At 38.4% G+C, this 1153433-nt stretch overlaps 2 protein-coding genes, 1 long non-coding RNA gene, 1 other non-coding gene and 1 pseudogene across 7 annotated transcripts; 3 read left to right on the plus strand and 2 right to left on the minus strand.

Moving 5' to 3' along the window:
• Positions 1–100249: 100249 nt before the first annotated feature.
• On the plus strand, positions 100250–245417 carry Arhgap18 (Rho GTPase activating protein 18). The gene is made up of 15 exons (XM_038339380.1): positions 100250–100447; positions 178015–178217; positions 183838–184073; positions 187765–187828; positions 193713–193891; positions 203010–203175; positions 205500–205591; positions 209395–209472; positions 211141–211300; positions 212832–212914; positions 219953–220159; positions 221904–222044; positions 240341–240465; positions 244289–244350; positions 244905–245417. Exons 1-15 carry the CDS (start codon positions 100335–100337, stop codon positions 244994–244996), a joined length of 2001 nt encoding a protein of 666 aa, XP_038195308.1. The 5' UTR covers positions 100250–100334; the 3' UTR covers positions 244997–245417.
• Positions 245418–247781: 2364 nt separating this feature from the next.
• Positions 247782–322630, plus strand: LOC119820892. Of its 3 annotated transcripts, none has more exons than XR_005286545.1 (6): positions 247782–247867; positions 311845–312027; positions 317335–317515; positions 317842–317987; positions 319593–319674; positions 320653–322630. It is a non-coding gene; the product is annotated as an uncharacterized LOC119820892 (long non-coding RNA). The 3 variants fall into 3 exon arrangements; XR_005286544.1 differs by having other exon boundaries at positions 311845–311951; XR_005286546.1 differs by lacking the exons at positions 319593–319674; positions 320653–322630 and adding an exon at positions 318365–319026 and having other exon boundaries at positions 311845–311951.
• On the minus strand, positions 317119–911317 carry Lama2 (laminin subunit alpha 2). 2 transcript variants are annotated; one of them, XM_038339596.1, is made up of 65 exons: positions 911172–911317; positions 766524–766694; positions 754972–755084; positions 721998–722240; positions 674618–674797; positions 671793–671882; positions 670318–670435; positions 663949–664127; positions 656501–656600; positions 652551–652711; positions 637039–637179; positions 633295–633468; positions 570504–570605; positions 568966–569177; positions 552725–552836; positions 546711–546824; positions 542244–542371; positions 535397–535483; positions 526715–526926; positions 524322–524428; positions 519479–519659; positions 513588–513724; positions 505934–506170; positions 504586–504729; positions 503715–503894; positions 503418–503606; positions 503196–503329; positions 500605–500722; positions 492755–492889; positions 484038–484162; positions 477885–477971; positions 474681–474874; positions 456554–456696; positions 452687–452785; positions 443154–443265; positions 437459–437621; positions 435933–436143; positions 430161–430277; positions 429324–429487; positions 427084–427222; positions 403103–403205; positions 392434–392550; positions 390375–390557; positions 388709–388714; positions 385857–386011; positions 379254–379397; positions 378283–378416; positions 376673–376832; positions 371042–371166; positions 365851–366013; positions 365040–365184; positions 357891–358029; positions 355764–355775; positions 352707–352827; positions 349723–349899; positions 342225–342373; positions 336768–336944; positions 336387–336552; positions 328408–328520; positions 327926–328115; positions 325714–325869; positions 324151–324304; positions 320994–321124; positions 318528–318750; positions 317119–317488 (listed from the first exon to the last, which is right to left on the minus strand). In XM_038339596.1, the coding sequence occupies exons 1-65, from the start codon at positions 911278–911280 to the stop codon at positions 317331–317333; spliced, it is 9363 nt and encodes a 3120-aa protein (XP_038195524.1). In that variant the 5' UTR covers positions 911281–911317; the 3' UTR covers positions 317119–317330. The 2 variants fall into 2 exon arrangements, with proteins under 2 accessions (XP_038195524.1, XP_038195525.1); XM_038339597.1 differs by lacking the exon at positions 355764–355775.
• On the minus strand, positions 622066–622156 carry LOC119822110 (annotated as a pseudogene).
• Positions 911318–1042439: 131122 nt separating the features above from the next.
• LOC119822046 lies at positions 1042440–1042544 on the plus strand. Its single transcript, XR_005286657.1, has one exon. It is a non-coding gene; the product is annotated as a U6 spliceosomal RNA (small nuclear RNA).
• Positions 1042545–1153433: the final 110889 nt, after the last annotated feature.

Here is a 1153433-nt window from a genome sequence, read left to right on the forward strand (position 1 = left end):
CAGCCAATGTTGGGCTACCTTGACAGTGCTGTGTAATAAAGGTATCCTTTTATTTTCGCTACATTCTCTTGATTCTGTTTCTCTATCAAACTCTAAGACATTGAGATTTGTGACTTATGTGGAAAGGAATTTCAGGACACGCCAGTATGGAGCAGAGCTGGAATTTATTCAGAGACTTTGTGGTGGTTTGAAAGAAAGCCGGGTGGTAGTGGCACACGCCTTTAGTTCTAGCACTTGGGTGCAGAGGCAGGCAGATCTCTGTGTGTTCGAGGTCAGCCTGGTCTAAAAGAGCTAGGTCCAGGACAGGCTCCAAAGCTACATAGAAACCCTGTCTCGAAAAACAAAAAACAAAATACGAAAGAAAGGAAGGAAGGAAGGAAGGAAGGCAGGCAGGCAGGCAGGCAGGCAGGCAGGCAGACAGACAGACAGACAGACAGACAGACAGACAGACAGACAGACAGACAGACAGAAAGAAAGAAAGAAAGAAAGAAAGAAAGAAAGAAAGAAAGAAAGAAAGAAAGAAAATGGCCCCAAAGGGAGTGGCACTATTAGGGTCTTGTTGGAGGAAGTACGTCACTGTGGGGGTAGGCTTTGAGATATTTTTCTCAAGTTTCACACAGTGTAATTGTCAGTTGACTTCCTGTTGGTCTATAAGATGTAGTACTCTCAGCTCTAGTACGGCATTTGCCTGCGCACCCTGCCATACTACCCTTCATAGTGATAATAGACTGAACCTCTGAAACTGTAATGAACCATCCTGATTAAATCTTTTCTTTATAGGAGTTGCTGTGGTCATGGTGTCTCTTCACAGCAATAAAAGCCCAGACTAAGAAAAACTTTCACGCATATTTAAGCATGGGAGTTTATAGAAAGAGAGGCCATTGGGAGTTTGACCATGTACCAGTAAATATATGAGCATCACAAACTGGAATTGGAAGTTTGGGTTTTGTTTGTTTGTTTGTTTTGTGGTGGTGGTGTGGTTTACAAGGATGGAAGGGTGGACCTGGGAGGAATGGGAATCAAGTGTGACGTGTGCATTGTACAAAATTCCAAATAATTATTAAACATATTATATTGGGGGAAAACAAAAGAGAGAGAAGCATCCAGAGAAAGAATAAGTCACATCCGAGAGTTTGACTGTGGCTTCTCAAAGGGCTGTTGTGCCTAAGTGTCTTAGCAGTAACCACATAGACAGTTTTGGTGACTCTAACAACTCAAAAAATTCCTAAGAAATGCTTTTTTTCCTTTCCTTTTTTCCTTCCTTTCTTCCTTCCCTCTTCCTCCTTCTCCTCCTCCTCCTTCTCTTCTTCCTTCTCTTCCTCCTCCTCCTCCTTCTTCATCTTCCTCTTCTTCCTTTTGATAAAATATTATAAGGTGACTTTAGACATACCTTGGATAGGATTGCAATGCAATCTGAGAAAACTATGATGGGCTACGAAAGGCTAAAACTTTTTAAAACTGTAAATGGGGTTCCTTCTGAGAGTCCTAGATAATTTATGTTTACAACTAGAGAAGGAGAAAAGGCCTCTACACTTAGACCATAACTGTGACTAGTTGTGATTTTAACATTGTCATTTGAAACATGTCTATGTAAAAGGAATATTGTCTTTGTGTAGTCATGTTCATAGCAAATTCTGACTGTGTTACAATTCTTGACTCTCAGCTAGATAAAGACTTTTACCAGATTCCTGCGTGAGGGATGCCTTTCCTTCCCTGGATGCTCTTAATTTTTCCTGTCTGTCCTGCCTCAATTCTCAGTAAGGTATGAAATGAATTAGGTTTCATTAATTCACTCATCCATTCATTGGTACTGAAGATGAACTCAGGACTCAAGTACTTTAAGTAAGTGTCCCTCCTCTAGCCTGAATTAGGTTTTAATTTGTCTTTTCTCAAAAATACTGTAAAAAAAACTTTGAATTCTATCTTAAGAGGAATCCCACTTGTTATTTCCTAAAATGCTTCAGAATTGTTTCCTAATTTGCTGGGCTTTTAAATTATCAGAACAGTTTAGGTTTTTAGTCTTTTACTTGACATTAGTACAACTTCAGCAAACTAAAGTTTATACTGGATTTATCGAGTTGGACTTTGTAGCTTATTTTCTAGCATGTTCCGCATGGTTACCACACCTTTTAACAAGTGCATCAGTGGTACTGGAGTGTGAATTACAGCATCTCCATCTAGGAAACTGTCATAAGATCACGTAGATGCTAATACAATGATGCCTTATATTTGGTAGAAAAGTTTCTATTTGGTTCCCTCTGCAAACCTCATAGCTTTTTTTCTTCTAGTAGCCATGTGTGATATGTCATTGTACAATTGTACCAGACATAAGTATTTGTTTGTAGTCAGGTTCGAAGGACCATGGTAGATCCCTGCCCTACACTTAGTATCCTTTCACCAATCTCTGATTCCTGACCTTTCTCTTTTTTCCCCTCCATCCCTGGTGCCTAGCCTTTGAACAAGGTAATTCCTTTGAAAGTTTGATCCTACTTTGAGAGTGAAAAAATATTTTGTGCCGAAGCCAGCAACAGATCTCAATCACCATGAAAGTTCCCACAAACAAAAGAGACTAGAAACAGAGCTCGAGATAAGATGTTTTGAGACGTGTCTAGGTTGGCAAAAGTCACAGGAGTATTTGATACAAACTCTCTTGCTTCCACTTCAACAGACTCACTTTCCCTAAATGTGTTGATTTCCTAGGTGTTTCTGTAGGCAGTGTCTCCTGATAGCCTTGACCTGCTTTTCTGACTCTACCCCACGGGTAGTAGAAGAAAACTTTCCCTTCCCATTATCCATGTCCCAGAGATAGGTGATATTGGGATCTCCTTGACGTTTCTCCTTGCATTGCTCAGGAAATCCACAACTACAGAAGTAGTGAGAGCACAGCTCTAGCTCCTTGTGAAAGGAGTTTTTAATGGACATGTCCCTGCTTGAACCAACACCAACACCAACACATCCCCTTGTAGAGTTTTTTCTGCAACATAATAATCCAAATCTTACCAAATCAAACCAAATTAGAAAAAGTCCAGGTTTAATGGATGCCAGCACTCCTGGTTGGCCAGGGAAGGGAGACTGGAAAACCACAGAGAGGGGAAAGGAGAACCAGGAAGACTATGTGTTTGGTCTCTGAGGGGTAGTTAAAACAGCCCGTGGGAGTGGTCTTAACCCTCTCTGGGTTTGGCAGGCTTTCTTGGAGGTGGAGTCCATACTGAGACAACTCCCAGGGGAGGAGCCTGGGACAGAAAGTTCCTCCCAAACATTCCAGACTCCCTGGACACATGGATGCCAGGGGCTGGAGTGAAGGCTGGACCCAAACAGCCCTCCCAACACAGAACTTCTCTAGAACAGTGGGACAGGCAGCTCTAGGGAGGATAATGCCATAGGTCAGAGTCCAGTGTGGGAGAAAAGGACATTTAAAAATAAGAAACAATTTCAACCTCGGGGGAAAACGTAGTCAACACCTTCCTTCGAACAGGAAATATTAATATTTGCAATGAGAGCAATTGGTAATCATATAAAAGCAGCTGTGTGTGTGTGCATGTGGAGAGAGAGAGAGCAAGAGAGAGACAGACAGAGAGACAGAGACAGAGTATTTATACATACATAAATTTAGAAATCATGGAAGTGAAAATTTCAGTCATTGCTATAAAAAGATAAGTACACAAGATAATTAGTGGTATAAATATGACTGAAGAGAAAAATTAATGACATGAAAAAAGCATTGAGAAGTGCACTCAAAATTCATTACAGGGAAAGGGATGGAAAATATGGATGGTATTTTGAGCTATGGAAGATGTCTTGGGAAACGTCAACAAGCACTTAACTAGGGCCTATAAGTAAAAAATGTAGGAGAAAAAAATGTGTAACCACCACGGCTAAAAGAGTTTTGGAAATGCGAGCCTATGTGTTTCTAGATTTAACTAACTGGCAAGTACAATGATGTCACTTTGAGGTGGAGAGAGCATAAGAGATTACAAAAGGGAATGTGATGAACATAAAATCATTGGAAACAGTGCAAGAGGCTTTTCAGAATGATGGCCACCTGAGTCACAGAGCCTACCATAAACATGTGGTTCTGCTTCCTTCAGCCCACTGCATCCCAACTTCCACATGATCAGATAAGGATTCAGCCTTGCTGATTCCAAACTACAATCCCTAAACAACAAAGAGGAAACTGATCATCCCAGATCTGATATTTCCACTGTCTTGTATTGTAAAGTCAAGGAATCGAGAAAGCCTACAAACTTACGGAGCTTAAATAACACACCAATGAACGATGGGGGAATCAGAGAAGAAATTAATACAGTCCTAGAATTCAGTGAAAATGAGAACAAAACACAGTAAAACCTCTGGGGTGGATATAATAAAGGCTATCCTGAAAAGGAAATTTGTATCTCTAAGAATGCATATTTAAAAACAAAGACAAACAAAAGCAACAAGAAAAACAAGCGAAGACAATATAAAGGTAACAAATAAATGGCTTAATAATGCAACTCAAGAATTTGGATAAACAAGAATAAACAAAACCCAAAAACAACTGACAGGAAGAAACAATAATCAGAACAGAAATCAATGAAATAAAGATAAAGAAAAGAATCAGTGAATCTATGAGCTGGTGAAAAGATAAGCAAGATCAGTGGATCCTTAGCGCATGCACGAGAGAGAGAGAGAGAGAGAGAGAGAGAGAGAGAGAGAGAGAGAGAGAGAGAGAGAGGGAGGGAGGGAGGGAGGGAGGGAGGGAGGGAGAGAACTCAAATTAACAGAATCAGACATAAATAGAAAAACATTGCAACAGACACCAAAGAAACTCATAGCACTACACAGCAATACTTTCAAAACATAGTCTGAACTCTATGAAGATAGGAAACCCAAAAGAAGTAGAATTTCCAGCTTCCTCAAAACCACCAAAGTAAAAGCTAAGAAGAGATTAGCAACTGAAAAGGTGTATTGAAACAGTAATAATTAAAAAAAAAACATTCTAAATAAGAAAAATGCAGGCCAGATGAGTCACAGAAGAATTCTACCAAACCAATACTTTTCAATTTATTTTTAAAAATACAGAAAGAGAATTTTTAAGCTCCATCAATGAATCCAGCATTACCCAGACCAGGAAAAGATACAACAATGAAAAGAGAAAACAATGGGTCAATATCACTGATGAACAGAATTAAAAATTCTCATGAAATGAATACAACACACAAGGAAAAGATCATCCACCATATCCAAGTTGGCTTTATCCTAGAGATAAGAGAAGGTTTTACATATGCAAGTCAATAAATGCAATGTATCACACAAACGGACTTAAAGTCAAAATTTACATGATTATCTAAACTGATGCAGAAAAGGCCTTTGACAAGGTTGGACATGCTCATCATATAAGTCCCAGAGAGAGTAAGACTGGAGGGAACATACCTCCATATAATAAAGGCTATGTGTGGCAAACCCACAATCAATATCTGCTGTGGTACAATATTTGTACACTGTAAATATGTTTTATTCTCATTGGCTAATAAAGAGCTGAGTGGTCTACAGCGGGGCTGTAGATATTGGAGGGGAGAGTCAGATTAGGAAGACAATGGTAAGGAGAAGGGTGCAGTCTCAGGAGTCACCAGTCAGACCTGGAAGAAGCAGTATGGAAAGTACATAGATGAGGTAAATGAGCCTCAGATTGGTTAATTTAAGTTATGAGATACTTACAAAACAAGTCTAAGCTATCAGACAAGCTTTCATAATTAATAAGAAGTCTCTATGTGATTATTTGGGAGCAGCTGGTGGGACAGAGCTGACCAGTGGTCCTGACGAGAAACTTTGCCTAAAAATACCTTCCTAAATGAAGAAAAATTTGATGCAATCTCATTAAAATCAGAAACGAGACAGGACTGTCTATTAGCTCTACTCCTATCGGTGTATTTCTTGAAGCACAATTAAGCTGAATTAAGGGAATACAAAGAAGAAAAGAAGCCAAATATCCCTGTTTGTAGATGACATGATTTTATAGATAATGAATTTCCATAATACCACCAGAAGTGATCAACAATTTAAGACAAGTAGCAGGATACAAAACCAATTTTCGGAAATCAGCTTTTCTACATGCTGAAAAAGAGGTCATGGAAATACTCCCATTCACAATCATCTTCAAAGAATTAAATACCTAGGAATAATCCTAAGCAAGAATGTGAATAATCTCTACAATGAAAACTTTAACTCTCAGGGGGAAGAAAAGAGGTTAAGAAAGAAACTAAATAATGGGAAGACCTCCCATGCTCATCGATAGAATTAATATTGTGAAGATGACCATCCTAGGAAAAAACTATTTGCAGATTGAATGCAATACCAATCAAAATCCCCATGCCGTTCTTCACAGAAATAGAAAAATCTATTCTGAAATTCATATAGAAGTGCAAGGGACCCTGATCGTCAAAGCAATCCTGTGCAAAATTAATTGAGTTGAAGGGATTATCATTCCAGAGATAAAGTTATATTATAGAGCTACCAAAATAAAAGCAGCATGGTACTGGCACAAAAACAGACAGGAGACTTAAAGATGAGGTGCACCTCAGTCATCTCGTCTTTGAAAAAGATTCCAAAAATTACATACTGGAAGAAGGACAACATCTTTTACAAATGGGGCCAAAAAATTGAATGTTCACATGTAAAAGAATAAAATTAGACCCTTACTTCTAACCCTATCCAGAAAATCACCTCCAAATGGATCAAAGCCTTCAACCTCAACGTGAAACTGAGACCACTAGAAGAAAGCATAGACAGTGCCCTGTGAGACTTAGAAATAGGAAAGGATTTTCTAAACAGGATTCCTTTCATTCCCTTAGTAGTTAAGTGTCACTCAGGAATTGACAAACTGAACTCCATAAAACTAAAAAAACTCGTATTGCAAGGAATCACTTAACTGAGTAAAGAGGAAGCCCACTGAGAATCATCTGATAAAGGATACATCAGCAAAACATACAAAGAACTCAAAACCCAAAGTATCAAGAAAATAAATGACCCAACTTAAAAAACGAACTATAGATTGGAACAGAGAGTTTTCAAGAAGAAGAAATAAAAATGATTAAGAAATATCTCAAAAATCATTGAAAATCCTTAGTAATCAGGGAAAAGCAAATTAAAAAAAATTTTGAGGTTTTATTTTACCCCAATCAAAAGGGCCAAGATCAACAAAACAAACAACAGATGCTGGAGGAGACTTGGGGAGAAGGGAACTTTCATTCACTGTTGGTGGGACTGCAAAGTGCTGCAGCCACTGGGAATATCAGTTCAAGGATTCTCTATTAGTGAAAATAATATCTACCACATGATCCAGCAGTTCCTCTCCTTGACATCTGCCCAAAGGAGTCACCATCCTACTACAGAGATACCTGCTCAGCTGTGCTCATGGACTCCCTCTCTATTCACAGCAGCTGGAAGTTGGAAACAACTTAGATGCCTTTCAGTTAATGACTGGGAAATGCAAATGCGGTCTACATGTACAATGAAATTCCATTCAGCTGTAAAGAAAAACTGAATCTACAAATAAAGAGATGCAATTGGGAAATATGTTATACTGTGTGTAGTCACCAAGGTCTAGAAAGACATACACTACATTCTCTCTCTTATGGATCCTAGGTCTGAACCTTTGGATCTGAGCCTATAACCTGGAGTAACTGCAGAAGCCAGGAAAGAGTAAAGGGCCCATGGGGTGGGGGAGGGAGAAAGGACCTAGAGAAAGGAATAGCAGGACATCGGTGCTCTGAAAGGTGAAAGGTGAACATGGTGAATATGGAGGGAGAAACAAGGAACACTAAGGATATCTGAAAAAGTCACAGGGAATCATATTACTTTAAAGTTTACTTTACGTGTGTGTGTGTGTGTGTGTGTGTGTGTGTGTGTGTGTGTGGTGTAAAACAATGATAATTACAGAAGTAGAGGTCATGAAGCTGAGAGGGAATGAGGGCCGCTAAAGAAGCTGGTGGGAGAGGTGCAGATAGGTGGAGGTAGGAGTGGGAATAATGTAAATGTGTAAATGTGGTATTTGTGTACGAAATTCTCAAAAAAATACAAAAAGGGTAAAAGCAGTCTAGTTTGTTTTCAAGTTTCACAAAGCATCAATACAAAAATTGCAGTTATAAAAGAGAAAAATAGTAAATTGATCTCACTTCTGAAAAGATATTCAAAATCAAGGTAAAAATTGGGTCAGTTCTCACTAAGTCCAAAAAGACAATATTTAATAACAAATGGCTTTTGTACTCATCAAAAGAAGGTATAGTTTGGCTGTAGGAGAAACGTAACTGAAATAACGAATAGGCAACGTGGCATTGTGTAAAACCCCGCCAGTAATGCTTTTTTTAAATAACCAAATGCATGATTGCTGACTCTTTGGAACCTATTCCCTGTGGTGGGATGCCTTGCCCAGCCTTGTGTAGAGGGGAGGAGCTTGGTCCTGATTCTGAATGGAAGATGGAGGAGGTGTGGATGGGAAGGGAGGGAGGTGGGGGAGGTGGCTGGAGGAGAGGAGGTAAAAGAAACTGGTTGGTATGTAAAATAAATTAAAAAAAATAACCTAATGCATGAAAGTAATGGGATCAGAGAACATGCTGATCATTAGGTTTTTTTTATCATCAGAATGTTCTCCAAGTATTTATCATGCACATACTCCTGCCAGGAACTGAGTTAGGCTCTGCCAGTTCTGAAGCTACTGCCCTCTCTGACCTTCAGATGGGAATATACCCTAGCTTTCTCAAAGACTTGCAGAAACCAGGCTAAGTCCAAATGTCAACAGTGCAGCATTCTGTGAACATACCAAATCCTGCAGTCAAAAGCGTCAATATTCTTTTTTTTTTTTGTTTTTTTTTTTGTTTTTTTTTGTTTGTTTGTTTTTCGAGACAGGGTTTCTCTGCAGCTTTTTTTTAGCCTGTCCTGGACTTAGCTCTTGTAGACCAGGCTGGCCTCGAACTCACAGAGATCCGCCTGCCTCTGCCTCCCGAGTGCTGGGATTAAAGGCGTGCGCCACCACCGCCCGGCAATATTCTTATACTCTTTCCCTTCCACAGAATATTTGTTTCATGGTTTAGTTAAACCTTAATACTTATTGAAACTGAACTATAAGATAACTTCCATGAAATAGTTACTGTTAAGTATTTTCTTTTAGACAAACCTTTTGGCCAATGCAAATAATCCCTATCAAACCAATTTAAAAGATGTCCATGTTTAATGGAGTGCTCCCGGGTGGCCCCGGGAAAACATGGACAGGAGAAGAGAGAGAAGCGGAGACCACACAAAACCAGAAGACCATGTATTCATTCTCTGGGGCGCAGTTTAAATAGCCTGTGGAAGTGGTCTTGACCTTTCTTGGGGAGGGGTTACCATTTGGTGGGCTTTCTTGGAGGTAGAGTTTGGACTGAGGCAACTCCCAGGGAAGGGAGCTTATGCCAGAAGCTGGGGTGAAGCTCCCAGCCAAACAATCTGGACTTTTTGGATAAAGGGGTGCCAGTGAGCTGAGGTGACTTCGAACCAAACAGTTACAAGTGTCTATTTCTTTCTCAACAGAGGTAGCTTTAATTACCCATGCTGTGGCTCACTTTGCTCTTAGCTCTGTTATAATGTTTAATTAGTAAGTGCTTCCTGTCCCTGTCTGTAAAGCACTTCCAAGTCTACCCACCCAGTTGATCTGACACCTCTGGTGCTGGGAGTGTCATAACTGCTCCCATTTTGTACAGGAGAAGCTGTAAACCACCATCAAAACTTCGGAGGTCAGAAATCATGTGACCTTACAGTTAAAGAAAAAAAAACAAATATAACAGAGATACCAACAAAAATTTTAAATAAGCAGAAGAAACGTAACTCTGCATTAAAGAAATAAATACAGTATGACCAAGTAGGATTATCTCAGAAGGGCAAGTTTATTTCAAAAGTGGAAAATTAATTGATGATTCCACATAGATCTTTTCTTCTTTTTTTTTTAAATATTTATCTATTTGTTTGATTTGTTGGTTTTTGGAGACAGGGATTCTTGGTATATCTCTGGCTGTCCTGGAACTCACTTAGTAGACCAGTTGGCCTTGAATTCTCAGAGATTCACCTGACTCTGCCTTCATGTGACTCATATAAGCATATATATATCCAGAGTGCTGGGATTAAAGATGTGTGCCACCACCACCCTGCATAAAAAATTTTAATGAAAAAAAAATAAAACTATCTCCACATTTTCTGGTGTGTGGGGAAGCCCTTGAGAAAAAATAATACCTCTTTCTTATCAAAGCACTGAAAAAAATCTGAATTGATAAAGACTTTCTTGTCCTGGTAAAATATGTATTCCTATGTTTTGAAGCTGCAATCATCATTGGAAAATGCTGACCAAGAGGAACAAAGCATTTTGCCCAGACTTGCTGTTAGCCTGGAAGAGTGGCATGTCATACCAGTGAAGAGATGAGCTGAAATTCACAAATCAAATCAGAGGATTTGTTCTTGGAGGATTGGGAAATTATGCTTCTTTTGAACATGAGGCAAAAGACCTCTAAATATTAAAATTAAATCAGTAACACTCTCATAAAATGTAGGTCAGTCATCCTTAATTATCTTTTTTATATATCCTAAGCAATTGGACAAATATATATATATATATATATATATATATACACGTAATTAATAATGGGAGAATGATATCCTGTGGTTGGAAAAGATAGTGGGAAATATGTAATGAGTCTGGAATTAGAGATATCACTGTGAACCATTGAGACAAAGAGAGTCACGTAGTTATAAGTGGATATAGATACATCTGTCTGTTTCTCTATGTATGTACATGTCCTGCCTATAACTCCATTGTTTGTATAGGTAGTGGTTAAGTGTGGATCTCTCTTTCTCTTTCCCTTTCTCCCACCTTTCTTTCTTCTGTTTCTCTCACTCCCTGAGTCCTGTCTTTCAAGGGGACCTAGATGCCCTTATATCCCAGTAGGAGCAATGACACTTGCGCTCGTAACATGAAGCCTTATTTTCCAAATGCCGTTTTCTTCCCTAAATGGAGCCTGGCATCTTTAGGAAAATAGTAGACTAGATCTGGGAAAGGAAAAGAACAAGACAGATTGGGAAAAATTTGTGGTACTTAAAATTAAATTAGCAACAAAAAGGTGATGGGGCGTATCAGAGCAACACAGGAGCTAGCTGGAAGGAGCTCCCGTTTGGCAAAGCCTGGCACAATCTGAGTATCCAAATAAAGACAATAAACTAAAGAACTATGAAGCCGGGCGGTGGTGGAGCACGCCTTTAATCCCAGCACTCGGGAGGCAGAGGCAGGCGGATCTCTGAGTTCGAGGCCAGCCTGGTCTACAAGAGCTAGTTCCAGGACAGGCTCTAGAAACTACAGGGAAACCCTGTCTCGAAAAAACAAAAAACAAAAACAAAAACAAAAAAAACAAAACAAACAAACAAACAAAAAAAAACAACAACAACAACAAAAAAGAACTATGAACTATTGTTAAAGCACTGAGGATCTACAGGACAACAGACAAATTGGGAAAGGTAAGCTCCGCCTTAAAAAAGAGTGCCAGCTCACAAACGGGGATAGAATGACAGAACCACAGACATCAACTCTGGGTAAGCGTCGTGATAATTGACAGAACTTAGCGAGTCACACCCCAGATCTGTGTTGAAAACAAAGGGTAAAATACTGTGTAGCAGAAAAACTTATAGAAGGAAGAAGCCACATCAGACAGTGGTTCAGATGGGCACTGCTGGGATCTGGCTCCCTGGCAGCTGGCTTCCTTGCTATCACTCAGGAGGAGCTGGACTTTGCCCTGTGGCCATCTAGTCTCATGTGGGTGATCTGTGCCTGACACCTGCAAGTCACCACAACAGCCCCAACACTAGGGATGTTTCTACTCAACAGCTGTTCTGTACCTTACAAAGCTTCCAAGACTGGAGAAAATATCTGAAATTCTAAAAGATCGAAGAAGTCAAAAGAAAACACCCTCTCTCCCCAAAATCTAACCCCTAAGCCTCAAATACCGGTTAGCACACGGGAGGTTGAGAGAGGAGGATTGCCATAGTTGAGTCTAATATGAGTAGCAGAGTGAACGCCAGGAAAGCCCGGGATACGAAGTGAGACTGTTTCGAACAAAAGCAATAAATAAAATAAAATTTGAAAATAAAATAAATACCTTAACTGGAGATGATGGTACATGCCTGTAATCCTACCACGCATGTTCTTTAATCCAGAAATCTCACTGCTAGAACTTTCCCCTTCAGTTACAGTTACAAAAAAAGTAAAAGCTGCAAAGGAAATGTTTGTATGATGTATCCTATGACACGGCTATAAATTATCCTATGACACATTCATGAATAATGAGAGTGATGTTTATATAATAAATGATAAACATGATCATACATCTGTTTGGTGACTATGTGACACAGCTATAATACAGAATGAGTGGCATGTGTACAACAAAAATTCAAGTCAATGCATGTGTTGTGGGTGTTTTGTGGTTTGGATACAAATTGTCACCTGAAGAATCATGTGACTCATGTAAGGGGCCTTAATACTCAATGCAGCAATGTTCCGAGACGCAGCCACAAGATGGGATGGGATCGCAAGGGCTCAAAACTCATCAATGGATCAATCCATGCATGAATTCAGAATCGAATGAACTAGGAGGGGTTCGGTCCAAGTTGTAGTAAGTAGGTCACTGAGCTTGCTTGCCCTTGAAGAAGGTGTCTTGTTTATGGTTTATCTTCCTTCTCCCTCCTGTCTCCTCTCTCCTCTCCTCCCCCACCTCTCCTTTGGTCCCCTTCTTTCTTCCCCTCTCTTTTCCTCCGTGTCCCCCTCCCTCCTTCCCCCCTCTCTCCCTTCTAGTTGCCAGGGGGTGAGCAATCTCCTCTCCACTGTGATGCTCTGTATAGTGGCAGAAACAACAGACCCCAGTGGAAATTTTCAAGCCATGAGCCAAACTTAGTCCTTCATCCTTTAGATTATTTCCTCCAGCATTTCACAGCAAGGAGAAGCTAATACAGAAGGCTGAAGGCGGTCAATATGAGCAGCTAAGAGACACAAACGCAACGCAGACAGTGGCGAGGCTTCACCTCTGGGAACGTTCAGGAAGGATGGCGTACATGCTGGTTTCTTCTAAAACAGTTTGGAGCAAGTGCAGAAGAAACCATTTATGGAGAGGGGGGAGCAAACGTGGAGAAAGAAAATGCTTTCTGTATTTTAGGTCTTCCTATGATCTGTATCATCTATGTGGGACTTTATCATGTTACTTTATAAGGTCAGGGGCATTTTAAGTAATAAATACTCACAATAAAAACAACGGGATGATAGTGCTCATCAGCCATCCGTGTGCTTCAGATAAGCCGCAGCACCTCACCCCGACTAGCTCATTTCATTTTCACACCTCTATAGATAGTAACTACCATTATCCCCACTTGGCACATCAGGAAATTCAAATGCAGAAAGTTAAGCTAGCCAGGCATGGAGAAGCACACCTGTAATTGTAGCATGTGGGAGATCTTGGATTCAAACACAGAAGAGGGGGAAAATAGAAAAGGAGAAATAAAAGTGCGCTACGTCACACACTGAGGAAGGGAGACCAAATTGAGAGCCTCAATTGAAACCCCTATTTTCACCCATTGCTCTTACTGTGAGTTTTTTTTTCTGATTTTTTTTCTTTAAATAGCAAAATAAAAAGCCACGCCAAATGTGTTGGCTCACAGCGGTTATCTCAGCACACGGGAGGTTGAGCGAGGAGGATTGCCACAGTTTGAGGCCAATCTGGGCAGCAGAGTGAGCTCCAGGAAAGCCCTGGTTACGAAGTGAGACTGTTCCAAATAAAAACAATAAATAAAATAAAATTTGAAAATAAAATAAAAACCTTAACCGAACATGGTAGCACATTAACTGTAATCCAAGCACTTGGAGGTAGAGCCTGGTGGATGAGGAGTTCAAGCTTAACTAACCTTGGCTACATAATGAGTTTAAAGCCAGTCTGAGCTACATAAGACCCCGTCTCTAATTAATCAAATAATTAAATGATTGATTAATTAAAACCATAATGAAAGGGCTGACGAGATGGCTCAGCAGTCAAGGATGCTTGCTGCTATTCCAAAGGACCTGAGTTTGGATCTTAGCACCAGCATGAGGCGGTTAAGCACTGTCTGTCCACCTCTAACATACCAGACCTCTTCTTTGACCTCTGTGATCACTGGCAGATGTGTAGTATGCATTTGTGCACACGCACGCACGCACGCGCGCACACACACACAACACAGAGAGAGAGAGAGAGAGAGAGAGAGAGAGGGAGGGAGAGAGAGAGAGAGAGAGGGAGAGAGAGAGAGAGAGAGAGAGAGAGAGAGAGAGAGAGGAGGTCACCATAAATTTAAAAGTTAAAAGGCAACAAAAACTTTTGATGACTATGATTCCCTGTGCTAACATTGTACTGATTAAAGCATCCAAACCGAGGTATCTTCTCTTGCAGTGGTTCTCAACCTTCCCAACGCTGCCCCGCCCCCACCTTAATACAATTTCTCATGCTATGGTGGCGCCTAACCATAAAACTACTTTGATGCTACTTTATAACTGTAATTTTGCTACTGTTATGAATTGTAATGTAAGTACCCGATATGTGAACCCTGTGAAGGGTTGTTGTATCTCACACCTTACAGAGGGGTCATGACCCACAGGTTGAGAGCCCATATTATAGCGACAGCAACCCCAACCCTAGCCCTGTCTGACTAATCAGTGTGTAACCATTAGGTCTTCACACTCTCCCTCTGCTGAGTCCCCATGTTGTTAAGTGACTAGGTCTGGTTTTGGTAATTCCTTTCTAGTAAAGCAAATGACATCATACATTCCTCCAAACAGTTCCTTACCTGCATTCCATAAATGTTGATGTACCATACTAGTTTTGACTGTTTAATTTTTTCCTAATATTCCTTGTGATTTTTTCATTGTATCATTAATACATTTTAGATATGTGTTTTAAATTTTTACTGACATCTTCCAGTTATTCATTTCTATGATAATACTCTTATGGTCAAATGTGACTGACAAATTTACGGTTTTAACCTTTTAAAGTCCATTTTAACTTATCTCTGTGACTTGACACAGGGCTCTGTGATCTGGTATGGTGAATGTTTCTTAGGCCCTTGAAAAGAATTTTCATTTTCCTATTTGTTTGGTGAACTGTTCTGTGAACAACAATGAGATCAAGTTGGCTGATGGTATCTACCTATACATTTAAAAGGCATTGATGGGCCAGGCGGTGGTGGCGCACGCCTTTAATCCCAGCACTCAGGAGGCAGAGGCAGGCGGATCTCTGTGAGTTCGAGACCAGCCTGGTCTACAAGAGCTAGCGCCACAACATGCTCTAAAGCTGCAGAGAAACCCTGTCTCAAAAAAAAAAAAAAAAAAAAGGCATAGATGGTTGAAAGTAGGTGCGGTTTTTAAATGTTTGTTTCTTTCCATTTGTATATGAAAACCATTTTTAGATGAGTATGTCTTATCATTGTTAGATTTTCTTGATGAACATTTAAGTATTTAACTTTTTTATTGGGAAATTTATATTCCCTGGTAATAATTTGTCTTCTGAAATCTACCTTGTCTATTTTTAACTGTAAAAAAATATTTATTTATTTATTTATTATACAATATTCCTCCTGCATGAGCACCTCAATGCTAGAAGCGGGCACCAGATCTTACTACAAATGGCTTTGAGCCACCACATGGTTGCAAGGAATTGAACTCATGACCTCTGGAAGAGCAGCCAGTGCTCTTAACCTCTGAACCATCTCTCTAGCCCCTATCTTTGCCTAACTTTTAAAGATCAAATATTTCAGGTTGATGGTGGTGGCACTCAGGGGGCAGAGGCAGGCATATCACTGTGTGTTTGAGGCCAGGACAGCCAGAATTGCTGCACAGAGAAACCTTATCTCCAAAACTCAAGCAAACAAACAAACAAACAATAAATAAAAATCATTTTTGAACAGTATTAGCACATGTCTTTTTCATGATAGTTTTCACTTATCTGTTGAAAGTATCTTTTGTGTTTGTATTTAAAGAAAAACTTCAGTGTTTCTTTTCTATTTTTCTGTCTTTTAAGACAAATCTCCCTGTGTACCTGGGCTGCCTAGAACTTACTATATCACCCAGGTTGGCCTCAAACTTATGCCAATCCTCCTGCCTCAGTCTCTTGAGTCATAAATCACCATGCCTTGAAAAAAACATATTTTTCTTATAGAGAGCATACCATTATACCTGTTTTCATTCCAACTATCTCTGCTTTTTTTTTCATTTTTCTTTTCTTGTTTTTATTATGCTATACAGTTTTCTCTGCTCTCCTTCCTTTCTCCCCTCTCCCTTTCTACCCTCTCTATCTCTGCTTTTTGATGTAGCGTTACGCCATTTACACTTAATGAAATCAATAGACTGGCATATAACCCCTACATTTTCATCTCTTTCTACTTGTCTTCTGTAATCTTTGTCCCTTTTACCTCTTTATCTGCCTTCCTGAGTTAATTGAGTAATTTTTAATATTCTACTTTATCTCCTCTATTGTCTTAGTAAGCACAAAGTATTTTATGTCATTGTATGGAGTTTATGATGTAAATATTTAACTTATCTGGTCTACTTTCACATATTATATTCTATTCTGCACTTCAATTTCTCTTGTCTTTTTGTTGTATATTTTCCTTCTACATAAAATAATAAACATGCACACATTAAGTCACAATATATTTTTTTTGCTTTAGATCATTATTAGTCTGTAACACGGATTTTAATGGGAAAACTTTATTTTCTTTGTATTTACCTATATTATTTTTACAAGTCTTAGTGTTCTTCATACCTTTGAATAAGTTCAAATCTTTCTCAGATATCATGTTCCTTCTATCTAGTGAATATATCTTCATGTTTCTTGTAGTCATAGTGTAGTGGCAAAAACTCACTCTGCTTTTGTCAGTAGACATGGTAGTGCCAAATAGAGTTCCCTATGTCCATTGTGTGTGCTAGTCTTGGGCTCTGTAACTGTTTGCCTCATTGCCTGGATCTGAAGCTCATAGACTGGCTATCTAGCAAGATATCAGAATCCACCTATCTCTACCCTCTCAATGTTGTGGTGCAGGCATGTACAACTGTGCCTGACTTTTTATATGTGTGTTGGAGATTTGAACTCAAATCCTCATATTTGCTGAACAAGCATTGCCAACCCACTGAGAAATCTTCCTAGTCCAGATACAATCTAATTTAAAGATTATATTACGTACTGACTGCCCGTATGCTCTTTAGAAAATAACCCTGCTTTTTAGGGCATTTGGCCATCAATGCATTTGTTCCTTTATTTGTCCCTTTGTGCTAAACATCTTTGTTTCTCAAAGAATTGATGAAGAGCAAACACCCAGAGCCATTGATTTGCTTACGAGATCTTCAGATTTCCAAGCCAATTTTCTTGCTGGAATTAGGACCCTCTATTGAAAGACCGCAGGGAGAGCTCTTTACACAGCTGTTAACTCTCCCAACCTTCTCTGCATTGATTGTTTTCTTCAAAAGAAGCCAAAACAAAATCCTAGATCACTGCATTATAATGCATGATTAGCTTTTTAGTCTTTCCACACAAACCATTTATTGGCCATGTTGTATAATTTTGTCTTGATCTGCAGTTATTAAAAATGCCTTCAGAATTAACATCAGAATAATTTAATGGGTTCATATAAATGTACTGAAATTAATATGTTCTGATACCATGAAAAACACTGAAGGTTTTCTGAAATTATGGTAGTCCACCTAAACTGAAAATTTGTCACATTCAAATAGATAGAAATCATGGTTTAAAGAAAATGGGATTTTAAATATATAGCTTATGCTCAGAAAACAGTGAAGGAAGTCTCCAAGAGGAAACGGGACGCAATAAGAATAAGGACAATTGATACATCAGCTTTCTAATAGGTCTTAGACAAACTAGAGAAAGTTGGTGAATTAAGACTTGGAATTAACAGTGATTTGGCAGTTAACTGAGCATGAGTCCATAGTTTATAAAAGGAAGTCTGTCTATTTGGATAAAGAGGGAGGAAGGGAGGGAAGGAGAAAGGAAGGAAGGGAAGGAGGGAGGGAGGGAGGGAGGGAGGGAAAGAGAGAGAAAGAGAGAGAGAGAGAGAGAGAGAGAGAGAGAGAGAGAGAGAGAGAGAGAGAGAGAGAGAGAGAGATTATCTGTTCCCAGTGCGGAGAGGTTAGTTAACAGGAAAAAGTACACATCTCAGCCAAGGCTCTGTCTGAAGGGGTAAAAGTAAAGAGAGCAAAAAAAAAAAAATCTAGTCCATTTGTCAGTATTAGCCTTTCTCATACAGTGCCCCAGCAAACATTACAAGTATGTTTATTTTTGGTGTCTTTTAAGTAAGGTCTCACTCTTTTGCCTTGTCTGGCATCAAACTCATGACAATCCCCTCATCAGCCTCCCAAGTGCTGGGACTTGATGCCCAGTGCAGTAGTTTGAAAGTAACTGGCCCCCATAAGCTCACAGGGACTGGCACTATTAGGAGACATAGGTGTGGCCTTTTTGGAGGAAGTGTCACTGTTGGGGTGGGCTTTAAGGTCTCATATATGCTCAAGCCGTAGCCAGTGTCTCAGTTCATTTCCTGTTGCCTGCAGATGAAAGATGTAGAATTCTCAGCTCCCCCTCCAATACCATGTCTGCCTGCACACTGCCATGTCCAACCATGATGACAATGAACTGACCCTTTGAATTGGAAGTCACCCAATTAAATATTTGCCTCTAAAAGAGTTGCCATGATCATGGTGCCTCTTTACAGCAGTAGAAGCACTAAGATACCCAGCATAAGAACAAATCTTGAGAACACAAAATAGAACGTATCATATGAAGAAAAATTATCTCTCCTGCCTAAGAAGTAAAGTGCATTATAAACTTAACAGCCAATTTCACACCTATTGTACTCACGTTGGGGATTAGGTTTGTAACAGTAGGACATCAGTTGGCAAATGCCCCATTTCTCCATCTTACTGACACTGGGATTCGAAACCAAATTACCATGTACAGGCACATTATCCTGTAGAAGTTTAATAGTCTGGTGAGCCAGATGACTCTTTTAAGAAATGTTAATCATGGAATGGCATCTTCTATCGTGTAGAGGCAGGCTCGTTCCATGGGCTTTTCGGCCTGAGGCAAGGTTTCCAGAGTTCAGTTTAGTATCAGGCAATAATGTGCTGGAATCTTCTCTGTGAAACACGTGGATATGGAAGAGAAATCCAGCTCCTTCCCTTAAAGAGGTTAAGATCCATGTAGCTTATTTATGTGACCGGCAAAATTTAGGTCAGAGTGAATGTTTGGTAACGAGTAAGGCAGCTGAGCAAGCATCATCCAACCCCAGGCTGCAGGAAATGCCACACACAAAGGGCCTCTGCTAACAGCCAACCCTGCAGAGGCCAAGTTGAAGCCACAGTCCCAGCCTAGGGCAGAGTAAGCCAGTTCCCGGGGCAGCACAGTCCTGGAAAAATTCATATGCTTCAGATGGAGGATGACTAGCTTAAGGATTCGCCGCAAGCCTTCATGAACTCTTCTGAGATTTTACTGCACACAATTTTTCCTCCCTCCCTCCACACTTCCCTCTGCTCCTCCCTCCCTCTTTCCCTCCTTCCCTCCCTCTCTCACTCTCTTTTGTCCCTCCTTCTCCTTTTCTCTTATTTCCTCTTTTGCTTCTTCTGTTCCTCCTCTTCCCTGCCCCCAGGTCATGCTTCCATCAGAATCTGATGGCTCTTCTGCCTTTCCTGGCTCCTTCTTCATTTTTTGTCTTGAATATTTTCTCACACTAACCTATACCAGTTTAATCCCATCTTGGATGCTTGGCTTCTTTGAGAACTTACGTATACACATGGGTACACAATATATGAAATGCAGAGATATTAATTTGGGGGCTGAGAAGATATTTTAGTTAGAAGGATAGTCTGGCATCCATGAAGCTTTTCCTTCTACCCTTAGCAACGTGTAAACTGGGAGTAGAGGCACACCTCTAATCCCAGCACTTGGGGAAGTAGGAGCTAGAGAATCAGAAGGTCAGTGTTATCCTTGACTACAGAGCTAATTCAAGGCCAGCCTATAGGAAATCCTGTCTTAACAAACAAACAATAGGGCTGGAGAGATAGCTCAGTGGTTAAGAGCACTGGCTATTTTTCTATAGGTCCAGTTCCCAGTAGCGACAACAGTCTGTAACTTCAATTCCAATGTATTCAACACTCTCTGCTGACTTCCTTGGATACCAGGCGTGTCAGCATGTGGTATACATGCAAGCAAAACAACCATGCACATCAAATTAAAATTGAAAAACAAAGAGAAATAAAAAGAAATATTAATTTTGAAAACATATCTTACAAAAACGAATCTTGATTTTAAGAGCTGGGTTAGATAGAGGATGCGGGACAAGCAGCTGGCAGACAGGCCAGCAAATGGGAAGACTAGAGCATATCTCAAGCACAGCTAGAATGGAAAGACTAGAGCATATCTCAAGCACAGCTAGAATGGGAAGACTAGAGCATATCTCAGGCACAGCTAGAAGGGGAAGAATGTGACCAAGTTTAATGGGAGTTGATGGTGACAAGTTAGAAGGGGTTATGGAAAAGCTCTCAAATGTTATGCTATCCCACTCCGGAACTGGAGACTGAAATCCTTAAAGCCTGGTGCATGTAAAGCAAGCAGCCTCCACTGAACTGCCCCCCAAGTTCAGACATTTAATATTATTTTAAAGAATTTCAGCACTTTGGTTAGGAAAATATGGAAAGTTTAGCTCAGACAAAAGGCTTTTTGTCTGTGAGTAGAAAACCTAGTTTATTGGCTTTAAACAGACTTTATTAGTCCAAGGCAGTTTCTTAATCTGTCAGTTATGATGTTTTGGGGGCAGTCAAATGACCCTTTCACATGGATTACATGTCAGATATCCTGCATATCAGATTTTTATATTACTATTCATAACAATAGCAAGAGTACGGTTATGAAGGAATAATGATAATTTTATGGTTGAGCATCACTACAACATGAGGAACCATATTAAAGGGTCACAGCATTAGGGAGGTAGAGAACCACTGGTGCAAGAGGTAAGGTGGGCACCTGAGCATGTCAATCAAGTCAGAGATATCATCAGAGATCCAAGGTTCTCACCTTGAACTTCATTTTGTTCAATGTTAGCTCCTTGTTAAGACTAAACTTTTCAAGAATAAAGATGGTTCCCATAGTATTCAGGCTGCTGTGCTCCCTAGTTTACATATGTCACACCAGCTGTAAGGATTCTGTCAAAGCAAGAATCAAATTTTGTTGTAATGATAAAGAAATTTTGATGGAAGTGACTCTTGGGGACTGTGATTATTGGTTGTCAGATTGACTATCTAGAATTAAATAAAATTCTGGGTTTAGCCCTCAACCCTACACAAACTAGATGAGGTGTACATATCTATAATCCTAGCAATTGGGAGAAGAAGGCAGAAGGATCAAAAGTTAAAGAACATTATCAGCTATATCAAGTAAGAAGGAAAGCTGGGTTATATTAAGAACCACACTAGAAAGGAAAGAGAGAGAGAGAGAGAGAGAGAGAGAGAGAGAGAGAGAGAGAGAGAGAGAGAGGAAAAAGAAAGAAAGAAAGAAAGAAAGAAAGAAAGAAAGAAAGAAAGAAAGGAGGAAGGGAGTGAGGGAGGGAGGGAGGGAGGGAGGGACGGAGGGACGGAGGGAAAAGGAAAAAATAAAAGAGAGAGAAAACAATAGCAGGCTTAAAGATTTCAAAGAGGAAAGGGTTTTACAGAGGAGTGAGACTGTGTAACAGCACTAAAGCCCAGGATTGGCATCAAGTCAACTTGGAATTGTCCTTATTTTTAGCTTTAAGTTCTACTTCCTTAAGGGAAAGTATTTGAAGAATGGGAATGTAATTTAGACTAAGCCTAAAATTCATACCCACCTTGCTCTACTTGCTAGTTGTATCATCTTGTGCTCTTTAATCCTCAGATTGCAGCAACTGCAGCAGGTAATAACATTCTTTGACCTTTCATTGCTGACTATTGTTTATTTATGGTTTGTTTCCAATATTGCCAAGCATGCTACTTCATACTGATAATTTTAAATATGAAATTTAAAGAGATGATCTTGTAGAAACTAAATGTGATGCTTATAAAGAATTAAACTGTGTCCTGGAGGATAATGAGGAACAAGTTAGTGATAGCTATGACTTTGGCAGTAAAACTGAGTAAGTTTTGGCTTTGGTAATGAGGATGCCATACATTGTTGTAGGAGGCTGTTTATTCATTCCTGGCTGCTCAGCCCCCAAATAATCACACAGAAACCATATTATTTAAATCACTGCTTGCCCAATCACTTAAATGTAGTGCTAGCTAGATCTTATATCTTTGGTTAACCCATTTCTATTAATCTGTGTACCGCCATGTGGCTGTGGCTTACCAGCAAGGTTCCAGCCTGTCTTTCTCTGGCAGTGGCTACATGGCTTCTCACAACTCCACCTTCTTTCTTCCAGTATTCAGTTCAGTTTTCCCCACCTAGCTCTAATCTGCTCTATCACAGGCCAAGGTAGCTTCTTTATTTATTAACCAATAAAAGCAACACATAAACAGAAGGACTTTCCACTCCAATACATAATGTTTAAGAAGCAAGTTCCTGCTATATAAAGAACATAAAAAAAGCCGGGCAGTGGCACAAGCCTTTAATACTAGCACTTGGGAGGCAGAGACAGGCATATCTCTGTGAGTTCAAGGCCAGCCTGGTCTACAAAGAGAGTTCCAGGACAGTCAGAACTGTTTCACAGAGAAACTCTGTATCAAACAACAACAACAATACAACAACGAAAGAGAAACTCTGTCTCAAAGGAGAAGCTTGCCATTTTTCTTTTTCTGTTTTCTCTTCCTTCCTTCCTTCCTTCCTTTCTTTCTTTCTTTCTTTCTTTCTTTCTTTCTTTCTTTCTTTCTTTCTTTCTTTCTTTCTTCCTCTTTTGTTCAGATGGGGTTTCTCTGTAGCTTTGGAGCCTGTCCTGCAACTAGCTCTTGTAGACCAGGCTGGCCTTGAACTCACAGAGATCCACCTGCCTCTGCCAAGTGCTGGGATTAAAGGTGTGTGCCACCACCACCCAGCCAAGAAGCTTGCCATTTTTTAATGCTGGTCTCTGGTTTCCAAATGCCAAAGTGCACACGTCTGTGTGTGTGTGTGTGTGTGTGTGTGTGTGTGTGTGTGCAAACACACGAGGATGGAAGAGATTGATTAAAAGAAGGTGATAGAATACAAGTGCCTGGCTAAGACCAATAACATTGTCCTCTGTCACATGCTCACACGATAGAAAAACACACACAAAAACCACAGAACGTCTCTACCCTAGTCATCTAGTCTTGTCGAGGATGCACAAACTGGCCCATACCCTCCCTTCCAGCTATGGGATTTTTGCTTTGGTTGATTCTGAAAATTTTTTTTCTTCTTCTAACATCACTTCTTCTAGGAAATGTGTCTAGATGAATGAACTCCATCAGCTTCCCATGTGGCCATCCCGTAGGAGGATTTCTTCCTGGGCCACCATCTCTTCTGAAAGTCCATGATAACAATAGGGCAGATGTTTCCAATCGTAGACAGAAATACCCAGCCTGCTCTGCACCAGTTAGGAATACTTGATGGCTGGTGTTCAGACAGAATTCAACTAGAGACAACTCAAAAGTTGTGGTAATCAAGTGAACACTGGGGAGTCAGGGTGAGTAGCCAGATGGGGCTCTGATCTTAGGAGATACTCAGATTCCTAGGGGGAGATAAATGGATGCTGAGAAAGAAGCAGTAGGTTGGAGAGGGGGTTTAGGAGGGGTAGGAGGGAGAGGAGAGGAAGAGGGGAGGCAGGAGAAAAGGGGGTTTTCCTGCCCCTTGGGACTGGATTAGTGAGACCTGTAAGGATCCTGGAACTTTCTGATTCCCAGCTAACTTCCGGGTTTCATAATGAAAATAATTATTATGTGTGAGGTGGGGTGGGGGGGGCGTAGATGTTTGACACACATGCCATGGTAGGTATATGGAGGTTAGAAGATAGCTTTGCTCAATGGATTCTCTCCATCTGGGGATCAAACCAGGTCTTCAGGACTGCCCAGCAAGTGTATCTGCCTGCCAAGCCATTTCAGAAGCTCTTTCCTGTGGACTTTTAACAGACTGGGCTGTCAGGCTATTTCAGGCTCTTTGAGCCATGAAAGCCTTTTAGATTCACCCTCTGTGGACTTGACGGTGTAACAGTGCAGCAGCTTTACCAAGTGAAATAATTTCTTTATCTACAATCCACGGAGAGTCCCTGTTGCTTTCAATAGTGGCAAAGCACAGGCTCTGAACTTGGTTTAGCTCCAGCAAGGAAAAGAAATAAACAATTAAAACATCAAAATACAAACAGTGTCAACAAGCCAATTTGCTTATTATGGAAATGTACAGTATATTCTACATTAAATACTGAACTAGCCCCACTGGGAAGACAGAGGTCGAGTCGGGATCTCTGTTCATATGAAATTCAAGAGCACTGGCTCTCCAGTTAAAGCGATGAGCAGATTACCTACCAATCCCAGGGTTCATCTTCTCACAAACATTAATAGAGTTCTTGCTGTTTACCAAGCATGGAGCAAAGATTTTTTTGTTTATAGTCTGGAATTAGCAGATGTTCTCTGCTGACCCTGAGGGTGAGACTGAAGTTTCAACATGTATGTTATTAGAATAGATAGAATAATCTATATGTCATTGTAATATATAGATTAACATTTCCATCTCGTTTGTTGCAAATCGCTTTATACCGCTTTAAGAAATCAGTCTAGGCAGCAGATTATACACTATCAATAATTTTGTGGCTCGTTGCTTAAACTTTCAAACACAGGCAATTCTCTACCTAAGCCATCAATGATAGTAATGGATTTCACTGCTTATGCCAGTGGCGCTTGACCCCAGTAGCGGTTTAATTGCACAGGGACAGTTAAGATTAAAAGCTATTGATAGCTTCCAAACCGGTCCTGTCATCCTGTCAAAAGAATTGCTAAATCCACAGCAGTGCGTCTTTGTTTTGCTTTTACAGCGGAAGGGTGAGGGAGGAGGTCATGCCCAACTTTAAAATGACCTCCTCCGAATCTCATCTTGCACCACTCCCTCCGTATCCCTTTTTCATATTTAGAGATGTCAACAGTTGACAGGCCCCGGAGAGACAGCTGGAGCCTGAGCATGCTCAGTAGACACCCGCTTTCTGTGCTTGCAGAGAGCTTCCCTTGGCACAGCAGCTAGCACTAGACCTGAAGGCAGCCGGCTTGTGCGCAGCTGCTGCTCCTTGCTGGAAAGCTGATCGCCGCCCAGCGCCCGGCTTTGGATCCTCAGCAGCAGCTGAGCAGCTACGGGGGTCCCGAGTATGCACCAGCTGAAGCTTGTGCAGGCTCCGTGCTTGCGGGTCCTCTTCAGTCTCCTCTGGTGCCCACGTGCCCGCAGTCCTTAAAACAGCTGCTGGGATGATGGAGCAGAAATGACAGGTTCCGGATCCCGCATAGCCAAACGGGTCAGGGAACGGCACAGAGAAGGGGTGTCGCGCCCGGAGTAAAGCGGCTCTCGTGGAGCACTCATGGTCATGTTTTCTCATGTCCACATTTCCTCACTTCTTGGGACTCTGGGGTCCCCTGCTCAGGACCTGCGGAAGACGGTTACAACATTGGCTAGGCTGGTGCACTGCTTCCACGGCCGGTAAGGAGAGTGAGCTTCTGCACGTTTTTGTTAACTTAGAGGGTCGGCAGATCTCAGAGGGATAGTTAAAGAGCTTTTAACTACTGATGGTATTCCCACAGCAGCGTTAATAGTTTGTTCCTAACGGAGACTGGGGGAGCGATCTTTCCAAGATTAAATATATACATATATTTAATCTGATGGAGATTAATCCCAGCATTCTTGTTCTTTGTAACATTGATCTCTTTGGATTCCACACTTGGTAGAATTTTACCTTGAACCTACCATTTAACTTTTTATTTGTAAAATCAGGTTAAATATAATTTATTATTTTAAAAAATTAAGATTCCTGCCCTTTTAAGGAAAGGAATTTCATGCAATACAGGTAAACTGGTTAAAACAAAGCTAAACAAAAACCAAAAAGCTCCAAATAATTGCCACTGCAGCCAAAAGGGGAACAGCTGATATTGAGATTCAACATTCACTTGCTCAGCACTGAACTAAAGCCGACTGTGTGCACACTGCGCTCATCTGATGTTTTTATTGTCAGAAAGTGTCCAGGATTTATTTCTAAGAAATAAGCACATAACTTTGTGTTAAATTATCACTCATTCTGTGAATAGTGTGCAAAAGTCTCTGCAGAGACATTAGCTGAAAAGCAGCGGGCCATTTTCCAAATGCAATTAGGTGTGTGTGTGTGTGTGTGTGTGGTGTGTGTGTTGGAAACTGTGGAATCAGATTTCCAGATGGCTCTTCATGTAAAGAAAGCCAGAGAATGGTGGGCTTTTAGAAACTTAAACCAAAAGCCTTTGAATAAAATTAAATACACATTTCCAAAGGAAAAATGCACCTAAATGGCCATTTAATTGCAGCTACAACTTCCATTGCTATCAATTCGCCTGGATGTTTTAAAAGAAGGAAGCACTCTGCAAGCAAACGAAGTGGGAAGGGCTTTGTGAGTGGGTACCTGATCTCCAGCAACCTGATCGTTGGGCAGGAGATACCTTCTTCCTGCTTGACATTAGATGTCCCTCGCTCTTACTTACATGATAAGCATCGATAACTTACACAAAATAGTAGTTTATTTGTTAGATATCAAAGAATTGGTTTTTTTTTTTTCTGTCAAGCCTAAAACAAAAAAGAAAAACTTTGGAAGATAAAGAGGAAGGAAGCATCACGGTTGCATGGGATGCTCAGTGGGTATTAGTTCGGGAAAAGTTGCACTTTGTGGGCAACATTTTTAATGTCGATGAAAATGCCAGCTGGGACTTAGGATGCATTCCTTTGTGGGCACACTCAACTGTAAACAAGTGACACTGTCACTCCTGACACCATCAGCTGTTGCTTTAACACCTGCTTTATTATAGAATTAACGCTTCCCTCCTACCCCCTAACACCACCACCCGTCTTCACCCCCCCCACCCCGTAAGCACTTGCTGTTCTCCGCAACAGATCTATACAAGCTGTGAACATGGACCTGACACATGAAATTAAGGCAGGGAGGCAAGGCCAGGAAGGTGAGTCTCAGCCTTGAAGAAGGCCAATTAAGGATAATGATTGCAGCCAGTCAACACCTTGTAACAAAGCCAGATAAATAAAAAGGGACAAAAAGCACATATGAGCACATTGCCTCTAGGGAGGGGGCTGAAACTCCCTGTTTCTAGTTTGTTCTGAAGTACAGGACCCTAACTACACTGAATTAAATAGTTTTATTGCACAAAAGAAAGCTCTTTTTAGCTTGCTTTCCTTGGAGGGGATTTATGCTGCCCCCTCCTTTTCTTCTTCTTCTTCTTCTTCTTCTTCTTCTTCTTCTTCTTCTTCTTCTTCTTCTTCTTATTATTATTATTATTATTATTATTATTATTATTATTATTATTATTATTACTATACACAGGTAATACCATTAACAAAAGTCCCACTATGAGCCCTCTGCTTATCTGCAAGCCTACAAAAGTCACTGGGAATCCCCTCTGAAACCTGGCCTCTGACCTGCTCACACCATAGCTCTCCAAGGTGTACTACATTCACAAATCTCTCTGTGCATTTCACATAAAAAGCCATGCCCTTTTCAGAAGGTCCCAATGACCTGATAACCTTACTTGAGGAAATAACAACCACAAAATAAAAGGCCATCTCCCACACCCTTGCCTTGACTAGTTCTTGTCCTCTCTATGGGGCAATGGCTTTTGGAACGTGTGTCTCTAAGTTCTTACTTAGCAGTAACTGTCATGAGTGTTGTTTGACATGCAGTGTCCTGTTAAACTCTCTTGTAAGCAATCCCTTCATCAGTATCTTGAATATCTTCAATATCATAGAATATCTTTATAAAGAGGAAGAGGAAAACAATGGTTATTTGCATATTAGGATGTGTGGGATTGGCAGTGATTCTGGCTCACCCTCTCCTCTTTCACCATCTTCTAATTATGACGCCGGAGGCAGAGACAAACTGCAATGCAAGTCCCAGTGCTTCCCATTTTATTGATTGTGAGACTGGTCAGGGGTGGGGACATCTCCTCTTTTTCTGAGTTCCAGCCTCACTAGGCACTGTAAGTTTATCTCCAAAACCACACAGGAGGGGGATGAGGTTTCCTACAGAGAGTTAAGCTGTGAAGCAAAAGATAGAAATGGTGTGGATTTCATTTTCTCTTAGCAATTTACTAGGGTGAGATGGATCTCCAGTCCTGACACACCTAAGAGCATGCTTTCCTTGCCCTTCATTGGAGTAGAGTTAAAATCAGGGAGCATAGTACCGGTAGGTTTTGTTTGCTTTGTCTTTGTTATAGAGATGGTTTTGCTACATAGAGTGGAGTTCATTGGAGGAGGTCGTGTGGCTATAATAGAGTCAATGCGTGTGTCTGAAATAGGGAATGCTAGTAATGTGTGTAAGCAGGGTGAAGAGGTTAGGCCCACAGTGTACCTGACACAAAGATGTAGGATATCAGGCCAAACAGGGGCTAAAAAAACTGAATTCTATTTTGTTTTAAATTTAAAAAGAAATTGAAAATTTCATACCTGATTCCTGTATTTATATTTTCCATTCTCCTCCTCCCCACTGCAACTCCTCATTGGACCCTCCCACTCCCTTTCAAATTGGTTATCTTCTTTAATTATAGTATTACATGTGTGCTTACACACACAGACACACACACACACACACACACATACACACATACACTACAGCATCCATTTAGTGTTACTTGTATGAAGTGTATGTACTTGGGATTGGATAACCTATCAGGGAGCTTGTCCCTGGGAAAAACAATTGACACTCCCTCACTCAGCAGCCATTGATTGCCTGTAGCTCATCAACTATAAGAAGGACCTTGTGAATCTTCCCCCATTTATGCTAGCATGTCAATCAGTGACACCATAATACGGGTCTTATTTAGACCACATAGTTGAGATTTCATGGATGAGGCTTCCTCTTCATGTTGAGAAGAATAAATAAAATTTGCAGGGAAATGTATAGGTTTGGAAGATGTTATACTGAGTGAGGTAACCCAGACCCATGGGTTTTAGTTCCATGTCTTTAGGTATGTAACGTGAAATAACCGAAGACGCCAGGGAAGCAGGAAGGGATCATGGGGAATGGGGAATGGGGAGGAGACTGGAGTTTGGAAGCACAGCAGAGTTCACTAGAGTATTTCATATTTGATGTGTGGCTGCTGCATGAATGAATCATCCATGGTAGGGGCGGGAAGGACGTTATGCCATCAAATCAATGCACGGTGGGTATGCCGTGTCTGGATTGCTGTTTAAGAATATCCGCAGCTTGTGTTGTCAAGCTAGAGTTACTTTTCATGTAACTTATTTTATGAAATAAGGCTGCATTTGGTTTGTCTCCAGATTTCTAAAATTCAGTGTCCATGACAGAGCACAGTTTGCATTGGTAACCCAAGCTATTCCTCATATTGTATTCCCTGCTTCAATTAGGAGGTTTAACCTTTTATGTTTTGTTTTTGAGAATGGCTTTGAATTTGTGACCTTTGGCTTCCAAGTGTTGAAATTCTGCACATACACCCGTCTACTTAGCCAGGATTCTTAATTTCCTTTTCTTTTTCCCTTTTCTTTATCTTTTTCTTTTCAACTTCTTTTTTTTTTTACATTTTTCTCTGCTCCCCTCCCTGCCTTTTCCCTCCCCCCTTCAATCCTCCCCCAAGGTCCCCATGCTCCCAATTTACGCAGAAGATCTTGTCTTTGTCTTTTTCTATTTTCCACTTCCCTTGTAGATTAGATCTATGTAATTATCTCTTTGTTTCCTCATTGTTGTCTAAGTTCTCTGGGATTGTGGTTTGTAGGCTGGCTTTCTTTGTTTTATGTTTAAAAACCACCTATGAGTGAGTACATGTGATAATTGTCTTTCTGTGTCTGGGTTACCTCACTCAAAATAATGTTTTATAGCTCCATCTATTTTCCTGCAAAATTCAAGCTGTCATATATTTTCTGTTGTATAGTACTCCATTGTGTAAATGTACCACATTTTTCTTATCCAGTCTTTGATAGAAGGGCAATTAGGTTGTTTCCAGGTTCTGGTTATGACAAACAAATCTGCTATGAACACAGTTGAGCACATGTCCTTGTGGCACGATTGAACATCCTTTGGATATATACCCAAAAGTGGTATTAATGGGTCTTGAGGAAGGTTGTTTCCTAATTTTCTGAGAAATCGCCACACTGACATCCAGAGGGACTGTACCAGTTTGCATTCCCACCAGCAATGCAGAAGTGTTTCCTTTTCCCCACAACCTCTCTAACATAAGTTGTCACCAGTGTTTTTGATCTTGGCCATTCTTAACAGGTGTAAGATGGAATCTCAGAGTTGTTTTGATTTGCATTTCTCTGATGACTAAGGATGTTAACCATTTCTTTAAGTGCCTTTCAGCCATTTTAGTTTCTTCTGTTGAGAGTTTTCTGTTTAAGTCTGTACTCCAATTTTTTATTGGATTATGTGATCTTTTGATGTCCAATTTCTTGAGTTCTTTGTATATTAGACTTCTGTCTAATGTGGGGTTAGTGAAGATCTTTTCCCATTCTGTAGGCTGTTATTTTGTCTTGTTGACAGTGTCCTTTGCTTTACAGAGCTTTTCAATTTCAAAAGGTCCCATTTATTAATTGTTTCTCTCAATGTCTGTGCTACTGGGGTTATATTTAGGAAGTGGTTCCCTGTGCCAATGTGTTCAAGTGTACTTCCCACTTCTCTTCTATAAGGTTCAGTGTGGCTGGCTTTAATTGAGGCCTTTGATCCATTTGGACTTGAGTTTTGTGCATGGTGATAGGTCTATTTTCATTTTTCTACATGATGATATCCAGTTATGCCCGCACCACTTGTTAAATATGCTTTCTTTTTTCCATTTGATATTTTTTGCTTCTTTATTAAAGATCAGGTGTTTGAAGATGTGTGGATTGATATCTGGGTCTTCTATTCAGTTCCATTGATCCTCCTGTCTGTTCTTATGCCAATACCTTTTCTTCTTTTTATTTTATTTTTTTTAAAATTTTCAAGGCAGGATTTCTCTGTGTAGTCCTAGTTGTCCTGATAAAAGCTCTGTAGCCCAGGCTGATTCGGAACTCACAAAGATCCACCTGCCTCTACCTCCTGGGTACTGGGATTAAAGGCCCCCTACCATGTTCCAAATGGAAGGAAAGAGGATACATTCAGAAGAAAAAGTATCTATGCAAATTCAGAATGGCCACACATAAATATTTCTCCCTTTTATTCTATAAGTCTTTGCTTTGGTTCAATCAACACTTGATTGTTTGCTCTGTTAAACACTACTCTGTAGAGTCCCTGTTGACATTTGGATATAAACATTCCCCCACAGGCTTAGGTGTGTGAGTACCTGTTCCTTAGTGGGTGGCACTGTTCTGAGAGGCGTCTTAACATCTAGGATTTGAAACCTTGAAACCTAGCTGGAGGAATAAGTTGCTTAAGTGTAACCTTTAGAGTACAATCTCCATATCTGGCCCTGTCTGTTTCCTAATCTGCATGATCTGTAGAGTCAAAGCCACACACTCCTGTGGTCATTGACCATACCACTGTGTAGCCTCAGAAACGACCAGCCAAGCCAGTTCTTTCTCCCTTAAGTTGCTTCTGTTCAGGCTTTTGATCACAGTGGCAAAAAAAGTAACTGAGCCAATCCCCCATTGTGTACTCTGTGTTTGAGGACAGTCTGTTTTCTTTCCTTTCCTTGTCTTTCTTTTTTTTTAAAGATTGGTGTTAGCAGTTTTAGCCTATTTAATACTACATATCAGTTCTAAACTTCTCAGATATACATGGTCTGTCTTCATTTGCCCTAATTTTCTGTCGTCTTCCCTTTCTTGTTATTTTGTGAGCTCTTTCTTGACTTTCTCATCATTGAACTTTAAGGCACTGTGTCTGCTATTTCCTCAAGCTAGAGGTTTTTTTTTTTTTTTCTTTTCCTTTTCACTTTCATCTACAAGTAGCATAATCCTGCCCACTGATTTTGACCCAGGCCTAATGTCATCTGTTTTGTGACAACAAAGCTTGGTGCCATGTGCTTGACATGGGATTTCCCTCTGTGTGCTGTGATTACCATTGATTAATAAAGAAAACTGCCTTGGACCTATAGCAGGGCAGGACTTAGTTAGGCATGGAGAGCTAAGCTGAATGCTGGGAGGAAGAAGGGTGGAGTCAGATGGAACTTTAGTGGGTAAACCACAGCCACATGGCGATACACAGATTAATAGAAATGGGCTAAATTAAGATGTAAGTGTTAGTCAGTAAGAAGCTAGAGCTAACAGGCCAAACAGTGATTTAATTAATACAGTTTCTGGGTGATTATTTCGGGGCTAAGTGACCAGGAACCAACAAGCAGCCCCTCTTTACAACATGTGTCACTTGTAGAATAGTGTGATCAGCGTCAGAGCATTGTTTCTAAGCACTTACTTAAAGGATTGTCCTCTCCTGGACTCCAACCCATGTGACTTCAGCTTTGATGTTTGGTTCTATGCATGTGGATGCACTTAACTGATGGTTATTCATGGAAAAGTGACAAACAACATTAAGTACGTTTTTCTTTAGAGTCTATCCTTAAGCAGCTCCCAGACTGGAGAAATTTTTGCTTACAGGAGAGTGCTCATTTCTTGGTGATAGCCGATAGTCTTCGCTTTGATTTTGTATCTCTTCCCAGGCTGTTCTGCATCCTTTACTTACACTTAGGAGTTGGATGAATTCTAGCCCTGGGGCCAAATCTGCCCTGATATCTGTTTTAGTAACTGAAAGGGTTATCAGAACAAATGGCATCCATTCACTTCTGAATTTTACAGGATACATTTGAGTGTTTGTGACATATGACCTGCACAGGAGAAATGCTGAGTTGTAGTTGAAGTTCGTTGACCTTTGCTGAGACCTGAGGAAGGAGCTGCAAGCTACAGTCAGGGTAGCAACTGTGATGACTGTGAGGACATTGTCAAAGTGGCAGCTGTTAGTCCATTTATGGAGTAATAAATGCTAATGTTGATGCTGATTATGAATACAGAAAAAAAGCAGTAACAAGGTTCGATAGCTTTGTTTTAGTTATTATAATCACCTAAGGGCTTGTAGCATCACCCCCGTCCCCTAGAGCCCCAGGGGTCCCTAATTTACCACACCTGAGTGATCTACTTTGCTTTAGAAGTCAGTTGTCTGCTGGCTCTAGTCTTAGGTGCCATTTTCCAAAGCATTAGTTTAGAACAGTGGTTCGGAGCCCTAAACTGTATTCCAGAATCACCGAGGGAGTTGAAAAGTTGTTTTCTAAAATGATCTTAGGCCTCACCTCAGACTTTACAAATCTGAAGCTCAATGGGTGTCCTACATTTTAAAGAGAATGATCCAAAGGCAGTGGTTCACAACTTTCCTAATTCTGTGGCTGTTTTATACAGTTCCTCATGCTGCAGTGACCCCCAACCATAAAATTAGTTTTGTTCCTACTTCTGTGATTTTCTGCTTTTATGAATTGCCATGTAACTATTTTTGGAAATAGAGGTTTGCCAAAGGGTCTCAACCTGCAGGTTGAGAACTGCTACTCTGAAGTGCGATAGGCTTGCTTTTTGAACTATCTTTTATGTAGGTTTTGACTCAGGTGTATTTGAGATGTTTGAGTGCAGGTTTGAAGCAACGGTTTGGTAGGGATTTCATTGCGTTATTTAAGAAACACTTTAAACTGGGGTTCTGTTTGTAGTGTTGCTGCTGGGTTTGTCAGCAGACTGCAATATAATCATATTCTGAAAAATATACCATGCTCAGCAACACAAAAGTCTTTTCATTCCTCTTAGTGAATTTGAAAACCTATGTCTCAACACGTAAACCTGGCTGCAGTTCTATGTGCAAAACTCCTTTTCCCCCTTCGTGGAAAGGGATTGAGACCTTCTCTTGAAGAGAGCATGAGTGGTTCACATTTGCTACTCTTACACAGGGTTCACAATGCCAAATGGCTTCTAGAAGAGGAAACGGCATCAGAGAAGTCTCTCTTGGTTCTTCCTACACCGCTAATGGGAGAAACCACCTGCTCTCTACGCTCTAGAGGCCCTGTGATCTGAGTGCGCTCTTGTTCAGAGATTAGTTTCTGGCCTCCATGAGATTCACATACTCTATCACTCGCTGTTTGTTTCTTTATTAAACTGATACTTTAAAAAGTGCCTTTGTCTTTATGCATACGTATATGGGGTTCACATGTGTATGGGTGTATAGGTATACCTGTGCAAGCCAGAAGTGGATGCCATGTTTTCTCCTTTCTAGGAATTTATCTTATTTTTTTTAAATATTTATTTATTTATTATGTATACAATATTCTGTCTGTGTGTATGTCTGCAGGCCAGAAGAGGGCACCAGACCCCATTACAGATGGTTGTGAGCCACTATGTGGTTGCTGGGACTATGTGGTTGCTGGGAATTGAACTCAGGACCTTTGGAAGAGGATTTATCTTATTTTTGAAACAGCATCTTTTGGTGAGCCTGGAGCTCACTGTTTTGGCTAAGTGGGCTGGTAGATAATCCCCTAGAATCTGCCTTTCCCCTCCCCTACCCCCAAAGATGCCCAGTCTCTCACAGTCTGTACATAGTTGCTGTGAATCCAAATTCAGGTACTCAATGACTGAGAAACACTTTACCCACTGAGTTACCCTTCCGGCCTCCAATCTAATGTTTTGTTGTTGCCATTTGTAATTCTTTGAAACTGAGTCATACATCAGAATACAAATAAGGAAAAGCAACAGTGAAATATGTAGAAATACCAGTTTCTTGGTGCTTTAGCAGCCAGCATAGTAACCAACAGGTGCGAAACACACACAAAGCTCCCACGGTCTGTGAATGAAGGGCCGGCTCTTCTGACATGCTGAGGCCTGTGTACTTTTTAAAAAAAATATTTGCTCTTAAAAGTCTAGGAATAATTACTGAAACTTTGATTTATAGATCACTGAATCCATACAATTAAATAGCTACCAACTCCCTGAGGTATGCAATTCTATACTGTGCATCATGATAGTTGATGTTTGGTATAGGAATATAAGCTTGACAAATGGCTGAACAAGAATAATTATCTATAGATTGAAAGGGCTCAAGTATTAAGTGTATTTGGATTACTCCAATTTTGACCTGGATGGTTTCAGTGAAAATTTACATGTTCTCTTGGGCACTTTATTAAGATTAAAAAGAATGTTTGGAAACTGTTGTTAAGAGAAGGCCTGTAATTCTTTTCTAGGGCATGGATGCCACTCATAGCTGCCTCCTTCTGCTCTACAAAGGGGGCTGTTGTAATAAGGCTACTTGTTCATTTCCCAGCCACTCAGACTTCTGAAATAATCACGCAGAAACTATATTATTTGATAGATTGGCCTATTAGCTCTGGCTTCTTATTGGCTAGCACTTATATCTTAATTTAACCCATTTCTAATAATCTGTGTATTGCCATGTGTCTCTGGCTTACTGGGTAAAGTTCTGTCCAGTATCTGTCTCCAGCAGGGCTACATGGCTTATCTCCTCCTCCTTCTTCTCACAGCATTCAGTTTAGTTTTCCCCACCTACCTATGTTCTCCCCTGCTCTGCTATAGGCTCAAAGCAGTTCTTTATTAACCAGTGGTATTTACAGCATACAGAGGGGACTCCCACATCAGGGTTTTTTTTCCCCTAAGGTCTTTCTTAGGGGAGGGGACTTAGAACATATGTGCTTTCAGTTAGTCTCATTCTCATGAATTATAGAAATCCACCTGCCTCAGCCCATCTAGCTGGGACTTAGAGACACGCTGATGCATTTACTTCTTCGGCTCAAGGCTTCTAGGAAGCTGTAGTCCCCAGAGCAATCACAGAGCAAGAGAGAATGTTAGCTCACTATTGTTACTCTTAATGTGGCTGCAGGGTTTTGTTGTTGTTACTGTTCTTGTTTGTGTGGGCTTTGGTTATGTTCTGTTTTTGTTTCCGGACATAGTAGCACTATGTAGCCTTGGCTGGCCAGGAACTAGTTATGTAGATCAAGCTGTACTTATAGAGATCCACCTACCATTGCCTCTCAAGTGCCAAGATTAAAGGTGTGTACCCCCATGAGCAGCTATGTTGGTACAATCTTAAGAACACTCATCTAGAAGTACAAGATACAGTGAATTATTCAACTGGAAGAACTGATTAAAATGTTTCCTAGGATTAATACGAGATCATTAGTATATTGTGATTAAATTATCACTATTTTCCTGTTATAATAGTCAAGTTTCTGACTGAAGAAATTATAGATCCCTTCTATAGGCTAGGCCAATGCCACAGGTGCAGATCTGAGGACCCCTTTGGTTTAGAGAACAACACTGTGACTTTCGTTTTTTGCTCTACTCATAGCGGGTATTTTAGGTCATTGAGCTTCTTTGTGAATGGACTTTTACATAGGCATAGGTGCAGTCGGTCCTCCCTTTAATGCTTTGCTCTTGCTTTCCTAAATTTCCTAATATGTTCATAACCAGGAACTCTGCATTTTTATTTTGAATAGTGCCCATAAGTTCATGCAGTTCTTTTTGCCCATATTCACTGTTTTTGTTTATTTTTAGTTACCTGTAGAGTTTCAGCTTGACGTTTATTGAACAAATAAATGAACCTTTCTCTTACTGAGAGCCAAATAAAGTTATCTACCATTGGTTTTGCATTGTTATATGCCTACAGCTTAGATCACTGTATTCCCAAGATGAATTTAGATGAATCCTGACATGAGGGAAACAGTTGAATTGTGGTTTGGAAGAAGTGCAGGGACTGAATAAAATTTAAGAAATATAACTGTGTTGCCTAGATATTAAATAGACAGGTAGATAAAATATCTGTCTATCATCTATCTGAATCAGGATTTCTTGAAACTGTACCCACCAATCTATATTGAAAACTCATTAGTTTGGTTATGACTGTTTGAGTTTCCATCTTCCATTGATAAATCTGCAAAGGCCGTCAGTGTGTGTCCAGCCAATTTTGATTAAGCAAGAGATTTGTCTATGTTGTTGGTGGGGGAAGCTTATTATGATGCCAAGAGACATGTAGGAAAAAGTAGAAAAAGTCCATGGTAAGAGTGAATACAGTTCACTGAAGCATGATTAATAAAAACTCAGAGAAAGAAATTGGAGTTCAACCTGAAGATCCAAAAAGCAAATCAGCCAGTCACTGGCTCTTATCTTGACCTCAGTCCAAAATGGCCATCCTGCCTCCAGGAATCTCAGAATGAGACTGTGTCTGAGAGCTGTTTCCTCCCATCATAGAATCCTCTCTAGAACTGGAATTAAAGGCGTGCACCACTGGGATGAAAGGCATTCACTACCCGGTTTCTAAGGCAAACTAGTGTGGCTATTGGGACAAAAGATGCGTGTTATTGCAACCTGGTCTGTAAGGCTGGCCAGTTTAGCTGTTTTACTCTCTAAGCTTGAGGCAAGCTTTACTTATTAAAATAAAAATGGAATGCCACTACAGTTCACTTATGTATGGAGTGGTTCTGTGTGAAGCTATCAGCAAGTCTGCCTTTGTCTAACAGCTGTTGCTGTTGTTAGTGAGAGGCCTATGATGCTCTGCAGAGCTTGTGCCTGTAGATAGACTCAGAAATGGTTGGTTTTAAAAACCAGGTCATGGCTTATTGCCAACTACTGTTCCCTTCATATTCCCCAGCTGAGATAGCTAGTGACTGCAAACTATGTGATGCCCCTGGTGCTCAGCCTCATGCCTTTTTGGTACAATCTTGGCACGGATCTGACCAGAACAGACATTGTATGAGGGGGTGCACTGAAATGAGTTGAGGCTGTGGGTTGGTCTGTCTTGCACAGTATATAACGATGGGCACATTGTCCTTCAGAAGGTCACATTGTCTTTCAGGAAGCAAGGGTTCTTGCCGAGTAGATGATTTGCATCTCTTGATAGCAGGTTGCTTAGGAGATAGAAAGTGACAGTGCAGAATGAGAACTGCCACCCTGGGAATGATGGAAATATGCGGAACTCACATTCGAAGTGAGAGTGTCTCACCTATGAGAAGACACACGAGAAAGAAATTTCAAAAGATACAGAACCTTCCTGAAACATGCCTTATCTAGAGGGAAGGTCACACCCTCAGAGGTGTGCCTCTGCAGAGTTCACAAGCAAGGCATGAACAGATAATATCAAATCATCATCATCTACCGTCATGAAGACTTTTCAGATTGCTGCACAAGGAGAATGGCCATAGTGAGCAGAGAGACAGAAAGGACAATGACTAGCAGCAAAGGGTAAGGGTCAAAAGTTACCCAGAAAGATATTACCATGTTCTGAGTACCCACCCAATACATATTAGGTAGTTATACAGTCTAGGTATCAGTGATACAGAGGTTAGAAGAGTAGTTTCTAATTTAACGGAACCTGAATTTTGACGGATCAAGAGAAAGATATACAATATAGTATTAATACATCATGATAGTAATGTAATTTAGTGCAGCCATTATGCAAAATATTCAGAGGTTGCTTGACTTAAAAATAAACTATCATATGGTCCAGCAGTTTCATCACTGGGAATATATCAAAAGATTATACAGCCAGGATGCAAAAAGATGTCTATAGTCTCATGTTCATGGTAGAATTATTCATGCTAGTCAAGAAAGGGAGTCAGCCAATGTGCTCACCAGTAGGACAAAGACCGTGTAGTGTAAATGCACAGTGTGTTATTACTCAACCTTAAGTGAGAAAACTTTGTTATTGGGCAATAACATGGAGGAGGCCGGTCAGTGCTTGTCTTTAATCCCAGCATGCGGGAGGCAGAGGCAGACAGATCTCTCTGAGTCTGAGGCCAGTCTGGTATACAGAGTGAGTTCCAGGACAGGCTCCAAAAGCTACAGGCTTGTTTCTCAAGCCCTGTCTTGAAAAAACAAACAAACAAGAACAACAACAAAAATGGAGGAACCTAAAAGGACAGTAAAGTAAGTAAGATAAGCCAGGCATAGAAGAACAAAGGCCGTATAATCTTTAATAAGGGGATTGAAAAAAGCCAGTCCCCGAGAAGCAGAGTCTGAATGGTAGTTCAGAGTGGGCAAAGGTTGGAAAAGAGAATGGGTTGGTAAGATTGCAGCTGAAGAATTCAGAATTTCCTTTAGTTAGAATAAGCTTAAGAGATCTGTTTTACATGATGATGACTGTTGTAAGTATAATGTATTATATTGGAATTGCCAATAGTAGTTTTAAGTATTCTCATTACAAGATACATATGAGATGATGCATATATCAATGAACTTAGGTAGATATTCTACAATGTATACATATCTTGAAATGAGCTATAAATGAAAATATATCCAATCTGGTCAATTAAAAGTTAGAAAATGGGGGTTGGCTAAATGGTTCAGTGGGTAAAAACACTGGCTGCCAAACCTGACAGCCTGTTAATCCCTGAGGCTTACATGGTGGGAGGAGAGAACTGACCCCTTAATGTTGTTCTCTGACCTCCACATTCATGCTATGGCATATTCATTCCTGTATCTACTCACACCTATAATATCTAAATAAAGTATAAAAATTAAAATTTTAGAGAATGTGGCTGAGGGGATGCCTGTATGGCAAAGTGCTTGTACAAGTGTGGGGACCTGAGTTCAAATCCTCAGAACCCATATGAGTTGGATATATGCATCTGGCACCTTAGTGCTTATATGGAGAGATAAAGACAGAAATGGGAGACTGTGCAGAAACTCTTGGGTCAGGTAGTCTGCCTTCTGCAGTGGCAAACAATGAGGAGACCTAAACAAGGTGGAAGTCAAAGACCAACTCCTAAGGTGACTGCCCTCTGACCCTGTGTGCTGTGCCATGCACATACTCACAGTTATGCCCAAGAATGTATGTATATACATATACATTGCCACATGTCACATTTATGTCACACACACACACACACACACACACACACACACACACAGAGCGAGAAAATGAATAAGGAACATATTAGGATTGCAAGTACTGCACAGATAATGCAAATATGAAAGATTATGGATCCTCCAGAGGTTCCCAGGACTATAGAAGTTTTCCATTTCTTCTTTTCTCCAAATCTAGATACTACACAACGTGTTTATTTGTTAAGATGTGTTCATTTCTCTTATGTCATAAACTGCTCTTGATTAAGTCATTGCAGAGCTGAGCAGTGTGACTTATGGGGCTTACATTGAGTTCAGCGATGTCTATCATGCCAGGACTATAGTATCACACAGTCCACTTCCAAATGTCAAAGGTATATACAGTAAGTGATATGGTGGTTAGCTGTAATTGCCAACTAGAAATACTTTAGAATCAACTGAAAAGAGGACCTCATTGACGGATTGTCTAGATCAGGTTAGTCAGAGGGCATGTCTGTGCAATATTGTTTTGATTCTATTGGAGATGGGAGGACGGTCCACTGTGGGTAGCACTATTCCTTAGGTAGGAGCTTTGGAACTGTATGAGTGTATGAAGAGATTAGCTGCCTCAAACTCCTGCCTGCTTAGCCTCCCCTCCATGATGAACTGTAACCTGGAATTGTGGGCTAAAATAAACACTTTCTTTTCTAAGTTGTTTTTGTCAGGGTATTTTATTTAAATCACAGAAACAAGAAATAAAGCTAAGACAAATGCTAAAGCATGGAAGGTTATAGTCTTACTATCTTCATATTTCCTATGACTGTTTACCCTATAAGAAAAATAAAAACAAAGTATCAGAAGTTGATTACTGCTAATATTTAAGTCACTTGTGACAAGTTTCTCTCTAGTTTACATCAATTAATATAAATTAATAGGATGACTGGTAAGGATATAATTTAATTTTCAATATGTAGATATTATGGTATAAGAAAGTATGTGGAATCTAGCAAGTGGCATTATATTGAGTAATTGAAAGGATTATACCTTTTATATTTGACACTTTATTTAGGTAAGAATGGTCATCTTAAACATTTGAGTTCTGAATTAGTATTAAATCTTTGCTCTTACATAGATGACATTATTTAAAATACCACTTAGAGAGTCTAACAGAAAAATCCTGCTATGCCCTGTAAGCTGGTGTCTTGCCCAAATGCAGAGATTGATATCTTCAACCCCATGGGGGTGATATTAGGAGTAAGAATTTTGGAAGAAACTGGGCCTTGAGATTAGGATCCATGCCTCTCCTGGCTTGAGTGTGAACATTTGCCACATGCTCACGTTTTGAGGCCTTGAGCCGGTAGCTATTTGGGGGTTTATTTTATTTATTTATTTATTTATTTATTTATTTATTTATTTTTTGGTTTTTCGAGACAGGGTTTCTCTGTGGCTTTGGAGCCTGTCCTGGAACTAGCTCTTGTAGACCAGGCTGGTCTCGAACTCACAGAGATCCGCCCGCCTCTGCCTCCCGAGTGCTGGGATTAAAGGCGTGCGCCACCATCGCCCGGCTATTTGGGGGTTTATATTCGTTACTTTCCTTGTTGCTTTGATAAAATAGCTGAGGAGGAACTGTCATTTCGGCTCGCAGAAGGCACATTCCACCATGGAAGGGAAGGATGCTGGCAGGGGTTGAAGGCTGATTGGTCCTAGACCGCCTGCACTTAGGAAGCAGAGCACAAACAGTAAGTGAAGCCAGGCCCTAAAACCTCAAGGCCTGCTTGTAGTGACCCACTTCTTCTGGCAGGGTTCCACCTCCTACAGCTGTTAATAATCTTCCCAAAGCCGCCTCGAGCTGGGGAACAAGTGTTCAAATGCACAAGCTTATATTTTGAAATCATAACAGATTCTATGGGACCTTTAGAAGATGAGGTCTAGGTGACAGATGTGGGTAACTGGCTATAAAGCTTCAGCCCCACTGTCTCTTTCTGCCTGCTGCTATGTGAACAGCGACAACCTCATCCTCCCACTTTTACCTTTCCAGACAAAGCCAAGTGGCAGTGACAGACTGAAGCTGTGAGCCCAAATAAATCTGTCCTCACTTAAGTCCTTTCTGCCAGGTATTTTATCATAATGACATAAAATAACTATTATAGTGAATGCCCTCCTAAGAGGCCACAGAGAACTTCCTGGACAACCCCGTGTGAAGATGCAGAACAAGAGTGTACTTTGAACTAGAAAGTGGACCCTCAAAAAACAAAAGAACAAAACCAAAAAACCACCTACCCAGTCTGCCTTGATCTTGAACAATGAGAATTTTGTTTTACTATCCATCTAGTTGATGACAGTTTTGTAATAGTCAGTTCAAACATATTGAAGCAAGCCCATAGCAAATTTTTAGATATCCCATTTATATCATAGGGTAATAACACTAAACTTACATCTTGGACCATCTGATACCATCACTATTGTTTGCATCTAAGGGAAATTGATGAGAGCAGTTAAACAGCTTGCTTTAGAAGGTACAGATTGACAGATTGTCTGCCTTGCATGTGGGATCCCACTTCAATGGCTTATAGGAAGAGCTGTAGTTATATAATCATCATCATCATCATCATCATCGTCGTCGTCGTCGTCGTCATCATCATCATCATAGCATTCTTGAGTTTTTGTCTACATGGGGTCAGTTTTTTGTGTGCCTGCTGGGCCGGTGTTCTACAGAGCTATTTCTCCTGCCTTGTGCACATTAGCTCTGTGAATTTACTCTTCTAAGACTTCAGTAATATGTAGAAGTTCTACATTGTATGGAGAAGTTTACATTGCAGTGTATGTAGAAGTCTACCTTGCAATTTATATAGACAGCTACTTTGTATTGTATGTAGACTACTATATTATAAGACAGTTACATTGTAGTATATGTAGACTGCTACATTGTATTAATATATAGGTGGCTACTTTGTAGTGTGAGTAGATGGATACATTGTATTGTATTTAGAAGTCTACATTGTATTCTATGTAGACAGCTACATTGTATTGTATATAGACAACTACAGTTCATTGTGCACAAACTGTAGAAAGGTCATGCTCTCCTGTCTTCTGTTTTATGGTGGAAATAATAGTAAGTGCAAGCATGGTAGGGAGTAGAGGAAAATGATGATTAGATTACTGTTAAAGCCAAATATTTATTCCATAAAGATTTTTCAAGAAGATAATATTTTATCGGGGCGTGGCTCCTGTAACCCCACATCTTAGGTAGGTGAGGCAGGAGGATTTCAAATCTTAGATTGGCATAAGCTACATGATAAAATCTTGTCTCAAAAGAAAAAAAATCTCTTTGAAGAATATGATAGAAACACCCTAACACATTTTCCTAGTTATTTGAGAGTAAGGAACTCAACCTTTATACTGTAGCAGACTTTTATTGAACTTAGAATTTGTTAAATATTGGTTCTTGAACAGTTTTATTAGTGCATGTGCTGAATAAATTACTTTTTGCTGTTTGGTGTAAGATTAGAGCAAATACAAAGGAAGTTAGCTGTATATATGGTGACTGAGATATTTCTTATGGCAGGTGAGGCACATGTACCTCATACACTAAAAACTCACATGATAAAAACCATGATAGGTATTAATGTAGGTATTAGTGGTCTATTGCACAGATGTTGAAACGTCCCCATAGAGAGTTGAATGGAAAGCCTGAGGTCACTCAGCCGGCACACATGAAGAAGGATAGGGCTGAGTTCCCACTTGCTTAAGTGGCCATTGCTCTTGCCCATGATGCTGCACTGCATTAACCCAGAAAAGAGCTGTCAGAGGACAAAGCAACTACAGTGAATTAACAGTCGGTGTTTGACTTGTCCATGAGGGTCACAATATTCCTTCAGCGTTAAAGATGGCTGTTGCTAGTTGACACTGTCATAGATTATGGGCTCTATTAGGCACTTTGGTATTCTTGCAAAAAAAAAAAAAAAAAATCCATGACAGCTCTGTGATGTAACCATGGCAGATAGCTGGTGACTATAATATCCATTCTGTAGATGATGAACTGCATCTGAAAAAAAAAGTATATACATTACCCAAATGCTCAGCTATTAGTCTAATTTCAATACCACTGTATTACTTAATTCTTTTTGTGTATGCATATGATGGAGGGGGGTGGAGAATGGCGTATGTATATCTGTATATGTAAGCGAACATACAGGTGCTATGCTATTTTAGATTAAACATTACATTTCCTGCTCTATCTTATTCCCCGAGACAGGGCCCCATGCTGCTAGGCTGGCAGAAAGCAAGTCCTAGCCAGCCTCCTGTCTCTGGCCTCTACAGTGCTGGGGATCTAGGCATGTGCCACCAGGCCTGGCTTTTGAATGGGTGCTGGGATCTGAACTCAGGTCTTCATTCTTGAACACCAAGTTCTCTTACCCACTGGGCCATTTCTCTAGCCCACTGTTGCTTAAATATTTTTAGTGGACATGGTGCGGTTCTTGATTTTGTTTTGCTGAAAGTATTCGGTTGATAATGATGAATAATAAAAGTCAAAGACTGTTCTTCAAAAATCTCAGAATAAAGTCAGATCCCTGATTTATTAGTAATTACCTGTGTTTCCCAGCACCAGAAAGTAGCGACTTAGCTTCGTGGGAAAAAACAAAGGTAGTTCATTGAACTAGATAAGGTCTTTGTTGAATCGGGTTTTCTTTTTTTTTTTTTTTTTCCTAGCCAGGATCCAGCATGAAAATTCAGTGAACTATTCCCCAATGGCCACTAGATGGCGCGTGAGAACAAAAGAGACTGTGATATTTATAGGCCACATGCAACCCTTCTTTAAAACAGTTGTCAAATTTATTTTCTAAGTGTCTCATTGAATGCAGACTAATAACCAATGTCAGGCACACCTGACCTTTTATTTCTACAATATGAAACTCTGTGCTATTTCTAATTTGGGATGGAACTTTGATAATCTAAACAGAGAGCCAATTATTTATTTATTTTTTTTTCGGCAGAAGATTACCAAAATGGGTTCCTTGGCACCATGTCTATTCAACAACTATGGCCTTAGCTGTAGCAAAATTATAGTAAATTGGAGGTATGAAAAAGATGATAGAGTCCAGGATTGTTCCTGCGAACTCTAGGAAATGAATTTCAATGCTATTTTGGATGACAATATGTTTGTTATCATGAATACAGGCTTCCGACATTACACAAGGAACAGGGCCAAAAATCTTCCACGCTCCGTCTGCAGAGGTGAAACAGAAGGCTGGAGGACTCTGTTTTTAGACTGTGAAACTTACAAAGAGTGTGGGCTCTATAACTCAATTGATTTCTATTTCAACCATTATAATTTCAACCATTATTATGTGTGCTGTGGCTTATATGTGGGAGCATGGGCATGTGTGTGAGTCATGGAACATATGTGGAGCTCAGAGGGCTTCTTGGGGAAGTTGGTTGTCTTTGTCCAACATGTAGGACCCGGGAATGAAACTCAGGTCCTCAGGATTGGTGGCAAGTACCCCTATACATGGAACCACCATATTGACATGTAATTGTAATTTCTTTACTCCATTATCCCTATAGTGTTTGATGCATAGACCCTAGGAAGGCAAATGGAGTAAGAACGAACAACTGCACAGGGGCTTTTTGGTGTCACTATGGCGTCAATTAACAGTTGATGGCAATAGACAGTGGGGATCAGGTTTCTTCTGCACTGGGGTCCATGGTAGGGGCCTGTGCTCCAGTGGGTGGTGATCCCCACCTGAGATTATGGGCATCACTAGCTAATATAGTTAGCACTAACTAACTCAGCAGGCTCTAAAAGAAGAAGGGAGTGGGGTAAGGAGAAGATATACAAAGTGGGGAGAGTGATGGAGGTGGCGCTGGGAGAAATTGGAGGGAAAGAAAATGGGGACATACATACGGTCTGAATACTTTGTACTGTGTGTGAAACTGCCGAAGAATTAAAACAAATTTTAAAATGTAGATGGGGAAAAAAAAAGAAAAGAAACAATTTGACTTGTTTTCCCCCACCTTTTACAAATAAGAAATTGTTGGAACCAAATTCTAATGTTAGTCAAGTTGACTTTTCTTTTTAAAAATTTTATTTTTATTTTATCTCTTACTTTATGGGTGTTCTGCCTATATGTCTGTGCATCACATGTGTACCTGGTGCCCTTGGAGACCAGAAGAGGGCACCAGAGCCTCTGGAACTGGAGTTGCAGACAGTTCTAAGCAATCATGTGGGTGCTGGGAATTGGATGTAAGTCCTCTGGAAAAAGCAGCCAGTGCTTTTAACCATTGAGCCACCTCTCCAGTTTCTAAGTATCTCTAAGAACTTTTGAGTATTAATTATGATATGATCTTGAATTTTTTTTTTTATTTTCAGTGCTTAAGGTAAACTTTCTTGGGTTTAACCAGTTTGTTTCTTTCATCTCCAAAACTGTATGCCATTGATTGTAACTTAAGATGATCCTTTCTTTATTATTCTGACTTCCAGTGGGGAACATAAATATAACATAAAACAAACTCAAGGAGGGAACTTGCCTTGTCTAAGCCCCCAGATGCGGTATTAAAAGGTAACAGGCATTGCTAGCTACCTTCCAGCTTTGTCTAAGAAAACTCTTCAGATGCTACCCTTTACAATAACTTAGGGGGAAGCAGGTAAAAGAGGGAAAACCTCTTGGCACAAGTGTGGGGAAGGCCTTGGGGGATGCCAGGGCCTTGTTCCCCGCAACTGTGATTCTTGCATAGCAGGTAAAATTGGATGCCCCTAATTACACAGGCGCAGAAATTTCATCTTTAGAATGTGAGGGAGGGGCCTCATGTACTTCAGAACCTAACCTTCTGGGCTTCAGGCCCCACACCCGAGGAAAGCAACTGAAAGGAGAGCAAAGATTTTTAATCAAAGCTAAAAAATTATTTCAAGATCATATTATAATTAATACTCAAAAGTTCTTAGAGATGCTTAGATGAAAGCTCCAAAGGAACGATGGTCCTGGCTTAGAACACTGCATGAGTAATTAATTGCGGATGACTAATGCTCTTTTGCCTGCAGCCCTCCCTCTCCGGAGCACAGAAGTAGAATAAGCAATGTGACTGACTCAAATGTTCACGCAGACAGAAAAAAAAAATCAGCTGAGTGATTTCAGATGTGATTCAGTAGACGCTTTTTTTTCTTTTTCTTCGATCGGTTTTTAAAGTATATTTCATTGTATGTGTGTGTGGGTGCACACACGTGTATGCTCTGTAGCACACATGTGGATGTCAGAGGACACCTTGTGAGGTTCTATCCTCTTTTGAGTTTCCAATCCATGTGGGCAGGCTTGATGCCAAGGTTCAGGTCAGACATGCTATATCACCTGTCTTTATTATAGTCACTGACTGGCAGAAAAGGAAAATGGAAAAGCAGATAATTTCATCCTGTCAATCAAATTAGTTGATCTCCCACCCCCATTTGTTTGTCTTCTACATTTGCCATGAGTCATAGGAGGAGTTCTGAACATTATGGTGTTTACAACCTCTGATCTATCTATCGCTTTCAAGAGAAAAGATGTATCGAATTAACTACCTTAAAAATGCGTTCTAACATTAATGTTAAAGATAATAATGACAGTAATAGCGACTAGTGATCCGGTTGGAATGCTGGATGTGTTTGTGGGGAGCTGAAAATAAAACGAGAGTATTATTAAGGTGGGCTGAGAAGAGCCGTTAAGAGCAACAGGCCAGATACGTTTCTGTCGGAACTCTTGCAAAAGATGAAGGCAGCCTCACTGAGGGCACAACCATGCCTGCTGCCAGGAGCCCTTCTGTGGACTGACTCCATCCAGTCCAGTGTGAGCAAATGTCAGTGCTACCCTGGGAATGGCTCTTCCCAGCGCTGGTACTGTTATCTCACACTGAATGCGTATGGCTTTGCAGCTGCCAGTCTGTAGTAGCGCTAGAATTTTCTACTTCCACTCTTTCCCTCAGAAGTATGAGCACACCAACTCTAGATCATAGGACTCCTAAAACATAGACCTAACATTTTTAAATTGAAATGGTTTCTGTATGTATTTGTTTTTCTACACTGTCCTCTTGAACTAGGTGGTTCCAGATCAGGACAGATTATTAGCTCCCCACCCCTTTCTCTCTCTTTCTCTCTTCATCTCTCCCTTCCTCTCCAGCTTTCATCATTTCCTTTCTCCCTCCCTCTTCCTCTCCCTCTCTCTGAGGGTTTGAATGAAGAGTCTCACTATGTTTGTAGCCTTGCCTTGCCTGAAACACACTGTGTAGACCAGGTTGGCCTCCAACTCCTTGTGATCCTCCTGCCTCTGCTTCCTCAGTGCTAGGATGACACACATGCATTGCCTTGCCTTGCTTTCATCTTCTTCTTTAAGTAAATGAAGTCTATTCCCAAGACTTTGACCACTGGAGCTAACAGCAGACGCAGAGGGCCGAGGCTATATGCCCTTGTCATGTGTCATGTCCTTGAGCATATTGTGCCTGCTTTTGTCTGGAATTATGGAATTCGAGAAGTGTCTAGAAGTTTCTTCCATTTTCCACATAGATGGCAATATAAACAAGTTTGGGTGACTCCGGTGAGCTTACATCTTCCCCTCTTTGCAAACCAATCTTTAGGTACAGTACCTAATGCACAGTGAATGACAAATATGTAAATAGTGGCTGCTATTTTAGCTTGTCTAATAAATAATTCAATCATCAGAGAAGAAAGATTAGACTAGGACTTGTTTGTTTTATTTGCTTAAGCTTTACTAAAGTATAAGATTTATAGGAAAGGGGAAAATATTAAGCTCTCAAAAGAATCGCTATAATATCACGAAAAGATGTAGTCTCAACTCTGCATGCAGATTTTGTAGAATTGGTAGTTTACATCGTGGTAAAGCTAGAATTTTTCTTTCATATTTCTCTCCCATTGCATTTTTTTCTTTCTTAGCTAAACTCTTTAAAAAGTACAAGAAGAAGATAGCCTTAGGATATTTTCCTCTTATATACTTGGCAATGTATGCTCATGCTTAATAAATGCTCTGTCCCTTATAATCAATAGACAGTAAAGAGTCTCTGGTTTGGTGTTAGGAAGTTGAGTGGTGGCACTGGGTTCTTGCTGTTGAATGATAACGAATGCTTGACTGAAGAGCCAGCCTGGGGCCAAACATTGACAATCACCAGAAGGCCAGTGACTGGGAATGATAGGTGGATCTATGGGCCATTGATATCAGAACACAAACTCAACTTTCTGTTAAAATACTACAGGTAGGGCTGACAAGATAGCTCAGTAAAGACTCCCACCAGTGAATCTGATGGCAAGATGGTCTGATTCTGAGCCCCGGAACCCACGCTGTGGAAGGAAAAGCTGACTTCTGTAAATTGTCCTCTGACCTCCACATGTACACTGTGTTATGCACACACAAATGCACACATGGGTAAATAAATGATAAGCATTAAAAATATTACAGGTAAAGCTGGACCAAAAGCAAAACAAGAACTGTGCTACTAGGAGTAAGAGCCTAGAGACTTCCAGTGACTGATGTTTTAACTCCTGAAAACTGGGTCTTAGATTCTGGAAGTTGAGTGGCAGGGGTAGTTCACTAAAGTCACTAGCCTTTTTTGAGCACTCTGTCAGAGGGGATCAAAAGTAATTTTCCTGAAATGTTTAGGTATTGATCTTGTTTTCTGTTTGGAGACAAGGTCTTAATATGTAGCTCACAGTAGTCAGGAACTTGTGATACAATGCAGACTGGCCTAGACTTCACTGTGATCCTCCTGCCTCAGTTCTTCTGACTGCAATGATTACATGCATGCCTCACCATACCTGGCTTAGGCATTGATTGTTTTTTCTCTGAATCTAATTGATTTTATAACCTTTCTTCTTCTTCTTCTTTTTCTTTTTCTTCTTCTTCTTCTTCTTCTTCTTCTTCTTCTTCTTCTTCTTCTTCTTCTTCTTCTTCTTCTTCTCCTTCTTTTTCTTCTTCTTCTTCTCCTTCTCCTCCTCCTCCTCTTCCTCCTCCTCTTCCTCCTCCGCCTCCTCCCTCTCCTTCTTCTCCTCCTCCTCTTCTTCCTCCTCCTTCTCCTCCTCCTTCTCCTTCTTCTCCTCCTCCTTTTCCTCCTCCTCTTTCTTCTTCTCTTCACAGTTAATTAAATGTTGTGGTTATTGAAAATGTTGTGGTTATTGAAAATATTGTGGTTATGTAAAATGTTCATTAAAATGAAATAATTCATGGAAGTTAAAATGTTTGACAGATGTGGGGGTATGCGTGTGGGGTATGCTTTCGAGTATTGCACGCATATGAGCAGACTAGTGTGTACACACCCTTATGGATACATGTGCACACACCCCTGTATATACATGTGCACACACACCCTTATGTATCCATGAACACACATACCCCTGTATCTAAATAGGTACTCATACCCTTTTGTATACATGGGCACACACACACTTGTGTATCTATAGGCATATACACCCTTATGTATACATGGGCAACATACTCTTGTGTATACATATGGACACATACCCTCATGTAAACTTTGGCACACACACCCTTGTGTATAAATATGGACACACACCCTTGTGTATCCATGTGAACACACCCTTGTGAATCCATGGGCACACACACCCTTGTGAATCCATGGGCACACACACCCTTGTATATCCATGTGAACACACACCCTTGTGAATCCATGAGCACACACACCCTTGTGAATCCATGGGCACACACACCCTTGTGTATCCATGAGCAACACATATCCTTGTGTATAAATATGGACACATACACCCTTGTATATCTATGTGTGCTAACACCCTTGTGTATTCATGTGCACACACACCTTTGTGTATACATGTGTACATACACCCTGTGTATTCATGGGCACATATCCTTGGGTATATATGCAAGGCCAGAGCAGGGTGAAAGGTATGTTCTTCTGTTGGTGTTCACCTTATTGCCTCAAGAAATGGTCTTTCACTAAACTAGAAGCTTACCATTTTGAGCTGGGCTAGCTGGCAAGAAAGCTCTTGAGATCTACCCATCCCTGCCCTCTAATTCTAGGGTTCCAGGTACAGCAGCCATGCCTGGGGCTGGGGATTAGAACTCAAGTCCCTTATGTTTGCAGAGTAAGGGTTTTTTTTTTTTCTGTTTGTTTGTTTGGTCCCACCAAACCATCGCACCAGTCCCAGGGTTGGCAATCTTTTAATGCTCATCCTCTCTTGAGTCTCTGTCCTATGTATGATTCTCTGTGCTATGTATGGTATAACTTTGCTCTGGGACTCCGTCTCTTTGTCCTTCCCTTTGGTCCACAATCACTTTCTAAACTGTATTGTATACAAGAAGAAACTCATTTCTAGATTGCTATGCACATCTTCCCATTGACTTACACTCATACAGCACACAAAGAAACATGGACAAGCACATAGCTTGAAGTGTATTGTTCTATAAATAAAAATGTTGTGCTAGAGCTTAAAGCCTCCTCAGATGTGGTTGTTGAATTTTTGATTTGCTTTCCCCTTTCTTTGTATGTCAAACTTTTTTCTATGTTTGGCAGCAATTTCTCTTGGTACTTTGCTTTTCTGAAGAACCCTCATGGCATTCAACTTAGTTTTCACAGAAATATTTTTCTAACTCACATTCTTTCAGTGTGAATGATAGTATGTACTTTCTCCACTTAGAATAATAGGGTTAAGTAGTTCGAATAGCTGCCTCACTCCTGGTAAAACACAGCTCAAATGATGAGGGGAAAGCTTTACTAGCCCAGAGAAAATCCCTGTGTGCTGCCTTTTCAGAGGTCATCCTCTCATCTACATACTTGTCCTTGCCTCTTCCCCTGCTGGGAGGGATAAAGCATGCTATTCTGCATCTCTGTCACCAATAACAGCTTGACATCATCTAGAGATGCTTTCAAACTTTTGAAGAAAACCAAAGGACACATTGAACACATCAAAACTTCCTTTCTCCCAGCTCTGAACGTGCTATGTTTCACAAGACATTCCGGTTTCTCCTTCCTTGTGCCTTGATGATAAGTCTTATCTGATGTGACGCTGTTCTAGGGAATCTCTCATGTATTTCTTGGTTAGCTAATGGGATTTAGCCTTCACTTCATATCCTTATATCTTGAATCACGGGCCTTCTCACACATCTTTAGCTCTGCAGATGTATCTCTTCCTCCCTCCTTGAATAGTTTGGTATTGCTTCAAAATAACCTTATACTCTGATTTATGTGGATTATTTAGTCTAGAAATTGTAATAGAAGTAGCAGGCCAACATCTGGACTTTGGCCAGGTTGGTATCATGAATCGGGGTGTCTAAAGTCAGGGCTAGGATTTGTCTGTGGCATTCTGTGGGTCATTGTCTGCTCAGTGGAGAGATCAGAAAGAAGCTGATATTTGGTTGGCCATGGTAGTTATATATAAACTGTTATACAGCTGTTTTTCACTCTATATTATCCAACTCAACAAAGTAGCAGACAAATCAGTTTGTTACTTTAGTGTAGCCATTAACAGATTGTAGTACATCTGTTTTCTGTTGCAATTACCAAATACCTGAGGCTGGATAATTTCTTTTTTAAAAAAAGAAGTTTAGCTCATAATCTAGAAATTTGAAAGTCAAACATCATGGCACCAAATGTCTGCTGAAGTCTGTTTTATGCTGGGCATTGTACAGCTTCCTGTCATGGTGGAGGGGACTTCTGGGCAGTGGGGGACGGGTGAGCAAGTACAGCTCTGCTTTTCTTCCTCATCTAAAGTCACTAATGGTGTCCAGGCTCTCCTCCTTCATGACCTTATCCAATCCTAGTTATCTCCGAAGTGACTCACTCCCAAATATCATTGATACAAGAACTTGGGGATTAAGTTTCCAGTAGTAGCTATGGTGGAAGACTAACTATAGCACGCTTCAAAAAGCTATAAAAAAAGTCGGGTGGTGGTGGCACATGCCTTTAATCCTAGCACTCGGGAGGCAGAGTCAGGCGGATCTCTGTGTGTTCAAGGCCAGTCTGGTCTACAAGAGCTAGTTCTAGGACAGGCTCCAAAGCTACAGAGAAATCCTGTCTCGAAAAACAAAACAACAACAACAAAAAGCTATAAAAGACCAGGGTCCCTGCCTCAATCTCAGTAACAAACCAGTTCTACCAAACCACGAAACAGACAATACTTTGCTTGGTTTTCTTTTTCTTTTTTTCTTTTTTGCATTTGATTAATAAAAAGTAACAGATATAAAGGTAAGCAGAGAAAATTCCAGAAGTTTCCCTTTTGTTACAAAGTTATTCCTGATGCATCTCTTACCCAGAAAGCACTTTTCCTGTTGCTAGGTGACACATTTTATGCCATTACTTGATTTGGATGGGGATTGGCCAGATCTCACTATATAGCCCAGGCTAGCCTAAAGTATGAAGACACTTCTGCTAGAACAACAGGGATGCACCCGGATACCTGCTCTACCTGTAATTTCCCACATTGGTCTGCCCGTTTCAGTTTGCGTAGCTTAGAAGAAAGTTCTGGGAAGTTATAGTTGCCCCAGTTGGAAAGCATACTTTATTTAAAAGAAGATAATGACAAAACAATGATTCAGAATGTGTTGAATCTGTCTCCCTAGCAGTTCTCTGGATGTCAGGCAAAGGGGAAGTGGACCAGGTTTTCCCACCTTTGTCACAAACGCTAGTGCACTCAGCTCTAGGCTAGCTGCTCCTTCCTTCTAGAACGGAGTTGCTGCAATGCTGATAAACCCAAACGGAGAAATGTCCCCGTGGAAGAAAATTTATGAAGAGTAAATGGCTTCGGGATCTGTTTTGACAACTGTGTCTCAGCTGTCAAACTGCTTGAAAGCCACAGGACTGGGATAGCTCCTGGAAGAGGCTTATGAGCCACACTTAAACAATCTCTTCCATAAACAACATTTATAGGGTTTTTTGAATGTTTTCTATTGTAAAACCAGTTAATTAACTTGATAATCAACCACAAGCTATAAGTTACCCCTTGCAATAGAAACGACACTAATGGAGATACCATTTACAGCAACACAGCTCTTATTCTCTCTAGTTAAGGGGCTGTTTTAATCTCATAATAAAATTATGTATCTTTGCTTTTATTGTTTTTTTCCAATGGCTTTGCTTTTGTCCTTAGTTTGGTTTCAATTTCATATCAACATATTTAAAAACTGTTAGTTTGCCCAAGGACAGTGACACACATCTCTAAACTGGCATGTGAGACATAGAAGCAGGGTGATCAGAAGTTCAAAGTTCAAGGTCAACCTCAACAGTACACTATATAACACAGTAGTGTTATATAGGAACCTGTCTCATACAACAGCAGCAGCAACAATAGCAAAATTATTGACCTTCTCAATGTGTTTCAAATAATTGTAGGCGTTAATGTTATCTGACTTCTCTTTCATGCAATGCTCAGATAAACACTCATTGGCTTTATTATTGTGATGAAATATTAAACAACATAAAATTGATCATTTTAACTGTTTTTGAATGTAGAATCCAGTGGCACGTGAGCTGCTTTTTATTTTAATATTTTTTCTTTACCAATAATGTTTTTCATTATTTGAACATTCATATCCTTACATAATGTATATTGATCATATCCTCTCATTGCTACCTCCCTTCAGTCCCCACTGTTGAATGACAGTGAGTCTAACATCACTGCCTCTGTTCCCAGATGCTGCAGGAGGAAGCTTCCCGACTGATGACTGAGAAGTCACTCATCTATGATACAGCAGGCTATCATTAGGAGTCACTTTATTATTATCTCCTAGATCAGTAGTGTTTGGTCTTACAGTAGATATTCGGGATATTCAGTCTCTGGTTCATGGTCACCCATGCAGTGTCAGGTATGGCTTATATCTCAGGTATGGGCCTTAAGTCAACCCAGACATTAACTGGTTATTCCCATAAGTTCTGTGCCACCATTGGCCTAGCTTATCTTACAGGCAGGACAGATTGTAGGGCAAAGGCTTTTGTGGCTGGGATGGTATTTACATTTCTCTTTTGGTAGCCTGCAGAGTATCTTCCCACACCAAAGATATTAAAACATAGGGATGAAGGTTCCACAAAAGCAGCAGCTCGATTTCTCCTTGTTCATTGAATTGTGTGGGAGTTGTCCTTGGCAATGAGGCTCTGCCCTCAGTTTGCAGAGAACAAACTATTGTCTTGGCAACAGCCTGGGTAGTTTGAAGATTTCTGTGGGCCACCTTAGCCAGCAACTCAAGTGAGTGCTACCTAGTCCCACTACTGTAAGCCTTGTTTGGTGACAAGTGATAGTCAGTTGGGATTCTGTATCTCCCGACCCCCCCCCCCCAACACACACACACACACTTAGGAAACATCATTAGGATCACCTTCATATTATTTTAGGAAGCTTCCACTGCACTGGGTCACCATACTATCCCTCAAATGCCCCTCATTTCCAACTGTATCTCTCTGCATTCTTTCACTCAACACAAACTCTCTTCTGCCTCCTGAACTGATTCTTATTCTTGTCCCATCCCACCCCATTCCACCCATAAAATTTATTCTATTTCCCCTTCCCAGGGATATTCATGAGCTCCCCTAACCCCTTATTCAATACCTACCCTCTGGGGGTCTACACATTGTTGTTTGGTTGTAGTTGGAGATTGTTCGTTTGTTTCCTGCCCGCTCAGATACGAAATAATCACACAGAGACAGTTTTAATTACAATACTGTTTTCCAATAACTTAAATGTATTTCTAGCTGGCTCTTACATTTTAAATTAACCTACTTCTATTATTCTGTGTATTATCATGAGGCTCATGGTTTACCAGTAAGGTTCTGAGGCATTTGTCTCCTTTGATGGCTACATGGTGTCTCTTTGGCTCTGTCTACTCTCTCTATACATCTCTGTTCAGATCTTCAGCCTGGCTTTCCTCTGTTAAGCCATTGGCCAAAAGCAGCTTCTTTATCTCCAATGGCAATATAACATATTCACAGCATACAAAGGGGAGTCCCACATCACCTCCCCTTTTTTGTCTAATTAAACAGGAAGGTTTAACTTTAAGATAGCAAGATTACATACAACAAAACAGTTATCAAGCAAGAATTATAGTTACAATATTTACTCCATTTAAATTTGGCAAATTAAGGAAAATACTCTGTCATCTATCCTATCTTTGTAAGTATAATGTTTTATATCTAATCTATCTTTTATAATTATAACTATCTTTCTTCAACTCCATCAAAGATGCCAGATGGTATATTATATAATATATACATATACATACATATATATATATATATATATATATATATATATATATATCTCACATGCGTGCACACACACACACACACATATATATAAACAGGAGGTGCATTGAAAGCCACTTCCAAAACTCTAGAATTGACAGAGACATCTTTCTACCTGGACAATCACCCAAAGTTCTTCTATAACATTGGGGCATCCATTTTCAGCCTATTGGCCCATAGTATCTAACAAACTTTTCCATGAAGCAGGAAATTTCAAAGATGGTTGTGTCTATTTTGGCAGTTTGTCTGTCACTTTCTTCTATGTCCTGCAGAATGTCTGGCAGACTCTTTCATGAAGCAGGAATCCTGAAGGACTGTCTCACCTTCTTTAGACAACTTCAGAAGTCATTTTTCTGTGGGTCCTGCATGTCCAGTTTATACAGCATACCATCAAGCAATCCAGGGAAGAACAGTTTCTTGCCCAGATGGCTAACAAGCTCCAAAAGGAGCCTCTTCAATGTGTCCATTCTCTTGAAGTAGATTGGTGCTGTCAGGAGCAGATGTGTCTCATTGTCATGAAAAGTCCTAAGTTCTTAAAACATATTAAATGCCATATTCTATACATCTTTGAAAATTTTGAATAATACCTATCCATCTGAAATATATCTCTGTACATCTAGAAAACCTAACTAACATTACTACAAGCTTGACTATTATAGATGATTTCCTATTAACCTACATTTTAATTATATATTACATTTTTAAATGAGCAGAACAAACACAATACCTTAATCAAGAGCAGAAATATATATAAAACAAAATTGAACTTAAATTTGTATCAATAAACCAAGAACCATACCAATCAAAGTATTCATCTCTATAGCATATTTCCCTTTAAATGTAAATAAATATTTATAAACAATATTTGGGAATTTGGGCATAGTTCTCTCCAAACTACTTCCTGCTTTTTGTTGGACAGAGTATTTTGGGGATTCGTGGAAACCTTTCAGGGGGTCTTGTTCCATCAAACCACATTAGTCTGGAAGGAATCCACATGTTCTTATCCTCTGTGAACAAAAGCAAAACCTCTTTTCCAAAGCAGCATATCCTTGGACCCAAATTTTGAAGTCAAGATACCTTTAAAGTATATATGTTGGTTTAACTTAGCAGCTCATACAATGAAATGTCTCTCTGTACTTAGTTTATTCACAGTCAAAAAGTTCAAAGAAAACACAATAATATACATAATCCAGACTCTCTGTGTATATTCCATCTTTACATGGCTCCTTTTCAGTATGACTATCTCTACCCTGTCTCTTTAAAGACTGTTTTATTTTTAAAGCTATTTACTTCCTTTTAAAACTGTCTATATTTTTTTGTTTTTGTTTTTCGAGACAGGGTTTCTTTGTAGTTTCTAGACACTGTCCTGGAACTAGCTCTTGTAGACCAGGCTGGCCTCGAACTCAGAGATCCACCTGCGTCTGCCTCCCGAGTGCTGGGATTAAAGGCATGCACCACTACCGCCCAGCAATTGTCTATATTTTTCTACTTTTTCCTCAGCCTACATACATTTATCCAACACCGTAATCCATTCAGAGGTCTTTTTCATCTGAATCTGTCTTTACTGCATATCTGTAATCATGCTTTTTAACATTCTAAGCATCATGGCTAGGACTAAGGCTGCTTTGCCTTTTTGCTCCACCCAGTCCAACATGGCAGAGGTCTTTTCAGTGCCAGCTCTGCGAGTCATGCTCACAGCCCCAGCTCCAGGCATACAGTGTGTCTATGTTGCCATTAAGCAAGTTATAGCACTCTGCTCACAAACCACATTCAAACACTCAGTCTCTTGAAAGAACCAGAGCTGTTTGGGCATCTCAAACAAACCAGGAAGCCATTATAAAAAAAAGCCATACAGTTTTTGCTGTTATCACTGAGTCAGGTAGCCTTCTCTTAAAGAAATTGTGCCTCTGCTTGCTTCCAGCAAACAGAGTAAATCTGAAAAAAATTATGGCTACCAAGAAGTCACACTTGGCTCCCATTTTTGTGAGTCTAGAAGCCTGATGTGCGATTCCCCTCTGTTTTCTGTGAATACCAAAGAAACTTCTTTGGACCTATAGCAGGGAAGAACAGAGGTAGGCAGGGGAAACTAAACTGAATGCTGGGAGAAAGAAGACGGAGTTGCAGAGATGCCATGTAGCCATCAGAGGGGAAAGAGGCAAGCAGCCAGCTGGAACCTTACTGGTAGGCCACAAGCCTCATGGTAATATATAAAATAATGAAAATGGTTAATTGTAGATGTAAGAGCTAGATAGCAATAAGGTAAAGTGATTGGCCAAGCAGTGATTTAATTAATACAGTTTCTGTATGGTTATTTCATGGTCTGGGCAGCTGGGAACAAACAGGCTGCTTCCAACTACAGAAGCTCTCTTTTTTATTCCTTAAGCATTTTTAGATCTTATATGGATCCATGTCCCAGATGGTGGGTGCCAATTTGTAGTCGGGGACTGCTTGTTCATTTCCCAGCTGCCCAGACCTGAAATAATCACACAGAAACTATATAATTATAATACTGTTTGGCCAATAGCTTAAGCGTATATTTAGCTAGCTCTTTTTTCTTTTTCTTTTTCCTCTCTTTCTTTCTTTCTTTCTTTCTTTCTTTCTTTCTTTCTTTCTTTCTTTCGGTTTTTCAAGACATGGTTTCTCTGTAGCTTTGCGAGCCTGTCCTGGAACTAGCTCACAGGCTGGTCTTGAACTCACAGAGATCTGCCTGCCTCTGCCTCCTGAGTGCATGTTCCACCACCCCCAGCAGCTAGCTCTTACTTCTTAAATTAACCCATTTCTATTATTCTGTGTATTAACCATGTGGCTCATGGTTTACCAGTAAGGTTCTGGGGCATCTGTCTCCTTCAGCAGCTATGTGGCATCTCTTTGACTCTGTCTACTTTCTCTCTCTACATCTCTGTTTAGATTTTCTGCCTGACTTTACTCTGTTAAGTCATTGACTGAAAGCAGCTTCTTTATTAACCAATGGCAATATAACATATTTACAACATACAGAGGGGAATCTCATATCAGTTGGTTATTATTTATTTAAAGGTTAATATCCACATATAAGTAAATATATACCATATTCATCTTTTTGGGTCTGCATTACCTCACTCAGAATGAATTTTTTTCCTATTTGCCTACAAATTTCATGATATCATTTGTTTTTAACAATAAGTAATCCTCCATTGTATAAATGTACCACATTTTCTTTATCCATTCTTTGTTTGAGGGACATCTGGGTTGCTTCCAGTTTCTGGCTATCATGACTAAGGCATCAATGAACATGGTTGAGTGTCCTTTCCATAGGATGCACCTCCCTTTGGTTATATGCCCAGGAGTCATACATCTGAATCTTGAGGTAGATCAATTCCCTACTTTCAAATGCCATAATGATTTCCATAGTAGCTGTATAAGTTTGCACTCCTACAAGCAAAAGATGAGTGTTACCCTTATTCCACAACCTTGCCAGCATGAGCTGCCACATGTATTATTGATCTTAGACATTCTGATGTGTGTAAGGTAGAATCCCAAGGTTGTTTTGATTTTCATTCCCCTGATGGCTAAGAATGATGGATATTCTTTAAGTGTTTCTCAGCCCTTTGAGTTTCCTCTACTGAGAATTCTGCATTTACGCCTGTACCCATTTTTTTGTGGATTATTTGTGCTATTTTTATAACTTGTTTCTTGATTTTTTTTATTTCTTTTGGATATTACTCATTTATCAGATGTGAAGTTGGCAAAAGTCTTTTCTCATTCTGTAGGCTGCTGTTTTGTTCAAATGGTAGTGTCCCTTGCGTTATAGAAGCTTTTCATTTCCTGAGGTTCCATTTGCTAATTGTTGATCTTAGAGCCTGCACTGTTGGTGTTCTTTTCAGGAAGTTGTCTCCTGTGCCAATGCATTTAAAGCCATTCACCACTTCCTCTTCTATCAGGTCTAGTATTTCTGGTTTTATTTTAAGGTCTTTGATCCACTTCAATTTGAGTTTTGTGCAGGGTTATAAATATGGATCTATTTTTATTCTTCTACATGCAGACATCCAGTTTGACCACCACCATTTGTTGAAGATGCTCTCTTATTTCCAGTTTATATTTCTGGCTTCTTTATAAAAATAAGGTAGGTATCCAATTGTAGAAAGAAGCGACGGGGCTGCATCCCACCACCCGGCCGCCAGCTAGCTTTACCCAAAATAATTACACGGAAACTGTATTCTTTTAAACACTGCCTGGCCCATTATCTGTAGCCTCTTATTGGTTAATTTTCACATCTTCCTTTAACCCATATTTAGTTATCCATGTAGCACCACGAGGTGTGGCTTACCAGGAGAGATCTTAACCTGTGTCCATCTCGGAGAGGAGAAGCATGGAGACTCACTATGGCAACTGCCTGAAGCGTCTCCCCACTCCTGCTACCCAGCATTCTGTTCTGTCTACTCCGCCTACCTAATTTTCTGTTCTCTTAAAGGGCCAAGGCAGTTTTCTTTATTAATTAACCAATGAAAGTAACACAGACAGATAACTCTCCTCCATCATTTCCCCTTTTTCTGTTTAAACAAAAAAGAAAGGCTTTAACTTTAGCAAAGCAAAATTACATATAAAAAAACAGTTATCAAGCAAGTATTATAGTTACAATATTTAGATTTATTTTATCTTTTATCATAACTAAGGAAAGCTATAACTATAGATATCTGGATTTATGTCTGTGTCTTCAGTTCCATTCCATTGATCAACATGTCTGTTTTTATGCCAATACCATATTCTGTATTACTATAACTCTGCAGTACAACTTAAAATCCAGAATGATGGGTCTTCCAACAGTTTTTTTTAATTATTCAGGAATGTTTTAGCTATCCTGGGTTTTTATTTTTTCTACATGAAGTTGGGAATTGTCCTTTCAAAGTCTATGAATAATTCCGTTAGAATTTTGATAGTGATTGTACTGAATCTGTAGATTCCTTTTGATAGGATGAACATTTTTACCATGTTAATTCCACTGATCTATGAAGCATGGGAGATCTTTCCATCTTCTAATATCGTCTTCAATTTCTTTCTTCAAAGTCTTGAAGTTTCACTTACTTGGTTAGGGTCACCCCAAAGAAGTTGCTTCCCTGATTCCTTTCTCAGTCCATTTGTTATTTGTATATAGGAGGGCCACTAATTTTTGTGAGTTAACTTTATATTCAGCTACTTTGCTGAAAGTGTTTATCAGCCATAGGTATAATTTTTAGGGTCATTCATACACACTATTATATCATCTTCAAATAAAGATATGTTGACTTCTTCCTTTTCAAATTATATCGCCTTGATCTCTTTCAGTTATATTATTGCTCTAGTTAACCCATTAAGTACTATATTGAATAGGTAAGGAGAGAGTAGACAACCTTATCTTTATCCTGATGTTCTCATCAAACATATCACTTTGAGTTTCTTTCCATTTTAGTTGATGTTGACTATGAATTTGCTTTAAACTGTCTTTATTATGTTGAGGTAAGTCCCTCGTATCCTTAATCTCTCCAAGAATTTTATCATGAAAAAGGTATTGGGTTTTGCCAAAGGACTTTTCTGCATCTAATGAAATAACCACATGATTTTTGCCATTAAGGTTGCTCATACGATAGATTAGAGTTCTTGGTTTTTATGTATTGAACTATCCCTGCATCTATAAGTTAAAGTCTACCTGATCATGGTAGATGATCGTTTTATTAAATTGTTTTTATTGAGCTATATACTTTTCTCTGCTCCCCTCTTTTCTTCCCCTCCCCTTCTACCTGCCTCCATAGTCTCCAGTGCTCCCAATTTACTCAGGAGATCTTGTCTTTTCTACTTCCCATTGTCTTTCTTAGTGTCCTCTTTGCTGTATGGGTACTCTGGGATTATGAATTGTAGGCTGGATTTTCTTTGCATTATGTCTAAAATCCACTTATGAGTGAGTAATTATGATATTTGTCTTTCTGGGTCTGGGTTACCTCACTCAATATAATGTTTTCTAGATCCACCCATTTGTCCTCAAATTTCAAGGTATCTTTTTTTCTGCTGTGTAGTAATCCATTGTGTAAATGTATCACATTTTCCTTATTCATTCTTGGTCCAAGGGCATTTAGGTTGTTTCCAGGTTCTGACTATGACAAACAATGCTGATATAAACATAGATGAGAATATGTCCTTGTGGTATGATTGAGCATCCTTTGGGTATATACCCAAAAGTGGTATTGCTGGTTCTTGAGGTAGGCTGTTTATTAATTTTCTGAGAAATCACCATACTGAAATCCAAAGTAGCTGAACCAGTTTACACTCCCACCAGCAATGCAGGAGTGTTCCCTTTATCCCATGTCCTCTCCAGCATAAGTTGTTATCTGTGTTTTTGATATTGGTCATTGTTACAGGTGTAAATTGGAATCTCAGAGTTGTTTTGATTTGCATTTCTCTGATGGCTAAAGGTGTTGAGCATTTCCTTAAGTGTCCTTCAGCCATTTTAGATTCCTTTGTTGAGAATTTTCTGTTCAGGCCTATACCCCATTTTTTTATTGAATTATTTGTTCTTTTGATAACCAATTTCTTGAGTTCTTTGTGTATTTTTTGAGATAAGTTCTCTGTCTGATATGAGGTTGGTGAAGATCTTTTCCCATTTTGTAGGCTGCCATTTTGTGTTGTTGCCCATTGTTCTTTGCTTTACAGAAGCTTCCAAGTTTCAGGAGGTCCCATTTATTAACTGCTTCTCTCAGTGTCTGTGCTACTGGGGTTATATTAGGATGTGGTCTCCTGTGCCAACGTGTTCAAGTGTACTACCCCATTTCTCTTCTATGAGGTTCAGTGTAGTTGGTTTTATGCTGAGATCTTTGATCCATTTGGACTTGAGTTTTGTGTATGGTGATACAGATGGATCTATTTTCATTCTTCTACATGTTGGTTGAATATGCTTTTTTCATATATATATGAAACAAATATTTTCATAAATATATATATATATATATTTGTTTCTTTGTCAAAAATCAAGTGTTTGTAGGTGCATGGATTGATATCTCAGTCTTCAAATCATGTCCAGTGGTCCTCCTGTCTGTTTTTATGCCAATACCAGGCTTTTTTCAGCACTGTAGCTCTCTGTAGGAGAGTTTGAAGTCAGGGATTGTGATGCATGAAGTTGAGTATTGTTCTTTTGAAGTCTGTGAAGAATTTTGCTGGGTTTTTGATGGGCATTGCATTGAATCTGTAGATTGTTTTTGGTATGATTGCCATTTTTCTATGTTAATTCTACCTACCCAACAGCATGGAAGATCTTTCCATTTTATGGTGTTTTTTTCAATTTCTTTCTGCAAAGATTTAAAGTTCTTATCATACAGGTTTTCCACTTATTTGATTAGAGTTACTCCAAGATATTTTATGTTATTTGTGGTTATTGTAAAGGGTGATGTTTCTCTGATTTCTTTCTCAGCCCATTTATCATCTGTGTAAAGAAGGGCTACTGATTAATTTTTAAGTTAATCTTGATCCTGCTACATTACTGAAGGTGTTTATTAGTTATAGAAGTTCCTTGGTAGAATTTTTGGGGTCACTTATGTAAACTATACTATCATCAGCAAATAGTGATAGTCTGACTTCTTTTCTGATTTGTATCCCTTTGATCTCCTTTTGTTGTCTTATTGTTCTAGTAAGAACCTCAGGAATTATATTGAATAGATATGGGGAGAGTGGACATCTTTGTCTTGTTTCTGATTTCAGTGGGATTGCTTTGAGTTTCTCTCCATTTAGTTTGATTTGGCTCTTGGCTTGCTGTATATTGCCTTTATTATGTTTAGTTATGTTCCTTGTATCCCTGCTCTCTCCAAGACTTTTATTATGAAGGAATGGTGTACTTTGTCAAAGACTTTTTCAGCATCTAATGAGATGATCATGTGTTTTGCTTTTAATTTGTTTATATGGTAGATTAACAGATTGTCATATGTTGAACCATCCCTGCATCTCTGGGATGAGCTAAATTGATCACGGTAAGTAATTTTTCTGATGTGTTCTTGGATTTGATTTGCCAGTATTTTATTGAGTATTTTTGCATCAATGTTCATGAGTGCAATTGGTCTGTAATTCTTTCTTAGTATTGTATTTCTGTGGTTGGGTATCAGGGTAATTGTTGCTTCATAAAAACAGTTTGGCAATGTTCCTTCTGTTTCTATTATGTGGAACAGTTTGAGGAATATTGGTATTAGTTCTTTTTTGAAAATCTTGTAGAATTCTGCCCTGAAACCATCTGGCCTTTTTTGGGTGGGAGACTTTTGATGACTATTTCTATTTCTTTAACAGTTATAAGTCTATTTAATTTGCTTATCTGGTCTTGATTTAATTTTGGTATGGGATATTTTTGAATGATCTTTTTCATTAATGGTATTAGATTCAGTTTGCAAGTATTTTATCATTTTTTGCATCTATGTTCATAAAGGAAATTAGTTTGTAATTATCTTTCCTTGTTGCGTTTTTATGTCACTTGGATAACTAGCCTCACAAAACGAATTTAACAATGTTTCTTTATTTCTATTTTGTAGAATAATTTGAGGAGTATTGACATTAACTCTTCTTTGAAAGTGTGTTAGAATTCTGAGCAAAATCATTTAGCTCTTGATTTTTTGTTTGTTTAGGAGATTTTAATAAGTGTTTCTATTTCAGTAGGAATTATAAGTATGTTTAAATTATTTTTATGTCTTGATTTAACTTTGGTAAGTGATACCTATTGGGAAAATTACTCATTGCTTTAAAATTTCCCAATCTGATGGAGTATATCTTTTTCTATGGATTTTCTATGTGTCTGTTGTTATGTCACCCTTTTCCTTTGTGATTTTATTAATTTGGATATTTTCTATATGCCTTTTAGTTAGTTTGGCTAAGGGTTTGTCTATCTGTTTATATTCTCAAAGAACCAAGTCTTTGTTTCACTGTTTCCTTGTTTTGTTTTCCTTGTTTCTATTTTATTGATTTCAGCCTTGAGTTTGATTATTTCTTGCCATCTCTGTCTATTCCTCTTAGTTGTGATTACTTATTTTTGTTCTAGAGCTTCCAGGTGTGCTGTTAAGTTGCTAATTTGAGATCTTCAGATGAGGTTGTTTGTTTGTTTTATGTAGGCACTTAGTGCTTTGAACTTCCCTCCTAGAACTGCTTTCACTGTGTCCCATAAATTGGGGTATGTTGTGTATTAATTTTCATTGAATTATAGAAGTTCTTTAATTTCTTTCTTTATTTTTGTCTTGACCCTTCAGTTTCCATGACTTCAAAAACTTTCTGTTGTTGATATCCAGCTTTAATCTATAGTGATCTGATAGAATGCGGGAGTTATTTCAGTCTTCTTGCGGCTGATGAGACTTGCTTTGTATCTGAGTATGTGGTTTTAGAAAGTTCCGAGCAGTGAAGAGGAGAAGGTATATTGTTTGTGTATAGGTAAAATGTCTTGTAGATATCTGTTAGGTTCTTTGCTTTATAACATCTGTCAGCCTCAGCATTCTCTATTGGTGAGCTGTCTATTGGTGAGAATGAGGTATTAACATCTTCCACTATCAGTGTGTGAGGATCAATACGTGATTTAAGCTATAGTAGTGCTTCTATTTCTTTTACAAATTTGGGTGCCCTAGTGTTTGGGGCAAAGCCCTTAGCTAAAATGTCATCTTGGTAGATTTTTTCCTTTGATTATGTAGTGTCCTAACTCTTTTGAATAGTTTTGGTTTGAAGTTTATTTTCTTAGATATTAAAATGGTTACACCAGCTTACTTCTTGGGTCCATTTACTTGGAAAATCTTTTTCCAGTCCTTTACCCTGAGATAATGTCAACCCTTGAGATTGAACTGCTTCTTGGATGCAGCGGTAGTATGGATCTTGTTTTCACATCCTTTCTGTTAGTCTTTGTCTTTTTTATTGGGAGAATTAGTCCCTGTGCTTTTACGGGTACAATTAACCTCCTCCTAGTACGTTCTGTAGGACTGGATTTGTAGATAGAGATTGTTTAGATTTGGCTTTCTCATGGAATATCTTCTTTATCTGTGGTGATTGAGAGTTTTGCTGGTTATAGTAGTCTGGGCTGATATCTGTGGTCTCTTAGGGTCTGCAGTCCATCTGTGCAGGCTTTTAGAGTCTCCTTTGAGAAGCTGGGTGTAATTCTACTAGGTCTGTCTTTTTTTCTTACTTGATCTTTTTCCCTGGCAGCTTTTACTTTTTTCTTTCTGTTTTTTTCTTTTTTTCTTTTTTCTTTTCTCTTTTTTTCTCTGAACATTTAGTTGTTTGATTATTATGTACCGACGTGACTTTCTTTTCTGGTCCAATCTATTTAGTGTTCTACATGCTTCTTGTACCCTTAGAGGCATCTCCTTCTTTAGGTTATGAAATTTCCTTCTATCATTTTGTTAAAAATATTTTCTGGACTTTTGAGATGAGATTCCTCTCTTTTCCCTATTCCTAATATTCCAATGTTTGGTCTTTTTATAGTGTCCCAGATTCCTGGAGGTTTTGTGTGAGGATTTTTAGATTTAACATCTTCTCTGACCATTGTATATGTATTTTCTATTGTAACTTCAATGCCTGAGATTCTTCTTTCCATTTTTGTATTATTATGTTGATGAAACTTACCCATGTAGTTCATGTTTAATTTTCTAATTTTTTTCATTTCTACAATTCCATCACTTTGTGCTTTCTTTATTGATTCTATTTCCATTTTCAGGTATTGAATTTTTATTCATTTCCTTCTACTGTTTATTTGTGCTTCCCTGGATTTCTTTAAGGAATTTATCCATTTCCTATACTGTTTGTGTTTTCTTGGATTCTTAAAAAAGGGACTTATTAATTTCATCTTTAAGGACCTCCATCATCACCACACAGGTGATTTTCGGGTCTTTTTCTTGTGCTTCAGCCTTGTTGGAATATTCAGGGCCTGATGTGGTAGGATAGTTAGTCTCTAATGGAGACATATTGCCCTGGTTCTTACTGATTGTACTCTTATGCTGGTGTCTAGGCATCTGGGATTAGGATGGTTATAGGTCTAGGTGCTGATTTCTGGGTTTGTCTTTGTGGGGTAGATGTTTTATTCATAAGTTTCTGTTTCCTCTGGATTTTCAGAGAGCATGATGGCTGTGTGTTGCCTGGTAGGAATTTTTCTTTGGACCCGATAGTTGTGGACACTGGGAGTTCCAGGTAAAATGTGTTTCTGCATATTTTGAGGTAAGACTTATGAATGGAGGTTGGCTAGGGGTCTTAAGGGGTTCCAAGGAAGGAGAAGATTTGACAGTTCAATGAGGATCTGCTTACATTGTCTCCTTAGAATTGTGGGGAGCCAGGGGTGAGAGGTCACCCAAAGGTCTGCTATAGTACTAGGGATGAGGCTAGGGGATTGGAGCTCAGGGAACAGAGGGAGATGAACCTTTCTTGAACTTGCAGGAATTAAGGGCATTTACTACCATAGTGTCCACCAGGAGTGGCAGTGAAGCCACCATCATGTCTGTCCACCAGGAGTGGCAGTGAGCTAGCTGTGGTGGCACTCTGTGTGCCTCTGAAAGGCTGTAGCTTTGAAGTCACAGTGAGTATGCACCCATAATTTGGCATTTCAGAGGTTACAGCCTTGCTTTGAGATGTCCTCAGCTTTCACTTGGGAGGACTTGGGAGGACTCAGCTGTTGCTTGAGAGAAAGTGAGGTACCCAAATACACGTGGGGAGTATCCCATAGAAGCATTGTTTTCTGTTGTAGGATCTTTGAGCGGTAACTTTAGCATGGGAATTCTGATTTCCCTCAGGTAAAAAAGACAAAATTTTTCATTATGTGCACTGAACACTCTCCTCCCCTGCCTGGAATAGTGCTGCCTGGGGCCCTGACTCCTGCTCATGCACTTGACTCTCAAGACTCTCAACTTGTGGGGCCCTTATGTGTTCAAAATCTGCAAAGTCTGCAATCGTATTCTCTACAAACGAGCTGGCACAAGCCCAAACTAGTCTCAGCAGACTCGGTAGGTTTTCAAATGTGATTGGAACTGACTATAAATGTCACAAAGACCCCAATCCCTTTGTTTATTGTAGAAAACTTTAAGTAGAACATATCCTAGCTGTTTCTTGGTCTGTTTTTTTTTTCTTTTTAATAAAAAGTAAACCAACTAGAATTGGATTTTTTAATGTTGGAAAGGATCCTTAAATTTATGGTTAAAAATACCCTATTAACTTGGGTATATTCCAGTAACAGAGTAAATAATTTATTTTGCCAACATGAGAAGAAAATATTCTCTGTGGTGGGGCTAAAAACAACTTTCTCCATGCTTATTTGGGTTTTGTGTGTATGTGTGTTTCTTTTTACTATGTATACTTAACTGCTATACATTCAAAAAGTTTATTAAGAAGCATATTAAACTTTAATATAATTAAATATGATAAAATAGGACGCCAATAAGAAGTGAATCTAGAATGTCAAAATTACTGTCATTTTTCTAGTTATATATTTTACTCTGGTTAGAAGATGCTTGTAATCACTATGTATGATTCAGTTTTCTTCTTTTAATATAAGATCTGCTTATTGCTTGATATTCAATGTTTACAGTCATTCCCTGGTGGTAGAGAAGATTTTTTTCTATAGGTGGACACTCTTTTTTCCTTCAGCATCAGACTTTAGGCTTGGTTTGTGGGTGCACAGAGCGGGTGAGCTAAGTGCTCAGCTTGATGAACATCTAGAAGCATGTATGGAGTATAGTCAGCATCCGAGGTCAGGATGAAAAGCATGCCCACCACAGTAGCTGTCTCTCTGTGTGCCTTTCAGTCAAACCTAGTTCTAAATCCATCATTCTGATTTTTCTGTCACTATTGACTATCATTATCTTGCTGGATTTTATTTCAAATAAGATCCACAAATTGGTGATCAGCATTTTTGTATGCATTTTTCTCATGAGTTTCTTTTTAGATATGTCCATATTCTTGTTTTAAAAGATACTAGTTTTTAACCTTTGAAAGTTGATTTCTTTTATCTTTGATATTATAACTAAATCATTTCCCCATTTCTTTTCTTCCCCCCAAACCCTTTAATGTGCATCCCTGCCTTGCTCTCTTTCAGAATTTTTGTGTGTGCACTTTGATGGGAAAGACTGTTTCTCCCCCTTTCAGCATTCCTTAGTTGCCTGTATTCTCTGTGTGGACTTGCAGCCTCCTGGTCCTTTCCTCATCCCCTTTGGCATATCTATTGTTGCTGTCCTTGTTCAGCTCGTGTTTAGTCAGTCATGTTGGTGAGACTTTACAGGTGTAGCTTCTGACAGTATTAGGAGAAAAACCCTCTTCCTCAGTGTCCCCCGAGTCTCAGGTATGGGGGTTATTTTGTACATGTATACATTGATATTTGGCTCAGTAATTCTGTGTTTCGATTGGTGGCAGGTTTGTGCAATGGTCTCCATCTGTTGCAAAGAGAAGTTTCCTTTATGAGGGGTGAGGGATACGCTTATTTGTGAAGATCAGGACAAATATTTAGAATGTAGTTAGGATTGCGCTGGCTGAATAAAGTGGTGGTTCTGTGTTCTCCTTTAACATTCTTGACTTCACAAGCCTTGGAAAGTTGGCTGGATTTCCAGTGCTAGGCATGCTTTTCCTCTTGTTGAGTGAGTCTTATGTTCACTTAGAGAACACCAACGTATGAATGCACTACTATACGCTTCAAGTTATTGTGCCATGCTGGTCATTGTGAACCATAGGCATCATAGCTGGGTAAGACTGTTGGTTGTCTTTGGAAGCTTACAGGATGCCTTCTGGCACCATGAAAGCTAGTGTCATGGAGGAGACAGTCAGTTCCAGTCCAGGCACCACTGGGTCCTGTGTCTAAAGTGCATGGTGCAATAGGGGCTTACCTTCCTCTGGGAGGGGGAACATCCAAGGGCAATAACTACAGTCTGTAATGTTTGAGGAGTCTGTTGAACAACCCTGAATAACACTCAAAAGAAGGATTCTCAGCCTGGTTGGGGTTTTGTTAGATGGTCTTTGTCTCTTTGAGAAAGTATTCCCTTTCCAGATGAGAAAATTTCTTTTTAACGATGTGTGTATATTAGTAGACAGGCTTATGTGCTTTATGAGCTTATTTTTTTAGATAGTTAATAGTTGATTCTTTATGACTTTCAGACAACTTTATTTTTATTTTAACATCTTCCCTCCTTCTGTATTATCTCTCTTCCCCTCCCTAATGAGAGCTTCCCTTTTCACAAGTTCCATGATTAGATTACTTGCACCTGCCATTCCCTATGTCAATGAGTAATTAGGGATTAAACGCACAAAACAGAAATGATTATTTGATGTGCAGTAATCCTTATATTTATTTAATCTAGAATAAGAAAATAGCTTACGGTTTCCTGCAAGCGATATCATGACATCATACATCATTAAGCCCCGTTGGTAAGGAAGTATAAAGCCATGTAAGAAGAAGATCTAAATATGTCAATCACTTGGTGACAGACACTGGGAAAATACAGTGACGTTTAGCGTGAAATGTAGATCAAGATGGCTGGGTCGAGAAAGGCACTTGTTGTCAAAGCCTGTGGCCCTCAGTTCAATCCCTGCGTCCTGCATGGTAGGAGGAAAGAACTGATTCCCATAGGTTGTTCTTTGACCCCCACATATGTGCCATGGCAGGTGTACCCCGTATATACAAATACGTAGCCACACAAGCAATACATTTAAAAAGATATATATATATATATATATATATATATATATATATATATATATTTAAAAGGCAAACTTTCAACGACAGGTTAAATAAAAATAAAATTTAAAACAATTATATTCCCTAAATCTGATTTTTTTGAAAGGCCTAATAAAATAACAAAGCTCATCTTAGGTGAAGAAAAGAAGCTACCACAGTAATAATGAGAAAAACAAAACAAACTATGGTATCACTGTGCTTAAGGGACTTCTTTCAGCAATTTTGTACTCATACATTTGAAAAAAATTACTGAAATTTATACATTCCAAGTAAGTATAACACTAAAGAAAAAAAAAGAAATTACAAAGAAAACCCAGGAATTGCCATATAGGTTGGATTTGTAATTAAAGCCACTCACAGAGTTCTCTCAGCCCAGCTGGCTTCACGGATGAACTCCACAGACCACTTAAGATGAATGTTTTTGAAGAAAATAAGCCAGACTCAGACAGACAAATATACCATGTGTTTTCTCCCCTATGTGGAATGAACACTTAACATGGTGTATACATAAATATATGTGCGTTTGAATATGGATGTGTATGTGTGCACACACGTGCATGCACGCATATACGTCATGAAACTAGGAAGTGGATCGTGAGAGGGGAGGAAGAGACCTTGTGGGAGAAGAAGAGATGGGGAAAGGAATGGACTGCGTGCATCAAGGCAGAAGGGAGGGCTGACTGAAGGATGCAAGGGAAACTGGTGGCTGTCGGAAGGGGGCCTGGGGAAGACCCTGGGGGAGGGGACAAATGAGAACCAAACATAATGAAACATAGTCCAAAGAGGCCATAATGAAGCTACTTACTTTGTATGCTAACCTGAAAAATAATGATGTTTATCATATTTTAAAAATAAGTGCATATGGTTTTTTAAATGAGTATATTTTTGACATAAGGCAGCAAAAAGGGGAACACGGAACATTTATCATGAGACCAGAATAACCATGATATCAAACACTCAGACAATTATGACGGACAGTTAGTCTGGCCATTCCTTGGATGTCTTTGTGGAGCACACACATTACTTTTCTGCTGACACTGTAAACAAATGATATTTTATGTAGTATCTGAAGTGTTCTGAATTCGTTATCTTATGGTTATGTGTGCTACAAATGGAGCTGAAGTTGTGTAGCCTGTGTGCCTGCTGCAGGCTCTGGTGGAGAACCCTGACCCCTTGTACAGCCACCTTTTCTAAAAGGCAAGCACACCAATCTAGTCCTTACTGTGTGGTATCATTCAGACCTCTTCTGCTTCCTCTCACATTTAAGGATTTTTTAAGCTTATTTCTGATTCATATGGATAATCCAGGCCAGTTTCCTATTTTTGGATCAGCTGATTGACAAACCCAGTTTCTCATTTTTGTATAAGTATGACCTTCATAGGTTCTAGGGATCAGGACATTTTACGGAGAAGGGAATTATTTTGCTTCCTATGACTTTATTTATAAACCTAAATGCACATAAATTCTAATAAAGTACAAAAAGGCTACCATCTAGCCACTAGGTAGGCTTACTCCAGAAATCTAACACTGATTTAACACAAAAGGACCCATATAATTTATCACATTAACAAAGATAAATGATTGTCATGAGTTTCTGATTAAATGTATGCAATGTTTGATAAAATTCAACTCTATGGTTTTAAATCCCACCCCCCAGACTAGGTGGTGATGCAGACTTGTAATCTCAGTATTAGGGAAACTGAGGTAGGGACATGAGTTAAGGACTACCTTGGGCTACACAACATGGTCCTGTCAAATATGAGAAAATTCTCACTTAATAAATTGGCTACTGGCCAGGTGGTCCGTAGCATACACCTTTAATCCCAGCACTTAGGGGCCAGAGACAGGCATATCTCTGTGAGTTCAAGGCCAGAGTGAGTTCCAGGACAGACACCAAAGCTACACAGAGAAACCCTGTCTCGGAAAATCAAAAATCAAACAAACAAATAAATAAATACACTGGCTACATTTCAAAAGGCTGACAGTGTCAAGGGATGACAATGTTACGGTGTCAAACTCTCTGGTTTAGTATTTTCTGATAAAGTTGATGGTATGTGTGCCAATGACCCAGCAAGGTGGATACTCAACTGAAATGTGTTTGTGGATGGGCTAATACACAAAGAAGAATAGTCATCATGGCAGCTTCTTTATATGGATCTAAAAGATGGAAATAGGGCCAATTTCTATCTATGACAGAGTGGATAAATGGTGTTATACCTGTAATGGAGTACTATGAGGCCATCAAAAGAATAACCACCATTTAAATAAATTCATACATTGTAAGCATAATTCTAAGAGAAAAAGAAACATTATGGAATAGATACTATATTTTTGTAACTGTAGCAATTTCAGAAAACAACTAATTCCAATCCAACATTTTATGAATGTGTGTTTAGGCAATAAGTTTATTTTTAAAGAGCCATAAGTACTGATCATAGAGACTGGTTACTGAGAAATAAGAGATGGAGGTTTCTAGGACTGGCAATTGCCTATTTCTTTGCTATGGTAGAGTTATTTGAATATTGTGAGGCAATAAACAATGCACTACACAGTTTACACAGTTCTGGATGCATTTGGCTTGTTACAAGGGTTAAAGTATTTAGGGAGGTGTAGTCAACTCGCATTCATATATATATGTATCTGTGTAAGTGTAGACACATGTGTGTCCCTGCATGACACCAGCCAGCCAGAAGAGGGCATCAGAAGTCCTCTATTCCTCCCCACATAGTCTTCTTCTTTTTTTTTCGTGACAGGGTTTCTCTGTGGCTTTGGAGCCTGTCCAGGAACTAGCTCTGTAGACCAGGCTGGTCTCGAACTCACAGAGATCTGCTGGGATTAAAGGCATGTGCCACCATCACCCGGCCCCACATAGTCTTCTGAGGCAGAGTCTCTCCGTGAATATAAGACTAGAAGCCAGCAAGTCTCAGTGACCTTCCTGCCTCTGCCCTCCTTGGAGTTCACGGGTGTATGTGTGCTACTTTGCTTGTTACAGGAGTCCTGAGGTTTGAACTTGAGTTCTTATGATTGCGCAGTGAGTACTCTTAACTAGTAAGTCATGTTTCTTCTATCAAGTATATTAGAAGCCATTATATTTACACAGTATGAAGACCTTATGACAGAGATGAGAGATGAGCATGGTTTCTACTGCTAGGCTCACCTGAAGCCATATAATTTTTTCTTTAAAAAAGTCAACAAAATCAAGAGTTTCTAATCATACAAGTCTTAGGATGATCCCCTGAGTGACAAAATCTAGCTACCTCGTGTCTAGCTGGCATGGCTCTTGGCCTCTTGGTCTTTATCATATACATCTGTCTGCGTTTACCTCCCTTGTCCTATCAACTCAACGCATTGTAGACTAGTCCCCCCCTCCTGCTCTCCTAATTGTTACTCTGTCCTTCAGGTCAACTGTGAGTCAGTCCTAACGCATTTGAAATGGGACATCTGTGTATAATTTTCACATATAGGATGAGCAAAGAATTGAGATGCTGAAAGGATTTCCATAGGGCATATCTACAAGGTAATCTAAAGTGCAGAAACTGGCATTAAAGTGGAAAAATTCAGCGGGGGGGGGGGGGTGCTAATGGGCCCTGTGAGCCTCTCTCTAGTCCACGAATGACTATTGGCAGTCCCAGTCTTGTGCTGACCCAGTGTAGACAACCTCAGTTGCTGTGGAGTCATGACTGCAATGGCGGCATCATGTCCAGAAGGCAGCATTCCAAAGCCCCTTTTCGTATTTTCTGCCTCTTAGTTTCTTTTGGTGGATCCGGGGGGGGGGGGGGGGGGGGGGGGAGGCAGTCTTTTTCTTGAGTTGAGTAGTCATAGGTAAGCTCAGCAGGCTCTGCTGGCCAGTTCCAAGCTCAAGGCGACACAGACAGACCTGCTTAAACTCAGTGGATTGCAGAACAAAAGACAGGAATTTGAGAAAAGGATTTGTAGGAAGAGTGGGGCTTGACAGGGGTGAGACGGAGATGGGAAGGGTGAAGGACAAGAATGTGTTATCGACGTATATGAAACAGTTAACATGTTTAATAAAAAATATAACAGAGTAGGGAGAAATTAAGAATAGAAATGACAGTTTTAATTTGTAGAGCATAATGGGGTTTCCATCAATATCTATTTTTAACCACAACCTTGTTTTGATAGAAAAATAATGAGTATTATCATCAAAAAGTTCAAATTTGAGAAAGCATTGTTCAATGCAGGCTGTCAACATGAAAGGTTTTTGCTGATTGTGGATGTTTTAAAACATTTATCTGTAATGCTAAATTATATTTCAACTGCTTAAAATTACTACTGTAATCTCAGCAGTGGAGGAACTCCAAATTTGATTTGTTTGAAAGACATTGCTTCAAAGATAGAAAAATAATAACAATTAGAATTAAATTTAGAATATTATTAGAAAATTTGAACCCAGACGTGGCTTTCGGTGCAATGCACTGTTAAGAACCACATCAAATAGATTGCTAAAATGTCAAGAATAGTCAACACTCACTGAGATTAGGACCTGGTCTCACTCATTAATCCTTATTCTGCATGTTTTTCTGTTCCATTTTACACAAAGGGGTACCAGAAAAGCGCATGCATCCTAGACTGTTTCTGTGTGATTTCATTTCTTCTAATAGTACCATCTCCAGCAAAAACAGAACAAAACAGCAAGAAACAAACAAAAATCCAACTTCTTCCAGTTGGATGTATCCCACCACAGTCATATAAGTCCTTGTTTGTGCAGGGAGGTCACAGCCGACTTAAATCTGTATTCCCAGGCTGGAGGCAACAGTACCAATGAGCACCATCTTTGCAGCTGAGCTGGGCCCTTGTCCATGGAGGACACCGTTCGTAAGTGGCTTGAAAGGCTGGGATGTGAGACAGAGCACAGATGTGTCACCAGTCCCTCTTGTCAGCCTAGGATTTTGGATAACTCTGGAGTGTTGAGTATCCCAGTCCTCAGGCTGGAGAAATGGCTCAGCTGTTAAAGGCTAGTCTCACAACCAAAAATATAGGACTATTCCAGTCCTCAATTTTTTCATCGGTAAATCTGAGTCGTATCTGATGCTGTCGCAATAACTAAACAACATATGTAAATTATTTAACACACTATCTGATACACCACACATCATCAGACACATTCAGTAAACATTTGTTGCTATTCATCTTTTTTTTTTTTTTTTTTTAATAGCGAGTTAAAAAAACATTGTGTGTGTGCATGGTAAATATGTGTATAGTCTTGGGTGTGGAGACCAGATGACAGTTTTCATGAGTTGCTTCTCTTGTTCCACCTTCTGTGGGTTTCTGGGACTGAGCTCAGAGCACTGGGTTGGATTAGCAATGCTTTTAACTGCTGAGTCATCTCACTGGCTTGGCTTCTCTTTCTTGAAGGTTCATGGCCCTACTTCCTTTTCCTTTTTCTTAATATGTTTGGGAATATGTTTTGGAAATTTCATACCACTATGATTATTCTCTCTAGATAAACATTTTTTCTTGAACTGTTATGTTAAATGTAAGTTATTTAGCGTTAGAATAGAGTACCAGGCCAGCATTTTCAGGAGGTTGGCAGTGACTAAGAAGTATTTTAGGACAATAGAAGTTGTAATGTTGCTATAAAATTTTTTCTAGGGTCCTTGGCATATCACATGGCAATTTTCTTTTTTAAGATTTATTTCTTTATTATGTATACAGTGTCCTGCCTGCACATATGCATGCAGTCCAGAAGAGGACACCAGATCTCATTAAAGATGGTTGGGAGTCACCATGTGGCTGCTGGGACTTGAACTCAGGACCTCAAGAAGAGCAGCCGGTGCTCTTAACCTCTGAGCCACCTCTCCAGTCCCACATGGTATTTTTCATTCTCCCAATCGCGCTTTCACATTGGCCTCCATCTAAAGGAGAAGGAATGGGTCTGTCTTACGATGTGGTGGGGGAAGAGTGTCTGGGGCGTGCCTTCTAATCACCAATTCCCTGAGAAGTTGAATAGGAAGAATATCAAAGAAGAAACGTCTGTCTTCTCAGTGGTGATCGCTAGCTGTGATTTTATGTCTATTTAGTTCTGGACAGGTTAATTTCCCCTGATTTGTCTTCCCCATTATGCACTGCCTTTGGTGTCATTATTTCGTTTGATTTGCATGCGGGTCCTAACCGCCGCTTTCAATCACAGCAGTCACAGATGAGCATGAGAAAGGGTTCCGAAACGAAAATCGCTATTCCTTCCAAAACTTCCAAAGGCAGTCTCATCTGGGATAATCCTGGAGTGTGGGGTGCCTCTCGGAAGGGTGCCGGGTGTGGGTTGTAATTCTTCCCTCTTTCCCACTGACCCTGGAATAGTAAGCTGACATTTGAGTTGGGCCCGTAAGTTGGCATCTGATTTGATTAATCTGATTTGATTAGACCGTGTTGATGACCATTCATATCTTCGATGCACATAGGAGGTGCTTTTTCATGTCGGGCTTTCCACGGAGGCTTCAAGATTAGAGAAGAGGAACTCGTGGCTTGGAGCAAGCCTCCTTTCTTTCAGCCCATCCATAGGTTCCTCTCTTCTCATCAACTTGGTTTTGAACTTCATTAGGCAATGATTAGGGCTATTTTTCCTGTTTGCAATGGCATCATTATTCATTCAGTTGATTATTACTAATGTATGGAGGGTGCATACGCCACGCATAGGTGGAAGTCAGAGGACAGCCTTTGGGAGTCAGCTCCAGGAATCCAGCTCACAACGCGAGGCTCTGGGCGGAGCACCTTTCCCTGCTGAGCCAGCTCATTGCCTGCCTGATAATCGTTGTTCTTGTTTTCAGGGGCAAAATGACAGTGACGGCAGGAAACAGGCTTCACTGGTCGTTTAAGGGTTAACTCTACCTCTGTCTTTGCAGGCTGCACACCTGCACAGCACCTGATCCCTGATCTGCCCTGATCTTTCTGTCTCTGTTCTTCTGAGCAGCAAGAGCCATCGCCTTCCTCTTAGAGGTTCAAGATGTGAACTGCGCAGGGTGCCTGGGGCTGCACACTGCTTCTATCACTTGAGAGATCTTTGTGGAATTACACAAGTTGCTGTCTTTAACATCCATTAAAGAAACGGTAAGATAGCACTTCTCAGAGAGAGAGAGAGAGAGAGAGAGAGAGAGAGAGAGAGAGAGAGAGGAGAGAGGGGGGAGTGAGGGAGAGAGAAAGAAAGAGAAGAAAGAAAGAAAGGAAGGAAGGAAGGAAGGAAGGAAGGAAGGAAGGAAGGAAGGAAGGAAGGAAGGAAGGAAAGAAGGAAGGAAGACGAACGAACCCACCAGGGCGTTCTTATCATTGTGTGAAGATTTACTTATAAGGTGATGAGACCATGCCTGACGAAGTTAATCCCTCAGCCATTAGCCATCCGTAATGCCTCTCAGACACAAGAGGAGATAGTAAGCCCAGTACTTATGTGCCTGTCCAGCCAGGCCGTGACTTGTCTGAGATCAGCCCTGAACCTTGTGTCTCTCAGGTAGCAGCACCAGTCAGTACAGGGAGTCACGGGGAAACAGGTGAGCACTAATAAAATAGACATTCGCTCTTCTTCTTAAACCATTTTAGCGAAAGACTGAATTCTTATCACGAATTTATATTTTAAAAAAATTCCCGATCCCTGCCCCCTTTACGGCCTCTTACAGCATTCTTACGCTATTGTATTTTGGCGAGTTGTCAGTGGCTCCCCCTGCAGGAGAGATGAAGTATTTTCCTGGTCTGCCTCTGCTTGGCTGGGAACTCCTGGGACTGCTTTGTGACTTGGCAGCCTGTTGCAGGCCTTCAGTAAGGCCTTCCAGTCAGCATTTTCTATGTGCTGTAAGATTACATGGGCATTCCAAGGTGGCAAAAACTCATGGGATGATGGAAAGAGGATATGTGTGGCATGGAGAAATGTTTTTGTCTGACTTGTTTTGGAATTCACCACCGCTCTTTGGTGGTGTCCTCTGATGCCCATTTGCTTATGACTTGCTTCTTCAAAAATGGTGGGCTGTCACATGACTTATGGCTGAGAAGACAAGGACAAGCAGCAACACGTCTGGAGAGCCAGTGTAGTGTCTGGCGTGCAACACGCGTTCAGCATCAGCTCCCCTCCAATTTACAAGGTAACCCAAACTCATCTGCTGTTACTCTGCTAAGGGTGAGGATTTCTTTTGTTTACGTGTTTCCTCCTCTGCTGGAGAATGAAGAAGGCTTTTTGTTGTTGCTTTCTGTTTTTTGTTTTGTTTTGTTTTGTTTTCTTTTTTGCCTTTCAGCCAGCAGGTGGCAACCAAATTAAAGCCAAAAGCTCACCTTATTTCAAGCCAGGTGCAAACATTGGCTTTTGCATAACGGAAGTGTCAAGGAATGGAGGGCTTTTGGAACTCAAGGGCAAACATGCCAGGTGTATGATCTCACCAGTCCACAGGTGGAAAAGCTGGGTGTCCTGCGCCTGCCTTTGATTTCCATTCCTGCAACGTCGCTGTCGGGGCACCTTCTTAGGGGATTGTTGGAGGAATCGCCCTGCTTTATGCAACACTGGGCTTAAAGTAATGACTCTTCCCTTGACCTGGCAGTTTAAAAAGCAGGTGCGTGAAGAGTGAAGTCATGAGCTGACGTGACAGACTGTTTATACAGATCCGATTTCACTGTACTTCCAGTCCTTCTCTGAGGCCGTGTGTTTTTGATTATCTGCTACTTGTGGGTTTGCATGTTTTGCTTTAGATTTTTTTATTTATAAAAATGATGAAAATGTCACCGCTATCCTGAGTATGAAGGTAGACCATGAGAAGGCATTTAATTAGTCCATGGTACACAGTGAGCATATGTTGCGAGCTGCACATTTTAAATCATTTGGGCTATGTTTATGGACACACCACTGATGGAAAGTGGGAGCCCATGTGGTCTGACTAGCCCTTCCCTTGTTGGCCGAGGCAGTGGAGACCTAGAAAGATTAATTTGTGTAAACTTATAGAGCCTATTAATTTTTTTGAAACACAAATTGTGGAAAGCATAACTCCCAAAGCCGGTCTTTTTTATACCAGTACCCCAGGGTTACTCATTACTGCTGACTGGAATCTGGTGGTCCTGTTTGGAGAGATCATGGTCAGATGGGGCAGACACCATGATAGCTACCTTCAGAAGAATCCCGAGTCACCATCACATGATAAATTCTGCTGATGTCCCTTACAATAAGGTCATTTCTGAACAGAAAAGATAATTCCACATACTAGCGTTCTCTTCCAAGGCAAGTCACCACTAGCTACCACTAGCTACCTTTCTCTCCATTAGAAGACTAGACCGACTTGCCATCATTCCTGATTACATGGCCAGGGCTGTGTGGTTGTCAGAATGGCTAGTGGATATTTCTACTGCTGTATTCCAGGGGAAAGAACCACTGACACTCATTGGCTCAGCAGCTGACCTATACATTTGCTTGGGACTAGTCAAGTCCTCTAAAAGACCAGCCAGGAAGGTAAATATTTCCCCCATTTAATTTGCTGCTGACCACCCTTGGCTATGTGATAGCTATAGAGGTAAGGAAGGGCTGGTCAATGTCTCTCTAGTGAGCTGGAGGCTGTCACCATCTTGTGCATATAGCTGACAATGTGTGATCCCTGGGTTACCAGACCGTCAGTGTCAATCAGCTCATCATGGACTCATCATATTGGACATGAAAGAAGTTCAGAGGTTCCTGAGTGCAACGTAGACCTCCTTTTTATTTAATGTCTAAGTTTTTGTCTGTCTTCTCCTTCCACTTCATGTGTGTGTGAATTCACTCATGTGGTTGTGTTTATGTTACTAGGCAAGGGCAGGTGCACACACAGAAGTTATAGAACATTAGACATTAGTCCTTACCTTACTTATGATATATTGTTGAGACAGGTTCCACCTTCTGCTGTTTGGCACTGCATATGTCAGGCTGACTTTCCCATCAACTTTCGAGCATCTACTGCTTCTTCCTGCCGTCCCGCCACAGCAGCATTGGGACTGCAGACAGCAATTACTCTGCCTGACATCACATGGGTTCTGGGTATTTGAACTCAGGACCTTGTGCTTTACCCAGTGAGACATTTCCCCAGCGCCACAGCCCTCCTTTTATACATGGAAAATCTCAGTGTGATTTCATTGGACCATCAGGTTTCAGGTGACCGGAATATTATTTTATACTCTGACTTATGGCAGAGATAGTACTTTTTAGTCATTTCAGTTCTGGTGAAATGCTCCAAACCCACCCAATAGAACATAATTGATGGTGTTTGGAAACTAGAAACAAGAGACTTGCCTCCTCTGCTATGAACTTGTGCATATTACTGTACAAATCTGTCTCTTCTTGAATCTTCCTTTCCAGTGTTAGGGCTCCCTCTGAGTCAGGCTTTCTCTCACAGGGCTTGGATTTACCACATACCCCATGATAAATATATCAGAAGATTGAAAAAGCAAAATCTGAAGCTCACGGGGATAAATTAAGTGTAAGCAAAAGTGAGAGCTGAGTGGGAAGCATTCAGATGCCCTCTTGGAGATTCCACTTCATGTCACTTGATAACCGCCCTTAGAGATAGAGGACCCTGATCATATGTCTGTTTCCAGGCCATACACAGGAGGCAAGAATACACAAAGGAAGCTTCCAGCCTTGGAATAATTTCAAATCACAAAGTTAATAATGTCTCTAATGTCTAGGATTTATAAAGCAAAGGTCTTCTAAAATTAGGTACTTGTAATTTATAATTAGACTTAATTATAGTTGTTGATTAGTTGGAAGTGGTAATTTAATGCTGTGCTGGAGAGGATTACGGACTTTGTGTTCTTGTGCATTTTTTTTTTTAAAAAAAAAGCTTGTATTCCAAAGCTTCAATAAGACAAAGACGGGTTGGGACTATTGACAAATTAGTCAGTTCTAAGTGGTAATGATTCTGGATTCTTTACAAGTAGGGAGATTTAAAAAAGAGAGAGAGGGAAGGGCAGGAGAGATGGCTCAGAAGTTAAGTAGACTTTCTGCTCTTGCAGAGGACCTGGGTTCAGTTCCCAGCACCTGCATGGTTCACAGCATCCTCAACACCAGTTGCAGGGTGGCTGATGCCCTCATCTATCCTTTGTAGGCACCTGTAAACAAAGACTGCTCTTTCGTTCCTGGTTACCCAAACCTGAATAATCACACAGAAACTATATTAATTACAACACTGCTTGGCCTGTTAGCTTAGGCTTCTTGTTAACTAACTCTTACTTCTTAAATTAACCCTTTTCTATTATTTTATATTGCCATGAAGCTGTGGCCTACCAGTAATGTTTTGTCTGACATCTGTCTCCTTTGGCAGCTACGTGGGATCTCTCTGACTCTGCTTATATATATATCTCTTCCAGCCTGGTTATATTCTGCCCTGCTATAGGCCAAAGCAGCTTCTTTATTAACCAAATGGTAATAAAACATATTCACAGCATACAGATGGGAATCCCACATCAGGCACCAGGCATGCCTGTGGTACACATAGATTCCTGCAGGCATAATACTCACACTCATAAAATAGATAGACCCAAGGAAAAAAAGTAGACACCTTCTTATTTCATAATGTGTAAGTGGGCACTGGATTTCCTTCTCAGGTGACAGAGGATTATATTAGCCATGACCAATTCAGTAATGGCTTATTCTTAACTTCAGGCTTCCAACATTTGTCTAAATGGGGCAGAATTGTCCTATTAGAAATCTTATTATACTCCATTTCTCCATTATGTCTTCAGGGTTATACTAATGTGCCTGCCTGCTCTCTGGGGAAGCAGGGCACCTGAAATCCTGTGTTATTGACCAAATCTGTGGCATTTGGATTAGCAGCAATATCAACAGGTAACTTTATCCGTGGTATTACTTTGAAGATGGGGAGACAATGGGAACTTTATGCCCTCAAAGAATGCAGAGTCCTATGTGGTCTGCTTATGTGGCAAGTGAGGAAGGCTTAAAAGATAAGTAAGTTCAATATGGCATCGTAGTGGTGGGACAGAGGAATAGTTATATTGAAAAAAATATAATTGAAACAAAATGATTATGTATTGAAATGTTGATCAGATTTCAGTGATTAGACCTTTCTAAAAGATGTGAGAGAGATCTAAGTTAATGCCTAGGTCTTCTTGTGAGAGGACAAAAAACAAAACAAAACAAAAGCATTCAGGGGGCTGGAGAGGTGGCTCAGTGGTTAAGAGCATTGCCTGCTCTTCCAAAGGTCCTGAGTTCAATTCCCAGCAACCACATGGTGGCTCACAACCATCTGTAATGAGGTCTGGTGCCCTCTTCTGGGCTGCAGACATACACACAGACAGAATATTGTATGCATAACAAATAAATAATAAATATTTAAAAAAAAAACAAAAGCATTAACTTTAAGAACTACTAGGCTCTGATAGTTTTAGCCACACTTATTTAAAACACCTAAAAGAACAGTCTCAAGCAACTGCTACATGGGACAAGGAAGTATGCACTTTGCTACAATGCTGACTTTGACCCAATGTGTTTGGAATATTGGACCTGGCATTTTCTCAGTGTAAAAATGGGTCACTTTGGGAAGAGTCCTACATTATAGAGTTGGAATTCATTATTAAAAAGGTCATACTGCTGTGAACAATGGGACACCTATAAATCCAGTACTCATCAGTTAGAGGCAGGTGGATTGTTCCAAGTTTGAAGCTCATCTGGCCTATGTATCAAGTTCTAGAGTGCTGTATCCTATATCCAGAAGACAACATCAGCTGCGTCCTGCCTGGCTTGTTTGTCCTTGCTAGGAGGAAGTGTGAGGATTAAGAAATGGCAGGAAGAGAAAGAAAAGATACAAACGAAAAGACAGAAACTTAGGATAGAGTTTGGAGGGCAACCCAGTGAACACAGAATCCACCCACATTTATTGTTCATTAGCTTTATATATCCATATCCAGACAAAAGGCCTTTTTACTAAAATGCAAGAAACAAAGTAATCACCTTCCCAAAGCATCAAGTATTCACACCCTAGGTCAAAACATCCTCTTAGTAACCATACACTGGGTCAAACTTTCTGTTAACAGCCTTGAAAGAACAAGTGGTGTAGGAGGTTCTTCTGTCTATGTGTTGTTTTCATTGGTTGAATAAAGAAACTGCCTTGGCCTTTTGATATGGCAGCACTTAGATAGGCAGAGGAGACAGAACTGAATGCTGGGAGGAAGAAAGCAGGGTCAGAGAAAGGCACCATGGAGACGCCAGGTTAGACATGCTAAATCTTTCCTGGTAAGCCATGACCTCGTGGTAAACACAGATTTAATAGAAATGGGTTGAATCAAGATGTGAGAGTTAGCCAATAAGAGGCTAGAACTAATGGACCAGGCAGTGTTTAAATGAATACAGCTTCTGTGTGATTATTTCACGGGTTAAGCTAGCTGGATGGGACAAAAAGCAGGCCCACGCTCATACAACAAGCAAGAATAAACCTTAACTCTCTGACCTTTGGTGAAGGCAGAATGAATCCACATCTGTGGGCTCCTACACTAGGGCAGCCTGAGCTCTATAGTGAGATCTTATTTATCCCATATCCTCCAACACACATAAAAGTATTCCAGAATAATCATAATACCTTTAAAAAGTAAGAAATTTAAGAAATGCTTATGTCTAACATTTCCTTGTTGGGAACACAGCACAAAGGTCTCTGAGCCCATAGATCTCCAAGGAAACCAGAAATATTAAGTGCTCAGGGCTGTCTTTCCAATGAGAAAGATGTAAAAACCGGTTCTTCCATCCAGAAAAGTGGGAATTGGAAGTGATTAATATCCTGGTGATCTGTGTTATCTGTTGGGTCAGGCCATATAAAGCTCCTATAACTGGGACAGGAGGTGACTAGTAATCTGAATGACCCTTAGAGCCAGGGTCCCTCAACTTTTACAACCAGGACCCAGAGATACCTAATAGTCTAAATGACCCTTCTATTATTTATATAGCTAGAGGCTGCTCCAAGCTTCCACATCCAGGACCAGGAATTGCTAATAGCCCAAATGACTTCTACACTATTTGTATGACTGAGACCAGGCCAGAGTCATAGACCCTTAGGCTAATACAGGTAGCCTATCTCTAGAAATCATCTTTTTGGAAGAAATGACTTGTACCCTGAGTCAAGTTTCAATGTAATTATGCTTCCTTGTACACAAGGGACTATTATACTAGGAAATATAGTCTAGTGTTTAAATTTGTTGGAAATAAACCACATGGCATCAGACTCCCCAAAGTTTTGAAACGAATTTTTTTTCTTACTTCTTTGTGATGTGTCCCTGCCTGCTATGAACCACCTGCAGGGTCCCCCTCATTTCATTACCAAAGGTAAGACTAATTTACTGCAGAGAAAATATATGTAGCCCTTGTATGATTGTCTTGGATCCGTGGTATTTCCTTTATCAGATGTAATAAGCACGCAGGCATCTTGGTTACCTATTTCTCCAAAAGCCCTTGGAGTGTTTGGAATGCTATAGCTGCTCTGGTTGCTTTTGTACTCCAAGGTTTCATTAGTTACACAAAAGAATGCTCAAATCTTGCCCTGTTGCAAGAACCTCTGGGTTACTCTGCAAGGCAACAAGTCTTTAATATGAAGAAGGATATATAAATAAATCTAGAATTGTGGTTGCTGGGCTGGGAAGATAGCTGTCTGTAAAGTGCTTGCTTTATGAAAACTAGGATTCAACGCCCAGAACCTAGGTTAAAGAAAACTAGATATGCTACTAGCATGTGCTTGGTAATCCCAGCACTGGTGAGGTGAAGACAGGTAAATTCCTGGGGCTCTCTGATCAACCTATTACATAGCCTAGTTAGTAAGTTCCAGTCCAATAAATGAGCCTGTTCTAATTTTTTAAAAAGTAGTGGTAGAGGTGAATCCTGAGGAATAACACCCAAGGCTGCCCTTTGACCTCATTAAGTAGACACGTGAGCATATGCACATGTACACACACATACCCACACACCACATGAGTAGGAGATGCCATTTTGAAATGAATACATTGCCCTGAGGCCAGTTACTAGTTGTTTGTATAAGACAAAAGGAGTAACTACCCGTATCTAACCTGCTCTTTGTGTTTCTCACACAAAGGTTGACAGCTTGTTCCACTCCTGGAGTGACCTTCATTGCGTGTGCCTTCATATCTTTTCTGTCATCTGTCTTCATAATCAGAACATTTAATTAGTATTTATCAGTAACATGCCTCTTTCCTTGAGCGTCAGAACAGTACACAGAATTTTAAAATATTTATACATTATTGACCAACTACACAAAAGTATTGGCAGTACTTATCTTTATTTGCATTTATAAAAAATGTAAAATACCTAGTAAAAGAATCAAATTTGGTGAAATTATTATGTAAGGTGGCTTACCTCTATAATGACAGTACCCAGGAGTCTGAGGTAGGAGGATCAGCAGGGGGGTCACCACCATGAATTTGAGGTCAACCTGGGAAAGAGCTTTTAAGCTAGTCTGAGCTATAATGTGAGATCTTGTCTCCACACCCCCAATGCCTGTGCCCCTAACGTTGGTTACATCTGGACGTTACATTTCTGTGTTTTAGCAATCCTGGGATGTTTCCTTTATTCACGTTAGCACTCCTCAAATTGGAAGGCAGGATGTTGTTAGGATCCATAATATTATTGCCCATGCCATTCATTTACCTGTGACATGCAAAGTCATAGGCCTAACAAAGGGGCCACCTTCAGATGGGGGAAGTTATCCCTACTAAACGCACCTTAAATGTCCCCATGATGCTTTGTAAGTAGGCTAGAGCAATGGAAAATCGAGATTTCTGGATCAAAGGAATTTCATTTCGGGTTCTAACCTTCTCTCTTTGTGCTTTCCTCCTTAAACCTGAGCCCCATCTTCGAGAGACAGTGGGTGGGAGGGGTGAAACACTGACGTGAAACAGCTGTCTTGTAGCAAGGGTCAAGGGTGAGAAGCCAGGGAGCACCTGTCCCTTTCTCCCCAGCTCATTTGCATCCCAGGACAGCCCTGCTCCTGTTCTTTGGGATCACAGCCTTCCCACAGGCTCCCAAGCAGAAGCTTAGTGGCATCAACCAGAGAAGACAGAGGCCTGCCAAGAGCCTTTGGCTTCAGACCCTCCCAGTCTGCTGCAGTTGAGCGCTCAACGACTCCTGTCCTGCTTGCCTGCTTGAGCAGCGAGTGTAAGGACTTTGCACAATAACTTCATAACCGGAACATGCAGGGTGTCCTTTGGGGGGAAGGATTTTACCTCTTGCCCTCATCCTGTAAACAAGGATGGCCTCTATTAAATGAGAGGAAAAGGAAGAGGATATTGTATCACCTGGCCCATTAGTTTTGGGCCCAGATGTTTTCCTCGCTTCATTGTTCACAGATAATGCTTTCAGAGAGTAGAAACCAAAGGCTCAAAAACGCCCGTAGTCTCTGAATTAGTTCACACTTTTCTTGAGTAAGAGAAGTCAAAACCTTGAGGATGGATTGGAAATCGAGGATAAGTACTAAACACTCAAAGCTTGCTGTGAAACACTAGACCCCAGACGGTAGAACTACAGAGTTTGAAACAAGTTAGACCCATGGACAGGGCCAGAGGTGTGGGAGGAGGTGGAAGACTATGAACTTTTTAAGACTTCTGAGTCTGAGTCTAGCCTGATCTTTTTGTTGTTGCTGTTAGTTTTTGTTTTTGTTTTTGTTTTGTTTTGTTTTCGAGACAGCATTTCTCTGTCCTGGAACCCCCTTGGTAGACTAGGCTGACCTCAAACTCACAGAGAGTCACCTGTCTCTGCCTCCCATGTGCTGGGATAAAAGGCATGTACCACCACTGCATGGCTTGTTGTTTTTAAAGGCACAGATTTGTTATGTAACTGTAGAGCTCCAACTGACCCCAGTACTCATGCATGCCTCGAACCTTCAAATGCAGATTACAGCCATGTGCCAGAATGCCTATCATTTTCAGTTAGGAGATTTTATTTCCCCTTAGTAGTTTCCAAGTAGGCTACAAAGTATCAAATAACAGAAAATAGATTTATTTCAGTAATAAAATATCAAACCCAAATGAAGAAGATATCGGTACATGTTCAAGTTAGGTTATATCACAGTTTGGCTCTGTTGATACGATTAGTCAGCATGGATGTGAATCAGGCAACACAGGAGAGAAGAGTTTGAAGGACTTTTTGGGAACTTCACAGCTGCTCAGTACGTCCCCAACTCTTTAGCCTCAAAGCACAAGACAAACACAAAGAGTTTGAAACTGAATGCCCAAGGAGACGTCCCTAACAGAAGTTAAGCATCCTTGAGAAATGAACAAATGAACAAATGCAACATGCGTGACACAGGAGCACACACACACACACACACACACACACTTTGGGCAAATAACCTTTATTCTCTTGGGCAAACTACTCCGCTGGGGACGAATGTCTAGAGATCTGAAACGTCAATCATCAACGTTTCAATGCATTTCCTTTACCTGTCACACAGGTCATGAGTAACCACATGTTTCCTGAGGCTTCCCCCATGGGGTCATATCTGAGCAGTTCCTCTCACTGTGTGTTAGATGTCTTCATTGATCTGGGCCTATAAGTTTGTATAACTGTGTACATTCTTCCAGGTCTTGAAGATTCTTTCGCCATGATGTCCCTCTGAATCATCCCTGCCTTGAGTAGCCCAGCTGGGAGGAGGAGACCAGGTTCCTGCAAGTCACTGCTGAAACAACGCCCTGATGACCCGACTTAACTACAGTGACCTTGTAGCTGATCTCTGCCTTTGTCTTCTATCCCTGTGATTCATAGCCAGGCCGCATTCCTTCTTTGCAGGGACCTGATTATGTTTCTACCCTGCTCGTTCATTTTGGATTGTTTCCCCCTGCTTCCAAAATATAAATACATAAGGCTCTAGAAGTCCCTAATGGTCTGGTACAAGTTTATTTATTTTTATATTGGCTCCTACAGTCCTGCCTCCCCCTCTCCGTGGTACACTCTTCCCAGAACATTTTAGAAATTGACATATGGTAATCATGCATATTTATGGTGTATAATATGATAATTTATACATGTATATAATGTGCAATGATTAAATCAATGTGATTAGCATGTCCATTCCTTAGCTTATCATTTCTTTATGTTGAGAAACTTTGGACGCTTTCCTGGATCTTTGTGACCTGTGTCACAAATTATTGTGTCACTGTACGACACCAGATCTAGAACATCAGAACTACACTCATGTACCCCACAGCATGTTGACCTTGCACATAAGCAGAGATCTGGATCTGGATCGAGGCTGCCAGTGGTTGTCACCCTCTTGAAGGAAGCTGTGCTCTTCCACCCTGATTCTGTTCCCTGTTGCCATGCTTTGTGTGTGTTTGCAAGCATTTCTCTGTGCATGAAGGCGTAAGTGGTTAAGGCAGAAAGCTGGGAGCAGCTGGGTCATGCGCAGTGTTTAGCTGTGGCCTCTTCCTTGGTATTTGAGTCCATCGTAAAATCATTTGCCTTTTACTTAACACATTCCCTCTCTTATTATTGAAATCTGCTTTTCGTTCTTCACATCTATCATCCAGTGCTCAATAGTATAAACTGTTACACTGTAGCCCACCCTCACTGACAATAAATGGCAGAGGGCTGGGTGGTATCTGGCTGATCAAGCCTCTCTGGAAGTGTTTGTTAGATGCCAACTAGTGTCTATGTAAGAGAAGGCAGCATGTGGCCTTAATGGAGACATGCACTGTACCTGGAATGATTTTTTTTTTTTTTAAGAGAGGCAGGCTTGCTCATTTCCTCAAAGCACTCTTCACAGGGGACATTGTTAGTGGGCAGGACTTGCTCTTGGATAGTGGGGGACTCTCAGATAGCTTCATTCTATGCCTCCCATTCACATTTGAGGGGGCAGAATTTTAGCTTCGGACTGAAACCTTTGAAAATGCCTTTTTTTTTTTTTTTTTTTTGGTTTTTCGAGACAGGGTTTCTCTGTAGCTTTGGAGCCTATCCTGGAGCTAGCTCTTGTAGACCAGGCTGGTCTCGAACTCACAGAGATCCGCCTGCCTCTGCCTCCCGAGTGCTGGGATTAAAGGCGTGCGCCACCGCCGTCCGGCGAAAATGCCTTTTAAAGAAAATGTTTGATGGTGGAGGACTCCACTGCTTTTCTTTTGATATTCCTGTAATACATGTACGTTCCTGACAGACTGTCAGGAATAGGCTAAGGACAGTCTCCCTCAACAGAAATCTGACTGTTCCTGTTGTTGGTTGCTTCACTGTGTGTGTGTATGTGTGTGTGTGTGTGTGTGTGTGTGTTTTATGCGCGTTTTGTGCGCGCGCGTGTGCACACGCACATGCTTCCGAGTGATGCATTTATTTCACCCACCATAGCTTTGTTTTGATGATCTTTGCAAGGTTAAGACAAATACTGCTCTAGCCAGGCTTACAGTAGGGAGGATTCTGGGATGTGACTCATCTTTCTGACCAAACGCGTGATTCTACTGTGTTGATTCAAGCCCTTGATAACTTAGAGTCGCGTCTCTCAGAACATCACAGCATGAAGTTTAAATTCAAAGCCTTGGAAGGTTATATTCACCTTCTGGAATGATTTTTAAAACTGTGTCTGTTTAAGCAGAAGCAATGTGTTGCCACACGTGCGTGTGAGGACTCCTGGAGGTTTCATCACACCAAGGCTTTCTAGTTTTCCACCGTTCACACCAGCTGTGATGGAAGCTGTGTTTTCTGATTGTCCCCTGTGGTCCAGACTATTCTATGTACATGTGAAAGGTATTGCCTCATGCTTGGAAGATAATGATCTCATGGGATTTTTTTATGTTTGCTACTGTTTATTAATTCTTACCTGCATTTAATATTATAGTTTATACTTTTATTGAGAAAGGAACTATATTTATTAGAGACTTTTAAAGAAAACTACAGAGATGAAATACTGGGGAAAGAGACTGATGGAAAATAGGTTTACGTTGTAGTGGAATTCACTTTTTTTTTCCTTGCTATTTGAATTATAGACAACCTTAGAGTTCTATGGAGATTTTCCCCCCTAGGAGTTAGGGGGTGAGATAGGAGTTTAAAGAATAAAGTTATTTAAAAGTGATTAGTTGGACTAGCAAGATGGCTCACCAAGTGGGGGAGTTGCCACCAAGCCTGATGACCTGTGGTTAATCCCTGGAGCCTATCTGGCAGGGGAGTTGTTCTCTGACTCTACACACATCCTGTGATCCATGCCCTTCCCCCTACACACACACAAAATAATTGTTTGAATATAGATTCACGAAGGCTGTCATAAATTCTTACAGTAGATTCTTTTGACTGTGCTGAGGCAGCTCCTGAACTCGAGCTATTGAGGGGAAGTATATTGGTAGTAGGAGGTGGAATTTTCCTGGACTCCCAACCCTGGCTCTATAACCATTTGACCTGCTTCCCCTCCCTCCCCACCCCCTCAGTAGTTGCTTCTATAAAAAGAGTAGCTTAGACTGGATGTAGATAAATTTTGGATAGCCTAAGCCCTATAATTTTGAGTCTCTCTTTAAAATTTCATAAGGCGTAGATCCTCTTGATTATAGCTGTGTTCTCAGAGCCTTGGCAACGACAAGAGGTCAGGAAATTATTAAACAGAATGATGGAAAATACGTTTCCAGGTATTTTCAAAGGATATTTAAGGGGCACAAGCTGTGTAGGTAGAAGGACATTTAAGGAGCTTTGTCTCCACTAGAGTGAGAGTAGGCTTTTGGGGGAAATCCTTTGTAGTAATAAATCTCAGAAATAGTGGTTCTTGAAGCACCGTGAGATCTGTGGAAACTTAGCAATCCCACTTCAAAACCAGGTCAATGGCCCATGTGTGTCCAACCAGGCCTCAGGTCTCCCACCCCAGGGTAACAATGAAGCCCAGCACAAAACTGTAAGGTGACTTAAAAGTAATTCACTAGTTTTTCTGAAAATTCTTTCATGGAGAAAGAATGCAGCCAATGACACAAAGACAGAAATTTAAGAAAGCAAGCAAATTATATCAAAATTTTGCAGAAAGATTTTTTCCCCCTGTGATTTTAGGTTACTATTGGTGGATGAGTCAACTTTAACAGATTCTTAGGAAATGAAAATCTTGCCACAATATCAAATTGTTTCAAGGACTTAAACATATCTACCATATTTAAAAAACAGCTGTTTTTCCGAGGATTCTGTCTACACACACACACACACACACACACACACACACACACACACACACACACACAGAGAGAGAGAGAGAGAGAGTCAAAACTGAGTCAGTTACCCCAAATTTTGAAAGAAAGCTTGTTTTTCATGTATAAATGATCACTTTCATTTCAGTAACACTGACTTCTGCACACCCTGACTCTCAGAGTGCTGTGTGAGCAGAGGAAGTTGCAAGTCACATGACTAGCTCTGCTGGACTCAGATAGGCCTGACTTCGCCTAGGCCTATCTGGGATCCTCCAAGAACCAGAGTGGAAGTCGTATCAGGAAGTCAAAAAAGAATTTCTGTGGAGCAGAACAAACCTGCAGAAGGACTCTCAGATGTTTGTTTGTGTAGACACAGAGAGGCTGTTTTCACCTATACCAGCCCCAAAATTACATCCTATAAATCATGGGCTTCATAAACTGGTTTAGTACTTCAGTTGCCCATCTTGGTTGATCTTGTAAAACAACACCACATATACTGTATCTTTTCTTTTTTAAAAAGATTATTGTTGTGCTGTGTTTTATTTTTGTTTGTTTTGTTTTGCTTTGTTTTTAGATTTTTGGTTTTCTGAGACAAGGTTTCTCTATATAACAGTCCTGGCTGTCCTGGAACTCACTCTGTAGACTAGGCTGGCCTTGAACTCACAGAGATCACCTGCCTCTGTTTCTTGAATACTAGGATTAATTTTAATTAGTGCCTGTGTGTGCCTCTTTGTAGGTATGTACGCCTGAGTGCAGGTGCCTACAGAGAGAGTCCAGAGGCACCAAAACTGGAGTCCTAGGCGGCTGTGCCCAGCCCAATGTGGGTGTTGGGAATTGAACTCAGTTCTTGTCTTCTTAACTACAGAGGCATCTCTCCAGCACCCATGTGCCATATCTGTAGAAATGAAAGGAGGTACTTAGTTAGCTGAGCAGAAAGAACTACTATTGAACAAGTTGAGCTCCTCCCAGTTAAGTTCCTCACTGAGATTACTGTCGAGGGTGAAATTTTCTTTTCTCTTGGAAACTGAGGCTTGCCCACAAAGCACAAATATTTTTATACACACTCTAGAGAATTACTCACTGTCACCAGAGAAGGGATACTAGGACGATCCTGTTATGTCTTTTGAAAAAATATTTATTTTATTCTTATTTATGTAGAAGTGTCTGTGTGCCACATGTGTGGGTAACTCCAGAGACCAGAAGAAGCATCGGATCCATTGCCTCTGGGCTTCCAGGTGGTAGTCAACCATCTGATGTGGGTGCTGGGAATGGTACTTGGGTCCTCTGGATGAGTAACAAGTGTTCTTCACTGCTGAGCCATCTCTCCAGCCCCTTCTTGTTGTTTCTGATGCCCTAATTTGAGAACTCAATGAGCAAGGCCCAAGCTGTGATAATGAGAATAATCACAGGGGCCCTGTGTTTACAGAGGGCAGTGAGACAGGACAGGACCGTGGGCTTATAATGCCTTCACTAGGGAAAGAAAGAGGGGTGTGGTATTGACGTTTGAGGTGCCCCAGTGGTAAGTATGGTATATAGGATGTTTTTAATTCTAGCAGATTACTCCTCCAGTTCTGAAGACCTTCCTTAAATTCTAAGCTTCCCGGAAGTCTCACAACACAACTTCCTTCTAATGGGGGAAGTCTGTGCAGTCGTAGCAAGTTTTCTAGTCGTGCAAACAGTGTGGTTATTCAAGACGTTACTCTTTAACATCAGAACTGGCTTCATTTGGAAAGGGATACCACCCATTCTAAAACAAAAACAACAAAACAAAACAGTAAATGGTTTTTATTCGTATTTTTTCTAAGGCACAAATCAGCCCATCTTTTATTCTTTTTCTCTTTAATTTATTTTTACGTTTTGGAGAGAAGGAAGGGGGTATGCACTTGGTGTATAGGTGAGAGAGTAGTTAGGGCAGTGTTAGGGTTATGGTTAGGATTAGGGTTATTGTTAGTTTTAGTAGTTGTAGGAGTTCCTTCTCTCCTTCCACCTTGTTAGGTCCCTGCCTTTACCGGCTGAGCCATCTTGTTGCTCATATATATATATATATATATATATATATATATATATATATATATATATGACTTCCCCAAGTTTCAGTATTTTTGTTGTCTGTCTGTCCCCTACCCTCCCCCACTTCTGTCTACAATGGAACCTAAAACCTACAGTGGTTTCTTCTGCGAGATAGAAGCACCCTTGGGACCTTTCTCATCGATTCCTAGCTAAGACTTTTGTATCTGAACACGTCTACAGATATAACTCCAGATCTTCCAAACTGTATCTCTTTGCATAAGCAAAACTTAGGTTTTTTAGTATGTTTAGCCCTAGAATGTTCCTCATTCATTCCTCATTCTTCGGTTGTATTTAAACCACAGCTCTCACTAAACTGAGAAAGAAAACCAAGGACAAAGTTAGCCATGCATTACACTTGGCATTGTTGGACAGTGTCTAGTTTCAACAGGACAAGTGGATTCACCTTGGAGCCCTACGACCTTGAACATGGCCAGTTCTGTTCTAAACCTAGGTTCTTTTCCAAGGCCCAGTACTTAGCAAATCCTAATTGCCTCTGGGCTTACAAACTTAATCCACCATTTCTGGACATTTTTTTTTCCAAGAACAATGAAACGGTGTTTCTAATGACCAGTGTATTTTGTTTCATTTCTATGGGCAGAAAACTTGTAGATAGGATTGTTTCTTAGAATGCCATACAACCCTAGTCTTTTGAAGGAAAAAGCAGTTTCAAAGTACAAGAAAATACACTTGTATGCTGACTAGGATGTAAATCTCCAGCACAGTGCATTTATTCTCTTTGCTTGAACACGGTAGCTTTGTCCTGTGCTCCTTTCCTTGCTAGTCATCTACATTTACAAAGGGTCAATACCGAGACTCAACAATCACACACATATACACTGGCTCATAGCCCTGCTTCTGCTACCTGCAAGCTCGATGTCACATTCCTCATGTCTAGAGTAGGTCTAATTCTAATATATCTTTTAGGGTTCCTATACAAGTAAATGAGAAACCATAGCATCCAGGTCTTAGCAAGCATAAGTACACAAATATTAGAAAATACTACTTTTTAGCAATAAATTCCTTAACTATAAGGAAGGTGATTTTTTTTCCCCTCTTAAATATTTGCAAGAATCCCTAAATTAGCCTCCAGCCGTAACAGTTGCATATTATTCTGGGGATGGCTTATACATATTTCCCCCTGGAGGGACAGTTAAAATAACTTTGATAATGAGGTAGAAATGCTTGAAACTGTCCAGATAAAGGCAGACTCATCCCTCACGGACCCAGAGAGAATTAGTAACAAGTGACATTTCCGAGAAAGTCCGTTTCAGCTCTGTAGACAGAATGCTTTTTAGCTGCAGTTCCCCTGCACAGAATTGACCAGAAGAGAAGCTTTCAAGAATTATTTACAATAAAGGCCTGAGGAAACCTCAGCAAGGCAGCACCGAGCCCTGCTTTCGTGTTAGTCTGTACTCCTCTAAATCTTAGTTTTATAACTGGTAAAAACAATAAAATAAAATTGTAATTGATTAATCTATTCAAGTTCTTGTTATAATGCATAACTATAAACTGGGTTCAGTGTGACCATTTGAGAGATCATCATTTTCCATATGACTTGGTATCTGCATAGGTTTTACATCATCTTACAGAAGTGGATAATTTTCCGTCACTGACTGATGTCTCCCTCACTTACTGATGGAGATTGATGGGGAGGAAAAATATTAATAAATGTGTTAATTCCAATGCAATTTTGGTGTCTTCCCAGGATAATTCTACATTACCAAATAGGAGCCTATGTCAAAGTATGAACAGTTAGGCAACCCTCCCATACTAGTAGCACGGAACCGAAGAAGTTTCAAAATGAGTCTCGAACATGCTTGTCAAATTGTCAAACACTTCAGTACTACTGCCAGCCTATTTTTAACAACGTCTCTGAGTGCATAAATTACAGCTTTCTTCCCCCTTTCTGTGACATGTAGTGCACCACATCTGAAGAGCAGAAGGAGATGCGTGGTTCAACTGTCTTGATGGTTTTAATTACTTTCTAAGATGACTCATAACAGGAAGAATTTGAAATGAGCACACTTGGAATATTAACGTTTTCAAGGACACGCAACGTTTGAAATAGGAGACGCTAAAAGTGTGTGTTTATTGTATTTTATTTTTTTGTGAAGATGATGTATATATAATGGCATTATCATAGTTTTTAAGAATGCTGATAGAGCACCAGAAATGAACGATGAATGTTGGTAGATTAAAGTTATGGAATAACATCCTTTCATTAGTTCATGTTGGTGGTTGGGTTTACTTCCGTGATGACATAGTAAAATTTGGAAACTATTTTCAACTCGCTTGAGCTTAAGTCTGAAGCTGTGTACATCAGTCCTACTCACTGTCTGTCTGTCTGTGACAGGCATATCCTCAGACCAGTAGCAATACAACTTGGAAGAAATACAGGGAAGCCTGAAGCATTTCCATATAATGAGTAGGATTCAAAATTTATGTATAATACTTTAGAATTCAATTCGAATCACAATCAATTTTTTTACCTGGACAGAAATATTATTTGACTTGTGAAATGGTTACATATTAACCTACACATTATGATTAATTTATTAAATAAATGAAGATGCTATAAATAGGTAGAGATATGACTTAATTATTGTTTTGGTTTTTTAGTGGACAAATATCTGTCATAATCAATTGACTCATAAGAGTTGTCAGTGTCCCCTGCATGACATCCAGAGACTGAGGAGTCAGTAAAGGAAGGCGGGCAGGATAGACGAGAAATGAGGACAATGTGGAGGACCAGGGAAGAGAAGGGAGGGAGGGGGAGGACCAGGGAAGAGAAGGGAGGGAGGGGGAGGACCAGGGAAGAGAAGGGAGGGAGGGGGAGGACCAGGGAAGAGAAGGGAGGGAGGGGGAGGACCAGGGAAGAGAAGGGAGGGAGGGGGTGAAGCAGAGTAGAGGAAAAAAGAAGAGAGTTTCCAAAACTCAGGGCAGCTACCTTTAAACAAGATGGTGTGATGTAGAAACCCTTTTCCATTTTCCATACAATGTCGTTTAAAACACAGAAGCACCCGCTCTGATATACTTACCCTCTCTTTGTCCCTTCCTTCCTTCCTTCCTTCCTTCCTTCCTTCCTTCCTTCCTTCCTTCCTTCCTTCCTTCGTTTCTTCCCTCCTTCCTTTCTTCTTCTTCTTCTTCTTCTTCTTCTTCTTCTTCTTCTTCTTCTTCTTCTTCTTCTTCTTCTTCTTCTTCTTCTTATCTATTTACTTTTTTAAATTTTACCTGACCTGAAAAACTCCTCAGTGGTGCTAGTATGGGCCCAGCAGCCATTTGTCTGACCAATTTTAATTCCAGATTAATACTGAAGAACTGTTCAGAGTCCCTTAATTCTTCCTCTATCTAGCATTGATTTTAAAGCCTGAGATATGGAAAAATGAGAGGTCAGATGCAGAGGGAAGAGAAAGGATCTGAGGGAAGAAGGGCGTGTGAGTGAGGTGAAAACCTCACTTAGGGTAGGAAGTGAGAATGGCTGCAGGTCAGAGAACTGTCTGCTTGGGCACTAGGGAGTCAAAGAAGGTCTATAAGTAGTGTGACATTATCTGAGTAGTGTTCGGGTGGGTTCAATAAGGACGTCCAGAGTTTAGAGTAGGCCACAAAAATTGGGCTAAAAGATCTGTTGTAAGCCTGAAGCCATCAGCCGATAGTTACTCACATGCTTAATCCTAGCGCTCAGAGGCAGAGGCAGGCAGATCTCTGAGTTCCAGGCCTACCTGGTCTACAGAGTGAGTTCCAGACAGCCAGGGCTACAAAGAGAAACCCTGTTTTAAAATAATAAATAAAATCAAACAAAGTAGAGTGGAGCTGCCACTAATTGTAAGTCCCAGCTTGAGGCAAGGAGGGTGGACAGGAGAGAGTACAGCAAAGAGCCCTCAGGAGGAGGGGTGGAAACATTGAGCAACTAATTGTGAAGGAAGAAGAAAGAATATAATAGGGTCTTTTTTTGTTTGTTTCTCTTTCTTTCTTTTTTGTTTTTGTTTTCTGAAACAAGGTTTCTCTGTGTAGCCTTGGAGCCTGTCCTGACACTGGTTCTGTATAGCAGGTTGGTCTCAAACTCACAGAGATCTGCCTGCCTCTACCTCCAGAGTGTTGGGATTAAAGGCGTTCGCCATCATGGTTTATAATTGGGTCTTTTAAATATAAAACATGTGTGAGTTCACTGCAGACATGACAGAAAAGGCATTTTTGGAAAAGGGAGATACTTCAGCAGTTAGGAGCACTGACTGTTCTTCCAGAGGACGTGGGTTCCACTCCCAGCACCAACATGGTGGTTCACAGCTGTCTGTAACTCATGTTCCAGGAACTTGCTCCATAGACCAGGCTGGCCTTGGTCCACCTGCCTCTGCCTCCCACTGCTGGGATTAAAGGTGTGTGCCACCATGCCCAGCTGACAATGGATTATTTAAATACGGTTAAACTAATTTTTCAGTTTTAAATAATGAAAAAAAATGCAAATCATATGTATATGGAATAAAAACATCAAAAGTGTCTGAGGGATTTAAGCTAAATTAACCAGGAGTGATCACAAAGATAACCAAGAATTTCAGTTTTGGCTGCAGATTTGGATCCTTTGAGAGCTTCCTTGCCATACATGCATGAAGTTCTGGATCCAATACCCCCACCTATCCCCCACCCACTGACTGCCATGGTGTCAACAGGCTGGCCTGCTGGTGTATGTCTGGCAAAAGATTCCCAAATTTAACATTGTTCTCAACTGTATAGTGAGTCCAAGTTCAAGGATACCCTGGCTCACATGAGATCTTGCCTCAAAAACAAAAATTAGGGCAGGAAGATAGATAGCCCGGTGGTGAAGAACACGTATGATTTTTTCCAGACCCAAGTTTGGCCCCAGTACCCATGTTGGGTAGCTTACAACTTCCTCCTAATTCCATCTCTGAGGAATCCAAAACTGCCTTCTAGCCTCTGGGGTATCAGAACACATGTGGCAGACATATAGACAGACATACAAACACACACATGAATACCCTGTTCCCCCGAAACAACAACAGTAACAACGATAAACCAAGGCGTGGTGGCCTGAACCGCACTTGGGAGGCAGAAGCAGGAGGATCTCGAATCTCTGAGTTTGAGGCCAACCTGGTTACCACAGCAAATGCCAGGCCAAGACAGGGTTACATAGTGAGCTCTCATCTAAGAGATATAATATATATGATAAAAAGTACATATCAAGCAAACATGTTCCAATTCAGATTGCTAAGCATGTCAGAGTAGAAATTTTTGTTTTTAATATTTTAGAATAGAGAACACAGAAAATTTTTTAAAAAAATATCACTTTTGACCTTGCTTTTAGATCAACCAAACAAAACAGAATCTAGATGGTCTCCAGCTGCCACTTAACTGCCTTATTTTAGTCAAGGTATTTTACCTGTCCCTTGGAGATAGTTTTTCTTACAATATTGATACTTTGTGTATGTGTGTGCACCCCTGCACATAGGGCACCCCTCAGCACACATACAGACTTATACATACACACACAGAGACAAACACATAAGCAGACATACACATGCACACACAGACATACACACAGACATATACATACACACACAGACATACACATACACACCCACAGAGCTGGAAAGCAATAGAATCTCAGCAAATGTTGGAACTTCTTTTTATTTTGAGCAATACCTCTTAACAGACAAGTCGTTAGATAGACTTTTTTTTTTCCAATTTCCTACAGAATGTTTTGATAAAACAAGAGGTTTGTTTGACATTCCAGGGTACACAGTAACACAATATTTTAAATGCGGTAGCAAAGCCTTTCTCGTGATGGCCAGATGGCACTTGGATGTTTGACTGTGCTCCTTGGTTTTGCGGTGGTGGTGAATGTTGACGCCTTGCCTGAAGGGGTTAAGGAATATCTTACTCGAGTTACATGAAGTAGCAGAAACTATCAGATGGAAACAGGAATGGGGAAGGGGAAAAAGGCTCTGCCCTAGTCCACGGTTTCCTAACTTGCTAGGCTTGTATTGTCAGCTAGCCGTTCTTCCTTTGGGGGCATGGACCACCACTCAGCACCCAGGCCCCCTCAACTGCTGCTGCGGACTGGGATAGCCGGGTTTAAACAAAGCTGTGAGTCACAAACAGCCTGTAGCTGCAGGGCCAGGAAGCCCTGCAGGAGAGGCCACGCCCCTCTCCCTGTGAATCGCTGGCCCGGACAGGGGAGGGGCTGGCCCTTTGCTAAAGAGCAAGTTGCCAAGGCGAGACAGGAACTTCTTTCCTCTCTGTGTCAGGATCCCAGAAATTATGCCCCTTCTCTCATCATGAACTGGCTCTCGAGTTCCTCGGGAGTTGTGCTAACTGCTTACCACCCCAGCGGCAAGGACCAGGTCGTCGGGGAGAGCCATGGGAAGGGAGGCGACGAAGCCACCTCCAGGTAAGGAGACCAACAAAAAACCCCTACCTGTCCCAGGAACAAACTGACAGGGAAGTTGTCATGAGGCAAGAGAATCACCTCTGCACTGGAAGCCTGACCTCAGGCTGCACCGTAGACGTGTGGTTTCTTCCTTGTACCCGATTCACCCTGCGAAGGCAAGAGCCTTTCGATTACCAGTGGAGGATGGGGGAGGAGGGGGGTGGGATGTGGCTCTGTGGCTCTCTCCCAGTAGCTTAGCAGGTGCATGTGCAAACGCTAACTGATCAAATGACTGTATCGGAAACACTCTCTGTGAGAAGGAATTCTTGAATGGGCTCAAAAACTCCGCTGGAACTGTTAGCTGGGAAAGTCTGCCAAGAAGCAGGGAGGCTGGTCACTCTACGAGCTGTTTTGAGAGTGGCACCCTCCGCCCTGCGCTGAAAGCAGACCTCTTAGGCAAAATGCCCAGGCTGCTGGCCTGTGGCAGTGCTGTTCGCGTTCTTCGGTGTACGGAGTTTACTCCCGCAGCCCAACACACCCCTCCAGAAGGGATTTCAAAAGGGAGTTTTTGTCAGCAGGCAGCACTCACGCTGCTGCTAGAGGGAGTGTGGTTAATGTTAAATCACTTTATAGGCAGACAGGGCAAATGTTCTATAGACCATGGAGGCGCAGAGAGTCATCTTCTGTGTACTTTGTTCTGTTTTTCAAGGTTGGTTTCCCCCCTCTTCCTTTCTCTCTAGTGACCTTCTCCCTAGCTGAAACTTTCAATCTCCAATCTTAGATATACATTGCAAATATTGGCCTGGAAGATTGCCAGACAACAGCAACAAAAAATTAGTTGTTAGTAGGTCTAATTCCATCGTGATGCTAAAAGTGATAATGAAAACTTCATTGTTCTTGGGTGACTTAACGCCCGGGACTTACACTGAAAGAATACCTCCTTTCATTGGCTTTTCAAATCCCCAAACGTGGGGACGTGGGAAAATCAAAGGAAAGGCTGTAACATTCTGGGTGAGATCTTGGCTAAAGAACTCAGCTCCTCACGTGTTGCCCATTGTATCGAGGCCATTGAATGGACTCCTTTTCAAAGTTGGGAGGGAATGATAGCTTTTGTGCAACATGTGTTACTGTTTTGCTTTCTGTTGTCTTTGAGGATTATCAATCGTTTCCATCCATGCTTTTGAACAGCAGCAAAATACTCACCTTCTAGCTGTAAGCAGCCATGGACAGCAAACTGGTAGCTGCCCTAGTTTGTCTTCCACATGGCAGTCAAAATTACCAGAGCCAGGCAAGCTTGCCTGTTCTTCAGTTGTCATTGGCTTCAGGCTGGGTGGGCCTGAGGCCTGGAGGTGAGTCTTGGCTTGTGGTTGGGTTAGTTAATGAACCACTCCCCAGCCCCCCACCCCCCCACCCCTGAAGGGTGTGTCCAAACCGCTCATCCCATTGTTCAGACTCCAACCCGGGGAATTCCTTCAGTTGCAGCAAAGTTTGCTGCTCTAAACTTTTGCATGAGACTGCATATATTCCCTGGATACTCTTTCCTGATATCTGCAATTGTGTAGCTTGTTGTGGGTGGTTTAGACTTGAAAGGGTTGAAAAAATAAACAAGGAAGAATGGATTGTTTTCAGCTACCGTGGAAGCAGAACTAACGTGGGCCGAGGTGGACAGTAGCCCATGAAGTATGTGTTTGTGTGGGGGCCACGTCCCTAGGATGGCTCCAAGTGGCCTTTCTGCTGGCTGCCACACTGCTTACCCACCCTGTCCTGGGATTTGGTTTTCATGGAGGACAGTTACTGATGCTGGGGAGACAGGATGGAAAACTGGTTTGAGGCAGAAAGGGGAGGGAAGGGGGGGTCAGTCCTCATTAATTTTTACCTTTGAACATAGGGTAATTTCTCAGCTAAGTAGAATGTAACTTTGGGAGGTACCTTGTTTAGCCTCGAAGGGGTTAAGACATTAGAATTGGCATGGAGTAAGGTTTGGTAGAAGGGGAGGAACTTGAAGGGTGAAATGGGTCAGTAATGACTACCTAAGGGTGGTGATAATGGTCAGGGCTGACTAGGATGTTGGCTATGGATGGGTTGGTTGACTGGTAGTGTAAGCATTAGGAAGGTGCTCCAAGGTTTCAGTGATGGTTGATGCCTCTTTTGTAAATAAAGCCAAAGTAAAACTCATATACAGAGGCATATACAGATCCTACATGTCCTCATATCTGTTTAAAAGGAGTTGGAGGTAGCTCAAAATTCTGACCATGCTCATCAAAAGACTCCATTGTCTAAATAATGTCTACGTTGAAGAGCTTTTTAGTCAAAATGGTTCGATATGATTAGCTTACATACACAAATAATATATGCATAATACAACTAAAAACATAAAGGGTTATGTTTATGATTTCTTTTTTTGTGTGTGGTTTTTTTTTTTTTTTTTTTTTTTTTTTTTTTGGTTTTTCAAGACATGGTTTCTCTGTGTAACAGTCCTGGCTGTCCTGAAACTCCTTCATAGACCATGCTGGCCTCAAACTCACTGAGATCCTGAGATCAGCCTGCATCTGCCTCCTATGTGCTGGGATTAAAGGCATATGCCAAATCTTTCTTTATTCCTGTTCTGGTTTTATGAAAATTTAGGGTGTTGAGAAATTAACATTTTTTTGTTTTTGTTTTTTATTTTATTTTGTTTTCAATACAGGGTTTCTCTGTAGCTTTGGAGCCTGTCCTTGAACTAGCTCTTGTAGACCAGGCTGACCTTGATCTCACAGAGATCTGCCTGCCTCGCCTCCCCACCAGAGTGCCGGGTCTAAAGGCGTGCACCACCACCGCCCAGCTTGATAAAGTAACATTTTTTAAGTAGTCTGATATCCCTAAATTCCTTGTTTTTCATTATCTCTCTTTATCAGAATGTACATCCAGATCCCAGATTGAAGGAATCCTCCTACTCCTGATTGGGGCTTCCTAATTATAGAATCTTTGTGTGTGTGTGTGTGTGTGTGTGTGTGTGTGTGTGTTGTTTGGTTGGTTTTGTTTGTGTGTGTGTTTGTTCTCTTTGGTTGTTTTTTGAGGCAGGGTTTCTTTCTTTGTGTAGGCCTGGCTCTTCTGGAACTCAGAGATCTCATTGCTTCTGCCTCCCAAGTTCTGGGATGAAAGGCGTGCACTACCATGTCCAGCTAGGATCCTGTTTTCTGTTTTCGTATTTTCTTTTTTGTAATGTTTTTTTCCTCAAGCTCCTGGGACTTGAAAGAGCATGTTAACATTAGTTTTCTGGCTGACTGTAGACAAATGTTTCCAAAGGAAACCACTTTTTATGGGCAGCTATATTTACAAGACTTTATTTACTTACTTGTTTTCCAGGTAGGCCTCTCAGTATTTGCTGTAGGAAAAGCAATTTTTCAACAAAACTGTTTCTCATGACGTTAGCATCATTTTCAGGGGGAAGAGAAAGCTGTTATGATTGCTTTATATGTTTCTGCTTTTGTTATTTTAATGTTAATGTCAAATGATATTTTCTGTCTTATTGGAAACTCTAATTCTTTCAAAAAATTAATAGTTTAAAATTGGTTGAAGAATGAGATCTTTGTCTGCCTTGAACAAGTGTGATGCTCTTTATATAAAGGATACCAAAAACCTGAAACCCAAGGCTGGGAGACCAACATGGCTGGATTCACACTCCAACTGACTCCCCTAGTCATTAACAGATTGTGCCACCAAGAGTTCATTAAGTCTCAGCTGCAAGCTGGATGTCACAATTGATCCTTGCTGTATCAATGACGTTAGATAGTTCACACAAAGCCATTGGGGCAGCGTCTGGCTCAAAGCCAGCCAGCTGCTTTCCTTAACACTCTAAGCCATGTATAATAGTCTTCCTCAGTTTAATATCGTGCTTGGGAATCTCATTTTGTCATGGGTTAAGCAATAGATGCATGGTCACCATGCTTAGCTAAGAACGACATTGGAAGCTAGGCGTGGTAGTGCAGATCTATGATCCTGGCATTTGGGAGTGAAGGAGAATCAGGAATTCAAGCTGGCCTTGCCTAGTTTAGAAAGTTCGAGATCAACCTGGGTCACATGATGCCATGACTCAAACTACCCACTACCACAACAACCATTAAAAAAATAAACAAACAAATAAAATGACTTATGGGAAACCGGCGTGGTTGGTGTGTACCTATAATATTGCAGCATACAGGAAGAACCAGGAAGATGCAGATTTCAAAGCCATTTTCAGCTATATAGCAAATTTAAGTCTAATCTATAAGACCATTTTTCTCACTCACACTCTTCCCATTCCAGGTAAAAGAAAAAAAAGCGTTGGAAAATGAAGAGAAGCATAAATCTTTTCAGTCTATTGAAATTTGAATGTCCTTGGAAATGTGTTTTTGTTCCGTAGCACTTTTGATTTGGCCGGGGGATAGCTGCACAGGCAGCTGGGCACTGAGGTGCATAAACATTGGTGGAATGTGGGTGGGTCCTTTTTTTGGCAGCCCCACTCTCTCCTGTCTTCATCCTGCCCTCCTCCACCTTAAGGACCTTTGCCCAGGAGCATGCCAAGCAGAAAGCGCTGTCACTTTTATGTCCCCATTGCAGCTCTAATCATGTTCAAGTCTCATCCGTTGCTTTGTTCTGTAAGCCCAGCCAGCCAGCCAGCCACTCAGTTACTCCAAATACCATCTGAGCTGTCACTGAGAGTCATATGAATTGTCCTTTTGCTGGTGTTTCATGGAGAATGTGAGTCCTTTCATCGCTTTCTCTCACTGTGCTAAGGACCTGAGAAAAGAGAGCAAGCACTGTCCTTGACTCCCAGTTAGAGACTTTAACCCATAAGCCCCGTGGATTTAGACAGCAAGGCACCATGAACATGTGTAGGAGGCAGCCAGGAAGCAGCGAGACAGACAGGGGTCTGGGTTGAGGTACACTTGCCAAAGACATACCCCAGGGGGTTTATTTCTTCCTATTAGTCCTCACTTGCAGAAGTACTTTATCACCTCCCCAAATAGTTGCCGCCAGTTGGGATCAGGGTTTCAACACTGAGCCCATGGAAGACATTTCCTATTCAAAGTTTCTCAAAAAGAATGTAGAGAGAGGTATCCGGATGTAGACAGTAATCCCCGAGCTTGATGGTCAAGATTAGCAGGTATCTGAGAGCAAGGGCTGAAGGCAGAGGGGTTAGGACTCATAAGAGCCATAAGCCTAGAGGAAGCCCTGGAGCAGATGACGGAGGAGCAAGGAGCACTCCCTGGCTAGAGGGCTGGGGAGAGAAGGAAGCTACGGTAGATAATGGCTGCAGAGAACATTTGGGCACTTTGATTATACTTAAAAAAAGAGATGGCGCAACATGGAGGGGAGAGGGTTTTGAGGAGAGTAAGAACACAGAAAAGACTTCTACTTTAAAAGGTCCCTCTGGAATAGGAGGTTGATTACAAACCACAGAACCAGCAGCCACACAGAGGAGGGGAAGGTGACTGTGGCCTGGGCCAAGGTCTTAGTCATTGCAGGAATGGAGGGAGTGGGTCATGAACTCCCTGAGGAAGAGTCTGCAGGATTTCCTGATGCCTGGTGTGTGAGCAAAGGTGAACAAAGGATTTGGGTCACAGGGATTTGGGTCTAAATTCTTACAAGGATGGAGTTGCCCCTGCTTTAGATGGGGCAACTTCCCACAGTGTCCAAGGAGGAAACCAGCCTTGAATATAAGTTCAAACAAAAAAGACATGATTGCTTTTCTTGATGAGGTTAGCATTTGTTTGTCTCTCAGTGCTGGGGACTGAACTCAGGGACCTGTACATGTCAGGCAAGCAAGCGCTCTTCCACTGAGCGATGCATCCAGTCCAGGGCCATCATTTTTATGTGACTCCCCATGGTATTTAAAAATCTGATGTACTGTGCCATTAGTAATTCCTTCCAAATTTGTATGTCATCTAAAGCTTTCATTATTTTGTAAAAGGGAAACTTGCTAATAACTTTTTAGATTGAGCCTACTTTTGTTGAATTTAGTGATGGAATAGATTTTTTTTTTTGTTTTTTTGCTTTTGTTTTTTAAGACAGGGCAGCCCTAGCTGTCCTGAAACTAGCTCTGTAGACCAGGCTGACCTTGAACTCACAGAGATCCACCTGACTCTGCCTCCAGAGTGCTGGGATTAAAGGCGTGCACCACCACTGCCTGGCAAGGAAAGAAAATGCATTCTTTGTACCCATGTGGGTGATTGTTTTTTTAATCTTGCCCTCAATTTTGTGGCATAAGCACTTTAAGACTTGATGTCCTTCATCTGTAGTGCAGAAGCCCTCCCCATAATTCCATTTTGAGTTGTTAAGATGCACACACACTCTTTTTAAAAAAGTTTATGTATTTATTTTGTATACAGTGTCCTGTCTGCATGTATGCCTGCCCCTCTAGAAGAGGGCACCAGATTTCATTATAGTTGGTTGTGAGCTACCATGTGGTTGCTGGGAATTGAACTCAGGACCTTTGGAAGAGCAGCTAGTGCTCTTAACCTCTGAGCCACCCCACCAGCCCAAAATGCACACAGTCCTGACTGGGTTAGCTCTTACTCTCATTTAAGCAGCAAAACATTGATTCTTCATGGAACTTGCTATTAAGTTTCTGGTTTTCGAATATAAGGGTTCAATGATCACATGCTGTATCCCCAACCTCCTGATGAAACATCCCTTGTTATTCATATACTCTGCTTCCATCTCTTGCTACGTATGCTACAGCCCTGTCCTCTCCTGCCCCCTCTCAGTGGGGGCTCGCTCTTGCTCTCATGGACAGCCTTATTATTGTGATTTATTTAGTGTGTGGTGCATATGTATGAATATATGTGCTGGACTGTGTGTGGCGGTCAGAGGACATCTTGAGGGAGTGGTGCTCTCTCTTACCACAGAGATTCCTGGGATCAAGCTCAGGTGGTCAGGCTTGGTGGCATGGCTCTTACCTACTGAGCCATCTCACCAGCCCTTGTTAGTTTTTTTTTTTGTCAAGTTCTCTTACTGGTGGTTCTATTGTGCGCTGAAGCAAAATGGCCTCAACAGTTGCTTGTTTAGCATGATGCATAGGCCTGAGGATAGGCTGCATAGCGGCTGGACTTAAGTCGCTCTTTAGAACTGATTTTTATTTTATGTGCCTTAGTGTTTTGCCTGCACGCATGTCTGTATGAGGATGCCAGATCTTAGAGTTACAGACAGCTGTGAACTGCCATGTGCTGAGTGTGGGATTTGAACCTGGGTTCTCTGGAAGAGCAGTCAGGGCTCTTAACCACTGACTATCTATCTGTCCCGTTCCAATGTCACTTTTAATATCGATGGAACACCAGAGCAAATACTCTTTTTCTTTTAGTTTGTCTCATGTATATGAGCCAACCTCTGGCACATTAGAGACCAAGGCTACCCTGCTGGGAGTTCTTTTTCTATGCCCCCTACTCTTGCATGAATGAGATCTTGTTATATCTGATGCCTTCTCTCCACTTCATTTAGCTCTGCTTACGGGTCCTGGGAAAGCTCTCTCTGCCATCTTTGGGGCATCACTGTGTGTGCTCAGAACTGCGAAAACCCAGGCTGGCCGGTCTTCCCCTTGCTTGTTTGCAAAGAGGAAGGTGCGCTGAGATGGTGTGATGAAGACCTCACTTGAATTTCTGCATCCGTGTTTACTCTCATGGGCCAAACTTTTCATTTCAAACAAGTGCTTAGAGATGGGTTGTTTTGTTTTGTTGGATAGGTAATGAGCCTTTTCTTTTGCTGAGAGGTGGAACATAAGAAGCTCATTATTAGAGGAGAGAGGGGATGCATCAAAGTGTCTGGAGTGAATTCAGGCAGGAACCACAGAAAGCATGTCCAGATCTTTCTATAGACATATTCTTTTTGATGCTGCGCTTGTCACTTTGAACTGGCAAGATATTTATTTATGGAAGTAAACAGGAACCATGGAGACCTGTCTGGCCATGCGCCATATCTTGAGTCCTTTAAGTACCGAGTCCACCAAATTATCTTGTGCAAGTCTTGTGTCTTGCAGTTGTATTGGATAGCTGCCTTTTGGCTGAGAAGAACACATTTTTGTTTTTATTTTTGTTTTTCAAGATTCATGCTGAGAAGAATACATTTCTATAGAAGAAGTGGGGTTTATCATATACAAGGATCTGGTCACAGGGCAAGAATCCATCCTCTTTTCCGTCCAGTGACTGGTCTTGTGGTGTCACTTGTGACTGACTTGCTTTTTCTTTAAGACCGTTACCTATCCATTAGCTTTATAATCTGAACATAATCTGATCATTTCAGTTTGACCATGGTGGCTCTTTGTAGGTCTCCTTTTTCTACCTTCTTGTGTTTTAGAGCTAAATGGCTAAATGAATAATCTTTTTATTAAAATTTAAAATTGGGATTTTATTTGTCTAGTTTATATATATATACACACATACATACTATATATAGACACATACAATATACATACATACATACATACATACATACATACATTTCATACATACAGTCCTGGCTGTCCTGGAACTCACTTTGTCCACCAGGCTATCCTCAAACTCACTGAGATCTGCCTGCCTCTGCCTCTCAAGTGCTGGAATTAAAGGTGTGCGCCACCATTGCCCAGTTAGTTCATCTTATTTTGATGCATGTATGTTGGGCATGTGTACGTGTGTGTCTCTGTGTGTGTGTGTGTGAGAGAGGGGGGGGGGGGGAGGGAGGGGGGAGAGAGAGAGAGAGAGAGAGAGAGAGAGAGAGAGAGAGAGAGAGAGGAATGTGCAGTGTGTATATGGTGTGGTGTGATCATGGAAGCCAGAGGAAGTTATTAGGCACCCTGTTCTGTCACTCTCTGCCATATTCCTTTGGGACAGTCTCTTGCTGAAGCTGAACCTATGTTGGTGGCCAGAAAGCCTCAGTGACCTTTCTGTTTCTAGCTAGCACAGTGCTGGAATTTAAGGCATGTGTGGGTAGAAGTTAGAGGCATGTGAGTGGTTACGCCCAACTTTTTACGTAGTGTTTTCATGCTTACACAGCCAGGTCTCCTACCTCCCTGAGTTTAGTACTAAGAAGGCCATAACCTGTTTCCAGGTAGTGGACTGTTTAGTCATTCTGGGCCTTTCTAGAGGTAAGGCCTGTGGAGAGAGTAGAGTTCCCACAGGAAGGATGTATCCGTCATCTTTTCTAAGATGTTTAGGACGTAGTATTTCTATAGATTTCCTCATCTATGAACTCAATATGGCAATACTCCTATTCATTTCACCTGGTTAATTCTAAAATTTAAAAAAAATGTAGTTGCAAATTGCCAGAGACCATTTTCTGTAGTTTAGATTTTTCTCCAGACGTTTTACTTAGCCAGAGCCTTGGCATTTTGGTGTGATTTGCATTGTCCATACTAGGGTGTAAGTCCTTGGACTTAGGGATCTTAGTGGTTTCAGTGGACAGGTTGCTTAGTTGTCTTAGCAGAGGGCCTACTCCACTTTAGGCAGATAATGCAAGCTTGAATGAGCCAATAAATGAATTGAATGAGGTGTGAGAGGGAAAAGGTGTAGAGATGGTACACATGGAGTCAGACTGCCTGACTGGAGTGGTCTGAGTTCCAGCTGTTCCGGGCTGTAGCCACAGGCAATTTACTGATAGTCTGGGGCATCGGGTTTTTTCTTCCTTCCTTCCTTCCTTCCTTCCTTCCTTCCTTCCTTCCTTCCTTCCTTCCTTCCTTCCTTCCTTCCCTCCCTCCCTCCCTCCCTCCCTCCCTCCCTCCCTCCCTCCCTCTTTCTTTCTTTCTTTCTTTCTTTCTTTCTTTCTTTCTTTCTTTCTTTCTTTCTTTCTTTCTTTGTTTTTTTGTTTTCCTAGACAAGGTTTCTCTTGTGTAGCTTTGGAGCCCCCTCTTGGAACTTGCTCCATAGACCAGGCTGTCCTCAAACTCAAAGAGATTCTGCTGCTTCTGCCTCCTGAGTGCTGGGATTAAATGCATGCACCACCACCGCCTGGCTTTTTTCTTTTTCTATTCAAGAGGTGTTCTGTTGTTGACTGAATTAACATGGAGCATCCTAAGGAGAGTGTTTGTTTTAGGGGACAGCTTGTTTCCTGTGGTGATGAAGGGCAGTGAGGGCCTGCTGCCTGTCAGTGAACAAACTTGGGAAAGTATTGAAGAGCACTTTTTTTGTTTTGTTTGTTTTTGTTTTTTTGAGACATGGTTTCTCTGTAGCTTTGGATCCTGTTCTGGAACTAGCTCTTATAGGCTAGGCTGGCCTTGAACTCACAGAGATCTGCCTGCCTCTGCCTCTCAAGTGCTGGGATTAAAGGCGTGCGCCACCACCAGCAGCTTGAAAAGCACTTTTGAAGTGAATTTGTCAATAGTTTCTGAAATGAATGTTTGCTTTGACACACAGGAGAACATCGCTATCTTAAAAACCATTTTTAAGCCTGGTGGTGGAGGCATGTGCCTTTAATACCAGTGCTTGGGAGATGGAGGGAGGCAGATTTCTGTGAGTTCAAGGCTAGCCTGGTTTACAGAACAAGTTCCAGGACTGGCTTGAAAGTTACACAGAGAAGCCTTGTCTTGGGAAGAAAAAAGTTTTGGGAATAAGTTGTTTGTTTCAGATTATTTATCTTAAGCACTATAATGAAAATACAATGAGGTCTCTGTAGTATTGAAACGTTAATGGGGTGGCTACTTTGAACTGCTTTTGTTCCTTACTTTTGGAGCACGCAAACTCATAAATTGCTCATTACCTTCGATAAACTATGAAGTCATTCAGGTCAGCAAGAAAAGATGGCTGTGGACTGAGTATTTGCAGGTAAAATGTTTTTTAACTATTGTATTTATATTCCCCCTTTTGCCCTTAAATTGTAAATATATATTTAATGGGCAGCTGTTAATGTCATAAGCAGGAATCAATTAATGTTTCCTAGAGCAGATATCCCATTCTGATAAAAAGAAAAAGTTTGAGCACGTGGGTTGGAGAGATGGCTCAGGGGACAAAGGCAGTCACCATCATGCTAACTGACACCTACCTGATAGCTTGAGTTAAATTCCTGCCCACATGATGGAAAGAGAGAACAGACTCAAGCAAGTTGTCCTTCAACCTTTGAGTGTGGAAACTTTCAGAATGTTAGCGTTTCTCTCTGTGTGATCCGCAATGCCTGCCTTCAGGTGTCTGTTGTTGTGAACTGGGCAGTATATTTGGAAAGTGGCCTGCTAGCCTGCTCTCAGATCTCTCGCTGTACCTGCACTTGACACTATTGCAAGATCCTGCTCATAAAGCAGGAACAAGCTGCTGTGCATCCATCACAGAGATGGAAGTAACTAGAAGGAAGAAATGCAGGGGAGACAGATGGAGGTCAGCTCTGTGAACCTCTTAAAAATGCAAAAGCCATTTTCCGTAGGGGAGCAAGACTGCGTATGCGATGCTGAAGTTCTGTGGGTCCTCCACGCACCCCAGTTCTTCCCATTGTTGATTGGTTCCTTTTTTTAAATTTTTTTCTGTTATTGTATTTATATCTCAACCACAGTTTTCCCTCTTCCTCTCCCCCAGGTCCATGCCTCCTCCATTTCCCTTCAGAAAAGAGCAGTCATCCCAGTGATAGGTTTCTTCTTATTAGGAAAAATGCCTCTTATTTGTAGCGCTGCTGCTAGGAGAAACACCTTCTAATTTCCCATCAAATTTAAAAATAAACTTTATGAACCCCAATGAAACTTTCAATTCTACTGGGGATTACTATTCAGAGTATACTGTTTGCTCTCAGGCCCTTTGTGTAGCAAGAAATGAAAAAAAATTCTCTGTCTTTTTGTGTTTAGTTTTATTTTTCTATAATGTATCCTTTCCAAAGTATAAGGGCCCTTGGCATAACTCCAATAAATATGTCTTCCTGTGACCCCTGAGAAACTTATTTCTTTTTTAAAGACAGGGTCTCATTGTGTAGCCCTGTGGGCCTGGAACTCAATATATAGACCAGACAGGTCTTGAACTCACAGAGATCCTCCTGCTTCTGCTTCCCTAGTGCTGGAATTAAAAGTGTGTGGTTCCCTGTCCAGTCTACTTTGTCTTCTCTCCACCCTCTCTCATCTATCTGTGTGTGCTTGTGCATGTGTGCCATGGTGTTCCTATGGTGGGCAGAGGACATGTTGTCTAGGTAGGTTTTCTTCTTTCACCCCATGGGATGGGACTCGGGATGTCCTTGGTGGCAAGTTGAGTCATCTTGTTGGCCCTTGTCATTTGTTTTGGAAGATTCAGAAATGTGGGCATTGACATGTTCTTATGCTCCTAGTCAGATCAGATTTGACCTGGGACGGTATAGTTAATTTAGTGAAGTAATGCTTCACTAAACGCAAAATGCGTCACTAAGAATGCTTTGCCTCCAAGCTGCTGTACAGCTCTGATGGAAGCCTGGAAGAGGGCTCAGTGGTAAAGGTGAGTTTGAGTTCAGATCCTCAGAACCCATAGAAGCATGAGTGATAGCGTTCCCAGAAAGCCCAGGGACTTGCAGGGCAGCCGGTGTGATATACATAGCAGGAAACAGTAAGAGACCTACACATGAACTGGAACCTAACATATACCTACACTCACACAAACACAAAACAAATAACTCCCACCACACCCATACCAATCTGGAACTGTAGGATAATCATTGGATTTTGACTGAGAAGAATTTTGAATTCTGCATGGTTTAGCATTAGAAACCTGATGTGTCATCTCTGAAAGCCAATAATATCACATACCATAAATATTTGAGGAAAGTAATAGGCATTATATATTGCTGATGAAATGAATAGCATAAGCCGGGTGGTAGTGGCACACGCCTTTAATCCCTGCCCTTGAGAGGCAGAGGCAGGTGGATTTCTGTGAGTTTGAGATGAGCCTGGTCTACAGAGCGAATTCCAGGACAGCAAAAGCTATACAAAGAAACCCTGTCTTACAGAAAAAAGTGGAAGAAAGGAAGGAAGGAAGATTTTACTTGGGACAAAATGTAGACAACTCAAAATTTCTCTTAAGAATGTGTAACTATAGACTACTGTAAATATTATATAAGACATAAATTTATAAAACATATATATACAATTTCAAATATATGTTTTAGAAACTAAGCATCTCCAGAGGTCTTTCGTGTGTAAAGATGGTAGAATCTGGAAGAAAACAAATGTCAGAATTCCCACTTTTAACAAGGTTGCAAGGAAATCCAAAGACAGAAATTCTAGAAGCACGGTTTTAGAGCACCCCTTTCAAAGAAAAAAATTCCAAAACACTTTGGCTGAGTAATTGAGGTTCCCTTTGACTAAGAAAAGACAAGTTCGCTGCAGGAAGTTGAGCAGGTTATTTATAGGTGGTCTAGAAACATGTAACTTGATTAGCGTGTTTTATAATTAATGCTTCACTAGGGTTACTTGTGTGGAGCTGGTTATTTCTCTGTTCAAATAATACAGTCAAGGGTGTCATTGTCATCTGACAAAAATGATGAGTGTTTTACTTTTTTAAAACTCATTTTTTATTGATGACAGTTTTAGCTGTGAGGGCAGGGAGAGGTACACTTGTATCTCTAGATTAAATTTATTTGAATTATAACTTTCTGAAACACTCTGTATTATAGTGGAGTTGGATAGTTTTATATTTAGATGTGGTTGGGGAATTATATAAATCCCTTATTCCCGTCTTTTAGGTTTATTCTTATTTATAGAAGTGTGTGTGTGTGTGTGTGTGTGTGTGTGTGAGTGCGTGTATGATGCAAATATTGTGTGGATACCTATAGTGCCAGAAGAGGGTGTCCGGTATTCCGGAACTGGAGTTACAAATCATTTTGAGCCTTCTAATAGGGGTGTTGGGAACTGAACACGGGTCCTCTCAAACAGTAACGAGTACTCTTAACTATTGAACCATCTCTCTAGACCCTAAGTTCCTATTCTCTTCTTGAGTAAGTTTCTATCCTTAAGAATCAATAGAAGCCAGGTGGTGGTGGCACATACCTTGAATTCTAGCGCTCGGGAGGCAGAGGTAGGCAGATCTCTGTAAGTTCGAGGCCAGCCTGGTCTACAGAGTGAGTTCCAGGAAAGCCAGGGCTACACAAGAGAAACCCTGTCTCAAAAAAAGAATCAGATAACATAGTCTGTGAGTGACATGATATTCTGTAAAAAGCATGTTGATCTCAAGTTTGGATTTTAGTAAACTCTACAAAAGAAAAATATAAGAATCCAAATATAGGACTTGGATGTGAAATGTCATCCTCCATAGGCTCAAGCGTCTGACCACTCTGCCCGAGGCTGGTGATGCTGTTTTTGACTGTTATAAAGCCTCATATGGGTCCACAGGTGGAAAGCTAGGGGGTTGTGGGCTGATTTCATTTCTGGCCTGTATTCTCTACTCCTGAGCAACTGCGACACGTAGGGCCGTTTGATTGCATGTTCCCACCATCACGAACTGAATTAGTCTTATTTCCCAGATTGCAGGTGGAGCACTGTTACTAAGTGTTACATTAAGAAGAGTTTTGGGGCTCATTGTTTGGGTGCAAGCAACATGTGCAAGCTTTCTTGTCGCCTCTACTGTCCAGGTAGTATCTTAAGCCTCATACAGATAGAAGAAAAACTGTAGGAAATATCATATTCTGATGAAGTGTGACAAAAGAGCCCCTCCCTGTTTTGAGAAACATTTGATTCTAACATTCTGGGCAATGTCGCCTGTGAAAACTAAAAAGGATTGTTTTCTATTTAGGGAGAAAAATGTTAAATATTGTGTACTTGGGACCAGTCACTTTGGGTCTTGTTATACTGCAACATCAGCAGTTTTCAGCTTCCCTGCTGCTGGCCACCATGCATTTATAGCTCCAGAGCTGCTTCCCTGCTGCCGTCCACGATGCATTTATAGCTCCAGAGCTGCTTCCCTGCTGCCGTCCACGATGCATTTATACCTCCAGAGCTGGTTCTTGGTGAACCCGTTCTCACAGCAACAGAGTTTTCTCCCTGCTGCCCCCAACATGGGGGACAGTCTTACTATGCAGCTCTAGCTAGCCTGGAACTCCCTCTGTAGGCCAGGCTAGCCTCAAATTCACAGAGATCTGCTTGCCTCTGCCTCCTGAGTTCTGACACTGGAGAGGTGTGCCACCATGATAGGCTTTTTATTTTTAGATATTTAAGTTTCAGCTGGGCGTGGTACTGTACACTCACCAACTGAGCTCTGGCACGGTGCTAACAGTGGGGTTCAGAGTTCAACTCACGTAGGCAGTTTGGGATAGCAAGGGCTTTAGGAAAAAAAAGGAAAGGGAAAGGTTCATATATGTCTGTTTCAAAAGTATTTACTTAGTATATCTATAGTATATATAACTTGCATGTATATCCCCAAACCTAATATGATAGTGAGGTGTCGTTAGAGAGGAACTATCTTGTGGCAGTTTTAGTACTGATGCGGGGGAGACCCAGCGTCAGAGGAACTTGGCCTTGCCAAGCAAAGATGTAGCACCCGGCCTTAACTGATTGGCTTCCAGTTAGTGGAGTTTAAGGTGCTCTCGGTTCCAGTAAGGTGGTTTGTCTGTTGTGTCAGACATGGGTTGTATATTTTGGCTTAGGAAAACTCATTTGTATCTTGGGATACACGCTTTGATACTTAAGAAAATTGGACAATCTTAGTCGCCATCTTTCCCTCTAGAACATTGATCTTCAGGTAAGGATTACAGCTGGTTCACCTCATTGAATATGGCGAAGACCACAGCAGTCCAGAGAAGTCACCAAGCTGCCCGAGGCTGTCCTGTTGTGGCAGTGCTGGGAAACTAGCTATCAGGATCTTCAGCCGTGTACCATTCAAAAGGAATAGTTTTACTTCCACGTTTCGTAAACTGAGAGTGACGTTTTGGAAGCACATACAGCACAAGTTTACGAAGAGTGAAGTGTTTGAATTCTGGCTGATTTATGTTCATTTTCATAATAAAAGCTCTTCTGCTTGGAGTATTTAAAGGAAATATTGCCAATCTGGATCCGGGACAACTCCTTGATGGTAAAGTGGTCATTTGGGGGAAATCACTTCAGCAACTTTCACACACAACGATGTAATTTATCCCAACAAGTAGTGATTTTTACCAGTTCTGCCAGTTAATAAGCAATTTTATGTAATCTTAATGTGCTCCCTAGTATTTTGTGGTTGACTCTTCATGTAACTGGAGCAGACTGTATTGTAAAGGAAAAGCAAAACAAATATTTGTTGAGCATACTCTGTTCCTACGCACTTCAAAAGGTACTTTCCTGTAAGATGAAAATTGACACCTTGATTCAGATGAGGGAAAGAACTGGTGTTTATCAATGTTTATAAATGAGCTCTGGCTTAAAGTTCGGCCACATGGTCGTAGCGTAAGGGATGTTGGCATATTTGTGTCTGGGTGGCACCAGGACCTCGGTTTCTGGGGAAGTCATTATCTGTGGCAGGTGTCATGTGGGTTTTCCAGCAGTCTTGAGATGAAGGACGGTAGTGGGGGGCTGAAGAAACAGAAGAGGAAGTCTGGGCTTCTGTAGATAGAGCAGACGAGATAAGTCTAGGCAAGGACTTGAACCAGGAAATTACCAAGGTTAACGGGGACACGGTATTAAAATGGTTTTTTATCTCCACCATTGCCATCATTAATAGTTGCATATTTCTTTGAAGACGAATAAGCAGATTTTCCTTAGGCCTTAGGCAAAGGACAGTAAGACTGCACGGGGGCCACATTATCTCCAGGTTACCCCCAACAATTCAGCTCATTCCGGGGTCCACTCACTGTGTGAAAGTTTCCCAAAGCCCGTTGAGTTGGCCCTCTTCTTGAGCTGTGAATCCGGAGTTCTCACAGAGGCCCCTTTCAAACTGATTACGTCATCTGAATGCTTGGGATTGGGGCAGCATGGGGCTCTGAGGGCATGACAGCCATGGTCTCCCGCACATCCAGAGATCTCAAGATAAAATCATCTACGTGGTGGGTGCTTTTTGATTAAGTTATTGTAGGTGTTGTGAGTGAAGGCTGGCTAGCACATGGACTGCTATCTGTCACTCAGCCTTGGGTCATTCCTACCTGGTCCCTCATAGTATTTAGACTCTTGACTTATAAATGTTGACCGGGGGATGGACACACTGTACCTCTTTCAGGGGCATCTCCATTTTTAGGCTAAATAATTTGAGATTTGTCAGCAAGCAAGCTGAAGGTAAGTGAACTGGCTTATTCTTGTTCCTAAACCTAGACCTGTGTATAAACAGTTGATTTCCAGGCCAAGCTGTCCCTGTATGACATGCTCCAAAAATGTTCCTACTGCCACAAGTTGCAAATCTTAGCCATAATAGAGTTTTGTATCTGTCCAGACAGTTTCCGTCATAGGTCACCGTTGCCGGAGAGATTCTCTCGGAGGAAGGCAGCAAGCTTTCAAGTTGGTGCTAAAAATTTGACATGGCTTAGGCTCCTTGGCTTTATACCATCCCTCCATACTTAGGAAAAGCATTTATTTTGAAAGATTTCTTAAAACTGTAAAGTCTGTAGGTCCAGTGCAGGAAGGACAGGAAGAGGGCCAGAGAAAATGACCTATGGGTAACCCAAGTTTAGTGGAGTCATTTTGTAAAAGGGGTCTGCTCAGTTATGCCTCACTCCCCAGAGGGTCTTCCTTTCTGAGGGAAAAGAACGAAAGGAAGTGTGCATTTTGTAAACATTTCACAATGTAAAAATAACATCAACAGAAATGCCGTTGCTGCCAAGTCCTTTTCCTGGCCCATGGGGCCCAAGTCCTAATCCTGGTCCGGTGGGCCCAGAGATCTCAGTTTAAGGGATGATGGGATTTCTAGGCTTTGTGGTCAAGAATAAAACCATGGTTAGAGGATTGAGAGAAGATCAGCTGTGGGAGGGAGGGACAACTAATCTTGTCACCATTCAGAGACACTGACCTCATCAACACTAAGGAAACCCCAGGCCAGGCCAGGCCCAGGCAGCCACAGAGAGACTGCACCTGAGATGTAATTGGCAATGGATGTGGTATGTTGGCCCAGTCTAGGACACAGGAGAGTCCACCTTGAGCAGACAGCAAGTATGGACAGAGCCGTTACTAGGAAACATGGCTGCAGCATGGGTTATATGTTGCCCCTCAGCAGTCTTCTGGGAGCTTGCAAGCCAGCTGTGAGTACAAGGATACTCGGATGGATGGGTGAAGTACCAGCCAGATAGCTTCCAGATGTTGCTGTTGTGGACAGTTCACACCTGGGTCCACTGCACTCTCCAGATCTCTAGCCTGGGAAGCTTCTTTATGCTTTTTTTAAATAAAATAAAATAAAATAAAAAAACAATATGACTGATTTTAAAAGTGGCTTTTAAAAGTGACTTTTCCTTATGATTCTTTGACCATTAGGTTTTCGTGCTTGCGAGACCACCGCTTTTAGGATTTTCCCCTGAAATTGTTAGAAGCAATGCTTAATGAAATGATTGAAATAGTGAATTTCATTAAGAAAAGTCAGCTTTGAAAGCTCTCAACAGTAGCAGAATTCCTTTACAGTCAAGGTAGATCTTTCCACGGGGTGAGCAGCAACGCTGATCTGCATGGCTCAGTTTTGACCTACCACCATTTCCTAGATCCTTGATCCTGAAGCAGGAGTTTCCCTGGCTTCTGAGGGTCCCCAAGCTGGTAAGAGCTGGGACCAAAGTCTGTTTAGCTTTTGATCGAGGACCAGGGCTATGGAAAGTATACTCTGTGTTTATGTTAACGGTGAACCAGTTCTGGATCACCCACTTTCTTCCATCCTGCACAGCCTCGCCATCGCCAGACAAAATAAATGATTGAATAACTAGTTTGTTAGATTGTGATGTTCCTGTATGGTAGCGTAGCATGTATTGCATTACCAGCTAGACTCAAAGGACGCCTTCAACAAGCCCCATGTGTAAACGAGGCAGAAGGACAGCCATTGTTTCATGGTGTTTTTGCACATAACCAGACTTGTGAGAAAACAATAACTCGGAAGTTGTTTGCCTTGAATAAAATGTCAGTAGTGGTGAAGTGAATTTACAGTTTCAGAGATTTAAAGAGAAACTTGCAAATACTGTACAGGCATATGTAATTGATTTGCTCCTCCATGAATCTTCTAGATTGTGGCATGTGTTGTTAGGCTCATGAAATTGTAGTATCACACATATCACACATTCATCTTCTTTTTGAAAGGAATATGAAATGCCACAAATCTTCACAGCAGTGTGTTTTTGATATGTCCCCTCTGTGTATGAATATTTTCAAAGTGAATATTTATACCCCTGGATATTTGTATTATGTCTTTGGAAAATGTAAATCAGGAAAAAAATTATTGGTTTGAAAATGAGTCTTTTCTATGGATTCTAAAGCTGTGCTCATGAGTTACAAAGTCGGTGGCTTCTGTACTGTGTGGACCACATGTTCGATTGTGCTGGGAATGTCAGTCCCTTTGCATTTGGAGAGGTCACCCACCTGTAGTTTATAAAGCTCTGATCTGAGATGAGGTGAGATGTTTTAGTCCTGTTTCAACCATATCACTCATGAAGTGTTCCTCAAAGTATGACATGCGTGGGCATACACGTAGATAAACGTAGGTTTGGTTTTCATGTTTGAACCTCTTTATGCCTGGCATGTATGTCAGAATGTTAGCATTATGAATAAATAGCTGGGCATTTTTATAAATTCCACACCAGTCATGCATGTATGTTTACTTAGGCAGGATATTTATGTTGATTTTGTAATGAATACAATATTGTAAACGGCCTCGTTGTCCAAAGCACTTGCGTGTCTACTCATTATTGACATTAGACTCAAATTTAAATTCATGTGACTCGTTAAAACAGGAACAAATCTGCCCCCTTTTACAATTGGAAATGTTATCTTCTCTGTGGTTGTAAGATTCAGAAGGGGAATTTGAAAGCTGGGAAGCCAGGAGCTGGGGTGGTAGAGAAAGAATGTTTTTTTTTTCCCCTAGGTCTTTATGAAAAGCAAATGTGTGATTTTTCTGAATGAAGAAATGGAGGTGTTTCTGCTGAATCAGGTGTCCATATGTACAAACCTCACAACAGTGAATCATTTTTGAATTTGTGCCGGCAGAATATTTAGCGAGAAGCTGTAATGTGTAAGTGGATCTTAAGCCTGTAACCAAGGGAAGTACACTGCTGACGTTTTCAAAGGCAAACACAGCACGTGTCCGTATCTCCATCTTGAGCACTGTGCTCCTCTGGGAGGTCTGCCCTCACACCGGCTGCGGGCGAGGACTCAGGCACGATTATTAGTCTTAGCAGTCACGTATTCCTCAAAGAATTAAAGACTGACTGCCCTATTGGTTCAGCTTGTTCACCAAATTCCAAAGAGGATGCAGAACATTTGTACGTTAGTAACTCAGAGGGCTGGGGAGATGGCTCGGTGGGGAAGGTACTGGCTGTGTAAGCATAAAAACCTGAGTTTGGAATCACATACGAAAAGCCTGGCCTGATGTTGTGGGCCTATAACCCCAGTGCTGGGAGCAGATACAGGACGAGCCAGAGGCTCTCTAGCCTGCAAGGATAGCCTAGGGGGTGAGCTCCCCGTTCAGGGAGACAGCCTCTCTCAAAATATAAGGGGGAGAGTGATTGTGGAAGACATCTGATGTTAACTTTGCCCCCGCCCCACATACCTGCGAGTCATGTGCACATACACACACATGAAAGAATATTCATGTATTTTTGGTTTGAACCCTTCAACACTTTTTTGTCTATTCTTATTTGTCTATTTTTATTTTTCTATTAGGCAGTAGTATTTAGGATATGTGGCGAGTTTTTTCCCCCAGTCTCTGAAGTTCCAAAAGGCAGTGTTGTCTTCACTGGGGGCACCTTTGTTCAGTGTACGCTACCCAGGGAAGCAGCTGTCCGTGTGAGACATTTTCTTTTAAAGATTGTTCCACGTAAGTCCTTGGGGTTTGTTGAGTAGGAGCTTTGCTCGCTGTTCCATGCTAGGCACTCTGTGCTTTCCCCAGATAAGGTTCTGCAAGGAGTTTCTCAATTTCTACCAAGGGTGATAAACTTGGTCACCTCTCTGTGCTCCAGAAAGGGAGGTTCCAGCCACTGCAGCTGCGGTTCAGCTCAAGCATGCTCTCTTGCTGTTTACAGATAGAAGACATTGTCCATCAACTAAGGGCCAGAGAAGCTTGTATGCTTCATCTGTTACCTTGCCTGGTCGTGACTGAGCTTTAGGGGAGGTGGTAGATGCATTTTAAGTAGAACAAAGATGATTATGAGGATGTTAACTTAGATAAAGGGCCAGACCCTTGGAATAGGGAGAAGGCCAAGCTGGGAAGTTGAGGCCAACTTATTCCAGATCTGAAGAACTGGGATTTTTCTACACCTGCCCACTTTAGAACTACGCAAGTGCTGTATCGTAGACCCTTGAATCTTATAGAACTGGGATTTCTGTAGTGAACAGCAAACTGATGAAGGGGGAGAGCTCTGGATTATGAGGTGGCTGGGTGTTGTGGCTTTGATCTGTCCATTACTGGTTATCTGACCATGGCCAAGTCTTGAAACTTCTTTGTCCCATGGAGATCTGTGGAGACTAGTGAAGGGAGCAGTGGATGGCACAGAAGCCCACTGTAAACAAAAACCAAAGAACCACAAACAAAAACATGGTCCCTGATGAACTTGGGCTACCTGAAAGTCCTCTCTATGGTCCTGTCAGGAACGTAGTGGTGAATTCAAGGAGTGTCAGGACAAGGAGAAGGGGATGGCCAACACAGGTGAGCATGGAGATGAACTAGGAATATCTCCATTTGCTGGTCACAAGGCTTATTTTTCCAGAATAAGTGTGTTCATTGCTCTGGTAAGCAAGTGAAACAGTATCTCCACATTAGGCCTTCTGTGGTCTAAGTCTGAATTAAAGTATCTGGACATGTCCTATTTGGTATCTGATTAGAGAGAAGGGGGCAAAGGCCTTCTTCAGTGGTCTGATACAGACAGGAAACACTTTGAAATGCTGGTAGTCACATTTCAGTCCCAGGCTCTGTCAACAGGCCCTCCGCCCCTTGGTGTTTCCAGAGTTTGCAGGTGCAGTTTCTACTGTTTGTATTAACGTGGAAGGCAGCAATTTATAGCTGCTCTGGGACCTATGAACCAGAGTTAAAAGTCCTGAGGGTGTGGTGCAGAGAAGCTGGTTCCTGGCCTGTAAGCAGAATCCCTGACCACCATCTGCAGCTAATTGTGCTCAAGTGGAGAAACCGTACAGACGAAGAATGGCTTTTTAACGAAGGGGTGATGAGGTGGCTTCATTAACTACTGACTGAAAGACATAGAAATTTGAACAAAAGACCAAAATTCTGCATCAACGCTTCTGTGGTTACAAACCTGAAGAGTCTGGGAGTTGTCAGCCCATAATTCTCCCAACTGCACAGGGAAGTGGCAGAACGTTGAAAAAATTTGAGTCCTCTGGGAAGCCAAGGGGATTCTGGAAAAGCCTCTGACAGGTACCGTTTTAATTAAGGAGGTAACTTGAAGCCTGGCATTTTACTGGTGGTGTGGTTGTGTGGACGCTACACTTATATTTGATAGAGTTGAGGAGGGGAGGCATTTCTGCCCCCCTCTCATGATCAAATGGGTGTGCGCAGGAGCTTTGTGTAATGGCCGAGGCAAGCAGCTCACACAGGAGCGTACTGCCAAGGAAGATGAAGTAGGAGGCAGCCCTCGGTACAGTATCATCAGTACCGGTGAGTTTCGGTTCCTCTTACAGTGCTGGCTCTTGTCACACAGAAGATGACCATATTATCCAAGAGACGACCTAAGGACACATTCAGAGCTAGGATCAAAGAGGCTGTGTGGCATGGAAGGAAATCGTTGAGTTATTACAAGCGTCTGTAAGATAGAAATGTAGACGCATGTCCTCAGCACAGACTTCCTTTTACAATAGGGACAGCTTGCTTCTGGCTTTAAAATATTTTGTGGCACAACAGGAGTGTGAATAAAGAAAGGTCCTTCGGTTTCTCAGGGTAAGGAGAATGTGGCATGGTGGAGGAGAAAACAATCAGGCCTCTCTTGCTCCTGGGATGCTGTACATTTTGAGGAAGTCTAGAATTATCTGCTTTAATCTTCATCGGTCAAAGGGGAAAAAGAGAGGAAGTCGGAAAGGCACAAGTAGCCTCGACTGTGCTGAGTTCAGAAAAATTGTCAAATGATCTCTAACAGTGCATACAGTTCATGGTCACGTTTGGGCAGACTCTTCTAGAAGGCTGTGCTTACTCCATCTTTGATGGAAAATATCTAATAACCGACCTCCACTTAGTAACTTCTGTTTGCCTGCTGCTCTCCTGTCTTGTGTGCTTTGAAATGGTCTGTGTAGGTACACTTGTTGATGTGTGCTTCATAACGCCATAGGGGTAGATATAGTAGCAACTGGCATTTTATGACGTGGGAAACCAAGGTACAGGAGTTATGAAACTCGCTCAAGGTGACATGTCAGGATAGTGAAACTAGATTTCAAACTCTGGCTTGGTTTATCTTGTCACTTAATTACCATGCTGCATCCCCTGTCTGTAGCCTGAGCTGTGGAAGGACATGATTCTGTTCTGTACTCCAGTGACATTGCCTGCTAAGTTGTTTTGAATCTGAAGTCCCCCCCCCCCCAGGGGCTCATGTGTTTGAACACTTGATTATTGGCTGGTGGCACTGTTTTAGGAAGTTATAGACCCTTCAGGAGGTGGGGTAGGCTGGTGACTGTGGTCACTGGCCTCTAGTCTTTAAGAGTTACATCAAGGCCAGAGTGGTTATTGGATCCTTTGGAACTGGATGGTTGTTAGATGTATGTGCTGGGAGTTGATCCCCGGCCCTCTACATGAGCAGCCAGTGCTCTTAGCCATAAACCAACTCTTGAACATGAACCTGCTTTTTTCTGTTCTTTTTTCTTTTCTTTTTCTTTCCTTTCCTTTCCTTTTCTTTTCTTTTTGTCTGTCTCCTGGTGTGAACTGCTTATGCCTCTGGAGAGAGGTGCTCCAGCCCCGGATCTTCCCCACTGTGATACGCTGAAATCCCTGTGAAACCATGAGCCGAAACCAATCTTCCCTTCTCCTCCTCTACATTTGTTTTTTCCTGTCAGGTATTTAGTCATGGTGATGAACAAGGCACGTCATGCACCCAGGCAACCTTGTTCTGTTTTGCTATAAGAGTTTATTAATCTGCATTGGGCTTAAATTTTTGATCATTCTGGTTTCAGCCTCCCAAGTACGAGGGTCAAAGCCTGTGCAAACACATCCAACTCCCAGCTTGCTTGGTACACAATCCACATTTTTACAGCTGTGAAAAGCTATATTTAGTACTGTAATCACCTTAGATAGCTTCTGTAATTGGAGAGGCTTTGTCTCATATCATAGGGAGAGCTTTCTTAGGGAAGGGTGGTAGGGGGGACAAGCTGTAGGTTGTAACTTCTTTCTTCGTCTTCGTCTTCTTCTTCTTCTTCTTCTTCTTCTTCTTCTTCTTCTTCTTCTTCTTCTTCTTCTTCTTCTTCTTCTTCTTCTCCTCGTCCTCCTCCTCCTCCTCTCCTTCCTCCTCGTCCTCCTCGTCCTCCTCGTCCTCCTCCTCGTCCTCCTCGTCCTCCTCCTCCTCGTCCTCCTCCTCCTCCTCCTCCTCTTCTTCTTCTTCTTCTTCTTCTTGTGGGGGGGGGGGTGTTCAAGACAGGGTTTCTCTGTGGCTTTGGAGCCTGTCCTGGAACTAGCTCTTGTAGACCAGGCTGGCAGATCTCACAGAGATCTGCCTGCCTCTGCCTCCTGAATGCTGGGATTAAAGACCAATGCCCAGCTGAGCCAGAGCTTTTTGACCTTTGCGGTTGGGGTGCAATACAGTCAGCCTGTCTGTCTGACCTGTGGATAGTAAGTGCAGCTCATTGTGGCCAATAACTATGGTCCTCAATTACTTTGGTCAACACCCAGTGTGGTAAAGGCTGTGAACACTTAATGAACTCATATTCTCTCTCTCTCTCTCTCTCTCTCTCTCTCTCTCTCTCTCTCTCTCTCTCTCTCTCTCTCGCCTCTCTCTCTCTCTCTCTCTCTCTTCTGTCTCTCTCCCCACTCCGTGTGTGTGTGTGTGTGTGTGCATCTGTGAAGCTGGCAAGTGAATACCTGTCACTCTGACATTCTCAGCAATGACACTAGGTAGTATTCTCATTAAAAAAAAATCGAGAAAAGTCTAAAGAGGACATGTAGCTCTTTTAAAGCATGACTTCAGAGCTAGCCACTGGCGAATTTTACTTTCAGGGTTTTTTTTTTTTCCTGTCTTGTATTTTTTTTTTTTCAACTGCGCGTACATTCTTAGATAGGCGATCTCAGCCAGGTGGTTTGTATAGCTTGGCTATTGTTACCTTCCCAGTTAAATTTTAACCCAGCTGCAGAATGCAGAATGTCTCAGCAGGCCTTTTCTGCTGGGGAAACCACAGATATGTCAGCATGTGTATGTTGCTAAGCCACCACACACATCATTTCCTCTCCTACTTCCCCCTGTCCCTGGCAGTCCCTTTGCTGGCTCTCCACATGTGACAGCTGAGTCATCACTGACACCTCTCTCAGGCCTGCCCCAGGGGCCTGTCAGTGAGCTAGGTGGCTTTTCCTCTGCACAGCTTTCTGTAGCTGTCAAGTGCCACAACTTGGTTTGATCTGGACTCCAATCATTTCACGCTGCCGAGGTCTGTTTCTCGGCCCCTGGCTTCATCTCTTTCTCAAGCCTCACTCTAAAAAGTCATTTTCTTGGGCCAGGGCTGTGGCCCAGTGGTACAGTGAGTGCTTAGCATACACAGAGGCCTTAGCACACACAGAGAGAGACCCGGTTACCAGTAGGAAAGGAATCATTGTTCACGTTTTCTCGGTGTTCTTTCTTAGCCTGCGGTAACGCCCCTGCACTCCTCTCCAGCCTTCCTTCCTCCATTTATGATTCTTCGTGGGGTTCTCATTTACCTCACTCACCCTGTGCCAGGCAAAGGTACACTGTGCTTCTCCATAATCCTGCTGGTAAAGGTAAACCGAGCTGGCTCTAGGGAATGGTGACGTAAGGAAAATCTCTGACATTTCTAGCCTCTACCCTTCATGACTTTATGACCCATTAGGGCTTTCTCTCTTCCCACTTATTATCTTGCTTCGTAACTCACACTCCAATAAAAATATAAAAAACGTCATATTGCTTTATACTCTGGTGAGTTTGATGACAACTTCTCCTTCCTCCTTTTTCTTCAGACAGGGTCTCACCTCATACCCAGTTTAACCTCTAATTTGTCGTCTTCCAGCTTCTGATTTTAGAGTACTGGGATTACTGGCATATGCTATAGCACTGATCACAAATTATTTCCTGTGATTAGATATTTTAATGAAACAGGTCTAATGAAAATAGTGGATTTTTTTTCTTTTTAATTCCTTTCAGAAGGGGACCTTATTTGACCGATTAAATAGATTGCAATATTGTTTGTACTTTTGCCCCCAAATCTAACAACTAGAACTGTGGTGGGTTTAATGTTCTGATGTGTAAGGCCATGCATGTCTGAGAAAACTATTTCAAACTATAGCATCAAAAAGGAAAGAAGAACAGGAGAGAGAGAGAGAGAGAGAGAGAGAGAGAGAGAGAGAGAGAGAGAGAGACATAGGACCGTCAATATAAGATAATATTATCTAGGTATGTCTTCAATGAAAATGCATTTCTATGGGAATGTTATTCTTTGATAAAAATACATTATGTGTGAGTTTTAAAAAGCCATTATTTTCTTTGTGTTCTGTTCAGTTTCTTTATTTCTTCTCAGCTGCATGTGACCAGTTATTATAGCTGTCTTAGAATATAAACTCATAATATCTTTGGGCAGGTTGTTCCCTGAATTCCTGGACTCAACATCAATTTTGAATCAGCCCTTGTATGTGCAGATAATCAGTGTGTGCACATTGTCTGAAGATGCTTCGGAATAATTTTTCCTTGTGTTTTTAGAGTTTGGGTTGATTTTACTAATAGGACTTAAGGATCTGACCATCCATCCCCACTGCCAGCAATCCATGTTTCAACCACTCCAAACACTTGAACACACTAGTTATTGACAAGAGCAGCCACTTGCAGCCTTGTTTTCCTTCCCTTTGGAGCTGTGTAGCTCCTTGGGTCTGAGATTCATATTAGCCCGAGGCCACATGGAAATGAGGCAAGCTTGGTTCTGTGGTCAAGTCTGGATCCTAGCTTGGTAATGAGGAATGGTATGAGCCGTTTTAAATTCTGAAGCTACCATTGTCTCTCTGTGCTCCTGTTAGATACTTTTGTACTCACAGCTAATAGTACTCTTTCTTTAGTTTGGCCAAATCTCAAGGGTGGGAAGAGATGGGAAAAGTCTTTTGTTCAGAAACAGTGTTGGAAAGTTTTTTGATGTCAGTTCCAGCACTGTGTATACCAACAATTCTTCATCTTAAAAGTTCTGTGATTCTAAGATTATGGCCTTTTATTTTTATTTGCATGTGGACTGTATACACATTTTAACATGTAAGGGCTTATTTGTGTATGTGAGCAGCATGCTTGCACCCATGGAGGTTGATAGTGATTGAATATATTGCTCTCAGGGCATTCTATATTGAAGCAGAGTTGCTCATTTGAACCCAGAACTCTGATTCAGCTTGTCTAAGTAGCCAGCTCCCTCCCTGGATTCTCTCTCTGGTCCTTCAAGCACTGGGGTTACAGGTGGCTCCGCCATTCACCTGGTATTTATATATGAGGGTGCTGGGGATCTGAATTCTGATTATGAAATTTAACTCTGATCACCTAAACTGAACTCTGAAAAGAATGTAGCTTTTTATTGGAATGGAAGGCTGTGGTGTGGTGAGATCTGGTTGTGTAATGGACTTTCATGTAGCTGCCAAGCAGTTCTGCTTCTTCAGGTGAGGCTCTAAGGAAGGAAGAGGAGACAATGGTTTCTCCTAACCATGAGTTTGCTTATTGTGCTTTTTGAGGATTCGTAGATTTTGATATTTGATGTCTTTGGTCTGTCACAAGGTGCTTGCCTTATATCAGGCATACTTAACTAATGTCCAGTGGCTTCTGATTATTTACTTAGAATTTGCCTCTTTGTTACGTGTGTGTATGTGTGTGTGTGAAGCCCACACAAAAGTGAAATAAGTTATTTTGCCCATTCATTTTGCTTTTAAAAGGAAAAGGACATGAATGGCCCTGGTGAAGTAGAAATCCTTTTGCACTGCAGTCTTACAGTTGTGATTTCATTTAAGAGACCAATGATGGAAGCAATAAATGAGTGATAGCACAGACCCAGAATGGGAGGAAGCAGACATTTGTATGTACTAGGAACTGTGGAATTGCCCTTTCTTCTTCAACTTCCTATATCAGGGTATTCCCCATTTTGGAGAATACCTTTAAGTATTAACACTATTAAGAAATCATTTAAAATAAGAATCCTTCTGATGTATTCTGTTTTCGTATCCAATCTGCTAGCCTATGTCTTTTTATAGGTGAGTTGAGTCCATTTATATTAAGGGATATTAATGACCAGTGATTGCTATCTCCTGTTAATTTAGTTTTTATTAGTGGTGATGTTGTGTGTGTTTTTTTCTTCTTTGGGATTTGCAGCTGTGAGATCATCTATTGTCTGTGTTTTTGTGGATGTAGCCACTTCCTTGGGTTGGAGTTTTCCTTCTAGTACTTTGTGCAGGACTGGATTTGTGGCTAGGTATTGTTTACATCTGGTTCTGTTGTGAAATATTTTTTTTTTCTCGGTCTATGGTGACTGAAAGTTTTGCTGGGTATAGTTGTTTGGAGTGACATCTGTAGTCTCTTAATGTTTGCAAATGTTTGACCAAAACCTTCTAGCTTAAAAAAAAAAAAAAAAAAAAAACAAATAAAACAATAAATACATTCCCAAAGAGCAGCGAATGTACAAGAATGACTCAAATACTATTGTATCTTTGCTCTTGAGAATCATGTTTGAAAACAAAAGTTATAAATTTAAAAGACATTAAGATCAGAAGAAAAACAAAAGTATCTTATTTGTTAGGTTTTCCTGTCTTTCACTGGAATGCACAGGAAGATTTTACTGTTTGTCAGAAAAAAATACTTGATTCTGAAAAAAAATGATGAAACATAAGATTCCTACTTCATGAAGCTTGCAGTCTGGAAAAAATAGATGCTATTATATTATAATCTCAAATGATAAAAGAATAATTATAGAAAATAGAAATAGTGAATTAGCAGGTTAAAATTCAGAAAAGATTTCTATGTTAAACCTTTTAAGAAAAAAAAAACTTAAGAAAACAAAAAGCAAACAAACAGACAAAGAAAAAGAAAATTCTTCTTAGGGCCTCTAGTCACCTGCAGCACAATGCGGGCTTAATATTTTTTTTTTCGAGACAGAGTTTCTTTGCAGCTTTAGAGCCTGTCCTGGAGCTAGCTCTTGTAGACCAGGCTGGTCTCGAACTCACAGAGATCCGCCTGCCTCTGCCTCCCGAGTGCTGGGATTAAAGGCGTGCGCCACCACCGCCCGGCTGCGGGCTTAATATTTAAAGATGAAGTAGGAACCACCTGTAGCGACCTGTGTACGAGCCACACTGGTTGACGGACTCTAGAATGGCAGCAGTTCCCTATCCAGCCTGCTGGGGCAGGAGGTGAGTCGGGCTGACATCATTATACTAAAACTTTTGGGCTGAGCCTCCACTATACAATTTCTGAAGTGTAAGTAGCGTATTTGCATCTAGGTGTTTTGTTTTTAAATACTGTTAAGGTTTTATATAATCCAGGCCTCAGACTTTCTGTGTAACTGAGGATAGCCTCCTGCCACCGGGGATGACCTCCTGTCTTCAATGTGCTAGTACTACAGGCTAATCGGCATGCTCCATGACTTGAGCATTCAGGTTTGGACTAGAATCTCAAAGTTTCTCCCTCCTACTCTATATGTATGATTATGGTCTTGGACTTCATAGCCAAGACTGACTTTTGTGGTTGGTGGGAAATGATTGCTTATGGGGTCCCTGAATGGATGCCATTCCCCCTTCCAGTTCTGGAGACTAGAAGACCCCCAGCTCCAAGGTTCCACCAAGCCGGGCTTTGTCTGTGCCCTGGTTCTTTCCTTTTGTCCTAAGGGCTCCTGAGAACTGGCACTTCCTTGGAATTCCTGGCCATGGTTTTGGGGCTCTTTCTCTCAGTGTTCATCAATTGAGGTCATAGGCTAGTATCAGAAAAGGGATGAACGACTTAGTTAGACTCCTTTTTATTGCTGTGAAGAGACACCATGATCATGGTAACTCTAATAAATGAAAACATTTAATTGAGGGGGCTCACTTACAGTTTCAGAGATTCAGTCCATTATCATCAGGATGAAGAACATGGCAGTGTGCAGGCAGATGTGCTGGAGCTAGGACTTCTATATCATCTTGACTCAGAGGCAGCAGAAAGTTGACTGATTGTCACACTGAGGGAAGCTTAAGAAAAGGCCTCAAAGCTTGCTCCCACAGTGACACACTTCCTCCAACAAGGCCACAGCTCTTAATAGGGACACTCCCTTCTGGGGCCACTTTCTTTCAAGCTACCACATGAGTAAAACTCATAGGCTGTGACTGAGGAGAAGACAGAGGAAAACAAGGTAATATCAGTTTTAATTGTATGGTGCTTTCTAAGTCTCATCTAATTAAATTATCCACATATCTTAAGAATGGACGGAGGTGTAAACATTTCTGTCTTTCAAAGGTAGACAAACTCTTTAAATACATTTTACAAATATTTCCATAAATGCCCTGTCTAGTCAGCTTGGATTTTCTCCCTATTATACTTTCCATGCCTAGTTTTCTTTTCTCAGTAGGTATGGTGGTAAATCAGATAATGGCTATTAAAAAAATTCTTAACACCAGAATCTATGACTAATGGGTCATTTGGAAAAATGGTTTTTTTTGTGGATGTGATAAAGAATCTTTCGGGGAGGAATTGTCCTGGATTATCTATTTGTACTCTAAGTGGAATTACACAAGCCCCATGTGAGGCACGGGGAAACTGGGCTCCCATGGAGGAGAAGGGTTGGAGGCTGGAGGCGGAGGTTGGAGGACACATGGATGTAAAGGAATGCCAGCATCGTCCATACCGTGAGACATGGAGCTCCTGGGCTGGAGGAGCCCAGCACTGCTCCTATTTTCATCTCAGCTCTATGATCTTGTCTTGGAGTTCGTATTTCCCAACAGATGACGAGTTCCTGTTGACTTCAGCCCCCATGTTTGGGGTCACCACTTGGAGCACTATGTGTAACTTATGCAGGAAGAAAAGTAAAGTTGAAATGAAAAGGAATTTGCTCAGTGGCACCAAGCTCTGATACAAGAATCCTATTTATTTGCTTCTGTCACTGTGTGTCCCTGAAGGAAAGGGAAGCCTAGTTCAGGGTCATTTTTATTATCAGATTAATTTCCCCCAAACAGCCCTCTAACTGGGTCATGAGTAATTGTCTGAAGTCCCAGTTTGACTATAAATTTGAGATTCTGTTTGGCCTGTTTATAATTATATCCATATTTTCTGGCACACAGTAGGTTCTCAGTAAATATTTTCCAAATGAAGTACATTTCTAAGTTGGAGCACTTTCGTAATTAGGGCTCCAATCTGCCATTCCAGCTATTTTATCCCTCACCATTTTTTTTCCATGTTCTTGCCAGGGGGGAAATCGAGTTGGTAAGATAGAAATAATGAATAGCAACTACAATTTCTCTTTTGAATAATAACTGTCCAGATGACAGATGGCACCAGAATAGGCTGATTGGGTAATAAATATTAATTGAAACATTTTTGTTACATCTCTTAGGAAAGAGAGGCAAATTAGGACAAATCAAATGTGTATTAAAGATTTAGGGAAAACCGTACTTTAGAGTGTATTTTGAGAGTCGGTACAGCTAAAACTCAACTGCATCCTACACCTGCAGTAGTCTGCATGATTGTGCTATTCTGCTGTCAGGAAGGCTCTGAACCACAGGTTTTAAAAACATACTAGAAAATATTGAAAGTGAAATTGTTTGAGTAGAGGAAATTTTAGCTAGTTGGTGACTTCTTAGCAGTTCGTACCACCTGACAGTAATGAGATGCTGACCTCCAGGCTGGGGCCATTATCTTGCCTAGGACAGCTGGTGGAGAAGGACTTCCTCAACTTTCTTGTGAAAAATTCAAGCACTTGGAAACGTTTTCATTTAATGGATACAGATACATTTTATATCTGAATTCAAAGTTTTCAGCTGAAGAAAATTAAAAATTCAGAAGCTCTAGCTCCATTCAAGACAAATGAATCTCAGTCCCCGGGTGTCAGTTCTTTTTTTTGGCTCCTTTGTTCAGGTGACACCCAGAGTGTCTGGTGGGAATACAGACACATTTGACAACCGTGAGTTTATTCTACTACTCAGTCAAGAGTAGGGCTCCCAGACCTTTCTTTTGAGACAGGATCTCATGGGATCTAGCAGGGCTTGAACTCATACTTGAAGTGTGCCACGGAATGACCTTGAACGCTTGACCTTTCTACCATGACCTTTCTGATTCCTGGGCTAACAGGCATGATTCTGGGGATCAAGTTTTTTGAATACCACACAAGTCCTCTACCAACTGACCTATGTCCCCAGCCTGGTCTAATTTTTGTTGGAAACTTACAATATTTTGTTGCTGCATTCCCAGATTTTTCGGTTCTGCATTCACTGTTGTGTTCTAGTGTGTAATCAAGAGACCACTCCAGAGTGAATGGATTACTGTGATTTTGTGAATTTATTCAGTGGCGTTGGCATCTTGCCAAACATCTGTTCACTAATCTTCCACTGACCAATTGCGGGAGACATAAAGAGCAGCCATACAGTTTTGCTTGAGCCAGGAGTTTGTATCACTTGAGGACTTCAAAAGAGAGATCACTGGAGAATGCAACTCTGTGATCAATTATGCATTTAGGTCCAGATATATATGCAGAGATGTAAGGTGGAATTTCATTTCATGTTTTGTTTAAACATTGCTCGAAGACTCAAGGAGGCCCTTGTATGTGGATCCCTAGGGTTCAATGGGGCCCATTTCAAAAGAAACCCAGCTAGAAGGCTGTTCCTCCTCCCGAGAGGGCTAGTCGTCCTGCCAAATTGTCATTTTTCATCTTGCAACATCAGGTTGTATCATACCTTGGCAGAAATGAAAGGCATAATTATGTTTCCTTAATCTTGAATGAAATTTACCCATGTTTTATTTATTAACTTATTTTTAAAATATTTTTGAGATAGGTATTTGTAGCCTAGGCTATACTGGACTTTGTTAGTGTCATTTCTAGTGATCCTCCTGCCTCAGCCTCCCAAGTGCTGGAATTACAGGAGTGAGCTGCCATGATAGACATTTGTTACTCTTTAAATTGTTGCTATTTTGCATCCTCTTTCCACATACACATTAAACTAGTAGATTCAAGAGCAGTAATATATTCTGTGTAGAAATTCAAATGCCAGGGGCTGGAGAGATGGCTTGGTGGTTAAGAGCACTGATTACTCTTCCAGGGACCCCGGGTTCAATTCCCAGTACCCACATGGTAGCTCACAACTGTCTGTAAATCCAGTTCCAGAGAATCTGAGACTTCACACCAATGCACATAAAAGAAAGATAAATAAATCATAAATCCGTTAAAATAAAAAAAAAATTCAAATGCCGGCTGGTGGTGGGATTATTGAATTTTGGGAGCACAGGTATCTGCACAGCTATGGATTAATGATGATAGAAAGGGGTGGCTTTGGGGATGGTGTCAAAGAACAGGTATAGAGAGGTGTGTCCAGAGAAAGAGCTGGAGAACCTTTCAAAGTACTCCTCGAGATGACAAAGTCCTGATAAAGAGTTCACTCATCGTTACTGTGTGTACATTATGTAAGCACCAAGACTGCCTTTTCGAAGAGCTTCAGTGACTTTCCAATAGCCCACCCAAATCTAAGAGCGAGACGGAATCTTTTAGAAGTGGAACCGTTAAATTGGTGTGCATAGCAAAAGCAAGCCCTAGTGACATTGGTTAGCTGGGTGCCCATCCGCACAAACGTGTGATTTTCATGGCAATTAGATGAGTCTTTGGTACAGGACTCTAAGAAGCTCTGAATTTAATCCTGGCCTTGCGGTTTATTTTAATCTAGGCTTAGTGATGTGAAAATGCCGTGTTGTTGCTGAATGTTGGTTGCTATTCTATTTTCCTTCCTCTAAAAATGCACAAACATGTTCACCTGTTTTCATACAAGTCACTGATTCTTCGTTCTCAAGAATATGGCCTTTCCCCTCATATACTCGTTTGCATTTAAAAGACTTTTGACTGTCATTAACTTTACTCTTTTTATCCATTTATTTATGCATGCATGGGCATGTATATGATGTGTATGTGTATGCATGTATGGGGTGCCTGAGCTTGCATGCATACCTGTGGAGGTCAGGTTAGGTGTCCTATTCTCTCACCCTGTTTTATTCCCTTGAGACAGAGTCTCTTACTTAACCTGGAGATCATTGGTTTTCAACTGTGCTGGTGGTTAGAGAGTTGAGGATCCATCTGTTTTTGCCCCCATCAGCCTTGGTGTTGCATGTGTGTGTGACTTTTTCACATGGGAGCTGGACATTCAAACTCAGGTGCTCATGCCTGCACACTCTTATTTCCCCTTTGGGTGTAACAAAACAGGGGCCCTTTACACTAAAATAACTGGCAAGGTGACTCACATCCATGTGGCAATGGAAGGAACAGAAGCTGGTATGGCCTGTGAGTGGAACCCCAAGAAGTACTGGCTGAATGCTGTTTGCCTTCCAAGAGTTTTAAAGAGCATACATAGTTCTACTTAACTTCTGGGTTAAGGTAGAAGGGGGATACTTTTTTTTTTTTTTTTAGCAAGTGTTGGGGACATGCTAAATGGCTTAGAAACCAACCATAGCATCATGGCATATAAGACATAGGGTGAGCATGGCTGCCTTGGGGGTCCATGTTTGAGTTTGGATGGTTTGATGCTTCATCTAAGATGTTTATGACCATTCAATGACTAAGCACCTTTAGTGCTATTACTGGATCACCTTATGCCACAGGTATGAGAAGTGTCTGCCCTTTGCCCCTCTATAGTTCATGGGTTCATTCATCTTTATGACGGGCATGAAGCAGAAGACACAGTTCGTGCTTTCACTTTTAATGGACACTGACCTCTCCAATCAAAAGAGCCCCAACCACATGTGTAAGAGGAGCTCCCCCTTTACATCTCTTCCAGCAACCTTTCTGGAATATAGGGCCAAAGAATCAAGAGTCTGACAGTAGATATGATAAATCAAGTGCCTCATCAGTGATGGCTGCCATGGAGAAGAAGGGGGTTACTGCAAGTTCAAGACCAGCCTGGTCTGTACATTGAGTTCTAGGTCAGCAAAGGCTATAGGGGAAGACATTGTTTTAACATGCTCTTCTCTTCCAGCCCTGCCATATGCTGGTCCCCTGGCTCCTGATTATTCAATTCTTGCATATGATTCATTGTTCCTTCAGTTGTGGAGCAGAGTTTGGGAGAGTCATGGAGTGAGAAGGTTGTTTGCAAACCTGGGGTGGGATGTGATCTGGAGTTGTCTGATGGGCAGCACAGGTAGGCACAGGAGAAGGAAAAAAACCAGGTCCCAAGAAATACATGGTGAAGAAAATCCAGTCTGCACTTTCTTCATTTATTTAGATTTAAATTTTATTTTTTGACTAGGGGGCAGTTTATTTCTCCATCCGCCTATTGGAGTTTTAGTACTTGGTTTTCCCCTAGGGCTGTGGTTCTCAACCTTCCAAGTGCTGTGACCCTTTTCTGCAGTTCCTCATGTTATGGTCATGCCCCCAATCATAAAATTATTTTCATTGCTACTTCATAACTGTGATTTTGTTACCATTATGAATCATAATGTAAATCTCTGATATGCAGGATATCTGATAAATGACCCACATGAAAGGGCCGCTTGACTCCGATCAGGTCATGATCCACTGGTTGAAAGACACCACCCTAGGCTCTATGATCTAGCCAGCTACACAGGGCTGGCTCAGTTAACAGCCCCAGGAATGAGTTTGTCTTGTGGAGTGGGCTTTACTTTCAATCAAAGAATTGGTAGTTGCTTCCACTAACACCCATGGCACTATCATGTGGGGGTATATCTTTAATGCCAGCTATTGTTGTAGCTGAGAGGATTGACAGCTGGATTAGACTGTTGATGACTTTTCTCCCCTGGTAGTACAGAGAACCTTGCAGCACTAGGAGAACTGAACAGTGGTAATGAATCTTCCAGGACAATGACAGCTTCATTTCTCCATGCTCTGTGACTCCACTTTCTTCAGTAATAGACTCTTATCATTATTCTGGAGAATAACCAAGAACAATGGCAATGAACTATAGTGTCAACTTCTGTTTCAAATAGGGTGAAGGAGATGGCTTGCTATCAAACCTGATGGCCTGAGTTTGGTCCCTGGAACCCTCACGGTAGAAGGAAAAAAACAAAATTGCCCTCTAACTTCCACGTGCATACCATGGCCTCAGTTCCTGCTTTACGCACAAAATCAATAAATGTAAAACAATTTCTTGAGTGACTATGAAAATAAAAGTTGTGAATTACCATTAGACTCAGCTACATTTAATATGTGTGTTGAGTTGCTGTTACAAACATCAGTAACTTATAGTTACTTCAAGAAATTTGTCAAGGGACTTTAGTCATTTTATGACAAAATGGTTCAGTACATTTATTATAATTTCCTAGAGCCACAGAATGCTGATGCTCGAGCAGATAGCAGTGTTCACATTCTCTACACTTGATCTGTAAGGAAGGAAGTAGGCCAGAGAAGTTAAGTGACATTTCCAAAATTAAGCAGTTAATGATAGAGCCAGGCACGCAGCCCAGGGCCTCTTCCTTTACCTTATAGGCACACGCTGTAAATCTTCATGTGAATCTCCTGTCTGGCCAGCATCATACAGTAGTTTGCCTCACTGTTAAGTGGTTGTAATAATGAGAATTTCAGCAAATAGTTTTCATGTAGATAAAATATTGAAAATTTTAGGCAGGTTATAAACCGCTGATATGAAATATATTTCCTTAATGATAGACTAAAAGCTGGCACAGCTGGGAGGAAGACCAAAACAGAGTGGTTTGTCTCCTTGCAAAGAGAAGGGTGTGGGTGTGAGGAGGGGGAGGGAGGGAAGGAGGAATAGAGGGAGAGGGACCAAGTAAAGAGGGTGAGGAAGGGAGGAACAGAGAGGGGGGAGTGGGAGAAAGAAGAGAGAGAGAGGAGGGAGGAAGGGAGAGAGAGGATCTGGGAGAGAGGAAGGGAGAGAGAGAGAGAGAGAGAGAGAGAGAGAGAGAGAGAGAGAGAGGAGAGAGAGAGAGAGAGAGAGAGGGAGAGCAAGAGATGTCTTCACAGTTAGAGCAAGTACTGCTTTTCTAGATGACCCAACTCAGTTCCCAGCACCCAAGTCAGATGGTTCACACCCATCTGTTAACTCTATATTTAAGGGATGTGGTGCCCTCTTCTGGCCTCTGCAATCAATTGCACAGAAATAATCAGCACTCACTTAGCAGGCTAAAGCAGGAATGTCACTTGAGTTCATGCATTCAAGGTGGATTTTGACATTATAGTAAGACTTCATCTATAAGAAATTGTGGAATATTAAGGATTTCTTTTCAGAAGACAGAACTATTTTGCCTGGAGGCAACCTGGAGATGATTTGGACTAGTGGTGGTGGGGATATCAGATTTAGCAAGGAAAATAGGAACCACATATTTGCATCAAATTTCCATGTAGTATGAAAATAATGTAATGAAACCATTTCCACTTTAAAATACTCATGAATGGTAATTTCTAAGCACAGTAATATGAGCTTTCTAAAATTTATGCAGAAGCATAGTTTTTTTTTTTTTTTTTTTTCCTCATGGTTTATTTTTTTTTATATTTAAAAATTTCCATCTCCTTCCCTCCTCCTCCCCCCTCCCTCCCCTCCTTCTCCCCTTTCTCTCCCCTCCTTCTCCCCCTTCCCTCTCCTCCCCTCCACCCATACCTCCCCTCCCTCCCTCTCAAGGCCAAGGAGCCATCAGGGTTCCCCACTCTATGCTAAGACCAAGGTCCTCCCAACTCCCCCCAGGTCCAGGAAGGTGATCGACCAAGCTGAGAAGGCTCCCACAGAGCCCGTCCATGAAGAAGAATCAGAGCCCAGAGCCATTGTCCTTTGCTTCTCAGTCAGCCCCCGCTGTTGGCCACACTCAGAGAGACGGGTTTGGTCGCATGATCCATCAGTCCCATTCCAACTGGAGTTGGTGATCTCCCATTAGTTCTGTCCCAAGAAGCATAGTTTTTAAGGAAAAGTGTTCTGATGTTTTTCAAGGCATATAAATAAATATTTTGGAAAGTGACTCTCCCGTGTGTTTGAAAGGGACTGACCAGGGAGTGAAGAGTTCCATCTTGCAGACTTTCTACAGATAGCCAGTCATATCACCGGATACTACCTGTTCACTTCTGAGAGCCCTTGGACCATCCTGGATCATTAAAATCAAATGACTAGACCAGGTGATCTGAAGGTCCTTTTTATCTCTGCAATTCTATTTTTAATAATTAGAGAAATCAGAGATCAGCTTCAGTCAAGAGCCTGAAAGCTTCGTTGAGGATGTTAATAGGTGCCAGGTTTTGAATGAAATATAACTCGTTATTTTATGAATAGCACATTTTACTTGGACGTAGGGCATGAGCAACACAGGTCTAAAGGGGGGGCATTTCACTATTTATAGCACTGTTGTCTCATATTATAAAAGGAAAATTGTTCATTATTGGTGATTTAGTAGAGGATTCGTTTACATCGGAAGATATATATTTTAGCTAACTTTAGAAGCAGCCCGGATGAAGCAAGGGTTAAGGAAAAGCTAACAGTGGGGCACTAGCCAAGACTCAGGATGTATGCCATGCTCATTAGTTACCCTGCATGCCATTTGTGTTGGTATGAATGGAGGAACTGATAGAATGGGCTCTTTGGAAACTGGATGATGTCAAAGACAGGAGGAAGGTCAGTCGATGTTCAGAAAGGGAAAGACTGAACTAGATGTCTTCACGTGTGTTGGTACGTGTGTTGGTACCACAGTGTGCATGTGGAGGTCAGTGGACAACATTTGGGACTTGGTTTTTTTTCCTTCCATCGTGTGCATGGGTTCCTGTGATCAAACTCTGTGCCATCAAACTCACCAGCCCCTAAATTAGATGTCATTGTGATTACAGGAGAGGCTCCAAAAGCTACAGAGAAACCCTGTCTCGAAAACCAAAACCAACCAACCAACCAACCAACCAACCAAACAAACAAAAAATAACCCTAAGCTAAACATAAACCTAGAAAGACACCAATGAACTTGCCAATCAGGACTAGGAAAAGCCTACAAGGAGTCCTCAATCCTACACAAAAGACTATAGGTAACTAAGGAAAGCTGAGATCAGGAGAGGTGGTCATCCCCAGGGATGAGCACAGCAAATGGTTATCCAGTCAGTCCTAAAATCATACATGAATGTAACATTATACAGACTGAAGAGGTTATATTTAGACATATACATATATGTATACACACAAACAAATATATGTAATATATATATTTTAACAGCAAAGAGGCCTTGAATTGTGGGGAGAGTATGGAAGGGCTTGAAGGGAAGAAAGGGAAAAGAGAAATGTTGCTACTAAATTAAAATTTCAAAAAGATAAAAATTTATTTTTATAAAATAAATTTAATAAAATATTACTGCTTGAGTTGTTAATTTGAGTTTTATCAAATGATTGAATAAATTTTATCCTGGGATTAGGATATAATTTCGAACAATTTCTGCAATAGTCGTCAGCATACTTGTGCTATTTGCTATGTATATGAAGTGACTATTTCAATAATGATTATAAAATCAAAATATCCATGAACACTCATGCTGTGCATTTCCCAGTGTCAAATGTTCAGCCAATATTTAATTCCATCTCTGAAACTGAGCCAGCATATCATCCCAGTAGTGTGCAAATTCTATTTCTTTAATAACTGCAAAGGATTGTTTGAAAATCAGCTTCATTTTTATTATTAAATGTTGATTTTTCATACCTATTTTATATACCTATATATAGAGTGGCATAAAACTACCTCAGGTGGAAAGGGGTGGTAGGGGAAAGAGTGTAGAAGCCTTCTCTATTTTGACACCCTACAGAATAGAGGTGAGCCAATGGGGGCCTTGGTGATGAGGGGGAGCTCAAAGGAGGATGCTCAGTTTATGACTTCAACACAGTTCTTTAGTGGAATTTGGATGATATTTTTTTAATGTGAAGTAGGTAGTATAAAAGACTTTTGAAGTAACTGAGGTGTCCATAAATACATACGTCTCTTCTGCGGTTGTTCTTAGCCAGAAGGCAGAGGAGAAGCAAAGTCCCTCTCCAGGTAGCTTGCCTCACTTTTAACTATAAAATGTTGCTAGCACAAAATTAAGGAAAGCAGTTTTCCCATGGTATGAGATCATCCCCTTAATTGTCGTAGGTGCACTGTGGTCACTTCAACTCTGAGTTAGAGGATTTGTTGCCCATCTGTAAGCTTATATAATATTAAAAAATTCTTTAATATATACTAAGAATGCAAGAAACTGTCAACACCTGTCTGGTGAAAATAGGAATGTCAAAATAATGAGACATTCATAGAGCTCTGATGTAGAATTTTTAACTTTTATTTTATTTGTATAAGGTTCATTTTAGACCAAGAAAAAGAATCACTTTAAATCTGATATTCAAATCTGAACTCATTATGGTCACAAGTAAAACTGTTAGGGCAGATTCAAGCAAATTTCAATTCAAATTGTTCTTAACTTCAGTCTAGAAAAAGGTTGAAGGAAAAACATCTGAGGAGAAAATGGAGAGAAATTACCAAAGAAATAAGTAGACATAAAAAAAAGGGAAACTAAACAAGACCGACTAAACAAATAAAAAAAATAATTTCATTTGCAGTGTATAACAAGGACCCAAAACTATTGATTATATTTAGCCTAACTTTGATAATATTTGTCCATTGTAGAAAACTGAGATAGATACAGTTGTTCACACTATTAAATTGCCTTTAAAGCTGGCTTCATAAACATCTTGGTGTAAATAATTTTAGTTATTTTTTTCTGTTTGCTCTGTAAAGCACCTGTTCAGTGTTAAGCATGGAGATTAAAATAACAAACCTCGAGGAGAATTGGGAAGGGTCTGCCCTGGAGCCCAGTATGTGGCTCATTCCTCTTTCCTTGAACTGTGTGTGTGGAGCACTCACACAGACTTTGGCTTTGACTTTGCTTTTGTTTTGTTTCTCATTTTTGAATCAGGATCTTCATTTTATTTTTATTTTTTGATTTTTTTTGATTTTTTTAAAGACAGAGTCCCACTATGTGGCTAGCTCTGATTATCCTGGAACTCCCTATGTAGACCAGGCTGGACTTGGACTCACAGAGATCCACATGCATCTGTCTACCAAGAGTTTGGATTATGCCTGGTTTAATTTATTGGGTATTACAAGATAATCCAGGTTGCTATCCCTTATCTGAGATTCTTGAGATGAAATGTGTTGTAGCTTTGATGGTGGGAGTGGGGTGACTTTGCTTTTGAGAATAGTTGACTAGGACTTACAGGTCTATCATCACTAATCTAAACTATAGAAAGCTCCAAATGTGAAACTTTGGGAACACATGCCTTTCAGATTTAGGGTATTTGATTTAGGTGTGTCCACCCTGTTCTTTTGGCCTATTATGTAGATTGTTTCTAATTCTCTTAACAACATTCAAGATAGGTACTGTTTCATTTCCCAAAGGAGGAACTGGTGGATATTCAAAGAGTTCAGATGGTTCGCTTTTAAGTCCTGCATCTAGAAAACTGTGGAGTTACTGGGCTTTAGTAACTCTTTCCCTTTCTATCCACTCACTAAAGGGAGCTCATTCCCCTTTGGGGTTGTACTGAGTGAACATGGATGAAGGTGTTCTGCTGTGGTAGAAGCCTGGATGTTGGATGGAGGGCATTCTTGTGGTGTGGGGGTTAGGGAAAGTTGTTAGTGGAGAGAAGAATTGTACATACAGAGCTCCGGAGGTCCATGGGTTGCCCAGTTCTCTTGAGCTAGAGTGGGGTGTATATGAGCAAAGAGGGAGATATACCTGAGCCAATGGGTAAGGGAAGTTGGGCCAGAGCTCATGGGGTCTGGAAGATCCAGGAACCAGGCTGCTCCTATACTGCTGTTATGGTGTAGAGACTTAAAAAAGACTGTGAAGACAGCAAAATAGACTGAGTTCACAGCCTGGTTCATCTGCTGAATTTTGTACTGAATTTGTGGATAAGCTGAACTGATGGCTGAAACACTGCGCTTGTACTGAATGTGTTGCTCATGTAGTGACAATCTTTGTTAGCAAAAAGTCACTCTGAAGTGGATTACAGCAAAAGGAGACGGCAGTCTTGCAACATGGTTCGGCTTGGGAAATAGGCCTTTCTGTGTCTTCAGAATGGGAGCATTGGCTATAAACACAAACAGATTAACCTGTTGCATGACAATTCTAGGGAGTGTAGGCAGTGGCCAGTGAGCCTTAAGTGTCTGTGGTATCTTTAGTTTGTACACTGACTTGCATTGCCAAGGGTGTTTATGATACGGAGGGAGAAGATATCTGAGGACTATTGTCAGTCTTTCTGCATTCTCCATTTTTACTGTGTATGTATGTATCGCCTATCTATCTGTCTGTCTATCTATCTGTCTATCTATCTATCTATCTATCTATCTATCTATCTATCTAGAGACAGGGTCTCTCAGTATAGTCCAAGCTGTCTAGCCCAGTCTCAATCACTGTGTTTTTTTTCAGCCTCCCAGATGCTGGGATTGCAGTCTATTTTATTTTATTTTATTTTATTTTATTTTATTTTATTATTTTATTTTATTTTTTGTTTTGGTAGGTGATGAACAAGGTATCACCACTGCTGCTTCCTCTTTCTTTCTCATTGTCCCATGGTTTTACCACTGTTTCCTTCCTTCTTCCTTTCAGTTCTTTTGTCGCGGCATGTATTTGAATGCCTATTACCCTTCCATTTCTTGGCTAAGAGCCCAGTGGACATTACTAGACTCTAACAGTGCCAGGAGCCTGCTGGGAACCCCTGAAGTTCTTGTCAGTTTCTTTTGCCTTCCTTGTACCTACTGCCATTGCTTGGCAGATCTTGAGCTGACCATAGCCAGGATCCCCACAAGACAACTGGGGTCTTGGTAAATGTTTCCTTTAGGAACTCAATATGAGGGCGTGAATCCCTTCATAAAGGACTTCCCCGCCGAGTACCTGGAAATCAAACATATTATTTTTCCTTTCCTATAATCTGATTAATACTTGCCTTAATATTACATATCTTAATTTATTTTTAAAAAAATCTAAGTGTTTTGTGCAAAAAAGCATCTATTGAAGACTAAGTAGTAGATTTTCATGCGTATCTATAATCCCAGCACTTGGGAAGGTAAGTCAGAGGGATGGCTGTAAGTTTGGGGGTGGACAATACTGCACAATGAGGAGCAGGCCAATCAGGAATAAACAGCAAAACCACACTTCAAGAAAACAGACAACAACCCCAGGAAACTTTTGATGTAGGGGGCAAACACTGGTTATAATTCGGTTCTGTCAGCTCGCGGGAAATGTGAAGACCTGTCATTGCTTTGAGTCTTCTCTCGTTTTTGGAAACGTTGAGTAGCTGTTCTTTTAGGGGATGGGTGCTTCTTTTTGTCTTAAGAAAGGGTGGGAAGATGATGTTTTTAATGAGAAAATAAAAAGGAAATATTAGATTTATGGCTAGTGAGTTGACTCAGGAGGTAGGTGCTTACTGCCAACTCTGACAACCCATGTTGAATCCCAAGAACCTGCAAGGCGGAAAGGGTTACCAGTCTACAGCATGTTGTCCTCTGACTTCCATATGTGTGCCATGCCATCTATGTCCTCTCCTACAAAATAAATAAAAAAAATAAAATTGAAAATAAGTTGTATATACCTCCATATTGGGAGGTTTAGATGCTAATTGGTTTCTCCGTTCTATGCAAAAGTTTGGATTTATTTTTGCTCAGAAGGACTTTTTGTTGAACAACTATTTGATGCCCAATAAACCTTTAAACTGGACTTAAAAGGAGGAGGGGAAAATATTTACAAAGAGTAGAAAATGGACTTCCGAGAGGCAGAGGAACAAATTGTGGTCCCTGTCAGCAAGATGGATGATCTCATTTAGAGGATGAGGTCCACACACATGAAATTAGTGAGCATGGCGGGCTTATGTAGAACCGCATCATCTGTTTGCCATCTCCGGTCTGTATTCTCAAATGAGTTGGTGTCTGTCTACGTAGGGGCATATATAGTCAGGGTCGAAGTCAGCTATCATAGGGTGCACTGTAAGAGGATCAGCTAGGAAAGTGGGGAAGGAGGCCCTGGAGTTGGCCTGGAAGGATTTCGAGCATGGTGGTTCAGGGTGGAACTCAACAGTAATGGGAAGGCCCGAGACATTGGTGGGGCGGGAACTCGTGGATGCTCCATCATGGGGTCTAGTGAGGAATTTTTTTTTATTGTCTTAGTGGCATGCTCTGACATTTAGCCTTTCCTTGGTATGTCCTCTGAGTACCCATTCCTGGTTAGGAAAATTGTCCCTTCAGAGCTGTGCTGAGAGGGAACACTTCTTCCTTTGACAGAGAAGATAATGACTACTGAGTGCTACAGGCCTCAGTGCCATGAGCCGAGTCATCTGCCCATCCTCCTCTCCTCTGGGCTCCCGAACCATCCTTGGGTATGCCTCGGAGCGGGACAATCTGGGAGCCACCTGGTAAGCTGGTAGAAAAATTGTCTTCCGTTTGAACAGAATTAAGTTTCCGGAACTCACTCAGAACCTGACAGAAATAGCCAGATAGCGTTGTTTGTGCACTGACCTCGGTGGCCAGGAGCAGGATGCTTGTCTACATGATCTTACTCAAGCTCCATCTCATCATTGAAAGGGGGTGCCATTGCTGGTCCCAGCTAGCAGAGAGGTTGTACCACTTGGTCAAGGCCCCATAGATAGCAGACAGCTCAGAAGTGGCCCAGGTGTTTCTGCCGCAGAGACTGACCCGCATCTCATAGGCTTGGCCTTTCCTGCTGAGGAAAGTGGGCCAGAATTGTTGGCACCCTGCCTGTAGGTTGATGTGTTTTATGAGGCAAAGGTTCTTCTGAAAATACGGGCTGAGTTAAGATTTGGATCTGACAAGAGTAGCTCATCATTGTTTGGGAGGTGAAACTCAAGGGCAGGTTTTCTGACTCTTTGCTAATTTTGCTTTGGTGCCTTTGGTGCCGACTGGAAAACGAAGACCATAGACGGGGTTCCCAACCCAGACGACGGGATGATGAGAAACTATAAAAGTGGAGAGTGATGAACTCACATTCCAAACACTTGCCAATGGCTCTGCCAGGAGTTCTGCGCGCCACGCCATCATTTCAAGATGTCAGACATCTACTGAAAGAGCCTGCACTGGGGATAGCTGCACAGCTAACCTTGCCCCTCCCACCTCTATTCAGATTCACCCATGTATCATCTTGCCTGCTCAGGAGGCCTTCAGCTCTGTGGAAATTCCACCCCAATCTCGTAGCCAACGTCGTTTGTTTTCAGGGCACTTCTTCCACCTGGCGAGTCATAAATCCTTCTGTTCTCTCTCTCTCCTTGCCACACTGTTACACCAGAGCAGAGACTGTTATTCACAGCCGAGTCCCAGCATTTTGGATGCATTTGTTCTTTGGTGAATGCCCAGCCAATCGTTTTGAATAGATGGAGGCTTGCGAGGAAACTGAGGCACACATGGTTTAGATAATTTGCCTGCGGCCTCATGAAAAAAAAAAAAAGATGAAATTAGGTTTTAGTTTTTCACTTTATATAATAGGTCTTATGATTACATCCTGTCTCCACTATTCTCCCCTTCACAAATGTTCCTCTGAGAAATGTCTATTTTCTATAGTTTTTGTAAGATGTGTATCTTGGGGTTTGGGGATAAAGGTAAAAATCCAAAATAAGCAGTCCATCTTTTCCCTTTTACAAATGAGAATCTCACCACAACCTATCCAGTGTAGATAACACCATTGAAGTCACACCATCGGTTATGATGGGGGAGGGGCCAGACTCGAGTCTCACTCCGTCTGCCTGGCAGCAGTCACCTCATTCTTGCCATCGCAAACCCTATTTTGCTGCAGAGCCTAGCTCACTGGTGAAGGCTTTGAAATAGAGGAGCTGTACTTTGAAATCATAGTATGACTCTGCTTGAACAGAGGCTGCCATTCAGCTCCCCAGAGGGCCTGATAGATAGCACAGAATGAAACGGGTCAGGGACAAGCTGGCCAGTGCATCCCCTGTGTAAAGAGACTAGTCCACCAGAACCTGCCATTGCTCCAAGAAGCAGGTTACAAGGGAAGAAGATGGGACAAACTATTAAAAACAAACAAACAAAACCATTGTTTGTTCTTGCCAAATAAAACTCTCTGCCTGCCAGATCGCCATTTGCAGATTCGTCAAGTATGAGGTTTTCCTGTAAAGCCGCTTAGCCATCCTCCCTCCCTCCTCCCTCCCTCCTCCCTCCCCCCCTCCCTCCCTCCTTCCCTCCCTCCCTCTCTTCCTCTCCCTCCCTCCCCTCCCTCCTCTCCCTCCTCTTCTTCCTCCCTCCCTCCCTCCCTCCCTCCCTCTTTCTTTAAAGATGGTACTAAGTCAGTGGGGCTGGGTTGAAGAATAAATCAGTATCCTTGGCTAATTGTTCTTTGGACTCACCCAAGCTTCAGCAGGCTGGGTTGTCAAAGTTCACAAAGGGAAAATAATAAGCAATAAAAGAGTATTTATTGCCCATCTTTATGATGCTGGCGATGAGGACAAGGAATGATGTGCTTTCCCAGCCCTAATACCATCTCTCCTAATGCATTGCACTTGGTCATGCCACTTTCTCTCTGGGAGTCAGCATGAAGAGGTTTGGCATGGATATGAACCGCCTGGGTGCTCCTGAGAGCCTTCCCCAAGTTCTCTGCTGCCAACTGCACAATGGATTTGGGGCTCAGGGCTGTACTCTGAGGCCAAGGCAGGAAAGGATGCTGAGGATTTGATGGAGGATTCTAATCTGATTTGTTACCTTCATCTTTTTAAACAATTGCTGTCAGAGATGAGACCAGTTGCATACTTTGGACACATGGGTAACCGAAGTGTGTTTGCTGTGCACTTCCTAAAGCCAGCTCTAAAGTTGACATATTAGCAGACTGGTGACCTCTAGGGTCATTTTGCCTCTGATCTCGATCATAACTTGATGTCCTTTCTGAGGACTGATGCTAGAGCCCGTTATCCTATAGAGGTGAGAGGTGTGGGTCTGAGGCCCCTTGGCTTGGGTCTTAGTCTGCCTGTCCTAGTCAAGGGGACTTGTTTCTCTAAATTTCAGGTTCTCATTTTTTAAAATACAGGCCCAAATGAGAAGCACCTCTTAATATTATTGTCACCACTGTCCTTGGCAAATCACCAAGTGCTCCTTCTCTGATGTCAGAGCGAGCGACTGGGGGTGGAAATAACAAAAACTGAATTAATTAACATTTACATTTCAGATGCAAAAGGAGAGAAGGTTCCCCCTTTCCCTGAAGATTTTCGGTCATTAAGTTTCTCATTAATAACAGCGATGTGTTAGAATTAAAAACTGACAGACTTAAGCACAAGGTTGCTTACACATTCTGTTCAGCCTAGTGCGCTTCTGTGCATTGTCCATGTATTTGTCCTTTGAGGTAGGGTCTGACTATGTAGCACAAATTGGGTTCAAACTCACTATCTGAAGAAGGAAGTATTGGGGTGACAGGAGTCATGCCTGGCTCCATAATTGAATAGTTCCTGTTCACTAAGGTGCAGAGCCTCATGAATCTTATATCCTGATGTTAATGAAAGGGTTAACTATAATATGGCCTGGAAGTCTCATACAGTGATGTGGAAAGTAGGCATGCATGTGGAGATTTGATGTCACTTAAAGGAGACCGTCTGGTAGCAACTTTGCTAGATGGGGAAGTGTTTACTACACGGCAAAGACTCTTGTGGTTTTCATGGGCTAATGGCAAGGACTTCTGCTGAGGAAGAGCAAAATCTCCTCTTCAGATCTGTGCCAGACATCACTGAAGGCAAGAGTCTGAATGGACAAATTGCTTCCACTTCAGAAGGAGAGTGTGGGAGCACACTGGGTGTTTGTTCCAAAGGGCTCAGAAGTAGGCATCTTGCCCTGATGGGCCTTTCACACTGGGCCGCTGTCACTGCTGAAAGAGCAGCCTGTCCTTGCCTGCTCATTTTCATCTTCTGTCATATCTGTATGCATGTGCGTCAGTCCCCACATAAAAGAGCACAGCTTGCTATTCCTGTCTTTGCTTCTGTGACCTGTGGTAAAACCACTAAAAAACTATATTTTAAGGCTTTTACATGGAGTGGTAATTTATGCATGGTGGTTTTTAATCATTTGGCCTCAAGCAAGAAGCATTCAGAGGCTCTCACGCCTCAGGGAGCAGCAGTTTGCAGGGGCCTTGGGAGGGGCTGGGTTTCAAGGGCTTTCATTGCACTCTGTGTGTGTGTGTGTGTGTGTGTGTGTGTGTGTGTTGGCAACACCAAGCAACTGTAACAGTGTCACCTGGGAAACAGGACATAGTCAACTGCTTGGTGGACTTGAAACCTGCTTTAAACAGCTCCTGAATTCTGAAGAGGACGTCAAGCACATTCTTTACCCTGGTGAGCTGGGGGGGATGAGGAGTTTGGGGTGGTCTGAGAGTAGAGAATGGGGCAATTGCTGCAGACATTCTCAATGTTATCCTCGGAGGAGTGTTTGGAGTAGAATTGACTCCTACCTCACAGCCATCTTGGAGTGCAGGTGGCCACAGCTGGGAAAAGAGACTATTTTGTTCTCAAGGTTCTCATTGTTCAGTTGAGGGGACTCTGGGGTATAGAGTAGTGACCGCCTGCCTGAGCCCAGGCAGCACTTGGAGAAGCTAACCTGAAATCCAGCCCTTTGACTGTCTACCTTCTGTGGCAATGACCTTTTAAAAATTGTCGCATTTAAAGAAAAACAACACTATATATTAACAAAATCAGGAGGTGGGGTGGGGTAGACCGGTAGACAGAATAAGTAATGTCATGCATAAATATATAATCTTACCAAAGAACCACTCTTAATAATTTTATATTGATCATCTGGAATTTTTGTTTGTTTTCTAGCACCCTTAAGTAAGTTTAACTTAATCGTAAGTAAGGGTGTCGTTCAGTTGTTTTTGTGGTACTTAATATTGAATCCATGGCTTCCTACATGTTAAGTGAGCACTCCAATACTGATGAACCCATGGCTTCCTACATGCTAAGCGAGCACTCCAGCATGATGAACTCATGGCTTCCTACATGCTAAGCAAGCACTCCCGCATTGAGCTCTACCCCCTGCTACCCAAACTTCCTGCTGCCACTTCTTAATGCAAACGTTGCCCAGGTTGCACTTGCTCACTCTCCGGTGAACGCCAGACTCAAACATGCCAACTCCCTGCCTCAGCTTTCTGAGCAGCAGCCCTCACAGGCCGCTGGCAGCATGACTGGCTAGGAGACGCTCTCCACAACTTTAATGTCGACCCACTCCACTTTCCCTGCTTTTCTTCTTGTTTGTATTTATTTAGTGTACTTAGTGAGTGAGCCGCTGTTTAACTTGATGTTTTCTTTCCATTCCACACATGCAGCCTCTCCCACACCACGTAGATTCTTTTGTCCTGTATAAACTTGTTTTCTGTGGCTAAGCTTCTTTTCAGTCCCTTGGTTTTCACCCTCATGTATATGCTAATGATGCTAAAATTATCCTCCAGCCAGAAACTCTTTCCTCAGCCCCTCTGCTCCCTTGCTCCCTTTCCAAATGCCTGGAGTGATTGTTCTTGATTGTTTGGACTCTGGAGTTACTTGAGGGTGCTAAGTTGAAGGCCGAGATGGAGCAAGTGTGAGACCAAGTCTGAGATCCAGCTTTTCTTGGGGTCTTATGCCTGGTGCAGCTAGACTGTAGAGATGAGGGGAATTTCCCTCTTCGGAGGTTTATTAAATGCAGCTGAAATGACCAACAATGGACTGATTAACCGGAGAAAAGGCTTAATGATGTCTTTATGAACACAGTGCCCATAGGAAAGTGAGTCCCAACAGCCTAATGAGAGTAAAAGCTCATCAGCACCTTGTATGGTGGCGCATGCCTGTAGTCTCAGTACCCATGAAGCTGAGGCAAGACGTTTGTTTCAAGCTGGAGACCATTTATTGACATGACAAGAATATACCTCAAAACAAACAAACAGAAAACTAAGAAATATTAAACCAAACAACCCAAAGCAACAACAGCAACAAAAGGCAAACTTGTAGGCACTGTTGCTAGGTTAGAGGGAGATGAGGTTGTCCCTAGACATTTTAGAACGGGTCAGAATGGTTTGTCACACAGGTAAACGGGTCTATTAAGAAGAACACAGTAGCTTGGGAGGAAATCCCTTGATGTGTTAGGTGCTTTTCTTGTTGCTGTGGTCAAACCCCTGGTAAGAAGCAACTTCCTGGAGAAAGGGCTTCTCTTAGCTCACCGTTTCAGGGCAGACAGTCCACCATGGCAGGGGAGGCATGGTGAGCATAAAGAAGTTGGTCACAGTGCGTTTGCAGGTGAGGAACAGAGTGGGAGGGAAGCTGCAGTGCACACGCAGCAGTTACTTGTTGTTGAACACTTCCATCTGGAATGTGGGCTTTCTACACCAGCCAAAAATTTTATTCTTTTGACCAAAAGGAGGTGTTTTTCTGCTCTAACCTCACCACCCTCTGTCTTATTCTCTCAAGATAAAGTCTGTCATTGAACTCAAAGCTCACCGTTTGACTAGGCTATCTATGCTGGCTAGCCAACAGGTTCTTGGGACTCATTGATGATATATTTCCCTGAATGTTTTGGCCGTGCCTGCCTATTTTTTACATAGCTTCGGGAGACAACTAACTCAGTGGTTCTCAACCTGTGGGTCACAACCCTTTGGAAGGCCGGGGAGGGGTTGCCTAAAACCACCAGAAAACACAAATATTTACATTCCCACTCATAACAGCGCAAGATTACGGTTTTATGAATAACCATGAAAATAATTCTATGGTTGGGGGTCACCATAAGATGAGGAGCTGTTCTAAAGGGTCACAGCGTTAGGAAGGTAGAGAAACAGCTCTCACTCATGTCTTCCTGCCTGCAGAGCAAGCTCTTTTACCCACTGAGCCATCTCCCCAGCTCTCAGTAAAGTCCTTAACAAGTGTCCTTACCAGAAGGAGTGACTCCTGTGGCCTGTTTCCATAGCAGCCACTGCTTAGCATATTGTGTTGGAGTTGTGCATGCCTTGCTTACTGAATATCTGGCCTATTTTGTCTAAAGTGTTTCTTCATTTCATTGTTTAAGGTAATAGAGAGTATAATGTAGGTTTTCAGTAGATCTTGACTCAAAAGGCAGCCAAACGTTCTGTGGACAAACAGCAGCTGGTTTCATATGTTGGAGGTGGAAGACAATCTAGCAGTTGCACGCACTGGGCTGCCTGAGGAGAGCCGGTTCTCCGCCTCATTCTCTGTAGCTCTGTAGCTTCTTGTCAGTGTGGAAGTCACCATCTATGGTGACGGAACGCGTGACATGTGTTGTTCCAAACAGAATCGTGCTGAAAGTAAAAAATTACCAAAAAAAAGTCCTTAGAATGAAGTAATGGATTTTGTTAATTTGCATATTAATTATATGCTGCCATGATTGCATTTGGGGTGTATCGAGTTAAACTATATATATATACACATTTGACATGAATTTTGCCTGTTCCTACTTACTCTTTTTTTTTTTAAATGCAGCAACTGGAAAGTAATTTTAAGTTACTTTTGTGCTCCCCATTTATTTCTAGTAGCTGGCGCTGGTTTCGAACGTAATTACTCACCTACTCACAACACAGTCCCAAGTTTTCCTATCACTCCAGTTGTGCTTTCTAAGATTTTCTGGACCACTTACTTCTTAGCTGTTTGCAATCTTAGGAGTTGCTGACTTAAAATCAATATATGTGAGTAGACCAGCTGGGAGCCTCTTTCTTCAAGTTGGGTCTCTGAGATGATTTTTCTCATTACTGCATGTTAGATGTTGTTGTTACTTAGAAACCTGACACTCAATGCACGTCTTTATGCTATGACCGAAAGAGTGATAGGAATAAGAAAATGAAGCTGGAAGGAGGGATAAAGAATTAGGAAGCTAAGGCAGGGGGATAAAGAATTTAAGTGCAGCCTAGGCAGCACAGTGAAACCCCGTCCAGAAATAAAGACTAAGTAGAAAATAAGGAGCGTTATTTAAATTTAAAACTCATTTTTCATGTGTGTATGTGTCGTATGTGTGTGCGTACATATAATAGGCAGGCATATGTGTGCCTACACTTGGGTTTGCAGAGGCTGGAGGAGGACTTTTGCTGTCTTCTCTGTTTACTTTTGACCTCATTGTCTTGAGACAGAATCTCCCACTGATCTTGTAGCTAAATATTTTGGCCAGCAATACTCCACGAATACTGGGTTACTGATATAGGGGATCTTGCCTGGTTTATTTACAAAGAAGCTGGTGTTTTAACTCAGATCCTCACGATTGTAGGCCAAGTGCTCTAACCCACTGAGACATTTCTTCGGCCTGAGAAATTTTAGTGTAAGGTTACCTACCAGTCCATACCCCCAATCATATTGTCTAACACTGGTCTTGCTTGTTCAAAATTGCAAGACCTGGTATATTATCATGCATATTTCCCACTTCATCAGATTTTCAGTATTTAAAACTTAACGGATTTTTACAACTTTAGATCTCTCTCTGTCTTAAATTTACGATGTCTATGGCAGTTTTCTTTTCATTTCTATAGTTAGGTAGTCCTTTTCTAGTGTACCCTAAAATATGTCTTTAAATAGCAAACCAGTTAAGTGAAGTTGCTGGGTTGAGTGCTGGGGTTGGTGGAGACCCAGAGATACCTTTTTCTGGGGGGTGGGGGAGGGGCGGTGATGACATGGTAGACCGTTTTAAGGTGGGACACAGAAAGGCAGTGTTGACATTTTCGAGTGATACCTCTTTTAGAACTGGATGTGACTTGAGGTAGTGTCCTTGCGCTGGTAGGATAAATGTGTCTGTCAGGCCCACACAGAAAAATACAGCAGAGCTGGACACAGGACAAGTTTTCTCATCTCCCAGTTAGAATCTTCTTTCGCAATCTTCCCCGTGATGATAACATAAAAATAATAGACTGTCTTGGGCAATTAGTACGGGCTAAGAAAGATGAGGACACTTCAGGTGTGAGAATGTGCTGGAGATAAGATGTGGGTGCAGCCACTGTGATTCATGAAGCAGTGGCCCCAAGTAAGAATTAGGGGGATGCTCAGAAGGTAGCTAATAAATTTCTCTTCTCTCCGGCGCACTCCCTCGCTTACTGCAATGCACTGATTAGGGTTTAAAATGGCCCAATGAATTATGCAAAAACTGCATCTGCAGAAGGGGCCGTCTTGCAGCCTAATGCAGCGCAGATGGAAAGACCCCCTTTTAATCATTGTTCCCACAGTACTTGGAAGCGTTTTGAGGAATAAGCACTCAGAAGTAGAAGTGAATGGCCTCCACCAGCAAATGAGTTCCTTCTGCAGGGAGGAACCGAGAGGTATTTGTGATGCAGATGACGGCTCCGGGCTTGAATGTGCATCCTTATCATTCGAGATTTATAGAAGCAAAATGGAAATACTTGCTTTTAAGATGGTTTCACTAGAGAAATTGCTTCTGCCCGCCTGGCCCAACATGCATTATTATTATTATTTTCAAAAATGGTGACAATGAACGTTTAAATGCCAATTCACTCCAATCAAGAAAACATGCAAATTACCTCTCTCTCTCTCTGATCCTTAGTTACTACTGAAGAGATGGAATTAGTTAGCATGCCCTTACTTTTATTAGCATAATATTAATGCAAATGATCACTAGGGTTTTTTTCTTTAAAAAAAAGAACCACAGAAAGCAATTAATAACAGTGCTTATTTTCTCAATAAGGAACAAAAAAACATTTATGATTAGACCTTTAACTGTGTTATCTGTGCCAAAGACCCCCTAATTGGACATACACAGGTACCTGGTTCTAAAATGAGCATCAGCTTAGCTCTTCCTCTCAGAGAAGAGCAGACAGTGAAAAAGGAGGCATTTCAGAGCAAGAAAGGTCTGCTGCTACCTATGGCAGTTCTGTAGGGGACCACAGCACTGTGTGCCTGTCCCAGTGTTAGGGAGGCTGCTTCAGGAGGATGGAGCATTCAAGGCCAGCTGGGCTCCATCACAAGTCCGGGTCTTAGAACTGCAGCAACATCAACATCATCCAAACTGTACAGGTGTGTTCTGAAGACACTGCCACCTAGAGGAAAAGACTGAGGTGGCCAACTCCATCAAGGACTGAGCTCAAGGCGTCCCAGCAAAGGGGTGACTTTGAAGAGGACATTGACTAATTCTTTATTTGCTCGGAGGAAATGGGCTTAAGCTGAAGGGAAGTGAAGTTGAATTAAACAACAGGAAGGCCTTGTTGGCTGCGGAGAGTTTTATAAAATTAGTCAAGGTATAGGAAGAGGCTGGGGTTTCCTTCTCACCTCCCCACTGAGTTACCTTCTTTGTTTTTTTTTTTTTTTTCCCATACTTTCTGGCATCTGTCTTTGCCCAGCTGCAACACCTAGTGTCACCACAGTCAGCTAGAACACACTACAGCCCCTCCCCCATCCTGCCTTGCATTGTTCTTTTCCTGACCTCTTTAGACAATGCAGCCTCTGATCAGAGGTGAAATCCTGTGCCTCTTTGGACTTTGGACATTGGCGCGTAGAGTACTTTGCACCTGCACAGAGCCAGGATTTGTTGAATGACTGTCCGAGTGCCCCATTACAAGTCTGTCTATTATTAGCAAGCACGGCCCGGCTCTGTAGTGTCACTCCACCAAAGCACTGAAGCGTTGCCGTCATTAAATCTCAGTGCTCTTTGTCGTATTCTTTACTTAAAGAGGAAATATAGGATAGGGATTTAGCTCAGTGGTAGAGCATGTACTTAGCATACACAAGATCAGTGGTTCTCAACCTTCCTAATACTGCTGTCCCTTCATACAGTTCCTGGTATATGTTGTGACCCCCAACCATAAAATTTGTTTCATTGCTACTTCATAACTATGGTTGTGCTACTGTTATGAATTGTAATGTAAGTATCTGATATGCAGAAGGATATTTCATATGCAAATCCAAAGGGGTCAAGACCCACACGTTGAGACCTGCTACTCTAGATTCAATCCCCAGGAAACACCCATACCCACATACATACATAGGCTATATAAACACAAAATAAATAAATATTAATAACCCTTGAAATCCTAATCATGATTATTTTAAAATAGAGCTTAAATTGCAGTATTCATATTAATATTTATAAAGGCGGGGTCATGAATAAATGTAGTTGTTGCTGTTTAATGAAACTGGATTGATGAAGTGATTAGATTAAAAATGATCTTTCCTAGGTTAGCCAGATAGGTCAGTGAATAAAATACTTCCCACACAAGTGTGAGGACCTGAATTCAAGCGCCAAGACCCAGGTAGAGATGGTGGGCTTGGTGGTGCATGCATGTAATCCTAATGCAGAGAAGTCAGGGTTAGGCAGATCTCTGGGGATTGTGTTAGATGAGTTTGCATATGAAAGAATGTTTAGGGCTTGAATGACCAAAAGATGAGGAGGACATAACTTTTCCTAGGTATGGTGGAGGAGATGGTTAATTGTAGATATTAGGGAGCGCAAAGCCAGAGGCATCCAAAAGGGTCTAGAATGATCATGACTCTTGAGCTAGGCCTTATGATGGAGGGGAGGGGAGGAAAGAGTGGAGATCAGGGGCTAGGTGGCTAAAAGGCAAAATAGGGCAGACATAGCCAATTGACTTGAGTATATGGAGAAGAACAACTGGGGGAAGAGCTGCTCAGGCACCGGGCTGCAGAAGGTGGAGAGGAGGGAGTGGGGAGGGAGGTGTAATGGGTAGGAATTGAGCAATGCTGATGGCCAAGGTCTGCTCTGAGAGTTAAACAGGCACCTCAACCTTTTTTCAGGTTTGAGAACTAACAAGCTAACAGTATTTTTCATATGAAACTCATGCCTTTTACTGACTTGGGTCAGTGAACAACTAGATTCATTGATGAGGTGGGAACCCCTAATAGCCTGCACTCGAACATGTGATTAAAACAAACAAACAAAACAAAAAACCTGAAAGACATCGAAGTATTGGATTCATGCCTTAGCGCAGTGGTTCTCAACCTGTGAGTCACAACCCCTTTGGGCTTGAATGACCTTTCACAGAGATCCCATATCAGATAGTCTGCATATCAGATATTTATATTGCAATTCATAACAGTGGCAAGATTATAATAATGAAGTAACAATGAAATAATTTTCTAGTTGGGGTCACCATAACATAAAGAACTGGATTAAAGGGAGGGAGGGAAGGAAGAAGAGAGAGAAAGAGCACATCTGACACAGTAAGGGCTACATAATGAAGAACTGCAGTGTTTTTACCAAATAAAAAGCCTTCTGTTCTTATTAAACATGATGATTTAACTCTGGGAAACAGGGGTTTGCAGTATTTTTCTGCCACCACTTCTCAGCATGTAAGTAGCCAATTAGTGTGTATCTCTGTAATGGATTATTTTAGAGTGTTTTGATTTTTAAAGATGCCATTTGAGTTACTGCCTTGAGCTTTAAAAAAAATCCATTAAATGAACTGTGACTTAGGATTAGGACAGAATTTCCCACTCAAAGTTTTATATTTCGAGTCTTCTATATTCATCCCTATTCTCTATAATTGCTCCAGGCCCAGATTCCCTTCTTGCTAAATTTCTGCAAAGAAAATACAGTTTGACTAATATTTATTTTTTCTCAAAATGCCAACTCCCAGGCCAAGCTTCTTGAGGCCCCAATTTGACACTGGCCAAGGTTCCTGGGACTCATATTTCACCTGTGCCATCATCATCATCATCATCATCATCATCATTATTATTATTATTATATTATTAAATGATAAATAAGTCTTCACTCCCCCATATCTTCATTATATTTTTAATTAGAAATTGGCATTTTTTTCCCTGTGCCATTGTTTTATCCTTTATAGACCTTTTAGGCTGCCTGTGTTCTTATCTCTTGGATCAGCTCAGGATCCAAATCATGTTAAGAAAAATGGGCTTATGTAGTATTATGAAACCGAACTTTCCAGATGGAGGTATCCTTCAAATTAAAGGGTTTATTGAACAGTTAGATTCTAGCCCAAGGAAGGATCAGTTTCTGGGGTAAGATAGTTTGCTTTCAAGCAGCAAGGTTATGTAGAAGGTGAAAAAAATGTCCACTGGACTTAAAGCTAGGAGTATTTGCATGAGGGAAATTTAGAGACAAAACGTGTGTTTGAACCTACATTGGCTAGAGGTATGAGGGCCTGGATAAGGAAGTGGGGAAGCCTTGGGGTAAGAAGAGAGTTCATAAGCAGATGTAACCATTGCTTCTGGATTGGTTGAAGTTGCAAGCAGAATGTGGTGGTGCATGGGGTACCTGGGACTCAGTGGACTTGTGTGAGAGTTTTGCCATGGATTCATAAATGTGTAAGGCTCTCATTTCCAGCTATAGCTTTTCTATCATCTCCCCAATCACTCTTCCTTTCCATTCTCTAGTTTTCTGATTAAAGTTAGGACATCTGATTTTTTTCCTTATCATTCTCCATTTAAAAGGGAAAAATTGTCTTGAAGTAGTCACAACATGTACTTTGTGACTGACTGCTGAGCACACTTTGAAGGAAAGACAAGTGGATTATTTTTAAGGTTGTCTACTTTTCTTTTTTTTTTAAGCTGGAAGTTATTTCTCTACCCTCTCTACTTCTAGGTAGAGCTGATGTTAACACTTGCCCTATACACATGCCCTGCGCATCTGTGTCTTAAGATATTTGAAGGTCATTTGGAACCACCAATAAAATTATGGTTACAGCCCTCTGGATGCTGTCTGCTTTCTTCCTCATGTGCATTTGCCACAGTGTTGCTCATGTTCTGAACATATTGACTGGGGTTTCTTTCCCACCTGGTCTCGCAGCCCTTTAGCCCCAAAGGAACACACAGAGGTCTACATAATAAACTGATTGACCTATTAGCTCAGGCCTCTTATTAACTTATAGTAGCCCATAATACTTGTCTGTGTTAGCCACATGGCTTAGAACTTTTTTTTTGGCGAGGCAGTCACATCTTGCTCCTCTGTGTCTGGATGATGACTGCAAACTGACTTTTTTCCTCTCCCAGAATTCTCCTGTTCTCATTGCCCCGCCTCTGCTTCCTGCCTGGCTACTGGCCAATCAACATTTTATTAAAATACAGTTGACAGGGTGCAGACCATTGTTCCACAGCCCCCCCCCCCCCACACACACACACACTTTTTTTGTCTCATAGCATGAACTATCCAGTTTTACCACTGGGCAACATTACTCCATATACACTCTTCCTCTTTTTAGAGTCTACCAGTGCTTCTCAATCTTCCTAATGCTGTGATCCTTTAATACAGTTCCTCATGTTATGGTAACCCCCAACCATAAAATTATTTTTGTTTTTACTTCCTAACTGTAGTTTTGCTTGTTATGAATTATAATACAAATATCTGATATGCAGGATACCTGATATGTAACCCTGGTGAAAGGAATATTCAACCCCCAAAGGGGATTGGGACCCACAGGTTGAGAACCACTGGTCTAACACAGCTATAGATATCCTTTTACTTTTAATGTTTCTTTGTAACATTTGCCTAGCTACTGGAAGCTTTGTTTAATACGCTTATAGTTTCCCTAGGCACAGGATGGCTTTTCTACTTTAAATTTGAATACTTAGAAAGAACTAAGAAGGATAACTATTACCTTTGCCTTGTTTAGAACATGCCTATGTGTTTGATTATTATCAGAAGATTTTTTTCTTGTTTCTTAAAATTGGACTTATTTATATATTCATGTTTTAGAAGAGCATAAGACATTTGTTAGTGTACACATGCAACACCTACTGAAGGACAACACATTAAGACATTGTACGTAATTTAATATTGTCTTTAGTGCTATCTAATATTAAATTTTAAAATATTACTTGAAGTTTTGTGTTCTATAAACAAATATTTTGTTAGTATTTATTTAAGACATTTTAAGTCAATAGCAATGGTTTTTATAAACTTGTGAGATATCAGATCATTATAATTTAAAGCTGGCTTGGGCTAGCATGCAAGAAGTAGACTTTGATAACTGGAAGAAAGAGAGGGGGAGGGGGCAAGGGAGAGGAGACAGAGCGGGAGGGAGAGAGAAAAAACAGTAATGAGTATGATACTATGAATGAGAATATGAAAGAATGTATAGATCTGCTGTCATTCAGCACACACAAATTCCTGACCAACATCCAATGTATATTTTCTAGATCTCAGATCTTCAAGTTAATTATTAAGAATTATTAAGGATTTTTTTTTTCTTTGAGTCTTCTCTGAAAGTGCTTTTTTTGGATAGGGTTTCTTTGTAGCTTTGGAAAGTGTCCTGGAACTAACTCTTGTAGGCCACGCTAGCCTCAAACTCACAGAGATTCACCTATCTCTGCCTCCTGAGTGGTGGGATAAAAGGCATGTGCCACCACCACCTGGACCCTCTGAAAGTGTTTTTGGTAACTTGATAGTCTCCTCAGAGGGAAAGTTGGAACATAAATTCGAAAACTAGAGAGGAAAAAAATGTAATTTTAAAGTGCTGTGAAAATTAACGGATGAAAGATTGGTTAAAGCTTTGGATACCGATCACATCTTTAAAGCCATTGTACAGGTACGGAAGAGAGCAAACCTAGAGATTTGTGAGGAAGCCAGGCTCTGCCATGATGAAAGCTTTAATAATAAGTTTCAGACAAACTCTAGAAGGCTGGGAGAAAGAGACCCAGGGAGGAAAGGGTTCAGGAAGGGGGTCTCCATACATTGATATCATTAAACACCCTAACTGGATGGCTTATAAAAGACAGTCTTCTTACAGTTCGAAATGTTGATAAATCTAAGATCAGAATAATTTCAGGGTCAGGCATGGTGGCCTACACCTATGATCCCAGCACTCTGAGGCTGAGGCAGGAAGGGCCTGAGTTCTATGCCAGTCTAGACTATACAGCATGACCATGACATAAAAGGGGGTGAGTGTTGTGGGGGGGGGCACCTTCTCTTTGTGTCTTCAGTTGGTGGAAGAGGCTGTGCAGCTTCCTGTTACATCACCTTGACTAGCAGGAGCTTGGTGGATCTATGTGGAGGCAAACCATCTATTTAGAGCATAGGAAGGAGCTATGTAGGCATCCTCAAATAATCTGAATCTGGGTAATGTTTGAGTATGGATGGCATCAGCTGAGGATGAGTGTTCAGTGACAGTGACTTGAGAGAGGAAGTGAAATTCTTACTGTGGAAGGTGTGGTAGCTCCCACAGGGCTTGAATCTGTGTTAGGAGCTAACTACCACAGGGGTCATGACTTAGATGCTCACACTGGAGAGTTGTCAGACTGGTATTGTTCAGGAAGAGCTGGAATATTCTACCTACATCTGGTTGTGAGTGCCATTTATCATGTGCCTTGTGCTAAAGGATTGGAGAGCCTGACTAAATGGCCATCTCTGATAAAGGTGCTCAGCTCAGCAGAAGACACCCAAGGACTAGTTTTTATTATACAGATTGAGGAACCAGGGTAGGACTCTGGCATGCCTATTTTACAAACAACAGGCCAAGTCTTTCTTACAACTTAGCACTAGTTACAGTCTGGCATCATATCTGCTTCCCCTTGTGTATGCTTCTGTTCCCTTTAGGAAGCCTACTTTCAATTGAACATTGGGGAGAAGAAACACAGAGACAAAGGACAATACTTTTGTCAGTGTTAAAATTTCTCACTTCTCTTGCTTCTCCGCTGGCCGCTTTTCACGTCTCTAATTTCTGTGTAGTTTTATGCAACTAAATAAAAAAACTTAGGAAATTAAGTGGGAGCTGCTATCTCAGAAAGGCTGAATTCTATAATAAATGTTGGAAAGCTCTCAAGTGCCTGTGATGATGAATAGTCCTTCAGCCTAGGGAGGTGAAGACGAAGAGAAACATAGTTTTGTTCCAAGACCCACAGAGTTGAGAGGTAGAAACACAAGTTTGAGAAGGCCCCCAGAGTGCAGGATGTGGTGAGGGCTGAGGGAAGTCTGTACAGGCGAGATGATACCAGCTCCCACAGGGAAAAAAAAAAAAAGAAGTACCAAGAAATGCAGTTGAGTCATGACAGCTGGAGGACAGATCGCCCTGCAGAGTTTCGCACAGAATGCAAAGCAGCTGCTGGTGTTTATTTTCCAGGTGGCTGTACAGCTGCCAAAAACAAAAGAGGAAGGCATCCTGGAGAAAGGACTCGTGGATCCTGGTGTCAATGGATTGGAGTCCTGGTGACAAGATGAGTTGAGTAGATAGACAAACTCCACTTGATATTCTTTGAACCAATATCTCATGATCCTGGAATTTTTGTGTCCAGCCCTACTCTGCATATCTTCATTCTTGGAAGATAATTTTTTAAAAAAATTGGAACGCCTTGTTCCAATCTGGCTAGTTGTTATGTCTGTATGTTAGGAGGAACTGGTTGACCTGAGGAATAAATAGGAGCCAAGTCTACCAGGAGCCAATGCTCTAAAGAAGAGCTGTGTCTATGACCACTGTTTCATGGGTCCTGTGTCTATGCCTAGGAAGAGAGTGGATGCCTGCTACTTGCCACCCCCATCCCCCATCACTGCTCCCAAGTCATCTTTGTGCCTTCCCTAACTTCTTAGTAGACCTCATGGCGGCGTCTGCCTGTCTCTTTATTCTTGTAGTGATGTTGACATAGAATGAAGAACTTTTAAGGCAAAGCAAAAGCCACAACAATGACAAAATCCTAAAGAGGCAAGAGTTCAGCTCAGCCATCTATTTTTGGTGCAAGTGATACAGCCAAGTATTCAAAGCTACTTGTGAACTTTGCCAATATGGTTTTCTTCTGATTTTGTTCAGGTAAATATTGTGTAAATAAATGAAGTCTGTTCATTAGCTTACTGCTTTTCTGTGTAAATCCAGGTGTGGTTGAACATAGCTATAGTCCTAGTTGGCACTCAGAAAGCTGAGGTAGAATGATTCTGCATTCTAGGGTAGCCTAGGATATATATCAAGACCCCCTTCCCTCCTCTTCCACCCCCACCAACCTTCAATGCCTGTTGTTGCTTTGCTGTATGTCACGATCGATGCATTCACTAAACAATCAGAAAACAATACCTAATATGTTCGGGGACTTAATCTTTAAAGAAAAATCAGAAAGAAATGAATCAATTCTATTTTTCTCTTCTATGTAAATCATGAAGGATGGCAGTTTACATGAACAGTGAAAATTAAATCAGTAGCCCTTAAAAGGATGGCAATTAGGCTGGATACAGAGAGAGAGAGGTCTTTCTCCCTGGAGTGTTTCTCTTGTGTGTGGGGAGGGGCACTGTGGTATAGTTGGCCAACCAGTTTCTCTCTGCCTTTAGGCATTGTCAGGGTTTTTTGTTCCTGGACATCAGGCACTCCTAATAATTACTACTTTCAGCTAAACCACAGCCAGCATTCACTTCCAAAGGAAGTCACAGTCACTTCAGCTGAACAGCTGCTGATGGACAGGGCCATTACACAGTATTAATAGCTTAGCCATTTACTGTAGTACTGATGACTTCTTTACCACCTCTGCAGCAGGGAAGGGAACCCGCTGATTAGACTCACACTTCTTAAATTTAACATGGAGATAACACAGATGAAGAAGACTGAGATTTGAGAATTAAGGCAAAAAGGGTTTTCAAAACAACGTTTTATTTGTTTTTAATGGGTTGTATTTGAAGTCATTCTCCAGAAATACACCAATTGTGTTTTAGACCATATACTGGAAAATGTTTTTGCCATGTCAAATGGTGTCTGGAAGGTTGGTGGCATGAGGGGGAAAAGGAATTTACTAAGGGCCTGAGAAGACAAGGAGAGAATTTTTTGAAGCAGGCTGCAAGAGAGGTAAAGGGTGAGTTTACAGAGAGAGGCAATCACACCACTGAAAGAGAATGCTTTTTATTTGTTTGTTTGTTTTGTTTTTGATTTTTGTTTTTTGAGACAGGGTCTCTGTAGCTTTTGGAGCTTGTCCTGGAACTCACTCTGTAGACCAGGCTGGCTTCAAACTCACAGAGATTCACCTGTCTCTCTGTCTCCCGAGTGCTAGGATTAAAGGCATGCGCCACCACCACCTGGCTGTTTTTGTTGCTGTAAAATAGTGGTTAAGGGAGCAGTTACTTGGTCTTAGCTCATGTATGGGTAATACTATGTGCAAGGCCCATATCTAGATAGGCATAGGTAGGCAACTCACTGTCTTGGTCAAGTAATATATTTTACTGATAATAATTACTTTTCTTGAGACTAACCATCTAGGTAATGTGCCACAGAATCTTTAGAATACAGGCTCCAGGTATTTTTATATGACATTTTAAGTCATTGGGTTCTGATCCAAAGCAGTCATGGCCTAGCTGGTAATATGTGGGAATTTAGCTTTTGTTTTGGGCCTTTTGCCCTCTATATTTCTTTCCTTGACAGATCAACAGAGTAAAATCATTCACAAAGTGAAGGCGTAAATCATAAACAATCCCACACCAGTTTGGAATTATGATTAATAGAATGGTTATTTATTTAAAGGGGAAAAACTTACAGATCACTGTCCCAGACAACAGCCCTCTGTGCAATCATGAAGGGAGCCTAGTCGCCGGACGCGGAGCCGGAAGCCAGAGAGCAAGCGGAGGGCAGTTGCTGCTTTTTGAAAGAAGGAGAGACCAAGCCTCAATGGGCTGGTATTTCAGCAGCTATTGGCTGAAGGACCAGAAGGAGCTCCCACAACAACAAAGTATAAATATTTGTCTTCTGTGGTCACTTTGGAGCTGAGGAGGTGTATTGGAGTCCTGGTTGGTGCTACGGATCCGCTTAGAAGCGTAAGGCAGAAGAGTCTCGAGCAGCATGTTAGAGAAGCCAGGGGATGTGAATTTGATTAAGGCTAGATGATGACATCACAAATGGAATGGCTGGGTAGGTGATGTCAATTCATCTGGGAGTTAAGAACAGGCCAAACCAGCAGTCCTCTGTGAAGACTGAGTTGTATTGTTTGATGAGACTATGGAAAAGGTAACAGGGGAGTTGGTTATAAAGTGTGGGAGTAGGTGCTATGAAACAATCCTTTTCTACACTATGAGTATATATAGCTCTCACTGGTTTATATAAAGCCGGCACGGTGGTAGTTGGGCAGGAAGTTAGTCGGGAAAACCAAACTGAGAATGATGGAAAGGAGAGCGGAGTCAGAGAGATGCCAGCCAGTCAGCCAAACAAGCAGGATGTGTAAATAATGAGGTAACAAGCCATGATCCATATAGGAAAGCATAAATAGAAATATAGGTTAACTTAAATGTAAGAGTTAGCTATTAAAAAGCCTGAGCTATCGGCTAAGCATTTATAATTCATATTTGGTCTCTGAGTCGGTTATGTGGGATCAGGCAGTCGGGACAGGAAATGTCAGTTTACAAATAGGAGTAGGGAGGATCCCAAAAGTCACAGTGGTTAAAAGGGATACCATAATGTGATTTCAGGAAGACAGATGGGAGGTGTGGACTAGCAATTGTGAAGATGAGAAGTCCTAGGCCCAGCATAGGTGCCCAGTGATGCTGTAGGAAGGGTTTGTGAACAGGACATAACTTACGAGAAATGATGATGCTATCTGAGCAATGGCTTCAGAATTATCTCAGAAGGAAAGGGTTTAAAATGATTGCCCTCTGAGTTGGGGCTTTTAGGGTGGGAAGGGAGGGAAAGGAATGAGCTAAGTCTGTGAAAGTACGTAGTTAAGTTTAGAAAGGTGAGGAAAAGGCTCTTGGCTCTTCATTAGGGTCTAAAGGTGTCGAAGCATGGGCTTTACCTTGCCCTTACCAGAAAAGGAAAAAGAACTCCAAGAGGATCAGAAGGGTGGGCCTTATAGATTGATTGACAGCAAGTGGAGAAATGAGGAGGACTCAATAAGAGCCAGGCCAATGAGATTTGAGTGTTTCTTTAGTCCTGTGGGAAGGACTTCTGAAAGTGGTTGTGCTAGCTCTTATAATTTGTTATAAGCTAACAGCTTTGATAGCAGCCTTTTTTATTCTTCCTAAGAGACAGGCAATCATGTAGTTCTGGCAGGTCCTTCCCCTATCATCTTCTCTACCCTCGGCCTGTTATGACTAGCATGGTTCTGTATCCAGTTACTAACCACAATGAAGTCTGGTATGGCTGTGCCTGGATTAACGGCTTATAAACCTGCTAACGGTGAAATTCCTATTCTATCCTGAGAGTATAGTAAGTGGATCAGAATGGTAGAAATGTCTTGCCAGGTGAGGTCTAGGGTCACAGACATTTGCATCTCTTAATGAAGGTAGACACCTTGTCTAGTTAACATTCGTTTGAACTAGCTTTGAGACACGTCAGACACAGAGAAGTGGGCATAAATCGAGATGGTGCCATGGTCCCCCCACCAATCACATTGCAAAGAGGAGAATGCTTTCCTATGGAATGAGTACGAGTTCCTAAAAGAAGTCCAGAAGCCAGTGTGGGAGGGATAGACTACACCTGGGTACGAGGAAGAGGCAGCTGGGAAGAAGGTTCCATAGACAAAGGGTGGAACCAAAGGCAGGAGAGGAGTAGGGAGGGAAAAGCAGAGACTTATCACATGAATGGTTGGGAGGCTGGTGACCCAGAGAGAGGAGTTAGGCTCTAGGTTGAGCAGGAACTTGGATGCATCCAAAGGAGAATCCTCAAGATTTTCATTTGGGGCTGGGTTTAAGGAAAGCAAGCTATTGATAGAAGATCTACATCTTTCCTACAAGGGAGAGTCCTATGACAAGTTCATGAAAACTGGAATATAGGAATCTTGGAGTTCTTTCTTTAACAATGTCAGAGATCTAGAATGATATTGTGAGTAAACATGACATTAAGGGACCAGGATTACTTGTCTTCTGAGAGTCTACAAAGGCCACATATTGCTGCAAAAGAAAAGAAGCCACTTATGAGGTTTTAAACACAGAATTTACACTAGTTTTGAAGTGTACATCCCAGGGATGAGTTAGAGTAAATGAGGAATGTATAATCCATGGAGGGTCATTAAGGGGCAGCTTTCATCCAGAATGTTTCCTCTATAGGTAATGGACCACCCAGTTGTCTGCAAGAGTCCTGAAGCAAATGTTCTTAGGCACTCCCCAAGAATAAAGGTGAAGTGGCTCATGAAATTGGAACCCAGTTTTTGCTTTAGAGTCCCTTACATTGTTAGGACCAATAAATCAGTTGACCAGGTTGAACCTGTCCTTAGAAGGGAACTCATAGGCTAAACTTGGCTCTAGGCTTGCCATGAGGTAAAAGTGTGACTCACTGTCAGAAAGAAGTGAAAGTTTGGTCACTGAGTCTCTCAGTTAAGATCAGGAAGTGTGCCTGGGAGAGGGGATGGTAGACATGCAAACAGCGGCCATTCGCACTGAACTGCAGATGCCGGGAAAGAAGGTTTAACTCAGTAGGCACCAGCCATCTACTTCTTGATCCCTCCAACTCCTGAGAAAAGAAAGAGAAATGAGAGGAATGGGAGACGTGGGGCTCCTTGAGAAGGAATTAGACATTAACATGCTTCCATGACTATTGTAACAGAGGTAAGGGGGAGGGGATTCATAGAAGAAGAAAAGCGGCACCCACCTGATGCTACAGACGATAGTAGTCTGTCCTCCTTTAGCCCCTACCTTCAGGTTCTATCGGAGTTGCTTTGTTTGGGTACCTTTAGTTGTGAACAAGATGTAAGTAAGGCTTTTGCAAAAGGACAGAAAGGGACTTTTTAGTTTGCACCCTACAGGATAAGGGTGGTCCAGAGTCCCAGTCCAGGGGGCCTTTGAGTCACACTGGAGAGAAGCCCTGGCCAGAGACCTTTGGTTTTTCAAAGATCATTTGGTTGATAAGTGGCAGAGTCAACAGCAGAGGCAGTAGTACTGACTGGGTAGATGCACTTGATAGTGAGATGGCAATAGGGCAGCTGTGCTAGACTGAATGAGAATGGCCCCCCGTAGGCTTGTATATTTGAATTAGTAGTGGAGAGGATTAGGGCTGGTGGCCTTGTTGAAGAAGACATTGCCACTAGGGGGTAAGATGTGAGGTTTCTGTAGTACGCACCATTCCCAAGTTAATTCTCTTTCTGTTATGGATAAGAGGTAAGGTTTCCACTACTGTTCCTGAACCATACCTACCTGCCTGCTGCCGTGCTCCCCACCATGATGGCTATGGACTCATGCTCAGGAATTATAAGCCCCCATTTAGGGCATACTCCAATAAGTTGCCTTGGCTAAGATATCTCTTGACAGTAATAGGAAAGTAGCTAAGGCAGTAGATGACCTTGCCAGACATGGGAAGAGGCAACACAGAGGCAAACAGGTGGAAAGCAGAGAGTAAAGCTTTCCCCCTAGGGCCTTCTTTGATTTGGGTGCTGCTGGAATGTACCATCCACATTCAAGGCATGATTTCCCATGGAAAATAACCTGATCAAGAAGAGCTTTTCAGTTGTGCCCAGTGGCTTATCTCTTAGGTGATTATGTATCCAAGTCAACTTAGATGGACCATCACAATGAATATAACAGCCATTTAAGGATGTTAATTATAGACCATTTCATCAAGAAATTTGGTCTAGCTATGTGCACCATAAGCTCAGGAAATGGCAACTGTTGAGACAGAACCAAGGTCTATCCTTGTGAGTCTGTTTGGTATAATAAACTGACCCCTAAAAAAGAAGTGATTCTGTTAATCCAAGTTTTCACATCCTTTCCTGAGTTGGAGAAAGTTTTAGTCCTCAGACCTTATTACCTCATCTAGAAAGGGATGAGAATGTTTTAAAATATCTTATAATATTTTCTTTACATTTATGTTTCAATAAATGTGATTTTATATAAAATATATGTAACTATTATGATTAATAACAATATCTGAGTTTCAACGTCTTGCTCTGGTTAAGCTAAGATACAAAAATAAATGTGACTCTTCTGTTTTATGTTCCCTACTCTGGTTACTTCTTGTATAGAAATAAAAGTAAGCCGGGCGGTGGTGGCGCACGCCTTTAATCCCAGCACTCGGGAGGCAGAGGCAGGCGGATCTCTGAGTTCGAGACCAGCCTGGTCTACAAGAGCTAGTTCCAGGACAGGCTCTAGAAACTACAGGGAAACCCTGTCTCGAAAAACCAAAAAAAAAAAAAAAAAAAAGAAAAAGAAATAAAAGTAAGGTGGAAGGAAGGTTTCAAAATGACGCAGTGGGTGAAAGTACTTGCTAATAAGCCTGCTGGCCTGAGTTCAACTCCTATCCTCCAACTCATAGGAACAGAAGTAACTTCCAAAAATCGTCCTCTTACCTTTATACATAGGGCATGCTACACACACACACACACACACACACACACACACACACACACACACTAATGATGATGATAGTAAAAGTTGTAAATAGGGTAAGAAATATGATGGCAGATGTAGTCATTTTTTTTTCATATTTAGATGGAATTGTTTAAGAAAGTAAAATATAATGTACCGGCGGTCGGAGGAGTTTGGAAATAACCAAAATAGTCCTTTTATAATAAATCAGTTTTAATAAAGGGAGAAATAAGGGAACTTACAGAGCCAAGGGTCCAGCGAAGCAGAAGGTAACGCGGGGGCCAAAAACAGGGGCTCCTTACTCCCCTGGGGCAGCCACGCCCCTGAACGCAGGGATTGGGCCAGCTGCCCCAACAATATAAAACTAAGGACTATTATCCAAGGACCTGAAGAAAACAAAGGTCACAAAACTTTTGCCTCTGAAAGGGACAAAGTAAAGGGTCAGACTTGAAGGACTGCTTGCAGCCCTGAAGGCATGGGGGATTGTCTCCCATGTCCTTCCGAAGGTCCTCTGACATGCACTGACAAAGGATGGATTGGCAGGAAAAAGGGTGTGTACATGTGTTTAATGTGGTTGTGTGCATCAGAGGCTCTAAGATGTGCAACATAGAGAAAGTTGTATGAATGAAACATAAATACTCTCTAACGGGAGAAAAAAATAGAGCCAGGGAGGTAGGCAGAGTTTTCCTGTCCTGACTGCCTGCTCCCAAATAACCAGCAGCCACTTCCCAAATAAATTGGCTTAATATAAGTTATAAAAGCTTGGCCAATAGCTCAGGCTTGTTAATAAATAGCTCTTACAATTTAACCTATTTCTATTAACCTATATGCTGTCCCGAAGCTCATGGCTTTTACCTATATCCTATTTTGTGTGTCATACTCATGTTCTGTTTGGTATCTCCTTTTTGCCTCTGTTCATCCTCTTCCGATCATTTTCAGTTTGGCTTTCCCACCTAACTATCCTGTTCAGCTATTGGCCAGTCAACTTGTTTATTAAACCAATTATATCGACATATATTCACACAGTGTACAGAAAGATTATTCCATAACACAGAGAGTCGTTGACACCTTCAGGGGATACTAAATGATTTTTAGTAGAAATAAATGAGCCCCAAAGGGAAACCACAGATTGGGACCTAGTTGCTCTCAGCTCTAAGGATGGCTGCCCCCAGTTAAGGAAGCAAGATGTCAATGTAAATGTGATCTTACACACATAAAGTTTCTCTAGAAATCCTGCAAATTGCATCATCATAGGAATTGATGGAGAGCCCAGCTGGGTGTAGTGAAGGTTGTTGGTACGTTTTCCTCTCCAATGGTTAATGTTTCCTAGTTACTTGGTGATGTTCCTAGGGAGTATGCTTAAAGAGATAGTATTTCATTGAGAAGATGTTTACTCTGTCAGGGAAGAGGATGTGAAAAAGTTCTTGCATGCTTTGGGGCAGAAAAAAAAAAAGAAGAAAAAATTAGATAGCCCTTGCTTCAGAGGAAGGTCCTAAGGCTTTCCACTTTCTTTTAATTCAAAAACATGCCTGAACCATACTTTGAAGTATTGTTTTCTAAGCCTTAAGGGGATAAAGTGCAACAAATAAAAATGGGACCACATTACTAAATATACATTCCAGTTCACATCCTATAGTTACAAATACATCAGCTTTCTGGTGACTTTAGAAAGAGACCAGGGATGACCAAGGGGCACAGAGGTAAATATATATTGTCAAACCCCATGTTGGGAAAGATGCTCACCCTTTATTAGGGATGGATATGAGTGAATGATTAAGGACATTGGCAAGGTAGGGCTTTTGAAATGATATATTTATTTTTTGTCATTATAGTATCAATATGAAGATACTATTGGAATACATCCCATTTTTTTATGAAAGCCTGTAAAACTAAATGAAAACAAACAAAGAAGTAGGTCAAGAGGCACTAGGAAAGCATTCCTGCTTCTCTCAGTAGGGATTTCTGGAATATTGCCTGCAGAATAATATGTCCCCTTGTCAGATCCATTAGGGGTGTATCTGAGAAGTGGAAGAGCGGTGGTTTTCAGGGTGTGGTTGGAGACATGGGGAATCTAACAATCCTTTCAGAGAACTCACAATCTAAACCATTTTCATAGTGTCACTAGGATTCCATTTGTTTCTTTGGTTCTCATTTTGTTGTGATAACATAGACTCAGGACATGGGGTATAGATATATCTAGGGATAGAACGCCCCAGCAGATGTGAATATCCAGATGCCTTGGTGAAGCTGGACATTACAGGCTGTTTCACAAACATAGAACAGTGATGCTTGTCTCAATCTTTTTAAACTTTCTTTTTATTTATTCTTTGTGTCTTTTGAGCCTTTCATATCATGCATCTCAATCCCAATCATTTTCCCATCCCTTCATTTTCATCCTCTGCCCTTGCAATGCCCCCCACCCGCCAAAATAAACCAAAATACAATTGAAGAAAAAAGAAAGAAAAAAATGGAGAAAAGTAAAAAAAAAAAAATCTCATCATGAAACCTGCAGTGTGACACAGAGAGTCACGCAGTAAGACCTTTGGTCCATATATCTTTACTTGCAAGTGTTCATTGCAAAGAGTCATTGGTCTGGCTCGAGGCCTCTGATTTCTGCTACACTACCAATGCCAGGTTCTCACTGGGACTCCTCTTGGATATGATCCTGTTGCTCTGTGTTGTGAAGATCCTGCAGCTTTGGGTCTGCAGGACTGGCCCCTTCACATGCTCCTGTAGATTATGGATGGGGTAGACGTTGGCCTGGGTCATCTCATAACCCTGGTTCTGGGCCTGAGTAGTTGCAGGGTTGGTCAGCCCGCCAGCTCTTACCCTGTCCTCAGCGCCAGGGTGAGCTCTCCAGCATTGATCACCCCTGGCAGCAATAAGCAAGGGGCGGGGTCATTTCTCCTACTTTCATGTCCTCAAATTTTGATCTTCCACACTTGGACCATCTACTGGGTTGCCCAAGAGAGGTGCAGGGCCCACTTTCCGGAATGCTTCAGCTGGTAAGAGCCAGGGTAGCTCCCTCGCTCTCCATAGGTGGCAGGGGTAAGGTGGTGGTGGTGGGGGCGCATTTTTCTCACATTCTTTCCACCACATTGCCCACAAGGAACAGGGTGGTGTGACTGGCTATCTCATTCTCACAGCTCAGGGCAAGCCTCTGCCAACAAGGTCAGCTCTGTGCTGCCACTGCGAGGATCAGGGCCCGCTTTCCTGAGTGCTGCGGCTGTTGAGGGGGGGGAGGTCTCCTCCCTCATCTGTTGCAGGCAGCAAGGGACTTGGGAGTAAAGGGGGACATCTGTCCCTCACCATGTCACCACATAACAGATGTGTAGTGGGGACAGCTCTCCCGTGCTCACAACTTCAGGGCTGGCTCACCCACACCTCCTCCAGCAGTGCCAGTTCCACCGTGCTGCCTAGGAGAGCTACAGGATTCCTTCTCCTCGAGTGTTGCAGCTGGTAAAGGGGAGGGTCAGCTCTCTTGCTAGCTTGAGGCGGTAGGGGTGAGTGGGGAGGGCATCTTTCCTTGATTCCCACAATCACACCTAAGACAAGGGAGGCAGTACCAGCTATGACCCTATCGTACCCTGAGGGCTAGCTCACCTGAGCCCCCTGTCTACAAGGTCAACTCAAGTGTGGTGCCCTAGCAAGGCACAGGACTGCTGAAGTTAATAAGGGGTTGAGTTAGGTCCCTCAACCTGCTGCAAGTGAGCAGCGCTGCGAGGAGGGTACCTTTCCCTCACCTGTGCCACATGTCGTCAGAGAGGGGCATGACCTGCTGTCTCATTCTCACACCCCCAGGGCCAGTTCTCTCATGCCTGAGTGAACAGGGTCAGCTCTGTTGTGCTGCCCAGATTAGGTGTAAGATCCTCTCACCTTAAGTTCTTCAGCCAGTGAGGGGCAGGACCAGTTCTCCCTAGCGTGGCAGACAGTGAAGGGTGGGGCCGACTCTTTGCAGCTCTATTCTTTCTGCCTTTTGTGTCATCAGGAGCCACAATCACCAATAGGGACCAAGGCTGTATCAGAGTCATGAACTCAGACATGAGCCCCAGCAGTTACCTAGGCCCAGATATCACCGTGGCTCTGGGTGGCAATCAACTTATCCACCTCAACCCACTCCTCACCTTTTTGCCTCTTCATATATGCCTCTGTCCACAGGACACGAACCATTCTGTGTCTCTCTCCCATGCCACACCATATTTGCTCTTCATAGTAATGCCCATCTGCCTGGCACCTTGCAGTGCCAGGTAGGTGCGCCAGTATTCTGGGCACAGTGCCCCAGGTCCCGGCGTGGGTCTCCTTGTCCCACTTAGACCCTCAAGCATAGCAGAATCATGCTTCCTCATCAAAGAGATAATAGTGTCCAGAGGTGCTAGGCAGGCTCCAATTTGGTGCAGAGATGTTGCTGGAGTCCTCTCCTGGGCAAGGCTACAAAGCCCAGGCTGTGATCTGTTGGGTTCTGCCTGGCCCAGCCACATAGCATGGCGCAGAGGTGTATCATCTCAGTTTTTGTTCATTTGTTGTTGGTTTGCCTGGAAGGATGCAGCTTTCTTCTTCTCCTCTTCCTTCCTCTCCTCCTCCTCCTTTTTCCCTTCTTCCAAAAACTTATATTCTTTTTAAATGAATTATATTTATTTTTTCACTTTTAATACCTCATGTAATAATGATAGATAAAACATACACAAGGGAAAGTTTTCTGGTTATTCTTAAAGCCCTTTGCCTATGTAAAGGGGTCTCTGTCATCCTTGTTTGAGAATTGTACTAGAGGATAAGTGATTTCTCTGAGTCTTAGAAGAGAGCACAAACAGCCTTATTAAGACATAAAGGAGGGACTTGTTTGTAGATAGTGGTACAAGGGTTAGGAAGGACACCATGGCTATGACCTTCTCATGACTAAACATGAGGCACTCTGGTAGGACTTCAGACTACGGCTTTTGTTTGTTGCAGGTAGGAGGGTTAAATACAGGATCTCCTAGTTAACATATTTACCATAGAGTGACTTCCTGAGTCCTCAGTGCTACTGGTAGCTTTATTTATCTATTAAAGATAGAAAGATGGAGAAGTAGAAGTGACCTATCAAAGATCATGGAGTGAGGCAGTGGGAGAATAGTCTGGTGCTTGGGTGTCTACATCTCTGCTGACTGAACTGACAGTAGGATGAGTCATTGATCAGTCCACCGTGGCATCACCAATGACAGCCATACCTTCCTGTAGAGTACAAATTGTCCAATCTTTTTTGCATTCTCTGTGACAAAAGATAACAACCTGTGTGTGGTGGCACATGCCTGGAATCTTAGCACTTGGGAGGCCAAAAGGGTCGATGGCAAGTTCAAGGACAGTGTTGTCTTCAGAGTGAGCATAAGGCCAGTGGGGGCTATATAGCAAGACTCTGTATCTAAAAGAACAGAAACACAAGCAAAAATAGGCATTCCTAATACCTTGAAAAGTATAGATACATTTAAAATTTTCTGATCACATGAAAACGTTATTAAGGCAAACTGAGATAAGTTATACCTGGGGAAAATATAGTGTTGCAAGAGGAGGCTACTTGTTCTGTTCCTGGTTGCTCAGCAGCTCAGACCCGAAATAATTACACAGAAACTGTATTACTTAAATCACTGCTTGGCCCATTAGCTCTAGCTTCTTATTGGCTAACTCTTATATCTTAATTTAACCCATTTCTAGTAATCTCTGTATCACCATGTGACTGTGGCTTACTGGGTAAAGTTCCCAGCGTCTGTCTCCAGTGGGGCTTCTCCCTGACTCCAACTCTTTTCTCCCAGCATTCAGTTTAGTTTTCCCTGCATACCTCTATTCCCTGTGCAGGGCCAAGACAGTTTCTTTATTAACCAACGGTATTCACAGCATGCAGAGGGGAATCCCACATCAATACAGTAAAATAAAGGTTGAGTTACCTTTATAAGCATAAAAGAGTCTGTGAAAGTAAGTATTTCTTGGTTGTTTTGATGGCCATGAGAAAAGGTCAAGGGCAATGTGTGTATTAGAAAGGGCATGATGTATGCACAGCAAGACTGGGAGCCACTGTCAGACAACTTCCCTGAGAGGACTATTTTCCTTTTGGTTATTGCAGTTGCTGGAGGTGAGCAATGAAAGACTGCTTGAAGCCTCACAGAGGCTGCTGGAGGGAAGGAAAGAACTTGAAGGGTTGTTTGACAGCAGGTCCTTGGCAGTTGGTAGTTGCCTATGGTAGTCTTTGTTTCCTCGATTTCAGCACCACGTGCCAGCTGAGGTCGCACAGAGATGAATTCTCTTCCACTCAGCTTCATTACACCTAGCAGATGGTGCTTTATGATTGTGAACTCAATTTTCAGAATAAGTGTTAATAGAAAAGACATAGTCCTTAAAATAAAAATGAGGAAATCGAGTAACTGGTCACTTATCAGGGCAGCTTTAAGACGGTTCTAGCTGGCCTGAAGGATAAAAGTTAAGTATGTTCTCAAAAGAAGTGAGACAGCATATTAGCTGGCCTCACCGGAAAGAAATGTTTGCATTGGAAGAAAAAAAACTAGATTGACAGAATTCAGCAAAAAGTGGTTTATTGCCAAACATTTGCTTCTCCCATTCCTCACCCCCAATATTTAAAATAGAAAATCTGTTCCAACAATACTTACCAGTGATACAAAAGGAAAACGGAAAAGAATGGAAAAGGCCCATGATTCAGGGATTTTCCAGTTATCACAAGTTAATTCAGCAACCAAATCCTAACAAAGTCACAATATTGAGTCACTTCATCAGCTCTGAGGTATAAGATTGGTGCTATGTGAATGTTTGGAAGGCAGGGCTCGACAGAGAAGATACGTTTATGTAACAACGCTATAACTCAGTGCCCTCACATTTTTCTGCACATGCTATCTTAATGGAAATTTACTGGAACTTTCTTGCCAGAGCAAACACATTCCAGCAAGAGTGAAAGACTTAATGTTCTTCTGTTCAGGTGCACCAGTTTTCTGTGTGCAGATAAACCACATTATTTGGTATTATTAGTTATTATACTTCTCGCAGTTCATAGGACTTATTGTCTCCAACAGGGACCATAGAGCCAGAGGTAGAAAACAAGAAAATGTCAGCCAATTTTGTCCTCCAATGAGAGAGAAAACAAAAGCAAAGGCATGATGCCTGCAAAGTTGTCATGAAATAGACAACAGCAAAAATGGGTGGGAAGCACAGCGAATCTGCTTTAGCTATCCAGACAGGCTGATCAAGGAGGCGGACCACACACAGCTGAGTGAAGCTTCTGAGCCTGGAAATGCAAACCTTTGTAAGAGGGCTGACATTTAATGAACTGTTTACAAATCAAGACTGAAAATCCCACAGTGACACCATGACTCCACAGTGACAAATGGGGCCAGTCACCTGGCTTGGCAGTTACATACACAGTGACATAAACAGGATGAGTGGGCTAGAAGGGAGGAGGAGCCCTTGAGTTAAGGATGGAGGAGGCCGACGATGGACACTGGATGAAAGAGATTGCCAGGCATTCTCTTCCACTTCCGCTTGCTAACCCTGTCCCTGAAGCCCACTCAGGTTGGTGGCAGGAAACCAGAGGTATTGTTTGTGAGGTAGGGCATCTCACTGTACAACCCAAGGTGGCCTTGAATTTGCAATCCTGCTGGCTTAGTACACTGAGTGTTGACTTGACTAGGGTAGGGTTCTACACCCTACTCCAAGGGGATGTGTCAATGATCCTTCTTTTTATCCTTACAAGCAGCATTAATAACGTACTGAAGATCTAAAAACCGGCCTTAATAAATATAACTTGCCTGGTAGCATATCACAGCTAATGGCTTGGTTGTGCTCCCTTTTTTCACAAGTGCCCTTTTTCCCCCTACCAAACCATTTGGAATCCAACCGGATGGACTTGTCAAGAGTTTAGGAACCTGCTCCTTCACATAGTGTTAGGGTCTCACTCTTTTAAATATCAGAAAGACCAGTTTAAATATGAGACTATGACTCATGGAATACTAAAGAATTTTATTTTATTATGTTTCTCTTTATTTTCAATATGTACAGGAAATAAAACCAGTCTAGCAAGTATTGCTTCTTAGTAGTTCTTGAGAGATTAAAAAAGCATTTGAAATTAGAATAATAAAACTCTTCTACCAATTATTATCCCCACTCAAATTGTAGTCTTTAAGAAGAAAAGAATTTTATATAAAGCGAAGACTCCAGAGATGAAAATGTACCTTTTTGAGGTACTTAAGGGTTATTTTCTTTCTATCTGTAAATTACAAGGATAAAAATTTCTATTTTATATAGTTTTTTATTGCAAATTATCATAATTCCATTTCAGAAGTAGGTGGGATGTGAGTATCATAAAAACTAGTTTACTTGAATTCATAAAAATCTCATTCAAGGGCCAATAAGGCAGTTAGTGGGTAAAGACACTTGCTGACAAACCTGGTGATCAGAGTTCAATCCCTGGGACCTACAGCATGGAAAGATAGAACTGATTTTCCCGAACTATCCTTTGACCTCCTCATATTCTCCATGACTCGGGAACCCTCTCCTGCCCAATAAAGAAATGTAAGGGAAACAAGTCTCATACCAATTTATCTTTTGTTTATAAATAGCAAGAGACAATTTTAATTTGTTCAGAATTTCCAGTAAATGAGTATTTAGCCATGTTAGAAATTATTTATAAGTCATGAGTCCATTTATAATTTTAAAAGTGCTTTCTTCAGTAGATTAGAACAGAAGATTTTGTAAGTTAACTTCTATATATTTCAGCACTAAAAATGAGATAGAAATTGAAATTAACTCTTTCCTGGTGGCAGTGATTGGCTATAAGTCGATTGAGTTGGTATATACATGTAATTGCAAAAAAATTATGCATTATATAAAATGTGTTCCTAATTTATTTGTGAATAGCTAATAACTAATAGCTAACTATTAGTTTCTAAATATAAAATTTTAGATTTAAATGAATCTAAGTGAAAGTGTAAGTTAGTAGTTGCTCCTGGTTCTTTGTTCTTCTTTTCTGTAGAGCCTGAAATTCAGATGAATCATCATACTGCTTCCCTTTTGGTGCCACTGACCATAAGTTAACAAAACATGGGTGAACTTTAGTTCCCAGTCTTCTCACCTTGGTGTTGTGATATTTTGGAAATAGTGCTCATTTCTCATGCTGCAATGAACCATATTTTGTTCTGTATTTATAGTCGCAGATATGGCCAGTACACCATGAACCAAGAAAGCTCCACCAAAGTTAAAGAGAGGCTTCCATTTGATCGATCGGGTTCCCAGGACTCTTTGGATGAAGTGTTGTCAATGGAGGACTATTGGACAGAACTAGAAAATATCAAGAAGTCTCATGAAAATCGCCAAGAAGGTCAAGAGGCCGTTGTTGTCAAAGAACCTGATGGTAATGACTAAGCAAATAAAACATTTGTGTATTAGTAGAAAATGGATGTCTAGAAAGGAAGGGAACAGACCCCAAGTAGTTGCCTTTGAACTTGAAGGTTACTAAGCAGTAGCAGATTTGAGTCCAGTTACCAGGTACAAGTGTTGTGGGCAAACTCATTGTTTATAACAATGGCTAAGTCCATTCCATTAAAAATTCAGTGAATTAGACTTGCTGTTTAAAATCATCCATGCTGACTTTAATTCTTTCCATAATATCCTAGCCTCATGGCTATTTGGTCTCCAAGAAGTGTGATGGCAGGCTCTTTATGTTGCACTGATTCTGTTTCTCTATTTGTTAAGTAGCTGAATTTGTTAGAACTATGTTGGTTTGCAGTCTGTTTTCTTCTAACTGAAACTTAGTTGGTGTAGCTCTTTCTGCTTTAAGGAAGAACAAATAAGTTCATGCTCCTTTTTCATATATGGTCATCCTTTGAGCACTTGAGGGTATGTATCTTGTTTCTAACCAATAGATTTCTACCTCTCAGATGTGCATAAGACACCTGTGAGGTTTTGAGACTTCAGGTAGACCTGGTCCTGTATCACTCAGCACAGTATCCAGATTGAAAACAGTACAGCTTGCTTTGCTGATGGCAGGGTGCAGATTTGGATGCTAGAGGAGAGCATTAGCATTTTCAGGTCCCTTAGTTGCTTCTTTCTAGAATTTAACAGATCAGTTTTGCTTACATTTCTTCCCAATGGTATTTTATATATAATTCATTATCTATTATATTTGATATTCTGGAAGAAACATGCAATAATACTTGACTTTTAAAATATTTTTCTTATTTTTTTACCAATTCTTTTAATACTTTAAAATTTTAAAAATTAAAATTAAAGACATCATCATATTTGTGATGCCAGATTTTTGTCATCAAAACTGTGGCTTTCTTTCTATGCTCTCCATGAACTTGTGTATATATGTTGGTGTATCAATAGATATATAAATGCCAAAAGGTAGTTATAATCAGTTCTGTGATCCACTAGTACAGACATCTTTAACTTAGAGTCTAATGAAGCACTGAATTAAAGTAACTCTAAATAGGGTTTTCTCCTTTGCTACAATGTTGCTTTAAAAACAATTTACCAGTAGTAATCTGGGTCAGCTTCAGCGCTCTTCTTACATAGGATCTCACTATGTAGCCCAGGATTACCTTGAACTTGTAATTCTCCTGCATCAGCCTTATAAGAGCTGGGATCACAGGTATGTGTCACTGTACCAGGCTTGGATACTTTCCTTAATTTAATATTTTTCAGATTGATAAAAGAAAAATCATATCAGCCAATCTGATTTCTCATATATTTTTCTGCCATTCTTTTCTAAACATTATAAGAAAAATCTATCTTATTTGGAATAATTAATAAATATCATCTTTTAGTGTAGTGATGTATTGCGGGCCTGCTTTTCATCCTGCCCACATGGTTAGCTTATGCCCCGAAATAACAACACACAAATTGTATTCTTTTAAACACTGCCTGGCCCATAATTTTCAGCCTCTTACTCACATCTTGACTAACCCATATCTAATTATCTGTGTAACACCACGAGCGGTGTCTTACCGGGAAAGATTCAGCATGTCTGACTTGGCTGCTGGCTTCATCGCATCTGGTTGTAGAGGCAGGGCAATTGTCTGAGCCATCTACCTCACTTCCTTCTTCCTGTTCTGTCTACTCTACCCACCTATTTTCTAACCTATTAGGCCAAGCAGTTTTCTTTATTAATTAACCAATGAAATCAACAGATTGATAGAAGACCCGCCTCCATCATTTCCCCTTTTTCTGTTTAAACAAAAAGGAAAGGCTTTAACTTTAACATAGTAAAATTACATATAACAAAACAGTTATCATGCAAAAATCACAGCTACAATATTTATATATACTTTATCTTTTATCATAACAAAGGAAAACAACTATAACTATCTATTCTTCTTCAGCTCCATCAAAGACTCCAGAAGGACACAATATTACCTAAGTAAATAAGAAATATGCAGTTTCCAAACTCTAGAAATGATAGAGACATCTCGCTGCCTGGACAGTCACCCAAAGTTCTTTTGTATTGTTGGGGCATCTATCTTCGACCTATAGGCCCACAGTATCCAGCAGACTTTCCCATGACGCAGGAAATTTCAAAGACAGTTCAGTCACTATCTGCTGTGTCCTGCAGAATGTCTCCCAGACTCTTTCATGAATCAGGAACCCAGAGAGATCATCTCACCTATAGGCAAGTTCAGCAGTCCTCTCTCTGCTGGTTCTTTGTGTTCAGTTTATCCAACAGTCCAGGCAAGAGCAGTTTCTTGCCCAAATGGCTATCAAACTCCATAAGGATCCTCTTCTATGCCCATCTTCCTCTTGAAGTAGATTGGTGCTGTTAGGAGCTGACGTGTCTCATTCTCATGAAAAGCCTTAAGTTATTAAAACATTTAAGTGCAATATTCTGTAGTCTTTGAAAGATATTAGGAATGCCTATCTAACTGAAATATATCTCTATATACCTAGAAAATTTAACTAACATGACTATAAGCTTTACTATTATCGATGATTATCCATTAATAACCTATATTTCCTAATTACACATTAAATTTTTAAAATGAACTACACAATCACAATACCTTAATCAGTATCAGAAATACATATACACATAACAAGTTTAAATCACTAAAGCAAAATCCATATCAATGCAAATTATTCATATCTATATCTCCCTTTAAATGTAAAAGAACATTTACAAACAATATTTGGGAATATGGGCGCAGTTATTTCTCTCCAAACTGCTTCCTGCTGAATGGGGACGCTGTTAGTCAGATTTTTCATGGTGTAACCTGTGTGCCAGGTTCATCTCAGTCATCAGTTGGGTGAAGTAATTTTCTGAAGATGTTCACAGCAACTTTTCAGGAGGGCATGGTCTATCATACCATATTGGGATAGAAGCAATCCAACAGGTCTCATTTTCTGTAAAAATAAAAGAAGAATCTCTTTTCCAAAGTATCATATCCTTAGATCCAAATTCTGAAGTCAAGGTATTTTCAAAATATCTATCTTGGATTAGTTCAGGAGCATTTATAAACAAATATCTTTTAGCAGCTGTTGCTTCTTCCTCAGCATTCAAACAATTCAAAGAGGCAGGGCGGTGGTGGCGTACGCCTTTAATCCCAGCACTCGGGAGGCAGAGGCAGGCGGATCTCTGAGTTCGAGGCCAGCCTGGTCTACAAGAGCTAGCTCCAGGACAGGCTCTAGAAACTACAGGGAAACCCTGTCTCGAAAAACAAAAAAACAAACAAACAAACAAAAAAAAAACAATTCAAAGAGAGCATAATAGTATACAGTATCAAGATTCTCTGTGTATTTTCCATCTTTATGTGGCTTTACTTTAACCTCTATTTCGTTTACTTTTACTTTTACTTTTTGAGACAGGTTCTCTGTATATCTTTGTCCTGGAATAACTCTGTAGACCAGGCTGTCCTTGAACTCCGAGATCCTTCTGCTTCTACTTCCCAAGTGCTGGGATTAACCAATGAAATCAACAGATTGATAGAAGACCCGCCTCCATCATTTTAGTGTGTGTTTTAAGAAAAAAGCAACTTGCCAGTTGCTCAGTGGGAAACACACATTTAAGTCTTATGTGTAGGAATGTACCTTTAGCTGTTTGAGAAATCTCCAAAGTTAAATTGAATTCACAGATGATGAAGAACAATGGGCATAATTATATATACTCATTTTTCTTGGATATTTTTATTATTACTATTGTTGACATGATCTCACTATGTAGCCCTGGCTGTCTTGGAACTCACTATATAGACCAAGCTGGTCCTCCACTCATGGAGATCTGACTGCCTCTGCCCCTTGTGCTGAGATTAAAGGAGTGAGCCACCATGTCTGCTTTTCTTAGGTTTTAAATAGTTTGTTTTTCTTCTATTTTTAAAGTACTAAAGACTATAATCATCTTGCTTTCCTTGGCATAATAATGCCAAGTCCTTCCCCCTCCCCCAAACTCTGGGTTTCTGCACCTGTAGCGTGTTTTAGCTCCTTAGCAGTAATGACAATGACTGGCTGTTTTTCTCCCGGCCAGGGCTTTTGACACTCGATTTCAACATTCAAGGAGCTGCTCCAGTGTAGAAAGGCAGAAATCATCCTCTAGTGATACAGATGATAGTATTTGCAAAGTGTCCCGACCTTTAGTCTTGAAGTAGCTCTGGTGGCCCTCATTTAGTTTACATAGGAAAAGGCAGAATTAACTTGAGGCCGCCTTGTTCAAACTGACATGGCTGTCAAGCTTCTGAAATGGACTAAAGACTCTTCTGTGTCTTTTGTGACCTGCTATTACTTTTTTATTTCTCTCTATAAACATGGTGCTTGGAGTTAACTCTAGTCTGGTTTTCCATCTGTTTTTCTACAAGCTTCTTTAGGCCTTAAAATACAGCATCCCTTGGTATCTAGGAATGATTTGTTCCAGTACCTCCAGAGCACCAAAAATCCACAGATACGTGTCTTTTATAAAGACACAGAATTTGTGTAAACCTATTTACATACTCTTGTACACTTTAAATCAGTTCTGTGTTATTCATAGTACGTGCTAACATCCTAAAGTACATTATATAGGTGTGATATTGTGTTTAGGGAATGACAAGAATTGAAATGTCCTCTTTAGTCAGGCCAGGTAGGGCATGCAGGTGTCTACTGTAGGAGATCAAAAATTTAGAGCCTGCCTGAGCTATGTAGTGAGACAGTGTCTAAAGAAAAATAAACAAACAAAACCCCAACAACAACAACAAAAATAAACAAAACACATACAAAAGAAAGGAAAAAATAGTTTGTACCCATGTTCAGTTCAGACACATTTGCGTTTAATAATATATTCAATCTAGTTCAGACACAGAGACCACAGATGTGGAAGGAACTATATTTAAGTTACAGCCGAATTTTTACTTTCCGTATTCTCAAGCAATTATCTAGTTAGTTTTCATACAAGCTCTTTTGTTATTGTTGTTGAAAGAAATGTGCTTTAAAAAATTCTTTAATATCTCCATTATCTCGTTTGAGAAAAAATGGAAAATTTATTTTGAAAATTGAATAGTTTTCCAATGCCCTGATATTTTTTCTTTTTACTAACTTGCCATATGCCTTACCAGCGACACAGAACCGAGAGAACAAACCCTTTTAGAGATTAATGTTGGACTCCAAGATAGCCTTGAATTTAAGCCAAGAAACTAGATCTGCCTGTGTGCTCTCAGCCCCAACTTCCTGCGCCACCCGCTGAAGCAAGTTATCTCTTTATGGCTCGCTAGCCTCTAGAAAGAGCGCAGTACCGCCCTCCTTAGTTAATATGCAGGAAGTTGTGGAGGTTAATTACATGTGAAGCAATTTAAAATTTTTTAATTAAGTATATATGAAATTGACCCAAAATTTGCTATCACTATGGCCAGAGTAGATGGCAGTTGTCCAAGTTTCAGATAATGATTCTCAGCACTGGCTTGGTTGTAATAGAAGCCTTTCAGTCAGGATTTCTGATAGTCGAAAAACATGAATATTCTTATACTTTGTGGTTGCAAAATGATGTGTTTCTTTCTTTTACAAAACTATTTTAGAGGGAGAACTGGAGGAGGAATGGCTCAAGGAGGCTGGGTTGTCCAATCTCTTTGGAGAGTCGGCTGATGACCCCCAGGATAGCATCGCGTTTTTATCCACGCTGACCCGGACTCAGGCGGCAGCTGTTCAGAAACGGGTAGAAACGGTCTCCCAGACCTTGAGGAAGAAAAACAAACAGCACCACATTCCTGACGTCAGAGACATATTTGCTCAACAGAGAGAAGCACAAGAAAAAGTAAGATTCTTTACTGATAGTATGGCAAAGGCTTGGACTCATCGGAACCAATCCAGTTCCTTCAAGATCATTGCAAACTGAATGAGCACCTAGCGTCTACCCCGTGTCAAAGTGCTTTGCCGGCAGTGTGCCAATGTTCTTGATTGAGTTTTGCCATTTAGAAGGTACCCAGTGAGGCAAATACCTAAGGAAGTTCAAATTCAGTGCAATAATTCTGTGGTCGGTAGGATGGAGTCCTGGGAGCATTTAGATGTGCCTGTCACACCACTGGGTGTGACAGAGTGGGGGTGAAGGCCTTCCACACAGCCTGCCTGCATGTTGTTTCTGATAGAAAAGCAGGAGGGGGGGGGGGGCATGTTTTCTCTTTTCTTGGTTTTCCAAGACAGGTTTCATCTGTGTAGCCCTGGTTGTCCTGGAACACACTCGCCAGTATTTGCCTCTAACTCACAGAGATCCCCCTGCCTCTGCCTCCCAGGTACATATGAATTAAAAGTATATACCACCACTGCCTGGTCCTTATATAGTATTGCTAGAAGAAATCTTTGAATTTCCAACCAACCCAAGGATGAATGGAAGTGTGGTATGAGGAAACAGATGGCACCTGAACGGTGAAGTTGGGACCTTGAGAGAAGGATTACCCTCTTTGTGGCAAACTTTATGCACCTCCCATGGCATATAGATTTGAGTTAAGACAAACCCAGATGGTTAGTGTTTTCATGCTGGATTCGGGTGGAAACAGAAGAGTGGTAAATACAGAGATTTTAGGGAGGTGGTAGAAGTAGTAGACCCATGTGGCCCTCACAGTGCTATGCAGAATAGCCAGTTGATAGATCATTCATTGCTTGTCTGTGAGGAAATAAGGGGCTTGCATTGCACTGAAATGATCGTACTTATGCAAGTCTTGCTACCAACAAGGGAAAGTCAGCTGAACTAAATGGTGTTTTTAAGAGCACAGAAAATTTGCCTTCTGGCCCCATCAGCTCTGGTTTCGAAAACCCACAGAAGTCATTGGGAGGGTAACAAAAGGATTCTTGAATAATGGGTCTAATGACAACATTAGCAGTAGCAATTGCTGCCACAGCTACTGAGCTAACGGCTTCACCTGCTTTATCTCATTGAATCCACACAGCTGTCTTATGAGTGAGGTGTTATCATTGCCATCCTACTGCTGAGGTTCATAGACTTTAAGTAACGTGCTCAATGTCCCGTAGATGCTAAACCCAATTTTGTCTGACTTTAAGGCACTCTTCCTCCTGCTGTATTTCCACTTCCAAACATGACTCTGATGCCGAGCAGCCTGAATTTGAGAACCCATTTATAGTATAAGCAAAGGGCAATAAAATTTTCATGATTCTTCATAAAAAGTCAAATGGAAGAGCTTATATTTAAGGCACCTTTTTGGGGGTGCCTTAAATATAACATTCTCCTTCCTTCTATCTATAAGTCTATAGAGGATTGGCCTTTCATGGCACAGTGAACACAGTCGGGAATTCTTTTTTTCTTTTTTTTTTTTTTTTGGTTTTTCGAGACAGGATTTCTCTGCAGCTTTGGAGCCTGTCCTGGAACTAGCTCTTGTAGACCAGGTTGGCCTGTAACGCACAGAGATCCGCCTGCTTCTGCCTCCTAAGTGTTGGGATTAAAGACGTGCGCCACCACCGCCCGGCTTAGGGATTCTACTTTTACATATAGATATATATTTAGAGTATGTGGTCAGACTGTTTTTGTTAGTGACGGAAGATAGGCATGCAGGTGGATACATTTAGGTATTAAATTCCCTAGTGTCAGCATGAACTTCGTGCTTAAGTGTGAACACTGAAAAGCTGAACACACATTTATTCCAGAAGAGAAGAGCCACAAACAAAGAGAGAGGCTTTAGGGATGGGGAATGGAAGATCGTCTTCTAGAGGGCGGTGTATTGCAATCAAAGGTGTCCAACAAAAGAAAGCATTATCTTAAAATGCTTGTGTTATTTCTCTCTTAATGAGACCAGCAGATAATAAAAACCAATTATTTCAGATTCTAAACCACATGGGCTAGACTTTTCCAGGAATTTGTTGAAAAAAAAAATAATGTTTCTTCTAGCACCAAGTGACAACATTGTCCTGGAGACTGGCAGGAATCCCACACCATGTATTTATTAAAGTTCAGCTCTCTGCCCATTCCTGCTTTACACATCCTCTGAGTTTTCTAGGTGGACAGAGCCAAAGAGGAAGCAATGCTTTTTAATTAGGAAAGAAATGTCATATTGTATAGCTTTATCATTCAGTTTTCCATAACTGGAAACCTCGTTCTGTCCTTCAGCCCTGGTAGATGTCCCAAATAACCACTGGCTAGTAAGCAAACAAGCAAGAATTCCCTGACTGTGTTCACTGTGCCATGAAAGGCCAATCCTCTATAGACTTATAGATAGAAGGAAGGAGAATGTTATATTGCAGTCAACTAAGGTATACCTTTGACCATGCCATGTGTCACGTCGGTGACATGCCATTTACTGCTCGTTGTCTTCAGCACTACAGGCATCTAGCTCATATGTTAATGACTTATTGGCACCAGCCCTGGTGATTTTTGTAAAACTGTGGGTGAGGGAGAAGGGTCTTTTGTGGATAACAGCTTGAGGTTCATTGTGTTTAGAGGAAACTAGAAGGACTAATTTATTTTAATGTAGAAATGGAATCCAATAGAGTGATTATCAAAAATAATGCCCTCAAATAGGCCTCTTTGTATGGTTGCCCGAGACTCCCTTTTCTGATCTTCTAAAACCCTCTAGAAAAGGAAGAATTGCTGTCTGACCACAGGCATGGGTGGAGTCAATCCTGGCTCACCATGTATATCAACCCCTGAAGGGCCGTCTTTGTAGGTCAACCCCACTCTCTAAAATAGACACAAAATTAGGAGGGCAAACTTGTTTGAGATCAGAGGGGGGGGTCCCATGAGAGTGAGGGGGAATAAGAGAAGGTCCTGGCGGTATTGAATATGATCAAAATATATGCTTGTGTGAATTTCTAAAAAATATTTTATAACCATCAACAAAAGATGTGTATAATACAGTGATTTTTTTTATCATCACAATAAATTATTACACATTTTTATTATGCTTCCCATAGTAAGCTCATATCTGCCAGCAATTGCTCCTTATATTCTGCTGAATATTCAGGCAAACATGGGTCTTTCGGTCCGTTTGACCTTTTCTAGACTTTTTCATAAACATGGAATTATAATATACATGGCTGTCTGACTATTCCTTTCACGTAGCATAATATTTTCAGAGTTTATTCATGTTGAAGCATGATTTGGAACTTTAATTTTTGTTGTTGTTGCTAAATGTTATGTCATGGTAAGAATAGATGACATATATCCACTTACCACTGGATATTGCTAACATTCCTCCTTCATCTAGACAGTGGTGTTTCATGTGACAAGGGTATTCTTGACATCTTTTGCCATTCCCAGTTGTTGACATCTTTTGCCATTCCCAGTTGTGCTTGGTATATGTCTCCCTGTTACGGGTAATCACACGCTTGCTGCATGGTTGTCTATTGATGGTAACCTTGGCACTTTATCTCCTTACTGTGACTTGTAAAAGTCTGAGTACATTTCTTGTTCTCTGAAGGTTAGGATGGTATTATTTACAACACCATTTTCTCCAGTTGGGAGTTGGGAGATGACTAAGTGGCTCCTTTTCTGTGTTTAGTCTCCAGATGGCTCAGAATCGCAGTCAATTGGAACAAATGAAAACAGAAGCCAAGGAAAAGAGGGTATGTAGGCCCTGTGCTCGTGATTGTCCCCTTTAACTGCTGCAACACAGTTGTCACTTGAACACGTTACCCTCATTCTACTAAAGCAACTTGATTAAAATACTAATGTTAGGTAAATAAAGAAAAATGCATGATTCTGGACGTAGGGTTGGCCCTTTATCTTTTCTATGTGTATTCCCATCTGATCCAAATCTGCATATCCATCTTCCTGACTGTTTATCATATCAAATTAGTGGGGAGAGCTTTGTACTTCATTCAGTACACCCATGAATATTCCCTGGTAGGTATTACTCTCGGTCCATTTTACAGATGAGAGAACTGAGGTTTGGACTTGGAAAGCTATGTTCCCAAGAACATGCATCCGGGATGTGGAGTTTCAGTGTCTTGTTCATGAATCATAAGCTCCAATTCAACAAGGGGTTTCATTTTCAGAAGTTTTAGAGAAACCTTTAAGAAAAAAAGCTTTTCTTTCTTTTTTTGAAATTGATTATAATTTTCTTTCTCATTAAACATTTCTTATTTCAGAGATGAATTAGAGATTCAGTGTCTAGAAGAAAAATGAATAGAAAGGTTCTATTAAGCACCACCAGCTTAATACAGCTTTTGTGTTTACAAGAAGGGAAAATATCCTTGGCTAAGGTCCTAAACTGAAGCTTAAAGAAAAAAGTCCTCAAGTTACTTAAGAAACACTAACACAGATGAGCTGTGTGTTGATTATTTCTCACGTCTTAGTGACTGAGACATCTGTCGTGATAGTGTTGCCTTGGGCTTGGAAGTAGAAGGGTTGCAGAGTGGTTGTCAGGTAACTAGAGGCCTGGGAAGCCCTCCCAGCCTTCCTCTAGATATCACTCATTAGGAAAAACTTACAAGGGATGTTCTGGAAATCTGAGAGCAGGTATCATCTTTGATCTGTCAGAATTTTCTCAATACTTCTCTTTTAAAACATGAAAAATTTAATAAAATAATTTTTTTTAATAAAAACACTTAAAAATATGAAGGCATACAATACACACATGAACATATTAAGTCTGAGTATGTGTGCGCGCGTGTGTGCATACACCCATACCCCTGTAAAAATAGTTTCTTCTTCCTCCTTTTTTGGAGACCTCTGTAGTTATCATGTGTTGTATCAGAATGAACTGTTGGGGATTTCCCCCTGTCTGTGTGCCAGCAGACACTGAAGTGGCAAGCAAGCTGGCTGTGCCAGCTCTAGCCTTCTGGAGAGCTGGGTCCTCAGAGAGACAGACGACTCTTTTGTGCCAGTGTCAATATACTTTGGGCTTTGGAGAAGAGTGACTGCCAGTTGTTTAACAGATATTGAGGAAAACATTGTCCTTTCTTTGTGTTTTCCTCTTTTGCCCGAGATCATAATGTTGGCTATATCAACAAACGTTTTATGAGACAAGTCCATTATATGAGCACTTTCGGGCTGAGATTGCAGCAGGCAGGGGAGAGGTGACAAACTTGTGGCCTGATTCACATCTGTTTCTGCTGGAAGGCTGAGCAGTTGGGGTCAGGCTGCCAAGCACATTACCCGGAGACTGTGCACATAGCCGGTCAAGTCACCTGGTGGCCGCTGCTGCACCTGTTCGGGGAATGCCCTACTCTTTTGTTTATCAGTGAGCTGGTGGTGATTTGAACGCGTTGGAAAGTTCAGAAAGAAATTATAGAGTTTTTGTTTGTTTTGTTGTCACGGTTGCTGTGATAAAAGATTAATCAAAGGAAGCTTGAGGGAAGAAAGAGTTGAGTGGGCTTACAGATTACAGCCCGTCATCCAGGGAAGCCAAGGTAGGAACTCAAGCCGAGACCATAGGCGGTTGGTGCTGATTGGCTCACTCCCCGGTTCATGTGAAGCTATGTTTCTCAAGCGATCTGGGGACACCTGCCAAGCGATTGCATTACCAACAGTAGGCTGAATCCTCCTACATCAATCAGCAATCAAGGAAATGCCCCACAGACTTGCCCACAGGCCAATCTGATGGAGGCGATTTCACAATTTAGATTCCGTGTATTCCCAGGTGTCTTAAGATGATCATCAAGGTCAGCCATGTGTATATGCATGGAAACATTATCAGGAGTTTTGTAAAGGGAGGCTGGTTCTGATTAAAATCTCAAAACATGAGTGTCAGAATGATTTAAATGTTTCCCACACACTTGAGTTTTTATTGCATTCAAGAAAACCTATTTTGGGGCAAGAGACATAGCTCCGCAGTTAAGAGCACCCTGGTCCCATTTCCAACACCCACAACCAACAGCTCACAGCTATCTGTAAGGTCAGTTCCAGGGATAACATCCTCTTCTGGGCATGGCAGGCATGTGACGCAGAGACATATGTATACTAAACAATAATATAAATAAAATAAAGATCTTTAAAAAACAATTTCAGGACTGGAGAGATGGCTCAGAGGTTAAGAGCAGTGACTGCTCTTCCAGAGGTCCTGAGTTCAGTTCCCAACAACCACATGGTGGCTCACAGCCAATTATAATGAGATCTGGTGCCCTCTTCTGGCATGCAAGTATACATGGAAGGAATGTTGTATACATAATAAATAAATAAATCTTTAAAAAAAGCAATTTCAAACTAAAAATTAATAGACTTTGAATATTTAAAGTATTGATATATTTCACATTAACCTACTTTTTTAACTCTTCATAAAATTATACAATTTAAATTATTTTAATTATAATACAATTTAAATTATTATACAATTTTATGAAAGGCTCAATATTTTTGTGTACTTGGAAATGTTAATAATTTAAATTTTTCATAGTGATTTCTATACTTTTGGTTTGAGAGGAAAAATATTTTTAAAATAGTTTCTGTACATTTTGAACAGCTGGACAATTTTTAAAAAGTAATTATAACCAAAACGTATTGTCTTCTAAATAAGAAGAAAGGGTTAATAAGATGGTTCAATCAGTTAAGTGCTTGCAAGTTAGATGCTTGCCTTGTAAGCATGGAAGGGCTTGGGTATGATTCCCAGAACCTATGTGAGAGAGCCACACACTGAAATGTTATTTCAGCACTGGGGAGGTTTAAACAGAAGGATCTCTAGGTTTGCTGCCCAGCCAGATTAGCATATTTGTTGAGTTTTAGGTCACTTGTCTCAAGGGTAAAGGGGACAATGCTGGATGATTGGCACCTCAGGTTTTCCACTAATCTCCATATACATGTGTATCCCTGTGAGTCTGCCTGCACAAATGAACAAATAATCATACATGCACACACACACACACACACAGAGAGAGAGAGAGAGAGAGAGAGAGAGAGAGAGAGAGAGAGGAAGGAGAAGAAGAAGAAGAAGAAGAAGAAGAAGAAGAAGAAGAAGAAGAAGAAGAAGAAGAAGAAGAAGAAGAAGAAGAAACTCTTGTGCATTTAACAAGCAAGGAATTTGTCTCAATATTTTCTTTTAACTTCTCTGGATGAACCGTATGGGAATGATAGCTCCATCCCTGTTCTTAGCCAAGTTACTGTCTCCTAGCAGTGCACACTTCCACCCCTCCACACACACTTATTTTTTCTCTTCCCTGCCTGAACCTGATTTCACATTTGAACTGAGGTTGGTGCATTTTATATTTTTTTTTGTTCTTGTTGCTATGTTTCTGGAGGAAATCAATTTGTTTTAAATATATTCTGAATGGCTCCAGTTTGAATTCAGCACAGCGTATTTATTTGGGTATGCATGAGGAGGGGGTGATTATTGTAACTTACATAGAAGCATTGAAGAGAATCGTTTTTAAATTCTTGTCCACCAACATCCAGAAGCTGAAAGTAGCTTCTAATTTACAAAAATGGCTAATCATTTTTTTCTCTGTGAATTGTTTCCTAGGAAACCAATAATGTATTCACAGCAAAACGTATAACCATATAAACTAATGGGAAATAAAATTATTTTTTTTTGTTTTGACATTTATGATAATCATTTAAAAATTAATCATAAAAGTTATTAAGTATTCTACTTAAAATTGTCATAGACTGTTAAAAAACAAATCGGACAGAAATGGGAGCAGATAATACCATCATGAAGGTTTCGATTCATCTTTATTTGGGGGTTTAACATAGGTACATGTTTGCATGCTTGTCTAACTGGAAGATTGTCTGAGAGCTAGCTGGGCTGGGTCATGCCAAAAATCTAGGCTTTTTGTAGGTTTCAATTTGGCTATCGAGAAGCGTTAAACAAAGGTGAGACCTTCTTGAGCCAAGAGCCTCAAATGACCGTGCGGCCACATGCTCACGAAATTCTCTCTGCTTGCTGAGTGGGAATGAGTAAGGCTTTGATTCATATTTAATTCTTAATTTTTATTTCCATTGAAACAAAGGTTTTTCTTTTTATATTAAGTGATGACAAAATTACTTCTGAGCAGTAAGCTCAGGAATAATACATCTCTGGATTTCTGACGTGTACTTATTAGGTTTTTAAAAGTAACTTCATCTTGTGTCATTCTTGGTTCATAGTGTGCAATATTAGTAGGTAAACATATAAAGCATCATCTTTGCTTTTGTTTTTTTTTTTTTTATTGTTTGAGACAAGGTTTCATTTTGCTCAGTCAGGAATTTAATTCACTGTTTGGATTGGAGGCATGCATCATTCCCATGACCCTGTATCAGCTTATTTATTCATTTTGAGTTTATTCATTTATTTAAATTTGTTTTCTATTATTGTGTGGTGTGTGTGTGTGTAGTGTGTGTGTGTGTGTGTGTGTGTGTGTGTGTGTGTGTGTGGTGTGCACATGCTGTGGTGCACATGCGGAGGCCAGAGAACAACTTTCGCGAGTTACTTACTTCTTTCCTTCACTGTGGGACCCAAGGATGGAACTCAAGTTGTAGGGTTTGTATGGCCATGTCTTTATGCTTTGATCCACCTCACCAACACGATTTTTCCTCTTGGAGACAGGGTCTCATAGCTCCTGTGGCCTTAAACTCACCGTATAGTGGAAGATGACTTTGAAGTCCTGATTTGTTACCTCCTAAGTGCTGGAGTCACAGGCCTGGGCCACTATGTCAGTCTGTTCCTTTTATAGTTCACAGCATCTTACTGTGAATCAAACATCAGCCGTGAAAAGAACCCCAGCGTTCATGCCAGGGCCTTTCTAACGTGAGATGTACAAAAGCCAAGAAATCACCAAGGAAATTTGGAAGCATTTTCCTCCATCCTGGTAGCTGTTATTTTTATCAATGCAAAATTTCCAACGTTAATTATTTCCTAGAGGGCCAGCCGCAGACAAAATGAAGACGCCAAAGCAAAGTTTTGAGACGCTGATGCAAATGTCCGCAGCTTGTTTGACTCAGGGTGGAAGGGACCTTTCTGATCTCTGATAGAATCAGGTCCCAAGCTTGTCGGTTCTTGTACCACGTGCCTCCAGATTTGACTTTCATTGTGATGAGCTGTTGGCATCAGCTTTTGTTTTGGAATTTTTACCATGGTACATAGGTAACATTCCAGGGTGTGGAAGACGGCTGCCCCTGGATGTGTTCCACTCTGAAGAAATTAAAGCAAAGGCTCTAGGCAGAGGTTACAATGCAGCTCGCTGCTCATGCTCCTGTGTCTAGTTCCTCGGTGCAGAATAAAATAACAGTTGTACCTACTAAACTTTATGAGACTTTCCACTGAGTTTGATGTCTGCCAGTAGGCTGTTGAATATGTATCCAACCGAAAACCTGTGATTGCAGAGAACCCACAGTTGAACCCTGGTTTGCCAGTCTCCTCTGTCTCCCAGCTTTTACTGTGAACCATTGATATAATTCCCAGAGTAGGCATTTTATTGTTAAAATCACAGTAAATTGTTTCCTAGAGTAAAGAATATTCCTCCCATGGGTCTTGTTAATATATGAGAAGGTTTTTAAATAAAGGGCATGCAGTTCAATTGTCTTTTTTTCTCCTAGACCAGGCACCTAGTGGGGCTGTTGAGAACAAGGAGCTGATCCCACGGGTACCTGAGGATACACCTGCCTCTGTAACAGACATCAATTTGGAGGTGTCATTTGCGGAGCAAGCTGTCAATCAGAAAGAACTCAGCAAGGAGAGGATGCCGAAGATCGGAGGCAATGATGCCTCATTGCCTGTATGTAATACACGCTCAGATGATCCTAAAAAAATGTCCTTTGAACGACCTTTGTATTTTTAAATTTTAGAAGCCAAAGAAAAGTTGAAAGCATAACATAGCAAGAATTATTACGTTTTCACCAACAGTTGATTCAAGTTATTAATATTTTCCTATCCTTTCTATATTGGGTCTATCTGTATATACACTATTCTAACAGGAAGGATATATTCACTTGGTATTTTAAGACTTTTTGAGAACATTCAAAACAGTTGGAGCTGGAGAGGTGGCTCAGTGATTAGGAGCACTGGCTGCTCTCTGAGGGTCTGGGTTTGGTTCTTAGCACCTACATGGCTGCTCACGATTGTGTAACTCCAGGTTCAGGGAATCTGATTCCCTCTTCTGGTATCTCTGAACACAAGGCATGCAAGTGGTGAGGTGCACAGACAAACATGCAGGAAAACACTACATACACATGAAAATAAACATTAAAAATAAAAAGTAAACAACGTTTTAAGACCGGTTAGATTCTAAAGTCATAGTTAATATTTAACAATCACGAAAGCCTTGGCAGTTGTCACAGACTGCCCTCATAGTTTCTCCCTTCCTCCTACCCTTTGGAGACTTGGATATGAAGTAATATGTTGTGTTAGTTGAGATTTTTTCTCTTTTATTTTTGTTTGTGTGTTCAAAAGCATTTTAAAAGAAGTTGATAATATTAAAAATTTGTCTGATCATTTCATTATGATTAGATACAAGTTAAGCATTGTGCTATGCCTCTGAAGTGATACAAGCCATCCTCCATGATGGAAGTGTTGCTACCAAGTGGGCTAATGGAGTTGCTCCCTAGTTCTCACTCTGTGACGATGCCTTTCTTATCTACAATTTATACTTGTTTGGTCTCCGTTTTATCTTTTTCTGGGCTTTGAGAAACATTGATTTCCAAATGCTGTTGTCCCTTCTACATTAATTGACAGCGGCATTCCTCAGTAATTGGTAGCTCTCCTTCTTTTTCCAGTTTTGCATGCCACTATAGACTGCTAACTTTTTCATTCCACATTTCGTAGATATCATCTTTTGTCTTTGATGGTCAGAGCTACACAGCCTGGGCCGCCTTGCCCGGCGGGGGCCGGCAGTTGGTTCCCGTGCTGTTTCCTCATGCCCTCCTTAGCCCTTTCTTCTTCATTCTCTAGGACAGCATGTTCCAGGCTCACCTTGTAATTTTCTCCCTCTTAGACTTGAAAGCAGCTGTTTCTTACAGCAACTGGTTCCTTTTAGCAACAAATGGTATTTAGGACCTGAGCCTTCCTCTGCACAGAGTGTTCTCTCTGCTGTGAGTGCCTCGTGTCTTTTCCTACATTTTAAAGCAGAAGCTAAAGAACAACATAAGGAACTTCTGAGTTCTCCACCTGTCAGCCAGGCCAGACCCCTCTGCAACTCTGCCCAATTTCCTTATCTGTGTTATTTCGAAACACGTGCCTGAATTTTGGTTATCATCTGTAAAGGTTTATATTGCGAAAACCAAAGCAAAAACAGAGGTATTAAAAATTGCACACCCATGTTATCATTATTATTCCTTTAAAATACCTTTAACCTCAGTATTTTCATCTCAAATACTCAGTGTTCAAACCACATTGATATCTCAATTATCATGACTGTTTCTGCAGTGTGAGGCAGGGACAGGCTCCAAATAAAATCTCTGCATTGAGTTTGCTTGATATTACACTTAGATTCTCCATCTTTTTCTTTTTTTTTTTTAAATTGATTTTTATTGAGCTCTACATTTTTCTCTGCTCCCCTCCCTGCCGCTCTCCTCCCCCAAGGTTCACATGTTCCCAATTTCCTTAGGACATCTTGTCTTTTTCTACTTCCCATGAAGATTAGATCTATGTATGTCTCCCTTAGTGTCCTCATTGTTGTCTATGGTCTCTGGGATTGTGATTTGTAGGCTGGTTTTCTTTGCTTTATGTTTAAACAGAACTTACGAGTGAGTATATGTGATAATTGTCTTTCTGTGTCTGGCACCTTGTACAAAACTCAAGTCCAAATGGATCAAAGACCTCAACATAAAGTCAGCCACACTGAACCTTATAGAAGAGAAAGTGGGAAGAGCACTTGAATGCATTGGCACAGGGGACCTCTCCATCTTTTTCTTAACCCTGCTCCTCTCCCTCCATTCCTCTGGCTCCCCTTCCCTTCTCCATTGACCTTGACTCTGCCATTCTGCTACTTCTCCATTCTCTTCCTGCCTGTCACCTGTTTTTCTGTGCCCCCTCACCTCTTCAGAGTTGATTTATTCATCTTGTCACATGCTTATGTGTGTTATCACATGTTTGTGCATGCTCGTGTATGTGTAGGCACATGTGAATATATACAAGTGTGTGGATGTGGAGGCCCGAAGGTAGATGTTAGGAATCTTCTTTGGTCCCTCTTTCCCCAGACTTGCTGCTTATTTGTCTTTAAAACAAATCCAGGGCTTGCTGAAGCAGCTCATCTGGCTAGGCAGCTTGTCGGGAGGAGCCCCTGTCTTCTGCCTTCAGGGGTTTGGAATGCAGGCAGCCGCCACACACACACAGGGTTCCAAACCCTGGTCCTCTCTCTTGTGCAGCAAGTGTTTTAAGTGCTGTACTGTCTTCCAGCCCTGTCCTTTATTGAAAGAGCCATGTTATGAAATTCAGGTGGATCTCACTCTCTGACTCTTTCTGTTCCCACAGTATAGTTTCACATCGCCTATGTATTTATAAACAGGTTGACATTAGTTCTACCGAATTTAAGTTCCTGGTTGTTTTGATTTGGGCTAGATACTTTAGATATATTGTCATGTGTTCTCTACTGGGGATACCTGGCTATCTTTCTTTTGACTAATTAAAACTGTGGTTCAGAGTCATACCTGACTCCATTAAGCTATTAATGGTCTAAAAGTCCATTGAGGTCTTAATAGTTTCTTCTTTTTCATTTATTATTTTGGACATTTTCTTTATGAAAACAATTATCAAGATGGCTATATTTCCCATTTATGTAAGTTTTTAAATTTAGTTTTTGCTTTCTTGGCATTTGTTGTCAGTGCCAACTCATATCTGTGTGTGTTTATAAAACTGGCTTCTTAACCCATGGGTTCATACATGTTTAATGACACCATAGGAAAATCTCTCAGGGCTTAGCTAGTGTATTTCCTGCTCAGGCTTAAAAGTGTCCATAGTTCCATTTAGTAGAAGTGGAGATCTCCGCCTGTGGCCAGGACCCCAGGAGTGTTCAGTTCTCTGGACCGCTTATCACTTGGGAGCCCTGTTCAGTAGAGATGTTGATTTTTTATCTTCTTTCTCCCGTGCCGAGAAGTGTAGTTCTTAAGAAAGGGCAGGTGACAGAGCTTCCGCTGTCCAAAACACACTTGTTTGTTTATTCTACATTAATGCATAACATTCTCAGAATGCCAGCGGTGGCCACATTCAGTAAGAGCCTTCTGAATGATTGAAGGTTGCCTTTCTGTAGCTATTTGTGTCCTTGGGATGTATCGCAAAGGGGATTTGATCCAGTAAAGTTACGGAGCTATAACTTTTGAAGGGTGGTTATTCTCTGCATAGTTAAGCTGCTAAGTGCATATCTGGTTGGGCTAATTTGCTATGGTTTTATTCTTAATTTTTAAAGATTGCTTTTTCTGAAATATTTTATGCTCTAAAATTATGAAATAGTTATATGACCCAAAAGGCAAAATAAAGCAAGTTTAGCATTTATCTTTGACAGATCACCCTGTTAGGGCCCTCCTTATAGAGAATCCTTTTGGATTTTTTAAATTTTAAAGCATTAATTTATATTTTTATGTGATGAGGGTTTGCATACATGAATGTGTATGCACCTTATGTGTACCTGGCGGCCATACATGTCAGAAGAGGTAGTTCGATCCCTGGAGCTGGAGGTATAGATGATTATGAGCCATCATATGGGTGCTGGGAACCAAACCTGCATCCTCTACAAGAACAGCCAGTGCTCTTAACCAGAGAGAGCCCAAGAGAACCCTTTTTATTTTGATACTTTTTATCTACCCATTTTCTTACAGATATTAGCCCACTGCTCACATTTTTCTTCATCTTGGTTTGATTTTAACTATTTTTTAGAGACCCTAGCATCATAATGTGGAGACATACTTTTCATTTCTTTTTCTGGATACACATGTCTCTACTGTGAGGCTGCATCCTGATTTATTAAAGCAGTCCCTTAGGGAGAGACATCTGGTTGTTTCCAGACTTTGTGGTACATTTTGAGGGAGCTGTTTTCAGAGCCTAATGGAGAAAGTAAAGGAGTTCTTCGACATTTGGCATAAAGCAATGATCTATTCTCCCAGATTCTACTTTGGAAGAATAAAACTCTCAGCCCATGACGGTCCTCATCGCAGATGATGGAAATCATTGAAGCCGGGGGAGGGGCACTAATTAAACAAAAGTGAGGTATTACTGAATATTAGGTTATCTCCCCAAATAAAATAAAATGTATTCTCCATTTGAGGTTTTAGAAATAAGACCTGGTCTACTATTTATTTTTTCCTCTACCAAGTTAATCTTTATTTGACTACCTTCTTGATTTTCTTGTTCATGTTGTGCCCATGTTATGCAATAACCACCCCCCCCCTCTGATGTTTCATTGTTACCTGGGAAACATTCAACTGTCTTGTGGCTGTCTTAACAGTTCACTTTTTAATTCTTTTCTGCGTGACTCTGAACTCCGTGTATAAAATATTTGAAAGCGTTTTTTTCAGTGACTAGAACCATAGTCTTGGTGACTGTCCATTATCTTTGCCTTTGGTTTCCATCTGCATGTACCTACCCATCTCTATAACCATGGTTCAAAATGCCTTCAGTGGGTGGGCATGTTGTAGAGTTCCCATAAGTCAGTAGTAACACAGTTGATGAAATGAATATTTTGGCTGGTGCCACTTTGAAGCAGGTGTCTAAAGAGATCTGTAAGTTCCATTTTGCGGCTAGACTTCCCTTCCCCTGTAAATAAACAGTGGGCTTTATGCAATGAGCAGCTCTCTGGTGACCTCATTTCTTATCCACTTCCCTATTCCTGCAACATTGAGCAGTCTTTGTAAATTCTTTCTGCTCTCACTGTGAGTCCACATTTCTTCTCTTACATTGGAGATTGAATTTAATATCTTGCAGCCATCTGCAAACTTAGCTCCACTGTGAACTTTGGCTATGTGTCACAGCCCAGAAATGGTGCTCATGTCTGGATTGATCGTCATGAGGTAGATAACCACCCACCCGAGTTTTTTAAATATGCAAGCAAGTTAGGGAGATGATGTAGCCTGCCAGGGCTTGACTCTGGGAGCATGGTTCACTATTGATGTCCAGCTTGAATCGAGAATGGGAGTGGTTGATGAGTAAAAGATTCAACTTCCACGTTATTAATAAAGTCCCTAATACACCCCCCACCACTGGCTGTACTTCCCAGTCGACAAAAGAAGGGTGTAGTTGAAGAGAACTAGCTCACTTTTTTATCTTGTATAGAGGCCCTTACAACCTGATGCATTTTGGAAAAATTTCATCTCTTTAAAAAATGCAGTTTTCCAAAGGTAAGGGACTTTACTCTTGCTGAAATTTTAGTTATTTTCCTCAGTCAAGAAACTGAACCCTCCTGTCTCTTAACACACACACACACACACACACACACACACACACACACACACACACACAAATAAAATGACAGGAAACTTCATAAATATTTAAAAGAGCCGCTATGAATTAAACATTGGGATAAAGAACTGACTCCTTTATTAAACACAATGTTTAAATAAATAAATAAACAAGCTCATGACATATATTCTAGGTAAATGAAATGTTTGTACTAATAACATTTCAGGTTTCTCTAAACATTTACCTTGGGTAATACTTTTCGGTAATTATATTACAGGGCTTATTAGACCCAAAGCAACTGATTTTAATGAAACACTTGAACCGTTGGTTTTTAAACATGTAAACAGGTAGATATGGTTGGCTCAGCCATACTGGGAACAGAGCTGTTAGCAGAGGTACAGAGGTATGTGTGAGAAAAGTGGGACCTGTTTTATGTGGGTTTTAAGAAGTAAAACTCAGGAACGATGATGCGGTTCAAAAACAGGTGTTTGCCCAGCGTGTGCCAGGTCCACCATTGCCTTTAATAAATGAAAGCTCAGAAAATATGTATGACAGGACATTAGAGAACGTAGGAAACGCTGGTGAAGTAGCTTGACGCGATTGGCCTCTCTGTGTGGGTGTGTGTTTCCTTCATTAGTCTGTGGCTGTGCACCTGAAACATGCTAAGCCAAAGAGACACTGGGGCTGGAGAGGCGATCAAGACATAGCCCTGCCTTTGGGGGTCTCTCCATCCTCTACCGACCTGCATTCTCCCTCCCCTGTGAATGAACAAGTTGAGTAGAATGGGAACGTTGCCTGGACTTTCAGGCAACAAAAGCAGACAGAAACAGTCAGAGAATGGTGCCCATTGTCTATGCGGTCATGCTTCCATCCTTCTAAAGTCTGTTTCCCCACACCTTAGAACGGGCCCTGATTCTTACCCTGGTGTAACTTTTTGCAGAATATAATGAGATGTTATTCATCAAATGAGTACTGGACTTTTTTTTTTCTTTTCTGACTATAGCATGCAGGAAAATAAAACCAAGAATATTTTCAAATGATTCTTAAAGTTCACTGAAAAAAAAAAAAAAACAGAGTAATCGATCAGGCATGGGGACGAGTATCTACATCTCAGCACATTGATGGAGAGGGCCGGGAGAATCAAGTGCAAGGCCAGACTTTGCAATATGGGAAATTTCAAGACAGCTTTGACTGCACAAGAGACCCTTTCTCAATTATAGCCATATATTTGGTGCAAATATATGATGTGTGTGTATGTGTACTTAATACTTTCTGTATGCTTACATGTGTCATTGGAGCCTCATCCTGTGATGTAGGGTGGTAGGGTCTGTGGTATTTCTATTTTACTCTCTCTCTTTCCCCCCTTATTCTCTCTCTCCATCTACCCCTAGTCTATCCATCCGATCCCACCCCTGTCTGCTCCATCCCCACTTTCCTTCTTCCTTTCCTCCCCTCCTTCAGTTTTCTGATCACTAGAATGTGAGTTTGACCACACACTGACCACACACTGTCGTGGACTGAAACTATGAGCAAACATCAAAGTCCTCCCTCCAGATGTATTTTATCAGGACTGTGTCACAATGAGGAAAACCTAACACAACTAGGAAGTGAGGGACTTAGACTCTACCTTCCATGATGCCCCTCACTGTTTTGTTTAATTTTTTTTGTGGACACTCAAACTCTTGGAGTTGAGTATATGTGAAAAGCTACCCAGTCTCCAAACATTGCCAATGTTAGGAATTGGTCTATCTTCTGTTGGCAAATGTTCTCTCAAAAATGACTTAAGTCTTCAAAAACTTTTTGTATCTGTTAATTAAACCATGGGTACATGTAAGTTTTTGAGACAGGGTCTTACTTAGTAGCTAGGATACCCTGAAATTCACTATGTAACCCATGTTGACCCTGACCTCACAACAGTTCCTGCCTCAGCTGCCTGAGTACTGGAATTATATATGTAAGCCACCATGTCTGATACTCTGGATATTTACTATGTCAGAAATTAAAAACTCAGCATTTGGCTATATCTCAGTAGTAGACTGCTCGGTGAACAGAGGCTCCTTGCCAGGCATGCTCAAGATGCCAATTTTGATTGTCACTATGAAAAGAGAAAAAAAAAAATGAACTCTGCATTTGATTTCTAGCACCAGAAAAACGCTTTAAGTTAAAAATTAAGATAATACATTAAAGTTAACTATTACGAGTATACATGCCCTTTTAAAAATAGAAACAACTCTTTTACATTCTGTCTGCTGGAATATACGTCATTTACTTCTGGAAAACTCCATTATACAGTCTTGAGAGAAGTAGAGTAGAAAAGAAAGAAATCCATCTTAGTAATGTTATTAAAACTAATGTTTGGCTCATAAGCTTGTCCTCTTGGACTAATTGGTACCCACAAGTTTCTCTGAACCACACTCTGAGAACAAATGCTTTAGAGGGAATCTGCTGGTTGATCTTACTTAGCAACTTAATGAAGGAATTATGGCAAACCCCAAAGAAACAGTCTTGATGACATGATTTTTAATTAAGCTACTGGAGAATGATCAGTTTTATTCAGTAAACACAGTTGGATTATAATTTTTATTAAATATGCCAGAGAAATTTATTCTACTACTTTGTGCCTTGTTTTCTTATATTTAATGTGTTTAATGATAAAGGAGGTTAAGTCACTAGGAGATGATACTTGAGAAAGACACAAAAGAGCAAAAACACCATTTATAGACACATGATCTGGGGTAGGATCGTGGCCAGTGTATGTTCAACAGTTAATGAAATAGCAATAACAGCAGACAGAAAAGTATTGACCATTTAAGCCTCACAGTGACCCTCTGACTAAGGGGATCTTTTCTTTCTCCCTTCCCTCTTCCTCTTTCTTATCCTATTTGGTAGAAAGAAAGGTTCAGCAGTTGCCCAATCCCACAGCTAGTAAGTAGCTGTATAACTGATGCCTTTCCCACTCTAATGGTGGATGGCTTTTCTTTACTAACCTCACTGCTGTTATATGACAATTAAGAGAGCACCATGCATGTAGAGGAAAACTGGAACATTCTAAGGACTCCCTCATAAACACAATTCCTCGTTCTCTTTTTCCTGTTTATATTCAGGAGATCATTTATCCTCTTTTCCTCTCTGTACTTCCTCCTTATGGTCCCGGCCTGACATTTAACCTTTGGTTTATGAAGACCCATGAGATAGAAATTACTTTTCGTCTTCTCTGATCCAGTGGTATGAACCCTTGCATTACTGGGTTTGGCTTCACTTTATGTCAGACATCAGGTGTGAATTATCTACACAGTTTGGGGCTCTCCGTGATAAAACCATGCTACAGTCTGACCGAGGCATTCTTCCATGGCTTTCAGTGTCACTCACTCTGAGTATACTATTATTCTCAGTTAGAATAGTTAGAATGTTTTCTCCTTTCATTATAAGAGAAGCAAAAAGAGTAAGATACTGATAACATTTACCATATGTTTGTTTGTTTGTTTGTTTATTTATTTATGTTGTTCTAGAGTTTCAGACTGCCAAAAGATAAAACTGGTACTACAAAGATTGGGGATTTGGCCCCCCAAGACATGAAGAAAGTTTGCCATCTAGCCCTGATTGAACTCACTGCCCTCTATGATGTACTGGGTGTGGAACTCAAACAACAGAAAGCTGTGAAAATCAAAACAAAAGGTAAAGTTAGATTTGGTTCCATAGTAGCGAAAATGGACTTAGCTCTTGGGTGGACTCTTGGTGGTGGGGCTGAAGGGCAGCCAGATAAACTGGTGCTTGAGTGTGTCCAGAGTTCCAATTCTCAACGCTGCCTTTGAATATCTTATAAATTGATAAGCAGAGAATATACAGCCAAATGATTTAATTCTCGCCAAAGGGAATTGTTATTCAGGAAATCGTAATGCTCATGTTTTCGTCATCAGAAACTGTGTGTTTGAGAAAGAGACCTTTGGCAGTTGTGTCTATCTCCAAAACCAGATCTCAAAAAACGGCTTCTAAGGGGTTGGTCTTGAGTGATTACTTACGGTCTTCCATGATTAAATATGGGGTAGTAACAGTCTGTCCCTATGTTCGCTTTCATTCTCTTTTTAAATTTAAATTTTACATCTTAGTATCATGTGCATTTAATGTACATGTGAGTGTGGACATGCCAGTGCCACAATGTGTGTACGGACGTCAGAGGACAACTCCCATGAGACAGTTCTCGCCTTCCACTGTGGTTGCCAAGGATCAAGCTCTGGCTTTCCAGCTTGTATGGCATGCCCTTTGACCCGAAGAGCCATCTCTTTAGCCCTACACATTGTATTTTTAGCATTTGACAAAAACATTTTCTCCCCCAGTAAATAAAATAATGCCATTGTCTGATGCAGAGCTAGCACAGTATACTCATTTCCCACTTGTCTTCTCGATTTTGCAAGCAGCTTGCTTGCCTGTTACATCAGCAGACTAATTCTGATAACATGATAAAGAACAGGCACCTTTCGCCATTGCTTCTCTTATTTTCCTGGTCTGGAAATCCAGCAAATTCTCTCCTGACAAAGCTTTCCCCTTTAGGAATCTCTGTCATCTTGTTTAACCTTATAGGTGTCTCCTAAAGAGGCACTGGGAATGAGGACTTGAGTTACTATGGTAACACGAGCCAAGACATGTACGTACCTGATGTAAGTTATAGAGACACTTTCTCTGTAAGACTGAAGTGTACCGTTCCTGTCCTTCCTGTGCATTTCTGTCATGGTGGACCCTAAAGACCTAATTCTGTGCTTAGTTACGGGAGTATTTTAGCACAAGCCTTGCAGTGGTGACTTTCTGAGTTCTTTGGTGCTTCTGGTTTCCCCTACATCCCTGTGAAGAATGACGACTTCAAATGCTTCTGCCCAAACTCATCATGGTACTTTCTTCAATGATAAATTAGGAATACAGTTTGAATTGCTATGACCACCTGCCCAAGATGTTAAAATGGCTTTCAGAGGTGTTTTGTTGCCGTTCTTGTTGTTCGTTTGTTAATTGTTGGTGTAATTTTCAGTTTTATTATATACTGAAGAGACATTAAAGCTGTCACTGTTTAAATGGAAATAGAACGTCCTTTGTAGTTTTTAAAAATATATAATTCTATCTTGGGTTTTTGGAGTTTTTGAGAATACATATCTTTTTAATGGTCAAACTAAAAGGCAATTTATTATTTTTTAAATGGCTTCTCAGTGTCCAATGTCCGACCTTAACCAAAGGCCAGTCCCTTTTTCTTGTCCACAGATGAATGTTATTTACTTGATTGTGTCATTCCTAAAGGACAGAGCTCTTACTTCTGTGGTAAACATCAACCCAGAAGAGAGACAAGCAAAGGCTGTAGATAGTTGTGTTCATTTCAAACTTAAGGCAAAAGGCTTGAGTTGGAACATGTTCAAATATTACCCATTATTACACACACACACACACACGCACACACACACATAGAGAGAGAGAGAGAGACAGACAGACAGACAGTGACAGAGAGAGACAGAGACAGAGAAAGAGAGATGAGGCGGCAAATTTAAATGTAAAAATACTAGATATCTACTACGTTTTTGAAAGACACATTTATAGATCAGGATTATAATTCTAAAAAAGTAAATATTTATGTTTAGCTGTATCATGGCGTGTTCAATGTCCATTTTGTAAAAGAGAGATAAATGGTGTTTGATTATATGTCAAGACTTTTAATTTGATTGCACTTCATCAACTGTTCAAATAGTTTACATGTCCTTATGGTACTTTGTTTTCCTTATGCAGCAGTTGGCTCTAATTGCCATCATTTGTTCAGCTACCTATCCCTTCTGGATTGTCCTAGAAGACAGAGCCATGCTTTGGCTGTGTTGTGTCTACTTAATGGCTTTGTGGTATCATTTTTTTTAGTAGGTGCTCAGTAAATAATCTGATCAAAAAATGACAATGTAACAAATCTCCTATTTCCAGTTTTATTGCTATTCTATAGGTTGATGAAGTGAAGAGCTTTTGTTTTCTTGTTGCAGACTCTGGTCTTTTTGGTGTTCCATTAACCATGTTATTAGAACAAGATCAAAGGAAAGTGCCAGGAACTCGAATACCCTTGATCTTTCAAAATGTAAGTAGGCCAGACCTGGCCAGTGCAGCAAGAACATACTTAGGCTAATGGTGGCATTTTACACTCGGACTAATACAGTTTTCCAATTGATATGCTGTTTTATTTTATACTTTGATTTTCTATTCAGGAAGCAAATTTGTTTCAAGGGCTAGTAATTTTTATCTCATGGTAATACTTTCTGTGATATTACTGTAACTGTGATTACCTGGCATCATTTTCCTGTCTTATATTAGCTGCTTTTGTGTAATTGAGATTTCAGTTCTATAATACATAGGAGTGGGAACTGTGTATAAATTCCCAGGGAATTGAATCCTCATGAATATTTCATGCATGCATGTATTTCTCAAGCTTTCCTATTTGCAGTGAGGATGTCCAACTTAATTTACCAGTGCCCACGTCCAAAGTAGGCAAAGAAACCATAAAGTAGAATTAGAAAATGATTGCTAAACTATCAAGTTGCTTGTGTAGTCAACACTCAATTATTCATAAGGGGATTATCTGGAGCAATAAAAAATATTCAGCTCAACCTCTGAGCCATCATTGTGCAGAAGAACATATTACACTCGATAAAACCTACGATGACACAGTAAAGAAGGCAGGCCCTACAGTCATGGACTACCCAATGGATTCCTTGCCAGCATGTCAATATCAAAGTGCATTTTTTGTTCAAATTGTGTGTGTGTGTGTGTGTGTGTGTGTGTGTGTGTGTGTTCAAGACAAAGTTTCTCTGTAGCTTTGGAGCCTGTTCTGGAACTAGTTCTTGTAGACCAGGTTGGCCTCGAACTCACAGAGATCCGCCTGTCTCTGCCTCCTGAGTGCTTGGATTAAAGGCTTGCGCCACCACTGCCTGGTTTCAAATTTTTAATCCTATGTCCTCTTGTCAAGACAATCAGTTAAATCAGTGTTGTGCCAAAGGGTTTGATTTTATTTCCACATTCCACGTACACACATACTCCACATACACACAATACATGATTTACATTTTGAGTAATATTATAGGTCACTGAGAAAGTATGGAATACCTGTTTTCCCAAACACCATAATTAAGTATAGTTATTTTTGTCTATCTGAGGTCTTGAAAATTTAAGGAAAGCTAGAATGTTTCCTGCTTTTTTTGTGTGTGTTGATCAGTAAGCTTTATTGGAATATGGCCATATTCATTTGCTGATACATTGTCTGCTTTTCACACATAGTTGCAAAAATACAGTATTAACAATATTTTCTATCTGGGGTGTTATAGGAACTTAAAATACCTTTGCTCTTAAAAAGCAATATCCCCAAAGTATTTGGAATGTTCTGAGCTGTCATAAGATGGTTATTATCCAAATAGATACTGAAAACCACTAGCTTTTTAATTATCAAGTAGTGAGCCATATGTAGTACATGGCTATCATCTTGTACCAGCTGAGATGTAGCTCAGCTGCCCTGGGTGTGAATTCCATCACTGCCCCATGCCCCAAACCATAGTTGGATTTTGCAGGCATTCTCTGGAATTATCACAGCTCTTTAATCCTCTAAAGGAAAATTTACTTTCTCTCCCCATGAGTATTTTAATTAGGACCTTGACATTACAGGGACCACATACATTACTCAAAAAACGGTGTTGTCAGAAACCTGAAGTCCCGAGGAAGGCAGTTTTCTCATTCAGACCTGATAACCACACCTGCACTCTCTTGTGGGTTACTACTTCCTTCAGGGAGACAAAGACCACCCTATTTCCAAGTCATCCAGGGCAGGCTTCTCCTGAAACTGGCAGCTGGGCACCGCACGTGCTCGGAACTCCACAGGACACAGCAGCCTTGGCAGAGGCCATGGAAGAAAGCATGTTTCCTATTATTATAAAAGCCAGTACTCAGCTAATTAATAATGTAGCTAAAATATGTGATTTTCCAAGTGAGAAATAGGAGATAGCACACGATATTGTTCCATGCAGCACACACATCATTCTTGAGGCTGGGATCTAACATTAGAGAACACTAGAAATAGATTCAAATGTAGAATTCAGAAATGAATCCATTCAGCTCTTTAACAGCCCCGATTTTCTTCTGTACTTAATGACAGTGAGAAGTGTTGACTGCTCAAATCTGACTGACTGCAGCCGCCCGCATTCAACTGGATGATTTAACAGGACATGCAAATATTTTATGGGGGGAAATAAAATGTAAATTGGTTGTACATGGAATAGTTTAAAATTTGGCATGAAATACTTTATTGAGTAATGTCCTTCTAGTCTCAAACAATTCCTAATTCTTTTCGTGCTGAGTTTCTCTACAGCGGTTCTTGAACGATGTGGTCTCAAAAATTTTTGAATTTGAAAGATTGATGTACTTCTTTGAGTGGTCAGGATTGGATCTAGAGTCAATAATGTATTATTAGAACTTGATGCTGTTATTGGCATTTTTTCCAGAATCCCTCTGTATCCATGAATTTCCTGGTCAAAATCTATTCATAGGATAGGACAGATAAGTTCATTAAGGCAAAGAAATCACCATCACCTTCAGGGTCCACATGCTATGGCACATTGGATTTTGGAACATGCAGACAGAAGTTCACCCCCTCCCATTCCCGAGGATGCAAGGCTTTCTCATAACAGACACTTTTATATGCAATGGGAAAGCAATAAGGTCTGTGTGGTCTGTGAAGCCCAATTAATCAATAACACGGAATTCCCTGAAGAAAACAACATTCTTTTGCACCCTGAAGGATTTTATGCCCCAAGGTGTGCAGAGAATATAAAAGAAAGATTGGAGATACGGGAAGGCCGCATCTGGCTAAAGGGGGTGGGCTATAGGAAAGAAGCTCCTATGTAGTAAGTACCCTGTATTTGTAAGGAGGAGGTGGAAAGTGATTTCCCTAAACATTGCAGAGGATGCTCTGCCCTCTGTAAGCTCCATGTGATACCCAAGGAATGTGTGACCCAGGTTTTTCAACGGGAAGCTCCCTGTCAAGAATCAGGCCACTTTTACTGTCTGCACAGCCTTTTAACAATTTGTTTCTGTAATATTCCCTACCTGTCTGATTTTTGTGATTTGTTTTTTAATATTTATTTACTTATTAAAACAACTGGGTGTATTTGTGTGGGAGTATGCACATGTGAGTATGGGTGTCTGCAAAGACCAGAGGCATCAGATCCCCTTCACCTGAAGTTCCAGGTAACTGATCTGAATTTGAGTCCTCTGCAAGAGCAGTTCATGCTCTTAACCACCCAGTCATGTCTCCAACCCTATGGCTTCTACATTTTCATTTTAGTTTATTTTAGTGGAGTCACTGAAGTAGATATGTACCCATTCATTGAGTATTGGTATTTAGAATCCCCATTTGAAAGCATTCTTCTTCAAGATTACCACCGGTAGCTTAAAATGAATATTAGCCACCATTTTTTTTTCATATAAAAGTATTGTTTCTTGAAACAAGCTAGACGCAGTATATAAGTGTGCAAATACTGGAATTGCATGATATTTATTTGGTTGCACAATGCATGTTGCTGGAAAAGCAGAATGGTGTTCTGAGTTGCTTTTACACAGTGAACATCTTTTCCCTGATCCTGTGGAGAGTCACAGCTGTTGTGTGAAATACACATTTCTTTTACAAAGGAGAATAAGACCAACTTTTTCAAAATTTTACCTCAGGTTTTCGTATGCCTAGTTTTGAAGATGTTGCCTCGCTAGCTCTCAAAGCCTCATCAAATCCAGTTTGCATGCCCTCGGAATCACCTTCCACTTACTGATACGGGGGAGGGGACAGATGTGAAACTGTACCTGTTACACACACCGAGATCAGAATGTTTATTGGCTTACCCACAGCTGATTTCTCGAATTGAAGAAGGCGGGCTGGAAACTGAGGGCCTCCTACGCATACCGGGAGCTGCCATGAGAATCAAGGTAAGCGAAGAAACACTTCAGTTCTGTTAATGTACAATTTTATTGTTTAATTATGCTCGCACATTTTAAAGGCCAACTTAGCCTCCCCACCCCTTATTCTTGCTCGCAGAGCAGATAAAATAGAACAATAAAGCCTCTCAACATCCAGTTTATAGTTTCTCTACAACCCCCTTCTGCTTTTTTTCTGTAAGTTTTTATTTTTCCAAATCCCCACATCACCAATTAGAATCCTATGATAATGAGAACATCATAAATCAGAGAGGTAGTAGGGAGCTGGGTGAGAGATTTAATCAGGATGAGTAATAGCAATTGAGTTTTGATTTTAGAAGGAGCAGGAACACAGCACTCCAGGTGGGGAGCAGATTAAGGCCCTTGACAAGAGCCAGGGAGTTGGCAGTGTTGACAGAAGGAACAGCTAGTATAATTTTGAAGGCCAGTTAAGTGGATTCAACTGTGCTAACTGGTCCACCCAGCCTGTCGTCAGAGACCAGATCATGCTGCAGCTAGCCCCTTGTAAATGATTTAAAGATGATGGGCAAAAGTTTGGTGTCCCCGCCCCACTGAATTTCCCGCACTACTCGTTTGTGTCCCCCCTCTCCTTTAGTCTCTTCTTGTCTCGCTCTCTCTTCATTTCTGCTCTCCCCATCTTTCCTCCTTCTCTGCTTTTTTTCTTTTTCTTCCTTTGTTCCCCGTTTACTCACCCCTAAGTTTTGAGGTAGCATCCATGTTTTTCACCAATTAGAAAAACAGGGGGAAAAAAAGCAAAGAGAAAAGAGGGTTGTGTTGGGAGACGCAAAAGACAACAGAGGGGTCTAGTTCAGTAGGGGACCAGTTTCATAGCATGCAGGAGGCTTAGGGTTCCACTCCCAGCACCACAGCGAAGAAAACCAAACAAAGAAAATGTAAGCCAAATCAAAGCCATCTTTTGAGAAAGTGGTTCCAATAATAGAAGCTTAGAAGAATTTCTGACATAACAGGGCTTATGCTACATTAAAAATGAGTCCAGAAAAATATTAGTTAGGAACTAACTTGACGTAGTAGTAGTAGTAGGAGGAGGGTTGGCACATCTAGAGTGTTTGAAATGGACGACCTCAGCATCCTGATTCTACATGGATTCCAAACGTTAACCTGAGCTAGTAGCAGGATGATGGCACAGTGACGGTAGGTAGGTATCATTATATATTTTTTTTGTATCCTCTCTATAGGATTTGGCTTTTGCAAGTCTCAAAGGTAACAAATGAGAGGTAACCTTTTGCTTGCCCAGGGATTGATTTATGTGTTTTGTTATGTAACATACCTCGAAATAGCTCAAAAACATCTTCTTGAATTTTAAGTGGTCTGTTTTAATAATAATGACAAATTGTAGGGTCTAGATGATGTGCCTAATGGAAAGTGATTTTAATCGATCTTTTGATTAAACCTTTGCTTAATTAAAGTGGGCGAAAATACTTAAACCTTTTTCTTCACTTTGGTTATAATTCCTCCACATAAGGGCAAGCAGGGCTGGGGATGGCATTTTTCTGAGTGACAGACAAATGTTGACTTTTATTACTCTGACCCTTAACAGATTAGATTTCTTGTAAGGTAGAAAAAATAATCATACTCTCCACAGGGGAAGAAATAAACATGCATGTACTGCTAATTTCTTTCTCCCTCTGTGCCATTCAGAATCTTTGCCAAGAACTAGAAACGAAGTTTTATGAAGGGACTTTCAACTGGGAGAGTGTCAAGCAGCACGACGCAGCCAGCCTGCTGAAGCTCTTTCTCAGAGAGCTGCCCCAGCCGCTGCTGAGTGTGGAGTACCTCAAAGCCTTCCAGGCTGTCCAGAGTAAGTTGTTTCCATGTGGAAGTAGCCTGGGAGTAGGTGCCACTCACACTTAGTGTCTCAGTGACCATGGGCATCATAGGCCACATCACCAGATGTCTTTGGTTAGACATGTTTCATGGTTGTCCAGGGTTGCTCAAAGGCCACTCACCATTTTCCTTCCATAAATAAACATACCAGAATGTTCTCTTCGGGTACAGATTAGGTACATGGCCTTTAAGAACACAACCCATCTAAAGTTAAAACCTGGAAACCTCAAGTTTCTCTCTTAACTATGTGAGTCACATAGATCTCTGATGGGGTTTCTTGCCAGGTGTTGAAAACAGCACACACTGGAGAAGCTGTGACTTAACAGTTATTATAAAAGCACAAGGAGATATCAGTATCTATGGCCATTTCCAAAAATCTTAAATCCTGGATTTGTGTAGGGGGGGTAGAGGATGTTTGGCTGCCTAATTGGTAGAGGGTTATGGGATTCTGGTGTGTGGCCATTTTGTGGTCCTGGAAAACTCTAAATTAAAATAAATAATCAGTCTTGATTTCTTTCCAGGGAACACAGAGATCTTGCAAGGTTTATATCTTGCTATGATTGTTCCATTTACTCCCAGGGGCCATCAGGAAAGGAAACAGTACTGTAATGATATTCACGTTATCATATCTTTGTCTTCCAAACTGGAAACTTTGTAAGCGAATGAGTGCATTATTAATGATGACAGAGAGGTAGAGTTCCCATTCACAGTGTTGCATGCTGTTCTTTAGGTGTGCAATTTTGGAATGAATGCCTAAGTTACCTTGTGTCATAGCATTTTTTTTCAAAAATTCATGAAGACAATAAAAGTTACTATTTAAATTATCTCCTTTAAACAAAAAAATCTTTTGGTAAAAATATTCATTGATGAAGTTGCATTAATTTGAATACATTTTCTGGATATGGGTCAAATTTGTTGCTAGCTGACAAAGTAGTGCTGATAGTTCTCTAAATCTCTGGGAATATTAGTTTCCAGTGATAATACTATCTACCTCTTAAAAGCTTCCCTTGCTGATTGGTTCCTTATTTATGCCACACACATTTATTGGACACCTGCTATACTCCAGACCCCATTTTTCCTCTGCCTGCCAGGGCTCTCCTTTTGTATTTTGTACCTTGACACTGAAAGAGACAAGCTTCAGTGTTAAGGAAATCCCTTAACCTTGGTAGCATTTCCTGGATAGTCCAGTCTTCTCCATGTTTCCATGGGAGGAGAATTAGCATATGGGAGCTAGAATTGTTTCCAAATCACTGTGGTATGTCTGCAAACATAAGGCTGCGCATCATGTGATCCCAGTTGGAAGCTAGCATCCTAGGACGAAGGGTGCTTGGAGCAGCTGCTTCCTGGATCTCCAGCAAACACTCTCGGGGAGGCTGGCTGCTCAGGCACCGCATCTTATGTTTTGCTGTAACGTTGACACCCAATAACTTCTCTATTTCTTTAGAAATGGAAAAAGAAAGGAAAGTGTTCCCTAATGTTTTTAGATTTCTTTCATCTCTCTACAGATCTTCCAACCAAAAAGGAACAATTGCAGGCTTTGAACCTCCTTGTCATCCTTCTGCCTGATGCAAACAGAGACACACTGAAGGTCAGCTGGTTAATTTACACTAAATATCCCTTAGAAAGATGCAGAGTAGTTTTTTTTTTTCGTTATTTGTGGAAAAACAGTACAATGCTTGTTTTGGGAACAGCAATATGCATCTAAAATATGAAAGGGCACTTTTAAGGACAGATTGAGAGGCAATCTTTCAATACGTAATTTGCTAGGTTGCTAATTTTATTAATGTTACAGAGGGTTTTAAAGAAGGTTTATTTACTTTATATGTGTATCTGCATGCCTGCTTCTATGTGTGTGCACTTATGTATGTACAGGTGCTCATGATAGCCAGAAGATCCCTTGGAGCTCGCCATGTGGAGGCTGGGAATAGAATGTTGGTCCCTGCAGCAATAACATATGCTCTTAACCACTAAGCCACCTCTCTAACTTCCGGGTTGTTTTGTTTTGTAGCGTTTCTTTCTTTCTGAGAGAGAGAGAATGTGTGTGTGAGAGAGTGTTCATATGTGTGGGCATACATGTTTATATAGTTGTGTGTGCACATAAGTGCACGTGTGCTTGTGTGTGTGTGTGGTGACCAAAGATGAACATTTGATATATTCCTTGATTGTATTCTGCCTCTTATATTGAGGCAGGGTCTCTTTTTAAAAAAATACTTATGTGTCTTTAATTTTGTGTATGTGTGGGCCTGCGTGCAGCTTTGTGCTTCAGACTGCCTGCAGTGCTTACAGAGGCCACTAGAGAGCACCTGATCTCTTGGACCTAGAATGGCAGTTGGTTTTGAGCCATGTTACATTTGTGTTGCCAACAGGCTCTTTGCAGGTGTGTCAAAAGTTCTTAACTCTTTTAGGCCTGAGACAGGGTGTCCCAACTGAACCTAGAACTTTTTGATTCAGCTAGTTTAGCTAGCTCCCAGGATCCCCAGGTTCTGCCTCCCTCCCATGCATGGGATTACAGGGGCTACAATACCCACCTAATATGTAAGTGGGTTCTGAGAATCTAAACTCTGGTTTGCAAGCTTGTGTAGCAGTGGCTTACCCTTTGAGCATCTCCTTGGTGCAGTTGGTGATGCACTCCTATAATTTCAGCACTCAGTAGGCTAAGGCAGGTGGATCTCTTTGAGCTCAAGGCCAGTCTGGTCTACTGAGCAAGTTCCAGGACAGATTCCAAGGTTCCAAAACTACAGAGAAGGTCTGTCTCAAACCCCACCCTCTCAAAAAAAAAAAAAGGTATCTTGGCAAGCTACCTTAGCTGGGCTTGAATTTAAGACATATTCCTGCCCCTGCCACCATGTACCACCACTGCTAGTTCTAAGCCTTGCTTTTGCAATTTTCACAATGATATTCCTTTTGGAAGAGCAGATGATTAAAGTTTATTAATTAATAGATGTTGTGAGGAGGAGCAGGCTGCGTCCCGCTGCCTGGCTAGCTTAACCTCTGAAATAACCACGCAGAAATTGTATTAATTAAATTACTGCCTGGCCCATTATCTCTAGCCTCTTATTGGCTAACTCTCACATCTTGATTTAACCCATTTCCATTAATGTGTATTGCCACTTGACTGTGGGTTACCGGCATGAGTCTAACCAGAGTCCTTCTCGGGCAGGAGAATCATGGTATCTGCCACTCTGCCCTTCTTCCCAGAATTCTGTTCTGTCTACATTGCCCACCTAAGGGCTGCCAAGGCAGTTTCTTTATTCAACCAATGAAAGCAATAGAAGGACCTCCTACACCAAATAGAAAACATAGACTTTTTCTGTGTTTCATTCTTCCTGGTTTTCTATGTTTTCCAAATGTTATTTAGTGAGTATGTCCAATAAAGCAAGCAACAGGCATTTGAATTACAAGTGCCAGCATTTATCGGCTGTGGTACATTATGTCCTGAAGACGTGACAGGTGTTTATATTTAGAAGTGGTAGAGTTTGAAGTAGGTCACAATGGCCAGCTAAAATAGTCGTTAACATTAAGTTGCTTCTCTAAGGGCTGGAAATCCTGATTTGTATAATTATATTGAAGTAATTTGGTAAAGCACTCACTCGTCTGATTTAATGATCTCAGTACTAGTATCATTAGAGGTTCTTAGGATGGGTGTGTATTGTTTTCACACTGGTTAATTTTCCTGAGCCACAAATAGCCAAGCTCAGTATTGCTAGGCACTGTGGGTTGAATGAAAATCCATCATGGGCTCCTTTGTTTGAAGACCTGGTCCCCAGTTGGTGGAACAGTTTGGGAAAGATTAGGTGGTGTGGCCTTATCGAAGAAGGTGTGTCAGTAAGGGCATATTTTGAGGGTTCTCCGCCTTCTGCTTCTGTGGATCAAGACATAAGCTCTTAGCTACTACCTCAGCGCCATGCCTGCTGCCTGCTCACTGCTTCCCGCTCTTCACTGTCATGCTCCCTCCCATGATGATCATGGACTCACGCTGTAAGCTGTAAGCGCCCAATAAACTCTTCTATAGATTGCCTTGGTCATGGTTTCTTGTCATGGGTGGGCATAGGAAAGTAACTAAGATAGTAGGGTACTCCTTTAATCCCTGAATACAGGAGGCCAAGAAGTGAAGATGGCAAGTTTGAGGCCAGCCTTGGCACATATGCATTGTAAGGCCTTCACCTTGAAAATAAACAAAAGTTTAGTGTGTACTGAGAAGGGATTAATTATAAACTTTGGAAAAAAACAGTAAAAAATTAAATATATGCTTCAGAAGCATTAATAATCTGTTTCTGTTACTGCCTCCCTCCCCCCTCGCGCGCGCGTGTGTGTGTGTGTGTGTGTCTGTCTGTCTGTCTGTCTGTCTCTGTTTGTCTGTCTATGTAGTACTTTCAAGTTCCAGAAGTGAGTGCCAGATTCCAATGGAGCTGGAATTACAGGCAGCTGTGAACTGTCTAATATATGTACTGGGGACTAAACTCCGGTTTGTAAGAATAGTGACTGCTCTTAACCACTGAGCTACCTGCCCAGCCCCCTCCCCCCTTTAAAAGAGTTTCTTTTTATTTATGTGTAGGGGGGTGCAATACGAGCATCTGCAGAGGCCAGAAGAGCACTCGAGTTACAGTTGATTGAGCCACCACATGTGGGTGCTGAAAATCAAACTCTGGCCCTCGGCAAGAACAGATCTTAAGGACTGAGGCCTCTCTCTGGGTACCTCTTTTGCAATTAATTTTATTTAATTTTAAAACTGTTCTGTATATTGTCACAGCCCTTGAAGACAAGGAGAGTTATATTTCCATTTTACATAGGGACAGACTTTTATAGAGGTATTGAAAACAGATATCCAATGAACAGTTATAGCTAATAAGTAACTGCGATCATGGCCTCCAAAAGCATAGGTTCGCAAGGACTCAATCTCTCACACCAGACTCTTTATATCCTTCACAACTGCTTAAAATGGCCCATCCATTCTTCAGTGTAGCTTTGTCAAGGGCTGAGCCAGCATCTTACTAGCTTATCTCTCTTTCCTCCCCTCCATTTCTTCCCCCTCCCCCCCCCCTTTCTCCCTGGCATTCCTCGAGTAATATTTCGAACAATCTTATTGCATGTGCACACCACAATTAAAATAATTATCTAATCTTTGTAATTTATGCTCATAAAGAAAGAGATACACTGGTCCCCAAGAAACCATTCTGGTCTCTGTGGAACAAAATTAAATATTTTTCCCTAAACTTCAATTAATCTTTTGTCCTCATTTGTGAACATGTTGCTTCAATACAACATGATGCTTAGATTACAATTTAGCTTTCCAAGCACTGTACCAGATATTAGATACATAAATTTTGCTGTTAGATATTAAGCCTTTAGTTTGCTTCAGATGTCTGAGGTCTATATTGCAAATAAACCTGATATAAGATCAACCTGTTAGCACTAGAGACTGATTTTTTTTTGTCTTTGTTTCTGCCCTGAAATCTTGTAGCCAGTTTTACTTGGGTTTGTGCCTTCCATTTGGGTCTAGCCTATTTTGACTTTTTCGGGTAGGGATTTTAGGATGATCATGAAAATGTGATTCCTTGCACAGTTAAGAGTTCAGAAACAAAAGCCAGAGCGACCTGGGATCACGTTCCTTCCACAGCTTCTGTTGGTTGTGTGCCCTCCAGTAATGTTCTCTAAGGCTTCACTTCCTCCTCAGCAAACTGGGGTGGCTATAGTGTCAGCCTCTCATGACGATTAACATGATGGCCTGTAAAATGTGCCTAATACGCTGGTTCATTCATCGAGAACATCAAACACACCTGTGGTGAGTAGTAGTCTTGAGAAAATCACCCGAAAAGACAAAAAGGCAAAAGAACCCTCGGCCTTGTCTGAGAAGGGTGACCCTGCTACTGGTGGCTTTGGGGACCGACAGCTCAGAGTGTGTGGTAGGAATGAAAGTGGCAGTGTTTGTGCTGAGTCAGAACTAACGTAGTCTGCGACGTTCCAGTTCATTCATTCCCTCATTTTAAAAAATCCTCTCATTTCTTTGATATTCTTGGTAGCTCCTTATTTTCTACAGCAAAGCTCATTTTTTTTTTTTTTTTTTTTTTTTTTTTTTTTTTTTTTTTTTTTACATTTTGTACCAGCAGGCTAGTGAGTAGGAAATTAAGGCAGAGTGTACTTTCTCAAAGATTTTCTTCTTTTTCCTTCTTCCTTTTCATTTTATATCTTTCCCTTTCCTTTCTTTTTTCCCTCCCTCTCTCTTTCCCTCCCTCCCTCCCTCCCTCTCTCCGTCTTCCTTTCTTGAAATGAAAGGACAAGGACTTTCTGAAATAAGTAAATGTTTACATGTTATTGTAATCTACTTTTCAGGGCTCTTCAGTTCCTGTAGATCTAGAGGCCTGGACTGCTTCACATCTCTCTGCCATATCGGATGCAGTCTCTGCCTTGCTGCCCAGCGCCATGGGCTTGGGAGAAACAAAGCTCCATTTTGGATTTCATCTGTCTGTCAGCGAGCTTTGCTGACAAGGCCTGTTGGATATAGATAGGAAGTTACTCATGACTCGCTTGTGTGTGCATGCACTCTTGTGTGTGTGTGTGTGTGTGTGTGTGTGTGTATTTGTGTAGGGGGGGTCAGAGGTCAACCTTCGGTGTCATTCCCAGGAGTCAACTCTCTTGTTTTTTGAGAGACGGTCTCTCACTGACACCTAGGGATGCCTGGATTAGGCTAGGCAGGTTGGTGACTAAGTCCATTTCTGCTTCTCCAAACACACGCTATCTAACACAACTTTTCTTTTTTGTTGTTGTTGTTGTTGTTTTTCGAGACAGGGTTTCTTTGCAGCTTTAGAGCCTGTCCTGGAGCTAACTCTTGTAGACCAGGCTGGTCTCGAACTCACAGAGATCTGCCTGCCTCTGCCTCCAAAGTGCTGGGATTAAAGGCGTGTGCCACCACCGCCCGGCGTAACACAACTTTTTACATGGGTTCTAGGACTCAAACTGGGGTCTTCAAGCTTACACAGCAGGTACTTTATCATCTGAGCTATCCTCAGCCCTGGATCTTCTTTTTAACTTTTTCCCCTTTATTTATGTGTTTATGTGCATAGGTGCACATGTGTCAAGGAAGCTCAGAGAATTTATTTTAAGAGTTGTTATCTCCTTCCACCGTGTAGGTTCTGTTAATTGACCTCATGCTGACAGGCCTGAAAGCAAGTCTTCTTACCTGCTGAAATGTATTGCAGCAAAAGTACTTTTTCCCTTACTATTTTTCTTTTAAATAACACCTTTAACTGATTCTTCGATAACTAGCAATCTCATTATTTTTTTGATAATTTCATACAGTGTATTTTCTTTATTTTCAACTTCTCTCCCAGCTCCTCCCAGATCTACCCTCAGCTTCCTACTCACACAACTATATGTTCTTTTTTCTTCCTATTTGCTTTTAAGATCATTGAATCCTGTTTGTGTAGCCCCCAGTACTCCTGGGAGTGGGATCAGTTCCTAGTTCTCTTCCCAGATAGTATCAAATGCTGGTATCTCCTTTGTTAGGCATGTGACAATGTGCTCATTCTCCCTCCACGCTGGGGCTTTGACTGGCTTATACTTGTGTAGGTCTTATTCATTCTGTGGCAACCACTGTGAGTTCATCTATATAACTGCCCTGCTGGGTCTGGTACACACTGTCTCTTTATAGTCATCTTTAACCTCTGGCTCTTGCAATCCTTCTGTCTTCTCTTCCCTGATGATGCTTAAGCTTTGAGGGGAGACATGTGATATATGTGTATAATCGAGGGCTGAGTATTCTGTAGTATCTTATTCTCTATACCTTGGCCAGTTGTAGGTCTATGTATCAATTGCCATCTCAAGAATAAGTCTTTCTGATGAGGATTAAAAGGGGCACTAATCTATAGGAATAGCAGTAAGTCATTAGGAGTTGGTTTAATACTGTTTCCAATCAGCATATTAATAGTAGTAAGTTCTTCCTTATTGTCTGTAATCTGTTGTAGGCATTGGTTCTTTTCCAGATTTTGGTGACAAGTATAGTTTACTGTAGGTTTAAATCTAATTAGAAAGTGGTTGGTTAGTCCCACAACTTCTCTGCCACGGCTGCACCAATGGGCATGTCTTGTCAGGCTAGTCATTAGCATGGTTCACAGAGTTCACAACTGCCTTGGGTCGATGTTTACCTTGGTATCCTGGTTAGCATCCATTAGCACCTTCCAGCACCATGTAAACTAGCAAGTAGGGATGAAGCTCTGAGGTCACTACCATCTTGACTTCTCCATGTTCTATGATTCAAGTATGTCAGCAACAGGGTCTTACTGTTGAATTCTGAAGGATAGTCAGAAACAGAGGAAATAGCTATTGGCCAACAACTCCAGAAGAGGCAGCCTATCTCTGGCACTGGGATTTTCATTTGCTAGCCTGTGGTGTTAAGCAGAGGTATTGTCCCCTTCAAGGTAACTCCATTTAAACTCTTTCATGTTATGAATCTGTTTTAGGAAGATTACAAAATAGGCAGTTTCCATTTGACTTTTTTTCCAAAATGCATTTAGAGTTAAATAACATCGTCTTAAAAATAATTTAAAAATCCTATCTGCTACAGTGCCTTCATCTCTTATCTCCATGTAATCTCCATGTATGACAGACATCTCGGTCATTTTTGTTTTAGGCCTTGCTTGAGTTTCTCCAAAGAGTCATTGACAATAAAGAGAAGAACAAAATGACGGTTGTAAATGTAGCAATGGTCATGGCCCCGAATCTCTTCATGTGCCATACGCTGGGTTTGAAGTCCAACGAACAGCGAGAATTTGAAATGGCAGCTGGGACGGCAAATGTCATGCACTTATTGATTAAGTACCAGAAACTTCTATGGACAGTAAGTATATGTTTTTAGCTTAAATTTTCAGGTCAGTGTGTGAAGTCTTGGGTTTCATAGTGACCTCGTCATACGTATTTCTCATTGTACTTTTATTTTTTGAACTCATGCCTGCATTTATCTGGCAGACTCTCTTCTCTCCCTCCAGTTGGTATTCTGTTTTATCCTTTTATTGTATGCATTCCATAATCCTCCTTTCTTCTCTCCTGTAAGACCTCTTCCCTTTCTCCCATCATTCTTTTTCTAATATGCATGGACATGCACACACACATTTATACATAACCCAAATTTTAGATCTAGGGTCCTCATATAGGAAAAACGTATTTTTTTCAAAACCACAATAATGGCCATGTAATTTCCTAGCATAATTGTCCAAAGCAATCATGAAAATAACTTTATAAAGTTTATATTTAAAAGCAATGGGCTTTCCCCCCACCCCATGGCTTAAAAACACACTGCATGCTGCCTGCCAGCTTTGTAAGATTCCCATTGCCATGTGTGAGTGGAGAGGTATTACAGGCGTTTTATTCACAGAGGTAAGCAGGGCCTTGTGAATTTCTTTTTTAAAATTGTAAAAATTAGGTCAAGAAAACATGCCTTGTAAAAGTAAAAGGCTCTTCGTGGGTAGTTCCATCAGCATATTTCCCCTTTGCTCTGTCTTTAGGCTGTCACGTTTTAAAGAGCTCATGCTGTCTCTGCTCCCATCATCCCCTAATTTTCCACAGAACTGTTATTTAAAGGGACATGCACATTCTGCACTCCGATTGCTGAGGTCTCAAATGCAGTTTCCTGCTTTGCTCTTACGTTGATCTTAAGTTTTGACAGGTAATCAACATGGATGTTGATGAGAGATTTAGTTGATTAGTCTCATTTTTCAATGAAATTCATATGTTTGCAGAGAAAGAGTCCTTTTTTACAAGCATTTAATAAATGAACTAAAGAAATTCTAAGCCAAATTATATTAACCATTTTAAAGCTTAATATGAGCCTCTCCTAATTCCAATATTTTTTTTTAAAATACAAAATGATGCTTCCTAGACTCTCAAGGCTTTTTATATTCAATCCAAAGGCAAATGATGTAGCTTATTTCAAATATATTTAAATTATTGCTCAGTTATCATGTCTGCCTCTTGTAAGACCAACATTATTTTATAGTTACATTTTAACTGCCTAAAAGACTTTGTTCTTAATATAATTTCTAAGGATGTTTCTCTTATCTTTAGAAGTATAGTATATCTTTAGAAGTGCCACTAGCCAATTTTGGGCTTTTGTTGATGGGTAAGCTTTTTTTTCTTATCTGACAAAAGAGGCCATCTGGATTATTAGAAGGGATCTGTAGGTTAGCTTATAGGAGCTGTGGAGAGAGGGGGTTGCTAAGGGGACAACTACAGAGGTAGTGGCCTCCACAAGGGTCTCCTCAGGGAATCTCCTATGTTGCCAATCATCCATGGCAAGGATGTGGCCAGTATGTCCTTGAACTTCACAGAGTCCCTTTTGCACCTTTGCACGATTGGTGGTAAATTACATCAAGTGGATGCCCTGTCCTCGGTCTAAGTAAGAACATAGTTCGTTTCTTCTCGCAGAGTTAATGAATGGTACATTTAAGTGGCTTAGTCTTGAGAAACAGAACATTTATTCCTCTTGAAACTAAAAACATGGAAAAGAAAACAGTATTTAGTTTAAAATGGTTCTGTGCCTTTTATGTTTTACTTTCCTCCTCAAACGGAATTTCTTTTTTCCATAGATTCCAAAGTTTATTGTAAACCAAGTGAGGAAGCAAAATACTGAAAATCAGAAAAAGGAAAGGAGAGCCATGAAGAAATTGCTGAAGAAAATGGCTTATGACCGAGAAAAACATGAAAAGCAAGAGAAAGCTGCAAATGATGTAAGAAAATCTTGACGGCCTTTTGTTACTGTGATTGAAGTAATTTCACTGGATGGCTGTCTCCTATTATGGGGCTGGGTAATACTCATACGTGGAAGGTACCAGCTCCTTATTTTCTAATAATCAATACTGAAAGTTGGTCTGGTGCTAGCACTCAGCATGTGGTTTAATAATGGTGAACAAAGAGAATATGTCAAGAGAAGACTGTTGCCTGGACGCGCGCACACAAACACACATGCACACACACACATACTCTCTCTCACTCTCTCTCTTCCCATAGTCTAGATGCCTCTAATTTTATGATATATAGTAAGTGAAATTCCTCTCTACTCCATTAGCCTGCTTCATCCATAAGAATTCACCCAGATACTTTATGGGGCTGAGGAGATCTTGGGTCTGAAGATCAGTCTTAGACCCCTGTAAGTATTTAAGGTTTGTAATTTGGTAAGAGGCGAAATTCTGTAGAGATGAAAATTAAGGTTTTTTTAAAAAAAAATCCATCATTTTCCAACTGCAGTGAGACTACATGAAGAACCGTGTTTACAATAATGAAATATGCATGAGAATATATTTATGAATTGAGTTAACAAAGCTCCGGTGGCAGATCTCAGGCCTAGGAAAAGGCCTTCTATTGTTCTACTTAAGGGAAAACACCCCTCACCCCAGCTGAAGATGCTCAGTTACATGCTGACATCTTGTGGAATACCACGAAAATGCAATGGCCAGCCTTTGTCCAAATTTTCTGTCTTGGCTTGCTTAGCCATGGTTCCCAAATAATATTAATTTGTTTTCTCTTAAACTTATCTGTAATTCTCTTAAAAAAAAAAACTTTCTTAGAGATGTAAGAAGTATTTTTAAAACCAAATTTAAGGATCTCCAAAAGACACACACTATAAGAAAGGGAAATTATCAGTGTTGTTTATATTTTTTTAGAGCTTATTTTTTGTCATAGGGCTAGGAGGGATTTGTGACATACCGGTTTTCTTTCACTTCGCAATGCTCTGTTAACTTCAAACACAGTCGTAAAGAGGGGACTGGGCTTGTAGTTCCGGCTGTGCAAATTAAGTGAGCGTCTATGTATTACCTCTTCCTTTTCTGAAAACTCATATAGTTAGCAAAATGCCGCTAATCTAAGGTACTAAACCTTAGTCCTTTGTTAGGTATTCAAAGAGGCCCAAAGCTGGCTGTTAGCCTTTTCACCCCCATACAGAAGCAGGTAGCTCAGATTAATTTGGTTGTGTATGATGGAAGCCTGCCTGAGTTACGGTAGACTAGGAAGCAGGAAGCTGACCTTAGAGAGACTTTAGTGGGGACTCCAACCTAGTTGTGAAAACCAGTCAACCTGCCAGAGGTTAGGAGTGTTGCCTGCAGAGGAAGGATTACCACCTCCCATTGGTGCCCAGTTTAGCTTGTCCTTTGGGTTACCACTTTTTAACTTAATTCCAGAAATTTATTTTGCAGATTGGTATCTTTTTCTCGGAATCATAGGCACAGGAAAAAGTTACAAAGATCAAACAAATGTAGAAAATGAAAGTGACTTGCGTATACGTGCTTTCTTGCAAAAGCATCCATCCATTGCTGGAACAGAAAGACTAAAAGATTGAAAACAAGTTTTGAACTAGATTTTGGGACAAATAGGCCATGGGGCAGCCCGTCCCTTAGGCCATAGGGGTTGTTTTGCAAGTGCCTGGCTTTGCAACTGAGGCAGTGTGGGCTGCCTCACCCCTGCATCCTGTCCTTTGTCACTTTACTGGCTTGTTTTTTCTTCCAAACAATCTGAAGATGCAGCCCAGCCCCTAAATGGTTAGACAGGACACTGCCTAAACTGTGCTCTTTGTTTAAGCGATTACTCACATTGCCGCTCATATGGTTCTTAGGTGTTTGGTATTTGAAAGACATTATTGGACAAAATAGGCAAACATCCCTACTCCTCATGGAAGCTAACATTATTTAAGTAACATAAATAGGTCACATAGCATTTTGCTATGTGGTATGAGCAATGATTGAAATATATGTGCCTATATGTGCCTGTGTGTTTTTATATAGGAGAGAGAGAGAGAGAGAGAGAGAGAGAGAGAGAGAGAGAGAGAGAGAGAGAGAGAGAGAGAGAGAGAGAATGAATGAGAAAACGAATATGTGATCATCCAGGAGCCCCAACTATGGTCCAGGATGACCTGAAACTCACAACAAGCAGAAGATAACTTTGAGCGTCTGCTCAGCTGGGGGGGTGGAGGTTGTTCATGTTAAACACACTCTACCAGCTGAGCTAGATCACCAGCACCCCCTCTTTAGTGTTAGTATAAAATGTTGTGAATATAGCAAACAAAAGGGTTCTCTCATTGAATTGACCATCTCACTGGTAGCAATTATTTTGATGAATGCGTGTACCATATTTTCTTCTCACCACTGAATTCTCTTCTATCCACGGTACCCGAAAACTGTTTACACTATCATTTAGCAAAAATTAACTATTTCAGTTTGCTTCAGATGCAAAGTATCTGAAGGAATAGGGAACTAAAAACTGAGTCTCACCATGAGACCCTGGCTGACCTGACCAGTCCCTGTGAAAACCAGGTTGACTTGGAACACACAGACATCCACCTGCCTCTGCCTCCCTAGAGATGGCATTAAAGGCCTATGCTGTCATACCTGTCTTAAAATATCTTTAAAGAAATATGAATGGAAAAAGAATTTGGAGAGGAGTCTCTTGCCACATTACTTTAGCTAGCTTGAGTGTTGAATAACAGTGTTGTAACAGGTATGGAAGGTCAAGTTGTGTGTCTGTCTCAGGAAGCCCATTTAAGGCAGAGGACGTAGTCTACCAAGCCATAAGGCAAGGGCACTAGCCTGGTGTGGATGTGCTGGAGTAAAGCCAGCTTGCCAGCACGGTTGATAAGATAAGGTCAGAAGGGCACTGGGAAGAGATCACCTAAAGCCTTAGAATTTAAATTTAACCAAAGTAAAATGAGGTCATTGTATAAAATCTGTAGGATGTTTTAGGACGAGTGGTACTTAAAAGTAGAAGAAAATTCTTATAACCCAGGTGAAAGACAGTGGTGACTCAGACCAAAGTATCAGTGGAGTAGTTAATATATTTTAAAGACACAACGGCAATGAACATGAACTCTACAGCATGGATGGGCTCACTGTGAACCTTGTCAGTTTGGTTGCTTACCTTCCTGGATTTAGGGGGAGCTGGGAGGACCTTGGACTTAACATAGTGAAGGGAACCCTGATGGCTCTTTGTCTTGGAGAGGGGTGGAGTGGGGGTATGGGTGGAAGGGAGGGGAGGGAAGGGGGAGGAGATGGAAATCTTCAATAAAAAAAATGAGAAAAAAATATATTTTTAAGTTAGAGTCATTTGGACTTCTTACTGGCAAATGATGTAAGTAATAAAAGAATGAAAAACAAAGTAAAATAATGACTAACCCCAAATTTATGATATGAAAGATTTGAATGGTAGGAAAGATCATAATTTCAATTTGGTACCTCTTTAGTATGGGATATCTGGTAGTCATTTAAAGGTAAGGGCGGACATTTAATTCACTTTGGAGGGCAAATCAGGACCTATTGATCAGCCAGAGAGGTACCCAGCACACCAGGGTCAGTGGGAAAGCTCAAGGCAGAGCCATGCTTCTGTTCTGTGTAGCAGTGGGAATTGGCACAGGCTGAGTCTCCAGGTCACTCATTTGCATTTGCATTTTAGGACAGTCCTTGTGAGGGAAAACTTGAGTAGTCACTGAGGTTTATTAGAAGCCAGTGGGTGACATTGTGCCTGATGAGACTACATAAACTGGAATATACTATTTAAAGAACTTCTGTTGACATGTGGCAACCAACTGAAAATTTTGCTCCTTATTGAACCTTAGGGTTTTTTCTTTATTTTTTATAATTGTGTGTGTGTGTGCGTGTGCATGCCTCTCTCTCTCTCTCTCTCTCTCTCTCTCTCTCTCTCTGTCTGTCTCTCTCTCTCTGTCAGTGCCTGTGTAGGCCAGAAGAGGGGCTTGGATCTCTTGGGGGAGTAATTGCAGGTGATTGTAAGCCCTCCTTTGTGGGTGCTGGGAAGTGAACTCCAGTCCTAGAAGAGCAGTAATTGCTCTTAACCACTCTCCAACCCCTTGTTACAGGTTCATTCACATTTTCTCTAGCAACATTTGAAAATAGTCTAACTATAAAGAGGAATCTAGATGGATATGTCATGGTATATTTATATCATGAAGTATAAAAACATGAGTGACATAAAAGTTTTATATCATGAAATACAAACAAATCAAAATAATAGGCCACAAACTGCTGATAGCAGAAAACAAGACTTGGGAGAGGTGAGAATTGGGATTTTTTTTTTTTCTGATGCTGGGAACTGAACCCAGATCTCTAACACTCAGTATCCTTGTGCTAAATTCCCCAACCTCTGAACTTTGTAAATGTTTATCCAAGGCAATGCACACTGCTAAAGATTTTACAAAAAGTATCTCATTTAAAACCTCTGTTTGCCCAGTTAGAGTATATCGTCTTATTTTTCTCACGTAACAAATGGAGAGGACAGCAATTTCCAGCTTCTCTAAAAAGAAAATGGAGTTGGGATTCAAGACCAACTATGACTTCAAAAACCTCCCAGTTCTTATCATTTTCCTCAATATTCCCAGAGATTATAACCTCCAAGAAGAATACATAACAAAACTCCAAGTTCATTGTATTGGTTCTGAGTTTCTGTTGCTGATGGAATAAAATGACTTCTAGATAGCTTTTAAAATAACCCTGGGTGGGAGACAAGGTCCAATTGGAAAGGGAAAGAAATTTAGGAAAAGTGCTAACAAGAGTCACAAAATGTGAACACTGTTTGAATGTTAGGAATATGGAAAAATGAATATAGAATGACATTGGATTTTGTTTGTGAAACCCCACCTATTTACGGGTGCGCTGGACTTAGAGGGACACTCAAGGCCTCAGATGTATCTTTGGCATTAGCCTAGAAGTTGTACTTGAGGCAACAGAATGCTTGTGTAATTCAGGAAAAACTTGACAGTAAGAGCATAGAAAGTCAAATCCAGGGCCTGCCAGTATTTTCATAGGGAACTGGTGAAGATGGTAAAGGAGTTGACAGATTAAGAGAAGCATGTACAATATATGCTGTCTTAGAATCTCAGGCAAGAAGGGCAGGCCAGGTTAGTACTGAGTTAGACACACCAAATACTGCAAAGAGAGAAGGCTTATTCAATAAAGGTGCTTGCTGCTGTAAGCCAGTGGTACCTCTAGAGCATTGTCAGTAACCTGATGATACAGCCAGAAAGCTGGGCCTTGGAGAATGAAAGGCCAATTTTAGGATACTATGCGTGCCCTTAAAACTAGGTATACGACAGCAGGAATTCATGTTAATAAGATATGCTTGACTAGATAAACGAGTGCTTTGATCCAAGTTGTAAGATAGATATTCAGTTTACCTAAATAAGACAAATGTTTTAATGACTCCAGCATATTAATTATTTGGTGTGAATGTGAATGTGCTTAAATACTATTAAGTTTTGTCCATTAATTATAACAGGAGAAAACAATATCATTTTCTGATAGCATTTAACTTGTTGGGGTCCTGCTCTCTCCACATACCCATTTTTGATGTATGCACATCTATGTATTGAATTGTATTATGAATTTTGTGCAGAGGGAAGTGAGGTTTCTACTTGCAGTCGGTGTACCACTGCATTATACCCCAAAATATGCATCTTTTCCAATATTGAAAAAGTAGAAACAGAAGCCTATGAGCCCCAACATCAAATCTTTTTACTTTACTCTTCTTCCAACCTGTTCCACACACTTTATCTCCTTTTAGTCTCTTTATGCTTGCTAATCATAGACATCCCGTGATGTCACCCATAATTACCTCGATGGCCTCTGTCTAATGAGGATGTAGGGGCAGCTTTGATGATCACTTACTGACAAATTGCCGAAGCTCCTAGGCTTCCTTTCCAGTGTAGGCTTTGATTTACATGATCTTTCCTCTGCCTTCCCTGCTCCCCTCCTAGAGAGAAGCTGAACTTTTATGAGCCTGTGTGGGCTGTGAGAGTCTGTGATCCCCAGTGCTTCTCCACTTCTGGTCCCATTGGCTTAGGAAACCAAAATTCTCATAGTGTCGTCAACTTAAATGTTCACTCTGGTTGACCTAGCTTCAGTCACTAAAGCAAGGCTTGGGTTTCGGGATGGTTATATGATTTTCCTAAAAAGCCCCGCAATATCTTGTAAGGGTCTCAGGTTTAGAGAACCAAGCTGGAGGATGCTGCAGTTAACTGAGTAGCATGAAGGCTCCTGTGGTTTGTGCAGACACAAGCCCCAGCTTTTCTTGGCAAGTACTGGGATTTAATTCTGAGGCATTTACCCATAGCTTCATTGCAAGTATTAGTTCTAGCACCTACTTTTTAAGGCAACAGGTCTGGCTTAACTTGGAGATGCATAGGGAAAATGAAGTCAAATATCTTCTTTCATGGTATGACTCACTCTGATTTTAAATAGAGCATAAAAGAAATGAAAGAAAAACATTAGGACTTACTTCACTGTGAGTTAAATGCTTATCAACTTCTGTAAATTACTAGGACCCTTAACGAATTCTGAATTTATGAGTCAGATTAAAGTTTAAGGCATTGTGATAACAAAGACAACATTTGGAGCACTGTTAAGACAGTAGAAGATCTTTTTATATGGCTGCCTCCTGGTATTGGAAGTTCACACTAGGATGATCAGCATGAATTTTAGTTGAGATGCTTTGCCAAAATATCCTCATTTAGTCTTCTAAAATGTATATTACATCGAGACATCTTTTAAAGAAATCTTTATTTCTAATTTGCTCCTTTGAGAATAAAAAGGGTTTTCTGTAGCACTAATGACATTAGCTTTCCATTCAAATGTGTTTTAATGGAAAAGAAAAAATGTCTTCCTGTGATCTTACATTAAATTTCTAGAGTACAAAAAGTTTAATACCTGACAAAAAACGCCAGAACTACAATCAGATTTCTTTAAATACACCTTAGTTCACTATATAATGTGTGTGAAGATGATTTAAATCATCTTTCTGTTACAGTAGCCTTGGTGTGCAAAGAAAATTAACATTCTTTACATCGTAAACTCATTGGAAACTGAACGTCAATGGCCCATTAGTCCTTCTCTACCTTCGACCTGCTGTACAACAAATGACTTCAATTCTTAGGCATACTACCCTTCCCCCAACGTACTGGATGGTTTCATGGTTGTCAGCCAGTGTATTAGTCGGGGCTCTCTAGGGGAACAGAGCGTATAGAACGAATATATAAGGGGAATTTATTAGCATGGCTTATAGGCTGTGGTCCAGCTAATACAACGATGACTGTCTACCAGCAGTAAGCCCAAGAATCCAGTAGTTGCTCAGTCCTCAGAGGTAGCTTTCTCAGCTGATATTCAGTATATGCCAGAATACTGAATAAGTATGCTCTAATTCCATTGAAGGGATAGATTCGTTGGCAAGAGTGAGAAGAGCAAGCAGGCAGAGAGAGCAGGTTTTCTGTTTCCGTATCCTTTACATAGGCTGCCAGCAGAAGGTGTGGCCCCAGTTAAAGACAGAGCTTCCCATCTCAAAAGATCTGTATTAAAAGTGGGTCTTCCCACTTGAAATGACTTAATTAAGAAAAAATCCTTCACAGATATATACCCAGCCATTTGGCTGTTGGTTGATCCCAGATGTAGTCAAGTTTACAACCAAGAATAGCTATCACAAGTCCACCCCGTATCAGCTTGACTCATAATCATATCTCCTTATGTCATGCATAATTTCTAAATGAAAACAATAATCAGGTCATAATTATGTCCAACATGATATAGCTATCCTACACATAATCATCAACACATATATTTAACCAGGTCATAATTACACCTAACATAATCCCTTGTACAACTGTCAATGCATTATAAATTTGGAATAGGTGGCAATGTCTCTTGAGGGACATTCCTTTTGGATCACAAACGTAAATATTACGACGGATGCTCTCTTAATTGATGTTGCACTATGTGATAAAGAAATTGAGAAAAGAAAACACAAATTTCTATATAAACACATTCTTAACAAAATAATACAGAAACACTTACATCAGTTATAATCCCTATTTCTGCAACTGGCTCCATGACCTTAGCTGGTATTTCTAACAGCCTTCCTCTACTACCCATTTTGTATTCTCTCCATCCTCAGCAAGCGTCTCATCAGGTCTTGGCCCTATTCCTGGAGGAGTGACTCATACTTCTTTCCTGAAGGGACTGTACCCTTTGTCATATAGCTTGAATTTTAATTCTGGGACATGGTAGCACCAAGAGATGTCCTAAAGAATCTCCTGTACTCCAGATATAATCTTTCTTACTTCCATTGCAGAGAAGCAATCTAAGTTCCCCTCAGTAATCTGGTTTGACCACCCCTCTTAAACTGTTGTTCTTTCTTAGCTTGTTGACTTAAGGGCATCAGAAGCCCATAATGCCCAGGGGGATGTCTGAGCTTCTAGTCCAATGATGTATTTTTGTATCTCCTGGCAGGAGTGCTCCCCCATCTGGAACCAAAACTGCTAGACCACAGAACTTAAGGTCATGGCAACAGGAAGCCAAACTTTTCCTAGTGGGTCACTATGTGTGACAGTGAGTGGAACTATTCCCTTTTGAACTCCTTGATTCCAGAACCCTTGGATCCTGACCATGGGAGAAGCCATACAATGGCCTGGACACTGATTCAAAGCATATACTGCCTTCTGGAGAACCCTACCCCAGCCTTTCAGGCTGCTGCCACCTAATTGGCACTGTAACTGTGTCTTCAAGATGCTATTCTGTCTTTCTTTTAGATCAGCTGCTTTAGGGTGCTGGGAACATGGTAAGGCCAGTGGGTTCCCTGATTGATCATGGGCCCACTGTCACACTTCTCTGGCCATGAAGTGAGTTCCTTGGTCAGAAGCAGATCTTGTGTGGAATACGATGACAGTGGATAAGGCATCCTATAATGCCATGGATGGTGGTTTTTGCAGAAACATTAAATGCAGGAAAGGCAAATCTATAACCAGAATAATTTCTACTCCAGAAAGGACAAAGTGTTATCCTTTTTAGGGAGGAATTGGTCCAAGGTGGTCAACCTGCCACTAGGTCACTGACTGGTCACCCCCAGGGAGGCGTGCCATATCTGGGTCTCAGTGTTGATCTCTGCTGTTGCCAAATTTGGCACTCAGCAATAGCAGTAGTCATGTCAGTCTTGATGAATGAAAGTCCATGCTGTTCACCTCATGCATAAGCTCCATCTCTGCTACCATGACTGTAGTGTTCATTGGCCCATTGAGTGATGGCAGGGATGGATGGGGAAAGACACTGACTATCCACAGAGTGGGCCATCTCATCTACTGAGTTATTGAACCCCTCCTCTGCTAAAGTCACGTTTACAAGTCTCTTCACATCCTTTACCCATTTGGAGAAATCTACTTAACATTCTTCTTCCCTAGGTGTCTTTCTCATAGATTTTCCAATCATGCTTCCAAGTTCCTGATCATGCAGCCAATTCATTAGCTACAGCCTATGAATCAGCAAAAAAAAAAAAAAAAAATCACACATCTGGCCATTTCTCCTTCTAAACTGTATGATCATGGTACTGTCTGAAGTTCTCCCCACTATGAAGATTTCCTCTTGCCGGTGTCTTTCAGGATTGTCTCAGAAAGGGCATGTAATTCTGCAGTTGTCCACTTTTGAGTGGTGCCTGCATAGTGTAGAACTATCAGTAAAACGAGCCTTACTCTTTTCTTCCTCAGTCAACCAATCATAGGATACATCTCCATGAAGGCTCTAGATGCCTACCTGTCCACAGACAGCGTTGTAGTGGGAGTAGAAACCATAGCCATTTGGGCAGCTTCTCCGTGTAACTTGCTTGTACCTTCAGGACCTGCCCAGCCTGATCTCTCTCTCTCTCTCTCTCTCTCTCTCTCTCTCTCTCTCTCTCTCTCTCTCTCTCTCTGTCTCTCTCTCTCTCTCTCCCTCTCTCTTACACACACACACACACACACACACACCTCACTTCCATTTGATAGTAGATTGTTGTTGTGTGTATCCTACTATATGTCTTGGTGGGTCAGATTAACACCCAGCTTATGATGGGTTGCATGGTAACCCATCTCAGGTTAGATGATAAGTTGGTGGCCTATTGTCAAATGTTTAGTTTCCACTAAAGGCTCAAGAGCAGGCTAAGAGTTGCCTTTCAAAGGGAGAATAGTTGTCTGCTAATGATGATAGAGCATTGCTCCCTAATCCTAAAGGTCTCTTCTGTGATTCACTTATAGTGACAAAAGCTTCAAACAGATAGCTATCTGCCACTGACAACTCAGGTATCATTGGTCCTGGTGGATCATGTGATCCAAGTGGTACAGCAGCCTGGAACTGTTGTAGATCCTTCCCTGTTCGAGGACACAAACAAAGCTAGAAGCTATCCATGTCACTTGGTATCTGAGCTGGAGTTACACACCCAAGTGATGAATGTACTGTCACCAGAATCCATCACACTGAATCTTGTGTATCTTTCTTGGTAGTAGGAGGGGCCAGGTTCAATAATTTATTCTTCCCCTTAGAATGAATACCTCTGCCTAGTTCACACTACTGTACTTCTTTCACTGAGATAGAAGGCCATTGAACTTAGGATGGATTTATTTCCCATGCTCTGGTGTCCATATACGCTACCAATGCATCCAAAGTGGTTGGTACCTCATACTCGCTTGATTCAATTAGTGTAATAATGCACCAATGAGATATTTTGTGTAAGAGACAGATGATCAGCATCCCTTTCAACTGAGATATGACACAGGGCTTGAAAGTTTATATATCCTTGGAGTAAAACTGTGAAGGTATACTGTTGGTCTTGCTTCTGGTGGTACTCATGGACAGGTACTGAGAAAGAGGCATTTTTTCTAGATGCTAGATCAATAGCTGAATATCATGTGCCAGAAGATGTGTTCATCAGTTCAAGTAAGGACACCATATCTGGTATAGCAGCTGTAATTGGAGTCACTAACTTGTTGAGATTTTGATAGTCAATTGTCTTTCTTCATGACCCATCTGTCTTCTACACTGGCCAGACAGGAGAATTTAAGGGAGATGTGGTGGGAACCACCACCTCTGCATCTTTCAAGTCTTTGGTAATGGCATTAATTTCTGCAGTTCCTCCAGGGATGGGATGACTCACTATTTTTCCTCACAGAGGCAACTCTAAAGCCTTTCCAACCATAATAGCCCTCACTCCACAGGTCAAAGAACCAATGTGAGAATTCTGCCAACTTCTAGCCCAATTATAAATAGTGGAGCTGGAGAAATAATCACAGGATTAGTTTGGGAACCCACTGAACCTACTGTTAGTTGGACTTCACCCAAATCTCCGTTAATCACTTGACCTCCATAAGCCCCTACTTTAGCTGGAGCACCACAGTGCTTCTCAGGATCTCCTGGAGTCAGCCTCAATTCGGAACCAGTATCCAATAGACACTTGATAGTTTGAGTGTTCTTTATCCCTAGTGTACAATTATCCTTGGAAAAGACTGTAGGTCCCTCTGGGGAAGGAATGGGGAAAGGCTAATAATAAAACTTTCAGGTATTTTATCAAGGCCTTCCTCAGCGGAAACGAGCCATCCCTTCATTCAAGGGGTTCTGGGTCTACAAACTGACTTGCCTGAAAATTGTTTCACAGGTCAAGATTCCATTTTATTATGATCCAATGGAGACTTACTTTCTTTGTTTGAGAATTTTTCTGCTTATATTCATACCAAATAAAAGATGCAGTAGGTTTCCTATCTATGCCATGCCTGGAAACATCATAACTGATTAGCTAGTACCAAAGATCCATTATTAGTTCTACCACCATAGAACTCCCTTCACCTATGCTGACCATTATGAGTTAAGCCATTATGGATATTGCTTTGTCTATGATGCTCATTACGACAACTATGATCACCTTGCTTTTGGTGATTTTGGTGCTGCCACCTGACTCCTGCATCCAGACCCAATTAAACCCATTGGATTTAATTCATCTAGCTGAGCAGCAGCATCTCTAGCCCTAACGTCTGGCACAAGGTAAAGGATGATACCAACATTCGCCAAATGTGCTGATGCCCCGTTCACTTTTTGGGACTTTTTGACAGACATGTCTTCTGGGTCCTCGCATTGTGGATGATTAGGTTTTGTACAGCATGTCCACTCTAGTATTGTAATTGTGTTAAACATTAAAATCCCTTCATCAATACTAAGCAAAATAATATCAGGCATCTCCAGCTCCTCTTCAGTAGACCATCTTTCATCAAATGCTTCAGACAACTATTCAAACTAATTTTGAACCCATTTTTTTAAAAACCATACAAGCGTCGTATTAAACCTAGAATCTCCATCCAGTGGGCCTACCTAAAAAACTCAGTCTCATCCAGTTTTATGTTCCTTCCACCATTATCCCACACCTTTAAACTCCATTCCCACACGCACTTCACAGATTCTGCTCGAATGACTTAGCAAAGTTATTAAGCTCTTGAGTAGTGTATTGCACCTCCTCATGGACCACATTTTCTATCTCCCCTCTAGGATTAAGTCAGGTTATAGATCTAGAAGGAACTACTGGTGGGCCTTAAAGGACATTGGTTTTGTCCCACCTGGCATCTCCTTCAAAGAAAGTCACTGCTGTTTTAGCAAACAACAAAAGATTAATTTACTCAGTCAGAGGTGAAAATGGCACCATTACAGGGGGTGGGAGTGAGAGTACATCTGCTGAGCGTGGAGAAACTACTACCTTTGAGATTCAGCCCTTGAGAGTCTGAGGGTTCAAAGTTCTCAGCTTCAATAGCATCCTCTCCCACATCTCCCACATCTCCATCTCAAGTTACAGGATCTCATTCTTTACCAAGTAGTGCCCTTACTTTAACAGCTGACACCCTCTGAGGCTGGGACTTGAATTTTGCTGTAGTTCAGCCAAGCTTATAATTAGGGCTTTGGCTTAATTTTCTGCAACTTGAGCTCTCTGGCTACTGGAGAGAAGATTCTCTTCCAGGGTACCCTCAGAAAACATTAGACTGTTCATGTGCATCTGGAGCCGGTCAGTTTTATCATGGAGTTTATATTTGTGCTTCCCCGTATTCTGAGATGCTAGAAGTTGGTTAATTTTATCACAGAGCTAATTCTTTCCCTTTTTCAGTTTATCTAAAGATGCTAGGAGCAACCAAGCAGAATCTCCAGTCTCTTCATTTTCTCACAAACTGTCAAAAGTCTTATATGCAGAGTCAGCAAATCCATTGCCTCTCACGACTGGAGAATCCGAATAACCACATGCATTTGTCTTTTCAAGTTTGTAAAATAGTTCACCTCATAGGCTTTCGGCATTCTCCAAGCTTCTGGGAGAGACTTCAGTAACTGTAGGTGTTGGTCAATTGGAAAGTCTATCCCAGATACTTAAACAATTTCTAGTTATACTTCTGTTGCTCTAGAACCATTTCTGGTATCAAAATCTGTGTTAGTCGGTATTCTCTAGAGGAACAGAACTTATAGAATGAATCTATATATGTATTTATCTGTCTATGCACATGCGCGCGCGCACACACACACACACACACACACACACACACACACACGGATTTATTTGAGTGGCTTTCAGGCTGTGGTCCAGTTAGCCCAACAATGGTTGTCTACTAACAGAAGGCCCCGTATCCAGTAGTTGTCCAGTTCTCGAGGCTAGATTCCTCACTGTTCTTCAGTATATGCCTGAATCCTAAAGAAGTAGGTTCTGATGCCAGTGAAGGAATGGGCTTGCCAGCTGCAGAAAGAGCAAAGCTGGCAAAACAACAACAACAAAACAAACAAACAAAAAACCAAGCAACCTTCTTCCATATCATTTATATAAGTTGCCAGCAGAAGGTATGGTCCAGATTAAAGATGGATCTTCCTGCCTCAAAATTTCTGTATTGAAAGTGGGTCTTCGCACTTCAAATGATTTAATTAAGGAAAAAAATCCGTCCCAGCTGTACTCAAGCCAGATGAGGTTTAGTTAGTTCCAGATGTAGGCAAGTTGTCAGCCAAGAATATCATCCATCACATGAAATGTGAAGGTCACAAAGATTGCTCTGTATATAGCTTCAGCTACTGTTATGGCATAAATAAGAACATATTGTTTGGCTTGCTGATCAGGCATGGTGTCTTTTCAAAGCTTGGCAGCTCAATGTAATTAGTATACTAATAGCATTCGTATTGGATACAGTGTGAGTTTGGAGCTTGATCGAAGCCGTCATACACCATTTAAATCAGCTCTTGGGTATCATTTATTGCTTATCATCTCTGTATAAATATCACTTGCCCTTCCTTGATAATATACTCAGCAAAAACTTTTAAAAACATCTTATGAGATTTTTGTCTTTACCGTCTACTGGGTATACTTCTGCAATAGTGTAAATAGTTTAGCATCATCATAGAGAGTCACAGTCTCAGTCTCTGTATTTCGGGGGCATTTGTATGGAATACATTAAATAAGCGGAAATTGCATCTGTCTTAGATATAAACAAGACTCACACCCTGTTTTATGACAAGTTCTTCAGTTGTTAGGAATGTCAAGAGACAACCTGGGAAAGTGCCATGTGCTACCAGTGGCTGACTGAAAGCCTTTTAGGGACAGTGATGTATCCACTTGCTATGATGAGTCAGCATGTATTACAGAGCCTCTTTTGGGAAGAGTTAACATTAAACTCAAGTTGGCCAAACTTCTGCCCCTTTTGTGGAGGGCTAGAAATGTAAAGGATAGTTTTATCCACTAGGAGCCTGTGGTAAAAGCCCATGTGACTCCCCAACTTTGCAAAAGTCAACTCTGGTGCCATCTATGCATACATGACAGTTTCCTAACATTACATGTGTCCTTGAGAATTCTGAGATACCTTAGAAACAAGTTCCTGAGACTATTCCTTCCAAAATCCTATGAGTATGTGAGAAGTGGTACTCTCTTGCAAGTTCTGCTACAATGGTGTGCTTTTTGAGAAATCCTGTTGCTCTCTCTGAGGCCACACTCCGTGAATGCATTTAGAGGGTGTAGGACATAGATCATGTTAGTACAGATGTTTAGCCCTTTTAGGGATGTCTTAGGAGAAGAGAGGGCTACTCTTGAAGCAAGCACATGCTAATGCTGGGACTCTTGGGCTTCCTGTTGTCTTCCTGCAGGAACCAACCACTGAATTTACCTTTGATAGCATTATTAAATTCCTTTTCTACAGTTCTGGCTTTGCAGAGTGTGGGGAGCAATATAAAGTGACAAAGGCAATTCAATGTATTAATCTTAGAAAAAGTGCATAAGAATATTTTTGTTTGTTTGTTTGTTTGTTTGTTTGTTTTGAGACAGGGTTTCTCTGTAGCTTTGGAGCCTGTCCTGGAGCTAGCTCTTGTAGACCAGGCTGGCCTCGAACTCACAGAGATCGGCCTGCCTCTGCCTCCCATATTTTTTTAACCATTAAGAAAATACACACTGGTGTATCTTGTTATAAATGTTATTGTCACTATTCCATTTTTTCTAATGAAAAAATATTGTTGAGTGATTGTATTTCATTTGATTCTCTTAGCCATAGGAGAGTAGGTTCCATGGAGTCTAAGGTGTCTGGAATAAGCCTTGGTGCAGGACTGGTTGAAAGATACCCAACAGGAATAAGGACCTGCCAGAGAGGATAGATTTTTTTTCCAAACAGGAGAATAAACCACATGGAATAATGGAAGGAAAGAGAAGTAGCTGCTGATGTTGCCATACTGTTGAGATTGCCACGATGAAATATTATTTTTCTGGTGCACTTTTGTTTGTAAAGTGTTCACTGTAGATTTTCTGAATATACAATTTTACCTTATTCTCCTCAAGTGTTTGACTGTAGCTTAATCCAAGCACATACATATATATTCCTTAGGACTGGATAATAGGTGATTGTAAAAATAATTTTTATTGTTATTACTTTCATAAAGCATATTTAAATATAGTTGGCCCTGTGATTTAACCAGGATTTCCTAATGTTAGCATTGTCCTAAGTAAGTGGTTATATGCAAACCCTGGCCTTGCACTGAGGGCCTTGTACAAGATAGAGAGTGAGGACAGAGTAGATAGATAGAATTCACAGTGCCCCTGTTCGCTGCTTTCACTGTGTGGACAAGGTAAATAGGATGAGTACATCCTTGCTACTCCCAGTGCCACTGCTGCAGTTTTCTCTCCGCCGTTCAAGTGGTCAGTGGCCGCTTATTGTTTCCCACTGCCCATGGAGGAAAGGGGTTGCTGAGACCAAGCCAGCGGGTGGAATAGACACGGTAGGAAAGAAGCTGGAGAGCGGTCCCAAGGGAGAAGGCCCTGCCATCTGAGTTGCGTTTCACCACTTGACTGTTCAGAAAGGAACACACACACACAGTCACACAATATCACACTCACACATAGTCACACAATAGTACACATATTCATATAGCCATACTCACAACACATACAGTCACACAATATCACATACATTCATACAGCCACACTCACAACACGTACAGTCATACAATGTCACATATATTCATACAGTCACACTCACAACACACACATCACACAATATCACACTCACTTGCCATACACATAGTCACACAATATCACACTCACACAGCACACATAGTCCCACACAATATCACATTCATATAGCCATACTCACAACACATACAGTCACACTGTATCACATACATTCATACAGCCACACTCATACAACACACATAATCACACAGTATCACATTCATATAGTCACACTCAACAACACACACAGTTACACAATATCACATTTATACCGTCACACTCACAACACATATAGTCACACAATATCACACTCTCAACACACACACACAGTCACAATATGATGCACACACACAAACACACAATCAGGAAATGCCCCCATCGACTATTTAAAGTAGCTCATTTTTTTTTTTAGTATGTTACAGATGAAAGTAGTTTATCTCCTAGTTAAAAGAGAAAGGTAAATTGAGCTAGATGCATAGGGGGAAGGGTCATGTCAAGGTCAGAGTATACTGAGGTAGTCAGGCTGGATTACAAACCTCAAAAAGAAGGCAAAACCAGTAATTCCCAGGTGGAGTGGAGTTGACGATCTTCCTCTGGCTTGGACTTGGCGGTTGGTGCCCATGTTTGCTGGGAACTCCTTGGCAGTGCTGTTTCTCTTCTCTGTAACTACAATATGAAATTTATCCTGTTACTGAGAAGCAGTTTTAAATTGTTGGGGGGAATCTGTTTTTTTTTTTTTTTATTCTGCCTGATTCTAGAAGAATAGTTTCATTTTTCAAAGATATCAATGGCATCTGTAATATATTCATTTTTTATCATTAAAATCAAATGGAACTCAAGACCGTATGTATTTTATAGGAGTAATGGATGCTAAGGGATGAGGATCTTTTTAATCTGTTGGGTAAGCAGAACTAACATAGCACTTAGTAGATTCTTACAAATTTTGGTCGAATTAAGTAGGGGGTATTTGTAATATTTAAGGAATTATACTTAAACATAATTCGAGCATGCTGTTCTAAAGTCTGTTTAAGACATATGGTTATAAATAATAAATTAGTATTTGTTTTAGCAAAACCATTTAGGAATTAATTAAGCCTATTATTTTGAATGCTGTTGCTGACGTTTAGATATTACAAACCTCAAAAATGTTTCACTGGTATCGCTAAATCTATTCAGTGTTCTGCAAATCCGTGGATGGAGGGCTTCAAATCAGTCCTTCGTAAGTGCAGTGTGTATAGTCAAAAGTATGATAAGCTCCTTAACCAAGTGGCATTAAATATAGTACAAATACATCATTAAAGTCCATTCTTTTTCACACCCAGGGACATAAAAGATAGAGGAAGTTTCGATACTGGGTGGGACAGTTTTGGGAAAGCACACATAGCCACAGCGCCGAGTGACTTCTTTCTGTTTCAATTTCATAAATTGCTACATGAGAAAGCACTCTCTGGTAGATAACACTCAGAAATCAGCACTTAATATGGCAGTAATGGTTATTGCTGTCATTCTTTACATCTTTAAAAATAATTAAGCATTACTGCACAGGCATTATAAAGTTCCCCTATCACCATTAAGAGGATATTTGAGGTTTGATGTAATTTAGCAAATTACATTATACAGTAGTTAAGGTTTTATGCAGTGGAGTGAAATGGGTAGTAGTTAAGCACACGTCCCATACAATGCACTGTACGGAGTTACACGTTCCAGCTGTTGTCAGCTTTGTTCCAGTGTCATTATTGCTTTGCAGGCTGACGTTCCTCAGGGAGTGATTCGAGTGCAAGCTCCCCATCTTTCAAAAGTTTCCATGGCAATACAGCTAACTGAAGAACTAAAAGCTAGCGACGTGCTTGCCAGGTTTCTCAGCCAAGAAAGGTAAAGGCCTGTTTTAATTATTCTGTGGGGTAACTCACTTTTATATTTATACTGCCCTGCCCCCTCGTGTGCGTGTGTGTGTGTGTGTGTGTTTGTGCGTGCGCGCGTGTGCGTCTTCCCATCAGAAGAACAAAGCAGGCTTGATAATTAGACCACTGGAGTGAATGGTGGGACTTGTCAGAGGTAGCCTGTATTCAAGTTGAGCCCGTTTCAGGCAGCCTGGGTGAGCAGCCCTCCACTGTTTGCCTGCAATGAGCTTGGTGCATGAAACCACTCAACGGTCCTTCCAGAACATGTTGGTTGGAGGTTAATTACTGTTTGTAGGCTGCCACGAAGATTGCTAATTAAGATGCAGCAAGATTAAAAAGAAAACGTAACTTTCTCTCTGAAACTTAATGAATAAGAAAGAAAATGTTTCAATTTAAAAACTGAAAGCTTGGATGATTCAGAGAGGACACCCAGTCCCTGAGGTCTGAAGTCACAAGAGGAGAACAAGCCGTTCTCATCAGGAACCAGCATGTCCTTCTTTGTCCTGGGGCAGATGCTGCAGATGCTTAGGAAGCTCTGCTCTCCCTCACTATACTCGCTATAGGCTGGCTTCCCATTCATCCTGTCTCAAATATGAGAGGTCCTGATAAATTTTGGGGATTTTAGCTTTTCCCCTTCAAACATAAATTAGTTTTAATGACATTCCCTCTATTTTATGCTATGAAACTAATTTTTTATAAAAATGTTATTAGTGTGTGTGTATGTGTGTGTATGTTGTCTGTGTGTTTCTGTGTGTGTGTATGTTGTGTGTGTGTGTGTGTGTGTGTGTCTGTTGTACAAATTAGTGGAGTCTATTCTCTTTCCATCCCAATATGGATTCTAAGCACTGAACCCAGGTCCCCAGGCTTGTGCACCAAGCACCTTTACCCGATAAATCATCTCCCCAACCTCAATCTAAAATTCTTGAAAGAAATCCAGCATCTCAGTTTAAAGGATCCCATTTTGCGCTTTTCCTGAGGTTCATCTCATTCTAAAACGGGGCGCTTCAGTCAGATTGTCTGCTAATGCCTCTGCAGTGTCTGTACAGCACCTTATGCTAATGGTTGTCTCTGATTAAGACTCTGAGCTAGGTGTTAGAGAACTAGAACCACATCTCCCCATCTCCTAAGTTGCAAAAAAGGATGGATCGCCAGAGCTCCCAGCATAAACTTCCTTACTGTAGCAGTCTGCTGCAAATACAATCCTTCCTTCCCTTTCACTGATAGGAACATGATAGGGAACCCTAGGTCACACAGCTGGAAATATGAACCTGTGTTCGTGTCCACAGAAGTAGCCCCTTAAGTCCCCTCCACACCAGCTTTGGGAAGTTGTGCCTGGCATTAAGCCTTCCTGAGATGACTCTCTCAGAATTGGGGGCCGGGAGCATTAGGGATTTCTCAGATTGATCCTTCCTCCCTGGAATGTGTCAGCTACAATGACGTCAACCCTCTCTCTTGCTCCTCCCCACCTTTGACCTGCAGCTGCCACCTTTGACATTTCTTCCCTCCAATGGCATGTTCCTTTCCCTCCCAGAATGTGTCTGGAGGTTTGGCTGGCTCGAGTAAGGAGCATCCTGCAAGTTCCGAGAACCCAGCTGCTGCTCATCTTTTCTACTTAGATTTTCTGAGCATAAATCCTCATGAAATGGTACAGTCTTGTTCAGCTGGGTCCTTAATATTTTGATGTACATCATGAACATTAGTCAGTATAGTCGCCTACATGCTATCCTCTCTTCCACTCAGGCTGCTGTTTGAAATGGTAACATCTTCATTGATTTTGTGCACATTTACATGTGCACAGTGCACATGCCACGGCACCTGAATCAGTTTTCTCCTTCCCCCGTGTGGGTTCCGGGACCTCAAACTTGGCAAGTTCTGCTGAACATGTCACATGTCCTAAGTTAACGTCTCCATTCTCCTTTAGGAAGAGCAAGACAGAATAGGACCTCCTTATAGTCTTGTGTGGACTAGGAAAATGGCTCTTAGGTCCTATTGATGTTTATCTGGGCCACGGAGTGAGTGACATGCTCAACAAATGGTTGTACTATCGTTATTCTTTACTACGAACTGTGTCTCCCCCATTTATATTCCGCCTGTTTGGGACCATTAGGGAGTTCCCTTTTCTTCATCATTCACTTTCCCACTCTCTCTGTCAAAGCCATTGCACACACATATGGGCAAAAAGTACAGTAAATTGGCCATTCATTCATCAGTGTTTGCTGAAGTATTGATGCCTTTCCATCAATACTGATGAGTTTGTTGACTCCATATGAAAGCTATTCTATCTCAGAAAGTTTGTTCAGCTCTCTGTAAAAATGAAAGAACCATGTAGACACTTGAGAATCACTCTGGAAGCCATATTGGCCTAGATTCTTCAAGTCAAGTCTTTTATGGCATTCCCTGGTTGTAACTCTTGGTTGGAATCAGAGTATGACCACTGGATGGTATACAAGGCCGCAAGGGGAACCAAAGTGTGAGAGTGTACACCGCCCTAGGCAGACAGTGATGCTGTGGGCATAACAGTGGGGAGAGAAGATCGGATAATCAGAGACCCATTGTCAGACTGCTTGGCAAAACTGCTGCTATGACAGGAAAACCTCATAGCTGGAAGACTCAGACGGCTTAATTTTCTTCCTGCTTACATGCGGCATCTCCTGTAGGCATGATACACGTGTGTCTGTATACCGTGTGTACAGTGTCTGTGGAGGTTCGAAGAAGGTATTTGATCCCCTGGAACTGGGGTTATACCTGGTTGTGATCCACCTCGTGGGTGCTGGGGATTGAACCCCAGTCCTCTGGAAGAATAACCAGAACTGCTGAGCCATCAATCCAGAACCTCTCCTCTGCACCCTTATCAACAGCCCACAACTTCTTTAATCCGCTAATCCACACACCGCAGAGGATTTTAAAAGCAGATTCTTGAGCTTCCTCTTAGAAATGTAAAGTTTGGCACTAAAGTTTTAGCAGGTTTTTGAAGTAATTCTTTTACAGAAACCTTTGACCAAAAAAAATCACTGAATTATAATGTGTGTGTGTGTGTGTGTGTGTGTGTGTGTGTGTGTGTGTACTTAACATTTTAGAAAAGTTTCCAATATTTTGAGACAGGGTGTCTCTGTGGATCTCTGGCTGTCCTGGAACTCACTCTGTTATAGACCAGGTTGACCTTGAACTCACAGAGATCCACCTGCCTCTACCTCCCTAAGTGCTAGGATTAAAGGCATGCACCACCACTGCCCAGCTAAAGTTCACTTTTGTAACCAACCTGTAAAAACCTAAAACTATAAAGAGTTATGAAGTATTGAGAGGCTCCCATTCATGGACATACTACGTAATGTCAAAACGTGGCTAATTGTATCTGTGGGCTTAATGCTCAGCACCACTTTATGGTGGGTGGAAAATGCTAGTCTTTGAAGAATGCAAATGTATACATGTAACATACTGGGTGAACAAATACTAAGTGTAATGAGGAAACCGAGTCAGAACCTTGGCCCTATGAAGAACAGATCATCATATCGATATTAACTTGTTTTTTTTTTTTTTTGATGTTTACAAATCTAGAGATTGACTTATTCTTTTGCCCTCAGATATCTGATTCTATTTATTTTGTTTCCAAGTGTGACATTTTAAAATTACCTGTAGAGTACATTTAACAGATGGGAAAATGTAAAGTGTATAACTGCAATTTGTCTAAGTTATGACTTTTCTATGCTAGCTAGAGTTTCCCAGTCTGCTAAACTGATTTTACTTGCAAGCTGTTTGACGACACAACTAATTGGTTTGTTTTTTCCCCCTGGTAGTGGAGTTGCTCAGACACTTAAGAAGGGGGAAGTTTTTCTGTATGAAATCGGAGGAAATATTGGTAAGCATGTTTTCATCCTATATGTTGATTTGATGTTGCTAATGTTTACATTTCTATCTTTGGAACAAAAACATGTCTGTATTTGAAAGTAAACATACCATGTTTTTGAAAGTTGTTGTATAGTTTGGGTTTGTGCAGTGGTCTGACCTTTTTTCCTGGGGCTTGTTTTTTTTTTTTTAAGCTCCTTCCTTTCAAATAATCAATCACATTACGCCTTGCACATTCGACTTTTCATTTCACAACTAGATCTTGGAAATTAATGTGGTTCCTTAGCTGAATCCCAAACTACTGGTAATGTTTAATAGAGGTGAGGATGATTTTAAAGTCCATCCCGCAAAGTATTTTCCCTTCTTAACATAATTTGATACCAGCACTAGAGAAGGACTACCCAATTGACGTTTTTAATACCTTGGCCAATTCTTTGAATGTTGTCATGAAACCTAGGGAAGGAGGACACAGATTGTGAAATCTAAGATTTTTAACCATTGGGATTAATTTTATGATTGTACGGGTACTCCCCCACTGTGTTAACTGATACCATAACTCCTTCACAGGAGAACGCTGCCTGGATGACGATACATACATGAAGGACTTGTACCAACTGAACCCGAATGCTGAGTGGGTCATCAAATCCAAGCAACGGTAGAAGACTAACCAAAGGGCTAATGTCATCATTCTTGCAGGGTCAAGAGTGTTAATAAAAGTAGCAAGATTCTTAATTATTCAGCTCTACCCAATTATATTACAAAGTGACATCCCCAGGTCTTAAAATTATAGATCTCTGTGACTTCCACAATTGTTAATTATTATTATTATTAAGAAAACAAATATTTTTGGAATAAGAGAAAAGCAGCTTAATTAGCTTGTGAACTGTTGATACATACCTTAAAATGTGTTCAGAGGGGAAAGCTGTTTTTTTTGTTTGTTTTGTTTTATATGAAGTAAACTCTCTACACCCCGCCCCCCTTTTGGTACTGGGGATTTATCCATAACTTTGCTCATGATGGTCAAGTGCTTTATGACATCTAGTGATATCCCCAGCAGATTAAATAATCTTTACTAATAGATTTATCAATGAAGTTTTGGCTTATTTACATTTTAAGAATGTTGTCTCCCCTTTCTTCCTTCTTCCTATCTACCTTACCTCAATAAAACTTGCTTCTTAAACCAGAAAGAAACAGTCCACAACAGGTATGGAGAGCTATGAAGGCAAGCCTAACTCCACAGAATCCTCTTTACCACAAAGTGTTAGTACTCATGGCTTTGAGTCCTCTGTCTGAACGATCCTTCCTGCAGCATCCCAGGCAGTGGTCTTTTCAGCTTATCTGACGTATGTGCATAAATCTATATCCATTGTCAACACCAAAGATGTCAGGAAAGTCCAATCATCACCAAGGTGTGAAATGCTTAAATACTCAGGAGGAATAATATGGATCCACACAAATGCCTGAACCACTTCTGACTGCAATGTGAAAAGCCAGGCCACTTTTTATGTACCACATTCTTCCAGATGGAATCTGAAGGGTAGCATATACAGTTTACCTGGTGGCATTATCAACATCATCATAGTACAGTCTGGGACAACTGGAGAATACAGTGTGAAATGTTACTTTCTGCCCTTCCCCCTCCTCCCAGAATGAGTCTTCTGTGTGTGATGATCATTGCTGTGAACCATTTTGTCTGTTTTCATATTTTACCTAATCTGAGTCCATTTGTGAAGCTGTTGTGGAAAGTGTTATTCCCAGGGCCTTTTGTGCACAGACTACACTGTGCTCAAAGCATGGATCTCTGCTGTGAATAAGAGAAATGAAATGAGAGCAAAGTTCGCCATTTTTTTAAGAGTAGAGTGTTATCAATAAAAGGTGGTACGCATAGACGTGGCACCGATGTGTTGATGGCACTGTTCATAGCTCTTCGTGGGATGCTGCACATTCTTAGAAGCTCTTGATGTCACTCTAATTAGGAAGGAAAGTGCCGTTAATGAGAACAGCGGAATGTTCTGAGTGTAATTACAAGAGCAGCCTGTGGATGGACGCTTCCGTAATGCCATGGTGATTCGTGCCATTGCTTTTTTATTTAAAGAAATTTTATAATTAAATGCCTTTTTCTAAATGATTTTCTCTTGGAATTATTACTTTTATTCCAGTGTGTTCATGGGTTTCCTTTTGTCTTTCTAAATTATTTTAATTAACAGTCTGTTTTCATGGTAATTAAGTCTCCTCTGCTCTTTTACAGTTTTTTTTTTAAACACAAATGACATATGAGACAAGCTTATTTTCTTCATTAGTTTCCTTTTTTTTTTTTTCTTTACATAAATGTCTTCTTTGGGGCTTTCAAAACACATTTTGTGCTGTTTTTATAAAAGTATATTCATTTCTTGGGTAGCAAAATTTATTGATGTTTCGGTGCAAACAATGAACAATTCTAAAGAAAATTTATGTGTTTAAAACATTTAGGGGTTCATAACAACAGAAGGACAGGAGTTATGATAGCGGTTTACAGAGATATTTCTAGAACACACATCCACGGATCCTTAGCACACTGCCTATCCAGGGAGACTGGCAGAAGAAATCCCAGGTTTTCTGGTTGGTTGGTTTGTTTGCTTGCTTGTTGTTTTTGTTTGTTTGTTTCTCTAGACAGGATTTCTCAGTGTAGCCCTGGCTGTCCTAGAATTCACTTTGTAGACCAGGCTGACCTCAAGCTCACAGAGATCCCACTGAGTGCTGGGATTAAAGGTGTGTGCCACCACCACGCAACTGAGTTCCCAGGATTTGATGGTCGAAATGATGGGTATACACATACACATCATATGTATATTTGCCTTGACAGAAGAGGATTCCATATCATACTATAGCGCTTCAGATACTTACATATCCTGACGTTAACTCAAATGCTTTTACTGTGATTTTTTTTTTCTTTCCAGTAAGTTTCAAGTTTCAGTGTACATCTGTTTTGTTGAGAAAAGGGCGGTGATGTGAGAAACACAGTTGTTTTGAGTCTCAACCATTTTAACACTTACAGGAGTTGCTGGTGACAAATCTGGGAGCCAGTGTTTAGAGAAAAGTGCTCACCTTTCTTATCTACCCCTATTCCATGGGGCTTCCTGTTCTCACCTCCCTATTCTTTCTTTCCTGCTTTGCCTCCTCACCTGTTGGCAGAATTCTTCTAGATATTTCTGGTCCTTGTTATTCCTTTCACTTATACCACCTTTGCTTAGAATAGTTATGGAAATTGATATAAATTCCTTGTTGATCACCTCTGGGAAAAAGCAGATGGTTTTGTTTTCTCAAGTTTGTATGTAGAATTGGTTTGCACTTTGTGCTTGTACTGATTTCCCGCCTACTTGTCAGTAGGTGGCAGTATTGGGCAGAGATTCCTTTGAATCTAAAGAAAAGGACATTGTAGACATTGAACCGAAGTTTATACCATATGTTGCTGTGACTTTCTGGATGCCAGCCACCTACAGCAGTTAGTTGGTAACATTTTGAACTCTGTTTTAGTTATTCACTCTGAAATTGTAAGTAATAATTAACCTCTGTTTGTGTGGGTGTGTGTGTGTTTAATGAATTAGTCTGCTCTAGTCCTTAATCCATTTAGTGACTATGTGGCAGGTATATGAGAACCAGAATAAGCTTTCAGCAATGTGTAGAGTAAACAGAAGTGTTGTGGGTCAAAGTGGGAAACTGGGAGGATAGGGACAAGGAGCTCAGAAATAAGAGCGTGTCGGGGCCATTTGTTTTAGTATATACGTGCTTTTGCATTTCAACAAATACTTACTGGACATTTGTACAGATGTCAAGCAGGCTGTAACCTTTGAGATCCCTTAGTGGACAAAATAACCCAAACCATTGTTCCTATTGGATTCACATTTTAATGAGGGGTACAAGCAATGAGTTACACAAAAGTAAGTGAATCGAACTACAGAGTATAATAAAAGGTGGTGATGTAGTGGGGGATAAAAGAGATGGACAGAGCAAGTAGGACAAGGGCTGGGGGGGGTGAGCATATGACAGTGTGAAATGAGGGCTTTCTTTGAATAGTTGACAACTAAAGACTTAGAGAAAGAGAGGGCTTTTCTGTGTGGATATTTGGAATGATGTTCTAGACAAAGGGAACATTTAGGATCAAGGTCCACTGTAGGAATGTGCCTTGTCAACAGTGTGGCCGGAGTGGAGTTAGAGTCACCAAAAGCAAAGGTCAGAGAGGGAAATGCAAAAGCAGCGTCCAAGATCATGAGAGTCTTGCATTAGAGGGGTGGCAATTTATTGTTCATTTCAGAACAGCCAGGAAAAGGGCACTACTGGCAAAAGCCATAGCTGCGAAGTAATGAGACATTGTGGTCACTCTACACAGTGAAGGCAGAGCCTACAGGTTTTCTGGCAAGAGACAAGAATTGGTACACTGAAAAGATTTTTTTTTTTTTAATCTTGGCTGTTGGTAGGGTGGAGTCTGAATAAACTATGCCCTTTGGCTAAGATCAAGGGAGGGAATGTGGATTTGATAGAGAAAACAGGGAATGGAGTCCTAAAGCTTCTCAGGATTGGAGGCTGGGGAGTGAAGCGAGCAGGGAAGCATTAGCAAGGAACCCTTCCTAAAGTTAGAGATGCAGGGTATGAAAAGTCATGCCAAGGAAGGCCACCAAAGTCATAGCAGAGCTTCCTTGTCGCTCAAATGAACTAGGAGTGATGGATTATGGATTTAGTTATGTGTGTCTCTGTTGATCCTGATGCCTAGTTGAAAATATTATAGCAGGACTAAGTTCTCTATAAGTGAGGCTAACCGCCCAGAAAGGTGATCTGGTCTAGTTATGGTTTTGAATTTATTTAAGTAATGTTTTGAGGGAAGCTATCATGAATGCAGGACACAATAATAAATGTGACTACTTGAATGTGACTTTGGGCACATTTCTTATCTGAGCTTCATTTTCTGTTTTGTGTAGTAGCGTTATTAGACTTTGACTTTGTCAAGAGCTCAGCAGCATACTAGCCAGATAACAAGTAGTCATATAAATGGCACTATTTTATTAGTGGTTATAATGATTAATATCAGAGTTGTATAATAAGAATTCTCACAATATCGTGCTAGCACCCTGCTCTGGTTCCCCTCAACATAGAGCAAATGTGTAATAGACATAATACAGATTCAATAAACAGGAGAATCAGGGACAGGAAGTAGCAGCTATATTGAAAATGGCAAGGTCTTCCCCTCTGGTAAGTGTCACAGCAGCTCTTAAGAATAGTCCTTTCTCCAAGGTAGGAATCACTTCCTACCTAGATAGTTTAAGGACTGCCCTCCTCCTCTTTATCTTGTTTAAGCTAATCAGCCAAAGGTCAAACTATTTCACTGGAAGTCTATAATAGCACCTCTTCCTTGGAAAAGCGGTGCCATTGGCGGTTGGACAGAACATCCTTTTCTCCACTTCATGTGAGTGTTAGCCCAACATTGAAGGTGATTTGTTTCATTTATAATAAAGAATGGCAGAGGGCCAGAGTTCTCTCCCATCATGTGAGATCTGGAAGCATAGGGATAAAGCAAACCTACACCCATTTTTTTTTTTTTTGTACTTGTCTTCTTGTGTCAATTGTTCCCATTGGCTATCCCACTTTGCTGTCCTGGCTTTCTTGAGCCAACAGTCTCTCAAATTCCATACTTAATACAAATTGACCATCACATCTCTTCTACTTCTCCTGGCCTCTGAGCCTGGAATCTTGACTTTGTATCACTTCCTCTTTTCACTTGTGACCATGAGTGTTGTGTGGAGCAGCCTGTTTCTGTTTTTTTTTTTTTTTTTAAGTGTGACAGGAAACAAGAGAACTCTTTCCCCATCATAACAATTTCTTTAACTCTTTAAAGTTCCTTTGAAGGGACTCTGGGCTACTTTCACATGCAGCTGTAAGTGAAAGCAACAAGCTGCCAGGAATGATACTTGAGGTGTCTGTACCTGAAGCCAAGACACTGGCTCTATCTAGCAAGCTCTTCATTCTGATCTTTGAAGTCTCGTGTCTCAACTAAAAGAGTTCAGATATGCCTCAGAGAATGAGACCTCCCACTGTTGACCCTGTTTTCAGTTTCTATCCCTCACTGCATCTCAACTGTTCAGTTCTGTGTCTTATTGTATCTCCTATAACCTTTACAAAATGACTGCTTTCATGGACTCTCTGCCTTTGGTCATCTTCTTTTTCAGGTAGGAAACATCGAGAACAAGGCACCTCCCTTAAAGGGAGGTTCATAAGGAGAATGACCTTGGCACAATTCTTAGTAGTTCATCAGTTAACATTTTCTTTCTCTCACCTCCCTGTATCCATGCTACGAGGACAAAAAGGGGACCAATTGAAGCATGACTTGTGCCTTTGCAACTCTCAGTCAGTGAATGGAATCTTGGGTATCTTACCTGTGTCTGCTTGCATCATCTAGTTTGGCAAAAAAAAATCCAAGAAATCAGTTACAGACAATATATTTCCTTTGGCACAAGAGTCTTGAAACACATTCTAAGTCATGTTTCACTAATTCCCATGCCTTCCTAATGTTTTATGCTTTATTTCGCTTGCCTATGTATTTTGGTCCCTAGAATTGATCTCAGGGCCTTATACATGTTAGGCAAGTGCTAAACAACATCCCTAGCAGGCTTTATGATCTCATTTATTTATTTGAGACAAGGTTTTACTATGCAGCCCAAGCTATTTTTGAGCTCAGGATTCTCCTGTCTCAACCTCCTGAGTGAAACATGTTAGATTTTTCAAGAATGGAGAAATAAGGACATATTAGATGTACTAGATAATGGCTTAAGGTACAAAGTTTATTAGACAGTATCACAAACAATGTTACTAGTTAAGAAGAAAATATGGCCATTATGATTTTCCTTCTCCCATTCTTTTCTTCCCCCATATATTTTGATGTTTACTATATATTATACTGTGGCTATATGGTAGTAATGCAAAAAGCAATTGTGTGATGTATTTCTACAGGGAAATTACATTTACACTTGTGGATTGGAGCTGTGGAGAAAGCATTCTTTACAAATTGACTCAGATTTGATGAAGGCAGATAAGCGTACAACTAACTGTAAGATAAAATACAGTGAGATCATAAGGAGAGGATGGTAGCAGCTGGGTCAATGATTGCAGAAACATGAATACATGAATACATAAGTTGCTGAACTATTTAGAATATGGCAGACTAGATCTGGTTCAAAAGAATGAGGTTCAGAATTAGACCTGGGCAGCAGAAGGTGAGAGTGGGTGAGGCTGATGTTATGTGGTTGGAATCAACAGCATGAAGGATCCTGCAGGGGAGTATGGGTGGGTATGAAATTGCCAAATAATGAATAAAAAAAACCTTTTATAACCCTGAGAACAAAGGATGCTGCTTTTCAACCAATCTCAGATTAGAGTGAAGTACTGATTTGAGATTAAGGTACTAATTTGAGAATTATTTGAAATGGGGGGGGGGGAGAAAATAATGAGTGTGTGAAACAAGATGTAGGCAAGTGTTGAAAAGCTAAGAGGAAGCATCTTTTAGGAAGTACTTTTTGAAAGTTGTATATTTAGTTAATACTTGTTGGAATGTGGTAGTAAAAATGATAGGGGCCAAGAGGGGTAGCACTGCCTTGAAACCATCACAGTACCATGAGATGGGTCAAACTCAGAGATGTCGAGGAAAACAGTTTCAACATAGTAAATGTTGAGATAGATGATTAAGATATCAACAAGATAATAGATATTTAAGAGAATAACATGGATAATTAACAGCATAGAGAATTAAGAGAACAAGACAAGAATTGAGCTAGAAGGATTAGGGCTGGAATTCAGGGTGAACCTTCTAGAAGTAGGCTGAAAGTGCTTGGGACTGTTGGGAACACATCTTTTTGAGAGCAAGACGCAAGCAGGAACTGGAAGATATGAACTTGGAATTGGTGGAGGGAGTGACAGTGGGAATGGAGTTTGCCAAGACAACTTCTTTCGGTCATTGCTTGATATTATTTTACATAAGGGAAAATCACTTAAATAGTTTTTGCATAGACTTTCTAATATTTATTTTTTATTTTTTATTTTTTTTTTTGGTTTTTCTAGACAGAGTTTCTCTGTGGCTTTGGCGCCTGTCCTGGAACTAGCTCTTGTAGACCAGGCTGGCCTCGAACTCACAGAGATCCGTCTGCCTCTGCCTCCCGAGTGCTGGGATTAAAGGCGTGCGCCACCACCACCCGGCTACTTTCTAATATTTAAATGATGTGTACCTCTGTATTTAGTTAATTCAAGATTTTCAATGAAGTCCTCATCTCTAAAATAGCATTTAAAGTATTTCCTTTTTGAGTGATATCTCTGGTAGCTCTCACTGCATAACTGAACATGACTTTGAGTCTCAAACCCTCCACCCCCACAAGTGCTCTGAGTATACGTATGCACCACTGTGCCAGATTCTCGGGGTGCTGATGAAACAGGGCTATGTTCATGCTAGATAAGCACTCTCCCAACTAAACTATATTTATACACATAAATAATTGACTTTTGAAGAAAATTGATTGTGCCAAATATGAAAATAATCTCAAGATTTTGCCAAGCCTTCAGAGATATCACTCATTTCCATTTTATTTCTATGATATTTTCAGTCTCTTTCCAAGTTTAAATTAAATGGTTTTAAAATATGCTTGTTTGGAAGTAGTTCTTTAGTAAGGGCTGTTCACAGAGATGTGGTAAAGCTTATTTCATTTAATAACACTGTAGTGAGGAGGCGAGCAGGCCTGCTTTTCATCCTGCCCAGCTCCCGGCTGCCTGGCTAGCTTATGCCCCAAAATAACAACACACAAATTGTATTCATTTAAACACTCTTGGCCCATTAGCTCTAGCCTCTTACTGGCTAACTCTCACATCTTGATTAACTCATTTCTATTAATGTGTGTAGCACCACGAGGTGGTGTCTTACCTGAAAGATTCTAACCTTCATCCATCTCAGAGAGAAGAGCTATGGTGTCTGCCTCACTTCCCTTCTTCCGAGCATTCTGTTCTGTCTTCTCCACCTATTTAATTTCTGCCCTATCAAAAAGCCAAGGCAGTTTTTTTTTTATTAACCAATGAAAGTAACACATAGACAGATGACCCTCCTACATCATAATACTGTATGCCAGGGGTAAAGAGCATGGTGGAGAAGGGACCAGAGCATTGAGGAGGGAGACCAACCAAAATGAAATAAGTATAATATCCCATAAGGGAACACAGTACTTTGGAAGCAAATTTTAAAAAATGGTAAAAAAATTAAATAAAAACACCATTTTTGGAGATGCTTTGTCTATTCTCACTATTCCTCATTGTCCCTATGTTATACTAAAGGACACTGTAATTTGCTTAGTAAAGCTTGGGGAACATATACTATATAACTTCTGATGATTCCACTCAAAACAAGGATGAGAACAAATGTCATACAAAGCGTTGTTTCCCGTGTTTAATTGTTAAAATATAAACAATTCATTAGATGCTCTAGAATTCTGTTCTTCAAGTTTTTTCATTTAACCTTTCTCCATGATATGTTACTGTGTTGTTAAGGGTCCTCTAGACTAGCAGAACTTACAAAACAAATCTCTCTCTCTCTCTCTCTCTCTCTCTCTTTCTCTTCTCCCTCTCTCTCTCTCTCTCTCTCTCTCTCTTTCTCTCTCTCTTCTCCCTCTCTCTCTCTTCTCCCTCTCTAGACTAGCAGAACTTACAGAACAAATCTCTCGAGAGAGAGAGGAAAAGGAAAAGAAAGAGCTCGACCTCTCTTCGCTCTCTTCCTTCAGAGCCCCTCTCGAGAGAGATGCGAGACGAGTAAGATTTTCTCTTTCCCTCACTCTTTTCTCTCCCTCCCTCTTTTTTTCTCTCTCTTCTTTCTCCTCCTTCTTTTCTCTCTCTTTTTCTCTCTCTTTCTCTCTCTCTCTTCTCCCTCTTCCTCTCCCTCTCTCTCTCTCTTTCTCTCTCTCTCTCTCTCTGTGTGTGTGTATACACACATATAGATACACACACATTTGTAAATGAAGATTCTACTTATGTTTCCTGGCCACCCACACCCAAATAATCACACAGAAACAAACTGTATAAATTACAACACTGGTAATTTGGTAAATGGCTCAGGCATATATATAGCAAGCTCTTATATCTTAAATTAACCCATTTCTAATAATCTATGTATTACCATGAAGCTGTGGCCTATGGTAAGGTTCCCAAATCTTTCTTTATTGGCAACTACATGGTTTCTCTCTGACTCTGCCTTCTTTCTCCCTGAATTGAGTTTAGTTTTCCTGCCTAGCTCTATTTGGCCTTGTCATAGGCCAATGGCAATAAAACAAATTCATATCAAACAGAGGGGAATCCCACATCACCTCCCCTTTTCTATATAAATAAAAAAGAAGTTTTTTTACTTTAACATAGTAAAATTACATATAACAAAACAATTCATCCAAAATTAATATATCCCATGATATGAAACAAATACATTGCTCTGTATCCAAAATAAGTGTCTACATGAATGAAACAAAAATATGTAAAAATTTGATAGTTATTCAAAATATAAATTCTATTAAAAACAGGTTCTTATTGAAGATTTTGGATTAATTTTCCCTCTAATTGACACACTTGGTAGATATAATTTAGTTTGAATAAACACAGCATCCTTCTCATATATTTGTGTGTATGTTTATATCTGTGTAGACACAGAGAAGTCTTTTCATGTGACTATAAATTATTGAATACTTTAGTTACAGTCACAGTGCACAGTTTTTTCAATCCTTTGAACATTTACAATGTGACAGAAGTCATGGTTATCTGATTACAATTATTTGTAATGTAATGATCCACTTGCTTTTGAAATCATATATTTTGAAGCAACCTGACTTTCATCATGAACTGCTATCTGATTATTATAATCATGCATTTTATTTTAAGTTTCTAGGAAGTATACCAGACAAGTAATAGCTGAGAGAAGAGAAAAATAGCTGAGAGGTGTTATTGCATATATTGTCAAAATATTAATTTATACTTCCATTAATAATAGTTGAGCGATATTCAGTATCTCTCCTTTATTCTCTTTTATATTCATTAATTTCATGGGTGAAGAAACAACATTTTGCTGTTTTAATGTACATCTTATGGATACTTTATGAAACTAATCATGTCCCATATGGTTGCTATAGTTTTTTCCTTTTTTTTTTTTTTTTGGTTTTTCGAGACAGGGTTTCTCTGCAGCTTTTTTTTTTTTAGAGCCTGTCCTGGAACTAGCTCTTGTAGACCAGGCTGGCCTCGAACTCACAGAGATCCGCCTGCCTCTGCCTCCCGAGTGCTGGGATTAAAGGCGTGCGCCACCACCTCCCGGCTTATAGTTTTTTCATAAAAATATTATCTTTTTATCTTCTTTATGTGTTAGTAATAGAGAAGCACAGAAGGTTTTTTTTAGGAAGTTTACATTTATTATGTCTTCATATTTAATGAACATAGATGTGACAAAATATTTGCATAGCAGAGCATGTGACTCAGACTTATCAGTGTTTGTGGTCTCAGAATTACTAGTGGAGAGCATTTCCTCTGGTTTGACTTATATAATTTGTATTCTTTTTTTTCCAAAATCTTATTTTTAACCTTGGTGTGCTGGATGCATCTTGAAGTGAAAAGTTTCTGTGTGATTATTTCAGGTTGGCCGGGAAGAACAAGCATGCTCCCTCCTTGTAGCAAGCATTTTTAATTTTTGAAACAATTGAATAAATATTCAGGTGTCTGAAATGCTCAAAAAAGAAAAGAAGAATGGTAGAGTATGGAAAACAGTCAGTGAAATAATAAGAGACTATGAGCCTACTATTGGAAATGACATTAACATCTCTGGCCATTCACATATATGACCCTAAATGGTCCTAACTGGGAAAGATTTGAATAACACATTATATTTAAGTATCTAAGATGAAATCTACAATAGGAGAGCAACAAGTTACATGTGAAGACATGCCTTGACCACCCCCAACAGATTTGTCATAAGAAAACTTTCCAGTTAGTAGGGAAAGTAATTATGTGTTCCAATTTCTGAAAAAGTAAATTACAACCAGAAATACTATATTCAAAGGCATCATTCAGAAAAGAAGCCAGAATACAGACATTTAAGACAAACAAAAGAGAATTTAAGATACAGACCTGCCTTACAAAATATGCTTATTAAGGGAGTCCCACATTCACGGATGAGGCAGACAACCAATAAGATGACAGCATGCGGTAATGCCAATCTTACAAGAAGAGCAGATGTACCAAAGAGGAAAACATCAAAAAGTCCAATACACTACACCATCAAACACAGATAAGACAAAACATATTAAAAATAACTAAGAAGGAGTAAGTCCTTATGATCAATAAGAGTCTTGACTACAAAAGGACACTCTCCATTTAAAAAATATAAACTTCCAAACTAGGGTTGAGAAAACATCTGAGTTGGTAATATGCTTACTATGCATACATGAGGACCTGGATTCAGATTCCCAGGACCCACATAAGACAGCACAATGGTGCATCTGTATCCCCAGCAGGGAGTGAGAACACAATGGTGCATCTGTATTCCCAGGAGGGAGTGAGATATCAGTGAGGCAGAGACAGGAGGATTCTAGAGTGCACTGGTTAGCCAGCCCAGCTGAAAAGATGAGCTCCAAGTTCAGGGAAAGAGGAAGACACCTACCTGCCTTCAAGTGGGGATCTTCACAATGCACATATGTAAGAGTACATCTGTATACATATACATAGACACTCACATATGCATATTAAACACACATACACATAGAGAAAATATAGATTGACTGAATGGATTAAAAACAAAACCCCCGTGGGGGCATCTTTATGTTGGGCCAGGAGTTGGAGGGCAATCCTGAGGAAAGAACAAGAAAAGTGTGGTGGTTTGAATGAAAAGTGCCCCCCATAGAATCATAGGGAGTGACCTTGTTAGAGTAGGTATGGCCTTGCTGGAGGAAGTGTGTCACAAGGGGTTGGGCTTTAAGGTTTCAAATGCTTAAGCCAGGCTCAGTGTTACTCTCTCTTCCTATTTTCTTCCGATCCAGATTTAGAACATTTGGCTCCTTCTCCAGAACCATGTCTGCCTACATGCCTCCATGGTTCTGACCATGAAAATAGTAGACTAAACCTCTAAACTATAAGCCAGCCCCAATTAAATGTTTTCTGTTATAAGAGTAACCAATGTAATTAATGCATAAAGTATCAAATTTCTCAAAACACATGAAAAATGGAAAGAGAACTATTACAGATTTATGAGACAAGTGCAATGGTACTAAAATGGATTTTTATATACATAAATAAATAACATAAAAAGTAACAATAAATGCTACATAAAATAGAAGTTTTCAAATAAGTAAGCAATTTACGTCACGGATTTAGAAGGCAAAGCAAACCCAAAATTAGTAGAGGGGAAGAAATAACAAAGATTAGAGCAGAAATATATGAAGCAGAGTGTAAAAATTACAAAGGACATTCAAACAATGAGTTGATTCTTTTGAGAATTTAAAAAAATTGATAGACTTTTAGCTGAATTCACCAACAAAAAAAGAACTGAGTCAAATAAATAAGATTAGAGATTTTAATAAAGAGAAAAAGGAAAGAGAAAGAAGTAAAAGGGATTAAAAAATAAGCAGGAAGAAAGCTAATTGTCCCTGGCTGTCCATGAAATAGTCCTATAGTTAAAATACCCTAATGACTCCACCAGAAGATTCTAAGAGCTAATTACTAATTTTAGTAAAGAAACATGATTAAAAATAGCATAGAAAACAAACCACAGAGGTTTGTAGGATCAGAAACTCTAAAACTGTAGCAGATAACACGAGGGAGTACTATTTGAGACATTGGCACTATCTAGGACTCTAAAAGTGTAGAAAACAAAATAGAAATTGACAAACGGGATGATACTAATTGAAATGGCTCTGGAAAGCATTAAGTCTATCAGTGGAGATGATGTACAGAATGTGAGAAAATTTTTATTAAGCATTTATTTGACAATCCTAATCTTTATAATAAAAGAAAAAGAACTTAAAAAACCAAACACAGTTAGCAATATAATTAAATTGGAAAATTATCTGAGTAGACATTTTTAAAGAAAGAATATCAATAATCTATCAACATGAAAAAATGTTCAGTATCATTAGTCGTCATGGAAATACAAATAGAAAATTTCAATAGTTATCATCTAATGTTAGAACTGCCTTCATCAACCTCCTCACAATTACGAATGTTGATGAGAGTAGGTAGAAAAAAAAAAGAAATAATACATATTGGGAAGTAATTGAGTACAACCAACTTGACATACACTGACCATTCTTCAAACACTGTCTGCCAGCTGAACACCGTGGCACATGCTATTTAGTTCCAGTACTTGGAATCAGAGGAAGGGAAATCTTTCTGAATTTGAGCCCAACTTGGTCTATATAGCTAGTTTCAGGCCAGCCAGAGCTATATAGGTCGACCCTATCTCAAAATAATGAAACAATAACAACAGAACTACTTGCCTAGTGTGCACTAGGGTTAATCTGAGGGGTATCCTTTCTGTGTATTCTGATTTACTCAAGATACTGCAGTTCAAGGCCATCTTTAGTTCCAGGACTCCGATCCATACAAGGCTCTGTGGAATCCCCTATTCTGGCTTCAGGTTCATCTCTTTCTCATTCTTCTATTTTCCAAAGTGTTTCATAGTGCTTCAAATACAATATTCCCTAAGTCTTTAGCCTCCAGAGCTAAAGAAAGAAGTCAACAAAAAATGCAGTCAAAAGTCAGGTGTGGTGGTGCATGCCTTTAATCCTGGTCAAGGCAGAGGCCAAGGTAGAGACAGGGGATCTCAGTGAGCTCAAGACCAGCCTGTATTACCTACAGTGAGTTCCAGGTCATCAGGGATACATAATGAGACTCTGTCTCAAAAGAAAGAAAAACCCAAAAACTCAAAAAACCAAGGATATAAGGGATGTAAAATTAAGCCTGCATTTCTAAGTAAGACCTAGACTGGTCCTCAATCCAGTATCTGTGCAGACTTCAGAAGGTATGCCAATGACAACTTCTCAATGAGTTAATTGCAAACAGAAAATCAATAGCTCTATACCTTTTAGAGCTTGCATGAAAAACAGAACCTTGCCATGTGTTTCTGCCATTTGGTAAAAGTTCATTGGTTATGTTATATCTTATGCTTAGATATTAATTCTTTAGGGAGACATGTATTTTTCAAGCTCAGATTAAAAGTCTCATATCTGGAAGGATAACTAGGGCAAATATATTTCTGCCTGGACTGAGAAGATAAAATTTTGTAGAAGGTTTTTCATATCAAAGAGAGGGTTGTGCTGATTATTAAAAATTCCAGCTTTAACTGTGGGCTTCTATTCAGAACACTGGAAATAGTCTCTTCAAGCCTTTCTTTTATTTATAATCACCACAGAAATCAGTTTGTCACCCCTGTGGTTATGGATAGAAGATTACATACTGAATACTGGTTTTCTATGTGCCAACCAGAGGCTTTTCACTGTCAAAACCAGGTTGTTCTGTCCAGTGCAATCGAGAAACTCCTGACCGACCTTCACATTGAAAACACATATATCCCGTATCTCAGCATGATTTCAGGGACTTCCACTAACTTGGCAATTTAGAACTGTGATTGATTCAGACTCCTGGCCAAGTAACTATTATGAAATAGTAAATTGAGATTTTTTTTTTTTAAAAAAATAAAGGTCAAAGTGTAGGTGTACCTTAGAGTATTTTGTGTAGAAATCTGAGAGACCCTTATTATTTGCCTCTTATCTGAAAAGGTGTGTAATGTGGGGAGGGATGATCTTGGCATGATGGAGAAAGGTGCTTTGGTCGAGCAGGTGTCCAGTGGGAGCAAGCTGATGGTCATATGTAGTTAGCATGTAATGATGTTTAGAAGATGAGTGAGGGAGGCAGAAATTAACAAAGGCAAAGCAATGCTTCTACATATGAAGAACTTTTCTCTTGTTTGAGTGATTATTATTTATGGTCTAGCATAAGTCAGAAAATAAATCAAGGAGTAAATAACTCATTGATAGAACAATTTTTGCACTGCACATGGGAGACCTGAAACCAAGCACCACACACACACACAAAAAAAAAAAAAAAAAAAAACTGAGTAAAGAAAGTTATATATAAAGAACCATCAAAGCTTGTTGGCTTTTATCTGTAATCCTGAAATTGGAAGGCTGAGTCGGTATTGCTTCAATTTATGAGGCCAGCCTGGGCTACAGAATGTGATACCACTTTTAGAAAAAAAAGCAGTGCTACAAACAGATGTTAAAAATGAGGCCTTGGCTATCTATGATAAGCCCACAGGATGCTGACACATCCTGACATAGTCCTGAAGCGGACGTCACCACTGAGCTTGAGATGAAGCACCTAGGAAAAGGCTGTGCTCATCTTGGAGAGCACTGTTGTGTGCACAGGGACGCCGAGTTTATTGTGCTGCTGTTCTGGGGAGATTCATGGGAAGTCTTTCCTCTGGCATCCCGGGAGAAGGTTGACTTCAATTGCTATGCCACAGGACCCCACATGGCTGTGAGAAGCTGGGGAAGCAGGATAGGAACCAGTGTCACACTGAGCTTAGATGACTCTTGGGGCTGGGGTGCCAGAAAATTATTTAGAGTGATCTTCCCATGGAAACTGAATGGGGACAGTTAGCTGGAAAGCTGACTACATGGGGACACTCCACCACCATGAAAACTGTGAGGTCTCTGGATAGGGTGGTTCTGGGGAAGCTGCCCCAAAGACAGCCACTTGCATCTGGCTCCCAGACATTGTTGAAGAGATTATCTATCCATCCACACCAAACAAAGTCAATAGTATGGAATATTAAAGTGTGTTACATTTGTTTATGCTGTGGAACATTTATTTAATGATGCAAAGATGTGTTGCACTCTTTTATGTTGCATTTGTTTAATTCTGTGAAGCTGTGATACTTTGCCTGTCTAAAATACCTGATGGTCTAATAGAGCAGAGCAGCCAATAGCAAGGCAGGAGAAATAGGATAGGAAATATGAGAAATAGGAAAAAAGGATAGGCAGAAGTGGCAGGCAGAAAGAATAAAAAGAAGAAAAAGCAAAAAGGGGATAAAAGAGATAGAACAAAGAGAGGGAGGTTTCAGGGACCAGCCAGGCTACCCAGACAGTTACAGAGTAAGAATGAAAGTAAGATATACAGAAGTAAGAGAAGGAAAAAGTCCAGAGGCTAAAGGTAGTCGGGATAATTTAAGTTAAGAAAAGCTTGCAAGAAACAAGCCAAGCTAAGGCCAGGCATTTATAAGTAATGATAAGCCTCTATGTGTGATTTACTTGGGAGCTATGTGGGGGTCCCCTCAAAGAACAAAGAGGTAAGGAGTAAAAGATGAACAATAAGAAGCCAAAGGGGTGATCACCGCAGACAAAGGAACAGAGCATTCTGACTGACTACTCTCTTAACAAGTAAACAGCGGATCAGCTAGCAAAGAAGGGAGCTTTACAGAGCTCACTTACGCTCTCTGGAAACGGAGAGCTGGATGTGAACAGCTGCCTCTGTGCTCCTGATGTGGGCTGTCCGTCTCCCCCTCCCTGAATGCTGCTGACCCTCTGCTCCTAACTTCTTGGAGAAATTTGATTTTAATGGCAGCATTTGCTGTCAGGTGTCCTATTCGGTGCTTACAGCCCGTTATGAGATTCTTCGTCTCTGAATGAAGGGATTTAGTGAAGAATGGAACGTGCCCTACACTGAAGACGATTGTAGCTCCGCGCCAGATGTCATCACGCTGAGCAAGCACTCCCAACAATATCTACAGACTGATCTGAGGCTCCAGTCGAGAAAAGCAAGAAAGCAACAATGAAATGGACGGTGGTGGCCAGAGTCAGTCACCGGGAATTACCTTAAATCTATTTGCCACTACATTTTTTCTGGAGTGTTCCCTTTGTTATTACCCTAAGCTTCTATGAAGCCCCTACTTTCTTTATCAGCTCTTTTGAGTTATATCTGGAGGAGCCAAGGCAAACAATTATTTAGGTCAATGGAGTTTTTGTGTGTATTTATTTTCTGCATGTTTTTCTTAAAAAAACAACACAAGGGGAAAAGGCCCAGGATCTTAACACACAAAAACTGAAAGCCTGCTTTTCAGAAAGGATTCAAGCCACTTGAAATTACAGCAGAATCTGCATTTTCCTGGGTACTTTATGGGGGAAAGACTTATGCCTTCTGTAGATAAGCCAGCGGGTCATTTTCTAAAGAAAAGTTCCCTCTTGCCTGTGCCTTGAGAATTACAGCTCTGATGGAAGAGTCCATGTGTTGATTTTAACTGCGCTCACCAACAGGGGGGTCTTGGCTGAGCTAACCCCCAGGAAATACCTGAAAGTCTCCTTCTGCACCTAAGGTGGGAATGGCTCCTGTACTAGAGACTGGTATCTCCTGCCTCCTTTATTCCCAAAGCAGATGAAGATGATAATCTAGGTCAAGATGGAAGCAGCTTTTTCTCTTTAGGTAGAAAGGATTTGGGCTAGCATCTTCAAATACAAACCCTAGAGGAAGCTTTTCAAATTAATCAGCACATGGTAAACTGTAAGCAGGTGTTTCTGGCACCCAGAACAAGGTAAGGTTTTTCTTGTGTATATTTTACCATAAAAAATCATATTGGTGTTATCTTTTTGGACTTTGTCCCAGAGTTGGCATTTTAAATTCCGTAACGATGCCTTCTTTTTTTTCATTTTAAGTATTTACTTAATAAAACTATAGGTTAAGGACTACCAGAAAGCAAAAGTCTTTTCCTTCTATGAATAAGAACATAAAGATGGGATGAAAGGGAGATTTGAAATAAGGGAGGCAGGCTCTGGAGTTGCCATGGCAACATCAGCAAGAGGAGAGATGTGAAAAGGTGAACAGTTGTTGAGTTTCTGGGTGTACTTTTCCTTAGGGCAACTACAGAAAGGGAAATACAACAAATTCCAGGCTTTAAATACATACAACAAAGATCTTAAAATCCAGGGGAAAAAATCATTGAATGAATCCCCTCTTTTGTGCCATTAAACTTGTCCCTAGGGAGATAATTCGTTTAGCAAAGCCTCCAGTTACAAACAGATACCCAATAACACCATGTCCCCAAAGCTTCTGGGGCTTGAGTAATCTGAGGTCACACGTCATGTCACATCATCGTCTGCCCAGAGTCACAGCAAGCTGAGCTTTCAAGACTCATTTTCTGTGAGACTTTTGGAGTTATTATTACTACGGCGATTGTTTAACATAGAATGGCAACATGGCACTGGGGACTCATAATTGAGCCCATTACTTTGAAGATTGCCTGCCTGAACATTCCCAGGCTGGTAGTGACCCAAGCTCATTACTGTTGGATAATTGTGCAATCCACCATTGGATTTATTTTTCCCTAGACTCAAGGCAGAGTGAGGAGGGATTTTCTGTCTTAGCAGCTGCCTCTCCCCAATCCTCAACTTTTCTCTTCCATAATTGTTTGCTTTCCCTTGCTACCCCTAATTTCTGTTGTTTACTGAAGTCCTGCTGTGTGAGGATTACATGTGCCATGAAACTTGATCGCTTAGAAGAGTCAGTTAAGGCCCAGCCAGTACCAAGAAAGGACACAGATTCAGAAATGTGTTGAATCAGCTTCTGTTGTCATATAAATTGCTCCACCAAGGGGAGTTAAGCTCATTGGGAGATTTTAATAGTGCAGGCCACAGGGGTACTACTTCAAAAATTACTATTCATGATAAGATTTTTTTCTTCCATTGCAAATTTTTAGTTGCTAGTAGTGACTGCTTGCAGTGTCCAAAAGAGTGGGGTTATGGGGAAATGCCATGGAGAAAATAGAAGAAAGATGTAGAACTTGAAACAGTTTTGGGAAAGCATTGTTGCATGTGAAACATGACCTACAAATGTTAGAGTATTTGTCCATCCATCCATTCATCCACCCACCCACCCATCCATCCATCCATCTATGCACCCACTCATCCCTCTTCATCTTTCTGTTTACCTAGATATCAAACCAATACTCTAAACAAAAAATTAAACAATATGTAAGGTTGAATGTATATAGTATACCTACAAACCCAAACTGTAGCTGTAAATGGGAACCATTCAATTACAGAGTGCAGGATTCTCCTGCTGAGAATTTGTATACATATGTGAAATATAACAAGTGGATCTGAAAAAATGTTTTGTCTTCATGTAACAGTCAGAAATTGATTTCTGCTGCATGATACATATTTTCCTTGATGATATCTTACTCACATTAGGCAATTTGCCTCAAAATACCAGTTTTCACGATGGAAACGGAAGCTAGACATGCATCCCATACCACTCTGGTGAAGGGGCTCCTGGAGTCTAATTCTGGAAGCTGCTGGTGACTGACCATCTTTTCAGATGGATAGATTAAAAAAAACCCAAAACCCAAAAATGAAACAAAAACCTCCCACATTATTAAAGACCAAATCTGAAAAAAACATAGTGGTAGGTGGTATTGTTTGGCATTTGAAGAATCCTTATTGAGAATTCAATACTTTTACAGACAGGTGCTGTGTACCTCAAAATTTATGACAATATTCATTAGAGGGTCTTGTTGATAAATGTAACAATAGTGAAAAACAGGGTTAACTGATGAAATAGTCTATTGAAAAAGTGCTTGATTCAGAATAGTATAAAGTGTAAAAACTAGGGACCTTAGAAGAGTTCCATAGCTGTAGTAGTGTTGGAGAGCTTGAGAGTGACCGTACTGCCTGTTTTTATCCAGGTCACTTGGCCTAGAACTATAGAAGGAGGCCATTCTACCACGAGGCTTTTAATGCACCTGGCTGTTTTTTTTTATACTTTCTTGCTAATAAGTTTTGATTCCTTTTGTTAAAAATTGAAAACTAAATGTGGCTCAGGAGTTTATTTCTTTGTAGCATACCATCTGCTACTGAGGTTGAATATGTGTGGCATACATGCACTTGTGCTAGTGAGTGTTACCATAATATTTACTCCTCAATCTGCTGCTTGCTAAATGGCTAAATTACCTTACATCTGTTTGCAACAGGGGTTGGAATTTTAATATTAGTGGTATCAGGACTAAATCCCACAAGTAGCTGAATAATAAATCTACAGTCTATTCATAAAAGTAAAGAAGAAAGGGCTGCATAGGATACCTCCATTAGCCAGGGTGCATCTAAGACTCTCATGATAAATATATACCAAATTTAAAAATGTACAAGTCACTCCTATTCTGAGACTGTTAGCAGATACAATAATCAGAAACATTACCATTAAAAAAATTATAGATAATAGGACAACTTAGAATAAATAAAGATGTAAGGGTTTAAAGTGTTCAGTGATGTATTATGATCAATGATGATGACTCATAAGAAATTGAAGAAACAAAGAAGATATTTTAAATGAGACCTATATGGAAATATGAAATAATAAAAAATTCACAAATTCAAGTCATTCAATGAAAATGTCAGCAGATGGACTAACTAGTAGACTGTGTTGAAGAGATGATAGAGAAATGGAAAATAGATGTGAAGAAATCACAAAACAATGGAAACCCATGTGACAGATAGAGGCAGATTTAAAACACACTTCTTGAAATTAGCATCTGTAAGCTTTAGTTGCTCACATTGGGTTCCAACCAAGAATAAAATCCCCTTAGCCATGTGTTCATATTTTATGCTTCTTTCTTTTTTTCTCTCTTTTTTGGGGAGTAATGGGGTGCTTTCTGGAGACAAGGTTTCTCTGTGTAACAATCCTAGCTTTCCTGGAACTCACTTTGTAGAACAAGTTGGCCTTAAACTCATAGAGATCTGCCTGCCTCTGCCTCGTATTTTATGCTTCTAAAGTGTGCAAAAGTGAATTTTTTTAAGCGCAATTGGCCACAACTACTAAATCTTTCTATTTTATTTGGCTTCGTTTACACATTCTTCAAGTGAGGAAGGTTTTGGGGTAATGCGCGAAACAATCCCACACCAGTTTGGATTCAAAGGGGTATTTATTTGAAGGGAAAAACTTACAGAACACCGACAGCCAGGAAAGGAGTCTAATAGCTGGAGCAAGAGTGGGAAGCAAGAGAGGGAGCAGAGGGCTGCAGCTCTTTTTTTTTTTTTTTAAATAGACCACGCCCAGTGAGCTGGTATCTCAGCGGCTATTGGCTGAAGGAGCAGAAAGTGCTCCTGCAGCATTGGGGGCCCTGTACATTTTATGAAAACTTGACATGGGGCTATGCAGCCTGTGTTTGAATTTGTAACTATAGTAACTTCTTATATTTGTTAATTCTTCTTATATTTGTTACTACAGACATCCCCACCTAGGAACAGGTTCCGGGAATAGTTACTCTGCCACAATGCCTGAATGACAGGCATTTTGAAAGACATTAAGGTCTAAGATTACCTTATAATTGGAAAGTGTCCCTCAGCGCTTGTCACTGAGACGGTAAGGAGAATGAAAAATCAGCGAAGTTTGAGATGGATGCATCTTACTTATAGTCTATGGTAACAAAGTGCTAATTGTGAACTAGACACAACCTAGACTTACCTGGGAGGTGGGCCTCTGGGCACACCCGTGAGAGATTCTCTTGATTAGGTTCACTGGTGTAGGTGGGACCATTTTCAGGACAGAGCTTCTGGCCTGTATGAAGCATGCATTTATTCCTCCCACTCTCCTGACTGTAGATGAAGTGTGACCAGCTACTTCAAGTCTGCTTTGACTTCCCTGGTGTGATGGATTGCTCCTCTGGACTGACCTAAAATAAACTTCTCCCCCTCCAGTTGCTTTTGCCAGGGTGTGTAGTCATAGTATCGGGAAGAGAAACTAAAATTCATATAAAAGAACCACATAGAGGTTTTTCTCCACAATTGACAATAATTAAAAACAAAACAGCTCTATTCATTTAATAGAGAATGATTGAAACACACTATAGGGGACACTGAAATATAGATTTGAACTGAAAAAGACCTCATACCATCATCCCAGAAAAATGTATACCCAAATGTAAAGGAAAAAAAAGCATTGTGGAGGTAGTGTGGTAGTTAATATACACATTATGGCATCTATGGGAATTATTTTTAGTATACTGATTTTTTGTTTGTTTATTTTTATCAAGACAGGATTTCTCTTTAGCTTTGGACCCTGTCCTAGAAGTAGTTCTTGTACACCAGGATGGTCTTGAACTTATAGAGATCTGCTTGCCTTTGCCTCCTATGTGCTGAGATTAAAGGTGTGTGCAACCACCTCCCAGATAGGTATACTGATTTTTTTAAAAGATTTTATTTTTAAATTATGTGAAGAGGTTTGTTTGTGGGTTTTTACAAGTGAATATAGTGCCCAGAAGAAGGCATCCTGCATACCCCCATACACACTCAGAGTGGAGTTACAGTCAGTTGTGAGCTGCCTCAACATGAGTTCTTAGAATAGACTTGAGTTCAGGTCCTCTGCAAAAGCAGGAGAGCTTTTAACCACTGAGCCACTTCTTCAGACCTTGATATATATTTTTTGTTTCAATCTGAGTTATTTTTTCTTCACATTCTAAAGACATATTTTTATATTTAATTTTATATTCACCTTTTAAAAATATCATCCCTAAAATGAGTTCCAGATTGCATAAATTGCAGATTCCAAAAACCCTGGATCTGTCCCTGGAAATATGAAAGACATATTTGGCACAAAAAAGACAGAATGAAAAGCTCCAATTTAAGTGAGATTCAAATGAAGAGAAAATGGAGTTTGGAAAAGACAATGTGCAAAGAGACATGCTCATGTAGACTCTTGAATTACAAGAAAACTCCAATCTTAAACTGAAAAAAATGCACATTGGAATCTTAACAGCACAAATCAAAGCAAACCTTCACCTGATGCATTACAGTCAAAGACTAGACTCCCATAGACTGAGAACAGAACCTTGTCATCAAGGAGAGAAGAAAACACATCCCAGAGTGCTAGGCAGGGACTGTTAGAGTGCCTTAGTAATGACATGAAAGATATTAGACTCGTACCTTCAAAGTGCTGACTGAACATGAGGCAGAATCCTCTGTCTCAAACTATTACTTCAGAATGAAATCTAGACAGACACTTTTCCAGAAATTTAAAAGCAAGAGGTTTATTCTCTCAAAAGGAATCCTTTCCTTAAGTGTCTTTCAGCCATCTGAGATTTAACTGTTGAGAGTTCTCTGTTTAGGTCTGTACCCCATATTTAAATTGGAATATTTGTACTTTTGATTGTCAAGTTTCTTAAATTCTTTGTATATTTTGCAGATCAGTCATCTGTCTGATGTGGGGTTGGTAAAGATATTTTCCCATTCTGTATGCTGCTGTTTTGTCTTGTTGACTGTGTCCTCTGCTTTACAGAAGCTTCTCAGCTTCAGGAGATTCCATTTATTCATGGTTTCTCTCAGTGTCTGTGCTACTGAATTTATATTTAGGAAGTGGCTTCATGTGCCAGTGTGTTCAAGTATACTTCCCACTTTTTCTTCTATGAGGTTCAGTGTGGTTGGTTTTATGTTGAGGTCTTTGATCCATTTGGACTTACGTTTGTACATGGCAATAGATATGGTTCTATTTGCATTCTTCTACAAGTTGATATCCAGTTATGCCAGTACCATTTTTATGACTTCTTTTATTGAGCTCTATATTTTTCTCTGCTCCCCTTCCTGCCTCTCCCCTCCCCTTCAACCCTCTCCCATGGTCCCAATGCTTCCAGTTTACTTAGAAGATCTTGTCTTTTTCTACTTCCCATTAGATTAGATGCAAGTTTGTCTCTTTTAGGATCCTCATTCTTGTTTAGGTTATCTGGGATTGTGATTTGTGCGCTGTTTTTTTGCTTTATATTAAAAAGCTACTTATGAGGGAGTACTTGTGATGATTGTCTTTCTGAGTCTGTGTTACCTGACTCAAAATGATGTTTTCTAGCTCTATCCATTTGCCTGTGAAATTCAAGATGTCATTATTTTTTTCTGCTGTATAATACTCCCCTGTGTAAATCTACCACATTTTCCTTATCTGTTCTTCTGTCAAGGGGCATTTAGGTTGTTTCCAGGTGCTGGCTATGACAAATACTGATATCCAAAGGGGCTATACCAGTTTGCATTCCCACCAGCAATGCAGGAGTGTTTCCTTTACACCACAACCTCTCCATCATAAGCTGTCATCAGTGTTTTTAATCTTGGTCATTCTTACAGGTGTAATATGGAATCTCAGAGATGATTTGATTTGAATTTCTCTGATGACTAAGAATGTTGAGAATTTCCTTAAGTGTCTTTCAGCCATTTTAGATTCCTCTGTTGAGAGTCCTGTTTAGACCTATACTCCATTTATATTGCATTATTTGTTCTTTTAATGACCAATTTCTTGAGTTCTTTGTATATTTTGCATATCAGACCTCAGTCTGATGTGGGGTTGGTGAAGATTTTTTCCCATTCTGTAGGCCGTTTTGTCTTGTTGATCATGTCCTTTGCTTTACAGAAGCTTTTCAGTTTCAGGAGGTCCCATTTATTAATTATTTTTCTCTGTGTCTATGCTACTGGGGTTATATTTAAGAAGTGATCTCCAGTGCCAATGCGTTCAAGTGTACTTCCCACTTTATCTTCTATGAGGTTCAGTGTGGCTGGCTTTATGTTGAGGTCTTTGATGCACTTGGACTTGAGTTTTGTGCATGGTGATAGATATGGATCTATTTTCATTCTTCTACCTGTTGATATCCAATTATGCCGGCACCATTTGTTAAATATGCTTTTTTTTCCATTTGATACTTTTTGCTTCTTTGTAAAAAATCAGGTGTTCAAAGGTGTGTGGGTGAATATCTGGATCTTCAGTTCGGTTCCATTGGTTCTCCTGTCTGTTCTTATGCCAATACCAGGCTGTTTTCAGTACTGTAGTTTTGTAGTACAGTTTGAAGTCTGCTGTAGGAAATCATACAGCCAGTAGCCTTTAAGTTAACTGCCCACTGATGCATGGCCTCTTATACTATTTATGCCGATGTAAAGCATGCATCCAGCCTCTTTTCTGGCTGAGGAATATGGTTCCTATTCTCCATTCCAGCAAAGGATTCTGATTTGTTAGTCTACTCCTAAATAAATAATTGTCTCTTATTCTCAATTATGAGCTAATGTGGGATTTCTTTTAAGCATCCACCTTCATTTGGCACACAAGTGGATTCGGATTCTATGCCTACCAGGTAGACAGCCTAAAGGCCTAGCCAGTCCATGGCCCAGAGAGTCTCCCAATCCTACCAGCTTGGCTTGCTTTTATCTAAGAGGGTTTTTGTAGAACCCTCACCACAGCAGAGCTTACTTCTTGAAAATTTCCCAACCACATGCACCACTGCTGGATTCCCTGGTGTAGTTCCTTGGTGTGGTTCTTTGTTGCATGGTGACTTGTGCAGCTTTTGGTTTCTACTCCCTGCCTGTGAGTTCTGGGCTTCTTGCTCCATGTATGGAATTGATTTAATTGCTTTTAATTTGTCAGGCAAAGCACATTTCTCAGTATTTCTCAGTACCAAGGTGGAAAATTAAAGCTGCTCAGGATCATTCTCGTTGCCACCAATGACACTGCAACCACGACATCTGCTGGACAATAAAGATTGCAGTTTACCAGATCACACAACAGGTAATTAATAAATCAATATGGCAGACTATGTTAATATTGAAACTTTTGGTAACTTTTTTTGCTAATACTATGGATTGTATTATGCAAGGCTTATATGGTTATGGTGATTCTTAAATTTATTGGGTATTAGCACTCAGTTTTTTTCTTCATATTCTATCATTTGTTTTTTTTTTTTTTTTTTTTTTTGGTTTTTCGAGACAGGGTTTCCCTGTAGTTTCTAGAGCCTGTCCTGGATCTACCTCTTGTAGACCAGGCTGGCCTCGAACTCAGAGATCCGCCCGCCTCTGCCTCCCAAGTGCTGGGATTAAAGGCGTGCGCCACCACCGTCCGGCTATATTCTATCATTAAGAAAGAATGTGGCACTTTTAAGAATAATACAGTCTTTACAGATTAATAATGAACAACTATTTGACAGGATTAATGCCATCAGAAATCAAAAGCTATCTGAAAAATTAATACTATTAAAAAGGATGACATTAACTTTACAGACAAAATTGAATCCATATCTAAGGGTACTAAGAAATTATCTGGAAGAATTCATACTGTTGAATTTGACAATCAAAATTTGTTAAAAAATTATGATAAGTTAGCAGATCGAGTATCTCTCCAGAATGGCAATCTGCACACTATCCAAGTAATGTCCAAAAATGAGGTATTATCATTAAAGGATAAACTCCAGACCTTGGAATCACATGTACAGAAGGAGAACCAGAGACTAGGTGCCTCAATGAAATCACTAGAAATATATACAGGCTGGGAAATTCAGGCTTTACAAAAGACAATAGGAAAAAGATTTGAAATAATTGAGGAAATTATTGGAGCAGATAAAGAGGGAAAGAAGGGACAAGGACAGGATTCATCATCACCAGTAGCTGTCAGAGATGACTTACCCAGGATTAATGCTTCCTACCCTGTAATACTCTGACAAAGGATCAGTTCTAAAGGCCAAGAAGAATCCAAAGAATGTAGATGGATATCTATAGAAAAGAATGATCTAAAAGAAATTAAGCTAGCTGTTGTAACTTATGGCTTGTATTCTGCATTTGTTAGGAAGATGATAAAGACTTGGGCTTCTAGCATCAAAGCAACACCACATGACTACCTTCAGTTAGTTTCAGCAGTCCTGGATGATGGGCCACAATTGATGTTTTGATGTTATTTCAGAGAAGAAGCAAAAATTTTGGAACAACAAAGAAAACCAAAAGGCCTTGAGACTTCCCAAGATCAAATTCTTGGTGAAGGCACTTATGCTGACCCATAGGTTCAAGCTCTTTACAATGAACAAATCTTGTCCATATGCCACAGAGCAGCCTTAAATGCTTGGGACAGTATTTAAGAACTGGAAAACTAATTGAATCATATACCAGTGTTAAACAAGGCCAGAGAGAACCCTTTAGTGACTTTTTACAAAGATTAACTAAGGCTGTACCAGTATGAGTAACAGACCCAGATGCTAGATGAGAACTTATTGAATCTCTGGCTTTTGAAAATGCCACTTAGAATGCAAAAATATACTTGGGCCTTTAAAGTTTAGATCAACACCTATGGATGAATGGATCCTGCATACATTGAACACTGAGACACTTGACTATAATACTGAATCTTGGGTAGGAGAAGCAATTTCCAAATTAATGAGGAAGCATCAAAATGCTAAATGTTTTAATTGTGGTAGAATAGGACATATAAGAAGGGATTGTAGACAAGGAATTCCTAGGAATAATATCTCCCCTGGGAATGGCAAAAATAGGAGCTTTCAGTTAAATGTAGGAGGTGTGGCAAAGGCTGACATTGGACCTATAAATGCAGATCAACAAAAGACAGATGAGGCAACCCGATACCATTGGGAAACTCCTTGAGAAGCCTCTTGCAGTCCCCCAAGCCAAAAGTGGCCCAATAATTCCAAGTAACTGTGGAGGACATTTCTCATCAGGAAACTTAAGGAATCCAGAGCCTTCTGTAAAAGACCATACTGTTCTAGATGATGGCAAAAACATGGAGGATAAGTAAAAATTTCCAACCAGAAATAGGAAATGCATATTCTGGTAGACTTCTATAAATGATCAAAGACCAAAGCTAAGAGTGTGCATAAATGGCATTGTAATTTTTGGTTTGATAGACACAGGTGCAGATGTGAGTATCATTATTCCAGAATCTTGGTATCCAAATTGGCCTCTTCAAGAGGCAAATGTTCAATTACTAGGAATTGGAACCATATCTCAAGTTAAACAAAGCATGAGATGGGTTGACTGCATTGTAGCAGAAGGTCAAAGAGGGAAAGTGAGGCCATATGTGGCTAATACTCCAATAAATTTATTGGGTTGTGATCTGCTGCAGGAATGGAATACCCAGATTAACATTCCTGCAGTCCCAGGAACTCATAATCCTGGGAAGAATATTATAAGGTACTATTCACAAAGGTCACCAGCCATTCAGGCTGTACAAGAACATAAAGCAACTAGCAAACCTTTAGAGGTAACAACAGCCCTACCTTTAAAATGGTTAACTGAGAAGTCTATATGGGTTAAGTAGTAGCCTCTGGCTGAAGAAAAGTTGCAGGCTTTAGAACAGCTGCTACAAGAGCAACTAGATGCTCACCATATTGAACAATCAACCAGACCTTGGAATTCTCCTGTATTTGTTGTAAAAAAGAAATCTGGTAAGTGGAGAATGGTGACAGATTTAAGAGCTGTCAATGAGGTAATTCAACCTATGGGCCTTCTACAATCTGGAATTCCTCTGCCTTCTCCATTACCAAAAGGATGGCCTCTTATAGTTATTGATTTGAAAGATTGTTTCTTCACTATACCTTTACAAGAAAAGGATAGAGAAAAATTTGCCTTCACAGTGTATACTTATAATAATTCTCAGCTTACTAGGAGAAATCAATGGACTATACTCCCATAAGGAATGTTTAATATCCTCACTCTGTGACAATACTTTGTAAGTCAGCCATTGGAAATAATACATAAGCAGTTTCCTGTCTATAATTTACTATTACATGGATGACAATTTGATATCCGGTTTAAATATAGATACTTTAGAAAGAATGTTTGAAGAAGTAAATAAAGTTTAGCCAAAATGGGAATTACAAATTGCTCCTGAAAAAATACAGGGAGGAGAATCTGTCAGTTACCTAGGTTATAAAATAGGTTTGCAGAAAATTAGAACACAAAAGGCACAAATTAGGAGAGACCGGTTACGGACTCTTAATGACTTTCAAAGATTGTTAGGAGACATTTACAGTCTATGACCAGCTGTTGGGATAACACCTGATCTAAAATTCATTTAAACAAAACCTTACATGTGATAAAGACTTGAATAGTCCCAGAGAATTAACAGCTGAAGCAGAGAAGGAATTGACAATTGTTGAGGAGAAATTGTAGGAGGCACATGTGTATAAAGTGAATCCAAATCTTAATTGTATTCTAGTCATATTGCCTTCCAGAATTACTCCTACAGGAATTTTAATGCAGCAAGACAATATTATCTTAAAATGGAAATATAATCTTAGGATGGATCTTTTTACTACATAAACAAAGTAAAAAATTAAAAACTTATGTAGAAAATGTCTCTGAATTAATTATAAAAGGTAAATTGAGACTTTGTCAATTAGCAGGTACAGACCCAGCAGAGATTATAGTGCCTTTCACAACAAGATTATAGTGCCCCACAACAACCTCTCCACCACTGGTTGATATGATGTCATGATGCTGATAGTGCTACCATAAAAACTGTTTTGAGTACCAGCTGCTCAAGATGGTTCCAATTTGGTTAGCTGAAATGGTACACTTTTTTTTACAATGTTCTGGCCAGAAGTCCAAATAGGAACCTCAGAAAAACCCTACCTAATACTCAGAGACTATTTGCAAATTATACCAGACAGTAATCTTGGAACTTAATCATCATTTTACTTTCACAGGATTCCATAGAAAGAACATTGCCCCCATGACAGCTGGAAGTAATTCTAGAAGAAGATGTCCCCTCTCCCAGCAAAGTTTGTCAACAGGGTTAGAGACATCATTTAGGAGTTGATTATAATTGGTATAGTGTTGGGGGTTGGGGAGAAATTTTGTAGGCTCAGGGATTTCTTTAAAAAAAGAAAGGGAAAATTGGATGGGATAATAGATTAGTGTGAACTTACTCACACTAATAATAATAGTGGGTAATAGAGTGGATACTTGTGAGCTATTATTTATAGACAATTTACATTGGTATAGATTGTTGTATATTGATACAAATTAAATTATATTGAATATGCTCTGATTTTTATCTACCATATTTGTATACCTAGGCAATTTTTTGTCATATTCTATTCATGTCATATTCATGAATGCCTCTATCTCTGCTTAAAATATTTCTGTATATTGATACAAATTTAGGATATAATTATTATATTGCAATGTACATTTCTGCCTCTGATCAAGATACTTACACATTGTTTACATTTTGAGGTCATTATCCTCATTTATTGCATAGTTGTTTATTGTATAATATTCTAATAGGAAGTCTTAGTGTTTAATTTATATAGGTATTAAGAATTATAGATCACAGCCGGGCAGTGGTGGCGCATGCCTTTAATCCCAGCAGTCAGGAGGCAGAGGCAGGTGGATTTCTTGAGTTCGAGGCCAGCCTGGTCTACAAGAGCTAGTTCCAGGACAGGCTCTAAAAACTACAGGGAAACCCTGTCTCGAAAAACCAAAAAAAAAAAAAAAAAGAATTATAGATCAATAGTCATCTATGTTTGTCATACTTATGGTTAGACTGATTGGGTTCTTTAGATACCTAGAGATTGTAAGATTGTATTCTGCATAGATAGGTAATCTTCAACCACTTCAACGAGCTGTAGAATATGGCATTTAAATAACTTAGGGTTTTGTTGAAGTTAGACACAATTGCTCCTGGCAGCACCCATCTATTCCCAAAAGAATGTTGAGCACCAAAGACACTCCACTTTGAGTTTATTTTCTTCTTGGCAAAACTGGCCTCTGGGCAAGGAACTGCCCATGCCTCTACCACTGACAAGGTACATGGTATCCAGAAATGGATAAGCAGAACTGTCAAATCTTGCCAAGACAAGGTAAGATGGTCTTGAAAATTTTTCTGCCTCTGAAAATGGTCTGTCAGTTCCTTTACATCTTAGCCAAAGTTGGTTGCTTCAGTGTTGCAAATGAGACTTTAGGTGATTGCCCAGTTAGCTAGTTGTCTCTGTCATTTGTTGTACATTTTGGAAGTTGCTTGATTGCACTTCCTGCTTACTCAAGTAATATATTTCCCATCTCAGATCTTTGATGGGGTTGAAGACTAGATAGTTGTTACTTCCTCTTATGACTTGGCCAAGTTATTTATTTTACAAGATTTAAACTAATTAGGATAGGATAATTATTGAATATATTTGTTTGTATTATATATAATTTTGTATTCGGCTTAGAAATCTCTTATTTAAACAAAAGTGGGAGGTCCTGTAGAAAATCATAATTGTTTAATATTCTAATAGGAAGTCTTAGTGTTTAATTTATATAGGTATTAAGAATTATAGATCACAGCCGGGCGGTGGTGGTGCACCACCCTTAAGTTAATCACCCACTGTCTCTTACAGTATTTATGCTGATGTAAAGCATGCATCTGTCCTCTTTTCTGGCTGTGGGATTGGTGTAGGGGGTCTTCTTTCTATGTGTTGTTTTCATTGGTTGAATAAAGAAAACTGCCTTGGCCTTCTGATAGGGCAGTCCTTAGATGGGTGTGGTAGACAGAACAGAATTCTGGGAGGAAGCAGGCAGTGTGGCAGAATCCATGGCTCTCCTCTCCGAGACAGACACTGGTTAGACTCATGCTGGTAAGCCACAGTCAAGTGGCAATACACATCAATGGAGATGGATTAAACTAATATGTGAGAGTTAGTCAATAAGGGGCTGGAGATAATGGGCCAGGCGGTGTTTAAATGAATACAGTTTCTGTGTTGTTATTTTGGATGTAAGCTAGCAGGGCTGCTGGGAGCTGGGCGAAAAGCAGGTCTGCTCCTCATACTACATGGGATTTAATTTCTGTTCTCTGTTCCAGCAAAGGATTCTTTTTGTGAATCTACCCCTAAATAAATAACCATCTATTATTTTCAATTGTGAGGTAGTGTGGGATTTCTTTTAAGTGTCCATCTTCAGAAGTCAGGGATTGTGATGCCTCCAGAAGTTCTTTTATTGTACAGGATTGTTTTGGCTATCCTGGTTTTTTTATTATTATTATTTTTATTTTTTTTGCTTTTCCAAATAAAGTTGAATACTGTTCTTTCAAGGTCTGTGAAGAATTTTGCTGGGATTTTGATTGACATCACACTGAATATGTAAATTGCTTTTGGTAAGATTGCCATTTTTACTATATTCATTCTAACTCTTCAAGAGCATGGGAGATCTTTCCACTTTCTGGTGTCTTCTTCAATTTCTTTCTTCAAAGATTTAAAGTTCTTGTTATACAAGTCTTCCACTTGTTTGGTTAGAGTTACTCTGAGATATTTTATGCTATTTATGGCTATTTTGAAGGGTTATTATTTTACTGATTTCTTTCTCAGCCCATTTATCTTCTGTGTAAAGGAGGGCTACTGAGTTTTTTGAGTTAATCTTGTATCCTGCTACATTACTGAAAGTGTTTATGAGTTGTAGAAGTTTCTTGGTATTATTTTTGAAGTCACTTATGTAAACTATCATATCATCAGCAAATAATGAGAGTTTAACTTCTTCTTTTCTGAATTGTATCACCTTGATCTCCTTTTGGTGTCTTATTGCTCTAGCTAGGACCTCAAGAACTATATTGAATAGATATGGAGAGAGTGGACAACCTTTGTTCCTTATTTCAGTGAGATTGCTGGAAATTCCTCATCATTTAGCTTGATGTTGTCTGTTGGCTTGCTGTATATTGCTTTTATTATGTTTAAGTATGTCCCTTGTATCCCTGATCTCTCTAAGACCTTTATCATGAAAAGATGTTTCATTTTGTCAAAAGATTTTTTGGCATCTAATGAGATGATCATGTGGTTTTTATTTTTTAGTTTGTTTATATTGTGGATTACATTGACAGATATTCATATATTGAGCCATACCTACATCTCTGGAATGACTTCATCATGGTGGATGATGGTTCTGATGTGTGCTTGGATTTGATTTGCCAGTATTTTATTCAGTATTTTTACATCAGTGTTCATGAATGAGATTGGTCTGTAATTTTCCTTCTTAGTAATGTCTTTCTTTCTGTGGTTTGGGTATCAGGGTAATTGTAGTCTCATAAAAAGAGTTTGGCAATGTTTCTTCTGTTTTTAATGTGTGGATCAATTTGAGAAGTATTGGTATTAGTTCTTCTTTGAAAATCTTGTAGAATTCTGAGCTGAAACCATCTGGTCCTGGGCTTTTTTTGGTTGGGAGACTTTTAATGACTGTTTCTATTTCTTTAGCAGTTATAGGTCTGTTTAATCTGCTTATCTGCTTTTGATTTAATTTTGTTAAGTGATATTTATCCAGAAAGTTGTCCATTTCCTTAAAGTTTTCCAATTTTGTGAAGTATAGGTTTTTCAAAATATGACCTAATGATTCTCTGGATTTCCTCTGTGTCTGTTGTTATGTCCCCCTTTCATTTCTGATTTTGTTAATTTGAATATTCTTTCTCTGCCTTTTGGTTAGTTTGGATAAAGGTTTGTCTATTTTGTTAGTTTTCTCAAAGAACCAACTCTTTTGATTCTTTGTATTGTTTTCTTTGTTTCTATTTTGTTGATTTCAGCTCTTAATTTGATTATTTCCTGCCACCTAGTTCTCTTAGGTGAGTTTGCTTCTTTTTATTCTAAAGTTTTCAAATATTCTATTAACTCACTAGTGTGGGATTTTTTTCCAGCTTCTTTATGTAGGCATTTTGTGCTATGAACTTTGCTCTTAACACTGCTTTCATTGTGTCCCATAAATTTGGTGTATGTTGTGTGGTAATTTTCACTGAATTTTAGGAAGTCTTTTATTTCTCCCTTGACCTATTAATGATTCAGGCAAGCACTGTTTAATTTCTATGTGTTTGTGGGTTTTCTGGAATTACTGCTGACGTTGAATTCTAGTTTCAAGGCATGGTGATCTGATAAGATACATGGGATTACTCCATTTTTTTATTTGTTGAGGTTTGTTTTGTTACTAAGTATGTGGTCAATTATTGAGAAGACTCTATGAGGTGCTGAGAAGAAGGTATATTCTTTTATGTTCAGATGAAATAGTCTATAGATGTCTGTTAAGTCCATTTGAGTCATAACATATGTTAGTTCCCTTATTTCCCTGTTAATTTTTTGTTTTCCTGACCTATCCAGTGGTGAAAGTTGAGTGTTGAAGTCTCCCACTATTAATGTGTGGGGTTTAATGTATGATTGAAGCTTTGGAAGTGTTTCCTTTACATATGAAGGAGCTCTTATATTTTGAACATACATATTCAGTATTGAGATTTCCTCTTGATGGATTTTTTTCCCAACTCTTTACTCTGAGGCAATTTCTGTCTTTAAGGTGTGTTTCTTGTATGCAGTAGAAAAATGGATTCCGCTTTTGTATCCAATCTGTTAGCTTGTGACTTTTTATAGGTGAGTTGAGTCCATTTATATTAAGGGTTAATGACCAGTGATTGATCTCTTGTTAATTTAGTTTTTGTTGTTAGTGATGTTAATTTGTATATTTCCCCCTTCTTTGGGATTTGCTGCTGTGAGATCATCAATTGTCCATGTTTTGTTGATGTAGCCAACTTCCTTGTGTAGGGTTGTGTTTGTGGTTAGGTATTGGTTAAATCTGATTTTGTCATGGACTATCTTACTTAGTCCTTTTATGGTGATTGAAAGTTTTGCTGGGTATAGTATTCTTGCCTGGCATTCTTGGTCTCTTAATGTCTGTATAACACTTGACCAAGACTTTCTGGCTTTCATTGTCTCCATGGAGAAGTCAGGTGTAATTCTGATAGGTCTGCCTTTATGTTACTTGACCTTTTTCCTTTGTAGCTCTTAATATTATTTCATTATTCTGTATGTTTACTGTTTTGATTATTATGTGGTGAGGTGACTTTTTTATCCAGTCTATTTGGTATCTGTAAGCTTCTTGTATCTTCATAGGCATATCTTTCTTTGGGTTGGGAAAGTTTTCTTCTATGATTTTGTTAAATAAATTTTCTGTACTTTTGAGTTGAACTTCTTCTTCTATACCTATTATTCTTACGTTTTGTCTTTTCATAGTATCCCATATCTTCTGGACATTTTTTGTTAAGCTTTTATTAGATTTAATTTTTTCTTTGACTGCTGAGTCTATTTTCTCTATTGTATCTTCAGCACATGAGATTCTCTCTTCCATCTCTTGTATTCTGCTGTTTATGCTTGCATTTATGGTTTCTGATAGTTTTTCATGATTTCTGTTTCCATAATCTCCTCAGCTTGTGTTTTCTTCATTGTCTCTATTTCAATTTTCAAGTCTTGAATAGTTATTTTCATATGTTTGATTGCTATTTATTGGTTTTCTTTGAGGGATTTGTTGATGTCTTCCAATTTTTTGTCTATCTTTTCCTCCATTTCTTTGAGAAAATTTTTCTTTTCCTCTTTTAGAGTCTCAAACATTCTCCTGAAGTTATTTTTTAGGTCATTTTCTTCTGCTTCATCTATATTTGGTTGTTCAAGTCTTGCTATTTTAGAATCATTATATTTTATCGGTGTTGTGTTGCTTTTTGTGGTGTTGCATGTGTTCTTACCTGTCTACTCATCTTTTCTTCTAACTGGTGTGTTGGGGCTGTCTGTGATTCTGGTGATTAATCTTAAAGGTGCCAATGGATCCAAGGCTCAGATGGTTGTTCCTCATGGTGCAGTCAGTGCCACAGTTCCATTTACCCCTTTGGTCATTCCATGTTCCTGGATGTTGCTCAGAACTCCCAGGGTTTGCTCTACTCCTGTGGATTTCACTGTCTCAAGCCTGCTCTGGCCTAGTTTGCCAGCTCAGACCAGTTTCTGTAACTGTCTCTGGTCTGGATCTGCTCTTCCGAAGGTCCCTGGCTTGGAGTTGGTCTTGTAAAGGACTCTGGCTCACATGGACTTCCTTGGAGGTCCTCGACTTGGCTGCATTCAGACCTGCAGAGGACCTGGCTCAGACCTACTCCCTAAGAGGTCTCCTGGACCTGCAGAGATCTCTAGTTTCTGCCTACTCACTCAGAGGTCCCAGACTCACTCCTAAACCCACAGAGGTCCTGGCTCAGGCCTAGTTCCTTGGAGGTCTCAGACTCATTCTTGGACCCACAAGAGTCCTGGCTCATGTCTACTCCCTCGATGGTCCCATATTTATGCCCAGACCCATAGAGGTCTCTGGCTCTGGCCCACTCACTCAGCAGTTGCTCCACTGTACCTGCTCCTGTGGAGTTTGCTGTCTCAGGTCTGCTCTGGCTCAGGTTGCAAGCTCAGCCTGCCTCTGCAAATGTCTCTGGTCTGGATCCACTCCCACTCCCCGTGCAGCTTGCCATCTCTGGCACACTCTGGCCTAGGTTGCCAGTTCAGTCCTGCTCCTGTGGAGCGAGCTTGTCACCTCTGGCCTGCTCTAGCCTAGGTCACTGGCCCAGTCTTGCTTTCGCAAATGTCCCTGGTCTGTATCTGCTCTTGCTCCTGTGGAGTTCACCATCCCAGATCTGCTCTGGCTCAGTTTGCTGGCTCAGTCCTGCTCTTGTGGAGTTCGCTGCTTTAGGCCTGCCCTGGCCTAGATCACTGGTTCAATCCTCCTTCTGTGGAGTTCACTGCCTCTGCCAGTACCATTTAAATGCTCAACATCCTTATCCATTAGAGAAATGCAAATCAAAACAACTCTGAGTTCCATCTTATACCTGTAAGAATGCCCAAGATCAAAAACACTGATGACAGCTTATGCTAGAGAGGACACAGGATAAGGGGAATGTTCCTCTATTGCTAGTGTGAATGCAAACTTGTACAGCCACTTTGGAAATAAGTATTGTAATTTCTCAGAAAATTAGGAAACAATCTACCTCAAGACCTCAATAATGCTATTGGGTATATACTCAAAGGATGCTCAATCATACCACAAGGACATATGCCCAACTATGTTCATAGCAGCATTCTTCATAACAGCCAGAACCTGGAAACAACCTAGCTTCCCCTCAACCAAAGAATGAATAAAGAAAATATGATACATTTATATGATGGAGTACTACACAGTCGTAAAAAGGAAAGGCATCTTGAAATTTGCAGGCATCTAGAGAAAACCATATTGAGTGAGGTAACCCAGAGCCAGAAAGACAAATATAATATATACTCTCTCATAAGTGGCTTTTAGACGTAAAGCAAAGAAAAACCAGCCTACAATCCATAACCCCAGACAACCTAGAAAATAAAGAGAACCCTAAGAGAGACTTATATGGATCTACATAGGAAGGTGGAAAAGATAAGATCTCTTGAGTAAATTGGGAGCATGGCGGTTCTGAGAGAGGGTAGAAGGGGAGAGGGGAGGCAGTGAATGGAATGGAGAAAAATATATAGCTCAATAAAAACAATACAAACAAAACAAAACAAAGTGGAATCCTTAGCAACAGAATAAAAGAATCTGGAAGAAAGAGAGAAAATCCAGGAAGTGATAATAAACCAAAATGTTGTTAAATAACAATAAATATTGTGTAAAAGCAAGCCAAAATCAATAGCAACCAATTTTGGAGAGATTAAACCAACCAAAACACTAGAACAGATAGACAGTCAGACAAACAGGCAGGCAGACACACACACACACACACACACACACACACACACACACACACACACACACATTGACACAGGATGGAAATTCTTCCAGTTTTTTACCCCAAATCAAAATTCCACTTTAAAGATTTCCCTTAAATTAAGAAAATTCAAAGAAACAAAAGTGAAAATCAAACTCCAAAACCAGTAGAGATTTTTATTTTTAAGGAAGGAAGAATTATTTTACCCAACATAGGAAAAGAAAGCACAAAACTGAAGGGTTTTGTAGACTGTGTCCTCAGGGAAAAATAGCTGTCATCTTCATGAGATCAACTGTGTTTAAATGCAGTAATCCATTGCAAAGGGGTCTGCGGAGTATTGGCATTGCTTCATAGAAGGAGCTTGTAATTCTGCCTTAACTGCATGTCATCTAGATTCTCTGGAGGTACTACAGTAAATAGACTGGTGGTTTGAATACTTGAGTACTTGGTCATCAGAATATAGCACTACTTGAGAATGACTAGGAGGTGTGGCCTTAATGGAGTCATTGTGGCCTTGTTGGAGGAAGTTGTCATTGGAGGTGGGCTTTAAGGTTTCAAAAGCCCAAGTCATATCCAGTGGCTCTTTCTCTTCCTGGTACCCAAGGATCCAAATGGAGAACTCCCAGTTACTTCTCCAGCGCTATGTCAGCCTGCATGTCACCATGCTTCCTGCTGTGAAGATAATGGACTAAATTTCTGGAACTGTAAGCCAGCACCAATTAAATATTTGCCTTTATAAGAGTTGCTGTGGTCATGATGTATCTTCACAGCAATAGAACATGGACCAAGACACAGGTTAAGGATGGTTAATTGAGGCAAGGCTCCATCTATGCAGGCATGGGAAAGCCATCATCCATGGTGAGTGAAATTTTTCTGGTTCAGTTGCATTGAAATCTCTCACACTCTACAAGTAACCCCCTCCCCCACTCTCTGTAAGTAAGCCTGGTGACCTTATTGGTTTGCCAGGGTGATCTTTAATGGAATCATCCTGTTTTGTATTGGTACCCTATTAGGCTAGGCTAGGTATTGTTTACAGATCTCTATGGGAAGAATTCTCATAGCAAATGTTTTGAGTCAGGCAGAGAAAAAGATATTTTTGCCTAAAAATGAGGTTCAAATTTTACTATTTAGTTACTATTGGTTATATGCTATTTACTGATAGTTATCCAGGTGGTAGAAGTAATCTCTAGACTTTAGTCTTAGGAGTAGATAATTTTCTCTTATTACATCACAATACCCCTTTCCCTCATAAGAGGAACTCCATCTCTGTATGTCTTACACATGGTTTTATTTAAATGCTTCTACATTTGCCCCTGCAAGTGGTATTTTCTTCCCAACATTTTTTTTCTACACAATCATCTAATCATAGCATTACTGGTTACTCTTGGTCCAGTCTCCTGAATTCTACATATTGATGGGCCCAAACTTATACAACTACTCTCAAAGCCTAGCCTCAGTACAACACTTTGACTTTGAAGTAGAACAGTAAAGATTTAAATATGCCAAGCTTCCGTCAAATTTACTGTGCTATTTCTTGAAGTTAACCCATAGGGATTTTGATGGAATTTTGGTCAATATTTTAAGAACAGACCCTAGTCCTGAAAACAAGTTTCTGATGTCCTTTACAGTAGGAATAGAACAGTGTTTGTGATGTGCCTCCTGCTATTCAGCCACCACCAAGAGACCTCTTGAATTGTGTGTATGTGTGTGGTTGCCTGGGTAGCGGGATGAGGGTGGCAGGGGTGCTCGTGTCTAGAAACACTGAGGCTTGCTCTATATTCCCTGTCATCTTTTTGATACTGCAGTTTAATATATTATATTTGTCTTTTGCCTTTTTTCTGTTTTTAGTATACTCTATCAAGTAGATAACATTTATTAACAGTTGATGGAATGAGTGATTTATTTAAGTAGATTAAACAATAGACATCTAGAAAGACGTTGCCTTTCTTCAATTCTAAAATCTGTCTAGGAGGGCTTTGGTGAGCAGGCAGATGTGATCTGACTAGTTGATGGCCTCTCAGCTATGGGAGCTGCATCTTGATGAGAGGCAGAGCCCTTCATGAAACTGTATTAGCTTGTCCAATGGGCCAGCATCTTTTATCAGAGTCATGCGGATACACATATGTTTGAATAATTTAATGTTCTCATTTCATTTTATTCCCTGGTGAGAAAGAGAGAGATTTATATGCAAGGCATGGGCTGACACAAAATAATCCCTTTATAAAAAACCAAACAAAACAAAACAAAAAATCACATTTGCTCATCTACAGTAAGCCCTCTTTAATTCTCATTTCCCATTCAGGACTCAAGCCTTTACAAAATTGCTCTTGTCAAGGTTACCATGTTGTCTATCCAGTAACAGCCTTCTGCTTTTATCATCAAAAACACATGCCACAGTCCCTGGATCCAATGATACTCTTACTTATCTTCCTTTTAAAAATTGATTAAAATGGCATACAAATAAACAGGGACCAATGGAACCAAAAAGAGAAGCCAGAAATAAACCCACAAAGCTATGCCCACTAAATTTTTGACAAAGGAGACAAAAAACATTGGGAAAAAGATGACTTGTGCAATAAATAGTGCTGACAAACCTGGATATCCACTTGTAGATTCATATCTTTTATACCTTGTTTAAAATCAGTTCAATGTTACATGACCATTGATTGCATCAGCAATCCAGTGTAGAGAATGAATTTGGGATGTCTTCTGGGATACATGGCAGACATCTTTGTTGAATAACCATTTCAAGCTGAATCTACGGAATTCTTGAAAAAAAACAAACATAATTAGCCAATGAAGGAAACAGAGGTAGAAAAAGCATAGTAAAATAAGGCATTCTACCAGAAGGGTGAGCTAGGTCAGTCACTGCCGCTCCCACCCAAACAATGATGGGTAGACTTGAGAAGAACCAAGCAACAAGCCTAGCATGAGAGAAGGAGCTCTATTTTTAGAAGCCAGATAGAACAGCCCCTCTTTAAAAATAACCCTATCTTTCTGTCAAGTCAAATTGAGTTCACACCAGCCTTCCTCTGGTTTGCTAGTCTCTACCCACATTGGTGACTTCCTCTTTGTAGAAGACATCTGTTCTGCCCTGCCTCAGTCTGAAAATTCTCGTTCTTTTGATTGATGTCCTCTTAACAGCTGCACCCTCTGCCTTGTCCACACATGAACATAGTTTTAACATAATTGGGTTTTCTCACATATTATCAGCATAAGGGTTACCATTTCAGACAACCACGGAAGACTCACCGTAATATTGGTTCCCTCTGTTTTTGTAGATGTTTCTGCTGAGCTGGTCAGAGCCTTTTATTGGCAAAGCAAGAGTTCTACCACTGAAACACATACCTAGCCTTGCACCTCTCTGTTTTGTTTCATTCCTGGCAATTATCACAGGGTTTTGTTTCATTTCTACCAAAGAGAAAAGGGAGAGTGGGTGAATTTCCATTCAACCATTGTCTCTAGCACCCAGCCGATTTGTTGCTACAGGCAGAACTCACAGGTGTCAGATGAAAGATGAAAGCTAAATTTTTTTGTCTTATTTTTTTAAATTGAAAATAGATTAATTCTTATAATATATTCTGGTTATGGTTTTTCCTTCTTCCACTTCTCCCAACTCATCCCAGCTTCTCCTCCCACATAAATCCACACTCTTTCTTTCTCTCATTAGTATACAGACATCTGAAATAAAATAAGATAAAATCAACAAACAAATAAAATAAAAAATAGAACAGTAAACCCAAATAAGTAAACCAAACAAGCAAGAACCGAAGAAAAGATGTAAGAAACACACATAAATACTGAAGCACAGAGATTCTCCCACATAGAAAACCCATAAAAAATTTGGAAACTCTAATTAATACATAAGCAAAAGATTTGTAAGGGAAAATGCCCAGACAAAGCATTGTGAGAGGAAAAGAAAAAAAAAAGCAAAACCCTCAAACAAAACAAAACAAACCACCTTTGAGTTCATTTTGTGTTGACCATCTACTGTGGGTTTGTGTACCCAGGTTTCTCTGTTGGAGAAAACTACTTTTTTCTTTGTGAGCAGTTGTATAATGGAGAGAGTTTCTGGATTCAGATTGAGATTAGTTGTTAGTATTTCCTTGATGTCCTCCATTCTCAAAGGCTCCCAGTTTCTCATTTTTGATAGTACTAACAACTAATCTCAATTTGACATAAAGAAAATTAAGGATTTTTTCCCTTTAAAAAAAAATTAGAGTGGCATTGTACAAAAATAACCAAAAGAGGAGCTAACAGTGGGGAGAGAATGGAAGGTATTTTTTAATTTTTTTAAGTTCCAAACATTAGCACCGCAGGCTAGCCTTAATGGAAAAATGTCACTTCTGAGAACTGCATTGTTTGATCTAGAAAGTTATGTAGGTCATGTTAGTTTCGCTTTCAAGGTTTTATTCCACTCAAGTGAGAAACAATCTATTTAGCAAAAGGGGAAACCATGGACCCAGCAGCCGTATTCCACCTGCATGTGTTCAGAAGGCATTTGATGCGGAAAGAAAGAAGGAATTTTAATCACTGTTTGCTTGAGAAATTTTATTTTGAATGTCTGTCATATAACCACAAAGAAAAGTTGCCTTATTAGTCTTGCAGAAATACATTAGATTGAGTCAATTATAGATCTTCCATTAAGAAAATTAGACTTTTTTTCATGTGTGAAGTACATGAACTACAATAAACATACAAACCAAACACTCTGAGCAGACAACTAAGGCTTTAAATTATGGTGCAATTTAGATGGATTTATCAGACTGGTGGGTTGTTTCGAAAAACCAGGAGGAAGAAGACAGACTTTAAAAACTCATTATCATTTAATCAGTGGCTGAATATTCCTTAGTTGTGGTGTTATGGCTTTCATTGCGAGATAGCACTTAGCTGAGAAAGCCATTTATCATCTTGTCTTTTTGAAAGGATTTGAAGAGACCTCATCATTCTTACAAACTCTTTTGGGCTATCAAAAACTCTGCTTTCAAAATGTCAATTTGTCGTTTTAAAATATCAGTTTCTATTATTGCATATTTTTCAAAACAAAACAAAAACCCTGATATATTCATTCATCAGCTCTCTGTGGGAACTGAATTCAGGCATCCTCTTTCCATGAGGTCTTCCTCTCATTCCACACCTCCTAATTACCAAGTCTCACCAGGACTCAAAGTTTCCTCTAAGTTGCCTGCACTATGAACTCAACCCTTACCTTGTATGTGCTGTAGCCAATCTCCCACCTCTGTAGGATGCCACCTCAACTTAGGTGCAAGGGCTTGTTCTATGCATTTAGGTTTGCATCACCTGACCCTCCCTCCAGGGACCACACAGATTGAACCACTGGTAGCAACAGTTGATTCATGCCCACCCCAAACCTGCCACGGTGTTAGGGGCTTTCCCAATAAGAATGGGCCTGGGTAGAGCTTCTCCAACGGCCCTGTGAAAAGTAACTGACTTAAGTGGGGGTGGCTTCTTCACAGCAACCAATGCTGAGATAGCACCTGGAAGGAGAAAAGTCTGAAGTTGAGCGGAAGCAGAAGTGGATGTACAGAGCTGCGGCAGGAGCCTGTATCTCCAGCCTGCTCAGGTTGCTCAGGTTACTGTTCTGTCTTCAAGTTCCATGAAAATCCACATCTCTGCTAATAAACACTCTGGCTTCCCATCTTTACTTACAAACTAAGGACATGTGAATAAGAGCCTAAGTGCGTTATCTCAATAGTGACTGCATGCGTTAGTACTGAAATCATATGTTGGAAGAATGGTCAGGACCGATATTTTTCAACTCTCTTCTACTTTAATCTTGCAAGTTTCGTCTTTAAAAAGCATTTGAAGTCTAAGGAGGAAAATTAGTTTTACTTGCAGAGAGCATTGACTCTGGGGAGGTGAGAATGTTCTAAAGTTAGGATCCGTGGCTTCTGGACTTCCTGGCGTGGTGATTGTGGGATGTACGAATAAGCAGTTTAGGTCTCTCTTGTTTCCTTTCTAAGATGTAGAGGAGAGGATGGTGCCATCACAAAGGACTGCTGTGAAGAGTGGCTAGGAAATCGTGTACACAGTGCTTTCCGTGCCGTTCGTTTGTCTAACAATCAGAAGTCATTGTTGCAACTGTGAAGAAACCCCACGGCCAGCCTGAAACACAGGAACGGTGCTGGTCACGAACCAGAAATGCCAGAGGGGCAGTAGGTTCCAGAATATAGTGTTTCCTTAGTCTACCTTCAGAGTGCCATCTCTGTCCCTGGTCATCCCTTGGTTTCTCCCTGCACAGGTGTCAACATCCCAGCTATCACAACCTTGCTTCCACATGCAATCAATCACTCAGGAGGGGAGAGCACTTCTTCCACTGGAAACACATGGTCTTAACGAGCATCCTTATCATCCCAGGGGCTGTGGGCAAGGGGTGGGATAAAGTTCACTTGCTGAGTTATCACTGTTTATGGAAAAGTAATTCATGGGCTGGACAAATCTCTAGAGGAAAGTGGATGTGGGGGAGAGGTTTTGTCTCATTCCCTAAGTGCAATGGATGTATCATTCCTTTGCCTTGGACATAGTTTTAAAAGCATCCCACACAAAATGGAGTTTATTGTTTTCTTTACAATGTAATTATACATGAGCTCGGCATAACCTTCATTAGTTTTGTGTTGATGAGAATTTAGAAACAGGTCCTGAGAAATACATTATTCTTCATTGAAATTTGATTAGCACAAATTGTTCTTTGTCTTTTATTTGTTTTCCCCTTCCTTTTTTATGGAGATCTGCTCTTCGAGTTTTCACAGCAAAGAGATAATTTTGCAATGTTTTAATTCAAAGATAGCACTTCGAGCAACATTGTGCTAACTCTGCCTTCATCTCCACAACTCCTTCGGAAGTCTGTTCTCCATACTCTTGATCATTTTAGAGATGAATTTCTTGACAGGACAGAAGCCTTGATATCTATGGCATTAGTGGATAGATTGAATACATTTTTTAGTATAATAAAATTATTCTGTTGTTGTTATTTTTAGTTTTTTCCCCCCAAATACAAAAAAGTCACTTGTATTAGTTACTTTTCTTCATATAATAAAAGAACAAGGTCAAAAGCAACCTAAGAAAGGTGTATTTTGACATATGATTCCAGGGTGGAGTCCATTCTGATGGAGAAGTCACGAGAACTGTCAGAGAAAGCGTGACTGTGGGAGTAGGGGCTGGATGATCACATTTTTATCCACACACAAGAAGCATCGAGACTGAACAGGAAGTGGGGCATGGCTACAAACCTTCAAGTCAGCCCCCCATAATGTAATTCCTACAGGAACTCTCAACCTCCTAAAGGTTGCAGAACTTTCACAAACAGTGCCACCTACTGGAGACAAGGTGCTAAATACATCATGGGCGGGGGGACACCTTACTCAAATAATAGCATTGCCTTACTGATTGTTTTCTTTTTTTTCCTGCATTTTCCTATAACATTATTTCTTCTAACATTTACTTCAGCCTTTTAAAGGTATAATCCAGAGAAGTATCGGCATTAGCATATATTTTAAATAAGCTTTCTACAATAACCCAGCATGTACACTCAAAAAGATTTGTACATAAAGCAGTCTCGCTCTGTATGATGTGATTTTGTGTCACTATTCTGTGTTTTCCCCTTTCATTCAATTTCTTCTATAAATCACTCATTTGCAATCCTGTAATTTGATGTTACAACCCACTGATGTGTCTCCGAAGTACAATTTGGATATTCTTGCTAAAGCTATACTTTCTCCTGAATAATTATGTGTGTCAAAAGGAGTTCTTATCTTTGTAATACAGAGGTGATTAATATTTGTCTTCTCTTTTCAAAAGCATTAAATAATTTAAAGTAATATAAAATTGTTCTCCTGACTACTCATAGTTGAGAAACCACTGCAGCAGACCAAGTAAGCATGGCTGCCTTGGTATTATTAATCTTGTCAATCTGATTGAACCTGGAATAACCAAAGAGATCTGTATCTGGGTGAGTCTATAAGGGAGTTTCTGGAAGAATTAACTGAGACCCAAAGACCCTCCTTCAGCATGGGAAGTGCCTTCAATATGGCTCAGGTCTAAGAAGGCCCGTGATAAGCTTACTGCTTTCTGCCTGTCTGCTTTCACTTCCTGCTAGTGACTGTATCTACCCTGGCTGCCAACATGGCTGCCATCATCCTTCTCTGCCAGCAGAGCTCAGTCTTTTTAACCTTCCAGCATGGAAGCCAAACCACAGGCTCTGTAGGAATTCTTGAAGCCTCCAGTGCTAGATTAGAATTTGAGTCCTCTCCCGTACACTGAGCAGCTACCAGATTCACAGCCCCTCTAGCTTGTTGGCAGCCATTGTTGAACTACTCAGTCCGTATCATGCTATCCAGTCTGGCAAACCCCCCTTCGTAATATAGACTTATTCTGTCAGTTCTTCTCTTCTAGAGAACCCTGACTAACACTAACCAACTAATAGAAGTCAGATAAAAACACCACGACTCGGTCACACAGTAACAAACTCACACAAGATGCCAGGTGCCTTTCTGTAAATATTATTTTAAAAAATCCACCTTTGTCTCATGAGAGCTATAATTTATATTCTGAATCCAACGCTACGATCTCCTGTAATACCAGTGATAAAGAGACAAAAAAAGAAAGCATCCAGTTTCTAGTTTTACTGGAACTAACCTATTCATAGCAAGGTATTCTTTCTGAGGTGTGCCTGCATATAATAGTGCAATATATTCCCCTTTGTTATAGAGAAACCAAAAAAATTTAAATGAAGCAACTGACACTTTAAAGTATAGAAATTTAAGAATTGCAAGAATTGCAATTTAAGAATTGAGATAATAAAGTTTATTTTATCCATCTTTTATTCCACATAATGTCCTTGAATTTTTAAATATTAATATTTACTTACCATATTAAGTTGAAACCATAGGCATTGTTCAATAAATTGGCTCTTATTTACATTTTCAAATTAAAAGTGGACATTCTAAAGTCTAAATTTTTTTCTCTTTCCCCCCATCATCCCTTTCTTCTACCTTCTCATTCTCCTTCCTATCTCAGCCCCTTTTTCTCCCTCCCTTCCTTCCTCCTTTCCTACATCCTTCTCTCCCTGTTTCTTTACTCTCATCTGCTACATCTTCTAAAATCCATATGATTTTAATACTTTTTATTTAAATGATCCGAAGGGGTTCTAAGCCTGAAATTGGAATGGTTGTAGAGAATCCACCAGTAAAATATGGCTCACGGACACAGCAGTGCCTACTCTTTCCATCCCTATTTGATGGGTGTGATTTACCTCTTGTCTTGGTAGTGTCCCTTTGTCCCTTTCACCGTGGTTTTGTATGTGTTTACTGTCTTTCTCCTTAAGCATCCAAGAGTCTCTAAAGCTAACACTTCAGTTTTGAGATATGATTGCCCAGTTCCCTGGGGTTCCCACTAGGGTTTCTTGGATGAATTCCGTGAAGGCTACAAGAATTGCAGCGTTGTAACTTGGTAAATTCAAAACTATCTCTCTAAAATTGGCAATAATGTGTTCGGAGAGTTCTTTTGTGACTTTTAACAATCAATGATTTTATTTTAGCTCTATGTATGATTATGGACTTTGCTAGAAAATGTTAAGTAAATCAAGTATATATGATTATCTTAAATAGCGCAATTATCAAATTTATTCTCTGTAATGCAAAGTTACAAAATAACTTTAGAAAATTCTATGTATGTTTTTGAGACTGTATGTTAGCCTGGATTTTGAATGCTTACAGGTCTGACTTTTGTAAAGAAACATCAGTGTTGGGATAGAGGAACAGATGAGTTATTTGAGTACTTGCCGAGCATGCACAAAGCCCCGAGTTTGATTCTCCACACTGCATAAACTGAGTGGGGCACAAGCCTCTAATCCTAGTCCTCTTTATGTAGATGTTAATGGATCAGAAGTTCAAGGTCATCCTTGGTTATATAACAAGTTTGAATGTAGCCTGGACTTCATAAGACCCTGTCTGGAAAAAGGAAAAAAAATAAATGAAAACAAAGAAAGAAAATAAACATATTTTACTACAAGAATTGGTTTTCTGGCTCCAATTATATTATCCAAAGATAAGAGTAGATATGAATAATCTCTTTCTCTCTCCTTCTCTCTCTAAAAGTCTAAAAGTCAATTGAGAGAGAATATAAAGAAATATAAAGAGTTATAATTCTTTCTCTGTGCTTAAAAAATACATTATAGAAGCTGCTACAAATCATATTTACTTCACAAGAAACACAGGAATGGAAACAAGAGGTCAGAAAGGCTGAGAAAATTCAATCATAAATAAGGAAATTGTGTGAACTGCTGTTTAGTTTTGAATTAACCTGAGCAAATTCAGTCTGCTATTTCTTTACTCTCCATTCTCTGTTACAGTATGGTTTGCAAGGATGAAAATTTATGTCAATCAGAAATAATATGACATAAAAACACCAATTATTTTTAACTCATCAACTAATGAGGAAAATGGCAATTTTTAAAGGTCTCAGAGCTTGGTAAGATGTCATGTACATGTATTCAGTTTCTCAATGAAATATGAGAACAGGGTTATTCAGTAAAATACAGGCTGTTGTGACTTTAGGGGTTATCTGGTTCACATATTTGTGTCTGCTAGGCAAAAGCTGCAAGTTATTTGTTCCATGGAGTTCTACCATAGCCCAGGTAGAAGTTGAGCCTAGTAGTACATTGAAAGGAGCATCTAGAAACTTCCTGTACCTGCTTCCTGACACTGCACACTTTTCTGATACCTCTGCTCTGGATGCTCTTAACATTATTATTTGCAGAGTCCTCCTACGCTCTCCTTATGGTCTCACTCAGTCCTGTATAAATGATATTAAATCCTGATGGCTATGAGGATAGTTTAAATCGCTTTCTTTTTTATTGTTTTTATTGAGCTATATATTTTTTCCATCCCTTCCTCCCTCCTCCCTTTCTACCCTCCCCCATGATCCCCATGCTCCCAATTTACTCAGGAGATCTTGTCTTTTTCTACTTCCCATGTATTTAGATCCATGTATGTCTCTCTTTGTTGTCTAGGTTTTCTGGGTTTGTGAGTTGTAGGCTGGTTTTTCCTTGCTTTATGTCTAAAAGCCACTTGTGAGTGAGTATGATGTTTGTCTTTCTGGTCCTGGGTTACCTCATTCAATATGATGTTTTCTAGATCCATTCATTTGCCTGCAAATTTCAAGATGCCATTATTTTTTCCCAGTGTAGTACTCCATTGTGTAAATGTACCACATTTTCCTTATCTATTCTTTGGTTGAGGGACATTTAGGTTTTTTTCATGTTCTGGCTATGACAGGCAATGCGGCTATGAATATAGTTGAGCACATGTCCTTGTAGTATAATTGAACATCCTTTGGGTATATACCTAAAAGTGGTATTGCTGATTCTTTTTTTGTTGTTGTTTTGGGTTTTTTTTTGGTTTTTTTTTTTTTGGTTTTTCGAGACAGGGTTTCCCTGTAGTTTCTAGAGCCTGTCCTGGAACTAGCTCTTGTAGACCAGGCTGGCCTCGAACTCAGACTTTTTTTTAAATATTTATTTATTTATTATGTATACAATATTCTGTCTGTATGTGTGCCTGCAGGCCAGAAGAGGGCACCAGACCCCATTACAGATGGTTGTGAGCCACCATGTGGTTGCTGGGAATTGAACTCAGGACCTTTGGAAAAGCAGGCAATGCTCTTAACCTCTGAGCCATCTCTCCAGCCTGGTATTGCTGATTCTAGAGGTAGGTTGTTCCCTAATTTTCGGAGAAATAGCCATACTGCTTTCCAAAGCAGTTGTACGGTTTTCACTCCCACCAGCAATGCAGGAGTGCTCCCTTTACCCCACATCCTCTCCAGCATAAACTGTCACTAGTGTTTCAACTATCTTTCTTAACCTCTAGTCTCTCCATCCAACTGTTCACAGCACCATGCCCTAACAAGTCTTATATGCAGTTGAACTTCACCAAGTCTAAATCTAAATTCTGAGTTTTCTTTTCCATGAAAGACCACTTCTCCTACCTATGGGACCTCTGCCAGGTCATCATAAGTCTAACCCTTATTTTCTTACCCTCTGTGGGGAATTTGTCAAAAAACAGCAATTCATCCTCTGAATGTAACAGTGATCACTGGTCACCATGACCAGTGTTCTGGTCTCTTACCTTTTCAGGTGTGCCCCCACAGAGATATTGAACTCCAGGAGGATGTGGGAAACACAGCAGCACTTAGAGGTACCAAAGAGTTAGCACTTGGTTCTTCAAACTCAGATGAGCTCTCAGAACAGCCCCCTCTGCTGAACAGTTCAAAAAGCTGATATTACGTGGAACGTTGGTTTCTATGCAGCTATATCTAAGTCTCCATGAACACACAAAACACTTGATTTAAATAAGCTGTAGCTTAGGAGGCTGACACAAGAGGATTGCAATGAGTTCAAGGCAAATCTGGGCTACAAAGTGAATTTCAGGTCAGGTAAAACTATAGACTGTATATAGCTATAGATTATTTATGTATCTATCTATAGTTTTTAGATACATATATTATATATATATGGACACATACTATATATATTGTAGAGAGTGGCTTTATTTCAAAGAAAAACATTTAAAATGTGAATGAATATTCTATTACTTTATTATGTTCAGTTGTTCTACAAAATATTTTCATGCATACTTTATTTTGATTGATTCTCTTTAAAATATTTTTATGTTCTATCTCCCCTCTCCCCAATTCACAGCCTTTTCATTTTCCACTGTGGCTGTTTTAGCTCACAGTAATCTCTTCTATACCATTTCAGTCTCTCATTACAAAATAAACAGGCATATAAAGAATAAAAATAAAAAATTAAAGCAATAAAAAAACTTAAGCAAGGCTATCATGATAGGCTAGGAGGTCTTTCTCACCTTTCTCTTAAAGTCTCATTCCTTTTGTTTGGCCCTTTTTATACTCCTGGACTTTGCCCAGTTACTCTCATGTAGATACACATATTTGACAGTTTGAAACTGGATCCACATATGAAAGAATATGTGGGTGGGGAGGTAATTATTTTTTCTGAGCCTAGGTTACCTTGCTTAATATTATGTTTGCTACTATTCAAGTTTCATGAATTCATTTTTCTTCACAGCAGAATAAAATTCCAATGTGTACATATGCCTAGATGCATACCATCTAGATTGATTCCACTCCTCGTGTACAGATTTCTGTGCTGTGTAGTACATGCCCATGTGGTGGTCTGAATGAAAATGCCCCCCCCCCCCATAGGCTTATATACTTGAAAGCTTTGTCCCCATTTAGTGGACCTGTTTGGGAGGGATTAGGGGGTATGACTTTATTGGAATAGGTGTGGCCTTGTTGGAGGAAGTTCATTACTGGGAGTGGGCTTTGCGGTTTTGGAATTTTAAGCCAGGCCTAGCCTTTCTTTCTGCCTTTTTGTTGGTCCAGATGTAAATTCTCAGTCCCATGCTTTCCTGACTGCTGCCGAGCTTCCTGCTGTGATGATGATGGCCAATCCTTTGAAAACATTAACCAGTCCCCTATTAAATGCTTTTAAAATAAGAATTGCATTGGTGATGGTGTCTCTTCCCAGTTGCACAACAGTTAGTAACTAAAACACAGTTGGAATCAGGAAGGGGTGTTTTGCTGTGATAGGCCTGACCATGCTATTGTTTGGAGGAATGTGGAAGACTTCGGGACTTTGGACTATTAAAATGATTGAATAGTTTAAGCAGGACTTAATGGACCTTTTAGCAGGGCCATGGAAACTAGTAGTCTTAATGGCAATGTGGACTTTGGAGCCCTAGCTCAAGAAGTTTCAGGGGGGAAGAATATTAGTAAGTGCCCTGAAAGCATTATTTTGATACTTTAGAAAAAAATGTGTCTGCTTTTGCTCTTATCTAAGACTCTGCCTGAGGATAAATTGGAGAGATTTTGGACTCTGTCAACAGCAGAGGAAATTTCAAGATTGCCTAGTATTGACCGTATCATATGGTTATTAGTGAGCACTCTTGCACAGGTCTGCAATGAAAAGGAGCAAGTGGAACAAAGAGAAGTACAAAATGTGCAGTTTTTTGAGAAAAAGAACACCAGGAAATGTAATGTTGGAACCAAATCTCATGCTAAAGGACATAAGAAGTTTAAAGAAAGACATGATGCTCAATAGAATAAAGAACTTAGTACCCTCTGGGTAAGATGCCCCCAGCTAAGCTCCCATTGTGAAAAGAATGAGAGGAAAGCTCAAGGAATCATCAACCACAGGACTCAGATGCAAATGCAATGCAAGGAGGGGCCAGGTTCCAGTCGGGGCAGGCAGAAGAGCTTGGCAGTTTTGTGATTCTGGATTTAGCGTCAAGAAGAATCCAAAAAGGGGTTGTGGAATCTCTGTCTGAGGTCAAGAAAATTGGTCAAGGCCAGTTGTTTGGCAAGTCCAGAGAAGACATTGTGTGAAGCTGCGAAAGTAAAGCCTGGATTGCTTTGGAGAGCCCAGTTTGCTGGAGATGACAGAGCTATGGGATACTTACCAAGGAGAGCTGTAGACAGTGTGTGGAACAAGTCCAGGATAGAGATGTGTGTTGCAGTCAACAAAGCTGGAAGGAGGAGGATATATAAAAACCTTGGACATTGGATAGAAAGCTGTAGAAGTTGGAGTTTTTGCCTGCTGTGTTTCTGTCTTGTTTTGGTTCAATAGTGCCTCATTATGTTCCTCTTCCTTCCTTTTTGAATGGTAATGTATATCCTGTGCCATTGTATGCTGTAAATATGTGATCTACTTTTTTGCTTTTGATTTCATGGGGAGTTACAATTAAGAGATTGCCTTGCATCTTTGAAGATACTTTGGACCTTTAAATTGTATTGAGGCTGTGAAAGAGTGTGAGGCCTTTTGCATTATGATATTTTGCATTGAGCCTGTAGGGGCCAGGGAGTAGATTGTGATAGTTTGGATGAGAATGGATTCCACAGGCTTTTATGTTTGAATGCTTGGTCCCCAGCTAGTTGTATTTGGGAAGGATTAGGAGGTGGGAACTTGTTGGAGTGGGTATAGCCTCTTGGAGAAGGTGTGTAACTAGGGATGGAATTTGAGGTTTCAAAAGTCCATGACAGGTCCAGTCTCTTTGTCTCTTTATGCCTAGATACATGCCTGCATGTCAGGATAAAAACTCTCCATCCTGTTCTATGTCTGCCTGCCTGTTACCATGTTTCCTATCATGATACGCATGGGCTAATACTCTGGAACTGTAAGCAAGCTCTCAAATCATTTTTTATAAAAGAGTTCCTTGGTCATGGTATCTCTTAACAGCAACAGAAGAGTGACTAAGATACCCAGTAATGGAATAGTTGGTTCATACTGTAGTTTTGTTTTTAGATTTTTACAAGATTACACACTCATGTGCATACAGGCCACACAAATTCCCCCCTCAGTATTTGTTGTCATTTTTCATTTATTAAAAATAGATTTTAAAAATACATCTGATTATGTTTTTTCTTCTTCCATATCCTCTGAGTTTCTCTCCACCTCCTTACCATAAAGATCCACACCTCTTCTGTCTTTCATTAAAAAACAAATAGGCATCTGAAGACTAATAATAAAATAAAAAGCAAAACAAAACAAACTGGAATAGGACAAAATAAACAGAAAAAAATGAGCCACAGAAAAGTACAAGAAATACATATAGATGAAGAGACACATGTTCACACATACAGGTTCCCCATAAAAAACAAACAGAAAGTCACAACACATATGAAAATGATATGGAAAGGTAAAAAAAATCCCTGACAAAACATTATGAGAAAAGAATCTCCAGAGATGCCTTTGAGTTTGTTTTGTGTTTGCCATCTACTGCTGGGTGTGGGGTCTGCCCTTTAAGAATGGTCTGTACACCCAGTAAAATTCCACTGGAGGAAACTAATTTTTCATTTGCAAGTGATTATCAATTGGAAATAGATTCTAGGTTAGGGATGGGTGCTTGTGTCCACTTTTCCTTTCAGTGCTGTGACCCCATTTGGTATAGATCTGTGCAGCCCTGAGGACATTGCCACAATTTCTGTAGGTTCATATATGTATTGTTATGCTGTGTTTAGAAGACCTTGCTTATTTGATATTTTCTGTCCTCTCTGGCTATTAGAATATGTCTGCCTCCTCTTTCTCAGGCTTCCTTGAGTCCCTGAAGGGAGGGATTTGATGAAAACAAATCATTTAGGACTACATGTTGCAAGGTCTCTCACTCTCTGTAACTTGTCTAGCTGTGGATCTTGATTTTTATTATCATCTATAGCAGGAAGAAGCTTTTTGAATGGTGCCTGAGCAAGGCACTGATCTATGAGTGCCTATGATCAAGGAGAATGTTATTAGGAGTCATTTTTCTTTATGGTTTAGCAGAACAATAGTATTTATTTTTCTTCTAGGTCTATGACCAATATAGTCTTAGGTTCTTGGCCACCCAACAAGACCAATGTCAGGAATGGGTACCACCTCACTGAGTAAGCCTTCAATCAGATTAGAAGATATTGTTTTGTTACTCCTGTAAGCTTTGTGCCAGTATTTTACCATGTATTTCAGGCAGGACACCCTTTTGGTTGAAGGGTTTGTATCTGGGTTGGGTTTATCTTTCTCCTTTGGTAGCAATGCAGAGTATATTCTAGTACCATGAAACACTACTCTGTAGGGGTGATGGATCTAGATAGGAACCAGCTTGACTTCTTCATGTTCAATGAGTGGTTTAGGTGTTGTCCTCAGCAATAAGGTCTTGCTCTCAGTTTGTGGAGAGCAACCAGTAGCCTTGCTAGTAGTTTCAGTTGTTTGGGGGGTTCTCATTGACCCTTTGGCAAAAAATTAGATTAGATGTCACTCATTCCCAGTAATGGAAGCTTTGTTTGATGAGTAGAGATATCCAGTTGGGACTCTGTCTCACCTTCTTTGTGCTGTGATTACCATGAGTGGATAAAGAAACTGTCTTGGCCTGTTGATAGGGCAGAACTTAGGTAAGGCAGGGAAGGTGGAACTGAATTCTGGGAGGAAGAAGGCAGAGTCAGGGGGATGCCATGAAGCCACCACCACTGGAGACCAAGATGCCAAAACTTTGCTGGTAAGCCACAACCACATGGTGATATGCAGATTACGACAAATGGGTTAAACCAAGATGTAGAGTTAGCCAATAAGAAGTTAGAGTTAATGGGCCAACCAGTGATTTAATTAATACAGTTCCTATGTGATTATTTTGGGGCTAAGATAGCTGGGTGGCCAGGAAGAACGAGCAGCCCCTCCTTGCAACAAATTTGGGTCTAAGGATATGTTGCTTTGGAAAAGAGGTTCTTCTTTTGTTTCCACAGAAGATGAGAACCTGTGGATTGCTTCCAGACTAATATTGTTTCATGGAACAACACCCCCTGAAAGGTGGCTGTGAACACCCCCACAAAGAAAATACTTTGCTCAACTGCTGACTGAGATGAACCTAGCACACAGGACACACCATGAAAGACCTGATTAACAGTGCCCCCAAACAGCAGGAAGTAGTATGGACAGAAATATGCCCATATTACCAAATATTGTCTATAAATGTTTGCTTATATTTAAAGGGGGTATGATATAGAGATGAATAATTTGCTTTGGTATAGATCTTGGCTTATTGATACAAATTAAAGGTAAATTTTTTTGTATATATATGTATATTTCTGCCCTTGATTAAGATATCATGTTTTTGTAGTTCATTTAAAAATGTCATGTATAATTAAGAAATATAGGTTAATAGATAATCATCTAAATAATAGTCAAGATAGTAGTAAGTTAGTTACATTTATTAGATATATAGAGATACATTTCAGTTAGTTAGGCATTCTTCAAATCTTTCAGAGGGCCAACATGGCCCTGTCTGCTTGTTCTGCCCAGTCAAACATGGCATTTAAAATGTTTTAAGAAGTTAGAACTTTTCATGACAATGAGACACGTCTGCTCCTGGCAGCACCAGTTACTTCTAGAGGAAGATGGGCATTGAAGAGGTTCCTTATGGGGTTTGCTAGCCATTTAGGCAAGAAACTGCTCTTGCATGGACTACTTAACCAGACATGCAGGACCCACAAAGAAATGACTCCTAAACTTGCCTTCAGGTTCCCTGCTTCATGAAAGAATCTGCAAGACATTCTACAGTATACAGAAGAAAGTGACTGAACTGTCTTTGAAATTTCTTACTTCATGGAAAGTCTGCTGGATACTATGGGCCTGTGGACTGAAGATTGGATGCCCCAATGGTATAGAACAACTTTTGGTGACTGTCCAGGCAATGAGATGTCTCTGTAAATTCTAGAATTTTGGAAGTTGCTTCCAAAGTATTTTCTGTTTACTTAGGTAATATCTTATCCTTCTGGAGTCTTTGATGGAGTTGAAGAGTTTATAGTTATAGTTTTCCTTAGTTATGATAAAAAATAAATATAACCATAATTCTCACTTGATAACTGTTTTGTTATATGTTAAAGTTAAAACCTTCCTTTTTATTTAAACAGAAAAGGGGTGGTGATGTGGGAGTCCCCTCTGTGTGCTGTGATTACCATTAATGAATAAAAAAAACTGTCTTGGCCTATTGATAGGAAAGAACTTAGGTAGGCAGGGAAGATGGAACTGAATTCTGGGAGGAAAAAGGAGTCAGGGGGACACCATGAAGCCACTCCTGCTGGAGATAGATGTGCTGAAACTTTATTAGTAGGCCATGACCTTGTGGTGATATACAGATTACTAGAAATGGGTTAAACTAAGATGTTATAGTTAGCCAATAAGAAGTCAGAGCTAATGGGCCAAGCAGTGATTTAATTAATACAGTTCCTGTGTGATTATTTTGGGGCCAAGCTAGCCAGGCAGCTGGGAAGAACAAGCAGCCCCTCTGTGAAACACTCACCTCTTATTTGGTAATTTAATTTAGATTCCCTTCATATTTGTATTTATTTTAGGAAGCATCTGCTGCTCTGGTTATCAACCTTCCCAATGCTGTGATTTTTTAATACAGTTCTTCATGTTGTAGTGACCCCAACCATAAGATTATTTTGTTCTACTTCATAACTATAACTTTGCTTCTATTTGAATCATAATGCAAATATCTGATATGCAGGATATCTGATATGCAAATCCTATGAAAGGGTCATTTGGCCCATTAATGGGTTGAAACCCACAGGCTGAGAGTAGCTGTTACTGCATTAAGTTTCCATAAACCACTGCAATGGCCCTTTGTTTTAGCTGTCTGTCACTGTATTCCCTCTCATTTTCTTTTCCCCCTCCTCATCTTGATCTTCTCATTGCAGTCCTTACCCCTCTCTGACCATCCAGAACTATTTATTCTACTTCATCTTTCTAGGGAGATCTGTACCTCTTTCAAAGTCCCTCATTCTACATATAACCTCTGTGTTTATATATGGTGTAGTGGTTGAAGCCATCCTAGTAGGAACATTGAAAACATTGGTGTTGAGGATGATTTGAACTGTGATGGCCTAGATCAAGATGTTTCAGTGGAGAGATTTTAATATGTTGCCTAGAAATTGTTCTTGTGATATTTTGGTGAAAAAAGTTGTTGTGAAAAGTCACTTGTTCTTTCCTGGCAGCTCAGACCCAAGATAATCACACAGAAATTATATTATTTAAATCACTGCTTGGCCTATTAGCTCTAGACTCTAATTGGCTACTTCTTACATCTTAATTTAACCCATTGCTATTATTTTATATTTTACCATGAGGCTCATGGCCTACTGGCAAGATTTCAATTGATAGCTCACATCTTTCCCCTCTAGTGGCTACATGGCACCTCACAAGTCTACATTTTTCTCTCCCAGCATTAAGTTTTGTTTTCCCCACCTATCTCTGTTCTGCCTTGCTATAGGCAAAGCAGTTTCTTTATTCATTAACTAGTAGAAGCAACACATAGACAGAAGGACTTCCCATACCATTTCCCCTTTTAATTTTTTTTGACCAGAAGCTTTACTTCCTTTTTTTAAATGCTAAGTGGGCATAGCTAGGACCAACATGGCCCTGTCTGCTTGTTCTGCCCAGTCCAACATGGCAGAGGCATATTTACTGCCTCTGTGAGCCATGTATATAGCCCTAGTTTTAAGTATGTAGCAGGTCTATAATGCACCATTAAACAGTTTGTAACATGCTGCTCACAAACCCCATTTAAATGCTTGGCCTCCTGAAACAGCCAAAATTCATGCTGGCAGCAAGGGCCAGGAAGATGCCAATTTGAAACTGTGTGGGTTTTTTTCCTACTGCTGAATCAGGAAGACCTCTCTTACGGGAGCTGTGGCATGCCACCAGCTGAAAAAAATGCAGCTAAACTTTGTGTTTTTTTGTGTCTATAATTTTTTCCAAGCTTTTTTACATTTTTACATGGATGTAGTCAGCCCCAAGTTGGTTGCCAATCTGTTGTAAAAAGTCACTTGTTTGTTCTCAGCAGTTCAGACCCACAATAACCACACAGAAACTATATTATTTAAATCACTGCTTGGCCTATTGGCTCTAGATTCCTATTGGCTATTTCTTACACCTTATTTTAACCTATTTCCATTATTTTATATTTTACTATGAGGCTTTTGGTCTACCAGCAAGGTTACAGTTGGTAGCTCACATCTTTTCCCTCTGGAAACTACATGGTGTCTCACTACTTCACCTTCTTTCCCCAGCATTCAGTTTAGTTTTTTCTGCCTCACTCTGTTCTGTCTTGCAGTAGGTCAAAGCAGTTTATTTACTCATTAACCTATAAAACAACACATAGACAAAAAAAACTTTCCCCACCAGAAAGTGGCTGTGTTTTGCCCTTTTCTAAAAAGTTTGTCTGAGACTAAAGTGAATAGCTTTGGATTTATTCCAGTGGCAGATAAAATGTCAAAACAGCCTAGTATTGACTCTGTCACAGAGTTATTAGTAGCAATTCCTATACAGATCTATAATGAAAAGAAGCAAGCAGAACAAGAAAAAAATATAAAATGTACAATTTGACTGGAAAAGGGACACAAGAAAGTAGAAAGGATCTAAATCCCATGTTCAAGGAGAAAATGGAATAAAGGAAAAATGGAATAATGAGAATGGTAACCTCATGGCAAGACCCTTCACAGATAAGCTTCCAACTTGCGAAAATGAATTATAAAGAACACCTTAGGTTCAGATGTGGTGGTAGACACTTGTAATCCCAGTACTCAGAAGGCAGAGGCAGGCAAATCTCTGAGTTTGAGGCCAACCTGGTCAATAGATTGAGTTTCAGGATAGCCAGCTTAGGTAGTGAAGGAAACCAATAGGAATTTGGGGAAGATGTAATTTAACAAGAGAGGCATGTCCAGCATGAGCAAACAGCAGAACATGACAGTCTGAGTCACATGGTTCTGGTTTAGAACTAAGGACATAAGAAAGGGATTATGGAATCTCCCTCCAAGACTAAGGAATGCTACTGATGCCAGGCATGTGTCAGGGGTGTCCCTAAATAGAAGTCTGGAGGGGCTATTGTGTGAAGCTATGGAGGTGAGCTATGGAGAACTCAAAATTTTGTAGGTATCAGAGTCATGAGATACCTGCCAAGGAAAACTTCTAACTGGGAATGGAACCAGCTCAAGAGAAAAAATTGTGTTATATCCAACAAAACAGAAAGGAGCTGGAGATCTGAAGAGCACGTTGATATTAGACATGGAGATGCAGAGATTGGAGTTTGCCTAGATTATTTTTGCTCCAGTTTTTCCTCACTATCTTCCCTGTCCTCCATTTTGAAACAGTAAAGTACATCCTATGCCATTATATGTGGGAAGTATTTGATCTGGTCTTTGATGTTGATTTTACAGAGGATTGCAGTTAAAAGATTGCATGAATTTTGGAAGAGACTTTGAACTTTGAACTTTTAAACATTGCTGATACTGATAAACTATGAGGACTTTTAAAGTTGTACTTAATGCATTTTGCATCAGGCTGTCACTACAAGTTTACGAGGACCAGGGAGTGGAAGGTGGTTGTTTGAATTGGTATGGCTCCCATAGACTCATGTGTTTGAATGCTTGGCCATAGGGAGTGGCACTATTAGGCATGGCCATGTTGGAGTGGGTGTGGCCTTGTTTGAGGAAGTGTGTCATTGTGGAGTTGGGCTTTGAGCTCTCATATATGCTCAAGCCATGTCCCAAAGGACAGATTACTTCCTGTTGTCTGTGGATCAAGATATAGAACTTTCAGTTCCTTTTCCAACTTCATGTCTGCCGGCATACTGTCATGCTTCTCACCATGATGATAAAGAACTAAACCTCTAAAACTGTAAACCATCCCCAATTGAATGTTTTCTTTTATAAGAGTTGTGATGGTCATGATGTTTCTTCACATCAATAGAAACCCTAACTAACATATATGGATTGTAGTTTGGATCAAGATACAATGACTTAACAGCTAATATCCATATACAAGAAAATACCTACCATATTTGTCTTTCTGGCTCTGTTACATCAATCAGGATGATTTTTTTTCTAGCATCATGCAATTTTCATGCAAATTTCATTTTATTCAATGGTTGCATAATATTCTATTGTGTAACTGAATCACATTTTATTTCTCCATTTATCTGTTGATGGAATTTAGGTTGTTTTTGATTTCTGGGTAATATGAATAGAGTAGCAATGAACATGGTGGAAGAAATGTTTTTTTTAGTAGGATGACACTTCCTTTGGGTACATACCCAGGAACAGCATAGGTTGATCTTGATGTAAATTGATTCCCATCTTCCTGTGGAACTGCCACACTGATTTCTATTGTGGTTATAAAGTTTTCAGTCCTACCAGTAAGAGATGAGTGTTTCTTTTACTCCACATATTCACCAGCATGAGTTGTCATTTATATTATTGATCTTGGTCATTCTGACTGATATAAGATGAAATTTTGAAGTGTAGTTTTGATTGCATTTTCCTGATTTTGAATATTTAAGTGTTTCCAGCCATTTGAATTTCAACTTTTGAGGATTCTGTTTAGAACTGTTATCCAGTTTTTAATTGGGTTATGTTTTCTTTTAATGTCCAGTTTTTTTTTATTATTTTATATATTTTGGATATTATTCTTCTATTAGATGTGTAGTTGGCAGACTCCTTTTTGATGTGGGATTACTCTATGTATGCTATAAATACTATTGGTTAATAAAAAGACTGGCTTGACCTGATATGGTAGAACAGAGCTAGGCAGGAAAAACTAAACTGAATGCTGGGAGAAGAAAGAAGGAGTCAGGGAAGAAGCCATGGAGCCATTGGCAGAAACAGGCATGCTGAAACCTTACTGGTAGGCCACAAGCCTCATTGTAAAATATAAAATTATGGAGATGGATTAGTTCTAGATGTAAGAGCTCACTAGCAACATGCTTAAGTAATTGGCCAAGCAGTGATTTAATTAATACAGTTTCCATGTAGTTATTTTGGGAGTCTGGGCAGTTGGGAAATGAACAAATGGCCTCCTTAGTACACCCTTTTCCATTCTGTAGTTTGCCACTTTGTCTGAATGATGGTATCCTTTGCCATACAGAAAATGCTCAGTTTCATGAGGTTTCCTTTACAAATTTTTGTTCTTTAGTGCCTGTGCTAATGGTGTTCTTTTAGGAAACTCTTTATTTGTGCAAATAAGTTCAAGGTTGTTCCCTATACTTCCTGTTCTATCAGATTCATTGCCTCTGAATTTATGCTGATGTCTTTGATCCATTTGGAGTTAAGTTTTGTGCAGGGTGATTAAGTATGGTCAATTTGTATTCCTCTACATGCAGTCATTCTGTTTGAACAGAACCATTTGTTGAAAATTTATTTTTTTTATTTTTTCTCTAGCATGTAGTTCTGGCTTTTTTTTTTATCAAAAATCATTTGTTCATAAAAGTGTGGATTTATGTTTAGGTTTCAGTGCTATTTCAGTGATCAGTGTATCGGTTTTTGCACCACTATCATACTATTTTTCAGTATTATAGCTCTGTAGTACAATTTTAGTTTTGGGGCAATGATGTCTCTAGCAGTTCTTTTATTATTCATGAGTGTTTTAATTATCCTGGGCTTTGTGAATGTGTGTGTGTGTGTTCCCATAAATGCTGAAAATTGTACTTTTAAATTCTGTGAAGACAGATGATAAATGGGCTAAGAAAGAAATCAGAGAAACATCACCCTTCACAATAGCCACAAATAGCACAACATATCTCAGAGTAACTCTAACCAAGCAAGTGGAAAACTTGTATGACAAGAACTTTAAATATTTGAAGAAAGAAATTGAAGAAGACACTAGAAAGTTGAAAGATCTCCCATGCTCTTGAGTCATTAGAATTGACATAGTAAAAATGTCAATCTTACCAAAACCAATCTATAGATTCAATGTAATGCCCATCAAAACCCCAACAAAATTCTTCATAGACCTCAAAGGAATGGTACTCAAATTCATATGGATAAGCAAAACACCCAGGATAGCCAAAACAATACTGTATAATAAAAGAACTTCTGTAGGTGTCATAATCCTTAACTTCAAACTCTACTACAGAGCTACAGTACTGAAAACAGACAGGAGGACCAATGGAACCGAATCAAAGACTCAGATATTCACCCACACACCTTTGAACACCTGATTTTTGACAAGGAAGCAAAAAGTATCAAAAAGAAAAAAGAAAGCATATTTAACAAATGGTGTTGGCATAACTGGATATCAACATGTAGAAGAATGAAAATAGATTCATATCTGTTACTGTGCACAAAACTATGCACAAGTCCAAATGGATTAAAGACATCAACATAAAGCCAGCCACACTGAACCTCATAGAAGAGAAAGTGGGAAGTATGCTTGAATGCATTGGCATAAAAGACCATTTCCTAAATATTACCCCAGTAGGACAAACACTGAGAGAAACAATTACTAAGTGGGACCTCTTGAAACTGAAAAGCATCTGTAAAGCAAAGGACATGGTCAACAAGACAAAACGACAGCCTGCAGAATGGGAAAAAATTGTCACCAACCCCAAGTTCTGTGAAGAATTATGTTGGAATTTTGATGTGAATTGCATTGAATCTGTAGCATGCTTTTGGTAGGACGGTCATTTTCACTAGATCAATTCTACTCATGCATGAGCATGGGAGATCCTTCCATCTTCTGATACCTTTTTCAATTTCTTTCTTCAATGTTTTGAAATTTTTAATCATATAAGTCTTTCATTTGCTTTGTTAGAGATACCCTAAAATACTTATTTTTGGAGGTTATTGTTAAGGTATTGTTTCTCTGATCTTTTTTCAGTCCATTTGTCATTTGCATATAGGAATGGTACCGATTTTCATTTGTTAATTTTGTATCCATCTACTTTCTTGAAAATGTTAATCTTCTGTAGGTGATTTTCAGTAGAATTTTTAGGATCATCCATGCAAACACAATCATATCATCTGCAATTTGAGATACTTTGATGTCTTCCCTTTCTATTTGCATCTTCTTGATCTCCTTCTGTTGTTTTATCTCTCTAAGACTTCAAGTACTGTATTGAATAGATATGGAGAAAGTGTAAAACCTTGTCTTGTTTGAGATGTTGGTGAAAGCCTTTGAGTTTCTCTCTGTTCAGTTAATGTTGGCTGTGGGCTTTCTGTGAATTGCCTCTATTTTTTTTTAATACCCCCTTTATATCCTTAGTCTCTCCAGGATTTTTCATGAAGGATTGTTGGGTTTTGTCAAAGACTTTTTCTCCATCTAATGAGACAATCATATTGTTGTTGGCTTTCAGTCTGTTTATATATTAGATTACATTTATTGATTTATGTAAGTTAAACCATCCTTGCATCTCTGGAATGAAGTTTCATTGATCATGGTGGATGACCTTTTTGTTGTGTTCTTGGATTCTATTTGAAAGTAATTTGTTGAGAATTTTTATATCTATGTTCATGAAGGATATTGATCTAATTTACTTTCTTTTGGGTGGGTGGTCTTTATATGCTTTAGGCATCATGGAAACTGTGGCCTCTTAAAGATAATTTGGCAATGTTCCCTCCGTTTCTATTTTATAAGAATAATTTCAAGAGTATTGGCATTAACTCTTCTTTGAAAGTGTGGTAGAATTTTGTACTAAAACCATCTGGCCCTGGCCTTTTTTGGTTGGTAGACTTTTAATTACTGCTTATATTTCATTGGGGATTATAGGTTTGTTTAAATTGCTTATTTGATCTTGATTTGATTTTAGTAAGTGGTATATATAGAGAAAATTATCTATTTCTTTTATATTTTCCAATTTGGGGAGTACAGGCTTTAAATTATGTCTTTATGATTCTCTGGATTTTCTTGGTGTCTCTTTTATGTTCCCCATTACTTCTATAAAATTAAAATCATCTCTCTTTCAGCCCTCTTGTTATTCAGCTAAGGGTTTATCAGTATTACTGATTTTCTTGAAGAACCAAATCTTTGTTTCATTGATATTTTTATTGTTTTTTAAATTTGTGTCTTTTTACTTTAATGATTTTAGCTCTGAATTTAATTACTTCTTTCAATCTACTCTTTTTATATGTAATTGCTTCTTTTGGTCCTAGAGCTCTCAGGTATGCTAGTTATTAACACTAGATCTCTCCAATTTTTCTTTTTTTAGAATAACATTTTCTTTGACCGATGTATCCATTTCTTCTATTTTGTCTCTAATGCCTGAGATTCTCTCTCCCATCTGTTGTATTCTGTTCATGAAGCTTGCCTCTGAGTTTGTTTTTTGAGTTCCTATATTTATTATTTCAGTTTCGCCTCACTTGGTGTTTTATTTGCTTATTATACTTCCACTTTCATGTCTTGAATTGTCTTCTTCATTTCATTCTACTGTTTGTGTTTTCATTAATGGAGTAATTTATATCCCCTTTAAGGTCCTTGAGCATATTCACGATAACCATTTCGAAATCCTTGTCTTGTGTTGCAGCTATATGCATTTCTCAGGGTCTATTGTAGTAGTGTTTGCTGGGTGCTAGTGCAGACATATCTTGACTATTGTGTTTTTATTCTAGCATCTGTGCATCTGGGTAGGGTTGGACTGATTTTAATTCTAGGTGATGATATCTGGTCTAGTCTTTGTCTGCTGGGTATTCCATTCCTTGGTTTCTGTTGCCCTTAAGTGGAAGTTTCCTGTCTTGGAGCTGCTCATTCCCAGTAACTGGCAGCTCCCAAAGTAATTGACTCAGGGGCTAATATTACTTAAAAATGCTTGGCCAGTAACTCAGGCTTTTTATTAACTAGATCTTACATTTTAAGTTAATTAATATTCCCTATTTAATTCTGCCACATGGAAGTAACTTTTCTCAGTACAGCATGCCCACTTTGTTCTCTCTGAATCTGGCAGGCATCACTTCACTCTGCCCTTCTCTTTTCCATCATCCTTAGTTTGGTTGCCATGCCTATACTTCTTGCCTGGCTACTGGCCAGTCACTGCTTTATTAAGCCAATTCAAGTGACAAATCTTTACAGTGTACAAGAGGATTATTCCACAGCAGTTGCCCTCTGTGGTTCTTAGAAGAGTGTATTGTCTTGAAGGGAATGCTTCTGAGATTCTGCCAGGTGTGGCCCCAGGAGGTCGCAGTTAGATCATGTTTCTAGATATTGGGAGCTGATACTTAGGAATATGGATGGTTTAGAAGAAGAAAGTTGAGAGGGTCCTCAGGAGGACAGAAGACAGAATATGCTTTCAGGATCTTTGTAGACCTCTGGGAATGGGGGAAAATAGGAAATAGGGATCAAATCAGGTGGCCTGCTACAAAGTTGGGAAAAGACTGGGTAACTGGAGCTAGAGAACAGAAAGGAGAGTGTAGATACTCTACCTAATTCTCTGACCAGCAAGGCCATGAGTTTTCAGGCAGTGACTGCAGAAATTGGTAGCTAACACAAAGGAATGGGGCGAAGGAGAAGCAATGTAGGATATGATATGGATCGTCTGCTGGAAATAGGTGCAGAGAGGAAATGGAGGCCATAGCAACTAGTCTGCTATAGGATTGAAGATGGAACTGGGACATTGGGATTGTAGGAGAAAACCTCATCTGTTTTCTTGATGATAGCCATTCTGCCTGGGGAAAGGTAAAATTTCAAAGTGTCTTAATTTACATTTCTCTGATAGCTAAAGATGTTGAACACTTCAACTTTCTGTTCAGTTAATTGAACTATTTATTGACTGGATATTTTATATTTCTCCCAAAATAATCACACAGAAGCCATATTATTTGCAATACTGTTTGGTCAATAGTTTAAGCAATTTCTGGCTAAAACATACCTTAAATTAACCAATCTCCATTAATCTGTGTATTGTCATGAGGCTATGGCTTACCGGGTAAAGTTCTGACATCTGTCTCCAGCAGGGCTACATGGTTTCTCCTTGACTCTGCCTTCTTTCTCCCAGAACCCAGTTTAGTTTCCCCTGCCTAGCTCTGTTTTACCCTATCACAGGCCCCAAACAATTTCTTTATTAACCAATGGTATTCACAGCATACAGAAGGGAATTACACATCATAGGGTCTATCTCCAAAATCAGTCATGTGCGGAGTTGGGCATTAGGATTGCACATGAATTTTGTGAGGACAGTTCCACCCCTAATATTCCCATCTCACTAATGGACACAGATGACATTCCCACTTAGGTAACTGGTGCAAATGTTAAACAGTGAATCTTACCACTATCCAGATTCTAAGATAATGCTTGAGTTCAGCACCCAGGCCTGGTAGCCTTTTCCTTTGGGTGCCTTTTGGACAAGCAAATGAGGAAACTGGATTTTAATGTGTTCACATATCTCTACTGACTAAACAGAAAAAAAAAATAAAAAGAAACAAGATAAGAAAAGTTTCCCAGCACTATGACATTTGCAGGTGGTTGTAAAAATGACTCCACACTTGCAAAACTTTATGATTTGTTTCATATTTATGTTAATAATACTTACCAGTTTTATACATAAATAAGTCCAATAAAATCTCCATAAAATCAGAAGATTTCAATTTGTTAAAATCGTCTTTTCTTTTGTGAAGTAGAAAATCTAGAAGGGCTTTGTAGTTGGGGACAATAGACTAAATGAAAATGGGAGACAATAGTTACAATTTTTACAACTGCTAATTGAAGCTGGGAGAGTTTGTCAGTGTGCTGGTGATTTGGGGTTAAGGTTTGTCTTTTCTTGTTTGTATTTTTCCGTTCTTGGTGCTATTTACCATGGTAACTTCCATAAAAGACCCTCACAAATGTTTTTATTTTTTTCTTTTAAAGTGCCAAGCATCTTAAAAAAGGAAAGACTGACAATCTGGTAGGAGTGAATGTCTGGAAATAAATGAAGACTCTTCACCTTTCTTCATGATTGCTGCATATGACAGAGGGTGAGGAAATTGCCGAGAAGGACTGAAAGGGAAAAATTTAACTTATTTTGGGATAAATATTAATTTGATGTTTGAGGTGAGAAATTAAAGTATGGTAGAGAAGCTTCTGTTTTTCATAAAATTTATTTTTGATTTTAAAATCTAAATAAGCTCTACACATGCATCATCAAGGGTCTACCCTGTGGTATAATTCTAGGGTGAGAGAAATCTACCCAAAGACTGATAGAGTGGATTTTGCCTCAAACAACTTTTCTGGGACCACATTGGAAAACATAGCTAATGTGGGGCTTTGAGCAGACTGTCACACTTCAGGATACCCTTCAGTTCCTCCTAATGAAATATAGAGATGGCAAGAGGCTTGAGATTTTCATTCTCCATCATACATTAGACTCAGTTGGAAACTTGTGTGTGTCTGTCTGTGTGTGTGTGTGTGTGCAAGGACCCTACTAAGGGTTATTCTTAATTGGTATTGGACAAAATTCATATATAATTCTTTTGTTTGTTAGTGTACCTATGCAATTTTTAATGTCTGCCTGGAATCAGGAGGCACTGCATTCATCTCAAAGGACATTTTGAGCCCTCCCCTTCCAAAGCACTTATCTAGAATTGACTTCAGCAGGACTTGCTTCTGATAGGAATGTCAATCATACACCTTAGCTTTCAAATTTATGTATCATCCTGAGCAGAACTTGAGGGGAAAAATGGAACCTTTTTTTAATTTAAGGAAAGCATCTTTATTCATGTTTATCTTGTCCAGTATCCAGAATAAACCTACTGCAGAAGTAATGGTTGCATTTTCAAGACACATTGAATTTCAAATAGTTTAATGGCTTAAAGGCTCTAGTTGTAGAGGCAACTAGATTCAATACAGATTTTTTTATGTGTTTGGAATTAGCCAAGGTCATGATAATAGTAGAAATTTAGTTCTACTATTTTAGAAATAGTAGTAAATTTAGAAATAGTAGAAAATTCAGTTGACGTGCAGGATACTTGTCGTAGGGAGGCCACTTGTTCGTTTCCCAGCTGCCCAGACTCCAGAAATAACCACACAGAAACTGTATTAATTAAATCACTGCTTGGGCAGTTACTTAAGTATATTGCTAACTGGCTCATACATCTAGAATTAAATCATCTCCATTATTCTATATTTTATCAAGGGGCTCATGGCCTACTGGCAAGGTTTTAGCATGTCTGTCTCTGTTGGTGGCTCCATGGGTTCCCTTTGACTCTGACTCCTTTCTTCCAGCATTCATTTTAGTTTTCCCTGACTAGCTCTACTCTACCTTATCACAGGTCTAAGACAGTTTCTTTATTAACCAATAGTATTCACAGCTTACAGAAGGGAATCTCACATCAGCTCTCTTTTTCTGTTTAAATAAGAAGGAAGGTTTTAACTTTAACATAGGAAAATTACATATAACAAAACAGGTATCAAGAAAGAATTACAGTTACAATATTTATATCTACTTTATCTTTTATCATAACTAAGGAAAACTATAACTATATATTCTTCAATTCAATCAGAGACTGAAGAAGGATATAATATTACCTAAGTAAACAGGAAGTGCATTGTAAGCAACTTTCAAAACTCTAGAATTGACAGGGATATCTCATTGCCTGGACAGTCACCCAAAGTTCTTCTGTACCATTGGGACATCCATATTCAGCCTACAGGCCCACAGTATCTAACAGACTTTTCCCCAAAGCAGAAAATTTCAAAGACAGTTCTGCCTATATTAGCAGTTTGTCAGTCACTTTTTTCTGTGGCCTCCAGAATGTCTGCAAACTCTTTTATGAAGCAGGAACCCCTAAGGACCGTCTCAGCTTTAAGCAAGTTCAACAGTCTTTCTCTGTGGGTCCTGCATGTCCAGTTCATACATCATAGCAACCAGCAATCCAGGCAAGAGCAGTTTCTTACACAAATGCCTAACAAACTCAATAATGAGCATCTTTGTTGCCCATCTTCCTCTTGAAGTAGCTTGGTGTTGCCAGGATAGATGTTTCACTGACATGAAAAGTCCCAAGTTTTTAAAACATTTTAAACACCATGTTCTGAGGTCTTTAAAAGGTTTGAAGAATGCCTATCCACTTGAAATACATATCTGTACATTTAGAACACCTAACATGACTACAGGTTTAACTATTATAAATGATTATCTATTAACCTATATTTCTTAATTACACATTACATTTTTAAATGAGCTGCTCAAACACAATACCTTAATCAAGAGCAGAAATATACATATAACAAAATTGACCTTATTTGTATTAATAAACCAAGATCCATACCAATGCAAATCTCTATAGCAAATACTTATTTCTTTTTTGACTTTATATATTTTTAAAATTGTTTTTTTTTTGAGCTATATATTTTTTTCTACTTCCCACTTCCTTCCTTACCCCTCCCTTCCTACCATCTCCCGTGGTCCCCATGCTCCCAATTTACTCAGGAGATCTTGTCTTTTTCTACTTCCCACGTACATTAGATCCATGTATGTCTTTCTTAGGGTCCTCTTTGTTGTCTAGGTTCTCTGGGATTGTTGAACTGTAGGTCACATATTTTGTTTTATGTCTATAAGCCACTTATGAGTGAGTACATATTATATTTATCTTTCTGGGTCTAGGTTACCTCACTCAATATGATGTTCTGTAGATCTACCCATTTGCCTGTGAATTTCAAGATGTAATTATTTTTTTCTGCTATGTAGCACTCCATTGTGTATCCTTATTCATTCTTTGGTCGAGGGGCATTTAGGTTGTTTCCAGCTTCTGGCCATGACAAACAATGCTGATGTGAACATATTTGAACACACATCCTTGTGTTATGATTGAGCATCCTTTGGGTTTTTACCCCAAAGTGGTATTGCTAGGTCTTGAGGAAGGTTGTTTCCTAATTTTTTTTGAGAAATCGCCATACTGAAATCCAAAGTAGTTGTACCAGTTTGCACTCCCACCAGCAATGGAGGAGTGTTCCCTTACCCCTCTCCAGCATAAGTTGTCATCAGTGTTTTTGATTTTGGCCATTATTACAGATGTAAGATGGAATCTCAGAGTTGTTTTTGATTTGCATTTCTCTGATGGCTAAGGATGTTGAGCATTTTTAGACATTTTATATTCCTCTGTTTAGAGTTCTATGTTTAGGTCTGTACCCCATTTTCTTTTATTAGATTATTTTTATGACCAATTTCTTGAGTTCTTTGTATATTTTGGAGATCAGCTCTCTGTCTGATGTGGGGCTGGTGAAGAACTTTTCCTATTCTGTAAGCTACCATTTTGTCTTGCTGACTGTGTTCTTTGCTTTACAGAGCTTTTCAGTTTTAGGAGGTCCCATTTATTAATTGTTTCTCTCAGTGTCTGTGCTACTGGGGTTATATTTAGGAAGTTGGTTCCTGAGCCAATGCAATGTGTTCAAGTGTACTTCCTACTTTCTCTTCTGAGGTTCAGTGTGGTTGGCTTTTTATTGAGATTTTGATCCATTTAGACTTGAGTTTTGTGAATGGTGATAGATATGGACCTATTTTTATTCTTCTATATATTGATATCTAGGTATGCAGCACCACTTGTTGAACATGCTTTCATTTTTCCATTTTATATTTTTTTCTTCTTTGTCAAAAATCAGGTGTTCATAGGTTTGTGGAATGATATCTGGGTCTTTGATTTGGTTCCATTGGTCCTCCTGTCTGTTTTTTATGCCAATACCAGGCTGTTTTTAGTACTGTAGCTCTGTAGTAGAGTTTGAATTCAGAGATTGCAATGCCTCCAGAAGTTCCTTGGATAATTATTTCTTAATAGTGGTGATTTTCTTCAAGGGGAAGATTCCAAAAGCCCTCTGCTCTAGACTGAATGCTGTCTCACAAGAGGGTTTTTTCTTTTTTAACTCCAAGGAAATAGATTTAAAACCCAAGCTTAGGTTGAGAATTGCTTTCAATAGAATATAATAGAAACATGTGGACAAATTGTGCAGAGCCACTGTCTAATGGTAAAATGCTAAGTGTACATTTGCCATCACAGAGATGGAAACAGCACCTTTGTTCCCCTAGCGGATAACACCATCCTAATCGATTACTCTCCTGATGCTCAAATTTCTTTAGTGGGTTGAGATTTCTGTTCTTTTGCATCAGTGGTTCTCAACCCCTGGGTCGTGATCCCTTCCACAGGTACTGCATATCAGATATCCTACATATCTGATATTTACATTACAATTCATCACAGTAGCAAAATTACAGTTTATAAAGTAGCAAGGAAATAATTTGATGGCTGGGGGTCAGCACAGCATGAGGAACTGTATTAAAGGGTTACACCCTTAGGAAGGTTGAGATCCACTGCTTTACATGTTCTGAATTATCAAATCACAGCCATTTCTTCTGAAGGTGGCAAATGAAATGTTTCCCTTTAAAACTTGATGAATAAAATCCAGGCTAGTCTTGGTTCCCACACCCCTTTGAAGATGACTGAACAGAAAAAAATACAGAAAAGAAAAAAAGCAACCCGGACTCTTGTTGTTTTGTTTTGTTTTGTTTATAGGAAATGACTTTGTTGGGTAATACTATGTGTCAGGAAGATTCAAGGGGAAATGTCTTTGAAGTTTCAGGTGCATGGCCTCCTGATAAATACAAATGCTGTTTCCTCGCTTTCTCTCCATCTGAGCATAGGTTGTGAACTCCCTCTTATAAACCTAAAGTCCACAATCTCACTACAGTAGCAGAGACTGAGCTTCACTGTCATTCTGCCGCTTGGCTCTGGCTTCTTTTGGAAGCCTATAAATCATTATCAAACAAGAAAATCAAGTAATTAAGCTCTCCGCCTTGAATCTGATCTATACTATCAACCTTCAGCATGAAAAGGTATTCACTCATAAGGCCCCATAAATGTTCTAATAATGAACTTGGATTAGGGAAATGATTTGCTAATGCTTTTGCAAACACAGAGACTGAAGGACCTGATTACCTCCCAAACACAAGTACAAAATCCACTTGTTTTCAGTGGCTTGAACATAAAGTCAAAGCCAACAGCCATGGAAGAGCATGAAAAAAGTATTCATAGATGTTGTCTCTTTTTATAGTTGCCTCCACAAATTGCATTTTTAAAATGATGACTTCAGGGCATGTTGCAAATTTATTTTATGGTCATTTACCTTTCATCTTTAAAAATCACACAAAACATGAAATTATTTAGAATGAAATAATTGTTTTAATACTTATAAGTTTGAAAGAGAACTTGAGTTAAAGTTCAATCTGTGGTCTGAATTATCACCACCTGAAAACAGAAAGAATTCTATGTATGTGCACACATTAGTTTTATTATTATGCATAGGGAAAGATATTGTTTAACTTGATACACTTGCTTGATGGACCCTTTACGGGCTTGAACTTCTCTTTATTAGGCAGCTGGGCATGATACAGGTTGAACACCCCTCAGTTCCAGGGCCTTGGAGAAATTAACCTCCAGCGGCTTGCCAGTGCCTTTGGTGAGCTTCAGAGATCGGATGCAACCACGGAACCGAATGTTGGTGGTCAGGCCAAACTGATTGAGGCCATCTGGAAAGACAGAACAAGAGATTTCAGGTTTGCCCTTTTTTCCTTAAATGTGCTGGTGATTCAGTCCAGAAACCTTGTGCACACTAGACAGGCACTCTACCATTGGTCCAACCCCTACCCCCAGCACCCACTCGGGGACCCCAACTGTCTGCAACTCCTGACCCAGGGGATCTGATGCCATCTTTCTCTGGAACCAGGCATGCACATGGTTCACAGACACACATGCAGGCCAAAAATCCATGCCCATGAAATAAAATTTAAAAGAGAAAAATCAAAAGAAACTGTCAATCTCCTCTACTGTCCTTTGCTCTGCCTAACTGTGCTAAATACTGCACACTCTTCTTGCTTCCTAGGCAGAAGAGCTTTGCATAAGGGAGAACAAAAATTGTCCTTTCAAAATGATGGCAGCTCGCTTCAGGTGTCTGTATTGTCTACATGTTGGTCATGAAGAAACAGTGGCCTCATTGCTCAGTTTGCCCCTCTTGTTCATGGACTCTAGGTAACTATGTAGTTCATGTGCCATATTTAATGTGTTGAAGAGGATTTTTTTTGTACAGATTTATTGCTTTGGTTTCTTTGCCATATAAATATAAACTCTATAATAACTTTTGTGGGAAATTAGCTACATTTAACCTGGAGAATTCTAGAACTGAAGGAAATAAGTTCAGCAGAATTTTATGATTCCTCTGATACATTAATTTTAAAATCAGAAAAAAAGCCCCACAATTCTGGTCTCAACTGCTATTAAATGCTTTATATATTTTATAAGGCAGATTCATTTCCTTTAGCTTTAGCCTCCCCTTGGATGAAACTTTGGGGGTGATTATGAAAATTTCAGCTCCATGTGGTTTAAATAAATGTCCTCTCATTTTACAGACTGGAAATTTGAGGCCAAATGTTATTTATGGGAGGAGATTCTAAAGCTGTGGAGCAAGCACCCTTAAGTACACATTCTTGGACATGGCTCTACAAATATAAATGTTTAAAACCACAAGCATAAGGAGCAAACGACATGTTTGCTGGAGCAGCCAGCACTCACCTGGGAAGCCGCCAACAAAAACAGGGTCGTTTGTATCGGCCGATGTCGACGCCGAGTTTGGGCTCTGGGCATCCACCTGGTTTCCATCTACAACAAGCTCGAGGCGGTTTTTGATCTTCTTAGCAGTCACTTTATGCCACTGTCCGTTGCACATATGGCCCGGGATCCCAGCATCATAGACGGCGGTGAATCGGCCAGCGCCGTTATCCACATGGAACAGAAGCTGGGAAGTAGGAAAATGAGCAGTCACAGGTGGCTTTAGCAGAGGCGAGCTCCACAGCCCACACAGTGGAAAATAGAGTCTAGAGTGAACACAACTGAGGCCTATTTAATTTTGTTTTTAATCTGGACAAAAGTTGAGCCCGGAGAAATAGCTCAGCGAGTAAAGCGCTTGACATGCACTTAAAACCACTTAGTTTATTTAGGTATTCGGTTCTGCTTCTCCGTTCATATGCTTACCCTTGCCTCCGAGTTCTTGGATGTTTTACGCTGTTGTTTATGCAAAGGTTTGAGAAATAAGGGGGAAAGAAGGAGGTAAGGATGATGGTGTATTTTAAATTACTTTTTTTTTTTGGTGGAAAACATCAGCACCAAAGGGTGGAAATAATAGGCACAGTTGAAGTGCAGTTCTTGAGTTTGATCACCGGAATTCATGTGAAAAATCCGGATATGTCAGACATGGGCTCATAATCTCAGCATAAGAGAAGCAGATTGGGGCTCACTGGCCAGCCAGGCTACAATGCTTGGTGTGCTTCAAATTAGCAACAGATAGTGTCTCAAACAGTAAGGTGGGTAGCTCTTCGGGATAGCACTACACAGCATCTTCTGACCATCATTATATGCATGTGTGCCCGTGTACACGTATGTCCGCATATGCACGTGCACACTTGAGCATACACACACACACACACACACACACACGCACATGCACACGCACACATGAGGAAAGTTAGGAAAGTTGAAATGCAAACTTAAGACTTGAGAACCAGTGACAAACCATGTTCTTTGCTCTTAGGTATTGCCAGTGTTAGCAAAGAAGGTGTGTGTTCTTGGTTCTCATTTCAGAAAAACCACTGAAGAGAGTTCAACAACAACAACAAAGAACCCAATCCACACAGAAAGCTTCTGCCACACATCTTTTTAGAGGGTAAGAGTTCTTGGTGAACCTCACAAAACTCTCTTAGGAGATATTGCTTAAAGTAACTCGTTAATTGACTTGCAAATTTACTTTAAAGGATTGCTTTTAAATTTAAACTTTTGGTGTTTTAATTGTGTTTTTCTTTCTCCTTCATGGTTTTCATTTTATATACAGGATTAAGAGTTACATAAATTACTTTTTTGGGCAAGTTTCAAATCACGGGTGCCAAAGACCTGAGCCAGAAGGCCAGTTAAATTCCCAACAAGGAAGAACTTGATTAGAAGTTCTTGTTTAAATGAGAAAAATCTGTTTTTAGTAACATGGCAAAGTCCCTGAAATTTGAGACATCAGAATTCTTTTGAAGCTGATGAAGAAAAGGAACATGCTGAAATATTAAAAACATTACTAAGCTTGGCAAAAGACTTGACAAGGTAGACGAAAGAAACATTTTGTTTAAAAAAGATTAATAAGGCTAGGTGAAAACCTTGCAAAACATATACTAACGTAAATATTAGAGTTTAGGACACTGAGTGGAGTTTTTAAAAATGCCATTTTGCATCTCTGAAGAGTGTGGTGAAAAATCACACGACCTAGTGCCATGTAAACAGTAAAAGGTTACAAGCAAACAAAGAAACTTAAAAACAATATCATGAATGTAGGCTTTGAACATCCGACAAATCTGTAAAGTTTGGCCTATCTGTTCACTTGTCCATCGTTTTTGCCTCTACGCTCCTGGATATTTTTTTCTATGTTGCTTGTGGGATGATTTGAGGAACACAAAAAGGAGAGGCAAGGAAGGTGTGTTTTAGGCCACCCTGTCATGTTTCTTTTTGGGCAACACCAGCACCCAAGGTGGGAAATGAAAGCATGATATTATTTAAAAATAAAAGTACAATACTTATGTATGAGCCAATCAGAAAATTTGTGAAATTAGATAATTGGTTGTAAAAAAAAACTAATAATGCTTATTTATGCTTGCTTTTTTAGGAAAAATATCTGGGTGCTTGTAAGTGAAATTCGGAAGCTGGTCAGTGTCACTGGGGAGATGCTCCCCCTTTACTTTTGCACGACTAGTTTTGCAGACTAGGTGAATAGAGAGAACGGATGTCCTTGGAATATGATACTAAGACCCAAGTAACCCTAAACACTTGGTACACAATTGGCCAGAACAACTGTGGTGTGAACTGACACATTGGAAGTACAGGCTGGTGAACAGGATTCCGGTGATAAACGTACACATGGATTGTGATGACCCAGCAATGAAGAAACTGGCAAGACCTGAAAAGAGAGCTGAGAGGATGAGCTGTGTTTGGGCTACGGCCACTCACCTTCTCGTCAATCATTTCGATACCCAGCCCATCCATTTTCTGACTGCTGATTCCCAAGAGAACACCAGTGGGTCTTGTGGTACGGAATTCAAATTCTACAAGAAGGTCCAATCCCACTTTGAACCCACCAACTGGGGGAAAAAAGTATTGATTAGAGTTCGATAATTTTACTCTGTAGCCTCACCAGTAGTATACTTTATCACTATCTATTGCTTGTTTCTCTTGGCTGCTGATGTGACAGGCAGGACTTTATCTATACTACTGCTAGTTTTACTCTTGGAACTGTCCAAGAACCTAGCACACAGTGAAACTTTAATGGTTGAGTTAAGTGAATGAGTGAGCACATAGTGGGACTGCACCATTGAACAACCAAATGGTTGAGCACACACTAAGCCTGAATCAAGGACTCTGGAAGGCAGGTATGATTATTTCAGAAGTCTGTTGGGTTAAGCACAGCATTTCAACGATTACTCAGTAAAATTTTATTGAGACACTCTAAGTGGCCCTACAGATTGGAGCGAGTTTAAACAGTCTTAAATATTTCATTAAATGAAGAGAAGAGTTGCAGATATGGAAATATTTTAAGACATAATCTTTTCTATTTAACCCAGCCAGTTCTTTTCTCTGGACTTTTTAACATTTGGTTCATGGATTTATTCAGCCTTTAAATAAGAATTTAAGATATTTCACTTAGGTATAAAATGATTTCCTAAGATCAGTTAAGACTACATAAAGTCCACAGAATATTAGGAAAGCACTCAAGAAAATCCTCACTGCACCTTTCATTTACTGTGCAAGCAATAAATATCACATGCGAGCACACATATCCCCAGTGAAGGGTGGCACTTGTGATGTGCTAGATGTTTTGTTCTCCTGAGAATTTTGATGAGTTTGCAAGGGAAAGGGTGATGGATCTTAAGCAATTTTTTCAAGTAAAGGGCAGAAGGAGCTGAATTGTTCTGGAAAATAAAACAGCAAGAGATAAGCAAAAAGAAGACAGGAATGATGTAAGGCATTTCAATGAAGACACAGGTAGTGCAGCATCCCATAAAATGTCCAGCGACGGGGTGACTGGCAAGCTTTTAAGAATGGAGGTATTGAATTTATATGGTTTCCACTGAAGTAACCCTCAGCTCTGTTCACCCAAGTCTTCTGTGTATTGTATTCTGCTGTGAGCTGCCATGATGGGAGAGGTTGTTGGAAATAGGAGAAATGACTTCTTTCTTTCTTTCTTTCTTTCTTTCTTTCTTTCTTTCTTTCTTTCTTTCTTTCTTTTTCTTTCTCTCTTTCTTTTGGTTTGGTTTGACCCAGTGCCAAGAATAGGTAGGAGGATGACATGTCAATCCATTAGCTACAGATGTCAGAGCCTGGCATCAAGCCTGGCTAAGAGAGTGGTCTGGCAGCCACTTGTGAATTTGTAGAAATCTTGAGAAAGCTTTTGACTTTCACAGCACTTGAATTCTGGGTTCCATCATATCCTCCAGTGTTTCAGCACCTAACAAATTTTCTCTTTTTTGGAATTCTCTTTCTACAGAGGTAGTGTTTCCTCCCTAGACCATGTTGGAGCATTCTGATATCCACTTGCACAGCTTTTATATGGAAGTATTCAATTCATATAATAAAGCTTTTCTCACATATCTGTGCTGTGGGAGGTCCTTCTGTATATGTGTTGTTTTTTTGGTTAATGAATAAAGAAGTTACTTTGGCCTATAGCAAGGCAGAATTTTGCTAGGCAGGGAAAACTAAACTGAATGCTGGGAGAAAGAAGGCTGAGTCAGGGAGAAGCCACATAACCCCAACAGTGACAGACAACAGAACTTTACCTGGTAAGCCACAACCTCATGGCGATACACAGATTAATGGAGATGGGTTAATTTAAGTTGTAAGTTAGCCAGAAATATGCTTAAGCTACTCGCCAAACATTATTGCAAATAATATAGTTTCTGTGTGATTATTTTGGGGCTGAGCAGCCAGGAACAAATAAGCAACCTTCTACAACATATCTGTTTCTCCAGAAAACCTTTTCTGACTCCCAAACAAAACTAACCATTTTTGGAAATCTGCAGAACACTGTGTTTCAGCAAGTTATTTTTCTTTTTTTCTTGTGATTTCTCAGAAAATTGAGTTTTTTATTGTTGATAATATATTTTTAAAGACAGAACTTACATTTCTACTTATTTCCTAGAATTAACACCCACACATTGTATGTTCCTTATTTTTCACCTAAATGAACAAATATATGTCTCTCAAAAGCCCATAGTCCTAAATATTCTCCCACAGTAACTAATATAAAGGGTTTTATGTAAATGTAGATTAGTTCTATTTTCCTTTACAATGCAATGTTCAATTCAGTAATGCAGACCTATGTTGGAAATTACTACTTAAAGCCAGCCAAAATGACATCTCTTGCCATTGTCAGTGATGACTAGGTACCTCTGTGTACATGTATGTGTGTTGTGATAAAATGGAACCCTGGAAGGTAAAGGAAGAAAGGAAGAGGGTATCTCATTCCCAGAAAGTTAGGCAGAGAGCACTGAGAAGCAGACCATAACAAGTGAGCCTTCTTGCATAGTTATTTTTACTTTGTTGCCATTGACTTCTAGTGAAGGAAAAGGAACAGACTTTTCAAGTGTTCTTTTACCACATTATTTATTTTTTTCCAATCAGTTCTTATTAGAATCACACATGGGAATTTTTGTTGTCATTGTTGGTTTGCTTTGGCAGGCATAGAGACTGAACCCAGGGCCTCACCCAAGTGAGGCAAGCGCTTTACCACTGAGCTACAGCCTCCACCCTCACAAACCATATGTGAAAGTTTTAGAGGTTTTTTTTTTTTTTGTTAGTTGTAGAAACTAATTTTTGGTTTAAATGAAGAATAATAAATAGTTCAGGACCTGGAAAATTTTTATTTCTTTTTTTTAAATATTTATTTATTATATATACAATATTCTGTCTGTGTGTATGACCGCAGACCAGAAGAGGGCACCAGACCCCATTACAGATGGTTGTGAGCCACCATGTGGTTGACTGGGAATTGAACTCAAGACCTTTGGAAGAGCAGGCAATGCTCTTAACCTCTGAGCTATTCTTGGCATAGGTAAGAAGTCAGTGTTTATCCATCGTGGATACCAACAGAAAGAATGTGGAAGTCCCTCACCTGCTTTGGCAAAACCTGTTCCATCAAAGTAAGTTCCCCTTTGAGCATTCGCAAAGCATGTCCCGACGTGGAAGCTGGAAGTCGGCTGGTCCAGGTTAACAGGGGCTTGTTCCATGCGAAGATTTCTAATGCAGCCATCAAGACTGTAGGTTACCTGAACAGTCACGGCAGAGGAAATAGATGCCAAATTTAGCAATGTTTTCACCCCACAGTCAACTGTGGGCTACACTATGTGCAGTTATTAGCTATTAGAGCATGCGTCAAAGTTGCTTGAGTCTAGACTTCCATACCCCAGACTTAACAGCACACTGGACCAAAATCCAACATATAACTTGTCCACTGGGATGTTTCTAGCCAGGACCACAATAACATGATAATCTAAGGACTGGGTTACACTATGTGACCATTGTCTTGACAGAGATGTGAATTCAATATGAGGACAGTAACTTTTGATTAGTCTCTTACATTTTTGATTTCAAGTTTCTATAGATAATTTGTTAACCTTACTATCAATGCATTCTGTTGTGTTCTGTTTCTGTTTCTATGGAAAAAGATAAATTTGGAACAGTTCCACTTCCTTTAGAACAAAAACCCAGGGAAAGCAATGGTCCCTTCCCTCAGAAGATATACACAAAATGCAAAAGTTTGTATAAAATATTTTAGGGATGATGGAATTTAGAACTAACTTAATCCTATAATGCTCTGATCCACTGTGGTCTATTGGATTTTGAAATTCCAGTTGACCATTTTTGCTCTCATCACTCCAGACTCTTGTTTTGGATAGATAGGTGGGAAGCATAGTTATGAAAAAGGTAATGTATATTGGTCACACACATATCCACACACATATCCAGGTGCTGAGCATTGTGACTGAAGTAGTGATAGGCTCTGATGCATGACACTTGTTATTGAGTGGAGTCTCAATCGTGTTTGTGATGCAGTCACTAAAATCCCTAATCCCAGGCACTTCTCAGAACTGTGCTTTCTAAAGTAAATCATGACACAAGCCAGGTGTGCAAAACTTAACTGGTAAATATTAATTTGTACAATTTTTAAGATTTTAAATTTTGAGGTCAAAATTTGGGAGCTACTCTTTAAAGTCTGCATCTCTTAAGAGTTCTAAAAGAGCAGCATGAATACGGCCTTCATCTTCCTTGTCCAGTGCTTTCATACCCAAGTCTTTTTACCAAAACCTTACATGTATCATCTCCTTTAATCTTTATAGAATCTTTATTTGGTTGGCATTATCATTACCATGTTTTGAAAATAGAGAGATCATTTAAAGAGAAGTGAAAATATTTGCTCAAGCTCATACAGCTAGTGTGAACATCTAGTTAAGTAGATATTCAAACCAAGGGTGTTGGACACCAGGGTCCACTTCAGCATTCTGTGGTAGTTTCTCTCATAGTCAAGGCTACCTAGAAGACTTTCTCTGTTTCTTTAATAAGATGATTTCCCACACACCAGCAAGTAATCATGAGATATGGGACTTCAGAATTTAAAAAAAGAACATGCACAAGTCATTAACTCTACCAAATTAACAACAAAGAATTAGAAACTTACTGGACCAATCCTGCGTGTGGTATAGTTGATCGGCAACCCACCAACGTACAGCATCCCCACAACGTCCAGGATGTCAGCTTTCTTGGGACTGACGGTTTGGTTGGAGGCATCATCTACAGAAAGAGTCCCTTCTTGTTTCACTCTCAGAATCTTAACCTACAGAAGTGAGGAGGCATCGTTAACATTTGCCTTTAACAAAAACAAAAGACGTAAGAACTTTCCTGGTATTTCCAAGGGAAAAATGATATCACTCACGTGCTAAGCCCATAATACAAGTGAAAGTAAATGTGTTTACAGAGCATATCAAATGCTGTCCTTGAGTATAATTTCTTTCTGAGTAAGTACCAGATACAGTTCCAGAAATATGAAGAGAGATAGATGCTTCAGAGGTCGGTGTGTCATAAAGAACTTGGCAGACTAACAGCTTTGCCTTGAGCTAAGAGAGATGCAAAATGCGTTTCTTTGTCATTATCACTATTATTGAAACAAGGTCTCATTATTCAGCTTGGGTTGGCTCTGAACTCAGGATCCTGTTGCCCCAGTCTCCCCAGTGCTGACATGATAGGCATGTTTATTGCACTCGCTTTCCATGTCTACCTTTAGTAGTGCATTACTTTGGATGAGCAAAGCCTGAATTCATGTATGCCTACTAAGCCCTTCCTGTGAAAAAAATTTAGGAAGAAGGATCAGGGCAGGGGACGGGTGTTGCTATTCCTGTAGCAGCTGATTGGTCTACAGTCAGGGAGGAAGATGTAACCCTGAGATCTGCTGATATCATGAGATGAATGAATGAGAGGAACCGGAGGAATGTGAGGCCTGGGAAGTCTGCATTTAGCCAAGGGAAGAGGTAGGTCTTTAAATGCTGGGGCACGAAAGTGCTCTAATAGCAGGTTGGGCAGGATTAGAACAATGTAATGCCACATTTTAAATATCTATTCTGATGTAGGAAGTAATTTTTTAAACTTTCACAAATGAAATTTGTACTGGCTATGAAGGCTAATTATTCTACACAAATCTGTAGCGATATTCTTCAGCATTACACCCATATATCTGACTCTGGATATTTTTATTATAAGACCAACCTGAATTTGTGCTACATAAATTGCCTTTCCCAGTCTCAACTTGCTGGTCTGTCAACATGTCTTTTTTTTTCCCCCTCGAGTGTTTATTTATTCTTCCAATAGTCAGAGAACAGAAGAAATCGTATCACGACCTCCCTCATCAGGAGCCGTGCTTGCTACTTTGAAGGGCCCAAGCAAAATAAAAAAGATCTCATAGCTTCTTTCTGGGAATAACAAGCTGATTGACCTGCAGTTTGTATTGTAATTCGATTTTCTTTTTTTCTTTGGCTTTCTCTCTGACATGACAAGCCAAAAAGCAGGTTAATACATCAAATCCAACATCTAATAACATTGCACTTCGAAAATTAAACAGTTTATTGGTCTACCTAGGGAAACTTTGCTTAATAGACTATCACAGGTGCAGAGACAAATTTCGCGCTTTTGTTTTAATCAGGCCACATGTTAGCTACTTGCAGCCATGCCAAAGAGGAGTAAGTTGGCAAACGAGCCCTCTGTGCCCACACTAGCACCAGTTTCTGCATGTAAGGCCAACGTTTAAAGTTGTTGCAAATAACTGTTGGTGGAAATGGTACCTCGGAGTCCCTTAAACCTGATATTGCAGAGATTTCTGGTCTCTTGATTTTCAGATCAAAATGTGTTAGGGTGAGGGGCAGGTCTTAGGGCCTGTCTTAATGCTGCCGATTTTTACTTTGGCCACATATTATTTCTTAGTAGAGAGGAATGCCCAGTCTTGGAACAAACATTATTTCAGCTTAGAAGCTGAGAACACAAAAGCATCCCTAATGAACACACTCTTTTGTCCTCTGGTTCTCACTGGAGCCAACGCAACCATCTTCAACAGCCTGGCCCTGTCTCATGGACAGATGCTTGGGAACCACAGTTATGTAACAATGATAGGACTCTGTAGTATCATAACCAGCTCACGTGGTAAAGCAGAAACCTTCTCAGGTCTAAACACATTCTCAAGGCTCTGGCCATTCTCCATACCACTGGCCATTTTGTTCAGTCTCCGACACATTTCTGTTACTCTGGGGTTAGGGTCAGCCGTGGCCAAACAGACCCAGCAGGGGAAGGTTCTTGCTGTCTCCAGGACCCTTCCTAGAATATCCCCCACAACCTGGGCCTGTTACCTTGTGCCACTGGCCGTCATTGATCCTGGTAGGGATCATGGTGCTGGTGTTGCCACTTCCCAAGTCATAGCTGAAGTAGGGAAATCCATTTCTCAGCTGAACAGTAGCAAAATCAGCATGATTGATGCGAGCCATGTAAAAGAGCAAGCCTGATTCAGCCTCCGTTCGCACTTCCAACTCAATGGTGAGACTATGAAATACAAATGGGGAGAAGAAGCAGAAAACCAAGAGCACTGTGAGGCCAAGAAAAAGTGGTATCATATGAGAGACGCACTGTGATGATGGATGTAAAATCTGGAACGAGGGACTTTATAGGGCTATGAATCTCCTGTATATGAGCTCAAAGCAAACAGAATTCTGTTTCCTCCTCAGTGGATTAAAAACAAACAAACCTCTGTCTCTGGGGATTTTACCTGTAGTTGATTAGGCTTGATTCAGTGTGAATACTCAGTGCTTGTGGCATGTTCTAGAATAATACATACCGGTTTTTCACTTTGGTGTCATCAAAGGCAATGGCGATGTGGCTGTTTTTGGAAAGCCCGAACTGCTTCGTCCCCGCCAGGAGAGCTGGTTCTGATTCTGCCACACAAGGGCCCTGAAAAATACCAAGGACAGAAGGCGCGATTACAGCCGTTTGCGAACAGGCAATGCTGCAGACTGCGTGGTTCCATCTATTCCCTTCACGGCACTGAACAATGCAGAATTCCTCAAGAATAAAACGCGCTTCTTGCTCATCTCTGCAATCGGCGGCGTATGCAGGTGCTTATGCCGTGCTCGGTGGATTTGAACTAGTTTTCCTTAGCCACCTCCTGGAGTTGCTGAAGGAACGTGTTAAAAAATGTATCGATACATTCATACTTTCCTCACTCTCTAAGGAAAACATGCTTGATATTTCTGTGGAAATTGCAATTTCTTTTCCTCATTTATGTCACGGAGTTTTGTTTTTAGAAGACGGAACAGGGAGGACTATGGGATGCCACGTGGATTATGAGAGTAGAAAAATGGGGTCCTTTTGCCCTCCCCATTTCCATTTCCCATGTATTTTTTTTCCATGAAAATTATCAGTCCACTAACACGGAAATTCAGAATTTCAAGATGGTGTATCTAAACCTGCAAGTCAGCCCATTCAGGCCTTAGCCAGTTGCTAGGCAACCATCACATTTTTTTTTTTTTTTAAATGCAACCCACCACACACCATTTCCACTGCTGCTGTTCAAAGATCAGCTTCCCAGGGTGCTTGAGAGGGACAGCTAGGTGCATGTATGCGCAGTTACGTGCTTTAATGCTCTGCTGTCACTGCCTGGAAATTCATAATAATTTTTGATGAAGGGAACCTGCATTTTCCTTTTGTACACAGCCTCAGCGATCACAAAACCAATCCTGGCAACTTGGACTCTCACACACAGCTCAGGAAGCGAGGCTCCTCAAATGACAAAGCCACAAGCCTTCTCCTCATTCGTTTTCTATTTTCCCAGGCTGGTTTGACATGCAGGTGGCTGACAAAGTCGTTTAGAGGCCGGGCTCATGGGAGGATCCATGAGAATAACATGCGCCCTTGCACGCACACATCTGCTTTTCAGATCTGAGATTAATAGCTACAAAAGGGCAGCCACCCCAGCCAACGCTGATGAAGCAGGGCTTCTAAACAACCCAGGGCAGGCTTTTGATGAGGGGGCGTTCTTCTCCAGCAGAGTGTTTCAGACATGACTCATCAGCACCTAGGACATCCTTATGCAAGGGAAAGCCTTATTCTCTTTTCTCTCGAGCTTAGTCAAAGGCGCTGTTACGCCACAGCAGGTAAAGGGGCTTAAAGTGTTTTGAAAGCTATAAAATTGGTCTTTCTGGAGGTGGTTCCTTTCTTGACTCCCGGGAGATGGTCGGTTATGAAGAGAAGGCTAGCCGAAATTCATATGGCTGTGCGAACGCACACTGGGTAGGGCGAGACAATTCTATTCATGACACCGAGCAGTACTTTCCCTATTGCATGTCCAACAAAGAAAACCCACATGGAACACCTTTAATGGCTACATGGCCTGTCCCACGCAGGCTACGAATAGAGTAAGGATCTTTAATCAGGCTTCTGGGGCGTTCCATGTACAGAAGACCTTCTCAGCAAATGTAGGATGTAGCCTTCCTTAGAATTCCCCGAGAGAATGGATATGTTGTGAATTCTTGGGAACAGAATTTTACCAACACATCTCTCAACTTTGAGCTCTGAAAACAGACATTGAAAAAAGCAGTAGATGTCAAGGAATTAGGAACCTATAATGCACAGCCTGAAGAAATCCATCCACAAGTAGGTAACTTATCCATTCACCAGAGAATATGTTAGCACCAAAATAATACCATAAAATATCATTTTCTAATATGGCTTTTTGAGTGATCAGGATGGCAGTTGTAACGTTTAGGTGTTTTATTAGTGGTATGCTTTGGACAGCTTGTGTCTTTGAATGTCACGTGGTAGTTGAACATCATGACTTTGCCTCTTGGCAGAGGAACAGGTCCTCGGCTGAGCAACCCGTCTCACTGACACTGAAAACGGTATCAAATTTCCTAGGCGGTCATTTTAGAAACACTTTCAGGTGGAAGGGATTCCGTCCAGGTCCTTGGGCTCCGATGCCATTTTATAGTACAATCGCTTAGGCAAGAGGAAAACCCTGTGAGAGGCCAGCTTCACATCTGTGTAAGGGGGGGGGGGAGGGTCTGAGATTCAGGAAGAGCTGTGTCCTCAGAAGCTCAGAGCCACTGGGGGGGGAGGGGGAGACATGCCCATTCTCTACCAGGTCACACATATAGTCACGGTGGCAGATTCTTACCACCAATTGCTAAGAGGATGCATACACTGTATATCACTTCAGTAAGATATTCATAGTCTATAAACCTTCATAAAACTGGCCCTTGGCAAAGGATAGAAATGCGAGTAAGTGGATTATGTATGGATCTACCTTAGTTAGGATATAAATATTAAAACAAAATTCTCTTTCAATACAATATTTCCCTACAAATCTTCACCTATCCCCTTGCTGACTTGATGGCATCCTGCCCAGTCACCATCCCCTGGGGGAATCTGAGGTTTGGATGGGTCCGGGGTCCATGCCACAGATTTGCCTGCTGTGGGGGTGGGAGCTTCCCTTCCTCCCTGCTCTTGGACAGAGGATAGAACTGCACTTACTGCAGCTTCAGCTTCTTTTCCCTTTCCAATCTGCTAGGTGGGGACACCCGAGGGCTAATAGAAAATGGTCCTTCTCAGAGAATGAAGCCATCTTGTCAGCAAGGACTCTTTCAAACCCGGCCTCCATAGAAACCGAAGCTAAGCAAGAGAGGGAAGAAGAATAGGCAAAGCACAGCTAATTTTTTTTTGAGTCTTATTCCTCTCAGCTGGTGAGTGCCCTAAAAAGGTCTTTTCCTATGTTTTGGAAAAACTCATCTCTGAAACGTGTTAAAAACAACAACAATAAGAGTAATTTAAAAAATCAGCCTCACTAGCGGCTCATCAATCTCAGCATGTTACACTTCTGCCACCTGGTGGCGAAACTTTAGAATGCAGGCAACACACGGGGGAAAGGTGATAAAGGACAAATTGATTTATTTCTGCTTTGCAGGTGACACTTCTTAGGGACACAGGGATGTGGGGAGCCTAATGGAGTAGTGCACTTGTTGATGAGGGCCTGAAGTGATTCGAGAGGATTCTGAAGGAAGCCATGTTTCCTGGAGCCACAGGCACAAGGCAAGTGTTCCGTTTCCCTGGCAAACCTTTCCACTGGTTAAACTTCAGGTCAGAATAATTCCTGATACAGAGTTGACAGTTGGGAATAATCAAACCCAAGGGAGCACATGGTTTCTTGGTCAGCGTCCTCTGACTTCAGATAGCTGTAATGCAGAGGTTTCAACCACGTGTATCAAAACGGGCACCACATGATGACTCATGCTAAAAATTGTGTAATTTTCTTCCTTCATGAGTCAATGATCCCGCTAATAAGTGTGGGCTAGAATCCCATCTGATACTTGCTTCTGAGGATCTTTGTGGATGAATACTAACTAGGTACTTTTCCAGCACCAACTTCAATGTCCCGATGGATACAATGCCTGCCGCGGTTGCGACACTGAACCACCTTAACTCCTTGTGAGTGAGCTCTTAGGTGCGAGCCAGGCTTTGCCAGTGACAAGTCTTAAGACAGATTCCTTGGAGTGTGTAGAATGTGTGTTCTCCCTTTAAGTACGTGTCAGTGCCCAACTGATTTATCCTGTGGCTTTGGCTGTACATAGCTTTTAAAGTTGCAGCACTGATATTGCTACAGGAATCACTTTCTAGTGCTCTATTTTGTTTTGTTATTTTTTTCCTTTTTAGCTCACCTCTCCTCAACTCTCAAAGAGACCTTATCAGAACTCTTCACTTCTACCAGAGCTTGGAAGTGCTACATTCAACTCTCCAGAGAGATTCAAATATAAGAAATGCAACCAGCTTGTTGTATGCCGAGTCTCATGGGCCAGGCTTTTCAGGGGGGCTTGGAGTCAACTGTGCAGATGCTTGTCTCATTTGAACACATCAATACATTTCAGTATCGATGAGCCGAGATGCTTATCCATCCCATCTCTCTCATTCTAGATAAAAAATATCTACAGGTAAGACAAGCATGGGTCTTCACCTCCCCTAGATATTAATGGGCTAAATAATCAGAGAAAAGCTACAAGAGGCTGCTAGGCTCTGGCACTGGGAAATGAGATAACATGCAGGAAATTCTGTCTAATCTAGGATGGCTGACCTTGTAATAACCAAAGGATCGACTCATCCATTTCACAGGGCAGGGCTTTCCCAGGATATTTTTCAACTAGCCTGAAGCCTAGTGAATGTTTTCTTTGCATTCTAAGCTGCTGTCAAGGTATAAGGAAGATAATGATGGGCATGAAGGAGTGGAGTTCCCGTCAGTCAGGAAATGTGAGACTTGTAGACAGTAGTTCCCACCTCCAAGATTGACCTGTACTGATTTTAAAAAATATAAACTCAGAAATGTTGAGAATTAAAAACAGCTAGAAACAAAGATCCATAAAGCATTTCATGGCTGAGTTTGAAATTGCTTACAAATAGAACAGCCACCAGCACCCGAGGGCTCCCAGTATGTGTGTCCACCTTGGAAGTGTGAAAAGTGAGACCAACTACTTCTCACAGAAGAATTCACAGCGTGATGAGATGTTACCACAGGCTAGACCTTGTTCTAGGTATTTTATGGACAGTATGTAATTTTGTGCCTAATGATCTTCAAAGCTAGGTGTCCATACTCAGAGAGGACATCAACTCCAGAGCTCACTGAGCAATGGCACGAGGCCTCTCCTTCCCCTTTCTGTTCCTTCCTCTTAGCTAGGATGATTTTAATCTTATATTCATTGGGCTTTTGATGAATGTATTTTATAAGTAAATTACCAAGTTATTAACTTTTAGTCACTGCTAAAATGGAGACACTGTTTTCCAAAAAGGGAAAGAAATAAATTAAAAATGGATAATACATACTATATTAAACAGGAGCTGAGCCTCTCAAACACAATTCTGCTTGGTGTGGTGACACACGCTTTTAATTCCAACACTTGGGAGGGAGAGGCAGGTGAATTTCTGTGAGTTTGAGGCCAGCCTGGTCTACAGAGTGAGTCCTCATTTTTTTGTCTTATTTTTTTTATTTATTTATTTTTCTATTAAAGATTTCCATCTCCTTCTCTCCTCCTCCCCCTTCCCTCCCCTCCCTTCCACCCATACCCCCACTCCACCCCTCTCCAAGACAAAGAGCCATCAGGGTTCCCTTCACTATGTTAAGTCCAAGGTCCTCCCAGCTCCCCCTAAGTCCAGGAAGGTGAGCAACCAAACTGACAAGGCTCACAGTGAGCCCGTCCATGCTGTAGAGTTCACGTTCATTGCCGTTGTCCATTTTAAAATGAAACAAAAAGCATGAAGCTGGAAAGTCCTAAGAGAATTCTGACCCTACAGTCACAAAGGGATACGAAGAGAAGGAGGGGAACAGTGGCTGGGGTTCAGGTCTCTATTGAGTGTATAATCTGAGACCACACTGTGACTTTTCTCACAGGGCCTTTTAAGAGTGAGGATTTCGTTCTGCGGTGAATTAGCCGTTAGGAACAGCTGTTGCCCTTGCAGAAGATCCTGTTTTCCGTTCCCAGCATCCATAGGAAGGCTCACAAGCATCCTCACCTCCAGTTCTGCAGGATCTGGTACCTCCTTTGAAACTTTGTGTGCATCGCACAGTGCATACATATACTCATGTGCATTAAAAATAAATGCTTTATAAAAGAGCTGGGATTTCGCAGATCTTTGCTACCCGTGATACGGATCGGTTTGGGTCTACAAGTTGGGCTGCTCCTCAAGCCCTTGGCGTCAGTCTTGTCTATAGTGCAGGCTTGTGTTTTCAAAAAAGTTAAAGCATTTTGCCCAGAGAAAACGAAAACCCGAATTAGAATAAGAGGTTACAGAAAAACTCATTTGTAAAACCCTTCATGTTTCTGAAATTCATGCTCTTCAGAAACCAGAGCCACTGGAGTGCTGGAAGAATCCCTTAAAGCCAAGTCTGCAGAATTTACAGGAATATCCTAGAGCCGAACAGGTAGTATAATAAGAGAGAAGCACAAGAGGATGCTAGACTCTGGCACTGTGTCAAGTGAGATAACATGAGGGAAATGCTTTCTAACTTTGGATGGCTAATAATGTATTAACCACAGATTGGACTCTCCATTTCACAAGGAAAAATGAGGGGCTCTGTAGAGACTACCAGCAATCTTTTCTACCCAAATAAACCAACACACAAAGCTGAAGGCCTACTGATAAGAAGGTCCAAGAGGCTTTACTTGACCAAATATGCTAACTAAATAGGAGACATCCTATTGATGCATCTTGTTGGAAGCACTCATGTAGCAATGGTAAAGCAGGGGAAATCATCCTACTTGATCATGGGTTTCCTGTTGTTTGCTGGTGACTCTATGCTTTTCTTTTTGTAAGGACTAGAATAGTAATATTATAAAGAAAAAAATAATATAAAAATAAAAACACAATTTTCAAAGTTACACATGCACCATGCCCTTTGATTACTATATCTTCACAAGAATCATGATTGTAATATACTCATTATTGTAATTCCATTGTAATAATTGTAGTAGTGTAAGACACATTTTTTTTCAGAAGCTTAAATGTTGGTTATAGTAGATAATCAGTTTTTCTGAACAGTGACTGTTTGGCCTGCCACATAATAAGAATCTCCATGAAAGGAACAGTTAAAGAATAAACTAAAGGAGAGAATGCTCTGTCCAAGTGTTTTCAAGATATTTACTTAAGACCATGTGTGCTGTGCCATTCTTTAGCCATGGACCACAACTGTGATCCATGCCTATGCTCCTGAGTGCAGTGAGATGGACCATCTCTGAGGTAATGAGACTGTAAGCTGTAGTCAATTCTGGAAAAAGCCATTTTGACACACACGTGAGTCTTAGATGCACCCATTTTTTTTTTTTTTTTGGCTTCATAGTTTCCTACTAGAAATCTAGTACAATAATGAGTCATGTTGAAAGGCTTTAATTCTCAGATGTTCTTGGTTGCTTAGTTTCTAATAGTGCAAACTGGAACCCCCCCCCCTTCCCCAGTAGCCCTCAATGGCCCAACCAAAGTAAAGGCAAAGCGCTGTGTTTATTAGGAACCAGATTTTAGGGTCTGATCTAATGGATTAGCATCCCCATCTTGTTGCTGGCCAGTTCTTTGAGAGAACTTGTGAGTTACTTTAGACAGCCAATTCTTATCCAATCTACTGAAAACAGGACATCAATTTGTATTTCACATTGGATGGAATTTGTTTGGCTAGAGGTGGGTACATAGTAAGTCTTGAAAATGCCAAAGAGAAGCATTAGCTTATGCTTAGTATATTTCAGGCAGTTAGAAATTGTCTTCTAAAATTCTGATGGAATTTGACACCTGGGTGTTAACAGCCTCACTTTGTAATGTGGCCTATTTTGTGTGACTCCCTTTCTCTCTCTGTGTGTATACAATAGAAAATTATGTCAGACACAAACATACATCTATGTGATATTTATACAGTTGCAATTATGTACTACCAGTTTGAAAAGTTAAGACTCCAAATTATATGAGATCTATGTGTAAAATTCAAAGGGACTGAACACTGATCCAGTTATCTCTGTGAACTGGAATTACAAACGGCTTTGAATCTGGATTCTCAAAACTTCAGTCCTCTTCAACCCTTCAAAGAAAAATCGGTTCCAGTTTATGAACATCAGAATTAGCGAAAAGATAATGAAGATAAAAGCAATCCAAAGAAGATATGAGGAGACCAGGTTTTTATACACAGGTCCCTGGTGCTCTAGCGCTAGTGACAGAGTCTACTCGATACCTTGAACAACTTCTGATCTAGAAATGACTCAGAATAGAAGGTTCGAAAGCAGTGTGTCCGTGAACACTTACATGCACCAGGGTAGGGGCAGGTGATGGGTAGGCAGGGGTAGGCACTGGTTGAGGCTGAACCACCACTTCAGCTGGAACCGCGTCTTCGTCTTCCCGGGGCTTCTGATAGGCACATCGACCAATGTCAGCATTTTTGAAGGTGACAGGCCGTGCAAAGTCCATGGGGCTAATCAAATACAACCAAAATGAAAGTGTTTCTTATTTTTCACTGTCTTCTTCCTGAGCAATTAAATCAGACCCCAACTCTGACTTGAAATGGTCAGGATAGAATTCTAGGTCTACGTTAAAGGATTATCTTCTGTGGTGTTAGATAATGTGGTTGCTACAGCGACCCTCATATTAAATTCAAAGCAAACGGCAGCAGACATGAAAGCCACTTACACAGAGTTAATAACAAGATTCCACACGCAGCCTTCGAAGGCAGGGATATTCCTGAGTGGGGAAGGCTGAAATTCAGGAGGAGCACCCCCGACGAAGAGCTTCTTCACTTCGATAGGCTGCTCCACTGTGAGGTTTTGTGTCTGTCTTCTGTTTTCATCGACTTGAACGGTGAAGATGCTGATAAGACATTTAAAGGTAACAAACATCCAGTGCAGTTAGAAATGTCTTTCCCCACCACCTCTTATTCTCTGCTCCCAGAAATTTAGTTTTCTATTATGCTGTCATTATTACTATTGTTGAAAAGAGATCTAGCTATGTAGCTTAAGCTGGCTTTGAACTTACGATCTTTCTGCCTCAGCCTATTGACAGCTAGGAATTTGCAGGCATGTTTCATGGCGCTCTAATCTCCCATAGCTTTTAAGATAGCCCAGAATAGATGATTAGGACCTAAACACCAAGCAACTAACAAACACCAATGTTCCCTCAGACTTTGCCTCATGTCTTGCTCATTAACTTGTACTGAAAGTTTATTGAAACTAGGCAATCCCGCAGCTGCAATGTGCATCTCTGATGCAGGTGGCAACCCAGGTTTGCAGCCCAGCACACATTCTGTGAGCACAGAGGCTGCGGGGCTGTACAGCAACGTCTAATCAGATAAGGATCTGTGAGTTTGGCACAGCAAGGGGCTGCATTTTGTTTGGCTCTTTATGTCTTGGTTTGTGCTAGCTATTATCTTCTTGCTAGGGGACAAACTGTCCTCCTGAGAGCTTAGATTGCAGGAATCAACAGCAAACACTTACAGTACATTGTATAAAGAACGTAGCTGCTGGCTTTTGAATAGAAGAGGCAGGCCAGAACACCAAGCTAATTGTTCCTTGCAGTGATTTTCCTCAGTGGCTGTTTCATTAATTTCCCTAATTTGCTTATGAGTGATTACTCACACACTGCTAATTGAGAACCACACACTACTTATTCACAACAATCCTTGGATCCAGGGCCAAAGAACCAAGACAGAGTTCTAATGATGAAAACGACCGAAGGCATTTTTCTACTCTTTCTTTGTACAAGCAGGTTTTGAACTTGGTCCCAATAGCAATCCCAGTGCTGTTCCTCATCGTGGACAGATTGTAGATGAATTACAAAGAACTTCGTTCTTATCTGAAGATGGGACCTAAGAGCCCAGGTGGAAACTCAGCCTTAAAATACCATATCACCTGATTTTGTTAACGGAGCAGTGGGAAGAAAGAGCGGGAGGGAGGAAAGAGAGTCGGGGGATAGAAGGAGAGGGACATGAAGGTGAGCGAGCTGCAAATAACAAATTAAGACAAGTTAGGACTTGAAACTGAGCAGTGCATCCACATTTCTAACATGAGAAACTAGAACAGAATAAACTTTGTCATGGCTCAAAAATGTCACTGTTCCAGGGGTTAGAGGCACAAACAAGACTTTGTTTCAGAAGGAAGCTAGGGAGAACTTGGTTTTAAGTGATAGACTCTGGAGGAATATGTTGACAAAGCCCAGGGGGTTCAACATCACTGCTCAGAGCACTGGGGATTTCTAGACTGAGACAGCCACCAGGTGTGAGTGACTCACTGAGCGCCTCCCCCCCCCCCCCCCCCCCCCCCCCGCAACCAGGATTCTCTAGGCTGAAGCACTGGCTTTTCTTCTAAGGCACTGAATTTAAAGACTTAGCTAGGGATTTAAACCACTAATAAGGAATGTCCATAGAGATAACTTTCTGATCTTGATTAGGGTGTTAAGGAACCAGGGGCCCTTGTCATTCTAAGGTGGATTCTCCAATTCTCCTGTTCCATCCAGGGAGGACAACAACAGGCCTTAGTCCGCTGTAACTCAGAAGGAGTGTGAGCCTTTAGGAGGGCTAGACTGGAATTCAGTATTAATGTGGAATCATCCTAGCAGCGTGACCTTGGGCAAGTTATTTAATCATGCTTAGTTTCATTTTATTCATTTATAAATGGAGATTAAAAACACTTACTTCAAACAGTGGAATACATTAATTAAGAGATTGCCCCGAGGCTGTGGTACATAATAAGGGCAATGCTGAAAGGCTACAGTTGATATAATTTTTTTTGGCATTTTACATTCAAGAAGCATTAAATATAAATAATTGATTTCGTTCCTTTTTTAGTTAAGGATGTTAACAACGTATCCATTCTGGTGAGACAATCTGTTCTAATTTTATTATTTTTAAAGATTTATTTTATTTTTTAGTTATGGGTGTGTGTGTGTGGGTGTGTGTGGGTGTGTGTGGGTGTGTGTGGGTGTGTGTGTGTGTGTCTGTGTGTAGATATATGCAAGTGTGAGGGCAGGGCCTTATGGAATCCAGAAGATGGTGCTGGCTGCCCCGGAACTGGAATTATAGGTGGTTGTGAGTCATGTGAGATGGGTGTTGGGAACCAAACTTTGGTTCTCTACAAGAGCAGTATGGACTCTTAACCACTGAGCCCTCTTTCCAGCCCCTCATTTATAACTTCTAACTGATAGGCTACTTTATGTTAAACTCTACAGTAAACACTCATCAGTACTGCGATAGGTTAGCTGACCATTTTCTTTGATAATTTCAGTGGTTGATTCTCACAGCCTTATAATTATTTTCTTCTTGTTCTTTAGTCTGTACTTATTTTCAGAATGGGTCTTTTTTAATGTTCACCTCATCAGCAATTGTGTATGTGGAGGAAGGTATTAACTGGAGTATTTGTAATTTACATGAAAAATAAAATGGTATTTTTTAATTGACATATATTGAATGCTATGGGAGACAAAGCTTGGATTGTCTGTATCGTGATCTCTGGAAGTCCTAACTTCTGAAAACCTCCTAACTTGCTGGTCTTTAGCTATATTCTGTACCTTTGTATGAACTGCTTTCTCAGAGGACACACAACTCAGTCCTTTATTCCAGCCACCCAAGGTGCTGTTTTAGGCCTTAGGGCTTCAAAGTTTTTGTTCAGTTAGAGCTGATGTCCATAGGGTAGGCTCCAGGGGAAAGTTCAAAATGAAGGTGGTCACAGAAGGAAGGGGCCCTGAGCGTCCAGAAGTGACATTAGAAGGTGATTGATGTGCGTTTATTTTTATTTTTGAAAGGAAGAGGTAAAAAAGGAGAGAATATGAGGTGGGGGTGAAAAAAGGAGAAAAGAGGAGAGAAATTTTGTCAAACAACTTTTGTTTGTTTGTCAAATAAACTAAAATTTCAAATGATTTAAGAGTGTTACTACAGTTACCACAATATTCTGAGGTTTAGGAATAGAAAAGATTGACAGCTGGGGTACAAAGGCGTTGAGTGAAAGCAACATTTCCAAATTAGTAATAGCATACCATACTCAATACCTCGCAATATTAAATCTTTGAAGTCTTCATTGGGTAAGAACAAATAGTAGGCCAAGCATAAATGAGACATTAAGGCTGGTTTTAATTGGTTTTAAACCTGGCTTTTGTTCCTGCTATGCAATTTGAGGCAAGTTATGTGATGTTTTCTCATTTGGGATGAAGGGATACTACTCCACTTCTCACACTTAGTTTAAAATGATTAAAAGATAATAATAATTCAGCACAGCACATTCCTTAGAATTGCTATATAAAGCAGTCCAATGTTTCTGAGTAATGGTGAGATGCTCCTTAGTAATGTCTGGCTAACCAGCTTCACGTGTTTGCTTCTAGAGTAGACGATGACTGTGCTTTGACCTTAGGGTGCCAAGAAGGACATTGTAGTAAATGGGCTCCTGTTTTGGCATGAAATTAGAAAACCACACAGTCGTATGTCTAATACATCATCTCTTACCTAAGAGTAAGTGGCAAACCTGTTTGTTTATCAGGCTAATTAACCGGGTGACCAGTTTTCAGAGATGTATTGTATACAGAACTTAATCAAGTAAAATTTGGATGGATGGCCAGCAGCTGTGAAGTCGGCATAAATAAAATGCCCTTCTTGAGGAAACACCTGTTCAGAGGACAGCTTAGTATACATAACATGGTGACACGTTATGGGATTTCTAAATTCTTTCTTTTGAAAATAACATACTTTTGTTGAATTTTGGCCATCTCTATTTCTCAAACTTGCATTGGTTCATTCAGAACTTGTAAAAACATCCTTCCCATAGAAAGAAAGATTAAAGTTTCGCAAATGACCTAAAATGCATACAAGAAGACAAGCAAAACTGATATTCTAAAGTACTCCCCAAGATCTAAGTGAGAAAATCTGGTCTGCCTTGACCCCCAGATACCCTAACTATGATACCTGGCTATTAAGTCACTAAAAGTCATGTGCTATCTGAATGTTGATCACTCCTTTTTCTTAATCATGGTTTCCAAATCTCCTGGTCTAGACACAACACAGATGCTCAGAATTAATTCAGCTCACAAACACATGCCCTGTATCACAATAACAGAACAAACCAAAGAAGGCTTTATTATTTACTCAGAAAATAAGAAACCTCATTAGCTATCTAAACTGCTATCTATACAAGAGGACAATTAGAAAAGATAGACCGCCAAAGTATGATAGCCCTGCTTCTTTGGAGCATCGCTCCGCATTCATAGCCTTGCTACCTCCCAGGTGCTCTCTGTGTTTTGCGGTTTCATCAGATTGAATTTCTAGTTCTTTTCTTTGACTGTGGTTTAATAAATGGATTGTTGGTCTGGAGGTTTGAGGCCCCCAAGTCTCTGGGCTTCTGTTGTCTTTTTCTCTCGTCCTCCTTCTGAACTAATTACCTCTCTGAATTGTTTCATGAGATTTTGATGAAGAACGCAGATGACTTTCCCAATAAAGTAAGGACAAAGCATTGTGCAGAAATTAAAAAAAATCAGTTTATATGCTTCAAGGATGATTCCCTGGCTCAGGACTAAGGACAAGTATCCTTGGAGATTTATAGAGAAGTGGTCACTATCCATGATTAGAGATGGCCACCATTCTCCCTTTCTACTTTGACCCTCTTCTCTCAGAAAGCCACTGCAGGGACTTGCATGCTGTTTGAAGGAACAGACAGAGACGAAGCACACTCATAAGAGGCACAGTTGGTCTCATAGCTACTGTCACACCCACAGTATTGATAGTGGGTTTCTAAGCATCTGCCATAACTGGTTCGGAACCCGAGTGAACTAGCAGCAGCCAGAGGCTGCTGGCTCAACCTCAGCTATCCTATGATTACCTTATTAGAGAAGTGGCTACTTGCAAGGTGCAGGGGGAGGGATTTTCCTTTATCTCTAGCTGGATAAGATGTGTGGCATGAAGGTGTGAGAAGAACCACAGAGAATGGAAACCTTAGTAATAGAACTCCCCAGGCCCTTGCCAATGAGGCTCCCAAACACAAAAAGAGGACCTCAGTGCGTTTTCATGGTTTGGAGTGTGTGGGCTGTCCACACAGGGAGGCTCAGGCAAAGAGCTACGCTGGCAGAGGGAGTCCACAGTGGATAGAGTAACAGCAGTGTGCTATTCTTAGTTACCCTCTAGTTCTTTCCATGTGAACTGAGTGTTCTCTCCCGTCGTGAAACAGATTTGGCTCCGGTTTGATGACAATTTTCCTCATCGTTCGTGTCCCTGATGAGAGATGCACTTCCAGACGGCCCTTGTTGAGGAATATGGCATAATAGGCCTGCAGCAAAAAAAAAAAATGGGTATTGAGGATTAAGCAGGAGTCGTATATGCAATAGCTGGACTGATTGATGTTCCGTCCCAACCACAGAGAAGCCAAAGGAGGATGCCAGGTCCCACTCTAACATTCTGCCTCCCTCACTTGGAATAGGCTTTCTCATTGAACCCGGAGCTAGGCTGGCATCCATCAAGCATGGGCGAACATCCTGTTGTTCTGCCTCCCATAGGGCTATGTTCTATCTAGTCACATATAGCCACATCTCGCTGCTTTTGTAGATTCAAGGGATTTGAGTTCAGGTCCTCCTGCTTGCAGAGCTGGTGTTCTTACCCATTAAGCCATCTCCCTAGCATCTCAATATTTACTCAGACAGAGTTGATAAGGATATAGGAATGTCTTTTTTTTTAATCCATTACCATTTTGCTTCTTGGGTAAGGGAGCAGGTAGATACAGTAGTATCAGTTGTCAGACAAGTTTCTAATGCTCAACCTTACAGCTCTGCTTACCCCTGTCCTCTAACTTTCAGGAACTGTCAGGAATCAAAGAGTATCAACAAAATCATTTTCCTTTATACTCCCAAGTGGGCCCCTCGTTCCTAGAAATGAGTTCTGACTCAATCTCGTGACATTTGAGCGTTTAGACTTTAATTTGTCTCCAAGCTGGTGGAATAGATCACTGCCACAAACATGTAACTTGTCTCCCACATTTAGAAAGAAGGAAGACAATTTTCCCACCACAAACATGCCTGTTTTCTTCTTGTCAGTGTTACCAAGGCAACCAGTATGGTGGTGATATCTGATTATGGACTCCAGGGAGATTGGATGCAATCCTTGTATCCAAAGCTGGTGTTAAAGGCACTGCCTCTCCTGTGTAGTACCAGGGCAGCTGCTGCACAGTGACCGTTCTGTGCTCCGTGAGTATTTGATGGTGTTTAACATGTTTTCTTTCTATCAGCATTACCATCCCTTCAATAATTCACTAGGTTATCTATGTAGCTATGTGTCCCGTATACAATGTGCTGCAGACTACTAGCCCTCATCATCCCTCAGTGGGATCACCACAAGCTACCTACTCAAAAACTACGTTAACTGATTGTTTGATACCAAATGCACATGTAGGACATCACAACCACAGATAACCTTCTGGATATTTCAACTGTTAGCTTTCACAAATAAAATGTATCCATTTAGACAGCACTGATTCAAGCCCATTTGAATAATTTAACACTGTTTCCTTTATAAGATAAACAATAGTAGAAGATTTTAAAAGCTAGATATTCATTATCATTAAATGTTCAGGGCTTTAAAATTTTATTTCTGATGTGCTTTGTATTTCAGTACTTATAATTTTCTGCTTGTTAATTGTCTTAATGGGAACACACTCTATTTTAAAAATTTGCCTGGAATCTGGTGATTTAGTCCATTTATTCAGTGCTAAGAAATTTGGAGCTGGCAGGTGTTTAATTATTGGCAGTGGCCAAGGGGATGTGATGAAAATTTCAGAATGTTTGGTTTGGTTCTCAATATAATCTGAGTATCATATTTGCAAAAACGAGAAAAGAATTTGATTTTTCAGAATTAGAAGATGAAGATCTGGTGGCACTCTTTTTTATACCTTCTCGATTGATCCTAGCAGTGAGAAGATAAGTATTACTTTTCTTCCTCAATGTGTCAAGAAAAATATTTTAAAAACTTTAAAAAAAATTTAAATTATGTTTATAGGTGTGTATCTGTGCCTAAGTTTGTGCTTGTGAGTTCAGAAGCATGTCTAAGCAGAAGAGGGCAGCCGGTCCTCTGGAGCAGGAATTACAAGTAGTTTTGAGCCATCCATTTGGTTCTTCTGCAGGAACAACAGGCATTGTTAACCCTTGCGCCATTTCTCCAGCCCCTTGAGAAAGTTTCATTAGAACTGGTGTGGTCCTCACAATGGAAATGCTGAAAGATATGTTTATGCTCTGTTGTCAAATCAACTGTAAACTACCATGCAATTGAAAAGGCTAGAATTTCATATCCATTGAGCTTCTTACTGATCTGACAAAGATTGCAGTGCTCGGACGACTTGGACTGACCCTTCACTGTACCCCTGAGTTCCGATTATACAGATGGCGGTGTCAAGAGTCCTGGAGCTGCTGCTTGACAAAGATCACCATGCTCGGACTACTTGGACTGAGCCTTCGCTGCCGTTGCTGAAAGTGGTTGCACAACTCTTGCATGTCTTTGACAGATCTAATGTTTTTACTCCTTGCTGTTGAAGGCAACTCACCAAAGGCTAGAACTGGGGCAGTGTAACAATTCTTGTGAAAGCTGATGTTAAGAATAAAACTTAGGGTGATTCCCTGGGAGGATGAGCTGTATAAAAAAATTGAGTCTTCTATAGAAAATATTACCTCTGTGGTACCAATGAGCACGAGATATAGAATCTGAAACACATCATTTAAGAAGAAAATCTTAGGGAAATTTTAGAAGCTGACAAACTATGACTGAATCATTAAGTTTTGGGGTTTTGCCTCAAAAAACATGGAACTAATATAAACAAGGAAAATCTTCTTGATTACAAAGTTAATGACAGGCCTTGGTACTCTCCTCAAGGCAAAGGAAACAGTGTTAGGAATCTTGATGTTCTTTTACCCCCCTTTTGTTGTAAACTTCAAAAGGGTTCCTTTAAACTTCAGGGAATTGCCTTGATTCCTCCTTTCACAGGTAATGGACCCCAGGCAAATACTATGAACCAGCAGCCTGTTTTCCCCACCTCCATGGCCTATGAAACAATTCTAAACTAGCTACAGACATGCAGTCTTTGCGTCAACAAATTACAGCTGCATTGGAGCCTGCCTTGGTTTCTGGGTTACAAAAAAAGGTTTTACAAACTCTCTCTTCTTTTGTCTCAGGACAGAGCTTAAGTACACAAACAAAAAAAGGGGGAGATGGTCCAGCCATATCTGATGGAGATGGCAAAAGTCATAAAGCCAGCACAGCGATTTGACAAAGATCCAGCAAAGCTGAGCCTCATGATGGCCTTTGGTTTTCATCCCAACTTGTGGCATACTTGGGAGACTTTTAATATTTGTATAATTTGGGAATATTGGATTGGTGGAAATTTTCTTATAAATCATTTATGCTATCTCCCAGGAATGTTATTTCTAAACTTCCCCAGGACAGTCCTGAACATATTATTCCTCCCCACCCTGTTTTAGGGAGATATCCTTATCTATTTCAAGGTCTTCCTTACACCTTGGACATACGTAAAGAAGCTAGATGTCTCTTTATGAGGCTATGAGACACTTTTGAAACATCTGTCCCTGTACTTACTCAGGAACAAAATAATCAAAACAAAGTAAACTTAAAAAGGTCAACAAGATTCGGTGGGCTAGAGGAGTTGGCCACAGTTCAGATCCCATGCCTCTTCCCACTATACACTCAGGCATAGAGAGCCACAAAGTTAGATTAGCTGAAGCTACCTCTGTCCTACACAGAGTCTTATACTGATGGACAAAAAATGGTGTAGAAAGATGGTATTTTATATTCTATAATGATATAAAATATAGACATTGTATTGTGCCAGAATTTGAATAATAACTGCACCAGCTTTGGCCAGAGGATATTTCTTGGGCACTCTGACCATTAAGAGCTAATAATACACTTTTTGGGAAGTGGCAGCAAGCCCGGGATGACTTGAGGAAACTCTCCCAGCACTCGGGAGGCAGAGGCAGGCGGATCTCTGTGAGTTCGAGGCCAGCCTGGTCTACAAGAGCTAGTTCCAGGACAGGCTCTAAAAAAAAAAGCTGCAGAGAAACCCTGTCTCGAAAAACCAAAAAAAAAAAAAAAAAAAAAAAAAAAAAAAAAAAAAAAAAAAAAAAAAAGATTGTTTTGGTCAAATGTCCTAGCCACAGAAGCAACTAGTCTGAGAATAACTTGTCATATCCCTCTAGATTCTTAAAAATTGGGTTATGGGGTTAATGAGTAAAAATAATAACCCTGTTTATTAATGATGTCAAAACTTTAGGGGAAATGATTGGAAAAATGATAACTCTGTTCTGTCATAGTTTATTAATGATGACTGAAAGATAAGCAAAGGGAAATGAAACACACGTCCCAAATCAAAAATGATATGTTTGGGAACATATGATCTATGTTTTGGAACAACATGAATATATCCATACTTACTAAATTCTGCATAAATAAGCACTCTGGCTGCTAGTCAGTCAGGCTGCAAGATTCTCCAGACCGTCATGGCCTGGCTCATATCCTTCCTTTACCGACTCCTTAGATCCTCTGCTGAGACCTGGCCACCATTGAGGATGGCTCCCAGCACTAATCCATCTTCCTGCCTCCCCATCTCAGAGGTACCACTATTACATGATTTATTATCCCAGGGTTTTAAAAATTATTTTTAAAGATTTATGTATCTATTTATAAATAATACACTCAGTGCTTCATACAGAAACCTACGCAAGTGATGTCACAATGTGTTCTGTACCTTCTTTGCTACTTAGTTCTCATCTGTTCATGTTGTCTTGTCAAATTGTAATTTATCCCTTGCTACTCCTGATTTCTACACCATTAAGTCAAAATACTAGTTTACTGGTCTCTTCTCCAGTTGATAAATATTTGGGTCCTTTTTTATTTATGTACTATAAATAAGAACTAATCCTTTGGGCTTTGGGTTGTTTTTTGTACTTATCTCATTGTGCACCCTTGCCATTGTTCAGGTCTGTGCATTGGGTGGAAAGACTGGCTTGTAGAATTCACACTTGGTCCACCTTATAGAAGGGATTCAAAGCAGTCACCAAAGCTCTGTATCAATTTCCTCTGTCCACAGCAGTAAGAACTGCCTTTAACAAAGGCCTTGCCAGCACTTGGAAGTATTATATTTCATGATGTTCTACCATTCCAGTGGATATAAAATCCAGTGTGGATTAAAAATGCATTCTTCTGACACCACAACGTTGAATGTTTAATTTTTTTTGCATCCATCATTGCTTTCTCTCCTGTGGAATGTCAGGTCAGAGCTGTTCATTACTGTACATGTTTCACTTGCTTCTGGGTTTCTGAAAGTTGCTTTCATATTGTTTTTTGAGGTTATATTAACAATATCTTTTCAGATAGATACTTGCGTTTTGTGGTTTTTGATGAATGGAGAGTTTTAATATTAATATGGATGTATTTAAAGTCTTGTTTTGTTTGCTAAATTTCTTCCAGGAGATTAAAGTATCTATCTATCTATCTATCTATCTATCTATCTATCTATCTGTCTGTCTGTCTGTCTGTCTGTCTGTCTGTCTGTCTGTCTGTCTGTCTGCGATTTAGAGCTATCTACTCTATCTATATTTACCTCTTTATAATATATATGTATGTGTATGTATATTTGGAGAGAGAGGAGAGGGGGCTTTCTTTCTTTGTAGCCCTGGCTGTCCTGAGACTCATGATATAGACCAGGCTGATTCCAAACTCATGAAGATCTGCCTGCTTCTGCCTCCTGAGTGCTAGAATTAAAGGCGTTTGCCATAAAATTTTTAAACTTACTTTTCTTTTCATAATTACAGTTTTATTTTCTGGGAACTTATTTTTCACTTTGGTATGAAGTAGAAATTGTTTTGTTCTTTCCTGTATAGAAACCAATGACCCTGGACTTATTCAGGGAATGCCTACTGTTTTCTTAATGATCTGAGAGGCCACCTATTGGTAAATGCTGTTGTATTTATGCTTGGACATATCCAGTCTTCTCTATTCTATTCTACCAGGACAGAATTTTCCAGGAATAAAACCATTACTAGAGTCTAAATCTCTGACATAGATGGAGCAAGATCTGGTACAGCAGTCGTACCACCATATTCTTCCATTTCAGGTATTTTTGTGGGTTTTGATTTTTATTATAAATTTAAAAAAAAACGTAAATGCCTTGATTTGTAAGAAAGACAAGATAGTATACTGAAATTAAATCTCTGTACATCATATTAGGGAGAATTGACCTATTTTTAATGAGTTTTTCCCTAATAACAAGATGAATATGTGCACTCATTAAGGACAACTTTAATGGCTTTCAATAAACTTTACAGTTTCCTCATCTATGGTAACTTGCTGTGTTTATTTTCAAAGCACACCATTCCTCTTGCTGTCTAGCTACTTTCTCTTTTGTTGCTGTAGTAGAGAGATTGGCGCATAGGCCTTCTTTTGCTAAGTCCTGGTTTTATAGCTCATAGCATGTCTGTGATGCTCTTCCAACAGGACCACTAATTATCATTGTTTTACAGAGAGAATATTGCTTCCTCTTAGTTTACTAAGTGTTTTTTTTAATTAGCAAGATTGTTAAATTTTGCCTAATGTTTTCTTAAATCTATTGTGACAGCTTTATGATTCTTTTTTTAATTTTTGAAATATTAGATTACACTGGCTTCCTTAAGGATTCTGTTTATGTATTTATTCATTTTGTGAACATGTTTGTGGACATGTGGGGACACATAACTGCCATGGCATGAGGTATGAAGCAAACATCAGAGGGCAACTCGTGGGAACCAGTCTCTTCTTCCACCATGTGGGCCCTAAGAATCAAACTCACGCAGTGCATCAGGCAGAAAAGACCTTAGCCCTCTGGACCGTCTCACCAGCCCCTCCATGCATTCTTGAGATTCTCGAGGTCATACAGTGCTTGCTCTGCTTACCTAATCTTTTCTTTTTGTAGGCTTAATTATGTTTTAGAGAAAGAAATTAAGATTCTATTGCCTACTAATGATCACTCAATAGTAAAACTGAACAATTTAAAAGGCCTGGGAGATAATAGTTCAGTTGGTAAAGCACTTGCTTTGCAAGCAGGAGGACTTCAATTCAATCCCTAGAATCCATGCTATAAAAAGAAATCCAGGTGCAGCTGCACATGCCTGTAATCCCAGAACTAGGGAGGTGGATACAGGGAGATGTCTGGGGCTTGCTGGCCAGATAGCCTAACCTACCTAGTGAGTTATAGGCCAGTGTGAGGCCGTCTCACACATATGTACATGACATGCAGCTATGCACATATATGTACCCCTATCTACAAACACATACACACATATAAACATCTAATAAGAATGACATCATCTCACTTGTAAAGGTGTTTTCATATTCAAAGATATATTTGCACAACAATTTGCTTATTCATTTGATTGGTATGAATCTTCTCACTGAGAATGACCAGTTCTTGGTTTTACCAAGATTACAGTCAAAATAAGTGATTCAACTCTAAAATATAAAACCAATGTAATGGTGTTCATTAAGACAGGCACTTTATCTACTGAACATCTCAACCAAACATCCCCCACCTCCTAAAGGCACTCCTAAAGTGAGGGGAAAGCTCTTATGAATGAGTGGCGAAGGTACCTGTCCAGTTTGCCTCCGTTTCCTCCTGGGTGGTGTTGGTGTCCCTCCGCTTCCCAAGAGAATGATTCCAGACTCATTCTTAGTACTGAAGGACAGATTGATTTCTGTTCCAACATCAATGGGCACAGGGGCAAGCTCCACAAAACCAGGCTTGGGAAAGCTAACTGTGTAAACATTCTGTGGGCAAAAACAAAGAGAAATCATTAGAGATAAGGGGTTAAATTCTCCACGCCACCTCCTTCTTCAATACTTTCAACATGATTATAAAAACAGTGTAATTTTAGGGAATATGAAAATATATAGTCTCCTTGAGAGCTTAAGAGCCATTGAAGAAATAATACTGTTAATTTTCTGAACAGTTCAGCTTTAAAGGTAAAAAGTATGACTTTTGTTTAAATATTTAATAATTGACATAAAATGTGGAAGGATATTGATAGATAACATGTTTTTTGTCTTAATTCTACATTGCTGTCTTTCTTAAATCTCTTGGCTATGAAATATCAGTTAATATTTTGTGCTGAAAAGATTTGTATGACCATGGCTTATATTTACATTCTTCCTCAAGATGATCCCATGGGAAAGTATTCATTAATATCAAGAGTACAAATAGTTCTAGAATAATTTCTAGAGATATATTCTAATTATGAAAAATAGGTAAATCCAATATTGCATGTCTGTGTTTCCAAAATATTACCAGTGTTTTACTGCTAACTATAGAATTCATATGCTCGTGCTTCAGAGACTGACTGAGTACAAAGTGGAGAAAGTGACTCACCTCTCAAAGTCATGCAGAAAGCAGGGAGTCATCTACAATTTGTCTATTCCTTCGCCCTAACTTTCACAATCTTGTCCTCTCCATTCTTTTTATATTCAGACTGAATCACCTCTTTACATTCTTTTAGACTCTGCTTTGCTTCTAAATTACATGTGTGTGTGTGGAAGGGTGGTGAGCACATGCCCACAGAGGCCAAGGACTTTGGATCTACCTCAAGCGAGACTTAGAAGCAGATGTGAGTCATCTGCTGTGGGAGCCATAGGCACTCAGCTCCTCTGCAAGAGCAGTACAGGCCCTTAGCCACTGAGCTTTATCTCCAGTCTTTTGTTTCTCAAATATGTACATTTCTTTGCCAGTAAATATAGTTCATCATCACTTTATTTATTTATTTATTTATTTATTTTTATTTATTTATGTGTTTATGTATGTATTTATTTATTCATTTATTTATTTGAGATAAGGTTTCTCTGGGTAACAGCTCTAGCTGTCCTAGAAATCACTCTGTAGACCAGGTTGGCCGTGAACTCACAGAGATTCACCTACTTCTGACTCCCAAGTGCTGGGATTGAAGGCATGTGCCACCACTGCCAGGTTTATCACTGCTTTTAATAGCTGGAGGAATTCTACCATCTAAAAGTGCTCACATTTATTCCAGCAAGACCATTCCATTTGTCATTTAAGGTACCTAAAATACTCATTTTTAAAAGTCTTAGATATTTTGGAGGAAAGGCAAAAAATCTTTTCATGAGGGCCACTCCAGCCCCTGCACCCTTGCACCCCTGCACAGGGTTTCGAGTCCAGCAAAATGGCACAGCCATTGAAAAAAAATGTATAATCTACTTTCTATTCTGATTTTCAAATTTCACAATTTTAAACGTTTCAGTTAAGACTACTTTGCAGACTTTTCAGTATTTATCCATTTCAAATTTCTGCCTCTTATTTTAGGTAAGTAATTCTCTATTCTGGAATGCCTTTACATGGGAATCTTTACGTAGGACGCCTTTATAGTGTGCCACAGGCTGTTCAGTTTGTTGCTCTGGACAGCTTTTCACTCTCAAGCATATATCTTTTTGAGTGCAAACGAGAGTAGTTAGACTTTGAAGGTTTTAACTCTATATAAGGTTTCCTTAAGAAGACAGTGTGGACCCTTAGAGTATTCATTGTTTCTGTATTTCTCCTTACATTTGCAGCAGGAGTCTAAGACCATTTCCCACAGAGCCTACAGCTATGAACAATGAAGACCCAGGTAGGTCTGTCCCAATATTGCAATCTCACAGCTCAGAAGGCAAATCCACTCTTTTCTCTATTTTCCTGTCCCTTCCTCATTTCATTGAAGACCACTGGAGTGATTCAAAATGATTTGCATTGGAGAAAGCGGCCAAAACGAACAGTTATATCAGAATGGGTAATTAAAAATTAGTGTTTGATAAAGTCAACGTTTTCTTATTTTAAAATCTCATCACTATAGAATTTTCATAAAATTCTTGTTAGTAATTTATGGTCATTTATCGATATTATAAGAGGGGAAAGTGATGCTCTGGGTCTTTCTCACATTGACTGGCCAGAGCTGAAGAGTCACTACTGAGCACACATCTTTTAACTGCACTAACAACAAAAAAGAGATTCTGAGATGCAAGAGAATTTTACATTCATATCACATGAATCTTTGCAGAGTTGGACAAAACACATCACACAACTTCAAGGCTGTAGACAAGATGCTGTGCACCGGTGAGGTGGTGGGTGGTGTTACCATCTGTGTAAACTGTGGACAAGATGCTGTGCACTGGTGAGAATTATGGATGGTGGTACCGTCTGTATAAACAATTAACATATTCTAGAGAAAGGTAATCAAGCTGTATAATGTGCAAATGTAAAATGAATTTAGAAAAGATAACAAAAATGAGAAGAAATGTTATTGAAAAGGAAGATAGAACCAACCAGAAGAGCAATTTCTATGAAGATACCTGCTATGTACTCAAGTACTATAGGACTTGAAAAATGGGACACAATTTTGGCTCTTCATAATACCATTTCTATCACAGTGACTTATAGGATGCTTCTGTCATACTCTGTCCTCTATGAATGACTAAGAAAAGATCAGAACAAATCTAAACCATGTTAACAAAGGAACAATTCTGGCAAAAGCACTCCTGTTAAGTAAATGAAATATGACCCAAATACGTTATAGAACCTTTAGAAATTAACCAACCTCCAGTGAACAGCCTTTGGTAACACCAACATAATCAGGGCTACTGAGTATATTGTATGGAGTCCTTGAAATTTCGATGTCTTTGAGGCAGCCGGAATACTTCTTCACATTAACTTCTGGCCTATTGAGTAGTCAAATGGACAATCAAAGCAACACCGTTAGACTGATGGCAGTGTAGTTGTCGAGCACTAGAAGGAAGCCATGTGGAACAAACACACACATGCACACATACACACACACACACACACACACACACACACACACACAAGCAGGGGGGGCATGTCCATCAAAGTGCACAGGCACACACTTGCACATCACAAACTGTGCTTTCCATTATGTGGAAGTTGGGTTGACTGGATGTTGACATCACTCTGTACAAAGAGTTCTGATATCTTGTTCTCTCTAAGAGCAGCTTTGCTCACAGCATTTCAACACGAGGCCCAGAAATCAACTGACTTATTAATGCTTCATGTGCATAATGAAATAAGTGCTTCTTGTTTCCATGACAGAGCAGATAATTGTGTGGGCAGAATAATTCAATTATTTATAAAAAGCTCTTTAAAATCTCGTTCAAAATTTAGGAAAAATATTTGGAAATGTTTATTTGAAGCATTCTTGAAGCTAGAAAGAAGTGTGTGGGTGTATGTATGTGTGCACATATGTGAAGATGTGTGTGTGTGTGACAGAACGTGTGTGAGTGCATATGTGTGTGTATGTATGTACATGAACCTGTGCATGTGAGTGTATGTGAGAGTGTTTATGTGTATGTGTGTGCATGTGTGTGTGCCATAACAAAATAAGGCAACATATGCAAAATAGTTCTTCTAATTTGGTTCATGTCTTCTACCCCCAAACGACATTTAAATGCTGGCTTTCTGCTCACTACTTCTAATGACACAGCAAGGATGCTAATAGATTACAAAATAAGAAGTTAATTTCTTGCCTTTGACTCTTACATGCTGCTCTGATTTATTACTTGAAATTGACTAAGTGATCTGATTTCCCTAGGAGTCCATATTTGTATGTGTAAGCAGGCACGGTGACAATGACAGTAGTGTCTATGTATTCGATGAACAAAGTCTGGATGTATTGCAGAGCATAGCACCCTAAATGCACAGTTCACACATACTGACAGAACATGCACAGTGATGACATCTCTTGAGTCTATGACAGCAGAACTTTCTCTGGTGGTAGACGTGCTCTCTTCAGGAGTTTATTAGTTCCCAGGCATGTTGATTATTGGGATTTGCAAAGTAGTTTGTGCCAAGAAGGATCTAAGTGTGTGTGTGTGTGTGTGTGTGTGTGTGTGTGTGTGTGCAGGCATGCATGCGTGTGTGTAAAATGTTCACAGTGGCTAGTAGCTACTACACTGAACAGTTTCAAAATATAGGAGTAAAAATGGCAAATTTTCATTCCGTAGTTTGATGAACATCTGGAAAGTGTCCAATTGACACCAATATTGTACTTGATAGGCTAATGATTAATTCTCCTCTCATTGTCCCTTGATGCCAAGTTTCTCATTTTCATCTTTATAAAAGACACATGGCATGAGGAAAAACAGGTGGGAAAGCAAATTAGACCCTGGCAGTCTGTACCAGGTGATTTATTTCTTGTCAAGCGTTTGTTCTCCTCTCCACTTCCACCCCCGTCTCTCTGGAACTTCTTTATTTCCTTTGATCATTTTCTCTGGTTCCCAAGGTCTCTTCCTTCTGTTCCTTCAGTCAGTAATTATGAAGAACCCTGCCAGCTGGGGGGAAGGGGTCTTACTTATCATCATCTACAAAGTGAAGGGGATGGCGGATTTCACTTGCAGTGCTTGCTTGCTTCCGAATTGTGCTTTAGAGGAGGACAGATCTATCACAATTTTGGGGGTTGGGGGAGTTTTGTCAATAAATTGAGTCACTCCAACAAGCTTATTGTTTCATGGAAATACCAAGATCCTTCTCAAAGTGTAATGATTCAGCAAGTTCAACATTATGAAAGTCTCAGGGATGAGTCACAGTACAGCGATTTGCTTTTTGTAACGCAAACACAGGTCTCTTTCCCGAGGACCACCTCTCATGCACAAAAATTACACAGCGCTAACATGGAGTTTTATTTATGTGTGTGTGCAACAAATGTTCAGTCTTTGCTTTTTAGCCTTCTCTGCAAACAGGGCATGACTAGTAGCAGAATGATGTCATGAAAAAAATGAGTTGTTTTTATTCTTCCTACCTTCTATGTTTTCTAGTTTTTGATACTAAAATCTGGTCTTGGCTTTAAACACTTCCTGGGCCACTTCAGTTTCATTATCTCCTGTTCAGAATTCTGGCAGAATTAGCCTCTGAAATGCCAAAACACCTTTGTTTTTGGCCAGGGTCAAAATCCTTCCACATCGCTAGGATTTGATCAGCCACTTACAGGACCGCTAATTCTTATGAATATCTGCCTTCAGGTGGTTCAAAAGCTATACGGAGACTGTTGCTAAATCTCTCCACTCTTAACTCAAACATTTGAAATGTAGTATCTGCAGAGGTTCTTTTCATTTGGCTCCATAGATAATTTTATAAATGGCAATAAACAAGCGGCTTTGACGAGAGGTGCGGTGGCCATGTAAAGGCGTATTTGCAGAAAGCAAGAAGGCAGTGCTGAGCATTCAGTAGCACGGGTGGTGCGCTGAGCAAACAGCACAGTGTTGGGGTGGCCAGAGTCTACGGTCCTGCTTCAGAAGCCATCTTAACAGGGCTCCCCAGAATTAGACTACGCCCATAAACTTGACTGATCAGCTGCCCTGTGTGTAGGGCCTGCTGGCCACCAGGAGGTGCTGTGTCAAGTGTCTGCACAAGGAAGCAATGAAACAACAGATGTTGTAACCTGATGGATGGTGGGCAAGCAGCAGTCTCTTTGTAAGTGCTGGGAAGCATGAGGACTCTTGCAGCACGCATTATTTGCTCATGAAATCTACTGTGGAAGCAATCACATCGGTGTTGCTCTGCTTCTGCACTGCTGCTGTCCCCACAAAGCCAAATGTCCCCAGCCATGCACTTGAAGAAGGCATGCATAAATTTAAATTTTTACCTTGCTTTCATACTAAGCCAAAGGGAAGAGAAAAAAAAAAAACAATTTACTTATAACCATTTGCTTATAAAATTACTTATAATTTTCATTTAATAAAACAACAAACTTTAACAATAAATCTTGTTTAAAACCTGTCTCATAGAAAGGAATATTTAAAAAGGAAAGTACACAGAAAAGACCAATGTCCTTGATGGACGTGAAACCAAACTTCAGAGATGGCCACTCACCTAACATTACCTCCTAGACATCAGAGATGGCCACCCACCTAACATTACCTCCTAGACATTTTTATTTGGGAATACAAATTCAAAGTTCTTATTCTTTTGACATAATATATGAGAAACTGTACTAACTTGGTGCTTATGAACAGCTTATAAATATCAGCTCTCAAGAAGCTCAAATTTAACAATACATGTGAAAATAATTTGTGTTTACCACATCATCATACAGTGGTACTGACTGCACAAAACAACCCATAAATGCATGAATAATTTGTCAATCACAGATAGGCATATGAAGATTTTATTGAAATAGTAGACCATGCTGCAGCAGCATTGTATATTAAATTGCTGAATGGAGGAAGTAACATTTTGGTGATAAACATTTAGAGGATAAATAGTTTCCAAATAGACACCAAGATACAAATTATTCTCAATGAAGTTAATTCATGATGTGTTTGCGGGTGTTTCAAGGATTCACTTTCAAATAATAAAATTTTTCACTAGAGTAAGTGAACGATTTTTAGGTAGTCTTTTTACACCACATTTAATTCATTCTGAATATAGTTAGTGATTTTTCAAGGTATATCTTTGGCTTAAATAAGTACTGGATTGCCAGCATTTGGTATGATAACTAGCATATAGTAGGTATTCAGCAATCATGTGTTGGATGCGTGTTTAACAAAGAAAGTACTAAGTGATAACTATAACACCATTCAAATAATTTTGATATATAGTGATTTTTATGATTTGATATTTCAGAATTATAATACAAATGAATATACTGATATAATATATAATATATAATGTATGTGTGTACACATGTGTGTGAACATGCACACATGACCTGTACCATGAAGCTTATCAATATACACTATGAAAAACTGGTAATTGGACAATTTCCCAGTCTAGGAGTATATTTGAGGAAAAACAAATTCAGTTGATATAACATTGATATATAAAATGAGCCCAAGGTTCCTCTGTTCAGGGACCTGTTGATGGGAAATAGAAAGGTAACTGCCCCTGTGGTTTCCGATGATGACATTCTAAGGTATCTCCAGATGTTCTATTTTTATTGAGTAGAAGCATCTTTGAAGGACTTTCATAACGTTTATAAACCACCAAGAAAAAGCCAGAAACCAGAGATGAAAAACCCTCAAAACATGGTACTCCGAGAGTGTCATAACTATCCACAAATTAACCAGATCAATTCATCCCATTTTAATCAGATTCAGCTAACATACAGTATGTACCAGATACTCTATGGGATTTGTTTCTCATGTTTCATATTAAGCAATACATTAATTAAATGCCACATGGGCTACTTTCTGACTTTTTAGGTCCTGCGTTTGAACTAACTGCACTATGAGTTACTGATGTCTTTCTATCCTGCTCCTTACAGAGCATATGAGAAATCTCTAAATATGTTGGAACAGGCATGTGAATAACAAATATTGTTTGGTACTGGATATGCGGGAAAGCTCCACTATGCTATTATGATGCTAATGATTAGCAATAACTTAGCTTATACTCACAGCATCCCGAACACTGGCTAATTTTCAGACGCCTGCACAATGTCAGAATGCCATTCTCTCTGGCAACTGTGCACAGAGAGCAGCAATTACAGGACTCACATTCAGCTTTGGCTTCCACCTTTAATTACTTTCATAATTCCTTTCAGCAGGTGAATATAAGAGAAACAGCCATTCCAATTTATCTCTCCAACAAAGATGTCAAACTAATCCCCAGTTCCCAAATCCTTGTGTTGCTCTTACATACAACATGATTTTTTTGATTAGTCCTTTCTATAGCTAAAGGTTATATGGCATTGCCATTGTAATTAAACTTCCCAACTCTACAAGACACAATGGCCATTTAATTAAAACTTTCCCTTTAAATGCTAGATTACCTTAAGTTTCTCAGAGTTGGCAGGCCACCAAAATATATTTTGTCATCTGCTTTCAAGTCAAGACCAAAGTTGTTTCCTGAAGATGAAGTGGCTATGTTCTCCTCCTGGTTAGTATCGATGTCGACAATTGATATGTTGGCTGTAATAGAGATAGGAATTTTCCATTTAATTAGTGCAAGGTCCACCATAGCTATGCGCTTGCTGACAACTGGATATTCAGTCTAAATTTAGAATAGACATTAGTGTTCTCCCAGCATGTGTAGTATATATAACTATTTAATGCACAACACTAGTATAAATACAGTACATTATTGAAACATTCACACCAGAACATGGAAATAATGGTTTCCACACAAGGAAGACTAATCCGTGGAGACAAAAGTAAGCAGCTTAGATGGCTATCAACAAGCCACTAGACACAGTTTCTAATGCTATGGAAAATGAGTATTGTGTTCACAGGACTATCTAGCTCAAATTGGATAATTAGAAATGTTTCAACTCTCGGCCTCTTCCTATGAATTTCAGTCTCTGCAGAACTACTGAGGCCTCTGTTCATTTGTAAAGTGTTATTTTCTTGTATAAAAGCATAGCACATGCTGGTGGAGAGATGTGGATGTTTGATTCCATGAGTCAGTGAGACCCACATCTAATGTAAAACACATTTTAGACTGGGAGGCTGTGTCATGAGTAATGTACTGTCCTTACTCCTATTTGCTCTTCTCTTAGATCTCAAAGGATTTTCTTATGCGGAGAGGACTAGAACGTAGACCTAGAGAAGGAAGAAGAAAGAATGCACATCTCTGCTGAGACTGCATTGTTTAGAAAACAGAATAAGACACCTGGGAACCCCTCTAGAGTCAAGTCTCTGCCAACCCTAGAATGGCTCCCTTAATTAAGATATATAATTCCTTGTTCCCATATCCACTTTTCCTATATCCCAACCATCCTATTCCCCCAAGCTCTTCCCATCCTCCACTTCACACTTTTCTCTCCCCATCCCCCCTCCCACCATACCACCCCACCCCCATGTTCCCATTTTTTGTCCGGCAATCTTGTCTACTTCCAGTATTCAGGAGGATAACTATATGTTTTTCTTTGGGTTCACCTTCTTATATAGCTTCTCTAGGATTTTTTACGAATTATAGGCTCGATGTCCTTTATTTATGGCTAGAAACCAATTATGAGTGAGTACAGGAAGATGCCCCCAGCTAGGTCCTTGGGCAGCTGAGGAGAGGGTGCCAAAAATGTACAGATCCTATTGCCATACTCATGAATATCTTGCATATCACCATAGAACCTTCACCTGGCATTGGATGGAGAAAATGACAGAGCCCCACATAGGAGCACTGGACTGAGATCCCAAGGTCCCGATGAGGAGCAAAAGGAGGGAGATCATGGGCAAGGAAGTCAGGACCGTGAGGAGTGCGTTTACCCATTGAGACGGTGGGACAGATCTAACGGGAGACCACCAAGTCCAGTTGGAATGGGACTGATGGAACAGGGGACCAAACCAGACTCTCTGAATGTGGCTGATGGTGGAGGAGGACTGAGAAACCAAGGACAACGGCAATGAACATGAACTCTACAGCATGAATGGGCTCACTGTGAGCCTTGTCAGTTTGGTTGCTCACCTTCCTGGACTTAGGGGGAGCTGGGAGGACCTTGGACTTAACATAGTGAAGGGAACCCTGATGGCTCTTTGTCTTGGAGAGGGGTGGAGTGGGGGTATGGGTGGAAGGGAGGGGAGGGAAGGGGGAGGAGACGGAAATCTTTAATAAAAAAATGAGAAAAAAATAAAAAAAGAAAACAGAATAAGAATTCTTATATCATTGGTTTTCCTCATTAATTTTTAAAGGATCAGGGTAGGCTCCTTCTGAGTGGTATGATTCCTGGGTATGCTATATTCTTATCTTAGACCTGCCCTTCAAGTACATCATATGTTCTGGGTCCTTGATATTTATTGAGACATTGGCTCATTCATGCGACAGGTTTTGCTTCTTCATCTTTGCCTACTGGAGGATCTCAATGAGTGTGAGTTTTAAAATTGGCATTTGAACCAATTAGTTAAAAGGGAATCTCTAAATGTTCACTGTTTACATTGTTAGTTTCTTGGATGCCCCTGGTTCAAACACACATGAAGTATACTGCATCAGTGTTAAACATATATCCTAATACTTGCCTGCCCAGATCTTTCAATATGCTGAGGTACTGTGCAGTGCTACAACTGAGGGGCACAAGTGAGGTATTACTCATTTTCTTGAACATGCAAGATTATTATAGTCTCTCCATTTATCATCATTTATAACTGACATTCTTTGGAAAACAAAGAAAAATAGCAAAGTACAAAATTCCATTGTAGTCTACAGTGCTACTCAAAAATCTATCTTCAATAATATCATACACCACCAGCACATGAAAATAACCCAAATCAAATACCCCCAAACCTATTAACACTTTAAAATTTTAGAATAATCTATCACCTATCTATCTATCTATCTATCTATCTATCTATCTATCTATCTATCTATCTATCTATCTATTTATCATCTATCTATCTATCTATCTACTATCTATCTATCTACTATCTATCTATCTATCTATCTATCTATCTATCTATCTATCTATCTATCTATCTATCTATCTATCTATCCATCCATGCATTGTGGAAACAGGTGCTCTGACTGACCTGTAACTTGCTATTCAGATCAGACTGGCCTTGTACTCCCAGGGATCTATCTGCTTCTGCCTCCTGAGGACTAGGATTAAGTACATATACCACCAAACCAGGCAAAAGTCTACTTTTGTAAAAAGTGAAAAAAACAAACCAAACTAGATAAACCACCCTAAAGGAATGACTTTAATGATCCATTAAGATTTATTTAACAGATCAATATTTAAATTTTAATTAATTATATACATTTCATATATTTAATTAATTTCCTTTACATACATAATTAACTCGATATACACATACACCTTAGCCAGTCTGGCAGCTAAAGAAAATAGATTAATGGAATTGTTTTAAGGACTTTTATACATGTTCTTTTTTTTTATCCAGATCACAAAGAAGGCTTTATAGAATGCTATTCACTGGAACCTAAAACGTCTCTTTCTGCAGACTTGGTGGATATTTTAATGGTGTTCATAAAAGGGGATTCTGTCTCTGTCACCAATAAGCCAGTGATTGGGTGGACTTTTCTTCCTTATCCATGAGAGGGTATATGCAGTTTTAGAAGCCATCTCCAGAATCAAAGATCATCAACACAATTCAAGTGAAACTCACCAGTCTGAGAGCTAGCTCTGATGAAGATATAGGCTGGCATAGTTTTACTATCTTAGCAGGAGGGCTTTCCTGCAGCTGTTAAGAATGCCAGGGCTGAAGAAGGTGTTGGTAGGTAATGTTATACAGCCATATTTTTTTTATTTGTAGAATAGAAAAGTAGCTATCCAAATACAAATTCAAGATTTGGTAGGTTTAGCCATCATTTTTATGAGTAAGTAGAGAAAAGAGGGTGTTATTACATAAAACACAGAGTGAGGGATTAGAATATAATTTTATAATCATCTCTGTGTTGTTATGCACTGTTTCTACCTTGGTAATCCCTTTTCTTCTCCAAATCCAACAGAAACCTAAATAATTATTCTTACCTTCACACTATCAACTCCTGACTTTCACTCTCTTCTCTCTTTCTGAGCTAGACCTCCTTCAGAATCAGGTTGCTGTCACAGAGTCTGCTTTCCCATAGTCCTTTGCACCCCAAAGAGCCACTGTTACCCCCACGCTAACGATTCATTAAAGGATTATTATGGCTTCCACATTTCTTTTGATAGTGAATTCCTTTGCTCTTATTTCCTGTCAGCATTCTAGGATAAGTCAAATTCTTTTCCCTTTTTCTTTCATACATGATTTTATGTAACCATGGCTAGAACTCACTGTGTGACCAAGGATGACTTTTAACTCTTAATCCTCTTGCCTCTAGTACCCCAGTGCTGGGGTTACAGGCATGTGCTACCAAAGCCCAGCTCTTCATTCTTTGAGGAAATTATTTCATTTCCTTCTTTAACATTAGGCTTCTTGCAGAGATTGATTTCAGATTTCTCTGATTATTTATCTAAGGCTCCCTTTCAGGGTCTTCATTTAACTCCTTTCGATATCTGTGGGTTTCAAGGTGGTGGGGGGGCATTTTGTTCTGATACGCTACTCAGTTTTTCTCACCCTTACTTATTTGACCATTTTGACTGTGAAATGACTCCAGTTTCTTCATCTCCTCTCTAGAATTCGATGATTCACATTACATTTAATTGCCTGCCAAGTACACAGCTTCCCTAGGTTACTAAAGGTACTAAATAGACCTTAAATACACCAAGTCTCGAATAGAACTGACTATTTTTCAAAGACAAATGAAAACCCTGCTATTGTCTCTCGATTCAGCAACTCCTTCAGTATCACTGACATAATCTTATTGTCCAAGCAAAAGGGTTTATTCCAGATCTTGTTCCTCTAAGCTTATAGGGTATAAGATACTTGATATTGTTCAACTCCATTTTCCCCTCTACATTCTCATTATGGACTTTAATTTTCTTCTTTTACCTGACCCTCTGAAGATCTCAGTAGCAACCAAAATGGTCACAAACATACTGACCAAGTTGCTCTGGAAGACATTTCAGTGAGGTCCAGATGTGATCTTGCGGAAGAATTAAATTCCTCTATGGCTAAAGCCATCTTCTGAGCTCACAGGCCTATGCAGACCCTCATCCTGCTATCTCAGGATAATTCAGTAATTTTCTACCATCACTTCTTCATTTGAGTCTACCCACTTACTGACCGCTGATAGTGTGTGTCTGCTAACGTGTGTCTGGCAGCAAGATTTCTATTGCAGTAGTTGAAGGATTTATGTGAGTAAAGATATTTGGGAAACACGTAATTAAATGTCCGTCCTGAACTACACAGGGTTCTTATGACCTGTGAGCACTGCGTCTCTCTTACACGGGGATGAAGAATGCAGCAGAACGGCTTCTGAAGTCTAACATTAGCCTTTGTCTACCCTAAGGAGTTTCTCCAAGCACCTCCTGTTCCAAGAAGAGGCCGCTTCAAACTGACACATCTAGCTCTCCAGTGACTCCAGGGTTTGTGCAGCATTCCTCTGAAATTTCTGCAGGTGGTCTTCAACTAGGCCACTCTTCCAACCTTACTTGTGTCTCAGTGGCCCTTCCTGGAGCTAATTTTTCCATCCAGAGTTCTATTCTGAGACTATGTTCTGGCTAGTTTTACATCAGCTTGACATAAGCTGAAGTCACCTGAGAGGAGGATACCCCATTTGAGGAAAAAAAAATGTCCCCTGCAAGATTTGGCTGTAAGCAAACCAATAGGTTATTTTCTCCATTAGTCATCAATGGGGGGAGGGAAGCCCAGTTCATTTGTGGGTGGTGCTACCCCACGATTGGGAGTCCTGGGTGCTACAAGAAAGCATTCTGGACAACCCCGAGGAGCAAGTCAGTAAGCAGCACTCCTCCATGGCTTCGGCATCAGCTCCTGCCTCTAGGTTCTTGCCTTGTTTTAAATTCCTGTCCTGATTGCCTTCAATGATGTTATGGAAGAGAAAGGTAAATAAATAAAACCTTTCCTCCCCAAGCTGCTTTTGGTCATGGTGGTTTTTTTTTTTTTTTCAGCAATAGAAACCCTTACCGTGACAGAATGGTACTTTACTATACACAACGCCATCAGCAATTAAAGATTCTTATATCATCTGACTGTAAGTTTCTTGAAGGCAAAGATTTGCTTCAGATTTCTATTAATTCTTGTACAGTACTTAGTAGATGACTGGCAAAAAAATTATTAAATACAGAGTGTGTGGGAAGATGCTATAGAGTTAAATCTAAATTTTCTTAAAATATCACATTGGCATCACCAATATTAATTAGATCTAGTTCTATTTTCAGAGGTATCAAAGTTCGGGTTTCAGATATTGGTAATGCCACAGAATTATGAGATTCTAACCAAGTAACAGTTGCACTATTATACCGTACCGAGAACTAAGAGATAGGGCCTTCCATCTCGGTTATTATTATATATCTTGTTTAATTCACTTTCTGTTGCTGTGATAAAACACTCTCACCAAAAACAATTTAGGAGAGCAAAGCGTTTACATGACTTAGAGGTTACAATTCACCCTGAAGAAAAGCTGAGGCAGTCACTCAAGACCAGAGCTTGAATCAGAAGTCATGAAGGAAAGTTACTTGCTGGTCTGCTTCCAGGCCCTCATTTATCCACTTTGCATAAACAACCCATGCCCATCTGCCTTCAGATGGTAACATCTACTGAGGGTGGGGCCACTGTATATTAACTGGAAATTAAGAAAATGTCTCAAAGATGTGCCTGCAGATAAAATTGATGGAGGCCGTTCTCCATGTGGGGTTGCATCTTTTCAAGTGTCCTGAGCTGAAAACCAAGATTAGCCATCACACACACACACACACACACACACACACACACACACACACACACACACACGCACACACGCACACACACAAACTCACCACATCACACCCCACCAAATACATGTACACCTGTACACGTACATGTGCACACATGCCAGCATCTATAAGTTTAAGGGTGCATTTCCCATTTTCTAACAACGGGTCAAAATACTCCCTTATAAAGTCAAATAAAATAATGCTCTACTTTAAAAAGTCCCAGAACCATAGCAAATGTCATACCATTACTTTTCAATTAATTTCTGAAACGTATTTACAGTTTTTGACGTTTTTGAAGATGAAGAAATTGATAGCTGCGACATACCAACCCTATAGCTTCTAAACTAAAGGAAACATCTTGACAAAGTAGAAAAGCACACAACCTTTCCAAATCTGTTACAGGATATAATTTCACAAGTTGTAAGACACTTTTATGCTTTCAAATTAAGCTCTCGGTTTCAAAAAAAGAAAATGACAGAGAACCATTTGGTTCTTCAATCAGTCTTGTCTAATCCAAACCACCTATAATGTAAGCCAAAGAAATGACTGTATCAATTTTTCACAGAACTTGTGAGTAGCTGAAATTACAGGCAATGTCCTTCTCCTGATTAGGTTCCCGGGTGCTTTGGATGGCATGATTAAGGCCCACACTGCATTCTTACTCGAAAAACTCACCTTGTTTCTGAATCCTTGACAGGGTGAACGATTTCCATTTCCCATCATTATGGTTTTGATTGCTGACAACAGAAGCCATTCCTGAGCCCAGATCATAGCTGACTTTTATGTGCCCATCACTGAGCTCCACACTCATGAAATCTTTCTATTAACAGAGCGAAAATACACCAGTGATTAGAGACACGGAGAAATATATGGGGATTCATTTTTTATGGGGCGTCTAAAAGGGCCTTATGGCTAGATTGCTGCATGTGTCACTCTGTGACAGAAGTACATTTCAGAAAGAGAACTAGTGCTACTATTTGCAATTTTTTTTGCTTGTGAGTGTGATGTTATAGTGCAGATAGCCACAATCAAACTACTGAGACATACTCCCTCATAATGGTAGTGCAAAATGGGTTCCTTTGAAAAATACATTAAGCAAGTCAAATGCTAATATACCCAAACAAATTTACTAAAGAAATGTGGACCTTAGAAAAATGATGCCAAGGAGTATTTAGGAATACCTTTCATATTTGGTCTCCCAAATATAGCTACACAATTCTATCCCGTGGAAGTTATCACTGGGTGCTTCTCATAAAGAGCTATCCAGGTAGTGATACTTCAGAGAAAAAGTAACTAAACTGTATCATGATTAAATCATCACTGAAAACATATAAGCATTTTCTGTATCATTTTTGGCAACTACACAACGATTACAAACTCACTTGTGGTTTAGCTGATAGTTTTATCAACAACTAATAGTTGTATTGGTATTCTACAAAAAAAAAAAAAAAACAGAAGCAAACCCATTTCCCATTCTCCGTGTTACCAGATCTCGTGTGGCCAGATACATCAGGAGAGCACTTGATGAAAACGTCCGGAACTTGAACATGACTGTGGAGATATTGGGGTACCAGCGGATGGGGCGGCTCACCAGGGCATAACCTTCTCCGTCAAACTGAATAGTCCCCTCACTGTCTTCCACTTGGGGACTGAAAAGAGACATTTAACACCAGTTGGACCCATTTTGTCTGTCATCCTTCAATGATCCAGACTATCCCCAGGATGGGATGACAAGCTGTTGTTAGATAGAAACTATCTCAAAGATGGCACTTGTCCCCCTTTCCTCCACCCACACTGTCCACAATCTTAGACCCAAACCATAATCTCTTACCTAGACTTTCATAGGCATTTTAGGCAAGCTCTTAGAATAAATTAGCACAATATTTAAGCACTTCTTGGTGATATTTGTGAACACTGTTAGAATTTGGGATAGACTGAATCTTTTATGATACTTCCCGTCTACACAACAAATTAGAATATAGACTCCCAATCTCTAAATCCTTCTGTCAAACAAGTTCTCCTTGGACAAATTAAATTCAGACAATGAGAGATGTCTGCATTTCACTTTGTGTTTTTAATTAGCATTTATCATTAGTTTGTGACTTTAAGAAATTATCCAGAAGTTATGGGTCGTTATCTATAGCAGTCTTACACTCAGGATCTATGCTAGCTAGCCCTTGCTTAATAGATTGTAATAAACATATGTGGGATGAAGGAGATTTTCATATAGCAAAATGATTCATAGATATGTTCAATATTGTTTTAATAACTAATGATTAAGATAAAACTTATAAATATAATAATCAAAAAGTATTGGCTTTTCAAGTATGAGTTTATCTAATCTATCTATTTATCTGGGCATCTATGTTCCTAACATGCACCCGACCACCCAGCTACCTACCTATCCCCACACACAATCCTTTATGTACTGTGGGAAGAGTATGTTAGTGATCATTTAAGCTCTGAAACTGGAGTGTTGTATAGTTGTGAGGGCAGAGGGGAAAATGAGAAGTGTGATGGTTCTGTCATAAAATAATTGCCTAAAATTTTATTTTCATGAAATCGTGGCTAATGAGATAAAAAAAATATAGAGTATAAAATTGAGCGTGCTGCGTAGGAAGAGCTGCTTCACACTTGTACAAGTTGACTTGCTCTTGGCTCCTTTTCAGAGAGAAAAAGAACAGTAAATATAAGATAAAGGATGCCTTTTTTCAGTATTTATAAAATGTCTTAATTTGGAAACTGAGGAACTAAATTAGCTTATCGACAGTGAGTTACTTGACTATTATTTATCCTTTCATCATGATAGAACAGTAAGTTCTGGAACAGTGCATTAGACATGAGAGGCTATTACAAGAGACGCCATACATGTTCCTTGTGGTTCTCACTTACCAGGGCTTTGCATAGTATACCACCATGGTATCAAGACTATCTCAGGAAAGGATTGTGGGAGTCTGCCACATCCACTTTCTCTGTGCTTTGTCCCCATACATTGTTACTTAGTGATAACTTTAAAAGTGCCCCAAATAACAAAATTCTCACTACACAATTCTAGACTCAAAAGAGAAATACCAGTTTATTTTCTGACACAAAACTTATGAAATTTAAGCCTCGACTGTCCTTGTGTCCCTAACCTATCTTTCTATGTGAGTTAGATATCAGGTACCCCGGGGAGTGCTGGAGAACCTCACAGAAGCCATTTAACAATTCATGTTGGAATTTCCCAAGCATGACATGAAAGTTTCAGTCACTTTTAGATTTCTAAATTCTTTCCAATACTAACAACATTATGTCACTCAAGCAAAAGTCAATTTATGAGCAAGAGTTTCAGGTGAGAAGTGAGCCAGCATATAGGTGCAAGAAAGCCACCTTCACTTACTTCAGCACTGATATTGGTCAAAAAAGGGAAATCCAGCTTTGAGTGAGTAATTTTGCAGTGAGAAAAGTTAGTTCAGTTAGGTATATGCTATGATATTTCAGCATGTAACATTATATTAATCTCCTGTCCATTTTGAACATACTTTTAGAGGAAATGTGGCAACCCTATTATACCTCATAAACACAGCGTACCTTAATTTGCCATTTATTTTAAACCTGTGTGTCTGGTCAAGTAAGTACAGAATACATCTGCTGGTTTGGAGCAGCCACATCCTTTGGATGCTCATAGAAAAATGAGTGTATATTGTGTCTTAGTACTTAAAAGTTTATTGTAATTTTTATGCTCAGCTAAATGCATTTTACTTGTAGCAGTTTTTGTGTTTTAATTCTAATGTGGCATTTTATCTTGAATAAAATTAAGTTATTCCCCAGATATTATTCTAAGCATTACAACAACTGCACCCTTTCATATTATTTATCTAAAACCGCAGCTTCTTAAGATGACATCCTGATGGCTCTACAGAATGTTCCCAGCCTACCTCCTATAGACTTATCCTTTATGTTTCTCACAACATTGATATTTTTGTCCTCTAAATTGCATGATTGGTTCTTATGTAAAAACACAACAAGGCTTTCTCAAAGGAAACCTAGAACAATACCTAACAATACCTTGAGTTCTATAAAAATTATTGTTACAAATGTAAGGTCAAAGGGGACAGCAGTGCTTCAGGCACCACTCAAATTTTTACAACTATAAAATCAAAGCACATTAGAGCACAATAACAATCCTAATCAAAATAATTTCACAAAGCAAAAAGGTACTTAAATAATTCTATATTTTGGAATTTTAAAAATGTAAACACAGAACTTTACTTTAAAGAAAAGATAAGTGTAGTTTGAAAGCTGGATGCATAAGGAAGGTGTCCTAATTAGTTTCTGTCCTTGACATAAGCTACAGTCATCGGGGGGAAAAGTCACATCAATTGAGAAGATATCCCCACTAGGCTGACCTGTGGGCAAGCCTATGAATTTTTTTTCTTCGTTAATGGTTGATGTGGGAGGGCCCAATCCATTTTGGACTTTTCCTTCCCTTGGGCCTTATAAGAAAGCAGGTAGAGGAAGCCATAGGGAGTGATCCAGTAAGCAACACTCCTCTGTGACTTCTGCTTCAGTTCCTCCCTCTAGGTTCCTGGCCTGCTTGAGTTCCCTGCCCTGCCTGAGTTCTTCCCTTGATGCTAGAGTGTAATGTGAACCTGTAAGCTGAGATAAACCCTCTCATCACCTAGTTACTTTTAATGGTGGTGTTTTATCTTCAGCAATAGGAATACAACTGAGACAGGAGAATCAATACTGCACAGAAGTGGAACTTAGTCAAAAAAACATCATGGTAGAAAACTAGGCAGTCAACACTACCTTCTACTAGGCATGAAGCATTATTGAGGTTTACCTCAGGGTGGTGGGATGCTTCCTTCCCAAAGCAAATTTCTAAAATTATATTTTATTTTTTTACCATTTATTTTTATTGAGCTCTACATTTTTCTCTGCTCTCCTCCCTGCCTCTCCCGTCCCCTTCAACCTTCTTCCAAGGCCCCCATGCTCCCAATTTACTCAGGAGATCCTGTCTTTTTCTACTTCCCATGTAGATTAGATCTAATATACTTTATGCCCCATCCAAAGGGAATTTTTTAAATTGTACTTCATAATTTAACTATCTTATTAATCTTTTCTCCCTTCCATGTGATATATACATCTTTTGATGACTGAGTTTAAACTGTATTATTCCTACTATCAGAAAGTTGGAAATATAAGTTCCCTAGATAATACAATACATATTGAAAGTTCTTAAAACAGTTGGTAATGTGGTAGTCTTATAACTATGACTGACAGGATAATGATCTGATGGTTTAGGATAATCAGGTACCTTGGACCTGTGGTCTATGGGCCACATGTATTCCAAGATAGCTGTGAATGTGACCCTGTACATTTGTGGATGACAGTATCATACTGTAATGTCCACTAATTGGATAGTCCTGCAAGATATCCTTTCACTACGGTTGTTAGTAATCTTCTAAAAATTCCAGTTAGAAAACTAGCAAGAAAACGTTTGGGGCAAGTCTGGACCTCATGTGTCTCAAGCTGGTGTTGAATTAATAATTTTCCAACCTCTGCATTATTGGTGCTGGGATTACAGGCACATGCCATCAAACTTTGCATTGAGATTGTATCTCTTGGCTTTGGTTGAACTAAAGAATTTTATGGACAGCTTTGCCTATTCTGTGTCAATATGTTCTGGATAAAACCATCCTGAGTATGTCAGACTTTCACCTTGTCTTACTGCCGTGTTCATAAGGTTATGGTACCAGAAGAAGGACATTAAAACTTTCAGAGGTATTTTAGAGACTCTTCCTGAACAGAATTGTAGAGCTATTTAGAAGAAAATGTACAATGTGCTTTGCTGTGTTAATGGGGTTTAAGGTTTGGGAATGCCCATGCACTCATTAAATTAGAATTAAAAACACAAACTGCTTGCTACCTCTGAATTCTTGTGTATTTTTACATTAATCTTTCAGGTATTTAATGTACTCTTCAGAGTTTTAGAATAGTTTAATCATTTTTAGACTCAAATGACTAGGGGGTTCTTTATTTTCATGTTGAGAAATTCCCTCCTTTTAGGTTATTATTTTTATACTCTCTGCTCAGGTTCACATAAAACTATTTATTTCCTACACATGCATTTTATGCCGGATATACTTTAAAATCCTGTTTGCGTTGGACTCTTTCTTACATTTAATGCTGTATGTTATGGTACTTCTTCCTGGACTGAGCACCAGTTTCATCCCCCGCCCCATACCTTAAGACACATCTCAAAGTCCTTCAGTTACCCCTTAAAGCACTTGCAGGATCAGATGTCAATTCGGAAGGTCCTACAGGAAAAGCAATGCGAGCTAGGTTTCCACATGTATGCTTAATCAGTTTGGGGAGTATGTGCCTTATAAAATAGTAATTATGACCAGAAGTCATTAAGAGATAAGCAAACTATCCTGGCTATGAAGAGGTACTGGCATAATTGACTGGGGTTCAAATCACTCATCTGTGCAGATTTAAAAACACACGGCCATGTAGATGTGGTGAAGGGCACTTTCAAGGTCCTTGGAAAATGCCCGCACAGGCTGGGCCAGGACTAGACATTTCCCCACTTTTGGTAAATCCACCGTAAGCATGATGAGCCCTGATAGATGGATACACGCTGAGATGCAAACTGTGTGTTGCACAGGACAGACCGTCTCATCTAAACCCACCTGACAGTGCAGCCCTTGCAGTCCCCTTCTTTCTCACGGAAGTTCCATAGACCTATAGGTTTGTTGTCAAAGTATGTTTCTCCCATGCAGCCGGTGAATGTAATCACACGCACAGCATCGGCCTTCTGCAGGGAGATGGGGAGTATTTGTTAGAGTTAATGATTTTCCCAGTTGCAATAGTTGTGACTTCTTAGCAACAGAAGGCAGAAGAGCTCTTATCCGTTGCGTATGACAATCTTAGCAGTCTTCTTAGGGCATATTATGTCATCACAGCTACTACAAGATAGGTCATGAAGGGAAAAGCCCAGATATTTCATCAGTGGGTACTGTCATCCTAAAAGGGAACTGCATTTACATGTATTATCTCCATTAATAAAAGTAATTGTCCTTTTGTATCTTCTAGTGCTTTGTGGGAAACCCATCCAATATGTACAGTCCTTAGATTCTGAAGTCTCTTACATAAAAATGTTGGTGTGATATTTGTGGTGTGATATTTGTATATAACATACACACATCCTTCCATATACTTCTAATGATCTCTAGATTAAATAATAAACTCAAAGCAACATAACATAAATTCTGTGTGATTAGCTCTCACACTACATTATTTACAAATGGCAAGAAAACATCTGTATATTTTCAATGTAGGCTCCATTATATTTTTCAAATATTTTCCATTCTTAATTTATGGAGTCCAAGGATGGAAAGCCCATGTATAGTTGTGGCAGAACTAAATGATTTCCAGCTTCTAACCTTAGGCTAACTATTGAGCTTTTCTGCAGGTGCCTGCCACATGGGATCATTGTGAGAATTAGATTATTTCTGCTAGTAAAACCAATGCCCAGTACAGACAAGGGTCTGTTGAGAACTAATACATGCTGGGTTGAGTCCAGTCAAAGAGAGGGAGGAGGAATTATATGAGCAAAGGTTCAAGATCATGATGAGAAAATGCACAGAGACAGCTGATCTGAACTAGTGGGAGTTTACTGACTCTGGACTGAGAGCTGGGAACCTGAATAGGATTGAACGAGGCCCTCTGAATGTGGGTGAAAGTTCTGTGGCTTGGGAAATCTGTGGGACTACTGGCAGTGGAATTTATCCCTAATACATGAACTGGCTTTTTGGAGCCCATTCCCTGTGGAGGGATACCTTGCTCAGCTGTGATACAGGGGAGAGGAGCTAGATCCTTCCTCAATTTGCTATTCCAGACCTCATAGGTACCCCATGGGAGGCCTTAACCTTTCTGAGGAGTGGATGGGAGGGGAAAGATGGTGGGAAGTGAGAGTAAGGGAGGAACAGGGAACTGTGGTTGCTATGTAAAATGAAAAAAGAAACTTTGAAATAAAAAAATTTTAAAAAACGTAGTGCATGGATATTGCTTACTTTGGGTAAATCCAGCCAACAACATACAAGATGTTTTTCCTTTGAGGTCATGAGGGAATTCACACAGGGTTCTCAATGATGTAGGAGAGATCATATGCATAAATTAACCTGCAACAGCGTTTTTAACTTTCTTAATGCTGCGACCCTTTAATACAATCCCGTACATTGTGGTGACCCCCAACCATAAAATTATTTTCATTGCTACTTTTAACTTTAATTTTTCTACTGTTATGAATCATAGTATAAACAGCTATGTTTTCTGATGATCGTAGGCGACCCCTAAAAAGCCAAGACCCACAGGTAGAGAACTGCTGATAGGGTTTTCATTCCTAGCCAGGTAGGCCTCCATCTCAAGAGAAAGAGAAGAAAGGCAGCAGCTTTGTAAGAGAGGACTATATGCATCCATGCAGGTTCTGATTGCTGCTATCCCCAGCACAGAGTCTGGGGTCTAAGAGGGCATCTGCTCAACGTCAGTTCTAGTGTCATTGTCACAGAGGCAGGTCTTCAGCTTGGTGAACACTACATTCATAAAGGAGAAAAAAGACCAGCTCCAAGATAGATAGCCTTGTTTAAATACCTCTTGTCCTAACCCTGACTTATTATTGAACACAAATAAGTGGCACAGTCTGTTCCCTATATCAGAAACTGTGCCAAATCTAACTGTGATGGGTAACCTCTTTGCCAACTTCAAAGGATTTAGAACCATCAAAGAAACACACTTCTGAGTGTGTTTGAAGGTTTACCTGAACAGAGAAGACCCACCCTAAATATGGGCAGCAACATCCTATACCCTGGTATCCTGAATAGGTTTGTGTCAACTTGACACAAGCTAGAGTTATACGGGAATAAAAACCCCAGTTAAGAAAATGCCTCCATCTGATTGCTTCTAGGCAAGTCGTCAGGGCATTTTCTTGACTAATGACTGATGTGAATGGGCTCAATCACTGGAGTTGTGCTAAGGCTGAGCAGGTAGTCCTGGGCTGTATAGGAAAACAGGCTGGACAAGTCTTGGGGAACAAGCCAGTAAGCAGCAATCCTCCATGGACTCTGCTTTAGTTTTGGCTTGTAGGTTCCTTTCTTACTTGAGTCCTTGTCTTGATTTTCCTCAGTGATAGACTATGATGAGGACATGCAAGCTAAACAAACTCATTCTCTCCCAAGTTATTTTGGTTATGGTCTTTATCATAGCATCAGAAAACAAACTAGGGAATGTATGTTCCCAGACTAAATAAAAAGAAAAAAAGAAAGCACATTGGGCACCAGCTTACTCTTCGCTCTGAGATCTGACTGTGAATTCAGTGTTAGAAACCACCTTCCACCCTGCCACCCGGCCTTCTTCTCCCCTCAAGGATGGGTCTACCCCAGATCATGAGTCAAAATAAACCCTCCTTTCCTTAATTGTGCTTTGTCATGTATTTGCTCACAGCAACCAGAAGAGTAACGGATATGTAAGTCTACCTGCATCTAGCAAAAACGGTAGATTAGGATGATTGAGAAAAAATATGAGAAGATGGTCACAAGAAATTGAGGTATTCTGGTTACAGCTTTAGTTCAACATTAACAATATGCATCTCTTCCTAGTGCTGTGACCAAGGCCACAGATGTTAATGAGAGAGGTCCTTGGAATGCTGTCAACCAACATCTGGAGCCTCTTGTTGACTAGACATGGACCATCCTGCTGTGGCTTCTACATGCCTTCTCAGTCTTCCTCCATCCTGAGATGCTGCACTTGAGAAATCTTCTTGCTCATTTGTGTTCTAAGCAGTAAGATCACTGAGTGAGTACTTGTGGTTTTGGTTTCATTGTTGGGTGCTGGGAGACTGGGAACTCTTTGTCCAAATATTTCTTAAGGTTTTTAATAGATATCCTCTGTCTATATGCTTTTTTATTCCTTAGGCTAAATTTGGCCAGATAGCCAAATTCTATCCTTAGGCCATCCTTAGTTCTTGCATTAGTGACACCTGGATAATAAAACAAATGAGCTTGGGCCTGGAAATGTGGCTCAGTTGGTAATGTACCTGCCACAAACGCAGTAGAACCTGAATTTGGATCTACAACACCTACACAAAAGTCAGGCAGGACTGCTTACTGTAACCTGAGCCCTGGTAGAGATGGAGAAGGTGGAGAGCCATTTTGGAAGATACCCAATAGCCACCTTTGGTTTGTATACATATATACATGCATGTGTGTATATAAACATACTCATATGCATAAACACATTTTATAAATTTTCATATATTTTTAAACACAAGGTCTCACTTTTCACTATGCAGTGAAGCATAAAGATTAGGGGTGGTGGCTTCTTACTCCATGTTCAGATCTAATCCCTTTCACTAATGACTGGATAACATGGTCAAAACTTTCAAGTTCTCTCTTCTTCAGTCTCCTTAATTATGAAATAAGGATGATTTTAGTATCTACCCTGCTGTGACCTGAATGTCTATCTCCTTCCCAAATTCCCATGTTGAACATGTTACCCTCAAGCCAGGCATGGTGGTATTTGCCTTTAATCCCAGAACATGGGAGGTAGAGTCAAGTGGAAATCTTTGAGTCCCAGGCTAGCCTGATCTATGTAGTGAGTTCCAGGATAGCCAAGGCTAGGTAGAGATATCCTGTTTCAAAAATCAAACAAATGAACCCGCAAGGTGTGGGAGTTTGGGAAGTGGTTAGACTATGAGGGCAGGGCCACCATGAATGGGACAAGTGACCTTGTACAAAAAGCCCAAGGAAATTCATTTACCCCTTCTCATATGGAGCACACTACAAGACAGAGCCTTACATGCCGAATGGGCTCATATTAAATAACTGCCTATTGGTACTTTGATCCTGGACCTCTCAGTTTCTCGAGCAGTGGGAAAGTTGTTCATTGCTTACAGACTGCTTATTTCTATGATAGTTTGTTACAAAAGCCAAAATCTCTTAAGACATTTTGTTATGCTCTGAATAGTAAATAAATCACATAAATTGATTAGAATGCAACTTAGCACATAGTGAAGATCATAACATGTTATCAAAGTTTCTTAGTGTATCTATTAACATGCAAGTAAGGCATAAATTCTCACTGTTCTTCTGTAGTAAAGAACCCTGGAGCCCTAAGGGTTAAGTGTCTTATCTATGGACATATTTTATGGGCTGTATAGAGAAAGAAATGCAACACAGATATAATTCCAAAATGCATGGTCTTGTTCTACTATGTATTGCCCTATTTTTTTCTTTGAGGGGGCAGAGAAAGTTGTCAATGTGACTACATATTACTACGTACTGTGTATATTCATAAGTAGCTCTATTGAGAGAGGATGGTTTTAGTGTGCAGTTGTGGAATCAACTCCTATATTTTAGAGTCACATCTTTTGCACAAAGTAGACAAATTAGCTTCACGCTCTATGAAAGTTGAATTCTCAAGAATGTGGTGTCACCCTGCCTTTTTACACTCTCTGGCTAATCTCACCCCAGGGTGATTTTGACAAGCCCAGGATTATCCATTATATTCGGTTGTGTGCCTGCATCTCACCCACAGGTCGATTTTCAACACCTAATTCCATCTAATCAACATAAGCTTTTTTCAGATGCGAGCACTTTGCAATTTGAAATGCACAAGGACCTGCCATGGAGCAATTATGAATATTAAGTGTATTGCTCTGAAGGATGAGGAGAGGAGCAACTCAGAAACTTTTTAAAGAAGATCATGATCTGAAAGTGCATGGCCCCTATGATATTTCCTGAAGGTTCATAAATCTTTTAATTAGATGTATGAGCTTTATAGCACTTCACTTTTATAAATCATAAATTGATTGCCAAAATGATGCATATTTAAGAAACACTTTGCTTTTCAAGTGACTGAAAAAAAAAAAAGAATGCCAAAAATGGATGCCACAGTTAAGGAATCAACCACTATCGAAGGTTTAGAAATATGGCACTTCCAGATTTGAATGTTCACAAGTCAAAGACGGAAGTTCTGTTGGGTGTTATGACACATGCCTGTCATCATAATAGCTGGGAAGTTGAAACAGGAGGATTACAAGTTCCAAGCAGGCCTTGGCTACACTATAAGACCATGCCTCAAAAAAATAAATAAATAAATAAATAAAGCAGATCAAGGAGAAATAAAACATCAAAACAGAAAGTTCTTTAAATGGATGGTTTCACAAACACAAGTTAAGAAAACATGGGCAGCTGTTTTTAGCGTTCTCCACACCTTCTCTTAGTTATCTGTAAAGAAGAAGGAAAGGATGGGGAAAAGTTCGTTACCTTTATTTTCCCCGTCAGGCCGCCAACAAACAGCATTGCATTTGCATCCACATCCAGAATTGTGTACCCTGGAGGGGCCACTGAGTGGTAGGTGCTGGGCACAATGCTGGCTTTGGGCCCATCTAGAGCTCTCACAGAAATGGAACCATTTCTCCCCGTTCTTCAAGCATCCATGAGTGTTGAATAAAAGGGAAGAAAATCCAGAAAATGAAATATGAATCATATTTTATCACCGGCAGATTTCAAAGACATAAAATAGAAAAAAAGTCATCTTGAAGAACTTCACAGCACTGTGTGTTTAGGTCCAAGCGAAGTCAGCACTTCGCAAGCCACTTCCAGATTTGATCTTTGCTAAGCACTTACCATCACATTCAAATAAGGAAAGAATAACATAACCCAGTTCTGGATATAGCCATTGATAAGAAAGGGCAGCAGCAATTAGATGATGGAATTATTATAGAGCAAGAAGAGAGCATTTTCCTTTTGCTGTTTTATAAGATATGAAACTCAAACAAATTTTCTAACTTCATTTAGTATTTTGTCAAATTTAATTCAGCAAGTGGAGTCCTAATGAGCCACCCTTTTGCAGAACAAGCTGCATAATTTTGCCTAAAATTCTTTATAATGGATCTTAATTTGTTGAAGTAGTCTTCCCAGAACTGTAGGTCTCATTGTTTGTCATATCAACTTAATGTATAGAGCAAGTAACTAGTCTGCTGAGTTGTGCATACAAATTTGTAGAAGTACACTTTTAAATGTAGTTTAAAAAACTTTGAAAGCTATTATCATTTTATTCCATTTTCTTTTTTAAGTGATTGATTTCTATGAGTTGTTAAATATGAAAATCTGGTCTCTTCTGAGACAAGCCGTCATAACACAACTTCCCTAAGTCCCTCTCCCTTCTGTCTCATTTTGGTAAATTCTCTCTTGGAGGAGGCAGAGCTAAGTGGAACATGTGGGAACAAAGAATGGATTTGATCAACGAGAGTTCTTGAAAAGAATGAATCTCTTCTGATAGAACTCTACTTTGTGAGAATATATGTCCTTAAACTGAGCAAAGTACTCAATCGCCCCAACTCTCACATGGGGGTGAGCACAGCTTTATCCTTTTTCTTCCCACCCCCATTTAAAATAGCATGGATGAATCTCACAATTAGATATGGGACCCAGTATATTGACGTAGAATAGGTCTGGAGTTAGTTACTACAGAGACTAGAAGGGAAACTGAATACACAATGATAACAGTGAAGATTTATTATCCTCTTTTGTATGTTTAAAAAGAACATATAGCTGTATTTTTTTTCTCTTCAGGTGAGGTAAGATGTCTGAGATAGCTTTTCTCTCCCCATTCCTGCTCTTAGCAGAAAACAGATTAAGGATTTAGAATTGAAATAGAGTCTCTGGTTTATACCTTGAAAGCAGGTCATTACCTAACAGGATGACAAATGCATTTTGTCACACATTTATACACATAGGATATAACCTCTGCACAAACATGGACACTTACACACAGATATGTTATTGAAATTGCAGCAGAATTTTTCTCATAAACTAGGAATTTACTTCAAAACTTTGCCATCCAGTTATCTTAGTCTTTATTGAGAAGTTACCTTGAGGCTTCAATACGGTACCAATATGAGTCATCAATGGTCAAATCTGGATACTCTACACGGCCAACTCCAGATCCAACATCCCAGAGGAAGCTGACTTTGCCTTTACGCATTTCTATAGCAAGAAAGTCAATCTAGATCAAAGAAATATGGAAATGACATGCTTTAGAACAAAGCACTCTGAAAGAGGATGTTTGGGTAGTGTTTTCCAATGACAGGTAAAATAATTGGATTGAGAATTCTTCCTAGTTAGACACAAGGTGTTGTCTTTTCTCTCAGAGGCAGCTGTGGTAATTCCTAACACAAGGCAAGACAGGCTCTCTCACATGGATAGCAAATGCTTACTTAGGACACAACCAGTGTGTTTAAACACCTTATCTGCTTTGGAAGATTTGCATACATGAGAAGACAGGTTAACTATAGTGGGTGAGTGTTTGCAGGAACAACTTGAGTAACTTCAGTTTGAGTCATAGATTCAATGCAATGCAAGAATTTGCCTTGGAGGGGAGAGGCAGGAAGGGGAGCAGAGAAAAATGTAGAGCTCAATAAAAATCAATTAAAAAAGGAGTTTGCCTTGGTTAGAATCTATGTGCAAGTTGTTATTTGCACTTCATTAACATGAAAGGTTATTATTATTTCTAAATTTGAGAATAGGAAAAATCTTTTATTCTCATCAGTTTTTTTTCATTAAATTGATAGATCTGAAAATATAATGCAAAATAAATATTAGTACACTGATACATAAAAAGAAATGTTCCCAGAAGTGGCAAAGAATTATCACCTGTTTATCTTTCTAACTTAAATGACAGCGCAAACATTTGACAGCTAAGATTCTGAGATTTCAGACGCAAAAGGCTACATTAGACACTCTAGGAACCCTGTTGCTAGATTCAACTTATTTTCCCCATTTATAAACTTCCTACCTCTACACATACACAGTAGCTTCAAGAAAAGTTTAATATTAGACTTACAAATTTGGCGCTTCCAAGATAAAAAAGGAGGTTGTCGGCAACAGTAGTCTTGACATTGACAACAATGTTATTGTAACTTCCTTTCTTGATTTCTGGTTTGTATGTTCGAATACAGTCACCTCCTGAAGACACAGATACTTTGATCTTCAAGAAAAACAAGACAAAAAATCCTGTGAAACCTTATGACTAAATCTTTTTGTAAGTTTGAAGTTCATCCCAAACCACTGCAAAACCATCATTACTCTTTTCTTTGAAGTAATTTTTCAGCCACCAAATAGAATCATCAAATGTCCATAAGCAGGCATCATTATGTAGATTAGGGAGGGCACAGATAATTGGTTCTTCACTCGCTTTTTTCCAATGATTTGCTCATGATTCTTTCTATTACTTGTTAGGGTGCCATTATTTTTGAAGCATGAAGCTAACCAGTTCTTACCTTTATGCCATTCTTTAAGACACTTTTCCAAAGGGGGTTTTATGCAGAACAAATGGAAATGATCTTCATTGAAGTTATGTCATAAAGAATTTTAATTAAAATTTCAGTGATTTTGGTATCACTTAAAAAGGAACCCAGGTTTTATTCAGTCTTCGAGAGGGCACTGCAAGTCCACCCATGCTCTCACAGTTCAAAGAGGCCAAGAAGAGTTAGTTCTAGATCTTCTAACAATCAGAATATTAATCATTCCTCTCAGAATATATATTTCAGAATAAATTACACTTATTATTAGGTTAGCAGGAAATGAAATGGAAATAATTTCCAAATGTCTATCACTACTAATACATATAACAGCTCCTTTCCCTTCTCAATAGTACTTCAAAAATTACTATAAATTGCTAAGAAAGGAATTCTTCTGTGAATAGAATGGCAGTGTTCGTGCCAATTTTTACTTCTATTAAAGGAGACTTCGTTCAGTCACAAATAGCACTATTGGATTATTAGATTTAATTTCTTTGGGGTCAGGTGCAAAATCACCATCAGTAATTGCTGCTTTGCTGGCTGATAGTGCTTGGCAGGGAGAAGGGAAGATGTGAAATCTACTTTGCCCCCTGTTCAGATGTCTATCACATTAGAGGTCTAGCCAGCTAACTTCAGGATGCCTACTGTCCTTCCCTAGCCATCAGTTCCCATTTGTTCTTTTGTTCCTACACCTGTTGCTACTCACATAGTTTTCACATTTGAGAAAAATCAACTAATATTAGTGTTATCCACATAAAAACTTGTTTAGACCTTGAATAAGGTTGACTAGGCTACTGAACTGCTCTCCATAGTTTGGTAAGGTAAGAAGGATCCCCAAGAGGCTCACGTTGGGTATTGAGGGTAGGGAGCGTTGTAGAATTTTTTCTATGGAAGGGGAAAAGTAACTGAAGGAGATCCTAGATGCAAAATGATTTATCTTGAAAAAAAGAAAATCAAGGACTGTTTGGCTCTGACAAATAGAAGATTCACATTTGTTTCTGGGAATTTCCAGGGAAAGAACAAATCTAATGGCTCTCCTGCTGACTCAACAGTGGCCTGTATTTGACAAGTGTCTCCTCATCTGGTCTCTAAGCATATTGTGTCTCTACATAGAGGAAACTGTTCTGCAAAGGAACTGGCTTTCTGTGGTCACCTGAACTTGCAGTGATCTAGGAAGCCACCTGTTTGTGCCTTTGCCTCCTGCAAGGATGTGATCTAACCTGACAATGGATGGTTCAGAACTAGGGATCACCTTGGATCTCTGGATATTTGCTTTGTGTCCCTATAAGCTGGCCTTGGCTGTGTGATTTCCAGTAAGGAAATAGATTCTTTGTTTCTCCTATGATAGAATTTTCCTTTTACATGGAATGCTGAGAGTAGTCAAATAAAATGAATTCTAGAAATCCTGAGGCAGGGGATGTACAGGCTTTACTCTGGAGCCAGTACTATGAGGCAGATGTGCAGCGTGAGTGGGGAAAAGTCATGCAGCAGAAAAGCAGCTAAGCAAAGAGGTATCTGGGGTCAGAGATTAAAGGATAAAACATCAGAAGGGAAAGACCCTATAATAGAGGGTGGTTTGAAAAAAATGCAGTCGTCTGATATTTTTTAATGTTGAAAGAAAGGTATAATACACAGTGAGTTTTGAGGAATTCACAGTGAATGAACCAAAACCTTCCTGAGAAAAGACGGTGGCACTGAACAAATTCAGAATCTGAGGAAGGTTATACCTCCATTGATACCTTAAGAGGATCAAAGAGAAGAAGGAGTAAAAGATCTGACTGGCATACATGAATAGAATTAAGTTGTAGATGCAGTCATCCCTGGTGGAAAACCATATTCAAAATCATAGAGGCTTTTGATTAGCCTTGAAAAGTAACTGTGTGTCGTTTTTTATCATTACATCATACATTCATTTATAGGTTTAGCTCTAAAGCCATGCTATCATTGGTTGAATCAGAAATAAATCACGTTTCTTTAAAGAACACAATAAAATAATTCTTCTTGGCTATGGTGTGGGGATACAATGACTACGTGAAATAATAGGGTGACTTTCAGACCTTGTCTACAGTGCTGAGGCTGCACTTGATGATCATACAGTTGTTGCACTAGAAAGGGTGGGTGGTGGCGCCAAATGTGCAGACAACCCCAACTGAACTGACAAATCGCTGATTGAAAACCCAGTCATTGAGTGTACTCATTTCAAAACCAGGCATATTGAATCTTACTAGCATTTGCAGCCAAGGTACTCTATCGGACACTTTCCATATCCACAAAGTTCGATTCGCTGAAGAAAAGGACAGTGTTATACCCAGTATGCCCGATAATTTTACAAAGTCACCTGTTGCTCAGGTCTTACCTACTCTTATAGAAACTAACTAGTCTTCCTGATTTTTCTTTCTGAATATACACTGAATACCTGGAATATTTCAGTAGCCCAACTGTTTACAACTAGATCATAACTACATATTTATTTTTGAAAATACCATGTTTCGACTTCCAATGGGTGTATGTATGGCTCAGTGGTAGAGCATTTTATTGCTTATGAATAACTTAAACTAGTTCAGTCAAAACACAGCATTTATGCATTGCTTTAAAAGAAACCCCTTGGACACATCACTCTTGCAAAGAGGCATGAAAGTTCGGAACTGCAAATATTCGGTTGGGATGTTCAGTTCTGCCAATTACTACATTCTAGTGTAGCTTCTTAGTAAGGCTCATGAAATTACCACTAAGAAGTCAATGTCTCCAAGGTGTTCCTGGCACGACATTATTCACCAGTTAATCACCATAAACACAATTAAACTTTGTTGGATGTCTCACTGCTCGATGGACTGGATTTGCACTGCGTTTTTCATCCGGTAATTAGGCCATTCATTTAAACACAGTATGAGTTACTCAATTATGCAATCAACAAGCTGAAATAAACCACTTTAAAATAATCACACTTAGTTCCTTAATTGGGAAACATCTGACTGGGCTGGCAAGATAGGTCAGTAAGTAAAGGTGCTTGTTGCCAAACCTGACGACTTAATTTTGATTCCCAAGACAAGTCTTGTACTATGTCTCCAGAGAGCTGCTGAGGCTAGACAACGTATGGCAAGGTTGGAGTTTGGCAAGGAAGCCCTAAGATGTTACTGCTTGGATCTCTAGGGTAAAGCCTAAGTTACATGTCTCTAAGGAGACCTCAGGATGTTAGCCATGTCAGAATCATGAGATGTCCACCAAGAGAAGCTCCTGGAATGCAGAAGAGCCATAAAGAAAAGCTGTGCAATGTAGGCTACAGAGCTGGAGGAGAAGGGAGTTACCCATGCCTTTGTAGATCAGAATATTCCATTACAAATGTCAGATGCTGGACATGGAGCCTCAGGATACACTCTTTGCCCTGCTGTGTTTCTGCCTTGCATTAGTCCAATCATTCCTGCTCAATCTTCCCTTCTCCTTCAGAATAGAAATGCTTATCTTGCATCAATATTTACTACAAGCATGTCTTTTTTTCCCGTCATTTTATTGAGGCTCACTATTCAGAGTTAGTATTGTGTCACAGAAAATTCTTTATGATATAGCTGGAACTGCCAGAGAATTTGAGATTTTTGAGTTTGGGTTGAAAGCATTTTATCTGAGAAAGCAAAGAACCTAACAGGTACCTGGGTGGGTAAAGTGATGGATTTGATCATCAAGCTCCCAACGAGTAGAGCTGTGATGCCTCACACTGGTTTTCAATGGGAAAAGATGTAGAGTCACCGAATTGAAAGTGTCTAGCTTGTCTGTGAGTGATCACCTAGCCTAGGTGAAGTGAGCAAGACCAACTTGAGTGTGCGTGGTACCGTCCATGGGCTGGGATTCTGAATTGAGCCAAGAGGAGAAACAAGCTGGTCACACGCATCCATCACTCTGCTCCTTGACTGTAGACTGTGTGTGTGTGACCAGCTGCTGCCTGCTTCCAGGATGAACAATGGTTCCCTGCTCCTAATGTGACCAACTGCTGCCTGCTCCTGCTATCCTGTCTTCAATGCCAAGATGAACCATATCCCTGGGGAGTATAAGGCAAACAAACCCTCCCTTCCTTAATCTGCTTGTGCCAGGTATCCTTTTGCAGAGAAAAGACAAGAAACTACTACAAAACTCCATTTTGCTTACTCCATTGTCAACTTTCTGAGTAGAATACCCAACTAGTTCATCTTCGCAAACTTCACAGGGAAAAGCGCTGAACATAAGAGGTGCATTTTCACTGTGTAAGTCTCTGAATAAGCTTGTAACACTGGGCTTTATTTTACCATAAAAGACATAGTGACCTCTTGTCAATCACACTACACGGTTTTCATGTTATAGTTGAATAGGTGTCTTCGCAGATAGCATTACTGCTTCCTTATATTACCCCATCATCTCCAATCTGTTGGCTTCTAAGGTTTTTTCAATAAATAAGATATTTTTCAGTGTTCATCTGGAACATGATTATCATGGCCTTGTTTAGATGTCTTAGATATCATACAAAGAGGGACAAGTATATACTATCACTCAGACAGATTCTTGCCCATTACTAAAAATATAAATTGATAAATCAATATGAACTTCTTTCTGACCATCTAGCTACCACATTTTCATGTAAAAATATTTTATGGAAGGTTAAGTTAAAATTGACAATATTTAAAGGTATCTTATTAAAATTTTGCATCTCTACAGTCATCATGGGTTGACTTTACATATCTAAGGTTTCACATTGGCATTTCAGTGTTCCAGTTCAGCGACAGTGAGGACGAGTCCTTGCCTCCAGCCTGGCAGAGTTAAAATCCTATGACCTATGGGGTGGAAGAAGAGAACTGTCTTCTACATGTCCTCAGACCTCCTCGTGTACACTGAGGAACACGCTTGCACACAAACAAAACAAATAAATAGGACTGGAGAAGTTAAAAGCACTGGCTGCTCTTTCAGAGGTCCTGAGTTCAATTCCCAGCAACCACATGGTGGCTCAAGCCATCGATAATGAAATCTGATGCCCTCCTCTGGCATGTAGGTGTGCATGCATGTACATGCAGATGGAACACCATATACATAAAATAAATAGATCTTTAAAAATAAACAAAATCAAAGAAGTAAACATAAAATTTAAATATTGCAGTCCTTTAGCATTTTTCTAGAGAGGTCTATCTGTCAGAATAGTTTTCTAATTGGGTAAATATAAAGTAAAATTCCAAGCCAGATATTTCCTATTTTTACTTCATAAATATAAAAAGAAATACTGATGTGGGAGGGTCTTCTGTTTGAGTTGATTTCATTGGTTAATGAAGAAACTGCCTGGCCCATGTGATTGGCCAGCCCTTAGGTGGACGGAGTAGACAGAACAGAATGCTATGAAGAGAAGTTAATAAATCGCCATGCCTCTGCTCTCTGAGCCAGACTGCCGTGCCTCTCCTCAGTGAGACAGACACAATGAAGCTCCAGCCCAAGATGGACGTATGCTAGAATCTTCCCGGTAAGGCACCGCTTTGTGGTGCTACACAGATTACTAGATATGGGTTAATCAAGATGTGAGTAAGACGCTGAAACTAATGGGCCAGGCAGTGTTTAAATGAATACAGTTTGTGTGTTGTTATTTCAGGTGTAAAGCTAGCCGTGCGGGATCCAGGTGGCAGGGAGCCGGGCAGGATGAAAAACAGGCCTGCCCGCGCCTCCCCACTACAAAATACTACAACAAAAGTAAGTTGTTGAGGTTTTTTTTTTAAACAAGCAAAAGCTATATTGTACCTAATTAAAATAATGGTTCTATTTCTCCTACTATTGTTTGGGAATTCTGGTAGTAACCCACTCATTGAACTGCTTATATTTTTCATGAGTAAGGCACTCTCATTGTTCCTTTAAGTATACAAGAATAAGCTTGTTTGTGTTGTTCGTTTTAGTATATTAAAGCACCAACAAAATATTACAGGCTTCCTAATTTTCAAACGGTAAGTACAGTCTATCATTTTTCTTAAATAATTTTGAAATTTATAGGAAAAGGGGTTTTGCTTCTTTCATCCTACCTTCCAAAATAGCCTTAAGTTCAAGAGGCCAGAGATCATTTATTCAGCAAATTCACTGGGGAAGACTTTCCCTCTGGGAATAATAGTAACCCTTACTAGTAGCTCTTAATTCTGAAAATAAGATCTTACGGAATTGGCTTGTTTCCGGGCTTGGTTAATCAGTTCCTTTATTTCAGAGATGTTCTTCTTTAGGTTATCCTCAAGTTCCTTGATGGGCTTGAGTTTGTCTATCAGCCGATCAGCTTCCTGTTCTAAATTTTTCACTGTGGCATCTGCATCTGCAACTGCATAGAACAAAATTAGCATTTGCATTTGTGGGCTGTGCATGTACTGCTGCCCCCACAGCCATAGGTACCAGAAGAGCAGTGGATTTATTAAGTTATTTCATTTTATACGTGTGACCAAAGCAAGACCATGATGGCTGGCAGGGTGCATGAGGCCAGCTGTGAATGTTTTAGTTGAGATTAAAGCAGGCCAGAGATGTTAGAGGAAGAGCTTGGCTGTGCGATTGAGATGAAAATTGGCATTAAAAATAGAAGATCTGATAAGCGTAAGCAGTGCTGGCCTTTTAGCCTCCAAGCTGACCTTTACAGGATAGAATTTATTCATAGAAAAATGAAAATGGGGTGTCTTTAAAATATCACCTGCTCTGCCTCCACACAAACCACATTCAAATCCAGGTTCTTGTGCAGAATTGTTTTATTTTTTTTTCTTTTTCTTTGCAAGTGGTCCTGAGAAGGAGGCTGTGGAGACACAGCTTGACGAACATTACCTTGTTGAACAACACTTAGACTGAAGGCCTCTGTTACACCTTAATTAAATCGTTCAAACTTCATTTCAATTCAACTCTATATTGGTTGAATTCATATTACACTGTCTTTTTAATGGGTTATAAAATAAAGTTGAATACTTACAGCGTTGAGAGGCTCAGCCTGAAAAGGGTTGAAGGTTATCTGAGCCATAGACATCTAGTATGTGCTCACATGACAACGGGGTAAGGTGGGGGTGGGGGTGTCGGGTATATAAAATGTGGAAAGCCCAATATTCAACTTCTGCGATGCTGGCAGTCTTAACCAAACTATGTCAACTGTTATCTAACCGAGTTTGCATTATTCAGCTCTCTGCTATTGTAACCCTGAAGAACTCTTCAAGTTCCAAGGCCATCAGCCCTGCTAGACTATGACGAATCTGCTGCCCACCTGGTGTTGGGCCACTGAGAACTAGTTTTTAGGATTGAACTCAATATGTTCACATGGACAGAAATAACCATTCCATTTGCTTTGGTCCATGCTGAAGCCACAACCCAGGGCCCAATGCTTGATAGACAAGCAGTGACCACAGAGCTCAGTCCTCATTCCACACACCAGCATCTTTAAACTGTATTTTGAGGTAGGTGATTTGGACTCAGGCACATTAACACGGGCTGTATTCTCAGTGGAATTTAAAAAGAATGTGCAACTATTAGCATTTGTAGGGTTACTAGATCAAGATTCCAGTGTTTTGTTTGTTTGTTTTTTGTTTATTTGTATGTTTGCTTTTTCTGGAATTGCAGGTTGCCTGGGTCAAAGCCTTAGTCATATGGGTAGTATGCCTTTGCTACCCCCGTGTTTTCTGTAATTGTCCAGTGTTCTTTTCCTTCTAACACTCTAGTGTTATTTTATATTCTACAAATTATTCTAGAATTAAGGAAAATGTAGTTTTAAAGCTAGATTCACATAAAGAGAAAGAGGGGTTAAGCTAAGGCTACTAGGGCTAAGATAAATATTAGATCCATTTCTCCTAAATCTCCCAGAAGCCTTTTTAAATGCTTCAAAATGGAACTGGAGGTTTCCCTTCCTTCCTTTGCCTCTACTTTCCATAACTGTTTAAGCCATGTGGAAACTCTCTTCCCATGTCTGTGAGAACTGACTTGTCTGTGATCTCAAGTCTAACGCTTCTTGCTTAGTAATGTTTGAATATGTTCTCATTTTCTTCCTTAATTGTTTGGGTAAGTAGATTTTAAATAGCTTCTCCAGTTAGATTTTAATAAATGGATGTTTTTCTGGAAGATTATCATCTGTATATTGTAGCCTCTAAAATTTACCAGCATGGCGTTTTCCCAAGTAATCTCTTTTCTATTATATTTTCCCGTTTATCCACTTCGATTGCCCTTCGGAGTCACCTATTTGTCCTTTATTTCTCAAGGTTAAGCTGGATAATTAGCTGTCTTATTGTTTTCCATACTCTAACTTATTAATTGGTTAGCTGTTTCTTCATGTCAGTTTTATTTTTCTAACACACTGAGCAAAGGCTTGAGACCTTTCTTCAATGCTTGCACAGTAATGCACTTCTTCTATAATATTTTCCACAGAGGCCAACCTTGATCATATTCTTCAGATTTAGATGTTTGATTTTATTATCATTTTCCCTACTTATTTGTAGTGCTGTGATGTTCTGCCCAGACTCTGAAATGTTCAAGACACAATATTTTTAATAGTTAAGTGAGTTGCTCACTTGTTTAGAAACAGTTTTATTTCAAGAAGAACTGTTTAGAACCCATTTAATTATGAGAATAATTACTTAAATGGAGAGAGGGGGAGTGAGCTTGGCGGGTGGCAACAACGTAGTCGATCTTAGCTACTTTAACTCATGTGCAGGGAGGACTTTTGAGCCCAGTGGCTGAATCTGTACTATCAGAGACACTGTAGTTTTTCTCAATCTGTTGCAAAAGTGAATTTTACACTTCTATGTGGATAAGATTCAAGTATTTCATTAGGTTTCTATAGCACTAGTAAAACATTTTATGCCAAATATATCTGCATATTAGTCTCACTGGAGGGACATTCTTTTCATGTATCTACTATTAATTGGTGATAGTGGAAAGAACAGCTGTGCAGTGTTTAAAGCAGCCCCCGTATATAGTCACATGCAAAACTGAAGCTTTTTGCAATAAGCAGAGAAGCATTAAGATTACTAAAAAGCATACAAAAACAAATACATACTTATTTCTGCAGGTAATTTCATATGGAAGTAAAAGAAAAAGAAATTAGAAAATTCCTGAGGAAATATTTTCTACAGGTATTATAAAGTACCAAAAAGTAGCACTTTAAATTAATGTTCTTTATAAATACATTTTTAATTCAAATAATATTATCAGATAAAAGCACATAAAACATGATTAAAATAAATTTCATAGAAACAATTTAATTCTTAAAAAATGGGAAAATGCCCTTTAGCAAACTGTTCACAAAAAGGAAATGTTATTAAGATAAAGAAAATATTTAATTAATATTTACCAATAAATGTTTCTTTTAGTGGAAGATACAGTTAAACCAGTAACAGGGTTATGACAAAGGTATCATCAGCTGAGCAACCTCAACTAGAACCAAATGATATCTTAAATCATAGCCTAAGTGAAATAAAATTGCTAATTTACTTTTAAATTTTTAAATCTATGTTCTTCTGATTTGGAGATGTTGTGGTGTATCAGAAGAGGTAATCCAGGCTGTTGCTGAAACACATGGAACTGTTTCTGTGTCTACATAAAAGAAAAGTAAAATTTATGTTTTTCCCCTATCTTCCTTGAAGAAATGGAAAGGAGTCAGTCTTTCTTCGTCCCAGATCTGAAGTATATCATTTTTTGTGCTGATTTCCCCCTTGCCCAGGAAGCTGTCACGAGCATCCTCCTGTGTGACCATCATAGCATGGTCTCATTCATTATGGCATTGTTAGCATCTGAGTTGAAGTGGAGACACTCAGATCTGCCTCCACTCTATATCTGTCACCACCCTTCTGATACCACTGCTCCTGTCAGCATCCTATAAATGTTCTTATACCTTAGAAAAACTCTGCTAGAAAGTCTAGTGTTTTTCAAAGCATAACAACAACAACAATAATAATAATAATAAACCAAACCCAACAACAACAAAACTCCAAAACACAAAAACAGAAGCAAAACAAACAAAAAAGAAACAGTCAGCTCCTTTAGGGAAATCATATACCAAGATGCTATCTTATCCTGAGATAAAAAGAGAGAATACTCTAAGTACCACCAATATTGGGTGACTAAACGTAACCAATAATATAAATCATTACACTTAATTCTTTCAGAGTTCCCAATAAATTCTAACTAAGTAAATGGATTTGATGCCATATCTGAGCAATGTGAGGATTCAGTCGTGACAAAGCAGCTAAATGCTTTATTTCCTGGAAATATTAGTTGGCTGGACTCTAAATAATATATATGGAGAAGTTTCAGATGTTGGTGCATTTTTAAGGTGATGACTTTCTCTAACGGGGCAGCTAGTGAATGTGCCCCCTTAAACTCTGTGTTCTCTGCAACTCCAGTCCCAAGCACAGTCACCTGTGCGTATCTGTATTTTCAGTTACACTAACAGATTCAAATGGGGCATCCACATATCAAATAGCATGTGAACCTCGAGAATTTCTAGCCTCCTCCTGACTGAGTGAAATGAATTACAAAGGCTCCCACGCAAAGCTCAAAGACCTGGGTCCTGGAATGGCAGGACCTACATTTTTCACACCCATACCAGGAAGGAGAGGGCATGAGCTTCAGGGTTTCATCTGCCTCAACCACTCATGAATCTAGGCCACTTTCACGGTGAGACAAAATAAAAGACAGTATCCCAGCGAGAAAGGACATCTTACTGTTTCTGGAAGGGTCTTTCACGACGGCATTCGTTTTGGCCACACTGTCTGCGAGTTTATTGTAGTTTTGCCTCAGGCCACCGAGGTTCTCCTGCAGATCTTTAACCTGGGCCAGGACAGCTTTCGCTGTGTCGTTAGCTTGTCTGGCTTTCTCTTTGACAGCCTGCAGCTTAGCTGTCGTGTCTGTTGGTACAAACGGGCACGAGAAAGAAAACAAAGAAAAGACATGGGACGTGGCATCCATGCTCGGCAGAGAGAGGCTGTGGCTGGATGACCTCAGGGACACATTTACACAGGGTAAAGGCTGAACTGTGTTTCAATCAGCTGTAGCAAATGAAGCAAATTCTTTAGCTAAATTAAATTTTCCCAGGGACCTTTGTGACGAATACGTGATTAGTCTTTAAAATAGCAAAGCGATTATTCTCTAAGTTTGTACTTTATGGGTGTATTGTGATTTGCTGCTGAGCATATTAAAGGGAGGAAACCATACACATGGATCATGTAGTTTCATCAAAACTAGAATTAAGATTTAATCTGTATATCTGCAGGAGGAAAATGAATTTGTTTTAATTTGGGGATAGAATTTTTGGGACGGTTAGAGTCTATGAGTGTTCAATTTGTTTTTTGTATTGACACTTCAATAGATCCTAAGTAGTCAAAAGGTTCCATGAAAAGTTAATAAAAGTAAAATGCATTTAAATTTTAACCTTTCCTACGTTGTATACATATTTGTTCTTATTTCTGGATCATAATTTGAATGTAACATAGATCTGGTGGTTGGAATATAACATGATTTTGAAGGTTCCTGTGTTGAAGGACTTGTCACCAGAGATGAGACTTTGGGAAGCGTTTGAACCGTGAGGTCTCTGCCTTCATTTACGGATGAATCCACCGATAGATTAATAATTTGATGGAATATTGGGGTTGGTGGAAATGTGAAAGGCGGGAGCAGACCAGAGGAAGTGAGTCACTGAAGACACGTGTTTGAAAGGTTTGCATGATTCCCCGTCTCCTTCCTCCACCACTCTCTCTGCTTTTTGGCAACCGGTGAGTAAGGTGCCCTGTCCTTGGCCTTACATCCCCACCACTGTGATACGAGGTCTTACCACATGGCCGTATTTGAGGAGTCAGCTGCTGTCTGTACACGGAAACCATAAGTCAAAGTCAATCTTTTTCTTTAAGCTGTTTAAATCTGTTTTTTTTTTAATTTCAGAGATATAAAGTGACTAGCACAATTGTACAAATAGATCCATGGTTGTGTGTCTGTACTGCTGGGGAAGGCCATAGGCTGTGAAGATAAACTGTAAAGTTCAGATCTCATAAACATCACTTTAGACAATGGCCTTTAGGATTCTGTTTCTCAGCTTCTCACTTGCAAAGTGAGAGTAAAAATTCTGTCCACCATGGAGAATAAGCATGAGAGATTAGTGTGAGAGATTAGACATGCTTACCAAATCATATTGGTTAGTAAGTACTTATAATTCAGTGTAGCCTAGTAGGAAAATGTAAAATTAATATCCCTAAAAGAATTTGCACTGTCTAGGACAAATAATCAAACAATAATTTTAAATAGTTTTAATAGGCTGCATGATATTACAGAAATGGATTAACCACTACTGTTTTTGAAATCTGGAATAGCTAAGGAGGTCACTTTAGCCAAGCAAGACATCAGAAATGGCTTATGCTCTTGTCTGTTGTGAAGAGACTCTCATAAATTGTGACTTTATAGTAGTACACTAATATAGAGAACAATCCATGTATGATTTTACTCTTTCCCACTCACTGCAACAAGCATGGCAATATAATAATATGATGTGAGTATCTTCCTTGATACAATAGATTCCTATGCACACCAGCTAAAGGTAACAAAGGTTAGCACATCATCTTGTTAAATTGTGAAATGTGGTTCTGATTCTCAAAAGAATAACTCATAATTAGGAAAACCTGTATCTGCTATTTCATGAGAGTAGAAATGGAAAGGCAGGAAAGTGGTCAAAGCTACCAGGACTCTTCCGTCGTTCCAATCACCTGATGCCGAGTGCAGAACTGTAATGCTTACCATTCGAAATGACTGACAACTTGCCCAAAGTGTCATTCAAAGCTCTGAGGAGATCACCATTTCTAGCATCAGCAGTTTCTAATCTGCTTTTCAGGCCATTTAGATCATTATGGTTTTCTGTGAACAAAAGAAAAAATGACTTATATTATCCTTGAACATGCAAGTTCAGTTAACTTTAACACACAAATAACAAAAAGCAAGAAGAAATATATACTTCATTTATTGCCATCTATCCATCTATATGCCTCTGCATTAAGTATGGATATTGTGACCATTTGGTACTTTAGAATGTTTAGCCATGCCATTTTCCTTTGTGTCTGGTTTTTGTGACTTAATTTTACGGTTTCCTATGGGTTAGAAACCTTCAACACTCAGCCTTTAAGTGCATTTTGATGATATTCTCTTGACCTCCCTCCTCTGATTTTTACATATTCAAATTATATTATCAGAAATGGATCATTGGGTTAGCTTTTCAAAATCTTATATATATTCATAGATAAGAAATCCTATTTCAGAAAACATCACTGAGTATTATTTTGAACAGAAAAAAATTAGAGCAAAGTAAAGCAAAACAACCCAGATAAGCCTGTCATTTTTCATAGATAGCAATATTTTTACAAATTCCCTCAAAAAGACTTCAGTAAAGCTTTTTCGTCTTGCTACATTAACTTATGTTATTTTATATTCAAAATAGTATTTTCAAGTGATGATTTAATATTAAATGTGTACATATTGGCTTCTGAATCTTGTTATTTATATTAGCACCTTTTAAACTTTAGGTTAGCTTTTATTGTAATAAGAACTATGAGATTTAGATTTTAGTAATGTCAAAAACTTTGAAATCACTTAGGGGGAAATATTAATTCATCAATATAAAAAAGGTGGGCTTCAAATCTTGCTGAGGACCCATAGAAGTAAGCATATGTGGTGGTCAGAATGAGAATTGCACCCACCCTTCCCAGTCCAATAGGTTCAGGTATTTGAACACTTGGTCCCTTGCTGGTACTATTAGTGAAGTTAATGGAACCATTAGAGAAGCAGCCAGGCCTTGCTGGAAGAAGTTTGACACTTGAGTAAGGCTTTGAGAGTTTTTAGCCTTCTCTGACTTCCCGTTCATTCTATTTCCTGTGTGTGGATGGCAACATCACGGCAACCGAAAGAGTCACTAATGCAGCATCTGAAGACTGAAGGAGTTACCAGCCCTCTTTCCTTTTGTCATTTATAAATGATCAGTTCAACTGGAAAAGCAAATTACATAAAGTTGGCTTCATTCAATAACATTTGCCATATTTGGAAAGAAAATTGTGTTTATGTGTGTGTGTGTGCACATGCGCAAGTACCTATATGTACATGTGCAAACCTGCAGAAGCCAGGTGTTAATATTGTATGTCTCAATGAACCTGGACCTTGTCATTTTGGTTAGACTAGTTGTCCAGTAAGCCTGGTAAATCTTATTTCTATTATCCCATACCAGTATTAAGGTACAGTAGTGTTGCTACACCCCCAGGGCTTTACTTCAGTACTAGGGTCCCAAACTGAGTTCTTTAGGTTTATTCTTTATCGACTGAGCCTTCTGTTCAGCCCCTTTAAATATATTTTTGATGGTTTATTATACCATAATGTCCATTACCTTTGGAAATGCACACTTAATTGTTCAAGATAGCTTAATTGAGATAAAAGGCAGACATTCCAAAAAGGAGGTACAGTGAAAAAGGACAAATAAGAGGGGGTATTATAGTCTTCTTGAAAGGACTGTCCAGCATTCTGTAATAATGATAGATAGCTGTCTGTATGTTTGTGATATATACCATATGCAATGCCTGTCAGTTCTAGCCAACCACTTCCCTCTCCCTCGCTTCATGATTTCAGGAGCAGGGACTGCCAGAACGAGTGCAGCATGAATCATGGCCTTCTTGCCTCTGCTCACACACCAGCCTTTCCTCATGCCTTTCCATCTATGTGTCTCCATTTCCCTATTCCTTTTTCATGACAGAGTCACATGGGAAAAGTCTATGTACAAAATGATAGACTAATAGGCTAAGTCCTCCATGTAACTGAAGATAATGGAAAAAATGCAGGAAAGGTAGGTTGCAATCAATTCAAGAGGAAGAACCAGTTGTGAAATCAAAATACTCAATATTATCATGATAAAAGAACCTTAAGCAAAAGAACCAAATATAATTTTCATCTATCAACCTAATGACATCCTGTGGAACAAAGCACTTCCAGCACTATGATTATTAGACAACAGAGATGAAGGTTCAAGGTCAGGATCAGCTTTATTTCTACAGGTTATATGAATGAAGGATATGGTGTCATAAAGTCCTGGAGGTGATCAAGACTCAGCAATAGGCTGTAATGTTTGGGAGCCTATGGAACTTCCCTTGCCAACAACTCTGAAAGAGGAATACACTCTTGAAGCTAGGATTTTAATTTGTTAGACTCTGGATCTAGTAGGGGCATTGTTACTCCATTATTACCTAATGCCATTCAATTTAATATATATCTCAAACACATATTTCATAAACATATATAAAAGTAAATAGAGTTACCTAATAACTCATATACATATATGTATACATGTACATATATGTATATATACACATGTATGTACACATGTGTTTAGGTATACATTTGTGCTATGAAGCCTCTATATTAGCAGGTTTCCATATGACTTTTTCAAAAGGACTTTAGCGTTAGTTATTTCTCCATGTATTTCCTCCCCTGAGCAACTTTCCCCAGCCCACATAACCTTTCTTGTTTCACTAGTCCTGTTTAACTATTCATCTCACTACATTCTATCTTTCCTCCCTTGCAAGCCAAGCCATGGCCTCTTACTAACATTCTGGCCTCTATGGGTATTTCAAATAAAATCACATAACTAAAGTTCCAAAGTAATCATCAATCTTGATCATCTGTGAGCACCATGAACCACAGTTAACACCTGGCCTGGCAAGACAACCTAGTGCAAGAGTGACACAAATGTCAAGGTAGTAACTATCTACCATTTGCTTAGATGTAAGGCCTACTTCATGCTACACAATGAAGCTCATACCTGGTACTATTATTGAAACCAAGATCATAGCCCTTAGGAACAAACTTACTATTTTTATTCTACTAAGTGGATATAGTTTTAATCTGGCTACTAATGACTAAATTGTTATACCAACAGATTATTGTACCTTTTAGCTCTCATCAAAAACCACTATAGGTTCTTTTTTGCAATGGATCATAATTAAAAGAGACCCTTAACTTGCTGGTTAAGGTACAAAGAATAAGAGACTGAAGAATACAGGGACATCTACATCAAACCCCTCTTCCCAAGTCTCCAGAGTCACTAATGAAGAAGGGTAAAATAGATAAGAGCTAAATGTGGTGGAGGGGTGACTACAAGGAAACAGAGTTTCTTACACACAACACAGAAGTTGCACACATGAGATCACAGTGGTTGTGATAGCATGCACCAGACCTACCCAAGCTCAAGCTAGATGAAATTCTAGCATGGAAAGAAAGGATGAGCGAAAAGTCTCATGCTAAGGAGCTATTGGCAACTTAGGGAGACAGAAAAACGATTTTATTTATGGGTGTGGCTCTTGATAGGGCAACCATGCTCCACTGAATGGTCCCACACCCAAGAGTATATGGCCAACACAAACTGGATTTGATGTGTTTTAAAATTATGAGGATATAAATTTGGGTAGGTGAAGAAATGGGTATAGATTGAGAGAAGTTTGGGGAGGGGATGAACATGATCAAAATACATTGTATGCAATTTTTATGAAACTAAGAAAAATAAAAAGAAAGTCTGATAATATCAAGTGTCCACAAGAGTGTTGGAAGTGAAAAATGATTAACAATGCTGCTTTTTAAAGAGCATTTGAATAAATTTATCAGAATTTTAAAATGGAAATGGATTTGATTTTGCAATCCTTTTTTCAGCACTTGGCATTGAATTAGGGCCACATACAAGCTGCGGAAATGCTCTACCACTGAGCTTCATCCCCAGCCCTACGATCAGCAGTTCTACTGCAAAAGTTACCCCATCATTATGTGTTTGGCATAAACCTGGCACTGCAGAGACTGAGGTCGGAGAATGGTAGATGAGTCAGTATAAAATATACAGAACAAAAACTGAAGTCTGTTAATGTATATCATCTGGGATAAACAGATCTTTGTCATGGAAAACAAGAAGAAAATATTAAGTAATTCAGTCAAGAGTATTTTTTCTTACATTATTACACCATGCTCATACAACAGTGTGGATGTTGCAGCCTGGTGTAATAATGTAAGGGAATCACATGAGTATGTGTGGGTGTATAGTGATCCTTAAAGTTGTTGCATGAATAAGTAAGACACACTCTGGTGGTTTGGATAACAATGTCCCCCAAGGCTTATATATTGGAACGCTTGTTCCTTTTATGGTGGAACTGTTTGAGAAAGATTAGAAGGGGTAATGTTGTTGGAGGATGTGTGTCATTAGGGGTGAGCATTGAGGTTTCAAACACCCACACCATTCCTAGTGTCTCGCTTTCTCTGCTTATGGCTGTGTCTCATGGTGTGAGCTCTCAGTTACTGCTCCAGCACTATATTTGCCTGCCCATTGATATGATTGCTCATTTTGATGGTGATGGATTCTAACCCTCTAGTGGGGGACAATTCTGTATTCTGTCAATTATGTTTTAAATAAATGCTGATTGGCCAGTAGTCAGGCATAAAGTATAGGCAGGACAACCAGACGGGGAAGTAGAGGTGGGACAATGAGAACAGGAGTATTCTGGGAAGAAGGAAGCTCTCTCCCAGGTCTGTCCAGACACCAAAGAAGCAGAATGCGACCTGCCCCGCTGCAAAAGGCAGATGATGATGTACATGCAACAATTTGGTAGGACAGGGGTTGAGAACTAGGTAGGAAAGAATATACTAGAAAATCTTGGCTGCATTTAGGATAGGAACTAGGAATTGATGGAGTAGCAGTTGGCAGCTTCAAAAATAGGAAACTAAACCTTCTTATTTTGTATCTGGTTGTACTAGTTAAAATTTTCTCTGTGTGTATATTGTTGTTTTTGATTTTTTAAAAATGTATATTTAAGTGCTAAGAAGATGGTCAGTTTGGTAGTACTAGCCAACACAAAGACTGTTATTTTTATCATTCCCTGTACTCAGAGTGATCAGATCAGGGGAGAATATACTCCTCAGAAAAGAGCCAGTTGTTTTAACTGAACTGTGCCTGCTCTTCTCATGGCTGTGCATAGAGCTGTTGTAGGACCTGTGCCAATAGCAAACAGCTGAAGAATCATCACTCTGTCCTCCATTGACCTTCTTCTGGAAAGAATGCAAAAGGAAATAAGACAGAGAATTCTGAGCTTGCAGTGCTCTGGACATGAACGAGTACTGGACACATTAATGATCCACTCCAATGCACATAAAGGCTCTTATAGGCCGCCCAATTAAGCCACAGCCATAATCCACAGCAGCCACAACTATAGTGCAGATTATGCTGGGATAATCACATCATCTCATTTAAGGTGCTCTATTTTATGGTCCAAGCCAAATAATGTTACAGAAAACAAAACATAAACCAGCCCAGCAAAGCACATCCCTAAACCATCAATATGCTCATTTATTGCTGCTAATATATTACTAGTTTCAGTTTTGGTCTCTCAAATTCTCTTTCCAAGTAATTGAATTTTCTTCTCTGCCAATTACAGCTCATATTTTCTTTAACACTTCTGCTGTTTATACTGCCAGTACTAAAGTAAAGTTATTGAATGATAACAAGCCTTCTTTGTGAAATAGATCTAATCTGGTGATGAGGGCACTGTCAATGTGGATTCCTGGGATTAAGGGGATTTTCTGTTACTGAGAACCTATCTATCCTCTATCTACTTACCTATCTATTAATCTTTATCTATCATCTCTTTACAAGTCTATTAACTATCAATCTATCATCTATCTATCTATCTATCTATCTATCTATCTATCTATCTATCTATCATCTCTCTCTCTATCTATCTATCTATCTATCTATCTATCTACCTAACTATTTATCATCTATCTATCTATCTATCTATCTATCTATCATCTATCTATCTCTATCATCCTTTATGTGTCTATTATCTATCTGTCTGTATCTATCATCCTTTATGCATCTATTTATCTATCTATCTATCCCCTATCTATGTATCTATCTATCATCTATCATCTATCTATCTATCTATCTATCTATCTATCTATCTATCTATCTATCTATCTATCTATCTATCATCTATCTATCATCTATCTATCATCTATCTATCAATCAATCTATCTATCTATCATCTATCTATCTACCATCTATCTATCTATCATCTATCTATCTATCATCTATCTATCTCTATCTATCATCCTTTATGTATCTATTATCTATCAATCTCAGTTTCTCAGATTTTATACAAGCCTCGCCATTCTTTGAGTTATCAGGAAGTTAAAGGTTTATTTGTTTATCTACATGATGTCTAAACTAATTAGTAAATTTCCTCCGACCCCCTGGAATCCTAGATTCTGTTTCTGAACATGGGACCAAGCCCAGGTCATTTCCAGGGAGGATACCCATTTGGTTTTTGCAGGCCCTTGACTCTGGCCAAGATAGTATTCATGAACTTCATGTTGATTTGCTAACAAAAGGAGGCAGAGACTTATCTGCTAAGTCACACTCTTAGGGAAGATCATTCTGTGGCTAGTGCCTCCATACTGGTACTATTTTGCGGTTTTTCTTCTAACATGACTTCTACTCAGCCCTATTCTCTTGCTTTTCATTGTCCATATCCGAAGCAGTGGACAAATTCATTACAACGGATTAGCAATTTAATGGGAAAAGATGAGAGAGCATGGTTGACAGGGGACAGAGCCTCAATTTCATCTACTTATTGCCAAATCAGTCAATGGAGCAGGTTTGTTTGCTTTCACACATGCCCCCACAGAAAAACTGATGCAGGCAAATGAAAGCATGCGAATTCAAAAAGGTGATAACTTTCATAATTTATGGATTATTTAATAAAAATCAAATTCTTATGTCATATTTAACAGTCCAAAAGTATTTCCATTTATCAACAAGTGTATAAAATAGACAATGAGGGTTGGAGAGATGGCTCAGTGGTTAAGAGAACTGACTGCTCTTCCAGAGGTCCTGAGTTCAATTCCCAGCAACCACAGGGTGGCTCACAACCATCTGTAATGAGGTCTGGTGCCCTCTTCTTGCCTGCAGGCATACATGGAGGCTGAACACTGTGTACATAATAAATAAATAAATCTTTAAAAAATAAATAAAATAGACAATAAAATAAAATCTTTTAAAATATAAAATAATAACAGAAACTATAAATAAACCATATTCATAGCATACAGAGGGAAATCCCACATCTTCGATGGGAACATAGTCTTGCCCTGTTTCTTCATGCTTTGCCTTATGCATATGCTAGGAGAACCTCAACCGGTTATTTTATTGACAAAACTTCTTGTTCCTCTGTGAAGTGGTGTTCACTTGGTGACATTAATTCATCCCCTGAGCCTTTCAATCATCAGTTCGTCTCCCACCTCAAATCCATCAACAAAATGATTTTTATCTCCACAGATGCTCAGCAAGTGCATTGTAGATTGCCGTCAAAGCTCAAACATGTACAAGGGCAAATTTACTTTTAACAGATGTATATTCAAAAATTAAAAAGCAAAACAAATTGCTGCTGGCAAGTTCAGACTCCCTCAAGGCAAGGACAGCATAAAAATGGCAGGGAGCAGCAGTAAGTCATTTGTGACCAGAGTACAGGAACAAACGGAGCTGCACTGACTTGAACAAGCAACAAATTAGAAATATGGAGGGCATGCTAGCCCACCATTTTTATTCCATCTAACTCCAGGCGCCACAGAGAGAGAAATGACTAAATCTCTATTTTAATAGCTGCTGTCAAGAGTTTTGCTCTGCAGGGCCTATTTCAGCAGTTCCTCGTGGTAATATATGGCATTTCCCTGATTAACAGCCATTTTATAACCTGTGTAATTGGCCACAAATCAAGAGAATGTCATAACGTAGCAAGAAAACATTCCCATTTCCGTCATGGCCTTGGCTTGGTTTTCTGTGGGAATTATTGCTTGAGTAGTTGCTGGGTTTTCATTACTTTAAATAATGTACTACCTGAAGTACAAAAAAAGACATTTAAACTAATGAACATTTCTGTCTCCTAACCCTTTCTATCACCCTAGTCCTCAGATTTTCCAAAAGAAACAAATGAAATTGTATCCTTTTATGTGTAATATTAGGATTTAGGGAAAAGAGAGTCAAGAACAGGACTGGAAACAATGTAAAGTATGTAAAGCACTCAGTTTAGGAGTGAAATCTGAATGAGCACCCACAAATTCACTACTCAGAATTATTTTCATAGAATAGATATATTTTGAAAGCAGGGTCTCATGTAGCCCAGGCTGGCCTCAAACTTACTATGTAACTAAGGATGGTTTTGAATTTCTGATCCTCCTGCCTCTATGTCTCCCCTGCTGAGATGATAGGTGTGCAATCCACAATGTATAAGAATCTAGGGTCTGAATCCACGGTGTCATGAGCAATACACAAGTGGTAGTTATCACTAGTCACCCTAACTTTTTTTTTTTTTTTCTCATGGTTTTTTTTTTTTTTATATTTAAAAATTTCCATCTCCTTCCCTCCTCCTCCCCCCTCCCTCCCCTCCTTCTCCCCTTTCTCTCCCCTCCTTCTGCCCCTTCCCTCCCCTCCCCTCCACCCATACCTCCCCTCCCTCCCTCTCAAGGCCAAGGAGCCATCAGGGTTCCCCACTCTATGCTAAGACCAAGGTCCTCCCAACTCCCCCCAGGTCCAGGAAGGTGATCGACCAAGCTAAGAAGGCTCCCACAGAGCCCGTCCATGAAGAACAATCAGAGCCCAGAGCCATTGTCCTTTGCTTCTCAGTCAGCCCCCGCTGTTGGCCACACTCAGAGAGACGGGTTTGGTCGCATGATCCATCAGTCCCATTCCAATGGGAGATCATCACCCTAACTTTTATAACATCAAAATCAATACAAAGAAAATTCATGAAGAATAATACATCAAATGTTTGAATAAAGACAGAGTCTGGCTCTGTATTTGTACATGAACTTTAATGCCCTGGGTAAAATTCTAGCATCTAGCATATGCATTAGATAGCAAAGAGTGGCTGCAAAGGGATTGGGTCCATTCTACTTGTGCAATAAGAAAACAGTCCATGTCTCTTTACAGTCATCCTTCTGCTGCAGTAGAGGTATCACTACCGCAAAACTTTGTAAGAAGAAGGAGCCTGTGTAATGCACAGTCTAAAGCATTTTATTATCAAAGTGAGTTGTAATAGAGATGGCTCTTGTAATTCTATATCAGTTGCTAAGGAAGTCCAAGATATTTAGCTTTAAGGCATGCCAAATCTAGACAGTTTCACACTTCATGTTTTCTAACACAGTGAAACATAATTAAAAATCTGTGCTTATTTACTTATAATTTATTATTTACCTAAAATCAGTAATTATTTCATAATTTGAACTAGGCAGGATGTTATACATTATAAGTTCAATGTTAAAAAGATTTTATGTCTTTCTTGAGGAATATAAAGTCCATAACAGCAATGGTTTGACAGGTCTATGAGAAATATTGAATGAGCAGGTTAAGTGTGAATCAGATATTATTGTTTCTTAGAAAAGACATCTAGGCAAAGATTGTTTTTATTTTTTCATTCAGAGTCTCAGAGTTATTTAATTATTGATTGATTGATTGATTTAATGAGGGAGTGAGTGAAGAACTGGGGATGGAACCTAGGATCTTGTGTACATTAGGTGAGTTCTCCATCAATACCCATGTCCCCAGCTCAAGTACTTATATAGTCTGGCCTTTGGTGAGGTTGCCATCCTCCTGCCCTTTCTACCCAGTATCCATAAGATCACAGAACTAAAATGTGATGCTCTGTTATAAGGTGTGCAGATGAAGAAATACAAGATAATGAGCAAATTTAAGGAGAGAGAATATCACTATGAACACATGGCACTTTGGGATGGCAGCATTGTGAGAGTCCATATATAGCAACACTTGGGTGGTGGATTAGATGATACTAAGGCTCATGCTAGAGAAATGGGAACAAAGTTTTGAGAAACAGGTGATAATTGAATAAAATGATAACTACAATAGCTTACACTGACAGCAACCATGTTTACAAACATTAATAATATATCAGAATAGAAATTGCTTTGTGCACTTTGATGTTTTCAATTAAGAAGAAAATACACGATTATTTTGTAAATATTTCAAGACTTCAGAGCCATTGACAAAACTGAAGGTTTCACTAACACATGTATGCCACATCTTCTTAGCTCACTTTTCTTGAATTTTATTTCTAAAACCATATCAAGTGGGGTTTGCAGTTTAAAGTTTTATCACACCTAAAATTTCTCTTTAGATAGGAGAAGCAATACTGTAGGAGCTAGGTTAAAATTATAAAATTTTGCTTGGTGAAGCTTGAAGACTGAGTGTCATCAGGCCAGTGAGAAAGGTCACTTGTATTAAATATATAAGTCATGGCTCACAGTTTCATTCTTTAATAGTATGGTATAGTATTTCCCATTATAATGCTATTAACCTTAACATAATAGAAACAATGGCCACACTAACCTTTCACATCATTTTCTAACTTCTTGGCCTCATTAAGGATCCTGAAGCTTTTCTGAAGGGAGCCTTTGGCATCTTCCTTTAATAAGCCCTGAGGACTTGTTGCCTGTGGAGAGAAGAAAGGGTGTTACATATTAAATCATAGAGGGGTAGGGCCTAGAAGGCAGCAGCTATACAGAGCTTACTTTAAGCACTATGCATTTAGAGTTGCAGATTTTCAATGCATATTTCATGACTGGAAGCTGTTTACTGTGTGGGCTGAGAAATGTTGGGACAGAAACCTGGCTGTGCTGTTAAGATAGGTAGAGAAAGTGGGGCTGATGAGGTGCTTGGGATTCCATAAATGAAAGCTGAAAACGCTGCAGCAGCATCTCTTAGTAGCCAGGACTATGAGTGAAGCAAATTAGGAACTAAAAACATCCATTGACTTTACCTCTCATCATGTTCTGTTTTTGCAGGCTAACCAGAAGGCTCTGCCTACATTCTCAGTGTTGAAATGGAAACAAGAACTAATCTCTTTTTAAACACATCTCCAAGCACCACTGCGAAACGTGAACTTCTAATTGAAAATTTTAGAACCTGAGGACCTCTAGCCAATATATATTAGCTCAGGATTAGATATGAACAGAGGAACAGGGTGACACAAAAATAATATGACTGGAAAGGGATCGCTTAGCTTCCTGTCTAGTTATCCATTTAACCAGAGTTTGCTTCTTAGAAGCCATTGTGCAATGCATATAAACCAAGAGGTGAATCCAATAGGATCTTATGTGTAAATTTTAAGTGGGAAAATATTTCAGAGTTCAAGGGGTTGGAGAGTTTTAACTGCCTACAGTTAAAGCATCTGAATTGGTTTATCCTAGACATGATACTCTTCAAAGGCACTGGCAGCATCCTAGAAATGCCATTTTTCAGTTGGGTTGTTTCAGCACAAAACTAGGAGAGGTGACAGCATGTGGTAGTGCTGTGGTCAAATTAGTTTTAATGTGTTAGTGCAAGTTTTTCTTTAAATCCTTGACTGAACATGAGTCAGATCAATGATACAATGTTAAGATACATGGCAAAGTATATGATAGAAACAAGAAAAACTGAGTTGAACTTAGTGTAAAGAGAAATTGACAAATATGTATAAAGGAATTTTATGTAGCTATAAAGAAAAATGAGATTATGAAATTTGTAAGCAAATTAATGGCTTATGAAATCAATATGATAACTGAAACAAGTCAGAGAGGACAAATATAACATGCTTTCTCTCATATGTGGATCATATATATACATGCATACAAAATAATACTATATATAATATAAATATACAATATATGTATATACCTACTATATATGCATTTATATATCTAGTATTGTGTGTGTGTGTGTGTGTGAGAGAGAGAGAGAGAGAGAGAGAGAGAGAGAGAGAGAGAGAGAGAGGAGAGAGAGAGAGAACTAGAGAGACAACCATAAGATAAACAATCTTAAGAGGAGACGAGAGTAAGGAAAACAGAGGGTAGTGTCAGGTACTGACAAGAAAGAGGAAGTGGGATTATTAGGAGAATAAAGGGACCAGCATGAGAAAGGGGAAAGAATGGGGGCAGGGAAATAGAAACGAGCTAGAACAAAGTAGCTGTGAAAATGCCACATTGAAGCCCATTACTTTGCATTGTAACTCAAAAATTAGTAAATAACCATGAAAAAGAGAAAACAAATAAGTTATGGTGGCACAAAGGGTAGAAAATGCTGACATAGATGAGCAACAAGGCCAGACTGGGCTGTATCTTTAAAAAAATTAAAATTAAAATAACAGTAATAAACTGAATTCCATGTACTTAATTAAAATTCCATGTGCTTTACTGAAAGAAAGCAAACCTCAGGTTATCCAACCATGTTCTATATTTATTATAATGTACATATTATTATTTGCCTGATTCTATGTTTTCTAACTCACACAGATTAAACATAGGATATTACAAAGGGAAACTGTATGGTAAATATCTAAGGAGACATATAAACAACAGAAAGGACAGCTGACAATCTATTTGACAATGGAGAACAAGACGAGAAAGCTAAACAGAAAAGAACATTTTAAAGCTTAGGATTTCAAGGCAATTGGAGAGGGTATATGACCATACCATCCCGGACACACCTAATCTTGTCTAATTAACCTCTGAAGCTAAGCAGTATTGGGAGACAATTTGGAGAGGGGTAAAATGTGTGGGGTTAGAGTAGTTCTTGGGACATTAGAATATTATTACAAGATATCTCAGGCTGATAATCCTGAATCATGAAGATAATATGGGTCATTCACAACTTAGATAGAACTTGGAAAAATGAAAAGAAACCAAGGAAAAATAAGAACATTTTTTCGATACTCAGAGACAGAAAGAGAAAGAAAGAGAAGGAGAGAGAGAGAGAGAGAAAGAGAGAGAGAGAGAGAGAGAGAGAGAGAGAGAGAGAGAGAGAGAGAGAGAGAGAGAGAGAGAGAGAGGAAGAGAGAGGAGGCTGATGAAGTGCTGAAGTACAACTTCTGGTATCATAGATGTCATCCCTAGATACTGTCACTATTTGTCTTTGAGTACAATCTCCCACTGGCTATGAACTCCCTGACTAGGGTTAGGCTGACTGGCCTGACTGCTAGGAGTCAGTCAGGATCTGCTTCCTCAACACTGGGAGCACAAGCAACTATTCTCACCTAAGGTTTTTTAAACGTGGATTCTAGGGATCGAACACAGGTCCTTCTGTACAGACTGAGGAAAGAAATATTTTCATACACATACCACCTTGAAACCATCACAATAAAAGTAGCAAATACACTGTAATTTTATTTCATCCTTTTCCTATTTCCCCACCCCTATCTTCTCCCCCATCTTTCCTCTATTTCTAATCATTCATCTCATTTCAAACATTATATTTGCAACTCACACGATCTTTACAAAAGTTAATAATTTAGCACAGCCTTTAAAAATCTAGCTTCTTCTATTTGGATGCATTTGGACATTCCCCGTGCTGTTTATCAATATTTGATTGCAACTGGTGGGTGGCATTGCTACACAGATATGCCTCGAACCATTTATTCATTTATCACCTGATGGTTATTGGTATATTTTCTGCCCTGGACATTCTAAATAGAGCTTCTCTGTTCATTCTTGTGTGATGTTTTGTATTAACATGTGCTTTCATTTCCCTAGGAGTAAATACCCTGAAGTAGGAAGACTGGATCACTGTTTAAGAAATAACTAAGAAATTAGAGATTGACAAAGCATATAAACAATTTTAAATCCTTATCAATAGAATGTTCTACTTCTGTACATTCTTTCCAACACATCCTTATAATTTTGAAAAATTTTACATCCTAATAAATAGCCATTTTGTTTTAGTTTCAATTTTTCTGTTGTTGCACCATGCTAAGCATCTTTTTATGTGTTTATTGGCCATTTTCTTTGGTGAAGAACCTGGTTAAATCTTTGTTTTAGAGGCAGGGTCTCATGTAGCTCACACTGGCCTAGAAATCACTATGAAGCCAAGACTGGCTTTGAACTGCTGATCAATATGTCCCAAATATTTGGAATATAGATAGATATTCATGATGTTTTAATTTGTTCAATTTTTTATTGAGTTATTTGTTCTTATTCAGTTTCTAAAAATAGTAGCATGTTATTGATAAGAGTCATTGGTCAGATATGTAATTTAGTAATAGATTTTACTATTTTTGGATTTGAAGTTTTATTTTATTACAATTATTTTATTAAAGGCAACATCTCTAAACTTTAATGAAGTCTATCATTTTTCTCATATTAAATGTCGGGCTCTGTGTCCTAAGAATTTTTTGCTAATAATTCTATAATTTATCAGTAGGTCTATAGCTTTTGGGGGGTTACTTTTAGATTATGGTATGAGATGTTTTTAATACAAATACACAATTCTTATGGAGCATTTCTTGACTTGACATGAATTGCTTTGGTCCATTGGAGCATGTAGTCTTGTACCTCTGAACGCTTCTATTTTAGTGGTCTACTTGTTAGTATTGATCAACACCACATCGTCTACACATCCTAGTTTTGTGGAAAGCATGGAAGTTCAATTAAGCCTTTGTGTCATTATTTTGTCCTTTATCCCCCAGTGACTTCCTTAACAGATGTGTCAGTTTCTAAAGAATAACAGCTAGCACGGTTTTATTAGGACTTCTTTCATGGTATATCTCAATTTTTTTAACATTGTCATTATACAAATAATGGATTTTCTGATCCATAAACATTGTATATCTCTTGATTATTCAGTATTTCTTTATTTATTCCAAGAATATGCAGTTTCTGTGTATTTTGAACTCATATACAATTTATTTCTACGATCATTATTGATGCTATTGTCCATTTTCACTTTAACTTTCAATTCCTCATTAACAGAATCTACAAAAGATTGATTTTGTATATTTTTGCCATACTCTTGAACACTGATCAATTTGTTAGTTCTAGTAACATTTTAACAGACCATAATGGCGGTCACACTCAGACACTATGAGCATGGTTATACATTGCCTTCAGTGTGGATGACTTTTATTTCCTGTTTTTTTCTGCCTGTTTTTGAGCTGACTGCAGTACAGTATTGAATGAAAGTACAGTGTTGAATGACAGTAATGAAAGCAGAGATCCTTTCCTTTTTCCTGAACTAGGAATAAAACTTTGAAACACATTTTACTCTGAACGAATCTTGTAGAAAGGTTTTCTTTTATGAAATTGACCTTCTTAGCTAATAGGGAGAGAAGTTCTTTCAGTTTCAGTATGCTGAGGATATTTTTAGGAAATGACCTTAAATTCTGTTGCTTTTCATTTCTTTAATATTTTAAAATGCATAGATTGATTTTGATCTATCTTGTTTCTATAATTAACCTCACTTAAAAACATTGTATAATGTTTTTAATGAATAGTTGAATTTTATATGTTATAATTTCATCAAAAACTCTTATAATGCTTTCATGAAGAAAATCAGCTTATACTTTGGTTTCTATTTGATGATGTCTGGTATTTATATAAGAGTAACACAAGGGTGATAAAATGGTGTGTGTGTATATACGTGCGTGTGCACGCATACATGTGTGTTTGTGTGGTTTTAAAGCACAGATCTGATTTCCTTGTGAATATAAAACAATTCTAATTATTTGTTTGTTTGTAGGTGAAATTTAACAGTTTTCAAGTTGTAAAATTTGTCTACTGCAATAACATTACTGGATTATTCGTACAGCATCGCTTTAATATTCCGAGTTTCTTTTCCTTTCTGCAGAAGGTACAGTGACATCACACCTTCTATTGCCCGCATTGGTGATCATCAATCTGGCTGGATGGTTATCACCTCTCGATCCTCCATCTCACATTGCACCTTTGTCCTGTGACAAGTCTCCATTCTTCCTCGCTGGCTTCCTTCCTGCCAGTGGGTTTTGATTTGTTTCTTCCTTCACTTCTGCCTTTTAAAACACCATATGCCTTTTTATTCCAATAATCTTATTTTTCCTGAATTTTAAAAATCTAGGGTTTTCTCTAGAGCTATAGTTTTCTATTCCCCTGTGACACATAAGAAGATAAGTGTTGTAAGAAGCACTCAGGGGATATGGTAAAAAACGGTGTCAGGAAGGCAGAGTAGCAGGGAATCTGGATGCATGAATGAATGAACAAATATTTCTGTGCCATAGGCCTGTGGAGTGTGTGAACTTACCATGAAATAGAACTGCTAGGCATGCCCTTTCCATAGCATTTTGAATTCAGATTAGGGGTACTGGGAATGAGCAATTGCAGCCATTAACAGTTTCAGAGTTGGAGAGTAGGATCATTACTATAAGGAAAGGCATGGGAGTGGGCTGTTACAGGAGGGAAGGGCTCCTAAGCTGGCCATTGTCATAGGCCTGCAGAATTGAGAGCTTCGGATTTACAATTAGAGAAATAAAAAAGACCTTAATGTTTTCAGACAATCTTCAAAATGTTAAACAGCTGATGGCATGTGACTGTCAGTTATAAGCAATCTGCCAACACACAGGGTTAAAAGAGAAGCTTTCCTATGATAAGAAGATGGGAAACACTAACATCTGATAGATGAACAGAACTGTTTCAACTCATTGGAATTTGGAGAGGCCCTCTCCAATTGCTTAGTAAGTTACTGAAGCACAGCAACAGAATCAAGACAGGTGATGAAGCAACATTCTCCAAGCTAATTATACCTCATACATATTCATGAGCATTGCATCCGAGTTTCTGAGCTGTGTCTACAGCATATGTGAAATACAAGGGAGTCTGAAAGTTGCAGAATGCTGTTTCTTGCTCTCTAAGATTGTATTTATAAACATGTTCTTTTGTTCTTTTGGAGTGTATGATTATAAATGTGTGTATATATACACATAATTACATAAAATTTACTGCCATTTAAAATAGAATTTATTTCATGTATCTATATAAATTATGCATTCATAGTTAATATGATGTGAAAGAGTTTAAGACAAAGCAGTAAATAGATATAAAAATTGAAATGATAAACTATAAAGATTTAAGCAGGGGTTAAAAGTATTTAACACCATTTTTAACTTTGTTAAAAGTGTGTAGAAACTCACATGGAAACAAAGTACTGTGAATATAAAAATGAATTTATTAATTTGTCCAACAAAGATTTTGCTTGCAAGCACAGTGGCCAATCCTGGATATCCAAAATGGGAGGTCATCAGTTTTTCCTGATTGAATTGGAATGGAGTGGAGGAGATAGAAAAATTAAAAATCACTATCAAAAAAACAAATGATCTTTTCCACTAAAAATCGGAAACATATCATCAAGAGTTTAGTAAAGGAGGAAGAAGGGTGGGAATGTGAAGGGAAGATACGATCTACCACGTAGGTGAACTGCCTAAGTGATTTATTTCTTAAAAGCTTAAATATTGTTCATATTGCTTCCTCTGTTTTTGTGATGTTCCTCAAATAAATTTATTAGAGAACAATTTCTGAGTTTTTTGGAAGAGCTGACTATTTGAATACATGCAGAATACTCATTTTTATTTTTTAAAGGAAGTAGTAGCTGACAGTCTACTCTGTCTATGAAATAACCAATTTTAGAAGACAAATGACCTACTTCCGGAAGGGAACATGTCCAAGATAATACGCTAACTTATATGATTTGTAGAAACTATTTAAAATTTAAAAGTCATATGTAATGTTGGTAATTAGATGCAATATGTTTACATAAAATATGTAAAGACAAAATTACACTCATTGTGATGTTAGATTGTTGTGGAAAGTGAGGAGTAATGCACTGTTTATAATGAGTTTTCATAAAGAAGTAAGCGAATCTACTGTGATGTATACTTTAAAGGACATAACTTTTAGAATATTGTTAAAATATGTTTTTTAAAGTAGTTGCTACATAAAGTTACAGATCAGTTTCCCTGAAAAGACACACTTGTGTATGTCTTTTCATACATATGGACAGATAGATACCAGCATTATAAGGTAATCATTTGTGGTTAGTGGAATCACACACAGTTTTTCACTGCTCCCTCTTCCTTGCCTTATTTCATATTTTTATAAAGTAGACATGAATTGTCTTTATACTAATATTATGAAGATAATATACATTTTGCAAATAAGGAAATCACTGCATATCAATTTAGGTAGAGTTTTTTTAAAGCTATTTTTTTCTTCTTCAACTTCAATTTAGCATCATTAGTGTATGTATTTATGTTTGATATAAGTGAGTACAGGTCAGTGCATGTAATGACTCACAGATGAGCATAGGGGGACAGCTAGAGTCAATGATCTTTCACCATGAGACGTATGCATTAAACTCAGCTTCTCAAGCTTGCATGGCAAGAACATTTAGCTGCTGAACCATCTTGCTGGCATAGTTTTAAACAGTTTTAAAGAGCTAACAACCAAAAAGGACTAATGGATCAAAAATCAGGTAAGAAATAACTCCAAGAGATGGCAGTGGTTAAAACAAGATGATACATTTCAGATTCCTCACATCACATCATGCATTATAGGATGAAGAGGTGAAACATGATTAATAAAAACTCAGAGACAGATACTGGAGTTCAACCTGAAAACCAGGAAAGCAAAGCCACCCAGCCACTGGCTCTTATGTCAACCTCAGTCTGAGAATGGCCAGGAATTCTCAGAATGAGACTCGGTCTGAGAGAGCCCTCCTCCTGTCTTACATTCCTCGCTAGGGCGGGGATTAAAGCATTCACCATTACCACCCAGTTTCTATGGAAACTCGTGTCACTATTGCCTGGTCTGTAAGGCTGACCAGTGTAGCTGTTTTACTCTCTGATCTTCAGGCAAGCTTTATTTATTAAAATACAAATGAAATAGCACTACATAGAGGAACTCAGTGAGTCCCTGCGGAAGGCTGAAAGTAACAGAGCGCACAGAGATTCAGAGGGACACCTCCAGAATTGCTTTTGGGAATCCAAGCTCATGACTGACGAGAGAATGCTAAAATACATCTTAAAGGAGATCTTAAGATATAAAAGAATCTGCCAATTATTTTGTCAAATAACTCAAAAAAAATAACAGAAACATGAAAATACATGAAAATCGCTTTTTCCTTTTCCACTGTGCTGGCCACAATAACTTTAGGTTGTCTGAGTGGTACAGCTAAGTGTCACTAGGCAGGCATTAGGATGGCTGTACCTTTGCTAACATTTGAGGCTGTTAGTTTTTAAATACACCTACTGCTGGGTCATGAAATAGCACTGGCTTTTGTGCTTCCAATAGATAATTACAGTGTTATTGACCGAAGTGTGTGTATCCCGTATACCTGGTGGTATAATGAAGCCAGTTTCACTCACAGACTTAACATGAACTGTGGACCCGAGATCCTCACTGACATTTGTATATTTGCTGCTGTGGGAAATGCTTAGCTCTCAGACATGATGCCAAGTCACTAATGGAGATGAACAAATGCTGCTCACCAGTATCCCCGACACATTCAACTGTCACATCGAGTGTGGACTTCTACTATATTCCCATCAAATTACATGGGTCCAAATTTTAATCCCTAAAATTATCGAAATTCATAGAAATATCCAGTTATTGTTTTAATGTCTATTATGCTACTATTGAGGGACTAAATAATAGGAAAAATACCCCCCAAGAAAAACCCAAGGCCTGTTTTATGGCTCATATCATATGATATTTGGCCTTTCATCACTTGCACAGCTATTTATGTACAAAATACCACAAAATAACCTCATAGTCTTCCTTATGTATTCTATTTCATACAGTTATAGAAATAAAATTTGAATAAGGTGTACTGAACAGAACTTGTGACAACATTTCAGAATAAGCACTCATTAGTGAGGCTTTACTATTTGGTCACAAAACTACAAGAGTCACACTGATTCACTATCTTAACGATGAATCAGAGGAATTTGCCAACATGGTTCTCAGAAAGGCATAAAGCAAAGAATAAATTATTAGGAATATGAGTAACATAAAAGAAAATAATAAACGAGAGAGCAATACGAATAGGAACAGAATAAAATAAATGAGTAAATTCTATAGGGAATATTCAGCCTTATTTTTTATTAGCAAGACAAGTAATGAAAAATAGATGTTTATTCCTGCTTTGAGGACTGACAAGAATTTCATTTGTCTTTAAATATCCTGTATTTTTAATAGTGCTACTCATTAATTTTAGTAGTTTCACAACAAAAGTGACTTTAATGTTAATGAGGCAATGAAAATATAAGTATGTTTAATATCTCAAACAAATAAGTACTTTTTAAAGCACTTAACTATTCATACCATAATTTCCTTGGTAGCTGGTATGAAATTATCATCTATAATTGTAGAGGGATCATTATGTTACATAAAAAAATTAAGTTACAAAGTCAGAAGGCACTAAGTCAACCTGTGAAAACCCCCAGTGGAAAGCTACACACCCATAAACACTAAGGAAATTCCCTTGCAATGCTGTGAATGAATTTGCAGGACACTGCCTTGGAGATATGAATCAGGCGCAGACAGACAAAAGTCTCAAGACCGCACCACTGTGTGGCACCTAATATTGGTCCTCATAGAGGTAAATGGGTCATAATTAGAGGTGTGGTTGAAAACAGATGGAGAAATGTAGGCTAGACAGAAGAGATGGGGTCCCCTACTGTGCATAGGGGACTGTGGTTGATGATGGCCTATTGTACTCTAGAGACACTGTGAAGGGAACTGCTCTTACTGCAAGGCAGTGACACTTTTATTGTTGTCTTAATTTTAGTTATTCCATGATGGATATGAACTTCCAAACATCATGCTACACATGATAAAATGTAAGTCAGTTTAAAAAAAAACAGCTTTTAAAAAAATTCAGGGCACTTCTATATTAGCAACAACCTATCTGAAAAAGAAATAAAACTAATAAAATTAACAAATGAAGAAATCAAAGCTTCTAAGCAATTCTACTCCCTAAGGGATGAAACAAAATATAAGGAGAAAAATGAAAGGGAGCCTTAGGAAAATATTTAGCCGTGAAAAGGAAAGATCTGTACACTGAAAGTTTTAAGTTACTGATAAAACAAATTTAACGGTACACAAGTAAGCAGGAGATGTCCTGCCTCCTTGGGTTGGAAGAGTAAAGCAACCATATTGCAAAAGCTGATCTATAGTTTGAATACATTCCCTACAAAAATTCCAACATTTTCTACAGATAAAAAAATACTACCAGAGTTTTGCAGATATATGGCTGTTCTTCCTGAATAACATAAGAAATGTTGAACAGACAAAATAAAGTTGAAGCCATAATATTACTTGACTTCAAAATATACTCCATGGCAATAGTAGTCAAAGTATCAGATACCAGAGAGAAAGTTGGAACATAGACAAGGTGCAAGGTAGGGTTCTCAGAAGCAAATGCATAATCTGGTGGTCAGTAGAGCTTTGTCAAATGATCCGGGAACACACAACAGGGAAAGTACAATCTCTTCAAGAAAAAAACTTGTGATAACTAGATAGCCATACATAGGAAGCTAGCGTAGATCCTATGTCACGTCATGCAGAAAAATCAATGCAAAATGAATTTGCAAAACATCTTACGTGATTTGTCTGCCAAGGATTCATGCCTGGAAGGTTGGTCTATATCAGTGGTTCTCAACATGTGGGCTGAAACCTCTTTTGGATTGAATATCAGCTATCCTGCATATCATATATTTCCACTGTGATTCATCACAGTAGCAAAACTACAGTTACGGTTGGGGGGTGGGGTCATCGCAACATAAGGAAAGGGGTGCAGCATTAGGAAGGTTAAGAACTACTGGTCTATATACTAGTATTAAGAGTTTACTAGACAATTAGGAGATAGGACCCTGTGCATGATATGCATTATGAAACAAAGCGTTAAAACAATAAAACTTAAAACTTCTGGGAAGACATCAAAAACACTGCTGCAGAAGGAGTTAGTGTATTGCTGTACGGTTCTATTAGTTCTTACAAGGGGTTGATGTGAAAGAACAAGCCACACCCTTCTTTAAGTTCTTTTGTCTTTCCCATACAATCTCATTCTCTTACACATGCTCCAATCAAGATGCCACGAGCTTGTTGAGCCTCAGGACATTGTATTTATGATGGCATCTAATTTGGGAATTTCAGTCCCCAACGCTGTGAATAGATAAAACCCATTTCTCTATGTTTCTCAGCCTCGGGTACTTCATTACAGTAACAGAGAAGGAGCTAACTGGGGGTTAAAACCTAAATAGAAATGAAGTTACAAAAGAAGCTCAGGGAGCATAAAGGAAGCATTCTGCACCTGTGGCCCGCATGGTGTTTTTTAGAGAGAAGTCAGTGAAAGCATGAAAACACGATGTGAAAACAAAACCACTGGAGAGAAGCTCAGACTAAAAGTCTTTGGTGCAGAAAGGGAGTTTATTGAATGGGAGGTAATATTTGGAAACCATGCATCTACTAAAGAATTAGTACAAAAATAAAGAAGTTCAAATGTCCAAATAATAAGAAAAAAATAACAAATGAAAATAAGCAAAGAGCTGCATGTGTCTCAGAGAAGGGCACCAGCTTTATGGGAAGAATATGCAATATCATTAACTCCCAGGGGAATGCAAAGTAAAGCCACAGGCCAGTACCTCACACTTATGAGAATTGAACCCAAAATGCATGTTACATGTAAACGTTTTAGTTTTCAATGAGAAATAAGAAAACTTAGAAGTGAAGTTGTAAGTTCTAGGAACTGCACATACTATAAGAATGTGGCCAATGAAGGACAACTCAGACTGTATCGTGTTCTGGGAAAGAAATCGCCTAGTGAGAGATCACTGCCTGGACCATAGGGGTTCAGTCTGAGATGAAAATCTAATCCCCAAATGTCTTCCCCTAATTCCATTGGGAGTTTCAAGCATACCGTCTGACTGATCAATAAACATCATACAGGACAGTTAGATTTATACAGATATTCAGATGGGATCTCAAACTATAGGCAAAGAGGATTTTTTCTTTGTAATTTTCTCTGCTCAGCTTCCCTATATCTTGTGTAAATATAGAAGTTACATTAATTCTTAGAATCTGTGTCATAACTGTTCAACATTTCTAGTTCCATTGTTTGTGTTTGGACATGGAGGAGGAAGGTGGTGCTTAGCAGTCACTAATTTTCACAAGGTACCACCTACATGAAGATCACAGAACACTGTGAAAAATTAAGTAAACAGTTCAGAGTAATTTTTGATTATTCAGGTCTCTGTTCACTAAGGAAACTAATGACAGCATTAATTTTAAATCTGGAGATACTGCCTTCTGTGAAAAGAAGAAATAAAAACTGCCTTTAATAGTCAAAAAAGGAAGAGAGAGGAGCCACTGGAATAGATCTCTTAGAGCGGAGAGATGAGAGAATCTCAGAACTGCCTAGATCTACACATAAAATTTGCAGATGCTGGGGTAGCATGCCAAGCTTCCATCCTAGGGTCAAGAGAAATGGCCTAATTACTGCCCAATGCCATATGTACACTGGCATAATGAGTTAAGCAGGGTGATGTTCCTATTTCAGACCATAAGCAGTGGGCAATTAAAGGTCCCCAAATTTTCTTTTTGCAATGGAAAAAGTATAATGTAAGTAATATATATATATATATATATATATATATTCATTAAATTTTGAATTTTCACCAATGGACTGGTTATTTACGTGATAGTACCAAGACTGCAAGGCAGGCCACTGGGGAATAGCAGTAAGATGGATATCTATGGAGAAGACCAAATAAGTCACCAATTCAGCACAGGAATCTTTGCTTCTGCATGATGGACACTGGTGGCTTAAATAAAAATGCTTCCCATAGATCCTTAAGGAATGGCCCTATTAGGAGGCCTTGATGGAAGAGGCATCGCTTTCTTGGAGAAGGTATGTCACTAGCGTGTGCCTTTGAGAAGTTCAAGCCTGACGAGAGTGTGAATTTCACTTCCAGCTGCCTGTGGATCCAGATGTAGAACTCTCAGCTCCTTCTCCAGTACTATGTCTGGTTGCATGCTGCCACACTTCTTGCCGTGATGATAATGGACTAAACCTCTGAAACTGTAAGCCAGCCTCACTTAAATATTTTCCTTTGTAAGAGTTGCTGTGACTGTGGGATAATGCTCTTGTACATTGTAAAGATTTGTCACTCATATTGGTTTAATAAAAAACTGATAGACCAGTAGCCAGGCAGGAAGTATAGGCTGGACAACCAGACTAGGAAAATTCTGAGAAGACAAAAGGCAGAAATGTAGCTACAAGTCAGACATATAAGAAACAAGATGAGAATGCCTTACTGAGAAAAGGTACCAAGCCACATGGCTAAACATAGAGAAGAATTATGGGTTAGTGTACGTTATGAGAGCTGGTCAGTAATAAGTCTGATCAATAGGGCAATCAATTTATAATTAATATAAAACTCTGTGTGTTTATTTGGGACTGAATGGCTGTTGGACTGGGCAAGTCAGAAACTTCCATCTACAGCCATGATAATGGTGTCTCTTCACAGCCAAAGAAACTCTAAATAAACACCCTTCTCTAGCCATATCAACATGACTCCATGGGTTTTTCTTGTCCCTTTATCATCTACAGGTATTTATGACAGTCTTCATACAGAGAATAAAGCAGGACATGAATTTATAGAATCTGGAACACAACAGCACACAGAAACAAGAGGGGAGGTCAAGGATCAGAGTCTGCCACAAGAACAAAAGGAGATATTTCACTGTTATCTATCATTCCTTCCTGCAGAGTGCCCCACCCCTCATCCCAACTCCCATCCTGGGGGAAGGACAACCAGAGTGTCCATTAGTGAAAGCAAATGGCTTGTGAGGAAAAGTTCTTTCATTCTCTTAGAACATCAGTGGGTAGAGATAAAAATCTAAGTATTGCTTACAATGACAAAATGACAGTTAAAACAATAGGAGTTGAGAGAAGGAGCAAAGAAGTGAGCAAAGGGAAAGGCTGGGAGTATGCAGGCCATCATCCTCCATTATCTTAATGAATGTGGAATCCACCATCATGAATAGGAAAAGACACTGTTAGGATATCTGCATCATTGAAAAAGCAAATAACAAAAGATCTGATGTGGAGTGAATAAAAATGGAGATCATGTGCTGTAAGTGAACCAGAACTCACTTATCACAGTGACATTAAAATGATAATGTCCCATGCAAGGATGAAATCCACACTTTGAGGATAGCACTGGGAGATAAAAAAGAATAAATGATTAAAACATCTAGAAGTGGTAGCTCCCAAAGGTGTGATCTCAGAAGAGAGAAATGGGAGTTCTTGGGGGATTGTAGCTTGGAATGATTAGCTCCCCTCCTAAAATGTACAGATATGCAAACACATGTGCATCATGAATTTACAGGATGTAAAACCCCTTGGCTTCCAGAACCATTTTAGTCTTATCTTTCTAAATAAAAAAAAATAATTAAGACTATCTTATATGCCTGTTTTAAAATTTTTCTTTTTCTTTTTGTTTTAATTAAACCATTTAACTAGAAGATAGTTTAAACATACAGGGGAGAGGAGAAATGTAGGCATGAGCATTCTCATTCTCCGTATCAAGAGCAGGATAGTGCTGCTCTATTCATCCAGAGCCCTAGGTCCTCTCTGTTCCAGTACAAGTGATAATGTTTTATTTAAAGTTCCTTATTTCTATTTAAAAGATTGGCATATACAGATATGTATATTCATAAACATAAAAAAGAAAGGAAGAAAGAGAGAAAGGAAGAATGGAAGGAAGGAAAGAAGGAAGGAAGGAAGGAAGGAAGGAAGGAAGGAAGGAAAGAAGGAAAAGGAGAAGAGAGGAGAGGAGAGGAGAGGAGAGGAGAGGAGAGGAGAGGAGAGAAGAGAAGAGAAGAGAAGAGAAGAGAAGAGAAGAGAAGAGAAGAGAAGAGAAGAGAAGAGAAGAGAAGAGAAGAGAAGAGAATCTATTCTCTTCAGAGTTGGAAAAATGGCTGACCAGTCAAGAGTACATACTACTCTTGCACAGGACCTGAGCTAGGATCTCAGCAACCATGTCAGGTAGCTCCCAAACTCCTTGTAAATCCAACTCCATAGGATTCTCTTCTGGTCTCTGCAGGTACTCAGACATATATAGCATACATTCACAGACACAGACAAATACAAATAAACAAAATGAAAACAAATCTTAAAAACAATAACAAAAATTACTGTTTGACATAGAGTTTTGCACTTGATTTTTTTACTTGAAGGGATCCTTGCCTTCTATTGCCGTGCTTTAGGATGTTTTGTTTCTAGGGTCCTTGAATTGATGGCTGTAGTTTGCATCTGAAATAATTACACGGAAACCGTATTCTTTTAAACACTGCTTGGCCCATTAGGATGTTTTGTTTCTGGGGTCCTTGAATTGATGGCAGACTTTATCATTTGATAGTAGATAAGTTGTGGTCTACTGCTATAAATTATTTGATAGAATTCTTTGGAAGTCTGTGGTCTTGTTTTTGAAAAAAAAATTGCTTTAGATTTATTCTCCACTACTTCTGAATATTTAGATTTATCTAAATGAAGCTACTGGGGACTCTAGTGTACACATGTTGAGTTTTTGAATCTTCATGGTATCAATAGCTATGAACTATTCATTTTTAATTCTACTCCTCTGTTTAATACTCCTTGCCTTCCCTGTTTATGTTCCAATTTGTTTGAAGAATCAGCTTCTGTTTTGTTAATTCAAATGATTTTTTTCTATGTCATTAATTTCTGCTTTTATGTTTATTTCTTCTTTCATACTTTTTAAATGACTTGAACAGAACTTTAGATTTAATTATCTATCCTTTCCCAACATCTTCCAGTAATTACCAGCTTATTTGCATTCCGTAATTTGTCAAGTTATTTTTGTTGTCTTAAGTATGCAGTGATTTCAAAGTATTCTGAGTCCTTTGACTCTTGAAATATTTGGAAGTACGTTTTATATTTTGAACTTAGATTTGTCCTTTGTATATGTGCAAATGTTTGCATTTGTACTATGTGTGTATTCCTGGTAAATGTGGAAGTCAAATGCAGCCCTTGGATCCCCCGGAATGGGAGCTACAGACAACTGTCATGTGGCTGCTGGGAACAGAACCTTGCAGGATCAGCCAGTATTCTTAATCCCTGAACCATCTCTCTGGCCTCATGATGGACTTGTTCAAACAGTTTAATGTCATTTTTGGCAGTTTATAATTTTACTGTCTGTGATAACAATATGCATGCTGGATGACATCAGATCACATTGTGTTTCTGGTACATTCTTTGAGCTCTACTTCACAGTCCTTCTGTTAAATTCTGTGTGTACTTTGACTACTGAGGCATACAGAATCCATGATCTCACTGTTGCAAGGTTCGACAAAGCCTTTCACTAATCCTGTCTATGGAATTCTTCAAACCTGCATGCCTCAATTTCTCTGCCTGACCGGTCAGTGTTTAAGAGACATGCTAAAGGCCCTCATGGTAGAAATAATGAATTTTTCTCATTCTGATGTGTCTGTCTTTATTATTCTTTAGGCTCTTCTGTTAGAACCTTGGGAGATTGCGCTGCTTGACTTTTCCTGCTAAATCATTCTTTTCATTCTATTCTAGTGAGTTTGCTGTTGTTCCCTAATAACTCCTTTTGGGAACTTTAAAGCCCATGTGATTGGTACTATTAGCAGTGTGTTTCTGCATTTTTTTCTCATTAGTTTCCCTCCTTTATTATCTTTTTGGTCCTTAATTTGCAATCTTTCCATACCCTCACAGTTTAGTGGTATTTTGTGTAAGCTATAACAATTTTAATACGATATGAAAATCACTTTAACCTGACTGAAGCTTTTAGTCTTTTTTCATTTAATTATAAAGACAACTTGTGTTGCAAATTGTTGATTCTCATCAACATTTTTGTGCTTTCTTTAACCTCAGCCTCTCATATGGCTAGACTGGAGAGCTACCTATTCAGTCAATGTACTCTAGACCACATATGCCCAGGTCATGCTCCCTGCAATGGGAGTTGGAATTTTGCTTTTCCTCTCTGCCAGGACAGTCTTGGAGTCTCTGTAATGTGGTGTTAGCTGCAAGGAGGAAATGACTGTACCTTGCACATTGAACTGTGGTTTAAGACACAGATTTGACTTGTGTCCAGGCTTTGAAATTTGTGGAATTGCTTGCAGCAACTAAGGAAGCTATTCAGACTTTTGTGATTGGATTAATTAAATTCTTTCATATTTTCATCACATGTATACACATGTTCACATAGATGTGATGATTTTCCTTTTGCATCTGTTTTGCCTTTTGTGGAATGTTAAAGATTGTTCTCATCACTTTGTCTTTCCTTCTTCTTACATGACATGTTTAGATTTTTGTGATGGTTATTCTAGTTTCAGTGTGGCTCGGCTAGGGTTCTCAGGTTATTTATTTATTACGTTAGAGAGCTTGATTTTTAACTGTGCTGCTTGAATTGCTGACTTAAATTGCATAAAACATCATTATATAAAATTTTGTTTGGTACTAGGACAGAATTTCCAAAAATTTCTTAAAAGTTACTAAACATACTTTTGCCATTTTGAGTATATGCTCATGTGAAGTAGTGTTCTTAGTATTGTTAATTATAAAATAAAATATTAATTATGTCTGAAAAATATTGAAGATTTTCTATATTCTGCTATATTAAACGTTGAGCCATGATTTATCTAAAAAAAAAAGTAGGGCATAAATATTATTATGCAAATTTGTTTAATGTTTTATAATTAGTAAAATTATATGTATATAACTATAATTTTAAAATAAATTTATGATTTCCTATTAGTAAATGTTTGATATATATCACACATTTATTTTAAAATAATATCTATCAAATAATATATATCAAACATTTACTGAAAGTATATCATATATTTATTTTAAAATGAAAAGCTTTTCCTTAAAAATATATAATATCTATAAACTGGGATCATGTAAAACTTCCTCAGGTGAAAGGAATCAATAAATGTGTAAGAAGCCCTAGTTCAGATGATGCTATAGTGTTATTTTAAAACCATGATTAAATTTTTATTTATTTATTTTTAAATTTTTAATTGATTTTTATTGAGCTCTACATTTTTCTCTGCTCCCCTTTCTGCCTCTCCCTTCCCCTTAAACCCTCTCCCAAGGTCTCCATGCTCCCAATATGAAGTGGATATGGAGGAGGAAGAAGAAGATGAGGAGGAAGAGGAAAAAGAATACAATGAAAAGAGGAAGGAGCGGAAGAGAGAAAGAGAGAGAGAGAGAGAGAGAGAGAGAGAGAGAGAGAGAGAGAGAGAGAGAGAGAGAGAGAGAGAGAAAGAGAGAGAGAGACAGAGAGAGAGAGAGAGAGAGAGAGAAAGAGAGAGAGAGACAGAGAGAGAGGGAAAGAAAGAGAAGGTGGGGGGAGACTCCAGTTCTGTTTCCATGGAAAGTAAAAGTAATCTTTACAAAGGCAAGCTCCTTAGGGAAGACTAGGACTTCCAGATAATAGAGACTAAAACAGCATATTCCATTGCCTTAGAGAAAGGATGGAGGACATGTAGGCAGTGTGGTGGCTCTATTATATTTAAGACCATGGCTATGGGGTTCATATACATTATCCTTTTGTGTTCTCTAGTTAAGTACACACAGTACCTAAGACCTCAACAGCAGTAGAGGACAAGGAAGGGTTCATCCTTAGTGTCAATAAACTTGAATATTTTTTATGTGACCACTTAAGATGCTTAACAGCATGCAAAATCTGTTTATTCACACACTTTCAAGAATCTTATCTTTCTCATGATGGTACAGGTTTTAAGATTCAGTATGGTATGGAAATTTAAGATATCGATATCAATTCTTTTTTATTTTTATTTTTTGGTTTTTCGAGACAGGGTTTTACTACAGCTTTAGAGCCTGTCCTGGAGCTAGCTCTTGTAGACCAGGCTGGTCTCGAACTCACAGAGATCCACCTGCTTCTGCCTCCTGAGTGCTGGGATTAAAGGCATGCGCTACCACTGCCCGGCTTTCGATATCAATTCTTGATTATGGTAGGTTCTTTGACAACACAGCTATTGTTAGTATTTTTGGTTATGTGTATGTGTGTGCCTCTTTGTGGGGGTGGGTAGGGTGACAGGGTTGCATCTTGAATGCAGTGCCTGTGGAAGCCAGAGGAAGACATTGGTTGCCCTAGAGTTAGAGTTATGAGCCATTGTGGGTAACGGGAACTGAACCTGGGTCCTCTGAAAGAGCAACACATGCTCTAAACTGTTGAGCCGTCTCTTTAGCATCTGGTAGAATGTTTTTTATAGTATTCAAATTCAAATAATTAATTTTAGAAAAATAATTTCTAGATTTCTATATTCCTTTATCTAAAAAGTACCACAGTTCCTTTCTCTTTTTGGTTGTATATATTAAAGAGGAGTACTAAGATCAGAAAGACTGCACTGAGAGAAATAAATATTTTATAATATATAATTTATTTTCCACTTAATACCAATATGAATATATTATTTTCTGCATAATGCCTCAGTTCTTAAGTAATATTTCATCTTGATATTTAAAGAACTTATGTTCTGATACAAATGGCTGTTTTGCTTATATAATAATAGCATATTGTTAACTTGAATATGGCATCTGCCTGATTATAAAAATCAACTTCTTGGCTCCAAAGTTACAGAGAAACGCTGTCTCGAAAAACCAAAAAAAAAAAATCAACTTCTTATATTTTCATTTCAGTTTCATTCTTATTATCTCTCTATGTTGATAAATAACTTTATTCTAAAGGAATGAAGGTGATTTTAAAATGCCACCTCTTACCCAGACTCAGAAAGACAATTATCATATGTAATCACTTATAGTGGTTTTGAAACATAAAGCAAAAAAAAAAAAAAAAAAAAACAACCAGCCTACAAATCACAATCCCAGAGAACTAGACAACAATGAGATCCCTAAAAGAGACATACACAGATGTAATCTAAATGAGAAGTAGAAAAGGACAAGATCTTCTGGGAAAATTGGGCACATGGGAACCATGGGAGAGGGTTGAAGTGGAGGGGAGAGGAAGGAGGAAGGGAGGGGAGCAGAGAAAATATATAGCTCAATAAAATCAATAAAAAATTAATAAAATGAAATGCCACCTCCATTATGCCTAGAGCATACTTCAACCATTCACTTATTTTCTTCCAAAAGTATTTTCAATGTTTTCTTCTTTCTCAAATTGTCTCATCACCATCTTCTTTAGCATCTTGATGAATTCTTCTACTACTTCTTTAATAGATCTATCTCTAGTCCAAGTATCTACTCTATTTCTTTGATTTTTCTTTATATTTATTATAAACATTCTATTTTTTGTTAAATATATTTCACAGGAGTAGTGGGCTCTCCCATACTACTTTTCCTCATCTCCTTTAGAGCATATAATAAATTGGTGCCCCATTGTTATCATTATATATGGCACTAACAATAATATTAATTTTAGGTTTATGAGCTGTTAGATAACTGCTCAATTGAATGTTTCACAAATATGTTAATTTTCTGAAAGAGATAAACTATATTATAATGACTTCTTAAGATTAAAGCCTTACATTTTCTGTTCATGGAACCTGTGCCAACAAATTACCCAAGACAGTAATTTACATGTCCTGATACCTACTAAATAAACAATTGATTCTCTTTGACACACAATTTTCAAAATTTTCATTACTTTTGTAGTCTTTAGAAAGAGAAAAAATAAAAATAAGGGAAAATGAACTTTATTGGGGGTCATTAGCATATCAGATATAAGAAGTGAAAAATTTTATGTCAGCATAACCATGAGGGTTTCCTATATATAAATTAATAGTATTAAATAGTTCCTTAGCACAAAATATTAGAAAAGATGAAATAATAACAATAGTAAAAATTTTAACAATATAGGAATTATGAATATGTAGAAATATATTAATGTATCATGAAAAACATGCTACTACTTGCTAAACAATATGCTAGAGGCCAAAAATAGTTATCAAACAAAACAATGTAATTGTAACTTAGAAATTAGGTTTTTTAAAATTATAACATATCTATTTAAATGATCAAGTTATATTTAAAATTATCACTTTGTAAGGATAATTTCTTCAATGATAATATCACTATTTTGAATAAGAAACTGATAATTTTCTCATACTTTACTGGATGGTTTCACACCCATAGGTATATGTGACACTAATTTGATGGACTAGGTGATAGGACTAGGTTATAGAGAAAGGAGGAGAGGTGAAAAGAGAGGGATGCTTGATGGTAGAATATATGGTATTAGAGGGAGAAATGAGAGGTGGATAATATCACATTTCATTGTATATGTAATATATGTATATATACATATATACACATACACACATATGTATTGATGGTAGAATATATGGTATTAGAGGGAGAAATGAGAGGTGGATAATATCACATTTCATTGTATATGTATATGTATATATATATACATATATACACATACACACATATGCATTGATGGTAGAATATATGGTATTAGAGGGAGAAATGAGAGGTGGATAATATCACATTTCATTGTATATGTATATGTATATATACATACATACACACACATATATACATATATATGAGGAAACTCTTAAGAATAAGGACAATATATTAAATCTGGAAAGAGAGAAATACAGTGTATGGCATTAGTTTAGCCCTTGCCAGAGAAAACACTAATGGTAGCAATTGTGGGCAGTATAATGATGTTTTCATTACGACCATAAATTTCCCTACAGAATAATGTGGTAATTATTTCTGATGTCCCACATAGTCAAGAAAATGTTTTTGCTCAGTATCAAAGCCAGGGGAATGTCAATCTGGAAGTGCTGTGGGACAACGGTCTTTTATCCTGTCACTTGTATTATTTTTAATAAAATTCTGATTGGCCAGTAGCCAGGCAGGAAGTATAGGTGGGGTGACCAGGCAGGAAGTAGAGGCAGGGCAATGAGAATGCTGGGAAGAGAGAAGAGTAGTCTGTAGTGGTGACCTAGCCACAGAAGAAGCAAGATGTGACTGCCTTGCCAAATAAGGTACCAAGCCATGTGGCTAAAAGACAAGAATAATGGGCTAATATAAGTTATAAGAGTTAATAGGAAGTCTGAGCTACGAGGCCAATTAGTTTATAACTAATTTAGATCTCTGTGTAATGTCTTTGAAATTTAACGACTGCGGGAACCAGGCAGGACAGAAACCTCAGACAACAGATGTCTCACATAGTTAAGAAAATGTTTTTGCTCCAAAGGAAAGCCAGAGGAATGTCAATATGTCTTTTGCAAGTCATAGTTTATGCACATTTATTTCACAAATTTCCAGTAGGTGTTCCCCCCACCAAAAAAATTATTGATGTACTTGTAGATTCTCTGTAAAGCAAAAATGATTTTAGCAACTGTTCTGGGCCTTGCACTTCACCAGGAATTCCCATAAGGCATTTCTGCTCCTAAAGCAGTCTGAGGGACACTTACTGGAGAAATTGCTTGTACAATGCTGCTCTGCATACCGTGAATGAAATTTTCCATGACTGAAGATAAAGATCCTGAAGGTAGGTGTACAACATAGAATCCCAAAGCTCTAAAATATTAGCTACGTACTTTTAACACACTTTAAACAATGACTAAAAGGTAGGGCATATTCAGCTCATAAAATTAGTCTGTATACTTTAGAAACATATGATCTGATACAGTTTATAAAAGTACACCACTTGAGTCAAACCCAACACAATGGCGATTGAAAAAAAAGTGCTCTGTTCAGAATACTTTTCAAAACCAATGCCATTTAAACTAATGGTGATTAAAGTTTGATGTTTCGAGTATTATGTTTGCCTTTTTTAATTTTGTGACCTGCAGCACAAATCTGATTGGCATTGGGCAGTGACCTCTGAACTCTGAACTGACAATAGTAAGCAGTGGGTGAGTACTGTGGTTATAGATAGTGAGAAAATACTTGAGTTGGATTTTTTTTATGAGATTTTCAGCAAGGACTCAGGACACCTACTCCAACTTCCTAGGTTTATAATGTCTCATTCAAGTTTGAAAATTAATTTTAAAAAGATTTGACTAGTGTAGCTATAGACCCAACCTTAGATACCAACAGAACTGATAAAGAATTTGTGGTGCGTGTACACAATGGAATGTTTTCATCAACAAAGAAAAATAAAATTAAGTTGTTTCATGGAAAATGGCTACAACTGGACATAATAACATTAAGTGAAATAAGCCAGTCTCAGAAAAGCAGATATTGTATGTATTTCAGCATCTAGATTTTATACAGTGCTATAAATCATGTGTACACATACATATAAAGTGAGGGTTGAGCTGACATTTTCTGGGGTAACAAAGCAGACAAATAGGACAGGCAAGGGGTGAGGAGTAGGAGGGGATGAGAATGAGATGCATGCTCAGTGTACCATGAAAAAGAACTCAACTTCCATGCTTAGCATGTGAGGGGATGAGAATGAGACACATGCTCAGTGTACAATGAAAAGGAACTCAACTTCCTTGCTTAGCATGTGATGAGCTTTCTTTTCTTACCAGTTGTGTAGCTTCATGGGCAAGATCTTTTGCTTCTCTGGCAACTCTCTCAGCTTCATCAATATTGTCCTTAATGTTACTGTAAGCTCTGAACGCTGTAGTGGCATTGAAAGAGATGTTCTTAGCCTCATCCAGGATTCTGTCAGGTTAGATCGGGAAAAGAACTTTAGCACTCAAATAAAGAACAATCACGTCATAAAAACCCCAGCTTCTAAAGGATCATGGCCAATACAATCAGGCTAATTCCAAATCCTAGTGATGTGTCTATTCATTGTATCACATAGCATTGTTCTATTTAAACTTTATTCCTCAAGATTTGCTGTGAAATATAGCCACTGTGTCTTTTACATTTATTTTGTTTCTCTCTCTCCTTCCCTTCCTCTCCCTTTCCCTCCCTCCCTCCCTCCCTTCTTCTTCCCCCTCTCTCCATGTGTGTGAGCATGCACAAATGCAAATATGCACATGTGAACAGCTTGAGGGAGTCAGTTCTGCCTTGTGGGTTTTAGGGATTGAACGCAGGTCTTCTGACTTGGTGGCAAGCATCTTGACCTACTGAGCATTCTTTCTGCCGCTTCTTAAACCTCTGTGGTAGCCTGCTAAAGCCTTTGCGACCATGTGTCTAGGCAGGTGTGTGCAGGGCTACAGTACTTCCCATTATCTGGGAAGCGCACTCTGGTTTCCAGAACACTTGTATCCCATTAATCAAACAAACTCTACAATGTCTTCAGAGTAGGCACACTTCCCAGAAAGCATAAAGAGATCATAGGAAAAAAATCAAATCATGACTAACACATCCCTAATGGGAGATTTGGAATCCGGTGTACTGATTACTGGCCACTGATTCATCTACGACTCTTTGCTCTAGGTTGGGGAAAGTTTGTTCCAAAACTAATCATGCATGGGATGCTTGTGTTTCCAGGCATTCTTTCTGCATCAATGATTGTCAAAGATGAGAACACAGACTTGCATGTGGTGCATATTAAGTAGATTTACCTTGGAAAATTATTCCTAGGATGAATAGTTCCTCTTTTGGTGTGTGTGTATGTGTGTGTGTGTGTGTTGTTGTTGTTGTTGTTTTCCAATCACAAAAGTATAGAGGAAGTAAAAGTACAGAGGAAGTAAATCAGCCATACCTAGAGTGTTGTTTAATAAGCAAACCCTGAGCTCCAGTTCTGTAGTGAGGAGCGGCGGGCTGTGTTCCTGCTGCCCAGCTCCCGGCTGCCTAGCTAGCTTATGCCCCAAAATAACAACACACAAACTGTATTCATTTAAACACTGCCTGGCCCATTAGTTTCAGCCTCTTATTGTCTTATTCTCACATCTTGATTAACCCATTTCTAATAATCTGTGTAGCACCACATGGTGGTGTCTGACCGGGAAAGATTCAGCATGTCTGACCTGGTAGGTGGCTTCATGGCATCTGTCCCAGAGAGGAGAGGCATGGCCGATTGCCTGAAGCATCTGACTAACTTCTGTTCTTCCCAGCATTCTGTTCTGTCTACTCCACCTATATAAATCCTGCCCTATCAAAAAGCCAAGGCAGTTTCTTTATTAACCAATGAGAGTCCTCCATCACTGTTCTCTTTCTTCTGACCCATGTGATAATCCCAGTTACAGTGAGCTGTTGTTTATTTCATTTTATTGTGTTCAGGGTTTCTTATAGACCAGGCTGGCCTTGGGCACACTGCAGTTGAAGCTGGCCTTGAACTTGTGTCCTCCACTTCCCACGGGCTGGGATTATAGTTGTTCACAATCCAGCCTTGAGCTGTTCCTTCAGTGTGGTACACGTGCTATCTTACTAGAGGGAGGAGACTGAATGGCTGTTTATAAGGCTGCACATTTAGAGGCACTTGGAAACAGTGAAATGATTAAATTGCATGAGAAATGTAAAACTGAAGTTTGCAGCAGAACATGTTTGTGTATTATTTAAAATGCTAATAGGACAACCCCGGTGTCTTCTAATAAAGAACAAAACACAATATTGTAAGGGTAGCCTAAGGCTATGTTCATTTCCTAACCAGGCATAGTTGAATTCACTTTCAACTGTGACTTTTGATATTTTTCCAGGAGATGTATGCCTACGTTCTCTTAATTAGGATTTTCCATAGAAAAGCCATGCGGCTCTTTTGTTCATAATTATGGAAATCAAGATTTGAAAGTGATTTTCTGCCCTTTCTACTTGTCTAAACTTTTGGATGAGTGTCAAGCTCTGCAGACATTGCCAAGCACACATGGCATACCCATCAAGCACAGCAGACGACTCATTCAGCTGAGCAGCATGACTCTCAGCCTCGAAGACCTTCTCAGCAAGCTTCCTGTCCTTTATTTCCTGAGAGAGGTCATCTATTTTGTCACTAAGCTCCTCAGACATCGGTGGCAACTTAGTTTGAATGTCTTCGACATACTGGTACGGAGAGAGAAGAGACAGCATTAAGAGCAGGTTCACTCAGGCCTCCTTGAATTTCCTAATTTCTCTAGGAGATACAATCACATATGCTTGTTTTTCTCTTTAAAAAACATTTAGTCTACTAGCACAGCAAATAGAGAATAAAAACAGTTATTTAATAGAAATCGTAGAACTTTATGAAGCCCATTTATAAAAGTATTATTCTTGTAAGATTACTTCATAGCAACAACTGAATATGTGACAACCATCGGGACCTTTTAGATCTTTGTATCCTTAATCCTGCACATGTCCCAATGCAACGTGTGAGACAGTAGGTCAAGAGTTTACTTGCAGATTTTCATTTCTCTTTTAACTAACTCTATATGAAATAACAAAACAGATGGTAAGTACTGGCCTAGGAACAAGGAATGATCTGGTCACCATAATAAGAAAAATAATAAGAGAAGTAGAAAAGAAAACAACCCAAGCATGCATAAGTAAGTACTCCAATAAAGTTAGGTTCTAACTGTTAACATTACCTACATGCCCCCAACACAGTACTGCAATAATATATTCTTACAAAAACACAAATAGAGGCTTTTGTTTCTGTGACTGAGTTTTGCTGCCAGTCTGGTAAGGAATTACGTCACCATCTTCTTTCTCTTTGTTCTGAGCTTTATTCAATACTCACATCTATGACCGAGTTGATTTCATCTGCAAGTCGGTTGGCTTCCTCAAGTATGTCATTGCCCTCCTTTAAAGTGTTCTCTATTTGTCGTTTGCCACTTTCAATAGCCTCTTTCTTTTTCTATAGCATACAAAAAAAACCAATATTACACCAGCATCTGGGTAAAAACCGTCTCTACTGTGGGTTCCTATTTCCCCCGAGCTGTCTGAACAATAGGTTCACTAACAAAATATATATTGACAGTTTGGCCAGATGACAATGATGTAACTTACCCACTCAACCCTCTTAAGAATTCTTCAACACCAAGCATACATAGGTCATTTCTCTTCCCCATTTGAGAAAGCCATCCAGGCAAATAAAGTGATGTGATAGTCACTAGAGAGTTAACAGGATTGCTAAGGCAAAGTGGATCTTTATCTTAACTACAATGCAAGTGCTGATCACTAGCAACCAGGATCTAGTGTGCCAGACTAAACTGGAAAAACATGATGAGTTCCAGGATATACACAGAAATAGTTCTGTGTGAGCATAACTGTACTCTGGGGAAATAACCAGAAATTCAAAAGCTGGGATTTTTAAGGGAATTTAGAGAGAATACCTTTTAAGAAGAAATTACCCCTCCCCTGAATAAACCTAATGGATTATTTCATAAAATGAGAACAGACTATAACTTCTTTGTGAAACTTATGGCTTGTCTCAAAGCTACATGAAGCTCATTCCTGGCCTAGATGAAGAAAATCAATGGAAGAGAATTACTGCCATGCCTTCATATGCAGTTTGCCTCTGTCTGTTATTTCCTTTGTACTTTAAACTCATTTGTATTCTGCCTACCCTTCTTCCCCTACGTGTTTAATGAAATCAATTAGAATGTTAGTCTCTGGCCTTTATATGTTTTTCATATAAATAAATACTAATGATAGCTTATACATGTGTAGTTTTCTAAGATGCACAGAGCAGCCTATAAGCCTTTGATTCTATGGGTCCCATCTTCATTCACTTGAAATAAGCTAGAAACTGAGTCATTGCAGTGCTATGGTCTTAGTGCTTGTGTCTCCATTAAATTTCTATGCTGAAAGTCAACACTCCCATGTATTAGTGTTAGGAGGTGGGGCCTTTGGGAGATGATGAGAGAATGTAGCAGAAACCTCATCAATGGGGTCAGTGCCCCTGTAAAAGAGACTCAAGGGAGCTTATTCACCCATGCACCATGTAGGAATACAGCAAAGAGATGAGATTTTGAGCCAACAAATAGACCTTCACCAAGCACTAATCCTCCTCTATCTCCTGCTGCTGGACTATATGACATACATTTATTTTGCCTTTAAATTAGACAGCTCTGGATTTTGTGATGACAGTCAGAATGAACTAAGTCACTAACTGAGGAATCTTAGACACCATAACGAAGTTAAAAGTGTAGCACGTGGGGGCGGGGCTGGAGAGATACTCTAGCAGTTTAGAGTACTTGGTTCAGTTTCCAGCACCCACTTAGTAGCTCTCAACCATCTATAACTATAGTTCCAGGTGAATAATGCCTTCTATGACTTTCTTGGTCTCCTGCATGCATGAGCTACACATACATATGTTCAGATATACACATATTCACTTAAACAGAAATATTTAAGGTGTAATTCTTATCTACCTAACAGGCCTTGGATCTTGAGCTGTAAGGGAATTATCTCTTACACTAATAAAATCATGTTTCTGATTTGCACAAGTGCCAGCCTCATACCTCCTTTTCCTAATTTTATCACCAGCATTTCACCATGATCCCAGTACACACATCTTTTCAGTTCCCTCTCGCACATGTTCTTCAGTCCTTTGGCTCTGTTCCTCTGTATTTTCTGTTCATGGCCAGTTCCCTGACTATCAACCTGAAAAATCACCTGTGTTCCTTCTAACCGTTATGTGCATACTAGGTAAAGCACACCACATCCAGCAACAGCCTGCCTGAGGCGAATCCCAGCTTACAAACCTTACAAGATTTTGAGCAAGCCATGTGGCCTCTAACAAATTGCATAGTTCCTCAGTAGTCAAAGCATGGCTCATTTTCTAGCAGCCTGGGTCTCAACAGGAAGCTCGCTAGAAATGTAGCATCTCAATTCTTTCTGGGAAGTACTGACTCAGAACCAACACTGTAACAAGAACTCAAGCTTCTGTGAAATTAGATTAAAAAAAAAAGACTTGGCTTATAACTGCCAGGCACAAAGAAATGATGTGTAATTGTTAACCATTGTATTGTTGGTTTTGTTCTTAGTTCTCAATTATTGTCTATGTGTGAGTGTGAATGTGAGTGTGTGTATTTATGATTGTGTGTTAATATGTGTGTGAATGTATATGTGTATATGTGTGAGAGAGACAGAGAGAGAATAGTGTGTGTGTGTGTGAACCTGCGTGTTTGCTCTTGTGTACAGTGAATGATCATGTTTAGGTTGGTAAATGCATATCTGCAATGTAGGTCCATGTACAAATACATACATGTGCATATGTTGAAACAGATATCTTTATCTTAGTTTTGACACAGCGTTTGTCACTGAACACAAAGTTCAAGGATTTGAGGAGCTTCAGGAATCTGCCCATCTCCAAACCCTGGGGCTACATACATGGCTGCAACATAAGGCTTTTGTATAAGTTCTGAGGATGCAAACTCAGGACCTTGGGCTTGTGTGGGAGGCACTTTGTCAACTGAGTCACCTGTTAAGTCTCCTTCAAAGTTTACTCTGTGGTGGTATTTCAACAGTTGTAGACACACAAATGGCTTTCATTTTCCATACATGTTGACAGATCAGTTAGGTTTTTTTTTTGGGGGGGGGGGTCTAAAATTACTAGTTATTTAATGGACATCAGAGAAATAAACACATCACAGATGCATGTACAGGGACCACCGAAAAGACACAACCTACTGAACTGTGCACAGCAATGGACAATGCATAGAATGTTTAATGAGGAATCATAGTGTGGGGCTGCAGATCATGCATTGTATACCACTGTACATTATAGAGATAACCAACAAACCATTACCCTGTATATTAGCTCACATGTCCAGGCTTCTAAGCATTTCATATACTTGTTAATTGGAACCAAGAATATATCCTTCACTACAGCATGAGTCCCATAGAAACAGTTTCATGTGGCACCTGTCTCTCTAGTACTTCTACGAACTTCCCCAGTGAGCAGGTTTGAATGAGTGAACGAAAGGGGAGCTTATGGCTTGTTCAGTGACACTGCTCACTGAGCCACTGTGTCTCTGGAAGGTTCAGGGGAGTATTTGATTTGTGATTGCTGCCTTCTTTGCAAAAATTGCAGTAGAAGTTCCAGTGTCACTGATTTCCAGTCACACCTTTGCTTCCAAGGGTCTGGAATTCTTTACATAATAGCCACTTAGTCCCTAGCTCTGTATAAACGTATGTAAAGGGACATTGCACACAGAAATTCAAAAGTGCTCTTTTCATTGTGACTTGCTTGTAGCAAGGCACCGAGGTCATTTGAAATGCTTTGCTGGGGCTACTGAGATGGCTCAGAAGTAGGAGCGCTGGCTGCTCTTCCAGATGTCTTGAGTTCAATTCCCAGCAACCACATAGCAGCTCAAATTATCTACAATGGGATCTGGAGCCTACTTCTGGCATGCAGCCATATATGCAGGCAGATCACTGTATATACATAGTCAAAAAACTGCTATGCCAATGGGAGTGAGAGATATTTCTGTTGGTGTGTTAAACAAAGAACGATATCTATTTCCCTTGAAATAAGCTATAGAGTATGTGTTTAAAGTTTTAATTGTGTTAGATTAGGGATCCAACTGTAATGTAAGGGTCACGACATGTTCCTTATCACACTAAATCAAATGATGATCTGGAGAGTAAAGAAGTTTTAAAGGTGGACAATTTTCAGATTAGATGATAGACTCTAGCTTTGAAACAAGGAATATGGAAATTTGAGTCATGTTTCTCTGCCACAAGGGGTCTGAGAATTGAACTCAGCTTTTTAGGTGTGGGCACAGGGGCTCTTATCCACTGAGTCATCTCAAATGGCCCTAAGTGACATGTTTTAAAGGTTAATCTGGCACCTACCAGATTAGTATCCCTACTGATATAAACAAACAAACAAAAATCACCATACTTTATTCATGACAATTTACTTAATTCACCTATCTTATCCAGAAAGTATTTAAATAAGACTTCAGTTAAGCCTGGCATATGAAACAAAAACACAAAAAATTATGACATGGAACTCCAGAGCTGACTGCATAGGCACAGGCATCTGCCAGGGATGCTTGGTTTTACACATCACTAATGTGAGGGGCAGCTGAAGGCCCCATTCATTGAGCCACCATAACCCTTCTTGAAACACTTCTCAAATACTCAGTATGCTTTCCATACAAGGGATTCTAATGTCTTCGACTGCTGCCATCATACAGAGAGGCAGACCTCTGGGTAAGTTACAGCACTCGAATGTTTCAGAGCTGAGTGTGGTCATGATGGAGCCCGTGACCGCACAGCCTCCTCCTTTTCTGACTCTCCAGACGCTGCTTTATTTTGATTACTGCTAGTGTGTCAGTGGTCCCTGATTTGGTTGAGATCAGATACAGGACTTCTAGCAAATGCCCACCTTCTCCATCTTCTACCACGGTGACAAGGTTAGATCCCAGAAAAGGGAATGTCTTCCCCAGTTTTTCTTTTAATTTGTTTTCCTTAGACCCAAAGGAAAACAGATCAAATAGAAGAACAAAAACTAAAACGTGTGGCTGGTTTAATTCTCCGACAGTGACATTCAACAAACATTTTAGAAATCTTGTGCAGCGCTGGAGAATTGGGCTCTTGCTGATTGTGAAATTCCACATGAGCAGAGCTGTGGAATTTCTTGCAGCATTTGGATCCGCTGGGAAACCAACAGCAAGAGCTGGGCTGTGTGTGGAGGGAAAGGTGTTTAAACACCAGACATAAATCTGTGCCATTGTGTACACTCCATGCACTCCCAGAGAACCCAAACATTAGCCATGTTATGATCAAGGAAGACAATGAAAGGATGAAGGGGAAAAGGAAGTGAGGGAGGGATAGAGGGATGGAGGGGGAAAGGGATGCTGAAAAAGGAAGTGAGGGAGGGATAGAGGGATGGAGGGGAAAAGGGATGCTGAAAAGGACCTGTTTTCATTTAAAGTTTAGCAGCACTCTGGTAAATGGTGACTGGTCTCTGTGAGAGAAAGGAGGGGAACAACCCAGACTCATCTGTCATGTTAGACCCATTAAAAATGTCCTTATCCGTGAACTCATTCCAGAGAAGAAAGGCATGAAGTTTCCCTCATTCTGGTCTCTCAGGTCTCTCATATGCTTAGCTTCTACACAAGTAGAGGGAACTGTAGTGATTGTTTGCATCCACATCTCTGAATTCAGTTTGTGAATCTGATTGGTGACCTGCAAAATTGTATGATACTGGGGCTTCGCAATTGTCTATGCATGTTCCGTTATAATGCACTCATTGGAGAGCTGGGGAATGAACTGAGACCATCTGGAGTTCTAGGTGTTGACACACTTGTCATAGACAGGGAGGTTCCCTGTCTCGCAGGGAAGAGCTTCTTCCGTGCCATCCCTATAGACCTTCCATATTCTGGATGACACAGACAGACAGACACACACATACACACTTTCTGTTTTGATTCTTAGATGACATTTTAGAGTCATAGCCTTGACTTTTGTAAACATAGGTCAACTGCACTATTCTAGATGAAGTCGACCTGCTCCCCATTCCCAAGACTGTGGCGAGAGGGCTCCTGGCTCTCACCTCCAAGATGGTCATGTTCTTTTGATTGGCAGTGGACAAGCGATTAGCATCTCGTGTTTTCTCTGTGGCCTCTCTCAGGAGATCCCAAGCATCATCAAGTTTGTCCTTGTAATCTGCCAGTTTCTCACGGAGATCCTTTTCCCTTTCTTCATTTTGGGCTCTGGGCTCTCCAAACAGCCTGTTCACTCTCTTCAGAAGGCTTTCTGCTGCCCTGTAAACACCCCCAGACCAAGCAGGCATCATAAGGGTTTATTTATATTAAGCTATGTTACAAGGAGATGCTCACACAAATAGGTTAAAAATACGTGAAAACACACCAACAGATTCACTATGTACCAAGTCAAGGTGAACTGGTATCTGACTGTGGCAGAATTTTTATTAAAATTGAAGAGACACCTGTTAAATGTAATCTTATATTTTTAATTGTTTAGGGGTATTATGCCATAGTCACAGTGTGACCAATGAAAGAAAAATTTGGTTTTACTATACATACAAAAGCAAAGAGACCAAAATGCCAGTTGTCCCATCACAATGTGATACTTTCTTTGACTATAAAAAGAGACTGTTTCCTTAGGCAACCGTAAATAGAACTCTCGGGCTTTTGCCATTCTAGCATAATAACACAATTTTGTCATTTTGTATTTTTTTTTAAGCTGAGGACCAAACCAGGACTTTGCTTTTGCTAAGGTCTACCACTGAGCTAAATCCCCAAACCTCTTAATTTTAATTGACTCTACTTTTTTTTTTTATAACCCAGTGATCTAGAAAGTCCCTGACTTAAGTTACCAGCATTTCCTAAAACGGTAAAATGTGACTTATTTATCATTTATCAAATTGGTGGTCATTGCTTCCTCTTGTTCCTTTTCTCCTTCTCCCTGTCTCTCTTTTCCATTCTTTCTGCACCTCCTTCTCCCCACTTCCTTCTTTTTCTCTTTCTCTCCTCCTTAAACAGGATTTCACGTATACCAGGTTGGTCTGGGTTAGCTATGTCGCCAAGAATGACTGTCAACTTCAGATCCTCCTGCTCTCTATCCCACAAGTACTAGAATTACAGGTGTTTCATCATGTCCATTCTATGTAGTGTTGAGCATCAAAATCGGGTGTTGTGCTTCATGAGCAACCCCCTACTAGCCAAGTCACACCTCCAGCCTTGTAAGCTTATTGATAGTTCAAAGGCTTCTAATACCAGTCATTAGCAAATCAAGCCTACCGGCCTACTTATAAAAGACAACACCAAAAAGTTCCTTTACTTATTATTTTATAGACAGGAAAACATGATTTTAATTAATTTTAACGCAAAATAGGGAACTAAATGAAGGCATGAAAAATAAATAATAGCAAAGATCCCTGGGGGAAAATGCTATGCTCACCTATGGGATAGAAACATGGGATGGTCTTAATAATGCTCACCTATGGGATAGAAACATGGGATAGTCTTAATAATGCTTACCTACGGGATAGAAACATGGGATACTCTTAATGCCATTCAAAGGATGAAATGAAAAGATCGCAGAACATCTACTCACACCAGCTCATCCTCAGCAACTTCCTTCTGTGTTTGAAGATCTTTCCTTCTGAGTTCCTTCAGCATCCGATCAATGTCGTCCTGAAGCTCTTGCAAGTTTCTCTCCACAGTCTTGTCTTGACTTCCCAATGTTTCATTTAGTTTTACAGCTTTTTCATTTATAGCTGAGTGGGGGCAGTAAGACAAGGTTTGTAAACTAAGTGATGAAAATGGTACGCGCAAAGTTGGCATTCAACATCTGGTCTTTTCCCTATCTCTAGGGTGTCCCTGCTTGAGAACCAGAGGTGGGTACCATCACAGCTGGCAGCGATGGAGAAAATGTGACATAGCTCTCTATGTTAAACTTCTGCTGAGAAACCACAGTAATGAAAGTATTGTCTGTCTAGCCTCAAATGGAGGACATATAAATAAGAAACATATTCAGATTCTCTTCGGGTCAAAGGTAAGGACAGGGGATGTATAGGTTAACACCTTGTGGCTGAATACACAAGATCATTGGCATTGGTGACCAGTCATACCCAGTCCGTTTTAGGATACTGAGAATGGAAATGCTACCATCTGTGAGGTCACTGAACATGGACCCGCCTTTGTATCTTTACAACTCCCTCATCTTAAATTTTTAAAGGAGGGAAGGAGCAGCAGTTTAGGGAGGAGGGATATAGACTGGGCCAGAAAGATGCATGACTTCGGCAGTAACATCCATCCCTGGGACTGTGTTTACTATGCAGTAAGTGGGATTTCAAACTGTGTTCTTCGGAATATTAGCATTCTCCAGGAGCCTCAAGTACTCTACAAATGATGTCTGTTCTGCCAAGAACCTGCTTGATAGGTCGGTGTTCTGGGCACAATTTCATTTGGAAAAAGAACTCTCTGTCAAATGAAACTTTAAAAACTTGGTGAATTGAATCAGTTACATAGCTCTATCATTCATTTTAGCGTCACAGTCTCTGGATGTTCTATGGGACGTTAATTTGGTGAGCTGAAGGGAGATAGTTCCTCAAGCTCTTTGTCTTTTAAATATATACTTCTACATTATTACCATGAAAATCCTCCGAGTGAGGAGTCTGGCCTGCCCTAGAGGTATTTTCTAACATTTAAAGGTTTACCTGAAGACCTCTTTAAGCTGTAATAAATCTTGAACTTTCCCTACTGGAGAGATTTTTTACTTCAGGTTTGCAGTGTGCAGAGTTCCCAAGTCAGATGCACACAGCAGTCAGGGTAGGCTTTGACTAGGTGACTCGGAAATGTGGTGCCCTATCCAGTGGCAGCAGCAGTTTTTTGGAAATGAAGAGTCCTAGGTTCTGCCACAGACTGACTGAGACAAAGAGTCTGTGAACCAAGGACGAGCATTCTGGTGCTTGACCAAGTCCTCCAGAAGTTTTTGTTGGGGTATAAAGAACACTGACGAGTGCAAGAAGCTGTGTATATCGCAACTTCTCTTTCCAAATCACTCCCTTTCCTCGTAAACGTGTTTGTTTAGAAAGTTGCTGCAGCAAACACTTGTCCCTGATTGTCAGAGCCGTAGATGTAATGTTTATTTTCCTTCTGAAATCTTAATGCAAAACTTAACTCCGTGTGACAGTAGATAGAGATGGGGCCTCTGTTATCTTAAAGTGTTTTTTATAGTCTGTTCCCAAAGATAAATCTCCTCAGAGAAGAATTTGGTAGGAAAAAAGTGACCAGAGAATGAGAATAAGGAAACACAGACCTCAGCTGCATCTTTTGGAATATATATGACACATCTTTTCAATTAAAATGTAATGTGAAGACATAAAGAAACCAATAGGGCACACACAAATGGTTGCAACAACATGATGCTGAACAGAGGAAGAAAACAAAATTTGTAACTAAGAGGGGCTGGATCCGAGGTCAGTGGTAGAGCATTGTCCAGCATGCATGAGGCCCTCAACTCAGTCCCCAATACCGAGAAGAAAGCTAGTTGAGTAAACAAGGTTTGATCCTCTACTGCTTATGTAGGTAGAATCAGAATTTAAACTAAAGATCAATGTTATTTAATTCTTCGTTCCAAGGTATGCAGTGCCCCTTTCAATACATTTCCTACAGAGCTGAAAATAAGTGCAGAATATTCCACTTGAATTGACTCTACTTATTCTGGTCTTCTTTCAGAAGAGGGTTTATGATAATTAAAATATTTTAAAGGCAGGGTAAAATCACCATGAGGGGAAACCAGAGAAAAAGAAAAAAATGAGAATGAAGGGAATGTTTCTAGATGGAAAGGCGAGCCATACTATTTGTTCTGAAATATCCTAAACCAGCTTCAAATCATGACAGCATCCCAAGTGTAACACAGAACAAATGGGGCCTTCTTAAGAAAAGCATCTGTAAAACAAACCCAACCAACTCCTGGGAGGAAGCAAATATGCTCTCTTTGTTAAATCCAAAAAACCCTCTTACCAGTAAGTTTATCCTGGAGGAAATTTGCTAGTCTGTTCTGAGAACCAGACAAGAAAGAAGATTTCTAGTATTAATAAAGTCCCGCTATAAGTCACGACATAAACACTAATGGAGTTGATCTCTGTCCTTCATTAATTCTAACTCACGAGATAAAATGCATCTCCCTCACGATCTGATCAAGAGTCACGGCATAGTAGATATACAATTACAGTAGATATAAAAATACATCATGGTTGAATGGAAGCTGATTGTCTGTGAAGAGGCCATGACTCATAATGGAAGACTTTATGATAGGTGTGCACTTCATCTATCTAAACAAAACTGAAACAGACGAATGCCAGGCTGAAGCACTCGCTTTTCCACAGCAATGTACTGCCACTAATAAAATACAAAAGTCCTCTTAATACCCCCATTACTGAAGATTAGGTAAAGGAAAAGAAAGTGTGGCTGTGTAGGATAACCCGTTTAATCTTTAGGCGATTCTTTCCCCTCCTCTCTTTTTCCTTTATTGTTTTCCCTTCTCATCTCCTTTCCCTTTCTCTCCTCTTCCCTAAACTGTTAAGCCTTCGGTAGCCAATCTCACAGAACATCTTAGCTGACATTTAGCATATTTCTGGTATATGCAAATTTGAACGTTTTTAATTGTGTCTACTGGCAGACATGAGCTGTGTTCCTATTTTCTCAGATACAGCTATCCCACATGACACCTTTGATGTGGGAGTCCCCTCTGTGTGAAGTGATAACCATTAATGAATAAAGAAACTGCCTTGGCCTGTTGATAGGGCAGGACATAGGTAGGTGGTGAAGATTGGACTGAATGCTGGGAGAAAGAAGGGCAGAGTCAGAGGACACCATGGAGCTGCCACCACCAGAGATAGACATGCTAAAATTTTGCTGGTAGGCCATGATTTCGTGGTGATGCACAGATTAATGGAGATGAATTAAACTAAGGTGTATGAGTTAGCCAATAAGAAGCTAGAGCTAATGGGCCAAGCAGTGATTTAATTAATACAGTTTCTGTGTGATTATTTTGGTTCTGATGGCCAGGACGAACAAACGGTTCCTTGCAACACACCTTACATGAAGAAAATGGTGCTGTTGATGCACAAATGTATTCAGATCATCTGACCAAAGCATAATATGAGAAATGAAAGTTACCTCTCACAATTGACAATGCTTTTTCATCTGTAGTACAGACCATAGATGTGGTTAAATACAATATTTACACTGTCCCTTGTGGCGATATTTGGTTATGATCTAACAAAAAGAGCTTGTCAGAGGATCAGAGTGGAGAGACAGCCATACTAGCCATAGAGGTCAGGCAATGGTGGCACAAAACTTTAATCTCAGCACTAGGGAGACAGAGGCAGACGGATCTCTGTAGGTTCTAGGCCACCCTGGGCTACACAAAATAGATCCAGTATAAAAGAGAAACAGAATCAAGAGGTGGTGCCTCACACTTTTAATCCTAGTATTTGGGAGTCACATGCCTCTCATCTCAGCACTAAGAAGGTGGAGACATGAAGGGCTATGGCTGGGTGGAGAGAGGACTACAAGGCTGGAGGAGACAGGAGCTCACAGTAGTCAGTCTGAGGAAGCAGTCAGTCTGAGGACAGGATCACCCCTTTGGTCTGAACGTTGGTAGAGGTAAGAACCCTAATGTCTGGCCTCTCTGCTTCTCTGATTCTTTCACACCTAATAGCTGACTTGGAGATTTTATTATTAAGTGCAATTAGAATTCACGATACAGTCCCTAGTGGTGACTTTGTGTGGTGTACAAACTGTAAGATGGTACCAGAAAAACAACAAAGAAACACCAGAAAAAAAGCCCATGCTGATCAAACTAGCAACTATACTTGTGTCTCTCTCTGAGGTGGGAGTAGGGGTTCAATCCAAAGAAGGAAGCAACCAGTGATAACCCTGGTGTTCATTGAAGCGTGTATTAGCAGTTATGTTTACAAACAAGTGGCTTTTACAAAATATATGTTTAATTTTGTTTATGTGTATTCACACCTTGTGTATTTGTATGTATACCACATGCATGCAGATGCCTTCACAGGCCACAAGAGGGAGCTTCATCTCTAGAACTGGATTTATGGAGGTATTTGAGCTGCCTGATAGGCGTGCTCAGAATCCAAGCTAAGTCTTCTACAAGAGCAGCAGTTCCTCTTAAGCACTGACCGCCAAGACAAAGCTGAAATGATTTTAACATGAAGTACTAGGAGGCTGTTGGATGTTGAGTATTTGAGACTTCAGACAGAAGATGGGAAAGGTTACTTTCAGAGATCCGTGTGCAAGAGAGTGGCTCTGTGTCATACATTTGTTGTTTGGGGACATTTTCAAACAGCATCCGTGGAAAATAATGCCAGGGAGAACACAACAGTTTCATGGACCAGACCAGGGGGCACAGCGAGTTAACTGAGATACTTTGCTAGAGAAAGTAACGTGTTCTACTTCAGAACGGACTCATTTGAAAACGCTGTTGCTCCACGCAACAAGGGAGTCGGTGGTTATTGTTGCTGGACCACCAGACAGAATTTGCCTTGAAGTTTAGCTTACATTCTCTCTGAAAAGTTTACAGTATTGTAGAGCTATGAAGAAGCTATGCTATGCTTAGCTTCTTAAAGAAAAGAAGGTACTCTTTGAGCCTTCTGAGCATGCGTGCATATTGAACATTTATTTATAGAGACTGAAGTGCTCAGGACTTCTTAGTCTGGGCTTGTGCCCAAAGAAGCGGCTTCCACTTGAATTCTCAGTCATATCGGGAGATGCCAAGAACTAATTCCTGGGGAATTGTGGTCTACATGCCAGGGAGCCTCTAGTGAACTCATGCAGCCAAATCCTGAGCAACAGATGTTCTCTCAGAACCAGTACCAAGTTCTTGAAGGACCGTTTTGAGACATGAAAGAGCTGTGCTCATGTACCAAATGGATGACAAAAATAACTTTTAAAGAGAAAGGATTAATAAACTGTAGAAAGCTTTGCTTAGAAAAAATAGCCAAGCATAGGTTTTTCAATTAATTATTTAATTATGCTAGAACTGATTCGTATTCTACACCCATAATCATTAAATAATCAACCGCCATTGCTCATTTATTTTTGTAGACTCTAGATTTCAGCTAATCACGACCCCAAGTAGCTCAACGAAAATACTCTTTAAACCTAAGACTTGAATTTAGAAAGGACAAGTTTTTACGAGGGGAATTGCAGCCCCATAAAATCCTTTCTTTAATTTTTCTGTAGGGGAAAAATACAAATAAAAAATGTGATTTTTCTCATACCTTCAGCATCCCGGACAAGGCCTTTAAGGAATTCTTCTAAGGATTTTGCTCTTGTGTTGGTCCTCTCAGCATCTTGTCCTGTTTGCTCACCATCTGCTGTCACTTTGGTTGCCTAATGGTCCAAATTTAGGAGAAGTATAATTAATAGAGACGATGAAGTTTGAGCTAGATAAGCTCCCACTGGCTACATTTTCTTTCAGATTTTACTTGGAGCCAAAGGCAATCGATGAATTATTGATCAGATGTGCCGGCAATGACACCCCGCGCTCAAGTATACAATTAAACTTTATTACTTTTTCTATTAAATGGAAATCAGAAAGCTGTATTTGGTCCTATTAAAACCCCTGCTATCTGTGGTGACACAAACGTGTTAATACGCAGTTATTTTGAAGTATCTTCCAGGCTCCAATGCCAAAAGTCTTTAATGGAATCCTCAGCCTCCACATGCTACAGTTTTGTCTGTTTTTTATTTTCTGAAGCCGTGTGTGTGCAGCAATGATCTCTTGAGGGAGGAACTGGCCGTCTGTCTCAATAAGCTTGATCCTATGGATTCACTTTAGATCAATATGCTAATTAAGAAACAAAGGGGGTGGGGAGTATTTAGCTACTCAGTATTAAATGCCTGCTTTGCAACACTGCCAAGATGCCAAGAAAACACAAAGGCAGAATTAATGCTTGTTTTCCTATATGACATCACCAGAATATAGCTGTTAATAACAAAATCACACACCATGGTCAACGAAATAAAGCAAAAGCCCCCAAACAACTCTACCTTCCAAAGTGCAACCTAAAACATACTCATGTTGGATCATACTGGAAATACCTTCGACACAGTGGGATTGATTTGAAGTGTTCTTTGCAGATATAACACGGTCAAATACAAATAGACTGGATGATATATTAAAGATTTCTTTAACAATAATGCAAGGTTTATAGCACAATGGCATGGGCTTAAGCCTTATTTCCTTACATAATAGGATTTCCCTTTTGTTCAAACCTGCTGGTAATCTAGTTACTGACACTGAAACAGAAACCAAAATCGTCTCTGTGTGATATTGCATGAAGTTCAAGTTTGCTTAGCAGTAACACCATATAGCAGTGGTTCTCAACCTGTGGGTCACAACCCCTCTGGAGTTGAATAACCCTTTCATGGGGCTGCCAAAGACCATTTTGCATATCAGATATATACATTAATATTCTAACAGTAGAAAAATTACACTAATGAAGTAGCAACGAAAATAATTTTATGCTTGGGGGTCATTGCTATGTGAGAGGCTGCATATTAAAGGGTTAGAGCAGTAGAAACCACTGCACAGTCTTGCATTAGAGTGCTTGCATTCTATGGAATGACCAGAGAATTAATGTTTTTTATAAATATACATTGGATTTTAAATAGCAAATGTTTGTTTGGCTAACACAAAGCAAGGCAAGAGATGCCTCAGGAGTTGTCCTTCATTTTATTTTTTACCCCCAGGGGCAACAAGAAGTTGAGTTAATGGTGGAACCTTAACTCCAACTATTGTTACCCAATTTTTACATCTGCAAGCATTAACATCACAAGGATGAAAGCAGAAGCAGCCATTGGAACCCTCTTAAACTCTTGTATGCAGCAGGGAGCAGTGACCTGGAGAATGCTAATCAACCTACTTAAAACTCTGATTTAGTCTTCTGAGATATTAATAATGGGATTGTTTTTCCTTTAGATTTTTTACAATTCTTTTTAGAAATAAACTGTGCTCATAATTTCTAAGTATGTCAGTTGTTAAGTATACTAGTAATTTCTTTCAAATCAGGGCTCTCTAGCTATTTATACCCAATATACCCAAGGCTTAGATGGATCAAATAAAATAACTTCACACACACACACACACACACACACACACACAGAGAGAGACACACACACATACACACACACACATACACACACACACACACACACACACACACACACACACACTTTTTCAATGTTTCCTTTGGTTGCTAACTAAGTTAAACTATTTAAGATTTTGTCAACCTGAAATATACTAGAAGTTTCTGTGGTCTAAACTGTACCCTGACTCTACTCTCTGATACCACTGTGATGTTCACATGTCATGGAACACCATAATGGACTTGATCTTCAACATGGTCATCTTCCACTATCTTACAAATGAATGTATCCACAAGCACCAGTATATCCTACTACATAGAAAATATAATTTTGACCTAAAGTTCATTTTTTGCCATAACACTATCTTTTCTTTATTACCAACCAATCACATAGTCACACCAACAGGTACACTAACCTTTAAGAATTTAATACAGAAGCCGGGCAGTGGTGGCGCACTCCTTTAATTCTAGCACTCAGAGGCAGAGGTGGGCGGATCTCTGGGAGTTTGAGGCCAGCCTAGTCTATAAGAGCTAGTTCCAGAATAGGCTCCAAAGCTACAGAGAAACCTTGTGTCGAAAAAGAAAAGCTAATATAGCTAATCCTTTAAAATGTATGTTAGTATGCTCTCTCTTATATTTAGATGGCCAAGAACATTACCATTTTGTTCTTCTCTTGACTTACTCCATTTATGGAGTGTTATGTAAGAGACTTCATTAACAAACACATTCAAATTCACGTCATGCCAGTATTCCTGTATTACTCAGGTGAGAACTATGATTACAAAGGTGATCCCTAAGGCCACATGGAATGAATCTCCCTGACTCCTTTCCAACACATCACATAAACCAAGCAGTTCCCTTCTTTGGATCCCTTGGTTTCTTATTGTCTTGACCAGAATGGGCTTCTCCTTAATTCTTAGAGATTTTTACTTCCTTCATTCATCCCCTTTAATTTTTTTCTCTTTTTAGCATGGCTGTTAGCAGGGTTAACGAGGTCTCCAGATTTACTCTAGACAAGCATTTCTTCCACAGCACAATGTATTTGGGAATCTCATTTATTTTAATGAATAAATAACTGACTTACCTATATAACGACTTCCCTTCTCCTCTAGAAAGTAAGCACGGCAAGGGCAAGTTTTGATCTACTGTGTTCATCATTTTGTATCTAGCTCTTAGTATGGTGTCTAACCTCAAAAAATAAATTGTCCCTGAATGTGTTTAAATAGGTGACCAAACCATTTTTCTCACAAAACTTACCAGTGTTTTTAGATAATTTGTCATTATCTGTCTAATTTCCACCTTTGGTTGCTAGGATTCTGTCTTACTTTCTTATTCCCAAGCAAACCAGTCGTGGTATGTGGCAAGTAGCAGGGGATCTAAAATGTTGGATGATTGGCTGGTATAAAAATAATGAAACCAACCACCCTTCTGAAGTGCTAAAGCCTGCTGGAGAAATCCCAGTATCATTCAGACTGACCATATGCCTGGAGCTTTGCTTGCCAATGAATGTGGATGGCAGAACAGGTTTCTGGGCATCTCTCACTGTTCACATGGAACTGCTACTTATGAACTGCAGCTAAGTACTTGGGAGGAGAGCCAGGCAAGCATCCCTCCATTTGCAGGAACACTATATTCTACCTCATAGCTTCTTGGTATCTCAGAGTTGTGATGACACATGAGACCCCAGAATGGCAAAAACAGGGTGAAGGCTTAGGATAGTTGGAGTCGTCAGACAGTTTGGGGGCTTAGTTATGGTGAGTCCCTTCTTCAGCACCAAAGATAGTTTCTTCTCTTGGCTACACTCCCGCAGACAAGTAGATATAACGTCCCTAGCACCATGACACTGCTTGGGTGGATTGAAACACTAAAGGCCAGGTTACACAGCCAGCCTTTGCCAGACAGATTCTGTGCAGATTCACAAGGGCTTATAACACATTCCACCTCAGCTACCTTCCCTCCTAGAGAGACACACCAAAACATGGGCCCCATTTCAACAGGGTGTAAGTGAAAGTATGGGAAACCTAAATGGTCCACTTGAAATCACAGGTACGGAGCTGAGGGTGAAAGAACACAGATTTATTGGCTCTGATTTTTTTCTTTAATCTGTGTCAAGTGCTATTGCATATCTATCTAACATCCATGTATATGAAGAAACCATACAAAAAAGGCTGAGCATCTGAAGCGGGAAGAGGCCATGGTTGTACATTGTGTACAACCATTTAAAAAATTAAGAGATTTCAAAGTCCACATCAGAGCATCATCTAGATAGGCATTCCAAATCATGTGTCATGCTGTAGCTAAGTCAACATCTGGTCAAAACCCCAGAACAGATCAATCAGACAAAGGGAAGTCATCTAAAAATGCTCTGTCACTCAGGGCAGTGTACACTGGCAGAGGTGTCACTTGGGACCACCTCTGCTTTTGAGGGCTAGGGATGTGTTTTAGCTTTGCTTATTCCTAAAAGTACATGTCATAAATGGGCCTCATCATTGCAGACAAACTGCAGGGGGTGAAACTCACCAAGAGCAAGTTCACCCAGGACAGGTTGTTGGTAATGCTACCATCAGACGTGAAATATCAGCTGACAAGACCTGCCTATTGGATTCAGTCTGGGTGTTCTTTTGTTTTACAAAACTGACATTCCTCTCTTTTAGTCATCCTCTGTCTTCACGGTTGTCTTATCCTTTGATTATTTGACCAATACCTTTTACTTATTCTAATATGCTGCATACTCGTGCTTTTATCCTCTTTGATTTTTCTTTCTTTTTTCTCTCATTTTAAGGATTATCTTTTAATTTACATACAACCACAGTTCTCCTTCCCCTCCCCTCCTCTCCCTCTGTTTCCCTCCCTTCCCCCACCAAGTCCCCCATCCTCTCCTTGGACAGGGTAAAGCCTTCCATGGTAGTCACTCTTTGTTTTTCTTACTTCTACACATCCCTGTTTGTATAGTGCAATCTTTCCAGTGTTCCTTTTCAAAAATGCTCCACATACCAACACGTTTCTTTACTTTTGATTATCATTTGAAAATATACCCACTCAACTAGATTGTTTTCCCCTGACTTTTAGATTTTGTTGATTTATTTTAGAGTATTTATATCCAGACAGTATGCTTGACCATTAGGCAGACGTTAATTTACTTCTGAATGGTATGGCTTTTACTTCCCTGTGGTAACTCAAACAGGCCTCACCATGCCTCTTAAATTCAGTACCTCATTTTCTTGGTTGGATATCACTAGTGTCTTTCATTACAGGCTTCTCTATATTAAAACAAGAATCTAATGGAGCAGATCTAACTGCCTAATAGACAACATTGCTTAAATGCCATCCACCTTTGCATCTGCAGCCTTATATGGGTTCTTGCTATAATTAAATTTCAGATATAGTCATTTACATAATATTTTCAAGGGTCATATTCAGACACTACCTGCACTGTCTATCTAAGTGGCAGTAACTCACTCCCCAGGCAAGTTGTTAGGCCAACAACACACAAAGAAAGAAACAGGAAGCTGTTACCTAGCCCTGTAGAATCCTCAGAGAGACATTTCTAAGGTTATGTCTTTCTGAATATGTCCTGTGTTACTTTTCAAAGGTGCAAACCAAGTCAGCAGGATTTGCTGCATACACCCTCACCCCCTTAAAAGCACACGATGAAAAGTAAAGTACGATGCTATCAACCTGAACTTTAATTTTTGAAAAATGAAAATAAAGCATCATAAACACATGCCATTGCAGGCATTAAATATTGAAAAACTAGCTTCATTGCTTTTTATATGATTCATCTTCATTAAGCTTTATTTTCGACAGACAGTAAAAGACAAAGCAAAAAAGCTAAATTATGATATGCAGGCTGTTGCTAGCACTGTCTTCTCATAGATATAAAGCACATGGGAGTAGCTATCAAAGAAAGTATCTAACTTCGCATAAGTGCTACCCCATTTTAGCACAGTTTTAGAGAAATTCAAAGTCAGTGCTGATTTTGGACTGGTCTACATGTTTTGTAGCTGCTCTCATGCTAATCTTTTTAGCCGGGAATGTTAGGGAAATAGATCGCTCTTTCAAGGTAAGTGCAAAATATGTAAGCACTTCTAGGTGAAAAGGCAGGTGTTACACCAGTTATGTGGAGTGAAATTGCATGTGTCTCAACCAATATAAAGACTAGCCATCAGAGGAATGGAGGCTTTAGCTGAGAGGCAACTTTGGGACCATAGTGAATCTCATCCTTGGCTGATGTCGGAATCATCTTTGAACTGTTCATAAATATCCCAGCATCATGATTCTCATGGTTCTGGGCCCTGACCTGGGTAAATTTCACAAGGAAACCCTAGTCCAACACAGTAGGTATTGGAGAACAAGAAGTTGTAGCCATTGCATAGATTATGCTCTGGCCCAATCACAAGACTCTTTGCTCATGCCCTGGCTCTGTAGTCTACTATTGGATATCTGAGTCCTTTATCCCTCTGCTTATGATTTTATATGTTTCTATAAATGTTTGAATTTTCAGGGCACCTTGATCATTTTAGACTCTTCTTAGTAGAGCAACTTGGGAAGATGTGATTTCTACATGGAGCAGGGTACCATGAAAAAGGTCCCGGCAGTGCATAACACTAAGGAGAAATTAAAGATGTTGGAATAAAGCTACTTTTCATTCAAACAGCCCATCAGATATGCTGTAGTAACTTAAGATGTTAGAAATAGGGGAAACTGGAATCTGGCTAGATGAAAAACCTTTGCACTATTTTTGTAACTTCTTAAATATCTAAAAAAGCCATAAAGTTGATTTTAAAAAAGTAATATTGGAATTAAGCGCAAATGGGTCATAGTATAGAATGAAAAATTAAACGTTCCCAGAATGTAAGAAAGAAAACAAAATTATAAACACTCTTAGGTGATGATGATGACTTTTGCGCTAAAATACCAGCAGTAAGGAAACATTTTTGATAAGCTAGACTACATTAGAACAAAAAAAAAAAGGCCACCTGCACTTTTAAGAAAATAAAAAAAAATAAGCCACAGGACAGAAAACTATTACCCCTACAAAGAACCCCTAAAATTCAACAAAAAGTCAGACTAGCAAGAGGCCTGGGTGGATAAGGTTCATGCTGCATAGCCACAAAGATCTGAGTTTGGATCTCCAGCACCCATGCTAAAAATAAAAAAAAGAAGCTGAAAATGATATTCTGCCTCTATGATGGCCCCACCCCCAGAATATAACAGTACCAGAATCCATTAAGGACAAGTATGACAGCAACACTCATTCAGTGCTGCTGAGAATGTTTCACGCAGTTTGGAAGAGATGGAGACTTTCTTAGAAAGCTAAACACACTCATTTAAGAAACATTCCAGCCATTATGCTGCTTGATATTTACTCAAATGAATCGAAAACTATGCCCACACAAAAAATCTGAACGGAGATATTTATAGTCAGTTTCTTCATAGGGCTAAAACTTGGGCACAATCAAGACATCCTTCATTAAGTACATGGTTAAATCAACTGTGATGCGTGAAGACAGCAGAGTATTTATAAATTCAGAGCCAAAAAGTACTGATCTATTAAGCCATGAAAGGATGGCGAGAAACCTCAGGTGTGTATAACTCAGGGACAAAAGCCAGTCTGAAAATACCGCATTTATGTTTCCAATTACACTGTATTCCGGCTAATATCACACTATGGAGAGGCCCCAGCGTAGTGAAACTGTTCTGTAGGTTAGGATCATGTTGGATATTGACTGTTCTCCCTGTGTGTACAATGTGTACTGGCAGGAGTGAAGGTTAAAGCTGGTTAGAAACTGTGGACAATAACACTGTAGCGCTGTAGGTTCCCTGACATCGACAAATGTCCCATTCTAGCTGGGCAGGTAAATGGTGGGGCAGTTGAGTGTGGGCGGGCGGGAGATGTGCAGAAACTTCCTGCACCTTCCATTCAGTTTTCCTTTGCGCCTTTAACTGTTCTGTAAAGGTTTCTAAACGTATACAAATTGAGTCTGCTGAAAAGAAAAGAAAAAAAAAAACACATGGGTTGAGACAAAAAAGAGATGGGACACCTCTGGGGAAATAGTGCTCATGTCTCTTCATTGATATCACTAGGCTACCCACAGTCAGTGAGAGCAGGGACAGTGCCAGCTTCGCTTGCACCTATATATGCAGGTCTGCCAAAGTGCCCACAACACTATGTGAGACCCAGCAGTCAACTGGCGAGAGAGGGAAGTGCTACCCATTCCTTGGACTTTCTTTTCTAGTTGTTCCTCACCAGGTTAAACTACCCCAGTTTTAGGCATTTCTTGTGTATGTTTTTGCTCATTTATTTCATGCTTTATTATGTATTTGAAGAAAATTATAACATCCTACATATACTTACACACACACACACACACACACACACACACACACACACACACACATCCAAACACATCCGTGACTAACAGCTCCAACAGAATGGATGGAGCCTCATTAGTATTTTTTATCTGCCAACTCTTAACCTGGACTTTGGATGAAAAGGGCAAACAAACAGAAATGAGTTGATGTGAATTTAATTTAGCAAGACTTGTTTAAACTATCATATTTGGTAATATTCATGTGACTCAAAAGTTACTATCAATGTAACTTTTACTACTCAATTGATATTCAAAAGTTACTATCATTAAATTAAAAGCATCACTAACTTTAGCCTGAATCTCTGTTCAGCCTAATCATTCTGCATTGGTGTTCTGTGTCTTCAAAAAGGTATTTCTGATGTGATTTGGACCCTCAGGACTGTGGTTCAGCTCTATGTGTTTAGAAGACATTTGTTCATGGGGAACGTAGATGATCCATGAGACTCAGAACCCTTACTTTATCAGGTTGTGTGTCTATTGTTAATCTATTTCTCTGCTAAGGCTGGACAAAGTCTTTCTTTAAACAGACTAAGTAATCTCCAAGAATCTTCTAACTGCAACATCTTTCTTTGATCATTTAAATCTGGATCCTGGGATTCAGGCTAGTTTTCATGTTCATGCATCCTTCTGTCCACAAGATGGCAGACTTTATGTTATTTTCCCCAAGGGTTAAAAAGAACCTCAACCCTTTTGCAGTTTTGAAAATCTAAACCTACCAATTTCTGGGAAAAGTCAGATAGAAGCAGCATGGGTTTTACAGCCTGACTAAATGGTGTCTTAAACGCTCCAGATTCTGACAATAAAGACTTCATTTTTGGAGTAGGAGTATTACTTGAGACTGTATTTCTCTAGAATAGTAGAAACCCCACAAAGATTAAAGACACAATTGTGTTTCTTTTCCTTTACATAAACAAGGACAGAGTTTTTGAAACTTACAATTGATAAAGAAAACTTTTACAATGAAGGCTACTAGGTAAAGTTTTCAAAATACACAATTTTATTACTCTTTTTCCTTGACCCATGCCAAGTATGTCAACCTTGTTTATTTTAGTGGTGTGTGTGTGTGTGTGTGTGTGTGTGTGTGTGTGTATGTGTGTGTTTGGGAGGGGGTCACTGGGAAATAAGACTTCCTCTGCAGAAGAATTAGCCAACCATTACTTCTGGATCCCATGAACAAAGTTGAAAATTAAAAGAAGGTTTCAGAACAGCACTGCTGGTTTCTTTAGCGAGGAGAAACCTGATTTTGTGAGGTCTGTGTGCTTAAGGAGACTCGTGGCTTTTTCTACTCACCCTGCTCAGCAGCTCGTTCATTTCCATCACGAGGGTGTTCAGATTGCCCTCTGCCACCTGAATGAGCCTCTCCGGTGCCCGCTGGGGTGAGAGCAGATGCTGAAAAAGATTTCAGGCCATGTACATCTTAGTAAATGGTTCGGTAGCCATGCTAGGGTCAGACAGAGCACAGTTTTTTCTGCACGCACTGAATACTTAGCATTGCTGTCCTCAATAGAAGAGAAACTACCGTAAGAGGGCACTTACTCATGAACTGCCATGCCAGATAGTCATGTAAATACGAAGACTTGCTGCGGTTTATTGAGAAATTACCATGTTCTAAAATATTTTGTTTAACCCCTCCCCCCCACACACACTTTCACTTCTTATAAGAACTCTGTGAGGTAAATGTTACCCCATTTTCTGGATGAGCGAACTGTGGACTGCAGAGAGGTTTTTTTTTTTTTTTTTTTTTTTTTTTTTTTTTACAAAAGGTCACCAGCTGGTAATTGGTTGTATTTAGAAGGACTGTTGGATTATTAAGATTCCTGTTCCAACCAGCATAGCTGGAGTTCACAAGGGAAAACGAGAGCAGCCCCTACTTCAAGGACCTTGCTTGCAGGGTTGAACCTGTGGTCAAGATTGGTAGTAGTTGGCTTTACACACACACTGTGCCAGAATCCTTTATAATCTGTAATTTCCTTTTAGACAGGGCCAACCTGTGATAGCGATGGAAAAAATGAAAAATTGGTCCGCTCTGTAAGCTTGGCAAAGGGTTGACAGCTCCATGTCCTTGTACAGATCAGAAAAGTACCACAGTACCCGTTTCATGCCTGATAGGAGGGATCATTGCTCCTTATTAATCACAACTTTAGCTACCATTCATTCTTCTAGATAAGATTCACTAGAATTTGCATTTAGGGCTTCACTTCCACTTTCTAGTGACTGAAGGGACTGCAAGCTCCTGCATCTGGGAACTTGCTCCTAAATTTACTGAGGCCGAGCACAAGTCTAAATGTTGCATGTCCTTTTTTATCTTTCTCACCGAGATATTGCACAATTCCCCCCATGTGGTTTAATGTCAATGATGGCAATAAGCGAATAAACCCAGCTTTGGCCATCACGTGTTTAGTTCTGGTGGCCTTTGATGAGAACTTGGGAACTACAACATAATATAGTACTGAGATGTTGTAAAATGTTAAAATGGGATCTTAAGTTTTCAAATAATAGATGTATTATAGAACAATAATTGAAGTAAAGAATGAAGAAAGACTAAAATTTAAGAATTATGGAGGACATTTTCATGAACTCTGGAACATAAGGAAGAGAGGAGTCCGAAGTCTTTGGTGCTAGTGATGCTGAAGGGCAGATCCTCTTCTAGAGAGCCTCCAGGAAACTCACCATCCATCGATAACATACTATTTTTTAAAAAATATGCTTGTACACAACTTCAGTATTTGCTTTTCTAATTTGTTTTCTAGTCTGCATTCTCTCCCTGTGTTGAAAATAGCTGGCCAGCCTCCTTTACATAAAGGGTTTTATGTTCTTGAATATGAGACTATGAGATTGTGGCCTAGCTTTCAAGGTTGTCCTTTGTGTTGCCCTGCCCTCTAGAGTTCCGGCCTTATCTCTCACACGCAGGCCTGACTTCTAATGTGGCCAGACAGGCCCAACGCATCTCTCTGCCATATGCAGGTTGCTCTCTTAAGCAAGAATGGGTGGTAAAAGCATGGCCTGTGGCCAAGGAGGTCTCACTACTGGCTGACTGGATCTCCCATATGAATTATTTTTGTCTCTTCAAGGTTGTAAAAAATGTTCAGCCTCCAAGGCCCTAAAGTCTTATTGCCTCTATTCAGATCTCCCCTCTTCACTTATTAGCTGGGCAATTGGGCTTCAGACAGAACTTTACTATACCTCAGTTTTTCTACTTAAAGATACCTAACATAATACCTTTTTTTTTTTTTTGTCATTTCGGACTATTCCAACAAAAATTACCACAGATTAGGTGGCTTGAACAAAACACACAGTTCTGGAAGCTGAATGGTCTGAGGTTGTCAACTAATTTGGTTGCTGGTGAGGACCTGTGTTCTGAGATGGCTGGCAGAGAGACAGTTCCTCCTCTTGCTCCTCATCTTCTAAGGCTATTGTTGTATCACGAGGGCTTCATCCTCATTCCTCAGTTTAACAATGATCACCTCCCAAAGATTTGGTTTCAAAATGCCGCCACGATGGAAACTAGGGCTTCTGTAGCTCACAAATGGATGTGTTGAAATGCTGGTCTATGAGGTAATGATGCTATCAAGTGTGCTTTTGAGAAGTGACCAGGTGATGAGGGGAGACCCCTTCTGCTTGGGATTACCCTTTGAAATATACCCAGAGAGCTCAGAATTCTTGCCACTATAGGAGGCCAGAGCAAGAAGTCACATATACACAAGGAATGATCCCTTACCAGACACTGAGTCTGCCTTAAATTTGGGCTTTCTAGCCAGCAGAACTGTTAAAATAGCATTTCTATTGTTCACAAGCTAGCCAGTTAAAGCATTTTGTTGAAGCAGCCAAACAAACTAAGTCAAAGTTTCAATTTAGAAACTTAGGAGGACATAAACTATTTATCAAAACTCCATTTTCTTTTTTGGGTTTCTGTTGTTGTTATTGCAAGAACCTTGTGTTAACATACATGCACAATTTTAATTGCATAACTTTTCAAAGAAAGTTGTTTTTACTGCCACCATTAAGGCAGTGGTGAGGATTAATGAATATTATATTTCCTAGAAACATATCTGCCACCAGCTAGTGCATGAAGCAAAGAGGTTTCCCCTCTCCTCACCAGCACTTTCTCTTCTTTTAGAAACCTTCTCTGCCATTCAGGTCTCAACAAAACTAACAGTTTTGCTAATGGCTTAATTATTTTTTTAACTATTTTTTTGAAACAGCAGAGAATCTATGCAAGCTTGCTGAAGGTATGGGAAAATCAGCGGAGTTAAGAAATGCATGGGGAACTGAGTGCAGCTGGGGATCCTGCACCTTCTCAACAAGAGTTTGATAACTGGGGGGCGACGTACAGGAAACTGCTCCAAACTCACTCTAAACCACATTAATCTCCTACGTGCTGCTACTAGCCTTCCACAGATGGAAAGCCTTGACAATGTTTTTAGAATAGTGTGCCTTGAATTGGTACCTTCAGAATCACTTTCGAAGATGCAACAACATTTTAATCTTGTTTTTCTTTTTTCAATAATAATAAAGAGTAGTGAAAGCTTTCCTGACTCCCAGGATAAGCAACTGGGAGATGGATGCCAGCAACTGATCTTAGGATCTACATTTGCATGGGTCAAAGGTCAATTTGAATGTGTAAGTCACACCTGCTTGTCACCTTCAGGACCCCTTGTAGGGGGCTATTCAGTTCCATTGCAGGAATGCAGACTGAGAAACCACCCACCACCTGTAGAGGAGTGGGGATGTAGTTAACATCATATTCTCTTTGCGAGAAGCAATTCGCTTTCAGTCCAAATCATATTACTTTAGATTAATGCTTTTAATTTGAATTTTATTGGTTTTGAAGACTTCTGCACGGATTAATTTGTTTTGATTTTATGGAGCTATAAGTATAAGGGGGTACATACCTGATTTTATGTTTGCACATATTTAAGTCACCTAATAAAACTGATTTAGGACAAACAGGGGGGAATCTAAAAGTATTTGCTTTTTATAGCACTCTGCATATTACAGTTCTTCAGTTTGAAACACCAGTTTAGTTGTTTCTTCCCTGCATTTGCTTTCCTGGTTTGGGGGCCATAAAAGGAACATGTACTATTGACAGCCAAGAACACTTGGGAAGCCTCTGACGTTTCAGGTCCTGGCCCTGCAGCTGGGAGTGCCCCCACCTACCTTGAGTTCCCGAGTTGTATTTTCAAGACCATAGAGAATCTTATATGGCACAGGCAGCGGACCAGTAAGGTTGATATTCACAGCCATCTGCTCCAAACGAGCCAGGTCACCAAGAAGAAGGCCTGTGCACTCATCACCACAAACTGGGAAAGGGAAATAACAAATTACTCGTGCTACGCACTCCAACCAGATGTTCAAAGATATCAATTACGGAACACTTTATGGTCCAAGCACAGTTCTATGAAAGATGGTAAGATGCATCTCAGATAATTAACGCAATCACACTGATGGCAGCTGAAGAAAAATGAGGAAAACAGAAGATCAAGTTGTATCTAATCACACAGTAACTAGAGGGACCAAACAAGAAGAGCGGATTGAGTTTGCCCTGTGTGGAGGGGAAGCATGTTGAAGAACGGATAAAAGAAAGAGAAAACATATAACACAAATCTGTGAGAACATAGCAGTAACACTGCATCAGACTGTTCACTGTGGCGCAGACCTTTAATCCCAGCGCTCAGGAGGCAGAGGCAAGCAGATATCTGTGAGTTCAAAGACAGCCTGGATAGGACTGTTACACAGAGAAATCCTATCTCGAAAAACCAAAAAAAAAAAAAAAATGTTCACTGCATCCAAATGTGCGGTACATCATCTTCCGTGGTACTGCTTAGCATCGGTAGCCATTTCTTCTACAAAGGCTTTGTGTACGGCTTTGTGTACTATGAAAAATGTATATAAGCATTATCTTATTATATATTATTTTTTGTGTGTTTGTATGTATTGTATATACAGGTGCAGGCATACATGTGTGTATGCTGAGTGATTGTTGGGGGTGTAAGAGGTCAATGTTAGGAGTCTTTCTTTTTTCTTTTCTTTCTTTTTATTTTGGTTTTTCAAGACAAGGTTTCTCTGTAGCTTTGGAGCCTGTCCTGGAGCTAGCTCTTGTAGACCAGGCTGGTCTCGAACTCACAGAGATCTGCCTGTCTCTGCTTCCCAAGTGCTGGAATTAAATGTGAACCACCACTAGCCAGCTGTGGGGGGGTCTTTCTTTATTGCTCTTACTGGCCCAGGGATTACTGTTTTGACTAGGCTGGCTCTTTAGCAAGTGTCAGAGATACTCATGTGTCCATCTCTCCAAAGTGGGTGGTTACAGGAGTGTGGTGTCACAATTAATATTTCCCTTGGGTTCTGTGGCTATGAACTTAGGTCCTCATTATTATGGGGTAGTCACATTACTGAGAGAGCCCTCTTCTCACCCCCTGACTGAATTTTTTAAGGCCCCAAGAAAGAACCTTTCTTTCCATGATGACTTTTCCTTGTCTTGATGGTTACTGTTTGGGCTAGCATTTCCTCCTTTCTGCAAGTGTTTTAGCTCTCACAATGAGCTCCAGTTCCACAAATCTCTACTGTGATGATAAATTTATTTAGTCTTGCAAATACACAGTTCCTAAAGGTAGCACAAGATCTAGTCTGTAAGTAACCAGCTTTTCTAGTAACATTCATATTATCCTGAATGATCAAAAGGGGGAACTATTCAAATGTGGTAGTGGTAGAAAGGGTTGTGGTAGAGTTGGTAGAAGGAGAAATGGACTTTTGTCAGGCCATTACCAAATTAAAGTGGCATCACACTTTCTAAAGAGAATATATATCCATTCTTTGGAAAATGTAATGTGTATTTACTTAATATTTCATTTTTTTGAAACAAGGTCTATGTCGCAACCCAGACTAGTCTTGAATTTGCTATGTAGCTGAAGACAACCTTAAAATTATGGTCTTCTGTCTTCTACCTTCTGAGTGCTGGGATTACCAGCATGAATTGCTTTCCCTGGTTTACGCAGTATTGGAATCCAGGACTCTGTGCATGCTAAGTAAGTACTCTCCAAGTAAGCTTTTTTTCTGGCTCTGTACATTGAGCTTTTTAGTAAGACATGTATCTTTATACCAAGAAGCACAGACTGCCGTAATTACACTATATACATAAATCCATGTAGACAGATACAAATTCTGTCTTCTTATTTGCTGATAGATAAAACTATATCCATGTTAGAAGAGAAAAATATCTATGTCTATCTGTCCGTCATTTATCTGTCTCTCTATCTCTCTATCTATCTCTCTATCTATCTATCTATCTATCTATCTATCTATCTATCTATCATCTATCCCATGGAAAACACTGAGTTCTGGAGAGTAGGACTGGTTCATGCCCCAGACTGGCAAGAATTCAATTAGTTCTCTAAACAGCACTCCCCTGGGCACTTAATGGAGAGAAAACCATTTGCAGAAGCTTGTAAACAAAGGGCAATAGTACAGAGGGTGATTTTTTGGATAGGACAGCAGTTAGAGGTGAGCTGCCATATCCCTTCACAGGGATTTAACAGCCCCAGCAGGGCTTTTAATAAATCAGCTTCTTGCAGGTGGCAAGTACAAGCGTGACATGTCATCTGAGTTCTGATGCAAGCTGCTGACATTTCACAAGAGAGTGAACAGGGGGCTCTGGAGGCAGGAGCTAAAGTCTAGACCTGGAACCCTGTACCTCACTGTTTCATCTGTAAAGAAAGGGGATTTCTGCACTTTGGAAACACAAAGGAAGGAAGGAAGAACAATGATCTCTTCACATTCTTGAGCAGTAAGAGCTTCAGTAGACCTGTCAGCATTCAATCACTGTAGAAAACACATCGCAAGACACAATAAAGTGCAGGCTTGTATAAAGATGTGAAAACCCTGAGTGTGGTTCTCAGACACTACTGGGGTTCTGAACCACTGGGAAGGCTCTCAGATCTTCAGAGAACTAGGCAACCTTATGGGTTTCTGATTCTGGAAGTGAAACAAGGCCATGCTTCCTGATGCTCATGCTGAGAATGTATTTTCCTAAGTTCTCAAGGACTTTGATAATGTTGTTTGGGCATAACACTGTGGGCAACATGAGAATATCAGTCTTGGTAGTACCTGGGAGCTTAATAGGCATGCAGGGTCCTGCACATATTCACCCCAGTTCCACCCCAGAGACTACACAGTCTGTATTTCAGGAAGATTTCATGGAACCCACACACAAATGTCTGGAGACCAAGGGTTCTCAACTAGGAGTGCATAACAGAATCATAGAAATTCACTGCATGTTCAAGCCTGGACCTTCCCCTTTACACCTCCTGGAGACTTGGGTTCAATATGTTCATGAAAAAGAATTCAACCATCAGTATTTTTAAAAGATTCCAGTTGTTTGTTGTATCCAGGGCTTTGAAAGAATGTGCCATATGACAGATGGTGAGTATGCACAATACCCAATACCCAAACGAGGATGCTATCTTGCTTGTGGTCTCCTCTGTTTGGAACATTTCATCTTCACCCACCTGGTTCCTAATTGTTCAGGTCAAATGTGTGACTTCCTCAGGAGGTTTGATGTCTGAAGCTACTGTTAAGTGAGCTAATAAGTCATAAGTCATTCCTATATTCCTCATGTCTTTCCAATCTAACCCTTGTGATTGTAGTGGCTAGTATATTTTCTTGTTTGCATATTTCTAAATTGTTTCTCCTTGACTTTAGAACAGACTTTAAACACCTTTACTACACTGTCTAGGCCACTGTACACAGTAAAAATTTAATGAATGTTTCTGTATTATTATCTTTGTGAAAGAAGGATAGGAAAGCATTTTAGACAACAAATAGCAAGGATCAATATTTGAAGAAGTCTCATGGCATAATCACACATTCATGAACAGAGAGAAAAATAGGGAGGTAAGAATTTGGGATCAAAGAGAGAAAGATGTTCATCACACAAGAAATGTCTGAGGTGAGAATGGCATGTCCGATAGCCAATGGAGAACCCTATAGATGTGTAAGGAGCATAAGATAGGATAAGAACAATAGATAGAGAGTTGAATGAAATATAGTGGCTTTCTGACTAGAAAAGCAGAGATTGTCTGAAATCAAGAAAGATAGTTGTCTCTATTACCGTCCTGGGAGTATACCTAGAGAACTTTATATCCCGCTGCTGTACTTGCTTATCTACGTTTATTGCTTCTCAACTCACAAAATCTAAGAGATCTAATCAGCTCAGATGTCTACCAGCTGATGAACGAACAATGAAAAATGGGGTATATGTATACAACAGAACTGCATTCATCTACCAAAAAAATGAAATTATGAACTTTGAAGAGAAGTGAGCAGAAGTAGAAAAATGTTATGAGTGAGATAAGCTAGTCATCAAGACAACTAAACAAACCCTGTGTTCCCCTTCATTTGTGGACTCAAGCTAATTCTTTAATTTTCACTTCCCTTATAGGCCGGAAATCTTAAAGAAGGGGAGACAGTATAATAGAGATAATATGAAAGTAGTGCCGGAAGTGGGGAGATACTGGGAAAAAAGGTTTAAACAGGGAGAGGAGGAGAGAATAGTAGGACAAGGAGGTGAGGGGAGGGCTAACAAAAATAAAGTAAGTATGAAAAAGCCAATGGAAATCTACTATTCTAAGACAAACAAACAAACAAAACAAAAAAGCACATTTCATCTTAAAAATTGAGTTAGAAATAGACACCTTCCCATTGGGAAAATTTTTGTCTATAGACTATGGGAGTTACACAAAATTCTCAATGCCAGGTGTGGTATATTCCTTATTGGAATTAGTTCAGGAAGACCTCTAGACTTTAGATTAGAAATCTAAAGTCTCCAAAGTTCTCCAAAGCCATGTAGGTTCTTGTCATTCTTTTTGGTGACCCTCCAGAACTGGACAATAAGAGTCTATTGCTGAAGACATGACACACAATAACTGCATGAGAAAATCTGAAATTGAGCTGAAAACCCCTTCCTGATGGCTTAGCTTTCATAGTGCTGGAAGATGCTACTCAAGTGATCCGGGAGAGAAACTGAATTGGCAGTGTTACCAACTGTGAATACGCACTCCACAGGAGAGAAGCTTGATCTGGTTCTACAAACTCACTCAAAAGAACATGGCGGGAGAGATCAGAGGGTCTAAAGTAATATAAATGTGTTGTCTACATACATAGTGATGAATGTGTTTATATCCATAGACAATCACTATTCTCAGCTGTAATCAGAGAGGCCTCCGTTCCCACTGAATGTGAATGTAGAGACCTGGCTGTAAAGGATGCTGAGAAGTAATAGATGAGGGTTCAGATCTACATATATTGCATTCCTTCCAAGGGTTAGAGAACTTGGAGAAGAGCAGCCTAAAGAATGCAGGAACCAGAAGACAGAGGGAAAGGCTGCAGAACACCACCTTTGAGGTGTACAAAGATGGCATACATACAGCCATTGCAACCACAGAGTCTCAAAACATGTTTATGTCTGCACTGGATCTGCGTAGACTGAGCCCATCAACAGTCAGGCAGTAGTAGAGAAAGGATTCGGGGGCCATGCCTCACACTGATGAACTGTTTCCTACTGATAAATTCAGGGAAGGGGGAATTATTGATTTCAGGTGATTTCAACAGGCTCCAAAGGATGTTCCTAAGCCAATGGTTATGAAGAAGTCTCAGTTAAAATAAATGGTTTAAAATCAAAACCAAACCAAAAGTCTTGAATCCAGAAAAGGTCAGTGAGAGAGGAGGGAGCTTGAAGGGTAGGAGGGCGGTAAGTGAGAGCTTGGGGAGAGAGTGGCCAGAATGAATTATATAAAATATAAGTGCATGAAATCATCAAAGCAGTTAATTAGCCAAAAAAAAAAAAAAGAAAAGAAAATGAACTCTTAAAGATAGTGGTCCCAGTGAATACATGTAAGTACGGCTATTCACTGGTGACTCAGAGAAATCTAATGAAATGCAGGAGATGCAGGGGCAAAAAGTGGATACGAATTACTAGGAAAGAATGCATTGAGGTTATGTGCTAAGATGTTCATTTCTGGGTGGATTGGACAGAGCTACAACTTCTTAGTTTTTACTATCACTAAGAGGTGAGTCTATCTTACTTTCTCCCAATTCTGAATTGGTGTGCAAAACATTCTGATTCACAAAATGTCACAATGAGACAAGACACTCTTTTTTTCCCCTTTGGCTTAGGTCTCAGCCTCAAAGATTTAAAGATTTTACTTTAACATTCTTAGAACTCTCTTGCCTAGAGTATTTTGTAAGTGGAGACTGCTCTTTCATTTGTAGCCGCCCAAGGCCAGAATAAGCACACAGAAACTATATTAATTACAACACTGGTCAGTGGCTCAAGCATATTTCTAGCTAACTCTTATATCTTAAATTAACCCATTTCTATTAATATGTATTGCCAAAAGGTTGTGGCCTACCAGTAAGGTTCTGGTTGGTTGTTATCAGCTTTCTCCCTCTGCAGCTACATGGCGTCTCCCTGACTCCATCTATTCTCTCTCTATATCTCTCCCAACCTGGTTATATTCTGCTTTGCTATAGGCCAAAGAAGATTTGTTCATTAAACAATAAAAACAACACATATGCAGAAGACATCCCACACCAATAACTCCAGGTTAGCCTCATTAAGAGACAGGCAGCATGAGAGAGAAGGGTTCATCCTCATTGTCACCAGCTGGGACCCCCTCCCATGTAATTAAGAGATAAGCAACATTTGTTCCATGTTTGCCGTTATGGTTTGGGATTCACATTATGTGGATTCACTTTAGGGACTTTTAAGTCTCAAATCACAAATGAAAAACAAGTGTTTGTAACAATTCTTAATGTTATTAAGTCTTAAGCAGTTAAAGACTTGGCTCAGTGGCAAAGCACTTCCTGACTATCCCACAAATGGCCCTGAATTTTATTCTCAGAGCATGCATACACACACATGCATGTATGTACCCCACATACATGCACGTGCGCGCGTGTGCGCGCGCGCACACACACACACACACACCTATGTAAAAATATGATGATTCCTTTTCCATTGAGCTAAGTTCTATTACATTCCAGTGAAGTTGAATTTATGAAAACTATTCTCAGACAATAAGTAGTAATTTGAAGTTTTTTAGGTCTCAGAAGATATTTAATATGTTGTCTCCCTAGGCTTTTTAGGGTTGTGTATTCATTGGGAATCCTTTGATAGTCTTTTCTCTAATTTGTTTATTTTGGTATAATTTATCTATTTCCAAGAATGATTTGGCCTAGATTGTTTATTATTGTACTGCTAGAGAGCCTTATCGGTGGTTTCTGAAATTTCCAAGGAAAGAATCCACAGCTTTTTTTTTTCTGTTCACGTCATACAAGAACAACCTGGGGACTAGAATACAGACGTCGATCTGATATACTGAGATATTCCACAGAAGAAACTGCTGAGCTAGGATGCCAAGAGGCACAAAGAAGACTGAGCTCCTCCTGTTTGTTCTTCCTCCACCCATCTGCTTTGGTTCCTCTTAAGTTGTTGAAGTGAAATGTACTTAATTGCCTCTTCAAGACCCCATCCACGCCAGTTTATGTCTTTGGATCCAAGGGTTTACTATTAAGTCCTATGTTATTGTCTCTGCATTTGCTTCCTAAGGAACAAAGTAAAGCAGATTTCCGTAAGTGAAAGGTAAGCCTATAGCATGCTTCAGGTATTACACTCACATCTGTCTGAGTGGCTCAAAAAGACTTAGGAATCCAACAGTCATGGGAGATTTTTCAAAGCTTCTATCCAACTCATTGAGTTTTAAAACGCACACGTTGATGGGGGTTGTACCGTTTACATAATGGTTTGTCATTTTATCCTGGCATGGAATAATTTACTTATGCCACAAGCTAGTTTTCTTTGACCTTAAACATGTATGAAGTGGATGGTAACAGACATTGGAGATGCCATGTAAATGAAAAACAAATTTAATTCAATCTGATAGGAAGATCTGAAGAGCATAGAGAGACATGGGGTATTCCCATTCTATAAACAATGGCTCTCTGACAAGGCTGCTGTGTAAATTAATACCTATCTCATAATCAGGACATCCTCCAAACCTCTCTAAACCATTCTCCTAATTCAATAATACGGATACACTTAAGAAGTGAGAGCTTGCCGAAAATGCATGGGAGTAGAAGCAAATATTTCAAGACTATGATTAGATTTTACATGACTAAATGTTTCCGAGTCTTTGCCTATAAAAGTGTCAGGATAAATTTGTGTCTAATATTAACAAATGCAGCACTAAATTCAGATCGTTATAGCTGGGCACATGTGAGGGGCAAATCACGCAGCCGATATTACACATCTTTCTGTTAGCAATTAGTTCAAAATATTGCATTTCTACCAGAATCCCCCATGCATAGTAATTACTGGCTTACTGTCACAAAAAAAGTTCACAAAATGCATTTAAACCAAAGAAGCTGAAGCTGAAATGAGTACACTGAGCATTTGGGAAAGGCCAAACCCTTTAAGCAGTTTTAGGTAGAAATACATAAACTGTCTGTTCCAATCAACTAGGGATAAATGAATGTAAATTCACATTTTTAACAAAAGATACAATTGATACTATAATGTGTATATTTTAATTAGGAAAACTGAAAGGCACTGATAAATCTCTGGGTCTAGATTTTTTTTTTTTTCCTATCTTCCCCTTGATCCCTTGAAAAGGGAACTTTTAAGCAGGGCAGGTAGTATACACTTGCAACCTCTGTGTTATAGAGGGAAGGGCAGGAAAATGGGGTGTTCAAAGCCAGTCTGGGCTACATGGAGAATGCTAAGCTAGCCTGAGGTGATACCGTGAGATACTAGTCTTAAGAAATATAAAAACAACAAAAGGAAATTTACCAGATTTAGGACTCATTAAAACAGATTCGGCAATAATTCATTATTTATAAATCAGTATTTGATATAAGAATTAGATTTCAGTCTTATTTAAAAGGTTTATTTATCTTGTTTTACTTTGGGTTTCTATTGTTGAGACAAAACACCATGACCAAAAGGCAAGTTAGGGAGAAAAGGGTTTATTTGGTTTACACTTCAGCATTGCTGTTTGTCACTAAAGGAGGTCAGGACAGGAACTCAAATAGGGCAGAATCCTAGAGGCAGAAGTGGATGCAGATGTCATGGAGGGGTGCTGCTTACTGGTTTGCTTCCCATAGCTTGCTCAGCCTAATTTCTGAAAGAATCCTGGACTAACAGCCCAGGGAGGACACCATCCATCATGGCCTGGGCCCTCCCCTATTGATCACTAAATGAGAAAATGCCTTAAAGCTAAGTCTATAGGAGGCATTTCCTCAACTGAGCCTCCACCCTCTGATGACTAACTTGTGTCAAGTTGACACACAAAACCAGCCAGTACACACCTGTTGTTTCTTTCGTTAGAGAAAGAAGTATTTGGTAAGAGTTAGAATAGCAGGGAAGGGAGCAGAGAAAAAAATGTAGAGCTCAATAAAAATCAATAAAAAATAGTTAGAATAGCATCAGGAGGCCATTAAGAGAAAGCTGTTGCCTCCCAGCTGACCCCTCTAGGAGGAGACAAATATTGTCTGCTGGCTGAGAGCTAATCCAGTTGGTGGTCAATGACCTAGTTAAGGAAATACCCTTAGGAAAGCAGGTTCGCCTCCATGCTAAAGAGGAATAAAATTATCCCTTTAAGGAGATAATGTACTTTTCCTCCCTGAATTCCTGCCACCTTGAACAGTCCTTTCAACCACCATGGGACTCTGCTGGATCAGAGAACCTTGCTGAATCCCGATTAGATGTAACTCTTTTTCCTTCTCTTCTGTCTTTTTATTTTGGATGCCCATCAGAGCCTTGCTTTGCTTTTTCTGGTACTTTAGGCTTTCTTAGTCTTCCTCTGAAGCCCAACTCCCTGCTGTGAGACTGTCTGTTTACCTTGTGGCTAACATCCATTTTGCCTTAACTCAGACAGCAAGGCTTTTTCCCCCCTTTCTTTTCTGTATCTCTTCTCCTTGGGAAGCTGCCGGAATTTATACTTTGCCTACCATAAAGTCATCATCTTCTTCTTTTCTTCTCTCCTGCTTCTTCTTTATCTTCCTTCTTAGAAAAATTTGTCATCACCAGGTTTCCATTTAAATTTGTTTTTAAATTCTTTTATTAATGAGATTAAACATTTTAGGAGGAATCCATGACTTCTCTGGTATCTTCAGGTAACAACAATAATAATCTCCCAAATTTCCAGTAACGTAAATTTAGGAAGAGATTCAGAAATTTGTACATGTAGAAGTTGTGAAATACAAATGTGAATACTACTTAAATTAAATCAAATTATGTAAGATGGAAAGAGTAATTCTGGGAGAGAGCTCAGACAGTACACTGCGTGCCAAACATGAGGACATGAGTTTGATGCCCAGATCACACTTAAAAATCTACAGATGATGGCACAAACTTGTAACACTATAACTGGGGAGCCAAAGCCAGATGGTACTATCACTGGGACTTAATAGTCAGCCAACCCAGACTAATCAGTGAGTCCTGGGGACCCTGTCTCAAAAAGCAAGGTAGATGGAACTTGAAGAGAAATGACATTTGAAATTGTCCTCTCTTTTGCACACACATTTTCACATAGTTGCATGCACACAAGCACACATAAAGAACACATGCATAGACATATATGTATGTACATATACATACAGACAAACACATGTATGTCCACTCATATGCTTGGTGTATATGCACGCGCGTGCGCGCACACACCCACACAGAGTAAAATTAAAATGAAAAAAAGAAAAACCAAGCCTATTGCAATTCAAGGATAATATAGCTTTTCAAAAACGAAATAGAACTGCAAAAGCTTGTAAATACCACAAGGATATAGCTTCCTTTTTGCCTGCAGAACAGTCACACCATACTGAGCTATCTCATTTGATACCCCCAGTGGTTCGGTGAGGATCAAAATAGTTGTGGCCAGTGGTTAGGAATGCAAAAAAAAATTAATACAGAAAATTGTATAACAGAAATTATAAAGAGAGTCTAGTGTGGTTTTCAGTGACTTAAAGTGTCTAGAACGAGATATAATTATGAAAATGTGATTCCTAAGCCAAGGAAATATTTCATCAGAAACCGATATGATGTTCAAAATACCCTACCCTTAAAGATGTCCAAAAAGTTAAAAGGAGCAGTCAGCATCTGCCCTGACTTGCTTCCTATTGGTTTCCTAAATACTATGAGCAAAAGCCAATTGGGGAGGAATGGGCTTATTTTACCCTACAGTTCATAATCTATCATGATAAAAAGCCCAGACAGGAACTCAAGGCAGGAACCTGGAGGCAGAAACTGAAGCAGAACCCATTGGAGTATGCTGTTTACTGCCTTGCTCCTCATAGCTGACTCAGTTTGTTTTCGTACACACCTGTCTAGAAATGGTACCCAGTGGTGCATGAGGATTATAAAACAGGAGGAGACAGCTCACATACTCAGTCTCATTCCGAGATTCCTGGAGGCAAGACCACCATTTTCAGATTGGGGTAGAAGTACGAGCCAGGGGCTGGCTGTTTTGCTTTTCAGATCTTCAGGTTGAACCCCAATTTCTCTCTCTAAGTATTTATTAATCAAGTTTCAGTACGCGGAGTCTTAATTTGCTTATGGTGCAGGGTTGTCAGCGTGGCATGCGGAGTGCTTAGCCTCATCCAGAAACAGCCCCACAAATACTGTTTCACACAAAAGCAGCGTGCAATACTGCTGCATCAGCTGTTGACGAGAAAAATACACGTGTTCTACTAGTTGACCAGATAAATAGAGGAAGGCACAGAAGCTGCCTAAGTAGATTGATCTGCACTTGGATTTGAACATGAAAAAATGGCTTAAAGTTCTAGGAAGCTATGGCAAGCATGCTTTTTGAGTGAGGTAACCCAGACACAGAAAGACAATTATCACATGTACTCACTCATAAGTGGTTTTTAAACATAAGACAAAGAAAATCAGCTTACAAATCACAATCCCAAAGAATTTAGACAACAGTGAGGACCCTAGGAGCGATTTACATAAATCTAATCTACATGGGAAGTAGAAAAAGACAAGATCTCCTGAGGAAATTGGAGCATGGGGACCTTGAGGGGGAAGGAAGGGTTGAAAGAGGAAAGGGAGAGGGAGGGGAGCAGAGAAAAATGTAGAGCTCAATAAAAATCAATTAAAATACACAGAAAAATAATAAAAAAGAAAGTAGGATTTTGCAAAGATGCCTACTTGAGAGCTAAGTGATGGTAGAGAGCATGATCTTTAGGGGTGAGGGAAAAAGGGGAATCATATGAAAAGTCACAGATTAATGAATCACTTCAGGAGATCTTTTCGAATCATCTTTTGAAGAAGGAAGTACTGTTTATTTTTACAGAGATGACAGCATTCCCCTGTTTTGTTCCTGTTCCCATGTATAAGAAAGAGTAAGTGCCATTATTAATCATCTTTTATTATAATGGATCAACAGTATTGTACTGATGACAAGGGCCTGTATATTACGATAGTGAGATGCTTGCTGACACCTAGCTAGTAAGAGTAAGAATCTTGGACTGCTAAGATGACCTGGCAGGTAAAGATGACTGCCACTAGACCTCATGAGCTGATTTTGATTCCTGCAACTTGCATAGTGTCACATTGTCCTTTGACATCTACACAAATTTCATAGCATGCACAGCATCTCACCAATAAAGAAATAAATATGAAACAAGATATAAAGAGAACTACCTCAATGTGTTTCTGCAGAACTGCATAATCTACAACACTTCCCAGTTGCTGCTGCAATCCTGATAAGAGAGGCATCATTTTATATGTCATATTTTAAGTAAGCCGTGATATAAATAAGCAAACATATATCACAGATACCTCTTTTGCAGTGACTATAACAGTAGGCACGAACTTGATATTTATATGACATGAGATAGTATCTTGGGTACATTCTATGGAGTAACATTTTGCCAAAGTTACTATTTTTGATTGCAGTTCCCTGGGAGTGTTCTATATTTTACTCTGTCACTCATGGTCTATTTTAAACATTGCATAAGTTATTCTGCTAACCATGAATTTTAAGAAAATAGAACACGAACAAATCAAGTTTTGGGTTTCACCTACAAAACTTTTTGCGTTGAATACATAATGGATTTCTCATTCATTTTCAAATTTCAGGGAAGGTGGATATTCTCCTTTTGGGGGATGACATGTCAATTATAAATGAGGGTTTAGAGAGGAAGATGCATTTGTGTAATTCAGCTTACTAAACAGAAATCCTGTTATGAGAGTTACAATAAAATATTCAGAACTCACAAATACACCTAAGGAACAAAATTGTCCAGCTGTCTTAAGTAACTCCTTTTTTTCTTTGCTTTAAACTGATAAACTTGGGCTGGGATGTAGCTCAGTAGTGGAATGTCAGAATAGCATGCAAAGAAACATCTGGGTTTGATGCTTAGAGACAAGAAAAAAGAAAAGGGATGAAATTAGTCTAAGTACCAGTCTAATGTATCTTTTCCAGTTCAAAGAAGCAAGACTTTGTGGACAACTTCTGATGAATATGTATGGATCTTAATTAAATATGTGATCTCTTAAAACTTAGAGACAGCCTCAGAGAGAGAGAGAGAGAGAGAGAGAGAGAGAGAGAGAGAGAGAGAGGACCCATGGATGATAAGATGGCTCAGCAGGTAAAGGGGCTTGCTCACAAGCTTATCAGTATGAGTTTGATCATCTAGATTCACAAGGTGGAGAGAGAAAGCAATTCCTAAAAGTTGTTCTCTGACCTCTGTACACATGCTGTGGCCATTATGTGCCCACACATGTACACACAAGAACACACACAATAAATAAATAAATGGAAAATTTCAAATTCAGGGAAATATTTTTGAAAAGCATAACATAAAGCCCATCTAACACGCAAGTTAAAATAGGTTTTCTGATTGTTGTCCAGTCTAGTGAGTTTCATGTTACTCTCCTACACCTTACTTGTCTTCCACACTATGCTCTGTGTGTCTCGTCGGAATTCTTTCGATGGTAATCGCCAGGGAGCTGGGGTAAGGCCAAAAGCAGCTCTCAGTAACATGTACAGATATGCTGCAAGAACAAACAGGAGTGTATGGAGAGCTGAACATGGCAAGCTCCAAGGCAAGGTGAGCATCTACAAATTGCTACTATGATGAACCTGTTGGTAGAGAGAGAAATGCTTTGGGGGACACCTGCCATCTAAACTAGGAAGCTGAAGGTGCTAAGGATTCAGTAAGACCTTCTATGGGTTCCTTTTGGTAGAGTTAATCATTGTGATGGGGCTAAATTCAGCTTCGTGAGAGACGCTGGGGTCTCCATTTTTCCTAATGAAAAGATTATCATGTACATTTAGCATTATTTTAATGGAAATGTAATATATAAAATGATTGTATTTTGTAGGAAATTCTCTATTTCCCTAGTACTTAACTTCTTTTTGAGTCAGGGTTCCACGAAACCCAGGTCATCTTCAAACTTGCAAAGTAGCCAAGGATGACCTTGAATTGCTGATGTTCTTGTCTGTTGTCCCCACGTGCTGGGTTACACATTTCACCAGCACACCAGGATGAGGAAAGTCCTTTTTATGTACAGGAAAGTCCTATCTTGGCTTGCTGGCCAATGGTGCCCATAAACAACTAAGAGACATTTATAGAAATACAGGCAGAGACAGGCATATTATGACTACTTCATTCATTACGCTTTGTCCAGATTCTAAAGCATAAATTTATATCCTTTAATAAGCAAATAGTGAGTCTATGGATTCTTTCTACAATTGCACAACTCCCCTAAAATAACACACCGAAGAAGCCTAGCCATAACCTTGTGTGCAAACGTTCTATGTAATACAGTAGCATGTGCAATGACTCTACATGATGAAAAATTTTAGGAATGAATAAATAAACTAAAAATCATTTAAATATGTGATATGAGACAACTTTAATCATGTTTCTTAGATAATTAATAAAAGAGAAGAAAATAGATTCTCATACAATCCTTACAAATAAACTGTTGGTGTGGTACCTAGTTTCTACCAAGCAGAGCCGTTATCCTCTCTCTGCATTCAACACCCCATGCACTGACACCAGCACAGACATTCATTGTCCTGTCTCCCTCTCATGTTCGGTCTCCCTCACTGAGGTTCTTCCCTTAACTCCCACCCCTGGGCCTTATAAAAAGTCCACTGTAATCCCATGTGATGAAGTAGGCCCCACAGATAAGACACACCCAGTCAATCTATTCTTTGGTCCCTTGATCTAATTTAGCTTGGGGATAGAGAAGTCTCTTACAAAGAGAATTGAGAATGAGCCAGAGTTTTGTCCTCACCGAGTCTTGTTTTCCTAAGTCATTTTCAAAGTAGGGGTACGAGGCAGGAGCTGGGGGCTGGGGGAAGGGAGCAGCATAAGACAACCACAGTGAGTCTGTTCTAAACTGTAGAAACTGTAAAGGATGAGAAAGAAAGGAAAGTCTACAGCTGTTCTGTGTGACAGCTCTTAGGCTTAGCCTAAAGAAGGGCAGCAGGGAGGCCCAGAGGCAAGAGAGTCCACTAAGCCTGGAGGAAGGCTACAGGAAAATGTCAGCTTGCACAACACAGCTGTAAATAATGTAGAAGAGGGGTCTAGATAGCCAAACAGTTCCACAGTTTAACATTTTTATGGGATAAAGATCACTATAATATTCCAGAAGGAAATGAAAGTCTCCAGGACACAGTAATGGATGCGAACACCATGTTCAACAGGTGCAAAAGCATTGCTTGTGGGACAAAAAAAAATTGCTACTAGACATGAGAGTCATGTGCCTCTGTCAGTATAGGGTCAGGACTTCTGTTAATGAATATCAGATGGAACATGTGAAAATTGGAGATACACGGCAGTGATGAGTTAAGTTTTCTTATTACACATGTTTTTTTTTTTTTTCTTTTTTTGGTTTTTCAAGACAGGGTTTCTCCATAGCTTTTTTAAAGCCTGTCCTGGAACTAGCACTTGTAGACCAGGCTGGCCTCGAACTCACAGAGATCCGCCTGCCTCTGCCTCCCAAGTGCTGGGATTAAAGGCGTGTGCCACCACCGCCCGGCTTATTACACATGTTTTTAATATGTAAGTTAAGAACTGATCACCAGAAAAAGAACATGAACCTAACTTGACTGAAAAAAATCAGAATTCTTTTTAAAATAAATGTGTAGAAAGTAATCCTTTGATTTCATCTTTTGCTGACTTTAATGTGCTACTATTTAATTTCTACATACCACATTAAACAGTTTCTAAATTGATGTATGAATAATTAATACAATTATTTGCTGTTCAAGATTTGTTGAAATGTATCTATATATATGATTTAGCGAGTTATACCCATGTAAATAAAGTAATTCAAAAGCAGTGCTGTAGAATAATTGACATGCAATGAAAACATTTATTTGTTTGTTTGCTTGTATGTATGTGTGCCCGTGTGCTGCGGGGCATGTGGGCAGGTCACAAGACAACTTGTGACTTCTCTCCCTCTGGGTGTGTTCAGGAATCAAGTGAAATTGTGAGAACTGGTGCAAAGCTCTCTTGCTGATCTGGGGTCTACCCATAAAATTATCTTTAAGATAAACACACTTAGAGTAGATACAAGCACACACATACATGCGTGCGTGTGTCTTTCTGTCTATATATACGTGTGTGTATATAATAACAGCACTATCAAACTAACGTTTTGGTGTATTACATTTATAGTGTTTCCTCACACCAACACCCACACTTATTTTTGCTTATTTTTCCCCAAGGTCGAATTTTGCAAAGGTCGAATATGAATCTTTATGCAGGCAATATAAGGGCTCAGACACTGAGTCATAGCCATCGCCCTTCTTATTTAATTCAAGCGTTATGTGTTTTCATTAAAGAGAGTTGTACTGCAAAGAAGACCCTGTTTTAGATTTTAAAAATTCTTTGTATATCCATCAGCATAGGCTTGTGCGTTTCTGTATGCTCATACGCGCATGAGTGCAGGTGCCTGTGGAAGCCAGAAAAACGCTTTGAATCGCCTTGAGCTGGCCTTACAGAAGTTTTGTACCTCCTGACACGAAGCTTGGCATCGAACTTGGATCTTCTGCAAGAGCAGCAAGTACTCTTAACCTCTGAGCAATCTCTTCAGTCCCCTGCCCAGTTGGTTTTTTGTTTTTGTTTTCTTTGTTTTTTAATGCATCTTCCCAAACACTCCAGTCTTATGGTGTTGACCTGGTTTTAAACCCAGCCTTAGCTTTTGAGGCAGCTTTTTAGGAAACAAGCAAAAGTTCTCAAAATGCAACTCAGAGTCAGGCACACATAAGACATAAAAACAGGGAAGGCAGTCATGCATAAACACACTGAAATAGGTAAAGACTGCAATAAGATGCGATAAAACAAACATAAGAAAAAGCATAGCATGGATCAACACTCTCCTTTTAGGTTTATAAATAACTTATTCTAGATCTGAATTGGTGTAAGTAGCTCCAGTACCCAGTGTAATTTCAACACTGAATCCAGAATCAGGAGAGGAGAGGAGAGGAGACGAGAGGAGAGAGAGAGAGAGAGAGAGAGAGAGAGAGAGAGAGAGAGAGAGAGAGAGAGAGAGAGAGAGAGAGAGAGAGAGAGAGAGGGAGGGAGGGAGGGAGAGAGAGAGAGAGTAGGGAGGGAGAGGGAGGGAGGGAGAGAGAGAGTAGGGAGGGAGAGGGAGGGAGGGAGAGAGAGAGTAGGGAGGGAGGGAGGGAGGGAGGGAGTGTGAGAGAGAGAGGGGGGGGATGGGGGAGAAAATATGCCATCTTCCCACTGTTTACTCTGTACATTAAAAAAAAAAAACCTAAACACTTGAGTGCATTGTAACTGCACCTGGGGTTTTTAGTTTGAGATGAAGATTCAAAGCATTATGTAAAAGCTGGCGAAAGAAGTCAGTTGTAATTCAAGGCTTAAAGTGCCTACCCAGCCAATTACAAATTCAGGAGGATTCTAAAAGATTTAGTAGACTTGGATCTTTAATCTGCCACAAAAGGCAATGCCAACTTTAGGCAAAATGGCAAATCCTGAGAGGGGCAAAAATAAGACTTGCCTGGAGGAGCTTTGTTGTAGGTCTTCAATGAACTGACTAAAGCATGCTGAGGATTTTCTCAGCTGCTCTTAGCTCAGCGGGACAGAGACAAAAACAGCATGGTAACAGTGGAAGGTGGGTAGATAGCTTCAGAGGAGGTGCGGAGTAGCAACAGCTACTGCAAACAAGGAAATAATGGCCTTACTGGAACAGAGACCCACAAGGAAGCCAGGCCCACAGAACCAGCAGCTAAGTTAGTATACGTACAGACACACTCCGCGCCCTCGCGTGCATGCCAATGCTCGCAGCCATCACACTTCCTTCCCGTGGCTCCCGGGCGGCACGTGCAGAGGCCTGTGACTGCATCACAAGGAACAGGCAGGGAGCCATAAGGGTCACACTCACATTCTTGGCAGGAGCCTCCAGGGCTGCTTGGGCTGCCAGTGTAGCCTGGGGCACACCTAGTTTGTAAAAGGACAAAACAATGGAGATTAAGGAAAACCACATCGCTAAATGTGCTGCTGCTGCTGCTGCTGCTGCTGCTGCTGCTGCTGCTGTGTGTGTGTGTGTGTGTGTGTGTGTGTGTGTGTGTGTGTGTGTGCGCGCGCGCGTGTTTGTAGGGTGAGTCTTAGGTCTTGCATATGAAAACCTGTACTCTGAATCTCTTTTCCTTTCTCGTTTTCAGAAAAGCTATCACTAAGTTGTACAGGCTGGCCTTGAACTCAGTTTGTAGCCCAGACAGGCTTTGAACATGCCATCCTCCTGCCTCAGCCTCCTGAGGAGCTCTCATGATGGATGGGTCTGTATTCCCAGGCGTGACTTGGTCATTACCATTCTAATATCAGATAACAAGTGTTCTATGAAAATATTATTTAAATAAAACCCCCGAAGTTATTTCCTAACATCCACACCTGAAATGAGTGCATTTAAAGCAGATTAAGATTGATTAAATCTTCCAAGGGTTCATTCCAAGACTAATGAAGATGGAGCAGAGGGAAGGGCTTCTGTGTTATAGGGACAATCAAGAGGCACAAGCAGTTTTAGAGCTTGACTGCACTGGGCAGGTCAAAGGTGATTTCAATGATCTAAGAAGCTCTCAGAAGTGGAACAAATTTATCTGGAAGGTTACTATAAAAATTCAACCAAGACCTTTGCTTTAATTTAGCTGAATGGAAGCAATTTTTTTTTTTAGGGAAATATAATCTAATTGCTTCTATGTTAGAGATGATAAATTCAAAGCTATCATAACATCTGAATTGCAAAAACAATTCAAACCATTCACGTTTAATAGTATATGATCCTGCTTATCCATAAACTGCATGAACTAGCATCTCCTACTGAGTCTACATTAATGCATATTAAGATGATGGATTTCTGTGATCACTCTGCTTCAGACAGTAATTGTAATCTTGCTATACATTTTTTCTAGTCTTTCCTGCAGACCTGCTCTGGCAGATAGTGAGTGATAATCTCAATTTATAAAGTTAGCTACAGCATAAAAAATAGTTATATAATAAGTTGCTAAAGATGATACATTTGGTACCCAGGGTTTCTTTCAGTCATGTTCCTACTGGTGTTTACAAGAGAATTAAATGAATATTCAGTTAAATATAATCCCAAAGGATGTGGCAGACATACAGAAGATATAGCTTTATCATTTATAATCTATGTCCAAATGATGTATGCATCTTTCTAATAAATGAATGTTTGGGGTGTTTGTAGTATAAAGTGTTTAATCTCCACTAATTCTCAGTGATATGGGCAGTGTGGGTGCACCATTCTGTACATTTATGAAAGTGATTAATATTATGTGCTGTTATCATATACAGATCTTTGAGACTGTATCCTACAAAAATATAGATTTTATTGGAATTTACAAAACGTATATCTAGTTACTCCATTCATTTTATTGTCATTATCCATATAACCATTGCTGGTTGTATAAAAGGATCTTAAGTAGTTTATAGGAACTAACAACAAATAGTTATTTAGTTTTGAAAAATGATTAATGGTTTCAAGATCTCCTAGGAAACTCTAGTGAAGTGGGCAAACAGGCTTTGGATAAACTGTATGTAAGTATGACTTCACGTGAGTATTCCATCTTGGCTTTATTATATAGAAAATTCTAGAATCTGAAGAGGGTATCTGAATTTGATCTGCTTTGAGACAAAGGAAATAGAGTTTTGAAATCCATTCTTTGTTGTTAATCATTAGCTGTGATCCACCAAGAGAAAGATGAAGGCAAATCCACAGGCTAACCACACCTCTTTCTATTGAAGGAGCCCAGGCAGGACACCCACAGGGTCCTTACACATCCCATTATCAGGGAGACAGTGTTAAGTAGGGAGGAAAAAGGCACCCAGTTCGGTTGCTGGAACTAAACTAAACCCATGAATTCCTATGAAACTACTAAATTGCTACCCACTACTAAGATCACAAAATATGTTTATCTTGATAATGGTTAGTATCAGTTCTCTTGCAGGGTCTGAAATACTAGAGGTGGCTGTAACCATCTGAACATCTGGTTTCCTGATCTCATGTAAATCTGTTTTTGGAAGATGTGAATTTACTGCCTAAGAGATGGTCAAGCTAGGATTATGTTCCTTAGCATTTGCATGGAACTAAATTCAGTTTAATGGTGCTTTATCAGATTTGGTATTCTCTGACGGTAAAAAGCCTTTGAAGAACATAGATAGCCTACAAAGAAGGAGATCAATAACTTAACACTTTATTTTCTGGGTGGGACTAATTAACTCCCCTCATTACTACCTAATTGCAGAATACACAAAACCTTACTGGTACAAGGCCATCGTGCTACGAGCAACGGCATGTGTGAAGTTATTGCTAGACACGTTTGGCCAGTGAACTGAGAACAATGTGATCAGTTTCTCAATTTCCATAGCTACTAAAAAACTTTGAAAAAAAAAAAAAACCCTGTAGTTTGTGCTTTTAAAACCAAACCAGACTCTCTGAATGTGGCTGACGGTGGAGGAGGACTGAGAAACCAAGGACAACGGCAATGAACATGAACTCTACAGCATGGACGGGCTCACTGTGAGCCTTGTCAGTTTGGTTGCTCACTTTTCTGGACTTAGGGGGAGTTGGGAGGACCTTGGACTTAATATAGTGAAGGGAACCCTGATGGCTCTTTGGCCTGGAGAGGGAGGGAGTGGGGGTATGGGTGGAAGGGAGGGGAGGGAAGGGGGAGGAGGAGGGGAGGAGATGGAAATTTTTAATAGAAAATGAGGAAAAAATAAATAAAATTATATCTGACTTTGTTTATACTAAAACATAAATTAAATAATCATGAATTGTTTGGGATCACTAGGTCTCAACATGAAGTTAAAGCAAACAGCTTTTTAAAGAAGCAATTCTAGAGCTAAGGAAATAGTTTTGAATCATTAATTACTCAAAGAGAAATGATGATATTACAGAAACAATGAATAGAATCATGGCCCTTGGTAATCATACCGTTCACAGTACTGTCCTCCGTACCCCCGAGGGCAGGCTGTACACCGGTGGTCATCCAGACCTTCCAGCACACACGAGGGGCTGAAACTAAATTGAGGAGGAAAAACAGACATAAAATGTTAACCGTGTATTTGGTCAAATTCAGTATTTCCATCCATTATCAAGGTCACTAGGACATTTGAAGGGTGGGGTAATAAACATATTTGTAAATGTTGATATATTACTTATTTATGTCAAAGACAATTAAATACCACTAATGATAGATTGGTCCATTTTCATGAATTAATAAGGTACCACATTAAAAATAATAGCATTTTGGAATTTTTAATGATTTTAGGTAATCTGTGGAAATATTAAATATTCAGCCAAGATCTCACAAAGACAATTTTGATAGGAACTTGTTTGCATGTGTCTTATTAGATCAGGGACCATTGAATGCCTTTCAGGTTAAAAACCAAGCAAAAAAAAAGAGTAGTCAGAAAACCGTGTAATTTTTTTTTCTGAAATCTCAGTCCAACTTGCCACTGGCAGTTGAACATGTGGAGTGTGACTAGCTATTCCATACAGAACACAACAGCACATTCCCAGTCTATCCAGATTTCAACATTCTAACGAAGTCCACAAAGTAATTTGATTTAACGTGTAGCAAGAAGACAGAGCTTTCTATATGAAAATGAACAAAATCTGCTCACTATTCTGCAGGCTTTGAAGTAACTGCTAACTTCCCTATCTCACACACACACTTACCGTAGTCAGAGCACAGCTCAAGAACTGCCCTTTACCTGGCTGTGCAGGGGGAGGGAGGACTTAATAAGACTCAAAAACGAAACTACATTATCCTACAGTTTGGGTTTGTAGCAAACTTTTCTCAAACCTGTGCTTCATTCCCATTGGATAACACTTTGTGGAGCATTAGAAACTTAGGAAGAGACAATTTTCTGGCTGTCAAGCTGTGATGCTTCAGATATTCTGTCTTATTGTTTGAGGTCTTTCAAATCTGTCCATACCAAGAAGCTATAGAAAGTACAGACCACGATCCCTATGGCAGCATATACTACAACCATATTCCTGGGTTTGGGCATCATTAGGGTGGCAACTGGTTATAGCTACATGTGTCAAATTCATATAAATCCATGGTTTGTGAATGAATGCTAAATTTTAACTCATAAAATGTATGACGTGCAAAAAATAAATCTACTACTCATAGTTTTGCTATCCCACCAACTTTTGTGAGTATGTGTGTTCCCAAGAACTTGGAATCCCCAAGCTCAGAACAGGTAGATCTGTCAAGTTTTTCGTTCTTTTACTTAAAACTCGAGGCTGAAAACATATGTGTGGGAACATGCACATGCACATTCCATTGATAGTCATACACAGGTCTAGGAAGCAGATTCTAGATGTTTTAAATACAATTCTAGACTAGGCAATAGAATGAAATTACAGTCTATGTCTGTAAAATAATAAAGTCTTCAATAAATGAATATATAAGTATCTTAAAAAATAAAATATTGGAATGTGACAATCCTAGATGAGCTGACACAACCTGCTACATGATGGTTTTTGTAATGGACTTTGATTTTTACTCCTCGGGCATTTCAAAGAGCTTTGGAAGGAGCATGTAGGAGTCTCATCTTCCTAAAGTCAGTGTCCAGTCTTTCTCCTCGTATCTCCTACTCCCATCTCTCTAACCCTGACTCTCATCTCTTCTGCAGGATCACTTGGAAACCCTTGCGTGTCTCTCTTAGTCCCCAGCCTTTTCTTAATCCCTTTGGTGACCAGTTTCAAATGTTCCACCACACAGCTTGTAAAATTTACGGGGTTCATTTTGTGCGAGACTCTCTGTGGATTTCAGTGCTGACTGACCTCCTGGGTACCATTTCCTTCTGGTTTTGATCCCTGCTTGTAGGCTGCTTCTTGACTACATCTATGTCATGGTCTTCATCTGTTAATGTGATTTAAAAGATGTGATTTCTAAGTAACTCCCTTCATCCTGAGAGCTTTATCTACTGCATAGACTCTAACATATAAAGCTGATTTTCTCCTCTTCTGATAAAAAATGCACTTTATTTCCCTACGTGTAGTCAATGGTTATGCTTCTATCTCCCGTGCTAAATGCACAGTGTCAATGCTGTCCCCTACTTTTGTACTCCATCAAAATGTTGTTTGATGTACAAATGTCACTGGAGCTGCTCTCAATGGCTTCATCACATTATCCTATATTGCGCTGCCTCTGACCTCCCTGAAATTGCTAGCATTCACCTTTCTGCTGTCTTCTGCATTCACTCCACTCCAGCCACGTTTACCTGGTCTCTGCCAGTTAGGGGTCAGGCAGAGGCCTGCTGAAGTCAGGTGGTCTAATCTTGCTGCTCTTCCAGAGGCTCTTTCTTCTACCTCTTCCACATCACTCCGTCAGCCACAAATGTGTGTGCAGGTCACTGACCCTTACTGAAAATGTTGCAAACCCATCCTTTCTGGCTACTTGCTTTCTCCTGGAAGCACTGTCTTAACATATATATTCCATTACATGTCTCTTTGCTCACTGTCTTACTTATGAAAAATACAAGATCCGAGAGAGCAAGAAATAGGATTATTTTTCCTGCTTATATATCTGAACATGAAGAAATATTCTCAGGTGGCATTGAATTAAAGATTTGTTGGCCAAAGGAATAGCTAATACACCTTTATCTTCATGGAATGCACAGTTATGTGTGATCCATACACAAAGGCAGGACAGGACACATATACATGTTTTCTCTCTTATTCAGGATATAAGAATGGAGTAATTACTACTTAATAAAATTTCAGTATCTGAAAGAGTGTCTGGTTGAAGTCAAGACATGATGTACCACACATTAGTGGCCTGAAAAAATACTAAGGCATGCTGAGCTGGGGAAATAATTGTAACAGAAGTGGTCCTTCAACTGGATCCTGAGAATTGCACTTGGTATTATACACTTTATAATCTCAGGTCTTTGTGAGAACCAAGATTTCTACGATGTTCAGAAATAAGCAAGCTGCTGTAACATGGACATCACATGGAAAGGTGCTATGGGCCATAGCTCTCAAAGACAGGCAGAACTAGGTTTGTGATGCTGCCTTCACGTCTGCCCTTTCCTTGGATGTGTGTAGTAGAATACCTCACAGTGAGTAAATGGGACTGCTGAGTCAAACTGCTGAAGATTTAAAGTAATTGATTTGATATGAGAGAAAGAAGCAAACGCTGTGGCCATGAGCTGGCCTTCATTGCGTCTTTCTTACCCTTTATTTCTCATGGACTACATAAAGTTACTAGAATAAGACATTTCACCTCTCCCATCTGTAGCTTAGAATCTATTTTCACACTCTGGGGGGGGGGGAAGTGCCTCTCTTTGCCCTGACTATTTTTCTACTTTGCCTCTTAACCTTCTTACTGTCCATAGATCTTTTGGTTAATTAGGCTAATGTGTTCCAAGCTACAGCTGGTGAGATTAGTGGGTCATGAAATTGACCAGGAGTTCTCTGAAAATGTATGATGAGAAAATTGAATAAATGGTGGGATACATGCATGTTTATTTGTGTGTCCATATGTAGGCCATGATATTTAAAAAGGGTGACTTATAGTTGTGGTTGATAAAGCCTGAATGCCATTTGGGCTGCAACGATGATGTTTTGAGTCTTTAAGGTTCCTTGACATAAAATTTCTACTGAAATAGCACAAATCAAATTATGAAATAAAAATATGAATAAAATGTTTCATTGATTCTGCTAACCAACCAAGCTGGCATTGTATCTGTGTAATTTCCTAAAACTGGAAGGGTTTCCTAAAACAACTTGTATTTAACGTTCACTTCCACCATTGTCAACTTTCAGTAGTGATGTCCCCAGTTAGAAGCTGCTACATTTGCCCAGTCTCCTTTGAGAGAACAATGCTGGATGCTTGCTAGGTGTTGCTCATCTTTCTCTTGGTGCCAGTGACAAAGCTGCCCAAGGTTTTGGTCTGTCTGGCTTCTCCCTCGCATTTGTATTCCATTTTCTGGGGATGGAGACTTCTATCACTTAAAGAAGCCCCATTTTGCCTTCTTTCCATGTGCTTCCCTTGGGGAGCAACAACCTGGGAAATGCAATTTGACTTTAATTCATTTATTAACATATTTCTCCTTTCATCTGCTCCTGCAATTTTCAGATTTCCATTCCGTGCTGCTATTTGCATATTTCTATTCTGACAGACCTTTCACATCAATTTGAACCCATTTAAACCATAAATTACCTGTCTTCAGCAGCAGTTCTCTCCCCATTTCCCTGGGTGAGTTCATGGCTCCAGAATTTGGGGGGCAAGATGGCTAAACCATCAGTCCTCAATTCTTGCCTGGACCCTCCCTTCTGATCCCTAATTATCCATCAGTCCTGTAGCACTGTGTGTAACAAGTTCCTCACACTCCTCCCTGTGTTGCCCTCTTGTGATTGTTATTTGGTTTCCAGCTCTCATTATCTCTTGCCTGTACTAGTGCAACTACCCTTTGATTGGTCAGTCTCTTTGCTTTTCTTCTTCACCTGCTTCATTTTATTGGATTCAGTTCTAGCATAGCAGGCTTTTTAAAAATATATCTCCGATCAAATTAGTTTTTTTTAAATAGAAAGAAAACTTCTGTGTTTTAAATTAACACAAAAAGTTAAATAGTCATTTTATGGATTGGCCCTCACAGATTTCTTTGATACAGTCTCCGTTCTTCTGGCCATCTTCAGCAGTAATTGCAGAGTCCTTTATACCCCACACCCCAAACTGTGGCTTATTAGCTCTGAAGCATGCCTTGCATTTTGTTTTCTAAGCATTTGTGCATATAATTTCTTACTACACAAACCTATAAAAACCATTTAATCTATTCTTCTCCTGACATATCCTGGATTCTTTCACAATTAAGAATGGTATTAGTGATTTTGAATTCTGTGACAATTGTTTTTATTCCCAATATTTTATAAAAAGCTTCTCGAAGAAATGACAGGATTCTATTTTACACTCTCTGTAGCTGCTGGTATTACAGTATAACCAGAAGGGAATTATTATTGATGATTTTTAATTCAAGTGGTTCACATTTTAATAAACAATGAAACAAATGGCATTCCCTTGTTTAAGTATGGACACCAGAGGGAGAGTTGGGAAAGGGAAATATTAAACAATTTTCCATTTCATACACCTATCATTTTGTACTTGAACAATGAGATCATATATTTTATCTTCATCAATATCCACCAAACCTAACAATTTATGTTGGACATCCTGGAAAGAATTATACTCTTGCAGAAGAAAGGGGGGTAATTTGTACATAACTTTTCAGGATGCATACAAAGCTAAAGATAAATGTGTGTCAGTGGAAGTTCATTTTGTCTGCAAGGCTCCATGGTTCTTTTATACTTAAGGGATCCAGAATTTCAGTTCTAGACAAACTGTCAAACCTTCTTTTAAAAAACAAATTCTTAGAAGAAAATGACTTTCGCACGTAGAGACTGAAGTACACAAATCACCTAACAGAAAGTCCAGATAGTCTTATCAAAAAGGTAAATAAAAATGTCTCAGGGTTTGCAACAGTTGATATAAACCAAGGCAGAAGGCTCCAGCAGCATGAAAAAAAAAAGGATACTTCACCACTTTCCCCCTTGTGGTGGTGTTTCCATGGTACCCAGCTCAAACCATCTGGACAGAAAGGGGTCTGTGCTTCTAGCTGATACTGACTTTTTATAGGAAGAGCATATTAGTAAGTTACCCAAATTTCATTGGCCATGTTCAATTGCCTTTTTTGGTAATTATTTCTCAGTATTGACTCTAATATATAAAATGAAAGGAAATAGCCACAAATGTGATTTGGTATTCACTCAGGCAATCTTCCAGAGCTGAAACAGGTAAAGTGTAAGCACTTGTCTGACATACAAATATAATGTCAATATTGATATTTACATATTTATTAATAAGTATTATTTACTTGAAGGAGGGTTTTAAAAGAAAAATTAGTCATAGAATATATACATCCTGATTTTGGTAGTGTTTTTATCTTGTTTTTAACAATCTGTGGCTTGAAATATTTTTTGTCTACTGAAAAAACTGGCAAATCATAAACAGTCTATGTGCCAGGCAGATGGCATTACTAATGGGAAAAATATGCTTATATGTATCGATCTTACTTGTTGCTGGGAGAAATCAGAGGACAAGCACATGGTTGACAGTCGTTTGGCAGTCCCCTGACAATTCCGTAGTAGCCAAGGGCACACCGTTCACAGAAGTCACCAGCAGTGTGATGCTGACAGTTCTGTAATAGAAAATGGAGGAAGGGTTGCTCTTCATGTACAAGAAGTTACAGTGTACTGTATCATAAAGTTCCACAGCAATATGGACAGAGAGGGAGAGAGGGAGCGCGAGAGAAAGCTTGCAGTTATCAGTTCTTGATTCCCGTAGCTTTAAAGAGACTTTTTTTTTATTTAAGAAACTGATGCCAAGTGTGGTAGCTAGATTATCAATAAGAGCTTCTGTTTTTACCTAAATCAATTTCTGTGTACATTCAAAATTAGCAAATACAAATTTAAGTATCTCTCAATCTTTAGTTCTATGAGGAGTTGAGGAAAATGCTAAAAGACCAGGGCCCTGGTGCATGTCTGCTGGCGGAAGTCCATAGTTAAACTTAACTATAGATTAAATAGATGTATTAAGAGACAATGCATACAAAAACGGCCAGCCTTGTTACTACATAATGAATGCTATTTATCTATTCCCTGCATAATGTTGCTCATTCTTTACCAGTATAGAAAGCTCAATCTGATGCTGCTAACTTTGGTCAATATTTCCTCATCATGCTTACATAATGAAGGTATTGCACTAATACATTCAAAGGCATTTTCATAAAGAAATGTGAAGTGTTGTAGGGTAAGAAAGTTCTGGTATAAAAATTCCCACCAAGTAGAATCATATTTCACAAACAGCAATCAGTACGACTATAGGCAGAGGTTTTGATAAGGCACTGAAATCAGGAAAGAAAAGTACAAAATAAAATCCTACCTTGGTAAATTTATATCCACTTTAGGAATTTTAAAAATGCTGACAATTAGGAAGCACAAAAGTGTAACCATGAATACTGTTTAGTATAAAAAACATGACATGAGAGTTGAGAGGGAAAAATTTAGAGCTGGATTTCTAAGAGCTTAGTTTTGCACGACAGGATTTGGAGTAGTCAGAGCAATGGCTTATTCCTTAATATCCTCAAAAGCAATGCTGAGAAGCATAACTCAGTAGCAAGATATATGTAGATATACACTTTCCTCTCCAGCCTCACCTCCAGTCAGTGCTGCCTGTGTACACTGAGCTAGCCCACAGGAGTCCTTACTTATGGATCCTCTCTCCTATCTCTAGGACTTTCGTTTGTAATCCTTTGCTCAGTTAATATCATTTTATCTTTTTACCTGGATCGTTCTTGTCTGCTCATATGTCAAATGTCTTTTTCTGTCCTTGGCAGTTTTTGGTGTCCTAAAGATGGCATAACAGCTTCTTCTAGCATAACAGAGCAATTGAAACAGGATGAGCATGCCACAACTAATCTAAATGACAGAATGAAAGAGCTCATGCTCTGGGCAACATGGAGAAGATGGGTCAAGATTTTTAATATGGAAAAAGACAAGTGTCACAGCTAATAAAAACAGAAAAATGGTCAGCAGGACAAAATGATTTACTGCATTATGATGCTGATGTAAATGCCACACTACTTCCTTCTTGGCCATCCAGAATAATCTACATATCTTTGCATTCAAAACCTTTCTGTGCTTCTCGGTAACACTCTGAGAGATAATGATTCCAAAACAAAACAGTTACATGTGCATTTTGGTCTCAGATCATCTAAGAAGCCATTGAAGGAATGTGTTTCCTAGGGAAGGTAATAAGATCACATTTCATAATTACAAAATAAACATGCCCCTAAAGACAAATTATTCAATAACCATCTTGAGCATTTTGGCTTTTGCAACAAAATAATTGTGTTTTTATGTAATCTAGTTATATCAGTAACAACTGAACTTAGCTGCTTGAATGTAATGATCGATACTAAAAATACAGAGGGCCAAATTTTGGTTTTATTTTTCTTCAATCTGCAATCTTACATTATTTATTTACCAAGAAAACCAGTGTATTTTAACCTTCTCTGGAATTTCCACCCTTCACAGAAACACTGACACACTATACTTGGTTTAGTGAATAAAGCCTCCTGGCTAGTTTTGTAAACAAAGCGTATAAATCATATGACTACTTTAGAAACTTTGACACATAATTTCTCCTATATAGAAATTTTTACATAAGGAAATTTATATATTATGAATACCTAATAAGTTTAAATACATTCACAGAGTTCACACATTACTGTTTCTTCCATAGTACATTAGAAATATGTAAATTTTGCATGCTTGCCTTACATGCTGGATTGCAGGTGGTTCATGTGACTTCTACCATAGCCAATAAATATAACCCAATCATGCAGCATTTCAAACTTAAGGTGAGAAATTACTGAACATAATCTTACACTATAAGGATACTTCCTGAGCTTTTTTTTTCAGGTACTACAAAATGCACAGACCCCATAAGGGAGGTCTCTCCACCTAACACAATTGTCAGCAATAGAATTTTTCTAGTACCATCTGAACATTTGCTTGATTCTTGTCTAGTGGCAGTAATCTGAGTTCTGCTTTCTGAAGCTGGGCTGATTAAGTCTAATTCCCATCTCCCAGGGAAGATGCTCAAATATCTAAGAACACCATTACTTCCTAAATCTTTTGCTATAAGCTAAGCCTTTAGCAATCCTAGCTACTCAGAGTTTCTTTTAACACATGGGGGATTATAGGTGTTTTGCTGAGATTTGGAAACACCATAAGTGTCTTTCTGGCCTTCATTTCTGGAACTTGTACAAGCAGCAATGCCCTATATGGGTACCTAGTATATCTACAGTCTAATTAGCACATCTAGATCATACAAATTAATATTATATATGCTGCTATCATCCTCATCTTCATAGCCCAGCACCTACCATTTGATAGGCATATTGGAAATACTTAGAAGCAAAAGCCATAAGAAAAAACGAACAGGTGAACTGAGTTAATTTTTTCCCGTCTAATTTCATATTGTCAATTGTGGGTCATAAGGTCACCTGCTAGCATGTTATCTATCATTCAGAACATTAGAAATCTTTTGGGCTTTATGTAATGTAATATTGGATAGCTCTTATCCATAGCACTGGCAAACACTTTGAGCCTGTGCTTCCGAGGCTACATCATCCCATTAGTGATGTCTCTGGAGTTTACTATTGTCCATCTTCTGCAGCAATCTATAGACACCATTAATCTATCAGCTGTGAACACGAGGCTTGCATTCTTACCTTTGCTTGTAGGGATATCATGAAACATGAATTGGATGCATATTTAAGCAACCCGACATGCAAATAATAGATGCTATCCTCATTGTTTTTGACTTAAGCAAATTATTAATTCTCTCATGTCAGTTCATACATTATAAGAGAAGCAATGACACTGCCTATCTCATTAATGTATTATAAGAATAAACAGGAAAAACGTATGTACAGTGACTTATATTACTAGTGTACTATTAATATATTACTATATATTACCTGTACTGATATATACACATGGTTGGGCACATGCCAGTTAACACTACTCTTGTAAAAAAAAAAAGTGATATGATGCATCATCTTGTCCTTGGACTGTGATAATATACTAAAGTACAAGAATCTTGCATATTGTAATTTTTGTTTGTAGCAACCCTACCAATTGGCTGGATGTTCACTATGTTGAAGGAACTTTTCCCCGCTTCAGTTAACACTTTATTTTTCTACAGTTGATGAAAACTTGTTTCTGTCTAAGTTTATAGAAATAAGCCATCCTTAGATAACAATATCAACATCAACATCAACCTCTTTCCAGAGGGTTTTTTTTTTTTAAACAAAACAAAACCAAACAAACAGATGAGAAACCTGGACAGATGTTTAACTTCTTTCAAGCCTGGTATACATTTTCTATTTTCATAATTTTTTAAGTATTTTCCTCATGGAGTTCTTAATGACTTCTATGGATTCTGCTCATTCTCCAGCAGATAAGTCACCTGAGTTTTCAAAACCATACCCTTAATCAACTAAGTGTGCATTTATTCCATTTCATTCTAGAATCTTCAATTTGTAGCAGAAATAAAACACAATTTTCATACTTTTGGAGCCTGCCATTTTTTTTCTGAGACTTAACAATCGGAGCTATTATAAAATAGGAATAATCTGTATTTTGTCAAAGTTGCTAGATATATTAAAGACAGTTCACAATATTCCTTAAATACCATAGCCTTCAATTAATATCTACTTCCCAAAAGGGAGACTTTATAATTGAATTTGATTCTAATGATTTGTCAGACAATAGAGCACATTAGTGAAGAGGATTTGTATTTTTCTTTCCTTCTAAAATTATAATTAAATGGAGCAAAAATAGTATTTTTGCTAATGACATTATCTTTAAAATATAAGTTACCTGCAGTGTGTCGGTATTTCCTTGTGAAAAATAGAAGATATAATAGTGAAAATGGGTGTAGTGAGCATGAAGTGAGACTATCTATCACTTATCATTCTATGTATCTGTCCATTTATCTACATGACTCCTTGTATATGTGTATATACTAACTTAGAGTAGTTAGCACACTAACTCCCCTCTGTGGAGTATAACATCACATAGGTCTTAACCTTTCGTTCTTAGAAAAACAAGTTCTATTGGGGCAGCAACAGCCACTGAGGTTATTTGTAGTAAGAAAGAGTGCCGAAGGTTCAGAACTTACAACTAGGATGAGTCAACTACTCTATGGGAAATGTCATATAGGAATAAGAAGAGCTTAGTCACACAGTAGTGTTTGTTTGGGAGAATTGTTTAACCTTATGTTTCTATCTAATTGTATGTGCTCTCTTTATTGCTTATAAAAAGTAAAAATAAAAATAGTAAAAAGAAAAAATAAGTGCCCGTCTCTAAATACCATCACCTCGGGGGCTTTAGCTTGGTATTTGTTGAATGTCTGTGTCAATTCAATTTTTTGCTGAAACCCTAACTCCTAATGTGATGGTCTTGGGAAGTATTCCTTTGGCGATGTGGTAAAATAATTAGGGTAGAATCCTTGTGACTGGGATTTGTGTCCTAACAAAATCTTCTGTAGGGAGCTTTTATTATACTTCTTTCTAACACATAAGGACACCAAAATAGTGTTCTTTGTGACCAGGAAACAGGTGCACACCAGGCACGAAATTTGTTAATGCCTTAAGGGAATGCCAATTTTGAAACTGTAAGATGTAATTTCTTTTGTGTGAAAGCCAATGAGCTTGTGATGTGGTGTTTTGTTCCAGTCACCAAAATCAACTAAGATAGTGAGAAAGTCTTGCATAGTGCTAGACACAATAATTACATGAAGATTGCTTCGATTGTTTATTAATTACCAGCTTGTTAGTTCAAGACTATAAATGAAGACTAACCTGGTCATTATCATTATAGTGCTTTCAATTTTATTTTAATTTTTTAATTTTTATTTTATGTGTACATTTTGCTTGCATGTATGTATGTGCCCCGTGTGCATGTAGCACTCATGGAGTCCAGAAGATGGCATTGGATACCCTGGAAATGGAGTTAGAAGTAGTTGTTAGCTGCTGATTGCTTGGGTCTGAACTTGGGTCCTTTGTAAGAGCAAGTTTTCTTAACCACTAAGCCCCATTTAACCTCTTTTATGTCGTCAACCATCTGCTAAAATTATTTTCTAAGCTGTGTATCCAGCATTTTATTGAATCTGTATTAAAAAGCTCTCTGTGGAGGTACTACTACTATTGTTATTACTACTGTTTGATAAATGTAGAACCTCAAGTACCACCGAAGCTACAGAAACTGACTGTGCTCATCTAGTCCTGAAGAGGAGAAACTGGGATTAGAGGCAAGACAGTGGAGCTGAGGGTTAGCACGCCACCAAAGCTAGGGACATTGCAATATATAACATAACAAACCTAACATTAAGCTGGAGCCCAGCAGATGAGAAGTCAGTGTGCTTCTGTGTCCTCGGTTGAACCATGAGGTTATTATAGTTATTTCTATTTGCCTCATAGACCTGTTTCTAAGATAAGTAAAGTTGTCTAAATTCAAAATTCTAAATTGCCCCTAAGGACAATATAAGAATTCAAATCATAACAATTTATATAACTGTGTGTGTTTGATGGAAGTATTTATTTGTTTCTTACTTCATCTAGGGAATTCTTAGAAAATAGACTTTCACTGAGGATTCTTAAGGCAGAAAGCTATATCTGCAATACCCAGCTGAACAAAGAAAACAGCATGAAGATAGAAACTTTCATCCTAAGAAAAGTGAAATTAAATTCACATTTATGAGCGATTCTGAATCAATTATATGAATCAAATGTAATCCTTTAAAGCTATAGAAGAACAGTACATCTAACTTGTGAGTTGAAACTTTCCCCCAAATTATTTGTTGAAATTTACAGACAAGCAGAAAGTAAAACTATGACACCAAAGGCAAACACTAATTATTTCAGGAATTCAAGGATAGTTAACACTGGTTATTAATCTACTCACAACAGTCATCATTTAGTTGCTAAAACTGTACATGATCACATCTTGAATCTGACTTTACTCTCAACCCACCCCTCCACAATCAAGTATGTGTTGTATTTTTAATATCTTTGCTTTATTGAAAGAGAGAATACAGGAATAGAAAGATGTTTCATAATATGACGAGGAATGATTTTCATAAGTGAAACTCCACCACCAAGCTTTAAGATAGAAGAATGCAACACTAATATTGAAATCGGAAATTAGATAGAGTGTTGATTATTTGCCTATTTAACTTTCTGTGTAATTCTTAATCTCTAATATTTATAAAGTAGTTATTACAGATATAGTTTATGGAAGAAACAACATAATTAAAAGTATTTGAAAACAATGATTTATAATGATAAAATAAATATAAATAATTGAAAATTTATAGGTTGCAAATAAAAATGGTTGAATTTGAAGTAGGTTAAGAAACATGTTAAAAAAGTTTTTTCAATAAAGACTAATTGGTAAATGAACTGGTAACACAAAACTACAATGCTTACCAATGAAATTAAACTGTGAAATTAAAATTGATATATTCAATTTTAATATGCAAAATATATAACCTATATTTCATAACAGCTTTCTCCATGATGTAAAATGTTTGAAGAGAGAAGAGAGTAACATTTCTGGGCAGAGAAAATGCAACTGAACTGTATAAATATAGCAATTCCTTATAAAGAAGTTTGATGCAATTTCAATCAAAATTCTAGCAACATATTTTGGGAAATGGATCAAAATAGTGAATAAAATTGATCTGGAATGGATATATGGACATCTGGTTAAGAAAATAAGAAGAGGTAAGAATGATAAAATCCTTGTTTACTATATAACACATTCTAAAATGAAGGGAAGCAAAGTGTTACAGTAAAAACAAAAAGGCTAGTAGAATAAAAGTCTTAAGCAGATGTTAATATCAAAAATAATTGTATATTTAGAAATCATGAGGAAGAGACAATATTAATCAATAAAATGTGTCTTTGCTATAATATCCTTGAATACAAAAGCATTACGTTCTCACCTCACAAAAACTTCTAGAATGACAGAAAAGATTTAACGTTAAAGTGTAAGACTCAAGCAAATACTGTGGCTTGGGACGAATGCATAGCTGCATGTTGCTACAGAGAGGGGCGACAGCCACCCTCTCCTCAGGGCTTGGCACACAAAGAACAAGAGAAAACAGTGACTACTACTACTTAGGAAGGCCACAGGTCTGGCAGCCTGTAAGGGGACAGCGAGTTTTCTAGGAGCAACTTGAAGAGAAAACTAGCAGAATATAGGAATTCTACACACGATTTTGTTGATGTCTAACTGCAGATTCTACAAGCTCAGTGATCATATTTCAGAAGACTAGAAGGAAAAGAAGGGACAAATAGATGTTCAGAGCTATGAAGTTATTCAACTTTAGAGAATCAGCAATGACAGGAGAACTTGAAATCCCAAGTGCAAATGACAGAGGACTCCTGATGTTTTAAAAGTAAAGGGTGGTTCTAGGATCTGGGCATCATTAGGAAGATGCTACACTGAAAACAGCCTTAATTAAGTGAGAAGTAGGTAAATATAGCATATGCCATCAATGTATTTAAATATGTTTATGATAGGCACATGTAAAAGGCAGAATATAAAACTCTAATAGTACTGAATATTTTGTTTTTAAACAGACAAAATTAGTGGGAAATATTTAAAATATTAACATTCTGGCTTAGGTTGAATTTGGGGAAAGTTACTTTTTGTAATGCTTCCTTTCTTTTCAACCCCGACCTCCCTCCCTCTCTCCCTTCCTCCCTCCCTCTCTCCCTCTATCCCTCTCTCTCTTCCTCAGTCCTTTCGATCCTTTCTCTTCTATTTGAAACACTGTAAATCAAAGTCAAGACCTCATATATACCACAAGCTTCTCCACTATCCAAATTTGTAAAATTTGGCATTGTTTCCAGATTCCATAACAAAACTACTCTTGCTTATAATTATAAAATAACTCATGACTTAATTTTTGATGCATGCATTCTAAGCTGCTATTATTCTTATTTTTTGAGAAGAACTGAGCCTTCCCCATCATAAGTTTTTCATTACATCTTACAATGACAAACATGTTAAGCACCCTTCCCGCTGGCGTGTTCTATTTCAAGCATACGGTCACCCTTCCTGCAGATGAAACGGCCACTGAGTGGAGGACCTGCAAGTTTGGAAAGAGGAGTGAGGGCACAGGGCTTGTCCATGAAGCTGCAGGTGCCTACCTGGCATACTGAGGTCTCAGGGTCACACTGGCTGCTGTGTCCATTGCACTGACAAGGAACACAGGTTCCTAGAGTGGGTCCAGGAGTTCGGCCACCTGGCTCAGAACGCAACCGGTAAAATCCTGGTGCACACGTCTAGAAGAAAAGGAAATCCATGAGGACAGCCACAGTCACACTCTTGCTTCATCCATACTGAAGGATCTCCAGTGGTTTTAAAGACGACCTTGATCCACGCCCCTCCACGTGCGTATGCGAATTTGGGGAGCACCACTTACATAATGCTGCTAGGTCCTTCGGTTCTCAGATGCAGGCAAACCAAGCAGTCAGATTTTAGCAGAGGAAAAGCTTTCATTTGCATCTTATGCCTTGAGCCTGAGAAGGCATGAAAGTGTCTTTTGATTGTGGGGTTTATTTTTAACTAGCATTGTCATATGAAATGACGAGACAACCCCAGTGTCCTCTACAGCCAAAAGCATATTTCTCTGTGCTCGATGGATAATTGGCAAATGTCCAAAGAAACTCAGCAAAGCAAAATAATAAAAATTTCCTAGGTGCATTGTTTATATCAATATGGTTTAAAGATCACAAAAAGAAAAAAAATCAAAATAACAAAATATCTATGTATCTTGAGACCATTAGGTCATTCATAAAATTTATCCTCTCCTGATCTGTATTTTCTCAATTTGCAATAAAAATCCAAAAACCCACAGAAAAATGATGACAAAGCTGACATATGCAAATTCAAGAGTTTCATCTTCATGAAGGTTTTGTTATACAAATATTTCAGAAACATCACCGGATTTCTGCAAAAAGGGCATCGGCGTGCGAGGAGAGTGCCTCGTATTCCAGGCTCAATGGTCTCACTCATCAGACAGTGTTCGATTTTTGATTAAGGGGTAGGCAGCAGTTCTCAGATGCCACTGAGGATTGCAAAGAGGCCGTTTCACTACCTTGGTTAAGTAGAATTTTCTTTCTTCCCTTAAAAACCTTGCTCTTGTTGATGAGAGAATGACAGCTGGCTAAGTAGGGCAAACATGTTTTACCAAGAACTTCCTAATGCTTGTACATGCTTTTGATCTGGCCTAAGCAGCTCAGGATAAAATATACAGAAATCCCACAGAAGGAGAAAAAAATCAATATTCAGTACTCTGTTGGTGTTTGTTTTGATTTGTTGACTGTGTACCTCAATTAAGCACTTAATTAAAAGTCTCTTGGCTTTTATTAGCCTATAACAAATTCTGATGAGATTTAATACCTTCAAATTTGAGCAAACCAAAGGAAGACCGAATCTAGCAGTCAACATGCAAACAAACAAATAAAAAACAAACTTTGCCAGTCTTCGATCTCATGGCGTATACACACACACACACACACACACACACACACACACACACACACACACATATGTATGTATTTTTGTGAAAACATGTAATCATGTTATTGACAGTTGAGGCTAGTTTTCATCATTGTTACAGAAAAAGTCTAGAAATTACTGCAGAAGAATTCACCTAAGTGTAACTCAAGGAATTGTCGGTGTGTTTAAAAGAGGGGGATGATGCACAGGGGCTGTGGAAATGGCACATGGGTGCTGAGAGATGGCACACAGGGACTATGGAGGTGTCACACAAGGGGATGAGGAAATGGCACACAGGGGCTGGGAGGTACTATACAGGGGACTGAGATGGTGACCCAGGGACTGGAAAGGTGTCTTATTGAGCAAAGTACTCATCACCTAAGTATGAGAACAGGAATGTGGATCAGTTGAACTCATGTGAACATGGAGGGTGTGGTAGCCACTAATTAACCAAAAGCTGTGAGCTTTGAGTTAGTGAGAACCCCTGATTCAACTGTGCAATCTAAGTGCATCTCCCTCTACACTCATATGCACTGACACATGTGAGAACACGCACAAAGAAGTCAACACACACTGCAAGCACACACATGCACCTCTCCTTCCTACCTCAAAATGGTGCACGGTATAGACTGCTACAAACTGTTACTATACTGACTTGAATAAGTTTGCATTTTATTTACATGGATCTCACGTTTAAATATCTTTCTAAATATTGTTATTTTGTTGGTTTATTTGCTCAGGGTTTGCCTGTGTGTTTGTATACTGTGCATAGCATGAAAACTACGGAAATTCGGAGGAATTTCTAATCTATTTTAGATCCCCACAAATAAACAAACAAACAAACAAGACTTCGAGGAACAAAGTAAATAAAATTACACTTCATTGATTGAGGAAATTAAGTTCAGTGTCCCGGGCTAAAATGTATTGATAATCCTCTGGTGGTTTGTACTGTAGTCCACCAGGTAGTGTTTCTTATTGCTGTGACTTTTGGGATGGTAACAAGTAGCCAGCAGTGTCACAGCCCAAGTTCACACTGACTTCTCTGAAGGATGTTCTAGGCCTTTCCTTTGGTTTTCAGCTCTCTGGGGAATTTTGAAAGATTCTGATGCTTGGTTCCACCCCTGGAAATTATAATTGAGTTGGTAAAGAGAAGGACAGAGAGCTGAGTTAAAACGTTTGGGGAAGGCGTAAGTAGTGGTCATGGCTGAGGGTCACAAGCATACTCTTCATTTTGTCTTTTCAAAGTGTGTCTGAAAAGGCTATGTGAGTTTTTTGGGACTGGGCCCCAATAAATATGGGAGCTGTGGCTTCAAAGTTAGTCTCTGTGAAGGGTGTGGGTCAGTTATTGTCTTTGTGATGTAGCTTTCTCATTCCACAAATCAGCAGGTCTTTAGTTTAGTTGAAATCTAAGGTTTCTTCTTAACAGTTTAATATTGTATTCTGATGGGCTGTATTATTTGACAAAGAAAAAGAGACTGTTTTTCATTGTAAGAATTGGAACATCAAAGAATGTTTAAAACAACATGTAATATTTTTTTTTCAATCCCCTCTCTTCCTGGATTCTTTTGTATTTATTCTTTCCATTAAAAAAAAAACAAAAAAGAAAAAGAAAACAAAAGAACACTGAAGGTGTTTTTAAAATATCAAGTGTTTTTGCTTTTACTGAAAAAAAAAAGGAGGGGCAAAATTCAACAGCATTATGAAGCTTCAGTTAGGACAGAAAAAGAACTACTTTTAAATTGTCTTTAAAAGTTTTTCTGGAACCTGAAGAAGGAGTTAAGTAAAGCAACAAACTTTCTCAAACTTCATTTTATTAGATTTTCTCCCTCTTGCAGTTCAAACTTTTCCAAGATTCTCTTCTTATGTCTTTAAATTAGGCAAAACTCAGTATACTTCTGTTCTCTTTTTATCTTTCATTTCATAATATGACATTTCTCCAAAACATTGGAGTCAGATTTTTAGAAAAATGTGGGGCAGTAGAGCCAATAGAGCAAAAGAAGAGCAGTGAGCCAACTTGTCTCGGGGCTGCTCAGCATAGTCCTCTCTCCTGGGGGACAAGGGAAGAAGACCCGTGCAGGTGCCAGAGAAGACACTCTGCCGCAGACCTCAGCACGGCCTTTGCACACAGGCCAACATGGCTTGAATTTTTCTTCTGACCCTTATTACATTCTATTGCACATAGTACTTTGAGTACTACAGGTCTCAGTTTCCTGACCTGAAACGCATGGATCTTTTATATCATAATATTTAAATATAAGTTAATTTACATTTTTTTTGAAACAAGTTTATCTCGGTTCAAATCACAGCTTGGCTAATACATAGCTGTGTAATGGTGGACAAGTTCCTTTACCTGCCTGGGCCATAGTTTCCCCACTGGGACCATGGAGATCATAAATAATACTGTGGTGTTGGTATAGGTAGGCGTGAAATGTGTTTGAGATCATGCAGGATAGAATAAGTATGCAACAAATTCAGTTTTCTCTTTGTAGAGGGATGTTACAAGGATTATTTAATCCACAATTTGAGGCTTTCCATAAAATTAACATAAGTGCCTTGTCCTAGACAAAATTTAGATGTTGTTGCTAAGAATAAACTAAAAATAAAGGTCAGTTATGATTGTTCTAAGTTTCTCAGGGGGGAAAAAAGGCAATACACACCATCTATCCATAACACATCCCTTAATGTTTGGAGAGATAACCATGTGTACAAAACAATGCTTCAGTCAACTATATCCACCCACACAATAGTGGCCTCCCAGGCTACTTCGTACAGGAAAAGAACAGTCATCTTACTGCATGTACAGGCATGCCATGATGCTTACACAGGGTTGGAATTCCCTAGGGACACAGTTCTCACGTATGTTCTCATCATTAAGGAGGACAAGCCTACATGTACACAGTCTTTGGGTCTCTTTCCCACAGGTCATGCTACCAACTTGACCGAGGACCCCTCAAAGGAAATACGCATGCGGAAGGGGACAAGTCTTTTTCTACATTATGAACTTTGAATTTTTTGACTTTCTAATAAGTATACATTGGGTATTATAATGTACATTGCCCAAAGTGACAGGTCCCGATTTCCCAAATCCCAGCACAAGCCTTACTAAAATAAGGCCTGGGATGAGGGGTTAAGAGACTTAAAACTATCAATATATCAACTAGACATCATATTCAAGCTTCTGATCTCTATGATGTCATTGCAGAGTGTCATAAAGGCAATGCTCAAATATCATAGAAAATGGTGTCTGCATGTAACATAAACTGAATTTAAGTTTAGGCCACAATTTTCTCCTAAGCTAATGGAGAAAGCAGGCTAAGCAGAGTGGTTCTGTAAACAGGTATAATGCAGGAGAGTGCGCTTTCATTTGACTTCTAAAAGAAATCTATTTCCCACTGTTGATCATAAACCATAATAATTAGGAATTTTAAGGACAGGAAATAGTGATGAACAGAACTACAGTGTCCTGCCACTCCAAGTATAAGGCAAAAGTGTAGTATTTTCATAACCGGCTGTGCTATAAATGGTAATATTTGACTCTACCATTATGCAATCTCTTTTTGTCTAAAAATAGAAATGAATAGCTTACCAATGTAAATATCTATCAAATTCCACACAGTTGGTGAAGATGTTGTAAAGGAACCATTTTTGTGTATTCATAACCCAAAGCATATGTTACTGGAATGGGGTGGATTATTTCAAAACTGTGCTTAGCTCTTGCTTTGACGATAAGATTTTATGCCTGGGTAATTACAGTTTAGAATCAAAATGAATTATAAATAAGATGTATAATGGATTAGAGGCAACAGGATGTGGAGAACATGTCAGGTATCTTATTATGAGAGATCAGCTTTTATCTCCATAATCTCTCCACTAAATCCTCGCTGTGAACAGCGCCTGGAAATAGGAGCCCGAGTGGAGCTCACAGGACGCAGACAAAGCTGTGGCACACACACTTATGTGGACACAGTCTAGGTTTTTCTTACTTTCTTTCATTTTCCTTGATTTAATTTGTTTTAATTCATGTTTTCAGATAATGGCAAATCATAAAATCAACGCTAAAGTGTGTTTTACTCCATTTAAAAGCCTCTAAATCCCAATACAATCATTGAACATGAAGTATGTAGAGGCATGTAGATTATACTGAAATATTTTCATGATCTTTCAATATTTTTTGTTGAAAAATAAAGAGACTACTATTAAATATATGGAGAGAAATGGAGACATAGCATCTTTCTTCTCAAGATACTTGAAGGTCAATCTTAATCCTGAATATTTTTTATAAGAAAATTACCTTAGTGAGTTAGAACTTTCAGAACACCAACCTTATAGCTCAGGTAACTACATAACAGTAACTATATATAATAATAATGAGCTCTGTGACAGTTAAGGGATTTGGCCAAGGTCACACAGTTTTCCAGCAATGCAGTCACACAATGAAACAAAATTCTATCTCTTTAGAAAAATCGAAAGTTCTCTCTGTCCTGTATGATTTCATCTTTCATGCTTACTAAAGGTTTGCCCATTTTTATGGACACATTACCTCATTTTCCAGCCATATACTGTATATGTTTGGAAGGCCTATGTAGATAAGTATAACAGTTTTCAGTGTGTAAAAATAGATGCACAAATCTACATGGGAAGTAGAAAAAGACAAGATCTCCTGGGTAAATTGGGAGCACAGGGACCTTGGGAGAGGGTTGAAGGGGAGGGGAGAAGCAGGGAGGTGAACAGAGAAAATGTAGAGCTTTATAAAAATAAAAAAATAGATGCACAAGGGAAACTAATACTTAAGAAAGAGATGGGTTATTTGACCATTTCTGATATAAAATTGACTTATTACAATGAATATCACCTTTTAAGCAGGTGATAGAGCTACTTCAAGGCATTTCATTCACCCTATGAAGTTGTTCTTTGAACAATATGGAGCTATACAGTGGTGGCTAAGTTGAACAGCACTGAGTTTACAATGGGATTTTCTTCCATGAATTTTCTTTTATATTAATCCTTGAGGAGATTCTCTCTGCAAAAACCCTAGGACCAGCAATAAACCAGCAAAAGTGCTTGAGGCGGTGGAGTGAGGTAGGAATCACAATATTCAACTTCTATTGTTCTTTGCACATGCCATTTCATCCTTAAGAAACATGTATTTGATACTTTAATTGCATTTATTTATTTATTCATTAATTTGTGTCTATGTGCTTTAGTATGTGCATAACACAATGAGGGCATGGAGGTTGGAGGGCAACCTAAGGAAGTCTGCTCTTTCCTTTCACCATGTGAGTCCAGGGAAATGAAGAAAGTCAGGTTTTGAGGCTCGACAGTAAGGGCCTTTGCCTGCAAAGGCATCTCACCAATCCATATTCAGCATTTCCAAGATGTATTTTAACTTTGACCTGGAGTCATACATGCCATTCTCAACAAAACTTCCAGCTCATTATTTACAAAGTAAGCAGACTAAACTATTTATACTAAAAGTATCAGTACATGGACCTATAATTGGTTTATATGTCATAGCAACAACTATAATGAGTAACATTAGCTACAAATAAATGATATGTGTGTTAGGCTCACAGGTCATACAATCTTCATTAGATCCTTAAGCTGTAGGAAGAAGAGACATCAATGATATTCAGCTACCATGCAAACAGCACCAACTAATGTGACTAATGAGAAAGAATTTGGGATGTAGCAAGTCCCAGAAAACTCTTTAAGGCCAAGCCTTAAACTAGGGCTCTACAGAAGGCCAGATGTGGAAGACCAGATATGGTATCATTAGTTACTCAGAGAGTTGAGTGTTTACCATGTCCAGCTTAAAGAGGTTTAGTAGCCTATGCAAAGTCTCAGTCCTGGACCACGATAAAGTTTAGGTTCAAATTCAGCCCAGTTCCTTCTCTCTCCCAACTTCCCCAAATTGTGGTATTTTTTACAAGTTAATATTTGTAGAAATTGATTATACTACCAGATAGTATTCAAAGGAATATCTTATCAATGAAAAAAAGAAATGGTTTTAAAATTGTAGTGACTGAATGATAATAGCATCATTAGAACTAATTTATGTCCCTTTGAGACGACTATGTTGAATGGAACAGCCTGCTATTTAGTGCAGAAATTTTGTCTGTTCTATATAAAAACATTTTCAAAACAGATATAACCATATCTTGTAATCACTGCAGTTTAAATGCCTCTAACTGCTCAGAAATGGTGCCAAGAAGATAGATGAGTTATAACAGACCAGCCTTTTGAAACACTCATCCCCCAACTGTGACATAACTTTACAAATCTCTTCATTTTTATTAGATATGTCCATGCTGTTGTGATTCTTTACAAGGTAAAGATGTACTATCATGTTGCCCCCGTGTCTTGTCCTGAATGTGAAGAATCAAGTAAACAGACTAAGAGTACACATGGAAGTCAAGTGCAAAGGGGGTTTGGGAAGGACTCCCATTTGGCTCTGGAAGGGAGCTGAGCTTAAGCAAGTTAGTGGTGGCTGGTTTACCTCACAGGACAATCCTGCATAGCCGGGAGGGCAGTCACATCTTTCTATCAAGTGTGCTGGTGGGCTTGCTCCAGTTACGTGTCCTGGTTCAGCTACTTCCATAGAGATTTCAGAAATGCTAGAAGTGGAGAACAGAGTCCATGATCACACAACCACATATAGCCTCTCAGAACGACTCAAGCCTTAAGGAAGAACCTCCTTAGATTTCTGCCATACAGGGAAATTCTTTTGCTTCCTTGTTTTCAATGAACCAAAATACATATATTTATCAAGGTAAGGTGATATTATACATTGTAGAAAAGGGCCAACAAGCTAATAACTACATTGTTTTGAAGCTGCTTAGATTCCAGGGGCTCAGTTACCACATCTGATTACTATATTTTTATTTCCTCTAAGTCTGAGATTATGTATTAGGAAAATATAAATTCACATAAATTCTAAGGAGTTTAGTAAATTGGATGTCAGCTGTCCTGTTGAGAAGTTATTATAAAGATTTTTTTACCTCCCAGTTTTTCAAATGGGAGTAGTTTCATGCAGACATGGCCAATTAATTAGACATTTATATTCATTCAAACAGGCAACACAAGGTCACTCTCTCTTAGAACGGCTCCTGTAGTCACAAGTGAAATTGCTTTTAATTTACTACTTTCTTCCTCTGAAGCCTCTGGGTGTCCTTTCAAGAACTTTGGAAAGCCTACTAGAAAACAATGCATAGCATGAGCTAACTCTGATCTCTAAGAGAATAAAGAGCTCTCGAAATTAATACTTTATTAGCTTTATTAGATAAATCCTTCAAGTGACTTAATTAACCCTTCCTATTGGTGAGAAAGAAAATAATATATCCCCAGTGAATCCACTGGTACCTTTTCATTAATTTGAAATTACGCGTTAAAATATATATGCAGTCCATAAACCCAAACAATTTCATGACTGACTAACTGCAACACGAAAATGTTCTGCAAATAAACTTTTAAGTGAAACACTGAATAGTTTTGCCTCAATAAAAGGCACCTCCAGTAGCTTAAGGAGGTTTAATCCTAAACATTATAACAAGCATAGGTAAGTTTTATTGAATTATAAATGCCCATGCTGGTGTCACTAGCATTTTGATCTGCACTTGGGAGCCTTTATGAAACCAATCTTGGGCTAAAAATGCAGGTTTTGCTTTCTCTTCGTTAGAGTAGCACAATGGTTATGAGCTATAAACAACCACTCCTCTCTGAAAAGAAAACCTTTGCAAGAGAAAAACTTGTTGCTCTGAGCAGCCTTCTTGCTACTGAACCCAGTGGGGCTCCATAGCTACCTCAGGAAGATACATGCATCATCTGACCTTCATTCTCTTGTGTGACTGTGTATAAGAGAGCAGCGTTTAAAATTCTAGAGACTCTTGAATGGTAGTAACGATAGAGAGTTCTACCACAAATGTTTCCCAGGTGATTAGAGGAGCTCCCATGTGGGTGAAAGGTTAGAGATAAGATGGAAGGAAGCATAATGCCTTTGCTTGTCTGGATATGGCTTCCGTTTAAGTGAGTGTTGAGTTTTAGAAGTTACTTCCTTCCAACTACACATGTACCTCTTAAGCTCTGTTTCAAACACTGCTATGGTTCCTGCAACAATAAAAATGATGAGTTATGTTTTCCAGGGTTAGGGTCATTCTCAAGTTTTTAAACTTTTGTCAGGATTCCAATGTCTTTATTTTATTTTATTTTATTTTATTTTATTTTATTTTATTTTGAAGTGCTAAGCATGTCCACCTGCATGCAAGAAGAGGGCAACAGATCCTGTTATAGATGGCTGTGAACCACCACGGGGTTGCTGGGAACTGAACTCAGGTTCTCTGCAGGAGCAGCCAGTGCTTTTGAGCACCGAGCCATCTCTCCAGCCCCCACTGTCTTAAGTAATCAAGTGAGGTGATTCATCTGCCTCTCTTGTTTTCTTGGCGAGCTGACAACTTGAGTTTTGATGGAGTTTAGAAACGGTGATGGATAGTGTCATTCTCAATGATGTTTGTATTTATTGGCCTCTTTGGTTCACATAGAAACACTGAATACGCTCTTGAAGTATTCTCAGTTTGACTTCTATGATTTCACATGAATTTCTTTAATTCATCTGTGATTGTTTTTTTTTTAACTATAATTTTCAATCATCTTACATCATGATATCCAAGGTAAATGGACGTATATGTTACAAAAGCATGGACAGAGGGGCGTGCTCAAGAATGGAGACTGCACTAACTTGGCCTTGACTACTCACCTTTGTGTTTCAAGGTCAGTGTTCTCCATAATCTTATGATGGATTCACAACATTACAGTTGATAATATGCAACCCTCATATGTGCTGTGCTTAAGTTTTGCCTTGTGCATTAAACTTTCCATGACTAATGTAGGTTATAATATTGTTCTTATGCTACTTGTTTAGGGGCAAACTATGGTATCTTCTACCAAGTGACCAGAAGCCTTCCTTGGTTTGTCTTCTATCACATTAGTTCCAAAGTAGTCACTAGCTGATTTCTTGTCTGCTGTCTTTCTGACCAGCACAATAGACACCAAAACATGAACTTAGCTTGAGTACTTTTTTTTTTTTTACTTTACCGGCTTTGTCTCACAACATTTCCATAAGTAGCCTTGATAAGAATATAGTGAATATCATAGAGTATATCCAAGAAGTCTTCACGGGTCACAGTTCTAGTGATTCGAGGATCATCACCATAATATTTCCATTCTTTCTGTAAATAGCAAAAGAGTCTGTTGTGATAAAACTGAATTTAAAAAAAAAGCATCAGTATCTTTACACCAGACAACTACCAAGCTTACCTCTGTCATTTCGATTTCATGCCTTGTCAGCTGGCCAATGAGAGGGGCAGCCATATACCTGGTGATAATTCTGGCGTGAGTAGGAGTTCCACCTCGAATGATAACTTGAGGTTTGTATGTTGAGAAGCCTGTCTCATCCCGAGCCTCAAAATAGATTGCATACTTGAGTTTGCCTCCATAGGCCATCAACTGAAAATGGAATAGAATAAAAAGAGATGACTTAAGTAACCCCCCAAATGACCTGACTCCTCAACCTTGTTTTATATTGTTCACTTGTGAATTCAGGGTTATTTTTACCTTTTTTCCTTCAAATTGTTCTGGCAGCTTCCAGTAAAAAGGCTCCAGATGGAGATCTTGCCTGACTTCATCCATCTTTGCAACAATCTCTGGGTGCTGGAAAGCAATGCCTTTGGTGGTTGTGTGCTGCAGGGCCTCATCCACCAGAGGCAGAATGGTCTGCTCGTCACTCAGGGTCACCTGCGAAGCACAAATTTCAGCGGGAAGCTGAATATGGATATGAAGCATCGTTTTAATGCTAAGTACGGAGACACGCCTGTCTGAGTTCCTGTCCCTGCTTTGATGAGTTGTCACAGGGAAAAGAAATGAGACATAGTGGGTGAAGGCAGCAGGGAATAACTGTTTGGAAATGACTTGCATAATAAAACTCAGAATCTCTAAAAACTGCTATATTTTATCACTAATAAAAGTTGACATTAAATTCTGGAGAGATAAAGGGAAATGAAACCCAAAATAAGCATAATCCCAATGCTAATGATGGGCAACTTCCGATGGCTGATTGGAAGGCACGCGGCAGGTTGTGGTCTCCAGGGCTGTGTTAGATGACAACAGTCCCACCCAGCACCTCCTTCCTTTGGATGTGGCAGCTTACCAAGCCAGGACACCAGGCCTCCCTGGCAGGGTTTCCAGTCTGCACTTGCCATGTATTTCCTTATCAACAGTAACAGAACAATCTGCTAGGGAGAATTTAAAGGAGGTGTTTATACCAACTGCCTAATGGCACATGGAGCCTTTACCATTTCTGAACACATGCAGGGGACAAGGTTACTTAAATGTTTTGCCATTTCCTACTACCCCTCAGGGCCTGACTGAAAGATTCCTGCAGGAATGAACATTATACCATTACACGGCTCAGCGGCTCCTTACTCACCCCCATACGGATCAGACCCTTTGCTTCAGAGCACTGACTAGTAACGCCGAAGCAATAGCAGCTGCTGCAGCCAAGTGGATTCTTGGCATCAAGTCCATATTTGCCAGGCCGGCACCTGTCACAGTGGATGCCCTCGACATTCACCTGAAGAAAGAAGAGAATCCTTCAGCGTTCTTTATAATGTTGTAGGAGAAATCAGCTTAATAACGAGAAATAGCAACACATTTCTTTTCCATTTAGCAAGGTAAAACAAATAAACAAAGAGTATAAGACTGATACCTCAAATGGTATTTATAGCTCACATCCCTGTCGGGATTTCCTGGGCCTTTAAAGGGTACTTGGTTCCTAAACGCACCTGTTGCTAAGGATGCCGCATGCTGTTGCTGAGATCTAATGGTGCATTTCCGATGACTCCGCTGTGAGCAATAAGAATTTCAAACGCAAAGGTAACCAGTAATTCCTAGCTATGAAAAAAGCCAGGAAGCTAAAGCACATTTATATATTTACTCTAATATTACACAAATGCTATAATATGATATATATGCTGCAACATACAACAAATATAACATAAGGCCATAATAAAGTGCGCATGTATAGAGCATGATAATCTGCTTATCTAGGGCACTTCATGCAGAGGCTGTTGTTTTCTGAAATTCAAGGCTACTCGCTTCCCAGATTTCAATCTGCCATTTCCTCTGGATTTCTTTGCATAGTCTTTGTCTTGAGAAGCTATGTATGACACTGTTTTAACCACATTTTTCTTGGGATTGATTATTTTCCAGAAATATATAAGGCAGAAAAAATACCTCTTACCCATTTTAATTGGCTGTTTTTCTACACCATTTAGCAGTATTAATGAGGACTGAAATTTGCACATAGTTAGCCACTGTTTGTTCTGTCAGGACTCATAGGTGATGGAATTTTACTGAATCTCCAAAGCAGTAAGTATGCTAACGTGTGCAGTGACTGCGGATTAACTTCGGGAGAAATGGTTTGAGATAAGCTTGGTTATCAGCAGTGCTTTTCCTCTGACTGTGTCTGAGAGCCCTCCCTGCCCACTCCACAGACATTTATTTATGCAAGAAGAACACAGAAGAAAAATAACTCCACTCACTGTAGAAATGACACCCTGTGTACTGACTGGAAAACAAGATTGCGTTTGGGCTGAAAGGGAGTTCTTGAAAACTGGAGCACATGCCAATGATAATACATCAAGGATATCTGTGTCTGGCCATGAATGTTTGTGTTGCTTAATGAAGCAAGAATAAAACACCGAATAATGATGAAACTGAGTAACTGATTCCACCGCGAATGAGGGCTTTCCTCACAGCGTTTCAGTCCCGCGTACCTTACAGGTGCACTGTCCCGTTTGATCGCTGCAGGAGCATCTTCTCGTCTCCGAATCACAAGTGGTGGCATCTGTTCCTGGAAGGAAGCATTCACAGAGACTGCAGTGAGGGTAGTTCCAGTGACCTCGGTTGCACTCCGAGCATCTCATACCAGAGAATTTGGGACGACAGTTGCACTGGCCTGTGTTTACGTTGCATTGGGAATCCAAGGACCCCACCGTGCTGCAGTTACAAGCCTGTTCAAGGGAGAAAAACAGCAACTGTTGACACAATTGCATAGGAAACACCTGAAAAATTTAATCCTAATGTGTCTATTCCACTATGCAAATACGAACCATATAATAAGCTTTGTAATGCTGGAGTCTAGTCCTTTGGGACACATCGGTGAACATAGCATGAAAAAGTTTCCTGCATGGAGGAAACTACATGGTAATCTAGAAACTACAATGATGTGTGCTAAGAAGGAAAAGGTACTTCTTGTTTTATTTCATCCTAAGCTACCTTAAAATACATTATTAATTTTGTATGTGCACCCATGTGTCTATGCATGTATGTGTGCATGCGTGCTTACTAGTGTGTGTATACGCATGCTCCTGTAGGTACATATGGAAGCGGAGGTCACCCTCAAGTGTCATTCCTTAAGTTCTACCCTCCTTGGTTTTTGAGACAGCATCTCTTACAGGAGCTTGTGGGCTTACAAACTAGGCTATCTCTGCTGTGAGTTCTGGGGATCAAGGTCAGGACCTTCTGCTTGTGCGGCAAGTGCTATATTGACTGAGCTTACCCCCTCATCCCGGATAGACGAGTAGCCTTCTGTCTCTTCCTTGTTAAGCAGGGAAGAAGCTGTAGGAGGAATTGCCCTTAAGAGTTAGTTTATGGCTAGTGCTATGCTCACTGGGTAGAGAGCAGTGCTAGTGGCCAGGCCTGATGAATTGATCCTACAAGGGGGCAAGAGGGAACTGACTCCTGAGAATCCTCTGACTCTCATGCTCACACTTTGGCACATGTGCACCCATGTGCATGCACACACACTTAAAAAGAATATTTAAAATGGTATCTTAAACTAGTGGTATGAACTGTGGCTATTATTATATTAAAAACATGGTTTCTTTCTTCTTTTGGATGGATTTCACTTTCCATTTATTTAATTACACTAAGCACAACATTAAAATAAGAACTAAAAGTATATATAACCCCTCCCCAAAACAGAAACAAACACTTTTTATATTGTATTCCTTCCTAATAAATATAGGAGAAATTAAATTTAATTAAAAATTTAAATATAAATAAGCTATTTAGAGTTGATTATGTGCCTGAAAATATATGAACCTTTTACACACACACACACACACACACACAGACACACACACACACACACACACACACACAAGAAAGAGGGAGAGAAGAGGAGGGAGGGAGAATTTCAACAAAAGTGTAGATTCTCAGGTATTTGTCCAAGTCTTCTGGGATAAGGTGTCAGCATGAATGTTTAATGACGACTCTAGATGCCTGATACACAGTGGATGGAGAGACATCCTTCAGAGCCTGCCATGGCTGTTAATAAAACCCAGTTCCAAAAACAGACTTGGGTTTCAGTATTTTCTCTACTTCTTAATCTGGTCTGTCTACTTTAAAAACATACAAACATTGCATTTTATAATCAACACATCATCCATCATAACAATCAAGTAAAAGGCAGGACCTATGGTCCCGAGTGGGCTAACACTTGTTTAATAGAGCAGTTAGGTCTTCAGACCTATGCTTCATTTACACCTACCACTTACTAGCAATATAGCCTGAGTCAGGTTAATTCACTTCCGGATGCATCCAATGATACAGTGACCTCCTAATAGAGATGCTGTGATGAGCAGACACAGTGGATGGCACATGCTTTCAGTGGAAGTAGTTTCATGTTATTATTTCATGGATAATGAAAAAGAGGCTATAAGAGGTTTTTAAACTTACGCAGTCCCAGTAGAGTGGCAGGACATGAGTTTGAACATGTATGTTCTTCAGGAGGCTACAGGTTAGTAAGAAAGACAAAGAGAAAGCCAGATGCATCTTTGCCTAATTTAGAATTTACAGGCATATTCAAGACGGTCCAATGAGCCAAGTGGTGGTGGTATGCGCCTTTAATCCCAGCCCTTAAGGGGCAGAGGCAGGAGCATCTCTGAGTTTGAGGCCTGTCTGGTCCACAGAGCTAGTTCCAGGATAGCTAGGGCTATTACACAGAGGAAACAATGTCTCAAAAACAAAACAAAACAAAACAAACAAACAAAAACAAAACAAAAACAAAAAACCCAAAAACTCAAACAATAACAAAAACACAAAGACCAAGATGGTTCAATGGTAAAACAAGGGATGGGTTTTCAACTCCATAGGATATTTCCCAGAGGGTAAGATAGAGCAAAAAGGGGACTTATAACAGACATAGTTTCTAATACACAGGTAACTGATTACCATATCTGTGATGGCTTATCTTGATTGTCAACTAGATACATCTTGAGTCAACTAAAACCCAATATCTAGGCTCAGCTGTGAGGGATTTTCTTAGATTATTTGAAACAAGGAGACACACCTTGAATCAGGACTATGCCTTGTTGCCGTCCACTGAAATGGATACAGAAGGAGAAAGCCCTGCTCTTTGCCTGATTGCTCTCACTCTTGCTGGCAACTTGATCTGTCCTGTTGCTGAGTCTTTTCTTTGCTGGTATTAAAACCAGCTGTGTTGGCATTCCAAAGTAGATTGCCTACAAGCAACTCTCCAGGACACCAATGCCAGATTGGGACCACTCAGACATCCAGCCTCATAGACTGAGAAACTACAGGATTCCCCATTTTCCTTTGTGAGACAACCACTCTTTGAACAACCGGGACCAAATTGTGTAAGCCAATCTGTTAAATCCCCTTTTAATATGTATGTATATTCATATTCATCCTGCTATTTCTGTTCCTTTAGAGAACGCTGATTAATACAATGGCCCTCACATAACTCACTAAAGAATAGCAGATGTAGAATGAGCTTTCAGAATTGCCAATTTCACTGAGTATTTGTGGACTTGCTTCAATAAAATAATGATATGGTGTGGAAACAATAACCATGGGATAGATTTCCAAAGGTTCCAAAAAGCAACATCATTTTAGATGACAAAATAATATAAAATACTTTCTCACCAGTTTGCTGTATATAATCAAATAACTAGCTCTTGGGGTTTACTGACAGTACAAATAGACTTTGGAATCGTTCCAGATCAGGAAGTTTATTTGAGAAATTACAGTGGGAATAAATGAGACAACTAACTGTGTGTTTAGATAGCACTATACCCAACATCAAAGTTAAATTATAATTGGATGTAATGTTTGTTTAGCAACAGAGGATTTATTCGCCTTTCCTCTGCTAGTGAAGGATGGCAGGCTTGGTATTCTACTGCAACGACAGCTCAAATGATGTGTGTGCTCACACCTCAGCTTGGAGGAATTCTCCATGGCAAAAAAGAAGAGAATCTCTCCCTTCCAAATTACTGTTGCATTAAATTATATTATAATTTTTTTTATAATTAAAAAATTATAAGTTTTTAAATGGTGGAATGTATGCTTGTAAATAGTTTCTAGTAGCCACATGATTTTTTATAAATCATTCGAGTAGCAAAATGTGCAGTTACTCAGAAATTTAGGTTGCTTTAAACAATAGTTCAAAGTAATAAAATTCAATTGAGACTTCAATCAACAAAATGTTTATTCGGGTACCAGTAAAAGAATATGCCCCTTATAATAACCATAAAAAATCAGCTTTAAGTTCAAGAATTTCCTTACAATTTGGCCCTATTCAATGCTTTGTGGACAGAATGCACTCCTATGTATCTTATTTATTATTTATTTATTTATTTATTTATCTTTTAAAGAAGTAATTCCAAGTGACAGAGTGTATACTTAGGTTTGACTTTAAAATGCAAATAATAGTCATCATCATCATCATCATCATCATCACTTAGAAACCTAGAGCACTGTTTACACTCAACAAAACCTTTGAAATACTTGAAAAAAATAGTAATTCAAAATGTAGCTTTATAGAAAGTCAACTCAATACCATGAGAAGTAAGAAAATCACCATCTTGTCTAGTGTTTGTGACTTTTAGTCACATATTGGGGCGTGGTCTGAACTCCCTTAAACACTTACCATTACTTAAATTCTTTCTGAGGTCAGTGTATTCTAGGCCAGTGTTCACTCAATTTTAAATTTGTATGAATTCTCTGAGAATTTTGTAAAATGTCTTTTGAATATGTTCACCATCAACTCCTTCTGGTAACTCTTGCAAGATCTACTCCCCAGCTTTCTAAACCCCCCTAGTCTGTGTTCTCTTTTCTGATTTTGAAATAAGTCATCAACTCCAGTTTGCGCTGACAGGGCACTCTGTGGTGAGCCAGCCACCAGAGCATGGACGCCCTATGAGGAGCCACACCTTAAGTAATAGTGACTCTTCCTCCCCTAGAATTAATCCACTGTCCAGATCTCACCGCTCAGAGTGTGTGTGTGTGTGGGGGGCTCATGAACATTTTCCCTTTATCACACTTAGTGATGGTTCACAACCACCCAGTCAAAAATAGAGTCTACCTGTCTACCCAGGACAGTGTCACTGGGTTCAGGAGGCCACACTTTGTTGGCACATTTCAGTGTTCCTAAACTCAGGGTGACTGACTGAAAGGACTGTCGCCCCCTTTTAAAATGCCATTATTTACCTCTTTAAACCCAGTAGGTGCAGTGTGACTCTCATCTTACTTGGACTTGTTACATAGACACACTAAAATACCACCTAATTATTTTTAAAAACTACCTCTGTGTTTAAATAATGAAACCATAAAAGCTAAAAAAAAATGCCATCAAAAAACAAAACAAGAAGTTTTTAGACATTGGATAATAAAGTATTAAACTATTATTGCCGAGAAAAGAAAGAAAGAAATGATATTGTGAGTGGAGGCAGCTTCAAGATCGTAACACTAGAGAGAAAAGTAAAACTAAAAGAGCTGAGCTGAGAGGCAATGGTACTTGCTTTGAAAATATGAAGAAGCTAAAATTTACAGGAGCAAACCTAATGTGCTCAGAATGGGAGCTGTGCTGTGAGAAGTCTAGAGACATGCAGGAAAATGGTTGAGGCTTTGGTTGAATTTAATGTGCACAGGAAAGGAACGAAGTTCTGCATTTGGAGAAAGGAAAGCATTGAAGACATCTAGGATGAAACATTTCTAGAGGTCACAGAAACCTTAGGTCGTTTAACAGTTCCGATTATAAGGTGGGAAAAATTCAGCAATGAATCGGGTTATAAGAAGGGTCCAGGGAGACTCACTTGTCATAGATTTAAGGATATTTTTGACACCTTCTTTATGAAAACAAAAGCAAGCATCACAGGGGTCCACATGATCAGTGAATAAACAGTGTACAGGAATGCAACAGAATATACAAAGCATTTTACCCAAAGTCCTCCCAAAATACGGGGAATGAGAACTAAAGCGGGAGGACTTGTAATATGACTCATTCCTTCCTAGAAAACTACAGCAACAAAAACATAACACTATTTACACAATTATATAAGAAAATAGAAGAATCCAAGAATCATGAACATGAGGTCAACTACTTTAATAAAGAAGCCAAGCTAATTAAACAAGAAGTCTTTGCAATAAATGATGTTGGGAAAATTGGACAGCCATAACAAAGTAAATTTGATTAGCTCGAACTAGAGAAAACTTGATATTAAATGTAGAATGTGAACCCAAACTGAAGAGCTAAAATTATAAAATTTTATAAAGAAATCACAGGAAAGAAATCTTTAGACTTAGGAAAACATATTCTTCCAAGGCAAAATATAAGAAACAGAATCCAGAAAAGAAATGATACAAGAAACTTGTTCATTCATATAAAAATTAGGTAAAGATACTAAGTAAAAGCAAGTTATATTCTTAGCTTTAATGTGTGTGTGTTACAGAATGTTCACTTAGAATACGCAAAAGCCTCTTACAATTACTGTTATCAATGGGAAACAACCTCAGAATAAAAGTGAGCAAAATATTTGTAATAGCTTCATAAAAGGATGTACATAAATAGCCAATTGCTAATTAAATAAGCAACACAATTCCCACCACTGTTTAACATTAAAGATTGCAAAAGATAGGAATGCACAACCAACTAAATCATTAAAATTGAAATAGTCACAATTGTCTGTGTTGGCAAAGATGTGGAGTATTCTTAGAAGAAATTAAAATTTTTGGTTTGTGAATAAACTTCTGACTCCCACACTAATGCTCAGAGCAGAGTAATTAATGAATGTTCTGAACTGCGTATTAAATGTAAACAGGTAAGCAAATTACAGGAGAGTATACAACGTAATATTATTAAGCAACTAAATAGGACAAACTTCTGATGTTTGCAGTACGATGGATAAACTTCAAAAGTAAGGGATGGAAGGCAAATCAAATTCACTGTCCTCGAGACTAGAAGAAGAAAACAACTGAGGGTTTCAAAGAGGTGAGGAAATCACTAAGCTCAACACAGTAGCACCAGGAGGGGTAAAGGAGAGCTGATTTCTTTCTTTATTCGTTTCTTTCTTTGTTCCTTTCTTCCTTCCTTCCTTCCTTCCTTCCTTCCTTCCTTCTTTCCTTTCTTTCTTTCTTTCTTTCTTTTTTTTTTTTGTTTTTTTTGATACAGGGTTTCTCTGTAGTTTTGTAGTTTCAGAACCTGTCCTGGAACTAGCTCTTGTCGACCATGCTCGCCTTGAACCCACAGAGATTTGCCTGCCTCTGCCACCCAAGTGCTGGGATTAAAGGCGTGTGCCACGAAAGGTGACTTCAAAAAGGCGCAAGAGATCGTTAATTTATTGCAATCGTAAGTCAAAGCTCATTAGATGAATGAGTTTTAATCTCATTTAATTAGTGATTGGCAAACATCAAGCAACAAAGAACCAAGCCTTCCCTGAATGTCCATTTTCCGGAAGTTCCTATGTTCCCTATGATTCCTAAAAGGAATAAGTTATGTCCTATTCCACTTTTTTTCAGACTAGAACCTAGAAGTCCTTAGGGCTTCTCCTGTTTTACTCCAAATCAGTGGGTTCAAATAAGCATAAGGTGTCTGCACTCTGCAGCCCACACCACAACCTCACTGAAGCCACTGGGTGGCCTGTGGCATCGTTCATGAATGCCTCATGGGTGATTCTTCGCTGCTGATGCGCAGAGTGAGGCTTGATCTGGATAGGGGAAAACAGGACTTTTCTGACGAAAGCTAGTTAATTTTACTCTTCAGATTCCTTTTAATCACTTCTTGTAAATTAAAGCCAAGTTAACTTGACACAATTTTAATAGGATATTGGCAAATTAATTTTTTGGTCTCTCTTGTTTCACAGATGTATTTTCTTTTTCTTAGAATGAGATAGTTATCTGAAGTTTTAGTATAGACTTGTTTTCCCTTCCCCTTCTATTTTGTAGGCATCATGAATTCAACTAATAAGTATGTCTGCCACAGTAAAGTGGAAAATAATGATCAGTGTCGTTAAGACAGTCATTGATAATTCTATGTTATATTGTGATGTGATATTGGGCTGAAGTATCCAGTTATAGACCTTGAAACTCTTTAACAAAACAATCAGATGACAACAGCAATCCACCTACCTTACAGCCGGTGACAATGCTGTGGCCCCAGGTGTTGGGAACACACTCAGAACATTTTTCTCCAATGGTATTGGGAGGGCAAATGCACTGGCCAGTTTTCGGGTCACAGTTGTTGCCCAGATGGGAACAGTCACAAGCTTCACAAGGGAAAGAGAGAAAGCAAAGATGAATCAAAAAAAGGCAAAATTTGATGGAACATAGTGAATTCTTAACGCACTGATTTGTTCTTTTCATTTTTGACACTATGTTTAAGGATTCTTGAAGGGGGGGATGCCCGTACTTTGTTATTTATACTATAGTATATTTCACAAAAGTGTTGCATCAATAATCGTTGCATTTCACTTAGTAATTTCAAAATTTTAGCACTTTTTATTTTTCTATTTAATTTCAAGAAGGAAAAGATATCTGTTATTAAATTCTCTCCTAATTATCATCTACCCAGGTACTATAAAGTCTAATGTTTTTGTTCATGTATTTATTTCATTTATTGATAATTAGAACAACGAGGGGCAGCCATCTCGCCGGGGCAGTGGTTTCTTGTGTGTTGAGGTTCAGGGTGCTTGGGAGTTTAGAAGGGGAGAAAAGGGAACTTTGAGGTTGAAGTCCATCTTACAGTCCATCTATGGTCTATTCAGCTGCAGCCTGGAAGTTGCAAATCCAAAGGAACTTGGGATGTTGTCCCTTTTGTCTGGAGCTCTATAAGTACTTGCAGGTGTTATCAAAGAGTGACTTTCTTGTTCAGAGTTTCTTGGCTCACCAGATCTCTTTATTCTAGACCTAAGAGACTACAAAAGGACAGGGAAGCTGTGTTCATCTGGTTGTTTCCTGCTGTGTAGGGGTGGAGTCAAGCTTCTTTTGTCTTTCCTAGGACTTAAAGGGGATTTAGGCTGTATATATTTCAAGTTTATAAATACATTCCTTCGCTGTAAAAATTAATTCTTTTTTTCCTGATAATGATTTTCAATAAAACCAACAAACCCAGCATCTTAAATCTAGTACACCATGTATGTAGTTGCAAATAACAGAGTATATTTTAGTTTTATGTATCTTTTAAAATAGTTCCATCATGAAACTTTTAAAATAATTTCTAATTTCATTATGACCCAATTTAGTACTTTAATTCCAAAGTATTTTTCTCGCTAGAAATGAACTATAAGAATATGAATTTCCTACTTATTGATTGTTCTCAAAGAATATAAGAATTGGCTTTCAGAAAACCTTCAAAGCCAACCATGAGAAGTGATGCATGTCACTCAGTGTGTAGACTTGATTCAACTGGAAAGAATACAGTTAAGCACAGCACTTGATTTAAAAGAAGTTATTGCAATAAAATACATACCAAATACTTGAATTCAAATTGAAGATCAATGTTGTCAGAAAGCTTTTAGTTGGTGAACTGATGGTTAAATCATTTTAATTGAGTCTAGTTAGATATTTGATTCAGTTGAATTTTAAGGGGTCATAATTATCATTACTCAAAGTGTTTCATAGCAGCTGTGAATGCTTAACACCATGCTTGACACAGAGTAAGTACAAATAAATGGCAGTGGTTATTGTCTTTGCTATTGTTATTGTTTTTGCTAATTTTAAGATAATAGATTTATTTATATATGACATTCATTAAGAAGAAAAATAGCATTATGTCTAAATTTATCTAATAAGAAACATGATGGGACAGTTTGAATCATTATTTGGAAATAGAAATTCTCTATGTAGAATTTCAGTGTAATCATACTTGAGCAATGAATTAGTTTTCTCCGTCAATGCACAATGTGTATTACAATTTAAAATGTTAATAAAGATAATGGTAAGAAACCAGCAATACTTATAGCCAGCCTTTACTCTAAAGCTATTATTAACTCAGTGAATTCCTACAAATCCTCATGACATAGATAATGTTGATAGCCTAAAATAAAAGATGAATTTTTCAGTAAGAAAGCATAGTAAAAGCAAACATCCAAGGTCATAAAATTAGTTATTGATTGGAACACTAGATACATATAGGTTATTTGGCATGAGGAATACTCTTTTATTTATTTTGCATTTTATTAATTAACAAATTAATTAATTAATTTCACCCCAATCACATTTTACCCTTTTTCCTCCAATTCTCTCCCACAAACCTCCACTCCCCCATCTACTAATACTCCTTTCTCTTCAGAAAAGGGTAAGCCTCCCATGTATATCACCTAACCATGACATATTTGTTGATGGAGACTACTTGTTTGTTTCCTGGCTACCCAGACCCAAAATAATCACTCAGAAACTATATTAATTAAATCACTGCTCGGCCAATCATTTAAGTGTATTGCTAGCTAGCTCTTATATCTTAAATTAACCCATTTCTATTAATCTGTGTATTGCCACAGGGTTGTGGCGTATTGGGCAAATTTCAGGCATCTGTCTCCTCTGGTGGCTACATGGCAACCCTTCCTTCTTTCCTCAAGCATTCAGTTTAGGTTTCTGGCCTAGCTCTATTCTTTCCTATCACAGCCAAAGCAGCTTCTTTATTCATTAACCAGTAAAAAGCAACACATATACAGAAGGACTTCCCATATCGCATATCAAGTTGCACCTCTTTTCTAATTAATGCAGAATGAGGTTACTAAGTAAAAGGAAGTGATCCCAGGTGACAAAGTCAGAGATAGCCCCTGCTCCACTGTTAGAGCCCCACAAGAAGACCAAACTACACCACTGTAACACATGTGCAGAGGGCCTAGAACAGATCTATGCAAGCTCTCTGGCTGGTGGTTGAGTCTCAGTATGTGCCCAGGTCAGTTGATTTTGTGGATATTTTTGGATGTATGTATGTGTGTATGGTGTCTTTGGCCCCTCTGGTTCCCATAATCCTTTCTCTGCCTCTTCCATTGGATTCCCCAAGGTCTGCCTAGTATTTGGCTATGGGTCTTTGTATCTTCTTCCATCACTTGCTTGATACTTTCTGATGACAACTAGGGTATGATGGGGGAAGCTCTGTTAACCAATCACACCCAGTTAAGGCGTGGCTACATAAAACACAGAAATAAAAGCAGAGAGGCACCAGTTGCAGGCTCTCTCACTGGGCAATTCCTGCCAGACAGAGGAAGTCAGACTTCCCATTCTTGTGGCATGTGTTTCCGCTTATAACAATTAAAAATATAATTGTTATCCTTAAGCTGGCCTGGTTATTTCCTGTATCAAGCTAATTCACAACAGGGGTAGGCAACAATCTATGAGTATTACAGAATACCATTGGGAATCATTTCATTGCCTTTTTTCCCCAGTCATGTTTGGTTCTATCCTAAGTCTCTGTTCTGTCCCACTAGGCAGTGTCAAAGATGGAGTCCTTCTCATGATATGTATCTCAATCTGGACCAGTTGTAAATTGGTCACTCCCACAATTTCTGCACTACCTTTACTCTGGCATATCTTGTAGGCAGGGCTAATTGTAGGGCATAGGTTATGTGGCTAGGTGGCAGTGTCAATCCCTCCATTGGAAACACTGCTTGGTTATAGAAAAAAAGCTGATTCATGCTGGGAAAAGGTCATCCTGAGGTCACCCAGACCCAGAAAGATAAACATTGCATGTACTCACTTATAGGTGGGTATAAAGTAAGGATAACGATGCTACAATCCATAGACCCAAAGAAGCTAAGTAACAAGGAAGCCTCTGGGGGAACACATGCATCTCACTGTGAAGGGGAAATAGAGGAGACACACAGGAGGGCTGGGGAGGGCTCTAGAAGGGGGTGGGCATGGGCAAAGGAAAGATTAGGTAGGGGAAGGATGGAAGGAGAGAGTATCAGGAAAGATAGCTGAAATGGAGGCATATCTGGGATGACCCAGAGCTTAAAACAATGGAAACCCCTAGGAATCTATTAGGGTAACCTCTAGGTAAGCCACCTAGCAGGAGGAAACACAGAATATGAGGAATACTCTTATTCTTATACTCTTAATTTGTAAAGACTCCTGTGGAATATAAAAAACAGATAGCAAGATGACTACCATCATTCATTTCTCTTCTCCTGTAGTGCAGGCAGAGTGTGAACCAGCTTGCCTTATAGTCCTAACACCATGTCCACTTTATGAGGTTAGAATACAAACTCAAGCTATGAACCCAAAAAGCACTTCAGTTCCCATTGTCAGCCATTTTGTCAGAGACATGAAAAATACTAACTGATACGCAGTTATAATCATACCCAGTGTGATTTTTTTTTTTTTACTTCTCGTTATTATGTTTCTCTGACTTAAAATACAAGTAAGTTGGCATTTTGGCATGTAATCACCACTTTATAATTTTAAATATTCTTATTTTTATCAATAACTTTTGCTAGTAGAGTTCATTGAAGATATAAAAGGCCCTGTTCTAGAGAGCTTTATTTTATTTTATTTTATTTTATTTTATTTTATTTTATTTATATCAACTTGACACAAGATAAAACTATTTGGGAAGAAAGAACTGCAACTGAGAAAATTCCCCCAACAGATTGCCTGTGGGGAAATTTTTTGATTGATGATTAAGTGGGTGGATTCACTTTAATGTGGATATTGCCACCCGGAGTCTGGTTGTATAAGAAAGCAGGCTGAGCAGGCCACGAGGATCAAACCAGTAAGTTATAGTCCTCCATGACCTCTGCATCATCTCCTGCCTCGTGATTCCTGTCCAGAGATCCTGTTCTGACTTCTCTTAGTGATGGGGTGTGGTCTAAGTATTGTAAGCTGAAATACACCTTTTCTTCTACAAGTTGCTTTAGGTCAGGATGTTTTATCACAGCAATAGAATCTCTAACTTAGAAAGCTTTGCGTTAATTCATATCATGTTGAAATATTAATGAGAATTGCACTTCAAGATCAGAATATTTTAAGTGGTTCTTTATAGTTTTTAGTGCTATTGAATATTAGCTTAGAGATCACACAGGTCTTAGGTGATCTCTATCACATCACAAATGAGTCAAAATGACTTTCTTTCTGATGAAAGTCATCAGCTTAGAATTCAGGAGGTAGTCTTAAAGATACTGGTACCTTAAATACTTTGCAATATTATTTTGATTCTCACATGAATTTGCTTCAATAGTCAATGACAACATTTTAAAATCTTGCCATGGTGCTGAGAGTACAGTACAGAGGTAAGAGCTGTCAGTCAAAGAACTTAGTAAACAAAGGTGCAAATCATTTTTGTGGTTGTTGGAATACCATCAACGCTAAATTTTTGATATATAAATCAAAGCTAATTTCAATCTTTAATTTCACTCCTAGGGTGCTAATTGATTGATTAATTGTGTGTGGTGTGTATGTGTGTGTGTCACTTTAGTTCATGATTTGTGTGAAAACACTGGCTGGACATAGGACAAACACTCTTTCAAGGAATCATGTTAGAAACTACAACCTGTATTTTTCCATGAAATAAATATCAAGATACAACTCGTTTCTCTCCCAGAATGTAAAGCCTTCTAAGGCAACTTTGATACAAGCTTTGTTTTTCTATCAGACAAAAAAAAATCAAGATAAAAACAAAACTCCCTTAATTCTCCTGTCCATTTTGTGTTTGGTAAAATTGAGTTCTCTTCGTTTAAAAGGAATCTAAGAAAACAATGGCACCAAAAACCCTGGAATTTGATTTTTCAAGCTGTAGAAGTCATGGGAATAGAGGACACAGACAAAAGGGCACATCTACATCGGGATCTGCTGATTATTGCTCAATGCTTGCAAGCATAGTTACATGTAGGGTAGCATTCCCAACTGTGCTGTGTCTATTTGTTAATTATTACAAATTAGCATATTCATTACTTTAAATATTCTGCATCACATACTTGTTTTCAACTTGCATTTTCTTTAACAGAACAAACGGTTACAAGAACCAGTAGCATAAACTCCAAGAACAAATACCCAGGACAGTAGTCTCGTTTACAAACCTGTACAACCTCCTTCTTGGAAGTTGAAGTAGCCATGGGCACAACGGTCACATTTCTTCCCTGCTACTCCAGGCTGGCACCAGCACTGCCCACTCTCTTCACAGTCAAATGACTTTGAGCCAAAAGAATTACAGTTGCAGGGAACACACCCCCTTCCCAATTGCAGGCCGAAGGTTTCAGGCTGGTGTGGAAAAGAAAATAAAATATAAATCTCAACAAGTAAACTCATACTAACAAGAAGCATTGAATCTAGAGAGTAGTCGGCAGTGAGGAACCCATGAGTCACCAGGCTCTCTAGTGGCACTGACAACTGTCTATTATTCAGTGGATTTTCTATGTTGACAAAGTGAAACGTATGGTTAATTAGAAATATCATCAAAATTAATTATCAAAATAGGCACTATGTTGTCATCTTAGTTTCAAAAGCCTTTGTATAATCTTCCTTGGTTCTAATAGCAATGTAAAATAGATTATTCATTACCTTCCTGGTTTTAATTTAACATTTTACTCACTTTACTGCTAATATATTAAATTGATTACTTTCAGATTTTGTGAACTACCTATTCTTGGTTAAGACATTTTCAATAATAGTGATCAGAATTCTAGTCATTAAAGCCAGTTTGTGAGAAAAGATCAATGCACTAGATTAGAAAGGTAAGGCCAGCCTGTCCATCCAACTTTGAAATTGTGGGTCCCACATCTATATGTACCAATTCATCTTCTACTCAGTCTTGTATTACCAGCTGTGAAGATATCCTTGAAACACATGTTACCAGGCCCAGGATAACTATGATTAAAAACACTGGTGAATTCAGGACTCATCGCTACTATTAGAAAAATGAAAACCACATATCATACTTAAAGCACACCACTTTTCTTTTATAAATAAAAAGTATGTCACATTATTATGGCATTTTAATCTGGCAAATTACTCCCCGTAATTACTTCTTTGTCAAAATAATTTGTATTTTGGAAAATTAGACTTCATAATTACTTCTTGGTAAAAATTAATCTTGCCATTTATTAGGAATTACCCGAAGAGAAATGAATAAGCTTCATTATATTTTTAATATTACTGTTAGCAGTATTAGAAATAAATTTGAGAAATTAAAATTATTATGAGAATTAGACTTAATATGACTAGCTAAGAATAGTTGCATTTTTTAAAATGTACAATGAGTTGATTGAACGTGATAATCATGTTAATTTTTACTGTTCGCCATATTTTAAGTTCTATTTGTAATTCAGATTTCATCATATTAAAGTAGAAAGTATGTAAGCAGTGACAACAAATAATTTTAAAATTAAATTCACCTATATATATAAAGTAAAATTAAAACAGATTTTATTAATAAAAATATTTCAATGTAAAATCCTTAGTCTCAGAGGAATTATCAGATATTAGAACAATGACTAAATAACAAGCAAGTTCGTTACTGATTGTTTATCATAGCATGTAATTCTGGTGAGACTCAAATCCCCACTGTTAGAGAAGGTACTGAATAAATTAAATTATAGTACATTCATCCTATAAAATGAGAAGAAATTAAGAAAAATCTATTTTGAAGCAGTTTTAATGATAGGAATACCATTTATGATGCAACATCACATAAAAATTCTAAAAGCAGCATACACATTATCTAGACTGTGATTCCAATTACATTATGTACAATGACACACACAAACACACACACAGCCACATGCACATACACACCCAGAGACACATGCAGAAACAAAGACACCAGACACCCACATATACAGAAACACATATACAGAGAGAGAGAGAGAGAGAGAGAGAGAGAGAGAGACAGAGAGAGACAGAGAGAGAGAGAGACAGAGAGAGAGAGACAGAGACACTTGGATTCCAAAAGAGTCTAAATGATAATGAGCTTTGGTTTTTTTGGAAGCAAAGCAGAAACCTAAATTTTATGTGCTATTTTTCTTAATACTGAGTGTATGGTGTGTGTTTCCAATGAGTGTCACATAGGAGTGGAAGAGTCATTTTCCTGACTGGTCCTTTCCTTCCACTGTGGATTGGAGGCTGGAACTCAATTTGTCAGGCTTGCACAGCAGGCACTTTTCCTACTGAGCTCACTATACTTAAATTTTCAACTATCTGAACTATAGTTCTAAAACTTTCCATTAGTCATTTTCATATACTAAGCCCGATTGTAAAGACTGGACTTAATTATCTTTATTCCCCGAATCCTCCACATTATCAAACACAATTATGTATGTATAGATATGCACATTCCTTTAATGGACAAATCAATCAAATATAAAATGGATTTCTAAATCACAGTTGCCATTAATTATTGTAAGACTGATTATATAAAGAAATAAATAAAACAAATGGTTGCTAACATCCTTTTCTAATATTTATATATTGTAGTTCAAATAAAACTACCAAACTTCCTAATAAAACAATAAATTTTAATAAAGTCGGTACTAATATATTTATTCCACAGTTAAAGAAAAGCTCTCCAATAAATAAAGCTCAGGAACAAACTTCTAGTCTATAACTGAGATTAGATAGAGCTCCCTTCCAGAACCCACAGAAAGACTGACGCCTCCCATCAGTACCTCTCACCTGGGGTGGTAACACAGTCTAGCAGGTGCATGTTGCTTCCTATGTGCCAAGCACAGCTCTCTAACTATAACAAGTGTGAACTTCCAGGACGCTCCCCTCAGCTAGCTATAGCCACCTCCCTTTCGTGCACAGTGCTGCAACAGAGGCACATAAAACTGAGATCTGAAGCCTCCACCGACACTAGTGGCCATCAGTATCCCATATTAGTTGGATTGTTAAGACTTATTTTTAAATTGTATGTGGTGTGAGTGTGCGTATGCATGTGTGTGTGTGTGTCTGTGTCTATGAGTGCGTGCATGTGTCTGTCTGTGTGTATATGTGTCTCTGTGTGTATGTGTCTGTGCATGTGTGTGCATGCATGTGTATGTGTGTGTGTCTATGTCTCTGAGTGTGAGCATGTGTCTGTGAATGTGTGTGCATACATGTGTATGTGTGTGTGTGTCTGTGTCTCTGAGTGTGTGCATGTGTCTGTGCATGTGTGTGCATGTGTGTGTGTGTGTGTCTCTGAGTTTGTGCATGTGTCTGTCTGTATGTATATGTGTCTATCTGTGTACGTGTGTGTGCATGCATGTGTGTGTATGTGTGTGTATCTGTGTGTGTGTACATCGATATGAATGCAAATGCTAAGCATTTATATACACTGGAACTATGGCAACAGGTAGCTTGCTGTGAGCCTCCCAATGAGGAAAAATTTTGAAAGTGAAAAGTTTTCCTTACTTTGCGTATGTTCCACATTTAAAGAGGGTTATGTGTTTCTTGTGTTTGATGAGTACATGAGCAGAATCACAGGTGGAAATTAGCAAAACCTTAGTGAAAATGGTATGTCAGGCTTATGTTACTACTCCAGAAAGGTCACTTTTGATACCTTGGGTTCCCTTCAACAAAATTTCTATTTGGTTTGTCCACAGATATGCTTTCAAAAATATTTTATTTTATGTGTATGAGTCGTTTGTATGTGTGAGCGCCACATTGGTGCCTGGTGCTTACAGAGGCCGGAAGAGGGAGTTGCAGATATTTTTAGCTAGGTATTGGGACTCAAACTTGGGTTCTCTGGAAGAGCAGTTAATGCTTTTAACTGACCAGACATCTCTCCAAGCCCCACAGCCATGCTTAATGGAAACTTATGCACAAAAGCATCAATTTTTAAAAGTCAGGCTTTAGTCAGGCATTGTACAATTTCTGCATCTGAGGTTTGCATACTTAGCGAACAGTTTGCACACTTAGTTACCAACATTATTCGGCAAAAAGGTTTCCAAGCCTCTTCAGCTACAGCCCAGGAAACAGCATGCCCACACAACCATGCAGTGCCTACCGGCACAGGGGTCCGATAGGTTCCCCTGGGGCACCCGCTGGAACCGCTGGAACCCCACATCCGAGGTGACCCCAGCACCCGCTGCGCTCTGTGTGGCTGCTCCTCCGGATGGTGCACCTGCCTTCTGAGGTTGCACTGTTTCCCTACAAAGCCTGATTTACAGATACATCTTCCCGTCATATCACACTGTGGTGACACAGAGCCCAGGGGACTGCAGTCACACAGCTCACAGAATCGCTTCGCTGAGTCCCACCATGTACTGAGCTTTAAAACCCAAGAGAAGGAAAAACAAGGAAACAAGGCAGAGTTGAGCATATGGTATTATTCAAGTGATAGAAGCAGGGGTATTTTCAAACTTTCTACTAAAGGCCAGTCTGACATCTGAAAATGACTTGCTGGTTGTGAATAACAAAATGTATTATGTGAAAGGAGCCAAAACTGGCAGGCTCTCATGCGGGGACCTCAACACAGGGCTGGGCTATCACTGGAAACAGATACTGAAAACAACATTCTCATTGATGGGATATTTCATTTTAATCAACTAATAGTTCCAAAACTATGATGAAAATTTTCACTATTTCCAATGTTTATCCACTGAAACTAACTTTTAAATGACAGAACTTGAAGTGTGTGTTGTTGGGGGGTTGGTTGGAAGCAAAAGGAGTTGCACATTTAACCTCCCCCAAGGTAAATTATTTTACTCCCCACTGGCTAGAATTAAATCTATGTTATTTGTTGAGTAAATACTTAAATTACAATAATTATTATACAAATTTGTATGTGGGAACACAGGTCAAATGCAATGCACAGTCAATTTTGTTATAGTTGAGAAAACGTTTCACTGAGCACAAATATTCCATTTTCAGGAGTAAATAATTCTGACCCTTTGTTCAATATGTGTATGGAATCCATCATTGAAAGGAGGTGAGCATGGTTCTTACCTTACACTCATCACAGCGCCTCCCCTGAACATTGGGTCTGCACTCACACTGCCCAGTTCTGGTGTGACAAACCTCTGAGAAGGAGCCATTGCTGTTACAATGGCAGGCTGTCAAGGCAAGACACACAGCAAATGAAAATACAGTTTCATGAATCCCAAATACAGATCGAGTAGCTTTTAATCTGAGATGCTTGCAACCAGAGGCATCTCAGACACGAGCTATACCTTAAGTTTTGGAGTATTTGTATAGACCTCTGTTAAACATCAATACTCTGAAAAGCCAAGACCTGAAGGGCTGCAAATCTGTACAGGAGTTGTTAAAGAAAACTGTAGCTTATGGGAACGTCAACACTTGAATTCAGGGATGTCTTCTAGTGGCAAGGACACTTTCAGACAAACCGTTATGTAATCCTTGCAACAGTTCTACATACTGTAGACATAGTTCATACATGCTTGGCATGTTATACTACTAAAATACTAATACAGTTGTTATGACAATCTTGAGATTAAGACAGTGAAGTATAAAGAAGCAATAACATATACAATGCCATAAGCTTAGTAAGTGTTATGGCTGTCCAGAAATCTGCTTGAGCCATGGAGTCCCCTGCTTCCTGGTTCAATGTTGTTTAACCTTTTCATAGATACATTGGGGAAACATCTACTTATTATAATCACATAGATAAAATACATATCCCCGGAAAGTTGAAGAAATTTTAAGAAATTTTCAGTTTCAATAATCCTCTTGACATAGCATTAATATTATTTTTTGCAAACATTTTTGAATACAATGTTTATTTACTATGTGCCAATTGGACCTGGGGGGATTGGGAGGACCTTGGTCTTAGCATAGAGTAGGGAACCCTGATGGCTCCTTGGCCTTGAGAGGGAGGGAGGGGAGGTATGGGTGGAGGGGAGGGGAGGGAAGGGGGAGAAGGAGAGGATGGAAGGGGGAGGAGGAGGGGAGGGAGGGGGGAGGAGGAGGGGAGGAGATGGAAATTTTTAAATATAAAAAAAATAAACCATGAGAAAAAAAAGAATGAGTTAAATAAAAAAGTATATCCCTTTTATGCTATGAAAGAACATAAGAGAACCACAGGGACCATCTCCAAAGACTAACAATGGCAGTTATCAGCATTACCAACAGATTACCACATCCCCTGCCTGTGCTACACCCAATAATCCCCACGGAAAACTTATGATCCTTTGGACATGAGGAAACCATTCTTAGAGTCACATATCTGATTCTAAATTTCCCAGGTAGCCCACATGAACATAAGACATTTTTGCGTATCCTGATATTTCACAGAAAGGCCAAATTCCACAGTGTTTAAAGTCACTCTGGTCTAGTGGGAAATTTTGTTTAGAAAGTCAGTCTGTGATTTTAACAAATGCCAGTTACTCCAGAGAGTGGTTTGTTTTGACTTAACAAATAACCATTCTGAAAGGACAAAAAGCCTACAACCAGCTTCTCAGTTTAGGAGAAAAACATCCCTTTCTGAAAGAGGATCACTGCTGTTTACAGTAGAGATAACAGGCAGAGTTTCCTGTGGTGTCTGCAATTCCCTAGGTCCTGGGACTCACCTCAGCATGAGTCTCTGCTTACATTAATTCAGTAGAAAAGAACTATTGTTGGTCTTATAGCTCTCTTCCTGAATACTGTATCAGTGAAGTAAATAGGTGCCAATAAGATCTAGAACACTGATGTGGATTCATACTTTTGGAATTAATTCTCTTTTGCATATGGTGTTGTTATAAAATAATTGTAATGTAAGATACTATTCCATGTAAAACTGTGTTGTATGGCTAAGGAGGAAAAGATTAGAGGAGAAATGTGTTGTACCAAACTGCCTCAATCCTTTGACTAGTATTCTACAAATAATTCTGGCATGAGAATTAATAACTCAACTATCCAATGCCAGTATGTAAAATCATTGTCATGTTCTTACACTTGTTATGAAGTACAAAATCTGTATTTCTGTAAAATCTTCATATGAAAGCAAAACCAATTAATACCTGCTGTTAGATAACATGCAATAATATGGACAAGTGGATTAATTTCAATCAAACAATTAAGTTGATATTAATGAAAAAGGCCAAATAGACCTGTATCATTACCAAATTATTTTCTGTTACATTTAAAAAATTTCATTGCATAAATATGTGTATAACTTGAAAAATCAACATTTAACAATATAATACATTTTAAATGGTTTATTCTGTTCATTACTACAATGAAATATTTTGGAACATGCAGACTTTATGTCTTCACTGGGCATTCATCATTCATGTATCACAGATAATTTCCTAGTCTCCAATGCCCACTCAAGAACTCATCAGCTTCTTTGAGGTATCATACATCAATTCTGTCAGGGACATCAATAGTTCAGGACTTACGTTGACAGTTCTTTGCATCAACTGCGTCTCCAAAATATCCATCAGCACAGAGCTCACAGTACCGGCCTGTTGTACCTGGCTTACATATCAGACAGGAGCCAGACAAGCTGTCACAGCTGCCAGGGATGGAGAAGTCAAGGTTGTCATTGCATTGGCATGGCTGACATGATCCTCCAGGTATGGAAGGTTGTCCAAAATAGCCTTCTGCACACCTAAGGTAATAATTTCCAACAGTGACATTTTAGTATGTGTGTGGGGGAGGGGAGCTCAAGAAACCCACTCAGTGTTTACATATCTTTCATATTCCTCTGCCAGGATAATGGATTTTTCTCTTAAGCGCTCCTTTTCTCAAGTGCAGAACGATTAAAAAAATGCTTCTCTGTAACTGTGCTATAGATGCAAGATGAAATCTGCCAACTCCACTCATAATTAGATTTCAGCAAAAAAATAAAATAAAAATTTGTCACTGACATTGAAGATGGGTCCAAAGCATAATGAGAAATCTGTGGCTGGCATTATGAAGGAATCTAAGTTCACACTGCAAAGCTTTTATAATATAAAACATCATATGTCTCCAACTCCAATTGGCTGTTTTCTGTCCACATATATTAGGTTCATGTTTTTGTTGCTGTTGTTCTTAAGGGAAAAGCTTATTATGAGGAATTAAATGCAAGTTCAACATTTATTGAAAGAAATTGTGACTCAGAAAATACTATGTTTACTTCTGTAGGAGCTCTTGAGTATTTCTGTATTAATAAATATTTGTGTACATTTATATATTGATTAAGAGGCTATTTTTCAATGAAGAGTCTTCATTCAGGAGAAGTCTAAGTAGGAATGCCTTTCTATCACGGTAGTGTACTGACCCAAATTCACACCAGAAAATTCTAGGTTTTCATAAAATAAAACCAACCCCAAACTATACATTTATTTGGAAAAAACACCCAAGTTTGTCATTTATAAACTGTGGCATAGAAACCAATTATGAGTTATGCTACCCATCTTCCCCCTGATATACATGTTTTAAAATGGTACAGATGCTTAGATCCACCTTTGCAGAGATCTTCTATTTCTATTTGGCTTGGTCCCCTCAGTTACATTTCCTCCTGCTTTGTATCAAAGACAAAATGAAAGAGGGTTAGAAGGTGGTGACCACTCTACCTCTGTTATCTGTAGCATCTTATTAAATAAAATACTTTGTAGCAAGAATCAAGACTGAGAGGAAACATGAACACTGTAGGAGAATACATGTAGTTCATGGCATACAAGTGCTTATGCCCTTCTGTACAGATATGGTTGTATCTTATAAAAAATGTTCTGTCATGTGAAGCACAGGTGTTTTGACTACAGTCTGAGCCAGGAGAATGCACTAATAACATTATAAGGTCACAGTTGTTATCTGGTACAGATACATTCATCATTCTAAGTTTTACAGAAGCTTTCTACATGGGAATATAATGTTGCAGGTTTCAGGTTTTATCACAGTCTTTTAAAAGGTGTTTTAATTATATTCACAACATGGTTTATAAAATTATGAAAGCTTTATATTCAGAGATTAGAATACTGCTACTAATTATTATTGCCAATAATTACTTATTAATTCTGTATTATAGACCATAAAATAGCATGGCAGTATATAGATTTTTTAACAATTCCTTCTGGGGATTTTTTGGTAATAAATAAGAAGATAACTCTAAATTTTAACCTGACTATACCCTATTTGATCTTCGGATATTGTAATAATATCCACATATTATTACATCCAGTTTCATTTCCCTTAAGATTGTCTTTGGCCAGTTAGACTAATAGTTGTACACCAATAATTATCAAAGCCAACAAAAACGTACTACTTTCATCTTGTTTCTTTCAAAATGTCTTATTAACCTCAGGAGATAAGGAATTATACAATGAAGTATTAGACATTTTCTTAGCAAATGTAGCAATTAATAAGTCCTTTATTCTCCCAGAATCAAAATATACATGCAGAAAATATAATTAAATAGAATAAATAAACAGAAACCTGCCACTTTTATTTCAGGATATAGAAAAGGAAAATGTGTGACTATACATGACAAATAATATACTGCATGATTGAAGAGAGATTATGCCCTCCTCCAAGTGCACAGTCACAGGTAAACAACCTATTAAACTTTTAATCATTTGGTGTTTACTACTAATGTATGTGTGAGTGTACTAGAATTTACAAAGAGCTAAAGAGGTTCCATTAGGAATTAGGAAGTATCCTGTTGGTAGAGAACATCATGCTATAATTCTAGTATTATTAACAACAATTACTATTACTCTTTTTGTGACACCTAATTAAATTTAGTATATAGCCTGGTAGGTTTTCCCAGCCTCCCAGATTTTCTCTTTACCAAAACTAATTATAATGTAAAATCTCTCCCACTTTCCCAGAGAAGGCAGAATGAAGATAGGGAAAAACAGTTTCTAGGGTTCTTTGTTAAATACGGGGACATGTTGACTATTCCTTTTCATATTTGTAACTTCTCAAGTCAAATTATAACTGTTTGACAAAAGAACCTTCAAATGTAAATATGACATTAGGCTATACAACAGTTCTGTAGCTGATAGTTTGGGAAGAATCTCATTTGAGAGGAGAAATATGAATGAAGATGAATGGCTGAGGTAGAGACCAAGGATAATAGGAAAAAATAAAACAGGACTGATAGAACCTTTGTCTTCTCTTTGACCTAGTTTACCATCCTCAACCTTCTTAAATAATTAAATAGAAAAAGAGAGAAATCAACAGAGCAGTTTTATATTACACTAATATAAATGAGGCATATATTATCCTACTATCTAGGCCCAAGAAATATTCATGTAAAAATCTTACCACAGAACAACTAGAGATACATTGAGGGTTACAATCCAAGTACAGAATCATCAAAGACCTTCCCAGGATGTGGAGATGAATATCAGTTACAGAACAGGTGATAGTGCCCGGTTCAAAAGTGGAAGGATTGTTGTCATCTTGCAGAGAGAACTGCATTTGCAGGGGAGGAGCTTATAGCCTAATGGATTTGTCTGGGCTGTGGTGCTAAATTCTCACTACCTGCCATTCAGCTAAATGCTAGGCTGGCTGGCGCTGGTGCTTTCGCCAAGCCCCAAGCAGTGCGGAGGCAGCAGCTCCAACTGGACACCTGAGCACAGCACCGAGGCTGCCCTGGCAAAAAGCAGTTTGGGGCACAAAATCTGGTGGTAGGTACACGAGCCAATCACTCCCTCCTCGGAGTGCATGATCACATGTGAGTAACCTCTAAAAACCACATCTGTCACAATTTTGATTGTGACAGAATTATTAAGGAGGAATAAGGGTCTCTCTGCAGCCAAGACCTAAGGACTAAACACTGAAACTTGGGTAGAAAATGCCTGCAGCCTTGTAATTGAGTGTGAGGGTTCTTGAGCCCGATTAAGACCTCACTGAAGTACAGATGATCTAAATGGGTTTTTGGAGGTGAAATAAAAGGAAATGGGACTCTATTTATAGCTAATGTGACCCTTCTAGTTAAAATTTGGTGAATTGTAAATTTAAAAATTTTAAATTGATGCTAAACTTAAATTTAATTTAAAATTTCAATTAAAATGTGGTGAGTTTTCAAAATGTTAAGAAGCCTTTACAGCCAATTACCTTCCATGTTTTCCGTGGGTACCTGTAAGTAGCCTTTGGGCTGCTCTTGCTCCAGCTAGTGAGTTCTTTGTATTTGCCAGCTGGAAAGGAGAGGGGTTTAAGGAGTCCACGCTTGTGCTCTTTCACCTGTTCCCGCAGAATTCTCCTAGGTAACGTGTCATGGTATGTCTCTGTGTCTCTATGTTGTGTGATATGTTGTTGAAGCCAGAGAGGACGAAAGCCACTTGGTACCTGATTAAGTGCCAGTGGCAGTTAATTAGCTTTGTGTTCTTTATTTTAATTTTTCTTTATAGTCCATTGTTCACTCAATCCCTTCAAGCCGGTCACAAGGCCATTTCTCTGCTTTTCTGAATACAAAAAGCCTAGAATCTTAACGAAGTATCATGATAAATGTCTTCTCTTCTCAATAACATGACTCTATTTCCTCTGTGAAACTCTTCCTCAACAAAGAAGCTTCATGAGTGTTTGCAAGCTACAACTAGCCCTTGGCATCTCAGAGAATATCATTCATATTTTGATAATTCATTGTATTTACAATTGACATTCCCTTCTCCAGCTTTGTTGGCTGCTTTGCTTGTTTTTTTTGCATTCCCTCAATTCAAGGAACACATCCATCCTGTACTATATAATCTCCAGTAAACTAATTTGACAAGTAAGAAAACAGGAATATAGGGAATTCCTAGACTTGGCTTGTGGTTTCTATTAGCTTTTCACTTCTTGTTAGTCTTGCATAAAAACCAAAAATTGAATGATTTTTTTTGGGAGAGAGGAGGAGAGGTGGGAATAGTTCCAGTCCTGCCCTAGCTAAGGGACTATTGGCATTTGATTGCTACTGAAAGAGGAAAGCTGGTTTTCTACAAAGGAGAGACACCTTGTGTATTAACTACACTCCAGAAGTAGTCATCCAAAGTAATTGTACTCTGTACTTGGGGTTTATTCTGCTTGCTTGTTTTTGTGTGTCCATCTTTTTCTTTAAAGGGGGGAGGGATGAAGTTGGGCGAGTACAGACGTTGGAAATGTTCTGGAAAGGACTGAGGGAGAAGCATATATATGATCAAATTATAGTGGGTAAAATTTCAGAGAATAAATAATGTACATTATTTAAAAGAAGTCAGAAAGTAACAAATGAAGACACAGACTCTGTCAGTTCCTAACGTTAGGCTGAAAAAAGTTGAATGGCTCCTGAACCGTTATTCCTCTAAGAGTGGGAAGGGCAGGGGAGACAGTTAGTAGAAATACCTAAAGGGAAAGCTAGCTGTGAGGACCAGGGAAAGGATGAGGTCATCTGGAACAGATGTGGATGAATTGTTCCGGACTGGTCAGCCATACGATGTGTTCATTTTTGTGAAACACTCACAACCACAGACACTCACCTACCACACACACATTCACACAAACACCTTGAACTACATAACTGGTTAGAACTTTAACTCAAGGTGGCTTCCACAGGGGATGAGAGAAAAAGTCTAATAGAGTAGCCCATGCATCTCAGTCATCACCACTACCATAGAAGACTGGAGTCTCAGGAAGAAAATGTATTGAGATAGAGAATACAAGTTCTAATCCATGTCTTCCTTACACATATCATAAAATAAAAGCAAAGGATTAAGGCTTCATATACATAGTCAATGCTGAACCAACCAAGCTGACCGAGATTCCCCACTGTCCACTGCAGGGAAAGATAGAACACTTACCATGTGCATGGATATCTCCTGAACTTAAGTGACTATGAAAGTCCTTACTACAGGAACAGTGACTGGGAAAGATTCCATGTCAGCTGGGATTTGTCATGTTGTGCATACAGGCTTCACACAAGGCTTTCACAGAATGGTTTTGATTACAAGATTTACAATGTAACCTGTAACTTTCTAAGCCTGACCTTTGTTATCTTTCCCTTCCATATCAACAAATACATTTCAAAAATATTGCTATTAGTATTTCTGATCCATCTGATGGGGCTTTTTGACTCATAAAAATACTCTGAAATGGCAAATCCCAAGTGCTCAAGGAAAAATCTTAACCTAAATTCTGACTAAGAAAATATAGTCGCAGCCTAGATGCCCTTCAGTGGAAGAATGGATGAAGAAACTGTGGAATATATACATGCTAGAATACTACTCAGCGGTAAAAAACAATGACATCTTGAATTTTGCAGGCAAATGGATGGAAATAGAAAACACTATTCTGAGTGAGGTAACCCAGACCCATAAAGATGAACATGGGATGTACTCACTCATATTCGGTTTCTAGCCATAATTAAAGGACATCGAGCCTATAAATTTGGGATCCTTGAGAAGATAATAAGAAGGTGAACTCCCAAAAAAAGATATAGTAATCCTCCTGGATATTGGAAGTAGACACGATCGCCAGGCAAAATTGGGAACTTGAGGGTTGGGCAAGACTGGGCCAAGGGAAGATGGGGAGAGAAAAGTGTGAAGGGGAGAGCGGGGGGAGCTCGGAGGAATGGGGTGCTTGGGATATAGGAAGGGTGGATATGAGAGCAGGGAAGCATATATCTTAATTTAAGGAGCTACCTGAGGGTTGTCAAGAGACTTGACCCTAGAGGGGTTCCCAGGTTTCCAGGGAGACGCCCCCAGTTAGTTCCTTGGGCAGCTGAGGAGAGGGAGCATCAAAAGGCCAGTTCCTATAGCCATACTGATGAATTTCTTGCATATCACCATAGAACCTCCACCTGACGATAGATGAAGAAAATGACAGAGCCCCACATTGGAGCACCAGACTGAGCTCCCAAGGTCCTGATGAGGAGCAGAAGGAGAGAGAACATGAGAAAGAAAGTCAGGACCGTGAGGGAACCTCCAGCTGGCGACAGATGGGGAAGGTGACTGAGCCCCACATTGGAGCACTGGTCTGAGCTCCCAAGGTCCCGATGAGGAGCAGAAGGAGCGAGAACATGAGGGAGAAAGTCAGGAACGAGAGGGGTGCGTTCACTCATGGAAACGGTGGGACAGAACTAATGGGAGATCACCAACTCCAGTTGGAATGGGACTGATGGATCATGCGACCAAACCCGTCTCTCTGAGTGTGGCCAACAGCGGGGGCTGACTGAGAAGCAAAGGACAATGGCTCTGGGCTCTGATTGTTCTTCATGGACGGGCTCTGTGGGAGCCTTCTCAACTTGGTCGATCACCTTCCTGGACCTGGGGGGAGTTGGGAGGACCTTGGTCTTAGCAGAGAGTGGGGAACTCTGATGGCTCCTTGGCCTTGAGAGGGAGGGAGGGGAGGTATGGGTGGAGGGGAGGGGAGGGAAGGGGGAGAAGGAGGGGAGGGAAGGGGGAGGAGGAGGGGAGGGAGGGGGGAGGAGGAGGGAAGGAGATGGAAATTTTTAAATATAAAAAAAATAAACCATGAGAAAAATAAAAAAAAAAGAAAATATAGTCGCTCATCACCTCTTGAATAATACTAGTAGATTATTTTTGGATGACAAATTTAAATTGGAAATAAGATGTACCATTTGCTACAGAGTGTATGTATCTCACCCTCTTTTGCATGTGATTAATACAGTTTTTAGACAATGCATCACACTTTCTGTCAGCTATTTCTTTTCTTACTGATTTTCATCATCAGTTAGAATTCTCCCTAGAACACATGTGACTATTCTTCCCCAAGAAGGTTGTGAGCTACTTGAGGACAAAGATGGAAAGGCACATCTGTTTGTATTCAGTGTTTTACCTCGTACCTAATATGGTACTTGAAAAATAAATATTTGTTGAATCAAATGTAAGTTGTTAAATTGCAGGTATCTCATAAACTGTCTAATGTGTAGAAAGGACAATGCATGAAGCAGAGCATTATAAATACATCAGAGACCATGCTCACCCAGATAAGCAGATTTAATAGCCTTGTATGACAAAGCAGCTGTCATTTTCCAGTTGCTAAAAAAAGACTGCCTGTGGTGAGCTGGGGGATACTATACATTGATGTCAATCTGTCTTAGCGATGACATGTTGTTCTATTAGAATGCCATATATACACATGCCTTTCTTTTCTTTTTTAATGAAAAACACAATTAAAGATGTTCGGTTTTTCAACAGCAAATAAATCCCTCTTATTTCAGGTCTATTCTCCACTTCCTCATGTACAGATGTTACCACAATCACAAGCAGGACTTCCTGCAGCTGGCATGCTGTGGGCAGACTACTCGCTGCTGGCCAAATTCTCCCTGGGTGAAGGTTTGAACAGGTGATGGCTGCCAAGACGGCAGGAAAAGATGGGCAGAAATAGCTCTCCTGATGGATAGCCTTGTTGAGGAGGAGAGAAGGCAGGCCATGTTAATGGTCTGGCTTACTTTCTCTGCCTCACCCATATCCGCAGCAATGGTCAACGGGGAGATGACTTTTCAGCATTCAAAACAGGAGAGTAGTGATCTGTTTGCACACATCTTTAAGGAACTAGCTTGCATCACTTTAAATTGGGAGTGAATCACACAAGAAATAGTTCTTTAAATATATTTAAGGAAAAATATGATTATGGAAATTGTCTAACATAATGTCTATGCTGCCCAGACACTCAACAGGAATTAAAATACCAGTTTAAGAATGAATAGAAGAAGATGTAAGTCATGATAATAAATTACACTTTGTCTTGTTTCAAACATATTTACAGTAAATTATAGGCCACTTGCTGAACTATGAACTGAGAATTTAAGCCACATTTTAAGGACAAAAAGCTAATTATGAAAAATAAATGGTGCCAAGCATAGACAGTAAGATAAATCTTAAAATGATGGCTTTCCACCTGAGCAATACTTTTCTGGAAAAAGTATAGGTTAATGCTTAACCTTTAAGATTAAAACATTAATCAGCTATCCCTGGAGTGAATGGAGATTTATAGAGCAATTTCCAGAGAATAAATAAACTATCAAAATAGAATGCATTTGTGGGCAAGTGTGATAAGAAAGTTTATTTTACCCCATTGAGCACGGCAGCTTTTCTGGAGCAGGGGAAGATCATGCCTGTGACTTTATAACTCCCAAGGTAGAAATCATTTCGCAGGGCAATGTAGTACGTGCTTACCTCTCACAGCGTGGTCCGGTGTACCCAACAGGACATTCATCACAGATCAATCCCAGACTCCGGTCTAAATGGCACGTTGGGCTAAAGCTGTGGTGATGTTTGGGAGACAGGAAGAGGGGGCATACATGAGATCATTAGCAGTAGATCCTCATATCTCTCTACTGCTGCTGTGACCAAAGGGTACAAGCTGGCCATTCTCATCTCCCAGGCAGAAATTAGAATCTGGCCAATGGAGGATGAAATGATATTGCTATTTTAACGGATACAACGATAGCCCAGCGGAGAGCAGTGTCCCTGTGACATGTTATTAACTGACTTTTGACTGCTCTGGCTCCGAGATCACCAATAAAAAAGAGTGGACACATAGCAGCTGGTGAAACTGACTTTCACCTCCTCTCTCTCCAAGCACACCCTTCAGAATCTGAAGCAGCATGGAGAAATCTGAGAGATGTTTAGACAGCAGTGGAGTCAGCATAAGTTTTGCTTATGACAGTATAAGTTTTACTACCTGGGCCAGCAGCCATGGGGCATGCATCCACACAGGTTGCTGTGAATGTGCACCCACAGGCATGAGGTCACATGGGTGGAATCCTTAGAGAATCTTTTAGCAAATACCTCCTGCGTACATTCTGTTTGACTTAAATTCTACAAGTTAAACCGAGCCAGCTTTGTTATTTCACATCCCCCAGCATGTCCCAAACTTTACCTGACTTTAGACACAGTTCCAGTTTGGGGCTGAAGAGACAATTATTCTTACTCTAATTGTGTTTTCCCTATAATATTTCCTATTCTACAATACAAAACAATTTAATAAAGGCTTGCTTAAAAGCCAAATAATTAAAGAGATCACAATAAATTAAACATGCTGGGACCTGGTCTCTTTCTATTTCTGATACTTGGCATGACTTGAGAATATTTTTCCAACTTTGATGCCAATCAGACTGTGACTACCATTGAAAAGTAACCTCCCCCTGGTCTAACTCTGAATGGTCCTTCAGTGCTTCAATAATTCTCATTTCTCTATAGTATCAAGTTATTATGATCCATTAGACCCTCCAGACTAGCTATTTCAACTCATTGTAAAGACTAATGAATCTGTGAGATCAGAGAAAGTAGAGCCAAGAAAACCTTGAATTTATGAACGTTGTCCAAGTGGAGAGGTTCTGCTGGATGCTGTGGTAACCTAGCTTGTGGTCTAACAAGAGGAATCTCTTGTTAGAGAAGCGCTCACAACAAGAGGGTTCAAATGTGTGAAGTCTTGGCACATACTAAAACAAACAAATGGAAATCCAATTGACCCCACTACTTGTCTTTGTTATTGTTTGCAAAACTGAAAACAGGAACTGGATTCTGACAATTCACTATTTTGCACATGTGAATTTTTCCAAAGTTGTCATTCTGCAACTGCCTCATCTTTATGGAGAAAGGGACCCCGAGGGGAAGACTGAGTTTGCCAACCTTGTTGGACTATAGTGACTGAATGAAAACCAACTGAATTATTTTTTCACATTCTAAATCAGTTTACCATAAAGACATGCCAAATATGGCTGACAAACTCCTGACACCTTAAAACTATTTCTAAAATAAATCTTTAAAATTTTAAAATTCTTAAAAATACTCCCTTGTCAGTTAAAACTAACAGCAATAAAGTCAACTGATCTCACTGACAGAGAACAATACTTTTTCAGAAAAATATTAAGCAATAACAATTTATTCAATGTGACGAGCTCTTACATTTCAGAGTACTTTTATCATAATTGTACTGCATTTAAACAGATTCCTATAGGCTGGTTGAGACAAAATTTTTCTTCCTCAAGGTCATGCACTAATTTCCAGGAGAATTTACATGAGATTCATGACTTCAGGGTCTTCATTTAATCCTCTTCTCTCCCTATAACCACTTGTCATTCAAAATTGCTGGTGAGAAGTCACGAGTTTAAGCTCCCAGTAATAAAAATGCTTGCTACAGTATATTCAAATAAAATCTCTTCTTAAAATATCCCTCTACGTATGCTTTCATATTTGTAAATAATGCTGTTTCTTTTCTAGGGTAATTGCAGTAGCAGTTAGAGAAGAAGGTGACAACCGACAACATAAATACAATTACAATGAGACACTAATGTGCATAGTAATGATGCCTTGAGAATCTACTGGCAGAGGAGGCATCTCCAAACTGATTCTGGCCCAAATATGAAGCTAATTGCTCTGGGACACAAAGAGGGAAAGAGCACTGATTTCCAGTGATTCCAACCTTATGCCATTCAACTCTAGTTGGCTCACTCTTTACCAATAGAAAAAAAAAGTCCTGCTTCCTAGATTTTCCAGTCCAGGACACCAAATATTGGGTGAGTCAAGAGCAAACATGAGGGGAAGGGCAAGGTGCTGCTGGGATGGACTGTACAGCCATTCTTGATAGCTAAGCATTTATTATTATATGTATAAAAACTTATTTATAAGTGTGTGTGTGCATGCCTAAATTCATATGTACAATTATAGTACTACAAGAATATATATGTGAATCTATTTATGTGTAACTATGAATTTACATGTATAGCTGTAATTAGCTTTATTCTAATCAATGTTAAATTGTCATAGAATATAGTGGAATAACTTGTCCAAAAATATGTTTCCAAATTATTACTACCAATTTTGATAATTCAGTGTTACTATATATGTGTGTATCCATGTGTAGTGTCCATGTGTGTATGTGCTTTGGTATTTATGTATGCACACATGTATAGGGATGCACATGTATGTGTGTGCCCATCCTTGATATCCTGAAACTGAGGCTGGTTATCTTACTAGATTAATATCTACTTTATTTTTTGAATAAGGGTCTCTCTCTCTCTAGATCTGGAGTTCAACAATTTTAACTAGTTTTGCTAGGTAACTTGCTCTTCAGATAACCTATCTCTGCCTCCTAATTTCTGATACTATAGATATCTGCCATGCCTAGCCAACTTTTACATAGGCACAGGAGATTTAAACTCTTGTCATTGTATTTATATTGCAAGTATTTCATCCACTGAGCCACGTCCCCAGCCCAATATGACCTTATGTGTGATCCCTAACATCAGCTCTAGAAATGTTTCACTGTTTTGCTAACATCTTAGTATTCCTGATGCCTACCAAGTATTGTTAAGACAGTAGTACGTACGACTCGTCAATGCCCAACATCTTGTTCACTCTGACAATACCTCCAAACACGTTACATAACTGAGGGAAATGTCAAAAGTCTTCAATGATAGCATCTATTTTTTTTTTCTACAGCCTAAGTGTTCAAGCAAAAATATTAGTGGATTTTTTTTGCCTTTAATTAGCTGTGTAACCAAAAGTGAATGACTATAAACTGAAATGTTTATACTTTGTTTCTCTGGAAGAAAATGTCATTACTTTAGTTAGTGTCTATAGCTAAAATATACACATCACTAAGATGAAAAGGACAGTGTACATTCTAAATAGCTGATGAAGGTGATCTATATTTATAATCTAAATATTATATGCTCATCTGTATCCATATATTTTAATAATCATACCAATCTGTTTTTATCTCCCTCACATTTGATTTATTTAGCAATATTATCTAAGAAATTTGGTGCCAAAATGCCTGTGATTTCTAAGATTTATGACCAGGGATTAAGAGATAAATCACTAAGATAAAACTATCACTAAGGCTGCACTTCAGATGGAGGTTGCAGAAACCTTTAGCTCTTTTTTGATTATTTCTGAATAACCTGTGAAAATTCAAATCTCATCTTAGAAATTAAATGTGAATATTCAATTACACTTCAGAGCACCTGCTCAGATCACAACAGTAAAGTTTTCCTTAAGGTTTTTTAATTCCTCATACATGAGGAAGCTTTCTTTCTTTATGTTCTTTGCCTAAACCTATGGAATTGTTTTGATGAAAATATTTATGTCATTAGATAAAGATAATCTTTTCCCAACATGGATGTGTAGCTAAACTGTAATCATTTTGTAAATTGTTTTAAATTTAAAAGAATATCTAAATTTAAAAAATTCTATGATTTATAAACTGTGTAGAATAGCATTAATTCTTATTTTTTTGTTTATAAAAATACCACAATTAAATCAGTAATTTAAAATATGCAGCCTCTCTCCCCACAAATTTGCTGTTAAAAATAAAATTATTATTTTACAAATAAATATTTAGTTTAATAAATTATCTTAAATTTTATTTAATTCTGCCATTTGTTATTGATGTTATTATATTATACTTATTTTATTATTTATTATACATTTATTATATTTATTATATTATATTTATTATTTTATTTTTTAGAAAACTTGATCAACCTAATTAAACCAGACTGGAATGTATTTGTTTTAGGAAACACAGTTATTGGATACTGAGATTTCAATCCCTTTGGCAGCATGAATGGGTTTTTAATGTCTGCTGAGTGAGTTTTACCTGGAAGAAATAATTAGAAGCCATTATAAAAAGAGACACACAGTGAACACAGAGGGATCATGGGTCATGAATGCCAGTAGATACCCAGCGACTTCTCTTCTGAATGACTCTTATGCACAAAATTGGTCAGACTTGAGAGGAAATCCGTAATGTTTATCCATTCAAATGTTTCTAACTTGTAAAGTACACTGGGCTGGGATTCACACCCCAAAATGAATGGCCAGTGTTGCTGAACTGACAGCTGTGCAAATCCTGACAATCTTTTGGCTTAGGATATGTAGGAAAATCTCAGGGACCACTGCCTGTTTGTGTCAGTAAAGACTGACGTGGAATAATTATTTTTATGTGTAGGTAGATGGCTTGGACAATAACATTCAGCTACAGTGAACATGCGGTGAACCCTTAAAATGTGAAGCTGACAGTGATATTGTCAAATTATGTCCAGCCCAGGCCTACTACATGCAGTATGGGCCTGAGTAGCCATTGCTTAGGGGGTAATTTCCTTTACAGTCTTTGCTTTCCAGTTTCCATCTTTCTTTTCTCTGACACCTTTAGTGATTAAAGGTTCTTCAGTTCTGTGCCTGTCTTGATTCACTCCCTGAACTCTAGAAATGCACGATCATTAAAATACATTAAACCAGTATCTCCTTTCTTTTTTGTGTTTCTCTGTGGAACCTAACTTACTAGGCAGATCAATGAGTTGTTTTTATTGTTCTCACTTAAAATATAGATTTTACTTTCTTAAAAAAGTTCTTTAACATGTACTGTTGAGGACCAGAAAAAATATAGGGATATTAAGTAACTTCAAATTCCAACGGGATAATTGAGATTATGACTCTGAATAGTTTACTTTAAAGCAGTTCTCTGTTCCCTATATCATCCACTATTTTAAGTGCTCGACATAGTTTGTGTGATTTACACACAGCTCCATAAGAGGGTCAAGTTGGGGAGCTGAGTGGCATTTTGGTAACCTGCTCAATGTTTTGCATCTTGAAGTATGGAGTTAGCAGGAAGCCAAGGAATTTTAGCTCTAGATGTGACATAAAAATGCCATCATTCCAGAAACTTCATTTATTCATCTATAAATAATAAATAAACAATATTACCTGTCTTACAGGGTTATACTTGAAGATGGAACACCGAAATCCAGAGATTGGATCTATGTCTTGCTCTGACATCTGCCTTCACTATATAGTAGCTTGCCCTCTCGTTGCCAATAGCAATTCTGAAGAGAAGTGTGCTTGGAGAGGAGGGGGAAGATTCCACCAATGTGAACAGCAGAAACGTCAGTTCCCCAGAGGACTTAAAGAGTGGTAGAATTCTTTCCAGAGTTTTCACTTGGAATATTATTCAATAAATCTAACAGATGACCAAATAGAACAGGGTCTTCTTGGTTAAGGCCTTAGAGTTTGCCCTATTGATCAAATTCTCATGTTAAAAGGCTGCAGCTGACAGCTCTCCCTGAAGAGTATTTACAATTTCTGGTCTGTGGTATTATGACAGTTATGGGAAAGAGCTGAAGGAATACACTACAGCAAGAGTTTTATTAAGCATCAAATTTGCCTTTAAGAGGAATCTCAGAAATTGAAAAAGGAATTTATTTTATTTGAATTTAATTACAAATAGGATTGTAGCTCAGTTGTCTAGCATGTGGTCCGTCAGCATGCTCAAGGTCCTGGGTTTAATTTGTAGCATCAGAAATGACAGCCACAAAGAAATAAAATGACACTCATTAATAAATATTCATTATAACCATTATTAATTTATTTTCAGTGTGGTGCACACCATAGCAGTATTTGTTGTCATTGTGGCTGTTTCAGGACCTGCTTATTTAGACCTGCCTGTGCTTTGGGAATGTGCCCTTCTAGCAAGTGAAATATAGTAGTCGCATAAAGTAAAGAGACTCAGCAAAGCTGCATATTGTCTCTTTCTTTCTAAAAGGTCTGCTCCAATAGATCATTTATGTAGGTGAATAAATGAGAAAAATTGAAAGAAATTAAATGAAGTTTATAATATACATTTTTCAAAATCTATATTGTTTATGCAGGTTAATATAGCAATCATCCATAGCTCAATACTCATTTATGACACAATGATGCCATGGATCAAATGTAATAAACTATAACATAAAGATATATTACAGTAAATGATTACTTATGAGGAGTATATATCTGTACAAAGTAGGTCTGTTGTTCGGAATTAATTTCAAAATTTCATGCGAGTTTTATCTAAGTTCTAAATCAAATCTAGAACCCAAATAGCAAAATCGTTTGAGATGGTCACAATTTAAAATACTTCCCATTTCAGCGTTTATGTCACCGCCTCAAGAAACTCACAAACGTATCTTTCTGATATCAAAAGTGCACCTGCAGAAGTGGAAGTGAAGCTCTGAAGTGAGGTCAACCTGGTACTTACTTATTGGATGGGATGTTGAGTGGACAGGCACAGGGTTGACAATCTTCAGAGGTTCCTCGAGTGGGATCACCATAGAAACCAGGAAGACATTCATTGCAATAGGGGCCACCTGTGTGATCCTTACAGTCCTGAGGAAGAAGTGCACACCAGTTCATTACTTTGGTTTGAAGCACAACCACGTTACCAAAAATAGTTCTCTAAAGTTATGAGTGTGTTCCCATCTGCGAGAATAATTTCACACGTTAAATGTTCAACTTCATAGCGCAAAAAAGCACAGGAAGTTAATTTAACACCTATTTAACATTCAGCTTCTAACTATATTTTTTTGGTGTAACACACTTAAAATAAAACAATGGCCAAAATTCGTTAAGAAAATTTTCAATATGAAAATTTTATTTCCTATTTTTATTTTTATCAGGTTGTGTGTGCATGTGTGTGTGGTGTGTGTGTGTGTTTGTATTTAGACATAAAGTCCTAATAACACTAAAAATCTTAATATGAACTGTAGTTCATTATGTAAATCCTTTGGGATTTACTCTCTCAGCTCAGACAATAATTTGGACTTAGTGGACTCTAATGGATTGGACAATGCATTCCCATATTATGTCTGTGAGGACACTACTTGGCCCATATTTAAATATGTTAAAAAAAAACAAGAAACTTTAAACATACAACAGTGTACAATGAAACTATAAGGTATGTAACTATTGCCTTAATAAATTAAAAAAAATCAGAAATACATGCACTTGCCATTTGTTTTGAGAAACATGTCTTTTCCAAAAATACAGAGTAATTTACTTCTTGATTTTTTTCCATAATAACTCAATTGCCTTCTTTGGGTTGGCTGCATTTGTAAAAGGCACCAAGTCTGAGATTCAGGTGAACAATTCAGTTGCCAGTACAGAATTGTCTCTGAGGCTTCCAAGAGTTTGTCATGATTAGTCTCGAGTGATAAAATATCAAAATGTACTCACTACTAATGAAATATATTTCGGTTTAATAAAGATATACCACTAATAATTTTCCTGCATACTGAAACAGAGCTCATAGAACTCAGGGGTATGAAGCTTTTATTTTATGATTAGTCGAGAAATTCTGTGAGAGAAGAAGCTAAAATACAAATTAATTGTAAACTGGGAGTATAAAGTTATTAACCTGCATGACCACTGGAATAGACTAAGTTAATGAAACTCTGAATATTATTTATTTTGATGTTTTAAAATAAGAGTGATTTCAATTATATTTAGTAAATGAACTCAACAGAAGCATAGGTATTAATAAGTATAGATACAATTCTGAGAATAACCTATTAAAATTCCTTGGAGAGGTCACGCTTGTTTGTTGAAAGATATCAAAAATATAATCTATTAATTTAACTTTGAACTTCCTATTCAATTCTGAGTTAAGGAGCTGAAGTTCATTGTGAATAAGAGGTATTTTTAAACAAAACTATTATATTTAAAAATGGGTTTATCTTTATTTAAATTTCTTTCCCAAGTTTTTTAGCAATCATTTTTAAAGAAAACACAAATGTTACTCTTGCTGTTAACAATTATCACAAGATACCTAAGAAAAATGGGTCAGTTTACAGAAAATGGTTTTTCCTTTTAATTGGGTCTTCCTGAAACTTCCTTTTACTTTTCAAATTTATTGTAAGTCACTTTTTTACTTAAGCCTAAGAAATTGCTTATTATTTTCATATTTCAAGTTAACATGATAAAAATTAGATCTATAAAATCTTTTGAATTTTTTAAAATATTTTTTATGGTTTATTTAACTTATATTTTATGTGCATTGGTGTGAAGGTGTTAGATCCCCTGCAACTGGATCTTCAGACAGTTGTGAGCTGCCATGTGGGTGCTGGGAATTGAACTCAGGTCCTCTGGAAGAGCAGTCAGTGCTCTTAACCACTGAGCCATCGCTCCAGCCCCTCTTTTGAATTTTTAAAGCCAGATTCAATTGATTACACAGAAACCAGGACAAAATTAGAATTTCTGAAATTCAACTAAAATTTTAGATAATTTGCATGTTTTCAACTACAGATCTGAAAGAGAAATAAATGCAGTGTGTTCAATATACTTTCTGTTTTTACTTTTCATTAAATAGAAACAAATTTTCTTAAAATTTAAGTATGTTTGTAATCAAAACTGAGACAGCACTAGGTAACCAAAACAATGGAAATCAAAACTGGCAAAGATAGATTTTTTTTTACTCTATCTTTGAACAATGAACTGGATGTTTTCATAGGTAGCTGGCTATCAAAGTGACTTTCAAACAATGCTTGCAATTCATATCATGAAAATACTGAGAACCACACTGCCTTCTGAGGTGGCTTGAAATACTCTCTGGATTTCTCCAATGCACATAACCTTGTCATGTAGATACACTGCACAGCAGAAACCCAGAATTTGTTCTGAACCCAAATGTGCTCATTTGTAATCAGGTTTCAAAGGTTTTAAAAAACACCTTTTTAAAAAATAAATTCCAGGTTCTGGCAAAAAATGAACATAGTTGAACAAATGCCTTTGTAGTATGACTGAGAATCTTTGGGGTATATGCCCAGGACTGGTATTACTGGATCCTGAGGTAGGTTGATTCCTAATTTTCTGAGAAACTGCCATACTGATTTCCAAAGTAGTTGTACAAGTTTGCATTCCCCCAGCAATGGATGAGTGTTCCCTTTACTCCACTTCCTCTCCAGCATAAGCTATCATTGGTGTTTTTGACTGGTCAATAAGAAATCCTCTCATGAACAATATCTGCCCAGTTCCCACATCCTAAGATCATTGTCTGTGTAGATGATGTCACAACTAATCCATTCAGATGGGAATGCAGCACAGAGTCATCAGCATCAATACAGAGAAGTGGCACCTGACCGTCTCCAGAAGAGTCCACAGGAATATCTGCTCCCGTGGGAAACCCACAAAGAGGAGACTGTGTCTCAGCTACTAAGAATCATGGTTTCCCTAAGATCCTTCCATCACAGGAAGGTTGACTTCTCTCCTTTTGGCCATCAAACTGTCAATAACCTCTTGGGCCCTGCCTACCAATTAATTCTCCATTCCTGCTCTCACCACTCTACTGAAAGAAACTATTTCGTTCTGAAACAAATGGTCCCCATTCTACAATGCATCATATCATCAAAGGCACTAACTTCAGGATTTGATTTAATCCTAATGAACTCAACTTCATAGAATACCTTAAGGGACATTATGAGGTTGGTATTGTAGCATATTTATTTTTGTCCTTTCAGGGTAAGTAAAACAAATTAACGTTAGCTTGGAATTGGATATATTCTACTGCATACTAATAAAGTGTTTAAAGGTAGTTCAATATTTCCCCCTGAGTCACTTTAAAAGGCTGTAGTATAATTAAAATGGAAATCACTCCGTCTTTTTATTTGTAAAATCGCCATTTGAAAAATCTACTGATCCACAAATTAGGGCTATCATGCTTTATGCTGCTCTGCAATTGAACAAAAGTCTTATGCCGAGAAAACAGAAAATGCACCATAAACCGAAATGTTAAATTATATTGAAACAAAAGCCCTGATTTTTCACTTTGGATTTTTTCCTTGTAGCATTTAAGTACAGGAGAAAGCAGAGAAATGAGCAAGAGGAACATAACATACAAATTAGAGACAACAGAGTCTACCTTAAATTCTGCAGAGAGATAGAATATGATATCCTCTCAAATTTGCACCACCTCAAATTGTGTTTTGTGAGACTAATGGTACAGGAATTCTTTCAAGCTTCATGCGAGGGTAGACAATATAAAACTAGCATGCCCTTGAGTTCCTCTGAGTGTCTGTTCAGAATTCTCCAGGCCTCCAACTACTTAGCACCAGCAAAACAGTACTCTGCACTCGGGTAAAAGGTACAGAGCCAATCGTAGAAGGAACAAGTCCACTGAAGATGCATTATGTATGATTAGTATGTTAAAATAAATACACAACATTTTAATTGATATCAAAGCTCAAAACTATATATATATATATATATATATATATATATATATATATATATATATATATAAAATGTTCTTATTTTCTGAGTGAAAGAAATGTCTAAAGTATACCAAAGTAAATTATTTTTATTATGATGGCCATATTTTATGCTTTTTCCATATTATGGGGGTATCAATAATTTTTTGTTTTAAAATAGTCCACTTTTGGTAGATTTATAGAAGAGAGAGAAACCATATACATTCATAGTAGATGTGTATCCTAGTCCTTAGTTACACTTTATGATGATATATTTGACCCTAATTCAGTTTTTCGACAAAGATGAAAAGCACTTTCTCACAGTAGCTAGACAGATCTTATACGAAAGATCATTCTTAGCCTCCAATTCAGTTCCGGATAAAGATGTTTGGACACATCACCTCTTGACACACATGGTCAAGGTTGTAGGGTTTGTTGAACAGATTTTCGCCTTGTCAGTCAGCATCCTCAAGAGAAGCACTTACCAGGCACTCCCCGGTGACGTCGTCACAGGATTCTGCATGACTCAAACACTGACATGGTTCACAGATGCCTCCGAAAATAGTACCATTAACTCTTCTGTGCCTAGGCCAACAGGACTGGAAACAAAGGTGTGGCTTTAGAGACTTTTCAGCATTTTAAAAAGAGAAAAGCAGTTCCCTTTTTCCTGATAATAGAAAATAACCCAGGTAGCAAACTCAGCAAATGTGCTTGTCAAAGAAGCAGAGCCATTATTGGGACATTACTACTCTGCTATTACTCCTGACACTGGGGTTTCGTACTGACCTTACTGTTATTGGCAGGTATGAGATTAGAGGAAGCATTAGCTTGGTGTCTCTTCTGAAACGGTAAAATAAAGCACAGATATACAGGATTGAAATGTGACAGTCTCAAAGCCAAAAGTACAGACAAGAAAACAGAAGGAAAGGCACTGAGAAAGGCAGCAGCACAAAAGGAGCTTGCAGAGTCTTTGGCTAAAAGAGCACACAATATCATCACAGATTGAATCTCTGCATGGACTACCTCTCCCCACACACCGACTGCCCTTAACACCTCCCCTTCCAGAGAATCTTCGGAGTCGTGTGGAAGACATGCTCAAGGTTTCCCATCTTTCATTTCAGTACACCTTGTGACTGGTACACATTCATAATTCATCTATCATATCTTCCATTTCTTCTGTCCTTTATGCTTTCTCAAATTTGTATAAAATAGGTTATTGTTTATTTGGCATATATTGCCTTGCTAGTATATTTATGTTCTTTGACCATAAGCATGCTTGTATTTCACCACTGACAATTTTTAAATGTGGAGCAAAATTTTTTGAAAAACAGAAAACCAGTAACAGTGGGGTACTTGCATGGCACGTTACCTGCCCGTCAGGTAACCTCACATTTATTGTTGCCATTCATTACCTTTCCTTTCTGTGTGGACCTTCACAGACAAGATGAGATGTAAAAATGAAATGTGCAAATATTTACGCCCTCTGGAAGTAAATAACTCTGGTCTTGCGAGTTATTTACTATGTTTCTCGATGGTTAAATATACCATCATATGTCAGAAAAAGTCTTTTTTTTTTTTTTCCTAGCTGGGAATGGAAACAACAGAGAACCACTGAAGTAATAAACTGCACAGAACCATGCTGTGTAGCGTGGGAAATGATCCTTTTGCCTCGGGATGTGAGACTTCCATTTGAGCAACAATAACAAACACATGAAAAAGATATACTAATATTTCCTAGAAGAAAATAAAGGCACTGTCCTCTTAATTTGAGAAGTACGAAGACAATGGTTCTAACATTATGTTTCCTTCCAGTATACTTTTCTCCATTCCAGTATAGGTGATTCCTTCTCTAACATATACTTTTCAAAACCAGAAAGAATCTACAGTCCAGATGAGGGAAGACATAAGGGTGTTGACAATAGAAAGAGAAGCGATTTATTGTTGTCAAGGTGGATCCTCATGGTATTTTCTTTAATACATACTTTAAAAAATAATTTTAAAATGTGCTTGCATCAGTCTTTCTTTAAGCATTCCAGTTTCTTATACTTTGCAGTGGTTTGAATGAAAATGACTTCCATAGCTCATAAGTTTGAGTACTTGGTCTTCATTTTGTAGAACTATGTAGGAAGGATAAAGAGGAGGAGTTACACTCAGAGAGGTATGTTTCTGGGGACAGTGGGCTCTGATGCGTCAAAAGACCATATGCCATTAACAGTGTGTCCTCTGTCTCCTGCCTGTAGGTCAAGATGTGAATTCTGAGATGTTCCTGCCACCATGCCTTTGCTCTTCCATCATGGCCTCTTACCCTCCGGAGCAGTGAGCACAATTAAATGCTTTATTCTATAAGTCATCTTGGTCATAGTGGTTTATTTTTCACAGCAATCAAAAATTAATTTACAAACCTCTTCCTTTGACATGGAATTTATATTAATACCCATGTGAAAATTAAAATCATTATATCTATCTTTCCATTTATAAGCCAATAATCACCAAGTTTTATATCTACACCTCTGTACCCATTTCCCATCCAAAATAATAGAAATGGAGGGAACAGTATTCTAAAAGGAATATTATTTAACTACTATTCTAGAACCCATTTATGTTTTCACAACATTCTGCCTCTCAGTTTTTTATTGAATGGTTACCATCCTTGTGAAATCATGGTCTATTGTCTTCAGAAAAATTTACCACAAAAGGGAGAAGAGCAAATTCACCCTCACAATGCTGTCTAAATGGAAATTTTGAAAATGTGATGATGGCTTAGAGTTGAGAAGAAGGAAGCATTTGAGGGAAAGAGGAGTCATCTGGGTCACATGACAGTGAAGATTGATAAAATAAAATGTAGTCATGTGATCTCATTAGGCTATCTTGAATTTGATGGCAAGAGCAAAGCAGCTTTGCTTGAGTAGACATAAGGATGGAATGAAGTGTGAAGGTCATCAAGGAAGAAGTGACATTTAGCTTTATTGAAAACAAAACAGAAATTTTTGTATGTCCCGTCTCATACATCCATTCTCAACAACTCTGCTTATTTTAGTTACTTAACAATTATGTTTATTTATTTCCCTTATGTGTATGGCTCTTTGCTGTGCTTGTGTGTCTGTGTATAAAATTGTGCCTGGTGCCTGAGGAGGTGAGAAGACAGCACTGCATCCCCTGGAACTGGAGTTACAGATTGTTGTGAGCCACTATGTGGGTACTGAGAGCAGAGCCAGAGTCTTCTGAAAGAGCAGCCAGTACTCTTAACTCCTGATCTGTCTTAACCTTCAGTGTTGTTTCTAGAGACCAACCACATCTGTAATTCTTAGAACATTGTCTTCTATGTCTAAGGCTTTCATTGTCTCAAGTGCATATGATCATCAAAAACTGTCAACTAAATGAAAGTATAAATACATCTAGGAAGTAGTTAATATTAACTCACTTTTATAGAAACAGAATCTTTCAGCCTAACACTTAGTAGCCTGCTTTAATTTCACATCATCATCTATCAGAAAGGTAAATTATAAAATATTAGGCACAAAAGAAAAATTGTAGAGACTAGTCATAGAAATTTATAAGAAGTAAAACAAAATGAGGGGCAAAAAATAAAATAGAAAAAACATTCTTTGAGTGGTGTTCGACATAGAGTCCAAATGTGTGTGACTAGTCACTAAAGGTAAGAGGAGTATTTTTTTTTTTTTTTTTTTTTTTTTTTTTTATACTTTTATTTTTTTTTATATTTAAAAATTTCCATCTCCTACCCTCCTCCTCCACCCTCCCTCCCCTCCTTCTCCCCCTTCTCTCCCCTCCTTCTCCCCCTTCCCTCCCCTCCCCTCCACCCATACCTCCCCTCCCTCCCTCTCCAGGCTCCTTGGCCTTAAGAGGAGTATTTTTATTACTAGATACAGAGGACACACAATCTATACAATCTATATTATTATTAGACTGACTGCTAAAATCCTATCAAACCTTCTATAGGCTAAAGTATTGTTGTAATCCTAATGTGTGACTTTATTTAAAAGATCATTACTCTTCATGCAGAATAGCCACTTGTATTTCCAACTATAACAGTTGGAAATAAAATTTGATAACTACAAAAATAAGGCCCTAAACAAGAAATATTCCAAATCAACACTGTGACCCCCAAATAAGATAAAAGAGAATAACTTAGTAGTAAGAGTCACTGATGGGCTGTTGCCTGGCAGTCATCACCAAGCTGGAACTGAGACATATAGTCCCTGTATTTCCTTCAGCTTTCAACATATTCCAGAACATTAGTGATAACAATGCTATAGTGACTACCCTAAGAGTCAAGTTCAATGCAAAAATCCGATCAAAACAAGTCAGGTCAGGATAGAGAACATTACTTCTAAGGAGAAAAAGCTTTGTTAAAATTTCAGTGGTTAACAGAGGTTAAATAAAATAAAAGCCAGAGTTCAGAGTTTAAAAATCCATTGCCCCAACTTGACTAAGTTCCTTTTGTCCATTTCAGTGTATCAATGATTGTACTAAGAGTCCTGAAAGCTTTTATTTTCACTTCTTTATGTCTTTGTTCTTTCCTTGCTTACACATTTCTTTCTTCCTCTCCATCATCATGTGTTTACTTCTCCATGATGTCGTCCCACACGTCTTCCTCCACTGAACAACAGCTCAGCCCTTTGAAGGATTATCGCCATTACCTTACTTATCACTTACTGCTCTCTTCATTATAGAGTGCTGTGATTCAATTTTCCAGCGGTATTTGTTCTGTCTATCTAAACAGATTACTGAATCTTTAAAGACAGAGGCTGCGTTGTATACTTCTTGCTAATTTATACAGATGAATTTATAAAATGTACTAAATATATAACTTATCAAAAATGTTTCTAAAGGGTAAAAGAAAAAAAGCAAATAACCGAACAGGTCTAATATTCAGATGATTTTATATTCAATGGGCATTTCATATAAAAGTTGATGGGGAGGACTGAGAATAAAGTGGAGCTATATTAAAAGCGAGAATAGAAAAAGGGCATTTAATATTCCAACTGAAATAGGAATTTAAAACTTCAAAGGGACCTGACTGGTTTGAAATCAAAACTGGAAGACTTGTAATAAAAGAATATTTTATCAAGTACAGCATATGTTTTAAATGTAAAATCAAATTTGAGTTGACATAACTAATTCATATCCATGATTATTTTTCTCTTATCTCTATAAATTTTGGAAAAGTAAGTATTTCAATGAATTACATTCAGTTTCATTTCTAGACAGGCAAAATTCTACCCAGTATAAAGAAGACACATTAGTCATGAACATGACTTTAAGCTGTGTAGCCTCTGGAAGTGTGTATTACTTTAAAGAGCACAAGAACCAGCAAAGTGATGCCTGTGGTGTTTCTACAAATGGCATAAATAGTATTGTGGCGTGGAACATCTCAGAACACTCAAATAACTCCTTCAAGGTACCATCTTACAGAAACGTAAGTTCTTATTTATTTATAAGCCATTCCTTCCACGAGGAAAGGGTGTGTGTGTGTGTGTGTGTGTGTGTGCGCGCGCGTGCGCGTGCACGAGAGATTTCAAGCAAATCAAGTTTCAAACTATCTAAAAGAAAACACATTAATATTCAATATTAATTAATATTTCAAAAATCATTTTAAAATGATATTCAGAATTATTAAGAAACATTTTTTTAATTACAAATATAGAACAATGAGACAACAGTAAAGTGGTCAAGCCTCAGGTATTCAAGATTAGGAAAAAGTTTTCCTGCAATTTATTTCTCCGACACACTCTGCCCTTGAAGTTTCAAGGATTGTTTGCTGCGCCCAGGGTGCTTTCTTCAGAAAGAGCTAGAAGGAGAGGTTGACAGGGCTTAAAAATGGAAGAAGAAACAGAAATGAAACAAGTGTCCATTCACTAATAGAAATGAAAAAAGAAATATTTTGAAATGTTATTTTGCCACAATCACCTTAAAGCTGGCTAGAAAGGGAAGGAACACACAAACAGCAGTTGTAGTAGGGAAGCTAATGAAAGGACACTATAGTTTTGAAAATACATGGTTAGTGCTAAAGAAAAGCCATGAATTCTAATTACTCCTTTAATTTAGCATGAATGATAGAGGGGGTCCAAGGCCCTACACCTAACTGAGGAGTTATTGGCAGCTGCCAACTGTTAGGAGAAGAGGAACCATTCTTTTCTGGGGTTTGGGCCACTGGTAAGTTGTCTATGCTGCTGCAGATGACCACGCCCACCCACTTGTGGGAGGGGCTCATTGGACATAGTATATCAGTAAAATCAATCAAGGAGATGATGCAAAGTAGAAAGAGCACATACTGAGGACCCAGTGATCAGGAGACGGGAAGTAGGGGTAGATATTATATTTCAATGAAAACATATATAAAATTTTTAAAGAATAAAAAAAATTGAAGCTGTATTTATATAATTATGTTTATGCCATTATGGATTGAAATTTTCAAAATGCCCATTTCGGAAAAGTTTATCGGCAGCATTATCGGATGGGGTTGGTTCTACAAACTTACTTCACAAGAGTTGCCACTGTACCCAGGTGGACACTGGCAAACTTCCACAGCACTTGCAATGCTTTTCGCAGTAGGATAGGGGACGGCAGATTCAAGATTAACAGAGCTCAACCTGGGAAGAGAGAAATGAAATAGTAAGTAAAGATATTTCTCTGAAATATTTTGAAACTAGATGAATAGTGATATGTGAATATCCATAACAATGTAAACATGAATAAATAAATAATCCATGCTGAAAGAGAATGCTTCTGTAACTTGAATCTTCTGTAATTCACTATAGAATCATTATTGGCTACCAATGGCCTCTGCATTCATGGAGTCAACCAATTTGTATACTGAAAATATTTAGACAAAACATTTATATTTGTATTGAGCACCTGTAGTCTTTCTTAAATAGCTATTGTGATTATTTTGTAATAATAATGCATTGCATCTATTTGTGTAACACTAACCTTAAATTAGGGATTATACATAATCTAATCATAGCAATTTAATGCTATGATTTGAATTTAAAGTATCTAATATCAGTTTACATGGAGACTTGAACACTTGATCCTCTGTCAGTGATGGTGTCTTTGAGTTCCTGTGGTGTGTTCTAGACATAGGCCTAAGGTGACAGATGCAGGGACACAGTTTGTCCTGGATGGTTATCATTGGTCCCTAGTTCTGCATCAAGATCTATCAGCTTCCCAACCGACTGAGATGTAACAAACTATATGGGATGTAAGATGTCTTCAAAAACTCATGTGTTGAAACACTTGGACTCCAGTTGATTGTACCATTTTGAAAGGCCATGGAACCTCTGAATATTGGTCAAACTGGCAGAGTGCCATCCAGGTCAGCTTTGATGGTTTGTCTGTGTTTCTGGTGAGGGACTTTTTGCTTCTCATTCTATGTAGATATCATAAGCCGTGTCCTAATGTGCTACCTCTGTCACCCTCTACCAACACACTTTGTGCCATGATGAACTGCATTCCCTGAACTGTGTTCCAAAATATGCTTTTTTTCTTTTCAGTTGTCAAAGTCAGGAATGCTGTCACAGTGATGAGGAAGCCATATAATACATCTTAAATTATCACAGGATAATAAAAATATGTGTTTAAAACAATTTGTCAAGGCAAAGAAGCAGAACTGATCACTAATGGCCATTAAGAAAGCCAAATTAATCTACTTGAAGACTATATGGTATTTGCTGTGCTATGCTTACTGTATGTTACTTTATTCAGAAAATCCAAATGGCTGGAAGAGGTATAGAAAATCAGCATTCAAAATTTAGAAGAATTTTTAAAAACTGCCAGCAGCATTGCTAAGAAAGAAGGTAGGAAATCAATTCAATTCTAAAAATATTGTGTAATAAATTTAACCAATGAACACCAATGGCAGAAATTCAAGATGAAACAATCAAAAAAGATATACAGAGTTCATACCTTGTAATAACCAATATCACTGAAATTTCCTTAACATTAAAAGTCTTCCAAATACATATTCAATGTAATTCTCATGAAAATATTACTGACACTCTTTATGAAGCTAAAACCAAAAGAGAATAATTCTAAAATTCATATGTAACATTAGAGTCCTTTCACAGATGAAGCAATCTTGAACAAATCTGGGAGCATCATAGTGGCTGATTTCAAAATATGGTGTGGGAGGTACTTTTGTTTATGTGTTGCTTTTATTGGTTAATGAATAAAGAAACTGCTTTGGGCTTATAGCAGAGCTATAGGGGAACAGAGCTAGGCAGAGAAAACTAAACTGAATGCTGGGAAAAGGAAGGCAGAGTCAGAAGACAAGCCATGGAGCTGCTGGAGACAGACATGCTGAAACTTTGCTGGTAGGCCACGACCTTGTGGTGATACACAGATTAATGGATATGGGTTAAATTAAGATTAAGAGTTATCCAATAAGAAGCTAGAGCTAATAGGCCAATCAGTGATTTAAATAATATAGTTTCGGTGTGATTATTTCATGACTGAGCAGTAAGGAAACAAATAAACCACCTTCCTTACAACAAAAATATTTTGTGGAGCCATAGTAACTCAATGATTAGACACTGACCAAAGAATATAAATACACAAGCCAAAGGAATATAAAAGAGCATTTTAAGCACACACACACACACACACACACACACACACCCCTCCAATAAACTGTATTTTTAACAATATGCCAAAAAAATACATAGGAGAAATGGCAACACCTTCAACAAACAGTGCTGAGAAAGCTGTATTATTTATGCAGATGATTAAACCTGACCTCTGTCCTGAACTCTGTAAAAAAGCTACTCAAAAACACACAGCAAGAAACTAAAAATAACAATGACAAAAGAATGATATGAAAAGGTATCAAAGTCTGAAATACAAGAAATTGTGAAACTAGCAGAAGAAAATAGAAATTGGTCTGCGTTAAACACCAAGATTTGATCTAAAAAAAGAAAAATAAAAACCAACCAACCAAACAAAAAACAAAAATAAAATAGTAAGAGAATATTCCAATATAAAATTTTTAAAAAAGAGATAGCTTCCTGTGGAGGGATTGGTACACCAACCCAGCCACATTATCTTAGACCTTTAGTCTGTCCTGCCTATGGGAAATCCTAGGGTAAGGGTGGCACAGAATTGTGGAGTGATAGACAATTGACTGGTCCAGCTTGAGTCCCATGCTTCAAGAGTGAGCTCACCCCTAACTCTGCCTTGAGTGCCAGACCCAAAAGGTGGATGGCCCACAGACCTCGAATAAAATCAAATATGACTGGAGGAAAAAAAGTCAATGTAATGATGCCTAACAATATTCTGATATACTCATAGGTTGATGCCTAGCCCAATAGCCTTCAGAGAGACTTCATCCAATAACTGCTGGAAACAGATACAGAGACCCCACAGTCCAACTTTAGGCTGAGCTCATGGAATCTTGCTGAAGAGAGAAAGGAAGAGTTACAAGAGCCAGAGGAATCAAAGACACCAAGAGAAAAGCCATAGAATCAATTGACCTGGGCTCTAAGTTTTCAGAGACAGAACCAATAATCAGGGAACCTGAATGGGACTGGCAGAGGTGTATATATGATGTGTAGCTTGGTCTTTTTGTAGACTCCTAACAGTTGGAGCAGGGGATGCCTCTAGGTCCTTTACTGGCTTTTGCAACCCTAGTACTCATTCTGTGTTACCCTGTTCAGACTTAATACAAGGTGAGATACTTAGTCTTACTACAGCTTAATATGCCATGTTTTGTCAATTTCCGTGGTAGACCTGCCTTTTCTGAATAGGAACAGAGGGAGAGTAGATGGGGTAGGGAGGTAGAGGGGAAATGGGTGGAAAGACTGGGAGGAGAGGAGGTAGGAAAACTGTGGTTAAGATATAGAATGAATGAATGAATAAATAAATAAATATTTGATAAATGATAAGCTCATCAAACAAAAATCCAAGTGTCATTTGGGGGATAGCTCTCTGTAAGCCATATATTCAGTTCAGTGGCATGCTTATTGGTTACAAAGTTTATTCTTTTTTGTTGCTTATTTTTTAATTTCTAATATCTGGAAAGATTTTTGGACTATGTATTAATTTTTATATCATCCTTAAAGCAAGAAAGGAAGGTTAATTTGAGTCTTTGGGCAGAGAAGTCCAGAGTCCACCAAACAGTATGAGTTCCCCAAACAATATATATTACTAGTGTCCCTGATTGCCCACCAAAAGTAGGTCAGAAAGCCTCATTGATTGAGCTACCTCACACTTGGTTTGCAGGATATTGAGAAACCAGGCTGGATCTGAGATGGAATTTCCTCCTTCTGGCTAGCTTACACAACACTAAACCCTGCTCTTCACATTGTTTGAGGGAAAGAGCCATCAATAGTCCTACCTAGATGCTGACCACATGGGGTACAGCAATGACTTTCCTGGGAGGAAATGTCCTTGGCATGATATGTTGTGAATGTTATGGGAGTAATCAGTAACCAAGTATATTCTGATTAGATTATGTTGAAAAGGTCATGGCTGGTAAAGCTTACTCTCTAAGGGTGAACTTACTACTATGTTTTGCTAAATGGTCATGGTGTCAATTTGTCTTCTAAGTTTTTATGTCTATACTTACAGATTAGTATTTCTCTCAGCTTTCATCAACGGCATTTCATTCTGCATGGGGCATTGGTTAATGCAGAGACTCAAAACTGATAAAAGTGATGAGAATAAGCAACCACAGTGTGTCCCTAAGTAGGGAGTCACTCCATTTCAGACTCAGGGTACATTGTGAAAGAGAGGGCAGAGAGAATGTACAAGCCAAATGTTGGAGAGGAATCTTGTAATCCTTTTCATTGTTGATATGAACAGCATAGCAATAAACATCAACATGCAAGTATCTCTGAGGTAGGATGAAGAATTCTTTGGTAACATGGCTGCTGCTAAGGAGTAGTATAGTTGGATCATAAAGTCACTCTCTTTCTAGAGTATTTAAAAATCCCACACTGATTTTCACAGTGTCTATGCCAACTGACACTCCCATCAACTATAAATAAAGGCTCCTCATTCCTAAACCCTCACTTTCTTTTGCTGTCATTTGTTTTCCTGATGGTAGCCATTCAAGTGGAGTGAGATAGAATATAAAGCAGTTTCAATGTCTGTTTTCCTGCTGGCTAAGAATATTGAACACATTTTACACTAACTATTGGCCATTTGTATTTCTTCTTTTGAGAACCATCTATTCAGTTCAGTGGCATGCTTATTGGTTGCAAAGTTTATTCTTTTTTGTTGCTTATTTTTTAATTGCTAATATCTGGAAAGATTTTTGGACTATGTATTAATTTTTATATCATCCTTAAAGCAAGAAAGGAAGGTTAATTTGAATCTTTGAAATACATAGATGAATGGAGTCTTTCTAGGCACTGAGTGTCATCTGAAACCTTCAAAAGACAAAGAAAGATCTTTAACTGCATATACATAGAGCCAACATTATTTTTAGGCACTTTCTTTGAACATCTTGGTAGAAGGTCTTAGACTGAAGGGCCATTTTTATAGTGCTTCCAAACACAGGTCACATAAAAATCACAAGGTGGAGTTTTTGCTCACCAGGTACCCTACACAAGAAAGAGCCTATTTCATGGGCATTTTATTGATTTTTTTTTTACTATTTAAGATAGTCATAAAATATAATTAGTAGCTTGTTGAATTAACACAGGTTGAAAAATACCAGGCTAACTACAATATAAACCAATTATATTTTACTTTATTATAAGGGACAAACTCATGAAACAGGAACAAGAAGACCAATCTCAGCTATGTATCATGGGAATCACAGAGAGAGAGAGAGAGAGAGAGAGAGAGAGAGAGAGAGAGAGGGAGAGAGAGAGAGAGAGAGAACCCTGGACTGAACAGCATTTTTTTCGGGTACCCTCTTCTTAAAGTACATAGGCTAGCAGAAATTCCCCATCACTTCCCCTTTTTGTCTAAATAAGAGAGTTTCAAATCCAATACAAAACTATATCAAGTATACTATATCAAGTACAAAATGACAACAAACACAAATAATATTAAGCAAGGAACATATGTTAAATGTTTATAAACATTTTCTTTTAAAGAGTGTAACATAAGGGGCCTGCTTGTTTGGGTTTTCTGTCCCACCCAGTTCCCCCAGCCGGCAAGCCCCAAAGAAAATCACACAGAGATCTCCATAAGTTATAAAACTTATAACTCATCATGAGCTCATTAGCTCAGGCTATACATTAGCTCTTGTAGCTTATATTAACGAATTGTTCGTATTTATGCTAGCCACATGGTTAGGTACCTTTCTTAGCAGGGTAGCTCACATCTTGCTTCTTCAGAGTCTGGGCAGGAGTGGGAGGAATCAACTTCCTCCTTCCCAGAATTCTCCTGTTCTCATTGTATCATTTCTACTTCCTGTATGGTTTTCCCACCTATACTTCCTGCCTGGCCGATCAACGTTTATTTAAAACATGATTGACAGAATACAGACAATTCTCCCGCACCAAGAGTCTAGTCTTGCATTGAAAATGGCTTGGCTAAATCATAATAGGAAGATAACTATTACTATTTAATCTTTAACCCCATCAAAGGCCTGAGAAGGGAGAGAATAATACTTGAGTAGGCAGAAAGTCCAATCAAGCCGCTTCTAAAGTAAGCTGTATATGACAGAGACAATTGGCTTCTTGAGCAATCACCCAATGTCTCATTTGCAATGTTGAAGCAACTAACTTTGGCTAAGGCCTAGCAAAACTGACAGACCATTTTTAGAGGCTTGAAATTTTTTAAAACTGTCTTATCCTGTCTTGGCAAGGTTTGTTAGTAGTGTGTGTGTGTGTGTGTGTGTGTGTGTGTGTGTGTGTGTGTGTATCCTGCTTATTTAGTCTGGACACTATGCACTTTGTCAGTGGTCAAAGCATGAGCAGTTCCTTGCCCAAAGGCCAATTATGCGAAAAAGAAAACAAACTTTGAGTGGAGTGTTTTTGGTGCTCAACATTTTCTAGGGAATAAATTGGTGCTGTCAGAAACAATTGTGTCTCATGTCAACAAAGCTGCAAGTTCTACAGATCCTTGAAGTGGTTGAAGATTACCTATCTAGGCAAAATACAATCTCTATGTAACTAAAGAACCTAATTAATCTGACTATATGTATAACAGACATGAATAACTATTGACCTATAATACTTAATACCTGTATAACTTAAAGACTTTATATTAGAATATTAAATAATATGTAAAAAACAGTGCAGTAAATGACCTCAAAATATAACAATTATAAGTATCTTGATCAGAGGTAGGAATATATGATGTAATACAAAAATATATCCTAACCATCCTATTCCCCCAAGCTCTTCCCATCCTCCACTTCACACTTTTAGGATGGTTGGGATATAGGAAGGGTGGATATGGGAACAAGGAATTATATATCTTACTTAAGGGAGCCATTCTAGGGTTGGCAGAGGCTTGACTCTAGAGGGGTTCCCAGGAAAAAAAAATAAAATAAAAAAAAAATAAAAAAAATAAAAAAATAAAAAAGAGGTCAGTTCCCAACCAAAAAAAAAAAAAATATCCTAAAGTTGTATCAATATACAAAATGTCTTAAACAGAGGTAGAAACATACATGTATACAATCTGACAAACTAACTTTGTATAGGTGTACAAATATGATAAACAAATAAAAATATAATTTGAACTTTCATAATATACAAAAACTATACCAATGTAAATTGTCCATAAATAATAGCTCACAAGTATTCACTTTATTATCCACTATTATTATTAGTAGTATGAAGAAGTTCACACTAAATTATTTATTATCCCGGGGGCAAACTCACAAAACAGAAACAAGAAGTCCAAGCTCAGCTATATAGCATGTGTTAGTTGAGAATTCCATGCACATTTTGATCAAATCCTCCAACCATAAGATTATTTTTTTATAAATATCTTTTAATAAAAAAGTCATTTCATAATATTAATTCTAGTAATACATGAGTAGGCTTTTCCAAACTCTGCTGTCATTTTTTATCTCTTCCTTCAGTTGTTTATAGTTTTTAGTGTAGAGGCACTCGTTTCCTTTGTTAGGATTATTTCTAGATATTTTATTTTCTTTGCGGCTATTGTGCTATCCATGATCTTGTTCTCTGTATATTTGTTGCTAGGTTAAAAGAAAAAGAAAAGAACTATTTATTGGTAGAATTTGGTTCTATATTCTGCCACATTGCAGAATTTAGCCATAAGATTATTTTTGTGGCCACTTCATAACCATAATTTTCCTACTGTTATAAATAGTAATGTAAATATCTGATAAGCAGATGGTCCTAGGTGACCCTTGTGAAAGGGTCGTCCAACCCGCCAAAGGGTCACCACCCACAGGTTGAGAACAGCTTCTGTGATCCAAGACATTTTATCAGCCCTGAACTACACCTGTCCCAGTTGCCCAGTCAAGGTTCCCCTCTTGCTTCATTCTGCACTCTCATACTTATTTATCTATTTTAAAGAGTTCTTAATGGTGGACTCAGTAATGCATGATTTTAGACTCTGTTTTCTCTCATTTAGTATGTTTCTAAGGTCTAGCCTCATTGCTGTACCCAGCAATACATTTTTATATTTTTATGTAATGTTCACTGTATACTGAACTTTGTTTTCTACTCATTTTTTAATGAATGTTTGTGTTTTTCTGCCATTTGAATGCTATGCATATTTATAAACGTGTATTTTTGTACCTGTTTTCCCTTTTCCATGGTTATAAACTTTGGAGAATGTCTAAGTCAGCCATGTTTTCTTAACACAGAGGGCACACAACTAAAGATAGTGTTTACTTAGGTTGATACAAACATAAATTATTCCTCGATAACACAAACCATATCATGTGCTATACACAGGTAGCAGGACTGTCTTAGTCTTTGTTCCACACACTTTTGATGAGAAAATGGAAGGGTGAATTAGATGGATAAATAGATAGACATATTCAGGGTTAATTAAAATACACATAAGTTATTAAATAAATGAAAAAGTTATAGTAGACATGAAATTATAACATTGTCACAACAAGTCCAATAAAATCTACCATCCACATATCAGAGAAATGAAATGCAGTAAGTAAAGATTAAATTGTGTGTTCTATCTGACATAGAAAACAAATGGGAAAAGTTATAGGACTTAAAACCATAAGCCAGAAATATCCTAAATATATCATGGCATCCAGCTGCCTAGAATTAATGTACTATCAAATAATAAGCCTATAATTCTGATCATTAAGAATCAAATGGTTTCACTGTTGATAAATTAGTTGATTACCATATAAAGGAGTCACAGCTTACTAACTAGCAGCTTGATTGATAAAGACAGATATGTTTCAGGACTTTCATTATAAAAGTTTCATTATCAAACGTAAAACCCTAAAAAGGGACATTGTGGAAGAGTGATCGTCTGAGTACTTCAAGAAACAATTTAAAAATCGAGATACAAAACAAGAAATACTTTCAGTGAACTGCCAAGTCTCCTTTGTCTTTTGAACAGCAGATGTTCTTCTTAATCTGTGTAACCATTTTGAGCTGTGAGAAATTTCAGCACTAAAGCATCTTTCCCTGTAATATTCCACATTAGTATTCACTGAGCAATCCCAATGTTCATTAAGTTCTGCGGTTTGTTAAATGGGATTTTAATGCGTTTAACAGTTTTAAGTGTTACCCATGAAGAAGGCGCTATTTATCCCCCTCCCCCTTCAATACGGTCATTTGCTTTCCTTGATACCAGGCTGCATTCATTTAAATACAAAGTATTGGCAGCAACAAAGTACTGAATGCTGAAATGCATAAACTCTCAAAGGTTTGTCGAAAGGTCAAATGCTTTAACTGAGTCTCCTTCCTGTGACTTGAAAATACAGATAAGATGATGGGTGGAGAGAAGAGACATAACTCCAAGAGTTCCTATGGGAAATACTAGAGTCACGTCAGACACTGTCTCGTTCATTTATTTCTGTTTGGTTTCATTTCTCAACAAAGCTGGCTACGTCATGGTACCCTAAAACCACCAAAGCAAAATGACGTATTTTGAAACAACAAAACCCCTGTGCTCTTAAAATTCAGTTAAATATCCCACTTTTTCTTCACACATTGTTCTTAATCAAAGACTTTCATTTTATTCAAACTTTAGAAATGTAATATGGGGTTAATCACTACAGAAAGATTTGTATTGCTTGTAAAATATTTTATTCTGTTTTACATTTGTTAAAACCTAAGGGGGTGATTCAACATCCTTTCTTAACTGGGTCTGGCAGTGTAGTTTTTGGATTCCAGCACTTGGAAGGCTGAGAGGCAGGAATAAAGCAAGTTCAAGGCCTGCTGCAGCTGCAGAAGGAATGCAGAACCAGCCAGGACAACACAACAAGACTATGCTTCAGAATAAGAATTAGAAGAGAGTGAGATTTTTCTCTCCCATCTGCCCTTGGTCCCGTCCCACCCCACCCCCAAATTCCCAATTTTTGCCCGGTGATCTTGTCTCCTTCCAATATCCTGGAGGATTATTATATGTTTTTCTTTGGGTTCACCTTCTTATTATCTTCTCAAGGATCCCGAATTAAGGCTCGATGTCCTTTAATTATGGCTAGAAACCGATTATGAGTGAGTACATCCCATGTTCATCTTTTTGGGTCTGGGTTACCTCACTCAGAATAGTGTTTTCTATTTCCATCCATTTGCATGCAAAATTCAAGATGTCATTGTTTTTTTTTACTGCTGAGTAGTACTCTAATATGTATATATTCCACAGTTTCTTCATCCATTCTTCCACTGAAGGGCATCTAGGTTGTTTCCAGGATCTGGCTATTACAAATAGTGCTGCTATGAACATAGTTGAGCAGATGCTTTTGTAGTATGATTGGGCATCTCTTGGGTAAATTCCCAAGAGTGGAATTACTGGGTCCTGGGATAGGTTGATCCCGAATTTCCTGAGAAACCGCCACACTGCTTTCCAAAGTGATTGCACAAATAAGCATTCCCACCAGCAATGGATGAGTGTATCCCTTACGCTCAGGGGAATGGGATGCTTGGGATATAGGAAGGGAGGATATGGGAGCAGGGAAGCATATATCTTATTTAAGGGAGCCATCTGAGGGTTGTCAAGAGACTTGACTCTAGAGGGGTTCCCGGATATCCAGGGAGATGCCCCCGGCTAGTTCCTTGGGCAGCTGAGGAGAGGGAACCGGAAAAGGCCAGATCCTATAGCCATACTGATGAATTTCTTGCATATCACCATAGAATCTTCACCTGTCGATGGATGGAGAACATGACAGAGCCCCACATTGGAGCACTGGACTGAGCTCACAAGGTCCTGATGAGGAGCAGAAGGAGGGAGAACATGAGAAACAAAGTCAGGACCGTGAGGGGTGCATTCACCCATGGAGATGGTGGGACAGAACTAACGGAAGATCACCAACTCCATTTGGAACGGGAGTGATGGAACATGCGACCAAATCGGACTCTTTGAATGTGGCCGAAGGTGGAGGCTGACTGAGAAGCCAAGGACAATGGCGATGGGCTTGGATTCTACGGCTTGGACGGGCTCTGTGTGGGCCTTGTCAACTTGGTTTCTCACTTTCCTGGACCTGGGGGGAGTTGGGAAGACCTTGGTCTTAACATAGAGTAGGTAACCCTGATGGCTCCTTGGCATGGAGAAGGATGGAGTGGGGGTATGGGTGGAGGGAGGGAAGGGAAGGGGAAGGAGGAGGGAAGGAGATGGAAGTTTTCAATAAAAAAAAAAGAAAAAGAAAAGAAGAGAGTGAGAGCTACAGCTCAGTGGTGCAAGGTCAGACTAACAGGGGAGGCAAGGTTCAGTCCCCAGTAAAAGTCCCTAGCCTCTGCCCTGTGGAAATTTAATAAGACCCCTTCTTTAGAGGTAACCCATTATTTCTACCTCATTGCTAATGAGGCAAGAGAATGACTTAGTGATCTAGGTGGTATCCGAGGGAGTTTCTGGAGAAGAAGAATTCCTTTACTTCAAGCATGTATGTGTGTGTGTAGGGTATGTGTTTGTATGTGGTATGTATGTAGTGTGTGTGGTATGAGTGCATGATGTGTATGGTGTATATATGTATGTATGTGTAGGGGTTATGTGTGTGTTATATTAAGTTGTACCTGTTTGTGGGTGTGTGTATTTGGTATATGGTACGTATGTAGTATGTGGTATGTATGTAGAGTGTGTGTGTGTGATGTATCTAGATGTAGTGTGTGTGTGATGTATGTGTATGTAGTGTGTGTGGTGTATATGTATATGTATGTGTGGGGTGTATGTGTGTATGTTATATGTGAGTGTTTATGTTTGTGGGCTATGTGTATGTGTGGGGTATGTGTGTATATGTGTATGTAAAGTGTGTGTTTGTGAGTGATGTTATGTGTATGTAGTGTGTGTGTATATGATCTCCAGAGAGCTGAGGTTACAAGTGAGAGTTGCCCTTTCTGGCATTATGCCTGGGAGCTGGGTACTTAACTCTAGTCCTCCTGCTATTTTGTCAAGCAGTGCACTTACTTAGTAAGCCACCTCCTCAGTCCTTCTCCAAACATTTTGGCCAGTGTCAAGTAGGGAAAATAAATATGAGAATATGATGTCACTACAGGCATTTGTAAAACATAAAATGCTAGTACAAGATTTAACCTCTATTTCCTTGGTCATCCACGTGCATGAAGTATTTACTCTTACTGGATTATTCTTTATATTATACATGCAGCTTTCTTTGAGTTCAGTGCCCCACATTGCATTACAACATATACTGGCAAATCACATGTTCTATAGGCATTGTTCCCTAACCTAGTCTTCAATCTGGAAATTCAGATATTGTTTCTGCCAGTGTACATGGCAGAAAACTGAAATTTAGACAATATACATGCAAGATGCTCAGAATATGGTTGCAGACTGAATGAGTCCGATATAGATGAACCTGGAGTAATTCTTAAAGACCATGGGAAGAAATGCCTGTGGGCTTAAACCCTTACTCTATCTCTCACCAACAGAAAGTGAGAAGTGAGTTATTTAAATCTTTTTAAGTACTAGCATCTTTGTTATCATATTTCTTTAAAATGTGATCACCTGGGTGGCTTATTTGAAATATAGATAGAAAATCTGTATTCTTCAACTCAATGTCTCTTATTACCAAAGATGTTTTGTTCATGTGATTTTTTCCAGATAATTTAAAGTATAAATTATGACAAACTTTATTTAATATATAACTCCTAAATTCACAAGAAAATTCACATGAAAGTAGCTTAACTTTAAAAAGTTCTATGTGAGGAAGAGTCCAAAGGGCATGATATACTTGAATAGAAATTATTTATGAAGCTCATCAGTATGTATAGATGCTATGTGTCAAACAAAAAACATTTCCAAGTGGTGCTGGGGAGATGGTTTAGCAGTTAAGAACACTGGTTGTTCTTCCAGAGGACCTAGGTTTGATTCTTAGCACCCACAAGATAGTTTATAACTGTTTATAATTCAAGCTCCAGCTGAACCAATACCCTCTTCTGGCCTCTAAGGTTACCAGATATGCAGTGCACTGACATACTAACAGGCCAAACAATAGTATAATGAAATTAATAAGCATTTAAAATGCTTTTAAAGATTCTGTATTTGTTTGCATAAAATGACTGCATATGAAGTCTATCTTGATAAAGTTGCAATAGCCTTGATTCTGTCCTTGTAACAACTCCAAATTCTGGTATCTGACCCAGGCCTGTAAGAAGATTTCCAAAAGTCTACCTTTCTTCAGTAACTAGAAGATCAAAACAGACAGGGTGCTGACCCCCATGTGATGTCAGAATTCCAGGTTGTTTATCTTCTGGTAGCTGAATAAACTTTAGGAAGTCTCATACTGGCAGTTTAATGTTCCTTTTCCAGAGATGTTCATTACTTTGGTTCACATTACATTGACCAAACCACTTCATCTGCTCTCAGGAGTCAAGTGAAACTTGATACACCCAAAGGAGGAGAATTTGGTGAACTCTAACACCATCTATTATAGGACTAAGGAGAAGACAATTTGTGAAGAGTTCTGTGTCTAGTAGGTACTTAGGAAATATTTTGTTTAAGTTAATGGTCAAAGATGTTACTAAAGCCAAGATTCAAAGAATATATTATATGCATATGTAATATATAAGTAGCTTGATTTGCCTTACATTTTTCTTTACTTATGGGGTATGTGGATGTACATATGAATATATGTGTGAATGAGTATACATGTGTAATCAAAAGGTGATATTAGATGTCTTCCTGGGCATATATACACTTCATATACTGAGCCAAGGTCTCACAATTAAACCCTCAATTTTGCTAATCTCGCTTGTTTTAAGGACCATTACAGATCCACCTCTTAAGGAAATGCCAAGTCCACCTGGCATTTATGTGGATGTTAGGTATCCAAACCGTGGCCCTGATAGCTTTTGTGCCACGCCCTTTTCCTACTGTTCCATGCCCTTATGTTACCTTCTTTGAAAAAATGGTGTATAGTTATGTTTTTCTCCTTATTTTACTAAATACAACCATAAAGAGGATATCAATTAGCTATACTTAGTGAGTCTTTTGAAATTCTGGATAAGCATGGCAGCAAGCACTCTCACAGTTGTGGCAATAGCAGAGTATAGCATACTCTAAACATCTCCAAGCCTGATTGATGTTTAGAGACAGTATAACCACTTGAAATGAGACAAGTCAGATGTAAATACTTCATATTTGTGAGGTGATTTTTCTGTTAGAAAAATGTTTCAACAATTCTCTAATTCCATTCCCAAAGTGACCTTTGGAAGTTGGCGAGGCAATTGTCTTCCTTATTTCAGAAATGAAGTGACTGAGGTACAAAGAGGTCAAAGCCATATTCATGTTTACAACTATTAAATAGCTGTGTTGGAAACGGAAGTCAAAATCCTTGACCTACAGCTCAGTTTTCTATCCAATTCCACCTAACCGTGCAACTGGGCAAACCTAAGCCCATTTTGTTGAGATAACTACCCTTCAGTGAGTCTAAATATGAAGTGCTATTGCAATGCTCCAATTTCCTTGTGCTTGCACACAGGCAGTATACCAACTCAGGAGCCTACTGTGCAAGACAAGTTGAAATCAATTCAAGCAATGTTTTACAAATAAGACTCAATTTACTGGTTGATCAGAGATAAACAAAATATCGCAAGCTAGCTGATCCAGGATTCATGGTGATTTTCGGCTCTCCAAGAATAGGTTGGAGCTTATATCTGACATTGGCCCCACTTCTTGGTCCACGATGTTTCATTAATAAGGTTGGCAAAAAGCAGTCAACATCTTGAAGAGCTTCAAAGTCAGCTCACATAGTCACACTTCATGACCACGTTCATAAATTCAGAGAAAATGCCAGAAGGATTTAAATGAAACCAATGACTTTAAGATGGGTAGACTTTGAAACTGGCTGGCATAAATCAGGAGGGTGTCTTTGAATTAACTAGCCTGAGAAGCAATGTGACAAAAATAAATAAGCCCTCCAGCTACTTTTTGTCAATTTGGTTGTCATTCACTTTCAAAGCTGGAGGACTCATTTCTTTATACTGTTTAAACATCATGACAATCTCTATTTACTAAATGAGAAAAAAATAATTAATTCCTAAGTGCTGCATCTCGCCTTTATAGCACTTTAACCCAGCTTCTAGCAGAATTGCCTATGCAAAAGAGGCATATTGTTTGGCAACGGTTTTGTTTATGAACCTGCAGCTCCCTCCTTTGGGAAATGGTAATGATGATTGTACTTTGCTGAAATATTACAAGCGAAAGACAAACTCGGCAGCACAAGCAAATAACAGGGTTACAATCTACAACTGAAGAATCCAGAGCAGGAGATATTGCTCTGAATAAAGTCATACCAGTTTTCATTGTGGCATCAAACCTGATCTTCTAACTTAATCTCCTTGAGAATCAATATGCAATAATATTTTGTGCTACTATCTGGATTTTTAAAAAAATGAGGAAAAGCATATTCTAATATATCCGAAATAATAATTTTATCAGACAAAATGTCACTGTTTCTAAAGTAATACGCATAGAAGCTTCTCATTAGACTTCTGTGATCAAATTTTGCTCAGGTCAAGGTTTTCTTTTTCTTCCATAATATATGGAGAATAAGAAGGAACTAGCTTTTGAATGTATCCACATTAAAGCAGTTTATCATTTTAGCTACAGCCCTGGTTAAAATGGGATGAGAAAAATACTATTATGGGCATATTATACTTAAACATCAAGATGCCACAAATACCAATCACTTGCCAAGATCAACAGAGCTTATTTGAGCTCCAAAATCTCCTACTCTTTCCTTTAAACCCTGTGTTTATAATAGTGTCACGGTGTTGTATAAAGGGGTGTCTAATTATGTAAATGAATAAGCCTGTATTTCTTACTACAATCTAGATACCAGTTAGTTGATGAACAGAAGAAAATATTTTAAAAAACAGTTTTTGAATATGAGTAGTTTGTAATCTTATATCTTCAGTATTTCACCATCTGAGCTGCCATAAACAAAACTGTCCTTTTGTTTCTCAATAGAAAGTCATTATTACATGCTCTGTCAAAATTGCAGAGGATTCAGCAGTGTTAAAAGTCCAATATTTAAATTTTAAAGGTTTCATGTGATAGCCTTACAGAAACCAGAACTTATGCTTATCTTTAACTCAAAGGCACAAAACTAGACCGTTTAAAATGTACTTTTCTGGCATACTTTTGTTTGCCCCAGATACACATGTGAACGCTGCGAGATGGAATTCCAGATCTTACCTGAAGATGGCATCCATCCCTAAATTGTATGTGATTTGCATGAGGATGCTCTCCAAATTTGCAAGCACAATCATAAAATCTTTTCTACTGACTGGTAAGTTCGTTCCATGTATGATAAAGGAGTCTTCTTTGAGTGGTAACTCCTCAGTGTGTTCTTCGGTTGGATCTAAATACACCTCCTTAAAGGCTGTGCTGATCCTCAGGTTATTTCCCTAAAGCAGGGGTGTAGGGAGGGGGAGAAGAAAGGATGTATTGATAAAATGGCAAGAAAGATACAATACAAAATTTCTAAAGGTTATCTGAATTTGCATACTCTACTCCAGATCGTTTAGCCTCATTTAGCATTTTTCTGGTGTACATGAACCAAAGACAAAGAAATGTAAAGACCAACCTTCATCTCATATACTACAAAGTCTACCACTGTGATTTTTGCATGAACTTGCCTTCTCCATTAACTAAAATAATAGGTTTCACATATATATGTTGTTGCAAACAATTTGGTTTCATCCATGCATGAAAATATCATGTGTTTATGGCAGAGATAAGAAGTGCAGTGTATCATGCAAGGGCATTTCATTAATATATAAGCTAAAATATTTCTGACTTCCATATAAGGAAAGATCTGCACACTGATGTTCAAAATAGGAAAAGACCATCATAAGAATCATTGTAGTTTATTTAGGACATTCAAGTCATCCTACTTATTTACTGTTTTAATGATACATCATCTCTCAACCTTCATGCTTAAGAGAGCTCCTTTTATCTTCAAGGAATCCCAAGATACACATGCAGTTTTATGTTTATGTGAAGTCTAAACCACTTCATTTGATTCTGGAGGAAATTCATTCCGAGTGAGTAATCTTGTCATTCTGCCACTGACCCCTAAGCAAAGAAGACTTGGGGCAGTAACAGAGCCTACAGCTCAATCAGCATCTTCTGTTTGGAACCACTAACACACATACAGGTGTGCACCTAGGGGTATGTATGTAAATACTGGGGAAGAATCCATCATGGCAGTACGAGAAAGTAAGACGGGACTCTAAAAATATTACTGCACCCATCATTTGGAATCATGCATAGACTTCCAGTTCCCAGAGGCTGTTTCTCTTGTATATTTTCTACCTAAAGTAAGATCTTGGAGTCAAGAGTTACCAACAGCTCAACAAATTACTTTGCCCCTTTCCCTTTGAATATGTAAACCAAACAGAAAACCATAAAATCTATAATATAATGTATTCCATAAATTAGTATTGACCTAAACACATGGATCCTGTAACCTTTTAAGTGCAAGAAATATGGCTGTATTTTAAATTTAAATTTCAAAATGGTTCTAAGTGGTCTTTTTTGTCATCAGAACCAATTCTGGATTTTCTTGGCATGTATCACATTGAAACATGAGCATGGCATAAAATTACAGAGGTGGATTTTCTTTTATAGCATGTAAATCAGCATCTGTCAATCAATGAAAAGCAGTGTGAGTGGCCTCAGGTGACATGGCGATATCACGTGGTTGCACAGTAACATGTTTATTATCTCACCTCTAAGATAGTCATCAGCTGAACAACTTTTTCTGCATCCTCTTCTGCTTCTTCGAGGTCATATGAGATGGTAAATGTCAATTGTCCTCCTACAGCTGGGAGCTAGAAGAGAAGAGACACATAATCATTTCAGCATAGGAGGTGGTTTATGGAATCGTCTTTTATGTACTATTTTAAAACCCTTTTATTGTTCTAGAGGGCAATATTTGGAAGAAACAGCAATTGCCAGAGTGCAGACTAGAGACAACAGACATTTCTGTAGGAGTAACCTTTATATGAACTTTGGCCCATCAACAGCAAACTCGAGATAAATATAAATTCATGGGTTATTTCCTCAGTAATGCAGGCTTGATAGAATAGGATAGGTTCTATGAAATCAAACACAGATTTCCCTGTCCATAGTTGATCCCAAACAGAAGGATCAGTGCCAAACTAGACACTTTCTACCCATCCTTGCAGGTACTGACATTCTGTAGCTCTGAATACAACCAACAAAAACATCCTTCTGTTTGAAAGGCTAAGCTGAGGAACATTATTAGTCAAACCAAAAATAAAGGTTAGCTGCAAAATTTACATGTAAATTCAATCAGGACTACCTGAGAAGGTCTACTTTTGCCTATGTAATCAAGTAAGCTTGTATGGATAAATGTTATTACCCCTTCCTCATTAAGCAAACTTCATTTCTTCTAACGTATGTTTGATGCTTGCATTTTTCTGACATTGACATTAACCTTGTAAAATATATTTTTCTACTAGAACACAAGATCATTTTATAGGACAGGAATCAAAACTAGATCTGTGAGTGACAGATTCAATGTAAATGTGGCAGGCCCTTAAAAAATTCTATCCTGGCCCTGTAAACAAAGACATTACTAGAACAAAGCTGATGATTTGTATTCTGCTGTTCACTTTGTACTGACAAGCAGAGCCCCAGTTTCCCTGACCTGGGCTCTCTGTGTGTCCTTTCCTGGCAGACCTTGACCAGAAGGTACTTCCCAGGAAGGCAAAGGATGGAGGAGGAAGAGACTGGATCCCTTCGAGTTGTCCCACAGGGGCCATGCAGAGCTTGCTATGGCTCATTAAACAGGATTTTACATTGCAGCTCAGCATTGGCTTAGAAGGGCTCATTACATGATGCTCTGGAGGGACTGAAATTTAGAAAACATTTATGCCCCTGCTCCTCTGAGTAATGTGCTACTCTAATGTCTTTTCATATATAAAATAATACTTACCTGCCTGGACAATAGCATTTGGCATTATTATAAGTAATGGGGGATGAATCTATATACCACGGTTTTGGCTCCTTTAGAAAAAGCACCCAACATTTCACTTAGCCCGCTTGTTCAAATCAGCGAGACATAAGTACGAGGCTAAAAAGGCTGCAACTGATATTTATTAATATCTCAAAGAAAACTGAATTATTTAGTGTTTTCTAAATTAATAAAGATATACAGTAGGAGGTAGCCATTCGAGATCCCAATTTGGAACATAGGCATAGTGAGAGCTAATGGGAATTAGGACTTTAGCACGGGAATGAGGGGATGACACACTGAACCCAGAGTTGCATACTGAATATTCAATATACTCAAATTTTATGTCCTTGGCTGAATCTTTCTAGGAGTGAAACTTGACCATTTTTTCAAGTTCCATTACTGAATTAAGGCAAATGCTGCATTTTAATACAGTAACCTAGTACGATATTGTTTTTACCTTATTACACATTTTTTACATTAGAATGGTCTTGCTAGAAATTTCCTGATAGAATCCTTGTAGTTTTCTGTTAGCACAAATCCTTGCCTGGTTAACATTTCAACATCCAAAAGACCAAGGAAAGCCATTTTAAATCATTCTTAAGTGTAGTAAAAAAATCTTTAAAAAAAACCATGAGTACTGGAACTGAAGGATTCAGAATCCCCAAACCTAACCATTAGCATTCACTGAGTAGTTCAAGAAGACATGATATTTGTGGAAAAATATGTGCTGTATGTAATTAATTTTCTATAATTTTGAGCTTTCTAAAACCCATTTATAAATTCTATCTTTGGGACTTTAAGTTAATTTAGGGGAAAACATTCATTTTCATCATTTTATTAAGCCTTGCATAAGTCAATAGAACATCTAATTTACTCCCATGATTTATTAACTCCCTTGAAATCATTATATTGGCTAGAGAAAAAAGGGCTTTTCACAGGGAAGAGTAAGACACCTTCAGCTCACTTGGATATGATAATTGTATTTACTTGGTGCATTATACTGTTCCTGTAAGATGTGAATGGTGTATGCCTTTTCAATTCTAGGAAAAAGTAAATTTCTTGAGAATAGGTCATTCTGAGAGATTTCCTATTGACTTAGTTTTTTACTTTTTTCTTGGTGATTTATTCAGAAAACATTTCCATGGGGAAATTCAGCTACTAAGTGAAAAAGGAATTTCCCATTGGAGGGCAAAACACTGCTCTATTCCAGGATGTAGTTCAGAATTAAACCCTATATGCTCCAGGCCTCATTTTCACACCACTAAGAAAATAATAGCTCTTTCCCATGAGCATTTGCTTTAATTCTACCTTGGTTGGAAAGAAACAGCTTGTTTGTAAGTAACATTGTTGCTTCATGCAATATGGGACTCTTGTCTAGCATAATAACACAGTTAAATGGGGCAGGAAAACTTTCCACGATGAGAGGAAAAACACCGGACATTATTGGCTTTTCCAACAAAGTATAGGGTATGGGGTTGTGCTTATGTGTGTTCTACTAAGTTTAAAGGAATGTGAATTGAGGAAGTGTGGGGTGGGGCACACTACTGAGGGCATTGCATACCCAGAGAGCAAATTCTTCTCTGGGAATAAGCAGGGGATATTTGGCTTTCTGATGTCAGATGATCATCACTGTTATCCCAGTAAATGGAGTGTAAAACCTAATATTTGCTTCTGCTTACCAGAGCAAATATTTCAAGGGGAATATAGTAAAAATGAAATGAGTAAAGGGTTTTATAATAATGAGCCGGATAAATTAAACATAGCTGTAAGTTTCCGTTTAGTATCACAGACAGTATAAGGGTTTCATCTTTCTACATTTTCAAGACTTAGAGACTAAAATTCTGAAAAGTTATTCCTTCCTCCTAGACAAGTATTTACAATGTATGTATTCAGTATGTTCATGGAGTTGCAAGGTCCCAATGTGGTCTTTCACACATTTATGATTCAGAGATTGTAATGTATTAGAACAAAATCAGGCAGCATTAAGTTATAGAAGATGTAGAAAATAACAGAGAAAATTTAATAGCATGTGCCTTTTTAGCATATAGGAAATTGACTAGGAACTGAGGTTGCCAAAAAGAGATGATACAGTAGAGAAATATTGGTTTAGGAGGCAAGAGACCTCATAGTATAGAGTTTCTATAAGAAGCAGGCTGGATGCTTCATAGCATTTATGCCACGACTGTGTCAAAGGGCATTCCCAGGCATTACTATACCTCACGGAGCTTTAAGCTAGGTAGAAGTAATGATTAGCTTTCTCTTCTGGTAGCCTACATAGCATCGTTCTAAAACTATGAAAGCTAGCCAGTGGGCATGGTCCAAGTCAGTACCAACTTGATTTCCTCATGGTTTATGATTCAAGCTATTGTACCTTTAGCCAAAGAGTCTTACCATCGAGTTCAGAAGGATTACTATGAGAAATGGCAATATCCTGTAGTGATTAGGGGTATGTGGGACCCCACTGGTCATCTACTCAAAAAGATGTCCACATCCTGGAGGTTTTATTTCCAACCTACAATGTCTGGTAGGGACATTGTTACCCTGTCATATGGTAACTCCATTTAAATTCTTTTATATATGTGCATGTATATTTTTTAGGACATGTGTATATTTCTAAAAGGCCTCACAAAGCTAGAAATAGATCTACCACATGGTCCATCTATACTACTTTTGGGCATCTAACCAAAGAACTATGTCTTAGTATAGAAATGCTGGCTCCTACATGTTCATTGCTGCTCTGCACAATATCTCCCAAATAGATATCTAACACTTTGTAAACATTATTCTGCTCATATGAAAAATAAAATTTTAAAACTAGGAGGTGGATGGATGAAACCAGAAATGATCCCTCTGAGTGAAGTAACCCAGGCGTGGGAAAACAAATATCATCTCTTTTCTCCCATACGTGGCTGTTAGCTTCGAGCCTTCAGGTGAGTGTTATTCATTTGGAATACCCAGAATGGTTATAAAAATAGGAAGAGACCATGGGGAGTAAAGCAGGCTTTCAAGGGAGGGGAGATAGAATGGAGTGATATAAAGGGGGAATTAATGTAACAGGAAGAGCAAATGAGATGTGGTGGAGGAGGAGGAGCAGGTAGAGGAGGAACAATGGGAAGGGATAATTGACACTAAAGACCTTTTAAAGTGTAAAAAAAAAATCTTAAAACATACACATACACAAAAAGAAATGCTGAGCTGGGTGTGGTGGTGTACACCTTTAATCCCAACACTTGAGAGGCAGAGGCAGGTTCATCTCTGTGAGTTCAAGGCCAGCCTGGTCTACAGAACGAGTTCCAGGACAGGCTCCAAAGCTACAGAGAAAACCTGTCTTGAAAAACAAAACAGGGAAAAAGAAATGCTGAATATTCTTAAGCATTTTCCCGGGTATTTTCATTTTGTCTTTTGAGAGCTTTGTATTTAGTTCTTTGCTCTCATTTTTAATTGGGATGCTTTTTTTTTTTTCATTATCTTGGTGTTTTCAGTTCTTTGAATATTCTAAATACAGCCATCTATCAGGCATGTACCACTTTATGATTGTATTTAAGGCCTGTTTATGGAAGTGTGGCCCATACCTGGCTTCATTATTTGGGCTAAGAACATGAGACTGGATGAGTCATGGGCCACATGGTAGAATCCAGTAAAATTATACTGATAAATAGACATAGGATTAAAGCAAGTCCTGGTGCCCTATCGCTATACTGATAGGATGGTGCGACTCCCAATCCTCATCAGAGAAGCCTCTCCCCATCCCCAGTAGATGGTAGCTAACACTGAGACCCACAGCTAGTCAACACACAGAGAAACTATAGAATGTTCAGCCCCAAATGGGGCATCTATTTCATATATCTCTCCCCAAAGTGCAGGGATCATTGCTGAAGAGGAGGCAGAAACATTTTGAAAACCAGAAGTAGTGAATGACTTCAAGGAAACAGCGTTCTCTGACAGAACAGGGCAGTTACGCTTACGAATTCACAGCAGTTACAACAGCATGTATAAGACCTGTCTAGGCTGAAGCCAGATAAACATATCAGCATAAAGGTGGTGATGTGAGAACCAGGTCCTATATCTAGCTCAGGAGCTTTTTAACAGTTAGCTGCCGGAAGAAGCACAACTAGTTTTCTCTAAGATGCCATTGATTGATCATATATGCAAAATATTCTAGGATAGCTCTCAATACCACGAGTATTTGGCCAATATAAATTGGGCTTATGGTTCCACTCCCCACACAAAATTGTGACTGGGGAAATGAGGATATCTTCTGAAGTCCTGGAGATATGAATATGATCAAAATACAGTTGTAATATTTTAAGAATCAATAATATATTTTAAAGAAGAAGCTTGGAGGCTGTTTTCTTCCTGACTACAGAAGTGGATTCCTTTCTCCTTGTTTTTTACCTACCTGATTTCCCTCCCTGTTTCTTTTCCTCAATCTTTGAACCATTACTTCCTTATTTTAATTCTTCATAACTAATAAAGAGTTTCAACAGTAACTTTCTTTCATGGTAGCTCTATTCATTTCTTTAATTAGAACTGGAAGAGGCAAAAAGTAACTTTGGGATGTCCCTTTAGACATTACCACTATAGTCAGTCCAACCGGATAATTTTGTTATTTCTCAACTTCTTGTGACACCTAAGCTTTGAGAGTACAAAGCAGGAGTGCACATGCTGCCTGTGACCAGACCAGGAACAGAGATCTAGGGCTGATGACCAGTGACAGTTCCTCAATGTGACCAACAGTGAGGGGACCACCAGATCCATGCATTACACAGCTTAACCGCACTAAATATATTCTGCTTGAAATTTGCCGATTTCACCAAACTTTCATGAATTATATTTTACTCAGAGCTTCATAGTGATAACTATAAGAGACATACAACTTAATGTTTTGATTGGCTAGGAGGAGAAAATAATTGTGAGAGACATATAAAAAAGAACAGAGAAGACACTGTGAGTGTCCATGCACGTAAAGGTGAATTCATGGTCCCATGGACACACTCTTCATATGTTTTCTTTTCCATGTCACGAATCAAGACCAAACAATATGGTCCATATACTCATCAATAATGCAACTCAATGGGGATATAAATTTCTTTTCCAGATCACAAGTGTTTTGGTCACATGTGAAAAGCTCATCCTTGTTGGTTCTCCTATAAGAAGAAACCCTGTGGATCCGTTTTAGTGTACAGCAAACAGGTTAGTTTTTCTTTTCCTCATATATTAACCCAGTTGAGGGCTCTTGAAAATAAAAATGACCTACAAACATATTACTTGTACACTGCATAGTAGATGAACAATACATTGAAAGAAAAAAGCATCCTGTACAGTAAAGTTAATACTTGCTCCTCCATTCAAGTTCCCTGATTTAGAAAACTATTGCTATTTTGTGTCACACACTGATGCTGAACAAGTAGAATCTCAACAAATGCAAGCATAGCAGCCAAATTCACAAAGCTGTTCTAGGCTCTGTGGCTCAGACGCAAAACAAGGTCTTTGCAACAGCTGCTCACTTTCCATCTACTTAAGTTTGGATGAAACATTCCACTGGTAATCTTGCTATGAGCTAGATTAATTTATATGCAAAAGTCCTGTACAAAATACATGTAATACATAATTAAACATCCATCTAATCAAATAAACCACAAAATATAGTTTTATATATACATATTTAGTTTTTTTTCTGTCTAGGGCTTAATTTTATTTCAAGAACTTTGCCAAGAATATTGTAACTGTGTGCTCATGACACACACATTGACGCACAACCAGGCTCATTTTAATTCAAGTTACATTAAGTTAAAAATAAATAGGCTTACTGTAACATAAATTACAAATGAGTAATAACAAGATGCACAATTCTTTAAAAATGTTATAGAAACACGAGAGAGAGAGAGAGAGAGAGAGAGAGAGAGAGAGAGAGAGAGGAGAAAGAGAGTGAGAGAGAGTGTGAGAGAGAGAAGCATTGCTATTCTCCTTTAATGGGGAATTTTAATCTCTCTCTCACTATTTAGGGAATTTTGTCTCTTAAGGATATTTATTACCTTTGATAGTTTGTGGCTACCATCCAGCTATTCCTTACTTTATTACCAGAGAGACACAAGAGTGAAGAAAAAGTTGTTCTCTCTCCTGTTGTTTGCACCTTTGGTAACCTTGAGCAAAGTCTATCATGTTTGTTCAGTTAATTTTGGTTTACATTATTCAGACAAAGGATGTTATGAAAGAGCAATTAATATGTCTGTCTATCTATCTATCTATCATCTATCTATCTATCTATCATCTATCTATCATCTATCATTTTTGCAAAAGCAGAAGTGAGACTACTAGACACAGTATTTTGCTTGGATTCTAAATGTTATTGATCTGCTACTCTTTCATTTCCTCTTCTCTCTCATTCATGAATGCTGCTAGTGATTCTTTATTGGGGCAGTAGAAGTTGGTTGTGAATTTTACAAGATAAGAATCTTAGAAATTCAGAGGGTACTAAGTCATACTCCAGAAAAGAATCAACAGGCCAATAAAAGACATCTAAGTGTCTTCTTCCAAAATAAATGGAAGAACTTGTGTCAGTGTTCTGATATGTCTATTAATATGAGCATCTTATATAAATCACACAAATATGAAGTTCATTCCTGAGTCTTTAACATCCTAGTTGGGACTCAGACTCTGCCTTTATGTGTTGTGTAATTCTTGGGGAAGATTTTTATGCTTCCAGAGGTTCAGTTAAATGACCTGAATTGCTCATCTTTTAAAAGCTCATTTTAAAATGAGAAAATACACATGTAGTCCTTCACTTGGCACCATGTAGATAGTAAATGAATGTTTTTAGCCATATCATTGTAGTAAGTATCATCTTCCAAATTAAAATTCTACAAAGAGCCCTCAATTAAGCCCTAATGGCAGAAATATTTATTTCATGATTCTCAATACTTTCTTAAAAAGAAAAAAAAGTTCTCAGGATTTCTGAGAGATAATATGATGGAGAACTCAGCTCTTACACATGTCTTAATGTTTCCTTGTGGTGCTGTGCTAAAGCATTTCACAGACAGTAGACCCTGCATAAATATCTGCTGAATTTTAATAGCATTCATAACCATCTATCATTTCAAAGTATTATATATGGAGAGACATAAAGAGCAAAATAATTTTAGGCTATCCTAGAGATAGTTTGAAGCTGTTTTTTAAAAACATGTCTCTATTGGTTTCTCTATTCTTTTAAGTCTAAAAACAAATCTAAGCAAATATATCCACCTTAGCATTTCAATGATGTGAGCTTACTTATGCCCACTACTGCTGACTGGCAAACCATAAACACATTAGTCTTAAAAGAGGGAACTTTTAGCATTTAGGAAGTTTGATTGGCAGTTAAAGAGGGAGGAAATCAATATTTAAGCCATTTAGACATTCACACATATAAATCAACTGTATGGTCTTCTGTTTTGCCAGTTTCTATGTGGTAGGATAATAATGTAAATCTCAGCACCCAATACATACTTTATAAGTTGTAAATACATCTTCAGTATGTTATGATCTGTGGGTAAGCCATATAACTCTTGAATTAAAAGGACAGCTAATACACAGGCTTAAGGAAGCAGAGATGCACCTGCCCTCATAGCTAGTCAGAGCACATCCAGCACCCTGTGATTGGTTCCAGACACCACCATTTAAGAGGGTGGTTGACAAATTAGAGTTCATCCAAGGAGGTGTGACCAGGATGCTGATGGCTCCAAGAGCTGAACAGGGGTTTAGAAAGGTAACACAAGTACTTAACCTTAGAAAGAGAAGACTTTAAAAAGCTGTTTTCCTGGAACATTTGAAGGTTTATCATCTGAGATAGAAAGGGAAATTGTGGTTTATTATGTGAACATAGAACCTGTATCAGAAAATGACAGGGGAGGGGTATTTTTTTAAAACCTGCATAAAATGAACATTGAACACCTAGAATTGTCTGAAATGCAGTAGTGTGTGAACGCACTGTATCTCTGAAGGTGCAGGAACAGAGGTCTTTCTGTCTGGGGTGGAGAAAGGCTTCCACACCACCTGAATGGTGGGTCTAGAACTGATATCTTGGCATGACATGCAATTCCATTCTTATAGCTCTGCAGCTAAGGTGTTAATATTAGATTGCTTAAATATTAGAGGGTGATCATTTGCAAACTCTAATGTAAAGCACCAGAATATTAATTAGGTTTATACACAACTGTTCTATAATTTTAGAGTTAAACAGTATGCAGGGCAGAGGAACATATACACACACATAAGTAAAATAGATAAAAATGTAAAGATATGTTTCCTCTCTAAATGTATTTTCATATTTACTCTGTGATTTTAGGAAAGTTGATTTAACCCAAAGTAAAAAAAAGAAATGTTTGTACCTAAAGGATAAGAACACTGACCTTCAAGTTTTAGGTTTCTTTCTGAAGCAAGGAATCTATGACAGGAACATGTGTAAAATATTTTCTTTATGTTACATTTGAGATACAGAATTTATTTAAACATTGTCTCCTTTGCTTTTTTGTTTGTAGTTGGAATTCAATTTAAGAGTTTGTGAATTTAAAGTGTATAAAACAAAACTTTTTAGGATTAAAATATACGGTTTCTATTGGCAGGACATCACTAAGGCATCATTTTTCACGTATTCCATTGATAAAGGCTAAAATTTTAATAATATGCACTATTAGTGAGTTTGGAGGAGACAAATACATTGGGTAAAGAATGTATAAAAACAAGATCAGCTGAGGAGTAAATATTATGGTAGAAAAACTTTGAAAATACCTCCATGTCCATCAGTATGGATTTCTCATAAATACAAAAATGAGGCTGATGAACAGGATGAGTGATGTTTACCTGACAAAGTGACACTATTGAACTTGCAATTTGGCAAGAGTTACTCAATTTATCCTCTAAAGAATATATACATGGCCTTGTGAGACAGAAATATTATTGCTGACACATTTTCATTTCAGCCATTGAGAATCATTAGTTTGGAATGACAGCACTACCCATTCGAGCATACAACCAGAATTTGAACACTCACAGCCTAGTATAAGAATCACTGACAAACATTTATGCCAACTGTTAAGTAAATACGAATTTATTTATTCCACTGAAGTAAATCAAGCCTACCAAGAATATCATTGGTATTTTTTAAATTATATTAAGTAAAAATAAAGATAACATTATAATAAAATGTGCATGGCATTCGATAAATTATTGGGATGGAGTTATATATATATAATATATGTTTTAAAATATATGAAATTATATAGAGAAATATAAATATTAAACACATCCAAAATAGATGATGGTTATTATTTTAATATTATTTATTCTTTACTTAATATTATAAAATGAAATAACTCTCCCTAAAAATTTTAAGAAAAAGAAACTGGCATTCTTATCTAGAATATGTAAATAAAGTAAAATATTTGCGAATCTTTAGTACAAGGATGTCATTATTTTCTAATCAAAATGTAGCTGTCTTATAGAGTGTTTTCAAAATACATTCAGAAGTTTAGGATGAGTATGCATGTATGTATGTATGGCAGGCATAGGTAACATGAGAGAAGGCATCCCTGAAAACAGTAGCGTTTACTTAGCTATTATTTAAAAAAATAAATTATTTGTTTCTGAACACATACACACACACACACAAAAAAAAAAAACCCAAAATATAGACTATGAACTCAAGCTTGGTGGTAGTGACATGAATCTTTAGTCCTAGCACTTCAGAGGCTGAGGTAGGGAAATCTCTATGAGTTTGAGGCCAGCCTAGTCTACATAGTGAGTTCTAGAATAGCCCCATGGCTCTACAGAGAAAGCCTGTCTCAGAAAAAAACAACAAGAAAAAAAATAGAATATTAAAGTAAAAAGAGCAGCTATGATGCCCTAGTTTGAGTTTTTCTCAGAACTGTGGCTTGGGGCAATATATATATATATATATATATATATATATATATATCTGTATCTATATCTATATATGTATAAATATGTATATTTATTTATTACTGCCATGTGATTTAGAATCATCTTTCATGTATAAATTTTAACAGTTTTCCTATTTGCTTTAAGATTTGTTTAGTATATTTAGGAAGTACATATATACATATTTTTTTAAAAAAACTACCTTTCTTAATATTTCAAAATTTTACCCATGCATGAAAATGAAAATATTCGATCACAACAGAAGAAGTTCGAATGGCCAAAAGACACTTAAGGTCATGCTCAACCTACTTAGCAATCAGGGAAATGCAAATCAAAACAACTTTGAGATACCATCTTACACCACCTGTCAAAATGGCTAAAATCAAAAACACCAATGATAGCCTTTGATGGAGAGGATGTGGAGTAAGGGGTACACTCATCCATTGCTGGTGGGAATGCAAACTTGTGCAACCACTTTGGAAAGCAGTGTGGAGGTTTCTCAGGAAATTTGGGATCAACCTACCCCAGGACCCAGCAATCCCACTCTTGGGAATATATCCAAGAGATGCCCAATCATATTACAAAAGCATTTGTTCAACTATGTTTATAGCAGCATTATTTGTAATAGCCAGAACCTGGAAACAACCTAGATGCCCTTCAGTGGAAGAATGGATGAAGAAAGTGTGAAATATATACATATTAGAGTACTACTCAGCGGTAAAAAACAATGACATCTTGAATTTTGCATGCAAATGGATGGAAATAGAAAACACCATCCTGAGTGAGGTAACCCAGGCCCAAAAAGATGAACATGGGATGTACTCACTCATAATTGGTTTCTAGCCATAAATAAAGGACATCGAGCCTATAATTCATAAAAAATCCTAGAGAAGCTATATAAGAAGGTGAACCCAAAGAAAAACATATAGTTATCCTCCTGGATACTGGAAGTAGACAAGATTGCCGGACAAAAAATGGGAACATGGGGGTGGGGTGGGATGGGGGGATGGGGAGATGGGGAGAGAAAAGTGTGAAGTGGAGGATGGGAAGAGCTTGGGGGAATAGGATGGTTGGGATATAGGAAGGGTGGATATGGGAACAAGGAATTATATATCTTATTTAAGGGAGCCATTCTAGGGTTGGCAGAGACTTGACTCTAGAGGGGTTCCCAGGTGTCCAGGAAGACGCCCCCAGCTAGGTCCTTGGGCAGCTGAGGAGAGGGTGCCAGAAATGTCCAGATCCTATTGCCATACTCATGAATATCTTGCATATCACCATAGAACCTTCACCTGGCATTGGATGGAGAAAATGACAGAGCCCCACATAGGAGCACCGGACTGAGCTCCCAAGGTCCTGATGAGGAGCAAAAGGAGGGAGATCATGAGCAAGGAAGTCAGGACCGTGAGGAGTGCGTTTACCCATTGAGACGGTGGGACAGATCTAACAGGAGACCACCAAGTCCAGTTGGAATGGGACTGATGGAACAGGGGACCAAACCGGACTCTCTGAATTTGGCTGACGGTGGAGGAGGACTGAGAAACCAAGGACAATGGCAATGAGCATGAACTCTACAGCATGGATGGGCTCACTGTGAGCCTTGTCAGTTTGGTTGCTCACCTTCCTGGACTTAGGGGGAGCTGGGAGGACCTTGGACTTAACATAGTGAAGGGAACCCTAATGACTCTTTGTCTTGGAGAGGGGAGGAGTGGGGGTATGGATGGAAGGGAGGGGAGGGAAGGGGGAGGAGGAGGGAAGAAGATGGAAATTTTTAATAAAAAAATGAGAAAAAAAGTCTCAAAAATGAAGTATCTGTTGAATTTAAAAAAAAAGAAAATGAAAATATCCACCCATGTTCCCACTCATATCCACCCACCCATCATTTATTCCTCTCATTCTTTTCTTATGCTGCCTCTACTTAATACCACCAATAAATGTGTGGGTGTAAGGCCATGGGTAGACAACCAAGTACCCCTGAGGAAAACTGTCTTCTTCATCCCATAGCTCCTCTAGAACTCTCAATAGCTCACTGATTCCCAATAGCTCCTCTTGAAGGGGTGGGAGTTCATAACTCTTCCCCTTCCATGCTGGGATTTTGACTGGCTTGATCTCTTGTACAGGCATGATTTCACTGTTTCACATCTTTACTTATACTTAACTTAGCTGACATAGAATCTCAGTTTTTATCAAAGGGAAAAAACTCACGTTCCTTGGATCATACAACTTAAGTGCAGTTCTCAAGACCTATTGTTTAACTGGAACATTCTTCATCATGTAGAACTCAACCACCTTCAATTTAATGCATTACACAGTACTCTAGACTTGCCTTCATTTCATTAACTTTTATTTTCTGTAAGTAATATAGTAGAATAAAAGGCTTTTCATGGACAGTGCTTGTGAGGAAGAGGCAGGAAGATCTCTGCAAATTCAAGACCAGGTATGACAATATATTGAGACTCTACCTTAAAAACAAAGCAAAATATCTTGTCTGGATCTGCATGTATATTGCTAAGTAGTTTAGACTATGTCATCCCTAACTACAAGGAAGATAATCAGGAGAAGAAGGAGAAAAACAAGGAGGAAGGAAGGAGGAAAGATTGGTGTGAGAAGTCCTTGTGTATATGTGTTGCTTTCATTGGTTAATTAATAAATAAATAAAGTGTCTTGGGCCTGCACAGGTCAGAACAGAGGTAGGCTGGTAGTGGGGGAACTAAACTGAATGCTAGGAGAAAGTAGGTGGAGTCAGTGAGAAGCCATGTAGCCCTACTGGAGAGAGATGCTTGAACTTTACCCGGTAAGCCACAGCCTCGTGGCAATACAGAGATTAATGGAGATGGATTAAATTAAGATATGAGTTAGCGAGAAATGTGCTTAAGCTATTGGCCAAACAGTATTGCAAATAATATGAATATTTCAGGGCTGAGAAATCGGGAACAAACCATATGGCCTACATACAACAAATTCGAGCTCCAACGTGGTCGACTATATCCACATAAAACCTGAGAAAGCTTAAAAGGGAATTCTAGACAAAAAACAACCAGAGTATAAGACAGCTTCTTGCACAGCTTGTTGGTGACATGCTGCAGTTCCTTAAGAGAAGTTTTCCTGATTCAGCAGTAGCAGAGAAAAAAAGGCACAGGGTTTTGAAATGGCGGCTTCCTGAATGGCTGTCCTGGAATCACAAACTCTGGTTATTTAAGGAGACTGATCACTTGAATGGGGTTTGTGGGCAGCATACTGCAAGTTACTTTTTGGCAGCATGGGCCAATTGGTTACCAAGGTTGAGGTGGTGAGGAAGACTCCCACTAGGCAGTTTCAGAGGCAATGAACAGACCTCTGCCATGTCAGACTGGGCAGAGCCAAAAGAAAAAGCACCCTTAGTTCTAGTAATGTTGCTTAGCATTTTAAGAAGCAGTCCTGGACAGAAAAGGATTACAGATACACAATAAAGACAGATTCAGATTTAAAAAAAACAAAAACAAAAGACCTCTAAATGGGTCACATTGTTGGATAAATGTATGTAGGCTTGGAGGAGAGAAGAAAAAGAGTATAGAAAGTTATAAAAGGAAGCAAATTGTTTTAAAAAATAAAACAAAGTCTTTAACAAAACAGAGTACAGACAGTCATAGATAAAAGGAATAAAGAAAAATAAGCCTTGTAAAGATGGAATATACACAGAGAGTCTGAATTATTGTGTTTTTTTAAACTTTTTGACTGCAAAAGAGCTAAGTAACCAACATATATACTTTAAAGGTATCTTGTCTTCAAAATTTGGGTCTAAGGATTTTGGAAAAGGGGTCCTTCATTTGTTTCCACAGAGGATGAGAACCTGTGGATTCCTTCCAGACTAATATTGTTTAATGGATCAAGACCCTCTGAATGGTCATAGTAAAAGCCTCCAAAAATTACCAAACAAAAGTAGGCAGCAGTTTAGAGAGAACTACACCCAAATTCCCAAATATTGTTCCTAAATGATTATTTACATTTAAAGAGGGATATGCTATAAAGATGGATACTTTGCATTGGTGTGGATCTTGCTCTGTTGATATGAACTTAAGGTCAATTTTGTTATGTGTATATTTCTGCTCTTGATTAAGATATTGGGTTTGTAAAGTTTATTAAAAATATAATGTATATTTATTTCTTAAATATAGTTAATAGATAGTCATCTATACTAATCAAGTTGTAGTCATGTTAGGTTTTCTAAATGTTCAGAGATATATTTCAGGTGGATAGACATTCTTTAAATCTTTCAGAGACCTTCAGAATATGGCATTTAAAATGTTTAAGAACTTAGGACTTTTCATGACAGTAGACACATCTGCTCCTGACAACACCAAACTACTTCAAGGGAATGATGGGCACTGAAGAGGCTCCTTATGGCATTGATTAGCCATTTGGGTAAGAAACTGCTCTTGCCTTTACTATTTGATGCTATTCTATACAAACTGGACATTTAGGACACACAGAGAAATGACTACTGAATTTGCCTAAAGGTGAGATGGTCCTTTGGGGTTCCTGTTACAAGAAAGAGTATGCCAGACATTCTGCAGTACACAGACAAAGCAACTGGTGGACTTTGCAATTACAAGGCAAAACAGATCTTCAAATTTCCTGTTTTGTGGAAAATTCTGCTGGATGCTCTGGGCCTGTGGTCTGAAGATTGGATGTCCCAACAATACAGAAGAACTTTGGGTGACTGTCCAGGTAACAAGATGTCTCTGTCAATTCTGGAGTTTTGGAAGTTGCTTATGATGCAACTTAGGTAATATTATATCCTTCTGGAGTTTTTGATGGAGTTGAAGAATATATAGCTATACTTATAATTTTCCTTAGTTATGATAAAATATAAAGTAGATATAAATAATGTAACTATAATTCCTGTTTTGTCATATGTTATTTTACTATGTTAAAGTTAAAGCCTTCCTTTTTTATCTAAACACAAAAGGAGAAATGATGTAGGAAGTCTTTCTGTATATGTGTTGTTTTAATTGGTCACTTAATAAAGAGAAGAATGAATAAAGAATTGGTCCTGAGCAGATCAGAATAAAGGTAGGTGGAGGGAGGGGGGAACTAAACTAAATGCTGGGAGAAAGAAGGTGGAATCAGTGAGAAGCCATGTAGCCCTACCGGAGACAGACACTGGAACCTTAACTGGTAAACCACAGTCTCATATCAATACACAGATTAATGGATATGGGTTAAATTTAGATATGAGTTTGCCAGAAATACACTTAAGCTATTGGTAAAACAGTATTGCAAATAATATGGTTTCTGTGTGATTATTTCGGTGCTGAGCAGCTGGGAACAAACAAATCACCTCCAACAACAGAAGATAATGCAGAAGGAAGAGAACAGACAAAGAAGAGCAAGAAGGAAATCAATGGCCAGTTTCTGAGCAAAGCTGAGCATTTGCTGAGAGATGTTTGAATAAGTTTTGGATCTTCTAAGTTGCTTAATTCCCATAAACTATGGGTACCCTCTGAGAACAAAGGGAGTAAAAACAATCTTTCTTTCTTTCTTTCTTTCTTTCTTTCTTTCTTTCTTTCTTTCTTTCTTTCTTTCTTTCTTTCTTTCTTCTTTTTTTAAAATAAAACAGTTTCTGACACACAAAAGCTGACAGCCCCAACAGTACTCCACAGTTCCTGCTAAGAGTTCAAAGTTGGCCAGGAAAGCCCCCCTATCAATCACAACATGAAATTCACTTACTCACACTCTCACGGGGGTGCAAATGTTTGTGCAGCTTGAGAAGCTTTTGTTCTCCATGCTCTTTCACATGAACACAGCAACTGCGAACTTGGTGGGGGTCCACCTTCATGTGCCCTGTGAACTTTCACCTACTGCCTTAGCCATTGCAGTTTGTACTTGATTTTCTATATAGTTTCTGGTGAATTTTTTTAAATTTCTCATTTCTAAATGAAAATCCTTTCCATGCAGGCCAGATGTTTCTCCATTTGGAAGAAGGCAAGCCACTTCACATCATAAATACCGAATCACATCTCAAGGCCACAGTTAGAAGCTTTTATGTCTCATTAAATGTCAGGCTTCTCATCAATTTCCCTTGGGATGTGAAAATGCATGGGCCTGAGGTTATTAGTTAGGAGGTTCCAGGACCACTGGCAACTAATATAAAACATTTCCAATTACATGTACAGCACTTCATGTACTTGTTTCAACAAAGTACATGACAGTAGCAAACAATTTCCTAACTCAAAGTTCCAGGAGCTTTCTGGTCCATGTAACAGCATGGAGCATTGTCTTATGGAGGGAGAAGGAACAAGATGACTCTATAACTTAATTCATAACCTAACAACTGAGATACAAAATATTGACCTTTACCTTTCTTCCAAATCAAAAACCAATTTAGGCCACTCATGTAATTTTGAGAATTGGATCTTATAATTCTGATGTAGAAAAAAAAACAAAACAAGACAAAACAATAACAACAAAAATCCAAAAAAACCAAAAAACTCTTAAATTCAATAAAGTCAGCAAAAGCAAAGTAATAGTCATTCACTAGGTCTGATCATCAATTTTCATGCATTCAGAGATAAATGAGTGGTATTTTGATAATATGAACAACCTTCCAGTATTTCATGTGCTACAACCTAATTTCTAAATGTAATCATACATCATCAGGCAAACAAAATGAAGTGATTATATTCATATCCTCATTTGTCAAACATCTTAGATTTTTTTTTTTACCATGAAGTATTTATTTTAACAGAAAGAAAGCTTGGTTTGGGAAGATAAATAGTCAGCTAGAGTCAAATTGCAAATATTGACACAGAATCTCGGTCTTGCGCTTTCCTCTCACATGTCCCTTTGTGATTATAATATAATTGTTTGACTTACTGAAGAGTCTTTTGTTATATTTGTTTTAAATACAGGTTGCATATTTTTTGCCAGTCACCCTGATGAGTGCCATTGAAGTCTTTGTTCCCTGGCCTAAGTCTATAGGGGGTGTTCATTGCTTTAATCAATGAAGTACTTTAGACCTGGTGTTCTGAGACTCCTGAAGAGAAGTTTCAGCGATCACAGTGCCTGTGCTTTGCATTTAGGGTACACTTCCCTTTGAAGCTCAGCGAAAATCATGAAAGTCATCATATACTAAGGAAGCCTGAGCCAATCTACAAGTCATGTGAGGGAGACCTGAGAGTTTCCTCAACCAAGCCTACACTGTGCTCTTATATGGTTCAAGCCCAGATGGGTAAGTGAAAAGATGTCCAACATTCAGCTGACCTATGGCTGTTCAAGTTGAGTACAATTGTGTATTTGAAAAGTTTAACTACTACCAGATAAAACTTTGATGGTCAAATGGCCTTCCATTTATGAGTATTTATTCAGAGCCTATATAATTCTTCTGATATCCACTATTTTCTAAAGAACAAAGTAGCATAGTTTTATACTATTATTACATAGGGACTCAAGTCTTTTTTAAATCATGCTACTCATTTTTTTAAAATAAAAATGTCTACAGTATATCTTTCTAGAACCTCTGGCTTTTAGAGTCTCCACTGAGAAGTCAGATGCCAGAAAAGTCTACTATACCCAGCAAAATTAACAATTACTGTAGATAGCCGGGCGGTGGTGGCGCACGCCTTTAATCCCAGCACTCGGGAGGCAGAGGCAGGCAGATCTCTGTGAGTTCGAGGCCAGCCTGGTCTACAAGAGCTAGTTCCAGGGCAGGCTCTAAAAAAGCTGCAGAGAAACCCTGTCTCAAGAAACCAAAAAAAGAAAAAGGAAAAAACAATTACTGTAGATGTAGATAATAAGCTATTTCATGATAAAGTTTAACCTAAACAATATTTATCCACAAATCCAGCCATACAGAAGGTGCTGGAAGGAAAGCCCAACCTAAGCACACCTATGAAAACAAAACAAATAAATAATCTCACATCACTAAAATAAAAAGATGGGAAACACATATACACACACACACACACATACCACCACCACCACCACCACCACCACCACCACCACCATCACCACCACCATCACCACTAATAAAAATAACAATAAAAAAGAGAACTCAACAATCTTTGGTTGTTGATATCTTTTAATATCAATGGTCTCAATTCCCCAATAGAAAGGCACAGACCAATAGAATATGTGGAAAAACAGGATTCAGTCTATTGGTGTATCCAAGAAACACACCTCAACATCACTTATAGATATTACCTCAGTGCAAAGGATTGGAAAAAGATATTCTAAGCAATTGGATGTAACAAGCAAGCTGGTATATCCTCTTTCATATGTAACAAAATAAACTTTAAACCAAAACTAAGCAAAATGAGATAGGTACTGTTATGACATTTCAGTACTTAACATCTATATACCAACCTGAAGGATCACCATGTTTTTAAAAGAAGCACAACTACAATTTAAATCTCACACCAACTTTCACACACTGATAGTAGGAGACTTTATTCCCAATCTCACCAATAGATAGGTAATTCAGACAAAAATTAAACAGAGAAATACTGAAACTAACAGATGTTATAAATCAAATGGACCTATTAGGTATTTTCAGAACATTTTACACAAACACAAAAGAATACACCTTCTTCTCAGCATCTCACAGAACTTTCTTCAGATTTGACTTAGTCACAATGCAAGTCTCAACAGAAACAAGAAAACTGAAATAACACTCTGCATCTTATCAGACTACTATGGATTAAAGCTAGATATCAACAACAACAGAAACAATCGTAAACTTACAAACTCATGCAAACCAAACAATTCTCTACCAAATGAAAGCTTCCTATGTATAACCCCTGTAGCGCAGACAATAAGGGCAACATTGAATAAATGGGACCCCCTGAAACTGAGAAGCTTCTGTAAAGCAAAGGACACTGTCACTAAGACAAAAAGGCAACCTACTGATTGGGAGAAGATCTTCATTAACCCCACAACAAAGGTCTGATCTCCAAAATATATAAAGAACTCAAGAAACTAGACTTTAAAATGCTAATTAATCCAATTTAAAAATGGGGTGCTGATCTGAACAGAGAATTCTCAACTGAAGAAGTTCAAATGACCAAAACACACTTACGGTCATGCTCAACCTCCTTAGGGATCAGGGAAATGCAAATCAAAACAACTTTGAGATACCATCTTACACCTGTCAGAATGGCTAAAATCAAAAACACCAATGATAACCTTTGTTGGAGAGGATGTGGAGTAAGGGGAACACTCATCCATTGTTGTTGGGAATGCAAACTTGTACAACCACTTTGGAAATCAGTGTGGCTGTTTCTCAGGAAATTCAGGGTCAACCTACCCCAGGATCCAGCAATACCACTCCTGGGAATATACCCAAGAGATGCCCTATCATACTACAAAAGCATTTGTTCAACTATGTTTATAGCATCATTATTTGTAATAGCCAGAATCTGGAAACAACCTAGATGCCCCTCAATAGAAGAATGGATAAAGAAAGTGTGGAATATATACACATTAGAGTACTACTCAGCGGTAAAAAACAATGACATCTTGAATTTTGCATGCAAATGGATGGAAATAGAGAATACTATCCTGAGTGAGGTAACCCAGACCCAAAAAGATGAATATGGTATGTACTCACTCATTAGTGGAATCTAGCCATAAATGAAGGACATTTAGCCTATAATTCATGATCCTAGAGAAGCTAAATAGAAAGGTGAACCCTCGCCCCCCCCCCAAAAAAAAACATGTAGTTATCCTCTTGGATATTGGAAGTAGACAAGATTTCCAGGCAAACGTGGAGAGCTTGGGGGTGGGGGTGGAATGGGGGTAAGGGGGTATGGGGAGAGAGAAGGGAGAAGGAGAGGATGTGGAGAATTTGGGTGAATGGGACAATTGGAATGGAGGAGGGGTGGATATGGGAACAGGGAAGTATATATCTTAATTAAGGGAGCCACTTGAGGGTTGACAAGAGACTAGACTCTAGAGGGGTTCCCAGGTGTCCAAGGAGATGTCCCCAGCTTATTTCTTGAGCAGCTGAGGAGAGGGCGCCTGAACTGGCCCTATACTATAACCATTCTGATGAATATCTTGTAAACCACCATAGAACCTTCATCTGGCGATGGATGGAGATAGAGACAGAGACCCACACTGGAGCACTGGACTGAGCCCCCAAGGTCCAAATGAGGAGCAGAAAGAGAGAGGACATGAACAAGGAAGTCAAGGCTGCAAGGGGTGAGCCCACCCACTGTGACGGTGGGGCCCATCTATTGGGAACTCACCAAGGTCAGCTGGACTGGGTCTGATGGAGCATGTGATCAAACCAGACTCTCTGAATGTGGCTTACATGGAAAGCTGACTGAGAAGCCAAGGACAATGGCACTGGGTTTTGATTCTACTCCTTGTACTGGCTTTGTGGGAACCTAGTATGTTAGGATGCTCACCTTCCTATACCTGGATGGAGGAAGAAGGACCTTGGACTTCCCACAGGGCAGGGAACCCTGACTGCTCTTTGGATTGGAGAGGGAGGAGAAGGGGAGATGGGGAGGGGGAGGGAAATGGGAGGAGGGGAGGAGGTGAAAATTTGTAATAATAATAATAATAATAATAATAATAATAATAATAATAAATTTAAGAAAAGAACACACCTGACAACTTTAGAAAAAAGAAAAAATCACAACCAAGAAGAATCAGTGGCAAAGAATGATCAAACTCAGGGATGAAATAAATAAAATAGAACAAAGAGATTAATACAAAGAATCAATGAGAAAACTGTTGGTTTTTAACAAAAATCAACAGCTAGACAAACCGTTACCCAAACTAACTACAGCACACACAGAGAACATCCAATTTAACAAAATAAGAAACAAAAAGGGACACATAACAACAGACACTGAGGACATCCATGGAATCATAAATATATACTTTTAAAACCTGTATTCTACCAAATTTGAAAATTTAAAAGAAATGGATAATTTTCTTAATAGTTACCCTTAAAATGTTAAATTGAGATCAGATAAACAATTTAAATAGATGTACAACCTGTGGTGAAATAGAAGTAGCAGTCGTTGCAAGTCTCCCAGCAGAAAGGAAGAAAGAAAGAAAGAAAGAAAGAAAGAAAGAAAGAAAGAAAGAAAGAAAGAAGGAAAGAAAGGAAAAGAAAAAGAAACAAAAAAGCTCAGGTGCAGAAGGTTTTAGTACAGACTTTCAAAGAAGAATTAATACTGCACCCCACATTCCTCAAATTATTCCACAAAATAGGAACAGAAGAAACATTGCTATTTTATGAGGCCACAGCTACCTTTATGCCAAAACCACATAAAAACTAAACAAAAAATGAGAATCACAGACCAATTTCCTTTATGAACATAGATGCAAAAATACTTAATAACATGTTTATAAACCAAGTCTGAGAACACATCAAAAAGATCAAACAAAATGGTCAAGTAAACTTCATCCCAAGAGATGCAGAGATGGTTTAATATATGAAAATCAATAAGTATAATCTACCATATAAAGAAACTGAAAGAAAAAAAAACACATGATCATCTCATTAGTTAAAGGAAAAACCTTCATCTATCGCCACGTGGAGGTTCTATGGTGATATGCAAGAAATTCATCAGTATGGCTATAGGAACTGGCCTTTTCAGGCTCCCTCTCCTCAGCTGCCCAAGGAACTAGCTGGGAGCATCTCCCTGGAAACCCGGGAACCCCTCTAGAGTCAAGTCTCTTGACAACCCTCAGATGGCTCCCATAATTAAGATATATGCTTCCCTGCTCCCATATCCACCCTTCCTGTATCCCAAGCATCCCATTCCTCCGAGCTCCCCCCATTCTCCCCTTCACGCTTTTCTCTCCCCATCTTCCCTTGGCCCCGTCTCGCCCACCCTCAAGTTCCCAATTTTTGCCCGGCGATCGTGTCTACTTCCAATATCCAGGAGGATTACTATATGTTTTTCTTTGGGTTCAGCTACTTACTGAGCCCCACATTGGAGCACTGGACTGAGCTCCCAAGGTCCTGACGAGGAGCAGAAGGAGGGAGAACATGAGAAAGAAAGTCAGGACCGTGAGGGGTGCGTTCACCCTTGGAGACTGTGGGACAGAACTAACGGGAGATCACCAACTCCAGTTGGAATGGGACTGATGGAACATGCAACCAAACCGGACTCTCTGAATGTGGCCGACAGTGGGGGCTGAATGAGAAGCCAAGGACAATGGCACTGGGCTTTGATTCTTCTGCATGGACGGGCTCTGTGGGAACCTTCTCAGCTTGGTCGATCACCTTCCTGGACCTAGGGGGAGTTGGGAGGACCTTGGTCTTAACATAGAGTAGGGAACCCTGATGGCTCCTTGGCCTGGAGAGGGAGGGAGGGGGGGTTTGGGTGGAGGGGAGGGGAGGGAAGGGGGAGGAAGAGGGGAAGAGATGGAAATTTTAAAATATAAAAAATAAACCATGAAAAAAAAAAGGAAAAACCTTTGGCAAACTCTAATACCCCTTTATAATTAAAGTCCTGGTGTGACTATTGATATAAAAGGCATTCCTACACATAATAAAGGCAATTTAGTGCAAACCTATAGCCAACATCAATTCAAATGGAGAAAACAAAGTAATTTAAATCAGGAACAAGGCAAAATTATCCACTTTCTCTATATCTATTCTTAAGAGTTTTTGAAGGCTTGACTATCGCAATAAGACAACTGAAGGGTATTAAGGGGATACAAATTAGAAAGGAAGATGTAAAGATATCCTTATTTGCAGATACATGATAGCAAGCATAAGTGGTCCTTCAAATTTCTACCAGGGAACTCCTACAGTTGATAGATACTTTCAGCAAAGTATATGGATACAAGATTAACTCATAAAAATCAATAGCCTTCCTATATAAAAATTACAAACAGACTAAGAAAGAAATAAGGAAAACTGAACCTTTTACAATAGCCTTTTAAAATATCTTGGAGTAAGTCTAACCAAGCAGTTGAAAGACTTGTATGATAAAAATCTTCAAGTCTTTGAAGAAAGAAATTGAGGAAGATATCAGAAAATGGAAAAGCGCACATACTCATGGATCGGTAGCATTAGCATGATAAAAATGGCCATCCTACCAAAAGCAATCTACAGATTAAATGCAATCCCCATCAAAATTCCAACACTATTCTTTGTAGAATTTGAAAAGAAAATTCTCAACTTCACATGGAAAAACAACTGTCTCTATCTCCATCCATTGCCAGATGAAGGTTCTAGGATGATATGCAAGATATTCATCAGTGTGGCTATTGGAGAAAGCCAGTTCAGGCACCCTCTCCTCTGCTGCCCACAGTCCTAGCTGGGGAAATCCCCTTAGAAACCTGGGAACCCCTCTAGAGCCAAGTCTCTTGCCAACCCTAAAATGGCTCTCTTAGTTAAGATGACTTCTTCCCTGCTCCCATATCCACCCTTCCTCCATCTCAATCATCCCATTCCCCCAAGCTCTCCCCAATCCTCCCCTTCTCCCTTCTCTCTCCCCATCTCCCCTTCCCCCACCCCTCTGCTCCCAACTTTTGCCCAGTGATCTTGTCTACATCCAATATTCAGGAGGATAAATATATGTTTTTCTTTGGGTTCACCTTCTTATTTAGCTTCTCTAGGATCACGAACTAAATGGCTCAATGACTTTTGTTTATTGCTAGAATCCACTTATGAGTGAGTACATGCCATATTCCTCTTTTTGGGTCTGGATTATCTCACTCAGTAAAGTGTTTTCCATTTCCATCCATTTGCATGCAAAATTCAAGATGTCATTGTTCTTTATCGCTGAGTAGAACTCTAAAGTATATATGTGCCAGACCTTCTTTATCCATTCTTCTATTGAGGGGCACCTAGGTTGTTTCCAGGTTTTGGCTATTACAAATAGTCCTGCTATGAATATAGTTGAACAAATGCTTTTGTAGTATGATTGGGCAACTCTTGGGTATATTCCCAAGAGTGGAATTGTGGGATCCAGAGGTAGGTTGACTCCCAGTTTCCTGAGAAACGGTCACACTGATTTCCAAAGTGGTTGCACAGCAGAAGGAGGGAGAACATGAGCAAGGAAGTTAGGACCACGAAGGGTGCCTCCACCCATGGAGACGGTGGGACTGATCTAATGGGAGCTCACCAAGGCCAGTTGGACTGGGAATGAATGATCATGTGATCAAACTATGGACTCTCTGAATGTGGCTGAAAATGAGCGTGGACTGAGACGCCAATGATAATGAATGACACCAGATTTTGATTCTACTGCATGTACTGCCTTTTTGGGAGCCTAGTCTGTTTGGATACACACCTTCCTAGACCTAGATGGAGGGGGGGGGCTTGGATTTCCCACAGGGCAGGGCACCCTGACTTCTCTTAGGACTGGAGAGGGAGAAAGAGGAGGAGTGGGGGGAGTAGGATGGAAATGGGAGGATGGGAGGAAGTGGAAATTTTTAATAAATAAATAAATAAAATAACTGCTGAAGTTCTCACCATTCCCTATATCAAGTTGTATTACAGAGCTATAGTAACAAAACTCACATATTATTTGCATAAAAATAGACACACTAATCAATGGAATTGAACTGAATTGATCCAGATAGATATTCACTCACATATGGACACCTGATTTTTCATAAAGAAACCAGAAGTACCGAAAAGAAAAACACAGCATCTTCAACAAATTGTGCTGGTCAAACTGTGTGTCTTCAAGTAGAAGAATGCAAATAGATTCAGAATTATCACCTTAGACTAACTCTAGTCCCAGTGGACCAAAAACCTCAACATAAAACCAGTTACACCAAACCTGACAGAATAGAAATTGGGAGACAGCCTTGAATACATTGGCACAGGAGATGACTTTCTGACACCAACAGTACAGGCAGTTAGATCAATAATTAATAAATGGAACTTGAGAAACTTATGTAAGCAAAGGAACCTGCCAATCAGACAAAGCAACAGCTCACAGAATGGGAAAAGATTTTTAGCAACCATAAATTTGATAAAGGACTAATATCCAAAACATATAAAATACTGAAAGTCTAGATATCAAGAAAACAAATAATCCAAAGGGTATAGATAAAAAAGAAATGGTAGTCCTCAACAGAGGAAACACAGATGGCTGAGAAAGACTTAAAAAATTTCTAAGTATGGGCAACATATTTAGTCATCAAGAAATGCAAATGGAAACTACTTTGAGAGACCATCTTACACCTGCCAGAAGATCTACGTTGAATAACACAAGTGGCAGATCATGCAGGACAGGATATAGAACATGGAGAATACTCCTCCATTGTTGGTGGGAGTGTAAACTTGTATAGATACTATGGAAACCAATATGACATTTCATCTGAAAGTTGGAAATCAATCTACTTCAAGGTCCAATAATACGTCTCTTGGGCATAAACCTAAATGATGCCACATTCTACCTCAAGGACTCCTGAGCAGCCATGTTCATGGAGGCTTTATTCACAATAGCCAGAAACTGGAACCAACTTAGATGTCCCTCAATAGAAGAATGGATAAAGAAAATGTGGCACATTTACACAAAGGAGTATTATTCAGTGACTAAAAAATGACATCATTAAATTTGCAGGTGAATGTGAGGAACTAGAAAAAAAATCATCCTGAGTGATGCAACCCAGACCCAGATAGATAAATATGGTATGTATTCGTTTATAAGTAGATATTAGTCATTAAGTAAATTATTACAAAGCTACATTCAATAGGGCTAGGGAGATTAGGTAGAGAGTTCTGGGGTGAATGCATGGATCCCTATAGGAGGGGGAAGTAGAACAGATTTCATGGGCAGACTGCAGTTAGGTGGGATCAGGTGTGGGAGAGATAGAGTGTAGTGAGAGAGTACAGGAAGAGACTGTTGGTATTGGGAGCTGTGTGGAAACCTAGCAGAGTGAAAAGTTCCTGAAATCTATGAAGGTGATACTAATGAAAAAAATGCTAGTAATGGGGAATACAAATTCTCACTTAGTCCTCTCTTGTCTCCAAGCAATGCTTCCAGTGGTAGAACTGGGTTAAATTCAGTTGAGTTGTTGTCCATGTGGGTCCCATGGAAATCGCCAAACAACCCAGGCTGTTGCTAGGTCAAAGGGTTACTCTCTACAAACTGACAAACAGACCCCATTGACGAGGACAACACTCCCGCAACTCATTGAACATGGAGAAGTCAAGCTGGTGCCTATGTGGAGCCTTCTCTCCATTTTCTAGTTTATTTGGTGCAGGGATACCAAAAGAGAAATTTGGACACCAAGCCAGCCACAAAATTTTCGACCTACAATCTGTCGTGCCTGCAAATATGCCAGGGCAATGGTGGCACAGAACTTGTGGGAGTGACCCACCAATGTCTGATTTGACTTAAGGCCTTCTCCTTGAGAAGAAAACCATACCTAGCACTGCTTGAGTAATCAAGAACCAGAGACCAGATAGCCTAGAGACCACGGGTAAAACCAAACACTATGAAGCAATAATAAAATGAGCTGTAGTGATATTCTGCTATGCTCATTGATCAGTGCCTTATCCAGTCTCATCAGAGAGGCTTCCCCTGACAGCAGTTGGGAACAGCTACAGAGTCCCATAACCAGATGCTACCTGGAAAGAGAATCCAAATGAGATCTCTGTAGTATGGCTAAAAAAATTCAGAGAGACAGAAGTTGGGGTTCAGTCTTAAGGTCAGAAAAGCAAAGCAGCCAGCCGCTGGCTCTTACTTCTACCTCAGTACAAAATGGCAACCCTGCCTCCAGGAATCTCAGAATGAGACTGAGACAGAGAACCATTTCTTCCCATTTTATAAACCTCTCTAGTTCTGGAAGTAAGTGTGTGCACCACTACCAGCTGGTTTCTATGGTAAACTATTATGGTTACTGGGATTAAACATGTGTGTCATTGTGGCTCCTGGGATTAGAGGTGTGTGTCATTGCTGCCTGGTCTGTAAGGCTGACCAGTGTGGCCGTTTTACTTTTCTGATCTTCAGGTAAACTTTATTTGTTAAAATACAAATGAAATGCCATTACATGTCTCCATCCTTTTGGTGCTCAGGGAAGCCCAAGGAAGTGGAAGCAGAAATATTATAAGAGCCAGAGGGGGTGGAATACACCAGAACATGGCCATCCAAATCAACTAAGCAAGGCACATACGAGCTCAGAGAGAATAAAGCAGCAAGCACAGGGCCTACAGGGGTTTGCACCAGGACCTCTGTGTATATTACAGCTTCTAGCTTAGCTTTTTTTTTTAATAGGACTCCTGACTGTGACAACAAGTGGAGTTCTGACTCCTGTACTTGCTCTTAAGACTCTTTTCTTCCTACTGGGTACCCATGTCCAATCTCAGTATGATAGTTTCTGATTCATCATATGACATTTTATTTTATCATGTTTACTTATCTTTTATAAGTATGTTCTTGTCTTATGAGAGACAGAAAGGGAATGAATCTGGAGTAAAGGGGAGAATAGGAGGAACTTGGAATAGTAGACTGAGAGAAACTATATAGGATATATTGTATGAGAAAAGAGGACAATATATTGTATTGTTCAATAAAAGAAAAAATAGTAAAATAAAAATAAAACAACTTAGTCAAAAACATCTTTAAAATGATCAAATTTAGCAATATATTTTAGAGTTATTTTTAAGAGTTTAAAATCAATAAATGAAAGAATCATCCAGGGAAAATATTTTTGATGCAGGGTAGGTTCTATAACAATTTTTTGGTAAATTAATGCCAGACTAGATATTTTCAGAGCTGCATTATATTTAACTAATGAGAACTGCAGAAATGTCAATGTGCATCCTGCTCATTAAGTAGACCATTCATCATATTATTACCTTCTCTAATGGCTTATTTTATACATGTGGCATTCAACAAACTTCAACCATGTGTCTGGGTCAAATGAAATCCTATTTTAATTTTAGTTATTATCAGATAATCCAATAAACATAGTGTTGTATTTGGGTCAATAATATCTCACCCCTGTTCTAATCATACACAACCTATGGAGGCAGAGAAGAGAGCTGATTCTTTCTATTTTGCCATAATTCATAAAAAAGTGTAAACCCCATAATCTATATTATGGCAAAAGTATAGCAAATCCTGTGACTGTGTCAATGGATGGGAAGGGTGGATATAGAAAGTCTGCTCTTTGGGAGAGCTACTGGCTGTGTGCTGCAAATGAACAATAGATCCAGAACAGTGAGTTTTTTACAATATCCTAAAATGTCATAATCATTTGCCCCTCACCAAAGGCTAATCAAAAAGGAAAATCAAATGCAAAGTTCTGAACTCACTAGCAGTACCATAACTGGTAAGAATGTATTTTCTGTTCACAAACTATGTACTAAACTTTGCAAAGATTATTTTGAGTTCAATGCATTATATGTTTCTCAATCTCTTGGATTTTCTTACTTGTAATTCACACAAACATCTAATAGAGAATATGAATCTAGAATGACGGGTTAACTGGGGTTTGGTAAAAGGTTTGTCCCTTTGACGTTTCTGAAACATATTCAAGGTCTTTAATTTTTCTAAGCCACACATTTACTAAAATAATTAATCCAGTTTATTACATTTTCACACTTAAATTTATAGTCTTAATTGATAGTACGGAGGTGAATTCAGATGAACATTATTTACCATTATGCTTTATGAGATAGCCCCAACAGGTTCATGTGCTGGAACACTCAGTCACCAGCTGGTGGCACTGTGTTGGGAGCTTGTAGAACCTTCAGCCCTGTGTGGTACAGCTAGCAAAAGTCGGTCAGTGGAGATAGGCCAGTGGGTGATAGTCACTTCTGGTTCCATCCAAACTGCTTTTCTCCTGATTCATCAAGAGAAGCTGCTGCTGCAAGCTCTGCCTGCCACACACTAATCGCCCCCAGTCAAAATGTTTTTTTCCACTTCTGAAATCATAAACTAGAGAGAATTCTTTCTCTTTAACATGCTTCTGACATGTATTTATTTTATCAATGTGACCAGAAAAATAACCAATGTATTTAACTTTGCAGATACATTGGGTTAATGACCAGTTTTATGTCTCTGATAATATGTCTGAGGTGATTAACCTATTCAGTATTTAATCACATTCCATAAGATTGAGTAAATAGCACAATATATATATATATATATATATATATATATATATATATATATATACAATAAGCAGTAAATTAACTTAAATTGACAGAACTTAATTTTAAAAGTACAGTCTAGAGTTTGAAACTATTCATAAAATGTACTCATCAGAAAAAAACACTATTTTCTTAATAAAAGCTTTGATAAAAAATAAAAAGTGCCTAAATCTAGACTGAAAATATAAAACCAACATGGCATAGGCGGGAGAAAAAAATGACAGCTTGACAATCTATTTCTTTTATATTATCTCCCTTCTTTTGTTATATTTTAAGTATCTGGACTCTGCAATAAAAACCAAAGAACTCAGAAAAGTTAGTACAAGGTCCCCCAAGATGGGATTCCACATACTGTTATGGTCAATGATTCACTTAGAAGCTTCTGTCTCTGCATGTATAATATCATGTCTACAACAGTGAAATAGCTGAATATTTTGAATTAAGCAGTTGTGGATCATCTCAGTATAAAGGAATGTTTCTACACAGTATACCCGTATCTTATCCTCTCATCACTATGTGCATACATCAAGTTCCCTTGATATTTCAAAGCCAGACTGCTCCTATTCCTCATCAAAACACTTCTTCACTAAGCCGGTGGCATGGACCTTAAATGAGGCAAGCAGATCACGAGTTCAAAGGTAGACTAGGTTACATAGTAAGCTCCTGAACAGCTTGGGCTAAAACTGAAAACTTAACTCAAAAAAGTATTAGCAGTCAATGTTCATAGTGAGCCTAAGTTTCAAAGAAAACTGCTCATTTTTTAACGTTTATATTTGTTTCCTTTGCATTTGTGTTTTACCCATGTGTATATCTGGAAATTACTGGAGTTACAGGCAGTTGTGAGCTGCCTTGTGGGTGCTGGGAATTGAACCTTGGTCCTCTGGAAGAGCAGTCAGTGCTCATAACCACTGAACCATCTCTCTGCTCAATTTTTAAAATTTTATTTACTTATTTATTTGTTTGTTTATTCATTCATTCATTCATTCATTCATTCATTCATTCATCCTGGCCACAGTTTCCCCTCCCTGCTCTGCTCCAAGCCCCTTACCCCAAGTCTGTTCCCCACTCCCGGTCCTCTCCCGCTCTGTTTCTGTTTAGAAAAGGGCAGGTCTCGCATGTGTGTCAACAAAACATTCAAGCTGCAGTAAGGCTAAGCACCTTCCCTTGTCTCAAGGCTGGACAAGGCGACCCAGTATGAGGAGTAGGGTCCAAAAAGTTGGTAAAGGAGACAGAGCCAGCCCCTGCTCCCACTTTTAGGAGTCCCACAGGAGGATCCAGCTGCATAACTGTCACATATATGTAGAGAGAGAGAGCACTGCTCTTAATCTGCAGAGTATGAAAACACCTTCACAGTCAGAGTACACGCCAACCTGAAGCTTGTCCCACGGCATTTGTCACAAATGTTTCTCTTTCATTCTTTAATGCTCAGTTTTCTCTGGCAATAGTTTTCTGAAGCCTGGCATGAATGGGAGAAGGGGAAAAGAGAGAAACACTCCTCCATTTCTTTCATCCCACTGGTTGACTATTTCCTCCTTACCTCGTGCACAAAGTGTTTCCTAACCCCTCCTACCCAAAGAAAGCATCTATGCATCTATACAGTGTTAGTCCCCACATGCCATCCTGAGGGCTTCTTTCTGCTTTCAATGTCCTATTGCTGTCTAAGGAACTTAGCAGTAGTCTACCGGACTTAGCAACAGAAACATATTTCATCTCAGTTCCAAAGGTGAGAATTCCAAACAGGTCTTCCAAGAGAACATGGTTAAAACTGTTTCTGCAGAATATGGCTTCTCTGTAGCCTCTCAGGGTAAAGCTGTGTCCTCGTCTATATAGAAGGCTGGAAGAATCCAGCTGCTGAAGCTGTGTTACTGAGGTTCCCACGGACATGCTGGCTGGCTGCCAATGTCCATTCCCAGATCCTGAAAATGCTCCACATGGGCTCATGTGTTTCTTTCTCTTCAAGGCCAACAAGTCTTTTCCATCCTTCAACTCTCACCTCCTTGTCTCTGCAATGTCACTACATTCTGAAACTCTTTTATCTTCCTCTTGTGCCTTTAATGCCTCGTGTTGTACCCACCAACTTCATCCAAGATAATTTTTCGCCTCAAGGTCATCCAGGGGTTAAATATATAATTTGGTCAATGTAGTCCCTGCTTATCAGGGCATGCACTAAGCCCTGTGTCAAACCTCAACATTGATGAAATCCTGGAGGACATGTCTGTTACATACATCTTCCATCCTAGCATAAGGGACAGAGAGGAAAAGGACTAGAAATTCAATTTGAGTCCTCACAGTGAATCTGAGGCCAGAAGAAGCCTTGTAAGATCTTATCTCAGCCAACAAAGGAAAAAAAACTCAAGAGGCTTCAAATTAGTCACATTTACAAAGAACAGTATTTCTGATTTTGTTTTTGTTTTTCTACACTGTGTTTATCTGTGTATCCCTGGCTGTCCTGAAACTTTCTCTGTAGACCAGGTTGGTCTCAATCTGTAATCTACCTGTCTCTGTTTCCTGAGTGTTGGGATTAAAGACATGTGCCACCACAACCAACTACAAGGTACATTTGATCACATTTGGTAACATACTTACAGGGTTGAGATATTAGGATCCAGTTTTTTTTTTTTAAAGTGGGACTGTCATCAATCCTACCACATCCATCGATTACAATATAAACAAAAATCATTCTAAATCTATACAAATCATTGGTTCTTAACCTGTGGGTCATGAGCCCCTGGGGCACATATCAGATATTTGCATTGTGACTAATAATAGGAGCAGTATGACAGTTATGAAGTAGAAATGAAATAATTTTATGGTTGGGGTCACTGTATTAAAGAGTAACAGCATATGGAGGTCGAGAGCCACTGTCACAATTAAATGCCTGTGAGGAAATCACTGGCTAGGCATTCTGCAAGCCTACCCAGAATTCCAGTTTGGAGTCAGGTGCTGTGATGATAGTTTTGAAATAAGGTATTATAACTTTTGGAAGAGGTTTTTTTTTGTAAGATATTAGATGGGTGCAGAGCTCTCAGGGAGTAATAGAATTTAGCAGATTAAATCATAATATGCAGAAAAGGAAGGCTCACTGAAAATTCTGACAGACGTCTAGTAACAGGGCTGAGGTCCAGGCAGACACATCTGTAATAGCAATGTCTACCTTACCAGCTAATGTCATTCTGCTGAGTTCCAAGCAGGGAGAAGCCGAGATCAGCTCAGAATATAAATCAAGGCAAAAGTAAGAGTTTAGCACCAAAACGAATTCAGCAAAATCTAAGGTGACTTTGCTAAGCCCAACATGTATTGACAAAAATTAGGAGCATATTGCATGCCTTGGTCTGTAATAATATTACTCTGCTGAAGGAAAAGCATGTTTTTTACTAGACAGATAGCTTTACTTTCAGGTTATTGAGCTGGAAAAGAAAGAAAAAAATAAAGTTTTCATCTAGGTGCAATAGGTGACCACTCTTACAGTTTCACTGGTTTTGGGAATGTTTGTGGTATTAGACGCATCCTGACGGTATGCCAAAAATAACTATATACAGGCAAAGTATAACTCCGCATTTATAAACAAAAGTTCCTAACGTCCAATTACATACTATTTCAGAAGTCAACAATTTTCTTCAAGCTGTTAAATCATTTGATGTTTAATATGCTCTGAGAAAAATATTGGGGAACATACTCACCTCTGACTTGTATTTTCTTCAAAACAAACAAACAAAACCCTAAATTCTTAATTTTAGTCATCAATACAAGAAGAGAGGAAGATAAAAGTATGTGAACATTTCGAGGGACTAAAGGACAAAAAATAAAATGTGTTTATGCCTAGAAAAAAAGGTATTCCTTAGTGTTCCTGTTCTAGATTGAAAAATAAACAAAGTGCAGATGAAGAATGAGAAACTGTAACTGTCTCAACATGACACTCGCTCCTTGACGAACGAGCACACTTCTTACTGTGTGCAGTATAATGAAGGAAATGGTAATACACCAGGAAAATGTGCAAAGACCAAACCACACAATACAGGTAAAACAATTAGCACCATGCAGTTCCACATAAAACACTTAACACATTCACACACGTACATGTTCAATACATTTAGATTATTATTATTATATTAGAAATAAAATGACTACGTAAATATCCAATTAGAATTCTTCTACTTCAAGTAAAGCACATTTCCACAGTGTTATTTTGGCCATTCCGTGTTAGAATGCTTTATTTGTGATAGAACAAGCCCTTGATTGGGGTAATTTGGGGGTTTGCAAAACACTGTGATGTTAGATCATGTCATTTTTGCTTTAGAGACGTGCTTAAAACCTTCATTTCAATGAAGAAGAAACTACATTGTGTTTAAAATCATGTCAAAGATCACATATCCTCACTGAAGTTGCAATGAAGAAAGACATGGATGCTGGATACCCTAAACTGCTTTGGATGGGCTGTAAAACCAGGACCTATCTCACATTCCATGACTGACAATTGCATGTTGTTTTTTTTTTTTTGTTTGTCTGCTCTCTGTTCTTGATTTTGTTTGTTGAGACAGTGTTTCACTATGAAGCTCTGACTTACCCAGAATTCTCTTTGTCAATGAGGCTGCCTTTGAACTTCCAGAGATCTACCTATCTCTTCTCCAGAATGCTTGAATTAAAGTCATGGGCCACCATGACCATGAGTATTTTACCTGCATGTTTGTCTATGCACCTCTTATATGCCTGGTGCCAGCAGAGGCCAGAAGAGGAAACGTGCTGAAACTGGAGTTACAGATCCCTGTGATACACTTTGTGGGTACTAGGAATTGAACCTGGTTCCTCCGGAATAGTAGCTAGTGCTCTTAAAGGCTCAGCCATCTCTCCAACTGCAAGCATAGTAATCTTTAAGAAGAGGAAAAGAATGTATCTTCTAATATTAATGCATCTGTCTTGGTAGCTCAAGCATTCTTTCAATTTCCAATTCAAATTTTCACCGAGAACATCAGACCTGTCTGCTATCATTTTTAGCATTTCCACTTGGATGTCTCATAGGCTTCTCCAACGTCATATAACTAGTTAAGCTGAGCCTCTACTCACCTTTCTAAAATATACTCTCCCACATTTTGTTGACTCAGCCCCTTTAGTCTTTTAATAGTTCAGGCCCTTAACTTTGATGTCGTCTTTGAGTCATCTCTTTTGTATCTCCTAGCCAAATTGTCAGACCACGTTTCTGGTGGATAATCTTCACTATCAATTGATGGGATTTAGAATCTCTGTATGGAAATACACTTCTGGTTTTGTCCAGCAGGATGTTTCAAGGAAGGTTTATTTAAGCAACGATACATTGCCCTTAATGTGGGTGGCACCATCCCCACAATCTGGGTTCCCTCTACTGCATGAGTAATGGAGAAGAGAAAGCAAGTTGAGTATGAGCATTTGTTGCTTCTTGACTGCAGACATCATGACATGCTTAGTAGCAGGAACTCCTGCTGCCATGCCTTTTCCAACCAGATGATACCTGCAATACCTTAGCTGAAATAAACCTTTTCTTGTTTAGCTCCTTCCTCTCTATTACTTTGTCACTGTGACCCGAAAAATCATCAGTGTGCTTAGCTTGGTCTTCAAACCATACCCAGTATTATCACTACTTCTACTCCCCCACTCTGAGCCAAGTCTTAACCAATGATTAGATAATTGCAAAGTTTCTTAAGAAAAACTGCAAACCCTCTTATCTGCTTCTCCCAAGCATAAGTATTGGACTGTTAAAATAAGCCAAAGGATTATAATAAGTATGCAAGGAATTCTGGCTCCCCATTTCTTGAAAAAAGATTAAAGACAAATTATGATGGCAAGGATTCACAATTTCCTTCTGCATCCCTGTATAATGGCAAGGGTCCACATTTTTCCTCTCTATCCCTGTCTAGTGACAAAGGTTCATGGTTTTCCTCTCCATCCCTGTCTAATGACAAGGGTTCACGGTTTTCCTCTCCATTCCTGTCTAGTGACAAGGGTATGTGCTCCATCTACACCTTCTCCATCCTTGCCCTCCTCCTCCTTACATATGTATTGGGGTCTTTGTATTTGTTTTGCTCTTGCCTTGGGGTAGTTTTAGCAGCATAAGGAAACACACCCTGAATGTGGGCAGTAGCAGCATCACATGGATTGTGAGGAGACAGCTAAATAAGAAAGGGGTGAGGGATTGGGAAGCAGCTGTCAGCTGGGCACTAGCATGAATCTTTCTCTGCTTCCTGACTGCAGACTCAGGGGAAGCAGCCAGCTCACATATCTGATATGATGTTATTCCACCACATGTATTGTGTTTCTCTGAAATGTTATCCAAAATAAATTTTTCTGTTTTAAGTTGCTTTCTGTTAGATATTTCATCTTGAAATAAGAATAGGATCCAATATAGATTTGTGTATGTATGTGTTCTACATGTATACTTTCTTTTCTACTAAATATATATGCTATGGTATATATTTTAAAATATGTACATAATTTTTAAAAAGTGAAATAAACACTACTTTAAGCTAGCAATTTGTCAATTTATGTTTCTGTAGTCAGAAGAATGACACTATCTTTTTAGGAGGAACAATGTAGCAAAATATGTTTTACATTTTAAAAAATCTTGATATAGTATTTAAAGGTATTATTAAATAGAACCCTTTAAATTTTTGTTTTAGATTATTTTTAATACTCAGGATTAATAATTTTGTAAATAAAATTTTACAAGAGATAAAAAATATAACCATAGTATAAGAATTTGAATAATGATGAGCACAATAATTATGATCCCCACCTTTCTATGCTTTTTGCCAATTATTTGGGATCTATGCCTTACTGTTAATTGATAGTAGTTAAAAATATTTTGACAGTGTGAAACTTTAACATATTTAAAAGAAAGGATAAGAGTTCACTAATATTTTGTATTCAGTATGATTAAAAGTAAGTTATACTATCCTACTTTTTATTATAATTTGAAAAAAGTGTATTTGTGGATGATCAACCATTATCAATTTGAGCCCTAAATACCCATGATATTATTTTTTTTAAATTATGTATATAGGTGTTTTACCGGTAAGTATGTCTGTGTTCCAATTGTCTTCCTGGTACTCACAAAGGCTAGAACAGGGTATAGGGTTCTCTGTGACTGAAGTTATAGATAAATGGTCATTAGCTGCTCTGTGGGTTCTTGGAATCAAGCACAGGGTTTCTGGAAGAATAGCCAGTGCTCTAAATCACTGAGCTGTCTCCCAAGCCCAGTACTAGAAGTTCCTGAAATGGCCTCTCTATACTCAATGCTTTCGATGTTGTTAGTAATTTATCTGTTGCATGACTTCTTCTCAAGCTTCATGCTGACTTTGCTAGTGCTATTTATCCTTGTGACTGGGGGGAAATTCTAAGCCTAGCAAAAGTCACTGGGATCTACTCTTAACTCTCTGCTTGTGCTCATATAAGGTTTTTCTTTCTCTCTTTCTTTCTTTCTTTCTTTCTTTCTTTCTTTCTTTCTTTCTTTCTTTTTAAATATCTTACATAAATATTTGGTGAGTCTTCATTGGTTTAAATTTCTGGGAGATAAAGTTTATCTATCGATTTATCTGGACCAATAAAGTGCAATACTTCATTACCTCAAAATTAATCAACAAGTGAGAAGAACATCAAACACATTTTAGTTTGCTACAACCAATGTTTTCTTTTTTTTTCAGAATAGCTTGAACAGGGAACCTACCAAATGAAGAGGCTAGTGTTGGTCATATATTAGACCCTTGAAAAGCATTTATGGAAGGTAGATGTCAAGGCAGCAGACTTAATTCCTGCCCTCAGAGGCAGAAACTTAGGATTTCTAGTTTGTAGCTAGTCTGAAGTACATCATAAGACCTATGCAAAAAAAAAAAGGCAAAACTTAAGCTACACCTGGTTACTACTACCATTTTATCACCCTAACTGTGTAAGCATAGAGTTTTACATACACATCTTTGATAATATCAATTTATTATTCAGTAATACATTTAATAAACAGTAGCTTCTGTTGGAAAAATTGAACATACATTAAAATGAAAATATTATCTATGTATAATTTCATTGAATATAAAATATGGAAAATGAACAACATTCTCTGTCTTAAAAATAAAATTTCATATTCTCTCCAATTCAAATGCTTTCTGTAATTAGATCACCATAATTCTCTAATTTATTTTACCTCTGACTATAAGACAATGTTATAATAACCACAGTCTCTTCATTATAATAAATTTTCAGAAGGTACTGGATAATATTAGGCATTTAATGAATGTTATTGAAGAATGTGAAACATTGTTATTTTAACTTAGGGGCCTACTGCAGAGATAACTTGCATTTAATTTATAAGTTTCCTCAAGGTTTTAACAACCAGATATAACTTTCCTACTATTCATAAAAGGCTTTATAATTTTGTGCATATACTGAATTGAAACAAAGGTTTTTAAACTAGAATTTAGTCAGTTTTATTGGAAACAAGAAGCCCAATGAACAGCCACTGTCTGTAAGGACACGAGTATATTGAAGGTCCCCATTAAGTCAGCAAGACGGTGTTCCTTCCAGGAAGCTGCTTTGAGATCATAGGAGAAGAAACACTGAACTTTTCCACAATAGAGTGAGAGAGTTCAGTTCCAATTATCATTAGATTACTGCAAATATGAATCCACTCCTGTTTTGATATATTAGGAGTTAATTGTAACTGTAGTAAGAGCGAAGCTGCTCTTAGTGTCATCTGAAATAATGAATTTGGGCACATTATCTGTATAAATCTAGTTCATATTTCAGGTCTTTAAGCTTTGATTCATTGCTCTCATTTTCTTTTCTTGCATTAAAATGACTGAAATGATGATGAAAAGTTGATGTTTCTGAATTTGAAAAAGAAATCAATAAATTCTGGCAAATTCAAGTGTTGTGATGCAAAAGCTTTTGATTTTTGAATAGGTCTAATGGGCTCACACATGGTTACAAGTACCCTCTCTGTTACCTCTAAGGGACAAAGGGACAGGGTCCTTTTAGACTCTACCTGGTTCTTAGGAATCTGCTGGATACAAACTGTATGTCACTGTCCCAAATGCATTGTTCTCACAGGGACAATAATAAACATATGGGGGAATTTATGAGGCCCATCTGTACCAGAGTTTTGGACTCATCTCAAGTCACAGTGGCTGACCAGACCCCAGCCTATAAATAAGAAACAGTGTTCACCTCTGAATAAGTCTAGAATACATTTCACACTGGGGCTTCCAAGAAACTTTACTTTGATTCCTTCGTCAATGAAAAATATTCAAAAAGCATTAAGCAGACCCTCTAGTTATCATTCCGATGGGGGAAATACTTCTTGTTGTAATGTGAACAAAATAAAATTTGCTTGTGACATGACAACAGAGGATATTATGTAAAGCACTATGAGGGTACTCACAGGGGAAAAATCCTTTGGATAGAGCAATGCACTGTTTTCTGGTAGCCTTATTGACAATGGTCTATTGAGTCATGTTCCTTTGACTTGAAGAGAAAGCCAACTATGACACCAAGAAACTAGCTACTTACTAAAAGTAACTGGAAGAATGCCCAAACCATTTCTGTGCTGGTGTATTTATACTGTTAGAATACTTACAAACGTTTGGACACGGGCAGACTGTAGCCAACTGATGTTTGGACTTGTATACAAAAAAAAAGCCTACCATAGAAGCTAGTGATTCTAAAATTGTTTTATTTTATATTTTAAATGCATTCCTGAACTACCTAATATTTTAAGAATATAATTATATAGTTTACTTTCTAGCTCCAAATATATTTTTAAGATGAAGACATTAATACAAACTTATAAAATAATATGAGTTCCTGATAATTATACCTCCTTCTAAGTATTCTAAATAATTTAAAACTATTTTCTAAATCTGTACAAGAAAATCTACATCATAAATACTGCAAATTTTATTTTACTGGTTTTATTTTATTATCTATTAATATTCACTATGTTAGTAAAAAGAAAGAACAGTTTTCTTTAAGAATGAAAATAGATACCATACAGCTTATTACAATTCAACAGTAGCTTGCCTCTTCATGATAAATACCTTTAGTCATAAAGTAGATTATCCCATCCCTCCAAGAAAATATCCTTTGTATTTTAACCATTAATTAAAATTACTGCTAACACAGCATGATCCATTATATATTCTAGAACAGTAAAAATCTACTTATTGTAAAATTTAGCTCAAGGCTATTCAAATAACCATGTGTCTCCATTTTTATTCCAAAAACATCATTTTAATTACAGAGATTACTTATTATTTATATAACATACCAGACTCTGCTCTAGGCAGTCCTAACATATAAAAGGCATGTTTTGCCCTCAAGAATGTTCTTCTACCATCAAACTGACACGAAACAAAGGAAGAGCATTTTCATGAAATATAAATGATGAAGTTGTTATCTCCACAGTAGAGAAAGTTGCTCTGTAGAAAGTTGCTGCAGGTTACCAGGATGATACAATCAGAGTTTTTGCTCTGTGAGTTTTCGACTTTTTCAAAAATAAAATTTTCTTTCTCATTGGAGATTTTTATCACAATGTAAACTGAGTTTTGGCACACTCAATCATTATTGTTACTAGTCACCCTGAATCATTAATTTATTCATAAGCTTGAGTTATATAGGTTACAGTTTTTATTTTATCAAAAATAAAAATTAAATACTCAGTAAAAAGGTGTTAAAACAACGATGAGACAAGTTATAGATGGAAAGGAAGTATTTACAAAAGTTATACCTGATAAAAATCTTTTCCAATATAATCGATGACTTCTTCAATATTAATAGTAGGAAAATGAATATGGTGATTCAAAAATGTGCAAACACATGAAGACACCTTGTGAAATATTACATACACTTGCAAATTAAACATGTGAAGAGGTACTCAAAGCTATACATCATTACATAAGTCAAAACAACACAATATTACTACACAGCTATTAGAATATTTTAAGTGCAAAATAATGGCAACAAAATGTTAGTAAACATATAAAAACAAGAAAGCTCACATACTAATGAGAATATAAAAGTAGCATAGCAGAATAGAATGTTGACAGTTTCTGACAAAACTATTTGTCACACAGTGTATTAACCACACTTCTTTGGTATTTATTCACACAACTGAAAAGTTACAAAGAATAAGTTCAAACAGCAGCCCTGGTGTTCTTTCTGTGAAATAATCTTTTTATTTACATTGTGAATATTTGTTACTCAGATTGGTTTATTAAAAATCTGAACAACCAATAGCCAGGCAGAATCTGGGGGGAAGAGAAGACTCTGGGAAGCAGAAGGGTAGAGACAGGGACAGTCAGATTCATAGGGAGCAGCATGGGCATTACAAAGAAAAGATAGTCAAGCCACATAAAAGAACATAGATAAAAGAAATGAGTGACTTTAAGTCATAAGAGCTAGTTAAAAACAAAAATAAGCTATTGGCTGAGTTTTTACAATTAATAAGAACTTTCCATGTGGTTATTTAGAAGCTGGCAGGCAGGACAGAAAACTCAATCTACAAATGGATTCCTACATTGGCCACCAGATGATGCATTTGTCTAATTATTTTTTATCAATAAAACCTTGGGAGTCAGATATTGGGGTAAGAACCTGAATGATCAGAGAAGCAGCAGAAATGCAACCAGTTCTCCAACATACTGTCTCTTTTGTTCCTCCCTCCAAAATGGCTGAGACTTTCTCTAAACCCTGCCCTATTACTTCCTGTCCTCAATCCTGAAAAACCTCTATGGTTAGTTTTCATCAGCTAGTAGTTAGCCCCACTCTCTGATTCAATGCAAACTTTATTGTCAGAATGAGATCAAATTATCATACAACATTTATAGCCCAGCTTTATGGATAGTGACAGAATTTTGATGTAACTAAGATGCCCTTCAGTAGGTGAAAGGATAACTAAACGGAGTTCCATCCGGGAAAGGGATGTTACTCACAACTAAAATCAAATGAGGCCTGGGCCATGAAAGCACATCGAAGGAGATTTGATGCATATTACAAAGTAAAGTAAGTATTAATCTGAAAAGGCTGCTCAGTAATGTCCCCTAAGTACAGGACATTGCAAGAAGGCAAAGCTGGGGGAAAAATGATGATGACCATGGTCTGTGTCATTTTGTCACTTAAGCATTTAAATCTGAAAGCAACATGTGTCTTAGACATGGCTGGAGAGATGACTCTGTAGGTAAAGTTACTGCTGAGCAGACACACAGATCTGTATTCTTAGCACCTACATAAAAGGCCACCACAGTAGCACCAACCATAATTCCAGCACTCGGAAGACAGAGATGACCACTCCTTAGGGCTCAGGGGTCACCCAGCAAAGCTGAATGGATGAATTACACTTGAGAGAGCGACTCTAAAAACACCATGGAGAGAGACTGATAAAGACATACAATATAGAACTCTAGTCTCCACATGCATATGTACACAGATGGACCTGTACCCACATGCATACACAGAGAGAGAGAGAGAGAGAGAGAGAGAGAGAGAGAGAGAGAGAGAGAGAGAGAGAGAGAGAGAGAGAAAGAGAGAGAGAGAGAAGAAAATTAGCGTTGATTCTGATCAGTGGGTTCAGAGTGATGGAAATGTGACTATAAAGGAACAAGCCACAAGGAACACTTGAAATACCTTAAAATATATACACTTCTACTGCAGAGCATATTTTAGAATGAGACAGACTAAACAGTATTAAATCAAGCATTTAAATTGCAAGCCACAGCTGACCAAATATTATTGTATCTGTTTATTTTACTATCTTGAAAGACAGCTGCTTCCTAAATGTAAACAGATTAAACTCAATTTAACCAAATTTTTACATTTGATGGTATAAACTTGAAGTTTGAAAATAAATAGCTTGATTTTAGCCCATCTTGCTGGTAAACTGGCCTACTCTTTTTGTTTTCTTTTCTTTTTACAGTTTTACATTTTGTATTGAAGCAAAAAAAAAAAGAGGTCTAAGTGGATGTCAAGAAGTCGTAATTCTGTGTGTGCTTGGACTCAAGAGAGGCTGTGCATCCTTATTCACAAGACTTAAATGTTTGGCTTCTTACCATTCATATTCCATTCCAGGTGTTGTTAAAATGCAAAAGAGGTAACATATGAAAAGGTGTTGACTTAAGAGGAAAAAGGAATCCTGTCAGACCACGCTCCCTTCTGACCTGGAATGGATGGACCACAGAGAACACAGAGAAGCATCATCATGACATACCAGGGTGTAGAAACCACTTAATAGAATACAACTCACAGTCTTCTCAGCCCTGAAATTTGCTTCTGTGTAAATGTTCACATCTTGAATTCCTACAGAATACCTGGGAAAAGACTTTTACCCACCTAGTGCTCAATTGGTTCAGAAAATCTGGGGGTTGGGAAAGAATTTAGTGGACTATTCAGGCCTTTGCCTTAGCTCTGAACAGATATGGACTTAAATGACTCGAGACATTTTATGTATATATGTATATTTAGAAGATCTACTCAGACACATCTCAGGAAATTCCAACTAAGAAGTTTTACTGAGGTTTCAAACTTTACCATTTAAAAGAATTCCACCTATGTTTTTGCTTCCTCATTTTCTAAGGAAATAGAAATAATAACTGTTAACACAGAAACTCACATTTATTCAATCAAAGGAAAAATGTGGAGCTATCTGACGCAATCTGTGTGCTTCTGGGAGCCCAAAATCCAGTTGTAAGTGGTGTGTAACTAATAAATTTGTAGAAAGTCAAAGGGAAATGTCTCTAAGTGGAGGGAGGTCCCAGGGGAAGTCCTAACTGAGAAAGAGCTGTCAGAGACAAACCATATACAACTCAACATCTGATCTTCATTGTTCAGGATGAAGGGAAGTTAATTAATCAGGGAACTGTAGATGAAATGCCTTACAAAGGAGTGCTGAGTCGTGGAAACGGAGACAGCATTAGAGAGTTACAGGCATTTAATGGCGGATGACTTGTCTTCTTAAGTTTCAAGGGGGTTGTGAGTGCAGAAAACACTCTGGGGTTCCCTTTTATTCTTCTAATGTTAAGCTTGTTAAGGAAGGGATTTGGGTTTCTAAAGCATCTCTCCATCAGGTATGGGAACAGCATTTTAGAGCTGGGAGGTAAAGGTGGAGAAAAAGTTCAATGGCTTTTTCTGCAATCTACGTAGAAAGGGATGTGTCCCAAACACTGGTGACTCTGGGTCTTGAATCATCTTAGCTGCTGTGCTTGACACTTCTCACATTGTCGATGGCTGGGCTTATGCTTCATCAGCACATCTGGATACGGAGAATAGCCCAGCTGGGGAAAATTTTTCTCTTTTCAACTGTTGTTAGGTGGTGCCTTTCCCATACTTTGTAGAGTTATTATTGCCTACCTCATAGTCAACTGGGTAAATGATTCTATATGGTCTTAGAATCAAAGGCTTTTAAATCTGCACAAGACTTCTAATTTGCATCATCGTTTTTGGTCTCATGTTTCTCTAAATTTAGGTTTTTCTACGGAAAAGTCGGATGAGTATAGGAGTTATACATGCAGGTAGAGTGCCTAACTTGGTCACCGGCATGTCTACCACCAACACCACTAGCTCTAGCTCAGCCAGGATCAAAGTCTCCCACCATAACTAATACCCACCAGGTCAGATGATGTAACTGGGTCCTATCCGATAGCCCTGTAACCAGCAGTCAGAGGCAACTGTACACAGGCCTGATGACCTGAATTTGAAACCCGGATTTCACAAGGTGGTCAGAGAGATCCTACTCCAGAGGGGTATCCTCTGACCATTCATGCCATGGCTGCATTTACACATATTCACGCACACAGACACACACACACACACATGCACACACACACACACAAACACACATACTCTAAAATAAAAAAGATTCTGTTTTTATACTGAGTCTTTTGCTGATGTGGGATTTCCCTCTGTATGCTGTGATTACTATTAGTGAATAAAGAACTGCTTTGAGCCTATAGTAGGGCAGGGCAGAGCAGAGCAGAGCTGGACTGAACACTGAGAGAAAGAAGGGCAGAGTCAGAGAGAAGCCATGTAGCCCTGCGAGATACAGACAGACACTAGAACTTTAGCAGGTAAGCCATGGCCATGTGGCGATACACAGATTAATAGAAATGGGCTAAATCAATATGTAACAGTTAGCCAATAAGAAGTTAGAGCTAATGGGCTAAGCAGTGACTTAATTAATACAGTTTCTGTGTGGTTATTTTGGTTCTGGGTGGCTGGGATGAGCAAGCAGTGTCCTTCCAACATTTTGCAGATTATAAGGAATTGAAGCTGTGTGAGAGAGTTAAAGGGCTGGCCTCTGTTGGTCCTTATCATGTAGTGGTATTCTCCAGATGGCTGTACTCTTAAACTTCAGGAAAGTTAGAAGTCCTTGCAGGATATGGAACTCTTTCCAACTCCCTCAAAACATTCTGTTCCCAACAAGTCTCACTTCTTCTTCAATCCAAATATTAATGACTGTGCATTACAGACTTCCTACTCTAAAAGAAAACAGCTGCTTGCTGAGTTATTTTTTTCCAGTGTGAATGTGTGTGCCTAGATTATTCTACTTATAAAGAATCTGATAATCAAATTAAATTTGCATAATGTTTAGTAGTAGCCAAAAGAGAATTATTTAAGGGATTTCTTGTACATGCTAAACTATAAGATCATGAGACTGGCCTCTGAATTCAAATAAAGCATGTTACAGTATATTTAGCATTGGAAAGTATAAGTTTGTAGACCTATCTACAGATGATATGTGTCTCTAGTTCTAGTCGTCATCCTAAAAGAGTAGCTCATATTTATGGATGAAGAGTAGGGTGGGAAGTTTCCTAAAACTACAGATTCTGGGGTTGGAGAGTGGGCTCCATGAAAAAAAAATGCTTGCAGCCATGTGGTGACCTGACTTCAAATTCTTATAGACCACATCAAAGCAGGACACAGTACCTCAATGTTCCTATAACGAGAGGGGAGGCAGAGTCAGGAGGCTCCATAGAAGCTGGCAAGCCAGCTAACCTCACACACACAGCTCAGAACAATAAAAGGACACCATCACAAACAAGGTAGACAGCTAGGACCAACAGGTGAGGGTATTTTCTGACCTACACATACAAAATTCCACAAACATCACACACACACACACACACACACATATTTATACATGCATGCATGTGTACACATTAGAAAGGAGAGAAAGAAGGTGAGAAGAAGAGGGGAGAAGGGAGGAGCAAAGGATGGAGGGAGAATTTCCACAAAAGTGTAGACTCCCAGGTATTTGTCTAAGTCTTCTGAGATAAGGTGTCAGGGCAAATGTTTAATGACGACTCTAGATGCCTGGCACTGACACACAGTGGATGGAGAGACATCCTCCAAAGACTGCCATGACTGTTAATAGAACTGTTTCAAAAACAGACTTAGATTTCTGTATTTCTCAACCCCTTAATCTGGTCTGTCTCCTTTTAGTGAAAATACTACACTGTGTGAGTCAGGAAGATGGAGTTAAACCCTGACTGGGCCTTGCCTAAGGAATCAAGCTGTTGTGGGCTTCATTCCCAGCATAGTTACTGCTTTCCCAAGCCTAAATATCTTTACTGACACAAAGATCAAGAGCTTGGCACAACAGAAAGGACTTACTTTCAAACCAGTATGCTATCCATCATCTTCCAAGTATCTGCCAGACAGTGAGATACACTGAATCACTCTATTTTAAAGTTAGAAAAGAGTTCTGATCAAGAACATAATTAAGATTGTGCTGCCATATTGAAATTGTATCTCTAGACTATTTGAATGGGAAAAACAATCAAAGTACTTTAATCTTTAAACAATACTATTGAATCCAAATTTATAAATTATTTGCTATCAAAATAGCAACTGCAGCAACACGCTGCTCTTTTTTTTTTTTTCTCCTGTGCTGTGAGTAGAGACAAGTTTAAGCAGTAAACTGCCTGGAGGACCTTCAATGGCCAATAAACTTTTTGCCTGTGCGTTGTCTTCACCCTGTTTTATTACAGAAGACATTTTCTGGGACAGTGAAGCTGATAATTCCTTTAAATCTAGCCCCAGATGAAAATTCGAGAGAAAAGTCACTCACTCTCCTACCACAGTATCACTTTGTAAACATCAGGATAAGATTCCTGATAGTGACTTGGAAATCAAAATACTCTAAAATTAACCATACACCAGCAGGCCCTTCCTCGCCATTTTATTTCATGCTCCGTTTTCTTCACTCTTCCTGAATTTCCCTTTCCTTTTTCTCCCTCTCTTCTTCCTTCTTCCCTCTCCTTTACTCCTCTTTCTATCTGACATTTTCCCGTGGCTTCCCCTTCTCCTTTTTCCTACTTTCATTTTTCTAGTCTTAGTAAAAAGTTGTAAAGCCTCAATGGAACAAAGGCACAATTAGAGTTAGCAATAGTAGCTTCTGGCCAGTGTTTATTATTTTCCAAGTCGTATCTTGACTGACGGATGCTTATTAATTCATCTAGTCCTCACAATAGCTCTGTGAGGTAGGTATTGATATTAATCCACTTTTCACTGGAGGGAAAGTAAGTACATTGTAACAAAGTTACTACACAGATTTCATTAAAGCTGCTGTCTGTAAGAATTAAGGCCAACAGAATTCTGTGTTCCCATGTTAAGCCATATTGGTAGTGCACATAATTTCTTTTCATTATTTGTAAATAAATAAATTTAATGCTTGAGCAGGTGCCAAGACAATTTTCTTCCTCAATTTAAATACATCTAAACTAATGTACTTAGAGATTTATATCAGCTTCTTCAATATGTGATTCATAATCTTGACCTCGGCTCATTGACAAATATCAAGATTTTATATCATGTGTTCTATACAGTCCCAGAGAGTTATCAGCCATGCAGGAACTACTTCAAAATGCCCTTTTCCCACAAAGCCAACTAGCCCCAAACCCTCTCTTTCTGAGCTGCTATTTCAAGTTAGTCAAGATGTTGTCTCTCCTCAAAGTTATTGTTCAGAATTTGGGGAATTTATAAACCAAAATTTGTCTAATACTTTGTAAGAAATCAGAAGACTATGTTATATATAATATACATACACATACACACATAAATAAATAATTAACTTTATGTCTCAAGTTCTCCTAAAGCCAAAAAGATGGCTATAGAAGCATATTAAAATGATGCTACAGCTACAGTTACAGTACTTCCTACAGAATATTTGACACTCCTTCACGGCCCCAAATCAAAGCATGTACGTTTGAGTGATAAAATTTTTCTATAAAGGAAAAGGAGTTTCAGGATAGTTTTCCCAACCCACATGAAAGATGAAATGTGAAATTTAATCGGTGAAGTTTCTTCTTTCAAAAACGTATTCATTTATTTATTCATGTGTGTTCAGTGAAAGAAAATATTTTTCTTTGGAACTTTTACGCAACTAAGAGACTGACAAGAATGAAATATTCAAACACTGTAAACCACCAAATACTTAACAAACAAAAATCCCAGTCCCGTCGTCTCAGAGCATTACCCCCAGGGTGGGGTGTTTCCTAATGAAGGAAGTCAGCATGATAACTCTTTCAGATATCCACACATGACGCACAAGGAAGGTCCATTTCTTTGGAAATCTCTGTAAATAAATTCATAGGGTGAAACAATCATCTGTGTCTAGTCATGTGTGCTCTCTGCCTCCGTGGCTGTCACTGCTGTCTATCTGAGGCTGAGAGGTAATGGCCTCATGATTCAAGGAAACTGCTGAAGTGTGTACTCAGGCTTCAGTTTGAGAGATGGGTTCATTTATCATCATAATAAGCCATTACCACGGATAGGTCACAACTCATTGAAGAGACAGTCAGTCTAATTGGCTCAATTCTGCGAGGTTTCGATGTGCTCCAAGGAGATAAGCACTCTTTTGCAGGTAATTTTCAATCACCCACATACTACCTGTTTAATAATTCATCACATTTCAGATCGGGGTCCTCACTCCCTCTTCAATGTGGCAAATGCGAGATGCAGGCTGCTCAGCATCCTAGACTCAAGCGATAGAGCAGCAGCTTTAGAGTAAGTCAGGTAAGACAGCAACTGGTCTAACACAGCTGCTACTACTGAGAGTGACAGGACAGGGCAAAAAATAAAAATGTCAACTGTGTCCTTTCCCCAAGGCCCTGCTGCAAAAAGAAGGATTTACTAAAGAATCTGGAATGAAGCAAGCGTGCTATTTGACTCCCTGAGATTCATTAAGCATGACAACCACTGTTTAGCAGATAGGACTGGGCCCTTAATACGTATTAAGGGATTACATTTAAGGAATCATTTTTACAATAAAGTGTAGAAGGAGAAATAACAGCCTGTAGCAGACTAAATTGTAAGTATAAATTTAGGCTGTTTTAGTTAACACGTCTTGTTTTACAAATTGGACAATGGTTTCTTCTTGAGAAGCGCAATAGAATAGTCTTTGACAGAAGTTCACCTCAATTTGGATACTAGATGTGACTCTAACCAAGTCACTGTAGAAGTACAAGCACAATTTTTTCTGTACTTGAAGATGAATGCTAGTCATATGCATACATATACATTTATACTTACATATGTATCTAACCATTTAAATCTATATGTATCATTCTACAATACTTCGCAACTACTATGCATAGGAATTCTAGTTCATTTATTGTTTGATTATATGGATATAGCAACATTCATAATATCACTCATTAATGGATGGACATTTCTGTGGTGAAGATCAATTTGTGACACTTTACACAGGGATATGGTTTTCAAGGCTGAGCCCCCAGAAGGGAAGTTTATAGTAATATGTGCATTTGTAACTTCAGTGGAGGTTTTTAAAGTTGGTTTGCTTTGATTGCATCAATGTATATTCCAACTGATATATCAACTGATGAAGGTCTGTTTCTTTAAACCTTCATTAAAAAGCATGCTATCTATTTTCTTATTCTTATCATATGGTGCATGACAAATGACTGCTCAGTGTAATTACCAAATTATGGAACAAGTGAATATATTTACTTACATTTTAGGGCCATTTTCTTTCTTCTCCTAGAAACTGTTCATTCATATCTGCTGACTATTTTTCTATTTGACTCTGGGTCTTGCTCTTATCTCTTTCTATGATTTCTTTGAAGAATTGAAAGACTGTCAGTTGTTTGTCAAATGTTACACTAAGAATGAAAACCATTGGGCTTTAGAAAGAATTAATATTTCATTACCTGGTTTACTAATGCAAATATCTTGGACTGGGCAGTTTAAATAATAGAAATCTCCACCCTACATTTTCAGAAGCTAGACATTGGACACTGAGGGTTTGTCATAGCTGAGAAAAAGAGCGTGTTCTAAACATTTTCCCTTGCCGAGCTGTCTTCATGCTCATGTGCCGCTGTTCCTGTTGGTGTGCCTGTCTGTCCCACACTTCCTCTCATATGAAGACCCTGGTTATATTGAGTTGGTATTTTTCTTAATTGTTTTCATTTCATTTGTATCAGTATTGCTATGAGATATTGACTTCAATTTTGAAATTCATTTATTGGATATGGGGCTGAGGAGTATAAGATGATACAAATCCTTTTTCTTTCTTCAGTGAAGAAAAAATAGTGGGACATTTATGTCACTTGTTTTGAAAGAGATGACATGCTAAGTGTTAGCTCTACTCTAAGACTTTCAAGATAAAGTGTAAAATGTTTTGCAGGTATTTCCAAGACTGGCTATTTCTCTTTGCTGCAATGCTGACATGTAAGTCATATAATCTCTTTACTTGTTAAAAATCAACTTTCAGACTCTCCATCCTCATTTAAATCGTGGAAGCCAAGATGAATGGATCACAGCACTAATAAACATTCACTGCCTAACTTATATCCATGTAAGCTGTACAGACTAAAACATTAACCAATTTTACATCAGCTATTACCAAACCAGGTCATTCTTACATATGTAAGAGTGCTCTTTCTCATGAACATGAAGAGTGAAAAATTGGTCTGGAAGCAAATTGTTGGTGAGGGTGTTCCCTTCTGAGGGTTGTGAGGAAGGATCTGATTCAAGCCTCTCTCTTTGGCTTATTAACAGCATCTCCCTGGGAATTCACAACATTTCACTCTGCAAGACCACAGCATCTACAGTGTCCACTGCCCACAATGCAACAAGTAAAACAGAATTTCCAGAAAACTCTTACCATGACAAGTTCATAATTAACATAACAAATAACACTTAAAGTTAACTCTTTGCTGGTGGCAGAGGGGCATTTGGAGAGTTTGTTCTATATAGAACTGGCTAATTTGTCAGAGCCATTAATTCATTGGTTCCCATAGTCTACTACTAGGCTGTACATGGAATATATGTGTAAATTCTTGTTGAAAGGAATATAGAAGAAAGGCATACATTTTTACATTAAGTGATAGATGTTAAACTGATAAGAACAGATATCACACTTGATCTTAGTAAAAAGATCAAGAAGCAATAGGAAGGATTTTATAAGTAAACAGGGTTGAGGACAAACACAATCATGGCCCACAGAATCACCTAAGAGGGCTGATAAAGACTCACAGACACTGAAGCGACATTCACAGAGCCTGTATGGGTCTGAGCTAGGCTCTCTGCTTAAGTTCTGGTTGTGCAGCTTTGGTGTCTTGTGGGATTCCCAACAGTGGGAAAGGAGTGTATCTTTGACTCTTTTTTAAATTCTTTTTTATTGATTTTTATTGAGCTCTACATTTTTCTCTGCTCCCTCCCTGCCTCTCTCCTCCCTTTCAACCCTCTCCCAATTTACTCAGGAGATCTTGTCTTTTTCTACTTCCCATGTAGATAGATCTATGACTCTTTTGCCTGCTCTTAGGTTCCTTTTCCTCCTCCTGGATTGCCTTTCCAGCCTTGATTTAAGTATGTATGCCTAGTCTTATTATAACTTGTGTTTTATTTGATTGATATCTCTGGCAGAGGGGCTGCTGTTTTCTGAAGAGAAACAGAAAAGGAGTAGATATGAGAGAGTGGGGAAGGTACAGTGGGGAGTCACTGGGAAAAGTGGATGAACAGTAAACTGTGATTGGGATGTAATGTACAAGAGAAGAATAAATGATGAAAAAACTGATAGATAATTGGTTTTTGAAATGACGTTTGTGTGTTTGCTTTAGTTTTGAGATAAGGAGGGTCAGAGGGCATGGGAAGCTTTTCTAAACATACAGACCATGTTGCCATCTTCCTTTTTTCCAGTTCAGAAACTTTTACAAACAATACTTGAAATTTTAGCCTAAGTTGCTGTCTTTGGTCATTTATTCAATAAATGTTGTGCTTGACCTGAGGGCTAATACAAAATAGCAGGCTAGAGGTCTTCAAGCTAGCAGTAGTAGGGAAGAAAAAAACCTTTTTGTTTATTTTTCTAATACATTTAGTCTGTCTTATAGGACCAGATTTCCATCGGGTATGCCTTGTGCCTGAAGAATTTTCTCCATCTCCTGTAATGTAGCTCTCTTTGTGATTTATTTCTCTGAGAAAATCTTTGTCTTCATTTTTCAAACATATTTTTGTATGCTAAAAATTCTGTACTGACAGTACAGGCTTGCTTATTTTTGTTGTCTTTCATTTCTCAATATCAACAACACCAAAAATGTCCCTTAAAATATCTTTGTATTACATTTTAGTTTGCAAAACCTCAGTCTATTCAACTCTACCAGAACAAAACTCACACACTGGGCCACTTAGTAACAGCAGAAATGTGTTGTTCACAGTTTGGAGAACATTCGCTCTAACATCAACCATTAGTAGCCTCATCATCTGATGAGAGCTTCTTCTGTGCTATAGATTATAACTTATTTCTGTTTTTTTGTTTTTATGGAATTTCTGAGTGTGCAAATTAGTGGGTCCTTGTGTCTATATCTATTTCCTCTGCCTTTTCTTTGGCCCTTTTTTGTACTATTCTGGCATGTTTGCTTTTGTTTTGTCTTATATTTCATTTTATTATTATCTCTTGACAGTATATTATTTTCTAACAAGAGACAATAAAGGAGATGGATCCAGATGGGTGAGAAGGTATGGAGAAACTGGGAGAAGTAGAGGAAGAGAAAACCATAATTAGAATATATTAAATATATTGTATAAAAATTGATTTTCAATAAAAACATTTTTAAAAAGAAAAGCACAACACTGCACCCTTAAGGTGCAGTTCAGTTCCCTTTACCCTTTTTATAAGAGCACTGGGCTCATTAATAAAGGAATAAGCAAATCACTTCCCAAAAGGCCCACCTCTGAGTTCTATCACATGAGGCTGGGAGGGCACCAACACTCAGATCATCTTCCAAACTGCCAGTTTCTTAGTTTCATTTCCTCTTTGTGTGATGAAGGACTCTGACAAAATCAGCTTAAGGGGAAAGGGGTCTATTTGTCTCACAGGTCAAAGCTGCAGCCCATCTTGTTAGATAAGTCATGGGTGCAAGATTTTGAAGCACGCATCATAACAAATCCAAGAGAATGGAATCCATGCATGCATGCTGCTGTTCAATTCCATTCCATTTCTCTATTTATAACATCAGGGATCCTAGCCAGGGAATACTGCTGCTCAGAAAGAGGAATAGTCTCTTCATCTCTATAATCAGCATAAACTAGCTAATTGCAGAGTCATGGCCAGATACCCACCTCCCAGCTGATTCTTCATTCCATCAAGTTGACAGTTGATCGGCACAGACTGAGTATGCTCTGTTTCTTGTCTTTATTCTCCTCTGCATGCCTTATCACTTGCTATACCCCTGACTGCTTCCTCTTTTCCTTCTCTCTCCCTAATCAGATTCTATCATTCCTTGTCATGGTTATTCTGTCATATTTGAGTCTCCTCCTTTGACCCGCTTTTGCTTCTGCTGATGGTTCATATGTTCTACTTCTTCTCATGTGTCCTGTGCCTTGTATTATCTGATGTGATACCAGACATGGTGGATTTTGGGCTGCTAAGTCTCAGATTTCATTGTACTTTAATTGGATTGGACTTGGTCTTGGTATGCAGTTTTATTTTTTTGTTTGTTTGTTTTTTGGGTTTTTTTTGGGGGGGGGGGGAGATAATTCTTTTCGTTAGATTCTTTCCAGACGTGCCTTCAGAATTTGTTAGCATGTATCTCTCTACTAAGAAAGTATCCTATAGTGTACCTGGTGTCCTCACTACAATGAAGGCACTCCAGGTCAGAATATGGGGAAACAAACCAACTCTAGGCAACAAGTTTTACTTCAGGGATTTTCCCAACCACTTCTTTTTTTAAATTTTTTAAAAATAATCTTTTCTTATTTTACATACCAAACCCAGTTCCCACTCCCTCCCCTTTTCCTGATAACCACTTCTTTTTGGTGACTTGTACAACAGCTTTGGCTGGTTTTCTTCATGCATTTGCCACTCAACAGTTGGGTCCCTTCTTGCAGAAATGCAAGGTCTCTTCTTGCAGAAATGCAGATCTCATGCTCTTCTGAAGCTTGTTCTTCCTTTGCATTTGACTGAGCAGATTCTTTCTAAGTTGGCCTCCATGCATGCCAACATTTCTGCTTGGCTTGTCCATGCTCTATTGAGATTTTCCTTCAATGTACTTCACTTCAGGAACTATGGCTTGGAAGCTAACCTGAGGCATCTATAAACTTAAATTTTTTGATTCACCTTTCTCAGTGATTGTTTTACATTCGTATCTGATGCTCAATATTAGATGCTGTCCAGTCACATACTTTTGGTCACGTGTTCTTGTGACTTAAATGAGGGAAGTAAATCCAGACAACCCAATGCATTATCTTCATAGAGCTCAGAGAGCATGATTATGAAATTTTAATCTTTGTTTCCAGCCTGAATTCATTTTTATTCATGATGAAAGGTAAGAGCGCATAACTTAGCCATTTCCCTGCAAATAATTCTTGGCTCCAGAGCCATGGTCCATCCTACTGGAACTGATTTGCCATTTGGCTAAAAGTTAAGTGTCCACGTATGAATGGGGCAATCGTGGACTTGTCTTTCAGTTATAGTAAAGTTTTGAATCTTTTTATCAATAGCGATTGCTAAAAGGCATTTGCTTCTATTTTCACCCATAACTTTGGATGAAGTGTTATATGCTCTTACCTCCCTGGTCAAGGTTTTGTTTCAACCAAAGATATCAAGCCACGTAAAGTTGTATGAAAAGAAGCTTGCACTGCTTATAAGACCAAAGGGAGTGAGTGGGTTTTCTACCCCAGTCAAGTCACTGTATTGCATTTTGTCATTTTTTCAAGTTACTGATACGTAGTATGTGAATTCTCATGTTTGTACCTTATTTGCCTTTTGATATCTCCTCTGTAAAAATTTAAGTAATTTTAATTATTATTTTTGCGTGTATATTCGTGCATATGTTTGCATGCATACAATCTGTTCTTCCTAAATTGGCTTCCACCTTTATTTTGTTAGACCGGGTTCCTTAGTGAAGCTGGAACTTGCCAATTTAGATGAGTAACTGGCCGGCAAGCTACAGAAACCTATTTTTTGCTGCTTAAAGGTTAGGATTAGAGTTGAAGATTGTTCCATGTGGTTTTCACTTGGAGACTAGAGATTTGAACTCAGATTTGAAGCTCAAACTTGTACAGCAGACACTTTACTGATACTGCAATCACCACAGAATCCTTATTTACATTTCTTTACATGTCAATATTCTCTTTCGCTACACTTTTTTCATTCTCTTCCTTCTGATTTAGGTTTGTGTCTGTGTCATCTCTGTTGTTCTTTGCTTTTTTTCACATTCAAGCAATTCGTATCTTTATTTTTTTAATTTGCTTGAGATAGGGCCACACTCAATAGCCCAGGGTGGATTGATCTCAAACTTTCTGCCTTGGTCTTCTGCATTGTGCTTATTGTTTCTGCTCATAAGTGTTCTGTTGGGTATGCTGCTTCAGTACTTTTATGCCAAAGCTAAATGACTCAAAGAAGTTAAAAATCAATGTCCGAACAGTGCCCAAATGCAAAGGGTAGCACACATCTAGATACCCATTGTGATTTCCTAGTTGAGGTATCTCGGTTTACTGGCCAGTGATTTTGACTGCGTATATTAACACACATGAAAACAAAATTTCACATCTGAATGAATATATTAGATGGAATAATTTGTGTAGAATCGTAGTGACCTTGAATTCCTCTGGCCTGGCCCCCCAAAAAATTCTAATGATAAAATACTATATTTTATTAGTTTTGTTGTCTATCAAACCACAACCTATTCACACTGAAATACTACTAAGAAAACTACTTTATCTCCCTTATAACTTGTTGTTAAACTGATGTGGGAGGTGATGTTTGCTGTGAATATGTTTTGCTGCCATCGGTTAATAAAGAAGCTGCTTTCGGCCAATGACTTAACAGAATATAGTCAGGCTGAAAGAGATCTAAGGAGAGAGAGAGTAAGCACAATTAGTGAGAAGCCATGCAGCCACTGCAGGAGAGTAGATGCCTCCACTGGAGCCCATTAGAACCTTGCTGGTAAGTCACAGCCACGTGGTAATACAAAGATTAATAGAAATGGGTTAACTTAAGATATAAAAGTTAGCCAGAAATATGCTTAAGCTATTGGCCAAATGGTATAGCAAATAATATAGTTTCTGTGTTTATATTGTGGGATTGGGGGATAGAACCCTCCGCTAACATTGAACTGAATGTTTCCCTATCTAACTTAACTATTTCAGGTAATTATATAAAAGTGTTCTTTGTGCCTATTACATTTCATCATAAAATAAGGAAAACAAAACGTGCATGAACAGTAGAATGTTCTTTTATATACTAATTTTCTGAGAGAAATAAAGTAATTTATCTCAGACTAATATTATAGCAAGAACATATCTTTGCTCTAAGACTATTCTTGGTGACCTTGGGAGGAGTAGGTACTTTTGCATAGCAGATTTCATAGTGATTATGGTCAACGAGTGATTCCTTGGTCTATTCATGTTTCAACATGTATTTACTCAATTTATCCTTGACGATTTATCTGAGTTATTCCAGGCAGAAAATATTTTCTGGGTCCCAGCCTATTTCTAAATCATTCTTGAGAGGTTTTGATTTTTGAAATTAAAGAAACTACCAGCTGAATTACCCTTTTAGCTTTTATGGCCAGGACTTTCTCTACATTCAGAGTGATTTTAATTAATCCATTTGACTTAATTCAAAGTTCAAGTTAGATTCAAGTTAGAAGGAATTGTTGGTGGAGAAAAGAAAGCAAAACTCCACTTGTTGGTGACTTATTTATTTATTATTTTGAGACAGGCTCTCACTCTGTCTATCCTAGAAGCACTATGTACCCATGACATGGCTAACCTCAAACTTAAAGTGACGCTCCTTCCTCACTTGAGTTCTGGATTTCAGACAAGAGTACCCTACTCTGCTTGAACTTCACTTTTGAACAATATTGAGAAGCGTGGAAGATGACTGCTAGTGTTTTAACTTTTTTAAACAAATGAGTTGTTTAAAAGTTGAAATCTGCTTCCAACTTCCACACAAACTCCCCCTCACGGGTCATATGTCAACACCCTAATCAAAGTATTTTTTTTTTTACCCTTGTTTGTTTGTTTAAGAATGTGCCATCAATCAAAGTATTTTCTTAGATCTTTTTATGTAATAAGATCCACACTGCTGGAGTGATTCCAGCATTCATTTTCTTCCTGTACACAGATGTAAAGTGGGCTCTCCAGAGAACGCCTAGGGAGTACAACAAAAGAATTTGCCAGAGATGCTTCATGGAAAGGCTTCATCAGGCAGAGCTTAAACCCAAACTGACTATGGTCATTACTAGCAGCATAAACTAATGGATGTTTCTCTAAACTAGTCAAAGATATCCAACATGATGTCGAAAATAAGAGTGATTTTGTCAAAAAAAAGTCTCCTCTGGTTAATTCAGTAATGTTTAAAGACAGAATTTTAAACTTAACAGGAATGTAAAAACTGAAACAAGCACTCCAAAGCAGCTTCTCGGAGAATTTTACAGACACAGAAAACTGCTCTTGGATGCTGCACCAACCATTTCAGTCCACTAGGGGACCCTTAAGCAAATGACTTTCTCAGTCTTCCAGTAGCATTTGGTTTACTAATGCAGTAAATTAGCCTCACTCTGAAATTCCCAAACTGTTTCTGAACAGCAGCTGCTTTCAGAAAGCCAGCAGGGCTCTCTGTCTTCTATCTAGCTCAGTGCTCCTCATCTGCCTGTTCCCCTACCTCAATCACTTGCACAAATGCCCTAAAGACAAGCAGTAACATTTGCCCAGGATTGTGAAAATAAAATGTTACCCACTGCACCCAGGGGGCAGCTGAGTTAACCCTTTTGGAGAATTGAGAATGATATGGGAAAATCCCATAGAAATAAACTGTCAATGGTGCCTGACATCTGCTCATGTAGGAGAAAACATTGGCATGATTACTATTGAGGAATTAATTCACAGTTGAGACGATGAAATAGTTATGGTGGCCTGTATATAAATCGGCTACGATCTTCTGGACTTCATCCATGATTCACACATACTTTCCATGTTGTAAGGAGGCTGCTTGTTCATTTTCTGGTTGCCCAGACGCCCAAAATAATCACACAGAAACTATTATTTGCAATACTGTTTGATCAATAACTTAAGCATATTTCTGGCTAACTCTTACATCTTAAAGGAACCCATTTCTATTATTTTACATTTTACCACATTATTGTGGCCTACGGGCAAGGTTCCAGCTGGCAGCTTGTGTCTTTCCCCTTTGGCAGCTACATGGTGTCTCTGGACTCTGCCTTCTTTCTCCCAGCATTCAGTTTAGTTTTTCCTGCCTGGCTCTGTCCTACCCTATCACAGGCCAAAACAATTTCTTTATTCATTAACCAATAAAAGCAACACATAGACAGAAGGACTTACCATACCATTTCCCATTTTATGTTTAAATAAAAAGGAAGGTTTTAACTTTAACATAGTAAAATTACATATAACAAGGCAGGTATTAAACAAGAATTACAGTTATATTTATGTCTACTTTATCTTTTATTATATCTAAGGAAAACTATAACTATTTATTCTTCAACTCCATCAAAGACTCCAGAAGGATGTAATATTACCTAAGTAAGCAGGAGATGCATCATAAGCAACTTCCAAAACTCTAGAAATAACAGAGACATCTTGTTGTCTGGACAGTCACCCAAAGTTTTTCTGTATTCTTGGAGCCACCACCTTCAGCCTACAGACTTTTAAATTTCAAAGACAGTTCTGCTATATTGGCAGTTTATCAGTCACTTTTTTCTGAGCACTACAGAATGTCTGGAAGACTTTTTCATGAAGCAGGAACCCCAAAGAACTGTCTCACCTTCCTTAGGTAACTTCAGAAGTTATTTTTCTGTGGGTTTGTATGTCCAGTTCATACAACATAATATCAAGTAGTCCAGGCAAGAGCAGTTTGTTGCCCAAATGGCTAACAAACTCCATAAGAAGCTTCTTCGATACCCAACTTCCTCTTGAAGTAATTGGTGCTGCCAGGAGCAGATGTATCTCATTGTCATCAAGAGTCTTAAGCTCTTAAAACATTTTAAATGCTACATTCTGTAGTCTTTGAAAGGTTTGAAAAATAGCTATCCATATGAAATATGTCTCTGTACGTCTAGAAAATCTAACTAACATGACTATAAGCTTGACTATTATAGATGATTATTAACCTATATTTCTTAATTATACATTATACTTTTAAATGAACTGCACAAACACAATATCTTAATCAAGAGCAGAAATATACATATAACAAAATTGACCTTACATTTGTATCAGTAAACCAAGATTGCAAGGTTCCAGCTGGCAGCTCATGTCTTTCCCCTCTGGCAACTACATGGTCTGCCTTCTTTCTTGCAGCATTCAGTTTAATTTTCCCTGCCTAGCTATGTTCTACCTTATCATGGGCTAAAACAGCTTCTTTATTCATTAGCTAATAAAAGCAACACATAGAAGGATTTTCCACACCACTCCTAAAGACGCTTACTTTCCGCAAAGTAGTGTTGTTTCATAGGATTAAAGGTATTCTTTATTGAAGTGGCTTGCATTCTTGAGTTTGGGGACAATCACGGTGACTTATATGATGTCACCATGTGTCCCAGAAAGGAGCTCTTTTATCAGGTGTGGTAAGGTGCTAAGAGATGCAGGAAGAACTGCAGTGGCTTTATATTACAGGAGCACAGGCACAGCATCTTTCCCCTCTATTACAAGCAGTTGTATAAGTAAAGAAGTAGAAAAACGTTTCTGCTATTATCCCATTAACTTTTAAGAAAAAGTGATTATATCTCATGGATAATTTTTTTACCTTGGGAATTAACACTAATGAAGGAAGAGACAACATCATGTTCTCACAGTCTACAGGTCATGGCTATCAATAAAACTCAGCGATTAAGCAGATGTAAAAGAAAATCATGATGTACTATTCCTATCAGATTCTGGCAGTGGCTCTTATTCACATGGCAATTACTGGCAAAAAAAGAATTAGCCTCAACTGTTTAGAGAAGAGAGTTTATTGAATTTACAAACAAGGACCTACAATTTTCCATTTCCTTAGCAAGATATTAAATCAAGCAAGCTAAGTGTGTCATCATGACTATAATTTACGTGATGTGACATGACAGTTAAGATGTACTGTGGTAATTTCTGAGAGCTGGCAGTATTATTGTGGTATCAAAAATTTATATGGTTCAGTTATTAAGGCAAATTGTTTCATTCATACTGAGGATGCTGACAGTAAACCACTGAGGGCTTCCACGGTACTCTAAAAAATGCCTTCCGTCGTCAAAGAATTTGCACACTCTGTTACCATCATTTTTCTCATGGAATGGAAATGGGGACACTGGCAGGCAGAGCTCTGTGAAGTGAAAATGATCTGCTGCGGAATATGAAGTGTTTCATTGTGGGTGGTTAGAAGAAACAGCTCAGCCAGACGAAGGAAGTTATCTTTGGGATCAAACTACTATGAACAGGATGTCCAAATGCTTTGCTCTGATGTTACTTCATATCCCACTTGCTTGCTTTCCTTCTGTTAGTTTGATTTTCAGCCAACAGAAAGCAAAGGCATATGACCAAAAAAGAAAGGATGGAAAATACAGTGATGGTAATTTCTATTAGTAACTATCTTTAAATAGCTAAGTTTTAACATAGTATCATCAAAGGAAGAAAGAAAGAAAGGAAGAAAGAAAGAAAGGAAGAAAGAAAGAAAGAAAGAAAGAAAGAAAGAAAGAAAGAGAAAAGAAATGTTTGAAGCTCATCTGATTTTGACCCAAATTTCTTCATGAAGCTCTTTCAGCAACAAAAGAAAAGAAGTTCATTTTTATTTTTCTACTTTTTGGCAATGTTAAGCAGAAGAAATTCAAGGCAGGCATATAAGAGGTTTCTAAATAGAATAGGATAAAATGACTTCATGTCATAAAGGGCCTAGCAAATAAAAGTTTAATTATATTTTTATTACAGCTATTGAATTTTATGCGACATATGCTGTCTACTTTAAAATACATGTTCACTGAAAATCTACTTTATTCGTTTACACACTTTTCGTAGTAGCATTTAGAAGCCTGTTAAAAATAAGAACCTGGTTGTGAGTTAAAATGTTTCAATCAGCTAAAATTACCAGTTCCTATTCATTGAGCAGTCTATGAACTACTATCATTTTTGTTTCAATGCTCACATATTATGTAATACAGATAATAATTGTAAGTATACTTTTGTTTACTTAACCAATGAAGAGGTTTTATTTTTTCAATATAACCAGTATTAATATGTTCTCAGAGGTGACAGGTGATGTCATTACTCCATCACTAGCTTTTGCCATTGCCAACTTCTGGTGTTCTGAGGTAACTTAATCCCTGACTAGATAGTAATTTTCATACACTAGGAAAATTATTCACATAATAATTAAATTTAGTTTCTAACAAACTATTTGGCAAAAGAAAACAGAATCCTAAACACCAAAAATACATCTAGAGAGACTTCATGTACAATAGCAAAAACTTCACACATACAAATACACACACTGTGAATTTTCAAGGTTGTTCTAGTTGTTCATCTCTGTGTGTATTTTACATATGTGCTTTCAATATGGCAAGTTCAGGGTAGTTCTCTGTCCAAATTTCTAAAAATTATGTAGTCTATACATACCTTACAGCAAACATTGAGTTAGATACATAATAACTCTATTTTTCCAATTAGTGTGCATATTGAATAGAAGGAAAAGGCAACTAACTGCCTTGCTTATCAATTTTGAAATAAAACTGAAAGAGATGAGGGGAACTTTGTAAAACATGCTACCCTAGACTACTGTAAAAGGCAGTTATATTTAAATAAATATAACATAGTTTACTCCAACATCTGAAATATGTTTTTCAAAAGACTCTAGAGATTACATTAATATTCACTGTTTCAAAAAGCTTGCCTAGAACCAATATAAAAATCTAAAGCTGTCAAAGACTTGTGCTATCTCCAACTTTTCATCAGTCATTTCATGTGGAGATTGTGCAGCTCATCTCATTATGTTGCTCCTGGAAACCTAATACAGTAGATGTTTGATTTCAATTAAAAAATATTAACTAAAACTCACTTTCTAGATAGGCCAGTTAAAATACAGTTTCCATCAGAATGGACTTACTTTGTTTCCCAGATATGGAGCTGGTGCCCTCCAGTAGTATCCATTCAGGAGGGACCTCCGTGCCTCAGAGTTACTGATGCTGATCTGCTGGGGTGAGTCTGGATCATCAAGCTGGGGAGCCACCTGAATGCGGCCTGAGATGTCTGTGAGATACCAGCCACGCATATCTTGAATCTTAAAGAAAATATTATAACAGTTCCTGGTTACAAAGACAAAAACAAAACACACACACACACACACACACACACACACACACACACACACACACACACAAAAGCAAAATACAGAAGTAGTTCATTTCCTCCAGCATTGAGCTTTCTGGTTTTGAAATTAGGAGTGGGGAAAAGCTACAGACATTTAAAAGCCATAGGGACTGTATCTGTTGTGTATATCACCACGCTTACCATGTATAGTCACATAGAATCCATTGTTTATTTTTTAATTGATGCTTTTGAGAATGTTGGTTAACCCATGTAATATTCAGTTTTTACTGTTCCTTAAAAAGTGACTCCAAGGGCCAGCTATGCATGCTTGCACACATGCATGAGCATACCCATGTGGAAGATGTGTCTGTGCATATGAGTGTGCAGATACAGTGTGGGTGCATGTGGTGAGGTCAGAGATTAGCACCTACTGTCTTCCTCAATTCCTTCACCATTCAGGTTTTGAGACATAGTCTCTAACTTTCCTGGCACTGATTTGGTTAGAATGGCCTTCAAACCCAGGACCCTCCCATCTCTGTCTCCCCAGTTCTGGGGTAATTGGCTTGCCCCATAACACAGGGCCATTTATATGAGTCCTAGGGATTTTAATTCAGGTCCTCATGTTTGCATAGCAAGCAAGTTGGGAGCTTAACCAAAAATAGGAATTGATTCTAACTCATACAATGCTTATAATGTCATATAATTTATCACATAATTTGACTTGGAATTTTACACTTTTCACTTCAGTAATATTTATAACTGTTTAATGAAACCTAATATCTCACAAGTGTTGCATTTGTATTCATAAAACAGAGGACAAAAGGAAATCATACATGCAAGACCTAAAGAGTAGTTTTTTCATTCAATATTTCAATACTTCCTACTTTTTAAATGTTTTGTTTTGAGGCTCCAGGTCATTTGAATCCACAAGAATGTTGCTATGACAACATATACGAAAGCTGAATATATACTTTCCCACATGATTTAAGTACTCTGGGGACTTATAGCCTGGCCCAGAAAAGGAAATCACTTTAAAGTAGGAATAAAAAATGAGTAATGATTTTGTAATGATTGGCTTTACTGTATTATACCCCTGTCAAGGTCAGGTCTACCTTCCACTTCCAATTGAAGCCATCCTGTCTAGTTAAGACAAGGTTGTGTTTGATGAGGTGTAAGGCTACCAGCGAAGACACCAGAGTTGTATTAGTTTCATTGCCACTGGGACAGAATACCTAATATCAATACCTTAAGGTGGGAAGGATTTATTCTGCTTCTAGGTTCCAGAAGATTTGACCATCATGGTGGTCAGATTCTGGTGGAGAAGAGCCATTTAACTCATGACGCCCAGTGGGCAGAGTATAGAGTAGAAGAATCCATGGTCTGATTCATCTTCCCAAAACCTTTCCCTTGGACTTGTTTCCTCTTACTAGGCCCCACTTACAACATTAATACCATCTCCCAATTGTCTATTCAAATTTTAATCTATCAGTAGGATAAACCATCTATGTAATGAGAATCCATTATATCTAGACATCTTTGCCTATATGCAGAGGAGTACTCTACTTAAGTCCTCAACCCTCAGTCTAGTCAAACTGATAATCAAGGTTAATCACCACCAGTTTCAGAATACTACTGCCCAAGGTATAGTTGGTGTTGCAACTGATTGATAGCAACCAGGGTGTTAAGGTTAACAATGTATAGACTTAATTATAACTAATAATTTTCTTTCTTTGTGTAGAGATTATTTTATTTTATTTTATTTTATTTTATTTTTTTTTCAGAGTGCCATGCCTTTATTTGCCATCTTGCATATAAATGACAGCAAATAGCCTCACAGTACAGCTCTAATTGTCAAGAGTACTTTCACAACTATTGTGCAATTTAAGAGGCTACTAAGACAATCAAATCACATAAATTTTTCCATGAAGACGATAATTTGACAAACTTGATAAAGACCAGATTATCTAAGAATTTAGATTAATATTGAAAACTGTTTATTTTATTTTTTGTTCATCTTTAAAGCTTTGAGATATCTAAGACAGCTTTGCTCAAAAGAAAAGAACAAACCAGGTCAAAGGCTATTAGCTAAGTAGACAATAGTAAATTTTGACATCTGCTTCCCTATCTAACTTTAGATGTCCTTCAGGTGTTCTGAGACATCTGAATAAGATTATGGATCTTGATTCTGAAGACCAAGACTTGAGTGAGACCTCTTCCCTGTCCCTTGGCAAACCATAAAACTTAAATTTAGCAGTGGAGTTGTCAGGAACTGTTAAGCATGACTCTGTAAACCGTATGAAGAAGTTAGACTTTGAGTCCATTTGTTATTGTTTCCTTGAAGTTTTCTTTGAAATCAATACATTGAAGATCTAGAGATCTTCACTCAGACACAAGAGTACAGTCAAAAGCTACTTGACTTAAAAGCGATATAGACAGAACAACATTTCATGATTGTGCTCTGGAGTAGTTTGCAGATCGAAGCTGGAAGAAGTGCTTGGGAGAGAGCTTCTTATCAAAATATCAGTCTGTAAAACATGACTCTGGCACGCCACTCTGTTATTCACAATTGATTAATAACTCTCCAGGAAGAACCCCACAGTGTCTCTGGGGTCTCTCTCAAGAGATCTACGTCTTCATTTACTCTAAATGTCTATTCTCCCAGCCTACTTCCTATATGGTCTGCCCTCAAAGTTCAGACAAGGTGACTACGGCAATTCCCCCAAATCAGGTTTTCTTACATTTTTCTACAGGGAACAAATGGCTCTCTGAAGACAGACAATGTGGAGCATGATAGGCAATGTGGGTAGACATTTATCATGGGTTTGTCTTAGAAAGACAGTCTCATTTATTCCTGAAGAGCTGACAAGGCAGGTTTTTAAGTGACACCTAGATTATATTTGTGAATGGAAATGCAATATTTACTATTGTGATTGTGTGTTTTCTCTCATACATCCTGTGCTTGGGATGAAAGCAACATGATTTTCATTTTGTTTCACACAGGGGACCTGAAAGGGTTGTATGTATCTCAAGGATGATTAAGTCTTAACATTTACAAAAGTACTTTTAAAAAGATTATTTTAGTTGTTTGGGGGTGTGGTGTGTGTGTTTCTATAAGGTATGTGCATGAGGGTGAATACCCATTGAGGTCAAATGAAGACATCAGATTCCTGGGAGCTAGAGTTATGGTCAATTGTGAGTCACCGGCTGTGCGTATTAGAAACCAAACTCCAGTCAACTTCAAGGACAGAAAGCACTGAGTTATCTCTCTAGGCCACACATACAATATGAAATGTTTTGAGCCAAAGTACAAAAACAGTATTTGAAGGAAATTCCTTATGCTTTCCTTCTGGACAAGTTTAAGTTTTATCTAAGGTTGCTTTCATTTGTTTGCTTTTTTTTTTTTTTTTTTTTGGTTTTTGGTTGTTGTTGTTGTTTTGTTTTTTGTTTTTTTTTTTCAGTTTTCTACAAAAGAACAAAAATACCAGAGAAAGGAAAAAGCAGGAGCATGGGGCAGCATGTAGAGGGCAATGAGCATCCTTACATTTCCATAGGTCCAGTAGGAACTCTGACATCTGTTGGATACCCCTGAACAGAAGCACTCATCACAGCCTTTTGGATTATCCTCTTGCAAGTTGAAGAAGCCAGATTTGCAACGGCTGCAGTCTTCACCTTCAACGTTCTCCTGAAAATGTAGGGAGGTGTATTAACAACATAGGCTTTTCCAAGGAAGGGTTATATCTATGCTTGCATAAGGAAAACATGACTTTAGTCCTCATCTTACCTTCGCACCCACTTTGAAAGCACAGCAATGTAATGGAAAGCAATTGTTCTAAAGTTTCCTGTTTATACCTGTTGTTCTAACATCACAGTCTATATGTATTGTGGGGTTTACTGAGTACTAAGCACTGCACACAGACTTATTATTTTGATATTTATTAAGAATGTAGATTAAATATGCTAAATCAAAAAATGTGTTATTCTGATGAACGTGGAGACAATATTAAGCTCACCATTCTGTGAGCAAGTTCACCTTCAAATATATGATGAAATTAAAACATTTCTAGTATACAAAAATTGTCAAATACCTTCATATTACAGGTTAAAAATAGATGCATTTGAGGTAAGCAGACAAATTTGAGATGTTGAGAATTTGGGAAGAATATGTATAGATAAGTAGTAAAGGGAGAAATTTTTCCCTTCTTGGCTTACTAGGTTATTTATATAGTAATATTATGGAGAAAACTCATTCTTATTTAGTAACTGTTCTCCAGATTAGGATTATTAATCCTAATCCCAGTACACAGAAAATGTGTTTGCTTCTAGGCGATGCTATATTGTGTTCTCAGACCAAAGGAAGCTGACTACACAGCGAAAGCCTTGAAGGTGTCATCTCTTTATTATTTAAGAAGTGCTTAATTCTGATTTCTACCTCCAAATGAAGGCTTCCTCAGCAGGAAATAGATTTCCAGCATCCTTAAGCATGCATGACTCTCTATCCCCGTCCTTCTTGCATTCTCCTGCCTCATTGTAAAGTTTTCCCTTTCCTTCCACAGATAACTTGTTTCCTTACTCTTTCTGTAACTTCAAATGCACTGCTTATTATCACCACAAAACCATATCGGAGATTATTCTCTCCAAATCCATGTAATAATTAGTCAGAGGTGGAAGCCTGTTGTTTTACTTCCAGTACAGCAACTGCACCTGAATCTAGTACTGGTTCTGCCAATAATTGAGGCTTCAAAGGGGCAGCCCCTAGGGGACTTTTATATCTCTCTGGAACTGCCTCCTGTCCCTGTTGTCGAATGCAGTTTTAACTAAACCTCTATTGTTCTATTATCAATAAGACTTGAGAATCAGAGGCTGGGGTGAAAACCTGCCAGCTCACAGAGGTTGAGGAGCAACTAGCTGACCTTCTTTCTTTGCCAGTGTCCCTGAAAGATAGTGTCTTTCTGCTCTGCCAAATCAAAAGAGACCACCACACCCCAAATCCCTCCTTGCTACTTCTATGGGTGTCTCTACTAGCTTCCATAAGTCTCTTATTTGTTATAATAATTTCTGTCAACTAGTTGCTAGCCCTACCTCTTGACACAAGGTAGACTTTATTTAATTAATGAATACACAAAGTCTGGTGCACAGGGTTATCATATAGCACACAACAGAAACCCTCCCATGTATATATTCCCAGAAAATAGCAAGTTTCCTTGACAATGTTGAGAAATGGCTCCATACAGCTTTATTAAGATTAAACAAATTGCTTGGTGGTAGTATTTTTATGCATATTGAAGTGTTATGCACATAGTAGATGCTTATTAAAGATATATTTGAGAGGCTAGGGAGATGGTCTAGTTGGCAAAATGCTTGCTGCATAAGCCCAAAGACCTGAGTTCGCGTACAAACATTCATGTTAACAAACAAAAGAAAACAAAACAAAAAAATAAGCATAGCAATAGATTCTGGGTGTACAGTGTGAGCCGCTAATCCCAGTACTGGGAAATCAAAGTCAGGAAGGATGTCAGGCTTCCTGGATAGCCAATCTGAGCAAAATTGACAGACTCTAAATTCAGTGAAAGGCCCCTGTCTCAAAATATAAACGTGGAGTTTAATAGAGGAATACACCCAACATGGCCTTCTCTGGCTTCCACATGAATGTTCACACAGAAAAACCAACACATACATTCACACATAAACAAATATGTGTAGTAACCAATTTTGAGAATATGGAGTGGTAAAAAATGTAAAAACAGAAGACAGAAAATGGCCCCAAATAAGGAGAAATTTGTAAGAACAAACAAAGAGGTTTTTCTTAGATCTGAGCGATTTATTTAAACTTTGATTTTAGGCTCTTAATATTCATGACCTATTCATAACTCCAAATATTTTTGCATTTGCTGGGTCCTTAACAGGGTGGCATGCCTACAGTGCCATTCCATGTCTTCATATTTAGTTTGGCTCTGTATAGAAAATGAAGTGTGGTTACTAACCTTCTCACAAGTTTTAAATTTTTCAGGCTGATTCCAAATATTTTGTGACAATAGATGTCAGCAAAATACATCTACTCTCAGACCTCTAGGGACAAAAAAAAATCCCCAAAGCTGAAAGGAGAATCTTCAAAAGATTGGACAGGCAGGAAAGATGAAGCATTTCTAGAATTATAAAATTTAGCTTTTTCTGTTGAAGACACAGTACAGCTGGTCTGAACACTGTGTTCTTCTGGGCTCTGTCTAGTCTACTTTTCATTTACTCTAAATTGAAAGCAAATAATGCCACTTTTCTGAGATTCAGACTGAGGTAAACAATTAGAAAAATTTAGACATCAGCTACAAAACCCTTAGCTGCACTTTAGCTTTGTAATGTGACCTTGAGAAAAAAAAATATAAATAAATCACTGCATATTCAGTTTAATCTAATAACCCGAAGCAGCACTTAAAGTGTGAATTCTAGGTACTGTAAGAGATGAGAGTAGAGTCAAGGTCTCTGTTCTTAAAAGCCAGTGTCTATCTAGATAAAAGGATACACCTGAAATCAACTTTGCTGCAAGGTAGAATATGGGCAGTGCGTCTCTGAAGCAAATTAACTTATGAGAACATACTTAAGGAAGCACAAATTCTTCCTGTGAAGGCTTTACGAAGGGAAGGGAATTGCAAATAAACCTTGAAGCATGGTTTAAAAGTTATACTTGTCAGTAGGCATAAGGAGACATCTATGCTAAGAAAGACAGTGAAACTAATGTTTAATACGAAGGAAGTTTCGTTCGTCACTTATTATTCCAAAATAAACTCACTGAAACTTTCCTATATGGTAAAAATTTCATTTGTTATTTAAAATTAAAGGCTGACTGTCAAATAATTGACATTTAAGGGTATCCTAAGAGACAGAACCTCTTCTCTTAGGATATGAGAGATAATTAATGTGAGCTAAGCAGTAGACAAATTCATAGAATTATAACTGAGTCAGTTGACAGTAATAAGTAAAATGCTTATGAGATGTGAGACAGTGGGACACAGAAATATTTCACTACTATACAGTACAAGAATGGGTTAACTCAGCATGTTTGTATGGTCAAACACATCATCTAACAATCAATGTTATATTAGAGCAGTGGTTCTGAGCCTTCTTAATGCTGCAGCCCTTTAATACAGTGCCTTATGCTGTGGTGACCCCCACGACCATAAAATTATTTGCATTGCTACTTCATAACTGTAATTTTGCTACTTTTATGAACCATAATGTAAATATTTTTGGAGAAAGATGCTTGCCAGTGGGGTTGTGACCCAAAGGTTAACAACCGCTATGATATGGGGAACTGAGGCATGATTAATAAAAATCAGGGACACATAAGCAAGACAGCCAGGAACAGTCTTACCTTGACCTCAGTCAGAAATGGCGATTCTGTCTCCAGAAATCTCAGAATAAAACTAAGAGTAGAGTTATCTCCTCCCATTTTATAACCCTCTCTAGGAGTGGGATTAAAGGTGTGCACCACTGGGATTAAAGGCATGCACCGCCCTGTTTCTATGGCAACTACTGTGGCTACTGTGATTAAAGGTGTGTGTTATCACTGTGTGGGCTATAAAACTGACCAGCGGGGCTGCTTTACTCTCTGATCTTCAGGCAAGCTTTATTTATTAAAATACAAATGAAATTCCCCTGCAGGGAGCTAACCAAAAGATACTGGAGTCAGCCTTCTAAATTGTTTTGTATCTGTGTTAACTAGGTACCCATTAGCTACTTTCTATTAGTACTCCACTACATGTCTTATCTCACTCATCTGGAGACTCCAAGTCATGCTGTATCAGTGAGACTCCATGGCTAATATAGATGAAGTAAACATTTGCCACTTGAGCATTCCCTAGTGACGTACCTATCTCTTTAACAAGACCCTGGCTGCAAGAGTTGAGTGAGCTTCCTTAATTAGCAGTACTCCATCCTTGTCAAACATGGTAGGAGATTACCCATCCTGCATGCTTCCACTGGGAGAGAATGACTGACATCTTTTGCTTTGTTTCTCCTGGGCTCTTCAATGTGTATCTTCTGTCTGCAGTTATTCTCATCTGAAGCTGCTCATGTGATAAAGTGTAACGTGACTATAACAGTTTTACGAATTCTGAACGTCATTCTAAGAAGTCCCTGGAACTTCAGTGGTCTCCAGGAACCCCCAAACACCAATAAATCATTCATAGACAAGTCAGAACATGGCGTCCAACTGCTGTTTTTGTCTCGTTTAGTTTAACTATTATTTGGACTAAGGTAGTTTAGGTCTGGTTCACAGTTCTCAAATAAATTTTTCAGTTTTTTTCATAATAAGCTCCAATTTATCAAAATGTCAACAAGACAAAAACCTTATTTAGAGCATAATGTTGTAACTAATGAGTGTTACCTTGTTTCAAGCGTCTGAACTTGAGCTAATCAGAGTCTGCTAAGTAGTTAGACCCTGTTCAAATAAGGGGAACTATCTAGACATAACTAATCCAGTTATTCCTGTACTTTATCTTCAGTTTGTCTACAGATGCTTACTTGTCACTTTGGAAAGCAGAGCTCTCTGAGTCTCCTCTGGTTCTGAGTGTTATGTGATTCGTATAATGTCTTACAAGGAGCCTTCACATTAATGTTTGATGAGATTAAAGTGCACTCATTAAACCCAAAATTGCAAGACTCTTAACTGTCGCCAGGCTCCACCAGAGACAAATGTTAACACACAACTAAATAGAAATGGTGGTGAATATAAGACCTACTTATGTCAAGACCTTTATTGCTTCTGCTGTAGTCTGAATGTGAAAGGTTCTGTAGGCTCAAGCACTTAACTCTTGCTTTCCAGAGGACAGCACTATTCTAGAAGCTTGTTGAGTCTTCAGGAGCTGGAGCCTTGTTAGAAAAAGTGCATCACTGCACTTAGACCCTGGCATTTTCATCATCTAGCCCACTTCCTGTTCATTCTCTTTTCCCTGATGCAGCTACCTTATCTCCAGTTACATCTATAACATGAAGGACTGTATCTCTTCCAACTGCTGAAACATTAAGTCATAGTAAACACTCTCTCCCTCAAGTTGCTTCTTATTGGCTATTTGGTCATAGTGACAGGACATCTAACTAATACTGCTCCTGACAGGGTCTTTTGAATTTGGCAAAAAAAAGGTCACAATCTGAGACACTCTGCTTAGTTCACTAGAACTCTATCTTTTAGAGACTTCAATGGGGAAAAAGCTGCACTTATTAGGTCTCCTTCCTTTAGCAGATCTCCTCAGGAAGAAGCACATGTGACAACACATCCAACAGTTGATGTGTAGTGTTACATTTGAAAATGTTTCTTTAGAATCGCTAGTTTTCAAAGTGATTACAGAAGAACACAGTGGTGTGATGTATGCACTTCATGTCATAGACAGTCATATCATTTAGATGCAGAAGAAATTTTGGGACTTTTATGTGTGCATCAACATGCCAAAGGACCATCAACTTAGACAGTGCATGCTACAAAATCATTTATATAATTAGCACTTTCATACTAATATGATCTTGGAAGCCCAAGTTTTACTCTTTCTGTCGGTTTGGGACATTATGTTTTGGGGTTTTATTCCATCCACAAGTCAGCCTCTTACTGTATCTCCATTTCATACAGGAAGATCTTTTTGATTGCTGAGATTTGGAACTTGCATGTTTTGACTTTGCATAAGAGTGAACCTTCTGATCTACAGGAGAGCTCTCTGCACAACTTAATTTCCTTTTTTACCTGCATCAAATTGTTAATAAGTGTTTTGCACATTATTTCTTTCTATGACTCATTCATCCAGTCAGAGCTCTGTGTCTCTATAGTCCAGATATGGTAGGAAATAGAAAACTTTTCTCCAGAGGATTGTGGCAAAAACAACTGGAAAATGCACAGATATCCTAGTACACATTGGAAAAAAATCCCTGCTTTCAGACTTGTACAAAGAGCATATGCCATGGCTGACACCAGATTATCACCACAGTCCCCAAGTCCCTGAAGGAAAAATAAGCAGAAAAGTGACAGAATTAATATGAAAGATACATTCTGTTTTCTCCCTATCACAAAAATAAACTATTGTAACATTGTCCTCTGCAGCTGGGAGCCTTTTAAGTGTGGTTACCTACTAAAGGCTATTTACTAAAATAAGTAGATAAAAAACTATGGTTTTTGTTCTTTTCCTACCTATTACATTCTAAGATTGGCAGACCATCCCACTGGTCCCCAAACTGCAGGTGGGAGAATAACACATCCTGAACTTCTAACATTGAGAGCTATTTTCATTATGATATTTCCCCTTCTTTTTGTTCTGTTACTTCTTTGTACTGATTGCCTTTTAAAGAGTTACCAGTATAATTTGATGTTTCAAAAATATTAAATGTCTCTTAATTTTATCTAAGTAATCAGAGTCTACTCCATTAACTCTCTCATCACCTCTGGAGGGCAGTTTTTGTCAATTTATTTTAATATTTTAAGTGTTGAAAGTCCATTAGTGATTTGCTAATTTACATATTTAATGATAGTTTCTGCACTGAAGCCAATGTAATGGTACAATTTCCAGGTTTCTCACTTTTATTCTGGAAATAACTATTCCTAATAAACATTCACTGGTCATTTCTTGATTGTTCTAACTGCATATACTAACATTTTTTTTTTTTTTTGGTTTTTCGAGACAGTGTTTCCCTGTAGTTTCTAGAGCCTGTCCTGGAACTAGCTCTTGTAGAACAGGCTGGCCTGGAACTCAGAGATCCGCCTGCCTCTGCCTCCCTAGTGCTGGGATTAAAGGCGTGTGCCACCACCGCCCAGCTGCATATACTAACTTTTAAATATGAACCAATCATAGCCTATGGATTTCTCATTGTAAATATTCCATATAATAGATAGCACATTCTTCTATGATGTGATATTAAAAGTGTCACTTTCCTTGAGACCAGTGTTTTCAATGTATTCAAACTATTTTTCATTACCATGGCACTCAAGGGGTAATATGCCTGGTCATATTATCATCATAATCTTAACTAAGAAACCTTAAAGCTGTAGATGAACTGTATGTATAGATTTACTGTAGGAACACATTTATCTCACATGTAAAATTTATGTTTTTTTCCCTCCTGAACTAACACCCATCTCCTCAGGAAGGCATGCTTGCTTTACTTTCATAGTTCCATTGACTACACACAGCAAAAATGCCTAATTAAAAGATATTGTAGTTTATCCTACAAAAGACTCTTTGTGGCTGCCCTTTATTTCTTTACAACTTTTTTTGCCACAAAAAAGCTAAATTTGAAAAACCTTTCTATGTAGCTATTTTTTTCCTCTTCAAGTCAGATGCTGTTGAGCTGACATCAATTTTCTTTCCATGATGGCTTCCTCAGTACAGCCTCTCTCTGGAGAAATAGAGTCACAATAGCTTTTCCATTTCAAGTCTTATGAAGCTGCCACCTTATAAATTAGGTACAACTTCCACAGCGTGTGTTTAACTGTGATTGTTAGTCAACTGGGAATTCCATTGACATAGTTCCTGAGAACATCTACAGTGATATTTAAGATATTTTTTATTTTAATGATAATTGCTTCAGAAAATTTTGTAGTCATGCTAAGTTTTGGAGGACTGTGTAGTCAATTATATATTTTTCTTCCATAAAGGCATTTATTTTAATGTGTCTTAGTACTGAAATAAGTTAACACATAGAAGGATAAATACTTAATTAGCAGTGTTTGTTGAGTGCATATTCTTTAGTTAATAATTGGTTTAGGGAAAGATGAAAAAAAATGAGAGTGTTTAACTTCTCACAAACTAAGTTTTATTCAGTGATGTTTAAAAGGAATACCCATTTACTAGTTTAAATGGTCAAAAACTGTTTTTTACCCAGTAACTCTTCAAATAAGATCTCAGTGCAAAACAGGGCTATGTTCTAAATACACCAAGGATAAGTGGGGCTTTATAAACAGAACACAAGAGGGTGAAGCCAGAGAAAGCTACCAACAGGGAATATTAAGGATAGGTACAATTCTTGTTAACCCCTCCCCCCCCCAGCAGCTTGCTTGCAGAAGGCAGGGCAGATTGCTCTAATAGGAAAGATGAGGGACCCACAAGAGGCATATTTATGAGGGTTCTTATTAGACACACTTAGACTTGAGGATGAAGCCCAAAGGAAAGGTTTAGACAGAAAGAGAGGTAAGAGGAGGCTATCTAATGTTGGGTAGGTAAAGAATCTTTATCACTCATGTGTGTATGTGTGTGTATGTTTGTGTGCGTGTATGTGAGATAGAGATATTTATGTTATTGTTATGTTTTCTCTATGACATTTTGATTAGAGATCAAATTATTTGCATCAAGATTTTTCATAGAAATGTTATGACTTTAAGTCTTATAAACTAATGGGATAACTATTCCTGAACACAAATCATGAAGAGGGAAATTCAGAATGTATAAAACATGAAAATGGCACAAAAGAACCAGACAATGAGTGGACTCTTATCACTACTTGTGAAAAATCAAAGCAAAGATCAACCGAAAATAATCTCACTTGGATCTACAATTCTGTACAGAGGTTCTGTTTTTTAGACACACCTAATGAGATTTAGATAATATATACTCAGTATCATTGCTGTATATAAAATGAAACAGCATTAAATGGGACAAATAATGGACTGCCAAAGTTCATAATGTTCGATTTTTTTTCCTCCCTTCTTTGTTATAATCATTGTGTTACCTTCTTTTGGAGTGACGATGAAAATATTTCATAAGTTTCATCTCATCACCAGAGGTAAGACAGAAACAAATAGGATTCAAATGCAGAAAATATTTAAAGGAAAATTACAAAATGACTGTCACAGGAGAATGCTTCCTAATATGAGATTCAAAAAAGCTTGGAAGGGAAAGTGGAGATTAAGCCAAAACTGAAATCATCAGACAAAATAAACAAGAGGAGAGATGAAGTTTCTTAAGCAGCTTGAAAGAACTTAGAAAACAACAATTACTGAAAGCCTGAGGACTGGGGATTTAATCACATCTAGAAATGGTAGCAGATGCACACAATCAATCCAGACAGGAACGTTGAGGCCTGATGGTCTTGTGGACTACTAAGGTCTTAACAGAACTTGCAATATAAAGAAAGCCAAACGAAATGAAGCACGGTCTCTAATTTATCGTCTTATACTAAGACTTTGGTAAAAATAAAGTCAGGTGTTCCTTCTGGGATCAAGGTCAGACTATTGAATATGTCACATTCCACAGTCCAACTCATTTGAAATAAAGAGCACGACACTAAACTACAGAAGGGGGGTTACTTCTAGTATGTGGTACCAGGATTTGTGCGAGGACCAAGAGGGAGGTTGCTGTTACATTTAGAAGACTTGTCACCATGACTTGCAAAATGTAAGACTTTTCAAAATGTATGGAAAAGGCATAGCAATTTGGAAACACTTTGGTTAATTTTCATATTCAGAAACATGAGGATCATATTTATTAATATTATTCTTCATAGAAGTCTAGAAGAGAAAACCTGTGTGAAAAAGTAGTGTAGTTGATGTTTTACAGGTGTAAAGGATTTTTAAAAGCCTGTTAAATATGAAAATTCCTTTTTATCACCAATTATCTATATTTTAAATTAGAAATTATTTTAGAGGATCAGAATAGGGCATGCTGTATAATATCACTTACCTACAACCTAGTAATCAGAAGGACTGATATTGTACATGCTTACCTTACCTATATGTTTATTACTAGACACAGCGGTCTGTCATTTAATTTTAGCTCTAACTTTATACTTTTTCTCTAGTCAACTATTATTCTAAATCTAATAGGTATCATACAGTATATTTAAATTTTTTACATATGTGTTCATCCACAAACATTTACAATTATTAAATGTTTTCAAATTGACATGAATGCAAATTTTATGGCAACCCTTTTTTAACTGAAGTTTCTAGAACTTATCAGTCCTTATGTAGATTTACTGCGTTCACCTTAATTGTTTCTTTTTATTAGATTGAGTGAAGATTTAGTTACTTTTAGTGTCTCTGAAGAATTGGCTACAGAAGAGCTAGTGGGTCCCCAGTCACTGATACTCGGGTTCTTAAATAAAATCTTGCTCCAACTTTGTCACCCTTGTGTATCCTTCTACTCAGCTAAACCATCTCCAGATTAATTCCAAACCTTAATACAATGTACATGGGATGCCAATCATTGTTACCTGAATTTATGGGGTTAAAAGAGAAGTGTTCCATATATACGATTGCTTTTCAACCTTTTTTTTTTTCTGTTCTCTGTTTCCTTGATGGTATTTCTGGGATCAAATCTAGGGTTCTGTGCATGCTGAGCAAGTATTATAGCAGTAGCTATCTAGCCCTAGTTGTTCATCCCATGATGAGTTGAACATAAAGAGGTTACATACACAGACAAGGAAAGGGAGGTTACCGTAATTCATTTTGGGGATTTTTTCTGATATTTATTTTCCTTAGTTTCATTATACCAAGTATTTTTGTATAAAACATCTTTTATGTACATTTAAAAGATGTATTGTTTAACTTGTTTATGATAAATATTTAGTCCTGACATTTCTAGAGCACAGGGGACAGTCATCTTGAGGATGTTAGTGATACTAATCCATTCTAATAACAATAACAAACATTCATTTCCATTTCCCCAGATTGTGCTGTTTGGTAGTATCAGCTAGATTCACATTTTAAATTTCATTTTACAATCTTGACTATTTTTGTCACTTTATTTGTTTTTTGAGAGTTCTCTCCGTATTTTGATCACATTCATTTCCCCCTTTACCTCCACTCTTCCCTTTCCCTGCCCACCAAATTTTGTGACATATTGTTTAAACTAGAGTCCAGTTTGTGCTGTCTATATGCTCTTGGATGTCTGCCTTCCACCTGACTTTACTACCTAACAGAGGCCACATGCTTAAAGAAAACTGATTCTCTCTGAAATAAAGACTTGTTTAAAGTCAATTATTTTTTCACAATACTACATGAATATACATGCTTACATATGTACTTTATACTGAAATAAAACTTATCATTTTATTGTAAGTATCCAATAACATTTTTTCTTCTCATAAAGATTTCGATATGTATTGTGTTATAGAAACTCCTTCAGCCTATAGCCTTTAAGATGCCTGTCTACTTTGTCCATGGTCTCATGTACTATAAGTCCAGATGAAAAGCATATTTGGCTCTCTTTGCTGCTGGATTTGGTTCCAGTTCTGAGCACACACAGAGGACTGTGTATTGCTACCCTTATCATGAGTTTATTCCCAAATAAATAAACCTTTGTTAAATTTCATTCTGGGCTATGTGGAACTCTTTGGTATGCCAAAAAATTGGTGCCTAATGTGAAACATGAACCACAACCCTGAGATTAAGAGTCTCATGCTCTACCAATTAAGCTCTCATTTTAAAAATGTAATGTATAATTAAGAAATACAGATTAATAGACAGTTGTTTATAATAGTCAAACTGTAGTCTTGTTAGTTAGGTTTTCTAGATGTACAGATATATTTCAGATGGATGGCTCTCCTTCAAACCTTTCAAAGACCTATAGAGTATGGCACTTAAAATATTTTAAGTACTTAGCTCTTTCTCAACAGACAGACATATCTACTTCTCACAGCACCAATTACTTCAGAGAGGGTGATGGACATTGAAGAAACTCACTAAGGAATTTGCTTTAATGTAACAACCCAATTTGGGCAAGAAATTGCTCTTGTCTGGACTGCTTGATGGTATGCTGTATGAACTGAACAGACAGGACCCACAGAAAAAAATACTGCTGAACTTGCCAAAAGAAGGCGAAATAGTCCTTCAGGGTTCTTGTTTCATAAAAAAAGACTGCCAGACATTCTGCAGGACACAGAATAAAGTGACTAACCAACTGTCACTAGAGGCAAAAAAGTCCTTCAAATTTCCTGCTACATGAAAGAGTCTGCCAGATACCATGGGTTTGTAGGCTGAAGATTGATGCCGCAACATTATAGAAGAACTTTGGGTAACTGTCTAGAAAGCAAGATGTCTCTGTCAATTCTAGAGTTTTGAAAGTTGCTTACAATATACTTCTTGTTTACTTAGCTAATATTATATTCTGGGATCTTCAAAGAGTTGAAGACAGTTATAGTTTTCCTTCATTATGATAAAAGATAAATTAGATATGAAACTTTGTATTCACAAAGATAGATGATAGAGTATTTTCCTTAATTTGCCACATGTAAATGGACTAAATATTATAACTATAACTCTTGCTTGATGACTGCTTTGTTATCTGTAATTTTACTATGTTAAAGTTAAAACCGTTTTTAATCAGACAGAAAATGGAAGATGATGTGGAATGTCCTTCTGTATATGTGTTGCTTTATTGATAAATCAGGCATGAAATCAGAATGGAAATAAATATATTTCCATTTATATTTATGAGAGAGAGGAGTCAGAGTCAAAGAGATGTCATATAGCTGCCAAAGGAGAAGGATGCCACTGGAACCTTTTCAGTAAGCCACAGCCTTGTTAAGATACACAGATTAATAGAAATGGATTAATTTAAGATGTAATAGCTAGCTAGAAATACAGCTAAGTCATCAGCCAGTGCTGTAATTAATGTAGTTCCTGTGTGATAATTCAGATGTGGGTGGGTAGGAAATAAACAAGCAGCCTCTGTTTACAATATTATTTTTCAAACAATGGGCACAACTATCTAAAATCATACTTTTTTTAAAAAAAGAAGATACCTCATTCCTTTCTGCACTAATGGGTGTTCCTTTCAGTATTTAAATTGTATGCATAGCTGTTTTAAATACTTAGCTATTTATCATTCTTGTAAATGAGAGGTTATGGGCAATTCATCACAGTGAATTGTCTGTACATTGTTACATAGTTCATTATGAAATACCATGATATAATTATGTTGTGACATAATTTTTGATGTAAATAAATCATTCATTTTGTGTGTATACTTTTTATATTTTTACAGTTATGCTCGCATCTTATGAAATTTGCTTTCTGCATATTTTTTATCATAAGATTTCTTTTTTTTTTTTTTTGGTTTTTCGAGACAGGGTTTCCCTGTAGTTTCTAGAGCCTGTCCTGGAACTAGCTCTTGTAGACCAGGCTGGCCTCGAACTCAGAGATCCGCCTGCCTCTGCCTCCCGAGTGCTGGGATTAAAGGTGTGCGCCACCACCGCCCAGCTTATCATAAGATTTCTTAAGTGCTAATGCTTTCTATTTAAATATCTCACTTTTGAATGACTTAGGCTTTAATGATGCTATTTAGTTAATTTTTAAATCTTATTTATGATTTCTTAATTAATGCTTATTGTAGCATTTCAGTGTTGTCTTTAGAGCATCAAGTGTCTTCATGGTGGCATTTTTCTCATTAGAATTACAGTCTCCCTTCTTATGAATTGGTATCTAGCCAGCTCCAGGAACTTTCCCTGTGAGCACAGCTAATCACCAGAGCTGTCCTGTCTCCACCTGCTTGGTTCTATCTCCCAAAGAAGCCAACGAAGTGAATCTTGCCCCTCTCCTTTTTCAATCCTTCCTTAAACATAGCAGATGTCCAACCTTTCTTTAAAAGTATATATCTAAAAGTGCATCCTTTCTCTTGCTTGAATTCCTGTATTTTATAGACTCAAGAAGTTCCTCTCCCACCTTAAGTTTAGCTCTACCTGTCCTGCATTGGAGTAAGTGACAAAAATGAGAGATACCTGCAGCACTTTGGAAAAAGGAAGGGAGCATAAACAAGAGCTTTCTCAGTGCATACGAGAGGAGAAAAACTGAGGCTGTAGGATAGCCCAGGCAGCATTCAGCATGGGATGGAGGTGGGAGTGGGGGCAGAGGCAGGTGGTTCCTGAAGCAAGCCACCACTCAATCATTGCTGTCCAGTGCTGGTCTTGGAGAGTTTTCATTACAGATAATACTGAAGTAAAATGCACTAAACCTAGAAATTTTATTATATTCAAGGCAAGAAAGCTTTCACATTGTAAGTGGTCCAACCTCAAGATAAACAGTCTTAAATAGCCTCTAAATGCTTCAATAGTCTCTAAAATAATACATGCCTATTATGTAAACAAATATATGTAGCTTTATTATTTTTATTGTATATAGTAAGTATACATAAATCACACAAATAATATACTATGTAACATATTTTATAAATGCTTTTCCTAACATGTATTGATATTAAAAATATTATATTATGCTATAATATTTATGCATATGCACAAAATACATACACCAACTATTATATATTCTTAGATAAGCATAATAAATTAGTAAAGGAAAGAAAAGGCTATTAAAATCTTAATTTAACTGTCTTGCTTTTAGTAATTTTCCATAAAAGATATCAAAATTACTTTCATGTTTGTAATAATATGGCGTGCCATCATTTTAAAAGATTGCTCATGCACTCAGTTAATACAATTAAGCACTAATCAGAGTAGCATGGAACAGACTTCTGCAGCTGAAGTAAATCAGTCTCATCTTTTCAGACTTGTACATGCCTCTGTTTCTTGTGTGTGAATGCTGCGGGTGTAATATGTTCCTTAGTGTTAACAGGAGGAGCTATTAGCTTACTATGTACAAAAATAAAATTGCGTTTCTGAAAGTAACCATGGGAGAACACATGAGATCTATAATCAACTCAACGATGTCTTCTTACATTTTAGTAATTCGATGGAAGAATTCAAATATGGTGAGAATTGTAAGATCTATCTCCACTCAGACTTTGGGAGATTTTTTTTTTTAATCTTTGACAGAATTCTTTTCAGAAGTAGCTGCAAAGGTATATCCATATAAATTTGAAACAACTACCTTTTTTGGTGTGCAATGGGAGAGAAATAATGTAATAAATGACATAGACCACTAAGGGGGCCTATGTATTTGGAGAATTTACATAAATGCAGGGGTGGCAGTGATCCTGGATAGCACTTAATGACATTTATAGGAGTGTTATGCACTTAAAAGATACACACAGGAGAAGCTTTAGGTGCCTAATGGCATCAGGAATAACAGAGAAGCCAAGGGATGCTGTCCTCTGTCTCGACAGTGGAACACAACTAGATTAAACTACGAACCTTACAGCTACAGGGTCCAACACAAGGGTCCTCGTTTGTGCTCCCTAGGCCACTGCAGTTGCAAGGTTGGCAGTCTGGATAGCCAGTGTAGCCCCTCACACATCGATCACAGTTCACGCCTCCAAAGCCAGTCTTGCAGTGACAGGATCCAGGTACTAAACCTGCGGAAGAAGCATTGCATATCAGCACTTTTGAAGGAAGCACACAATTTAGTTTTTGAGGTTTGAATTATAGTAACTTGGAAGTTGAATTCTGATCACAAAATTAGATTTTTAATTTTGATTATTTAAAAATTTAAACTAATTTCAAATTTAAATATACTTGGTCCTTATTCTTCCCTTCCTCTAAGTCTCGCCAAATCCTCTTCCCTCCCCTACCCATTCAATTTTAAGTTCTTTCTCAACAAACCAACAAAAACCTAATACAACAGTAAAATGTAGGAAACAAAATACAGCATTGCCCAAAAAGAAAAGAGAACACATACACAGACACACCACACCCCAAACTGTAACCAAATAAAAGTACACACAAAAACTGTGCAGTCCATTATATGTCAGCTACTCCTGTGCATGGGGCCTGTCCTGGTGTGGTTAATGTCCCCGATGTCACTCTCTTAGAGATAACTGATTTTCCCTCTTCTAGCAAGTATACGTGATAGTTTGGTTGTTAGTTTTTACCCTAGTAGCTATGTCTTCATTCATTCATTAATAGCTTTTTATATATAAAAAATAAAATACATAAGATAAAACAAAAACTATCACATCAAAGTTGGACAAGACAAATGAACAGAAGGAAAAGAACTCCAGGAAAAGGCACAAGAATCAGAAACACACTTTTTCTCACTCCCAGGAATTTCATAAAAACACTATAAACTGAAAGTCATTATACACACTAAGGATCTGGTGCTGACCCGTACAGGTCCTGAACATTCTCCTCCAGGCTCTGTGAATTCATATTGAGCTCTGCTCATGTTGGTTATATGGCCTTCTTTTTCTGTTCACCAGTAAATCTATAACTAAAGAATGTGGAGTCTAAATAATAACCTCAGAGGGACTGGGGAGATGGCTCAGCCATTAAGAGCACTGTTGCTCTTACGGAGGAACCAGGTTTGGTTCCAAGCACAATATGGTGACTGAAAATCATCTGTAACTCCAGGTCTGGGGATCCAATAAGCTCTTCTGGCTTCTGGCAGTACCAAGCCCTCACATAGTGCACATACTTGCATGCAAGCGAACCATCCATACACATAAAATAAATAGATCTAAAAGTATTAAAAAGTAAGGTATAAAATTTGGAGAAATGGTTTGGCAAATGGAGCATGCAAGCACAAGGATATGGGTTTCGATTCCTAGAACCCACATAGAAGTTGAGTGGGGCAGTGTACATCTACAACCCCAGCACTGGGAAGTAGGATTAAGGCTTTCAGAAATAGGCAGATCACTGGAGATAGTTGGCCAGTCTGTGTAATCAATGGATGAATTCTGGGTTTGGAGAGAAACCTTGTCTTGAAAGGCAAGTTAGACAGCTATGAAGGAAGACAACCTATGTTAACATTTAACTTCACACATACGTGCCTGCAAACCATACCCTTGTACCCACCTACACACATGTATCCACACACACGCCAAGGGGTGCTTTCCATAAAGTTTGAAGCTTGTGACACAACACTGGAAAGAATAAGCTGTGTCTTGAGTATATCTGGTAGTACATAATCAAGCCTGACCAGAACACCATAACAGTTGGGGACATCCTTTGGAATAAAGATGGACTACTTATGAGTTAACAATGGCTCTTGTCCTTATGCCCACAGTGATGCTAAAGAAAAGGCTGAATGGGGTGGAATTGAAGTAGTGGAGTGTGTGTGATAAAAATACAGTGTATGAAATTCTAGGCCAATTAATATTTTTTTTATAACTTTAGAAAAGAAGGCATCCATAGGAACAGATTTCAGACATGGAAGAGGGATATGAAAGTTGTTATAATTTCCCTGTTCTTTTGACAAAGAAACGTTACAGATAATACAGCTACAAGAACACCTTTGGTCTGTAAGGAGAAGATTGCCGTCTGTTGTTCATGCCTTTGGTGATGAAGATAGGAAGCATGTTGAATGAATGAATGCAAGAAACAAGCCTTCAAAGTAAGAGCCAATCAGTGAAATATGATCTTCATCAGACAATAACAAAGGGTAATGAAATGCAAGAATACATCATGGTAAGATGTCATGTCACTGAACAAAATGAATATTAAACACAAATAAGTCAAGCATACACTCTATTACTATCAAGAGTATGTTTGCATAATGTGCACTGGAGTTGTGAAATATGACTGGAAATAGCAAACACAAAGAACATATGTATATGTCAGGAAAGGAGGTAGAAAAGTAAAATTGCTGGATAAATACTAATTGGGGCCATGATATATGGAAGATATAACACCTTAAGCATTTAGTTTACATTGATAAAGAATTAATAAGGTAATTTTTGTTAGACTTTTGCTTCAAAACAATACTGATTATAGGAGTTGGAAAGATGGATTGGTGGTTAGGAGCACTTGCTGCTCTTCCCGAAGAGCCTGTTTCAATAGCCATCACCCATACAGAGACTCAAATGTCAACACCTTCAGTTCCCTTTGAGTATCCAGTAAAGGTAAAGTATAAAATAAAAAGAAGAGGCAATATTAAAGTTTTTATTCATAAAATTTAATTTTTTTGCTTTTAAGCTACCACTATATGATATATTTATTTTTTTCTAATTTTTCTATTTCTTTTTTTAAGGTTTTTTTTTTGAGACTGGGTTTTTCTGTAGCTTTGGAGCCTGTCCTGGAACTAACTCTTGTAGACCAAGCTGGTTTTGAACTTACAGAGAGCTGCCTGCCTCTGCCTCCTGAGTACTGGGATTAAAGGCATGCACCACCACTACCCGGTTAATTTTTCTATTTCTAATAAGTTTTTGAATAATGTTGTAATTTTGATTGGTGACTTAATACTATTAATAATTTTAGTTGACTTGTCATTAAAAAAGGAAAGAATTCATGATGGCAGGATTCAATTTCAATGGTGTTAGGACAGAAATATACAGTTTTCATTACTTGCTACTTTAAAGATGCTGCTCAAATTACCCAGAGCAAATACACTGAAATTAGCTCCCAAATATGAATTTTACCATTTTGCTATTTAATTGCTTGATGTTGAGAGGTTATTGTGAAATGTATTCCTCAGAGCATTGGGTTTCAACTTATAGTACTACTATCTAGTCCTTCATGCATACTTGGCATCACCTACTTCTCAAAGTGTGATCTCTCTACTTGCTTCTCAATGCTACTCACAAATCTCTCAGTGAAACTGCCAAACACCTACACTGGACCCAGTGGAAGTTGCAGAACAGTCTAAGTAATAGGACATAGAAAAGCTGTATGTATGATATGTATGCTTTATACATAAACACTTGCTCTCTTTATGCTCTTCCTACCTCCTTCAGACACACACACACACACACACACACACACACACACACGACTAACTGATACAACATCATTTTCCTCTAGAACACGTCGTGTAAATGATAGTGGTCCCATAAGATTATACTGCCTGATGATATTATTAGTTTGTATAATGCAGACTATGACATTTCTACAATGAAACTTTTTAGGGCAAATTCCTCAGAATTTATCTCTACCATAAAATGCCATGTTACTGTATACATATATCAGAGCAGATGATATTTTTTCTTTCTTTCTTTTCTTTTATATTTCCTTCTTTTTGCTTTTCAAACAATATAGTATAGCACAAAATAAATTATTATGGTGAATAAAAATGGGGTCCTAGAAAGCATACTGTTAGATGTCAGAATCCTGATGGTGTGGACATAATTCCTGCGAAACTCTCTGAAGAGGACAGTGTGTGACATGCCGTCACCCTTTCGTCAGGGCGGCAGCTCTCTACTGTGCCTCACCTCGCCGGGCATATTTCTCATCCTTGACACAGACTTCACTTAAGGAGCCGACTGGATGACAGTGACACGGCTGGCATGGACTCGGATAATTTGGTGACACCTGAAAAATAAATGAAATGGTTTGAATCGAGTGTAATAAAAATGCCAGTGTTTTCAACTCAGGAAACAATTCAGGACAGTTTAAAAAAATACAGAACCAATTATTTTGATAAGATTACCAGTATTTATCTTAGACACAGATCGGAGGGCTTCTAAAATCCATTGTTCTAAGTAGATACACAAAGTAAAGCGTCTGATACCATCAATCTGTAGATATTTGTTATTTAGAGTCAATAATCAATAAAAACTTTTCCATGATTTATAACAACTGCATTATTATCATAACAAAAGGATGATATCTGTTAGGGATACTCAAATATATCACATAAGTTAACCTGCCTGCTTATTCTATCTTTGAATATGACATGGTTTAAAATCAGCAATGTCTGTTTTCTTCCCTGTTTACTTTTCAAGAGCTTTCACACCAATCATGTCATAGTTATTCAAAGAGAAATTTACATTTACTGCTCAAAGGAGGCACAATTCGATATTTAAATTAGAAACCTGGTTTTCTAGGAAGCTGTATAACCTGGCAAGAAATTTTCAGATTCTGTTGGTAGAAGAAGTTGAGCTCACATCCCATGGGGGGGAGGGGGCTGTTCAGGCCTCACCCTTCACTTTGACACCAGGACAATAACAATTGTTCCAGAGATGTTCTGTAGGGGACAATGAAGAGGGACGGATGGAAGGTGTCTCACAAGATCCCTGTCATACGGTAAATGCTTAGGATCAGTAGTAGCTTTAACTGCTGACTAATTAAATTAAACAAATCTAAACTGCTCACACTTCTGTACTCCCGTTTGTTTTCCTGATGGCCAGGTAGAAAACAAAAACCCTAAAGTGGCTTCCCAGGAAATGAACATGCATAAATATACTTTTCTCCAGTGAACTGCAGTTTTCATATGTTTCTATACCTAGTTTAATTTTTAAGGGGGAATTTTTTTGCTGATATAAATCATGATGTAAATCTATACTTGATTATATATCTAATCAAAAATTCTAAAGTTCACTACCATTTAACAACCATCATTTGTTTAAAACATCTTTAATCATGTCCCCATGGAGCTAGCCCTGTGCCTAACACAGACCTGAGCCGTGTTCTCCACCTTAAGTTTAGGGGAAGAAAAGGTTTGTAAGACACTGATTAAAAAGAAATGTAATAAAACAGACACACGTGAGAAGCCTCTAGGATCAAATGCCACAACCCATCACGTTCCATTCAAATAGTAATTTTGTGGAAACAGTGGCTTTTAAACTGGAGCTTAAAAAGAAGGAGTTATTTGTGAATAGACTTTAGAGCAGGGCTTTCTACAGGGAAGAACCATCAGACTTTAGAAAAGAAAATCCTCTGTGGCATATTACAAGACATTATAGATACTATGAATTAACTTTTGACTGTTATAACCTAATTCATGTTTGCAATGGCAAAAAGGAGGAAATAAAAACTTTCTAGCAAATTCTTACGTCTGATACTGATAAGGAAAAGCTGCCTGAGTCAGATCGTTGATAAGGAAATTCTCTAACCTACGACACTGACAAACTGATATGTTCTATAATGAATTCAGTGCTCTTAAAATAATTCAGATTATTACTAATTAGCTCTTAGTAAATTTAGCTTAAATATTTTATGTGTGAAATGTACACATGTAAATCAAATCAAATATATGTATTTAATAGATAAATCTAGGATCAAATTAAATTCAGTAAGACCAAAGGCCTCATGCCTGCTACGTAAATGCTTCTAATCTAGGCTTCCTCTCCAAACATCAGGACAACATTTTAAGAATATAGTGGGAACAATTTACTTAATAATTTGCGGGACACAAAGTTCTTGATTTTGTAAGTTTGTAAACATCTACCCAGTGCTTGTAAAATTTTCACTTTTAAAATTCTTTTTTAATATAAACATTTGTGTAATAATTACAAAAGTTGTTTAGTCCTTTAACTGTGTCACTTGTAAAAGAAATTAAATCCAGTTATCAGTTATGATCATGATAATGTACCTTGGTCTGACATACCATCAGATGAAAATGTGAATTTGGGGGAAATGTGAGAATTAATTGATCACTTTGAGCATAATAAAAATCAGTCATGAACTATAAAATTTGATGTTTGATATGGGCTTTGGTGGAACACACCTTTAATCCCAGCACTTGGAAAGCTGAGACAGGAAGATCTCTGTGAGTTTAAGACAAATCTGGTCTACTAAATGAGTTCCAGCACAGCCAAGGCTACACAGAGAAACCCTATCTTGAAAAGCAAACCATAATAATAATAATCATAATTTTCAAAACAAAAGCTGATGTTTGGAGAACAGAATGAAAAAAATCTACTGGAGAGATGCTATGGAGGGTGGATATCTACACCTGTGTATTAACATCTGCTCACAGTTTAACTGATTGATTCTGCATAAAACAATCATTCACGGGATGCCAAGAAGTCCACTGGAAAGAACTAAAAAGAAAACAAAGAAACTTGAGTAGAATTTTCAGTGCTTTTCACCAACTAGACAGGTTTTAAAAGAACTTAGAAATGTAAGTTAAGCACCATGAGCTTTCCATCAGCCGTCTCTCAAGCATCAAATGCTCTCATCCTCCACTCTATGCTCCAGCAAGTTTACTCTACTTAGGATGCATTCAAAATCTTCAGAGGAAGAAAATGGGATTCAGGAGGTTTGTCCTTTATCACCACAAATGCACTGTAAGAATGTGTGTTTGTAGGCATGAGAAAAACAGAAAAATGTAATAATCATTTATGAAAGAGAAGTCGATAAAAATAGACCACATGGAGACCCAGGATTGGAATTAACACGCAAGGAGGAAATGCAGGAACTGTGGATATGTCTCATAATTAATAGAATGGTGTTTTTGAGGGATGTATGAAGAATTTCAACTGAAATACTTTACAAATATGAAAAAGGCAGATAAAGAAAAACTCCAGACAGCTGAGAAAACAAAACCTCAAGTTTTCAAATTCATTGGATGTGCTTAATTTAGATTATGAATAGGGGTGTGGTCAACCCAATGGCATGATGTCAGATAAAGAAAAACTATTCAATCTGAAAAATGGAAAAGAAATAAAAGGTAATAAAGACCTCAGCAACCTGAAGGGAACAATTAAGCCACTCATCACACAGGTAGTTAGTCTCAGAAAGAAAAAAAAGAGAACATAGACCAAATAATACAGTTAATAAATAATGGCCCATCAGGTCTTGAGATCTCGGCATTTGGGAGTGGGAAGCAGGAGTATCATAAGCAGCCTCAACTATAAGTTAAGCCACCATATGGGCTACATGAAATCCTGTCTCAACAAAACAAAGTGAGTACCCTAAAATATTCTCAATGGGGATCAAAATCAGAGCCGGTTGCTGTGAGAAGCTCAGTGAACCATGCAAGATAAACAAGGAGGAATCTTGACAACACACCGCTGTGTGCTGACGGTGAGGAATATTTTGTGTAAGCTGACCAGTGGTAAAGTGCAGGGACTGCACAATGTCCGTTTCTGTCTCTCTCACCCTCCTCCTACCCTGCATCTTTTCTCTTCCTTCGTCTCCTATCACAAAGGTGAAGACAGTTATTGGCTTGCAGAGCATACACAGATCATGCACTTAATCTGATAGGGAGGGCAGGTTTGCAAAATGTAGAACAACTGTTGAGAAGCAAACCTAAAGGAGGTATCTAGAAGGCGGTGGCATTGGGACAAGCTCCAGATGCCAGAGCTCTGGAGACTGAAACCCGAGAGAGATGCGTTTGAGTGCAACCTGGACCGCAAAGTCAGTTTCAGAGCATCCTAAACTATTTGGTGAAACCCTGGCTCAAATTCACACAGGCACATCTTTATGCAGGAAATGAATTAAGAAGGATTACACATAATGGGAACAAGGAACAAATGTCAGGTGTGCTTTCATAAGGACTAATGAAATCCAGCAGATGATGGTACCACACCAATAAAATGCTCTAGGCTTTAAAAGGAATAGGGGGTAATCAACACACAAACACAATCTTTATAGTAAAAGTTTGACTTCTTGGAAGAAAATAGAAACTACTCTGAAAAATAAGATGCATCAGCATGATCAGTGAGAGTTGTCTGTAATTTCAATATTTGCATGTCTGGCTAGGTAATTTCAATGTGATAATAGCTCCATTATGAGACTCTGTCATACACAGAAATAACATAAAAATATAAAACCTATTAGGTTTACCCATATCTAATTTAAAAAATTAATTAATATCAAATTTTATTCCAAGCAATCATGGAAAGTGAAAAATGGAAAGCTTGGTTATCTCGCTGGAAAATTCTAAATTGTATTAAATGTTTGGAAGAGATCTAATTTCCATTGTACATAATCATTTTTTTAATCTGAGGAAAAGAAAGCATTTCCTAGCTCTTTTGTTTGAGAGTAGTAACCTATATTGCAAATGACTGACAAAGATATTGTAAAAACATTAAAGTCCCAAATTCCTTATACAGCAAAACAAAACTCCTTAACTAAATAAAATCATCCCATACATGAAAATTATATTATTTTTATAAATAAACCATACATAATACACAAATGCAAAATTGTCTTCATATACTGCAAATAAATACAGGATAACCACTTTAACACACAAAGTGAAAATACATATATTTATTTTAATAGATGCAGAAAAGCATTTGACAAAATGCTTCAGTATTTTTCTTTTATTATAAAAATGCTCAGCTACCTGGGACGAGCAGAAAAGTTGCTGAATCTGATAAAAGGCACCCATAAAAATCCCATAACTCACACCATGCTCAATAGTGAATTATTATGTTTATATTTAAAGTGAGAACAAAATAAAACTGTCAGCTCTCACCCATCCTATTTAACATCAGCTTAAATATTTCAAAGGAAAGAGTGATCCTGACGTTATTTGGAGACAAGAGTCCAAGTGTGCAATTCTAAAGCATACTGTAGGAACCCTGGAACCAACAAATGAATTTTTCATAAGTATAGATGACAAACTCAGTATTATTTTTTTCTTAATAATAAAATGAAAAATTGGGAAAAAAGTTTTACTTAACCATTTAATTACTATTAGGACACAAAAATACAAACAAAAGGCTCATTTAAACTTAACCAAACATATGTACTATCTTTGTTTCAAAATTGTGGTTAAGTTTTGAGAAGTACAAGGAGATATGATATGTTCATAAAATGACTCAACATTAATATGATATTCTTTATCTCACTCCTATACATAGATTCTAAGTAAGTAGCAAACAATATTATCTTTATTTGAAAAATTGATTGTAAAATTTTATGGTAACCAACTAGTGTTTTATTGACCAGACAGAAAACATACATATAGTAACATTATGTAGACCACACACACACACACACACACACACACACACACACATCACCACCACCACCACCAAAATTAGTGAAAAAAGAGGCCATGAATTTTAAAAACCAAAAGGGTGAGTGGGGGAACATGGGAGAGTTTAGAGGTAAGAACAAGAAGTGAGAAATGGTATAATTATAATCTCAAAAATAAAAGAAATAATTTTAATTTTTGTGGAAATGCAAATAAACTACTGAAGAAAGAGCCTTGTTCCAAATGCAGTATAAAGTGGGTGAACCCCCATTGCTTGACTCCAAGTGTACTGATATTAGTGGACCTAGAATGTGGGCTGAAAAAACTGAAGCACGTTGTGTGGCAATATAATGTGACTACTGTTTGTTTGTTTTCTGTTTTTTGAGACAAAGATTCTCTGTAGCTTTGGAGCCTGTCCTGGAACTAGTTCTTGTAGACCAGGCTGGCCTTGAACTCACAGATATCTGCCTGCCTCTGCCTCCTGATTGCTAGGATTAAAGATGTGTGCCACCACTGCCTCGTAATATAATTTCTAAATAACTAGATGTAAGTCTAAATCATTATTTCATGCCAAATACAAAAAATGCTCAAAATATTATTTAAAAATTAAAAATAGATTTTCTAAATTGAAAAAGAATATATCTTTATTTGAGCATATGCTTCATGATAGAAGATACACAAGTGGCCAATATGCACTTGAGTTAAAAAATAAGAATATAATGCTATAGTTTCAAGTCATCTGAATGACTAAAAATCCAAAAAGGTTTTCAACTATAAATATCAGTGGATACATGGAACTCATAAAGATCAAACATTTTGTGAGTTAATATCACCATAGAACCTTCATCTGGCGATGGATGAAGATAGAGGCAGAGACCCACATTGGAGCACTGGACGGAGCTCCCAAGGCCCAAATGAGGAGCAGAAGGAAGGAGAACATGAGCAAGGAAGTCAGGACTTCGAGGAGTGCGCCCACCCACTGAGATGGTGGGACTGATCTAATGGGAGCTCCCCAAGGTCAACTGGACTGGGACTGATATAGCATGTGATCAAACCGATCTCTCTGAACGTGGCTGACAAGGAGGGCTGACTGAGAAGCCAAGGACAATAGCACTGGGTTTTGATTCTACCGCATGTGCTGGTTTTGTGGGAGCCTAGTCTGTTTAAATGCTCACCTTCCTAGACCTAAATTGAGGGGGGAGGACCTTGGACTTCCCACAGGGCAGGAAACCCTGACTGCTCCTTGGACTGGAGAGGGAGGGGGAGGGAAAATGGGGGAGGGAAAGGATAATAGGAGGGGAGAAGGTGAAAATTTGTAAAAATTATATAATTTAATAAAAAAAGAAAAAAAGATCAAACATTTTTGGTGAGCATGTGAAATGTCTTGATTATTTGATAACAATGTAGAGATTTCCCATAAATTTTAATAGAGACTTGTCTTATGAGTCAAATATTTCATTCTGAAGTATATATCCAGAAGATAAGTTAAAGAAAGACTACAATATGACATATGTAGACTTGTTTGTAGGAAATAATCAGAATCTGAATGTCACCTCAATCTCCATTGACGGGTGAATGGCTAGAATTACTTTCTATGCTCATGCAAAGGAATATCATTGGTTCTTTTAAATGAGCAGTTATTGGTACATATAACATGAATTAATAAATCTTCAAATTCATGATAGGAAAATGAATATAAAAATGAACGAGCACTGTCTAGTTCTGTTTTTGTTGTCATTGTTGTTGAACATTTACTGAAAGGTAAATGTATGAATTTTCTAAGATCAAAAGACACTTTTGCTGCAATGTATTCCAATTTGAGGAAGTCAAAGGAGACTCTTCTGGAGCGGCTCTGACACTGCATACTACATCCTTAAACAGGTATAATACACTTTCAGGTAAGAAAGCAAAGTGCAATGATTTAGAGATGCTGTTACGTCAGTTTGAGAAACATAACTCTTATGAAAAATCAAAAATAAATTTTAATAATAGAAAACTATACTTTACCCCTTTTGGTCTGAAGAATCCATCAATACATGTCTCACAATTTATCCCAGCCGTGTTTTGTGTGCAGTTGATGCACACACCCCCTCCAATGTACTTCCCGTGGATGTTTAAACTCAGATTTCTTCTGGCAACATTTTCATCATAATAGCACTCTACAGCTTTTCCATGGCAATTGCATGCTACAGTCAAAATGAAAAGCAGGAAGTATTAGCTTCATGGTTTAAATATATTTAAAAATATTTCATTATCCATATAGCATGGACACACAAGTCCTTATTAAATGTATTTGTACTTATTACATATATGCCAATAAATTCATTCTTGTAAGGGAATTTTAAATAATTAAAATCTATAAATTCAACTGAAGAGGAAATGCCAATACAATTTCATATAGTTCAGTCTATACTCCATTATAACAGATAAATTATTGAACAGAGCACTGAATGATTAACAGTCATGTAATCTATGATTAATAGTACCCCTGGGTGACACTCTGCACTACATTCAACGGGTAAAATGGGCAGGGAGGAGTTAATTAGTCCCATTTTTCATAATTAATAACAAATAAAACTTTTCAATAGGCAAGATTCTCTGCTAGTTATTTTATATTTGCTACTATTGATTTCGATTATGATAAAATCCTCTTCAAAAATGACCAAACCAAGTCAGAGACAGGGGAAATCTCATACAAGGTATCTTCCTTGGTATTGGACTCTGTTCTGGAGTGAGATTCAGCAATCTATATTCCAAACTGCTGGTACAGTCCTCCACATCCAATGAGAGATTTACATGGTAGGTGTCAAGACAGAATGAGAGCCCCAGGTAGTTTGGATTAGATGTCCTTGCCCTTGATTAGCAGTCACATGATATAAGTAGTGTCCTCCTTTCAATGAAACTCAGTTTCCACATAATGCATGAGACAGGATGAGACAGGCAATAGTCATTAGCAGATAGGAAGGTTTTAAAAGCATCAAATGAGATGATGCATGCAACCTGATTACCATAATGCCTTTTAAATAAGTTCAATTGATTTGTCCTGCTCTGTACCCTCTTTATATTTTTCATGTTGCATTATAGGAATTCAAGACAGTGGTGGAAAAAAATCACTTTTCCCAGAAAAGACTTGGTAAAGTGTGTATATATATATATATATATATATATATATATATATATATATATATGTGTGTGTGTGTGTATATATATATATATATATATCTTTTATGAGGTTGAGAATCAGGTGATGTGGGATTCCCTTCTGTATTCTGTGAATAGCTTTTGTTAATAAAGAAGCTGTTTGGGGCCTGTGATAGGGTAGAGCAGAGGCAGGAGGGGAAGACTAAACTGAATGCTGGGAGAAAGAAGGGAGAGTTAGAAAGAAGTCATGTAGCCCCACCAGAGACAGATGCTGGAATTTTGCACCGTTAGCCACAGCCTTGTGGCAATACACAGATTAATGGAGATGGGTTAAGATATGAGTTAGTAAGAAATACATCTAAACTATTGGCCAAACAGTATTGCAAATAATATGGTTTCTATGTGATTATCTTGGGGCTGAACAGAAACAAACAAGCTATCTTCCTATAACAATTGGGGAACCATATGTGTTGTCTCCTTCCTCCTATAGATTTGGTTACCTGTTTTTTTTATTGATTCGTGTTTGTATATCAGAAAACACACACACACATTTTGTATGTACATATACATGTATGTACACAGCTGTTTTTTGTGTGTACATAGTCTTTTGAACTGCCTGACCTTACTAACCATACTGTTCTGTACATATCAGCATGGGTAGCAACTAAGATTACACAGAGTACCGCTAGAGAGGAGGTATGAGTCAATAGCTTGTTAATGGGCAGTTACAAGTTGTCAGGAAGTTTCTCCTTAAGCAACAATGCACATATACTGGGGTCCTTAAATAAGGCTGAGGGCTAGGATCTCATCTATGAAGCTAAACTCCTCCTGTGTTAAGTTGAGACACTTTCAGGAATATTTTGCTGCCATTTTATAACTTACTTCTTTCATTTGTTTTGTAAGTGCAAAATATTTAAGAGAATTCTAGAGATACATGCTTTAAGAAATATATTAGTAATAATGACTAAAATAATGAAAAAATTAATTATTATAATATGGCATGTCTACATATATGATACCACCTCTGAGTTAAATTATTGAAAGTATAATTTCTATTTTAGACTAAAGGTATGTCAACTTCAATTTTAATATATTGAAAAAAATTGCCATCCCATGATGTTATGTGAGATGACTCTCTATCCAATAAACATCAAAGCCATCCCCCAAAACCTTACTAATATTGTATCTTATTAATACTATTATTAGCTATACCAGGCATTCTGGTATTTGTTAGGAGGATGGATGCATACACTGACAAATCGAACAATATTTTTATCATCTTAGTTGCTGTGTCCTCATTTTAAGAATCATCCTCTTTTTTCTGAATTGTTAATGTCATTTTTCATTGTTTGCATAAAAGCATTATTGTTTTTCTTACTGACATGTAAGATCTCCTAATATAGTAAGAATATCTCCTTGTCATGGTTGTTGAAAAGCCTTCTCCAACCTGCTGACTTTGGATTTAGATTATAATTTCAATATATTTGTAAAGTTTCAAGGTTTATTTTAGGAAATACATAGAAATTAACTATCTATGCATTTTAAATAACTTTATGTTTTTAAGAAAAGGCACATAAGTATTTAAACATTCCCTTTTAAATATATATTGTAAGGAACAGTGAAAATTCCACCTCTCAGCATAGAGCGAAGTATGCAATGCAATACACAATTATCTACCAGTATTTAGAATGGATGTAAACTGTTGGCTAATGTTTGAGGCTTGAGTGACAGTTCTCATATTCTTGGCAACCAGAACCCTCTATCTGTCTGTCCACAACAATGGTACTGTGCCTTACTCTAGGTGGATGGCTTCAGAGTACAGGGACGGTGTCTGCTCTCAGTGAGCCATTTTCTACTCTGTCAGCAGCAACTTTCCACTCCACAGGAAATCCTTGACATATGCTTTTAAAAAAGCCTTTGCAACAGAATGAAAATTTGTCACTATTCAGAGATAAGTTTGCTTTAAAGAAACTAGATCGATAAAAATCTGAATTAAACTCAAATTGATTAGAAACTGATCATGTCTCATGTAGAGAGTTTTCCTATCATAAGATAATTTCCTAAATATTAAACTTGGAAAGGAGACATTTTCTGTTTACCTTTAGAAGCAGATACATTGTCAAGCTGTGGTGCTTAGATCACATGATTAAGATACCCATTTTTAATTTATGGACCTGGAAATATCTTTATATTCAGAGTATGGAAGTGCACCTTCCCCTCTGCCTTACAAGAAGAAAATCGACTTAAAATCCCTACATTTTAAAATTACATAAGAACAAATGGATCCTACAAGTTCAGGGATGACTGAGAAGAGCTGAAAACAGAGTGGACCTACGGTGGTGGCTGAGAACTCAGTGACAGTTATTTCTCTGCCTGTGTCCACTAATAATAGACACGTATCAAAGACATTCAAGAAATGGATAATATGTGTAGCAACGAAAATCTCAAAAGGAGTGTGCTTTATGATTGGAGAATATTTTACTCAATTGTCTTAAAGTCTTACCACATCCAACATATGAGCCACAATAAACATAAGCTGAAATTGTCTATATTCAACATATAGGGTTATATTTCTTACTTGATAGCAAGCTTGCTTTGGAAACCTTATCTACATTTTGAACTTAAAATATCTCGTTTAGGCTGTCTCACTGAAATATTAATATTGAATTCAGCTGAATTTGTCTTACTGCCAGCTTGAGTCTACAGTTCTGCAGAAATATATATTGAGATCTTTTTTTGCCCTAAGAAAATCTACAGAAACGGAATTCTCTAGAATTCAGGTCACAAGAGCTGGAGGAATGACTCAGAAGTTATGAACACTGACTGCTCTTCCAGAGGACCCATGTTCAATTCTCAGCACCCACATGGCAACTCACAACTGTCTGTAACTACAGGATGCAACACCCACACACAGACATACATGCAGGCAAAACACCAATGCATATAAATAAAAATAAATAAATTACACATCTAGAATTCAGGCCACATGCGTGGACTACTTGATTGAATTAGTATCGAAACTCAAGAAGTATTTTTTCAGTCATTTCCCTAAAGAGAAACAGGCATTCATTTTACCTCTGAGATAATCAGAGTAAGAACTCTTGTTGACATACTATTCACTATTTTTCATTTTCTCTTGGTGCTCATTGTTCATCAAAAGCTATAGCATCGTGTGTGCTAATAATCACCAGAGATGCCACTTTATTATAAGTAGTTCTATAGTAGTGTTGCTATGAAGAATCTACATTTAAAGTATTTGACTATCAGTATGCCAAAGCCATAACTCCCCCATCACATTTACTGAAGCACTCTTTAGGGTAGTCGATACATGGAATCAGTCTAATGACAATTTACTGCTCTCGTTGGCATCATGAACCTGAGAGAGTAGGGCTTAAAAATGAGACTAAAGTCTCATGCAGTAGCCAACATTATTCAGAGCATATGAAAATTTATACTCTGAGGGTTAAGAAGAACCATGTGACAAACGTATTCACAGAGACAAACTGCATATGACAAAAACACGTTTTTCCATCACAAAAAAGACGGCTGAAGTAAATTCACTCCTATACACTACATCTGGGAGGAGCATGAAAATACATTCCAAGAACAATTCTGTGTTTTGAAGAAATGGAGGTCGCAATACTCTCATTTTGTTTTGTCAAAATCAACGAGAAGCCTCACATGACTCCATTCTTGGACTGCTTTCCCACAATGTCTGTCTACTGAAGAATAGCAATGTGGAATGTGTGCACAAAGAAATACTATTAAGACAAAGGATGAAATATTCCACTTGCGATCAAATGAATGGAACTGGGTTATGTTATGTTAAATGTAAAAAACCAGGTGCCAAAAGGCAAATACAGCATGGCCTCACTTAACATCTTTAATGTAGTCTGTGTGAGTTTATTAAATTTAGACGTAGAATATTGATTAATAGTAATGGGCAAGAAAGGGTGGGAGGGAGAGATGGGCAAAGGTCGGTCAATGCTTACTAATTTACAGTTGAATAGAAGAAACAGCTTCTGTTGTCCCATTCACAGTATTATAATGCACTGTATAAAGTGATAATATGCTGCCCTGTTCACAGCAGTAAGGGGCTTTGACGTTTTTACCACTAAGGTTTGATAACAATTTAAGATTTGAACAGTATGCAAAGTGTATATGTAACTAACACATGAAATCCCATGAATTCATACAATTTTAAATGTCAGTTTTAAGAGTGATATTTGTGCCCACAAAGTTTCATGTCTTGGTCTCCGTATCACCTTCCACTATCTTTCCTGGCCACTGTGCATCAGCATTGTGTAACCTAAGTGTGATTCATCATAAATCCTTTCATTCTCTATGAATACCCTGGTTCTAGCATGAAGTTAATCTCTCACCTTTGACTGGGCTCTCGTATTGGGTGATGAGTGTTTAAGGGCTATTTTGGGGGTGTAAGAGATTATCTGGACTGAGAGCACTAATTCAGACCCTGCGAATATCACTGTTCAGAAGCTATCTTCATAGGCTCTAGGTTTCATTTTCTACTCATTTACATTTCTGTTTATGTGCGTGGCTTTCCGGTTGTTTATGTTTTCATGCTGTCTGTTGCTTATATGTTTGTGTGTCTGTTTCTTTTTGTGTTCCTGTCTGTGTGTGTTTGAGTGCTTTTGTTTGTGTCTTTGTGTGTGATTTTGTATGTATTTGTTAGTGGTTGTGTATGTTTTTGTATCTTTGAGCTTATATGTTTCTTTGTATGCCTATGTGTTTCTATGTCTGTGTTTTATGTGCATATGTTTGTTTATTGTATATTTATGTGTGTGTTTGTAATGGCTTTGTGCATTTTCATGTTTGTGTGTTTTTATGTATGCATATTTATTTTTAATGTGTGTTTCTGTTTCTTGAATGTTTTGGATATGGTTATGTGTGTTTATGTGTATCCATGTTTTTATGTTGGTGTTTTATACTAAAGTTCTTCTTGATGGCAAACAGTGTACAGAATTTATTCTGTGTTTCCCTGATCCTTATATTTATATACGTTAGTAGCATTTGATAAATATTTAGAAATTCCCGATGAAAACCCAAGGAAGCTGAGGTAGTAAGACAATTGGTTGACAAATTTACTAGCTATGATCTTGGCTAAAATATATAGCTGGAATTTGAGATTGCCTAGCAAACATTAGCTCTCAGTGTTGTCCTCTGTGTCCCCAGCAAGGAGAATGACACAGTTGTCCTGTCAGGTCAGAAGCATACCTTCACACTCAGTCCTGGTGAGGAAAGTCCCAGCTCTCCAGGGCTTCTGATGGAATCCCGGGCAGCAGCGGTCGCAGCTCTCCCCGCAGGTGTTGTGCTCACACTCACAGTGTGATTTCTAGCCACAAAGGGAGGGGACATATTTCTGAGTGTTGCATAGAACCACAGAAGAGGGGCTGTCTCTGAAAGGTGGGTGTAGGGAACCGCTAAAGTATAAAATTGGGGTTATCATGTGCCAGAGACAGTGGCAGTGCCGGGGCGACTACAAGTCTTCTGGAAAGCATGGTTGGTCCCTGCTGTAGTTAGAATCACTGGGTTTAGGTTCTGAAGAGACCAGAGATGCCCAGTTGAAGACTGAGTTCTGCTTCTCCAGTATCCTGAGACTTTCTTCTCAGGGACACATGCATAATATTAAGTCTTACTTCAAAACCCTGTTAAAAGTCTTAGAAGTGACAAAACAGGAAGTCGAGGCTTCACTGTGCATCTAGGTCCTGAGGAAAGGCAACAGTTTAGAGTCTCTGTTACTATGGCTTTTATCTTTGTGCCCTGTGTTCTAGTCTCTATTCATAGCCTTTCCAAGGCTGCTTTTGGGGTTCTCACTAGTTGAGAAACACTGTTCATCAGTGACGCCCAATAGATAATGTGGCACAAGATACGCTCAAACTAGTCCAGAAAAATTAGTCAGACTCTCCAGTCTGCCTGGGATGTGACGTACAAGTCATTAATCAAAAAACGAACTTTGGGTATAACGTTACTTGTAGTGGAGTTTTAGTAGATGCAAAAAACAAAACAAAACAAACAAAAAAAAAAAACCACTGCATGGCCTTATAAGCATCCCCTTATTTTCCAATTCAATCTATCTCTTCCCTGTGCTGCACAGTTGATGATTTTGAATTTGCCAGTTTGTTTATGACAAGAGAGAAGCACATGCTCATTCATCTTGAGCCTGTGTTCACCTAACACGTTCATTGTCATTGATGAAAAGTTCTACACCATAGCTTTCAAGCTTGTCCGAATACTCCCTTTTACCTAATTTCTTATTGCCCTCCCCCACATCAGCTCCCTGTCACAGGGAAACTATTACGCTCACCTCTGTGCACAATTTTCATTTCTTTGCCTGATTTTTTTTTTGATTAAAAAATTTTAAAGAACTGGACAGGTAGATTGATGGCAGGCATTCTCACAAAGCTAAATCGTGCATCAGACTGTCATAGCTAGAGAGATGTCAAAACAGACGCCACTTTGGAACCTTTATGGCAGAAGAGAGGTAATCTGTTTTCTGATGCAATGACGGTTGGACTCAAAGTCTATCATCTTAACTGCCAGCTCCATTTCACCCTGGCAAGGCTTCCTGTGAAAGCGTTTAAGTGGGGACCTGACACCCATTCACAGCAATTCCTTTCAGTAAAGCCTCTCTTGAAGCATTTTACAGTGGGGCATTTCATTTTGCCTAAGCGGCCTATAAATATACATACATTTGTTGCCGGATCAAGCGGACAAGCCCGGGCATGACCGTAACAGATGCACATCCCACCAACTGAAATATCCTTGACGGAGTAGTAATACTGAAAAAGAAAATTAGAAAAAATAAAATGTCAGCATCACTGAAAGGGGAGAACAGGAAGAGCAGAAAGCAGGATTAGGGCAGTTAGGTAAAACTTCACTTTTGCCTTTCTGGCTTCCTTAGAAGCCTTCTTGTGTTTCCCGAGGTGAAGTAAGTCCTGGCTTGACAGTCATTGCTCCTGAAAGGAAGGCCTTCAGGTTATGTCTCATGCCCAACGTAGGGATTTCTTTCCCATGGGCATGGCAATGTGCAGCCATTGCCACAGCAGTTCTGACCTTGGGGCTGAGGACAGTAACTCTTCGTAAAGTTGTTTCACACAGTTTCTCAAAAGCAACCTCTTTAGTTGTGATCATGAGAAGCAGAGTGTTTGTGAATCAGATTATCCTGTTTTACTTGATAAATGTGAAACGGAACAATACCTTTAAGGGACTCTGTGCTGGTAACAATGTAATTCTTATCCGATCCACAAGGGATTTCCAAGGGAAAAAGGGGAAGTGAAAGACTGCTGTCCAGAAAGCTTGCTTTTTGTTATGTTAAAATGTTCTTACAACCGCTTTTCTACCTGAAATTAGCACACAGCTTCAGTAGAGTTATTTTAGAAGTATTTATAATTATAGACCTGGACTGAATTGAAATTTTAATTAATGTGTATAATGTTTTATAATCACTAAAGTTTTTTTTTACATTATTGTTTGGCATCCAAATAACCCACTCAGTGAAAGAAAGCCCTCTTACTAAAACTATATACAAGAAAAAGTGGCAACTTCAGTGAGTTTAAAATATCTCATATACATAACATATCTTAGTGCCCTGACTAAAAATCATTTATTATTTTATAGAGTTTTCTTTTGATTCTTCTTTTGTTTTTGCTATATGCGTATAGTATCTCGCAAAATATCTTTCCAGTCTTACATTATTTGTTTTTATCTAGACTTTGAATTAATGGAACATGTTGAGAAATTTAGGTAACTTAAAAACTTTTCTCTTACTTAACTTCATTGCTTAATGATAAAGATACAAGTGGAGATAATTGCGCTAGAAGCTGGGGCAGTGTGATTGTAGATGTTTTTAAAATGAGGAAATGTATTTTAAGTGTAAATACATATGGCTTTGATTTTGAGTATGAAGAGCTGAAATGTAATATTTTGTTTTCATATGTTTAAATCTGCAGGTAGTGTTCATTGAACCTGAGCACTTTCAGAAAGCATATGCATATGTTGACCAAAGGTTGAGGTATGGGGCCATTGCAAATAATAAATGTATAATACAATCCCCACTCAGTCCTACAAAAGATGATACAAAAGAACAGTAAGTCTTTTTTTTCATTGATGTTCCCTGTTGTACTTGTCGTCAAAAAAAAAAAAAAGAATAAATTTCACAACAGTATTATTCAGACTTTTTCATTCTGAAAATAAAATTAAAGGTGATTTTTTTTTCATACTGCAAAGAATCCAAACAGTGTTAAGAAAAAATGATGTCTTATGCATAAGGCAACTGACAATCTGGTGAAGTGTAATACAAAGTAAAATTGGAAAATAAAAGGCATCAGGACAACTACCATATGTTGTGTGGAGATAATTAAAATTTGGTAGCGATTCTGTGATGATGGAGAGGGTACCATTGGGTAGGTTAAGCCCTGAGGAGAGGGAACAGGTGAAGAATGATGAGGAAGTCTGACTCTTAGCTATTGCATCGTCAGTAGGTCTGATGGTGGCCGTGGTCTAATCTTCATGCTCTAGATTGAAGTGTTTTGCCCTTAGGTTTGATTTCACCCTATACACAGACTTTTCATACATATGCTTCCAGGTGGACAGGACAGCAATTCTTTGTGAGTAGGGGTATACCCTAGGATTTAAAGCTGAATGTGTGTGGACAGACACTACACACATTCATGGCTAGAGTATGGAGTACATAGGGAGGAGTTGGGAGGAATCAAAACTAATAACAGCAACTGGTCTGATCATCCTTCTCATAATAGCCTTACGAATTTCTATTTGTTTGGTGCTGAAAGAAAACGTACCACACACCATTAGCTCTGGTGGTTAAAGATCTGTTGAAAAGACTCTTCAGACTTTTGCTTGTTTCTGTTAATTTTATTCAAGAAAAAAAAAAGCAGATTGTGGAATCATTTTCCTCATGGCATGGCTTTTTATTTTAAAAAATTGTGGTCCACGATTTATTAATGGAGACAGAATAATTGATGAGATAGTCTGGTCTTTCCACCAGCAATATTGATAGCTCTGGAACTTTTTATAATAGTACAATCTCAGCCCTGTTCTATACCTACTAAATTAGAATGTGGTTTCCACAAGAACATAAGCCATATGTATGGTAAATATGTAAAGTGTATTTCTTCACGTGGCTTATGGCCAAAACTGTATCAAAGTCCCTGTACTTTGACAAGTAGCGCATCTCAGAGCCAGTTATAAAAATACGGATCACCTAGTGACAGAAACTAATGCAATGTTTTAAGAAGATTATGAACAAGATATTATGCTATCATTTTACAAAAGAGGAAATTAAAGTTGAAAAACAGTAGAGGACTTGATAAATTCCATGTAATTAATAAGTCATAGAGCTTGAATTTGAACAAAGGAAAGTGTTCTGGGTTTTAAAGTCTCTAATGATAAAAATGTTCCTACAAATCACGGAACAATTTCTTTCTCGATCCTCGACCAACTATTAAGAAGATGGGTCTGGTAGCATTCAGGCTCCAGTGTTATTCCCTACACTTACTCTTCTTGTGACAATGGGGTCGATTTCTCTGGGGTCTTTGTGAGCAAACATCATCAAGTCAGCATTCAAGGTGCGGATCCGCTGGAACCTCAGGCGGATATAGCGAGCAGAGGTGAATTCCAGGAGCTCAGGGGATGGATCATCAGCACTTGGTCTCCCATTAATCAAAGAAATGTGGATCTAAGTGAAGAAGAAAATTATTTACAGGGTTAGTTTGCTCCCCGCTCTCCCCACAGGGCAGACGCAGGCACATGTACACACATCCTAGTGTGCCAAAGTAATGGAGGTATTCATGGTCAAGTCAATAGATGATCAGGTGATAGTGCTGCTTATCTGTCACCTGTTCTCTATAATGTAGGCTGCACTTATTTCTAAGCCATTGCATCCTCTTGTTTCTCATAGCATCCTCGAAATTAACTATTAAGTCAACTATATTTTTCTACAAATTAATGTGCTCTCAATTATTTGAGAATCTGTTACACAGTAAAAAACAAACACTTGGTAGGAAAATGTTAGCCATATCTGACAAAACTAGGACCCCCGTCATGGATTAAAAATAATTCTGAACTTGAAATCTTGCTATGACAAATGGGGACATATATTTCAGAGATGATACACAGAGCAAAAATGATAAATTTTGATGGAAGCAAGACAAATCTTGGCTTCCAGACAATTCAATAGATTTGTTTTTGTTCTGATTTATTTATTTTTTAGTAATTGATAAACCAAGAAGACAAAAATTTACACGGGCCATTACATACTATAAGAAAAATGAATTGTCTGAAATTGTATTAAACTTGGAAGTAACGGTGACATTTTTAACAAAAAATAATTTATCATGATTGACATCAGAAAAAATACAATTTTATCAGACTATTCTCCATGTGCAAATGGAACTTCCCCAAATGCACAGAAAGTTGATGTGATTTCACTTCAGTACTTCAAGAGCAGATAATTCTTTTCTTCTTTTTCCTTATTTTTATTAGTTCTCCAAGAATATCATATAATACATTTTGATCACATTTACCACCTCTTCTCAATCTTTTCAGATCTAGCCACATTTCCTTTCTCACCCAATACTATATAGTTATATAGATTTTTTAAAGACCATCAAGTACAGTGTGCAATGCCCATTAACTCTTGCATGTCTAGCCTTCACTGGAGCATGGTCTACCCATTAGAGACCATTTCCTAAAAAGAAAATGTCTCTTCCTCCCTCAGCAAGTGTCATCTACCCATGAAAGAGCAGAGAATCCTCTGAAGGATAAACTGTTGGTTTGAATAAAAAGAATTATTACAAAAAAGGAAGTGAGCCCTTAGTACTTTTAAGAATGCTTTTAAATCATAAGGGAAAGAATTCACAATAAATATGACCAAAAATGTTATAAATGCCTTATTGAAGAAAAATACAAATATAACTGGCTTATCAACTACTGATAAAATTCTATCATTTATAATAAGGTAACTGATAATAAAAAGTGCATTGATAAATTATTTTTTCAGTTTTTAGTTTCACAGTGTTGACCAGCTATGAAAACACCTTTCAAAAACAAGACTAGCTTTGTATGGTCACATGTCTCACTTTTGAGTGTAAAGTACAAATACCTCAAACATGAATTGGGCAATACATTACAAAATGAGATATGGGCAGGATTATTGATTTGCAGTTTCTCTCTATACAAAATAATACAGATACGGTAACGTATATGAACTGAATGTATTCAATAGATGAGGAATTCCTACTGTTCTTGCCCAAATTAATGTGCTGAATCCCATTTTGGGGTATTGATATAGGCAGTGGTGAGTCCTTTAAGAGGTAATTAGATCATAAGGGTGACATCATCCTGAATGGGATTAGTGTCCTGATGAGAAGATGCCAGAAATCTAGCTTTGTCTTCTCCAAGCAAGAACACAAGTTCAGAGTATGCAATCCAGGAAGAGAGTTCTCACAGTAGATGAGTGCCATGCTGACCTCTGACCTTAGTCTGCCAGTTCTGGAGATGTGAGAAATTTCGTTCTCCTCTTTAAAAACCACGCAGAGTGGAGTCTACCAGTTTGAACTCACACGGGAATAGCCTTTTAGCACTTTTTGGAAGAAGTAAAAGAAAGGAAGCCATTTGTCAGTGTGAGAGCAGTTCCATAAGCTACATACCTACATACTGAATTTTGGGGAGCAGTTAAAAAAACTCTAATAGTTACTTTAGTAACCCGTAGGAATGTAATGTTACCCACACAATAATTGAGTCAGATCTAAGTCATAAAGACATTGAAATTGACTAGTGTGTTTTGAAAATACCATGTACAAACCTAGACATGCTCATGCGCACACTTACAAATGGGACTAAAATATCCGAAGATCTAAAAGATTTGAGCCACAGTGGGAGAGAGCTCAGTGCATTTTGTGTGCTGTCTTGACTCAGGTCAGCCTCGGAATCTTCATCTGCTTAGAAGACAGTATATCATCTGTGTTAATTACATTTTCTGGCAGGCAAGTCGATGAAATGTATTTCCGTCCTAGAATTCTACTTTTAGATAACTCCAGAGAGCATTTTACAAACTGACTGCCAATAAACTACTTCAGTCACTGGAGAAATATAGCAAAGGCTCAGATGAGAAACTGATTTGATGCTACACATGCATTCACACCACATACACCAGACTAGACCAAAATGCTTTATAATTAAAAATATGGAGCATCCCAGCTAATCCAATCCAACGCTGATATTTAACGATGAATCAATTCACTGAATCGACACCCAGCAGGGAGGTAGAATACATGCTCTCCAAAACTGCTGAAGCCCACAGCATTGCCCATCCTCTACTGCTGGAAATCTAGAGTTATTTATGTACATTTTCTAATATTCCATAGGGTTGGCATCTAGCAGGTGAGAAAAAAAAAGAAATGTGTTTTAGTTAGGTTGTTCTTTCTGCTTAAGGAGAAATCAATTAAATGTTCAAAGAAAGAGTAAATGATCCATGAAGCTGTTAAAACTTGTTTCTTTTGAAGGTTAACATTGCCACCCTCAGAAGGTTACAAGTGTTCTTTAATTTGTGCCGGAATTTCTTTCCTGTCTTCTCCCGACTGCCCAATCCCCAAACGATTTGAAGTGAAAGAGGAACTTATTGAATATTTTGCACTCTGGTTTCTGAGTGTCCTTAATGTTTCCTTGACGCTGAAGCTATGGTGAAGCACGATTTACTCTGTAAGAGTCAGCGAATTTCTCACATTTGTTTAAAGGTATGCATGTGCTCATTTAGGTTAGTCAACGATAGGATAGCACCATGATATATGCAGCAAAAGAGGCTTTTCCTCACAGCTTTGCTGTGTTCATCAAGTTGGTCTGCCAAGAGATCTTGTGATCATAGCTAGTCCCAAGCTGTTTCTGGGAAAGAAAAAAAAAAAAAACAAAAAAAAAAACAAAAACCAAAAAACAAAAACAGCCAGCTGTGGCTGTTTCCTTAGACTCCCCCCCTCCTCTTTTCACCCTTCCCTCCCTCCTCTTTCCCTCCTTCCTTTTCTTCTTTCCTCTAAATTAAATCCTAATGTTGACTCAGATATTTTCTCCAGCACAATAGTATGTAATTTCAAATTTACAGGATTGTTTAGCATACTTCTGATTTCCTACAGAGTGACTAGCAGAGGGTGTTTGTCTTCAAAGACCATGAAATGTAAGGGCTTCATGACACCTCTGCCTTGCTGTGAGGCCCCAGGGAGCTCTGAAGTCCAGTGTCTTCTGCACTGGTTTCTATTACAGACACACTGGTGGGTAGAGAGCCATGCTGTCTCAGGAATTCCTTCCAGCTGAACATATCTAACCATGACTATCAGTTGACCTTTTAGATTTTGAAATCACTTTTCCCAGAAATGAGTTTTTGTACATTAATAAATGGGGAAAGCTCATCAGAATGTTTCTCTTTCATAACCAAGTAAATTTATCAGCAGTACATTCTGAGCAACAAATGACTTTTTCCCTTTAGGTAAGCATGCTATATGCCATGTTCTCCCTGCAGATGGGCAAGACCTCTCTAGGTCTAGCTTACTTTACTTTGACTAGTTTTAAACTATTTTATTCAACAAATAATCAGATTTCAGATGCTGTCAGTCATGGCACATGCCTTTAATCCCAGCAGTAGGGAAGCAGAGGGAGGTGGATCCTTGTGAGTTCGAGGGTAGCCAGGTCTAGAGAATGAGTTTCAGAATAGCCAGAGCTGTTACACAGTGTTGCCCTGCTTTGAAAATAACAAAACAAAACAAAAGAACAAAGCAAAATTAGATTTCTACCTGGAAAAATTGCCTTTTACTATGTGTCTATATCTGCTTTAGATTGCTGGCAGTGCTGTAGTTCTAATAACTGTCTCAACAACACAAGGTTGCCATGGGAATAGTCGGACAAGGGAACGAAGGAGGCTTAGAGATCCATGATACACATCAGAAACTGCAGTGAGTAGTGGAAGGGGTGACGTTCAGAAAGTAGCATGTCCCCTTGGAATATTTTTAAATCCTCTTCACATTGGCAACAATGAAATAGACACAGCACGATGAAAGTAGGCTGTCCCCAGGTATTCAGACCATAAGTCTGTATTCCAGAATGAGATTATTTACTCACATCCACGGCAAAGGTTTCGTTCATAAAAGAATGGAAGCCATCTGGGAAACTTGGAAATTCAACCACGGCTGAGAGACGTGAACCGTGAAGATGAGCTTGAAAAACTAGCCCAACTCTTTCATTTTAGAGTGTGAACACAGAGTGTTTTCAGAATGGAGACAAGTCATAGGAAGCTTAGGAAAAGGACACAGTGTCACCTTTGTGTCATTGCCACCAGCACAAGGTAAAGCTGGGGTTTCGCCCTCAATGGCTCTTTTTTTGGGCCACACACCTCCCTAGTGCTCTTCTTTCTCCAAAGCTTCTCCATTCCGTGGCGCCTGCTCTCACAGAAGTTACCAATGATCTTCATGTTGTTAACTAGAAGGACTAGTTCTCTGTCCTCACCATATCAGAGCTACTAGCAGTAAGCGAAACAGTTAATTACAGATTCCAGATGACAACATGCTGCCCTCATTTTGCTCCTGCCTTGTCTGACGTTCTCTTCTCCAATTCCCACTATTTCAGCTTGAGATACCTTATTTGAAAGCTCTAGACAGAAATGTGTCACTCCAAACTGCTGCACATCTTGAATATTTTCATATAAATGATATATGAGACCCATCTTTAAAGATGAAATTAATTTGTTTCATTTTGGAGTATTTTCCCTTTGAGTTTCTGCATGAGGTCACTTGTCTAACACCTTAGTTTCTTCTAACATTAGGGAGACATGGAACTCCATTCTTGGCCTTTTCTGCCACTTTTTAAATATCTATAAAACCTTGAAAATACACAAAACCACCACACACCAAAATTAGATCAAAAGTCTATATAGTTCAGTGAAATATTTATCCTGTTAGGATAGGTAGGTAGAATGAATCATGAGGAACATCGTGGTAACTTTTACACTTTAAGTATCAAATATATTTTATGAACATTTTCATCACCAAAACAATAACGAACACAAAACATGTTTTGTTCACTTGTTTTTCTGTTCTAATCTCAGCTACTCATACAGTCATTCCATCAAAGCCCATGGCTTTCAATACCGTCAATGCTATTTTTTTTTCTATATCTCAATCCCCAGGGCTGACTTTCATGAAAGGCAGAGTACAGAAACTAACTACCTACTTACTCAGTTTACAAAGCTGCCCAATGTGAATCACAAAATGAGATCCCCAGCCTGCTCAGTTTCACTGAATAGCTATCTTTTCAGCTTCCCCCCACCAAAAATTTAGAATCCTAAGAGACTCCCTTTGTTTTCATACATCCTATGCCAAATTTCACGGGAAATCTCACTGGTTTAATTTTCAAATACATATATCAGTCAATCGCTATCCATCCCTTCCACTGAAACAGTTCTGGACCACATTCTCATAATCTTAAACCCAAGGCATGACTACTGTGCTTTCTCTGTATCCCCCAGAACATGAATCACAAGATATTAGAAAGCTCTGGAGTTTCATTTTAAACTAATCTAATCCTATTCATAGTGGCCAGTCTCTGGCAAAATTTAAAATTTTGGAATGAATGAGTTAATAAAAGTCCTAAATATTTAATACTTTCAGATACTTTTCTTTCGAAACAAAAGAATTTCTTAGGATTCTTAATGAAGTCTTCTATTAATATGAGTATGCTATTTTCAAGAAAATCAAATTAAGAATAACTTTCGTATTTCTTTAATTCAGCGCATTTTAGTTTAAGCTTATTTAAATAAACTTTAAATATTAACTCTGGCCTATTATTTCCTTTTATCATAATTTACTAAGCATGTTAATATGACTTCAATACAAGGCAATTTTAATACACCAATTTTTCCTTATGGTGTACCATTTTTATCTGAGAGGAATACATAAAAGTGGATTGGGAAAGCTATGATATTGTATTTGAACTTAGGAACCATTAACCTCGATTTAATCAACCAGAAAAGACCCTATCAACAGTTAATCCCATATTTTTAATATATTAATGAGAAAGCATTAAGTGTATCATCCTGAAGGAGCAATTTCTGTAAGAAAAATATTAATGGGATCTGCTTGTAAAAATGCAGATATTCTTTCAGGAGCCTCAACACTCCTTCTAAGCAGAACTGGAGATATTTTCGTTGTAGTATACAGCGTAGTATTTTAATCTAGAGAGCCTTTGATAACTAGCTAGTCACAAACCCAATAGAACTATTCTTCCATAGTTGATGATTTTAGAGTTGGCTGGAGTGATGTTTCGAAGATGAGATATCAAAGACTACATGTGGCCCCGACTTCTTAAAAATCCCACTGCAAATCAACAGGCAGATGTCAGCATAGTGAACTGTGCATGCAATATGACTGCACTGCTGACAACTCTGTGCTTGGACTTCCTCTTCACACTTCTTTGACTATCCCACCCCAGGCATTTTGTTCTAGACACAATCTTTGTTTCCATTGCCATAAAACTGATATTGGTTTTTGTCCTGTTCTTTTGAGTTATAATTCTTGCATTTGTCTTTCCTGGATGAAAGCCTTGCCTGCCGTGAAATATTTAAACAAATTCTTCACTGTCAAATCGATTGTCATTAATAAATTGAAACATAAGAAGAAAATCAGCTATCTTCACAGAATATTTGTCATCTCTTCTTTTTACTACCCTGTTCCAGTGAAAATCAAAATCCTGGGCCCAAAGGTTTGCATGATTTATCAGCCAGTTAAAGAAAAGAATCCTTTACTTCTTATTTTGCAATGGAATAGGAGGATAAGACCTTTTTTTTTCGCTCAACACCGAAACAGATTTCATGGTGCAGTGATTTCAGTGTTCCATAGAACTGTGGAAGACGCAGAAGGTCTAAATTTTAAGCAAGCACATGAACAGAGTGAACGTTTCAGCTCCTTTAAGGGAACCACTTTTCTCAAAGTCTAAACGTTGTGATGGGTTGTTTTAGAATGTATGTATGTTTAGAATGTATGCTGGTCTTCCTGTTTTCAACAGCTCAAAACAATCCAGAAAAGCATCTATTTCTAAGTCCCTTGTTAAACGTGAGCTTTGATCATGTTCATTTGAAATATGCCCTGATAGGCAATCCATAATCCATCGTAATTTAATGAAAGCATATGACTCCCACTGGTCATGATGAACCCTGACCACTAAGTGCCTGAAAATTTCAAAAGGAGAACAGTCATTATTAAATGTGCACCCACTCCTCCCTTTTACTTCTGATTCTGAAAGGTCTTTGAAATATGAGAGTTCCTTTTACATCATGCTTTCTCACTGCCTTTAGTGTAATAAAACATGACCTAAGGTGAAAATGTTTTATTTACCATTGTGTTTTTTCTTTCTGCAGTTCTGTAATATTTTCATAGATAAAAGAAGACTTGTCAAAATAGGTTTTCTTAGTCTCTTTGGGGAGCTTCTCATTTCCATTTTATCAGATGCAAATGTCATTGCTAAATCTTTGTGCTGTCAAGCCAAGACTATAGAGGGATACAGTCATCTCCACTGCCAGGAAGGAATCCAAGCGAAGCAGCTCCAGAACAAGCCATGAGGGAAAACACCAGAAGGAAACTCTCTCACTTTCCTCAGACATTTGCATTGCTCCAGATTTTGCTCTGGGCGTGTCTTAACTAGAGATAGCCTAAGAAAATAGACCCATTATTCATCTATTCCACTCCCTTGAGTATTCAGTAGGACCTTACAAGTACGAATAGCATTAGTTATTATTATAAAGTTTCTAGATATCCAAAAACATTACTCATGATCAGGAATGCACTAACTGAATCAATATTAATGCAGCTAATGCTTCCTGGCGAGGGGTACTCTTACTCTTTTTGAAGGAAAAGAAACATTGAATTTTAAGCAATTTTAAGCCAAAGCATAGCTGAGATGTGTTCTAATTCTATTCTGACATCACTCATTATGAACTTCAGCCCATCTTTCCACTATCCCACAAATCAGCAGTTCAATAAGTGTCCATTTGATGTGGGAGTCCCCTCTGTGTGCTGTGATTACCATTAATGAATAAAGAAACTGCTTTGGACCTATAGCAAGGCAGAATTTAAGTAGGCAGGGAAAGCTAGGCTGAATGCTGGGAGGAAGAAGGGCAGTGTCAGGGAAAAGCCATGGAGCTGCTAGTGACATACATGCTGAAACTTTGCTGGTACGCCATGACATTGTGATGATGCACAGATTAATGGAGATGGGTTAAATTAAGATGTAAGAGTTAGCCAATAAGAAGTTAGAGCTAATGGACCAAGCAGAGATTTAATTAATACAGTTTCTGTGTGATTATTTCAGGTCTAAGAGAGCCAGACATGAAATATGAGGCCCCCCTCCTACAAATAGGTGCCCAATTTGGGGTCGAACCCATGACCCTGACATTAAGAGTCTCATACTTTACTGACTGAGCTAGCCAGGCATCCAGGAATGAAACAAGAGTTCCTCCTCCTACATTCATTCATCAAATAACATCTAGTCATATAGATACAACTAGAAAACATATATTGACAAGAAAATTTTGCTGATGAGTCTGCTCCATAAATCTGCCTCCCATTTTATCATTAGACATGCTTCCATACAGTTCTGGAGATGAGAGCCTCAATGTATTATTTTCATTTCCTCTTTATGCCTCAAACTATGGTTTTGGTTTTCCTTAATTAATCTGTGTAGGATTTGCCCTTCCAGTTCTACCTTTTGATAACTGTATGGTGTAGAATTATTATTATGCTCGAGTGTTACTCAGATACCACTGGACTAGATTGAGAACAGATTTCTTGAGAGGTAACAGGCTTGAGGCAGAATAGGACATAGAAGATCACTAAGCTAGAAGATAGTTTTATACTCAGCAATCCGTCTAACCACAGATCATATTAATGATCTCTCTGGTTTATAAAAACAAACTTTTGAGAAAATCAGAACTATAACTGCCTATATCTTGGAGTTGATGAATAAAACATTAATATTCAGAAATTAACCAAATTATAAATTTTCATTCATTTCAAAATAAATGGAATTTGTGGTAAATGTGTTGTTCATAAGTATTTTATCAAGTGAGAAAAAAACATTGGTACACAAGACAGTTTATACTTTGTGAATATTCTGCAAGATAAAAAGTACTAAAAATTTAAGCTGCAGGAAGATTAAAAATATTTATACTCAAACAGCTGTGTAATTGGTAATTTTTTTTTTTTACTATAGAGGTACAAATTAGAGCAAGTTCCAAGTACAATGAAGAGTGTTCCATGACCTACATTGGGTAGAACAGAACAATTGGTCCCTTAGAAGTCATAGAACAACACAAAGGAAGACGAAAGCAACATTTTCCAGTTTTGTTTTCAGTCCCTGTGTGGGAACACTTGTTTAAAATTAAAATAAAGTCTTGGAACTGTCAGTACAATTAATGTGCCAGATCCAGTGTCATTCCACTGGAAGAAAGCCTGCTTGTGTATGAAGGAGAAGTCCAGTCTTCTTTCTGTCTTATTCCCTGATTCAAAGCTTTCTCAGAGACAAGGTATGTTCAGACCTCACAAATGTGCAAATGAAAATCTGTACGAATGTATAGATTTGGTGTCACATTTTGTGATGACCACTGATAATCTCAACAGATTTAGGCTCCAAAAAGATCCTTCTAAAAAGCTAAAGATATAAGACTTTAAAATAAAGAGACAATACTGATATTTGGAGGAGAGTTTAGATAAAGCTCCCCAATGCAGAGCATGTTCCTTAGGCTCACCATATTCCTGATACCTCTGACATTGTACTTGCAGGCTACTGTCACCACCCAAACCTTACACCTGACTGTCCCTTGCTTGAACACTTTCCCTCTCCTCTTATTTTTATTCCCACATTATTAACTTAGGGTAGTTCCTTTCATAGCTAATTATTTTTTGTATTGTTTTTATTGAGGTATATATTTTTCTCTGCTCCTCTCCCTTCCTCGCCCCTCCCTTTCTATCCTCTCCTATGGTCCCCATGCTCCAAATTTACCAGGAGATCTTGTCTTTTTCTATTTCCCATGTAGATTAGATCCATGTATGTCTCTCTTAGGGTCCTCATTGTTGTCTAGATTCTCTGGAATTCTGAATTGTAGTCTTTTTTTCTTTGATTTATCTCAAAGACACATATGAGTGAGTACAATTATAATTGTCTTTCTGGGTCTGGGTTACCTCATTCAATATAATGTTTTCTAGATGCACCCATTTGCCTGGAAATGTCAAGATATCATTTTTCCCTCAGTGCATCCATTCTTCAGTCAAGGGGCATTAAGGTTGTTTCCAGGTTCTGGCTATGACAAATATTGATGCTATGAACATAGTTGAGTACATGTCCTTGTGGTATGATTGAGCATCCTTTGGATATACAGCCAAAAGTGATATTGCTGGGTCTAGAGGTAGGTTGCTTCCCCACATCCTCTCCAACATAAATTACCATCAGTGTTTTTGATCTTGGCCATTCTTACAGGTGTAAGATGAAATCTTAGAGTTGTTTTGATTTGCATTTCTCTGATGATCAAGGAAGTTGAGCATTTCCTTAAGTGTCCTTCAGCCATTTTAGAATCATCTGTTAGAAGTTCTTTGTTTAGGGCTGTACCCCATTCTTTTAAAAATTGGATTACTTGTTCTTTTGATGACTAATTTCTTGAGTTCTTTGTATATTTTGGAGACCAGCCCTCTGTCCAATGTGGGGTTGGTGAAGATCTTTTTCCATTCTGTAGGCTGCTATTTTGTCTTGTTAACCATGTCCTTTGCTTTACAGAAGCTTCTCAGTTTTAGGAGGTCCCTTTTATTAATTGTTTCTCTCAGTATCTGTGCTAATGGGATTATATTTAGAAAGTAGTCTCCTGTGCCAGTGTGTTCAAGGGTATTTCCCACTCTCTCTTCTATAAGGTTCAATGTAGTTAGTTTTATGTTGAGGTCTTTGATCATTTGGGCTTGAGTTTTTGTGCATTACAATAGCTATGGGTCTATTTTCATATTCTACATGTTGATATTAAGTTATGCCAGCACAATTTGTTGAATATGCTTTTTCCATTTTATATTTTTGCTTTTTGTCAAAAATCAAATGTTCATATGTGTGTGAATTGATATCCAAGTCCTCAGTTCAATTTCATTGGTCCTCCTGTCTGTTCTTATGCCAATACCAGGCTGTTTCCAGTACTGTAGCTCTGCAGTAGAGTTTGAAGTCAGAAACTGTGATACCTCTAGAAGTTTCTTTATTGTACAGGATTATTTTAACTATCTTGGCTTTTTTTTTTTTGCTATTCCATATTAAGTTGAGCATTGTTCTTTCGAATTATGTAAAGAACTTTTCTGGGATTTTGATGGACATTGCATTGAATCTGTAGATTTCTTTTGGTAAGATTGCCATTTTTACAATGTTAATTATACCTATCCAAGAGCATGGGAGATCTTTCCATTTTCTAATGTCTTCCTCAATTTCTTTTTTTTCCAAAGATCTAAAGTTCTTGTCCTACAGGTCTTCCACTTGTTTGGTTAGAGTTACTCCAAGATATTTTATGTTACTTGTAGCTATTGTGAAGGGTGATAATTCTCTGATTTCTTTCTCAACCCATTTATTATTTGTATAAATGAAGGCTACTAAATTTTGAGTTAATGCTGTATCCTGCTACATTATTGAAAGTGTTTATGAGTTGTAGTTCTCTGGTAGAATTTTTGGGGTCGCTAATGTAAACTATCATACCATCAGCAAATAGCGAGAGATTGACTTTTCTTTTCCAATTTGTATCCCCTTGATCTACTTTTGTTGTCTCATTGCTCTAGCTACAACCTCAAGTATTATATTGAAGAGATATGGAGAGAGTAGACAACCTTGTCTTGTTCCTGAATTCAGTAGGATTGCTTTGAGTTTCTCTCCATTTAATTTGATGTTGGCTGTTGGCTTGTGTATATTGCCTTAATTATGTTTAGGTATGTTCCTTGTATCACTGCTCTCTCCAAGACCTCTATCATGAAGGGATGTTATATTTTTTGAATGCTTTTTCAGCATCTAATAAGATGATCATGGTTTTTTTATATGGTAGATTATATTGACAGATTTTTATATGTTTAACCATCTCTATATCTCTGGGATGAACCCTACTTGTTCATGGTGGATGATTTTTCTGATGTGTTCTTGGATTAGGTTTGCCAGTATTTTGTTTGTATCGAAGTTCATAAGTGAAATTGGTCTGTAATTCTCTTTCTTAGTAAAATCTTTGTGTTGTTTGGGTATCAGGGTTATTATAGGCTCATAAAAAGAGTTTGACTGTGTTCCTTCTGTTTCTATTGTGTAGAATAATTTGAGGAGTATTGGTATTAGTTCTTCTTTGAAAATCTTCTGGAATTCTGTGCTGAAACATCAGGTAATGGGTTTTTTTTTGGTTGGGATTTGATGACTGTTTCAATTTCTCCATATTTTATTTTGAACATATATGTTTCTTTATTATTTATTTACTCTACATGTTGTTTGGCAGTTTCCTCTCAGATAAACTCTTCATCTTGAATAAAGGCCTGTTAAGACACAGGATGTTAAAAGGGAGGCAGAAAAATGGGATGCCATAAGTGGAAGTAAAACAATTTCATCCTGAAGGGAAACTCATTAAATTCAGGAAGCAAACAATTCAGTAACTTCAGGAAGTCCCTGAAACTAATTAGATCCTTCTATCTCAGAGTGTATATAGCTGTAAGAACTGCAGAAAGATCCTCTCCAACAATTTGAGCTACAAAGAGGCTCAGAGAAGCTGAGCAGCATGGAAGAAGTAGAGACAAGTGAAGCTGCCAATAAGAAGCAGAGAGTAGCTTTAGTACCTGGAAGAGGTTCAGACCAACTAAGCTCCTTGGAGAGGATACCCTCCAACCTGGCCACACAGTGTACTCCAGATTTCCGGCTTTCATGAGCTGTCACCTATCCCAGGGTAGACTTTTTTGCAATACAGCTGTCTTTCAGTCATTTCTCCTCATTTAAGTAACCCTTTTATCTATATTCCTGTAAGCAACCCCAATAAATCTCATAGACTTACCGCGTTGGACATTAGTGGTATGTTTTACTTTGGTCTGTTTTTGGTTCCTTATGTGGAGAACGCAGGCATTTGTTTACAATTCTCCAGGAACAGTAAGACACACACACTTGCCCTGCCTACATTTTCATTATAAGAGAAAAATCGTATATCAATTGATTAAGTTTCTATGCTATGCTTTTAAATGTCATATATGCCATGACTCTATATATGTATCCATACTATCTTTGTAGCAGAAAACACTGGTTTTATCCCTACTGTTTCATAATTTTTTCATTGCACAGGAAAACATTGTATTCCTACAACAGTTAAATGTTTTATTTTAGTGGACTTACAAGTTAGACTCATGTGATGGCACACAGAAGCTAGCATCCTTTCTCAACATGGGTTTATCTGTATGGCTAAGACTCTGTCTTATTGTGTACACATGTTCAGGAAGTTTGATTGCTGTTCTACACTAATTGGTGATGGTTGTGTCCAGTGTATGGTATTGCTACTAACTATTTTGTTTAATTGCTTTAATCAACTATGTCTAAGTTTCCTTTTTATAAATGGTAAACAATAACATTACCTTAGACTTTGCAGACTAAAAATATTCATGTGAAATTATTAGACTAGTGCTTACCTCAAAGGAAAATTTTGTAGTTACTTGTTTTATTGAGATTAAGAAGAAACATAAAATAACTATGTATTTTATAGTATTCCTCCCTTTAGCCCAGTTACTTATAGCCAACTTCTATTGCCTCAGACATGAGTGACAGTCACAAAGTTTCCACCTACCATGGAGATGTAACTGTAAGGTATTATTGTGCTTGGAGGTCAATGGAAGAACATGCATGAAGCTCTCCAAATACATCCTTGTGAATCTGTTTTTTTTTTTTTCTTATCCATATCCAGTTTCTACACAACCAGTTAAGGAAGAAAGGGTCAGAAGAGTTCTAAGCTCAAGCCCTCCAGGTCTGTGCTGAAATTATTGCCCTGGTGATGGCCTGTGTTCTCATCCCTTAACTAGACAGTTTCGGGACCTGAGATCAAAGGAGGTGACCAAGAACCAACACAAAAGCTTCAGGAGGAAGAGGCTGCAGAATTACTAACATCTGGGAAGGGACTTGTAAGAGGAGAGAGATGAAAAGGGGAAAGAATATGATGTAACAAGGGCCTTCCTATAAATCTAACACCAGACTTGAAAGGTGGGTGGGACTGCTGTATTTGTGGCTTAGCACTATGATGGGCACAGATGGCTAGATAGTCTTAATGAATGAGGTATTAAGAAATTGTTTCCCAAAGAAACTTGATCTTCATTTTGTTCACTTTATAGAATGAATGCCAACAGTTATGATGCCTATCGTCGGTGTCCCAAATCGAGTTAGGGTCCTCCCATTACTCTGTGCAGCGTGGATCCTAATCATTTATTTACAAAGTTTGCAGGCCGTTGGCATGCTGCACTCCTGACATCTGTGAGGCTCCAGCAGATCTTGAGTCCTTTCAAAGAAACAGAGTGCACATAGGGACTTTGCCTCCCACACAAGCAGAAGATGAAGTTTTCTGCCGATTTACCAAGTACACAGTGTTCTTGTTCTTTTTCTGGCCTCTAGCTAATAATTGACCACAGGAAGCTGCTGGGCCATGCCCTCAAAGAAGCTCAGAAACAGTACACATTGTTGGCTAGCTCGTGGGGGGCAGGAGAGGCTGAAACTTAGGGCCTCATTTTCTACAAGGACCGGTGCAGAATTACAAATAGTTTGAAACATTAAAAATTGAGGGAAAAAATGAATAAGCCGTTGATTGGAGGTCATTGATCATTTTTTTGTAAGTAATTCATCTAAAGGAGACATTGTTACACAACATTTCTTTTCTCTTTCCTCTTGATAAACACAGTGTGAATGAAAGGTAAAGGGAATAACGGATTTAATCAATCATCCAGGGGCCAGGGCAGAATTGCTTTCTCGTATACATTTGCTGCCAAGTTCACCGTCTCAGGTTTGTTTCCAATTATTTGTAATATGTTTTCCCAGAAGAATTCATAATAGGTTGCTAAGGCACGGTTCCCTTTTCTATTAATGACCAAAACACAACTGTTCTTCCTCAGTCCAAAGCAAGGCTGGTAAATTAGGAAATTGTTATGGATGTTGCTGTTGGTCTTGGGAGGTGTTGTGTTTGTTTTTATTCTAAACTGGCTCCAGGGAGAGCAGGGACAGAACTATCTTTTTGCTTTTTTCCCCTTTGTTCCTTTTACTTCACTTCCGAGTTAAGAAGTTCATTATCCCAACAATGCCTAGGAAACCCCAAAAGATCCTATGTCCAGGTTACAGGATGTGACCCTTGCCCTTCTATCACCCTTAAACTTGCTCCAAAAAGGATAAAACTGTAAGCTAGTGAATATTTATTGCTTACATGCTATGCTTCTAACTCTTAAATATCACCTTCCTCTGCCATCTCCTCTTTCCCAGTAGTTTCTGCCCTAGGTTTTCATGACCCTCACTATCAGCATGAAAACCATCCTCAGGCTGACTCAGGTGCAAGGGTGCAAAGGAAGACACAGACGCATAAACAGCAGGAGTCATTCCCTGCTGGTTAGTGAAGCATGGTAATTCTGAAACCCTGTTCACAGCGGACAGTGACCTGCACACCTGTGGGGACATGATGTCTTGCCTCCCCCATTCCAAACATTTCACCGTGTCCTGTAGGTCCAGAAATTGCAAAGATCATGCTATGCTTTCTGTCTTTAGCTACAGTGAAACTTAGCTAAAATAATAAAATAAATAAAACCTTGGGAGCCAGCTTTAAAAATAATCCCAAACCTCTAGTGTAGATAGTGCCAGTGTAGATAGATTGTGCTTTCTATATAAGATATCTGAAAATCTGATCAACACCTAGTTCTTTCGTTTGTTCTTGAAAATTCATTTCCATTTCTGTTTCTAGCCATAGTTAGACCCTTTGATTACAAGATCACACAATCCTTCCATCCATCCTCTGTTTATATACGTCACTGAAGCAACCCTCCGACCTAAATGCTGTCCTATACATGTTTCAAGTCCCTTAATTTCATATCTAAGTACACAACTTTAAAAATGAAATTTAACTTCTTTTTTTTTAATTTCTGAAGGAATGCAGTAGTCTCTTTTTCCTTGGGTATCTTCCCCCAGGTACACATCCCGCTCCTTGCAGAATGTGAAATGGCAAGATGACACCAACGAAAAGGGAGAAATGATTCTCTTACATTGCAGACATCATCAATGACATATACAGTTTGTAGGAAAGTACACACAAACTACGCCAAATCCCAATTCTTTCTCAGGTAACAAAAGCAAACACATATATGTAGGTCAACAAATTCAAAAACAATTTTAAAACAAGTATGGGGTTATCAAATGGGTGTTGCTCATTTCAAATAATTATTTGAATTGATTATAAAAATACCGACCTGTCTCAAATTATTTAATCCTACCATATTTTTCTTTAGTCCTGAAGTGACAAGAGGAAGGCCATTTCAAGAACATAAGGTATTTGAGGAAAGTGAATAGGGCATGACTATAAAAGGTTCTGTCAAAACTCAAGCTGAAATTGGAGTATCGTTCATGGAGCAGGGATGTAGTTATTCCCCCATTACCCACAATTCCAGGGAACAGTTGAGCTTCAGGATCCTTGAAGATTACTATAAACAGTAGCTGGCAAACACTAAGTGTTTAAGGGAAGAACTGATAAACAAGGACCATTTACTCAAAATATTGTTTCACTTTTAGCAGCCAAATTCTTTTACTCATGGTCAACCACGGTTCAAGTATGTTATATTTGTATTAATTCTTTCATGACAGACAGACCTCTTCAAGACAGATATACACATACTGTTAACTATATTGCTTTGATATTATTGCTGTAAATTAATTATTATCATTAATTTCTTATCATGCCTAATTTACCAATAGACATTATCTCAGATCTGGATGCACTGGAGTGTGCAGAGGATTTTGATAGTTGGGTTCTGTCCTTGGTTTTAGGTAGCGCCTAGAGGTTTTAGAATATCTCTGTAGAAGAAGATGCTGCAGGATAAATATCAAACCCTTGCCTTCTCCTTAAGACTGAAAATAATTTATCACAAAAAGGAATTCAATGTATCCATGTCACATGTTTGGAAAACTGATTTAGAATTTTAAAAACACTGGTTGAAATATGCAATGTCCTTTATCTTAAATTTAAAATGTTATTACAAATTATAGTTCTTTTAATAAAAGATTTACTTTTTAGGTCTGTGTCGAGGGTCAGTACGGGTTACTTCAGAGGTCAGAAAAATGTGTTAGATCCTCTGGAGCTGGACTTACAGGTGGTTATGAGCTGGGAGGGTGCTAGGAACAGAATTCAGGTCACTACAGGAGAAGCATATGCTCTCCATTCCATAGCCTTCTCTGAAGCCCCACATATCATTTCCAAATTACATCTTAGACTATAAATTCTTTTTAAATTTATAATTTTACCCACTTCTCCCATCCAAGTACTAACCAGGCCCGTACCCACTTCTGTTTTAAATTATTTTTCTTAAAGGGATATTCTAAGATCCCAAGGAACTACTTTCATACCCTGAAAAGCAAAGAGATTAACACAAATGTTGACACACAATCTTTCAATGTAAATTTCATTTCTATAAAGTAAGAAGTTCTATTTCACATGTGGCTCGCTAGGCTATGTTGACAAACTTTGTTTCCTTTGACTCTGAGAACTGAAAAAAGTCTCATATAGGTGGGTCACCTGCCCTGTCCTCCTGGATTGTAGAAAAAGATGTGTTTGTTTTCAAGAGAACATCTATTGACAAATTGAAATTTTAATTATTTTTTTTCTTTTCCACAACACTAAATATACAGAAAGTAATGAACACTAACAACTATCTACATCAGTCAGTTTGACCTATGTGTTTGGCATCATAAGTGACATCACTTCAACACTAAAATAAATGTTTAGTCTGGCTCATCATGAGTGCAAAAAATTTAACATAATAAATGCTTCATTTTCTCAATACATACAATACTACCTGAATGGCTTTCAAAATACCATATATTTAAATATCTGTCTTTAAAAGTTTACAGATACAAACAAAAGATAAAATTAAAAGCTAGTTATGAATATCCAGTGTTTAAAAAGACTGTTAGATAGTCAAGCTATGTCTAATAACCAAAAACCAAATACACATTTAAACTCAGAGTTTATTCTTCAAATATTCTATGCTACTGTGATATATTCTTAAATCTACAGCATGCAAACTCTAATAGATAACTTAGAATATGAATCCTGAAGGATAAACAGCATACCCTACTTGTTTTTGCTTTATGTATATCACAGTTGGTCACATCTTTCTTGTTTATGGATCTGGGGCCCTCTTCTCGTTCCAAGGTTTTTGAGTAACACTTTCATTTTCTTGTATATCTCATGGAATTAGCAAATTATTCACCACTTGTGCATACATCACACTGAACTCAAGTACATTTTTCTCAGATCGGTACTCACACCCTCGAACCAAGAGGCTTCTTGAGTATTTGCAATGTACTTGTGAGGAAACTTACCCTAAAAGTTGGGCTTTGAGTTTTAAGGTTGTCGTTTTCTATGAGCTATGAAGGATGAGTTCCTTCTGAGGGCTGGAACAGTGCCTTCATAGACATCTTTGGCATACCAGGAACCTGGTTTTCAATTCTCTGAATCTTACTGCTAAGTGCCATTTCTTTTTTTTGTTTGTTTGTTTTGTTTTTTTTTTTTTTTTTTGTTTGTTTTTCGAGACAGGGTTTCTCTGCAGCTTTGGAGCCTGTCCTGGAACTACCTCTTGTAGACCAGGCTGGTCTCGAACTCACAGAGATCCGCCTGCCTCTGCCTCCCGAGTGCTGGGATTAAAGGCGTGCGCCACCACCGCCTGGCCCCTAAGTGCCATTTCTTGTGTAGATTCCAGATCACTGTACAGTGTCCACTCACCGTCAACATGATGCCAAATACATCTTTTATGTATAACAAATCCCACATTGAACGCCTGTGCTCCTCTATGAGAACTCTCTGCACTCCCAGGCTTCCTCAGTTGCTTTGACACTAATTCAAAATTTACAGTTACTCAAGACAAAGCCAGGGACTCCTCTTTGGGGCCTCTCGTCTCTTACACCTCATGGGAAAGCCATCAACACTTCCCCTTGGCAGATTCAGTTAGTCAGGAAATCCTACTGCCTCTACTTTCAAGGTGTCTGTTGTCCTCAGTCATTTCTTAGACCTTCACTACTGGCCCTGCATGCTAAGCTGCTACCATCTATCCTCTGAACTGCTGCCAAAGTCTCCCAACTGTTCTCCTGCTTCCACCTCTTCTTCCTGGCTCCAACATCGACCCAGAACAGCTGGAGCAAGAATCGAGAGGGAGAGCATGTGGGGAATGGCTGTTTATCTGCAGAAAGTTGTTTTTATGAGTGCTGAATATGATCTGAGTTTGGATGGTGGTGCTGGCTGCAAAACCCTGCCTATTCTCCAAATGACTAGCCTGTCCATGTCAAACTGGTGAATGAAAAAAAAAACTGAGATCTTCAAAAGGCTTTTGAAAAATATTTAAAAGGCCATCAGGAGTCTGAGATTTCACCCTATTTGCAGAAACATAGTTAGCGGATACAGTTTTGTGGAGTCTGGGAGAGCATATGCAGACTCTAAATCAGGGAAGGGGATCATTACTACACAAGCCCGGAAAGCAGGGAAGCATATGTTGTGCCAATTCCCCAAACTGCACATTCCAGAGCAAGGCAGAGACAGGGCCAGCTATGTCTGACCTCACCATAGGCAACAGAGATGAATTCTAACTCCAGGAGCTGACTCTTCATCTTCCATGTGCTGACTGGTGCTTAAGCACTCCCTCTGCCTGGAGACTCTGAGGCCTTCTTCCCAAGTTTATCTGCCCTTTGTCTCTGAAAGATGCTTGTCTACGCCTTCCAAGACTGCTGCTCCATAAACATCTACAAACAGTTGTCTGGACCAAAGATGATTCACTCTGGTTTCAAAACTTATAACTAGTTTGCCAAGGTTTCTAAGTTCAAGCGTAAGCTTTCAGAGCTCAACTATTAGCTGAAACACTCGGCTTCTCAGAAACACTGCATGAACTGCGTGACTTCCTGCGGTAGTAACATTTTTTAAAGCAGGCATTTGCACTTGCCCTTTAAAAAAATAAAACACTTTATGGTGTGTTAATTAACAAAAAATGTAGTAAATGCAGCAGCACCACAAGCACACTGCTGCTTACGCACTGAAGCTGTGCCAGAATCATCTGCTGCATAAACATGTCCATGGGTGCCCAAACTTTCTTCTCGCCTTCCTTATTTACATTTTATGATATAAAATGCGACCTAAGATCTACTGTGCTAGCTAGCTTTTCAATACACATGGTAGTCGTTAACTCCAAGCACACCATGCTAAGTAGATCTCCGCATTCTTCTTATGAACCTTTGTGACCTTTTCCCAATCTTCCTTCTTACCCTTCTTCCCTAAACCCCGGGAGCCACCAATCCACTCTCGGCTTCCATGAATTTTGACTTTTAAACTCCACATATAAAGGGGAAGCTGTACTACTTGTTCTGCTGCATCTGGCTTGTTTCATTTATAGGTCTTCTAGTTTCCAACGCTTTATCCCCTCGGATTTCTTTCTTTTTAAAAACAGAACAATATTCTGTTGAAGGTGGTATACATCACATTTCCCTCTTCATTCACAGATAAGTGTTCGAATTGCTTCTATATTTTGACTACTATGACTAATTCTCCAAAGAATGTTGGAGTCTAGCTGTCTCACTGAATTTTATTTCCTTAGAAGTAGAAATTATAACTTTAGAAGAAAACTCTTCTTTATTATTAGATATTCCACCTATATGCTGCCTAGATTTTAAATTCTTCTTGTTAATTCTCAGGGTTATGAAGGTATACTATGTTCTCTATTTCTGAAGGTGAGAAAAGGTTAAAAGACGTTAAAGAATTTAGCCAAGAACAAGAGGCCATGTGCAACTGTTGAGCAATCCCTGTCCAGCAACCTGGGCATGACTCTGTTCTCACTAATGCACAGGTCACAAACATCATGCCTAAGGAACAAAACCTCCTGTATGATCTTGGCTTGTTTTGTTCTGTCTAGGAACAGAGGGTCTCGCATAGACTTGCAGTGCTGTGAAATACGGACAAGCACTAAGCCTCCTTCCCTCACCTTGCCCTCATGCTTTCTGGATCCCAATGTGATAACCACTGCACGTGTAAAGTTTGTCTACACCAGGTCCATAGATGGGATAGAAACTTGTGCGGGTACTCACCCATAGGGAAATGAAGACTGATAAGGAAAGGTCTTTTCATTTACTAAGATTTTTTGAAAACTGTGGCACAAGTGTCCTTAGAAATATATTTACTTTGTTCATTTATAAATTGCAAGCTCACATTATGAAAGATTTCCAAGGAATTTAGCTTAAATTTTTCATAGGACATTTACCTATATACAAGCTGATTACATTGGGGAATGTTTAAGTCTGCTTATGTATTTTTAAGGAAGAAGAAAAGAAATCTTTATTAATCTCTTCCTACATGATTCTGCAATAGGCACACTGATAATGAATAACAATCACCAACTTCAGCTTTTGACGTGGTTTAAGTAGCAAATAGGATTCTTTCCATATCCTTCAACTTATCCCTCTAGAAAGGATTTGAGTGTTTAGGTCATTTTTAAACCCTAATATGTCAATGCCTCATACACTGACAACAGTTAATTTTAATTTCAAAAGAAGCTGTTTCCAGTTTGCCACTGCATTATATTTCAGTTGTATTGCAACCTTCTCCAGAATTGTGCAGCTTTCTCTGGATTTGTTGAGTCCATTAGCATAATTAATTTCTTAAAAATCATATACGTATGACATATATGACAAGAAACAGAAATGGAATTGTCCAGAAGAACAAAGGACTGATGAGAGGAATAGAAAAGTAGGAACAGGATCAGGGTGACAATGCTAAATACAGGTTATACACTTGTGTGAAAACTTTAAAAATAAACAAAATTACAAAAACTATAAAACCAAGTGTCTCCCTGTCTTTCCTCTCTCTCTGGCTCTTCTCTCTCCCCCCTTCTCTCTCTCACACACACCTCATTTGAAATGGACTGAGAAAGTATAATCTAGAACCTTGTTAACAAAATGATTTTCCTTTTCCAAATCACGCAGTGCCTAATTCTGCTAACCTCTCCTTTTGCTTCTTATTTTATTCTTGATGTTATTTTATTCTTATTTATTCTTATTTTATTCTTGATGCTAGAAGTCACTGTGAGGCTGCATGTGTGAAATTTGGGGGGAATCTTTGTGGTAACAGACACCTGACTAAAATTATTGAGACACAATGACTAGTTATGCTAGTTTTGGAAACTGAACAAGCTGATATCTAGTTTCTTGAGTATTTTATGTATTTTGGAAATCAGTCCTCTGTTGGATGTGGGATTGAAGATCTTTTCCCACTCTGTAGGTTGCCATTTTGTCCTATTGACAATGCCCTTTGCCTTACAGAAACTTGCCAATTTCATAAGGTCCCTTTTATTAATTGTTATTCTTAGTTCCTATGCTAATGGTGTTTAGTTCACAATTTGTCTTCTGTACCAATCCATTAGAGATTATTTCCCACTTTCCCTTGTATCAAGTTCTATGTATCTGAATTGGTGTTGAGGTTTTTGATCCACTGAGGGCAGGTGGGAATGGGAACATAAACAATCAGGTTGGGTGGAGGAGGGGAGCATACTGAAAGAGACTACTGGACGTGGGGCTTTTCGGGGTCAGGTAAAAACCTGGCTGAATGGAATCTACAAGGGTGACCTCAGCTAAGACTCTTAGCAATAGCAGATATGGAACCTGAACTGGTCATCTTCTATGATTAGATTGGTGCCTAGCCCGATTGTCATCAGAGAGGGTTCACCAATTTAATATGCCATGTTTTGTTTATACTCATGGAAGACCTGCCCTTTCCTAAAGAGAAACCCAAGAGGACTGGATTGGGGATGGGAACAAACGGGAGTAGAAGGAGAGGATGGAGAGAAAACTGTGCCTGGATGTAAACTTTGTATATGTGTGTGTGTGTGTATGTGTGTGTGTGTGTATACACACAAGTAAACACACACACACATACACACACACACACACACATATATATATATATATAATGAAAATTATATACTGCATAAGAATAACCCATGCTAAATTAAAGTATCCAAGTCAAACCAAAATGTAGTGGTAGTGGCAAACAATACCAGCAGGCATAAAAACTGAAAGTATAATTACCAAAGACGTTGGTGTCCTCAAAAAAAAAAAATCCTTTGAAAATGTGTTTCTTGTTGAACTTTAAAATCTTCCAATTTTAGAAAGCTGAGCAGACAGACATCTCAAAAGAGAGCAAGTACAATGATGAGGGTGATTCATTTGTTGTTACAAGTGCTCTGTAAATAATTATTTCTAGAAATACATTCCAAGCCCACCATCAGTGAGGAACAATTGGGAGGGAGGTCTCTGTCTTCTCAGCAGGGCCTTTAGGCTAATACACACTCCCACCCACTATGGCCACACCACAGGGCTCTGGATAATTTAACTTCAGATACTGTTAATCATTACAGCATCTACAAAGCAGCCTTGCAAAACTAGCTAAGGGGCATACTGATTCAAGTGGGTTAAAAATATCTTTTCCATTCAATTAAAGGCAACAAAGGAGTTTCAAAAAGACATACTGGACGCTTTTAGACTTTCCACAGCAATCATCCAACATTCCCCTCTTTCTTTTGCCTCAAAGACAATAACAGAATATAGTCCAGACCTGAGGTGACTAGTGTCCTGGAAGATTTTACAACCCTCCATAAACAGCCACACTGAAGAGTCATAGCGTGATTGCATGAGAGAGGATGAGTGAGACTTTCAACCAAGCAGGACCAAAAACAACACCACATCATGAAAGAGAAAGGGCTGGCTTCGCAAGCCAGGAGGTCACACCCAGATACCAGATGTTTAAGCTGTACTAATTATTGTCCTTTAGGAAAGCAGTTCCATCTTCCTTTATTTGTTTAAACCTATCGCTGACCCACTCTTTTTTTTAATTCATAAGATTACTATACATTTTTGTTCTCTTATCCTCAGAAGAACTCTACAAATTCAAAATTTTGTTTAATGGCAAATGTGTCAGCTTTATGACTTACCACAGCTTTTATGAGCAACCGCATGGCAGTGGAACAAAGTTCTTTTGTTTGATCTCGTTCTATTTTGACTTGCATATGTTTAGAGATAGTATACATTAAAAACGACACAAATGTTTACATTATGGATTTATCACTGTTTTCAAAAGCCCAAAACATTAAAACCTTCAATTTACAACTTATTACTGGTGATTTTAATACAAAAGGTATTTAGATATTTGAGCCACTTTTATTTTTTACTTTTTTGGGGGTTAGGGACTGAATGTCTTAGGTTTAATATCTTGAATTATGATTTAGAAACTTCAAAATGTTTTTGATGTATTTCCTTTATAGTGTTGACAATTTCTGGTCATAAATAGAACTTCACATTCTGACACTTTGGTGGATGGATACTGGAAAATATACTGTAAGGTTTTTTGAATTGATAGTACAAATGTAGTTAGAACATGTATAAAGAACAATTTCTACAAATTAAACAATAAAAACTTCTATGTTCCTAAGCATGTTTAATTACTGCTTCTCACTTTATTATGTGTCAGTGTTCACCCAAAATAAAATTCTTTGATCAGACTTATTTACTAAAATATTCATGGGACAACAAGGATGTATGCATGTAAGATGTCCATTCCAGCATCGGTTATAATCATGAAAAGCTAGAAATGACACGAAGTAACATCTTAGGAATATGGGGAAATATATTATAAAATGCCAGTATTGCAAAAAGATGTAACATTTATGTTTGAAAATACAGCAGGGTGTGGTGGCACACACATGTAATCTCAGAACTCAAGAGGTTAGAGACAGGACAATCATGAGTTCAAAGCCAGCCTTGCTGCACAGCAAGTTTTAGGCCATCCTAAGCTACAGGAGGTTTTCTTTCAACATGAAGGAAGGATACAGCTCAATAGTAAAGTGATGAGAATGTGAAGAGCCCTGGGTTCACTATCAAGCACTGAAAATAAGGAAAGCAAAAACTAAATCTCCAATTAACAAAATAGGGAAAATGTATATAAGATCATAAATGAGATAACCCTATCATAATACAATGCAAAGTATAACTGCATTTATATAAAAAGGATAAGGAACATGACTTCATATAGGCAGGTTTATTATTTTATGAACTAGTCATTCATAGAAAATGGGAGAAGAAAACACACCAAAATGTTCACTGCTGCGAACACTGGAATAAACTTGCAGAAGGGGAGGATTCAACCACTGCTCAAACTGGCCCCTCAAAATGCAGCTGTCATATAGCAACATTATTTATTTTGAACTTATATTTTTAAAGTCTTGCTACCATGTTGAAGTATGTGCTATACCATTCCTTCTTCTTCCCTTGGGGGTCTTCACTCTAAACCCCATTCTGCCATGAGGAGCAATGACAGTCCAACAATTCCTCTTGAGAGCAAGCTTCATTCTCTAGCCCAACTTAGGGAGCCAGCTAAAATCACAATCACACACCCTTCTTGCTTCCAGAGGGTATTTTTTTTCACATCTTCAACATATTTTGGTAAGATAAGGACTCTACATATCCTTTGTGGATATTACAGTCCAGTCCAGGAAGGGGTTTGTGACAGTTGAAATTCCAACTTTAGGTGGCATGAAATTGCCCATCAGACACTGTCCTGTTCTCTGATGTAAAATTATTTGGGAGCATTTGCACATTAACGCATGGTTGTGTCACCTACCCGGGGCACTTGTATGAAGAGTTTGCTCTTTGAGATTGCCTCAGGATACATTGATAATCTTCTGATACGACTATGAGTGTGTATGTGTAAGTACATTTGATATCACAACAAGGTAACAGCTCCAGAGACAGGAAATCTTAAGTCAAATTATCGATAAAATACAGCATTCATAAATCTTCCCAAGGCTCCAGAAAAACTGATAATTAGAATTGCAGATCCTAAGAACTAAAGTTGGGAATTAGGATAGGAGATGACTCAGTAAATAAAGGTGCTTGCTACCAATCCTAAAGACCTGGATTCCCTTCCCAGGACCCACATGCTAGAAGGGCACCAATTCCTATAAGTTGTCCTCTAATTTTAAATCAAGTTTTTGTTGGTCTATTATCACCTTCAAAAGATGAGCATTCATTTTACCCTGGTGCTAAGAAGCATACTAGTTGCTCACTCTGCCATTTTATAGTGTTTTAAATTCTCTTAATCATATTCTAGGAACTATGATGGTATTCCATTCATTTCAAGACACTTGGCAAATTGTCACATTAATATTCTTTCCTGGCTACATCAGCTAAATATAGTTAGCGTTTAGTTTATTACTGTTCATGTTATGTCCCCTCCTCATGCCTCATGAGTCTATAGTGTCTACCTTCTTGTATCTATGGGCTTATGCAAATTCATAGACAACTTGAGGGCATTCTCATAAGTGTGACTAAGGACATCATTTATGGCATCAGCCTGGGTGTATTCCTCGGTTTATCACAAGTAAGGCAGATAATCTATTTCCATACTCATAAATTGGAAATAATAATAGTGTCCACTATATGGGATATTATTGCTAAACACTTAAAATAGACCATCGAATGTGACAAGCAACAGATATTAGCTATTATTGTTCAAGGGAACATTGGCAAGAGATCAACATCTGCTTGTATCACAAGGTTCTAATGACAAGCAGTCTCAAAATACGTTTGTATGTGGCAGTCAGCCTTCTGTCCATTTGAGTAGGAATGCATCCTATATGCACTCACACTAAAGAATACCCTAAAGAAGAGGGTTAGTGTTCAGTTCATGTCAGGTAGTGCTACCATTAGAATTTGCATATACTCTTGACACCTGAGGGTAACAAAAAATGCACATTCTCCCCACCATCTTCAGGGCTCTTTAAGGTAAAATTATTATAGTATGTCAGAGAATGAAACTGACTCATTTTCAAGTTCTTCAGAGACATATGGACTACTAATGGATGACAACTGTGTTTATATCTTCTGCTTACTTGTGGTAGAAAGAAAGGCTTAGGTTTTTTTCTTCTTTCTCACTGTGTTGACAACCTTGTACTTTTGGCTTCTTGAATTCTTTACAAAAGGACTTCATTGAAATTTGAAATTTGTTTTGAGAATGCATTGCCAGGAAAACTCTTAAAAGTGTTTTGTCTTTAAAGTTTGGACTTTGTCTCTTTCTCTCTCACTCTCCCCCTCTTTTTCCCCTCTCTCTCATACAGACCCACACACATACACACACACATAGATACACACACATACACACATATACTTCCACACTGTTTTATCACATAAGGGAATAATATAACTTAACATTTTTCCTTTTTTTTCGCTGAAATTTTTATATTCATTGTTCCACTGAAATAGCCAATTCACCCTAGATGAGCAGCCAATATGCATATTGAATATTTTAGTTATGTTTTTACTCTTTGGTTGTATCAATGTTGCATTTTGCTTTATGTCACTCCTTTTTTTAATAGGTTGAGGTATATGGAGGGTTATGTTTTATTCTAACAAACTTATTTATTTTGCCCCTTCCTTATTAGCTTTTCCACCTGACTTGAGAACAGATTATTGTAAGCATCAGAAGAATGGAACCCAAAGCATGTTCAGATGCTGAGTTGTGTTAAGAGGGAGTAGCTTAGGTTTTAATTGCTGTGAAGAGACAGCATGGCCATGACATTTAATTGGGGTGGCTCACTTGGAGTACAGATGTTTCATAACAGGGAGCATGATGGTGTTCAGGCAGACATGGTGCTGGAGCTGAGAGTGCTGTATCTTCACCAGAGGTCACCAGGAAGTCAACTGACTGTCACAGTAAGTAAAGCTTGAGAAGAAAGCTTTCAAAGCCAACCTCCACAGTGACAGTCTTCCTCTAACAAGGCCACACCTCTTTGTAGCGTCACCCACTTTGGGGTCCATTTTCTTCCAAACTAGCACAGAAAGTATGAGAATAAACAAATTCATTGAAGAAAATCATCCTATTTCGAATACACATATGAAATTTTTGAAATTAAGGTCATTTTCCTCAAAGCTGTGATGTGGGAGGGTCTTCTGTTTTAATAAAGAAACTGCCTTGGCCAGCCCTTAGGTGGAGTAGACAGAACAGGAAGAAGGAAGTGAGGTAGATGGGTCAGTCAGATGCCATGCCTCTCCTGAAAGAGAGAGATGCCAGATGCGATGAAGCCAGCTGCCAGGTCAGAAGTGCTGAATATTTCCCGGTAAGACACCACTCATGGTGTTACACAGATTATTAGATATGGGTTAGTCAAGTTGTGAGTAAGAGGCTGGAAATAATGGGCCAGGCAGTATTTAAAAGAATACAGTTTGTGTGTAATTATTTTGGGGCATAGGGCGGCGGGAAGCCGGCCCACAGCTCCACACTACAAAGCTGTTATAAAGAGAAACCCTGTCACCAAAAAAGAGACAAAAAACAAAATAAAGATGATTTTCCTAAGCTATGCTAACTCATGATCTGGGAGTGGGAGCAGAAATCACCTGCAGTCTGAAAATCAAGAATGAGGCTTCTCGTTTTTTATTTGAGAGATTTTTACAAATTAGTTATGTCAGAATTTTGTACAATCTATTTTGCTCGTGTTCACTCCCTTTTTCCCAATTCCCAGACATGCCATATTTAGTACCCACATAACTTTGTGCCCTGTTCTTACTTTTAAGCCCAATTGCAAAAGCATATATTCTTAAATGTGTGTGTGTGGCCCTTCCATTAGAGTTTGGTTGACTGTAGGGTTAAGCTCTTAAGGAAAATTGCCTTCTTTTTCCCACCAGCTATCAATAGCTCCTCCCTTGACTGAGGGTGGGACTTTATGTCCAGACACACTCTCCACTGTGAAGACACCTCCTATTCTTAACTGAAGAAGCTTAGGAATTATCCAACCTCCCTATAACAAACAAAAACAGTTGAATTCCTTCCTTCTCTCCCACATAAAGAGCAATATTTCAGCAGAGAAGATTCAATTGAAAATCACACGCAAAAAAAAAAAAACCATACTCTTAAAAACCTGATGCAAATACCAAACTACTAATGACATGCATAAAATCCACTGGAGGTCAGGAAAGGAAGAAATCTTAAGTTGTGTTCATTCTATAGCACACTCTGGTAAATACTCACAACAGCTGCTATTCGTTGAATCTGTACTTTGAGCCAGATATATTGTTTAAATCATCTCATTTAATACAACTCTCCTGGTGGACTTTTATTCATACTTCAAATCTTGAAGGAAGGACACTGACCTTTAAAATTTGCTCATGGTTACAGAATTATTATCTACCAGACCCAGCAACCAAACCTGCCTGATATCAAAGGCTACTAGCCCAAGGACACCACCTGTCACTGTTCCTACTTGTTCCTGTTGTTCATATCTTAATTATTTATTCCAGGGCAAAAGACAATGGGAAGGAAAAGAGACTCATAGGACTTCAGATTAAACATGGTTTGTGCTTCCTATATTCTATAGGCTGTACAGTCGCTTAACCATGCCTTGACAACAGCTGGGAAAATATATTTCTTTAAGAAGTAGTCTGCATGCAACAGACAGTTCAACAATTCCATTCCAGATGTTCATGTGAAACTATCCAGATGTTACAAAATGATCATCCAGAAGGCCAGTGACAAAAGAAAACCAAACAGAGAAACAATTTCAAAAGACAAACAAAAGTGGAGATAGCAGTTTGGTTAGGGGAGGAAGCATTCAGCTGCAGAAAAATGGCTATTATTTGCTAGTGCGTGCATGTGGACAGATCTCTCCTAAAGGCCACGATAATATTGCCACATTAAGTGTCTCCTAGGTGAAAGAAAATAATGCCATTCTCAGGACAATATTCTGGGATCCACTGTAGCACATTTACTGAAGTGTGTTAGGTTTTTTTTTCTGAATTAATTGGGGAATCTCTTAGGTACCTGAGAGATATAAAAAAATTGTCATGCAAATAATGTGTGCCTGACTCTTCTTATATAATGCCTATATTAGTATTCAGAAGGAAAGTTCACTGGGTTTGTGGTGGAGCTTCAGCAGTGTAGTGTGGAGCTGCGGGCCGGCTTTTCGTCCTGCCTGGATCCCACATGGTTAGCTTATGCCCCGAAATAACAACACACAAACTGTATTCATTTAAACACTGCCTGGCTCATTAGTTCCAGCCTCTTACTCACATCTTGACTAACCCATATCTAATAATCTGTGTAGCACCACAAAGTGGTGCCTTACCAGGTAGATTCTAGCGTGCGTCCATCTTGGGCTGGAGCTTCATCGCATCTGGCATCTCTGAGCAGAGGCATGGCAGTCTGTCTAACTTAGGAGAGGCGTGGCATCTTACTGATCCTTCTACCTCACTTCCTCTTCTTGTTCTGTCTACTCCACCCACCTATGGGGCGGTCTATCAAATGGGCCAGGCAGTTTCTTTATTAGCCAATGAAATCAACTCAAACAGAAGACTCTCCCACACAGCAGGTATGTGGAACACATACACAGATATACCAGCAGTCTAGTGTTCTCTTACTGTCATCAATTTAATGGACACTTGAAGGCTAGCTGGTTTACTGGTCATGAATGTTTAACTCATAAATCGGATACCACCTTCAACTCCCATGCATGATTTAGCAAAGGTGTCCATCTTCAGGGGAGACCTTAATATGACTTTCTGTAACAATGTAACCTGAAGAAAGGGACAGTGAATGCAGGTGTGCACCATGGTTCCCTTGGTCATGGAACTCAAAGCTGCCAGCAGTAACTCCTAAACAGAGATGACTACCAAACACCTGTCGGCACCCTGAAAGACAATGGCTGCACGGAGACTATAGGGATAGGCTTATAAAGCAAATACATAAAGTTAATGTGGTATCTGATTTAAAGCCAAATGAACAAACAAGCAAAAATGACTCGTATTCCTATCCCCCACAACTGCTCTTTTATAGTTCAGCCTTGGGGAATTGTATGAATTATAAAGGCACCAATGGGACCTAAGAAGTTCAGTTAGTTGTGAGTCTTCAGCTGTCCTTGACCATGCAGCCTTCCCATAGGACTTGTTTACTTCCCCTTGCACAGCTGTGAGCTTTGGACAGAGTTGTACAGACCTTGATTTTCAAAATAACTCACAGTATCTCTTCCAGACCAGAATAGCTGTGTGTTGTTTGGTTTGGCATACGTCATACTTATAATTCCTGATGCTCTTATTTTCTTTTTATATCCACTCAACCCTAGTTTACATCTACCTTATTACATACAAGTTCTTTGATTTAGAAAATACAAATATCCTATTAATCATGATTTGATACACTTGTACTTTTGGGGTTTTAAAGGACCTGGAGATGTTGTTTCCTCTGTGTTAAAACAAAAGTTGGTAAATTGGGAGCTCTGACTTCCTGCTACTCACTCAGTTTTTGTTTTTTTACTGATAGAAATATCATCTGGGTGAAAATTATTCATGTTATTTTTAAAAAGAACAGGAAACATCAGTGTTAGGCTGGGGATAAAATGTCTGGAACCATCTCTCTCTCCCATGTTTGAATGTGTGGCTTTAGCTGGAGGACATCCAAGGGTAGCTGACATTCCTAGCTCCTCCTACGTGGTCTCTCAAAGATACCAGAGGACCTTGTCAAACTTAGGCAGGGATTCTGTCAGGAATAAGCACAGGAAAATTTTATGTTGTTGCAGGTAATGTTCCCTGTTTAGTTTTATCTTAATTCAAATTCCTCTGTCCACACTAGATACTATTTCTATCAGCACAGATGAATTCTTATTATTGTTGTTTGATTATGGAATCATTTTTACTTAACATGGAGACATGCATAAAGAACTGCATTTGTAGATGATGTCATAACTGTATGACCATTAGAGCCTTGACTGCCACAAATCTGCATGGGATATCTGATGATGGAAGTCACAAAACACCAGTTCAGAATTATGAATAAAAAAAGGGTTATTTAAGGGGAAAACTTACAGATCACTGTCTTAGATAACAGTTCCCTGAGCAAACAGGAACAAAGTCTAGCAGCCAGAAGTGGAGCTGGAAGTAAGAGAGGGGCCCATACTTTACAACTGCTTTTAGAATATCAGAGACCACGTCCAAGTGGGCTGGTATCTTAAAGGCTATTGGCTGGAGGAGCAGAATGTGCTCCTACAGCACCTCCTGCTTTTGTTTAAATAAAAGGGTTCTAAACCCAACACAAAACTATATACACTAGGAATAGATATCAAGTATAAATAGAATTACAACCAGCATAAACATTATTAATCAAGGAACATATGCTAAATGTTTTAATAAACATTCTATCCTATGGAGTCTAGGTCTTGTATAGGAAATGGCAGTACAGTACAGTAACTAAGACTATCTAATCTTCAACCCCATTGAAGGTCTAAGAAGGGAGATAATATTCCTTGAGCAGGCAGGAAGTACAATCAAGCAGCTTCCAAAGTGACCAATAAATGATGGAAACAATTAGCTACCTAAGCAATCACCCAAAGTTTCATTTTGCAACACTGAAGCAACCAATTTTGGCTAAGGCCTAGCATAACATGTATTGACCTATAATATTTAATAATTATATAACTTAAAAAATAAAACTTCATGTCAGAATATTAAATTATCTGTAAACAAATGTGCAACAAAGGAGGACAATGACCTCAAAATGTAAACAATCTATAAGTATCTTGATCAGATGTAGGAGTAATACATAATCCAATATGAAAGTATATTCTAAAAGTTATATCAATATACAAAATGTCCTAAACAGAGGTAAAAACAAGCATATATACAATCTGAAAGAATAACTTCTCATAGGTGTACAAATAATATAAACAAAAATAAATATATTACTTGAACTTGTATCAATATACAAACACTATATTAATATAATGTAAATTATCCGTAGTAATAGCTCACAAGCATTTACTCTATTACCCACTATTAGATAGCCACTCTATATTTATGTTGTGTAGTGTTTGTATATGTAGAGATGGTATTTTTGTATATGGGGTTGTTTGTGGGTACAGTGTGTGTGTGTGTGAGGAATGAAACAACATATTTGCTCAGATTCAATGATTCAATCAAACAGAAAATAGCACAGTGGAAGAAACAGAAAGCACAAGTTACATGAAGCATGGGGTATTTTTTGAGCAATTAATTGTTGTTTAATAACTAGAAAGAGTATACCTTAAGGTAATGCTGAATGGCTTGAAAACACACAAACAGAAGTAGTCACCCGTTATTAACACTGAGTACATTGTATTTTATGGCATCAAATGCATTTTGCATTTGTACAATTAGCAGCGTAGTAGGTCTACTATAGCAGCAACACCACAGGCATGACTAATGTGTTATGAAAGGATGCTATGTCATCCACAATGTCACGAGGTGTTAAGAATTTTTCAGATCTCCTATGTTCTTATTAATCAATCATGGCTTATGCTGTGATTGACTGCAACATCACTGTCCATGGTGTTATTGGATTTAAGTGGCCCACATAAAAAGCTGGGCCTCAGTAGTTTAGCTTGGTGAATGGAATTAGTACCTAGAGAACTTCATAGCTCCAGGTACTGCAGTTTGCATGTGAACACAAAGCTAGGTGCTCTGTTGATGACCGTTCTCTCCATATCTGGGTTCCTTGCTTCTCTAACCCTTTTATGTACCCACCATTAAGAGAAATACATATGACTTTCTTAGCATGGTTCCCTGGGAAGGAGACTATGCCCCTTTCAGACAACTGTACGAGCTTATCTCTGACAGTAACTTATGAGTCAAATAAGCTTGTTCGAGGAATTATTAAAAGGTTATCAATTAATGATAAAGATTATCAAATCACCAAGGGAAAGCGAGGGTTCTAAAGCTTTGGCCTTCTAGTGATGGAGTTCTTCACCATGAAGAGCACACCCCACATTATGTGAGCACCCCATGAAAATAAAGGCAAAGCAAGGGACAATGCTTTGTCCCTTGTACTCATAATCATCCCCACTTCTATTTCAGCAATAACTTAACTGGGACCATTGCATGAGGAAGGATTTCTCTCCAAATCTGTATATGTTTCAGCAAAGTCAGTGGCTTTTATCTTGTATTGCTTTCCTCTAAGTGTAAGTTGAAAGCCGGAGTTTTCTCGCTCTTGGATTGTTTTACAGATCAGTACAGAGAGCACCTTTAATCATTTATCCAGTGATTCAGAAGCTGAAATAATCATCTTGAATCAAAGCAATTCCTAAGGACACAGACCACCTCTGACCACTCAAACACTCAGTTTCCCAAACAGGTGGCTGCCATTCCCATTCATTCATTCATTCATTCATTCCTCTCTCTCTCCCTCTCTTGGTCCCTCCCTCCCTTCCTCCCTGTATTTCTTTCTTATGTCTTTCAGTACCTGAAATATCTTTGCCACCATCTTCCAAACTCTGAGATGTTTTCTCTGCCGCATTTCATGTCCTATATTAAGATTCTAAATATAACACACTTTAATCTCTGCACCCAAGACAGTGTTTGTCCTGTGGATGCTTCTCAGTATTTACTAAATGGAAAAATAAAAGATCAACTCCTACTCATGCTATATAAACTCGTGATTAATTTTACAATGGTGAGCCGTTTTTTGGATGAACTAAAGCTGTATTCAAACCACATTTTTGGTGTCCTATCTTTTGAGTAAAACATTTGCTTAGAAGTGATAAAAATGTAAGCTGCTCTCCCACAGCTAATTCAACATGAAACTTTATCTTGCTATGAGATAACTGAGTACAACATAACAAATTGTAGGAATGAAAAGCAAAAGGCTTTTCATCCATGGAAATAATATGGTGATAAGAAAGACAGCAAAATTAAACCACTGCTATGATTTTTCTTTTCCAAAGAGCAAAGACACTTTTCTTGACAGTATCTGAGAGTTTTCACCAATAATCTTACAATAAGGTAATATGTCTTGAGAATAGGGGATTGTCGCTGTAAGGGGCTATCAGGTTAAAAAATAGATGAAATGCTGATTCAAAGATGGCAGCTGTCAATCCTGGTATTTGAATGTCTATGTGTGTGACTGTGTTACATATAAGGGAACTGCAACATTCTGGAAGTACGGATATGCAGATTCACACGTTGTAGTACATAAGGCTAAACAAGAGCCTAAACTCATTGCCTATAGCCGGTATTCTGTCAACATCCCTCAGCTATCCACAACATCTGAAAGAAGCCGATTAAGCCTATGGAAATGCTATTTTTTTGTCCTCCTCTGCCCCTCCCCATAAAATAAAAAAACATATCTGATATGGCTTTCTTGAGCTTATTATTACCATATCACTAATTCAGCCATTAGAATACCTTTATAAAGTCTCTATCCTAGGTTATTACAAATTACTGTTTTAGCAGAGAGTTTGATATCTTTTTGGTGATATCAGTGAAAACATTCTCTACAATTAGTCTATACTTAAGATAGTTTAAATTTCTATGCATATGCCTATCCAGGCTTTTGCATACAGTAGTTTAAATCGTATGAAACTTCATTTTGTTGACTAAAAATAGTTTAATATTGGCAATTTCATGTGACTGGACCTAACAATGGGGCTGGGTTTAGAAGGCACTTATCAGTAGAATAGGAAGATAATTAATTCCTGCTGAACGAAAATTAAGAGCAGATTTGCAGGAGGAAAATGTGATTCCCTAAATTGCTGTCTTACCAGGTTGGTCATTCTCTTTCACAAAATAGCTCTCGGGACTTTTGCTTCCCATCAGGGGAATGTAAACCCTGTGTCTTGTATACTCCCCAGGTAGCAGAATTCAGCAAAGCTATTAGTTCATATATTTTCAGTAAAAATATTTGGTTGCAGTTAGTCTGGTATGGTGCAAAATGATACAGGTCCTCAGGCCAGAACGCTCTGCAGCAGGATTTTCCTTCTGCACCAGTTCAACTCTCAGTAGGCGGCCTGTTGTAGTAGCTCCTGGTATCTTTCTATGCTAGCTTATAAAGTGTAATCATAACCATTCTGCTCCTGGGTTATTTGTCTCAAGGACTTTTGATAACAGCTTGAGTGTCGAAACAGTTTCCCTATGGAGCAGAGCTTATTTTAATAGCTTCAAGTTCCTTTGTGTATTTTCAACAATACTTTGGCAATAAAGATAATACTACATTATCTTTCCTGTGTGAGACTGATTAATGGACATGGACACACCTTCCAGTTTCCCCAACAGACACAGTTGGCTGGCGCTTAACTATCCATACAGTGTTGCACAAGCCTTTGGAACCAATAGACACACACATTTAGAAAATGGCTGATTGGACCTAGGGGTTTTGTTTATGCAATTCACCATCAGAAGATCTGGACCGGATATTAATGTTGAACTTAAGTCACTTCATGACTTCAAACACCTTCCTTAGGCTCTAGCTCTAAAGTGAGAATACTAAAATATGAGCTTCAAATCTCTCCAATGCTAAGATGAAGCTCCACAGGAAAATATATGGCTTAGTACTTTAAAACCCACAAAGCAAATCCACAGAAAAAGGTACTGCTAATAGTCCTGATGATAAAGATGCTAATTCATCTACTAACTTTCTTTGTTTGTTTTTTGGGATTCACATTTTAACTGGAAGCCTATCAAACTTTCTTGGTGATGTTAAATAGAACTGATGAGACCCACCAAACCATATAAGACCTGATGTGGGATTCCCCTCTGTATGCTGTGAATACCATTGGTGAATAAAGAAACTGTCTTAGGCTTGTTGATAGAGCAGAAAATATATAGGCAGGGAAAACTAAACTGAATGTTGGGAGGAAGAAGGCAGAGTCAAGGAGGAGCCATGTAGCCCCGCCAGAGATAGAACCCAGAACTTTAGTCAGTAAGTCACAGCCACGTGGCAATACACAGATTACTATAAATGGGTTAAATTAATATGTAAGAGTTAGCCAATAAGAAGCAAGAGCTAATGGGCCAAGCAGTGTTTTAAATAATATAGTTTCTGTTTGATTATTTCAGGGCTGAGCAGCCGGGAATGAAACAAGCGGTCTCCTCCAACAAAAACCTGTCATTCCATCAATGGCCTATTTGCTCAGCAATTTAAAGCTGATTTTAAATGTTACAAGATGAATGAGAACTCAGAAGCAAAAATGCACTGCAATGAAAGTCAGACCTAAACATGGTCACATACAAAGAAAGGGGCTGTCAGAGGGTTGGGACTCCCAGCATGTATTCCAGAAAACTCCACACACAGGAAAATTCATAGAATCAAATCAGATCCAAAATTTATGTGGTTGCTATGAACCCTGGAAAAGTTACTCACCTTCTTGATGTCACTTTCTTCTCAGTTGTAAAGAAAGTAGATTCATTTATCCATATTTTGCTTTCCATGGGTAATTGAAACAATAGTCCAGAAACTTTACATCAAAAATCTCAGAAACAATTAATAAATTTCAAATTGTGTGTTGATGTTAGTTACCACTGGCATGATAAGACTTCACATAACCCTGTTCCATCCTGGTATGACACTGTGTGTGTTCTTGCCCCATAGTCACTAAGGAAACATCTCTTTGAAATTAGTTTGATTGTGTCCACTGAGCTTACATTAAATGTGTCCTTAACGTAAACAAATAATGACCCAAGACACAAGAATCATAATGTTGGTGATTGTAATACAGCATGCTATTATAATTGCTCTATTTTATTGTTTAGGGTTGTTGCTCTTACCCTGCCTATTCATACATTACACTTTATTATAAATATGTGCCTATAATAAAAAAGAACATCACATGCATGGGGTTCAGTTCTACTTGTGGTTTCACACATCCACTGGTAGTATAGAGATGATACTGGTTCCCTCACATATAAGCACAGTGCATGAGCCTGCTATATGTGAGTTTCTATTTATACACCCATCAGATAACATCTGTCATAAAAGTCAACTGCTATAAGAACTAGAACTATTATTATCTCCCTGGTTTGGTGCTAACCTCACAAGAGCACTTAAGACCCTCTTCTCTTCTCTTCCTTACAGTTCATTCTTTTTTCCTTTATTTTATTTTTTGAAACAATCTTTTTTATTTTATATACCAATCCCATTTCCCTCTTTCCCAGCTAAGAATCTAAGCAATAGTGGAGAGTAATGTGGGAGGGTCTTCTGTCTGAGTTGATTTCCTAAACTTAATAAAGAAACTGCCCAGCCCATTTGATTGGCCAGCCCTTAGGTGGGTGGAGTAGACAGAACAGAATGCTAGAAAGGGAAGTTAATAAATCATCATGCCTCTGTTCTCTGGGTCAGAAGCGATGAAGCTCCGACCCAAGATGGACATATGCTAGAATCTTCCCCATAAGGCACCACTTCGTGGTGCTACACAGATTATCAGATATGGGTTAATCAAGATGTGAGTAAGAGGCTGAAACTAATGGGCCAGGCAGTGTTTAAATGAATACAGTTTGTGTGTTGTTATTTCGGGACATAAGCTAGCAGGCAGCTGGGAGCCGGGCAGGACGAAAAGCAGGCCTGCACGCAGCTCCTCACTACAGAAGAGGGCGCCTTAACTGCCCTTCCCCTGTAATCAGATTGATGATTACCTTAATTGTCACCATAGTAGCTTATGGAAGCAGATGCAGAGATCCATAGTTTATTCTCTATGTAGACAAGTTGTTTGCTTCACTCATGTTTTCAGTATGGTTTTACAGCCCCACAAGCTCTCCACAAAGCACTACTACCTGGTCCTTCTGGACGCTCCCTGCTCTCCATCCAGCACAGTTTTTCTAAGACGGGGGATGGGCTATAGTAAACATGTACCATCTGTCATGTTATACGGGTTATATGGAATCATTGCAATAAACTATTAGGACCTTCACTCTGGCCATAGAATATGATAGACACATATTGGTTGTTAGCTTGTCCCTGCAAGTCCCATTGCTACTTGCTGGCAGAGCTATGCCAGTCCCATCAAGTGAGAGCATTCAGTATCAGTGTGCCACCTCCCACAGTTTCTTACTTTCTCACGGGTTGCAACAGGTTTGTACTTTTCAGCAGGTGCTGATACAGTCAACTCCATAACTACTCTCTTTTATATTAATGTTATCTTCCCAAGAATTGACTCTTATTAATCGGTTCCTCTGACTACCTTTATTTGCAAAGATACTATGTGAATTTAAAAAGCACTTGCTGTTTACTATGCACACTATTTTTAATGTGTGTACATGAAGGAAAAGTGTAAGGTCTAAAATGAAAAAGAAAGAATGCAATCTCCCCAATTTTATCTTTATTAGAAAGGTGTATTCTGAAGCACAATGAATAAAAATACCTTAAATAAATTATTTATATTATTTATGTGTGTAATACTTTATAAACAAATTATTTCAAAGGCTCTCTGTATTACAGCTGGAGAGTAAACATTGTTTCTCAGAGGGTTTCCATGTTATAGGCTGTTGATTAACCAAAGGTGATCATTGTGACAATTATGTACAGAGAAAGATATATGGAAATTTTAAATAATTATTTTCTTTAATATTTGTTTTTAACAGAGAGGAATTGATAATGTCTTTCTGCTTCTTCCCAAGGGAACAATTCCAAGGGTCACTTAAAAGGGATAATTCCTCCTTTTCATAGAAGCTCACACATGGAATCATACTATATCCATGACAAAATTACATCAAAGGAGAATTTCTGAAACATTTTTTAATGTGCTGGATTTCTGTCTTCTTTCTCTAGTAATTTTCAATTCTAAGGATCAGCATAATATCAGGCGATGAAAAGAAAATGAAAAATATTCTGTCTTACTATATAAAATTCTGTCACATAAGAAATCAAAATAATATCAAAACTATAAACACAGTTTTCCAAAAGAAGTGTCTTCAAGAATTAATGATGGTGCCTCCAGGGATTTTTATGTGAGATTGCCACATTTCAAAAGCAAACTCAAAAAGAATCTAAGTCCCATTAAGTTGCACTCCTGTGTGGCGGGAAGGCTTGTAGTAATAAGGAAAGAAAATCATTTGTCAATAACATAAAAGTATGGGTATGAGAAAGTTGAGGCAAAATCACCATGGAAACCATGAATATTCAGTTACAATGCAAATAAATTAAGAGTAATAATCCAGCCACAGGACAGGAAACATTGCTTATGCCTAAAAAAACACTGATTACAATTTTGACATTTGGATTCCTAAAAATTTTCTATCTATACAGAGCATTCTCCTCAACATTATTAATACAATTTTTCCCTCCTCCACCTATTCAACCATCAATAACCCAGTATAGTTATTTACCCTGATCTAAACCACCAAAGACTATGGTCACTACCTCCTATTAGATTTCCTGAGAACAATGTGCTGTTGTCTTCTTTCAGTTACAAATTACCAACGTTCTTTCCTTAAGTAACCCTTTACTGTGTTCTTATCCAGGGACTGCAGAAGCTGGAGTTGTCTGAACAGCAAGGTAGTAGAGACTTCAGAATCAGAGGCACCAGGAGAACATGTTTAAAACATGCTTCCCAAGTCCTTCTCATATGCACTTAACCTACAAGACTCTAACCCCCCAAAAAATAATCTTTAGGAAATAGTTTATGAGATTTACAAGTGAATCCACCTTCTCAGTGGTGGCTTCAAGTGGCCGTCCTTGTAACAGTTCGCAGTGGTTTCTCCAGCAACTGCTTTCCCACAGATGCAGTCCTCTCTGTAGGATGGTAGAGGGAGTCTTTGCATCTCAGAGGGGAGGCATGTCTGCATATGGGTGCCAATTAGAGCTCTCTCCTGTGGCTGGAATCACAAACTAATGGAGACTCCCTGTGGTCTGCTGCTTCATACCCTGCAATGCCTATTACTAAATTCCAGATCATTCTTTCTGACCAGAGGAAAGCAAATTCCTGCTGAGTCCTCTCAGCACTGATGACACAAAATGACTTTTCTAAAATTAAACTCTAAAGGCTTTTTTTCCCCAATGCCTCCCATGGTTTTCAGCCTGAGTAACAACACACAGGTTATCCCTCCCCGCCCCCCGTGGTCCTCCATCTCCCTCCTATGCCAGGCCCTAATACTTGATGCACCAGCATTATCACAGCTCACATTGAGCTTCACTGCTCCCTTGGGATTCAAGCCCAGCATGCAGAGTTAATCTCTTTCTTGCTAGTAGTTGAACCTTGTTATCTTGGGAACTTAGTGCAACCCTGAAGTTCTCTCATGGTAAAGCCACATGGTAAACATTTCTTGATCTCTTGAAAACCATGTAGACTGTGCTGAGAAAAACCAGCGAAGGTAATAAGTCAGGTGCTGGAGCAAAAAATTCCAAATAAACAGGCAGGCATGATGCAGCCAAGACAGAAAAGGTCAGAGAAAAGCTAGAAGTCAGGATTGATAGCTTGAACAAAGGCGGTACCAAATCCTGGGCACAGAGGTTAGACTCAAGGTCTGGCCTTTATAAGATTACTGATGAATTAACCTAGCTATCTTTTAACCTAACAATGGTGTATTATCTTCCTGAAATGATGTTCTAGAATGACTTGAGGGTTTGGCATGTCTCCAAATGTCTCCAAACAAGTAATAATATAACCTACATCATTGGCTTGGACACTGGTTATGGGAAAATGATATCCTATTCATACTCTATTCTTAAACCTAAGGAAATAATTATATAGGTGTATTATAATGAAGATGTGTTTATTTCATCATGTCTTTTTCATTGATAAACTTTAATAATATCTTTTTCCTTAATTATGACTTCACTTTATACTTAAAGGATATTATGAAGTTCTGAATAAAAGTGATTATTCTATGCTTAGTCAAAAACACATATTTGAGATTGTGGTGAACATATAGACACTGTTGTTCCAAATGAAAAGTTATCTAAAACCATAATCTTATGAATGAATGAATAAAGAGAAAATGTACATGAAATTAAATATGAGGTACAAGTGACAGCTGCTTCTTCCATGGAATTCTTTCCTCAAACCTAGAAGGTCAATTTAATTATAATACATCAGGCAGTTCCTAACTGAATAACAGTCTATGAAATACCTTTTCAACAGGTCTGAAAATATCTCTTAGAACTATTACAGATCAGATGTTATGAAGGAGAATTCAAATCTGGATGCAATGTTATGTCCTGATTTGAATTCCAAAAGAGAAAAACAGACAGTAATGGAGAAATTAGCAATATCTGAATAAAGTCAGGACTTTGCTTCATAATGCTGTACTAATGAAGTTTGACTATTTTGCTTTGACAAGGCTTATGTAAGACATTACTTATAGCAGCATTGTGTAAAACTATGTCATGATTCTCTGCATCTTAAAATTATGTAAATTTAACACAATTCCAAAATTTAAAAAATTCATAAATGACTTTGATTCTCTTTCTCTTGTGTTAAATAACCAAGACAAACATTTCCAATGACAAGCACCAAATGACATAAAATACACAAGGAAATCTGTTTAAAACCATCTGAACACTATCAAGAGGATGAAAAATAATGTCTAGAGAGGTGCTGGTGCATTGTGATGAGTTCAGTCCTGTGAGCATGTTCCTGTCCTGGAGACAGAGAAAAGACTGAGAAATGCTTTGGTGGTTCTGCTTAAGAGAGTAAAAGTTGGATCCTAAAGTTTGAGGGCTCAAGACTTAGTAGATTCCATGTCTATTGGCTTGAACACCAAAGACAGGATGCCCAGGAATGAGTGCAACTGGAATTAGAGCAGCTGTCACCAGGTTCTGCCAAGGCTTTATTCATCTGAGTGTCCCAGGAATTTAAATCCGTAAACTGTTTAAAGAGCATCCAGATTGCTATGTGGGGTGGGTAGAAGCATCAGAAAACCCTCACAGGAAGATTATATCCCAGGCCTTCAATTATTTCCATAAACACTTTTCAAATACAATTTTGTTCTGCAAAGTAATGAGGAATATGTGGATATAGACAATATAAAATGAACCAGACAGTAACTGGGCAACAAAATACATCTCCAAAGGCCAGGCATTGTGTTGTTAGACAAAATCTTCAAATAAGTATAACATTGTACTCTAGGAAATAAAGACATGATACTGTTACATTCAACACAAATTATACTATTAAATTAATTTTATTTATTTTTAAATATATGTGTGTTTATGGCCATGTCAGTGTGGGTTTGAATAGCAGCCAGAGGGCATCATATTCCCTGAAGTTGGAGTTACACACAGCTGTGAGTCTGACTCAGGTGCTGAGAGTTGAACTCAGCTCCTCTTCAAGAACAGTGTGTTCTCTTAACCACTGACCCATATCTCTAACTCCCTAAATTAAATGGTTAATAAACATAAAATTGCAGGAGAAACCTAGAAACTCTAAACTTCTATTTGGATATGAACCAGAGAAATTCTAGAAATTGAAAGTTACCATAAACCAAGTCTGTTAATACTTTCAATAGTTTATACCCAGCTCTGAGCACAATTTAATACATTAAAGTATATCATAATATTTACAGAAATACACAAAAAAGGAAATGGACAAAGGTTATAGACTCTCAAGTGAGACACACAAGTGTAAGGCAAAAAGTGACAAATATGTGTTCATTTGTTTTCAATTGGAATTGGAGAGGAAAGCCCAAAAGGAGCAATATATGCGGGAGCACTCACAGAATCATGTTTGCTTCTCTTGATCAATTTTCTTTTTGAAAGTCGCATGTTCCACAAAGTGAATTCCATAAAATAAGGGGGAAAGTCTAGGAGAAGCTGGTATTTTATATATATATATATATATATATATATATATATATATATATATATGGCTTTCTGAGACAGGGTTTCTCTGTGTAGCTTTGGAACCTGTTATGGAACTTGTTCTGTAGACCAGGCCGGCATTGAACTCACAGAGATCCACCTGGCTCTGCTGGGATTAAAGGGCATGCGCCACCATCACCTGGCTTGTCTTATTCTTAAATCCTATCATTCTGTTGGGAGTATTGGATGTCTCTGTTCCTTACTTCAGCTTTGTTCCTGTAAGAGTCAAAGAGACTCGAGGAAGCACATAACAGGAAAATCTGGATTACCTTTGCTTAGTCTTTTTCACTGAGTAGTGGTGTGGAGGAATGGCCTTTCAGATAAACAGCAGTCATTCGTTAGACCAGTTGTGTCTGTTTACAAGCCACTATCATCCTAGACTTCTTGACTACTGCCATTTTCCTTGAAGGAGGTACTGTGGGGAGCAGTAGACCTTCACTTGAGATCCTGGCTACTCCTCCTGGCCATTTGTATGCAATTCTATATTAACTGTATGTGGCCTTGGTGTCCAAAGGATATGCTCTGATAGAATATATAGAATGGGGATGTTAACTGAAAGGGGGCTTGGTCTATGCAGCTATAGGAAAATCATCCTGCATGTTGAGTGAGACTTTCCAGCATGGCTGCTAGAGTCTTCTCCCATGCTTCTGCAAGAAAGCCCTCATTCACGATCTTCAATTCCAAAAATTTCATTGGTTCCCCCAGGGTAAGCTTTGATGGAACTGTTCTTTGGTTTGTCCTTAGGACCTTAGGAGAAGGACAGAAATACTGTCCCTTACATTGTCCTTCTAGAGAAAGGGTTCTCTAACCTTTTAGTGGATGTTGTCTCGTCTATAAAGATGGCAGGCAGTTGAAGAAACAAAGGAGTATAATCTGTAGATCCTAGATTTCAGAGATAAATCACATTATACCTAAGATACATGTCATGAAAATAGAGCTGTCTAGTTGAAGGAAACTGATGAGACAAATGAGAGGTTAATAGCCAGTGGTAGTGAGACAGTGAGGGATATATTCAAAGTATGTCATATATTTAAATGGCAATGTGTCTATAAACCACCCCCAAATAACTAGAAAAGAAACAAAACAAGCAAGAAAACAAAGGACTTTGTTCCTGTTGGAAGGTTGAATCCATCTAAATGTTAGAAAACCATCTATAATGTGTAAGGAGGAGCTACTCACATAACTATACATTACATAGCTACCTAGGTACACTTTATATTGTTCAACCAACATCTGAATTGGAGCATATCTTAAAAGGTAAAGAATTAGATAATTGTTAGACCTAGGTAAAAACTGGAAGAGAAAAGGAGAATAATAAAATTCAACTCACATCCATATATTTTCTGCATGCCACACTTTTCTCTCTCTAAAACAAACTGTCCTTGAATTAGCCATCTCTGGGCACAAAGGTTGAACAGCTGTTTGACTTAGTGCATTTGACTTCTTGTCATTTCTCAGATTGAGATATTTGATGGGTACACCATTTGGAATGGGGTTTTCCATCACAGATGTTGTTTTTGAGCATGAAGTTTGAGATAGAATAAGAGTAATATTTTGAATTTGTAGGATTAAATTGCCGAAAAGGAGTCTGGCAGACATTTGAAAACCCGAACTTCATCCCCAAAAGCATTTAGAGGCGATCCAGATTGACTATGGTAGGGATAATGGAATAGGAATGTAGCTTATCTGGAAGTATTCACAGAAGATGACATGGTCCTCAGATACTGGACTGGGGAGAGAGTAGCGGATGGGGTACAGACTGTATCCCACATAAGATTGTTTTCCTTAGGACTTTGTGATGCTGAAATATGCGTTCACCAGAAATACAATTTCAATCTGGATCTTTTCCAGGCTAGCAGTTCGCAGGACAATTCCTTTCTGTGTAGCCCAATAACCTCAGCTACATCTCCACCAGATCCGTATCACACCAAGGAATAGTAAGTACTCAGTGGGTACTCTGCAGCATGCGTGGTTGTTGGGCATTGTGTTCTCCCATCCACGTCTACAAATCACTCATCTCTGTCTCCCACTATCGCATATCCACACGGACTTTACTTTCAATAGCGTGTCATCAACTTGCATGAGCTCCTCAACTCTCAGTTGTCAAATGGACTTTGTTTAAGCCGGGCTAATAGAAGTATTCTAAGCATATGTAAGGTATGGTTTAAAAACAGCTATGGTTACAACACACTTGATCATGCTCACCAGCTAATGTTTAACTATTTCTAGTGTCCCTAACTTATGAGAGGTGGAACTGAGGCACAGGGAATTTAAGCAATTGGACCAAGAACACACAAGTAGCATAATGCAAGTCATAACCTGGATCCATGGCTTAAAACTAATGAATAAAATCTACAATATTATCCCCAAAACTGAAAAAGAAAAAAGGAAACGCAGTATGGGGCAACTGAACACTCCTGAATTATGAATTATGAATACTTGCATATAATTGAGAGCTGAAGCACCTTCACAGAAACTTTCAGGAAGGTTTCACTAAAGCGATAACATTATACTGCAGCCCTCCATGGTGACAGCAGAAATTCATATAAAACATGACATAAATTTCATTTTATATCGATTATGGGGTTTTTGGGTTTGTTTTCTTGCTTTCTACAATTCCCCTCTCTTGTCTCTCACCTCAGACTGTGTGTATACTGCGGAACTTTCTTTCAGTCTTCAGTCTTTCCCTCGTCACTAACAATTGCCATTGTGAGGAATATCCTAAGATGTAAAATTAATCTCTGGCTTCCTAACTAAAACCCATTTCCTCATCTCTGATCTTTATTGGAGAGGGGAGACACAGGAAGGTGGTTAGCATTCTAATCACCTTGGGTTTTCTTCTTGATTTAATAACACGTTTAAATCTACTTTTGCTAAATCCCATTTAAAACCTTCCTGACATTAATTACTGTTATGCGCATGTCTCTGATGGGGGAGCACTGTACCATAGTCAATGTGCTTCAGCACAGCTTCTCCATCTTACCTCTCCGTTTTCTAGAGGATGGATCTTGGAATAAAACGAAGTGCAGATGACCTCATCATCTTTTGCGTAGGACGGCGGTCCGGTGCGGGGATAGATATTGTAGAGGGTCAGGCACTCTGTGTCCGTCACTGCATGATACTGCCATGGTTTGTACTCCACGTCATCCAGGGAACGTTCCAAAATCCAGTTTCCGGGTCGAGGGGAGTTGGCTGCTTTCACGATCACATAGGCAATCTGGAACACCTGAGGATGAGTGACAACGGCACAGCTGTGAGTTCCAAAGTGCTCTCTCTTAGTTGTGCCAAATAGAAAGAGGGTCACTATCTAAGAGTTCATCTCAGATTTTGTTTTATAACTCAGTTGTGCTCTGCAAAAGTGATTTTAGTATTGCATGCTCATATTTAATACCTTCTTGCTGAGACAAGCTATTTCATTTTAACATTCATGACTTTGAAGGCAATGAGTTAAGACTAGACTTGAGTTCTCTAACAACTCATTAGTATTGCTTCACCTAGTTTTTAAAGTTCTCTTACAGCATTAACACTAGAAACTTACTCCATACCAATTTCCTCACCTCATATTGGAGGCAAGAAAATATATACTAAAAATAAAAACAAGTTTATTTAAATCCATCTAATCCTCAAAAAAACTGTAGACTGTTTGACATCGAACACAGCATAGCACTTCAGGGACATATTCCTGTGCTCAAATTGTAGGTCCAGCATTTGTGCAAACCTAGGAAGATTATTTCTTCCTGCCTGTAGTTTCCTTTTCTATGAATTAAGAGCAAGAATTAAGCACATTCCCAAAACACCAGTGATTAAATGGGATAATGTACACAAAGTCTCTTAAAAAAGTACTTGGAAGTACTTTTTCTTCTTGGAAGAACCGATAAATGTGGATTTCTCTGCATCCCCACATAGAAAATATGGAGCAGAGATCCCAGTGACGTGTGAACAAGTGATTAAAACTATAACATAATAAATGGAGGGGGATTCTGTGCTTTATCTTTATGAGAAGTAAATATCTAAAAATCAGGGAAGGAAGAGGCACCACTGCTAATATTTGACAGAATAAACCCAGGGGCAGAAGACAGGGGAAGCAGTAACCTTTTCAAATCTGCATACAATTTAATGATGGTGGGGGAGGGCGGGTAGAGAGAGAGCTAAATGTTTGTGAAAATGTGTGTTTGCAGGGCAGCAAGAAAGTCTCAAAGAATAATGTTCAGATATTATAAAGTGACAGTTTTGTGTACTATCAGAGACAGAAATATAGATGCAACCTAGATAAAATGCCATCTCTCTAGAATGGAAATGATAATCCATGAACAGAAACAATAAAACAATATAATAATTTCTAGACTGGTAAATCCTATACCATATAGGGATTTTGAAAGCTTTAAGGTCACTGGATGATGAGGTCACTAGCGAGGATGAACCAGGTGACAGGTCTTTCCAGCAATGTGATTAAAGATCCTTCTTTGTTATAGAGGGTATCCTAAAAGAAATGTTCTGGAGAAACTGTATTGGCTTTTGAGTTCCATGAATTCATTATAGTGCCTGTGATATACTCTTAGATAAGAAATCTTAAAATATGAAACTTGTTATAGAAGGGGCAATTTAGGTCACAGCTGCTGTTTCTGGAAGATGTTTTCTAAAAGGTAGGCAAACCATGGGTAGTGAGAAAAACACACAATCCCTCAAATGATTGAAATTAGAGCTGGTATTTTCTGGCTAGACAAAGTGTGGGAAACTGCAGGTTAGAATGTGAATTCCTTCTGTTAGTCACTATTTCCAATAATTTAAATGCCGTCTTTTCCTTGAGGCCAACGGACTAAACCAAGTAAGATAAGAAGCATCCAAGATGTCTAACCTGTTCAGAAAGGTCTTGTGCCATTCTGCTCTCATGAATGCCATATAAGTGAGATTATTTATGAGTTTTGTTTTTTTTCCATGTGTATGTGTGCATACGCATGTGTGTATGTGTGTGTGTGAGTGTGCACAGGCCCAACATTGATGTTGGGGATTATCCTTGACCATTCTCTACCACATTCATTGAGGCAGAATCTCTCACTGAACACAGAGCTTGCCAATATGGCTAATCTGTTGACCATTTTGCCCTAGCATTTCTTTGTATCTGCCTTCAGAGTGCTGAAGTTATCACTAGACTACCATGCTCATGCAGGGTTTAGATGGGTGCTGGGGATTTAAACCTCATTCTTCACAATTGCACACAAGAGCTTTGCCCACTGAATAATCTCTGTAGCCCTCAAGTTTATATTTCTGTAATTTTAGATACACACATATCTTTGAATGCACATATAAATATTTGGAAATACTTATATATTTGAAACAAAAGTATTCATACCATGTTAAAGCCATTTACTCTAAAGATGAGGAATCAAGGAGAGGTGGAGCATGAGGGCTCTTTCTTCATCCTACTATCCTTCATGTTACTTGTATTAACACAAATGTCCTACTTTCCAACCAAATGATTACTGTTATTACTGTTTTGTGGTTGTAAAACTTAGACCCAAAGACTATCACACACTTGGAGAACACATTACAATAGAACTGAATCTGCAGTCCTAGTTTCTTCTATTCTGAGTGGCCTTGGATAGCCCATAATTTGTAATTCTTCTACTTAAACTCGAATGTAGAGATTATAGTTACTGATGGCTTCCTATGACCTAGGTGGATCAGATTCCATTATCTGCAGTATTTGCTTTTCTGAAATTTTAGGTGTTGGGTTGGCCTTAAGGAATTATCTCCCTTTAAATAGATGCTAGTAAATAATATGTTAATGAAGTCCTCCTTGAGGAATACATCAACAAATCCTGGTACGGAATATAAAGGAGGGCAGGTCTCTACTGCACAGCCATTGTCTCTTCTTAGATAGCTATAATCCTGAAGCAACTTTGACAGACCTTAAAATGGTAAGAAAGGGAAACAGCTAATTTCTAAGGATTCAGGGAACTAGGACTTTGGCTTTTACATCCTTAAAATTGCTGTCATTTTAATAATAATATTTTGAGACAGTGAGAATTCAGCATTTATGGCATGTAGCTGAGTTATGAAAATCACTAAAACATTCAGGTTCCTGGTTTTCATTTAGCTCTGGCCATCTCTGTTTGCAAGAACCTGAATTCTAGTCAACACTAGGTAGGGCATACTTGGAGGCATGACTTGGAGGAAGCAAGACATACATTTCTCTGCTGCTTATCTTCACCAGCTTTGATGGTCTAAGGAAAGTAAGTAAACTCTTTAATATTCCACTTTCTAATTTTTTTTCCAAAGACAGCACAAGGAAGTGATAGTGAGATAATGAACACAAAATGCTGGGGACACTTTTGGAAAGCCTGTCTGCTGCACATATATTCAAGTTGGTATCTTTCCTTCCAGGGGGAAAAATGGGCAAAGATTTTTTTAAAGATACACAGAAACAAAAGATAATGGAACATATTAGAGATCACAGTTAGTCCATAAGAAAAATAAGGATATACTGAGGTTATAGATAAGGAACTTTGTTTAACAACAGCTCAGCAAGCAGATAGAGGAACAGGCCAACTTCTCTTGGGGCTGTGATATAGATTTATGTTTTCAGAGCGTCTGTGTTGGCTCTGAAACAATAGATGAAAACTTTTTTAAACAAAGTATCTCGGAGCCTCATTCTATAATTCAATATAACAGCCAGTATTAGGCGCCATGAAAAGCAGTTGCTGCTTTTTAAAATATCAAAAGAGCACCATTTCAAAACAATACTGCTCTTTCATCTGCTTTCTGTGGATTCTTCTACATCCCATGCAACATTAATTAAATTTGTTGGCATGTACTATTATGAATAAACTTCTTAAAGTGTTGTAAATAGCATTATTGAAAAACACAATGAATAGAAGCATTCTTTGAGGGCTTGAGAGAGTGAATGTGGAAATTTCTAAGAGTTTTCTAAGTACTTCACATTTTGAATGCCTCAAACAGAATAGCTCTTTAATGTTTCCTATGCTGTTTTTATTAACTGTCTCTTGGGTTTTACATATAAAGACTCTTAGAAATCAGTAATGCTAATACCTTATTCTAGATGAATAAGGGTCCCATCTGTTACAGTATGCAGCAAGGAAGGCAAACATCCCACTATAACAACTACTGAGACCTCTAGGTTTCAACGTCCATAATATATCAATGCGATATGCAAATGGTTTTTGTTTATTTGTTGGTTGATTGGTTGACTGGTTGTATTGGGTGCGGGCTTGGTTTTTAGTAGGAGGGTAACTTTTTTTTTTAAATTTAGTGCCTGGAAAAAATTCAAAATAACTTTTTAAATGACAGAAAATATCTGGAATGCTACTGTAACCAAGAAAACTTTCTGTGTCCTATTACTCTTGCTGCTCATCCACACATGTAACAGGCAATCATGTAATTACTTTATTTGATGCAGTGTTGAACTAGATGTTCCTTCTCCAATAATTGGAGTATTTAGAAAGCAGTTTCATTTAGCATGTAATTGGAGAAAAGGGTCCTTTAGAAGGATCTATCAGTGCAAGGATAATTATAAAACACAACAAGCATTACAGAAAGATACCTTTTTATGCCATTGCTAAAATAATGTGATACTGTACAATGCTGCCTCAAGTCAGTAAATTGGGTACTTGGAGAGCTCTGGGTGCTATCCTGTTGCTGATTATTTTTGCTCACCTACAAAAGATGAGATATGGGAAGGATTCAGAACTAAGTCTAATGTATGCATTGGTGAGTGATTTCTTTAAGACTGACTCCCAGAACTTTTAGGATTCTCTTTTTCCCTGGTACCTTGGTCTTCAGAAAGATGCTACCAAAAAGTGTTGCACTTTTTATATTCTGGAAATTTTGAGTCTCAGTGGTATACAGTTAAAGGAATCTAGATGAAGCTTGGAAGACAATTCAGGGGTTAAGAGTGCCTATTGTGCAATGATCTTGTCTGTTTCCAATTTCCAGGTGGGCCAATTTCCAGGTTTTTCTTTGGGTTCACCAATTACTTAGCTTCTCTAGGATCATGAACTATAGGCTCAATGTCTTTTGTTTATGCCTAGTATCCACTTATGAGTGAGCACATACCAATTTGTTGCTTTTTTTTGGGGGGGGGGTTCTGGGTTACTTCACTCAGGATAGTGTTTTCTAATTCCATCCATTTGCACGCAAAATGCAAGATGTCATTGTTTGTACCATTGAGTAGTACTCTAATGTGTAGATGTGCCACACTTTCTTTACCCATTCTTCTGTTGAGGGACATCTAGGTTGTTTCCAGGTTCTGGCTATTACAAATAATGCTGCTATGAATATAGTTGAACAAATGCTTTTGTAGTATAATTGAGCATCTTTTGGGTATATTCCCAAGAGTGGTATTGCTGTATCTTGAGGTAGGTTGATTCCAAGTTTTCTGAGAATCCAAAACACTGATTTCCAAAAAAAAAAAAAATTGGGATGAGGGCAGGGGATAGAAGAAAGGGGAGAAAGGGAGGTTTGAGGAGAACTTGAGGGAATGGGATAGTTGAGATGGAGGAAGGACATATATGAGAGCAAGAAAAGAGGTATCTTTATTGTGGGAGCCATTATGGTATTAGCAAGAAACCTGGATCTAGAAAAATGCCCAGGAATCCACAAGGATGACCCCAGATAAGACCCTAAGCAAGAGAGTGTCAGAACTAGCCTTATTTTGGAGTCAGACTGATGAGTATCTTAATAAATATCATCATAGAACCTTCATCTAACAACAGATGGAAACAGAGGCAAAGACCCACATCAGAGCACTGGACTGAGCTCCCAAGGTCCAGTTGAAGAGTGGAAGAAGTGAGAGTATGAGCAAGAAATTCAAGACCATGAGGGGTTCATCCACTGAGACAGTATGCCTGAGCTAATGGTAGCTCACCAATTCCAACTGGACTGGGAGTAAACAAGCATGGGTACAAACTAGTCCCTCTGAATGTGGTTGACATATGGGCAGACTGAGGGAAAACTGGTAATGACACTGGGATTTGTCTCTACTGCATGTACTGGCTTCTTGGGATCCTATTCTCTTTAGATGTATACCTTGTTCAACCTAGATGTAGTAGGGAGAGCCTTGGACTTTCCACAGGGCGGGGTACATTGCCCTCTCTTAGGATTGGAGGGGGATAGGGTGGGAGAGTATGTGGAGGGAGTAGGAGGGGAGTGGGAGGAGGGAAGGAAATAGGAATTGGGATTGGTATTTTTTTTAAGTAATAAAATAATAATAATAATAATAATAATAATAATGATAATAATAAATAGAGTGCCTGTTGTGCAATCAGGACCAGAAATTTCCTCCTAGTAATCATCTAACAACTAAGGTATCATGCAAATGCTGTAAGAAGAGTTTTGACACCCTCTTCTGGCCTGCACATACACATAGGTGTGTGTACCTACATTCTCCATAAATACACACACATACACACATTCATATGGACACCAATTACACACACACACAGACACAAACACAAATGAATAAAATAATTGTGTTTTTGATAAAAATAAAAACAGGATGAATTATGACTCCTTAAGAGGGGAAGAAGGTCTTTCCTTCAAGTGCTTCACAAAAGACTAATAAACCAATGAAGACCAGTGGCTATAAGCAGCAGTGGAGATTCTTCAGGGAGGACTTGACCCAACTCACTCTCTTCTGAATCTTCTTCCCTTATAGCCTATGAGACTAGCAGGTACCCATCTAATTTCTGTCTTATTGTGTGCACTGCTTCTTTCTCTACACTGCCATTAGTTTGGAAACTATAGCCAGACATTGCCAGCAGGAATCTTGGCAATATTCTAATATCTGTTTTTGTCCATGCTTTGAATTTTAACGTTACTAGCAGCTGTGACCCAACCTCCACATTACATGAACTGTATTTTGAAAGCTCATTTGTATTCTTTGCTTTAAAATGATACATGAGCCAAATTGTGCTTTTTGATCCATTGTATTTTAAATTGGTGAGAGTGACCTGATGTCAAAACAAGAAGGGATTTTTGGAAGCATGAATTTTCAAGCTTAGGGAAAAATTCAAGAGGTTCGTAGAGGTATCTGTGTTTCTTTGCTTGAGTTAATGGACACAGTTCCTGTGATTATCAGTTGTTTCATCTTTATCCACTAAAGAAAAGTTAAGAAACAAAACATAATACAATAACAACAAAGAGAAATGAATGAAGAGAACTTGGTGTTTTTGGAAGATCCATGAAAATTGTTGATGAAAAACAGAGGTTATGGCCAAAGAACTTAGAATGTCTGTAGCTATCTTGAAACTCCAGAAATTTATAGACAAACTACTCATGAAAGCAGGAGCCTAGCATGGGCTGACTAGATGAAAGTCAATGCAAGGCTGTGTATAAGGAAGAGGGACACAACACTTTCTTCTCTCCTACGGCGTATAGAACCAGGTTCTTACTCTACACAAATGTCTGAATTAGTGCACAAAAATTATGGCACATTTATTTAAAGATCTTATAATAAAGATCACTATCTATATACTGATAATGGTGTTGTTAAACTCAAATTTAAGCCTGACACCAAGTGTAAGAGGTTTGAAATGAGGCTGTAAAATTTAAAAGCAAAAATTAAGCTAAAAACATTCATAGTTATTATATTTGTAGTGAGTTGTGTGTCTATTTATCTCTTTATTTCATTCAGGAAACCCAGAATGATACAACAGGGGCTTAAGAGGAGTTCAGTTGTCCATACTTTCAGTCTTCAGGCAAATTCATCTCAAATAATTCCACATACTAAAATGGTGTGTAATTGTCACTCAATAATACTGTGTAGGCCACTTATCTCTCCCTCCTTCAAATGTGTTAGCATAGCTGTGCATGAACTGATTGAGGTTTCAGGTAAGCAGATGTGCCAGTCTGCCTCAGGGTAAGTGGCTCTGTCAGGCCACATGAGGAACAGGAACATTCTGCCCCCAATTAATACAGATTATTAAAATGCTCACATACACTCATGAAATTAATACATTTTAAAATGAATGCTTCACCACCTAAGATTTTTTCTAAGAAACAATAATCTGCCTGGATGACTAATGATAATCCTGTGAAGAGAGAATTTGCAATTATTTGTTGAAATTGGATTTTTTATAAAGGGTTTAAATCAATGGCTAACTTTTCAACCAACAGTCTTGAAGGACTTTTTTGCTTCTTTCTACAAGAAGGAAAATCTTTACGTCTAGTCCAAATAAATGAGCTACTTTTCAGTTTTCTCTATTAATACACAGTTAACATACAATTGCATACAATAATATGTAATTCTATTCATTTCATGAAAAATATTAGACAGAATTTTTTCCTAAAGCTGAACAAGCTTATAAAGTTAACGTCTAAAACATTAAAACCAGGATAATCAAGAACACACTAAAATTAAAGTGCCCTGAGTAGATGAATTCACCTTTAGACGACAAGAGCCTGCATGGGAAATGTTGATGTTGTGTTGCTTCCCTTTGTTGTGAGGAGGATCTACTTTAATCAATGGCCCTATAGACCATCGATGGCCTTTGATATCACCAAAATGAAGACACCCAGACATTTCTACAGTGTGTTAGAGGCATGGTCTGCCACCTATAAAATAGTTGAGCCAAAAGAGTGAAGTTCTATCAAAGGAAGTCAAGATGGGTCATAGTCAGGTACTATGGTCGTGTGCAAACAGTACTACAGTTATCATAGAGAGGTGATGTGGGATGTCCTTTTGTATATGTGTTACTTTTATTGATTGATGAATGAAGCTGTTTTAGTCAATGGCTTAGTAGAGTACAGCCAAATGGGAAATCCAAACAGAGAGAGAGAGTGTGTGTGTGGGTAGAGTCAAAGTAGCTGTTGAGGGAGACAGATGCCAGAATATTACCAGGGAGCCACAGCATTGTGGTGATACACAGATGAATAGAAATGGGTTAATTTAAGATATAAGAGAAAGGTAGGGATATGCCTAAGCTATTGGCAAAACATTGTTGTGACTAATATAGTTTCTATGTGATCGTTCAGGTTTGGGTGGCTGGGAAACAAAGCACAGCCGGTGTGGAAGGTCCTAAGCTAGCAGGGTGGCTGGGATGAACAAGCGGCCCTCCTTGCAACACACAGCCTTTGTTTATAGGGAGGAATGTAAGGCCTTCCACCGGGCAAGTCATAGGAATACCCAAATAATACATATGTAAATTTAATGGAAGCTAAGAAAAATAATTTTATGGTCAAGAGAAATTTGAAAATTAGCCAATAAGAGGCTGAAACTAATGAGCCAGGCAGTGTTTAAAAGAATACAGTTTCCCAAATAAGTCTGGCTGAGACTTGATACTTTTGCTATTCCATCCCTGGGAATCTTTAAACATGATTATGGTTTTATTTACCAAAAAATTTTATCTTTCAGTGATAGAAAGGTAACAATAGCCTAGAGAGAGAGGTACAAGAGTTTGGGGCTCAGTGTAGGATGCAGTTTTGTTTAGAACTAACATATATGGGAGTGCTGACAAGATGGCTTCCTGGATCAGTGTGCTTGCAGTGCAAACGTGTGGACCTGAGTTCAAATCCATAGCACCCACATGAAAGCCAGATGTGGCTGCGAGTGGGAGTGACTCCCTGGCAAGTTAGTTTATAAAACATCCAGCTTCAGGTTCAGTGAGAAAGGAAATGAAAGGACCAAGGATAGACATCCAGGGTCTTCTGGTTCTAGTGTCACACTAGAAAGCACACTCTTGCACACTCTTGTGTATGCAACATCCACACAGATAAAAATAAAACAGTGATTTGTGGGAAGCCATGAGCTCATTCTCCTGAGTGGGTGGGCATTGAAGACACTCTATGACTTTGTGTATATTTGATTTTTTTACATTTGGAATAAAAAGCTTACTAATATATCTCCTTTTAATAAACAAATATTTCTCTTTCACACAACAGTATTACCACTGGCAGTAATTTAGTGCTTGTTCCTAAAGTGCAAACGTTTAATACATTTTCTTAATTACCTTGATAAATAACTCGGCATTTTTTGTGACTACACTGCATTCAGAGACCAAGAAACATGTATGAGTAATTATCAACTCCAGTGGCATTGTTGGCCATAAGGTCTCAAAATTTAGCTCAGCCTTTCTAAAACTACTCACAAGAGGAAGTGGAATCCAAATTGGAATGAACACAGTCCTCCCTATGCTTATTAACACATCTAGTCGTCCATGCTTCATTAAGTTGCTATCATTTTAACAATGTTAGCTGCAGGGGAAATCCAGGCAAGCATTTTTCTTGTCTTTAGTACTGCCCTTGACATCTCTTCTCTCCTCACAGGCTTCTTTCTCATTTGAAACAATCTATGATTTAAAGAATTGACCTGCCTCCTGTGAGAAAGTCATTGACTCAGCATGGCATTCACGCCAGCTACTGGTAAAAGAGCAGGAGGACTGAGTCCTACGCAGAGCAATGCCAGTCCTTTCACTGCCGCCATCAGAGTGCAATATAGGTGTGAATCACAGACAGCCAGAACTGTGGCAGCTTAAAGCCTGCCTTCTGAAAATTACTCACACTGTGAAATGCTCTGTGTTGCCTTGGTTTCTCTCTCTCTCTCTCTCTCTCTCTCTCTCTCTCTCTCTCTCTCTCTCTCTCTCTCTCTCTCTCTCTCTCTCTCTCTCTCTGTGTGTGTGTGTGTGTGTGTGAGCCCACTCATGTGTGCGCACATGCATGCATGTACATGCTTCTGCAGTTAGCAGGGTAAAGACCACTACCTGTTCTCCAATAGTGACATCACAGACACGAACAGATCATTGTGGATCAAAGCATTTGGAGAACAATAAGAAGCATCTGTAGTGATGAGACGAGTTAGAAATGGAGGGGTCACAATGCGGAATCAAAAATCAAAGGCAGGTAGAAACTTTCTGATTTTGGCTCATGAATGCCTCTCAAGGGTCTGAGTCACCCAACACTGACCCAAATTAACTATTACTAATAAAACAGCACCAGCTATTTTCATGCTTACCTGGTTCTCCACTGTGGTGCATTTCTTTACAGACTTAGTAAAATACATATTGTCTCTATTTAAATTGCCTACAGCTTCAGAATCACACAGTCCACCCTAATACAACCAACTCCAGAAAGATATCGGTGACTTGGTGGGAAAATCATATTATTTTCCTCCACCTCCATCTTCTTTGAAGTATTTGCTGATTTTCATAATGCTTCTCTATTCCCCAACATTCTGAATCTTTCCCTTCAGACATATAAAATTATTTTCTAGGGCATGGTGGCTCATACTTGCCATCTCAGCACTTGTGGAAGCAGAGGTAGGACTGCCGTGAATGAGAAGTTATCTTGGGCTACGCGGTATATTTGCTTGTTTCCAAGCAAACCTGGCACATATTGAGACACTATCTCAATACAAAAGAATACTTAAAATTTGTTAAATATTCAAACTATCTCATACCTTCCTAACTCAACTCACTGCCTTCAAGGGAAAGTGAACAACCGAAGAGGAAGCACCTAAAGGGTAGACCTATCCCAACACTGCACTCATAAGTACAGTTCCCAAACACTTTATTGGTTTCCAGAAGGTAACACTATCCAGAGTTCTTGCTAAGCCCCGGAAAGACAAATCTTTTAAAAGAATAGCACATCTCCAGGACATTGTAACTTTTTCCCTTGTCATGGAATCAAACTCTGTTTCATAAGAAAAAAAATGGGGCAGGAATCATAATACAGGGGTTTCCTGAGAGGTCTGACTCATACCAGAACTAAGGTTGTGAAACCACCGCTCAGGAAAGACAAGATGACAGTAGAGCTCCTTAATATAGATGCAGAGAAAGCCACAAACAGAACAGCAGCAGGGAAAGTGCTGCTTGTGTCTCATGACATGAAGCCAGGACTCTGTTAAATGAGAACACACAGCAAATAGCCAAGAAATGACTGCAACCATCAGCAAAGCCAGGTAAGAAGGATGAAAGATGAAGTCCTAGCTTCCACAAGTCCCACCTTCATCCTAGCAGTCTCTGTAGGATGGGACTTGATTTGTGACCATAAATAGTGTCCAATAAACATCAGCACTTGCTGAAACACATTTGCGTGTATATTATATGTAGCAGGTGCTTCTTTCCTTCCAATATTCAATGTTTGACATTACGAACACCACACTGAAACTAGTGGAGCTTCATGGCTATCAAAATTCTTCCTTCAATCCTTTTAACATGTGGATAGGAAACTCTAAAGTTTGAATACAAAGGAAAAGAAGGTCAAAATTTCAATTGCAGATGTGATTGAGATGGGCATTTTCGTAATGCATTATGTACCTAAAGGACAAAACATCCTGTGATAACTTCAGATCCAGCTTTGCAAGCTGAACATAAATGGAATTACTTAAATATGAACAGGGGACATTTGAATGCCCTTATTCTTGGTAAACAAGGGAACATTCAAATAAAGATTAGGGTGACTCCCATAGTAAGAAGGGTAGAAAGGACAACTGTACCTGAAATTAAATCCACTTAAAGACAACTAGGCTCATTTTTGTTTTCCGAGTTACCAATTATAGAATCTGCAGTTACGTGTGAATATGAAAGCCCCACAGAATGGTGTTTTAATTAGTTCCCTAATCCGTTTGTTTCACAATTATTGAGTAACACATCATTTACTGTGGCATCCTATTACCTAGCTGTTGAAATACAGGAATGAGGTCAAAATTGTGTTTTCATTGGGGTTATGTTCTAGAAAAACAAGCACTGCACTACAGCTGTGGTAGAGCCAATTCATGCAGATTTCAGAAGCCAGTTTGAGCATCTCCTTTCTTCTATGCCTGTGCCCAATGAGATTACAGGAGGTAATATACAATCAGCCACTATAGGATTGTTTTCTTCATGGAAAGTGGCTAACATTTTAACTTGGGTCTTGGCTATGCCCTGGAGAGCCAGTTGCTAAACACTTGCCAATGTCAAACAAGGTAAATAAGCAAGTAGTGGGGTTTGAGGTCGAGTTTCCTAAAGCAGATTCATAAAAGATATTTCTAAGATGAAGACATTTAAGGAAATGTCTTAATGACATGATGAAGCTATGTTATGTCTTAGTGAACAGCACTTAAGGCAGAGGTCACAGCAAAAGTGGAAGGCTTGCTATAAGAACAAATTTATTTCATCCAAGAAATCTGGTGTGATCAAAATAAAATAGAAAACAAACAAATACAGTCAGTGATGATGCTGAAGACAAAAAGGACCAGGTACACACAGAAGGTAAGTAAATGTGAGAATTTGGATCTACACAGTTTGGACGCTATGTAGGGACATTGAACAGACGGGAAACAGGATCTAATTATATTTTAAATGGTTATTCTGACTACTGAAGGTCAAAAGGGTTGCAAACAGAGATATGAGAACAAGTTGGACATGGGGCTTTTCTGTCTGCTGTGGTGAGAGGTGGATGGTGGCTTAGATTAGGATGGGGGAGATGCGGATAATGTCATATGCATTTGTGATGTACTGTGTGGGTAGTTTCTGAAGAATCTGTAAAAGAAGTGTGAGGAAGAAGTGATAATCAGGGTTATTTTCAGGGTCAAGTTGGAAATGCATTGAGTGTGTTTTTAAAGCTTTTGATTGAGAAAAAGAAACTAGAATTGCTTACAAGTATTTATTAATTGGGTATAAGGTCTACCTAGGTCTGTACTCCCATGTACTTCCATTCTAATTTACTCACCAGTAGCCATTACAGTTACAGTTAGTTTTTGCTGGACTTTTCAAAATTATTGTAATAATATTTTAAATGCAATGGTAGAATATATTTCAAATGGGTTAGTTATTGACAGGATCACTTATTTAGAAAGGTCATGTTGATGATCCCCATGACAGCAGCAGACAACATAATGAAGTTTCCTGAAGTTGAACTAATTCCATTTCGCTTATATTGCCCTTGCATTCCAGATTAATCACAATTCTAACTTGTTTTAATAACAATTGTTAAACAACTATGTGATGTCAGTTCCCAGGATCTAATTCCACACTGAAAAAATAAATGAGACACGGAAAAGAATTATCAAATATACCTATACATTTTCACATTTAAAGATGTATAATTTTTACTATGTCTTATTCCAATTATCTAGTGGTTATTTCCTTGCAAATATAAAATATTGTTTTGTTAAAACCCACATTATATTTTTAGGGATACTTGAATACTGATATATGCCTTAAACACCAGCTGTTTGCTACATAATTTCAATAAATTAATGATAAATTGTTTTTCCTAGGACATTGAATTAACTGTATAACCTTTATTCCTTGTATCTGATAAAAATGAACAAATCATGTAACAAGAATTAAACTCATCCACTATGTTCTCAGATCTTCCTTTGTAAAACACTGAAAGCAAAATTCTACAGACTGTATTGAAACAATAAAGATGTTAAATGCCATGCTGCTATGGAAACATTCCAATCTACAGTGTGATTATTGCAGAAAAGTTAAATATTCTTCCTCAGCAAAATCAACAAATCACCCTGAAAGTGAAGAAAAGCCCTTTAACTTTCTGAAAATCATCTTGACTCAGTAAAATCAATAACAGTAGGTCAGTTCTCTCCGTCTGATGTTCATTCTGCTCTAATTATTTTCCCAGAGTGTTTTTTTTTTATCAGATTCCCAAGTCTACATGGCTTCTAATGGGTATTTTACTGACCAATGAACAAACTAATGCACTAACACCTTTCAAATTATCCTTAGAGAGGCAACAACACACAGAGACATTTAATCAGGCAACACAGGATGTGAAGTTCTATCTATAAATATATGTTGTAGGGTAATATTAATGTTTTTTTATCGATCCAAAGTTTCACCTAGAAGTAGAATTTTAACATTATTTTATATGAATTTAATTTTTAAGTCAAGTTATAATAAAAAGTAAGTTCAGTTCAACTTTAATGCTCTTATGTTCTGAGGTTGCATAGGAAATGAAAAAATGCCTGTTTGGAGTCTGGAGGGAAAGTTGTGAAATCAGGGGTGGCTAAGCTGGGCTCTGAGTCCATTGCTTTCCAGCTGTTAAATGTTCAGCAAGATGCTTAATCTCTGTGATGCAAATGTTCTTATGTGTAATATTATCTTCCTTGAAAAGTTAGAAAATGCCAGATGATGATTCACAGATCCATGTGAAACATTTTTGTCCACTGTACAGGACAAAACAGGTGTTCAAGTAGTGCCTGCAGCAACTTCCTAATGACAAATTGCCTCTTGTAATTCCAGGCATGAGTACCCACATGTTATATTTGTATGATAAAACTGTAATTTATGCAAATAATAAAATAGCTCATTTACTTCTTGACTCTTTTTGACTTATCATGAGCCTTTAACTGATGACATATTTCAGCAAGCTGAGCAAAATTGAGCAGGGTTTAATTTCCTTTAGCGCAAGGTTGTATCTATCATGTTTCAGGACTTTCAAATTTTACAGGGCACTCCTCATTGCTATTCTTTCCAACATCAGGTAGTTTAGAAATTATTATGTATCTCTCAGGATCTGTCAAAAACGACCTCAAGAAATATTAGAGAGCTCGTGTTCAAAATATGAACCATTATCTCCTTAAACCAATTTAGAAAACTGAAGCGAGAGGACAGAAAATAAGAAGTGTGGGCGAGGAGGTGAGGAGGTTCGAACTCCAGTGCCCTAGTAGTGGAAAAGTCAAGCGGTATAGCCACTGCGGAAATAGTGTGCAGCTTACACAAAAGAGCTTTCTTTTAGAAGTCAAAGTATCTTTTGTACTCACAAGCTCACAAGTCCACCTGCAGGTGTATAACCAAAAAATAAATAAATAAATAAATAAATAAATAAATAAATAAATAGAATGGAAGAGAAAAAAACCTGAGGACTTCAACAGATATTCATACTTTCATACTAAATGACAGCAGCAAAACCAGGATCATAACTCAAAGGTCCATCAGGCAAGTAGGGGAGTTGGATATACACTTACAGTATTATTCACTTTATAATTCTACCCACATGGGGTACCTACTGTTACCACAGTCATACCATGGAAGGGAAATGCTGTTTGACAGAGTCAGAGGTGAAATGGGGAGTTTTCATTTAACAAGTTCTGTGTGTCAAGTTTGGCAAGATCAAAATGCAGATGGTGTTATGGCTCCAAAAGCAACATGAATGTCCTAAATGTCAATGAACTTACGCATACAGTGATCATGACGACCAAGGTTGTAGTACAAACCGTTTATCATATTATCATCATGGTTGCAGTGGTTTACAAAGAGAACCATTAGAGCAAACATGGAGAAGCTGATGGTGAGTGAAAATATCACTCCAAATGTTAAATGCTTTCTGAGTTGAAAATGGTAATCTCAAACAAACAAACAAAAAGTTTAGTGAGAAACATGGAACATATTTCTGTCTTATAAAGCTCTGACTGACAAAATAAATAGAGGCATTGTTAGGTTCACAGAAAAACTAAAAAGATAGTAAGAATATTTTTCTCAAATACATCTGATTTTGTAAGTAGAGGTTCTTACGCAATAATAACTTCTCCTGAAAGTAATGCATTGTGACCACTGACAGAGCTTCACTACATATCATAACCATCCTACACCCATATCCTACCAGGGTTCATTCTATGCAATGACATATTTCTCATTATAGCAACAAGAGAGTTTTCACTACCTAGAAACCTTGTACTCTGTCTATCCTCCTGTACTCCAAACCCAGATTTCTTTTTAAAATAAAATTTAAATATGATTTTATTTTTTTTTCTATGCAGTTATCTTGATGGAATGGGTATACTCTTCAGAAAAAAAATGAATATGGCATGCTATATGGACTGGCAATGTAAAAAGAGGAACTGTGTTATCAGTGTGTTCAGAAGTCTCCCTTATAAGAAAGTTTACTTGGGCTTGCAAATGACAACAAGTCACATGGATTTATGAGAATTCACCACAGGGCTTCCTGGTACTGGAGAAAAGGGTTTATGAATGGCTGTGGGTTTTTTTTATTTACTTTTCCTGTGGGGTTTTTTTCCAGTTTATTTATTTTTTTATTAAAAATTGCCATCTCCTCCCCTCCTCCTCCCCCTTCCCTCCCCTCCTCTCCACCCACACCCCCACTCCCTCCCTCTTGAGGCCAAACAGCCATCAGGGTTCTCTACACTATGTTGAGTCCAAGGTCCTCCCAACTCCCCCCAGGTCCAGGAAGGTGAGCAACCAAACTGACAAGGCTCACACAGAGCCCGTCCATGTCGTAGAGACCAAGCCCATCGCCACTGTCCTTGGCTCCTCGGTCAGCCTCCACATTTTCTTATATTCTTCTACTTTGAAAAGGATTTTTGAGACTTTTTTAAGCATTTATTTATTATGGTCTACTTTTGAAGCACAATATGATGTTTTGCTATATGTATATTTTTGGAATAGCCAAATCAAGCTAATGAACCTGTGTAACACGTAGCTAATTTTGTGTTGAGAACTCCTAACATCAGCTGTCATGGCAATTTCACACGTGTACAATACATTGTTACCAACCATAGTCAAAAAAAAAAAAAGAAAGTTTACTTGGTACTATGTGGTTAGCTTTCATTCAGATGTCAACACAGCCTAGAACCATCTAGAAAGAGAGTGACAGTGGTGACAGTGAGGGGCTGTCTACATTGGCTCATCCTGTGGACATAGTTGTAGAGGAGCGGTCTTGATGCTAGCTGATATGAGAGCAGCCAGCCCACAGTGAGTGACTCCATTCCCCACTATAAGAGAGAGAAAACAAGCATGCTCATAGGCATTCATTATGGATGTAACCTAGGGTGTAAACCACATAAGCCCTTTCTCTCTTAAGTTGCTTTTGGTTAGAGTATTTTATTACAGCACCATCAACGAAATTAGAAGAGGCGGCACGTGCCATACACTATCTGGCTACCATGAAGACAAGTGGAGGACAATGGCTCCGTAGATCACTTCCTGTCTCAACACATACACATATTGTGTAGATACACATGTAACATGGAGGCAAGGCCTTTTGAAATCTAATATGGCTGACAGTCACACATTAATAATAATGCCAAGGTATAACCTATGTATTTAAAAATGAGAAATCTAATTACATGAATGATAACAAAATTAAATAACTTGTTAATTCTTTTATGAACTAATTGAAATATATTGTTGCTATCTTAATTTTCTTAAACATATTCAAAAATTACTAGGCAAATAACATTCATTTTCTTTTTCTATAACTTAATTTCTATATTTTACTTTATAGCCCTTCGGTATTTCCAGCATCACTAAGTAAGTACCCTAGTTTTCATGGTAATAAATATAAACATTTGTCATTTGAATTTCTTGAAAAGGGTATCAGTTGAAGCTGAAACTTGACTTTAATATTATTACTCAAAAATTCATGTATTCCAACCCATACTGAAAGGTTTTATACTGTAATGAGTAAATATTTTAAACATAGACAACTTAGTAAATAACTTATGCAGTGTTCTGAGGAGTGTTGCTATTAGCCTCTGTTTTGATCCTGACATTTCTCGATTTCTCTCTCTGTCTCTGTCTCTGTCTCTGTCTCTGTCTTTCTGTATGTGTGTGTGTGTGTGTGTGTGTGTGTGTCTGTGCATGTGAGGATATATTTGGATTTATATTCATGTATGTAGAGACAAGAGTTCCACATCAGGTGTCTTTTAAATATCTCTTTGACTTACTTTTGATACAGGTCTCTCCCTGAACCTGGAGCTTGCTAGTGAGCTTTAGAATCTTCATGTTTTTCATGTTTCTACATGCTTTATGCACAGATTACAAACACATGCCTCTAGGGCTGGGTCAGGATAGAATTCATAACTCAAATGAAGCACTTAACCTAAAAAACCATCTTCAGCCCCTGAACACTACTACTTATGTGATGGAGGAGTGTTACTTTCATTGGTTAATAAAGAAACTGCCTTGGCCCTTTGATAGGACTGAAAATTAGGTAGGCAGAGTAAACAGAACAGAATGCCGGGAAGAAGGCAGTGAGGCAGATTCTTCAGGCAGTCACCATAGCTCTCTTCTCCAAGATGGACGCAGGTTAAGAATCTTCCTGGTAAGCCACTCCTCGTGGTGCTACACAGATTACTAAATATGGGTTAAAGGAAGATGTGAAAATTAGCCAATAAGAGGCTGAAACTAATGGGCCAGGCAGTGTTTAAAAGAACACAGTTTCTGTGTAATTATTTTGGGTAAAGCTAGCTGGGTGGCAGGACACAGCCCGCTATTCCATCTACACTTATGTAAGAATAATAATGATGACTCCCTACCAAGAAGCATTTGCTCTTTGGAGTTTGCACTAATTTCCTGACTTCTACCAAATTTCCTTTGTTTGTGTTCATTGTATCTACTAATTTGAGATTAATCTAAAATCAGCTTCTCGCAGCCAACTTGGCAGTAGCACTGCGTTAAAATATTTGTAAAATAAACAAAAGTGAGATATTTTGACAAAGTCATATATTACTTTGAATATTTAGACACAATCTGGCTAATAAGCAAAGATGTTATCATTTCTGTTTTATTCTGCATAATTTCATTGGCTATTACCTTAACTGAAAAATTGTAATGTAAACATTTGTGTGTTCAAATAATTAAATTGGTCTCTTGTAGATGGAATTATATCATAACAGTTTTCAAATTACATCTCACTGTTAGTAGTCAATTTGTTAAGAAGAAGAAGAAAGAGAAGAAGAAGGAGGAGGAGGAGGAGGAGGAGGAGGAGGAGGAGGAGGAGGAGGAGGAGGAGAAAGACATGTATAACAAAAAGAACTCAGATATTGTTGCTCATTGAAATATGGGGGGTTGCTACCTGCTTTTTTCTGGCACCATGGTGTTTCTGATACCCAGGCAGTAGGCTTATCTTTTTCAACACTTCAGTTCCCTCTTAATATAGTTTACCTCTCTCTCACCTCTAATGCTTAAATGCCTAGCATTCAGCCTGTCTCTCCTTTTACCTCTAAACTTCCCTTGTGAATCCTTATCCCCGTGATCTCAATGTTTATCTCACCACTCCACTCTCTTCCTGAAGTGCAACTGTCTCTTGACTATTTCTACATAGATAATAAATGAACATTTCTAACAAAAAGTTAACCAAAATCTTAATTTCCACACAACATTATGCTAATACTACCTGCTTCTTGGTCTATAACATTATCATGGTAAGATGCACTCCCCAGGCTAGCAGCCTATAGGGTCAATATTCCCTCCTTTCTTATGGATTCCAGCACCATTAAATCTAATCACATCAATCTCCTTCATACATTCCAGTGCAGCTCCTTTCTGCTCTGCCACTGCCATCTCTTTGTTACCTCATTGCCAGGAAACAGCAGTGATCTAACTGATGTTTAGTTACCCATTCCTCCTCCCACAGTAATGCTAATAAAATAAAGGAATTTAGGTTACTTCTTGCTCAAATCTCAATGGTCAGCATCTCATAATTCTCCAAACAAATCTAAAGTCCTTCTGGTGGCTGATTGCTCCCTGCAGTGGCTCAACAGACAGAGCCATTTCCCCAAGATCACCTCACACCTCCTTCTTCTTTGACTTCTGATCTCCAAAAACATCGGTCATCTTTCTGTTCCTTTCTTTTTGATAGAGACAAATGTACCAGCCTTCTCTGTGATTAGTAATTTCTGAACTAAATTCTCAGCTCCAATGGCACCTGTTCAAGTTTTTACAGATAGAATGCACAAAGGAAGGGTCTCATCAGTCTTTATAAGTGTCTTGCTGCTTTAGCTCTCCTTAAGGTTCTCACTTTTCTAAACATTTACTTAATTTTCCACCCTTAGACAGAGAATGCAAAATAATTTTACATTTTCTGTCTCCTTCATGTCCAGACCTTATGTCTGGACTGCTAATACCAACCATTATCTCTTCAACAAAGACTTTTCAGGCATATTATTGTTAATTGTTTTTCTTAGATAGGATGTTAGTCTGTAATCTAGATGGCCTTTACACTCTATCCCAATCCAACCTCAAACTTACAACTGATCTTCCTTAACCTTCTAGGTTCTGGAATTATAGATATGGAATCAGCTTAGTTATTTTGTTTAAGAATTATTCAAGGAAAACACCAAAGGAAACAAAGGGCATTATCATTCCTCAGAATATAGCATCTATTTAAAGAACTTTAGAAAACAATCTCACTTTTCCCACAATATCTGTGCAGTCATAATTTTAAATATTCTTTCTTATTTTCTCAAAATATTCCAATAATTAACATGCTTCATTATCATGACTGATATTTTAACTATTCCTTAAATTTATATGTACAATTTGTATAACATACCATGTTTTGGCATTTGTTTTTAAAACTATTATTCATATGCTTTATTGTTTTTTTCATTTCCCCCAAGACAACAAATAAAAAAATGAGTAAGTTCAAAGGTTGATGGTGTCGAGAAATTACTGAAATTGCCAAACTTGAGCAAAGGGCAGAAGACCCAGAAGAACTAGTATTTTCCTCTCTGCATCATCAGGATTGTTGAAAGGTGAACAGGGGGTCAAGGGAAAAAAGCTCCTGCCTGGATTGTGCCACAGATGCACAGACAAGAAACTCCACACTGGACTTCAGGGATACAACCTCAGCTAAGACTTGACAGATGATAATCCATGGAGAAATGGGATAAAGGCTTCATATCGGCATTGGCTTTGGGAGATTTGGCAAATGTTAAGAGGTGAAGGGCCAGGAGACAAAGAACATGCAAAATGTGACCCATGAGTAGTGAAGAGCTAAGCTGACCATTAGAAATTTTCAGAAACCTGGGGGAATCTAAAATTGTGTTTACAGGTCAGTCAAGCAGGAATGGCTCTCTGGCCAGTAAACTGAGCTCTCAGTTCTGCCTCCAGAACAAATGTCAACTAGATAAAGCCACTACAGGTCCTGCCTGCACAGATTACAGACAATGTAAACTGTTCCTTGAATAAAGGTCACATGATCCCTCTCTAGCTCTTGTGAAGATGCAAATAAATCTTTTCAAGAGAAAACAACATTAGCCTGACTTCATAAGAATTCTCAGACAAGGAGTATTGAATTTAAACTCATCATGTAAGTCTCCAGTGAGTTAATTAAAAATAGGGAAAAGATGATTCACAGTCTTCAGGTACTTCAAGGGTTATAGTCATAAGATATAATAAGTAGATAACTAATTAATATTCTTTAGATTGTCACATGGGAAAATACCTCAAATTTATTTTAATACTATTAAGTGGATGCTTATGAACAGATAAACATAATGAATGAAATGAATCTAGTATGCTCATCAGAGGACTGAACCATGATGATAGAGACACAATCAGAAAAACACATCACCTGAAAATGTGTATAAAGAAGATGCCTCAAAACAAAAGGATGAAAATAATATAAAGTACAACAAACACCAGTATCAACCTAATGTGTAATTGATGTGTAAGTAAAAATAGAAAGAAATGATATTTGCAAAAATAATCTTTGGGAATTCCCCCAAACTAATGAAAACTATTAACTCACATAATTCAGAGGTTTTTGAATTCAAGGACATTTTTGTAATACAAAATTATAAAATAAAATGTATCTTGGGCAATTGAGAAAGTTGACTTAAGACTAGAGGCATTTATACTACAAGCCTGGCAACCTGAGTCCAGTCCTTGGAACCTGCCAAAAGGCAGATGGAAAGAAGTGACTCCACAAAGTCACCCTCTGACCTCTGTGCATTTGCCATGACATGCTCACCTGGACACACATTGTGCATGCACATATACAAGAATAGAAAATAAATAAATAAATTTTACAAATCACTCCCAGGTACATAAAAGGAGACTTCTGAATACTGCAGATAAAGTGATAATAATAAAAGAACAGGATAAAAAAGAGTATTTCAAAGGCAGCAACAGTAAGAACTGTTTCTGAAGTTTGAGCAGAGATCATGAAAACCAGGTGATATATAATATAGCATTTTCAAGAGGCTAGAAAAAAATACTTCCCATCAAAAATTCTATATTCAACAAAAAATAATATCAAAAATAAACACATCACAGGCAAAGGAAATTGTAGAATGTTCTTGCCAATATGTTTTCTTTAGTTTAAAAAAAATGAGAAGCAGGAGCTATTGCCCAGCAACTAAAGTATTTGTGGTGTAAGAATGAGGACCTGAGCTTCAATCCCCAACACTCATGTAAATAAACTGAGCATCCTGATACAAAGCTTTATCTCAGTTCCAGGAAGACAGAGACATAGATACTAGGGAAACAAAGAATATGTTATTAGATTAAACAAAGAAAAACAATTAATTTTCCCAAAGAAGGGAAGTTCGGAGTAAAATATTATAAGCTAACACAAACAAACTACAGGTGAAACTTTTGTCATTTAAATCTGATTATCAGTGGTAATATTCAGTATAAGTAAAATAAATGTTCAATGTGAGGGAAGAATTTTCAGAGTTATTTAATTCTGAATCAAATTAAATTCATGGTGCTACAGCATATACATCTGTAATACAAAAAGACGTAAAAGACTAAGAGTATCTATTTAACACAAACGTTTATGGAAAAGAAGCAAGAGACTACTGCCAAAGGAAACACAAAGAAGTATAGCTAGCAGTAATACAACAATGTGCTTATAAAGTTCCAATCTCAGTCAGGATGTCACCATTGGTCTCTTTATACAGAAACAAAAACATAACATAACTTAGTGGTGTATGTGTAATACTGAGGCCAACAGCTGCCAAACCATCATTCTTGATGCAAAATGGCAATGACGTTAGTTGAAAGAAACTAATTTCAAAAGATCTGTGCCTCTAACAAAAACATAATACCACAATGGAACTAAGTAAGGAAAAACATTAACAAGATAGAAAATATTCTATAATTTAGATATAAAGCATTTAAAAACATCACTGGCATACAAAAAATACGATGGAAAATTTAAAATGTTTTAAAATAAATTATAATGAAAAATTCAGTATCAAAATTAAAAGATAGCCAAATCTGTGTAGAGGCAAATATTTTACTCTGAAATAAGTTGCAAATATGCTAAGAAAGAATAAAATATTAGTAATGTGATTAACCATTACAAGCAGGTAAAGGAAAATGATACAAATAAAATCCAAATTTAATAAAATAAAGTAAAAATTAGGCCACATAAAAGCAGTATTCAATTGATGTATATTTTATTCATATGTATGAATGTATATAAAATATATAAAAACATTTTTATTTAAAAAACATGTGTTCCACAGTAAATAAAACCTAAAAACTCAATTATATATGGTTATGAGTCAAAAAAGAAATTGACAAAAATGTTTGAATTAATAAAGGAATAGAAGCCAGCTGGTCGTGGTCCACATCTTTAATCCCAGCACTTGGAAGGCAGAGGCAGGCAGATCTCAGTGAGTTTGAGGACAGCAAGATCTATAGAGTGAATTCAAGGACAGTCAGAACTATTACACAGAGAAACCCTGTCTCAAAAAATCAAACAAACAAAACAAAACAAAAAAGGAATAGAAAAATATATATGTAAATGGTAACAAAATAAGGCAAAGTAGAACCATTCATATAAAGAATATGTCTGTGATTAACAAGGTTACTTCTTGATTAAAACCAAACAATCTGGAATATATAACAACAACAAAATGCAAAAAATATAAAAGTGCTTCATTGACAAAGTGATACTTTTTAGGTCCTATCTATGTAAATTTTAATCAAAATATATTTAATAAAATATTTTGCATACAACATAAAATGTATGCATAATTTAAGTAGTCTCAGTGTTTAAACTGTTTCTGAACTTACTCTAAATTTTGTTTAACATCTCTATATTATAGCCACGTTTATCTTTGTGAAATGTGAAAACACATTTTCAGGACAGAAGGCCAGGAAGTATTATTTATTGCATATCAAATATACACACAGCAGTATGTGAGACCATTGTCTCTGTATCATCAGTTATTCCTTATACCATTCCTCTTAATAAGTCACGTTTAATATGTGACCCAACTCAGGAGCACAAAAGGAAAAAAATCTAGTGAATGTCAAAGAACTAACCAAGAAGTGACAAGTGAGTAGGAGGATAGGCCTCCTAATGTCTCTCTAGCCTTATTATGTTCGTTCTTGGGATTTTTTTACAATTTACAGCCAGGGTAACATAAAATCATGTCCCATTTATGAATTAAAACACATATATTCCATCTTATAACTGAAACACGTAGCTATATTTATGAAAGTAAATCATATCTACCTATAAACATGCATTGAAATTATACTCAATATATGTAAAATGGCACAAATTTGCAAGTCTAAGACATGTGTGACTAAGTACAGTAAGATATAATAAGTAGAAACATAAATTCTAAGAATAAGATGAAGTAACACAAGACTCCAGTAAAATGCTGAAATGAAGATGTTTCGTGTGTGGAAGCCATCAGACAGCTGGGAAAATCACCCTCATTTGGTCTATTTTCAGATGTCTTATTCAGTCTTCCCATCACAAAGTTCTGATGATTTAAAAGTTAACAGATCTTTTCTGACAGCCTTTTTAAGAGTGACTTGTTTCCCTGTGTTCTATTGTTCCTTCATTTTATGAACTAATCTAATTATCCAGTGACTTCAAGGAGCACTTCCCCAACAGTCAGTTAGCGTTGTTGTAAAGGGACATATATCTACAAATAGTGTTTCACGATGGCACTAGACTCATGTCCATCTCTGTTGCTAATTAAATAAACAAGTTAATATGTTGACCCTTGTTTAAATATCATTGCAGCAGCTTTGTATCAGTCTTTCCTTTCCCCAACCTTACGCCTCATTTTTCAGCATTTGGAAAGACAAAATGCCAACCCATAACAGAACAAAAACAAATAAACAAATAAATATAGCCTGTGGTTTCCAACTTGATTACAAAAGAGTTACAATAATTGGAGCCTTTCTCAAACAATGTTATAAATAAGATAGAGTTACACAGACAGTGAAAAAGTAACAGACTTTTGGACTACGTTTGGAAAGAGAATAGGTGAGAACCTTTAATGTATGCCTTCTGTGAACTGAATATTTGTGTCCTAACCCCAAGGCAAAACTTTCAGGAAGTGCTGGGGCCATGAGGACAGAGCTCTTCCATGACTTTTGCAGGAAAAACCCTGAGGGATTTAATTGTTCCTTCTGCCACATGAAACTACAATAGATGGATGGTGTTTATTTCCATCTTCTTCAGTTTCTTTTATCTATGTGTTATAGATTATTGGGTAGAAACACTACACTTTCTTCCTCATGTGTATCCCTATTTCATTTTACATTGCTTATATAATTATGTAATGTCCTCTCAGTTTCCTTTGGATTGTTTATTGACATTGCATAGTAACATGATTTCAAGGATTTTTTCTTTTTTGCTAGTTTTAACTATGTGGTAGATTCTTTAGATTCCCTGTATGTAAGAATATCTAATTTGTAAACTGAGAAAATTCACATTCCTTTTGATTCGGATGTTTTATTTCTTTTTCTTCCTTAATTATTGTAGCTAAGATGTCTAGTACCATACTGAGGGAAGTGGTACCAGTGAGCACCTTTGGTTTGCTACTGGTCTACCATGAAATTCCTTCATCTGCTCACTATGGAATGTAATGTTGTTAGCTATGGGTATGCCGTGCATGGAATTTACTATGTAGATATTCATACCTTTGATAGTAAGTTACAATGTTGTTAGATATGGGTGTTTCTAACATGAAATTTACTGTGTAGCTATTCATGCCTTTGATGGTTTTTTTTTTTTTTAAAAAAGATTTTAGCATAAAAGAAGTTTGGGTTTTGTTAAATGTATTTTCTATACAATTTCTATATAATATACTAAAAATCATGAATTTTATCCTTATCCTTATCCTGTGTTATGCTACATTACATGGGAAGACTTTTGTGTATTGATTTGTCCTTGTGCAAAAAGAATAAATTCTACATGGTTATGGTGAATGACAATTTAAAGTGATAATGTATTAAACTTGCTATTTTTATTTTAGGTTCAATAATCATACTGACTTGTAATTTTTCTTTGTGTCTTGGTCTAGCTTTAATATCAATATATTACAGTTCTCATACAAATGCATTCCAGAGTGTTTATAAAGGATTTTATTTTTAGGAAAGGGTTTGAGAAAGACTGGCATCATTTCTTTAAATGTTAAGTAGAGTTCAGAAATCCATCAGGTCCTGGGAGACTTTAAAAAATATTTTCGTTTTTATTTAATTTTGTGTATGTTTGTGAGCAAGTGTACATTTGTTACATGTGTTTGCTCATGTGTGTGCATATACATGTTTGTATGAAAACTTGTGTGTGGAGATTAGAGAACAATTTATGGGAGCCAAGTTACTTCTTTCCCCATGTGAGCCCTGGGGACTAAACTCAGGCCATCAAGTTTTATGGCAAGAATCTTTATCCAATAAGTCATGTTGCTATTCTTTCTGGGAGACATTTATTAGTGGGACAATTTCCTTTATCTTTTTGGAGCAATCGAGACAAGGTTTCCCTGTATAGCCTTGGCTGTCCTGTAACTTGCTCTGTGGATTCTGCCCCCTAAATTCTGGGATTAAAGGTATATCCCACCACTAATCCTCTTATTCTTTTGGACCATTGTTCTTTGTTGTTATTATTTTTTTTTCTATTTCTTTGTGAATTAGCTTTGAGAGTATATCTTGTCTAAGAATCTATCCAAGTCTTTTAGACTTTTCCAATTTATTGGTATATAGATAATTGTTTTTCACATTAATCTTAAATATGCTCAATTTACATGTTATCTATTATAATCTATTCTTTTATTTTTGATCTCATTTAAATCTTTTCTTTTTTCCCATAATCTAGCTAGGTTCTGCTAACATTGTTAATATATTTTTTGAAGTCTAGTTTTGTTGATCATTTCAGTTTCATTATTTCTGCTCTGATTTTTATTATTTCCTGACTTCTATTAACTCAGGGATTAATTTGTTTGTTTATTCCTTGAGGAACAGCAGTAGGCTGAAAGAGTTTTTGAACCTTTTCATGGTATTTGTCACTATTCACATCACTTTAGAATTCCTTTTGCTTTTTATGGTGTCTTTCTATGTTTACCTCACAATTTGTTTTTATTTTTCTTAAATATTGTTTTCAACATATTATTTCTTCAGGAAAATCTTGCTTAATTTTTGTTATTGGTAAATTTCCCAAACTTCTTTGAGCCATGGGAATGTAGAAGGATATTAACAAATAATTTTTTATTGATTTTTATTGAGCTCTACATCTTTCTCTGTTCCCCTCCCTGCGTCTCCCCTCCCCTTCAACCCTCTACCAAGGTCACCATACTCCCAATTTACTCAGTAGATCTTGTCTTTTTCTATTTCCCATGTAGATTAGATCTATGTATGTCTCTCTTAGAGTCCTCATCGTTGTCTAGGTTCTCTGGGATTGTGATTTGTGGGGCTGGTTTTCTTTGCTTTATATTTAAATAATTTAACATGAAAAAGTAATTAACTCTTAAAAACACTGACTTTAATCTTTTTTTTTCCTGTGAGTGTGTAGGGGGAGGGAGTAGGTACATGTGTACAAGTACCCACTGAGGGTAGATTCCCTCACACTAAAGTTATAAGCACTACTATTGAAGAATAACTCAATCATATTAAATAACCTAAGCTTTAAGAACAATGTCTTCTATTCCAGTTACATATATTCTAAAAAAATAGTGATACATACTTTGAAATACTAATTCCACCCTTTTCCAAAATTAACTTTCTTTTTTTAAAAAAAAGCGATAGCCTGTCTCATGAAATACAGCTCAACAACGTCAATGTATAAAATATTTAGATGAATAGTACGTAGCATAAGATCCCCACATTTGTTAAGACAATCTTATTTAATCAATACATTTCAGGGAGTGGCTTATTAAGATGAAATGATGCCTGCATGTGAGTGTAACTAACTCCAGAGAATTCCTGGATTGCCAAGGAGGAGGAATTTTCATACACGTTAACAAAGTCCAGTAAAAACATCATTTCCGCATCTGTTAGGAGAGATGAACCAGCAGTTAAAAGTGCTGGCTATTCTTTCAGAGACCCTGGTTTGAGTCCTACATCTACATGATGGCTCACAACCTTCTATATTTTTAGTCACAGGGTTTCTGTGGCCCTCTTCCAGCCTCTGTGGAAATCAGTCAAATATATATATATATATATATATATATATATATAAAATCAAGTTCAAAATTTAAAAAAAAAAATGACTGCAGTGTTACCCTACCTACCAATCAGCTTTTTTCTTAAGCAAATCCAAGGACAGCAATAAAATAAGCACTCAGATTACAAATAACAAAATAATATTAGAAATCATGGCATAGTCACAAGGCATTTGAAATGATACAAAAGAAAATTTTGAACATCCTGTGAATTTTTGAGCATTCATTATGATCGTCTAACTTGCCATACAATTTTGTTCATCATCCTGATGTCAGGCTTTTTGTATATTTCACTGAAACAGCTCAGTTTCTACATGAGTTTATGCTGATTCTACATCCTAATAATAGCCATGCTTGCCAGATGGAATTTGTTATACTGCTATAATCATTATTCTATATTCTTGAAACAATGTAATATTTATTCTGCTAATCTCAGTGGCAAAGCACAGTGTGATTAAATCATTTGCTCAAGATAGGCTGTGAGTAAACAGAACTGGGAAATGTTAACATCCCTTAGTAATAAATGTCTGAAAACAATCTGTTTATAAAATAAGGAGCTACTTTTTATGAATAAATCGTCTTATTGTTCTAGTGCTTATCTCGAATGCTAAAACATTAAAGAATCTTCTAAGTGTAATTGGTGATGACTTGATCAATTCACTTCAATGACTGCTCCTCATATTTAAAATAGTAATTTATTAAAAGATTTTTCAGAAGAGTCAAGAATACATAAACAAAGTAACTAGTACTTGCCAAGATTTGTATGTATACCTCAGGATTATAAGAAATAAATCTTTCACTGAGTCAGGGAAAGCCAGTGATATTAGCCTATTCTTTATAATAGCATTGCTTTGAGTCGGAGGCAACAATAGCTAGTATGATGCTGAGTAACAAGGTATTCCTTTGGGATGTGTGTAAAAAGACAAACGTTATGTCATCCTAGAAACATGATGATGAGAAATCTAACTGTCTGTCTTTAATAGCACAGACATTAGCAAAACTCTCTCAATAGAAGCCAGAAAGACAGTAGGTGGTCACTCCTTGAACCTGAGCTTTGTATAGAAATATATTTAAAAACACAATGATTCTCATGAGCTCTAAAGGTTCAGGTCTTCAGAGTCCTGTTACGACATTCTAGTGTACTTCTAATTTTGAATTTGAACACGTCAGGTGTGATCCACAGCACGGCCTGGCAGCAACTTTGTAGAGAAGGCCAGTTCACTTTTCTAAATCTGTATGCTCTTCAACTATAAAATGGGAGCTTTTAACCTTGAGATCAATAACTAAAGTTCTCCACGCAAAGTCAAAATCGCTTGGTAGTATCGTTTTTCTAAGGATATATAAGATTAATAATTTGGGAAAATAAATGTCTCAGAATTTAAACCTTCCCAAAGCTATTAAATAGGACTAATAATAACAGTTGCCTCAATGGATGCTGTGAGAAGCAAGTGAGATAGTAAAGAACATCCACATTTCCTTGGTTGCCCCTGCATTAAAAGATGCTCTTCTACATCTCTATTCTGTAGCTGAGTAGGTACCAGAACACCTTCTCAATTTTGTTAATCCAGAAACAGAGGTTACATGAAAGTGTGAAAACTCTTCTGGTATAAAAAATTCTATTTTAAAAATCTGGCTATAAAACATGATTAGTTTTTAACATAATTAATAGACTAAACTTAAATCTTGCGTCAAGTAGAAATGAGTGCTTACCTCATGAAATAGACTATATGAGTCTGCCTTCTCTTAAATGCATATATTAGGCTAATTTTTAGGAAGGAGGGAAAAGTAAACATAAATATGAAAATGGGTCAGTACCACACTATCAGGCCATTTGAGCCTATAGTTGCTGAACCAATTCTACTTGATTAATTCAGAGTTTGTAATTGGGTCAACCTTTATTATAAATATACATGCTCACTTGTTGTGAAGACATAACTATAGAAGATACTTTAGAATGTTAACTCAGCTTAAGGTTATTATACTACATAGCAGGAAATATAAACATGGAAAACACCACCTGTTTCTGAAGATATCATGTGCTCATGTGGAAATCAGTACATGAAACACAGGAATACATACCTGCCTTCAATGAAAACACATGACTTTCAGGTAAACTCTGACTTGCTAAATTAATGATGGATTAGCTGCTATAGTGCATTAAGTTTAAACCTGTGATTGCATCATATGGCTATAAATTAGATGGAAAACTGATGCACCATTAGATAGCAAATAAATGATATTGTGGTTAAGCTGAAAAGGAAGTTTAAGTAATCTGTGCACACGATATTAATAATTGACTTTTTTGATCCATGTGCAATCTAAAATAAAAATAAAGGGAGAATAAATGAGAACAGTAAACCTTCACAATCTATTGATTCCCTATCACCGGCAAAGACCTGAGTCAATGGACTGCAGTCTCTCTCTTCATTGGAAAGGTTGAATTTTAATGATCACATGGCTGCTGGGATCAATAAAAGTCCAATCTGTCTTTACTCAGAAAAAAAAAAAGGAAGTCCATTTTGAGGTTTGTGGAAATTCACCCACAGATCAACTGACCTAACGAATGTCATGATGGTATTTGCACCCCATGGCCAGACAGTGCTCTGAGACTTCTTATGAGCTAAGAACTAACTAAAGGCTAACACTCTTCTAGTGGGGTCGAGATAAACTCGGGTTCACTGATTATTCAGCGGCAGCATTGGGGCCCTACTCTTATCCAGTTGCTCGGGTGTCACGAAGTCCCTGGCGGGATACAGGAGCATGTACCGTGAGATCAGCTAGTTTGCTCGGTCCCCGGGCAGCCATGCATAGCTCAGGAATATGTGCACCTCATTAAGAAGGGCCAAGATCCTAGAGAAGAGATACTTAATTCCTGGGTCTGGTGTCAGTCTATTCTGCTAGTGGTTCCTTCCTCACACCATGACATCCCATGACAACCATGACTTCGCTGTGTCTTCTGTGTCATTAAACATCTTCAGCACATTTTCATATCACACCGGAGGTGCTGGTGGAAGATTTTTCTATGATGATGCAAGGAAATGAAAGAAAATCAGGCTAAATAATAATCTGTCTAAGTGAGTTCAACATTTCTTAACCTCTGGTCAATGGCACTATCTTATTATGTGTTAGGGAAAAAGTATGGGAATGTCTTTTCAAATTCCATCATAAATCCACACATGAGCCTAAATAATTTGGGAATGGCGTTGAATATTGGTTATTAAACTCAGTCTGAATGTAGTATCATGAAGAAAAATAAGAAAGTTAAGAAACGGAAGGTGTGTGGACTTATGCAACACAAACTGTGACCACCAACATAAATTTTATATAACTACAAAGCCTAGTATCTCATTTAGTCATCCAAGTTTAATTTGAGAATCAGCTGTTACAGCTTGCACATCTCTAAGTAATGAGAAGCAATTTACTCGAGAGTCTTGTTATTCAAGAGCCTTATAAGTACATATACTATCAGCAGCGTGGTAGCAAGAGGTTTATTTTATAAGTTTTAATCTGCACTGTTGTATTTTCTTCACTTAAATTTTTGTCGATCCATATTTTTATCATTACTTCCAGCTATTTAGGAGACAATTGGCTTCTAATTCATTTCTAATTCAATTTCTAATTCTAATTCTAATTCATCCACATGCATCCATTTGAGTTGTGTTTTAGAAGTAAGTGCCAAACATCAATAAATGGCTATACATGAAATGGATAGGATCTTTTGTCACAATACTGAGAAAATAATAGTGATAAGAAAGCATATCCCTTCATCTAAAAATTGCTAATTAAACAAATAGCAGATGCAGGGTATAATTCTAAAAGTGGATAATGACAAGATGTACTCTACCTGCTGTAAATCCAGAGTGATTGTCACGTAATGGTATTCAACTCCATTCTTGATACTGGGACTCTGCCACCATGTGTTCTTGCCGTCGATAGCATTTGTGATTGGATGTCTCTCTATGGGTCGGCAGCAGAGGGGGGAGAGAAAAGACCAGATAATGAGTTTATAGCTGTCTCTTAAAAAAGGGGGTGTGGAGGTAGACCAAGCCTGCAGATAACAATCATTTTAAAAAGCAATTTTTATCTCCAACACATTTCTGTGATTTCAGAGTTTTACACAACATGGCAGGAAATGGTGACCTGTCTAGGCTACAGAAGGTACTGAATGCTGACCACCAGCTAAAATAGAAAGCCTTAAAGATACTTCCAGAAACAAAGTGCAAAGATACCTTACAGAAATCCAAATAGTGTGCTGCTCATTTGATAAAGTAAACTCTCCTGTTGGAAAAATGCTTGAACATTGCTTGTTCACACACATTGTTTACTGCTGAGATGCAAACAATCCAGTATGTATGTGGCTTTAATATAAAATGATACCCTTTCTTGCCTATGAGATTTTCTTTTGTAACAAGTCTTTAACTTGTCGCCTTCCTACCGTAAATTTGAACTATACTGAGAGATTCCCCAAGCCCCCTAGCCAACATTCACTTGGCCATTCCAGAAAGGAATCTAATGAATATTTGCAAGCCAGGAGACTGGCCCATGAACTCCAATATACCAACCAAGCACAGGCTTTCCCTCCTAAACCCAATCCAGACAGAACCATTTGTGGTGTTCAAAGAGAGACTGGAGACAAGGAAGGACGTGTGCGCCATTCCTCCAACCATCACTGTCTTTCACTACAGCTCTTTTTCCTTCTGAGCCAGGAGCTCTAAGATTCTCGTGCTTTCGAATTCATTGCACAGATCTCAGAACAGAAATATCCCCACATATCACAGCCTTGTTACATTTTTGGCTGTGTTGGAAACTTTTTTCATATTTCACAAGTTCTAGATCTTTTCTCTAAATATGCACGGAGCACATCTGGCTGAGGATGGCAAGAGTGGAGGCTGTTGGTGTTCCTGTTTCTGTTCTCAGGGCTGTTAAAGATGTCTAAGTCCATCAGACCTCACGCAGAAGCCACCACAGGTGCCCTCTGCAATGTCCACAAAGTGTTGGTAAGATTCTCTCCTGTTGTGGTGGGGCTGTTAATTTGTTTCCAAGCTACCCAGCAGCTCAGACACAAAATAATCACACAGAAAGAATATTATTTGCAATATTATTTGGCCATTAGCTTAAGCATATTCCTGGGCAACTCATATCCTAAATTAACCTAACTCTATTAATTTGTGTATCTGTGGTTGTGGCTAACCAGGTCAAGTTCCATCCAGCATCTGTCTCCAGCAGGTGTCTCTGACTCTGCCTCCTTTCTCCCAGCATTTAGTTCAGTTTTCCTTGCCCTACCTAACTTTTGCCCTATCAACAAGTCAAGGCAGTTTCTTTATTCACCAATGGTATTCACAGAATACAGAGGGGAATCCCATATCTCTTTGCTACCCTGTTATCATGCTGTTCATTCTGGTATAAGTGTGCACTGCAATACCAGTCTTGGGGACTTGAGCAAAATGAACTGTCTCAGAAAATATTCAGAGTTGAAGTGTGGTAGTTGATTGGATTCTCAGCCTAACTGGATTTGGAATCAATTAACAGATAACTGCTGACATACCTGTTCAAAACCATGGGTGCATCTTCCAGATTCAGCCCAGACAAAAGGAATTCTAAGAAAAAAACTTTATGTTTTTTGCCTTCATATCTCACTAGAAAGTTTACAACCTCGTTGCTGCCTTTGCTGCTTTTCTTTGCTCATCTCAGAATCCAGATTTTTCAGGTTTGCAGCATGCATTGAAGATCATTGGCTCTGCAGGAAGCACCCAGGACCTCAACACCATGTTAGGATTGTTGAACCACACAGTCTTTAGAACTGAGCTACTTTGTTCTTAGCTTCTTCCATGTGAAAATAGCCATCGTTGGCCTATCTGGACCATACTGTACAAACCAACATGAGAAATAGCCCTTTCTATATATTTATTTGTTCAGTGCTGTTCTACAGAACCCTAACACAATCCTTATTTTAAGTTGAAGGAATACCCCTAACAAGTGAACAAATTTTGCCAATATGAGGATCAACCTTATCCTCTTAATTTGTCAGCAGAGTCTAAGAGCTGGGACATGTATTCTCTCTGATATGGAAGGAAAGATCACAAGACTTGGGGTATAAAGAGCAGGCATATTTGATGCCAGCTATTTCTTGACTCCACTATTTAGTACTTAACTGACTATGAACAGATAACTTAAATTACATTTTATGCCTATAAGATGGATAACAAAAATTCAATCACAACAGCATTTTTTTAGATACTCAACTTCCAGGAGAAATGTAAAATCAGAAAAAAAATGTGTGTAACACATTAGGGAAGTTAATATAGGAAATTTCCCCTCAGAATTTTATAAATAATAGTAATCTTGAGTCCAATATACCATCATTCAATGTACCATGAATTCAAAATTTATTCATAAATTAATGGACATTTAGAAATGTACAATTATCTTTAAATAAAACAAGAATATCCAATTAAGGAAAATTTGTTAAATTTATCCTTTTTACTTTTATAAAGACTGTAGAATACTGTGTTCATTGTCCTTATTATCACTGATCAGTGAAAACAGTTGAGTGGGGTCCCTTTCTTCAGGGGTCTGCCCATGTGTGCTACTACTATGAGGAACATGTTTTTATAATACTGAAATAAATGATAAGCCTGTTCAAAATGTGCATTGTTATGAATCTTACAGACAAATTACCCCTAATAAAAGTTGAAGATAAAAAATATCAGCAACACAATATTTTGTGGTCATGATTATCGCCAGGCAGCAGAGTGTGGGTTATGTGTGCTCTTAGGGCAGTGAAAGAATTATCCTAATATCTCAGAACCCTGCTACATTTTGGATTATGGTGGATCTTCTTTAAGGAGAATACTTGGAGCTCACTGTCCAGCCAACATAGCTTATTTGACAAGCTCCAAGCAAATGGTAGACCCTGCTTCAAAATCAGAGATAGAGAGTGCCTAAGGACCAACTCTCGTGGTTATCCTCTGCCCTTTTCACATGCAACAGGGCATATACGGACATGAGTATTCAATGCACACATACATGAAAGGATGCTTACTAAATTTGTCATTTCCACTTAGTAAAAATTTCGATGTTAATTTTATCTATTTAGTCTCCTATATTATCTTCAACTAAAACATGAACTTAAATTCTGATATTTATATATTAATCTAGATGTATAATAAAGAACAGAATGGCAATATAGCCTTGCCACTGGAAATTCAGTGCAGCTGTGGTGCTCCTTGAACTTAACTTTGTACCAAGTCTTATCACATCAATAGCTCATTGGGATGAGGCATCCTGTTTCAATACCGAAAGTAAAATCAACGAATATATTAAATAATTCATGCCAGTTGAATTCTGTTGGAGTCAGGTACAATGTCACTTTATAAAAACAGCGGTCCACAGAAACACAGCTAAACATCAACAAATAATAGTAACAAATGTCTCTGGTAGTTGAGCAAATGCAGAAATCAGCACATTAGGAATCAGAGCAATACATAAAGTCTTATTGCCATTGCCCTTACAGAAAAATAGATATAGAAAACATTCCCATATCTTCCTAATTCTTTTTGCTGTTGTTGTTCTCATGTGTGAAAGCAAAGCACACAGGCAGACATGATTCCAAACAGAATTCATAGGTTTTTGGTAATTGCCAAGAAAATCTGTTTTAGTGAAAATTTTGATATCTGCTACCTCAAGTCAAATTGAAATGAGACTCAGCCAGGAAAAAAGATGAGAATATGAATCAACAACTAGCCTTAATTCCCACTTTAATAATCATAATTAATTGCAAATACTGATTATTGGCGGAGTTCCTTTATTTAAAAAATATAGAAACATTATATCCTCAAAAAGGACGAGCTATGCAAATCAAATAAAGAGCCAACTACATTTGAAAACTGGCTGGGGAATCATTATACAATCTTCTCAAACTGTTTGTGTCTTAATTAAGAAAAACAAATTACTAACAGCCAGAAAGTTCATTTGATTTTCTTTTCATGGTGATTAAATGCAGACCTTACGGGTTTATTCTGGAAGGCCCCTGAATTTGCAGAAATTTATCATTTGTTACTACAACTTTTACTCAAGTATATTCACATAATTTATTGCCAAATTTTTATTCCTGTCATAGTTTATTCTTTCTGTGTTTCCAGTATCAAAATTGATTTTGAAATGTAATGAAGCTGCTCACACTTAAAAATAACACAAAGTAAATGCAATGCAGGCTGTGACAAGTTTAAGAGACTCCAAGTGAGCAAACAGAGAAATCGGAGCTCTCCTCCTATGCACCACGCTTCATTGAAGGAACTAGTCTTGGCTTTGATATGAAAAACTTTGAATGTCTACATCTAAATATAAGTTTCCTTCACTGAGATGCAAGAGACCCCAAACACAGAACCGTAAAGCAGACAGGTGATGGGATGGGACTCTGCCTGACACTTCTCAATTCTTTTCCACCCAAACATGCATCGTTATTGCTGTTTCTAGGATAGCACTCACTTTCATCTTTCTCTGTTGTGTATAACATATTTACATATTTAAATGTATTTGTCTATTTAATATACTTAGACTGCAATATACATCAATGTTAATTTTATATTTAATAAATTTTATGTAAGCATAATCATAGTGATGTCAACACATTCATCTATCTAATTCTCCCTCTTTCTATCCTAGTCTAAGCACACAGCTACACAGGCCCACCACCTTATGTCCATCATTCACCTGCTACCATGTCTGGGATTCTAGGCTTGCATTTCTTAGTGAAAACTGAGAAACCATTCCCCGAATAGATGGTGATTTCTCTCCAATAGACCTCGTCTTCATTCCCTGTGAATGTACAAGTTATTATGATGTAGGTGTGCCTTTTATCTATCTGATGATTTCATTGGTTAATTAATAAAGAAACTGCTTAGCCTGATAGGTTAGAACATAGGTGGGTGGAGTAGACAGAACAGAATGCTGGGAAGAAGGGAAGTGAGGCAATCGTCATGCCTCTCCTCTCTGAGACAGATGCCATGAAGCCAGCAACCAGGTCAGACATGCTGAATCTTTCCCGGTCAGATACCACCTCATGGTGCTACACACATTACTAAATATGGGTTAAAGTAAGATGTGAGAATTAGCTAATAAGAGGCTGTAACTAATGGGCCAGGCAGTGTTTGAATACAGTTTGTGTGTTGTTATTTCGGGGCATAAGATAGCCAGGCGGCCGGGAGCCGAGCGGGAATGCAGCCCGCCGCTCCCATCACTACATTATTATCCATAAATTCATTTACATTCTGGCTTTTACCTCAGTTTCCCTACTACTCTATATTTCTTCTCTGCTGTTTTTGCCTTCTCCTTGAGGGTCCATCCAGACATTTGCTGCTTCTCTTTTTACCCCACTCAGTACCTGCACCATGAATAACACCTCTTTTCTCTTCACTTGGTATCACATTCTCCTGATTACCTGGCATCACCAGCCTTGATTATCCAAAGTAATTTTCTTACTTAATGAAGCTTCCCCAGGGCTCTGCAATTGGTTCTCGGCTGTTAACATACCAATTCAGAGGGAGCCAAACCCAAGCTGTGTTCAATCACTACCCAATTCCATGCATACACCAGAGTCACAAAAAAATATGAAAGTTTTTTGTGGATTCCCTCTATTAAATACCTTAGCTTTTCAAAGACCCTGGATTTACAATATCAGTAATTTTCGGGGTGGGGTGGGATGGGGGAGGGCGGATGGGGAGAGAAAAGTGTGAAGTGGAGGATGGGAAGAGCTTGGGGGAATAGGATGGTGGGGATATAGGAAGGGTGGATATGGGAACAAGGAATTATATATCTTACTTAAGGGAGCCATTCTAGGGTTGGCAGAGACTTGACTCTAGAGGGGTTCCCAGGTATCCAGGAAGACGCCCCCAGCTAGGTCCTTGGGCAGCTGAGGAGAGGGTGCCAGAAATGTACAGATCCTATTGCCATACACATGAATATCTTGCATATCACCATAGAACCTTCACCTGGCATTGGATGGAGAAAATGACAGAGCCCCACATAGGAGCACCAGACTGAGCTCCCAAGGTCCTGATGAAGAGCAAAAGGAGGGAGATCATGATCAAGGAACTCAGGACCGTGAGGAGTGCGTTTACCCACTGAGACGATGGGACAGATCTAACAGGAGACCACCAAGTCCAGTTGGAATGGGACTGATGGAACAGGGGACCAAACCGGACTCTCTGAATGTGGCTGACAGTGGAGGAGGACTGAGAAACCAAGGACAATGGCAATGAACGTGAAATCTACAGCATGGACGGGCTCATTGTGAGCCTTGTCAGTTTGGTTGCTCACCTTCCTGGACTTAGGGGGAGCTGGGAGGACCTTGGACTTAACATAGTGAAGGGAACCCTGATGGCTCTTTGTCTTGGAGAGGGGTGGAGTGGGGGTATGGGTGGAAGGGAGGGGAGGGAAGGGGGAGGAGGAGGGAAGAAGATGGAAATCTTTAATAAAAAAATGATAATCTAAAAAAAAGATACATAAACATCAAAAAAATAAGTGTCCATACATTCATATGTATGGATATATTATATCTAATTTTTAAAAATCTTTAAATTTGATATAATGCCATTTAGCTACTCTTCTCTCTCTGTCTCTCTCTTTCTCTTCTTTCCTTCCCCCCCATTAAGAATAGTTCAATTAATCTATTCTCCTTAGTATTTTCCTTAGTATTAAAATATGCCAAAATAATGTTATATATTTGTCCAAACCTGTAGACTGTACATTGCTAAAAGTGAAACCCAATGTAAACTGTGACAATTGGATGATAATATGTTGAACCTATATCAATAGGTTCAACAGTGCAAATTAGCACTCTAGACAGTTGGGATAATGAAGATTGCAAGGCTATGGAGGATGTCACACATATGCTGAGGAGGTAGATATTTGCAAACTCTTGATATTTTTTTCTTTATTTAACTGGAAACCTAAAACTGTATTAAAAACAGTGTATGAATAAAATTGAACAAATAAGAAAATTGTCTAATTATATTTTCAACATTATCTCAATTACCATAATTTACTCTACTAATCTCTTTTCTAGACAACCAGTATTGATACAGACATACTGTTTTCTAAAACATATCTGTAAGTCAGTCTTCATCTCAAAATTATTTTTAAATAATTTCATTTTATCATACAAATTCTTTACAGGCTAAAGCAAATTATATATAGTCCCCCCAATATGCCATGTTGTGTCACATCCTCTATATGTGTGCATGACTTACTTTGATAATTCACTTATTCTTCCTCTCACAGCCTCTATCTTTGCATGATTCTCTCCTTGTACATAAGTTCTCTAGGCAAGTTCTTAGTGCCTGATTCATTTTTTTCTTATTTCCTTATACTTTCTCTAGATTGAAGAATATAATTTTATTTTGTGCTTCTGTATTGGCTATAATATATGATCTTATTCTGTGGCATAGATATGTGGTTCACAGAGGCCAACAAGACAGCTTGACATTCACCTCTGATCAGCCACTCCACTATGGGCTGGTAGGATCCTTCATTTAAGTTATTTCCAGCTTCCACAATCCACATGTAGCAAGACTCTGCTGTCTGAAAATTTCAGCTCTTCCTAACTATTTGTACACTTTTTTACAAGGAAGCTTTTCTGCCTTATTCTGAATTATTTTCCTTTCTCACATTTCTTTACCATCCTCTCATCACTCTTCAGTTCATATTTGACCTAGGCTGCCAGCTTCATCATGGTTTTGTCAGGAAAACCTTTTCTCTGTCTTATTCTGATCTTTTTATTACCTTTCTGACCTCTTCCCATCCTCTCCTCACTTATTAACCTCTTCAGTTCATACTTGACCTAGGCTGCCAGCTTCATCATGGTTTCATCAGGCAAGCCTTCTCTTATACTGAGACTAAATTTAAGACCTCTTCTCTCACTTCAGGACATGTGTTCATTAACCCTTGGCTTACTAGTTGAAGACGGGACCATACTTTATTCACCTTGGATCTCAAGATCCATACCTAGAAAATAAGTAACCAATGAACAGTCAAATTCCATGTGAATCACCACATCCCCATATTTTGGAGTCAGTCATATTTTTTATCTTAGCTATTGACATAGACTTCAACTAGTGAATTCCTCTTTATTATTGACCTTGGTGTATGGATGGGATACTGATGCTAAAAATGTTTATAGAATGACTAAGAGGAATTAAAAGGAACCACCACTGTAGGAAATCCTTCAGACAGTAGCCATTAATTTACCCACCCATTTGGGTGGGACCTCATACTATAAATGCTAATGTCAAATGTATGCTTTCTTTCTTTCTCTCTCTCTTTCTCTTTCTCTCTCTCTCTCTCTCTCTCTCTCTCTCTCTCTCTCTGTCTGTCTGTCTTGGCTGCTGGATTTGGTTGCTGTTCCCTGTTTGAGCAGAGGACTGTGAACTAGTGTGTGTGGGATTTCTTTTATGGGACCTGGCATGACAGAAATCTTCTACAACAAATTGGCACCCAACATTTGCCAGTTAAAGCCACATAATACATGAGAAAGCTTAAAAAGTAACTTTAGACACAAAAGAACAGAGTTAAGCACAACTACTTGGAGGCCAGCATTTTGCTGGTGGCATGCCACAGCTCCTTTAAGGGAGGTCTTCCTGATTCAGTGGTAACATAAAAAATCCACACAGTTTTGAAATATTGGCTTCCTGGGCCTTGCTGCCAACTCAAATTCTGGCTCTTTCAGGAGGCCAAACATTTAAATGGGGTTTATTGGCAGCATGCTGCAAGTTACTTGGTGGCAACATGAACCAACTGGTTACCAGAGTTGAGGTGATGAGTGTGGCTTCCACCCAGCAGTCTAGAAGCAGAAAATGGACTTCCATCTTGTTGTACTGGGCAAAGCAAGCAGGCAGGGCTGTATTTGCCCTAGCAATGCTGCTGCTTAGGTTTTTAAGAAGTGCTTAGCATTTTAAGAAGACTTCTTGGTCAGGAAAGAATTACAGATATACACTAAAGACAAATTCAGATAGAAAAAAACTCTAAATGGGTCACAGTGTTGTGTAAATGTAAATAACCTTAGGAGGGAGAAGAAAAAGAATATAGACAGTTATAAAAAGAAGCAAATTGTTTAAAAAAATAAAGTCTTTTAAAGAGACAGAGTACAGACAGCCATAGATGAAAGGAGTAAAGAAAAACAAGCCACATAAAGACAAAATATACACAGAATGTCTAGATTATTATATTATGATGTTTTCTTTGAATTTTTTGACTGTAGAGAGACATTTGATTCTGGGAACTGTTATGCTAAACAAACATGTTTTAAAGGTTTCCTGACTTCAAAATTTGAGTCTAAGGATATTTTGCTTTGGAAAAGAGGATCTTATTTTGTTTCAACAGAGGATAAGAACATATAAAATCCTTCTAGATGAACCAAGACCCCCTGAAAGGTTGCTCTGAGTACCCCAAAAAATACTTCACCCAACAAAAAGCAGGAAGCAGTTTGGAGAGAACTTTGCCCATATTCCAAAATACTGTCATAAATGTTTATTTACATTTAAAGGGTGATATGCTATAGAGATTTGCATTGGTATGTGATGGAGGACTCTCATTGGTTAATAAAGAAACTGCCTTGGCCCATTTGATAGGCCAGTTCTTAGGTGGGTGGAGTAGACAGAACAGAATGCTGGGAGAAGGGAAGTTAGTATGCCTCTCCTTTCTGGGTCAGATGTGATAGAGCCAGCTGCCAGGTCAGACATGCTGAATCTTTCCCAGTAAGAAACCACTTGTGGTGCTACACAGATTATTAGAAATGGGTTAAGCAAGATGTGAGAATTAGATAATAAGAGGCTGAAACTAATGGGCCAGGCAGTGTTTAAATGAATACAGTTTGTGTGTTGTTATTTCGGGTGTAAAGCTAGCCATGCGGGAACCGAGCAGGAACATAGCCTGCAGCCCCTCACACTACAGGTATGGATCTTAGTTTATTGATACAAATTAAGGCCAATTTTCTTATACTGTATATATGTATTTCTGGTCTTGATTAAGTATTGTGTTTTTCCAGATCATTTAAAAATGTAATGTATAATTAAGAAATATAGGTTAAAAGATAATCATCTATAATAGTCAATCTTGTAGTCAGTTAGGTTTTCTAGATATCCAGAGATGTATTTCAGATGAATAGACATCCTTCAAACCTTTCAAAGACTACAGAATATGGCATTTAAAATTTTTTAAAAACTTGGACTCTTCATGACAATGAAAAACATTTGTTCCTGGCAGCACCAATTTTTTCAAGAGGATTATGGGCATCAAAGAGGCTCCTTGTGGAGTTTGGGCAAGAAACTGCTCTCACCTGTCCTGCTTGATTTTATGCTTTATGAACTGGACATGCAAGACCCAAAGAAAAAAGACTGCTGAAGTTGTCTAAAGAAGATGAGAGAGTCCTTTGAAATTCCTGCTTCATGAGAGAGTCTGACAGACATTCTGCAGGACATAGAAGAAAGTGACTGATAAACTGCCAATATAGGTGGAACTGTCTTTGAAATTTCTTGCTTCATGGAAAAGTCTGTCGATACTATGGGCCTGTGGGCTGAAGGTTGGATGCCTTAATGTTACAGAAGAACTTTGGGCAACTGTCCAGGCAGCAAAATGTCTCTGTCAATTTTAGAGTTTTGGAAGTTGTTTACAATGCACTTTCTGTTTCCTTAGGTAATATTATATGCTTCTGGTGTCTTTGATGGTGTTAAAGAATATATAGTTATAGTTTTCCTTGGTTATGTTAAAGATAAAGTAGATATAATTATTGTGACTCTAATTCTTGTTTGATACCTATTTTGTTATATGTAATTTTACTGTTAAGTTAAAACCTTCCTTTTTATTTAAATGGAAATGGGAAAATGATGTGGAAGGTCCTCTGTTTATGTGTTCCTTTTATTGTTTACTGAATAAATAAACTCTTTGAGCCTATGACAGTGCAGAACAAAACTAGGTGGGGAAAACTAAATTGCGAACTGGGAGAAAGAAGGCAGAGTCAGGGAGAAGCCATGTAGCCCTGTCGGAGTCAGACGCCAGAACTTTACCTGGTAAGCCACAGCCACATGACAATACACAGATTAATGGAGATGGAATAATTTAAGATATGAGTTAGCCAGAAATATGCTTAAGCTCTTGGTCAAACAATATTGCAAATAATACAGTATCTGTGTTACTATTTCGGGGCTGAGCAGCCAGGAACAAACAAGCAGCATCATACAACAGATCACATAAAAACCTCAACAAAAAGGAAAATTCTGGAAACCTTAGGCTCGTAAGTCCTTTGACCTTAATATAGTTTGGCCTCCCAGTCTTTTTTATCACTTATTCCATCCATTGCCATACAAATGGATAATACATGTAACACAAACATATAATACATACGGTGCGGGTGGCTGCTGTTTTGATTGCAGATTCGACACTGAGGATTCCTCACAGGCTGACCAGGGACATGCTCCACCAACTTACAGTACATTTCGGGTCCTTTCTCCCCACATGTAGCATTGGTTGTGATGAGTGCATTAGAAGCAAGATTCAGGACAGCAGGAAATAAACCTAAAACGAGCAACAAATGAAGGCATGTCACAATTCTTTGCTGTGCTTAAAGTGCAACTAAGTTATTTTTTTCAAGAAAATTAAATCAATCAAAAATAAAATAGTGACTAAACTCCTGACTTATGGCAATGTACTACATCAAAAGTACATTATTAAAAGAATATTTCTTTTATTTATTTTAAAGTTTAATTAAATAGTCATATCTCAAGTACACATTTAAAAATAACCTTCATGTATTTGATATGATGGTATATTTCAATCTGAATCTATTGTATTCCATCTCAGCTATTTAATACCCAGTATTAAGCTCTAATCATATGTAGTTTTTGTACAACTACATACCTATGCTTTTTTTTCATGGTCCTTTTTAAAAAGATTTTTAATTTTTTTTGAAAAACAATCCTTTCTATTTTTACATACCAATCTCAGTTCCCTCTCCCTCCCCTCCTCCTGCTCCAACCACCCCATCCTTTATCCTGTCTTCAGGGAGGCTAAGGCTTCCCAAGAGGAGTCAACAAAGTCCTTTTATACTCCAATTATCACTTAGTGTAAATTGATGCTACAACAGGTACATATACAGACTAGAGAAAAAAAAAAGAGTACTAAGAGATCTCAGAAAACTATTTGTTGTTTGTTTCTGTGCTACCAAAACTTTATCATAAACATAGTAGTCAATGATCATAGGCCAGAAATTCCTTCTTTGTGTCTAATGGGAGGATTTGACTTAAACAGGTCCATCTAAGTGTAAAGTTGAAGAGGCCTCTTGTTCCAGCTCAGAACCCAGTGGGTTTTTTTACTTCCTCTTAGCTGACGACAGATCTGCTACACATATATTTACAATTTGCATTCTGTTAACCTCCTTTCAATGGCAGCACCATAAAGTTAATTATCTAAAGCTCTTCTTCAACTGAAACCTCATGGAGAAGACATATTTGAGATGACAAATTAGTAGAACTGCTTTGTGCATGGAATGTTCTAGCCACTCAGGTTTTCTCAGCTCTGTATCTGAACCAGGTATGTCTCTATCATTTCAATTTCAGACAGAAAATTCTTCCTAGCTATATTCAATGCATGGTGTTTTGCTGAGACCCTTGGACTCACAAGTTCATAGACTCTGCTTTAACTTCAAGTATTAACACATGGTGAAGACAGAGTTGGACCTCAAACTATCTGCAAGACGGAAAGACAGCATACATGTCAGCTCATAAATATCAGTCTGCACCAGATTCCTATGGTAATAGCAACCATCTCTGTTCACGCATATTCACAACATGCCAGACACTATTCTGTCAATGTCTGCCATCACTCTAGTGCTTTTCATCTTCATGGACTCATTTGTGCCACACAACAGCCATGGGATCTGCATGCTGCTTTACCTCCATTTTATCAAGCTGCTAAGCAACTTGCCTGAGATACAGATGGCAAGCAGCAGGGTTGTGCTTTACAAGCAAGGCATCTGACCCCAGAGTCTAGCCTCTTAACACTGCCACAGTCTGATGTGAAACATATGGTTTGTATCCACTCATAGCCTTAGTTAACCTTGGAATTGTACTGAAAGAATTTTTTAAAAAAGGAAAACAAGAAAGATTATTTTAAAATAATTGATTTGACTCATATCTGTTTGTGTTTGATTATTGAATTTTCTTTTTGACCAGAAGAATAGTAAAAACACAAAAATATTTTAAATATTATAATTAGTCTCAAAACTTTAGAAGTAAATAAATGAACCCAAGTGATATATCAGCTCTCCTACATCACTCCAAAATTACTATATGTTAGCAATATCCTTATTCTTTCTGTTTTCACACTCTCTGGCTCCCCTTCTCCAGCAAAACTCCCTCCTCAATATTCTTGTCTAAGCTTCTTTTCAGGTAGCAGATATTTGAAGTTTACAGCTTTCCTTCATTTTCTAGCACTTTCTAACATTTACTTCTGTTCTTAATCCCATTTCCTAGTTCAACTGTTCTTTCTATTGACATAGCTCACCTCTGCATCCTCTGACCCTCACACAATGAAGCAATCTATGCTTGTGATGTGGTCAGCTCATATGATCACTGTTCAGAGAAATACTAGCCAGTCAGAAATGTATCATATTTACTTCACAAAGAAAGGAGCGGCTTGTAAAACGTAAAGAACTTCCACAACAGGCATGCATTATATTTTTGATTTAGTCTTTTCTTCATATGAAATCAATGTTATTGGAAATAGTCTCACCACTTTCTGAAGTTATGAAATTGCAAATTTTAAATAATTAGTCTCCAGAGAACGACTTCTGTATCTTAGACATTTTATTCCCTAGTTTAGTAAATTATATATGATGAAATAAATTAGGTTCATCTAGATGTCTTTCTCCTCTGTCGTTTCATACCATTTTATGCTACTGTACAATTATCTCTTCATCAAAAGGTATTTTAAGCAGGTACTAAAGCCATACATCCAAAAAGCTGAGAAATACTAAGATGAGTTTGATGAGGCAGGGAACCTTAAATGAGCTCTTGGAAGAAATTGAAGCTTGTTTTGTGGGAAAATGCAAGAAAGGAATGAGCAAGAGTACCAGTCAGAGGAAAGGGTGTCTGAGCTAGACTCTGTTGACATCTGTATGGTCACTCTGAAGCTGTCAGAATAGCTGAACCTGCCTTTGTCATAGAGCATAAGAAAAAACAATTGGCTAAGTATGTGACATGGATATGGATGCCTATGCTATACATAAATATGCATAGTGGTTCATCAAGCAGAGCCTTATGTTTGTCATTCCTGCCCACTTATTTTCCTTATGCCTCCTTCTCCAAATACTTAAAGTATTAAAAGATAGTGTAAGAAGAAAAACATAAGCTTAGTGTTCTGTTTGAGGGAGGGTGATATCTTTCTTTCTCTCTGAGGCTAGGTAGCTAAGCTCTGTCTAATGCCTTCCAGGAAAACTAGTTTATGTATACAAAAGCTACCTTTGACCTGCTGTAGACAAGTCTAAAACGTACCCAGGATACTGTGGATTTGGTTCTGTCATTTTTCTCTCCTCTTTAACTGATCACTAGTCCTGTACTTCCTATGACCCTGGATTTTGTCTTGCTGAAATTGGCAAATGCTTTGTACTCTGAAGTAATGGAGTCCTGTATGACTTAATTTGAGAAAATCAAAGCAATCATAAAAGAAGGATCAGAATGGGAAATTCAGGATCACACTATTTAGTGTGTATTCTATGTTTATAATATAAAGAATTGGAATCCATGCCATTTTTCTACAGGAGTAAATGGATAAAATGGGTGAGAAAGATGTAGCCATGAAAGGATTATAGATGCCCAAGTGACTTTGATCAAGAAACCATGCTATGTTCTTTATGGTGCTTAATTCCCAACCGTCCTACTGGGCAACTGCAGTTTTAAAAACAGTACAGTTCAAAGAAGATAAGTAACACACAGTTAAAACTGAAAATGTAATGTGAACCTAGCTCTGAAAAGCTAAGGAAGCTCGATAAAGAGTTAGATGCTGATCCTCTGAAAAATCTTATCAATTTATCTGCTTCACAAAATAAAGAGCTTAGTCCCCATTCTACTATTGCTTCATTGGGTTTTACACAGCATACTAAGGTATTAATGTAATTTATATTTAGCATCTTTCATTTTGTTCTATTGATTTGTTTCTACTATATGTATTGATCGCATCCTCAAAACTAACCTCTTCACAGCATAATTACCTTGCTTCAAGGTCAAGGAGTAGAAACTTTACCAAATTTTATTACTATTTTGCTGTTTGTTTTTTTTTTAAATCAGTGAAGTGTATTGGTCTTAGAAGGTCCTCAATTAGTTGTTAATGAACAATACAAAGACTCAGTCAATATTTAAACTTTTATTGAATCTTTGGCATGACATATTTTGGATTACATTGTAGGCTCAACTTATTAGGTCATTCCCATTCATTCCCTCTTAAAAGCATAAGGGTGATACCTATTGTCATACTTGATATGGGTCACCTGTTACGATTAAGTAACCCTTAGGAGTGTAAATGAACTACAAAAAACTGATGAACATTTTAAGAATATTGACTTGCAGGTTCTCAATTCAATTTGAGATCCTTTAATTTTAATGACATAAAACCCAGTGCTTATTACCAAATAACTACGATTGATGTTTTTCTGAATAGACACTAAACTAAATGCATTTAGTTAGTTTTACAGTTATAAAAAATAAAGTCTAAAGTAAGCCAAATGAACATTGTTCTTTATCTATTATATGTATGAGAAATTATAATATAAATACTACTTAAAATAATATATTTAGTTTTCTAATATATATATATACATATATTTGGTAAAGAAACAACTTGGAAAAAGTCTAGATCTAAATAAGAGAACAAATAAAAAATATGCTCCTTTATGGCAAATATTTAGAAAACTCACTGCAACTTGACTGATTTTGTTGGGTGTGCTTAAATTGTTTGCTTGTTCATGATGTGGCATCTCCATACATGTTGGTATGTTTTCCATGTTCTGCACAGTCAGGGCTGTCTTTCAGTGGTGCATACATTTTAAAGTCTACTTAAGCTTCTTTCAAAGTTAAGAGTTAGTTGTGATTGGACTAAAGCTTCCATAGATAGAAGCTGTGAATTCTCTTGATACCAGATGGTCTGTTGATGTGGGAGCTGTTGTCGAATCAGAGGAACTGTGAATATTAAAGATAGGAAGAGTGTGTGTACCCAAGAAGGAAATGACAGAGGATCATTTCCTAATATCCACAGTTCATCCCCTGGAAAAATCAAAGAGCAAAACTGAGGAGCCATTTAGCTCTCAAGAGATGAGGGACATGCTAGGACAGGGTCACATACAAAGTGACTCCAAATCTGCCCAGAGGCTAGATGACAAGAGCTCTAATCTAGCAGGCCTAGGAAGGTTATAGATTTGAGTTTGAAGTGTGAATATGTTTGGTTAGCAACTACCAACAGAGACGATGGGAGAGCATTCTTCATAAGAATATAGCATAATCAAGGGTTTCAACAGTGAATGTTTCACAAAATCCAATGTGCATTGACAACTAACACTAGACAAAAAAAATAATAAAATTTAACTCAAATAGAGGTCACTACTGAGATCAAACAAACATGGAAATAAGCAAACAATTTTAAAGCAGTTTTGTAAACTATATTAACTAATATATTCGCATGAAAAAGGCTTTCGGTTACAAGAAATTCATGAATCTTTTTATCAAAGTTGAGCAATAAATACATAATTCAATTATCTGAAAAGTTTAATCCAATTGCCAATAATTAATAAAAAATTTGAGTATAAGAGCAAGAAACAGAAACAGAGATTAAGCAAAAAAAAACTAGAAGGTCATTTATATAAACGGTCAAACTGAAACTATGTGGGGAAAAATCAATGAAAAATTAAGAGCTGCTTTTAGTAGCATGGGTTGACTGGGAAGAGGCTTAAAGAAAACTCTGAAAATAACAATACTCCTGACAACGGTTTCAATTATACAGGCATACACTTCTATTAAAACTTACTGTTACCTGCTGTGAGTGAAGGTTATAGTCAGAATTGACTTATATATTTCATTGTGGGCAATTTTAATCCAAAAAAGAAAATAGTCAAAACTTTCATTCTGTTAATAATGGATATGAAACATTTTTCAGTTGTGAGAAGGCTGCTTCAGACTCCAAACTTGAATAAAACATATCAAAAGCTGTGATGAATTCAAAGTAGATGTGTCCATGTAAATATATTGAAAAAATGCAAAGACAGCAAAATGTTAATTTTAGAATCCCAATTGTAAATAATATTGTGTTTACCACATAAGATTTTAAAACTTTGCTGAAGAAAGGAAATTTTTTATCATAAAATTTTGATAATGAAGCTCTATAGAAACGAGGCTGTTAAGAGCATTTGCTGCTCTTCAAGAGGACTTGAATTTGGTTCCTAGCATTCACGACTGGCAGCTTACAACCACCTATAGCAACAGCATGAAAGGAGAATCTGACACCCTCTTCTGGTCTCTGCACACATATCACACACAAAACGCACACACACACACACACACACACACACACACATTCACATAAGGAATTTTTAAGACTGTAGGTACAACCTATACAACCTATATCTAAGATTCATCTTATGCTTTGGTTTCAATCAACATTCAAAATCAGCACAAACATTTAACGTGTCTTAAATGTGTGGAAAGATGGTTGGATGCTACAAAGGAAATTGCCCTTTCAAATTTCCTCAGAACTAGATGAACTGAACAAAAAAAAAAGCACTGATAGAAAATCATTTCACCCTGATACCCACAGTTCCTCAACCAGCAGGACCTCAGTTTTCCCTGGGCAACTTTCCAGTTCCAGTTTCCCTTTCAAGGAAGTAAAGGATTTTGACTTTGGATCACATTAAGTATACAAGGGTTGTCTTGTAAATAATGGCATGAATTGGGGTGAAATGCATTCAGCACAGTGGCTGAGCTCTGTGTATGTGTGTGTGTGAGAGAGGGTTACTGTGAGTAGTATGGTACTGTGTGTGTGTGGCACTGTGAGCGTGTGTACAGTACTATGATTGTTTGTGTGTGTGGTACTGTGATTGTGTGTGTGTGTGTGGTACTGTGATTGTGTGTGTGTTATTATGTGTATGTGAGAGTTACTGTGAATAGTGTGGTACTGTGTGTTTGTGTGGTACTGTGTGTTTGTGTGGTACTGTGTGTTTGTGTGGTACTGTGAGCGTGTGTGTGTGTGTGGTACTGTGATTGTGTGTGTGTATGGTACTGTGATTGTGTGTGTGTTACTGTATGTATGTGAGAGTTACTGTGAGTAGTGTGGTACTGTGTGTGTGGTACTGTGATTGTGTGTGTGTGAGTGTGTGTTTGTGTGTGGTACTATGTGTATGTATGTTTTATTGTGAGTGGTGTGGCACTGTGGGAACTGGTTCCTAGGGTTTAGACAATGCTTTTCTAAATGACAAAAGCCTCTGGTCTGGTAGCAAAAAGGAATCAGATCAATGAAGCCTAGTTCAAAATTAAATTCTACTACATGATAACTTCAAACAGTGTTAAAATGAAAAATAAGGTGTGTGTGTGTGTGTGTGTGTGTAGTGTTTTACATACTAGTGCCTTTGTTTGTGTATGTGTGCACATGTTTGTGTGCGTGTGGGGGCCAGAGGTCAGTATCAAGCATCTTCCTATGCAGCCTGTGAGAGACAGGATGTCTCACTGAACCGGATGCTCACTGACTTTGTCATACAGACTGGCCAGAGGACTCCAGGGACATTTCGGTCTTTCCCTCCTCCCAGAACTTGGATTCCAGGCACATCCACTATGCCTAGCTGGATGTCGATGCTGGGGATCTAAATTCAGTTGCAGCTACTTGAACAACTAGCTTTTTACTGACTGAGCAATCTCTTAAGCTTGCAAATTAATTTTCTTTCCAAAGCCCGGCCCTGCCTCATCCCTGTTCATGCTAAAGGAGCATCGCCCTCACCTGCTCCTTCATTGTTGAGCCATGTGGAAACTGCCCTGCTCTTCTCCTTCCTGTCTGCATTCAGTCCTGGGCCCACATCTCTGCTAGCTTCACGGGCAGATCTTATTGTTCATTTACAAACAGCTTCATTCTAAGAAAGTGTTTCTATGATCTGAGTCCTCACCTTTCTATGACAGATATATTTCTTCTGATATCCCAGTAGGCCCACAGTACGTCCACAGAATCCACAAAGAGACTTGCAAACCAGTTCATCGCATATTTCCCAGCCACTCCTTTTCCAAGATTCAAAAAATCCTACTCTTCCCAATACTCTTCTCCAATGTGGAGTGACTTCATAAAGATGACCCCAAAAGTGTGCCCAATTCAGTCATTTTTATCTCAAATGTCTACCATTCTCTTCACATGGGTAATTATCAGCCAGTGTGAATTGGGAACTGCTGCAATCAGGAATTTTAAAAAGTGTGTTGCAAATGTTTGTGCCCAACTTCACTGTAAGATGTCTACTTCCATTTCATAAATTGTGTCTCTAGATTAACTCAGTAGATATTTTAATTTAACTTTAATTTAAAGTTGCCTAACCAGTCTTTCTGTCTAATTTTGATTCCCTTGATTTTCTACAGTGTCATTGAAGTAAACTCTCTAAAATATTCTGTCACGTTATTGTTTTAAGGTATTCGTGAGTTACCCGTTGTAGCCAGATTTCATGGTCAGCTACATATTAATACAAGAGTGCATGCTTTCCTATATTCAAGTTGGCTGATGATGTCGTTTTATAAATAAAGCAAGAATTTTAAAATTCCCTTGGAGTGATAGAATTTTGTCCTGTCTACATAATCCACGCAATATACTCAACTCTCATGACCTAGCTCAAATGTTCCTTAGTCACTAAACATGTTTCCTGGCTTTGCTACACTGAATATGCTCCCTTCCTGGTGTGTTATAGTACATTTTATTATAGTTCTCATAATTTTTTTTAATCCTGTGCAGTGGATATCTAGCTTATAACATGGTTAGGTATATAAATATCACCAGCTAACACATAATACCACTGAGAGTGGAAAGTATTGAATGAGAATAAAGTTTGGTACTATATAATCCATCAGTGAAAGACTCTTACCCACAAAGCCAATAAACTTATTGGCACCTTGGATGTTAAAAATATGGAATTATTTTGTTATTTGAGCCAAATGAAAGAAAATTGAAGGAAAAAATGACAGCAGTTGAAAAACTTTCATCATGTCTTGGTGTCCTCAGTCCCTGCTCCATTTCTACTCTTTCTATGCTATCACAAATGCCCAAATGAACAAATACCTATGCACAGTTGCTTCACTTATGCACTTATACAGAAATAAAAACTCTGGGAATTGCCTTCCACCTACAGCATAACAGCCGGAATTCTTGGTATTCCAAACATTTGTAATCAGACTCCAACGTGATGATCTGAAAGACCTCTAATCACAACTATTTCAAAAAAGACAAAACACAAACACAGTGAGCATGATCATACATAACCACAAGGTTACTTAATGACTGGATTTTAAATATTTGTTTGGTTACCTTTTAGCCATTGAACTTTCTATTTGTATTACCTTTGTACGAACTTTCTACTTGTATTACCTTTGTGTAATTTTGATAGACTATTATTTTAAAATACTATTTTAGAAGATCCAATATATTTAGTGCATATGTTGAAGGAAATATAATGTTATGTGGAGTTAATATTTCCAGACATGCCTTTCCTTTGTTATCAGCTAAATATCTGCTAAATACTAAGCTAGCTAAATATTGTGGAGTAGTTGTCTTGGTTACTTATGCCTAGCACAATATTGTAGTTAACAGTCAAAGGTACCTATATGGATATATATACGTGAAAAAAAAATATATATACATAGCTATATTTAGGTGTATGTTTATATGCATATATAACTTAATTTCTCAAAAAATACTTCTTGTCAGTTTTCATATCCTACGTGAAATACCCACATTAATAGATAAAACTGATATCCAATGATATTTGTTGGCTTGATGAGGAAACGATATTCTTGAGTCACTGCAACAACTGGTTTCAATCTACTCGTTTTAATGATGGATTTCAGTCACGTATTATTTATTTATTATTATTTATATTATTTATATATTATTTATGACAGATCTCTGCCTCCCTCCTTGTCATTTTTTTCTCATCATCTTAGTCTGAGTACACGGTATTTCTCCTGAGGTCTTGCCATGCACCTATCACCCCTCAAGAGAAAAAAATGTGTGTGGAGTGGAGCTGTTTGAATGTTTCTAATTTTCCATTTCAGTTTCTAGGTCTGTAGAGCATTTTAAAACATATTCATGCGTGTAAACAGAGCTGTTTGCAAGTGATTTGCTATTGAAAAGACATAAGAGTCCATGCCAATTGCAAATGTTCTAAGAGGTGTCAAGGAAGTACAGGAGACACTTGTCTGGTGAAATCCTAGCTATGTGGCTAGTGTGTAGGAATACACGAGTATGAAGCAAAATTGGAACAAAACAGAATGTTGAAGAGAATGACTTCCAGCTGTGCTCTGCAGGAAGTAGCTTAAGGCTCCCCATCCACAATGCAGATGAAGAGTTTCATAGAACTGAAAACTCAACCCAATTTGAACTAATCGCAGTCCAGACATACAACACTTGCAAGCTGGGAGAAAAAATAACATCCAATCCAGTTGGCCAGAAGTAAACAAAGCCAAGGAGACAATGCACTCCAGTTCTGTTTCCACGACTTGCAAAATCGCCTCATAATTCATCACTTAGTTCTGCCCTTCCAAATTTTTCAGCTTCCAAAATAAAAGAACATTCCCCACGGCCTGTGACTTGGTCTTCTTTCTTATTTTTTCGCCAGAAACACAAACAAACAAACAAACATAAAAAGTAGTTTATGTTCCTCTGTGGAATTCTTTTTAAAGATCACTTACTCTTTTCTTATTTTTAATAGAGGAAGATGAAAATTCAAGTAGTTTTATTTTCAACACCAAAAGGGAGATGAACCAGACATGATCATAGGAATGGCCATTGGTTGTATGCAAGATCAACTCAAAGACATTGATTCTGCATAACAAATACCCACTAAAGCAAGGACTAGAAACACAAATGGCTTCTCAGCCACTTGGTCCGGCCTAGAAGAGTGTTACTATATTCTTAAATTCTATTTAAAGCAAGATTAAATACTGATTACTGTATTATTTGCTATGGCATAAAATTAAGACATACCAGAGAAAATAACTGTCCTTATAACCCAAATACTTTAGAGAAACAATGATGTACAAAGAAAACCGTAATAGTTTATAACATTGCATTCAGATGGTGATATTTGTACTTCACTCTCTCCAAATTTCTGAACATGCTTTATGAAATCAATTCTAACTATGCTGTGCTTGGCAAAGTATTTACTATGACATACTTTTGAAGCTAAAATAAATCAAACTTAGCAAGATGTCTTAGTGACTAGATTGAACATATTTTAATCTCAAACTTAACTGCCCTAGAAACAGGTCGCTACCACGCTCTGCTCCTGTCTTTTACCAAGAACTTGCAAACACTGTTCAACTTATATTTCCAGTTGTACCTGCCACCCTGGCAAAACTAGAATCTACCCACTGTTTTATTTGTGTTAGACTATGTTCTTCCTGTAGGAGAATCCTGAATAAGAATCCAGATGGTTTTCAAGATCAGTATGTTATAAAAAAAAAATCATCATCTTTGTTGAGCCTTTTAATTAGGATGTTCCAGCATGAGGGTACCCAAATATATATTGAGGGGGTAGCAGTTGGGGTGAATCAACCCCATCATGGCTCCATCCCAACGTCACTTCATGAGTATCAGCAGAACATATGTTCAGTGCCTGTTCTTGTCCGCCTACTCCAGAATCAACCCTACAAACTGGATGTCTCCTTGGCTGGTCTTTAAGCCACTAAAGTTAAAGTCAAGAGGCTTAAGAGGGCAATAGCACAGAAAAGGTGCTTGTAATGCAGCAAACCAATAGAAAACTTTATGCCATGTCTGCTGTTTATAATCCTACAATAAAAACTAAAACATGAAAATTTTCTGTACCACTTGCTGTACCAGGAGTGCATGCTTGCATTTAAAGCCTCCAAAATAAGGGATTCATACGTGTTTTGATGAATACAGCAGCCTCAGGGGAAGTATTGTTCCTGTGTTCTTTAAAGTCTGTTCCCCTATTCTTATTTCTACTGATGAAAGAACATATAAAAATTCTGCTATCCCTTCTGTTTACCCTGTCTTAAAACACCTAGGTGAGTGAAAAGAGACATATTCATTTCCTTCACACTTTCTGTTTGTTTTTATGAGTAACTGTTAGTTTCTGGGGAACTCTTTCATATTTCATTCTTTCTTCCCTCCCAATAATGTCATCTACTTCCCAGCCATTTCTGGACTCAATAACTCTTTGCTGTAGCTCTGGGTCAGAAATCTCTTGGAAGCTTTAGACCTGTTTCCCCCATAGTACCTGACAACTCCTCTCAGGAACAAAGGAGAGCTTGGGTTTGCCCATGCTCCAGACTTTACCCAGAATGTACCCTGGATTCATTATTTCTGTGTTTTCTCTAGTCCAAAGTACGCTGCTTGATCCACCAGGGGCATCATGATGAAAACTGGATATCAATAAATATTCAAGTCATTTCATCACTAAATACTGCTCTAATTCTGGACCAATTTCAAATCCAGCTCTTTTTCCAGTGTTGCTGCCAACACGTGGAGGCAAATCACAAGCATTTCTAGTATCAGTACTTCTCCTGTAAGGTATCTATTAGGCAGACTCCTGATTACATTTTGCCTTACTTCAACCATATATAAAATGAACCCTCCTTAAGATGAAAATCTAATTAGTTCCTTCTATAAAAAAAAAAAAACTTTCAACAGTTTGTTTTGGACCTAGATGGAAATTCAATAATATTGTCACGGCTCACAAGATCTTCCCATCATATTCCCAACTCCCATATTAGTCGGTTTTTATTAAAAGGCAATGGTTTTTTCTTACTCATGACAGTCTAAAAGTCTTGGCTAAACAATACCTACCCTCTCTTCATGTTTACTTATAGCTCAAAAGTGTTTTTTTCTTTTGCTTTGTCTTCTCCCTTTTCTCGAGTGGTGTTTGTACGTGTGTGTGTGTGTGTTTGTACATGTGTGTGTGTGTTTGTGCGTGTGTGTAGGAAAGAAATAGAGCGAGAGAGAAGGAGGGAGGAGGGAGAGAGAGAGGGAGGAAGAGTGAATCCATGGCTTTGTAATACTAGCTCACTTTCTACCATTGAGTTATACACCAATCATTATTTTAATTTTTCTTTGTTTGTTTGTTTGTTTTGTTTTGTTTTCTCAGATGGGGTTTCTCTGTGTATCTCTGACAGTCTTGGAACTTGCTTTGTAGACTAGATTGGCCTTGAATTCACAGAGTTCTGTCTGTCTCTGCCTCCCAAGTGCTGGGAATGAGGGCGTGCACCACCACATTGGGCTTTACTTTTTCATTTCAATACAGGGTTATTTACTTATCCAGGATGGTCTTGTTGCCATCCTCCTCACTCAGTTTTCCAAGTAACTAGGACTACTATGGTATCACATTCAGCTGGAATCTTCTGTTGTAATGCCTAAATATTTATTTATTTATATATAAACACACACACAAATACGTGTGCGTATGTATATGTATATACACACATATATACTTATACATGTTTTTTATGATAAAACACTAAATACAATGCATAATTTTAAAAACTGCAATATAAATTTTGTGATAGCTTTCTGTTTGTGCTGATTAACAAACTCTCAGAGCCAAGGGAGCCGGATACATGAGGTGCAGGGAAATGCTCTCCCTTAAGAAAGTTTCTCAGCAGTCAGTTTAAAATTGTGAGGGTTCTGAAGAACCAGCAAGTTCCCCACCCCCATTATCAGAAATAAGAAATAACAAAGTAGGGGGACAACAAAATGAAAGAAGATGCAATAAGACATTGTTTTCATTGTTCTAGTGACAGGTAGCATAGAAAGTATTTAAAGTCATTTAAAATATTTTCTATTTAGTTTGTTAATTATCTTCTGAGAAATCACACTCTTTCCTTCTGCGTAGATTTAACAATTTTTGTGTTTGAACATAATGGAAACTTTTCCTATTTGTGTGCTTTTAATGAATTATTTTGAAGTTTTTTTTATACCTTACTCTGATTCCACATCCTTAAACATAGATAAGAAGACACAAGTGGGCTATTCTAGTGAAAACAATATTTAATACCTCTAACTACCACATAGCTTCTAGAAATTTCTCATTGCAATCCAAACTATACCAAGCCTCAACCTAACCCTTAGGTTGAAGAATTAACATGAGAAATCAGTGGAGCCTGGAGTGGGGAGGGTCCCTGAAAGCTGACATATGCATCTAATTCAGTTTTCTGCTATCAAGGCAAATTCTATACAGTTTTAGTACATTTATGGAAAGACTTGTTTTATAGCAAATCCCCTTTGAAGCAAAAGCTGACAGTATTTATAGAAAAACACTTTGTTCTTTAGCAGATGTTTGAACACACACATAAAAATCCAGGAAAACACAAATATTCTGTTTCTTCTTGTAACTACTTGAATTTAAAAAATCAGCAGTTTACAGTTGTTGGGCACAGTTTTGCTAATAATGCTTTTCATTTAGCAAGTACATATAAATTCTCACACATAATGAGTTTCTGTCAGAGTTACATTTTGCCTTTTACCATCCTTCCATGGCAAGTTGACTCTCAATTCCTGGGGGCTTGAGGCTGTGATTTCTTAATCTTTTCATTCTCAGAGAACAAAAATAATAATAACTAAATATCCCTTAAAATTAATGAATCACCCGAGACTCTGACATTTAAAAAATTCTATATGGAGTACATTTATAATACTGTATTCAATCTCAAAATAAAAGCAAAACCCAAGCTGCACATCTGTCCTTGTCAGGTAGCATGAACTGTGAAACTTTGTTTGAGTCATTGCTGATAATACATAGTACATATGGAGGACTCAAATTTTCAAAGTATTTCTACTTTTCTCTGGTTTTGTATCCTTTTTCTCTCTCCATCTTCTCCCTCATCTCTCTCACACATGAAAGCTATTGCAAATACTAGGTAGGCATGGTTAACTCAATGTTATAAATAAAATAAAGGGAGGTCAACAATGAAAGATGGCTTTTTAAATATGAGGCATGTTTTTCTGTCAAGGAAAGCTCTTCTGAAACTAACTGATACATGTTCACTAAGTTTCTCCAGCTGTTGTCCAACTGAGATATAATGGCTCAAAATGACCGACATGAGCCAAGTCCTTTGTCCCTTTGTCTCCACAGAGCCTCTCAGAGCAATGCAACATAATTAAGTGACATAGCTTTTGACTAAATGTCATGAAGTATAATTTCATTTTAAAAACAAATGGCAAAAGATCTGAAGTGGAGTTGACAGCAAAAGAGAGTCTCAAAGATACAGAAAGGCAGTCTGGCTGTAGGTCAATCCAAAAGATGAGCAACGATAAGAGTAGACACAGGCCAAGGGAAGTAAGACCTAGCCAGCATTTACATTCTCAGACAGAAATATGGACACAGGTTTGGGGAAGAAGTGATCATACAAATCTTAAGCCAGATATTTAATGCTGTGGAATAATCCTTCTGTACACTGTGAATATATATTGTTCTCATTGCTTAATTAAGTTTATTGGCCTATAGCACGGCAGGATAAAGTTCAGCGGAACAATCAAACCGAGAATACTGAGATGAAGAGGATCAGAGTGAGAGAGTTGCCTGCAAAGGCAGAGAGGACAAGATTGGCATGCCGTACTGAGAAGAGGTAAAAGCCATGAGCTTCTGGGCAGCACATAGATTAATATAAATGGGTTAAATTGTAAAAGCTAGTTAATAATAAGCCTGAGCTATCGGATGAGCATTTAAAATTAAAATTTAGCCTCTTTGTGGTTACTTTGGAACCGGTAGTTGGGACAAGAAAACTCCACCTACAATCGAATTCTTAGCCAACCGTTTCCCTAGGAAGCAGCATTACACTCTGGTTGAGAGTCAAAGGGATCTTTAGGATGCAAGCAGATCTAAATCTATAATCATGGTTAAGAAGTTTATAACTGGATCTGCTCCTGCAGAGGTCCCTGGCTTGGAGATGGTCCTGCAAAGGTCTCTGGCTCTGATCTACTCCCTCAGAGTTCCCAGGCTCGGGTGTGCCCAGACCCGCAGAGAACCTGGCTTAGGTTTACTCCCTCAGAGGTCCCAGACCAATGCTTGGACCCGCAAAGGTTTCTGGTTCCTGCCTATACCCTTTGATATCCCAGACCAATGCCAATGGGACACATCCTTGAGGTTTGGGAGGGTTACTCTTCCTACTAATAAAATACCCAGTGTGAGAGATTCTCATCTAAAATCTGCTGCAGAAGACATCCTTACAACTGTCCTCTAATCAAATATTCCTAATCAGTTTGCACGCCTCCCACCAAGAACATCACTGCATGAAATCCTTGTCACTTCTCAGGCTTATGTTCTGTCACACAGGGCACACCTTATTATTTATGCTCTCTGGGTTTTCATTGTGTGATTGTTAGGACTGATGCCTAATGAACTCTCAGATCACTCTGGTATCACTAGCTGTTTCAGTCACACATGCGCGCACGTACACACGTACACACATACACACACATACACACACTTGCACATAAAGTAATTTCTTCATCATCCTGTTTTAGTGTTAGAAGATTTTTGATTTTCCAGTAAATAGCTTATTTTTTTTCTTTGTGAAACATCTGATTCATGTCTATGCAATTCATGAGTTTATTGCAATCTCCTTGAAATCTTGACTAACATTCTATCTCTTCTTATACTCCTTCCTAATTTAAGACTATACTATGTCATCCAAACTCATGAGAAGATATTATGTCCTGAAATTATTTTTGGAAGGGTATTTATATTGTTTTAATTAGGAATTTGGTTGTGGCATTGCAAGCAATAAACTGTTTATTTTTCCTTTTTATTATGGAATCTCATCATTGTCACTAAAAGGAACTTTGAAAGTTAGAATTCACAGTTTAGTGTAAAGTACTTCAAAATAATAATAGTTATGAGTTGAAAACAATATGTCAAATACTTCAACAAAAATACACCTATAAGATGAAGCCTGAGAATGACATTCAGGCTCTAAAGAACTCAAGGTCAACTTATTGAACAGTATGCTTCCAGCATATGAATTGATTCACTCACAAAACTGTAAATATTAACTTGTTCCAAGCATGTTTAAACAAAAGATATAAGAACTACTCTCAAAATACTATACATTTGCTTAACAACGACAGACATGTCCATGAAAGTATTATTTTTTAGAAACATAAATGCTGCTCACTTTGACAGATTTGGAAATCATGTTAATGAAACTAATAGGTGGATTTGGAGCCTCAGTGCTGCGTAATAAAAATGATATTTATTGATCATGGCTCTCTGATGTAGATTGAAAAACTGTCTAATAATTTGTTCAAGTAATGCCAGACTTCAGAAAATGCTCAAATACTTGATAAATTAATTAATCAGAACTTGAATACAATGAGACAAACTGCAACTTTAGTCATAGACATGAACATTGCATAGAGCAATACAAATGGTTTATAACTTAAAGTATGTTTGTAGGGATGTGCTCACATGATTCGGAAGTTGTCTGAAAGAAATCTGCATTCCTTGTAATCAGCAAGTCATTTTTTAGTGTTTTACATTCCAATTATTCTCCAGAATATTGTGGCAGTCTTCATTTTTTATTTTAAACAGAGATTAGCATAAGTTATTAGATTTTTTTGCATTGGTGTAGATTAAGGTCCACACAAGTCCACTTTTCTCATTACCATGCCTTAAATAATTCCCAGTAGACTCTTAGGTTAAATATGAAGATTTCCTTTATATATTCTAAATATTTTATATTATCACTATAATATGCATTATACATCGAAATATATTCTAATTTTTACCTATTTAATTCTGAAAGTTAATTCTCAAAGTGTCATTCTCTAGTCAAATAGATTGTCTCTTCTCTAACTGTACCGTCTAACTTCCTACCTCCTTTAGGTAGTGCTCAAGGCCCAATATGAAGTTTTTCTCATAAATTATAGAAGCGTTTCCTTCAAAATTTGTTCAGTCATCTTTTTGGTCTAACTGTAAATCTCCATTCTTTTTTGTCCATCACCATATGACTCTACAACATATGCCTTTTTTAAAAAAATGCTCTTCTCTTTTTTTTAAATGCAGATACACTCATGACCTAAGAAGCAATGTTTCTACTTGTTTGAATTTCCACAATGACTAGCATATCTATAGCTGCATCGAATAACATGCCAAAGATCCTATTGAGCACAACCTCATCCATTCACCACAGATAAACATAAATTTTTCTTATACAAGTTTATTGCATGAGCTCGTCTCTACATAGTAAACCTGCCAATCAATTTGCTAAAAGTAAGCACATGTAGGCAAATTATTTTATGTGTCTTATTCATGCTTTCAATAAACCCTTCAAGTGCTTGCTTTGTACAAGACTATTGCTGGACCATCTACTGACTGCACAGTTTTTAATTTTTCTAACTTCTTCATAATCCAGATTAGAAAGCTTGCATACAGTAAAAATAAAATGCATGGAAAATAAAATAGGTCTGTTCACTGAGAGGTAATTTTGTCTTGTACTGCTAATTCTAAGATTCTCCTTCAATCAAGAACATTCCTTTTGGGTTTTAATACCAAAGAGTCAACACATTTTTTTTATTCTCTTGAAATCAAAACTAGCTGAAATTTTCCAGTTTTAAAAATGTTCAGTTTTAGTTAAGGAGGAGTGGTGAAAGTGAGGTCTGAGCAGATGGCTGTCAAAACCCCAGTGACTACACACCATGGCTGAGAACTCACACACAAAAATACGCAACGTGCTGCACAGTATAGACATCTTCCATGGAAATGCCAATGGCCATCTGGCTTGGAAGCTGCAAAATCAGTTTGACGCAATTCTATATTTGCCCTGTCTTCCATGGATGTTAAATTATTTCAGCATCTGGTAGAACCCCTGACAGGAAAGATCGTGTCCCCCCGGAACCATTTCAAACCACATTGTTTCACGTTCCAACATTAGGAAACAGCTGGAACCAAAACATGACTCACACGACAAGGCACATGGCTTAGATGAATGGAGTTGGTTGGAAACCAGAAAGGGTTAAAGCATTCCCTTTACAATAAATTCTCTTTCCCCCGTTGAAGCAAATATATCCTAATTGCTCATAAACAGCTTTAGTCTTAGACTTTCTTCATAAGAGTGTAGCCACTACATTCCTTTCTGCAGTTAGATTCAATTTAGTGCACATTTATGCAAAATATTTTTTACTACTATGTTGCTGGAGATTTGACAGTGTGTTCACTTTAATTAAAACATTACATAATTTAATAGAGAAATACATAATCTACAAATTGAGTTGCTATATAATGAATATCCCTACCATAGGCATTTTTTTCTATGAGGTCAAGATACATATTTTATTCTACACGACAGAAAGATAATTGCCATTTGGATATTTATATCATAGAATCTTTCATTTTATGCCAGATCATATTAAACATAAAATCACTAACAGATCTTACAGGAAGTATCCTCATGAGAAAAAGTCATTTCATTGATGAAGTCCATTAGAATCCAGAGTAAAACACAAATTGCCATTGATGCCTGAGCGTGATAAAATAAAGAAATACGTCATATAACTTTGCATGTGTGAGTTTGTTCAGATGTGTTCTGTATTTTAAGTGTAGGTAGGCTGTGAAAGGATTCTGTGATTGCAGAAGCAAATATTTTGTTCCACCAGAGAATAAATCACTGTAAATTTTCTTGGGGCTCCAAAATGCAAATGACACTTCCTTAAAGGAACAGTAGCATTGACAGGTAGATTGTGACCACAAAGCTCCCAGCTCTTCAGTGACTGGACAATTTCCCATTTAAAATGTAAGTTTGCATACGCTATTGAAAGAAGCAAAAATCGTTTCCTTGATTTAAATGTTTTCAGTTTAATTCAAATTCTGCCATTGTGGTCTCTGTCCTCTGAGGACGCTACAGTGCATGTAGGATTCCTTCTTACCACAGTTGCAAAGATACTGAAGAGTAAGATAACTACAGAGACACTGAAACAAGAGGCAATATCTCCATCCTTACCAGTACTCTCAGGCCTCGGTCTACAAAAGGCCCTTACTCAAACCCCATTTCTTGTATTAAACTGCGCATCAGTACTTTCTTGGAAATTTACTAACTACAGACAGCAAGCCAGCTAGCAGTGGAGGAGGGGAGACTCAGCAGAAGAGTTGCTTTTTTCGTAATTGAAAGTGAAAAGTCTACTTTGTGTAAAAATAGCATAGGCCCATATTTCCTATAATTTTTTACATCTCAATGATCTCTTCCCTCAGTGATTGGATCTCAATTAGACTCTTGGCTAAGTCTTTCAGTACAGAAGCTTACAATGTTTAACAGCGAATATTTGCAATTGCAAAATTCATTACGAAACATATGGGCACCAACACTATTTAGCAATAGATTAATTTTTAAATGTTATGAGTGAAAAAGAAAGCAGTTCTTAAGGCCTTTGAGCTTTTATTCTGAATTTACCACAGTTTTGCTTAATCAAAAAAAAAAAATGGAACGATACCCTCATATATAAACCTTGTGAATTTTTCAGACGTGTCTTTGGTTACATGCTAAATGGGCTAAATATGTTTATTGGGTGTATGATCTCTTAGTGATTATCATTTAGTTTAAGAGCAATCTGTCTGTATTTTTCATCTTTATGTACACTTCTATGTACTTTTTTCAGACACCCATAACAAAGACCATGTTGTGCAATGGATGAAAGATTAAAAATATTGATAATAGAAGCAGTACCTGATACTTCACAAGCAAACAGTGTATGACTCATACGTGAATAAATAAAATCAAATGTGATGCATGTTTATATATGGTGTCTACATGTTGAGAGAGATTACAGAAATTGTCTAAGTTGGGCTGGCCACACCAACAACACAAAGGCAAAAGGTGCAGTACATTATTGTCTTGGGCACGATGTAATCATGGCTGGATGGTACTGATATTGGGTAAAGAGAAAGAAAATCAAACCAAGAGACATTAACAAGGTACAAACAGTGACATTGGTGGTTCATTAATGTGAGAATAAGAGATAAAATAATTAGAGGACTAGCCATGCCTCTGTGCTGACCCCTCAGCAAGTGACAGGACACAGGGGAATCTTAGACACACGAGTATCTAATGATAACTAATAATAAGCACTGTATACATGTTTATAGACATTCAACAAAAATATAAGAAAATATAGAATCCAGAATGCTGCTTTTAAAGAACTGCACACAGGAATTTAGGGGCCAAAGGTTTATAGATAGAACCTGCAGATAATCACTGGTTGAATAAATGGTCATGAGGCAACAGGGAAGAAGATGGGTGTGAAAAGGGTTGTTTTATATATTCTGGTTTGTTTCCCACTTACAATGAAAAGCAACTAAAAAAGTGACACACAAATTATTAAGCAAGGGAAATTTTCTAGAACCTAGACATTCATTAAGCTGCCTATCATGCTTTGATTTGTACATAACCACAGAGTAACACACAAAAGATAACTAAGAAAAAATATAACCAATTATATAATATGATAATGAGGTAGAGAAAGCCAATCTACACTAGCATGTAGATGTAGACATCATCCTTAACTATCTAAACTAGAAACTGTAACAGTTTTTGAATTCACATTACTATTGTGCATAATACTATATTCAAGTTAGACATTCTGTTCAGTTTGTTGAATCTACCTTCTACAAAGAAAGCTTCTTTGAGAAGAAAGTTAAAAAGTTAATTTTCAGTTGTACTAAGTATTTTATTGCTGAAAGGCAAATCTACATCTATAAAGTACATTGGGAAACACATTTGAAGTATGATGATTTTATTTGTGTCCTTCTCATTCATCTATCTATTGATTTTTGTTCACATTTATCAAAATCTAGCAAAAGGCTGACACTGCATGTCAAAGTACTATGTTTTTCTAAACTTTGTGGCTAGATATGATTAAAGTACAATTTCTTAAGGATCAAGAAAATTTTGCAACTGAGTAGGAATTTATAACATGCATATCATTGAACGCTAAATTCTAGCGTAAATGAGGGTTTGGCACTGTAGTGAATACACAATGAGAACTTGTCAATGGACAGCGTTTCTTCTGAGCTTCATGAATAAACAACAACATAGAATAAGCCAAAAAATGTGCAGCACTGTTACATTCCTTTTAAGCAAACAGAATAGGAACTTGGCCTTAGGAACCTCAAAAATGTATGATGTTATCTGAAAACCCTCCGAACAGCTATGTTATTTTACTGGTAGAAAGAATTTTATTTGAATACTAAAAATCAAGAGGCAAAGAAATAAGCAAATATTCAGAAACAACCAACAAATCAAATCAAAAGCAGCAACAACATGACAATATATTTAGGTTCTATCACCCAGTCATTTCTTGCAGGAGAGAAAAAAAATCCTAGCATGGTTCCCTTCTCTTTTTTCTAATGCTGTTTAAACTGCTGGGTAAACTCTCAAATGGATGTAACTTCCCCAAACCTAATTCTTACCGTCTCCTGGCAAGTCTTATGGGTTATTTTTGGTTCATGGCCTACTTAAAACCACGTTTTAGAGACTTTCTTTTGGAATCTGAGGTAAGTAGCATTTCCAAATTAGTCCTCATCTCTTTGTGAAACCTGCAGACCCTAAAGAAATGACATAGATTTAAGCAGAGGAACACAGCATGCTTTCCTGGCTCTTTTCCCTTTGGCTATTTACTAGTCTCTTGTTACTTTCCCTACAAGTTCTTATCAGGCGAGGACACACTTCCAATTACATAGAAGTCACTTACAGGTTCCTCCTGAGATAATAACACCTGTTCTTGCCTGAGCCATTCAAAGGGATGCTTGGGGCATTTTCTCCCTACTCTTTCTCTCCAAAGTGGCCGCTAATTCTTGTTAGAAAAGCAGCTATACTATAAGATGCTTATAGCAAATGGAAGACAAATAACAGGAGAGAGCTTCTTAGCTCTTGACATTTTCATTTCCAAAATTATGGGCACTCTCTATGTAATTTCAAGAAATGAGCTATATTATACACAACATACATTTAAGTCCCCCTACAGTCTACTTGAAATCAATGAAAACCTAATTTCAGCCTCAGAATAATCTTCATCTTCAAAATTTTCTTAACTTGGAAGAGTAGTGGTCTACAAGTGGAACATTTTAGACTAGGTAAGTGCCATAAAATTCTAAGCAATTCACCAGTGTGATGGTCAATGTATTTGTATTGTAAATTAGTTCTCAGGAATCATGAACAAAATTGAGTGCACTGTGATTCGAAGCTACAGTTTTCTTAAACACTAATATTTAAGGTTAATAAGCATTTGAATGAAAATTTAAAATAAAAGAACTTCAGGGGAGTTACTAAGAATTTCAAGCCATGAGGTCTTGTTTGTTCATTTGTTTTCATTATGTGAAAAAAGACATACAATATTTGTTTATCCTACAAGACATAATGTATTAAGATAAATGTAGGATGTTTTGTTCTCCCCATAATTCCTATGTTATATAGCAATACACAAAACCATAAGCATATATATGACAAGAAATTATGTGCAATTGTCTGGAGGAAACAGGGGTGGTAAAAGAGCAGAAGAATTGAAAGGGGGGAGAGAGTAATATGGGAGGATTTTCTCAATGTACAATGTACACTTGTGTGAAGATTTCCTTATGTAATATAACTGTGCAGAATAACAATATACAGCAAAAACTAAAAACAGAAACATAATATGAACAAAACAATGGAACATTTTCTATAATAAAACATTTTTCCACTTGTACCCAACAGGAGCTGTGCCCACAGCACTTGTAACTGCCAATCTCCTAAGAGTAAGTGTGGAATCAGCTCTGTGGAAGTCAGCTCTGCAATGAGATGCATCCCAGAGGGGAAAATACCTACAGCTTCTCGTTGATGTTGCCCAACAAACTGCTGCTCTCTACTGGATTGACTGCTGCCCTGCCCTATTGTTAAGTGCTGTCAATCAGCACCATCGGCCCCTTGGGCTTTGCTAAGGACTTCGTAATTAATTGCAAGCAGGCAAAGAAGAGCATGAAATGTTCTGAGCAGAGTCCCTTGTGGATGAAAGGAATCAAGACGGTCCACCATGTCTTCAAAAGAGACACTGCTAAGATTCTGTAGTGACTAAGGAAGAGAAAGGGGGTAAAGTGACAGGAAATGGAAATGAGATACCTAAGGACATGTCTGAGGACAAGCTATAAACCAAAAGAACGGAAGACAAGGAGTCCCAGACAAAGTGAATGCAGTGACAGGAAGTGGTGATCTGGCTCAGGCAGCAGCAAAGGGATTTGGTCAAAGAGCTCTAAAGATCAGCGGAAGTTTAGGAAGATATAGTATGTTGAGATGTCAGTGATCATGGGAAGCATATGGGAGTAAGAACAAGGAAGCCAGGCCACCAAAACTTGGATGTGTATTCATGGTTTCATTGTAGCAGAGGACAACATTTATATGGTTGAAACTATGAGGTGACTAAACAATTTTAATGTAATTAGGACGATTAATACAGAAAAATCAAAAGGGGGTTATAAGAAATCTTTTTTAAAAGCCAAGAAAAGTTAATTACAGAACTGAAAAGAACACACTTATGAATAAAGGGAGGGTGTATCTGTTTGTTTCAATCTTCATATTGAAACACAAAATGTTTTCTCTCGCTAAATTTTCCCTTTGACTTGGGTATCATTTATCATTCCCAGATAAATCACTTCTTCTTTTTCCTTAAGATCTTAATGAGTGTCATTTCTGTTCTCTTGTTTGTTTGTTTTGCTTTTGTGGGGTGGTAAGGAACTGAGTGAGAGTACTGTATCTTTGGTGCCAGAGAGGGCATCATCTCTGGCACCAAATACCACTGGGGCTAGAGTATTATACAGACGGCTGTGAGCTGCCCAGCAAGGATGCTGAGAACCAAACCCGGGTCATCTGCAAGAACACTGTGCACTCTTACTTGATCAGCTGTCTCTCTAGCCCCAGTCAATGTCATTTAAAAGAATTGACTGATTTAGACTCATTGTCTGATCCTCGCTTATGATACTGTATCTGCTTCTAATAGCAACCGATGAGTTTAGCAGTATGGGGAAATGTGGGAAAGAACACAGGAAGTTGAGGGGTGAGAAGAGGGGGTGGAGTGAGGGATAAAATGGAGGAAAGAGTATAAGGAGTGGACTTAATTCATTTTTAATAAATACAAATGTAAATTATAAAGAAGTTTAAGTGGGACTTTCCGACACACCTCTTTGATTCTTATTTCAAAGGAACTAAAATCAACCAAGAAATACTTGTGATCCCCCCCACACATTTTTTTATGGAAAGCAGAAAGGAAATTCCATCAAAATCAGAGCAAATAAAAGGAAGAGAAACTGGCAGAGACAAAGCTGTTAGAATCGGGATGTCTGTGTCCTTGGCAAATCACAGCTGTGCAGGGTCTAACCCAAAACAACCACATTTACTTCCATCTCCTGCGGTGGGACAATCGCTTTTGTACACTGTGGAGATATGTCTCTGTTTAACCTCATCTGCCAAGGCACCTTCTGATTGATTTTATAAAGAGCAGAATAACCAATAGCTCAGCAGGACTTGGCTATATCTGCCTGGCTTTTAAGTGGATGGTGGAGATCAAGCACCTAACTCATTGTGCCATGTTCCCAGCTCCTTGATGCTAATATTTTAAAAAAGATTTTAATGTTCAATAGTGATAGCCATTAATGTTCTTCTAAAATGGTCAGTTTTCTCTTTAATAGGATGAATGAAGTCATGGTTTCAGAAAAAATACTCCACTGATTTTGAAACACACACAGACACACACACACACACACACACACACACACACAATCTCTTTTCAGAAACCTACACATCAGATATGCCATCAACCATGATACTGTTTTTGCCAAGTGGTATGTGTCTGGTAGAAGATGGTTATTAGTGTTTCTTTTGTTATCATTTTGGAACATACTTCCCAAGATATTATGCAAAGTAGGTTTTCAGAAGTAACATATTGATGTGGGATTCCCCTCTGTATGCTATGAATACCATTGCTTAAAAAAGAACTGCTTTGAGCCTATAGCAGAGCAGGAAAGAACAGAGCTAAGAGGGGAAAACTAAATGGAATGCTGGGGAAAAGGAGGTGGAGTGAGAGAGAAGCCATGTAGCTCCGCCTAAGATAGACGCTGGAACTTTCCCCAGTAAGCCACAGCCACGTGGCAATACACAGATTAATAGAAATGGGTTAAATTAATATGTAAGTGTTAGCCAATAAGGAGCTATAATGGGCCAAGCAGTGATTTAATTAACATGGTTTCTGTGTGATTATTTCAGGGCTAAGTGGCTGGGAACTAACTAGTGGCCTCCTTACAGCAACATATTATTTTAACTGTAACATTTTTCTAGACTTCCTGTTTCAGAATTCAGTTGCCAAATATGAGGGAAGTTTACTAAAGTCCTTAGTTTACTGGATGCATATTTTAAGCTACAGGTACATAACTAATAGGTGTGAGTGTGCTTGTATGTGTATGTCAGAGAGAGTGTGAGTGTGTGTGTATGTGTATGCTTGTGTTCAGTATTGAAACCAACAGTACTTTTATCAGTAAAATTTCCTGAGAATCTGTGTCTATATAAAAACTATATAATCTCTTGCAAAGAGAAGCAAAATAAAATTGTTTAAGACAAGTTGAAATGGATTGTTGAATTAGCTACAGCCAACAGACTGAGCCTTAAAACAATTGACTCTTACTAATTTTGCTTATAGTTAACACACTTGAAATTTATTCAGAGAGGTCTCATCTGAATTCTTTAAGTAACTAAATCAGATGCATTTAAATCTGTTCTTCTGCAGAGGCAAACACAGAATGACTTACTTGGCAGGTTCCAACACAGACATGGTACTCATAAGACACCAGAGTTACTGAGTGATACATCTCTAAGAGGAATGGAGAGCTTTCTATTTACTTAAAATGTTCCTCTTTCTATTCCTAATTATCCACCATATATTGATGGATAATAAATAAATACATACATGCAGACATACATAATATAAACATACATATGCTGTGTTGTTTCCTCCCTTGAGTTTAACTCTACTCTCCCAAGATAAATTCTATCTTCTATCTAAAATGAAAACTAACTGTATCTTTATTTGAAAGTTATACATATGAAATTAGACTGTCTCTATTCTTCTACATCTTAATGCTTCTTAATATCATTTGGGAGGACACATCCTTTCTGTTGGTTATGACTTTTGATGCTTTATAGTATTTCTTTTATCAATACATCATCGACTATTTATCCATGCTAATATACTGTCATTATGCCCAGCTATGCAGCACTAACAACATTGCTGTGCACATTCCTCACTTTGTGTTTTGGTGTGCAAGTACTCACATTTCTCTGGGGTCAATGATTATCAGTAGAATTGCAGCGTAACAGAGCACATATATCTTAAGTATAGCAGATAATGTCAAACAGAGTTGCAAAGTGGTTTGTAGCACATGCTTGTTTTTAAAATATTTTATGTGTAATCTGAATCATAAAGAATTATTTGGCTGTTTGATCCTCAGATAATAGTCTTTGCCCTATTAAACATAATGATATAAAATGCTACTTAGTTTTATTTTTAACGTTGTTTGACACCTTGAGCTGTTCTTAACTAGACAGAAGTTTCTAGTAGCACTCACCACTTAAAACACAAACGTTAGAAAAAAATCTCTGTAAAATATAGCATGCTATGCAGATGACAGGGCTAGTTCTTCTAAACAAACTAGAAGAGAACCTCCTGCTGACTGGAGTGCAGACAAGAGGGGTGCATTTTCTCAGCTGGATATAGGTGTACTGTACTTCACAGCTGCCTCTGTCTTCAGCTAACATTCCCACTGCAATCAAAAGCCAGAAGAGTTCCAAATACCAATGACGACTGCAAATGCACACACTTGCAAACATAAGCAAGACATAACGGCATAAGCAGTGAGAAGGTGCCCAGGCCATGCGTTATGTGCAGCACAGCCAGACTGCAGCAGAAGAAATGCTTGGTGAGGAGTGATGAGAAAAGCTCTAATTCTTCAAATAATACCTTCCTTTAACTCTACAGTGTCTATGCATTAAATTTCCTGATAGAGAGTTCATTTTTTAAAAATGTAAATTTCGTGTTTTATGCTTAAAATGTCTAATGATCTTAATGGTAAATCCTTATGAATATCATTATACTCATATTTTAAAGACACCTATAATTCAAACTAAAAATAAACGTTACAAAGTTGCAAAGACTGGTTGAGACTCTACGTCCTTTGCGTCTCTTAGTGGTGACACTTATTCTGGTCCAGTTACCACTCTCTTATTCACCAGTGTATCTCCTATTTGACATATAATGTTGATGCTCTCAGATCAAAGGCGATCCTGGTTATTTCAGGTTTGTTCCACATGTGATCTAGGGTGTGGAACCCTTGAGACTAGATATGATTATGGGCATTTTGTCATATGTACTCTCAGTTTAGACCTCCAAAAGATTACTTCATTTCTGAGCCAAGAAGTTCATATTCTTTAACTAAGATGCCTATAAGTTTACTGATAAATCTATATTAAGTTCAACTTCAGACAAAGCCTTCCCAATTCAAATGGAAATGCCTTATTTGGTTACTCAGAATAAACTGTATTTAGTATCTTATTTGAATAGATTTCCAAGTCATAGTTCAAAACTTTAAGGTTAGCTAATTCTCCTGCCAGAATATAATACCTACTGCATTTATGCTTCATTGGGTACTAATGATGTACTGAACCATTGCTATTTCAAATCTGCATAACCTTGCTTTGATATAGTCATGCTATCAGCACTATTAGAGTTTCAGTTTCTTGTTTTAAAATCATATGTTACACAATTCAATTGTGGCTTAACGTTTAGCTAGTAAAGCTAAATTATTAAAGATCAAATTGTTAAAGAACAAATACAAAATAACTAGAAAAGGGGAGAGTACAGATGAAACATCCATGCCTTCTTCTTAGTCTCCAAAAGTGAGGTGCTCTTTCTCTAGCATTACGATCACAATGATCTCATGCTCTCTCGTCCCTCCTGTCTCTCCAATGTATTGGGATTCTTCCCATCTAAGTCTAAGCTTGCCCATGTGGTGAGTGTGTGTCAAGGGTTTTGTTCCTGTTATCTATTTCCTTTCAACTCAAAACCATCAGTCTTTCCAGTCATTCAAATCAGTATATAACACACAATATTTAAACATCAAATGAGACAAACATATAATGAATCCCTCTGTTCCTGTCTTCCTTCCATTCCCCTTTACCTTTTTTTCTCTTAACTCTCGGGGAAAACTTCACTGAAGAGCTATCTTCTTATTTCCTCTCTGATCGCCTTGGCAATCTCATCCATACCACACAACATCATAGAAAATATTTTCCTAGATGATGTTCTCCAGCTATTAGATATTTGCTAGTTGCTAATGGACTTGAACCTCTTATAATTTTTGATAGTACAGACTGTGTCCCTACAAAATTTTTCTTCTTCTTTATTACCTCTTCATTTTGGAAATTGTACTTTAATTATAATATTTCTCCCTTTTCTTTCCTCCCTCCAAATCCTCTCACCATACTGTCTTTTAGACTCAGGGACGCTTTTTCATCAATTGTTAGGCGATACATATAGTATTTGTATCCACGATCTGTGGAGTCCAGACAATACTACTTGTATGCATGTTTTAGGGGTAACCATTAGACACTGGGCATAAATTAATGTGCTCTCCTTTGGAAAGGATTAGCTTTCCCATTCCCAGATTTACTTAGTCACTTGTAGTTTTTGTGTAAGGCTGAGGTCTCATGGGCTTTTCCCCATCAGGTTCAGTATGTGTGTTGGTGTCCTCCTTGTTCACCTCATGTTTAGATGATCATTCTGGTAAGACTTTATGGTGTATCTTATGATATTCTGAGGAGATACAAATTCACTGCAAACTCCATTGTCCTTTGCTTCTATCCATTTCTATCCATCTTCAACAATGGTCTCTGAGCCTTAGGGACTGGTATGTTTTGCAAATAAACTTAGTTAACTTTTCAGAGCTAGTGAAATCACGGTTTTTAGAGGAGAGTCTATACCCACTTATTTATTAAGCCAGCATAATCCCTGGCAACAATCTATAAACATTTGACATTTTATCCAATAAGTGTAGACTTCACTCCTCATCAAGGAAACTTGCCTTTGCAACAGCTGGAGACCACTACAGAAAACAACAAGCTATCAAAATGCAGAGTTGGTGGAGCTTAGTTTCAATGAATAATTTTTTTTTCTTCACCTTATTGAGCTACGCCCATCAATGTCTCTTCTGCCTAAGCAGTTATACCCTTGTTTTGCAATCTATTATGAGCAATCAAATATGGAAAAGCCCAAAGATTATGAAGGGTAATTTTTCTTTATTCTTCCTGTTCAAACTTATTCTGTAACATTTATCTTAGCCCAGTGGCTTTATACACTGTCTGTAAGTCAAAGAATTCTAACTTTACATCTGTTGGTTAATTGTTTTCGTAGAAAACCACACCCATCTTATTCAAATCTTAAGACAGCAAGTCTACTGAGATGTCTAATAGGTATCTCAAATTCAATATGGCACCATCAGAATGCTTTATTCCTGGGCCTCCCTACCTGAAAAACTTTGTTCCTTACCTGACCCCTTATTCCATCAGCATCTATGGAACTGCTCAAGATAAAAAAAAAAATCTAAGATGAGCAATTCTTCTTCCTTAATTTAATGATTAAAGTTTTTGCTCTTTCTCTTACTTCGGTACTAAAATCCAATCTGCCAGTGTATACTCTGACTTCCACCTGCTATAAATATCCCATACATACTTCCTTTCTGAGGTTCAATGAATCCATCCTACCCAAGCCACTATCACACCTGACTTCCTCCAGCATTTTAAATTATCTCCACTTTATTCCTCAACAATTAATCACCTTTATGGTGGTCAGTCACCTTTTCCAGAATTCAAGAGAGAAGCAAGCCACAACCCTCTTAAAATCTATATAAAATGAAACCAAATATCTCTCCCATTTTAAGGTGCTTCATATTCTGGCAACCACCAGCTTTGACATTTATTTGTAGAATGGAGATACTTTGCTTCTCTGGTACACACCTTCTGTGCTTCTGCCACACCAGTAACCATTCTGAATTTAAAAACTAAGAGTAACAACATGAGTTGGTGGTTATTTGCAGTAGAAAACTTGATGCTAAATGAGTTAACAGTGTCACAACTGTGTTCAAATGAGTACCAAAGCTATAAAACAGTGAATCAAGTCACAAAAATTCGATTACCTATTCTTTATTTTAAGAACATATGTGAATACAATTTTTTTTAAATTTCTGCCCCCAAAATGTATTTCCTATGGTTTCTAGACAAATGAGCTTGAACAGCCAATTTACTTTTGTTTGCAGAAAGATAGAACATACTGTGGAATTGTATGAAATAATAACACTTATAAAAAAATCCTGAGTTCCTTCAATTGAGCCCAGAGTAGAAGGGCTCAAAGGGTTGAGTATAAGATGAGGGAAAAAATTCCAGAACCAAATTAGTCATCCTATTTTAATAAATGTTCTATATTCAACAACATTAAACCTATTTTTAGTTTTATTATTTTTGTGTGTTTCCAGATGAAATTTGCTTAAAATAATAGTAATAAAAAGCCTAATGATGTTTAGATTTCAACCTCTGATCTCCATCTCTTCAATACTTAAAAGTAAATTACCAGGCACATATAACAAAACTAGAATAAGATTAGTTTTGAAAAAGAAGCCCAACTCATTGCAAAGCTTTTCTACTGACCCTGAAAGCCCTGAAGTAAACAGCACTAAGAGAAACAGGTGCACTCAGAGTGGGAGATTTTCCAAGCCATCTCCTGGAAGGCCCTTTTTTTATGCTCAACCTTGATGCTGAGTGCATTAATGCTGCCTTCAATACTTGAAAAGCCTGAGATGGACCGCCACCTGTGCACAAGAGAAGAACAATTCCCTTCCATTAGGTAGAGCCTAACCTAATTACATGAATGCTTGAAAAGACACAAAGGACAAATCACAGCAATTTCATAAATGTGCCAAGGGCACAGGCATGGGTCCATGGTTTCCAAATAGGAGATGAGTCAGTAGATCTCTCCCTCCCCCCCCATACACACCAGGAGTCTGTGCAGTATTGGTATTTTTTCACCCACCGATACCCAGAGAGCAAAGGCCTGGCACTATAAATGAATGGCAGCTGTAATGTTTGTCACCCAAATATAGCTAAAATACCTTTGTAGCTGAAGCCTCCTTTAGATGAGGGCTTTCATTAGTAGCAGAATAAAAAGTTGGAGAACAAGACAGAGGATCCAAGAAGAGAGACTAGACTTTACATTGATAAAGTAAAATGCAAAAGGGGAGTATACAGAGACAAACAGGATCAAGACTAAATCTGCCTGTTTCATGTGTCACTTTTGAATATGGAAAAGGAGCCCTGGAATATGTCTGAATGTGCATATCCATGAAAGAATACATATAGGTATAGATGTGGACCACATCTGTATGAAATTCAAGTCCTGTGTCATTTGCTTCAGTTTGGATCATTCATCTCTGCATTTCTGTAGGAAGCATTTTCAGTCCCCAAATTTCCCTATTTGTTTAGACAAAGGGGGGATGTTGTGTGCACTTTGATTGCATTCTGACAATAAGGTTTTATTTGAATCAGAGGATGCAGGTAGCTACTAGCTGACCAAACTTGACCATAGAGGTTTTGGAGGACTGAGGATAGATAGACAGGAAGTAGTATGACAGCACATAGAAAGAGTCTCTGTCTTTTTGGATGGAGGAATGAAAGAGATAAGAGATCACAGGTCACTTTTTTGCCACTTCTCTGATCATTCAGATTCTTAACGCAAAATCTGGCTACTAAGTTTTTATTGATAGAGAATACTTAGAGAAATGTATCACCCAGCCATGCAGCCATCCATGGAGTAAGAAGGAATAAAAGCCAAAAGGGAAATATAGTTAAAGAGAAAGAGATTAATTTGAGAAAAGCTAACTGGAAACAAGTCAAGCTAGGACTGGGTATTCATAGTTAAAAGTAAATCTCCATGTATTCACCACCTAGCTCCCAAAGAGAAAAAAAAAAAAGTCAACTACAACTTTCTTGAAAGTTTCCTTCATAGAAAACAAACACTCAAGCAAGAGTAACAGATTGCATAAAGCATTATTACCAGGATGAATAATAAAGGGACTGCTTTTCCATCTTCCCCATTCACCTGAGCTGCTTTCCCTATGGTGTATTCAATACGCAAGGGCACAGACTAGGAAGGTAAAGTCTGTTACACGTTTTGACCTTAAGAGCTCCTTTTACCTCATTCAAAGTAGTAGAACGATGTGTTGAATTGAAATAGATCATGAAAGGTATTTAAATTCTTTTTTCTTAGAGAAAGAATTTTCTAGAACTGTGAAAAATGGTTTCACCACATCACAGTATATATGAGCATCTTACATACAAATTTTTTAAAAAATTTACTGATTTTTTTGAACTATACATTTTTCTCTGTCCCCTCCCTTCTACTCTCTCCCATTGTCCCCATGCTCCCAATATACTAAGGAGATCTTATCTTTTTCTACTTTTCATGCAGATTAGATCCATGCATGTCTCTCTTAGAGTCCTCATTGTTGTCTAGGTTCTCTGTGATTGTGAATTGTAGCCTGGTTTTTCTTGCTTTATGTCTAAAAGTCACTTATGAGTAAGTACATATGATATCTGTCTTTCTGGGTCTGGGTAACCTCACTCAATAGGATGTTTTCTACATACATCCATTTGCCTGCAAATTTTAAGATGTCATTATTTTTTTCAGCTGTGCAGTACTCCATTGTAAAAATGTACCACATTTTCCTTATTCATTCTTTAGTTGAGGGGCATCTAGGTTTTAGCTATGATAAACAGTACTGCTATGAACATAGTTGAGCACATGTCCTTGTGGTACGGTTGATCATCCTTTCGGTATACACCCAAAAGTGGTATAACTGGGACTTGAGGAAAGTTGTTTCCTAATTTTCTGAGAAATCATCATACTGATATCCAAAAAGGCTGTACCAGCTTGCATTCCCACCAGCAATGCAGGGGTGTTCCTTTTACCCCACATCCTTTCCAGCATAAATTGTCATCACTGTTTTTGTCCTTGGCCATTCTTATGGGTGTAAGATGGAATCTCAGAGTTGTTTTGATTTGCATTCTCTGATACTAAGGATGTTGAGCATTTCCTTAAGTGTCTTTCAGTCATTTTAGATTCCTCCGCTGAGTGTTCTCTGTGTAGGTCTGTACCCCCATTTTTAATTGGATTATTTGTTGTTTTGATGACCAATTTCTTGAGTTTTTATATATTTTAGAGATCAGCCCTCTGTTTGATGTCGGGTTGGCTGCCATTTTGCCTTGTGGACCATGTCTTTTGCTTTACAGAAACTTTTCAGTTTCAGGAGGTCCCATTTATTAATTGTTTTTCTCAGTGTTTTCGCTACTGGGTTATATTTAGAAAGTGGTCTCTTGTACCAGTGCATTCAACTGTACTCCCCATTTTCTCTTCTATGAGGTTTAGTGTGGTTGTCTTTATGTTGAGGTCTTTGATCCAATTGAACTTGACTTTTGCGCATAGCAAGGGAACAGGCTCCATACAAAATTCTAATGCATAGTATCTTCCAATGCTTTTAAAGGAGAAAAGGGAAAACTATAAAAATATTATCCTGTTTCCTTTTGCTCTCCAAGCCTGTTTGATAGAGAATCTTCCATTGTGGGATCTCGCTGGGAGAAGGACGTCCTGGTTCCAGTACATGAATGATCAGATCCTAGGCATAGAAACTATTCCAGTCCCAACATAAATGTAGATCCATGCCAGTTTCCAGTTAAAAATCAACATCTTTGTTATAAGGAGACTTACAAATCTTTTAAACAAATCCTTAACATCCAGTTGAAGTCTGATTTATTATTGTTGCCACACTACACCTGACAAACAAACCTGCAATAATCCTCACCAGCTGCCAGCCGACAGGTGTTGCCAAGAATCTGCTGTGAGCCAGAACCAGTTAGGTCTCCTTTCCTGTTACAGCCAGAGCATTTTTAATCTTTCCTTTAATATCGTTCAAAAATAGAGGTGGGAAATAAGACCCTACCGTGTCATCAAGAAAATACACTCTCCATCGCCTTGATTGTTCTCTTGAGCCTCTCATTTTATGACTTCGATATAAAACTTATAGGGAAGGTCATCTTCTGAAATTAGAACACAGCCACTAGGCAGGAAGGATCACTTTGTGTATATGTATACCCTGTGTCCGAGATGTTATATTCAAGGTTTCAGATTGTTAAAAGTGTTCATTTGCAATCTCCGAATTTTTACCAAGGCATTTAAAAATGGTTTTTTCCCTCTGACTCAGAATCTACTTTCACAGTCTTTCCTTCTAATGGCTTCTCACCTTGAAAATGGAGATTTGAAAATCACAAAAGGTCAAATATTTAATTGATGACTACAAACTTTTCTAAAAAAAGTTTTCTACACTTTTCTGAAGACTATATTTTAATTTCTATTTCTCAATTTGAGTTTTTTGATTAATCATGTTGTGACTTTTAAAATGATTCTCCTAATTAGAAGAAAATGAGGAATATTCATCAATGTTTTAACTTGAAAAAAAAACAAATCACAACATTCCATTTTTAAAGGATATGATCCATAATTCCCAAGTGTTTAGAAGAAAAAAAAGAATTTATTTGTACTTAAATGACAGATTTTGCTCAGGCTTGGAATGAAGTTAACTTATTTCTATAATATGACTCAATTATACTATATACTTCTTTATACTCCAAATGAGCCTTAATTTAACTAAAAAGTTAACATATATTGTATATTAATCTCCAAAGATTCCCAAAGAAGAAGGCAACTCTTCTGATGACTTCCAGGGAAGGCTACATTGGGGACCTGTTCAATTAATTTTACTTATTAGAGCTTCTCATATAATTAATATTATGAAGACATTTTTAAAAATTGCTTCTTTGCAGTTAGAAATGTAGAAAGCCATTGATATCTACATAAGCCTTTGAGTTACGCATATAGATGGAAACTTACAGACCACACTGTAACAAGCTTGTTGGACCCTGGGAACAATATGTTTGTTATCCCTAATTTTTTCCAAGATATTTAGTTAATTCTATGTGAATCATCTGGAAATTTTCTGCAAGTTATCTTAGCCAAAAAAATAATCTTCCTTCTTGCTAAATTTCCTGACAGCATGTAGATCCTGAGTCTGTTAGTCAGCTAAGGGAAAGTTTAAAAGGATTTTGGATTTTTGTTGTTGTTGTTGTTGTTGTTTTGTTTTGTTTTGTTTTGGGGGTTTTGGGGGGGATGCTTTTTAAAATAGAATTCTTAAACATAAATTTTCATCAAAATTCCATTACTTCTAGAAATTTTATTTTTCATATCTAGATTTAATCAAGAGCATAAGATCGTTCAGAAGTTAAAGGTACAAAATGCTCTTACAGAGGACCCAAGTTTTGTTCCTAGCACCCATATTTTTACATGAGGTTACAACTTTGTGTAACCCTAGTTCCAGGGGATCCAACACTGACTTCTGGTCTCCACAGGCACTTCATTCAGGTACACAATTCCTACCCCACACCACCACACACATACAACATACATACAAACAATTAAAAATAAAAAATTAAAAGCAAAAGTTTAACAAATTTACTGATTTGATAAGCTTCAATAGTTAATCGAGAATGTATATCCTGGTTATACAACCCTGAGATCAAATGCCAACAACCCAAGTATTCTTTCTGCTAAAATAGTGATGGTAACATTTCTAAATTGGATTTATGGCTAAAATAGATGGTATATGTAAATTACTTCACAGCGGTAAGACTTCTTTTGTAATATCATATGCTTTATTTTCTCACATTTCAATAACGAAAGTGAATATATCTTACTTATACTAATTTTGAATCTTTTTAAAGAAATTTAAATCAGCAACCTCTTATTATCTTCTACCTCAAAGGAGTAACTCTAAGACCTATAAGAGGGACAACAGCACTTCCATCAGTGAATATACCATGTTTCCTGAAAGTTTGGCATGAAGATCAACCATGATCTGAAGAGGCACCATCAATCACCTGTGCAGTCAATGACAGCATGGGTAAAAGTTGAATAAGCCTGGTGTCCCACCTTCCTTGATTGCAACCCTGAGCTGTTCCTGTGTAATTTAAATGGATCTCTTTTGTATTTATTTTTCAGATTGCATTATTATCAAAGAAGAAGTTGTCGTGGATGTATTTTATTAGGTCAAAAATGCCCAGGAATTACGGCAATTAGTAAACACACTATTTGTTTAGATGCACTAGAGTAGGTAACAAGGTAGCAGGAAGCAGCAGTGGAACCCCCATGATCTGATTATTCAAATATACTCCAAAGATGAACACATCAACAAATATCATTATACTGTCAACACACCCTGTTTCCATATTTCAAAGAGTCAATTTGAGTATAGCGGATGGGTAACAGCTCTTAGCAGGAAAAATGGCAACCTGAAATAGAGCAAGTAGCCTTTTGATTACTTTAAGAAAGTGTTTGCCAAGGAGGTTACTTTTCATAGTCACCATTGGTGAGTGCAGTTAGACTACATACTCATGCAATATTTACATGCAAATGGTGATAGTTTGACTTAATATCTTTGGATCCCACACATCTTTATCAAATTACACTCCTTTTTCAAAAAAGAGTCCATTAGATAAGTGCCATTTTACATTGCTCTTTGAAAGTAACTTATTAGGACTTCAACAACAGCACCTAGAGTTCTTTATCAAGAACGTTTATTAAGGGCCCATTAAGTGCAGTTTGCTTAATCTACTTGTTGAATACTCTGGTAGTCAGGGGACCTGTATATGAGAGGCATAGTCTCTGTATTCCAGGTGCTCACTGTAGGAAACTCGTGGTAGACGTGATAAAAGATGCTTAGGGTGCCTCCTATTTCCCTTCCCCCAATGACCATTATATGTCTTCCTAAACCCATCTCCATTCAAAATAATCCGTGTCAAAGTGTTCTGACAATGTAACAAAAGGAGAACTTTTTCTGAATCCTTTTTACCAGGTTGTTTCCATTTACTTCCTCTCTGGTAACTCCTCAGGATGGGACCATCAGTGATACTATTTGGGGAATATATATATGACCTTTGAAGCCACAAAGTATGTTGTTTGTGTATCGGGATGTCAAGAAATAGTTAAGTGTGATGGAGTGTTACTTTTACAAATAACAAATATGAGGAAGAAAAGCATAATGGTAGGCCTGGGCTATAGTATGCATATACAATTTTCTGGAAAGGTAAAATGCAGTCTGGCAGGTACAGTGTGAAGGTAAAAGAGTTGTCAAAGACTAGTTTGACATGGTGAGCAAGAACCAAATTATATGCAGGATATATACCCCACTTTAAACTATATATAAATTTATCTTGCGGACTAGGTTGGCTATTTTTATGTCAACTTGACACACGTTAGAGCTATTTGGGAAGAGAAAATCTTACCTGAGAAAGTGGCTCCACCATATGGGCCTTGGGCAAGCCTGTAGGCATTTTATTGATTGGTGATTGACCAGTGATATGGGTGTGTCCAGCTCACTGTGTGTGATGTCATTCCTGGGCTGGTGGTCCTGGGTACTATTAGAAAGCAGTTTGAACAAGCCAGGAGGATCAAGCCAGTAAGTCATTCTCCTCCATGGCTTCTGGAGCAACTTCTGCCTCCAGAATCCTGCCCTGAGTCCCTACCCTGATGTGCATCGACAGTGGAGCATGGCTGAGGGCTGTAAGCTGAAATACGCCCTTTCCTCCCCAAGTGGTTTACGGTCATGGTGTTTATCACAATACTGGAAACCCAAACTAAAACAGAGATTGCGGGGCTCCTAAGAGAGCATTAAGCAGGGATGGTATGAAAACTGAAGACAGGAGTTCTAGAAGATTGCCTATTAGTAACTGAAGAGGCACTTGAGAACAGAAGGAAGAATATTGTGAAGGCAGGCACGCCATGGCTGCAGAGGCAAAACGCAGCAGGTGCCTTTCAGATGGACCTCAAGAGGCAGCATCTAGAGAACCTGGTAGCTGAGTAAATGACAGTGAGTGTAAAATAGGGCTCTGCAGTGTAATTTGTAGTGTGGATGGATGGACAAATGGACTAAAATCTGCAAAGTGGGAGAAGAGACCTGGGTTACTCTGTCAATACGCCAGCCGCTAAGATTGAGGCAGAAGCATGTAATGAGCAAAAATGAGGTTAAGAATATAACTCATTCTTTTTTTATAATTTATGTTTTGAGATGAGGTCTCACATAGAATAGGTTGCTCCCAAATTCACTGTAGCCGAATGTGACTTTGAACCTCTGCCTCCACCTTCAGACTGTAGATGTGCTCCAGGAAGCCCAGTTTCCTGCAGTGATGGTAACAGAACCCAGGGCTTTGTGCATGCTGAGTAAACACTCTGTCAACTGAGCGACCATCCTCAGTCCCTGCATACCATCTATTTCTTACCAAATTCCTAATTTTAGTACCATTAAAAGATATTAAATTCAATCGCCAAACCATAAAATGCTCAACAATTTTTGGAGGAGTGTAGAGTATCAATTACCTCTAGATATTCTGAGACACTAACTAAAATGGTGCTTGTTCCCAGTCATGGAGGTTTATGCTGTCAAGTTGTTCCTTGTTTATTCAACTACGGAGATATTGAATACTAATTCAACATTCATAGTAAACTACTGGTGACAATGACCGCCACTGTTTGGTTTTAGGGGCTTACTATTACTGTTTATCTGACTATGGTGGTTTGAATATCAATGGCCCCCTAGACTCATAGACTTGAATGCTTATTTACCAGCCAGTAGCACTATTTGAAAATATTAGAAGATGTGGCCTCATTGGAGGAAGTATGTCAGTGAAGGTAGGCTTTGAGGTTTCAAAAGTTCATGCCATCCCCAAAGTCTGTCTTAGCTATTAGATCAGGATACAGCTCTCAGCTACTTCTCCAGCGCCAGTTTTGCATGTGTCCTACCATGCCTCCTGCCATGATGATCACGGACTAACCCTCTGAAACTGTAAGCAAGGCCTCAATTAAATGCTTTTTTTTTAAGTGAGAGATGCCTAGTCATGATATCTCTCTACAGCAGTAAAACTGTGCTGTAAATTTGATCAGATCAGACCGAGTGAAGCACGAAGGAGAAGAACTGAGACCCTCCAGTCAATTTCTTTCTACAGAGTCATCCATTTGAAAGGCTATTCTTTATTTTATATATATATATATATATAAATATATATAAAACCAATATATATATATATATATATATATATATATATATATATATATATATATTGGTTTTTCGAGACAGGGTTTCCCTGTAGTTTCTAGAGCCTGTCCTGGAACTAGCTCTTGTAGACCAGGCTGGCCTCTAACTCAGAGATCCGCCTGCCTCTGCCTCCCGAGTGCTGGGATTAAAGGCGTGCGCCACCACCGCCCGGCTTTGAAAGACTATTCTTTTGTGAAACTCTTTGCCAAAGCTAATGAAGTCTGGTGATGGAATCCCAAGATGTGATTTTAGCATAACAAGAGAATATACATTGATGAAGTAAGGCAGAGAAAGGGGACCTAGAGAGATGCATCTGCCACTGTTCTAACTACGAGCAAGACAGTTACCTTCCACTTGGGAGAGGAAATGAACATTAAGTTCAGGCTTTAGACTTGGGACCTTGTCCCAGTTACCACAGTGCAAAGGATTAGGCAGAGACTCATAGACACTATTTCTAGCTTGGTGCTAATGGCCAGAGCTTTTGAAACTCTGTTAACACAGTGACCAGCATGCTGCTTCCATCACCCCTCCAACAATCTCACAAAACACAGAGAAAGATTCCTCCCAATGATGAGGAGGAAAGAAAACAAAACATAGACGTTAGCCTTATGATTTACTTCCAGACTGATCACTGGACAGACTGCAGCATCTTTTGTCTTCAGGCCAGTGCCTGTAGACAAATCCACCCAAGCCTACCAGAGTCCTAGATGGATACCCAGAGTTTTGGGAAATGATTCTATTCTCATACTCATAAGGCAAACCCCTTACTGGCTGACCTACCTTCTTAGTACCTGCAAAAGATTGTTATCTACCTTCCTAAATTCAAACCATCAATTTGAGATCCTTCAACCTTCATGATCTATTGCTTAGCTGCAGTAAGTTCCTTTGTTATTAATATCCAGTTATCTGAACTGTGGTATTGATATGACATTTAACTCTTAAAATTATATTCACAAACTACCCCCAGGATCAAATATTGAGCTCTAACTTGAAATTAACATGCTACCAGTTTCTTAAACCTCATAGTATGTTGTCGAAGTTGATTAGCCTTTATAGTCATATTTTTGACATTTAATAGTCCCTTGTTCTTAAGATCCCTATTAACTTTGCTTCTGTATTCATTAATTATAGTAATTTTATGAGAACAACCAGTTAGACATGAGATACTACTCCTTTTTTCATAGACAATTTATTTCAGAAATTCTATCTTTCTTTCAGCACACATTCTATACCTTATTAAAAGAACTACTCTTTCTGCATCAATAAAGGCTGTGAGGCTGTGTATTTCCTTCATTTTGCTGCAACAATGAGTAAAAGCAATGCACACCTTAGCAAGACTGTGCTGATTTTAGAAGCCTGGAGTTAGTATAAGGTTTCAGGCAATGTTTTTCATATTAAGGTAATGAAAAGCTCACACAAAAAAAATGAGAATAGACATGTACAACTAGCCTGTAATGATGTGTGTAATACATTCTCAATAAAATATGTATAAAATCTAACATATAAAAGTAAATTTGAGTTGAATTTCTAGCTCCTCTTAGGTTGCCTAGCAACAGAGGCACCCTGAGCCACTGTCAAGACAATGTTGCTGAAATTTGTGAGAAATAACTCTTCACCCATTGTTCAATCAGGATCTATGTACATTATATGCAAATTCTCCGTGGATTTTCCTTTCAGCTTCCGTGGTCAACAGTATCTTTGTGTGGAAATGGCACTGTACTATTTTCCTTTGAGTTTTACAGGCAGGATGGTTTGGGTGTGATCTATATATATGAATGGAAATACTTGGCCTCAGCTGCTGAATTGCTGTGGTAAAGTGATTTCATCCACAGGAAGGTTTTACAATGTATCTCAGCAATGGTTCTCTCTGGAAGGCAGAGAAATTAAACAGTACCGGTGATGTATTTGGCATATGCTAGCCCTAACATTTTCACATAAAAGATTCAACTATCTTAAATGACGCCATAGTCTTCTTTTGCATAACCCTGGACCGTATCTTTACTCTGGGCAATTACAGTTTCTCCTTCTCCCTAGACCAGTGGTCTCAACCTGTGGGTCACATCCTCTCTTGGGGTCACATATCAGATCTTTATGTCATGGTTATAACAGTAGTAAAATTAAAGTGATGAAGTAGCAACACAATAATTTTATGGTTCGGGGAACTGTATTAAAGGGTCACAGCATTAGGAAGGTTGAGAACCACTGCCTTAGCGAGAGCATGTGAAGACTCTACAACCAAGCCTTAAGTACATGGCGATGATAGAAAGGAAAAACCATGTGGGAAAACAGAAACATCACAGCACAAAATACATATATGGCCTGCATCTTCCCACTTCAACCTAGCTAATCAATGTTCAATGTCTCTTGTAGTCTTGTGACTCCTTAAGGATTATTATGTATATCTGTATCCTTCAGTGCCAGTGTTCTGCCAAAATTTGTGGCATTTGTTACACTGGTTATGTAATTTCAGTAGCTGAGATTGAGTCTCCCACTAAATAAGCACTGTTGCATATTAGTGATGATTTCCATATGGCCCAATATTCAGATAAACTGGCATTTGTGCTTTTTCTTTCTAACTCAGGATAACTTAGTACTGGATCCAACAATTAACTTTGAAGAGAATTCTTTCACACACATATCTCCCTAGTTAAGTTGAGTTAAAGTGAATTTCATCTGTTACACTTCCAGCTGTGAAACAAAGCTGTCACTTCATATAAGTAAATATACAAGACTCCAGTTTACGGGCAACCACCATTATGGTGTTAGTACTGGCATTTAGCTGGGTTTGCTGATTGGCCACTAGTGCCTGAAATTAGAGCACAGACATCTATCCCTACAAATATGAAACCAAATTAATGCTTAAAGTTTTTTTAAAATTATCTGAAACTATAAGAGGTGTAATTATGAATGTGAAGGCTTTAATGCCAAAAACTACTCACTGGATTAAAATAATGCAAGAGTGGACCATATCAATTGCCCTTTATGTTCCATAATATAAAGTGACTAAGTAATTCACATCTAAATAAATTCTATCTAGAAATAATGGTAGGAAATTTGTTGTACTTTCAAATAACATGGAGCTAAGAGCAACTATTAGACTATGACTATATTTCGCTCTCCATTCATTCTCAGATGAGACTTCTTTCAGGATATTTTATTTTAATTAAACATATAAAGAGATATCAACAGTACATAGGAAGACTGTTGAGTGCTCCGCTCTAAGGAAGGCATCTGCATCACTTTCTAATGCTTCAGAATATCACTGAAGATGTACAGGAAGACGGTAAGAGCATGAGAGGTCAAGATGGTTCAGCAAGAAAAACGCACATGCCTGACAAACTGATGTCCCAAGTTCAATATCTGGGGATGATATGGAATTTCCCTCTGTATGCTGTGATTACCATTAATGAATAAAAAACAACTGCTTTGGACATATAACAGGGCAGAACTTAGGTAAGCAGGAAAGACGCAACTAAATGCTGAAGAAAGAAGGGTAGAGTCAGAGAGATGCCATGAAGCCACTGCTAGAGATAGACATGCTAAAACTTTGTTGGTAGGCCACAACCTTGTGGTGATATATATATTAATAAAAATGGGTTAAATTTATATGTAAGAGTTAGCCAATAAGAAGCTAGAGCTAATGGGTCAAGCTGTGATTTAATTAATATAGTTGGTGTGTGATTATTTTGGGGCTAACAGGCTGGGAACCAACAGGTGCCCTCCTCCAACATAGGATCCATAGTGGAGGGAGAGTTGACTCCCAAGAGTTGACCACTAACCCCCCCACACAAACAAACACACACACACACATGCACACACAAACTCAAACATCTCATTTACACACACAATGATAATAAATGAACATTTTAAAGGGATCCATGAGCAAATGGCAGGAAGGTAGTGCCATCTTGGGGACAAGACATGACCCTTGTACTTATGAGTTCACAAAGCCACATCAGCTCCATTTTTCTGCACAGCGCCTGCCTGAGACTGAACCTTCATATTCAGTCACAGGACTGAGGACAGGGGAGCGGTTCATGTACTGTCCCTTTTTCTGGGGAGCTATGGTCATATGTTGGCTTTTGGACAAACAGGAGTCATTATCTTTAGCGCTATAGCTGCCGCTGAGTCCTATGATTTAGTACATGCCTCTACATCCACGCACACTCAGGCAGCCCTGCTTAAACTCAGTGGGTCAAAGTTGAAAACAAGAGCAAAAGAAAAAGATGTGAAACTAAAGGAGGGATTTGCTAGGAGTAGGGAGGGGTTGACAAGTAGGAGGGAGATTGCAGGGGATGAGGGATGACTGTAATTAGAATGCACTATAGTATTATGCATGTGTATGAAATCATGAAAGAATGAATCCTTTTTCAGAATCATAAAACTCAAAAAAGAGTACATAGGAAGCATGTATAAAAATTAAAATTTGAATGTCTACATATTATCAATTTAATTAGTCACATGATTCTAGTCTCTTTATTTTGTCCTAGAATAGATGTCATGGTTGCTTCAGTTTCCTCTACAAGTTTGTGCAGTTAGTGGGAACTTCTTTTCCCTGAACAAAGCAAACAGTTCTTTAAAACCAAGCATTTTACTCCATTGCTTAATATGAGTAGCAGATTGCTTTCTCTTCTTCAATTTACTGTGAAGAATTCTAAAATGAGTTTGGATGTAATGCTACAGACTGGCTATCTTTCACTCGTAGGAATCTGCAAAGTAGAAATGAAGGTGTCTCTACTTCTGTAATATACTGGAGCACACCCATCCATTTTCATTGGGAGAGGTTTGGGTGATCGGGAAAAAAAAAGGAGAATTTCATCTTGCAGGACCGAAGAACAGTGTTGAGATCATCACTGAAGTCAACCGAAGGAAAGAGCTCTGTCCATTGGTAGAAATTTCTATTCGTAAGGAAGTCAGCACGCACTCGGGGGGAGGGGGAGCAAATCTAGAAGAATAAAATGTTTTGCAGCACGGGGGTAGGGATAAACAAAAATCATGAAAAAAGCCTTTGCCCCCTTTAAGGATCAGATTCTAAAGCACTCACAGTCCCAAAGATTTACACTCTAGCTCAAAACCCTGTTTAAACAATATTTCGTTTACAGTTATGTAAGTTGTTTGGTCACAACCTTCCTTCCGTCTACACTAAGAACAATGGAATTGTCCCCTTTTAATCAAAAGCAAACTTCAATGTCTGCATTCCTGCCAGGAGTCCTTCCACAATGGGATTCTTCTAACTTAAATACAAGGACACAAGCATGTTAAGGTATCCTCTTTGTGCATCTAAAGAGTTAAATAATATGTGATTAATGTTCTGTCAAGTCATGTGCTCACAGTTCAATTAAAAACATCGTTCACTCATTTGTTTTAGGTGGTACACATACACACAATAAATATATTTCAAATGAACGTTTTTTTCATAATCAATCAACTCTCTGATTAAGGCAAGATAAATAAGAGTGAAAGTAAGATTTTTGAAGACAAAATAGAAGTAGGAGCTAGTCTTTAACCATGTAGTTGGCTTCAGGCAAACTGATAAATTATTTCCTTTTAGTCACAAGACTCTGCAGGGTTCCTTTGCCTCTAGCTAAAGACCCACCCACAAGACCCACTATAATAGCAAGTTGAAACACAGTGCATACAACGTGTTGTGTCAGGAGCTTGGCAGCATGCCAGGCTCTAAATGCGCATTCGCATCTGAAGATGCATATTTTCCCAGATAGATGTGCATTCATGAGCTGCTTCACATGCACTGCGTGTGTGGCTGTTTTATTCCTGTGGGCCAGAATAAAATGGCTTCCCATTAAACCATAAATAATCAATAATTAAAATGATTGCTTCTTTCAGGGAGCCAATAGGAAATACAGAGGAGAATATTATTTTATTCTTAAGTAGAACAGAATGAAGACCCCCCCATAAAAAGCTCAGAAAACCTAGATAGCATATTATATGTAAAGAAAGTTAATAAATATCCCCTATAGACAAATCTATGTAAGGTATTCTGACTGATATTACAGTCCTATGCTTGGTTTTGTTTGAACAACGATGATAGTAAAGAATCAGAAAGCCCTTTCAAATGATATATATATATATATGTGTGTGTGTGTGTGTGTGTGTGTGTGTACGTACACACACACACACACACACACACACATATTCTGCACTGTGCTATGGATTTTTGTGCCGAATCCCTGTAACAACTAACATGTTGAAATGTTGAAATCTCCTCAAGGTAAAGATGTTTATTTCCTGGTGGAGCTTTTGAAAGCGACTAAGATCTGGATGTTAGCTCTCTTATGAAGAGGATTAGTGCCCTTACTAACTGGGAAAAGTCTCTTGCTCCCTTCCACCTCTTGAGGCTACAGTAAGAGGGTGAAACATGTTACTAAGATCCTTGCCAGACCCTTAGCAGGTCGTTGTCTTATGATGATCCTTTTTAATCTTCCCAATTTTGAGACCCTTAAGAAACAAATCTGTTGTTGCTAATAAGCCATTTAGTTCATGATGAAGTCACCTGAATGAGCTATAACAATTCCATTCATCAAGTTCTGTACTAAAATGATGTAAAAATATCAACCAACATTGACTGGAAGTAAAAATAATGACAAAATTTATGTGTGCCTACTTCATACCAGGCCCTTTGGGCTTTCTTTCTCTCTAATTCTTATAAGAGTCGTGTAAGGCAGATTTTATGATCTGTTCTGAACAGTTGTGAAGCTTCAGCCCTGAAGAAAAGGGCTTGGTTTTGGTGAGCTCCATTCACTTGCTATTTAAAAAATGAGATTTTAAAGATTGTTCACCTGTGAGGAGCATGACTGACTTCCATTCCTCAAAGGCAACAAGTTGGCCCTTCATGTTCTAGAGTCGAGTTTTTAGCTTTTGAGAACAAATATTTTTCCATGTATATTTGCTACTACAGAGGCTATTGTGAAAACTTAAAAGAACACAGAGCCCATATTAAGCCATCTTAAAAATCTAATTAAAAAATTACTGAATGAATCCATTTGGATACTATGGAACTAAAGAAGCTAGCTTCCAATACAACTTTCTGTAAGACAATTCTTTACCTTCTAGGGATTGTGTGTGTGTGTGTGTGTGTGTGTGTGTGTGTACATGCATACACATACATACTTATGAAATCATGCTTTTTTCTTTTATTTAATTGTCCCCCAAAGGATAATTTCAGTTTTATTCAGTATCCTATTAATTCCAAGACAATCTAATAGGCTTGTTTAAATTAACAATTTCAGCCCGAAGAAATTTCTGGGTTTTCTAAATTAAATGCTTCAGTTTTAATTTATTTGGCTCAACTCTGATGAATTTGATCTCTATTCTGCATGGAGAGTAAAAGTGAACTAAATTTGCCCCAGTCATATGATTTCAAAGATTTAAATTTAAGAAAAAAATTAACTTAGTCTAAATTCTAAGAAGTTGGATGAATCCAATACTTGGCCATCTTATTGCCCAAGCAATACTTAGACAGTGTCAATCTCTGTCCTCTTGAGCACCCACCCACTGAAAATGTTACTCATGAGTCTTTGGCTAGATGATTTTATATGACAAACAATACTTAATACGACTATAGAAAACAATTTTACTAAACTTATTAACATTTTTATCTCATTGATTCTGATATATATTACTTATATAAAGAGAAAATGTAATACATTTGTCCAAGTTGACATACTCTGGGCCTATAGTGGGTATTGCATTCTCAGGGCTCTTTCACTAATACCTGGTGTGTACTTTTATTTCTATTAGATTTTTCCTTATCACAGCTACATCTAAAATTATTTTACTTCAGCTTCCAAAAGGACTCTCTAAATCAGTGGTTCTTAACCTTCTTAAAGCTTTAACCCTTTAGTAAAGTTCCTCATGTTGTGGTGATTCCCCAACCATAAATTACTTCATAACTAGAATTTTGCTACTGTTATGAGTTGCAAAGCAAATATCTAATAATGCAGAATTTCCTTAGTTATGCAGGGTATCTGATATGTGATTCTCAGAGGACCCATAAATTGCTCTAAAGAGAATGACATCTTTGGTGCTAAATGCAAGACTGAATGCTATACAGGACTGCCACCAATAAGAAGATAAATAAAATAAAACCAATCAGGAACTTCATTCAGAAGACCATTTTACCTGACCTTAAATTTTCTGTTAAACACCAGACACAGAAAATGAGTTTCAAAAGGTGTACTTGTTTTCTAGTTGGTTATATTTTCTTAAGAAACAAAATGGTGACATAAAATGAAAATGAACATTTAGACTGAGCCCTCCGTTTTCAGCTTTCTCTTGTTAACTAGCCTTCTCGACACCCATCTTAGTGGCAACAGACCAACTAAGGATCATTTATTTACTTGAAACATTACCCAAGTGACAGTTTTTGGCAGGATCTAATGCAAGTTCTGGGAATATATAGACTTAAAACATGGAAGGCAGTAGGGGGACCAGCCTGTTTTTTATCTTCTCTAGAAGCCCAGGCTGTACTCACCATGACTACAAAGCTACTGAGACATATTTCTTCCAGGATGGTGTATTTTCTCAATTGTTTTTCTTTAATTTAGAAAAAAGGCTTTCCCATAAAGCATGTTAAGAAACTATGACATTAAAGAACCCAAGAGGTTTCCTGAAGACTGTTAGGAATCAAAAGTAAGGGATTTCAAAGGATGGGAATTGGTGCCAGCAGTGATTGTATCAGGACATAAAGTGTACATCAGCACTATTCTGTGAAAATGAGACTATATAGTCATCCAACGGAACTCCACTTGGCCATTTAGGCTTTACTTTGGCTTCTCACAAACCCACACACCCAAATATACCCACCTGCTCACTCCAACCTCCAACCCACACAAGATACTAAAATTACAATTATGTATGACTGTGTCAGTATATCAAAATTCTGAGAGCTGTAACTATATAACTTTGACCCATGAATAATTATTAATTCTTTCTTAACCTCATTTACTCATTTGTCAAACAAGGGTAAAAGTCCCTTCATTATCAAGTCTTGTGGGAATAATTAGATAATTATCAAAGCATCTAGAGCACTTAGTAAAGATTATCATTATGACTTATTACACAAGTAGGATTTGGCCAACTGTGATGCAATAGAGTACATCATGGTATTAGGAGTGGTACCTGTCTTAAAATCACCAGATAGAAATATCCTGTTGCCTACTCTTATCTAAGGACAATGAAAAATTCCCAAATTCTTTCCCAGTTTTTTATCATTTCATCTTTTTTAAACTATGTGTTTAGTAATTACTATGGACAGGTGTCTGTCATATCATTCATTGATGACATTTCATTCCATCATCACCATACAGCTATGGAGCAGCTGAAAGAAGGCAACTAGTCAAATTCCAAATGAGTGAAAAAGTAACAAGGGGCATCTCAAGAATTAAACACAAGCCGGGCGGTGGTGGTGCACGCCTTTAATCCCAGCACTCGGGAGGCAGAGGCAGGTGGATCTCTGAGTTCGAGGCCAGCCTGGTCTACAAGAGCTAGCTCCAGGACAGGCTCTAGAAACTACAGGGAAACCCTGTCTCGAAAAAAAAAAAAAGAATTAAACACAGGTCCTTAAATTTTAAGTTTAAGAGTTTTGCTTCCAAGCTTAGTTTTTCATTTTTTCCTTCACAACCAACTGCCATTCAAGATTCCTATCACCAAGACTTGCTAGCAACACGAAGTTTGTGGCTGAGTCAATACAAGACTTTTTTTATTTTTAATCAGGTAATGTCTTTTTGACCAATAAGATATTCTAGAAATACAAAACAAGAGAATAGATAGACGGCTCCACAGTTAAGAGAGCTTGCTTCTCTTGCAAACATCCCACATTCAGTTCCCAGTACACAGATTGAATGGTTCATAATCACCTATAAGTACAGCTCCAGGGACCCAGCACCCTCTTCTGGCCTCTGAAAATACTTACATTTAGAAGCACATTCCCAAACACGGACACAGGTACATATACAAAATTAAAAACAAAACACGTCTTTAAAAAGAAAAGAAACAGAAAATAACCATTAGGAGAATTATCTCAATAGCTGTTGTATATAAGACTTTTGGCATTATTCTTCTGAAATTACATATATAGATACTTAGGTTGGTAGAGTGAATAAATTAAAAATGCAAAATAAACACTAGGAGAATTATCTCAGTAGCTGCTGTATATGAAAGTTTTGGCGTTATTCTTCTGAAATTACATATATAGACACTTAAGTTGGTAGAGTGAATAAATTATCAGGAATAAAAATTTTCAATCGATGTGAAGAAGCATCACAAATATAAAATGCAAAAATCATCAACAATAAAAAACTCAAATGAGTATTTTGAAATGAACTCATGATATGTTTTCATCCTATTGGCGCACTGGCAAAACATAGACCCTAACAATACAGTAAGAGTGGTAACCCTGCTGGGATAGATGTAGCCTTCTCTGCAATGGCATCCTTTTATACTCCTTAGTGAAATGACTCTAAGGCCAAAGGAAGAAATCTACAGAATCATCTAACAGAATTTCAGTATATACTAAAAAGCATAGAAATAGGGATGGGAGAGTTGGCTGGAATGGACTAAGAACATATGCTGGAGACCTTCCTTAGCTAAAGATAGAACCATTTGGACACTGAAAGTATTAACTACAGCAGATTGAACACATCAAATACGCTGAAAATCTATGATTTCACAATAAGCCTTGCAAGTCAACCCATTCTTTTTCCCTCAAACCTGGAAAATAAGTGCTTCACTGTGAGAAACTCTACCTGGTGGCAAATAAAGAGTTATTTTAATGATCAAATATTTTCCTTTCTATAACTACTCCAGCAAAAAAAAAATTGTAAAAGCTCAACAATAACCATTGATGATATAAAATAATTGATGCTGAGTTTTCAGCGAGGCAGTGTATGGAATATATATATATATATATATATATATATATATATATATATATATTCTATAACGCTTGATTTTTAGAGATGCAAGACTGAAAATATACAGATAACAGTTTATGTGATGTGGTACCACAGATTTCAAAGAACCCAGTCAGACAAGAGGGAAGAGGTGTAAATGAAAAGCCTGGTATTTAGTGCTGACCAAGAGTGTCAAAGAGCAGACTAAGTTCTCTTCACATGCTATCTTCCAGACTTCACTTGTGAAAATTTCCCTAACATCATGTTTGAGACACTGGGGTCTCGGCTGATGTTCTGCTCACCTTGGAAGTGCCTTTTTCACCTCTTTGATATTTCTACAACTCGAAAGGGCAAAGAATTGTCTTATTAAAGCAAAGTCAGCCTATCCTTGCCCTCCCAATCATCCAACATTTTAATCTCTATTTTTCCTTCCCTTTCCAATAAAATGTCTGTTCCTGTCCCAACATCAAAAGCCCAGAATTTTGCCATGAGCACTGAATAGTTTTAAATTTCATGGTATCTTGAAGTAGCTGGCCTGGTAACAGTACTGTTAACCTTGACTAATCTGTATTTTAAAACAGCACCCTTCAAAAGAGCTCAGGAAGCTAGTGATTTCCCCCCCAATGTGCGCAGACAACCATATGACCCAATTTTCTTCACAGAAACCCATTCCACTTTCAAGACCACACTTACCATGGCCATAAACCCAAGAGGATTGAGGCAGGCTAAGAAAGGAGATTATAAGTGTGATACTCAGAGGATTCTATGTTGTAACTTGTATGAAAAGAGTGGAACCTAATACAGAACGTAGGGGGAGAAAGTATGTATCTTGGGTCTAATAACTAGTTATTTTCTACTTCTATTCATAATACCAAGACAATGATCGTTTTGTAACCTGCAAAGCATTCATAAGTCTTTATTTTCTATACTTACTAGGTATAGAAAATAAACTTCAAGTGATTGCTGGGATATACACTTGTAATTTATATTGCTTTCTAACACGCATTTGGAAGAAGGCACTCCCCAGGAAAGCTTAGAGTGAAATTTAACTAAGCTATATTTGAAACTGTCCAAGGGACTACCAGCATTAACTCCAGAGGATGAGAAAGAATTTCTTAATGGTGGCATCAACAAACAAAACAAAGTTACTCGAATTCTCACCTGTATAAAGAAAATTTTTGCCTCCCCTAGAAAAGTCTCCTTCTGAGAAATATATTGTTCAGTCTCAGAAGAATTTTGAAGGCACAGGTATTTAGTTTCTTCAGAGAAAGTTGAAAGAGCACAGTGTTCCAAGGAGACACATTCCTATGTCCAGAGAAGAGGGGAATTTGGGCATCTGAGCCATTTACTCCTGGGTGCTTGTCACTACTGATCTTCCTGTTGGAGTTGTATGAATGAGTCATTCAGAAGAAGGGTCAGTTCTCAAACAGTGGCTATGAGTGGGGAGACCTTAGTCAAATTAGGTTTACATAGGGACTCACACAGTGAGAACAGGAGCAGGTCATAAGCAAGAAAAGATCACATCAGATTAGAGAAGGCATTTGCTAGACCTTCCGGATTGAGTCAGCATCACAGCAGGAGATAAAATAAAAGAATGTGGTGCTTGAATTCTGTGTAGGACATGGGAAAATGTGAGTGACTGAAGGCAGGAGTAAAAAGAGTAGAATTTATTTGCAGGAAACTTCCACACTATAAATTCAGGTGCTGTTGTAAAGGTTGCTGCTGTGTTTATTCATTGTATGCTTTTTTACTTACTATGCTGACAATATAATGGAGAATACAGGGCGATATTTAAAGGAGTCTGACCACTTAAATTTTGAGTTTAGTAAAGAAAATAACAATATTAGTGGTATATGTTAAGAAAATAACATTAACATTTATATTGTGCTCACAATCCAATTCAAATCACTGAAATTCAATTTATCAACTAATTTGTAATTACAGTCACTCTTCCTTTGTTGCCATTCCCTCTGCTTACTTCAGATTATTAGCATTTCTTTTCTGGTCCACAACAGTAGTTTTCTAAATTGATTTCCTACTCTGCATCTTCCCCTTCCTAATCCCTTAACCTCCGAAGCATCTTGCCAAACTCTCCTTCAAAATGATTCTCTGACAGAGACACTGCCTTATCAGAGTCCATGAGTAAACTTCCATCTACAAAGGTGAAGTCAAAGATTTCTAGCGTGGACTTTTCCATCTTCCTCTCTCTCTTCCTCTACCATTCTGTAAAGTACTGAATGAGTACTGACCAAATAACCACCTACATCTCCATGCATCTAGAATATTCCCATTTCCTCAAGCCTCTGGGTATTAATGCTTATTCTTTAGAAAAACAGGAAGTCACTAAACATTCAGGTGTAATATCAAAGGTCAAGAGAAAAGGCTTAACCTTACTAATAAAAGGACTGATGATATACTAATTTACTCAAAATTTGATAAAGATTAATTTACATGCAAGACTACCTTTTGGTATATTTAATTAAAATTAAATTTTGATGGTTAAACATAGTAGCATGATTTTTAAGAATTATGATTATCATATATAAGAATGAATAAATTAAGAAAGACATCACACCATTTGTAAAATTAGCAAATAGCACAGATATATAGCAACTGAGTTACAGACACAATATATGTATATATACCAGAGGGCTTTAAATGGAGAGAAAAATAACAATCCTATGATGACAGCTGTTCCAAGAAAAGCAAGGGGAGAATGGGAGTTATGACAGATTGTGACTTGTAGCATTTATTATTTATTAAGAAAACATGACAATATGCCAAAGCTTGAGTTTTCTACAGAACGGGAATGTGAAGATATAGTTTATCACTTTTCTCACAAGTCTGGTTTTTCAGAAGAACAGTAAAGAAGGAAGACATGGTTGGGATTGAGAAAGAACAATGCAATAATGCATCCACACAACTAAAACTAACTGCTTTGACTGTGTGACTAATTTGATAGTAGAAGGACAGACTGGGCTGTGAGTGTATGAAAGTTGAAGGCCTGTAGCATTTTCTTCTGTGACACTGTAACCAAATACTTGAGGAAATAAAGGGGGAAAAGATTTCCTTGTCTCATGGTTTCATAGGTCTCAGTCAACTCTGGTGGGAGGCAAGTAGGAGCAGAACAATTGACATCATGGTGAACTATTTAGTGGGACTATCCTTTATCAAGACAAGAAATAAGAAAGGAGATAACTTGTACTCTCAATTCACTTGCCTTTAATCTGGTAATAATTATTTTTTGTGGTGGTTTGAATAAAAATGACCCTGGGACTCATAGGGAGTGGTATTGTTACAGGTATAGCCTTGTTGAAGAAAGGAAGGATGTCACAGCGTGGATGGACTTTGAGGTTTCAGAAGCTCAGGCTAGGCCCAGTGGCTAACTTGCTCATCCTGCTGCCTGCGGATCAAAATGTAGAACTCTTAGCTACCTCTCCCGCACCATATCTGCCTGCATGCCACTATTATTATCATGACGATAATGGACTAAACCTCTGAACCATAAGCCACTGCCAATTAAATGTTTCCTTTCACAAAAATTGTCATGGTCATGATGTCTCTTCATAGCATTAAAAACCTAACTAAGACACTATTAAAACCTAGAAAATAAATACTGAAACTGTCCAAATACTAATGTATGCTATGCTAAGAGTAATTTAAAGCAAAACTTTATGTTTGTCTCTGGATTAATATTCTAGGTTTTTGTTCATGACATTGATTGAAAGAGATCATGAGATACACACATGAATGGAAAATCTGCTTTTGTTGTTGAAGGTAGTTCTTAAGTAGTGAAAAAACTGTATAATATCCACAGTGATTTGCCAAAGCAGATGCACAGTTAATAAGTAGATGTGGAGGGGACATTAGACTAACAGTCACGGCATGTCAGCTGGTAGAAATATTTTTGTATAAAAGTCTTATTATCTCTCTGACACCACAGAAAAATAAGCTTGTTTATTTATAGATGTGAATTTCCTTCAGCAGATATGTGGACAGCTCAATAAACATCAGTTTCCTCACCTAACCTAATATGACCCAATATTCCATGAGAACCCGTCCACAAACAAATAAAAGAATGAGATTGCTATTTCACACAAAAAACTAAATTCCTAAGAGAAACCCTTGATTGCCCTCTTTCTTTTTGTGAATGCAAATGTTTATAAACTACCAAAATGTATTCTACCTGGTCTGCTAGGAGCAATCAATGTGGAAGTCCTGAAGCAGGTGTCCGTCTATATACAAACTGTCCATACTAATCATATACTGTTGTTTCAAAAGCTCTAGGATATGCAGAGTGGAGAGATTTACAAGGAAAAAGCAAAATATTTTAAAACACACATCCATTGTGAGTGTGTGACATTGGCATAGAATGATTTTTTTTCTTTTGCACTGCCATATTTAATATTAGAAGACACTATTGATGTCAATTTATGGTATTTCCACTAGTGGCAGCTTAATAGATCCTCCCTTGTTCTTTGTCATGGCAGCAGTAATTTGAATTTGGTAGACAGGATTTATTGGCCCAGGCATCATGCTAAACTCCGACCACGCTCTTCCTTTACTGTTTTTACTATATATAATTGGCAAACAGTTCCTCTGACACTTTTAGCAAACCATGCCTGAATAACCATTCCTTAGCATCTTAGTCTGCTTTTTCTAGCTAAAGAATTTTATATCCAAAGTAAAATCTCAACAGTTGCAAAAGGGTTCTTTGATGTATCTATCAACACATGGCAAAGCTTTTAAATGATTTGGTCACAGATATGGGTATGGGCCAAAGATATTCACCAATAGTTATTCAACTTTCAGGGTGCTCTCTTATGATGTTCAGATCTCTCGCATAAGTTATAACACAATTTGCCCTATGCAATGATCTACAGTTTATGTATTAATAGTAAATTTGTTCCACACAGTAAGCTATAGATAGTAGTGGTGTCTTTATCATTTTCCAGGCCAAGTCATAAAGAGTAGAGCTGAGCCTTCAGCTATCTCAGTCAAGCTGATCAACAGCTTCTTAAAGAGGACAGCACTCATCAGTTTCTGTCATCGGTGGCCAATGGAACCACTCTCCTTTCTCCACATCCCTGATAATTGAGTTATAAAATGAAGTAAAATAAGTCAAAATCTTTTGTTTGAAAACAGTCAAGATTTTTGGGGTTGTTTATTTTTTCAGAACTATCTAAGTTAATGTACACCAAGAGGGTAAAGCCCAAGGCATCTATTACATTTTTACGGTCTCTGGTGTCATATTTCTACTGTCTCTGGTGCTACTCTCGAAAATGTGCCTACCACTAAACAAATCATCTTCAGCCCCATCTAACTTCTAATACATTTCAATAATAACACATAGAAATCACATTCCTGAAGATTTCAGAAACAAGACATGTCCTTTTATCTCATGCGATCTTACATCAGAGACATCACATCCTTCACAAATACATTGTGGTTCTCAGTTTGTGAGGTACTGTTTTTTTTACATGACTAAAGAATGCATTGAACAAAAATATTAATAGCCTATGCTTTTATCATGTTGAAAGAATATGTACTAATAAATCACTAAAATAACTACTCACACAATTATTAAAAAGTCTCTGTTGTACTCCTTAATGCTCTATCACAGTCTGAATATTCTTCATACACCTTGTAGGTACCCGGATGTTATCTCATCCAGTTCGGAATATCCTTGGCCAGTGTGAATGAGTGGTAACTAGTTCAGGCTTTCAAATGATGAAAAATAAAATCGAGCCACTCCAAAGACAAGCATTCAACTGTTTACATTGTGTCTTTTCCTTCGATCATGCTTGCCAGTAAAGGTGAGAAGATGGCTACTCCATCCAGATAGTGATCTCAGTGACTTGCTAGTAACAGACACCTGCGGACAACTGTGCATGTTTACTGGGAATGGCAAAAATGTTTGCTGGTGGTGGTGGTGCCTAAAACCTTGGGGGTGGCATAGCCCATCCTGAGTAATATTTTCTTCCTTCATGTCCAGTGTCGTAATCTCAAAACGCTTTTAAATCACCAACTGATTTTTAACAAAAAAAAATATTTACAAAGAAGTCAAATCAAGATAAGAAAATACTATAAAATAAAAAATTCTATGAAATTACACAGATAAGTGAGTAACATGGGCAAGCAAAAAGGTACTCTCTGTTAAAGCTGATTCAACTCTTAGGACCCATGTAGTAAAAGCAAATACACAGATCTTGCAACATGATGTCTGATCTCCACACATGTGCTCATAAACACACACACACACACACACACACACATCATCTACACAGACACATACACAAAAACAAATAAACATATTTTAAATTAAAGCCAAAAAAAAAAAAAGAGCGCTGTGATGAAAGTCTTTTTGGCTTTCTTAGACTTCATCTTCATGCTTTGATGAGAGCTCACCATTCTTTCCAGCATGAGCCCTAACTCCATGTTGCTCATGCGCAGATCCCTTTGACTACAGAGACCATGAGTGCCATGTATCAGAGAAGCTGGAGCCGAGTCTCAGAAGATCGTTTGTTCTCACAGGAGGTGACTTAATGCGTCCTTTGAACAGGTTCACCTCCCAAGCGAGGCTTGCTTTTCAAGAACCCTTTAAACATTTTCTTAGCTTCCATTCCCTCTAGGATCCAGTTTCTGGCATTTCGTTGGTCTTTCATGTTATTCCTCTTGGTAGATGATCCAGGCTGCTGCTTTCTTTTTGTGACAATCCATCAAAGAGAAATCAAAGGATTTCAATTTTTTTCCTAACCTAATTTTTGATGTATAAATTTCATTGATGCTTGCCAACTATGTACAATGACAGCTCTCTAAATAGCCTTATATTAATTTAAATGGAGGCATTTAGAAATAAGACAGTGATTTTAAATTTTACTTAAGCAGGGAATATGTAAAGTACTAGCCATGTCTTATATTGCCAATAAAGTTTTATTGAAACAGTCACATTCATTTCCATAAGTGTTGTACAAGGCTTCCTCCTTTTTGCAACAGTAATGTTGAATCACAATGAAGACCTTAAATCATCTGCAATATTTACTATGTACCTTTTCTATGTACAATTTTGGCCTCTGATAACAACCATTAATAAGAACTATTTAATCTTAAAAGATTAAAAAGAAACTGCATTCATAAGCAAATTCAAAGAAAAGGTGAAGGTAAATATTGCTTTGACATCTATTTAATAACTCTATGATGCAGGGACCTACACTTTGAAGGGGAGAGAAGTCTTAAACCAGATCTTATCTGAAGCCTCTATACTTGGAAGCTTGTGTTTTGTATATTTGGAAAGTATCTTGTATACGGAATATGAACCTATGCCTCATACGATTTGGATTTGTTTGAACTGATATGACAGAGATTTGAAGATCCCAAGAGTCAGTCCTCATGGATTTCAACACCACTTACACTGTGCACTCTTTATTAATGAGATACTGTAGCACAATTAATAAAAACCCAGAGACAGATATTGGGGTTCAACCTAAAAATCATAAAAGCAAAAGCTATCTACCACTAGAGAGCTCTTACCTCCAGGAAATCTAAAGACTGAAAAAGAGCGAGTTCCCGTCTCATCCTGCCTTATATTCCTCTCTAGCACTGGGAGTTAAAGTGACCTCAACCACTACCCAACCTCTATGACTACCGTGACAGCTGGGATTAAAGGTGTGTGCCACCACTGCCTGACCTGTATAGCTGACTGGTATGGTAGTTTTGTGTTCTGTTCTCCAGGAAAGTTTTATTTATCAAAATATCTATGAGATAACATTACAAGATACTCTACTAAATATGGTCTGAAAGACAAAAAAATAATCTTTTTGGTTTCTCTTTTCATGCTTTTCTTAAAGATAAAAATGTAAATACTGCGTATACTCTGGGGCAAAGTTCACTTCCTCTCCCTGACCTTTGTTTTCCTGGTGTTCTTAGTGTATGCTTTATATTCTGCAAGTCTGTACTAACAATAGCCATGAATCCCTGGATACCAGTGGGCCTTACACACTGAAGTACTACAGTTATTCCATGAGGGAAAACTCCATTAAGTTCTGACTCTCAACTTCATCTGGGACTGGAGACCTATGAAGTACCAGAAATTAGAAACTAAGTCAAACCAGGAATTCTTGTTTCCTCTCAAAATCTGTTTTTTCTTTACCCATGTCAGTAATTTGCACGTCTTATCTAGCCCCATCTTCTCCCTTACACTCTGTATGTAACTAATTACCAGGTCCTGTAGGGGTCAAAACACCACAGCAAGCTATCAGTGTATTTTTACAGTCCAGCCCCTCAGCAACCAACCTAGTTCAGTCGTTGAAAACTTCATCAAATACACTTTAATTATTTCAATTCCTTCCATGGTAACAGATGTCATGCAAGCTTCTAAAGGAGAGAGGCAATCAACAGTCCTATCTAACTGTGATGCCTTTGAACCATACCAACATCAGCACGTCATGATAACCCGTACAGGTACAGTAGTGGCACACACATTTTCATGGGGACCAACAGCTCTCTAACTGAACTTACAACCATATTCAACAGGAGGAAATCATGCTTGGCACTGGAAACCTAGCTAGCTACCAGAGCTGTTGAAGCCATGGACCTTAGAGGAGATCCCACACTGCTCCCTCACTAAACCACCATTATCTTTAACTACATCTCAAGTATTTTTCTTTATACTCACCCCTCATCAAGGAAACATCTCTCCGCAACAGACAGAAATATTATGGAAAACCAGCCACAACCAGGCAAATTGCAGAGTTTAAGCCTAGTCTCAGTTGATAACATCTGCAACATGGCTCCTGCACCTAAGGCTCAGGGGTCATTATAGGAAAAATGGTGGAAAATGGTAAGAGCCAGATAAACAGGGGGGTTGCTGTGAGATCTAGAAATGTCAGAAGGTACAACCATAAAGTCTCACCAACATGGCTGACTAAACAAAACCTGAACAAGGAAAACAATAGATGTGACAAAGAGGGGAAAGATGTCAAGGCCTCAACCCTACACACACACACACACACACACACACACACACACACACACACAATCTACAGTCAACAAAGGAGTGCTGAGAGTGGGAGGAAGACTTCCCTCGAGAGGGGCATTTCAATTGGTCAACGTGAAATACCAAATAGTCAACCCTGAAAATATGCACATACAAAAAACATTATATATCTTAAGAGGGTTGTATTTAGGCATTTTGAAATACAATTAATGAAAAAAGAAGTCATGAATTGAAAGAGAAGAAGGTGTATATGGAAAGGTTTAGATGGAGGAAAGAGAAGGGGGAAATAATTTTATCTAGCCCCGTCTTCTACCTTACACTCTGCATGTAACTAATTACCAGGTCCTAAAGGGGTCAAAACACCACAGCAAGCTGTCAGTGTATTTTTACAGTCCAGCCCCTCAGCAAAGTATATGTCTATGAGTGAATATCTGCACAAGTGTTCAAGTATCCACTGAGACCTGATCCACAAACCCTGGCTCCAAGATCTGGAGTTACTGGTGGTTGTGAACTTCCCAAGGTAGATGTTGAGAATCGAACTCAGATCCTCTGCAGAAACAGTCCTTGTCTTTAACCACAGAGCCATCTCTCTACTCCCACTTCAACAGATTGTTAATACACTTTCACTCTATGGCCCCTCCAGCTCATTACCATCCTGCATTCAGAGATCTCCCAGACACTCTGATAAGACTCACAATGAAGTTCATGATCTGCCTCCTGCTCAGCAGTTGACTATCTCCTCCAGCTCTTACCCTAGACCTTGTTTCCCCTCTTCCATTATTCTCTACACACTCTATATATCAAGCATTCTTACCCTCTTTTCAGTGACTAGTGATAAGATCAGTATGCCTGCTCACTTGGGTTCTTCTCATAATCCTTGCTAAATTATTTCTCAGGGATTTTTCAATCTTCTTCACCTTTCCCCCTATTATAGACTCTGTTCCTCTTAGCTTCACTTGCTTATCCTTATAAATTTTTAGATTAATTCTTCTTCCCTCAGGAAGACTCCACTAATTCATCAAAGACTTGCCCAACATTCTGACCTCTAGACCTATAACACCTTTCAGTAAGTATTGTTATACTTATTGCACTGCATTTTATTGATATAAAAATGTTTTTCTCCTTCAATTGTTCCCTAAGAAGACACAAGACACATTTGACTGATTTTTATCTTCAAAGTGATCAAATAAAATGATGCTTCATCATAGTTACTAAAAAGTATTGTGAATTCTCTAAAAATCATTTCTAGTTAGGACACACTGTTAAACTTTTCTAAAACATTACTACCAGCCTCTCTTTTTTTGTGAGTTGTTACTCTGGGAAATATACTGGTGAGTGAGGGAGTATCTAAAACTGTAAGTGAGTTTTCCAGTCTATCATCTGATAGGATTAGACATATTTAACATAAACAAGGTTTTTATCCTATACCCCATTAACATGTTTTGTTTTACTTTATTTATCTGTATTGCCTGCATGATCGTATGCACTTGTGTACATAGGTGTCCAGAGAAGCTGGAAGAAGGTGTCAGATCCTTTGTTGCTAGAACTACAGGGAGTCAGGAGCCACCTAATGTAAGGAACCAAACTTGGATCTGAGGCAAGAGTAGCCAATGCTATTACACACCAAGCTGTCCCGCAAGCCCCCAGTTTTAACGTTTCATCCACAAGATAGTACCATACAATACTGTAGGTTTTGCTATCCCTTGGCATGCTGCTTCCTGATATGCATTAGTATTTGAGCTTGATGGTCAGGTTTACCTACCTGACTTCGTTCACAATCACAAAGCCATTTCTCTTGGTGCAAAGTGAGCACTAGAAAGATGCTAGCAAGCAGTCTGCAATTTCAAACAATTCTTTTGGTAGAATGCAGGGATATATTTTGTCCTCATCTTTAAAGCCGTGTTTGATAAAGCAGTTAGAGTCACCCAAGACAACACAAAAGGCCAACTAACATCGCAGAGAACATACTGGTGCCCAACCACTTACCTTGATTAGGATATACCTTGATATATATTAGGACTTTACACAGTGTTAATGTGAAAATCTTAAAAAGTGTTTTGAAGAAGATACATTAATTTGAAACACTGGTCAGCATTGGTGCCTAGAGGTAATTCCCAGAATTCCCTTCACATGGGGACATTGCTATTGTAAAGCAGGCATTGTGTCTGTAGTGAGGGGAGTGGTGGGCTGCATTCCTGTCCGGCTCCTGGCCGCCTGGCTAGCTTATGCCCCGAAATAACAACACACAAATTGTATTCTTTTAAACACTGCCTGGCCCATTAGTTTCAGCCTCTTATTAGCTAATTCTCACATCTTGATTAACCCATATTTAGTAATCTGTGTAGCACCACGAGGTGGTGGCTTCCCCAGAGATTCTAGCCTGCATCCATTTCGGAGAGGAGAGTCATGGAGACTGCTTCATGGCAGTTGCCTCACTTCCCTTCTTCCAAGCATTCTCTTCTGTCTACTCCACCACCTATGTTCTGACCTATCAGACCAAGCAGTTCCATTATTAATTAACCAATGAAACAGCAGATAGATAGAAACACTCCTACATCAGGTGTCCATTCCCAAGGTGGATAGCTATTATTGTGAATAGCCTTAGTTATCTAATCATTGACATAGATAGCAGTGGGGTTAGCCTGTGCTTAAATGTGCCCTTGTCTCTGTGACATTAACTTTCAGCTCTTCTAGCAGTTTGTCACTCAGCTACGAAACTAAAAGCTCCATATTCCTTTTTCTGCCTCCATTTTTCCCATTCTTCATGTTGAAATTCACATTTATAAAAACAAGAAAATGCATAATTAATAATACAGGAGAACAAGTAAAGACAATCCTAAATCATATAGGTAGGTAATTATATGGCTACATATAATTTTTCAGAATACATCATAAATAAGTTATACATCTAATTTTTAAGCACCAATGGAGGTTTTCTTAAATTTACTTTAATTTTGTGTGTGTGTGTGTGGTGTGTGCTTATGTGTCATGTGTGTGCGTGCATGTGTGTGGTGTGTTTGCATGTGTATGTGATACCTGCTGAATCTCCTGAACCTGGAGTGTTACAGGCAGTTGTGGGTCACCCAGCCATGGGTGCTGATAACTCAACTTAGACCCTTTGCAAGAGCAGCATGTATTCTTAACCACAAAGTCATCTCCACGTCCCACCAGCGCAGTTTCTAACATTACTTTGAACAAAATGATGCCTAAAGCTTAAGGAACAATGTAGTTTTAAGAACGCTTCTGTTTTGTTGCTGTTGTTCTTTAAGAAACTTCCCAATTCTTTTAAGGTGGGTGTTATAAAGTGATCCTGGCAGAAGAGAAATCTTAAGGTGTCAAACTCTATTATTACCAGTACTCTCTTTTGCACATGGCTGTGTCTTAGAGCCAAACCCAGAGTCAGGACTACCACACAGGAAGATATCAGCTCTGCTTTGAAGTGAGATCTCTTGAGTTCAGCTCATTAGCACTGGGGCCAACCAAACTAGCCAAAAGTCTGGAGCATGTTAGATGGCTTTGATTCGGTGCCACTTTCTGTAGCAGTGGCTTCAGCTACCAGGGCAACACTATTGAATCACTAATCTTGGAAAGCTTTTTCTCTTCCTCATCCCAACATAATAACTTGCTAGTAAATTGTTTTAAATATGAGCTGTGATGAAAACTTATAAGTTTTCTATTTATTTTCAGCAAACTCATTGGGCATTCAGTCAAAAAGTTCTATTTCAATACTGAAGGGATATTCAAGCTGAATAAAAACAAGAGGCAGCGTAACTAAGATGATGTTGAAACCTTTTCAAAGAATATTGGGAAAAGCATTATATGAGACATAGAAACCACTTGGGATTATCCTTAAGGCACTACCAAAATCAGTTCAATAAAAACGGCTTTTCCTTGTCATGTACTCTCTGGGCCTCTAAGATACCTGTAATTCATCCTTTCCAGGTGTTCTCTATTGCTAATTGAGCAGAGTTTCTTTTCCAAGATGAGGTAAGCACAAGCATAAAGCTGCAAAAAGACCAACTGTTCACACCAAGACCATGCACACTCAAATGCCAATGATGCTCCCTCCAAGACCATAACTCCAAAGTTAAGGATCCCCAGAATTAAATAATGCCTTTAAATATATCCTGGAGATCATAAAAGCTTTGCCCATTGGGGATAAAGTAATACATGCCACCCAACAAAGAGTTCTCCCTAACATGCACCATGAAATGCTTCAGGTTATGAGTTAGTGCATCTAACTCTCACAGACTGGTGGAGTCAAGCATTATAGGCTCTCTAGGACACATGTGAACTGGGGGATCAGCATGGTTCAGTAACAAACATGAAACGAGTTTGTAGCAAAAGACACAGTCCTGGTGTAGGAAAAGTCTTTCTGACTCAAAATCCAGTGCTGTTGATGGATAGTGGCCTATCAGTTAATGAAGTAATTTCAATCAGAAGTCATAACCAATCTGCATTAAATATTTCCATCTAACTGGTCTGTTGTCCCGTAGGGTCTTCTAGGGACCTATTCTGTCAGTGCCTTACCCAAAAACCTTCTTCAGGCTTAAGTTACCATTTCTGAACTTCAGCAGTTGTTGGCTGTCAAAGTTTCTGCCCGCCTCACTCCAGAAACTGGCCTTTGTGACAGCCTCCTTATCTTAAGTCACCTACTGACTTGCATGGCTTGTCCTTTATCTCACCCTTTGGTTACAGCCAGGGACTAACTAATGTGATACAGAACTCAGGTGTCCTGTTCCTGTGAGGCAACACTCTCCAGACCCACACCCTACATGTGGCACAAGGGCCTTGGCTGCCATTGAGTCACATCAAGTCCCACTTTCTTCTATATTCTCTGCTCTTTCCTCCTGCTGTCACTGAGAGCTCGAACTCTACCCATCACTTATACTAAGTGTCTATGGCAGGCTCTGCTTTGAGAGCCTCTGCCTATAACATCCATCTGTTTGTCTGTCTTCTCACTGATCTCTGTCCTGTTCAATCCCAATGAGTCCAGTAGAAACACTGCCCACATTGTAATGTCCTTCTTTGATCATTCACCTGTCAATCATTCTAACTCTCCTCTACATTCACATATGGCTTATACGCCTATGTCTTTACATATTTTCCATAAAAATATTCATTTTTTATCTCTAGCCATATTAGATTATCTACTTTCTCAAAAGCATTTTTCCTACTTTAATTTTACCTATGACAACGTTAAAAGCCTGAAAGCTGCTAATTGTTGCTTGCTTTTTACATGAATTCATTTTGAAATTATCAAAATAGGTGTTGTGTTAATTTAAAAATATGATAATAATATGCTTTAAAATGAGTTCACTCTGTAAAAGATAAGTTTGGGTCTTTTGCTTGTTTGCCTGCTTGTTTTTATTACAGTCCTCACTGTCCCTGTGGTGCCATGCACAGGAGAGAAGAGAGAAACTGGCTCTTCTTGGTTGTCAAAGCTATGGGGACAAATCCTTTCGACTCAAATGACAGACTGTCACAGAGGAGGAAAAATGGGTATCACATGCCAGCTACAAAAAAAGAATGGCTTTGGCTTTTTTTCCTTTCCTTCCCACATGGCCACCAATAAAACTAGCCATAGTCTAAATAAATCTGGCTTCCAGAAATATGCAAAAGAAGGCCACTACCTCTTACTAGGGACACATCTTGCTTTTATTTCTCATAGCTGTACGTTATTCCCAATCTATGTTACAACTTAACCCATTTTCTTCAAAGGCATCTAATGTAGAGACTCCAGTGGGTAATGACTGATTGAGTAAGGGTCACGCAAAGCGAAGTCATAAAACACTTTAGAAAGCCTCATGAGAATATAAAGGAAACAAATGATCACAATAGTACTGAAGATTAATTTCAACTATTGAATGTCTTCATTTTATAATGCAAAGCTTTTTCTGGTTATTCAGAAATATGTTTTAATGAAAACTGATTTAAAACTATATATTAAATTGAGATCTGTTTAAATCTATTGAACTTTTGAATTGACTCACTTTTAGTTAAAAGATCCATAAAGCCATCTTTTGTAACTGTGCTCAGGGTTGTTGGGAAAATTAAACACATCAAAAAAAAATTGCAGACTCTTACCTTTGGTAGGCAATATTCTACAGAGAAAGGGATTGCATATGATGGAATGTCGGGAGGCTGTTTATATTTTAGGTTATGTATTTTTGTTTTGAATTTGCACTGGTATTTTTTACTCAAACAAATAAACAAACAAAAATCTTCTAACAATAAGTTCTAGTGCCCAACTAGCTCAGTCAGCACAGCATGAGATCCTTGACCCTAGACCCACATAAAATCACAAGTATCAGCTGAGTCAAAATACCCATGGCAATGGTACTACTAAAAGGGTCAGAATATTATCTTAATTTTTATGAAAATTAAACGTGATCATTTATAAAAATATGAATGTTAGAAATTTATATTGATTTCTTAAATGTAAGGTTAAATTTTCTTCCTGAGAATGAGTTTCCTAATTTAAAGTAATATATTTAATACTGATTATCTTTCCTGCTGGTTATCAGTCATATTCTTTTTTTAACTTTATTTCTTTTTATATGTATAAGCATTTCACCTGTATGTGTGTGCGCGTACCGTGCGAGGGCTCGCAGTGATCAGAAGAGGGCATTAGACATCCTGGAACTGGAATTACAGATAATTGTGAGTTGTCTTGTGATTTTCATTTCACTTGGCTAAGTGGCCCTCCCACATGAACAAATCCTAAGTACAGAAATCTGTTCCTTCCTGTTTTTTTCACTGCAGAGGACAGGGACTGGTGCATAATAGGAACTTGAAACCATTCACTCAACAAGTGAAGAAGCACATGAGTGATGTTTTTTCTTGAACAGTAATAGATCTATGATAACAGAGTTGGGACTTCCGGGATCCTTAGAGACCAAATAACTTGGGAAAGACCCACGATATTAAATTATGGCTCATGTTTTCTTCAACCACTGAACAGGGCTTGTGCTTCCCTGGGGAGAAAAAGAACTCTCTCTCTCCTCTCTCTCTCTCTCTCTCTCTCTCTCTCTCTCTCTCTCTCTCTCTCTCTCTCTCTCTCTCTCTCTCTCTCTCTCTCGGATAGGTATTCAACTAAATAAATAAATGAATGAATAAATAAATAAATAAGTAAGCAAAAATAAAAATCAAAACTGTTCTCACTCATTTCATTCCTGCTGATGCTCATGTAAGCCTTAGCTCCTTGATTGGCAGGGCTTTATGCTTTCAGGGAGGAGAGTTTTTCTGTAGTAATTTCCTATTAACTGAAACAGTTCCTACTGAAAGAAAGGGTCCTTAGGACTCAGAAAGTAAATGACAAAATTCACAAACCTCAGGAAATCCATGAAACACAGCAGACTTCCAAGACTCCTGCTCAGCATTCCACAACCTGAGGAGAGGAGACCCTGCAAGGAGCCCAGGGTGCTCAAAGAGAAACAGCTTTTGTTAGTTATCACCCAAGCTAGAATGAGTTATCAGTGATAAGTCATCTGTGCTCCTGTAAAAGCCAAGTAAACTCATCATTTGGGTTGAACTGTTTTTCTGACCTATAACTGGTGGCCCCATCTGGGATGAAAATATGTTCATGTTTCCTCAGGAAAATCATATAAGAATAGTTTTTAAGTGTTTGACAAAGATACTTATAATGTGTCATTCAGTACAGATTCTAGCCAAACCCTGGGCATTATATATAGGTAGGCATCACATCTATCATTAAGGTGTCAAGAAGTGTATTTTGTTCTGAGAATACTCTACTAAGTGCTAGTAAGAAAAATCTAACAGTGCTGGGCTTACAAATAGTTTATTCAATATATATTTAGTGAAATAATTGAGATTTTCTTTCTTTGTTGCTAGTTTGTTTTTTTTTTTAAATAATGTCCTTGTGCTCTTTCCTTTTAAAAATGCATTGGTTCATTTCTCTTTTTAATGAGTGGCTAATTTCTCATGTCTTTGTACAGAGTGGCAAGTTTGAATCTATCAGCACCCTGAGCACGGGGTGCACACGGTATCTCTGCATGGCTGCTGTGTGCTATGGGTGTCCACCATCTCTGTGCCAAAGCCCAGGCCCGAGGCTTCACAGCAGCAAGAATGCAGTGAACCAATTCTTTCTTGGGTACGCTCATGGCCTCTATTCACAAGAATCTTAAGAAAAAGCCTCTAGAAAGCTACACCCAGCTTGTGAGCATTTTTCCATCCAGCGTGAGTCACTCCGTGAAATCTGGACCTTCACTGGTTGTATAATGGAAAAGAATTGTGTCCTTGAAGTGTTTTTATGCAATGTATGCACAATGAAGTTTAATTAATCAATTCTAGATTAAAAACAAAGAGACCATTTTCCTGTGTGTAGGACTTTCATTATTACAAGTACCTTATTTGCCAGGCTGATCTTTGCTCTTTTAAAGAATACAAAATTAACCATTTGATAAAGAAAAAGCTCATTTCTCATGACACTGACCTACTTTTTCCTTAACCTACAACACTTTAAAAAAGGATTATGTGAATGAATAGATACTTTTATGAATATTTAGCCTTGAGAAAACAATAGAATCATTTATCAAAATAATAAGGATTTTTCAAACTGTTCGGCTAAATGCACAATGCCTTTCCAAAAAAGAGCTTGCATGATGAAGCTTGGCCCAGGTTAATCTCAGGAGTTGAAATTATATTTCTTTTGTTTCTATTCTCTTTCCATACATATTGTTTCATTTTATTTTTAGTTAAAGGTCCTGTGTACTAACCAATAACAGCAGAACAGACTTCAAGAAATTATTCAAAGAAAGTATAAATTACAGAAAAAAGTTCATGTATTTCCAGAAGTTTTTCACTCAAAAATTCAAGACGTTTGACAAAAATGCATTTTCTTTTTTATTGTTTTATTTTTAATTTCTTTTTTTAAAAAGAACAAACTATCTTTTTTTTCATTTTACATACCAATCCCAGATCCCACTCTCTTGCCTCCTGACATTCTCTCTACCTACCTCCCCACCCCACCCCATTCACTCCTCAGAAATGGTAAGGCACATTGCAATGGGGAAGGTCCAAACCCCACCCTACTATATCTAGACTTAGCAAGGTATTCATCCGAAGAGAATAAGCTCCCCCAAAAAATCAGTGAAAGCAGTAGGGATAAATCCTGGTGCTGCTACCAGTGGCCCTACAGTTTTCCCCAGCCATACAACTGTCACCTAACATTCACACTTGTTCAACTATGTTCATAACAGCATTATTCATAATAGCCAGAACCTGGAACAACCTAGATGCCCCTCAAATGAAGAATGGATAAAGAAAATTGACAATTTACACATTAGAGTACTACTCGGCAGTAAAAAACAATGACATATTGAAATCTGCAGGCAAATAGATGGAACTAGACAAAGCCATCCAGAGAGAGGTAACTCAGACCCAAAAAGATAAACATGGTATGTACTCATTCATAAGTGGATACTAATTGCTAAGCAAAGGATATTGAGCTTATAGTTCATGATCCTAGAGAAGCTAAGTAACAAGGTGAAACCTAATAAATAAATACACACACACACACACACACACACACACACACACACATATATATTCACCTGGAAAGAGGAAATAGACAAGATTGCCTGACAGAATTGGGAGCATGGGTGTTAGGGGAGAAGGGGAAGTGGAAGGGGAAAAGGAGGTGAGAAGGGGATAGAGGAGGAAAATTTGGGGAAACAGGATAGTCAAGATGGAGGAAGGACAGAGATGAGAGCAAGAAAAGAGATATTTTGATTGAGGGAACAATTAAGGAGCTAGCAAGAAATCTGGCACTAGAGACATTCCCAGGAATCCACAAGGATGACCCTAGCTAAGACCCTAAGCAACAGAGGAGAGAACTGGCTAAACACAGTTTCATATGCCATAAGTGATAATGTCATTAAAAATTGTTTGCTGTTCACAAACGCCTACACGAACACCTATTGTCTTTAATTTTTTTCTCATTTTCTTTTGAAAATTTGGTGTCTCTCCTCCCTCACTGAATATTAAAACAGAAAAAAATGAATGATTAAAATGAACAAGAACCAATAAGAATAATTTTTCAAATGGAAAATGCCAACTATTTTGTGCTGTTACCTTTTTTATAATAATTAAGTAGGATTGTTTAGATTTTTGAGCATGTTGTAAAATTGGCTTCTATGCTGTGGACAATTTTGTACAAACACACACACACACACACACTCACACACACACACATATGAGTTTGTTTCTGTTTGTAGAATGTATTTGGAGTCAGATAGTCTCATTCTATTCAAACAAACAAAAGCCAAAATGACACTGTTGGCCTTGGTGGCCCTAGACGTGAAACAGCAATATATTCTGCTCAGAATTAAGGATTGTTTGAGTCCTATTGATGAGCTTGGCACTCCTCAAAAATATAAATCCCTCCTTCTGATTCTATTTGCCGTATATATATATATATATATATATATGTATATATATGTATATGTATATACATATATATACATATATATATATATTCAGTATGAAAACTTTTTTTATTAACAAGTTTTTTACATATATATGGCAAATAGAATATATATAGAATAATATATATTCATATATATATTAAGATTAGTAAGTGCTTGGAAGTATCATTTCTCATGATTTAAAGTCCCTCAACAGCATGCCATTCCCTGCAGTTGCTTGGCCATCACTGCTTTTTATGAGCCTCTTCTATAAATTGTTCATAAGGCGGACTTGTCTTACAGACTCCTGAAACAAGAACACAGCCTGTACATTTATGTTACAGGTTTATGATGATAGATTATTCTTGCCACAGAACTGGAAGCTACCCACGCCAGTTTCTTTAAAAAAAAAAAAAAACTGTTAATAAAAACAGTCTTCACACTGAAGTACATTTATTTACTGAGCAGCCAAACCTACCTAACATGTGTTCAGTTTCCCAGACAAAATTAGAGATGCTCTTCTTTGTGATGAAGTATGTATGTAATAAGGAGAACTATTTTAGAATTTTTTTTTTTTTTTTTTTTTTGGTTTTTCAAGACAGGGTTTCTCTGTAGCTTTGGAGCCTGTCCTGGAACTAGCTCTTGTAGACCAGGCTGGTCTCGAACTCACAGAGATCCGCCTGCCTCTGCCTCCCGAGTGCTGGGATTAAAGGCGTGTGCCACCACCGCCCGGCTCTATTTTAGAATTTTAACCTGCTCCTTTTTATATATTAAAATTAACCGCAGATGACTGTGATTTGATCAATGAAGTGGTTTTTGTTTAATTTCGAGAGATTCTTTTGTCAAAACATGCAAGGTTACAACATTGCAATATAATTGAAGGAGGCTATGATTAGCCTACAACATGCTGTATGGGTGTCAAAGCCTGTCTATTTTCTGTATGTTATGTGTTTATATAGATACACTTGAAAGCCAGAGGTGAACCTTGGGTGTTACTGCTTGAATGTAGTCCCCTTGTTTCTTGCTGATTAATCCAGGCTAGTAAGCCTCATGGATCTGCCTGCCTTTGTCACCTAAATTCTGAGATTATAGAAACACATACATACATACATACATACATGCATGCATACATACATACATATAATAAAAATGCAGTATGCATTTTTATTCATCATTTTAAATTTATTTTAATAGCAACAATATTTACATACCAACAATTTCTCCTCCCTCCTCTCCTCCTATTCCCTCCTCCCACCTCCTTTCTTACTCCTCCACTGATTCTTCCTCCATCTCCATTCAGATGGAGTAAGGCCTCCCATGGGACTCAACAAAGCATGGCATATCAAGTTGAGGCAGGACTAAACTCCTCTCCCCTGCACCAAGGCTAAACAAACATCCTAAAGAAATAGGTTCTAAGGAGCCAACTCATGTATCAGTGACAGGTCCTGGTCACACTGCTAGGGGCCTCACAAAAGACAAAGATACACACCTGTCACCAAGATGTAGGTGGACCTAGGTCAGTTCCATGCCAACTCTCTAGCTGTCCATCAAGAGTTCATGAGTTTGCACAAGCTTACATCAGATATCACTGAGGGTTTCTGTCATGGTCTTGACCTTTGCTCCTTGCTCATTCAATTCCTCCACCCTCGCTTCAACTACTTACACTCAAACCCACTCTCCATTATTTGCTTGCCTATACCAACATTTGGAAATAGAAAATCAAAACATTGTGGATATTTCATCTGTGATGAATGAAATTGGAGCCAAAGATTTTGACAGCTGAGCACTCTGGAGCACCCTGTCCTATAAAATTACACCAGCATTCACTATGGGAGAGGTGAATTGTGTTTGACAACATATTCCCAAGCACTGTGTAATGAACCTTCAAACTTCAATTAGAACCTATCAGAAAGAAAAACAAACACAATTTCACTAAAATGCTGCTTTCAGGAGAAAAGCAAGTCAGATGGAAAATACAAGTTCAACATCATTGGTTACTCATCAAGCGTCCCTTTCCCATGGCAGGTATCATATAAAAGGCGGATTTTTAAAAGGCAATAATAGAGACCACTCTTACTTTTAAAATACAGGGCATTCAACACACTTGATATTCTTTCAATTGCAACAATTCCACCCTCCAGACTTTAATGACTTCTATTCCCCTCCACTTACCTCCAAAGAAAATGATATTTACCCCAAGTGCATTGAATGCCACTGGTTATAAAAAGTAGTCAGACATTCAAAGCTCCAAGGAAAAACAAAGCCTTCTGGGGACAGCACAGAAGCACAGAAAGAGCCTGCATGTTGGAGTAAATTAGTCTAAGATGGCTGTTGAAGGTTCATCCCCCAAACATGAGGCATGCTTCTATACCATAATTTAGACTATTGGGTGTTGAATTTCTGAGAGCTTCACACAGACAGAATTTCAAAAAAAAATTGCTAAAATGCAAAGACTTGACTGCTTGTAACCTTCCTCCTTGCCAGTATTGGGAGTCTGAAGACATTTTAACTAAGAAAGAAAAGCAGACATGAAATGGGCAAAAAGATAAGACCAGTTAGTTTAGATGCTGGGAACAGTTTTGCCTTAGCCTGAGATGTAAATGGAGGAAGCAGGGTATTTGGCTTCTTGATGGTTTTATTCTCTTTTGATGCACTGTCTCCATTGATGTAACTTGTTGGTTTAAATTTCCTGATAAGCACACAGTGGGTCTTACATAAGATGAATCCTACAGACAGCCAGATGGAATCACTTTATATGCAACTACTTCAACAACATTTCTCTGATCAGAAGTACTGTCTACTAAGAAACAAATAAGATTATTAACAAAACATTCTATACTACCCTAGGATTTTCTATGCATATTTTTTTACTTTAGTAATAAATCCATGTTGAGACAGAAGTTTTTTATTATATAACTTTTGTGTGTATGTATGTGTACATTAGCATGAGTGTGTGTGTCTGTGTATGTGTATGTGCAGCAGGTACTAGAGGTAGTGGTTTGCCAAACACGAGTGCTGGGAGTCAAAGTGCTGGCCCCTCTGCAACAGCAGTGTGTACTCTTAAACCCTGAGCCTTCGCTCTATCTCTACAACTGGATTTATCAATCACTTTACTATCCCAGTCTAAGCCACATTCATAGAAAATCCTTGGCTAAAATCTTTCAAGATTCATTGTCTTTATAATACCACAAATAAAGAGAAATGCTATTACTTTGACATTTAATAATTTAAAACCACATATAATGTAGTTGTTCTATATTTTCATTGTCTTTTTTCCTAAGAGAGTAAGCTTCCTCACTAAAACCATGTTAACATGTTAATTCACTACACCCTTCTTTGTAGTAAGTAACACACATAAAATTAACCTGGGGAGGACTGGAGAACTCATGACTGTCACACAAGCATGAGGACCTGAGTTTGATTCCCAAAATTCACATAAGTCATGATGTCCATGCTTGGTAATCTCAGAACTGGGATGGTAGAGACAGGCAAATTACTGAGCTTTTCTGGCCAGCCAGCTTGCCTCATCAACAAGCCCTAAGCAAGCCGATGAAAACCCTTGTGAAAAAAAAAAAAAAAAAAAAAAAAAAACAAGGATAGCTCCTAGGGAATGCCACCCACTGTTGACCTCAGGTCTTCAAAGGCACACAAATACATATTACCTATGTATGAATGCATTGGAATGAAAATACGCACATACACACCAGCCTTAAGCCTTTATTCTTGATGTGATCATAGTGTAAATGGGGCTCAGAATGACTGCATCTAGAAAGCAGGAGGATGAAGAAGGTACATCTGTGCTTCACAGGAAAAGAGCCATTCTTAGAATTTTGACTAAATGGAGCCTTAAACACACATACATTAAATTCTAACACAAAACTTGATGAAATGAGACTTGTTTAAGTAATGAAAAGGTTACATAGGCATTAGATAACCAAGAAGGTGATGGCAGCAGATAAAAATGAGGAAAGTGTGAGAAAGGATAAAAAGGAAATGGATGGGTTGGTAGTATCTCAGAGCACAGAAAGGAGTGATAGGGAGGGGTCTTCAATAGAAAGGAACAAGTCACAGCAGTTGGAGTTGCCAATCCCTTAACAGTTTCTAAAATGTGAAAAAAAAAAGCATAAGGATTGAAGCTGAAAAATCTAAGTTAGGTCCCTATGTCCATTTCATAGACCCATAAAACCTAGCTACTAAACCCACTCCTGGAAGGAGTTGGTGTGTGTGGTGCAGGAGAATTGTCTGTAGTCTGTCAATCATGTTTTAAATAAACACTGATTGGCCACTAGCTAGGCAGGACATATAGGTGGCACAAACAGACAGGAAGTAGAGGTGGGGCAATGAGAACAGGAGTATTCTGGGAAAAAGGAAGCTCTCCTGGCAGTCCTGCCCAGACCACAGAAAAAGCAAGATGTGACCTGCCCCGCTGAAAAAGATACTGAGTCTTGTGGCTAACATAGATAAGGATAATGGGTTAATATATATAAGAGCTAATACAAAGCCTAAGCTAATGGCCCATTCAATTTATAACATATGGAGACCTCTGTGTGATTTTCTTTGGGACTTGGTGGCTGTGGGAACTGGGCAGGACAGAAACCCCAACAAGCAAGCCCCCATGTTAGAGGTGTGTGTGTGTGTGTGTGTGTGTGTGTGTGTGTGTGTATGTATGTATGTATTTTCTAGAGCAATCTTCCTATTGCTATGTCTGTTTAACACAGTTTCCCATGTTGTGGTGACCTGCAAGCATAAAATTATTTTCACTGCTACTTCATAACTGTAATTTCACTACTGTTATAAATCAAAATATAAATAGCTTTAGAGGTAGAATTTGTTGAAGGGGCCAATACCCACAGGTTGAGAACCACTGCTCTAGAGAAATTAAGCCAATAACTAGTCTTCATGCAGGGGATAAGGAGACTAAGGGAATATTTCATAATGAAAACAAAAAAGTAAAATTCCTTATACTGAATATTACTGAACATTCTGATCTATTACCACATGCCATCCACAATAGAAACAACAGCAGACAAAAGACTGGGAAGTATCTAACCATAAAAGTTATTTACATTTATGGTATTGGGAAGTTTCTTAGGGAGGGTAGAGCTAGATCATACTTGAGTTAATATATTCTCCTAACACCCATTCATTTAACAATTTTGGTGTCCCCAATTAAACAAAAATAGACAAGGAAATTTATTCAAAACTTTTATATCTAACATGAAGGTAGAAAAGTAGAACAGAGAAATAAAAATGAGGTACTTAAGGAAACTACAACAAACTTCTCAAACTCGAAATTCTAAGGGAAGCAGCAAAAACCAAAGATGTGGATAAAAACAGAAGCACATGAGAGGATTAATTTTAATCAGTATTCAAAGTATAAAATAATTATCAAACTTCAAATTTTAGTGTCAAAAAAGCTATTACAAGTCAAAGATGAAGTCTGACCAGAGGCAAAAAAAGGAACAAAAAGAAAAATGAAATCAAACTGTCAAGAAATGATGAAAGTTAAAACATTAACCCATGAAATATAACCTATAATGAATTGCAGAGATAGGTAACACATTATTGAATAATCAATAAGAAAATTAAATCCATGTATTTCAAGGTTAAAAATTTATAGCTTAAGGTTTTCAGCATTAGCTACAGAATATTACAGTTCAAAACACAACTCCAAAAGCATAATCAGGTAAAGTTTGACTTGTTTGTAGAGTATATGGGATGGGGAAAATGGGCAAGACATATCAACTTCAACATGAGAAATCAGAATAATAATGTATTAATAAATATTTGACACAGACTAAGCTCTTTTTGTGTTTGCTTTAGTAGTGAAATCTAGCATGGGACCTTACACATGCTAAGTAAGCTCCCTGTCACTAAGGTATATTCCAAGCCTTCTGGGTACTTTTATAGATGTGAAGGGGTTTGTATGGTAGATTTCGATGTCACTTATCTAAAAAAAAAAAAAACAAAAACAAAAACAAGGGCCAGTGAGATGGTTCAGCACATATAAGTAACTGGTGTAGGAAGTGCAGACAGTCATAGGTTAAAGGAGTAAAAATAAGAAAATAAATATTAAACTCGTAGAAAAAGTAAGAAAGTAAGAAAAATAAGCCATGTAAATATGGAATATACACAGAGAGTCTGGATTATATATATTACTTGTTTTCTTTGAATTTTTTGACTGTGAATGAGCTAAGTAAAGAGAGATATTTCATTGCACAGGCTGCTAAGCTAAACCAACATATATACTTTAAGGATATCTTTACTATAAAATTTGGGTCTAAAGATAAGTTGCTTTGAAAAAGAGTTCTCCTTTTGTTCCCACAAATGATGAGAACCTGCAGATTACTTCCAGACTAATGTGTTTTGATGAAACAAGACCCCCCTGAGAGGTCTCCATGAAATTCTTCACCAAATAAACAGCAGGAAGTAGTTTGAAGATAACTATGCCCAAATTCCCAAATATTGTTTATAGATGTGTATTCACATTTAAAGGGGTGTATGCCACAGAGATGGATACTTTGGATTGGTATTGATGTTGGTTTATTGATACAAATTTAAGATCAATTTTGTTATATGTATATTTCTGCTCTTGATTAAGGTATTGTGTTTGTTCAGCTCATTTAAGAATGCAATATATAGCCAGGCGGTGGTGGCACACGCCTTTAATCCCAGCACTCGGGAGGCACAGGCAGGCAGATCTCTGAGTTAGAGGCCAGCCTGGTCTACAAGAGCTAGATCCAGGACAGGCTCTAGAAACTACAGGGAAACCCTGTCTCGAAAAACCAAAAAAAAAAAAAAAGAGAGAGAGAGAATGCAATATATAATTAAGAAATATAGGTTAATAGATAATCATCTATAATAGTCAAGCTTTGTGGCAATGTTAGTTAGGCTTCTAGATACATAGAGATATATACAGTTAGATAATCTTCAAACCTTTCAAATACCTATGAAATATGGCATTTAAAATGTTTTAAGAACTTGGAACTTTCCATGACATGAGACACATCTGTTCCTAGCAGCAGCAATATACTTCAAGAGGATGATGGACATTGAAGAGGCTCCTCATGGAGTTTGTTAGCCATTTGTGAAAGAAACTGCTCTTGCCTGAACTGCTTGACTGGACTTGCAGAACCCACAGGAAAATGACTGCTGAAGCTGTCTAAAGAAGGTGAGGCAATCCTTCAGAGTTCTTGCTTCATGAAAGAATCTACCTGACATTCTGCAGGACATAGAAAAATGTGACTGACAAACTACCAATATAGGTGAAACTGTCTTTGAAATTTCCTGCTTCATGGAGAAGTCTGCCAGATACTATGGGTCCATAGGCTAAAAACTGGATGCCCTAATATTACAGAAGAACTTTGGGTGACTGTCCAGGCAGCAAGCTGTCTTTATCAATTCTAGAGTTTTGGAAGTTACTTACAATGTACTTCCTGTTAACTTCAGTAATATTATATCCTTCTAGAGTCTTTGATGGAGTTGAATAATAGTTATAATTATAGTTTTCCTTAGTTATGATAAAAGATAAAGCAGATATAAATATTATAACTATAATTCTTACTTGATACCTGTTTTGTTATATGTAATTTTACCATGTTAAAGTTAAACCTTCCTTTTTATTTAGACAGAAAAGAGGAGGTGATGTGGAATTTCTTTCTGTATGCTGTGAATACCACTTGTAATAAAGAATCTGTTTGGGCCTACTGCAGTGCAGAATAATGGAAGGTGGAAATTTCTAGCAGATAGAGGAGGAGAAAAGAATAGGCAGAGTCAGAGATGCCATGTAGCTGCCCACAAGAGACAGGCATGCTGGAACTTTAGCTGGTAAGCCACAACCATGTGACGATAAACACATTAATAGAAATGGGTTAATTCAACATGTAAGAGCTAGCCAATAAGAAGCTAGAGATAATAAGCCAAACAATGATTTAATTTATAGAGTTTCTATGTGATTATTTCCAGTCTGAGCAACTGGGAGCCAAAGAGTCACCTGTGAGAACAGATATCTGTTGCTATGCCTAAGAGTCTGAGTTTGACTCCCAGGACCTACATGATGGAAGAAGAGAACTGAGACCCAAGTTTTCTCCTGAAATGCATTAAACATACTAATCATCCTGTAAATTTTAGACTTTAATGGCATCATAGAGAAATGTTCCACAGAATAAAATGGCAGCTGAAAAAATAATTTCGAAGGATAATATTTTAAAATTAAATTAAAATTAGATGACAAAAAACAGGAGAGATTGAAAACCACTAATAAAGAAATAGTATTTGTAAAGACATAGAACTTATAAATATATTATAAGTTCTGTAAAAATATGTATTTCCTAATAAAAATCCTATGGCATATGCTAAATGCTAGTAAACATTATTTTTTGACAGATGAGACTATTTCTATTTGTATAAATTTTCCAGATTTTAATATGAATACACAGTATTCTACGACCAAGAAACAGAACATGTGAAAACATATTAGAAACAGAAAACAGAATCAGGGTATGGAACATTTCTGAGATACAGTCTTTCCTCTAAGGGCTAAGAGGATTTTCTAGGGAAAACCTCAAATTGGTAAATGACACATTTCTGCGATTGTGCAATTCACAGAAAGAACAGCGTGTAAGTGATAGCTCTCAAGCAAGAGCAGAAAATGGGCCTGGAGTATTCCTCGTGGTTGGGGAGGGAGGCGGCACTCCAAGTCACTCTTGTCAATGAGATCTCAAGAACCTATTGTCACTCAGAGTAAAGTACTCCTCAAAAACAACAGATCTTGGGCAGTGAAACAGCCAGCAGGATCAATGGAATTCTTCTTCACTGGACTCCAAAGTAGTGCAAACTTCCCTTCCATCCTCACCTATGGTAAGCACACCTGTGAGATTTGATGGACAGACAAGCATGAAGCTGTTATCACACAGATGTTAAAAGACCTATGCAAAGTCACTCTTCAGTGCCTACAGGATTCCTTTTGCTCACCCCACACATCCATACCCATGGTAGGTACCAAAAATCTGCCACTGCTGAACTCCCTTATATTAAACAGGGTGGCATTTGCATATTACATGTGCACATCTTCCCATCTACTCCCTTCATTACTTGTAATACCCAGTACAAAGTAAATACTGCATAAATATTTGTTACGTTGTGCCATTTTGATTGTAATATCAAGAAATCTGTGCACGTTCAGTACACACTACACATGCAATTTATTCTCAGCTATTTTTCCACTGGTAGTGGCTTGTGTCAGAAGGTGCTGGGCCTGTGCATAGTAGAGCCAATTGTATCTCAGCCTGGGAAAATGAAAAAGAAGAAATACCCAGGGAGCAATGCCTTTGAAATCTACAGAAAAGAATACGCATTTAAAAGTGAAAATCCATCAAACTCTAGCAGAGCCCAGGCAATAACCCTGTTTTTGTAGTTTGGATGTGGCACATTTCCAATGGGTTCAGGTTTGAACCTCGGGTACAAAGTTACAGGTCTGTTTTAGAAAGTTTTGCAAACATTAGGAGGCTTTGCTGGAGGATGTGGATTGCAGGGACCAGCCTCAGGCACTTAAAATCCTCACTTCTTGCTTTTTCTCTTCTCCTTGAGTCTGGACACAATGTGACCTGCTGGTCTTTTTCCTTCCTTGATTCTGTGTTTTGCCACCATGATGGGAGGATCTACTAGAACCTAGAGCCAGAATAAGCTCTTCTCCCCAGGAATTGCTTTTTGCTGGAAGTTTGTTCAAAGTAAAAGCAAGAAGATTCACTGAAGCATCCATAAAGGAAAGGAGTAAATAAATAGAAGATACAAAGGGAGTCAAATATCAATCCTATGGTGGTTAACAGCTTACAACAAGATTGATGCATGAGTCCATAGAGAGGCAGTATGCAGAGGGATGCACCATGTTCCTGGAGAGAAGAGGAGAAGTGAACGTATACCCCATCCATAACCCAGGAGTTATATTCAATTGATAACCACTTGAAAATAAAAATCTAGTTTTTACCAAGGGCTTCTCACTCGGGGAAAGGGTGAGCTACATGCCCAGAAGTAACAGAGAACAAACTCTACAGCATCATTGGAGGTTCCTTATCTCACAGTGGTGTATCAGGGAGTTTCCTTTTTATAAACTTCTTATCTTATTATTTTCTATTTTAATCTAATTTTATTTATATATTTTTCTTGTCTGTGTACATATTGTGGCATCCAGTTCAGTGTTTTTATAGGATTCTAGAGTGTACAAATGAGCGTGTCCTTTTTTTTTTTTTGCCTTTTCTAAGGTTCTTTTCCTTCTGTTTATTTGTTTTGTCCTATTATGATGTGCTAGTTTTCATTTTATCTAATTGTATCTTGCTTTTTATTATTCCTCAGAAGCCTATTTGCTCCCAATGAGACACCAAAAGGGGGTGGATCTAGATGGGAGGAGAGGATGAAATAGAACTGGGAATAGTGGAGGGAGGGAAGCTGTAATCAGGCTATATGATACAAGAAAAAAACCTTTCAATAAAAGAAAAAGTAAAAAAAGAAAGGCTATACTAACTTTCTTTTAATCGGTGTTAGTACCATACATCTTCCTTACCTCCTTATGTTTAAGTCTGTAGGTAAAGTGGATTTTTTTTATATATAAGATGGAATTGCATCATATTGGTTAATATACTCAACAGTGTGGGTTTTTAAATAAATAAATAGACATAAAATAAAAGTTAAGATTACCCCAATGAATAGTACCGTACTATAAATTTCCTAATATTCATCCAGAAATTAGTTGCACATTGCATACAATGAACACTCAACAAAAGCACTAAAAAAAATCAGAGTAACTTGTTAAAATATCCCTAGTCTGATCATATTGACATCATGAAGCCATATCACTGCCCTACTCCCGTGGTCTGGTGTCAAGTGAAAATCAGATGAGCAACATAAGGAGTTGTTGTTCTTATAATTCTATCATGGACCAAAATCCTAACAATAAGAATAAGCTTTAATGTGTGGAAGAATTGCCTTGTTTTGGGATTGTCATGCACTGTGCCTTGGAGCATTTTATTTTGAATTTCTCATCACAAGAAGTCAGTTGCACATAAAATCCATTCATGCCATCATTCACTTTCAGTGCTGGATTCCTTTTTCATTTTTCTTCTTTGTGGCCTGCTGGAACCGTATTACTTGAGAAGGAAACATGAATTTGCATGACATGACAAATAAAATGGAGATGATTATGATCGTACAGGCAGCAGTGTGTTGTTATCCAGAGCAACCGTACAAACTCACAAAGAGTAGCAATTGTCAAGGTAGAAAATTACTAGATACATACTGCCCAGTATTGCCACTCTCTGGAAAATGTACCTAACTCTATTTTCTATTATTTGTATATTAATACTCCTTATTCTTTTTCATGAGCAAGACTATTTATTGATCTATCTATTCTTTTGGATTAACAGACCAATACACAGTGAGGCTTTTAAAAACATTTAACGCTGTTCCATCTTCATTGTTGGAGTCATAATGTGTTAAAACTTACTACCAATCCTAAGACAGAAAAAGTATGGAAAGCTACATTATCTCAGAAAGTCTCAAACTTTTTTTAATTTCCCTAAGGCAGGGAAGAATAAATAGATATACCCTGAGGTCTAATGGCACAGCTCCAACTTCCAGCTTAACAGCCATGACTGTGGAATTTCTTTGAAGAGTTAGGCAGGATATTTCAAAAATGCAAATATGTTATTCTACTGCATGGTTTTTTATTTTTAATATTAAAATGCTACTTAAATTTACCTTTGATCAAAACTAATGTACTAAAACAAACTTCCTTGTTCAAACAACACTGTGGAATATCATTCTATATCTGTGACGATAGTTGTTCCCCAAATTGAGAATTGTCATGGGGGTATTTTTTTTTTATAAAAATGGTGGTGAAATCTATGGTAGTGTAAGAATTATCAAATCATAATAATTCATGTGCTTTGAGCAAATTAGTTTATTTTAGAATTTTCTCAAAAAGAACTTCTTTACTGAACACTGTAGTATATTTAAATACATTGATCAGTCACTATATATATGTATATATATATATATATATATATATTCCACCCTTTGAAACTCTCATTTAAAAGATAGTCATTAAAAAAATACTTTTACAATGATGAGTTAATGAATTTCTTTAATGTTAATATATTTTAATATCTGTTCTCTTTAATAGCTACGTCTATTTTGTCCTTTGTCCTTAAATTAAGCAAAACTGGTAAAGAGATAATACAACAATGAGAAACAAACTTTAGCAATTCAAACTGTTTTGAAACACCCATCATAAGAGTGATAAGAATGAGAATTCTTATGTGTTTTACCATTAATTTTATCCTACTAAAACATATTAGCAGAGATGAGGAACTAAGTCTCTCACTAAAATACTTGCCTTATAAGATTAAAGACAGAGTTTGACCCAAATTTAAGAGGTTTTTTTTGTTTTGTTTTTGTTGTGTTTATAAAGTGAGGCATGGTGACTACCACATGCTTGTAATGCCAGAATCGGGGACAGGGCAGAGACAGGCTGATGTTTGGTGCTCTTGGCAATCTAGTCCATCCTCTTAGGTGAGTTTAAGTCAGTTACAGGCTTTGTCTTGAGTTTTAGAAAAAAGGGAAGGATGGATGGCAGCACTGGACAAATTACACAGAAGATCATTCTCTGATATCTGTGTACATGCACATTCTCTGAACTACACAGAGAGAGCGAGAGAGACAGACAGGCAGAGAGAGAGAGAGAGAGAGAGAGAGAGAGAGAGAGAGAGAGAGAGAGAGAGAGAGAGAGAGAGAGAGAGAGATGCATGTACACGCATGCATATGCACAGGCATACATGCATATGAAGATGGGAACACTCCAAAATGTCTACAGTTTGGGGTGCTTCCACATGTTTTGGCCTTTCATTTTCAAATTTAGAAAATATAGTCCGAATTTATCCTACCTATAGAACCTACTATAGCCATACCGACTGGTAAGAAGAGCATAGATTCTTGGGCCCTTTCATATTTGCCCAGATCTCAGCTATGCAGCCTTGGAGAAGTTGCTTTACTCTGTGTTAAAGAAGTTACCTAAGCTCTGTGTCTGTATAATGGGTGCAACCGCAGCTTCTATCTCAACGGATTTTTGAGAGAGTTAATGAACTATGTGTCAAGCACCTAAACATTTGTGGAAGGCGAATGATTACCCTACAAAGTATCACTTTGCTTTTCTTAAGAATCCTAAGCAGCATGCAGATCCCTGAGGTGTGTCACTACATTTCATAGACAACTGCATTGACTACTCCGCTGAGCATCTTCTGAAGTTGACAGCTCTTTTAACTGGCAAACTTCATGACAGTAATATACCGTGCAGCTTTTCATTTTGAAGTGCAATTCTTATTCTTACTATGCACCTAGCTCTGTGTGTATCATTTAGGCTGACAGCACCACTAAATCAGACTTCTGATCCTGACAAACTGAGGAACATTCATTAATTCTGAGGAAGTTTAAGTTTATATGGAGAGGTTTTAAAATGATATAGTTAATTCGAGGGTGGGAAATACAGCTTAGTAGTAAACTGATGCCCCAGGTAAGGCCATAACTTCAATTTTGATAGTACAATAATAATGATATTGATATTTATAACAACAATAATAGTGATAATAATAAATAACAACTTAAGTTGAGACACACAGGCTCATCTTACTAAAGCTAGAGTTTGGTTACAGGATACTTTTCCATCTGACCCAAGAGGATTGTTTTGAGAATCCATAAACAGATCTCTTTCTGTGACTTATAATGTCTTCACTCAAACGTATTACATTTTCCTGTGTACTTAAGCAAAACAGAATGTTCCTGCTGAATAGATTTATCCCCTATGACAGGTCAGCACCAGGAGTAAAAATTAAATCAAGGAGATGATAATGTAAAAATGCCAACACACCACATATGTTCAAAAACAACTCTGTGTTTAAGAAATGTTAAATAAAATCAAATATGATGACTGCTAGCAGCCTTCTGCTGATGCAGATACTTCTTTAAAGGGCCATAAAAAACAGACTTTTCTCTCAATGAGACGCAAAGGATTTCCAGAGCTTGCAGTTTCTTCCTGACATAATAAAGTATGAAAAACAAAATCTAATTTAAATATTCATGCCTTCACTTTATTTAATGCCATGCTACCATGACTATAGATATTGTACTTTAATGCTCTGTGAGACGTCTTCCTGCTTTAGAACAGCCAAAATGATAGCTATCTTCAAAGGTAATATCAGAATGCATTGTTAAGAATATAGCTTTCTTTCCTTGAAAGATATGTCCTGCTACCTATACCCTCTGAAAAATAAACACATGGTTTATTTCTGAAAAGGACCAAAACCCCACTGTGAAAGAAACCAACTTTAGGACTTGGTTTCCCTTCCATGTTGACACAAAAGCCCTGAAGAACTGCAGAAAAGATGTGATCAAGTCTCACACAGCAGCAAAAATCTGAAAAATGTAATTTGCTCCCTGAACTTTGCTACAGTCAAGCAAATTCAGCTGGGGTTCAACATTCAAGGAATACTGTCAATAAAATACACATAAATTAATTTATACCAGTGTACTATGTAGGGTTGGCATTTTGACTAGAAACAGTTGATAAATGAGCTTATTTGAAAACTGATCTTATTAGAAGGGGGAAAAGTCTGTCTCCTGTGTAGAATGCACACAAAAGTATCTTTTGATTAATTCGTAAGAGAGTAAAGGCCTTTTAATATCAACTATCATAGTACACTCTTCTCCTTACGTCTCACTCAAATACTGCACATGGGCAGACATATGTAGACACCTATGCATGCACACACCAGGTGCACATGTGCATACAAACCAAATGCAGGTTGTATAAACTTTGGGTATACCCAGATGGTGTAGTGAATCACACAGTTTGTCACCTGTTAGAATTCATGTTGCGTTAGTCAGGGATGTCCCAGTGTTTTACAAATTCTTCTTTCCTTCTTTAAAGACTAGTTTATCAAGGAAATCTCTGATATTAAAAATTGTTTCTTCACAAGAAGAAAATATGAAAGGAACTTTTATTGGTTTTGCTTGTAGTTGACAGTAAGTTTTCACATAAAATTAATGCAATTGGACAGAAATCAGTCTAGATTAAAAAGTGCTTCCAGTAGAGTGTTGACGATAATTTGGAAGGAGCTAAGTGTTGTGGTGCCTGCTAGTAACCCTTGGGAGGCAGAAGCAGGAGGATCAAGTCTGAGAGCAGCCTTGGTGACTTAGTAAGACACAAAAGGAATGAGAAGAAAGAAGGAAAGGAGACAATACAGAGCAAAAAGTAAGAGCGGCAAGATGTGATTCGGTATCATGTAATGAATGGATTAATCATTATCCAATAAGACCTCTGGCTCTGCCCTGGACAGATTATTTGGATTTTGATCATGTACCATTGAAGACTAACATATGCCAAACTATCTTATACCCATTTAAGAATAAAATATCCAGGACAGCACGCAAAAGGTACCCAACAATGCTAGTCAGTATTGTGTTGATAAAAGCACAGTTCAAATTCTTATGCATAAGGTGTGTCCAAGATTACATTGTAATATTTCCTGCATACAAACATAGACTCAAATTCTTCAGTACTGGCATAGCTTTTACTCAGCAATGATGATTATCACATCCATTTTTCTGAATACCTAAATAATTGAACTTTTATCTTTCCATGTCCAGATCCCAGAACTTTAAGGCAATGCCTTGCTTAACTCAGATGTTCAGAAATCATGTGTGATTGATAGCTCATGAACTGATTCCTACTTCTGTTGGAAAATAATTGTCCAAATTATCAAAAAGCACTAGACTACTTTACCAAATTCCCAGTAACTTCAAAAATAGATTGTATAATAGGAAAGGCAGTGGCTTTTCCATCTATTTATCTATCTACCTATCATCTATCTATCTATCTATCTATCTATCTATCTATCTATCTATCTATCTCTATTTCTCTCTCTCTTCTCTCTGTCTCTATCTCTGTCTCTGTCTCTGTCTCTCTCTCTCTCTGTGTGTGTATAAAGACAAATCTTCTCTTCAAAGAAAATGAAACTATGGGAACACAATGTGTATTTGAATTTTAAGGACTGATATGATTTATTAACAACAGAAACTTTTTAAATAAATAAGAAGTTGAAGGTATTTTCTAATGTAAAAGCCTGTTTAACCAAATTCCTTGACAACAGCTTTGGGGCTAGATTAGAACCTTCTACTGTTGTAAAAGAGAGCTGGCCTGGAGAACCTGGACTGAGGAGAGAGATGGGATTCACCATCATTATTCTACTAGACTTCGGGATGTCTGTATCTCAGTGAGTTGCTTGGTATATTCATAAAAAAATCTATGGTGATTCCTTTATTTGGCATTACTGTAAAAAATAAATACTAACCACTCACTCAATATAGAACCCAGATTTTTAACTAGAAGTACATCCTCTTTCTTCTAATATCTCCCTTTACTTATTACAACCATACCATGAAGATTTCCTTGGGTCAAGTCCTTACCAGTTTCTGCTACCTGTTGTTCACATTTAATTATTTTATTTTATTTTATTTTTATTAAAACATCACCTTACAGGCTTTATTTAGATGGAGTTGATGGCATCTGTACAAAGTCAAAGAGCTAGAATAGAAGAGTACAATTTAAATTCCTATCTGTCTAATTCCCAAACGTACCACCTATCAAAAAGTGCATATAAGGTAACTAACTGGATATCAAGCTCCTCATCCACTTTCTCTATTATTATTTTGTCTTCTCTTTTCCTGGTTCCTCAACTCCTTTTAGGTGAGCTCCTTCAGAAATGTTGACCTCCCCACCCTGGGGGTTCTCACATTTCTCAAAGTCTTATAGGCTTCCTAGAAAGGCAAAACAGAAGACTTTGCCTCCAGCCTTGCTCTGGAGAAACCTCTCTATGCAGCCCATAATCACCAATAGAGTGGATTCAATGTTACACCTGCCTGGCTTATTTCTGCCATCAGCATAATGATAATGCCCTTGGGCTCATCAATATTACTGCATATTACTACTTAGAATCAGATACAAAACGCTGTAGTCTAGGCATGGAGACAATATTTTATTTCAAATTTCAGCTCCCTAAATTATCTACAAAGTGTGTGTGTGTGTGTGTGTGTGTGTGTGTGTGCACGTGCGAGCGCATGCATACATGCATGCATATTTGTGTGTGTGCCTTTCCTCAGGTTCAAATAAAATATAAACTATATTTTATGATATTTTGGTAGTCCAAATTCTTTAAATAATCAAAGGTAATTATTAATATTCTAGCTAAATCCAAATTTAGTTTATCTTTCACATTGGGGGGTAAATGTTATGTTGTCATATAAAATATAATTGTCAGCAATGTAAACATGACAACTTTAGTGAAATTTGAACATTTTAAAAATGTGTTGTACAAGAAAAACAAACTAAAAATAATTAACCCATTTTCACTGCTGGGTTTCTCACTGTTTAGATTATTTTTTGGCTTTATCATTGCTTTGAACTAATGTACCTAAATTACAAAGAAACACACTTCACTAATCATATAAAGCATCTTCCTATTCTCCTTCTCTTGTCCTTCTTTTCTAGTCTTTCCTCTCCTTTCTCTTTCTTTCATCTTTTCCTTAAAAGTAAAAAAATCTCATAACTTTGACCACTGTGTTATACACTTCCCAGTGAGGTACCTTGGTATTGTGCTGATACCACATCACTGACAACAACAACACCAACAACACCAGCATCACAACCACAACCACAACCACCTCCAGCACCACCACCACCACCTCTGCCACTACCACCACCACCACAGAATCACAACCACCACCACTAACACCACCACTACCATTGGCACCACAACCACCAGCAGCAGCATCACTACCACCACCACCACATGCACAACTTTCATACTAATTTTCCAAAAAAGTTTTGTGATTTGAAATGACTCAAATATAGTAAAGATTATGTGTGTGATAAAGAGTAGTTCAGAGACAGTAATGGTCAATATTGGGAAAAGAACAGGCAGGCTCAGTTCAGGAGAAATCTGTGTTTTCTGAAGTCATTCTAGAAGTATTTAAACTGGAAACTTACTAAAGCCCAATATAATAGCCACACGGAATGAAGAACTTGACTCTTGTAAAGCCCCCACTCTAAGGCCAGGGTACCACAGTCCAGGATGACAGCCAACCCCATCTGCTATCCCCCAACCACTCTAGAAGGTACTCACATCTCTCTGTTTGCTTTATTTTATGTGTTTGCAATCTTGACTTTCCCAGGACCTCAACACCCAGTCTTCTTAATCTCAGCTAATGACCTGTCTTAATTCCAACCATGGTTTCCGGCTGCTCGCATGTCTCCTTTTTTCTCTGCATCGTGCACAGCCTTCTCAACTCTTCCTTCTTTTCTCGCAGTCTTAGTTTCCATTCTCCATCTCCAGGCCAGTGTTGTCAGTTACAGTTCAAACCTACATGCCCGCTGCTTTTCTGCAAATCTTGCTGAGCTCTTTGCCCACACTGTGATGATCTTTAAGCATCACTCTCCAAAAGGTCGTAATTTTTTCCCTCTGCAGTGATAAAAAAACTGATCAAAGCTAATGAAGAAGAAAAAAAAATTTTCTGGTTTATGGTTCCACAACACTGATCATCACTGACCAAATTCAGGCAGGAACTCAAGCAGGAACCAGGAGGCGGAAAGAGAGACAGAGACCACAGAAGACAACTGCTTACTCTATTTTTCTCCATGGCTTGCCTACTTTGCCTTCTTACACAACTGAGGACGGCATGCCCAGAGCTGTCATAACTCATACTAGGCTGGGCTTTCTCACATCAATCCATCAATCATTAATCAAGAAAACACCTCACAGATATGCCCACAGTGTGAATAAGGCAATTCTGCAATTGAGAGTCCCTCTTCCTACTTCACCCGACTTTGTAGCAAATGGACAAAAACCAATTAGTACATCATGATATTTTAACTTTCTTCAACTCTATATTTCCCCCATTGTCCATAATTTTTGGACCTGTTTCTCTTGATACCTGATAGGATTCACTAAAACTAACTAATAATCACAAACTCAAAACAATAACAACAAATAGAAACAATCGTTGTTTCATTTAGGAATCTAAGAGCATTCTCATGGAGGCAGGCAGCCATGGGTAAGTGTTTTCTATAGTCATAGAAGTAATACATGCTTAAGTAGATGTAATTTCTATCCATAAATAAAGGATATCAAGCCTATAATTCATAAAAAAATCCTAGAGAACATATATAAGAAGGTGAATCCAAAGAAAAACATATAGTTATCCTCCTGGATATTGGAAGTAGACAAGATTGCCGGACAAAAAATGGGAACTTGGGGGTGGGGTGGGATGGGGGATGGGGGGATGGGGAGAGAAAAGTGTGAAGTGGAGGATGGGAGGAGCTTGGAGGAATAGGATGGTTGGGATATAGGAAGGGTGGATGTGGGACCAAGGAATTATATATCTTAATTAAGGGAGCCATTCTAGGGTTGGCAGAGACTTGACTCTAGAGGAGTTCCCAGGTGTCCAGGAAGATGCCCCCAGCTAGTTCCTTGGGCAGCTGAGGAGAGGGTGCCAGAAATGTCCAGATCCTATTGCCATACTCATGAATATCTTGCATATCACCATAGAACCTTCACCTGGCATTGGATGGAGAAAATGACAGAGCCCCACATTGGAGCACCTGATTGAGCTCCCAAGGTCCTGATGAGGAGCAAAAGGAGGGAGATCATGAGCAAGGAAGTCAGGACCGTGAGGAGTGCGTTTACCCATTGAGACGGTGGGACAGATCTAACGGGAGACCACCAAGTCCAGTTGGAATGGGACTGATGGAACAGGGGACCAAACCGGACTCTCTGAATGTGGCTGACGGTGGAGGAGAACTGAGAAACCAAGGACAATGGCAATGAACATGAACTCTACAGCATGGACGGGCTCACTGTGAGCCTTGTCAGTTTGGTTGCTCACCTTCCTGGACTTAGGGGGAGCTGGGAGGACCTTGGACTTAACATAGTGAAGGGAACCCTGATGGCTCTTTGGCTTGGAGAGGGGCGGAGTGGGGGTATCGGTGGAGGGGAGGGGAGGGAAGGGGGAGGAGGAGGAGAGTAGATGGAAATTTTTAATAAAAAAATGAGAAAAAAAATTGCAAAAAAATATATAATCTCAAAAATAATACTTGTTACGTTACAGTTAAGTTACTCCCAACCTCTTTCAGATTTAGAATATTCAGTTACATAGTCTAAAAGTAGAATTATCAATTTTGGGTTATTCTTGTTCTCAGAGGTAACATACTGTGAGAAACAGAGGAGGTATCTAATCAAAGACTGGTAAACCAATGAATAAAGGTAATAATGAGCTCTCAATTGGAAAAGCTATTTTATGACAATGTTGTTATCAGTTTATGTCAAACGATCTAACATGCCAGGGATGAGCAAGTATCAGATTAACATTCAGTGTCGCCCACCAAGTGAGAGGGTAATAATTCCATGTTGCTTATGCTTTTGCTTGATTACTTAATGTGTTTCAACCAATGCAATTCACTTTATAAATGCAAACAGAGAATTACCAATAAGAAAAATGTTAGCCAGGTATGGTGACTCATGCATGCAAACCCAATACTTGAGATATTGAAGAAGGGTTTGCTGTGAGTTCAGGGGCAACCTGGGATATATAGTAAGTTGAACATAAAATTTAGTTTGGGAAGTCAGTATATCTTTGAAAACAATGAGAGAAAGAGAGAGAAAAAATTCTCAAATTTAAAACAAGGTAACATTCAAACAGGATGTTGATTTGTTAATGAAATAAAAAAATAAGAAAAGGAAGACAAATTATAACAACTTTGAAATGCTTCAGTTTCATGATCATCCATTTTCAAATTAACAGGTTTAGACTACATGAATGGAAATTACATGCTTTAGAAAGAAAAAGTGTGTTGAGTAATGGGTAGCTGTTTGATGGTATCTTTTAACTGGTGTCTTTTTTACAAGAAATATCCTTAAACTCAGTGGCTTGCTTTAATCTATGCTTACTATCACAATTTCTCTGGTTGCAGGAATGGTTACATAGTGGATGGGATCCCTGCTCAAGATACACCAAGTAGCAGTTGGCAGTGATCTTTGGTTGGCCTACCCTTATATCTCAGCTGTCACTCAAGCTTCCTATCATTCCTAAAATTCCTGTCAAGATTTGTCCATCTATCCTCAGGACTACAGGAGATAGTAACTCAGTTCTAAGTGTTCTGCTAAGAGCCCACATGATCAGTGGGGCCAACTCAAGGTGATCTCTCAGTTGAATGTCTCAAAGAAAGCTAATCAGTGGGCAGAATTTTACAACAAAGTACAGCAGCTGTTCTTTGATCTGTATGGTATCAGTGTAACAATGTAAGCAGTTGGCAACTATGATGGTTCTAAAAATTCAGATCTCAGAGCCTGGTTGAACAAATATATCTTAATTGATATACATACATTATTTTTCATAGGTAGACATTTCAGGAATTCTAACAGATTGTCACTGAATGAAAAGGCACATTTTAACTTACCAAAGGACATTTACAATCAAAGCTTCTCAACAAATAAGGCATATTGATGGGATACTTCTTAGTGATAGTCTCTCAGATATTTAAAGACAAAGGATACATGTTTCCTGAGCCTGCTTTTACATATGATAAAATATGTTCCCTCAAAAGAAACTGCTGTTATAAACCTTTACTACCCCATCTACCCTTTCCCCACTAAAGAAGACTAAGGCCTACTGCAGTGTAGCAAGTGAGATTTGTTTTGCTAGATTTTACTTAACAAAAAGAAAATAGGTCAAAAAATAAATAGAAGAAAAAAAAAGAAAGGAAAGAAAATAGGTCAACTGCCTGCATGATAATCTGGTGCAAGAGTGGCACGAAGTTGTGGGTGTAACCAACCACTATTTGATTGGGTTTAAGGGCCACTCTATAATATGAAGCTTGTGTCTCATACTGCTCTAGTGGCCCTGAACCTAAATCTATATAGGCCATGAACCTGTGGAAAACCAAATACTATTATTCTAGAAAATGAATATACCAATAAAATTATCTCAATTCCATTTTTCTATAGTCATAGATCAGTGTCTTTCTCAACCATCTTTAGACAATCTTCTTCCTGCAGTAGATGGGAAAATTTACCAAGGTCCACAAACGGACAATATACAGAGAGTGAGTCCTAAGTGGGATGTCTCCATCAAATTCATCCCCTTGGGATTCAGGGATCTTTACAGAAGAAGCAGCAGAAACACTGTAAGAGTCCGTGGGGATGGAAGACACCAAGAAACAAAGCTTTCTAGACACAGCAGGACTGATGCACATATGAACTCTCAGAGACTGTGTAGCATGTACAGGGACTGCACAGGTCTAAACCAGATGTATAATAGCATCAGGAGAGAAAGTGGACACAATCTCACACTCCTAACCTAGAAGCTATCTCCAACTGACAACAACTCACAAAGAGAAAATTAGTTTTCTCCAATGGAGTCCCACTGGAGTGATACAAACCAAACTTAAAGACAGGACCATGCCCAAGAGTAGATGACCAACACAACAACAACAAACAAACTATTTTTGGAGGGCTTTTGTCTCCTAGTGATCTGTCTGGTAATTTTGTTTTTTTACCTTGAAGATCTCTTGCTTATAGATTATGGTTTCCAATGTTGTGTTTTTATGGCATTTCTGTAAGTGCAAGTGTTAGGTCTTTGCATTTGCACTTTTCTTGCATTTTAGCTTTGGCTTTTCTGCCTTGTTTGTTTGTTTTGTACTGTCCTATTTTTTTTCATTTGTTTCTTTCCTTTTTCCTTTTGTGTTGCCTGTTTATTTTCTAGTGAGAAAGAAAGAACATCTGTGAGTTTGGGTGGCTTAGGAGATAGGGAGGATCTGGGAAGAGTTGGGAGAAGGGAACCATAACCATAACACAGTATATGAAAAATATATATATTTTCAGTTAAAATAAAGAAAGAAAATAGGTCAAGGATTTCATCTTAAATGTTTGACATAAGTTTGTAAACTCTAGGATTGTGCAAGCAGTTTGGGGAAGGTACAAGTTTCTAGAAGCAACCCAAGAATTATGATTAATTCATTTAACTTAGGGATGGTTCTTACACTGTAACTTCCAAAATTTTGGGTAGTTTAACTCAGGTAAACCTTGAAGAACTCATATCCAGTAAAAATTAAGACCCCCCCCCACATTCCACACAGGCTTGCTGTCACAACTATGTTTGTAAATGCTCTTTCTAACTCTTTTTGTTTGTTTTTTCATTATTAATTATTATTATTATTACAAATTTTCACCTCCTCCCCTCCTCCCATTTTCCTCCCCCTCTTTAATAAGACAGTAAGTAGAAAACAAAAGTACCTTAGGAAAGCTTCATTGTTTCCTGGCTACAACTATGTTTGAAAATGCTCTTTCTAACTCTTTTTTGTTTTATTATTATTATTATTATTATTATTACTACTACTACAAATTTTCAACTCCTCCCCTCCTCCAATTTTCCTCCCCCTCTCCCCCCCCCCAATTCCCCCTTCCCCTTTCTCTCCAACCCAAACAGCAGTCAGGGTTCCCTGCCGTGTGGGAAGTTGCAAGTTCACATCTTTTATTCCATAGGAACAAGTCTGTATGCCTCAAAATTTAATTTATGTTGAAAAGAGAAAAGTGAGGCTAAGGATGTAGTAGCTACATTGGTAGAATGTGTACTTAGCATGTAGGAAGCCCTCCAAGGATTTCATCCTCAGCACTGCCTAATCCAGGACTGGTAGGGTATACCTGTAATCCAGCACTCAGAAGGTAAAAGTAGGAGGATCAGAAATTCAAAATCATTTTTTTACTACATAGCAAGGCTATATTAGAACTTACTGTAAAATAAACAAACACGAGCTAATAATAATGACAAAGTTTAAGAAATGATATTAGAGAATACAGAGGGAATGACAGTGTGAACTCTATGTAATACATGGAACAAAGTCTTCTAAAACATATAAATAAATCTTCCAGGGATCCTCTTGCTCACAGGGAACACGATTTAAGAAATTATTCCCCATAGTCTCATTAACAAACCCTCAACTCACACACCTATGGCATCCTTACTAGTCAATTCTCTTGGTAAAGACTCAGGCTTAGCTGTGACCAAGGGAGTCTCCAGGTGAATTAACAATTGTCAGTATGCCATGAATATAGAACTAGGTCTCATTTTTTTTTAGAAACAGAAAAATCAGCTGAAGAAATCAGCCACTCTCAGCATGAAAAACTAAAAAGAATGGTATTTTATTCTCCATGACAGCAGCATTCAGACACACACACAAAATATCTTTTCAAACTCATTTAAATGAGTGGCTTCCATTTTAAACATTGAATTAAAAGTATTAATTTATTAAGAATATCTGGTTATTCTTTTTTATTTTTTTTCAAGCTGAACTGAAAAGTAAAAAAGTTTTCTTCAGTTCTCAATGAGATTTCAATAAACAGTAACTTACAGGACAAAAGATCAGATGCTTTTTAAAAAGGGACTCTAGATTTGCTATTGTATTAAAGTAGGTTGGGTGGAAACTTTTTGAGTTAACTTTTTGAGTTATATAGCTTTGTTTCAAGGTTTTTCTAAAAGAATTTGTCTAGTTGGATTTCCATTCAATTGACAAAACACTAAGCAACTTAAAGGAAGAGTTTCTGTTGTATCCAGGTCTCAGTCCATCACAGAGGGAAATAAGGGCAGGAACTCAAGGCAGAATTCTGGAGACAGGAACTGATTCAGAGGCCATGGAGAAATATTGTTCACAGACTTAGTTTCCATGACTCACTGAGCTTGCCTTCTTACTCATCCAGGGTCACTTTCTTTTGTTTGTTTGTTTGTTTGTTTTCCTCATTTTTTATTAAAAATTTCCATCTCCTCCCCTCCTCCCCTTTCCCTCCCCTCCCCTCCACCCATACCCCCACTCCCTCCCTCTCCAGGCCAAGGAGCCATCAGGGTTCCCTTCACTATGTTAAGTCCAAGGTCCTCCCAACTCCCCCTAAGTCCAGGAAGGTGAGCAACCAAACTGACAAGGCCCACAGTGAGCCCGTCCATGCTGTAGAGTTCAAGCTCATCGCCGTTGTCCTTGGTTTCTCAGTCCTCCTCCACCGTCAGCCACATTCAGAGAGTCCGGTTTGGTCCCCTGTTCCATCAGTCCCATTCCAACTGGACTCAGTGATCTCCTGTTAGTTCTGTCCCACCATCTCAATGGGTGAACGCACCCCTCACGGTCCTGACTTCCTTGTTCATGATCTCCCTCCTTTTGCTCCTCATCAGGACCTTGGGAGCTCAATCCGGTGCTCCAATGTGGGGCTCTTTGTCTTTATCTCCATCCATCGCCAGGTGAAGGTTCTATGGTGATATGCAAGATATTCATGAGTATGACTATAGGATTTGGACATTTCTGGCTCCCTCTCCTCAGCTGCCAATATCAATCTGAACACACTGAACCTGTTAGAGGAGAAAGTGGGAAGTACTCTACAACATCAGGATCACTTTCTTAGGCAGGATATCCTCTCACATCAATCATGAATTGAAAACATGAGCTACAAACATGCCCATTATTCAATCTGATGGAGGCAAGTCCTCTTCCCTGGTAACTCAAGTTAAAAAAGAAAAAAACTGACCTCCAGAGACTTTGGCCTGGAGAGGGAGGGAGTAGGGGTGTTGGTGGAGGGGAGGGGAGGGAAGTGGGAGGAGATGGAAATTTTTAATTATTAAAATAAATAAAAAAGAGAGAAATTCAATTAAAAATGGTAGAGAAAAATAATAGACTGGAAAAGTAAGTAATCTCAAAATCTATTGTTACGAACAAAAGTTAATGTCCCAAAGAGGACTTTAATAGAGAGGTGGAAGTAAAAGTCTTGAGAAGGTCATACTAGGTCTGCTTGGATGTAGGTGTTTGGTTTACTTTTTAATCATGTATCTGGAATTGTTTTCTGAGATTGTCTTAATGAGATTGTTTTCTGCTGCTTTTAAGTGGTGAAGCACTTTGGGCATAACTAATTCAGCCAGTGTCCTCTAGAGATGTTCTTTTCGAGCCGAGATTAACGAAGGTCAACACCATTCCCCTTTATCATCTACAGCTGAACTTCTCAGTGGCAGAAGTTTGTGCGGCTTCTTGATGGCCCATAACTTCGCAGTACATTTGAAAAAATCACTGTCAGGAAGAGATAACAGCAAACTTGTCATAGAGAATAAAACTACCATCTACCACATGGAAATCTGGTCTTGCTTAATGGTGTGTCTTGTTAATGAAACTCATTACCATCTTCTCACTTGTACATTTACCATTTATCTGAATGTATAGGTCTAAGCTCACCATTTTTTTCAACATCAAATCATTATTTTGTTTCCAAAACTGAAAACTTTTACTTCTGATGCATGGACACAGTATTAAAAAGGCTCCTAATGACTTCTTGTTATACTTGTTGATCAGTACATCAGCCAACACTCCTCAAAGAAACTTCTTGCAATAGATGGCAATTAACAGAGAGACCCATAGCTGGACAATAGGCAAGAATAAGAGACAGTGGATTGCTTAGCCTTAAATTGGTATCTATATTACATCTGTCCACACAAGGTTCAGGAATCTTCTTGGAGGAGAAAATTAAAACAGTGTAAGAGCTGGAGGCAGTAGATACTTCAAGTAAAGAGTATTTTCCAAGAACAACAGGAAAGTTATACATGTGAACTCATGGTAGTTATCACAACATGTACACAACTGTTGGCAAGCTCAAGCCAGCCAAAATCCCCACACATAGTTGGGAGACAGGCATAAACACACCTATCTTAGGAGCTATTGACATTTAATAATGGCTGGAAGACTTAAAGATGGATAACCATTTTTCATTAAGAGCATGACCACCAGTAGTGATGCCGACAGGCCCCATATCCAGAAGTACTTTAGCAACACAAATTGAACTTCATAGGTTGAATAAAAAAAGAAAAAACAAATTTTGGTGGATAAGGAAAATGGGTATATCTGAGAGTAACTGAGAGATTACTATGATTAAAATATGTTTACAAAATTGTCAGAGAGTTAATAAAAATAATACTTTTAAAATATTGTTTTCTTTAGCAGAATATGAGAGAACCAATGGATTTGTTGACAAAGCTCAGATTTCACAGCCAAGGAAACTAATCTAACTGAGAATATTGAGAATTTTCACTGAAAGTATGATTTCATTTATTGTTGACTGAGGTTTCTGTCCTGCCCAGTTCCCGCAGTCTTTAAGTCCCAAAGAAAGCAAACAGAAGTCTACATCAATTATAAACTGATTGGACCATTAGCTCAGGCTTCTTATTAACTCTTTTAACTTACATTAGCCCATATTTTTTGTCTGTGTTAGCCACGTGGCTTGGTAACATTTTTGACGAGGCAGTCACATCTTGCTATCTTTCTTCCTCTATGGTTGGGTCACGACTGCAGACTCTGTTTCCCTCTTCCCAGCATTTATGTTGCCCCACCTCTACTTCCTCTCTGTTTTCCTGGCCTATACTTCCTACCTGGCTAATGTCCAATCAACATTTTAGTAAAAATATTACAAGCAACAGTATAAAAGACCACAGCAATTTATTTGATTAATTTACTTATTAATTAACCTATTCATTCAAAAAGATCCGTTCAGAAACTGCATCAATCTTTTAAAGAGCTTTCTGATTATGCTTCTTAATATGAACTCTGTATATTTTAATTCTTCTAAGCTCAATTGACAATCAAGACAACACAAAATATGGTAAAACCCCTAGTATTTTCTCGACAAATTTTTTTTTGGATATGAAAGCATAAACACAGGCAGCCAAAAGGTAGACAAAGGGGTGCATTAAGGTCAAAAGCAGAAAGGTTCTTGGAGCAAAGGAAATGACATCAGAAAGGAAAAGAAAACTCGGAAATGAAATAAAACATTTGCAAACCATGTATCGGATGAGGGCTAATAAAAGAATATGTGAGAAAATGTTGAAGTCAGTTATATCAAAAGCAAAATATCATTATTAAAAATAGGCAAACAACTCAAAAGAGTGTAAAAATGAATGTTTTTCCTAAGAAGTATAAATGGCCCACAGGCATATGAATAAACAAACATTAGCAATCATCAGGGAAATACAAATCCAAAACACAGTATCACTTCATACTTGTTAGGATGGCTCTTAACAAAAAGACAAGACATGACAAATGTTAGGGAAGGCATGGGGAAAGGGACTCCTGTATGCTGATGGTGATAATACCAGTTAGTACTGCTACTGCAGAAAATGGCCAAAGGTGTTCTGAAAAAATAAATCAGTAACACCATGTGACACTATGATCTATTTATGGGTATATATTCAAAAGAAATAACAAATAAGAGTTCAGTGAGATATCTATAGTCCCATAGTCACTACAGTGTTATTCACAATATCCAAAATATAGAAAAAGTTCTTGTGTCTATCAGTGAACAAATGGATAAAGGAAAAATATTTATGTGGTGGTAAAGTATTTAGCTATGAAGGAGGAAGGGCTGAATAACAGTTCAGTTAGTAAAATTCTTGTTTTGCAAACATGAGACCTGTACTCTGTAAAGAACCTAGTCAAAACAATATCGATTTGTAATCTCAGTGCTGGAGCAGCAGAGAAAGACAGATTCTACAGGGCTTGCTGACCAGACAAGCTAGCCTACTTGGTGGGTTCCAGGACAGAAAGGCAACTTGTCTCTTTAAACAATGTACACATCAACTGAGGAATAATATCCCAGGATATTCTCTGGTTTCCAGATGCACTTATACACATGTATACCACACAACATATTAATACACACACACACACACACACACACACACTAAATAAAGAAGAAAATTTTCTATTTATAATCACATGAATAAATCAGGTTATATTATATTAGGCAAAACAAATCAGGTGCACACACAACTATTTCAACATATTTTAAAATATGCTCTCTCTCAGATGAGGAATCTTGATGGTTGAATCCACAGAAGCAGGAAGCAGAATGGGAGTCTGCAGGAGCTGGCCTGTGGAAGGAAAGAGGGGATGATGTTCTGGCTTCCTTTCCGTGAGATACTGCGAGAAACACTGGACAACTTGAAATTGTGGAGGCTGTATTTCATCTTCCAGGTCACATTCTGCCATCGAGGGAGGCCGGGACAGGAACTCAAGGCAAGAACCTGAAGGTAGTTGTTATTCTACACAGCATCACCTCCAACTAAGGAACTCATTTACTGAAGGGGAAGCCCAACCAATCACCTTGTTTGTAAGGCGTGTCCCCCTTAGGTTAATATTTACTTATAAAATCTTGTGGGTGCGGCCTGCCTTCTCTTTGTTTTCCTGAGCTCCCCGCTGGAACCTTGGCTTTTGTAAGTTCCCTTTTCTTTCCTTTATTTTTTATTTTTATTTTTTTATTTTTATTTTTTTTTTTTTTTTTTTTTTTTGGTTTTTCGAGACAGGGTTTCTCTGTGGCTTTGGAGCCTGTCCTGGAACTAGCTTTTGTAGACCAGGCTGGTCTCGAACTCACAGAGATCCGCCTGCCTCTGCCTCCCGAGTGCTGGGATTAAAGGCGTGCGCCACCACCGCCCGGCTTTCTTTCCTTTATTAAAGCAGAATATTATATATTAAAGCTAGTCTAGTTAATCATAATTGCCAATCGACCACGCTCCTTCACATTTACAACCAAAGGTCCATAGCAAGAACCATGATGAATGTTGCTTGCTGGCCAGCCTAGGCTTAGCCAGCTATCTTTTACAGTTCAGGACCAGGTACCTAGGAACTGATATCACCAACTCCCCTACATCAGCTAGCAATCAAGACCATCATCACAGACATTTTCACAGGACAAGATTATCAAAGCAAGTTCTCAAGGATACCTCTCACCTCAGGAAAGTCTAGATTGTGGCAAGCTGATAGTTAAATCTACCAACTGTGATAGTGATCTATCTGGTATAAATAGACATTTGTTAATTTCTCCCAAGGAAAAATTAAAATACACACACACACACACACACACACACACACAATTAATGCTGTGATGTGATAAACGTAACTATAGTAATCATTTCACAATCTCAATATACATATTAAATCTTTACTTTGCACATCTGGAAAGAGTGTAACCTCTATTTGTCAATCATATTTTTAAAAGTATATAAATAAAAATTACACCCACTCTAGGCCTGGGTTCATTTTGCCTAATTCCCCAAATATCACACAAAGTTCGCTGTCTGATCCTTAGTGCTGCCTGTGTGCCGTTCTCCTTCATTGCTCTTGTGGAGGAGATGCCTCTCGTTCTCAATTCTCCACACTCACAGACTGTGATATACAGTTCAGAACTGAGTCATTCCTTTCTATACATTTCTCTGTAACGTATGTAAGTCTTATCTTAAGCCTAAGCTCTTGAGGAGGGATTATGTGCCATATTTAGTATTCTCTTTGGGATGGAGCTGAAGGCATGAGTTTAGTAAGTTCTTGGTAAACACTTGCTGAGTGATGAAGCCAAAGGCATTGCTACTGAAAGAGACACCAACTGGATAGACTTGCTTAAGTTACAGTCATTCCCACTGAGGATTCCTCATTAACAAAAGTGAAGCCAATGACACAGAACTTCACTTGTGAGCATATCTACTCTTGCTCTTATTGCTATTGCTAGGACAGCTGCCTTTATGGTTCAAAGGAGGCATCTTTATGTACAGTTATTTCTCAAGGTACACCATTAAAATGTTCAACTTTTAGGATTTTCATGCATCACCTAAGAATAAATTTAAAAGCAGAGGCCCATTAATTAGGACTTTACCCCAAAAAAGTTTTTAATTTTTCCTTTCTTTTTTTAATAATCATAGTTAGGAAAATGTAAAATAGTCTTTTACCAGAGTTCCTATATTACCTATTAAAGAATACTTGGTGCATTTAAAGCAGTTAGTAAAAATATAATGAACAATTATTTTTAAAGAAATTAATTTAAAATGAAAAGAAAATGAATAAACTTGTACAATAGCAGTCTAAGTAGGCCATTCTTTAAAACAGTTATCTAACAAAATTTTAATTTGTTTAAAATATAAACTGAAGTCACAAAGAAATGCTTGGAAATTGAATCACACATAAAATTTAAAATATAAGAAGGAATCTGTTAGGCCAGGACATGATGCTGTGTACCTCTGAAGTCTCGGTAGGTTAAACCAAGAAACATAAAGAGAACTTATCTCCTGCTTTTCCTCATGTCCATTTTGTGTCCATGGGTTGGTGAAGTCAATGCCCATGGACTCAGGAATACATCTGAAAGGTTGTTTGTAGGATGATGAGCTGTGCTCTAGTCATTAAAGGGTTAGGCCATGTTGCTTCTGCTCTTATGACCTTGACCTAAGTCTAATTTCATATGATCCCCATGTGCTCAGAAGAAGAACTAGAAATATCCATAAACAATATCAGCATATATTTAAAACCTGGGAAAAGCTGCAGGAACAAAGAAATTTTGCAAATATAAGAAGAATTCTTGAAATGGAATTGAGACTTTCTTGACCAATATAACATGAGAGAAGAGACAAGGCTCTAACACGGTGTTTACTGTTGTAAGACTGGTGGTACCTCTAGCAGAGGTCCAGAATACTGATGACAATTAGAAGTCGGAGTCCCAGGATAGGAAATAAAGATTCTGGGATCACTAACATAAAAATAATGCTTAAGCCTGTGTAAATTTAACATCAGTCAAGGGATTTTTTTATCTCATTCTTGAGCCAAGAGAAAGTTCATCTTATTTCTTTGGTTTTATACTTCTGGGGAGAAAACTGACAGTGATAAAAATAATGTAAGGATGAGTCTGGGGCCTTTTGTGGGAGCATAGCTATTTTAAGGATTGAAATCAGTGGTAGAATTTTGAGTCCTTCAGGAATCCTTTGTTAATATAGTCTTACAGCTTTTGCATGTCACTCCTAGAAGGTCACAGTGTAAATACAAGAAAAATGGCTGATAATTAAAAAGTTCATATTTAACCATGATCCTCAGAAGGATGTTGTAACAGTTTGTGATTTTTTTTAAAGAGCTTTTCTTTCTTTTGGTCTTAGCGTGTACAGACATGAACTTTTAATAAAAACCTAAAGAGGGAAATCTTCATGAGATTTTTCAAGTAACTTTCCTGAGCAGGGAGGTTAGCTCAGAGAAACTTGTTCAGTTTCTGGGCAGGTAAATTTGAAAGGATTTGCTCCGCAGCAAGTTCACTTAATTCCGTGATAAAGTCAAACCTGAAAGGAAACAGTCTGAGGATGGTTTTTACAAACTGCCATTAACATTTCTTTCTGGATTGTGGAATCAGTGTAGTGATTAACAAAGAATATAGAACAGGAACTTAACTAGAACAAAAATAATGGTCAGTAGTAGTAGTATTTCCACAAGTTAAGTTATGACATTATTTGTTTATTTTGTGTGTGTGCATTAGAGAGAAAAATAGTCAGAATTTTTATAGGTTTTCTTCCTAAGAAAATGATTTGAAGGCTACTCTTCAAAAAAAGTGAAGCAAAAGAACACATATTGGGGTACTGAACAATGAATACTTTAGGGATTTCGTTAGAATGAGTACCACAGATGGATCCCATTCTACCCTCCACCTCAGCAGGAACACATCATTCTTAGCTTGTTAAACCCACCAGATCTTTGCTCCCATTGTGCTTTGAATAGAGTTAATCCTTGTAAGCTAATATAGAATTTTAGCACCTCTTCTTAAATTAGTGGCATTTTAAATGGACATTTATCTATGGTTTTCTTAAAGGCGTGAAATGTGAAGTGAATAGATGTAGGGCATTAGGGTAGAACTAGCATCCCCATGATTGAATCCTGGGACAGAGACAGACAGATATATGCACAGACAGACAGATATGAGCGGGGAGATCTTACAGAAAGATCATACAGTGATACACATGAGCCAGGGCCCATGCCACCTTTCCAGCCTCCTAAACACTACATAGGTAGCATGTGTCAGGTACTCTTGAAGTAATTTAGCACAGACTAATATACACTCTACGGCTCTCAACTTCTCCATTGTGCACCTGGTGGATGATTTATCCCCCAAACTACACCCTAGTGGATGAATGTGTTCAAACTGGATGTCAACCTTGATCATGTTCATCATATACCTACTTAATTCTCCATTTCGTCTTTCTTAACGGAGCATGGGAGGCTGGGATTTGTCACAGTCTTAGCAAGAATTCTGCAGTGCTGTCGCTGATGAATACTAAAGCACCTTCCAGCTTGGAGTTTAGCACCACACTAAATATTTCTAAAGGGGGAAAGGGCTCAGAAGAAGGGCTGGATTTCCAGAATTTACCACTGCAGAGGGATCACCAAAGTCAAAAGTAGGCATAAATTTTCAAAACATAACTCCTAATATCATTTAGCAACAAGACACGGTACTGATTTTAGATGATGATGAGATACTGAGCTCCTCTGTATTGGAAAAAGAAAGAAATTTTGAGGTAGTTTGTCACCCTGTTAGAGCATTGGAGCCTTGAAAAGCTTCATGCTTATTCTTTATCTCAAATTCACCCTAATTACTGAGGATGAAAAAGATCACTAAAGAATAATAAACATATGAGTAAGCGCTGTGGAATATAAATTTTGGATATGTGTTTCCATCCTTGAAACTGTATGTTTTATGTCTAAAATAAGCAATTGTAATAAGAGATAAAATTTGTCTTTCCAAACCATGTTACCACCACCACTAAAGGGAATCAAAACTAAGGAAACTTGAATTGTGCATACATGCATATTCACCTTTGGAGAACAACACTCTATATCCCCCATGCATCACACACACACACACACACACACACACACACACCTCTTCAAGTAGAACCAGTATACCACAGGTTAAAACTTGTTGAATATGGGAGGAGTGGTATAAATGATAGAAATATAAATCTTAGAAAAGTTCTCTCAGAATGGCTTATTTGTAGCAAACCAATGGCGAACTCAGTCCCACGGAGAAAAGACCATGGAGAACATGGCAGTGAAAGAAAACAAAACCCGCCAACTCAGTTTGGGCCATGTTGCTTTCATGCTTTGTCTCTCATAGTGAGTACCACTGGACACGGAAAACAAATTGTGTGCAGGCAATACATTTGTGTAAATAAAAACGCTAATCAGCAAATCAGCCAGAGGTCATGAGAATGCGAAGAATGAAGTCACAAGTTTGCTCTGGAAAAGCACTTGTGGGGAAGTAACTATTGAAGTTTTCTTAAACTGTGGGAAAACATGTACAACATAAATATGTTATACTAACCATCTTGACAACCCACTTTGGCACTATTAATGACCTTGACAATGCTCTGCCCCCATCACCACTGTCTGTGTCCAGAACACCTTGCATACTGTGAAACCTAAACTCTGTCCTTTTGAATCACTTACTCCCATCCCTCTCTCCCCTGAGCTCCCTGAAACCAACATTTTATTTTCTGTCTACGTGAATCTGATGACTCTAGGTGTCTCAAACAAGTGGAGTCATTGAGTATAGCATTATTGATATAGAGAACAAATAAACTATGATATAAATACATAAAACATAAGGGCAGCAGAATATTTGCAAAACTTACATGCTTTTAATGAACATTGAACGCCATATTTTTCACCATTACGCATAATCAAAACTATTTGTAGTAGTTCTAACCAAGTATATTTTATGTCCCATACACAGTTCATCCCCTAGCAGTTAAGAAGGTATTTCTATATAGTAAACTTTATATACTTTCCTCCCTGAATTATTGAAGGCCTAGAGTATCAATTCTATGTTAATCTCATATTTGGCTCATTAATCAGGGCTATTATTCATCTACTTAGTGACATCATAATTCTAACTGGAACTCTGATTTATTTCATGGACCTGCTTACACAGTGCATTTATTTCTTAATCAAAGATATAAACCTTGATAATGGTTAGACTTAAGTGACTCTGTTAAAAAAAATTAGCAGTGATATTGAAAGAAAAAACAGAGTGGGGGGCACACCATGTATGGGAATAGATCATATAATTAGAAAGAAGGTCATAGGGTAGGTCATATGGCTCAGCTTTAAAAGGCTGTACCGCTCTTGCATAGGATCCAAGTTTGGTTCTCAGAGTCTTTACCAGGCAGCTGACAACACCCTTTAATTCCAGATCTAGGGGACTTACCTCTCCGGCTTCTGTGGACATCTGCACTCACACATGTGTACATGCATGGACATACAAGGGCACATGCACAGTTTTCAAAAGTGAAAAATAAGAGAAAGCAGATCATAAGAGGAGAGGGAAAGCCTTTATGAGAGAGGAAGAAGTGAAAAGGAGCAATGGATTTTATGTGGTGGGAAAGCACAAGGAGTGACTATTTGAGAGGAACAAGGAGACCAGAAAGGTTGCCCAGGAATACGGAAGGAGACAATGGAGGAGGACAAGTGAAACAAAATCGACATCAAAACATCCACCTAACTCCTAAATGCATATTCTATCATCCCTTATCATCTTTCCACTCAAATACATGGATGTATTTGCTCCCTTTAAAAGAACTATATTTGCTACCTATGGATACCATTACAAATTACATCATACTGGGTGCCTTGAAAAAGTGGCTACTTAATGCTTTCCATTTCTGGATACTACAAGCCCTTCATTAAAGTGTCTGCAGACTTTATTCCTGTAGACACCATGGGAAAAATTTCTTTCTCATTTCTATTGAGGCTCAGTAATCGCTGTGATTGCATGATATTTGGAAGCATCTCTTCCAGACCCTTACATTTCCTGTATCTTCTTCCATCATGCCACAGAAGCTCATCCTGTCCCCATATGACCTCCTCTTAACTGAATCACATTTCAAAGTTCCTGTTTGTGAGAAAGGTCACAGTCATAAATACTGAGAGACCAAAGTTCAAAGTGGCTTTTTGGGAGACACAATTCGACCTATAAAAGCAACTCACAAACAGTGTTCCAGTTCAGCATCCCTCTTTCATCTTCTGGAAGTAAAGTAAGTGCCATAAGTTGGGTTTAAACAACCCTTACTTTAGTCACCATTTCAAAAATTTTTTTTTTGGTTTAACCTGTTACCAACTTTAAAAGGAGAGTTCCTCTTCATCCAATACTTTCTCGGATTCAAACATAATCATTCTGCACTGAGTGAAATTACGTTGCTGTGAAAGATGCTCCAATGATACTGAACACTACAGCATCCTTAGTCATCGGGGAAATGTAAGTCAAGACAAATCAGATTCCACCTTACACCTGTCAGAATGCCTAAGATCAAAAACACAAGTGACAGCTCATGCTGGAGAGCATGTGAAGCAAAAGGAGCACTTTTCTACTGCTGATAGGAGTGCTAGCTTGTACAGCCACTTTGGAAATCAATATGGCAGTTTATCAGAAAACAGGGATATCGATCTATCTTAAGACCCAACTATTCCACTCATGGACGTATACCCAAAGTATGCTCAATCATACAAAGAGGACACTTTCTCTATTATATTCATTGAAGTTTCATTTGTAATAGCAAGAACATAGAAGCAACCTAGATGTTCTTCAACTGAAGAATAGATAAAGAAAATGTAGTACATTTACACAATGGATATTACTCAGCTGTTAAAAACAATGGCATCATGAAATTCAAAGGCAAATGGATTGAGCTAGAAAAAAAAATTGTCATCAGAGGGTAAACCCAAACCCAGAAAGAAAAATGTGATATGGACTGATTTATAAGTGGCTATTAGCTATAAAGGATATCCATGCTACAATCCACAGCCCCAGAGAGGCTAGGTAAAAAGGAGGTCTCAAGGGGAAAACTCAAAACTACCTGGGAAGGAGAAACAGAAGAGATCTCGTAGGAGGGAACATGAGGGATCAGGTGTTATAGGGAGAGTAATGAAAAATATGACTGGAAAAGGGGTCATTACAGGGTCAGGTAGAAACCTGGTACCGGGGAAACTCCCAGGAACACATTAGGATGAACCCTGCTAAGACTCCTAGCAATAGGGAATATGTAACCTGAACTGACCATCTCCAAAAATCAAGCAAGAATTGTAGCGGAGGGATTTGAACACCAACCCAGTCACATTACCTTCAGCCTATAGTCTGTCCTGCCTATAATGTGCTGGAGTATGGGTGAAATAGCGATTGTGGGAGTGACCATGACTGGTCTGGTCTGAGACCTGTGCCATGAGAGTGAGTCCAACCCAACACAGTCTGGGGAACCAGAACCCAAGACAGGATGGCCCAAAGACCTAGTATAGAACCAAATACTACTGGAGAAAAAAAAAGTCAATGTAATGATTTCTAATGATATTCTGCTATGCTCATAGATTGGTGCCTAGCCCAATTGTTATCAGAAAAGCCTCATCCAGCAACTGATGAAAACAGATGCAGACCCACAACCAAATATTTGGCTGAGCTCAGAAATCCTGCAAAAGAAAGGGAGGAATGCTGTGGGACAATGGTCTGTAACCTGTCATTTGTATTTTAAATAAATGCTGATTGGCCAGTAGTAAAGCAGGAAGTATAGGTGGGGCAACCAGGCAGGAAGTAGAAGTGGAGCAATGAGAATTCTGGAGAGAGGGAAGTTTCAATCTGTAGTCGTCGCTCAATCAGAGAGGAAGCCAAACACAGAGCAAGCAAGATGTGACTGCTTTGCCAAAAAAAGTACCAAGCCACATGACTAACACAGACAAGAATTATGGGCTAATATAAATTATAAGAGTTAATAAGAAGCCTGAGATACTACACCAGTCATTTTATAATTAATGTAGACCTCTGTGTGTTTCTTTGGGACTTAATGACTGAATACTGCAGGAAAAATATAATGGGCTTCATTGTGTTTTGTTTTTCACTTCCTCTTGCTAGTCCTCTCTTTTCCCCTCACGTCTTTGTTGTTAAGTGTAAGCAACAGTGTGAAGGCCGGATCAGATGATGAGAAGGAGCTGCAGTTGTCCATCCAAAAGGTCATTTACATCTCAGGCATTTCTCCCTATGTTTTCTTTTCTTGATATTTAAGACACAACCCTGGTCTTTCTCTCTTGTCTATGCCAATCACACACAAACTATGCCATGTACACACAAACATACACATACACACACATTAATAGCACCTAAGTAACCAATGTTTGTAAAGTCTGTGACAACATGAGAAAATGCTACCTTATCACATTTTTCACTCCAAAAAGAAGCACAGAAGTCAGTACATAAAGGCAAGGAGGTGGATAAAGATCTGATTGGGTAGAACAGGGAAACTGAAAACTAAGGAAATCCAAGCCTAAGATTCCAACACTCTGGAGGTAGAGGCAGGAGGAATAGAACTTCAAGAGAAATCCAGCTACACAGCAAGTTCAAGGCAAGCTTGGGCTCTATGATGAAGACAGAACTAGGTGGGGGAGAGAGGGAACGAGAAACGCAGAGACAGAGAACTCAAAGTCCTCTAAAGACTAGACCCTGTTTCTTGAAAGAGTGAAATAAATGCAAACCTGGCAGCTATCATGCAGCAGTCTCATTGGTAGAGGGATATTTTAGTCCTCGAGGACAAAACAGGCTTCAGTTAAGACCCGACTGCATATGACTTATCTCATATATCCCAAGCAATCACAATGGCTGCAGCTCAGATCATGACTGAGAAAGGGGGTGATAGATGAGGTTGGAGAAAGGCAAAAGGGCAAATCACAGAGTAATTTATAAATAAGGTGGCCATATAATTCATCATTCAGACTAGGCTACTTTGAGAATAAATGGGGCCACTGCTATTAATTAAGCTGGGTCAGAAGGTATGCACCATTGCTGTCAGAGTAACTAGCAACTCGTATCACATTAGCAGAGCTCGGACTTTGGGCCAAGGTCAATCAGATATACCGTGGTGTTTTATAGAGAGGAGTTAGTTTTGTTTTGCTTTCATGAAATTACCTCTAGCTGAAGTATAGGAAACAAATGGAAGGAGGCAAAATTACAAGCAAGACAATCCATTAAAAGTCCACTGCGATGGCTTCTGGCTATTGAGATAATGGTAGCCTGAATCGTTGTGGTACTATAAGGAAACTGATGAATCCCTATTAGGTTGGCTTACATGAAATTGCTGAAATTCACTTTTTGGGGGAGGGGGACATACAGCATGGAAGCTTCTTACAACTCCCTTAAAGGATTTTTTTAAAAATAGACTTGGCTGGTCACAAGTGTTAAACACAATTGTTACACGATGAAACAATGATAGAGAAAATGATAAAAAAAAATAGAGTATTGTCATTATCAGACAGACTGATAAAGACTGTACATTAAAATTCAAAACATTGAGGATTGCTGTACCTGGACATTAGGAGAGTGTTTGATTATATATGGCTCGTACGTGTAAGCAGAGAGTAAAATCCAGGAAAACATTTCCCATGGGTACTCCAAGGCTTTCAAAAAGGGAGGTGAAGAGAAGCTCGTGTTTCATTAGACTAAGTCGAGAAACAGGAAGTGAGTCAGAGAAAGGGGGCAAGCATATGGCCAGTACCATGAATCAGATGACCTGTGTGATTGAGTTGTGAGGTCACCGTGGGTGAACTTGATCTGCACCAGGAGATATTTCTGGCATCTACTAAGTGTTCCCAATGTACTGGCCATGTTGTTTATAAGTTTAATCAAAAGCCAGATGCATGCCTCCTTGGCTTGACACCATGCTATCACATAAGGTCCCTATGAAACCAAATTCCACATCGTAAGAGTAATCAGAAAGTTGAAATTTGAACTGATTCTCTTTTAAATGGAAGAGCAATCTAAAAATTACAAGAATGTACTTTATATATACTCAACCTAATGCTTTTCTCCACACTACCACATAAGTCCCAGACTTCAATATACACTGTAACTTATTCAAATCATCCCTATTAAGAAGACGAAGAGAGTCAGACTGGAGCAAGTTAAGTAAGGTTCCACTTTTATTTGACTATTCAAACCCAAGAGAAGCTGAGTGGGAGGCTCTGGCTCACCTCTCTGCCTCTGGTGTTGGGCTGACTTCACAGCCACTGCTGTCATGACACCAGGTGTTTCTCTATGCTATGGACATGCACAGCTTTCCAAGGGTGACACTATTCTGGAAGCCCTGTCCTAAAGGCAAGGACTTCAGAGTTCGAAGGAGCCCGAAGCTATCATTGAAAGCAACGCCTAGACTACAACAGCACTCTAGCAGAGCAGGGAGACTTGAACCCCAGTCAGGTCACAAAAGGAGGTTTCAAGTGACAGAAGCGTTGCTAACAAGATAAAAGACAGGTGTCCAGGCACAGGCAGCCCAGCAGCCCATGCAAGCTGGCTGAGCTTTCTAACTTGATATTTTGTGATGAGTGTTTTCTCTTTTGAGTACCTCCAAACCCAATGAGTAGGAACAGATGTAACATGAAGGGGCCAGGCCTGGCAAGCCCCAAAGAAATAACACAAAGATATCTATAAGTTATAAAGCTGATTGGCCCATTAGCTCTAGCCTCTCACTGGCTAACTCTCACATATTGATTAACCCATTTTTCTGATCTATGTTAGCCAAGTGGCTCAGTACTTTTTTTCAGTGGTGCAGATCACATCCTGCTGCTTTGGTGGTCTGGGCAGGAATGGGAGGAATCAACTTCCTCCTTCCTAGAATTCTCCTGTTCTCATTACATCATTTCTAATTCCTATCTGGTTTCCCCACCTTTACCTCCTGCCTGGCCAATCAGCATTTATTTAAAATATGATTGACAGATTACAGACAATTCTCCCGCACCAAACAAAGAAATTGGCCGGTGACCAAAATGTTTGGTCTCCATTCTCATTCTGTGTTACCCAAATGGGCTTTTCAGTCACAAGGATAATATACTGCCCAGTGAAGGCCATGAAACCTGGATTGACTCTTGAAATGAACAGTGAGACAATCATCGAGAGAGGCAAGTGGAGGCTTTTCCGAAGCCCTGAAGAATGGCAGTGCAGTGATGGAGTGGACACTATCAGTTGGCATAACTGATAGGCTACCAGGCACACACAAACTTACATGTTTCAATTTCATTCAATTTCATTTAGATATTTTATACTAATGTCTTAGTTATATGATTCATCTTATTTTGAAGTTGCTAAGCAAACATATTATCTTTCACCAAACATACAAAATAAACCAGGGCCAAATTATAGAATTTATCCTCGGTCTCATTCTTTAATTTATTGTTCTCCCACAAGAAACAATTATAGTTTTTACTACAATCATCCAAATAAAGACATGTTGGATTTTTTTGTTTCTTTCTGTGGCCTCAGAGGTCCATTTTTAAACTATAAAATAACTGTTAGACTATCTACTTTCATAAACATCATTTCAAATTGTGATACAATTCATGTCAGACAATGCATTTCATGCTGGTTAAGTAATACTCCCATTGAGTGGAGTTATATAAGACACTGCCAAGTTTACCTGCAGGGAAACACACTTCAATAGTTCTCACACAGCATGAAGGCATTTATCATTATTCAAATATAGAAGAAATGAAAAGGTCCCAGCATTTTCAACATTATAACTGGCTTGTGGTAAACTGCCGTTAAGTACATTCAGTGGGCTGTACTTACCCTACACAATTGGAAGACAGCTTTCAAGCTGTTCTAAAGAATATGAAGAGAATCAGAAGTGCTCTGGGGAAAATTCCTTCCTCAGATCTTGCCCTATACTCCCTGAAGTCCTCAAAGAAAACCGCAGACCAATGCACAAAGCACAGTAGCAATTAAAGGAGGAAAAAAGATGTGCATGCATTTCAAGGATGGTAATGAGGTTTGTTTTTTTTTATTATTATTAGCCTTTCTGTCTTGTTCAATGTCTGAGAAGAATGTTTACAAAGTGGGTTTTTTTGTTCCCTTTTCTTTCTTTCCTTTTAAAATGATAGACAAAATCGTATGTGTTTATTGTGCAAAACATGATGTTTGAAATATTCACTGTGGTAATTGTTTTTCCAGAGAGGCAAAAGGGCATTTGTTTCCAAAATTTGACCAAATACAGAATAAGAGCAGTAGTATTTAGGCCAAGGTCCACATGGAACCAGTGTCTGAAATTAAAGCAAATGACTCTAGAAACAAAAGCAATTAAGTCTGAAGCCAGAGCTGTTCATGGGGTTTATTAGTTGAGGTTGTTGTTGGTGATGATGGCAATGGTGGCAGTGGTGTGTGTGTGTGTGTGTGTGTGTGTGTGTGTGTGTGTGTGCGTGTGTGTGCATCCATCTCATCAGGAGTGCTGGGATTATAGACGTTTTCTACCACGTCTGGCTTTTGCTTGGGCTCTGAGGATCTGAACTTGAGATGTAAAGCTTGCCCAGCAAATATTTTTACCTGTGAATAATCTCTGTGGCCTGTTATTCATTGTTTTCAAAGTTCTGACTTCTATTTAAAATTGTCAGTGGGTAATAGTGTCTTAGGGTTTCTATTGCTGTGATAAAACACCATGGCCAAAAGCAACTTGGGGAGGGAAGTGTTCATTTCATCTTGCAGCTTATAGTGCATTGTCCAGGTGAGTCAGGAAGGAGCTCAAGGCAAGAACCTGAAGGTATGAACTGATACAGAGGCCATAGAGGAACATTGTTCACTGGGTTGCTCCTCATGGCATAGCCACGCTGATTTCCCATATAACTCAGGACCACTTAACTGCCCAAGGTTAGCATCATCCCCTGTCCTGCACCTCAGGGCTGGACCCACACAACAGTCATTAATTTAAAAAGCATACAACATATTTGCCTACAGGTAATCTGATGGAGGCATTTTCTTAGTTAAGGTTCCCCTTCCCAAATATTCTAGATTATGCCAAAATGACAAAAAAAAGAGCAGACCAGATCAGATTAATACAAGAATAGGAGAAGGTTATGTTTTTGTTGTTTGCTATAAAATAAAGTTTGCAAAAAATAATGTGAAAATATAAACGGAAGTGCCATAATGAATTCCGAGCAGGATTTAGGTAATATAAATTAAAGCATATGTAGATCTATTTTTAGTGAACTCAAGTGTAGTAATGAGAGCGGCAGGCTTGCTTTTCGTCCTGCCCTGCTCCCACACGGCTAGCTTTACACCCTAAATAATTACACGGAAACTGTATTCTTTTAAACACTGCCTGGCCCATTAGTTTCAGCCTCTTATTAGCTAATTCTCACATCTTGCTTTAACCCATATTTAGTAATGTGTGTAGCACCACAAGGTGGTGGCTTACTGGGAAAGATTCAGCATGTATGACCTGGCAGCTGGCTCCATGGTGTCTGTCTCAGAGAGGAGAGGCATGGCGTCTGCCTAACTTCCCTTCTTTGCAGCATTCTGTTCTGTCTACTCCACCTATCTAAATCCTGCCCTATCATAAAGCCAAGGCAGTTTCTTTATTAACCAATGAGAGTCCTCCATCACTCAAGAATGACTAACACTGGTTTAATTGTGCCCCTGTTTTAACACATTTACAACCTTCATCTTAAGATTCAAGTAAAAAAAAGTTATCTGTGTGACACACATTTGAACTGTTTAATTCACATGGGTGATACACAGGTATCCACGAAAGCTTGTTGCATCATTTTCGTCCTATGAGCTGACTTAAAACTGCAGCCCATGCACAAATTCTCCTTTTGAAATGAGCACAGCTATCTTAAAATTAGATGTGCTTGAAATGACACTGTGAAGAATTGAGCCCAGGAGCTATGTTGAAATTGAAGGAAGTATTACATACATATATTGCAGAGGATTACATATGTAAATTACATAGGTCAGCACTTAAGGTAAGTAGTGTTTCTTTGTTGCTCTTTATACATTTATAACTGGTTTGCTGGTTTCAGCTTCCACTTTGCAAGTATACCAGTGCACTTTTCCAAAGTGGAAAATCAAATGCACCTGAATACAATTTGAATAGTATCTACCCAGTGATTTGAGGATCAAATTAAAAGAACACCTCCAACAAACCCCTCGTTACCCTTCTTGGTTTTTTTTTTTGGTGTTTTTTTTGTGGGGGGGATTAAAAATAAAAGTAAAGGCTTCCTTATTCCACAACTGTTTGGGAAGTTATTTTATCTACCAACCCAAAGAAAGAAAAAAAATGGATAAAGGATTTAGTTTTTCATGTCTAAATGTCTACAATCCTTTTGTTGTTATTTTCTATTTTTGTCTAGATTTATTCTTGTGCTCACAGTCTAAGACAACAGCTGCATTTAATGGCACTCACTCATATTCTCAAAGGATATTAATAATTTTGGTTTTGATATCACACACATTTATCTGATACATATATATGTGGTGTATGTAACAGATTAACTTTTTTCCCGTTGCAAACAACCTTCTATTATAACCCCATTTAATTTAGATTACCTGTGGGCTGATGTAATTCCATAGCATAAAAGTATGTTTATGCCTAGCATATTTTAACTAATTTTTATTGCTAATAAGCACTGTCTAATTTGCTCTAAGAGCCTGGCACTGATTGCTTGGCTACTACAGTGGTGTATATAATGTAGAGGATGCCACAAATCACTCCCAGAAGTAGAAATACAGGAGCTTTGACAATTGTATTGCAAAAAGCAAGAAGTACAGAGTTTTTTTTAAGGATCTTGAGTTAATTGTGACTAAGTCCAAATTATGAAAGCCATCTACCACAAAGAAAATACAGCTTACAATCACATGGACATTTCTCTCAGATGAAAAGCTAAATAAGAAACAAAGGAAGCTACTACAATTACTATTTTCACAGAAATATGTCACAAAGAGAAAGTGTATTGAACAAATAAATCATCAGGATAATAAATAGTTGGATGAGTTTGGCTACATTTATCAACTATGCAAAAGTTATTGTAGAGCTGGCTCACATTAACAGAATGCACTGTTCTTAGAAAGGACTAGGATTAGCTTTTCAACAGTAACACTGGATGACTGACAACCACCTGTAAACTAACTCTAGGGATGAAATAAAATCTTCTAGATGGATACCTGAATGCACACATGGACACACACGTATGCACAGTTAAAAATAAAATAAATCTTTAAAATATAAAAGTAATATAAAATATGAACCAACACTTAAAAATTGCTATCTATGAGAATTGCCTGTGTAGTAATTATTTTCTTTTTGCACAGCTTCTAGGCATTGTTAAAAGTAGGACCAATGTTTGCATGTCACTCCAAAAACATATAACTAGACCCCACCTTTCACAACCTGCCTGCTAAAATTTTCCAGACTCAGAAGGAATAGTATACATTTCCTTTTGTATGTGGAGGAAAAACAATGCTGAGCTTCAGGTGGAAGAGGGATTACCAGAAGTAGAGGGTTACCATAGTGTGGCATAGATAAAATGAGGCAGAATCTGATCTTATTGTATTGTGCATATGCTGAAAAATCATGCTGAACTTCATTAGCATATGCAATTAATACACACTAATCAAATATTTATAAATGATATTGAGGACTGAAGACATAGTGCAGAAAGGAGAATGTATTCCCTATACCCAAGTCAAGCAGCTCACACCTACCTGTAACTTCAGATTCAGGGAACCTGACCTGACCTGACCTACTTTCCTAGCTTTCTTGGGTATGTGCATTTATGTGCCCAATACAAACACACACACACACAAACACACACACACACACACACACAAACACACACACTCCCATAATTAAAACTAACATTTGATATTATTTTGAGTTTTTCTTCTTTCATGATAGATTTCATTACAAACTAGAATAGTAATAAACCTAAATTCAAGTTTGAATTTTTATTTTAATTCTGATTGCTCTGTCTCTCTGGTTGTCAGGCTCAACTTAATTTATCTGTCTGTCTCATTAGTCATACCCCACAACTCACTATTCCTTCTCTTCATTCTCCCTGTGTTGCTTTGTTCCTGGTCTGCCCATCTTAATTCCTCTCATCTATCAGAATCTGTACAAATTGCATCTCCTTTTTAATACTGTCCCTATTCCTATGAAATGAAAATTCGTCTCCCTTAGAATCTAAAGACACTTTAATAACCTTATTAAAACCCCCTCCATATACATTGTTGCTGTGTTTACCTCATTATATAGATACATTTATTTTTCCTCTACTAATACAATTCTGGAGGTAGAAAATTATACCTTTTTCATATTTGTATCTACATTGCAAATTTCTTTTCTTACTTACAGCGCTTGGTTCCAAGCATTCCTATTTAATAGGGGAATCTATTTTCTGTCTTTCTATAATTCCATTGCCTAACCTGGGAGAATAATACATGTAAAGTAGACAAAAAGAAATTAGACAAAATACATTTATACATTTATTTAGAGCAGTGAGATGGTTCAGCAGGTAAAGGTTGTCAGGCCTGATGCTCTGCTTTTCATCATTAAAACCAAAACAATGGGGACAGAGAACCAAGTCTTGACCTCCAGTTGAGCACTGTGTCATTCACACACATACACACACACACACACACACACACACACATTTTAAAAATTACTGTATATTTATTTTGTGACATATACCTTAGCAGAATTTTTAAATAAATGTTAGTTTTGTAAGTCTTTTATAAAGATAAAATCTTTCCATATAAAACAACGTTTTTATTGTTCCATTTCAAAATTATATAAAAAGGGTCAAAATGTAGAAGAAATATTAGTTATGGTTTCATTCATTACCCAAAATGTTAGCTTATCAACCATATATATTGCTATCTATAGGTATATAATACTCGACTATTATCATGGGTTGGTTTTCAAAGGGATAGTGAATGCAAAAAGTTTAACAAAGCCTGATCTAGAAGGTCTATGTTGTACCTATGTGTACATGCAAAGCAGTATTTATTCCCAGATTGACAAAAATCAAAATATCGGTCAACTCAGACAAACATTGACAATGTGCTGTGCCTTAAAATATCAAATATTCAGCATAGATAAAGTGCTATTTATGATCAAAATAAATATGAGTCATTAAGAAAAACAAAACAATCTCTCTTTAAATAATATCTTAAATGAAATCCATGAGTTTTACTCCTAAATATGAGAAATGAAGACCTATGTCTACAAAATAATTGTGACTATCAACTTTATTTGGAGTAGTTAAAAAGTAGAGTCAAATCTTAATTAAGGGAGCCATTCTAGGGTTAGCAGAGACTTGACTCTAGAGGGGTTCCCAGGTGTCCAGAAAGATGCCCCCAGCTAGTTCCTTGGGCAGCTGAGGAGAGGGAGCCAGAAATGGCCAGATCCTATTGCCATACTCATGAATATCTTGCATATCACCATAGAACCTTCACTTGGCAATGGATGGAGATAGAGACAGAGTCCCACATTGGAGCACCAGACTGAGCTCCCAAGGTCCTGATGAAGAGCAAAAGGAGGGAGATCATGAGCAAGGAAGTCAGGACCATGAGGCGTGCATTCACCCATTAAGACAGTGGGACAGAACTAACGGGAGATCACCAAGTCCAGTTGGAATGGGACTGATGGAACATGCGACCAAACTGGACTCTCTGAATGTGGCTGACAGTGGAGAATGACTGAGAAACCAAGGACAATGGCGATGGGCTTGGACTCTACAGCATGGACGGGCTCTGTGTGAGCCTTGTCAGTTTGGTTGCTCACCTTCCTGGACTTAGGGGGAGTTGGGAGGACCTTGAACTTAACATAGTGAAGGGAACCCTGATGGCTCTCTGGCCTAGAGAGGAAGGGAGTGGGTGTGTGGGTGGAAGGGAGGGGAGGGAAGGGGGAGGAGGAGGGGAGGAGATGGAAATTTTTAATAAAAAAAATGAGGGAAAAAAAGAAGGTTCTATCTTGGTTTTGTTTTTGCTTGTTTTTTAGGTGTACTTTGATTCTTAAAGGGAGAATTGTCAACAAAGATGGAAAATTTTCATTTAAATGAAAATTTAAATGAATTTATGTGTATTTATACACAGATTGATGTATATTATAGGATTTTTAGAAAGTTGTTAATAGTATGGTTAATTATTATATTTTTCAGGCATCCTTACTGCTATTTGACACTCAACATTCCTAGTTTTGTGTTTACCTCTCTCCCTGCTTTCCTATAGAAGGATGGTGTTGATCTGTGGACAGCTGCTTAAGGCAATTCAAAACATGCGATAAAGCCTTTGGGAGTATAGAAACTACTCCCTTTCATGATTGTTAGGATCTTCGAGGTATATATTTACCAATCTGTGTAACTTAAGTGACATCAGTGTTTTGTACAAATATCCATAAAAAATGTTCAAATAAAACTGAAAACTAAAAAATCCAAAAAAAAAATCCAAATCAGTATGTGTTTATGTCACCAATATATAAATTCAAAATTAAGGTGTATTTGTACATAGAAAACTTTTGTAAGTTAGTAGCAACAAACATTCATGGACATAAATCATAACCTTTTAAAAGAATGTATCAAAGTAGTCAAAAAGGAAGACCCTAAGAAATACAGAATTGAATGGCTCTGGGTTTGGAAATTCCAGAATAAAACATAAACAGTCTAAAATGTGTAGAATATAAGAGGACACTGCAAAGGGTCAAGGGGGAGTCTCTGGGACGAGGAAATGGTCTTCTTAAGTAGGGTGGTGGTTAAGCGGGTGAGTGTGCTGTCAAAACCATATGCCTTTACATTTTTATCCAAATTGTATTAGATATAAACTAACTCTCAAAGGGTTAATTTAAGTCAGAAACCATTCTTTTGTGACATTTGTAAGTATCCCACAATCCAGAGCAGCTGCCCGCCCTGTTGTGGAGACATAATTGCAGCAGTCTGAGTTCTCAGTGAATCTCAAGAATAGCTGAGACAACATGAATAGACTGTCTGGCACATTCTGGGTACTACCCCTTAGAGAGAAGAAAAAGTAGTAAGAAGTAATCAAAGCCAAGTGGCGTCAAGAGGTTTAGACTCAATACACAAACTTTATTTTGCAAAGAAGCTCTTTATACACATCTGCATATATGTGTATCATCTAAACCATTGTCAAATCACATATTAGAAATAGCAGTGGTTCAACTGTAAGTCATTAGCTAGACCAGGGCTCTAAGTAATAGTTACCAAAAAGGTTTATTTGAAAAGTAGAATGATTTTCTATGTTTTTCACAGGAACTATAATCCAGAATACAACATTTAGTAAAGAAAGATTTGGGGATTGTCTGGTTTCTAGGACTTCATACAACTATGCATATAAGTGAACAGCAATAGCCCAGTTTCCTTCCAAACAGCTCATTATTTCATTCAGCTTCTTAATTCCTTCAATTAAATTTCACATATAAGCAAATGAAAACCATGCATAATTTGGAAAAGAGACATTATTCTGTTAACTCCCACACATACACAAGAAGAGTAATCATAAGCAGCTGTCTTTCTTTTAACTAAATTAACAATGCTTATTATGCTCTGGCTTCTAGATGCAAAATAGCACGCTTCCTGTTAATATGCTTGGTTTTTGACCTGACAATAATGCTGAAAAAAATCAGCAGGAAACTCAACTCCCACATATTGCTGGCTGGGGAGAAAGAGGTGAAGGGAAATCGTGTTGCTGGAAATTAAGAATGCTTATTACAACCTGCATCAAGGGCATTTCTGTACCCGATCTGCTGCTGTAAGTTAGGAAGAAGACTCAGAATAAGCTGAGGAACTGAGGCTGTGGGTGGCATACTGATGAAAGAGGAAACTGTCTTTTGAGGGAGCTGCCAACTTGGTGACCCTTTTCTCTCCAGTTCAGGACAAAGTGTAGAGCTGTGATACATACAGTTCTGACACAGGGTGCTAGGGGTTGTTATTGACCTGGATGATTTTACAGTGTTCATATCGTGGTGGACTGATATGAACATATGAAATGTGTCTTGGGCTTTGGTCTCTGATCTCAGACCCTTGAAGAAATGGTTCCAGAACTGACAGTGTTAACCTAATTACAAGGCAAATGTCCCTGCTGGTACTGCACTGTAAGGTTCTTTCAAGCCAAATAAATAAATAAATGGAAAAGATTATTGGTAGGGGTGTGCTTTTTGGTGATGTAGGAGATCCTAGCATCAACCTTTCAAAATCAAGACCATTGTATTTATCTTTTCTTTTGCTGCCTTCTTCAACACAGATTTCCCCCCTTGGTCTATAGACCAACATCTTGAACAATACATTCCCAAAATATATAATCTGGGGAAAGATTCTACTCCTGACAAGCTCTGTACCTTAAGCTTGGGGAAACAAGCAGATAGATAGATAGATAGATAGATAGATAGATAGATAGATAGATAGATAGATAGATGATAGATATTATACACAAAATACTTCATGTTTTATAGGCAGGGCATAATACAACCTGACTGCTATCGAACTATTAGAAAGGAATAAGAGACATAACATAGACAACAATGCACAATTTATGTGTTCTTAGGGATTAAACCCAGGACTTTGCATGCTAATAAATTGTTCTGCCAAGTGAGCTACATCCCAATCCCATAATACTTAATTACCTACAAAAATTTTGATTTTTAAAAGTATGGAATAAGAGAATATTGTAAAAAACTATAACTACATTCTAAGATCCACAGAGGGTTTAAGAAAATTTATAATCCATATTTATTTCATTTTTATACAAAATTGCAACTACACTATAAAATATTTTTGAATGATTTCAGAAATAAAAAAATCAAGTTGGTGTGAAATCACACAATGAAGTTTAAACAGAACTCTCTCATGTAAATCAATGGTCACTTATTTAAAACAGAGAGGACACATAATACACATTATTGCATAATACACAAAGAACTAAGATCTGCAACTATGCTAAATGTCAATGGTTCTGGAATCAGCTTATGGTGGAGTCACATAGAATAAAATTCCATTTATAGTGAATGAGAATGGAAGTCTAAATTATGTCAAAGGAATGTCAAGCATAAAACCCGATTCCAGTAATAGTGAATGGCTTATGAAGAGATTTTGATGAAATAATTTCACTGTGAGACTCTGGTGTCATTCAAATATACATGCTAGAATTTTAACAGCAATATTTTACAAAGTGAATTATAATAAATTCAACATTCTAATGTAGAAAACTACAAACAAGTCTAATGTGAAAGAACAGAATATGTTAAGACAGTATAGATTCTAATTTGTTTCTTAAATTTGCATATTTATGAATGGAATATAAAATTGAATTGTATAAGTGAATGAGTGATTCTTATCTTAAGTATATGGTAAAATGAATATATGCTTTACTATGAAGAGTCTAAGATATCCAAATTTCTTACTACATTTTCTAAAACCTGAATCTCAGGTTAGTTATAGGTATGATTCTAAACAAGTCCTACTCCTAGCACATCTAAATATTGTTATTATGATATAATTTTCATATGAAATTCCCCAGTTTTCAACTGTTCCTTTCAATTCTAAGAGAAAAGTTGACAATTCATGGACAACTAGAGTCCACGATTAAGATATAAAACACATGGCGCTCTGTTTTCTTCTCATTATCAGTCTTTCATTCACTTTTACCTTTGGTTCCCTTTACTCCTGATATGGGTTCTACTGTAGTATCCATCTTAGATGTAAGATAAAAGGCTAATCTTCCATGATGCCAGATCACACACAGATTTAAACAATATGATGGTGACATGGTAGAAACGGAAACTATAATTAATATAATCAATCAGTCATGGTTTTGTGTTATTTATCCCTGAAAATGAAAGGTTACATAGTTACTTAGGAGGAAACATTTAAAGTGTAGAATTTGTGTTAGTCATCAAGGTAAAGTTTAACTTTGTAGGTCTGGATATTCATGTTCAACGTTGGGCAGTTGAATTGGTTTGGGTTGCTGATAAAGATGAAAAACTAGGGTAGAAACTTTTCTTGAAGCATATGCATCTGAAATCAAGAAGCCAAGCGATCCCACTATCCTCTTTGATAACATGCCACCCATGACGTAAGAATGCTCTACCAGCCTCTGAATGGGCCATAATACTCCTCAATCCTGCCACCTGAGACCCGAGTTTACAAATATACTTTTGAGAGGTCTGTGCAAGCCACAAGAGACTCCACCTAATATTATATTAACTGTTTACTGAACAGAAAATGTGTAAATTGGATTGAATCAAATCTGCGTCTTAGGGGGATGTTTCACGTGAAAGAAATTTGCCATCAAGGTAATAATTCTCTAGCTGGCTACAGAATTATTCAGTATTTGATTCAAAAGGCCTTTTCAGTCATTTTACCTTTCTTTATTTGTGAAGAACCCGTGACAAGAAGGTGACAATTAGGGTAGGATGAAAGGGCTTATTGGGGGCAGGAGTAGTTGCCAGGCAAGTCTGATGACCTGAAATTGATCCTTGGTCTCAAGTGGGGAAAAAAAAATACAATGATTCCCAAAATTTGTGCTTGGATCTACACACATGTACAGTGGCACATACACTTGAGAACTCTCATGTTGTGTACATACACACACACACGCAGTAGTAAGTAAGTGAGTAAATAAATGATTTAATGGGTGTGACGTCTCTGTTATATTTAAAATTGCCACTTAAAAATGTTTCCTAAACTTGGTGAGGTTAGAATCATTTTAATGACTAAATAGTTCAATTAGTTAAGAAAAAGATCACATAATTTTGAGACTCATCCTACCTCTTCAGCACTCTCAGCATACAAGCACATTAATCACAAAAAATTAAATATTTAAATTCATAAAAAATGGATGACTTAAATAGTGAGTTTAACTGCAGATCTAAATACCTAAAACGATCAAGAATTTTACGTCATACGTTTTGATCACTGATGCTAACAAGACAGATGAAGCCAGAGAAAGATGATGTCATGAATAGATGTTGAGAAAATGCTGTTTAGGCCTTATTTCAAAAGTGGAAGAGGAGGCAGGCTGTTCCTGTGAATGATATGCTAAGGAAGAATGGTGGTATTTTTGATAGATTGAATGTTTTAACAAAAGCATAAGGTGGACAATCACTTTGGCATGTAATAACAAACAACTGACAAATGAGGACATCATGTCTAGGTGGTAACCTTTGAAAGTGGGTGGGACTGAGAAAGAAAGAACCCTGGTCTGGTGATGGAGGAGTGTCTATGTGCTACCTTCATTGGCTAATAAAGAAACTGCCTTGGCCCTTTAATAGGACAGAAAATTAGGTAGGCGGAGTAGACAGAACAGAATGCTGGGAAGAAGGGAAGTGGGGCAGACGCTTCAGGCAGTCGCCATAGGCAGTCGCCATGCTTCTCCCCTCTGAGATGGACGCAGGATAAGATCTCTCCTGGTAAGCAACCACCTCATGGTGCTACACAGATTACTAAATATGGGTTAAAGAAAGATGTAAGAATTAGCCAATAAGAGGCTGAAACTAATGGGCTAGGTAGTGTTTAAATAAATACAGTTTGTGTGTTGTTATTTCTGGTGTAAAGCTAGCCGGGTGGCGGGACGCAGCCCCACCGTTCCATCTACAGTCTGGAATCGACATCATCACCTACATTTAAATACTTAATTAAGGCATTATGCTGCAGAAGCTCATGATCTTACACCTTCCCTACCTGTGGTAGGTGCTGTTTAGTTGTGTTTTCTATAATGAGTAGATACTGTAACTGCTTTCTATGGATAGCACCATGAATTTCAACTCTCCCTCTATTTAGTTCAGTGATCACAGGTATAGAGAACACATTCCTTCCTAAAGACAGCTACACCATTTCTCCTACTTCATCAGTCTTCCTTGTGAGGTTGTACATGACAGTTTCTGTAGTGAGGATACAATAGCAGCAAAAACTAGGAATGATCCCTCCTCTCAAAGCTCTTTCACTGTTCCACTTTCTGTTAATTTTTTTATAAGAAAAACTCCCACCTTTTGCTGGGCCAGCTGACTTGCCTTTGGCCTTGATAAGTATTCTGTTCTTTAAAAAAAGTGTACCATATTTATTGAAATATAATTTTTAATATTTATCTATTGCTTCTTAGAAATGGTCTCATAAATCCAAGGCTGGCATCCAATTTTCAAGGCTGGTCTTGAACTCCTGATCCACTTGCCTCTTTCTCCTGGAGTACTTGGATTACATGCATGCACACCAACATCAAGTTTTATGAGGGGATGTGCACTGAACCCATGGCTTCCTGGAAACTAAGCAAGCATTCTGAGAACTGAGCTGAATTCTTAGCCCCAAATCCTTTACTAATTCCACATATGTCACCCATTTTTATTGTTATGAACTACAAGGAAGAGCCACATCTAAAGTTATGGTGCAAGCACTGCCGTATTCTGTAGGTCTCTGGGGACTTTAAGAAATTGTTTTCTGGATTCTGGGGAGAAAAAAACACTGTGGTGTTTAAGAAAAAACAATGTAAAATGGAAACAGATGCCAATCAACTCATTCCATGTGAATTATTTATATTCCGTCTCGACAATTTACATCTTGAATGGGTATTTTGATCAGATGCATTGTAATTCTCATCCAAAAAGGCTTCAAATACCTAACAGTTCTGATTAAGCCAAGAAATATTCATTTCTCATCCAAAGCTTAAACGCCGTTTAATTCTCACTGGAATGTCTAAAGAAAAAAAAGTGTAACTCAAGAAGCAAGATTTAAGTTAGCCTCAGCTCTAAAGAATTTTATTTATCATGAGTAATACCAATAATAATATATTGTAGATGCCAATGTGTATTTTGGTATTTGTGAAAATTTATACATTAAACAAACTCATCCAGACTATCAAACCAATACACAAAATAAATTAAAAGGAATTTTTTTTTTGGTAGAACTAAAAAGACTGACTTATTCATTTAGTTACTACATGTTTTTCTTCTGAGTGCCAAACACAGGTCACACTAAGCTAGACATAAACTTTTTTAAAAAGTAGAATAAGTAAAGAAAAAGTTTATCATTATAAATGTGTGGGATTATTTTTATTTGCTAAAATACTGAGCTTGCATCCCAATAGTGGAGGAAGACAGAAATGTAAGAAATGTAAGAAATAAAGTTATTCTAAATAAACATTAAGCTGACTGCAGAACTTATAACAGGAATATAAGTCCACAATAGGAGCTAGCTTAAACTAATACCCAGAAAAAAAAAAAACTGATGCCAGAGATGAAACGTGCATGTTAAAAAGAAGCCATGCTAAGGGAACTATATATAGAAGAGAAGAGGAGGAAAGGGAGGGGAAAGGAAAGGAAGGAAAGGGGAGGGGAGGAAAGGGGAGGGGAAGGGAGGGAAGAAGAGAAGAGAAGAGAAGAGAAGAGAAAAGAAGAGAAGAGAGGAGAGGAGAGGAGAGGAGAGGAGAGGAGAGGAGAGGAGAGGAGAGGAGAAGAGAAGAGAAGAGAAGAGAAGAGAAGAGAAGAGAAGAGAAGAGAAGAGAAGAGAAGAGAAGAGAAGAGAAGAGGAGAGGAGTATAAGAAGTGTAAACAACCTTTGCATGTTTGAAGAATAGAAGGAAGCCCTCATTACTGCTGAAATGTAACAGAAAAGAAGAGTTTGAGATCAGAAAAGACATAGGGACTCACTCACAAATAATTTTGTAGACGATGGAGCTTTTATTTCCTTAAACTGGAATTCTGTGAATACCTTTGGAGGAGGCAGATCTAATATGATTTTCTCTTTTCAGAGCGTACACTGGCTGTTGCCTGGAAAAAATGGATTATACACAGGGCAAAAAAGACTGAAAGAGCAGCTGTCGTAGCCTCCTAGGCAAGACAAGACTGCTTCAGTGCAGGCAGCGGCAGGGATAAAAATGTGTGAAAGTACATGCAGTAATGATCAGTGGGATAGGGACAGAACCCTTAGTGCTTTAGATGTGGAGGTGAGGGAAAGAAAAAAAGTTCATGGTAACCTTTATGTGTCTGATTTTATTCAATAGGCGGGTACTGATGTTACTTTCTAAGCCGGGGAAAGCTAGAGGAGAAGGAAGGAAGGGAGCACAGAATACTTATGCTTAGTACAGAAAAGGTCCTTCTGAGAGGCCCAGTAAACATCCGAGTGTTGACGTGAAGTAGACAGAACCACCATCTGGAACAGGGTAGTGTATCTTAGACCAGCAGGTGACTACCTCTAATCAAACAAAAACCATGGCCAATCAGGCTAGATCCTACATGTCTTAAGTCAAAGCTCTATTTAGTCATGCTGAAAATACCACACTGAGTAAAGATGTTGGATAATGACTTCGTTGCTCTCTTCTGATATGAATTCCTTATAATCCTGGGACTAATCTCCTAAAAAAGCTATTATTATTACTAGGACAATTTTAAAGATGGAGACAGTAATTGAAATAAGCTAAAAAACTTCAATGAACATCACTGAAACAACAAGAACTCAACCTCCAGAAAATTTCATTTTAAGACGTGCATGCCTAATGCTCAAATGAACTGGATTGCTGGTGCAAAATTATAGTTCTAGAACTAATGGTTCTGGCAACCAGGAACCTCACTGATAGAATTTATACTCAATCAGCATCATAAAGGTTCCAATTGGATGTAATTCTTTACCTTGATATGTTATAAAAAGCATCTCATGAGGTCCTTGTCAAAGTTAGGCAAAGTCTGAAAGCCATCCTCATCCTTCAGAAAGCATTTCGAAACAAACACTCTACCACAAGTAAATCTAAAGAAAATAATCACAACTGTACTAACACTACAAGAAATGTTTAAAGGGCATTTAGAAGTAAAAGATGACAAGCAGCATCCTGGAAGCACAGGAAAGCATACAATTCACTTTCAAGCAGATAAGCCAGAGAAAAAATAAAAGAATCAGTTCCAATAACCACAGTGAAATAAACAAAAGAGAGAATGAGTCAAAAGATATAAAATGAGAGATGAGACCAAAAAAAGATTAAAACAGAAAAGAGTTAACATTTAATAAAATGATCAGATTAAATTCTCACTAATAAAAAACATGAATATAAAAGATAAAATTCATCAGTCAACAGGATGGAAAGGACTAAAATAAAACAAAGGGATAAACCCATCAAACAATAATCTGCCTGAAAGAAACTTGTTCAGTGAAGACATAAAGCAAAAATTAAAGATTAGAGAAAGATATTCTAAGCAAACAAAACCAAAATAAGAAGTAGCTAGATTTATGTCAGGTTAAAAATTTAAGTACCAGCTTTAAAAAATAAAGGCAAAAAGAAGCAACTATAATGGAGAACCACTATATAATGATAAAAAGAACTAAATAGGAGAAAATAGCAATGATAAGCATATGTACACCCAACAATACAGCACACAATTAAGTAAGGAAACATTATTAGATTCAAGGGAGAGATGCGGACCACGAGGAGTGCACCCACACACTGAGACGGTGGGGCTGATCTAATGGGAGCTCACCAAGGCCAGCTCAACTGGGTCTGAAAAAGCATGGGATCAAAACGGATTCTCTGAACGTGGCGGACAATGAGGGCTGACTGAGAATCCAAGAACAATGGCACTGGGTTTTGATCCTACTGCATGTACTGGCTTTGGGGGAGCCTACTCTGTTTAGATACGCACCTTCCTGGACCTGGATGGAGGGGGTTGGATATTGGACTTCCCACAGGGCAGGGAACCCTGACTGCTCCTTGGACTGGAAAGGGAGGGGGAGGGGAGTTAAAGGAGGGGGAGGGAAATAGGAGGTGGGGAGGAGGCGGAAATTTTTCATCATCATCATCATCATCATCATCATCATAATGGGAGAGATGGAGTCAACATAAAAATCGGTAAATACTTCAAAATCATATTTTCATTAATGGACAGATCATTTAAACAAAACATTAATAAACAATGACAGCATTAAGCTATAATACAAAGAGTAAGCATCACTAGCAGATATTCATGCATCATTTCAGCTAACTTTAATGCAGAATTCCTCAGACATACAATGAGCCTTCTCGAGGAGAGACCAAACATTAGACAACAAAGTAAATGTCAATATACATTTAAAGAATCAAGTCTGCTCTCCCAGCAGCTGTGACTACATGGACAAGACCTGTGTAAGTTCAAGCCAGCCAACGTCCTAGAATAGGTCATGGATGAATTCATGAAGATCCACCATTTCTGAAAATATTTTGACAATTGTGGCTTTGTGGGGGAAGAAAGTCAGTTTTCTTCAGGGATGGTAGCCCTAAGAGGCTGCCCATGCTGTGTCTTACATACTTGCACACTAAGTTGATCCAATGAGATTATTTTCAAAATCAGATGAAGTAGGGAAGGAAGACTGGCTGAGGCTATGAGGGGAATTTGGAGGGGGAGAAGAGTGAGTTTTATTGTATGCATGTATGATACATACAATTTTTATATAAAATTGGGGGAAATTTTTAAATAAAACAAAGGGAACTGCTTGCTTTTAAATTGTGTGTGTGTGTGTGTTACCTAGTTAGTGTTTTCTGGTTTTAAGTGTTTTTTTATTAATTCCATGAAAATTTCATACAATGTATTTGAACGGTATACATCCCCACTCCTCACCTTAATTCCTCCTAGATTCCCCCCCACTTCCCAACCACCTTGCAACTTCGTGTTCTCTTATTTTGTTAATAACCTACTGAGGGAACCTAAATTTTATTTCTCTAAACATTTTTTATCAAGCAGATATAAAAACAGGGTACAGTCTAGAACCCTCAGGAAAGGCCAACATAAATTAATTCACAGTTAAGTGAGCAATGACACTAGAGAAGACACTTAGGAAAGAGAAAATAAAAAGGTTGTCTCCAAAGAAATTAGTGCAAGAATATAAATTTTGCAAACTTGAAGAATTGAGAAGCTTTAAAATAGTGTTGCCTCCTCAGTACTTCTCAGAGTACACCATAAAAGGAACACAATGTGTAAAATCAATCATGCAGATGGTTAAGGAAGAAAATAAAGGAAATGAAAAAGAATGTTTGATGAATGGATGAAGAAAATATGGCACATTTACACAATGGAATATTACTCAGTATTAAAAGGTAAAATCATGAAATTTGTATATAAGTGGATAGAACTATTAGAAAATCTTCCTGAGTGAGGTAATCCAGACACAAAAAGACAAATGTGGTATGTATTCACTTAGACGTAGATATTAGCTGTTCAGTTTTCAATAAGCATGCTACAATTCACATAACCACAGAGGTATAGACTATGGGGGTATAGATTGTGAGGGACAAAAGGATCTCCCGAGAAAGGGAGAAGAGACTAGATAGTTGTGGATGAAGGAAGGATACTGGAACTGAAGGATCAGACCAGAAAGTAAAGGTAAAAGAGGGATGAGGAAGAGAATTTGGGAGGAACAGCTAAAACTATAGGCCATTTGACAGATCATATAGAAAACTAATATAGTAGAAGTTTCTTTAAAAATATACATATATGAAAGAAATCTAAATAAAATCACCAAATAACAGAGGAGACAAACCCCAACTAGACCTCTCTCACCACCAAATAAAATTTTCAGTGCCAGAAATTTCTTACATCTAATCACGTTGCTGGCCAAATGAAAACCATGAATCAACAGAGGTTATGGCCAAGGCTATTGGTTGTTCTCCACAAATTAATGGTAAGTCATTATTGATAAAGACAACACCTACATAACTCACTGAACAGAAAAGTCAATTGGTGTCTATCTAGAGCCTTCACCCACTGACAAGTATTCATGGTACTGGAAGGTACCCTGTATCCTCCAAAAGGAGAAAGGTAAACACCAGCCCAGTTACAAATAGTTTTACCTACAATGTTGACTTGCCTGTAAGATATGCTGGTACAATAGTGGCACAAACATTGTGGCAGTAACCAATCACTCAGTGAGAAGAAATCCATGCCTGACATGCTCAGATGATCATGAACTTGACACTAAATAGGCTATGGACCAAGGGGAAAACCAACTAATGTTCTGTTAAAGGAGCACAGCTATAAAATGACTCCTAAGAACATTCTGCTATACTCATAGATGTAACATGAGGGAGCTAGGCCTGCTTCTTTGGGTTTCTGTCCCACCCAGTACCCCACAGCCAGCAAGCCCCAAAGAAATAACACAGAGATCTCTATAAGTTATAAGCTGATTGGCCCATTAGCTCTAGCCTCTCATTGGCTAACTCTCACATCTTGATTAACCCCTTTTTTCTGATCTATGTTAGCCATGTGGCTCAGTACCTTTTTCGGTGGTTGCAGATCACATCCTGCTGCTTCGGTGATCTGGGCAGGAGTGGGAGGAATCAACTTCCTCCTTCCAGAACTCTTCTGTTCTCATTACATCATTTCTACTTCCTGTCTGGTTTTCCCACCTATATTTTCTGTCTGGCCAATCAGCATTTATTTATAACATGATTGACAGAATACAGACAATTCTCCCGCACCACATTGATAAGTGTCTTGCTCGACCATCACCAGAGAAGCTCTGTCCTGCAGTAAATGAAACAAATGCAGAGGCCTACAACTGGACAAAGTGCAGAGAGTGGGAAGCCTAGGAATATTCATTTATAAATGGCTTGTCTCCAACAAATCCCTACCCTCATGGCCCAGAGAACTCTAGAAAAGAAGGAAGAAAGATTGTACGAACCAGTGGAGATGGAGGACAGCAAAGAAACAAGGCCTTCTAGACACAACAGGACTGGTGCTCATATAAATTCATAGAGAATGGGGCAGCACGCACAGGGTCTGCAGAGGTCTAAGTCAGATGGGGATCCAGTACTGAGAGGGGAAGTGAACCAAAGCCCCCATCCCTAACCTAAAAGCTATCTCCAGTTGATAAATTCTCACAAAGGAAAAATTAGGGATTTTTTTTCCAGTAGAGTCTCACTGGGTATATAAATCATACTTAAGGGCAGTCCCTATGATCAGCATTATAAAGCCAACACAAGAAGAACTCAATAGTATTTTTGAAGTATTTTCTTTGTTTTATTTCATAGTGCTTTGTGTAGTCTTCCTTCCTTCCTTCCTTTCTTTCCTTCTTTCTTTCTTTCCTTTCTTTCTTTCTTTCTTTCTTCCTTTCTTCCTTTCTTCCTCCCTCCTTCCCTCCCTCCCCCCTCTCTTTCTTCTTTTCATTCTTGTTAACATTAGAGGCCACTGTCTTATACATTACTGTTTCCCATTTTGCTTCTCTGGGTATTTGATGTGTGTTAATGTCGTGTCTCTGTATCCTTATGTTTATCTTGTGCTTTATCTTTGGCTCTCTTTTTTTTATACCATTATGATTTCTTTATCTTTATTTTATTTTAGCTTATTAAAGATGTTATTTAGCTTATTAAACATTTTTAAGATGTTTGTTTTCTAATGAGAAAGAATAAGAAAGAGTGTAGATATGTGTGAGTGAGAAGGTGGAGATGATCTGGAGGGAGTTGAAGAAGGAGAATCCATTATTAGAATCTATTGTATGAAAAGAAGTCTATTTTCAAATTAAAGAAAAATTCTGAAGAAAAATAGAATAGGAAAAATATATCTCAACATATAAAGGCTATATGACCAAAAAGGGTAAAGAATGTTAGCTTGATTGTGAAACATGTTGGTTCCTGTACATAAATTTACAAAACTAATAAAGATGAGATAGAAGCTTTAAAAGTTTCCCTCTCACATGGCGGTTAGTGATGCGTGCCTTTAATCCCAACACTTGGGATGCAGAGACCAGTGTATCTCTGTGAGTTCAAGGCCAGCCTGGTCTACAAAGAGAGTGCCAGGATAGGTTTGAAAGCTAAAAAGAGAAACTTTGTCTCAAAAAAGAAAATAATAATAATTATAATAATTACAACAACAACAATAAAAGTTTCACCCTATTTAGGAGAAATTTAAGTTTTTAAAACAGAGAAAAATTCTTTGAAGAAAAGAAGATCCAAGTGGAAAAGAGAGAAGGAAATGATTTTGAATAATAATTGATGTACATTATACACATTTATTAAAAGGTCATAATGAAACCTATTATTCTGAGCCTCTTGGTGGTGGTGCATGTTTTTAATCCTGGAAAGAACACTAAAAAGAAATCCCAACTAGCTCTGAAATGAGTATAATAAAAGATTATTTATTTAGGGGTAGACTCACAGATCACAACAATCCTCGCTCCAAAGGGGAACAACAACCGAATCCTGCAGCCAGAAAAGAGGCCAGATGTCTGCTTTACATCGGCATTTAGAGTATGAGAGGCCACACCCAAGTGGGCAGGTAACTTTAAGGCTACTGGCTGTAGGAATTCCTGCAGCATAATCCCAGCACTCAGGAGGCAGAGGTAGATAGATCTCTGTGAGTTCAAGGTTAGCCTATTCTGTAAAGCTAGTTCCAGGAAAATCAGGGCTATTACACATAGAAACCCTGTCTCAAAACAAAACAAAACAAAACAAAAAATGAAAACAAACAAAAAAATCTTTTGTACAATTTATATAAGCTGTTTTTAATATCCCTTTCCAGTGTAGTATTAAAACTGGGTTTTAATACAATTATTTGTCCTTAGAGAAAATCAATATAAAACAGCTATCTTGAGATATTGTCTACATCTCACCAAAGCAGTTGTCAATCAAGGATACAAACATCATAGACTAGGAATAATAACTAACTTTTAAAACCTCTGTGGTGTATTTTTCTCAATTCACTCCATTTGTTACAGGGATCGATAAAAGTACTTTATCAATACTTACTTAACAAGTATCTAAAACTGAGAGACACCGAAAACTAGCCATCAATTTTAAACTGGAAAAAGTACAAAGTCAAAATATACTTCTACTATTGTCATAGCTTTGTCTGTTTCAAATCACTTCTCACACTGAGCTACTTACACAAAGATTAGTTAATTATAGAAGCTTGTGTTTCCTGCGATCTCCCATGCTGACCGGAGTAACCCTGACAGAATTTTTCAACACCTCTACAGTGAAATAGTTTTGCCATCTGTAGTCTCTTAGGGTGTATTAAAAGAATATTTTAGGGTGTTTTGTTTTTGTGAGCAACATTATTTCAATGTGTACTGAAAATATCATTATTGAGCCTAATACTCAAAGGAAAAAGCAAAAAGAAGTAACGAACATTCATTCACTGCCAATCATTTGCACATTTTTTTCTAACTCAATTATGTTACTAATAAGATAAACTATCTTTCAACATTTTGATACTAGTTAAATAGTAATTTTTATTGATTTAATTTTTACCATCTCCCATGTCCATGCTTCTCCTATTCAGTGCTATTTCTAAAACAGGTGAATATATGTGGAAATTTAACGCATCAGGAGATATGTTGTACTAAGTAATTATTACAGACTAAGCCACAAAGTTCAGAATACTACAGTAGAAATTATAATTATATTTCAATTCATACATTTCTGCCTCAAGTGCAGAATCAAATTCTTTCACAAATCATCTTGGCTGAAATTAGCAGGCCATGGTGTCGAGGAAACACATTTTGTCGAGCTAGAGAATTTGGCAATATGTCAACCTTTAGACTAATTCACATTACTGAGGGCCTACTAGAAGCTGATTTATGTTTAGTGTTTCACATATGCCTCCTGAGAGATAGTTGAGACACAGTCTCTATATCACAGCAATTGCACTAGTTCATGGTCTTCTTCTTATATTAAGCCTCACTTAATCATGGCAAAATGCACATCAGGCAATAAGACTGGAAGTTGTGACTACCATTAGGACTTTGGGGAAAGACACAATAAATATGATACATAAAATATATACACTCTATGAAGATTATTCTTTTTAAAATATCTAAAATCTATGGCTTAAGAGACTATAAATCCAAAGACAATGTATTCAGTATACTAAGGAACTAATGAAGGACCTTTGATATTGACACTCAGGATATTTACACATGCACAAGACACTGAAATACAAGCAACTTGAAAAACTCTTCACTAAGTTCACCTGCAAGAGAAAGTCTGAACATTTTTATGAAGTCTGTAGTGTTTTTCTTCTGTTTAGTAGAAATTTTAGCCTAACCGTTACCTAATTCTCAAGAGAACTCTTGTTCTTTCATTCCCTGACATTTATTAGCTGAGTGACTTTTTATTGTTAAATATATTTCATAACAAATATTATTGCTTCTAGCCTGCAGAAGTAGCTCCAGAAAAGCCTATAAATAGCCAATTAATACTTTCATGCTACAGTAATCCAAGTCCTAGAGTAGTGGTTCTCCATCTTCCTAATACTGGAATCCCTTAATACAGTTCCTCATGTTTGGTGACCCTCCAAAGATAAAATTATTGTTGTTTATACTTCATAAGTGTCATTTTGCTCTTGTTATAAATCATAATGTAAATAATTGATACAAAGATGGTCTTAGTTGACCCTTGTAAAAGGGTTGTTAGAGCCCCTGAGAGTCAAAACCTACAAGTTGAGAACAAGTGTCCTAGCAACTTAAAGATTGAAATTTAATAAACTGTTAGATTGATACATAGTTTCAGTATGTTTATACATTCACAAGGTTTTATGTAGAATATTAGTTTAATTGAAGATGGCCTCTGGAGAGTACAATCTCACGGCTCTCTGTTTTCAAATTAATATAACTCACAGAAGGAGATATAATTTTTCAAGGTATTTTCTAAAACATGAACATCTAAAACTCCAAAAGAGATGATGTCTTAGGACTCATAAAATCAGAAGAACAACAATGATCTTCAAAGACTAAAGCTACACTGGGATTGTTCTTTGTCCCTGACAGACTGCAGTACATCTATTCCTGTCCTTCTATAAGCTGAGAATAATTACATTAACTCACTAAACACCCGAGTCATGTAAGTAAATACGTTAGTGCATGCAGTCTCCTGAACACTATTACACCAAATTAAATCATCTGGCACCCAAAAGCAGTTGAAGAAAGAGCCTTGGGGAGACATGCAGCTCAGAGTCAGCTGAGAGGACGATACAGAGAGAAACACTGCAGCATTGTACAAGGTGCCTTGTCTAAGTGCCAGGCACTAGAGAACTCTCACACAGTTCATGATTCAAAATTTGCATAGATTAGCTTGTTATTTGAATGGGATTAAGTTCCTCATGGTGTCATAAGGAATAAATCCCCAATAGAATTGACTTCATGATCTTTTACTAAATGGAACATCTCCAAATAAAAATTGAAAAATTGAAAAAAATTCCAAATTAGATTTAGTAGTAGAGCCCTTGCTAACATGTGCAATGGCCTGGTTGTCAGAGCCTGGGATTAAGATAATTCAAAAAGATTTGTGGGAGCACACACCTGTGATCCCAGCACCTTGAACATGAAAGTAGGAGCATCAGGAGTTCAAAGCCAGTTTTGGTTACACAACAAAGTTTCAAGACAAGTTGGAATACATGAAGCCTTACCTCAAAAAATAAAAATAATAAGAAAGATGACTTAAGGTAATAATTAATCTATTTTCTGTATCTTTGACAAGTCTTTAGATTTCATTCACCATGTAAATTTAGATTGTCTCAAAAGCATCTGAGATAGTAATTACCAGTGCCTTTTAAGATGAAAGATGTAAGTGCAATTTTCTGCATATGTCTTCTTTAAAATGTAATGCTAAAATCATCTCTTTCAACTACTATATTTTATTCTCAAGCAAGATACTAAAGGGGAATGAACGAGAGACAGCCTAAGGGAAAAGCTAAGCAATTTTCTTCATGCAACTTTTGTCTTAAATGACAGAATTAAATCATGCCCAAATCGCATTACTTCAGTCCAAAGGTCACTGTAAGATTTACAGTGATCCTTAAAGTATTTATAAAAATCGAAACAGAACAGAGAATAAACTTCTGTTCGTATAATAGGCAATGTTTCAAAGTTCATTTCATAAAAGAGGTCATAAGACCAATACATCTTTCTGTCATTTTAACAATGATGTTTAAAGTTTAGCTTTGATATTGAAATGGATATTAACAAAGGCAACTCCAAAGAACAGATGAAGCTAGGTGGGAGTGAAAACACCTTACTTTTGTTTCAAAGTGCATGCAAGTGAAATTTACCCTTAGCGCTCCACAGTGTAATTCTGGGTGCACTGGCAGAAGCTAAAAAGAGCTGTAGATGGCCCTCCCAAAAGCATTTACTGAGGCAGGCATTGACACACTTTGAACTGTGGGACAGTATTGATGATGACAAAAGGAAGACATGTCAGATCAGATATCTGAGTTTTACAGAGAGAAGCAATTTGAGGCAGAATGTTCTCATTTAACATCCTCCATGCACAGAATATCTGGGAGAAGAGAAGAACAGAAAATAATCATATTCTTGGACATTGGGTCTAGTCCCAGTGATGACTGTTCTACATGAAAAAAAGTTTAGGTATGTTTTTGGTTGTAAGCCTAGCCTTTAACATAAGCCATCTCTCTAGCCCAGTTGTTTATTTGTTTTATTTTGGCTTTGGCTTGTTTTTGGTTGTTTGTTGTTTTTTTGAGAAGCGGTTTCACTGAAGCTTTGGAGCCTGCCCTGAAACTCGATCTTGTAGACCAGCATGGACTCAAACTCACAGAGTTATGCCTGCCTCTACCTATTGAGTGTTGGGATTAAAAGCGTGCACCACCACCGTCGGGCAAAACAATCCTGTACAATAAGGGAACTTCTGAAGCTGGCCTGTGGTGGCACAAGCCTTTAATCCCAGCACTCGGACTTGGGGGACAGAGGGGAAAGTGGAGGAAGGCGGATCTCTGTGAGTTTGAGTCCAACTTGGTCTACAAGAGCTAGTTCCAGGACAGGCTCCAAAGCTACAGAGAAACCCTGTCTCAAAAAAACAAACAATAAAGAAACTTCTAGAGGCATCACAATTCCTGACTTCAAACTCTACTACAGAGCTACAGTACTAAAAACAGCCTGGTATTAACATAAACAGACAGGAGGACCAATAGAACTGAATCGAAGACCCAGATATTAACCCACACACCTAAAAACGCTTGATTTTGACAAAAAAGGAAAAAAATAGAAAATGTAAAAAAGAAAGCATATTCAGCAAATGGTGCTGGCATAACTCCATATCAACATGTGGAAGAATGAAAATAGATCCATATCTATAACCATGCACAAAACTCAAGTCCAGATGGATCAAAGACCTCAACATATGATGGAGGCCTCCCATTGGCTAATAAAGAAACTGCCTGGCCCATTTGATAGACCGCCCCTTAGGTGGGTGGAGTAGACAGAACAGGAAGAGGAAGTGAGGTAGAAGGGTCAGTCAGATGCCACACCTCTCCTAAATGAGACAGACTGCCGTGCCTCTCCTCAGAGAGAAGACAGATGCGATGAAGCTCCAGCCCAAGATGGACGCACGCTAGAATCTACCTGGTAAGGCACCACTTTGTGGTGCTACACAGATTATTAGATATGGGTTAGTCAAGATGTGAATAAGAGCCTGAAAATAATGGGCCAGGCAGTGTTTAAAAGAATACAATTTGTGTGTTGTTATTTCGCGTGTAAAGCTAGCCATGCAGGAGCTGGGCAGCCAGGAGCTGGGTGGTGGGAAGCGGTCCAACAGCTCCTCACTACAAACATAAAACCAAACACACTGAACTTTATAGAAGAGAAAGTGGGAAGCATACTTGAACGCATTGGCATAGGAGATCACTTTCTAAATATAACCCCAATAGCACGGAAACTGAAAGAAACAATTAATAAATGGGACCTCCTGAAACTGAGAAGCTTCAGTAAAGCAAAGGATACAGTCAAGAAGACAAAGCAGCAGCCTACATAATGGGAAAAGATCTTCACTAACCCAACTTTGAACAGAGGGATGATCTCCAAACTATACAAAGAACTCAAGAAACTTGTCATCAAAAGAACAAATAACCCAATAAAAAATGGAGTGCAAACCTAAACAGAGAACTCTCAACAGAGGAATCTAAAATGGCTGAAAGACACTTAAGGAAATGTTCAACATCCTTAGTCATCAAAGAAATGCAAATCAAAACAACTCTGAGATTCCATCTTACACCTGTAAGAATGACCAAGATCAAATACACTGATGACAACTTAGGCTGGAGGGGATGTGGGGAACACTCCCCCATTGCTGGTGGGAGTGCAAACTGGTACAGCTGCTTTGGATATCAGTATGGTGATTTCTCAGAAAATTAGGAAACAACATACTTCAAAACCCAGCAATACCACTTCTGGTAATGCTCAATCATACCACAAAGACATATGGTCAACTATATTCATAGCAGCATTATTTGTAATAACCAGAAACTGGAAACAACCTAAATTCCCCCAACCAAAGAATGGATAAGAAAAATTTAGTACATTTACACAATGGAGTACTACACAGTGAGAAAAATAATGACATCTTGAAATTTGCAGGCAAATGGATGGATCTAGAAAATATCATATTGAGTGATGTGACCCAGACCCAGAAGCACAAATGTAACATGTACACACTCATATGTGGCTTTTAGACATAATCAAAGAAAAACCAGCCTGCAATTCACAATCCAAGAAAACTTAGAGAACAAAGAGGAACCTAAGAGATACATACATGGATCTAATGTACATGGGAAGTAGAAAAAGACAAGATCTCCTGAGTAAATTGGGAGCATGGGAATCATGGTAGAAGGTAGAAGACTGGGGAGAAGAAGGGAGGTGAGCAGAGAAAATATATAGTTCAATAAAACAAAAAAGATTTATATATGATTTCTGTCATTTATTTACTCTGGTCAAAATCGGAGCCCTTTCCATATCACTTAGACTACAAAGCAAAAGTTTTACGGTGGTCGAAGTGTGTGATCTAAGTCATGTTACTTTTCTGAGCCCTCTACTTGGTCCCAATCAGTTCTGCCTCTTGACTGGGGATTCCTCTTCCACCTGTTACCTGCAATGACATTCTGTTCTATGTGCAAGCATTTGTTCAAATTGACCTTCCTTATGAGTTCAACATTTCACAACCTATTTACAATAGCAGTCAATTTTCCTGCTTTCCTAGGGTCCCATCTCTCTTCTGTAGGCTTGTCTGGGTTTTTATTATTGACCAAATTCAGTTTTATGGATGACTGTGCTACTTCATTATATATTGATCATATTCCTGTCACACCATGGTTATCCCAATTAAATGTAATCTCCATTAGGAGAGGGATTAGGGATTTGTGTCAATCTTATGTCTGTCTGTTTGATTTACATGCACAAACCTTGACATGAATCTTCCACTAATCAGTTTTTTTCTAACTTCCATCTTGTATTTTTTTATTCATTAAACATGGACTTCTATAAAAAATACAAGATGGATACTCAATTCCGTCTTTTATATTAAAAGGAAAATAACTTATGGGAGGAATAGCAAGCCTTCACCCTCTAAACTGCTAAATTAAGATCCACAAACTTGACAGGTGATAATAATAATCAACAATTATTATTATTATTTATTATTATTATTATTATTATCATTATTGACTATTAGTATTATAATAACTCTCTACTTGGGAATATTTCTAACCCTGTTCACCATCAAAGTTGAATCCTACTGGAGAACCATGCTGACATGAATTAAGCACTACTTGAATCCTCTGTATTCTATAATTTAAACAGTCAACCACCCCACTGATTCTGCAGTCTATGGTCCAGGTTAATGTTGTTGCCGTCCCCCGGTCTTACTAAATATTCTACTTCAATTGTGGACAGCTGTGTGGCCCTCTAATCCTAACATTTTTCATGAAGAAAGGTATGAAATACATTACCAAGATTACCTATTAATAACTCCATTATGTCTGTTTTGACCAAAAAAAAGTAGCACTTCAATCTTAGAGGTTCAGCACATTCATATTTTCAAACATTCAGTATTTTTGAGATGTGTGAAGGGATGAGTAGCAGCAATACTTTGCTTTAAATGACTAAAGGTGAGGTCTATGAGCTGGGAAAGGTACCATCAAGCACACATTTTTATTCATAGCTATAGTAGTATAGTAGAAATTATCTGGGAAATTTTGGAGTGTATGTGTGGATTTGTATTTCATCTACATGTATGTGTAGTGATGTGTATGTGTGCTAATGTGGGAGCCACAGAACAACCTCAGTGTCTTCCTTCATTGTTCTCCATCTTACTTCTGAGGGAAGATCCCCCAGTAAACCTGGAGTTCTTCAATCCAGTTAAACTGGCTCAGCAGAGAAGTCCCAGGATCCTCATTTCTATATCTTCATGCCATACCACAAACACTTCACTCAGAGTCTTTTCCCATTTGGAAATCTTCCTCTACCTAATCCCTCCCATAAAATATAAGATTATTTTTTTCTGGCAGCCATCATTCCTGGCTAGAGCCCTTGGGTTACCTAGTTGGGCTTTACAATGACCATAGTTAAAGGTGTCAAAAGTGAGCTAAAGGAGAATGAGAAAAGAATGCCCAATATTTGCTTCTTAATGATCAACATCCTTTATATAGATGCAATTCAGTAATTTGCATGATACCCTGGATGAAGAAATCTCAAGGCTCCACACTGAAATCTCCATACATTGATATGTGAAGTTGGAAGTATTTATATCAACTTTATTAACTGTACTATATAAATCATATTCAATTTTAAACATGTTCTTATTCTCAGTTTTATCTGTTCTGAAGAAATTTTACAAAACTATATGCCAGTGAACAGTAAATAACCTATCAAGTCATAAAAGTGGCAAAACATAGGTTAAAAATAAATTTAGGTTTATGACTACAATAAACCCCATAACAATACCTTTATGGTCATTTATAAACTATTCTCACATTTTATAACACACAATGTTTTAAAATCATGTGATTGTCAGTGATTGGGGAACTGCCTTAACAAATGTTTAAATATTTTTGCCAAAAATGAGCAAGGTTTGTGTCAAACATGATTTTATTTTGAATTCCAGAAGGCATCTAAATACACATTTAAACACATGTAACATTTTGTTGACATTTTTAAGAATCCAGAGATTGAGAGACAAATATTCACTCCAAAAACAACAATTATAATTCCAGAATCATGAAACTGAAAACATCACATGCTGTAACTTTCTATCTGGATAGCATCTCCTCCTCAGGGACACCTGGCCAGTTGTGCATTTTATCATCAGGTGGACATTTCAGAGACAAGGAGCTCCTCGTTATTGTCCAACTGTTTGGAATGAGTGGTAGGGGTAGCAGGGCAAATAGAGCAGGATTCCTTTATGCTGGAATAGACCCTTCCTATTTCTCACATTCATCTATGGACCAAATTCAGAAAGACCCTCTCAATCCTTTCCATGTAATAACCGCTTGAGGTCTGAACATGTCTTTTATATTCCCTTTCTTTTCCCTTCTTCTTCAATAAAATGTCTTCCCATAGACTGTGTCTCCTGTGAACATCTTTCCAAATCCTTAACCGCTGCCCCGCTGCCTGTGAGTTTATCAGTTGTGTACTCAATTGTGCTAATTTTGTGTGTTTCTATGTGGATGTAGACAAAAGCTGTCCTTTCTGCCACAGTCCAAACTGTATATTCACTCTAAAACTGCTGCAATTCACAAGGGCATTGTCATCCTCGCTCCTGCACATTTATAAGGGCGCAGTACGTTTCCAGAAGAGAATGAATCATTTGACATCTGGATATGAATAATAAACTAATTTCCTGCAGGCTCCATGATCCAGGTGTGGAGATCTCTGAAACGTCTGGACCTGTTATTTACCACAAACCAAATTTAGACCAACAGATTAACTTCAGACTGACTGAAGTTCTGACAACTTAAATTGTATGTTTTTCATCTATACAGGGAGCATAAGAGAACTGTCATACAGCGAGATTGATTTCACCCACTGTCCAATATTCTTGGGAAACTATTTATCCCTGAATTGAAGAATACATATTGTTATGCTTCCACTTCTATATATTAATCACCTGAATATCAGAGAGCATTTTATTTATTGCTGTGCTGAAAGGTATATTCGCTTTGCCTCAATCACTCTACTTTTTTATATTAACAGGAGAGTGAATTCTTTTCTTTATAAAATCAAACTTATTAAATCACTGATATCCACACCATAATTAAGTATTCTATAGAAAGTGTGCAATGTTTTTAAGAAAAAGGAGAGGCAAATAAATCAAACCTGCTTAGGGTTCTAATTCGACTATGGCAGTGGTTTCCAACCTTCCTAATGCCGTGACACTTTAATATAGTTCCTCAAGGGTGTGGTGACCCCCAACTACAAAATTACTCATATTGCTATTTCATAACTGCAATTTTGCCATGGTTATGTATGAATGATAATGTAATATCTAATATGCAAGATATCTGATATACGACCCCTGTGAAAGGGTCTTTCGACTTCCCAAAGATGTCGAGACTCACAGGTAGAGATACACTGTGTTACAAAGTCTAAAAACACCACATGTCAATATCCTTAATAAGCCAGTACTGGTCTATAATGGAAAACAGAAATCCTTCACAGTTAGTGCCAGGACATGAAGGTCATTGCTGGAACATATAATCAAAACCAGAAAAGTTGATGGTAGCCAAGAACACACTTTTTGTCCAACCATATTCAGTGACCTTACTGATAGTCAATATCTAAAGGAAACCAGCCTTCTAAAAGGAAAGGAAAGAGACCCTGACCCTGTGGAAAGGAAATGTGAGCATAAACAATACTGGCTACACGTTTAGTTTCTGAAAATGGCAATATTCTCATCAGTTATGAGAACTTTTGATGCTACTACTCCAAGCTTTGCATTTTAAATTAGTCCTGTGGGGATAAGGATAACTGAATATGAAAACAGATCTTATAATTGTTATATGTGATTTCTTCATAAGGATATTAAATTATAAGGCACCTGCACTAATTTAAGTCATCATAAAATATATTTTAAATATACTTTTATTATTAGCAAATTTAAATCACTTATCCTGGAGCCAATCTCCAAATATATTGCAATAACTATAACAAATGACTATAGCAAAGACATTAACAAAGCCAGGAGAATGGATTCTTGGAAGCTTGATGATATAAATTTTATACCCAGAATCTGGATGGTGAATGTTCTGACCTCTGACCAGTACCACACATATGCCACCATGGTGTGTGCACTTCACCACAAGAAAATAAATAAAAAGATGTGAGAAGGAAGCATGGGAGAGAATACATATAGGTGCGTGCAGAGAAAATTCCCAGGAACTCGGCTGCTGACCACCCGTTTGCAGCTCTGCCTTATTCGAAGTGAAGGAGAATGCACAGACCCAGCCCATCTCTCCCAAAGCCCGATAGTGTTGAAGTACCCCACCTGTTGCTAATCACAGTTGAAGGAAGGACAAAAGTTACATGTAGCACTTTCAAACCAGCAGCCTCCCCCAAAGCACAGTCTCAAGTAGTTCTATTATTTATACCACACTGACCTCATTTCACCTCTGCCAAAATAGAAGGAAGTTATCTAGAGAAGCTGGAAGTCATTTTTATTCTCGGAACTATAATCAGAGGCTACAGTGATGAGCTTAGGGTATCTGTTCATACCTTCTTCACCAGTAGCGTGGAAACTGCTGAGAACAAGAACAAACACGAGAACTACCAGGCCATGGCTTGATCACCGCTAATTAATAAACAGAAAGTTGTATTTGAAAACTCTGACAGATTCAACCTCCTCCAACTTGCCAAAGCTTTTTTCCTGTAGATTTTGCACTTTCCGGGGTAAATACTTTGAAATAAAGTTCACTTGTTTCTGAAATGCTTTTTACCTTGATTCATGTTTTTCAGCTCTGGGAAACGTGTCCTGAATCAATGTGTTGTTACAAACTATGTTTTTTTTGGTGCTGTGTGTACGCATCTTGTAAAAATTCTGATAACTCTTCAGACTCCCAAGCTTTACAGAAAGATGTGCACGGAAACATTAAGATGTGCTGGTAAGAGTGATTTAGTTGCAATGAATATAGTTGTTTCACAAAGCTTCTGAACGTGTGTCTGAGCCCCTGAGTCTTCAAACACGCAGAGATCTAGTCCATATATTAAGCGAGAGGAGGTTTTCCTATCGTGCTAATGAATGTGTTACCCATATACTAAACTACTTTATATAAATAATTGAAAACACGATCCTAAAGTTAAAAAAAGTACTTAACTCAAAGTTCTAAGATAAACTACAGGTCAGGGAAGCCTTTCTCTGCAGGAATGGAATCCAATTTGATGAAACCTTTTCTCTCAATTGGAAAAAGCCTGCCCTGGGACTTTAGAAAAGTTTTCCATATACCAGTTTCCAGGACTTAGAGCGCGAAAAATAGCAGAAAGCGCTTGGTGTCCCTTCTGCTGGAGGTAATGCCCCTGCACCTCCCACTCAGGGATCTGACCCTGAATTTGCAGAAGTTCCGGTCGCTTGTGCTAGAAAGCAAAGCATACACCCTAAAGTAAAGCAAAATAGTGGTCCCCAGCCAGCCGCAGATCGCCAGCTGAAGTCAGTTAGAAGCAGCAGTCCCAGGAAAGGGCCCCCTGGACGGTACCTCTCTGCTGATGCGCTGCGGACTGTCGCCTCTGCTGTGATCGCTGTGCCTGGGAGCCTTCTAGTGTCCCCCAGAGCAGGAGCAGGAGGACCCCGGCCGCCGCTGGCATCGTGGCCGAACGGATCCACTCCTCAGGAGCTCGCGAAGTTGCTGCCTCTGGTCTGCCCAGGCTGGAGTGAGCAGCTGCGGGGTGGGGGGGGGGGGGGTTGGGAGAAGGGGAGAGGGGGAGGAGACAGCCCTCCCCAGCTCTGCCCCGCCACCGCCCAAGGGTGGGGGAGAAAGGACAGTCCCCACCCCTTTTCAGGCCTGGGCCTTTAAAGGGTCCTTGGTTGAAAGGACGTTTCCTCTGAGTGTTTCCTTGGTCGGGGAAATCACGCCTTATCGCGACTTATCCAAACTTCTTTAGCATTAAGAAAGTAATTGACACCAAGGCTCTCTAGGATCTGCGAAATCCCTCCAGATGGAAAACATTATCTCCCAGAAAGCCATACAGTTAGAAACTTTTGCAGTAAGTCCTGGCAAAACGGTGTGCAGCTGCCCTGGGTCGAGGTGACCCTGGGCTGTCCCAAGGCCAGGGTGCTAAGGAGTTAGGAAATTGAGGTTTCCTATGGGGACCACCCCTCTTGGGAGGTGACTGTCCAGGCAGCAGCAGGGGGTGGCCAACTAAAGCTGTCTCAGTTCTACTGAAACGTTTCTCATCACTCCACTGGTTGGAAGCTGTTGCTGTACTCAGGGGACGTTATTAAAAAGGGATGAAGTGTCTGCGAGGATTTCTGTGTTTCCATTATGGCGGCTTCTTCCCTTTAACTCAAGAGAACAGCATTTTGTTCTTATGTCACTGGGTTCACATGGCCACTCCATATCAGGTTGTTAATGATAAGGTCAAGACCAATGGCTCTCAGTGAGACCTCAGAAAGCAACTTAATAGGTTTTAGCAGGATATTCTTTGTGTCAGTGTACCATGAGATCAGGATGCCCTCCTCTTGGTCTCCTAAATGGGCCTCTCCTCTCTCTTCTCCCTCTCTCTCTCTCTCTCTCTCTCTCTCTCTCTCTCTCTCTCTCTCTCTCTGTATGTATGTATGTATGTATGTATGTATGTATGTATGTATGTATGTGTGTGTGTGTATTTGAAACAGGATCCCACTATGATCTGGAATTAAGAGATGTGCTTGCATCTGCCTGTCAAGTATTGGGATTAAAGACATGGGCGAACCCTGTAGATATTTTCAAAAAAAAAAAAGCATTGTTTTATATTAGAAATACGATTGCAGCTTGTCTGAAAATAAAAATTTGTATTTACTAATTTTATTGGATTCAACAATTCAGCCAACTAAGACAATATTTTATGGATTTCCACTTCACTAATATCCGTGCAACATTTCCAAGACTCTTGGAAATGACTGATTGCAACTCTATATGATATGGGAGTCCTTGCGTTAGTATGTTCTGCTTTGCATACTAAGGAAGTATATGCATACGTTTCCCTATTGCAGTAATACAGTTATGCATGTGGCTTATTTTCCTTTTTAGTTTATAGTTAAGATGTATGCATTTTTAAGATGCCGCATAGAAGTTACAGTATTTTCAATGGATTTCCTTTCAGTAGAATAGGGAGTAACTCTCCTAAGGGGTTGATGAGAATCCACACCAAGATTCTTCCTTCATCAGGAACGCTTCTAGAGGCATGTCTAAGCTTCTACTTTTAGATCTGTGGTTTCTTTCAAATATATTGTAGTGCTGTCTGTGGACAAAGAAAAGGCTTAGGTAAGGGTTCGCTCTCTCTCTCTCCCCACCTTATAGAGGCAACATTTGATATGAATGGCATTATTTCCTCAGCTGATGACTTTGGTCTCTTCCCTCCACCCAAAATAAGCTCATTGTGTGTGATATATGCATATATATCTTTATCTCTGTCATAGCTTCCAACTACAGCTTTAGAACAATCTTCAAAGTTAGGTAATATAAACCCTATACTAGTTTCACAAAGCAAAACACTTAGCTATTCTAGGACTTTTGCAGTTTTGTGTAACTGCATGCATAAAAATGTTTTTATTGATAAAGCAGGACTTTTTTACTTTATTGCTTTAGAACTGTTTTAGATTCATATAGAAATTAATCGAAAGTTAAAAGGAGTGTGTATGCATGTGTGTATGTGTGCGTGTGTGTGGGTCCTCTGTTTCCAGCTTCCTCATCAAGGTGACATTGTTACAGCTGATGGACCCAGGCTCTCAGTCATCACTCAGACTGCACAGCACATACATATTAGGTTGCTACCAAACATGATTGTGGATTTGAACAATATGCTATGTTGGGTCATTTCATTACTCTAAAATTACTCCCTACTTTGCCAACTCATCTCCCTTCTCATCTTTCAACCCCAAACTCTGGCTGTCACTGATTCCTTTAAGCCTCCTTCTTCCTTCCAAACTTGGAAAAGTCTTAACATCTGTTATGAACATCTATTCACAGGTATTTGCATGCACATGACTCTTCCGATCTTTGGGACCCAGGATCACAATTACCAGGTTGGATCGTGAGATTATGTTTGATTCTATAAAGTGCACAGTGCTAACTCCATGATTTCTACTGCTATAAAAGAGATAACAGGGACTTTGACTGCAACTAGGTTGACTCTACAAATGAATACGGGGGAAACTGACATCTGAGCAATACTGCAACTTCCATTCCAGAAACAAACCAAGACTCAGAAATTTACATTTTTAACATCCTAAGCCATGTTTTAAAGTTTTCAAGTACATGTGTCTAATGCAAACTTGAATATACTTTCAAAACTTTAATTCTAAATGTTTCGTGGGTTAATGAAAATCTAACATTTAAAGTGGTTTAGTTTTCAAATGTCTATACTAATAACAATGCTACTGATTTGGGCAACTGCATCAAATCATAATTTACAGAATTATACCATATACAAATAGGCAAGTTTACTATCGTTTGTTTGATCTATATCTCTTTCATGTATTTCCTGGCCATGTGGTGCTGGCAATGGTCCCAAGTGGAATGCAAATGTTGAGAGCTGATGTTTCTGCCTTGTTTCAGATCAGAATGGAAAGCTACCATCCATACCCTGACACTCAGCGTATGATAATAGCTAGAGGGTTTCAACAGGCACTCACTGGGACAGAAAGTTTTCTTCTTTGAATGATACTCTTGTGAGAAAAGAGTATTAAATTTTCACAAAAAAAATCAACAAAATAAACTCGTTTGCACATATATTAACACAATTTGGTTTTTTTGTCTTTGGTTTACATTATGAATTTTGTAGAGTTATTTTCAATGTTAAATCAAATAACCCAGGTATAAACTCCAAGTACCCACAATGTGTTGTCCCTTTATACATTTCTGATTTAGATCTACCAATTTGTGCTATTTTTGTGTTTGATAATGAAGAATACTGTATTGTGTACTGAATTTTTTAAATGTAGAATTCATGTTCTGGTCTTAGCTTGCACACACACATGCATGTACACACACACAACATGAACACACTTGTGCACACACACACACACACACAGTGAAAGCTATATATAAAAATTTTAAGTGAGCAATGGTTTCAATGTCTCCAATCTCATAACATAGTATATGTTTAATTTGTGCACTCATTTGCATACCACAATTACCAAAGTTTACATACCAATACAATAATAATTAACCAGTGACTTTAAAAGTATTTTGTCCATGTACCCATGGGACATAGCACCCTATAGTAAATTTTCGCAAACTTTTTCTGATGAGGAATTGGTAATATTGGCCTTATTTAGTTACCTAGAATGTGGTCCTTCCTGAAGCAGTTCATAAAGGATTATTACAATTTCCCCCTAAATGACTGATAGAGCTCACCGCTGAAGTCATATGAGCCCATAATTTTCTTGATTACAATATCTAAATTCATCATTTTAAGCACATATAATGTAATCATTTTTTCCCTCATTTTTTTATTAAAGATTTCCATCTCCTCCCCTCCTTCTCCCCCTTCCCTCCCCTCCCTTCCACCCATACCCCCACTCCCTCCCTCTCCAGGCCAAAGAGCCATCAGGGTTCCCTTCACTATGTTAAGTCCAAGGTCCTCCCAACTCCCCTAAGTCCAGGAAGGTGAGCAACCAAACTGACAAGGCTCACAGTGAGCTTGTCCATGCTGTAGAGTCCAAGCCCATTGCCGTTGTCCTTGGTTTCTCAGTCCTCCTCCACCATCAGCCGCATTCAGAGAGTCTGGTTTGGTCGGATGTTCCATCAGTCCCATTCCAACTGGACTTGGTGGTCTCCTGTTAGTTCTGTCCCACCATCTCATTGGGTGAATGCACCCCTCACGGTCCTGGATAGATGTTTTGCAGAAACTAAGAGACCATGGATGCAAGCCCAGATTATTATACCCAGCCAAGCTTTTATTCACTATAAATGGAGAAAACAAAATATTCCAAGATAAAAACAAATTTAAACAATACGTAGCCACAAATCCATCCTTACAGAAAGTAATAGAAGGGAATTCACAAACAAAGGAGTCCAGTATTGCCCAAAATAACTCAGACATCTAGCGGCCCTTCACCAGCACATCTCAAAGAAAGGAAACACACAATCTCTACTACCAAATAAAAAATGACAACCGGAGTTAACATCCACTGGTCATTAATATCACTTAATATCAATGGACTCAATTCACGTATAAAAAGGCACAGGCTAAGAGATTGGATACGAAAACAGGATCCAACATTCTGCTGTTTACAAGAAACACACCTCAACCACAAAGACAGACATCGACTCAGAGTAAAGGGTTGGGAAAAGGTTTATCAAGCAATGGACCTAAGAAACAAGCCAGTGTGGCCATACTAATTTCTAACAAAGTTGACTTCAAACTAAAATCAATCAGAAGAGATGGAAAGGGACACTTTGTAATTCAATTTTTATACAAGTTTTGGTGATTTGTAGCTACTAAGGACTTTATCTATCTTGTTTATGCTCTCAAATTCAATGGGCAAGAAGTTACCATAATAACTAATTATCTTTTAAAAATAACTCTTATTTATTCTTAGAGAATTTCTTACAATATATTTTGCTCATGTTCTTTTCTTCCCCCACCCCAACTTCTTCCAGATCCATGAGTATAGTAGAATAACATTAGGAATCATTTCATTGCTTTTGTTTGGTTGGTTGGTTGGTTGGTTGGTTGGTTGTTTGGTTGGTTGGCTGGTTGGATTTTTTCCAGTAGAGCTTGGTTACAATCTAGTCTTCAGTTCCTGGCTATCAAGGCAGTGTAACACATGGGCTCTCTGTCTTGGAGTGGACCTCAAGGTAAACTAGACCTTGGTTGGCCACTCCCATAGGTTCTCTGCCACCATTGCCCCAACATATCTAGCAAGCAGGACACATTGTAGGTGGAAGGGCTTGTGTCTTAGTTAGCATCCAGGTTTATCTTTCCATAGCGTAAAAAAAATATTTTCTAGCACCAAAGAGACCAGAAAGTAGATGTGAAGGTTCCAAACCTGTACCAGCTTGACATTTTTATATTCAATGAGTAGTGTGGATGTTGTCCTTGGCAATGAGGCCCTCTGTCAGTTTTCAGAGAGTAAACTTCTGTCAAAACCACCGTTATCTTATTAAATAGTTCTTTAAGATTGCGATTACTTCATGTAAGATTTCTGGAAATGATGAAGTTTATCGACAGTGTCTATGTTTGTACATTTATATGACCTCTTCTGAAGTGCTGGTATCTATCACAATGAAACCTGATAATATCTCTGGAAATTTATGTCTTACTAGAATCCAGTGATTCCTATTTAGCTAGCATACTTTCCAGCAGTCCACCTTCATCTCTTACAGTCCATGACTTACTGAGTGTTGCATTTTCAAAGAGACTGTTGTTAGTTTCTGCCTTCTAATTGGGGTGCTCACATTTGAACCTTGCAATACAGTAGCCACAGTCAAGACCAGTTATTTAAACTGAAATAAAATAAAACAAAATTTAATCATCCAGGTCTTCGGTTCTTTAGCCACTGTCCAAGAGTCCAAATTTCACAAGTAGGTGATACAGATGCTGGGTAAGCAGGGACATTGCCCTTGCCACTGAGAGTTTATGATGATCTTCTAACTTATGATCTGTAGAAGATAATATGGCATGAATAAAATGAACCCCACAGGCTAATCACAACACACAGCTCTTTTCCATAAAATTTCTTTCAATTTTCCCAGTCAAAGGATATTTTACTAGAAAACATAAAATAAACAAAAAGATCAATAGGAACAAAATATAAAAGCAAAAGATGTTTTTGAAGATAGGAATAATAGAATTTAATATATTTAACAAAAATAAGTTGAGAACACGTTCAAAGAGATTATATATATATATATATGTATATATATACATACACATATACCCTATATCAACCTTCCTGATGCTGTGACTCTTCAACACAGTTCTCATGCTATGCTGACCCCAACCATAAAATTTTCTTTGCTACTTAATAACTGTAATTTCACTACTGCTATGAATTATAATGTAAATTTGTGATATGCATGGTATCTTATATGGGACTCTATGAAAGTGTCATTCGACCGACAAAGGTGTCACAACCCACAGATTGAGAAACACTGATAGAAATGAATTTATGTTTTTTTTTTTTACTTCAGTGGAGGCTTTTGTTGTTGCTGTGTTCATGATGAATTTAAGATCTGATATGAATTTTAAGAATTTTTGGCAAAATATGTGCGATATATTGCATTTGATGCATGGTACATATGTGATATGTATGTTACATTTTGAGTAGTCAAAACCTAAAGTGGATTCAAAGTAGCTCTGCCTCTTTTTATGTCCTAATGAAAATGATATCATCTTTGCATTTAAGAGGGAATGGTCTGTAATCTGGAAAGTACCAGGATTAGATATCTGTTCTTGATAAACATTCTATCTGAGCCACGGGGGTATGTTTTAAAAAAAAAAAAAAAAAAAAAAAAAAAAAAAAAGGAAGCCAGGGAAATGGAAGCAAATGAACCAAATAGTGATGGGAGCATGTAATGCTTTTATTCAGCCATTCATTCCTTCTTATTACTAAGTGTCTGCTATGAGTTGACGCTAGCGCTGTAGTTACCACCCTGGATATAACCCACCTACCGCAGAACTTACATGCAAGTGGGAAAGCAGACGATAAGTTAGTAAGAAGCAGGTCACAACAAACTGTTACGGGAGTTCCAAAGGAAAAGAGCTGGGTTAGCAGTGACTGTAAACCAACGCTTCTTAAACAGTGCCTGAAAAAGCTCTCAGAGGAGGTGACATTTAAGCTGAGATGTGACAGAGGACAGGATTCCAGTGAATGCAGAGTCAGTAGAGAGGAGAGAATAGTTTGGAGATCTTTGGGAGAGGGAATTCACAAGTCCTGTGAATCAACCGGACATGAGGATTTTAGGATCCTTCTAAAGTTTCTGCCCGGAGCAACTGGCTGTCTGGCAGCGTGAATGCCTGCGATAGGAAATACCCGCGGACCGCCAGGTGTGAGTGAGCTCAGTATGCTGAGGTAACTGACACTGGAGGTGTCCGGTTGGTTATTTTTAGTTCTGATAAAAGTGTCTTCTAGTCATTTCATGAATGGAGCACACAGTCAAAGGGAACAGATTTTTCTATGAAGTAGAAGGATAGGTGCAGAAGAAATAATTAGAAAGGATAATTTAACGGATGTTCATTTGCACCATGAATTAATATGAAAGAGGAACAAATACCAACAGTAAGGCTATAGGCAACTGGCTGGGTAACTGTAGAAATCGAAAGTTGGATTTTCACATATAAAATTCCAAATAGTCTTATGCTCTAATGTAAAAATAAATTATTTAGAACGGTTATAGATGAATTAAGGAAAAGGCATAAAAATTTACTGTAGGAACTGTAAAGTAGGGCTTGGGAGTAAGTAGCTAAACTAAGATGTCCTTTAAAAAAATGTAGCATTTGAAGAAAACCTTGACTTAGTTATGGTGCCATAGAAAACCATCCCTAGAGAAAACACACATAGGATATAAAATCACAGATGAATTGGAATGCTGGACAGGTGACATAAGACATAGCAGGAGACTGAAAAAAAAAGAGGAAAGCATTCCCGAAATGGATGGAGATTAATGCCAAGTTGATTGCTTGACCAATTCAAGATGTTTTCAGAAAAATGACACAAACTATTCTGCCTCTACATGGAATGAGAAGAAAAACCAAATCAACTGGCTCCTGTTTCCCTGTAATCCAAGGTCATCACTTAGAAAAGAGGTCCCACTCTCAATTTGCACCCATCTCGGTGCTTAGTAAAATGCACAGTTAAACCTATGTACTGCAATAATGCAGGACTCCACAACAAAGTGTGAGATAGCAATCACACTCGTGCCTTAAAGAGGAACTAGGGACAGACACGGCGTGGACCCATCACTCAAAAGCCACCAAGCAAGGCTGAGGAAACAGCACAATACGGTGCTTGTCTGGTATGCATGACACCTTGGGTTCACTCCCCAGCACCACACATACACAAAGAAAGTAAAAGCAAGGTACAGCCATAACTTCAACCTTCCTCTAGCCTTATTGGAGCAAGCTGTCATTAGGGTATAAAAATATAGGTATAAAAAGTACAGGCATAAGCGTAAAAGGTATAGGCTTAAAACAAGGCCTGTGCATGGATTTGGGATGACAGTAATTTGAAGTCTAAAAGATGGATAAAATGGGGGGATATAGTCATAAGGGAGAGAAGGTAAAGAGATAGATAACATTAGTCATTGCAAGGACAGGCACCATTTGAGCTCTAAGTGAAAGTGTCACGGTGATTGCTCTCCTACATTTTTGCCTGCAGCAAATATGAATGGACACTGACAATGGCCCAGCAGGCCACTGATGAAACAAGTTGACCAGTTCTAGAAATAGTCTTTGGAATCTTTGGGATCTCATATGTATAATGTTACATCCCAGGCAAATTATTTTTAATACTATAATAAGCACTGAAAGCAAGTCACTTACCTTATGTTTTGAGATTTGGATGTGAAGCGAGCCCTATAGCTCATACATAGAGAGAGCTATTGGTCGCCAGGTGCTACAGCACTTTGAGAAGGAGGCCAAACCTTGAGGAGGTTGACGCTTGCTGAAGGAAATGTGTCATTGCTGACAAGCCTAAAAATTGTTTGGACTTTTTAAAGATGGATTTATTTTATGTCTATGAGTGTTATGTCTGTATGCATGTATTGGAATATGCATGGCTGGTGCCAGTGGAGGTCAGAAAAGGGCATCAGATATCCTGGAACTGGAGTTAGGAATGTATGTGAACCACTATGAGGGTCCTGAGACCCAAACCCGAGTCCTTTCCAAAAGCAGCAAGAGTTCTCAACCACTGAGTTAGCTCTCTGCCTCTTCTTGAGATTTAATAACCTGGCTGTAATCAACCAGCTCAAAGTCCTCTCACCACGCCTTCCCCACCATGATAGACCATCCCTTAAACCGGAAGCCAAAATAGACTCTTGTTTCCTTAAGTGACTTCTATTCAAGTTTCAAGTTACTAATTAATATCTCAGTAGATATCATGCACATATCCTAACCATACAAATACAATTCTCCTAACAAGCATGGAAAACAGAAGTCATGGTTAGCAAGGCTCGCCTGTAGTCCCAGTACAGGGAGTTAGAAGTAGGAGGATCAGGAGTTGAGAGCCAGCCTCAACTACATATTAATTTTAAGTCCAACAGAGGTCTCTAGTCTACACTGAGACCTTGTTCTAGAAAGAAAGAAAAGAAGAAAAGAGAGGAAGAAGAAAATAAAACATGCTCTAGAAATAAAGATATAAACTATGTCTGTAGTAAAAAGAACCGAACATTAAATATACCAAATATACTCAGATTAATCAATATTTATTAAATGTCTAGATTTTTGGAATCTGAAATATTGTGTCTTAAAGAAAGCTTATTCTGACACCTGTTTAAATGCCAAGGAGGTCTTCTCAGGGTGGGCTCTCTTACTGAGACTACTGTGGTGGGGAAAAGACTTGGCTCACAAAGCAAGAACAAAGATGCACAGACAAGTAATTTTGGGTAAAGTAGGGGTAGTGGACAGACATATCAAGGAAAAAGGAAGTCATGATAAATGATGTGACAATATTTTGACTAAGTCAAACCAAAGGGATCAGATGTTAAGAGCATGAATATCAGCAAACTGGAAGTGTGGGATTCTTGCTAAAACTGGATTCTACCAGGCCAGACAGAAAAGCCCAGAGCCAAGGTTTGGTGAAGAAGATTTACAAGAATATGACCAAAGGGTAGTCAGTGAGCAACATGACATGAAAGTCCATCAAAAAGAGGTAAAACTAAAGGCTGGGAAGATGGTTTGCCTATTACGAGCATGAACTGCTCTTACAGAGAGCCTAAATTTGAATGTTATGGTCTATGTGGAACACATACTAATTCTGTGTAACTTCAGTTCCAGGGAATCTGATACCCTCATATGATCTCCATAGGCACAAACAAAATTAAAAACACTATCCCAGCAGAAAACAACAACAAAATCATGTAATCTGTGGGTGTGTGGATAGAACTATGAAAAAAGAAGAAACCATCCTGAGCGAGTTAACCCAGACCCAAAAAGGCAAATATGATTATGTATTTACTTAAATGTGAATGTTATCCATTAAGTCTTCAGTAAGTAGATTACACTCTGAATAAAGCCTAGGCATAAAGAACTGGGAGGTGGGATCTCCCAAGAAAGGGAATGTAGAATATACAATTATGGAGAGACAGGGAACAAATTGGAACAATATTAAATGGGGATGGTGAGAAAAGAGAGGAATAAGGCAAGGAATATGGGGACAAAAAATGTTAATGGCCAATTGATGAGTCATATGGAAATCTACTGTTGTAGAAGCTTCTTAAAATATATACATACACAAAGGAAATCTAAATGGAACCACCAAATAACAGGCTATAAAGCCCCAGTTAGATAGCTTTTGCTACCAAGTGAAACTTTTAGAGTCAGAAATGGCCAACCTAATCAAGCTACTGGCCAATGAATCATCATGAAAACCCAAACAACTCAGGCTATTCCTGAAACTATTGATTTATCTCCACTAAATCATGGTAAAGTCCTATATTGGAAGGCAATACCATCATAACTCACTGAACATGGAGAAGTCAAACTGGTGCCTACCTAGAGCCTTCACTTTACTGATTGGTATTCCTGATACTGGATGGTACTCAGTATGATATCAGAGTGAAAAGATAAACACCAATCCAGTGACGAAATCTGCAGTCTACAATGGTGACCTGCCAACAAGATATGCAGGTGCAATAGTGGCAACCTCATTGTGGGAATAACCAACCATTATCTGATTAGAATTAAGGATCATCCCATGAGATGGAACCCAGGTCTGATACCGCTTGAGTATTCAAGAAGTAGGTAGGTTCTGGGACTAGGGGAAAACCAAGTAAAATGTTCTGCTGAAGGAATGGTGCAATAGATAACTGATAATGACATTCTGCTATACTCATAGATCCGTTTCTACATCAGGCAACATCAGAAATGTTTCCTCTGGCAGTAGATGGGAGCTAATACAAAGACTTAAAGACTTACAATTGGACAATGTGCAGAGAGTAAGAGACTTAGGAACACTCAGTCCTAAATGGCATGTCCCCCAACTCCACCCCCAAGACAGAAGGAGCTATGCAGGTGGATAACACAAAGGAAACAGTGTCTCCCAGACACAACAGGACTAATGTACATTTGAAAGCACAGAGATTGTGACAGCATGCACAGGGCCTGCACAGATCCAAGGTAGATATGGTTTCACCACCAAGAGGAAGAAGTGGTCATGATCTCCCATCCTTACCCAAGAAAATACCTCCAGTTGACAACTACTTACAAAGGAAAAACTAGTTTTGTCTAATGGAGTTTTACTGGATATATAAAGTATCCTTAAGGGTAGACCCCCTGCCCATCAGTCAAAGGCCAACACAAAACAAACTCATTGGTGCTTTTGGAGAATTTTTTTGTTTCATATTGCTTTTTTTTAGGCATCTTTATCTCATTGGTCTTTGGCCTGTATATTATGTTTTCCTATTTTGTGCTTTTATGGTTTTCTTATGTGTATGTGTTTCTTGTGTCACTTTACTGCTTATCTCTTTATTATTTCTTTATTTATATTTTATTTGCCTGTTTGTTTTCTAAAGGCAGAGAAAGAAGGTGTAGAGTTGGATGGGTAGGAAGGTGGAAAGGATCTGGGAAGAAATGGGGGAAAAGAAACCAAGACAAGAATATATTGCAAGAATTTTTAATTAAAAATTAAATCTAAAAATATATTATACTAACTAATTAATTTTAGAAAGATAAAACTGTTTGTAAATAACTAAAACAAATTGGTGTATATGTTTATAGAACAGGAAAAGTCATTGACACTCCTGAAATTTAGTAAAAGGTAAACTAAACTGTAAATATTTAAGTTTAGAAATATTTATAAATTACTGGGTAAAGGATGTCAATGTTAGTTTTGATTATTTATTGAGCAAAAAGAATCACTAGTGATAATTGGATTATCATTATATAATTTACATAAGAATAGACTAGTTCTAATATCTGTATACTAAAAATTGAAAAGCATATTAAAATATAAGTGATTAGGGAAGAGAAAAGTGCTGTAGTTAAGATACAACCTCAAAAATAAACAAAACAATAAAGTGAATATATTAATAATTGAGCAATACACAAAGTAAAAAGCTCATAACAACTAAAGAAAAAAAAACAAGGGAAATTTGCCACATAAACATATAAAATTTGTTTTGGATATAACATAAGGTTAAATTACAAAACAAAAATTATTAGGAATGTTTTTGAATAATTAATGATCATATCATTTACATACAGTTATTTTTAAGTGTCTATAACCTACTAAAACAGAAAACAATTCAATAGAAAAGTTATCAAAAATTAACATGTGATTCATAAGATCAAATATACATATTTTTCTCCTGCTAACATAAATATTAAGGAAGATAGTAATGAAGTGTCTATTTTCAACTTAATGAGTAAAAAATGATCAAACATGTAAAAGTTAACCACCCACAATGCTAAAGAAAAAAATGGGGAATGACATTCTCAAGACCTGTGGCTAAAATTACCAACATATTTGGGAGAACATTTGTGAAGAATCTACAATGTGTAAATTTCATCCATCTTTGCAATATTTAAAACATGTGGGGTCTTTAACCTATTATTCTATTTGTAGAATCATTTTTCATCGACAGTCTGTTTTATACTAGCTCATATTTATCCTATGTGAATTGTTCACATTTGATTTGTAAATGGGTGATGATGTAAAACATCACGAAGAACTTGGGTGGGTTCATATTGTTCCCCCACCCCAAGAAAACAGCAAGGAAAACATGAATAGTTAGATATATAACCTTCCATGAGAGGAAAAGGCTCACAGCCTAGCTGGCACAGAAGTAGAATTCCATTAAGAGTCCATGCATATTCAATGCATAGACGCATCAAAACTTCACATAATATCTCATAAATATGTGCAAATATTATGTGTCAATCAAAAGGAAGAGAATCGAAGGCTGCACCCTAGGTTCTCCTATGATGGCTCACCCTCAGCCTTATTAGCTCTCATCTTACAGCATTCTTCCTGCTTCCTGCACACCGTGGCATCCGCCCAGCTCACAGCTCTGCTTCAGCAGCCCATTTTTCATCACCACCGGTTTTGCTCTTATCAGCATTTCCCCCTTGGTGCTTTCATTCATTTTTAACATCTGTTGGGATGGCCTCCAGCACAGAGTTCTCTTGCCTGAGTAACACACATTATCTGGAGTATCAGTTTTCTGATTCTCTGGTTCTGGTTCCAAAGGTTCTCAAGTTTCGTATTCCTTTGCTGCCATATTTAATTTTCTTGCACCTTAATTGAGCCATTTCGAAGAAGATGACTTGCCTCTTTAAGAACTCAAAAAAGAAAGCCTATATTTGCAGAAATGCCCTTTGGGTATAAGATGATGATTTCAGGAGTGTATACAATAGTAATAGCCAACCATATAGGATGTGTTAGTTGGAGATGGTTCAATAAATCATGATCTGTCCTTCCCATAGGATACTAAGTCAGCATTAAAGGAGATTTATAGACACAGGAATTTTATAACAATATACTATTTTGTTTAAAATCTACTAAACAGTTGATATTTTACATGAAAAATGAGAACTATATAATTATATTTGGATATACCTAATTGTCCCTGATGTTTACATATAAGAATGGAAATATTAGTGAGATTTCATCAATGAATATATTTCTGTGAAATTTAGGACCTCTAAAGCAATATGCATATATTAATGTCAGATATTTTACAATAACCACTAAACTGAAAATCTACAATTTACTAGAAAAGATTCTGTACTTGAAAAAAAAGAAAACTAGAAATAAAGATAGCCTTCATTAGTAAGCTTCAAAACTTAAAAATAAAATAAAAAGAATACATTTTTGAAACTATACAAAAAAACTAATTCCAGACATGAGAAGCTTCATTTTGATTTGTAGTAGATTGACCAAGAGACTCCAATAATATATTAGGCTATTGCTATTGCCCTCAGTTCCCCACAGGAGAGAGAAGGTAAATCCTTATTGCTGAAGACACTATGTATTTTGTACACAGAAGACCCAGGCCTCTGAGCCGGCAATTACCTGAATACTCCCACCCCCCAATAACTAACTAGCTTTCCTGGTATCAGAAGATACCTTGCAGGCTTTCAAAGGAGAGATGCAAACAACAGCCCAACCAACTGAGATGCTTACGAACCACAATGACCAGAATGGCATGATAACCCTGAGTACAGTAGTGGCACACATAGTTTGGCAGAAACCAACAGCTCTCTAATTGGACTTAAGTCCCATTCAACAAGAAGTAAATCATGTCTGGTACTGGAAACCTAGCCAACTATCCAGGGTTAATGAAGACATGGATGAGAGAGAACCTACAACCAACCACCATCTTATTAAACTAGCACAGTTCCTAACTACATCTTAAATATTTGCCCTTATATCTACAGATGAATGTGGTACTTACTCGCATCAAGAAATTTTTTCTTTGGAATAGAGAGATACCAGTACACAAAGCCACAACTAATAAATGCAGAATTCTGGGCCCCAATCCCAATTGACATATCTACAACATAACTTCTGCACCTAGGGCTCAGCGATCACTGCAAAAGAGGCAGTGGGAAGATTATAAGGAACAGAGAGTTTTTGCTGTGAGCTTCTATGATGGAAGACTCTCATTGGTTAATAAAGAAACTGCTTTGGCTTTTTGATAGGGCAGGATTTAGATAGGTGGAGTAGACAGAACAGAATGCTGCAAAGAAGGGAAGTTAAGCAGACACCATGCCTCTCCTCTCTGAGACGGGCGCCGTGGAGCCAGCCACCAGGTCATACATGCTGAATCTTTCCTGGTAAGAGACCACCTCATGGTGCTACACACATTACTAAATATGGGTTAAAGCAAGATGTGAAAATTAGCTAATAAGAGGCTGAAACTAATGGGCCAGGCAATGTTTAAATGAATACAGTTTGTGTGTTGTTATTTTGGGTTTTAAGCTAGCTGTGCAGGAGTCGGGCAGGACGAAAAGCAGGGTTGCTCGCCTCCTCACTACACTTCTGTCTCCTAGAAATATCTGAAACTCCACCCATAAATACTTGCCACCATGACTTCCTTAATACCAGCTGAATGACCAGTAGATCACACTAATGTGGATGGGGGAAAGCTCATGAAGCCTAAATCCTATGGAAAGAACTCCAGCAACGAAGGAATGCCAAGAATGGTAACTATGGTCTTCCCCAGGGAAAAGCATACCAGCATGCTTTATCCAATAGCAAATGGTCAACCCTGAAAACATATTCAGGTAACATTAGACAGACTGCACAGGTAGTATTTATGTATTAAGGAATATGTGTGGGCATGTGTGTGTGTCTGTTTATATGACAACAATTAATGAAAAAGAGACCATTAATTTAAAAAAAAGTAAGGAGAGATATAAGGGTGGATTTAGAGTAAGGATAAGGAAGGAAATGAAGTAATTGTGTTATTATAATTGGGATCGAATCACATCTGGGTCTGTGTAGAAGCAAGAGTTATAGAAATGAATTACAAAGTCCTTGTAGTCTCATTGTAACTCTTGTAGTTCTGCAAATACATCGAACAGCAAGTACAATTACATCACATGATTTATTAACAAAGAACCTAATTTGACAGTCTCTCCTAATTTTAAGTTAATGAACAAATTACTCAGACAAAGTTCAAGTACTCTAGCTAGGACACAGAATCCCAAAATACTTTTAATGACAGAGATTTAGAAATGACCAGAGGATAAAAGGTCAGATCTAACTTTTATATTCTTGTTCTTTTGTTGTTGTATATGTTTTGTGGCTTTTGTTTATTTTGGTTTTGCTGTCTGTTTTTGACACAGGGTCTTCTTTTATAGCACAAGCTGGCCTCTAACTCCCAATCGTCCTGTCCCTGCCTGCCAAGGGCTAAGATTAAAGGAGTACACCAGCAAGCCAGGCTTAACTTTTTCTTTGATGTTCTTTTCCTTTTCCCTAGAGGAAGAATGAACAACCTTGCATCACTAAGATCAGCATTACAGAGCGTTGGCCAGGACTACTATTCAGTTGTTTGTGATGAGACCTGCAAGGTACTCCCAGAGTCCTGCTAACAGGAAGACTGTGGTTACCCACTATGTCCAACTCATCTTGCTACCTGTCTGGTCTTGGCAACTGGAAAAATGTGATGTCTGTCACTTTTTTATGCTTCTCTATGTGTCAATCCCTCTCTGTGAAGAGACTGCATTAGTCTAAAGAAGGCAGTACATCTGGTCCGAATCCTATGCCACTCTAAGCAATGTGACTTGTAACTAAGCTATAAGCATTAGCTATTACAAGACCTTCAGTTAGAGCTTAGGGAGTCTCAGCAGAGCTTTCCTACCAAGAACCTTAGCATAGAGTGGGGAACCCTGATGACTCCTTGGCCTTGAGAGGGAGGGAGGGGAGGTATGGGTGGAGGGGAGGGGAGGGAAGGGGGAGAAGGAGGGGAGAGAAAGGGGAGAAGGAGGGGAGGGAGGGGGGAGGAGGAGGGAAGGAGATGGAAATTTTTAAATATAAAAAAAAAATAAACCATGAGAAAAAAAAAAAAAAAAAAGAACCACCCAGGGAGAAGAGAAAACAATTTCAGCCCAATTCCTTTAAATAATAAAGGATTAAAAATAAGCCTAAAGTATTATTTCCCTCTTATTCCTAAGTGCCTGTATTAGTTGGTTTACCAAGACAATAAAGTGACCATCTACTCTAGTGATCTATAAAGTTAAAGACTAACAACATTTATTTCTGAAAAAAAACTGAATGATTAATGAATCAGAAGCTACATTTCAGTTTTGTCTTTAAAAAGAGAGCCCACATCCTTTGCTTTCTGGTCTGGATCTGCATGTGCAGCCATTGATTAAAAGAAATCAAAATAATGCTGACTTTCCTTCTATTAAAAGGAAAATGCATTAGCCTTTAATTCTTAAATCAAATATGGTTCTATTTATTTTTCTGTGAACAAGTATGCTTAAATTAATAAGAGAATGACTAATAGTGGTGCTTTCAGAATACCATGTAATTTTCAAATGAAAAACACTAATCTTAAAATATTCTTAGGCAAAGAAGGTTATGACCTCCTCAGAAGAGCTCCATGCTTTCAACTAAAACAACACTTTAGAAAAGTCCCCACACCTTGATTTGAATAATACTTCTGTCACAAGAGAAAGCAGCCAAGTGTCCAGAATTGATTAACAAGGAGAATAATCGCCTCCCACTTATTTTAATCTTTTGTGCAGTCTTGCTTCTCATGGGTTAAGCATGAAGACCATGTGGCATAATTGTGAAATCAAAATCTAGCCACTCCTTGCCAGTGGCCAATGAACTGCAAACACAAATTAAACTGGACTGAGGATTCTATTACTTGGCTGTTTGGAAATTTATTTTACTGCAAAGCATGCAGGCAGAGAGAAGCAGATGGGCAATACCGAGAAAATTTTCTTTCTGGGTATTTCCCATCTGTTTTCCATTTTTGTTTTTCTACTCCAAGCTATTCTAGATGTCTCATTTCTTTTTATACAATGGCATAAATTAGTTATTCAAATGCACAGTGGTCATGCATGTAATATTGATTTAATCTTTTCAAAATAAGCAATAATATAATTTTAATTTATACTGAGTGCACACTGGGTCCTTGTCATGTTCCTAAAGGTTTAAAATGTTTTAGAATTTTTTTCATTATACTGAATTGATCCTATTATCATCTTCATTTTACAGATGAGGAATTTGAAGGATAAAGAGCTTAAGACAATTTTCCAGTTCATGTTGCTTGGAAATGTTAGACTAGGGAGTCATTGTTGCTTGAAAATGCCATGTCTTAGGCACAAGGGTAAAGGGGTTTTGTGAATGTGTCATAATATTTTATGTATTGAAATTTTAAATAATCAAACATAAAAATGCACTTTCTTTAACCTCCCAAATCCATCAGAGAATTTTAATGCAAATAAGGTGTCTAATATTTTTCAAAAGTTAGTTCCGTTATTAGAAGTGATGAGTAAGCAATCACCAAGCCACTGATTTCGGATTTGGAGTGGACATTAGACATTCTCTTACCCAAGATTCCTCAAGCAATTTAAGCAGCAGGACTTTTCCCTCAAATAAAATTTGATGGAAATTTGATACACATGGTTAATCATTGCTGAGGTTGGGGTAAGGAAAAGAAGGGGTGTGGGAGAGCAGAGTTGGGCCCCTCTCACTCAGCACTCAACCTTAGCACCTCCCCTTTCCTATCTGGTCCTCAATACTTACTCTTTTTTATTATTATTATTTTTATTTATTAAAAGTTTCCGCCTCCTCCCTGCCTCCCATTTCCCTCAGCTCCCCCCACTCCCCTCCCCCTCCCTCTCCAGTCCAAAGAGCAGTAAGGGTTCCCTGCCCTGTGGGAATTCCACGGTCCTCCCCCCTCCATCCAGGTCTAGGAAGGTGAGCATCCAAACAGGCTAGGGCTCCCCAAAGCCAGTACATCAAAACCCAGTGCCATTGTCCTAGGCTTCTCTGCAGTCCTCAATGTCTGCCATGTTCAGGGAGTCCGGTTTTACCCCACGCTTTTTCAGACCCAGTCCAGCTGGCCTTGGTGAGCTCCGATTAGATTAGCCCCACCGTCTCATCATCAGCCCTCGTGGTCCTGACTTCCTTGCTCATGTTCTCCCTCCTTCTGCTCCTCATTCGGACCTTGGGAGCTCAGTCCAGTGCTCCAGTGTGGGGCTCTGTCTTTGTCTCCATCCATTGCCAGATGAAGGTTCTATGGTGATATGCAAGATATTCATCAGCATGGCTATAGGAAAGGGCTATTTCAGGCTCCCTCTCCTCAGATGCCCAAGGAACTAGCTGGGGACATCTCCCTGGACACCTGAAAACCCCTCTAGAGTCAAGTCTCTTGTTAACCCTAAAATGGCTCCCTTAATTAAGATATATACTTCCCTGCTCAAATATCCACCCTTCCTTTATCCCAACCATCCCATTCCCAAGCTCTCTCCATCCTCCTCTTCACACTTTTCTCTCCCCATCTCTCCTTACCCCCATCCCACCCCACCCCCAAGTTCCCAATTTTTGCCCATCAATCTTGTCTACTTCCAATATTGAGGGGGATAGTTATGTTTTTCTTTGGGTTCACCTTCTTATTTAGCTTCTCTAGGATCAGGAATTATAGGCTCACTGACCTTTATTTATATCTAGAATCCACTGATGAGTGAGTACATACCAAATTCATCTTTTTGGGTCTGGGTTACCTCACTCAGGATAGTGTTTTCTATTTCCATCCATTTGCAGGCAAAATTCAAGATGTCATTGGTTTTTTTTTTTTTTTTTAACCACTGAGTAGTACTCTAATATGTATATATTCCACACTTTCTTCATCTATTCTTCCATTGAAGGACATCTAAGTTGTTTCCAGATTCTGGCTATTACAAATAATGCTGCTATGAACATAGTTGAACAAATTCTTTTGTAATATGATAGGGCATCTCTTGGGTATATGCCCAAGAGTGGTATTGCTGGGTTCTGGGGTAGGTTGATCCCGAATTTCCTGAGAAACTGCCACACTGATTTCCAAAGTGGTTGCACAAGTTTGCATTCCCACCAGCAATGGATGAGTGTACCCCTTACTCCACAACCTCTCCAGCAAAGGCTATCACTGGTGTTTTTGATTTTAGTCATTCTGACAGGTGTAAGATGGTATTTCAAAGTTGTTTTGATTTGTATTTCCCTGATAGCTAAGGAGGTTGAGCATGACCTTAAGTGTCTTTTGGCCATTTGAAATTCTTCTGTTGAGAATTCTCTGTTCAGTTCAGTGCCCCATTTTTTAACTGGGTTAATTAGCATTTTAAAGTCTAGTTTCTTGAGTTCTTTATATATTTTGGAGATCAGACCTTTGTCTGTTGCAGGGTTGGTGAAGATCTTTTCCCAGTCAGTAGGTTGCCTTTTTGTCTTAGTGACAGTGTTCTTTGGTGCTGGCATAACTGGATGTCAACCTGTAGAAGAATGAAAATAGATCCATATGTATCACCATGGACAAAACTCAAGTCTAAATGGATTAAAGACCTTAATATCAATCTGAACACACTGAACCTGATAGAAGAGAAAGTAGGAAGTACTCTACAACATATGGGCACAGGAGACCACTTCCTACGTATAACCCCAGCAGCACAGACATTAAGGGCAACACTAAATAAATGGGACTTCCTGAAACTGAGACGTTTCTGTAAAGCAAAGAACACTGTCACTAAGACAAAAAAACTCAATACTTAATCTTACAATCCTTGTTCATCCCTGACTAGAACTATGACTATTCTCTTATAACAACATCTGCTTAAAAATATTGATGCTTATTTTACTAGGACTCCAATTCAGTAAGTTAATTTGGATAATTGATGTGGGTATGCCCTCTGTGTGCTGTGATTACCACTAATGAATAAAGAAATTGCTTTGGACTTATAGCAAGGCAGCACTTAGGTAGGCAGGGAAAGCTAGGCTGAATGTTGGGAGGAAAAAGAGCAGAGTCAGAGAGATGCTGCGGAGCCGCCACCCGAGATAGACGTGCTGAAACTTTGCTGGTAGGCCATGACCTCATAGTGATATACAGATTAATAAAAATGGGTTAATTTAATATGTAAGAGTTAGCCAATAAGAAGCTTGAGGTAATGGGCCAAAGAGTGATTTAATTAACACAGTTTCTGTGTGATTATTACAGTTCTGGGTGGGTGGTTGGGACAAACATGCCATCTCCCACTACAGATAATCTCACAATGTAATGTGCTTTACCATCCTCAACTCGCCTGTGTCACTAAAAGAACCTCAAGAAGACCCCTAAAACCTTTAATTCTTCTACATGCTTTTAATGGAGGAAAGATAGAGGGCTAGGGACCAGAGGAGCTTCAATGATCCAAGCTTGGGAGCAGTCCTAAGGATGACATTCCCAGTATTGCCGATCAACCTTAATTTAAGGCATTCTCAAATTTACATGCAAGGGCAATATAAAATAGAAATACCCAGGTAGATTTAGACTGCTGATGCTTTGGATCTTGAAATCAAGTTGGGTCAGTGCTATAATTCAGTAACATAATAACAAGATAATCGTCAGAAATAGATGTGCAGGGAAATCACTAAGTAGGATGGAAGATGTATTTTCCCTCTTCTATTCTTGTCCATTGTTCATTCCATTGCTTATTTCATTTCCTGTACAGCCAAGGCAAAAGCTTCTTTTGTCTCCCACTGTCTTTCACAACATCCTTTTCAAAGAACTTAAATTCTACTTTAACACACTCATACTCTGTTTAGAGTCTAACTGTATTAAGTTGAACACTGTGACTTGTCTAGTAAACAATCTAATTAGTAATACATTATATTTTATTTAATGAATAATAAAACAAACCCCGAGTATCTAACTGCAAGAATTTTAAGCAAAAAATCCATTCTGTATTAGAATTATCTTTGTGAATGTGAACTTACATGCATGTACAGATGACTAGTTTACCAGACTCTAAATCATAAAGAACAGGTGCGTGGCAGATGCACTTCAAAGCTTGTCTCTGAAGTCCCTGGGAATGGCACAGAACAATATACTGTTCCTTTAAGCATTAGTGGCACCACACTAAAAGAAGATAGCTAAGAATTGGAAAGCAATTACATTAGAAGTCCTGGCAAGACAAATGAACTATAAAAGTAGAAAGATATAGGAAATGCAGGTGTCTGTCTACCTTATTAGTGAAATCTGAAAGTATTATATCAACAGGTTGAATGATGCCAGTAGAATTCTTCTGTTGTAGGAGAAGGTCCCTTTGTTTCATCCCGGCACCCAGCTAGCTTACACCCGAAATAATCACATGGAAATTGTATTAATTAAATTACTGCCTGGCCCATTATCTCTAGAATCTTATTGGCTAATGGTGTAGGAGGTGCTTCTATATTTGTGTTGATTTCATTGGTTTAATAAAGAAGCTGCCTTGGCCTTTTGATAGAGCAGCCCTTAGGTGGGCGGAGTAGACAGAACAGAATTCTTAGAGGAAGAAAGCAGGCAGGGAGAGCCACCATGAAGTCACAAGAGTCAGACATGCTGAATCTTTCCTGGTAAGCCATGGCCTCATGGTTCTACAGAGATTATTAGAAATGGGTTGAATCAAGATGTAAGAATTAGCCAAGAAGAGGCTAGATATAATGGGCCAGGCAGTAATATAATTAATACAGATTTCCGTGTGATTATTTTGGGTATAAGGTAGCTGGCAGTCCCGCACTGCTTGTCTTACTACAGGCTAACTCTCACATCTTGATTTAACCCATTTCTAATGATCTGTATGTCACCACAAGGTTGTGGCTTACCGAGAAAGATTCAGCATATCTGACCTGGTGGCTGGCTCCATGGCGGCTCTCTCTTTCTGCTTTCTTCTTCCTAGAATTCAGTCCTGTCTCTCCGCCTACATAAGTTCGGCCCTATCACCAGGCCCAAAGCAGTTTCTTTATTAACCAATAAAAGCTACACAAATACAGAAGGAACTCCTACAGAATTCTTTTAAAGGATGGGGCAAGCCATTGTCCTGCATATTAATGGGAAAAGGAAGTAAAATGCATGGTAAGATCCCTGGATCTTTTCTTTCAAATCTTTGCTGATGATAACCTTCTCTAGGGATCATATATAAGCTTCTGTGTAATATCTTCGTAGGAAAGGAACGCTCTATGGATCTGCCTGTCCTTACTATGGAATTCTGTCTCCTGGCTCAGGCAAGTAAATGAAAGATTCTGCTAGTTATTAAACATACGAACTCCAGCCATACACTCCAGAAATGCCCAAGTAACTAAGCACAATGAAGCAGACCTCATTAGTTGACAGCAATATTCATTTCCCTCTGTCCTGTTTGTAAGTCATGACCAATCAGCTGACTGTATCATGACATACCTTCCTCTTTTCACTTATACATTCTATTATGTGGTAAACATACACAGCTCAATCCTTCCATGGGTACCTTAGCAGAAATGTGTAAAATTGTATTTTCAGGAAGGATTTATTTTCTGGAAGTAGATTTAACATTTTCCCATACCTTAACCTCACCTTGAGCATGAATGTAGAGGAATGAATTACAGTGGCCAGTCTTTGATGTGAAGCAGTGGCAAAGAGAAATCCCTCAGAGCTTTCTGAAGTGACACATATATTGTTTGCCACATTCGATGGATTTGTATTACCACCAAGGAAATAAAATCTTCCTGAGCACACATGAGTTCACCTGGATGATTAAACAGCTATACTTAAGCCATTAGTGTCTCCTCTGACTGCACTGAGAGGCAGAGATGATTTATCTTCATATCTGGATAATGTTTTTCACTTACAATTCATGCACTAATAAAAACACAAACTAACAATTTTTAAGTAATGATTAAAAGAAAAGTAAAAGTAAGAACTGCAAAAATAACTCAGTGAAAGACTTGCTATGGAAGCATAAAGAAAAGTTTACTCACCAGAACTCTGTTTAGAAAGTCAGTTTTAGTGGTGTAAATATGTAATCACAGCATAGAGAAAGCAGAGTCAAGAGTAGCTATGAGGCCCATGGGCTAGCCAACCAATCCTATACCAAGTTAAGGTGAGAGGGGGGGGATAGTACCTATAGAACAATATCCAAAGTTGGTCTCTAGCCCCTACATTCCAATATACACGTACTCATTCCCTGCTCACAAACACACACAAATAAATAAATAACAAAGTAAAGTCAGTAAGGCAATGAGTTCACCCAACGCAGTTCAGGAACACAAACTTGTTGTTTTCATTTTGATTTCAGTATCCCATCTCTGTGCAGCAAAAGATGATAGGATTCTTCTCCTTTTGATAGGGTCATAAAAATTCGTTATTTACAGTCAGTGACTTAAGCCAAGAATTTCAGAATTGAGCACACTGTCCTCCTTTTCGAATATATCCATAAATTTGAAATAAAAATCTGTACTACCTATTGAATGCCTTTCAGGATACTATGCAACAGCCAACGATCTCTCGTGGCCTTGATTTGAATAGTTTTTCACTGTAGATGACCACAGGGAATAATTTAATTAGTGGCTCAAGTACCACGTGCCATTGACTACCAAAGGTCTTTAGTATTCACTGAAATATTTTTGCCTCCAGGCCCTTCAGCCCTCATGTGCCCTCACCATCCATTTCCCCTTAGGCTTATTGCTTGCAAACATGTTTTGATTCCAAATCTATATTAATCAGAGTTCTGCATTGAAAGCAATAAATACTGACTGTCACTGGATGGTTCGAGATTTCCATTTGAAAAAAAAAGTTTGTAGAAAATTCCAATGAGGTTGGGGAACTAGTTTCAGAAGCCTTATATACATAACAGCCAAAAATAATATGGTATGTATAAACCTGACAATCTCAATGGCCATTGTTATCGCTGATGAAGCTGGTTCAGGATATAGAAAAGATGTATAACAACTCAGAACACCACTGCTGGGCTCCTACTATGCTGCCCCTATTTTCCTCTAGGAGCATTTACATGTGTAAGCTTCTTAGCAGAATGATCTCATGCATCCCAAAGTCAGGTTTCGAAGCTTAAGTCGAGGGCATCTAGGAAGACAGGTGTCCTGAGTACCTGTCATCAGGGTTTGACATAGGAAGACTGACTCTTTCTCTTTGCTGGTTGGTTCTTTTTTAACTTGACACATAGCTAGACATATCTGTGGAAAGAGAGAATGTTCATTTAGAAAATGCCTTCATAATATTGGCCAGTAGGCAAGTCTGTGGAATATTATCTTCATTAATTGTCAATCCCAGGGTGGGTGCCACCCTTGGCCAGGTGGTCATGAGTTTTATGACAAAGCCGGCTGAGCGAGCTTTGAGAAGCAAGCCAATAAACAGTGTTAGTCCACATCCTCTTTAGTTATTACCTCTAGTTTTTGCATTGAGTTCCTGCACTGACTTTGGTGTCTGATGGACTATAAACTGAATGATGAAATGAACCCCATCTTACACAAGTTGCTTTTAGCCATGTTGTTTTACCACAGCAATAGATACCCTAACTAGGAGCCTCCCATCAAGAGTTCAGGTAAGGATTTTTGGGCACAAAGGAGAATGGTCCAAAGTGTGATCAAACAAACACAAGGGCAATATTCAACAGAAATTATTAACATTAATCAAGTTCTCGTCTCTACCAGGCACTGCCTTATGAACTTTCAATTAATTAACTCATTAGGATCTTCCATTACTCCATCTTCTCAATTTCTGGTGCAGAAGCTAACATGTAATGAGGTTAAATAGCTTCTCTGAGGTCACAGCTAATAAAAGACAGGGGAATAATTTCACTGAAGCCTTGTCTCCTGCCAAGCCCCACTTCATTATGACCTTTGTTTATCGTTGCATAATTAACTGTTCACCAGGTCCAATGCACAATGTAATTTTGACAGAAAATATCATTTTTATCTTTTGGGGAAGTTGGGAAGTGCTCAAAATATATCCTGTGAAAGAAGAAGAATGTGAGATTGTTATTGAATTTAAACCTAAATCATTAGATTATGACTTTGCCACAGGCCTAAAAGTTTCCAAAATTGTAAAATTGGGTCAAAAGACTCTAGCTATAAAATTATACTTTCCTTTAGAATATTATTGTAAACCTCTGAGCAGACCTCTGCAGGTATATGTCTTCTCTTTCTGCTCTGAGACAATGACTCAATATCCTGCCTTCCAGGTAGCACCTGCAAAGATAATAAAGAAAGTGATATTGCCAGAGGTGCTTTTCTCTTTAATGGACAATAAAACAGCAAAACACTAGCTTGTGATATTGGCAGAAGTTATATGTTATAGAAGAATATTTACTTTCAAAGCTCAAATAATTTAAAAAATGTTTCCTCTTTCTCAAGGAATGTGTCTAAATTTTTGGTTAATAGATAAATTTACAAGTGTCTTTAAGATAATGTACTGACTAGTTTTATGTCAACTTGACACAGTCTCAAGTCATCAGAGAGAAAGGAGCCTCAACTGAGAAAATTGGCTCCATATGATCCAGCTGTAAGGCATTTTCTTAATTAGCAATGAATAAGGGAAGGCCCAGCCCCCAGCTCATTGTTGGTGGGGCCATCCCTGAATTAGTGGTCTGGGTCTGGGCTGCTGCTTGGGCCCATGTCATGTTCATGTCTTGATACAGCTAGGGTCTGTGTTAATGTCTGTGACTCCAGATACCACTGAAGGCCAAGAGGAAAGGACTGTACAAAGTTGGCCCCAGCCCCTCTCTGGCTGCAACACTAGGGAGAACTGGTTCTGCTCCTATCCGGCTGAAATACTCAGGAGAGATGGTCCTACACTTTACAGGCAGGCATAGTACAACAGAAGAGCTGACATTGTTCATAGGGGCAAGGGTGAGTTGGCTCTGAGAGAATGAAAATGGCAGAGCAAGTTGTACCTGCCTGTGGCGAGGGAAAGATGCCTCTCCAAGCCCCTCACACCCTGTCATAGGGAGGGGACCTGACCCAACCACTCACCAGCTGCAGCACTTGGGAGAACAAGCCTGTGCCTCACCTGGACACCACAGTAGAGTTAACCCTGTAAAAAGGGGCATGGGTGAGCCACCCCTGAGGGCATGAGAGGGGCATAGCTGGTACCACCTCCCTTGTCTTAGGTGTGGTGATGGGAGCAAGGGAAGGATATCCTTCTCCCTCACCCCCGCATCCTCCAGTTAGCCAGGAAGCTAATCCTCCCCTTTACCAGTTGTAATACTCAGGAATGCAGGCCCTATGCCTCACCTGGGCAGCACACCAGAGATGAACCTGTTTGTTTTGGGGGGTGGGAGTGAGCCAGCCTGAGTATATGACAGTGGGTAATTTGGAACCATCCCTTATCTGCCATATAGATTCATGGGCAAGGAAAAGATGTTGCCCTCTCTGTTATTCAACTCAAGTGGGTGGGAGAGCTGTCGTGGCCCCTCACCAGCTGCAGCACTCGGGAGAGTGGCCTCTGCACCTCCCCTGGGCAACAAAATAGAGCTTGTCCTGAGGGTATATGTGTGGGAGAGCTGAGCCTAAAGGCCTGAAATCAGGAAACATGGCCCCTCCCCTTGCAAGCTGCTGCAAGGAGTAAACTAACTGGACAATGCTAGAGAGCACACCATGCTGGTGAGGAAAAGGGAGAGTTGGCAGGCTGACCAATCCTGCAACTCTCCAGGCCCTGAACCAGGGTTATGAGTTGGCCAGCCCCAACATCCATCCCATCTATGATCTGCTACAGCATGTGAAAAAGCCAGTCCTGTATACCCAAAGCTGCAGGATCTCCACAATGCATGGCAACAATAGTATATCCAAAAGGAGTCCCACTGAGGGCCCAGCATTAATAGTATATCAGAAACCAGAGGTCTCAAACCAGACAAATGACTCTGCAGTGAACACCTGCTAGAAAAAATACATGGTTTACTGCATGACTCACACACTGTGTCACACTACAGCTTCCATGAAGAGATTGATTTTTCATTTTTTTTCTCTTTTTTCTCTTAATTTTATTTTATTTTTGGGGAGGAGTTTGCAAAGGCAAGGGAGTGTTGGCTGAAGTTTCTGTCCTGCCTGGACCCACAGTCGTTAAGTCCCAAGGAAATCACACAGAGGTCTACATTAATTATAAACTGATTGGCCTAGTATCTCAGGCATCTTATTAACTCTTATAACTTACATTAGCCCATAATTCTTGTCTGTGTTAGCCACATGACTTGGTACCTTTTTCAGCAAAGCAGTGACATCTTGTGTCCTCTGTGTCTGGGTCATTTCTCCAGACTGATGTAGTGATGAGGCGGTGGTCTGCATTCCCACCCAGCTCCCAGCCGCCTGGCTAGATTATGCCCTGAAATAACAACACACAAATTATATTCTTTTAAACACTGCTTGGCCCATTAGCTCTAGCCTCTTACTTGCTCTCACATCTTGACTAACCCATATCTAATAATCTGTATGCCACCATAAGATTGTGGTTTACCGGGAAAGATTCTAGTATACGTCTATCTTGGGCCGGAGCTTCATCGCATCTGACCCAGAGAGCAGAGGCATGGTGATTGCCCGAGGCATCTGCCTCACTCCCAGCATCCTATTCTGTCTACTCCACCCACCTAAGGGTTGGCCTATCAAATGGGCCAAGACAGTTTCTTTATTAACCAATGATATGAACACAAACAGAAGACTCTCCCACATCAGACTGAAACTTCCCTCTTCCCTGAATTCGCATCGCCCCACCTCTACTTCCTTCCTGTTTGCCCTGCCTATACTTTCTGCCTAGCTACTGGCCAATCAGCATTGATTTAAAATACAAGTGACAGGGTACAGACTATTGTCCCACCGGAGAGGGGATATAAAAGGATGTGAAATGAATAGGATTGGGATGCATGATGTGAAAGACACAAAGAATAAATAGAAAGAAAGAAAGAAAGAAAGAAAGAAAGAAAGAAAGAAAGAAAGAAAGGAAGGAAGGAAGGAAGAAAAAGAAAGAAAAGCAGGTTGAGCAAAATATGGGGAGTAAACAGTACCCCTCCATAGCCTCTGCACCAACTCCTGCCTCTAAGCTCATGCTCTGAATAAAACAGCCACCCTGATCAATCTTAAGACCAGGCAGTGGTGACACACACCTTTACTCCCAGTAGCCACAATAGTTTGCCATAGAAACCAAGCAGTAGCGATGCCTGCCTTTAATACCAGCACTAGAGCGGAATGTAAGACTGGAGGAGATAACCCTCAAATAGTCTCATTCTGAGGATTCCTGGAGGCAGTATCGCCATTTCAGACTGAGGTAGAGGCAAGAGCCAGAGGCGGGCTGTTTTGCTTTTCTGACTTCAGATTGAACCCCAATATCTATCTCTGGGATTTTATTAATTGTACCACACTTCATTGATGGGCTACCATGTGGAAGGGAAGCCAGATAAACCCTTTCCTCTTCAACTTGCTTTTGGTTATGGTGTTTCATTATGGCAATAGAAATTCTAACTAAGACAGAAATCTTAACCAAAATACTAAATTAAAGTATTAACTGTAGCCGGGCGGTGGTGGCGCACACCTTTAATCCCAGCACTCGGGAGGCAGAGGCAGGCGGATCTCTGTGAGTTCGAGACCAGCCTGGTCTACAAGAGCTAGTTCCAGGACAGGCCCCAAAGCCACAGAGAAACCCTGTCTCGAAAAAAAAAGAAAAAAAAACATAAAGTATTAACTGCATACAACAAATTTGGTATATTAATCAGATATAATGATCTTGATGGTCCTTATCCTGCGACATGGTACCTCAGAATTGTTTTGTAATTGCTTGCTGATTGAAGAAATACCAATACTTCTGCTACTTCTGCCCTCCATTGTTGCTTATGTTTGACATTCTTCTCCATTTCTCCCAGTCTTTTCCAAGCTTCTCTGGCCCCTTTGAATCATCTTGCCTGTACATCCATCTCGAGTCCCGGTTTGGCCCAATATGATCAGTCTATTGCACACTAATGCAACAAGGAGAGAGGCTGGAAGGGTGGCCAAGCAAGGCTGGAGACAATGGGCAATCCTGAGTGGCCTTAAGTACCAAGAAAAACACTTGGAAGATTGTCAGATTACAGCTCATTTATTAGAAGGGAGAAGGGAACAGTTATATCCCAAGAAGAATGGTTGGTTGGATTCATGTGGTGGTATGTTATCAGTTCAGACAAGAACATAAAGGGTGCTCATCTCCACACTCAAGAGCAGCAGGGGCGGGGGAAGGAATCTTAGAAGGTCATATAGAAAATAAGGGAAGTCTAGGGCAAGATGTGTCAGTGTTTAGATAAACAGCAAACAGTCCTTGTGGCCTTGGAGACAGTTTATCAGCTGCTGCATGCACCGGGACACATCCATGTTAGGTAAACCTATCTGTTGGTGCCTGATCAAGGCAGGGGAGCAGTGAAACTCCTGCCGCTCTCGGGATGAGAAAAGCCAGCGCTTAAAGCATGCTTCAAGCCCTTCTTAGCTTCAGGCCAGCTCCACACATTTTGTAGCAGATTTCTTCTCCTATGTTACTGCCACATGATAGGATCAAATTTGAACTCTCCACAGTCTCTTCCTTTGCAATTCCCTCTTCATTTTCCCCTTTCTTCCAATTGCTCTCTTTTATTCCTTTCCTGATTTATTTCCTCCTTCCATTAGTTCTTCAGGACAAGAAAATCAGAAACCAAAACAATCATCAATGAGAAGGTAAAGCCATCAACACCGATATCAAAGGGGAAGATTCTAGTTCCTTAAAGAGAGGTGCAAGTTCAAGCTCAATGACATTACAACCTCAGAAGAGACAAGGGACTGAAATAGCCAGGAAAGAGAGTGTGATGACCCATCAGATAATCCTGGCCCCTTTTAGTTGCCTGTTTATTGTGCTTATCTTGAACTGCCAAGCTCATGGCAATGCAAAGATAAGATTGGGCCATATACGAGAGCATCTCACAGCATAGAGGAAAGAAAAAAAACAGCTGGAAGGCTGTCACTAAATAAAAAGTGTCATTGTAGATTAAGCTGCCACATGTGGAAAGAATAGACAGAATCAGGAGGTTCAGAGGAAACCAACACTCTCCACTACCTGAAGCAATTCCTACACAGACACAGTCAGAAAAGTATACCGTAAGGGTTTCACTGTGATTTTGAATAGTCTTTCCCCTGAAGCAATAATCAACATAAGACCACTCTAGGGCAATAAAGTGAGGGGGATATATAGTTCGAAGACATAGTATTGCATCTAGAATTTATATACTTTGAAATAGAAAAGATTCTTTAGTGGACATACAAAGATGAGACAAGAGAAATGGCCAATAGGTTGCTGGGGAAAGACTTGTATGGTATTGTACATATCCTAAAAAGCACAATGCTGTATGATATTCACCAATCATAGAGTACCTTCTGCTAAGTGCCTCATGCATATTTTCTTTTCTGTGCTTCAAAAAATTCTACAAAATAGGCACTGTTACTTCTACTTTATCAAATGAGTAACTGAAGGGCAAAGTAGTTTGGCAGATTCCCCAAGGCCAAAAGTGCTTTTGGAGCTATGATAGGACATCTGAGTACAGACTTGATCATTCTGCTCAGGTAAACTCTGATTCTTCTGAGTATGGCTTGAATGATGAAAAATAAGTGAAAATCTGGTAACTGAACATCAGAAAGGCAATGCCCTAGTTTGCTTCTCAGTTGCTGTAGTCAAACACTGACCAAAAGCCACTTGGGAAGGAAAGGGTTTATTGTCTTACTCTTTACAGTCTGCCAATGAAAGGGTAAGGGTGGTAACTGAAGCAGTGACCATGGAAGGAATGTTGCTTGCTAGCTTGCTCTCTGTGGCTTCTTCAAATTGCTTTCTTATGCTGGGCCCTGCCATATCAAGCACTAATAGAGAAAATGCCCCCACACACTTGCCTAAAACCCAATATGATGGAAAAATTTTCTCAATTAAGGTTCCCTCTTCCCAAAAGACTCTAGTTTGTGTCAAGTTGACAAAAACCTAACCAACACTGGGGGGATAGCAGATGACCAGATACATTGTTCTTAAACCAATAGAAAAGGAGTTAAGATACAAATTAAATGAGGCCAGTCTTGACATGTGTGTGGGTGGGGAGGATAACTTGATACATATCTGTAGTATGGAATCAATCAAGTCATTATTACACTTTCCAACTTAAACTCTCACTGCTATGGAGGAAGGAAAATGGAAAGAAAGAAAATGTTTACACCTGCTATGATTTGAATAAAGCTTGTCCCCACCAAAGGGTAAACTGAGGCTTGATCCTGGATATGGTGTTGGAAAGTGGAGTGGAAATGAAGCTTCAAATATGTGGGGATGGGACATGGTAGGCAAATGTCCTAACAGTGATGTGGGACTTTCCATGTATGCTGTGATTACCATTAATGAATAAGGAACTGCTTTGAGTCTATAGCAGAGGAGGGCAGGGCAGAGCAGAGCTAGGTGGGGAGGACTAGAATGAATTCTGGGAGAAGGAAGGTGCAGTCAGAGAGAAGCCATGTAGCCCTGCCAGAGACAAGCCACAGCCATTAGGTGATACACGGATTAATAGATATGGGTTAAATTAATATGTAAGAGTTAGCCAATAAGAAGCTAGAACTAATTGGCCAAGCAATGATTTAATTAATACAGTTTCTTTGTGATTATTTTGGTTCTGGGTGGCCGGGATGAACAAGTGGCCTCCTTACTACATAACAGTAGCCTTACCCCAGTCCCTATTCATATGCTAAATAGAATAAAGATGGCATTGAATGTGTCTTCCAGCTGCACTGTAGATAATATGAGCCAAAGCCCACCAATGGTGGCACACACCTTTAATCCCAGTACTCGGGAGGCAGAGGCAGGCAAATCTCTGTGAGTTTGAGGCCAGCCTGGTCTACAAGAGCTACTTCCAGGACAGGCTCCAAAACCACAGAGAAACCTTGTCTTGAAAAAAAGAAAAGAAGAAAGAAAGAAAGAAAATATGAGCCATTTACTAAGCATAGTTCTTAGTTTAATAAGTTCAAATGGCATTCATAATACAAGAACTTCAAATATATTGAAAGAATGTACCTACAGTTAATTAAACAGCAAATTCTTCATAAGATCCTTGAAAAAGACCGGTGTTGTGGGCAACATAGAAAAGGTATCAGTGCCAACTAATCAAGCACAGTAAGCACTTCTGAAATGTTATGATTAAGGAACTGCTATTACTTGCTGAACTAGTGCTTCTCAGCTTGTGGGTCAAGACCCTTTTGGGGGTAAAACAACCTTTTCATAGGGGTCACATATCAGATTTTCTGCATATAAGATATTTACATTACAATTTATAGTAGTTGCAAAATTACAGTTATGAAGTAGCAGTGATATAATTTTATGGTTGGGGGGGGGTCACCGCAACATGCATTAAAAGGGTTGCAGCATTAAGAAGGTAGAGAACCTCTGCTCTAGAGGTTTGCATGTGCAAATTTTAGCTTTTCACAGTAAGAAAGGGGACTCTTGAATCTGAGTTTAAAGATTCCTTTAATTCTGCATGATTCCTGTGAACAAGCTTACCCTTAAAGAGAATGTAATTCATCCACTGAAATTAGAAGTTACTGACACAGAAACATAAAACCAAGAAATAATTGTAGTTTGTTCTGGCTCTTTCTTTCTCTCTATCATCTGTCCTTGAAATATGTTCTACCTTTGGTTACATCAGTTGTATCTTCTGTTTTTTACTTAAGTATCAAGGTCATAGAGCCAAGAACTGACGGTTACCTACCCACCTTAGCAATATGAGACAGTCTTATTAACAGCAGTAACTCAAGTAAGTATCGTCTATGAACATCACTCAGAACCCACTCCCAGGCTGCCGTCACTGTCTTGATATCTCATAGCAGTGTATAAGCAGTGCACTCTTTTGTGCCCAGCCTCCCCCAGAAACTTCCAGAAGACAGGCCCCCATGTGGCTGCTGCTTTTGAGCCCACCATGAAAACATTTTAGTTTTTCTGTTTTTATCTAGATAAGGGCAGCTTCTCTTGTTGCTTTCATAGCAGTAAACTCACTAGGGAGCAAAATAACAGTGGAATTTCCTGCCGTCTTCACTGTGTCTGTGCCACGCTGTGTTGCTTAGAGAAAAATAACAATAAACAAGTTCAATGTTCCTCTCTTCATTCTGCCTTTGTTACATTTCAGACCAGAAATCTGAAACAACATTGCAGGAGCCTCCTTTATTTAGTGAAGTTATTTCCTTAAAGATTTACTTTTTTTTTTAAATGTTATGTTTGCAAGTATTTCCCTGCATGGAAGTATGTATTCAGGCCTCCAAACTAGATGAGCTAAAACACTGCTCTTCTTTTTATAGTACTTTAGGTGCAGACCTGGAGACTTATTAGCCTGTCTGATCATGTAAAGCAATTTCTCATCATTTATAACTACCTATCTATCATCAATCTATTATGTATCCTTCTGTGTCATCAATATATTATTTATATTATCTACCTATTATGTTTCCATCATCCATCTAATTAAAATCTATTATTTATTTGTCATGTATCTGTTAAATGTGTATCATTTTTTCTATATATCATATATATATATGTATATACATATATATATATATATATATATATATATATATATATATATATGTCCTATCTCCAGGAAACCCTACCAATTACATAACACATCAGCTTTATCTTCAAACTCATTTTAACTGGAGCTGCCTCAGCTCATCCACAAGGATTGTGCGAAAGCCAACAAGGCAAAAGAGGGATGTTAACACTTCTTCCTACACAGCTGTTGCTCCCCTAGAGATCTATTTGAACTAGGAAGTGTGGTTGGTAATGACATCAAAGAAAAGGAGATGAAGGCATCTACAACTTGGCCTATATTCTTCTCCAGCATCTGCAAAGCATTCAGTGCTGCAGGTTTAGAAATCCATTGTTACCATATTCTAGGTGAAATAGTGTCTCATGTGACAAGTGTCTTCAGATGCCATTAAAAGCTGTATTTTAAATAGCTTATCTGTGTATTTATTTATTGAGAATCACATAACAAATGATCCCTTGGAGTATGCTTATCCATTACAAAATTTTCCATAATTCTTTAAATTTCTATATTCCCAGATCCACACTCTTAAACTCGATTAATATTAAAATTACAGGTAATTTCTTGGAATGTAGGTTTTCTTTCAAAAAAGTAAGCTAATAATTTATCATCTGTTGTTTACAGGTATTTTATTTCTTACTATAATTGAAAATGTAGGGTTAAATTTACAAAGTACCTAAGGTTATTTTCCACAGTTTTTTTGATTCTATTTTTCTGACTTTGGTTATTAGCTGCTTAATCAACATCAGCTGGCTTTTCCAAAAAGTGTTATTAACTTCACCTTGCTATGCTGCCCAGGGTTCTAAGGGAAGTTCTATTCAAAAGTGAGCACCATTGTTTCCCTTGCATAACGAAGAATTCATCTATAGAGAAGTGAACTTTAGGACTTTCACTTCGAACACTAGAAAACAGCAGTCCTTTCTCCAGATGACATGTGATTACAAAGTATGGAGGTGGGGTTGTTGTTTCATCAAAATGAGGAAAGCTGTAAGATAAGAATGAAGTTGATAACAAAAAGCAAAATTTAAAAACAAATTCTGAGTCCTTAAAGATTCCCTTTAGTTACTGAATAAAAATCTACCTAGAAACTCAACTTAGCTTTGGATCCACATAGTCACACAAGCTCATAAATCATCTATGAGGATTAAGCAACTTTCACTTGCATTAATGTATGTAAGATAAAGAATATAGGATGTGGGGCAGAAAAGCCTGTGTGTGTGTGAACAGTGGATAAGAGATTCTGCTCTCTAAAAATCCTCAGAGGCTCCTCTTTTGAAATATGTCACAAAGCAAAAGTGGTTCTCCCATTTTTTTCAGGGAGTAAAAATTAAATACCTTTTATATATTTTATATTTTGAAAGTATTTCTATAAATGTAAATAGTAGTCAGCTCACCTTCATTCGTATTAATTGTTTTGAAAGCTGGAGTGATCTGGTACAAATGGGCTGTTTCCACATGCTCCACCAGCTCCACCACTGATAGAAAGACCAGATGGTGACGTCAAGGCAGCTCAGAACTCCTCAGAATTTGAACAGGATCAGCTCAACATTTGAAAGTTATATTTTTTACCCAAAATTTCACCCAAATCATTATTATTACTATTATTTAGTATTGTTACAGAAATGACTAATTTATTTTAAAGCCTTATTTCTCAAAATTAATCAATAAATCATATTTAAAAACCAATGATTATAAAAGATAATGTGACACCTTAAGAAAAATAAAATAAATATATTGTATTCTCCAGGATAACTTGTTAAAATATCTCATTTTCTAAAGCATGGAAATGTACACATGATTTCATTTGTATGATATGAAATCTAATCTAATTCTTACAAGCACCATTATTGTTTAGTTATTTTATGTGTGAATGATGTTCTAGTAACAATAGTGATCATTTGTATTTTTAAATGTATGTATGGCCAATTAAACTTCCTGAGAATAGTTATTACAAGTCTATTATTCTTCATTTCAGAAATAGAAAAATAAAGTTTACAGAAATTTATTATCTTGAACAAGGAAAACTGCAAAAAGAGCATCAAGACTCCCAACAATATGATTCAAGTTCAAGCTCACATGATTCATTGCATCATGACTTTTCCTGCAATATCTGTCTTTTTTCAATGTGAACTTTAATAAAGTATGTCAAGGGCTGTGGAAGTATACACCAGGTGATAACTATTGTTCGGATGTCAACCCACCAGAGGATGATCCTCTGATGGAGAAGAATTTCTTCCAGACAAGGTCTGCAAGACCACTGACTTTGGAAAATCTTGCTCCTATAATTTCACATTTGAAAAAGCAGTTATGATATCTCCCCAATACCTGTATTGAAGTGCATAATTTCAAATGATATGTATGAAACCTCATGATTGCATCACAGTTTTATAGGCACATTTATCCATGAGTGGTCAGGAAGATGACTTCTCATTAATCTGCATAATTTTGATATATAGAAAATATACTAGGATATTCTTCATAACTACATCTATTGTCCCATGAGTACTGAAAGACACTTAAAAGCCTGCTTTATTCCTTTTACTCAAACTTCACCTTGGAACAAGTTCAAACTATGCTAAACATTTCCGTAAATGGATCCTAAGTTAAAAACTTTACAGATATGCACAAGGTCAGACTTGCAGTTGTTTAATAAAGGTTATCAACACAAAGAATCCTAAAATACTATACCAATTTCTCAACACAGGCCAGAGGCTAATCCCTATGAAATTTCTTAGCAATTAACACTCTACGCAAACTTATAATCTCAGTGTGTGATATGAAACTCAAGGTTCAGCTAACTATTTATTGTTTAGATTTAACTGGTTAGGTATCAAGTAACAATTAATCAAGCCCAAAGAAAATTAGTACTATGTCCAGTTACTACAGGTTAAGTTTCACAATTAGCCAGGGCTGCAAATGATGGTCTGGCCTTGCAGTCAATGTTACAAAGTCCCCCTTTTTATGTTCTGGAGTTACAAAAAGAATTAGAGAATATATTTTTAGGGTTGATATGTTTTCAATGCCACTGCTCAGGAAGGTGCCAAGCACCATTTCCCTGCCTTTGTGTTGTCATGGTAAATGGCTAGCCTCCTTATCATTTACCCAAAGAATGTGTTATGACCAATGAGATGTAATTCTTGCAAGCATTTTTTCTATTGCCTAAAACTCTTGTTTAAAAAATGTAAATCCAGGTGAACAAGGAAGGAAGCAAGAATTGGAATAGCGAGTTGACAAAAAAAGCAGAACTAGAAGCTGTAGAAGCAGACTTAGAGCCACAGAATAAAGAACATGGCCCTCAGATCACATATGTGATCTTTACCCTTCAGATAGAAATAGATAAGTTCAGTTTTGCTTCCTTATGCATAGCTTGAGGTTAGTTTTTCATTCCTGGCTGCCCACACCATGAAATAATCACACAGAAACTATATTACTTAAATCACTGCTTGGCCAATCATTTAAGCATCTTTCTGGCTAACAGTTATATCTTAAACCATTCCATCTCCATTAATCTGTGTATTGCTGTGGCTTACCAGGTAAAGATCTACCCAGTGTTTGGTATAGCTTCTTTGGTGGGGCTGCATGGCTTTTCACTGACTCTGTGTTGCACTCTCCCTCCCTCCCTCCCTCCCTCCCTCCCTCCCTCCCTCCCTCCCTCCCTCCCTCCCTCCCTCCTTCCCTCCCTCCTCTCTCTCTCTCTCTCTCTCTCTCTATATATATATATATATATATATATATATATATATATATATATATACCTTTCAACCTGGCTTTACTCTGTTAAGCCATCGACCAAAAGCAGCTTCTTTATTACCCAATAAAAGCAACATAGACAAACAACTTGTAAACTTCTTCCCAAACAACTTTTAAACTTCTTCCTCAAATACTGGCTGTAGCCTTGAGAGCAGGCCCTTCAAGGCTAATAATAAAAATAAGAAAAAAAGCCGGGCAGTGGTGGCGCACGCCTTTAATCCCAGCACTTGGGAGGCAGAGGCAGGCGGATCTCTGTGAGTTCGAGGCCAGCCTGGTCTACAAGAGCTAGGTCCAGGACAGGCTCTAAAAAAAAAAGCTGCAGAGAAACCCTGTCTCGAAAAACCAAAAAAAAAAAAAAAAAAAGAAAAAAAAAGAACAAAAGTGCATACAAATATTTGAAGAGAGAAGAAGACAAACAAAGAAGTGGAATTAAATATTGAATTATGCAATCTAATTATTTACAACATTAATGTATATCTTAAAGCAAATGATATGTAGGAGATAATGAATTACAGGGCTTTTATACAATGCAGACTTAAGATACTGGCTAGAGGATGAATTTTCTTGCCAGTCTTGATATGTGGCATTTTTGAGAGTAGAAAACCTAGGTAGAGTTGGGAATAAATCAGAGGGTGAATTTTTTTGTGTTACTTTCATTTTTCCAACTATTTTGATGGATGAGGTACAAATGATATCTAAAACTACTTTTAATTTTTTATGTTCATTGTACATAAGTACTTGGTAATTTCTCACCATCCTACAAAGACTCATTTGTTTGCCACAAAATATAGTTCATAACCCCACAATGGCCTGCAACTCAATCCAGTTATATTGACTGGGTACCACCAGTCTACCTTAGCACTGGTGGGAACAGCATAGCTATTTCTAATGTTAGAAGGACATTGACACCCTGGGAATAGTGTCAAGCCTTCACTTCTGAAAGATTCCATGAAGGCATATTTTTATCAAAACTGCAAAAACATCATTCATCAGTCATGGTCTTAGAATATCATAGAGCCAATGTCCAGGAAAAATTAATTATAATATCAGTGTTTTATTAAACTGACCAGTTTTTAAAACATTACAAATTTAAATTTATAATCTCTCGATATCGCTACTTTTATTACTTGGATCTTGGTTGTTTACTATTTATTTTTATTGTTTTTGATGTATTATCTCTTCATTGCTACTCTCAGAAGAAAACATTTGTTATTGATTTCTGGTCTGAAAATCAACTGCTTGGGCAAATACACCTGCAGAAAAGGGTGGGAGGGGCAGAGAAGGGAGACAGACAGAGAGATAATGACAGACAAAAAACAAATAAAAGCTCTTCATAATAGTGTTTGACCTACAAGTGTATGTGGCTGACTGGGTATCTGGTGCTCTTCTTGCTACTCTCTTGTCCTCACAACCCTTTCTTTCCTAGACTTTTGACCCTCTCTGTCTATTTTGGGCCCTTCTCTACTCATCCCTGTCCTATGTCACTCAACTGTTGTCTGGTTTCTGGACTGAATTATTTTTTAGCCAAGCCCTTTGGCCACCAAAGTCATGACTAAGTTCAAATGAGACTCGTTAAGTGTGTATTAATAAATGACTGGTGATTTTTCACAGGGCACCAGGAAGAAGCCAGCCCAGAGAAAAGGTCTTGTGAGGACAGAGCAGACACAGTCATCTGCAAGTCAAGGGTACTCACTTTATCAAGAATCAGTCCTGCCGACAACTTAGTCTCAGACTTCCCAGAGTGTGCAAAATAAATATCTGCTGTTTAATACACCCAGAGTGTAGAATTTTGTTATGTAAGCCCTGGCAAGTTCATACAGTACTACAATCTCAGTTACTAAAAATAAGGTCCTCAGAGTCACCTTACTTTTCAGATAGAATGAAGCGTTACTACACTGGATCAGTCACATTTTATGCCTGTTGTGTTAAATTAACAAATCAATACTGGTCCATATGTTTTTTAAAAAATTAAGTAGTAAGAATTACGTAAGATGATGAAACTATATTAACAAGGTGAGCACAGTCCAATATCCCACGAGATAAACTAAACTCACACAACCACCCAGGAGCGTCATCTCAGAGTAGGAAAATGAAGCTTCCTTCTTTTTTATTCTTAAATTTTGACATTGTAATAGGTGCTCATTCTGAATTTTTACAGAATGGGTGAACTAATGACTAAACAATTATTCTTATATTTTCAGTCATGTAGATAACAATTCATGAATATCATGTTATGTAAGTCTTTACAATATTTTGATAAATGATAACTACTTGAAATCTAATTTTAAATTTGCATTAAAGGTTGCACTTACGGATAGTTAAGTCAATCTTTCAAACAGTGTGCAACACAGTAAATGATGCATACACAGGATGCCACTCACACCATTATCCCAACAGCATCAAGGTTGATCTCATTTAAACCATTCATCTCCTAAATATGGAAGTTCAAAATCATAATTTCATCACTTGAAAGTCTGAGGCTGGATGACTTCCTGAGCCCAAAATTTACAATATGAATACTACAGCAAGACTTTATCTAAAATAATTCTTTACTGGTTAGTAATAGGAAAAAAAAGCTTGAGCAAAATATGTGAAATATAGGATTGGGGAGATGGTGAAGTGTTTGCTGGCCAAGCAAGAGGACCTGAATTCCCATTCCCAGTATCCGCTGAAACCCAAATGTGGAAGTGTACATTTCTATTCCTAGAGCTAACTGTCAGAAACAAGCAGATCCTGGGGGTTGTTGGCTATCCAGTCTACCTAATCCAGATACTTCCCAATTCAGTGAAAGACCCTTTATTACAAAATAAGGTAAGGAGTGATTGAGAAAGACACTGAGCATGGATTTCTGGACTTCATGTGGCCACAAAGACAAACACATCTACACATATGCATGCATACACCACCCCTGAGAGACACATACACAACAATATATTCCAAATATTTTCTTTCCCCCTGTAACTCCATGGCTAACTCAACAATTTAAACTGTATTAATCTTCAAATAAAAATAATGAAAGCTATTTTTTCTTCTCTGCTTTATTTTCTTCTTATTTCAAATTCCACAGATTGGGACAGTGGTTTTCAACTGTCAAACCAAACCAAACCAACCAAACAAACAAAACAAGGAGGATCCAGGCCAACAATGCCCTTTTGACCATCCTTTTAAATATGTAAACAAGTTCCCTAAAATTAAATTTTATAGCTAATGCTTCAGTCCATGATTTCATTCCACAGACAATGTTAAAGTATAGCAGAAAACAGTGACAAGAGTCTCTATTGCTTACTACATTTATAGCTGGTAACATACAATTTGTTTATAGTAAAAATAAGTTCCTTTAAATAGTCAATGTTGGATTTCCTTCAATTGTAATTAGTATCTGTTTGAACTTGCTAGGTTTACGTATGCTGAGTGTTACATCCAAAGTCTTCTACACCACTTTGATTGCAAAATATCACTGTTTTTTTTTGTTGTTTGTTGTTGTTGTTGTTTGTTTGTTTTTGGTATAGGCAGGGTCTCATTCACAACAGGCTGGCCTTGAATTTACTATGTGACTGAGGATAACTTTGAACTCCTTGTCTTCCTAACTCCACTTTCCAAGTCTTGGAATAGAGATCTACAGGATCATATCCAGTTTACATGATGCTAGAGGTCAAGAACAGGACTTCTTACATGCTAGACAAGCACTGTACCAACCACATCTGCCGCCGTCTGCCGCCGGATCACTGCCTTTTTAACATGCAAAATATGCAAGTCATTGTGTTCTGTCTGGATAATTAGTAGGCCAGGTCTGAGTTGGCCAATTAGGTTTATTGTAGATGGAACACCACCCGCCACCTGGCTAGCTTTACCCCAATAATTACACGGAAACTGTATTCGTTTATTAAACACTGCCTGGCCTATTAGTTTTAGCCTCTTATTGGCTAATTTTCACATTTTGCTTTAACCCATATTTAGAAATCTACGTAGCACCACGAGGTGGTGGCTTACCAGAAGAAATCTTAGCCTGCATCTGACTCAGAGGGGAGAGGCATGGCGAGTGCCTATGGTGACTGGCTGAAGCATCTGCCTCACTCCCAGCATCCTGTTCTGTCTACTCCACCCACCTATATACTGACCTATTGGGCCAAGCAGTTTCTTTATTAATTAACCAATGAAAGTCCTCCATCAGTTTATGGCTAGCAAGACTGTCATGACTGGCAATTACTAATAACATAAGTAACTTGGTGAAAATAATAAATTAATAATGGAAATGATATGTCAATGTATTTTTCACAATTAAAATATGGTATGGATTTTAAAATTTATATTTTTGACAGCAGCTAGGGTCTCTGTGATTTTGTTGCATTAAAGATAAAGAAAATGCTAGACTTCTGTTAGAGAATAGTCAACATAAACATTCCCCTTTTTGTTGTTTAAAGCAGAGAGAGAAAGAGAGAGTGAGAAAGAGAGAAAGAGAGAGAGAGAGAGAGAGAGAGAGAGAGAGAGAGAACCTTTCATGAATACTGTAGGACTGAGATAACCAGATTGAGAATTTATAGAATGTTATGTATAAAATGCCATTTTTTTAGTCAAGAGAACATTGGAAATTCTACAAGACACATAATTCAGAATTCAGTTACTTCAACAAACAAATGGCATGTAAAAGTAGGTATGCACATGAGTTTGTTTTTAAAATCAGGAAAAATTGAGCATGGACATGGTAACAGGTTGAATTCATTTTGCTAAAAATGATGACAGCATTGTGATTAGGCTTAAACTATCTTGAAACAGATACAAATTAAGGTCCTCTTTAAATTTATTTTTCATTTGTTATTTTTATTTTTAGAGAGGGCATTCTCATGTGAAGTGAGTGTGTCTGGGACACACGTTGCAGCACACATGTAGAAGTCAGAGGACAACTCTCGAGCCATCCCTTGTGGGAAACACAACCTTGAGTAAGCACTGGACAGACCAGATTTGTTGAGCATGCAGGCCTGCTTTCTTCAATGGAAGGAAGAAGATGCCTGGACACCTGGAATGCTGGAGAGAATGAAAATGATCAAACAACCTGGTGCTCCTTTGCTATTCTATTAGGACCTAGCTTCCACCTAAATGTCCTCTAAGTCCCGAGAATCCTGGGCTTTGTTTCTCCGTGAGTAAAACTTATCTTTATGAAAGAGGCCCCATGTATTCAGCATCCCCTATTAATAGAATCCATCCTTATGCTTATTACAAATTCTTCCTCTCTAGGTCCTAGCCCTGAGCATTGTTTCCCAATAGAAGTCATTCTTAAGACAAAGGTCTCATGTATTTTGCTTTAGCCGGTGTATTATTTCCATGTAGCCATCCATGAAGCTTTATCATGAGAGCTGTCACATAGAGATATTTACCCCCAAAGTGTTACTGTGTTGAAATGTGTAGGAGAATTAAACCACTGAATCAGACTTTAGAGGTTCTGATCCAGTCTGACTGACCAAGTCCGGTTGTACCTAGATTTCATTCTTACCTCTTCATGATTTGGTTCCCTGTAGACCATGATACTATAGGATACCTACTCCAATAATTCCTTCCTTCTACCTTGGCATCCATGGATCAAATGCTGGTCTCTAGCCTTGCATGCCAAGTACTTTTACTCATCTTGCTGGTCCAAACCTAGGTTCTTATGAGTAAAAATTAATGTTTCACTAGATTTTTCTTGAAGATACCAAGGAAACAAAGTAAAGAAGCACTTGAGAAAAACGAGAATGTTGATGGCTGTTCAAACTGAACCTAACAGGTTGAATTACACATTTTTATAAATATATTTTTTCCAAAATTAACTTAATTATTAGATAGTTAAAATAGTGAGAGTATCTACCTTTTAGCCATACCTCACAATCTCTTACCCACAATTTTATCTCAACTGTGAATGTAAAATCCTGTTGTACAAAGGTATAAAAGTGTCCTCTGGTTTTATTGTACTTGGTTCTCTCTCTCTCTCTCTCTCTCTCTCTCTCTCTCTCTCAAGGGATTCTCTGCTGTTTCATTGTTGAGTTGTCAGCAGCAATCCATTTAGCCATTGAAATACAGAAGCAAACCACGGAACAAGAAAATTCACACGATATGGGCAACACTTAGGCACTAAGGGAGGGGGTGGGGAAGTTGAACTAACTTTCTCAGTCTGTGAGGGAACTTGACCTAGGATTTGGGTGATTGGCTCAGTAACTACCCTTGGGGTATTTTTCGTTCTGTCCAATTCCCTATTCCCATCCCTTGGAATGACAGAGCAAAATCAGCTGTCTAGACACCAGCCCCAGGCTCTGGCTCCGCTTCTTGCATGAACTTGATAGAATAAAAGGGAGATTAAATTACAAACTACAGTGATTTTTTTTTTAAACGTGTTAGACAAATCAGTTAAAATACTCTGACAGTTGCGTTCTCTGGGAAGCAGACTGTGAAAAATAGAAGTCAGGTGCTTTATTGGGTGGAAAAGTCTGCCGGAGATAAAAACTGAAGGAAGTGGGGTATCATACGGCAGAAGGCACAAGGTCATCATGGAACTCTCACACTTATAAAAAGGGATTAAGTAGAAAGATCTCCTAAAAGTGATAAAGATCTGCCAACACTGCAGTGAGCCCCACTGGGAACCCTGCAGCAAAAAAAAAAAAAAAAAAAAAAAAAACCTGTCCCTCAACAGAGTCTGTTCTCAGCCAGATGTCAGAGGCCAGTATCCATGCATGATTGTGTATAGATGTATAACTCTGTGGAGGGAAGGGGGACTGGTCTGCTTTACTTTATCTTATTTAATTATTAACTTCAAATAACATTTAGAGTTCATACCAGTTCTTAAATTGATCTCACCAAGTATTTCTAGTGTTTTCCACTAGGAATTTCTAGACGCATACAATTTCAAAACAAGAATCAGGTGAACAGTGTTGAGGGCAGAGCCTTAGACCTTGGGAAAGCCCAAGGGGACAGCTTCAGTTTGCCTGCAGCTCTCCACAGCTTTTGAGAGATTGGTTTGTTGGGGGTTTGTTTGCTTTTCTCTTTTAATTTTTGTCTTTGAACATCTTTATAACTAGAGAGGTCCTTTCGGCAACTTCTCTTGGGAATAACCACCAAAGACATTCTTCTAGAAAAATCACTGTCTTCCCTTGCATGTCACAACCCAGGGAGAAACTTTTGGCATGGCCAGTGCAAGTGAAAAATAGTAGAAAAACAACAGAAGATAGACAATGTGCTGGTCTCTCCTCTTACATTCTACTACCTATGAGAAAGTATGGTGATAGTAAGTCTACAACTAGTCAGATATGTGATTCTCTTTCTTACCCAGAATAACAAAAGTAAGTCTGCAACTAGTCAGATGATGGAGGATTCCCATTGGCTAATAAAGAAACTGCCTGGCCCATTTGATTGGCCAGCCCTTAGGTGGGCGGAGTAGACAGAACAGGAAGAAGGAAGTGAGGTAGATGGCTCAGTCAGATGCTACGCCTCTCCTAAGTTAGTCAGACCGCCATGCCTCTCCTCAGAGAGATGCCAGACGCGATGAAGCTCCAGCCCAAGATGGATGTACGCTAGAATCTTTCCGGTAGGACACCACTTCGTGGTGCTACACAGATTATTAGAAATGGGTTAAGGCAAGATGTGAGTAAGAGGCTGAAAATAATGGGCCAGGCAGTATTTAAAAGAATACAATTTGTGTGTTGTTATTTCGGGGCATAAGCTAGCTGGTGACCGGGAGCTGGGCAGCGGGAATGTGGTCCATCAGCTCCTCACTTCAGTCAGATATGTGATTCTCTTTCTTACCCAGAATAACAAAAGTAAGTCTGCAACTAGTCAGATATGTGATTCTCTTTCTTACCCAGAATAACAAAACATCCTGCATTCATACAGGCATGTTAACACAGCCCCTAATCCCAGTACTCAGAAGGTTGAAGCAGGACAATTGCTAGGAGCTCCAGACCATCTTGAGCTACATAAAACTTTCTAGGCTAGCCTGGGCTACATAGCAGGACCATGTCTCAAAAAATATGTATTCAAAGAGCTGTAAAATTATTCTATGAAACTCTTCAGAAAAATAAGTCTATTTCAATAGTGCAACTTTCTATACAGACTTTTATGCAGCATATACTTTGTTCATTAGAATTGCTTATTAATTTTACCTTTATGAAGCCTTAAAGCTCAACCAAGAGCACTATTGCATTTTGTTATTTTTTATAATACAAACTGACTACCAGCTATCTACTAAACCAGGCACTGTCAACTAAGCCAGAAGCTGGAGGTAAGTTTATACTTAGTTGGTACATTTATATATAACATAGCAAAAATCTAAGCAGTTATTTGGGGTCACTGCTTCACCAATTCTGAGAATAAATTTGTGAAGTCATGAGTGCATGGTGTGACCGTTCCATTTTGGCTGTGCTCAATAATAGATCTAGAACATTCCAGTGACTGGGGGTTTGCCATGTCACATTAGCTGGTGGTGAGTAACATTTCTTTTTCAGTGCAATGCAGCAGATTCTTGCCATAGCTCCCTTGTGTCATTTGATGATCGTGAAGAACCTGTAGACACAGGCTGGGAAAAGGACTAAGGGCAGATGGAAAACAGAACGGCAAGGAGGTTGTGAAGACGCCTTGCAGGGAAGAGTACTGAAGGAGGCACTCCCAAAATGGATAAACGAATGAGTGGTGTGTGTGTGTGTGTGTGTGTGTGTAATGCATGTGTACATGTATGTATTTGTATGTAGGTGCATAGGTGTATCAGTACGTGTTGGGGCACATATTTTTCAAGACACTGAACCTGGAGCTCACAAATTCAGCAAATTCGCATGGCCGGGGGCTCCAGGGACCCTTCTATTTTCACCTTCTCTGACCTAAGATTTTAGGTGTGCACTGCAACACTCAGCTTTTTACATACATGCTGGGGACGCAACTCAATTCCTCACCCTGTGACTGAGCAATCTCCATAGACCCTGGTGTGAGCATTTAGTTCCATCTCAGAGACTTAAGAATCTTTCTTCAACCTGCTTGTAGGCTACATTTAAGTCATCAGGCATTTAATGAGGATCTGTCACATGCTGACCCTTGGATTTAGTGCTGTCAAGGAAACAAATATCCCTCAGACAGGCCTAATAGTCAAGGCGTTTACAATCTATCAATGACATCACTTTAACACATAAAATCATTAAGACCTAATTAGTGGTACTAATCTAAAGGCCATAGTCATTTAAATCTGTACTCAGCAAGACTGCATGTCCATCCTCCAACTAGGTGAGCGCTATAATGAACTCTAAGGGTGGGAAGCAATTTTTAAGATTAAATGAAAAGTGACTTTAAGACGAGAAAATGATCATATAGTATCCTCTTGGTATTAGGTACCTCAGCAGTGATAACCTTCAGATTGCAATGGTGTTGATTGACAAGTTTCATTGGAGAGAATCAGAGTTAGTATTTTAAGAATGGGAAAAAGAGGAATTGCGTTGTCTATAAAGAAACAGATAAGACACTAAATTGGATGCCTTCCAATTCAGACTAGAGAAACTAAATAATACTTGTGAAGATAGAAGTAGTCATAACACAAAGCAAAAGAGAGAAATATTTGCATGTGTCTCACATGCCCATGCAATGTACTGTGTCTCATTCAAACTACAGCTGTACAGTTTCAATGATTTATACCCCTGAAACTATCTCCCAAAATGATCTTAATATCCCAAAGTCAACCCAAAGTAGCCTATATCCTGGGATGCCTTCATTAAGGTGCTATCAGCATGATGTAATGCTGTCGGAGAATTTTTTACCAGTAAGTTTTACTATCATATAATAGCCCTGGTCCATCACTAGTGATTGATTTCCTTGCCTATAGCCCCATAATCAGAGCAATCTAGGTTCCACCACCAGAAATACTCCTGATATTTGTAAATGTTCAGACTTTATTGGTCCTAACTGAGATATTCAGTCCAGCTTGTGGAAATCAAGTAGGCAGTTTAAACTCAATTCTTCCAGTTAGGAATTTCAGGAAAGCGTTTTGTTTTGTTTTGTTTTTCCAATCTGGCCAAGTTTCACAGCAAATTTCCAACATCCCCCACAATGGTAACCCACCTAACCAGATGGCCCTGCCCTTCTACCCAGGTGCTTCAGTCTCTAGGGACCTCGCTTCTCCCACCAGGTGCTCCTCAGACCTGTCGGCTTTTCAGCAGACAAGTAAGTTCCTTTTTCCTAGCAGAAGACTTCTAAGCTCCTTATATTTCCTGCAGAATCGGTGCATGTTTTCCCTAGTTTACTTCTCTGCCGCTTTGATAAATACAGGTTGAAACCCACTTCAGGGAGGAGAGGGGTTCCTTTGGCTTAAAGGTTACAGTGCATCTTCAAGGAAAGTTGAGGCAGGAACCAAGAGGCAAGAACTAATAAACAAGGAATAAATGCCTCTTGTTGTATTTCCTTTGACTTTCTCAGACACTTTTATGTACAGCCCAGGCCCTCCTGTTCAGTGATGGAACAATCCACAGAGGGCTCAGGCCTCTCACGGCCATCAGCAGTCAAGAAAATATCTCCCAGACATGCACACAGATCAGTTGGATAGAGGCAATTCTTGAGGGGTTCTTCTCAAGTGAATCAATTATGTTAAATTGACAAAAACAAAAAAGAAAAACTAACCAGGACAGTGCCCCAGCTCTACTATGAAATATAGCCTAACACTCAAATGGATTTGCTACATTTTCTTTTTTTAAAAAAATGTATTCCTCTATGCTAGTCAGTACTGTAAGACCAGGAGATGTGACAGGCGGTGCCAGTGCATGCTTTTAATCCCAGCACTCTGGAGGCAGAGACAGGTGGATCTCTCTGAGTTCAAGGTTTACAGGGTAAGTTCCAGGACAGCCAGGGCTGTTACACAGAGAACCCTGTCTTAAAAAAAGGAAAAAAAAGAAAAAAGAAAGAGGAACTGCAGTGAATGAAGCAAGTGCAGGATCACTTTGTTAAGCAAATGACGTCATTCCAGTCTCTGTGTATTAGTCACTTTTTTATTGCTGTGATGAATCACAATGACCGAGGCAATCATTACAATAAATAGCTTATTTGGGCTTATGCTTCCCGAGAGTTGGAGTCCATGATGGAAGAATAAAGAAAAGCAGAAGGAGCAGGAAGCTGGAAGTTCACATCTTGACTCACAAACTTAAAGCGTTTCACACTGGGAGTGGAACAAGGTTTTGAAACCTCAGATCCCACCCCTACTGACATACTTCCTCAGTCTCCTAAACCCACCCAATCAAGTCCATTAACTGGGCATTAAAACATCTGAGTCCGTGGGGGATGCTCTCATTAAAACCACCACACCCTACAAATCAGATGTTCTGAGAGTCTGATCTAGAAGATTTCTTTCAAGGGCATTTCATGTGTGTTCCCAAAACTCTCCAAAAAGACTGTCTGGGATTTTTGTGTTCTTACAAGTTGATTATCCCTTATGTTAAATACTTACTTCCAGATGCAGAACACTGACTCTTTAATATTTTGTAATATTTGTGTGTATATAAGAAGATATCTTGAGTAAAAGATCTAAGCCTAAATTTGAAATTCATTCATGTTCCAAATACATCTTAGAGACGTAGCCTCATACATGTAATCTGATGATAATTTGCATAATACTTTAGTGCATGTATCTTCACTGCAACTCATCACAGGACAAGTCCAAGTCTACCTGTATCCCTGTGCTGATAACCAAAAGTTTAGATCCTGAAATATCTTGGCTTTTTTGTATTCCAATTAGTAAGGACAGTAGGTTGTATCTACTATGAGCAACTTAATAGCAGGTATATTAATTCCTACCATCAGGTTCCATACCCAGCTGACAGCTGCAATCATGCCTGTCACTCAACACTCAAGGCAAAAACAGTATCATTATATTCATATTGAAAGAATTTTCTTATTAATTTATATATGCATAATTACAGTACCTCTTCAAAGGACATCTCTTGCTATTTTCCAGATTTAAATAAAAACCCATCCGTTAAGCCCAAATCCCCACCCTCAGTGATACATTCTTGCTGAAACTACTTTGTAAGTTCAGTGCATATCATATTTGTGTGTTATATAGTATAAGTATGCATATGTGTATGTTTGTGTTTACATATGTACATATGTGCAGTGTGTATGCATATGCGCAGGTGTGTGTAGTGTACACATCCATGCACAAGCGTGTGCTCATGCTCATTTGCATATGCCTTCTCATGTGGAGGCTGGAGATGAATGTTGGTTTTCTTTCTCCACTGCTTTCCATCTTTTTGGTTCTGTTTCCCTAAATGTCTCATTAAAGTTGAAGCTCACCAGTTTTGCCAGACTGGCTTGTCAGAGAGCCCACAGGATCTGTTTGTCTCAGCCCTTCTGTGCTGGGGTAATAAACACACAACATCAGGAAATCACAGAAGCATTAGCAGTTGACAAAAATAGAAAATTTATGTCCATATCATTGTTGAAAATTTATGTTGTCATTGTTGAAGATATCTTTTTTTATTATTTACCTATTATTTTATATCAAATATAATTCATTATTCAAGTAAGCTCCAGATAATCGGGTTTTTTTTTTTTCCACTAACACAGTTGGTCAATTTGGAGACAAATCCAGGCCCAATAATTATGGACACAACACAGTGACTTATGGGGTCTGCTTTTCAGAAAGGCAGCAATCTGGGTTCCAGGTGTAATAGATAGACTGCTTACTGAGCATGCAGGAAGTCTTGATCTGGGCTAGGTGACTTAGTCTACAGGAGTTGGGTTTGATCCCCAGCACCATGTCAACCAGATGAGGTGATACATGCTTATATTCCTGGAATTTGATAAGTAGAGACCAAAGGATCAGGAGTTCAAAGTCATCCACAGCTGCTTCATGTACTTGAGACCACATGGGCTTCATGAGAAACTGATTTAAGTTTTTATTTTTTGTTTAGTTTTGATTTTTGTTTTTCAAGACAGGGTTGCTCTGTAGCTTTGAAGCATGTCCTGGAACTAGCTCTTGTAGACCAGGCTGGCCTTGAACTCACAGAGATCTGCCTGCCTCTGCCTTCTGAGCTCTGGGATTAAAGGCCTGTGCCACCACCACCCAGCTAGAACTTGATTCCTCTTAAGTGTGAAGAAAAAAGAAAACAATTAGACACTGAGTAATTTTCCCAGTCCATACTTCTTAAATTTTTTGATTAAATATTTCTTAATTCCCATATGCTTGCTTTAAGACTGCATTTTCGATACTTTTTCATAAATACACTCTTACATCACTTAACACTTGAGTGGGTTCTAAGCAATGAATCATTAATTAAATGCTTGTTATCATATCACCCCAGAGCATACTTGTATTAACCTAGTTCAGCCACTACTACCCGTCTAAGCTATATGGCGTATGGACATGATAGGAGGATATACAGAGGGATGCAATGAAACCCATTGTTCCTAGGACACCAATGAACACACAACAGACTGAATTAGCACACAGGAAAAGCCTGCAGTCAGGAGACAGTAAACACCAGTTGTATGAGTCTGCAGTCGGCATCACAGAGCATGGTACTATAGTAAACCATTTTAATGACTAAAAGGATTTTTTTTAAAATAACAAATACGAAAATTCTGTTTCTCTCAGCTATCAGCTTTAGCTCATGTTTGCTTAGAAACTCTGAGGGGCTCTGTTTGGAGTCTCCTGTTTTCATGTTGGCCATAATTTGGACGGTAGGGCAATGTGAATATAATCTAATAAGTATTATAGAAACAAAAACCCAGTTAATATGTAAACCAAAGGCATATCCATTTATTTTCCATATCAAATATTTAGTGTACTGCACCGTATTTTCTGTGCAGCCCACCCCCCCCACAGTGGGGCTGCTTACCCCAGTGTCACAAGAAACACACAGAGACACACATTAGCATACTGCCATGATGTGCGGTTACGGTGTCATGAGGTGGTTGGGGATTTTCACCTCCATTATGATCTTGTGAGACGACTTCTGTAAACGTGATCCATCACTGATGTATACCATGTTGGCAGCAAAGGTCCAAGTCCACATTTAGGGGTTGTTTTCCTGTGGTGCTTGTGCTTCTTGTATTTGTGACTGCCTGATGTGGGAGAGTCTTCTGTTTGTGTTGATTTCATTCTTTAATAAAGAAACTGCCTTGTCCATTTAATAGGCCAGCCCTTAGGTGGGTGGAGTAGACAGAACAGAAAGAAGGAAGTGAGGTAGATGGCTCAGACAGATATCATGCCTCTCCTCTCTGAGCCAGAGGCGATGAAGCTCCGGCCCAAGATGGACATACTAGAATCTTCCCCATAAGGCACCACTTCATGGTGCTACACAGATTATTAGATATGGGTTAATCAAGATGTGAGTAAGGGGCTGAAACTAATGGGCCAGGCAGTGTTTAAATGAATACAGTTTGTGTGTTGTTATTTCACATGTAAAGCTAGCCGTGCGGGAGCCGGGTGGCGGGATGCAGCCCGCCGCTAATCACTACATTTAGGGGTTGTTTTCCTGTGGTGCTTGCGCTTCTTGTATTTGTGGCTACCATTTTGTGACAGATCTCCCCCTTTGTTCTGAAACTAGAAGATGAGCCTCAGCAAGCACGGAGCATCAGCCATCTCCTTCCAAGCTCGTTCTTCCTGCTTCTTTCTTTCCCTGTCATCTGTCCCTCCGCACTGCCGCGACAAAGCCTGAGTTGTGCTTTGCAAACTTCTCTCTCCCAGTTTCTGAACTCTGCCTTCTAAAGAAAAACAAAGTGACTTTTACTTCCCTGATTGCACCTCTACCAATTTTCTGTAACTTAAGCTGTCGTTTTCAGCTGCTGAATCAAAAAACATACCACAGCGATGATAGCAGCTTTCGCTTGTCACCTTTTCCATGCACAGGCGGGGGCCAAATGCACAAGGCTAAAAAACAGGAATTTTAGAACATGGTTTTCTGGGACAGCATGAATAATGTCAGTTTATTTCAGTGAACTACAAATCTGTATATTGCTATATCTTTAGAGTTTCTTTTTAATCCAACACTGGTTGTGAAATAACTTTTTTTTACCTTGAAGGCAGTTGTGCCTTCCACTTGGTGGTGGTTAGTATCCATTGCTAGCGTGATAGAGCACAGAATCACCTGGAGGAACGGCCTCTGTACCTGCCTATTGGAGATTACCAAGACTGCACTATCTGAGGAGACAGGATCTGCCCGCTGTGTGTGGATGAGCCCACACCCCAAATATCATCCACCCAACTGTTTAGATTTTTCTGCATTGCATCCCAAGGTTGCTTTTGGTACATTTAATTCAAATGGTGAAACATGTAGCATTGAAGACATCGCGCTTCTCCTTAAAGATGTGACTGATATAGCCATAGCTCACATTATGTTACTCTACACCAGGAGACTGCCATTTTGAATCAATAATTTGCAATCAAGGTTCTATCTGTGGGGCTGGAGGATAGCTAAGTGGAAGAGGATTCACTCCTCTTCCAGTGGAATAGAGTTTGGTCACCAACCCTAGTGTCAGGCAGCTCACAACCACTAGCCAGTGAAGATATGGAAATTCTAATATCTTCTTTTTAGGACTCCACATGTACTTGCACACATACTGCACACACACACACACACACACACACACACACACAGTCCCCCTTTGGCTTTCACTTTCACCAATAGAACACTGGCAGAACTATTTCAGTTGGTAATATTGAATGGTAACCTAATAACATGATAACTGCTTCTTAAAAAAAAATGTAGATTCAGAAATTTTTGAGGCAAGATCTTACAATGTAACTCAGGCTGGCATAAAACTTGTCATCTTCCTGTCTCCCCCTCTTGAGTGCAGGCGTTTCAGGCACAGGCTCCACACCTAGCCAAGTTTTAAATTTCTTTTTCACTTTAAGTACTTCATTTATTTACCTTGATTATCAAAACAGTATTTTTGCTTAATATTCTTTTAAATTAGCAAAGCAATTTTGTTCTGCATTGTCATATGTACTTTGTTGATCCTTTGTCTCTCCCATATCCTGCCCCCCTCACTTCACCCCTCCTAATGGTATTCATCTTCCCCAAGCAGCCCACATCCCTTTTTACATCACATCTATTTTTTTGCCCTCTTCCTTCCATCACCTCCACCTACCACTTAGGATGAAAACCCGTGGTCTCCTTTCTGCTTCCATGACCTACATTCACAGCTGCACACCCAATACCATCTTTCTCTCCATGACAAATGTGCAATTCTTTCCCTCATTTCTGTCAAGTGCTCTCATCTACCTGATCCCTTTAGCTGCCAGCCAGGAAAGGCTGTGCTCTCTCTTTCCCCGCACACCCTGAAGGCAGCTCTGAGTCCCTCTTGATCTTGTTTTTTACTTCAATATGTTTCAGGGTTGCCAGTCTTAAGAAACATATGATGGAATTATATGGAAATCAGTTGCCTTACAGCTCTAGAAAGGTATAGGCTTGGATACAAATAAAATGTGCCCTTTTTCTACAAAGCCATTGAGTAGCTAACCCAGGAAAGGAAAACAGGGGGTCCAACTCCTGTATCATCATATCAGCCTGAAAGATGGCTTTTAATTTCATTTTAATAGGAACTGAAAGCTCTAGTTTTGTGTTAGGAAGAATTCTATCTGTGTATAACTGAGGAAATTTAACTTCAAAAGTGTATAGAATTGTTCTATAAGTGGAAAGTATTCTGATTTTAAAAACTGTCTTAAGTGCATGTATTTATTGGCACCACACACCTGTTGTGGGATATTTGTACACCGTTTGGAGATATATTGCTGGAAGGAATAGGAAGGAATTCTGGGCAGAGAGAAGAGGTATGAGGAGTTAAGTGAGGGCAGAGGGGACACAATGAGACATGGAAGGAGTCAGACATGCAGAATGAAAGCAAGGTAAAAAGCCACATGGTAAAACATAGAATATTTAAAGCAAGGTAATTTAAGTTATAAGACCTAGTGGGACAAGCCTAAGCTAAGGCCAAGCTTTCATAATAAATAAGTCTCTGTATTGTTATTTAGGACCTGGCATTTCAAAGAAAAATCTAACTACATATGACGTCAAACATAGATTCACATAGGGCATGAGAAATCAGCCTCCTGGGTAGGCTTGGAGTACAGAGGCCTGGCTCTTTTAAAGAGGCCCTGATGTGCAGCAGAGCACTTGAGTAGCTGACATGCTATGTAAAAATGCCTGCCCCATTTCGGACACAGCAGCTCCCCAGAACTGGGACAGTAAACACATTGGCATGAGACTAGGCTTTTTAGTGAACTGAGAGGGGTGGATCTAACCACCAGAGTCACACAGTAGAAGTCTAGCAATTTAAGATTTGGCTCACACTGTAGGATAAGACTGTAAATGGATAGAAAATTAGATACAGACTGGGATATAGCTGTGAACAGATATGATATCCTTAAAATATGCTTAGATGCTAAAGAACAAAATGAAAATGGATATAAACCATCATGAAAATAGTTTAAAATAAAAAATAAAGTTTTAAAGAAAGAGTAAAGTAATATGAACAATAATCCACATAAAGATGGAAAATACACAGGGCATCTGAGTCCTGTATGGTGTTTTGTTGATTTTGAATTTTTGAGTGCTACTCTGTAAAAAGCAATAGCTGCTGAGAGGCATTTATTGGATTATGGAAACTGCTAAATTAAGCCAACCTATATGTCTCAAGAATGTCTTAATTTCAAAATGATAAGTCAGAAAATATGTTGCATTGGGGGAAAGGTTGTGCTTTTGTTTCCACAGAAAATAAAAAGTTATGGTTCTCTTCAAAATTAATAAACATCAAATTTGATCAGGTAAGACCTGAGAGTCTTGGAGGCTCCCTGAGACTGCAGACATGAAGGGGAGAGCCAAGAAAGATTACAGGAGAGGGGACGTATATGCTGAGCCTTCGACATGGAAACAGTTCTGAGACTGGATGAGACATGATAAATTTTGTTGACTATAGAATCCTTATAACATAATATTATATCCTTTCATACATACAGAGATTTATATTACAGTTTGGTTATACCATCTAAACATACTTATAAAGTTAATAAATTCTTTTTAACTGCTCTAACATAGAACAAAAAATAATCTTTAGCTGACCTGTGCACACCGTACATTATATACTTGTATTAATGCAGGTATGTACATTACCTTTAAAAGTTTATGTGTTTTCAGAAAAAAAGAACAAGACACCAATAATGACAAGTAATTCAACAATGATAATTACAATCTCAAAATGCCTCTGTGCAATTTCCTCACAATTCTTCATTCAGAACAACTTCAGAACCGCTAGCTGAGATAGATTAGCCTCAAAGACTATCTAGGCAGAACTTCAGATAAGCCTTGCACTTCCCTGTTACACCAAGACTGTACAACAGCTAACTCTTCAAGGACATGACCATAATCCCAGTTTTCTCAGGGTCCCCTAAAGATACTGTCACCTTCAAATAACACGCAGCAGTCAAGCCAAAATGACACCCACATTCCCAAGAGGTGGGGTGGGTGGTTATTGGTCATTCCATGGGTTAAGGATGTTTGTCATCATTTGGGGAGGTTGGTTCCAAGGTGTTGTTGGTAATGGTTAGGGGGAAAGATGAACAAAATTATGTCAGATTCAGGTTTTTCTTTCTGAAGGGAAAAGAGATGGGGGAAATAGTATAGAAATGATGGGATAAAAGGGTATATTATTGAGTCTACTTTTGAACAACTTAAATACTTTACATTAGTTTGGAATTTTGTATATTGATTCGAATTTAATTTATACTGTATATATGTTTCTACTATTGTTTTAGGTATTGTACATATAATGCTCATTTAAAAGTGTAATGTAAAGTATTATTCCTTGGAAGCTACCTAAGATAATAAAGAAATACAGGTTAGTAGTTACTCATCTATAATAATCAAACTTAACATCATGTTAGGTATGTTTTCAAGGTCAAACAGTGATATAATTTAGATAGATAGATGATAGAAGATGGATAGATAGATGATAGATAGATAGATAGATAGATAGATAGATAGATAGATAGATGATAGATAGATAGATAGATAGATAGATAGATAGATAGGTAGATAGATGATAGATAGTCTTCAAACACTTCAAAGATATACGAAATGGGGCATTTAAAACATTTTAATGACATAAGGCTTTATGTGAGAGTGAGATATGTCTGCTCCTGGCACCACCAATTATTTCACAAAAAGAACGGTAGGCATTGAAGAATCTTCATATGGAGTTTTCTTTTATTGTGGCAAAGTTCATCATCTGTTCAAGAAACTGCCCTTGCCTCAACTGCTGACAGAATGCTGTCCAAATTGCACAAATGGGACACAAAAGAAGGCAATTGCTGAGTTTGTTAAGACAAGGTAGGACCATCCTTCAAAATTCCTACTTCACAGAAAAATCTGTTAGATATTCTAAGCCTATAGGTCAAAAACAGATGCCTCTATGTTTCAGACAAACCTTGAATGAGTGTCCAGGCAGTCAGCTATCTCTGATGTTTTATAGCTTTGGAAATTGTTTACTCTACACTTCCTGTTTCCTAGGGTAATAATATATACTTCTGGGGTTTCTGATTGAGTTAAAGAAGAAATAGTTGTATTTTCAGATTTCCTTGCTACAAAATTCAATAAAGAAAAATTAAAGGGTATAAAGTGTATAAGCTTGAAGGGACATAAAAGCTGAAATTATTTAACTAAAAAGATGTTTTAAGGTATAAAATGACATTTTTAAGATGATAAGGTAAGTTATAATAGAAACGGTTTAAGTTTAAAACTTTAAATTCATCAAAATAAGATCGATAGTGTACTTTCTCCAAATATGCAAATTAAAACATACTGCACATAATGAATGTAATTCTTACCTGATAATTGTTCTTATTCTATATAGTTTTACTATGTTTGAGTTAAAAACCTTTCCTTTTCATTTATACAAAAAAGGAAAATGTTGTGGGATATTTGTACATTGTTTGATGATATATTATTGTGATTGGTTTGATAAAGAGCTGAATGTTCAAAACTTAGAAAGGATGTGTGACAAAATTAATAAAATCCCAGAGACAGATATTAGGGTTCAAGCTGAAGGTCAGAAAAGCAAAACAGCCAGTCACTGGTTCTTACCTATACCTCAGTCTGAAATGACTATCCTGCCTCCAAAATCCTCAGAATAGACTGTGTCTATGTGCTGACTTCTCCCATCTTAAATATCTCTCTAGGGCTGGGATTAAAGGCATGTACTATTACCTCCCAGTTTCTATGGTAAACTAGTGTGACTACTGGGATTAAAGGTGTGTGTAACCACTGCCTTATTTGTAAGGCTGACCAGTGTGGCTGTTTTTCTCTCTGATCTTCGAGGAAGCTTTATTTATTAAATTACAAATAAAATATCACTACAAGGAGGTACGAGTGGGACTTCTGTGCAAAGAGGGTAGGAGGAGATAATCGAGAGCAGAAGAAACTCCAACGTGACATGGAGGGAGTCAGACATACAGACTGAAAGAAACGTTAAAAGGTCACATGGTAAAAGGTGGATTAAAAAAGCAAGTTAACTTAAGTTATAAGACCTAGTGGGACAAACCTAAGCTAAGGATGGCTGAGCTTTCACAAATAATAATAAGTTTCTGTGTCATTATTTGGGATATGATTCTGCCATGACAGTATATTGAACACTCTTCTGCCCTAAAACCATCTTCTCTATAGCTTCTTTCGCTTACCAAGCTTGCTCTATGACCATGACACCCTAAACTCTCACATTTCTGATCTCATCTCGTCTGATAATAAGCATTAAAGTTTCCTTCACATCTTCCCGAGGGAAGGTAGCTCATATGTTTTCTCTATAACAATAACATCCTATTACTTAGACTTAAGACAGTCCATTTATCCACTTGCCTACTGAAGTGTATCTTAGTTGCTCCCAAGTTTGTGCAATTATAAATACAGCTGTTATAAACATCTGTATGCAGGCTGTGTAGCTTAAATTTTCAACTCCTTTAAATTTTCAATATTCAAATGCCGAACAGTATGAATGCTGGATCATGTGACATAAGTTGCATTTTGCAAGAAACTACCAAATTGTCTTCTACAGTGGATAAGCTATTTGACGTCCCCAGAAGCCGTGAACAAGAATTTCTGTTGCTCCATGTTTCTTCCAAATTTTCTGGAGTTTGGCCATCTAATAACTAGTTATATAATTCATGTCATGGTGGCTTCATTTTGTATTTTCCCTGATATAAACTACTGTGTAGAGCATCTTTTCATATGCGGATATCCTAAATATGTATCTTCTCTGATGAGATGTCCTGTAAGGTCTTTGGACTCTTTTACAATTGAATTTCATTACTTATTGTTTGGTTTTTAAAGTTCTTTGTATATTGTAAGATAAAGCTTTTTATGAGTTATGTCTTTTGTCAATTATTTTCTTAGAATCTAATTTTCCTTCTCATTGCCTTAGTAAATTTCCCTGCTATTTATTTTTCTTTTTGGTATTGAGTAGTAGTGATGGCAGCAATTGATTCCTTACTCCCCCTTGAGAGAGGATACTTTCAATGGCTGTGCAATCCCTCAGTTGTCCTCAATCAGATGAGAATGCTTTCTCACATGTACTTTTAGTTTTCTGGGAGATTTTGTTTGTCAGATTCGTACATTAGTCCCAAATGCTTCTGTTGAGGTGACTCTGTTTTTGTCCTCTTTTGGATTAGTGTGTCCAAATTACATTGACTGAGTTGAAACGTTGAAGCACTTTTGTTTTGTATCATAGGATAAACTGCACTTGGTCCTGATTTATTAGCAGTGTCCTGATTTATTAGCGGCCTGTGAGTTCTTCAACGCATTAGTTTCTGTTAAAGCTATCTTTAAAAGTAAACAAACTGGGTGGAGCAAACCACAGAAACTGATTGTCTCACACTTCTGGAACCTATGACTTAGTATCTCTTAAATGAAAAATTATAGCTGGGCATGGTGACTCATAGCTAAAACTCCAGCTCTGTGGAGGCCGTGACGCTGAAGGATTTCTAGGTATTTAAGGCCACACTGGGCAACAGAGAGATACAAACCAGTCTGAGGTAAAAATGAAACCCTAGATAGGGAAATGGCTCAGTGAATAAAGCACTTATCACACATGCATGAGGACCAGAGTTCAAATTCCCAGAAACGACTTATAAGGTTAATGAAGTAGTAAACATTTATAATCCCAGCGCCTCTGTGGAGGTGGAAAATGAAGAATCAGAATCTTATAGGTCAGCTAGCTTGGTGTATGCAGCAGAGAAGAACAAGAGACTCTGCTTCAATTAAACTGGAAGGCAAGGACCTTCACAGGTGTATCTTGTGTACAGTAACACATACATACAAACACCATGGGAAATACATGCACTAACACACACACACATGACACCATGGGAATCATATACACTAACACATGAACACATAACACCATGTGAGTCATAAACACTAACAATACACACATAACACCATGGGAATTGTATACACTAACATACACACATGACACCATGGGTATCACATATTCTAACAATACACACATAATACCATGGGAAGCACATACACTAACACATATGCACATAATACCATGAGAATCATATACACTAACACATATAACACCATGGGGACAGTATTCACTAACACATAAATACATGACATCTTCGGAATTACATACACTAATGCATACACACCTAACACCATAGGAATCATATGCACTAACATACACACATAACACCATGAGAATCACATACACTAACACATACACACATATTTTATAAAGAAAGGAAAGGAGGGAGGGTGAATAGGAGGAAGAGGGAGAAATGCTTAGAGGGAGAAAGATAAAAGAAAAAAATCTCTGAATGAACAAGAGGGAAATATAAATATCAGAGTCTTTAATGGCTCAGTTTGTGCTTTTCTCTGACCTCTTTGGATTCTGGCCTGTCCCCATGCTTATATAAATCCTTGTTGAAACTATGGGCATGCAGTATTGGGGGACAGGCATCCCTTCCCTGTGCATTCTTCTTGCTGAGATATTCTATTCTTTACATATCTGCTTTTGATGTTTTTCAGCTCTGTCTTTCCCATCCAATAAAACTGCACATTTTTATTTGTTCTCTGTTTCTCATATGTGTCAGGAGAGAGGAAAGTACTCTCGTGGAAAAGACAAATAAATGGAAGCATCATTGCTCACTTGTGTTTTTTAAATGATTGTGTCCTGTGTAGCTTCCAGTGCTTTGCATTACTTTTGAATAGCATCCCACTGTTTAGCCAGGCTGTAATTGGTACAAAAGGGAGGGGCCATTTGATAAATGTTACCCCCTAGTACTAGAATCAGAACCCAAGGGGCTGGGTCTATATCTTAGCCGGCGGAATACATGAAGCTCTGGGTTCATAAATCAGAAATGGTAAGGTGTGACTGCAAGCCTGGTGCCTAGTGTTTAAATGGTAGAAGTTGGAGAATCAGAAGTTCAAGATTATCTTCAGCTACATAGAGTTTGAGACTGACATAGACCCTCTCAAAAAAAGGGAAAATGTGTAATTAATGTCTTAAAAAAAGTTACACAATGCAATGTGTTCCTTATTCCTGTCTATTAATTTATAGCTTAAATAACTGTTATACAGTGATTATTTCTAAATGTTAAAGTTCAGTTTTGCAAAGTTCTTAATTTTATAATTGATGAGTTATAAGAATTTTAAAACAGCATTAAATTATTATTAATTAAGTTGAAGTTAAGTTTTTATTTTTATTACTTGGTTTTTAAAGATAATTTTATCATTTTAACATCATATAATTTAAAATGATATAAATTTAAGATGATTTCATTGCTTACTTTTTATATTACATAGAACATAATTTTAAACGAAATTCAAGAGGCTCCTTATCCTACCCATATTTTCATTTTAAGTAGTATTGCTTGTTTCTCAGCCCTGTTTTGAAATAACCACCCAGAAACAGCCTCACACTCTCCATAACTTGATAGAATTAAGAGAAAGATGCAAAAATTGACCTGAATATAAAATATAGTAGGCCAGAATCCAATTCTGGGGAAGATAGTGGCAAACTGCTATGATGGAGTTATTATTGAGCTATTCTATATTATCCCCATGAAGAAGATTTTACAAAGCCAAAGAGAGAGACTCACTGCTGTGATCCCAGCCTATGGGAGGTTGAAGTAAGAGGATGGCTGATAGTTGAAGGCCAGCCTACCTTACATAGTGAAGCAGGTTAGCTAGGGTGCACAGTGGTCCTAGAATTAATGCTTCTAAGCATGCAGAAGAGTTTTGGGGACAGCATAAGATTTAAATCTGTGCAATAAGTAAGGAAGATCTCTATTTACACAATGTGACCAGGCACCTTCCCACTGCTGAGGGCTCATACTCAACAAAAGCCCAAGTAAATAGAAAGAATGCTAGATATTAGTAAATAGTTTGGGGGTTTTGTTGTGTTTGTTGGTTGTCGCTTCTTTGAGACCATCATGTAGGAGAAAGGAATAATTGGAGGAAGTATGTCACAGGGTCATGTCCTTAGGTGCTGGATTGTAGCATCTTCTTATATCTACCTTTTTTCTGCTTCCTGACGGCCACAATGTGTGTTGCTTTGCTTTGCTGCTCTCCTTCGACCACGGTACACTAAGGCGAACCTCTGAAAGTGTGAGCCAAGGTAAAATTGTCCTCCCTTGGTCCTGCCAGTGTTCTATCACACCGGCAAGAAAATTAACAGATACAGCTAACAAACTAATACAAATGTTTTTTTTATCTCGTTTAAGGGTTTTTATAAAAAGAGAATACTCGAAGTAACATAATCCATTACCACAGATAAAGTTCTACATTAATTTGAGGTTAAAGTATACCTAGTAATTTGAGGTAGATAATGTTGAATAATTGAAGAAAGCTATACAAACATATAGGCACAAAGAACCTGAAGGAGGCAAACATGGTGATGCCCATCTCCCTTCACTTGGGAGGCAGAGGCAGGAAAACCTCAAGTTTGAGAACAGCTTAGGCTATTTGGCAATCTATTTCAGACACATAGCAATAATAATAACCAAGTAAGTAATACAGCTTCTAACCTTAAGTTCCACTTTATGGAAATGTACATGTTATCCACACATTGTATGCTAAGGAGATAAACCACCAGCTCATTTTCATAGCAGAAGAAAAATTACTTTTCAAACCCAACACAATATCTTATAAAAGCAAGTAAAAAAATTATTGAAACTTCCTTAATAATGAAGTAGGTCCTCCCTGACTGGGAAAAAAGCCTACCTTTTCTCCAATGAAAAACAGTGTGGCACCCTTGCTGTAGTCAATTCTTTTACAAGAACAATTTCCAGGTGGGTCCATATATGTTTTTCTTTGGGTTCACCTTATTACGTAGGTTCTCTAGGATCATGAACTATAGACTCAATGTCCCTTGTTTATAGCTAGTATCCACTTCTGAGTGAGTACATACCATATTCCTTTTTCGTGGTCTGGGTTACCTCACTCAGGATATAGACCCACCTGAAATTGGAAACAGACAAGACTGCCTGACAAAATTGGGAGCATGGGGGTGGGGGTAGAAGAAAGAGGAGAAGGGGAGAAGGGAGGAATAAGGAGAACTTAAGGGAATGGATGGAGGAAGGACATATTTGAGAAAAGAAAAGAGATATCTTGATTGTGGGAGCCATTGTGGTGTTAGCAAGTAACTTGGATCTAGAAAAATTCTCAGAAATCCACAAGGATGACCCCAGCTAAGATCCTATGCAATAGAGGAGAGGGTGCCCGAACTGGCTTTGCCCTCTAGTTAGACTGATGAATATCTTAAATATCACCATAGAACCTTTGTCCAACAACAGATAGCAACGGAGGCAGAGTCCCACATCGAGCTCCCAAGGTCCAGTTGAAGAGTAGAAGGAATGAGAATATAAGCAAAGAGGTCAAGATCATGAAGGGTTCATCCACTGAAACAGTTTACTTGAGCTAATGGGAGCTCACCAGCTCCAGCTGGACTGGGAAGGAACAAGCATAGGACCAAACTAGTCCCTCTGAATGTGGTTGACAGTTGTATAGCTGGGGCAGACCGAGAGGCTACTGGCAGTGGCACTGCGATTTATCTCAATTGCATGTACTGCCCAGCATTATTCAACCTTCTTATTGGAGGTATTTGTTAATAACAAAAGGAAGTGCATAAAGACATACTTTGGGGAGGGAAGGGAGCAATCTTGTTGTTATGTTTAGAAGTGAAATAATTGTATTTATGTGGAAAATTCAAATAGTATGTAAATTACTGCAATAAATGTAAATAATTTAATGGGGTAGCAGGTTAAAATCAAAATAAATAGTCTTTTCATGTACAAACAAAAAATTACTAAAACTCTACTTATGAGAGCAGATGTGTGTATATTTGTAGGTTGACAGATTACGTACATAGCTATGCTAATATACATCTGTGCCATATCCAGAGCCTCTGGGTGCTGGAAACCTGACTACAGTTGGCAAGAGAAGGAAGACAAACACACAGAGTGGAGGAGGAGAGGGCTGTGCTTGCTCTGATGGAGCACACCAACTATGGCAACACCTAGGAACCTAGCAGATTTATTACACACAGTACAGTAGGAAGTCTCTGTCGGAGAGCATTATCAGGCTGTAGACATCTGGAGGAGGAAGCTGCAACAGCTAGTCTCTGCATACACTGTCAGCGTTCACACTGGGTCAGAGAAAGGCTTTGCCAATTCTGAGCTGGACCCATACAGGGGAAGACTTTTCTATTCCCGTGGGTCTGAGGCATCGGTCCTTTACATGGCTGTGCCAGTGTCAAACAATATGCATTCACTCTGTAATGCATCAACTCTTCACACATCCACTCAAGTCTCCTGCAGCTCCCCACATGTGCACATATCTAGAAATAAACTTAACAAAAAGCATACAAAAACCAATGTGAAAAACCACAAACGACACATCATTAACCTTGGAAAGGAAGGTCTGAGGATAGGTTAGACTTTGAGAGTAAAGTCTGATGCGAGAAAGACATCAACATTCCTTTTACTAATTTATACATTTAAAGTAAATGCTGTAGAAATGTCATCATGGATTTTTTTTCCTTGAGCTATAAAGGCTTATTATAAAATTAATTTTAGAGTGAGTAAAAAGTAACATAAAGATCTGAACAAAAAAGACTAATGTCTGAGAGAACTTGCACCCCCATATATTAAAATATATTTTAAAAGCCTCTGCGATTCTAATGATAACGCTCAAATAAGCAGATAGGTAAGAGACCCGAAATTAAAATGCATGTGTACACTCAACTGTTACAGAAACAAGCACGACAAAGTAAGCAGCATCTCATATGAGTAGGGAAACAGCAAGAGGTTGTGAAGGTGGTGTAGGCAGAGCCTCCTAGCAGGAGTGGGCCCATTCTTCATAGTATGCGCCAGGTAAGCACTCAGTGGTTCAAAACAAATGGTCCACCTGCTTGATGTCTGAAGGAAAGGGATAGCTCAAGGGGAAAAGTGCTTGCTGCACAAGCATGACAACCTGAGTTCTGACCCCCAAACCCATGTGAAGAAAAGACAGAAATCCAGACATGACTGTACCTGGAACCCCAGCACTGGGGAATGGAGACAGGCTGATTCTGGGACTCAGTCACCAGTTAGTCGAGAGGAAACAGAATTGCAGGTTACTGAGAGGTTGTGTCAAAAAAAAAATAGATGGAGATCTAAGTGAGGAAGCCACCCCAGCATGCACACTCACACATGCACACACACACACACACACACGTGTCTTGTTCAATTTAATAAGTGACAAAATCAGGCATAGGCAACAGCAATACATTACAAAGTGTGAATGGTCTATTCATGATTAAACCTACACTATAATGAAACACATTTAGAAGCCACATGACCAGACCTTCTGGAATCCCAGCCCAAATTATGCTTGCACCCATTCCACAGCCTCATCTCCCACTCAGGGAGTAGAAAGAAGTGAGGGGCTGCTTTACCAAGGTTTTTTTTTATCACTTTGAGTGCATTTTCAATGGGGTGAGAGTAGATGGAATCTAGTGGTAGAGTCGATATGCAAAAAGTTGTTAAAACTACATGAAAAATATATGGATGGTTATTACAATATTGTTTGAATCACTAGATATTGATAATAACTCTGAAAAGGTATTTAAATGCAAAGTTGAGGTGAAGAGAGAGAGATGGTGTGACATAAGGAAGTTCTCAATGAAACCCCACACTATTAGGCTTCGGTAGTAGATGTCATTGCTTGGGCTGTAATTCCTTGTTTTCCCATTTCCAAGTTAACTGACCTATCAAGAAATTCCCTGAGATGAATAGCAGTGGCGTGGAATGCCATGGCATTCAGAGATTTTGTGTGCAAGAGGTCATTTTAGGCCTATCATAATGGCAAGACGCCAGTGCTGAATTAAAGTGTGAAAAATGAATGATGTCTTTATGCTCAAAACTAAAAGCTCACAATATATTTATTGTCCTATTGCTAAAAAATGCTCGGTTTGTAACCCATTCCTTTCTCGCTTTAATGGAGTACTCTCTCAACGGCCCAGAAATGCAAGCAGAATCAACATCATAAAACACAAAGACAACTCAAAGATCTCCTACTTTACAAATCGGAAAACTGGATCTTCTTGGGTTCTTGGGGATTGAGCAGAGAAGCAAACACAAGAGATGGCCACCCCATCTACTGTTTCTTCCACGACCTAACGTTAAAGTGCCCTGGCATTTCCCACAAACCCATCCATCCAGTCAGCGAATGAAAATTCTCCAAAGATCATTGAAGCAAACTTTGCCCCTCAGGTGACTTTCTAGTTAAGCTTCATCTCCCCGGTCACCCTGAGAAGACTTCAAAAGAGCCTTTATTTTGCCATGTCTGTCATGGAGCCAGACAAACAGCAATCAAAATATGCTCAGTGGAAAGTAAAAAGATGTCACAGATGCACCAAAATCTCTAAAGCTCTTCCTGAAAGCAAAATGACTGTCATGTTTCATCAAAAAGATAGAAGAGCTGAGGTGTTTCTAGCATATGAAAGTTATTAAATTTGAGCATTGGGTTTTGTTTGTCTTGTGAAAGCAATTTACCCACTTCAAGTAGTTCAGGTTGTTATCCGTGGTGTCTGAGGCTTCTTTACATGTATCTATGGCTCATTAAAAACTCAACACGTAACTGTACTCAGTAACCCTCGTAATGAAGAAAATCCATCATAATGCTACCATGTAAAGTTTTACAGTTCAAAACTGGAATATCTGCCCCAATTATATCATTATTTCTCCCAAAGAGAAATTGTGTTTGTCAACGATGTTTTTTAACTTCCTATCTAAATTTATTTTCATGCCTAAAATCAATTATCTAATTTCTTAAAAGACTTAATTAAAGGTGATTATCAGATGTATTTTATTTGCGAGGAAATATATTTTCATTCTTACGTGTGTTGTCTCGAGTATCTAGAGAAATTCTGTGAACGTGAACGCTATCAAGTGAATCCAATAAAACATTTACTGCTCCAGGTAAATGAGTTACAGCAAATTAAGTAACTCATTCTTGTGTTTATGAGGGCTTTTTAGTGCACCCTTGTGGTAAAGTAATAAATTACAAATGCAACATTCTGAAAAAGTCCTTAGCATAAGGCCAGAGAAGCAAGGAGTATACTGTGTTCAGGAAGCTTCAACCACTGCCTGGTCACAGAGAGAAAAACAAAAGGAAGTTAGTACTGCTTTACAGGACACATGTCACAGATAAATAGCATGGCTTAAGACAAAAGGACTAGCTTAAGTTTTTAAAAAGACCAGTGGAAAATAGGCATATTGGCTCATTCCTCTAAACCCAGCATGGTGGATCCTGAAGCATGTGGATTTCTGTGAACTCCAGGTCATCCTGGGCTACCTAGCAAGTTTTGGGCCAGTCTGGCATATAGAGTGAGAGCCCATGTCACAAAAAAACAAGCAGACAAACAAAAAAACTATTAATTCATTTCCAAATTGCCTGTTCAAACGCCCATCCATCATGTGAGAAAATGGCATTTGGACAACACTTTTTTTCAAATTGTCAAGTCTCTTCACAACTCTAATCTTGTTGTTTATTTATTTATTTCATTTATTTGTTTTAACTGAACATGAGAAATACTTGTCCTGTGTGAAAGTGGATGTTTTTTCTCATATTAACACATATACCCAGTACAAACATCCTGCCAAGTGTCATTAGGAACATCTTGCTCATCTTGGGAAACAACAAGAAATTTTCATAAGTGGAAAATTAAATCAATATATGAGATGTTCTCACAAAGACTGAGACAATATACTTTTCAAGGATAAATAGCAAAGACATATTTTCTTCTCCATGTGTTTTATGTGTTGCATGTGTACATGGCACATGCACATGAATAATGACCTCTGTGCATTAATGTGGAAGTCAGAAGAGACTGACTATCTTCCTCTCTTGCTCTCCACATCATAGTCTGGAGGCATGGTCTACCATGAACCTGCAATTCCCCTTTCCAGCTGGGCTATCTGGTCAGAGAGCTCTTGGGATCCCCCTGTTTCTGCCTCCAAATGCTGGGGTGACACAGCTACATTTGCCTTCTTTCCTGTTTTTATTTTCATGTGCTTGTGTGCTGTGCACCTCTGTGTGCATGTGTGGGGACATGTGCGTGCATGAACACACGTGTGTGGGGGTACACATGTAGACGAAAGGCGAAGGTCAATGTTGAATCATCTTCCATCAATCGCTCTCCCACCTTATTGAAAGGGGAAGAATCTCTCAATCAAACACCAACAATAACCGGCAAGCTCTGTGGCTGACTTGTCTCAGCCCTCCAAGGTTGGACTCGGGTGGGCTGCTATGGCTACCCAGAATGCATGTGGGTGCTTAGGATTTGAAATAACATCCTCACTGTTGCACAGCAAACGATCTCCTCAGCACCATATGTGACTTGTTACATCTTTCCTGGGCTTCATGATTACCCAGATATCATTCTTATTCACCGAGTCATCTCCCTGAGCCTCTAAAGTCATATTTTGAAAAGCAAGAAGATACCTACACATAATTCAGAAAATCATTGACAGAAAGATGGGGAAAGAGAGGAGAAGAAAACCATTAAGAACCATGGCCATTGAAGGTCTAATTTCAAAACTGATGTCGGGTTAATTTGTATTTATTACATTATCACTTACACATAAAAGCATGAATAAATAAAGTACACTGGAGTCTCCAATGACAGTGCCTGACAAAACAAAGATAAAAATGCTGTGCCACTGGCTACAAACGACAGAGCAATAAAACGGAAGACCAACGTAATTAATGTCACTTTCTGCACATTATCAAACATAACAGGAGGCATGGTGTGGTTAGGCAGTGCAGAATCTCAACTTGCTGTGAATTATTAATTGATCATTTTGTGATCTGTCCCATACAGGTGCCTGCAGCAGACATCACATGCCCATTGTTTAACTCTGTGCCAATCCAAAATCAAGTACAGAGCTTAGTAAATACTTTACGACTAATAGTATATAATTCAAATATTAAGGTTAATCTAACGTTAAGAAATATTTTATAATTTAAGGCAGAGAAAATATTATTTTCAAAAATAACTATTCTAGACATATGACAAACAATGTCTTTGTGAAAAAGAGCATTATCATACTCAAGGAGATGTACCTAAGCATAAAGCATATGCTTTTCACCTATGGGACACTGAGTTAAACTCTCAGCACAGTTTTTATTTGAGAGCACTGGTGTGAAGATTTAATTATATATTTAAAATTTATCTGAGAACATAGTTTTATGTTAACAACTAAAATATCATTGTTTCATATTAAAATATCTGTTACATAGGAATAATTTTCCATTTATTTTTAGCATTTAATTTTTAAAAGTAGGCTAGAGCCAGCTTCCCTTACCACTTCAATAGTCTCTGCTTAATGACTTGTAATAGGACTAGGAATCCTACCCACCCCCAGTCAAGACAAATAGTCTTTGTCTCATCAAGAGAATCTGGTGTCATGAGAAAAAGTCAAGGTACCTGGAACCTAAGATGGCCTATGAGTGCTGGAAGGGCTATGAACAGTGTCAGCTCGCTAGTGGAAACAGGAGAAGGCCTTTCATAGAATAGAGTGGAGTGGCCATGCCGGTCTTGTATTGGGTAAAATCTGGCTCTAAATGGAAAGTCCTGGATGCTCAGTGGGAATGATGAACACAGAGAATGGGTGGATTAAACTCTACTGAAATATGAAGGTTCTTAAAACAAGCACACATATAATTATCCAGTATGAAATAAAGAGCTTGAGAAGGAAAGCATTGCATAATTTTCTTAGGAACTCATTAAAGTCTTTTTAATGCTATAAATGCTCAAGGTTTCTAGTACTAGTCCCATCTTCCATTCCTTAGTCCCAAGTTATGAGAAGCAAAAGATATTTTTCATTTACCGATTGAGTGATAGACACAGTGTTAAATGTGGATTAACTATGGTGTAAAAGTCCTCTATTCAAGGGCAAATAGAAGATAGTTAAAGATAAATTATAAATAGAGAGAAGGGTTTGGATGTCTAAAGATGCAAGACCACCTTGCTTCCTTCAAAGAGCTCCATGCTCAGTGAAGTTAGCACACAGACATTGAATGTGAGTGTGGTGATGTCTTAGCACTAGATTTATAAAGAACCTTCTACTAGACATCTCCAGTATGTAGCTCTTGGGGTCATATTTGTTCCAGAATATCTATGAACATTGTTCAACACATCCGTAGTAGACAAAATCACATCACAATGTCAAAGAGGTAGACATTCCTGTACCACCTTAAGCTTTTGTTAGACTCCACCATTAGTCCTAAAATGCCATGAAAAAATCATGAAATTGTATCTTGAAGAGCCACCTCTCTCTGTCTCTCTCTCTGTCTCTCTCTCTGTCTCTCTCTCTCTGTCTCTCTCTCTGTCTCTCTCTCTCTCTTTCTCACACACACACACACACACACACACACACAATTTACTGCAATGGAATAAAATGAGAATCATGAGGTGTTAAAATATCTAATAGGATTAGAATGATGGGAACTTTACATCTGAGTAAGACGTTTTAAGGACAGGGTGTCTTTATTAGAAACAACCACAACAGCAGACAAAATGTGAGAAACATGGAACAGCAATATTCTATGTATCAGATCCTTTGCTATCACAGGAAAAGGAGACGCAAAGAGGTCCATTCTGCTACTGCTATAGCCTAGTGCCTGGTCTCTCAAGTCTCCATATAGAGAAAGGGTTCAGAGAAGGAGGCTGGCAAATTTCCTGGGTGGAGAAAAAAAGGACAGAAAATCTAAGCTAGGGAGAGACATAGAGATTATCATTGAGACGAAATCTTCACAGTGAAGGAATACTAGGGAGAGAATGAGTTTGAATGTGAGGAGACCACCAAAGGCTAAGAAAAAAACATTTAAATAAAAAAAATTAAAACAGCTTTAAAGTTTAAAAAGCATTTGAAACTGAATATAGTCAGGTACACTGGTAGCACCAGCAGTTGGGAAGGTAGATGTAGGTGGATAAAAGTTCAAGGTCCTTCCTTGCCTACCTACAGGGTTCAGTGCAGCCTGGAATACTAGAGGCCCTGTCCAAAGGAAAAGGAATGGGAAAAGTAAAGAAGGAAAAAAGGAAGAAAATGGGAAAGATGGAGGGGGCATTAGAGGAGTCCATCTATATGTGGAACAAAGGACCAAAATTTAGGTGTCTTCTCACCCACCAGCGTAGTGAAGCACAGAACATAATATAACACTTAGAAGGGTTTGCTTCTGTAGTCACTTAGAGTAAGACCATAATGATTCAGCAGTATATGAGGAATCCTTTTTTTGACACAGCCAACAAAATTTTAGCATTAACTATTCCAATAGACTTAGGACATCTCACTGTGGCTTTGAATTGGTGTTCTTCTGTGACAACTATGATGAAGACCGTTCGTGTTTGCCAATTTGATAAATCCATTGAAGAAGTATGTGATCAACATTTTTATATATTTTCTAATCCGATATTTAAATTCTTATTTGAGTTATGAGTACCAGGATATCTGCTATGAGATAGTATCTCCTATGTATGACAGCAAAGCTGCATGCATAAAATCTCAGCAATGTGATCATCTATGCAAGACCAATACGATAACAATGGTAGTTCACATGCCAGCATAGGTGGGAGAACTCTCACAAGGCCCCACTCTTAGATGAAGAACTCTAAATAGTTAATGGCTACTGATAGAGTGAGATTCAATGATGTACAATGATGAGCCCCCAGAAAGTTATTCAATTCTATATGGCCAGCTCTAAATACATACACACATAACAATACTAGCTAAAGAAGAAGAGATACATCAAAGACACTTCCCCTTTGCAGCAAATGGAGACCATCAAAGAAAGCTACAACTGGTCAAATTGCAGAGAACAACCAATTGCAGGGTGCACAGCCCCAATGGATACATCTACAACACAACTCCTGCACCTAAGACTCAGGAAACACTGCAGAGGAGGCCATGGGATGATTGTAAGAAGCAGTGAAAGGCATACATCTGCTGAAGACTCTTTTCTCCTAGAATTTCAAGAAAGCTATGCTCACAATACTACAACAATAAGGTTGACTAAACAAAACCCAAACAAGGACAAAACCCACAGACCTGCTAACATGGAAGGAAGTGATATTTTGGGGCTCCATCCCTAAATGGGGAACTGCAAACATTGACTGCTAGAAAGGAGAATTAATCTTCTCCAGGGATAAGCTCCCTAAATCCCCCAAACTGGCTGTACGATACCAAACAGTCAACCCTGAAATCATGTATGCACAAGTAACACAAAGGAGACTCAACAGAATGTATTTACATGTGTGTCTGTGTGTGTGTGTGTGTGTGTATGTGCGCGCGCGCATATGTCAGTGTGGGAAGCAATAATAATTAAAGAAAGAAGGTCATGAATTTAAGATGGAGTTGAACACAGGAGGATTTGGAAGGGGAAGGTATACTAATGATATGAATACATTACTCATTACTCATGTATAAAATTCTCAAAAAGTAAATAATAAATAAATATCTTATTTGTTGTGCATATTATTTATTAATAGACTCTCCAAGTTAACCACTTTTGTTCTTCTTATAGGAATAAAAGATTCTTTGCACAGTATACATTTTAAATTTTGATGATACAGAACTTACTGTGTTTTTCTTGAAGAATGCTTTTTGTATTTTATCTAGGAAGTTTTTACCTAATCGTCACTCATAAAGGTCTTCATTACATTACCTTGCCTTATGTTTTAGATCAATGCTCCACTTTGAGCAATTTGGAAAAAGTTCTTTACTTTGTTGTTACTAGTCCACTGATATTACATGATCACAGATTGTTAGTTAAAAACATTTCCTCAACTACTAAATTATTCCCCAGTGCTGACAAAAGTCAGTTGTGCACATTAGCACACATCTATTCCTCTGTTATCACATTTATCAATGCAGCTGTCTTGCTGCAATGACTCTGTATTGTAAATTGGGAGGTGTGATTCCGTTTAACATGCTTGTCTATGCCTAAACAAATATTCTGTTGTTAACTTCAACAAACAACAAAAAATATGTTTAATATACACATTGGATAGAAATAAATTCTATGAAATTATCAGAAACTTCCTCAAGAGAAGATGGACACTAAAAAGAAATCCCACACTAGCTCAGAATTGAGTATAATAAAGGGTTATTTATTTAGGGGTAGATTCACAGATCATAGTCTTCTGCACGGGGAAGAGAACAGAATTCAGCAGCTGGAAGAGAAAGTGACTACATGCTTTACATCAGCATCTATAGTATTAGATGCCACGTCCAAGTATCTTAAAGGCTACTGGTTGAAAGAGTTCCTACAGTACTCAAGTGTAAGAAATTATATGAATGGAAAAGGGCAATAACTCAAGAATCAGGTGCAAGAATATTTAAGAATGATTTATGATAAAAATGGTGTTTAATGTAATTGTGTAAAGATTTTAACTAGCTTTTTTTTTACAATTGCATTTACTATTTCAAATAAAGGAAGCTAAACCCTCATCTCATATCATCACTGTTGGAGGAAGGGCCGCTTCTTGGTTCCCAGCTGCTTAGCCCCAAAATAACCACACAGAAACTGTATTAATTAAATCACTGCTTGGCCCATTAGCTCTAGCTTCTTATTAGCTAACTCTTATTTATTAATTTAATCCATTTCTGTTAATCTATGTATCACCACATGGAGGTAGCTTACCAGCAAAGTTTCAGCATGTCTGACTCTGGCAGTGGCTCCATGGCATCTCCCTAACTCTGCCCTTCTTTCTGCCAGCATTCAGCCTAGCTTTTCCCACCTACCTAAGTTCTGCCTTGCTATAGGTTCAAAGCAGTTTCTCTATTCATTAATGGTAATCACACCATACAGAGGGGACTCCCACATCACATCCCATCACATCATAGGGGATGATTTGGAGGATAAAAATTCTCCAAAATGGAGCTGCAACACTCAACTGGCCCTTTCACAATAAATAGTCAAACATAAGACAAAATAACACAAAACAGCTGAGAGACACAAATAGACAAGCATACAGAGCTGGTGAGTCATACATTGCCCCTAAATATCTATATGGGCCTAGTACAGAAGATCCCAAGTAGAACATAATAATTTAGATGAGTTAAAAAAGTAAAAACTGATCTTAGTTGAGGTACAAGAGGCTGCAGAGCAGAGTGTGGGACTGAAGGATGCACATAGAAATATGCACCATGACTCCAGGACCTTTATATGATTGCAAAGGCAAGGAAAGTGCCCTGAAGCTTAGGGATGTGCCGCTACCAGGAGTTTGGTCCCTCTACGAGGAAGCTATCACAGTGGAATTACAGGTGCTAAAGATTCTCTAAGAGATATACCATTAGGGAAAGGAAATAATGTTTCTGAGGATTCAGGTCAGCCTTCAAACAGATGTTTGATCTTGACCCTAGAAAAGAAGAAATGCTGGTATAAAATCTCTGCACATAGCTCCACAAATGTTCCAGTCTTGGTCATGGGAAATCTCTGTGCCACAGTCAACTACAGGAGTAATCTCATACCTTACATAATGAGCCTTCATGTGTTCCCCTGCTGTTCTCATTCCTTGGCCCTTTCTGTGAACCTGTTGTTTTATTCAGAAGGACATCTGGAACAGCACTTCTTAATATGTGAATCTCAGTGGCACATGTTGCGACCTTTGACAATCTACTGCTTCATGTACACCATCTGCTTTGCTATAGTTTGAAATCTCTGTGGATTCTGTTCATATATCTTCTCAAGGAGAAATTTAGAAACTGGAGTGAGGTGCAATGGAGAAAGGCTCACAAGTATCTAAGGAAGCATGAGCTTTTCAAAAAAGGCTCAGTGGTCCCTGCTCCATTGTCCTTTCCACATTCTCCCACAAGCTGAGCTATCTTTTGGCTGATCTTGGAGGTGTAGCTGATGTTGTGACAAAAATTTTATCCCTGAAAAAGACACATCAACAAAAGAAATAATGCAGACAGGAAAAGCAGACTCAAACATATAAAGGCTTATTGTATGGTATAAATGTGACAACTTGAATGAAGAAAACATATACCTTCTATAAAAACAACCGAAATTTGCTTGAGAAAAAATAAGAACATTGAATATACTAAATTTTCTGGAACATTTTAACTTATTCTCAACTCATTTTGCCACAAAGAAAGTTCCAGAACAAAAACATTTACTGATATCTATTAAATACTTTGAGAAAATTAAAATTTGGTAATGAAAATTAATCATAGGAAATATATTCCTCAAGTGATTTTATAGGGTCACATTAACATGATATGGAAAACTGTCAAAATTCAAAGAAGAAGGGAAAGAAGTGGAGGTAAAAATATCATATCCTTTTATCAATAGGTGAAGAACTCAGATATTAGTGACTGTAGTCAAAGTAACTCCATCAATTCACACAATGATAATGTAGTGTTTTTTTCCAGGAAGTCAATGTTGGTTTAACGTTTAAAAGTCAATCATTGCAATTAACTAAGATAACAAAAATAAAAGAGGTAAATCATATGAAGAATAACTCAGTAGATTCAGGGAGACAGCCACTCACAGAAAAAAAACTGAGAAAGGTGAAACCTATGACAGATATAACACATAATTCCAAACAAGACTGAGTGTTCTCACCAAACACCAAAAACAGCTCATCCATTTCATTCTGTGCTATAATTTTCAGTTAATGTAAAAAAGCAAGAAAATGCATATGATAAATAAATGAAGAATCACACATGACACAAGAATCAGAAAGTAGCAAAGAACATACAAGAGAACCATAAATTGAACCCGTTCTCAGAATACACAATAACAGAAGTCAATTATACTTCTGTACAAAAGCAAATGACTGAAGTAGGCATCTTGTTGAGCATTTATTTAGGTTTGGTGGGGAGTTTTTGGTTTTTGTTTTGTTGTTGTTGTTTTATTTTGTTTCGTGTTTAAGGGCAAAGTCTCCCTGTGTAAACTAGACTAGCTTTAAGCTGACTATGTAGCCCAGGTTACCCTCAAACTTCCATCAATCTGCCTGCCTCAGTCACTTGTGCTAGGATCTGTATCCCCACACTCAACTTGGAAATAAAAATTAAAATGAAGCAATTTATTAAAGCATTTGGATACTTAAGAATACATTTATTATAGTGCATTAAGTAATGAGGATCTTAAAACACTGAGAAAACTTTAATTAATGACCCAAAGAAAGGAGACATATGCCACAATCATGAATTCATAGAATATATATTGCTGATTAATTTATCTGATTGCTACATCTTTTCAGTACAATCCAAGTAAAATATAAGCAGATGTTTTAAACTTTATATTGACTCTAAAATTATAAGAAGACACAAAGGACCTAGAATAATAACAGTGTACTTTATAAAGGACAAAATGGAAGAATATACATGACTTCATTTTAGAGATTATTAGAAGCTACAGAAAACAGAAGTTATTGTTGCAAATATGTATAAAAGGGATAGATACTATGGACTGAATAGGTCTCTACATTTACAATGATTTTGCTTGTACAAACATATTAAGAGAATCAGAAGTAAGTTTTATCATTTCAATAAATGTCACTAGAACATCATTCTATCAGTATGGGTAAATCATAAACTTTCCCTTCATTTTACACCAAGAAAACCATTTGCTTCAAGTCTATTATGAGCATAAGTCTCAAACCTCAAAATATATCATACTTACCAAGAAACCTTAAGACACCAGCATTGTGATACTGGAGGGGATGACAGAAAGGGTGAAATACCCTGCCGAGCACGACTTTGTCACTGTACCACTAGGTTTAATAGATGGTATAAAAAGTAATCTGACAATAGGTGAATTAATAGAAAAGTGATTTTATAAATCATTAGTTTTAATAGACACTTGGGTGTCACCCAAAGAAAATGAATACTAAAATAGGCAGACAGAGTAAAAACTATGTACTGTCTGTCCTAATAGAGTAAGAGGAAGGAGCCATTTACCACTGAATAAGATGAACAGAATCTCTAAAGAACAGATGAGAGACATCATCCTTTGAATAAAAGTTGTAGAGCTGATTTGCCTTCTTTTCTCTGAGGAAAAAAAAAAACCACTGTTTCTCGGTTTTAAAAATTCCTAGGGAAAGGATCATTGATGCTTGAGTTCCCTTGGAAAAGGATATATGCCTTTAATAACTAAAAACAGGGGAGGGCAAGCCTCTCTCTCAGTTTGCTGTTTCACAAGTACAATTAGCTCAAGATAGTCAGTACACCAAAGAAGCATATTGAAGGCTGGACAGTACTGACCCTCTTTCATGAGCAATGTCTGTACCTTAAAGATACTTCTAAAGAGGAACCGGTCCAGCCTGCAGGCATAGACCTGTAATCACAGCTTCCCAGGAAGCTAAAGCAGGAGGATCACTGTTGCTGGCCCTAACCTCTTCCTCTGGGGAGGGGGCAAAAAGTGCAACATTAACTAATGCAGATGCTGGGAATCAGGTAGAAAGCTTACAGCAGGCTCATTTATTTAACATCAAGGAAAAACATACATATCCTCCCAGTACCCAGGCATTTTGATCCATTGACAGCTGACATCTCAAACTCATCCCACATTGGCTAGGCAGGATCAGGACCTCTGACAGTACCTGTTGCTAGGCACTCAGGAAACACCGCTTGGTCGCTCCTTATTGGCTAGACACAGACAGGACCTTTGATAGCTCCAGGCTGACTCCAGGTTGACTCCTTTTTGCCTGGTAGACCTTAACTTCCTACAGATCACAAGTTCAGACCACACCTAGGTTACAGAATAAGATTAAGGACAGCACTGAAAACTTAGTGAGAACCTATCTCAAAGTGCAGAATAAAAAGGCTGCTAGGATACAGACCAGAGATGAAGTTCTTGCCTAACATGTGGAAGGACCAAGGTTCAATTGCCAATAATTGCACATATACATACATATATATGCACAGCCACATAGGCAATCGATACATAGGCAAGAAAGAAAAAACATTTTTTCTTTTTTTCCTCAATTTTTATTAAAAATTGCCATATCCTCCCCTCCTCCTCCCCCTTCCCTCCCCTCCCCTCCACCCATACCCCCACTCCCTCCTTCTCCAGGCCAAAGAGCCATCAGGGTTCCCTACACTATGTTAAGTCCAAGGTCCTCTCAACTCCCCCCAGGTCCAGGAAGGTGAGCAACCAAACTGACAAGGCTCACAGAGAACCCATCCATGCCGTAGAATCCAAGCCCATCACCATTGTCCTTGGCTTCTCAGTCAGCCTCCACCGTCAGCCACATGCAGAGAGTCCGGTTTGGTCGCATGTTCCATCAGTCCCATCCCAACTGGTCTTGGTGATCTCCCATTAGTTCTGTCCCACCGTCTCAGTGGGTGAATGCATCCCTTATGGTCCTGACTTTCTTTCTCATGTTCTCCCTCCTTCTGCTCCTCATCAGGACCTTGGGAGCTCAGTCCGGTGCTCCAATGTGGGGCTCTGTCTCTATCTCAATCCATCACCAGGTGAAGGTTCTATGGTGATATGCAAGATATTCATCAGTATGGCTATAGTATCTGGCCTTTTCCGGCTCCCTCTCCTCAGCTGCCCAGGGAACTAGCTGGGGGCATCTCCCTGGATACCTGGGAACACCTCTAGAGTCAAGTCTCTTGACAATCCTAAGATAGCTCCCTTAATTAGGGTATATGCTTCCCTGCTCCCATATCCACCCAATTCATTCAATACATATATTTAGGAAATTACTTGCACATCTAAAAGAACATGTAACATTTACAACTATAGTTATCTAACAGAAGAAAAGTCACAAAACAGATGTTCCCATCAAGAGTGAGAGCTAAAACGGGGGCTACATTATGCTACTGTTATATGGCTACATATGTACATATATACATATATGCTGTGTTATATGTTAAAATGGCTAAGGTAAAAAAAAAACTGGCAGTACCAAGGGTTGCAATGAGGACAGAGTTCCCTATATCCTCACTTCCCACAGAAAGGAATGTAAACTGATTTTGAACTAGTTTCTTGTACACACATCCAAGCTGAACATTGGTTGTACTCTATGTCATTTACACAATGAAAATGAAGACATGTGTTCACATAGGATTGTTCATATATGTATGTACACACACACACATGCACACACACACACACACACACACACACACACTTCTGGGTATCAGAATCCTTAGCAACTTTATTAAAAATAACCAATGAAAACTTGAAAAGGCCGAAAAGGGGAAGTGGGAAAACAGTTTTTTTTATAACTCTCTAGTGGAACGCAAGTACACAACACGCATGGTAATTGCCATTAGAAACTGTAACACATTTGGCCCCATGGCATCATTGACATACAAAGACAGTACCACAATGCCTTCAAGAAGGCTACAGTTCAATGTCTTAGCTATGAGAGGATTCTCTAGGCCTCTGTAGAAGACCAATACATTGGAGTGGCTAGGTTGGACATGATAAGTCTCCCACTATCAAGTTTCCTGTGCTTTTGAATCCCTTCCTTCACTTTATGCTAGGGAAGTTTAGCATACTGATTTCTGTTGGTCAAAGTTTCAGTCACAGATCCCATTAAAACTTTCAAGCTTTATATGTGCACACACAAAAGCTAAAGTGTTATCATCCCTACAAGCTGACCTAATGAGTTCTATCCTCTTTTGCCTGACAACCTTATGTGTTGCAAGGAGAGGGCTGCTTGTTCTTCCCAGCTTCCAGAACCACATAATCACACAGAAACTATATTATTTAAAACACTCTTTGACCCATTAGCTCTAACTTTTTGTTGGCTAACTCTTATATATTAGTTTAACCTATTTCTATTAATCTGTATATCACCACAAGGTTGTGGCCTACCAGCAAAATCTCAGCACGTCTATCTCCGGTGGTGAGTCTATAGTGTCTCCTCACTCTGCTTTCTTCCTCCCAGCATTCCATTTAGTTTTTCCCACCTACCTAAGTTCTGCCCTATCAACATTTCCCAAAACTGTTTCTTTATTAACCAATGAAAGCAACACAAAGACAGAAGGACCTCCTACACCACTTATGACACTTTTCTCTTCATTTTATTGATTCCTTGTGGACTTCAAATCATGCATTTCAATCCCACTTTTCTCTCTGACTCCTTGAATCTGCCCTCTGTCCTTACAATCTCCAAATTTTAAAAGACAAAAAAAGGAAAAAAAAAAAAAAGCAAAAACAAAACCTGAAAAGAAGAATCTTGTTTTGGAAACTTTTGTGTGGCCCTTTGAGTCACACAGTTTGCTCTTTAGTCTATTCATCTTACTCATAAGTGCTCATTGCCATCATTAGTCATTTGTCTGCCTCAAGGCCTCTGGTTTCTGCTACATTACTGATACGGGTTCTCACTGGGGCTCCTCTTGGATATCCTGTTGTCCTGTTTCATGGAGACCCTGCCGTTTTGACTCTATAGGTCCCTCCTTCCCTTTCATTTGCTCCAACAGTTCATAGATTTCTGGATGTTAGGGAGGACTAACTCATAGCCCTGGTTCTGGGCCTGGTAAATAGGTGGGTTGGTCAGCTCGTTAGATTTCTCTCATCATCACTACCCAGGAGAACTCTCCAGCACTGCCTTGGCTATCTCATCCTTGTAGCCTACAGCAGGGAGCAGGTCCAGCTCTTCTGCTCTTGGGTCTTCAGATCCAGGTCCCGCTCATTCACATCACCAGGATTTTTTAAAAGATTTTATTTAATTTTATTTTATGTGCACAAGTGTTTTATCTGCCTTCATATCTGTGTAAGGGTGTTAGATCCCTGGAACTAGAGTTACAGATAGTTATGAGCTACCATGTGGGTGTTGAGAATCAAACCCAGTATCTCTGGAAGAGCAGCCAATGCTCCTATCCACTGATTATCTCTCCAGTCCTTATGATGCTTTTCTGTGTCTATTTTTCACTTTTGTGCAACAGACATGAAAAAATATAGCAGTGTCTTTGATGAGTCAACTACTTCCTTCCTGCTTAGTCTATGTTGACAAATCTGGAACACGTCAATACAAGAACACAGACTGTAGGTAGAGATCCAGTGGCAACTCTGGGGTGTGTAGGTGTCTTAGTTAGGGTCTCTATTGCTGTGAAGAAACAGCATGTCCCAAAAGCAATTTGCGGGAGGAAAGGGTTTATTTGTCTTACACTACAGTATTGCTGTTCATCACTGAAGGAAGTCAGAACAGGAACTCAGACAGGTCAGGGTCCCAGAGGGAGCTGGTGCCAAAGCCATGTCTACTGGCTTGCTTCCCAAGGCTTGCTTTTTTTGTAGAACCCAGAACCACCAGCTCAGGAATGGCACCACCCACTGACAGCTGGATCCTCCCCCATTTGCCACCAATTGAGAAAATGCCTTATAGCTGGATCTCATGTAGGCATTTCCTCAACTGAGGCTTCTTCCTATCTGATGACTTGAGCTTATATCAAGTTGACACACAAAACTAGCCAGTACAGTATAGTATGAACAGTCACCCAGTGCTATCTACATTCTAGTCAGCATATTCTATAAAGACATTACCTTAGATGGCATCAAGTGTCTTGTAGGTACAATTAAGTACCTTGAACTGACTATTCTAAACTTTCCCAAGAACTTAAAATTATCCCAAGGAACCTTAAAACTGGAAGATAGAAGTGACGCAAAGCCCAACATACTCCTGTTGAAATGACCTTCACTCCTATTGCTAGTTCTTAAGTTGAAGAAAGAGAGCATGACATGTAACATGCAAACAGCCTTTAGAAGCTGGAAAAACCAAAGTCACAGCTTCACTTCTGGAGTCCCCAGAAAGAGGGCTCACTTGCTGGCACCTACGTCCACCGAGCAGAACCAGCACTGAGTACCTAGCCTAGAAAACTGTAGAACCATGCATCTGTCATTCATGTGTCACTTTGATGTTACATTTTTTGAGAGAAACACAAAGTTCATACAGGATAAGGTGATTAAGCACAGATTATCACATAATTGTCCTGAGTAAGAATACTAGATGAAGACCCAAAAAGAGGAAAACTAATCTCACAGCTCCCAGAAGAGGAACTCTTGTTGGCAAATGAGTGCATAAAAGATCCTCATCTCTGTTCAAATTAGCTCACACTGGCTTCTCCCTCCTGACCAGAGATTTGGAGAGCTGAGATATTCAATTTGCCTTGACCTTGGAAAGTGATGGTTTTAATATAATATGAAATACCTACCCAGGACCCATGTGTTAAATATAATCCTGGGAGATGGTGATGATTCGTAGAAGTGGGCACAATGGGACATTGTTGAGTCAATAAAGCACAATCACAAAGAAGATTGTAGGACTGTGTAGGACTCTGTGTTTTTCTTTCTTTTGTAACCAGATCCCCTGATGTGAGGAGGCATCCTTTGTCACATGTTCCGCCATAAGGTGTTTGCTGTCATGCACAAAGTTCATTCCTGGAAATGTTTGCATTCTAGGATACTACAATAGTGTTAAATTACTGCCTAATCATGCTCTTGTAAAAAATAGATTTTTCTTAGAAAAGAAATTTTCTAGATAATATAAAATCTGTGTGGATAAAGTGCAATGTTTCTAGAAGAAAATAATCCATATATACATTTTAGTAACTCTTTTTACATGTTGAGCTGGTTACTTTTATGTCAACTTGACACAAGCTAGAGTCATCTGAGAGGAGGGAGTCTCAATTGAGAAAATGCCTCCAAAAGATTTGTCTGTGGGCAAGCTTGTATGGCATTTTCTTCATTAGTGATTGTTGGAGGAGGACCCAGCCAACTCACCTCTTGGCTGGTTATCCTTGATTCTATAACAAAGAAAGCTGAGCACACATGGAGAGCAAGCCACTAAGCAACACTCCCAAGTTCTCAGCATCAACTCCTGCCTCCAGGTTCCTGCCCTGCCTAAGTTCCTGCCGTCACTGCTTTTGATGATGAGATGCTATATGGAACCTCCCCAACTTGCATCTTGGTCCCCTAATTTAGACACATGTCATTTTAAAATTTCTGCATGTATTTTTCCTAATATGCAGTTTGTTTAATAATTGTTGTTCTGTCAGTACAAAAAGTATCAATATACTATGTGATTTTAGATTTGCTGTTCTACTTCTAGGCACTAAATAAAATGTCCTATTATTACTAATTAAAAAGGGAAAAGGTCGATTTAAGTTTTAGCACGTGATCATTTAATACTGATTTTCAAAGTCAACGGAAGGAGAAAGTCTCCCAGGACCTTGTTAGTAGCAGACAGCTCATGAAGTCAGAGTTCTGTCATAAGACTAGCATTCCTTTAAGCTGGCCCTTGTGACCACTACCCAGCCCTAAAGCCACTTAAGAAGTCATTGTTTCTGCCTGTCAAGTAAGATGGCTTAGCTTCTGTGGGTGTTCCTTTCCCTAATAGTTCTACCAATCATTTTTATCTGCTGCCAACCCGACCATTTATTAACAAGTGTGAAAAGTGTTCAAGAAGTAGCATGGGATACTGGAGGAACTCAATCTTCTGAAAAAGTTTTTACTAATGTCCAAAGAAAACTGTCACATGACTGCAGAAGATTAGGGATATCAGTACATAACTAATAGTCTCTCTCTCTTCCTCTCTCCCTCCCTCCCTTCTCTCTCCCTCCCTCCCTCCCTCTCTCTCTCACTCTCTCACTCTTTCTCTCTCTCTCCATACTCCATATTGGCTTACCAAGTTATTTCACACAAACATTAATTGTTATATTATTGAGGTTTTGGATTTTGGTTGTTATTGGTTGCTTTATCTCTCTGTGTATCTGTCTGCCTGTCACAGTCTATCTGTCTCCCTCCCTCCCTTGCGCTCTCTCCCTCTCCCTCTCCCTCTCCCTCTCTGAAACTTTTCTCTTGTCTTGGTCTTTGAGGCAGTGTCTCACTATAAACACAGGATACCTTTCAACCTGTAATTCCCCAGCCTCACCCTCCAGTGGGATGCGATTCCAGGTCTGTGCTATCATGCATGCTTACCTATCTCGGAAATAGCACATTTTATTCTTCTAGTTTCTCAAACCAAACTTCACAGTTTCACATTAGCTCTTCCTCACAACCCAAAAGCAGACATCAACAAATCCTGCTGATCTAATCCCCCCAAAATTTAATGATAATCAGACCCTTCTAATAGCAGCCCCAGCACATAGGAACAGCCTTAGCCATCGTTTTTTTAACCTATGTTATTCCCCACAGCTTTGAAAATGTGTCTGGGGTATGTCGGTTCTGCTACAGTCTGATCTTTGATTTACACACATGCTTCTTTTGAAACCTTACCCACATTATTCCCATCTGTGAGGCCTGCCCATCCAGTACATGCACACTGGTGTGGTGTAGCATAAAAAGCCTACCATTAGTAGGTCTACCAAATCAACTTGGTTCCTAGCAAGTTCTGTTCCATTACTACAGCCACTTCTCTTCTCTGTCCTTCCGCAAACACAAAGGCTTTCCCTGAAAGGCTCTGGACAGTGTCACAATGGCTTAACCCTCCACTTTTCCCGCAGGTCTCATGACATGTCACTGTGACAAAGAGGTGTTTCTAGTTGAAGAAGCCCACTGTAAAATCTTGCCTTTGACTCGATTTTTAAAAAGAACTCACCAGCAAATTACGCATGAATTTATACAGATTTTTTTCAATGTGGACATGTACGTATAAAAAGTAATTCATGCTAGTGCATATGAAAATTTTATCAACTAGGCTCTAAAACTGTGATTTCTTTTTCACTTAGACTATGAATTTCAAGAAAGCCAAACCTTCTTTGTGTCACAACCTAGGATACACCTGTCACATAACATACGCTCAATAGATAAGTTTTTTAATCCATGGATGAGTCCCAGAGGCACTGACAGATCCTACACAAATTGAAATGCCTCTTTCTGCTCTTGACTTGAGGAGTGGAAGGGCTGTGCACTTCACTCTTGCTGTCCAGTGAATTATTCTCCCAGTTAGAGCTCACCTGAACGCAGGACATTAGCAAACCTGCAGTATGAAATGTAACCAGACTGCTTGGATGAATTCATCAGCATTAGTCACTGGAGTCTGAGATCAGATGTGTCTCATCCTTTATTAACACCCTTACAGTGTGTCCCAAAAACTAAAGTAACGAAGAAGGCAAGATTTGTTAAAGACTGGTACAACTGTATCAATTCCTCTGAGTTTGCCAGGAAGCATCAAACTGGAAATAACTCAATTAACTCATGTCAGAGAGTTTCTCTCCCAAAAGTGCAATATTTTATAATAAAGGAAAAACCTTTCAAAGAAAAAAGAAGTTAGCAAGCCCTGTACAGTAGATAAATAAGAGATATGTCATTGGTAACACTAAGATCACTTGAGAGGTGGAGTAGAGGACAATGTATTAGGAAGAGATGCATTTGAAAATGAGAGACAGTCTTCAGTTTCCTCTCTTCATCTAAATAACTTAAAAACTAGTTTTAGAGGCTGACAAACTGGTTAATTGCTATGGCATAAACATGAATACCCGAGTCAGATTCCTAGAAGCCATGTTTAAAAACTGAACATGGTGTTATGTTTGCAAATCTAGTGCTGGAGAGAGCGGGGCAACGACAGGCAGATTCCTGAGGCTTGTTACCAGCCAGTCTATTCTACTTGAACTCCAGATCAATGGTAGGGTCTATCTCCAAAATCAAGATCAGCACTCAAGATTGATGTCTGGCTTCTACACACACATATGCTTATGCATCTCATATGCACATGCACTTCATGTTCCATATACATGTGTGCATACACTTGAATATAAAGAGGCTATTAGAAAGACTTGTAGGAATTTATCTTACTAACTTACTCATTCTATTTCTGCTCATTTGTCATACTGAAATACAGAGAGGTCTTTAGGACATGCAAAATCATGAAGAAGTTGTCCATCTCGAAAATGATGTATCAGTGGTGTCAAAAACTGTCCCCAGTTGTCAGATATCCTCTTGGGCTGCACAATCAAAGTATTACTTTACCTTCCTTGTAATCACTGTTTCTGCTTTAATTTAAAAAGCACTATTGTAACATGAAACAAGCTTAAAATTCTCCTAGAATTCTTAGCTTCACTGAAAGTTTTTCATAGTTTGTCAGTCCACTGACTTTTTGAACAATGCTCTTTTGTATGGTCACCTTTTTACAAGTGGGTTCCAATCAAAAATAACAGTGGCATGCCGCGCGGTGGTGATGCACGCCTTTAATCCCAGCTCTCAGGAGGTAGAGGCAGGTAGGTCTTTGTAAGTTCGAGGCGAGCCTAGTCTACAAGAGCTAGTTCCAGAACAACAAGGGTGGTTACACAGAGAAACCCTGTCTCAAAAAACCAAAAATAAATAAACAAACAAACAAAAAACAAACCAGTTACTGAATGAGTTCTTTCATGGGCTGTTTTCTTGTGCATCTCCTGTTGTTTTTAAGTCGCTTTCCTGATCCCTTTATTGATGGGGGAGTAGTATCACGCTGTGGGCCATCTTTGACGAGAAATGCTGGAGGTATCCACAATGTTGTGTTTATTTATGACTGTTCTCTTGATTTTTATTATTACATTTCATTGAATCTTTAGAGCCCCAGACTGCAAGTGTCATTTAAATGTTTTTAAATATTCCTAGGAGACTCTTAAAAGTTTTCAAATTAAATTTAAAATCATATAATGACCTCAGGGGTGGAGTTCATCAGTACAGTACTTGCTTAGCAGTTACAAGGCTCTGAGTTTAATCTCCAACATCAAAAAATAAATGTTTTCTCGGTCATATCCAAAGCCCTACCTCTTGGTATGTAGAGATAAGAGAATCACTAATTTGAAGACAGTCTGGCCTTCGTCACATGGTGAGATTCAATTTAACACACACACATGCACATACAAATATACACAACAAACAGAGAGTGAGGGGGGAAAGAAGAGATAGAAAATCTACAGACTGAATTTCCCACTAAGCACAAAAGTGCTCACTGTCATCATTAGCATTACCTGATTAGGTTGCTTTCTTTGTAGTGAAATGTTTGTCCCTGCTTTGAAATTTACATTAAACGAACCAAATCACTGGATGATGTCACTGATTCCAAAAGAGCATTATTTTCTTGAACTTGTACTTGAGAGGTGCAAATTCCAAGAGATAACCGCTCTTGTGCACATATGACATGGCCCTGATGGGATAACTGTCATCTTGAAAAATTCCAAGAGCAATAAGCAGCACATTTTCCTATGACAGATGAAAGGATTAGAGTATAGACGTCTTTAGAGGTTTAGCTGTTTGGGATAGAAGACAGACTTGAAAGAATGTGATCTTGGGAAGTCCAGCAGTAGGAATATAGTTACAAGGAAAAGAGAACATCTAGTTAAAATACAGGAAGCCCAGTTACATTTGAATATCAAGGAAAAATATTTGCAGTTTTAAACATACAGCATAAAGAATGACTTTCTTTTTCTGAAATTAAAATTTAACTGAGCACTGATTGTGAATGTTTGCCAACTGTAGCATGAAAAATGTAGAATGAAAATGACAAAATACTGGAATAGCTAGCTGGTTTAAGAGAAGTACTGTAGGCTGCTTATCTGTAAAGTCATTTTTGTCCATAGTTGTAATTCATAATTCCATGGAAATATTTCTGTACAGAAATTCATCAACACTATTACACCCTTCATATATCACTTCCTCTATGAGGTACATAGTATGAGAAATGAGCTAACTGTACAAGACACAAGTAATGTAATATAAAGAATATAAGAAAATCAATGACACAACAAGCAAAAGAGAATTATAAACCCACAACCTTAATCAACATAGTTGTAATGTGTTCAGAAAAGTACTGAGAGCCCAAATTGAATAGTACCTTAAAAGACTTAAATGGGATACATGCCAGAATACAGCAACTGCTTGGTATATGTAAATTAGTAAACAGCAGCAAAACACAGCAGCAAAATGAAAAAGAAAAACACAGCAGCCATCACAATTGTGAAAAAAAAAGGTTTGCTAAGATTCAGCATCTCTGCATGCTAAAACTCTGCATAAAGAAGGCATACATAGAACATATTTCAGCATAATAAAGGCCGCTTATGATCAGCCAGCACTGTATTGAGTGAGCAATAGACAAATGCTTTCTATCTAAGATCCAGGGCTGTTGTAATAAGGTTCAGCAGCCCCCGTCCTGCCTCCCGGCTAGTTTACACCAGAAATAATTACACGGAAACTGTATTCATTTAAACACTTCCTGACCCATTTTCTCCAGCCCTTTATTGGTTAACTCTCACATCTTGCTTTAACCCATATCTAGTAATCTGTATATCATCACAGGGTCGTGGCTTACCGGGAAGATTCTAACCTACATCCGTCTCAGGCCGGAGATTCATGGCATCTGCCTGACTCTGCTTTCTTCCTCCCACAATTCTGTTCTGTCTTCCCCACCTACCTACGTTCTGACCTATCAGGTCAAGCAGTTTTCTTAATAAATTAGCCAATGAAAGCAACAGATAGATAGAAGACCCTCCTATATCACAGGGCAAAACAAGGGTGCCAAGTTTCACCATCTCCATCTTCAAGAAGTACTCAATCTTTGTAAATTACAGCAACATGAATGGAACTAGAATGTATTATGTTAAATGAAATAAGGCAAAAGTTTATGTGCTCACTCATATGTGGAAATGAAAATATTTAATTTCATAGAAATTAAAATATTAGAGAGAGAAGGGAATGGAAGAAGAAGGAATAGTAAGCAGTGGAACTAAGTTATTGCTACTTTTATGTCATAGTAAAAAGTAAATTTTAAAACTGAATTTCATGATGCACACTACAATTACACACTCGGGAAGCTGACACAGGGGAAATCATGAGTTCAAGACTAGCCTGGGCTCCATAGCAAGATATTGTCTCTAAAAATAAATGTAATTAATTAATTAATTAGCTTATTAAAATAATTTCATTATAACAAAATGAAACCAGTTTCTTATAGAACATAAATTCCCTAACCTCCCCTCCTAATGGTGCTGGATATTGAACAAGAGCCATCTGTATAATAAGGATAAATTCCAGCACTGAACTACACCCACAGCCTTGAACTTATGTTTTTGTAGTACAACCAGGACTTGCCAGCAACAAATGAAAGATAGAGCACAGAACAGAGAATGCAGAGTATCATTAAATGAATAGAGGCATTGATGGTTTCCAGTAGAATTGAGACAGTATTTCAAAATGTGAAACTTAAAGAACAAAAATGACATGAAGACGTGGGCCAGCAAAATATCTCCCTCCTTCCTCCAAATTCAACCCCAGTACTGACCCCAACTCTATATCAGACCACCTGCTGTGGGTTCACCTCATGCTGTACCCCTATTCCTAGGGGAATAAGCAGATCCTGGTCGAACACCCTGCTGTTCTCTCTTCTGTGGACTCCCTCAGTCCCCCTCATAGTCTAAACCCAATACTAAGTATGAGCCTCCAAAAATTAGAAGCACGTTTTACCTGGAACCTGAAGGGGTCATACCTGTAGACCAGTAGAATATACTACCAGGTAATACATAGGTTTGACAGTCTTCTAAGAACCAGAGAAGTAACAAACCAAGGAGCAAAATGCTCACCCAAAAAGACAAGACCAGATACCAGTTCCTAGAATCACAACCTTCCCAATCTAGATGACTAGATGTTAAAGTAAAAACACAGTCACAGTTAGGACAATATCTCTGTACTAGAACCTAGCAACCCTAATACAGTAGGTTCTGAGTATTCCAGCATATCTAAGGCAAATGAAAATGACATTAAAATTCCCTTTATAAATATGATAGATGTCCTTAAAGAGAAAGCAAATAATTGTCTTAATGAAACACAACAGTGGAAGAAAAGGTTTAAAAGAGTTCGAGACCTGAAAGTAGAAATAGAATCAATAAAGAAACCCAAACAGAGAAAAAGCAAAAATTAAAAATTTCAGTAACTCAAACAGGAACCTAAGAGGCAAGCTTCACCAGCAGAACACAAGAGAGAAAAGAGAGAATTCTAGGCAGTGAAGATAAAAAAGAAGAAATGGGTACATTGTTCATCTTTTTTAAAAAATCTGAAAGAGAACATCCAGGAAATCTGTGGGACTATAAAAAGTCCAAAATCCAAGAATAATAGGAATAAAGGAAGGAGAAGAAACCCAGGTCAAAGACACAGACAACACCTTTAACAAAATCATAGAAAAGATTTCCTAATATAAAGAAATGCCTATCAAGGTACAAGAAACATACAGAACACCAAATAGATTGGACTAGGAAAATAAAGTACCCTCAGAACATAACAACTACATAGTAATTAAAACACTAAAATTATGGAACAAAAAAAATGTTAGATGCTGAAAGAGGAAAAAGACTAAGTAAAATATAAAGGCAGATCTATTGAAATTACAGTTGACTTCTCAGTGGAAACTCTGAAAGACAGACTAGCCACTAATGCCAACCCAGACTACTATAACCAGCAAAACATCCAATCACCATATTTAGAGAAAATAAGATATTCTATGATAAAGCCAAATTAAAGCAAAATCTCTATATTAATCTAGCTATGAGCCAAAGATTTGGTTCTTTGACTAAATAAATAATCTTGACAAAACATTATCCAAACAAACTAAAATGTATAGAAAGATGATCCAAATTAACAGAATTAGAAAATGAAAGGAGTTATAACAATGAGCACCAAGAAAATTTAAAGAATAATAAGGATTTATTTTTAAAAACTTGTCCTCCACCATATTGGAAAAATCTAAAAGAAATGGATAACTGGCATGATACATACAACTTACCAAAGGTAAATCAACGTCAGATGAGCAACTTAAATAGACGTATTACCACTAGTGCAATAAAAGCAGTAATTAAAATTCTTATAACCAAAAAGCTCAGGGCCAGATGGTTTTAGTGCAGAATTCTATCAGATTAGATTTTCAAAGAAGAGTTAATGCTAATACCCCTCAAATTATTCCACAAGATATAAATAAAAGGAACGTGTCCAACTTGTTTTGTGAGGTCACAATTACCCTGATACCCAAACAACAACAAAGGAGAATTACAAACAAATTTCCTTTATGAATATAATGCGAAAACTCAATAAAATACCTGAAAACTGAATCCAAAAACACATTAAAAAGTTCATCTACCATAATTACAAAGGCATCATCCCAGAGATTCAGGGATTGCATAAATCATTAAATATAATCCACCATAAAACTTAAAGACAAAAACTACATGATCATCTCATTAGATGCAAAAACAATAATAAAACAAACAAAGGCATTTGATAATATCCAACATGCATTCATGATTAAAGTATTGTATAGAGTAAATGTAAAAGGAACATACCACAGCATAATAGCAAGAGTGTGTAGCATGCCCATAGCCAACATCAACTTAAATGAGGAGAAACTCAAAGCAATTCCACTAAAATCAGGAACAAGACAAGATTTCCACTCTTCCCATATCTTTTAAAAATAGTGCTTAAAATCAATACAAGAACTGAAGGAGATCAAGGGAATACAGTTCACCAAGGAAGTGTTCAAAGTATCTGTAATTGCAGATGATGTGGTTGTAGACCTAAGTGACTCTAAAAATTCCACCAGGAAAAACCTAGAGCTGATAAACACTTGCAGCAAAGTAGCTGGATACAATATTGACTCACAAAAATAAGGACCCCACTTATATACAACTGAGAGAAGAACTGAGAAAGAAATCAGGGAAATGACATCTTTTACAATAGCCCCCAAGTAACAAAAAAAAATCTTAGGATAACTCTCACCAATTTAGTGAAAGACTAATATAAAAACTTTAAGAAAGAAATTAAAGAAGATATAGGAAGACAGGAAGATTTCCCGTTCTCCTGAATCAATAGGATTAATGTAGTAAATTAGGTCACCCTACCAAAAATGATCTGCAGATTCAACACAATCCCCATCAAAATTCTAACACAATTCTCCACAGAACTTGAAAGAACAGTTTTTAACTTTATATAGAAACATGAAAATCCCAGGAAAGCTAAAATAATCTGAAAACTAAAAGAACAGCTGGAAATAGCACCCCTGATCTTAAATTGGACCAGAGAGCTATGGAAATGAAAACAGCATATTATTGGCACAAAAACAGATATGTTAATGAATAGAACCAAACTGAAGACCCAGATATTCAGATATAAAGTCATAAACTTCTGAATTCCTGATTGGTTTTGTTTGTTTGTTTGTTTGTTTTGTTTTTGTTGTTTTATAAAGAAGTCATAAATACACACTAGAAAATAGACTGCATCTTCAACAAGTGGTGTTTGTCAAACTGAATGTCTGCATGTAGAAAATTTAAGTAGTTCTATATTTATGACCTTCCAAAAAAATTGATTCCAAATGGATCAAAGATCTCAATATAAAACCAGGTACACTGAAGCTAATAGAATAGAAAATGATGAATAGCCTTGAACTCATTGGCACAGGAAAATTTTTCTGAATAGGATATCGTTAACACAGACACCAAAGATTAACAATTAATAAATAAGACATCATGAAGCTGAAAAATTTTTGCTCAGCAGATGATACTGTCATTTGCTCAAAATGTCAACCTACATAATGAGAAGAGATTTTTTACCAATTATGTATCTGATATGGGGCTTATATTCAAAATATATAAAGAATTAAAAATCCAGATATCAAGAAAACATATAACCCAATTGAAAATGGGATATAGATCTAAACAGAATTCTCAAAATTCAAATCTTAAATTTCACAAAACATGAAGAAAGATTTGACATCCTTAGTCACCAAGGAAATACAAATCATAACTACTGTGGGATTTCATCTTACACCTGTCAGTATGGTTGGGATCAATAATACTGGTGACAGTTCATGCTGTCAAGTATATGGACTAAAGGGAACATTCATCCATTACTGGTTGGACTGCAAACTTGTATAGCCACTATGGAAATCAGTGTGACAGTTCCTCAGAAAGGTGAGAATCAATCTAACTAAAGATATATAAAGATTCCACTCTTGGGCATTTATCTAAAGGGCACATCATCTTACCACAAGGATGCTTGTTCAACCATGTTTCTTCCTACTCTTTTCATAATAGCCAGAAATTATAAACAACCTAGATGTTTCTCAACAAAAGACTGGATAAAGAAAAGTGGTACACTTACACAATAGAGTATTATTCAGTTGTTTAAAAAAATGACACCATGAAATTTGCAGATAAATGCATGGTATTTGAAAAAATGATTCTGAGGGAGGTATCCCAGTACCAGAAAGACAAATATGGTGTGTTTATGCTTATATGAAGATATTAGCTTTTGAGTCAATGATAACCAAGCTACAATCCATAGAACCACAGAGGTTAGGTATAGAGTAAGAAATTAAAGGGTGCATATAGATCTCTTTAGAAAAAGAAATAGAATAGACAGTTATGGATGTTATGGAAATAGATTATATGAATATGGATAATAGATATGGAAAATAGATGGATATGCATAATATAGATAATAGATGATATGGATATGGATACTATGGATATAGATATGAGTAATAGATAGTTATAGATGTTAGAGATATAAATAATTATGGATGTTATGCTACAGGTTTTATAGATAATCATGGTATAGGGTTAAATGAGATGATCAAGCAGAAAAGGGAACGGAACAATAGAGAGACTATAGAGAGACTTAAATTTAATGACCATTTGAGGGATAGTATGGAAACCTAATACAATAGATGCTCTGTAAAATATATACATATGAGAGGCAATCTAAATGGAATCACCAAATAGTGGAGGCAAAAGAGCTTAAACTGGACATTTCTTGTCACTAAATGATCCAGTACCAAGACTTGGTTACAACTAATTGAGTTAATGATCCAAATGGTCCCATAAAAATTATCAAACAGAGCCCGGCGGTGGTGGCGCACGCCTTTAATCCCAGCACTCGGGAGGCAGAGGCAGGCGGATCTCTGAGTTCGAGGCCAGCCTGGTCTACAAGAGCTAGATCCAGGACAGGCTCTAGAAACTACAGGGAAACCCTGTCTCGGAAAAAAAAAATTATCAAACAGAGCCGGGCGGTGGTGGCGCACGCCTTTAATCCCAGCACTCGGGAGGCAGAGGCAGGCGGATCTCTGTGAGTTCAAGGCCAGCCTGGTCTACAAGAGCTAGGTCCAGGACAGGCTCTAAAAAAGCTGCAGAGAAACCCTGTCTTGAAAAACCAAAAAAAAAAAAAAAGAAAAAAAGAAAAAAAAATTATCAAACAGCCGGGCGATGGTGGCGCACGCCTTTAATCCCAGCACTCGGGAGGCAGAGGCAGGCGGATCTCTGTGAGTTCGAGACCAGCCTGGTCTACAAGAGCTAGTTCCAGGACAGGCTCTAAAGCCACAGAGAAACCCTGTCTCGAAAAACCAAAAAAAAAAAAAAAAAAAAAAAAAAAAATATCAAACAGCCAATGCTGTTGCCAAGACGATAGACTGCTCTCTACAAACTGACAGTAAGGCCCCACTGCTGAAGACAACATCTACAGAACTATTGAACATGGTGAAGTCAAGCCGCTTCCTATATAGAGCCTTCTACTGTATGTTTCAATGTCTCAAGTACTGGAAGGCACTGTGCACCCTGCCAAAGGAAAAGTGTAAGCACAAAGCCGGACACAAAGCCTTTGTTCTAAAATGCTGTCCTGCTTGCAAGCTATGCTAGTGCAAAGGTGGCATAAAGTTTGTTGGAGTAACCAAGAATAGCTGGTTTGACTTAAGGCCCACTCTACCTGATCCATACCTGACACTGCTTGGGTGACCAAGAACCTGAATAAAGATTCTCTAGAGTAAAACCACATACTACTGCTCTAAAAAACAGGACTTCTGGTGACATTCTGTTATACTCATAGCTTGCTGAACCATCATCCACCATCATCAGAAAAACCTCCTGCTGCATCAAATTGGAAGAAATACAGAAACCCACAGCCAGATTACAGCAGAGAGTGATCAACCATAAAACACCCGACCCTAACTGAGATGTCTCCATCAAATCCCTACCTTTGGGACTCATGGAACACTGGAAAGGGAGGCAGAAAGAGTGTAGGAGCCAGAGGAAATGAAGGACACCAAGAAAACAAGGTCCTCTAAATCAACAGGATTGAGAGAGAAATGAACTCACAGATACTGAATTGGTGTGCACAGGGCCTGAACAAGTCTGCACCAGAGGGGCAATAGAGCTGAAAGGAAAAGTAGACATATGTCGCCATCTCTAAAGCAGATGCAAACTCAAACTGATAACTCGCATATGAAAATTTAGTTTTCTCCAAGTAGGTCTCACTAGGGAAGTAAACTATTCCTAAGTGTAGACTTCATTCTCAGTGGTAGATGGTCAGCAGAAACAAACTCAAGCGCCTTTGGAGGATCTTTTTCTCATAACGTAATGTCAAGACTTCTCTTATCATTTTCCCTTTTTATCTTACTATTTTATTTTTATGTTTATTTTATTTATGTATTTTTTTCTCATCAGTTTTCACCCTCTAGGTCTTTTCTAGATATGTTATTGCTTTCATTTTATTGCTTTTATCGGATTCCTGAGTATAGAACAAATGGGTCTTAGTTTCTTGTGCCTTTTCTTTGGTCCTTTTCCTTCTGTTTATTTGTTTTGTACAATTACAATGTGTTAGTTTTTATTATTTCTTTTATATGCTATTACATGATATTACATTATATTCCTTTAGACCCCTTTTTATTTTCTAATGAGAGACAGGAAGAGGGTGGATCCTGCTGGCTGAAGAGATGGGAAGGAACTGGGAGGAATATAGGAGGGGAAGTTATAATCAGGATAGAACAGTGAGAAAAAAGTTTATTTTTAACAAAAGGAGGGGGTAAAGAATAAATAAATGATAATCTAAAAAGCAAAAATAAATATCTCAAATAGAAGTATTTATAAACTACATTACATGGATTTAAAAGTACATTAGTCATAGAAGAAAAATGCTATGAAAATAAAGGAATGTAAATAGAAGTTCTTCAGTAACAAAGAAAGAAACTGAAATTAAAGTGGAAGTTGGAGAGACAACAACCATCAATGCAGCACTGAATTGTGTGCTTGTAGATGTACACGGGCTTCCAGAAAAGAAGAAAGCAAAAGTTTATTGAGCTAGTGACAGAACCTATATCAGTTTTGATTAAACATGCCAAACAAAAGTGAAGCACAAAATTCCACAAACAGTATATAATAATAATAATAATAATAATAATAATAACAAATCTGAAAAATTAAAGCAATGAGAAAAATTATCCATGGATCAAGTGATTAAAAGATATTGGTGAAGTTAAGTAGAAGTGGAAATAAGTGGAGAGGAGGACATGAGGATGTATTTGACCAAAACGTATTGTCAACGTGTATGAAATTCTCAAACCATAAATTTTAAAGAGACACTAGTGAGAAGACTGACTTTTCATCAAAACTCCAGAAGACAATGCAGCAGTATAGTTTTGTTCTGGAGAGAAACCTTCCAGCTAAATTCCTACAGCCAGCAAAGATGTGCTTCAACCATCAAAATCAAATGAACAAAGATTTGTGTAAAAATCTAAGAAAGGGATTGGAAAGATGGGTTAGTGGTAAGAGAATTTATTGACTTTATTGATCTTGTAGAGAATCCATGTTCAGTAAGTAGCACCCACATGTACTTGTAGCACTAGTGGATCAAATGTCCACTTCTGCCCTCCATGAACATTGCACATGTATATATACAGGCAAAAAATAATAAACATAAAATAATGATAAATCATTTTAAACATCATAGGCATAGGAGTTATAGGTTATTGTGGATAATACATTGTCAGCAGGTAAATAAATTATACCACACAGAACTAGTATATTTCTGGAACAATAAAGATCATCAGAAATGATAGACATGTGAGAAAGCTAAAACACTTTTTCAATTGTTTTTACAGGCAATAGCTTATTTAGAACACAAATAATGATGGATTGCTATTTGCTACATGTGTAGAAGTCAGTTGCTTAAAGCTATGGCACATGGATTGATTTAGGATTTCCCTCTGTATGCTTAAATACCATTAATAAATAAAGAAGCTTCTTTGGGCCTGTTGATAGGGCAGAACTTAGGTAGGTGGGGAAGATTAAACTGAATGTTGGGAGGAAGAAGGCAGAGTCAGAGAGAAGCTATGTAGCCCGGGCAGAGATGGATGCCAAAACTTTAGTCAGTAAGCCACAGCCACATGGCAATACACAGATGAATAAAAAAAATAGGTTAAATTAATACTTAAGAGTTAGCCAGTAAGAAGCTATGGCTAATGGACCAAGCAGTGTTTTAAATAATATAGTTTCTGTGTGATTATTTCAGGACTAAGCAGCCATGAACCAACAAGTTGCCCCCTCCTTACTACAATGGATGGAAAGGAAGTTGGAAATAATCTGTCGCATAGTGCAATAATAAATATTAATAATATAAACTGAAAATTAAGGATGCATATCACTTTCTTCATAGAAAGTAATAAAATTAAAATGAAAACCAAGAATAATTAAAAACTTATAAGAGAGATTAATGGAAAGGATGGCACAAACAGAGCAAAGGAGGGGAAGATGGAACAAAAGGTTAATCTAAAATCCAAATCTGATAATAACTACATGGAATGAAGGTCATCTAATCACTCCAATTAAAAAAGAGGGTACGATTTTAATCTGATTATCTGTTTTTTAATCAAGAAAGATGTTTGTTTGATTTGATTCATATTTTCTTATAGTTTACCATATTTTTGGTATTTATTCTTTGGAAATTTCACCCAAATATACCCCAATCTCATTCGTTTCCAGTCCCTCCATATCTACCCTTTACTCTCACAGCAGTGCCCTTTCCCCTGAAAAAAAAAAACTTTAAAAAGAATAAAAATGTTAAAAACAATAACAAAAAATAAATTTAAAAATACTTTGCTCTTCTATCTTTCCCACATATCCATTACCTCTTCATTTCCCTTGGTGACTGCAATGTATCATGCAGTATACCCTTTTAGCCAAACTGCTTTATTTACAAATGCTCATTATGTAATGTGTTATTGGTCAGGTTCAAGGCCTCCAATATACCATCAGTAATGGACCCTCACCAAAAATCCTCTCAGATATCCTACTGTTGCCCCAAGTCATGGAGATCCTTTATAAGTTCTATCAGGCCCTAGATGGGGTAGATATTGGGGAGTGCCAAAACAAACCTTGATTGGTAGACCAGTTGGCCAGACCTGGCCTCTGCTTGTCTCAGGTGAGGGGCAGATCTAGTTCTCCTGTGAGAGACAGAACCAATTCTTCTGCTGCAGCAGCCAGTGAGGGGCAGAATTAGATCTCCCAGAGCAATGGAAGGGCTGTGCAAGCACATCCCTTGGAGTTCAACATGCACAGTTTGCATGGATTCCAATGGTAAGAGCCACTCAACAACAACACAGGCCCCAGCAGCAGCAGGACCACTGACTCAGATATGTCCCTCAGAAGCGCTCTGGCCCAGATGTCACCATAATCCTAGGTAGCAGCACAGGACACTCAGATCAGAATGGTCCTGATGGCAGTATGGCTCTTGAACTCCAATATCGTCTCAGGTGGGTGATTCAGACCACAAGCATCTTCCAAGCCTTTGATGATTCCAGGTGCCAAGGATACCAATACGGACCCTGAATATGGTGGAGCCACAGAACCAGATATGGCCCTCAGCAACAGCCTGAGCCTGGATGTCACCATGGCCTGGGATGGTTGCACAGTCCATCCCTATCAGCCTACTTTCACAATTAATGGAGTGGGAAGTCTTTCTGTGTATGTGTTGCTTTTATTGGTTAATGAATACAGACACTACTTTGGCCTGTGATAGGGCAGAGTAGAGCTAGGTGAGGAAACTAAACTGAATGTTGGGAGAAAAAAAAAGGGAGTCAAGGAGATGTCATGGAACCACTGTACTAGACAGATGCAGGACAAAGACACAAGATGGAAACTTACCAGTAGGCCACAACCACATAGAAATACACAAATTAATAGAAATGGGTAATTTAAGATATAAGAGCTAGCTAGAAATATGCATGAGCTAATAGACTGAACACTGTTTTAAATAATACAGTTTCTGTGTGGTTATTTTGGTTCTGGGCAGCCAAAAATGAACAGTCTCCACCAACAGACTGGCATGCCAACATGGTCTGAAATAGTTGGGGCTGATGATCTCCACCCACTTCATGTCTGAACACTTTTGTGCCCACTTGGGTTGGGAGAAAGTAGCTGAGACTATGCCTGTGGCTCAGTATTCCCTGTCTGGGTAGGCAGGCGGATGGGGTCTGCTAGTAGTGCATAAGTTGAAGAGCATGGTGATTCCCACTACCATACACAGAAATATTTCCCAATGTACTGCATGGCAGATTTAGCTTTTACTCAGATGAAAAGGGTTAATATGCTACATGGTATTTCCCAGAGTTTAGGTGGTGAGAACAACTCCCCCTCTCTCCAGGTAGTCTCAGAGGCAGTGAACATGCTTCGGCCATGTTGGACTGAGCAAAGCAAGCAGGCAGGGTCAAGTTGGTCACAGGCATACCCGCATAGTATTTTTAAAAGCACTCTTGGTCAAAAAATAATTAGATATTTACAATAAAGACAGATTCAGATGAAAAAGTGAAAAGGTCTATAAATGGGTCACTGTGTTGGATAAATGTATGTAGGCTTGAGAAAAAGAGGAAATAAAGAGCACAGACAGTTAAAAAAAGTAAAGTCTTTAGAGAGACAGAGTACAGACAGTAATCGATTAAAGGAGTAAAGAAAAATAAGCCATATAAAGATAAAATACACAGAGAGTCTGTATTATGCATATTATTGTGTTTTCTTTGAATATTTTGACTGTGAATGAGATTAGTACAGAGAGCCATTTTATTGTACAGACTGCTAAGCTAAACCAATACACACACACACACACACACACACACACACACACACACACACATATATATTTTAATGGTATCTTGACTTCAAATTTTGGGTCTAAGAATATGTTGCTCTGGAAAAGAGGTTCTACTTTTGTTTAGGATAAGAACCTGTGGATTCCTTCCAGAATAATGTGCTTTGATCCAACAAGACCCTTAAAACAATGGCTAGATATCCTTTTGAAGTAGATTGGTGCTGCCAGGAGCAGATATGTCCCATTGTCATAAAAAGTCTTCAAAGGGATTTTGGGCATCAAGGAGGCTACTTATTCAGTTTACTAGCCATTTGGGCAAGAAACTGTTCTTGCATGGACTGCTTGATGTTATGCTGTATGAACTAGACATGCAGGACACACCAAAAAATGACTGTTGAACTTACCTAAAGGTGAGACAGTCCTTCAGGGTTCCTTCTTCATAAAAGAGTCTGCCAGACATTCTGCAAAACACAGAAGAAAGTTACTGACAAACTGCCAATATAGGCAGAACTGTCTTTGTAATTTCCTTCTTCTGGAAAAGTCTAGCAGATACTATGGGCCTGTCGACTGAAGATGGATACCCAAGTATTGCAGAGGAACTTTGGGTGACTCACTATGCAGCGAGATGCCTCTGTCAATTCTAGAGTTTTTGAAGTTGCTTACAATGTACTTCCTGTTAAGTAGATAATATTATATCCATCTAGGGTCTTAGGTGGAATTGAAGAATAGTTATAATTTTAATTTTACTTAGTTATTAAAAAGATAAAGTAGATATAAATGTTGTAACTATAATTCTTCCTTGATAATGTTTTTGGAATGTAATTTTATTATGTTAAAGTTAAAGCCTTCCTTTTTATTTAAACAGAAAAGGGGAAACAGTGTAGGAAGTCCTTCTGTAAATGTGTTGCATTTATTGGTTAATGGATAAAGAAGCTTCTTTGGCCTGTGATAGGGCAGAGTAGAGCTAGGTAGGAAAACTAAAATGAATGCTGGGAGAACAATGGGAAGTAAAGGAGCTGCCATGGAGCCACTGCAGGAAACAGATGCAATAGACAGACACTGGACAGAACCTTTCTGGTAGGCCACAACCACGTGATGATACACAGACAAATAGAAATGGGTTAATTTAAAATATAAGAGCAGCTAGAAACATGCATAAGTTAACAAGCTGAGCATTGTTTTAAATAATACAGTTTCTGTGTGATTATTTTAGTTCTGGGCAGCCAGGAACAAACAGTCTCCACCAACAAAGGGGGAAGCAACAGACTTCATTAACATGATATAAGGAATGAACACCATTCTCAGTCAAGCACTCTATTGATACAGCATGTAATGACTATACCTTTAGACCAAGTATCTTGCAGGCAGCCACTTCCTGGAATGTCTTGCCAATCTTTTTGAAGGATCAAGAATAGACTTGAATTATCTGACCTTTAGTCAAGGTGGAATGGATCCAACTCTACACTCAAAATACTAATTGATCACAACCTAGATCAGGATATCTTGTTTGTAGCCACATCTGTTGTCAACAACTTTGAAAGAGCAAAAGTAAGCTCAAACTCTCTGACCTTAAGTTACATCTGTGGTCTCTGGCACAGGCCACCTAATTATCTGCTTTTTTAAAATGCATATATATGGTTGGTTAGATGGATAGATAGATAGATAAATAGATAGATAGATAGATAGATAGATAGATAGATAGATAGATAGATAGATAGATAGACAGACAGACAGAAAGACAGGGTCAATATTTTGGTAATAAATGCTTAGAAATAATCATACATACCCTGTAAATAATAGTTATAAATAAGATATAAAAAATCAAATATGTTGGTTCATGTCTGTTGTTTTGGTTCATGCATGTTAGGTTTTGAATTGTAGTTAAGGTTAGAGACAGGAGTATTGCTGTGAATTCAAGGCCAGTGTAGACTATTTAATTGAAGGAGGGAGGGCTGATTGTTTGTCCCAGCTAACATAGAATGAAAATAACCACACAGAAACTATATTAATTAAAACACTGCTTGGCCCACTAGCTCTAACTTCTTATTGGCTAACTCTTACATCTTAGTTTAAGCCATTTCTAGTATTCTATATATCAACATGAGGTTGTGGCCTACCAGCAAAGTTTCAGCATGTCTATCTCCAACTGTGAATCTATAGCATCTCTCATGGACTCCTTTCTTCCAGCATTTAGCCTAGCTTTTCCTGTCTACCTAAGTTATGCCTTGCTATAGGTCCAAAGCAGTTTCTTTATTCGTTAAAGGTAATCACAGCACACAGAAGGGACTTCCACATTACTTCCCCTTTTCTGTTTAAATAGAAAGGAAGGCTTTAACTTTAACATAGTAAAATTACATATAACAAAACAGGTATCTGATGTAGGTGTGTCTTCTATCTATCTGATGATTTCATTGGTTAATTAATAAAGAAACCGCTTGGCCTATAGGTTAGAACATAGGTGGGTGGAGTAGACAGAACAGGAAGAAGGAAGTGAGGTAGATGGCTCAGACAATTGTCCCACCTCTCCTCTCTGGGACAGTCGTCATGCCTCTCCTCAGGGAGACAGACGCGATGAAGTTCCAACCAAGATGGACATATGCTAGAATCTTCCTGGTAAGGCACTACTTTGTGGTGCTACACAGATTATTAGATATGGGTTAATCAAGATGTGAGTAAGAGGCTGAAACTAATGGGCCAGGCAGTGTTTAAATGAGTACAGTTTGTGTGTTGTTATTTCGGGTTATAAGCTAGCCAGGTGGCTGAGAGCCCAGTGGGATGAAAAGCCGGCCTGCCCACTGCTCCCCACTACAGGTATCAAGCATGAATTATAGTTACAATATTTATATCTTCTTTATCTTTTATCATAACAAAAGAAAACTATAATTATGACTATAACTTCTTCAACTCCATCAAGGACTCCAGAAGGATATAATATTACCTAAGTAAACAGGAAGTACTTTGTAACCAACTTCCAAAACTCTAGAATTGACAGAGATATCTTGTTGCCTGGAAAGTCACCCAAAGTTTTTCTGTAACATTGGGGCATACATTTTCAGCCTACTGGCCCATAGTATCCAACACACTTTTCCATAAAGCAGGAAATTTCAGACAGTTCCACCAATATTGGCAGTTTGGCAGTCATTTTCTTCTGTGTCTTCCAGAACATCTGGCAGACTCTTTCATGAAACAGGAACCCCAGAGGATCATCTTACCTTTCTCAAATTCGGCAGTGATTTCTCTGCCGGTCCTGCATGTACAGTTAAGCAGTCCATGAAAGAGCAGTTTCTTGCCCAAAATGGCTAACCAACTCCATGGGGAGCTTCCTCAATGCCTATCATCCACTTGAAGTTGCTTGGTGCTGCCAAAAGAGCCAGAGTTTGTGCTAACAGCATGGCCCATGACCAGGAAGCTGCCATTTTGACACCCTGCACCTGCTACTGCTGAATCAGTAAGAATTCTCTTAAAGGAGCTGGCAAATGCCACCAGCAAATTAATGACTTTCAGAGCAGCCTTGGCTCCAGACTAGTAAGACCTACCCTGTAAAAAGGAAAAGCAACCATATTCATCTATCCTAATATGAGCTACTACATAGTTCAACACAAGAGAGTAAATGCACTACCAAAACAAAGAGGAACTTCTGTAGTTGTTTTATTTTGTTTTTTTAACTCTTTGGAGTCCACCACCCAGTTCCCAAATAAATACATGGAGACTTATTCTTATTTTTGAATGCTTAGCCTTAGCTTGGCTTGTTTCTAGCCAGCTTTTCTAACTTAAGTTATCCCATTTCTCTTTAACTACATTTTGCCTCTGGACTTATTGCCTTTCTTTATTTCAGTTATCTTTCTTTACTTCTTATTTTGTGGCTGGCTGTGTGGCTAGGTAGCTGGCCCCTGGCATCCTCCTCTCTTCTTCTCACTACTCGCTCTTCTTGAGCCTAGATATTTCCTCTTATTTATTCTCTCTGCCTGGTAGCCCCCCTTTCCCTCTCCTGCCCAGTTATTGGCCGTTCAGCTCTTTATTAGACCAATCAGGTATTTTAGACAGGAAAAGTAACACTCCTTTCAAAGTTAAACAAATGCAACATAAAACAATGCATCATATCTTTGCATCATTAAACAAATGTTCTACTGCATAAATGAAAGTAACACATCATAAACTAATATTCCACAATAGACTTCATAACAAAATATCAGCTGATTCACATCTAATAACAGAACGAAAAGTATTTGAAGCAATAACTTACAGAATTTAAACAAGAAACAAAGAACTGGAATGATGGCTTAATATATAAAGTGTCTGCCTTGCAAGAATGAGGACTAGAGTTCAATTCCCAGATAACAGTAATAGAAAAGGAAAAATATGGTGGCCTATACTTCTAACCCCAGGGAGGCAGAGACAGGCTGATTCCTGGAGCTTATTGGCAAACCACTCTAGCTTATTTGGCAAGCTCCAGATCGATGAGATTCTTTTCAAAAAAAAAAGGAAGTGAATGGGTGCTGAAGAATGTCACCTGAAGGTAACTTCTGATCTCCAAATGCACACACACATGCATACCTGCAACTAACCCACAGCTTGCATGTATCCCCATGTCTGTATATAAATGTATATAAACACACACACTAATAGACTACTCAATAAACATAATTACAGGTTTTAACATTGCCTAGTTAGCAATAATTAGACAAATTTTCATCAAAGCCAAATGAGACTTGAGCAACATTAACACACTGGATAATGTGCACATTTATGGACACCCCACCTTATAAATGCATCATGCATATACTCAGAAAGCAGACTTGCAAGACTGATTGTGATATATCATGAGCAATACCATGAAACAAGTCTTAGTAAATTACAGGGATTATAACAGTATTTTCCCTTTGACCTTCTATTGAATTACATCATAATCAATAACAAAAACATTTATAAATAATTTGTAGTAAACAAAGTTGCAGAGGAATAAGAACATTGTTTCAAGCCAAATAATAACTGAAATGCAATATGTCAAAATTAACATGATGCAGCAATGTATTAATTAACTGGGAATATAATTTTAAATGCTGACAGTTAAAAAGAACAAGCCTTTAAAAGAATCAGTGCAGACATTTTCATAAGCTGCCAAAACAGACACAATTTAAGTATGCATTACTAAAATAAGGAACAGTATTGATGATACTGAGATTTTTAAAGTGAAATAGGGAAAAATAAATCTAATTTCAGAAAAAATAATCTTTTTTAATTTTTGTGTGTATTTCCTCACGTGTGCTGGTTAGATGTATCTACGGGTGTACATATTTGTAAGCAGGTACATATGCCCATGTGGAAGCCAGAGGAGCATGTCTGGCACCTTCTTCTATCATTTTCTACTTTATTCCTTTGAAACAGAGTCTCTCGCTGAACCTGGAGCTCACTAGGCTATTGGCCAGAGATTAAAAAACAACATTCTTAATATCCAGTGAGAATAACCAATTAAAGGAAGAAATTAGTAGTTACCAAATATGAGAAATTAAAAATAAATGGCATTTTATAAATCCTACAGGCCTTAAAAAACGATGAATCATTTCATGCCATTGAGTTTAATACCTTAAATGAAAACAAAACTAATTTTAAAACTATTTTTACCAAAATAGCATAAGAAAAGTTTTAATTACTTCCCTTTTGTTTAAGAAATTGAATTGTTATTGATATTCTCCACAGAAGGAAAACTTCGTGTTCAGATCACTTCAATTTTGAAATCATCCAACATTTAAAATAAAAACAAATCAGGCAAGGTGGTATACCTTGTTACCACATTTGGATAGTGGAAGCAGAAACATCATGAAATCATTGTTATTATTGACTATACTGTACATTTGAGGTCAGCCTGCATTACATGAAACCCTGGTGAAAAGGTAAAATAAAAACAGAAATGATTATTAACTGTTCTAGTCCACTAGTGCTACCATGGCTTCACAGAGATGCTGCTTTGCAAACAACAGAAATTTATTTCCCATAATTGTAGAAAGTAGAAAGGTCAAGATCACATGGGGAAAAATATCAGTAAGATTTAATATCATTCCTTAGGACTAATTTGCAACAGTTAGAAACTGAAAATCAAAAGACAAAAAAAAAAGAAGCTGAAAATCTTCAACCTAATGAAGAACATCTCTGACAAACTATAACTGCTGAAGAAAAAAAATAAAATACATAAAACAGAGACAGGCAAAAGGGAGAAAGATACCCCCTCAATACTACACACAAAATTTTATTGGAAATCATAGGAGGTGCTACAAGAAAAAGAGTTTTTTTTTAAAATATGAAAACAAGGTTTAAACTATACTTATTTATAGATTACATTATTTCATAAATACACTTAGGTTATGATAAAAACCAAATATATTCATATATCTAAAATAAAGAAGAACACAGAATGACACAGAAGTCATGAATCATATTCAATTATACGAATATCTATCCATACAAAAATGTTAAACATATCACATAAGCAGCTAGACTGAATAAGTGACTTTGACAAGGCAATAGTACACAGAGGGCAATATAAAATCGCCAGTATTAGTCTATGTTAGGAAGAATTATGAAAAGAAAGTCTTTAAAATCTCATTCATGTTAGGGTCAAAGAACACAAAATAGTTGTGAAGTTAAAGGTAAAATGTGTCATACCAAAAACCTGGAAGTAGAAACACTTTGAGACACCAAGGAAACCAAAACTCTATATTCATAAGAGAGGAATCCCAAGAGTGCATGCAGCAAGTAGTCACCTCACTCCCCATGAGGTGTGGATTCTACTTTGAGTCCTTCTTCCTCCTCCTCCTCCTCCTGGCACTTTTGAAGGCTTTAAAATATTTAGTTGAGGGCTAGAAGTGTGGAACAGTGGCAGAATGCCTTCCATGTGTGTGTGTACAAAGCCCTAGATTAGATCTCAGAACCAATTAAAAATGATTGTTTAAGTGATGTATAGAGCTTTTGTTAACTACAGTGTAATTGTTTTCCTCTATGAATTTACAGTCCTTACAAAGACCAAACTTTCCTTGATTCTGGGTAGAGTTTGCAGCCTCGCCCGCCTCCATTCCACACAGCTTCTTGCTCCTGTTGCCATGACTATCACTTGCAGCCATGCCTCTGAAACCATAAACCAAAATAAACTCCTTTCTCCATAAGTTCCTTTTGTTCATGGTATCTTATCACAGTAAGTAATACATAGGTCTTCATTTGTTTTATGTGTTTTAAAATCTCCACTATCAAAATATCTATATAATAAATAAAAACAAGAGTGTTCATTTTCAAAATAAAAGTATCTGGGTCATCTGGGTCCAGCTGCAAATGAAAGAAAGCACTGGGAGACGCATAAGTAGCAGAAATAAAAATATATCTGGAAGACATACAAGATTTTACCTTGATTGTTCAGTCAATCAGAAGATGGAAAGATGGAAGAAGGGGTATGTATTAGAGCAGTGGTTCTCAACCTCTGTGTCACGCCCCCATTGGGTTGAATATCAGATATTCTTCATATCAAAAATTTATATTAAAATTTATGACAGTACCAAAATTTCAGTTATGAAGTAGCATCAAAAACAATTTTACTGTTGGGGGGTCAGCACAACATGGAGGAGTTGCATTAAAGGGTCACTACCTTAGGAAGTTTGAGGACCACTGTATTAGAATGATAAAAAAAAAAACTGTTCTCTGTGACCAGCTAGCATGCTTCTGCTGACTGCCAGGTTTGCAAGGTCATAGTCTGATTCTCTAAGGCTCTTACTATAAAGGTTCTACATTTCTCACATGCTATCAAGGAGCAAGGGGAAGAAATCAACTGGTTATTAGCCGTTTTAGTAGTAATTACAAAGTTGAAAATAATTCATTTGCTACAAATTTGAGAAAGTAACTACTGTATTCAATAATAAATCAAGAACAAAATGAACTGCAATAAAAGTTTCATGTACATTTGACCATACCTAATTAGCATTTAATATCTTTAAATCTTCTAATGGTATCCTTATTGTGTCTTGAGCAAGAAATCAAGCCAAGAGAAGGAGCTCTATGTTTTAAGAGAGAAATTTTCTATACTAATTTAATAAATATATTAGAAATTATGTGGCTAGCACAAGGTTTTCATTAAGACTGAATGGGTTCAGAAAATACTAGAAAGTTCAACACAGTGTGCCAGGAAGTTTCCAAACAACATTTCATTAGATTCTGGGCAGCCGATATGTGTGCACACGCATGAGTGCGTCCATGCATTTACTGTAAGTACCATTTGTTTCTTTCACTGACAAAGTAAAGAGGTACATGGGGAATTAAGGATTTCAGCGTTCTCCAGTGTTCACACTAAAACAATTCATATAATTCCATATTTAAGAGAAGGGAGGTTTGAAAATCTGATGTAAATATTGAAAGTCTGTTTGACTTCATTCTGCATTGCTCTTGCAAACAAAACTGAAAGGCTTCTAAACAACTGAACAACAAGAAAGTAAATGTAACTGGTCCACAAGAGAGTGAGAATGGAATGCAGAGGTGATTGCAAAGAGTTGTCTTCAGTCTTCATCCATGAAGTCTACTCAAGTAAAATGACTACTTTACAGTGTGCTTAAATAATGAAGTTAAACTCATTGGAGATAGGTTAAAATGCAAAGTATCTCTTTCAAGTACCCATTTTTTTCAACTTATATACCATGTCATTGGGTAATTACATGACTGTTTTTCAAGTTATGTTTGTTTTATACACTCAATAAATGAATTAGCTAAAAGTTTTCACATAAGGTTTACAAATACATGACATTTTCATTCCTGTCCTCTAGAGAATGCAGCACATCTATTTAATAGTCATAATATTCTGAGGTAAGTATAATTATATATATATATATATATATACACTTTATTACAAATTTTAAAAGTAGGATTATATTTTCATTCAAGAGTCTCATGTGTCAGAATAGTTAACTGTTTAACACAATGTCATGGGTTCTCTATATAATTTTACCAGCTCCTCCAGAGACCCAATTGTTTATCAAAGTCTACAATTACATGTTCTCCTCGCTTAATCAAATATGGTGAAATAATGTGGGCTAAAGAAATGCAAAGCACCCCATCTGAAACACCAGCTCTGCCTTAGTCACACTCTTCCCTTAGCTACTTTGATGCCCATGAGAGGCTCAGGAGGTCTAGATCTTCTTCAACTAAATAATGAATTGGAGGCCAGAGATACTCTATCTCACAAAAAAGAAAGAAAAGAAACAGATATATCTTGCCTATGTGGTGCTGGATATAACCAGGCAGTACCAATGAGATAACTTAATAGCAGAAATAGAAAAGGTGGATAATCATGTTATGTGATATTTAAGTATCTGGTCAAATGTCATCATCAAGTACTGGTAGTAAAATCCAAACAATGAAAGTTGGAAGCAAACACTGCCAATGTCTACACACTGAAGTTAGAGCCACACATTTGAGGAAAGACATTAGAAAATGTCAACACGTACACAGCTTAAATTGGGCATTATATCCTTCCACATTCATGCTTCCATGAATTTTATGCCTTACATAGCCTGGGCACTGCTGTTAATCATTGTAATTACTGCTGTTCTCATGAAGAGTCTCTATTTGGATTTACCAGCATGGCTGTCCTTACCATCTCAATTTCCATGTCTCTGGTTCAGGTTACTTTATCTCTGTCAGAGGCATTCCCTAAGTATTTCTAGCAGGTTTGCTTGCAGTAACTTCTCCCCTTTTGTTTGAGAATGTCACTGGTTATTTTATTTGTGTTTTCCTATGGTTATAGAATTGATTATAGAATCTAGGTAGGTACTTTCTTTTTCTGACATGTTAAAGATGTCTTTCCACTGGTGTCTGATTTCCATCATTTCCACTGAGTAATTAGCTGTCAGCCTTTGAAGATGAAGTGTCTTTTAGCTTTGCCTCTTTTAAGGTTTCTTATCTATTTTTTATTTTCATTTTCTATTTGCTATTCCTGGGTGTGATTCCTCTATATTAATTCGAGTAGAGTCTTTGTCTAAATTGTGCTGCTGAATCTCTCACCCATTTATTAAGCTCTTCCTTAGCATCTATTTAAATACTGCCTCTAGTTGACTGTGGTAGTATACACAAGTAGGGGTATGCTGAAGAGGAAGAAGCAGTAGAATTAAATGTTGTCTCTGGTACATTTTCTCCCTCATTCTGGAACATCAGATCATAATCATATATTCCACATATCAATTTTATTCTTTCTCTTTTGATGATCCAGGAAGGATATTTTCTGTTGACTTTTTGTCTCCTGATCCTTCTAACCATTTATATGATCCTCTGTTTCAGTCATAAATGCAATTGGTTTGCACCTCTACCCCTATGAGAACATTCTTTAACATTGATTTTTTTCATTATCTCCATTTCTTCAAATCATATGTTTCATTTAATTAACTATGATAATGTTAATAATCATCAGTTAATAATTTGATTATAAGTCTGCTTCAATTGTACCTTTTTGCCCTCTTTATTTCTGGCCATAGGACTCTATTTCTTGACATGCCTATTAATTTTTAGTACAAAGAATAAATTGTATATAAAAATGTTTTAACTCCATTTAATATTGACTTCCTCCAGATGGACCTTTTGTTTTTACTGTTTTCATCTATATGGCTAACATACAGAGTTGAGAACGGTAGCTGTCATAATCTACTGGGGTATAAAGTAAACACAGTATATAGATTAGGGTGACTGGCCTCAATGTTTCCAGATGACATCAAAGATGAAATTACCAGAAGGTGTTCTAGTGCTGGACATTAAAGAATGTTTTGTATAGGAGATTTAACAGTAGGCTAGGTCTTGTATGTATTTATTGACCAGTTTGAGAACTATGTTGCTGGTTTTCTTTAATTAAAATGGGCCATAATGATGGGGTTTGGGCACAGAAATGACATGAAAATAAATGGTATTTCAAGTAGTTTGCTTGAGTTTTTAAATGAGAATATAATAATAAGAAGTAACACAGGACCACAAATGAGACGGCAATATCACTCCTTCAAAAAAATTCACCAGAGAATATTGGAGAAAAACTGATAGAAAGAATTCAAAATCTGGGGTAGGTGGAATGGTGTGAAATCCTGACTTCAGGGTGTGATATAGTTGTTGCAGTCACGCTCACAGCAGTTGTGATTACCTGCCCAGGATCAGCACAATAATGGCAGTCAACAACCATTCATAGAAAGTGAAAGGACTCTTGAGGTCCTGCTCTTCCCTGAGAGCTTGTGCACAGTCATTCATTAATGGGGAAGAGAGGAACATTTTCTTCAGTGGTGTAGCCACTGGGAAGATGTTCATGTCTCTGTAAACAAATTTTTCAGCTATACTCTTTTAAAGAACCCTAGTGAAACTCGTGAGCTCAGAGAAAGAAAGAAAAGAAAGGAAGAAGAGAGGCATGAGTTATGAGAGTGGAAATGGAGCAAGTTGACAATAGAAAGTGGTTTGGAGAGAGAGAGAAGAGAGAGTAACAATGTGGGTGAATATGATAAAAATCCATTGTGTCCATGTATGAAAATATTATAATGAAGTCCATTGTGCTAATACTGAAAGTATTGTTCAAAAACAAGTGATGTAGGAGGTGGTAGAAGCAGGGTGATACCTCCAGCCACGTTCTAGTCTGTAAGAGGTAGTCCAGACAGAAGGGGTTAGATGGCATATACGCTCTTAATTACAGCAAACAGTATTTTCTATTGCCTAGATGTGGGATAAGAAAGCAAAAGATAGGCCAAGACTCAAACTCAAGTAGTAGCCCTGAGTATAAAGAATGGTCATTATTAATTAATCTTGAAATGACCTTTACCTTGGAGCTCCTTAGCCTGGAATTTCAGTTTGAGATTAACTAATATGGATATAGATAGGTACAGAAGTTTGATGTTCAGCTGAACAATCCTGACAGAAAATGAAATTTCTGTGTGAGATTAACTAAAGTCAATTGACATAAAGCATGAAGAATATCCTAAGTGCTGGAACCAAACAGAGATGGCAATGTTTGCTGAGAGATCTTTTTCCTCTCAACTTCTAACACCACTTGTTCTCATCTTGACTATCAAGCGTCATTGACCTGAATTTCATAAAAAGAATATGGGTTTTGTCAGAAGAAACAAGTTGATCAGTAAAATAAAGAATGATACAACATTCAATACATATTTTCCATCTGTCAGTAGGAAATGTCTTCCCACACTCGGATGTCTGTCTGGGCAGGTACGTGGGTTTACCAAGATGGTGCAGCCAGGCTCACTTTTGTCACCACAACACCTGCCTCTTCTTACTATGACATCACTTCTTCCAGGCTTTTTTTTTTAAATCATCACTCCGTGTCATCAGCGAGACAAAAACTGATGGTTTAACGTTTCATTTGTCGACAGAAAATAAGCCACTCAAATGGAAACTGAGGTGAAAGAATGAAAAACAAAGTAATAGATAACCTGTCACCTCTGAGAGCGGGGAGCTAAAGAACACTTACATACGGAGCTGAGCAATTTTGACAACAGTGTTAAATGGGTTGTGGGACTTGATATGTTTTCCAATTGTTTAAAGGAATTTTCACTTAAAGAAATGGGGGAATGGTGTAAAATACTTCAGAAACTATTTCAGAATTTATCAGTCCCCTGTTTCAAAGGACTCGCTAATGAAAGAGGAGGCATCAATCTATTACCAGTGTGGTGATTGCTTGTTTAGAGTGATGTGCATGTGAACTTATCTTCTATAAATCATGTGGTTTTTGCATCTTAAGTATAGATTTTACTCTGAAAACAAAAATAAAACTCCGTAAATGGTATAGTATTTATAGGATTAATAGACATATTTATGAGCCATACAATACAAGAAAGCCAAGTTCACCCTAAAGCTAACCCACACATTATCTGTACAATCAAGTTCTGCCATATCACTATGAAACTATTTTTATATGAGTATAGGCCTGAAAAAAATTTTAAACAAAGCAATTGGAGAATCCATCTCAAGAGACATGACTCAAAAATGATTTTTGTCTTATACCAAGAAGCAGAAAATATTAAATTAAATCTAATTAAATCTAATTGGACAAAATTAATTATATAGATTTTAAGGAGCCTGCTTTCAAAAATCTCTTCAAAATCCTGTCATGTAAGACCCAAAGTCCATTCTACTTGTTTTGGGCACATCTTTTTTCTTCTGTGCATAGCAGCATGGATGAGGTTCTTAACAGTTTGGAATCACACCTCTCCTCTGCTTCCACATTTCCTTCCAGTCGATCTGCTCTCACTTGGCCCCTTTGCTGTCTTACATCTATGACCCTAGGCCTAAGCTATCCAGACAGTGGAGGCCAGCAACAGGGTGTGCTTCAGCAAAGTCTGTCACTTCTGAGAGGTGACTAGTTTATGGTAAAGGCATCTGGGAAGAGATGGAGAAAGGTCCTGCACCTTCCTCATTTAACACAAATTTACAGGGGTCTCCTCGCCTCTTTGCCAAGGAGCAAGACTAACCATCCAAGGCCATTGTGAATACCTTTCCTGTGGTCTGAATGTATACATGCCCTAAAATTTGTAGGTTGAAATTTGATCCTTAATATGACGGCATTCATTGGTGGAGCTTTTGGAAGATGGTTGAGTCATGGGAGTGAGCCCCCGCAGATGGGACTGGTGGACATAACAGTAAACAAAGTGTTCAGTGTTCTTTTTCCAGGGGGTGAGGCACAGATCGTTATAGACCAAGAAGACAGCTTCACCAAGCACTGGGGCTAGCATTGCCTTACTCTTGAATTCTAGAGCCTCAAGAAGTGGAATCATATTCTATTGTTTGTTTACACCTTATTTGTTGCACAGCCCACACAAACAAAACACCTGAGGACCCTGCTCAGCTCAGAGACTTCATGAGAGGATCTATAGAAATCTCAGGAGCTCCATTTTGTCTGCTTTTTCTTATACATTTGTCTTCCTATATTTTCTGCTGAGAAAAAGTTAAGGACTTCTCTTTTCTCCTTGTCTTACCTCTTCTCTGAAAAAGTATGACCTTTACTGAAGATGCCATATAAGAGGAAAGTTCAAGTCACCTCTGTAACAGCCATTCATAATACACACTGATAAAATAGCGTTTTCATGAAAAAAAAAAGTAACAAAGCAATTTTCTGAAAAACAACAGGATAAAAATTGCAAGATATTTTTAGGTTATATATCTTAAGTTTGAAGTTTGTTTCATATCTCCATCTATAAAGGGTCCAAGAAATATGGAAGGCATTAACAGGAAAGGGAAATGGGATTTACACTGATTAAACCCCAAGTTGGGTTGAAGGTTCATCTCCCAAGTGCCTTTTCCTTCTATTCGAAAAGTCAAAGGGGATCTCATCCTCCAGGATCGGGTGTTATTCCCTTGTTTTGAGATGAATGCATGGCATGTCTATGTTCAGCTCATATAAGCATTCAAAGAGAAGCATTATCCAGAATATCACATGAAAGGGGGATATTTTAGAATACTAGAAAAGGGGCTGGAAAAAGAGGAAGGGAGAAATAAAAGAGGCTAGACAAGCAGAAGAAAGTAAACAAAAGATTAGAAGGAAAACCAAGAAGAGAAACAGAAAGTAACAGCCCTCGGCTCATCAGCTCTTGAGTCACTGTTTTCTTATATCAAAGTAAACAAATTAATAAGTGTATTGTTTTGAACATTCTCTTTTAGTTTCCCAAACACAGCATTGAAGTTTTCCACCTGGGCTCTTACATTCCTTCATTCCTTTTCTGAGAGATGGGGTGGAGGATAGGGGACAATGCCTCTCATCTGGTCATCTGTCTTTCTTTGTGGGAGATTTAGGGACTCACAGTGAAAGTTCTTGACTTGAGGAATGGAGCGTGGCTCCAGAATAATTTGAGGCTGAGGAAAGAAACCCTCCTCTGGCATGAAGTTTTCAGTGGACTCTGGCCTGTCTCCCCTAATTGACTGAAATTCGAAGCCAGCTTCTTCTCAGACATAAGGATTATGGAGAAGGTCAAAAGCTAAAGGCACAGAGAGGGAAAAAAAGGATGGCTTCCACTGAACTTCTATTTTTAATAGACCTCACAAAGGATGCAGTATCTTTCTATTAGAGTCCCAGCTCATTCCATCACTTATTTAACACGTACACAGATGTTTCCACTTCATCTAAAATTATTCAATTTGAGATCACAATAGTTACAAAGACTACAACAAAAGCAAAGATTTTTGTTGTTTTGTTTTGTGTTTTGCGAAGAAATAGGAAAATGCAAAATTGGAAAATAAAATGGCATTTTATTTTCTGGCATAATGGGATGTCATAACAAATGTTTTATTGCATTGGGCACGTTTACATTTGGGTTTATTTGAATAAAGCCACAGTCTACTTTATAAAGTAAAATAAGCCAAATAAAGGAGCTTTCTCTAAGTTTCTTTATGACTTATTTTTGTAGTGCCATGACGTAATATTCTTTAAAAACATTAGCTAGATTTATTAACCTGGTCATTGAAGGAAAATTTAAGTTTTGAAAGGTTGGTTTTTAGTACCGACAAGAAAGGGAATGACTATATACCTTATTATTAAATTATTACTTTTTTAGAAAAAAATAATAAATTACTAATATAGCAACTTACAGTAAGCACAAAGGCATTTATGTTTTGTGGAGAAGAAACATTGCAGTCTAAAAAGTGGAAGAAAAACACTGATTAAGTTTGCTGACTTTTAAAGCTTTCTCCCTAAATCACACCACCATACATAAATAAGAAAGAACTATTCAAATAACCAATACTGAGGCAGGAGTGAGAGTTACGTGGGAGTAAAGGGAAAAGGGCCCATAATAAAACTACAGTTATGCCCACATAAATGTGAAAACAAGGAAAGCAGAGTTTAATTAGTAGTTAACAAGACACAAGCCACAGTCAGAGTCCCAGCAACACCTACAAGGTCAACAACTGGCAAGAGCAACTTGATTGAGCTTGTTAACTGTTAAGGGCAGTTAACAAAGCAGAAGAAAGAGATGGACAATGGTGGGGTGGGGCTTCAACACCTGACCACCTTCCTAACTGCAAGCAGTGCAGGAGCAAAATATAATGGTCTCTCTGACTCAACCAGGATGATCTGTGTAGAGTGTATAATGCTCTTTGACTTTCATTGGCTCAAGATATAATCCTACTCTGCTCTCATTGGTTCAGGGTATGATCCTCTTCTACTCTTATTGGCTCAGGATATGATCTTCCTCTGCTCTCATTGGCTCAGGGTATGATCCTCCTCTGCTCTCCTTGGTTAGGATATAATCTCTTTGCAATGAGGGCCACTTGTTGGTTCCCTGCTGCCCAGCTAGCTTAGACCCGAAGTAATCACACACAAACTATATTAATTAAAACACTGCTTGGCCCATTATCACTAACTTCTTATTGGCTAACTCTTACATCTTAATTTAACCCATTTCTAATAATCTGTGCATCGCCACAAGGTCATGGCCTACCCAGCAAAGCTTCAGCATGTCTATCTCCGGCAGTGGCTCCATGGTGTCTCCTGACGTGGCCCTTCTTTCTCCCAGCAGTCATGTCCATCTTCCCTGCCTACCTAAGTTCTGCCCTACTATATAGTTCCAAAGCAGTTTCTTTATTCATTAACCAATAAAAGCAACACATAGACAGAATAACCTCCCACACCAATAATCCTCCTCTACCTCCTTTGGCTCTGGATATAATCCTACTCTGCTCTCATTGGCTCAGCGTATGATCCCCTTCTGCTCTCATTGGTTCAAGGTATGATCCTCTTCTGCTCTCATTGGTGTAGCCCACAATATGCAGAGAAAATCTGCAAATCTCAAGAGAAATGACCCTAGTGTTTGTCCAGTTTCTGCTATGAAATGTCGCTAAAAAAGAAACTAGGCAGCTGGTTTTTCCCCTCTTTTGGGAGCACCCCATTCTCTGAAATTTCTCTCATTCTTCCTGAATTCCTCAATCTTTCTTAGTTTCTTACTTTTCCTTAATATTTCACTTTTCCTTAATTTTCCTTTATTTAATCTGCTTTTGCTTTGCTTATTATTATGTACCTCATGTTTTTAACTATCATCTTGGGACAATGCACTAAAGAAGCACTATCTCAGGTTGGATTTTGGTGACTTTTTTATCTCATATGTGTATTCTGAGCCAAGCACATCTCAGCTGAGAAAGGCCCTGTAACCCTCTGATATCTACAACACTATGGATTAAGTTACCTTTGTTGCTCCTACTATAAAAAATACTAGCTGGTGATCCTGAATACTATCCATAATTATTCTGCTCAGGAAGCCATTTTAAAGAAGAACTTCATCTAGAATGAATTCCTGTTTAATGTCTGCATAGTCAGAGTCGATAGAAAAAGTGAAGGAACACACTCATCTAACACCTGTAATCTCCATTACAAAAAGCCCAGTCACGTCTTCACCCATATAACACACATTTTCAACCATGGACACATACACACAAAATTAAAAAAAAAAAAGTCTTTAAAATACAAGGGACAGATGGCCTAATAGAGTGTATTCTGTTCTTGCTGAGGACGTAGGTTCAGTTCTCAGCAATCACACAGTTGCTCACAACTATCTGTAACTTCAATATGCTGGTACCAAACATGCATGCAGTACATGATGAAGGCAAAACACAGGTGCACGTAAAAATAAATAAATACATACGTATGAAAATAAAACTTTAAAAAAAAATACCGTGCAGACATTTAATTCAGAAGGGGAGTTGTTCAAGTTAAAATACTGTAAGTGTACAGAAACTATTCAAAAAATAGAAAGTAACAGGCCTGTCCTGTTAGAGGACATATAACTAGGTAATCTTGATCCAAGTCTGAAGCCCTACAAAACAGCTATTGAAGGTCAAAAGTGCAACTTGAAGCTCCCCAGTAGGGAGTGAATGAAGTCCTTGTTTCCTTAGTCCTCCCTGTCAAGGACCAAAGCCTCAGAGCCATGAGTGGTAAGCCTTCCCCTCAAGTGAGACTCAAAGGGATGGCACTGTCTTCCTCTAATCTGAGTGGAAATGTTGCCAATGTATGCAGCAACTATCCACCATAACTTTCACACCTAGATTATTTACTGCCAGAAGATTCCTCCTCTATAGACTGCTTCTGATGAGATTAGCTAAATAGTTCCCCTTTTCCAGCTGTAGAAAGTAACTCTGCGTCCTTGTTTTCATGTGTGTAATAACTCTACCTCCCTGTTCAGGTGCACGCAACCTGACCTTTCTGTTCAACTGTACATAATAAGCACACTGAGTGTCTTTATCAAAGAACCCAGTCCATCCCAGCTTCCTCTGTACCCATGTGTCTGTTCTTTCTGCATTAATTTGATGCCCCGCTTTGGTCAATCACTAGAGCCATGCAGGATGCAGCATTCACTCCCAAAAAACACGCCAAAGAAATTTCAGTTTTCACCAGTCAAAGGAATGAACATTCAAAAAGAACTCTGCTTCGCACCAAAAGAGTGAAATCCCATGAAACCAGATTGCTTTCTCTTTCAAAACAGGAAGTCTGAATGGAAGATGTGGATAGAGTAATTATAGCCAGCAATTTCTTATTTCTCTTAAGTTTTATCTTAAGAAGTTTTACTTCATTCTGGCTATACCACCTTGGACCCCACTGCTGGTAGCCTGGGGAAATTTCTTCCAAGGCATGATCTTTTCTTTTTCTGTCTAGTATCTGTAAAGACTTAAAAATAACATTTTAAAAAAGCCATTTTATGGCAATGAAACCCTTGAATCAGAGACCGCTTGGTCTCAGACATGTTTTAAATGATAAGTGTAAGTATTCAGTAGATTGCTCTGGCTCTTTTTTTTTTTTTTTTTTTTTTGCATAGATATACCCCTAGCAGTGGAAATGTGTGCCTACTAAAATGGAGCTGAATTTCCTGAACTGTTTATGCTAGCTGTACTTCTGACTACAATTATGTAATTAAATTAAGTGGTATGCAAATTGATGAAATGTGATTGACAGTGGATTTGCTGTGTAAACTAAGTTAAATACTTTGAAGACTTTCACAAATGTTAATGCCTAACATATACTCACTGTTGTGTGACAAGCAAGGAAACTTAAATATTGACAAGGGTTTTGGAAATAAAATCTAGAAAAAAGTTCTACTCAGTCTTTTTTTTTCCCCAAGTACATGGACTCCAATACTAAATTTAAAGAAAGTAAAACTGGAAATCACAAAGTACATCATGGATGTGTTTATATAAGGAAGAAAATGTGATGCTTTTCTCAGCAGACATCAAAGTAATGGTCTTGGATCACCATCAAAGATTGTGCAAATGAGTGTGAAATCATTGGTTTAACTTAACGTGTAATGTTGATGTGTGCATTGACAAAGATTTTCTCCTTTAGCTAGAACTATGGACTAGTGCCACTGAGTCCTTCACCTGAGGAAACCCAGTCTTGTGATTCCCTTCTTCTTGTAGCATTTGAGTTGAACAAGAACACCACAAATTGACTTGAGCAAAAATCCACTGTCACTGGCATCTGATTCCCTTTGTGCTTTTGCCTCCGTCACCCTTAGCGAGCGTCCACCAAGTTATTTATTACTTGCCATTTGTTTCCTCTCACTAATTTTCTACTCAAATGACAAGAATGGGAGGTAGGATCTGGCCAGGCAGATTTGGGGTAAGGAACTGTGGTCATAAATAGATTTTCTGTGCCTTGAAACTGGAAATATCTCTAGCCCTCTGGGTAGCTCTGTCCTTACTGAAGGTGAGAGATGCTGAAGGAAATGCTTTTGGCAAAATGTCCTTTGTTCTGACAGAACACAGGGATACCAGAAATGGGAGAGGGCTGATTTCTCCTGGTCTCTCTGGCCTACTTGAGCAACTGATCCTGAAATCTATCAAGAAAGGCATGACCTGAGGCTAGAGGAGGCATCTGGACACACCCTTGCTTCAGCCTACTGGAAGGAGCAATTCATCTCCCTGCCAGCACCGCACCACAGTTTCTACCTCCAGTCCTTTAAAGAGCCCTAGAGTAGCAGTTTGGTGCCATTTCCTGGGACTCCATCCTCCAACAAAACTCCACCTTTTTTCTGTTAAGCTCCCATCTAATTCTAGAATAAACCTGCTTCCTGAAATCCCTGTCGTTGTTCCTGGTTTCATTGTTTGAACCCCTAAGATAAGAACACTGATGGAGGACTTTCATTGGTTAATTAATAAAGAAACTGCTTGGCCCAATAGGTCAGAACTGGGTGGAGTAGACAGAACAGGATGCTGGGAGTGAGGCAGATGCTTCAGGCAGTTGCCATAGTCAGTCATCATGCCTCTCCTCTCTGAGATGGATGCAGGTTAAGATCTTTCCTGGTAAGCCACCCTTCATGGTGCTACACAGAATACTAAATATGGGTTAAAGCAAGATGAGAGAATTAACCAATAAGAGGCTGAAACTAATGGGCCAGGCAGTGTTTAAAATGTGGCTGATGGTGTGGCTGACGGTGGAGGCTGACTGAGAAACCAAGGACAATAGCGATGGGTTTGGACTCTACAGCATGGACGGGCTCTGTGTGAGCCTTGTCAGTTTGGTTGAGCACCTTCCTGGACCTGGGGGAAGTTGGGAGGAACTTGGACTCAACATAGGGTAGAGAACCCTGTTGGCACTTTGGCCTGGAGAGGGAAGGAGTGGGGGTATGGGTGGAAGGGAGGGGAGGGAAGGGGGAAGAGGAGGGGAGGAGATGGAAATTTTTAAAATATTAAATAAAAAATGAAAAAAAAAAGAATACAGTTTCCATGTAACTATTCCGGGTGTAAAGCTAGCCGGGTGGCAGCCGCTCCATCTACAGATTGGCACTCCAACGTGATGGACTAAATCCACTTAAAAACCTGAGAAAGCTTAAAAGAGAGAGAGAGAGAGAATGAGAGAGACAGAGAGAGAGAGAGAGAGAGAGAGAGAGAAAGTTTATCACAGCTTTTTGCTATTTGCTAGAGTGTGCTGCAGAGAAATTTTCTGACCACCTGCAGTAGAGAGATTTCCTGTTTCAGCAAGAGCGGCAGAAAAAAGCTGAGTCATTTTAAAACATGGCTTCCTGGTGCTGTGCCGCCACTGCAAACTCTGGCTTTAAAGCATTTCAATGGCTTTTATGGGACTGGATGTTTGTGTTCCCGCTCGGGATTTGAAGGAGAGTGCTCTGAGACTGGGCCAGTGGCTCAGCGCTCCCTGCCTGCACCTGGACAGACCAGCAGAATCAGGCTTAGGCTGGCGGAAGAGCATGGTGGATTCCTGCTACCATACAGAGAGATGTTTTCAGACTGTGCAGTGCTCTGCATGTCAGATTTGGCTGTAACTTGGATGAAGAGTTTCTATGCTGCATGCTCAGTCTCAGAGTTAAAGTACTGACTGCGGCTCCAACCTGGTGGCCCCAGAGCTAGCTCAAAATGGTACATCCTCCATTTTGAAATTGGAGAGAGGTGGAGCCAACATCCAGAACAGATCGCCACTCTGCAGCCCAGAGCTGCAACTGATTCAGTCACAAGAGGCTCCGCCATGTTGGACTGGGCGTGGCAAGCACACAGTACCTGTTTTTGACCTAGGAATGTCACAGCTTAGAGTCTTAAGCACTTAGCGATGTAAAGGTGCAAATCAAACATGTTTCTCGACAGTAAAATATTACAGATACACAATAGGACAGATTCAGACATAAAAGACCTTTAAATGGGTCACAATGTTGGATGAATGTACATAGGCTTGAGAGAGATGAAAAAAACAGAGAAAATAAAGTTAATGCCTTTAAAAAAAGAATAAAGTCTTTAAAGAGACAGAATAAAGTAAAATGATAGAGTAAAAATAAGACATATAAAAATGAAAAATTCACAGTGTCTGGATTATGTATTTTATTATGTTTTCTTTGAAATTTTTGACTGTAAAGGAACTAAATACAGAGAGACATTTCATTATATGGGCTGCCAGGCTAGACCAGAATGGACATCTTAATGGTATGACTTCAGAATTTGGATCTAAGAACATGATGCTTTGGAAAAAAGGGGTCTTCTTTTGTTTTCACAGAGGATGACACCCTGTGGATTGCTTTTATCCCAACATGGTATGATAGACCATGCCCTCCTGAAAGGTTGCTATGAACACCCTCAAAAAATTACTTTACTCAACTGCCGACTGAGATGAACCTGGAACACAGGTTACACCATGAAAGATCTGATTAACAGCACCCCCATTCAGCAGGAAGCAGTTTGGAGAGAAAAAACTGCGCCCATATTCCCAAATATTGTTTATAAATGTTCTTTTACATTTGAAGGGGGATATGATATAAATATGAATAATTTGCATTGGTATGGATTTTAAGGTCAATTTTGTTATATGTATATGTACTTCTGATCTTGATTAAGCTATTGTGATTGTGTAGTTCATTTTAAAAATGTAATGTATAATTAGGAAATATAGGTTAATGGATAATCATCAATAGTAGTCAAGCTTGTAGTCATGTTAGTTAGATTTTCTAGATATATAGAGATATATTTCAGTCAGATAGACATTCTTCATATCTTTCAAAGACTACAGAACATGGCATTTAAGATTTTTAATAACTTAGGATTTTTCATGACAATGAGACATGTCTGCTCCTGGCAGCACCAATCATTTCAAGAGGAAGATGGGCATCAAAGAGGCTCCTTATGGAGTTTGATAGCCATTTGGGCAAGAAACTGCTCTTTCCTGGACTGTTGCATAAACTGGACACAGGGAACCCACAAAGAGAGGACTGCTGAACTTGCCTAAAGGTAAGATGGTCTTTCAGGGTTCCTGATTCGTGAAAGAGTCTGTGAGAAATTCCTCAGGACACAGCAGAAAGTGACTGAACTGTCTTTGGAATTTCCTGCTTCATGGAAATGTCTGCTGGTTACTATGGGCCTGAAGGCCAAAGATGGATGCCCCAATAGCATGGAGGAACTATGGGTGACTGTCTAGGCAGAGAGTTGTCTCTGTCATTTCTAGAGTTTGAAAGTTTCATATTTCTTGTTTACTTAGGTAGTATTATATCCTTCTGGAGTCTTTGATGGAGTTAAGAATAAATAGATAGTTATAGCTTTCCTTAATTATGATAAAAGATAAAATAGATCTAAATATTATAACTGTAATTCTTGCTTGATAGCTGTTTTGTTATATTTAATTTTGCTATGTTAAAGTTTAAAGCCTTCTTTTTTTTGTTTAAACAGAAAAAGGGGAAATGATGGAGGACTTTCATTGGTTAATTAATAAAGAACCTGCTTGGCCCAATAGGTCAGAACATAGGTAGGTGGAGTAGACAGAACAGGATGCTGGGAGTGAGGCAGACGCTTCAGGCAGTCGCCATAGTCGGTTGCCATGCCTCTCCTCTCTGAGATGGACACAGGTTAAGATCTTTCCTGGTAAGCCACCCTTCGTGGTGCTATGATGTGGGAGAGTCTTCTGTTTGTGTTGATTTCATTTGTTAATAAAGAAACTGCCTTGGCCCATTTAATAGGCCAGCCCTTAGGTGGTGGAGTAGACAAAACAAGAAGAAGGAAGTGAGGTAGATGGCTCAGACAATTGCCCTGCCTCTCCTCTCTGAGAGAGTTGCCATGAAGCCAGCCACCAGGTCAGACTGTGCTAAATCTTTCCCGGTATGTGGTGCTACACAGATTATTAGAAATGGGTTAAAGCAAAATGTGAGAATTAACTAATAAGAGGCTGAAACTAAAGGGCCAGGCCGTATTTAAATAAATACAGTTTGTGTGTCGTTATTTCAGGGCATAAGCTAGCCAGGTGGCCAGGAGCCAGGCGGGAATGCAGCCCGGCATGCTCACCACTACAGTGCTACACAGAATACTAAATATGGATTAAAGCAAGATGAGAGAATTAACCAATAAGAGGCTGAAATTAATGGGCCAAGCAGTGTTTAAAAGAATACAGTTTCCGTGTAATTATTTTGGGTGTAAAGCTAACCGGGGGCGGGCCACTCCATCTATGGAATACAGAGGTCGCTGACTCAGCAGAGTTCTGTGTGACTCTGAACTTCTGGTAAAGCCCCCTGAGCCTACAGAGAGGCTGCCATTGAATTCAAAGCTTTCCTTATTTTATTGCACCACAGGGCTCAATGCCTATTGTCTATAAACCCTTACTGGTCCTTACTTAAGGTCAGACCTGGCTCCAGGCTTTTGTCTGATACAGGAACTGGCTGTAATTCTAACTTTAGTGATCCTCTGTTGGCTTTGGCAAATGTCTTGTTTATTTCTTCCTTCCCTAAAGCTCAGTTTTTGTTTTTTTTTTTTTTTTTTTTTTTTTTTTTTTTTTTTGGTTTTTCGAGACAGGGTTTCCCTGTAGTTTCTAGAGCCTGTCCTGGAACTAGCTCTTGTAGACCAGGCTGGCCTTGAACTCAGAGATCCGCCTGCCTCTGCCTCCCATGCTGGGATTAAAGGCGTACGCCACCACCTCCCGGCTCCTAAAGCTCAGTTTTATTTTTAAAATTGACTTATGTAATTTGGTTGGGACAAGGTTTCATGTATCCCAGGCTGGCCTCAAACTTTTCAGTAGTTAAGGATTGTCTTGAAGTACTGATTCTCCTGCCTCCACTTCCCAAGTACTTGGATTAGAAGTGTATACACCACATCCTATTTAGAAAGTGCTGGGGATTGAACCTGCAGACTGCATGCTAGGCAAACACTCCCAGCTAAACCATGTACCAACACTGATAGCTCACCTAAAGTAGTCATTTTAATTAACTGCTAGTTGTGAATTAGTAGAAAGTATTTGTCTTGTTTCTTGTTTTGTTTTGTTTTGTTTTGTTTTGTTTTGTTGAGACATGGGTCTTACTGGGTAGCCCTACCTGACTGCAACTCACAGAGATCCACCTCTCTCTGTCTTCTTATTGCTTGGATGGGCCTATGCCTGGTCCAAGTACAAGGAGTATTATTTCATAATGTATAGAGCATGCAACCTAGTATTATTATAAAAAAACTTTTTAATGATTTCATATTCTTGACGAAGGTCTCTAAATCTGCCAGTTCCAGTAGATGTTGGGGTAGAGTGTTTTAAGGCTAACTCGGTGTTTATTCAAGACAAACTATTAATATCCCCCTTTTGTGGAAGCATTAGCTTTGATGAAAACATTGTTTATGTAAATATCTGTCTCAGACAACCAAAGTTTCCAAGGAAACATGCTTTGAATGCAACAGAATATGCAAATGAAAGCCTCTTTTTTTCTATATAAATTGCCTCTAAATAAAAGACAAAGCCTGAAACAAAAAGCCAATTCAGAGAGATAAAAGGAACCAACAACTGGCAAAGCGACTCCAGTGGCTTTTTTCAATAGCCATGAAAATCATTCTCTTTTGCCTTGTGCATTGTAGCACCCAGTATCAATATTTGCCTATTGTCAACGGGGGAGAGATTAGAAATGAGTTCACTTAAATGCTCTCAAATGTGCACCATGGTGTCTTTGCCTCTGAATGATATCTATTTAGCTAGTTGATTATTGAGATTAAATTGCTCTGTAGAACAGCTCAAGTCTTTAGTCTTCTCTTTATAACTAGAATCAGTGCGGCTTCCCCTGCTAAATAAAAACAACAACAAACAATAAAAGCAGGAAACTAGCGAGACAATGCCTGGGTAAAGCTACAGTCTCGCAAGCTTTCCAAGGAGAGTTTCTGGAACACATGGAAATGTGGAAGAGGAGAAAACCACGCCATATAGTTGCCTGTGAACATCCCCACAAGTCCTGTGGTACACACAATAATAATAAGTTGTTTTTAAGATGGAAGCAGACAGTAAATAAGAGAGTCTTGCAAATTGCAGGATTATATGTTAGATTTGTATCCAGAAGATTTAAGATGAGTTGTTATTTTACACACTAAAGAATTATTTTAGCGCTTTCCAAGACAGACAAAGAAGAGAAAAAAATACTGCATAGAACACATAACATTTGATCCTTATAAACTCCTCTTCCAACTGTATTATCTGACTTTCTGCTTTTTAAATTCTGAAAGTTCTACCTTCATGTCCTCCAGATGTACCGTACCCTTTGCTGTTGTAAATGTCAACCCCAATTTTACAGTGTAAAATGACCACCGGGCAATATCCATTCAGAAGAAAAGTTAACGCTGTGCCTGTGATGGGTGACACTGGAAATGAAGCCATTTTATTTTAGCAACTAGCATTGTTTTAAAAGAAATGCAATAAAGACCAAAAAAAACCTCCTTGGGAGTCGACTTGAGAAAACTTAAATGCTATTGCTGGATCTACGTCACCTTTCATAAAATAATATTCTTGTTTGTTTTTTCTTTTTGAGAAGCTTTCTGTAGTCCAGGGTGGCCTCATACTTGCCAGGTAGCTGAAATTGACCCTGAACTCTAACCCAAGTGCTTTCACCTCCCAAATTTTAGAACTAAAAGTAAGCACCCCAGGTCTTTCCCAAGAGCTAGTCTCTCAGTGTGCATAAAATGCAATGAAAACTGTAAGTGATAAATTTCATAAAGTTTACTTGAAGAAAAACAAATTCTAAAGCTAGGCATCATTCAGGCTAAAAATGATTCAGTTCTAAATGCCTTATTCTACCACATGTGTTGATTATGTGTATAGCCAAAGGAAGGCACATTAAAAAAATAAAATAAAAACATATAATTGGTTAGAGTTGACATAGTAAACATTTCCCTACATGAGTGTGTTGTGATCTGCTGGGAGTCTATGATTGGATGATACTTCAATGCTGTGACTGGCTGATCATTATCTATCACATACACACATATGTGTCCACACAGCTGTGTCAGCACATACATGACCACATGCAAAAAAAATGTAATAATGGGAAGTAGAAGAGGAAGGCTGAAGTCAGAAAAAGAAGAGAAAAAAAAGAGGTGAAAATTATAAATGCATAAAGAAATATCACTACCAGGATAGTAGTGATGCACACCTTTAATTCCAGCACTTGGGATACAGAGGCAAGGAGATATCTGTGAGTTCGAGGCCAGGTTCAGAGTAAGTTCCAGGACAGCCAGGGCTACACAACAAAATCCTGTCTTGAAAAACTGGAAGGCCGGGCGGTGGTGGCGCACGCCTTTAATCCCAGCACTCGGGAGGCAGAGGCAGGCGGATCTCTGAGTTCAAGGCCAGCCTGGTCTACAAGAGCTAGCTCCAGGACAGGCTCTAGAAACTACAGGGAAACCCTGTCTCAAAAAACCAAAAAAAAAAAAAAAAAAAGAAAAACTGGAAAAAAAAGGAAAAAGAAAAAAGAAAGAAAGAAAGAAAATGAAAATTAAAATGAAGAAAAGAAAATCAATACTTACAATTTGAGATCATTGTAATTAATTTGAACTTGCTTTAGAAAGTCAGAGCTAGAGTTTTGTTGCTGTTGTTGTTTGTTTGGGTTTTTTTCTTTTCTTTTCTTTCTTTTTTTTTTTTTGGTTTTTTAAAACAGACTTTCTTTGTAGCTTTCAAGCCTATCCTGGAACTAGGCTGGCGTCAAAGTCACAGAGATCCACCTGTGTCTACCTCCTGAGTGCTGGACTTAACCACCCAGGCAGAGCTAGAATTTTAAAGTTAGATGTGTTAAGAGCTGTCAAGATAAAATAAAACATGGCTCCCTTTAATAAACAAAGAATAAAAAAGACTATTTAATGATCCTCTAAATGGAGGCAGATCTTTTCTTTTGTCCCAACTGCACGATTTCAAATAATCACACAAAAGCTATTAATTATAGAATGTTTGGCCTATAGTTCAGGGTTATTATTAACTAGCCCTAACATATAAATTAATCCATTTCTATTAATCTATACAACACCACATGGCCCATGGCTTACTGGTTCTCTGACATCTTGTTCCTTAGGCAGGCGCATAGTGTAGCCTGATTCAGCCCTCCTTCTCATGTATCTCCATTTGACTTTCTTGCCCAGCCTTATTCTGCCTGCCTATAGGGCAAACGAGCTTTTATTATCAGCCAATGAGAAAAAACATATGTTCACAACATACAGAAGGGTCCTTCCATAGCAGTATCCACAAACTGAAAAAAGAATGGCATTTAAATAAAATGTAGTATACATAGAGATAAAAAAAATGGGAACAATTACAAGATGACTAAAAGGATGGATATAAAAGGGATTTACTGAGAATACAGTTCAAACACACACTTAATAAACATCAGGGAAGAAGTTCCAGTAGGGTAGCTTGGAGGGTTAGGACAATTGGAGAGGTAAGAAGTTAATGGAGCTACAGAAGTCAAGAGGATGCAGGGATTCATTAATAAGTTCCACACATGGGTCGAGAATGCTGATCTCAGCACTTCTGAGATAAAAATGACACTCACGGAATCTGTCAGAACCACCAAGATAAACTACTTAGAATTCACAATCAAGCAGGAGGTAGGCTTCTCATTTACAGCAGTGTATTTCAATAATTATGCCTAAGCACAGATGGAAGGGACAAGAAAACTATCAACAAAGAAATCATACTTAATTAAACTGCTATTCAGCAGTAAGTGCAGAAAAAAGGTATTTTCAGACTTATATCTGAGATTATTTATCTATAAGGCATTTTCCTAAAATGTTCCATATTACATTTTAATTTAGTGTGTGTGTATGTCTGTCTGTGTGTGTGTGTGTTTGTGTGTGTGTGTACATACATCTGCAACCTGTGACATTTTTGGTGTTCTCCATCATGTGGGAGCCAGTGATTGAACTAACTCAGGTTATCAGAAATGGTAGCAAGTGCCTTTATCACAGTAGAGGTACTTGAGGAGGAGATGTGTGAGTTCCCACAGAGTCCTGAGGAGATTGTTGTGCAGGCTCCAGAGAGGCAAGATTACCCCTCACTCTGTATTCTGTTTCTACAAGAGTGGGCCACACACAAACTGAATGATGCCCCCACCCACATTGGTGATGGCACGTTTTCCTTATTTACCCCACTGATGGATGCCAGAGCTGATCTGGGAAGAGACACCTTCTCGGGCATACCCTGAAAAAGCATTGCATTGTCTATCTGATGTTGTCTAGTCTAGCTAACCCACAAAACTGATCAGCAGATAGGAAAATGGGGGGGGGGAACCAAATAATTGAATATGCTAAAATACCCTCATAAAGTAAAGTAAATGTATTTTTCAAATAACTTTGTGTGTCATAAAAGTGGAGTTATCAACTTACTGGCTAAAATAACTAAATGAGAAACATCACAAATTACTCATTGGGAAATTATGCTAACATATCTACTATTGCTTAGTAGGAAATATAAATATTAAGAAGTACAGATTTGAATGAAAATTGAATTTACTATTTATGCTAATTGAAAAGCAAACTGAAGAGAACATTCACCTACCAAATCCTTGGTGTGGAGTAAATGAATTTGGCAGTTACATTCAAGTAGTATAAGTATTGTAACTTGAACAAAAACATGCAGAAAGTTTAAAGATAAAGGTATTTAAAAGATATGGCATAGTAATGGAAGAGGCTGAAACAATGTTGGCATGCTTGTTAGGAAAAACAAAATTCCATTTTAAAAACAAAATTGAATAACAAAAGTTGCCATGTAATTTCCTAATGTGGTCTTACAAGTAATTTTTAAAAAATGAATGTGTGTCAACTTAACAATACCAGGTTGAAATACAAAATGCATGATTTGCTTGAATTTTTAAGAAATTTGAAATCTATTTATATGGTGTAGACCACTGAACAGTTCTGTCCTACCAGCCAGCTCCCAAATAACCACACAGAGACTTAATATTAATTATAAATTCTTAGGCTTGTTACTAACTCTCTCAACTTAAATTAAGCCATATTTCTTATCTAAGCTCTGCCACTTGGCAGTACTTTTTTTCAGCATGGCATGTTCATCTTGCTTCTCTCCAGATCTCCTCATGGTTACCTGTACCTCCACCCTTCTTCCCAGTGTTCTCACAGTTTTACTTTCATGCCTCACCCTCAGCTGCTTAGCTATTGGCCAGTCAGCCTTTTATTAAACCAATCAGAAGGCACCTTGTCAAAGACACATCTTCACAGTGCACAAAAAGCTACTCCATAACAATATAGCAATTTTTTAGCAAATTTCTGTCCAAGATAAACAAGTATAAAAGAAACTAAGACAAAGGAATTTTGATAACTAGAACTAGATGAAATTATGATAGCCTGAAAATGGTATCTTATAAAACTTCATAGAAAATGTGATAAAGAATGACACTGAATTTAATTACAATAGGCCAGCATGCTCTTGTGAGCTTGGTTTCAACCATTTCCAGAAAGCAAAACAACCAATGATTCTATAAATATGCACTGAAAAGATAAACTAGCCATATTTTTGGAAAATCTACAATGCATTGTTTAATAATAAGAATAGATCTTGAAATAAATAATAGTTCTGTATAGCTGGAATCTCAGTATTCAAGAGGCAGAATTATGTGTTTCTGGTCAGTCTGGCAACTTGGTGAAACCCAGTCTCTAAAAAAAATTTTTATCTGTGTGTATGTGTATGTAATATTACTATATATCTTTAATCTTCCATTATAACCAAATAGAAAGTAATATCCACTTACCAAAAATGTTATGTATAACTTTCATGTAATTCCAGACAAAATCGTAACAATACCCTATGAAATGAAATTCTCTTTTATAAAAATCCATGTAAGAAAACAATTATTTAATCAATAGACAGGAAACGTTTTAAGAACAGCAGCACCTATACTAAAATTTGAATGATACAGAGAAGATAAGAATGGCTTCTAAGTGAGGATGACACATAAATTCGATGAGTTCCATATTTTTAAACTAAAATCAATCAAAAGAGACAAAGAAGGACATTTCATGTTTGTCACAGAAAAAATCTATCGAGAAAAATCTCAATACTGAACATCTAAGTCACAAATACAAGGGCACCCTCATATGTAAAAGAAACACTTCTAAAGCTTAATTCACACGTTAAGCCCCACACACTAATAGTGGGAGACTTCACATCCCACTCTTACCAATGGATAGGTCTGTGAAACAGAATATTAACAGAGAAATAAGGGAATTAACAGATGTTAAGACACAAATGGACTTAAAAGACACCTATAGAACATTCCATCCAAACATAAAAAAATATATCTTCTTCTCAGCACCTCATGGAACCTTCTCAAGAATAGGCCACATTCTAGGTAACAAAACCTCAACAGATACAAAAAATAATAGAATAACCCATGTATCTTATCAGACCACCATGACTTAAAATTAGAATTCAACAGCAGCACTAATTCCAGAAAGCCCACAAACACATGGAAATTAAACAGTGCTCACCTGATTCATCAATGGGTCATGGAAAAATAAAAGAATAAATTAAACACTTCTTAAAATTTAATGAAAATAACCACAAAACATACCCAAATTTATGGGACACAATGAAAGCAGTAATAAGAGGAACGTTCATAGCAGTAAATACCTACATAAAGAAGCTGGAAAAATCCCACACCACTGAATTAACAGGACATTTGAAAACTCTAGAACAAAAAGAAGCAAATTCACCCAGGAAAACTAGACAGCAGAAAATAATCAAACTGAGAGCTGAAATCAACAAAATAGAAATAAAGAAAACAATACAAGGAATCAATGAGACAAAGAAAAATTCCTCAAGAAAATCAATAAAATAGACAAACCTTTATCCAAACTAATGGAAAACAGAGAGAGATTATCCAAATTAACAAAAGCAGAAATGAAAAGGGGGACATAACAACAGACACTGAGGAAATCCAGAGAATCACTAGGTCATATTTCGAAAACCTGTACTCCAACAAAATTGGAAAACTTAAAGGAAATGTTTTACTTTCTGGATAAATATCACTTACCAAAATTAAATCAAGGCCAGATAAGAAATTTAAATAGACTTATAATTGAAAAAAAAAAACAGAAAGAGTCATCAAAAGTCTCCCAACCAAAAAAAAAGTCCAGGATCAGATGGTTTCAGCTCAGAAATAAACAAGATTTTCAAAGAAAAACTAATACCAATACTGCTCAAATTGTCCCATACAACTGAAACAGAAATGACATTGCCAAATTCTTTATATGAGGCTACAATTACCCTGATACCCAAACCAAAGAAAGACTTTACTAAGAAAGAGAATTTCAGATCAATCTCACTCGTGAATATTGATGCAAAAATACTCAATAAAATACTGGTAAATTGAATCCAAGAATATGTCAGAAAAATCATCCACCATGATCAAATGGGCTTCATTCCAGAGATACGAGGATGGTTCAACATAGAAAAATCTGTCAATGTAATCTACCATATAAGCAAACTTAAAAATAAAAACCACATGATCAACTCGTTAGATGTTAAAAAAGTCTTCAACAAAATACAACATCTCTTCATGATAAAGATCTTGGAGAGAAAAGGGATACAAAGACCATATCTAAAAATAATAAAGGCAATATACAGAAAGCCAAAAGCCAACATCAAACTAAATGGAGAGAAACTCACAGCAATCCAAATGAAATCAGGAACAAGACAAGGTTGTCTACTCTCTCCATATCTATTCAATATAGTTCCTGAGGTTCTAGCTAGAGCAGTAAGACAGCAAAAGGGGATCAAAGAGATACAAATCAGAAAAAAGTCAAACTCTCATTATTTGCTGATGATAAGACAGTTTACATATGCAACCCCCAAAATCCTACCAATGAACTTGTACAACTCATAAACACTTTCAGCAATATAGCAGGATATAAGATTAACTAAAAAAAATCATTGCCCTCATTTACCCAGTTGATAAATGGGCTAAGAAAGAAATCAGAGAAACATCACCCCTCACAATAGGTACAAATAGCATAAAATATCTTGGAGTAACTCTAACCAAACAAGTGAAAGACACATACAACAAGAACTTTAAATCTTTGAAGAAAGAAATTTAAGAGGACCCCCGAAAATTCAAAGATCTCCCTTGCTCTTAGGTAGGTAGAATTAACGTAGTAAAAATGGCAATCTTACCAAAAGCAATCTACAGAGTCCTTCCAATGCCTATCAAAATGCCAGCAAAATTTTTCACAGACCTCAAAAGAATAGTAATCAACTTCACATGGAAAAGCAACTAACCCAGGATAGCCAAAACAATCCTGTACAGTAAAGGAACTTCTGGAGACATTACAATGCCTGACTTCCAATTCTACTACAGAGATACAGTACTGAAAAGGAGCTTGGTGTTGGCATAAAAACAGAGAGGAGGACCAATGGATCCGAATCTAAGACCCAGAAATCAATCCACACAGCTACAAACACCTGATTTTTGACAAAGAAGCAAAAATATAAAATGGAAAAAAGAAAGCATATTCAACAAATGGTCCTGGCATAACTATCAACATGTAAAAGAAAGAAAAAAGACCCATATCTATCACCATGCACAAAACTCAATTCCAAGTGGTTCACAGACCTCAACATAAAGACAACCACACTAAACCTCATGGAAGAGAAAGTGGGAAATACACTTGAATGCATTGGCACAGGAGACCACTTCCTAAATATAACCCCAGTAGCACAGACACTGAGAGAAACAATTAATAAATGGGACCTCTTGAAACTGAGAAGCTTCTGTAAAGCAAAAGACACAGTCAACAAGACAAAATAACAGCCTACAGAATGGGAAAAGATCTTCACCTACCCCACATCAGACAAAGGGATGATCTCCAAAATATACAAAGAACTCAAGAAATTGATCATCAAAAGAACAAATAATTCAGTAAAAAATGGGGTACAGAGCTGAACAGAGAGAACTCTCAACAGAGGAATCTAAAACGGCTGACACTTAAGGAAATGCTCAACATTCTTAGCCATCAGAGAAATGCAAATCAAAACAACTCTGAGATTCCATCTTACACCTGTAAGCAAGACCAAGATCAAAAGCACTGATGACAAGTTATGCTAGAAAGGATGTGGGGTAAAGGGAACACTTCTGCATTGCTGGTGGGAGTGCAAACTGGTATAGCCACTTTGGATTTCAGTGATTTATCCAAAAATTAAGAAACAACCTTCCTCAAGACCCAGCAACACCACTTTTGGGTGTATACCCAAAGGATGCTCTATCATACAACAAGGACATGTGCTCAGCTATGTTCATAACAGCATTGTTTGCCATAGCCAGAACCTGGAAACAATCTAAATGCCCTTTGGCTGAATAATAGATAAGGAAAATGTGGGAACATTTACACAACGGAATAATACACAGTAGAAAAAAAATAATGACATCTTGAGATTTGAAAGCAAATGGATGGATCTAGAAAAGATCATATTGAGAGAGGTAACTCAGACCCAGAAAGACAAATATTTTATCTACTTACTCATAGCGACTTTTAGATATAAAGCAAAGAAAACCAGCCTGCAATTCACAATACCAAAGAACCTAGAAAATAATAAGGATCCTAAGAGAGACATACATCCATCTAATATACACGGAAAGCAGAAAAAGGCAAGATCTCCTGAGTAAATTGGGAGCCTGAGGACCATGGGGGAGGGTAGAAGCAGAGGAGAGAGGAAGAGAGGGGAGCAGAGAAATATTAAAAAATTAATTAATTAACTAATTAATTAAAATAAACAAAACCCTACAGCAGGTATGCAAATATTATTTTAATGCAGATATAAATATAAATTATGCAGCCAAGACATCCATTCCAGGAAACTTAGGTTACAAAATTTGATATGGCTCAGCAGCAAATGATAAGATTGAATCTGCCAATGTTGGGTCCTTAAGGATCCTTTCAAAGCTCCTTACCTCTGTTTCTGATGTCTACATCAGGCATCTTGATTATTAATTTTATTCCCTTGGACCGTCAATTCCTAAACAGATGCATTTTTGAAATTTACACTGATTTGTTCAACTCATCATTTTCATTACATTTTTAGCAAATTTACTAAAATAGGAATGGTCCCCATAGACTCGTGTGTTCAAATGATTGACCCAAACATAGTGCTAGAGAAGGAACTGAGAGTTCTACATCTTTATCCTCGGGCCACAGAAGAAGACTGCCACACTAGGCCAAATGAGCATATATAAGGCCTCAAGGCCTGCCTTCACAGTGACACACTTCCTCAAACAAGGCCACACCTACTCCAACAAGGCCACACTTCCTAGTAGTTCCACTCACCATGGGTCAATCAACACCACGATGATAAAGAACTTAACCTCTTTAACTATAAGTCAGCCCCAATTAAATGTTTCCTTGATAAGAGTTGCCACAGCCTTGGGGTCTCTTCACGGCAATAAAACCCTAACTAAAACAGTTTTCTTTTTACTTTACATTGTCAGTTGATGATGAACTGTCTTTGATTTGGTATTTTTAAGGCCTATGGTTTATATGTCCTTCTACTTTAATGTCTTTATAGCATTGTAACAAAGTGTAAACCCAAAGCAGAAGGTGTTTTCATTTTACTTCAAAGTGGTGACTTTCATGAAAACTACTTGTTTACTTCAAACATTTATGGTGATTACATCTGTGTTTGCATTAATTTGCAGTTTTTCTTATGCCATTTTTTAATATTTCTTTAATTTTTTTCTCCTTTTTTTTCTAATTTCTTAATTTTTTTAAGTCTATCGTCTCTCCTTATAAATTCTCCTGTTAGTTTTGAATTTGTACAGTTGAGAATTAAACTCTTTATGCATATTATGATTGCCAGTGTACTTGAATGTATTTAACAACTTGGTATTTATTTGTTTGGGCCTTGGTTTTATTTTATTGTTTCTGCCTTGGTTTTATTTTATTGTTTCTTTTTGCTTTTTCTAATACCTTTTATTCTGTGAGGTTAGAGAGTGACTTTCTTCATTACACTTTTCTTCCACCTGTTTGAACATGGCCTTCTGTCAAGTGTGAAATCTGTTGGGTTAGATAAACTCACTAACTTAAGATACATACCTAATAAAGTCAAAGATATTGAGCCTAGGCTGGGGTGTGGCACCTGCCTGTAATTCCAGCACTTGGAAGGAAAGAATAGTCTCTATTGCATATCACAGTAAAATTATCTATTAAAGTTCTTATTTCTATGAGGGAGAAAGGAATATTTTAGGAACCTGATATGTGATACTTCTTGAGAACATGTTTGAAGTTATATTTTTTCAGGCAGAAACTGATATCAAAATTACCTATTGTCACTACCAACCCTGAAGATCACAGTTTGGAAATAGTAACAAACCTACATAATACAGTTGACATCATTTTTAATAGTCTTTTTAAATTCCCAATAAAAATTTGCTTTTAATTTTATGAATCAAAACCTGCAATTAATTAAACCAACTGACAACTTTAATGGTAACTGTCCTATTAACAGGACAATTTCTGTCCAATCAGAAAGCAAGCTGAATGTGCTGATTCTGAAGAGAAACTAGTCCTGTTTGATAATCCAGTGACCTCAAAGCCAAGACACTAAGAGTAAATTGATCTGCCTTTTTTGATTTTTAGAAGTTTTAAACTGGAAATCATGAAATATAAAGTTCTCAATTCTCAGTTGAATTAAGTTTAAATTGAGTTTTCTACTTTGCTCACAGAAGTTTCTGTCCCACTTGGTATCATAGTTACTCAGTCCCAAGGAGAAACATGGAGGTCTACATTAACTATAAACAGGTTGGTTTAGTAGCTCAGGCTTCTTATTAACTAACTCTTACATCTTAAATTAACCACAATTTTTGTCTGTGTCAGCCACGTGGCTTGGTACCATTCATCAGTGAGGCATTCTAATCTTGCTTCCTCTGTGTCTGGGTGACTACTGCAGACTGAGCTTTTCCTCTTCCCAGAACTCTTCTATTCTGGTCACTCTGCCTATACTTCCTGCCTGGCTACTGGTCAATCACAAGACAAGTGACAAATCTTTACAGGGTACAGGACTGTTGTCTGACAGCACACTTCTTTTAAATACTGAACATGTGATCACATATATTCGTATTGTTAATGAATAAATAACACACTGTAAAAGTCTGCCATTCTAGTTCCCGTGGCAAAGGTTTCAGAATTAGGAATTTGTTCCATTGAAATTATAAGATTTCTACTCATACTATCATAGGTTAATAATTATTTAAGAAGGGAGTTTTGTATTTTAAATAATCTTACAATAATAATGTGTCTGCCTTGCCCAAACAATCTTTGATGTGGAAAAATTTTTAAGTTTTTAAAAATTTTAAAAAATCAACTTTCAAGTTAATATATACATTAGGGAAAAGAAACAAATAGGGCTATCTCAGGTTCCTTTTATGTTGTATTCACTTATTTGTAGTATGATGTCATAGGGGAAGTGGTGGGTCTTGCCATGATGCTGGTTTGGAAATACTACATTGTTAAAATATTATAAAAATACCGTGAAATGGTTGACAAGTAAAACCCACCTTTCCAGTTGAGCATGGGGGTTGGTACAAGAAACAGTACTGCAAATAGAAAGCTGTTATTTGTGCTTTTGTACTTGTTCATCTTAATTTACCAGTTTACCAATATTGCCCTCAGTGTGACTCTGAGTAGAATGCTAGTAATTCTGGATTGCTTTCAATTTTATGTACTTAGTAGATGTGTTTGAATAAAGCTTATTATGTCAAAAACCAAGCTTATAAAATAACAAAAATCAACAGATCATAGAATAGCCTGCCAAAATGTTAGCACTTTGATTCAAGTATTGACTAACATGAAGACAAATGAAGATACCAGAAGAATTTAGTTGTGTTGTATCCAGATGGATATTTGGCAACATAATTGATTATCTGTTTATTACAGATATAATATTTTCTGAGTAAAATGATAAATAAAATTTCTTGAACGGCAGCCATGTTTCTCATCATTATCTACCTGATTGGTAGAAGTACACTGAATAAACAGTTCTCTGTTCATGGCCAGAGCTAAAGCTTAGGATAGAGGAGGAAATGATGTATCATGCTTGTTGCAGCTGTTGTTTCATGGAGATTAGAATAGCTAAGACATACATGTAGGAGGCTGCTAGTTTGTTCCTGGCTGCTCAGCCCCAAAATAGTTACACAGAAACCATATTATTTGCAATACTGTTTGACCAATAGCTTAAAGCGTATTTCTGACTAACTCATATCTTAAATTAACACATGTCCATTAATCTGTGTATTGCCATGAGGCTGTGGCTTACCAGGTAAAGTTCCAGCAGCTGTCTCCACTGGGGCTATATGGCCTCTCTCTGACTCTGCCTTCTTTCTCCCAGCATTAAGTTTAGTTTTTCCCACCTAGCTAAATTAAGCCTTGCTATAGGCCAAAGCAGTTTTATTTATTCATTAACCAATAAAAGCAACAATAGACAGAAGGACCTCCCACAGCACATATAGACCTAGGTATTTTGTGTGGTTCTTTGCATAGATCAGTTTCATTTAGGTCTCAAAAAGAGGCTATGGGACAGATAATGATGCTGGTTCTGTATTACACAGAGAGAACATTTCACATACTATTCTTAATGTTTATAGAAAATGAAATATATTTTACAAAAAGCTTTGTGATACCTTTAGGTTCTCTGTGTTTAAATTATAACAGGACACATTTTTTCCACCATATTTTGTGGATTAGGGGAGTTTTATATGAATTTAAAATCTTAAAGACACATAGTTGCATATCTTTAGATATCTAAAACTAATAAATCTTTGGTTTTATTGCTGTTTCTTTCTAGCATTGCTCTTGTGTGTTACAGCTCATTCTAGAACTTGCTATGTGGCTGAAGATGACATTGAATTTCTGATCACTCTACATCCTTCTCCAAGGACTGTAAATTTCAAGTGTATGTCATCATGCCAGGTACTTGAGATCAAACCCAGGCTACCATGCATGCTAGGAAAGCATTCTGGCAAATGAACTGTTTTGCCAGACATACAATTAGTGACTGTCAAGTAATAAACAACCATAAGAACAGTTACAAAATAAAAATCTTAAATATAGGAAAATCCAAATGAAGATAGCATGCTCAATTAAATATTTGCCGATTTTGAACATATTTTATTTATTAAAGAAAATTTCAAAAACAGAACAGTCGCCTCATTTAAAATTCCTACATGGACCCACAGGCAAGGAGAGCCATTCTTAGCATGTGGTGAATACATATATCCAGGCAAGTTAATATATGAGTGTCTTTTAGAATTCTTTTTAAATATATCTGTATGCTATGACTTGAAGCCTCATTTTATTTTATTTTATTTCTCTTAAAATGATTTGACATTTTCCTTTGGCAGAAAATATTCTTCAAGGGCATTCTTAAGACACCCCAGTATTACCACATGTATACCACATGGTAATATCATGAATCTATTACAGCATCTTTTGTTATTAGAGTTCATATTTTGTCTACTATCTGTAATAGCAATTCATTTGAATAAATCTATGATCAGTCTGTGTTTTCTTGCAGAATTATGAGGTGAACAAATATGCTTTCAGGCCCTAATACGATGTCCTTAGCCGCCGCCTTGCTGAGGAATGAAAATGAGGATGCAACTTGATCACAAGGATTTGTAGGAAGTTACTGATTTCCAGTCTCCTTTTCTTAACAATTCAGCCTGTGAGTGCTGGGCTGTATGATAGAAGGAGCAAGCAACTCTGTGGTCGCTGCTGAAATGCTTGCTGGTCCTGCAGAGTTCCTGTCCTTCCACAGCTCTCTAGCTTCCTACACAGAACCTGCCTCTGTCTTCTTCTACAACCCTAAGCGCTGGGGGATCTCTTTTCCCCTACCACTCTTCAAGAAAGGCCTTCCCTTCTCAAAACCCTGATCCATCACCAGCTTGATCCTATGGCAACACAGTTTGTTCCATCGATAAGGCTTGGAGTGGAGCTATTTCCAGGAAATGCTGAGAATATACTCCTAAAACTAAACTGGTAGCTGTGTCTATATTGCCACGTCCATGAAATTCTGAAGACTTCTGTCACAGAGAATGAAGACCTTTAGGGAACTTCATTGCCCAAAGCTTCCAGCTGCCTGACAGTCAATGCTGATGCTGCCAAAGCACGACATCTGAAGAGAGTGATGTCAGAAAGAAGCTCCTGTGTCAGCTTCTGTGTCCCCAAACCCTTGTCCACACTGTGACATTTTTCTCCTTTCCTTTGTAGGTTTTCACAGCAAGTTTAAAAACAGCAATGATATTTCAATTCAGATTTCTTTGATCGCTAATATCGTATGTACATTTTATACTTCTCAAACACTTTTTTATTAAACAGATAGCACATGCCTTTTGAAGCACAGCTTAAAACCATTTAAAATTGAACAGAGAAATAAAGGTCTGTCATAAAATCATCATTAGAGGAAATAATTGTGTGGTGCATGCTGTCCACATATAATGCTTGAAATATTATCTAGGATATGGTCACCATCCTTATGTTGGAGTTTTTTCTAGTACCTTCTGTAGTATTGGATTTATAGATAGATACTAATTAAGTTTGGTTTTATCATGGAGCATCTTATTTTATCCATCTATTGTGATTGAGTTTTTCTGGCTATAGTCATCTGGGCTGCATCTGTTTTCTCTTGAAGCCTGCCCATCTTCTGGGCTTTAGAGTCTCTATTGAGTAGTCAGGAGTTATTCTAATAGATCTGCCTTCATATGTAACTTGCTCTTCTTCCCTTGTAGATTTGAATATTCTTTCTTTGTCCAGTACATTTAGTGTTTTGTTTATTATGTGTTAAAGAGACTTTCTTTTCTTCTCCAGTCTTTTGGTGTTCTAATTACTTCTTGTACCTTGATAGACAACTCCTTCTTTAAATTGGGGGAAATTTCTTCTATGATTTTTGTTGAAAATAGTCTCTGTGCTTTTGAGCTGGATTTCTTCTCCTTCCTCTATTCCTAGTATTCTTAGATTTGATTTTTGCATAGTGTCCCAGATTTCTTGGATATGTGTGTGTGTGTGTGTGTGTGTGTGTGTGTGTGTGTTATTTTCTTTGACAAAAGTGGTCATTGAGCTATCCATGTCTTAAGTACCTGAGATTTCTGTTCCCATCTCTTGTATTAAATTGATGAGGCTTGCCTCTGAGGCTCTTTTTCAACCTCCTAAGTTTTTCATTTCCATATTTCTCTTAGTTCCAGTTTCCGTTATTGATTTTCTTTCTACTTTCATGTCTTGAAGTATTTTATTCATTTCATTCCACAGTTTGTGAATTTATAAATTTCTTTAAGAGATTTATTTATTTCTTCTTTAAGGTCCTCTATTATATTCATAAAGGCTATTTTTTAAATCATTGTCTTATGTTTATTCTAAGTTGCAATCCTCAGAGCCTACTGAGGCAAGGTTGCTGGGGTCCAGTGGAGAAATTGTCTTGGCTGTAATAGATTGTATTTTTACACTGAGGCTTAGGCATCTGGGTTTGGGATGATTGTAGGCCCTGACATCTGGTCTTGTCTTTGCTGAGTGGCTGCTTTGTTCCCTCTGTGGTTCTTAGAAGGGTGTGGTGCTGTGTTCTGCACAGCAGAGAATTCTTCTTGGGTCCTGCTAGGTATGGGCAGGTACTAGGGACTCTGTGTAAAATGCGTTCCTAGGTATTGATAGCCAGCACTCTAGGAATGAGGATGGACTGAGTGTGTTACAAGTGGGTCCACAGGAGGGAGAAAAACAGGCAATTCCACCAGGACCTATTTAGTCCCCTGGAAATGGGGACAGAGAATGTTGAGAGGTCAAAGCAGAATGTGTGATCCAGAGCTGAGGATGAGACTAGGGAACTGGATATGGAGGAGAGGAGGGAGAGTAAACATCTGAAGCTTCCCTCTCTGTTTAACAGGCTTACTAGCTTCTTGTGTGGGCTTGGCTCTCGTGGTTTCCAGATGATGCTTGCTGGAGTTGGGGACTGGGATAATAGGTTCAGATGGGAGAGGAAAGTTGAAGAAGAAGGTCTGCATAATCCATTGGGGATATGGTAGGAGAAAAAGAGGAGGCTGAAGTAGGTGGTTTGCCATAAAGCTGGAGTTAGCCTGCTATAGATAGAGACTGCTGTTTTGTTCCCAGCTTCCCTGACCCAAATAATGACACAGAAACCATATTAATTACAACATTGCTTGGCCTATTAGCTCAGGATTAATATTAACCAACTCTTACATCTTAAATTAACCCATTACTATTAATCTGTGTATCAGCACGAGGCTGGGGTTTACTGGTAAGGATCCAGTGTCTGTCTCCTTTGGCAAATACATGGCATCTAACTGACTCTGCCTACTCTCTCTATATATAGCTCTTCTAGTCTGACTATATTCTTCCCGGCTATAGGCCAAAGCAGCTTCTTTACTAACCAACGGTAACAAAGCATACTCATAGCATACAGAGAGGAATTCCACATCATCTCCCCTTTTCTGTCTAAATAAAAAGGAAGGTTTTAACTTTAACATAGTAAAATTACATACAATAAAACAAGTTAAAGCAAGAATTACAGTTACAATATTTAGTCTATTCATATCTGACAAAATTAAAGAAAGTGTAATATCACCTATTTTACCTTTGTGAGTCTAGAATTTCATATCAAATTTATCTTTGTGTGTGTGTGTCTATTTTTTATTGCTTTATAAATAATACCATTCAAAATTTCCACCTCCTCCCCTCCTCCCATTTCCCTCCCGCTCCCCAACTCACCCTCACCCTCCAGTCCTAATAGAGGGCAGGGTACCCTGCACTGTGGGAAGTCCAAGGCCCTCCCCCCTCCATCCAGGCCTAAAAAGGTGTGCATCCAAACAGACTAGAATCCCAAAAGGCCAGTACATGCAGTAGGCTCAAATCCCAGTGCCATTATCATTGGCTTCTCGGTCAGCCCCCATTGTCAGCCACATTCAGAGAGTCCATTTTGATCACATGCTCCATCAGTCCCAGTCAAACTGGCCTTGGTGAGCTCCCATTAGATCAGTCACACCATCTCAGTTGGTGGACCAACCCCTTGCAGACCTGACTTCCTTGCTCATCTTCTTCCTCCTTCTGCTCCTGTCGTTTTCCTTCTAGTACTTTCTGTAAGGCTGGGTTTGTGGCTACGTATTGTTTAAATTTGTTTTTGTCCTGGAGTATCTTGTTTTCTCCATTGATGGGGAAAGAAAGCTTTGCTGGGTATAGTAGTCTGGCTTGCATCCATGGTCTTTTAGTGTCTGCAGCACATCTATCCAAGACTTTCTGGCTTTCATGGTTTTCATAGAGAAGTTAGGTGTAATTCTAGGTTTCCCTTTATATGTTACTTGACCTTTTTCCTTTTCAGCTCTTAATATTCTTTCTTTATTCTGTATGTTTTGTGTTTTGTTTATTATATGATGACGGGATTTTTTTTTTTTTGATCCAGTCTATTTGGTGTTCTGTATGCTTCTTGTACCTTCATAGGAATACCCTTCTTTAGGTTTGGAAAGTTTTCTTCTATAATTTTGTTGAATATATTTTCTGGGCCTCCGAGCTGTAATTATTCTCCTTCTTCTACCCCTATTATACTTAGGTTTGGTCTTTTCATGTTGTCCCAGATTTCCTGGATGTTGTGTGTTAAGAATTTGTTGGATTTGCTGTTTTCTTTGATCAATGATTTTATTTCCTCTATAGTATCTTCAGCGCCTGGAAACAACCTGGATGCCCCTCAATGGAAGAATGGATAAAGAAAAGCGTGACACATATACACATTAGAGTATTACTCAGCTGTAAAAAAAACAATGACATCTTGAATTTTGCATGGAAATGGATGGAAATAGAAAACACTATCCTGAGTGAGATAACCCAGACCCAAAAAGATGAATATGGTATGTATTCACTCATTAGTGGATTCTAGCCATAAACAAAGGACATTGTTTATAGTTCGCAATCCAAGAGAAGCTAAATAATAAGGTAAACCCAAAGAAAAACATATATATATCCTCCTGGAAACTGGAAGCAGACAAGATCGCCAGGCAAAAGTTGGGAGCATGAGGGTAGGGGTAGAGTGGGGGGAAGGGGAGAGGGGGAGAGAGAAGGAAAACGGGTAGGATTAGGGAGAGCTTGGGGGAGTGGGATGGTTAATATGGAGGAAGGGCGGATATGGAAGCAGGGAAGAAGATATCTTAACTAAGGGAGCCATTTTAGGATTGGCAAGAGACTTGGCTCTAGAGGGGTTCCCAGGTGTCCAAGCAGATTTCCCTAGCTAGGTCCCTGGGCAGCAGAGGAGAGGGTGCCTGAACTGGCCTTGTCCCATTGCCACACTGATGAATATCTTGAATATCACCATTGAACCTTCATCTGGCGATGGATGGAGATATAGACTTTATCTTTTATTATAACTAAGGAAAACTATCTGTCATCAACTCTTCAAAGACCCAGAAGGATATAATATTACCTAAATAAACAGAAAGAATATTCAAGCAACTTCCAAAACTCGAGAATTAACAGAGACATCTTACTGCCTAAACAGTCAACCAAAGTTCTTCTACAATGTTGGGGCATCCATCTTCAGCCTATAGGCCCATAATATCCAACAGGAAATTTGAAAGACTCTTTTGCCTATATTGACAGTTTGTCAGTCACTTTCTTCTGTGTCCTACAGAAGGCCTGACAAATTCTTTCATGAAGCAGAAACCCAATAGGACTGTCTCACCTTCTTTAGGCAAGTTCATCAGTCATTTTTCTGTGAGTCCTGCATATCCAGATCATACAGCATACCATCAAAACAGTAGAGGCAAGAGCAGTTTCTTGCCCAGATGGCTGGCAAACTCCATAAGGAGACTCTTCAGTGCCCATCATCTTCTTAAAGTAATTGGTGCTGCCAGAAGCAGACCTGTCTCACTGTTTTTGAAAAGTCTAAATTCTTAAAATATTTTAAGTGCCGTATTCCATAGGTCTTTGAAGTGCTGAAGATTATCTATCTAAATAAAATATATCTTTGTATACTTAGATATACAAAAATATAACATGACTATAATTTTGACTATTATAGATGACTATTGATTATTTTGTAACTTTTAATTATACATTACATTTTTAAATGAGTTGTACAAACATAATACCTTAAACAATAATAGAAATATACATAGTTTAACAAAATAAACCTTAAATTTGTATTAATAGATCAAGATCCATACCAATGGAAAGTATTCATTTCTATATCATATCCCCCTTTAAATGAAAACAAACATTTATAAACAAAAATTATTTGGGGAATTTGGGTGTTGTTTTATTCAAACTGCTTACCACTGTATGTTGGGTGAAGTATTTCTGGGGTTCCCGGAGACCTTCTGGGGGAAGTGTTCTTGTTCTACTAAACCACATTAGCCTGGAAGGAATCCACAGTTTCTCATCTTTTGTGGAAATAAAAGCAGAATCTCTTTTCCAAAGTAACATATCCTTAGACCCAAATTTTTAAGTCAAGATACCTTTATGTTGGTTTAACTTAGCAACCCCCAAAATCAAATGTCTTTCTGCAGTCAAAAAATTAAAAGAAAACACAATAGTATACATAATCCAGACTCTCTGTGTATTTTCCATCTTTACATGGCTTATTTTTCTTGACTCCTTTTTTCTATTACTGTCTGTGTTCTTTTATATTATTTTTACTGACTCTTTAAAGACTTTATTTCTTTTTTTAACTGTCTATACTCTTTTTCCTCTCTCTCCCAAGCCTATGTATATTTTTAGACACACTATTTCTTCTTTAGAGGTTTTTTTTTTTTTAATGTCTGAATATGTCCTATTGTGTATCTGAAATCCTTTTCTGACAAGGAGCATTTTTAAAATGATAAGCGGTGTGGTTGTGGCAGCCCTGGATGCTGGCTCCACCTTGCTTGGCCTTTCAGTATGGTAGAAATACATTTACTGCCAGCTCTGGAACTGCTAGGTGGGAGCTGTACTCACCACCTCAACTCTGGGAAGCACGATGCAGCACATTAACCCTTTTTGTCTGAGTAAAAGCTAAATCTGCCATGCAGCATGTGTGGCCTAGAAATGTTTCTGTGTAGGGTGGTGAGAATCTGCCATGCTTTCCTGCCTGTGCATGCCTTGCAAACCTAATCTAGCTACTTGCACCAGCGGAAGTGCTGAGTAGCAGGTATGCTCTTAGCTACTTTCCTCCTAACCCCAAGCGGGCATACAAGCAGCTGGACCCAAAATATGTAGCTGACCATGACAGTTTGCCCAAAACATAGGGGTGCCATTTTGTAGGCAGAGACTGCTCACTTATTCCCAGCCACCCAAACTCAAATAATCAAACAGAAACTGTATTGATTACAACATTGCTTGGCCCATTAGCTCAGGCTCCTTATTAACTAACTTTTTCATCTTAAATTAGCCTATTTTATTAATCTATGTATCAGCATGAGACTGTGGCTTACTAGTAAGGATCTGGCATCTGTCTCCTTTGGCAGCTACATGGTATCTCTCTGATTCAACCTACTCTCTCTATATATGTCTTCCAGCCTGGCTATAGTCTTCCCTGCTATAGGCCTAAGCATCTTCTTTACTAACCAATGGTGGTAAAACTTATTCATAACATACAGAGGAGAATCCTACATGAGCCTTCCTGCTTCTCTGGCCAGACTGGTATGTGGTTCCCAGGTCACGTACAGCCTGAGGACCCTAGGTGGCTATGTAATTTGCCTGAGTGTTTGTCAGCACATGCGTGACCCTAGAACCCGAAGTGCCAACCACAGTGCTGTATGAAAGGAACCATAACAATATTCACTCATGTTTTGAGAATTTCTTGTTTGTTTAATTGGCACACTTATTGAATCCAGCATTTGGATATCATTTGGAATTCAGTATCTTGAATATTCTTGATATTAGCCATCTGTCAAATGTGTAACTAGAAAAGATTTCCCCCCATTGCACAGCTGTCTTTCCACATGACTATTTCTTTGGCTGTGCAGAAGCTTTTATTTTTACTTCATGTAATCCCATTTTTCAGCACATGACTTTATTTTCTGGGTGACTACAGTCTTTTCAGAGTCCTGGCCTATGCTTATATCTTGAATCACTTTTCCTGATATTTTCCTCTAACAGTTTTAGAGTTTCTCCTCTTACACTAAGGCATCTTGTCCATTTTGAGTTGATTCCTATACAAGATGAGTGGGGATTTATTTTCGTTCCTCTACATTTGGATATCCAACTTCCCCAGTGCCATTTTTCGATGGAGATGTCTTTTCTCAAACGGGAGTTTTTGGCATCTTTGTCAAAAATCGTGTGCTGCAGCAGCGTGGGTTTATTTCTGGGTAATCTACTCCATTCTTATGATGTATGTTCCTGTTTGCATGACTGAACCATGCTGTATTCTTGTTACTATGGCTCTGCACTATAACTTAAGGTCAGGGATAGTTATACAACCAACATTGTTCTTTTTCTCAAGATTTCTCAGACTATCCAGATTTATTTCTGTATATTAATTTTAGGATTATTTTTCTCCTGTGAAGAATATCTTTGGATCTTTGAAAGGGTTTGCATTGAGCTTGTAGGTAACCATTTTATTATCTTAATTCTGCCAGTCAGTGGTCATAAGCGATCGCCCCATCTCTAGTGCCATTGCTAATCTCTTTCTTCAGTGTTTTTATTGTGTTCGTTTTACAGGTTTTTCACATCCTTGGCTAGGTTTATTCCTATATGTTTTGAAACAATGGTGAGTGTAATTGTTTTCGTGATTTATTTCTCAGTGTGTTCATTATAAATAAAATAATTTCTTGTTTTTGAATGCCAATTTTATATCCTGATACTTTGCTAAAAGTGTTCCTTACTTCTAGGAGGCTTCTGTTTTTAAGGTTCCTTATCATATAGTTTGGTATCATATAGTTTGGGTTTTGTTTGTTTGCTTGCTTCCTTATTTGTTTGTTGGCATAAGGTTTCGTGTAGTCTAAGCTGGCCTTCAACTGTATAAGCAACTGAAGTTGACCTAAAACTTCTTATCCTCCTGTCTCTGCCTCTTTGTTGCTGGGGTTACAGGTACATCATCACATTTAGTTTTGTGTGGTGCTGGGGATCTAGATGTGGGATTCCTACACACTAAATGAGTGTTCTACCAACTGAACTACATCCTCAGCTTTAGGACCTTAGTTTTAAAAGAAATTTCAAAAAGTCTGTAGTAATTAAAAACAGAATTTTTATATGTATGGCCATATTATGTTTAAAATATTCTAGCTGAGAAGAACTAGGAATGTAGATTTGCAAGCTTTATAACAAAACTATTAAGACATCTTGAAAATTCAACTGTGAAGGAAAAATAGAAAAAAAAGAATATCAGTTAATGTTTTACAGATTCTTTGTACATTTATGGATGGAAATACTCCTTCAAATCACACACACACACACACACCTCCACCACCACTACCACCAAAACATAAATAAACATTATATGAATCAGTACAATGTTCTTTTGAAATAGGTCTTACTATACTCTGGCTAGCCCAGAATTCACTACCCAGACTTGGATGCCATTGAACACAAAGAGATCCCCTTCCGGAACTTTGGGGTTAAAGGCATTCATCAACATACCCAAAAAGGTATTTTTATCTTTAATTTCATACTTAGATAACATGTTTGAACCCATAGTTCTATTATGCATAGCCATTACTTACCTATTTAATTTGTGAAGAATTTGTGCTGTTCTAGTTGTATATTTATTCATTTGTAAAAAAAAAAGTAAAAAATTCCTTTTAAAATTTAATTATTTGAAAGCTATATAAAACTATAATGTTTACTGTCTTAAGACCTCTGATTCAGAGTTAATTTTTATTCTCAAAATAATTTTGGCCAGAAAGCTCAATAGCATTGTCATGGTCATAAAATTCAGTTACAAATTTGATCTTCACGGTAAGCCAGGGACAAAATGCAAAATTCACTTTCTTAGAGCTACAGTCCTTTGCTTTCCTTCACAAAGTGCTTACTTTCTTCTGAGATGGATGGAATGTCAATTGGACACGGACAATAACTAAAAGCTTAGAGTAAGGAAGGGCGACCCCTAGTGTTGGTCTTCAGAAATCAAATTCATGCACAGCTCCCAGAATGTCATGCCAAATACCAGGGGCAGGTATTCTAAAACTAGTTAGAATCCCAGTTTTATTGAGTTCAATTGTCTTTAGATGCAAAAGTTACTATTAATTAAGAAATAATTAAAATGTTTTAGGAGAGTTTTCCAAATGGCAACACTTATCCTATGAAATGTCTTTTTAGTAGCACCAAGCACACAAATCAAAAAAAGAATAATGCAAGAGGAAAATGCTCAGGCTTTGCTTGAATGGGCAAGCGGAAAGCTAGCTAAGGGAAAAGTAAAGCTTGACTATTAACTCCACCTTGAACTGAAGATAAATTACACTGAAGTCACTGAAGGAGCCTTACATGTGCACAGGAAATTCCCGAGGGAGTTGGTTACTGCTGTACAGGTTTTGCATTGCAATCTTCACCTCTGAGAGCTCAAGGTTACCATCCCCACAGAAAAAAGAAAGCCCTTCAGCTTCAATACCAGTCACTTGTGACAACATAAAATGAAAGGAGAGGTCAAGGAGACTTACTGTACCATTTGAACCCATTATCACTCAACAAGAGGAGACACTGCCGAAGGGAGAAAAGAAAAGACCTACGGGGACAGGGGACATCTTATACTTAAAGGGGTATTCTCTGAAGGTAAAGATATATAGAATTGAAAAAAAAAATGTGGCATTCTTGCCTGTTATGATATTAGGTGTCAAAGATATATATATATATATATATATATATATATATATATATATATATGAGTTGAGTTGTTTAGGCCAAGTTTGTGCTGGGAACAGTTCTGCCACTGCCTTTTACCCAAGTAAACATGGCACACTAACGTACAGAATGATGGACCATTGAGAATGAGAAGGAGACTGGACATGGTGACCAAGTTACCCACTACCAAGGCAGGTAGAGCTTAGCAGATGGCTGAGCTGCTGTCATCAATGCCAACTCATGCAGCAGGTGCACAGCACATTTGTTTTTTAAGGTCCAGAGTCGCTCGCTTTCCCCTGACGTTTCCATAACATGAAACTGCATCTGGGTGAGACCTTCGCATCCTCTGCTTTTTTAATGGAGGGTGTACCAGCAACCAAATTCTAATAGCCATTGAAAGCCTTCCTCCATATTTATCCGTCCCCCTGTATTTAACTCAGAGTAGATTTTCTTTTTGGTTTTTCTCCTCCATCCAGAAGATGCAGCAAATCCCTCACGAAGCCAAGTAGACCCTTTCATGTTTCATAAACAGTGCCTAGTTCACATCTGTGTGCAAACTAGCAACTGTAAATTATTTAGATAACACATGCTAAATTATTTATAATAGTACATGGAAAGAATTATATACATTAACAAGAAACAAGACTTTTCTCCGTAAGATAATTTATCACTGAGAGTCTTATTTAAATCTTTTATTTCCCTGGCTTTCAGCACTTAGGAGAAAACAAAATATCCTTTCAAGTCTGCACTTTCAGTCTATTTATAAGAAGAATTTGCTCTAACAGGTTGCCGTGAGTTCCTGCTGTCATTTACACCCCATGCAATCAAGAACTTTCAATTACACACAATATGTCCATCACAATAATTTTTCGTTTATTTAGCAAGAAGGTAATCTTTAATAGGAGCATACATAATTTCATTTTGTATGACTGATTTACCTGCCTACTGATGCTTATTCTAGCAAAGCATTAGCACCCTCCTGGAACTTCTGCTTCTTTTAAAAGCTGCATCAATTCCTTCCAGTGACTAATTTCATAAGACACCGAGATGGCCTCTTTGGAATTCAACCTCCAAAATGCATGGCAAGCCTGAGGAGTGGCTTTGGCATACATTATTGTGCTTCCCTCCCATGTAACTTCTGCTAGTTAGCATAGCAGGCCTCCAAGAAACACCGGGTGGGCAATCTCTGCTCAGCAAACACCACAAAATAACAGCCCATGCAAGCTCATGCTCACACCATCTCAGATAACAAAGACGAGAGCATTCACTGGGAAATGCTATGCTTTGACGAGACGGTGTGTAAGAAAACCTGCAAGGTGACAGTTGATGAAGAACTCACCTGGGAAAACCAATCTTCTTAAATATTAGGTTAAATAAAATGCTTTGGTTTATTTTCTACTTGAAAGTCCTTTTTCTTTCTTTCTTTCTTTCTTTTTTGTTTGTGAGTTAGGGTCTTATTCTATTATCCAGGCTTGCTCAGAATTCTCTCTGTAACCCCATGCGATTCAAAGACGCTTAGTAGGTAAAATATTAAAGATAAATATTTAGAATTCTAGGTACTTTAAGCTAATTTCTCAAATCCTTTTGGGTTTATAGATACTTGGTTCTTCTATTTAAGATCAATTTACGGAAGCATTGCAGATCAAACTCTTTGTGTTTAGAGTCTCTTAGGAGAAATTACACATAAAGGTGTCAATAGTACATGTGTAGGGCAGAGGTGGGAGCTCACATGGGAAAGCACATGTTTTACAAACATGAAGACCTGAGTTTGAGCCCCAGAATTCTCACTGGAAATGGAAGGATTAGTAATACACACCTGTAATCCCAGCACTTGGGGGCGGGGCGGGGGAAGGGGAGAGTAGTGAATCCTTGAGGCTTGCTGACCAGTTAGTGCTACAGGTAATTTGCATAAGAATAACCTTACTCACAGTTCTTTTTGGAAGACTCGTGTCCCATTATAGAAATTAATTTTCTGGAAATTCAGGAGTTCTAATCTAGCCAAAGACCATTTCTCAACAGAACAAGTTAGACAGTACCTAAGGAACAACACCAGAGATGACCCCTGACCTCCGCACACGTGTTTATGAAACGTAAGAACACACATACCAGTGAACATTTCTCTATCACATCTTTGGGAAAACCAAAGGCTACAGAAAATGCAGATGAGAGACAGGTGCAATAGATAGAAAGATAGATTGATAGATGCTAGGTAGATTATTAGGAGATTCAGAAAAGAAAGATATTGAGAGGGTGTCATGATAGAGAAAACCAGTCTGTGTGGGGAAATGATGGATAGTATGAAGAAAAATTGGGTAAAATATGAGGCTATGGTGCTTCGGACAGGTTCAGAACAGGAGACAAGACCACACTGCAGGGCAGAGCATGAGGAGAGACAGGAAACCACAAGAATAAAAGTCCAACATCAAAGGCTTTTAGATTCTGGCTCTTATCATCTATTTCTTTGAAACAAGAAAGCATTTCATACAACTCAAATCTGTATCTTTTTTTATTTTGTTCTACTTAATGCAAATGTAGATATATATCAGAAGATGTCATAAATTTTAGGAGAAACTGAAGTGTCTCAGTAACCAAAATCTCTAAGCCATCTATGGTGAGTCAAGTAAAAAAGAATGAGAGTCAAGCAAGCTTATATATGTGCAAGGTCATATATGTTCAACATCATGTATTATAAGGCATGTGGGTGCAAGGTCATGTATGTACAAGGTCATGTGTGTGCATAGCCATATATGTGCAAGGTCATGTGTGTGCAGGGTCATGTATGTTCCAGGTCATACATGTCTAAAGTCACTCACTACAGAACAGTGTGATTTAGCTGAAGTGAGAGTAAATCCAACCTAAGAGGATGAAGTATGAACCACTGAGAATGAAGAACAGAACACTTTATGAGGAAATCCTTCCTAGGCTGGACTTTTCCTCCTTCATCTCCCCTCTAATTCTAGGCACACAGGCACATTTGTTTTCAGTAGCAACTGCCAATTTCATTTTTCCCAAGACTTCACTTGCATTTTGTAGGAATTTGAGTGCTTGTTAGTAAATTAGCATCATAAACTAGCACTGGTAATGTATTATTAGAAATTGAGATGTATTTAGAGATTATTTTTGTTTTGCCACAGAGAGTCACAACATAGACAAATCTGACCTCTAACTCAGTGTGTACCACCATACACTGTTCTAGGTGTTTGTGCACTTCTGGATACCTTTTTCTTTTTACACACACACACACACACACACACACACACACACACGTATACAGAGAGAGAGAGAGAGAGAGAGAGAGAGAGAGAGAGAGAGAGAGAGAGAGAGAGAGAGATAGTAACTATGTATGAGTCTTTAGCAAAATAAAATTAATTAAACATTCTGTCAACTCTCTTCCATACTCCTATTGACAAATAGTTCTCTGTGCCACAAGAACTTACCGAGGCTGTAGCAGCATGCACTGGCCCAAACCAGGTACACTCCTAGCCATGAGACTGGGAAGTAGACACCAGCTCCCATCCCAACCAAGAAGCTATTTCCATGACAACTGCTTACAAAGGAAATAGAAATTTCTCCAAGGCAGTCTTACTGGGTGTGCAAATAGCACTTGAAAGCAGGCTCCACATCCAGAAGTAGATGGTCAACATAAAATGAACTCGAATGTATTTTTTGAAGATTTTTGTTTGTTTGTTTCAAAAAAAAGTGCTTTGTTTGAGTTTTTGCTGTTGTTGCTGTTGTTTTGTGACCTTACTGGTCTTCTGCTTGTATATTATGATTTTTGATTTGGTGTTCTTATGAGTTCTTTGTGTGTGTGTGTATGTGTGTGTGTGTGTGTGTGTGTGATGTGTGTGTGTGTGATGTGTGTGTGTTTGTGTGTGTGTTGCGTGTGCCTGTATATGTGTTTCTTTTGTTTGTTAGTTTTTTTTCATTTTGTTCTATACTTATTTGGTTTTGCCTATTGGTTTTTAAAGAGAAAGTATGAAGTTGGATGAGTATCTGGAAGATCTGGGAGGAGATAAGGGAAAGAGCTTGATTGCATGGAAAAGTTATTTTCAATAAAAAAATAGTTCAGTGTGAGATCAAAGGGTATGTCATGCATTAATCTAGATCAAGGGTTCTCAACCTGTGGGTCACAACCCCTTGGGGTTGGCAAATCAGATATCTTGTTTATCAAATATTTATATTATAGTTCATAACAGTAGCAAAAATACAGTTATGAAGTAGCAACAAAATAATTTTATAGTTGAGGGTCACCATGACATGAGGAACTGTATTAAAGGAATACTAATTGAGAACCACTGCTCTAGATATAAAAAGAGGTACCGTGATAGCCTCTCACAATAGTATGTCAATCAGCTCCCTCGTCAAGCATGGTACAGCCTAGCCATCTTTGCATATATTAACTAATTCATTTCTGATAAAATTGAAATTCAATAGAATGTTGCCATTTATTTTGATTTTTTTAGATTTCTTTATTTTATTATATAAATGTTTTGCCAGTGTTATGGTTTAAGTAAAATGCTGCAGGTCCCCATATGGTAACAGTGGACAGCAGGTCATGTGACCATGCCACAGGTCCTCAAGCAGCGGCAGGCAACAGGTAGGTCCTGAGACCACAGCAGGCCACTAAGGCAGCCAGGTCGCAGGCAAGGAGCTCCCAAATGGCTTGCAGGCTACCAAGAGGCAGCAAGTCCCAGGCAGGGAGCCACATGGCGGGTGAGAGACAGAGACATGGATAGGCATGCCACACAGAGTGAAGTTGGATATTTATTTAGTGGGTTATGAAAGAGAAGGGGAGAGGGGGAGAGGAGAGAGAGAGAGAGAGAGAGAGAGAGAGAGAGAGAGAGAGAGAGAGAGAGAGAGGAGAGAAACAGAAGGGGAAAGGAAAAGGTGGAGAGGAGGGAGAGACAGAAGCTGCCTCTGAGAGAGGGGGAGAAATAAAGGGACTCAGACTGGAAGAAAAAGATCTGCCTGCTTCAGAGGTTGATGGGGAGGGAGTGGGAGGGACTTATTTCAGACAAGGAGGGCTTGACAGATCATTACATCCAGTATATACACATGTGCACCACATGCATGCATGGTGCCTGTAGAGGTCAAAAGAAGGCATCAGATTCCCCTAAAATTAAAGGTAAAGATGGTTATGAGCCACCATATGTGTATTGTGAATGGAACCTATATCTCCTGCAAGAGTAATGAGTCCTCTTAAACAATGAGTCATTTCTCCAGTCCCATCATTTTTACATGAGTAATAATCATTAGATTCATTTTAGGACCATTATTAGCACTACATACTAAGTTTTTCTACCTGAGAACCCCCATGAATCCCTTTCTTTTGCTATCAAATCACTGCATGTCTGTAATGTGGTAGAGTTTTGGTTTTTAATATTTCACATCTCACTGTAGCAATATTTTCTCTAGTATTTAAAAAGCAAGTGTTTGCATTCCTGAGGTGAATTTTGTGTTTTGAATCATATTTAGGCTAAGGCACTAGATCATTGCTGTAGATCATTTCTAGAATGCAAAATAATCTAGATTTGATCTCTACTGTAAGGACAGATGGAAGAAAGAAAGATAGGAAGGAGAGAGGCAGGAGAGGGATAGATGGAAGGGAGGGGGGAAAGGGAAAAGTAAGTCTTCCACATTTCCCCATTTCCAGAAGCAAATCTTTAATCATAAAAAGGTTCAGAAGGACTTATGATAAGAACAGGAAATAGAGTCTGGCTAGGTAGTTTTAAGGGCAGGGACTGAGTTCAAATTCTTGTCTTTGGCCCATAGCTGGAAGTGTCCTTGTTCTGTCCTGGCCAGAGGCTAGATGCCAGAAGGGAGTTCCCATTCCTAGCCTACTTTCTCCTTGTCTTTCCTACCCTAAATGAACATTTCTGCCTGGAAGCTATGTATGAGGATATGAGTAAACCCAAGAGGAGATCCTAGACTAGACTGACTGCCTTCCCATGGCTCACTCACATTTCTCCCTTAAGTCCTATGACATAAGGACACAGCGCATCATCTTGAGGCACCCCACTTCAGGAACCCTTTCTTGCTGTTCATGAGCTCTTTAACACTTCCCTTAAGCTCCCAGTTACACATTTGTACTAGTCCTCATTTCTAAACTCACCTTCTGGTTGTCTGTGAATTGCATTCTTCAAATTTGCAAGACAGGAACCTGGAGACCACTGGCTGAGTGAAAGTTTTGTGTGTCCAGAAATGACTGACACTGTAACTCCTAAACTAAATCCCTCCTAAGGTGATCATGAAATGCTCCATCAAACTCAGTGAGCCCCAACTTTAATGCATCATTCAGACTCAAAGTCAACTAATATTAGGATCTGTCTCAGGAACTAGTTTCTTCTATAAGTGTGGCTTTGTTCATGTTTTCTTCTTTATATTAGTGAATTCAGGAACTATTAGTTTCTCAGTATTTTACCTAATCTTTGAATGTTTAATAGTATTCCATTATACTTTAATACAATATTTTTGGAAGTTCTATCACAGACTACATTAATGTAGCTCTTCCAACAAATTTTCCAAGTAGGTACTCCATTTTTCCTATTGTTCAGATGAAGAAATTGAGATAGAAAATCACAACAGTCATTATCTTGTTCTATACTGACTGAAAACAGCCTCATTGGCCGATCAGAAAGCCTGTGTTCCAGGCCTATCTATTACACTCATCTGGTCACCTTTCTGCTTCTCTCAGTAGCAAATTGAACTCACTTTAAGAGGAGTCCCTTCCGAAGGTCATTTAAGGCCTCTGCCAGTACAACTCTGTCTGCTCTCTACAACTGATATCTTAAAATTTTTTGGTAAAAAATATCTCCATAAGAATTCATGAGAACTAAATTTTTTCATTATAAATTTAAATCATTGCAAAAAGTTTACTTTTCTGTTTATTATAAATACTTTGAAAATAAAACTGTCAAGTCACTTTAAAATATATCTTCTTCAGTATGAACACCATGGAGATTTGGAACTATATTCTATTTGAAATAACATTTCCTTCAGAAACAAAAAAATTTTCTTATTCATCATTCCCTTGCCCCCATGAAACCTTATACAAAATTTTAAAATATTTTTAGAAAATATGTTGTCATCATTTTTATCTCTTAATATATTTCTATAAAAAAGTATACAAATAGATTTAATATTTAAGTCCTTTTGACTCTATTTCTACTGCTCAATTATTTTTCCCAGAATTAAATCATTAGTGTAATCGTTTAGTTGTACTCTGTTGATCTAATGAATAAAAAAACTAATTTGGGCTAGAGAAGTAGTTTAGTGGCAACATGCTTGTCTAGTATGTGCACTGCCCTAGGTTCAAGCCCCAGGATTATACACACAAATAAAATACAACATGGACAATTTTCAGTCTTGAAAACATAAACTTTAATTGACAGTGCATTTCTTAATGAAATAGGAAGGTAATAAAGCTTTTCTGATCTCTCAATAAGTCTTTATTATTAATTCATATATGCATTGATGGGTATTATTATTCTTGAGACAGTGTTCATAAGCCATCTCATCCCTATTTTCATTTTCATAGATATAAGTGCTGAGAACGCTTGTTCATATAAATTAATAACCGGCTCCCTGAGGAAACTTAGACATAGTAATGTTGTTCAATTCCTTGAGCTCATTATTAGGTATATTACAAAAATTATTTAGCAGTATTCCTTCAAATATTATTTTTAATGATTAATCAGTGGAAATTCTATTAGATTTTCTAAGTTTTATTTAATTCGATGAACAGTAAATCCCCTAACCTGCAAGAGGATTTGTTATCTAGTCACTAGGCATTTGCTTCCTCCATACCAGCATCAATATTTCCAACTGTCTTTTGTGTGGTACCCTGATGGTTACACAGTGGTACAATATCCTATTGTAATATTCTAGAAGACTTGAGGAGAGTCATGTCTTCATTTCTTTCACTTATTTTATTTTTTGATTATGAAGGCAGACTGTGTGCATGTGCATATGTGTCCACTGAGGCCATAAGTGTTAGGTCACTGCAACTGGTGTTACAAGCCACCAGATGTGGGTGCTGGGAAATGCACTCAGGTCCTTTGCAAGAGTAATGACTGCTTGAACACTGAGCCAGCCTTTTTCCAAGCCCATGTATCTTCATTTGTAAACGAGACAAAGGTTATGTGAAAATACAGGTAAAGGAAACATAATTTTTCACTATTTTCCTTTGAAGCAGGCCATTTTAGGAGAGAGTATTTATGGATGGTGAGGAGTATAGGAATCAATTTCCTTACATAATCTATTAGTCCCAATAACAGCAATTGTGATAGTCTATCTTGACTGACAACTTGACAGTGTAGACTCAAAAGACAACAGCCTCAGAGCAGGCCTATGATGGATTTTTCTAGTTTAAGTAGCTAGAGAGGAAAGGCTCACCCTAAATGTGGGTGGCACCATTTTCTGTGCCAGGGTCCTAGACTAAATAAAGAGGAGAATATGAGCTTCAAACAAGTATTGGCTGCTCGTTGCTTGACTGTGGACACAGTATGGTCAGTTGTTTTCTGCTCCTACCATCATGCCTTTCCATCATAACAAACTGCAACCTCAAAGTGTAAAGCAAAGAAAATCCTTCCTTGCTTGACTTTGCTGTGGGAGCTCCTTCCACTCCTTCAACCAATAGCCTTTAAGATACCAGCCCACTTGGGTGTGGTCTCTTATACTATAAATGCAGCTGTAAAGCTTGTGCTCACTCTCTTGCTTCCGGCTCTCACTTCTGGATGCTAGACTCTGTTCCTGTTTCCCATTTGTGCACAGGACTATGATCTAGGAGAGTGATCTGTAAGTCTCCCCTAAATAAATAACCCTTTATTAAACGTAATTCTGAACAAGTGTGATGTTATTTTGTAACTTCCACCATCAGATTTCCTTTCATTGGGCATTTTGTTACAGCAACAAGACATTTAATTAAAGACTGATTCTCGATGATGTGATCTCAGATGAAAGCCATGACTCTACATTTTTTCTAATCATTGTCTGTCTTGACATCTTTAATCCCCAAATTTCATAAGGAAAAGAAAGCATAATGAATCTAGCTTGGGTGAGCTTCCTAGACTGCAGTCAAAGAATCATGGTCAGTAGAACAGAGCCATGTGTTATACAAAGAGCCCCAAGTATTAGTCTGTACATTTGGAAGTTAGTCCTCCCAAACCATAGGATTATGAGCTGAGTCATCCTACAAAATTCTCCTATAAAATATATTAATGTAGTTCTTCTTCAAACTTGCCAACTTAATTGCTTTATTTATATTTAATCCATTTACAGTTGACTTGGTTTTCACCTAATGAGTTGGCCTTAATTTGTCAAAACATCTACTTCAATTGACATTCAATTTCATCTCAACACCTTAAGCAGAATCATTCAATGCTTTGTATTGTCTCAGTACCACTCTGCTTATATCCTCTAGGTTTGGGTACATAGTAATCTTTTCCATTTCTTTGAGATAAGGTCTTATTAGATATCACAGGCTGACCTGGAACTCATGATGTAGCCAAGGCTGGCCTCAATCTCTCCATCATCTTGCCTCTCTCTTTAGTGTTCATATGGTAACCTTAATGTCACTAATTGCTTATAATCTATGATGGGTTGTCAAAGTCATTGTAGGGAAGTATTTCTACAACTTACAGTGGAAAGATTTAGCCTTTGCCTAGCGTCTCATCTCAAAATATCACACACATGATCATGTTTAAACACAGGTCCCACTGTGCTCTAAGCCAGGCAGTACATTTTCATCAAGTTAGGAAAACTTCCAAAGCCTTTATTGTGTCTTAAACCTCTGTCCCTGATTGGATCCTGAGACCTGCCCTTTCTCCTTTGCTCTGAGTCAATCACACCCACCCCACAGACACATACTTACACAGTTCCTCTTACACAGCCTGCCTTATTTCTCTGAAGTAGAAAGGACTTCGGGACGTGTGCAAAGGAGATTGTAGTTACCATTTACCTTGCCTGGAATGTTTTCCCCAGATCCTTACCTGGCCTTTTCAATCATTCCACTCAGGTCCCTGCTCTAGTATGACCTCCCTAGAGACAGCTCCATCTCTCCCCTTCTTCCATTAATTTGAGTTTAGAAAGAAGAAGAGAAAAAATGATAGAAGAGGATACATACCATTTGTCTTTGTAGAGGATATCTCTGAAAGGTTTCTCTGATCATAGTCATGGTTTTTTGGAAAATAATTTTTACATACAGTATATTCCAAACACATTTTGCCTCTCTCCTCTCCTCTCAGATCTTCCCTACATCCCTGTTGCTTTGACTGCAAAATTTCTCTCTTCTTTAGAAAACAGGGAAATCAAAAACAAAACATGAGAAACAGATACACACTCAACATAAAAACACAAAATCAGAAACTATAATATATAAGCAAAAGACCAGTAATGTTAAAAGAAAAAAAAAACACTACGGAAATCCTGTAAGTTCATTTTGTATTTGCCATCTATAACTGTACATGGAGTCTGCCCTTAAGTGTGGTTTGTATCCTCAGTGAGATTCTATTGGAGCAATGTAATTTTTGTTTGAGAGTGGCTGTATATTGGAAATAGTTTCTTGTTTAGGATGGGAGTTCCTGTCCCGTTCCCCTCTTCTTGCTGGGAGCCCATCCAGCTTGGACCCATGCAGGCCTTGTGTATTCCACCACAGTCTCTGTGAGTTCACATATGTATCACTTCCATTGTATTTGAAAGACGTAATTTCCTTGGTATCCTCCATCCCCTTTGGTTCTGACACTAATTTGTCTCCTCTTCCATAGGAAATGGGTTTGATGGAGACATCCCATTTAGGATTGAGTATTCCAGAGTCTTACTCTAGAGAGATGTGTCCAGATGTGGATCACTGGGGATGGCTAAGTGAATCACTTATCTACAACTTTAGAAGAATGTTGTTAGGAGTCATTTTATTTCTGCAACCCTTTAGCAAAACAATAGGATTTGATTTTCCCTGAGGCCCATGGACTATCCACTCTTAAGTTCTTGGCCACCCAACCAGTGTCAAACATGGGTTCCATCTCATGGGTTATGCCTTAAATCTGATCTGACAGCATATGATTACTCTCATGATTGTGGTCAGCATATCTTGCAAGCAGGTCACCATTGTAGAGCAGAGAATTGGTAGCTGGGTAAGCTTTTACCTTTCTCCTCTGGTAGCATGCAGAGTACCTTCCAGGATCATAAACACTAGTCAGTAGGGGTGAAGCCTCTAGTTAGACACAACTCACGTTCTCTGTGGTCCATGAGATATGTAGGTATTGTCTTCAACTTAGGACCCTATCATCAGTCTGTGGAGAGCAACCAATAACCTATATTTTGTAGGGAGTTCCATGCGGCATCTATGGGCAACAATTCAATAAGATATAACCCATTCTTGGCATTGGAGGTATCACTTGGTAGCAAGAGATGTATACTTAAGGTTTTGACCCCTCTGTTATCTGATGGGGAGCCAGAGCCTTTACTTTTTCCCCTGTATTTTCTAAAGCTTATTCTGTGTGACTTAATCATCTATTTTTAATTTATTTTTTAAAACAATCTTTCTTCATTTTACATGCCAATCTTAGTTTCCTCTCCCTCACCTCCACTAGCTCTCTTCACCTTTCACCCACCTGCCCCCATCCATTCCTCAGAGAGGGCAAGCCCTCCCATGGGGAGTCAACAAACTCTGGCACATCACTTCCAGACAGGACCAAGCCCCCCACCTCCGTGTATCCATACTGAGTATGGATATCCCTCTAAAGAGAATGGGCTTTAAAAAGTCAGTTCAAGCAATAGGGATAAATCCTAGGCCCACTATCAGTGGCCCCACTGACTGCACCAGTCACACAACTGTCACATTCAGAGAGCCTAGTTTGGTCCTACGCACGTTCTACTGCTGTCAGTCCAGAGACCGTGAGCTCCCACTAGCTAAGGTCAGGTGTTTCTGTGAGCATCACCATCATGGTCTTGACCCCTTTGCTCATACTATCACTCCTCCCTCTCTTAGACTGGGCTCTGGGAGCTCTGCCCCATGCTACCTGAATCCAGCAACTGATCCATCATAGAAAATTATCTATTTTAAGACTATGGGATGATGTTAAGAAATGTGGACATGTAATTGGTTATGGGCTTTAGGTAAATTTATGTGGAGTAATGGGAGATTTGTTTGTTTAAAGCAAGTAGGAAAAATAAGGAACATGTTCGTGAATAGCTTTTATAATTTTTCATCTTTGAGGCATTGTTTACTACAAGAAAAAATATACTTGTCTCAGGAGAGCAGGAGAAGCTTGCTAAGGAACAATGGAAAATATTAACACATGGGAAGAGCAGAAGCCTGTGTGCAATTTTAACTTTCAAGAGAGATATTTCGCTTTGTTGTGCTATGTGTACTCAAGTCCCTAGAATGAAGCTGCAGGCTGACTCACAGGTTGGGATTTAAATGATTTGGGAAGTTAGAATGTTAGAGATCCAAAACAAATTATCTTCAGTTTTCTCTAGTGCACTTAAATGGCTTATTGACTGAGGTTTCTGTCCCACCTGTCCTGCAGTCATTCAGTCCCAAAGAAACACACAGAGGTCAACATTAACTATAAACTGATTTATCCATTAGCTCAGGCTTCTTCTTAACTCTTATAACTTACATTAGCCCATTATTCTTATCTATGTTAGCCACATGGCTCAGTACTTTATTCAGTGAGGCAGTTACATCTTGCTTGTTCTGTGTCTGGATCATGACTGCAAACTGAAACTTCCTTCTTCCCAGAATTCTCTTTGCCCTGTCTCTACTTCCTGCCTGGTCACCCTGCCTATACTTCTTGCCTGGCTACTGGCCAATTAATGTTTATTTAAAATACAAGTGACAGGGTACAGACCATTGTCCCACAGCAATGGCCTTTTATTGTCCATCTTTGTGTGAGACCAAACATCTAGTGACAAATAGATGAATCTTGTGGAATGTATAAACAGACCTCTGGATGCCACCAACTGAACAACTAAGAATGTCATCAGACAGCATATGATATCTATTATAGAAGTTTCTGTTTGCGACAATCTCCCTACATGATGTGCACACCGATGTATTTGAGAGTACAAATTTATGACTTTCATTGTCCTGTTACTATAAAACATCAAAGAGCTGTTATGTTTGAGAACATAGTACTTGATGCAGCCAGTATCTGTGTTTCTGGGCCATGGTCACTCATATTTGGCTCCAATATAATTTTTTCCTTTGAAGTGAGGACTGTAGTTTTTAATGTACAAAGAAAAAAGCAAACCAATGAAAGCTTTTAAGTGAATGGAGAGTTACAGACACATGAGTGTTTAAGGAAGATTATAAGGGCTCAGTAGTTAAGAGCACTGGTTGCTCTTCTAGAGGAAGAGCACCCACGTGACAGTATACAGCTGCCCATAACTCTAGTTCCAGAGGATCAGATACCATCTTCTGATCTCTTTTGGCACCAAGCATACATGTAGTACATAACCATACTTGAAGGTAAGAAACCCATACACATAAATAACAATAATAATAATGATTAGTCTATATCAGTTTAATGAAAAGATTGATAGAGTTAAAGCCTAAAGACAAAGGACCAAGTAGAAAGTATTAAATGATTGTTGGGTGCGTCCACCCACTGAGACGGTGGGACTGATCTAATGGGAGATCACTAAGGCCAGTTGGAATGGGACTGATGAAGCTTGTGATCAAACCAGACACTCTAAATGTGGCTGACAATGAGGGCTGACTGAGAAGCCAAGGACAATGGCACTGGGTTTTGATTCTGCTGCATGGATGGGCTTTGTGAGAGGCTTGTCTGTTTGGATGCTCACCTTCCTGGACATGGGGGGAGCGGGGAGGACCTTGGACTTCCCATAGGGTAGGGAACCCTGACTGCTCTTTGGCCTGGAGAAGGAGTGGGGGGAGGGGAGGGAAGAAGTAGGAGGGGAGGCCGTGGAAATCTTTAATATATATAAGAAAAGAAAAGAAAAAAATAAAATTCTGAGAAAAATGAAAAAAATGATTGTTTACAAAATGGTTCTGTTCTGAATAACAAGCTGTGGCTTTGGTTTTGTATTACAGGATATGGTAATGAATATGAGAGGTTTTCTGAGGAATTAGTTATAATTTAGAAATTTCCTGTGTATGAGAAATTTAAGATTCATATTGACTATGGCTTGAGGGTTGTACATGCTCCATTGGTCTATATAGTAGATGCCTGGTTCTCAGGGTGACATGATTAGGAGGTATTGGAAACCATGAAGAAGGTTCATAGAACATTTGGGTCTGTGAAGGGAATTATGGCACCTAGAACCCCTTATTCATTTGTCTCCTGGCTTATGAGGGAAGAGTCTGCCAGATATTCTTTAAGATACAGAAGAAAGTGATTGACAAACTTCCAATATAGGTAGAACTGTCTTTAAAATTTTCTGCTTCATGGAAAGCCTTCCAGATACTATAGGTCTGTAGGCTGAAGATTGGATGCTCCAACGTTACAGAAGAACTTTGGGTGACTGTCCAGGTAGCGAGATGTCTCTGTCATTTCTAGAGTTTTGGAAGTTGACTACAATGCACTTCTTGTTTACTTAGGTAATATTATATCCTTCTGGAGTCTTTAATAGAGTTGAAGAACAGTTAAAGTTTTTGCTGGTTATAATAAAAGATAAAGTAGATATAAATATTGTATCTGTAATTCTTGCTTGATAACTGTTTTATGCAATTTTACTATGTAAAAGTTAAAACCTTCCTTTTTTATTTAAACAGAAAAGGGGATGTGCTGTGAGATTCCCCTCTAGATGCTGTGAATACCATTGTTAATAAAGGACTGTCTTGGGCCTGTACAGGGTAGAGTGGAGCTAGATGGGGAAAACTAAACTGAATGCTGGGGAAAAGAAGGCAGAGTCAAAGAAAGATACCATGTAGCTGCCAGAGGGGAAAGAAATGAGCTGCCATCTGGAATCTTACCAATAGGCCACAAGCCTCATGATAAAATATAAAATAATGGAAATGGGTTAATTCTAAATATAAGAGCTAGCTAGCAATATATTTATGCTATTGGCCAAACAGTTTTGCAAATAATATAGTTTCTGTGTGATTATTTTGGGAGTCTGGGAAGCCAGGACATTAACAAGCAGCTTTGTATACCACATAGTGGCTTTATAAGTTTTCATCCCACCAGCAATGTCTGAGTGTTCTTACTCCACATCTTCACTGACATTAGCTGTCAGTTGTTTAATTGATCTTGGTCATTCCGGGTGTAAGATGAAATCTCAAAGTAGTTCTGATTTACATTTCCCTGATGACTAAGGGTGATGAACATTTATTTAAATGCTTCTCATCCATTGAGCTTTCTCTTTCAAGAATTCTCTTGTTAAATCTGTACCTTGTGTCTTTATTGGGTTGTGGGGTTTTTTTGATGAATAATACTCTTTATATATTTTGAATATTTGTATTCTATAGATGTGGAGTCAGTTTTTTCCATTCTGTAGGCTGATGCTATGTTCAAATGATGGTGCCCTGTGTCATACAGAAGGTTTCTAGTTTCATGGAGTGCTATTTATTAATTGTTGGTCTCAGTACCTGTGCTAACAAGTCTTCCATCTTGAAGCTGTATGCTCTGCTAGAGTTACAGCATTCTGCTTTTATAGATGAGAAAATCTCTGAGCTTTTGCTATTGTCTGCTATATGTATTTTTACCTCCTTGAGAATATTTTAAAATCCTACAAGTAAAATGTGTGAGCAACATTTGCCAATAACAAGCTTTAGAAATGGAACTTTGCAACAAGCCATCCAACCTGTAGGTGGCAGCAAAAGTATCAGACTACTGGACTATCAGACCAAAGAGCCTGTCACTTACTGGGAGGCCAAAAATATACCACCAAAACAAATGCAAAGATATTCCCCAAACTGATGAAACCAAGGATTCAGAGAAGTTCTGAAACAAGACAAGAAAAGCCATTTTTAATTGCTTCTATTGAGCTATGTTTCTCTGATCCCCTCTCTTTCTCTCCCCTCCTATTCTACTCTCTCCCATGGTCCCCATGCTACCAATTTACTCAGGACATCTTGTCTTTTTCTACTTCCCATGTAGATTAGATCCACCTATGTCTCTCTTAGGGTCCTCATTGTTGTCTAGGTTCTCTGGGACTGTGAATTTTAGATTTTTTTTTTTTTTTTTTGCTTTATGTCTCAAAGCCACTTATGAGTGAGTACATATGATAGTTGTCTTTCTAGGTCTGGATTACCTCACTCAAAAATGATGTTTTCATTTTTAGATCCACCCATTTGCCTACAAATTTCAAGATATCATTATTTTTTTCTGCTGTGTAGTACTACATCTTGGTCCTCCTGCCTCAAACCCTTTAGTGCAGGAATTACAGACATGTGGAATCACATTTAGCTGTGTAATTTATTTTTTAATGAATGAATTGACAGGTAATATCGAGGCCCACAAGAAGATGATGAGACACATGAATACCTTAGGATCCGTCTACACTATAGAATTAAACTTAACTTAAAATTTTTGAATAAACATAGGTAACTGGTAACAAAATTATTAATTCCAATAGGAAAAAATAAGATAGGTAATGGGTGGGAGAATGTAATGTTCATAATCGTTGATCTGTGAGTACATTATATTGAATTCCTCAGTATCCAAAAATCTAGCTTACTTGAGAAAACGGCTAGATCACTGGAAACTGAAACTTTGACCTGGAGATTCCAGAAATAATTCGGTGCCTTATGGATGCATACTGATGAATAAATACAGTTGTTCAGGCAAAGAAGTTTGGAAACAGTTATTTTTGTGATTCTTTTTTTTCACAAGGAAATGAGAGTTACAATTCTGAGCACCATAAGAGCTCTTGGGCCAGTGTATAGCAAGAAAAATAACAGCATAGTGGGAAAGGATATTTGAAAAACTTGAGTATGTAAGAGAAATAATATTAGTATTAAGCAACAATATAACATTCTGTTGATCCAGAGTTCAATGGAAAAGCAATTTTAGGGAGAAAGGAAACTAAGTAGATTGAGTGAATAAATATCTATTAGAACTGAAAGAATATTGTTCCCAAGAAGGTAGTAATCTTGATAGGGAAGCAATTAAATGTATTTAAAAGTAGATGAACAGAAAACAGAAATAACATTGGCAATACTTATCAGTAAAGAAAATGAAGGAAGAGAAGATCTATGAGGAGGGACAAGAACAAAGATAGATGAAAGTCTGGGAAAGAGCATTTATAAAATATGTTATCTTAGGGATAAGAATCAGGAAAATCAGGTCAGGTACAAAGAGATGGGCTGGTTTTCCAGTAGGGTTAACTCTCTAAACTTAAAAAAGAGAAACTTCAGCTTCACAATGGAAGAAACAGAAAAAGCATCCTTTTTTTCCCCAAACATACCTAATAATCATTTGATGAGGAATAAGATGAAGCTTGAAAAGGAAGGAGCCTCAGAGTCAGGCAGATAAGAAGAAAGAATTAAGACATTGGAGGTTTCGCCTCCTGAGATTTGTTACTGAGCAAGAAAGAGACGAATAAAACAAACATGGTGCTGTGTCTAGACAGGTCTCAGCAATTACTTGCTCTCCTCTTTGGAGCTGTACAGACACAGACAAGACTGACCACATAGCAGGGCAAACCTGAGTTGCTTGGATTTTTCTCTCCCATGCCAGGTAACAACACATTGAAATTAGCTTCTTGATTTCTATATTTCAACTATATTATGAGATTCACAAGGCAGTTAGAGGGCGGTGGACTCATTCTTGGGCCAAGTTTCATTCTATTATTTTTTTTTACAATGGGAAAACATTTCTGAAATCTCATAGTTCTCATATCAATTAAATTTTAAATCCCATTCTTAAGTTGACTATGCCTGTCCCTAGTGAAGCTGATTATCAAGTAATTTCTCAGTAAAAGAAATTTGTCTTGACATTTTGCACATTTAGTTCTTTCACTAAAATCTTGAGAAAATTATGTATGGAGAATACACTTGTGTCTATATTTCATTTAACTTAAAGTCAATGTAGGCATTAAATTTTATGGCAAGAATGTGATTGCAAGGATTCTTTGTTACTAACCCCAATTTATTTACTGAACTATGACAAGTTATATAACATACTAGAAAAAAGAAAAAGGCAATAGATTTAAATTTATAGTTATGGTGTTTTTAGAACAAAAACTTCCCTTGGAGTTCATATAAATATAAACATTGCATGCACACCATAGTGTCGTGATGTGCAGTACTGAATAGACAGGTCTTGGAATTCTAAAAGTCTCCTTAGAGCAGACCATGTCTTATCTCTGCATAAAAATTGCTTTGGTAGAAAAAAATCTTTTTTAAAGAAGCAAATGGACAAGAAAGAAGAGAAAGGAGAAGTAAAGGAAAACCGGGTATTAGAAGTTAATTTTGTTCTTTGTCATGGTGCCTCCTAGGCAGTTGACTGTGTCAAGATGAAGCTGAATGTCTCCTATCAGTCACTGCCTGTCGAAAACACATTGAGTGGATGATGAAAGCAAGCTTTATACTTTCTATGAGAAGCTCACAGCCAGGATAATCGTTTTGATGCTCTGTGTGGAGAGGATACAAGTTACGTGGTCCCAATCGGTGGTAGGAACTAAAATGCCCAGTTTTTTCATGAAGCAAGAAATCCTGACCTGTACCAGAATGCACCTACTGTTAAATAAGAGCATCTTTGTTATAGACCAAGGAAAACAGAGAAGAAGCACAAATCTGTTGCTAGAAACATTGGGGATGTCAGAGAGAGAGAGAGAGAGAGAGAGAGAGAGAGAGAGAGAGAGAGAGAGAGAGAGAGAGCTATCTCAGGATTGACAGATACTACCAGGCTTTGGCAGCTGGAGCCCAAAAGAGCCATTGGAATCTGAAAAGATTTCAGTCTCTCCAAAGATGATGTCTGGAGAAACAATGTACTAAGAAAAACAAGGAGGAGGCTGCAGAATATGCTAAACCTTTGGCCAAGCAAATGAAGAAAACCAAAGAAAAATGCTGTGAACAGATTGCCAAGAGACTAGTCTGCCCTCACGGAGAGCTTTTACTTCTAAGTCTGGGTACAGTAAAAAACAAAAATAATAATAAATCTTTTAACAAATAAAGGATCAGACCTTGAATTTCCAACAATAGTAAATAATCAAGGACTGGTGAGATGGTGAGGGGGTTAAAGACACTTACTGCCACACAGAGCAACCCGTTGTGGAAGCCAACCCAAACACTGGAAAGAAAACTCAACTACCAGAGGTTGTGCTCTGACCTCCATATGTATGTGAACTCACATGCACTTACAGACAACACTAAAATACGTGTAATCTAAAAGATTTACACTATGTACAAAGATTCCTGCTCATGACTTTTTCTCATGTTTATTTTTTAAAAATATATGTTTATTCCTGCATAGTTCACTAGAAATCTCAAATTTACTTCCACCTACAAATCTTTTCACTAGTGCCAAAGGGGAAACCTTTCTTTTGTTGGAATTAATTATCCTTCAAATGCAGGTGCCCCACAGTAGAAAATAGTAAATTTTTACAGCAAAAAAAAAAATTAACCCCCAAAAATGTTTAAAGCAAGCACAGTTCTGAAGCTTGAAGCAATGTAAAACTATAAGCTTAAAGCATTAGCCTAGTTCAATTTTTGTATTTATTTATTTCATATACAGCAGAGCAACATTTCCTAAAGCAAGAAATAGGCTGTTCCATTTGGCTTTTTTTAACTGCAGAATGTAATAGAACCTCTCCACACAAAATATTAACTATGAGTCCAATATTTCTTTTTAATCTCGGCAAATTCAAATATTCTAATTTAATAGCTTGCAGATAACTACCTTATTAGCAAATGATGTAAAAGTCAAGGCTTCAGGCTCCCCCAAGCCTTCTTAAATGATACAATACTTTTACATGGCTATTAACCCTGTGCCACATGTGGATTTCCACCAAAATAAATGAATCACTGCCTACCGTTTTTTATTTTAAAAAATAATAATGAATTAAATCTATGCTGTACATGAGAAAAGCTTATTTTTATATTAGCAAGCCCTCTCCATGATGCTGAAGTTTGCCCTCGAGCTTTGATGTATGTTTTTAATCATAGTAACATTAAAGTTTAAGTAGGAAGCCTTCCTCAGTGTTTCATGGTGTTTTACATTTCCCCACGCACATATGTTTTCAAGACTAACTGTTGGTGACTTCACGTAACAGCTCTAAACAATGGCAAAGACACCATGCTTAGCTCATCACAAGATGAAATCGCCCACTGAGAGAAGCTATCCAAAACCAAGCAGTCCCCAACCTTGTGCTCCCCATATTCAAGAGCCTGGTGCAGGTGGTTCATGAGTTCAAGGCCAGCATGAATCTCATAGACCTTGCCACCTGGCAAAAATAAATAAAACAAACAAGCACTTAGGCTAAAGAAAGGTATATTTGTAAAGAAAAAAATCTTATCTTATACTTTGAATTTTGATTTCTGTATATGTTGCTCTTTCATCTTTCTATTTCTGTGTACATGGTGTTACTTTTTTTTACATTCTTGTTAATGCACTCTTAACTCTTACTATCCTGCCATGGGGCTTGGCTAATTGGTAAAATTCCAATTTGTTCTTTGAGCTAAAACAAAGATGAGATGAGAAGCAGGGTTGCTGATGCTGATGGCTGATAAACTGAGTTATCACTCAAACAAGACTCCAAAGTTTGTGTGCCCATGTTTTGAATCATGGCATACACTCAACAGTGTTTCTAGGAATGGACTGATAGTTCAGATTTCATTTGTGTTGAATTTTATCTCTCTAAAAATGTTTATATTACCAGATTATTTGTCTTTGTTTGAATGTAGTGGTTTGAATGAAAATGGCCCCCAAAGGTCCATAGGGAGTGGCACTATTAGAAGATATAACCTTGTTGGAGGAAGTAGGGGTGGGTTTTGGTGGTTCAGAAGTTCAATCCAGGCCCAGTTTTACTCTCTTCCTGCAACCTGCCAATCCATATATAGAACTCTCAGCTCCTTCTCCAGCACCATGTCTGTCTGTACACTGCTATGCTTCCTACCATGACAATAATAGACTAGACCTCTGAACTATAAGTGAGCTCAAACTAAATGTTTTCCTTTATAAGAGTTGCTATGGTCATCGTGTCTCTTCATAGCAGAAAAATGCAAACTAAGGTAATTCCCAAAAGTTTTTTTTTAATTATATTTTTTGTGTATCTGAATATTTAGAGTCCAGAAGAGGGTGATACCCTGAAATTAGATTTGCATTTGTGAGCTGCCCTGTGGGTGTTGACAATCAAACAAAGGACCTTGGCAAGAATAGCAAGTGATCTTAGCCACTGAGCTCTCACTCCAGCCCTCTTCTAGGAGATTTTAAAATGTAAATAAAGCTTTAATTTTTAAAGATTTATTCATTCTATTTTATGTGTGAGAGTTTTGCAGACATGTATGCACCACATGTAAGTTTGGGCCTATGGAAATAGAGTTATAGATGGTTGTGAACAGTAGTATCGGTGTTAGAATTCAAACCCTGGGTCCTCTGAAACAGCAACATGTGCTTTCTTTGTCTGAGGCATCTCTTCAGGGCCTTGGAAAATACTTCATACGTTGATTTTCTATTTGTAGCCAAACTTACAATATATCCAAATTTTATTTGTTTGTTTGTTTGTTTGTTTGTTTAAAATTTCCGCCTCCTCCCTGCCTCCTCCCCGCCTCCCATTTACCTCCCCCTCCACTCCGCCTCCCTCTCCTGCCCAAAGAGCAGTAAGGGTTCGCTGCCCTGTGAGAAGTCCAAGTTTCTCCCCACTCCATCCAGGTCTAGGAAGGCGAGCATCCAAACAGGCTACCCCCACAACGCCAGTATGTGTAGTAGGATACAAATCCAGTGCCATTTTCCTTGGCTTCTCAGCAGCCCTCATTGTCTGCCATGTTCAGGGAGTCTGGTTTTATCCCTTGCTTTTTCAATCCCAGTCCAGCTGGCCTTGGTGAGCTCTGATTAGATCAGCCCCACCATCTCAGTGGGTGGGTGCAACCCTCGCAATCCTGACTTCCTTATTCATGATCTCCCTCCTTCTGCTCCATTTTTGGACTTTGGGTGCTCAGTCTGGTGCTCCAATGTGGGGCTCTGTCTCTATTTCCATCCATCACCAGATGAAGGTTCTATGGTGATATGCAAGATAATCATCAGTATGACTATAGGATCTGGCCTTTTCCGGCTCCCTCTCCTCAGCTGCCCAAGGAACTAGCTGGGGGCATCTCCCTAGCTACCTGGGAACCCCTCTAGAGTCAAGTCTCTTGCCAACCCTAAAATGGCTCCCTTAATTAAGATATATACTTCCCTGCTCCTATATCCACCCTTTCTATATCCCAAGCATCCCATTCCCCCAAGCTCTCCCCATCCTCCCCTTCACACTTTTCTCTCCCCATCACTTCTTACCCCCATCCCACGCCACCCCCAAGTTCCCAATTTTTGCCTGGCAATCTTGACTACTTCCAATATCCAGGAGGATAACTATCTGTTTTGCTTTGGGTTCACCTTCTTAATTATCTTCTCTAGGATCACGAATTATAGGCTCGATGTGCTTTATTTATGGCTAGAAACCCATTATGAGTGAGTACATCCCATGTTCATCTTTTTGGGTCTGGGTTACCTCACTCAGAATAGTGTTTTCTATTTCCATCCATTTGCATGCAAAATTCAAGATGTCATTGTTTTTTACCGCTGAGTAGTACTCTAATACGTATATATTCCACAGTTTCTTCATCCATTCTTCCACTGAAGGGCATCTAGGTTGTTTCCAGGTTCTGGCTATTACAAATAATGCTGCTATGAACATAGTTGAACAAATGCTTTTGTAATATGATAGGGCATCTCTTGGGTATATTCCCAAGAGTGGAATTGCTGGGACCAGGGGTAGGTTGATTGCGAATTTCCTGAGAAACTGCCACACTGCTTTCCAAAGTGGTTGCACAACTTTGCATTCCCACCAACAATGGATGAGTGTACCCCTTACCCCACAACCTCTCCAGCAAAGGCTATTATTGGTGTTTCTGATTTTAGCCAAACTGACAGGTATAAGATGGTATCTCAGAGTTGCTTTGATTTGCATTTCCCTGATCGCTAAGGAGGTTGAGCATGACCTTAAGTGTCTTTTGGCCATTTGAACTTCTTCTGTTGAGAATTCTCTGTTCATTTCAGCTCCCCATTTTTTAAATGGATTAATTAGCATTTTGAAATCTAGTCTCTTGAGTTCCTCATATATTTTGGAGATCAGACCTTTGTCTGTTGTGGGGTTGGTGAAGATCTTTTCCCAGTCAGTTGGCTGCCTTTTTGTCTTAGTGACAGTGTCCTTTGCTTTACAGAAGCTGCTCAGCTTCAGGAGGTCCCATTTATTCAATGCTGTCCTTAATGTCTGTGCTGCTTGGGTTATACGTAAGAAGCGATCTCCTGTGCCCATATGTTGTAGAGTACTTCCCACTTTCTCCTCTAACAGGTTCAGTGTGTTCAGATTAATATTGAGGTCTTTAATCCACTTGGACTTGAGATTTGTGCATGGTGATAGATATTGATCTACTTTCATTCTTCTATATGTTGACATCCAGTTATGCCAGCACCATTTGTTGAATATGCCCTCTTTCTTCCATTGTGTACTTTTAGATCCTTTATCAAAAATCAGGTGTTCATATGTTTGTGGGTTAAGATCCAGGTCTTCTATACGATTCCATTGGTCGAATTCTCTGTTTTTATGCCAATACCAAGCTGTTTTCAATACTGTAGTTCTGTAATAGAGTTTGAAATCAGGGATGGTAATGCCTCCAGAAGTTCCTTTATTGTATAAGATTGTTTTGGCTATCCTGGGTTTCTTGTTTTTCCATATAAAGTTGATTATTGTCCTCTCAAGATCTGTGAAGAATTTTGATGGGACCTTGATGGGGATTGCATTGAATCTATAGATTGCCTTTGGTAGAATTGCCATTTTTACTATGTTGATCCTCCCAATCCAAGAGCAAGGGAGATCCTTCCATTTTCTGGTATCCTCTTCAATTTCTTTCTTCAAAGACTTAAAATTCTTGTCAAATAGATCCTTCACTTCCCTGGTTAGAGTTACCCCAAGATATTTTATGCTATTTGTGGCTATCGTGAAAGGTGATACTTCTCTGATTTCCCTCTCTGCTTCCTTATCTTTTGTGTATAGGAGGGCAATTGATTTTTTGGAGTTGATCTTGTATCCTGCCACGTTACTGAAAGAGTTTATCAGCCGTAGGAGTTCCTTGGTGGAGTTTTTGGGGTCGCTTATGTACACTACTATATCATCTGCAAATAACGAAAGTTTAACTTCTTCCTTTTCAATTCGAATCCCCTTGATCCCCCTTATGTTATCTTATTGCTATTGCTAGAACTTCAAGCACTATATTGAAGAGATAAGGAGAGAGTGGACAGCCTTGTCATGTTCCTGAATTTACTGGGATGGCCTTGAGTTTCTCTCCGTTTAATTTGATGTTAGCTGTTGGCTTGTGTAAATAGCCTTTATTATATTTAGGAATGACCTTTGTATCCCTAATCTCTCTATGACCTTTATCATAAAGGGGTGTTGAATTTTTTTTAAGAGGGCACAAGATTTGTACTTTATTTCCATCATATAGAATAAGTTACCACTGCAAAGAACAGCATACAAATAATATAATTAAAAATGTTGGAAAGAAGAAACATGGTTGCAAGGTCACTCAAAAGTACTCTTTTGAACTGATATTTGGAAATACAATCACAGTGTTCATACTGAAAGGTACTGATGTGCCTGCCAGGCATTGTCTTCATTCTATATGCACATATTTCTTTTCATAACCCTTTGGCAGTAGAAGAAAAGGAGACTTCACTGGTCTCTGCTTGTTCTAATAGTTCAGAGTTCATCACAATGCTGCAGTTGGTGCTGTGTTGATCCTGACTTATGACTTCCAACAGGTAAGGCAATCCTGAGGAAGATGTCTTTACTGTGGCCTTTTCCTTCTCTTCACAAAATTGTTAGTAGAACAAGGAAAACCTTTCAGAACATGACCAAAGTAGATGTGTGGTCTTGGAAGTCTTCAGTTCTCCTGGATATGTATATATTTACTATATGACTATAGTAAAAACTATTTTAGAGTATTTAGCTCTTTGGTTTTCTTTGAGCATATCATGAATCATTTGTATAAAAGTAGTCCCTTTAATACTTCAGTACTAGCCTCGATCGCTTTAAATCCTTTGAGATGCTGAAGCTTCCTCTTAATATCTGGGGCTGCTCAGTTGACAAAAGCCAGGTTGACTGCCATTTGGTTCTCAGGAGTCTTAGACAGATTGGTGAGCAGTCTAGCAGGGGCTCAGAGACCATCTCTTAATGACTGCTTCATTACTGGGTTGACCATATCATCCTGGAATCTGCTTATGGCATTTTTGCTAAATTCTATCTCTTTCTTCAGTGGTGAACATTATCTGGAGCAATTGCTGGCAATCCAACCCCCAGGTCGGGGAATGTGTAAACAGGACAGTAAAGGAAGGAGTCTCAGGGGTGTTGAATTTTGTCAAATGCTTTTTCAGTATCTAATGAGATCATCATATGGTTTTTTCCTTCAGTTTATTTATATGATGGATTACATTGATAGATTTTCGTATGTTGAACCAGCCCTGCATCTCTGGGATGAAGCCGACTTGATCATAGTGGATAATTTTTCTAATGTTTTCTTGGATTCGGTTTGCCAGTATTTTATTGAGAATTTTTGCATCAATGTTCATGAGTGAGATTGGCCTGTAATTCTCTTTCTTGGTTGAGTCTTTGTGTGGTTTAAGTATCAGGGTAACTGTAACTTCATAAAAGGAATTTGTCAGTGACTCTTGTGTTTCTATATTATGAAATACCTTAAGGAGTATAGGTATTAGGTCTTCTTGGAAGTTCTGGTAGAATTCTGCATTGAAACCATCTGGTCCTGGGATCTTTTTGGTAGGGAGGTTTTTGATAACAGTTTCTAATTCTTCACGACTAACAAGACTATTTAGAGCATTTACCTGGTCCTGGTTTAACGTTGGTATATGGTATGTATCTAAAAAAAAGTCCATTTCTTTTACATTTTCCCATTTTGTGGCATACAGGCTTTTGTAGTAAGATCTAATGATTCTCTGAATTTCCTCTGTGTCTGTGGTTATGTCCCCCTTTTCATTTCTGATCTTATTAATTTGCGTGTTCTCTCTCTGCCGTTTGATTAGTTTGGCTAAGGGTTTGTCAATCTTGTTGATTTTCTCCAAGAACCAGCTTTTTGTTTCCTTGATTCTTTGGATTGTTTTCTGTGTTTCTATTTTGTTGATTTCTGCCCTCAGTTTGATTATTTCCAGTCTTCTACTCCTCCTAGGTGAGTCTTCTTCTTTTTTTTTCCAGAGCTTTCAGGTGTGTTGTTAAGTCACCAATGAGTGCTTTCTCCATCTTCTTTAAGTGGGCACGTAGTGCTATGAACTTTCCTCTTAGCACTGCTTTCATTGTGTCCCCTAGGTTTGAGTATGTTGTGTCTTTGTTTTCATTAAATTCAAGGAAGACTGTACTTTCTTTCTTATTTTTTCCTTGACCCAGGTGTGGTTCAGTAGTTGACTGTTCAAGTTCCATGAGTTTGTAGGCTTTCTGGGGGTAGCATTGTTGTTGAATTCTAATTTTAATCCATGGTAATCTGATAGACACAGGTGGTAACTAATATTTTTTTGTAACTGTGGAAGTTTGCTTTGTTACCGAGTATGTGGCCAATTTTCAAAAAGGTTCCATGAGCCGCAGAGAAGAAGGTATATTCTTTCCTATTTGGGTGAAATGTTCTATAGATGTCTGTTAAGTCCATTTGGTTTATTACCTCCATTAAGTCTTTCAATTCTCTGTTAGGTTTCTGTCTGATTGACCTGTCCATTGGTGAGAGAGGAGTGTTGAAGTCTCCTACTATTAGTGTGTGTGGTTTGATGGCTGCCTTGAGTTCTAGTAATGTTTCTTTCACATAAGTGGGTGCTTTTATATTAGGGGCATAGATATTCAGGATTGAGACTTCATTCTGAATGATTTTTCCTGCTACGAGTATAAAGTGTCTCTTTCCATCTCTTCTGATTGATTTTAGTTTGAAGTCAACTTTGTTAGAAATTAGTATGGCCACACCTGCTTGTTTCTTAGGACCATTTGCTTGATAAACCTTTTCCCACCCCTTTACTCTGAGTAAATGTCTTTCTTTGTGGTTGAGGTGTGTTTCTTGTAAACAGCAGAATGTTGGATCCTGTTTTCGTATCCAATCTCTTAGTCTGTGCCTTTTTATAGGTGAATTGAGTCCATTGATATTAAGTGATATTAATGACCAGTGGTTGTTAACTCCGGTCATTTTTTTTGTAGTAGAGTTTGTGTGTTTCCCTTCTTCTAGTTGTGCTGGTGAAGGGTCGCTAGATGTCTGAGTTATTGTGGGCATTGTTGGACTCCTTGGTTTGTGATTTTCCTTCTATTACTTTCTGTAAGGCTGTATTTGTGGCTATGTGTTGTTTAAATCTGTTTTTTGTCCTGGGATATCTTGTTTTCTCCATCAATGGTGAATGCAAGCTGTGCTGGGTATAGTAGTCTGAGCTTGCATCCATATTCCCTTAGTGTCTGTAGCACATCTATCCAAGACCTTCTGGCTTTCATGGTTTCCACTGAGAAGTCAGGTGTAATTCTGATAGGTTTCCCTTTATATGTTACTTGACCTTTTTCCTTTGCAGCTCTTAATATCTGTTCTTTATTCTGTATGTTTTGTGTTTTGATTATTATATGGCGTGGGGATGCTTTCTTTTGATCTAGTCTATTCAGTGTTCTGTGGGCTTTTTATACCTTCATAGAAATATCCTTCTTTAGGTTGGGGAAATTTTCTTCTATAATTTTGTTGAATATATTTTCTGGGCCTTTGAGTTGTAATTCTTCTCCTTCTTCTATCCCAATTATTCTTAAGTTTGGTCTTTTCATGGTGTCCCAGATCTCCTTGGATGTTTTGTGTTGAGAATTTGTTGGATTTGGTTTGTTCTTTAATCTATGAGTTTATTTCCTCTATAGTATCTTCAGAGTCTGAGATTCTTTCTTCCATCTCTTGTATTCTGTTGATAATACTTGTCTCTGTAGTTTCTGTTCGTTTACTCAGAATCTTCCCTCAGATTTTGTTTTCTTCATTACCTCCATTTCATTTTTCAGGTCTTGAACTGTTTCCCTTACCTGTTTGATTGCTTTTTCTTATTTTTCTTGGGTATCTTTGAGAGATTTATTTATTTCGTTTACCCTTTTGTTTGTCATCTCCATTTTTTATGGCAGTTTTTTACCTCCTGTTTAAGGTCCTCTATTATTTTCATAAAGTACTGTTTAAGGTCGATTTCTTCTATTTCTTCTGGAGTAGGGTGTTCAATTCTTGTCATTTCGGGATGCCTGGATTCTGGTGATGTCATGTTGCCTTTCAGGTTTTTGGAGGAGTTCTTGCATTGGTACCTGCCCATCTCTTTCTTCAAATGGAGCCAGGAAAGACTTGGTGTCTTGGTCCAATCTTTGCTGTTACTGTATCTGGGTGGATCTCCTCAGTGCAGGAGGAGGAGCTATTCCTGACTGGATGGAACTCTTCAGCACTGAATCAGGGATGCTGGTAGCCCCAGGACACCTCAGACAAAAGGGCAAATGTGGTGGCAGGGCGAGGTCCAGAATCACACAGCAAACCTTGCAGCCCAAGCTGAAGGTACCCGCACTCCGTTGTGGGAATCCTCAGACCTGCCTGGAGGGCAGCCTCTCACTCCTTTGGGTGGATGGCCTTGGTGAAGGAGCAGGACACTTGTCCTGAGCCAAGGACCTTGAGTACACTAGGGAAGGCTTGGGAGAGGAAGGGACGTGTGTAACAAAGATACCCCTGCACCAGGAGCTGGGGGAGAGGGGGCTGTGCTCTCTTCCAGGGCAGGTCGCCCCAGGATAGCACACACTCACCCGTCCAGATGGAACTCCACATTACTCACAATATATCCAAATTTTTGATGAGGCCAAGTGTATTCAAGATTTTAGTTCATTTCATGTTTATTTTTATGGTAATATACTCTTTGAAAAAATACATGAGGAAGAGCTAGAGAGAGAGCTCAATAAGTAAAGTGTAATTTTATAATCATAAAACACAAAAATTTGAGTTCAGAACCCAAATACCTACATATAAATCAAGGCACAAGGGCAGAAAGCTGTAATCCCAGCATAATGGAATGGATTCAGGAGGATTCCTGGGGCTTACTGGTCAATGAATTTGTCAGATTCATGAGCTCAAAATTCAGTGAGAGTCCTTGTCTAAAAGACAGCGTGGAGAGTGATTGCAGAAGACACCTTCCACACAAATGTGCACCCACACATGCTAATACATCTGCACACACCATGTGTGTACCTGCACATACATATGCACACACACACACACACACACACACACACACATCCACAGAAGTAGTAAATCTTAAATTTTTAGAAAATAACTCATATTCTGTTGGTAAGCACATGAGTATAAATGTTATAACAAACTATACAGTGGTTCCTTTAAAAAATAAAATGAGGCTTATCCTATGATCCAGTCATCCCACCTTTGATATATCCAAAGGAAATGAAATCAGCATATGAAAGAGACACCTATCTTTTGCACTACTCAATAGCTATACTGTAAGTCCACAGATTCATTACTGGATTAAAAAAATGTAGTTTGTGTACATAAGAAAATATTATTCAGTGTAGTGTGAATTCTAACTGGTTTTAATAATAAAAACCCAGAGTCAGATATCGGGGTAAATGCTAAAAGATCAGAGAGACAAAGGAACAAGCCACAGCCACCTCTTTTCTCACCAACTTGTCAGTCAAAAAGGAGCAAAGTTTCTTCTCTGCCCTGCCTTAGCACTTCCTCTCTCCACCCAGTCATACCTTTTCCTGTTCCCTCCTCCCATGTGCTGGGATTAAAGGTGTGTGCCACCACTGCCTGATCTTTATGGTTAACTAGAGGCTAGCTCCACACTCTGATTTCCAGACAAGCTTTACTTGTTAGAGCACAAGCAAATATCACCACAATTAAGCAATAAATAATAAGAATATCTGACAAGTTGTAGCAAAATGGGTGAAACTGGGCAAGAATTAGCAGAGAGAAATAAGCCAGGAATTCAAATAGCACATGATATTATCACATGTTGATTTTTTTTTTTTATTTTTCGAGACAGGGTTTCTCTGTGGCTTTGGAGCCTGTCCTGGAACTAGCTCTTGTAGACCAGGCTGACCTCAAACTCACAGAGATCCACCTGCCTCTGCCTCCCGAGTGCTGGGATTAAAGGCATGTGCCACCACCGCCCAGCACGTTGATTTTTTTAAAGTTGATCTGGTTTTAGACTATCAATTGCATGTGGTTGGAAAAGAAAGAATGGAAAAATGGAGGTTTGTTTGTTCAGTGCATATTGTATAAAGGTGTTAATATAGCACACTGATCCCATTTGATATACTCTAATAAAATAAAAAAATAAATATATGTCCATGAAGTTAATGTGCCCATTCATACCATCTTTCCAGAAGAAGGGATCCGCTAATGGCACAAGTAGGAAATCTACTTACCTCCCAGCAATGTCCAGTAAATTACTCCATTATTTTGTTAATTGTATTCTAGGTAACATTAAAATGTATATCTCCAGGAGGTGTGAAAACATTTTACCAACCCAGAAACATGTAAATGAGTGGTTTCGGTAGTGTCATTAATATTCACAATGATAAGAAATAATTCAAACTCTCTTAGCTAAGAAGCAGCTCAATGAAATCTTATATCCATACAATGCATTTTTTTGAGAGAGGCGGGGGAGAGTCTTAGGCATTCCAGTGTGCCTGAACTTTCCTATATACCTGAGGTTGGCCTTGAATTTCTGATCTTCCTGCTTCTACCTCTCAAGACAACTGGGTATCATTTGCCAATAAAAAATCATACTGTCCAGATGCATGATGCCGCTCACTTGAGCCATGAAAACATTACAGTCACTGAAAGAAGTGAGATGTAAGAAGCCCACTCTGTCTGATTCCAAGGAAAGTACCCCAAAAAGGCCGGTAGGTTGGTGGTTATAGTTGAAGGGGGGTGGAGTGGTTTAGGAACATGTGAGGAGTGGCTGCTAATGAGCATAGAATTTATTCTGAGGAGTGAAAATATTCTAAAATTTATTGTGGCAATAGTTACATAACTGGATTTATTAAAATGACAAACTGTATGATTTGAATGGATGAATCAGATAGTTTTCAATTTATATCTCAGTAAGGTTGGTAGTAAAGAATAAAAGTAAAATACTTTTAATTAGAGTACATTTAGATTTAATGCTGACAGAAGGGAAACAAGCATGCTAAGTCACCCCAACTAGGAACACAGTCATTGTTAACACTTTGACTATCAATGAATTCTGAATCATGAATTCTGTCTCCACCAGTAAACCTGAACATTACTTTGAGAATAACTAAAACTCCATCTTGAAGTTTTCTTGTTCTGTTCAATAAATACATATACTGAAAAGAAAATGTTACCTCCACTTCAAGTTTGCTTTTTCCAACACAATCCAATACCTAACAGCAAAGGTTGTGACTTAGTAACAGATATCTGGTAATGGTAATGGTATGCTGACCTCCATTTGAAAGCTTGTCTTCAAACAAGCCTAAAACTGTTCCTTGGGGGTTGGCTGAGGTTTCTGTACCACCTGGTCCCACAGCCATTAAGTATGAAAGCAACACACAGAGGTCTACATTAATCATAATTGGTTGGCCTATTAGCTCAGGATTCTTATTAACTCTTACATTCTACGTTAGCCCATAATTCTTCTCTGTGTCAGCCACATGGGTTGGTACCTTTTATCAGCAAGGCATTCTCATCTTTCTTCCTCTGCATCTCGGTGACAACTGACAACCGAGCCTTTCCTCTTTCTAGAATTCTCCTGTCCTTGTTGCCCCACCTATACTTCTGCCTGGCTACTGACCAATTAGCATTTTATTAAAGCAATACAACTGAAAAATCTTTACAAGGTACAAAATCATTGTCCCACAGCACTTGGGCATGGAACATGACCACATAGACACACTTAAAACCTTATCAAATACTGAAATGAGTTTCTATGAAATTTCTCTAGGCCTGCTACCTGAGATTCACATAAGTACAACTATACCACCTGACTACTTTAAACAAATAGTTCTTTATAATGAATTCAAAATATGGCGCACTTTTTTTACTAAATCTAGTAAGACTGACTATATCCATTATCTATCTACCACAAATCATATGATAATTCATTATGATCTTATTCAAATTTTATAAGCTAAAATTAAAAGAACAGTTTTTAACCTGTTTAGGTTAAAATTGTGACATTTAGTGGGCTCAATGTCACAATTTCTCCACCACTGTATGCGTCAAGATAGGAATTTATAAAGGATTTCTATAAATGTATAACAATGCCCCCTTTGAATCTATAGTTTTCTTTACATTATTAAAGCGATTTGAGAAAAAAAATGGTTAACCTGTCACCATGACTAGTGTCAGCCCCATATTGAATTAAATTAAATTTGCTCAACTCCAACTTCTCCAAGCTTGTTTTCTTATTTGCAAGCAACTTATCTATTTGTACATTTTAATACAAACTAATCTTTGAAACCTAGCCTGAGAACTATCTGGAGATAAAAAAAATTCCAGAACTTAATCTCAGTAGTATAAGTAACTGTAACTGGCTTAAGTCATATTTCTGAGATAAGAAATACCAGAGACCCATAGTTAAGTGCAGTGTGACAATTGAAAGAATATGAGAATTAACTTTGAATGAGAACGCAAGTATCTATAGAAATTTTAGTGCACATAAGCAAGAAACTGTAGTTTCTGATGTCTGTGAGATTGTTTAAATAACAGCCTTATTCCTTAAGAAATAATGTAGCCTTTTTATTTTTCTGCATTATGTACAATAAAAGAAGCACTGTGCAGTGATGTGCCTGAAGGGTTATCATTACTCGAATGACAGAAACAAAAGTATGTTGTCACTGGGATGATGTCAACGAAAGGGTATCATTACTCCTTCTGGGGAGAACAGTCTGCTATGGAAAAACACAAGTGCAGTATTTATTACATTTTATTCTTCATGTGTCTCCTAGAAAATCTGGTGTGTGGGGGGATTGGGGATGCCATTTAGAATGCTGAGAAAAAAAATCATTGGTTTTACTTGTTCAATAAAAATATCTGTAGCAATTATATTTTCATCCAATTTTCATTCGTGGCAGAACATTCTATATTGCCATCTACTCGGTGTTTTTCACACGTATCTCAAAGGTATCCTGCTACAGAGAGTGAAAATCAAAATCTAAGTTCTAAAACAACATGTTAACTTTCAATGTTACATCAGTCTCCTCTTCTGCATAATGAACTGAGAGATGTATAGGACATCCTTGTAATACTCCAGAATCAAGCTTGTGATTCTAAGAAATATCTAATGTAAAATACACTGTTGTATATAAGTAAAGAAATATTCCTGGAACTTTAGTTTACTGAAAACTAAAGCTTAAATAAACTGCTTGTTTACATCTTTGAAATCAGTGCTCATTGTTCTTTTCATTAAAGTAAATGGTACGTCAGGCTTGGAAACTTTGAAACATTTGTAATGAAACTTATTGAGACCAAAAGATCAAACAAACAAATATAACTGAAAGCCAAAATCCTTGTATCCTTGACAGGCAGGAGCCTGATCTTAGTATGTGTTGAAGGTATTCCTTACCTCTTGGAACTCCTTCTCTAAAAATTTGGCAAGTATCAAAGAGGGGGATGGAGCATAAACTACATGCTCCAAAACAATTTCTATCTACCTTTTTTTTTTTTTGTCAGTCTAACACCTGGGATAAAGTACCTCATCTCTACGTAGATGAATCTTTCTCTAGGAAAGTCTGAGAAAACAGAGCTCAGTAGGCTCAAGAAAGTGTATCCAGTTGTTTCCTGTGATTGTCATTAAATATAGAAACATCTGCTGTGTAAACAATGATCGTGCACAATACATGATCCAATTCAGAACCTCAGAGAGGATGTCTGATTGGCCCATTGACAAGCACATCAATCATTGTAATCACTGCTTCATTTCTTTAGTTTATGTTTTTTTTTATATTTTCTCTTTCCTTTTTTGAGATATTCTTATTACACAACTATCATTATTCTAGTTGTTTCTCCCCCTCAGAATTCTGTCCTTGATACTTGATTTAAAAAAATCATTTATGGATTGTGGTTCTCACATCTGGTTCAGCTCTCCAGGATAGAGACCCTGGTCCTCATGGCTCTTATTTCAGGAAAGGGGTCTCCTCAGCTTTTTTTATAGCTTCCACAAATGGAGTGTCATTAATGGAAATGCTGGCACAAACCAATTCTCAGCATTTCCACCTAATTCTTAGCTTACTTTTCTAACAGGTAAGATTGTAAGACCTACATTTTTAGGTTTATATGGAAGATATGGCATCCACCATAAAAGCCATAACCCTTTCAATCTATTGTGTGGTTTTCCCTAGTGTGTTAAATGTTCTCACATGACAATTCAACTATATCTGTAAGTAACTAAAACCCAAGTGGCTTGGTACACCTGGGAGAGATTTTTCTGAATCATTTGAAGTGGGAAGACCAAACCAAACTTTAGAGATGATAAGAGCCCCCTTAAATCTGGGCCACATCTCTTGGAAGCCTATGTAAAGGACATCAAAAAAGGAAACTTGTTCTCTTTGTGTGCTGGCCCCTGTTCCTGCTAGCAAGTTCATTCCTTCACTGGCATCAGAGCTTACTTTTTTAGGACTTCAACATATACCGAAGACCACTTGAGACATACAACTCAGTGGACTGAACAGCTACTGGATTCTTGGACTGTCTATTGACAGACAGCCATTGTTAAACAACTGGATCACAGCCTGTAAGCCAGTCTAATAAATCCTTTCTTATCTATGTGTGTATATAATACATATTGCATATATGTCTGTATGTGTGTATACATCATCATCATCTATCTATCTTTATTCTATCAATTCTGTTCATAAGAGAACCCTAATTAATATACCAGGGCAATGTATAGAAATATCTTTGTACCCCAATACAGCATCAGTAGAGCAAAGAAGAGATTCCATCCCAATTTAGCCCAGCAAACCAACAAGTTCACAGAAAAGAACAGGCAAATCAAAGCAGCTGCATGGAGGCACCATCCCACCCCCAGCATGGGTGGCTCAGGGAAACCTGACCCACTGAAGAGTACAACCCCTAATAAATTATCCATCTCCTACACACTCCTGCCCTCCAAGACCTGGATAGATGGGACAGGAGGGAGTGTTGCGGAATCTCAGGTGAGCAGCTCCTGAATCTCTTAGTTCCTTTGACTAGGGACTGCTAACAGTCTCTGTGCATTTACCACAGTCTTAGCTATTGGACGTAAGATTCTGCTATCTTGTTGCCAAGCTGCCTTGGGTAGCTCCTGTGCTCGACAGCAGTGAAAGACATACCAAGCTCACAGGAAACAGTGTCACTGTATAGTTACTCTCATATTACACTCAAGCAAACAGAGCTTCCCAGAGACTGGTGTTTTTTTTTAACATGTTCACATGGATAATTTACAGGAGTTAGGATTTAAAACCAACATCTATAATCACTGCATCACCAGCCTTCAGCATGCTTCCCCTTAACCCTTCATGAAGCTAAAAAAGAAGAAAAAAAGAAAAAACACACCTAGGGAAAATGCACTTTAAAATGAATGGTTGGCATCTTTTATTATTTGGACTTATAAAGCATGAAAAGAAAGGAACACTAGTCTTTTGAAAGTGATTTAAATTAGCCTTGGACCAGAGGGCCTAAAACCAAAAAATTCTGCAGTCGAATTAAAATGCAAATAAACAGAACTGTTCTGGGTCCCCTTTGGCTACAACTGTGCATGCTAAAAATATATAAAGTTTCTGCATCACTGAATGTGGGGGAGATAAGGAGGCATTAAATTAAACCTTCTCTCTATCTCTCTCTCATTAAGTTAGAACCAGAAGCAGGTATCAAAAATATCAGAATATTAGCATTGTTGCTAACAGCACTAAATTAGAGGACATACCTGACCCGTGGACTTCTGGAACACTGTCATCTTCTAGACTTTAAGACACCTTCACTGCAGCAAAGCTTGAGAGTTCGGTGACAGACCACCTCACACAATCAGCTGAAAGCAGTTCTGGTCTCCATTGGTGTGCTGAAAACATAGAACTTTCAAGTAACTTATAATATTCAAGAAGGCAGAGAGGGTGTGGTTGTTCCATGCTCATCACTCACCCTCAGTCCAACCAACATTTCCCAACAGAAATACAGAGTCAAGAATGAAGAGAAAGATTTCCTGCAGATAGTGTGTGTCGAAACTGTTGCAAAGCCTATCAGTCACAAACTTGCAAGAAAGTTTAACAGAATCAGGGAAAAATAGCCTCTTACAATAATACAATAATGTATGTGTTACATGATATCTATGATATAAATATCTGAACCACCTATATAATGGCAATACAAAGATATGCACATGGCTACACACACACACACACACACACACACACACACACAATGTACATATACCTTTTAAAAAACACTATACATATACATAAATATATGTCATTCTTAAAGACTATTCTAGATACTAATTTAATATCTATGGTAAAGTATTGCCATTTAAGCAGTGGATGTCCCAACCTCAGCCAGTCCAGGTCGTTAAAAGGATGATGATACATAAAAAGATATGTGCCATGGGAGCAAATAATTAACAAAACTAGATGAGTATACTCAATTTTAGCAATGTTTTATCTTGCATGGATACATTTTATTTAGTTAATTTTGCGGGTGAAAAGGAGAAAAATTTCCTGTGGCAGTATTAGCACATGCTTTCCACTCCAGGGGCAGAAGCAAGACTAGTAAGACCATCTTTTAAATGTTGTGAAATGGCTGCAGAGGTGGCTCAGGGGTTAAAAGCACTTGCTGCTCTTGCACAAGACCTACTTCAGTTCCCAGTGCCTACTGGTTCCCATAACCACCTGGTACTCCAGTTCCAGGGCATCTAACACCCTCTTCCGACCTCCTCAGGCATAAATGCATGTGGTGCACATGCATCCACGTGGACACCTGAACATATACAGAAAATACAAGTAAATCTTTTTAATGTTTTAAAAATATTTTGACTGTGCATGAAGAAGACTCTCGCAGCAACCAAGGTCTGATTATGTTTCCCATAAACCCAACTGCCACCGTCCTAGACAAAAAGACTGAATAATTTCATTACCTATGTGCCCACACGTAAATGTTCCCCAATGACACAAACATGTTTATAATTAGATATATTTTAACTAGTGCATAGCAACACACATTGTGCTCATTTAGGGAATTCCACATGTCATTTCCATACAGGTTCATATTAAGTAACTCTTGAGTAATTTACACAAATACTAGTGCACAAATAAGCACTGCAGATAAATACTTGTTTATAGTTGTTCTTAATAAGCAAAAATTAGGGCCAGCCCTTGATGGAGGAGGGTCATCTGTCTATGTGTTATTCTTATTGGTTAATTTTTACATCTTGTTTTGACCAATATTTAGTAATCTGTGCAGCACCACGAGGTGGTGGCTTATCAGGAAGGATCTGAGCCTGTGTCCATCTCGGGGAGGAGAGCTATGGCATCTGTCTCACTGCCTTCTTCCCAGCATTCTGTTCTGTCTACTCCACCTACCTAATTTTCTGTCCTATCAAAGGGCCAAAGCAGTTTCTTTATTAACCAATGAAAGTAACACATAGACAGATGACCCTCCTCTATCAAGCCCTAATGTCTATCAGCTGAATTCTGAATGGACAAGTATAGTATATCCAAATACAGACCACTAAATCAAGATGGTACATGCCTATAATCCCAGAACTCAGAAGGCTTAGATGGGAGTTCAAATCTACATGGGCTACATAGAAAACTCTGGTCTCAAAAAAGAAAGGAGAGAGGGGGGGAGGGCTAAATAAATCTAACTTACTCTATTAACAAAAGGTGTTAATACATGCAAAACTTGATAGCTCAAAGACATTATTCATGTAAATAATTTGGACACAAGGGACTTTGGAGCACAAAGCGATCAAAAGTCAAATGCAAGTGGCACTCTAAACCAGAGATAAGTTTTCCCCCCCAAAAGTCAGTCTTTGGTTGCTGATCTGCCTTTCTGTGTATTATAAACAGAGATTGAAAACCAATGCGGTTCTTGCTTCACTCTGTTTAGGGCCTAATTTCAGCAAGCACTTCCTCAAATGACCTCTTCTCTAGTTAGTTGATACTAGGACTTGATACCTTTCCTATTAACTGAGCCTCCGTTCACCTAAAGAGTTTCTGCCACACCACTCCACGCTAGTGTACACCCTGTATAAATTTTAACTTTGCAATTCAGAGGAAGATGCAATTGGAAAGTACAAAGGAATGGGAGGCGCAGAGAGTGTACTATGTTTTGAATATTCTCTCCACCTCCTACCTTACCTCACATCACTCAGATCTACTCTACGACAGTGTGCTGACCGGTGCACTCTCCACCACTGTCAAGTATACTAGTGTAATTCCCCTTCCATTTTTGCTTCTCTTGCCAACACGAATTCTTTCTTCGAGTTATTCTCTTGACTTTAAAGCACTGTCTTGGATTCTTTCTGACTGGAAAGTATGAGGCATAGTGGATAATTATTCAGTATTGAATGTTGATCTCAGTGGGTTTTCTTGCCTCACTGCCTCCTCCCTTCTTTGTAATCCATCTGTCAGAACAAAATGCAGCTTGTTTTCAAGTACTTCACTTTTCCAATGTTCTTAAATTTGCTCCAAAATCAAATATAGCCCAAGTCGAAATCTATACATTGTCAGAACCTCTCTGTAGAAAAGTGGGCCATCTAAAATGTGTGGTGGTTTGAATGAGAAATGTCCCCCATACTGCTGGTGGTGTTTCTGCTATTTGGAAAGGTTTAGCAAACAGGGCACTAGAGATAAGCCTTGGTCTTTGGAGTTCAGTCCTACTTCCTGTTGAGTCTCTGTTCCTTGAATGCAGATGCAGTTGGCCAGTCAACCTCACTCCCATCTTCCCTACCATGATAATACACACACCCTCAACCTGTAAGACAAAACAAACCCTTCATTCCTTCAACAGCATCTTGTTGGGTATTTTGCAATGCATTGAGAAAGGAAATTAATATAATAAACCATATTTAAAAGCAAATACACCTATATATGAGCTGAAAAGTATTCAATACATTCTCATGTGTCCTGAAAAGATATAGAAAGTTTGCCACGGAAACTGATTTTCAAAGCTACTACTGCACAAATGTTTCACAGGCCTCATGCTTATGCAAGGATCTTAAGAGTAAAGGCACTATCAGCACTCACTCTGAAGGGGTCAACAGTTATAAGGATCAGAGAAAGATGGGCATATGGCGTGCACATGTAGTCCTTACTCAGGAGACTGAGGTAGGAGAATTACTTGAGCCCAGAAGTTCAAGGCCAACCTGGTTGGGATGGTTAATATAAACTGTAAAATTGATGCATTCTAGAAGGATCTGGGAGATGAGGCCCAGAGCATGCCTGTGGAAAATTATCTGGATTCAGTTAAACAATGTGGGAAGACCCAGCCACTGTGAGGGGGACCATTTGCTGGAATAGAATCCTGGACTGTGTAGAAAGAAGAAATTAAAATGAGCACAGGAAGTCATTGCTCTATGTGGTAGTTTGAAAGAAAATGGCCCCCAAAGGGAGTGGCTATATTAGGAGCTGTGGCCTTTTTGGAGGAAGTGTGTCACTGTGGGGGTGGACTTCGCCATCTCTTTTCCTCAAGTTTCCCTCAGTGTGACTTTCATCAACTTCCTATTGCTTGCAAGATGTATGACTCTCAGCTCCCTCTGTACCACATCTTCCTTTTTAAAAAAATATTATTTATTTATTTATTTATTTATTTATTTATTATGTATACAATATTCTGTCTGCATGTATGCCTGTGGGTCAGAGAGGGCACAAGACCTCATTACAGATGGTTGGGAGCCACCATGTGGTTGCTGGGAATTGAACTCAGGACCTTTGGAAGAGCAGGCAATGCTCTTAACCGCTGAGCCATCTCTCCAGCCCTATACCACATCTTCTTGCACACCATCCTGCTCCCTGCCATGATGATAATGGACTGAATGCCTGAAACTGTAAGTGAGCCACCTCAATTAAATGTTTTCCTTCTAAGAGTTGCCATGGTCATGGCGTCTCTTCACAGCAGTAAAATCCCTAAGACACTCTGATTCCCGACTATGGATATGATGTGGCCAGTGATGTGGGCAGCCATCTCCTTCTGCTGCCTAGGCTAGTGCTCTTTATCGTAGACTGTACCCTTGAACTGTGAGCCAATATCACATTTTTTTCCATTTAGTTGCTTTTGTCCTGGCATTTTATCACAAGAGGAAATATAACTAAGGACAACAGAGAGCATCACAAGACTACAAATGTGTGAAGGAACAAATGAATGAATGAATGAATGAATATCTAGAAAGAGTGACTATGAGAAAGGCCAACTGAAAAGAGTCGTGGTTATTGACTGAGAGATGCAGTAAAATGGTGGCCTGATTACTTAAAAGACAACATTGAGAAGTAAATATCTCAAAGCTCTTTCTCTTCATTCTTCCAGCCCCTTCAAATGTCCCATCGAGGGAAGTATAACCAGAAACTAAAAACAGAGGCATCAGGTATGAAATTCTTGAAGTCATTTTTCCAAAGCATGTAGAATGTTGAAGAGTGGTTCAGAAAGTCCAATGGTGAAATTATCCAACATATCCTGAGTTATAAATAATGGTTACTAAAAGAATAGAAAAATGTTACCAAATGCATTCTGGTTGAAATAAAACCTGGGGAGGGGGTGATTATTATCTGTGTGTATATATACAAATACTTATCAGAGTTATTTTAATACCAAAGAATGAAGTACATACAATATGTACTATTTTCAGAACTTTATCTTCGTTTAATAAAATGTTGGATATTTGAAGAATCAATAAAATCAATTTTTTTTCTTTTTTCTTTTTTGGTTTTTCGAGACAGGGTTCGGAATCAATATTTTATGAAGATTAATCAGTGGTGCACCAGGCACACAGTAACTAATGTATTTGATTCACAAACATTATCATTACTAGACAATAGACACTACATCTTTCATTTCTGTGTCCCCATTAACTGATATGTAAATGTTCATGGAATTGATATAAGTATATGAGTAATCAAATTAATGAAAAGAATGAATAAATTCTAGGGTATGTATAATTTTCAAAGTTTTTCAATGGTTGCTCATATGTGTGTATGTTTAGCACTAACTACTGAATAACATACCTGGGGACTCCTCTGGAGAAGACTGATGTTTTTGTCTCTGTTTGTCTTTCTGACTGCCCAAGCTTTAGCCATTAATTGCCTATATATAGTACATCATGTAGAGATAAGACCCTTTTAGATTTCCCCATTCATGTTGGTATTCCTGATGTGGGAGAGTCTTCTGTTTGCATTGATTTCATTCGTTAATAAAGAAACTGCCTTGGCCCATTTAATAGGCCAGCCCTTAGGTGGGTGGAGTAGACAGAACAGGAAGAAGGAAGTAAGGTAGATGGCTCAGACAGATGACATGCCTCTCCTCTCTGAGCCAGATGTAATGAAGCTCCGGCCCAAGATGGATGTACATTAGAATCTTCCAGGTAAGGAACTACTTTGTGGTACTACACAGATTATTAGATATGGGTTAATCAAGATGTGAGTAAGAGGCTGAAACTAATGGGCCAGGCAGTATTTAAATTAATACAATTTGTGTGTTGTTATTTTGGGTAAAGCTAGCCGGGCGGCCAGGAGCTGGGCGGCGGGAAGCAGCCCGCAGCTCCTCACTACAGTATGCCAACTGACATAATTGTGAGGATCTTGTTGATTTTATGGGTGCAGGTTCCTTGTCATATATAGACGCTACCTCACAGCAGACTTCACAGTCCTCTAGCCCTTACAATCTTTCCGTCCCTTCTTCCACAATGTTCCCTGAGCCTTCAATGTAGGAGTTACACTGTAGATGAATTACCAGAGGTTAGGAACATTATGGTTGTCTTCTACATTTTAACCAGTTAGATTGTATGTGCATGTATGTATGTATGTATGTATGTATGTATGTATGTAACACTAATAAGACGAGGTAGAAAGTTGACAGGTGCTATATAAAGCATGAGCCATCAGCATTACAAAAAATGTGCAAATCTGAGAACTGCAAAATTTGTGATGGTAGCATCCTGGTATTTCATTATATTTGGTGGAAAAAAAGAGAAGAGCAATTGTTGGGAAACCTCCTTCAGCCAATAGTTTTTGAGAGGCTAGACCAGGTTGGGCATGGCTTTAGGTACCAAAAAGTTGCACTTGCACACCATTCTCTCTTTCTCCTTTCTCACCTGGATGCTGGATTCAGTTCCTGTTCCTCGATTGTGCAGAGGACTATGATCTGTAAATCCCCCCTTGAATAAAAAATCCCTGATTATACCCAATTAAGAGTTAGTGTGGGATTACTTTATTTGCATTCTCCTACATCTGACCACCCAATATGGGAACCAGCACCTATCACTTCTCACCACTGCCTCCCACCTGCAGCACGCTGCTGCAACCCCTCCATCCACCCGGGTTTTTTTCTCACCATGATCCCTTCAATAGTGAGTGAATAATTAAGTGAATACTTGTGAGCTATTATTTATAGACAATTTATATATTGGTATAGATTCTTGTATATTGATACAAATTCAAATTATATTTGTTATATTAAATATACTCCTATTTCTCTTTACAATATTTGTATGCCTATGCAAAGTTATTTTGTCATATTATATGCATGCATACCTCTCCTTAAGACATTTTGTATATTGATACAATTTTAGGATATATTTATCATACTGCACTAAACACTCCTAACTTTGATCACAATTATACCTTGACTACATTTTGAAGTCATTGTCCTCATTTGCTGCACAGTTGTTTAAACATTGCTTAATATTTTAGTATAAAGTCTTAGCCTTTAAGCTATATAGGTATTAAAAATTATAGGTCAATAGTTACCCATATTTGTCACACTTATAGTTAGACTAATCAGGTTCTTTATCTACATAGAGATTGTATTCCACATAGATAGGTAATCTTTAACCACTTCAAAGAACTGTAAAATACCACATTTAAATAATTTAGGGTTCTGTTGACATAAGACACAATTGCTCCTGGCAGCCCTGATCTATTCCAGAGAAAATGTTGAGCACCAAAGACACTCCACTTGGAGCTTGCTTTCTTCTTGACAAAACTGGTCTTTGGGCAAGGAACTGCCCATGTCTCGACCCCTGACAAAATGCATGATGTCCAGTCTAGACACAAGAAAAAAACTGCCAGACCTTGCCAAGACAGGGTAAGATGGTTTTGAAAATTTTCCTTGATCTGAAAATGGTCTGTCAGATACTCTAGGCCTCAGCCAAAGTTGGTTGCTTCCACGTTGCAAATGAGACATTTTAGAAGTTGCTTGGTTGTACTTCCTGCCTACTCAAGTAATATTATCTTCCTTCTCAGGTCTTTGATAGGGTTAAAGGTTAGATAGTTGTAGTTACTTTCCTCTTATGATTTAACCAAGGCTTTTCTAATACAGGACTGAGGCTCCTTAGGATAAAATAATTATTGAAACATTTAACATATGTTTCTTGCTTAATAATGTTTTTTATTAATTTATGTTTTAATTAATTTTTGCTGGTTATAATTCTAATTTTTATACTTGATATATGTTCTTATTTTACATAGTTTTGTATTGGGTTTGGAATTCTTTTAATTAGATAAAAGGGGATGGACTGGGGACCCTCCTTCAGTCAATGGCCTTTGAGAGGCTGGATCAGGTTGGGTGTAGCCTAGGGTACCAAAAAAGTGCTCACTTTCACACACACACCCGCTCTCTCTCCTCTCTCACCTGGATGCTGAATTAGGTTCTTGTTCCCTGTTCCTGCAGAGGACTGTGATCTGTGAATCCCCCCTTGAATAAAGAATCCCTTAATATACCCAGTTAGGAGTTGGTGTGGGATTACTTTATTCGCGTTTTTCTACAAGCAATATCCTAGACCAGTGGTCCTCAACCAGGCAATTGTTCAGACCCTGTGACATTTAATACTGTCTGGAAACCTCTTTAGTTGACACATTAGATCTCAATTCATGACCTCTTTAGTTACTAATGTAAGTTGTATAAGCATGAGGGTGTCACTATGCTCATAGACGAAGTTAGTGCTCCTTGATGTAGTTAATGATTTTTCTCATAGGCTATGGCATTTGCTCAGTATTTGCTAGAATGGATTAAGAAGGAATGTGTATCTTCATATTCAGAACTGCCACTGTCTAGTGACACTTTTTCTGCAGCAGGTAAAAGGCTTCCAATACAGGTCCTCTAACATGGATGACTTCTTCTGTCCCTAAGGCAAAAGCAATACTTGTTGGTTCTGAAAGATGCTTCAAAACTGACAGTATCAGGTTTTATGGCAAAATTTCACATTCTTTGCATAAGTGTCAGTTTTTAAGTTTCGAGTTAACATCCAAATGAAGCATGTGAAAATAACTTGAAGAGCCCAGATACAGGGCTTTTGTTAGTTAATATTTATCATAAAATTACCTTCAATAATGAGGCCTATTAAATTGTTTCATCTTTAAAATGCTCTCAAGTATTAATTAATTATTGCACGACTCCTGCGCAATAAATAATTAAGTATTACCATCGCTCCATTTATTGATGGGAAAATGAACATAACAGAAGATTATTTAGGTCAGCCACAGTGTAAAGATCTGACAACTTTTCAGCATCCCTCTTTCTTTCATTGCATAACCTGGTTTAAGAGCCATTTTTATGAAATATGTTTTTTGCAAAGTTTGTAACAGAAACCTCAAATAATTTCTAATATCAGAGCAATAAATAATAAACTCCTATTTCCACCAAATATTAAATCAAACTTCAATCTTCAGTCTTCTGGTTCCTGAACTATAAAACTTTAAGAAGCGGTGAGCACTTTCCAGAATTACACTTCCATCCCCTCAGCATCGTTATTAGTAAGTGCATGCACATTTGGGGGTATGAAAAAAATATTGTAATCTTTTAAAATTCTGGTTCTAAAAAAAAGTGAGGCTCAAAATATAGTTGATGATATCCTAAGATTTACAAACCCAGCACTTCCCTTGGGAACTAAATAACAAGAAGTTGACCATGTTCTGTAAACTTCTGTAATGTATTCAGAAGTGAAGTCAAGGGAGTTTTATATTTTCTGTCAATTTTGTGTTTGTTGTTTTTCTATTTCTAGTGAATAGTAGGCTGTAGTCAGATATTTGAGAAAACAGGTCTCCTGTCCTCTAGCTTCCACAGAGGGTGTATTTGTCTGAATGTGCATATTATTTTTACATGCATACTGGAAATGATACTTGCAGCAGCACAGGTTGAACCTGGGTCTTCTTGGAAATACAAACTTGTCTAAACCTGTTTTCCTTGATGGTCACTTAAGGGACAACCTGTCACTCCACACCCAGCAATGCAAATGTAGTTAAAGCTTGCCTTCTGTTAACTTGTATATGCTTCTCTTACAGACAATAGGCCACTTGACAACAGTGTTGCTCTGTAAGAAAACAAAGTCATCTTCTGTAGAGCCTCACAAAGCAGGAGCTGTAATACGGGCTCTTAAAGGAAGAAGCTCAGAGTTAGGCTGTCAGTGTGAAGGTGGAGAGGAAGTGATGTGATAGGCAGCCCGGGGTTGCTATGGTAACAGAGAACATTTTCCATGCTGTGATGTCTTCCCTAGTGGGATTCCATTGGCTTGCCTCCACTGAGGTCATGGCATCTGGTGGAAAAGAAGGACTGTGAGCATTCCCGGCAGCCACATCCAAATGCCACCTGGAAAAGCCCTGCTTGTAAAATTCGTATTCCTATGCTTTCAAACATCTACGCATTTGTTGTCACCAGCACATTAGTCAGAATGGGTGGTAAGTGGAATTGGCAGCGAGACAAGAAAACATTCCTGGGGTGTTACAGAAAGCAACCAAACACTAGTATTCTCCCCGAGCTGACACTGAAAATGGCAACAGAAGAACACTCAGGTTCACACACATTTCTCCCTTTGTTTTCATTTAGAGATGATCTGAGACTCCAATGTTAGGAAATCTGTCAAGAGATTGATTTAAGAGGTATAGTAAAGTAAGAACTATGTCGGGTATTACAGTTTTTAGCAAATTGCAAGCATAATATTCTGGTATTATGAAGAGGAAATGTAACAAATTAAAGGAAAGATGGACACAGGAAAAGAAATACAGGGCTATAACTGCCTGAATCCCAGTAGTAGAGTGTTTGCCTAGTATGCATGGGATATTGGTTTTGTCTACAGCAGTATACAAACACCAAAAAAATAAAAACAAAAGCCTAACATGGTAGCTGTCTGCACTTTAGAAGCTAAGGTAGGAGGATCAGCATGAGTTTAGAGTCAATCTGAACCATATAATAAAAATCCTGAGCTAGAATAATATCTTCCTTTTAAAGATAAATAAAAGAGAAAAGATAGAAAACTTTCATTTACTTTCCAATTACTGTGTGTGGTGTTCCTTAAGACTTTTCCTGTGTGGTTTAGAGTTCACCAATTTCATGAAGGCAGAATGTTTATTCATATACAAATTATTATAATATCAAGAATAAAGTGCATGGCATTAAGCTGCCCTTAATTGATTAACACAAACAATAGTTATGTAGTTCTGTGAACCAAATGTTTTTTCTACTTTCTATCTAGTGTCCCATTTATACTACAAAGCATTTTAAATGTTTTTATCTTAATGAAACTATTAGAGTGAAAAAAATGGGACATGAGAAAAGTTCATTCTGCAAAATAGAAATGAAAAGGGAGGCAGAAGATTAAGAATGGGGAATTTTTGGTATATAGAAAGTTATGTGCCATCTGGAAGTTCTTAAGAATAGAGAAAACAGGACTGGAAAGATAGATCAGTTTGGAAGAGGGCTTTCTGTGCAAATGTGAAGATCTAAGTCTGGGTTCCATTATCTATGAAAGAAACAGGCATGGTGGGTTGTATCTGGAATCTCAGGGCTGGGAGGACCATGTAAACTTGCTGGTTAACCAGTCTAACCAATCAGTAAGTTCTAGGCTCAGTAAGAGACCATATCTCAAAAATCTAGTTGGTCAGCAATGGAGGCAGTGGCCTAACGTCAACCCAGGCTTCCACATGTATGAAAGTACATTTTTGGACACCCACAGAAATATATACAAATACACACATATACACACACACATATACACATGCAAGATCACACATGCACACACCAAAATTGTTCCCTCTGTATGCTGTGATTACCATTGATTAATACAAAAAAAAAAAAACTTCTTTGGATCTATAGCAAGGCAGAACTTAGCTAGGCGGGAAAAACTAAACTGAATGCTGAGAGTAAGAAGGCAGAGTCACAGAGAAGCCATAAAGCCCTGATGGAGCCAGATAGAACTTTACCTGGTAAGCCACAGCCATGTGGTGATACACAGATTATTAGAAATAGGTAAAATTAAAATGTAAGAGCTAGCTGATAAGAAGTTAGAGCTACTAAGCCAAGCAGTGATTTAATCAATACAGTTTCTGTGTGATTATTTCGGGTCTGAGCAGCCAAAATGAACAAGTGGCCTTCCTCCTACACAGAATAAAGAAAACAATATAGTCCATAAGTCCAGGGAAAAAACATGTAGTTACTACAGCTAGGACATGCAACTTCATGCAAGGTAAAGGTATGAGTTTAAAATAACAGTCTATTTATAATCAATTACTCAGTTATTTATACTCAAAATGCTCAGTCAGTAAAAGTCAAAACTAGTGTAGATAGACTCTATTTATTCACTAAATAGTTATTAGTGCACAGTGCTTTATCTTTTCATAAAAATAATAAAATATACTGAGGAAAGGAAGAGGGAGAGAGAAAGGAAAGGTAGAAAAAAGAGGAGAAAGAAAAAGGAGAAACAGAGAAAGAGATATAAGACACACTGGCTCCCTCTGGGCAGCCCTGAAAACAGTCAGGCATTGCAGTTAATCTTGTTCTGTAATTATCACCATCAGACAGCTCGAAATTCCATCATTGTTACCCATTTTTCAGCCAAAGTGACAGTGCCAATTCAAATTAATTTTTTACATGTTTCCTCAAGTACATTTAATGGCTTATTAAATTCTAAGAACTACATATTACATGTACAGTCCTTTACCACTTCTCAAAGTTGTATTTTATATGAAGCCATCATTTTCAATATAATTTATTGTTTAGAAGATGGTGTTTCTTATTATTCATATGAATTCTATAGCCCTCCTAAAAATCAATTAAAGTTTTATGATAGTATACTCTTTTAATTTTACCTTCCAAAAGCTGTACATCTTATATACATGGCATATAAGAACCAAAAAAAATGTATAAGTTTTCGGTGTCATGTGAATGCTGATTTTCAGTGAGTATCATTGAAGTCAGAAAATTTTCTGCTTAGTTTTACCTTTTCTCTGTTTTCTTTATTTTTTATGACAAGCTCTCATTTAGCTTAGGCTGGCCTAGAACTGCCTACATAGTCAAGGGTGACATTGAACTCCTGATTCTCCTCCATCCAGCTCTGCGGTGCTGAAATTAGAGGCAGGACCACCAAGTCACTTTACAGTGCTCAGTGCTAAAGCTTAAACTCAGGGCTTTATGAGTACTGGGCAAGCACTATATCTATATATAGAGAGTTACACCCCTAGCCCCAAAGTGAGAGAATTTCTTATAGAAACAAAAATAAAAAGAAAGTCCAGGCCATCTTAATTCTGTTTTTCTTTTTCCTTCCTAACAGAGGATAATTTTGAGTGATGTGGAAATGTCAAAGTCTCAGAGTCTAAAGCTTTTGTTGATTGTGAATGTCATTCTTATCATGAAGTTCTGATGTTGATCAGGTACAAATCACAGCCGTGAAGCATCAGAGCTATGTCCGGCGATTCTGGGCTCTTGTTTGCGCAAAGTGCTGCCACTTAAGTATAGCCCATAAGAACTGGATCAGATGTGTGACACAAGGCAGAGATGACTAATAGCATCTTAAACAGAAAGTAGTCTCATTTGCTCTCCCAGGCAAGACTTGTGGAGGAGGGCAATGAAACTTTTTACACTCCTGCTTCCCTAAGTCACAATGCCGGGGCACTTTCCCATAGCTCAGGTCAGCTCAGAAAGGGGGAAAGAAGGAATCTGCTCTTAAAGATTTGGCAGAAATCCCATGTGACATTCATATTTATACATAATTTGAAAGGAGCGAGTCATATGCCCATTATAAGCAATGGATCAAAACTGTCCTTTGGTCAAGCATTGATCAAGATCTTTTTCAGAAGGAAGAAAGAAGGGCAAATGGACGTACTCAGTAGTTTTATTCACTTTTTTATAGTTTTTAGTTATGTGTATGCATGCATGGTGGATGGGTGGACATCACACGGGTGTGTGCAGACTCTCCACTGCTGAAGTTTCTAGAGGTTGTTCACTACCTGATATGGGACTTAGAACTAAGCGCAGTCTAACTAACTGACCTCTGCAAGAGCAGTTCTGAATCACTGAGTCATCTCTCCGGCCCTGTCATTCATTTCAAATACTATTCTTTAAATGCACCTTTAAATCACTTGCTGTGCTCTTTCTTTGGAGGATGGCCTTTATTACCCAGTACCTACTCTGTCAGTGTCAGTGTCTTGCAAGGCATATTTATCATCCATTTCCTACTCCTCCTTTTTGTATACCTATTTTCATCTCTGCTTGGACATTATACAGGGCAATAGAGACAAAGTTTTGAACCAACTAGACCCATTTCCTTGATTGCTTTGACTTTGGAATATAGAACATGTGAAGACTTTATTCCCCACCCACCTTTGCTACTGACATAAAATCACATAATTAATCTCAGGCCACAAGATTATTGACACAGCAGTATATTCTCTAAAGTCCCATTTGATAAGTCACACTTTATTCTAAATATAAGATAGACTCTGGGATACTAGACATGTTATTGGAAGAGCCTAAGTGGGTAAACCATTGCATAAATGTGAAACAATCAGGAAAGTCACCATCGAAACATGTGTCGGACACCGTAATAAGCCCATGGGAATGTCATAGTCTTTCCCAGTAGTATTTATTACTCTTGATACAAACACACAGACTTTACAAATTTACCACATTTTCTAACAAATCAGCTATATTTCTTAGCAAACTACATTTTAGAAGATTAATAATGTTTTGAATTATATTTTCTTTACATGAACCAAATAAAACAAATCTAATATTTAAAACATGAACAGTGGAGAATTGCATATATGTACATATTTACATACATATTTGTGTCACATAGGAGAAGAATCACAAAAGAAGTAATTATAGGAACTCTTCAAGTAAGCTCCAAGCATAGCTCACCTTAAACAACCATCAAACAGTCTATCTTCTGTTGCATGTTGTCTGTACTTGTGTACTTCGTTGGAAATGCTTGACATGTAGATCAGAGTTTAAATTTTTCCTGGATTTGGCCTATTGGCATATTCATTATGAAATATCATAGAAATGAGACTAAAGTGAAAACACCAAATTCATTCAAGATGCATATATAACTTACCATAGTTTGCATACGAAATGCTCTCTAAGATCTCTGTGCTGGAGGCTTATCACCAAACATGGCCTTATTAGAAGGTTGTAAAACCTTTAACACTTGAGGAGATGTCTTTGGGTTGCAGAGGCATGCTATTGAAGAAAAAGGTGAAGTACCCAGTGAGATGGCTCAGGGTACTTGGCACTTGCCGCCAAGCATGACTGAGCTCAATCTTGAGAATCCACATGATGGAAGAAGAGAACTGACTCCCATAAGTTGTCCTCTGACCTGCACATGAACATATGACATAGATGCAATTAACTAATTAATTAAGAAAAAATTAATAATTGAACCACCACATCTTCCTCTTTTTTCTCTTTTTTGGTTCCTGGTCACGAGGTGAATGATTTTACAAAGCCACTTGCCTATGCTATGACATGCCACCATAGAATGAAAATGGGGGGGGGGGCACAAAACTCAAATTCCTGAAGCTGTAAGCCGCAGTAAACCTTTTATCTTTTATCTTGGTTGTGAATGGTATTTGGCATTGTGCCAGCAAGCTGCTAGCACACAGTTCATTCATATAGCATGACAACAATTTTGTACAATGCTTTTATTAATTTTGTGCATAAAATAGGGTTTTATGGCATAAGGGTTTCCACTTGTATCATCAGGTTGGTGCTCAACAGCCTTCAGAAGCTGGACCATTTCAGACTGAGCATAATTTAACAATGGATTTTCAATGGTAGCTGCAGTTCCCTTGCAGTAGGAGTCACTATCTCGTCTCTGTTTAGACTGCAGACACATGTCATGCTGCTTCGTGAAGAATGAGTTTTCAATATTAACACTGATAATGTACATGAAGGCAATGATTAGGACACCAACAGAGTGGAGTTGAATGTATATCAACATTGTTTGAACATTCATGATTTTTATACCTTTCATTAAAGCTCTTCCCTTGAAAGTTATCTTGAATTTGTTCAAAAGTACAGCTCGATAAAAGACATAGATGAGCAGTTAAGAAGAAAGGGAACCATCAGGGGACAAACTGATTCAGTCAAATCTTCCTTAGTGATTAATGGATTAATGGATGTCAATACCAAATCTTTTTTATATCCAGTGAATTTGTTAAAAGTTGTTGTTCAGTGTCCTCCCTGAAGACTGGCTCTCATGGTACCAGAAGGCTCCTTGCAAACTTCCAAAGAAGATGATGTCTATGAACCAGATCAATAACTAGCATTGCATGATAACCCTGTGTGTATCAGCACTACATATACCTTGGCAACAGCCAACATCCCTCTAATTGCACTCCAGACCTGCTAAACAAGCAGGAATCACACCTGATACTGGAAACAGAAAACTACCTAGGGTTGGTGAAATTATAAACTTGGAAGAGAATCTACAGCTGCCACTTTTTAAAAGCAAACCTAACTCCTAAATACATTCTAAATATTTGTCATTCTGCCCACATGTAAGTGTAGTCTTCTTCCCTTATCAAGAAAACTTCTTTTTACAACACATGGAGATCATTATAGAAAACCACAGCCAATCAAAATTTAGAGTTGTGGAGCCTATTCTCAAGGTAACAACTCCCACACTTAAGACTAAGGAATCTCTGTGGAAGAGAGGGTGGAAAGATTGTAAAAGTCAGAAGATAAGGGAGTTTTCTATGAGATAGTCTCCCAGTGATATCAGAAGCTACACCCACAAAGTCTCACCAGCTTGATGACCTAAATAAGAGTTGAAACAAGAGTAGATGCGCTAGAGTGGATGAGGACAATGCCAGGAGACCTCATCCCTACCCAGAGAACTACAGACAACCAAGGGATGCTGACATGAGAAGAAATTGTCATCCTCATGGAAGAGCATGACATTTGGTCATCCAGTACCAAACGGTCAGCTTATAAGTAATATTATGCAGACTGAATGGGTTTTATTTAAGTATTTAGGAATATGTATGTGTATTTGTATCCATGTATATATGACAATCAATGAAAAGGAGGACATGATTTTTAAAGAGATCACAGAAAGGTATATAGGAAAGTTTGAAGAAAAGAAATGGAAGGAGTAAATAATTTAATTATATTATACTCCCCAAAATTAAAAGTACGTTTGGAAATTTGCTTACTAGGCCATGTGCTTTTAACATAAGTATATCAAAAACTAAAGTTGTGCTTATAATGCAATGATTTTTTGCCTGCCTGAAAAGATATGAAGGCATGAAATAAATATCATAGTGTGAAATTCTACTGAAAGTACTTAACAATTATATGATGTATGTTCCTAAATACCTGTATTTCATAGAGGATGCCTAGCTGACATTAAAGAAGATGGAGAGCTCAAGGGTTATCCTAGTTCCTAAAACAGTGTATAGCTTTGAATGACTTGAGAGTGACAGCTATAAGCTATCTCTTCTATTGATAATTGCTATCAGGTACCTCTGATGACTATACAGAAAGTGTTAAATACATGACACATCAAGTTTGGCTTTAGCATGCTATGCTAATAGGCTGAAGAAAACATAAGACCTATAGAATGTTGTCTTTGAAACGTTGCCTAGGAGCAAGTGGGATGTCTTGGTGGTTAAGAGCACACATGGCTCTTGCAGAGCACACAAATCAATTCCCAGTACGCAGCAGCAGTTCACAACCACCTGGAACTCCAACCTCAGGAGATCCAGGGTCCTCTTTCTGATTCATGCAGTACCTGCATACAACTATATGTACACAGACCCACACACAATCACATAATTAAAAATAACAAAATATAAATTGGAGAAATATTTATGAAAAAGTGAAAGAGATAGTCAAAAATACAGCATGCCCTATCTAAAGTGGAAGAAGAAGCTATCTGTTCAAGTATGCACTAATTCTTCAAGGCCTCCAGGCAGAGGTCAGCATGAGATCTTTCTCTCATGCATCTTATATAATATCAAATAACAAGTCATCATTCCCCACTAGGAAAAAAAAGGACCATTTCAAGCTAAAGGGTAGGTGAAATAGAAAGAGGGAGACTGAGGCAGAAGGAAATACATCAGAACATAAGAGGAGTCCCTGGCATGAACATACACTTCTACTAGTGAAACTAAACCACCATTTCTACCTGCAGCCCTGAGTGTTCCAGCCTCCCCTCCAATTTTCTCTAAATAACTGAAACATATTTTCATCATCTAGCATTCTTTTGACTATTCTCAAAAGTCAATGACAACCTCTGCAAAATACTTTTGTGAAATACTTACAAAAGCAAATTACATTTTCTGGATTTACCATAATTAATTCAGATAACAAATAGCCTGCTCTACAAAGGTATTCCTTGCTTCAGTACTTTTGACTGTTATCCTGTTACACTATTCAACTTCCATTTGTATAACACTTTTCATTTTCCCAGGCTTCCTCATTTATATTCATTTTCTCTATAGATAAGATAAATATACCTTTTTTGCTTAGAAGATGAAGAAAATGAATCACAAGAAGACCGCATGGCTAAACCAAAGTTTATACAAAATATACCACATGGTTCCTCGTTCATTAAGGAAATACACAACTGAAAGCTTCTGTTCTGACATGACGCTATCGACTTCAGTCACGATATTTAATATGGCTTATAATTAGACATTAGTAAGAGTTTTAAATTAATGTTAGCATCCAAGAATAAGTTCAAAAAATCTATTTGTGCACCATCATAACTCTGGTACAAAGCATAGTCTCTGATGCCTTGGAGACACTCAATGGGTCTCTATTGCAGGAAGAGTGGAGTCTTAGTCTGTTAGATGGTATCTAATCTTTGTTCCTTATAACTGAACAGTAATTATGCCTCAATGTCCAATCTGTAGCTAATTGTGCCTCTTATATCATGGACAGCTCATTACATTGAGTTACCTCTAGATTCTTAACAATACATGGCCGTCAACCTAATGCAAGAGCTAGGACACATAGCTCAGTGGCAGCACACTTGCCTAGAAGGCAGAAGGCTCAGGCATACCCAACTGCAACAAATGCAAAAATGCAAGAACATCAAAATTAGCACACGCCCACACCCTCGGGCAGTACTTAATAAATATTTAAAAAGGAATATTCCTTTTTCCATAAAGCTAGAGAAAAGAATGTGTCAAGATAATCCATACAATAAACCCTTCATTAATTTCAGAATATCTGATCCTTTCTCTAAACCAATTCTCGTGTAATCATGACCCATAACCTGTACAAAATCATCATCTCACCTTCCAGTTCACATAAGGTCTCCACTACCCTTAAAAAGAGAACCATCTTAAGCCAGGGCCAATGAGCAAGGAAAGAGTGAACACTCATACTGGCCATTTCAACTCTGCTATTGTCAACAGGTTAATCTTGCTGGTATCCCTGTCCTCACAAGTAGTCCATTCTCTGTCTTCCTCTCTCTCTCTCTCTCTCTCTCTCTCTCTCTCTCTCTCTCTCTCTCTCTCTCTCTCTCTCTCTTCCTGACTCTCTCTCTCCTTCTCTCTCTCCCCCCTCTCTCCCTCCTTCATCTCCTTCCCACTCTTTCTCTCTTCCCCTCTCTTCTTTATTTTCTTCATTTTCTTTCCGTTCTCTAGTAGTCCTCTCTCCTGACCACTGATCTAAGCACACTTGCATGATCACTATGTGCCCTAGGAGTTCTTGGTTTACCCCAGAATTGTGAGTTTTTGTGAGAAACAGCAGATGTGCCACTCAGACATCTTTCTTGATCACTGGTTGCCGTTAGCTTCACTGTCATCTTAAAAACCACCTCTACAGTAAATTCCTGCCCATTGGAACCATGCAGTATCCGCGAACATCCCTGTAAATCATTAACCATGATCAAGCGTAGGGGAAAAGAGAATTCTTGAATATACAGTGGTCCCTTCCGGAAAAGGTCGTATACATTCTATCCACTTATTAATTCATCTGACTGCCTCTCCCCTAAGAAAATATGGTTCTTACTCTTGTAAGTAGGGAATGGGGAATGACTTGAGAGAGTAACACCAAGTGTCTGCCCTTCACTGACCACTAAAGACCTTTGTGCTATAGTGAGTTCTGCTATGGTTTTAAGCTTAGCTTAGAAGAAACAAGATTTGACTTGGTGACAAGTGACATTACCTGTATATTAGTTCCTTTCATTGTCGAGACAAAGTAACAAAAGCAACTTAAGTCAGAAACAGTTTGTTCTCTAGCTCACAGTTCAAGAACAGCATCCATAATGACACTTAAATCATGACAGCAGTGACTTGAGGCTACTACCGGTCACATCCACAGTCAAGAATCAGACAGCAATGAAGGCTGGTGTTCAAAATGTTTCCTCCTTGTTAATCAGCCTGGGAGCCCCGCCCATGGAATGATACTGCCTAGATTTAGGGTGGGTTTTTCCACCTTAACCCTGTAGAAATGCCCAAAGGTCTGTTTCCTTGCTGATTCTAAAGCCCACCAAGTTGACTGTCGGTTTCAACCCTCACAGCCTTGTAGCTGCGCTCACTGTGTGCTGGGGTCACTAAAACAGGTGGACATTGTGAGACTGTTCCCGTGTTTATGTCATCAAGGCCTACACTTGAAAGTGAGAAATGTCAGTAGTGAAAGTTCTGACCTAACGTTCTACAGAAGTTATCCCTCATGCAACTCAGAAGACTGAGCCTTTGCAAGTGATTCCCCACACCTCAAAGGAAGAAGTGACATTTTCAGTGTCTGCTTCTCAATCAGGAATGAAGTCCTCCCAATAAAAGAATCAAAAACAGCCATTGCTCAGAGATGCCACACAGGTCAGTGTCATGTGACATAAAACTCAAGTTCATAAAGGAATCGCTACTAGGAAAGAGGTTGCTGTCCTCTTCTTCGCCTTCAAACGCACTAGTTAAAGCCATAACTTTGAAGAGGAAAGGTACTAAGTCAGATACGCTACAAAGTAACAGCCTAGTTTTGCTGAAATTCAATTTCATATGGCCAAGATGTTCTTAAATGTCACACAAACCCCTACGGAAATGAACGATATCAATAGTGATGTAAAAAGAGATGTCCCATTGGTTATAAGATTCCCATTCTTACTCCCAGTCTTCAGTTAGGAAGGGCTAACCTGCATCTCCCTTATCTGTCTATTTTAAAGAAAAGCTGGGTGTCAACTACCCCACTAAATTGCAGACAGAATCGTGTTTATTTTTATAACTATCTGAAAAAATAGCTGTCTGCCAATCCACTGCGAGTTTCTGATCACTTGCTTTGGATCTTTGCACTTTAACTCTCAGAAGTCACAAAAATAAGAAAATTGCCATAATTGGAATGGTCACATCTTGGTTCAAAACCTGCTGGTGCAAAACTCACTTCATAGGCAAGGATGACCTTGAACTTGTGATCCTCCAGCCCTCAGCACGTTCGTGCTAGGATTACTGGAGTGTACCACCACACGGTTGTAGGTAGTGCTGGGTTATCATCTCAAGGCTTCATAGGCAAGCTTTCTACTACCTGAATTGCATCCTCAGCCCCAACATATGCTTTTTTTTAAATTTCTCAGCTCATTTACTTGAAGCACGATTAATAAAAACTCAGAGACAGAAATTGGGGTTCAGCCTGAAGACCAGAAAATCAAAGCAGCCAGCCACTGGCCCTTACTTTGACCTCAGTCTGAAAATGGCAATCCTGCCTCCAGAAATCTCAGAATGAGACTGAACCTGAGAACTGTCTCCTCCTGCTTTATAATCCTCTCTAGTTCTCGGATTAAAGACGTGCACCATTACCGCTTGGTCTCTATGGCAAGCTAGTGTGGCTGCTGGGATTAAAGGTGTGTGTTACTGCTGCCTGATCTGGAAGGCTGGCCAGTGTGGCTGTTTTACTTTTCTGATCCTCAGGCAAGTTTTCTTTATTAAAATACAAGTGAAATGCCACTACATTTACTATATTGATCTGATTATTATTATTATTATTATTGTTGTTGTTGTTGTTGTTGTTGTTGTTGTTGTTGTTCTTATTATTATTATTACTGGTACTAAGGATCAACCCTCCTGCCTCACACATGATAAACATGCATCTGACAGTCAATTCTCAAACCCAAGGTGCCTATCTCACATATCAAAGCCGGACCTGGCCGCCAGGATTTCCCAGCCTCCCTCAATCCCTATCTGTTTCAGGGGATGGCTGGCATATCCTACCCTCTACCCTGAAGCCTCCAGTCAAGGGTCTGGACTGCCCTTCCTGCAGAGACTTTTCCCTATATAATCCAGATATTTTGGTTACCCTTCCATTTTGGACCTTTGGCCTCCTGGCTACTGCACCTGATTCCCTTATCTTCCTGCTTCCTTCCCTTCCCCCTCTCCCCACATGGCCTAGCTCAGCCTGATCATGACTTGTAGATGTCCCTACCTCTGGCTATGCTCTCTCGCGTATCTGTGATAAACTTTCTCCTCCACCATACGTAGGACTAGCCACACCCTTCCTTTCTATTTCTTTTATCTTCACTTACCTACCACTGAGCTACACTTCCAACCTTCACCTTCATCTTTGTTTCAATGATGCTTAAGACTTGCTTTTACCTTAGACATGAAAGTTGTGATCTGTTAATATGTCTAGTCTGAAAACTAACACCCCACTCGAATTTGCTGTGGTTCCTAGAGAACATAAAATGTAGCCAGAGTCCAGAGTGAAAGGTTCAAGCCTGGGCTCTGAGAACAAACAAAAAAAAATGAGGTGATGCTATATGCGGTAGGACACTGAGGGAGATCGAAATATGCCACTCCGAAATAGTCTGCTTTGACGTAAGGGTTATTTTGAGCTGAAGTGAATTGGAAGCAGCAGGAAGAATTCTCTGGCCCTCCCGTTTGCACCTTAACTCAAGGACATATGCTTCCCTTTCTGAAGGAACATGAATCTCCTTTGCCAAGGTGTCCCCACCTCCTGTACCAAGAGGAGGACCTGGTTCTTATTTGTGTAACAAATCAGACAACATGATCCTTGTCTACTGTATATTTCGTACATTCCTATAAGTTACTACTCCTAGAAGCTGAACACCCCCCTTTTCATTGTCTAATTGCCTCTTTACAATTTATTGTCCCTTTGTGAAAATGGTATGCCCATGAGTCTAAGTACCTCTGGGTTTTATCTTTTTTTCTGTGACACCCAATATACATGTATATAAATATCTATAAACCAACATATGGTTTATATATCAAAAGTGGGGTGGGATGGAGGTTTTAATCCCCATTCCTGCAAACCCTTTCTTCCCCAGGAACACTTGTGGCCCAGGGGACTCTCTTTCAGTGCTTTGTTAAGTGGGCTTGGGAGAACAATGAGGAGGAAAACAAACTCTACCTGTCCGGCCTGCTCTGCCATGTCCTTGTGCTTCTCTCCTGATCCGGCGACTCTCATAAAAGCACCTTTTTCCTCTGGAAGATTGCCTGCAAATTCAGGGTTTCTGCACAGGCGGGATTATAAATCATGATTAAGCATAGAATTTAAGACGAGGATAACAAAATAAGGATCTGGAGAAATGACTCAACAGTTAAGTGTTCAGGTCCTAGTGTTCAGGAGCCTGAAGGTGGCTTGCAACTGGCGATCACTGCAACTCCAGCGGTCAGACACCTTCCCCTAGCCTCCAGGAATGCACGTGCATGCCAAACCCAGACATAGACACACAAAGAAAACTAAGCAAAAATTAATAAACATGATTATAAACAAAACTGGTTAAAGAATATGAGTGAAAATGAAGTAAATGATGGTAACCATAAACTAAAGTAAGGAAAAGGAATCTAATTCATGTATAAAATTGAAGTTTTCAGTAGCTAAAATAGTCTATTACAACCATATGAAGGTTTACAGTCATCTCATCACTACCCCAGAGGAAGAATTTCCAGTACATACTTGTCTTAGTTAGAGCTTTTTGGGGAGGAAAGGGTTTGTTTCGGCTTACAGCTCCACACCTCTTCTCACAATATGAGAAGGAGCCCAACCAGTCAGGGCAGGAACCTGGAAGCAGGAGTCGATCACAAGCTATGGAGGCATGCTGCTTACTGGTTTGTTCAGCCTGCTTTTTTATAGCACGTAAGGATCGCCAGCTCAGGACTGGCATCACCCTTCCTCCGTAATCTGCGCACTTTCATATCAACCATCAATTTTTAAAAATGTGCTATAGCCTTGCCCATAGGCTGGTATGTTGGATGCATTGTCTCAGTTGCGGGTCCCTCTTTCAAAATGGCTCTAGTTTGTGTTGAGTCCACATAAGCTAGCTAGTACAAGAAATATATTAAAAATTTCAAATCCATCATTACAAACATACAAATAAAGACAATAAGTTGGAGAAATAAAAACAAAACAAAGACCTCTGAAACATACAGAAAACAACTAAAATAAAAACTTTAAGTCTATAGTCATAAAAATGTTACTATAAACATGAAATTAAAAGTTTCATAGAGGCTAAGTGGGTTTTAAAACTTAACAGGATGGAGCCATTTAAGCACCACCAAAAGTGAATTTTTAAGAGCACTAATACATGAAGGTAAAGGGATAGGAAGAAATAGACCATGTAAACCAAGGAAAGAGCATGAGTTACTCTACTTCTATCGAACCATACAGATTTTAACTCAGAAACTACCATACGATTCAATAAAGGTCATTAAATATTTGTAAATTAGTTAATTTCAATGGAATATATAAGTACACTTACATATGCCATCAACATTAGAGCATCCAAATACATAAATCAAATATTGACATTTCAAAACAGAAATAATTAGCGATATGACAATTGTGATTTCAATGATCCAGGTTTATAGCAAAAAATAGTGTTACAAGGGTTTTACGCAAAGACCCCCCCAAATTCCCGAAGCCCCAACAAGCCAGTTAATTTACTGAGTAAAGAGCTGACACACAAGATTTAACCAATGTAGCCATGCAGGGAGGAGGGGATGAAGGAGTTCACTGAGCCCAAGTTCTCCTACAGAGGACAGACTTGAACTTCAGATTTACACAGAGAAGGACTGGGGTCAGGGCAAGAAGTAAGCATAATTAACTCGTCTTGGTGAAGCTGGGGTCTGCTGAAGCACTAGCTCTGATTCTACAAAGTAGTTCAAAGGTGTCCCTAATGTTTATGGGGACACCAATTTCATGAGATGAATGTTCCTGCTCGGGAGTGGTCCTGTTTTTGGGTGATCTGTCTGTGAGGCTCTCCTCTCAGAATTAAACAAGGCTACAGATTTCGAACAGTAGCTGTAGATTCTGGAGTGAATCTTTTCTTTTTTTGTAGAATAAGACCCTTTAAAGCCAACAGCAAGGTGCCTCAATTACTTTTATCCGTCTGCCTTGGTCCTTGAAGGGAGGTGAGATAGATTAGGTGTCACCGGTATTATATGGACACTCCCTGTATGACAAACATGCTTCATGCAGTTTAAGAAGGAAAGTGACCTGAAATTTTAAGATGAAGATAACAGATGCAAGTTAGATGCAGGGATGCCAGGCTTCTTTCCTGATTAAAATTACCTTGTGGGTACCAGTGGGGAGGAGTCGGTATGTCTTACTTTGTTGCTGTGATAAAATCCTCTAACCGAGCAATTTAAGGGGTTTATTCTGGATCACAGTGCAGAATACAGTCCATCCTGGTGGAGAAATCATAGCTCGAGAGAGGGTTTGAGGGACCTGGCCACATCTCATCTGCAGTGAAGAAGCAAGGAGAAGAGAAAGCAAATGCATACATACCAGTCATCAGCTTTCTCTTCTTAAGGCAATTCAGGACCTCTGCCTAGGGAATGGCCACATGATGTGAGACAGGATTCCTACTGTCAGGATAAAACAGGATAACCAAAGGCAAGTAAGGAAGGAAAGGGTTTATTTCATTTTGTACTTCCAAAGCATAGTCCGCCATTAAAGGAAATTAGAGTAAAAAGAAAAAAGAAACTCAAGGCAAGAGCCTGGAGCCAGGAATTAAAGCAGAAACCATGAGGGATGCTGCTTAGTGGCTTGTCCTCCCTGATCTCCTATGGCTTTCCCAGCATGCTTTCTTATACAATCCAGGACCATAAGGTCAGGGTGAAACACCACCCACAGTGACTCTAGAGACTACCAAGTTGACAATTAACACTACCCATCACACAGCGCTTTTCAGAAATCCAGCCTCTAAATACATATTCCAAGAGTGGTGACCTCATGGGTGATGTGCCGACTTATAGACTCAGCAAGTTATGAACTTTAACTATGTTCATCTTTTTGAATATCAACCAAGAATTTGGTTTTCAAAAGAAACGAGTGTTTAAAATAGTCAAGCACAAGCCTTCCGTGTACTAATCTGTCTTCTGTCAGTTTGATGTGCAGGATACTTGGTACTGAATCTAAAAGGCCAAAGGAAACAGTCTCCTCTCTTATAGAGCTTTGGGGCTCAAGAACTGAAAAAGCCATCAAAACAACCCTGGCTTCCGTAAAGACATTTCTCTGAGTTATACAAAAGTTTGGAGCTATAGCCAGGAGAAAACAGTTAGCTGGTCGACTCGCCAGTCTGTTAAACCTTGTGTAATGTATTCTTCCATTCCTTCCATATCTCATTATCAGACTGCAGATAGGAGACCTCATGCTTGTCCTTCATGCCGGCAAGATGGCTGAAGCAGTTTTGTATGTTCCACCATTACACAACCACATCCCAAGCCAGGAGGAAAAGAGGGCAAATTCATTTCCTTGTGTCTCTAAATAACAGTAGCTAAAACTGTCCCAGAAGTAAGTCAAATGATGTCTGTCATATCTCACTTGCTAGATTCTGTCGCATGCCCATGCCATAATGAATCACTTGGCAGGACTATGGCATTGCCATAATTGGCTGGGACAAGTCAGGCCTCTCCCCTGGAATTGGGGAAGACGCCAAGTTCTTCTGAACCTCATACACCCTGGGCAAAGCACGAAGAGGCATGCTCACAGGCCACCAAGAGCACAGCTTTTGCCCACCACTAAGGCAATCCCTTTGTTCTGTTCATTCACCCCTTCCTCTTTGTATTACAATCTACTAAAAATCCTGACTTTGTTTATTTTTATAACCCCAACTTTGTATCAGCAGCTTAAAGAGCTCCCTCTAGACCTTGTTCTGACATGTCTTACAAATAGACAAACATTCAGTTCACAAAAGGAGCACTTACAAGCCCATTAAAAAAAAGCAATTGTCCATTAACTTTCCTACTCTTTGAGATCAGCAGTATAATTCACTCCAAGTACCTGGGGGGCGGGAAGTAGCCACCAGACACCCATGATTCTATTGCTTTAGTTCTTCAGACTCAAAGATTGCTGTATCTGTGGCGCTTTATAGACTCCTCAAGAGTGAGAATCATACTTTATACAGTGCTATGTTGTGGGCGGTTAATAAATATTTATTAGACAAAGCAAACAATGTGTGTTATTCCTTCTGGAACTCTCCTCTATGCTTTCGACTAGGTGAAGACTGGCTTTTAGAAGTTCATTAAACCTTTCATGTTTGTTTATTCCTTCACCTCTGGGAATCTAGCTTCATCCTCTGAAGATGACCAACATTTCAAGTGAGACTATGGCATCCTGTTTCACAGTACCTCAAAGATTCATATTACTCCTGACATTCTATGTTTGGTGAATATAGTGACAGCCTTCTTCTAACATTTCAGAGCTCCAAGGACTCAGCTACAACACGCTCAACTACAGGCTAATATCCAGTGCACCTCAAGAGCTGCTTTTGCTGCAGTACTGGCTCATGTTTTTTGACATCTCCACTGGCACCTTCCCATTCTATCTCCAGTTTGCTTAGCATTCAAATGGTGGTGGTGCTGTGCACTGGCTTGTATCAGTGCTTCTGGAAATGTCCTGGCCTCTGGGTTCTATTTTCTAAGTTTCTCCTGACAGCCTTTCCCTTGTCATCTTGCCAGATATCCCAAGCAAATTTAGATAACTCCTAGCTAAATCCTTTTATCAGTGTTAAAATCACAGCTTTGGATGGGCTCTTAAAATATTTATTATGGTTACTATTCCATTTATTATTATTATCATTATTATTACTATAAGCATCATTGTTAGTGTGTCCGTGTGTTTGTTGGGGGGGTTCTGCAAATATATGAAAATCATAGGACAGCTCTGTAAAGTTGTCTCTTTCTTTCCACTTTTACCTGACTTCCAGGACTTGAACAACAGTCAGCAGACTTACATAGAGAGTGCACAAACCAACTGTGTCATCGTGCCTAGCCCTAGCTTAAAAAGAAAAAAAAATCCCTTATTTAAATCACAAAATTCTTAAAGGACGACTTTGTGTCTAGTTTTTAAAAACTATCCCATTGCTTGTTTACAGTCATTTTAATATAGAAAGGCTTTGAGATATATATATATATATATATATATATATACACATATATATATGATAATTAAATTGTTAAGTGGAATATAAATACATACCAAGCAAGGAAAATTACTCAAATTATTAGAAGACTACTGTCATGTATGAATTTCAGTCCTTTCTGTGTCTTGTCAGCTTCCTTGACACAAACACTCTAGAGGAAAATGCATTCTTTGGTTAAATCCCACATTAAAAGCACAGTTGACAGTTTCTTCAGGCTATGTACTCACATGGAGGGGAGACTTTAACTGGGGAGAAGGAAGGGCTAAAAAAGGAAAAGGGAGAGAAAAGGGATAAATAACACTAAAGTTGTTTGAAAAATAGGAAGACATTATTTTATGTTTTCTTGAAAGTACCAATATGGCATATTTAATTTTATATTTTTTCAGATGAAATTATTCCACTTAAGTTGATATAATGCTTCCCCCAAGAGTAATAGACATCTATTAAGTGCCTAGCATAGGAAACCTCCTTTGACTTGTTGCTAGGGAAGTCTAAGAGACTCCCAAACCAATATGGCAATGCCATTGCCCTTAATCACCTTCCAAAACTTGAAGATCAGACCGTATTACTGAAGACATCACAAACTTTGAACATGGAAGTTTGGGGAATCAAACTGATACCAACCTTGAAGCCTCCATAAAGCCTAGATCTTATAATATCCAAAACTGCTATGCAAGTTGCCAAGGGAAGAAAGCAATCAATAGTCTTGACCAGCTCTAATAATTATGGACCACAAAAGTGAAACATTCTGCAAAGGTATCTCCAATGGTGCAATCGTTGCACTTATATCTTAGGAGTAACAACTTTCTAATTGGATATAAGGCCTGATCAATAGGAAAGAATTTAAGCCTGGTGCTATAGACCTAAGAAACTGCCTATAGCTGATGATAACATGGATTCTAGAGGAAAACTTGCTTCTGTCAGCTTCTTTGATCAGAGTCATTTCTTTTTTGAGGAGGAAAGAAGATTTTATTAAGAAGCATAAATGAGGTTTTATCAGATACATGTTAAATATTTAAAAACAAAAAAACCACATATACTATCAACAATAGTGACCATATTGTGGACTGGGAGCTCTTTGTAATGTAAGAATATAGTAAGAAGTTGAAATTCAGGCACTGAAGTACAAGCCTGCAATTCCAGCACTAGGAAATCTGAGGTAGGATTCAGAGCTCTGGTTACATATTGAGTTTGAAGACTTCCTGGACTATATAGCAGAACTGGTCTCAAGTACTCCTATGACAAAATTTAAGAAATCAGTATTTAAAACCTATAAGAAACTCCTGCAATTTTGTCTTTAAAACTTCAGAGAGGCAGAAAAATGGGGGGGAAAGGCCAAAAAGAGTAAGAAATTTCCAAAATGCTAAATCTTAATAGGCACCATGATGGGCAAATCTCTATTGCCAACTTGGTTGGATTTAGCATGACCCCTAGGTATGTCTTTGAGGATTCCAGAAGGGTTTAACTAGGGAAGTGTAGTGAAGAGCTGCGGGCGGCTTCCCGCCACCCGGCTCCCAGCCACCGGCTAGCTTATACCCCGAAATAACAACACACAAATTGTATTCTTTTAAATACTGCCTGGCCCATTATTTTCAGGCTCTTACTCACATCTTGACTAACCCATATCTAATAATCTGTGTAGCACCACAAAGTGGTGCCTTACCAGGTAGATTCTAGTGTGCGTCCATCTTGGGCTGGAGCTTCATCGCATCTGGCTTCTCTCTGAGGAGAGGCATGGCGGTCTGTCTAACTTAGGAGAGGCATAGCATCTGACTGAGCCATCTACCTCACTTCCTTCTTCCTGTTCTGTCTACTCCGCCCACCTAAAGGCTGGCCAATCAAATGGGCCAGGCAGTTTCTTTATTAGCCAATGGGAGTCCTCCATCAGGGAAGGAAGACATAATCCTGGAGGTGGGGCACCAGCCCACAGGGGAGGGTTCTGTATTGAATAGAAAGTATAAAGTAAGCTGATTGCCAGCATTCAATTTGCTCTGCTTCCGGAGTCATTTCTAACTGCATTCTAAATCCTCATCCTTCTACCCACAGGTAAGCATAGTTCTCACCCCTTTTCAGACATGCCTCTTTCTGCATGAAATGAAGACTATTGCAGACAACCACACCTGGTCAAAATGACGAGAACTAAGATTGTGGGGTGCTACAATATAACCCAACACTTAAGGCTTAAGGCACATCCCAGAAGAGAAGATGTAGTGGTAATAAGAACCAGAGAACCAGGACATCTGCTGTGAAATAATATCTCTATAGATGACAGGGAAGGCTATGCCCATCACATCAAATATGTGGTCACCTAAGCAAGATCTGCATAATGATACCATCAACTGACATTCAGCCTTTAAATGGAGGAAATTTCACAAGGCCCCACTTCTAATTGAAAAGTTACAGGTAAATGATGGCTGAGAGAGAAGAATCAGTCTTCTCCAGGGACAAAGCCACTGATAGGTTAACCAATCCCAAGTGGTCAGCCCTAAACACATACACACACACACACACACACACACACACACACACACATATATGAGCAATGCTGAATGGTATGTATGTAAATCATTGTATACATATGTGTGTATGCATATAAACATATGCATATGTTATAAAATAATAACTAAAGAAAAAAGTCAATAATTTGAGAGAAAGCACAAGAGAAGTTGAAGGTGGGGAGGGAAGGGTGAAAATGATGTAAATCCAACCCCTGGTATAAAATTCTCAAAGATGAAATAAAGTTTTAAATGAACTGAATGAATACATTATTTTTAAATGAAAAGACAATTTCAAATTTTAAAACATGTACAATTATCATTTGTAAATAAAACAAACAAAAACTACTGAAAAAACCAGACCTTTGCTTTACAATTTTACTATGAAGTCAGTTGAATGCTGCTCTCTGAAACATTTCTGGCTTTTTTTCCCTTTCTTTATTGCATTCTTTCCATTTTGTTTCTTTTTTGCTTCTATCAGGCCATTGTAGATCATTGTAATTAATGAAGAATGAAATTATTCTGAAATCATTGTCAATATTGTCAAACTCACCATGAGGTCCACATCATCCTTTATGCTGCCACTCTCACTGTGAGGTCTGGACCATCCTTTAGGATGCAAACCTCAGGACCTATAACTTAGCTTTCTCACTCATGTCTTCTAGGCCTCTAGAAGGTTGCCTAGCTCCATGGACAGGCACTCAAACACTTTTTTCTTGGAGTGGAGAGGGAAGTTATGACCTCTGCCACTTGACAGGAAAGACTTCATTTTCCCCCACCATCATTTCTGATTTTATTCCTCCTGTTAAATCCTGCAGAGATTTTTGCATGTGCTATATGTAGTGATGAGTGGCGGGCTGTGTTCCCGCCGCCCAGCTCTCGGCTGCCTGGCTAGCTTATGCCCCAAAATAACAACACACAAATTGTATTCTTTTAAACACTGCCTGGCCCATTAGTTTCAGCCTCTTACTCACATCTTGACTAACCCGTATCTAATAATCTGTGTAACACCACGAGTGGTGTCTTACTGGGAAAGATTCAGCACATCTGACCTGGAGGCTGGCTTCATGGCATCTCTCTCCCTGAGGAGAGGCACGGTGGTCTGACTAACTTCCCAGCATTCTGTTCTGTCTACTCCACCCACCTAAGGGCCAGCTATCAAATGAGCCAGGCAGATTCTTTATTAACCAATGAAATCAACTCAAACAGAAGACCCTCCCACATCATTTCCCCTTTTTCTGTTTAAACTAAAAAGAAAAAAGCTTTCACTTTAACATAGTAAAATTACATATAACAACAGTTATCAAGCAAGAATTACAGTTACAATATTTATATCTACTTTATCTCTTATCATAACTAAGGAAAACTATAACTATCTATTTATTCTTCAACTCCATCAAAGACTCCAGAAGGCTATAATATTACCTAGGTGAACAAGAAGTAAGCTACTTCCAAAACTCTAGAAATCACAGAGACATCTTGCTACCTGGACAGTCACCCAAAGTTCTTTTGTACTGTTGGGGCATCCATCTTCGGCCTACAGGCCCATAAGTATCCAGCAGACATTTCCATGAAGCAGAAAATTTCAAAGGCAGTTCAGTCAGTATCTGTTGTGTCCTGTAGAATGTCTCGCAGACTCTTTCATGAGTCAGGAAGCCCAAAGAATCATCTCACATTTAGGCAAGTTCAGCAGTCCTCTCTCTGTGGGTTCTTTGTGTCCAGTTTCTTCAACAGTCCAGGCAAGAGCAGTTTCTTGCGCAAATTGCTATCAAACTCCATAGCTCATCACTACAGAATGGTGCCCAACGTGGGGCTGGCCTATCAAATGAGCCAGGCAGTTTCTTTATTAACCAATGAAATTAACTCAAACAGAAGACCCTCCCACATCAGCTATATATAATAAATAAGATACCAGAGAGACGGTTCAGCAGTGAATAGCACATACTGACCTTCCTGAAGACTCACATCTGCTTCCCAGTACCCACATCCGGTGCATCACAACCTCCTATATTAACCCCAGGTCCAAGTTTCCTGACACCTCTGTCCTGCATTGGCACCTGCACTCCCATGCTCATACTCGCACATAAGGTTAGCTATGCTGAATCTCATAGAACATTAAGTGGAGAAGAATCTTGACTTGTAGGCTCAGGAAAATTTTTCTAAGAGAACACTGATAGCACAACAGTAAGATCAAAATTTAATAAATAGAATGTCACAAAACTACAAAACTTCTCTAAGACAAAAGATACCATCATTTGGACAAAGCAGCAGCCTACAGAATAGGAAAAGACTTTACCAACTACACATCTGATAGAGGACTGGTATCCAAAATACATAAAGAACTGAAAATAAAATTGGACATTGAAAAAACCAATAGCACAACTAAAAATGGGGTACAGATTTAAACAGATTAAACAGAGTTCTCAAAACAAAAAACTCAAGTGGCTGAGAAACACTTGAAGAAATGTTCAATATCCTTAGTCATCAGGAAAATGCAAATCAAAACTGCTTTGAGATTTCATCTTACAACCAAAGAAATGTCCAAGATCTATAAAACAAAAGACAGTGGATGTTGGCAAGGATGTAGAATAAAAGGAACACACATCCTATACTGATGGGAGAGCAAACTTGAAGCCACTATGGAAATCGGTGTGACAATTCCTTATAAAGGTGAGAAACAATCTACCTCAAGATCCAGCTGTACCACTCTTGACCATCTACCCCTAGGATGCTTCATCCTACCATAGAGACATGTCCTCAACCATGTTCATTGCTGTAATTGAAAACAACATAAATACCTGTCAGCAGGTGAATGAATACAGAAAATGTTGTACATTGAAACATGGGATATTATCCAGCCATTAAAAAGAAATAACCTCATATGATTTGCAGATAAATAGAGGTAACCAAAAAAAAATCCTGAATGAGGCAAACCAAACCAAAAATTAAAAAAAAATGAATGTGGTTTGCATTTGCTTTATGTGTGGATGTAAGCTGTTGAGTCATTGTTAAATAAACCACAATCAATGATTTGGCAAAGAAAAGGGTACTAGAACGGCGAAGGGGATATCTCTAGGAAACAGAATGAAATAAGGTTGGATGTGGGGGAACCAGAATGAGAGGATCATACAGGGAGGGTAAAATAGGCAGTGGTGGTGCACACCTTTAATCCCAGCACTCGGGAGGCAAAGGCAGACAAATATCTGTGAGTTCGAGGCCAGCCTGGTCTGTACGAGCTAGTTCCAAGACAGGCACCAAAGCTACAGAGAAGCCCAGTCACAAAAAAAATAAAAGCAAAAAACAAAAGCAAAAAACAAAAGCAATCCAGGACAGGCTCTAAAGCTGCAGAGAAACCCTGTCTCGAAAAACCAAAAAAAAAAAAAAAAAAAAAAAAAAAAAAAAAAAAAAAAAAAAACAAAAGCAAACAAACAAAAACAGGGAGGGTAAAATAAGAAGGTTCAAGGCAGAGAATATGGGGAAGGACAATTAAAATAATAAAGGGGTGTATGAAAATCTAATATAGTATAAACTTCCTATAATATAAGCATATATGAAGACCTAAATAAAATTGCCAAATAACAGGGGAGACAGAACTCCAACTGGTCTTCCAGTTCTGGGAATGGCTTACACCTAACAAAGTTCTTGGCCAAAGGGATCCCATATGAACCCCAAACAACCCCAGCTGTTGTCAAGGCTATTGATGGCTCTCTACAAACTGATGTTAAATTCCTGTTGCTGAAAACAACAACTCATTGAACATGGGAAAGTCAAGCTGGTTTCTACATCACCCTTTGGGCTAGTATTCATGGAACTCTGCATGCTACTGAAAAAGAAAGGTAAACACCAATCAAGCTACAAACCCTAGCTACAAAAATAACCTACCTCTACAATACACTGGGTCAATAGTGGCATAAAGCTTGTAGTGGTATTTGGTTTGAAGAAAGGCCCACTCGATGAGATAAAAACAATACCTAGATTCTTGGGTGGCCAAGAATCTGAAACTCGGTAGTGCAGGAACTGAAAGGAAAACAAATACAACTGCTCTGCGTAGCAATTAAATGACTCCTAATGACATTCCGTCAGACTCAGAGATGTGTCTTGCTCAGTCATCATCTGAGAAGCTTCCTCCTGAAGCAGTTGGAAACAAATACAGAGACCCACAAACAGCCAGACAGTATTCAGAGTGAGAGACCTGGGGGCACCCAGCCCTAAATAGGTTGTGGCAATGAAATCCCTCCTCTCGGGGCTCAGGGAACTGTAGGGAAGAGGAGGGTGAAAGTGAAGAAGAGCCTGGGACAACCAAAGACACCAAGTAAGCAAGGCCTTCTAAGCACACACTGCTGATTCATGTATGAACTCACAGACTATGGCAGCACGCACGGGTCTGCATGGGTCTGCAACAGATGGCGTCCTAGAGCTGAGAGAAGGGGACACATGCCCTCATCCCAAACTCAGAAGCTATCTCCCATTGATAGTTTTCGCTTTGGGAGTCTCACTGTGGTAACAAACCACTGGGGTAGGCCCCATGCCCAGCAATAGATGGCTAACAGAAAACAAACTCAATGGTAGTCTTTAGAGCTTCTTTGTCTTGTAATGCTAAGTTGGGGCACTGTGTGTGTGTGTGTGTGTGTGTGTGTGTGTGTGTGTGTGTTATGGCTTCCTGTTTGGGAGTTTTATGGGATAACTGTATACACAAACGTGTGTCTCTACATTTATATGTATTTTCACGTGCTTTTTCTTTGGCTCTTTCTCTTGTTGAGTTGTTTTGTCATATTCCATTTTTTTTCTTGGTCTTTTATTTATCTTATTGTATTACGTTTTATTATTCTTTAGATGCCTGTTTGTTTTCTAATGAGAGACTGAAAGGATATAGAACCAGATGCGAGGGGAGGTGGGAAATCACTCAGAGCAGGGGGCAAGAAAACCCAGAATATTTTTCATTAAATATATAATATTAAATATATAAATATAAAATATATTTATTTTCAATGAAAAAAGATCTTGGTAAGGACTTTAAAAAACATTATTATTGTGTTAAAAAAGGTACAACGTTGAAGAAAGAAGACAACAGATACTAAAAGTAGGGAGGGAGAATTTCCTCGACGAGGTGAAGTAACTCCATATTTTCATGGAGAGAAAGATCTCTTTAAATTCCTAAGTGGATTTATTTTATGTTACAAAATATGCCTCTCCAGAAAGAAGCAAAATCCCATCTCTATTTCAACTTGTTTCTACAATTTCATCTCTACGATTATAAATAAGAAATATTGCAGCTTTTTAATACCCAGCATTCAATTTGTAGAGAATTCTTAGACTTGAAGATAAAGCCAATTTCAGAGAAATAGGTAACCATGTTAGGGATCTTGTGCAAGAATGTACTTGCTTCATTCAGAGTTTCCAGCAGAAATAAACACACTTAGAATATACAAAGAACCAGTCATCATATTGTTAAAAGTATTAAATAATCCACTGGGAGGAAATATAGGGAGAAAACCCCAAGAGCAATGTGTAACTCTGGAATACAAAATCAGTTTGGGCAAATCATTAGAAAACATACTGAACAAAACAATCTGTGCTGTCCCCATAGACTGAACACCATGACTTTGGAAGAAATTTGCATTTTTGTCATCAATAGAACTTTCCACTTAGGGAAACAGAGTAGGAAGCAACGTCTCAGAAAGACGGTAACAATTTCTTAACCTGCAGCATTCTCAGATGTCTATAGAGTTCTATATTTTTAAATTCTCCAAATATATGGATGATCAAATGAGACTTTCCAATTCTAGATCCTTAGTTGTTACCCCCTGAAATTACAAATTGTTAATGAGTCCCACCCAGATAGCTGGCTCTGGGTCAGGTGCCAATCTCCATTTCAGTTGCTATATTGGTCCTGTTTGTTCAGAGTTCGTGTATCTGTGTGGACTTTTTTTTTCAGAAGTCCCAAGGTTTCTAGCCCTGAATATGTGTTCTCAAAACTCCTGGAGAGATATTTTTGGTCTGATTTTACTGCTTAGGATCTTAATATCTTTGTCTGTTTAAAAAGAAATTCAATACTCTTAAATTCTCTTAATCACTTATAAAACCAAGATCCTATACAATTCAGGATAAGTTGGAGAGCTCAGGCATTATTTGGTCTTGTATAACCAGATTTAAAAAAAGAAGCATAGACCCATACCTTCAATTACAAACTTCACTCCATGGATCTCATTCAAACACTATCCACCAGGCATTTACCCTTTTATTCCTACAGTAGTAATATTTATTATTAATATCTTGAACTATTCATTTATGTAATCTGCTTTTTAAAATATATGTAATAACATTACTATTGACTAAGCATAATCCTATGAGGTATGCCCAATGATTTCCTCAAAGTTGAACATCATAGCACTAAGGAACAAAAATAATTTTCCCAAGACCCATATTTCATGAGAAGTTGAACTAAGAATCAAATTCAGGCAATCAGACATCACAATTGAGTGTTCCTGGCGACTGTGTCCTCTGAATTTATACTCCATTTTGATTCTATGGTAACCCTATTATCCCTCCCAAAGGGAAAAGAAAGAATATCAACAGTAACAACCAAACAAACTAGGCCACCAACACTGTCTGCTCAAGCCGTTGTGGTCCAACCAATGTCCACTATTGATACCACATAAGGTGACTTAGTTTCTCTTCTAGTGAATTGATCCTGATCTGACTGCTAAAGGCGAGATTGTGCCTCCCTGCTCCTCATGACCCATGCCTTGCTTCTGTACCAGGCATGCTTTCCTATGAGGGCTAGAGGTCGTGCAAAACAGCAATGTGTTTAGTATTTCCTTCTTGAGTCCCTGTCTAAAGGCCATTCCCCTCTTCTGGTGACAAGACCTATGCTGTTTTTGCTATATAACTCAGCTCTTGGCATTGGTCCCTATGGGCCAATTTTGCCCTGACATCACTGCAGACTCATGTCTTCCCCCCAAGCGCTGATTTGTCCATCTTCAAATTTTGCTCAAGGCAAATCTCCACAATAATTTAGTCTAGGAAATTTTTGCATTGTATTTATGACCACACAGTTGCCAAAAAGGTTATTCCATTTTGCACTCAATCTCTCAATAAGAAGAGAAAAAAGAACAAGAAAGAAGTTAATGAAGGGTGGAGGAATCAGGGCAAGGAGACAAAAAATAAATGTTATTGGTTCAATTTATTGATTCAAAGGATAAAATTTAAAGCAAATTTCTACATATTTAAAACAGCAACTGGTAATTGTGATGTAATCTAAATTTTAATGTTGTACAGACAACGTGACAATTAACCCTTCAATTATCTCTGTGGTTTAACATAAAATAATATATACGCTAGGCTAATGTAAGTTTTTCATCCATAAAAACTTTTAAATAACAACCTTGAGCTCCACTTTTAAAGCCCAATCTTTTAAGCAGTGATTTATTTTTTTATCATTTCTAGAAATGTTACTCCAGGGGCAAAATGAGACCCAAAAAGATAAATGTTAGCAATTAAACCAGAATCTTCTATCTTATGGTAGATGGTGCATTTATAAAGCCACATAGAAAATATGAATCATCTTTATGACAATTGTTACAAGAATCATTAGTACTAGTCCTCCATTAAGTAAGGAAATAAATTGCTTTGCTAAAAATTTAATCCAACTTTCTCCTTGCATACTCACAAAAGTGAATAACATTTTACATGCTAGAAGGGCAACTAAGAAACCTAAGCTCCTTGCAACAAACAATTAATATGCTTTATCATCAGAGAACATCTAAGCTTTGACAGTGTAATTAGACTGGATGGAGTATAAAGGCTTGTTTGATTGTTTTGATTGACCCAGCCTGTCAAATCAAGTCAAATCCGTCAAATATCTTGACATGGACAAATAATCCCTCGAACAAGAATATCATATTTTATAATGCATTATAGTATGGATTGGGCACTGTATTCCCATCAATGGTACAAAATAAAGGTTTTGGATACATACAGCAGTAATAATAATTTTCATACAAAGGCACCTATTTTCCAACAAATATTGCATGTTTCTATGGGTATTCCGAATGATCTCTAATGCTGTACTTTTTTTAGGTTAAATGAGAGACTTCATCAGGTATGTATCGAGGAAATGTAAAAGATCAAATAACAAGTAGCAGATAGACCAACACAGCAGCTCCAGAGCAAACAGTCCAACCAGGAACGTGCAACATCCAAAAGAGATGACTAGAGTAACATAATTGAGAGAGCACAAGCAACATCCTCAAATGGAGACTTATAACCTAGAGCAGAAACCAACCAGGGAGGCATCAAAAATGGTCGGCCACAACTTGTGACTGAAGAACCAAGCCAGAGAACAATCCGGCTGTGGATGAGCTTCTGGCTTCCCATTCCCACCAAAGGCATTTTCATAGCTGGGGTTAAGCTATTGTAACTTCTAAGGGAAGTAGTTCATTTCTCCCTGTTCTTAAGGACAAATGCTTTTAATGACCTCTTATGCTTGCCATTTGTCCTCTCCCCATCACAAAGTTAGGTGACCTGCCAATCATCAAACAAGGAACATCAGAGGATATTTTGAGACAAACGTACTTGGGTTTGAAACAGTAGCTGGATCAGGGGATCCTATTAAATTCCCAGAATCAGCTTCTCAGGAAGCTTGAGTAGCACATGACAATTTACCAATACAGTATACATTGCAGTATGTGTGTTGCAATACCATTTCTTTGTAATCCATTTCTTTGAATACTTTTATCAAAAAGAAAAAGGAAGTTTCTAATTTTGACATCTATGACATTTTATCTCCCTAATATCAAGTTTTTAAAGTAGTAAGTTCTCTTTTGGTGTGCACATTTATGCACCTTTTGTTTGTTTGTTTTTTGGATAATGTTCTGGTAGCTTCCATCTTGTTTTCTTTTGAGGAAGAATAAGATAAAGGAAGCAAGTCTTTTTTTTTCTTTTAGATATAATATTGTTTGAGGAGCTATTTAATTATGACTTCGCTTGATTTTTTTATTTTTAATAGATTTCTTTTAAAGAATTCCATACTCAGGAACTGCAACCAATTCAGTCCTGTTCCACGCTTTCCCACTTTTCAAAGACAAGGCCTCTTTATGTATTCCAGGATGGCCTTAAAGTCCCTATATAATCCAGGCTAAATCAAACTCTCAGAGCTCCTCCTTCCCTTTTCTCCATTCCCTTCCCCCTGTACCCCCCCTTTCCAAGGGCTGTATCACAGGAATGTGTCACCAGTCTATGTCATTTACATTTATTTTTTAAACAGTTTGGTGCATGTAATGGAGGTAGCTCACCAAACTCATCAGATTATTCCAACCGCATGAGCAAATAGTGAGACAGATGAAAAGCACCACAAACTTTGAAAAATGTAAAAGTGTATTAAAACGAACAGAAAGGATATTTTCTTTAAAATTAAACATTTTAAAGCCTACATACATACAGTATTTTAAGCTTTACCTTATTAATTATAATCCAGAAGCAACACTGATATTGTAGGTGAAATATGCAAAAGAGGGCTTCGAAAACTTTCCTTTAAAGTTGATAGTTTTATCTTCTACTGAAAAGAAAGCACCGTAGACCTGTACTATTTCTGTATAGTTGGCTTCTGCATTAGCCTGTGTGCATTTGGAACTCTACAGGACTGCTTTATAATCCTCTCAAGTTGAAAGTCCATCAGTTCATGTGAGTTTCTGTTTCCAATGCCAGATTAACCTCTATGCCCCCATCACAGTTTATCATGGCCACAATGCACTTGTCAAGCTAAGTTTCGGTGAGTTCTAAGGCCCTGACCGTTTCTCTGCCTCATGGCTTTGAATGTTGGAGACCTTTCTTGATTCACTGAGCTCTTTCATTTTGGTCTTTGCTTTGGGGTAGTCCTTACTTACAATCTCTGCAGGATGCATCTGGGAAAGTATTTGAAAGACAAGATAGGGTGGAGAGGGACTAGAGAGAGAGATGGAGAAGGAGAGAGATAGGAGAGAAAGGGGGAGAGAGAGATGAGATGAGATGATCTACTACAAGATCTCTCAGCCTAGAGAAGCATGAGGTATTAGACCTCAGTCACTGAGTCAGTGTGACCTAGTTCAGGTGACTTCTGCAGACTCCTAGAGCCTCAAAGATAATGAGTAACCTCATCACAAGCCCCTCCTTGTTATTAACTGAAATGAATAACACCAGTCCACATCCGAGGCTCTTCTTGTCAACAGAGCAGTTATTAGAACAACTGAGTAGCTGCAACCTCGTTCTTGTTCTTTCTGACCTGTCAAGTGACTTTTAGAGCCTACGTTGTAAGTGGATAGAGGTTTGTCTTCCTGGGTGACCATCTGAGGTTAGTTTAAATCAGTTCTTCCATCTCATGAATATTGTATCAGTTACTTTCTGTCAACGTGACTACAACTGAGTGAATCAACTTAAAGAAGGAAACATTCATTTTGGTACCCAATCTCCATTCACGGCTTGCTTTCTCTGTTGCAGTGGTCCTGTGGTCAATTAGCAAGAGCATCACAGAGGAGGATACTTACCTCCTAGCGACCAGGAAGCAATGAGACTGAGTAAAGGAGCTGGGAATAATCTTTCCCCTTCAAAACTATACCCAGAGTGACCTACTTGGTCTAGTAAACTCACCTCCTATTAGCCCACTTAGTTGTGAACTCACTAATGGAGTAATGCATCAACGAGATCAAGAATGTCCTCACCCATCACCTCTCAACTGTGCCACAAGCCTTCATCCTGCCATGTGAGATCACTTCGTGTACCCCAGTCTGCTTTCTTTCTTTTTCCATTGATATGTCACTCACAGCCCATGTGGCAGTTAATCTTGTTTCTCAACTTGATTTGTTGGAGGGAAAGCTAGAAAACTGGTCCAGTGCATCTCTGTGTGAAACTTGGAGGCTGTTTTTAGTGAAGGCTGGCTTATGAGTTGGGGAACTGAGTGAAAAAGAGTCCTCTTTAGTGCAGTGCTATTCAGAATATTGAAACCCCAACAAACACGAGGCTATGTGCACAGGCTCCAGGTTGAAATCCAGAGGAAACCAGGGCCTTTGTGTGCAGGTTCTTTCTCTTGAGTAGGTGCCTTTTAAACATTGCTGCTTATGGCCCCATTGGGTAGCAGACTTCAGAGTCCTCAGTGTTCCAATATTCAGGCAGCTCCTTGGTCTTCTGTCTTAGATGAGGACTATATCATTGGCCCCTCTTATTCTAACACATTTAGCTTCTTGGACTGAGATACCAGTCTAGAGACAACCATTAGGTAATTATCCAGCTTCTGATCCCATACACCAACCTAATAAATCTCATCCAAGCTCTATATGCATAAGTATGTATTAAGATGTATATTGAGTTCTGTGTATTCTATTTATATACATATATATTAGTTTGGGCCTTCCAATAAACCTTGACTAATATAACCCAATGGAAAAATGACTTCCCTTGTAAAGTCATAAGAAATTTAAATGACAATTGTGTTACTTTATTTTCCAAGCACACATTAAATTGTAATTATTACACCTTACAACAAGTTGCATCTCAAATATTGCATCCAGGTACTGTGGTATTGCATTAGTTATCCTTTTGTTGCTATGTTAAAACACCATGACCAAAAATGATTTCCAAAAGTAAGACTTTATTATGGCTTACAGTTCTAGTAGACTCTTTAGTCGTAGGTAAGGCATGGTAGCAAGGGACCAGAGCATGAAACTGAGAGATCACATCTTCAACAGTAAACATGGAGTGGAGAAAGTTAGTAGAGAGAGACTGTAAATCCTCAAAACCTGCTCGCCCAGTGTTACACTTTCTGCAGTAAGACCACCTTACCAAAGCTTCCATAACCTTCCCAAACAAATCTGCCAACTGCGAACCAAGTGATCAAGTCCATAAGCCTACAGAGAACATTTCTCACTCAAACTACAAGTATATCTGTGATAACTCACTGTTTATATTCAGCCCATTACCTCATAATGTTTTAATGTTAGATCTTGTTTAGATGGGAATCCAGTTCATCATATGGGTTTTGTTGAACAAATGTGTTAACGAATTCCATATCTCTATATGACATGATAGCCTAAGGATACATTTTAAATATATAAATCATTTTTATTTTATCACAATTTACTTATCGTGTGTGTGAGGGTGAGTATGTGCCTGTATCGTCACATTTGCTGAAGTAAGAGGACTGTGTGATATATTTGATCCTCTTTTTCTACCACGTGAGTCCCAGGAACTAAGTTCAGGTTGTTAGACTTGGCGGCAGGTCACTAAAACATCTCGCTGTCCCTAAATATTTTAATTTTAAATGAAATAAACAATGACCAGGATCAGTTCTAGTTGAAATATTATTTATTTACATGTTGAGAGAAAATCTATATGTGTTATGTATTATGTATATTTTCAATATAGCTGCAGGGACTAGGAATACAATATATCATCCTTAATGGTTTTAAAATTAATTATTTTGCAAGTGGAACGAAGGAGTATCAAGTTGGCAATGCTAATAATTTTAATGTATTTTTCTTCATTTTTAGATTTTCAATGTTGTAGCTAGTCCTTTTAATTGTATAAGTTCGAATAAAAAGCAAGGCTAAGCTAGAAAATTACTAAATTATCCTTCTTGTTCTCCTGATACTGTAATTTCAAAAAGAAATTCCATAGGTGGCTTTTTAAACAAACCATAAAAAAAACTATAAAGGGGGGATAAAATAAGAGAGATTTAAAAAAACAAACCTACATTCCCTATCATGAGCAATGAATAAATCAACGAATCCAAAATAAATCTGTGAAAAGATCCAAAATAAGCCATGTAGGGAGCTAAGTAGATTGAGGGGTTAGAAGCAGAAATTACTACTAATGCAGATATTAAGGATATTTACTTCCATGGATCCAGATTGTAATACAATCTTTGTGCAAATACTTTGCAAATGTCTTTACTAAGCAGCTTGGGAAATTATTACTCAGATGGAGGAATATCTAACTCACATATGCAGGATAAATATGGTGTTTTACCGTAAATGGTCTTTGAATTAAGGTTGCATCATTAGCATAGTATCACTCAGAATCAATGTCTGAAATCAAATTTCATCTTTTTGCAATAATTACACACTCCCTGGAAAGCTACAGGGACAGGATCCTAATCTCTATGAGCTCTGGATAGAGCTGCTGAATACATTTTCTCTAAATACTGGTCTAGACCAGTGGAGCCCAAACATATTTCCACTCTTGGTTGCATACAGACCCTATTTGGTAGGTAAATTTTCTGAATTATTCATGATAAAATGTCCTTGCAAACAATATTAGAAAGAGGAGAAATGTATGAACACTCTGTGTGTGTCCTCGGTAGAGAGAACATTTCAGATTTATGACATGCAAACCATTTTGAAGAACCCTGTGTTGCGATTCCAGATGGCTGCTTAATTTTATCATTAAATTTATTTCAAAAATCTTCAAACATTTACCACTGATAAACTATATTGGCAAAGATATATGCAATTGATTAAAATTGATGTTTATAGCAGGTGGCCAAATTACACAAATCTGCTTTGCCGTGAAGCTGTATTAACAACACCACACATAAAACTAATCTGCCATTTTAAGAAAGCAGTTGAAGCCAGCCCAATAGCTGTTGCTTTTAAAAAATTTGACCATTTAGCAGGCCGAGCCCTACCAATATGCTAATATCCATCTGGGAAAGAAGCCACTAGATAATCTCAAGATGCCAAATGGAATGATTACCAAACATTTTTATTTGCATCCTAAAGATAGTTAGATTGAAATCATTCTATTTTTTTAACCTTTGTGTGTGTATGCATGTGTATGCTTGTGTGTTTGCATGTGTGAATATGGGTTGATTTGCCATAGCATGTGTGTAGAGGTCAGAGGACAGTCTTGAGTAATGAGTCTTTGCCTTCAACCTTGCTCGAGACAAGGTCTCTTATTGGTTGCCACTGCTTATGCCATTCTAGTTTTTCAAAGGCTGCCTCAGTTTCCCATCTTAGCATAAAATCACTAGGATTACAGATGGCTGCTACCATGCCCTGCTTTATGTGACTGCTACGAGTCCACACTCTGGTCCCCGTGTTTATACAGCAAATGCTTTATCCGCGCAGCCATCCCCTCGGGCCCTGGAAACACCTTCAAGATGTATATTCCTCACCTCTCTCTTGCTTAATTGCATACCTTGTAAGAAAATTGGTAAAAAAAAAAAAAAAAAAAAAAGTCATATTGACATCCAAGCCAGCTTGGGGCTATCCTTGGATCTGTATTATACGCTTGGCTAAGACAGGTGACTCCCTCCCTATACAGCCACACACCACCTACCCACTGGAGTCTCCAGAACCTAACACTGCTTATAAAGATTGCATCTAGGAGATAACCAAATCTTGCAGACAGAAAATAACTGGCTTTCCTGGACAATAATGCCCAAGACTGACAGCATAGTGACAGATCAAAATTTGTTGGCTGCATCTGGGCTGTAATATTCCCACATCAGCAATGTATATGAGTACAACCTAGTTATAAATCTTGTTAGTGTGAATTACTAAAGGTAAAATAATTAAAACAAAAAAATAAAATAGGTTATATTTTAAGAGATCTTGCTTCAAGAAAAAGTATATAAAATCTGGATTTATGTCTGAAATTTAATTAACTAGTATTTTGTAACATTTTCAAAATCATGTGAGCCAGAATCCTTAAGACTAAGTTATAGTTACATCAATAGGCTGTACATATGTACATACACATACATATGAAGTATGTTCATGTATATCAATATTGTCTTGGGATGTCTGTTGCTGTGAAGAGACACCATGACCATGGCAACTGTTTTAAAAGAAACCATTTGGCTCAAGTGGCATACAGTTTCAGAGGTTTAGTCCTTTATCACGATAGTGGGACATGGCAGGTAGACATGGTGCTGAGGGACATAGTGCTGGAGAAGGAACTAAGAGTTCTAAATCTCTCCACGGGCAACAGAAAATGAACTGTGATTCTGGGTGCATTTTGAGCATAGAAGTCCCACAGTGACACACTTCCTCCAACAAGGACACACCTAATAGTTCTACTTCCTATAGGAGTCATTTTCTTTCAACCACACATTTCTCAGATATATTTATATTAGTATCCTATATATATACATATATATGTACACACACACACACAAGTATATATAAAAGATAGCCTTTGGAGGGGTTATTGTTTGTTTCTTTTTTTCTATGTTCTTGTTTAAGGATTTTTGTTCTTTTCTTTTGGAGACAATATAGTTCTGTTTACCCTGGAAATCACTATGCAGATGAAGTTGACTTTGAACTTCTGATCGTCCAAGTGCTAGAGCAATAGGTGTGTGTGTGTGTGTGTGTGTGTGTGTGTGTGTATACATGTGCATGTGTGTGTGCCCGTGCTCAATTTTATTCACTACTGAGGTTCATGCCCTGTGTTTATGTATGTTTGTAGAGCATTCTAGCAACTTAGCTATATCCAAAACTCCTTGCATTTGGGTTTTATTAGTCTAGCATTTGATATCGACTTGAATTCATTGGTTTAATATGAAGCCTTTATACATCAGAGAAAGGATGCTATTAGGCTTTGGGAAAGATAGATTGGGAATAGTTCACAGTATACGGAACCACCAAATTTATTTACATGTGCAAAGATCTTGCCATTTCCTTTTTATTTGTTTGACTAACTCATGCCACTGTCTCTAGGGAATTTCACACAAATTTACACATATACCGTTTGGGGAATATTTTATCTTTATAGCTGTACAATTATTTCTGGTTTCCATATGCCTAAAAACTTGAAACTTAGTTCTATCTACCAAAGGAATTTCTGGTCACATCTACAGGAAACAGCATACTTTCTTGTTATCAACAAGATTAAGATCATGATCGTTTGTTTTGAACTTACATCACTTTGTTCCTTTCCTCTATTTTCCCCCCTGTTAATGATTGCATTTGTTTCTGTCATCATGGATGATTATCCATACTGTGCCCACTTTTAACATGAATATTTTATTGCACATTCATTGTGCAAATATTTGCCTTCGTGGGCACACACAGCCCTGTTGGACTAACCTGTTCCGGGTTGCACTGAGTCAACACACAAACTAAAAATTTTTATTTATTGGAAGTCAGAAAGCTTGTTTGGGTAGAAATCTTACCTGATAATCTTAAAATCACCTCAACAGTTTTCAAAAATTATCTGCTGCAAGAAGATAAAATGTGGGCCGTGAAGGGTTATAAGATGCTACTGTAGCATGCTACATGTGTTCTTTAAGTGACTGTGTGCAGATCAGCATGCTGCTACAATATACAAATATTTTAAGTTGTATGCAGGATACTTTCTTTTATGATTTTAAGGCTTTCTTTTAGTTTGTGTGTATGAGTGTTTCACCTGCACGTATGTTTGTGTGCATCTTAAGAATGCCTGGAACCTCCCAAGGTCAGAAGAGGACATCAGATCTTCTCATACTGGAGCTATAGATGGCTGTGAGTTACCATGTGGATCCTGAGATTGAACCCAGGTCCTCTGTAAGAGCAATATGGGATCTTAACCATGGAGCCATCTCTCTGGCCCCTAATTTCTCTTTAAATCCAAGTTAAGTGGTAGCTCTGGAAATTGCTAAATGCATAGATTTTCCTTATCAGCATTACTGGGATTGTGGTTTAATATAAAGAACAAAATATCTTTTAAGGCACAATCTTGTTCTGACTTTCTTAATGATATTAAGTACTTTTACAGTGCTGCATCTCAAGGTTTAGACCGACTAGCAGTCAAATTTCTCCTAATATCCCAGGATAATGAGCAAAACTCATGTAGGTCAAGTACCTCTATATTTTTACTAGGTTCTATCAATCAATCACTCAGTATTCTCAGCAGTAAATGAAGATAAGGTTATTTAACTGGATGCAGAATGTCATACATGGAAACCTAGAATAGGCAGAAATATACAGAAATGAACACTATTCTTCCTTTTCCAATCTATTCCACCATAGTGTTCCACCCGAGGCACACACTGACCAGAGCTACTGAACCATCCTTCCATCTGTCTGCTTGTGTGCAATTCTGCTTCTTCAGAAAGAAAATGGAACACACCAGAAGAGACCTATGTTTCTTAAAGTAAGAACACAAAAGATTAAGTAGGGTTAAAATAGAAAAAAAAGGGGGAGCAGGGATTTAAAATGAAATCATCTAAATGTATTTCTTATCACTCTTTCCTTTTCTCATAAAGAGTACACCAGTTGCTGTTATGGGAAAGACAAGGATGAGGAGAAAATACAACAGGGCTTTTTCTTTTAGTCCCTATCCTTTTGACTGTCACAGCTGCCCACATTATCATGAGGATGCCCCCTTCCTGAGGAATCCATCCTCCATGATGGAACAAGCTCTTTCCAGCAAAGCCATTTATAGCACCAACCATAAGTCTTAGATTTTAATATAAAAAGTGCAATGCACAAAATGTGGGGTAGGCATGAGTAGATGTTTGTATAAACCATAGGAAAGCCAATGTTGTTAAGAGACATCATATAGTTTAACATTAAAAGTAATGCATAGAATCATGCAATTTCACATTTATAGAAATGAATGGAAGGCCCCTCCTATCTCAGTAGGGCATTCTGCTTTGCAAAAATCCCCCAATGATTAATTTAGAGTAAGAAATCAGCCTGTTGGTTGTCCTTAGTGTGGAAGTGGGTAGACAGTCAAGTGGAAAATGTGGGGAAATCTAGTCACATGGTGTTTCTTAATGTTAGTATTCATTACACTGCTGTATTCTTTCTAAGACTTTATCAAGCTTTTATTTGTTGTGAGTAGCCTTCTACTTTAAATTATAAATACTTTATAAAACTTTCTATTAATAATGCTTTTGGATTTTTTATGCAAACAATAAAATCTTTTGCCAATATGAAGCCCAACTTTCTCCAAGCACCAGATGACTTAGAAGTTTCCTGACTTGGCATTTCATCCACAAGTATGAGAAGTTCTTTCCTGCTAAAAACTGAAAAGAAATGATGTAACAGCTTGAAAATTAATAAAATAAGATTTTTGTTCCTCTTCTACTGCTACAAATAACAGTATTATCTGAGACATTTAATGTCTAGTGTTGAAAATTTGTTTCTCATGAAGCCACTAGGAAAGTATCACAATAATCCAGGGTCTTATAATATACCTTCCCCCAGGGAAAGAATTCAGCTTCATGCATTGTACATCATACCTTTTTCTCTGGGGACTGTTACCTTCTTTTATCTACCTCTTCAAAGGGTAGGAATAAAAGTGACAGTATCTATGAACTTCTGTAACACTTGTCTTGCTAGATAGGAATAGAAGGTACAAAAGCACCATTTCTGCATCAAGATTTCATTCAGGCCGTTTCAGAAGAGAAGTGCCCTTCCTTGTTCTTTTCTCTTACTTGCCTCTACCAAAGGATATTAGAAGTGATCTCTCTTTAAAACATATTAACGTTTGTTCCAGTAGTGTCCACCACAGATAAGTTACATTTTTAAATTAATCCAACTTGTTTTCTAACTGTCAGCATAAAAGAGACAATTCATGGCCTCTAGCCTATGTAGTTTACATGCTGGATGACATCTCCCATCTACTTTGTTACCAGATGGTAAACTAAGTCAAAAAGGGAATCCTGCACGGAATCCCAGAATACTTTGCATTTGAAATGTATATTGTCTCAAATTCTAATATATATATATAGATAGAGAGAGAGAGAGTGTGTGAGAGAGAGAGAGAGAGCAGCAAAGCAAAATTTCAATTACTTAGCACTATTTTATTAGAAATAGAAAAGTGCAAGAATTAAGGTTTTGGGGGAAGTAAAGAGGATATTGAATAATCTACAAGCTTAAAATTCAAGATAATAGATTGTGTGTAATTCCAATTATGTTCATAAGAACTTGCTCTGTTTCCTTGTCTTGGGTCTGCTTTTGACCTTCTGATTTCTATTCTTCTTTGTCTTTGTTAGGGTTTCTATTGCTGTGAAGAAGCATCATGACCACAGCATCTCTTATAAAGGAGAGCATTTAACTGGGAAGTATCTTGAGCATAAAAATCCTCCAAGTCTGTCCCACACAGTGACACACTTCCTCCAACAAGGCCATACCTACTTCAATGCAGCCACACTTCCTAAGATTGCCACTGCCTGTGAGCTCATAGCAGTCAGTTCCACTCAAACTACCATATTCCTCTTTCCCAGAGAGAGGCACGGTAGCTCCCGAGGGCTCTAGGATAAGTCATCAGCCTTCAGCGAGCACCGTGGAAAGAAGCCTTTCTTTCTCAAAATCCTACTGAAGGGCTGCCTTTGCAAAGTGGGATGTATTTGTTTTGTCTTCTCTCTAAATAATGTTTTGCGGGCACAGGAATTGAATATTATTGTTGATCGAGATTGGTTTGTTGGTTATCATTTCAAACTTCAAGTCATGAAGTAGTGATCAGCTCAGTTGCTTATGGAGACACAAGGTAAAGAAGGATGTAGACAATTATGAAGAAAATCATTGCTGATGGGGAGTCAGAAATAGTACATAAGCAGTTGTAAACATATTCAAATAAGGATTTTAAAATATAACCTAACTTCCTAAGCAGAATACAAAGAACACAAATGTAATAGCTGTCAGCTACACAATAAATCCTGAGCCAGTGATCATTCACAAATAACTCCCGAAAAACCCCTTTGCTACGTACCCCAAATCCCAAGTTCAACTTTAATTCTATGACCTCTTTATCATTCCCTCACTGATTCTTCCGAACTTTATAGAAAGTCAAAGTCAGTTCAATGTGGACTGGAAAAGAAAATATAGGGATGATGTATGAGTGTATACTAGACAAATTCAACAACAACAACAAAAAAAGATCTATATATCCTTTCAAAAGAATAAACTCATTCTTCCCCTCCCAGGGGTCTCTAGATAAAGTCCTACACTGACACGGTAATAACAGGGGCTGTTGGCACTGCATGGAAGTACTTTGCTAAGAGACTTGGGGGGAAAGCATAGTCATTGCTAAGTCATCTAAAAATAGCCTAGCAATTAGATGCTTTCCATGGTGTCCCGAGAAGGAAGATGGTGGCCTCTCTTTCACAAAAGACTTTTAAAGAGCGGAAGAGTGACTCTTTTAGGCTAGTCTGAATGCTGTTGGGCCGAAGACAGGGAAGGCGACTCTTTCTGAGCATTCCTGGCCTGTGATTCAGACAGTCAAACTGCTCAGTGATGGGATAATGTACAACCCAATTGTTATAGGAGACAGCCGGGGACGAGCTAAGTGAAAAAATAAAAGACAAATTACAGGGTAAACTCTTAGACTGCTAGCAGATGGAGTCTTTTATCCAATTTTACCTGTTGTTTTGCTATTTTACTAGTTCTTATGTGGTAGATTCTCTTTAGGGGAAAAATAACTTACAGTATGAATGATTGTGAAAATAAAATGCCCTATAAAATTTGTGTGATGGTGTCTTTATTTCTTCGGGGATCCAAACATCCTCAGCTTTTAGGCTTGCACATGATTTCCTAACATTAGCCATTCTCTTCTCAAGGCTGTCTTTCATCAAGATCTTGATTTTCTTTTTTTCTCCTGAGGGTTAGGAATTTTATGTTTATTCTTTCTGCCAAACCAGGGCCGATTGCCATCTTTCTTTTTTGAAGCTATAAATGAAGTTTGGCTTTACTTTCAACTGATACTCTGTCCTGGGACTTAGCTTGCTACTGGATTTGGGGTTTCCTTGTAAGTCATTAGAAAACCACACTGGTAACTTATTATTTTTCTCTTTTCACTGGAAAAGATGATGAAACTGTCACTGGTCATCTTGTTATTAGGTAATACTTTAGTTCCAACTTCATCTGTATGGGTTGCTTTATAGATTTTACTAAAATTACACTGTTATTAATTTTGCAATGTAAAATCCAATATGCTTCTGTATCATTATTATAGTATGAGGAAGTTATGTCTTATCAGCTGCCTTGAACTCCAACTTGATTTCCCAACTGTCCTGTAAGTACTTGAAAGTAAACATGAGGTATAATTTGTTCTATGTGATATAAACTTGCAGCATGGTGTCCACTACATAGTAGCATGTGTTAAAAAAATACTCAGTGTCTTAAAATAATTGATAAATGAGTGAAGGAACAAAGGAGTTGAATGCTTAGAACACAATACCTTGTTTATAAAATGAAGATAAAATTACATGGTCTGTATACAGAGTTTATATTCAGTTATTAGTGTGTGATAGAAATGCTGCATAGGGCATATGGGAATGGTGGCAAGATGCTGCGTCTCAAGTTTTAAATATAAGTTTTTTAAAAAGCCCCAACCTGAGAAAAACCATAAGCTTATGAAAAGCTGGCTTTAACAAAACAATGGAAGGGACCTAAAGGAGAATAATTACAAATTGTCAGTTTTTGATAGTCTTCTTACTGATGGGCTCAATGAGTGAAAACTTTGGCCTGACAGAGATGAGAAAGGTTATGAGTGAAACAAGAATGATTTTAGAGAAATACTCAAGTGTTCATCTCTGTCTCATTTAAGAAAATGAGACTTACTCAATTCTAGTAGAAGATCATTTGTATTATGCAGATGTATTGTGCATAATAGTCTTCTCAGATCCTGTTAAGCATCCTAGTCCCTAGTTTGGGCTAGGAGATAGCTTAGTTCTTAACGTGCTTTCCATGCAATCATGAGAACCAGAGTTCAGTTTTGGGAAAGGGACTGGAGGTTGAGAATTCACACACAGAGACAGACTGACACGCAGACCTTCAATCATTGGTACCAAAAGCCCCTCTTTAATAGCACCATGGAGGCTTAAATACACTGCAGTCAATGGCCAACAGGTAAAAATCCCATCCATCTGATCCTCTAAGCTAGGCACAGCTTCTAGTAACTTCAATTAGAAGGTTCTAGCAGGGAAGAGCAGCTGAAGGCCAGGACTCATTAGTCCAACATCCAGCTGAAGGCCAGGACTCATTAGTCCCAACAGTCCCCAGATGTCATAAAAAAGCCAGATGTGATATTCTGACATGCTCAGGTAATTTCCATACTGGGAAGTAGAGACAGGAAGATCCCTGGAACTTCTTGGCCAACCAGTCAATCCCAAGTCCATGATCTCCAGTCTCAGTGAAAGACCCTCTTTCATTAAACTAAGTGACAGCAATTGTGATGAGCATCACACAAGGATGACTTCTAGCCTCCACATGCACACTCACACACATGAACATGCACCTACACACACACACACACACACACAAATATCATATTTCATCACTAATTCTCTTGTCCCGTCAACTAAATGCCTGTGTCTCTAGTTTCCATTCTAGATTACAGCCAAAGAATGGACTGCAGCACTTAAGACTGTAGAAAAATCAAGTTGGAATATTGAAAATTAGTGTCATTTGAAAGATCATATCCAAGGGAAAATAGGACCTGTCCAAAGAGTGACTATTAGTAGCACAAAACATAAAACAGGGAGAATGAAGGGAGGTATAGGATAAAAACTAGTAAACCTAAATGAGAAAATAAGAAAATTTTAGGAAGCATTTGGTAGACATTCAAGTGATGCCTGTGGTCTCAGATGAGAAGGAAATACTGGTTTAGATATGGCCATTCTATGTTTTCCAGAGTTTTAAATAATCAAAGTAATCTCGTCTCATGCAATCTTGAGAAATCTAACCCTTCACCTATTAGGTCAGAGTTGAGGACAGGCAATACCCTGACTTCCCTGTGATTCAGGACCAGAGCTGATGGATTCAAGAGAGGCTGTAACGAGAATGGAAGCACTAAGTGATGTGCTGACTCCCAATCCATTGTCCTGCCAGACATCTGCTTTACTGTAGTGTGAGAATGTTCACATCTCAGTTCGTGTGTTTAAACGTGCGGGCCTTAGATGGTGGTAGTGTTTCAGGAGGTGCTGTAGCTCTTAGGAAGTGGAGCCTAAATGAAGAAAATGGGTTGGCAGAAGAGGGCCTTGATACAGGTATGCATTCCTCACCATAGACCACTTTTCATAAGGCCTTTCACACGATGGACCGCCCCCTTCCAATTGTGAGCCAGGGATAAGCCCTTCTTCTCTTCTGTGTTCTTATCAACTATTTGCCATAGTGAAGGGAAAAGCAATGAATAAGATGTTACTTTCCTCCAAATGAGAGTTTCTGTGTTATCTTGGATGGGTCATATTTCTTCCATAAAAATATGGACTCTGTAATTTTCGAGGATGTTTTTTCTTTATGGTGAAACCCACAGACATGTAGAGTTCTTTTAATTTTCTCATTACATTTACTTGGTGTGTGTGTGTGTGTGTGTGTGTGTGTGTGTGTGTCTGTGTGTCTGTGTGTCTGTGTGTCTGTGTGTGTGACACACCATGGCGTATGTGGAGGTCCGAGCACAACTTGTGGGAGCTTACATTTTCCTTCTACCATGTGAGTCCTGAGGATTGAACTCAGGTCATCAGGCTTGGCAGCAAGCACTCACACCAACTGAGCCATCTTGCAGGTCCTGAAGTCTTGACTGAACGGAGATTTCCAGACTCAGAAAAGTTCATTGCATTTTCTTCCCATTGCCGCTAAGTACATTATCCAGAAACAATCAGCCACTGCTAGTAAATGTATTATCAATAAGGTGCAAACTGATGGCACAGCTTCATGTGGCACAGCATCTCACTGCTGCTTGTTGAATTCACCCTGCCTGGCCTGTAGCACTGCTGGGGGACAGCATTCCAGCTTTTACAATGTGTGAGGCTTAGAAATCTTACTCAGAGTGGCCAGATGAAGACAGATGGAAAAAGGTTAAATTTTTGCAGAATTGAAGTGTATTGTCAAAGTTTCACTTGTGGCTAGTGGTGGTGGCACCTGCCTGAAATCCCAGCGCTCAGGAGGAAGAGACAGAATGTTTTTTTTTTTCTCTACAGTTAGACCCAGAATCAAAACAATAACAACAACAAAATACTTGCCATCGGTGGGAATAGAAATTTTGTTGCCAGTGATTTTATTTCAGTTAGTCTGCTAATTAATAACGGCAGGGAATGTCTTCCGGCAAAGTTGATAATGGGGAAATAAACTCACTGTATAAGGATACATTTCCTATTCAAAGAATTCATATATTGAATCCTTCATTTTATTGTAGCTTATGGTTGGGCTGGAGAAAGGTTGAAGATTTTCAAATTAGTCAACAGCCCCCAAAAGACTTCAGTTAGAAAAAAACATTTTTCAATCACAATTCAGGATCCTGTCAGTCCAACTCAGCCCAATTCAACCAAAGGAAAAAAAATCAAAGTCTGACTTCTTGCATTTGAAAGAACTTTTTGATAGAAATACATGAAATAAAATCAATATAAAGAATTTAAGACAGGTGTGGTGGCATGAGCCTTTAATCATAGCACTTCGAAGAAAGAGGTGAGGGCCTCTCTGTGAGTTCCAGGCCAGCCTCATCTATAGAGTGAGTTATGGCAAAGAAGGGCTGCAAAGTGAACCCCTACCTTTAAAAGGGGGTGGGGGATACTTAATAACTAAATAATTGCTTAAGATTCTGAACCTTTCAAAAGAGACATCGTAAATACCACCAAAAAAGTATTTCAAAAAAACATTAAATCCATGACATTCCTGGGTGCATAAGGGAAAAAGGCCTGAATCTAAGAATCATCATCCCAAAGCACAGCTTTGTTCTGCTGAGAAAGCATCCCTTGCTGCATTGAGAAGGATGCTTCAAAGGCAGCATCGTGAAAATGAACATTGTCTAAAGCTGCTTCGCACATTATGGTGGCTTTTTTACAAGACTTTCAGCATTGTGACAAGGCTTTCTTACATCTCTGGACTTTGTTCTGCTTCCAAAAATACTGCATGAATGTAGAGCACAATATTGAGTTCCAAAAAAAGTACATGCTATTAGATTTGATGCAGAAACAAAACAGAGTCCTCAGCTCAGCTTTGGCCTCCGTGCAATTATGCAGTCAGAAACTGTCCAAAACGAGACTGCAACACAAAGAAATCTTACTATCACAAACTGTCCAAAAAATGAGACTATAAACATAAAAACATCTTACTATATTTTTTTCTTTTTCTTCCAGGCTTTGAAAGTTTTAAATGTGAAACAGTCAATCTACCATTGAGCTCTGTCCCCACAACCCCTATAGTCTCTTAGTCAACCCTGTTTCATGAGTCACCTTTTAAATAATTCTATTTCTGCTAGCTGTCACCTCTTTAATGTCTTCTCATCCTTTTCTCTTGCTATGCAAAGAAAATACTCTGGCGAAAGGAACTCAAGAGAGAAAAAAGTTCATTTTAGCTCAAAGTCCCATCATATTGGGAAAGTCAGGATAGCATAACCTAAAGCAGCTGGTAGCATCACCTGAATGAATGCCTGCATGGTAATCCTCAGCTGGGCTTTCTCCACCCCTGTACAGTCCATGATCCCTGCCTAGGGGATAGTGACACCTATAGTGTGTTGGATTATCCCACCTTGATTAACATAACCAAAACAACCCCGAATAGACAGGTCCAGAGGCCATTCTTACGGGCAATTTAACTGAGTCTAGTGAAATTAAATATTTTTGCCTAGTATATTTCAAAGTCTTTCTGGTTTCAACAGCATCTGGTATGTTTGAGAGTCTAAAACAAAACAATAAAATCTGATGTCTTTAAGTGTGAGAGGCAGTGCCGAATCAAAGTAGTTAA

Source organism: Arvicola amphibius, chromosome 8, assembly GCF_903992535.2.
Source record: "Arvicola amphibius chromosome 8, mArvAmp1.2, whole genome shotgun sequence".
In the NCBI taxonomy this organism is placed as follows: Eukaryota; Metazoa; Chordata; class Mammalia; order Rodentia; family Cricetidae; genus Arvicola; species Arvicola amphibius.

What these genes read in the sequence shown, in the direction of transcription:
- Arhgap18 (XM_038339380.1), top strand. Translation starts at nt 100,335, where the DNA reads ATGAACTGGCTCTCGAGTTCCTCGGGAGTTGTGCTAACTGCTTACCAC. An exon ending in AGAGAGAAGCACAAGAAAAA is followed by an intron (nt 184,074 to 187,764) that starts GTAAGATTCTTT and finishes TTCTGTGTTTAG; the next exon opens with TCTCCAGATGGCTCAGAATC. An exon ending in AGGTTTCTCAGCCAAGAAAG is followed by an intron (nt 240,466 to 244,288) that starts GTAAAGGCCTGT and finishes TCCCCCTGGTAG; the next exon opens with TGGAGTTGCTCAGACACTTA.
- Lama2 (XM_038339596.1), bottom strand. Translation starts at nt 911,280, where the DNA reads ATGCCAGCGGCGGCCGGGGTCCTCCTGCTCCTGCTCTGGGGGACACTA. An exon ending in TCACTCTGGATTTACAGCAG is followed by an intron (nt 722,241 to 754,971) that starts GTAGAGTACATC and finishes ACTCATCCTCAG; the next exon opens with GTGTTCCAGATTGCCTATGT. An exon ending in GTTAGAAAATGATGTGAAAG is followed by an intron (nt 392,551 to 403,102) that starts GTTAGTGTGGCC and finishes TTTTGTTCACAG; the next exon opens with AAAACCATAATGATCTAAAT.